Source organism: Pristiophorus japonicus, chromosome 8 (genome assembly GCF_044704955.1).
Source record: "Pristiophorus japonicus isolate sPriJap1 chromosome 8, sPriJap1.hap1, whole genome shotgun sequence".
In the NCBI taxonomy this organism is placed as follows: domain Eukaryota; kingdom Metazoa; phylum Chordata; class Chondrichthyes; family Pristiophoridae; genus Pristiophorus; species Pristiophorus japonicus.
Window position 1 is genome coordinate 98,241,640 of NC_091984.1, and position 1,153,433 is coordinate 99,395,072.

The 1,153,433-nt window shown below is 45.0% G+C and overlaps 3 protein-coding genes, 1 non-coding gene and 2 pseudogenes across 12 annotated transcripts in view; 3 read left to right on the forward strand and 3 right to left on the reverse strand.

Moving 5' to 3' along the window:
- Positions 1-19,783: 19,783 nt before the first annotated feature.
- Positions 19,784-764,112, reverse strand: hmcn1 (hemicentin 1). Its single transcript, XM_070887155.1, has 107 exons — positions 763,833-764,112; positions 636,236-636,306; positions 626,246-626,404; positions 621,287-621,409; positions 558,704-558,875; positions 548,796-548,902; positions 521,954-522,074; positions 521,113-521,376; positions 515,818-515,962; positions 507,159-507,280; positions 499,776-500,051; positions 488,752-488,893; positions 483,154-483,281; positions 478,753-478,866; positions 464,816-464,974; positions 463,986-464,180; positions 462,754-462,849; positions 429,352-429,479; positions 416,561-416,705; positions 404,037-404,149; positions 399,651-399,810; positions 395,799-395,970; positions 394,256-394,383; positions 378,319-378,591; positions 371,347-371,442; positions 365,918-366,109; positions 363,891-364,021; positions 362,666-362,813; positions 361,753-361,879; positions 354,627-354,781; positions 336,870-337,148; positions 322,619-322,900; positions 318,037-318,145; positions 316,377-316,546; positions 315,594-315,748; positions 312,850-312,973; positions 308,211-308,312; positions 305,792-305,968; positions 300,917-301,068; positions 296,528-296,651; positions 291,124-291,299; positions 287,601-287,697; positions 285,969-286,091; positions 272,600-272,761; positions 259,500-259,781; positions 257,701-257,868; positions 249,508-249,621; positions 247,214-247,300; positions 244,720-244,911; positions 242,807-242,980; positions 230,802-230,915; positions 230,494-230,639; positions 228,628-228,778; positions 227,821-228,027; positions 226,458-226,571; positions 223,951-224,138; positions 220,577-220,673; positions 220,162-220,323; positions 215,743-215,856; positions 201,707-201,909; positions 196,630-196,711; positions 188,506-188,637; positions 184,110-184,259; positions 180,562-180,721; positions 179,375-179,499; positions 170,630-170,813; positions 168,282-168,379; positions 167,249-167,527; positions 166,571-166,767; positions 163,878-163,959; positions 162,399-162,535; positions 160,579-160,720; positions 159,791-159,935; positions 154,114-154,241; positions 152,894-153,050; positions 141,771-141,892; positions 139,740-139,904; positions 138,925-139,032; positions 134,207-134,344; positions 133,809-133,943; positions 125,357-125,626; positions 123,926-124,116; positions 121,982-122,195; positions 119,980-120,114; positions 118,813-119,003; positions 113,463-113,544; positions 88,594-88,863; positions 85,417-85,587; positions 83,649-83,819; positions 79,262-79,432; positions 73,764-73,934; positions 71,213-71,383; positions 66,971-67,141; positions 65,449-65,598; positions 64,733-64,870; positions 61,653-61,774; positions 57,701-57,938; positions 56,073-56,135; positions 55,845-55,964; positions 55,091-55,225; positions 52,627-52,740; positions 52,170-52,295; positions 50,081-50,209; positions 33,774-34,133; positions 32,599-32,718; positions 21,839-21,965; positions 19,784-20,577 (listed from the first exon to the last, which is right to left on the reverse strand). Exons 1-107 carry the CDS (start codon positions 764,110-764,112, stop codon positions 20,211-20,213), a joined length of 16,941 nt encoding a protein of 5,646 aa, XP_070743256.1. The 3' UTR covers positions 19,784-20,210.
- Positions 206,540-206,777, forward strand: LOC139269975 (U2 spliceosomal RNA; annotated as a pseudogene).
- Positions 743,865-743,938, reverse strand: trnan-guu (transfer RNA asparagine (anticodon GUU)). The gene has a single exon. It is a non-coding gene; the product is annotated as a tRNA-Asn (tRNA).
- Positions 764,113-970,051: 205,939 nt separating the features above from the next.
- On the reverse strand, positions 970,052-970,826 carry LOC139269142 (putative nuclease HARBI1). The gene is made up of 2 exons (XM_070888242.1): positions 970,430-970,826; positions 970,052-970,320 (listed from the first exon to the last, which is right to left on the reverse strand). The coding sequence occupies exons 1-2, from the start codon at positions 970,824-970,826 to the stop codon at positions 970,052-970,054; spliced, it is 666 nt and encodes a 221-aa protein (XP_070744343.1).
- Positions 970,827-1,028,019: 57,193 nt separating this feature from the next.
- On the forward strand, positions 1,028,020-1,028,222 carry LOC139269903 (U2 spliceosomal RNA; annotated as a pseudogene).
- Positions 1,028,223-1,111,812: 83,590 nt separating this feature from the next.
- Positions 1,111,813-1,153,433, forward strand: part of ivns1abpa (influenza virus NS1A binding protein a) — a 57,254-nt gene continuing 15,633 nt past the window's right edge. Inside the window, exons 1-6 of one of the 9 annotated variants that reach the window (XM_070887158.1) lie at positions 1,134,999-1,135,164; positions 1,137,562-1,137,741; positions 1,145,649-1,145,937; positions 1,146,327-1,146,404; positions 1,147,655-1,147,799; positions 1,148,364-1,148,533. In XM_070887158.1, the coding sequence (XP_070743259.1) occupies positions 1,146,388-1,146,404; positions 1,147,655-1,147,799; positions 1,148,364-1,148,533 (332 nt within the window). In that variant the 5' untranslated portion in view covers positions 1,134,999-1,135,164; positions 1,137,562-1,137,741; positions 1,145,649-1,145,937; positions 1,146,327-1,146,387. Of the gene's footprint in view, positions 1,111,818-1,134,998; positions 1,135,165-1,136,135; positions 1,136,596-1,137,561; positions 1,137,742-1,145,648; positions 1,145,938-1,146,326; positions 1,146,405-1,147,654; positions 1,147,800-1,148,363; positions 1,148,534-1,153,433 lie in introns of those variants that run through there. The other 8 variants (XM_070887156.1, XM_070887160.1, XM_070887157.1 and 5 more) reach the window with 8 other exon arrangements.

Consider the following 1,153,433-nt stretch of genomic DNA (forward strand, 5'->3'; position numbering starts at 1 on the left):
CAAAAAATTCCAGAAGATTTGTCAAACATGGTTTCCCCTTCACAAATCCATGCTGACTTGGACCTATCATGTCACCATTTTCCAAATGCGCTGCTATGACATCCTTAATAATTGATTCCATCACTTTACCCACTACTGAGGTCAGGCTGACCGGTCTATAATTCCCTGTTTTCTCGCTCCCTCCTTTTTTAAAAAGTGGGGTTACATTGGCTACCCTCCACTCGATAGGAACTGATCCAGAGTCAATGGAATGTTGGAAAATGACTGTCAATGCATCCGCTATTTCCAAGGCCACCTCCTTAAGTACTCTGGGATGCAGTCCATCAGGCCCTGCGGATTTATCGGCCTTCAATCCCATCAATTTCCCCAACACAATTTCCCGACTAATAAAGATTTCCCTCAGTTCCTCCTCCCTACTAGACCCTCTGACCCCTTTTATATCCGGAAGGTTGTTTGTGTCCTCCTTAGTGAATACTGAACCAAAGTACTTGTTCAATTGGTCTGCCATTCTTTGTTCCCTGTTATGACTTCCCCTGATTCTGACTGCAGGGGACCTACGTTTGTCTTTACTAACCTTTTTCTCTTTACATACCTATAGAAACTTTTGCAATTCGCCTTAATGTTCCCTGCAAGCTTCTTCTCGTACTCCATTTTCCCTGCCCTAATCAAACCCTTTGTCCTCCTCTGCTGAGTTCTAAATTTCTCCCAGTCCCCAGGTTCGCTGCTATTTCTGGCCAATTTGTATGCCACTTCCTTGGCTTTAATACTATCCCTGATTTCGCTAGATAGCCACGGTTGAGCCACCTTCCCTTTTTTATTTTTATGCCAGACAGGAATGTACAATTGTTGTAATTCATCCATGCGGTCTCTAAATGTCTGCCATTGCCCATCCACAGTCAACCCCTCAAGTATCATTCGCCAATCAATCCTAGCCAATTCACGCCTCATACCTTCAAAGTTACCCTTCTTTAAGTTCTGGACCATGGTCTCTGAATTAACTGTATCATTCTCCATCCTAATGCAGAATTCCACCATATTATGGTCACTCTTCCCCAAGGGGCCTCGCACAATGAGATTGCTAATTAGTCCTCTCTCATTACACAACACCCAGTCTAAGATGGCCTCCCCTCTAGTTGGTTTCTCGACATATTGGTCTAGAAAACCATCCCTTATGCACTCCAGGAAATCCTCCTCCACCGTATTGCTTCCAGTTTGGCTAGCCCAATCTATGTGCATATTAAAGTCACCCATTATAACTGCTGCACCTTTATTGCATGCACCCCTAATTTCCTGTTTGATGCCCTCCCCAACATCACTACTACTGTTTGGAGGTCTGTACACAACTCCCACTAACGGTTTTTGCCCTTTGGTGTTCTGCAGCTCTACCCATATAGATTCCACATCATCCAAGCTAATGTGCTGTTGAGGGGGATGACTCATCAGGAGCGGGCAGCAGCAGCCAAGTTCATGGCACCGTGGCTGGCTCTGTTGCACAGGAGGGCAGGAAAAAGAGTGGGCGAGCAATAGTGATAGGGGATTCAATTGTAAGGGGAATAGATAGGCGTTTCTGCGGCCGCAACCGAGACCCCAGGATGGTATGTTGCCTCCCTGGTGCAAGGGTCAAGGATGTCTCGGAGCGGGTGCAAGACATTCTAAAAAGGGAGGGAGAACAGCCAGTTGTCGTGGTGCACGTTGGTACCAATGACATAGGTAAAAAAAGGGATGAGTTCCTACGAAATGAATTTAAGGAGCTAGGAGCTAAATTAAAAAGTAGGACCTCAAAAGTAGTAATCTCGGGATTGCTACCAGTGCCACGTGCTAGTCAGAGTAGGAATCGCAGGATAGCTCAGATGAATACGTGGCTTGAGCAATGGTGCAGCAGGGAGGGATTCAAATTCCTGGGGCATTGGAAACGGTTCTGGGGGAGGTGGGACCAGTACAATCCGGACGGTCTGCACCTGGGCAGAATCGGAACCAATGTCCTCGGGGGAGTGTTTGCTAGTGCTGTTGGGGAGGAGTTAAACTAATGTGGCAGGGGGATGGGAACCAATGCAGGGAGATAGAGGGAAACAAAAAGGAGGCAAAAACAAAAGACAGAAAGGAGATGAGGAAAAGTGGAGGGCAGAGAAACCCAAGGCAAAGAACAAAAAGGGCCACTGTACAGCAAAATTCTAGAAGGACAAAGGGTGTTAAAAAAGCAAGCCTGAAGGCTTTGTGTCTTAATGCAAGGAGTATCCGCAATAAGGTGGATGAATTAACTGTGCAAATAGATGTTAACAAATATGATGTGATTGGGATTACGGAGACGTGGCTCCAGGATGATCAGGGCTGGGAACTCAACATCCAGGGGTATTCAACATTCAGGAAGGATAGAATAAAAGGAAAAGGAGGTGGGGTAGCTTTGCTGGTTAAGGAGGAGATTAAGGCAATAGTTAGGAAGGACATTAGCTTGGATGATGTGGAATCTATATGGGTAGAGCTGCAGAACACCAAAGGGCAAAAAACGTTAGTGGGAGTTGTGTACAGACCTCCAAACAGTAGTAGTGATGTTGGGGAGGGCATCAAACAGGAAATTAGGGGTGCGTGCAATAAAGGTGCAGCAGTTATAATGGGTGACTTTAATATGCACATAGATTGGGCTAACCAAACTGGAAGCAATACAGTGGAGGAGGATTTTCTGGAGTGCATAAGGGATGGTTTTTTAGACCAATATGTCGAGGAACCAACTAGGGGGGAGGCCATCTTAGACTGGGTGTTATGTAATGAGAGAGGATTAATTAGCAATCTCGTTGTGCGAGGCCCCTTGGGGAAGAGTGACCATAATATGGTGGAATTCTGCATTGGGATGGAGAATGAAACAGTTAATTCAGAGACCATGGTCCAGAACTTAAAGAAGGGTAACTTTGAAGGTATGAGGCGTGAATTGGCTGGGATGGATTGGCGAATGATACTTAAGGGGTTGACTGTGGATGGGCAATGGCAGACATTTAGAGACCGCATGGATGAACTACAACAATTGTACATTCCTGTCTGGCATAAAAATAAAAAAGGGAAGGTGGCTCAATCGTGGCTATCAAGGGAAATCAGGGATAGTATTAAAGCCAAGGAAGTGGCATACAAATTGGCCAGAAATAGCAGCGAACCTGGGGACTGGGAGAAATTTAGAACTCAGCAGAGGAGGACAAAGGGTTTGATTAGGGCAGGGAAAATGGAGTATAAGAAGAAGCTTGCAGGGAACATTAAGACGGATTGCAAAAGTTTCTATAGATATGTAAAGAGAAAGAGGTTAGTAAAGACAAACGTAGGTCCTCTGCAGTCAGAATCAGGGGAAGTCATAACGGGGAACAAAGAAATGGCGGACCAATTGAACAAGTACTTTGGTTCGGTATTCACGAAGGAGGACACGAACAACCTTCCAGTTATAAAAGGGGTCGGGGGGTCTAGTAAGGAGGAGGAACTGAGGGAAATCCTTATTAGCCGGGAAATTGTGTTGGGGAAATTGATGGGATTGAAGGCCGATAAATCCGCAGGGCCTGATGGACTGCATCCCAGAGTACTTAAGGAGGTGGCCTTGGAAATAGCGGATGCGTTGACAGTCATTTTCCAACATTCCATTGACTCTGGATCAGTTCCTATGGAGTGGAGGGTAGCCAATGTAACCCCACTTTTTAAAAAAGGAGGGAGAGAGAAAACAGGGAATTATAGACCGGTCAGCCTGACATCGGTAGTGGGTAAAATGATGGAATCAATTATTAAGGATGTCATAGCAGTGCATTTGGAAAGAGGTGACATGATAGGTCCAAGTCAGCATGGATTTATGAAAGGGAAATCATGCTTGACAAATCTTCTGGAATTTTTTGAGGATGTTTCCAGTAGAGTGGATAAGGGAGAACCAGTTGATGTGGTATATTTGGACTTTCAGAAGGCGTTCGACAAGGTCCCACACAAGAGATTGATGTGCAAAGTTAGAGCACATGGGATTGGGGGTAGTGTACTGACATGGATTGAGAACTGGTTGTCAGACAGGAAGCAAAGAGTAGGAGTAAATGGGTACTTTTCAGAATGGCAGGCAGTGACTAGTGGGGTACCGCAAGGTTCTGTGCTGGGGCCCCAGCTGTTTACACTGTACATTAATGATTTAGATGAGGGGATTAAATGTAGTATCTCCAAATTTGCGGATGACACTAAGTTGGGTGGCAGTGTGAGCTGCGAGGAGGATGCTGTGAGGCTGCAGAGCGACTTGGATAGGTTAGGTGAGTGGGCAAATGCATGGAAGATGAAGTATAATGTGGATAAATGTGAGGTTATCCACTTTGGTGGTAAAAACAGAGAGACAGACTATTATCTGAATGGTGACAGATTAGGAAAAGGGGAGGTGCAAAGAGACCTGGGTGTCATGGTACATCAGTCATTGAAGGTTGGCATGCAGGTGCAGCAGGCGGTTAAGAAAGCAAATGGCATGTTGGCCTTCATAGCGAGGGGATTTGAGTACAGGGGCAGGGAGGTGTTGCTACAGTTGTACAGGGCATTGGTGAGGCCACACCTGGAGTATTGTGTACAGTTTTGGTCTCCTAACCTGAGGAAGGACATTCTTGCTATTGAGGGAGTGCAGCGAAGATTCACCAGACTGATTCCCGGGATGGCGGGACTGACCTATCAAGAAAGACTGGATCAACTGGGCTTGTATTCACTGGAGTTCAGAAGAATGAGAGGGGAACTCATAGAAACATATAAAATTCTGACGGGGTTAGACAGGTTAGATGCAGGAAGAATGTTCCCAATGTTGGGGAAGTCCAGAACCAGAGGTCACAGTCTAAGGATAAGGGGTAAGCCATTTAGGACCGAGATGCGGAGGAACTTCTTCACCCAGAGAGTGGTGAACCTGTGGAATTCTCTGCCACAGAAAGTTGTTGAGGCCAATTCACTAAATATATTCAAAAAGGAGTTAGATGAGGTCCTTACTACTAGGGGGATCAAGGGGTATGGCGAGAAAGCAGGAATGGGGTACTGAAGTTGAATGTTCAGCCATGAACTCATTGAATGGCGGTGCAGGCTAGAAGGGCCGAATGGCCTACTCCTGCACCTATTTTCTATGTTTCTATGTCTTTCCTAACTATTGCATTAATCTCCTCTTTAACCAGCAATGCTACCCCACCTCCTTTTCCTTTTATTCTATCCTTCCTGAATGTTGAATACCCCTGGACGTTGAGTTCCCAGCCCTGATCATCCTGGAGCCACGTCTCCGTAATCCCAATCACATCATATTTGTTAACATCTATTTGCACAGTTAATTCATCCACCTTATTGCAGATACTCCTTGCATTAAGACACAAAGCCTTCAGGCTTGTTTTTTTAACACCCTTTATCCTTTTAGAATTCTGCCGCACAGTGGCCCTTCCTGTTCCCCGCCCCGGGCCTCTCCGCCCCCCACCTCCCCCCCCCCATCTCCCCTCCGTCTCCTGCCTCTGCCTCCCTTTTGTTTCCCTCTGTGTCCCTGCATTGGTTCCCATCCCCCTGCCATATTAGTTTAACTCCTCCCCAACAGCACTAGCAAACACTCCCCCTAGGACATTGGTTCCGGTCCTGCCCAGGTGCAGACCGTCCGGTTTGTACTGGTCCCACCTCCCCCAGAACCGGTTCCAATGCCCCAGGAATTTGAATCCCTCCCTGCTGCACCACTGCTCAAGCCACGTATTCATCTGCGCTATCCTGCGATTCCTACTCTGACTAGCACGTGGCACTGGTAGCAATCCCGAGATTACTACTTTTGAGGTCCTACTTTTTAATTTAGCTCCTAGCTCCTTAAATTCGTTTCGTAGGACCTCATCCCTTTTTTTACCTATGTCGTTGGTACCAATGTGCACCACGACAACTGGCTGTTCTCTCTCCCATTTCAGAATGTCCTGCACCCGCTCCGAGACATCCTTGACCCTTGCACCAGGGAGGCAACATACCATCCTGGAGTCTCGGTTGCGGCCGCAGAAACGCCTATCTATTCCCATCACAATTGAATCCCCTATCACTATCGTGCTCCCACTCTTTTTCCTGCCCTCCTGTGCAGCAGCGCCAGCCACGGTGCCATGAACTTGGCTGCTGCTGCCCTCCCCCGATGAGTCATCCCTCCCAACAGTACTCAAAACGGTGTATCTGTTTTGAAGGGGGATGACCACAAGGGATCCCTGCACTACCTTCCTTGCACTGCTCTTCCTGCTGGTCTTCCATTCCCTATCTGGCTGTGGACCCTTCTCCTGTGGTATGACCAACTCGCTACACGTGATACTCACGTCATTCTCAGCATCGTGGATGCTCCAGAGTGAATCCACCCTCAGCTCCAATTCCACAACGTGGTCCGTCAGGAGATGGAGGTGGACACACTTCTCACACACGTAGTTGTCAGGGACACAGGAAGTGTCCCTGAGTTCCCACATAGCACAGGAGGAGCATATCACGTGACCGATCTCTCCTGCCATGCCTTAACCCTTAGATACCCTTAAATTGGTAATAACAATTTTACTGTTCACTTACTGATATAAAAAATAAAAAGAAAAGATACTCACCAATCACCAGCCAATCACTTACCCCATTGGCTGTGACATCACCTTTTGATTCCTTTCTACTTCTATTTTGCTTTCTCTCCCGCTGTAGCTGCACCGGTACGCCTTTTATAGGCCGTTCCGACACTGCTCCCGCCTCTCGCCAACTGCTGCTGACTCTCGAGCTCCCGCTGGGCCTTTTATAGGCCGCTCCGACACTGCTCCCACCTCTCGCCAACTGCCACTGACTCTCGAGCTCCCGCTGGGCCTTCATAGGCCGCTCCGACGCTGCTCCCACCTCTCGCCAACTGCTGCTGACTCTCGAGCTCCCGCTGGGCCTTTTATAGGCCGCTCCGACACTGCTCCCACCTCTCACCAACTGCCGCTGACTCTCGAGCTCCCGCTGGGCCTTTTATAGGCCGCTCCGCCACTGCCTCTCGAGCTCCCGCTGGGCCTTTTATAGGCCGCTCCGACACTGCTCCCACCTCTCGCCAACTGCTGCTGACTCTCGAGCTCCCGCTGGGCCTTTTATAGGCCGCTCCGACCCTGCTCCCACCTCTCGCCAACTGCTGCTGACTCTCGAACTCCCGCTGGGCCTTCATAGGCCGCTCCGACGCTGCTCCCACCTCTCGCCAACTGCCGCTCCTGTGTTCTGTTGACTGTAGTCCTCCTCCAGTCTTCTTCTGTGCTGGGACTGCCCCCAACGTCCAATAGTTGTTATTTTATACCCTTTTTCTCCCATACAAGTGCTGTGAGAGTCTGCAGCTGTCTCAGGCTTACAATAGATCATTCTAAGTCTGATTCTCTGACCTTCTATGTTATCTCTAGTTCTTCTCTGAGAACTTTTACAAAGACTCTGTCACAGAATTCATTACTGAGCTTGGCTTTACAATACGGTACATGCTGCATACTTTTACCTTATTGATTATTATTTGTGCTTGGTCATTCTAGTTCTAAATAAAGCTGTTTCAGCAAATTACAAAAAAAATGGTTAACAATAATGGCTCAATCTACCATGATGCTTTGCTTAAAAATGGTTAACTTAAGCTTACATACATTTTAGTTAATTTTATCATAAAGCATTATCAAAACACTATTACAACATGCAGCTAAGTTTTATCTTACGCTACCTTGTGGTGTAAAAGTTAAGTCAATTATGCATTGAAACAACTACTTATAGTTATGTATAAATATTGCAGCATAATGTTTCTAGCTACACGTGCTGAATCACAATACACTTTGAAATTCTAGAAAAATGCACCCAAAAAGTGTCAAGTCAAAATTTCGCTGGGCGAAATTCTCTCAGACCCTCAGAACTCACTTCCACCTTTAGAAGTTTCTAAATCCATCACTGCAAAAATTGTACTTTGGCGTACTTTAGTTCCCCCCCCCCCCGATAGTTGAACTGATGGAATATTGGATTTCGCTGCAGCTCAAGTCATGATAAGTTTATGTACCACCACATACCCGTCGACATATGTGAGAATTGGGTTTCAGTTTTCACAGAAACAAGGGAGATTAAGGTAAGGGGAGGGAGGGAGGGGATGGTTGGAGGGAGGGAACAAACAGTCTTCTGATTTTTTTAATGAAATAGTTAAGATGATAAAAAAGGCAAAACAAGGTTGCCAGTCACCTTACCAGCAAGTTTAAAAAAAAACTTTTTAGAAACTGTTCTCTCCCTGAAAATGAGGGAAATAATGTTCTTAAGTAGGGAAGGAACCTACTGTCATCAACACCTCAGTACATGTTTATGGTGCATTTTTCAATGTGATACTCACTGTACTGTTTATTTTCTGATAGGGCCTGTAGCAGCAATCAAGTAAGATCTGCAATAATGGATATTTGTGTATTTTTAAAATGTGTCTTCTGCAAAGATGAAGTGCCCTATAGCTCATTTTGTTGAGTGGGTCAGAGAGTTCAGGGTATGAAGTCTGAAGTTTGCAGTCTTTTCATTCGCTGGAGATGGAAAAAAATGAATACAATGTGTAGGGAGAGCAGGGACCTGCAGGGACCGAGGGCAATGCTGGACAAGAGGAGGGAAGAAAAATTGGAAGCAGATAAATATGTTTCAGACCGATACCAATTGACAATGCTCCAACAGGTAACTTTAATTAAGCTCATCCAACATCACAAATCTGAATTAACATACTGGCTACAGTGGCTGTTCTTGATGTGTAGGCCTGGACAGTGAATGTTTCAGGCTATTCCTTCATGGGGATATCATCTTGGTTCTAGTATCATTTGAAACCCTCCATATATGACTATATGTACAGTGCTGGAAATAGTTTGGAGAAAGTATTACACAGGCGTTATAGCAATAAAAAAGGTTCAGAAATGTCAAACAGTACTTGAGATTCTACTGCAGCAAATTAAGGACTTGCACTTCTGGATGAAAACATAATTGTGCTTTATGTTTCTATTTAGGGCCCAAGTTTCCACATGATTCGCGTCTGATTTTTAGGAGCAACTGGTGGAGAACGGACTATTTTAGAAATCGCAATTCTCCACATTTTTTTTTCTGCAGTTCTAGTCAGGTAGAACAGTTCTAGTTTAGAACAGAATTTTTTCTTCAAAAGGGGGCGTGTCCGGCCACTGACACCTGATTTGAAAGTTTCCACAGTGAAAACGTACTCCAAACTAAAGTAGAATGGAGCCAGTAAAGATTTTTGCAGAACTGAAAAAACCTGTTCTACACATTAAAAAATCAGGCGCAGGTTACAAATTAGGTGTCCAGAACGAGGTGGGGGGGAGGGGGGGGGGAGATAACTCATTAAATTCGACAATAAATCCTTATTTATACTTCTACAAATATTATACAAATAAATCCAACCTGAATAAACATTTATAAGCCAAGAAAAGATTAAATAAACCATCTTCCTACCTGTGTGAAAGTGCTTCAGCCAGGGAGAATTCTGCAGCCGTTCGTGCCGCTGAGGGGAGGGGGGGAGAGAGAGAGAGAGAGAGAGAGAGAGAGAGAGAGAAGGAGGGAGAGAGAGGGAGAGAGGGAGAGAGAGAGAGGGGGGGGAGGGAGAGAGAGAGAGAGAGGGGGGGGGAAGAGAGAGAGAGGGGGGGAAGAGAGAGAGAGGGGGGGGAAGAGAGAGAGAGGGGGGGAGAGAGAGAGAGGGGGGAAGAGAGAGAGAGGGGGGGAAAGAGAGAGAGAGAGGGGGGGAGAGAGAGAGAGAGGGGGGGAAGAGAGAGAGGGGGGGAAGAGAGGGGGGGAGAGAGAGGGGAGGAGAGGGGGGAGAGAGAGGGGGGAGAGAGAGGGGGGGAGAGAGAGAGGGGGTAGAGAGAGAGAGAGGGAGGGGGGAGAGAAAGGGGGGTGGGAAAGAGAGGGGGGGAGAGAGATAGGGGGGGAGAGAGAGGGGGGGAGAGAGAGGGGGGGGAGAGAGAGAGGGGGGAGAGAGAGAGAGAGAGAGAGAGGGGAGAGAGAGAGGGGGTAGAGAGAGGGGGGTGGGAGAGAGAGGGGGGGAGAGAGGGGGGGGAGGGAGTGGGGGGAGAGAGGGAGGGAGAGAGAGGGGGGGAGAGGGGGGAGAGAGGGAGGGGGGGAGAGAGAAGGAGGGAGAGGGGGAAGAGAGAGGGGGGGAGAGAGAGAGGTGGGGGAGGAAGAGAGAGGGGGGGAGGGAGAGGGGGGGGAGGGAGAGAGAGGGGGGAGGGAGAGGGGGGAGGGAGGGAGAGGGGGGGAGGGAGAGAGAGTGGGGGGGAGAGAGAGAGAGAGAGAGAGAGAGCGGGGGGGGGGTCGGGGAACAGGAACGCGGGTCGGGTCGGGTCGGGTCAGGTCAGTCGGGAGGGGGGGGGGAGCGGGTCTCGGGTCGGGTCGGGGGTTGTCGAGTCTCGGGTCGGGGCGGGGGAGAGCGGGTGTCGGGTCGGGTCGGGTCGGAGGGGGGAGAGGGTGTCGGGTCTTTGGTCGGGTCGGGGCGGGGGAGCAGGTCTCGGGTCGGGTCGGGGGGGGGGGGAGCGGGTGTTGGGTCTCAGGTCGGGGGAGAGCGGGTGTCTGGTCGGGGGGGGGGAGCGAGTGTCGGGTCTGGTCGGGCGGGGAGCAGGAGCTGGCCGTGGGAGGAGCCTCATTCACGCAGCCCCAGTGAGGCCATTGGGCCAGGGCTAGGGGCTGCGTGCTTCGGGCCCCTCCCACACAGTTCGGCGCCTGGAGCTACTGCACTTGCGTGCAGACTGTAGCGCGCATGTGCAGAGGTCCCGGCACTGTTTTCAGCGCTGGGACCTGGCTCCGCCCCCCCACAGCTCGTGCTGGCTGCGCCGAGGGCCACAGGACCTGTAAGTAGGTGGAGAATACCGAGGATTTTTTTAGTCGCGAAAAACGGGCGCCCAGCTCGGAGGGGCGCCCATTTTTTTTCTTGTGGAAACTTGGGCCCAATAGCAGGACAATTCCTACTGATGATTGATGCTTTATCCACATGTATTTATTATGTATTATGGGTATGGTTGTTATTCTTAGATATTTGGACCACTCAATTGTATACTAAGGTATTTTGCCAAAATCTTGTACGGTCACACAATTAGAATATATTTACGGATGGGCTCATCGTAATACATTCATTCACAACAATCCTACACTCTCCTCTTTGCTAAATCGAAATGCTTTTTATATGATTCCAGGGGCTTTCATTTCCACCACTCTGTTCGGAAGTCTGGTCCAAGTTTTGTTCACTCTGTGTGAAGAACATCTCCTTTATATCAGTCCTTAAAGTTGCCTTTTACTATTTTCAACCTGTGCCCCCTTGTACTACTCTCACTGCTTAAACTAAAGCAGTATTCTGGATTTCGATACCATTAACTATCTTGTATTACCCTATACGACCACCTCCTAGGTACTTCCTTGCCAGGTTGATAAATCAGATTCTCTTCAGTCTTACTCACCTGACACTAGGCATCCGCCTGTGGCACACCTCTACACTGTTTCCAGCATTGTAAATGTCTTCCTGGTTTCTCGTTGACCAAAACTGGTCACAGTACTCAAGTCTGACTAGAGCATTGTACAGTTTGATCATTGCCTTCTCTAACTTGTATTCTACAGTTTTAGCTGTGTAGTTCAACTTTCTGTTGGCTTTATTGACTGTTGTCATATATTGGCTGGACATGTTGAGCAATGAGTATTTAAACCCCCAAGTCTCTTCCAATTTCATTCTTGGCTATTTCAACACAATTCATGAAATATGCATATTGCCCATTTTTCCTTCCTGTGTGCAATACTTTACGCTTGTGCATTACATTTCATCTGTCATTCTTTGGTACATTTTGTTTAGTTCATTCTGTAATTTCTGGGTCACCTACTTTAATTCTGCTGTCTTTCCTACTTTGGTATTATCTGCAAATTTAACCAATTTGCCTTGTATTTTAAAATGTAAGTAATTGATGTAAATTAAAAACACTAGTGGTCCAATCACTGAGCCCTGGGCTACACTACTTTGCCCTCCAACTCCACCTGACAGTCCCCCTCCAATCAGTGCCCATTATTTTCTACCCGTCAGCTAGTTTTTTTTATCCATGGTGGGGAAGCTTTTAGAAACAATAATCAGGGACAAAATTATCACTTGGACAAGTGTGGATTAATTAAGGAATGCCAGCACGAATTTGTTAACGGCAAATCGTGTTTAACCAACTTGATCGAGTTTTTTGATGAGTTAAGAGAGGGTTGATGAGATTGATGTTGTGTACATGGATTTCCAAAAGGCGTTTGACAAAGTGCCACATAATAGGCTTGCCAGCAAAGTTGAAGCCCATGGAATAAACGGGACGGTGGCAGAGTGGGCTAAGTGACAGGAAACAGAGCAGTGGTGAATGGTTGTTTTTCAGACTGGAGGAAGGTATACAGTGGTGTTCCCCAGGAGTCAGTACAAGGACCACTGCTTTTCTTTGATATATTAATAACTTGGATGTGGATGTACAGGGCACAATTTCAAAATTTTCAGATGACACAAAGCTTGGAAGTATAGTGAACAGTGAGGAGGATAGTGATAGACTTCAAGAGGACACAGAAAGGCTAGTGGAATGGGTGGACACGTGACAGATGAAATTTAACGCAGAAAAGCGTGAAGTGATACATTTTAGTAGAACGAATGAGGAGAGGAAACATAAACTAAAGGGTACAATCCTAAAGCAGGTGCATGAACAGAGAGACCTAGAGGTATATGTGCACAAATCGTTACAGGTGGCAGGACAGGTTGAGAAAGTGGTTAAAAAAGATTACGGGATCCTGGGCTTCATGAATAGAGGCATAGAGTACAAAAGCGTGGAAATGATGATGAACCTTTATAAAACAGTGGTTCAGCCTCAACTGGAGTATTGTGTCCAATTCTGGGCACCGCACTTTAAGAAGGATGTGAAGGCCTTGGAGAGGGTGCAGAAAAGATTTACGAGAATGATTCCAGGGATGAGGAACATCCATTACATGGATAGACTGGAGAAGCTGGGGTTGTTCTCCTTAGAGCAGAGAAGTTTGAGACGAGATTTGATAGAGGGGTTCAAAATCATGAGGGGTCTGGACAGAGTAGATAGAGAGAAATTGTTCCCATTGGCGGATGAGTCAAGAACCAGTGGACACAGATTTAAGGTGATTGGCAAAAGAACCAAATGCGACATAAAAAAAAACTTTTTATATAGTGAAAGGGTGGCGGAGGCAGACTCAATCGCTGCTTTCAAAAGGGAGTTGGATAATACCTGAAGGAAAAAAAATTGCAGGGCTACGGGATAAGGGCAAGGGAGTGGGACTAGCTGAGGTGCTCTTGCAGAGAGCCAGCACGGGCTTGACGGGCCGAATGGCCTTCTTCCGTGCTGTAACCATTCTATGATTCAATGATAGTCTAGTTTTCCACTGAATCATCAAGACTTTAAGCATAATTAGTAATTTAGTAATCTTTCCTGTGGAATGTTATCAAATGCCTTTTGTCTATGGGATTTACTCCACAGTCAACTTGGGTTGTTAGGTTACATAGGATTACATAGGATATATGGCACAGAATCAGGTCATTCGGCCCAACCAGTCCATGCCGGTGTTAAGTCACACCTCAACGAAAAGAGACCCAGCCTGTTAATCCTTTCCTGATATGTATACGCTCACATTTCTGTATCATCCTTGTAAATCTTCTCTGCACCCTCTCCAGTGCCTCTATATCTTTTTTATAATATGATGACCAGAACTGTACGCAGTACTCCAAGTGTGGTCTAACCGAGGTTCGATACAGGTTTCGCATAACTTTCCTACATTTCAATTCTATTCCTCTAGAAATAAACCCTAGTGCTTGGTTTGCTTTTTTATGGCATTGCTAAGCTGTGTGACAACTTTTAGTGATTTGTGTATTTGTACTCCCTTTGTTCCTCTACCCCACCCAGATTCGCAACCTCCAAGTAATATGTGACCTCCCTATTCTTCCTACAAAAATATAATACCTCACATTTATCTGTATTGAACTTCATTTGCCAATTATATGTCCATTCTGCAAGTTTATTAAAGTCCCCCTGTAATTTGTTGCAGTCCTACTCAGCATTGACTATCCTCTCCAATTTGGTGTCATCCGCAAATTTATAAATTGTGTTTTTGATTCCAAAGCCTAAATCATTAATATAAATTGTGAACAACGGTGGTCCCAACACTGATCCTTGTGGAACACCACTACCCACCTTCTGCCACTCTGAATAGCTACCACCCTACTCTTTGCTTTCCACCTTGAAGACAGCTAGCTATCCATTCTGCTACTTGTCCCCTGACTCCGCATTCTCTGACCTTGTTCATCAGTCTATTATGGGGTACCTTATTGAAGGCCTTTTGAAAATCTAGATAAATTACATTACTGCATTACCATTGTCTAATCTCTCTGTTATCTCTTCAAAAAATTGAATGAGTTCGGTCAAGCAAGACTTTCCCTTTTGAAATCCATGCTGACTATTCATTACTATATTTTTGGTTTCTAGATGATCAATTTTCTCCTGAAGCAGGGATTCCATTATTTTTCCTACCGCTGATTTTAAGCTGAATGGTCTATAAGTCCTTGAACATATTCTATCCCCCTTCTTAAATATAGGTATTACATTAGGTATCTGCCAGTGCCCTGGCACTACACCTTTTTCTAACAAATTATTAAATATGTGTAGTAATGCCTCTGCTATCTCTTCCCTAGATTCTTTTAAAATGCGTGGATGCCATCCATCCAGACCAGAGGTTTTATCCTCTTTGAGTTTGATTAGTTTATTTAATATACCCACTCTTTTTCTATTTTAAATGCACTTATCTCATTACTAATCTCATCATTCAATGTCATGTCCATCTGTTCCATCTCCCTGGTAAATACTGAAGCAAAATAATTATTTAATATTTCTGCCATCTCTGTCGTTACCTGTGGTATTAGCATATCTAACTCTTAATGGCTCTATTCCCATCCCTGCTTTTTTAAATTGATGAGCATGTAAAATATTTTACTATTTTGTTTTATGGAACTTGATAATTCCTTCCTAATTATTTTTTTGACTTCTCTCCTTATCTCTTCATATTCTCCCTTATCATGCACTCCCTTGCTGTCTATGTACTTAATTTATGCCTCTTTCCTTACCCTCAATTGTTCTCTTATGGCTTTATTCATCCATGGAGTCCCATTAGTGTTTAGTTTGTTCTTTCCTTTTAATGGAATATATTGTTCCTGCACTCTGTTGAACATCATTTTAAAAGTTTCCCATTACTGTTCTACATTGTTGTTTGCCAATATTGTTATTCATTTTATTTTTCCAAGTTCTATTTTTAGCCCCTCAAAATCAGCTTTTCTACAATCTATTAAACTGTTTTTTGTCATACTTATGTCCTTCTCAATTATCATCTTAGTGTATTATATTATGGTCACTATTGCCTAGATGTTCCCCTACCTTTACTTATCTTATCTGCTCTGGTTCATTCTCTATTACTAGATCCAGTAGCAAATCCTTGTTTGTTGTGCTTTTTACATATTGGGTATACAGTCCACATTATAGGGACTCCATTCCCTTAACCCTTTTATCGACCTCTTCTGTCCAATTAATATCAGGGTAGTTGAAATCTCTCATGATTATTATTCTATGTTTGTTACTCATTTCCCTAATTTGTCTGCATATTTCTTCCTCCACCTCCCTTCCACTATTAGGTACATCTATTAGTATGATTGATCCTTTGTTGGGCTGAAAATTGCCAAGAACCACTTTTGTGGTTGACAGATTCAACACATCTCCGCAGGAAGGATATCCGTGGGTAGAGATTGGGCTATTTGCTCAACTCTTGCCCAGCGAATGTCCTTCAAAGGCGTATAGCCTACTTTTACCAGCGTAAGAGTTTTAAAACATAGAAAAATTAAATGTAATCACTCATATTTAAAAACTCTGTCCATTAAGGTAAGTTTATTTTTAACCCTATTAAAACTCTTTAAAAACATAAAAAAATGTATTTTCTAAAACATTTAATTTCAATTAATTTTAAATACGTGAGCCGTTTTTTTTATTTATTGTGTTGTGTTACTTGTTTTTGAGGGGTATTCTCATTGATAGTAATGGGAGCTCGTACAAACAGAGCTCCCATTATCAATGAGAATTCTAATTACTGATTGGTGGTCCAGGCCCACGTGATTCCAGGATACGCATACGTACCTGGAAGACATGTTCCCGTACGCTGTACTGCGAAACTAGGCCTCCGACTAGAATCCTACATTCCTCCGGGACCACCAGGTATTTTTGTAAAAAAATTTCGGGTCGAGAGAAGCCTCCAACCGCAATTTTCCCTCTATTATCTTTTATCTCTATCCATATGGAGTCTATTTTTGTCTTGCTGACAGCTGTGTCACTTTTTTCTACTGCCATTAGGTTATCCCTGTAAGTACAGCTACTCCACCTCCCCTTTTTCCCTCTTACTTTTCTAAATATGTCTGGTTCCTTGCAACGCATGACTGCTTCCAGCTCCCCTGTTTTATTACACTGTGTACATTGCTGTACAGTTTAACTCATTTTTAATAGAATTTTCTCTCACTTTATGTTTAACCATCTTTTTAGACTCCTGTTCTATAACTCCATTGTTTCAATTGTCATCAATGTCCTCCCTTACTGTATTCTTTCCTATGCTCTCTTTTCCTGTTTTGTTTATATTTAGGCTGGATACGTTTGTTGTAGATCCTTCCCCTTAGTATAAAGCCTTTCTGTTAGGACACAGGTCCCATCCTGGTTCAGGTAGTGCCGTCCCATCAGTATAGCTCCTTCTTGCCCCAGATCTGGTGCCAGTGTCCCATGATAAGTAAACACTCTTTCCCACACCAGGCTTTTAGCCATGTGTCAATTCTCCTGATCTGTCTGCTTCTATTCCAATTGGCACGTGGCTCAGGCATAATCCAGAGATTATTACCCTTGAAGTCCTGCTTTTTAATTTAGAGCCTCACTCCTGATACTCTTTCAGCAGGACCTCCTCCCTGTTCCTACCTTTGTCGTTTGTTCCAATATGGACCACAACAACTGTATATTTCCCCTCCCTTTCCAAGTTTCTCTCCAGCTGCCATGAGATATCCCTTATCCTAGCAACACTTCCTTCGAGATTCTCGTTCTTGGCCACTACCTATCCCCCTAATTATACAGTCCTCCATCTATTCTGTCCTATTTCTATACTGTTCTACCCCCCCCGCCACCCCCATACCCCTCCCTTGGATAACCTTCTGAGCCATGGTGCCTTGGTCTGCATTGTGGCTGTCTTCCCTGCAATCTTGCTCCCTGCCCTCACAGGTAACGAGTATATCGTACCTGTTGGACAGGATCAGTGTCTGTGGGACCTCCTTCTCAACCTCTCCCAAATCCTCACAACCTGGCTCCCTAACAGTCACACCCTCCTCTTCCTGAACCTGGGTCCTCAAAGGAATCAAGGAGATTGGATCTTCCCTGTCTAAAGCCATATTGACTGATGTTTACTAGGTTGTTGTATAGATAATCCTCAAATTTACTCTTGATATTAGATTCCATTATTATACATGGAATTAAGGGTAGACGAACGAGTCTGTAGTTGCCTGTCTATTTTGTCACATTCTTTGAAATGGAAACCACGGCCAGGATTTTGCCGGCGCTCAGATGTGGGTCCGCTATCAAAATCTAAAAGATTGACGCCAGGTCTGGATTCCTCTGTGAGCCCTCCTCTGTGTCAGTCTCCCAAGTGCCAGGCCTACCTGCGCTTTACAGACCTGACACTAAGTGGCGGGTAAGCCAATTGAAATAGTTAAGAGGTTATTAAAAGGTCCTTAAACACCATTTTTCCAGCTTTTTGATGAATTTCACCACACTTAGATCAAGTCAGGTATTTAGGTCAGGTTTTCAATGACTCTTCATTCCTATGGATAGGTGACAGCTGAAAAAGTGGTCTAAAAGCTACCTTTTCACAGCTGTTCACTTTCCAATGTTAGAAGCTGGAGCCTTCAGAATTTGGAATATACTTTTTGGCTTTAGGAAGGTTGGAAGTGTTTGGGGTAAACTCTCTATCCAGTGTCACCTCCTTGGAGCAACTTATTGCACCATTGACAGATCACAACTTCAGCTGCCATCTATTCCAGCAGTACTGCTGCCCTTGAAAAAATCTCACCTTGGTCCTCATAATCGCACCACGATCAGCCCCAACACCATCACTAGGCACACCAGATCATCAACAACACCAATCTTCTCCACAATCTCCTGATGCTGCACAGGACACAGGGTATCAGCACATGACCACAATGCTGCCAGGGATGGCCTCACCATGGCCAGATTTACTTCACTTGATGCTATATATCCTGGCTGCCACATGATGCACCAGGTTGGCACAACCTCACACCAACACCATAAAGCATCCCTGCAATGCCCAAACCATTCCTTTCACCCTCATCACCATTGTGTCGCACCACTCACTACAACTCACTAAGCCACTTCCAAAAGAGCACACAAATCTGTCCAAGAAGGCAAAGTGTTGAAAATAAAGATTTCAATGTTTGACAACACATTAACAGAAACTTTACTTGAAAATTGGCTAAAAGACCCAAGTACCTACCTACCCTTGTGTGTTGTTAGTTGGAATGATCGGACAAGAATGAGGGTGAGTGTGATGGGTGGCTAGTGAGATGGGGATGTGATAATGTAGATGGAGAGGGATGGGGGGAGCTGGTGTGAGTAAGGATGTGCAAGAGTAGGGTAGGGAAGGCAGTGATGGGGATGTGATAAGTGGCACAGCAGGATGAGGTTGAGTGTGGCTTTGCAGTAGTAACATTTTGTGATCTACTGAGATCATTGAAAGGTTTGCACCACTGCAGTCAGGTCCTCCTCACGGAATTCCTTCTTGTGCCCTCCTGTGCAAATGCAACCAGATTGCGTGGTGTCCTGGGGAGGTTTCTTCCGCCCATTGGAAGAGAACCTCCCTTCGTGCTGGGACTCCGTCCATAAGCATATAGAGAGAATCATGGGAGAGCCTGGGTGCACCCGTGCACCTTTGTGCAGTGTGTGTCAGTGTTTGCAGCACCTCAATGCTGCAGAACATTGACAGCACAACTGTCGAAATGAATGTGGACATGGTCCCTTTTAAGGAAACCGGCTGATGACGTGTCATCAAATGATGTCATCAGGCCCACTTCCTTTTAACTGGCCTTGAACCTCGCGGGGTGGGTTTAACAAGCCCCATCAGGGGAAAGTCGTGGGGAAGCCAGCATGGAGACAGCAGTGGGGTCACAGTCCACCATCTACCTCGGCTGCACTGAGCATGGCTTGGTAGGCGAAATCGTGGCCCATGTTTCCAATCTACTGGTACTTTCCCAGTGTCCTTCGACTCACTCATAATGATCGTCAGTTCCTCACTAGTCTCTTGAACACACTGATAAATTCCATTCAATCTGAGGATTTCTTTGTTTTAATCCTAGACCTATTTTGACATTTTCTGAATTGGAAAGAAAAACCAAGTTGAAGGGCCAAGAGCCATGATGCAGAACACCACCCTGGTTGATGAGAGTAGTAGAGATGAGACAAATGATTAGGTGATATCAATATCAGGATTAAAATTCCTAAGTGGTAAGAAAATGAAAAACCAAGGCCGAATTTCACCTTTTGACCAGTTTTTAAGAAAAAATGTGGAGCATGAAGTGAGCAGTTTTTAATCTGAGTCAGGCTTCTGATGCTCAAAATTAACCCAATTAATATTTTAGTAACCTCAGCCTGGTACATTAGGTTTTAGAAATGTTACCTTAAGATGGCAAAGAAATGAAGTGCTCACTGTAAGAAAGTTAAAAGGGTGTGACCTTTATTTTGTTATCTGGTGTTACACTTTAGCTTTTTGGAAAAAAATAAATGAACCATAGGTAATTGCATAGAAAATACACAGAGAATTGTTCATATATACATTTCATAAAAATAGAATACATCTTGATATCTGACTCCCAGAACTTGTCGTCTTCTTATACAGTGTATTGACTTTAAATGGCTGGTGGCTATTTGGTCAGAACTCTTAGTTAATTGCATTGCTGAGAATGATGATTTTTCTCCCTTGTTCAAACAGCATGCCAGATCGGTGCCTGCTATCTACAAGCTTCAGATATGCACACTGCCAAAACATAGCACCATTTTCACAAAACTGTATTAGACAATGGCAGATTTCAAACATTTGCATCCGGTGGTCTTGACTGCTATTTACTTGGGTGATTAAAAAGTATACTTGTTGAAGTGCTTTTAGTATGGGTATGCAGACACTGCTATATACACTATGAAAGTAGTCTGGTATTCAATATTTCCGTCCGCACTGTATGATGATGCTCGCACTTTCATCCTATATGTCTGAGGCTCTTGTAGTGGTCTGATTGTAAATACAACTCCTTTCAAGTTCTCATCTCGAATTGCAAAAGGTATCATTGGGTCCTCATCAACCATGTAGAAAATTGTTCTGGGATGCATCACTCCATCGTGAGTGTAAGCCACGAGACGGATAAGATCCTGGTTTGCAGCAATACCAAATGGAAGGGCAACAAGTTTATACTCCAAGGCGTACGGACTGAGAGCACACTCCAGGTCATTGGGCGGGCAGTTTTTCAGGCAAAATCTACAAAACAAAAATCAATTTAAATTCATAAGCTCACAAAGTAGATACTGGGTGAGGAAAGTCTTTTGGCCCATTCTACTATATCCTTCCAGAAAGGCCCTACAGTTTCTTAAACAACCTAACCTTTTGAAAGGAGGAATTGCCCTCTATGGAACTCTCCTGTAAAATTAATAGCTTTGAAATTTTACTTGTTACTCTGCTGCAATTAATTGACCTGGAAAAGAGCAGCACTATAGTCTCATAGAAACAAAACTATAGGCACTGAAAATCTGCGGGAAATACACAGCAAAACTGTATTGTGACTAACCTGCAATATATTCACAACATTTACTCTTTATATTTCAATGTATTTTTCATTTGGGGATATCATTTTGGTTTTATTGGGAAGGAAGGGGATGTTGGAAGGCGTATTAACCCCAGACTGGCAGTAGATTCAGAAAATAGTCCTCTACTGCCTAGTAATATAAGTTTTTAGCTCACACCATGCAAGCACTAATATTAAAGTATTAAAAATACCCAGCTGTATAAACTAGTTATATACAATGTTCCCCTTAATTTTAAATTTAGGTGCACGATCCCTTTAACGGGCTGCGCAGGCCATTCAAAGTTTCACACATGTGCGAAATTTCATATTGGAAGCGCCAGTCCTGGGCTGCAGGGACCAGCAGACAGCTGTGCAGCTTAGAGGGAATGTTGGTTATATAAATAGTAATTCAAACACAAATAATTTTAAACACTTCATCAATGACGTGCTTACTTGTTTTATGAATCATATAATTGCTATTGATAGACAACCTCACCCATTATTCTATTAATCCACTGAGCGAACACAAACAGGAAAAGTGTTTAATGTTCTACTTAATGCAGCATCCTACTGAAAAATCCAATCTGTTTGGATTTGATTAAGATTTCCATGGTCCATTTATGGAGCAGAATAATGTTTCTATCTTGTCTCATTTAATCAGACTCACAAAAACTGAATGTAAATAGAAAGATGCTTTGAGAAATAATCTTTTATAATGTGCAAGGAATGTGTTGAGCAATGCCTTTATAAACTTTTATACTTAGTCCTAATAAGTATTATGAATCAATCAGGAATGCAATGGGCAGGAACGGGAAATAATTTTGTCAATTGGAATTCTCTGCTTGGATCAGACGAGATGTCTGGAGTCACCTATTTGCGGATAAACATACATTAAACAGGGAAGCTGAAAAATAACAACAGCATTAGAACAAAGCTAGTGGTGTTGGTGAAACCTACCCAGTGACTGGATCTCGCTGGTATTTGGGTGGGCAAGGAGTGTCTATGCATTGGTAGCTGCCTCTCATGTTAAAGCACATGTGGTTGGCTCCACAGTGGATATTTTGCTCCAGACACTCATCAACATCTAGACAGTTCAAAAACAAAAGATACATCATTATTACTGTTGTGGCAATGTATTTGCACCACTCATCGGCCCCAAGTTTCCACATGATTTGCTCCTGATTTTTAGGAGCAACTGGTGGAGAACGGAGTATCTTAGAAATCGGAATTCTCCACATTTAAGTTTTCTGCAGTTCTAGTCAGAATTTATTTTTCAAAAGGGTACGTGTCCGGCCACTGACGCCTGATTTGAAAGTTTCCACAGTGAAAACATACTCCAAACTAACTTAGAATGGAGCAAGTGAAGATTTTTGTAGGCTTGAAAAAACCTTGTCTACACATTAAAAAATCAGGCGCAGGTTACAAATTCGGCGTCGGGAACGAGGTGGGGGGGGAGGGGGGAAGGGAAGTCATTAAATTCTACAATAAATCCTTAGTTATACTTATACAAATATTATACAAATAAATCCAACCTGAATAAAAATTTATAAGCAAAGAAAAAATTAAATAAACCATGTTCCTACCTGTGTGAAAGTGCTTCAGGCAGGCCTTTCAGGCAGCGGTTTGCCGTTGGGACCGACCGACGGTGGGGGGAGGGAGGGAGGAAGCCTCAGTACTTGAGGCAGCCGTTTACCGTCGGGCCCGACCGACGGCAGGGGGAGAAAGCTGGAAGAAGCCTCAGTGCTGATCATGGAAGGGCAATGTGGTTTTATTAAAAAATGTTAAAAATTGAACAGCTACAAAGAATTTGAATAGTCTCAAACAAGTGCATGTGTCCCGTTTATCACAGTCTATCTTTAATTACAGAATGCACTCCCTCACACACAGAAATATTAAGAAAATTAAAATGCAAGCCTTTGCAAGGGTTCAATAAACAAATCTTCACTTTTTCTGCAGCACTTTTTAAAATGGCTGAGTGCCAATGTTTACTTCAGACTGCGCGTGCGCGAACGCTCCAACGCGCACGCGCAGGGTTGCTGGCACCAAAAAAACTAATTTAAATTGTACCCGCCCCCTCCTACTTACAAAATCGGCGCGAGTGGTAGGCTCCACCCCCTGTGCGCCGCACCAAGCAGACATCGAGCTGCAAGGTGCTCAAGAATACCGCATTTTTTTTCAGGCGCCATTTTCGGCGCGAAAAACGGGCGCCCAGCTCGGAGGGCCGCCTGTTCTGCCGCGTGTGGAAACTTGGGGCCATCATATTTAAAACGTGAGTACCTTTTTTTGGAACCTTTCAAAGAAAATAAATGAGCAAATTATTTTTCACTAATAATACCATAATGGCTGTAAGATATTTCATTATTCATTCACAGTACTCTAATCGTAATATTTTTTTCACTGATGTGATGAGGTGGGATAGACCTATAAGAGTTTATTAATGAAAGACATGAGACTCTGGGCAATTTTGTCATTCATATATAAAACCCACAAGATTGTTCTGCTGCCTAGGATTTTAAAAAGCATTCATTTTACTCTGCTTATTTCAAATGATGATTACAAAGGCCAATGAGGAAGAAATGAAAGGATTGCCTGGTGGCACCAATAAGCACAATAACCAATAAGTGGAGCATTAGACCATACAGATCACAAGGTTCTGACCAGGGATAAGTTAGCTGGTCCCACCAGGACAGAAGTTGGGATGCTACAATTGGCCTCTGCACCCCTGGGATAGGGAAGCAAAAAACTGGCTAAAGTCATGCTCCTGATTGTTATCCAGTGATCCCAGCAGAAAAGGACATATTTATAGGCATAAGGTTAAGACAGGGATGAACTCGATTTGTGATAGCTCCCTCATAGTCAAACAGCTAGATTGCCAGTGCTTGCTGTCTAGATTATATGTGATGTCTGTCCACTTGGGTGAGATACAGAGGGGTGGCTATTCCCTCTAGAACTGTATCACCCCTGTAAGAGAAAAGTATCAAAGCAAAAAAACTAGCTTAAAAAATAGGGAAGATGGGAGCCTGTTCTTAAATTCATTGGGCTAGATTTAACACTTTTGTGCTTATCGCCCCAAAATGGGCATTATTTCTGGCGTGGGCGGTAAAAACGGGTTTTCAGATTGCCGGCTTCTCGCCCATTCTCAAAGCACTTAGTCTCCATTTTGGAAAATGGGTGTTACCGCGAGCGATATGAAATGGGCAGTGTCATGTTTGTAACCTTCACATAACTGTAACCTTTATGTAACAACACTGTACACACTTGAGTAATGTACACCTTGACCACAGAACTTGTGGGAGACACTCCTCACCTGGTCATCCAGGTATCTAAAGGGAGGTCCCATGCAGGGTCAGCACTTCTTGGTCCTGGGAATAATGGTTCAGGTCACGTAGTGACCGTGTCTGCAATACATGCCTCGTGTGATTCTATAGCAAGGTGTAAGGACACCACAGTTGGCGATGAGAAACGGGAATCAACGATCTACGAGGATGGCCACCAGTAGCACAGAGGAACGGTACTGTGTTGGTGAGGACTGGGACGATTTCGTTGAGAGGCTCCAGCAGAGCTTTGTCACGAAGGACTGGCTGGGAGAGGAAGCGGCTGGCAAGCGGAGGGCGCATCTACTAACCAGCTGTGGATCCAAGACGTATGCGCTGATGAAAGACCTGCTCGCACCCGAGAAGCCGGCGGACAAGTCCTTTGAAGAGCTCAGCACTCTGATCGGTCAGCACCTCAAACCGGCGAGCAGCATACACATGGCCCGGCACCGGTTCTATACACACTGGCGTCGGGAGGGACAAAGCATATTGGACTTTGCTGCGGACCTTCGGCGTTTGGCCAGCCTCTAAGTTCACAGACGCCTGCAGGGGGGAGATGTTAAGGGATTTCTTCATTGAGGGCATTGGTCATGCCGGGATTTTCAGGAAGCTTATTGACACCAAGGCCTTGACTTTGGAAAGGGCAACGTTGATAGCTCAGACCTTCATGGCAGGGGAAGAGGAGACCAAGATAATTTACGCGCGCAGCCCTAGTTCCAACGTGGCGATGGACCAGGGAGTTAACATTGTAAACGAGACTCAGAACCCCGCAGGCAGGCAAGGGCAATTCGACACCGCTCAGGCAGCAACAGGCTCTAGGGTGGGCCAGCAACAGAGACAATGGCAGGGGGATCAGCAATTCACGCCATCACAAGGGACAATGTGTCCCAGGATGGGACCATTGACATTCAGCAACAGAGTGCTCAGGAGTAATCAAACAGACAATCAGAGAGGAATGCCTGTTAACAGTTCCTTTGTCCACAACAATCTCAGCTCATGCTGGAGGTGCGGTGGCAGACATGCTGCGAAAACCCGTAGGTTTCAACAATTTATCTGTAGAAACTGTAACTTCAGTGGACATCTGGCCAGAATGTGCAGAAAGCCCGTAGCGAGGCTAGTTTATGAGGCAGAGGAACCAGACGAGGGGTCTGCAAGGCAAGGTGATGCTTGGGGCAAAGCTATGGACGCGGAAGTCCAGCAGGTTCATGTGGCAGACATACACAGCTCGTATACCAAAATGGCACCTATGATGATGAAAGTTCTATTAAATGGCATCCCGGTACGCATGGAGCTGGACACAGGAGCCAGCCAGCCACATATGAGTGCCCAACAATTTGAAAAACTATGGCCACTCAAAGCTAACAGGCCCAAACTGGAACGCATTGACACCCAGCTACGGACGTACACCAGAGAGATCATCCCTGTACTAGACAGTGCAAACTTGGTGGTCACACACAATGGATCGGAGAACTGGCTGCCACTCTGGATTGTCCCGGGGAATGGTCCCGCGCTCTTGGGGAGGAGCTGGCTAGCCGAGATGAACTGGAAATGGGGGGATGTGCATGCCATTTCATCTGTGGAGCGAAGTTCATGCTCACAGGTCCTACAGAAATTTGAGCCACTTTTTCAACCTGGTGTCGGGACCTTTAAGGGTACCAAAGTAGTGATACGCATCACCTTGGACGCCAGACCAGTGCACCATAAAGCCAGAACTGTGCCGTATGTGATACGTGAGAGAATTGAGAGTAAGTTGGACAGACTGCTAAGAGAGGGCATAATTCCACCTGTTGAATTCAGTGACTGGGCAAGCCCCACCGTTCCTGTCCTTAAAGCGGATGGCTCGGTCAGGATTTGTGGCGACTACAAGGCCACCATCAACCGAGTGTCACTACAGGACCAATACCCGCTTCCAAGAGCGGAGGATCTTTATGCCACACTGGCAGGTGGCAAGCTGTTCACCAAGTTGGTCCTCACTTCAGCCTACATGACTCAGGAACTGGCTGAAGAATCCAAGCTTCTGACCACTATCACTACGCACAAGGGGCTATTCGTTTACAACAGGTGTCCGTCTGGCATTCGTTCAGCGGCCGCTATCTTCCAGAAGAACATGGAAAGCCTGCTTAAATCCATCCCTGGAACAATCGTATTCCAAGATGACATCCTAATCACAGGTCGAGACACCGAGGAACACCTCTACAACCTGGAGGAGGTGCTACGCTGACTGGACCGGGTAGGCTTGCAACTAAAGAAGTCCAAGTGTGTGTTTTTGGCCCCAGAGATCGAGTTTTTGGGCAGGAGGGTTGCCGCAGACGGGATCCGATCTACCGAATCCAAAACGGAGGCGATCCGTCATGCGCCCAGGCCCGACAACACATCGGTGTTGCGGTCATTTCTGGGACTATTGAACTACTTCGGGAACTTTCTACCGAACTTAAGCACATTGTTGGAGCCACTGCATGTGCTCCTGCGTAAGGGTTGTGAATGGTTTTGGGGGGACTGTCAAGAATGGGCTTTCAATCGGGCGCGGAATCTGCTTTGTTCTAACAAGCTGTTGACCTTGTACAACCCCTGTAAGAAACTGGTTTTAATGTATGATGCATCATCCTATGGGGTTGGGTGCGTGTTGCAGCAGAGTAATGATGAGGGCCAACTCCAACCTGTGGCTTATGCCTCCAGGTCGCTCTCCCAGGCAGAATGGGGATATGGGATGGTTGAAAAGGAAGCACTCGCATGTGTCTACGGGGTGAAAAAGATGCACCAGTACCTTTTCGGCAGAAAGTTCGAGTTAGAAACGGACCACAAACTGTTAACATCCCTGTTGTCCGACAGCAAGGCTGTCAATGCCAATGCGTCAGCTCGCATACAGCGATGGGCCCTCACACTGGTTGCGTATGACTACACCATACGGCAATGGCCAGGCACCGAAAATTGCGTTGATGCGCTCAGCAGACTCCCACTGGCCACCACGGAGGGGGCATCGGAGCAAAGCGCGGAGATGGTCATGGCCATTGAGGCTTCCGACACCGCAGGCTCCCCCATCACAACTCGCCAGATCAAAATCTGGACCAACAGAGATCCCCTCCTATCCCTGATAAAGAAATGTGTCCCGACTTGGGATTGGGCGCCCGCACACGGAGCATGCCCTGAGGAGGTCAGGCAGTTTCACAGACGGATGGACGAACTCTCCATCCAAGCCGACTGCCTGCGAAAGGCCAGAAAGGTAGTCATGCCCCAGAAAGGAAGGGAAGCATTCATCAGGGAACTCCACAGCAAGCACCCAGACTGTCTGCTATGGGGAAGAAGGGTAGTCATGCCCCAGAAAGGAAGGGAAGCATTCATCAGGGAACTCCTCAGCGAGCACCCAGGCATCGTGCTAATGAAGGCCATTGCCCGGTCACATGTATGGTGGCCGGGAATTGACTCAGACCTGGAACACTGGGTTCGCAGGTGCACGACGTGTGCTCAGCTGGGAAATGCCCCAGGGAGGCTCCACTCAGCCTGTGGCCCTGGCCCACCACTGCATGGTCACGCATTCATGTAGACTACGCGGGCCCGTTCATGGGAAAAATGTTCCCGATCATTGTCGATGCATACTCGGAATGGATCGAGTGCATCATATTGAATTCGTGCACGACATCCACCACCGTGGAGAGTCTGCGTACGGTCTTTGCGACCCACGGCTTGCCGGACATCCTGGTTAGCGATAATGGCCCATGTTTCACTAGCTATGAATTCCAGGAGTTTATGTTGGGTAATGGTATCAATCACGTCAGGACAGCACCGTTCAAGCCGGCTTCCAATGGCCAGATGAAACGTGCGGTTCAAATCATAAAACTGGGCATGCTCCAGATTCAAGGACCCTCCCTTCAGTACCGCCTATCCCGCCTCCTGCTGGCCTATAGGTCCCGCCCACATTCGCTCACGGAAGTCCCGCCCGCGGAACTACTCTTGAAACGCATGCTTAAAACGCGGCTGTACCTCATTCAACCAGCTGTCAGACATTGTTGAGGGCAAGCGCCAGTCTCAAATCGAGTGCCATGATCGCAACTCAGTGGGGAGATGCATAGAAACTGATGACCCTGTATTCGTTCTCAATCATGCTTTGGGACCTAAGTGGCTTGAGGTAACTGTAATTGGCAAAGAGGGGAATAGGATCATAGTGGTCAGACTTAACAATGGGCAGATATGCCGCAAACATCTGGACCAAGTAAAGAAAAGGTTCAGCATGGACACTGAGGAAGATCATGAGATGTTACCCACACAACTGCCAGTGAACGAGCAACAAGGACACTCACCAGCATGCACAGTCCCTGCGGCCAGATCGGACAGGCCGGAATCATCTCAGGCGACAGACACGCATGGCAAGGCCCAACCACCAGAGCCCCAACTGCGGCGCTCCACGAGAGAACACCGACCGTCTGAAAGACTCAATCTTTGACTCAAAGACGTTGGGGGGAGGTGATGTCATGTTTGTAACCTTCACATAACTGTAACCTTTATGTAACAACACTGTACACTGTATACACCTGAGTAATGCACACCTTGACCACAGGGGGTGAACTTGTGGGAGACATTCCTCACCTGGTCATCCAGGTATATAAAGGGAGGTCCCACGCAGGGTCAGCACTTCTTGGTCCTGGGAATAAAGGTTCAGGTCACGTAGTGACCTTGTCTGCAATAGATGCCTCGTGTGATTCTATAGTAAGGTGTAAGGACACCACAGGTGGTAGCGTTAAATCTCACTGATCTTCTGCCATAAAGTGTCACCATCCTTAGCAACGGTATGGCAACGCTCGATTCCCGCGATTCAGGAGGTCAAGGGTCATCATGACATGCGCAGAAGAGGAGACAGAGAGAGAGGGAGCTCAGAGGGTCTGAAGGCATGTGTGGCTGTGGTGTGTGCTTGTTTGGCTGTTGTGGGAGGCACGAGGGAGATTCACCAGCAGCAAAAAGCCTACTAAGCACCAAGAACATAGTTGGCACCGAGTTTTTGTCCAACAATAAGATATAACATGGAAGGGATGGTGGAGGCCCTCGAGCTGGTAGCCAGGAACACTGGTGGCAGAAGGCTCCCAGTGGTCCCGGAGCGTGGCACTGCACCCCAAGGTGCCACACCCCCATTGCCAACCACACATCAGAGCCAGCAGCAATGTCTTGCTTCTGGCTCAGAGCACATTCCCATCTCAGGACCGTCCTCTCCCATATCCGTCCAAGCTGCGTTTCGGCCGTCATTGCTCCCCCGCCCCCTGCCTCGCCCAATGAAGCATTGCCTGAGGAGCTCCTCGGCCAGGTGGCAAGGTGATGCCCACCATTGATGTATGACCTGCACACCCAGCAGTGTGTCAGCCTTGTAAATAAAACCAATGTTCTTTCAGGCAAAGTGATCATTGATGAGCTACTGACGTAAGGCTCTTGCAGCTATCATGCCACCACGGGCCCTTTCATGTGGTCTACAGGGGGGCAGGAGCATGGCTTCAGCATCAGCCTGACTGTCTGGGCCGATGTCAGCGTCCGCCTCCTCGTCCTCCTCTTCCTCTCTCTGGTGAGGTGGACTGTCAGATTCTTCAGGCAATTCTCGTCCCCTCCTGATAGCCGAATTGTGCAGCATGGAGCACACCACCACGAATTGAGCTACCAGCTCAGGGTGGTATTGGAGCTCGCCTCCTGAGTGGTCCAGGTATCTAAAGCGCTGTTAAACACGCCAATGGTTTTCTCCACGATATTGTGTGTGGCTGTGTGGCTCTCGTTGTATTGCCTCTCGGCTTCGGTGTGGGTGTCATGCAGGGGGCCATCAGCCAGGTGGCGAGGCCATATCCTTCGTCACCAAGAATCCAGCATTGACCTTGTGGCTGATTGTTAAACAAATCAAATTCGGTGCTCTCACACAGGATGTGAGCATCATGGATGCCGCCCGCAAATTGAGCATTCACTGCCAATATAATTTGCTGGTGGTCGACAACGAGTTGCATATTTAGGGAGTGGAATCCCTTGCGGTCCCTGAAAACCTCTGCATCCTGAAAAGGTGCCCGCATCGTGATCTGTGTAGAGTCTATTGCTCCCTGCACCTTGAGGAAATTTGCAGTTCTGGAGAATCCGAGAGCACTCTCACTCTGTGCCTCCCCGATCATAGGGAAGCTGATCAAGTCCCTCCTGCATGCATACAGGGCTTCAGCAATGTTTGGCATGCTGAGAAAGTCCACAAATGTCTCCAGCTATGGCCTGAAAAGAACCCGAGGCATAGAACGACAGTGCCACGGTGACTTTGACCTCGACAGAAAGTGCAGTACTGATGATGCTGGCAGGCTGCAGATCTCCCCTTATCAGCTGGCATACCTCAGTGATAACCTCTTTTTGGAAGTCTCCGAAGGCAGGTGGTGTCGGGCAAGTCGAGGTAAGACTGCTTCTCCCTGTACTTGCGAGGGGTGTAACGTCTGGTCCTCCTCATCAGTCTGTCACGTCTTACATTGGGCACATAATGCTGTGGAGCGAACCTTCAGCTATCTCGAGTCTGCTGCATGTAATTGGTCATCAAGAGAGGGTGAGAAAGGACAGGCCCCATTGCTGTAGCTCGGTTTTCCACCGATTGGTTACAAAGAATGAATGGCCCGACGAAGACACCTATTAAATTCCAATCGGTCACAGTATGGTCAAGATGTTTGTAGAGATGTTCACGTCAACTCCAACGACCTCCAGAGTACATCCGAACTCCCCCGAGGTTGAAGCACGGCAGCCTTTTAAAGGATGCGACATGTGATGTAGAACATGGCGTCCATAACATTGTGATTAGTTTCGGTTAGTTCCACTTTTTCTGGGCGGTTTTTGGGCGAGGTGCTGAAATTGATGCTGGACGATCTTATGGCCGCTAGTTTTGGTAAATATGCTCTTTACGACAAAAAAAGTGGGTGGGTGGTATTATTGAATCTCGGTGTTAAATCAGTGCGGAAATTAACGCTGGGCGATATTATGGGCATTGATTTCGCCCATTCTGATGATTCCGCCCCAAAAAAAGTGGGCAGGCAGTATTATTTTTTCCCGTCGTTAAGCACATGGGGAAAGTAACGCTCGGCGATAAGTTTCCGAAAAATGCCCGTCAGTTTCCATTTGTGGCTAAATGGGCGATATCTGGGCGTTATACGTCATTTCAGCAGTAAAATGGGTGTTAAGCGGGTGTTAAGCATGCAAAAAAAGTGGAGGTTCTAGCCCATTGTACTAAGTAGGCAAATCCATGCAACAGTAGCTACTGATACAATCCTGAGGTCAACCAGAGTGCAGTTGTAATCGCTTGTAAACTTTAAGCTCTAGGTCAATGACTGTTTTGCAACTGTAACAGAGTGTGATGGATGTGTGTTAGATGCAAGACTATATATAAGCCTATATCTAGTATTCTTTCAATTTCTCTAAGTATTTATTTACAGCACAAAAACAGGTAATTCGGCTAAACAGGTCCATGCTGATGTTTATGCTCCATATGAGCCTCCTCCCACCCTTCTTCAACTAACCCCATCAGCATGTCCTTCTATTCCTTTCTCCTTCATGTATTTATCTAGCTTCCCCTTAAATGCATCTCTGCCATTTGCCTCGACAAATTCCACATTCTAACCATTCTCTCGGTAAAGAAGGTTCTCCTGAATTCCCCGTTGGATTTAATAATGACTATCTTACATTTATGGCCCCTAGTTCTGGTTTCGCCTGCAAGTGGAAACATCTTCTCTACATCTACCCTATATAATCTTTTCATAATCATAAAGATCTCTCGCAGCCCTCCTCTGTATTAACTACATCCCCCAATTTGGTGTCATCCGCAAATTTTGAAGTTGTACTTCCGATTCCCGATATCAAATCGTTTATGTAAATGGTGAACAACAGTCGTCCCAGCGCTGATCCTTGTAGAACACCACTTCCTATTATTTGCCAATCTTTAACCCCGACTCTTTGTTTTCTGTTATGTAGCCATTCTGCTACTTGTCCTGTGACTCCACATATTCTGACCTTACAATGTGGTATCTTATCTAAGGCATTTTGGAAATCCAAATATATGACATCTACTGCATTACCCTTATCTACTCTTTCTGTTACTTTTTCATAGAATTCAATAAGATTGGTCAGGCATGACCTTCCCTTTTGGAATATGTGCTGACTACTCTATCATATTTTCAGTTTCTAGATGTATTTCTATTACATTATAAGGATGCAACTCTAACGGAATAACTATTTTAAGCAGCTGCCAGTCCCTTCCAGAATTGATAGAAGTATACAGGAATCTCGAGCCGAGCACTGGTTAATGGCTCTTGCGCCATTTTAAAATAAACAGGTTAATGACTGCATTAAGTTAGTGTACGTGCACTCCCAGAGGAAATGAAAACCCTAGAGGTATTACTAGGAATTCATAAAACACTATCCTACCATGACATGCTTTCCCGTTGGGCATGAGCCGGTATCCACTGGGGCAGAGGCATTGGTAGCTCCCTGCTGTGTTTTTGCAGTCATGCTGACAAGGTTCCTTGTTTTCACATTCATTAATATCTGCGAACAGAGAATTTCACAATTTGACACAGAAAAAGCAACAACTGGCAGTGATTCATCTGTTCTTTGACAAATGAAGATGGTGTTAAATTACATGATTATTGCAGAAAATCTAAAGAGTGATAGAGTTAAAATTGATAGGTTGCATTTAAGAGAATTAATACACGGTAGGTTAGAAAGACTTCTTTTGACCAATTTCATTGTGCAGTATTGTTAAAAAAACAAGTTTAAAAATGCTGATGAGAATAAACAGAAAAGGGATTATATATGCTTAATAAACACTCAAGTTCCTTTCTGAACTCACAGAATTGACATTTTATTGTATTTTTGGTAATTTCCCCCTTCCTCTCCTGAAAGTGCTAAGCTGGGGGAATGGTTCCATAGCTGCCAGTAGTGCTCTACTACCAAGTCCAAGTGGCTGCTCTTCATGTGTGAGCCTAAAAATGCTCTCTTTTGGTGGGAAAGGGTTAATATATTAAAAAGAAATGCATTGTTTTAGTAGCTCTGGTTTGTAGATACACCTTACATTGTCTCATGTTAAATGGTGCCGAATGCTGAAGCGACTACCTCTACCAGTTGTTACATTAATATGATTAATCTTTGAGACAATTAGTTTGGGACTTTGTTACCAAAACAGGGTATGATCCAGTGGTCAAGCGGCAGAACAAAAGCCTTGCATATCTGTGATTGCATGTTCCTATTATGTTGGCTGGGACTATGCTGCAACCTATCTAACCAGAAATTTGATGGGTTCTGTTAGTTGGTCAATACTGGTGGTAGAGGTGAAATTGAATTGAAATATACATTCAAACTAAGGAAAATATACTGTGGCTTTAAAAATCCAAAGATATAAGTAAATAATGCCAAAGGTCTCCAGGAAATATTGCTAGTAACTGTTGAAAGCGAGAGATGAGTTACGCTAGTGAACATAATCCAGAAACAATTTCCTGTGTAATGGTACATCAGCTTCACAGCTTTCAAGACATTTTTATCAATATTTTTTCAGCTATCTTACATAAAAAGAACAGATTCCATTTATAAAGGCTGACGTTTACCTATGCAATTGCCATTCTTTGCCTCATAGCCTTCAGGGCATGTTTTTCTAATGCTCCTGCCAGTCCTGGAGAAAGCTGCACGGTAAACGCTTCCGTAGCCCACATGGGATCTATACTGAGAGGACTGACTAAAATACTGCGGCTGCTGCTGCTGCGTCTGTTGCTGGTTGAAGTAACCCACATTGGGGAACTGGGCAAAGTTATAAATTCTCTCATAATTTGGCAACCTCTCTAATCCAGCACAAGATTTCCCATCACCTAACAAATGTTGTCCAGGTGGACAGAGACACTTGAAGCTGCCAGGGGTGTTGATGCACTGGTATGCACAAGGTTTAGGCACCCGTTCACATTCGTCAATGTCTGCTCATATGACATGGGCCGCAGCATATTATACCATGAAAGGGAAAGAAAAGAGAACACAGAAAAAGAGGATCAGTTTGGATAATACAGTGAGGACCTCATCGAACAGTAAGCCTGTCACACATGGAGTAATCCAGTTTTGCTGACATTACTCCAGACAGAATTTGAATAAAGATACTTAAAAACAGTAAGAGCTATTTGATAGGAACATGTACAATGTAGACATCTGTTTGACTGAGGCATATGTTCTCCTTCCTATTTAATTCCAAAACAGTTTACTTTGGATGTAACTAATTTTATGAAGGATTTTAAATAGGGGTGAGGGGGGAAACGGGCAGTGGTTATCAAGTGGTTATACCAGAGTTCTATCTTATCTAATTATATGCAACTTGAGCGGGAAATTGCAAATATTACCTTGATAAAGAAATGCTGGGAGAACTTGGCTTAATCATCCAGTAGTTTTTTGTGCAATTTTGGTGGTGAGGAATGGAACAATTTCCATTTCTGACATCCAGCATCAAATTTTCCTTATTGAAACAAGTATAAACTTGTTATAGCTGCTCATTAGATATTAGCCAATATTAAAACCGGGTAGGTTATATGTTTTTTAAACATACTTAAAATAGTCTTGTAGCAAAAACGTACTCAACTCCAAATGATGGCCCTGGAACAAGCTGTGTGGCAAACAAAACATTGAACAGCATTCTTAAAACATGGAGGAATCTGGCCTGCGACTGTTGATAGTGAGTAGGAATAAGCAATGCCATTCCACTTAAATGCAGTGGTCGATCTGTGTGCTTAGGTGTAATGTTATCAGGCAGCATGGGAAACATTCATATAGTCGGTTTAAATGTGATCCAGGCCAAATGCTGTTATTCTGAAAAGATCTGAGAACAACGCCCGACAGCGGTCACAAGGCATAGCACTAATCTTATTGTAAAAACTTAGCAACTAAATATGTAAATAGATAATTAAACTAATGTGGGTAACAGGTTTTAACAGATGCACTATTATTACAAGAATGCTGTTCAGCATTTTAAATAATCTTGTGAATAAACACTATCTAATTTATATACATTTGTATAAGTATGAATAATCATATTGCTGATTAGGTTAGATCTGTTCAGTTAAATATTTTGGTATCAAAATGAATGATTCATCATATGACTCATAAATCTTTGGTTTGGTTTTCATTTATCTGAACTACACTGAAGCACAATGAATGTAGAAGGATTGTTTGATTATTGCTATTATGTTTGAAGTACTTTGAACTTCCAGGGATAACCATTATTACCCCATGGAATTAGGTATAAAGACATGTTTTGGGGAAAATTGCCAGTGTCAGAGTTATTCCTTTTCCCAACAACCCATCTCACACTCTCAACAGGTGTCCAACCATCCATTCTATTCTGGGTAGAATATTATAAAAGAGTGTGTGCGAGGTTGTGCCTTTTAATTCATGAGATGGCCATCTTTATGTAGTGGTTTATCTAGCAGCTGGATCACGCTCACCCCACTGAGGCATAACGTCCCAAACTACCTGTTTGGAACCCTAACATTAAGCCACTTGAACTATTGGGCACCAATGTTCCCCATAATTATTTTAACTGGCCGTGTGGCCCATTCAAATTAAAAGGCGGCTCACAGGCTGCGTGGGATCCCTGGAGCGTTGCGTGGCCGCGCAGTTTAAAGGGAACATTGCTAGGCACCTTTTAATATGTTCCGATTTTTAATTTAAATTTCTTTATAGCTTTGCTTAACCTGAGATGGCCGACAGAAAGAAGAGGTTACCTTTGATGTTTATCTAAGAAACATTGGGCCATATTTTGCTATGTGCGGTGAACAAACAACACCCACTGTTCATTCCCCTTCCAGTTGCTCAAAGACTTTCTATCAGGATTTGCATGGCAAGTTGCTGTCAGCTGGACATTGAAATGGCACGGTGCCCTCTAAGGGCATCTAGGACCTGTGTGAACCGGGCAAGCAACTGTATATCTCCTTAACCAATCAGAGTCAAGAATCGATAATGAGCAACATAGAGCCTGAACCAGGAAGTCTAAGTTAGAATAGTTAATTAAATGTTAAATCAGGTACATAAAGCAAAGTAAAGGGCTCAATTTTCTCCAATGACGTTTTTTGCCGTATTTGAAGAGTTAAGCCTGTTTTTTGGGGGCCCAACTATGCCCCAAAAAAGTTGAAAGTTTCCCTGTTGTAATTTTTGAAATTGGCGCCGCGCAGCGTCCTTTAGCTTTGGGACCCCCACCCCACCCCACTTCTGCGCATGCGGGAAAAAAAAATGAAATTTTCTATGTGACTGGTATGGGCGCACATGCCCAGTATACCTCCTGGTCTGCATTCAGCCATTTTGAAAGAGCCAGTTGTGTGTGAGAACTTTTCTTCTGAGTGGAAAAAAAATCAGCTGCAATATACAACGTGGCTCAAGCACCAAGAATTTCTCAGGACAAAGTGGAGGCCCTGGTTACTGTAATTGAGGCCAGATAGCACGAGCTGGACACCAGCAGAAGTCAAATAAAAGTTACACCAAAATAAATTAAGAAATGTCCTTACACACTACTATAAATTCACACGAGGCACATTCTGCAGACAAGGTCACTCTGTGACCCGAACCTTTATTCACAGGATCAAGAAGTGATGACCCTGCGTGGGACCTCCCTTTATATGCCTGGATGACCAGGTGAGGACTGTCTCCCACAAGTTCACCCCCCTATGGTCAAGGTGTGCATTTCTTAGGTGTATACAGTGTACAGTGTTGTTACATGAAGGTTACAGTTACATGAAGGTTGCATACATGACATCACCTCCAATATCTGCCCCCCCACCCCCCAACGTCTTATGGGGTCAAAGATTAAGTCTTTCAGGCGGTCGGCGCTCTCTCGTGGAGCGCCACAGTTGGGGTTCTGGTTGTTGAGCCTTGGCATGCGTCTCTGTCACCTGTGGTGATTCCGGCTTGTCCGGACTGGCTGCAGGGACTGTGCATGCTGCTGAATATGTTCATGTTGCTCGTTCACTGGCGGTGGTGTGGGCAACATCTCATGATCTTCCTCAGGTTCCTCAGTGTCCGTGCTGAACCTTTTTTTTACTTGGTCCAGATGCTTGCGGCATATCTGTCCATTGTTGAGTCTGACCACTATGACCCTATTCCCCTCTTTGCCAATTACAGTACCCTCAAGCCACTTGGGCCCCAAAGCATGATTAAGAACAAATACAGGGTCATTGATTTCTATACATCTCCCCTTTGAGTTTCGGTCATGGCACTCATTTTGGGACTGGCGCTTGCCCTAAACAATGTCTGACAGGACTGGATGAATGAGGGACAGCTGAGTTTTAAGTGCACGTTTCATGAGTAGTTCCACGGACGGGACTCCCGTGAGCAAATGTGGTCGGGACCTATAGGCCAGCAGGAGGCGCGATAGGCGGCATTGAAGGGAGGGTCCTTCAATCCGGAGCATGCCCTGTTTTATGATTTGGACCGCATGTTCCGCCTGGCCATTGGAAGCCGGCTTGAACGGCGCTGTCCTGACATGTTTGATGCCATTACCCGACATGAACTCCCGGAATTCGTAGCAAGTGAAACACAGGCCGTTGTCGCTAACCAGGATGTCCGGCAAGCTGTGGGTCGCAAACACCGCACGTAGACTCTCCACAGTGGTGCATGTCGTGCACGAATTCAATATGATGCACTCGATCCATTTCGAGTACGCATCAACAACAATGAGGAACATTTTTCCCATGTACGGGCCCACGTAGTCTACGTGAATACGTGACCATGGCCTGGTGGACCAGGGCCACGTGCTGAGTGGGGTCTCCCTGGGGGCATTGCCCAGCTGGGCACACGTCGCGCACCTGCGAACACAGTGTTCCAGGTCTGAGTCGATTCCCAGCCACCATACATGTGACCGGGAAATGGCCTTCATTAGCATGATGCCTGGGTGCTCGTTGTGGAGTTCTCTGATGAATGCTTCCCTTCCCCTCTGGGGCATGACTACCCGGCTGCTCCATAGTAGGCAGTCGGCTTGGATGGAGAGCTCATCCATCCATCTGTGAAATGGTCTGACCTCCTCGGGGCATGCTCCGTGTGCGGGCACCCAATCCCGAGTCAGGACAAATTTCTTCATCAAAGACAGGAGGGGATCTCTGTTGGTCCAGATTTTGATCTGGCGGGCTGTGATGGGGGAGCCTGCGCTGTCAAAGACATCAACGGCCATGACCATCTCAGCGCTTTGCTCTGCTGCCCCCTCAGTGGTGGCCAGTGGAAGCCTGCTGAGCGCGTCAGCGCAATTTTCGGTGCCTGGCCAGTGCCGTATGGTGTAGTCATATGCAGCCAGCGTGAGAGCCCATCGCTGTATGCAAGCTAACGCTTTGGTATTGACAGCTTTGCTGTCTGACAACAGGGATATTAATGACTTATTTCTAACTCGAACCTTCTGCCAAAAAGGTACTGGTGCATCTTTTTCACCCCGTAGACACATGCAAATGCTTCCTTTTCAACCATCCCATATCCCAGTTCTGCTTGGGAGAACGACCTGGAGGCATAAGCCACAGGTTGTGTAGTGTCCCTGCATCTTACTACAAACTCACACGAGGCATAGATATATCAGACACGGTCACTCTGTGACCTTCACCTTTATTGCCAGGACCAAGGAGTGGTGACCCTGGGTGGGACCTCCTCTTTTATACCTGGAAACCCAGCTGAGGAGTGTATCCCTCAAGTTCACCCCCTGTGGTCAGGGTGTGCATTTCTAGGGTACAGGTACAGTGTACATGAGTTACAGTTACATGACTATGTCATTGCAAGATGGTTAAATACATGACAGGTTGGAGTTGGCCCTCATCATTACTCTGCTGCAACACGCACCCAATCCCATAGGATGATGCATCACATGTCAAAACCAGTTTCTTACAGGGGTTGTACAGAGTCAACAGCTTATTAGAACAAAACAGGTTCCGTGCCCGATTGAAAGCCCGTTCCTGACAGTCCCCCCCAAAACCAATCACAACCCTTATGCAGGAGCACGTGTAGCGGCTCCAACAATGTGCTTAAATTTGGCAGAAAGTTTCCGAAATAGTTCAAGAATCCCAGAAATGAACGCAACTCCAATGTGTTGCCGGGCCTGGGTGCACGACGAATTGCCTCAGTTTTGGATTCGGTAGGCCGGATCCCGTCTACAGCAACCCTCCTGCCCAAAAACCTCGACCTCTGGGGCCAAAAACACACATTTGGACTTCTTTAGTCGCAGGCCTACCCGGTCTAGTCGGCGTAGCACCTCCTCCAGGTTGTGGCGGTGTTCCTCGGTGTCTCGACCCGTGATAAGGATGTCGTCCTGAAATACGATTGTTCCCGGGATGGATTTGAGCAGGCTTTCCATGTTCCTTTGAAAGATAGTGGTCGCTGATCAAATGCCAAACAGCCCCTTGTGCGTGGTGATGGTGGTCAGTAGCTTGGATTCTTCGGCCAGTTCCTGGGTCATGTAGGCTGAAGTGAGGTCCAAGTTGATGAACAACTTGCCGTCTGCCAGCGTGGCAAAAAGATCCTCCGCTCTCGGAAGCGGATATTGGTTTTGTAGTGACACTCGGTTGATAGTGGCCTTGTAGTCGCCACAGATCCTGACCGAGCCATCCGTTTTTAGGACAGGGACGATGAGGCGGGCGAAATTATGCCCTCTCTTAGTAACCTGTCCAACTCACTCTCAATTTTCTCCGGCATCACATACGGCATAGCTCTGGCTTTGTGGTGCACTGGTCTGGCGTCCGGGGTGATGCGTATCACTACTTTGGTACCTTTGAAAGTCCCGACACCAGGTTGAAATAGTGACTCAAATTTCTGTAGGGCCTGTGAGCATGAACTTCGCTCCACAGATGAAATGGCGTGCACATCCCCCCATTTCCAGTTCATCTCGGCCAGCCAGCTCCTCCCCAAAAGCGCGGGACCATTTCCCAGGACAATCCAGAGTGGCAGCCGATTCTCTGATCCATTATGAGTGACCACCAACATTGCACTGCCTAGCACTGGGATGATCTCTTTGGTGTACGTCCGTAATTGCGTGCCAATGCGTTCTAGTTTGGGTCTGCTAGCTCTGAGTGGCCATAGTTTCTCGAATTGTTGGACACTCATAAGTAACTGGCTGGCCCATGTCCAGCTCCATGCGTACCAGGATGCCGTTTAATAGGACTTTCTTCATCACAGGTGGCGTTTTGGTATATGAGCTGTGGATGTTTGCCACATGAAACCATTGAACTTCAGCGTCCATTGCTTTGTCCCAAGCATCAACCTGCCTTGCAGACCCCTCTTCTGGTTCATCTGCCTCGTAAATTAACCTCGCTGCGGGCTTCCTGCACATTCTGGCTAAATGTCCACTGAAGTTACAATTTCTACAGATAAATTGTTGAAACCTGCAGGTTTTCGCAGCATGTCTGCCCCCGCACCTCCAGCATGAGCTGAAATTGTTGTGAACAAAAGAGCTGTTACCAGGCATTCCTCTCGGATTGTCTCTTTGATTACACTTGAGCACTCTGTTAGTGGGTGTCAATGGCCCCATCTCGGGACGCATTGTCCACTGTGATGGTGTAAATGTCCGTTCAACCTGCCATTGTCTCTGTTGAGGACCCACTCCAGAGTCTGTTGCTGCCTGGGTGGTGTCGAATTGCCCTTGCCTGCCTGCGGGGTTCTGAGTCACGTTTACAATGTTAACTCCCTGATCCATCGCCAAGTTGGAAGCAGAGTTGCGCGCGTATATTATCTGGGTTTCCTCCTCCCCCACCATGAAAGTCTGAGCCATCAACGCCGCCGCTTCCAAGGTCAAGTCCTTGGTCTCAATTAGCTTTCTGAAAATCCCGGCATGAGCAATGCCCTCAATAAAGAAATCCCTTAACATCTCCCCCCTGCAGGCGTCTGTGAACTTAGAGGCTGGCCAAGCGGCGAAGGTCCGCAATGAAGTCCGGTATGCTCTGTCCTTCCCGACGTCGGTGTGCATAGAATCGGTGCCGGGCCATGTGTATACTGCTCGCCGGTTTGAGGTGCTCACCGATCAGTTTGCTGAGCTCTTCAAAAGGTTTTGTCCGCCCGCTTCTCGGGTTCGAACAGGTCTTTCATCAGCGTGTATGTCTTAGGTCCACAGCTGGTCAGTAGATGCGCCCTTCGCTTGTCAGCCGCTGCATCTCCCAGCCTGTCCTTCATGACAAAACTCTGCTGGAGCCTCTCAACGAAATCGTCCCAGTCCTCACCAACACAGTACCGTTCCTCTGTGCTACAGGTGGCCATTCTCGTGAGTGTTGATTCCCGTTTCTCGTCGCCAAATGTTATGTCCTTACACACTAATATAAATTCACACGAGGCACATTCTGCAGACAAGGTCACTCTGTGACCCGAACCTTTATTCACAAGATCAAGAAGTGATGACCCTGAGTGGGACCTCCCTTTATATACCTGGATGACCAGGTGAGGAGTGTCTCCCACAAGTTCACCCCCTGTGGTCAAGGTGTGCATTTCTTAGGTGTATACAGTGTACAGTGTTGTTACATGAAGGTTACAGTTACATGAAGGTTACATACATGACAAAATGCTGGAACCAACTTTCACAAGATTACTGTGCAATGGTGACCACCCCGAGGTCCGGAGGCCAGTGCAAAAAGAAGTGGCAGGACCTTGGTCAAATGAAAATATTTTCATTTATTCACTGGAATTGCAATTGTAAATGTGACCATCTGTATGTCCCACCCAGCAGAAAGACACACTCTCTAAAAAGTTATATTTTCATCTTTCCAGACGAAGGTGGCACACAACAAAAGAGAGAGAACTCTAACAGGAGGAGGCTCGGCAAATTTGCACCTACTGACCCCCGAGGAAGAGAGAGTTGCTGCTTTGATGGGTCCTGCCTGGAGAAAAGCAACCACCACTGCACAAGCTGGGCCCACACTTGAGGGAAAGGGTAAGTCCTGCAAATTCCACAATCTGGCTTTGCTAAATGTTAACTACTGCACGGGCTAGCCATGCTTCGGTTCATGGGGATGTCTCTATCAGCTCCGCTTCAGTTGATGCAATGTGCTATCATTCATCATGGTCCTTCAAATCAGCATGCTGCCTGCGCTGTGTGAGCTTACTCATGCCACCCACCCTTCCCCCTCCTCTGCTGCTAATAATTTGTCTGTTCTGTTATATTTTGCAGAACATGAGGCCAAACCTAACGAGGCTGAAGCTGATGCAGAAGAAGAGTCAGACGCGGACGAGGAGAACATCTTCCAGACCAAGAGCATGGGGATGAGGGGGAGGGGGAGGATGAAGCCCCCACTGTTGTACTCACTCTGCAGGAGGTGCTGATGCCGCCCATTGAGGTGCCAGCCCCTTTCCTGAGCGGTGCGAGTGGTGGGACATTTCCTGGTTTCACACAGTCCGAGGCTGCGGGTCCCAGTGTGGTGCAGCAAGCCATACCCAGGGTAAGGAGGGTAAGGAGAGCTCGACGGCGCTCTCCTGGGATGCAGAATCTAATAGATGTGGCTCAGATGATGGCAATGAGTGGAGAGAGGATTGACCTTACTCCTGGTGATCACTCCTGGACACCATCAGTGTGATGGGTGATGAGATATCAGGACTGTGGGAGAGAAATGGGAACACTGTCTGGCACATTAGAAAGGGAATGTTGCAGATAGCTGATAAACTGTCGTTGCACATGAGGGAGGGAATGTCGGAGGGAGCTGCTGCAATAAGAGAACACGCCTAGACCCCGTGGCGATTGACGGAATCAACTGCCACTCCCACTCCAATCCCCAGACCAACCTCAAGACGCCCAAGCCGGGCCTTCCACATTACCGCCTGCCCATGCCCCCCCAACAAGAAATGCGCATTACTCAAGATGTTTGAAAGCATAGAAACACTGCGTCACCGGTGGAGTCACCAAGACCAAGCGCAGCGGGCGATCTTTGAATACGGTGGAGGAAAGATGGGTGCAACCTTTGTTTGCTGCTGCTGTTGCTGTTATTATTGTTGTTACTGTTGTTCTTATGTTATTGTTATTTAACTGTTCTCAAATTAAAAGTTTTTTGTAAGTGATGTAAATTTACAAGTTTAAAAGTTTGTAAGTGATCTTAACTGAATAGTTTAAAGTTTGATACAAGAATATTTTTATTCATGTTAAGTGAAGCACAAACAAGTGTTAACATTTTGAATAAAATAGATATTTTAAATCATAACTGAATCATTTCCATTATTTGTACCATTATTAACACAACGTTTTGAAGTAAATAAGGATCATTTCCATTATTTGTTCCATTAACACAACGGAACAGGTCCAAACAGTAAACATGGTCCATTTGGAATAGTTGCCGCTGAGCCTTCATGGATAAGCTGTTGGTGCAAGGCTCAAGCAATCGTTAAAGGGACACGATGGCCCGCCCTCCTCCGCCGTCATGCTCCGGGTTCAGGTAGTTGCATGGCTACCTCATCCTCATCTTCCTGCTCATCATCAACTATTTTCACCTCAGGTGGGTTTTCTATTACCAGCTGCTGTTGCCTCATGATGGCTAGGTTGTGCAGCATGCAGCAGACAACAGTGAACTGACTGACAATCTCAGGGGAGTATTGCCAGTAGCCTCCGGAATGGTCCAAGCATCAGAAACGCTGCTTCAAGATGCCAATCATCCTCTTTATTATGCTGTGCGTCGCAATGTGTGACATGTTGTATTCCCGCTCAGCTTCTGTCTGGGTTACGCATAGGGGCATCGTGAGGCAGATGGTGAGGCGGAACCCTTTGACCCCCAGCAGCCAGTTCTGCCCTTCTGACTGCTGCTGAAACATGGCAGATATAGCACTCTCACATAGGATGAAAGCATCATGGGTGCTCCCAGGATATCGCGCATCAACTGCCATGATGTGATGCATGTCGTCACAGATGAGCTGCACATTCATGGAGTGGAAGCCTTTTCTGTCCCTGTACATCTCAGAATCCTCCAAAGGTGCTCACGAGGTGATGTGGGTACAATCAATGCAGCCCTACACCTTTGGGAAGCCAGCTATCCTGGAGAAGCCCACAGCCCCGTCATGCATTGCCTGGCCGGTCATGGAGAACTTTATGTGGTCATTTCTCTGAGCATATAGTGCAGCAGTCACCTGCCGAATGCAGATATGTGTTGCATGTTGAGAAATGGCGCACACATCCCCAGTTGTGGCCTGGAATGATCCAGATGCATAGAATGAAAGTGCAGCTGTAACCTTCACTTCAACTGACAAAGCAGTCCTCCTGAAGCTTCTAGGTTGCAGGTCTGCTTTTATTAACTCACAGATCTCGGTTACAACTTCTTTGCGGAAACGTAGCCTTCTCTCAGTCTGCCTCACTCAGGTGCAGGTATGAACGAACGCCTTTCTCGATATACCCGCTGTGGGTAAGGCCTCCTGCCCATCATCCTACGTGCTCTGATGTTCCTCAAATGATGCTGTCTAATCAATCTTCTTCTCCGCAGCACTATCATGCAGTAGGCTTGCACGAGGTATGGCATTGTCAATAATTCCCCCATAATTAAATTGTAGCTTTGCAACAACCTGAAAATAGCAGGACAAAGCACTCACACCTCTTCTTTCCTCTCTCTCTCCAAGGTGGATGCCCTAGTATGGACCACACACTGGTCTGCGCATGTGCAATAGGCTTGGTTACAACGGGAAGCTAGGCATTCAATGAAGACATTTGGGGCAACAAAGTGTTATGCAATTCTTGAAATTTCTTTCAAAATTCTACCCCTTCACCGAACTTCTCCTCACCGGGCTCATGGGTCGGCCAGCAAAATCGCTCCCTCGCCCAGACACAGGGGCTTAGCTTCCCTCCTCCCCGGGCTTCTTTTGAAGCTGAGTTCCGAAGTCCTGTGTCCGGGTGAGGGAGCGATTGTGCCGGCCGACGCTCTGACCCTTGAGCCTGGTGAGGAGAGGTTCGGTGGTACTTTGAAAAAAATCTAAAATTCAAGAATTGCATTACACTTCCAATTTCTTTCTTTTGACTTTCAAAAAAAATGAAGATTTATGATGCATATTCTCTGCCTTCTTCACTTCCTCCAAAACTTCGGCTAAAAACAATTGTGTCTTTCTGCGCTGATTTTTGTTAAGCGCCCAGAAGGTTTTTTGGGAGTGGTCACATACGCCACGTAGAAAAAATGTAAGTTGGACAAACGACAAAAACTGGCGTAGACATCAGGTTACGCCCCATGATGCAAATAAATTGTAGCCTAAAAAAATCGTACCTGTGAATTATGCTGGCGCAAAAACTTTGGGGAAACTTGAAGATTTTTATTTACTCCAAAATAACGACGCAGATAATTGGGGAAAATTAAGCCCAATGAGAGGGAAAGAAATACTGGATTGATTAAAAGAGAGAGAAAAAAGACGGAAAAATAAAGTTAATTTTTTTAATTTAGAATCTCCCAACAATAATTAAATCTGAAGGAATGAGACTCCACACTTTCAAAGCATTAATTTTCAGTATCAGAGAGGTTGTTTGGCAGTAATTAAGACTTAGTACACCATTAAAAGGGTACTTAGACTGGAATGGACAGGCCCTAACTATCTGTGGCGAGGTCAGTCTGTATCTACAACGTCAGTACAGGAACTTCACGCCGTTCAATACATTTAATTAAAGAGCCAGATGGCGCAATGCCATTTTCACACAGTTTATAGAGGAGCTGCACATCTTGGAAAGCAATTCCAGATTTTTGCATTTAATTGCACATCTCTGCTCGTCAGAAGTTGATGTCCAATTTGTGCATAAATAACAATGAGCGATGTTATCACAGCAACATCTAGGCCTTGTTTCAATACACTGCATTCATTATTATTGAGATTTTGCACGGCTCTTATTTAGAGTTTAACCATAGCAGTCATTTGTAAAAGAGGCAGAGTAACACATGAACGATAGATATTAAATAGTTTTTAATAGTTTCCAATTGCAGAGCAATGATTTTAAAAAGATTTATAAGTCATTAACATTGTATTTGTTAGGGTAAAATAAAATGGAACTGTTTAAAATATTTATTTTGTCATTGTTAATTTGCTAGTTTCATATTCAAAATAAAAAGACTGACTGCATGTATCATTTGAAGGATATCCTCAACAACTAAAGGTGCATCGGTTATACATTTCAGTTAGATGTATTCAGCTACAATGGTCTAATCATTGACTTTACCTAGCATTTTATGTGGTATTTTTGATTTATTATTTTAGGATGAAATGGTGTTTTAGGAGTTTTATCAAAAAGTGTAATTAGAAATTGTACAGGAAGTGTACACAATACATATAATATATTAGGCAACTTTTTATCCATGCTTCTATCGTATGGAAATTGCCTAATGAGTTTTTTTGTTAATAAGCATATTAGTTCCTTTGTTTTCTCCTCTGTTGATCTTTGTTTTTCAATGGAAATAGAAATGGTCACTTGTGGCCTGCATTACCATTAGCATGGAGCAGCAGTGTGATGATATTGCTTCCTTTAAATCTTGCCTCCTTCCTCTGGTGCCCCCGCCACCCCCCCCCCCCCCCCGCAACACACACACACACAGAGCAGCACAACTGAGATCAGGTGGATAATGGGCATGGGGTGAGTGGGAAATCAGGTGTGTACCTCCATTTCATGATATTGCGTGTTTGCCTGCAATATTTCCAATTGTTACATGCATAGAATTAAACATTAGTTTAATTAAACATTGGGAAGACTGAGGCTGTTTTCTTTGGACCCCACCACAAATTTCTTTCGCCCAGCATTGGCAGCTGTGCCTTCAGCTGGCTAGACCCCAAGCTCTAGAATTCCCTCCTTAAACCTCTATGCCTCTCTCTCCTCGTTTAAGATACTCCTTAAAACCTACCTCTTTGACCAAGCTTGTGGCCATTTGTCCTAATGTCTCCTTCTTTGGCACGTTGTCAATTTTTGTCTGATTATGCTCCTGTGAAACACCTTGGGATGTTTTACGACATTAAAGGCACTTTATAAATGCAAGTTTTTAACTGTAAAGCCCTCTTACATTACATTTTGGGTCCTGGGGGAGTGACACCAGAACAATCTCTCCAAGTTTCTATCCCGTTTTAATTTTAAATTCTGCCAGCAGCTCTCTTGCAGGGCCTGCATGTCACATTTGCACGGGCATGGTGTCCGGTTGACACATGCAGCAGGCCTGAGAATTGAAACCGAGCTAATTCTGCATTCTTGTGGTTTGGTGTGCTTTGCTGGCTGTTTAGGAAGAGGTCCTGTTCCAACAACGGATCACAGAACCCATTACAAAAAAGTGTACCCTCACTGCTTTCAGCTATATAAAGACTGATTGTTTATGTTTGGAATTGTCAGCAATAGCACAAGAACCCATACAGTTAGGAGTAATCTAGCATGGTTTAAATAAAAGCTTTTAATTAAAATCCTTAAATTACGATTTGCAGATAGTGCCAAGAACAATTTGAAGTGAAGTTTGGGGAATTTGTTGTCCCGTCCTTTTTAATGAAAATTTAGGGCTGAAGATTCGTAAAATACCACTATCGCCGTTTTAAAAAAAAAATGCTATGATTTCGAGGCGGAAAATTCAGGAAAAAATGGGACGGGAAAAATGACGGGAAAAATCGGCATTGCGCGAAAATTCGCAGCGTAAACTGCCAATTTTGTGCAACTTTTCTCCAAGGCCGATACCACTGCAAGTTGGGCCTAGGGAGGGGGGGGAAAACACAAAAACTTTTGCAAAAAACAAAAAATAAAAAATCCACAAAATTCACAAGACCCTTTTCTTGAATCGCTGCAAAAGAATTTTAAAATAAACTTTAACTTACCTTTTTTGCAGGTTTTCATACTTACCGCCGTTTCCAAGGGCTGCACCAACAGGATTTCCTCGCCGTTTTTTGGGCCCTATCTATGGGTCACCGCTGTGGCCAAAATTGGCGAAAGCGCTATTTCCAGTCTTGCACGCCGCGAGCCGCTCCCCAGCAGCATTTCAAAACCGCCGGAAGACTTCAAGGAGTTTTCCTCCCAAAACGGGGAAATACCGCTGAAAAACGTGGCTGAAAGTTGAGGAATTTCCAGCCCTTAGTCTATGTAATTAGGTCCATTATGCAAATCTAATATTTTCAATCCACTAAAAGCAAAAGCTTTCTTGAGAAATTAGACTTCTCATTCCATTTCTTTAAACATCTTGCAGCTGGATTGGAGAACTGAGAACACTGTGTACTGTAACAGCCAAGTAAGCTACTGAGAGTTGCAAGTTGCCCAGTTCCATTCAATAAAAGCCATACAGTATGCTGGATGCATCTACAGTAACATTTGTGTTAATTGCGTGGATAAAACTTCATTCACAGCAACAATGGACTTCCATTTTGGATTTGTTGGTGAACTTTATCAAGGGGAGATGTTTTCATTTTGTGCGGGTATCCAGTACTTGCAGGTCAGGTGTATATAGCAAGACGAGATCTAGAATAAAGCTGCTTCTAAATAGGTTAGGAGGACCGGGGTGACAATTTCAAGTTATACAAGGCCAGATTTAGGTTAGATGTCATGAGGTGATTTTTTTCCAGAGAATAGTGGACCTGTGGAACAGGTTGCTGGCTCTTGCGGTGGATACTAGTTTTGATTGCCTTGTGGGGGTGGGGATAAGGAGTGGAATCTCCAAAATCTTTCCCCCCAAATTGGCCTAGGCTTTTATCTGTTTTTTTGCCTTGTCCAAAAGATCACATGGTTTTGGGTGGCGTGGAGAGTGTATATATTATGCTACACAAAACATCACAATTGTGTGGGATAGGCTGGATGGAGCAGAGGATCTTTTCCTGTCTGACTTTATTCGTATGTTCATACTCTGCTCCAACAGTGTATCATAACAGCATTCTTAGAACAGCAACAACCACCACCACGTGGAGTGTTTCCAACACTAGCCTAAATAAGAGTGTTATTTTTTGCCAAGTTGTGGGCAATCTTGTGTTATGGAACTGTACCGAGAGGTCCCAAACTAATCTCACACAAAACCCTTACAATAATAGGCAGAGGGTTTCATTTCATCAGTCTGGGTCACTTTCAAATCCAAGTCCCAGAACTGAAAGAGCGGGCAATATGCTAACTAGCCTCCATCTCTCCACTTTGTGTCCACACTCCATGTTGCTAGTATGTAGTCTGCAACACTGGCATGGATTGCATTAGACAGGAAAATAAGTTACTGTCAATCTTGGATGAAATAAAAAAATCCATATGATCAGTGTTTGCCATTTTTACAACTATGTATGGAACAAGAACTTAAATTATATATGGGTCAAACCTTTTTTTATTAGAAAAGACATTAGGCATTTCTTTAAATACAGCATTAAATATGGTTTCAAGAACATGAATTTTCAAAATTAATAACTAACCAATGGCACTTTTAGAAATTTCTTTTTTTTTAAACTAACGAAGAAAAGTGTACATTGTGCAATTAAAAAAAAAGCAAAAGTATAACTTAAAAAAAGTTTTTTTGCGTTTCACCCAATGCGTAACCAGAAAGTAAACTAAAACTGACCGTTCAAGTAAAGCAATGGCAAATTGACTTCTCTGTTCCCCACCCCAAAACTGCAGCTAAATTCAGGGAAACGGTGTTTAAAAAAATGCCTAATGTCTTTTCTAATAAGGTTTGACCCATACATAATTTAAAAAAAACATTAAATGGTAATATTTTAGCTAAAACTCCAGGATGGCATTGCATCATTAAAAACACGCTTAAACTTTATTAAAATGAATTACATGGAATGTACAACACAGAAACAGGCTATTTAGCCTAACTGGCCCATGGCAGTGTTTATACTCCATACAAGTCTCCTTCCATCCCATTTCATCTAACTCTATTCATAAACTTCTATTTCCTTTCTCCTTCATGTGTTTACTCAGCTTTCCCTTTATCTAAGTTAGATTATAATTAATATGGCAACTTAATGCAGAAAAGGACTCAAACTGACTGCTACTCACCAACACAGGGCCTTCCGACTCCCTGAGATCTGTAACCTCGTGGACAAACACAGCGGTAGCTCCCTTGTGTATTCTCACAGATCTGGTTGTAACGACACTGATGGGTGCCATCTTTGCACTCATTGATATCTGTAGAGAAACATTTATCAAAACTGCACTAATGTACAACATATATCAAGTTGTGTCTCGTCACTGATTTGGTTCCATTGCTCATGGAGAAGGGTACTATGTTTCCCTTCACTTGGGAATGTAAAGTGCAGTTAATATTTAACTTCATCCTGGAGAAATAAGCCAAGTACAATTATAGAATATATACCCAAAAAATTAAAATCACTCTCTTAGATAGATGCCATGCTTAATTTAGAAAAAGAACGAAACATGGCACTACAAGACTATTAGGCACAAGCCCATGTGATGTCATAAACAGGATTATCTAACTTGATCTGATCTGAACACATATTGAAAACAATTAAAAGAACTAAGCATTTGAGCACTTAATATGTCATAACATATTTTCACCATTCCTGCTCTTCAACGCATCTTCTCTACTCTAATATACAGAAATTCATTCTTTACTATGTTCCCAACAGTATGTGAATTTCTGTGGAACGGTATTACTGTAATCATAGGTCACAAAGCTTCGCGAGCTACGCGCTCCAGTCCATTCAGTTATTTAATTCCCCATATGAACTGAAGTGGGATGAATGTATTCAATTACAATGTTTTCAGATGGACTCACACTGCACATGATTTGGGCAACTTTGTCAGAATTAAAAATACTCCCAGATATATCATCAGCCCAATAACGTAATCTTGAGGGACTTTCAACTGCCGGCCATCAATGTTCCCTCTATTTATTTTTTTGTGCACAGTCCCTTTAAATTTGCTGCACAGTGTCTTCTCCAGCGTCAACAGCTGGTGAGTGACCTGCGCGGCTGCACGCCCGTGTTGCTTAGGGGGAACGTTGCCGGCCACCCATTTCTTGCCTGAAAAAATGGGTGACTGGTAGAGGAAAATCTGGTGGGGACCTTGTGCACCCATTTGCCCAACTGAATCAACTTTCAGGCAGGCCTTTAAATGGATGTCCACCATTCATTCCTTCCTTCCCCTCCAAACAAAAACTAGGCAGGGGCTGTTTAAATGTGCAGATTGTGTTCTTACAACTGTTGTAGGACACTGATTGCAATTGTCATGTAGAAATAGTCATGGCATGCATAACCCAGGCCAGTCCCACTTTATTCAGGCATTGAGAGGCCTAGGCCAATGGTCTTTACATGGACTCCAAAAAGTTAAATTTGTTAAGTTTAATGTTAAGATTTCTGGTGGGTCAGGAGGAGCAGCAGCACTCTTCCAGGTCCCATAAAATTCTTCTAGCTGACTGCTGTCCTATTGTTGTCGCCTCCGCACAACATGCTTTAGCTGCCAACCCAGCCAATTTACTGTCATAAGAAACCGACGAGTGGCAGTGTTTGGCACCCCACAGCCTTCTGGAAAAATGTTAATGAGGCCCGGATCTGAAAACCTGACTGCGCAGTGATTGGGCACATGACCCATATTGCACCTGACGCACAAGTAGAAAATCTCCCTCAATATTTGTAATGGGCTTTGATATGAATGGCCTACAGTTAACAGAGGTGAACAATGATTCTTGCTCCTGGATAAAACTGGTTATCACTGCAGGGGATCACGACAGGCCATCACTGCAGGGGACCACTACTTTTCCAGATGGTAACTGAACACTTAAACCAGTGGTACAAGTTGCTCTTCTACAGTTTAGTTTTTGAAGAGGATATTTAAATTGCTTCTGGTTGATCTTTATTTAACTGGCTGGGTTGTTGCAATATATTAGAAAGTTTGGTACCTGATATTTGGTTTTGTACCCCGGCCCTATAATAATTAAATATTATGACTTATTTTTGAGGGATTGACGGTTCTGAAGCTGACACAAAGCTGCATTTATTACTGGTTTTACTATGGTCCTCAACCAATCTGAGCCCTCCATCTTGAGTAACAATAATCTCATGGTAAATAATCAGCGTCCACATCTATTAATGCAGAAATTAGATGATCCGCATTGCTTTAAACCTACCAACACAGCTCCCATTTTCAGCTTTGGTCATTCCACTTGGACACAGATCAATGCACCTGAATCCCCCTCGGGTGTTCTTACATTGTTGATCAGGTCGGCATACGTTCTGTCTGCACTCATTGATATCTAAACAATAAAATGCAGAACACACTCAGCAGTGCTGCAGTTGATTAACTTTGATGTCTTTAATAGAGCTTCTTTGTGCAATCTATATTATTGGATATTTATTAAATGATTCACAGCTTGTTTTTTTAAAAATGTAAATATTTATGGATTATTTACATAAAACTGGTGCCCATTTCTTTCTTAACTTGTTGACAAACAGGAAAAATCATTACTGAAGTATTTGATGTTTACTAAAATATAGAGTGACTATTACACGGCACCTGATCGTGAAGCAATTACTGCTTAAGTTATGTTTAACGTGAGCATTCCTTAGCCTACCCATTGTACCTACCCATACATCTTCTACCTCGTAGCTGATAACCTCGATTGCACACACATCGGTAGCTCCCAATGGTGTTCAGACAGCGATGTTGACATGGATTAGATTCTTGGCATTCGTTGATGTCTAGCAAACAGAACAAAAAAACTAATTTGTATAATCAGGCTTGCATACTTTACCCTTCCTAGGGCTGAACTTCTACTATACAAAATAGCAATAACTACTTGGATTTATATATAAAAACGCCCCAAAGCACATCACAAAAAATAACCAGAAACAAATGATTCATTCTTGTGCTGTCAGATTCCTCAACCTCTGCGTTAATATATTCGATTCAGCTTGGAACTTCTTTTCACGACACCAGTCTGAGTAACTGACATGGTCTAAAAATAACAATGGACATAAAAGAAGTACAGTAATTTTGTATTGAAAAATTGTGAATTGATATAAAATGAGGAACGATAGTAGATTTTTCCTCAAAGCTTCCCATCAGAATAAACATAACAGCTAGGAATGAGGAAAGGTGATTCAGCCCGTCAAACTATTCATGGGCAGAAGCTGCTCCCACCATAAGCACATAAGAAATAGGAGCTGGAATAGGCCATTTGGTCCTTCACGGCTACTATGCTATTCAACAAATCATGGCTAATCTTCTACCTCAACTCCACCTTCCTGCACTATCCCCATATCCCTTGATTCCCTTAATTTCCAAAAATGTATCGACCTGTCTTAAATATACTTAATGACTGAGCAGCCACAACTCTCTGGGGTAGAGAATTCCAAAGATTCACAACTCATTGAGTGAAGAAATTTCTCCTTATCTCAGATCTAAATGGCCGACCCCTTATTCTGAGACTGTGACCCCATGTTCTAGATTCCCCAGTCAGGGGAAATATTTTCTCAGCATTAAACCAGTCAAGTCCCTCAAGAATTTTATATGTTTCAATTAGATCAACTCTCATTCTTCTAAACTCTAGGGAATATAGGCCTAGTCTACTCAATCTCTACTCATGGGGCAATCCCGTCATCCCAGGAACCAGTCTACTGAACCTTTGTTGCACTCCCTTAAAGCAAGTCCTTAGGTAAGGAGATCAGAACTGTACACAGCATTCCAGGTGTGGCCTCACCAATGCTCTGTCATCATCATCATCATAGGCAGACCCTCGAAATCGAGGAAGACTTACTTCCACTCTAAAAGTGAGTTTTCGTGACTATACAGTCCAATATGGGAATTACAGTCTCTGTCACAGGTTGGACCGACAGTCGTTGAAGAAAAGGGTGGGTGGGGAGTCTGGTTTGCCGCACGCTCCTTCCGCTGTCTGTGCTTGGTTTCTGCATACTCTCGGCACGAGACTCGAAGTGCTCAGCACCCTCCTGGATGCTCTTCCTCCACTTAGGCCAGGGATTCCCAGATGCCAGTGGGGATGTTGCACTTTATCAAGGATACTTTGAGGGTGTCCTTGAAACATTTCCTCTGCCCACCTGGGACTCGCTTGCCGTGTAGGAGTTCCGAGTAGAGTGCTTGCTTTGGGAGTCTTGTGTGGGGCATGCGGACAATGTGGCCCGCCCAACACCGCCTCCAGTGTGCCAGCACAGTCTTCGGTCGCCTGAGGAAAAGAGTGTTTGAAGACCAGGACCTCAACTCTGGCACCAAGATTATGGTGTACAGGGCAGTAGTGATACCCGTCCTCCTATATGGCTCAGAGACGTGGACCATTTACAGTAGGCACCTCAAAGCACTGGAGAAATACCATTGGCGCTGCCTTCGCAAGATCCTACAAATCCACTGGGAGGATGGACGCACCGTCAGTGTTCTCGATCAGACCAACATCCCCAGCATCGAAGCACTGACCACACTCTACCAATGCCCTGTATAATTGTTGTAAGATTTCTTTACTTTTATACGTTAATCCATTTGTAACAAAAGCTAACATGCCATTTACTTTCCTAATTGCTTGCTGTACCTGCTGCTAACTTTCTGTGATTCATATACAAGGACACACAGGTCTCTCTGAATGCAAATATTTCCCAGTTTCTCACCATTCAAAAAATATTCAGCTTTTTTGTTTTTCCTACCTAAGTGGATAACTTCACATTTCCCCACATTGTATTCCATTTGCCATGTTCTTGCCCACTCAGTCAACCTGTCTCTATCTCTCTGCAGCCTCTTTGCATTCTCCTCACAACTTACTTTCCCATCTACCTTTGTATCATCAGCAAACTTGGATACGTTACACTCAGTCCTTTCATTTAAGTCATTTGTTGAATTGGAAAGCTGTCTTCTTAAATGATTTATCTAGGCCCACATGAACTAATAGTCCCAGAGATATTTTAATATGGAATGTTTATTGTTAATTCAGCTTCCCCTTTGATCTTCCCTCAGCCATGCATGCACTATAAGCAAATATCAGAAGGTAACTAATATTCCTCTTGATTTGTTTCAAGGAAGATAAAGCATTTGGAATAGCAACAATACCTTGGCAACTTAATCCCTCGAGTGTCCGTCTAAAACCAATGCCACACCTCACCACACATCGATACGATCCAATGGTATTTTCACAGTCTTGTCCAGCATGACAAGTGTGGCCACCTAAAGCGCACTCATCAATATCTGAAAAAACAATGACCAAGTGTTAACACTTTTACATTTTAATAGTGATGTGCAAAGGGTTCAGATTTCCTGTGTAGATCTCTGAAATTTTAAAACACTTAGGATTTCAGTGACCACATACTATTGTTTCCTCCATGTAACCAAATCAGTATTTCTATTTAACTATGGCTCTGAAATGTCCCCACTTTTTGTCCCCAGCAGCCAATGGTGGTCTTTGTGGGTGCACAGTTTAAGGCAGCATGAATTTAGAGTGGGATTGCAGAGGAGAATCCAGCCCGTTTTATCACTAAACCCTCCATACACATTAGGGTCATTTAACTGGTACAGTGCCTCATTAGTGGCTAATGTAGACCAGAGAATTGGGGCTACAATCTTATATGCTTCGCTCATTAAAGGTTTATTTTAAGTTAAACCAAAACCAATTAATCTATTTGCATTACTAAAGTACCTTTGAGGATCAAACAATTATTTTTCATATTTTATCTCTTTGAAGAAATTACTCTCTTAATTTGTTCAAGGAATTTTACCATTGGAATTTCTGGAAGTTTTGCTTCAGAATTAATACTTGTCTTGCTGTTGAGCATCCCTTAGAATTTTGTTCAGTAGAAACCCAGCATACCTTGACAGGTTCTTCCATCAGCAGATATGGTGAGACCTTTTGGACATGAGCAGTAGTACGTCCCCATTGCATTGTGGCATATATGAGAGCAGGGGTTCCGGATAGCGCACTCATCTTCATCTGTATGGAATTATAAAAGATTTTAAACAGGGTTCTACGTCAATCATTTTACTTAGGAGCCTTTGTTTAACAAAAGAGTATAGCTTTGAATGAAAGTGCTCTGCTTACCTGAACAATAGGGCCCAATTGAATCCAAAGCAAAACCATTCGGGCACTGGTTACTACGGTCACCTGTGTAAAACAAATACTTTTACTCTGGGAATTCCCAGGCACCTTGTAGCCAAGACGTAAGTCACAGCTTTCTTCTTGCCAATACCTTACGTTAGCTAAATTGCCAAAACACTTGGTCCAGAGAAAGAAAATAAAACCAGAAAATGTTGGAAGTACACAGCAAGTTTGTCAGCTGTGTAAAGAGAAGACAGGCTGGTGTTTTGGGTGTTGACCCTTCATCGGTATAATTCTAAGGAAAGATTACACATCCAAAAAACTAATCTGCCTTTTCTCTTTACAGATGCGGACATAGCTGTTCTCTATTCAGCATCTTCTGTCTTTATTTCAGATTGCCAGAATTTGCAGATTATTTTTATTTAAAAAAAATTGGCCAATTTTGTTGGAGGGATGCTATAAGATTATGTTTGTCCACTACATAATCTTATAGCAGTGGACAAACACCACAATACCAATCCACCAGATGGAGAGTACCAGCTTTGGGAACGCGTAACAACCTACGTAGATTGTTACAGGTTCCCAGTGCTGGTGCTGTCTTCCTGGTGAATTGGTATTGTGGTGTTTGTCCTCTGCTATTAGACAGTGTCCAAATCAATGCAGACTATATTTGATAGCAGCTCCAGTGCCATTATTTTTAAAGAGTCTAAATTACTACAATCTGGAGATCTTGGTACGCTGGATCTATCATTGAACCAAACTAGTATAGGACATATCTGCCAATTAACTGGCAGGCTTGATGCAGGCTCATATCCTGCCTCAGTCAAACATCACACAAGTGAATTTCATGACCAAGTGCAGTTGTCATCTGGAAACAGTCCAATGAAAATGTATTTTTAATGCTCCTCTAGCTATGCATAGTAAACATTTTAAATTTACTAACAAAGCAAGTGTGAAATACATTCTGTATTCAATGTTTATTTTCTATGAAGCCCCAGGAAAGAATGTCCCAATTTCTACAGCAATAACCTATTGAGTATTAATAATAGCTAATCTGGAGTAGGGGAACATGCAACCACATTGCAATACTGATCTGTTAATCAGTGATACAAAACCATTATTTTTTCCCCAATATGACCACTTGTGAAATCTATCCTTTAGATTTGGTAGTCCAAGCCAATATTATACACAGTCATGACAAAAACAAGTTATGGTCGCAACCTAAGCACTTGTCCTCAAAAAAATGTGATGCTTTACCTCTGGAAGAGAATCAGAAAATCATGTTAAACATGAGGTTGGGGTTGCTAGAGCAATGGGACTTCAAGAGTAGGATTAAAAAATGCAGTATGCTATGAAAAAGATACAAACTAAATGAAAATGCTACTGTTTAAGGGTGCAAGTATTACAGGCTGCTGTATTGTACATATTAAATGTTAAGTAAAACATTCCAGTTTGGGCAGGATTGCATTACAAAAATAAAACACCTTTGTAATTACTTTTGATAGCATTGGAACATCAGGCTACTCCGAACTTTGAAACTTTGACCATTAACAGATTAACACTGTTATGCAATGATAAATAACCTTTTTCTTAGTTTTAAGTGAGAAAGAACTAGATGTTTGTTTCATTACCTTTAGTGATGATAGCATGAATCTTGTACTCTAGAATTTCATCTAGTGGGTTGTACTCTGCTGCAATGGATGTAGCGTGGAGTGTCTCCACTAAGAATGGCATTCGGCCTCGATTATGATCATAAGTAATGGTGTGATTCCAAGAGTATGGTACACTGGCATCATCTACTGTAAACATCCTGGTAGAGTAGGCGTAAATCTGGCCTGGTCCAATCTGAATGTAGTCCTCTGTGTAATCCTGAACACACCACAAAATTGCATGGCTTTACTATGTTTGAATATTTCCTCTGTATATAACAACAGGAATGATATTCATAAGGATTGGTGATGGTAACCATAAGTGCATTGACCTTGCTATCAGTGCTATTATGGCCCAGAAATTATGAAAAAAATAATGCTGTGTGAACGCTGTTATTAATGTACAAATCGGCCAGCAACTTGTGGCAGCGAAGAGATACCCCGTGAATTGCGAATTGCCACAAGTTGCTGGCCAATTTATGCCCCTCCGCCATTAACTTTGTGAAAATGACATCTTGCCCTTAATCTCGCCTGATTTTCATGAAGTTGCTGCATTTGCAAATTAATTGCCCATTAAACATGGCACAAAAAGTTAAATCTAGTAATTAACTGTGCAAGTGCCCTTTTACCGAGGTGATAATTGTCAATCAACCTCCCTGATTCAGAAAGTGAACAGTTAAAAGTATGGACTCTTATTCTTTCAGGTTGTGATTTGCTATTGGGAGATTTTTTTAAATGTCATAAATTTAAAAAAAATATTACTTTTCCTTTCTGTCTTTTTGTTTCGCCCTTTGTTAATCTATCTTTCTTTCCCTCTCTTTATTTCTTTTTCTGTACCTGATTTGAAATTGAATTCACCCACTCTAATTCATCCTCCAGTACTTCCTCTGTTTTTGTCAATCTTTTAATATCATTGGTTAAGGAGATATAGAGCTAGAAATTAATCATTACCACCCACTTACTGGCCATTTAATGCCCAAAAATAGAAAATTACTGAAAATTGTCATTTACTGCCCACATACCGCCCAAATAACGTCTGGCAGTAAATTCATCATTCATTTAGCACCGGCTTTATGAAATACCGCTCACCCATCTTTTTCAACGTTATTTTGAGGTCATTAGTCGTGCAACGTCCAAATAAGGCCTAAAAATAAAGCTAGCGGTAAATTCATCAATAAGATCCATTTTACAGCCGGACTGAAATACCGCCCTGAAAACACACATCTTACCTGATCTTAAGCCGGCCTTATCAATGACATTTTGATTAAAGAATGAATTAACAGAAGGCTGATTAGCATTAGTCTTGCTTTACAGTTATTGTGGAGTAGGATTTTAAGGGTATTTAGAGGATTTTTAAAGGCTTTTAATTGATATTTTGAATTATTTTAAGGAAATTTGAAGGCATTTTACAAAATGGAATGGACATTTGTGTTTATTGAAGGGAATTTGAGGATATTTGAAAACATTTGTGGAGATTTGGCGCCTGTAATATCTCAGCCTGACTAATTATTTAATGCAGAATAAAGGTGGAAGACGGGCAGAGCATTATGAGGGTAATCAAAGAGGTCGTAGACTTATGAGGAGGAGGAGGCCTTACTCCCAATGAATTTTCAGGGAGAAGCGCTCATAACTGGACCTGATTGCGCGTTAAAAGGTTGCGGGACTACCTGAAGAGAGAGTGGAGGAGGAGGAAGAAGAGAATGTGGAGCCTGGCGATGAAACCATGCTACCACCACCCCCACCCAACACCACAGTAGAGACTTCGTGGAGCTTTTGCCACTGCAAACTTGTTATGACAGCAGATCATAAATGGAGACTTTGCTTGAATGGTGAGAGTTGCATTTAAGCTTTGCCTGGCCACTGTATGGAACCGACGAGTACTGTTACCCTTCAGTTTCTAAAAGTTAGACACTGTACAACAATGGTTTAGTTGAATAAAAAGATTTATATAACGTTTGTAAACTTTCAAAACTTTGTACAATTAACGTCATAAAATATTTTTAACAATTAATAATAAAATTTTTCAACGAAGAAACAGTAACAATAAAAATAAATAACACTAACAACAAATAAATAACAAGAATAAGAGCAACAGCAACAAAACAGGCTACACCCCTCCCACCACTCTCCCTGCACCAACTTTACCTGTGGTCACCACTCTCACCACCCCTGGTTCCCCCTCCACTGGTGTTTACACGTTTTTTACACCCATTTCCCCTACCCCTACTCCTAACCGCAGCGGGACCACAGCATTGTGCAGCGCTGCTCTCGTCGGGGGATAGACAGCGCTGCCACCGGAGAAGCAAGGGGTGTTGAAGATCCCGCTTCTGAGTGGGGAGACTGTTGCAGCTCCCCACCCTCAGGAGCTGTCGTCCTGACCGCTATGGCAATTGAGGGTTCATTGCCATATGTCAGGCCCATCAATCGCCGCAGGGCACTGACAGACTAGGTGTTCTGGTCCACTGCCGCAAGCAGCCGCGACATGTCCTCCGATTGCCGGGCGGATTGTGCAACGATGTTCCCGGCAACCGCAGCCATGGCCTGGAGGAGCTCTTGACCACGTCGACGCTCAACCTCGACAGTCTCACCATATACTGGTCTGTGCCTGCCTGTGTCGGAACATTCCCGCTTTGCCCATCAACCTCTGGATTTGGTTTAGGAGTTCGTACACTCGGGGCGCATTGCTGCACACTGCTTGGTCCCGCAATTTCAGTGGTGGAGAACCCACGAAAAGTGGATTCGAAGAGAAAGTGTCGAAGCCCTCCTCCCCCCTCCCCCATACCACCTCAACTGGATGAGTCATCAACACCCGCGCAACAGCGTTCACTAATTCCGCTTGGCCCTCTTCCGTCCTAACTCTGGTATTTGAGACATTCAGAAAAATTTAGTGGATTTATATTATTACTATATTTATATTACTCTTTCTCTAATTTATATATTTATATTTATATTAATCTTTCTCTCTCTCCTCATACGTCCTCTCTACTTCATCTCTACAGCTACTCCACTCAATATAACTGTAACTCAATATGCATGCATGACCTTGAAACTTGGGAAAACACTGGAAAAAAAAACTTAAGAAAAAAAAAATCTACCATATGCAGAAATATCGCCCATTCTTGCACGATCAGAAATAAGATCCAAATACCGCTAGCCCTACCACCGGTCATATTTTGATGAAAATAGCGACTGTCAGTCATACCGGTATTTGAGTGGTTAAAAAAAAAACCACGATCTTTAAATACCACCGAAATACCGCTGGAAAACCGGTCGTAGGGCTAAATGATGAAAATCCAGCCCATACAATTTGTCCTATTTTTCACCAAGGTCCCAGATTCTCTGTTGCCCTCATTGCACTGTCATCAGCTTGCACGTCAGCAAATTTGTGGGCAAAATTTTTAAAAACCTGATCGTGCAGCAACAATTCTAAAAGGGCATCCTGTGAGATGCCCTGCTTCAGCAAAATCTGGGTCATATATGGGAATATTTAAATGTTGGAGTAATGATAACGATATGAGGTATGGGGAGGACCGGCATGTTCCTGGGTAGTATATATATTTGATCACCAGAGATTAGATCTGTGTTTGAAGCAATAGAGGTGCAATATGCATGCATTCAGATCTTTATAGAAAGTATAAAACACAATCCTTTATTAACACACAGCATGACACTTTGGCAACTCAAAATTAGCACTTATTTATTGATTGCCCGAACAGTGTGAAATGGCGTTTTGGTTCCAATAGAGACTTCTGGCTTCAAAATACTGGAACATGATATAAAAGAACAATAGACTTTAACATCTTAAAAAGTCAGTACTGGGAATTTGGATGGAAATTTGCATGCAGTTCAACCTAAACATTTCTTTAAAAATAGATGCATTCTAAGATGCATTCTTCTTATTCTATTGAGAATCACAATGCATTTCCTATAGTACCTTAACATTAAGGTTCACAGATGAGGGAAGTTGCAGCACATATCCATTCACCACAATGTCCAGTAATAGTGCCCCATCGGAGTCTAGGCCTCGAACAATATGCGTCATTCGTAGTATCTCTCCTAGAAACCACAGAGACCAAGCCAAAAATAATTCTCACTAATGCAGCCTGTGCTTTTATAATTGCTGCACTAAGTCGCATTGAATTCAGTGCTATAAAGATTGCAAGTTACAAATACATCATATATGCTGGGTATGAACACTCTGGCATGGAGATCTTATTCAGATTTTTTAAAAATATTGTGTTGATTGGCATTTGTATCATCTATACAATCAATTTACTGCTACTGATATATTTAAGAATTAACACAAAAGCAAGCATCACTGGCCATATCATCATCTTGATAACCGGCTGCTTCTTCACTTTAAAAATAACCAGCCTTTACTAGGACAGGAGTGTCCAACCTTAGGTTCAAAGGCTGCATGCAGCCTCCCAGGCCGGGAGATCCCATGGCACCGAGGCAACTCCTATTTGCACTTATATTTCTTTAGCTGGTTTGTCCTATTTGAATTAAGTGGGCCTAGAAGTTTTGTAATGGCTTTTCAGCACTGTTGCCGCATTGGTGAATAAATCCTACGTCAGAACATCAACATCTGTTAGTATCAGCAATTTGTGATGGATGCAAATTAATGGGAACATGAATTTGACTTTATTGGTGACCCTCTAAGCTCCATGGTATGCACCGACATGGACCATAGGACAAAAATGCTTGGGCACCCATGTATTACGGAATTGCCTGAGGCGCTGCTCATGGCAAGTCAGAGGATATGCTGCTTTGAAAGGACAGGAGCAAAGGACAGTAAAATACAATGGGCCTGAAATTGTGTGAGGTTTCTCCCGGTCTTGCGCTGTTTTCAGTCATTTCTCTTGGGGTTGTGCCAGTATCCTGACTGGGAGAGACGACCAGTGGAATTTCAGGGCCCATGTATGCTACTGTACTGAAATGTAGGAATATATCCCTCTAAGGCTACAAGGAGCATTTGCTTTGCATTCTTGAAATGAATGCTCAGGACAGCTACAGGTCAGGTTGCAAATCAAAACCTGGCTTTGGTTATGGAAAAGCCAATTAAGAAGCTACAGAAATTCTGGATCAATATTAAATTTGTATTAGACAATGTGTGATCTTGTGAGTGTAATGATACATATTAATCTTAAGTTAAAATTGATTTTATTTCATTACCTCATAATGACTCCATTAAATGACTGGGATTTAATTTCTGCTGTGGGTTATTTTTAGTGCACTAGGTAATGCCTCCATATAACTTTTTGGCTGTGTTATTTTAACTCAGCCATTCACTGCTTTACTATTTTAACACAGCAGGTAATCCATTTATTTTAGAGAAAGGAATTTAATGCAAGCATGTTAATGGCTGCACTAAAAGCAGCGCACAGGACCTTAAACCTTTTTGTTGTAGGCATTCACAATTTCTGACAATATCCTCGTACTTATCCATGAAAGCAGCTAGGGAAAATCATAGAAAGATTGATGTGGTTTAAATACTTAATTTAAAATATCACAGAACATGCATGTTTGATAGCCAGCAAAATCCAGTTCTCCATACACTATTGCCGACTGAACACCTTTTTTTCAATCTAGAGTTTTTAATTTAATTACAAACAAATCAAACCACTCAGAGTACAATAGATCTCTTGGTAAAAAAATCTTCTAGGTTGAAATCATAACGTAAGAACATAACATAAGAAATAGGAGCAGGAGAAGGCCATAAGGCCCCTCGAGCCTGCTCCGTCATTTAATACGATCATGGCTGATCCGATCATGGACACAGATCCACTTCCCTGCCCGCTCCCCATAACCCCTTATTCCCTTATCATTTAAGAAACTGTCTATTTCTGTCTTAAATGTATTCATTGTCCCAGTTTCCATAGCTCTCTGATGCAGCAAATTCCACAGATCCACAACCCTCAAGAGAAGAAATTTCTCCTCATCTCAGTTTTAAATGGGCGGCCCCTTATTCTAAGATTATGCCCTCTAGTTCTCGTCTCCCCTATCAGCGGAAACATTCTCTCTGCATCCATCTTGTCAAGCCCCCTCATAATCTTATACGTTTCGATAAGATCACCTCTCATTCTTCTGAATTCCAATGAGTAGAGGCCCAACCTACTCAACCTTTCCTCATAAGTCAACCCCTCATCTCCAGAATCAACCTAGCGAACCTTCTCTGAACTGCCTCTAAAGCAAGTATATCCTTCCGTAAATACGGAAACCAAAACGGCATGCAATATTCCAGGTGTGGCCTCACCAATACCCTGTACAACTGTAGCAAGACTTCCTTGCTTTTATACTCCATCCCATTTGCAATAAAGGCCAAGATTCCATTGGCCTTCCTGATCACTTGCTGTACCTGCATACTATCCTTGTGTTTCTTGCACAAGTACCCCCAGGTCCCGCTGTACTGCGGCACTTTGCAATCTTTCTCTATTTAAATAATAACTTGCTCTTTGATTTTTTCTGCCAAAGTGCATCAACTCACACTTTCCAAGATTATACTCCATCTGCCAAATTTTTGGCCATTCACTTAGCCTGTCGATGTCCTTTGCCGTGCAATATTATGCCATGCCGTCCTTTGCCGTGCAATCAGGCCGTGCAATATTAACAGGTAGATAGATTCATACCAGATTCCTTTGTCCTACATCTAAAGCTCAACAGCAGACAAAGGAATTTCATACAAACCAATATCTAAAGATGTGATTTCAAGACATTTCTGTTTAATTGCAAAATGTGCTCACATAACATGGATATCAATATTTAAAGAGGCAGGCAAATATTCTGTACTGACCATGCAGCATGGTTGTGAAAAAACAGCTGGGAGGAGTGCTCCCTGCAGTGGAAAAATTGTCTGAATTTAAAATGCTTCACAGAATATGTTTTCAACTTCCAATGAAATCCTGTATGATTTTTTTTAAATATTCATGAACTTACCAGATAAAATGATTAATCTCCTCTTTCCAATTTTCATGTATTATGAAAAGATTTAAAATAATATATTTATCAACTAACCAGTGGCAAACTCGACTTGTGTCTCCCGTCTGAAAACCCCTTTTGTAAGAGAGTATCCATTAACTGCTTCCCCGATTTCCTTTGCAGTTGTCCAATAAATGGGATTTAAGATTGAGATGAGCTTCCTCATGGCAGGGCCTGGAAAAACAATGGAATACTTAACACACAACAAGATGGGCTTGGGGAAGTTACTAAGCAGCAACCATACCAATAGTTTTATACTGTGTACAGAGTGACTCTTGATACATAGAAGGTGGGTTCACCAGTAAATCAAGAGCATTCAGACCTACCTTATTTTTTTATGGCGATGTATCAGTGAGTGATACTACAAGCCTTTGGGCTGTAAGCAAATTAAGGTTACTGGTCATGTGACCCACAAGAGAGAATTACAAAGTGATAGGTTGTGTTGCTTGCTGCCTTGTCCAAATATATGATAACATAATGAAGGTATTCTCTGGCATAGTTAGCATATTAATATGATTGCCTGCACCAAGTAAAACAACAAAATTATTGATATCCCCTCCCCATGGCCACTGATGAGAATCAGACATCCTACTCTGCCTCTGGTCTCTTTCTTCCCTTTATTTCCAAAGTGTCTCTTGTCTGTTATTACTGACATTTCGCTTTTATTGAAGTGAATATCAGCTGAGTTGGATTCAAACCCAGGTTCTGAAGATGAAGGCCACTGAGTAGCTCAGAGCCTTCCAGGCACTTACCAATGCTCCTTGGTACATTTGAGATTTGAGCTTGTATAATTCGAGCACCAGTTTCTGGACTGTCAAAGATTGTGGAGTTCAGCAAAGCAACACCAAATTCCATATTGTTAATATTTCCTATAATACTTCCTCTGGCCCGCTGAGGACCACCTGAAGGAAAGAAACACAATTATTGCACATTTCCTGCCACTTGAAAAGAAAACCTAAAGCATAGATTAAAATCTGTTAATTGGAGCCATGATAATTAACCAAAAACACCAGGGTTGACCAAACATCACCTCTCTACTGGAGATGAATACTCTCATAGGCTTAGGCTAGAAAACCCTTCCTTGGCTGAAACAGGTTAATTGTTAGATACATTGCATAATAATGGCACGGATTTTGCAGTGGTAATGATTTTGAAAGTGTCAGTGTTCCCTGTCAATACCCCTCTGAAACTGACCGCAACTTCAGGATTTAGCACATGTGCAGATAAACACGTAAATCCTGAAGTTGTGATCAGTCATTCTCCTGCTCTGCCACGGGTTGCGCTGTGGAATTCCCCATGCCCGGCAAACAATTTAAATCGCTTGAATTGATGAAAACTTCCCCTTTAACATAAGAACATAAGAAATAGGAACAGGAGTAGGCCATTTGGCCCCTCAAGCCTGCTCCGCCATTCAATAAGATCATGGCTGATCTGATCTTGGCCTCAACTCCACTTCACCGCCCGTCCCCCATAACCCTGGACTCCCTTAACTTTAAAAAATCTGACTATCTCCACCTTAAATATATTCAATGACACAGCCTCCACAGCTCTCTGGGGTAGAGAATTCCAAAGATTCATGACCCTCAGAGAAGAAATTCCTCCTCATTTCCGTTTTAAATGGGCGATCCCTTATTCTGAAACTATGCCCCCTAGTTCTAGATTCCCCCATGAGGGGAAACATCCTCTCTGCATCTACCCTGTCAAGACCCCTCAGAATCTTCAATAAGATCACCTCTAAGTCTTCTAAACTCTAATGAGTATAAGCCCAACCTGCTCGACCTTTCTTCATATGTCAACCCCTTCATCTCAGGAATCATCCTCATGAACCTTCTCTGAACTGCCTCCAGTGCAAATATATCCTTCCTTAAATAAGGAGACCAAAACCGTACGCAGTACTCCAGGTGTGGTCTTACCAACAGTTGTAGCAGGACTTCCCTACTTTTATGCTCCATCCCCCTTGCAATAAAGGCCAACATTCCATTTACCTTCCTAATTACTTGCTGTACCTGCATACTGCTGGTTTTACGCCTCCGCTAACTCCTGCATAATTTCGTGGGAGCCAGTAGCGCCCCGCTTCCCCCCCCCCCCCCCCACCCCCGGGCGAGAAATCGTTTGGGGGCGCTAACGGGAAGTGCAAACTATTCCCCCAATGCCTTACAAAACACCTTTCCTGGTGACCGTGACTTCTTCAAAATGGCTCTCTTTGATTTACGAAGATTGCATCAAATTCAAAGCGGAAGTCTTTTCAAACATTCAATAAAACAGCTGACAAACCTGGACAGGGTTGGACTTTACACCTGGACACCTGTGAGCCATCTCCTGGGCATGAGCGGCCTCCACTAGAGGGCACTGGGCTGTTACACAGACGGAGTCGCCTCCGTTCACCACCTCCACAAGATGCTGAACAATCATTCCAGGTTTGCCAAGGACCCCAATTTCCATCCACTGGACATAAATTTAGGAGGAATAAATATGATCAATTGGTAATAGCATTATTTATTTTACTGAGGAAGAATCTGAGGAAACATTACCATGCAAGTCTTTCTATATATTAGAGTAATTCATTAGGTATTACATGAAGTTAAATGTCTTTCCAATGAGTAAACATTATGCTTTTAAGAACGTTCCTCTCTCGATCCTTGTAAACTCCAAACATCCTTTCCTACACGTCTCTTTGCATCCCCCATTGTTGAAATCAAGATTTGTTGCAATATCCTACTCTAACTCATTCTTGCCTAGGATTTCAAATCTATAGAACTTCTTACCTCCTTCAGTCTTCCCTTTCATCTACAATCTGCAGACTTTTAAAGCCCAACGCTTGGGGTCACCTAATCAACATGATTAGATTTCTCTTGACTTCTCTCTTAGGGGTGAAATTTATCTTGCAGTTGCGCAAAATGGGCGATAGCAAAAGGGCAGCCCGTGTTACACTCCGCCCGATTAACCTCAACGGAAGAGAAAATTGGAAGGAGTATAGATTCACTATCGCCTGGCTGGTGCTGTTGTCCAAGACACATTTCACCTCTTTAGTCTTTTAACCTTGCTGCTATCCTGCACATTAATGTCTCAAATTTAAAAAATATTATAAAATAAAACAATTTTAAGATCAGCAAACAATGTTAACAATATATTATCCATATTTAATTCCCTTGAAGGACTCAGATTAAAACATGGTAATTTTTAAACTGATAGTATAAGGAGCACCATATTCATGAAAGAGTGTTTGACATGTCTTCTTTTAAAGCCAAATAGAAACCAGTGCATCCATATATTTTATGAAATCACTGTACAGTTTGCCACATGGTATTTACAGAGGAATACGTTTGTATAACAAGATAGTTGGTATGTTGTGCACATGTTGGGAACAGTGCACTGTTTGGAGATGAGGTGTAGAGTCGGGTCTTGCGGGGAAGGTCGGAGGTTGCACTGCCTTGCATGTAGCAGCGACAGTTGCACGAGTTATTGTGTTGAGAGGGTTTTGCTCCACAGTGGATATGTCCAGCAGGCATAAGCATGTATCTTATTGTGAGGCTTGTCATTCCCCTGAGGATTTTAAATATTGCTGCCATGAAGGGCTGAATGAGAGGTTAGTACCAGAATGAATGCAGCAGGAAACCTCTCTGACCACAGCTCTTCCTGATATTGCCTCTCCTCTCTCAGAGACAGTAGGAATTTGTGGCCCAAAAGATGGAGTATTGTATTTTCAGTTATCTTGAGGTGCCCCTTATGCATCCTGCTGCAGGTGGTAGTGATGATGCATTTCAACACAAACAACATCACTGCATCATGAAAAAATAAAGTAAACTTTTTCCCCAGAGACCACGTAACTCTTTAACCACACACCAAAAAGGTTGCCACTTCTCATAGCTTCTGTGATATTGGGGCCAAGTTTCGGCCTGAGTTGCTCCTGTTTTTTTGGAGCAACTGGTTTAGAATGGAGTATCTTAGAAATTTGAATTCTCGGCATTTAGTTTGCTCCAGTTCTAGTCAGTTAGAACAGTTTCACTTTGGAACAGAATTTTTTTTTTTCAAAAGGGGGCGTGTCCGGCCCATACGCCTGTTTGCAAAGTTTAGGCAGTGAAAGCTTACTCCAAACTAACTTAGAATGGAGTAAGTGAAGATTTTTGTACGTTCGAAAAAACCTTGTCTACACTTTAGAAAATCAGGCGTAGGTTACAAGTTAGGCGTAGGGAATGTGGGGGGGGGGGGGGTTTAAAGGGAAGTTTACAAACATTAAACACTTCAGTTTTACAAATAAAGAGCCATCATCAATAATAAATGATAAATACATCAATAAATCAACCAATAAAGCAATCAAAAAAAATTAATAAAAAATAAAAAAAATTTAAAAAAATCAATAAATAAAACATTTTCTACTTACCGACTGCAGCACCGGGAGTCCTCCAACAGCATGCTGGGACGGCCCCCCCCCCCCCAGTGTGTCTCTGTCAGTGTCTCTATCTCTCTGTCTGTCTGTGTGTGTGTCTCTCACTCTCTGTCTGTCAGTGTCTGTGTTTCTGACGGGGGGGGGAGGGGGAGAAGGGAGAGAGGAGCGAGGGAGGGAAGGAGAGAGGAGAGAGGGAGGGAGGAAGAGAAGGAGAGAGGAGGGAGGGAGAGAGGAGGGAGGGAAGGAGAGAGGGGGAGGGAAGGAAGGAGAGAGGAGGGAGGGAGAGAGGAGGGAGGGAGGGAGGGGGGGAAGGAGAGAGGAGGGAGAGAGGGAAGGAAGGAGAGAGGAGGGAGGGAGGGAAGGAAGGAGAGAGGAGGGAGGAAGGGAAAGATAGAGGAGGGATGGAGGGAAGGAGAGAGGAGGGATAGAGGAAGGGAAGGAGGGAAGGAGAGAGAAGGGAAGGAGGGAAGGAGAGAGGAGGGAGGGAGGGAAGGAGAGAGGAGAGAGGGAGGGAAGGAGAGAGGAGGGAGGGAGGGAAGGAGAGAGGGAGGGAGAGAGGAGGGAGGGAAGGAGGGAGGAGGGAAGGATGGAGGAGGGAGGGAAGGAAGGAGAGAGGAGGGAGGAAGGAGAGAGGAGGGAGGGAGGGAAGGAGAGAGGGAGGGAGAGAGGAGGGAAGGAGGGAGGAGGGAAGGATGGAGGAGGGAGGGAAGGAAGGAGAGAGGAGGGAGGAAGGAGAGAGGAGGGAGGGAGGGAAGGAGAGAGGAGGAAGGGAGAGAAGGAGAGAGGAGGGAGGGAGGGAAGGAGAGAGGAGGGAGGGAGGGAAGGAGAGAGGGAGGGAGAGAGGAGGGAGGGAAGGAGGGAGGAGGGAAGGATGGAGGAGGGAGGGAAGGAAGGAGAGAGGAGGGAGGGAGGAGAGGAGGGAGGGAGGGAGGGAAGGAAAGACGGGGGGGGGAGGGAAGGAGAGGGGGGGGGAAGGAGACTATTGATGTATTGCTCGGGGAGACTAGAACTAGGGGGCACAACCTCAAAATACGGGGGAGCCAATTTAAAACCGAGTTGAGAAGGAATTTCTTCTCCCAGAGGGTTGTGAATCTGTGGAATTCTCTGCCCAAGGAAGCAGCTGAGGCTAGCTCATTGAATGTATTCAAGTCACAGATAGATAGATTTTTAACCAATAAGAGAATTAAGGGTTACGGGGAGCGGGCGGGTAAGTGGAGCTGAGTCCCCGGCCAGATCAGCCATGATCTTGTTGAATGGCGGAGCAGGCTCGAGGGGCTAGATGGCCTACTCCTGTTCCTAATTCTTATGTTCTTATGTTAGGAGGCTGAACGGCCGGGCCCCAAGACCTCGGGGGGGTGTCGTGGAGGTCCGGCGGGGCGGGGGGGGGGAGAGTTGCAGAGGGGGGGGGGGGAAGAGAGTCGAAAGGGGAGAGGGGGGTGGGAGCGGGGGTCGGGTCCGGACGGGTGGGAGGAGCCTTATGCACGCAGCACCAGTGAGGCCATTCGGCCAGGGCTAGGGGCTGCGTGCTTTGGGCCCCTCCCACAGTTTTGTAGCGCGCATGTGCAGAAGCCCTGGCACTGTTTTCAGCGCAGGGACCTGGCTCCGCCCCCTACAGCTCGTGCTGCGCCGCGCCCAGCTCCAGAGAGCCTGCAGGGAGCCGGAGAATAGGTACGTTTTTTTTAGGCACACTTTCTGGCGCGAAAAACGGGCGTCCAGGTCTGGGCTGCGCAGTTTTAGGCGCGGCCCGAAACTTGGGCCCATTGGTTCTGATGCTGCATTTTATCCCATATTTGTATCTCGTGCTAAATCCTAGTCTCATCTCATATCTGCATAATTTTAGGTTGCAGCATTTCTCTCAACAAAAAGATCACATCTGAAAGACTGATTTCCTGGGTGTGCAGATTTTGAGAACTTGGTGCTTTTTGTTATGTTTTTATTTTATTTTATTCTTGTTCACGTTTAAAAAATGCAACTGAGAACATCTATGCATAGAAACTGGCAAACATAAATGTTGATCACTATTTCCAGTTCTTTGATCTGTCTGCTATTTAGATACAATTACACCAGAAATTCCTGATAGCACTATCCAATAATGCTCCAAAATACTAATATAAAATCAAACTGTTCACCTGGGCAAACATCAGTACTACACCGTTGAATCTGAGTGTCAGCTCCAGCGCAAGTCCTTCCACCACTTGCTGGCCGGGGATTGTCACAGGTACGATATCGTCGCATTTGGCCTCCATTGCATGTTCGACTGCAGGTTCCCCAACTGCTCCATGGACCCCAGTTACCATGGACTGAAAAATATGTAAAAAGTGTAAACAATTTTAGCATCATTAACTATGTTGTGACTTGTGAACTGTAACATAAGATATACAAAGAATAGAGCAAGCAGGACCTCCCGCTGAGCACCTGGGATCACTACCTTCCCAACATAACAGGTGTGAGGTGTTCAAGCTAACCAACTGCTTCTTGTTTACAGTCTTCAAGGAAATCCACTTTCATTAGCATGTTAACCACATATTCTATCATGCCTTTTTTTTTAAAACTTGCATGAATATACAATAATTTAAATCACATTTTAAAGTAATTATTTTTCCAAATCCTTTCTGTGAAAATAGTCAAAAATACAGAAATGTGATGAGGACACATGTCATGGTGAATTTCTTTATGCAAAGAGTTATTAACACTTGGAATAGTATGGTAACAAAGCTGAAAACATTAGATTAGTTCAAGAGACAAACAGATGATCTGAAGAAGAGGAACATCACTTTTTCCCTGGATGAATCAGCTAAGAATAATTGAATGCCCTCCCTCATCTGTATTTATCTTGTAATTTTGTAAATGAGGAGTAAAATAACTGACAACAAGGCTTTGCTACTGCAGCCAAGGTCAGGGTATGTAAAGGCCAGGGTCCAGCAAAGTCAGTGCAGTCTAGAGGATACAGCCATTCTTCCAGTTCCCTGCTCAACTCATTGCTGTTGACAGTTGCATGTACATGTCTATGCAATGTGCTATAACCTAGTTCCAATAAATACAAGACCAATGCATCTACTTAACCAACAGAGTGTTTACTTGACAGAGTCATTGATATAGAAGAGTTTCATTGCAATTATTTTGGTGTCAGAGGGTATTTGACACATATGCAAACTATCTCCATGCTCAAGAGTCTTCAAGCCACACAACTCATAAATCCTCAGGGAGATTTTCTATTTGGCCAATATGGTGTAAACACTGTCACCCCAGAGGGACATAACCCACTTACCTAAATTCAGAGAGTTTAAGCGCGGGTTGGCAATAACAAAAGATTCCTATTGCTGTGGAATGTTTCAGCACAGAACAATGCGATTCATTAGGTCAATAGATTAGAGGCCGCTGGTGTTCTCACGCAGGTCGGGGCCTCCACGTTGCTCCCGAGGCCACCCGCTGCCCCTTCCACAGTCCCGACCCGCCGTCGGTGCTCCCACTACCGGTTGATGACTGGCAGCGTGGAGGCCCCGACCTGTGCGAGAACACCAGCGGCAGTTCGGGGCCACAAAAGGAGCGGCGAGCGGCCTCAGGAGCAGCGCGGAAGTACTTTCACCACACAGACTGCAGCGGTTCAAGGCGGCGGCTCACCACCACCTTCTCAAGGGCAATTGGGGATGGGCAATAAATGCTCGCCTTGCCAATGACACCCACATCTTTCTCTGGTCCCGTGACACCGCGCCTCCTTCCCCAAGCCACCATCTTGACGAGCATCCAGAGAACGTCGGGGGCATAAAAAGAGCGGCGAGCGGCCCGGGAGCAGTGTGGAAGCATACTACTTCAGGGAGCAGCGCGAGCTGGTGCAGGAGGGCGACGGCAGCGAAGAGTGACGTCATCAAGTTCCAGGTCGGTGATTGGAGCGTGGGCAGGGACAGCAGGAACGGCGAGGTTGGGGCGAAGGAGCGGCGAGAGAATGTAAAGCAAGGTGATTGGTGCTCAGGGGAGGCGTGAGTTCGGGGCCAGAAGGGCCCAGGGGCAGCACGGGCCAGCCCACACTGCGATGTGTGTGCGCACTAGGCCCGTGCATCAGAGCAGGGCTCCAGTCGTTTTGGGTAACCCTTGCCACTGGACCAAGACCTAGCTCTGTCAAGCCCGTGTGGTGGCTGGTGTGCAACAGCCACCACAGGTTAAAAAAATGCATGCACAGGTATCTTCCATTCTTCAGGATGTAGTTCAGGACCTGGAATATTAGGTCCTTCATTGAAACACCTGTGAACTCATCCCTTTTTAGCATGGAAGCAAATCATCCTTGTTTCGAGGGACTGCCTATGATGACGATGAGATTAGAGGGTTACACCATGTAAAGTCAATCATATCTTATAGACAAAAAGAAAAACTGCAAATGAAAATCAGCATCTGAAAAGACAGAAGGCAGATTCATATTTCAGCTAGAGACCGTGGTCAAAACCTCACACTTAAGGCCTCAAGATGTTAATTTGGTTTTTCAGGTGCTGATGGACTTGCCATGTATTTCTAGAATATTCTGGTTTTATTTCCATTTGATTATATTTTAATCTATTGTAGGATGGCTTTTTGAAATTCTAAATGTCTTTGTTTGAAGATGTGTACACTGCAATGATCAGTTAATGGATGGTCGTAACCATCCAGTTAGCATTTATTGAAGGCCTGTAATCATCATTCTATACTCACCTGGACACGGATCACTGTTGCAGAAGTCAATTTGTACATCATTGCCTTCACAGTAGCGTCCCCCATACTGTGGTGTTGGATCGGAGCATGTTCTGGCCCTTTGACGAGTGCCTCCTCCACAGGACACACTACATGCAGTCCAGCTGATCCAAGATGTCCACTTTCCATCCACTAAAACAGTGAAATACCAGATACTTAGAAGAGATGAAGTTTGTTAGTCTACAATACTCATGATCAATTCTGACAGCCCCCAAGGACTTTTCACTCATCCAATAGGGCAAAGACCAATGTCTTTTATATTGGTCAAACAGGTTGTTGTGTTAATGCCCTGGGCTATAATGAATACCTTTGTGACTGATTTCAAATAGTTTCCTAATGCAGGCTCCATTCACTTATGATTGGGGCTCAGAAAGCATGCACTTGAATTTATATAAAGCCTTCATGATGCCCCAAAGTGCTTCAAAGCCACTTTTGTACAAAAGCAAAATACTGCAGATGCTGAAAATCTGAAATAAAAACAGAAAATGCTGCAAATACTCAGCAGGTCAGGCATCATCTGTGGAGAGAGAAACAGTTAACATTTTAGGTTGATGAAACTGGAAGGTTTGAGATGGAGCAGGTTTTGAGCAAGTACAGAGGCAGGGAAAGGGGGGAGGGGAGGAAAGAACAAAAGCAAAGGTCTGTGATAGTGTGGAAGGAGGAAGAGATTAAATGACGTAAGGGATGATGATGCAAGGTGAAAGGAGATGGTAATGGAGCAAGTAAATAAAGATGGGCCTAGAGGAGGGGTAAATGGGAATGTCAGAATCATCAGTAACAGACCTTCCTTTTTGTTCTTGCCTCCCCTCCCTGCCTCTGTACTTGTTTAAAATCTGTTGACTTGGAGTTTCATTCACTGTTGCAATGTAGGCATGGCAATTTATGCACGGCAAAGTCTTTTAAATAGCAAATGAGATAAATGAACAGTTGATCTGTTTTTGGTAAGGCTCGTTGAGAGAGGAACTTTGGCCAGGATACCAGGAGAATTCCCCTTGTGTTTTCTGAATAGCTGAGTCTTTTCTGCTCAGCTGGCAGGACGACACTTCCATCAATGCAGCACTCCTTCTGTACTGCACTCACATGTTAGTCTAGATCAGGGGTTCTGGCGGATCAGGGGGTCCGCCAGAATATTTCAGGAGGTCTGCCAGTTAGTTTGTCCCATCAATATACAGGGAAGACCATTGATATTCATGGCATAAACATCAGTAGACTCCCCTGTATATTGAGACAAGAGGAATAGTCTCAGTTATAAAGATTTTGCATGTGCAGTCAATTCAAGTTCTCACTGTTGGACACCATTTGAATGATAGATAAGTCCCTTTGCATGTCACTGACTTTTATGGCAGCCTCGTTAAGTTTTTTTTTGACCCAGCTCCATGTTCCACTCGCGCTTTTCATCATCAAACACTTCTCGAAACAGCTTGTACTTCAGCATGTGGGCTGAGAGCAGGATATTTGCAGGAGCCAAGAATGCTTGAAAGATCCCCACTTTGCCTTTTGGAAACAGACCAAAGTACCGCAAATGGTCCATAATGTTTTCTCAGGACCAGCTGTTCAGACAAGTGGCCGGATATTCAGATAAGCCTTTCAGCAGAACATAGATGGATGATTAGTCCTGCTAAGGTAAATATATTGGGAACCTTTCGCAATTGAGTATAACCAGCCAGTGATCTAGTCTGTGACACATAAACTGCTGCTCTGCTCTTGACTGGACTGGGTCATCGTATATATGAGCAACTGCTTTCAAAGTCAGAGTGCACTAGAGGTGCAAATACTGACTGAGCTGAACAGGGAGAACACTAAAATTTTAAAAATTACAGCTAGTGATTAATGCACAATGTGTCACTGCCTCTTATGGTAAGACGGTGTTTTAGCCCCTTGAGTCAGTCACTGATAAGGAACTGAATTGTACAGTGGTGTGTGAATACAGGTGTCAGAAGCTGACTTAAGTGACTTAAAGGAAAGTTGTACAATTGCAGACAGTCTATCCAGTCAGTCAATCCTTTTCTTTCCCCTCGTGCGGAACTGCCATGTGTCGGTTGGAAGCTGCTCACGTGTTTGAAAGTAAACCGTTTTTTTTTCCTGATTAAACTGGTGTTTGGGATGGGGAGTGGGCGCTGTCGATGGAGAGAGCGCGCACCACGTGTCCTTGGAAGGGGAAGGGGAGGGGGAGGGAAGGCAAGAAAGAGACTTTCCAATCTCTGGGCCTATGGCAAGGCCGTAATAATTGGGATCCAGTGTGATTCTCCTTCAATGTCTGAGTTAATAAAATAGCTGAAGGCGTTATCATGATTTTCCTCGTACCTCAGACTCAGAGCTTTATATTCTTGGTCACGTGTTTCTCTAATGGATGGATAGACCTAGTTTGGGCGCTTGTGTCCTCTGAGATACAGCTGGCTATTTGTGAAAGGGTTGGGAGGAGGAAAGAGGTGGGCTGCCTTTGTCAGTATAGGATTTATGGTGATGGGGACAGATGGGCATAGTTGCTCAGGGTCCTGTTTATTTCTCTTATATGCCATTCACCTCCGCCATTATTGGTGCTGTTAATTCAAAGCTGTGTGGGGTTTGATATCGAAATAAGGGGGAAGTTCTGTTTCCGAAATGGAGGACGTGGGCCTGGAATTTTAATCCAGTCCGACCGAGTGTGCACAAAACGAGCCTGTAGTGAGCACTGTGCGTGTTGTTCCTGTTTCACTTCCTGTTAAGCAAATGGTTGATGGAGTGGAGCAGATCATAGGCAGCAAATGGGCAGATAATGTAAATTTACGATAAAAATAGAAATGCTGGAAATACTCAGCAGGTCAGGCAGCATCTGTGGAGAGAGAAATAAAGTTAAAGTTTCAGGTCGATGATCTTTCATCAGATCTGAAACGTTAATTCTGTTTCTCTCTCCAGAGATGCTGCCTTACCGGAGTATTTCCAGCATTTTCTGTTTTATTTCAGATTTCCAGCATCCGCAGTACGTTGCTGATGTAAATTAGGACTTAATTAAATTAATAACTCATTTTTATACAGAAAGAATACTTGTGTTGTGTTACAGGGGGTCCGTGGAATATTTTTAAAAACATATGATGATTGGGGGGGGGAGGGGGTGCTGGGGGGCTCGCAAGCAGAAAGGCCCCTGGTCTGGATTATGTACTCAAGTTCTGGAGTGGAGCTTGATTTCAAAACCTGCAAATTCAAGAAGTGAGAGTACACCCAACTGACATTCAGATTAAGTAGTTGCTACAAACAGGTAGCGTGTATGAGTTTTGGAATATGACCAAAATAAGGCAGTGATTATTTCCACGGTGTTGCGAGCCCCTCTGCGCATGTGTCCCCATTTGGTAGTGCGTAGGTGCACTCGATCCAGTTGCACATGTGCATCCAACGTTGCGGTGGCTGCGGCCTGTGGCTTCAACCAGCACACTTTCCTCGGCTCCCTGTAGAGAAGGTCAGGGGGGAAGGAGCTCGGAGGGAAGAGAGGAGCTTGGAGGCGGGGGAGAGAGGAGGCGGGGGAAAGGAGAGGAGCTCGGATATGGGAGGGGAGGAAAGAGAGGGGAGCAGGGAGGAACTTGTTGGGGGGTGGGGGCAAGGAGAGGAGAGATAAGAACTCGTGGGGGGGGGGGGGGGGGAAAGAGAGAGAGAACTTGGAGAGAGGAACTCGCAGGGGTGGGGTGGGAGAGAATGTCTGGAACTCCGGGGGTGGGGGGGGCGGGAGGGAGAAGTTCAGACAGTTTTGGTTTCCATATTTACGAAAGGATATACTTGCTTTGGAGGCTGTTCAGAGAAGGTTCACTAAGTTGATTCCGGAGATGAGAGGGTTGACTTATGAGGAAAGGTTGAGTAATTTGGGCCTCTACTCATTGGAATTCAGAAGAATAAGAGGTGATCTTATCAAAACGTATAGATTGAGGGGGCTTGACAAGGTGGATGCAGAGAGGATGCTTCCACTGATGGGGGAGGCTAGAACTAGGGGGCATAATTTTAAAATAAGGGGTCGTCCATTTAAAACTGGGATGAGGAGGAATTTCTTCTCTCAGAGGGTTGTAAATCTGTGGGATTCGCTGCCTCACAGAGCTATGGAAGCTGGGACATTGAATAAGTTTAAGAGATAGACAGTTTCTTAACCGATAAGGGAATAAGAGGTTATGGGGAGCAGGCAGGGAAGTGGACCTGAGTCCATGATTGGATCAGCCATGATCATGTTAAATGGCGGAGCAGGCTCGAGGGGCTACTCCTGCTCCTATTTGTTATGTTCTTATGTTCAAGGGGAGAAGGCCAGGAACTCAAGGGGGCGAGATCAGGAGCTTGGGACGGAGGGGGATGGAAGAACATGATCTAAAGAGGGGAAGGGGATGAAAGTAAGAACGTGATTCAGATGGGAAGATAGATCACTTTCTCCTTCTCTCTTTTAGGCCTGGATCATGTTCTTCCACTCCCGTCCCATTAAACCTGCACCACGTTCTCCCACTCCTTCCCCCCTCTCAACCCCAGACTGCAGCGGTTCAAGAAGGCAGCTCACTACCACCCTCTCAAGGACACTAGGGATAGGCAATAAATATATGACATTTTAAAAATGGGAGGGTATTCTGTGTTGGTTCTACAACATGCATAATATTACATTCATGTGTTATTTGCCAGACTTGACTATTCCAATGTTCTCCTGGACAGCCTCCCATCTCAATGAATTTGAGCTCATCCAAAACTCTGCTGCACGTTTCCTAACACACAGCAAGTCCCATTCACCCATCGCCCTTGTGCTCATGGTCTAGCAAAATCCTTGATTTAAAAATTCTCATCCTCATATTGAAATCCCTCTATGGCCTTTCCCCTTCCTATCGGAACTCGGCAGTGTGGGTGCTGTGAGTGCTTCTAACCCGGGAGAGCGAGCCCGGTCTGTTCTCTGAAAGCAATAGTGTTAACACTGTGAGCTCTGGAGGCTGCCTGTGACAATGACTGGATCAAATTACATAAGAACGTAAGAAATAGGGTCATTTGGCCATACAGCCCCTTGAGCCTACTTCGCCATTCAATAAGATCATGTCTGATCTGATCATGGACTCAGCTCCACTTCCCTGCCTGTTCCCCATAACCCTTTACTCCCATATCACTCAAAAATCTGTCTATCTCTGCCTTAATTATATTCAAGGACTCAGCCTCCACAGCTCTCTGGGGCAGAGAATTCCATAGATTTACACATTGCAGAGATCTTGATTACTTTCCAGGCAGGATCAAATTACACATTCTAGACAAACATTTGGGTGTGTCTTGCCCTTCAAGAGGATCAATCAGAAATCTGGTCTTGTCCTCCAAGGGGACCAATCAGATATCTAGTGTTTCAAATAGACGCTACCATTAAATAAACAAAATTTGAACACCACGCTCTATAACATAATGTAGCTACTGAAGCACTTTCAAATATTTTCATCAATTATGAATCACAAAATATGTTTAAGATGTAGATTCAAATAGTTTACCTGGACACAGTCTGTTCTTACAAACCCGCGTCTGTGCATCTTGCCCCTCACAGTGCGCTCCATCAAATGATGGAGGAGGATTGTTGCATAGCCTTAGTCTAGTTTGAGTCCCTTTACCACAAGTCTCACTGCATAGTCCCCACGGCAACCAGGAACTCCAGCCACCAATAACTGAAAAGTGATTGATAAAAAGATGAAGGAATATTTTAGTATATCATAGAAATTTGCAGCACGGAAGGAGGCCATTTTGGCCCATCGTGTCCACGCCAGCTGACCAATAGCTATGTAGCCTAATCCCACTTTCCAGCTCTTAGTCCATAGCTTGTAGGTTACAGCACAAGTTTCCCTAATACAAAATAATAGTGCTCACTTACCTGGACGCCTGTTTTTTTCTGGACCCTCAGCACTGAAAATAAAAATCCTAAGTTTTCTCCCACCATGCGCACCTTCTGGCGCTGGCGCTACCCAAGCTGATCTTGCAGGGCAGAGCTTCCAGTGTGCGCCTGAACCGCACAGCCCATGCGCTCAAAAAAAAAATGTTTTTTAAACGCACTGCGCATGCACATTGCGCATGTGCAAAAAAAAAAATTTGTATGTGTAGACCTTTGGCTGGGGGCTAGCAGCGGCAGCAGACGACGTCGAGGAGAATCGGGAAAAGACTGTAGTGGATGGCAAAAGAAGACGACTCCGATTTGTCTGCTGCGTTTTCAAACTTGGAGATTTTTTAAAAGGTTTCCCTGCACTTTTTGGACGATTTTGGGCAGTGAGAGCATCGCTGGAAAACGATAAAGGTTTTTTCTTTTTTTGCCAGCGTTCATTTATCATCACAGGTGCATCAGTATTGGTAAGTTTATATTTATTTTTATACCTGCATATAGTTCGTATTTGCTTTTAAAATTATCTTAAAGTTTATTTATAAGAGACAGGGAATCCCTTTGGCTGGGCATAGGAGCGGGCTAGCGCAGATTTTTCTAACTGCAGGTAAGGGTTTTTCCTATGGTGCTTCGAGGGTCTGTGCGCCGGTTTGAAAAATGTCATTTTTGTGGAAAGTTTGCTTTATGCACAAAAATGACATGCAACCTTCTTTTACACGTACACCAGCGCCAGAATGTATAGCGCCAAACATTCTGCCGCTGGTAGCAGTTGCCAGCGCTCCAACATTGGGGAATCTTTGAACTGAGCTTTGGTGCCAAAATAATTCACTGTATGGTGGACAAAATTGGGGCCATAAAGTGCATATCCAAGTATTTTTTTTTAATGTGGTGAGGCTTTCTGCCTCTACCACCCTTTCAGGCAGTGAGTTCCAGAACCCCACCACCTTCTGGGTGAAGAAATTTCTCTTCATATCTCCTCTAAACCTCCACCCAATTACTTTAAATCTATGCTCCCTGGTGTTGATCCCCCCTGCCAAGGGAAAAAGTTCCTTCCTATCCATTCTATCCAGGCCCCTCATGATTTTATACACCTCAATCAGATCTCCCCTCAGCTCCCCTCTGTTCCAAAGAAAACAGACACAGCATCTCCAATCTTTCCTCATAGCCAAAATTCTCCAGCCCAGGCAACATTCTTGTAAATCTCCTGTGCACCCTTTCCAGTGCAATCACATCTTTCCTGTAATGTGGTGACCAGAACTAGACGCAGTACTCCAGCTGCAGCTTAATCAGTGTTCTATATAGTTCAAGCATAACCTCCTTGCTCTTGTATTCCATGAGTCGACTAATAAAGGCAAGTATTCCATATGCCTTCTTAACCACCTTATCTACCTGGCCTGCTTCCTTCAGGGATCAGTGGACCTGCACCCAAAGGTCCCTTTGTTCCTCTACACTTCTCAGTGTCATACCATTTAATGTGTATTCCCTTGCCTTGTTCGATCTCCTCAAATGCATTACCTCAGACTTATCCGGATTGAATTCCATTTGTCACTGTTCTGCTCACCTGACCAGTACATTTGATATCTTCCTGCAGTCTGCAGCTTTCTTCTTTATTATCAACCACACAGCCTATTTTAGTGTCATCTGCAAACTTCTTAATCATACCCACAACATTCAAGTCCAGGTCATTGATATGTACCACAAAAAGCAAGGGACCCAGCACTGAGCTCTGCAGAACCCCACTGGATACCGCCTTCCAGTCACAAAAACACCCATCAACCATTACCCTTTGTTTCCTGCCCTTGAGCCAATTTTGGATCCATTTTGCCACTTTGCCCCAGATCCCACGGGCTTTTACTTTCGTGACCAGTCTGCCATGTGGGACCTTATCAAAAGCTTTGCTAAAATCCATATAGACTACATCATATGCCCTGTCCTCATTGACCCTCCTGGTTAGCTCCTTGAAAAATTCAATCAAGTTAGTCAGACACAACCTTCCCTTAACAAATCCATGCTGACTGTCCTTAATTAATCCATGTCTTTCCAAATGAAGATTTATCCTGTCACTCAGGATTTTTTCCAATACTTTTCCCACCACTGAGGTTAGGCTGACTTGCCTGTAATTAATCGGTCTATCCCTTTCTCCCTTTTTAAACAAAGGTGCAACATTAGCAGTCCTCCAGTCCTCTGGCACCACACCTGTAACCAGAGAGGACTGGAAAATGATGGTGAGAGCCTCTGCTATTTCCTCTTTTGCTTCTCTTAACAGCCTGGATACATTTCATCTGGGCCTGGGGATTTATCCATTTTCAAAGCTGCTGAGCCTCTTTATACTTCCTCTCTCACTATATTTATCTCGTTGAATATTTCACACTCCTCCTTCCTCATTGCAAAGTTTGCATCACCCCTCTCTGTTGTGAAGACAGATGCAAAGTATTCATTAAGAATCATACCCACGTCTTCTGCCTCCACACACAGACTTCCTTTATGGTCTCTAATAGACCCCACTCTTTTTCGAGTTATCCTCTTATTTGTAAAACATCTTTGGGTTTTCCCTGATTTTAATTTCATGCTGTCTCTTTGCTTTCCTGATATCTTTTTAATTGCACCCCTGCACTTCTGCAGTATTGAGTTCTCAGAATCGGTCATAAACTTCCCTTTTTTCCTTTATCTTGTCCTGTATGTCCCTTGACATCCAGGGAGCTCTGGATTTGTTAGCCCCTTATTTTTAAGGGAACATACTTGCTCTGTATCCTCAGGATCTCTTCCTTGAATGACTCCCACTATTCTGACATTGATTTACCATCAAGTAGCCGTTTCCAGTCCACTTTGGCCAAATGCCATCTCAGCTCAGAAAAATTTGCTTTACCCCAATTGAGAACCTTTATTCCTGGTCCACCTTTGTCCTTTTCCATAACTACCCTAAATCTTACTGAATTCTGATCACTAGCACCAAAATGCTCTCCCACTAATACCCCTTTCCACCTGCCCCTCTTCATTCCACAAAACCATGTCCAGAACCGCCCCCTCCCTTGTTGGACATGTTACATACTGGCTAAAGAAGTTCTCCTGAATGCATTTTAGGTATTCTGCTCCCTCTGTACCATTTACACTACTTTTCCCCCAATTATTAGTGTAGTTGAAATCCCCCACTATTACAGCTCTGAAGTTTTTGAACTTTACAGCAATTTGCCCACATATTTGTTCTTCTATCTCCTTCTGACTGTTTGGTGATCTATAGTACACTCCCAGTAGTGTGATCGCCCCTTTTTTGTTCTTCAATTGAACCCATATGGCCTCGTTTGGTGACCCCTCTAACATGTCATCCCTTCTCACAGCTGTAATTATTTTTTTAATTAACACTGCAACCCCCCTCCTTTTTTAACCCCTTCTCTATCCCATATGAAAACCAAGGGCACGATGGTCTATCAGCAAATACAGCAGGCACGGTGTCCCTGTTCACAATGGAATTGCTCAAGTGGCTCAAGTGAAGAATCTTGTTTTCAATAGTAATATGGATCAAACACTCCAATTTTGGCTCAAGTTGGCCTCAGGTTTCTGACACTGTGCTAATAAATTGTGCTTGGATAGAATAATGAAGATAAACAACTCTAACATTCCTGAACATTGCAATTAATCTCATGGTGACTTCTATTGTATGATCTGGGATTAACTCATTACAAATTGGTTCTTGTGTTTGAGATTTATGCGCTTAAAGATGCAAGAAAAGAATAAAGCTAGACAATTGGAAAAAAAAAAGAGTAAAAATCACACGAACAAGATAAAAGGTCAGCAATTTCACAGTGCAAAAATTATTTGTTTTTCTTAACCAAAGCTCAATACATCTTCTGAAATGTTTCGGGAGTTACGTAGCAAGCATGTTATAGCATTATTCATGGTTTCTCGTTGAGAAGGAGTCCTAAGCAATGAGCTTTCTATTATAGGTCTTGGTGTAAGAGAGGGAGAGTTATAGTGAATCGGTGTACATGCTGAACTGATGGAGTTGCCTCTGTTACCTGGACAAGGCCGGATGTTGCACATGATAGCCTCCACAGCTTTGCCTTCACACCGTCTCCCCCCATATTGCATCGATGGATTACTGCACGTTCTGGTCCTTGTCCTGTTTCCTTGGCCACAGGTGCGAGAACATTCCTCCCACTGGCCCCACTCTGACCAACTGCCATCCACTGAAGGCATAAAACATTTGTTAACAAGAGTCTTTCAGTATTTAATGTTAATCTGTTCTATTAGCAACCTTTCATCAGAATAATACGCAAACAAACTCTACCTTCTGGTAATATTTTCACGAGGTAGTAACTGATGCAATGAAAACCTACATCAAGGAATTACTCTGAAGCAAGTAGTTATATAAGGCAGGCAAAGCGTAAACAAGTAAAAATTAAAATTAACTTTCTGATTTGTTGCTGTACTCTCCTGAGGGAATTGACTCATACTGAAATATGATTCTACAGATCCTGCTCACCCTCTGGTACTTTCTGTGAGCTTGGGAAATAAGTAACAGGAAGATAATTAATTGATTTTCAAACTTGGGTCTCTGAATGCTGGGAATGCAAGAGCCTCCTGAAAATCTAGGAGGTCAGATTTCTCTCTTTGTCATCATATTTATGTATTTTTCTATATTTAGAGACATACTAGCATATTTTGCTGTTGTTGTATACTAATAAATACTTCAACACTGATAGCAACATTTCCCTTTAGGTAGGTTAGGGCAGGGGGTCCCTCAGTGTGTGTCAATATTTGTAGGGGGTCCCAGAGTGAGTGTCAATACTTGTAGGAGGTACCCCAGTCCAAGCTGTATGAGACGGTTTGCCAGAGGGGGTCTTGCAACACTTGACTTGAGTGCATTCTGGAGTCAGATGCGTCAGTTCTTTAACTGCAAGTAGCAATCATGTAATTTCTGACCCCAGCCTCAAGTTATATTGGCACTTTAGTGTCAATGACCACCAGATGCCACTTTGTATTATTGTGAACATGGGAATACAGTGGCAGCCAATGTTCCCTTTGAGCTGCAGGGACATGCAGTAATAGGAAAGGATCCGCGCAGGCCGCTCACCAGCTCTTCCATTGTGAATATTGCGCATGCGCAGAAATTTAAAGCGACGGCTCAGTAAAAGAAACAGGCCCGTAGAACAAACGCAGCTTACAGGGAACATTGGTGGCAGCCTTACTTGCCCAAATGATGTTAGTCAGGCCAATACTGCAATGCTTACAAATAGTCATTGGCTACAGTGACCATTGAATATTACATAACAAGCAGATAGTTACATGTTTACATCAAATGTTTTCCAAATGGTATCTCAGACACAAGGGGATTTAAGGAGTTGACAAAGTCATCAGATTTTTATCTCTCAGTTATCAGATTGCTGTATTTTTCTGCATTTGTTGACTTACTAGCACATTTGTTTTATAGCTGTGTACTAATGGGAAATATATTCTTCCATGATAGCATTGTTTCCTTTAGGTAGATGATGCTGTCTTTTGGAAGTTAAGGCAGAAATTCTCTGGGACTACGGCAATATTTGTAGGTGTTTAATGATTAAAAAACACTGGTCTGCCTCCTATTCCTGCACTCCAAACATATGAGAGATTTTTCAGATATTTGCTGTGATTGTATGGTGAATTTTTAGTAAATATTAACAGGAAAGTGATTTATTAGTTTATTTTTTATTGTTTTACATGTGCAGACATGTAACCTTAAAAATACCCTACTACTTAAAATTTGGAACCATTAAGTAACATTACACTGCAAAATAGAAAAAATACCTGGGCAAGGTTTGGACTGACATCCACGCCTCTCTGAATCGGTGCCCTGGCAATGCCGTCCTCCATTTGCAGGCACTGGATTGTTACAAAGTCGCAACCGTTTCTGCACTCCCTGTCCACAGGTAACACTACATGGACCCCACTTCAACCATTCCGAAAATCCACCATGCACTATAGGAGAAAAATCCAACAGTAATTCACAAAGTCACTGCTTCTATCTCTAATCTCCGGCATTTTTGTATCACATTGTATGGCAAAGTGAAGAAGCTACCATAAATGTTTATAGTTGTTTCAGCTCACAGGACTAATGCTCTATTACCAATAAATTAGTTCAATTCATGGCTTGTGATCTGTGACCTATGAGCATCCGAGAGAGAACACTGCACTTTATTTTAATACATTTTGTTATTCGCTTCAGTTATCTCCCGCCTTCCCCCAAGGGTGCCGACGCGTGCTGGGGGTATGCTTGCATAGACACCAGCTGCCTCTGGTATCTCGGCCAAGTTACCAACCTGCATGTGTTCGTCTAGACCATGAATTGCAGCAGATGAATAATTGTTTACAAAAATGTTAAAAACACATTAAATGAAGTTTGGGTGTCACATTGGGAATTTTTATCATGCTTTCCTTTCACTTTGGGAATGGTATCCAAACCAAGAGCAAGCAATTGAGGCTATATTTCCCTCCATTTGCTAATCTCAGTCAATTATAAATTAGATGCGAGTAACAGAAAGGAATACTAATTTACACTCATCATCTTCATAAAAATTAGACAGTAAAGGAAAGTGCACCTCACAGAGTGAAAATAGGTGATGAGGCACTGTCTAAGTTCCATGACTTTAATACAAACAAGGAACTGCATGGAGAATCAGATTGTCAATCATATGTAAGAGTTTACTGTAGTTCAGATAGTTAGAAAGGTGTGGTTTTCGGAGAAGAGCTCGATAAGCCAGTTCTGCTGAAAGGTCATCGATCTGAAACTCTAACTCGGTTTCTCTCTTCACAGATGCTGCCTGATGTGCTGAGTATTTCTAGCAGTTTCTGGTTTTATTTCAATAAATTTTTGTTCAGATTAACAGTGTTTCCCTTTTAGGCTAAACAGAGTTGATCTACTGAGGGCTCCATTATAATGGGAGAAATTGTAACAGAAACTACATAGAAACATAGAAAATAGGTGCAGGCGTAGGCCATTCGGCCCTTCGAGCCTGCACCGCCATTCAATGAGTTCATGGCTGAACATGCAACTTTAGTACCCCATTCCTGCTTTCTCGCCATACCCCTTGATCCCCCTTCACATATATGTGGAACAGAAATTTTTATCAAGGTTTCACCTTATCCAGCACTAAAGCATGACTGGTAACTAAGTGTAATTGAACTTTCACCTTAACCAGGGGAACAATCTATTATAACAGTGATACAAAAGCAGTGATATAAATTATAATTAACATGGGGTTTGTGATACTGATAATGGAATTTGGCAGTTTATTTAAATTAGGAGGATTTATCAGTGTAAAACTAGGCTAAAACACTGTCAGTAAGCAGTACACGAGTCCTCAAAACAGCACTTTTATGCTAGCATGCACTAATAATTACATGTTTATTATTTTCTCCCTGTTTTTTTAGGTCTCACTCAAACCACATATTGGGATAGAAATTGGACCTGGTTGCACCCTTTTACATGGACCAAGTTTGAGGATCAATGTCCTGTGCCGAAATTAGGTTCGACCATTTTTTATTTAAAGAAATCAGGATGGTAGCCTAAAAAAGAGGCGTTAGGCTCCTTGCACATGCTAATGAGGGCCTTAACCCGGTTTAGGGCACCTCGGGGAAATTGGGCTTGTTCTGCTTAGGGTTTATCTAAATTAGGGGGATTTATCAGTGTAAAACTAGGCTAAAACACTGTCAGTAAACAGTACACGAGTCCTCAAAACAGCATTTTTTTGCTGGCATGTGCAAGGGGCCTAACGCCTCTTTTTTAGGCTGCCATCCCGATCTCTTTAAAAAAAAATGGTCGAACCTAGGTGAATGTGGCCCAACAAGTGGACACCACCAAAAAAGTAAAAACATTTTTTCAAAATGGCATGCGAGATCGGCCCTTTCTGCCATACGCTTCTTTCCTCGCCCCCATCCACACCTACCTGAGGCTCGCTGCTAGTGAAATTCATTTCTGGAGATGGGTGAGCAGTTTGTCTAAATTATTGAAATAAGGCCAAAGGCGGAGCTGAAGTCTGATTCTAGACCCTTACCATCATTGATCTGCAACCAGCAGCTGGGAGGTGTGTGTGTGTGACCTGCTGAGAACTGTGTGTGAGTGAAAGTCCGTATTACCTGAATACCTTGTTATTCTTTCTGTGCGGTCAGTGAGACCAGCACATGCTGGGTTAGAAGTTAAGACAGCTTTCTGCTGAGCATGGGTTGTAAATTGGCTCAGAGAATTTTAAAGAAAGGATATATTCAGGGGAAAGACAATAGTAGAATGCATAAGTGTCATTCAGCCATAGGCTGAATGTGTCAACTTGATCACACTGTGTTTGAATGGAAAGTTTTATTGCAGCAACCAAACAATTAGAAGAGTTGAGTTCCGGGTTGTTTAGCTTATGTTATCATTCTGTGGCACTTGTGTATACCTTTGATGTACCATGATTTATTGGTAGTATGTATGGAATGTAATGATCAAACGTAAAAGTTAGTATAAGAAATGTAAAGGAATGCTGTTTAGCAGCTCACACGGAATCGGATAGTGTGATGTCTCAAAGCAACTTGTGCACACACTGATTTTATAAAGTGTGTGTCTCAGCAGCACTCACACTGGTTTGTGTAGTACGAAAAGACTGTGCACTTGTTGTGGATAGTATGAGGTTTCAAGAAAGACCTGATCTTGCATTATTAAAACTGAATATATGTTTAATCTGACGTTTAAAGTAACAAAATGAAAAAGAAGTAAACAGTCCAACAAACTGCGCTCTCATCTCTTCTCTCTCTCTTTAGAGAGAAGACATTAGACTGTATTTGGTCCCATCCCTTGGAGGCTTGCCTCACATGGTGGAGAAATTCATCTTTTTTGGTAGCCGTGTGTTTCTTTTTTCTGGCCCAGAATGTTGGTACACTGGGTCATTCTCATCATTCTCCTTACATTTATTTATATTAGTGAAATAATTCATGAGTATCTGCACAAACCTTGTACTGTCAGGGTGATTTTGACAAGCACTGAACCTATGAGATTCCTGGCCACACACTCATATTCTGATGTGTCCTCCTTCTGCACAGCAGCAAGCAGCAGCGAGTTGTTGGATAGGATTATGATCCTGTCGTTTCCTATTAGTGGCCGACCTTGACGGGACCACTCAACAGTTGGAGGTGGCTCTCCCCCTGCTTGACAGTCCAGCATCACTGTGGTGCCAGCATCAGCAACAGTATCCATGGGTTCAACTGTGAACACCGGGGAACCTAGGGGAAAAAAGATCAGCAATAAGATAAACATGGTAGAACAATCTCACCTATTTTTCATTTTTTATTTAAATTGAGAAACCTGCAGGAAGGAGCAAGACCTTTACTGCAGGTTATCTTCAGGGTTGAAAAAATGTATTAGAGTTATGAATTAATAGCAACTTCAATAAGCAGAGGGCACAGATTTAAGGTGATTGGCAAAAGAACCAGAGGCGACATGAGGAAAACCTTTTTACGCAACAAGTGGTTAGGATTTGGAGTGCACTACTTGATGGTGGATACGAGTTCAATAATAGACTTCAAAAGAGAATTGGATAAATATTTTGTCGTGTATGTATAATATAAGTATATACCCTGTACGCTCAATGTACAGTTACATAAGACCACTGAATGTATCTTCACACTGTATACACTATGCCTGTACCACCAGAGGGTGCAACTGGTGGAGACCTAAGGGTCACCTGTACACTGCAGGTAACCAAGTATAAAAGGGAGCTCACCATACTGTACCCTCATTCAGGAGCTGCAATAAATGGACTCAGGTCACAACAGTTCAAGTGCAATACCTTACCTCGTGGAGTCATTACTAGAGTGCTTGCAGACACAATAACTGGCGACGAGATTACGAATTTCCACGTGAAAAATGGCTAACCTTGGCAACTTTCAACAATTTGCCGATGGGGAAGATTGGGATGCCTTTGTGGAAAGGCTCGAACACTTCTTCATTGCGAACGATCTGGTGGGAGACACACCAACCTCGCTGGCTGATAAACACAGAGCTATCCTGCTCAGCAGTTGTGGACCCACCATCTATGGCCTTGTAAGGGACTTGCTAGCCCCAGAAAAGACAACCAAAACGTATGCGGAGCTCATAACAATGATGCAGGAACAGCTCAAACCTAAAGAGAGCATCCTCACAGCCGGACACCGGTTCTACACACACCGGCGGCCCGAAGGCCAAAAAATTGCAAAATATGCTGCAGTCCTGAGACGATTGGCTGCACCGTGTGATTTTGGCGACCACCTCAGTCTTCGTTATTGGAATTGGAGACGAGGGCCTCTTCCACAAGCTACTTTCTGCAGACACCATGGTCACCCTGCAGAAGGCAATTAACGTCAGCCAGGCATTCATGGCCTCGGCCTGTGATTCCAAACGGATGATGACTCACTCCCAGGACTCTAACCCGGCAAGTACTCTAAACCGACTGGCGCCATTTAGAGACAAGCCTGCTATCCCGAGTCCCGCAACCCTGAGTCCGCTACATGAGGCCAACCAGCCAGCCCCGTGCTGGCGCTGTGGAGGGAATCACAGGGCCCACCAGTGTCACTACAAAGACTATACTTGCAAAGGCTGTAACGCGAAAGGCCACCTCCAGCGAATGTGCAAGAGATATTTTACTCACCGAGTCACTGAAGAGTTGGCCGATCATCAGAGCTCCAGCGCTGATGAAGAGGAAGAAAGAGTCCAGGAGGCAGCTCAGCCCCATGAAGAGGTAGACGGAGTGTTTACCTGCTCCACCGAGAGTTCTCCGTTGAAAATGGAAGTTGAAATCAATAGTGTTCCAGTCTCGATGGAGATTGACACAGGGGCGAGCCAATCGCTGATGAATCAGGGGGCCTTCGAGAAACTCTGGGACAATCCGATTGAACGACCTAAAATGACCTCAATCCAGGTGAAGCTGCTCATCTACACAAATGACCATCCCAGTCGTTGGCAGCGTGGATGGTCAGGTGTCCCATAGCGGTGCGATGCACAAGTTACCTTTGTGGATCATTGCTGGTGATCATCCTATGCTGCTAGGAAGAAGATGGATGAAACAAATCCAAATCTGTTGGAGCCGAGAAAACCTTCAGGGCCCAGCGATCTACGTCCTATGCGGCCCCAAATTTGGATCCAACTCGACTGCGTGGCGACGACACACACCGCTCAACCCAACGGTGAGATGATCCAGCCCAAATGACCCGACCTCACCTTCCAGGCTCCAGTGGCAGGTCTTCGGAGGAAGAAGATTGGTGCAGAAGGTAACTTCCCTGTTTCCGTGGCAGAACCTGGTAAGAAAAGGATTACCGCAGCCTACCTCATGGAGAGAAAGAAGATGGCGCCCACACCACGAGGTGAAGCGCCTGAAGTAAAGATGGCGGCGGCCAGACCACAAGCGGCAGCGTTGATGGAGCAACACGTGACGCCGAGCAGTGAACTGGATTGGGGTAAAGATTGCAAGGCCCTTTTAAAGGAGACCGGCAACTCATCACAATTAAAGGGACAATTCCATTCATTGTACAGTGATGTCGGTAATAATTGATAAATGCAAGTATATAAATGTAACTTTGTACAGTGATGCTGGTAGTATACATGGAAAAGATGTAATCGACAAATGCGAATATGTAAAGGCAATTAACAATGTCGAGTCGAGTGATTGCGGTTGGAGCTAATGCATCATGACTGTAAATGGAGAAATGATGTGCGATGCCGGGTTCTACAAGTATGCCGACAAAACCAAGGGCAACCTCCTGTTGGAAGCACCCAGATCCAGCGGGCTACCCGATCATGTAGCCTGCGCCTGCGGGACCAATGTGATGCCCCAAGGAGCATGGCCACACACAGAGGAAGCACGCCAGCTGCAGGGCCAGCGATCAACGAACAGCAAAGGCACTGCTACTGGTACCCTGCCCTACTTCGGCTCTACCTCTCTGGCCACCAGGGCCAGTACCAGGAGCAAGAGTCTAGCATCCTCCAGCCTGCCCGACGGGACCTGGGATGACCAGGCTCCCATTACCGCTGAAGGGCAGCAGGGAGACACTGCAGCCCTGAAAGGAGGACTGGGAGGCCACACATTCCTGTGGCTCTGCCCACCACTAGGCAACAGCAAAGGCCCTGAGACTCAGCCAGGTGCGCGATCCGAGCCCACCCAGCTGGCAGGTTACTCTGGAACTAGCGTCCTCACCCACCTGCACCTACATCCCAGGGGCAAGACTGTGATACCACGTATGTACCTTACCTATAAAATGTACTTGTTCCACTACTGCTGAACCCAAACAGTGATGTAACTAATCCTATTTTTTTTCTCTATACATGTATGCACATGCAGGTGTTGAGCCACACACATGGTCTATGTATGGGGGGGGGGGGGGGGGGGAATGGATGTATGTAGCCATGGACACACATGGATCACACCCAGAACCCACTTAACCTCCACTGCAACCTCCAAAGTCCACTGCTGACCACTTCCCAATGTTGTGGCAATAAGGACTTGGGGGTCTACAGGGAGAGATCCAAGCCAAAGCACAGACAAGGTGCAAGGGCTTTGGGCACTCAAGTTTAGGGCCAGAGCACACAATGCAAAGGCCAGTGGCACAAGACTTAGGGGGGAGTGATTTTGTGTTTATATAATATAAGTATATATCCTGTACACTCAACGTACAGTTACATAAAACCACTGAATGTATCTTCACACTGTATACACTATGCCTGTACCACCAGAGGGTGCAACTGGTGGAGACCTAGGGGTCACCTGTACACTACAGGTAACCAAGTATAAAAGGGAGTTCACCATACTGTACCCTCATTCAGGAGCTGCAATAAATGGACTAAGGTCACAACAGTTCAAGTGCAATACCTTACCTCGTGGAGTCATTACTAGAATGCTTACAGACACAATATATTTGAAGGAGAAAAAAATTGCAGGGACATGGGGAAAGAGCAGGGGAGTGGGACTAACAGAATTGCTTATCAAAAGAGCAGACTTGACGGAGCAAATGGCTTTCTGTACTTTCTATGATTCTGCAATTTCAGAATACAAATGTAAGGCAGTAGTTGGAAGAGGAGGTGATGGGGTGAACCTAAGCAAATTGTCAAGAGGATGAACGATGTGTAGGTGAGACCAAAGAGACAGTACATGGGGAAGTTCAAAGACATAGGAAATTCGGTCTTCTGCTGCCCCTCTTAGCCCCCCATGAGGGGCGACAATGGCGGCGGAAAGCATCTGCGCGGCCAGCTTCCAGCTCCCGGCTGGGACATTTGGTGCTGGTATCGATGCAGCGCGTTGCAGTACCGCCCGGGAGAGGCGAGCCAATGTGCAACACCCAACGCGCGAGCGGGAGGAGCGGCAAGCCTACAAAGGGCATGAGCCAGCCGGAGCAGCTAGCCGAAACAGCATCAACAGACCTGGGAGGGCAAGAAGTAAAAATAATCAAAGTGCGACATCACAGAAAAGCAAGAAAGTAATTGGTTGGTCAGTATTTCTCTTTTTCTTGGGCATTGGTTTAAATTAAGAGCCGGGATTAAAAACTAAACGTTCAAAACTTAATTAATTAAATACATTAGAGATGGCAGAGGAGGTGATGTGTTACTGCTTCTGCATGTGAGAGCTGGTGGACACTATTGAGATCCATGGTGACCATATCTGTAGTAAGTGTCTGCAGCTCATAGAAACATAGGGCTAGACTTTCCACTTGTAAGTTTCTATTCGATCCCCCTCATCCTTCTAAACTCCAGTGTATAAAGGCCCAGTTGATCCAGTCTCTCCTCATATGTCAGTCCAGCCATCCCTGGAATCAGTCTGGTGAACCTTCACTGCATTCCCTCAATAGCAAGAACGTCCTTCCTCAGATTAGGAGACCAAAGCTGAACACAATATTCCAAGTGAGGCCTCACTAAGGCCCTGTACAATTGCAGTAAGACCTCCCTGCTCCTATACTCAAATCTCCTAGCTATGAAGGCCAACATGCCATTTGCCTTCTTCGCCGCCTGCTGTACCTGCATGCCAACTTTCAATGACTGATGAACCATTACACCCAGGTCTCGTTGCACCTCCCCTTTTCCTAATCTGCCGCCATTCAGATAATATTCTGCCTTCGTGTTTTTGCCCTCAAAGTGGATAACCTCACATTTATCCACATTATACTGCATCTGCCATGCATTTGCCCACTCACCTATCCTGTCCAAGTCACCCTGCAGCCTCTTAGCATCCTTCTCACAGCTCACACCGCCACCCAGTTTAGTGCCAGTTCACTTGAACCAGGCTGGGGCCAGTGTGCTCGAGGAACTTCGGCTCCGTGTTGATGAGCTGGAGACCGCGCTGTGGACATTGCGACACATCAGGGAGGGGGAGAGTTACCTAGACGCTATAGTTCAGCAGAGAGTCACATTCTTTAAGTTAAATAATCAAATTTGGTCCGTGGTCAGGGACAGGAGGGTGTGACTGCGAGTGAGGCAGGTATCGGGACCCAGGATGTAGTGATGGAGGTATGAGATTCTTGTTCCGTGTGTGGACGAGAGCAGGGACTGCAGAGAGGATGATCAAACTGACCACAGCAACGTGGTACAAGGAGCCATTCAAGTGGGGAGAGTAAAAGGAAATGTGGTAATGGTAGTGGACAGTATAGTTAGGGGGATAGATACTGTTCTCTGCAGCCGAGAGTGTGAGTCCCAAAAGCTGTGCTGCCTGCCCGGTGCCAGGGTTAAGGACATCTCCTCTGGGCTGGAGAGGAACTTGGAGTGGGAGGGGAAAGATCCAGTTGCCGTGGTCCACATAGGTACCAATGACAATAGGTAGGACAAACAAAGGGGTTCAGCTGATGGATTAGGAGCAGCTAGGGACTAAATTCAAAAGTAAAACCACAGAGGTAATAATCTCTGGATTATTACCTGAGCTACAAGCAAATTTGCATAGGGTAAATAGGATCAGAGAGATGAACGCGTGCCTCAAAGATTGGTGTGGGAGGAATGGGTTTCAATTCATAGGGCACTGGCATCAGTACTGGGATAGGAGGGTGCTGCTCCGTCGGGATAGACTTTACTTGAACCAAGCTGGGGCCAGTGTGCTAGCGAATCGAATAACTAGGGCTATAGATAGGGCTTTAAACTAAATAGTGTGGGGGAGGGATCCGGTGAGCAAAAATTTAAAAATTCAAAGAGAAAGGAGAAGGCAAAAGTGCAGTGTAGCGATAGAGTAACGGTGTGACAGGGAGAGACAGAGTGTATACACATAAACAAAATTAAAAGCTCTATATCTGAACGCACAAAACATTCGTAACAACATAGATGAATTGAAGGCACAAATAGAAATAAAATGGGTATGAAAGCAAAATACTGCGGATGCTGGAATCTGAAATAAAAACAGAAAATGCTGGAAGTATCAGTGGGTCAGGCAGTATCTGTAGAGAGCAAGGGGATAACAAAACGGTCACTAGAGTGGAGACAGACCGATGGTCAAGAATGGAGATACTGAAGGTAGTGAATTGATCTGACACATAAAATGGACCAGATTAAGAGGGCTTATCAGTATTAGGAGATGCTGAGGAATCAGAAGTTCTTCTGTCTTACAGTATGGATTGTAATATTGACTGATTATGTATAACCCGCTTATGTATGTAAAGCATGCTCATACACTCGCTTACATTGGGCTAGTAAGAGGGGAATAGCGAAGCCTGATGGGTAATGAACCATCCGTTGGATTAACCTTAGAACATGGAAGCGTACATATTCAGTACAGAACAAGGACACAAATGTTTGGGAACATAGTATGTAAACAGCATCTGAATCTCATAGCAAACCCTGGGAAGCAAGGTTATTTCACATGTCATGAGAAACTGAGGCAAAGTTGAACACATTCCAGAAGGGTGACATGTGATGAGAGATGGACAGGTGGGGAAGAACCACTCAGAGCTAGTTTGATAAGAGTCAACAAATCAATATAACTTCGCTGATAACAGTAGGCCAATCAGTGGTTTTGTAGGAGAACATAAGAACATAAGAATTAGGAACAGGAGTAGGCCATCTAGCTCCTCGAGCCTGCTCTGCCATTCAACAAGATCATGGCTGATCTGGCCGTGGACTCAGCTCCACTTACCCGCCCGCACCCCATAACCCTTATTCCCTTATTGGTTAAAAATCTATCTATCTGTGATTTGAATACATTCAATGAGCTAGCCTCAACTGCTTCCCTGGGCAGAGAATTCCACAGATTCACAACCCTCTGGGAGAAGAAATTCCTTCTCAACTCGGTTTTAAATTGGCTCCCCCATATTTTGAGGCTGTGCGCCCTAGTTCTAGTCTCCCCGACCAGTGGAAACAACCTCTCCGCCTCTATCTTGTCTATTCCTTTCATTATTTTAAATGTTTCGATAAGATCACCCCTCATCCTTCTGAACTCCAACGAGAAAAGACCAGTCTACTCAATCTATCATCATAAGGTAACCCCCTCATCTCCGGAATCAGCCTAGTGAATCGTCTCTGTACCCCCTCCAAAGCTAGTATATCCTTCCTTAAGTAAGGTGACCAAAACTGTACGCAGTACTCCAGGTGCAGCCTTACCAAAATCCTATACAGTTGCAGCAGGACCTCCCTGCTTTTGTACTCCATCCCTCTCACAATGAAGGCCAACATTCCATTCGCCTTCCTGATTACCTGCTGCATCTGCAAACTAACTTTTTGGGATTCATGCACAAGGACCCCCCAGGTCCCTCTGCACCTCAGCATGTTGTAATTTCTCCCCATTCAAATAATATTCCCTTTTACTGTTTTTTTTCCCCAAGGTGGATGACCTCACACTTTCCGACATTGTACTCCATCTGCCAAACCTTAGCCCATTCGCTTAACCTATCCAAATCTCTTTGCAGCCTCTCTGTGTCCTCTACACAACCCGCTTTCCCACTAATCTTTGTGTCATCTGCAAATTTTGTTACACTACACTCTGTCCCCTCTTCCAGGTCATCTATGTATATTGTAAACAGTTGTGGTCCCAGCACCGATCCCTGTGGCACACCACTAACCACCGATTTCCAACCCGAAAAGGACCCATTTATCCCGACTCTCTGCTTTCTGTTAGCCAGCCAATTCTCTATCCATGCTAATACATTTCCTCTGACTCCGCATACCTCTATCTTCTGCAGTAACCTTTTGTGTGGCACCTTATCGAATGCCTTTTGGAAATCTAAATACACCACATCCATCGGTACACCTCTATCCACCATGTTCGTTATATCCTCAAAGAATTCCAGTAAATTAGTTAAACATGATTTCCCCTTCATGAATCCATGCTGCGTCTGCTTGATTGCACTATTCCTATCTAGATGTCCCGCTATTTCTTCCTTAATGATAGTTTCAAGCATTTTCTCCACTACAGATGTTAAACTAACCGGCCTATAGTTACCTGCCTTTTGTCTGCCCCCTTTTTTAAACAAAGGCGTTACATTAGCAGCTTTCCAATCCGCTGGTACCTCCCCAGAGTCCAGAGAATTTTGGTAGATTAAAACGAATACATCTGCTATAACTTCCGCCATCTCTTTTAATACCCTGGGATGCATTTCATCAGGACCAGGGGACTTGTCTACCTTGAGTCCCATTAGCCTGTCCAGCACTACCCCCCCTAGTGTTCGTGATTGTCTCAAGGTCCTCCCTTCCCACATTCCTGTGACCAGCAATTTTTGGCATGGTTTTTGTGTCTTCCACTGTGAAGACCGAAGCAAAATAATTGTTTAAAGTCTCAGCCATTTCCACATTTCCCATTATTAAATCCCCCTTCTCATCTTCTAAGGGACCAACATTTACTTTAGTCACTCTTTTCTGTTTTATATATCTGTAAAAGCTTTTACTATCTGTTTTTATGTTTTGCGCAAGTTTACTTTCGTAATCTATCTTTCCTTTCTTTATTGCTTTTTTAGTCATTCTTTGCTGTTGTTTAACATTTTTCCAATCTTCTAGTTTTCCACTAACCTTGGCCACCTTATACACATTGGTCTTTGATTTGATACTCTCCTTTATTTCCTTGGTTATCCACGGCTGGTTATCCCTTCTCTTACCACCCTTCTTTTTCACTGGAATATATTTTTGTTGCACACTATGAAAGAGCTCCTTAAAAGTCCTCCACTGTTCCTCAATTGTGCCATCGTTTAGTCTGTGTTTCCAGTCTACTTTAGCCAACTCTGCCCTCATCCCACTGTAGTCCCCTTTGTTTAAGCATAGTACGCTCGTTTCTGACACAACTTCCTCACCCTCAATCTGTATTACAAATTCAACCATACTGTGATCACTCATTCCGAGAGGATCTTTTACTAGGAGATCGTTTATTTTTCCTGTCTCATTACACAGGACCAGATCTAAGATAGCTTGCTCCCTTGTAGGTTCTGTAACATACTGTTCTAAGAAACAATCCCGTATGCATTCTATGAATTCCTCCTCCAGGCTACCCCATGCGATTTGAGTTGAACAATCGATATGTAGGTTAAAATCCCCCATGACTACTGCCGTTCCTTTTTCACATGCCTCCATTATTCCCTTGATTATTGCCTGCCCCACCGTGAAGTTATTATTTGGGGGCCTATAAACTACGCCCACCAGTGACTTTTTCCCCTTACTATCTCTAATCTCCACCCATAATGATTCAACATTTTGTTCATTAGAGTCAATATCGTCTCTCACAACTGCCCTGATATCATCCTTTATTAACAGAGCTACCCCACCTCCTTTCCCTTCTTGTCTATCTTTCTGAATCGTCAGATACCCCTGTATGTTTAATTCCCACGACAACTGGCTGTTCTCCCTCCCTTTTTAGAATGTCCTGCACCTGCTCCGAGACATCCTTGACCCTTGCACCAGGGAGGCAACATACCATCCTGGAGTCTCGGTTGCGGCCGCAGAAACGCCTGTCTATTCCCCTTACAATCGAATCCCCTATCACTACGCTCTCCCACTCTTTTTCCTGCCCTCCTGTGCAGCAAAGCCAGCCACGGTGCCTTGAACTTGGCTGCTGCTGCCCTCCCCTGATGAGTCATCCCCCTCAACAGTACTCAAAACGGTGTATCTGTTTTGCAGGGGGATGACCGCAGGGGACCCCTGCACTACCTTCCTTGCACTGCTTTTCCTGCTGGTCTTCCATTCCCTAGCTGGCTGTGGACCCTTCACCTGTGGTAAGACCAGCTCGCTACACGTGCTACTCACGTCATTCTCAGCATCGTGGATGCTCCAGAGTGAATCCACCCTCAGCTCCAATTCCGCAACGCGGACCGTCAGGAGCTGGAGGCGGACACACTTCCCGCACACGTAGTCGTCAGGGACACCGGAAGTGTCCCTGAGTTCCCACATGGTACAGGAGGAGCATATCACGTGACCGAGCTCTCCTGACATGACTTAACCCTTAGATACACTTAAATTGGCAACAACAATGTTAACAGGTTACTCACTGTTATTGAAGAGAAAAAAGAAAAACTACTCACCAATCCAGCCAATCACTTACCCCCTCGGCTGTGACGTTTCTTTCTACTTCTTTTTGCCTTCTCCCTGTAGCTGCACAAGTCCGCCTTTTATAGGCCTCACCAATGGACCTCCTCGACGCTGCTCCCAACTGCTGCCGACGCTGGGCCCCGGACTCCCTGCTGTGCCTTTTATAGACCTCACCAACGGACCTCCTCGACGCTGGTCCCGACTGCCGCCGACCCTTATTTAAGGGTCACACACCTCGGAAAACTGTATAATTGTAATTGTAAAACCTTTGATCGAAGAAGTGTTCATCGGAACCTTCCCGAGCATGTTCGAATAAACCTGCTAACCGAGGTTTCGTCTGAGTGATTCCGTGGTCGCTATACAATACGGGCAGATGTCGATTCTTTATATCAGGGAGTCCACCGTGAGGGAGAGAAATCTTCTTTTTACCCCAACAAGAGAAAAACAGAGTTAACGTTTCTGGTTGATGACCTTTCGTTAGAATGACCCTCAGAGAAGAAATTCCTCCTCATTTGTTTTAAATGGGCGACCCCTTATTCTGAAACTATGCCCCCTAGTTCTAGATTCCCCCATGAGGGGAAACATCCTCTCTGCATCTACCCTGTCAAGCCCCCTCAGAATCTTATATGTTTCAATAAGATCACCTCGCATTCTTCTAAACTCCAATGAGTATAGGCCCAACCTGCTCAACCTTTCTTCATATGACAACCCCTTCATCTCAGGAAGGTTCACCTCGTGAACCTACTTTGAATTGCCTCCAATGCAAGGATATCCTTCCTTAAATAAGGATACCAAAACTGTACGCAGTACTCCAGGGGCCTGAAATTGGTCATTGCATAAGGTCCGCCCATTGCCGGCAGTGTGTCGTTTCAAACCGCCGGTCTACTGCCGAGACCGAAGAGGACAAAATTGGTCGATTTTTTTTTGGTGTTATGTCGGTGGTATGCCGGTGGTCTGCAGCGGGCGGTGGGTAACATTGTAGTCGATCTAGATCGACTTTCTTTTCGATGGACGGTGCGGCACTGAACTGTGCAATCATGATTTTTTTTTTTAACTCTGTTTTTTTACCACAGAAACATTTTACCTGCAATTTTGGTGGTCAGAAGTCACCCACGCATGGGCAGTGAGTTGAAGAGGAGGGAGAGAGTGTGAGAAGGAGCAGCAAGCTAGTTGGCGGTCAGTTACTTTAAAAACACATTGCAAAGTTAAAAAATATTCATAACTAATAATTCTACAGTTTGAACAATAAGACATATTTTACAAAGCAAAAATCATAACATAAATATAATGGAAATGTTTAAAAAAAAACAGTCCAAGCACAGGAACATCGAGAAGGGCGGGAGGTTGAGGGCACCCGCCTTCGACGAGACGGAGTTATCTGCCCTTCGAGAATATAACAGAGAGGTACCCCAAGCGAACGAAGGAAAGCCTTGCCCAAAGGAGTACAACAGGATATGGGATGAGATCGGGGAGGCTGTGTTCTCCACAAGTACTATGGTACGCAGCGGGGAAAGGTGCCATAAGAGGTGGAACAACCTGGTGAGAGTAGCGAGAGTAAGTAATGATTTTATATATGCACACCACCCCACTCCCCTCCCATGTACCATGTAAATGTAGGTTCAGCGTCACACGGACGATGTTATTTATCTTAAGGCTACGGTGATATATTCAAGCTTTCAGGCAATGACAAGAGGATCAACGCAATGTTTTTTTAATGTATGTGTGTGTGACCCTGTGTGTCTGCACTGTTAAATGGATTGAAGATTTTTACTTTCATTCACTTTACTTTCTGCAAACGAAGATATCTGCAATAGCAGCCGATCAACGGCATATGGCAAGAGGACCCACAACCCAAGCACCATTGTCTGAAATAGAGATCCATGCCCGGCCCCTGGTCGGGGATAGCAACCGGCATTGGAGCTGACCCACTCACACAGGATGGTAAGTTGAATACAATCCAGGCTGTGTTGCGGTCCTGTCATGTCACGTAATGTAACTGTAACTGTAACATTGGCCTGATGTAATGTAAGTTTATTGCACTGTAATGTTGGCCTCATGTGATGTACTGCAATGTTGGGGCCATGTAACGCAATGCATATATGTATTGTCTGTCTGCGATATGTAATGCAGTACTGCAGCAGTGGTGGACATTTAAGTAAGACCGCGATAAGTCACTGTACTATGTACTCATGTAACTCTGACCCCTCCTCTGGTGCCAAGCAGTTTCTTCCAGACTCGGGACGATTCAGACACCAACCAGATGACAGATTCTATGCCTCCACCTCTGGCGTCACCCAGCCCTCTCCCAACTTCACCACTGGCAGAGATGAGGAAGAGGAAGAGCCGCTGATCCTGGAGCTAGTGGAGGTGGAGACAGAGGAGGATACACCAGCTCCATATGGGTCAGATGGAACATCTTCCACCACCGAGTCTGTATTCAGGGGATTCCCCCATGGCTCCTCTGATTTTGCGGGACCAAGCGGTGCGCAGCAAGGCACCCCCAGCATTGCAGCGCCTTTACCGCAGCGACAGAGGTTGGTGCAAAAAAGGTCCGTTACTGCACGACAGATAGGAGTATACCAGGACTTGGTGCGTCTGTCACAGACCAGCATCAACATAGGTCGAGAGCTACTCAAAGCCATGGCTACGATAACAGCAAACACCATGGCTCTATCAGAATGGCAGTCGGAGGATATGTCACGTCTGATCACCTAGATGGAGTGAATCGCCAACTCCGTCGAAGCCATGCGGCAATCGACGGGATCAGGGCATGGCACGGAATCCCCCCGTGCCATAGTAGTCAGGTCGACAGCACCGGAGGGTGGAGAGCTGCCTGCATCCTCCAGCCCTGAAGCTGTGCTTTCCGCATCACGAGCTTCTCCTGAGGCCCCATTAATTGCGCCTGCAATGTCTGACCTCCAACGACAGCAACAGCACTCGGAGTGCAGTGCTGCATGCCGGCTTGGTACCAGCACAGGAGCTCCGAGCTCAGGGGCATTGAGAAAGGGAAGGGCGGGAGTAAGAAAGGGGGGAATAGGGGTGTAGCATGCGGTCGAGGTCGAGGATAGTAAAGGGTCTTTTATTGTACTTGTTCATTGAATAATTGAAGTTTGAGAAAAGTTTATTAAAGTTGTTAAAGTTTTGTTAAAATTGTTACAGTAGTTTTATAGATATCAGTTTTACAAAGTTTTAAAATTGTTGTATATTTGACATTTTTACATAAACATTTGAAGTGAATTTAAGCACTCTTGTACAGTGTCAAACTTTTGGGGTAACAGTCATCAGGGTCCCAAAACACAGCTCTCCACATGCAAGCAAAGCGTTCATTTATGAGCTGCCTCCGTAACAATTTTGCAGTGGCATACGCTCCGCGTGCCCTCCACTGTGGTGTTTGTTATATATGCAGATTATAGATATACTCTCTCTGTGTGGTCACTGTATAGTTGCACAAGGTGGAGACTTGTTACCTGATGTATTATCAATAAGGTTTACACTGTGTATATGCTATGCTGGCACCACTAGAGGGTGCATCTGGTGGAGACCGGAGTTTCCTGCCCCTGTGGCAGAGGCTATCCACCAGAGGGCACTGTGGTGGGAGACCTGAGGGTCACCTGCATAGGTGTGCAGGGCCCAATGTAAATGGCTGCCCACCATGCTTGTGCCTCACTCTAGAGTTACGAATAAAGGACCAAGGTCACTACAGTTTGAGTACAACACATTGCCTCGTGGAGTCATTCATAAGTACATTATAGACATTACAACTGGCAACGAGAATACGGACTTTCATGCGATTATGGCTACCTTTGGCACACTAAAAGACTTCGCAGAGGGTGATGATTGGGATGCCTTCACGGAAAGGCTCGAGCAATATTTCGTGGCAAACGACTTGGCAGGGGAGAAGGACACATTGGCGGAGAAGCGCAAGGCTATACTGCTGACCAATTGTGGGCCCGAGGTCTAGTGCCTCGTCAGGGACTTGCTGACACCCACGAAGACCAAGGATAAGACATACGATGAGATGACTGAACTAATTCGCGACCAACTAAAACCAAACCAGAGCATCCTCATTGCCAGGCACAGATTCTACACTCACCGCAAACCTGAGGACCAGGAGATTGCAAAATATGCTGCCGACCTCAGGAGACTTGCGGCACCGTGTGATTTCGGCACGCATCCCAACGAAGCATTGTGAGACATCTTTGTTATAGGAATTGGTCACGAGGGCCTCCTTCACAAGCTATTATCTGCCGACACCACAGTAAACCTGCAGAAGGCCATCAGCATCAGTCAGGTATTCATGACCTCGACCTGCAGGACCAAGCAAATTATTCATTCTGTGGACTCAAACTCGGCAAGTACTGTACACAGAATGGTGCCTTTCTCAGGCAAGACTGTAGAACGTGGCTCTGCCCAGGGCAGAGAGTACAGACCTCAGGGTTCCAGAACTCAGAGTCCATCGAGGGGTGCTAATCGAGTAGCACCATGTTGGCATTGTGGAAGAAACCATAGGACTCACCAGTGTTGGTTTGCTGAGTACGTATGCAAAGCCTGTAATACGAAGGGTCACCTCCAGCGTATGTGTAAAAGAAATATGACTCACCATCTAGCTGAGGAGTCGGTAGATGACTTTGAATCCAATGGGGAGTATGATGATTTGGCCAGAAAGGCAGCTCAGCCCCAAGAAGTGTATGGAATGCATACCTGTACCACTGATTGTCCTCCAGTGAAGATAGAAATCGAGACAAACGGCGTTCCAATCTTCATGGAAGTGGACATTGGAGCGAGCCAGTCAGTGATAAGCCAGGATGCCTTTGAGAAGCTATGGAACGAAAAACGACCAGAGTTGGTTCCAGTACAGGAAAAGTTGTGCACCTACACCGAGGACATGATCCCAGTCCATGGTAGTGCGGATGTAAGTGTAATCCATAATGGCGTGGTGCACAAGTTACCTCTGTGGATTGTTGCAGGTGATGGTCCAACGCTACTCGGAAGGTGGTGGATGGGGACGATCCAGTGGAAATGGGAAGACCTCTTCACTCCAGCAATCGATGTTCCCTGTGCTCAGAGGCAGAGCAAAACCTCACCTTCGCTTGGGCCAGGCACCAAAGAACAGACCAGCGCAGCACCTGAGGCACAGACCATCCATCACGACTGCATGGCAATGATCCGACCGGAACGACCTAAAAGTACCTTCCTGGCTCCAGTGGCAGGACTCCTGGAGAGGAAGATCGAATTCACAGGCAATCTTCCAACTTTTGTGGCAGAATCGCGGGAGAGAAGGATCAAGGCAGTCGACCTCGAGGACAGAGGCAAGATGGCGTCCCTGCTGCAGCGAGGTGCAGCATGGCTGAAAAAAAAAGATGGCCACAGCCATATCACGAGGTGCAACGCTGAGGGACCAACACGTGATGTCTAACAAAGGACTTGATTAGGGTAAAGCCGGCAGGGTTCTCTTAAAAGGAGACCTGCAACCAACTGAACTTAGAGACATTGTATGCATGGTAATCAATGTAACAATGTAAGATTGTGAACAAAATGTTGTTGCGAGATGTCGGTACTATTACTAATGTAAAGAACAAAATGTTGTTACGAGATGTCAGTACCAGTCCTAATGTAAAGAACAAAATTTTGTTGCGAGATGTCGGGAATAGAGTGTCCCCAAAAGTAGCAAGGAGCAAATTCGGGAGAGTAAAGGTGCTGATCCTGATGCCCTGCCCCAGGTGTCCCCACAAGTTATAGGCCAGCGACCTCAGGAGGGTGAAGGCAATGATCCTGATACCCTGCCCTAGGTCTATCCCACGCTGCAGGCATCCGATGGCACTATTCGCCACGGACCTGGAAATGAAAACGGCGACAATATGCGCAGTCGTCCACCGTTGCCCACCACCCGGGTGGAGACGGTGCAGCCCCCAGACCCAGTCGCTACCTCGGCCATGTCCAGGAGCGAAAGGTCAGAACCAACGAGTTCCCCAAATGGGACCTGGAACAGCCAGGTTCACAACACCGTTGGAGAGCAGGCAGAAGATTCTGCAGCCTTCAAAGGAGGACAGGGAGGCCACACACATCTGTGGCTTTGCCCACCATTAGGCAATGGCAAAGGCCCTGAGTACTGGCTAGGTCAGCGAACCAAGCCCACCCCGCTAGCAGGGGGCACAGCATCGCTATCAGACGACTAGGACCCTGTCCGGTTGCTCTGCAACCTGCGTCCTCGCATACCTGTACTGCTACCTCAGTACTTACCATGACTGAACCATGAATGCAATCTACACAAGCCTGGCGCATGACCGCAAAACGTAACGAATGTAAGTCACTAAACCAAGGTGTCACGACACAAACTGTACTTTCTTTGTACTTGTATTGTGTCCGATCCTGAATGTTAATGTAATGGGCCAGCTGCATGATCTCACTGTGTGTGTGGGGTGGGGTTGGGGGGCTGGGGAAATGGATGTTATGTAGCCATGGACACACACATGGATCACACCCAGAACCCACTGGAACCTCCACTGTATCATCGAACCATCCAAACTGGTAACCACTACCCAACATTGTGGCAAAAGGATTTGGGGGTTAACAGGGAGAGAGCCAAGCCAAAGCACAGCCAAGGTGCAAGGGTTATTGGCAGTTAAGTCTGGGGAGAGCTAAGCCAGAGCACACAGTGGCAAAGGTAATCGTCACAAAGGACTATGCAGACTATAGACAGAGAAACATAGAAAATAGGTGCAGGAGTAGGCCATTCGGCCCTTCGAGCCTGCACCACCATTCAATAAGATCATGGCTGATCATTCACCTCTGTACACTTTTCCTGATTTCTTTCTATACCCCTTGATCCCTTTAGCCGTAAGGGCCATATCCAACTCCCTCTTGACTATATCTAACAAACTGGCATCAACAACTCTCTGCAGAAGCGAATTCCACAGGTTAACAACTCTCTGAGTGAAGAAGTTTCTCCTTATCTCAGTCCTAAATGGCCTACCCCTTATCCTTAGACTGTGACGCCTGGTTCTGGACTTCCCCAACATCGGGAACATTCTTCCTGCATCTAACCTGTCCAGTCCCGTCAGAATTTTATATGTTTCTATGAGATCCCCTCTCATTCTTCTAAACTCCAGTGAATACAGGCCCAGTTGATCGAGTCTCTTCTCATATGTCAGTCCTGCCGTCCCTGGAATCAGTCTGGTGAACCTTCACTGCATTCCCTCAATAGCAAGAACGTCCTTTCTCAGATTAGGAGACCAAAGCTGAACACAATATTCCTGCTGTACCTGCATGCCAACTTTCAATGATTGATGTACCATGACACCCAGGTCTCGTTGCACCTCCCCTTTTCCTAATCTGTCGCCATTCAAATAATATTCTGCCTTCATGTTTTTGCCACCAAAGTGGATAACATTACATTTATCCACAATATACTGCATCTGCCATGCATTTGCCCACTCACCTAACCTGTCCAAGTCACCCTGCAGCCTCTTAGCATCCTCCTCACAGCTCACACCACCACCCAGCTTAGTGTCATCTGCAAACTTGGAGATATTACTCTCAATTCCTTCATCTAAATCATTGATGTATATTGTAAATAGCTGGAGTCCCAGCACTGAGCCCTGACGGCACTCCACTAGTCACTGCCTGCCATTCTGAAAAGGACCCATTTATCCCGACTCTCTGCTTCCTGTCTGCCAACCAGTTCTCTATCCACGTCCATACATTACCCACAATACCATGTGCTTTAATTTTGCACACCAATTTCTTGTGTGGGACCTTGTCAAAAGCCTTTTGAAATTCCAAATACACCACATTCACTGGTTCTCCCTTGTCCACTCTACCAGTTACATCCTCAAAAAATTCTAGAAGATTTGTCAAGCATGATTTCCCTTTCATAAATCCATGCTGACTTGGACCGATCCTGATGCACTTTCCAAATGCGCTGCTATTTCATCTTTAATAATTGATTCCAACATTTTCCCCACTACTGATGTCAGGCTAACCGGTCTATAAGTACCTATTTTCTCTCTCCTTCCTTTTTAAAAAAGTGTTACATTAGCTACCCTCCAGTCCATAGGAACTGATCCAGAGTCGATAAACTATTGGAAAATGATCACCAATGCATTCACTATTTCTAGGGCCACTTCCTTAATTATTCTGGGATGCAGACTATCAGGCTCTGGATATTTATCGGCCTTCAATCCCATCAATTTCCCTAACATAATTTCCTGACTAATAAGGATTTCCTTCAGTTCCTCCTTCTCGCTAGACCCTCGGTCCCCTAATATTTCCGGAACATTATTTGCGTCTTCCTTCGTGAAGGCAGAACCAACGTATTTGTTCAATTGGTCTGCCATTTCTTTGTTCCCCATTATAAATTCGCCTGATTCTGACTGCAAGGGACCTACGTTTGTTTTCACTAATCTTTTTCTCTTCACATATCTATAGAAGCTTTTGCAGTCAGTTTTTATCTTACCAACAAGCTTCCTCTCATACTCTATTTTCCCCTTCCTAATTAAACCCTTTGTCCTCCTCTGCTGAATTCTAAATTTCTCCCAGTCCTCAGGTTTGCTGATTGCAGTAATGTCGGTGATACTGGGCTGCAGATCTGCTCTAATGAACTGCCAAATCTCACTGATCACCTCTTTTCAAAAGCACATCCTTCGAATACACTGTCGATCGGTCAGGTCCAAGTATGAACGCTTCTCCGTGAAAATTCTTTGCGGGTAAGGCCTCCTCATCCTCATCAGTCTGCAATGTCCTCCATTACCCTGATAACTCTGCTCAATAAACCTTCTCCCATCTGGATCCTCCATTAGACAGCTAGTCAGCAATACAGGCTGAGATAGTACAGGCCCCATTGTTTTTAAATCTCCAGAATATTTTTCAATGAAAAAAATATGACTAAAATGCCTTTGATCTTAATTAGTTACTTAGTACCAATAAAAATACCTTTCCCACTGTAAATCGCACTGTAAAGTCACTGTTCACCTCAGAAATACTGAGGTGCTGCTATTGCTGACTGTTCCCGATTTAAAAATGGCGGCTCCGAGCACTCCGCCCATTTAACATCGTGTAAAATCACCTTTTCAAGGACAGAATGCGATGAAAATTGGACTTTTTGGACGGTATGCGGGCAGTCCTGCATGGCAGATGGTGTGCATACCGCTCGACGATATGTCAATGATGAATATTCCACCGAGCCGTATGTCGGCGGTATGCAGGTGTTTTTTTTAAAACCAAAATGGCATTTTTGAGTGGTAAGCGGGTGGTATGTCCATGAATTTCAGGCTCCAGGTGTGGTCTTACAGTTGGAGCAGTTATACTCCATCCCCCTTGCAATAAAGGCCAATATTCCATTTACCTTCCTGATTACATGCTGTACCTTCATGCTAACTTTTTTGCATTTCATGTATAAGAACCATCTGATTACAGCATTTTGTAATCACTCCTCATTTAAATAATAAATTGCATTTTTATTTTTCCTTCCAAAGTGGATAACCTCACATTTTCCCACATTATAGTCCATCTGCCAAATTTTTGCCCATTCACTGAGCCTATCTATATCTCTTTGTAGATTCTTTGCGTCCTCCTCACAACTTGCTTTGCCACCTTTCTTTGTATTATCAGTAAATTTGGGTTATGGGGAGCAGGCGTGTAAGTGGAGTGGAGGCCAGGATGATCTTATTGAATGTTGGAGCAGGCAGGCTTGAGGGGCCAAATGGCCTACTCTTGCTCCTATTTCTTAAGTTCTTATCATTTACCACTTTACACCTAGAATGAGAGAAAAACAGAACAGAGAGAGTAGAACCACGAGCTAAGGAATGAGAAGTAGAAGAGGACAGACAAAAGAGGTAACAGCAGCATGAAGACAAAGACCAGATTCTCCAAGTTACCGCATGCAACGTACTCGGGAGATCAACTAGTATGTATTATCATACGTCTAATGCACCTTCAATTGAAAAATCCTATGTAAATATCTCCTATGGATTTTCCCATGTTAAATATGTCCACACCTACATGGTACACTTGCCTGTAACTACTCCCTGTGATGCCTATAGGTGGTGCTCTACTCGGATCTACAATGTCTAGTTCAACACAGGTGTATTGCATGGACCTGTCACGGACAACTATATTGAACAAACTGCTTTGTATATGCATGCAGTTGATGGCTCTGGCCACCGGGTAGTACCATGGATCAATCTCCCCCCTTCCCCCACCCTTTTGCAGCCAGATTGTCTCTGCCATCTTGGTTGCCTTTCATCTGGAGTGTGAAAAATATTTTTATTGTTACTTATATACTTTATAGGAATGAATTGTTACAGACTGCCTTTGTCTGGACTTCCGTTGAAATTTGGGCCTAGGCCGTCTGGTCTCATAGCACACCATTGCTCCTCGGGTCTCGAACACTAGCTCACCATTGGTCCTCAGGTCTCAGACACTAGCTCACCATTGGTCCTCGGGTCTCAGACACAAGCTCACCATTGCTTCTCCAGTCTCAGACACAAGCTCACTGTTGCTCCTGAGTCCCTAAATAGTCGTTTCTCTGCTAGCCCACCATTGATTGCTTTATCTTTGCTGTTTCCTGTGGCCCCGGTCCTGCCATTGTTATTCAAAAGCAAGAAGCAGGAAAAAAAAGACATGGACAAATGTCAAAACAAGAAATACAAAAAACGGAACAGAACATGCACAAAATTCAAAGAAAAAATGACAAAAAAAAAAACTGACCACCAACATGAACACAAAACAATAAATAACAGGGATGACTGTAGATCCTTTGATTTAAAATGAGTTATGCAATTGTATCTTAATTAAAATCTTATGGGCTCAATTTTCCGCTTTGCTGATTTTTGGCGCTCGGGAGGATGAATGGCCGATTTTTTTGTGCCCAATTGCGCCGAAAAAAAAGATCCAATTTTCGGCAAAGTAAAATTTAATTTTGGCGCTGTGGTACCCGAAGTTAAGTCTGGGGATGGAGCTTCAAGTGTGTGCTGAAAAGTCAGTGAGCATGCGCCAGAAATAAAAAATTCACTTTTTCCACGTGCATCCATAGTAAATTTCCTGGTCTGGATCAAGAGCTTGCGAGAACCCATTCGGATTGGAGCTGGATCTGGACATTTAAATATTAGCTGTATTTAAATATTGATGCTCCATGTCGTTATATGCGACATGTTGTACCGACGTTCTGGCTCAGTGCGGGGATTGCGTAGGAAGGTCATGAGGGCGAACCTGTACCCTTTGTACCCGAGCAACCAGCTGTGCCCTTCTGGCAGCTCCTGAAACATCGCAGATATAACGCTCTCACATAGGATAGAAACATAGAAATTTACAGTGCCAAAGGAGGCCATTTCGGCCCATCGTGTCTGCGCCGGCCGACAAAGAGCCGCACGTCCCTTGGTCAGCAGCCCTAAAGGTTACATATAAACCAATGAACAATGACGGAAAGGCAAAGAGCACCCAGCCCAACCAGTCCATCCCAAACAATTGCGACTCCCCTTATACTGAAAACATTCTACACTGCACCCCAACCGGAGCCATGTGATCTCCTGGGAGAGGCATAAACCAGATAAAAACCCAGGCCAATTTAGGGAGAAAAAATCTGGGAAAATTCCTCACCGACCCATCCAGGCGATCAAAACTAGTCGAGGAGATTACCCTGGCCGTATTCTATTCCCTGCAGTACTTACCATTACATCTGCGCCGTCCAACTAAAGGTCATCCAGTCTAATCCCAATTACCAGCTCTAGGTCCGTAACCCTGCAGGTTACTGCACTTTAAGTGCCCATCCAACCATCTCTTAAAAGTGGTGAAGGTTTCTGCATCCACCACTCTTCCAGGCAGCGAGTTCTAGATCCCCACAATCCTCTGCGTAAAGAAGCACCCCGCTCAAATCCCCTCTAAACCTTCCACCAATAAAACTATGCCCCTTCGTAATAGACCCTTCCACTAACGGAAATCGACCCTTACTATCCACTATATCCAGGCCCCTCAACATTTTGTACACCCTGGTGAGGTCTCCTCTCAACCTCCTCTGTTCCAATAAGAACAAACCCAGCCTATCCAATCTGTCCTCATAACTAAGATTCTCTATTACAGGCAGCATCCTAGTAAATCTCCTCTGCACCCTCTCTAGTGCAAGCCTTCCTATAATATGGCGATGAAAGCATCATGGATGCTACCTGGACATTTGGCATCCACTGCCATGATCCGATGCATATCGTCGCAGACTAGCTGGACATTTAGGAAGTGGAACCCTTTCCTGTTGCAATAAACCTCGGCGTCATCCAGAGGTGCTGTCAAGGCGATGTGGGTATAGTCAATCGCACCCTGTACCTTTGGGAAGCCAGCAATTCGGGAGATCCCCACAGCCCTGTCTTGCATTGCCTGCGTTGTCATAGGAAAATTAATGAACTGGTCCCTTTTGGCATACAGTGCAGTAGTCACCTGTCGAATGCAGCAATGTGTGACATGTTGCGAGATGCAGCACATGTCTCCAGTTGCTGCCTGAAATGAGCCACGAGCATAGAAGGCAAGTGCTGCAGTGACCTTCACTTCCACAGGTAGGGCAGTCCCCCTGCCACTTCTTGGCTGTATATCTGCCCTGATTAGCTGGCAGATCTCTGTGATGACCTCCTTTCTAAATCACAGCCTGTGAATGCAGTCTGCCCCACTCAGGTGAAGGTATGAGCTCCTGTCTCTGTAGATTCGATCAGGGTATGGCCTTCTCCCCATCAATCCCCGAGCGATCTGGTTTCTGCGATGGTGCCGTTGTATTATCCATCACCTCTGCATGGCATGCATGCAAATCAATCTTATTACATGAGACATCGTAATAGTTGCACCCATAATTATTATTCTTAATTTTGTTATTCTTGTGAGACAGTACTTACTGAAGCACTCACACCTTTGCTGGATGATGCCTTAGAACGGACCACACCCTGGTCTGCACATGTGCAACACTAGGCTCTATTTCTATGGAGACATGACGCACAGTGATTTATGGCACTATTTATAGCTTTTGCCGAAATGCGTATGTTTGCTGTTGTGCCGTCTCCGATGCACTGTTTGGAGTGCATGCCAACAGGATCGCTCCCTCAGCCGGACAGTTACACAGGAGATTGGCGCTCAGCTTGGAAAGAAGCCCGAGGGAGGGGTGGAATCCAAGTGCCGAGCTCCTGTGCTTGTGTCCGGCCGAGGGAGCGATCCTGCCACCGGCCGGCACTCCTCCGACCCGTGCCTGGAGCCCCGTGAGCAGAGATTCTGTGGTGGGGTGGAGTCGCAATTTGCCCATTCTCAAAAACATTCTGTGGGAAAAATTAACTTTCCGAGTTATTTTCCGAGTTCCCTCTGCAAAAATCATCATGAATGTATGTTTTAAATTGTCTTCTTCCCTTGGTGCAAAAACTCAACTATACTCAGCGTCGATTTACTTAATTTAACGTAGGGTTTTTCTGATTGGTACTTAAGGCCACTGTGCGCTGTCCTGAAAAAAAAATCAGTGTTGGCGAAAATCGGTTAAATGGCCAAAAAGGGCACGGAAATCAGTTTTCACCTAGACCTGCGCCACAAAATCTTGCTTACAAAAAATCCAGCGCTGACAGTCGCCGCTGGCGTACAAACTTTGAGAAAATTTGCAAAATCAAGATTGCTCTAAAATAATCAGCGGACGCCAAAAAAGCAGCACCAATGGTGGTGAAAATAAAGCCCTATGTCTGTGTGCATATCTGATTTGCAGAACCTTACTGCCTGTTATCATGTTTTTGGTCACACTTTTGTGTCAACTATCCGATTATAAATTCCTACATCCACATTAATAATGGAAAAACCCTTTGTAAATTGACTTGTAAGTATGCAATTATATGCTTTAACCACTGGGTAGCGCTACATTGAATATTCAGAGATACATCCAGAGGCATGGATGAATTCATAGGAGACTTGAGGACTGGCTCAATGCACCGGGACATGAGGGGCTTGATGGCAATCCATGATAAGGGTCTGGGCATTTCTGTAGCATGGTTGAGATAAAAATCTTGAGAGTCATTTGGAAAAAGTCTGAAAAATCTGCAAGAAAACAATTTAATTTGTTGAACATAGAGAAGTTTGTTGCATGAATGTAAGCCAACCTTTAAAGACTTGTAATGAACAATGAAGGGGAAATACATGAAGGTATTAGGAGCAGTCTCAAATCCAATGGGATTGAATGAGATTTGTCCACTAAGATTCAGACCGATTTAAGATTGACCATCCCTAGTTAGTGAAGTGCTTTTAAATGAAATATTACAGATTTCCATTTTAAACAACCTTCATTCACAATGGGCAGATAATTCTGTTTTCTTTATGGTTATGAGTACTTTAATGTACAAATCACTTGTAAGTAAATGCAATAATACAGACTTACTCTGCAGAATCAGGGTCACACTGCGTTCAACCACACCAGCATCATTTGTAGCAATACATTTATAGTCCCCTGCATCTTCATTCTAACAATGGAACAAAAAATTACAAACCCGAGTGAGTTCACATTTATGAATACATTCAGGCCTGCATAGTTTTACTTTCCTTACACAAATCTTACCATGAATCTAATAGCACTGACATTAGATACAACAGATTAACTATCTTTATAAAGAATAATTTAATTACGTAATCCATGCCAATTAACTTGGTTGTTTGTTGGTTAAACATACTCTAGGGAAATATGTTCTGGTCAAATGGTTCCCACTATGTTTATTTTCAAATGCTTGGCATCATTTTATTAAAAATCTCATTTATTGCCTTGATGTAAATCTGTAATTTCCTTCTCTCTCTCTCTCTCTCTCTCGAGAAGTTTCTGTGATGCCACTGATGGGAAAGATGCACCTTCATCTCAAAGCTGTTTTATTCACTTTGGTGAAGGATATTCTGGAACTGGCTAACCTTGTGAAAACATGCTATGCCAGTCATGTGTTTTCCTGGGTGTCCAATGGTCCCAAATTAGCTTGCACAATAGCTCGAAGTTACAGTTCCCATTAAAATGACTAGAGTCAATCAAGGGTGCATTTGCCCCCTCTCCATCCACAAGAGGATAACTAAAGAAAGAGTAGGGTCTATTAGAAACCAAAAAGGAAGCTTGTGTGTCAAAGCGGAAGACGTGGGTATGGTTCTTTACGAATACTTTGCGTCTGTCTTTACAAAAGAGAGGGACGATGCAGACATTGTAGTTAAGGAGGAGAAGTGTAAAATATTAGATAAGATAAACATAGTGAGAGAGGATTATATTAAGGGGGTTAGCATCTTTGAAAGTAGATAAATTGCCAGGACCAGATGAAATGTATCCTAGGTTGTTAAGAGAAGCAAGGGGGAAAATAGCAGAGGCTCTGACCATCATTTTTCAATCCTCTCTGGCTACAGATGTGGTGCCGGAGAACTGGAGGATTGCTAACTTTGTAACGTTGTTTAAAAAGGGAGATAGGGATAGAACGAGTAATTACAGGCCAGTCAGCCTCACCTCGATGATGGACAAATTGTTGGAGAAAATTCTGAGGGACAGTATTGATCATCATTTAGAAAGGTACGGATTAATCAAGGACAGTCAGCATGGACTGGTTAAGGGAAGATCGTGTATGACTAACTTGATTTATTTTTTTGAGGACGTAACATGGAGGATTGACGAGGAGTTCTGTGTTTGATGTCGTGTATATGGATTTTAGCAAGGCTATTGGCAAGGTCCCACATGGCAGACATGGTCAGAAAAGTAAAAGCCCAAAGGAAAGTTGGATCCAAAATTGGCTCAGTGGCAGGAAGCAAAGGGTAATGGTTAATGGAACAGTTTTTGTGACTGGAAAGCTGTTTCTGGTGGAGTTCTGCAGGGCTCAGTACTCGGTCCCTTGCTTTTGTGGTATACATCAATGATTTAGACCAATGTAGGGGGCATGATTGGCAGTGTGGTTGATAGCGAGAAAGAAACCTGTAGACTGCAGGAAGACATCACTGGGCTGGCCAGTTGGGCAGAAAAGTGGCAAACGGAATTCAATCCGAAGAAAGTGTGAGGTAAAAATTTGGGGAGGGCTAACAAGGCAAGGGGATAAGTAGTGGGATACTGAGAAGTGTAGAGGAACAAAGGTACCTTGGAGTGCATGTCCACAGATCCCTGAAGGTAGCTGGACAGGTAGATAAGGTGGTAAAGAAGGCATACAGGATACTTCCCTTTATTAGCTAAGGCATAGAATATAAGAGCAGGGCGGTTATGCTTGAACTAGTTAGGCCACAGCTAGAGTACTGTGTACAGTTCTGGTCACGGCATTATAGGTAAGATGTGATTGCACTAGAGAGGGTACAGAGGAGATTTGCGAGGATGTTGCCAGGGCTGGAGAATTTTTAGCTACGAGGAAAGATTGGAAAGGCTAGGTTGTTTTCTTTGGAACAGAGGAGGCTGAGGGGAGACTTGATTGAGGTGTATAAAATTGAGGGGCCTAGATAGATTGTATAGGAAGGACCTATTTCCCCTAGCAGAGAGGTCAATTACCAGGGAGCATAGATTTAAAGTAATTGGTAGAAGAATTAGAGGGGAGTTGAGGAGAACTTGTTTCACCTAGTGGGAGTGGGGGTCTGGAACTCACTGCCTGAAAAGGCGATAGAAACAGAAACTCTCATCGCATTTAAAAAATACTTGGATATTCTATTAAAGTGCAATAACCTACAGGGCTATGGACCAAAAGCTGGATTATGGGATTATGCTGGATAATTCTTTTCCAGCCAGCATAAACATAATGGGCCAAATGGCCTCCTTCTGTGCTGTGAATTTCTATGATTGTATTTTACTGGAGCAGCTATGGAGAGGCTATCCAAAAAGACTGGTGTCCTTTAAGGCAGACAATTCAATTTTTTTTAATTAATATTTTTTATAACTTTTTAAAAAAACTTTGACATTGGATGAATACTAACAGTGACTAGTTTGCTGAGGGACATAATAAGGTGCTCTATAAATGCAAACTTAATATCTTAGACTGTGACAGATGATCAAAGTCAGTCAATTAAATTGAATAATTTACTCAAAAACAGGGCACAATTACAGCTTTAAAATTCCTGCAAGTCCAAAAAGTGCACCACTCATGCAGACATAAAATGGGTTTGGCACAAAATTAATCTTATTGTTTTTAAGTGTAATAGCAAACCTACATCTAAATAATTATTATATTATATTGACAATGCATCCTAATGGAGTTTGGCAGCAAAATTTGTGTTTACAAATTTAAGCGAGAGAGTTTTATTTTGGTGTGTTCTTTTCCAAAATTACATTAATTCTCACAACATCCTGTTTATAATCAGTATCATAGGGCTCAATTTTTCCTACCGAGGCAGGAGACATCCGATGCGGGCTGAGACCCCGCTCCTGGCTCCATATCAGCTCCCCCCACATCTTTCCCTAGATTGGTTTTGTTAAGCCCGCCCTGCGAGGTTCCCGGCCAATGAAAAAGAAATGGGTCTGATGACGTCTACTGATGATGCGTCATCAGCAGATTTCCTTAAAGGGACAATGTCCACATTCATTTTGACAGTTGTGCTGTCAGCGTTCTGCAGCAGTGTGGTGCTGCAAACACTGCCAAGCACAGCACAAAGGTATATGGCTGCACCCAGGCTCTCCCATGACTCCCTCCATATGCTGATGGAGGGAGTCACAGAATGCAGGGCGGTTTCTCTTCCCTCCCCAGGACACCAACGCAGTTTGGTTGCACATTGTACAGGAGGTCACAAGCAGGGATATCGTGAGGAGCACCAGGCTGCTGTGGTGCAAACCTTTCAATGGTCTTAGTAAATCACGAAAGGTTACTCCAAAGCCACACTCAACCTAATCCTGATGTGCCACTCATCACATCCCCATCATTCTGCCTTCCCTACCCTACTCCTGCATATCCTTACTCACACCAACTTAGCTTGCACCCCACCATTCCCTCTGTCTCTATCTACATTATCACATCCCCATCTTACTAGCCACCCCTTCACACTCACCCTAATTCTTTTCCAATCATACCAACTAAGAACACATAAAGGTAGGCACTTGGGTGTTATCGCCAATGCTGATGTAAAGTTTCTGCTAATGTTTATTTACAACATTTTGGAGCCGAAATTGCCCCTTTTTAAAAAGAGGCGGCCACGGGTCAATAATGACTCTCCACCTAGTCCGTGCGGAGTAAAGACCTTTTTTGAAATTGCCCTACCTGGGTTTTCCAGCGGTAATCGCTACTGCTCCGACCGTGCTCCTGCCCCATCGGATACGCGTGAACCCCCCCCCCACCGGTGCTGGTCAGTGCCACTGACAGCTTTCCCTTGCAGGAAGCTGTGCGTGCTGGGTAGCGTGTCCGCCCTTAAAGGGGAGGGCGCACATCCACGGACGCCATGTTATTTTATTTGTCGGCCGACGGCCAGGTCGGGCCTACAGTGATGCCGACGGGTTCAGTGCCCCCTCTTGGGTGCCAGGCTGCTGGCCTGGCCGAAACCCTCCCTGGGGGCCCAGTGGACGTAACTTAAAAGTAAGCAGAGTTCGCAGCGGCCCTCCCCTTTAACTGAAGGGGAGGGACGTTGTGACGTGTCAGCGCGATGTGGCATGTCCGCGTTGCGCTGACATCATCAGTGACGCACTGGGCAGGGCAGATGACCCGACTGAAGGTCACTTCCGCACCGCACCTGCCTGGAACACCGCCCCATTTGGAAAAATATTTTCAAGTGCTGAATTTCACCGGACTCTCCACCCCAATCCAAAGGTCGGTAAGTGTGCCCCGTTTGGGGCTGGGTTCAATTCCGGCCCCTATGTCTTCTTGTACAGATCTGTGTGCACCTTTGGAAGTGGCTTAGTGAGTTGCAGTGAATGGTGAGACATAAGGGTACCCCCCAATGGTGATTAGTGTGAAAGGAGTGGCTTGGGCATTGCAAGGGTGCATTATGGTCTTGGTGTCGGGTGGTGCTAACCTGCCGCATCAGTGAAGTAATTGTGGCCATGGTGAGGCCATCTCTGGCATCCCGGGCAGCAATATAGTCAGGTGCTGATGTCCCTGTGCAGCATCATGTGATTGCGGAGAAGGTTGGTGTTGTTGTTGGTGTTGGGGTTGCTTGTGGTGGAATTCTGAGGACCAAGATAAGATTTTTTCAAGGGCACCAATACTGATGGAATAGATGATAGGTGAAGTTGAAATGACAGAAGCGATCTGTCAATGGTGAGATAAGTTGCTCCAAGGAGGTGATAGTGGATAGAGAGTTCACTGCAAACACTTCAAACATCCATAAAACTGAAAAGTATATTCCAAATCCTGAAGGCTCCAGCTTCTATGATTAGATACTGAACAGCTGCAGTAGTCAACCAGTCAAACCAATCCAGAGTTGACCCACTTACATGATACCCGAGGGACAGGAACCTCGTAAAAACTTGGACAAATCCTTTGGACCTGGTAAAATTCTGCTTAAATAGCTTTAAACAGTTTCTTAACTATCACAATTGCCTGACACGCCACTTAGGGCCAGGATGCAAACGAGTCAGCACTTTGGAAATTCACAAGGAGGCAGTTTGAGAGCGGATTTCCACTCTGCTGTTAATCAATGCCATTTTGACATCGGACCCGCCTCCAAACTCACACTTGTAGGGCTGGTACGATTCCGGCCATAATGTCTTGTATGGGTAGTAGTTTTGAGATTGTTATGGCATCAAGTATTTGATACTGACCTCTATCCAATAAATCTACTTTTTCAGACTTCCAACTATCTATTGCCTGACTTACCACTGTGCCGTAGATGGCCAGTGAACCGTTGTGAAGCTGGCGGATCCTTTTGGTGATCTGAATATGGATTCCTTTTTTACTCCACTGGATAGTGGGGGGTGGATCACCTCGGACCTCACAGTTTAGGATAGCATTGCCTCCAAGAGGCTCGATGCGGTTTGGATTGAAGTCACCATCAAAGATCGGAGGCTCTGTGGAAATGGCAGTCAGTGCTTAATATTCAAATATAATGATATTAACTCTTGCTTGAATGTCAGACCATGAGATCAAAGCATCACATGCAGAAATGCTAACCTAAATTACCTGTGACATGGTTATTTTCTGTACGCTTTTCCATACAAAAACATTTATAATTTTACCGACTTTGCATTTCTGGCAGTGTGCTACATCCACTGTGAGTGCTTGCTAGAAATTCAGGGGCTGTTGTTTACAATTTCCTAACCAACAATTTAACTTGCTAAAAATCAAGCACAGCAGGTGCTCTAATTTCCAAACGTGGTTGCAAAGGATGAGGGTTCTCATTGGAAGCGGCAATTTGGAACTGTATCCCTAAAATGTATATGCCATTTATATAAAATGATCAAAGAACCAATGCTGAGAATGTCAGTAAAGCTTCATCTTGAAAAAGAAAACATAGCCCTACCAACTCTGCACCAATTAAAATGCTTTCATATTTGTGCAATAATTAAAGACAATTCTACAATGTGGCTCCCTTTTAACTTTTTTGCAATGGTGTAATCTTGCCTCAATTGTACTGAGCTATCAGTGTTAGGGACAGGCTAGATGAACTCGTTGGTCTTTTCCATATGTCCATTGCAGAATGAGTCATTCACAAATGCGGATTCACAAGACTGCTCATGTTTTGATCTTGGCAGGCATCCGGTGACTCAGATGGACCATTTTTCAGAACTTGGTGTATACCTGAAACTTGAATCACCTTTTCCCTTTACAGATGCCAATAGCTCTCTGCTGTGTAACTCCACCATTTTCCATATTCATTTCAACATTTAAGCCAATTGGTTCAGGCTAGCAATTCACCTTCCTATTCTGCAAATGTTGCTAAAACAAATTCCATTGCGATGAACAGTACACAAATTAGTGAGCTGTGCTTATACTAAAAGACTGACTTGTGCAAACAAAATAAAGGAATACAGAGGTCTAATTCACCTTTGACATATACAAATCCAATGGCCTTGATGGATCCCACTCTATTTCCTGCTGTGCAAACATATGTGCCCGAGTCATCCTTCGATACCTTTTCAATTACCAATTTGCTGTGTCCATTGACATCATCATAATGGGCTGTAGGAATAAAAGATTTATTTATTTGTTAGAATGAAGTTGTCTGATCTGTCTCTTGCTTCTGAATTTATGATTTTAACACATCATTACATTACTCAATACACAATTTCAGATTTTAAAAAAAAATTCTGTAGGAAGGACAATTCATGATTTTCTACAAGTTTGATTCGCTGACAGATTTTCTGAACTTTATATTTTTATAGAAACTTACAGCACAGAAGGAGGCCATTCAGCCCATCGTGCCTGTACTGGCTCTTTGAAAGAGCAGTCGTGCTTAGTCCCACATCCCTGCTTTTTTCCCGTAATTCCTCATCCACAAGTACCTATCCAATTCCGTTGTAAAATTATTTATGGAATCAGCTTCCACCACCTTTTCAGGTAGAGCATTCCAGATCCCGACAACTCACTGAGTTAAAAAAAAAAATCTCCTCATCTCCCCTCTAGATCTTTTGGCAATAATTTTAAACCAATGACCTCTGGTTATTGATCCATTTTGGTTTTCTGTATCTACTCTATCAAAACCTCTCATCATCTAGAAAATCATTATTAGGTCACCTCTTAACCTCTCCTCATAACTGAAATCCCTCAACCCTGGCAACATCCTGATAAACCTCATCTGTACTCTTTCTAAGGCCTTTACATCTTTCCTGACATATGATGCCAAGAATTATCCATAGTACTCCACAGTAAGACCTAACCATTTTATAGCTAATGTTGTTTCCCCTCCACCCAATTTTCTCCCCATTTCTGTTGAAGGTAGTGACTTGTGCTTGAGTATTGTTCCACAGGGGCCAGCAAGTCCTCTGGTACCTCACTTAGGTGGCAATTCTTAGTATTTGAGCCTACACAGGAAGAGGTCACTATTTATTTGGCCATGGAGATGTCAGAGCAGAGCCCAGTCCTATCCTTACCTGAAAGTCTCACATAAACTCCGATAGTAATATTTGGTGCAAAGTAAACTTTGCTGGTATACATCCGAAGTTTGGGAAAGGAGGGAAGCTCAAGAAAAAAATTGAGGATGTAAGTGGGTGGTTGGAGAAATTATTTAATAAAAAAAATGTCTATTTCTCCACAGCAAGGGAATGGTAAAAAAAGAGTAATTTTAAATACTGTTTTCAGTAGTAGGACAAGAAAACACATGTTCACACTATTAAAGGTAAATTTAAAGAGTGATCAAAATTTGGAAACAGCTTCCAGAAAAAGCAAAGGAGGCAAAATTCCTGGTATCACAAACAATTAGATGCTGAAATAGGGGGATTGCAGGGCCTTTCTGGATGGACTAGTTAAGATGGGCCAAATGGCCCACCTCAACCATAACTGTGATACTGAGACAGTAATCAGGATTTTCTTCCCTTTTCCAAGTCCAGGAATGCTCCTGCCAATCATAGCACCCTTTTCCCCACCACTCTGGCTGAGATCAGCTAATTTAGCACAAGCCAAATATGTTCCTATCACGTGATGGTCGGGCTATACGGAGGATGGTTTTGATGCAATAGCAGACATCCAAAAGTGGGGACCCAATTTCAAACAATTTCTTCGATTCAGCCTCAGTAAGCACATTTCTGAGCTGGGCTCTTTTTCATGGCATCACAATCCCCAAATTCAACGGGTGGAGTAGGAGGTTGTCTGCCTGCTGCATTTCAGAGGGATGCAGCTATAGCAACACAATCAACATGATCACGTACATCCAATCATGCTTCCTGTATAATATTCTGAGAAAGTACATAGTTTAAGATTATGGGGGTGAAATTGGTCTTGGGTGGTAGCGCAAAATGGACTTCAATGGAATATAAAATCGAACCGGGTGCAAAACGGGCTGCCGATTCGTTATCACTCATTTTGTGCTACTGCCCGAGCATATTCTTACCAGGTATAATGTTGTTGTTGAATGCCCAGGTGATTTTGGGTGTAGGAATACCATTTGCTGCACAATTCAATGCTAGGTGTTCCCCTTTGTTTAAGGATATATCTCCAGGCAGTTCCGTAAAAGCTGGATGGATGTAGACAGTCAGGCTGATAGTCTTGGTGTCACGACCGGCCACATTGGTAGCTATACAAGTGTAACTGCCAGTATCATCAGGCTGACAGGGAGTGAAAGAAAATCACAATTATGTTTTTGACAGATAAAATATAAAGTCTGCACAAGCAGAAAATGCTGGTTTCTCCCCATTCTTGCTCCTCTTTTGCCATCTTATGAACCCTCCTTCAGTCAGGGGAGGGAGGGGATCTGAGCTACAGATATCTTCAGAGGTTCTTTTGATGTGAGTCAGTGACCAGCTTACCTGGAGGTCTGCTACTTATTTCAGATGGAACTCCTGGGGCCAGGCCAATGTTCCCAATTAAAATATAAAGGCCCCCGAGTATGAAGCAATATAATTACGTTTATTTTGTGCCATTGACCAGTTGGAAGGGAAATGTTGAAAGCTGATTAATTTTATATTGTATGTTATTGTGAACACATTTTGTTAGCATAGATTCAGTGTTACAAAGTTGCATTTTTCATCATAGAAATATGAATCCCAAGAACTGTCATTGTTGAAGGAATCAATGTTTTACTGTTGCACAAAGGGGGTCTAGCTGGGAGGAGATACTGAGCTGAAAGTGTGAATTAACTGAATTAACAAACATAGTTGGAGTGCTAAGTTCATTAAAATACCCTGGTTTAATTGTTGTATTTTTTAGTCAGCTTCTGTTGTTAAGCTCAGTGATTTCTTCCAGTTATCTCTCCTGATATTCACTGTAAACAAAAATTATTTTTTAAACCATGAAAATATTTTTTTTAAATCCCTGCAGTAGACCATCTTGGCATTGCTCATGGTATGAGGTTGCCTTCAAAGTCTGTCTGTCTTATTGTCTTGGAATCTGACTGGTTCATGCTAAGCATATGATGGATCAATAGCAGAGACCAATTAGAAAGCCAAGTGGAATTCTATATTCATTGATTCACAGACACAGTTCTGATTTTTTATTGGTTAGATGCAAATGCCAATCATAAGTCCTTTTAATGGGTTTTAGTTTTAAAAAGCAATACTTTTATACAGCTGTGCATCAAAGGTTGACTGAATCTCGAACCATTCCTGTTTAAAATTTTATGTATAGTCTAGTGGAGGAAGAAGGCGAGAGAGCGAGAGAGAGAGATGGAGTGAAGGTGAGAGAGATGGTGAGAGAGAGAAGGCGAGATACCAAGGGAGGTGATGGAGTGAAAAGGTGAGAGAGTGAGGGAGAGAAAAGGTGAGAGAGCAAGAGAGAGGTGGTGAGAGAGCAAGAGAGTGAAGGTGAGAGAGCGAGATGGAGAGAAGTTGAGAGAGCGAGAGAGAGAAGTTGAGAGAGCAAGAGAGAGAAGTTGAGAGAGAAGTTGAGAGAGAAGTTGAGAGAGAGCGAGAGAGAGGGGGGAGAGAGAGAGCGAGAGAGAGGGGGAGAGAGAGAGAGAGAGAGAGAGAGAGAGAGAGAGAGAGAGAGAGCTACTAGAAGTTTTGAGATTGTAATCTTAAAACAGACACTTTCAAATAAATGCAATTATTTTTACGGCCCTGTGCAACAAATCGTTCTTTCATTTAGCCTTATCTGGTAGCATTCCCACATTGTATCTACTAAACAACATCCTAAGAAATTGCAAATTTTGCAAACACTTTGTTGGATCATGTCAGCAATTGACTTAGACATAGCCAGTTCAAAAGAGTGTTTCACACTCAGTTACAGTCCAGCTAGTTTTAATTAAATCAACACTGATTCTTAACAATTCCATCAAAACAATCTCTGAAAAGCACAGGCATGACTTTACATTTTAACTGGCAAAAGGCAAGGATCTTACCGTAGCATTTTCCACAATGAACCCTCCTGACTGCATCAACCGATATTTTCCAGGAGTGTCCTGCAGGATTATGCCATCTTTCTGCCAGGTCAGCACTGGCTCAGGAACACCATCAGCAATGCATGGCAATGTTCCCTGAAATTCCTCAATCACAGTGTACTCGGTGTCTGCAGTGCGGATGGTTGGTGGGACTGTAAAAGGCAGATTGAGTAAGCAAATACAACTTAGTGCTTGCTCACAGCAGCATGGTGTAAATCATGAACTAACCACATGGAGCATCTTTGGTGCAAACTCTTGTACAATCAGAGTAGTACACGTTGTAAGCTCCAGATTTTGTGACGCCTACCCTCATAAATAGTTTATTTTTCTTCCATTTGAGAAAAGTCCTTCCGCCTACACTATGCATCGAACCTCATGAAAGAGTAGTTAGGAGATAGTACTTTCATAAAATCACTATCTATCTGACCACTAGTTGGTGAATAAAAACTAGGCACAGTGCTATTGACTTTTCTTTGCTTTTGCGCAATGTCTGACTTTTCCTTGGCACCTTCCTCCTGGACTTCATGGTTGAGATCTCTGGCTCATCTTGTGGCACAAGCCCATATCCCCAGTACCTGAGCCTCTACATTCTGAAATGGTGGGGTAGGTTTTCAGGTGACTGATTCCACCGGGTGGAATGGAAACTTTAAGACCATCACCCGCCTGATGGAGTCAGTCCGAGGCTCGACCAATTTCACCGTCACGTCTCATTTCCATACTGTCAGCAAGCTGCTCGTGCATTTCGAGAGGCTTGTCAATCAGAGAGGGATGAAAATCCAATGGCTTCAGTGCAGAGCCCAGCTGATGCAGGTATGTTTGGGGGTAGGAAGGGAGGGTGGGGAGAGGAGGGAATCCCCAGAGAGCGCTGTGGAGAGATGGGCATCAGGTGGAGTTGAATTTTGCGCAGTCAGAAGGAGGATTAACCCTCCTGCTGATACATTGAAAATCGTTTTAAAAGTTATTTGTTTTTGAGTGACCTCCCTGCAGTGATTCCTTTATGCCATTCAATGCAAGTAACAATTGGTGGAGCATGCATGGAGCACGATCTGCACATTGGTACATGAAAATTGCCTCAGTGCCTTATTAATGTCATAGGATCCCGATTTGCATGGGCTAATGAGGTGCCCACTTGTTTTTGATGGGCGCCTGGACCATACATTTCAAGGACTCCCCCAAGGTGACAACGGCTCGGGTGAGGGTGGGAACAGGGTGTTTCATTTTGCATTTCAATTTTCCTTGCGCTACTACTTCATTCATGCCTGAAAACCAGCCCGAAAATTAGTCTTGGTGTTTTTTTTTTTAAACTCTATTCCATTAATAAATTGAAGAACACCAACTGATCTAAAAGCAAAAGATGTTAATGTGGGTAGGAGAACATTAAATAAAACTTACTGTGAACAGTCAGAACCATGACAGAGCTGCTGGACCCTGCAGGATTGGCTGCTGTACAGGTGTATCGTCCAGTGTCTCTGGGTTGGACAAAGGCAATCTGCAGGGCTCCAGTACTGAGGATTCTCTGGCGGATGCTCTCTGTAACTTGTTGTCCATCTTTGTTCCAGGTGACTTCAGGAATTGGGTAACCCTTGGCCTCACAGACCATGGTGACTGATTTATCCAAAGCAACAACATAGTTCTTTGGATGGGCCATTATACCAGGAGGCACTTAAAAAAAAAACATTTGCACTTCAATTAAATGAGCCAAAAATACAACAAAATATTGAAAGAAATATTTAGACTATGGGCTAGACTTTCCACTAGGGGGCCATCGCCCCCAAAAATGGGCGATGTTCCAGAGTTGTGGGACGTCTCGGCCTTGCTGATCGCTGGTACATCGCCCATTTTTTTTGGCGATTTTCCACTCGGACTTACCCTGGCGATGTCAAATGGGTGATGAGATTTTTGGGTGATCATGAAACGGAAGTGAAAAAAAAGCTTCCCTAGCAACGGTAGTGTGTGCATGTGTGGGTTTTTTTTGCCGTGTTTTGAGAGGTCAGGGGTCATCACATATGCTCAGAAGCAGAGTGAGACTCAGAGAAAGAGCGAGAGGAAATGTCTTGCGAATATCTGTTAAGGTGTCTGTGTAGATTATCCTATTTTATTTCATTTTTGAATTAATATCCGTTTGCAAATTATTACTTACCACATCAAATTATCGTAACCCTTTAACATAAAAATATAAATACTGTGTAAAATAATAATTTTACTAAGCAACATGGAGGCCGAATTGGACCGTAAAAGGGCTAAGCCCTTCAGTGAGGAGGCGAACGAGGCTCTGGTAAGCATTGTGAGTGGCAGATGGGCGGACCTAACACGGGGTGGGCCGGGGAAACCTCCACCCCGTGCATACCGTCGCATATGGGCAGAGATTGCCGACGTGGTGACGTCAACGTCCAATGAAGTGCGGACTCCGGACCAGTGCCGCAAAAGATGGAACAGCTTGCTGTCCACATCCAGAGTAAGTTGCATTTTATATTTAAAATTATACATATTTTAAATTAAATTGATGTTTGGAAATTTAAATTGCAATATTCAATGTCATTTCATTATGGGTATTAATTAATTAAATTATGAATTAATTTATGCATCATAAGACTAAGTTGAATTTTATAATGTGCAATATTATTCATATTGTTCAGAATCAATGCATGGTTCTAATCGAACATTGAATTATGTCAATCTGAAATGTTTATTACCAAGTCAATTAGCTTAAGCCATGCAATGTTATCTTATCATTTACAGAAGAAGATTTCACTGAATAGGGCCAAGCAAAGGAGGACAGGCGGTGGCTCGGCTCAGCTTCAAACTCTGAGTTAATGTGAGGAGCTTGCGGTGGCCCTAGTGGGGCCTGACAGCCGTTCGGTCACAAACCGTGGTTTGGTCAAACCCACCCTCGAGTCTCGTGAGTAATGGGAACTGTGCAATGTATCAAACATTATCAAATACAGCGTTAAAACATCTTAGTAATGTCTTTCAATGATAATGCTTTATGACTTTTGTGGTATTCATGATTCACGAATGAGGTCATGTCGGCCCTGTTGAACCATTGTGCATATGGGGTATTGAAAATTAGTCATATATATTGGGTTATTGAAAAAGTGTTATGTATTGTTGTGTATGTTTAATAATAATGAGCACCGTTAATTTCCTATTAAGTTGTATTTAAATGTTTTATAAATGTTTAGAAACGTCATTTGTATCTTTAAGGGCAAGTGTCGGTGGAATCTGAACAAGAGATATCGACGAGCATGCAGGAGGAAAACACGTGAACTGTGGAGGAAGAGCAGGAGGTGGACGAGGCTTTGGAGGAGGCGGCAATGGAGGAGGAGGAGGAGGAGGAAGAAGATGACCTTGTTTTTGTGGGGGGGGGGGGGGGAGTGGGTACAACCTGCGGCCATCTCAATTGAGATGGCAGAGGCACCAGGACCATGCGGTGTACAGGTGGTGACGCCAAGGCGTCAAATTTTGCCTACGCCGACCCCACAGAGGTCGGGTCAGCGGGATGGGCAATCGCCTACCATGGAGGGCCAGACGGAGAGCTTGCTATCCCTGTGCAGGGAGACGGTCGCAATCGGTCTCGACCTTATCCAGGGTTTGCGGGTTTCTCCGCAACCTGGAACCATTTCTCCACAACCTGGAACGGGTTCAGCACGATCTTCTCCAACTGGTCTTCCGCGCAGTCACAGACAGCACGGGAGACGTTGGAGGCAGTTCGTGAGCAGCCCGCAGCAATCAATGCCCTTCGGCATGCATTGTTGGCTGCACATGGTGCTGCAACCCAAGGTGTCGTGTCAGCTCGCAGCAAGACCCCGAGCACACAAACGAGTACGGAGGACACTGTTTCTCCGGACTCGGAAGTCGAGCCTCAGGTTTCAACTTCCTCTCCTTCACCTCCACCATGGCAGGAAATCTTGCCGTCCCACATTGCACAACGTCTTGGTGTCGGTCAGCGTAGAACAAAATGGTCGGGTGGAGTAAGAACACGAGGCGGGAAAGGACCTGGAGGGAAACGTGGCCGCAGGTAGGGTGGGGGTTTGTTTACCAATGTTTACTTGTTTAATTTTTGAATAGTTATGGTAAATTGTTATCGTTATAGTTATCTTGATGTTAATTATTATCGGTTATTGTTGTGTTTAATTAGTTGGGATTTGAAGAGAAGGATGGGTTGGGGGGGGGGGGTGGAGGGAGGGTGTTAAGTTTATTAAAATTAGTTTTATATTTTGTTAATAAAAACCTTTTTGAATTCAACAAATTTTTTGGTGACTTCTCTCTTAGTTACATTAGTTAACAAATTTACAGTTGTTCATCCCTATTTGTTTATTCTCTTACTGTAGCAGTGCTATCCTTAAACTTTACTTAAAGTAACCATTAACGCCGATGATAGGCCAGCACAGCCAAGACAACAATGAGAACCCCATGCAAATAAAACTTTTGATAAACCATAACTGTAAATGAACATTTGAAAATCCACAATGATAGTTTATGCAAAGCATTCATTAATTAGCTGCTGATGCAAAAGCTTAGCGGCCGTGTAACTGTCCCTGGCTACTGGTCTTCGGGAAAGGTGCGGTGGTCCTGGTGCAAATCGCCAGGCTGATTGCGCTCCCCTATGTCCTCACCTGCGTCCTCTTCCGTCTCTTCCTCCCCTTCATCCTCGCCGGCTGGTTCTTCTGTCTCCCCTCCTTCTGGAGGTGGTCCTGCAGCCCGATCTGGCATTACTTGTCCTCTTCTTATAGCTAGGTTATTCAGCATGCAACACACCACAATAAACTCTGCAACCTGGTCAGGGTGGTACTGTAGGCTGCCTCCAGAATGATCCAGGCATCTGAAGTGTGCTTTAGGACTCCAATTGTCTTTCCAACGATGTTGCGAGTCGCTATGTGACTTTCATTATACTGTTTCTGTGCTTCAGTGACGGGATTATGCAGAGGGGTAATCAGCCAACTGGCAAGGCCATATCCTTTATCCCCCAGCATCCAACCGTGACCTTCTGGCTGATTGATAAACAGGTCAGGGATAGCACTTTCACGTATGATGTGCGCATCTTGGATGCTGCCAGGAAATGTAGCATTTACTGTCAGAATTGTTTGATTGTTGTTGACAACAAGCTGCACATTTAGTGAGTGGAACCCCTTTCTGTTACGAAACACTTCTGCGTTTCTTAAGGGTGCTTTTAGGGCAATGTGCATGCAGTCTATTGCTCCCTGCACCTTGGGGAAGTTTGCTATTCTCGAGAAACCCAAAGCCCTCTCAGTCTGTGCCTCCCTGGTCATTGGGAAGCTTATGAAGTCCATCCCGCGAGCGTAAAGGGCTTCGGTCACCTGTCGAATGCAGCAGTGTGTAGCGTACTGAGAGATATGGCAGATGTCGCCAGCTGAAACCTGAAAAGATCCCGATGCATAGAAGGCTAGGGCAGTAGTAACCGTCACCTCAACAGACAGTGCAGTTCTGATGGTGCTGGAAGGCTGCAGATCATCCTTGACGAGTTGACATATCTCATCGATGACCTCCTTCCTGAATCGCAGCCTCCTAAGACAAGCATTTTCAGACAAGTTCAGGTAAGATTGCTTTTCCAAGTACCTGCGTTGGCTGTACGGTCTCCTCCTCTGTCTTTGTCTCCATCTACGCATTTCTCTGCCACCTCTTCGATTGATCCTTTCAGTAACCAGTGTGTGAGCAGTTGCAATTAAAGTCAGGGAAAGCATAGGCCCCATAATCACTATCAATAATTACTTTCACTAATTTTAATAATCTCTCTACCCTATACTCTCTAATCACTGTACTCGGCACTCTCTATGCTGTATACCAGTCAGTTTGATAGGTCCCAACAATATCAGTAAATAATTTCACTATGTAAAAGCTATTTACAAAATAATTTCAATATATATTTACCAAAAATAACTTTATATTCCCTGATCCAATATTCTGAGTACAATCATCTTCAAATTAACTCTCTAAATAACTCACAACTAAGCCTCCTGCCTTCCTCCGAACTTCAAAATGGCGTCTGTCATGTATGTAACCACAATATAACATCACTGTAATACTGTATACACTCAACCTAGATGCACACCTTGACCACAAGGGGTGAACTTGTGGGAGACTCTCTTACCTGATCACACAGGTATAAAAAGAGAGGTCCCACACAGGGTCATCGTCTTTGGAGTGCTGTGAATAAAGAGTTAAGGTCACAGAGTGACCTCGTCTTCAGAGTGTGCCTCGTGTGGTTTCATACTGTAGAGTAAGGACTTTACATTGGCGACGAGAAACGGGAATTCACGACCCACGAGAATAGCCATCGGTAACACAGAGGAACGGTACTGTGTTGGGGGAAGACTGGGACGATTTTGTCGAGGGGCTTCAGCAAAGTTTCGTTACGAAAGAATGGCTGGGGGATGTAGCGGCCGACAAGCGAAGGGCTCATCTTTTGACCAGCTGCGGACCAAAGACTTACGCGCTCAGGAAGGACTTACTAGCACCCGAAAAGCAGGCGGACAAAACCTTTGAAGAACTGAGCAAATTGATCGGGGAGCACCTCAAACCGGCGAGTAGCATACATATGGCCCGACACAGATTCTACACCCACCGACGTCATGAAGGACAGAGCATACCGGACTTCGTAGTGGATCTCTGGCGTTTGGCCAGCCTCTGTAAGTTCACAGATGCCTGCAGGGGGGAGATGCTAAGGGACTTCTTTGTCGAGGGCATCGGTCATGCGGGAATTTTCCGCAAATTAATTGAGACCAAGGATTTGACCTTGGAAGCGGCGGCGTTGATAGCTCAAACTTTCCTGGCGGGGGAGGAAGAGACAAATATAATACACACGCGCAATTCTGTCTCTAACGCGGCGATGGATCAGGGAGTCAACACCATCAATTCAACTCAGAGCCCCGCAGGCAGGCAGGGGCAGTCCGACACTCCCCAGGCAGCAATAGACCCCAGAGTAGGACTTCAACAGAGACAATGGCAGGCTGAACGGACAGTCACGCCATCACAGTGGACAATGCGGCCCGGGATGGGGCCAATGATACCCACTAATAGGGTACTTAAGAGCAGTCAAAGGGACAGTCATTGCGGAATGCCTGGCCATAGTCTCTTTGTTCCCAACAATGGAAACTTTAACTCATGCTGGAGGTGTAGGAGAAAACACTCAGCTAGATCGTGCAGATTTCAACAGTTTGTCTGCAGAAACTGCAATCTCAGTGGCCACTTAGCTCGAATGTGCAGGAAGTCTGCAACCAGACTAATATATGAGGCGGATGGACCAGAAGAGGGTTCTTTCAGGCAAGATGATTTTTGGGGCAAATCGATGGACGCCGAGGTTCAGTGGGTCCATGTGGCGAATATTCACAGTTCATACACCAAAACGCCACCATGATGATGAGGGTTTTATTAAATGGTATCCCAGTACGTGTGGAGCTGGCCATTGGGGCCAGTCAGTCACTCATGGGCGTTCAGCAATTTGAGAAGCTATTGCCACTTAAAGCCAGTAGACCCAAATTAGCACGTATTGAGACACAATTACGGACTTACACTAAAGAAATTATTCCGGTGCTAGGCAGTGCAATGTTGGCTGTCACACACAATGGGGTAGTGAATCGGCTGCCGCTCTGGATTGTCCCGGGCAATGGGCCCGCACTGTTGGGGAGGAGCTGGTTAGCCGACATGAACTGGAAATGGGGGGATGTTCACGCAATGTCATCTGTGGAGCGAAGTTCGTGCTCACAAGTCCTACAACAATTCGATTCACTATTCCAACCTGGCGTCGGGACTTTCAAAGGCACTAAAGTAGCGATACACATCACCCCAGACGCCAGGCCAGTGCACCACAAAGCCAGAGCGGTGCCGTATGTGATGCAGGAAAAGATCGAGAGCAAATTGGACCGGCTGTTGAGAGAGGGCATCATCTCGCCTGTTGAATTCAGCGACTGGGCGAGCCCCATCGTTCCCGTCCTAAAAGTGGATGGCTCTGTTAGGATCTGTGGCAACTACAAGGCCACCGTCAATCGGGTGTCCCTACAAGATCAATACCTGCTCCCGAGAGCGGAGGGCCTCTTCGCCACGCTGGCAGGCGGCAAGCTGTTCACCAAGTTGAACCTCACTTCAGCCTATATGACCCATGAACTGGCCGACGAATCTAAACAACTGACCACCATCACCACGCACAAGGAACTGTTCGTTTGTAACAGGTGCCCGTTTGGCATTTGATCAGCGGCCGCAATTTTTCAACGAAACATGGAAAGCCTGCTTAAATCCATTCCTGGAACGATTGTATTCCAGGACGACATCCTTATCACGGGTCAAGACACCGAGGAACACCTCCACAACCTGGAGGAGGTGCTACGCCGACTGGACCAGGTAGGCCTGCGACTCAAGAAGTCTAAATGTGTGTTCTTAGCTCCTGAGGTTGAGTTTCTGGGCAGGAAGGTTGCTGCAGATGGGATTCGGCCCACCGAATCCAAAACAGAGGCGATTTGACGAGCACCCAGGCCTCTGATGATGATGTCATCGGCGTGTGCGGCGACCCCTTTTCGCCCCGAGGCGGCCCGTTTCCACCCCGTGACGGAAATTGTGCAGTGCCCCATGAGGCTGCCACGGGTGATATCAGCACCAGCTTTGTGGATCGTACACCGCGACCCCATTTTTTTCTTTTTCTCTGACTCACGGGTCGGGCCATCGTTCACCGATGTCGCGGGGTCTGGTCTGCGATCATGCAGCCTTGCACTCTGCTTCAGTGCTGGACTGTGGCCACGGCACCTCACATTTCTGGTGGCTGAGTGGAGGCCCATCAAAAGGCCTGCAGATGGAAGGGGAGGGGTTTTGAAATGCATCAGCGCTATGCCGAGAGGCCGCGTAGCACTCCACAATGCACCCGGGTAGCACCTACGATCCCGTCCCGAGAGGAAGTGGTGCAAGCGACATTGTGCTCCACTTCCTGTGAGGGGCGGTAACCGCAATTTCGCTTCCGGGAGGGGACTTCTGCGCCGGGCGCAGAATGTCCCACCGCCAGAAAGGTTACCGCCCTCAACCGGGGCAATAGCCAATTTCAGCCCCTAGGTTTCTTAGAGCTAGAACTGTTGTTATCGACAAATCCCAGGGTTAGAATTGAAAAGAGTACGGTCACAAGGAATAGTCTGTATCTGGACAAGTACGTGCTTTGGGCTTTAGTTATGTAGATGCATTCAACAGGTGAAGTCGACAGTGGTAGGCCGAGACAAGCAACAGGCATCCATAAGTTATAGGCTTTACCCAATTCGGAATGGGTGATATAATTTATTGCTCCGTTTTGTTAATTACTGCTTCAATACTTGAACGTATTGACCTTTGTTTTTACTTCTCAAAATAAACTATTTCTGTAACCACTGGTGTTGACTCTAACCTATTGAACAACAAAAACTTTCAGGAAACTTGGTGCTTAAAACAAACTGATGTACCTGTATCATATGTTAATTGGCGAGGTCTCACAGACTGAGATCATGGACTTTTGAAGGAGATCGCCAGTGCAACCCACTTACCAAGATATGTCACAAGTCTGTGCTGGAGTAAACTACGTAGCACCTGCCAGTGGTCAACTGACAGCCTTCTCGGTTTGGCTTCCCCTCATTTCAATCCCAAGCTTTGCAGGCTCACAGAACACTACACCCCGTCTCCAACAGGTGCATGTAGCCACACATAGAGCACTTCAGAAACAAATGTTAATCGCAATAATCACCGAAGAAAATTAATAAAAATATTACTTATGATCTAAACCATAAAAAAAGTGATTACAGTCCTCTTTTGAGATAACACTGCCCCTGCCAAAAAAAATCCACCAACATCCTTAATAATTAAATTTTTTTCAACTTACCCTGCACCCTCAGCTTTATCTTTCCCAGGGCTGTGCCAGTTGGGTTCTGTGCAACACACATGTATGTACCAGAATCCTTCACTGCAGCTCGAGTAATCTGAAGACCTCCATTGGGTAGAACTGTGTAATCTCCTCCTGTACAAGAAAAGCATTAAGCCTTTTTCCTGGAAAATGCTGAGTCACAACACACTGAGTAAATAATAAACTGACCGTAACTTTGTGGAGAAATGCTACCAAATCACTGACTTGATTGATTCTGGTACTATTATCTAAGATGAGAGGAAAACCCCAGCCAAGTAGAGATGTGGTGTAGTGTTTGTCCGATGGTGCCAATCTCCTGAATATTTCCAGCAAACTCAAATGCATTTTTATAATGACAAAAGTTCTGACCATTTTACCTGCCGTGTTAATGCTGATACCTTCCTTCTGCCAGGTAATAGAGGGATTCGGTGTGCCAGTAGCCTCACATGGAAGAGTAATAGGATTATTCAGAATCACATCCAGACTGCTAGGCTGAGTCTGAATTACAGGAGGTTCTGGGTGGAAAATAGAATCACAATAAAAAGCCATAAAAGTTAATCCAATCAAAAAATGACATTACATAGCATTTATTTTTTAAACTGCAAAGCCTGTTCTAATGCTCATAATTATCCTACACTCCAAACCAGATTTGTTCTGATCGAAGATCATTGTGATACAAAGTACATGGTCTGCAAATACATACTTTTGGAAATTGCTGTAAGCTTACACACAAAATGTAATATACTTGTGCATCAAGGAAGAATTTGAAGCCAGAGGGAACAATGTTACTCCAGTGGTTTCCAAAACAGAGTTATAAAAGTTGGAATGTATGTATATATGGTTATCCTTCAAACACTATGGGGACATAAATCTTTGGCTCTTCTGGTACATTGCTGCTGTGAGTCTAGTGGAAGGGCTACCAATTAGGACAACGAGACAATAGAGTCATGGGGAGGAAATGCTGATGAGCACAGGTTAGTAGACTTTCTGAGGAAGGCCTTGAACCTTACTCCCCAAGAACCAATACTGCATTTTATGGTTTCTCTCTTCTGGTAGGTTTGTGTCCCCAGTGAAGCATGCATCTGCCCAGTTTATTTAAAATAGGTCATTCCCCTTCACCTCAAAATCTTTGGTTGGATCATTGCTGGAAGTCATTGGTGGGCAGTTCCTGGCATTGACATTGAAATCAAAGGCACATGAGTTTTCAGGGCCTACATTGTTATGTGCTTAGTTCCAGTTTAAAAATATGAGTTTAAACAGCTCATATGCAGCCACTAACTAAAACATCCATTCCACCATATCCAGGGCTAGACTCTCCCCTTCATTTTCGGCAGTTTTCATGGCGGTACAGCTCTTTTTCGATGAAAAACTGCCCGGCGAAAGTTTCCTCTTTATTTTTTTTAAAGAGCTCTGCCGACATTTTGAAAATACGTGCATCTGCGTGCACCGCCGAGAAAACCGCCACGATCCAAGTTTTGCCTCAACGGGGACCCATACGCACCGCCGAGGAAACCGCCCACGAAAAGCTGCCTGAAAGCGGGCGGTAGGTGAGTTCCCTGCAAAGAAAGGTTAATTAAAGGCTTTTTATAATCATTTTTAAAATTCTGTAATGACAATTATGTTAAAAAGGGGTCTGGAGAATGTGTCCTAACTTTTTATTTTTTATTTAATTAAAAAAATATTTTTTGAGTTTTTCCCCCTCCCTCGGCCCAACCGCAGCTTCAGTCTAAATTTTAAGTACTTACCGTCCTTTCCGGTAAGAACCGTCCATTTGACCTAGTTTCGCCTTTAACCGCCGAGAATCTTGGTGTAAGATCCATTTTCTCGCTGGGCGGTATTTTTTACCTTTTTTATGGAAATTTTTGCCAGCGTTATTTGCAGAATCTTAGTGGTCTTTCTGGGTGGCAATCTGGCGGTGAGGGGCTTCAGGGAAAATCTAGCCCCATGAGTTTTCAGGGCCTACATTGTTATGTGCTTAGTTCCAGTTTAAAAGTATGAGTTTAAACAGTTCATATGCAGCCACTAACTAAAACATCCATCCCACCTCCATCTGTCCATCATTAATAGAACAATAAAGGGAACAAAGCTATAAAAAGGACTGTAGAATTATACTTGACCACCACTCCAGCTGAGAATTAAGGACAAAAACAAGGATTCAGAAGGAGCAAATGGAACTTGCAGAGAAAATTAAGTACAATTTGCAATGCTTTCAGGTGAATTGTTAATTTTTCTTTTGAGAAACAAAGTAAGGGGCCGAAGCCCACTTTACATACACTGGAGTAAGAGAGAAGATGATTAAGTTAAGAAATAGGAATCATGCGATGCCAAGCTTGAGCTTTGAAGGCAATGAATTTGTAGAAAAACACAAACTGCAATTTTCAGGTTCTGAGAAAGTTTGAGAATAAAATAAGATATTATGCGATAAGCCTTGACTTTAACATGAAATGTAGGGAGATGAATGAGTGCATAAGAGCTTAAAAGGAAACAGACAAAGTTTAGTGTAACACCAACCATAGTGATGTTGATAAATAAAGACAGCAGAGGTGACAGAGGAATATACGTTCAAGGCTGGAGATGAGAGAGGGATCAGTTATCGGATGACAAGCTTTTCATAAGAACATAAGAAATAGGAGCAGGAGTAGGCCATATGGTCCTTCGAGCCTGCTCCGCCAATTAATACGATCTTGGCTGATCCGATCATGGACTCAGCTCTACTTCCCTGCCCGCTCCCCATAACTCCTTCTTCCCTTATCGGTTAAGAAACTGTCTATCTCTGTCTTAAATTTATTCAATGTTCCAGCTTCCACAGCTCTCTGAGGCAGCGAATTCCACAGATCCACAACCCTCAGAAAAGAAATTTCTCCTCATCTCACTTTTAAATGGCAGCCCCTTATTCTAAGATTATGCCCTCTAGTTCTAGTCTTCCCCATCAGTGGAAACATTCTCTCTGCATCCACCCTGTCAAGCCACCTCATAATCTTATACATTTCGATAAGATCACCTCTCAATCTTCTGAATTCCAATGAGTAGAGGCCCAACCTACTCAACATTTCCTCATAAGTCAACCCCCTCATCTCCGGAATCAACCTAGTAAACTTTGTCTGAACTGCCTCCAAAGCAGTATATCCTTTCGTAAATATGAAAACCAAAACTGCATGCAGTACTCCAGGTGTGGCTTCACCAATACCCTGTATAACTGTAGCAAGATTTCCCTGCTTTTATACTCCATCCCTTTGCAATAAAGGCCAAGATTCCATTGGCCTTCCTGATCACTTGGTGTACCTGCATACTAACCTTTTGTGTTTCATGCACAAGTGCCCTCAGGTCCCGCTATACTGCAGCACTTTGCAATCTTTCTCCATTTAAATAATAACTTGCTCTTTGATTTTTTGACCTCACACTTTCCAACATTATGCTCCATCTGCCAAATTTTTGCCCACTCACTTAGCCTGTCTATGTCCTTTTGCAGATTTTGTGTGTCCTCCTCATACATTGCTTTTCCTCCCATCTTTGTATCATCAGCAAACTTGGCTACGTTACACTCAGTCCCTTCTTCCAAGTTGTTAATATAGATTGTAAATAGTTGGGGTCCCAGCATTGATCCCTGCAGCAGCCCACTTGTTACTGATTGCCAACCAGAGAATGAAACATTTATCCCGACTCTCTATTTTCTGTTCATTAGCTAATCCTCTATCCATGCTAATATATTACCCCCAACCCCGTGAACTTTTATCTTGTGCAGTAACCTTTTATGTGGCACCTTGTCAAATGCCTTCTGAAAGTCCAAATACACCACATCCCCTTTATCTACCCTGTTCATTACATCCTCAAAGAATTCCAGCAAATTTGTCAAACATGACTTGCCCTTCATAAATTCATGCTGACTCTGCCTGACCAAATTATGCTTTTCCAAGCGTCCTGCTACTGCTTCTTTAATAATGGACGCCAACATTTTCCCAACCACAGATGTTAGGCTAACTGGTCTATAGTTTCCTACTTTTTGTCTGCCTCCTTTTTTAAATAGTGGCATTACATTTGCAGTTTTCCAATTTTCCTTCTCCAGGTGCATGAAACAAGTGTTAGAAGAGCCTCCCTGAATTTGGAAGAAATATTCTAGTTTTGGTTTTCGTAGAGAATTAAAAATTGGTGATCATGAAAAAAGAAGTGCTTGGCACAAAAGAGAAAACTGAGCTTGTCAGAGGCAGCAGTAATGATGAACGAGTTTTGGGAGTTCCATTTGAAGTGAAAGGCAAGGCCAAGAATCCATCAAAGATAAGAGGAGATAGTTGTTGTTCATTAAAATTCTGAGACATGAAGAAAACTTTTTTGAAAAAAGAAAACCTTAATTGTCCCAGTACAGGGCATGGAGGAGATGCAAATGTAGTGATTCAACCATTTCATTGCGAAAAGATTGGAAGCTCTGTGCATTGAGGATGTGCAATCTGAAGGAAGTTGATGAATGTAAAATGAAATTATTAGGAATTGAGTGGATATGGTTGGATGATGACTGGTTTAAGTGAACAATTTGAAGAGAGTGAAAGAGGGGAAAGCGCCACAGGGAAATCCTTCAGGAGAAAAAGAATCAGTGAATAAGCCATCAGCTAAAGGGTAGACCGATTTGAATGGAAATCACTTTGCAATGAACATAGCTTTGATGAGAAACCATATTATGGTTTAGAAGTGTACAGTGACAGACCCAATCAATGATGTTCAGGGTCAGCTGATTCTACAGCAGAGTTCCAGAGGTGTGCATGGAGGTCATCAGTGGAGCGGTCAAGCTCAACACCAGACTGGCAATTATGCATTTGGGTAGAACATTCAAGAGGAATATATGGGTATTTCTCTCCAATAATGATTCTGATGATCTCAAAAATATTCATATCAGTAGAGAAAAGCTTTTTGTTCTTAATGTAGTTCTGAACTGACTTCCAGTTCTCTGAACCACTCACTTTCTGTCCCTCTTCCTTAAATAATTGAATAGTTTGGTATTTTTGTAGTACTGGGAAAGAAAGAACGATGAACAAACTTGATTTATATCTCATCCTGAATTGCAACTTATTCCCAATAATTGAAAAGCTAAATACCGAGTGCCTACCTTGTACACGGAGGTTGATTTGCCTGTGTGCAGTGCCAGCAGCATTCTTTGCAACACATGTGTATCTTCCTGTATGACTGAGTTGGGCAGCACTGATCTCAATAGTTCCTGAATTAACAAGAAGGTGGGGAAAAAGCTGAATAGGCAACAACTATAACTGATTTCTGTACTTATTCATTTACTGCACAACTAGTAAACCATAATGGCGTCCCTATCACAGCACACAGGGCGCCAATAGATATGAAAGACCATTAGAAAAGCAACAGAGAAATTAAAAGCGATATAAATTTCCTGTTAATATTTGAAATATGAATAGTATCTTCATCAGCAGGCTGATTTGATTTCTTGTGACTGTGACTGTTCATGAGCTATTTGGCCTGCTCACCAGTGAAAATATCCTCCACACTCCTGTCATACAGTGTCCTTAACCTATTGATTAGCATGGCAAAACAATACTAATAATGGTATTGGTACAGTCACTTATTAGATAGAATTGTGCAGAAAGGTGCACAACTCTAGTTCTGTATAGTGACTTAGCATTCAGGTATATCACTTAAAATCAGAGACCTCACATTGTAAATATATAGGAATGCGTTGAAGTAAGTAAAAAGAAAAAACTGGAAATCTGAAAAAAATATAAGAAATGCAAGCTCATCAGCATCTAAGAGAAAAAAATACTTTAATATTCTTGGTCTGGCCCTTCATCAGTTCTGATAAATGTTAATCTATTTTTCTCTTTCAGATACTGCCTGACTGGCTGTGTATCGGCAGAATTTCCGGCTCTTCTAGAAATATGTTAATTCATCTGCTGTTACCTGTAGACAGAACAAGGTAGCCTTTTCCTCGAGGTGACAGTTTGACTCCATCCTTGGTCCAGTGAATGCTTGGTTTTGGGACACCAGAGGCAGTGCATGTAATAACAGCCGGTGACAACTTTGTTACTAACAAGTCTGTAGCTTCATCAGCAACTGAAGGGGGAACTGAATAGGAAGAAAATTAAAATGGACCAATAGTTTCAGCGAAATAATGTAGAATAAATAGAGCAGAACCAGGACTGCTGGTACTGTGGTGCAGTCAATTTATTGCATTGATCTGATTAATAAGCGTGTGCAATATTAGTGAACCTAACCGTCACAGCATTTCCACTTTCCTTCAGGTGTTTATGTTGTGACGACTCCTGTGCCTCACCGAATGCCCATACTTCATATTTGCACACAGGCCATGAGTATCAGCAAGCTTTTCAGCTATTCAGGGCATTGCATCAAAATGGAGCAGAGGCTAATTTTGAGAAACTGGTGGCAGATAGACACACGCGGGCACACACACATACACACAGACTTTCTAGCAGGAGTCATTTTATTTCAGTCTAAGTCTTTATTCAATTAACCATTATTCGAAATGTAGAATAAATATTTAATCCCAGCAAATTGTTTATGATGGTGATAGAAACAAATACCACGAGATACTAGTTCAAAATTAGGAAGTTAGGAGTGAAAAGGAATGTCAGCCAGAACAAGGGGCTCAATTTTCCCCAATGATTTGCGCCGTTTTTTTTGGAGCAGGCTGCTCTTTTTGGCCTAAGTTGAAAAAGCAGTTTCCCCAATCAATTTGCACCAGTGTAACTCAGTTATGATTTTTTTTAGGTCAGTTTTTTTTTCAGCCGAAGGAGGCGTAGCCATCCACGCCAATTCTGGTCATTTATGGAAGTTTACTCAGCTGAGAGTTACTCCAGTTCTGCTTAGGCCAACGTCTGTGGCCTCTCCAGAAAACCCTTGCGGAGAGTTAAATAAATTGGCACAAGTAAGGAAATTGGCACAGCAGGTGCCCGGACACACACTAAAAGAATTGAAAAACACATAGCAGCAACTTACCTGCAACCCCGCCCGAAGGCTATCCGGTCCCATTGTAGGTCTGCACTCTCCGAGAGAGAGAGAGAGTTGCTGGTATGTGTTTTTCAATTCTCTTAATGTGTTGGAAGTTGGCTGTATGCTTCACTTTGCAGCCTCAGCCCACATTGTGTCCTTGGTTACCATGGCAGCCCGATCTTTTTGCACAGATCAAGACTCCACCCCCAAAACTAAAGGACAGGTTATGCCACGCCAAAATGAAGACATCCAACGGGAAAACTTAGAACATTTTTTTTGGTGTACTTGGGCCCCCCAAAAATCGGGCGTAACTCTTCAAGTAAGCCAAAAAAAAGCTTTGGGGAAAATTGAGCCCTATGTTTTTGCACAACAGGTAAGTTTTACACTGCTACAATACAAGTGCAATGGGTCTGAACAGAAGTTTAAAAACTTGAAATCATTGGAAAACATAAAATTGGATGACACTGAGCACATGTAGAACACACATGTGCAGACCTCCATCTCCCTTGGCCAGGGAGCAAAATAGAGCCAGTGGTATAACTCAAGTCTGTCAGTCCCACATTGCTCTGCAGAGGAGTACATCTCAATCTATAGAATAATGACATTCCACGCAAGAGTGTCATGGGCTGATACAGGGACACACAGTCACTTCAGTCTGCATTTCACAGAATGGAATCCACTGATTTCCTTTAATAAACTGTCCACAGATTCGTTTTACACTTACCAAAGCAATGATCAGTGATTGTACCAAAACACATAGGGGTTTAATTTCCTCTGGTAGTGCACTGGATATTGCATTTCCACTATATTGTTGTGTGTGCTATTGTAACACAGCCATTAGCCCCTTCCAAAATAAATGGGTTAACATCTGTGTTAAAATAGTGCACAAAGGAATATATTAGGGCTCTGCCAGAGGAAATAAAACTATGACGGATTATAAATTATCAAGGATCAGGTCCATCTTGATTTGACAGTGCATACCTTGTACAGTAAGTCGGATAGATCTTTGATCTTCCCCAGCATAATTCGAGACTTTACACTCGTAGTGTGCGGTGTCTTCTACAGTGGGTGAGATGATTACAAGAGAGCCAGAGGAAAGCAGTCTGCAGAAAACAGATCATTAATTAGCTAATTGTTTTCATTGTGTACATTTTGTTTTGTTTCATTGCTTTTGCTCTCCATACTGGATTTCTGTTGCAATTCATTAATGATCAAAATGAAGCAGTAAGTTTTTAAAGATTTATTATTTTCCTCATGCAGGTCACTGACTAAACTGCATCCTTTGTCAAGCAGAAAGATGGGTAGTATAGGCCAGAGTTGCTGAGCCTTTTGCTGAAGACCACAATCTTGCTCAAGATCCACTCAGTACTGGCCCAACATACTGCACCACAAGATGATGTGACATGCTTCTGCACTTCTGCATCTGATGACCTGGTGAGCTCTTTTACTTGCTATATGGCAAGGCTATCCAAACTACAGCCCATTGGCCAAATGTGGCTCACAATCCTGGGTAATCACACAAAAAAAGCGGGGAGCACCATATCCCGGCTCTGCATACATTCCACTAGCAGCCAAACAGGCTGCGAATGGAGGCTGAGAGCCACATGGAGCATCAGTCTTGCTGAGGGCAACAAATGAAAGGGAAGTGAGTTACATTATGAGTGCAATCATTCTAGGCTTCTCCATAAGCACCATCAATGGTGTCCTGCAATTAGTAGCCAGAAAATATGGCTAGCTGTGAATCATCAGATAATGTCAGTTTTCCCACAAATTCATGATCTAACCCAACCTGCAGCCCTACTGAGCAATCTGACAAAGCACTGAAGGAAAAAATCCAAGAGCAGCAGGCGAGTTAGTGTGATAGCTAAATCTAGTGAATATTTTATGAGAAATCACTGTTTTCTCCCATTTGGGATATTTACAAAAACGTTGGGAAAAGTAATGTCTTTACATTTTAAATTTACCCAACTGAAAATCCCAATAAACTGGGCAAAAACAGTCAAAACTGCACAGAGCAGGAAGGTGCAAGATTCCATCAAATGTTCTTCTTGAATTCACTTTAGTATATAAGAGATATACCAAGGAGGGTGTCTCTGTGGTAGTTAGGGCCATGACTGTGTTATTTTCCTTATAACCTCACAACACACACAGACTCCAAGATGGCTCTATTCCTTTTATTCTTGTTGTAAACAGCAGATGCTGCATTACCACAGTAATCCACTAGGTGGAGCAATAGTCCACTAGGTGGAACTATATTATACTTCTCCCTCCTTAATGAAGAAGTAATTATAACAAAATAATCATCAGACATAACTTGCATGGTTATACATAACAAAAATTATCGACTTATTTTGCCATATTCACAAATCAAACTTAACCACTTGTTTTCTGTTTTGAAGAGGATATCTTCGCTCTTGAACAGAACTTTTCAAACATGGTGTCGAACTTAGACTCATTCTAGGCTGATCTTGAGGAACGTTTTCCTCCAAGGGATGCCCTTGATCTACATACAAACTCCCTATAACTTTAGATTGTTTGTTTGCCTGATTCGGACTTAAATTCTGACTTTCTCTTGGACTTGATTCTATCTAGTACATTTGATGTAGGATATGCTACTGGTACTGTACTTGTAACAAGACTATCTGATGAGTCAGAAATAATCGAATCATTCCAACTTTCAACTCCTTCCACATCTGTAAGTAAAATATCAATGTGAACAAACTAACCTGTCTATGATCAAACATCTTGACCAAATATGTGCGAGGACCACATATCTTCACCACTCTTCCTGGTAACCACTTTAACCATTTATGGTGATGGTTCTTCAGTCTCACCTTCTGATTTAATTTCACACTTCTCTCTCTTACTCTACCTCTATCATGATTCTCTTTCTGTCTTAATTGTTTCTCTTCTGCTGACTGTGCCAAGTTTGGTTTTAACAACCAGAACCTAGTTCGTGCCTGTCGTTTGAGAAAGAACTCTGCTGGTGTTCCACCAGTAGTTGTACGCTACGTAATTAGAAAATTAGCCAATTTGTGCTTCAACGACAACTGTCATTTCTTTGGATTTATCCAACATTTGCTTCATGAGAGCACGTTTTATAATTTGTACTGTGCGCTCTGCTGCACCATTTGAAGCAGGGTGGTACGGTAGAACTTTGGTATGTTTCACACCATTTTTGCTCGTAAACTGTGCAAATTCTTCTGAACAAAATTGTGGTCCATTATCAGACACAATTTCTTCTGGGAGACCATATGAAGAAAATAATCTTTGCAAATGGTCTAGTGTTGTTATTTTGTTATTTTCCGCATTGGAAACACCTCTATGCATTTCGAATGGCTATCAATCACAATGAACAATTGTTGTCCTTCTAGCTCAGCAAAATTTATATGTAACCTTTGCCACACCCTGGGAAGCCATTTCCATGGCTGTAATGGTATTGATGGTGGTTTCTTGCTTACCGATTCACATGTTGTACACTGACTAACGATGTACTCTATATCTTTATCTAGATCTGGCACCATAAGTAAAACTCTTGGTCAAGCACATTCCCAGATGCTGGTCATGAAGATCTCCTAATAGTTTGAACTTGAATTTATTTGGTATAATCACTCTTGCACCCCACATGATACAATCTTTATCCACTGATCATTCATTTCTCTGATACCTGGTTTGGCCAGCCATTTGCTATGTAAGCATATACCTTTGATATAACTGGGTCACGTTTGGTTGCTCTTCAGCTCTGATTGGCAGCTCATCAATGTATGAAAAATAGAACACTTCTTCCCTAATCGGTGTAACTTGTGATGGGGATGGCAATCTAGACATAGCATCAGCATTACTGTGATCAGCTGATCGATCGTCTATACTCAATATCATACGTATATGCTGATAAAATCAAAGCCCATCTCTGCAATCGGGCTGCAGCTAAGGTTGGAACTGGGGACTTTGGATGGAAGATTGCTGTCAGGGGCTTATAAGAACATAAGAAATAGGAACAGGAGTAGGCCATACGGCCCCTCGAGCCTGCTCCGCCATTCAATAAGATCATGGCTGCTCTGATAATGGACTCAGCTCCACTTCCCCGCGTGCTCCCCATAACCCCTTATCCCCTTATCGTTTAAGAAACTGTTTATTTCTGTCTTAAATTTATTCAATGACCCAGCTTCCACAGCTCTCTGAGGCAGCGAATTTCACAGATTTACAACCCTCCGAGAGAAGAAATTTCTCCTCATCTCTGTTTTAAATGGGCGGCCCCTTATTCTAAGATCATGCCCTCTAGTTCTAGTCTCCCCCATCAGTGAAAACATCCTCTCTGCATCCACCCTGTCAAGCCCCCTCAGTTCGATAGATCACCTCTCAATCTTCTGAATTCCAATGAGTAAAGGCCCAACCTTCTCAATCTTTCCTCATAAGTCAACCCTCTCATCCCCAGAATCAACCTAGTGAACCTTTTCTGAACTGCCTCCAAAGCAAGTATATCCTTTTGTAAATATGGAAACCAAAACTACACGCAGTATTCCAGGTGTGGCTTCACCAATACCCTGTATAACTGTAGCAAGACTTCCCTGCTTTTATATTCCATCCCTTTGCAATAAAGGCCAAGATTCCATTGACTTTCCTGATCACTTGCTGTACCTGCATACTATCCTTTTGTGTTTCATGCACAAGTAACCTCAGGACCCGCTGTACTGCGGCACTTTGCAATCTTTCTCCATTTAAATAAAAACTTACTTTGATTTTTTTCTGCCAAATTGCATGACCTCACACTTTCCAACATTATACTCCATCTGCCAAATGTTTGCCTACTCACTTAGCCTGTCTATGTCCTTTTGCAGATTTTTTGTGTTCTTCTCACACATTGCTTTTCCTCCCATCTTTGTATCATCAGAAAACTTGGCTATGTTACACTCAGTCCCTTCTTCCCAGTCGTTAATATAGATTGTAAATAGTTGGGGTCCCAGCACTGATCCCTGCGGCACCCCACTAGTTACTGGTTGCCAACCAGAGAATGAACCATTTATCTCTACTCTCTGTTTTCTGTTCGTTATGGTCCGTAACGATGGCAAACTTACGACCATACAAGTATTTGTGGAACTTCTTGACCCCAAAAATTAATGCCAAAGCTTCCCTTTCTATTTGCACATAATTATGCTCACTGGCACTGAGAGTGCGTAAAGCAAATGCAATTCGTCTCTTGAGGTCACTGCCCCAACTCCATACGGAGAGGAGTCACATGCTAGCTTGATGATTTTAGATACGTCATAGTGAACTAACATGTTGCTCTCTACCAACTAGCTTTTACACTTCTTGAATGCTGCATTGCATTATTCTGACCACTTCCAATGGACCTGTTTTTTTCAACAGTTCATTCAGCGGATGTAGCACTGTAGCCACATAATAGTTCAAAAGACCCAAAAATGATCGAAGTTCAGTGACATTCTTGGGAGTGGATGCATTTCTAATTGCATCCAGCTTTCCCTTGATTGGATGTAAACCATCTTTGTCTACTCTGTGCCCTAAATACTTCACTGAGCTTTGAAATAACTCACACTTGCGAGCAGTCACTTGTATTCTATTCTAGCTGTTTGAGCACTTCATTCAATATGTTACGGATTTGCCTGTTTGGTGCTGAAATGAGGAGGTCATCTAAATAACATACTACCCCTTCAGTACCTTGCAAAATCTGGTTCATCACCACTTGGAATATGGTGGGGGCAGAAGACATTCCAAATGGTAGCCTATTAAATTGATATAAGTCTAGATGAGTATTTATAGTCAAGCATGACTTGGACTCCTCATCTAGCTCCAGTTGTAAGTAGACATTTGTAAGAACTAACTTTGCGAAGATCTGAATGTATGTGGTAGATTAACCTCTAGAACTTGGTTTAGGGTTACTTTATAATCACCACACAACCTTACCTTACCATCTAACTTAGGTACAACAACAATGGGTGTAGCCCAATTACATAGATCTATCTTAGAGATATGGGTTAGACTTTCCACTTTGCTCGCTAGGGTCCAAAAAATGGCCGATGTTCCAGCCTTAGCGATGTTTCAGCCTTCATGATCGCTGGGCCATCGCCCATTTTTTGGATCGCGACCTTTGGCTCGGTGATAGCCCAGCGATGTGAAATGAGCGAAGCGAGAGCCCAGCGATGTGACGTTGCCCAGCGATCACGCAGCGATGGTGAAGACAAAAGCTTCCCTTGCAACGGGCTTCTGCGCATGCGTGGTTTTTTTGGTGGATATGATTTCCTGTGTTTCGGTAGGTCAGGGGTCATCCACACATGCGCAGAAGGGGGAGAAAGATCCAGAGAGGATAGAGAGAGAAAGAGGAGAAAGGCAGAGACAGAGAGGAGAGAGAAAAGAGAGAGAGAGAGAGATAGAGAGAGGAGAAAGGCAGAGACAGAGAGGAGAGAGAAAAGAGAGAGAGATAAAGAATATGTCTGACAGCGATGAACGTGTTAGAGATGTGGAGACGGGGAGGAAAAGGTCCAAACTCTTTTCGGAGGAGGCCAATGAGGCTTTCATCATGGAGGTCCACTCCCGGTGGGCCCAATTGACTGGGGGGGGGGGGGGGGGGGCGGAAGTGGAGAGCGTGGTGGGAAACCAGCACCATGGGCGTACCGTCAAATATGGAGCGAGATCGCCACTGTCGTTTCGTCTGCGTCCCACGAAGCCAGGGGATCCGACCAGTGCTACAAGCGCTGTAACAGCCTTGTGGCTTCAGCAAAAGTAAGTACGATTTTAGACTGTAATGATGCAAATTCTAAGTATAATTTTAAGTATAATAGTCAATCTCCTGGATTGAATGTAAGCTTGTTCTTCTAACATATATAAGATATATCATCCCCGCTAAGAACTGGACATGGCTATGAACCAGTGCCCTTTTAAGTCTCTCTGGCTGCTGTCGCTTACACAGGAACCCAGAATGGACTGGGGGAGAGCTGCCTTTGCTCACTGGGACAATTTTGGACATTAGCTACTGTCAATGCCGAGTTCAATGTAGATTGTATTCGAGAGAGATGTTTGTGTCAAGCATTAGCTCCTAAACACACCAATCTTTGTTATAACTGTGCATCAATTGTGGACACAAACCCTATTAGCATATAACATTGGAAACTGTTGTCTATAAATTATATAACCTAGTCAAGTAGCTTATGCCATGCTCTTTTCACGTTCATAATCAGGCGCACAGAGGTGCACTGGAGTAGGCCCTGCTGTAATACAGCCACTGACTTGCCTTGAGGAACGTGCTGCAGCACTAGTGGAGGCCCACAGTCACGTGGTCATCACCTGTGGTGTTGCCGGACCCTCCCATGTGTCACGTGAGTAATGTGTCAAGCAGTGTTAAAGTAATGTAACATCATTTCATTATAACAGAATAGACGAATGATGTCATGTTATGCATGCAGCCTCTGTGCTACTCTGTGCTACTCTCAGGTTGACAACATCAGAACGTAAGAACATAAGAGCAGGCCATCTGTCCCCTTCTCTATCCGCACCCCATAAACCCTCGCTCCCTTATCATTGTGTCTATCTGCGACTGATCCAGCCTCCACAGCTTGCTGGCGCAATGAATTTCACATAGATGTACCACCATATGTACTACCATATGATGCATTAATATGTAATGTCTCTCGCTTACATTTATTGGAGTAGTGCTGGTCCTCCTACCAGTACGGCGCAACAATCCCTTCTGTTCTAATAAGCTCAATTGTGTTTTGCAGGACTCCCAGCTCCAGAGGCACCAATGGAGGACACACCCTCACAGACACCTGCCCCGCTGCATGTGTCATTCACCACGGGTAGTGAAGAGGAGACCACGGAGCCAGAGGAGGAGGAATACTTGGAGACAGAGGAGGATGCCCCTTGCATCCCTCTGTCTGTTTAACCTGCGGCCACGACGTTGAGTTCCACCGAAGAGGTAGCGGCAACAAGTGGCATGCAGTTGGCGACGCCAAGGCACACATTGGTGCTGCCGCAGACTCCACGGAGGTCGGGTCAGCGGCTTGAGCAAAGGCCTACCCTGGATGATCGCATAGAGAGCCTGGCACAACTGTGCGAGGAGTCTGTCGCGATCAATCGTGAGCAGCTCCAGGTGTTTGTGGGGTTCACGGAGGAATTCTCCCGGGTGTCTACTCGCCAAGCGAAGGCGACACAGCAGATGATCCCCGAGTTGCGTGAAAACACCGCCTCCTCCCATGCATTGCGGCATGCGTACTTGGCGGCACACGGCGCTGCACCCCAAGGTCCACAAGCACCAGCACAAAGGCGGGTCCGGAGGAAGCACCAACTCCTGACTCGGAAGGCGATCCCCTTGTTTTGTCTTCCTCTCCAACAGCCCCCCAACAGTCGATCGTGCCACCATATCCTCCACCACGACAGGAAGTCTTGCTGTTGCCCACTGCACGCTAGCCTCGTAGCAGTGCCCAGGGACCAAAACAGGTGGGTGAGGTAAGGAGACGGGGTGGGGGGGGTCCAGGATCTGGAGGGATACGTAGCCGCAGGTAGGTAGGGGGATGCAACCTTTTTTTATATTGTACATATTGTTCACATTGTTTACTGTTGGTGTTTTTATTGTTGTTTCACTGTTGGGGTGTGGGTGGGGGGGTGGGAAGGTGTTTAAAAATAACGTTCAAGAGCTGTTATTTTATTAAAACAATTTTCTTTCACTTTACAATTATTGTGCAGTGTCTTCTAATAATGTAAGTTTTAGTAAAACATAAATACAACTGTTGTAAAACAATGGCCAGGCCAGATCAAATAAGGATGAAATGTCACTTATTAATATAAATATAATAAAACATCTAATTGTGAGTGGATCTATCTTTAAAAGGCCCTTAACTAATTCACAAATTATCTAAGCCTCTGTTTAAGCTGCCTCCTCTCTTACTGCGATGTTGAAAATGGCGTCCGTAGCGTTGAGCTGTGAGGAAGGCTAGGGAAAAGCAACTATTCTCCAGCAATGTTCTCGGTGAGCGATCAGCCCGGCGATGTGCCAAAAGTTGGGCTAGGCGATGTGTGCGCTCCTCAGCGATCACCTTGGCGATGTGAGCCGAAAGTTGGGCCGTCAATTTTCCAGCGATGTGCCGGCCCAACTTTCCACTTTTGAGTCAAAATGAGCAATAGCAGGCCTTTTTGGCCGATATATGGGCACTAGCCCAGCGATGTGAAGTGGAAAGTCTAGCGTTCTCAGTCTCTAGTCTTTTGAGTTCTTGCTCAACTTTCTCTTCGAGTGCATATGGTATGGGACGTGGCTTGAAGTAAACTGGTCTAGCGTCCTTCTGTACCCTGACACTCACCTTGAAGCCTTGGATCAGACTGCCTGTTTTACAGAACACCTTCGGATACATCTTGATAACATCATCCTTCGATGCAAATCTCATTTCAACACGAAAAATCTTATTCCAATCCAGATTCAGTGATCTCAACCAATTTCTACCTAGTAAGGCAGGCTTGTCTCCTGCCACCACTAAGAGAGGCACGCTCTGAAATTGATCCTTATACTTCACCGGTACAGTGATCCGACCTACCACAGGAATTTGCTCTCCTGAGTAGTCCTCACAGCTCTACCTTGGATTTCTACAATGGGAAATCACGCAATTTGTCGAGTTATAGCGATTTTGGTTCCCCGCTCACGGATGCATCAGTGTCGATTTCCATACGTACCTTAGTTCCTGCAAAATCTACTCGGAGGATGATACTTTTCGAATTGCTATTAGACACCTTCGTGCTCCTGATGATGTGTAGCCCTTCTTCCATGTAATGTAGTCTCTGGGCATTTCTACTTATAGCCTTGAAAGTTGGTATACTCTTCAGTCGGCATACCTTCGCAAGATGCCCAGTTTTCCTGCAGAAGAAACACTCTGCCTTCACATATGGACAACTTTGAGCAATGTGTTGTCCCAGAGACCGATAGCACAACTTCAATGCTGTGTTATCATTGCCAGTTGCTGAAGCCTTGGGGTCCAATTGCCTTTTACTTTTAACCTGCAGGCGATTCACCTCGGTTGTCTGGCGACTGGAAATGGTACGAAATTCACGGGAATATTGGTCGGATATATCCAATGACATAGCTGTCTGACAAGCTAAATCACAAGTCAAGTTAAGAGTTGTCAACAACTTCCTCCTGATTGCTTCATTTTTCATCCCACAAAGAAAGCGGTCACGCAATGCTCGGTCCTGAAAGTCTCAGAAATGACACTGAATGGATAGCTTCTTTAAAGCTACAATGTACTCACTAATACTTTCGTCAATGAATTCATCTTGTGTTTCAAAATGATAACTTTCAGCAATTTCTAGGGGCTCAGGACTGGAGTGCTGTTCCAGCTTGCTTAGAATCTCCGTAAGTGATGTGTCCTTTGGCTTGAGGGGAATAAGCAAATGTTTCAGGATTTCATACATCTCGGGGAAATAGTCAGAAAAATAGTCAGTTTTCTTTCCGGTTACGGTTCTCATCATCGGGGACTGCGATGATACTATTCGTGGTGAAAAACATTTCTAGCCACTCCACATATGCTCCAAAAGCCTCTTGGGTGCGTTGAAACTCACCCAAGCACTCTATTATTCCTATAGGTGCAGCCATCTGGACTCCTCAGTTCAGCCAAGTGTGCTTGTAATTTTCCTTGGATTTTTAGCTGTTATTCAAAACAAAGGACCTCTCTAGTCTCTCTGTTGTTTGGCTGGAATCATCCACCAACAATCATTTCAGTGATGGTATCCAGGAATCCTACCCTCATCGCCAATGTGGTATTTTCCTTACGACCTCACAACACACACAGACTCCAAGGTGGCTCTATTAATTTTATTCTTGTTGTAAACAGCAGAGGCTGCATTACCACAGTAGTCCACTAGGAGGAGCAGTAGACCACTAGGTGGAATGATATTACATTTTTATTTTGCTATTGTCTCTTCTCCTGAAGGCAATGACTCATACTGGGATAAGGATTCACAGGTACCAGGCACCCTGGCCACATTTCATGTGTGAGCTTGGACAGTGAGTATTTGCAGGCTATTTCACCTGGAAAGAGGGCGGGGAAAGTGGCATAACAGCCAAGTTTCATCTTATTCTCATCCCATGTCCACACAAATGCACTTTCAAACTTGAATCCCTGTGTAATGATCAGTACCAGAACCCAGGCTAATATTTTTCACCTCCCTATCATAGTGGCAATTAAATTAATTGTAGGGCCTTATCACTACCTTTCCTGAGTTCAATTAATTAAACACAGGCCATGGATTCTAGAATCTTTCTGATTTGTGTGGCGCAGTACCATAAGATGTTATGCAATAATTCACTGAGCTATAGTGGAATCCCAGTGTAACATTTTTGTTATTACTAGTATACCAAAATGATTGAATTCTTTTTAAAGAGTTTTACTAATTAACATTTATAGTGATATAGAACTCCTGTGTTTTCTGGGAAATAGGGAGTCCATATTAAAAACAACATTGAATGAAAGAATCTTAATGTGGTTAGTAGGATAGTCCTGGCTGGAAAAGAATCAATAAATTTACCAGTGCTGTAAGCTACTAAACTGTATGATTTTAGCTAGTTAAAGTGCACTTGTGGGTACCTAAGCTTGGACTTCTGTCAATTTGTGTGTAAGCTCTCTAGACATTGTAACCAGAGCGTGTTGTTTCAGGGAAAGATTATGCACTCCATATTAAGCAAAAAGAAATTCTAGTTGTGTAGATCACTCACTAGCTTGGTCTGGATATCCTTAAGTATAGTGATGGATTTAACCATGAAGTTGACCCAAATATTGTAGCCCTGCATTACTGGTGTAATGGCTGATGTGACCTGTAGAGGGGGCTCTTGCAGAAAATAGAGCTCAGTCAGGCCAGTTCAGTTCACTTTACCGCAATTTTGCTTCTGGTGGATCAGTCAAGAAGTTGGTGGCTGGCTAGGATGTGTCCTATAATTTTGTGTTAAATACTTTGGCACAGAGCAGGTAAAACTTGACACCATGTTATAGCTAAACTCTTTGATAATGAAAGAGCCCAAGCCATTGAGTGTTGTAGGGACAAACGCACTCAAATGTTTAGTTGGATGATTCTTGGAATTATTATTTTTCCAGATAATAAGATTTAATCACCTGTACATATTCTGATTCTGATCAGTGTTGAGTAGGCGTCCATTCTTCTTCCAGCTGACTGTAGGCTTTGGGATGCCAGTAGCTTCACATGCCAGAGTGGTCTGCACATTGACGAGAACGGTGATATTGTTGAGGCCAGGAGCAACGGATGGAGGAACTAGGAGAGAACAGGGAAAACATTTTGTGCATTGGACCAAAAGGTTTGCGAAGTCTAAAAGTAGAAACAAATAATAACATCTGCTTATAGGTAGCTCAGTTGCAGTTTGAGTTTCTGAATAAATAGGTGTGTGTGGCAATAGCATTTGGTCCTCTCTCCTGATCATGATCATTGTACACTACTTCATATATAATGGTTTAATAGTTTGACATACATTGTGCATCCTTGTTTATCCACATTATTGACCATGAATTGGACATTAAAATCAAATGCTCTATTTTTCTGCCATATATGAGCATCTTGTTTATTTAACTTATTAATATTACAGAGTAGCTTTCTGTGTGTCTGTAATACAAAAAGGTAATTGACAAGAGACGCGTTATATGATGTATACCAGGAAAAAGGAGTATGGTTCAAAAACATATGGAGCATGTAACACACAAAGGTCAAACTTAACAAATACAATGAAAAAGACAAGGATTGTATCATTAGAAGCAGGATTTGTAAAACCCACATCTTTTAAGCCAGCGAAGTATATTTCCTCCTAAGAACTGATTTTTTACATGCTTTTAGTAATTACAGTAAGCTGGAAAGTGATAAGTATCTTAAGATTTCCCATGCTGGTCTAGTACAAAATGTATAAGTAGGTTTGCCACATTTCGCTAAGTCCAAAACCAGACAAAGTCAATAAGTGCATTGGAGGGATTCTGGCTTGAGTTCCAAAGTTTGCTTTGCTGACATTGAAAACTAATTGAAAACCTTAAATGATATCGCCACATCAGAAGTAAAAGAAAAATTATCTTCTATTTTGAAAATCAGAACTTCCTGCATTCAGGTTTTGAAATGTCCAAACTTCTCACTGAAAAAGCAAATAGGTGCTAACCAATATTGCAGCCGCGCAGGCGGATCACTGGCTTTTAACTGGGAAAAACTGCGCATGCGCGTTATTTTGAAAGGGCCGCACAGCCAAAAAAAACTTGAAGGGAACATTGGTGGTAACCCCTGAGGCAAAGATTCCTGGATGTTATCAGTAATTTATAGCTATGATCTGAAGGGTATTTACCATAGACTTGTACATCAATTCGCTTACGAGCTGTTCCAGCCGTGTTGGTTGCCATGCACAGATATCGGCCTGTATCTGTTACTTGAGCTGAGCCAATTTGCAATGAACCATCCTCTGAAAATGAATACCTGGTGAGGAAAAAGAATTGCATTTATATTTTCCTACCTTTTCGGAAATGCCCCAAAGTGCTTCATGTACAATTAATTACTGTGGATTGCAGTATGAATTCTATCAATGTTACTCGCCGTTGTTGAGGGCCATGAACCACATGGATGTCTTGCCCAATGGCTGTTCCAAAGAGTGATAGGATGCAGACTTGCACTTGTGGTTTTCCACACAATGAATTCTTGATTGGGCAGTTGCTAAGTGAGGGTCATGCACTTCCCAAAAGAAACCGACTATACTTGCATCAAATTCTGCTCTCTGGTTTTAACAGACGCATTGTGATGGATGTGTAGTGATAAGGGGCTCAATTTTCCCTAGTTATCTGCGCCGTTTTTTTGGCCTAAATTAAAATATTCAAGTTTCCCCAAAGATTGTGCGCCAGTGTAATTCAGTTAGTTACGATTTTTTTAGGGTTGTTTTTTTTGCATCATGCTGCGCCAGTTTTTCATATTTATGCAAGTTTTGCCATTTTTCCTAGGACGTCGTATGTGACCACTCCCAAAAGTTTTTTAGGTTTGTTTTTTTTGCATCATGCTGCAGACTTAAGAAAAACTGCACATTAAAAAATCGGTGCAGAATGACGCCATAGCTTTTATGCAAAATTTTGGAGGAAGTCAAGAACACATTCGCCCAGAAATATCGGTCGGCTGCTTCCTGCGGGCGATTGTGTAAAAAACTTTAAAAAAATGCGCACTTACCTTATCCTGCTGCATCCATGCAAGTTCCCGGTCCTGAGGCCTCTTCTGACCGTGTGTCGCAGCGCGTGCACGTCGGGACGTGCGCAGGCCTGGAGCTGAAGTCACATGGCTTTGGGCAGCCAATCAGGTAAAGTTGTTGGAGTTCCCATTATTATGAATGAGAAACAGCCCCCAAAACACACAAAACCAATAATAAAAAATAGAAAAAATACACAATATTTTTATTAATTTAAATTAAAGTTATTTAAGTATTTAAAAAATAAATATTTTTCCCATTTTTTAAAAAAGTTTTTTAAAATTATGGTTTAAAATAAACTTACTGTAGTGGGGAGGGTTTTTAACAATAAAATGTGTTTTTATAATTTTATTTTAAAATGTTTTGTGTATTTTAAAACTCTTACGCCTATAAAAGTAGGCAATGCTCCTGCTTTTTCAGGCGCAAGATTTTTGAGTATATTTGCTGAGCAAGATATGGATAAATCCCACAATCTTGCCCTTGCAAATGTCCTCACTCCCGAGATACGGAAGATTTGTCAAGCCCAAACTTGACAGAAGGAAGAGCCGTTTTTCAGCGCATGCGCATTGTGCACTGAAAACCGGCTTTTGCGATGCCTTCCCAGGTCCGTAGACACGGCTCTTCCTTCTGTCAAGCTGGGGCTTGACAAATCTTCCGTATCTCGGGAGTGAGGACATTTGCCAGAATTTCTGCCCCATTAAATATGCATTATGAAGCTTAATTTTTTCAAACTTAAAACGCAGAAAATGGAAGTCTAATACAATTCTTCAATTTTGGATCTTTTCCCCCCAAAGTGCCATGCCACCACCGAACGTCTCCAAACCGGGCTCGAGGGTCGGTGCGTCAGCCAGCAGAATCGGTCCCTCGCCCAGACACAGGGGCTCGGCTTCAAAAGAAGCCGGGGGGAGTGGGGGGAACCAAACTGAAGCGATGGAAACCCTTACACTATGCAGCAGCATCAAAAGAAGACTGGAGGAGGGGGTGGGGGAAAAGAGAGGGGTGTTGGGTGTTTGCCAAGCCCGTGTGTCCGGGCAAGGGAGCGATTCTGCCGGCCAACCCTTGAGTCCGGTGAGGAGATGTTCGGTCGGTGGTGGGGTGGTACTTTGAAAAAAATCTAAAATTAAAGAATTGCATTAGACTTCGTTGCCCCAAATGTCCACATTTGAATGCTTAGCTTCCTGTTCTAAGCAAGCCTATTGCGCTTGCTCAGACCTGGGTGGGGTCCATACTAGGGCGTCGATCTTGGGGAGTGAGAGAACAAGGAAGCTTTAACTCCTTGCTCTGTTGTTTTGAACTTCTTGCAAAGGTACAATTTAATTATGGGGGTAATACTGACAATGCCATACCTCGTGCAAGCCTTCTGCACGATGGTGCTGTGGAGGAGACGATTGATTCAACATCATCACATGAAGAATCTCAGAGCATGTAGGAAGATGGGCCGGAGGACTTACCCACGTCGGGTATATCGAGACAGCCATTCATGCCTGCACCTGATTGATACAGACTGTGTGAGAAGGCTGTGTTTCGGCAAAAAAGTTGTAACTGAGATCTGTGAGTTAGTAAAAGCAGACCTGCAGCCTAGAAGCGTCAGGAGGACTGCTTTGTCAGTTGAAGTGAAGGTTATAAGCTGTACTTTCATTCTATGCATCTGGATCATTCCAGGCCACAACTGGGGATGTGTGCATCATTTCTCAACATGCAACACATATCTGCATTCAGCAGGTGACTGCTGCACTTTATGCCTGGAAGAATGACTACATAAAGTTCACATGACCGCCCAGGCAATGCGTGACAGGGCTGTGGGCTTCTCCAGGATTGCTGGCTTCCCAAAGATACAGACCTGCACTGATTGTACCCACATTGCACATTGTGACGCGCAGCATAATAGAGAGGACCATGGCATATTGAAACAGCGTGTCTCATGCCTGGACCATTCCAGAGGCTACTTGCAATACTCCCGTGAGATTGTCGGTCAGTTCACTGTTGTGTGCTGCATGCTGCATAACTTGGTCATCATGAGGCAGCAGCAGCTGATAGTAGAAGACCCACCTGAGGTGAAAGTGGCTGATGATGAGGAGGAAGATGCAGAGGAGGAGGAGGAGGAGGAGGAGGAGGACGAGGACGATGAGGAAGCGATGAGGAAGCGATGCAACTACCTGAACCCGGAGCACGACGGCGGAGGCGGGCGGGCCATCATGCCCCTTTAACGATTGCTCGAGCCTTGCACCAGCAGCTCATCCGAGAACGCTTTGCTGCCTGAAGGTTCAACGGCAACTATTCCAAATGGACCATGTTTACTGTTTGGACCTGTTCCGTAATGTTGTGTTGTGTTAATGGAACAAATAATGGAAATTATTCTTCTTTACTTCAAAAAGTTGTGTTAATAATAGAACAGATTCAGTTATAATTTAAAATATATTTTATTCAAAAGTTTAACACTTGTTTGTACTTAACTTTTGTACTTAAAAATATTCTGTGTCAAACTTTAAAGTTTTCAGTTAAGATCACTTACAATCTTTAAGATCACTTACAAACTCTAAGATCACTTACAAACTCTAAGATCACTTACAAACTTTTAAACTTGTAAATGTACATAACTTACAAAATACATTTAATTTGAGAACAGTTACAACAGTAACAACAGCAAAGAAAGGCTGCAACCATCTCTCCTCCACCTTATTCGAAGAGCGGCCGATGCGCTTGGTGCCCGCAGGCGGTGGCGCAACGTTTCTCGGGTTGGTACCAAGCTTATTCTTTCGAACATCTCGGGTAATGCGGGGGGCAGGTGGTAATGTGGAAGGCCCGGCTTGGGCCTATTCAAAGGCTGGTCTGGGGATTGGAGTGGGAGTGGCAGTTGAATCTGTCAATGGGCGCAGGAGGGGATCTGGGCGAATTCCCTTATTGCAGCGACATTCCCTCCCTCATGTGCCGTGACTGTGTCTCAACTACCTTCAACATTCCCTCCCTCATATTTGCTGACAGTGTATCAGTTACCTGCGACATTCCCTCCCTCATGTTCACCAACAGTGTATGAACTACATGCAACATTCCCTCCCTCATGTTCACTGACAGCACATCAGCTGCCTGCGACATTCCCTCCCTCATGTGCCCGGACAGTGTTCCCATTTCTCGTGAGAGTGTTGTTACTTCTCCCGACAGTCCCGATATCTAATTACCCACCCCACTGATTGTGTCCAGGAGTGATCGTGTAAGATCAATGCTCTCTGCAATCATTGCCATCATCTGAACTACATCTATTAGTTCCTGCAACTCAAGAGAGCGCTGTCAAGCTCTCCTTCCCCTCCTCACCCTGGGTATGGCTCACTGCATCCCACTGGGACCCGCAGCCTCGGACGGTGGGGCCCTGGTTGTGCCTTGCTACATCCCACTGGGATCCACAGCCTCAGACTGTGAGAAACCATGGAATGTCCCAACACTCGTAACACTCAGGAAAGGGCCTGGCACCTCAATGGGCGGCACCTGCACTTTCTCCAGAGTGAATTCAACAGTGTGGGCTTCATCCATCACCTCCCCCTCCCCTCACTCCCATGCTCTTGGTCTGGAAGGTGGGATTGGAAGATGTTCTCTTCAGGCTCGTTCGCATCTGAATCTTCTTCTGCATTGGCTTCAGCCTTGTCAGGGTTGGCCTCAAGTTCTACAAAATATAACAGAACAGACAAATGGTTAGCTTCTCTGCAAAGATGAAAATATAACTTTTTAGTGAGGGTGTCTTACTGCTGGGTGGGATATATACAGATGGTCACATTTACAATTGTAATTCCAGTGAATAAATGAAAATATCACTTACACTAACTACTTGACCAAGGTCCTGCCACTTCTTTTTGCACTGGCCTCCAGACCTCGGGGTGGTCACCATTGCACAGTAATCTTCTGCAAGTTGGTACCAGTGTTTCTGCATTTCTTTTGGTGAAATTTTTATGTGACCGCTGCTGGTGTCCAGCTCATGCCATCTGGCCTCAATTACAGTAAAAAATTCTTGGTCCTTGAGCCGCGTTGCATATTGTATTGCAGCTCCAATTTTTCCAATGAGAATTAAAGTTCTTATGCACAACTGGCTCTTTAAAAATGGCCGAATGCAAACCGGGAGGTGTGCTGGGCATGCGCGCTCATAGCAGTCACGTCAAAAACATCCTTTTTTTTTTGCACATGTGCAGAAGGGTGGGGGGGCGCATCATTTTTTCAGCGCAGACATTAGGCTCCACCCCCCGAAGCTAAAGGACAGGCTGCATGGTGCCAATTTCAAAAAAATAGAATGGGGAAACTTGCTAGTTAATTTTTTTGGAGTAGTCAGGGCCAAAAAAATGGGCGTAACTCGCAATATGCCAAAAATCGTCATTGGGGAAAATTGAGCCCTTTGTTACTGGACTAGTAATGCAGAGGTCTTGACTAATAATCCAGAGAAGGTGAGTTCAAAAAGCACATGATTGTTTGAGAATTTAAATTCAGTTTTTTTTTTAAACCTGGAAATAAAAGCAGCTGGTTATCACTGAAAGTGACCATGAAGCTGTTGGATTGTCGCAAAAGCCGAACTAGTTCAGCAATGACATTTAGGGAAGAATACCTGCCAACCTTACCTGCTCTGGCCTTTGTGTGATTACTAGTGGCCTAGCAAGCCACTCAGTTATATCAAACCGCTATAAAGAATAACCATTGTGGGAGCACCACATGAGCATCAGTGATTCAAAGAAGGCACACCATCACCTTCTCAGGACAACTGGGAATGGGCAATAAATGCCCGAAAAATAAATTAAATAGTGTGTGAAAAGTGATATCTGACCGCAGGTTGCTTGCTGATAGAATGGCACCGTCCTTCCTCCAGGTGACTTGGGGAGCTGGTACCCCAATCACCACACACTTGAGCACTGCTGGCTGGTTGATGTGGACAGTCACCATCTGTGGACTTGCTTTTATTGTTGGAGCAACTACATGTTCAAAACAACAGAGGATTAGTACCAATTTAGTATGGTTAAAGCTGTAATGTTTGTCATTGAGGAAAAATAAATGGTCTTGTTGGAAAAAAAACAAGTGCCTATCATTGCTAACAAAAACAAAATCTTTCAAAGTGATATTGTATGAATAGTAGTATAAGTGATTGACAGAGTCCCTGCACTTTTTAAATTCAGTTTAACCCTTCTTCCACAAAAGTTATTTAATTTTACAGTTCAGAAAATAATGGCAACTTAATCATAGCTTTGTAATTATATTCTGGTGGGAGTCTCATCTGCATGATACACTTGTTGGGAAATCACAAATGAAAAATTGTGTACAGGTCACCTGCAATTTCCCAATATGCTATTCTGGTGAGTGAGGCTCCCCATCGGCAATACAAACGTGAAAATGCTGAGTATGTGCTATTTATTGGTTAGCTAACTTTTGAGTCTAGTACTCTTTATCTTTCTTTGGCTCCACCGAATCTTGCATGATTATGGCATCAATTTCAAAATCCAAATAGTCATTTGCATTCCACAATTCCATCCATTTTCCCCGTGATAACAGAAAATCAGTGACTGTGTTAATATCCATTTCCATTAGACCAAGATAGGAAGGTTTTGAATGTATACTCACCGCTTACTGCTACAGTAAATTCTCTTGTCATTTTCCCAGCAATGTTGCTTGCTACACAGGTGTATCGAGCTGTATCCCCAAGCTCAGCATTATTAATCTGAAGGTATCGTCCACTGGACAGGATGCGTATACGAGGGGTAGCCTGCCGATTCAATTGAAGAAACATGAAGTCACAGCTGTTACTTCAAAAACTACTTTAGTTGGGGTACGAATAGCAGCGCGAGTGCTTAAGGTGAGCAGGTGGCAGGCCAGTGTGTTGTTACTGCACAAGATAAAAGTTCACGGGGTTGGGTGTAATATATTAGCATGGATAGAGGATTGGCTAACTAACAGAGAACAGAGAGTTGGGATAAATGGTTCATTCTCGGGTTGGCAACCAGTAATTAGTGGGGTGCTGCAGGGATCAGTGCTGGGACGCCAACAATTTATAATCTATGTTAATGACTTGGAAGAAGGGACTGAGTGTAACGTAGCCAAGTTTGCTAATGATACAAAGATGGAAGGAAAAGCAATGTGTGAGGAGGACACACAAAATCTGCAAAAGGACTAAGTGAGTGGGCAAAAATTTGGCAAATGGAGTATAATGTTGGAAAGTGTGAGGTCATGCATTTTGGCAGAAAAAAATCAAAGAACAAGTTATTATTTAAATGGAGAAAGATTGCAAAGTGCCGCAGTACAATGGGACCTGGCGGTACTTGTGCATGAAACACAAAAGGATAGTATGCAGGTACAGCAAGTGATCAGGAAGGCCAATGGTATCTTGGCTTTTATTGCAAAGGGGATGGAGTATAAAAGCAGGGAAGTCTTGCTACAGCTATATAAGGTATTGATGAGGCCACACCTGGAATACTGCATGCAGTTTTAGTTTCCATATTTACGAAAGGATATACTTGCTTTGCAGGCAGTTCAGAGAAGGTTCACTAGGTTGATTCCGGGGATGAGGGGGTTGGAATTCAGAAGAATGAGAGGTGATCTTATCAAAACGTATAAGATTGAGGGGGCTTGACAAAGTGGATGCAGAGAGGATGTTTCCACTAATAGGGGAGACTGGAACTAGAGGGCATGATCTTAGAATAAGGGGCCGCCCATTTAAAACAGAGATGAGGAGAAATTTCTTCTCTCAGAGGGTTGTAAATCTGTGGAATTCATTGTCTCAGAGAGCTGTGGAAGTTGGGAACATTGAATACAATTAAGTCTGAAATAGACAGTTTCTTAAACAATATGCGGATAAGGGGTTATGGGGAGCGGGCAGGGAAGTGGAGCTGAGTTCATGATCAGATCAGCCATGATCTTATTGAATGGCAGAGCAGACTCGAGGGGGCGTATGGTCTACTCCTGTTCCTATTTCTTATGTTCTTATGTTCTTATGAATTCTAACTGTTGTTGCAATGTGAAGTAGAGTTGAAATTGCTGCTCCTGCTGCAGGCCTTTGGGAATGCACTGTCAAGGTTGGTTCAGTGTGGTTTTGAGGAATCCTTTCGTCAATATTGGTAAACAGATTAATCAATCATTCATCTCATTGTTTGTGGGACTTTGCAGATTTGCTATGGCATTTGGCTACTTTGCAGCAATCACTGCACTCCAAAAGTAATTTATTGCATGTAAAGCGCTTTGAGATACATCAACAATGTGATAAGGTGACTAAGATTTTTTCTCTTTTACTAAGGCTTTTGCTTGTAATGTCAGCAGCGAATTTGTGCATTAACTTTAGTGTTAGGATGGACCTCAATCAATTTGATCCACCACAATATAATACTGGATGTTAAAAACGTCTTCTAACACTCCGTCAATCCTTATATTAACAGAAGGTGACTGTTTACCTGTAGTGGCTTGCTGTCCTTTAGCCAGGTTAGTGTTGGAGGTGGGACAGCATCAGACTTGCATTCCAGGATTACCTGTCCATTCTGTAGCACAGCCAAGTCCTGAGGCCCACTTTGACCAGCAATGTTTGGTGGGACTGCATCAAAAGCACAACAGCAACTGAAGTAAAACTAGGCAACAACATTTCTATCAATCCCCCTTACCTCATAAGAACAGAATCTGCTTGTTTTTTTGGAAGACATTAGGGAGTGAGGTGTTGAGGGTCATTGCAGAAACTGGGATGTCATCGACATTCAGTGATATTTGTGAATAGCTTCTCCAGCTTCATGGACATCTGAGCTTGCAACCCGCGCACTCAGTCCCACAGTAAGGTAAGAATAGCTCAACTTCGAACTTGGTCACACATAGGGCAGTGTCCCAAAGCTGTGAGATCTCCTGCACAGGCAGGACCCTAGGAATCACCCCCCTCCCCAAGAGACGTCACCAAATAGGCCTGACTCTCACAGCATTTTGTCCCCAGTGTGTACTTCACTGTACCAATTGACTCAATGTGTCAATGTATTTTACTTTAAGTATACTGGAACAAAACTATACAGCAAAATGTACAAATGTAAAAAGGAAAAAAAACTGAATCTGCAATAATACATATATGTATTTTTATGAAGCACCTTTTCTCTTGCCTCAACTAAGTACATTGGAACAAGCCACCAAATCAAGAATCTAAATCTGTGGAAGGTATACACATTAAAATATACAACTGTTTTGGTTTCCATTGCAATAATCAGCTCCAGAAATCAGAAGAATCACAAATTGAAAGTGAATATTTTCAATAGTAGCCATATACATATTAATGTGGCCTGGAATGGCTAAGTGTTTGATACCCCTTTACATTACAGCACTGACACCAATGGCAGCTTTACCTCTGGAGGAATGGAAACTAGTTCCTAGGTTTCTCCAGAGGCAGTGTTGCTCGCAATGGGTAGGCTGTGATTAGTTCACCAGTACAGGTAAACAATGCAGTTTTCTCATCGGCAGTCTGATTAGACCTACTCCAACCATTGGGGAAGCTCTGGAAGCCAAAAATGAAAATCCTGACTTACAATGTTCAAGCAACTGTATATGAATACAATTTTATTTGAACCTTCATTTTTTTGCTTTACTGCCAGTACTGTGAAATCAGTCCCACAACACAAGTTTAACACATTCCACAACACCAGGCTCTCCAGCATATGACAGAATTGCAGCTGCTTGAAGTGGTTCTGTAATATAAAGGGGGCTGTGAGATCTCCTGTATTTATTAAACTTGCAGCTAGTGTCAATGCCAAGATGATACCGGAACTAGATCTAGTCAGATGCAGACTGAAATTCAGTCAAAAGTCTGTGCTACCGGGACAAACAATATGCTGCTTCAGTTATTTAGACTGAAATGCCAATTATACCCCAACTCTATGGCCAGACTATGTATTTTGTTGACTTACCATGTACCCTCACCAAATACTCTTTGTCATCATCTCCTGCTGTACTAGAAGCCAGACAAGTGTATCTGCCTGTATCTTGTAACTGCCAAGGAAAGAACACAAATGCCTTAAATTAAACTGCATCTATTTTTTTTATATTGCCCTTTTTGCATTCATGCTTTATAATTTTTTGTATTGCATCAAAAGCAACACTACCTGGGGAGAGGGGTTGCTGCAATCTCAGTGCATTGAATTTTGTCAAGTAATGTGAGAGCACCTAGAGGAGGGAGTCTCACATCTCTTCACACAACTGTCACTGAGGCAAACTCTTAAAACCTTTAGAACTTTTTAGTTTTACTGAAGAACCAACTATAGCCCGTTTAGATGCAATGAGGAAACCTCTGTGTGCCTGACCAGAGAATAATGCCGAGCTCGCAGTACTGAGTTATACCACCAGTTATGCTGCAATGCAGTAGTGGTCTCAAACTAGTACCTGCTGTACAATAGGCGTGATATGTCTGAATGGACCTTTACATTGCTGTCTACCCAAATGTAAACCCTTTAATCAGATTTGGTATGGTCATATTATAATCTTTATAGAGTAAATTCTATGAATCGGCATTCCCAGAGCCGAGCTTTGCATATTGGGAATTTGGGTGCTAGAGGTCACTGTACATAAAGGATTACATACATAGGATATACAGCACTGAAACAGGCCATTCAGCCCAACTAGTCCATGCCGGCATTTATGCTCCACTCGAGCCTTCTCCCATCTTTTCTCATCTAACTTATCAGCATAACCTTCTATTCCCTTCTCTCTCATATGCTGATCTAACCACCCCGTAAGTGCATCTCTACTATTCACTTCAACCAATCCCTGTGGTAGCGAGTTCCACATTCTCACCACTGTCTGGGTAAAGAAGTTTCTTCTGAATTCCCTATTTGATTTCTTGGTGATTATCTTTTATTGATAGCCTCTAGTTACGCTCTTCCTTACAAGTGAAAACATTCTCTCTGTTTCTACTCTATCAAAACCTTTCATAATTTTAAAGACCTCTATTAGGTCACCCCTCAACCTTCTCTTTTCAAGAGAAAAGAGACTCAACTCAGCCTGTTCATCCTTTCCGGTTAGGTATATCTCCGAATTTCTAGTATCATCCTTGTAAAACTTCGCTGCACCCTTTCCAGTGCCTCTATATCCTTTTTATAATGTGGTGACCAGAATTGTACCCAGTACTTCAAGTGTGGTCTAATCAAAGTTCTTTACAAGTTTAGCATACCTTCACTACTTTTCAAGTCTATCCCTCTACATATAAACCCCAGTGCTTGGTTTGCTTTTTTAAAAAAAAATGAGCTTGTTAACCTGTGCCACTACTTTTAGTGATTTGTGTACTTGTACTGAGACCCTTTGCTCCTCTACCCCACCTAGACTCACATTCTCCAAGTAATATGTGACCTCCCTATTCTTTGTACCAAAATGTAATACCTCACATTTATTTGTGTTGAACTTCATTTAACAACCATTCTGCATTATTAATGTCGTCCTGTAATTTGTTGCAGTTCTCTTCAGTAGTGACTATCCCCCAAATTTGGTGTCATCTGCAAATTTAGAAATTGTGTTTTTGATTCCAAAGTCTAAATCGTTAATATAAATTGTGAACAACAGTGGTCCCACCATTGATCCTTGTGGAACATCACTTCCCATCTTCTGCCACTCTGAATAACTACCTTTTACCTCTACTCTCTGCTTTCTGTCTTGAAGCCAGCTAGCTATCCATTCTTCTATTTGTCCCCTGACTCTGCATTCTCTGACCTTATTCATTAGTCTATTATGTGGTACCTTATCGAAGGCCTTCTGAAAATTTAGATAAATCACATCAACTGCATTACCCTTGTCTAGTCTCTCTATTACCTCTTCAAAAATTCAAAGAGTTTGGTCAAATAAGTCTTTCCCTTTTGAAATCCATGCTGACTATTCATTATTATATTTTTGGTTTCTAGATGTGCTTCTATTTTCTCCCTTAGTAGGGATTCCATTAAGCGCAAGATTTTCCATCTATTAATGCCAATGGATGGACAATCATGTGGGCCATGAATTGGGCACATTGCAGCTGAATTCCTAATAATGCACTGCTGTTGCATAAAACCCTGTGCCAGGATCATATTTAATCCATATATTGGGCATTACAGTAATTGTGAGAGTGTATAGTAATGTTGACTGATGAGTTGTCTTGTGAAGCATTTTAATCACACTGCATTAATACATAAAGTGCAGTTCAAGTGTAGTTTGAATCAGTGAGGACAGATTGAATTGTGATAAGCAGTGTCAGATCAGTTTGAGGAAGTAGCTTCACACTGGCTGTAGAGTAAATGCAAACTAAGCTCAACAATCCCAGGAGGTCCCTTAGACCGCCTTTATGTTTTTAATGTCACTAAAGAGTAGATAGGGTAGTTAGTTCTTTGTTAGTATAAAAACATTTGATGACACCTTGCTTAATTAGAATAGCTGACAGTTTAACTCGAAGCTGCTGACTCACTCCACTCATAAGCAGGTTCTTGTGTAAAACCAATATCTATAATATAAAAGCATCATGAGTACTTATGCTGAGCATTTGCACGATATTGATTTATAATTCTGGTAGAAATATTATAAAAGTAGAATAGAGTTTGAGTCAATATAGTTTCTCTCTACATAAGTGGGGATTTTAGTGCACCTGAGCGTTCACTATTCTCAACACTTCACCGTTGTGAAGGACATGAATGGCATCAGTCTGTGCCAGTGGTCGTCCATCCTTAATCCAGGTCAGTTTGGGAGTTGGGATGCCAGTGGCAACACAGAGAAGTTCAAGGGGATTGTTCACAACTACAGAGGCTTCCTCTGTGAAATCGGAGCCATTGATACGAGGTGGATCTGCAATGAGAAGACAAAAAGATAAATCTCATTAGTTTTCTCTTTATTCAGGAGTGACCTGAACTAAGTGACCCAAAGGAAGGAAAACATGTGGGAAATAAATGACCAAATCTAATTAGGTTCACATTGAAAATAGATAAAGAAAAGGAGTTAAAGGTTTTGGACTAGAAAATAAACTAATTTCACAGTGTAGGGCAATCGCTGGTCACAAGCTTACTTGTTGTTGTCACTATTTTTGATCATGCTTTAGTGTCAAAATTTACCATTCTACGTCATTATTTTCCACTCAATGTTGCTATGTCAGCTGTAATGATGTACTTGCAAGCTCTGGCCATTGGGATTGCTCTGTGGAATAAGTTTATGGGTCTCTTTCCCAAGCGCCATCTTGTGTATATTTAAAAGAACGTATATCCCTCAACTGACCATGGACAATTCACTAGTTTTTTTCTCCATTCCTGATGGTGGGACATTTTCAACTTACCCAGCACTTTCAAATTGAAGTGTTTGTTGACCTCCCCAGCTTCATTGGCTGCTACGCAGGTGTATTTTCCAGAATCTTTCACCTTAGCTGCGGAAATCTGCAGCAGCATTCCCTGGTTTCTAACCGTCATGTGAGGGCCTAGTGTGAGAGGCTGTGATTCTTTAAGCCAGGCTAGTGTTGGAGTTGGAGTTCCATCAGTGATGCACGTTAGGGAAGCTGAATTTCCCTTTACTACAGTAAGGTCTTCCGTGCCACCAGCTTCATCCAGCCTTGGAGGGACTATGGGGGAAAAAGAAAGCTCAGTTAAGGCACTGTAAAGTAATGCATCATTTGATCAAACTCAGTTCATACTGAATGTGTACTCTACTTGAAAGATTTCCTCTGCTTGTTGTTTGTAACAAAATCGTAAACATACATTCACAGATACACTACAAATCAGGGCAAATTTTCCCTCTTGTGTCATATTCAACCTTTACATATCCGTTCCCCCCACCCCCCCCAACTAAACAAAGTCCTAAGACGCATGACAACCAACCTGTGAAACTCAAAGAAAAATCATTGCTCAGTATCAAAATCTTAGTTCAAAAATGCTATGAGTCAAGATGGTGGCTCAAGGATCATGAGGGTTCGGCAGAGACAGGAGTTGGAGATGGGGCTCAGGAGTCAGGCGAATGGGCGACAAGGGGATGGAGATCGTGGATTCTCATCGGAAGACCCAAGGGGGAAGGGGGAAGGAAAGTTCTTGCTTTAGATCATGGAATACTTCAACACCAGTGACTATTGAGGTAGGGACTAGAAAAGCAATAGCGAAAGACTGCTTCCACCAGGGGGCCTCATGCTGCTCATCTTTAGAGCAGTGTTATATTGCAACCTCTCTGTCACTGAAGCAGAAGATGGTGTGCAGTGATGCTGAAGTTGCAGTATAAACACACCCAAAGTTAACACTTTTTAAACTCCATATGATTTTAAGTACATAGATACCACAGACAGTGTGGAAATGTTGTAATGCACATTTCCCTGCTCGTAAACTCACCATAGACGATTAAGTTGTAATGCTTGTTGTCCACACCGGCTCGATTAGAAGCTACGCAAGTGTATGTGCCAGCATCCGACACCTGTGCCCGCACAATTCTGTAACAGAGTAACAAATAAGGGCCACAAACTTATAGGGTGGTAGGGTTATTGTTTAATCTGATTCAATGGGCCCAAGTTTCCACACGATAAAAAACGGGCGCCCATCCGAGCTGGGCGCCCGTTTTTCGCGACTAAAACGGCGCCTAAAAAAAAAAATCGCGATTCTGGAGCGCCCTGCAGCTCCTTGTCTGCCTGGCGCGGCGCCCAGGGGGGGCGGAGCCTACACTCGCGCCGATTTTGTAAGTGGGAGGGGGTGGGTACTATTTAAATTAGTTTTTTTCCTGCCGGCAACGCTGCGCGTGCGCGTTGGAGCGTTCGCGCACGCGCAGTGTGAAAAAAACATTGGCACTCGGCCATTTTTGTAGTTCTTTGTAGCTGTTTAATTTTTTAACATTTTTTTAATAAAAGCACATTGCCATCAGCACATCAGCACTTGCAGCCTTCTCACTGTCTCCTTCCTTCCCCCGCGGGAAGAACGAGCGCCTCCCCCCCCCCCCGCGGGAAAGAACGGGCGCCTCCTCTCCCCCCCCCCTCCCCGCGGGAAGAACGGGCGCCTCCCCCCCCCGCGGGAAGAACGGGCGCCTCCTCTCTCCCCCCCCCCCACAGCGGGAAGAACGGGCACCTCCTACCCCCCCCCGTGGGAAAGAACGGGCGCCTCCTCTTCCCCCCCCCCCCCCGTGGGAAGAACGGGCGCCTTCCCCCCCGCGGGAAAGAACTGGCGCCTCCTCCCCCCCCCCGCGGGAAGAACGGGTGCCTCCCCCCCCCCCCCCCCGCGGGAAAGAACGGGCGCCTCCTCTCCCCTCTCTCCCCGGCGGGAAGAACGGGCGCCTCAGGCTGACTGCAGAATTCTCCGTGCCTGAAGCACTTTCACACAGGTAGGAAGATGGTTTATTTAATCTTTTCTTTGCTTATAAATGTTTATTCAGGTTGGATTTATTTGTATAATATTTGTAGAAGTATAAATAAGGATTTATTGTAGAATTTAATGACTTCCCTTCCCCCCCCCTCGTTCTGGACGCCTAATTTGTAACCTGCGCCTGATTTTTTAATGTGTAGAACAGGTTTTTTCAGTTCTACAAAAATCTTCACTTGTTCCATTCTAAGTTAGTTTGGAATACGTTTTCACTGTGGAAACTTTGAAATCAGGCGTCAGTGGCCGGACACGCCCCCTTTTGAAGAAAAAATTCTGTTCCAAAGTAGAACTGTTCTACCTGACTAGAACTGCAGAAAAAAAAATGTAGAGAATTGCGATTTCTAAGATAGTCCGTTCTCCACCAGTTGCTCCTAAAAATCAGGCGCAAATCATGTGGAAATTTGGGCCCATTGTGTTTAGAATTTTGGCTACTCTTCAAGTACAACATTAATACTGGCAACTCAACTTGCGTGGACAGAAGTGATGTGGCTCTTCCAATGACTGAGTAGGTAAATACATCTCTCGTTGTGTGGTACTGCATGGAGGCAGCTCACTGGGAATGCTTAGCCTTTTTGCAAGTTCATTTATTTAGCAATCTCCTAGACGGAATCAGTATAGCGATTGTTCTGAAATCTCCAGTTAGACATCTTTACTTTATGGACAAACAATAATGAAGTTGCCCTCATCTGCCCCAATTTGGAATATCTGTCATTTAAATTCATTATTTAAAAAGAAATAACTGCTGAAAATGTAAAATAAAATCAAAACTAGAAACACAGATCTGTCAACATCTGAAGAGAGAAACGATCAGTTAATATTCAGACCTGGACTTTTTGTCAGAGTAGATCTCTCTCAAATGTTACCGGTATTTTCTCTTTCAGGTGCTGCCAACGTTACATATCTTTTCAGCATTTTCCATTTTTATTTTAAATTCTATATTTATTCTTTTTAGTTATGATGGAGAACAAAAAAACATTTGTAAATGCTAAATGACATTTCAATTGAGTAAAATGGGCTTACCATTACTATTGTCTCATGAGTTAACTCCCAACTGCATCATATTCATTTACTAATTCTTTACATGTCTCTATAACCCTTCCTCCTCCCTGTATCCTCATTGTGTTAATCAAGTCTCATTACATATCTCCAACTCAACCTTTCTCAATCTTTCCAGCCTCCTACATGGTTTTAAAAATCAACTCAAGCTTGCATAACCTAACCACTACCTCTTAATTTACCTCGTCTTCTCTCTGACTGCCTTGAACCTTGATGGGCCTTGGCCCTTCAGTTAGTTTTCTGAATTAAAAAAAAACACAATGTGCTGGAAAACTAACCTCAGAACCTGTCCAGCAGAGAGCAGCCTGATCTGAGAGGAAATGGGTAGGGGAAGTCCATTCTTTAACCAGTTCAGCTGTGGAGGAGGGGAGCCTGTAGCCATACACTCAATGTTAACAGAATTGTCCAATATAGTTGTGAGTTCGTGATTGCCCTTCGGATTACTGTGAATGGCTGGTGGAACTAAAACACAAATAATAGATGTTGACATTATTAGTAAATGTTTGTGACTTACCATTTTACGTATAGTAGATGAATTAGAAACCATAAAGGCACGATAAGATTAGTGCAATCTGAAAGTCTCTTTTCCAGAACTTTGGAAACCTTAATATTTAATCCAATAAATGCTACAAAACCATATAAAATGTTACAAAACAATTTAAAATAGTAACTGTCATGTATGTAACCTTCATGTAACAACACTGCATACTGTATACCCTAAGAAATTGCACACCTTGACCACAGGGAGTGAACTTGTGGGAGACACTCCTCACCTGGTCATCCAGGTATATAAAGGGAGGTCCCACGCAGGGTCATCACTTCTTGATCCTGTGAATAAAGGTTAGGGTCAAGAGTGACCTTGTCTGCAGAATGTGCCTCGTGTGAATTTATAGTAGTGTGTAAGGACATAACATTTGGCGACGAGAAATGGGAATCAACGAGAATGGCCACCGGTAGCACAGAGAAACGGTACTGTGTTGGTGAGGACTGGGACGATTTTGTTGAGAGGCTCCAGCAGAGTTTTGTCACGAAGGACTGGCTGGGATAGGCAGCGGCTGACAAGCGAAAGGCGCATCTACTGACCAGCTGTGGACCTAAGACATACGCGCTGATGAAAGACCTGCTCGCACCCGAGAAGCCGGCGGACAAAACCTTCGAGGAGCTCAGCAAATTGATCGGTGAGCACCTCAAACCAGCGAGCAGTATACACATGGCCCGACACCGATTCTATACACACCGACGTCGGGAAGGACAGAGCATACCGGACTTCGTTGCGGACCTTAGGCGCTTGGCCAGCCTCTGTAAGTTCACAGACGCCTGCAGGGGGGAGATGTTACGTGATTTCTTCATTGAGGGCATTGGGCATGCCGGGATTTTCAGAAAGCTAATTGAGACCAAGGACTTGACCTTGGAAGCGGCGGCGTTGATGGCTCAGACCTTCATGGCGAGGGAGGAGGAAACCAAGATAATATACGCGCGCAACTCTGCTCCCAACGTGGCGATGGAGCAGGGAGTTAACATTGTAAACGCGACTCAGAACCCCGCAGGTAGGCAAGGGCAATTCGACACCACCCAGACAGTAACAGACTCTATAGTGGGTCCTCAACAGAGACAATGGCAGGTTGAACGGACATTTACACCATCACAAGGGACAATACATCCTGGAATGGGGCCAAAGACACCCACTAACAGAGTGCTCAAAAGTAATCAAAGAGACAATCAGAGCGGAATGCCTGGTAACAGCTCTTTTGTTTCACAACAATCTCAGCTCATGCTGGAGGTGCGGGGGCAGACATGCTGCAAAAACCTGCAGGTTCCAACAATTCATCTGTAGAAATTGTAACTTCAGTGGACATTTAGCCAGAATGTGCAGGAAGCCCGCAGCGAGGTTAATTTACGAGGCAGATGAACCAGAAGAGGGGTCTGCAAGGCAGGGTGATGCTTGGGACACAGCAATGGACGCTGAAGTTCAGCGGGTTCAGGTGGCAAACATCCACAGCTCATACACAAAAACGCCACCCATGATGATCAAAGTCCTATTAAACGGCATCCCGATACGCATGGAGCTGGACACAGGAGCCAGCCAGTCACTTATGAGTGTCCAACAATTCGAGAAATTATGGCCACTCAGAGCTAGCAGACCCAAACTAGAACGCATTGACATGCAATTACGGACGTACACCAAAGAGATCATCCCAGTGCTAGGCAGTGCAATGTTGGTGGTCACACATAATGGATCAGAGAACCGGCTGCCACTCTGAATTGTCCCGGGAAATGGTTCCGTGCTTTTGGGGAGGAGCTGGCTAGCAGAGATGAACTGGAAATGGGGGGATGTGCACGCCATTTCATCTGTGGAGCGAAGTTCATGCTCACAGGCCCTACAGAAATTTGAGTCACTATTTTAACCTGGTGTTGGGACTTTCACAGGTACCAAAGTTGTGATACGCATCATCCCGGACGCCAGACCAGTGCACCATAAAGCCAGAGCTGTGCCGTATGTGATGCCGGAGAAAATTGAGAGTGAGTTGGACAGGTTGCTAAGAGAGGGCATAATTCCGCCCGTTGAATTCAGCGACTGGGCAAGCCCCATCGTCCCTGTCCTAAAAACGGATGGCTCAGTCAGGATCTGTGGCGACTACAAGGTCACTATCAATCGAGTTTCACTACAAGACCAATACCCACTTCCGAGAGCGGAGGATCTTTTTGCCACGCTGGCAGAAGGCAAGTTGTTCACCAAGTTGGACCTCACTTCAGCCTACATGACCCAGGAACTGGCCGAAGAATCCAAGCTACTGACCACCATCACCACGCACAAGGGGCTGTTTGTCTACAACAGGTGTCCGTTTGGCATTCGTTCAGCAGCCGCTATCTTTCAAAGGAACATGGAAAGCCTGCTCAAATCCATCCCTGGAACAATTGTATTTCAGGACGACATTCTTATCACGGGTCGAGACACCGAGGAACACCTCCACGTCCTGGAGGAGGTGCTACGCCAACTGGACCGGGTAGGCCTGCGACTAAAGAAGTCCAAGTGTGTGTTTTTGGCCCCAGAGGTCGAGTTTTTGGGCAGGAGGGTTGCCGCAGACGGGATCCGGCCTACCGAATCCAAAACGGAGGCGATTCGTCGTGCACCCAGGCCCGGCAACATATCGGAGTTGTGTTCATTTTTGGGACTCTTGAACTATTTCGGGGACTTTCTGTCGAACTTAAGCACATTGTTGGAGCCGCTACACGTGCTCCTGCGTAAGGGTTGCAATTGGTTTTGGGGGGACTGTCAGGAACGGGCGTTCAATCGGGCGTGGAAACTGCTTTGTTCTAATAAGCTGTTGACCCTGTACAACCCCTGTAAGAAATTTGTTTTGACATGTGATGCATTATCCTATGGGATTGGGTGCGTGTTGCAGCAGAGTAATGATGAGGGCCAACTCCAACCTGTGGCTTATGCCTCCAGGTCACTCTCCCAAGCAGAAAGGGATGGTTGAAAAGGAAGCACTTGCATGTGTCTACGGGGTTAAAAAGATGCACGTACCTTTTTGGCAGAAGGTTCGAGTTAGAAATGGACCACAAGCCATTAACATCCCTGTTGTCAGACAGCAAACTGTCAATGCCAATGCGTCAGCTCGCATACAGCGATGGGCTCTCACGTTGGCTGGCTGCGTATGACTACACCATACGGCACCGGCCAGGCACCGTAAATTGCGCTGATGCGCTCAGCAGGCTTCCACTGGCCACCACTGAGGGGGCAGCGGAGCAAAGCGCTGAGATGGTCATGGATGTCGATGCTTTTGACAGCGCAGGCTCCCCCATCACAGCCCGCCAGATCAAAATCTGGACCAACAGAGATCCCCTCCTATCCTTGATTAAGAAATGTGTCCTGACTGGGGATTGGGCGCCCGCACACAGAGCATGCCCTGAGGAGGTCAGACCGTTTCACAGACGGATGGATGAACTCTCCATCCAAGCCAACTGCCTACTATGGGGCAGCCGGGTAGTCATGCCCCAGAAGGGAAGGGAAGCATTCATCAGGGATACTCCACAGCGAGCACCCAGGCATCGTGCTGATGAAGGCTATTGCCCGGTCACATGTATGGTGGCCGGAAATTGACTCAGACCTGGAACACTGTGTTCGCAGGTGCACGACATGTGCCCAGCTGGGCAATGCCCCAAGGGAGGCCCCACTCAGCCCGTGGCCCTGGCCCACCAGGCCATGGTCATGCATTCACGTAGAGTATGCGGGCCCGTTCATGGGAAAAATGTTCCTCATTGTTGTTGATGCGTACTCGAAATGGATCGAGTGCATCATATTGAATTCGTGCACGACATCCACCACTGTGGAGAGTCTGTGTGCGATCTTTGCGACCCACGGCTTGCCGGACATCCTAGTTAGCAACAACGGCCCGTGTTTCACTAGCTATGAATTCCGGGAGTTCATGTCGGGTAATGGCATCAAACATGTCAGGACAGCACCATTCAAGCCGGCTTCCAATGGCCAGGCGGAATGTGCGGTCCAAATCATAAAACAAGGCATGCTCCGGATTCAAGGACCCTCCCTTTCGCTCATGGGTGTCCCGCCCGCGGAACTACTCATGAAATGTACACTAAAAACTCAGCTGTCCCTCATTCATTCAGTCCTGTCAGACATTGTTGAGGGCAAGCGCCAGTCCCAAAATGAGTGCCATGACCATAACTCAAAGGGGAGATGTATAGAAATCGATGACCCTGTATTTGTTCTTAATCACGCTTTGGGGCAAAGGTGGCTTGAGGGTACTGTAATTGGCAGAGAGGGGAATAGGGTCATAGTGGTCAGACTTAACAATGGACAGATAGGCCGCAAGCATCTGGACCAAGTAAAAAAAAGGTTCAGCACGGACACTGAGGGACCTGAGGAAGATCATGAGATGCTGCCCACACCACTGCCAGTGAATGAGCAACAAGAACTTTCAGCAACATGCACAGTCCCTGCGGCCAGCCCGGAAGAACCGGAATCACCACAGAGGACAGAGACGCATGCCAAGGCTCAACAACCAGAGCCCCAACTGCGGCGCTCCACGAGAGAGCGTCGACCACCCGAAAGACTTAATCTTTGACCCCACAAGACATTGGGGGGGAGGCGATGTCATGCAAGTAACTTTCAAGAAACTGTAACCTTCATGTAACAACACTGCATACTGTATACACCTAAGAAATGCACACTTTGACCACAGGGGGTGAACTTGTGGGAGACACTCCTCACCTGGTCATCCAGGTATACGCAAGGTCATCACTTCTTGGTCCTGTGAATAAAGGTTAGGGTCACAGAGTGACCTTGTCTGCAGAATGTGCTTCGTGTGAATTTATAGTAGTGTGTAAGGACACAACAGTAACCAAATACAATAGTTGATGATGTATTCTAAGGACACATTAACATTGTTATATACCATCAATTATAAAGTAAAATATAATAAAATAAGCCAGAAAATTTATTTTAAATCTTACATTTATTCGTTCTAATTGTCTTCCTTCCTCTCCTAAAGGTATTGATGCATGCTTAGGTTTGGTCCTGTGGGTGTTGGTGGCACGCTGGTGCATCACCCAAATGACCATTATTCGTGTGAGCTTAGTCAATTACTTTTGGCAGGCTGTTTGATTATGCCGGGCAGAAGAGGGGTTCACAACCGAACTTAATCCTGTTTACATGTACACTTTCCAGCAAAGGTCACTGAATGGCAATCAGAAATTTTTTTGAATCTTGGCTGAAATGTCAACTTGGCTCAGTTATTTGCCTCTGAGTGAGATTCAACCCCCAATTCAGTACTTGAGCACATAAACTTAGCTTGTAGTCAAGTGCAGTACTGGAATAGTACTGCATTGTTCAAGATGTTATTTTTCGAATGATTCTTTAAACAAATTTTGTCCGCTTATTCTTGTGGCTACGATTGACAGTATCCCTTTGCATTAGTCTTTTCAATGTCCTGGCAAAGGTGCCACCCTCAATCAAAACCGCCAACTGTTTGAGAGATCTTATGGTGTACAAAATGGCTGTCATTTTAGCCTACAATAACAGTCATTGCATTGTGTAAATATTTGGAGATGTTTATGAATGGTGCAATAAGGTGCTGTATAAATGGAAATGTTTCTTTTTATGATTTTTCACCTCTGTAGCCTGGGGACATTGAGGCTAATCATAGCATCTCAACTGCTGCCCTGGCTGAGATCAGCTAACTCAACTCAGACCAGGCATTGAACTTGGGGTCTTCCGAATGGCTCAGTCGGCACAACACATAATGCATTTCTCCACTTAGCTATCCGGGAATCGTCTACCCTCTGTTACTGCCATTTTTGTTCTATAATTAAAGCCAAGAGCAGTAGAGCTCCAGAGAAGTTTTGAGTTAGAAACATAGAAAAATAGAAATTTACAGCACAGAAGGAGGCCAGAGCTGCACGGTCCTTGGTCAACCACTCTAAAGGTTACATATAAACCTATGAAAAATGACGGAAAGGCAAAGAACACCCAGCCCAACCAGTCCGCCTCACACAACTGCGACACCCCTTATACTGAAACATTCTACACTCCACCCCAACCGGAGCCATGTGATCTCCTGGGAGAGGCAAAAACCAGATAAATACCCAGGCCAATTTAGGGAGAAAAAATCTGGGAAAATTCCTCTCCGACCCATCTAGGAGATCACCCTGGCCATATTCTATTCCCTGCATTACTTACCATTATATCTGCACCGTCCATCAAAAGGTCATCCAATCTAATCCCAATTACCAGCTCTAGGTCCATAACCCTGCGTCCTTCCAACCATCTCTTAAAAGTTGTGAGGGTTTCTGCATCCACCAATCTTCCAGGCAGCGAGTTCCAGATCCCCAGAACCCTTTCCATAAAGACGCCCCCACTCAAATCCTCTCTAAACCTTCCACCAACCACCTTAAAACTATGCTCCCTCATAATAGACCCCTCCACCAATGGAAATAGACCCTTAATATCCACTATGTCCAGGCCCCTCAATATTTTGTACACCTCAATAAGGTCTCCTCTCAACCTCCTCTGTTCCAATGAGAACACACCCAGCCTATCCAATCTATCCTCATAACTAAGATTCTCCATTCCAAGCAGCATCCTCGTAAATCTCCTCTGCACTCTCTCTAGTGCAATCACATCCTTCCTATAATACGGTGACCAGAACTACACGCAGTACTCCAGCTGTGGCCTAACTAAAGTATTATACAATTTAAGCATAACCTCCCTGCTCTTATATTCTATGCCTCGGCCAATAAAGGCAAGCATTCCGTATGCCTTCTTAACCACCTTATCCACCTGGCCTGCTACTTTCAGGGATCTGTGGACAAGCACTCTAAGGTCTCTTTGTTCATCTACACTATTAAGTGGCCTACCGCTTAATGTGTATACCCTATCCTTATTAGCCCTCCCAAAGTGCATCACCTCACACTTCTCTGAATTAAATTCCATTTGCACCTGACCAGTAGATATTCTCCTGCAGCCCATGACTTTCCTCTTCATTATCAACCACACAGCCAATTTTCGTGTCGTCTGCAAACTTCTTAATCATACTCCTTGTATTCAAATCTAAATCATTGATATATACCACAAAAAGCAAGGGACCCAGTACTGAGCCCTGCGGAAACCCACTGGAAACATCCTTCCAGTCACAAAAACATCCATTAATCATTACCCTTTGCTTCCTACCTCCAAGCCAATTTTGAATCCAACTTGCCACTTTGTCCTGTATCCCATGGGCTTTAACCTTCATGGCCGGCCTACTATGTGGGACCTTATCAAAAGCCTTGCTAAAGCCCATATATACTACATCGTACGCACTACCCTCATCGACCCTCTTGGTTACCTCCTCAAAAAATTCAATTAGGTTAGTCAAACACGATCTTCCCTTAACACATCTGTGCTAACTGTCCCTAATTAATCCTTGCCTTTCCAAATGCAGATTTATCCTGTCTTTCAGGATTTTTTCCAATAATTTTCCCACCACTGAGGTTAGGCTGACAGGCTTGTAATTACTCGGCCTATCCCTTTGTCCCTTCTTAAACAAGGGTACAATATTAGCAGTCCACCAATCCTCCGGCACCATGCCCAGATCCAAAGAGGACTGGAAAATGATGGTCAAGGCCTCTGCTATTTCCTCTTTTACTTTGCTCAGCAGCCTGTCTCACTATATTTATTTCATCCAGAATATCACACTCCTCCTTGATAGCAGTATCTGCATTACCCCTTTCCTTTGTGAAAACGGATGCAAAATATTCATTCAGAACCCTACCAACATCTTCCGCCTCCACACAAAGATTACCCTCATGGTCTCCAATAGGCTTTCTTTAGTTACCCTCTTACTCTTAATATATTTATAGAGGATCTTAGGGTTTTCCTTAATTTTACTGGCCAAGAATTTTTCGTGCTCTCTCTTAGCATTCCTAAAATCCTTTTTAATTTTGCCCCTTAACTTCCTATATTCCTCTAAAGATTCTAATGTATTTAGCTGTATGACATAAGCGTTCCTTTTTTTCTTAATCCTCCCCTGTAAGTCCCTAGACATCCAGGGAGCTCTAGAATTATTTTTCCCAGCCTTTTTCTTTAAGGACACATGTTTAGCCTGAGCCTTCTGGATCTCCTCCTTGAATGCCTCCCAGTGTTTCGACACCGATTTACCCACAAGTAGCCGTTTCCAGTCCACCATGGCCAAATCACTCCTTAACTTAGCAAAATTAGCTTTTCCCCAATTGGAAACTTTTATTCCAGGCCTAATCTTGTCCTTATACATAACCAACTTGAATCTGACTGAATTATGGTCACTGGCACCCAAGTGCTCTCCCACTAATACCCCTTCAACCTGCCCAGCTTCATTCCTCAAAACTAAATCCAAGACCGCCCCCTCTCATGTTGGGTTTGCTACGTACTGACTAAAAAAGTTCTCTTGAATGCATTTCAAGAACTCCGCCCCCTCAATACCCTTCACACTAAATTTGTCCCAATCAATATTTGGAGAATTGGCAGGCTAGTGGATTTTACTCACCATAAACGTTGAGGTTGAAAATCCGATCTTCCTCACCAGCAGAATTGGTGGCCACACAAGTGTATTTACCGATGTCCGCAGTCACTGTGCCGTTAATGTGGAAGGTGCTACCATCTGGACTCACTCTGACAGAATACAGCCACAAAAAATATATAAAGCCCAACAACATGTCTTTCTTCATTGAAGCAACCAGAGATATATTGTAGTAGACTACTGCAGAGGTTCTCCTGATCTCTCCCAGCAATACTGTGGTGGAAACCCCTGAGAAGCAGCATCAGCAGCTGTTCACATAATTTCTCTGGGGTTTCTGCCAGACTTGCAGCAGGAGATCAGGAGAATAGCCACAGGAATTATAGCCCACAATATTTTACAGAAAACTACCCTGGTCAAAATCTGTTGAAAAGCAACATTAAATGTACCTCGGGTACAAGTACCTCAGGTCCTTAAGGATTATATGAATATATCTGCAGCAACATTTTGGGTCTTTATCAGGAATAACAACTGCATTTATTTTACATTATACAATATGGATCAATAGAAATGTACAAACCATTTTTCCATCTAAACTGTGAGAGAAATTACCATCAGCTCTGGGCCCTGAATGTAAACCCGCCACGACCGATGGGATGAAAGTCATCCCATGTAAAATGAGTTTGACTAATATTACTTATTTACCAGTTGCCATCAATTCACAACACCAATTAAGCAATAGTTGACACCTTATTGACAGGCTTACTGAGACTGACAGCTGGTATGTGCAACAGAAATTTACACCACTACTGTGTGGTCTCTTGTGAGGTTGGTGTTGAGGTCAACCATTGGAGTAGATTAAAAGCAAGCTTTAGCTAATTCTGTGCCTCATAGTGGTATGTTTAATTGGGAATGCTCGGCGCTGCTCTGAGACTCAAAATGGAGACATGTCCACTCCATTTCAGAGCGCTGACATTTCTGACCAGGAGCGGGGGGAACATTTCTGATCAGAAGGGGTGACAGGAAATAAATAAATAGAAAGGAAAGAAAACAAGAGAGCTGCAAAATAAAGTCTGTACCTGGTGTGGGGGAAGTGGTCTGTTTATGGGAATTAAGAGATTATATTACAAGTTCAGACAAAAATTGCATGTGAAAGATTTTGACAACTTCCTCCATGACTTCAAAAGTTGCAAAAAAAGTTACCAATCCAAAGTTACCTTAATCGTTTATCATCAACGGCGGTAAGGGGTTTCCCATCTTTGAGCCACTGCACAGAAGGTCTGGGAATACCATCAGCAGCACAAATCAACTTCACATTTTCACCCAGTAGAACACTGACTTCGCTGGGCATCTCCGAACCAAATATATTAGGAGGGACTGTAACACATCAACATCCAGAATAACCATCATACAGAATAAGCCACCCATACAAAGAACTGTATGACCAGAAATAATGGCTTAGATTTTCCAGGGCTTATGATCATGTACGCGGCCGTAAGCGTTGGGCTTGTGTGAAAACCCAGAACTTGCGATCTGTAAAGTTTCAGCTTGACAGATCCATCACATCCCCGAGAAATCGATATTCACTGGCAGAGTTGGGTTATTTGCCCAACTACTGCACAGCGAATGCCCGTGAAACTCTAATGCCTGGTAAAACCAGGCGTAGGGCCTTCTTTTACTAGCATAAGTTTAACTAAGTATTAAAATTATTTAAAAAAATTATTTAAACATAAAAAAACCTTTATAATTAGTAATGGGTTATTTTTGGTCCCTTTAAAACATTTAAATTTATTTTTCAAAAAATTAAATTTTTGTGTTTAATTTAATTGTATTTTAATTAATTTTGAACATGTAATGATTTATTTTTATTTAACTGGTGTGTAATTGTGTTTTTTTTTTAGGGGATTCCTATTCATGCTTATGGGGACTTTGTACATAAATTGAATCCACATTAGCATAATGGGGATCACCCTTTTTGATTAGCTGGCCTGGCCCCTGTGATCCCAGGGGCGCTTGCGAACCCCGTGCGCCCCTGGGATATGAGGGCCTTTACGTAGGCGTACGCCTGCAGGTCCAGGAGTGCAAGTGTTCGAACTTCTGGGACCATCAGGTAGGCTTGTATTTTTCTTGCAGTTCGGAGGCATTAGCCCAGAGAAGCCTCCGACCTCAAAATCAAGCCCTTGAAAACCAAAATGTATAAAAATAGGATGGTTTTTAGAAACAGGAAAAGGCCATTATGCCGTACAAGTCTGTTGCATTTTGTTAGATCTCAATCTGTCCTACCTTGCTTCTTACCATATCGCTAAAGTACTTCTCTTTACAGGAATGCATCTAGTTGCCCCTTGGCCCCATTTATTCCGACTCTTCAGTAACCTTCTTTGATAATTTTTTACAGGTCTATTGCTTGTTGCTGGTCTGCTGGACTCTTCTTAACTTCTGGCTTTTGTCATCTAGTATTTGAGCCTTTCACGATAGTAGACCATTGGTCTACCTCAGCTGTCAATTCTCTTCATAATCTTGAAAACATACATTGTGGATATTTGACGTTTAGCCATTGACTGCAAACCTCATTCCACTCATGTTACATGCAATATCTGCATCGGTATGAGTCTTTTATCATACTTTGTTTACAACTGTGACTCCAAATGAATATGCGCTGACCTCAATAGTCTGCATTCTCCCTATTCATCATCACCATAGGCAGTCCCTCGAAATCGAGGACGACTTACTTCCACTCTGAAAGTGAGTTCTTAGGTGACGAAGCAGTCCAATACGGAATTACAGTCTCTGTCATAGGTGGGACAGACAGTCGTTGAAGGAAAAGATGGGTGGGAAGATTGGTTTGCTGCACGCTCCTTCCGCTGCCTGTGCTTGCTTTCTGCATGCTCTCGGCGATGAGACTCGAGATGCTCAGCGCCCTCCTGGATGCACTTCCTCCACTTAGGGCGGTCTTTGGCCAGAGACGCCCAAGTGTCGGTGGGAATGTTGCATTTTATCAAGGAGGCTTTGAGGGTGTCCTTAAAATGTTTCCTCTGCCCACCTGGGGCTCGCTTGCCGTAAGGAGTTCTGAGTAGAGCGCTTGCTTTGGGAGTCTTGTGTCAGGCATGCGAACAATGTGGCCCACCCAACGGAGCTGGTCAAGTGTGCTCTGTGCTTCGATGCTGGGGATGTTGGCCTGATCAAGGACGCTAACGTTGGTGCGTCTGTCTTCCCAGGCGATTTACAGGATCTTGCGGAGACATCGTTGGTGGTATGTCTCCAGCGATTTGAGGTGTCTATTGTATATGATCCCTATTATAATGCAAGAAGTCCCCTGTTTATAGACCGGGGATCCACCATATTTATTTCTGCTTTTCATAAAATTGTGAATGCGTTTGGGATATTAAATTTTAAATACACAGTTAAATGTGCAGCAGAATATTTTCTTACTGCCATTCCATGTTATCATGTTTACCAGTTTCTATTTAACCACTGATACTACTTATGTTAGAATAATTAGAGCATTTTAATTCAAGTTCTGAACTGCAATTTCTTTTTTGATTCCAGGGGGTGAAATTGTTCTTCGGGTGATAGCAAATCAGCACTTCATTTTATAGCTCATCTGATTTTCCTTCTGATTGATGGCTGCCGATACGTTATCACCCGGAGAACAATTTCACCTCCTCCTCCCAGCATGTAGTTATTACCTGTGAGGATCTTACTAATGATTTTTGAGGAGACAGTTTATTGCCTTTGCACTACAGCTACATTGCATGATTCCCCTTTTATACAGCTACAGAATTAACAATGCTTTCATTGATGGGATCTTTACTGTGTGAAAATACTACAACAGATGAAGAGCAGTAGCAAGAGAAGACTTGGGGGAGATGATTGAAAGCATGGTCAAAGAAGTAGGTTTTGAGTAGGATTTTGAAATGGAAGACAAGGTTACAAAGCAGACAATTAAAGATTAAGGTGAAGTGGAGAAGGCGGGAAGTTAAAGATCGGGCAGTGCATTTTGGCATTTAGGACGCAAGGTTGCAGAGGCAGGAAGCGGCAAGGCCAGGGAGGAATTTGAAAATAAGGACATGTATTTTGAACACAATGCATTGTTTGGGGAATGAATGGCAGTCAGTGAAGATGGAGGTGATAGAGGAGTGGCATAGTGCTGGCAGAATCATTTTGGATTATTTAAGTGTTTATGAAGATGGAGCTTGGGAGGCAAGTAAGAGCAGCATTGGCGAAGTTCAGCCTGGAGGTAATAAAGCATAGGTGAGGGTTTCAGCGGTGGTTGTGACGTAAGGGTGAAGGCAGTTGATGTTACAGAGATAGAGATAGCAGATTGTGGTGGTGAATGGGATATGGGGTTGAACAGGCAGGAGGTGAGTAAATGAAATTGGGGCAAGCGGGTGTGCGGAGCCAAACAGGATGACTTCAGTCTTGTGAATGTTAAATTAGAGAAAGCCATAATTATTATTTATTGTAACGTCTCTGTGTTTGTGTGTCATAGAATCATAGAAATTTATGACACAGAAGGAGGCCATTTGGCCCATCGTGTCAGTCATTCATAGATATCAACATAATTTAAAAATCTAGAGGCTTCAAGTTGTGAAGGTTGGATCTCTTATACACTGCTTTTTTGGACTTGTACAACTGGCTTTAACTTGCTCTTTTTGGTTATGCATGCAAACAAAACAAGTCGATTACCAATATAGCAACCAGATTGGTGCAACGATCTCTCAATATTCTTAAAGCAACAGTAATATTATTCTTAGCTCATACACACCTTGGATAGTCAGGATGTAGTTTTTCCGTGCCATTCCCTCCACATTTGATGCCACACAGGCGTAAGTACCGCTGTCTACCAGCTGCGAGCGAGCAATTTGCAGTTTGCTTCCTCCAGACAGAATGTGCATCTCCAAGGACTCGGCATTGGCTGAAATACAAGGAAACACAATAGAAAATTCTTTAACAAGTTCTTTTGTTAAAGTCTCTGTTATTCATTTTCTATGTCTTAGGAAAAAGGATTATTTGAAAAATGAATATTTAATAACTCGTATTTGTTGTATATTTATAATGAATTGCTGATCCTAGTAAGACCGATTATAGTTAAAGGAGAAGGAAACAACATCTGTATCCCCTCATTTGTTAGTCTTTAATAAAAACATATGCAATTAGTGATCTTATTAATGATTTAAATCCAACATATTTACATTATTTACTGGCGATACAGTGTGCAGAAAATCCAAACATACACCAGAAATATTTATAGTACATGCACACATACACAACCTGTACAAAGGCAACCAAGAAGCAAATAAAAGCTATTTTAAGGTTACAATTAGTTTGAAATGTGGTGTAACTAAGCATGTCATTCTGAAAGTTCAATTTACATAGAAACATAGAAAATAGGTGCAGGAGTAGGCCATTCGGCCCTTCGAGCCTGCACCACCATTCAATATCATGGCTGATCATTCAACCTCAGTACCCCTTTCCTGCTTTCTCTCCATACCCCTTGATCCCTTTGGCTCTAAAGGCCATATCTAACTCCCTTTTGAATATATCTAACAAACTGGCCTCAACAACTTTCTGCGGTAGAGAATTCCACAGGTTAACCACTCTGAGTGAAAAAGTTTCTCCTCATCTCGGTCCTAAATGGCCTACCCCTTATTCTTAGACTGTGACCCCTGGTTCTGGAACTCCCCAGCAATGGGAACATTCTTCCTGCCTCTAACCTGTCCAATCCCGTCAGAATTTTATCTATTATTATGAAATCCCCTCTCATTCTTCTAAACGCCAGTGGATACAAGCCCAGTTGATCCAGTCTCTCCTCATATGTCAGTCCTGCCATCCCAGGAATCAATCTGGCGAACCTTCATTGTACTCCCTCAATAGCAAGAATGTCCTTCCTCAGATTAGGGGACCAAAACTGAACACAATATTCCAGGTGTGGCCTCACCAAGGCTCTGTACAACTACAGTAAGACTTCCCTGCTCCTATGCTCAAATCCTCTAGCTATGAAGGCCAACATGCCATTTGCCTTCTTCACCGCCTGCTATACCTGCATGCCAAACTTCAATGACTGATGTACCATGACACCCAGGTCTCGTTGCACCTCCCCTTTTCCTAATCTGTCACCATTCAGATAATATTCTGTCTTCCTGTTTTTGCCACCAAAGTGGATAACCTCACATTTATCCACATTATACTGTATCTGCCATGCTTTTGCCCACTCACCTAACCTGTCCAAGTCACCCTGCAGTCTCTTAGCATCCTCCTCACAGCTCACACCGCCACCCAGCTTAGTTTCATCTGCAAACTTGGAGATATTACATTCAATTCCTTCATCTAAATCATTGATGTATATTGTAAATAGCTGGGGTCTCAGCACTGAGCCCTGCGGCACCCCACTGGTCACTGCCTGTCATTCTGAAAAGGACCTGTTTATTCCGAATCTCAGCTTCCTGTCTGCCAACCAGTTCTCTATCCACGTCAATACATTACCCCCAATACCATGTGCTTTAATTTTGCACGCTAATCTCTTGTGTGGGACCTTGTCAAAATACACCACATCCACTGGTTCTCCCTTGTCCACTCTACTAGTAACATCCTCAAAAAATTCTAGAAGATTTGTCAAGCATGATTTCCCTTTCATAAATCCATGCTGACTTGGAACAATCCTGTCACTTCTTTCCAAATGCGCTGCTATTTCATCCTTAATAATTGATTCCAATATTTTCCTCACCACCGATGTCAGGCTAACCGGTCTATAATTTCCCATTTTCTCTCTCCCTCCTTTTTTAAAAAGTGGTGTTACATTAGCTACCCTCCAGTCCATAGGAACTGATCTAGAGTCAATAGACTGTTGGTAAATGATCACCAATTCATCCACTATTTCTAGGGCTACTTCCTTAAGTACTCTGGGATGCAGCCTATCAGGCCCTGGGGATTTACTGGCCTTCAATCCCATCAATTTCGCGAACACAATTTCCTGACTAATAAGGATTTCCTTCAGTTCCTCCTTTTCGCTACACCCTCGAACCCCTAATATTTCCGGAAGGTTATTTGTGTCTTCCTTAGTGAAGACAGATCCAAAGTATTTATTCAATTGGTCTGCCATTTTCTTGTTCTCCATTATAAATTCACCTGATTCTGTCTGCAAAGGACCTAAGTTGGTCTTCATTAATTTTTTTCTCTTCACATATCTATAGAAACTTTTGCAGTCAGTTTTTATGTTCCCTGCAAGATTCCTCTCATATCTTATTTTCCCCCTCCTAATTAGGCCCTTTGTCCTCCTCTGCTGAATTCTAAATTTCTCCCAGTCCTCAGGTTTGCTGCTTTTTTTGGCCAATTTATATGCCTCTTCCTTGTAATATACAGGGTATACATTAAATATGTATATAAATATATGTATAAGTATTGTGCTGTCCAAACTAATTGTAGATTGTCAGCAGATTTATCCTGAAATGTTTGTTTATAAATAATTAAAACAATGCATTGACACTTTACCTGATTGTAACTTAAAATATGTATAGAGAGCAGTTTAGCTGTAACCCTCGATTAGGGATTATTTCCTTGCTAGCAACAATTATAGGGCCGAATTTTGCAGTCGGCAGCGAACAAACGGCACCAGCCGTTCATTACACTTGCACTTGCCACAGACTTTCTATGAGATTTTGCACTGAAATTTACTGTAATTTGAGAGCCATTTCAGCAAGGCGCCCTCCACATGGGAGCTGGAACCTGTATGAACAGGGCAAGTAACAATGTATCTCCTTAACCAATCAGATTGAAGAATCATTAATGAAGAGCGCAGAGTCTGAACCAGGAAGTGCCAGTTAGAATATTTAATTCAATGTCAAAACAGGTACAGGAAGCAAAACATAGAGAAAGAGAAAAGAGACAGAAATGAAAAGTAAAAAAAAGTTATATTGAAATTTTTTATTTTTTTTAAATCTCCAACAATAATTAAAATCTGAAGGAATGAGACTCCACACTTGTAAAAATTAATTTTGAGTGTGAGAGGTTGTTTGGCAGTAATTATCACGTCATTAAAAATGTACCTACATTGGAATGGACAAGCTCTAACTTTTTCTGGTGAGTTTAGTGGGCATATATCAAGTACAGCAACTGTTCCATATATTTGAATGCTGAGTTTCCCGGCGATATACAGGTAACTCGGGCAGCAACTTTCTGATTTTCTTGTTTAACTGCGCATGTACGGCCGCTGGAAGTTGCTGACGACTTACTCTTTAATAACGGTGAGCACCGTTAGCCTCAGCTTATTTCTACAGCAAAATCTGGCCTATTTCCTTTTGAGGACAGCTAGTGCAGCATCTGGGTTGGTAACCCTCCTGGATTGTCTGGGAGTCTCCAGGAATGGAAGATAAATCTCCCAGGCACTGTTGCTAGCAACCTGAGAAAAAGCAGAGCTTTGCACCTGTGGTTTGTGCCGGAGTATTCCCTTCACCTGCACATGGATGGACTCCCAATTCTCGGAACTTCTCATACAAAACCAGGAGTAAAGACACTCAATTACAGGGAACTCAATCTTTATAAGGTAAATTGGAATAAGATCTGAAAACTGTCACACGATCAAAGGTCACGTATCAAAGGTCATACGATTAACCCTTCAGTAATATGTCTAAACAGTCTGCACAAAGAACACCCAGAGCCAGGGTAAGAAAACAGAATGAACCTCTTTCTTCACAGGTGCAATGCAACTCACATAAGGTGACATGTCGGGCACCAAATGAATATCTGCCACTGAATCTGTGGCCTCAGTTGTGTCACTCGAGTATCAAGCAACCAACTATACAGCTAAGTGCAACCTCAATACTTAGTACAGCATTACAGCTGTAACTTCCAATATGAAATTAAACAACCATAGCAAACATTTTACTATTTACTTTACAGCTAAGATTTTTTTTTAATGCTAAAGAGTTCATTTGAATAAAATCTGCAGGTGCTAGGACATTTACTTGATTAACTGGAATTAAATAAGACCCCCTCCCGAAAGAAAGATGATGGATGGGAAAACCAAAAACCATTCTTCCTTGCTAGACATTGACATTTGTGCTGGTATTTCCAGTTGCACCACTAGAGGACATTACCTACCCAGCTTGATGGAGCAAAAATATCCTTTTTAGGTTTAGTCCAATGCCACAGAAGCAGTAGCTTACCAATGGTCCTCCCGTTCTTCAGCCAAGTTAACGTAGGTGGAGGAATGCCAGTAGCATCACATGCAAAAGTGACAGGGTTGCTAATGATCTCACTGATTTTTTCTTCTGCCAGGCCTTCAATAGTGGGCGGGACTGCAGGAGAAACAGAACAATTGAGTGATGCATAATCATAACTTCATGTTTTTCCTGGCAGGATAGTGAGGGCAACTTGAAGCTTTCAGTTTATCTGGCTGCAAAGGAAAATGGCCAAGATTTGCAATGCCATTTCCTCACATTGTGCACATTTAAGAAGAGGCACTTAACAAACATGTGACTGGCAATTCTTTTAGAAACATAGAAACATAGAAAAGAGGTGCAGGAGTGGGCCATTCGGCCCTTCGAGCCTGCATCACCATTCAATGAGTTCATGGCTGAACATGCAACTTCAGTACCCCATTCCTGCTTTCTCGCCATACCCCTTGATCCCCCTAGTAGTAAGGACCACATCTAACTCCTTTTTGAATATATTTAGTGAATTGTCCTCAACAACTTTCTGTGGTGGAGAATTCCACAGGTTCACCACGCTCTGGGTGAAGAAGTTTCTCCTCATCTCGGTCCTAAATGGCTTACCCCTTATCCTTAGACTGTGACCCTTGGTTCTGGACTTCCCCAACATTAATAAGAATATAAGAACATAAGAATTAGGAACAGGAGTAGGCCATCTAGCCCCTCGAGCCTACTCCGCCATTCAATAAGATCATGGCTGATCTGGCCGTGGACTCAGCTCCACTTACCCGCCCGCTCCCCATAACCCTTAATTCCCTTATTGGTTAAAAATCTATCTATCTGTGATTTGAATATATTCAATGAGCTAGCCTCAACTGCTTCTTTGGGCAGAGAATTCCACAGATTCACAACCCTCTGGGAGAAGAAATTCCTTCTCAACTCGGTTTTAAATTGGCTCCCCCGTATTTTGAGGCTGTGTCCCCTAGTTCTAGTCTCCCCGACCAGTGGAAACAACCTCTCTGCCTCTATCCTGTCTATCCCTTTCATTATTTTAAATGTTTCTATAAGATCACCCCTCATCCTTCTGAACTCCAACGAGTAAAAACCTAGTCTACTCAATCTGTCATCAAAAGGTAACCCCCTCATCTCCGGAATCAGCCGAGTGAATCGTCTGTATACCCCCTCCAAAGCTAGTATATCCTTCCTTAAGTAAGGTGACCAAAACTGCGATACAATTTGTAATTAGAGACATCACTTCATTACAGAAACATTATCCATCCATTCGTGAGCGACATCATCACAGTGAAAATGTGCATAGTGACAAAGACAATGCTCCTGATTCATCACTCTGCCACACAACTTTTTCCTCGCCTCACCTCAGTCTGCAAGTTTATCCACAATTCCCTGAAATACCTCACCCAAGTGGCCATACTTTGTTTGTGAATCTATATGGTGAGTGTCAGCAGGATATTCATCTATCATCACAATTAAGCTAAATTCTATCCTGGCACAATGCACACACACAACACACACTCCAGTAGGGGCATGAGCTGGTTTATTTTTACGCTGGTTAGCCTGGAGGCATTGAGGTCAATTACAGCCTTTTTCCTGCACGGGAACAGCTAAGGGAAGGAAGCAACCCAGAAGAGTGCGTCATTTTCTGCTCTGATGATGTGTTCTGGCAGGACTGACAATGCATTGTGCATTGTCAAAATGCAGAAGGAAAACTGCCAATGACTTTCTACTGACAATGATGTCCCTTTAAACACCACATTGTTACTCTTTATTAATTCCAAATGAAAGTGGATTAAGCTCAACATGCAGATTAATGAATCATCTTATTAAAGACTATGAATTGCTATGCATCTGGAATCAGCAGAGATACAAGAAGTATGCCCCAGGTCCTGGCACTGAGCCGTTTCCTTTTGTTTCTGTTTGAGATGCCAGAAATAACCCCAACGAATTCCAAAAGTTACCTCCAGATTTTTCGTATTTTGTTTTGCAGCTTGTTTCATAATTCTATTAAAATTCCGGTCTTGCCGGGTCCATACAAAGTGCGCACAGACCCAGTGAGGCCTCTCAATAGCCGGTTTTCAGGGCGCAATGTGCATGTGCCAAAAACGGGCTTTTCCGATCTGCCAAGATTTCTCTTGATAGATTCGCTGCATTCCTGGCAGAAGGACATTCGCGGGGGAAAGATTTGGCTATCGGCCCAACTCATGCCCAGCGAATGTCCTTCAAAGTTTTACGCCTGGTAAAAGCAGGCGCATAGCTTACTTTTAAAACATATAAAAATTAAATTTAAACACTCATTTTTATATTAAAAATCCTGTCCACTGAGGTAAGTTTATTTTTAACACTATTTAAACAAAAAAAATTCCAAAAATGTATTTTTTTCTAAAACAATTAGTTACATTTAATTTCAATTAATTTTAAATATGCGAGGTGTTTTATTTATTATGCTGTGTTTTTCTCATTGATAGTAATGGGAGCTCATACAAACAGAGCTCTCATTTTTACCAATGAGAATACTGTATTGGTTGTCCAGGCCCAGGTGACTCTAGCTTGTATGTACGTACCTCAAAGTCATCTCCGACCGGGATCCTACGTTCCTCTGGGACCACCAGGTACTTTCGTAGATTTATTTCAGATCGAAGACGTTCGTACGAAGGAAGCCTCCGACCGCAATTTCCCCCCCCCCCCCCCCATTATTTATAGCAGACATTTATATATATCTAAGTTTTACTGACATAATTTTAAAAATGTTACCATTTTAACAACAACTTACGTTTCTATAATGCTCCTCACTTTTAGAGCGACATCCGAGAGTGCATTATAGACTGTGACTAGAGTGAACACTGAGCAAGAGGGAAGAGAACGATTATCTATCAGCCTTAACTCATTGGTTGCACTCTCTCTTGAGTCAGAAGGTTGTAGGTTCATGCCACGCGGTGTCCACCGGTACGCTCGCGGCCTTCCGCGAGAGGTGGGCGCCGGAGGGACTGGAGTGCATCGTCACCCCTGGCAACCAAATTTTAATTTGATTTTATATGTTTTAAAGTTTAATTTGTTTCAATTGCCGGTTTTAGTGTCCCCCCTCCCCTTTTATAGGGGGCACTTGTAAAATATATGGTTTTAATGCCCCCCCCCAAAAAAATCACAAAAAAAACAAAAAACATTAAAAAAAATAAAGGGGCAGTTAAAAGTGTCTGGAGTGTCCCCCAGATCGGGGGGCACTTGATCTAATGTTTATTTTGTTCCCCCCCCCCCAAAAGAGTTGTAGGTTCATGCCCTACTCCAGAGATTTGAACACATAATCTACTGAGGGAGTGCTGCACTATTGGAGATGCTGTCCTTTGCATGAGATATGTCTGCCCTTTCAGGTGGATGTACTATGATATATTCGAAGAAGAGTAGTAGGATTCTCCTGGTGCCCTAGCCAATTTGCAAGCAAGGTGTCTATAACAGATTGTTGGGTCATGTCTCTCACTGCTGTTTGCGGGACCTTGCTGTGTGCAAATTGGTTTCCGCATTACCCTACAGTACAACTTCAAAAATACTTCATCGGCTTTGGGACGTCCTGAGGCCATGAAAGACTCTGTATAAAATACAAATTCTTTACTTTCCTTTACTCAGGGCAATACTGGAAATGACTTGTATTTTATATAGAGCCTTTCAGTATTGAGGGAGTACTGCATTGTTGGAAGTACTGAGCATCCACCTGCCCTCTAGGTGGACAGTAGGAGAGCTCTTGGCATCACTAAAACATAGTGGGGGGAAAATTGCAGTCGGAAGTTTCCTGCGAGAGAACGCTTCGGACCAACATTTTTTTAATGAAAATACTTGATGGTCTGAGAGGAACGTAGGATTGCGCTCCAAGGCCTGATTTCGCAATCCAGAGTACGGGAACATGTCTTCCAGGATCATATGCATATCCTGGGATCACGTGGGCCTGGACCACCAATCACAATGTAGTATTCTCATTCATAGTAATGGGAGCTCCGAGCTCACATTACTATCAATGAGAATACCCCTAAAATCAAATAAAACACAAACATAAATTTTAAAAAGTTCACTTTTTTTAAGATTAATAGAAATTGCATTAAATTAAATGTTTTAGACAAAAATTTATTTTTATGAAATTAAAAAAAAATGTTTTAATAGTGTTAAAATAAACTTACCTTCATAGACAGAGTTTTAAAATATAAAAATAAGTACTAACATTTAATTTTTCTATGTTTTAAAACTCTTACGCTGGTAAAAGTAGGCTATACGCCTGCATTTACCAAGCGCAAAAGTTTGAAAGACATTCACTGGCAAGAGTTGGGCAAATAGTCGCGAATTTCCTTCTCCTGGCGATGCGTGCGCTCAGTCAAAAGACATTGTGACAGATTGCAAAAGCCGGTTCTTGCCGCATGCGTATCGCGAGCCAAGAACCAGCATTTGCTAGGCCTCTTTAGGTGCGTGCGCACATCGTACGCATCAGGAGAAGCCGCATTTTTCGGGCCACAATCTAGTCATTTATCTCATGGCTGTTTGTGGGACCTTGCTGTATGCAGGTTGTCTTCTATGTTTACCTGCATTTTAACAGTGACAACACTTTAAAAGTACTTAATTGGCTGTGAAGCACTTTGGAATGTCTAGTAAGTTCTATCTTTCTAGGAGCAGGCCAAAGCACGGTGGAAGAGATGAGACTTTAATAGGCTTTTGAAGGCAGGGAGCAAGTTGGTGCGGTGGATATATTTAGAGAGGGAGTTCCAGAAGATAGCATTGTTGGTGAAGGAGTGGGAATCTAGCAAGGACAGGGGTATGAGACTTGGAGCAAGTCAGGACATGATCTGTAACTGTCTGGATGGCTTGTAGTTTATGGAAGGTGGAGGTGGGAAGATCAGTGAGGAAGTCCCGCCCCGTGACCTAAATTCGGGTTACCGCCCCCGAGAGGAAGTGGAACACAATGTCAGGCACTCCACTTCCGTTCAGTCTCGGGGGCGGGACTGGGGCGGTAAGCACGCAAATGTTGCAGCGCTATGTGCGAGCATAAGGCCCTCCCCTTCCGTTAAAGGGAGAGTACACTGCGAGCTCTGCAGTGGGGCAAGGTGCCTTCACTAGGCCATCGGGGATGCGGGGTGCCGTGGCCGAAGCCGGCACAGAAGCGGAGTGCCGGGCTGCACCATCGCGGCAGGCCCCGCGGAAAAAATAACGGCAGGCCGGACCGGTTAGTCGGCCGACAGGAGAAAATGTCGCCATGCACCTCCCCTTTAAATGTCGCCTCGTGAGCGGAGTGTGGACCGGTTCATGACCCGCGAGGCTGGCACTGACATTGCCCGCGGTGGCCTCACTGGGCGCTGCACAATTTCTGCCACGAGGTGAAATGGGCCGCGCAGGTCGAAAACAGGGCGCTGCGCACGCCGATGACGTCATCGCCGGGAGTGCAGCGGCCCGTGGTGGTACCAGCGGGGCGCTACCGGTTTCGTGCCTCCACTAACTCCCACACAATTTCGTGGGAGCCGGTAGTGCCTCCCAGGGCCGCTAACGAGAGTCGCAAACCATACAAATTTCTCCCCCTGAAATTTTGAACTACTGACATCAACAGAGAAAGAACTTTAATGTTTGTATCTGAGGAGAGGAAAATGCACAGTGTCACAAGCTTGTTGTCATCTTTTCATCTGAAAACAAGTTAGTCAATTGGTTAGTTGAACTTGGCTTTGGCACTTAAAGACCCAGCTATAAGAGCCCTATACAGCAGCGCCTCACAATTAATCTGGCATGCCTTGATGACCCTGAGATGCTGAATGCCCACAGCACTTGGTCTGCCCTCCAGGTCTCCATAACCAGTGCCTGTGAAGAGACACTTGGTTACTCAACCAGAAAATGATCAGGAGATCCAAGAACTAATAGATTGTAAGCGCAGAGCATTTCTGAGCCTCAATCAACAACCCAACTCGGGAGCAGCAAAGCAACGTTACAGACGACTCAAGGTTGAGGTCCAACAAAAATCCGGGACCTAAAGAACAGGTGGTGGATGGAGAAAACACAGGAGATACAACAACTGGCTGACAGCCACGAAATGCGAGGATTTTTCATTGCAGTCAAGGCCACCTACGGTCCAAACTCCCAAGGCCCCAGCCCACTCCTGGCTAAGAACAGGGAAACACTCATCAAAGACACCAAGGCTGTCAGGGCCCGCTGGAAGGAGCACTTTGAAGATCTCCTCAATTGAGACTCTGCCTTTGACTCGCGTGTTCTCAACTCCATTCCGCAGCATGCGACCCGCCACCAACTCAGTGAAACTCCAACGCTGCACGAGATTGGCAAAGCCATAAAACAGCTTAAGAATAACTAGGCTACGGGTGCGGATGGAATCCCTGCTGAAGCGCTAAAGTATGGTGGAGAGGTGCTGTTGGTGCAGATACATGGCCTCATCTCTCTCATCTGGAGGGAGGAGAGCATGCCGGGAGATCTGAGAGATGCAGTGATCATGACCATCTTTAAAAAGCGGCTGATAGCAGGGAATCTCCCTGCTATCAGCCACTGGGAAGGTTGTCGCTAGAGTTCTCCTAAACTGTCTTCTCCCTGTGGCCGAGGAACTCCTCCTGGAATCACAGTGCGGTTTTCGTCCCCTACGGGGCATAACGGACATGATCTTTGCAGCGCGACAGCTGCAGGAAAAATGCAGGGAGCAGCGCCAGCCCTTATACATGGCCTTTTTCGATCTTACGAACGCCTTTGACACTGTCAACTGTGAGGGCGTATGGAGCGTCGTCCTCCGTTTTGGATGCCCCAAAAGTTTGTCAACATCCTTCGCCTGCTCCACGACGACATGCAGGCCATGATCCTTACCAGCGGATCCATTACAGACCCAACCCATGTCCAAACCGGGATCGAACAGGGCTGCGTCATTGCTCCAATCTTCTCAATCTTCCTCGCTGCCATGCTCCACCTCACAGTCAAGAAGCTCCCCGCTGAAGTGGAACTAAACTACAGAACCAGTGGGAAGTTGTTTAGCCTACGCCGCCTCCAGGCCAGGTCCAAGATCACCCCAACCTCTGTCATTGAGCTACAGTACGCGGACGACGCCGGCGTCTGCGCACATTCTGAGGCTGAACTCCAGGATATAGTTGATGTATTCACCGAGGCATATGAAAGCATGGGCCTTATGCTTAACATCCGTAAGACAAAGATCCTCCATCAGCCTATCCTCGCCACACAGCACTGCCCCCCAGTCATCAAGATTCACGGCGCAGCCATCGACAACGTGGACCACTTCCCATAACTCAGGAGCCTCTTATCAACAAATTGATGTGGAGATTCAACATCGCCTCCAGTGCGCCAGTACAGCCATTGGCCGCCTGAGGAAAAGAGTGTTCGAAGACCAGGCCCTCAAATCTACCACCAAGCTCATGGTCTACAGGGCTGTAGTAATACCCGCCCTCCTGTATGGATCAGAGGCATGGACGATGTACAGAAGACACCGCAAGATATAGTTGGAGATATATCACCAACGATGTCTCCGCAAGATCCTGCAAATCCCCTGAGAGGACAGGCGCACCAACATCAGTGTCCTTGCCCAGGCTAACATTCCCAGCATTGAAACACTGACCACACTCGATCAGCTTCGCTGGGCAGGCCACATAGTTCGCATGCCAGACACGAAACTCCCTAAGCAATTGCTCTATGCGAAGCTCCTTCATGGCAAACGAGCCAAAGGTGGGCAGCGGAAACGTTACAAAGACACCTTCAAAGCCTCCCTGGTAAAGTGCAACATCACCACTGACACCTGGGAGTCCCTGGCCGAAGACCGCCCAAGGTGGAGAAAGTGCATCTGGGAGGGCATTGAGCCCTTCGAATCTCAACACCGAGAGCGTGAAGAGGTCAGGCGCAGGCAGCGGAAGGAGCGTGCAGCAAACCAGCCCCACCCCTCCCTTCCCCCGACGAATATCTGTCCCACCTGTGACAGGTTCTGTGGCTCTCGTATCGGACTGTACAGCCATCAGAGAACTCACTTTGGGAGTGGAAGCAAGTCTTCCTCGATTCAGAGGGACTGCCTATGATGATGATGATGAACTTGGCTTTCGTTTTCCTTTGGATACCCCACTATCTCCCCACAATTAATATTTCTACACAAAAAAATCAGCTTACCATGTACATTGAAGTGGAAATTCTTATCCACTTGCCCAGCGACATTTGTAGCTTTACAGACATACTGGCCTGTGTCTGAAACCTGCAGTGAAAAAATACACAGAAACATTGTGGAAATCTTCAAAAGTACAGTTGAATTCAATGTAGTTTTATGGGATTTAATAATCTTCATAAATTATTATTGAAGAGGGTTGCATTAGTAACTAATTTAATTCTTCACAATAGATCGTTATAAATTAACAAGCAGTAGATCACTCCTGACTGTTCTGCTTTTCAATTATACTGACATTCCAAAAATATTATTTTAATATTTTTGAGGTTCATCCATATTATTTAACTTTAGGTAACTTGAAAGAACAATTTGAACTATTCATTTTTGAAAGGGAACAACTGAGAAGAGAATTTTTAGAGGCATGTTAAGATACCTGTATTAAACATTACAGAGCAATAAATGAAGGTTAACTTTGCAAATTCGGAACTCAGGTGCAGGTTCAAACTGGTGAAAAACAAATTTAGAACTGACGTCAGGAAGTTCTTCACACAGAGAGTCATCAACACATGAAATTAATTTCCAGGAAAGGGTTGGGGCGGAAGTCTCCAGAACCATTTGCGAGTCAGTTGGATTCTGTGATGAGGAATGTAGATTTTATAGATGGACAAGCGCAAAGGAGGCTGCGTGGCCTTCTTTCATCTGTCCCTGTCTTGTGAAATTCACAGATCAAATTCACCTCTTTTCAAAGTCTCTACAACTGTTTTAAGATGTATTCTAAATTCTCTCCCAGCTTATGGATTTTCCACCCTGGCTTCCCCGATTCACAAAAATACATTGCAGTTTTACGTGACTGCCAATATTAAGAAAAAATATATTCGTCCTCTGATAGGTTGCCTGAAATTCTTCTCAATGAAACCCAGGAGAATCGCTGATTTCTTCCACTACTAATGGTTCACTAATGAAATTGTGATAATGCATGTCTTTAAAGGTACAACTTTTGCAAATCTAGTTTCAGCAGTGGTTGTTAATTATGGAGAGAAATGGGCAAACTCACATTTTGTTTTGATAAAAGAGGAATTTAAATGATGGTGTCATATTTTAGAAGCTAGTCCTCAAGTTCTACATTATTACAAAGCATGGTGAAACCACCATAACACTTTGAAATGGCTATATCTATGCGACCTTGCTGAAGCAGTGAAGTGGGCAGTTTAATAATTGCGAGTGGGAATGGGTTAAAAGGGCCAGGTACTTCTGAAGAGTGGCATGATAGTCAATTAAGTATTCAAATGTTGAAGATGTGAAGAGGAGTAATTAACAATGGGACAAAGAACAACCAGACCGTATCTCCCATTTTCTAATGGATTTCCTTTTGATGGATTGACTATAAATTTAGACTGGAAGAGACTACTGCACTCTGGTGAGAGACAAGGTGCGACAAATTCAGTCTTTTGATTTTCTGATCGGAACTGTTTGTACAGTATAGAATTGAATATAAAGTTCTCCTTCTGATTAAATAGAAAATAACTGCTTTCCAGTGGCTTCATTAGTGAAGACAGTAACCAGCAACCAGGACTCAGGTATGTTACCTAGGCGGGCACATCAGTGCAATAATGAGAGGTTGCAGCGTTATCAGAGGCGTGGTTTTATGAATGAAACCTTAAACTGAGGCCATTTGTTTGTCTGTTCAAGAAGACATAAAAGATCCTAGGGTACTACTGGAAGAGGAGCAGGGGAGTTCTCCCAGTGTCCTGGTCAACATTTATCTCTCAACCAACACCAGCAAAACAGATTAGCTGCTCACTTGTCTCACTGCTGCTGGTGGGACCTTTTTGGGCATCAATTGGTTGTTGCATTGCCTACGAAACAGCTGTGACTGCAGCTCCGAAATAATCCACTGGCTGTGAAATAGTGGGTATTGAGTTTCCTGAGGACATTAAAGGAATTACATAAAGGAAATTTGTTCTTCTTTCAGTGTGAATCTCAGACATGCAGACCAGGAACGTCTAAGGTTTGATCCCACTGATGCTGATCTCGGTGGCAGCAGAGGTGCTACAATTTTCTCTGGCATCTCTTATCCAGGTTTTCCCTCTCCTAATTGGTACCCAGTGGCCCATGGAAAGTACATGCGTGTGGACATCCGGTGAGGCTCAGTTGTGATGCTCTCTGTAGTTGAATAACCATGGACACACACTCTCTAGCCTCATAAATGTAGAAATGACAATTATCAGGAGCATGGAAACATAGAAAATAGGTGCAGGAATAGGCCATTTGGCCCTTCGAGCCTGCACCACTAAGATCATGGCTGATCATTCACCTCAGTACCCCTTTTCCCGCTTTCTCTCCATACCCCTTCATTCCTTTAGCCGTAGGGGCCATATCTAACTCCCTCTTGAATATATCCAATGAACTGGCATCAACAACTCTCTGCGGTAGGGAATTCCACAGGTTAACATCTCTCTGAGTGAAGAAGTTTCTCCTCATCTCAGTCCTAAATGGCTCAACCCCTTATCCTTAGACTGTGTCTCCTGGTTCTGGACTTCCCCAACATCGGGAAATTTTTCCTGCATCTAACCTGTCCAGTCCTGTTAGAATTTTATATGTTTCTATGAGATCCCCTCTCATCCTTCTAAACTCCAGTGAATACAGACCCTGTCGATTCAGTCTCTTCTCATATGTCAGTCCTGCCATCCGGGGAATCAGTCTGGTGAACCTTCGCGGCACTCCCTCAATAGCAAGAACGTCCTTCCTCAGATTAGGAGACCAAAACTGAACACAATATTCCAGGTGAGATCTCACCAAGACCCTGTACAACTGCAGTAAGACCTCCCTGCTCCTATACTCAAATCCCTTAGCTATGAAGGCCAACATATCATTTGCCTTCTTCACCACCTGCTGTATCTGCATGCCAACTTTCAATGACTGATGTACCATCGGTAGGTTATTCAATCATAGAGAGAATCATAATCATGTACGATCCAGGCCAAGGGTGAAGAAAATCTTTGCAACTCAAAGGTTTCTAAAATGTTTTCCCATGAGTGGAAAATACTGCGTGCCATTTCATTTAAACCACAGTAACTTAATCACTGGATTAAACTCTAGCGCAGACTGATGGGATAGTAGTCTCCTCTGTCTGCTGGCTGTAAGGATCCCATTTGAAATGTGTTTGAACAGTATCAATCCAGTTTCTGTTGGGTAGCGCCTCGCTGCCCCTAATTCAGTACTAATTAACAGGATCACTCAGACAGGCAGAATGGTAGGTGTGCGAAATGGAAAAAAACACCGCAGTGATCCAGTCGGGGATGTTCTTCTGAGGTAGAGGTTGAGGCACACTGCAGAGGCGGAATAGAGGGAGCTTTGCATGTAACTGTCCTAAACCTGACCTGGGAGGGCCTGATGCTGACACTGGGTGCGTGAAATGTAAAGTGTTCCATTGCCCAGTGTCAATTTGAACTCTGTATCGTGAAACACAAGTAACATATCCTAGAAAATCTTGTTCTGTGCCTTTTGCTGCTTCTTCTCCCCCTCCCCCACAGTGCTGGCCAGACAGTCTCAATTTGTGTCTAGTCTAGAAGGCATTCACAGTGATAAAAATGCCTGGTTTTTTAATAGCATCAATATAGTAGAATAAAACTCAGCAGGCTGGCACTGGGCAGGAGTGAGAGAGTGGGAGTGAGTAAAAAAGAAATGGCAACACAATGCTGTAAAACTGGCATGCGTGGCTGAGTGCAATGGACAATGACCAGAGTTGCAGGAGACCCAGGAGCCAAAATTGACCCTTTTTTACAGAGCGGTTACTGCCTCAAAGAAGCGGTGACGGTGCGGAAAGCACTCACTGCTCAGTCGGTGCGGAGTCGCCGACAATTGCGACATTGCCCTAATTTTTGGGGGGGGGCGGTGGACGTTCCCGCCCCGCCTGTGTTCCTGCCCCGTCGACCCCTTACCGACCCCCGTTCTACCCTGCGTGGGAAATTGCCCCGTGGGAAATTGCCCCATGGGAGCAGATCAGCCACCACTCGGTGCCCCGACAGCTTTCCCAAGTGGGAAACTGCTTGTGGCTGGGCAGTGCGTCTACCCTTAAAGGGGAGGGCACACTGCCGCGGCCGCCATTATATTTTAATTATCAGCCGACTCCGAGAACAGCCAGTCAATAGTGGCCACTGGTTCGGCCGGGCTGCCTGCACCCTCTCTTGGGTGCCAGACCGCTGCATTGGCCGAAACCCTCCCTGGTGACCCAGTGGATGCCACTAAAGTGGCTGCAGAGTTCACATTCGCCCTTCCCTTTAACTGAAGGGGAGGGACATTGCTACGCGCTGATGACGCATACCGATGTCCGCCTACCTCGGCACGCACTTTCGTCCCGCCGCAACCCGACTTCACTGTCCCAAACAAAAAAAAGTTCAAAGAGCTGAATTTCGCTCTACTCTCCGTCCCATAGATCGGGGGAGAAAAATCTTCAAGATCGTTGAAAGTGCCCCCTTTCCATCGAAGGGCAATTTCATCCCCCCAATGTTTAGTTCAGACAAAGGGGTTGTGTAGAAATTCAACTTGCAATTTTCTAGTCTTCATTTTTAAAAATTAAATGAGATAGTATCTATCCAAAAATATTGCGTCCGTAACATGATATGATTGTAATATTCTGAGGCTTCTTCTCCCCCTTCCCCGCAGTGCTGGCCAGAGCTCTGATGAAAGTTCAGCAACCTGAAATGTAGGCCCAAATTTTGCAGTCTATGTGACGGCGTAGTTTGAGAGCACGCTGTCATACATCCTTAGAAATGGACAGCAAGTTTGGGATTTCTGCATGTGCTTGCTCATGTGCTAAATCCTGAACTTTCAATGTCAAGTGGATGCCTGCGGCATAAACCTTAATTATGCCATCGACTGCAAAATCCAAGCCATTAACCCTTTCTCTCTCAACAGATGCTGCCTGACCTGCTGAGTATTTCCAGCATTTTCTGTTTTTTTTTTCAGATTTCCAGCATTCATAGTATTTTGCTTTTGTATGATTGTAATATTGTTGTGACACAGGTTTAGACTGCAAGTTGTGTTCTGCTATCATTTTGCATCTTCTGCTTTGAAAAGTCTTACCTCTGCACCCGTGATCTCCAACATTTGCCCATTGGCTAGAGTTCGAATGCTGCTAGACTCAGTGATTGGCCGCCCGTTCTTAAACCAGGTGATGACAGGTGGTGGTACTGCATTTGATTCACACTCCAGTATGGCTGTATTCCCAGTGCGGACACTGATTGTGCGAGGGGAATCCCCTGCACGGTCCTTAATGGTTGGTGGAACTGTATGAAAAGCAAAGCATTGAAGACTGTAAATGTGACATGAACCACATTGCACCCCAATTCAAAATGGAAAAGAAACTACAATGTAAAGACTTCCAGATTGGCTTTCAATCATAGCACTGTTAAAGCAGATTTACAAAGTGACCTTTCACACATGTTGGAAGTAAGCCATTTTAGCAGACTTCCAAGAGTGATGTGGAAATAGCAACATACGGTATTTTTCTATTAAGAACCATAGTGGAGGACATCACATATTTGAAAACAGTAGGAGAGAAAAAAAGATAAACCAAATAGTAGTGGTTAGATGATGCCAAGCTTTGGTTTTAAGAGCCTGTAGGCTGGAAGGGAATACAACAACTTCCATTTATATTGGAACTATTAACATAAAAAAATGTCCTAAGGCACCTCACAGAGGAATAAGGAAAGACAGACACTGAGCAAAAGAAGGAAAGATTAGGAGAGTGAGGTTTAAGGGGGGTCTTCAAGGAGGAGAGGAAAATAGAAAGGCAGAAAGGTTTAAGGAGGGAATTCCAAAAATGAGGTGGGTCTTGGTGGCTGAAAACATAGACATCAATGGTGGGGCAATGCACAAGGGGCTAGATTCAAAGGAATATAGAGTTTGGATGGTGATGGTTGTAGCATTGGTTGGGATTGCAAAAGTAATGAGGAATGAGGCCACAGCATAATTTAAGAATGAGAATTTTAAATTTGAGGCACTGGGGGACTGGAAGCCAATATAGGCTAACCAGGATGAGCGATGAGTGAGCAGGACCTGTTTTTGGATAGGATACAGATGAGCTGAAGGTTACGGAGGGAGGAGGATGGCCAGGAGAGCACTGAATATATCAAGTCTGAAGATTATAAAGGCTGCATATTCTCTCTGATCCTGAATTGTTTCCATCATGAAGACCACCTACTTCCACTTTCATAACATCGCCTGTCTCTGTCCTAATTCTCGGGCAGACGGCCAAAGACGACGAGATGGAAGAAGTAGACAGCAACAGAAATTCAGGGCAAGGAATGGAGGGGAATTGGGGGAGCTTTGGCTTGGTGAACAAAGGAAGGGGAATAGCAGCAGAGGCAGCTGAATTGGATGGTTTCTATCTTGGTGGTGAAGATATCCATGAGTTCCTTACACTTGTTGTTCGAGGTGAAGATGGATAGTGAAGAGAAGAGTGGTTTAAGAGGTGGTTAGTAGTACAAAAAATGAGTTATCATTGCTCTCAAGGATGATCCTAGAGTAGTGGGCTGTTTTGGTAGAGGGGAGCGAGGCCTGGTAGAACTTAATATGGTAAAGTCAGATTTGGTGACAGATGGCTCAGCTAGATTGTGTAGCAATTACATTGATGTTTGTGCTTTTTGGACTTGGAGGGAGGATGATGCAAGTGGAATAACTGGTATGGGAGATTGGGAAGGTTTGCTGGGGACAAGGACATCGAAGATGATGGTGAGGGACTGGTTGAGCAATTCGACAGCTGAAGAGGGATTATGGCAAATTGAGGACCAAAAGCTGGTAGTTGGAGTTTGGAGTGTGCAGTTGTAAGTAACTTGCAGAAGGAAGTGGGATTTAAAGAGTGTCTTCTGGGCAAGTGAATAGGTGAGGAATACAAGAAAATGTTTGGAATTTGTCTTGTCAGAGATCAAGACTATGGGAGTAGATAAAGGAAGGCAAGGGATTGACGTAATGGAAAAGAATGAGTTAGTAGAGGATTTAGATTTATTGATTGTGGCTAAAATAATGAAGCAAGAGTTTCAAAGAAGTGCATCTGCATCAAAATGACTGCCCTCCATATGCCCACTTGCTGCTACAGTTGGGGGTTGGGGGGGTGGGGAACGAGAGAAAGGGGAATACTGGCTGGTCAGTCAGACATGGAAATGATTGACAATAATACTAAGAACTTTAAAAGAAATGTTTCCTTCCCAAAGCAGAATGGTTTTAACTGCTCTCAGAAGTCATTTACATTTTGACTAACTGCCTGGCTTTGCAGAGGGCCAAATATTGGGGTTGTTGCTGCTTTCTCATTAAACGTGGCAATTTTACATCTTGAAAATAACTCACAGATACAATTATATCTGACTGCAAAAGCTTCTATAAATATGTGAAGAGAAAAAGATTAGTGAAGACAGACGTAGGTCCCTTGCAGTCAGATTCAGGTGAATTTATAATGGGGAACAAAGAAATGGCAGACCAGTTGCACAAATACTTTGGTTCTGTCTTCACTAAGGAAGACACAAATAACCTTCCAGAAGTACTAGGGGACCGAGGGTCTAGTGAGAAGGAGGAACTGAAGGATATCCTTATTAGGCGAGAAATTGTGTTAAGGAAATTGATAGGATTCAAGGCCAATAAATCCCCTGGGCCTGATAGTCTGCATCCCAGAGTACTTAAGGAAGTAGCCCTAGAAATAGTGGATGCATTGGTGATCATTTTCCAACAGTCTATCGACCCTGGATCAGTTCCTATGGACTGGAAGGTAGCTAATGTAACACCACTTTTTAAAAAAGGAGGGAGAGAGAAAACGGGTAATTATAGACCGGTTAGCCTGACATCGGTAGTGGGGAAAATGTTGAAATTAATTATTAAAGATGTAATAGCAGCGCATTTGGAAAGCAGTGACAGGATCAGTCCAAGTCAGCATGGATTTATGAAAGGGATTTATGCTTGACAAAAGTTCTGGAATTTTTTGAGGATGTAACTAGTAGAGTTGTCAAGGGAGAACCAGTGGATGTGGTGTATTTGGACTTTCGAAAGGCTTTTGACAAGGTCCCACACAAGAGATTGGTGTAAAAATCAAAGCACATGGTATTGGGGGTAATGTACTGATGTGGATAGAGAACTGGTTGGCAGACAGGAAGCAGAGAGTCGGGATAAATGGGTCCTTTTCAGAATGGCAGGCAGTGACCAGTGGAGTGCTACAGGGCTCAGTGCTGGGACCCCAGCTCTTTACAATATACATTAATGATTTAGATGAAGGAATTGAGTGTAATATCTCCAAGTTTGCAGATGACACTAAGCTGGGTGGCGATGTGAGTTGTGAGGAGGACGCTAAGAGGCTGCAGGGTGACTTGGACAGGTTAGGTGAGTGGGCAAATGCATGGCAGATGCAGTATAATGTGGATAAATGTGAGGTTATCCACTTTGGGGGCAAAAACACGAAGGCAGAATATTATCTGAATGGCAGCAGATTAGGAAAAGGGGAGAGGTGCAATGAGACCTGGGTGTCATAGTTCATCAGTCATTGAAAGTTGGCATGCAGATACAGCACGTGGTGAAGGCGGCAAATGTTATGTTGGCCTTCATAGTTGGGGATTTGAGTATAGGAGCAGGGAGATTTTACTGCAGTTGTACAGGGCCTTGGTGAGGCCTCACCTGGAATAGTGTGTTCAGTTTTGGTCTCCTAATCTGAGGAAGGACGTTCTTGCTATTGAGGGAGTGCAGCGAAGATTCACCAGACTGATTCCTGGGATGGCAGGACTGATATATGAGGAGAGACTGGATCAACTGGGCCTTTATACACTGGAGTTTAGAAGGATGAGAGGGGATCTCATAGAAACATATAAGATTCCGACGGGACTGGACTGTTTCGATGCGGGAGGAATGTTCCCGATGTTGGGGAAGTCCAGAATCAGTCTTAGGATAAGGGGTAGGCTATTTAGGACTGAGATAAGGAGAAACTTCTTCACTCAGAGAGTTAGCAACCTGTGGAATTCCCTGCCGCAGAGAGTTGTTGATGCCAGCTCATTAGATATATTCAAGAGGGAGTTAGATATGGCCTTTACGGCTAAAGGGATCAAGGGTTATGGAGAGAAAGCAGGAAAGGGTCCTGAGGGAATGATCAGCCATGATCTTATTGAATGGTGGTGCAGACTCGAAGGGCCAAATGGCCTACTCCTGCACCTATTTTCTATGTTTCTATATAAATGCTGATAGGTTGGATGTGATATGCTAATATTATAGGTGAATTGTCCACTCGGGTGGTTTACAACAGGTCGCATGGGTGGGAAAAAGTGCTATTTAAAGCACAAAGCAGCTGCAGGAATATTAATATGGTTCTTTTCTTTACTCAACTGGGAGAATTATGTTTGTTATTAACAGATGGATTGCTCATGGTACTACTTTCGAAAGCAAACCATATTTCATGTTCATACTGGAGGCACAAACATGAAAATTAAAAATCATAGGCTATACATGCACAGTGATTTATGTGAGCACTATTTCCAACTGGGGTGCAGATTGTAGAATCACCCCCAATATATTTAGCTTTTCTCAGCTTTTCTTTAGAATATGCATTTGCAGCTAACTCCTGAATCAACAACCTTTATGTGTTTATTTAAATTAGGACTGACCTCCTGACGAGAGCTGGACTTGAGCCAGTCGCATGCAGATTGTCAACAGTATGTAAAAAGAGCAGCTCAAACTTCACTTCATTACCCTGGCTCCCATAGCCAGATGGTCTATATTGTATTAGAGGGTGATATTAAAACCATAAGGTGCTTTTTCTGCTATCCAAACCTGGCTTGTTGGATATTTGTCATTATAATGTTTGTGTGGGCCCTAAAGTGTGGAAATCACAATGAATCAACTAATTCAGTATAAAAGCACACATTTATTCATTCAAATTAGGTAACATCAGCTTCTCGGCCTTTTGGCTAAGATCATGCGTAACTGACCTGACAGGGGAGTAACCATGACCCCAAAGTGGTTCTCCCTGGATCAGGAAGGTGGTTCTCCTATGCTTTTTGGAAATAGGAGGTGGGTGGGGTGGATTGACCCATCCACCTCCACGGAGGTGTGTGGGGGGCCTGACCCATCCACCTCCATGGCACGAACCTGGTATTGCAGTACTTCCAGGAACGGTGCAGTGGCTCTCGGCCTTTTGGCTAAGAGCATTGGCGCAGAGTGATCCTTGATGTGTGCAAGGTGACCTCTGGCGTTTGTGATTTGACAAAGAATTGGAAAGATTGGCAACGAAAAATTAAAAAAAAAAACATCAGTATTTATCAAATTTCTCAAAACTAGAATTTGCTTGTGATGGGGACATTCACCATTTAGACTTCTGCCTTCAATTTGGTTACTAAATCTGAGATTTGTTGGTAATTGATTCAAAATCCATGAACCAAACTTCCCTACCTATAAACAGCTGGTTCAAGAAATGTTTTATTGAGGATTTTAGGCTATTGGTACGGGATACCAAAGTTGAACGGAGTAGTAGAGGACATTAGATAAATCAAGATTGATGATTAGTTGACAAGGTTGAGTTTTAAAGCCTGTAAGTGGGAGGACAGAAAGATTTAGGATGCAAGATTTTAAAAAGTTTAATCTAATAGACAGATTCGAAGATAAACTCACAACTGAGTTTTGCAGTTGTGACTTTAATTGACAAATTCAAATTTGTTGTCAATGTGTTAGATTATTGTTCAGGCTAAAATTAGCAACTTAATTTACTTACAAGAATTCTAATTACAGCAGAATAATGTATCAGAAGACTAGAAGTACAAATATTTCAAAAATGGGAATGACTGAATCAATCCACAAGAGGTTAAATATCTTTCTCCAAGTATATTTCTTACACAGCTTGTTAATGTGCAAGACAGAGTTCCTGTTGCTATGTTAGAATTATCAGAATTTTACAGCATAGGAGGAGTCCATTCAGTCTATCACGCCGGTGTCTGCTCTCAGAGAGTGCTACTCCTCTTATTTCACCACTGTTTCTAGTACAGATTTCTATATCCTAACAACTCTGTATAAATAAAACTCTCCTATCCTTTTTCTTTTGTTGATGACCTTAAATATATGCCCTCTTGTTACCACCTTACTGACCAGTGGAAAAAGATTGTTCCAATTTACCTCATCAAAGCATCTCAAAACATCTCTATCAGACTTGTTCTTAGTCTTTGTTCTAATGAAAAGAACCCCTTTATCTTGTGTCTTTACTCATCTAAAGCCCCTAATTTCTGCTGTTAGTATATTTAATCTGCAATATGTCCATCGTCTTGTTACCTTTCTTAAAGTATGATCCCCAAAACTGGACACGTTATCCTGGTTGCAGCCTTACTAATGATGTGTATAGGTATAGCATTACCTTATTTATTAGTGTGTGAGGTAATAATCCTGTCTGTTCCATGAAGTCCATGTGTCAATTACAGAAACTGAAATTGATTGAAAGCATCTGAAATTGAACACTGAACCGAGGCTGACTAGAAAGGCAGTCCCCTTCTGACAATAAAGCCTTTTATGTTAACAGTTATTAAACTCAAGACATTAACGGCTGACTTTCCTCTTCACAGTGGTGCTCTGTTGGAATATATAGTATTAGGCAGTTCCTCGTGTCGAGGATGACCCGCTTCCACACCAAAGAAGATGAGCTCAGAGGTGTTTCAATGAGCTTGAAGGGTGGAAGATGCCTGTGCGTGAATTCTTTTAACATGGAGTGGCTGTTGCACACCAGCCACCACAGTCTTGACAGAGCAAGGTCTTGGTCCAGTGGCAAGGGTTGTCTACCGGTACCTCCCCAGTGGTCATTGACTCCCCACAATGATCAGTGTCTCACAAATCTCACTAGTCTGTCTCAAAGTTTCGAGATAAAAACCATCTATTCCTGGTGATTTATTTGTTTGAGTCCTTTCCAGGATATATTTATATCAACATCACTGATTTTACGTCGGTTTTCCCTGTTTGGGGAGTTTGCATGTTGCCTTGTGATTAATCAGAAGTAGTAATCATTTAGACTACTTACTATTTTGTGTTCAATGTCAGGTTTAAGCCTGTTTGTATCTTTTATGATTTTCACCATTTCTCTAGCTGCACTCTTACTGTTGTTTTTACTGTTATGTTTAACCTCAACTGCTATGTTTTTTTTCCTGAGATCTCTCTTTGCTCCTCAAGACCATTGCTGCCTGCGCAATGGCTCAGCAGGGCGCTTTTCCCCAGGTCTGTGTTTGAATGGTGTGGGTACCGGGGAGGGATGGAGGAGCGTGGGGGGGCGGGGGGGGGGCATTGGGGAGGTGATCGGTGGGGGAGGAGCATAGCAAGGGAAGGAGGGAGAGCGTGGCAAGGGATGGAGGGGGAGCGTGGCAAGGGATGGAGGGGGAGCGTGGCAAGGGATGGAGGGGGAGCGTGGCAAGGGATGGAGGGGGAGCGTGGCAAGGGAAGGAGGGGGAGCGTGGCAAGGGAAGGAGGGGGAGCGTGGCAAGGGAAGGAGAGGGAGCGTGGCAAGGGATGGAAGAGCATGGGTTGGGGTCACTCAAAATGATCGAAGAGCCTCCCCCCCCACCCCTACACACACACACACCCTTCCCCACACACACCCCCCTCTTCCCCACACACACACCATCCCCCTCCCCACACACACACCACCCCCCCTCCCCACACACACACACACACACACACACACACCACCCCCCCTCCCCACTCACACACACCACCCCCCCTCTCCACTCACACACACCACCCCCCCTCTCCACTCACACACACCACCCCCCCTCCCCACTCACACACACCACCCCCCTCCCCACACACATGCCACCCCACTCCCCACACACACGCCACCCCCCTCTCCCCACACACACACCACCCCCCTCTCCCCACACACACACACAAACACACACCACACACACCCCAACCCCACCCCTCACTGCCAGATACAGAGAGAGAGAGACACTGACAGAAACACCTTCCCTTCACATAAAGGTAGGACTTCTATTTTTTATTGATTGATTGCTTATTACTTTGGTCTTGGTGCCTTAGGTGCAGGGTCCCTTCTATTTTTTATTAATTCATTGCTTATTACTTTTTGTGCTTCGTTTAGTGCTTGATGCTTTAAATGTACTGCTTTGTTTAGTGCTTAGTGCTTTAAATGTACTTTGCTTCTTTAATGTTGTTGTGAAGGTGTTTATGGAAAATCCTTTAACTTCCCTTCCACCCCCCATTGTGATGTTGATGTGTCCTTTGTGTTTAATGCTTCCCACCCGCCGTCTCTGGCTGTGCCTGCACTAAACTTAACTCGAGGTAAGGTTTTTCAGAACTTACAAAAGTGGACACTTATTCCATTCTAAGTTAGTTTGAAGTAAGTTTTTGCTGCCGAAACTTGCAAAACAGGCCTAAGTAGCTGGACACACCCCCTTTTGAAAAAAAATACCTGAACTAAAATGAGCCTAAACTAACTCACTAGAACTGGAGCAAACTAAGTGCCGAGAATTGCGATTTCTAAGATACTCCAAACTAAACTAGTTGCTCCAAGAAAATTGGAGCAACTCCACCCGAAACTTGGGCCCCGTATGTGCAGTGCCTGCCCTTTGTTTCTCACCTCCATATTTGGGTTACTTAAGAACAGGAGTCTGTTATATTAGAATGAGACTTCCATCTGCCCCCCCCTCCGCCCCCCCACTACTGCTGCAACCCCAACCATTTTCCTAGATTGTTGTTCATTACTATTACATGGTGGGAACATTGCAACAGGAGTAGGCCAATCAGCCCCCTGAGCTTGTCAATTATATCATTGCTGATCAAATCGCACGGGGTAGCCTTGAGGAGGAATTCATAGAATGCATACGGGATTGTTTCTTAGAACAGTATGTTACAGAACCTACAAGGGAGCAAGCTATCTTAGATCTGGTCCTGTGTAATGAGACAGGAATAATAAACGATCTCCTTGTAAAAGATCCTCTCGGAATGAGTGATCACAGTATGGTTGAATTTATAATACAGATTGAGGGTGAGGAAGTAGCGTCTCAAATGAGCGTATTATGCTTAAACAAAGGGGATGAGGGCAGAGTTGGCTAAAGTAGACTGGAAACACAGACTAAACAACTGAGGAACAGTGGAGGACTTTTAAGGAGCTCTTTCATAGTGCTCAACAAAAATATATTCCAGTGAAAAAGAAGGGCGGTAAGAGAAGGGATAACCAGCCGTAGATAGCCAAGGAAATAAAGGAGAGTATCAAATTAAAAACCAATGCGTATAAGGTGGCCAAGGTTAGTGAGAAACTAGAAGATTGGGAAAATTTTAAGCAACAGCAAAGAATGACTAAGAAAGCAATAAAGAAAGAAAAGATAGATTACGAAAGTAAACTTGCGCAAAACATAAAAACAGATAGTAAAAGCTTTTACCAATATATAAAATGGAAAAGAGTGACTAAAGTAAATGTTGGTCCCTTAGAAGATGAGAAGGGGGATTTAATAATGGGAAATGTGGAAATGGCTGAGACCTTAAACAAGTAATTTGCTTCGGTCTTCACAGTGGAAGACACAAAAACCATGCCAAAGATTGCTGGTCACGGGAATGTGGGAAGGGAGGACCTTGAGATAATCACTATCACTAGGGGGGTAGTGCTGGACAAGCTAATGGGACTCAAGGTAGACAAGTCCCCTGGTCCTGATGAAATGCATCCCAGGGTATTAAAAGAGATGGCGGAAGTTATAGCAGATGCATTCGTTATAATCTACCAAAATTCTCTGGACTCTGGGGAGGTACCAGTGGATTGGAAAGCAGCTAATGTAATGCCTCTGTTTAAAAAAGGGGGCAGACAAAAGGCAGGTAACTATAGGCCGGTTAGTTTAACATCTGTAGTGGGGAAAATGCTTGAAGCTATCATTAAGGAAGAAATAGCGGGACATCTAGATAGGAATCAAGCAGACACAACATGGATTCATGAAGGGGAAATCATGTTTAACTAATTTATTGGAATTCTTTGAGGATATAACGAGCATGGTGAATAGAGGTGTACCGATGGATGTGGTGTATTTAGATTTCCAAAAGGCATTCGATAAGGTGCCACACAAAAAGTTACTGCAGAAGATAAAGTTACGTGGAGTCAGAGGAAATGTATTAGCATGGATCGAGAATTGGCTGGCTAACAGAAAGCAGAGAGTCGGGATAAATGGGTCCTTTTCGGGTTGGAAATCGGTGGTTAGTGGTGTGCCACAGGGATTGGTGCTGGGACCACAACTGTTTACAATATACATAGATGACCTGGAAGAGGGGACTGAGTGTAGTGTAACAAAATTTGCAGATGACACAAAGATTAGTGGGAAAGCGGGTTGTGTAGAGGACACAGAGAGGCTGCAAAGAGATTTAAATAAGTTAAGCGAATGGCAAAGAGATTTAGATAAGTTAAGCGAATGGGCTAAGGTTTGGCAGATGGAATACAATGTCGGAAAATGTGAGGTCATCCACCTTGGAAAAAAAAACAGTAAAAGGGAATATTATTTGAATGGGGAGAAATTACAACATGCTGCGGTGCAGAGAGACCTGGGGGTCCTTGTGCATGAATCCCAAAAAGTTAGTTTGCAGGTGCAGCAGGTAATCAGGAAGGCGAATGGAATGTTGGCCTTCATTGCGAGAGGGATGGAGTACAAAAGCAGGGAGGTCCTGCTGCAACTGTACAGGGTATTGGTGAGGCCGCACCTGGAGTACTGCGTGCAGTTTTGGTCACCTTACTTAAGGAAGGATATACTAACTTTGGAGGGGGTATACAAACGATTCACTCGGCTGATTCCGGAGATGAGGGGGTTACCTTATGATGATAGATTGAGTAGACTGGGTCTTTACTCGTTGGAGTTCAGAAGGATGAGGGGTGATCTTATAGAAACATTTAAAATAATGAAAGGGATAGACAAGATAGAGGCAGAGAGGTTGTTTCCACTGGTCGGGGAAACTAGAACTAGGGGCACAGCCTCAAAATACGGGGGAGCCGATTTGGAACCGAGTTGAGAAGGAATTTCTTCTCCCAGAGGGTTGTGAATCTGTGCCAAGGAAGCAGTTGAAGCTTATTGAATGTATTCAAATCACAGATAGATAGATTTTTAACCAATAAGGGAATTAAGGGTTATGGGGAGCGGGCGGGTAAGTGGAGCTGAGTCCACGGCCAGATCAGCCATGATCTTATTGAATGGCGGAGTAGGCTCGAGGGGCTAGATGGCCTACTCCTGTTCCTAATTCTTATGTTCTTATGTTCTGTACCTCAACTCCATTTACCTGCCTTGATAACTTACCCAACAAAAATCTATTGATCTCAGTTTTGAAAATTTCAATTCACCCAGCATCCACAGCCGTCAAGAGAGTTCCAGATTTCCAGTGCTTTCTGATTTCACTCCCAAATGGCCTAGCTGTAATATTATTATGCCCCCTTGTTCTGGATTCCTTCAAAAAAGGAAATAGTTTCAGAACAGTTCCTATTTAAAAAATTAGAATGCAATTTTGCATTTGGTGCTTATCCTTTCACATTATATTTCAGAGCTCCAGAAGTAGTTTGTAGCCAGTGTACACCACTTTAGGAACAATCACACAATACATAAAGATTTTGTTCTCAAGTTCCCTTGTGTAACTTGGGTGGGCAGGCCAAGGATCGGTGGGGGCCTGTCATACCAGGTCTGTACATATTTCTGCTCTTATAATAATTGTATGGCACCATGTCTGCTGGATGTCAGAAGCACCTGCCTAAAAAGACAGGCAGGAAAAGATAATCAAAGCCTTATACCATCCATTAGACATACAACCACAAGTACAACATTCCCCAGGCAAGAGTAGTGTCTTGGGGTGGTGAAAAGATACCCATGGCCAATTTCAGGAAAAATCTCTGGGAAATTTCTCCTCGACTCTCTAAGATAATCAAGCAAACTCCAGAAGGCCATTATCCTTAACAAAACAAATCAAACTAACTTTCCATTCCCCCAAAGGCCATGTGTCCCAGTTTCCTTAAGAACATACAGAACCAGGAACAACTATCCCCATCCAAGAGGCTGGTCCTAAGGGTCACAGACTTCGTATCCCAATTTACCTCCTATATCCCGCTCCGTACAGCAAAAATATATCTATCACCCTCTTAAAATTTATAACATATTCCACTTCCTTCCTGGGTAGGCTGTTCCAAATAATTACTACCTTCTTTGCCTTTTCCTGACTAAATTTAAATCCACGTAGCCTTGTCCTACAGATTGATCAATATTTATACATTCTTGGATCCGGTTTACCTATTCCCTCGAAGATCTTAAATGTCTCAATAAGGTCATTTCTAAGTGGAAACACCACCTTTTCCTAATGTAAATATTCATACCACAGTAATTCTCCTTTCCTCATCGCTCAAGTGCCCAATCCTACACATGAATTTAATTTCCCATTTTTGTGCTCCCTCGAAGGCATCTCCACTGCACACAATACTCAAGGTATACTGGTAACAATGTGCTAGGTAAGCCAAGAGGCAGCACTGCCATAGGCATCTGTGCTATTTGAAATTCCTTTTGTTATTACAAAAACTTTCAGAAATAATTTTCTGCAACTTTCTGATTGAATTGATCAGAAAATTACAATATCAATTAAATTTTGGTAAAAAAAATTAAACTATTCTTAAATCTGCCCTGAAAGAGTTTCACTGAAACATTGGGCCCAAGTTTCGGGCCGAGCCGCCGACCTGGACGCCCGTTTTTCGCGCCAGAAAGTGCACCTAAAAAATACTTACCGATTCTCCGGCTCCCTGCAGGTCCTCTGGAGCTGGGTGAGGCGCAGCACGAGCTGTGGGGGGCGGAGCCAGGTCACTGCGCTGAAAGCAGTGCCGGGACCTCTGCACATGCGCGCTACAGTGGGCGCGCATGTGCAGTAGCTCCAGGCGCCCAAAACTGTGTGGGAGGGGCCCGAAGCACGCAGCCCCTAGCCCTGGCCGAATGGCCTCACTGGGGCTGCGTGGATCAGGCTGCACCTCCCACGCCCAGCTCCTGCTTCCTCCCAACCCGACTCGACTCCCGCCCCCCCCACCCCTCCGCCCCGACCCCCACCCCTGACCCCCGCTCCCCCCCCCCACCCCCACCCCCGGACCCGACTCGCGCTCCCACTCCGCCCCCGGACCGGACCGGACCCGACTCCCACTCTGCCCCCCCCCGCCCCTGACCCCCCTCCCCCACCCCGGAACGGACCCCGGACCCGACCCGACCCCCGGCCATCTACCTTTAAATCCGGTGCTGGAGGTGGGCCCTGCCCGAAGTCTTGGGCCGGGCCTGGCCAGCCTCCCTCTCCTCTCCCCCTCCCTCCCTTCTCCCCCTCCCTCTTCCCCCCCCCCCACTCCTCCTCTCCCTTCCCCCCACTCCTCCTCTCCCTTCCCCCCCCCCCTCCTCTCCCTTCCCCTACCTCCCCTCCCCCCCCCCTCGCTGTCAGAAACACAGACACTGACAGACAGAGAGTGAGAGACACTGACAAAGACACACTGGGGGGGGGCTTTCCAGCACACTGTTGGAGGGCTCCCGGTGCTGCAGTTGGTAAGTAGAAAATGTTTTAGTTATTGATTTTTTTTATTTTTTATTAATTTTTTTTGATTGATTTAGTGGTTGATTTATTGATGTATTTATCATTTATTATTGATGATGGCTCTTTATTTGTAAAACTGAAGTGTTTAATGTTTGCAAACTTAGTTTGAAGTAAAGTTAGTTTGAAGTAAGTTTTCACTGCCTAAAGTTTCAAAACGGACGTAAGTGGCTGGACATGCCCCCTTTTGAAAAAAAAATCTGTTCCAAACTGAAACTGTTCTAACTGACTAGAACTGGAGCAAACTAAATGCCGAGAATTTGCAATTTCTAAGATACTCCATTCTAAACCAGTTGCTCCAAAAAAACAGGAGCATCTCAGGCCGAAATTTCACCCCAATGATTCCAAACACAAAGCTTAACACTACCTTACCATGATGATATATATCTTGCTTATTTAATTTTACCCTTAACTGTTATTTCATTATGGTTGTATGCAGTTATCACATGTTTCTCATGAAAACTCTTTAAATTACTGCTGTGTTGTCTTTCATCTCTTTGGTCCCTGCACACCTAATTCTGACTGTAATGATATATACGAACCATAAACTGTGAGGTAAATCTGCTTTTCAGCTTCTCCTGCTTGATTCATGGCTAAGCACGCGTATTTTCCTCCATCTGACAGTTTAGCCCGAGGCAGCTGGACAGTCCGGCCTCCTGTGAGACAAAAGGGTTTCAGAATCAGAAACAGATTCCACTATTCATCAAAGTGAAGAACATTGCTGGACAAATTATGTAGCTACTATACATAATAGTAGAGAAACACACTCTACACAAAGCCAGCATCTATAAATTCTGAAAAGTAAAAGTGAAGAATAGTGTTACCTGTGCACGAAAGTATGTTTGTTTGGACACTGATACAAACCTCTGTTTAGTATCTTTACATTTTTAAAAGCTATTGTTGTCACCTAATACCTCTGGTCCACATTTGCTTAATTGCTGCACTCAAAATCTCTTTACTCTTTTTGAGTAATTAGTTTTGCATCTTGCCTAGTTAGTTTACCATATGCGAGATTCTTGAGTTCCGAGGATCATGGAAATGTTTTGCCAAGAAGCAAACTGGGCCAGGATGTATAATTTAGGAAATCAAATTAGACAATTTTTCCATATTTATCTTTGAGGAGCAATGAGTAACTTATGGAACATTTCCCGTGGAAATTTAACAGGATGAATAAAGTCTGCAATAAAGTGAAATGTACAAGGTATATTGGGGGGGGGGGGGGGAGGAGCAGGGAGGAGGGCTGGATGAGCAGAATTACCTTTTTTTGTTCCTTGTTTTCCTAAGTTCTGATTATCAATAAAAATGATTTGATCCCACTTGTTGATCTTAAATTCTATTTTTGTTTAGCAACATGTGCAAATGTGAGCTGGGTTGTCTTTTATTTTTTGTAATATTCCCTCTTTCTAAGGCTTATCCCCTGCCATTGCATCTGTACAATTCTCAAAATGTAAAAAAAATGCTGACCCATTTTTGCATTAATTTTTAAATTAAAATAATGGGCTGTAATTTGTGGCCCCTACGGGTACGTACGAGGTGGGCACGCGCTGCAGGGGCCCCGCACGTTCTGGGTGTAAGCATGCACTGGGCATGTGCCGAAGCCTAGAACCTACGATCTTTCAAAAATTCTCTTGGCAGATTGTATGAATCCGAAAGAAATGGGCCTCCGCAGCTGGAGAGTTGGGCTAGTTGCCCAGTGAATGCCATTTAAATTCTTATGCCTGGTAACCAGTGTAAGAGTTTAAAAAAATAGAAAAATAAAATGTTATCACTCACTTATACATTAAAAACCCTGTTCAATAAGGCAAGTTTATTATTAGCCACATAAAAACATATAATAATTTTTTTTCAAAATATTAAATTTTTGTTTAAAATATTTAATTAAATGGAATTTTAAATATGAAATGTTTTTTTTAATTTCATTTGTTCATGTATTTTTTTTTAAAGTGATCCCCATTCATACTTGTATGAGTTCTGTACAAACTGAAACCTCAAAAAGTATGAATGGAGATTCCCTTCTTTTATTGGTTGGGCAAGCCCACCTGATCCCAGGGGCGCTTGTGAACCACAATCCTCTACGCGCGGGTACCCAGAGAGGACCAGGAGCGCAAATCTATGAACCTTCATAGATTTTTTGCACGCCGGTGGCATCCGTCTGCAGAAAGCCTCCGATCGCAAATTTTCCCTCAATATTTAAGATCAAAGAGTTATTAAAATAAAATCCAAATGAAAATGCAGTAACTCACAACCTATAATATGAACCCTTTTAAAGCACAGGAAGAGAGATCTGTCTCTAAAAATCTGACATTACTTCACAAATGTTCAGCTGTGTCTGAGTATTGCTGTGAAGTGAAGGATGGAAAAACTTGCAGGTAAAATCAATTTTTACATAGTGTGCTGCCTTTGAAGGCTCATTTTTGTCCTCTGCATTTCCACTCCTTCCTCTCTGTTTTCCACCCCAATGAAATACATGAGTGAGATGGTCTGTAACTAATTACTGTCATTCTTGCACTGCCTAACAAGGAATCTAATACATCAGCAGGTTACTCTATCCATAAACGGAACCATGTCTTGGGCGAAGAAATCCCAATTTCAGATATATGTAATTTCCAGCAGATAACACAAGCTGCAATGTACAACACCACCAGGATTGTGTGGCCAGCCAATGGTGGTTGCAATCCCGCCAGGAACCGGCCATGCATGGGATGGAAAGTGGATGTCAGAGCTCTGACGATGTCAGAGGGGAGTGTGAAAGTTCTGCCCCGTGCCCTGGAACCGTGCTACTGGGAGGACAATCCTGACCATGAGTTCATCAGGCACATACCAAACACAACAGCAGCATTAGATTTGTAGCTACCATTGGTTACCAGAAATGATTGGTCACATCTGAAGAACAGGAATGGTGCATTTGGCTATGAATCTCTCTGTGGACTCCAAACTTGCTGCTATTGCTTTCAGTGCAGTCATTAATTACATGGTATTCTGTTTTGATTCCGAGGAACTGCCTATGATGATGATGATTCTGTTTACAGCTGGTTACTGAATACAGAAAAACAGCTGTAAAAATGTATAGGAATGAGACAAAGCTGCCAAGATCTCTGAGCTGCCACAGTAACAAGGACATTTTAAGATCAAGGACATATGATGGTATGCCTTCATCCACGATAGCTGAGTTTTTAGCAAAAAGCTACCAAAAAGCTCCCTACCAAAAAGTCAGCCAATGTAATGCAGTTTTCTGTAAGGCAACACAATTTGCTGATAGCCTCCAGAGCAATTTCCCCTTTTGTTCGTAGTTTTGCTTTGTTTCTTTTCTTAGTCATTTTTTTTTGCCATCTCCCTCTGGTTATTTATCATTGTCCATTCTTCATTGTGGAGCACAATATAGCATTGGCTGTGGTTTCCTGCAAGTTCCCAGAATTTTGCTCAACAGAAAGGAGCAAACAGCAGCTCACCTTCTCCCAGTAAGGCTGCTTACATTGCATCTATGGCCAATGTGACTGGGAGGCCTATCCACGATGAAGTTTGCAATCAATTAGATGGGGCAGCAAATTTATTTAATGCCAACTTTCCTCCCAATGTGGTTCAATGTAGAAGATCGATGTCTCCCCAACATAGTACAGAACACCATAGGCAATCGACAGTGTTTATGAGTAAACCAGGGCAGAGTTAGGAACAGAGAAAAAAACCCAGCAGGGATTGGGGTGGAAATAACCCCACAAGTATTATAACTCCCATCCAAAATATGAGATATGTGCAATAATGTACAGTAAAATATCAACTGAGCCAGCCCCTGCTCCTTCAATTATATGTAGATTCAATGTTAGGTTTATAAGCCGTCCAAATAAGTGAACACCAACTTCTGTTCAGAAACCAGTGGCTCGATTCCTGAAAGTTAGTGTTTGCATTTTGTCATTTTCAAGTATGGCTGAGTTTCCCTTGAATAATATTAGATTATATACAAGCATCAAAGATTGTGTGTACTTCTTCTTCTTCTTAGACGGTCCCTCGGGAGTTCAGGATGACTTGCCTCCACGCTAATTTAAGTTCTAAGGTGACTAATGAGTCCTATGCGGATCTACAGACTCTGTCACAGGTTGGGCAGGTGATGGTTGAAGGCACAGGTGGGTGGGGTGCTTGGTTTGTCGTAGACTCCTTTTGCTGTTTGTACTTGGCTTCCGCGAGCTCCTGACGAAGAAACTCAAAGTGTTTGGCGCTTTCTTGAATGCTTCTCCTTCGTTTTGAGCGGTCTTGGGCCAGGGATTCCCAAGAGTCGGTGGGGATGTTACATTTTTTCCAAGGAGGACGTCCTTGAAGCATTTTCTCTGCCCTCCTGGGACTCACTGGCTGTGACGGAGCTCGGAATAGAGCACTTGTTTCAGGAGTCTTGTATCAGGCATGCAGATCACATTGGTGGTACTTCTCCAGTGCTTTGAGGTGCCTACTGTACGTTGTCCATGTCTCTGAAGCATATAGGAAGGTGGGTATCACTGCTGCTCTGAAGACCATGAGTTTGGTGCCGGGTTTGAGATCTTGGTGTTCAAACACGCTTTTCCTCAGGCGACCGAAGGCTGCAATGGCATACTGAAGGCGGTATTGGATTTCTGTCTGCCCTCGCTGACAGAAGGCTCCCAAGGTATGGAAAGTGGTTCACGCGGTCCAAGTTCTCGTTGGGGGACAGTACTGTGCGGCAGGGGCAGGTTGGTAGAGAACCTTTGTCTTATGGATGTTTAATGTAAGGCCCAATCTCTCGTACGTGTCAAAGATAGTTTGGAGTTTGGCCTCAGAGTGTTTGTACTATACAGTTGTGAAGTGAGCCTAATTTGTACAATGTGTTGAGTTGAGCGGTAGACATTGCAAATAGCGGTGAGGGCACTGTGCTGATACACAGTTACCATCAAGACCAATCAAGCTGTCTGTCAAGTTGGATTCGAAAGTAAACTGCATAAAATGAACCAGTTTCTTACCAGGCAAAATAAGAATGTTGGTGTTGGATTGTAGAGGTTTTCCATCCTTAAGCCAGCTGAGGCTGGGTGGTGGAAAAGCTGTGGCCTCACACATCAAAGAGATGAAATTGTTTATCACGACAGTCATGTTCTCTGGGTTGATGCCCATGATACTGGGAGGCACTGTGAAACACAAAATGAATTTTAATTTTAAAAAAATTCTTAAAAAGGAGGTTCTCTAGGACAACAATAAACAATATACCTCAGATCAGAATGCAACAGTTAGGGGCTAATTTATATTTTCTTATTTTGTTGGTTATATGATCTTCATGCATTAGTGGTAATGTAGAATATCTTAAGAGTAGATTTCTTGGGGTTGCTGATTTTCCCAACATGACACATGAAATTGTTGTCTAGTAATAACAATGTAACTCACCATGGACATTTAAGTTGAAATATTTTTCTGTGTTTCCAGCTACATTTTCTGCAACACAAACATATCTGCCTGTATCTGACACTTGAGCATTGAGGACCTGTTAGTGATAGTAAGAATGGAATCTTAATAACTTTTACAATGACACAGAAATGCCCAGTCACAAAATGTAAACATTGTTTTGCTTTACAAGTTCCTTTATACTGTAGTCAGTAACATTAAGCTGCAGTGTGTATTTAAAATTATAATTGAACATTTGATATTCTGTCCATTTGTTTCTTCTTCAGTTTTCTCCCTCCTGTTGGGAAGGTGCTAACTCATGCTGGGGTATATCTCTGAGGCACTGTGGACCTTGACGGTAAATGCCAGCAGGCTAATTGATTACAATGGTCACTTTGGCCAAGTATGATCCTGCCATGACCTGGTGTCAACTTATTGGCTGTAATCCTGGCTTTGTTTTTTCCTCCCTAGCCTGGAAGTGCGCAGGCCAATTATGGAGCCCTTCTGTGGCTCCAGCTGCAAAGAACTAAGTCAGCAGACTTGGCCCATCCCGGCCTTTAGAATGCAGTTCCACACTAGAGAGTGCACTCACCCATTGAGCCTTTGAGGGAGGGTTTTGTCCAGTTTTATCTGAAATGTCAATTGTTCTCTATTTGTAGAAAGCACTTATGCACAGTTGCCGTACTCCTTTACAAATAGACCTTGTAATCAATTTCACTGACTCATTATCAACAGTCTCCATGTTTACTGCTCTGTTCTAGTTGACTTTCAGTAAGAGAATAGGGAAACCATGAAATAAAATTAAATATCCTTTCATGAAAACAAAGTAAATATCTTTCAAACTGAGAAAAGTAATTTCAGGATCATCCGTAAATTTAAATGTTTAATGTTTTTAAATGTTGCACTGTTTTCAGTTAGTGAGTCAAGCCAACTGCCAATTGCTAGCAACAGGCCATGCTATTGTTCTCGACTGTTCTTTGAAAGTACGCTGTGTTCTTTCTGCAACATCTTTAGCAGCCTGTTTTTATTAAAACACAGTAAAATTAATTAGATAGCTGAAGTGTAGGATGTGTTCTTGATTATGAATCCTTATGAACTCCCAACTGTCCAGCCTTTGGCCCTCCACTCACAATGACATTTCTGCAGCTACCGATCTGCTCAATCACACCACCACCTTTGATGCCCTAGTCCCTGTTAAAACAATTACTCTCCCTCACCCTGGCCATTCCCCCTGGTACAGCCCTGAACTTCACTCCCTTAAGTCCAAGGGAAGCAGACTTGAACGGATATGGCAGACAATTGGTTTAGTCATTCATCGCCAGATCTGGCAGGACCACATAAAGCACTATCGGGCCCTGCTCTCATCTGCCAAAATTGCTCACCATTCCAGATTCATTCTGGAATGTAAAGATAAACCCTGGCTTCTATTCTCCACTGCTAACCGTCTTCCGAAACCCCTCTTCCCAGTCTCCACCCTCACCTCCAACAATAAATGTGAGGAGCTCATGAACTTCTTTGTCTCGAAGATTCAGTTGCCTCTGCTTCTTCCCATCTTTTCCCTAGCCCACTGGGCCAAACTTCCTCTAAGGATCCCCCCTGCCCTAGCCCTGACCTCACATTTTTATCTAGTTTCTCTCTGATCTCCCCTCATGGCCTCTCCAAGCTCACCTTGTCCATGAGGCCCACTTCCTGCTCTCTTGACCCTCTTCCCACCAAACTGCTGACCATCCAGCTTCCTTTTCTGGCTCCCATGTAAGCTGACATTGTTAACGGTTCTCTCTCCTCAGGTACTGTCCCCCTCTCTCTTAAATCTGCCGTCATCACCCCTCCCCTCAAAAAAATAATCCTTGACGCCTCGATCCTTGAAAACAACCGCCCCATCTCCAACTTTCCTTTCTTCTCCAAAATCCTTGAACGTGTTGTTGCCTCCCAAATCCCTGCCCATCTTTCCCACAACTCCATGTTTGAATTCCTCCAATCCAGTTTCCGCGCCTGCCACAGTATCAAAACAGCTCTCATCAAAGTCACAAATGACATACTTTGTAACTGTGACAAGGGCAAACTATCCCTCCTCATCCTTCTTGACTTGTCGCAGCCTTGGACACGATTGACCTCTCCATCCTTCTCCAATGTCTTTCTACCGTCGTCCAACTGGGTGGGACTTCACTTGCCTGGTTGTATTTTTGTCTATCCAATTGTAGCCAGAGAATCACCTGCTATGGCTTCTCTTCCCATTGCTGCATCGTTACCTCTGGTGTCCCCCAAAGATATATCCTTGGTCCCCTCCTATTTCTCATCTACATGTTGCCCCTTGGCGACATCATCCAAAAACACAGCGTCAATTTCCACATGTATGCTGATGACACCCAGCTCTACCTCACTACCATTTCTCTTGACCCCTCCACGATCTCTAAATTGTCAGATTGCTTTTCCGACATCCAGTTCTGGATAAGCAGAAATTTTCTCCAATTGAATATTGGGAAGACCGAAACCATCACCTTCGGTCCCCGTCAAACTCTGTTCCCTAGCCACTGACTCCATCTCTCTCCCCAACTTCTGTCTGAGGCTGAACTACACTGTTTGCAACCTTGGTGTCATATTTGACCCTGAACTGAGCTTTCGACCACATATCTGCAAAATAACTAAGACCGCCTATTTCCACCTCCGTAACATTGCCCTTCCCCGACCTTGCCTCAGCTCATCCACTGCTGAAACCCTCATTCATGCCTTTGTTACCTCTAGACTTGACTATTCCAACACACTCCTGGCTGGCCTCCCACATTCTACCCTATGTAAACTAGAAGTGATCCAAAACTCGGCTGCCCGAGTCCTAACTCGCACCAAGTCCCGCTCACCCATCATCCCTGCGCTTGCTGACCTACATTGGCTCCCGGTTAAGCAACATCTTGATTTCAAAATTCTCATCCTTGTTTTCAAATCCCTCCATGGCCTTTGCCCCTCTCTATCTCTGTAATCTCCTTCAGCCCCAACAGCGCCCCGCACCCACCCACCCAGAGATATCTGCGCTCCTCTATTTCTGCACTCTTGAGCATCCCTGATTATAATCGCTCAACTATTGGTGGGCATGCCTTTTGTTGCCTAGGCCCTAAGCTGTGGAATTCCCTGCTTAAACCCCTCTGTCCTCCTTTATGACGCTCCTTAAAACCTATCTCTTTGATCAAGCTTTTGGTCATCTGCCTTAATTTCTCCTTAATGTGGCTCGGGGTCATTTCTTGTCTCATAGTACTCCTGTGAAGCGCCTTGGGACATTTCACTATGTGAAAGGCGCTATATAAATACAAGTTGTTGCTGTTGTTGAAGGAACCACTTTAACAATGCCCATTAAACACAAACATGGATAAACTTGGGGTCCACACCTGAAGAGTTCGTCCATTGGACAGGAGTTTGTGGGTGTTGTCTGCTCTCAACCTATGCCCGTCCTTCAGCCAGGAAATTTTGGGAGTGGGAGTTCCACTGACCATACAGTCCAACATGGCAGTCTTGTTTATCAGCACAATGACTTCTTCTGGTAAATCAGTGTCAGCCCCTTTAATGGTAGGAGGAGCTAGATGGAAAAGTACAATGCAGTTAAGAATTGTTCAGCCATATCCTTTTTAACTTTTGCCTGTAATACCAAGCTACTGCAATGAAAAATCATCAGTTTGCCTTGCTTTACATAATAAATGAGTTGCACTCAGTTCCAATACAGCAGTTCAGGTGACATCATCATCATGAAGGGGAAATCATGTTTAACTAATTTACTGGAATTCTTTGAGGATATAACGAGCATGGTGGATAAAGGCATACCGATGGATGTGGTGTATTTAGATTTCCAAAAGGCATTCGATAAGGTGCCACACAAAAGGTTACTGCAGAAGATAAAGGTACGCGGAGTCAGAGGAAATGTATTAGCATGGATCGAGAATTGGCTGGCTAACAGAAAGCAGAGAGTCAGGATAAATGGGTCCTTTTCGGGTTCAAAATCGGTGGTTAGTGGTGTGCCATAGGGATCGGTGCTGGGACCACAACTGTTTACAATATACATAGATGACCTGGAAGAGTGGAAGAGGGGACAGAGTGTAGTGTAACAAAATTTGCAGATGACACAAAGATTAGTGGGAAAGCGGGTTGTGTAGAGGACACAGAGAGGCTGCAAAGGGATTTAGATAGGTTAAGCAAATGGGCTAAGGTTTGGCAGATGGAATATAATGTTGGAAAATGTGAGGTCATCCACTTTGGAAAAAAAAACAGTAAATGGGAATATTATTTGAATGGGGAGAAATTACAACATGCTGCGGTGCAGAGGGACCTGGGGGTCCTTGTGCATGAATCCCAAAAAGTTAGTTTGCAGGTGCAGCAGGTAATCAGGAAGGCGCATGGAACGTTGGCCTTCATTGCGAGAGGGATGGAGTACAAAAGCAGGGAGGTCCTGCTGCAACTGTACAGATTATTGGTGAGGCTGCACCTGGAGTACTGCGTGCAGTTTTGGTCACCTTACTTACTTGGAGGGGGTACAGAGACGATTCACTCGGCTGATTCCGGAGATGAGGGGGTTACCTTATGATGATAGATTGAGTAGACTGGGTCTTTACTCGTTGGAGTTCAGAAGGATGAGGGGTGATCTTATAGAAACATTCAAAATAATGAAAGTGATAGACAAGATAGAGGCAGAGAGGTTGTTTCCACTGGTCGGGGAGACTAGAACTAGGGGGCACAGCCTCAAAATACAGGGGAGCCAATTTAAAACCGAGCTGAGAAGGAATTTCTTCTCCCAGAGGGTTGTGGATCTGTGGAATTCTCTGCCAAGGAAGCAGTTGAGGCTAGCTCATTGAATGTATTCAAATCACAGATAGACAGATTTTTAACCGATAAGGGAATTAAGGGTTGTGGGGAGTGGGCGGGTAAGTGGAGCTGAATCCACGGCCAGATCAGCCATGAACTTTTTGAATGGCGGAGCAGGCTCGAGGGGCTAGATGGCCTACTCCTGTTCCTAATTCTTATGTTCTTATGTTTATGTTCTTATCATCATCATAGGCAGTCCCTCGGAATCAAGGAGGACTTGCTTCCACTCCCAAAGTGAGTCCTTTGATGGCTGAACAGTCCGATAAGAGAGCCACAGACCCTGTTACAAGTGGGACAGACATTCGTCGGGGGAAGGGGTCGGTAGGGCTGGTTTGCCGCGCGCTCCTTCCGCTGCCTGCGCTTGGCCTCTTCATGCTCCTTGCGTCGAGACTCAAAGAGCTCAACGCCCTCCCGGATGGACTTTCTCAACCTCGGGCGGTCTGCGGCCAGGGTCTCCCATGTGTCAGTGGTGATGTCGCACTTTACCAGGGAGGCTTTGATGGTGTCCTTATAACATTTCCGCTGTCCTCCTTTGGCTCGTTTACCATGAAGGAGCTCCGCCTAAAGCATTTGCTTAGGGAGTCTCGTATCTGGCATGCGTACTATGTGGCTTGCCCAGCGAAGCTGATCGAGTGTGGTCAGTACTTCAATACTGCGGATGTTAGCCTGGTCGAGGACACTAAGGTTGGTGCGCCTGTCCTCCCAAGAGATTTGCAGGATCCTGTGGAGACATCGCCGGTGATGTATCTTCAGCGACTTGAGGTGCCTTCTGTACATCCATCCATGCCTCAGACCCATACAGGAGGACATCATAATCCGCGATTGAGCAGGGCTAACCAAATTCTAGTTACGCAATTGAAATTTCTAATAACCAATAAAATAGCAGGATTTTGGTTACCGGCACCGAGTTTTGTTTAATTCATTACAAAGTACGGTTTATTCAGCTACATAACTGTTGTTGATAATTGTGACCAAGGGTGGAGGGAGGGGGGGGGGAAAAGAGATTCAGCTAATGTTTTAATAGTTGCGCCATGATACTCACTCATGACTCTCAGTTCATACTGAATAGAATCCTCGCCTGCTTCATTCATAGCCACGCATGTATACCTCCCAGCATCCTCTGTCTGTGCTCTGGGAATTTGCAGCACGCGACCTCCTGATGGATAAAGAGCACAAATTGATATATTTGAATGCTTAGGCTTTAACGGCATATTTCTTTTAACTCCAAGACTAGAATACAAAAGGGAATTGAAATTATATCGTAAGTCGCAACATCAACTCATATCTTATAAATACTAGTGGATCGCTTGTAGCACTGCTCACAGGTATTCCTGGCTCTGGAGCACGTTTGTGACATTTAGCTGCAAACCCACTCATCCCTCCCCCCCACTCACTTTAAGGATTTGTTTTGTTGTTGTATTTGGGGAAGAGGTCTAAATAGGTCTTGAGGTAAACCATAGGCTAATTATCATTGAAAGTTTCTCAAGATTGGCAGGTGCTTGGCTCTTCTCCTTTGGGAGAGACAAGGTTATCTCAAAGCCTGGAAAAAGACAACTGAACATGACTTGCTTTCTTCTTTTTCTAAGATTGTGCAGCTGTGATGTATTGGAGTTTTACACAAAATATGACATCTGGCGTGTAAAGCATACACTCAAAACAATCATCTCAATAAAATGAAGGAAATGTTAATGACAGTTAGAAGTAGAACTGAAATTACATTAAATTAAGACTGCAAGTTATTAGTACTGAATAACATTGTCATATATTTCACATTGAAGTTCTACCTCCATGAGGATGCACCCCAGGCCAATTTAACAAGGACAGGAATGTTCTCGCATTTTTAGGCTGATTTCCTGGCCTACACTGAGGAGTCCACCTGGGGCGGGGGGGGGGGGGGGGGAGGGAGAAAAAGAGGGGGGACATATTGCACTGTCGCTTCTGGTGGGTGAACTCAGGTATGGCAAAGGAGAGATCCCCAGAATTTCCTGCTCAAGTTATGTCTCGGGGCTGCCAGAACTTGCACAGATAATCTAGGCCAGGATGTCCAACGATAGCCACGTGCATGGAGTGCAACTTGCAGCATCTACACTAAGGAGTGTACGACACAAACATGATCCCATCACCAAGCACATCTTCCCCTCTCCTCTTTCAGCAGGGACATCTCCGTATCTTTTTACTCTACCACGCCTAGTTCCAGCTAACTTTCCTGCATCTTCCCTTGCAGCCATTGGGTAAAACAATAGTTATATCCCCAGATATCAGAAAAGCAATTTCCAGTGTGCATGGTTTGTAACTAAATACCTCATGGTACAAGAGTTAACCTGTAGAGTTTGAGTGACTCTACCTGTCAGTGACTTCATATTACAAGCAATTTTCTTGTCTATGGCAGCAAAATGTGTTCATACCTGGCAGTATCAGAACTTTGTCACTAGAAGTCAACAGTTTCCCATCTTTGTACCAAGTGAGAGATGGCGGTGGAACAGCATTGGTCTCGCAGTACAGGGAGATGGGGTTATTAATGACTACGTCCTTAGAATCAACACTCCTGCTTCCCTCCAGTGCACCACCCTTTGTATCGTGAATATTTACTGGCTTCACAAAAGTTGGCGGAACTAAATAAAGGATTAAAAGAATAGTCATAAAATACAAAATATTTTTATTTTTACAAATCTCTTCCACATTATAAGATTGCAATTTCTGCACAATAAAAGGCACAGCATAAGAGCAATTATAGAACAAGTTAAGTTCAGTATCCGATAGCTGTAAAAGGAAACTAACAGTATACAATACAGAAGAGAATTACACAGAGACACACTTACTTAAAATATTCTGAAATTATAGGGAAATTATCATCCAAATTAATCTTTTTATATGTTTTGGGCAATAGGTAGTATAAGGTGAAGTCAGAGGGAACTGGATCCACCCAATCTACACCACTGACAGACCTTTTATTTGAATATATAGATGCCAGTCTAAACCACAGCACATTGGTTTGGTGATTAAACACTGACTTCCTACCTACTGATTGTAGATTTGACTCATACTGGTCAAGACTTGGTTGAATTCTCTGTTAGCTGTGTGATTGGCATGGCCAAGAGTCATCAATCATCCCAGCTTGTTTATCTGGGAGAGGTTTTTTTTAATCAAGTGCCCTTCAAAAGCTGGTTATATCACAAACTACTTATAGGAATAAGCAGATAGTACAATCTAACCTTGAACATTTACATCATAGTCTTTTTCATCCTCTCCAGCAATATTGGTGGCAACACAAGTATATCGTCCTGTATCTGAAATCTGGGTATTCTTGATTTGAATGATACGGCCATTTGCTGTGATAGTGATGTGATCATCTTTCTTGAGAGGCTGTGAATATAAAGGGTTGGTTTTTTTCCCATGAAAATTCAAAGCTTTCAATCTTCCTTTACAGTAATCATAGAAACATGTACACTTTGGGAAGACTGATTTGAACCTCTTGCTGAGATCTGAACAGATAAGTGGATTGGTTGGAAGAAAACTGATGCTGATGACTGCAGTTTAATAAAAGTATTACTGTTTTTTTTCTCCCTTCTTCTCTTGCTAATATGGTTCTATGGACTGCAAATGTCCTCCATTACCTCACCAAAGTGGCCATTCTTGACATCTGAACCCAGACTATGTGACTGTGATGGGCATTACAGCCATGCTAGAACCTGTCCTCATCTGACATCAACGTGCTCATTTTCCTGCAGTAGAATGGGAACTCTGGTTGATGTGTTCATGTATCACTTTAATAATCCACTCAACTATTGCCTGATTCATTGAGAACACTAGAGCGCCTTGTGCTGGTAACCTCATGTACAATTTGTAATCTCTCATTTATTAAATGTAGAGAATAATAGATACCGAGGGATAACTAAGATAGTAATCTAATCAAGAGAACCATAGAAGTTTACAGCACAGAAGGAGGCTATTCGCCCCACATGTCTGTACCAGCTCTTTGCTAGATGAATCCAAAACTAATTCCACTGCTTTGTTCTCAACCCCTAGCCTTGGATCTTCCTCTGCTTCCAACATTTATCCAATTACCCCTCATCCACATATTTATTAAGTCCCTGGCTGGGACTCCCCTCTGCAATCCTACCCAAAATCGGATGGGATTGTGGCAGAGAATGATGAAAAATTTGGGCAATAGGCCAACCACCACTTCACTGCCCCAACTGAGATTTTCGACCTACGTTGAGATCTCTAATGGCTTCACCTCTCCCATCTGCCAATGCACGGTGCAGGACGCAGATCCCCAGTGGATTTTTCTTCTGTCTGCCTAACTTACCACCGGTTCCTGTGGCACCATGGAGAAGGTAAGCCCAGAAACTGGTGGTAACGGCCCTGGGTTCCACCAGTGGTGGGAAAGAACGTGGTGGCTGCCTCCTTTACCTCCAACCCAACCTTTGCGGCCTACCAGGATGGCAATCTTCTTATCATTGGGGCGCTTCTGCTCTTTTAAATGTCTAGATTCCTGTTCTGCAGCACTGCCAGGATTTCATAGCTGGGCAAGGGTGGTGGGAATCTTGGTGGTGGGAATCCTGTCAGGAACTCACCATGCAGTGATGACTCCTGACTGAAGACACTGGGTCGGGGTTCCAGCAGTGTTGGAAAGATGGGCAAAAGCCCAGTTTGATATTATCAGTGAACATGATTGTTCATTGGTTCTGTGTCATCCTTCAGTTGCTATTAAGAGAAATATTCCATACTGCCTCAAATATCCCAGCCAGCTAGTCAGATTCCTCAGATTTTATAAGCTATTCAGAAAGAGGAATACATTCTTTGGACATTCAGGTTATATGAAATCAGAACTATTCATTTTTTAAAATAGTTTATCCACGTTTGCTCTTTAAAAATGGCAATTCAATCTCTTCTCCAGTTGAAATTCTCTAATTTGGTATTGCTTTCATTATCTACTAGTGTTCACTGTGACATGTGAATGATTAACCTGATTGCATTATGGATGATACAAGCTGTATCAGAAACATCTTTTCCCACAACACAAATGTGTTACTTCAAATGCTCATTCAATATTGTATATGAAGGATTAAACGCACCTGTCCATCTTTGTACCAGCGAAGGGTGGCTGCTGGGATTGCGTGAGACTCGCACTCGAGAGTCAGGCTGTTGTTTACTTTGATCTTAATTTCTTTAGGTGACAAACCAAAACCTGGGACATCATCTTTGTTGATAGTAGGAGGGACTATGCGAATAAAAAACAGCAAACCATTACGCTCCAAGCTTCCTGATTAAAGTGGACTTAGCAGCAATATTCTCCATTAACAGACTTACTAAATGGAGTGATTGCTAATTTTAGGCATTTTACAGAATTTCAGAATAACTGAACTGCACTGAAAATACTTACTGTATACTTTTACTTCATAATTCTTTAGTGTTTCTCCAGCTTCATTAGTAGCAATACAGGTGTATCTTCCTGCATCCTTCTCCTGAGCATTCAGAATCTGAAGAGTTCGACCCCCTGAAGTTGGGAAGGAAAAGTGGAGGCAGAATTAGCTGAATTTACACCATCAATGAAACGCGTGAAGTGAGATCTGCAAAGTCTCAATATTAGCCAAAGTGGGGACTTGAATTCATGTCTTCCATATTTGAGGTCCAAATCCAATACTTTTCATTAGAAGTCCTGTATGTTGATCACATTATTATGTAATTTCATTCAAACTTAATCAGGTGAAATAATTAGGGTTTGATATGATATCAACTGGTTGGCAGCTCTGTCCAGTTAATCATGACCAAGGAGGTCACTGATGCCATAAAATATCTGATGCTCTTCCCTCTGCCAACTCTCCCAGCTGTCTGCCCATTGTCACTCTTCCATTTACACTTCCCCATGCATTGTCCCAGCATCTCAGCTTTAACTCACACATAGTCTGTTCCCAGCTGCCACCTATCCCATTATCTTGTGAGGATAGTGACACACATGCTCTGCCCATGACAATCTTCTAGCTTTCTTAGTAATTACAATTCTGATTTATACCAATACCTTTGGGAATTATATTACAATTGAGCATATTACTTGACTACAATGTTTGACTTAGCTCATGTCAAAGTTAGGTATGAGCTTTCGTCTGCTCAGTGTTCTTATATCAGTTCCAATGAATTATATCACAGTTAGAAAATCACAAAAAGCAGTAAAGGCGTTCAAATTGGACAGTCTTTCAATTTACTTTAAAACGTTTTATAATATTGCTAATCTGCTACTGAACGTCCACTGTGCATTTCATTATTAAGGTATCATACTCTCAAAGCATAATAAAGACTTCCAGGGCAGAAGACCATCAACAGTTTCTTCATTTTAACACTTTGTGGGAAGATTATAAGCACATTTATAAAGCACAGGGTTAGAATTTTACTATGTCTAAATCTTCCTCTGCCTTGAATTTAATATTATACTTCTGAAAATTGTTCATGAAAGATTGAGTGGGGTCTTGAGCTTCAGAATCTTGGACTAATAGTCGCACCCTGGGCTGAGATATAGGTAGAACGTGGAAGCACGTGTTTTTTAATATGCATTTAACATAAAAGATTTATTTCCACAGCATTTTTTAAAAATGATTTCAAAGTGAAGGTTAATATAGTCAAAGAATATAATGGTTAGCAAGAACTGACTAGAAGAAATCAGAATTTGCAGCATATGAATGTTATGCTGTGGAAATGGACAGGCTATCAATATACTGTGACATCTTGACTGATATGGTGTATTATGCAACTCATAGAATGGAAGAAATTGTGGATGAAAACAGGATATTTAACACATCAAACTCATCTGCTCCACAGACTATGGCCCCGATTTTAAGTACGGACACGGTTTTGCGTAGGTGGGTGGCGGTGTGAGTTAGTATCTCACCCGCTGCTCCAGAAATGAGGCCTGGGCTATTTTAATTCCCGAGCCACATTTAAATCCCACCAGCCAATTTCCCACCCATTCTGGGTGAGAAGTCAGTGGGAAGCAGTAGAAAGTCACATTGCCCAGAGGCCGCCCGCCAACACCAGCTAGGTGGTGGGAGCCGCTGCCGAGGCTGCCTCGCTGGAATCTTGTGATCGGGAAGGGGGAACAAGTCTGCGGCAGGGGAGGCCTAAACTTTCCTTGCGAGGTTCGGAGGAACACATCTGCTTCTTTTGACCCCACAGCTTACATGTTTGGGTCTCTTCTGGTCCAGATCCTCTTCCCCGCTGCCTTCAACAACAACAACTACTTGTATTTACACAGCGCCTTTAATGTAGTAAAACATCCCAAGGCGCTTCACAGCAGTGTTATAAAGACCAAAAAAAATTAACACTGAGCCACATAAGACGAAATTACGGCATCTGACCAAAAGCTTGGTCAAATAGGTAGGTTTTAAGGAGCGTCTTAAAGGAGGAAAGAGAGATAGAGAGCAGAGAGGTTAATGGAGGGAGTTCCAGAGCTCCAGGCAGCTGAAGGCATTGGTTGAGCGATTATAATCAGGGATGCTCAAGAGGGCAGAATTTGAGGAGCGCAGATATTTTGGGGGGGGTTGTGAGGCGAAGGAGATACCAGAGATAGGGAGGGGCGAGGCCATGGAGGGATTTGTAAACAGGGATGAGAATTTTGAAATCAAGGTGTTGCTTAACCGAGAGCCAATTTAGATCTGCAAGCACAGGGGTGATGGGTGAACGGGACTTGGTGTGAGTTAGGATACAGGCTGCCAAGTTTTGGATGACCTCAAGTTTACATAGGGTAGAATGTGGGAGGCCTGCCAGGAGCAGGCAAATCTAGAGGTAACAAAGGCATGGACGAGGGTTCCGGCAGCAGATGAGCTGAGACAGGGGCGGAGACGGGCAATGTTACGGAGTTGGAAATAGTTTTAGTTATGCCTTGGATAAGTGGCCAGAAGCTCACTTCAGGGTCAAATATGACATCTAGGTTGCGAACAGTCTGTTTCAGCCTCAGACAGATGCTAGAGAGAGGGATGGAGTCAGTGGCTAGGGAACGCAGTTTGTGGCGGGGACCAAAAACAATGGCCTCGGTCTTACCAATATTTAATCAGAGAAAATTTCTGCGCATTCAGTACTGGATGTCGGACAAGCAGTCTGCCAACTTAGAGACCGTAAAGGGGTCGAGAGATATGGTGGTGAGGTCGAGCTGGGCGTCATTATGTAAACTGCGCCATGTTTTCGGATGATGTCGCCAAGGGGTAGCATGTAGATGAGAAATAGGAGGGGGCCGAGGATAGATCTTTGGGGGACACCAGAGGTAATGATGCAGGAGGAGGGGCTCAAGGATAGATCCTTGGGGGTCACCAAAAGTAACGAAGAAGGGAAGCCATTGCAGTGATTTTCTGGCTACGATTAGATAGATAGGAATGGAACCAGGCGAATGCAGTCCCACCCAGCTGGACGATGGTGGAGAGGCGTTGTAGGAAGATGGAGTGGTCAACTGTGAGGGAAAGCCACTATGGCTTCCTGCTCAGGCTATCCAGTTAAAGCTGCAGTCAGGCCACGATGACATCATCGGGATATGTAAATGTAAAAATGGAAGCTGCCGGCTTTGGGTGGATTTCCTTGCGGGCTACCCAGTACAGATGGTTAAAATTGGGAATGGTCATCTCCTTTTGGCTCTAGGACAGGTAAGTAAACTGGGTGATTTTAACTGGCTACCCACCTATTTTCCACCGGGCAGGTAGGGGTGAAATCAACCCCTATGTATAATTTGCCTCATCATAAGCTGTATCCATATGTTGCAAGCATAAGAGGTTGTCAAAAGCATTCTTGAAATAGGGTTTAAATGGGAGTCTCAAGGTAGCAGTAAAGTGAAATTGAAAGTTTAATTCCTGACTCCCATTGGGCACTATGTCACCCCCTTTGACAACTGCAGTGGCTGGGAAACCTGTACTCAACAACCATAGACAAAACCTCTTGACACTTTTCTGTGAAACATCTGCATGGCCCGTAAAGTAATCAAGCAAATTCATCCCACATTACTACCCACAATATTGGGCTCTGACCTATTGTGTGTCACTGAAGAATCATCCATAGTCTCAGCAGCACAAGAACGATTCTCTTCCATTGAAAAAATGATCATCTGTGTTTATTCTTCAATTCCATTGTTAATGAGATAGTTGTCCAGTTCTTTTTAAACAACTGGTTTTCGCTACAAGTTTATTCTATGTATGTGCTACTCTCAAGAACATTTTCCCCAAATTTCTAGCATTGCTTGAGGATTGTTCATTTTGTATTTATGGCTACTTTGCAATCATAATCTGCTTGTTTCTACATTATGTCTGCTTCTCATTATTTTAAATCACAGGGCCTATTCCCTCTTAATTGTCTTTTCTCTACTAAGACAAGTTGTAAATATACTAAAGTATTAAATGATACAGGTTGAGCGTCCGAAATCCGGAGTTCCAAAATTCGGAATGATCCGAAGTCCGGACATCACGCTGATCCGTGGAGGGATCATCCGGAATCCAGAAAATTTTCTGAAATCCGGACTTTTTCAAAACCGATTACCACTGTGAGTTGGGCCTAGGGAGGGAGGAAAACACAAAAAATTTCCAAAAAACAAAAAGTAAACAAACATTCACAAAACCCTTACCTACTAAATTGCTGAAAAAGAATTTTAAAATAAAATCTTTAACTTAACTTTTTTTGCACGTCTTCAACGCAGATTTTTCCCGGCCTCCAGTGCTGCCGAACACAGAACCTTAGCACTGCTGCCGCCCCTGGACCCGACGACCCTCCACCAACCCTCCACCGCCCCGGACCCTCCGTCGACGCTGCACGCTCCATCAACCCCACCGCAGCAGCCTTACCTTGGCCTAGGCGTTTCCTGATTCGTGACGTCGGAAAGGTGTTCTAAAATCCGGAAATACCCGAAATAGGGAACAGCCTCGGTCCCGAGGTTTCCGGATTTTGGACGCTCTACCTGTACTAGAGTTTTGCATATTGAGTGTTGTATATTATACTATGTGCAATTACTATGTTACATGTAAATTAAGCATAATATAATGTGTATTACAGCATCTTCAAGAAGGTTGTAATTATATTTGTTAAAATGGATATTATGAGCTCTGCCAATGACCTAATGGATAAGGACACTGTCCAGTGCAGCATTTAATTCATACAGACCAGAAAATCCCAGCTTTGATTCCCACTCTCTGCTGAGTTAGCTAACCTAACTCAGAACAATTTACATTACTACAACTTTCCTCAGCATCCCTGGACTAGGGACAGGAAAACTCAACTCGGTGTCCCACTTCTGATTGCTATTCAGTAATTTTTTAATAGAATAAGTCTTAATTACTGCCAAACAATCTCTGTGGCACTGAAAATTAACTTTTACAAGTGTGGCGTCTCATTCCTTCAAATTTAATTATTGTTGCGAGTTTTAAAAACATTTAAAAATTAAATTAATTTTTTTAACTTTTTCTTTCTGTCTCTTTTATCTCTCTCTTAATTCCATCTTTCATTTCCTCTCTTTATTTCGCTTTCTGTATATATTTGGCATTGAATTAAATATTCTACCTTTCAGACTCTGTGTCTCAGTAAGGATTCTTCAATCTAATTGGCTAAGGAGGTACACAGATCATGGTTGATTTGATAATGGACTCAGCTCCACTTCCTTGCCCGTTCCCATAATCCCTTATCCCCTTATCGTTTAAGAAACTGTCTATTACTATCTTAAATTTATTCAATGTCCCAGCTTCCACAACTCTCTGAGGCAGCGAATTCCACAGATTTACAACCCTCTGAGAAGGGCCCCTTATTCCAAGATTATGCCCTCTAGTTCTAGTCTCCCCCATCAGTGGAAACATCCTCTCTGCATCCACTTTGTCAAGCCCCCTCATAATCTTATACGTTTTGATAAGATCACCTCTCATTCTTCTGAATTCCAATGAGTAGAGGCCCAACCTACTCAACCTTTCCTCATAAGTCAACCCCCTCATCTCCGGAATCAACCTAGTGAACCTTCTCTGAACTGCCTCCAAAGCAAGTATATCCTTTCGTAAATATGGAAACCAAAACTGCATGCAGTATTCCAGGTGTGGCCTCACCAGTACCCTGTATAGCTGTAGCAAGATTTCCCTGCTTTTATACTCCATCCCCTTTGCAATAAAGGTCAAGATTCCATTGATCTTCCTGATCACTTGCTGCACCTGCATACTTTCCCTTTGTGTTTCATGCACAAGTACCCCCAGGTTCCGCTGTACTGCAGCACTTTGCAATCTTTCTCCATTTAAATAATAACTCGTCTTTGATTTTTCCTGCTAAAGTGCATGACCTCACACTTGCCAACATTATACTCCATCTGCCAAATTTTTGCCCACTCACTTAGCCTATCTATGTCCTTTGCAGATTTTGTGTGTTCGCGTCACACATTGCTTTTCCTCCCATCTTTGTATCGTCAGCAAACTTGGCTACGTTACACTCAGTCCCTTCTTCCAAGTCATTAATATAGACTATGGGATATTTCTTCAACATCGTTGCTCTCGTTTCACAGATATAGAAAGAGCGCAACGATGGCGATTCTAGCAGGTTGGCTCGCCATCTGAGCTGGTCAAAATTTGAAGTGTAGTGAAAATCTGGAACTCACTCCCCCTAAATTACTATTGAGGCTAGGAGGTCAACTGAAAATTTCATAACTGAGATTGATAGATTTTTATTAGGCAAGGGTATTAAGGGTTACGGAACCAAGGCAGATGGAGTTAAGATACAGATCAGCCATGATCTAACTGAATGGCATTAAGGCACGTGGGGCTAAATGGCCTCCTCCTGTTCCTATGTCATGCAGCCTTGGGGGGCGGGTCAGATAAAAAGGTGGAAACTAAAATGTGAATAAAGTCAATAATAATACATAGATTTCTCTTAGGCTTTGATAGATTTACTTTTTTTTTAAATCCTTTCGTGTTTGTCTCATAGCTCAGTTGATATTCAGCTATACAGCCAGTTTTCCTCGATTTCGAGGGACTGCCTATGATGATACAGCCAGAGTCAGCTGACCTCTGTGGGAGCAACAATTCAGGGACTACAACTGGCTTCAGTATCCCAATCCTTGGGGGAGGTGCAAATTCAGGCAGTTTCTGCTTCTTTTTGCTATCCATTGCCCCCTGCTGGAAAGTATATGTGTAAGGGTTTGGTGAGAATGGGATTGTACTGGTTTGTAATGCGCCACGCAGTTAAACAGCTTACTCATGCTCATACATAAAGAATGACCATTTAGGTGATGATCAGAGCGTGGCCAGCCCGTTGCTCTGCCTTCAGGAGCCTGGGGTTGGTGGGGGGGGGGGAAATCATTTTCGAATTCAACTTTTGACCTGGTTACCTCTCTAGGTTTCAGAACGATAAGTGTGAGTGTGGATGTTAATGTGAACAGTACTTCCACTTTCAGCAACCCCCCTCTCAGCATAATCATTACAATTGATTAGATCAAGAAACAATGGCACTTTGTTCCAATATTAATAACCAATTTAATTACAGCACAGAAATCAAAAGTCGAAGGACAAAGTGAAAAGCTGAAAGGATGATAGTGAAAAGTCTTTTTGTCTGAAAATCTAAAATATTTGACACACGAGTCCATCTAAAACAGTATTGATGTAGAATTAGATACATTATAATGGGTTAAATATTTGTTTTCTTAAAGTACATCAAACTTTCTAATAGTTTACGAGTTTCATTCCACCCATATTTTTTACCAAATTAAAATGCCTTGGCTAAGAATAATATGGTAGTTCTGATATTTGTTACATATTATGCAAATTGACTGTCGTGTTTCCCACATTACAACAGTGACTACACTTCAAAAAGTACATCATTAGCTGTAAAGCACTTTGAGACGTCCGGTGGTCATGAAAGGCGCTATATAAATGCGTCTTTCTTCCTTTCTTTTTATTAATTGCTACAGTAGTAAGATATTTGATCACAATAAAATGGAATGTTATTACAAAGACAAAATCATTTAATCACCTAGACCTAGGTATAAGAACATAAGAATTAGGAGCAGGAGTAGGCCATTGGCCCCCAAAGCCTGCTCCGCCATTTAATAAGATCATGGCTGATCTACCTCAACTCCACTTTCCTGCATTGTCCCCATAATCCCATGATCCCTTTAATATTCAAAAATCTATCGATTTCTGTCTTGAATATACTCAAAGGCTGAGCCTCCACAGCCCTCTGGAGTAGAGAATTCCACAGATTCATCACCCTCTAAGTGAAGATGTTTCTCCCCATCTCAGTCCTAAATAGCCGACCCCTTATTCTGAGACTGTGACCTCTGGTTCTAGACTCCGGCGGTCATGAAAAGCGCAATATAAATCCAAGTCTTTCTTTTTTTTCCTTAGGTAAGGAAACCAAAACTGTACACAATATTTCAGGTGCGGTCTCACCAGGGCCCTATATTATTGCAATAAGATGTCTTAACTCCTGTACTCAAATCCTCTTGTAATAAAGGTCAACATACCATTTGCTTAATTGCTTGCTGTACCTGCATGTTAACTTCCAGTGATTCGTGTACAAGGACACATAGGTTCCTCTGAACACAACCATTTCCCAATCTCTCACCATTTAAAAAGTGCTGTGCTTTTCTATTTTTCCTATCAAAGTGGCAATAACTTCACATTTCTCTACATTATATTCTTGCCCACTCACTTAATTGCTGAAATGCTGCATCAAGCATTAATTAAAATGCAAATAAATAAATCACCATGGCTGCTTTGCTCTCCTTCAGAATTGTTAATGGTCTCATCCAGGTGCACCAGTTTACAGCTCGCAGTTAGCAACTCCCCATATCACCTGATTTCAATCCAAGGGCGCTTTCATTGGTATCCTGGAAGGGATGTCAAGTGCATGGTTTGGCTGTATGACAAGGCTAACTGGAATTGCCTTTAAGCAGGAAGTTTCTATCTAAGCTATTTACAAGTTCAAATATTCAAACATCTTCTGGACTTGGACCAAGAAGATCATGTTTGGTGTAGCAAAGCACCACATTCCACCCAAGCAACCAAATGGTGACATTATCTATTAAAGATTTAAATGAGTGACAGAGAAGACCATGGCATCAGCTTGCCTGAATCACAATTTAAAAAAGCTTTAGTACATGATTCTCAGGGCTAGACTTTCCCTAGAGCCCCTCAACGCCATATTGCCGCCCGGAAAAACTGCTAACGTTCTGCAACTAATGCCAGCAAAAATTTCCATAATTAAGGTAAAAAATATCGCCCGGCGAGAAAATGGATCTTGCACCAATATTCTTGGTGGTTTCTCGACGGTTAAAGGCAAAACTAGGTGAAATGGGAGATGCTTACCGGAATGGACGGTAAGTACTAAAATTTAGTCCGAGGCTGCGGTTGGGGAGGGGGGGGGGGAGGGGGGGGACTCAAAAAATATTTTGCACTGAAACAAAAAATAAAAAGTTATAAAACATTCTCAAGGCACTTTTTAACGTAATCACCATTTTAGAATTTTAAAAATAATAAAAAAAAAACAAACTTACCTTTCTTTGCGGGGTACTCACCTACCGCCCTGTTCCGGCAGCTTTTCATGGACAGTTTCCTCGGCGGTTTGTATGGGTCCTCTGCTGAGGCAAAACTTAGATCCTGGCGGTTTTCTTGGCGGTTGCTACCCGGTGGTCTTTTCAAAATGTGGGCAGAACTCTTCAAAAAATAAAGAGGAAACTTTCGCCGGGCGGTTTTTCCATAAAAAAACAGCTGTACCACCAAGAAAACCGCCGAAAATGAAGGCAAAAGTCTAGCCCGCAGACTCCAAGGTCTGGCAGAAGACAGACAAATGTGTTTCCAACATTAGGCCCATCCCTCCACTTGAGAAGATACACATGCTTACACAAGACAGATTTGTTGAATACTAAATTTTCTGAAAAGTAATCTGAAATCCAAGGGCAGGTATCAAAGGTTTTATTATAGTTTGTTTAATCAGCCAAATCAAGATCAGACACAAGAAAGTTCAACATCTTCTAAACCAATTTTCTAGTTCAAAAAATATTACCCCCATTTGTGTAGAAATAGGCTGTACATGAAAGATCATCAAATCAATGCCTAAAAGGACAGTCCTGACAATGTTATTTGGTTATCAGTCTTATTTTTCTCGAGACAAACTCAACTTTCTATCTCTGGAGGCTTTGGATATTTAACAGGAGTGATTAATTAACATAAAAACAGAAAATGCTGCAAATCTCAGCTGGTCAGGCAGCATCTGTGGAGAGAAAGCAGAGTTAACTTTTCAGGTTCATCAGGTTCTAATATCTTGTTCTTTGAGTCAGCATCCATTTGTGTATTGTTCTATGTTAAAGGTGCTATATAAATGCAACTAGTTTCAGTTGAATCCTATTCTGCAGAATACCAAACTATTATTCTGGTGTTTTGCTACTTTCTAACAACAGTTTTACTCTGAAGTGCGTCAAATTTTCTTTTTCACCCAGATATATCCTCTTTTCGCCTATATTGGAAATATAAGGCCTAATATATGATAGTTTCACTTGTTTTGAAACAGATTTTGTATTTTGGTTCCACATGCCCTTAATTCTTAAGAATGTACAGGACTAGAATAAAATATTATGGTCCACTTGGCTGATCCCAAATAGAAATATTCAAGCATCTAATATCTACCTAAACTACTAGAGCAGACAAATGGAGCCTTGTCTCATTTGAAAGAGGGCACTGTTAACAATGCAGCACGAGAGTGGCAGCCGACATTAAATGTTCAAGTCATAAAAGGAAGCTTGAACCATTACTTTGTGACCATAAGATGAGTGTTACCAACTGAGCCAAACTGACACTGGTTAAAAGCTTGTTCCTGGGTATTTTGTATTATTCAGAGTCAGAAAGTTATAAATATATACTTACTTGCCTGCTAAGATAGCTGCAAATTATATTTAGCACTTGAAAGGATTGTTATTTTAACCCATCTAATTTTCATGTTTTCATGATGTCCGTGATATCATAATGAACAAACTGAAGAGTATTTTTTTCCTCCATTGATAAGTGCGCCGAAAAAAATCACTCCCCACTTTGCCCGCTGTCCGGCCTCTCCTGGGTCTTCGCCCAGCGTGACCAGTCGGGTCGGGGGCAGAGCCAGCGTCGTGCGCTGAAAACAGTGCCGGGACATCTGTGCATGTGCAGTAGCTCCTCGCCCCCAGCCTCTCTGTGTACGTGTTGCAGCCGCTGTGTGTGTGGGACCTGATGCCCACCCCTATCCCTGGCCAAGTGGCCTCCTGGTGCGATCGACCTCAGGTTTTAAATTTTATGCACTGTAGCTATTTTTGAACTTTCTTAATGACTTGTCATTTTCCTGGACTTTTGGATATTTTGAAAGAATTATGTAAATATGTTTTGTCTCTTGTGAATAGTGGTGACCATTTGTCAAGCCTATTCACCTGGTGCTATTAACATAGAAAATAGGTGCAGGAGTAGGCCATTCGGCCCTTCGAGCCTGCACCGCCATTCAATGAGTTCATGGCTGAACATTCAACTTCAGTACCCCATTCCTGCTTTCTCGCCATACCCCTTGATCCCCCTAGTAGTAAGGACCTCATCTAACTCCTTTTTGAATATATTTAGTGAATTGGCCTCAACAACTTTCTGTGGTAGAGAATTCCACAGGTTCACCACTCTCTGGGTGAAGAAGTTCCTCCGCATCTCGGTCCTAAATGGCTTACCCCTTATCCTTAGACTGTGACCTCTGGTTCTGGACTTCCCCAACATTGGGAACATTCTTCCTGCATCTAACCTGTCTAACCCCGTCAGAATTTTAAATGTTTCTATGAGGTCCCCTGTGACAGAAGAACATAAGTGATGGAGGAACACTGAGAGAATATCTTATTTATTGAAGTAGACTTTATTGAGATAATATGGGCTCAATTTTGGCCCAGTATAATTATTGCAAACAAATAGTTGTTTAAATTAGTTGTGAGATAGGGCAATTTAATTCAACTATCTTTTACTTCTTTTATTTTTGTAGTTTAAGCTTCCATGAATGCTTCTGTTGTATAGTAAATTAACTTTGTGAAGTTTGTCATATGATGTGCTATATAGCTGGTTGATCCTATTCACATTCTTTAGTCAAGTCATTAAGTTCTGCTGGCCTCCGATTTATCTACCTGCGCTGATTTCTTAACTTTCCGCAAGGGTTTTCTGAAGTGGCCACATACGCTGACCTAAGTAGATTTGGAGTAACTATTAGCTGGCCAAAGTGGCCTAAATGGTCAAAACTGGCATAATTTGAGAAAAACTAAACTAAATAAATCGTAACTAACTCACTTACACTGGCGCAAATTGAATGTGCAAAATGAGGATTTTTAAGATACTCCAAAAAAATCAAGTTGCTCCAAAAAAAAAGGGAGCAACTCCTGGCCAATTTTGATCCCAATGTTGTTATATTTACCTGGAAGAATCTGAACATTTTTGTTCGAGTCGAAAGGTACTCCATCTTTGAGCCAAGTGATGGTTGCAGGAGGGTACGATTGTGCCTCACATACAAGGGAGGTGGGGCTATTCAAAATAACAGTGACATCCTCTGGAGCGCCTTGACTGTCAACACCAGAAATTTTTGGAGACACTGGATGGCAGAAGAGAAAACCACAAATAAGTTATAAAGCTGATTCAAGCTCCAGTTACACTAGAGCTATAAATGTACAACAAATATGGACTATGTTTTGCACAAATCATAATATTGCAGGGGGCTAACAATATGGTCCCAGAACAGTGATTCCTGAACTGCTACTCATCACGTGTTGTGTGCATCTGTAATTAAACAAACTGACCTGGCACAATAATGTGAGGTCAACTCATTTGAAAATTAGTCCCAGTGTATTGCTTATGATGTGCTGGAAGAGCGCCAAGGTCACAAGTATGGGATTTCCACTGCCAGCAGCTTGTAAATGTCTGCGGAAGCATGCAAGGCAGCAGGACTTTTTGGGAATTATCTTTTGAGGCCCAAATGCGTAGCTGTAGGTAAGTTGGATAGCCTTAATGAAAGGTCAGCACAACCCAGGGAAAAATGTCTCCATAGCCTTCCCTTCTAATGGGCAGTGATTGATGTGCTTCTCCAGTCACCAGCTCATTATGTGGAGTAGACCGTATCTGCATTGCAAATGAATACTTGACGAGCCTTGTGTAGTTAATATGCAGGCTCTTTGTGCCCCAGGCTCTTCCCACCTGCCTCAGCACATAGGACATGGAGTAGGTTTAGGGTTGCCAACTCTGGTTGGACAAATTCCTAAAGGTTTGATCACATGGCACCTGTCGAGTATCCTTGCTCATGACTACGTGTCAGCAACTACTGTGCGAGAACTTCTGAGAACCAGGAGACCACCCATGAGCAGGCGAAGGAGGAAAACTGAGGGCAGACGAAGTCTCAGTCTCCCTCTGTCCACCTGACTTCCAGTCCCAATCTCCATCTCTCCTCTCACCAGACCCCCAACCTCCATTGTGCAGTCACTCTCTCTCCGAGGCACATTCCCATCTCCCTCGCTCTCCCGAGGCCCAGCCGCCAAACCCAGTTCAATAATCTCCCTCTCTTCCCAAACCCCAAAACCCGGTCTCTCTCTCTCCTCAGATTCCCAGTCAACCTCCGTCTCTCCCACCACCAGGTGATCCTGTTGCTGTTCACCCCTCAGCGGGGGCTGAGGCACTAGAGTCGATGTCACTGAGCCAGAGTCTTGTCCAAGCAGCAGCCAGTGACATCACAGAACATGGTGTGGGGTGAGGGTGGGGGTGGGGGGCAGCACTACTGCGACAAGAAATTTTAAAAGCAAAGACCTGCCGGGCACCCAGCAGCAGTGCCTCGAAAATCCATTCTCTATTCCAGGAGAGTTGGCAACCCTACTATGCACGCAATAATACAGGGCCTCGACACCAGAGGGTTTCCAGTGTTGTAGGCAATATTATTGACTTTGCAGGCCAATGTTCAGTTCAAAGTAACATTTCCTGATCCTTTGACCACAGTACTCCCTTGATCTGAGAACCAAAGTATTCACATTGGAATGGTGCACATGCCTGATGCCTGTCCCCTGCCTTTTTCTTTAGAAATGAAAAGCTCTGAGCTCAGGTCATGGTGGTTTAATATCACCTGACTATCAGCATTGTATGGTACATATCTAAAGCCAATTAGCCTCAGTTGCATCAGGATTGCCCAAGTCCTTGTATTGAATAGCTGGTGAAAACAAGGCACTCTCTCCAGGAAAACCTTCTATGCTTGGAGGTTAAAATTTACAGTTGTCTAGTGTTCAAATACTAGAATTGTATTTTTCAGCCTAATCGGCTTAAAATGTTAGAAGCACTACATAGGACACCTACCTAGTACATTTAGGTTGAAGTTCTTGTTCTTGTCTCCAGCTGTGTTAGAGGCAATGCAGGTGTATCGACCGGTATCAGACATATGTGCACTCACAATCTGGAGAAAGCGCCCACTGGATAGAATCCGATGCTGCTGGTCTTCAGACAGAGGTTGACCATCTTTAATCCATCTTATTTGTGGAGCAGGATTGCCTTGTCACAAAAAAAAAATTCCATGAATTCCTCCTCAGTATGAAATGCAATTATCACCTTTAATTATTTGCCTTAACTGTAGCAGATGGACTAATGATCTACTCTTACCTGAAAATGATTACTGTTGATTTAGAAATTAAGGTAATCTTATGGGAAGTTGGATGGGTTGGCTAAATTAAATGGGTTGGCTACTTCTGCCGTTAAATCATTACTTTGTTACCAGAGAATACATTTGCCATTTGTGTGTTCCTGACATAGAGCCACGCCCATGAGTAATATATATTGGGATATTACATGTAGCCCATGATTTTCCATCCGTTGTAGATGAAGTATTGTGGGGTGCACATGGGAGCACAATTTCTCAATATGTCCTCTTGGCTGACTATGCTCAGCACCAGGAGTACGCAAGTGAAAAAATGCCCCAATGGTCCCCACCTGGCTTGTATTTGCTGCAGTGGATACTAAAGTTACTCTTGCAGCTGCAGGAGCAAGGCAAGTATACTGTGTTTTTAAGTGAATCACTTGTATATAGAAATTCAGTGCCATAGGATTGAATCAAAACAAAACCGGTACGTGGAGAATTATAACTGACTTGTTCACAAGTAGAATTTCATTCGACCCAGCTTGCTATTTACTGGCACTGCCTGTATTGTGTGCAAGAAGGCTATTGTGCTACCTTGTTAGAAATAGCTATTTAAAATATTGCCCAGTGATATAAGTGATTATATTGAAGCCACCAGAATAGAATCACATATTTATCCACATTTGAGGCTCGGTGTATAAGTGACAAATCACAATTAGACCAGCACTTATTTCTGTCAAATCACACTGTTGGCTACACATATTAATGGGAAAACAATGAGTATAGTTTTTTAATCATCTAAGAAATTTGATCTATACTAATTTGTGGATTCATTCCACCCTTTAAATACATTATTTTTGTCTCCTTATCCCTACTGTAATGCACTAATGCTGGGTATGGTTCCACAGGCACTGCTGCTCTGGTATCGCATCCAAGTGGCATTTTTGCCCTCCTTCGTCCAGGAGGGCTTAGACTAGTTATGGCACTTTCACAGCCATCCTGGCTGGGAATGGCTAACTCAGCTCAGTCTCTGGACCATACCAGTGATCTCCCTGTTTTATCTGAGATAGTGCCACACTAACTGGTAAATTTATGTATTGAGCTATTGGGAAAATCCAAGTAGGATTTTGACTGGTATATCTTTGTGCTCTGGTTATAGAAGTTTACATAGAATTATAGAGGTTTACTGCACAGAAGGAGGCTATTTGGCCCATTGTGTTTGTGCTGGCTAAAAAAGAGCTATCCAGCTGAATCCCACTTTCCAGCTCTTTTGCTGTGGCCTGCAAGGCTACAGACCATCAACTGGAACATCCAGGCACTTTTTAAATGCGATGAGGCTTTCTGCCTCTACCACCCTTTCAGGCAGTGAGATCCAGACCTCCAGGTGGAAAATTTTCTCCTCAACTCCCCTCTAATCCTTCTACCAATTATATTCTTTTTGTCTCCTTATCCCGCCTGTCATGCACTCATGCTGGATATGGTTTCACAGGCATTGGTGCTCTGGTATCGTATCCAAGTGGCCATTTAAATCTATGCCCCCTGGTTATTGACCTCTCACTAAAGGAAATAGGCCCTTCCTATCCATTCTATCTAGGCCCCTCATAATTTTATATACCTCTATTAAATTTCCCCTCAGCCTTCTCTGTTCAAAAGAACGCAACCCCCGACTATCCATCGACCCTCCTTGTTAATTCCTCAAGAAATTCAGTCAAGTTAGTCAGACACAGCCTTCCTTTAACAAATCCATGCTGACTGTCCTTGATTAACCCATGCCTTTCTAAATGACAATTAATACTGTCCCCCAGAATTTTTCCAATAATTTGCCCACCACCAAGATTAGGCTGCCTCGCCTGCAATTACTCTGGCTATCCCTTTCCCTCTTTTTAAACAACTGTGCAACGTTAGCAGTCTTTACTCTGGGAGACTATTACCACACAAAGTACAAAGATAAAAATGAAACCTTTTGAGGTCTCCAGAGGACAGACATTAGCCAATATTGATGCCAAATTTGCAACAGTAGCCTGTGATATATTAAAACTTTAAAGGTTATGACAACAGTGCTACAGGGGTGATGTCTGGCATTATAATGCGCTGTCAATCACTTTTTGTAGCATGTTGGGCAACATACTACATCACTCAACCGCTGATAACATCACTACATTGCAAGAGAACAGTGTGGGCTACTTCACAATTATATGATAGTCATTACTGTGGTCTTACCTGAAACCTTACAAGTGAGGGTAATACTATGATTCTCCTTTATTTTTACATCTTCCATTTTATCTTCATTAACAATGCTTGGTGGTACTATTTATATAAAAAAAATAATGGAGTTAATAGCCGCACCAAAATACTTTTCTCTTTATTAGACCAGGTCTAAAAATAGATATTCAAATCAAATGAGGAGAATTCCAATTGGACCACTGGAAGGACTGAATGAATTGCAGTTTCCATTAATATTTCACTAGTCCTGATACACAAAATTCAGAGTGTTGCACAAATGTTGCACCTGCATTAGGATTTGCTTGACAATATCCAGGGATAATTGGATCTTATTTCCAGCTATCTCTATAAGAGAAGAACTTACATTTATATAGCATCTTATCACATTGTCAGAGCATTCCAAAGCACTTTACAACCATGGGATTATTTTGAAATAAACTGTTGTCATATCAGCAAATATGGCAGCCAATTTGCACCCAGCAAGGTCTCACAAACAGTAATTGAATAATTGACCAGATAATTTCTTTTTGGTAGTGTTGATCGAGGGAGGAATGTTAGTCAGGACACCGTGGGAACTTGTTACTCTTCCTCAAATGTTGTAATGGGATTTTTTCTATCCAGCTTAATTTAATGTCTCATCCAAAAGATGATTCAAAGTGAGGGTACAGGTGTTACCAAATAAGCCACCCTGCCACTAAGCTAGCAGGGAAGTAAGGGAGTACTGTGTGTCTGTTCTTGTTTCAAGTAGCAATTCAGAATCCAGTATGTTCGCAAAAACCTCAAGACATCAGTGGCCAATTAGGACTGAGCACTCTGGGTCTTTCTGCTTGAATAACTATAACTGAAGATTTTGGAGTCTCTAATGCTCTGAACTTTGGCTTTAAAGGGCTTATTCAATGGAGAAAATCTGAAGCTAGGCTTCTGTTGAAACCTAGTTTAAGACACTTTTCTTTGGTGTAGGAGCTTGAATTAAGCCAGATTGAGTGAATTAAAAAATATATTAAACATGATGAAAGCCAATGATGTTTGGATGATTCAAAACCTACCAATGATATATATTTTCTGTTATAAAGCAGAATGAGACTAACAGATAGAATGGGCCATAGATCATTTGTTCAATTTCTCTCTCAAAGGGATTATCGTCACTCAACAATTAAGGGTATTTGTGGGGGACGGTGGAGAACAGAATAATACGATAGTTAATGATTCTTTGGCCTGGATTTTGTATAGAGAATAATGGTGAGGCTAACAGCACTCACTGTTATTTTGGATAAAACAGACAGTAACTATAGGAGTACACATATCAGTTATCAGGAAATCCGGTTGTGGTCCGAGTTACCCTGCTTCTCCACTGGCTGTGCTATAACAGTACCTCGCTGAAAGACTGCATTGAAATACATGCAAGGGCATGAAGTTGCAGTATTTACCCACTAAACACAGCAGAAAAAGTTAGGGCTGGTGCATTTAGAAGCAAATTTTTAATGGCGTGATCAGTCATAATTACTGCCAAACAACCTCTCTGGCCCTGAAAATTGAATTTCAATGTGTGGGGTCTCATTCTTTCAGAATTGAATTAGTGTTGGAGATTTAAAATCTCGCGCCCCACAGAGCAAGTGGAGTGAATTATTTTGCACTCCACTTGCTCTCGGGGGCGGTAACCCCAATATCACAAGTGGGACGGAACTTCTGCGCCTGGGGCTGGAACTTATGGCTGTTATTGGTCCCAAATGGGGTGCTATGCAAGTTCCTCCTCTGGTGTCTCAGTGAGGATTCTTCAATCTGATTGGTGGAAGAGAAGTGTTGTTATTTGTCCTGCTCACACCGCCACAGATCCCCTGAAGAGGGTGCTGCGCTGCATCAGATACCCCGATGACACAAGTCTCCGTTCAAAAGCCCAGCAAAGCTTTGTTGACTGCTGCCAGCATAGTGAGTGCCACTCTTTCGCCGCTGACCGAAAAATCTGGGCCTGGGTGAGTTTTTTTTATGTTTAGAAAGGGTTCCTGAAGGTACTGCTCTTAGATTGATTATATTACTTTGATACTAATTGTTCAGCTTATTTGAAACAATCAAAAAGGTACTATTGAAAAATATCCTTTTAAAAAATATATTTCTACGCGTTTTTCTAAAATGAAACCTTGATAGGAAAGCTTTTGTGTGAAGACAACTGCAAGACAATAACAAAGCCTGTTTAGTTGTAGAAGGGTTTGGCAACGTGATCATGACTTTGTTCCATCACTGTGCTGTGGAAATGGAAAGTGATTTGTTGAAATATTTCTGCTTTCACTACATACCTAAGATATCAAGGTCAAAGCTTTTGCTCTCTTCTCCTGCAGCATTTGTGACTACACAGGAGTATCTCCCGGAATCCTCCACTGCAGCATGCATCAAGCGTAGCATGCGACCTCCTGTGGGAAAATAAGAGTTCAAATGTTACATAAGGTAGGCAATTAAAAAAGGAAAACACAAAAGTAACTGAAATACAGCGCAATGTTTGTACAGCTTCTCACAAAGTCCAATTGGGGTCAAAGTAACAACCGACTACACTGTTATTCCATAATCAGCACCTGCGAAGAGACGTTCGGTCACTCGACCAGGAAACACCAAGATTGGTTCGACGAGAACGACCAGGAGATCCAGAAGCTAATATGCCACAAGCGCAAGGCATTCTTGGACTGGAAGCAGCAACACAACTCGAGGGCAAAAAGCAGCTCTAAAGACGCCTGAAGACCAAGGTCCAACAGAAAACCTACGACCTAAAAAACAGAAGGTGGATGGAGAAAGCTCAAGAAATTCAGCAGCTAGCCGACAACCATGACGTGCGAAGATTCTTCAGCGCAATCAAGACGACCTACAGCCCAAGCACCCAAGGTCCTACCCCACTACTGGCCAGGAACAGAGAGGTGCTCATCAAGGACAGAGAGGCAGTCAGTGCCCGCTGCAAGGAGCACTTCGAGGATCTCCTCAACTGAGACTCTGTCTTCGACGTGAGTGTCCTCGACTCCATACCGCAGCGTGCCACCTGCCACCATCTCAGCACAACCCCAGCCTGGCATGAGGTTGAAAAGGCCATCCAACAATTGAAGAACAACAAGTCATCAGGAGCAGATGGAATCCCCGTCGAAGAACTAAAACATGGCGGAGAAGCACTACTGGCGTGGATCCATGACCTCACCTCTCTTATCTGGAAGGAGGAGATCATGCCAGGAGATCTCAGAGACGCTGTAATGATGACCATCTTCAAGAAAGGTGATAAGTCCGACTGCAGTAACTACAGAGGAATCTCAATGCTGTCGACCACTGGGAAAGTCATCACAAGAATCCCGCTGAATCGCCTTCTTCCTGTGGCTGAAGAACTCCTCCCAGAGTCACTAAGGGGCACAATGGACATGATCTTCACCGCACGGCAAATACAAAAGAAATGCGGGGAACAGCACCAACCCCTGTACATGGCCTCCTTTAACCTCACAAAAGCCTTTGAAACTGTCAACCATGAGGGATTATGGAGCGTCCTCCTCAGATTCGGCTGCCTTCAAAAGTTTGTCACCATTCTCCGCCTGCTCCACGATGACATGCAAGCTGTGATCCTGACCAATGGATCCACCACAGACCAATTCCATGTTCGGACCGGGGTCAAACAGGGCTGTGTCATCGCACCAACGCTCTTCTTGATCTTCCTTGCTGCAATGCTCCATCTCACCTCGGTAAGCTCCCCACTGGAGTGGAGCTAAATTACAGGACGAATGGGAATCTGTTCAACCTCCAGGTCAGATCCAAAATCATCCCTTCCTCCATCATCGAACTACAGTATGCAGACGATGCCTGCGTCTGCGCATACATGGAGGCCGAACTCCAAGCCATCGTCAACACCTTCACCGAGGCATACAAGAGCATGGGCCTTACACTAAATATTCGTAAGACAAAGGTCCTCTATCAACCTGCTCCCGCCACACAGCACTGCCCCCCAGTTATCAAAATCCACGATGAGGCCTTGAACAACGTGGACCATTTTCCATACGTCGGGAGCCTGCTGTCAACAAGGGCAGACGTCGATGACAAGGTCCATCATTGCCTTCAGTGTGTCAGTGCAGCCTTCGATTGCCTGAGGAAGAGAGTGCTTGAAGACCAGGACCTCAAACCCGGCACCAAGCTCATGGTCTACAGAGCAGTGGTGATACCCGCCCTCATATATGGCTCAGAGACATGAACTATGTACAGCAGGCACCTCGAAACACTGGAGAAGTACCACCAACGCTGCCTCCGCAAGATCCTGCAAATCGGTTGGCAGAATAGGCGCACCAACATCAGTGTCTTCGCTCAGGCCAATATCCCCAGCATCGAAGCACTAACCACACTCGATCAGCTCCGTTGGACAGGCCACATTGCCTGCATGCCTGACACAAGACTCCCACAACAAGCGCTCTACTTGGAGCTCCGACACGGCAAGTGAGCCTCAGGTGGGCAGAGGAAATGCTTCAAGGACACCCTCAAAGCCTCCTTGAAAAAATGTAACAACCCCACCGACACCTGGGAATCCCTAGTCCAAGACCACCCAAAGTGGAGGAAAAGCATCCGGGAAGACGCTGAACACCTCGAGTCTCATCGCCGAGAGCAAGCTGAAACCAAGCATCGACAGCGGAAGGAGTGCACGGCAACCTAGGCACCCCGCCCACCCATTCCTTCAACCACCGTTTACCCCACCTGTGACAGAGACTGTAGGTCCCACATTGGACTCCTCAGTCACCTGAGAACTCATTTCTAATGTGGAAGCAAGTCAACCTCGATTCCGACGGACTGCCTATGATGATGATTTAGGAATATAATTATTTTAGTTAATCTCAGTATGCAGTTAAATTCTATGACATGTAATCAGAAAGGAACACAATATGAACATTATTTGCTTTACACAAATAATGAATCAATTATACTATATACAGGACAGACACAAAGGGTCCAAGTTTCAACCGATCCTTAGAACGGCGCACCTCTCGAATAAAAAGCGAACCTAATCCTTACCGCGGTATTCTCAACGTTCATCAGCGCTCCATCGGACTCGGCGCAGTGCAGCAGGAGCAGCGGGGGTGGGCGCAGCTATGGAAGTGGAGTGTCAACACAACCGGCGGGGGGACGGGGCTAGGGCCCAGCGTGTCGCCGAGTGCCGGCAACGTTGCGCATGCGCGTTGCAGCGTGCGCGCATGCGCAATGGCTCACAAACATTGGCAATCGACCATCTTTAAAGGTGGCCCCTAGCCGAATGGCCCAAAAAGACGCTGCTGCTGCGTGTGCTGCTCACTCCCGGTGCTCTAATCCCGCCCCTAGCCCCTGGCCGAACGGCCCGAACAGATAGGTGTTGCATGCTGCAATAGATGTGGTAGGAATTTTTAATTTTTAATTTATTGATTTATTTATCATTTATTATTGATGATGGTTCTTTATTGTTAAATGTGAAGTGTTTAATGCTTTGGAAAAGCCTCTAACTTCCCTCTAACTTCCCTTCCCCCCCTATCTCTGGCTACCTGCGCTCATTTCTTAAGCCGACACAAGGTTTTTCTGAGCATACAAAAGTGGACACATACGCTGGCCGAAGTTAGTTTGGAGTAACTTTTAACTGTCTAAACTTGCTTAAATGGCCAAAACAGGCGAAAGTGGCTGGTAACGCCCCCTTTTGGAAAAAAAATCGGAACTAAAAAGCTGAACTAACACTCAAACTGGAGCAAACTAAATGGGGAGCATTGCAATTTTTAAGATACTCCAAAAAAAATTAGTTGCTCCAAAAAAAATAGGGCAACTCCTGTCGAAATCTGGGCCCTAATCACCATCACTAAAAATAGTCCCATCTGTCTGCTATTGTTTAAATAGCTGTCTGTATCAACAAGTGGGGTTTGGCCATGTTGTTAATTCATTATCTGTAACATCTTAAGTGCTTCATATTTTCTCCATGGACATTTCACAAAACTCGATGGGTTCATTTTACACTAAATTTGTGTTAATTCAGCAGAGGCCAAATTTATAGGCAAGTCTGGAAACACTGTGGTCTAGTGGAGCCGCCCTCCAGAGGTGGGCTGTGTGTAGATATTACTCTACTATACATAAAATAAATGGTTTGCTCATGCCACAGCAATAAAATAATCTAGTAACACAGGCAGAGGAAAAGTGATGCTGTTTTGTTGCTGTCTGTCTTCCAGTGCATGCCAACTGTGGGGATTAATGGAAACAGAGTTGCTCAATTAACTTTTATCTTAGTATTTGAAATCAGCTCTAGGATTTAAAGCTACGTACATAATTGAATGTGGTTTTGCAGTACTGACAGCTTTGGCATGTATTGTCGATCATTGGTGCAATCTTAAGACTGATCAAGATCTGTAGCATTTACATTAAAGCTGAACGAGGACCATAGAACTGCTCCCGAAAATGTACATGGTTGGTGCATTGCATGGTCATGAGTGACTCTTGAAGCATACAGGACAGAAGCAAAAAAGATATTGTCCCAAATTTTGCTGGAGCGACGTGTTCCATTAGATTTGTTGCTGCACACTTAGGTTTTTAAAATGTTTTTCCCATAAAGTTGTTGGAAGTATGAGCTGATAACGGAGCAATGAGGGCAACAGGGCATCTGGGACCTTGGTAAACAATGGGACAAACACTGTATCTCCTTAACCAACGAGTAATGAGGTTGGGGACAGCATCAAACAAGAAATTAGGGATGCGTGCAATAAAGGTACAGCAGTTATCATGGGCGACTTTAATCTATATATAGATTGGGCTAACCAAACTGGTAGCAATGCGGTGGAGGAGGATTTCCTGGAGTGTATTAGGGATGGTTTTCTAGATCAATATGTCGAGGAACCAACCAGAGGGCTGGCCATCCTAGACTGGGTGATGTGTAATGAGAAAGGACTAATTAGCAATCTTGTTGTGCGAGGCCCCTTGGGAAAGAATGACCATAATATGGTAGAATTCTTTATTAAGATGGAGAGTGACACAGTTAATTCAGAGACTAGGGTCCTGTAAAGGAAAGGTAACTTCGATGGTATGAGACGTGAATTGGCTAGAATAGACTGGCGAATGATACTTAAAGGGTTGACGGTGGATAGGCAATGGCAAACATTTAAAGATCACATGGATGAACTTCAACAATTGTGCATCCCTGTCTGTAATAAAAATAAAACGGGAAAGGTGGCTCAACCGTGGCTAACAAGGGAAATTAGGGATAGTGTTAAATCCAAGGAAGAGGCATATAAATTGGCCAGAAAAAGCAGCAAACCTGAGGACTGGGAGAAATTTAGAATTCAGAAGAGGAGGACAAAGAGTTTAATTAGCAGGGGAAAATAAGAGTATGAGAGGAAGCTTACTGGGATCATAAAAACTGACTGCAAAAGCTTCTACAGATATGTGAAGAGAAAAAGATTAGTGAAGACAAACGTAAGGTCCCTTGCAGTCAGAATCAGGTGTAGTCATAATGGGGAACAAACAAATAGCAGACCAATTGAACAAATACTTTGGTTCTGTCTTCACGAAAGACACAAATAACCTTCTGGAAATACTAGGGGACCGAGGGTCTAGCGAGAAGAAGGAACTGAAGGAAATCCTTATTTGTCAGGAAATTGTGTTACGGAAATTGATGGGATTGAAGGCTGATAAATCCCCAGGGCCTGATAGTCTGCATCCCAGAGTACTTAAGGAAGTGGCCATAGAAATAGTGGATGCATTGGTGATCATTTTCCAACAGTCGATTGACTCTGGATCAGTTCCCATGGAGGGTAGCTAATGTAACACCACTTTTTAAAAAAGGAGGGAGAGAAAACGGTTAGCCTGACATCGTAGTGGGGAAAATGTTGGAATCAATTATTAAAGATGAAATAGCAGCGCATTTGGAAAGCAGTGACAGGATCGGTCCAAGTCAGCATGGATTTATGAAAGGGAAATCATGCTTGACAAATCTTCTAGAATTTTTTGAGGATGTAATTAATAGAGTGGACAAGGGAGAACCAGTGGATGTGGTGTATTTGGACTTTCAAAAGGCTTTTGACAAGGTCCCACACAAGAGATTGGTGTGCAAAATTAAAGCACATGGTATTGGGGGCAATGTATTGACGTGGATAGAGAACTGGTTGGCAGACAGGAAGCAGAGAGTCGGGATAAACGGGTCCTTTTCAGAATGGCAGGCAGTGACTAGTGGGGTGCCGCAGGGCTCACTGCTGGGACCCCAGCTATTTACAATATACATCAATGATTCAGATGAAGGAATTGAGTGTAATATCTCCAATTTTGGAGATGACACTAAGTTGGGTGGCAGTGTGAGCTGTGAGGAGGATGCTAAGAGGCTGCAGGGTGACTTGGACAGGTTAGGTGAGTGAGCAAATGCATGGCAGATGCAGTATAATGTGGATAAATGTGAGGTTATCCACTTTGGTGGTAAAAACATGAAGGCAGAATATTATCTGAATGGTGGCAGATTAGGAAAAGGGGAGGTGCAATGAGACCTGGGTGTCATTGTACAACAGTCATTGAAAGTTGGCATGCAGGTAAAGCAGGCGGTGAATAAGGCAAATGGCATGTTGGCCTTTATAGCCAGGGGATTTGAGTATAGGAGCAGGGAGGTCTTACTGCAGTTGGCACAGGACCTTGGTGAGTACTCACCTGGAATATTGTGTTCAGTTTTGGTCTCCTAATCTGAGGAAGAACATTCTTGCTATTGAGGGAGTGCAGTGAAGGTTCACCAGACTGGTTCCCGGGATAGCAGGACTGACATATGAGGAAAGACTGGATCGACTGGGCCTGTATTCACTGGAGTTTGGAAGAATGAGAGGGGATCTCATAGAAACATATAAAATTCTGACGGGACTGGACAGGTTAGATGCAGGAAGAATGTTCCCGATGTTGGGGAAGTCCAGAACCAGGGATCACAGTCTAAGGATAAGAGATAAGTCCTTTAGGACTGTGATGAGGAGAAATTTCTTCACTCAGAGTTGTTAACTGGAATTCTCTACCGCAGAGAGTTGTTGATGCCAGTTCATTAGATATATTCAAGAGAGGGTTAAATATGTCCCTTACAGCTAAGGGATCAAGGGGTATGGAGAGAAAGCAGGTAAGGGGTACTGAGGTGAATGATCAGCCATGATCTTATGAATGGTGGTGCAGGCTCGAAGGGCCGAATGGCCTAGTCCTGCACCTATTTTCTATGTTTCTATTAAAGGATTGAGAAATAAACAGAGGAAGGACTGAGAAGGAGGGTGAATTAGAGTGGGTGAATTCTATGTCAAATCAGGTATAAAAAGAGAAATAAAGAGAAAGATTGGATGGACATAAAGAAAAGGTAAAGAATTTTTTTTTTTAATTTAAAATGTTACATTTTTAAAATCTTCAACAACAATTCACAACCTGAAGGAATGAGACGTTACACTTTTAATTGTTCACTTTTTGGGCAAGGGAAGTTGATTGACAATCATTAAGAATTATTACGTTGCTAAAAGGGTATTTGCGCTGTTAATGACTAAACTTAAATTTCTGTAGAGAGTTTAATGGGCAATTAATATGCAAATGCAGCAACCACATGAAAATCACGAGGAGATTAAGGGCAGGATGGCGTTTTCGTGAGGCTAACAGCAGAGTGACACAAATCAGCCAGCAGTTTGTGGTAATTAGCCATTTATGGGATCTCTCTTCCTCACCACAAGTTGGTGGAAGAATTGCGCATTAATATCAGCGTGTGTCGTTCAGACACTGATTTTTTTCAGCAAATTCTGAGACATTGATGCATTGGAAAAGGTTCAGAATAGAACAACCAACAATTCTTCTGGATTTGGGGCTCTAAGTTACGGAGAGATTACATTTTCTTTCCAGTGGAGAAATGAAGATTGATTTAAAATGCTGAAAGGCATTGATGATCGCGATGTAACCAGAGGAAAAGGGATTAACATGACCAAACCTGTACTGAGACCAGAGATTAAAAGATTTTTTCCCCCTAAAAACAGTGGATTTGTGCAACAGACTCTCAGTTTAGCCGTTTAGATTGAGTTAATTAACTTCTTCAATGAGAAGTTGGATAAATATCTGGTTGTAATGGGTGGTTGTAAAAGGATAAGTATAGACTTGAGATGATCAAAGTCTCCATAATAGGCCGAGGGATGAGGAAGGAAGCTGCAGGGCAGAGTTGAATACTGGAGATGTGAGGATGGTTGAATACATTTCCATGATTATCTTTGGGGACCAGGGAGTATTTATACAGCCCTTGCGTTCAGATCATTAAATAGGGATGGAATAAAAAGTCAACTACAGGTTATATTGAACATAGTCTGTGCAAGGAGCAAGCTTGATAGGTTGAATGGCCTTTTCTCAATCTATCCGTCATATTCTTATATAAAATAATAGATTGTTGAAGTTTCCAGTCATTGTGCACGGCTGTAGTAATCACTTGCATCAGTTTTGTATATATTCTTTTGTAAAAGCATACAAATGTAAATAATTGTCACTGGTATTTTGCTTACCTGAGAGTATTCTCAAAGCATTACTCAGGCTGATTGGCTGTCCATCCTTCAACCATGTGATCGATGGAAGAGGGATGCCTGAGGCTTCGCAGGTCAAAACAACAGGATTCTTAACCACCACACTAACATTCTCTGGCATTCCCAGGACTCCACTAATACTTGGTGGCACTAAGAGAAAAGATGTGAAAATCAAGTGATGGAAATAAATTGATAGTTAATTATATTTTTGCAATTAAGAGACTATTAATCATAATGGAACCAAAATCCCATCCATATAAACATGCTTTAAAGTAAATAATGGGGCTGAATTTGCAGTTGGAGGTTTCCGACCTGCAAAAAATCTACAAACTTACCTGATGGTCCTAGAGGTTTAGATACTTGCCCTGGGCCTGCGTAAAGCCCCACATAACCCAGGGGCACATGCAGTTCACAAGCGCCCCTGGGGTCACGTGGGCTTGCCCAACCAAAGAAGGAATCCCCATTCATACTTATGTATGGAACTTCCATGAGTATGAATGGGGATCACATAAAAAATCAAATGAATAAAAACATTACAAATTACATTAATTAAAGTGGCATTTTATTAAATATTTAAAACAAAAATTAAATTATTTGAAAAAAAAATTACGTGGTTTAATGGGGTTTTTAATATATTAATTGATAACATTTTATTTTTCTGTTTTTAAAACTTTTATGCTGGTAAGCTAAAGGGCCTCCGTGAGCAGAGAGTTGGGCTATTTGCCCAACTTCTGCCCAGCGAATGCCCTTGAAATTCTTACGACTGATAAAAGCAGGTGTAAGGCTTGCTTTTATCAGTATAAGACTTGTAAAGGACAGAAAAATACATATTTTTCAATAATTTCAACATTTAAAATCCTAATAAAGCAAGTTTATTTTTAGACCCTTTAAAGTATGTAAATTTATTTTTCAAAAAATTACATTTTTGTTTTAAATAATTAATTACATTCCATTTTGATTCATTTTAAATATGTGATGTTTAAAAAAATTATTTTAAGTGCTGTGTGTTTTTGGGGATTCCCCTTTCATATTTACGGTGATCACCACAAGTATGAATGGGAATCCTGCTACTTTGATTGGTTGGGCCGGTCCACGTTATCCCAGGGATGCGTACAAAGTGCTTAAGTCCCTGGGATATGTGGGCCTCTACGCAGGCCTTTGCAGAGAGATCGAGGACCAGAAATCTCTGTACCTGCAGGACCGCCAGGTAGATGCATAGAAGTTTTTAGATCGGAAGCATCCGCCTGCGGAAAGCCTCCGACGGCAATTTCTGGGCCATTAAGTTTCTTTCACCTTTCCCGTCACCTAAATTGGTCCTTTTTCTGAACAAATAAGAGCTGACTTCGCACCTTGCCATACAAGCTGTACTGAATTTTGTTTGCAAATCTTGGCAAAATAGGGGAGAATTGAGAGTTGCTAGGTATCTCAATTCCAGAGACAATTATATACTAATAAAACGTCAAGACCATTGCTGTCATTGATCCTTTCAGGCTGCTAAGAACTAACTGGTTAAACAGAAGTACTGATTTCTGATCTTGTAAGGTAAAGCCACTGGGAATTTTGTTTGAAAAAAAGAGGAATATTGATTTCAGGATTTGTGCTGCTAAATTTCATCACCAGTGATCTGACCATGCAGGAAAACAACTAAAATGGAATAAGAAGGGATCAGGCTGTTGCTTTCCCTTACGGTGAAAATCTATAAGCAACTATTGGTATATCTTATGCGTACAGATCACAGGACCATTTAAGTTTAGTAGTAGATGAATTATATTACTACTTACCATGTATGTTGAGGTCATATTTCTTATCAACCTGTCCTGCTACATTCACAGCCACACACATGTACCGCCCAGTGTCAAAAACCTGTACATTCTTAACCTGTAGCAGCTGCCCGTCATTCAGGATGATCACTCCTCTGCCATTCACAAGAGGACGGCCATCTTTCAGCCATGTCAGTGTCGGACGAGGAATCCCTTGAGCTTTGCATTCTAAGGTAATGTCATTTCCTCGAATAACAGTGACTTCAGTGAGGCGACTCCCACTATTGCTAATAGTTGGTCGCACTGTTACATAAAAAAAAGTTAAATATTGGAAAATAATTACACTGTCATAAAAAAAACTTTATAATTATTGCAACATAGTGCAAGTCAACTTTTTCTTTTGGAGTATTTCAATTAGCTATAACAAAATACTGCTCTTCAAGGGGGACGAGAGTGAAAAGCATACCAAACATATGTATAATTGTGTTTTTGTTAGACTAACTACAAAATAATAGATCAAGGCAGATGAGAGTCCATCTAGTTTAACTCATTAAGTTCACACTGACAAATTTGATTTCACCACGCTCTAATCCCTTTATACCCTGTTGTTTCAGGGATCTGTCAGTTTCTTCTGTCTTTTATAGCTTAGTGCAGACCACTATTATAACATGTTACTATCAACACCATAATTTTCAATATCCTGCTTCACTCTATAATGCAAAATTGATTTTGGATAAACTGTTACATATTTTTGAAGTACTAGCCAGTCAAAGCTAAATGTTTCCAAAGCTTTGTGATCAGCTATGTAACTGCATTTTATTTGAGCCTGTAATAGGCAATTCTGTCCCTTCCCCACCCCTTACACTAAGTGCCTGTTTAAAGTATCATTCCTCTACTCACCGAGGAGAGAATAGAACTGTGTCATCCAAATTGTGATGGAAAATGTACATGCAAGGGCAAAACTAGTTACAATAATTCACAAATATTGGGCTCAATTTTGCCCAAGCCCGTTTTCTGGCGTATTGCCAGAGTTACGCCGGGGTTTTAGGTCCAGAAATGTGCCAGAAAAACATGTCCAAACTTTCCCCGATCTTTATACTGCAATCCGGAGCTGCACAGCCTGGCCAGTCGCCTCGGGGAGTGGAGTCTGCTGTCTGCGCCGAAAAACACAGTTGGGCCTTCTGCGCATGCGCGGGAAAAAAAACTTACTGGCGTCGCTGAAATGGATGCGCATGCTCAGTACAGCTCCAAGTTGGCTGTGGCCCCGAGTGAGTACCGGAGAGGGTCGGCGGGGGAGGGAGTGCCTTCTTGGTCCGCTGTGGCCCCGATTGAGTGCCGGTCCCGGTCCGCTGTGGCCCCAAGTGAGTGAGTGCCGGTTTCGGTCCACTGTGGCCCCAAGTAAGTGCTTTCCTGGTCCGCTATGGCCCCGAGTGAGTGCCGATCCCGGTCCGCTGTGGCCCCGAGTGAGTGATTGTCCTGGTCCGCTGTGGCCCCGAGTGAGTGCCGGTCAGTGCACTTCCTCCCCCACCGACCCTCTCCGGTCCCCGAGTGAGTGCCTTCCTAGTCTGCCACGCTTCCTGCCCCTAGCCCAGGCTGAATAGCCTCCAGTTTACTTACCTGCGCCGATTTCTTTAACTCTCCGCAAGGGTTTTCTTGAGAGGCCACATACGCTGGCCTAAATAGAAATGCAGTAACTATCAGCTGGCCAAAGTTCACTAAATGGCCAGAATTGGCATAGGTGGCTGGTTACGCCCCCTTTGGATGAAAAAGAAATTAGCTAAAAAAACGTAACTAAATAAGTTGCGCTGGTGCAAATTGATTGGGGAAAATGTGGATTTTTAAGTTAGGCCAGAAAAAGCAGCCTGTTCAAAAAAAACGGCGCAAATCACTGGAGAAAATTGAGCACATTAATTGTGAATGTGAAATTTTAATTTAAGTTTCCTTTTATCGCCAAACATCTCTAATATAAATAGTTTTAAATAGTTACATACTATTTAGTTGTGAATACAGCTATGACTAAGGTAACAAAAAAGTATAAATGTGTATGAAATGTGTGCAAAGTAACAATAAGCAGGACTGAATTCTTTCTGAATATAATGAGACTGCTGCTAGAGTTGATAACAATTACTATTCACCAGTGAATCCCCTGATTTGTGTTTATTTTACTGACTGACCAGAAAATTTAAATTTCCCGTGTGAATCACAAACATTAGAATTTCTTTTGCAAATTCTGAGTAGAAAAAAAAAGGCAAAGAAAGACGGGACATATTTACTCTGCTGCAATTAGAAGAGATTGTTTCCCTTTTTCAGAATAGACACTTACCCTTACTTTTATTGGGAAGATGCCAAACCTCATTTGTTATATTTTCCAGATGCTTGAACACTCCTTAAAATCAAGTTGATAATACAAGGAAACTGAATTTTTCTCCTCTGAAACCCCAGAGACATCTATTTCTTTCTACTTTCCCTCTGCCTCACCCAGTAATACTCATTCTACAGATATGAGCCAGACTATTTAACAATGGAGGGGTTCTAATTGCAGTAGAGTAGAGTAAATATGTCCTATCCTTTCTTTCCCTCTTTTTCTACTTACAATAGGGGCTATTGTACAATGATCACTAATGGGAAATGCGTCTGACTTTTTCCCCTAGTTAGCCCAGGTACACGGAGGTAAATTCTAATATGTGGACTGCTGTCCATGTGAAGTCAGGTAACTCAGCACACACCAGGACACCAGGGATTGAACCTGCAACTTTCAGATCCATATGTCTTAGTGTAACATTGGGAGGTGCCCTAACCCACTTGGCCATTAGGGAATGCTCCACAAGTTATAGATATTTTTATTTCCATCTGATACTAACTGGATTGTGACTACCCTAACTCATTTCACTTAGGTCTCTATATACCACTACTACAAGATGATGATTGCACTTTTAATGTAAAAACATTCTATGGTTCTTCACAAATGGAATATGGATAGAGCTCCATACATTTGTCAGAGAAAATAAACATTAATTTGTCTCGTTTGGATTTACACTTGGATCATAATAATGAGATGTTGTACCATTTCTATCCCCACATGACTCCAAGACTTTAAAAACCATTCGAGTGTTGAGCTGACGAGAGGTATGTTTACCAAGAAACACAAAGAGTCAGTTGTTTCCAAGGTAGGAAGTTGAGCTAATAAAATGCCTAAACTACTTGTTCACTGCCAAATGACTCTCAATGAATAACACAGATGTCTCCACTTAATATTTGTGGCTGAGACAGAGTTCTAGTTTCATTCATATGTAAATATTTCCCATCCTTTTTTTCAGGCACAATACTTCTGTTAGATATTTGTCAACAGATGATTTAGGAAATGTCAAAAGGAAACATTAAGAATCATATTTTAGTAGCCCATAGTCTTATAACAAGACCCTCATAATCAGTGCCAGCTGTGGCTCAGCGGGTAGTACACTCGCCTCTGGGTCAGAAGGTTGTGGGTTAAAGTCCCAATACAGGAACTTGAGCACATAAATCTAGGTTGACACTCCAGTGCAGTACTGAGGGAGCACTGAATTGTTGGAGTTGCCGTCTTTCGGATGAGATGTTGAACCCGTTTGCTCTCAGGTGTAAAAGATCCCATGACACTATTTTGAAGAGCTGGGGAGTTATCCCTAGTGTCCAATATTTATCCCTCAATCAACATAACAAAAAAACAAATTATCTGGCCATTATCACATTGCTATTTGTGGGAGCTTGCTTGTGTGCAAATTGGCTGCCGGATTTCCTACATTACAACAGTGACTACACTCCAAAAGTACTTCATTGGCTGTAAAGCGCTTTGAGACGTCTGGTGGTCATGAAAGGTGCTATATGGCAGAGAGGGAGCAGCATTGCGAGAGCAGGTCGGCGGCAGAGAGGGAGCAGCGGCAGAGAGGAGGTCGGCGGCAGAGAGCGAGCAGCGGCAGAGAGGGAGTAGCGGCAGAGAGGAGGTCGGCGGCAGAGAGCGAGCAGCGGCAGAGAGGGAGTAGCGGCAGAGAGGGAGCAGCGGCAGAGAGGGAGTAGCGGCAGAGAGGCGGTCGGCGGCAGAGAGGGAGCAGCGGCAGAGAGGGAGTAGCGGCAGAGAGGAGGTCGGCGGCAGAGAGGGAGTAGCGGCAGAGAGGCGGTCGGCGGCAGAGAGGGAGTAGCGGCAGAGAGGAGGTCGGCGGCAGAGAGGGAGCAGCGGCAGAGAGGGAGTAGCGGCAGAGAGGGAGCAGCGGCAGAGAGGGAGTAGCGGCAGAGAGGCGGTCGGCGGCAGAGAGGGAGCAGCGGCAGAGAGGGAGTAGCGGCAGAGAGGAGGTCGGCGGCAGAGAGGGAGTAGCGGCAGAGAGGCGGTCGGCGGCAGAGAGGGAGTAGCGGCAGAGAGGAGGTCGGCGGCAGAGAGGGAGCATCGGCAGAGAGGGAGTAGCGGCAGAGAGGAGGTCGGCGGCAGAGAGGGAGTAGCGGCAGAGAGGCGGTCGGCGGCAGAGAGGGAGTAGCGGCAGAGAGGAGGTCGGCGGCAGAGAGCGAGCAGCGGCAGAGAGGGAGTAGCGGCAGAGAGGGAGCAGCGGCAGAGAGGGAGCAGCGGCAGCGAGCAGCGGCAGAGAGGGAGCAGCGGCAGAGAGGAGGTCGGCGGCAGAGAGGAGGTCGGCGGCAGAGAGGGAGCAGCGGCAGAGAGGGAGCAGCGGCAGAGAGCGAGCAGCGGCAGCGAGCAGCGGCAGAGAGGGAGCAGCGGCAGAGAGGAGGTCGGCGGCAGAGAGGAGGTCGGCGGCAGAAAGCGAGCAGCGGCAGAGAGGGAGTAGCGGCAGAGAGGGAGCAGCGGCAGAGAGGGAGCAGCGGCAGAGAGCGAGCAGCGGCAGCGAGCAGCGGCAGAGAGGGAGCAGCGGCAGAGAGGGAGCAGCGGCAGAGAGCGAGCAGCGGCAGAGAGGGGGCAGCGGCAGAGAGGGAGTAGCGGCAGAGAGCGAGTAGCGGCAGAGAGCGAGTAGCGGCAGAGAGGGAGCAGCGGCAGAGAGCGAGCAGCGGCAGCGAGCAGCGGCAGAGAGGGAGCAGTGACAGAGAGGGCGTAGCGGCAGAGAGGGCGTAGCGGCAGAGAGCGAGCAGCGGCAGAGAGGGAGCAGCGGCAGAGAGGGAGCAGCGGCAGAGAGGGAGTAGCGGCAGAGAGCGAGCAGCGGCAGAGAGCGAGCAGCGGCAGAGAGGGAGCAGCGGCAGAGAGGGAGCAGCGGCAGAGAGCGAGCAGCGGCAGAGAGCGAGCAGTGGCAGAGAGCGAGCAGCGGCAGAACGGGGCTATAAAGGACAGCGGCTGAGAGTGAACAGCGGCAGAGAGGGAGCAGCATCGCGAGAGGAGGTCTGCTGCAGAGCGGGACTACAAAGGGCGGCAATTGAGAGCAAGCAGCTGCAGCAGATGCAGGAAGTAAACAAACAAGTAAAAAGTAATCGGAGTGTGACGTCACAGCCAAGAGGGTAAGTGATTGGTGAGTAGTTTTTCTTTTTCTTATCAGTAGGAAACCTTTGTCATTGTTGCCAAATTAAGTAAATTAAGTAATTTAAGGGTTAAATCATGCAAGTTGAGCACAGCGCTGTGCCATGCTCCTCCTGTGCTATGTGGGAAATCAGGGACACTTCCAATGTGTGCGGGAAGTGTGTCCAGCTGCAGCTCCTGAGAAACCGCATTGCAGAACTGGAGCTGCGCATGGATTCACTCTGGAGCATCTGTGATGCTGAGGATGTTGTGGATAGCATGAGGGATAGAGTTCGTCACACCGCAGGCCAAAGGTACAAAGGCCGATAGGGAATGGGTGACCATCAGGCAGAGCAGTAGTAAGAAGGTAGTGCAGGAGTCCCTTGCGGTCATCTCACTCCAAAACAGATATACCACTTTGGATACTGTTGGGGGAGATGGCCCATCAGGGGAAGGCAGCAGCAGCCAAGTTTATGGCACCATGGGTGGCTCTGCTGTGCAGGAGGGCAGGAAAAAAAAAAGAGTGGGAGAGCTATAGTGGTAGGGGGCTCTATTGTAAGGGGAATGGATAGGCGTTTCTGCGGCTACAAACAAGATTCCAGGATGGTATGTTGCCTCCCTGGTGCAAGGGTCAAGGATGTCTCAGAGCGGCTGCAGGGCATTCTGGAGGGGGTGGGCGAACAGCCCGTTGTCATGGTGCATATAGGTACCAACGATATAGGTAATAAGTGGGATGAGGTCCTACAAGCTGAATTTAGGGAGCTAGGAGTTAAATTAAAAAGTAGGCCCTCAAAGGTAGTAATCTCAGGATTGCTACCAGTGCCACGTGCTAGTCAGAGTAGAAAGAGCAGGATAGCTAAGATGAATACGTGGCTTGAGGAATGGTGCAAGAGGGAGGGATTCAAATTCCTGGGACATTGGAACCGGTTCTGGGGAAGATGGGACCAAAACAAACCGGACGGTCTGCACCTGGGCAGGACTGAAACCAATGTCCTAGGGGGAGTGTTTGCTAGTGCTGTTGGGGAGGGGTTAAACTAATATGGCAGGGGGATGGGAACCTATGCAGGGAGACAGAGGGAAGTAAAATAAAGTCAGAAGCAAAAAGTAGAAAGGAGAAAAGTAAAAGTGGAGGGCAGAAAAAGCAAAGACAAAGATCAAAAAGTGCCACATTACAACATAATTCTAAAAGGACAAAGTGATAAAAAAACAAGCCTGAACGCTCTCTGTCTCAATGCGAGGAGCATTCGTAATAAGGTGGATGAATCAACTGCGCAGATAGCGGTAAACGGATATGACGTAATTGGGATTGCGGTGATATGGCTACAGAGTGACCAAGGCTGGGAACTCAACATCCAGGAGTATTCAATATTCAGGAAGGATAGACAGAAAGGAAAAGGAGGTGGGGTAGCATTGCTGATTAAAGAGGAGATTAACGCAATATTAAGGAAGGACGAGGTGGAATCTGAGGTAGAGCTGCAGAACACCAAAGGCCAGAAAACGCTAGTGGGAGGTGTGTACAGACCACCAAACAGTAGTAGTGAGGTTGGGGATGGCATCAAACAGGAAATTAGGGATGCGTGCAATAAAGCTACAGCAGTTATCATGGGCGACTTTAATCTACAAAGAGATTGGGCTAACCAAACTGGTAGCAATACGGTGGAGGAGGATTTCCTGCAGTGTATAAGGGATGGTTTTCTACACCAATATGTTGAGGAACCAACGAGGGAGCTGGCCATCCTAGACTGAGTGTTGTGTAATGAGAAAGGATTAATTAGCAAACTTGTTGTACGAGGCCCCTTGTGGAAGAGTGACCATAATATGGTAGAATTCTTCATTAAGATGGAGAGTGACACAGTTAATACTGAACTTAAAGAAAGGTAACTTCGATGGCACAAGACGTGAATTGGCTAGGATAGACTGGCGAATGATACTTAAAGGGTAGGCAATGGCAGACATTTAAAGATCACATGGATGAACTTCAACAATTGTACATCCCTGTCTGGCGTAAAAATAAAACGGAGAAGGTGGCTCAACGGTGGCTTACAAGGGAAATTAGGGATAGTGTAAAATCCAAGGAAGAGGCATATAAATTGGCCAGAAAAAGCAGCAAACCTGAGGACTGCGAGAAATTTAGAATTCAGCAGAGGAGGACAAAGGGTTTAATTAGGAGGGGGAAAATAGAATATGAGAGTAAGCTTGCAGGGAACAGAAAAACTGACTGCAAAAGCTTCGACAGATATGTGAAGAGAAAAAGATTAGTGAAGACAAATGTAGGTCCCTTACAGTCAGAATCAGGTGAAGTCATAATGGGGAACAAACAAATGGCAGACCAATTGAACAAATACTTTGGTTCTGTCTTCACCAAGAAAGACACAATTAACCTTCCAGGAATACTAGGGAAATGAGGGTCCAGCGAGAAGGAGCAACAAAAGGAAATCCTTATTAGTCAGCAAATTGTGTTAGGGAAATTGATGGGATTAAACGCCGATAAATCCCCAGGGCCTGATAGACTGCATCCCAGAGTACTTAAGGAAGTGGTGCTAGAAATAGTGGATGTATTGGTAGTCATTTTTCAACATTCTATAGACTCTGCATCAGTTCCTATGAACTGGAGGGTAGCTAATGTAACCCCAATTTTTAAAAAAGGCGGAAAAGAGAAACCAGGGAATTATAGGCCAGTCAGCCTGACATCAGTGGTGGGGAAAATGTTGGAATCAATTATTAAAGATGTAATAGCAGCGCATTTGCGAAATCATGCTTGACAAATATTCTAGAATTTTTTGAGGATGTAACTAGTAGAGTGGACAAGGCGGAGCCAGTGGATGTGGTGTACTTAGACTTTCAAACAGCTTTTGAAAAGATCTCACATAAGAGATTAGTGTGCAAAATTAAAGCACATGGTATTGGGGGTAATGTACTGACGTGGATAGAGAACTGGTTGGCAGACAGGAAGCAAAGAGTAGGAATAAACGGGTCCTTTTCAGAATGGCGGGCAGTGACTAGTGGGGTACCACAAGGTTCAGTGCTGGGACCCCAGCTATTTACAATATACAGTAATAATTTAAACAAAGGAATTGAATGTAATATCTCCACGTTTGCAGATGACACTAAGCTGGGTGGCAGTGTGAGCTGTGAGGAGGATGCGAAGAGGCTGCAGGGTGACTTGGACAGGTTAGGTGAGTGGGCAAATACATGGCAGATGCAGTATAATGTGGATAAATGTGAGGTTATCCACTTTGGTGGTAAAAACATGAGGGCTGATTATTATCTGAATGGTGACAGATTGGTAAAGGGGGAGGTGCAATGAGACCTGGGTGTCAAGGTACATCAGTCATTGAAGGTTGGCATACAGGTACAGCAGGCGGTAAAGAAGGCAAATGGCATGTTGGCCTTCATAGCGAGAGGATTCGAGTATAGGAGCAGGGAGGTCTTATTAAAGTTGTACAGGGCTTTGGTAAGGCCACACTTTGAATATTGTGTACAGTTTTCGTCTCCTAATCTGAGGAAGGACATTCTTGCTATTGAGAGCGTGCAGCGAAGGTTCACCAGACTGATTCCCAGGATGACAGGACCAACATATGAGGAGAGACTGGATCGACTGGGCCTTTATTCACTGGAGTTTAGAAGGAGGAGAGGGAATCTCATAGAAATATATAAAATTCTGACGGGATTGGACAGGTTAGATACAGGAAGAATGTTCCCGATGTTGGGGAAGTCCAGAACCAGGGGTCACAGTCTAAGGATAAGGGGTAAGCCATTTAGGACCGAGATGAGGAGAAACTTCTTCACTCAGAGTTGTGGGCATGTGGAATTCACTACCACAGAAAGTTGTTGGGGTCAGTTCGTTAGATATATTCAAAAGGGAGTTAGATGTGACCCTCACGGCTAAAGGGATCAAGGGGTATGGAGAGAAAGGAGGTACTGAAGTGCATGATCAGCCATGATCATAATGAATGGTGGTGCAGGCTCGAAGGGCCGAATGGTCTACTCCTGCACCTATTTTCTATGTTGTCTTACATCAATATCACAGACTGTCTTGCTCATCACTTTTCCAATATTATTCCAATACATCAGTTTGATTTGCTGTTTTAATAAGAACATAAGAAAATAAGAATTAGGAACAGGAGTAGGCCATCTAGCCCCTCGAGCCTGCTCCGCCATTCAACAAGATCATGGCTGACCTGGCCGTGGACTCAGCCCCACTTAGCCGCCCGCTCCCCATAACCCTTATTGGTTAAAAATCTATCTATCTGTGATTTGAATACATTCAATGAGCTAGCCTCAACTGCTTCCCTGGGCAGAGAATTCCACAGATTCACAACCCTCTGGGCGAAGAAATTCCTTCTCAACTCGGTTTCAAATTGGCTCCCCCGTATTTTGAGGCTGTGCCCTCTAGTTCTAGTCTCCCCGACCAGTGGAAACAACCTCTCTGCCTCTAGCTTGTCTATCCCTTTCATCATTTTAAATGTTTCTATAAGATCACCCCTCATCCTTCTGAACTCCAATGAGTAAAGACCCAGTCTACTCAATCTATCATCATAAGGTAACCCCCTCATCTCCGGAATCAGCCGAGTGAATCGTCTCTGTACCCCCTCCAAGGCTAGTATATCCTTCCTTAAGTAAGGTGACCAAAACTGCACGCAATACTCCAGGTGCGGCCTCACCAATACCCTGTACAGTTGCAGCAGGACCTCCTTGCTTTTGTACTCCATCCCTCTCGCAATGAAGGCCAACATCCATTCGGCTTCCTGATTACCTGCTGCATCTGCAAACTAACTTTTTGGGGTTTCATGGCCAAGGACGCCCAGGTCCCTCTGCACCGCAGCATGTTGTAATTTCTCCCCATTCAAATAATATTCCCTTTTACTGTTTTTTTTCCCAAGGTGGATGACCTCACATTTTCCGACATTGTATTCCATCTGCCAAACCTTAGCCCATTCGCTTAACCTATCTAAATCTCTTTGCAGCCTCTGTGTCCTCTACACAACCCACTTTCCCACTAATCTTTGTGTCACCTGCAAATTTTGTTACACTACACTCTGTCCCCTATTCCAGGTCATCTATGTATATTGTAAACAGTTGTGGTCCCAGCACCGATCCCTGTGGCACACCACTAACCACCGATTTCCAACCCGAAAAGGACCCATTTATCCCTACTCTCTGCTTTCTGTTAGCCAGCCAATTCTCGATCCATGCTAATACATTTCCTCTGACTCTGCGTACCTTTATCTTCTGCAGTAACCTTTTGTGTGGCACCTTATCGAATGCCTTTTGGAAATCTCAATACACCACATCCATCAGTACACCTCTATCCACCATGCTCGTTATATTCTCAAAGAATTCCAGTAAATTAGTCAAACATGATTTCCCCTTCATGAATCCATGTTGTGTCTGCTTGATTGCACTATTCCTATCTAGGGGCCCAAGTTTCGGCCTCAGTTGCTCTTGATTTTTTGGAGCAACTGGTGTAGAACGGAGTATCTTAGAAATTCAAATTCTCGGCATTTAGTTTGCTCCAGTTCTAGTTAGTTAGAACAGTTTCACTTTGGAACAGAATTTTTTTTTTCAAAAGGGGGCGTGTCCGGCCACTTACGCCTGTTTTCAAAGTTTCGGCAGTGAAAACTTACTCCAAACTAACTTAGAATGGAGTAAGTGAAGATTTGAAAAAACCGTGTCTACATTTTAGAAAATCAGGCATAGGTTACAAATTAGGCGTAGGGAATCGGGAGGGGGGGGGGGGTTTAAAGGGAAGTTTACAAACATTAAACACTTCAGTTTTACAAATAAAGAGCCATCATCAATAATAAATGATAAATACATCAATAAATCAACCAATAAATCAATCAAAAAAAATGTAATGAAAAATATTTTTTTTTAAAAAATCAATAAATAAAACATTTTCTACTTACCGACTGCAGCACCGGGAGTCCTCCAACAGCGTGCTGGGATGGTCCCCCCAGTGTGTCTCTGTTAGTGTCTCTATCTGTCTGTCTGTGTGTGTGTGTGTGTCTCTCACTCTCTGCCTGTCAGTGTCTGTGTTTCTGACAGCGAGGGGAGGAGGAGAAGGGGGGGTGGGAGGGGGATGGGAGGGGAAGGGGGATGGAGAGAAGGGAGGTTGAGGGGGGGAGAAGGGAGGTTGGGGGGGGGGGAGAAGGGAGGTTGGGGGGTGGGAGAAGGGAGGTTGGGGGGTGGGAGAAGGGAGGTTGGGGGAGGGAGAGGGAGGTTGGGGGAGGAGAAGGGGGGGAAGGGGGGGAAGGGGGGGAGAAGAAGAGAGGATGTAGGGAGGGAGGGAGGGAAGGAGAGAGGAGGGAAGGGAGAGAGCAGGGAGGGAGGGAAGGAGAGAGGAGAGAGGAGGGAGGGAGAGAGGAGAGAGGGAGATGGGAGGGAGAGAAGGAAGGAGGGAAGGAGAGAGGGGGGGGGAGGGAGAGAAGGAGGCTAAATGGCTGGGCCCAAGACCTTGGGCTCGATTTACAGGTAGGTGGCGTCAGGTATCGGGGGGCGGGGGGGGAGAAAGAGAGAGTCGCGGAGATACGGGCGGGGTGGGGGGGGGAGAGAGAATCGCGGAGGTCGGGGAGAGAGAGAGTCGCGGAGGTCCTTGGGGGGGGGGGGGGGGGCTGGTGGGGGAGGGTGGGGGAGAGTCGCAGAGGTCCGGGGGGGGTGGGGGGTGGGGGGGAGGGGAGCGGGAGTCGAGTCGGGTCGGGAAGAAGCAGGAGCTGGGCGTGGGAGGAGCCTTATTCACGCAGCCCCAGTGAGGCCATTCGGCCAGGGCTAGGGGCTGCGTGCTTCGGGCCCTTCCCACACAGTTTTGGGCGCCTGGAGCTACTGCACATCCACTGTAGCGCGCATGTGTAGAGGTCCCGGCACTGTTTTCAGTGCAGTGACCTGGCTCCACCCCCAACAGCTTGTGCTGCGCAGCGCCCAGCTGCAGAAGACCTGCAGGGAGCCGGAGAATAGCGAAGTTTTTTTTAGGCGCACTTTCTGGCGCGAAAAACTGGCGTCCAGGTCTGGGCTGTGCCGTTTTAGGCGCGTCCCGAAACTTGGGCCCCATATGTCCCACTATTTCTTCATTAATGATAACTTCAAGCATTTTCCCCACTACAGATGTTAAACTAACCGGCCTATAGTTACCTGACTTTTGTCTGCCCCCTTTTTTAAACAGAGGTGTTACATTAGCTGCTTTCCAATCCACTGGTACCTCCCCAGAGTCCAGAGAATTTTGGTAGATTATAACGAATGCATCTGCTATAACTTCCGCCATCTCTTTTAATACCCTGGGATGCATTTCATCAGGACCAGGGGACTTGTCTACCTTGAGTCCCATTAGCCTGTCCAGCACTACCCCGCTAGTGATAGTGATTGTCTCAAGGTCCTCCCTTCCCACATTCCCGTGACCAGCAATTTTTGGCATGGTTTTTGTGTCTTCCACTGTGAAGACCGAAGCAAAATAATTGTTTAAGGTCTCAGCCATTTCCACATTTCCCATTATTAAATCCCCCTTCTCATCTTCTAAGGGATCAACATTTACTTTACAACTTACTTTAGTAAAGATAATGAATAATGACAATATATCCTCATATACTAACCGTGCATCGTTAGTAACAGGAAAAAAGATGAATTATATTCAGAAATAATTCAGTTAAGGAAAAGTTCTGTTACATACCATAGACTTCTAATGTGTATTCCTTCATGCTATTTCCAGCAACGTTAGATGCTACACAAGTGTAGGATGCACTGTCAGATGTTTTAGCATTTGAGATCTGTAACTGTCGCCCACCAGAGACAACACGGACTTGTCCAGTATGGTCATTCAGCAATGGGGAACCTGCAAAAAAAAGTATAATAACAAGACAGATTCTATGAAAAACACGACAGCAAGATTTTGTAGAAACTGTTGTGTATCTGAAAAGCATGCACGCCCATGTTCAGCCACCAGGGAGCGCATCCCCTGAAGTCCCAAGGGATCCCAGCATCCCTTGGAACACTGTATATAAGCCAGCCCTAAGGCGTGTTCCACACTCTGGAGTATCTTAATAAAGACTGAGGTCACTGTTACTTTAACCTCCGTGTGTGAGTCTCACCTGTGTTAGGAACACAATAACTGGCAACGAGTATACGAATCCAACACAAAGGTGCAGCAAACTGTGGGCAGCCTGGAGAAGTTCTCGGAGGGTGAGGACTGGGAATCCTATGTCGAACAGCTAGACCAGTACTTTGTAGCCAACGAGCTGGACGGAGAAGGAAGTGCTGCAAAAAGGAGAGCGGTCCTCTTCACGGTCTGCAGGACACCGAGCTACAGCCTCATGAAGAATCTTCTGGCTCCGGTGAAACCCACAGATAAGTCGGATGAGGAGCTGAGTACACTGGTTCGGGAGCATCTTAACCCGAGGGAGAGCGTGCTGATGGCGAGGTATTGGTTCTATACGTGCCAGCGATCTGAAGGTCAGGAAGTGGCGAGCTACGTCGCCGAGCTAATGCAACTTGCAGGACAATGGAGTTTGATGGCTACCTGGAGCAGATGCTCAGAGACTTTTTTGTACTGGGCATTGGCCACGAGACCATCCTACGAAAACTTTTGACTGTAGAGTCACCAACCTTCAGTAACGCCATTGCGATAGCACAGGCGTTTGTGTCCACCAGTGATAACACCAAACAAATCTCTCAGCACACAAGTGCTAGCAATGTTCATAAATTAACTGGAACTGTGTATGCGAGCAGAAATGTACAGGACAGAAACTACGAGTCTGCAACTGCCAGCAGGCCTCAGGTGACCCAGATGACTCAGAGTCCGCAACAAAGGATGAATGCAAGGCAATTCACACCTTGTTGGCGTTATGGAGGCTTCCAATCAGCCTATTCATGCTGCTTCAAAAGGTTTGTTTGCAAGAGCTGTGGAACAATGGGGCACTTCCAATGAGCGTGCAGACGAGCTGCAAGCTCTGCAAAACCTGCTAACTATCACGTGGCAGAGGAAGATCGGTCCATGGTGGATCAAAGCAATTTCAAGTCTCAGAGAGAAGTACACGGGGTGCACAGATTTTTGACGAAATGTCCACCTATAATGCTAAATGTAAAATTGAATGGCTTACCTGTAACCATGGAACTGGACACTGGCGCTAGCCAACCCATCATGAGTAAAAAGATGTTTGAGACTGTGGTGCAACAAGGCACTCAGACCAGCCCTGAGCCCCATCCACACAAAACTGAGAACGTATATCAAAGAGCTCATCACTGTCCTGGGCAGCGCCATGGTCAAGGTCACCTACGAGGGCATGGTGCACGAACTGACACTCTGGATTGTCCCGGGCGATGGCCCCACATGCTTGGAAGGAGCTGGCTGGGCAAAATACTCTGGAACTGAGATGACATCCGAGCGCTATCACATGTCAATGAGGCCTCATGTACCCAGGTTCTTAACAAATTTCCTTCCCTTTTTGAGCCAGGCATTGGAAACATTTCCGGGGCGAAGGTGCGGATCCACTTGGTCCCAGAGGCACGACCCATCCACCACAAGGCGCGAGCGGTACTTCACATGATGAGGGAGAGAGTGGAAATCAAGCTGGACAGGCTGCAACGCGAGGACATCATCTCCCCAGTGGAATTCAGCGAGTGGGCCAGCCCGATTGTTCCAGTACTCAAAAGTGATGGCACGGTCAGGATTTGCGGCGATTATAAAGTAACTATTCATCATTTCTCGCTACTGGACCGATACCTGCTACCTAAGGCAGACGACCTATTTGCGACTCTGGCAGGAGGCAAGACGTTCACCAAGCTCGACCTGACTTCGGCCTACATGACGCAGGAGCTGGAGGAGTCTTCGAAGGGCCTCATCTGCATCAACATGCACAAGGGACTGTTCATTTACAACAGATGTCCGTTTGGAATTCGGTCGGCTGCAGCGATCTTCCAGAGAAACATGGAGAGCCGACTCAAGTCGGTACCACGCACGGTGCTTTTTCAGGACGACATATTGGTCACGGGTCGGGACACTGTCGAGCACCTACAAAACTGGAGGAGGTCCTCCAGCGACTGGATCGCGTAGGGCTGCGGCTGAAGAGGTCGAAATGCGTCTTCATGGCAACAGAAATGGAGTTTTTGGGGAGAAAGATCGCGGCAGACGGCATTCGGCCCACAGACGCCAAGACAGAGGCTATCAGGAACGCGCCCAGACCACAGAACGTCACAGAGCTGCGGTCGTTCCTGGGACTCCTCAACTATTTTGGTAACTTCCTACCAGGGTTAAGCACCCTCTTAGAGCCTCGATATGTGTTATTGCGTAAAGGTGAGAACTGGGTATAGGGAAAAAATCAAGCAATTGCTTTTGAGAAAACCAGAAACATTTTATGCTCCAACAAGCTGCTTATATTGTATAACCCATGAAAAAGACTTGTGCTAGTATGTGATGCGTTGTCGTACGGAGTCGGGTGTGTATTACAACAAGCTAACGTTGCGGGGAAGTTGCAACCTGTCGCCTATGCCTCCAGAAGCTTGTCTAAGGCCGAGAGGGCCTACAGCATGATTGAGAAAGAGGCATTAGCGTGTGTGTTCTGGGTAAAGAAAATGCATCAGTAACTGTTTGGCCTCAAATTTGAGCTGGAAACCGATCACAAGCCCCTCAAATCCCTTATCGCTGAAAACAAGGGGATAAATACCAATGCCTCAGCCCGCATACAAAGGTGGGCACTCGCGCTATCAGCATATAACTATACCATCCGCCACAGGCCAGCACCGAGAACTGTGCGGATGCTCTCAGTCGGCCACCATTGCCCACCATGGGGGTGGAAATGGCACAGCCTGCAAACGTGTTGATGGTGGTGCAGCCCGCAGACTTGTTGATGGTCACTGAAGCGTTTGAAAATGATAAATTACCTAACACAGCCCGCCAGATTAGGACTTGGACCAGCCAAGATCCTCTGCTGTCCCTAGTAAAAAACTGTGTACTGCATGGGTGCTGGGCCAGCATCCCCGTTGAAATGCAAGAGCTAATCAAGCCTTTCCAGTGGCGAAACGACGAGCTGTCCATTCAGGCAGATTGCCTGTTGTGGGGTAACCGCGTAGTGCTACCAAAAAAGCGCAGGGAGACGTCCATCTCGGATCTCCACAGCACACACCCGGGAATAGCAATGATGAAAGCGATAGCCAGATCCCATGTGTGGTGGCCCAGTATCGACTCTGACTTAGAGTCCTATGTACGGCAATGCGGTGTGTGTGCTCAGTTGAGGCACACACTAAGTTTGTGGTCCTGGCCCTCCAGAGCATGGTCGAGGATCTTGGTAAAATTTTCCTGGTGGTGGTGGATGCTTTTTCAAAATGGATTGAATGTGAAATAATGCCGGGAAGCACCGCCACCATTGAAAGCCTGAGGGCCATGTTTGCCACCCACAGCCTGCCTGACATACTGGTCAGTGACAACGGGCCATGTTTCACCAGTGCCGAATTAAAAAAATTCATGACCCGCAATGGGATCAAACATGTCACCTCGGCCCCGTTTAAACCAGCCTCCAATGGGCTGGCAGAGCGGGCAGTACAAACAATCAAACAGAGCCTCAAACGAGTCACAGAAGGCACACTCCAAAGCCGCCTGTCCCGAGTACTGCTCAGCTACCGCACGAGATCGGTACCCACGGCTGAGCTACTCATGAAAAGGACACTTAAAACTAGACTCTCGCTGGTTCACCCCAACCTGCATGATCAGGTAGAGAGCAGGCGGCAGCAACAAAATGTAAACCATGGTCGCGCCACTGTGTCACGGGAAATTGATCTGAATGACCCTGTGTATGTGCTAAACTATGGACATGGTCCCAAGTGGATCACGGGCATGGTGATAGCTAAAGAAGGGAGTAGGGTGTTTGTAGTCAAACTCGAAAATGAACAAATTTGCAGAAAGCACCTGGACCAAACGAGGCTGCGGTTCACAGACTACCCTGAACAACCCACAGCAGACACCACCTTTTTTGAGCCCACAACACACACCCAAAGGATCAACGACACCACCCCAGACTAGGAAATCAAACCCATCACGCCCAACAGCCCAGCAAGGCCAGGCTCACCCAGCAGCCCTGCAGGGCCAAGAACACACCAGCCCAGCAAGGGCACAGCCAACACACCAGAATATACATTTGTACCGAGGCGGTCCACCAGGGAAAGAAAGGCTCCCGACCGCCTCACCTTGTAAATAGTTTTCACTTTGACTTTGCGGGGGGGAGTGATGTTGTGTATCTGTAATGATTTAGATGAAGGGATTAAATTTAGTATCTCGAAATTTGCGGATGACACTAAGTTGGGTGGCAGTGTGAACTGCGAGGAGGATGCTATGAGGCTGCAGAGTGACTTGGATAGTTTAGGAGAGTGGGCAAATGCATGGCAGATGAAGTATAAAGTGGATAAATGTGAGGTTATCCACTTTGGTGGTAAAAACAGAGAGACAGACTATTATCTGAATGGTGACAGATTCGGAAAAGGGGAGGTGCGTCGAGACTTGGGTGTCATGGTACATCAGTCATTGAAGGTTGGCATGCAGGTACAGCAGGCGGTTAAGAAAGCAAATAGCGAGGGGATTTGAGTACAGGGGCAGGGAGGTGTTGCTATAGTTGTGCAGGGCCTTAGTGAGGCCACACCTGGAGTATTGTGTACAGTTTTGGTCTCCTAACTTGAGGAAGGACATTCTTGCTATTGAGGAAGTGCAGCGAAGGTTCACCAGACTGATTCCCGGGATGGCGGGACTGACATATCAAGAAAGACTGGATCAACTGGGCTTGTATTCACTGGAGTTCAGAAGAATGAGAGGGGATCTCATTGAAACGTTTAAAAATCTGACGGGTTTAGACAGGTTAGATGCAGGAAGAATGTTCCCAATGTTGGGGAAGTCCAGAACCAGGGGTCACAGTCTAAGGATAAGGGGTAAACCATTTAGGACCGAGATGAGGAGAAACTTCTTCACCCAGAGAGTGGTGAACCTGTGGAATTCTCTACCACAGAAAGTTGTTGAGGCCAATTCACTAAATATATTCAAAAAGGAGTTAGATGTAGTCCTTACTACTAGGGGGATCAAGGGGTATGGTAAGAAAACAGGAATGGGGTACTGAAGTTGCATGTTCAGCCATGAACTCATTGAATGGCTGTGCAGGCTCGAAGGGCCGAATGGCCTACTCCTGCACCTATTTTCTATATTTCTATGCAATCCCATGTTCCGCCACCAGGGAGCGCATCCCCTGAAGTCCCAAGCGATCCCAGCATCCCTTGGGAGCACTGTATATAAGCCGGCCCCTAAGGCCTGTTCCTCACTCTGGAATGTCTTAATAAAGACTGAGGTCACTGTTACTTTAACCTTCCTGTGTGTAGTCTCATCTGTGTTTGGAACACAATAGAAACATAACCATAATATATAATGGCTTCATTACTCCATAACAGCTTTCGAGCACTTCCCTGAAAGCCACATGGTTGCAGGTTTAACAAGCCATAAATTAGAAGAATTTTAGAAGATTTGCAGAGTTTCATACACCTTGACCTTTGAATTGTGTCTTCCTGATGCAATACATAATCTCTTGAATTTTCTATTGTCAGTCATTAATACATATTCTATTGTCAGTCATTAATACATAAAGGGTAGAGCAACTGGGATCATGTAAATAAAGAAAGTGGGAAAAAAAAATTCTCAATAATGATGAAAGTCCAGTAATACATCTATTTTACACCTGACATTCTAATTGGGCAAAATGGAAAGGATCAAAGATGCCGAATTGATTATACTGTCAATATTATAAACTGTAAAGTTCAGTGCAGCAATAACATTTCACTACTAGATATCAACAAAAAAATTAATAAATATTTAATCAATATCATACGAATTAAGTTCTATTTTCAGAATGCCAGGTGTAGCAGTGGTAGAAAATCCTCTTTGGAGACGCAGCTGAGACCTGAAGAAAATAATTCCACAAACTGATAAGCAGATTTGAGTGCTGGCCTACTCTCGGATTCAAACCTATGATCAAAGAGGGTCCAAATATTCAGTCCCAGCCAATATGGGCACTTAAATAATGATTACAATGTATCAATCATTGTCAAGTCATGCATGCAAAAATAAGTTTAAGTACACACCAAAGCTAAGCGTTCAATTTGTTTCCTTGGACCCCATTCCCACTAAACTGCTGACTACCCAACTTCACTTCCTGGACCCCATGCTAGCTGATCTTGTAAATGGTTCCTTCCCTCTTCTCAGGTATTGTTTCCCTCACTTTCAATATTGCAATCATCACCCTCCTCCCCAACATAGCCCTCTCTCGAATACTCTGCCCTTAAAAACTACCACCCCATTTTCAAACTCTCTTTCTTCTCCAAAGTCTTTGAATATTCCACATCCAACTTTCCCTCAATTCCATATTTGAATCCCTCCAATTGGTTTCTGTCCCTGCCACAAATTGCATTCTCTGTTACTGTAGTCTTTGAAAGGCTGACCACACCATCCTCCTCCAATGTCTCTTCTCTGTTGTCCAGCTCAGTGGAACTGCCCTCGCTTGGTTCTACTCTTACTTCTCCAATTGTAGCTGTAACATCTCCAGCAATGGCTTCTTCCCCCCTTCCCCCCCCCCCTCACCATCCACCCCTACATCCCCCAAGAATCCATCCTTGGCCCCTTCCTCTACATGTTGCCCATTGGCAACATCCTCTGATGACAGGTTCTACTTGTACACTGCCTATCTCTCTGCCATGCCCCTTGACCTCGCCATTGCCTCGGTGTTGTCAGACTGCTTGTCTTATATTCAGTCTGAGCTGAGCTGCAGTTTCCTACAGTTAAACATTGGCAACACTGATGCCATCATTTCCAGCCCCCACCACAAATTCCATACCCTTGCCAGCAACTTCATCCACCTTCCAGGTTGAAGCCATACTGTTTACAAACTTGGCATCTTATTTTAAAGAGACAGATGGCAGTGGCGACTGACGGTGAGGCCTGATAGTGTTTGATGTGTTCCAGCCAGATCTGGAGATGTCTGGTTAAACCAGTTGTGCACCAAATATTCTCAAATTTGCAACCCTTGGACTTGAAGGAGTGAAGATGAGGCCAATGTCCCCTCTAATTTTCTTTGGGCCGCATGGCCCCTTCAATGGGCTGCACGGTTCATGCAGTGTTTTCTATTTAAAAGCAGGTGAGCCGGTTGCGTGGGACCTCCAGAGCACGGTGCGGCCATGCAGCTTAAAGGGAACATTGGATGGGGCCCTACTGAAAATAAGGGTATTAAAGGTGGAGATGAGGGAGTGGTTCAGCAGATTGCCAACTGTAGACATATCATGGTGAATGAAAGGCCAAAAACTAGGCAGTTTGATTTAACATTAAACTACTAAAACACATTTTTGAATACCTAATAAGACCCTAATGAGTGTCGCCAAACATTCTTAAAATGAATGAGAACAGTATAGTATGGTAATAAGGAAATCATACATAACTTACATTCATAGGGCCCAAATTTCCCCAACCCCTTTTTCCGGCGCACTCTCCCAAGATGCGCTGACTTTGTGCGCTCAAAACGGCGCCAAAAAATGTACTAACAATTCTGGCCGCTCCGCTGTGTGTCCTGGGTCCTGGCGCGGCGTTTCTCGTGGAGTGGGGGGCGGAGCTACAGCCCTGCGCCGAAAACAGTGCCAGCAGCTGTCCATGTGCGCAGTGGAGCGTTTCCAAGATTTTCCAGTACTTTACTATCTAGCTATCTTTACTAAAAATTCCCGATCTGCAATATCCACGACTGCATAGAATTCTAAAATATTGCTAATTATCAGAGTCACACTACGCAATGCTGAACACCAAAATTTAAGTTTACATTTTGACATGCTTTTCTTGTTAAGTCTAACGTTTTAAATTTCTAAACCTAGTCAGGGCAATTCTTTAATGGTGCAGAAGTCAAAATCCAATGTGGTGTGATGTCGCACACGAATCCATTAGGCGAGAGTATTGGTGCTCTTAATCTATTATTTACAAAGAAAACCCTCCCCTTGCTTAAGTGGCCCCTATACTTCAGCCTTCATTACAAGATCATTTTTAGTCTTGTAAAAACCCTATACTCAGCTTAATCAGGCTGATAGCACCTACACCCAGTCCAGTCTCGCCGCTTGGGATTTAAAAAAAAAAACTAGCACGTCTATCATAACACTGTCATTTGGAGGCTACCTGCACTGATTTCTTAACTCTCCACAAGGGTTTTCTGTGCGGCCACAAGTGGACACATACACTGGCCTAAGTTAGTTTGGAGCAACTATTAGCTGTCCAAACTGGCTTAAATGGCCAAAACAGGCGTAAGTGGCTGGTAACGCCCCCTTTTGAAAATAAACTAAACTAAAAACTCACTTACACTAGCGCAAATTAAATGTGCAAAATGGGGATTTTTAAGATACTTCAGAAAAATCAAGTTGCTCCAAACAAAACAGAGCAACACCTGGCCAAATTTGGGCACATAAATTCTACAGTGCAAAAACAGGCCATTCGACCCAACTGTCACTCTTTATACACCCGAGTCTCCTCCCACTCTAATTACTTCTTCCCACCCTGCCCTGTATCCTTCTGTTCTCTTCTCCCCCATGTACGCCTTAAGCCTCTCCTTAAATGCATCAATTCTACCTGCTTCATTTACAGCATGCGGCAGCGAGTTCCACATTCTTACCACTCTCTGTGTAAACAAATTCCTTATTTGAGCTGTTAGTGGCTTATTATATATTTATGTCTCTTTGTTCTGGACTCACCCACAATTGGAAATCGTTTTTTTAGGTTCACTCTATCGAACCTTTTCAGAATTTTAAAGACCCCTATTAGGTCACCTCTTAGCCTTTTCTTTTCCCTAGAAAAGAGCCCCAGTCTGCACAACCTGTGATCTTTATACTTTCTTTTTCTCCTCCTATTTTCTTTTTATCCTATCCTAACTCAGCTGAAGGTGCAGAAACATCGCAGATTTGAAAGTGGCATTCCTGCCATCACATATGGTATAGTAAACATTTGTTCCATTTTCTTGCAAAGTAAAACTTCAGTAACCCCCAAAATCTTTAATAAGTAAGATTATCACCAAGATTGGTCCATCACCAAGAGTGGCTCGGTAGCACCAACACTGACCAAGCTGGTCAAATCCTGAAGGACATAGCTGCCAGACTGGACCTGCGGCAAGTGGTAAGCGAACCAACACAAGGGAAAAACCTACTTGACCTCGTCCTCACCAATCTACCTGTTGCAGATGCATCTGTCTCATCATCATCACCATAGGCAGTCCCTCGAAATCGAGGAAGACTTGCTTCCACTCTAAAAGTGAGTTCTTGGGTGACTAAACAGTCCAATATGGGAATTACAGTCTCTGTCACAGGTGGGACAGACAGTCATTGAAGGAAAGGGTGAGTGGGGAGTCAGGTTTGCCGCACACTCCTTCCGCTGCCTGCGCTTGGTTTCTGCATGCTCTCGGCTACGAGACTCGAGGTGCTCAGCGCCCTCCCGGATGCTCTTCCTCCACTTAGGGCGGTCTTTGGCCAGGAACTCCCAGGTGTTGGTGGGGATGTTGCATTTTATCAAGGAGGCTTTGAGGGTGTCTTGAAGTGTTTCCTCTGCCCACCTGGGGCTCGCTTGCCGTGTAAGAGTTCAGAGTAGAGCGCTTGCTTTTGGAGTCTTGTGTCAGGCATGCGAACAATGTGGCCCGCCCAGTGGAGTTGGTCGAGTGTGGTCAGTGCTTCGATGCTGGGGATGTTGACCTGATCTAGGACGCCAACGTTGGTGCGTCTGTCCTCCCAGCGGATTTGTAGGATCTTGCGGAGACATCGTTTGTGGTATTTCTCCAGTGATTTGAGGTGTCTACTGTATATGGTCCATGTCTCTGAGCATCTGTCTATGACAGTATTGGTAGCAGTGACCACCGCACAGTCCTTGTGGAGACAAAGTCCCATCTTCACACTGAGGGCACCCTCCACCCATGTTAAATGGGATAGATTCAGAACAGCTCAAAATTGGGCATCCATGAGGCGGTGTGGACTATCAGCAGCAGCAGAATTGTATTCTACTAAAATCTGTAACCTCATGGCCCAGCATATCCCTCAATCTACCATTACCATTAAGCCAGTGGACCAACCCTGGTTCAATGAGTGTAGAAGAGCATGCCAGGAGCAGCACCAGGCATACGTAAAAATGAGGAGCCAACCTTGGGAAGCTGCATCACAGGACAACATGCATGTTAAACAGCAGAATCAGCATGTTATAGACAGAGCTAAGAAATTCCACATCCAACAGATCGATCAAAGCTCTGCAGTCCTGACACATCCAGTTATGAATGGTGGTGGATAATTAAACAACTAACGGGAGGAGGAGACTCCATGAACATCCCCATCCTGAATGATGGCAGAACCCAGCACGCGAATCCAAAAGACAAGGCTGAAGCGTTTGCATCCATCTTCAGCCAGAAGCGTTGACTGGATGATCCATCTCCGCCTCCTCATGAGGGCCCCAGCATCATAGAAGCCAGTCTACAGCCAATTTGATCCACGCCATATGATATCAGGAAACAGCTCAGCGCACTGGATACAACAAGGGCTATGGGGCCCCAACAACATCCCAGCTATTGTGCTGAAGACTTGTGCTCCAGAACTAGCCGCATCACTAGCCAAGCTGTTCCAGTATAGCTACAACACTGGCATCTCCCTGACAAGGTGAAAAACTGTCCAGGTATGTCCTGTCCACAAAAGCAGGACAAATCTCATTCGGCCAATTACTGCTCCATCAATCTACTCTCAATCATCAGCAAAATAATCCAAGGTGTCGTCGACAGTGCTATCAAGCAGCACTTATTCACCAATAACCTGCTCATCAATTCTCAGTTTGGGTTCCACCAGGACCATTCGGCTCCAGATCTCATTACCGCTTTGGTCTAAACATGGACAAAAGTGTTGATCTCCAGAGGTGAGATGAGAGTGACTGCCCTTGACATCAAGGCAGCATTTGACTGAGTGTGGTACCAAGGAGCCCTTGTAAAACTGAAGTCATACCTAGCACAAAGGAAGATGGTTGTGGTTGTTAGAAGCCAATCATCTCAGCCCCAGGACATTGCTGCACGAGTTCCTCAGGGCAGTGTCCTAGGTCCAAACATCTTCAGCCACTTCATCAATGACCTTCCTTCCATCATAAGGTCAGGTGTGGGGATGTTCACTTACAACTCCTCAGATAATGAAGCAGTTCATGCCCACATGCAACAAGACCTGGACGACATTCAGGCTTGTTCTGATAAGTGGCAAGTAACATTCGTGCTACACAAGTGCCAGGCAATGACCATCTCCAACACAAGAGAATCTAACCACCGCCCCTTAACATTCAATGGCATTATCATCACCGAATCCCCCAACCATTAACATCCTGGGGGTCAACATTGACCAGAAACTTACCTGGACCAGCAACATAAATATTGCGGCTACAAGACTCCCCAAAACCTTTCCACCATCTGTAAGGCACAAATGTGATGGAATACTCTCCACTTGCCTGGATGATTGTAGCTCCACATTCAAAAACCTCAACACCATCCAAGACAAAGCAACCTGCTTGATTGGCACCCTATCTTAAACATTCACTTCCTCCACCATCGGCGCACCGCGGTCGCAGTGTGTACCACCTATAAGATGCACCTGGAGCAACTTACCAAGGCTTCTTCAACAGCACCTCCCAAATCCGACCTCTACCACCTAGAAGGACAAGGGTAGCAGGTGCATGGGAACACTAACATCTCCACATTCCCCTCCAAGTCACACACTATCTAACTTGGATGTATATCGCCGTTCCTTCATCGTCGCGGGGCCAAAATCCTGGAACTTCCTCCCTAACTGCAATGTGGGACTACCTTCACCACACAATCTGCAGCGGTTCAAGAAGGTGGCTCATCACCACCTGCTCAAGGCATTGCCAGCAATGCCCAGATCCCAGAAACTAATAAAATAAAATTGGGGGTAGAAAAAGCAGATACTGCCATGAAACAGAGATTAGAGCTAGAATGCTCAAATCTTGGGATAATGTTCCATCAACTGATTTCTCTAGAATTCCAAACTTAAGAGATGCCCTGAACGAGCTCTAGTCCTATCGGCTCTGCCTTGCTCTGTCTGACCAGGATTGTCTGGCTAATCCCAGGTCTAAGGATCACAGGCACAACAACGTCAAAACAAAATTGTTGATAAAATTTCCACAATCCAGCCTCTGGAAACAACCCAATCCTGCCGTGACGCAACCAGCCTGCATTAAGTAGAGGTTTAGTACCCATGGATCATACTGCATTGCAGGATCGGAGTTAAGATGCAGCAGGATGCATTCCAAGAGCAGAGCAACTCACCTGTTAACATTCCCGACACATCTGCTCTGTGCTAGGGATGATTAAAAAATTATCTGCAGCTCTCAGATCCTTCTCTAACTCAGGAGAAAGTGAGGCAATCTTTTTAACAACTAGTAGCAATGAGCCCTGCTTGGAAGCAGAGTCGATACTTCATGGGGCAGCATTTTTTTTGGAGTGGGGCCTGCCTGGAGAATATCAACATGGCTGAAGAGGCCATTGGGTACTATGCCAACAAGGGAGCAGGGGAATGTTTAAACACAAGCATCCAAGAGGAAGGTGCTCCACTGCCAACACTAGTGATAGACCTGGGTGACGGAGATGGAGATGCTCCAATGCCAGCACTAGTGATCGACCTGGGTGACAGGAGATGGAGATGCTCCAATGCCAGCACTAGTGATCGACCTGGGTGACAGGAGATGGAGATGCTACAGTGCCACCACTAGCAGCAGAGTGTAATTGCAACATGACAAATGTACAAAAGCAAATCCTATAATTAATGTGACATAGAAATTTATAATGGGAAAAAGTTGACAACAGGGAGTTCAAGTGCAGATGTAAGTTTTTAATATATTACAGGCATAGAAGATTTTATTTTTGCGTATCAAGGATCAGGTGTGATCTGATGTTTTGAAGCATCTGATGTCTCTCTATATTTAATAGTGCACATCTTTCAACTACTTTTTACAGTAGATGTTAGTCACTCACCATTCTTCTTCCACATCAGACTTGGTGGTGGAATGCCACTGGATTCACAAACCAAGCTGATTAGGTTTCCTTCTATGATTGTCAGCTTGGATAGTTCATTTGATCCTTGAATACTGGGTGAAACTAAACAATAAAATACAAGTTTGTTAACATTTCATGACAGCTACACAAACAGATGTTTCAGGTTGTAATGTTAAAACTACACGTTCTGTGGGGATACAATACATACAAGTAGAAAAACTAATTAATTGTGAACAATTCCAGTCCTGTTTGTGAAAGAAGCACATTCATATGGATATAAAATAATGAAAAGTGAAACTCTGGAAAATTCAGGCAGGCCCAGTCGAAACTCAAGACAGGTTTGAATTGATTCTGCTTCAGAATTGATTCAAATTTCATTATGAAGTTCAATCCATTTTATAACCAGTAGCTTCAACTGGTCCCAGTCAAAAGTAGCTGGAATGAGTTCAACGTTTGTATTAGTCTAAACTGACATGAACTGCAATTTTCAGGAGGCATGTGGCCAACTATTTCATGATCCTCAGTGTCTCAATTTCTTTCATATGGTTATGAACAATCCCTTTGGATATTACTGTCCAAAAATCTGACTGACTGACATTGACATTTGTAACTACCAATCTCATATACAATAAAAAGAAACATTTCTATATACAATTCATTGCATGGCAGAGGTGAGAGTGATTGCCCTTGACATCAAGGCAGCATTTGATCGAGTGTAGCATCAAGGAGCCCTAGTAAAATTGAAGTCAATGGGGATCAGTGGGAAAACTCTCCACTGGCTCAAGTCACACCTGACACAAAGGAAGATGGTTATAGCTGTTGGCAGCCAATCTTCTCAGCCCCAGTACATCGCTGCAGGAGTTCCTCAGGGCAGCGCCCTAAGCCTGATCTTCAGCTGCATCATCAATAACTTTCCATCCATCACAAGGTCAGAAGTGGGGCTGTTTGCTGATGATTACAGTGTTCAGCTCCATTTGCAATTTTTCGTAAATGAAGCAGTCCATGCCCGCATGCAGCAAGACCTGGACAAAATCCAGGTTTGGGTTAATAAGTGGCAAGTAACATTCATGTCACATGCCTACCAGGCAATGGCCATCTCTAACAAGAAAGAGCATAACTTCTCATTTACTATCGCATTAATATGAAGTTAAGTACAATCTGTAGTAGAATTATTGGTCTGTAGTTATCAGAGTCTGACATTGATCCTTTCTTGTGAATAAGTGCAATGGCAGAGAAATTGGTTTTGTGCCAGGAATCTTTTGTAGGTGAGGGCCTCTTCTTGCAAACGGTTTCTTAAATAGATCCCAGTCTTTTTCAATTCAAGTCATTCCCATGTATTGGCAGGGGTTATTGGGAGCCTCTAATTCAAAATAGGCCAAACCATGATCATTATTTTAAGTCAATGGTTACAGGCCTGAGAATGAGACAAAAACTACCATGCAGACACTGGAAGGAGATTTCTGATATTACAAAAATATTATGCAGAAGTTAGGCAAAATACAGACAAAATAGTGACTTGCATACTTCTTTGCAAGTTATACAAAAGTGATATTTAGAAGATTTAAAAAAAATGTTCTTAGCCATTCTTATGCAACAGCAATGCCAACATACCCCAAATGTTTAAGTTGTAGTTCTTTTCTGTTTTACCAGCCACATTTGTGGCTTCACATGTGTAACGACCAGTGTCCAGGACCTGTGCAGCCTCAATCTATGAGTTGGGAAAAACAAAGTTAGGCTGCGAGCAGTTTACGTGCAATGTACAGAATCTGTTAGTTTCGTTTTTAATTTTGACATTTCTATTTAAGCATATTAATGTTACATAAAGCATTGCAAGTTTCTTGATTCCTCTTTTATCATGACTGACTCTCTCTCCTGCTACAGAAGTTGGTGCAGAAATACATTTTGAAGGAATCATTTTGAGTGCTCAAATTCACTGGAGACTGTTCTCACATGTCTGATTGTGCAGTTGGTGTTGTTCTGCATGATTTTTTTTTTTAAATGGCTGTACTCAGTGTTCAGTTTTTACACTAGATATCTAACTCTGGTTCAGCATTACAGACTACTCCTGTAAGTGAATGAGAGAAAGAGACAGAAACGTAAAGTACAAAAAAAGTGTTAAAATTTTAAATTTGACATTTTAAAATCTCCAAGTAAAATCTTAAGGAATGAGACTCCACGCTTGAAATAGAACATTTTCAGTGCCAGAGAGGTTGTTTGGCAGTAATTGACATTTATCACGTTATTAAAAGGGTATTTTGTCTGGACAAGACTTAACTTTCTGTGGCGAGTTAAGTTTGTATCTACAGCTGAAATACAACTTCAAGGCATCTAATGCATTTCAACGGTGAGGCAGACAGTGAGATGCAGATTTTGCGAAGCTAACAGCAGAACGGGGCAAGTCGGACAGCAACTTCTGGATATTTGAGTTTAACCGTGCATCTGCCTCTCGCTTGAAATTGCTGTACCAATTGCATATAAATAACTGTAAGCGCCATTAGCTTTACCATTCTTTTGACAGGAAAATCTGGGCCAATTACTTGCTCCGTAAGTGTTAATAACTGCCAGTCAACCTCTTTGGTACTGAAAAAGCTATTACAAGTGTGGAGTCTCATTCCTTCAAGTTTTAACTGTTAGAAATTTTAAAAATGTAAAGTTTTAATTTTTTTACTTAACTTTTCTGACTCTTTTTTCTCTCTAATGTTTCTTTACTTCTCTTTATTTCTCTTTCTGCACTTGATTTGACATTGAATTAACTCACTCTTTTACACTTCCTTCTCAGACATTGCACTGTTAATTTCACAATCTTTTAATCTGATTGGTTAAGGACTTACAACAAAGTTGCTTGACCTGTTAACTCAGGTTCCTGATGCCTGGTTTCCCTTGCTGTGAAGTTATCAGCTCACACTTTCAACAAACCTTCAAAACCTAAATGTGCAAGGGCAAGTCCAACTAACAGCAGATGCCATTAGTTGCCCTGCCACAGCAAATTATGGCCCAATATCTTTGAAATAACTCTGAACAGAAGACCGTTAAGGGTTATTCGCTGAAGCTTGCAACTAGCAGCAGTTAACATTTAAAGTTATTGCCAGGTTTCTATGCAAAGATATTAAATACATGGGGCTAGAAATTGCCCCTTGCCCTGATTGGGGGTGATAACCTTCCGGGGCCAGGAAGTCCCGTCCCTGACGCGGAATTGAGCCGTATGTCCCTCAAAGGAAGCGGGGGGGCTGTCTCCGATGCTTCGCTTCCTTGGAGGGGCACTTCTGGGATGGTAGCGCAGTGCTGAGTCCAGCATCGCGTGGAGCAGGCACCGGGTGGATGCTCCACGAAGCGTTAACGCACTACAACGCCCTTCCCCTTCCATTAAAGGGGAGTGCCGCTGTGCACTCTACAGGCCCTTTGGTGACCGCCGCTGGGCCACCAGGGACACGATCATCCAGGCCAGCAGCCCGACGGCAAAAATAGAGTACCTGACTGCACGATGACAACCCGGTTGACAGAAAGGGGTCAGCGCAGGGCGGTGAGGGGTCGGCATGCACGGCGATGACATTAACGGCAGTTGCGTGCCGACCCGCAGCGCTGCCGGGACAGCGTCCCCCAAACCACCGGGGCAATTTCCCGGGAGACGGTAGCACCCCCTTCCCCCGGGGGAAAATACTATTGTGCCCTTTAGTGCCCCCTGGAGGCGCAAACAGGGCTATAAAAAGGGAACAGGGAAACAGTTTACAATCAACGTAAAGAAAGCCGCTACTGTGAAAATGCAACTACAGCTTAATATAAACAATTCAATGGGCCGGATTTTGCGGTTGTAATGATGGTGAAACTGTCAGGATTCACCGTCAATAATGTGTAAAACTGACGGCAACTTCTGGTGTCTGCACATGCGCAGTTAAATGTAGAAATCCGAAAGTTGCTGTCAGTGATAACCTGCTCCTCCACAGGTTGTATTGTTACAGTCTTTGCAGATGCAATCAACACACAATCATTGATTTGACGTGAACATCAACTATTCTTACTTTTAAAAACCATTGAAAAAGTTAAGACTTGTTGAATGAGATGTAACTGAGTTTTTAATGGCGTACTAAGTCATAATTATTGCTGAACAACTTCTCTGACCCTGAAAAACTAATTTTGTAAGTGTGTAGTGTCATTTTCTCTATTCCATTATAAAAATTCCATAGATTTTTAAAATAATAAAAATTAATTATTTTATTTTGTTAAAATTTGTTTATTTCAGCTACCTTAATCCCATGTGTATTTCGCAATCTTTATTTCGCTCTCTATAAAATGATTAAAAAGTGAATGATAATCAGTGCTTTTTACTTCATGGTTTGCTGTCTTTGAGAATTCTTTAATCTGATTGGCTGCTCACCCTGCTTGATGATTTCACTGTTCCTGGATGTCACAGATCCCCTATAGATGGTGCCAGAATGAAATTGAGGTCATAATAGGGGAAATTGATGCCACAGAGCTAGATTAATCTTTGTGGGCAGCTTTCTTTAAAGTCAGTGGTGAGTGCAGTCCCTTCACCGCTCACCACAAAATCATGGCTAATAAATTTACTTTAGGTACTCTTGTGATGTTATCTTTATGATTTCATCCCTATACATGGTCAAACAGATATAAAAGTGCAGGTGTCATTAGTGGTACCACACAGACACAGTGGTACTTCATTCACCACTGCCACATTTACTCCAACATTCTTACTTTTGTTTGATTCGATGTCTTCAGTGGGCTTACAGCAATCACATGGACATAGTGAATGCTGTCGAACTAGTGTGGGCAGGAGCAAGAGAATAGTGGGAAGGCCAAGGTAAAATAACAACTTTATATGAAGTTCTGATGTAGGGTCATCGACCTGAAATGTTAACTCTGCTTCTCTCTCCACAGATGCTGCCTCACTTGCTGAGTATTCCCAGCATTTTCTGTTTTTATTTCAGATTCTAGCATCCACAGTATTTTGCCTTTGTAACTTTATATGAAGAATCTTTTTCATTGGTATTTTGACTTACTTAGGATTCTACAATCAGTGCGAGGCTGTTCATCAAACACCTATTGCAAGAGCACGCCCAGAAAAGAAAAACTACGGATGCAGAAAGAATCTCTGCAGATGGGTGACACAGCTGCGACTTACCTTTAGAGTACTTCCATCATCAGAAACAGTGAGCCCTGGCTTCTTGAGCAGAGGTTTTCCATCTTTCAACCAGCTGAGAGTTGGAGGAGGGATTGCATTACTTTCACACTTCAGCACAACAGCTTGGTTGATGGTGACCGAGACATTTTGTTCTTCTCCCATGATATTTGGTGGAACTGCAAAACATATTTATGTTACTCTCTGGGATGTATTTATATTCTTGCTATATGCTCCAGTTATTAGTCTGCAGCATTGATCTACAGGAAAGACATGCAACTCATTTATTTTGTACTCAAAAAACAAAGTAAAAGGCACCAAAATCAGGTCTAGGATCCAACTCGCGTTTCAATTTATTATATGCTGATGTACATTTCTGGATAGAGGCCTGAGCAGCACATGTAAAATAATCAGTGTGTTGTATGCTTACATGTAGGACATGAGTAAAATGTTCTTCATTCACTGAAGCACTACACTGCACAGTGTGAAACTTCATTATATTGCAGAGATTGACTGCCCTTTCATAGACAATGGGCAGAAAATCTAGCCCTATAATGAAATGTGCTTGGATTGGTTTCTAGTTTTAACCAACTCTCTTGGTTGGGTTGGTGGGGTGGGAAGAGGAAAATGTGACAGATGCTATTTGTTCCAGTAGCCAGCCTACTTTCTATTAGCCAAGCATGGAAAATCATTGATCAGCAGAGAAGTTTAGGGCTTGTTCCTCCTTTCTTGCATTGGAACGAAGGTGTCTAGAGATGCATCATTTTGAAGGATAAAACACAACCAAAATAGAATAGAAAAAATTGCACAAAGTCAGTTTTAGGGTAATTGAACCTTAATAGCAGACTTGGAGGAAGCTAGCACTGTTACAGATCTTATTTTCCATAAACATTACTGGCTGATTTGCTTCATTGACACAGAAGTGCAAAATTGAAATTGTGTGATTTTCACTGCTCATAATAGAGAGGTGGATTGGAATAGGAAAATCTGAACCCAAACTCTAAAATTAGGAAAAACTGATACAATCTACTCCTTTTTATTTAAAGTTATTTAGTTTGAATCATTGGATAAAAACACAAAAAATGACTTCAAATTATAAGGGGTCGACTGTATTTAAAGAACTAATTATTTACTCGTTAAGGCTCAGGTGATTTTGCTTGCTGTTGAGCTGTAGGTTGCAATAACAACTCACCTGACTTAATTTCTCCTGTGACTCAGTGACAAATATTGTCTGATAACACTCCTGTGAAGTGCCTTGGGACATTTTAATATGTTAAAGGGGCTGTTTTTGAGAACAGACATGAGACAAGGTGATTCAGCCCATCTATCTTGTTGTTCACATCCATATTGAAATCTCACTCAACCTACTCATTGCTACATTTCTGAATGTTTCACTCTCTCTTTCACAATAAAGCTATGATAAACTTCAAGACCTACATATTTTCCCTTAATCAGTAATATTGGACTACATTGCTAACAAATGTTTTGTATTTCTTGTTTTCCTAATTTTTTTCTTCTATGTTTTAATTTCTTGGATTTTAATCATCACCATGCTGCTTCTTCCAACCACAATGGATGGGTCGCAGATTTCTTCACAACTGGTATCAGTGTTGGTCTGTGCTTAACCAGCTGGACGTACCAATCGAGTAGAATCTGCCAATGTTAGTATTTCCTTCTCCCTTGAAACAGAACCTTTCAGTGCTGCATGTTTCACTATCTAATGATTTGGCCAAACCAACTCAACAAAGGAAAGTGAATTCCAGTGAAGGCCAATCCTGTGGCTTTATCTCACAATCTCAAAAGCTCAGCCACTGTAATACGAGCTTAATTTGTCAATTGTTACAGCTTAATATTTCAGTAGACAACAATATTTACGTCCATTAAATATTTATTACAGATAATATTTATCTTTTTGTGGTGAAGTTCAGAAACGTTCTCAAAGCCTGCAATAAATGCATTCAAGTAAACCATGCAACAGAACTGCAAATAAACTTGCAAAAAATGTTCAAGTTTTTGGAAAGAAAATATTTCCTAAAGTAAATTTATGCTTCTTGGTACACTGCCAGCAACCAAAGTGGAATATAACAAAGCATCAGAATCCTCAAGGGATCATAGCATCCTGGATTTGTTCGCAGAAAATACAGCTATTGGCTTGGAGTTCTAACAGCTGGCAAGTTATATGGCCACATGAATCAATACTGAGTTGGCACATGCTCTTCTAAATATTATTCAGAAGAACAGTATAAGCAATATCTGGTTACACTGAATGTGTTTGCCAGACTTTTAAACTACAGCTGTGCTAAACTATTAGAAGAATAACACAATTGTTTTTTTTCAAAAACCAACATAATTACAATATCAAACCCCTATTAGTCTGTGATGTATTAGTAATCCTGAGCATCGTAACTCTTTGAGGACCAGAAATGCTGGATCTGAATAACAACAACAACAACTTGTATTTTTATAGTGCCTTTAACATAGTAAAACGTCCCAAGGCACTTCACAAGAGTATTAAGACAAATAATTTGACACCGAGCCACATGAGGAGAAATTGTCAGATGACCCAAAGCTTGGTCAAAGAAGTAGGTTTTAAGGAACATCTTAAAGGAGGAAAGAGAGGAAAGGTTTAGTTAGGGAATTCCAGAGCTTATGGCCTAGGCAACAGAAGGCACAGCCATCAATGATTGAATGATTATAATCAGGGATGCTCAAGAGGGCAGAATTAGAGGAGCACAGATATCTCGGGAGGGTTGTGGGGTTGGAGGAAATTACAGAGATAGGGAGGGGCGAGGCCACGGAAGGATTTGAAAACAAGGATGAGAATTTTGAAATCGAGGCATTGCTTAACCAGGAGCCAATATAGGTCAGTGAGCACAGGGGTGATGGGTAAACGGGATTTGGTGCGAGTTAGAACACAGGCAGCCGAGTTTTGGATGATCTCAGGTTTACGTAGGGTAGAATATGGGAGGCCAACTAGGAGTGCATTAGAAAAGTCAAGTCTAGATGTAACAAAGGATAGAAAAAAAAATCACCAAAATTTTACCTTTCTACCACAAGTGTCGGTGGAAGCTGTAAAATACTTTTCACAAAACATGTGCTGTACTATAAAAAGATTTAAAAAAATGCAATGACTTCATCTTTATAGTTTTCTTTTTATAGTTCATGGAACTTATACTGTGATTTAGAACAGAGTGAACTATGTGGTGCAAAAAACATTTTACAATGAACTAGTCTGTTATTAATGAATCAGTTTAGTGCCCATTTCAAATGAAAATTAAGATTTGTTATTTTAGTTGTTCAATTAACATACGACAGGTAATTTTACCAGTGGTTAGCACATAATCAGAGCGTAACCATAATATACAAGGTGGATGATCAATCTGATAACTCAGGAGCAACAGGGAACTATGCATCTCGAACGTATCTTGCACTTCATCCTTTCCCTATTTAGTCACTAACTGTGACGACTCTCTTATAGAATGAACTGGTTTTAATCAACTGAGGTCAACAATCCAGTCGCAGGTATGAATCTGCATCCTACCACTCTGTAGTTCATTAGATTGGCAAACTGGTCAGCTTTAACTGTACCACACTTATGTACTATAAGCTCAGGTATCAGCTTTCCCAATGGTGTATGATCTTGTTTATTCAGATGAAGTGCGATAAACCACCCCATCAGTTCTACTGTGCCATTTCAGGTGTTAAACGTTTGTGGAATACAAGTAGATTATTGCAATATGGCACTATTTGGGTTAAGCTGAAGCTTTGCATAAGGCCGATATATGAAAAGATGAATGTTATGTACTTTCTGTTCTTTTAAATATAGTATGAAACTGTATTTTTTTTTAATAAAAGGCTGTCTGAAACATATTCTCGGTTTATAAGACTTCACCTCCCATTGCTTCCAATGGAATCTGGAGCAGGTTCAAACATGTTCTGTGCAATGCTGGCTCATGCTGGGAGCAGCTGACATAAACTTTGTTCACACTCAAGCCCCATTCAACTTAGATCAGGAAGATCGCAAATGAATATGGCTACTCACTTCATATTTACACCCACTTTGATTCAGTGTATGTAGTCTGAGATGTTAATTTACCAATTCAAATTGATGTTTTGCTTTTTTCTTTGTAACTGATGTCCAGTTTCCCCTTGACAATTACAACAGGCCAATGCACAATAAACTCTCAATTCAGTATCTAGGGGTACAAGTGTTTATCATCCTCAATATGGTCAAAAGCCATATCTCTGCACTATTTGCACAAAATGTTTTAGTGCAAGCAGTAGCAAACTGACGTGAATTTGCAGCTGTAGTGTAAACTGGGTGATGGGTAAAGTGGGTGATGGATGGGATCAGTACTCTGAATATGTCAAAATCTTTTCCTCATAACATGCAGATCTCCTTAAACTGAAGCCTAAAATGTTGTGGAATGTGAATAAGAATGTTTCCCTCAACTGCCAGAATGAGATAAAGACATATTCCCCATTACTATATTGAAATGAGATGTATGGACGCTGTAACTATTGGACAATATACCTTTCAATAGACACTAAAACTAATGGACAACACCCCTTCCATAAACAGTAGACTAGCATGGGACTATATCAAAGGAAGCAAAGGAAACCATTATAATAATGGGACTTGAGCACATAAATTTAGGCTGACACTCCAGTGCAGTACTGAGGGAGTGCTGCATTTCGGAGATGCAGTCTTTCGGATGAGACGTTAAACTGAGGCCCCATCTGTTCTTTCAGGTGGACGCAAAAGATCCCATGGCACTATTGTGAAGAAGCGCAGGGGAGTTATCCCCTGTGTCCTGGCCAATACTTATCCGTCAATCAACATAACAAAAACAGTTTATCTGGTCATTATCACATTGCTGTTTGTGGGAGTTGCTGTGTGCAAATTGGCTGCCGCGCTTCCCACATTACAACAGTGACTACACTTGAAAAGTACTTCATTGGCTGTAAAGCGCTTTGAGACGTTCGGTGGTCGTGAAAGGCGCTATATAAATGTAAGTCTTTCTTTGTATTTACATTTTTACAGAGTAGCATTATAGCATGTTTCCACGGAGACAAACTTTGCACAACTTGTATTCTTTGTGCAGAATTGGACATATTCTACTGCATAAGTTTGATGCCATTTTCTTGAAGGTCATTTCATCTGTACAAGATTCTGTCAATACTAGTATGAGCGTTTGACTGTTAACAACATCGTATTATAATATAATATTTTAAAGTCAAAATCATGCCTTACTGTTAAAAAACAATATATGTATTATACTTCCAACTTGTCAGACTGGTCATCTTTGAGGTGTTACTGAAGATTTAGCTACTTTCTGATGAATGGCTATGCCTGAAACAGGGAAATCATGCAAAAGGGATTGTGTAAGGTTTGTAATAATGTTACCATAAACTCGGAGGTCAATGTCTCTTTGCTGTTCTCCTGCAGCATTCACTGCTACACATGTGTATTTGCCAGTGTCACTGATCTGAGCACTGGTGATAGCAAGCATTCGACCCCCAGACAGAACCTGCAAGGAGGGATATCCACAGCACATTATAGGACATGCATCATGAGAGGATTCAATTCACAAGAAAATGTAACGGTAAAAGGAAAAGTTGTAAATAATTGTCACATAATGCTAAATGTAAACTCGTTGGTATATTTAAGTTGCTCCTTGTTTCTATGTTTTAAAACTAAAGGATACAGGCAAACATTTTGTGCAGGACATCTAGTTTGACATCATGCAATTCTACTGGATGACATTATGAAGAGAGCGTGGTTTTTTTCCCTGCAATTTTGAATCCCCCCATCTACATTTATTAACATCACAGGAGCAAAACTGCACAGTGTCACATTAGCAGGAGTTCTGTACAGAATATTGGCTCCAGTTTGTCAACGGTCAGCAGTTCTAAAACAGGAAACACAGGTGATTGAGAAAACTGTCATTAAGTACATAGAAAGTACCCACACAATTTACAATTACCTGACAGTTCAGAAGAATGCACTTCCCCCTTTAAGTGAAACAAAAGCGATAAGGAAAAAAACGACATTACATTGGCATCTCAGCAGCCATGGAGCATAGCCAGCTCACTAGTAATGTGTCAGGACTGCCAGCCATGGACCATAGCCAGCTCATTGGCAACGTGTCAAGCCTGCCAGCCATGGACCTCAACACACCAAAGGGTAGACAGTCTGCCTCCTGCCAGTGAACATAGTCAATTATGTTCGTGGAGTGGAGTGTGCATCATCAGTCTGCCATTCAGGGGCCACAAAAGGCCAGCAGAGCTGCTGATCTGTCAGCCATCTGAAAAAAGGACCACAATGAGCCAAGAGGGTTGCCTGCTGGTTAGGGAGAAGCCACAGTCAGCTGTCATTAAAGACAGCAGGAAGCCAAGAGGGTAAACTATTAGTCTGCCAAAAAACTGATAATTTCATTTTAATGTTTTAAGGTTACAAGTCATATTATCTACTGTGCCCTACCACTAAGAAATCTTAAATGACTCATTCATGTCAATATTCTGTTTAACACTGAAATTTATTTTAGTTTAATACTATTATCCCCAATACTGCATTTAAAACAGTCGTTATGACTTTGTTTTATATTTCACCATTTCCTCCCTTGGTCTCCTGGCTGTGTTCAGTAACACTGGAGAACAGTCCACAGATGCCAGTCAGCCTCCAGTAACATGTCCAAGTGGCCTTTTGTCAACTGTGAGCCTACAGAGTGGGGGTGGTTTTTAACTGCCAGCCACCATTTGGCAGTTAAATGGTCAGTTATGAGGCAAAATGGGCAGCCAGTAATTAAAAATCATGGCGGCACCTTGACCGGTCCACTGATACCCAAGGCCCATCTGATGCCAATAGCAGGGGTGCCTGTAAATGGCGAGCAGCTTGCCCACCTGAAACAGGCGGGAGGTTGCTTAACTATGCAAATTAGGGTCCTAGTCTGGTGGTGAGAATTTGATGATAATTTTCAGGTATAAATGGGTGGTCTATGAACCACACATGTGCTACCCATTTGTACCAGGCGTTGAGTTGTGTGGGGTTCATATTCCACAGGTGTGCTCCTCCTGGGCCTCCCAAAAACACTCCAGCCCACTGCTGGCCTGTTCAAGGCTCGCCCCCAGACTTGACCTAATCTGACCTGCTGGCATCGAAGCCAATTGATTTCTCGCTTCTCACAACTGGTGAGTGGGATGCCTACCTGGTATGTTGATGAGATTGGGAAAAAAATAGCTCAAGCCGTTACCAACAGGCCACTTCATCGACTTTGCGTCCCTTCTGGGCGAGAGTCGAAGATCAGACTCTGTAACTCTTTGACTGTAGAGGGCATCACAAGTGTATCATAGCTGAACTTTTCCTATCCTCACCAGAACTCCACCACAGGCAATATTTTCTGCAATCAGGAATGGAAACCCTGACTGATCTTAGTGCTTTCTAGCCCGGGGATGGTAAGGTCAAGTGTAGTGTCCTAAATGATGCTCAGGCTGAGCATCAGCTAATTCAGCACAAACTAGATGTGAACCTGGGAGCTTCTATCAAATCAGCCTGCAATTAAATTCTCCATTATAAAAATGTGCAGCAATTGTAAAATTAATTATATTCAACAAAATACATAATCACTGCTGCAAAATATTGTATTCTTTGATATCAATATAGTCTCCAATTAAAGCACTGTGTGGTTGGGAATGCAGGAATGTAGGGATTAGTATACCATAACTACGTATCACACATTGACACTCATTTACACTATAATAAGGTAATGATAAAAGCACTAGCAGCAGTAACAGTGGGAAGAAGACAATTCTTCCAAAAAAATAATACCACATCTGGGTTGTAATGCACTTTGGTTCAGTAGTAGTCTTCTTGTCTATGAGGTAGAAAGTTGAAAGTTGAAATCTCACTCCAGGTCATAAACACATCAATCGAGACTGACACTATGGTGCACTACTAAGAGAATGTTACATTGTTGGAGATGGCCCTAGAAATAGTGGATGCATTGGTGATCATTTTCCAACAGTCTATCGACTCTGGATTGGTTAGCCTGACATCAGTAGTGGGGAAAATGTTGGAATCAATTATTAAAGATGAAATAGCAGCGCATTTGGAAAGCAGTGACAGGATCGGTCCAAGTCAGCATGGATCTATGAAAGGGAAATCATGCTTGACAAATCTTCTAGAATTTTTTGAGGATGTAAATGGTAGCGTGGACACGAGAGAACCAATGGATGTGGTGTATTTGGACTTTCAAAAGGCTTTTGACAAGGTCCCACACAAGAGATTGGTGTGCAAAATTAAAGCACATGGTATTGGGGATAATGTATTGACGTGGATAGAGAACTGGTTGGCAGACAGGAAGCAGAGAGTCGGGATAAACGGGTCCTTTTCAGAATGGCAGGCAGTGGCTAGTGGGGTGCCGCAGGGTTCAGTGCTGGGACCCCAGCTCTTTACAATATACTTAATGATTTAGATGAAGGAATGGAGTGTAATATCTCCAAATTTGCAGATGACACTAAGCTGGGTGGCGGTGTGAGCTGTGAGGAGGATGCTAAGAGGCTGCAGGGTGACTTGGACAGGTTAGGTGAGTGGGCAAACGCATGGCAGATGCAGTATAATGTGGATAAATGGGAGGTTATCCACTTTGGTGGCAAAAACACGAAGGCAGAATATTATCTGAATGGCGGCAGATTAGCAAAAGGGGAGGTGCAACGAGATCTGGGTATCATGGTACATCAGTCATTGAAAGTTGGCATGCAGGTACAGCAGGCGGTGAAGAAGGAAAATGCTATGTTAGCCTTCATAGCAAGGGGATTTGAGTTTAGGGGCAGGGAGGTCTTACTGCAGTTGTGCAGGGACTTAATGAGGCCTCACCTAGAACATTGTGTTCTTGCTATTGAGGGAGTGCAACGAAGGTACACCAGACTGATTCCCAGCATGCCAGGAGTGACATATGAGGAGAAACTGGATTGACTGGGCCTGTATGCATTGGTGTTTAGAAGGATGAGAGGGGATCTCATAGAAACATATAACATTCTGACTGGACTGGAGAGGTTAAATGCAGGAAGAATGTTCCCAATGTTGGGGAAGTCCAGAATCAGGGGACATAGTCTAAGGATACGGGGTAAGCCATTTAGGACTGAGATGAGGAGAAACATCTTCACTCAGAGAGTTGTTAACCTGTGGAATTCCCTACCGCAGAGAGTTGTTGATGCCAGTTCATTGGATATATTCAAGAGGGAGTTAGATATGGCCCTTACGGCTGAAGGGATCAAGGGGTATGGAGAGTAAGCAGGAAAGGGGTACTGAGGTGAATGAGCAGCCATGATCTTATTGAATGGTGGTGCAAGTTCAAAAGGCTGAATGGCCTTCTCCTGCACCTATTTTCTATGTTTCTCTGTTTCAATGGAGATGCCATTTTTGATGAGACATTAAATCGGGGCCCCATTTGCCTATTTATAAAATATCCCATTAATCATTTTATAAGAAAAGCAGGGAGTTTTCCCAGTGTTCTGACAAGCATTCATCCATCAATCATTTTCATCAAAAAACACAGATTAATTGATCATTCATCTCATTTGCTGTTTAAGGGATCTTGCATTTTGTAAATTGGTTACCGCATTTGCCTGCAAGAGTGACTACATTCTAAAAATAATTTATTGGCTGAGAAGCACTTTGAGACAGCTTAAAAATAAATGCAAGTTCTTTCCGTCTTTATAGGCTTGGCTGTCGTGCTTGATACAATCCTGTATGCTTCAATGTAATTAGCAGTATTAAGATATGAATTAGCAGTACCTGGACACCATCGGAAAAGCTGGAGACAGGGCTGCCACCTTTCAGCCATGTCAAGCTTGGCTCTGGGATGCCCCTGGCCTCACATTCCAGTCGAACAGGGTTATTTACCACAACCGTCACCATGTCACTGCTGCCAATGATTGTCGGAGGAACTATAGAGCGAAATGATCAACATGGAAACAAAATGTGTATAAAATGTTTTAAATAATGCCATTTGTTTCATGTTAATTAAAACATTGTGCATCAGTTGTCTTTACTGCACATCGGTTGATGCATGCTATCTTCATTGTCTACTTTTATTATGGAATGATTCGACATTCATTTAAATCAGTCATCAACTGACTAAATCTGCCACTGACACACTGCAGCCTATTTTAGAGCACTTTGCATCGTTTGATTTATCGCTGTTGTCATGCATTGATCTTTCAGTAGTAATCCCCAAGTACATCTTCTCGTTGGGGTTTGTGGGATCTTGCTGGCGCAGAATGGATGGCTCCTGCATTTGCCTACATAAACTTCAAAAATTCATTGGGAGTAATTTTGACTTTCGAATTGGCAGCCTGTTTTACATCTCTCCCGATTTTCATTTCCACCGAAGTCACACAAAGTTAAAACTATCCCCATTGTGTATAAAATGCATCAAAAAGTATTGAAATAAGAGGCTCTGTATTTCACAGACAGTTCATATACATCTTTTAAGACAGAAAAATTGCATTCTTGATGTACACTAAAAACTAACTAAAATGGTAGTCAGTCATTGTACTTCAGGCAGATACAGCCCTGCATGTTAATGACCATCATCATCATCATCATCATAGACAGTCCCTCGAAATCGAGGAAGACTTGCTTCCACTCTAAAAGTGAGCTCTTAGGTGACTGAACAGTCCAATACGGGAATTACAGTCACTTTCACAGGTGGGACAGACAGTTGTTGAAGGAAAGGGTGGTTTGCTGCACGCTTCTTCCGCTGCCTGCGCTTGGTTTCTGCATGCTCTCGGCGATGAGACTCGAGGTGCTCAGCACCCTCCCGGATGCACTTTCTCCACTTAGGGCAGTCTTTGGCCAGGACTCCCCGGTTGTCAGACAGGAAGCAAAGAGTAGAAGTAAATGGGTACTTTTCAGAATGGCAGGCAGTGACTAGTGGGGTACCGCAAGGTTCTGTGCTGGGGCCCCAGCTGTTTGCATTGTACATTAATGATTTAGACGAGGGGATTAAATGTATTATCTCCAAATTTGCGGATGACACTAAGTTGGGTGGCAGTGTGAGCTGCGAGGAGGATGCTATGAGGCTGCAGAGTGACTTGGATAGGTTCGGTGAGTGGGCAAATGCACGGCAGATGAAGTATAATGTGGATAAATGTGAGGTTATCCACTTTGGTGGTAAAAACAGAGAGACAGACTATTATCTGAATGGTGACAGATAAGAAAAAGGGGAGGTGCAACGAGACCTGGGTGTCATGGTACATCAGTCACTGAAGGTTGGCATGCAGGTACAGCAGGCGGTTAAGAAAGCAAATGGCATGTTGGCCTTCATAGCAAGGGGATTTGAGTACAGGGGCAGGGAGGTGTTACTATAGTTGTACAGGGCCTTGGTGAGGCCACACCTGGAGTATTGTGTACAGTTTTGGTCTCCTAACTTGAGGAAGGACGTTCTTGCTATTGAGAGAGTGCAGCGAAGGTTCACCATCTGATTCCCAGGATGGCGGGACTGACATATCATGAAAGACTGGATCAACTGGGCTTGTATTCACTGGAGTTCAGAAGAATGAGAGGGGATCTCATAGAAACGTTTAAAATTCTGACGGGTTTAGACAGGTTAGATGCAGGAAGAATGTTCCCAATGTTGGGCAAGTCCAGAACCAGGGGTCACAGTCTAAGAATAAGGTGTAAGCCATTTAGGACCGAGATGAGGAGAAACTTCTTCACCCAGAGAGTGGTGAACCTGTGGAATTCTCTACCACAGAAAGTTGTTGAGGCCAATTCACTAAATATATTCAAAAAGGAGTTAGATGTAGTCCTTACTACTAGGGGGATCAAGGGGTATGGCGAGAAAGCAGGAATGGGGTACTGAAGTTGAATGTTCAGCCATGAACTCATTGAATGGCGGTGCAGGCTCGAAGGGCCGAATGGCCTACTCCTGCACCTATTTTCTATGTTTCTATATCTATGTTTCAGTGGGGATGTTGCATTTTATCAAGGAGGTTTTGAGGGTGTCCTTGAAACGTTTCCTCTGCCCACCTTGGGCTCGTTTGCCGTGTAGGAGTTCCAAGTAGAGCGCTTGCTTTGGGAGTCTTGTGTCAGGCATGCGAACAATGTGGCCCGCCCAGCAGAGCTGGTCGAGTGTGGTCAGTGCTTCAATGCTGGGGATATTAGCCTGGAAGAGGACGCTAACGTTGGTGCGTCTGTCCTCCCAGGGGATTTGCAGGATCTTGCGGAGACATCGTTGGTGATATTTCTCCAGCGATTTGAAGTGTCTACTGTATATGGTCCACACAAGAGGGCGGGTATCACTACAGCCCTGTAGAGACCATGAGTTTGGTGGCAGATTTGAGGGCCTGATCTTCGAACACTCTTTTCCTCAGGCGGCCGAAGGCTGCGCTGGCGCACTGGAGGCAGTGCTGAATCTCGTCATCGATGTCTGCCCTTGTTGATAATAGGCTCCCGACGTACGCAAAGTGGTCCACATTGACGAGGGCCGCGCCATGGATCTTGATGACTTGGGCGGGGGGGGTGGGGGGAGGGGGGGGTGTAGTGTTGTGTGGCGGGGTCAGGTTGGTGGAGGACCTTTGTCTTTCAGATGTTTAGTGTAAGGCCCATGCTTTCATATGCCTCAGTAAAGATAATGACTATGACTTGGAGTTCAGTCTCTGAATGTGCGCAGACGCAGGCGTCATCCACGTACTGTAGTTGGACGACAGAGGTTGGGATGGTCTTGGATCTGGCCTGGAGACGACGGCGGTTGAACAGATTCCCACTGGTTCTGTAGTTTTGTTTCACTCCAGCGGGGAGCTTGTTGACTGTGAGGTGGAGCATTGCGGCGAGGAAGATTGAGATGAGGGTTGGCGCGATGACGCACCCCTGCTTGACCCCTGTCCGGACGTGGATTTGGTCTGTAATGGATCCGTTGGTCAGGATCACGGCCTGCATGTCATCGTGTAGCAGGCGGAGGATGGTGATGACCTTTTGGGGGCAGTCGAAACGGAGGAGGACGCTCCATAGTTTCTCGCGGTTGACAGCGTCAAAGGCCTTTGTAAGGTCAAAGAAGGCCATGTACAAGGGTTGGTGCTGTTCCCTGAATTTTTCTTGCAGCTGTCACGCTGTAAAAATCATGTCCGTTGTACCCCAAAGAGGATTTGTCTCCTTTTTTAAAGATGGCCCCACCCCACTGCTGGCCAAGAACGGGGAGACACTCATCAAGGACAACGAGGCAGTCAGAACCTGCTGGAAGGAGCACTTCGAAGATCTCCTTAACCAAGACTCTGCCTTTGACTTGAGTGTTCTCGACTCCATCCCGCAGCATGCTACCTGCCACCATCTCAGCAAAACCCCAGCCCTGCACGAGGTAGAAAAGGCCATCCGCCAGCTGAAGAACAACAAGGCAACGGGAGCGCATGGAATCCCCGCTGAGGCACTAAAGGCAGAGAGGCACTATTGGCATGAATGCATGATCTCATCTCTCTCATCTGGAAGGAGGAGAGCATGCCTGGAGAACTCAGAGATGCAGTAATCGTGACCATGTTAATGACATCACCATGATAGTTAATAGTCTTCTCCTTAATTATCATGCAGTGTGTAATCTTCGTGTATGTTTAAATTCGAAGTAAAATGTCTAAGTCACAGCCACGCTAAAACTATGCCTATGTGCAAAGGATGTATTCAGTGAGCAGTTTTACAACCTAATAACAAAGTTGGAATTTAAACTTTTACTATTAAAATACAATCTGCTTCTTGCTTTATTTAATAGCCGCTAAAATACGTTCATCTCATTACTGGTAATATATACGTAATTTATGAGTTTTAATTCTTCTAATCATTTTAATGAATCTTATACAACATAATGGACCAAAAATTGCAGTCAGAGGCTTTTCGCAGGCGGATGCCTCCGACCAAAATTTTTTTAAAGAAAGTACCTGGTGGTCCTGGAGGAATGAACACTTGCACTCCAAGACCTAAATACACATTCCAGCGCAAAGGCCCACGTATTCCAGGAACGCAAGCGCATCCTGGGCTCGCATGGGCCTGGACCACCAATCACAATGTAGTATTCTCATTCATTGTAATGGGAGCTCCGAGCTCACATCACTATCAATGAGAGTACCCCTAAGATCAAATAAAACACAAACATAAATTTAAAAAAACACTTTTTAAAAATGAATAGAAATTGCATTAAATTAAATGCTTACAAAAAATGTATTTACTTTTTAAAAATGTTTTAATAGTGTTAAAAATAAACTTACCTTCATAGACAGGGGTTTTTAATATAAAAATAAGTAATAATATTTATTTTTTCTATCTATTAAAACTCTTACGCTGGTAGATGCAGGCCTTATGCCTGCTTTTGCCAGGTGTAAGAGTTTGAAGGACATTCGCTGGGCAAGAGTTGGGCAAATAGCCTAAATCTCTGCCCGCGAATTCGTCCAATCTGTCAAAAGACATTTTGGCAAATCGCAAGTGCCGGGTTCAGGCGCATGCGTTCCGCCGCCTAAACCCGGAACTTGCGGAGCCTCTTTGGGCACGTGCTCACACGGTTTGCACCCGGAGAGGCCGCAATTTCAGGGCCAATATATGAGGGTGCATTTCCATTAAGATTGAATTATCTCATCAGGGTAGTGCACTTATACTAACTTTATGAATGCACAATGTAGCTTTACTTACCATAAACCTCCACACTATAGAATATCTCAGCAGAGCCTGCCACATTGACTGCTGCACACCTGTACATGCCTGTGTCTGCTACCTGGGCACTGGCAATCTGGAGAAGCTGACCCCGATTCAGTATGGAAGCTCCAAAGCTTGTGCTGATTGGTCGGTTGTCTTTGTACCATATTATAGCTGGTGTTCAGAAAAATAAAGAAATGCTTTTAATGAACAGTTATTTTACAGCCCAAATCACTGCACTTTTGTTGTTGACTCGAAGTATAGAACAGATTTTCAATTCAAGGTATACTTCTTGTACCAGTTATACTTATCTCTGATAACTGCTCACACATTGTATATTCCTATTAACTATACATCTTACAAACTTTGGCCTAGAAATTCGGGTCGTTTGTGCCTCGCGTTTTCACCCGGGCACGGAACAGCTAATGTCTCCTCTAAATTCTGCGGGAGTTTAGTGGTGGCAGTAACCCGTAGCACTCTGCTCTGCTGTGCCAGCGATGACGACATCATCACCGTGCACAGCACCCCAAATTGGGTATTGCCCCCTGAACTTGCACTAGGCGAGGACAGCGACATATATAGGGTGGCCAGCCGCTTGCGGGGCACAAGTTAAAGGGGAGGTGTGGGCCTTTTTAAAAAAAAAAATGTATCCGATTTTGTCGAGCATCCCTTTGGCGCTTTGAATGCAGGGTCCATGCCACAATCGGTCAGTGCCGGGCTGTTCCCATGGCACCCCGCCACCCCCCCCACCCTTGGTGGTCCAGGTTGGACCCTTTCATTAATGCAGGGTTTGCAGCTTGAGCTCCTGCTACGCTGCAGCGCTATGCGGCATAGTGAGTCATGCTGCGCCCCTCTCCCAATGCGTCTGGCTCACTACCATCCCAGAAAGGAAGTAGAACACGTTATTTTGCGCTCCACTTCCTTTCGGCGGTGGTAACCCAAATTTAGAGGCAAGATTTCTACGTCTGGCGCAAAGTCTTTGCGCCTCGCAAGTGTTACTGCCTCCAAATAGGGTCCAAACAAATTTTTCCCCCTTTACATTTAAGATGTGTAATGTCTGAGCTTATTGGTGGTTTGGACAATCTATTTGTGGTGTTCAAGTTCACCAATGGTCTACAATATCAGCTAACTTGGCTCTCCTTGCTGATCTTGGATAATCTCTGTTTCCCTCCAATCTTCAATTAACCCCTCCTCTTCTGAAGGTGGTGGCTCATGATGGGGTACATTTCCATGGCCGACAGTGCCCTCAGTGAGCACTCATATGTGAGTCATAGCGACTGGGAAGCAAAGAGTAGGAATAAACGGGTCCTTTTCAGAATGGCAGGCAGTGACTAGTGAGGTACCGCAAGGTTCAGTGCTGGGACCCCAGCTATTTACAATATACATTAATGATTTAGATGAAGGAATTGAATGTAATATCTCCAAGTTTGCAGATGACACTAAGCTGGGTGGCAGTGTGAGCTGCGAGGAGGATGCTAAGAGGCTGCAGAGTGACTTGGATAGGTTAGGTAAGTGGACAAATGCATGGCAGATGCAGTATAATGTAGATAAATGTGAGGTTATCCACTTTGGTGGAAAAAAGAGGAAGGCAGAATATTATCTGAATGGTGACAGATTAGGAAAAGGGGAGGTGCAACGAGACCTGGGTGTCATGGTACATCAGTCATTGAAGTTTGGCATGCAGGTGAAGAAGGCAAATGGCATGTTGGCCTTCATAGCGAGAGGATTTGAGTATAGAAGCAGGGAGGTCTTACTGCAGTTGTACCGGGCCTTGGTGAGGCCACACCTTGAACATTGTGTACAGTTTTGGTCTCCTAATCTGAGGAAAGACATTCTTGCTATTGAGGGAGTGCAGTGAAGGTTCATTAGACTGATTCGCGGGATGGCAGGACTGACATATGAAGAAAGACTGGATCATCTAGGCTTATATTCACTGGAATTTAGAAGAATGAGAGGGGATCTCATAGAAATATATAAAATTCTGATGGGATTGGATAGGTTAGATGCAGGTAGAATGTTCCCGATGTTGGGGTAGTCTAGAACCAGGGGAATCTAAGGATAAGGGGTAAGCCATTTAGGACCGAGATGAGGAGAAACTTCTTCACTCATACCAAACTTGGGATCAACCGTGTTATACAAAGATCAATGCCACACCACATGGTGCTGCTGTAAAATTCACATTTCGTGGGCGAAGAATTTTTAGGTAGATATAGAAGATCCAAAACTAAATTACATAATATCCTGAATGTCCATCCTTGAAAGTACTACACATTTACCCCCCCAAAAATACATGTAGTAAAATTTAAACACAACAATCAAACTGTATGCCATTCATACCATTGACCAAGGAGGTCACCAGCTAACGGCGGCAGTGTTAGATATCTCTGGAGCATGTGTAGGAGCTTTTCAGACCTACCTGGTATTGGATTTCCTGATGCTTTGCATTTCAGTTCTATCGGATTTCTAACAATCACTGTCTCATTTAGAGTTAGGCCTCCATCTTCAATGCTTGGAGGTTCTACGAAGTTAAGAAAAATAGATGATGGTTCAGAAGAAATTGCTGCCACATGAAGTGGTTGAAGCAGGGTAGCATTGTTGCATTTAAGGGGAGGCTTGATACACAATTGAGGGAGAAGGGAATAGAGGGATATGGGTTGTGGGTAGGGGAAGTAATAATTCGAGTGAGCGGAGGCTGTTGTGGAGTATAAACACCGACCTGGACCAATTGGGCTGAATGGCCTGATTCTATGCTTTCGATGCTATGTAAATCTATGTAAAGATAAAAACATTTCTAATAATTCTTCCTTGAAAAGAATACACAAAGTTAATGTGTTTTACAGCCAGTTTTCTTTTTAATAGGGTGATTACAAATTTCAGGTATGCTTAGATATTCTCTGGGGTTCAGTGGGGATCACTCCCAAAAGTGCTCCCTGCATCTTATGTTCAGAAGTATGCCCATACTGTCAAATATATCTTATCCTAGGATACCCTAACCTGGAAGCATTACAACAGCACACCTTGTGATCTGAACTAGATATTGGCCCAGAATTTGCTGGGAAATTAACGTTGAGTTTAATGCGCACACGCGATTAGTGTCTAAAAAACACAACCATTTGTGGCGAGGAAGAGATACATTGTTTGTATCTTGCAATTCCAGCAATTTGTGGCGCAACACATTTTCGAGCTGAAGGGTGAGGAAAAAAATCCAATGCACAGGGCACACTGCGAGATGCTCCTTGTATAGTATTTGCTTCATGGATTCTTTGCTTAAGAATTCATAGCAACACATTGCTATTAAGAAATAGTTGGTTTATTAACAAAGGTTTAACAATCACACTACACATGACCAGTTCATCCACTAGGCTCACAACTGCATTCCTCATGGTTGATGACCTAGACTCAATTGACTGGGGTTTTATTGAGTCTTGTTAACATCACATGACTGGTTACGCCATTCACAATGCAACAGCTCGACAAACCTGTGAGTATGTTCATACATTACACCCTGCTCCAGCAAATTCTGGGCCATTGCTTCTCCAACCTCTCAGTAGATGAACTAAAAACATTTCAGTGAAACAAGGTCAGTTATGAATTGTTAAGCTGCTTTCCCCACCCCTCATAAATAAATAATAATCCACAAAATCATGTCCTGGATCGTGAGCTAACATATTTTATTTTAATCAATTTTAGCATTGAAGCAGAGCAAAACTTACAGAGGCTTGGTAAGCACTAGTCATGATAAACTGCCTAGCTCTTTCTTACCTTCCTTTCAGAAAGACATTCCAAATACTCCCACATTCAAGTCTTTGTTCTCTCCCATCTTCCTGGACAGGAAATTAGCAGCTGATCTCTGACCCTCTCCCTGGACACGGCTGCTACTTAAACCAGCTTGACATATTATGCCAGAGATGAGTCAGCGGTCTCATTAAAGGTGATTTTAACTCTACCTGCCTGGCCAAAACTGGGTGAATGGCCAGTTAAAATTGTCCAGGAGACAGCCCTCTCTGTTCCCGCTGTCTTCCATTTTAACCTGCTCTTCAAAGCGGTTGGCAAGGCTGCCTCCCTGATGCCAGCAGGGTCCTTCTTCAAATATACAGATCATGGTCCATAACGACATCGGCTACAAGAGTTATTTTAACATGACCTGTATGGGGAGACCATTGTGGCTTTCCCACCAGATGAAGACAGCGAGAAGAAGAGCTGGTCACAGAAGACACCCAAACCGGTACATTTAAAAAAAACCTTTTGCTTACTTTCCTTGTGTTGCCAAAAGAAGCAGGAGTGCTTCTCTGGGTCCCACACGGAAAGTTAAGGCTTCCCCTGTCCTGGGCTTCCCCCCCATCCGAAATCCCCTTCTCACAACTTGCCTGAGTGCCGGTGACCGTTCCTTTGGTCCAGGCCCATGACTTCCTGCAATCCAAAATTATACTCCTGCCCACCAGCCAGCTGCTGCTTCCCACCCGTTTTGATCAGGCAACTGACTGGGAGTTAAAATTGCTCGGGCCTCACGCTGCTGAGGTTAGAGGGTTTAGCACTTGCCACAACCCCCACGTGCCTGATTTCCACTCTGGAGTAAAATCTAGCCTATTGTCTGTATTCGAAGAGGTACATGAGCAGCAACTTTCCACAAACATGGTCTGTCAAGCTTTAGGACATACACCCCATCTGCTGGCTGCTGTGATAATTTTAATACTTTGAAAGCTGGATTTAACTTTAGGTAACATTCTTAATATAAACCATACCAAGATCCTTCCTTTGGGAAGATTGTCAAAAATCTCAAAATGTGATCAGGATTATATGGAAATCGTGTAATAAGTTTCTCGAGGTCATATGTCAGGAAATAAAATGTCACACTAGACAAATACAATTTAATTTTCATTAGCCACACTCCTACTAACCACGATCTCAATCACCTGCCAAAGTTTTCATGAGACGAAACCTTGCAACTGATGTCAACTCGTTACTTAACTTTTTCCGCGATGTGTATTTTATTTCCTTCTTGGCAAATAGCATAACATAATGTTAATGCTGTTATTTCCATTACACTATTCTTTACTCCTCTACCTAGGGTATTTCTGTACCATACTTGTAAACTAAATTTAGCTGACCCTCAATTATCTGTCAATTTCTTTGAAACAATAACAGCTTGCATTTATATGGTGCCTTTAATGTAGTAAAATGTCCTAAGACATTTCACAGGAACGTTATTAAACACTAAGCCACATAATAGGACAGGTGACCAAAGCTTGGTCAAAGAGACAGGTTTTAAGAAGCGTCTTAAGAAGAAGAGAGAGGTAGAGGGACAGAGGGATTTAGGGAGGGAATTCCAGGCAGCTGAAGGCACGGCCGCCAATGGTGGAGTCATTAAAATCAGAGATGCGCAAGAGGCCAGAATTGGAGGTCCACGTGGATCTCGGTGGGTTGTAGGGCTGGAGGAGACTATAGAGATAGGGAGGGGTGAGGCCATGGAGGGATCTGAAAACAACTATGAGAATTGTAAAATCAAGACATTGCCGGACCTGGATTCAATGTAGGTCAGTGAGTGTTGGGTGAATGGGACTTGGTGCGAGTTAGGACATGGAAAGCAGAGTTTTGGATGAGTTCAAGTTTATGGAGGGTGGATGATGGAAGGCTAGCCAGGAGAGCATTGGAATAGTCAAGTCTAGAGGTAACAAAGACATGGATGAGAGTTTCAGCAGTAGATGTGCTGAGGCAGGGGCAAAGACAGGCGATGTTACAGAGATGGAAATAGGCGGTCTTCGTGATGAAGTGGATATGTGGTCGACAGCTCATCTCGGTTAAAATAGGATGCCAATGTTGCAAACGGACGGATTCAGCGTCAGAGTGACCAGGGAGTCGGATAGAATCGGTGAGTAGGGAACAGAGTTGTGGCAGAGACCGATATTTAGTTAGGAGGAAATTTCTGCCCATCCAGGACTGGATGTCGGGCAAGCAGTGTGACAAATTAGAGACAGTGGCGGGGTCGAGAGAGGTGGTGGTGAGGTAAAGCGGGGTGCCATCAGTGTACATGTGGAACCTGATGTTATGTTTTTGGATGTTGCCGCTGAGGGGCAGCATGTAGATGAGAAATAGGAATGGGCCAAGGATAGATCCATGGGAGATGTCAGAGGTAACGGTGTGGGAGCAGAAAGAAAAATCATTGCAGGTGATTCTTTGGCTATGACTGGATATATAAGAATGGAACCAGGTGAGGGCAATCCCATCCAGCCGGACGACAGAGGAGAGGTGTTGGAGGAGGATGGTGTAGTTACCTGCATCAAAGGCTGCAGACAGGTTGAGGAGGATGAAGATATGGAGGTTGGAGGTAGGGTGGTAGCTTGCAGGGACAGAGGGGTAAAGGATGTTTTTTTTTGTGGAGGGGAGTGATGATGGCAAATTTGAAAGGGAGGGGGACATACCCGAGGAGAGGGAACTGCTAATAAACCACTATTTTGGAAGATAATAGAGGTTCCACTTTATAACATGTCATTATAGGAACCTACCAGAACACATATGCAAAGATACTACATTGATAAATCAAAAGTTTAGCAATCTTTATTTTTAAACTGTTTCATGGTAATAAGTCTTTATATTACGATGGGGATGGTAGCATTGTAACGACATGCTGCCCCAATGAGTTATGCCACAGAGGTGTCGAGTGCAGGCTCACTCATGTAATTTGCCCATATCGTACTCCTAATTTCAACTATACCATTAGGGGAGATGGTGGATAGAGGCTAAGTTTCCCTTTCACAGAGAGGAGAGGGAAGAAAAATGAATTGAGTCATCCCAGGTATCTCTCTCACCTGATGGCAACCAGGTCAACAACAAGGAAAGGCAGAGGCCTGGGTGCAAGTCACTTGATTGCTCTCTTAGTTGGAGAATAGATTCAATATGGAGTGGTGGGGGTTTGAGAATTTAAAGTGGGGGGGGGGGAGGGGCAATATGAAGCAAGTTAAAAATGTTATGCATACAATAAATAAAATTGTATTTTTTTTTAAATAGTAGAAACAAAACAAATTAGTGTTGGTGTTTATTGTTAGAGTAGTTCTTACCATGTACATTGAGTCTGATGTGTTGCTGTGCTTCTCCAGCTGCATTAGTTGCTACACAGGAATACCTGCCTGCATCCTCCAGCAGGGCATTCACAATCTGCAGCATGCGACCTGCATAATCCAGCTACAAACACACAGAGTCATATTTTGAAGCTTTATGAATGAGCTAGATACTGCATATGTTAGGCATACAGTGTAATATATTTAACATATCCCGATTTCATCCTCATCCCCAGTTTTAAAATGCTTTCACTTTCCACCCCTTCCCCCCGCCCCCACCACCCCACCCCCACCCCACACTCACTCATGTCACCCCATATTAATCCATCACTCCTCAGCCATGGAAACTAAAAAGATTACTCACTTCCAGATGGAAATGCAAAGCTTTGGAACATGTGATTCCTGAGATTTAGTTCGCGAGTCATCAATAATTGAGAGAGAGATTTTCCCATTTTGCATTAAAAGAAACCTTTCATCTAGTCAGTTACAGAACAAAAGATATGGGGGTAATTTTAACCTAACTCGCACGGTGGGAGGTGGACGGGATTGGGTTTTACACCCTGTCCAATTTTATTCTCCATTACTCTCAACAGAGATGAAATCATTGACTTCAGCAGAGAGTAAAATTGAGTGTAAAATGGCTGGCAGACCTGACCCTGTCAGCTTCCCTCCAGATAGGTTAGATTAACACTATCCCCATAGATTCTACTAAAGTACTTGGAGGAAGTGGAAAGGCCATTATTATTTGAATGCGAGGGCTCAATTTTACAGAAAAGCTGTCGAAACATGGTGGAGGGTGGGTGTAATTTTAAAGTGAACTGGCCGGGCGGGAATCCCACAGGATTGTTTGGAATGCCGGTTTTGTACCCCGTCCAATATTAATCTAAAATCAGGTGCGGGGGGGGGGGGGGGGGGGCGAGGAGATGCAGGGGGAAACTAGCATTGCACCCGATCCCATCAGTTTCCCCATGGGTGGATTAAGTTAAAATTGGCCAATTGGTCTCGTCACCTTGAAAGAAGATGGGTAGCCTGAGAGGGGTATATGAAATGACTAATAATGTAGAAAGGTAAATTCAGAAGATTCATCTGTAACATTAGGTCAAGTTGGTACAGGTGCAAACTGGTGAACTGCAAAGTTAGGACTGAAGGTTATTCATGCAAAGGGTGGTTAACAAATAGAATGAGTTCTGGGTAGAATGATTCAAGATAAATTGGATGGATGATCTAGAAAATGCTAAAAGCCTTCTTTATTTTATATATGATCTTTGAATGGAGGGTCATTTTAAGACATTAAAAAAAATTCAGACAACAGCGATTAATTGTTTTTCAGCATAACTAAGGCTCTCCTTTAACATAATGACCTAGGCAAGCAGTAGCATCAAGAACACAAAAAACCACTAAAAACGGATCTGCTGCTCATTAGCTGCTTTGTGTTTGTGCTGTTGAATGTTTTACACGCTGAAAACAATTATCATAATAATGCTGAACTGTTAAATGTGTCACATTATTAATGTTGGATAGAGTCAGAGTGTACGATAAACATTTTACTAAGTTTATTACACTATCAACTGCGGGGGTCCGACTGCGGTGGAGGTAAGTGGATAGGGTCCGATCGCACGGAGTGGGAAACAGGTTAGCTTGGAGGGCAGAGTGCTCCTCCTGGTGCACAAGCAGTGCCAGAAGGGCACTTACCTACTGGATCCGGCCGTTCTCGATTCCCTTTATATGTAAAACACAGCTAAAATTTGAGCCACGCAGCCTTTTCATATTTAAATTAGGCATCTGTCTCCAGAGATCTGGTTAGTCGTTCACCCCCTCAAACTGCCCCCATTTATATCGAAAGTGGGTGTAGGAGGTAGTTTGGGGTCGAGTTTCCCATTTTTAATTTTAAAAATAAAATTCATTTACGGGATGTGGGCATTGCTGGCAATTGCTCATCCCTAATTTCCCTCGAGAAGCTGGTGGTGAGCTGCCATTTCAGAGGGCAGTTAAGAGTCAACTACATTGCTGTGAGTCTGGAGTCTCATATAGGCTAGACCGGGTAAGAATGGCAGATTTCCTTCTCTGAAGGACATTAGTGAACCAGATGGATTTTTACAACAATCTGGTAGTTTTATGCTCATCGTTACTGATACTAGCTTTTTTTTTAAAATTCCAGATTTATTTAATTAACTGAATTTAAATTTCCTAGCTGCCGTGGTGAGATTTGAACTCGTGTTTCCGGATCATTAGTCCAGGTTTCTGGATAATCCAGTACTGGATAGTCCAGTAACATAACCACTATGCTACCGTGCCCATGATTTTTAACCCCCCCCTCACTCCTCTCCTGCCCATCCTGGGGTATGGGTACGGGGGGTTAGAATTCCCCCCAATGTATCAGCCCTACCTCAGTGGTAGCACTTCCACCTCCGAGTCAGAAGGTAGTGAATTCATGCCCATTCCAGGGGCTTGAGCACATTATTTAGGCTACCACTTCAGTGCAGTATTGAGAGACCTGCATGGTTGGAGGTGCCGTGTTTTGGATGAGATGTTTACAAAAGAATAAAATATTTAGATTCTGCATTTACTGTACCTATTATCCTAAAATATGGAACTATGGCTTTTTCCCTCCCCTGGGATACAGTTCCATTAGAACTGGGAATCTCTAATTCCTTGTCCAAGTGGCACTCTTCACACGTGATTCTAGACAACAGTTAAAATATTTTAATGCACTTAATGTGACTACTATATTTCAGTGAACATACCTTGATGTTTCCTCTTGCTGTATTTACTGGCCGTCCATCTTTGAGCCAGGTAATGGTAGGGTTTGGAGTGCCATTGGCTACACACTGCAGGGTTACAGTTTTATGAACCACTACTGATCTTTCAGAAGGTCCTGTTGATCTAATTGTTGGTGAGACTGCATTGATGTGAAAAAAAATGTTTATTCAATTTACAAAGAAATATAAATTAATTTTTAGTTGCTAACTCCTGGCAGAAAACTTAACTCACTGGGTCCTAATTGTTTGCTGGCCGAAGACGTGGTCATGCCAGATGAACAGTCACAGGAAATAAAGGGGAAAAACGGGAACAATGTAATGAAATAAATTATCTTGTACATTATTTCTTTAATGAGAGAATGCCAACTAATAAACATTAGGACGTTATAAAAACACATGGCTTCTGATCTAAGTTTATTAAGGCAGGTACAGTTCATAAAATGTAGACTGAGATTCATCCAGACAGCAGATTGTGGCTGTCATCATTGCAGCACCCAATATAGGTTGGGTAGTTGGCCCTTGAAAAGGAGGAAACAATCAGTAAGGTTTCTACCTCAAATTAACCTGAGCTTCATTCCTTCATATTATCAACTGAGCAGAGAGCAACATCGCCAGAGGGCATGGAGATATCTCCACTCACCCGTCATCTTGGATTAAGTCCATGATGCATTTCCGCGAAGGAGATGTGTATTAAGTACATTAAAATAAAGGTCAAAAATAAATGAATAAAAGCATTGCACCAATCTGTTCTTGAAATGCAAGAGTTACCCTGAACTACGACGTTGAATTCCCGCTGTTGACTGCCTGCTTCATTTGTAGCTACACATTGGTATCTGCCTGTGTCAGAGACTTGGGCTTGAGAGATGATCAATTTCTGGCCATTGGCTGAAATCTGGACACCGACCATGGTTTTAATCGGTTGGCCATCCTTCAGCCATCTAAAATAAAATATGTATTAAAAAAATTTAAATTACTGTAATTTCAAATTGTTTATTGTCAATGAAAATAATAACAATGATTCACCTTAAAAATCATAGCTAGGAAAATGTGTAACTCATTTTAAAATGTAATTGTTACTTGCATTTGAATTTTAAGTACTGATTTTCAACAGCAATTCATTTCTGCAAACATTAAGAAATAGGAGCAGGAGTAGGCCATATGGCCCTTTGAGCCTGCTCTGCAATTCAATAAGATCATGGCTGAACTTTTATATCAATGCCACTTTCCTGCCCTATCCCTCAATTCCCCTGGTGCCCAAAAACCTATCGATCTTAGTCTTGATTATATATAGTCAACGACTGAGCATCCACAGTGTTCTGGGATAGAGAATTCCAAAGTATAAACAGCACAGCTCATTTTCGACACACTGCCTGTGATAAAGTAGAACTGGAAACTTTTTGGCAGACAAAGCAAAATGGCGTCCCTTTTAAAAAAAGATTTGTACCTGCCAGTGGTCTGCAGAGGGATTTAGACCCAGGTTTCCTGGGTCTGATCATTTGCATTCCCATTGGTGAAGTGCATTGGTGTAAAACAGTCATAAGCTTAACATGTTGTAAGCAATTGAACAACTTTGAAACTTCTGTGCAGCCTTTAAAAAGACAGTTCAGTCTCCACTCTTCAGCAGCAGACTGGAGACACAGGTAAGAGACGAGGCTGCTCAGGAACGTGCTCTGGAGATGTAGCTTGCCAAGAAGAGACTCACCTCAATTCCATGAGCCTACTGTAGACCGTGAGCAGCCAAGCACCCACCGTGATCCTAGGCCTCAGGTGGCAGCTACCAGCAGTTACATGGCCTCCACCCCTGCAATGCAGCCTTGCTGCACTGAAGGACCAAAACATTTTTTTACCTGAGGTTAGTAGAAGTGTCTGATCTGATCTGGTTCTGTTCGGCTCTAATCTGAAGTGACACCCCTGCAAACCCCAACACCCAGTTTCCCTGGGTAGCCTTTGGGGTAAGCATTTACTTGGTGGAATCCCTAGAAAATGAGCGGAATGTCACTTCTGTAAATTTATGTAGCACCTGTCTCCTGCAGGCCGAATCCTTCTGCGCATGTTTGGTAGACCCCAGGAAATAGTGTAATATGCAATTGAGGACTGAGTCTTACAGGTCTTCACAACTTTTCCCCTCCCTACCATCCTAGAAACTGATGCACATGGGGTGCTACCCAGGTGGATCATCAGTTCCAGTAAGCCCTCCAAGCCACTACCTCCACTGAAGTCAACTGTACTCACTATGAAAGCAAAAATATTCAGAAAATCAACAGAAATTAAGGCAACAAAACAAAAGGATGGAAATGTCAAAAGTCTTTGTTACAATTTGATTTTTGAGTGATAAGATTCTGTCTAAATGGTTGTCATCATCTCCACTGCTATGTGTTTATTTTGTAATGCAAGCATTTGCAATAATGAAAGCTAAAGTCAGTCTCACATGACGTTTGGAGGAGGAGTTCCTTCTGCATCACACTCGAGTTCCAGTGGATTATGGACAACTACGGTGGTGTCTGTGGCTTCATCACCCCCTTCTATGATTGGTGGCACTGCACAAATACAGAAAAAGTAGAGAGAGTATTGGTGCATCCAAGCCACATGAACAATAGTCAACTATCTCCCATGTATTTCTGGAGTACTGTCTACATCCTACTGAGTGCAGCAGAATACTGTCAAATCTGCAATTACATCTGTATGCTCTAAGAAACAAACAAGCATCATCATCTATTCTAACCTCTGCTAAAATAATGCACTCGTTAGCCTTTTCAAAATGTAGATATTTTCTAATCAGATAATAATTACAGGGACCATCCTTTGGAATTATCTAATGCAGATTATGGGCTCAATTTTCCATGGTCATTTGCGTCGCTTTTTTGGCACGCGCCATTTTTTCTGGCGTATTTATTTTTTTTCCAAGTCTCCCCCGAGATCTGCGCCGGTGTAACTGACTTAGTTACGATTTTTCTAGGCCAGTTTTTTTTGACATTCCCTCATGTCTGCGCTGGTTTTTTCAATTGTTTGCAGTTTGGCCAACATTTTTTTCTCTTAGGTCAGGGTATCTGGCCACTCCCGAAAAACCTTCTGGTGAGTTAAGAAAACCAGCGCACTTTCACAAATCGGCACTGAAAGACGCCATGGTTTTTAAATCGAAGGTTTTGAAGGGAGTCAAGAACACTGTCAAAATCAATAATAAAGTTCAACTGTTTTTTAACCTGTTAGCGTAGAAATGTAAATTTGTTGGATTTCAGAAGTTTTCTCGTTTTTTACTCACTCACACGCCACCAGCAAACGTCTTGAAGCAGGGCTGGAGGGTCGTAGGTTTGGCCGGCAGAATCGGCCTTGTGCCCGGACACAGCGGCTTGGGGTTCGGCTACAAAACAAGCCGTGGGGTGGGGGGGGTGGCGGGGAGGAGAGAGTGAGCACGAGGTGCCGATCGAAAGGCTTGGAGCCCGGGACGGGGAGAGAGAGAAGTCACAAGACTCAAGGGGCGGGAGGAAGGGAGAAGAAGTCACAAGACCTTTGGGTGTGGTCCATCCATACAGACCTGGAGAGATACAACTGCGAACCTGTGCTGCTTGCTTTCCTGCTGTTTTGAGCTTCTTTCAAAGGTTAAATTTAAGTATGGGGGAAATACTGACAATGCCATACCTTGAGCGAGCCTTCTGCATCATGGTGCTACATAGGAGACAATTGATTTGACTTCATCGCATCAGGAACATCAGAGCCCGTAGGGTGCTGGGCAGGAGACCTTACCCACCTCGGATATATCGAGACAGGCATTCGTACCATTCCAGAGGCTACTTGCTGCACTCCCCTGAGATTGTCAGTCAGTTCACTGTTGTGTGCTGCATGCTGCATAACTTAGCCATTATGAGGTAGCAGCACCTGGTAGTGGAAGACCCACCTGTGGTGAGAGTGGCTGATGATAATGATGTGGAAGATGCAGGTGACGAGTAGGAGGAGGAGGAGGAGGACGATGAGGATGCGTAAGCCATGCAAGTGCCTGAGGCCGGAGCACGACGGTGGAGGAGGTCGGGCCATCGAGCTCATTTAACGATTGCTCGAGCCTTGCGCCAGCAGCTCATCCATGAAGGCTTTACTGAAGCCTGAGGGCTCAGTGACAACTATTCCACATGGACATGTTTACTGTCTGGAGTTGTTCCGTAATGTTGTGTTGTGTTAATGGAACCTGATTCAGTTTTAATGTCAATTATATTTAATTACAAGTTTACAAGTAACTTAACTTTAATAAAATTATTCTTGTATCCAACTTTACTTTAAGATCACTTAAAAACTTGTAAATTTACATAACTTACAAAAAACTTAATTTAAGAACAATAACAACAACAGCAGCAAAGAAAGGCTGCACCCATCTCTCTTCCCCCTTATTCTAAGACCGCCCGCTGCGCTTGGTCTTGGACACCCCACCACCCCTGCCCACAGGTGGTGGCACAGTGTTTCTGGGCTTGGTACCAAGCTTATTCCTTCTAACATCTCAGGAACTGCGCACCTCTTGACAGTGGGGGACATCAGTGTCAGGTGGCAAGTTGGAGGGCCCGACTTTGGGCTCTTCAGAGACTGGTGTGGGGATTTCAGTGGGAGTGACAGTTGATTCTGTCAATGGACGCGGGGTCTGGGCGTGTTCCCTTATTGCAGTAGCTAACTCCAACATGCCGTCCCTCATGCGCCCTGACAGTGTCTCAACTACCTGCAACACTCCCTCCCTCATGGTCAGTGACGTGGTTTGCACTACCTTTGACATTCCCTCCCTCATGGCCACTATTCCCTCACTGATGTTCCCGGATAGCGTTCCCATTTCTCGTGAGAGTGTTGTTACTTCTCCAGACAGTCCCGTTACCTCATCACTCACCCCATTGATGGCATCCAGGAGTAATCAGGTAAGGTGAATGCTCTCCGCACTCAATGACATCATCTGAACCATATCTGTTTGATCCTGCACCTCAGGAGAGCGCGGTCGAGCTCCCCTTTCCCTCCTCCCCATGGGTGTGACTCGTACCCCAACACTGGGACCCGTAGCCTAGGACGGTGGGGACCTGGGTGTGCCTCACTGCACCATACCACTGGGACCCGCAACCTCGGAAAACCATGGAATGCCCCACCAACACTCAAACCACTAGTCACGGAAGGGGCTGTCATCTCCATGAGCAGCATCTCCTCCAAAGTCAGTAAAACAGTGGGAGCTTCATCTAGCTCCATCCCCTCCCTTTCATCCCCATGGTTGGATTGGAAGATGTTCTCCTCTTCAGGCTCGTCCGCGTCTCAATCTTCTTCTCCATCGTCAGGGTCGGCCTCAAGTTCTGCAAAATATAACAGAACAGTCAAGTGGTTAGCAGCAGTGGAGGGGGCAGGATGGGTGGCATGAGTAGGCTCACACATCGCAGGCCAGGCAGCAGGTTGATTTGAAGGGCCACGATGAATTTGCAGGACTTACCCTCTCCCTCGAGTGTGGGCCCCGCGTGTGCAATATTGATTGCTTTTATCCAGGCAGGACCCATCAAAGCAGCGACCCTCTCTTCCAAGGGTGTCAGTGGGTGCAGATTTGCCGGGCCTCCTCCTGTTCGAGTTCTTTCCCTTTTATTATGTGCCACCTTCCTCTGCAAAGATGAAAATGTAACTTTTTAGAGAGGGTGTCTTTCTGCTGGGTAGGACATAGATAGCTGGTCACATTTACAATTCCATTGAATAAATGAAAATATTACTTACACTAACTACTTGACCAAGGGCCTGCCATTTCTTTTTACACTGGCCTCCAGATCTCATGGTGGTCACCACTGCGCAGTAGTCTTCTGCAACTTGGTTCCAGCTTTTCTTCACTTCTTTTGGTGGAACTTTTTTCTGACCTCTGCTGGTGTCCAGCTCCTGCCATCTGTTCTCAATCACAGTAACTAGTGCCTCCACTTCTTCCTGTAAGAAATGCTTGGTCCTTGCACTGCGTTGCATCTTGTACTGCTGCAACTGTGATTTTTCCAATGTTCTCACGCAGCACTTATAACACTCACAACTGGCTCTTTAAAAATGGCCGATTGCCAAATCCGAGCTGTACTGAGCATGCGCGTCCATTAAAACGATATAAAAAACCTAACTTTTTTTCCCCGCGCATGCGCAGAAGATGCGCCGTCGTTTTTTGGTGCAGACAGCAGGCTTCACCCCACCCGCCGCCCCCACCCCGAGGCGATTGGACACGCTGCGCGGCACCAAATCCGAATTATACATCGGGGAAACTTTGGCAAAATATTTCTGATGCATTTCTGGCCTAGAAAAATGGGCGTAACTCTGACAATACGCCAGAAAACGGGCTTGGGGAAAATTGAGCCCTATAAAAGGAGAATTGGAGGAAGTGTAAAAACAGAGAACATTTCTCTTTTCAAAATATTCCCTGAATAATAAGTAAAAATATGATTTGACCAAATATTTGTATTTGGGTACCAATTTGCTACTATAGTCCTCAAAAAGGGAAAGACAGACTTTCCACTTAACAGATGGAATTAGGTCCGCAGCGTAAATGACACTGACGAAGGCCTTAGTGTTGTTTCATGAATGGAAAGGTGTCTTATTGTGAATTTTGTCCTGCTTAGGGAGTTTACATGGAATTCAACTCAACATTCATTTAAATTATGGAATGTAAATATTTGTAACAGTAAGAGGAACAAGGAGTGTGGGAAAGACAGAGTATGAGAACATTTTTTTTGATTCATGTCCTGGTATTAACACCCCTTGGGAACATTCTAACTAGGTGAAGTGGCAGAACACATCAAAACATTTCTATGTACCAGGCTGGCTGAGTATAACTGTAACCTTCCAATAAAGTCATTCATTTTCAAGAGCTTAAGGTTCCCAGCAATGATGACACAGAGATTTACAGTGAATTGCAAGGTTACTTTCACGCTCACAGGGAAAATTCAGGGCTAGTGTTCTGTCCCTATCTCTGACCCCTTTGTGTGGCTTTCCTGCTGGGAAAGTGTGATTGCAGAATTAATCTATACATTGTTGTATTCCCTTACCCAAAACAGCAACGGTGTACTTTATTTTGTTTTCTCCGGCGATACTGCTAGCCACACACGTGTATCCACCTGCATTAGCTACGGCTGCATTGAGAATCTCTAACTTTCTTCCACCCTGAAGGACAAGGATGTTGTCACTAGCTTTCACAGGTACCCCATCCTTCAGCCAAGTGAGAACAGGAGGGGGATGGCCGGAAGCTTCACATTCCAGAACCACTGAGTTACTGGCAATGACCGTCTTCTGCTGAGGAGCATCAGGGCCTCCTTCAATGTGAGGAGGAACTGTAAAAAAAAAACAAAATCAATTTGTTAATTTAAATATAAAAATCACACTTTTGTTAGCAATAAGGTGTTAAGTTCCCTAATGGCTTAGTTTATAGTTCCGAACTCTAAGCAGTTGTGCTGAAGAAGCTGATGTAAGCTGAAATGTTGCAATTTGCCTAGGTGCTTCTAGGTTATGGAGAGGGGTGAAATAAATCAGCCAAGGCTCCTTTTTCTGATAGGATTAGAAGAATAAATGAGAGTTCTCCCACTGTCTTTGCAAATATTCGTTCCTCAAATAAAACCAAAAAAGATTAATTGGTCACTCATTCATTCGCTGTGTGCAAATTGGCTACTGTATTTGCCTATATAACAACTGTACTTCAAAGTATTTCATTGACTGTAATGGACTCTGGAACATCCTGAAAGAAAAAACTTGGCGTAGCACCTTTCTTGTTCTCAGGTTGATCCAAATGTTTTATAGCCAATGAATTACTTTTGAATTGTAATCATTGCTGTTTTATAGGCAAGTACATCAGCCAATTTGCACACAAGATCCCCAAAATAGCAATGAGATGAATGACATTTAATCATTTTTTTGATGGTGTTGAGGATGGGAAAGATGCTACATAGATGCAGATTCTTTCTGTCTTATGTGAATGTCATGAATCCAACATGGTTACTGCTTGTACTATTACAAGGTGTGCCACCAGGGGGCATCTCAGTGGGAGACTTGTAGGTTACTTGTATAGGTGTGCCAGGCCTAGTATGGTGGCTAGTGTGCAACGGCCACTACATGTTAAAAAAAAATCTACGCACAGGCATCTTCCACCCTTCAACATGTAGTTCGGGACCTGGAATATTAGGTCCTTCATTGAAACTGTGAACTCATCCCTTTTTGGCATGGAAGCAAATCATTCTCGATACGAGGGACCGCCTAAGAAGAAGAAGAAAAGGCAGGCCATCAGGTGTGATCCTCACTCTGGAGTTATCAATAAAGGACTAAGGTCACTACAGTTCAACACATTGCCTCGTGGAGTCATTATCAGAGCATCTAAACACATAACAATTGGCGACGAGATTATGGACCTTCACACAAAAATGGCTATCCTTGGTACGTTGCAGCAGTTCGCCAATGGTGATGATTGAGACGCCTTTGTGGAGAAGTTCGACCATTTCTTCACAGCAAATGACCTGGCAGGCAACAATCCGGCCACGCTGGCTGATAAGCGCAGCTATCCTGCTAACCAGTTGTGGGCCCACCGTCTATGGCCTCGTCAGGGACTTGCTGGCACCAGCGAAGACAACGACCAAGACATACGAGGAGCTTGTAATGCTGATCCAAGAACAACTCAAGCCCAAAGAGAGCATCCTCACAGCCAGACACTGGTTTTACATCCACCGATGGCCTGAAGGCCAGGAAATCGCAAAATATGCTGCAGACCTCAGGAGGCCGGCGGCACCGTGCGATTTCGCCAACCACCTCACCGAAGCGCTGCAGGATAGCTTGGTCATTGGAATCGGCCATGAGGGTCTTCTTCATAAGCTACTATCTGCGGATACCACTGTCACAATGCAGAAGGCCATCTCCGTGAGCCAGGCATTCATGACCTCGACCTACGGTTCCAGGCAGATGACTCATCCTCAGAACTCAAACCCGGCAAGTGCTGTGCACAGAGTGACGCCTTTTAGAGGCTGGACTGTAGAATGTGAATCTCCTCAGGGGAGAGGGAACAGGCCCCCGAGTCCCTTAACTCAGAGTCTGCCGAGGCAGGCTAACCGAGTAGCTGCATGCTGGCGTTGCGGAGGGAATCACAGGGCTCATCAGTGCCGCTTTAAAAACTATGTGTTTAAAGGCTGCAGCACCAAGGGCCACCTCCAGCGAATGTGTAAAAGAAATATGACTCACTGTGTTGATGAAGAGTCTGCAGATGGCCATGAATCCAGTGCGGATTATGAAACGATAGTCAGAGAGGCAGCTCAGTGCCACGTTGAGGTATATGGCATATTTACCTGCACCACCGAGCGTTCCCCGTTGAGGATGAAAATCGAGATAAATGGCGTTCATAGAAGTCTTCATAGAAGTGGACACGGGGCCAGCCAGTCAGTAATGAATCAACACGCCTTTGAGAGGCTATGGGACAATCAAGCTGAATGACCCAAGTTGGTCCCAGTTCAGGCAAAGCTGCGCATCTACACCAATCCCAGTCGTTGGTCATGCAGATGTAAAGGTACTCCATGATGGTGCAGTACACAGGTTACCTTTGTGGATTGTTGCAGATGATGGACCAACGCTACTCGAAGAAGGTGGATGGAGAAGATCCATTGGAGTTGGGAAGATTTCATCCCTCCAGTGATCGACATCTTTCGCGCTCAGAGGCAAAGCAAGCCCTTACCTGAGATTGGATCCGGCACCAGAGAGCAGACCAGCACAGCACCCGAGGCACAGACCGCTCAGCATGACTGCGTGGAGATGATCCAGCTGAGACAACCTGAACACACCTTCCAGGCTTCAGTGGCAGGATTTCGGAGGAAGAAAATCGGATCCAAAGGCGATTTCCCAGCTTCGGTGGCAGAACCCGGGGAGAAGAGGATCACTGAAGTCGTCATCATGGATGGAGGAAAGGTGGCGCCCAAACCACGAGGTGATGGTTATATATGTGGACTTGTATTTACTCCACACAGCCACCAGAGGGCTCATCCCCTGGAGTCCCAATGGATCCCATAATCCCTTGGGAGCACAGGTATTTAAGGAGGCTTCACAGGTTGGAGAGGCACTCTGGAGACCTGCAATAAAAGACTAAGGTCACACTTTACTTTGAGCTCACAGTGTTCAGTCTGACTCTTTCTCCATACACAACAACTGGCGATGAGATACAGATAGCAAACCAAAAGATGCAGAGAACAGTGAGCATCCTGGAGAAGTGTTCGGAGGGAGATGATTGGAAAACTTTTGTGGAGCGACTCGACCAATACTTAGTGGCCAACGAGCTAAATGGGGAACAGAGCGCTGCCAAATGAAGGGCGATCCTCCTCACTGTCTGTGGGGCACCAACGTATGGCCTCATGAAGAATCTGCTCACTCCAGCGAAATCCACGGAGAAATCGTACGACAATTTGCGCACACTGGTCCGAGAGCATTTGAACCCGAAGGAAAGCGTTCTGATAGCGAGGTACCGGTTCTACACCTACAAAAGGTCTGAGGGCCAGGAAGTGGCGAGTTATGTCGCTGAGCTAAGACGCCTTGCAGGACATTGCGAAATTGAAGGACATTTGGAGCACATGCTGAGAGAGTTTTTCGTACTTGGCATTGGCCACGAAACCATACTTCGCAAACTTTTGACTGTAGATACCCCTACTTTGAGTAAGGCCATAGCGATAGCCCAGGCATTCATTGCCACCAATGACAATACGAAGCAAATCACTCAGCACACAAGTGCTGCTTCAAGTACTGTGAACAAAGTGATGTTGTTTTCGAATCGTAACGTACAGGGCAGGTCACACATACCTGCAGCTGCACGTCCGCAGATGACTGAGAGTCCACCATCAAGGGTGATGAATGCAAGGCCATTAACACCTTGTTGGGGGCTGATCATCGTTTCCATTCATGCCGATTCAAAGAGAACGTTTGCAAGGGTTGTAGAACAATGGGACACTTCCAACGAGTGTGCAGGCGAGCTGCAAAGTCTGTTAAACCTGCAAACCACCATGTTGCAGAGGAGGACAGATCCACGGAGGATCACGATGAACCAGAGCCTCGGATCGAGGAGGCAGAGGTACATGGTACTGTGTTCCTAACACAGATGAGACTACACACAGGGAGGTTAAAGTAACAGTGACCTCAGTCTTTATTAAGACACTCCAGAGGAACAGGCCTTAGGGGCCGGCTTATATACAGTGCTCCCAAGGGATGCTGGGATCCCTTGGGACTTCAGGGGATGCACTCCCTGGTGATGGAACATGGGAGTGCATGCTTTACAGATACACAACATCACTCCCCCCCAAAATCAAAGTGAAAACTATTTACATGGTGAGGCGGTCGGGAGCCTTTCTTCCCCTGGTGTACTGCCTCGGTACAAATGTCTGTTCTGATGTGTTGGCTGTGCCCTTGCTGGGCTGGAATGTTGTTGGCCCTGCAGGGCTGCTGGGTGAGCCTGGCCTTGCTGGGCTGTTGGGCATAATGGGTTCGATTTCCTGGTCCGGCGTGGTGTCGTTGATCCTTTGGGTGTGTGTTGTGGGCTCGAAAAAGGTGGTCTGCTGTGGGTTGTTCAGGGTAGTCTGTGAATCTCAGCCTCGTTTGGTCCAGGTGCTTTCTGAAAATTTGTCCATTGTCTAGTTTGACTACAAACACCCTACTCCCTTCTTTAGCCATCACCGTGCACGCAATCCACTTGGGACCATGTCCATAGTTCAGCACATACACAGGGTCATTCAGATCAATTTCCCGTGACACAGTGGCGCAACCATCGTTTACATTTTGTTGCTGCCACCTGCTCTCTACCTGATCATGCAGGTTGGGGTGAACCAGCGAGAGTCTGGTTTTAAGTGTCCTTTTCAGCCGGGGGCACCCCTATGAGCGAGTGGGGTCTCGTGCGGTAGCTGAGCAGTACTCGGGACAGGTGGGTTTGGAGTGAGTCTTCTGAGACTCGCTTAAGGCTCTGTTTGATTGTTTGTACTGCCCGTTCTGCCTGCCCATTGGATGCTGGTTTAAACGTGGCCGAGGTGACAAGTTTGATCCCATTGCGGGTCAGGAATTCTTTAAATTCGGCACTGGTGAAACATGGCCCGTTGTCATTGACCAGTATGTCAGGCAGGCCGTGGGTGGCAAACATGGCCCTCAGGTTTTCAATGGTGGCGGTGGCGGTGCTTCCCGACATTATTTCACATTCAATCCATTTTGAAAAAGCATCCACCACCACCAGGAACATATTACTGGGAAACGGACCCGCATAGTTGACATGGATCCTTGACCATGGTCTGGAGGGCCAGGACAACAAACTTAGTGATGCCTCTCTGGCCGCATTGCTCAACTTAGCACACATGCTGCATTACGTTACACAGGACTCTAAGTCAGAATCGATACCGGGCCACCACACGTGGGATCTGGCTATCGCTTTCATCATTACTATACCCGGGTGTGTGCTGTGGAGGTCCGAAATGAACGTCTCCCTGCCCTTTTTGGGTAGCAGTACGCGGTTACCCCACAACAGGCAGTCTGCCTGAATGGACAGCTCGTCCTTTCGCCGCTGGAATGGCTTGATTAGCTCTTGCATTTCAACGGGGATGCTGGCCCAGCTCCCATGCAGTACACAGTTTTTTTTACTAGGGACAGCAGAGGATCTTGGTCCAAGTCCTAATCTGGCGGGCCATGACAGGTGACTTATCATTTTCAAACGCTTCCATGACCATCAACAAGTCTGCGGGCCGCGCCACCATCAACAAGTTTGCAGGTTGCGCCATTTCCACCCCCATGGTGGGCAATGGTAGCCGACTGAAAGCATCCGCACCGTTCTCGGTGCCTGGCCTGTGGCGGATGGTATAGTTGTAAGCTGATAGCGTGAGTGCCCACCTTTGTATGCGGGTTGAAACATTAGTATTTATCCCCTTGTTTTCAGCGAACAGGGATATGAGGGGCTTGTGATCGGTTTCCAGCTCAAATTTGAGGCCAAACAGGTACTGGTGCATTTTCTTTACACACGCTAATGCCTTTTTCTCAATCATGCTGCAGGCCCTCTCGGCCTTCGACAAGCTCCTGGAGGCATAGACGGCAGGTTGCAACATCCCCGCAACGTTAGCTTGTTGTAATACACACCCGACTCCGTACGACGACGCATCACATGCAAGCACAAGACTTTTACATGGGTTATACGATACAAGCAGCTTGTTGGAGCATAAAATTTTTCTGGCTTTCTCAAAAGCAATTACTTAGTTTTTTTTCCCCATACCCAGTCCTCACCTTTACGCAATAACACATGTAGGGGCTCAAAGAGGGTGCTTAACCTCAGTAGGAAGTTACCAAAATAGTTGAGGAGTCCCACCAACGACTGCAGCTCCGTGACGTTCTGTGGCCTGGGCGCGTTCCTGATAGCCTCTGTCTTGGCGAATGTGGGCCAAATGCCGTCCGCCGCAATCGTCCTCCCCAAAAACTCCACTTCTGTTGCCATGAAGACGCATTTCAACCTCTTCAGCCGCAGCCCTACGCGATCCAGTCGCTGGAGGACCTCCTCCAGGTTTTAGAGGTGCTCAATAGTGTCCCGACCCATGACCAATATGTCGTCCTGAAAAGCCACCGTGCGTGGTACCGACTTGAGTCGGCTCTCCATGCTTTTCTGGAAGATCGCTGCAGCCGACCGAATTCCAAACGGACATCTATTGTAGATGAACAGTCGCTTGTACGTGTTGATGCAGGTGAGGCCCTTCGAAGACTCCTCCAGCTCCTGCGTCATGTAGGCTGAAGTCAGGTCGAGCTTGGTGAACATCTTGCCTCCTGCCAGCGTCGCAAATAGGTTGTCTGCCTTAGGTATCGGGTCTTGGTCCTGTAGCTAGAAACGATTAATAGTTACTTTATAATCGCCGCAAATCCTGACTGTTCCAGTACTCAAAAGTGATGGCACGATCGGTGAATTCCACTGGGTAGATGATGCCCTCACGTTGCAGCCTGTCCAGCTCGATTTCCACTCTCTCCCTCATCATGTGGTGAATGGGTCGAGCCTCTGGGACCAAGTGGATCCGCACCTTTGCCCCGGAAAAGTTTCCATTGTCTGGCTCAAAAAGGGAAGGAAATTTGTTAAGAACCTGGGTACAAGGCCTCATCGACATGTGATAGCGCTCGGATGTCATCCCAGTTCCAGCGGATTTTGCCCAGCCAGCTGCTTCCAAGCAATGTGGGGCCATCGCCTGGGACAATCCAGAGTGGCAGTTCATGCACCGTACCCTCGTAGGTGATCTTGACCATGGCGCTGCCCAGGACAGTGACAAACTCTTGGTGTACATTCTCAGTTTTGTGTGGATGGGGCTCAGGGCTGGTCTGAGTGCCTTGTTGCACCACAGTCTCTCAAACATCTTTTTACTCATGATGGATTGGCTAGCGCCAGTGTCCAGTTCCATGGCTACGGGTAAGCCATTCACTTTTACATTTAGCATTATAGGTGGACATTTCATTGAAAATGTGTGCACCCCGTGCACTTCAGCATCTGCCTCCCCTCTCTGAGGTTCGAAATTGCTTTGATCCACCATGGACCGATCTTCCTCTGCCACGTGGTGGTTAGCAGGTTTTGCAGAGCTGCAAGCTCGTTGGAGGTGCCCCATTGATCCACAGCTCTTGCAAACATACCCTTTGAAACGGCATGAATAGGCTGAATGGGAGCCTCCACAACACCAACAAGGTGTGAATTGCCTTGCATTCATCCTTTGTTGCAGACTCGGAGTCATCTGGGTCACCTGATGCCTGCTGGCAGTTGCAGACTCGTGGTTTCTGCCCTGCACATTTCTGCTCGCAAACACAGTTCCAGTTAATTTATGAACATTGCTAGAATTTGTGTGCTGAGAGATTTGTTTGGTGTTCTCACTGGTGGACATAAATGGCTGTGCTATCGCAATGGCCTTACTGAGGGTTGGTGTCTCTACAGTCAAAAGTTTTCGTAGGATGGTCTTGTGGCCAATGCCCAATACAAAAAAGTCTCTGAGCATTTGCTCCAGGTAGCCATCAAACTCACATTATCCGACAAGTCGCCTTAACTCGGCGACATAGCTAGCCACTTCCTGACCTTCAGATCGCTGGCACGTGTAGAACCGATACCTCGCCATCAGCACGCTCTCCCTCGGGTTAAGATGCTCCCGAAACAGTGTACACAGCTCCGCCTACGACTTATCTGTGGGTTTCACCGGAGCCAGAAGATTCTTCATGTAGGTCAGTGCCCCACAGACCGTGAGGAGGACCGCTCTCCTTTTTGCAGCGCTTCCTTCTCCATCCAGCTCGTTGGCTACAAAGTACTGGTCTAGCCATTCACCATAGGCTTCCCAGTCCTCACCCTCCGAGAACTTCTCCAGGATGCCCACAGTTTGCTGCATCTTTGCGTTGGATTCGTATACTCGTCGTCAGTTATTGTGTTGCTAACACAGATGAGACTGCACACAGGGAGGTTAAAGTAACAGTGACCTCAGTCTTTATTAAGACACTCCAGAGTGAGGAACAGGCCTTCGGGGCCGGTTTATATACAGTGCTCCCAAGAGATGCTGGGATCCCTTGGGACTTCAGGGGATGCATTCCCTGGTGATGGAACATGGGAGTGCATGCTTTACAGATACACAACACATGGGTTGCACACATTCACCATGAATTATTCCCCGATAATGCTGAATGTTAAACTAAATGGACTCCCAGTGTCAATGGAGCTGGACACAGGCGCGAGCCAGTCCATCATGGGCAAAAAGACTTTCAAAAGGTTGTGGTGCAAAAGGCCTCAAGGCCAGTCTTAACTTCAGTTCGCACGAAGCTAAGAACTCACACCAAAGAACTGATTCCTGTAATCGACAATGCTACCGTAAAAGTCTCCTACGATGGAGCGGTGCACAAGCTACCACTCTGGGTGGTAGCGGGCGATGGTCCCACTCTGCTCAGCAGGAGCTGGCTGGGAAAGATTCACTGGAACTGGGACGACGTCCGAGCGCTATCGCCCGCTGACGACACTTCTTGTGCCCAGGTCTTAAACAAATTTCCTTCGCTGTTCGAACCAGGCATCGGGAAATTCCAAGGATCAAGAGTGCAGATCCACCTAATTCCGGGGGCGCGACCTATCCATCACAAGGTGAGAGCAGTACCGTACATGATGAGAGAAAGGGTAGAGATCGAGCTCGACCGGCTGCAAAGAGAGGGCATCATTTCACCGATCGAGTTCAGCGAGTGGGCCAGTCCTATTGTCCCAGTCCTCTTTGCAACGCTGGTGGGAGGAAAGACGTTCACGAAGCTGGATCTGAATTCAGCCTACATAACACAGGAACTGGAGGAATCATCGAAGGCCCTCACCTGCATCAACACACACAAAGGTCATTTTGTTTATAACAGATGCCAGTTTGGAATCTGATCAGCGGCGGCGATATTCCAGAGAAACATGGAAAGCTTACTGAAATCGGTCCTGCACACTGTGGTCTTCCAGGACGACATCTTAGTCACAGGTCGGAACACAGTCGAGCACCTGCAGAACCTGGAGGAGGTTCTTAGTCAACTCAACCGCTTGGGGCTCAGGTTAAAACACTCGAAGTGCATTTTCCTGGCGCCTGAAGTGGAGTCCCTGGGAAGTAGGATTGCGGCGGACGGTATCAGGCCCACCAACACGAAGACGGAGGCAATCGAGAAAGCACCAAGGCCACAGAACGTGATGGAGCTGCGGTCGTTTCTGGGATTCTTGAACTACTTTGGTAACTTCTTACCGGGTCTCAGCACACTGCTAGAACCACTACATGTCTTGCTACGAAAAGGAGGCGAATGGGTTTGGGGCAAAAGCCAAGAAAATGCCTTTGTAAAAGCGAGAAAATTGTTATGCTCAAACAAATTGCTTGTGTTGTATGATCCATGTAAGCATTTGGTACTAGCATGTGATGCATCGTCATATGGCGTCAGGTGTGTGTTGCAACAAGCTAATGATTTCAGGAAACTGCAACCGGTTGCTTATGCATCCAAGAGTCTGTCTAAGGCTGAGAGAGCCTATAGCATGATTGAAAAAGAAGCGTTAGCGTGTGTCTATGGGGTAAAGAAAATGCATCAATACCTGTTTGGACTAAAATTCAAATTAGAAACTGACCATAAGCCACTTATATTCCTGTTTTCCGAGAGTAAAGGGATAAATACCAACACATCGGCCCGCATCCAGAGATGGGCGCTCACGTTGTCTGCATACAACTACGCCATCCGCCACAGGTCAAGCACAAAAAACTGCGCCGATGCTCTCAGTAGGCTGCCATTGCCCACCATGGGGGTGGAATGGCGCAGCCCATAGATCTAGCCATGGTTATGGAAGCATTTGAGAGTGAGCAATCACCCATCACTGCCCGGCAGATCAAAACCTGGACAAGCCAGGGCCCCTTATTATCTCTAGTCAAAAGCTGTGTGCTTCACGGGAGCTGGTCCAGTGTCCCAGTGGAAATGCAGGAAGAGATCAAAGCTGTTCCAGTGGCACAAAGATGAAATTTCTATACAGGCAGACTGCCTTCTGCAGGCCAATCGAGTAGTGGTCCCCAAGAAGGGTAGAGACACCTTCATCAACGACCTCCACAGTACCCACCCAGGCATCGTAATGATGAATGCGATAGCCAGATCCTACGTGTGGTGGCCCGGTATCGATGCGGACTTAGGGAGTACTGCCTTCACAGATGTAATACATGCTCGCAGTTAAGCAATGTACCCAGGGAGGCGCCGCTACGTTTATGGTCTCGGCCCTCCAAACCATGGTCTAGGGTACACGTCGACTACGCAAGCCCGCTCTTGGGTAAAATGTTCCTTGTGGTTGTCGACTGGTACTCCAAGTGGATTGAATGTGAGCCATGTTTGCCACTCACGGTTACCCGATGTCCTGGTGAGCGACAACGGGCCATGTTTTACCAGTGCTAAGTTCAAAGAATTCATGACCCGTAACGGGATCAAACATGTCACATCTTCCCCGTTTAAACCAGCGTCCAATGGTCAGGCAGAGAGAGCAGTGCAAACCATCAAGCAAGGCTTGAAGAGGGTAACTGAAGGCTTACTGCAGACTCGCCTATCCCGAGTCCTGCTTAGCTACCGCACAAGACCCCACTCACTCACTGGGATCCCACCTGCTGAACTGCTCATGAAAAAGCACTTAAGACAAGGCTCTCGTTAGTTCACCCTGATCTACATGAACAGATAGAGAAAAGGCGGCTTCAACAAAGTGCATTCCATGATAGTGCAAATGTGTCACGTGAGATTGAAATCAATGATCCTGTATTTGTATTAAATTATGGACAATCCCAAGTGGCTTCCCAGCACTGTTGTGGCCAAAGAAGGGAGCAGGGTGTTTCGGGTCAAACTTTCAAATGGACTCATTCACCGGAAACACTTAGACCAAATCAAACTCAGATCCACGGACTATCCTGAGCAACCCACCTTGGACCCTACCTTTTTTGATCCCCCAACATACACACATGTGGCAACCGGCACCACGGTTGACCACAAAGCAGAACCCATCGTCCACAGCAGCCCTGCAGGGCCCAACACACCAGGCAGACCAGCAAGGCCTACTGCACAGCAGCCCAGCGAAGGCCCAACAAATGATTCAACAACACCAGCTTTCACACCGAGACGATCAACCAGGGCAAGAAGGGCCCCAGATCGACTCACATTGTAAATAATTATACTATTGACTTTGGGGGGTGGGGGAGTGTTGTTATATATGTGAACTTGTATTTACTCTGTACAGCCACCAGAGGGCTCATCTCCTGGAGTCCCAAGTGATCCCATAATCCCTTGGGAGCACAGGTATTTAAGGAGGCTTCACAGGTTGGAGACTACAGTCACACTTTATTTTGAGCTCACAATGTTCAGTCTGACTCTTTCTCCATACACAACATGATGCGCTGAAGAAAAACATGGCGGCGGCCAGACCACGAGGTGCTGCACTGATGGAGCAATACGTAGCACCAAACGGAGAAGAGGATTGGGGTAAAGATAGCAAGGCTCTCTTAAAGGAGGCCTGCAACCCACCACACTTAAAGAGACAGTTCCACACTCTCAATCAATGTAAGAGCAACTGTGAGTTAGATGTAAAATGAGTAATTGATGATCAGAGCTGTGTACATGAAATAAGCAAAGAAAATCGCGCGATCGTGATCAGAGCTACGGGTTATTTACTATGAGTAATGAAACGTGCGATGTAGGATTTCAACTGCATACAATCGGGCAGACACCCATCGGGAGCACACAGGTCCAGCAAGCTACCCAATGTGGTAGCCTGCATCCCTGGGACCACAGTTATGCACCATGGAATGTGGCCACAAGCAGCCAATACATGCAATCCGCAGAGCAAGCGATCTCAGGAGGGCAACGGCACCGGTATCGATACCCTGCCCTTGATCGGCTCCACCTCTCAGGCACCTGATTGCACCAACGCCACCAGTCTGAAAGAGCAAACCGCGCTAAGGCGCAGCCCCCAGACCCTATTGCCAAGGCTACACCTGGGAATGAAGGGTCACCCGCTACGGTTCCCCAAATGGGATGGAGACCAGCCAGGATCCCAAACCAAATAACGCTCAGGCAAGTGAGTCAGCAGTTCCCTGTGCACTGCCAGACGACTGCTCCTCAGGGGCGCAAGGAAAGGACAGGGAGGTCATAAGCATCTGAGAACCTGCCCAAAGCTAGGAGCAACGGCAAAGGCCCCGAGAGCAGGCAACTTGAGCCAACCGGGTTCCCACTGCCAGCACTGGGCACTGCACTGCCACCAGACTATCTGGACACCATTCAGCAGTTCCGGTACTAGTTTGTCCTCACACACCAGCACTGATTCCAAGTATATTTTAAGTATGTACCTCACCAGTCAAATGTACTAGCTTCACAACTGCACCACAAATGTAAGGATGAAAATGCAAAATTTTTTTCTGGACTTGAATGTGTATGAATATAATGAGCCACTGGCATAATCTATATGTGGCGGGGGCGAGGAGAGAGAATGGAGTGGTCATGGATGCACAAAAAGAAACTACTGCCATCGAAACACCACCTACTCACCCAAGGTGGAAACGACCCTCCAAGGGTCAACCAGATAGAGCTAAGCCCAGAGCACAGTCAATGCATGAAAGCGATTTGCACTAAAGGCTTGGGGGAGAGTGATGTCATGTATCCTACATGGTTACTGCTTGTACTATTACAAGGTGTGCCACCAGGGGGCACCTCAGTGGGAGACTTGTAGGTTACCTGTACAGGTGTGCCAGGCCTAGTATAAAAGGCAGGCCACCAGGTGTGATCCTCACTCTGTAGTTATCAATAAAGGCCTAAGGTCACTACAGTTCAAGTTCATTGCCTTCTTGAGTCATCAGAGAATCCAAAGACATAGAAACATAGAAAATAGGTGCAGGAGTAGGCCATTTGGCCCTTTGGGCCTGGACTACCATTCAATATGATCATGGCAGGTAAGAACAGGGGCAACCCAAAACTCTGATGGATTCTAGTAGTGAATAGCCTGCTGCTACTCATAGGTTCAAACACAAAAATGGCCACTTGGGTGAGTTTTATACAGCAGCCAGCACCTGTGGAACCACATCCCCCTATGAGTCATCACCTTCAGGAAAGAAAGGGAGAAAAATGGGATAATAGAAAAATGCATCGAGCAATAATATTAAAACATTTGAATCTCACTTAAATGTGATAAATGTTCCTTAAATTTATTTAAACTAATTTATTGCAATTGAGCTTTTCAATGATCTTAAACTATAAATTAAAAAATAAACAGACAGATGTACAATTACAGTCTAAACCTCGTATTTTTGTTACCCCGAAAAGTTTATACATTGTAATTTTTCCCCTTGTCATTAGTTAGGCTGCTGAAGAAATTAGAATGAGGCTGGTAGCACACAGGATATTAAGGAATAAAGCAAAGAAACATGTACACAGTAAAGCAGATTATTCCAACTCTCCACTCAGTGGTTCAACTATTGGTGAAGTCCAACTCTTTCCCCCCTCCCCTTACAGAGACTAATATGCCTCCACAGAGCTGGAATTTTTGAAAAGGAGGTGCAGATACCCAATTGAGAGGCTGGCTAAACAACATCAATTCATATAGTTGAACTTCATGATTCAGCTGAGTGTGTGTGGAAGGGGAGGAGCCATTAAATCTACTCCCAAATCCACAGACTAAAGTTGCCTTAAGTGATGTGGGAGATTTGAACTAATATTTATTGGGTCTCCTAGCTGGAAATTAAGAGCTTGCAAAATGGAGAAGAGAGATAAAAGAAATGTCAATGTAAATAAAAGTCGAATAATTACCATACACATCCAGCTCATAGAGCTTTTCGGCAGTTCCAGCGATGCTGGTGACACGACAAGTATATTGGCCTGCATCCGATACATGGGCCCGAGGGATCTGAAGGAAGTGCCCTCTGTTAATGTATGTAGCTTGTGGACTGGACATGATTGGTCGATCAGCTTTGTACCATGTTATAGCAGGCAGGGGAATGCCACGAGCCTCGCATTCCAGGGTCATAGGGTTATTCAGCAGAACGGTCAGGTCAGTTGTGATGTTACCTCCTTTAATACTTGGTGGGACTTTAGGAATAATGATAAGAAAACAGTGTAAGCTTAATAAATGTAAAGTTAAAATAAATATCTTCCACAGTTTCTGAATACCTAGCAACTCCAGCAACAGAAAACTGGTCTTCTTGTCTTAAGGAAGGCAGTGTCATACTTCAGCTTTTACTCATATTTAGAATCATCAGATTTTACTGGGTGAGTTTTAGCAGATCTTGATCAGTTGTGCGACATTGGTGCAGCACATTCAGCCTAAAGTGGGAATTCCTGGCACAAATGATGATGTGGCCTGATAACTCAGCTGGTAATTGTACCACATGGTATGGTACTGATTCATACAGACCAGGAAGGCCTCAGGTTGAGTGCATTATTTGTGTTGAGTTAGCTGATCTCAGGTGAGGCAGAGGTATTTGGCCTCAGTGCCCCTGGGTTAGGTAGGAGAAATCCGAAACTGACTGTTTGAATGGGCCGAATCCCATGCATTGTTCACCGAGCTCCAGCAGCAATCCCTTTCGCTGCTCTCAAAATGTGTTGACAGATCAGTCAGCTGTTAATACCAGTGGTCCCTGCGGATCAGTTTGTTATGAACTGTACCACAACGAATGACTGGATGATTACAGTTCTGACAGATCAAGTTACATCACTGCCAGCGACTCTGTTGGTTCATTGTCTACAAATGTTCAGCACTGGCTTGCATTGATGGTGGTATTATTTTTTTTTTAAAAAGAAAAAAGGTTGTTTCATTCCATTGTCATTAAGTGAGATGCATGAGCACTGGAGAAATAGAAAGCTTTTCACATTTATGCATCCTGTATCTGCATCAAGTACTCTCAAGATTAGGTATAGGGTGGGTTAGACATTGAACTAAGGCCAAATCTACCTATTTCAGTGGATCAGATTCATGTTCAACATTGTATGGCACCATTTGAAGGACAGCAGGCAGTTCCTCTTGATGTCTTGGCCAACGTTCCTCCCTCAATCAACACCACCAAGAGCAGACTAACTAGTAATTTATCTCATTGTTGTTTGTGGTATGCTACTGTGTGCAAAATGGCTGGCATTTGCACCTACCCAACAATCACTGTACTTTAAAGCAAGTTATTCTATATGAAGCCCTTATGAATGTTTATGGGAGATGAAATAAGATATTGGCTCAGATGATGCGGTGGGTATGATGGCGTACTCTTACACATGCACTAAATCCCAAACTTGCGGTCTGTCTATGTACGCATTTTCCAGGCCGACATCATACACCAGATACGCCACCGGCCGCAATTTTTGGCCCAATATATAAATGCAAGTCTTTTTTCTTAAATGCTGGGTAAAGATTTTTCTACACTACTCCAACAATATACTTAAGCTTAACCTCAGAATAGTACCCTCCATTGCCTCAGTGTGAAATTTCAATTTCCTACATCAACAAGCCTTGTGGCTTTAGAATACCAATATGATGCTAGTTTCAGCCCAGTTATATTTAATTTGGTACTGAATATTAAGCTATACCTTGGGATTAACTAGGAACTGGGGAAGAGAATGTTCAAACTTATTGCTATTAAACCCTTAGCAGCTGTCAGAGGAAGTGTTCAATCCACTTCTTCAGGGTCAGCTGGAACCCAGGTTTGTATGAAAGGGTAAGTTAGTATCCAGCGAATAATACAGTTCGCTCCTATTGTGATCTCAAATACTACAGCAAACATCCATTCACTGGGATGACTGTAGTGCAGAGAACATGTGTGTCCAAGGGCCAACAGATATTCGAGTAATCCATGAACATTTGGCCTACCTACATATCCCTAACCTTCCAACAGGACTTCAACAATCCTCACCATCATGAATTCTACTCAATTTATACAATTTCCCGAGGAAGTTGAATTATTTACAATTGTTCAAAGCAGCGATTTTTCCTCAATTTTCAAATGTAACTAAGCATGTATTCATGTATATTAATCGAATAATTAATCTAAATCAATCAAACATGATAACTTATGTTATTGAATTTAATAAAATAATCAACATTATTCAATCTGCCACAAAAAACCTACATTGTTCAACTCAGACCAGATGCATTCCACAAATGTTATTCCCATAATCCTAACAGGTCTAAACCCATCAGGGCTAATCTCGCAAGTGTACATTACCAGTTAGAAGCATCACCCACTGACACTGTATATTGGGATATTACAGGTGCACTGCGCACAATTTTCTAACAATTAAAACTAATGGTTGGGAAATTATAGATAGCACAACAATGACCTTCCAATATGGTTGAGACTCCCTGCAAGTAGCATGTGTTTGTTAACTCAGCCCAATAGTGTACACCTTAGAGTATTTGATCATTCATTTCTATGCATATCCTTCATACATTCAATTCATTCTTAACAGATTTGTTTTTTATGGGAATAAAAACAGAAAATATTCAAAATGCACAGAATTGAGTTCTGATGAAGGACCCCATTTGAAATGTTAACTAATCTTTCTCTTTCAGATGCCAATTACCTACTAATCATTTCCAATCGTTTTTTTCAGATTGCCATTTTTCTATCTAATATTTAACCGCTCTTAGTTCAACAAAGCATTATCTGTAAACAATATTTACCAATGAATGTTTGAACTGTATTAGTCCAGATATATCACTTCTCCGAAATCGAGAAATAGGCCGGAATTTTCCATACCTGTGCGGGTTGGGTGTGGGCAGTCGCCGTGACGAGTCGTGACCCTGTTCCTGATTTCATGTCACTCCTCAGAGCAACTTTGCATTAACGGGGCCTAATAAAGTCACCCTGCATATTACCTAGCCCATTTAAATGGTCCGGGTGTGATGACAGCAGCGATGACACGTTTTCAGCTCGGATATTTAAAGGAGCCATGGTCACATTGCTTTTGAAGGTTTATCTATGAGTGTGCAGGCAGCACACTGCACAATTTCTCTGCTGGAAAGAGAGCCAAACATGACTGCACTGAGACAGAGGGCTGTACCCAGGTTCTTCGATGACTCCCTCCATATGCTTGTGGAGGGAATCAGAGAACACAGGGACGTCATCTTCCCTTCTAATGGGCGGAAGCGACCTCCCCTGGAGACCAAAAGAGCCTGGCTCTGTGGCCCCAAGTTTCCACACGCGGCGAAAAAGGCGCCCCTCAGAGCTGGGCGCCTGTTTTTTGCGCCGAAAACGGCGCCTGAAAAAAAACGCGGTATTCTCGAGCTCCTTGGAGCTCGATGTCTGCTTGGCGCGGCGTACAGGGGGCAGAGCCTACCACTCGCGCCGATTTTGTAAGTAGGAGGGGGCGGGTACAATTTAAATGAGTTTTTTTGGTGCGTGCGCGTTGGAGCGTTCGCGCACGCGCAGTCTGAAGTAAACATTGGCACTCGGCCATTTTAAAAAGTGCTGCAGAAAAAGTGAAAATTTGTTTATTGAACCCTTGCAAAGGCTTGCATTTTAATTTTCTTAATATTTCTGTGTGTGAGGGAGTGCTTTTAGCAGCACTGCTGAATAAATCACCTGCTGAATTAATGTTGGCTCTTTAACCAGTGTTACTGCAGCAACTGTGCATTTTAATTCAGCCTTTACAACTCGTTACCGTTTCAATCTCCACCACTCATTCTGTAATTAAAGATAGACTGTGATAAACTAGACACATGCACTTGTTTGAGACTATTCAAATTCTTTGTAGCTGTTCAATTTTTAAAATTTTTTAATAAAACCACATTGCCCTTCAATGATCAGCACTGAGGCTTCTTCCAGCTTTCTCCCCCTGACGTCGGTCAGTCCCAGCGGCAAACCGCTGCCTGAAAGGCCTGCCTGAAGCACTTTCACACAGGTAGGAACATGGTTTATTTAATCTTTTCTTTGCTTATAAATTTTTATTCAGGTTGGATTTATTTGTATAATATTTGTATAAGTATAACTAAGGATTTATTGTAGAATTTAATGACTTCCCTTCCCCCCTCCCCCCCCCCCACCTCGTTCCCGACGCCGAATTTGTAACCTGCGCCTGATTTTTTAATGTGTAGACAAGGTTTTTTTCAAGCGTACAAAAATCTTCACTTGCTCCATTCTAAGTTAGTTTGGAGTACGTTTTCACTGTGGAAACTTTCAAATCAGGCATCAGTGGCCGGACACGCCCCCTTTTGAAAAAAAAATTCTGTTCAAAAGTGAAACTGTTCTACCTGACTAGAACTGCAGAAAACTTAAATGTGGAGAATTCAGATTTCTAAGATACTCCGTTCTCCACCAGTTGCTCCTAAAAATCAGGAGCAAATCATGTGGAAACTTGGGGCCCAAATAGCAAAGGAGGTAAACAGCAGGGATGTTGTCAGGAGGACCTGGGTGCAGTGCCAGAAAGGTTTCAATGAGCTCATTAGATCTGGAAAGGTGATTACAAAGCCACACTCAACTTCATCCTGCTGTGCCACTCATCACAACCCCATCACTCTGCCTTCCCTACCCTACACCTGCACATCCTTACTCACACCAACTTACCTTGCACATCCACCCATCCCTCCCTCTATCTACATTATCACATCCTCATCTGACTAGCCACCCCTCACACACACCCTCATTCTAATGCAATCATACCAACTAACACACAAGGAGGCCACTTGGCTTTGGCACCCCACTCCATCGTGGTCACCCTCTAAAGATGTAACCCATCCATTCCTTACACTCATTCTATCACACTCACGTATCCGTCTCTTCTTTCCCTCCTTGCAGGAAAAGAAAGCCCACAATAAGAGGGAGAGGTTGAGAACCAGAAGTGGAAAGCCATCATTGGTGATCCTAACATCAGCAGAGGAGGCTGCCTTGGAAGTTTCTGGAGTTGCAGAGCATCTGGAGGTGGGAGATGGAGAGATGGGGACATCTCAGCAACCTGGTGACAGAATTACATATCATACAGCTAAATGGCATACAGCAGTCACTCATATGGGGACTGATGCCAGCAGTCACTGAATGTTCATCATGTGCGTAATGGTATTTGTATCCATTCTTCATATCTGACTCATGTCTTTACTCGCCCACAGGTCCATCAAGAACCCCCCCCTCACTGTCCAGGACGAAGAGGAAGATGACTCCTAAGAGAAGCCTCCAGCCTCTGAGGGCGCACCGTCAGCAGACATAGACGCAGATATGCACACCTTGGTGGGTCCCACGCAAGATAGAGTATTGTTGTCACCTGGTGTCTCACAACTCACAAGTGAGCAAGAGCAGATGCTGAAGACAGCGACAGCAGTGGAGACTCCCCATCAGAGGGTGCAGGGTGCTCCCAGCTCTGCTCAGCTGCCTGCAGACACTGAACCTCAGGGGCCATCCAGAAAGAGGGCGCTCCTGGAGGTGCAGCAAGGAGGAGCAGACTCTGGCGGGGCCATCACAGGCTTCAAAACTCAAAAGGACATCCGCCAAAAGAATCTAAGCAGTCACAGCAGGGAAGTGAGCAGGCTGCCTCTACCTCTGCTGAAGCCGCAGGGGTAGCACCTCGTAAGAGAAAGATGAAACACAAGTAGATTCACAAGGGTAGCCACGTGGGTGTTTTGTTAAATGGTTGAGAGAGGTTTCCGTTACTGTAATGTCACACGTAAAAATCTTTATTTTCAGCACTTTCATGGACAAATTTGTGCGCACCTTTAGAAGTGGTTTAGTGAGTTAGAGTGGATGGCGAGACATAACGTTACCTCCAGCAATGGTAGTCAGTGTGAAAGGAATGGCTTGGTCATTGTAGGGATATGCTTTATGGTGTTGCTGTGAGGTGGTGCCAACCTGGTGCAGCCTGTGGCAGCCATATGGGTGTAATGTGTAAAGCTAAGTAAATCTGGCCATGATAAGCCCATCCCTGGCTTCCCGGGCAGCAATGTGCTCGGCTATTGGTGGGATCTAGACCACAGCTTTCTCCTGTTCCTTGAGGGGCCGAAATTGGTGAAACACAGGTTCCGCCCGTTTTTTGGCGGTCCCCGGGCGGTGCATCATTTTTTTACCGGCCAGTACCGCTGGGGCCGAGTGTGCAGGAATTTCATTCCACTTTTCTCGGCAGTAAGCGGAGAAGTGTGCAGCAGGCAGTGTGGGGCGGAGGAGGCCTTTTGTTTCGGGAATCGTCGGCTCCCAAGTTGTGCGCACGCGGCTGTCAAGTTCCGCCCCCCGAGAGGCACCAACGAGAGGTCAGAGACTGCTGGCCTGAGATCACTGTGGGTGGGGGGGGTGCGGAAAGAGATCGCTGTGGCGGGGGGGGGTGGAGAAGAGATCGCTATGTAGGGTCGAGGGAAAGAAATCGTTGTGGGAGGGGGGTTGGGGGAAGAGATCGTTGTGGGTGGGCGGGGTGAAAGAGATCGCTGTGTGGGGGGGGTAAAAGAGATCGCTGTGTGGGGGGGAGGGAGAGATCGCAGTGTGGGGGGGGGGGAAAGAGATCGCTGTGTGGGGGGGGTGGGAAGAGATCGCTGTGTGGGGGGGGGGGAAGAGATCGCTATGTGGAGGGGGGGGGAAGAGATCGCTGTGGGGGGGGGAAAAGAGATCGCTGTGGGGGTGGGGGGGAAAGAGAGTGCTGTTGTGGGGGTGAAAAGAAGAGATCGCTTTGGAGGGGGGCTGTGAAAAGGAGAGATTGCTGTGGGGGCTGAAAGAGATCGCTGTTGGGTGGGGGGGGGGAAGAGATCGCTGTGGGGGGGCGTGGAAGAGATCGCTGTGGAGGGGGGGGCGAGAAGAGATCACTTGGAGGGGGGGCAGGAATTATTATTGCCTAACACTAGAAAATACTACAATCCATTTCAAAATATATCAAACTGTGGAGAACTATAAAGATCTGTGTAATATCAAACAAACCTGTCAGCTGTGTGTACATACCGCTCACTTAAGATCCACTTAAAAGCACCTTCTCTAAGACGGTATGTAGTTCCGGCGGTATGTCAGTGCTATGTCATGAATTTTGCACTTTCGGGTGGGATGTCAGCGGTCTGCATACCACCCGGTGGTATGTCACTGATGAATTTTCCGCCGGGCGATATGTCAGCGATATGTCGGTGTTTTTTTTACCAAAATTGCATTTTTGGACGGTAAGTGGGCGGTCGATGAATTTCGGTCCCTGTGCGTTCAGTGCTTTGCTCCTGATGCAGCGCTAATGTTGTGCTGGGCACAGCAGACCATGACAATTCTTTAAACCCTAGCTGGTGCGTACTGAAGGGCTCCTCCGGATCTGTCAAGGAAGCTGAAACGCATTTTCAGCATGCCTATTGTCTGCTCTATGACACATCTGGTAGAAAAATGGCTTTCATTATACCTCTCTTGACTGACAGTTCTTGACCTCCTCAAGGGTGTCATGAGCTATCTTCAGTGGATAGCCCTAGTCTCCAAGCAGCCAATTGGAAAGTCTGTTTGGAAGAACGAAGAGCTGAGGGAAGGTGGACTGGCGCAGGACGAAAGAGTCATGGCAACTGCCAGGGAATTTGGCACACACATGCATAATGATCTTCCTATGTTTGCAGATGAGCTGCACATTGAGGTAGTAGTAACCCTTGCAGTTGACAAAGATTCCTGGGTGATGATGGGGTGTCCTGATGGGCACATGTGTACATTCAATGACAGCCTGCGCCAGTGAGAAGCCAGTCAGATCGGCAAAGCCGAGTGCCCGCTCAGTAACACTGGCTTCATGAGTGGCCAAGTTGATATAATTGGCTGACTTATCAAACAGGGCATCGATGACCTGTGTGATGCATCTGTGGGTGGCCGACTGCGAGATGCCGCAAATGTCTGCTGCAGATCCCTGAAAGGAGCCTGAGGCGAAGAAGTTGAAGGCGCTGGAGAGTTTGACAGCCACTGGTAAAGGATGTCCACCCACTCCTCTGTGCTGCAGGCCTTGTTCCAGCAATGTACAAATGTCTGGGATCACCTGGCGTGATAGCCTGAGCCTCCTTTGGCACTGCTGCACAGTCATGTTGAGGAAGCTTATTCTCTGCCTGTATATTTTGTTTTTGGGGGTATCACCTCCGGCACGGTGCAGCCTTCTGTCCTATGCAGCATCAGGTGGTTGAGAAGATGTGTGTTGTTGTTGTTGGTGGTGCTCTGCTGGTGTTTGGGCTCATCGTATCCGATTCTGAGGACCAAGGTGAGACAATATAAAGGGCACCCATGCTGATGGAATAGATGGCAGATCAAGTAGAGATGACAAAAGCAATCGGTCAATGAGGTGATGAGTTCTAACAATATGACACTGGATCGGGATTTGCTGGAAACACTTGCAGCCTGAAGCTAAATCTGTGCTGGCAATGCAGTCAGCAACAGCTGCTGCCTGAGGAAAGTGATCACCTGTGAGGTTGGAGTTTTTATTGTACTTGCCGTGCTGTGCACTAATCAGCTGGAACAATTGCCACTCAGCTTCCATCTCAGGCTCATGTGGTTCCCAAGCTGCATAATTCTCGTGGTCATCCAGTGAAATTTGAAAGGTAGGGTTAAAAAGACACTTAAGGGTCTGACAAGTACCGAACAATGATTTAAATTAGATTGTCCGCAAATGCACCCGAGGGATAGGCGTGTGGGGGTGGGATGACGGCAGGTTTCCGACTCGTGCAGGATATTTCAAATTTTCCACCAGACCCACCTCCAACTGCGTCTGCACGAACCCCAGAAAATTCTGGCTATACTTTTTATGTGTAGTGGGATCTCCAGCCTCAGAGCCATATATATATAGCCTTCACTACGGAGTCCAGCAGTACTAGGGGTTGAAATTTGTGGCAGATTTCAGAGGCTCACTGCAGTATAACGTCGCTCGCAGCCTCTGGGCTGCTGATAAAACTACATTATAGAATCATAGGGCCCAAGTTTCCACGTGATTTGCGCTTGATTTTTAGGAGCAACTGGTGGAGAACAGACTATCTTAGAAATCGCAATTCTCCACATTTTTTTTTCTGCAGTTCTAGTCAGGTAGAACAGTTCTACTTTGGAACAGAATTTTTTCTTCAAAAGGGGGCGTGTCCGGCCACTGACGCCTGATTTGAAAGTTTCCACAGTGAAAACGTACTCCAAACTAAAGTAGAATGGAGCAAGTGAAGATTTTGTAGAACTGAAAAAACCTGTTCTACACATTAAAAAATCAGGCGCAGGTTACAAATTAGGCGTCCAGAACGAGGTGGGGGGGTGGGGGGGGGAGGAAGGGAAGTCATTAAATTCTACAATAAATCCTTATTTATACTTCTACAAATATTATACAAATAAATCCAACCTGAATAAACATTTATAAGCAAAGAAAAGATTAAATAAACCATCTTCCTACCTGTGTGAAAGTGCTTCAGGCAGGCCTTTCGGGACCGAAGGCTGAACGGGCAGGCCCGAGACTTCGGGCAGGGCCCGTCCCCAGCACCAGATTTACAGGTAGGTGGCGTTGGGTTGGGTCGGGTCGGTTTGGGGAGACAGAGGCGGGGGGGGGAGGGAGGGAGAGAGAGGGGGGGGGGGAAGGAGGGAGAGAGAGAGAGAGGGGGAGGGGAGGGAGAGAGAGGGGGGGGAGAGAGAGGGGAGGGAGAGAGAGGGGAGGGAGAGAGAGAGAGAGGGGAGGGAGAGGGGAGGGAGAGAGAGGGAGAGGGAGAGGGGAGGGAGGGAGGTCAGGTCGGATCCGATCCAGTCCGGGAGCGGGAGTCAGGTCGGGTCCAGTGGGGGGGGGGTCGGGTCGGGGGTTGGGTCGGGGGGCGGGAGCGCGGGTCGGGTCGGGTCGGGTCGAGTCGGGGGAGTGGGGAGCAGGAACAGGAGCGCGGGTCGGGTCGGGTCCAGTCGGGGAGGCGGGGAGCGGGAACAGGAGCGCGGGTCGGGTCGGGTCCAGTCGGGGGGTGGGGAGCGGGAACAGGAGCGCGGGGCGGGTCGGGTCCAGTCGGGGAGGCGGGGAGCGGGAACAGGAGCGCGGGTCGGGTCGGGTCCAGTCGGGGGGGGCGGGGAGCGGGAACAGGAGCGCGGGTCAGGTCGGGTCCAGTCGGGGGGGGGGGAGGGGGGGGAGCGAGTGTCGGGTCTGGTCCGGAGGCAGGGGGGGGGGGCGGGGGGGGGGGGGAGCGGGTGTCGGGTCTGGTCCGGAGGCAGGGGGGGGGAGCGGGTGTCGGGTCTGGTCCGGAGGCGGGGGGGGGGGGGGGGGAAAGCGGGTGTCGGGTCTGGTCCGGAGGCGGGGGGGGGGGGGAAAGCGGGTGTCGGGTCTGGTCGGGGGGGGTGAAGCAGGAGCTGGCCGTGGGAGGAGCCTTATTCACGCAGCCCCAGTGAGGCCATTCGGCCAGGGCTAGGGGCTTCGGGCCCCTCCCACACAGTTCAGCGCCTGGAGCTACTGCACTTGCGTGCCCACTGTAGCGCACATGTGCAGAGGTCCCGGCACTGTTTTCAGCGCAGGGACCTGGCTCCGCCCCCCTATAGCTCGTGCTGCGCTGCGCCGAGGGCCAGAGGACCTGCAGGGAGGTGGAGAATACGGAGGATTTTTTTAGGCGCACTTTGTGGCGTGAAAAACGGGCGTCCAGGTCGGGACTGCGCCGTTCTAGGCGCGTGTGGAAACTCGGGCCCATGGAATCTTATCGCACAACAGGAAACCATTCGGCTCATTATGCCTTGCCAGCTCTTTGAAAGAGCTATCCAATTAGTCCCAATACCCTGCTCTTTTCCACAGCCCTGCAAAATTTTCCTTTTTAAGTTTATATCCAATTCTCTTTTGAAAGTTATAATTGAATCTGCTTCCACCGCCCTTTACAGGCAGTGCATTCCAGATCACAACAACCTGACATAAAAAATTCTCCTCATCTCCCGCTTGGCATTGAATTTGTTCTTAAATTTAAGAATGTTCCTGTTGCAGCCTGGGGAATCCAGCGCTTATTTCCTTACATTTAAACTTTAAATTCTCCTCTCCCTGTCTTTGAAGAGCTAAATGCCAGGGACCATCAGGAGTCCCTGGCATCTCATCCCATCAGGTATCCAGTAGTGCTTTAGAGGAATGATGGAAGATACATTGGATGACATATTTCTATTGTTTGCATATTATTTCAATACACTTTCCCATATTTGGGCAGATGTACTGAACAACAGTCATCTGTTCTGGTGGGAAATCAAATACATAGAAACATGTTTGGGGATGCAATGGAATGCATCCCATGGTCATTTCCCACCCTGGCAGAGGGAAGACAGAAATCACGTCCTTTGTATGTATAGTTGTTCAATTCACATACAACAGCAAATTCTTAGGGTTTTTTTATATTGCTTGTCCAACTGTATGAGCCGAGGCTGCAGTGATCAGCATTCTTACCAATACTCATGTGCATTAAGAGCACACTTAGATTGAGGAAAATCAGTCAAATGTCAGGCCCAAGGGACAATTTATATCTAAGTTCTCAAAGGATCATTTTTCTCAACTAAGTCTAAGTGAAATTGTTAATTTAAAGTATCCAATCCATTCAGTAAAAAAGGAACACACAATTAAAACAGTAGTTGAGCACAGTATTCTAGTTAAAACATGAATTCTCAAGCTCTGATAAAACCGACTCATGGATATCTGGAGAACACAATGATCTAAAGCATTTTATTTTTGTCAGTCAGCATGTTTTATACTGTAAATCTATCCAGCTGCTTCTCATCTGATGTTTGGCCGGTCTGTTGTGACTATTATTCTTCACAACCAGCATCTGCTTTCCTTCGTAGTGCAGTGCAAGGACCCAGCTCTCTACAGGCATAACAGATGTCATTCTTTCGACTTCTACACACAGTTTGTAAATAGGATGATAAATTTGTTTGTTCTGTGTATTAATATTAGCATTTGGTTTTAACTGAGTTGACATTGAACTTAGCGTAAAGGGTAGGGTTCTGCATCCTTTTATGGAGTTTCTTCATTTTCATTTTGACCCTTTCTTTCTGTCTGGGAGGCATTTTGTGGTTTGCAAAATTTCCCTCATATCCATGCATAATAATTAAACAACAAGCTCTTACAAACTTTTGAATAAAATTAAGTACTTGCATGAACTTGCATTTTAACTCTCTAAATCCTGAAAAGTCTTTGTAACTTCCAACCTATATATACACATCAACAAAAAGACTTCCTGTACATGCCCAATTTAATTCATTATAATGGAACGAGAGCATCATGTGGAGTTGACGCGTTTGTTACAATATCCGTGGAGTGAGTGATTCTGAATGAAATCCATTCGATTTTCTGAAATCTCAAGTTCACAAGAGTATTCCCAGTTTCCTTTATTTCCTTTCTTTCATCTGTTTTCTCTATTTATCTGGTTTCTCCCGCCTTCTTTCTCCATCTAGTTCATACAAGTTATGAATACTTTGATACATTATAACTTATACAAGGGGCTCTCTTCCTTTTCTAGTAACTAAAATATTTTTGAGTAATAAGAATCCATTTATGTAGTGCTTCATCACATTGTAAACATGGCTGAAATCACTGCCCTTAATGTAGGAGACCTGCTATATAGTATTCTATTCAAACAATTTTCATTTTGACTGTATACTTACACCACCTTTGCTTTTGCTGTTAAACATGAACAGCTAAATTAAGGCAGTATGATTTTATTAATTTTAAGTAACAGTCGTGCATCTCCAGTGGAATTTCTCATGGTAAGGCAGAAGATACTAGATCATAATATAATTACAGATGAGGAAAGCCATTTGGCCCATCTTAATTCATTCATCCATAAAAATCCTAGGCACTAAAATTGCCCACCGCCGGAAACGAGGCGCACCTCCGTTTTCGATGTGTTCTGGCCGCCCCATGCTTTGGAGCGGCCGTTCAGTCAAAATTCAGCACTTTGGTGGATTTTTTTTTTGAGCAGGGCGGAAGTGGCCTCATCATGGGAGCGGAAGTGGGGGTGGGGCAGAATGACTGTCAATAGCGGGACGGAAGTGGGGGCGCAGCGGAGTAGCCGAGGCGGTCAGTCATTAGCGCTGCGTCACAACGTCTCTCCCTTTCAGTTAAAGGGGAGGGCCGCTGCAAACTCTGCAGCCACTTTAAAGGCATACACTGGGCTATCAGGGACCAGGCTGACTGTTGGTGGGCCAGCCGAACCCACGGCCATAATTGTCGGACCGACCTGGCAGTCAGCCGACAAAAAAAATAAAAATGGCAGCCGCTGTAGTGCCCCTTTAAGGGCGGCCGGGCCGCCACAAGATAGAATGTACTGATAGAAAAAGCTGTTAGGGGCACCGATCGGCGGCAGTACCGCTCCCGCGGGGCAATACTGGGAATGGGGTAATTTTTCAAAGGGGTCCCCGCCAGTCGGGAAAAGGTCAGCGCGTGCACACCTCAACGGGATAACGGTTGGAGCGGTCCAAAACTCACAAAGGGCAATTTCCAAAATGGCGGCCCCTCCACAGAGAGTCAACGGCCATTCCGTGTCGACCTATGATTGTTGCTTTCTGGCGGCCAGAGGCCTCATCGGAAAGGGCAATTTCGACACCCCTAATGTTTTCCCATTTTTAGAACCAATTAGATCTTAAATGATTCCAGGGCTTTTTCCTCCACTACTCTCCCTGGAAGTCTAATCCATATGTTGATCAGTCTCTGTGTGAAGAACAACTTTGTGATCTCAGTCCTATAATTATGTTTTATTAGTTTGAACCTCTTATTCTCAGACCTTTCCTCCCACTCTGACCTAACTTCTCTAATGAGTTCCATCTTTCAGCCAATTTTACACTGAATTTCCACAGCTTTGAATTTAATTAATAGTCTTTTGTATTGACATTTGCCTTTTGAAAGTAAAAGCAAACCACTCCATAGGTTTCTATAGTTCCCTTGTGTTGACACTTTGCGGGGTATTTTACAGGGGGTCAGCGGGCATGCTTGGTGGTGAGTCGGATGAGAATTTTTTTTTGACAGCGGGTCAGGACAACACTGTAACTTAGGTCATTATGACCTTGTTAAGAGCCTATTAAAAATAATTTTGAGCTGAACTTACAATTTCACTAGGTTGTCCATGGGGTTTACGCTGCTCAGGGATCACGTCAGATAAGGACATCAGGAGTTGTGTAACCATGAATTAATATCTTTACTTGATAGCTGCAACTGTGCTTTAAAACCTTCCATTTCACAGCTGTTCACTTTCCAAGATCAATCATCATCATCATAGGTAGTCCCTCGGAATCGAGGAAGACTTGCTTCCACTCTTAGAATGAGTCCTTAGGTGGCTGAACAGTCCAATATGAGAGCCACAGTCCCTGTCACAGGTGGGACAGATTTGCCACACGCTCTTTCCGCTGCCTGCGCTTGATTTCTGCATGCGCTCAGCGATGAGACTCGAGGCGTTCAGCGCCCTCCCGGATGCACTTCCTCCACTTAGGGCGGTCTTTGACCAGGGACTCCCAGGTGTTGTTGGAGATGTTGCACTTTATCAGGGAGGCTTTGAGGGTGTCCTTGTAACGTTTCCTCTGCCCATCTTTGGTTCGTTTGCCGTGAAGGAGTTCCGAGTAGAGTGCTTGCTTTGGGAGTCTCGTGTCTGGCATGCAGACAATGTGGCCTGCCCAGCGGAGCTGATCAAGTGTGGTCAGTGCTTCAATGCTGGAGATGTTGGCCTGGTCGAGGACGCTAATGTTGGTGCGTCTGTCCTCCCAGGGGATTTGTAGGATCTTGCGGAGACATCGTTGGTGGTATTTCTCCAGCAACTTGAGTTTTCTTCTGTACATGGTCCATGTCACTGAGCCATACAGGAGGGCGGGTACTACTACAGCCCTGTAGACCATGAGCTTGGTGGCAGGTTTGAGGGTCAAAAGCTGTTGCTTACTGCATTTGGAAGGCAGATGAGCTTTATGCAGATTGCAAGTGTTTGGAGCAATCGTTCTATCCAGTGTCACCTCACTGTAACCTCACTCACCATTGACAGATCTGTCATCTCAAGTTTACCTGCCATCTATTACATTAGCATCGGTGTCCTTGAACCTATCTAACCTTGGTCCTCAGAATCCCACCAAAATCGTCCCCAACACCAGCAGCACCAGGCATACCAACAGCACCAACAACAATAACAGCCTTCTTCGTACAGGGCATCGGCAGCCAACCACATTGCTGCCCAGAAGGCGAGAGGTGACCTCAGCATGGCCAGATTTACTTCACTTGATGCTGTACACCCTGGCTGCCACATGATGCACCAGGTTGGTACCAGCCCACACCAATGCCATAAAGCATCCTTACAATGCCTAAGCCATTCCTTTCACACTCATCACCATTGCGGGGGAGACCGTTATGTCTCACCATTCACTACAACTCACTAAGCCACTTCCAAAGGTGCACACAAATCTGTCCAAGAACAAAAAGTGTTGAAAATAAAGATTTCAATGTTTGACAGCACATTAACAGAAACTTTACATGAACATTGGCTAAAAGTGCCTACCCTTGTGTGTTGTTAGTTGGTAGGAGAGTGAGTGTGAGGGATGGCTAGTGTGATGGGGATGTGATAATGTAGATGGAGAGAGGGATGGGTGGAGGTGCAAGATAAGTTGGCGTGAGTAAGGATGTGCAGGAGTAGGATAGGGAAGGTAGAGTGAAGGGGATGTGATGAGTGGCACAGCAGGATGAGTGTGGCTGTGCAGCAACATTTCGTGATCTACTGAGATCATTGAAAGGTTTGTGCCACTGCAGCCAGGTCCTCCTGACGACATCCCTGCTTGTGCCCTCTGTGCAATGTGCAACTGGCTGCGTTGATCTCCTGGGGGAGGTCTCTCCCACCCATGGAAAGGGAAGAGAACCTTCCTGAGTGCTGTGAATCCCTCCATAAGCATATGGAAGGAGTCATGGTTTTGCCTGGGTGCAGCCGTACACCTTTGTGCTGTGCTTGTCAGTATTTGAAGCACCTCAATGCTGTAGAACACTGACATCACAACTGTCAAAGTCAATTTGGACATGGTCCCTTTAAGGAAACCGGCTGATGACACGTCATCAAATGCCATTATCAAACCCACTTCCTTCGACCGGGAAATGCGCCGGGTGAGCTGAACAAACCCAGTGTAAAATCATTTCTACACAGCGGGCTGGAGCCAGCAACGAGGTCAGGACCCGCCGCCAAGCCCGGCTGCACCAGATCCGCCGAGGTAGGTGAAATCATGGCTTTCCTCATAGCAATCAGGGAGCTTGTCAGATAGGATCTTCTCCCGAGTACCTGTTGATTGCTTTTTACTAGGTTACCATTGGACAGATAACTCTCAAATTTACTCCCAATAATCAATTCCATTATTTTACATGGAATGGATACAAGACTAATGCATTTGTAGTTGCCTATGTCTGTTCTTTCACCATTTATGAATATTTATACCACTTCTGTCACTGTCTAATGGTATAGCATAGTATTAGGCAGTCCCTCATGTCGAGGATGACCCGCTTCCACACCAAAAAAGATGAGCTCAGAGGTATTTCAATGAGCTACACCTTGAAGGGCAGACAATGCCTGTGCGTGAATTCTTTTAACGTGGAGTGGCTGCTGCATACCAGCCACCACACAGTCTTGACAGAGCAAGGTCTTGGTCCAGTGGCAAGGGTTGTCTCGCGGTACCTCCCCAGTGTTCATTGACTCCCCACAATGATCAGTGTCTCACAAATCTCACTAGTCTGTCTCAAAGTTTGGAGATAAAAGCCATCTATTCCTGGTGATTTATTTGTTTGAGTTCTTTCTAGGATTATATTTATATCAACATCACTGATTTTACATCGGTTTTCCCTGTTTGGGGAGTTTGCACTTACTACTTTGTGTTCAATGTCAGGTTTAAGCCTGTTTGTATCTTTTATGATTTTCACCATTTCTCTAGCTGCACTCCTACTGTTGTTTTTACTGTTATGTTTAACCTCAACTGCTATGTTTTTTTTCCTGAGATCTCTCTTTGCTCCTCTGACCACTCTTTTAATGTGTTTCTGAATGTTCTTATATTCATGCCAGTAAACCCCTTCCCCTTTCTCTCAGCAGGATTTGTATTTTTCCTTCTTGTGCAACCAATTTTCATCTGTCCACCCCCTTTCCCTCCTTCTCCCCTCCCAATTGGGCAAGAGTGAGGTAGTAGTCCGATGAAAATGGCGATGCAGGATTTACCTCCCCATTCTGGCCTGAGACTTTCTGGCCCTGGAGGAAAAGGCTAATTAAACGTAGATGCACCTTAACAGCAAAATAATACACTGTGTGTTATGTGTCATAGTGCTTCTTTCATAATGAAACAGTACATTATCTGACTTATTGTGAGCAACATCATAGAAAGTCAGCTAGTACAAATGGGTAGACTAGATTTCCTTCAAAGATTATGGAGCAGAGCAGGTGATGGAGTGATAGCATAAATATTAAAAATCCTGCTACTTAATTGGGTATTTTAGATTTGAAACATCCAGTTAGGTAGCTGGATTTCAGTTCCTACACTCTTCTGAGAGCATAACTGTTGCACAGAAACTTGATAATGTCAGCTTTGTAATTCAGTCAACAAAAAGAATATAAAAGTAAATTATTGACAGAAAATTCACAGTATAACACAAGATGTTATAACTTGAACCAGAAGCAACACAGGTACCTGTTTTCCATCTGGGAAAAGCTGTACTTACCATAGACGTTGAGTTTGAACTCTTTGAATTGTTTGCCTGCAGCATTCACTGCACTGCACTGGTAGTGGCCCTGATCAGCTAGACGTGCACTCTTTATGTGCAGTGCCTGCCCTTTGTTTCTTACCTCCATGTTAGGGGCACTTAGGAACAGGAGTCTGTTATGCAAATGATGAAAAATGTCCATTATTATTGCATTTAGTACAAAATGAAGGCAAATCTTAAATTGATAATATATGGTCTCTACAAGATGAAGGACAGAGGAGCAAATGATGGATCGTGTGTGGCATATCTGCTAAGATTATACCCCATTTAAATTGTAGTACTGCTGATTACAGCACTGTTTTTTATGGCAGCATTGCAGTGTAAAAGAGGCAGTATTGGTGCTGCTAGAGGAGTACGCAAACACCTCAAGGATTACATAGGATATAAGAATATAAGAAGATTAAGAATTAGGAGCAGGAGTAGGCATTTGGCACCTCGAGCCTGCTCCACCATTCAATAAGATCATGGCTGATCTTCTGCCTCAATTCCACTTGCCTGCACTATCCCCATATCCCTTAATATTCAACAATCTATTGATCTCTGTCTTTAATATACTCAACGACTGAGCATCCACAGCCCTCTGGGGTAGAGAATTCCAAAGATTCGCCACCCTCTGGGTGAAGAAATATTTCCTCATCTCAGTCCTAAATGGCCGACCCCTTATTCTGAGAGTGACCCCCCCCCCCCAGTTCTAGACTCACCAGCAGGGGAAATATCCCGTCAAGCCCTTTAACAATTTTGTATGTTTCAATGAGATCACCTCTCAGGCTTCTAAACTTTAGAGAATATAGACCTAGTCTACTCAATCTCACCTCATAGGACCATCCCCCCATCCCAGGAATCAGTCCGGTGAACCTTCATTGCACTTCCTCCATGGCAAGTATATCCTTCCTTAGGTAAGGAGACCAAAACTGTACACAATACTCCAGATGCGGTCTCACCAAGGCCCCATATAATTGCAGCAAGACATCTTTATTCATACTCAAATCCTCTTGTAATAAAGGCCAACATACCATTTGCTTTTTTAATTGCTTGCTGTACCTGCATGTTAACTTTCAGTAATTAGTGTACAAGGAGATTAGTATACAAGGACACCCAGGTCCCTCTAAACACCAACATGTCCCAAATTTCTCACCGTTTAAAAATAATCTCCTATTTTTCTATTTTTCCTTCCAAAGTGAATAACTTCACATTTGTCAGGTTCTTGCCCACTCACTTAGCCTTTCTATATCCCCTTGAAGTCTCTTTGCATCCTCCTCACAACTTACATTCCCACCTAGCTTTGCATCATCACCAAACTTGGATATATTACATTTGGTCCCCTCATTAAATCATAGATATAGATTGTGAATAGCTAGGCCCAGGCACTGATCCTTGCAGTATCCCACCAGTTAGTCTGCCAACCTGAAAATTACCCATTTATTCCTACTCTGTTTTCTATCCGTTAACCAATCCTCATCCTTAATCCATGCTAATATATTACCCCCAATCCCATGAGCTCTAATTTTATTTAATAACCTTTTGTGTGCCACCTTATCAAATGCCTCCTAAAAATCCAAATATACGGCACAGAAACAGGCCATTCAGCCCAACAAGTCCATGCCAGTTGTTATGCTCCACTCAAGCCTCCTCCTGTCTTTCCTCATTTAAGCTATCAGCATTACCCTCTATTCCCTTCTCCCTCATATGCTTATCTAGATCCCTTTGCTACCCCACCCAGATTCCCACCCTCCAAGTAATAAATGAACTCCATTTTCTACGTACCAAAATATAATACCTAATATTTATGTGTTGAACTTCATTTGCCACTTACATGCCCGTTCTGCAAGTTTATTACTGTCCTCCTGTAATTTGTTGGAGCCCTCCTCAGTATTGACTATACCCCCCAATTTGTGTCATCCTCCAAATTTAGAAATTGTGCTTTTGATTCCAAAGTCTAAATCGTTAATATAAATTATGAACAACAGTGGTCCCAGCACTGATCCTTATGGAACACCACTACCCACCTTTTTCCATTGTGAATAGCTACCTTTTAGCTCTACTCTGCTTTCTGCCTTGAAGCCAGCTTGCTATCCATTCTGTCCCTTGTCCCCGACTTTGCATTCTCTGACCTTGTTCATCAGTCTATTATGGGATACCTTATCGAAGGCCTTTTGAAAATCTAGATAAATTATATCTACTGCATTACCATTGTCTACTCTCTCTATTACATCTTCAAAACATTCAATGAGGTTGGTCAAGCAAGGCTTTCCCTTCTGAAATCCATGATAATGATTCATTACTATATTTTTGGATTTGAGATGTTCTTCTATTTTCTCCTTTAGTAGGGATTTCATTATTTTTCCTACCATCGATGTTAAGCTGACTTGTCTATAATTCCATGGATATGTTTTACCCTCCTTCTTAACTATAGCTATTACATTAGCTATCCGTCAATCCTCTGGCACGGTATCTTTTTCTAAAGAATCGCTCCCCTAGATTCTTATAAAATGTGTGGATGCAATCCATCTGGATTAGGGGTTTTATCCTCTTTGAGTTTGAATATTTTACTTAATATATCCCCTATTTTTATTTTAAATGCACTTATCTCATTACTAATCTCATCATTCAATATCATATTCATCTGTTCCACCTCCCTGGTAAATACTGAAGCAAAATAATTATTTAAGATTTCTGCCATGTCTCCGTCGTTACCTATGATACTATCCTATCTCTACCTTAATGGCCCTTTTCCCATTCCAACCTTCCCATTTTATTCATGTATCTGTAAAATATGTTATTATTTTGTTTTATGTTCCTTGATAATTGCATTTCATAGTTCCTCTATGACTTCCTAATTGTTTTTTTAGACTTTTCGCATCTCTTTGTATTCTCCCTTATCATGCAATCTCCTGCTGTCTATGTACTTAATATATGCCTCTTTTCTTATCCTCAATTGTTCCCTTATGGCTTTATTCATCCATTAGTGTTTAGTTTGTTCTTTTTAGCAGAATATATTGTGTCCCTGCACCTGTTGAACACCATTTTAAATGTTTCCCATTACTGTTCTGCATTGTTGTTTGCCAATATTGTTGCCCATTTTACTTTCCCAAGTTCTATTCTCAATCCCTCAAAATCAGCTTATCTCCAATCTATTACCCTGGTTTTCATCATACTTATGTCCTTCTGAATTATCGTCTTAAAGTTTATTTTATTATGGTCATTATTGTCTGGATGCTCCCCTATGTTTACTTCTCTTACCTGCTCTGGTTCAATCCCCATTACTAGATCCAAAGTCGAATCCTCCCTTGTTGGGTTTTTTACATATCGAGTTAGAAAGAAGTTATGTACACATTGTAGGAACTCCATTCCCTTATCCCTATACATGCTATTGTGTTTCTAACACAGATGAGACTGTATACAGGGAGATTAAGGTAACAGTGACCTCAGTCTTTATTAAGATACTCCAGAGTGAGGAACAGGCCTTAGGGGCCGGCTTATATACAGTGCTCCCAAGGGATGCTGGGATCCCTTGGGACTTCAGGCGATGCGCTCCCTGGTGTCGGAACATGGGAGTACATGCTTTACAGATACACAACACCTACCTCTTCTGTCAATTAATATCAGGGTAGTTGAAATCCCCCATGATTAATATTCTATGTTTTTTTTTTACTCCTTTCCCTAACTTGTCTGCATATTTCTTCCTCCACCTGCCTTCCACCTGGGCTGTCGACTACACCTATTAGTGGATAAGGGGGGGCCAGTGGAAGTGGTGTATTTGGATTTCCAGAATGCACTCGATAAGGTGCCACATAAAAGGTTACTGCACAAGATAAAAGTTCACCGGGTTGGGAATAATATATTAGCATGGATAGAGGATTGGCTAACTAACAGAAAACAGAGAGTCGGGATAAATGGGTAATTTTCCAGTTGGCAAACTGTGACTAGTGGGGTGCCGCAGGGATCGATGCTGGGTCCGCAACTATTTATAATCTATATTATTGACTTGGATGAAGGGACCGAATGTAATATAGCCAAGTTTGCTGATGATACAAGGATGGGTGGGAAAGCAAATTGTGAGGAGGACACACAAAATCTGCAAAGGGATATAGGCAGGCTAAGTGAGTGGGCAAAAATTTATCAGATGGAGTATAATGTGGGAAAATGTGAGGTTATCCACTTTGGCAGAAATAATAGAAAAGGAAATTATAATTTAAATGGAGAAAAAATGCAAAGTGCTGCAGCACAGAGGGACCTGGGAGTCCTTGTGCATGGAGCACAAAATGTTAGTGTGCAGCTACAGCAAGTAATCAGGAAGGCAAATGAAATTTTGGCCTTTATTGCAAGGGGGATACAATATAAAAGCGGAGAAGTCAAGCTACAACTGTACAGGGTATTGGTGAGGCCACACCTAGAGTACTGCGTACAGTTTTGATCTCTATATTTAAGGAAGGATATACTTGCTTTGGAGGCTGTTCAGAGAAGCTTCACTCTGTTGATTCCTATGATGAGGGGGTTGACTTATGAAGATAGGTTGGGCCTATACACATCGGAAGAATGAGAGGTGATCTTATCGAAACATATAAGATAATGAGGGGGCTCGACAAGGTGGATGCAGAGAGGATATTTCCACTCATAGAGGAAAGTAAAAATAGGGGACATAGTCTCAGAATAAGGGGCCGTCCATTTAAAACTGAGATGAGGAGGAATTTCTTCTCTCAGAAGATTGTAAATCTATGGAATTCTCTGCCTCAGAGCTGTGGAAGCTGGGTCATTGAATATAATTAAGGTGGAGATAGACAGATTTTTGAGCGATAAGAGAATAAAGGGTTATGGGGAGCGGGCAGGGAAGTGGAGCTGAGTCCATGATCAGATCAGTCATGATCTTATTAAATAACGGAGCAGGCTCGAGGGGCCAGATGGCCTACTCTTGCTCCTATTTCTTATGTTCTTATGATCCTTTATATTTTATCTCTATCTATATGGATTCTATTTTTGTCTTGCCAATAGCTGCGTCACTTTATTTAGTACCATTGTTATCCCTAATAAGTACGGCTACTCCACCTCCCCCTTTTCCCTCTCTATCTTTTCTAAATCTGTTATAATCTGCAATGTTTAAATTCAGACCTTATTTTCTGTAGCCATGCCTCAGTAATCCCTACTATGTCTGGTTCCTCGCAACGCATGATTGCCCCCAGCTCGCCTATTTTATTACGGACACTGTGTGCATTGCTGTACAAACAGTTTAACTAATTTTTAATTGATCTCCTCTCACTTTATGTTTAACCATGTTTTTAGACTCCTGTTCTATAACTCTGTATTTTCCCTTATCATCAATGTCCTTCCTTACTTTATTCTTTCCTGTGCTCTTTTTTCCTGTTTTGTTTATATTTAGGTTGGTTACATTTCTTGTAGATCCCTCCCCCATCTTACTGCTTTAACGCTGTCGTTATTTTTGGTAGTCATATAGTTTTGACTCATTGCCCCATATAGACATTCCCTAACCAACAGTCAAAGTCATAATTGAGACTAACAACTGCATTATTTTTGAAGCAGTTCTGTATTATAACTATATTTGCTCTCTTGTTTCATATGCTATTAAATTCACAAACTTCATACAACTTACGTATATAATTAAGGAAAACTGCATTTTGTTCTGACAGTTGTTTGATTAATTATAAAGATATGAAATTTTAAGTAATTGTTTTCCTGATAGATAGGAAAAGATTTGGGTTCATCAGATATTCTTACTATCAACACAAATGGATATGTAATATCTCTAGAATTCAGCTACTCAAATCCTCATGCAGTCTTCGTTAACCCTTTCCTTCAAAAGGTAGTGCAACAAGTAGTGGTACAATTTTTAGTGTCCAGTTATACATATTGCAACTCTCTTCTTTCAAGCTCTGCTGTGAACAGATATGTCACACATAATAGAAAAACTTTAAAATAAAACAAAATGAGCTCCAAAATGACTTTATTGCTCATTCTGAAGCCAAAGCCAATACCTGGTGAATGATATTCACATTTTTATTTTCTTATTTTTGCCCTCGTGGACATAATTATTTGTATCTGCAAATTTTCAAACCACAAGATGTTTGAAAAAAGGAATTTAAATTTTTACCAGCCAAGGTTCATGAAATAAGTCTTGGGATTCGATAAGTATGTGGTTTTGGATTAGAAGCAGAACAGGCATAGCCATCTTTTGCCATGTCTAAAATTCGATAGTAGCAGGACAGGAGCAGGCCAGGGAGTGGAATCATGACCAGAATTTTAGGGACCAATTTTGTGCCCACGGAACACTTGTGCCTTAGCACCATTAAAAAAGGGGTGGAGACTATTAAGCTAGATCTCAGCCCCTTTTGTGTTGCCTGCATGTTTCCATGGTTTCATCGAATCATAGAATGATACAGCACAAAAGGAGGCCATTTGGCCCATCGTGTCCGTGCCGGTCCTTTGGTACAGCTATTCAACAAATCCCACTCCTTTGCTCTTTCCCCATAGCCCTGTAATTTTGTTCCCTTCATGTATTTATTCAATTCCCTTTTAAATGTTACTATTGAATCTATTTCCACCACCCTGTCCGGTAGTGCATTCCAGATCACAACAACTCACTGTGTAAAAAAAATGTTTCCTCATGTCATCTCTGGTTCCTTTGCCAATCACCTTAAATCTGTGTCCTGTGGTTACCGACCCTTTTGCTACTGGAAACAGTTTCTTCTTATTTACTCTATCAAAACCATTCATGATTTTGAACACCTATCTAATCTCCTCTTATCCTTCTCTGCTCCAAGATTTTCTCGAGGACAGGCTGAATGTTTGCGCCCGGAGCACACATAACATCCAAAGACCATGCAAATAATGTCTACACGTTTATCACCTCATCCTGAGTTTCTGCTTCGTGAAGATCTGAGCAGACTGGCATTCATAATTAGAAGGCCTTCGTATATAGCCCCCTCAGATTGAAGGAGCTGAGAGGGGCAGGCAGCAAAGCCTTGAGATTGAAAAGTATGTCCCCCCTTTTTTCCCCAGGACCAGCAGTAAGACTACTGGGATTAAAGGCCCACTGGCTGCTGTTTGTAGACATGGACGAAAAGGTGCTTACCTGTTGTCTTTGTACCACTGTATGTTGGGAAAGGGAATGCCTTTGACTTTACACTCCAACGTTGTATCCTGATTCAAAATCACCGAGACTTCACTTGGATTGCCAGCCCCCGTTATACTTGGAGGGACTTGGGAAGGGGGAGGGAATGAACAAAGAACAATGTAGAATGCATTTAAATGATATGAACACGGAGACTGAGATGGTTAGTTTTTAAAAATATATATATTTAGAGCAACCGAGGTGAAGGGTCAAAATAAGTGAAATAGCTGAAGTTGAAATGAGTAGAATAGAAGATTAAATAAATCAAGCACGTGATTCAGTAAAGTGTTAAGGGTCTTAAAATTTGTAGGAGGATGGGACATCTGAGGGAGGTTAGGGCTTCCATAGTTTTCAGGTTCTCGGAAGGAAAGAATGGCTTTATAGGGAATAAGAAGGGTAGATGTTGTGGACAGCCAAGAAAGAATCATGGGTTACAGTATCTTAAAAATGAGGGAATCTTGAGTTTAAAAAAGAGATTGTGTAAAATGTTTCTTTTATTAACTAATAGAACATTTACGATCCACAGCCTCCCTCAGTTGCTTCAACCTAGTGCTCAAGTGAGATCCTTCTTTTACCCCCAGCATAATTTAAGCCCCTTATTAAAAAAAGAGCCTAGACTGTAAATGTGCAACTCCACCCATAATGTGTAGAACTGTGCAACTGTACGAGGCCCTCAATGTATGTATCTACAAATGTCATGTAATCCATAACATAGCTCGTATAATTGTTTGTATTGTTCCATGTGTGTAAAGTTTGATACAACTCAATTTGAAAAATAAAATCATCCATCCATCAGTTCAGGTGGATTACGTGTATTGAAAAAGCATCTAATAATTTAATCATTCCCTGCTATTTTAAATCTAAGTCAGCTCACCTAGCACTTCCATGTTGAAGTTCTTCTCTGCAGTTCCGGCAATGTTGATCGTTCGACAAGTGTATCTCCCTGTGTCACCAGTCGCAGCCTTGTGCACACTCAGTGTTTTTCCCGCATTCAATATCTGTATGCCGCTGCTGCCCCCAATCTGGAGATGATTTTGGAAGGGTATTTTACCATGAAGTGTTTGATATTCAGATAACTATCTTAAAATACCACACGCACTCACATAGAATGTGTATGTATATATAATATATACATTCTGTACAATAGATAAGTAGTAACAAAAGCCAAATTTCCCCAAATTTGATTCTGGCACCTTGTATGCCTTCCAACTTTGCGCTAATCTATTCACTGGGACAAAAGGTAACTATTCACTCACATATGGCTCTACATATTGTTTGGGGCTATAAGATTTGTTGATTTCTCAGTACCAGCCTTTCCTTTATATATTCATACTATTGAATTGATAAAAGATAACAATTCACTCATATCTGGTTCTATATGACCTTAGTTTCAGATCCTGTATATCTATGCTTTAAACTAGATATATTCAGTAACTTGTTGCCGAGGGTCATGGTCCTGAGTAACAATTTGACTCACAAACATACCATAAAACAATCCATGTTTATTCATATTTTCTTTTACTCTCACTCCTTCTCCCCAACACCCCTTCAACAACGAAAACTTGTATTTGTATAGCGCCTTTATTGTGGTGATACGTCCCACAGGACGTATCACTACAATACGCTTCACAGGAGTGTTACAAGATAAAAAATCCTCCCCTATGAAACTTCAACTCCAGAAAAATGCCGGAGTGACAGATTGTGAACTGAGGCCCAGCAACAGACGAAGCAACAAATTTGGTAGAGACCACTGGCAAAGAGAATCTGGATGGCAAGTGACCCTTAAGCCATATTTTAAGTATCAGGGCATTTATCACTATCCATAACCATAGATCACAGACAAAGCCATTTTTGTCCTCCATCTCAATTGTTGAAATTCATTCTCAGGATATGGGGAATCACTGGAAAAGCAAGCAATAATTGTCTATCCCTAGTTCCCCTTGAGAAGGTGGCAGTGGGCAATATTGCCTATTATGCTACAATTCTAATTTTAGTACAAGAATCTTAATTTCCTTACAATGCTCAACAAATGACTTTATATTTGAATATTTTGACAGTCTTCTAATCTTTCTAAGACAACAAGGAGTGACACCACATACAGGTATTCCATCTTTGTACCAGGAGATGATGGGAGCAGGGTGACCGGATACATCACAGAAGAGGCTGATGGGCTGGTTCACGACCACTGATATGTTGGCTGGTTTTTCATTATCCCTGATTTCAGGAGGGACTGGAAAAAGACAGAAATTGCACAAATTAAAAATATTCCTCCAGGTAAAATGTGGTCAAATTTAGAACCACCTTATATGTAGTTATGTAACTGAAAATTGCTAATCAGCAAGTTGTGCAAAATTTCTCAGTAGCAGTGCTGGTTAAAGCGGAGGTTAATTCGTGACTTGTCTAATATTCCACTGAACTAATAATTATTATTTAGAATATATTATAACGGTACTGTACCAAGTTACATTACAGTAGTTAAAATGTGATAAGCAAATAAAACCTTACAACACTTGCAAAGGCCCCTCCGGCTCTGACTTGTTCATAAGTGTTGTATTTTGGCACTGCCAGTTGTAATTTTTTAAAGCACTTGTTTGGCTTGCAAACTAGCCTTTTTCAGCCAATGAAAACAAAATTTTTTGGAAGTTGTTTCCACTTCCAAAATGGACAGTGGGAACCAGGAAGAAGAAGAATTGAATTAAACAAGTAAAGAAAGAAATAACTTTCCCATCACATCCTCAGGATATCTCAAAGTGCTTCACAGTCAATTAAATATTTTTGAAATGTAGTCACATTGGAAGGTAAGCAAATGTGGCAGCAAATTTGCATAGAGTAAGGTCCCCAAAACAGCAGTGAGATAAATGAATTGATTATCTGTTTTAGTGGTCTTGGATGAATGATACATGTGGCCAGGACACTGGGAGAACTCCCTTGCTCCTCCTCAAATAGTGGCCTGGAAATCCCGGCCTCCCCAGGTCTGTACTGAGTGTGTACGGACCCGGGAAGGCATCGCAAAAGCCGGTTTTCAGCGCACAATGCGCATGCGCTGAAAACTGGCTTTTCCCGATCTGTCAAGCAGCTTGACAGATCCTCCACATCTCTGGAGCCAGGACATTCGCATCGGCAAGAATGTGGTATTTACCCATATCTTGCCCAGCGAATGTCCTGGAAACTCCTGCGCCTGATAAAAGTAGACGCATAGCCTACTTTTATAGGTGTAAGAGTTTTAAAACACACAAAACATAATAAAATTAAATTTTTAAAACCACATTTTATTGTTTAAAAACCCTGCCCACTAAGGTAAGTTTATTTTAAACCATAATTTAAAAAACTTATAAAAAAAATATTTTTCTGATTTTTTAAAAATACATAAATAACTTTAATTTAAATTAATGTTAAATATGTGGTGTATTTTTTCTACTTTTTTTTTAGTGCTTTGAGTGTTTGGGGACTGTTTCTCAATCATAATAATGGGAACTCCAACTTATGGAGTTCCCATTGTTATGAATGAGAACATACTGTACCTGGATTGGCTGCCCAGAACCATGTGACTCCAGTTCAAACTTACAGACGTCCTGACGCGCATGCGCTCCGACACGCAGTGAAGGCCTCAGGACCGGGATCTCTAGTGGAAGCAGCAGGAACAGGTAAGTGCGCATCTTTTTTAACTTTTTTACTCGCGGGAAGCAGCCAACCAGGATTTCTAGGCCATTGTCATGGGATCTTTTACATCCATCTGAGCAGGCAGACTGGTTTAACGCCTCATCTGAAAGATGGCACCTCTGACAGTGCAGTACTCCCTCAGCACTTCACTGAAGTATCTACCTAGGTTATGTAAGTGCCTGGAGGGGTATCTGAACCACAACCCTCTGACTCAGAAGCAAGAGTGCTAGCACTGAACCAAGGCGGGCACTTAGATTTTAAAGTTGCTTTTAAAATTAGACAAGGATTATAAATAATGGATTAGATAGAACATGAAGATCAATTAAATGGGTTCACGTTAAGTACTCATAGCCATTATGATGGATGCTTTTTAATCTATGTTCTGTACAAGTATGATTTCAGACTCTTTGGGTTGGACAGAATTAACATTCTGCTTATATTGGTTTGTAATCTTACAGGTACCTACCATGGACCTTGAGCTGATATTTTCTTTCTGTTGTTCCAGCCTCATTGACTGCCACACAGACATACTCTCCATTGTCATGTGGTGAAACAGTATCAATAAACAAGGTCCCATCATCCAAAATGGAAACACCTGGCTCGCTCCCAGTCAACTCTCTTCCATTACGCAACCACTTAATTATAGGTTTCGGGATACCTATCAACAGAGGATTACAATTTACTGGATAAAAAAAACTCTCTTTAAATATTACTATGCAGCAAATGGCCAAGTGGACAATTTAAAAAGAACTTATTGGTTTTCGTGGAATAATCTTTATGGGCACATTAATTCTGCCTACACTGTGCAATAGTCATCTGACATTACATCAAGTTAGTACAGGAGAGAAAAAAAACACGAATGACATTGTGATGCAGCCACTACATAACCCAAAAAGGCTTCCCGTGGAGGGTATTTTATAATGTTTTCCACAGAATATTGGAAAGGTAGTCAAATGTGCTTTCATGATAATTATAGCAAGGTTTTAAAGCACATCTTCATGGTTAAAAGAAAACAGGATTTCACCTTAAAATATTTCAGTTGTTATATTTTGATTATCTTAACATTTTAAAAATTGTTATCTAACCTCTGAATTTTTAATAGGACTGTACAAGATTGCTATTTCTTGGCTCACGGTACATTACAGATCACATGACATTATTAAATATATGTATTCAGGGTCTGACACGGTTCAGTACACTTGTGTGATATTAATCACTGGCAGGGCTGTGGTGATTTCTTGGCAGAGCGATACAATGAGCAATCCGGTTGGAACTAGAGGCTTTTTGAAAGCGGGCCTTGGGTGATGGGTACCCCCAGTGTGAGTTTAACAGGGAGATCACGTAACAAATAGCTTAAGCATTGTCCCCATTTCCTGAATTTTCAAGTTTACTTTTGGACTATGGTATGAGCACTGTATTGCATCCCACAGCGTACTATAACTGCCCAATAAGGTCAAATCCTTGCTAAGATTATTTTTTTTGAATGTCAATATATTTAAAATTACATTTTAGTCTTACTTAAATCAAACATCCATTGACTGATTTTTAAAACAATTTTCAAAGCGTTATATCCTTCCAAGACCACTCACACTGCCTTTTCAAAAGCTTCAAAATCAGGGTATATCCACTGGGTGCCTTACCACCCCAGCAAATTCCTGGCTGCAAACTCCAGAGTTCCTCCAGGTGATGAGATAACATGATATAAAAACATAAGAAATAGGAGCAGGAGTAGGCCATTTGGCCTCTTGAGTCTGCTTCACCATTCAATAAGATCATGGTTGATTTGATCATGGACTCAGCCCCACTTCCCTGCCCGCTCCCCATAACCCTTTACTCCCTTATCGCTCAAAAATCTGTCTATCTCAGGCCTTAAATATATCCAATGACCCAGCCTCTACAGCTCTCTGATGCAGAGAATTCCATAGATTTACAACTCTCAGAAGAAATTTCTCCTCATCTCAGTTTTAAATGGGTGGCCCCTTATTCTAAGTTCTGACGAAGGGTCATCGATCCGAAACGTTAACTCTGCTTCTTCTCCACAGATGCTGCCTGACCTGCTGAGTATTTCCAGCATTTTCTGTTTTTATTCTAAAACTATGTCCTTTAGTTTTAGTTTCCCCTATGAGTGGAAACATCCTCTCTGCATCCACCTTGTCCAGCCCCCTCATTATCTTATAACTTTCAATAAGATCACCTCTCATTCTTCTGAACTCCAATGAGTATAGGCCCAACCTAATCAACCTATCTTCATAAGTCAACCCCCTCATCTCAGGAATCAACCTAGTGAACCTTCTTTGAACAGCCTCCATTGCATTTATAATCCTTCCTTAAATACGGAGACCAAAACTGTACACAGTACTTCAGGTGTGGCCTCACCAATACCCTGTGCAGTTGTCGTAGAACGTCTTTGCTTTTTATACTTTATCCCCCTTGCAATAAAGGCCAACATTCCATTTGTCTTCCTGATTATTGCTGTTCCTGCATACTAACTTTTTGTGTTTCATGCACAAGAACCCCCAGGTCCCTCTGTACTGCAGCACTTTGCAATTTTTCTCCATTTAAATTATAATTTGCTTTTCTATTATTTCTGCCAAAGTGGATAACCTCACATTTTCCCACATTATATTCCAAATTTTTGCCCACTCACTTAGCCTCTCTATATCCCTTTGCAGATTTCTTTGTATCCTCCTCACAATTTGCTTTCCTACCCATCTTTGGATCATCAGCAAACTTGGCTACATTACACTCAGTCCTTTCATCCAAGTCATTAATATAGATTGTAAATAGTTGAGGACCCAGCTCCGATCCTTGCGGCACACCACTGGTCACTGTTTGCCAACCGGAAAATGACCCATTTATCCCGACTCTCTGCTTCTGTTAGTTAGCTAATTCTCTATCCATGCTGATATATTACCCCAACCCCGTGAGCTTTTATCTTGTGCAGTAACCTTTTATGTGGCACCTTATCGAGTGTCTTCTGGAAATCCTAATACACCACATCCACTGGTCCCCCCTTATCCACCCTGCTCATTACATCCTCAAAGACCTCCAGCAAATTTGTTAAATATTGAATCATGCTTTTCCAAATGTCCCGCTACTGGACTCCAGCATTTTCCTAACGACAAATGTTAGGCTAACCGGTCTATAGTTTCCTGCTTTTTGTCTGCCTCTTTTTTAAATAGGGGTGTTACATTTGCATTTTCCATCTGCTGGGACCACCCCCAGAATCCAGGGAATTTTGGTAGATTGCAACAATGCATCCACTATCTTTGCAGCCACTTCTCTTAAGACCATAGGATGTGAGGCATCAGGACCAGGGGACTTGTCCACCTTCATCCCATTATTTTACCTAGTACTACTTCATTAGGGATTGTGATTGTATTAAGTTCCTCCCTACCTATAGCCCCTTGATTATCCACTATTGGGATGTTTTTAGTGTCTTTTACCGTGAAGACTGATACAAAATATTTGATCAACGTCTCTGCCATTTCTCTGTTCTCCATCATTAATTGCCCAGCCTCATCCTCCAGGGGATCAACATTTACTTTAGCCACTCTTTTCCTTTTTATGTACCTGAAGAAACTCTGATTATCTATTTTTATATTTTGTGCTAGTTTACTTTCATAATCTATCTTCCCTCTCAATCATTTTTTTTAGTTCTTCTCTTTTAAAAATTTCCCAATCCTCTGGTCTCCCACTAGTCTTGGCAAGATTGTATGCCTTTGTTTTCAATTTGATGCCATCCCTTATTTCCTTAGTTAGCCACAGATGGTTATCCCTTCTCTAACAGACTTTCCTTCTCATTGGAATATATTTTTGTTGAAAGTTATGAAATATCTCCTTAAATGTCTGCCACTGCTCATCAACTGTCCCATTCTTGAGTCTATTTTCCCAGTCCACTTTAGCCAACTCTGCCCTCATACCTTTGCAGTCTCCTTTATTTAAGCTTAGGACCCTGGTTTGAGAACCAACTTTCTCCCTCCAACTGAATTTGAAATTCAACCATATTATGGTCACTCATTCCTAGAGGATCTTTTACCATGAGATCATTTATTAATGCTGCCTCATTACATAGTACTAGATCTAAGATAGCCTGCTCCTTGGTTGGTTCCGCAATGTACTGTTCAAGGCAACTATCTCGGATACACCCTATGAACTCTTCCTCAAGGCTACCCTGGTCAATTTGCTTTGTCCAATCAATATGAAGTTAAAATCACCCTGGGGATTGGCCAGAGTCAAAGTGAGTGACTGGATTTACACACAAGCTGCTTAGCACTGTCACTGACTCTGGTTAGCAGCCATTGCAGGCTTGGAACTGACCAGGACAATTGTCATCACATCCAGCACAGCAAGAAAATACAGGACTCAGGAAATAAACAGGCAAGGAATTTCGAGTCACGGTAACCTTGTATGTGTCCTCCATCAATTAGGAGGGCATTATGGACCAAGGATTCTTCAGAGCAGTATTTTGATCAGTTGAATACCTCTTTATCTCCTTTGAAACAGGCAGCACATTATCAATGCAAAGTACCACAATCTTGTAACTCTTTCAATGCCTTAGGAAAGATAGCTAAGATTTGGGTCTAAAGTTGTGCCTGTCAGAGTTTTTCTCTGTACTGTTTGTTTGTTTGTTCTGGATGTTTGTTTGGCTGGATGTTAGTAATCAATTATTTATTTGGTAACATTGATACCACTGCTTAGAATAATTGAACCACGAGTCTAATTTTTAAAAAATGTTTCCTTTATATATAAAACTCTCTCAAGTTGATTTATGTAGTGTTCCCCACTGGTATCTTTCACAGCAGGTGTGAAAAAACATCTGTTAAAAATAAGCTGTAGTTATTGCTCCCATTTCTTTGAAATGTTTTTGAGCTGATAGTCAAACGGTCAGGGTATGTTTAAGGGACCACAGTTTGCAACCCATTAAAAAGCTATAGGTTTACCACTTTTGTTAATGATCCCTACTAGCCCTGTATAGGTGAAGTATGACTGTTAGGTCATTATGAACCATGGTTACTTTAGAAAAACAAATATTTGAAACTGAGCCAACAACCTTTACCTCCAGGAGAAATTCACAATATTCTTCCAGTGGGATTAACCAAAATGTTAAAATAATAAAACGTTAATCAATCTTTATCTTTAAAACAATACTAGCCTCCCAGGTATCTCCATTTCTAGAATTATGTTACATACCATTCCCCGTGATACCAAATAGTGAATTTACCATGTCCCAAGGCATTATATGAAATAGTGTGCATGCCCAATATCATGGTAGAACATGAAATGTTGCATATACTGTATCCAAGATTACAATATGAAATATTGTTCATGCCATTTTCCAGAGCAAAATATGAACACAGTATATGCCATCTCCCAGGGCATAATATGAAACACAATATATGTCAGCTCTTAAGGTTATAATATGAACAGTATACAGTGGAACAGATATACAATGGAACTTAAATTGTACACAATATAATTATCTGCATTTCCAAATCATCACCCAAATTTTCTTGGACAAAATCTTGTGCAAGATATCACCTCATTGCATAACCCATTAATGTTTCTTTCATATACTTTTGTAACATTTATATTTCATCACGTATTCTTGTTGAATAAAACAATGCAGTATTTCTTTGGTTATTTGTATTGTACTGTCTTCATATCTATGGCTGGTGATTACTGAACCATATGTGCAAGGCCAAAGTTTGGGGACTCTCAATTATTATCCAATTTCCATTATCCATGAGGTATGCTCTCTACCACACTGGTTATTGGGAGGTTCCACTGTAATGCGAAATGCAACACAAACTATTACCAGTACATAATCTGGAATACAATATATATGTCTCAAAGGATAATGAAATGCAGTATATATGCAATTCCCAGACTTACCTTTGGCCGGACAAGGGAATGCAATACGCTGGTTTGCCACTCTCTCTTGGAAAGGATTATTGTATGGAGGTCCTGGGTCTTCAACAATAGGAGGCTCTACAAATATGATAGAAATAATATCAACAATCCACTAAACCCATCATGTCCAAAAGTCACAGACTTGAGTATGGCTGACCTATAATGGATTTAACCATCCATCACCACATCAAGCGCTATTAGATCTCACTCTCCTCTTGCAAAACCACCCATTACTTTTAGAGTACCTGGAATGGAAAGCTAATCCATCCCAGCCACTATCGTGTTGAACCAAACTATTTACAACCTCGGCACTCTATTTGATCCCAAGCTGAGCTTCCAAACCTAGAGACTTCTCCATCACAAAGACTGCTCACTTCCACCTTCGTAACAATTACTGCCTCTATTCCTGCCTCAGCCCATCTGCTGCTGAAACCCTCATTCATGCCTTTGTCACCTCCAGACCTGACTATTCCAATGTTCTCCTGGCCTTCCATCTTCAATCCTTTGTAAACTTCAGCTCATCCAAAACTCTGCTGTCTGTATCCTATACTGCACCAAGTACCACTCACTCATCACTTCTGTCCTTGCTGACCTAAATTGGTTCCCAATCCTTCCAATCCCTCCAATTTAAAATTCTGTCTCGTGTTTAAATCCCTTCATTGACTTTCCCTTTTTCTGCAGTGTTCTCCAACCTTACAACCACCCCGAACTCTCTATTCCTCCAACTGTGGCCTTTTTTGCATCTATTGGCACCATCTAGGCCCCTTGCTCTGGAATTCCTTTCTTAAATTCCCTCCACCCCGGCAGCTCCTTTTCTTCTTTAAATTTTGTCCCTCTTTAACCAAGCTTTTGATAATCCCTCCTAATACCACCTTCTAACTCTCTGCATTTATTCTTATCTGATTATGCCTGTGTGAAGCACCTTGGGGTGTTTTTCTATATTAAAAGATGCTATTTAAATACAAGTTGTTGAACTGAAGGCAAGAATCCTGGTTGCATTCATTCGGATTTGATTTGAGGCCCCATTAAATACAATCCCAGAATAATGTAATAGGGTAAATAGGGAAAAACTATTTCCTGTGGTTGGTGAGTTGCTAGAGGACGGATATAAATTGAAGATCACCACCAAAATGTGAAGTGAGCTGTAAGCAGAATGTATCTTTTGTTTAACACAGGCAGCTGTTAGCACATTCAGTGCGTAAATAAATGACCTCCTTCTAAATTGTAAAATTTCATGTTTTCTATAACAAAATGTCATAATTAGTCAAAAATTATATTTGTTGTCTATCTGTGGTATAGTTGTGTTGGCATTGCCTAGTTTTAAACAAGGAGACTCCTGACTACCATCCTTTGGCCCCAAGTTTCCACATGATTTGCTCCTGATTTTTCGGAGCAACTGGTGTAGTACGGAGTATCTTAGAAATCGGAATTCTCGTCATTTAGTTTGCTCCAGTTCTAGTCAGTTAGAACAGTTTCACTTTGGAACAGAATTTTTTTTTCAAAAGGGGGCATGTCCGGCCACTTACGCCTGATTTCAAAGTTTCGTGAGTGAAAACTTACTCCAAACTAACTTAGAATGGAGTAAGTGAAGATTTTTGTACGCTTGAAAAAACCTTGTCTACACTTTAGAAAATCAGGCGTAGGTTACAAATCAGGCGTAGGGAATGGTGGGGGGGGGAGTTTAAAGGGAAGTTTACAAACATTAAACACTTCAGTTTTACAAATAAAGAGCCATCATCAATAATAAATGATAAATACATCAATAAATCAACCAATAAATCAATCAAAAAAAATTAATAAGAAATAATTTTTTTTTTTTAAATCAATAAATAAAACATTTTCTACTTACCGACTGCAGCACCGGGAGCCCTCCAACAGCATGCTGGGATGCCCCCCCCCCCCCCAGTGTGTCTCTGTCAGTATCTCTATCTCTCTGTCTGTCTGTGTGTGTGTCTCTCATTCTCTGTCTGTCAGTGTCTGTGTTTCTGACAGCGAGAGGAGGGGGGTAGAGGGAGAGAGGGGGGGAGCAGAGGGAGGGAAGGAGGAGGGATGGGGGAGAAGGGGGAGGGATGGGGGGAGAAGGGGATAAAGGAGATGGGGGGGAAGGAGATTGGGGGGGGGGAAGGAGATTGTGGGGGGGAAGGAGATTGTGGGGGGGGGGGGAGGAAGGAGATTGGGGGGAGGGGGGAAGGAGAAGGGGGAGGGAGGCTGAACGGGCCGGGCCCGAGACTTCGGGCAGGGCCCGTCCTCAGCATCAGATTTACAGGTAGGTGGCGTTGGGTCGGGTCGGGGGGGGTGGTGGGAGGGAGGTCGGTTCGATTCGAGTCGGGGGGAGGGAGGGAGAGGGAGGTCAGGTCCGGGGGAGGGAGATCAGGTCGGATCCAGTCCGGGGGCGGGGGAGGGAGCGGGAGTCGGGTCCGGAGGCGGGGGGGGGGGGGGCGGGTGGGAGTCAGGTCGGTGTCGGGTCCGGTCCGGGGTGGGGGGGGGGGGGGGAGCGGGAGTCGGGTTGGGTCGGGTCCGGGGGCGGGGGGGAAGCGGGAGTCAGGTCGGTGTCGGTGTCGGGTCTGGTCCGGGGGAGGGGGGGGTGGGGGAGCGGGAGTCAGGTCGGTGTCGGGTCCGGTCCGGAGGCGGGAAGCGGGAGTCGAGTCGGGTTGGAAGGAAGCAGGAGCTGGCCGTGGGAGGAGCCTTATTCACACAGCCCCAGTGAGGCCATTGGGCCAGGGCTAGGTGCTGCGTGCTTCGGCCCCTTCCACACAGTTTTGGGCGCCTGGAGCTACTGAACATGCTTGCCCATTGTAGCGCGCATGTGCAGAGGTCCCGGCACTGTTTTCAGCGCAGGAAAAAGAGTGGAAGAGCGATAGTGATAGGGGATTCAATTGTAAGGGGAATAGATAGGCGTTTCTGCGGCCGCAACCGAGACTCCAGGATGGTATGTTGCCTCCCTGGTGCAAGGGTCAAGGATGTCTCGGAGCGGGTGGAGGACATTCTAAAAAGGGAGGGAGAACAGCCAGTTGTCGTGGTGCACGTTGGTACCAATGACATAGGTAAAAAAAGGGATGAGTTCCTACGAAATGAATTTAAGGAGCTAGGAGCTAAATTAAAAAGTAGGACCTCAAAAGTAGTAATCTCGGGATTGCTACCAGTGCCACGTGCTAGTCAGAGTAGGAATCGCAGGATAGCTCAGATGAATACGTGGCTTGAGCAATGGTGCAGCAGGGAGGGATTCAAATTCCTGGGGCATTGGAACCGGTTCTGGGGGAGGTGGGACCAGTACAATCCGGACGGTCTGCACCTGGGCAGAATCGGAACCAATGTCCTCGGGGGAGTGTTTGCTAGTGCTGTTGGGGAGGAGTTAAACTAATATGGCAGGGGGATGGGAACCAATGCAGGGAGATAGAGGGAAACAAAAAGGAGGCAAAAACAAAAGACAGAAAGGAGATGAGGAAAAGTGGAGGGCAGAGAAACCCAAGGCAAAGAACAAAAAGGGCCATTGTACAGCAAAATTCTAAAAGGACAGAGGGTGTTAAAAAAACAAGCCTAAAGGCTTTGTGTCTTAATGCAAGGAGTATCCGCAATAAGGTGGATGAATTAACTGTGCAAATAGATGTTAACAAATATGATGTGATTGGGATTACGGAGACGTGGCTCCAGGATGAGCAGGGCTGGGAACTCAACATCCAGGGGTATTCAACATTCAGGAAGGATAGAATAAAAGGAAAAGGAGGTGGGGTAGCATTGCTGGTTAAGGAGGAGATTAAGGCAATAGTTAGGAAGGACATTAGCTTGGATGATGTGGAATCTATATGGGTAGAGCTGCAGAACACCAAAGGGCAAAAAACGTTAGTGGGAGTTGTGTACAGACCTCCAAACAGTAGTAGTGATGTTGGGGAGGGCATCAAACAGGAAATTAGGGGTGCGTGCAATAAAGGTGCAGCAGTTATAATGGGTGACTTTAATATGCACATAGATTGGGCTAACCAAACTGGAAGCAATACGGTGGAGGAGGATTTTCTGGAGTGCATAAGGGATGGTTTTTTAGACCAATATGTCGAGGAACCAACTAGGGGGGAGGCCATCTTAGACTGGGTGTTATGTAATGAGAAAGGATTAATTAGCAATCTCGTTGTGCGAGGCCCCTTGGGGAAGAGTGACCATAATATGGTGGAATTCTGCATTAGGATGGAGAATGAAACAGTTAATTCAGAGACCATGGTCCAGAACTTAAAGAAGGCTAACTTTGAAGGTATGAGGCGTGAATTGGCTGAGATGGATTGGCGAATGATACTTAAGGGGTTGACTGTGGATGGGCAATGGCAGACATTTAGAGACCGCATGGATGAACTACAACAATTGTACATTCCTGTCTGGCATAGAAATAAAAAAGGGAAGGTGGCTCAACCGTGGCTATCAAGGGAAATCAGGGATAGTATTAAAGCCAAGGAAGTGGCATACAAATTGGCCAGAAATAGCAGCGACCCCGGGGACTGGGAGAAATTTAGAACTCAGCAGAGGAGGACAAAGGGTTTGATTAGGGCAGGGAAAATGGAGTATGAGAAGAAGCTTGCAGGGAACATTAAGACGGATTGCAAAAGTTTCTATAGATATGTAAAGAGAAAAAGGTTAGTAAAGACAAACGTAGGTCCCCTGCAGTCAGAATCAGGGGAAGTCATAACGGGGAACAAAGAAATGGCGGACCAATTGAACAAGTACTTTGGTTCGGTATTCACGAAGGAGGACACGAACAACCTTCCGGTTATAAAAGGGGTCGGGGGGTCTAGTAAGGAGGAGGAACTGAGGGAAATCCTTATTAGCCGGGAAATTGTGTTGGGGAAATTGATGGGATTGAAGGCCGATAAATCCCCAGGGCCTGATGGACTGCATCCCAGAGTACTTAAGGAGGTGGCCTTGGAAATAGTGGATGCGTTGACAGTCATTTTCCAACATTCCATTGACTCTGGATCAGTTCCTATGGAGTGGAGGGTAGCCAATGTAACCCCACTTTTTAAAAAAGGAGGGAGAGAGAAAACAGGGAATTATAGACCGGTCAGCCTGACATCGGTAGTGGGTAAAATGATGGAATCAATTATTAAGGATGTCATAGCAGTGCATTTGGAAAGAGGTGACATGATAGGTCCAAGTCAGCATGGATTTGTGAAAGGGAAATCATGCTTGACAAATCTTCTGGAATTTTTTGAGGATGTTTCCAGTAGAGTGGATAAGGGAGAACCAGTTGATGTGGTATATTTGGACTTTCAGAAGGCGTTCGACAAGGTCCCACACAAGAGATTGATGTGCAAAGTTAGAGCACATGGGATTGGGGGTAGTGTACTGACATGGATTGAGAACTGGTTGTCAGACAGGAAGCAAAGAGTAGGAGTAAATGGGTACTTTTCAGAATGGCAGGCAGTGACTAGTGGGGTACTGCAGGGTTCTGTGCTGGGGCCCCAGCTGTTTACACTGTACATTAATGATTTAGATGAGGGGATTGAGTGTAGTATCTCCAAGTTTGCGGATGACACTAAGTTGGGTGGCAGTGTGAGCTGCGAGGAGGATGCTGTGAGGCTGCAGAGCGACTTGGATAGGTTAGGTGAATGGGCAAATGCATGGCAGATGAAGTATAATGTGGATAAATGTGAGGTTATCCACTTTGGTGGTAAAAACAGAGAGACAGACTATTATCTGAATGGTGACAGATTAGGAAAAGGGGAGGTGCAAAGAGACCTGGGTGTCATGGTACATCAGTCATTGAAGGTTGGCATGCAGGTGCAGCAGGCGGTTAAGAAAGCAAATGGCATGTTGGCCTTCATAGCAAGGGGATTTGAGTACAGGGGCAGGGAGGTGTTGCTACAGTTGTACAGGGCATTGGTGAGGCCACACCTGGAGTATTGTGTACAGTTTTGGTCTCCTAACCTGAGGAAGGACATTCTTGCTATTGAGGGAGTGCAGCGAAGGTTCACCAGACTGATTCCCGGGATGGCGGGACTGACCTATCAAGAAAGACTGGATCAACTGGGCTTGTATTCACTGGAGTTCAGAAGAATGAGAGGGGACCTCATAGAAACATATAAAATTCTGACGGGGTTAGACAGGTTAGATGCAGGAAGAATGTTCCCAATGTTGGGGAAGTCCAGAACCAGGGGTCACAGTCTAAGGATAAGGGGTAAGCCATTTAGGACCGAGATGCGGAGGAACTTCTTCACCCAGAGAGTGGTGAACCTGTGGAATTCTCTACCACAGAAAGTTGTTGAGGCCAATTCACTAAATATATTCAAAAAGGAGTTAGATGAGGTCCTTACTGCTAGGGGGATCAAGGGGTATGGCGAGAAAGCAGGAATGGGGTACTGAAGTTGAATGTTCAGCCATGAACTCATTGAATGGCGGTGCAGGCTAGAAGGGCCGAATGGCCTACTCCTGCACCTATTTTCTATGTTTCTATGACCTGGCTCCGCCCCCTACAGCTCCTGCTGCGCTGCGCCGAGGGCCAGAGGACCTGCAGGGAGGTGGAGAATCTGGATTTTTATTTTAGGCGCACTTTGTGGCGCGAAAAACGGACGTCCAGGTCGTGACTGTTCCGTTCTAGGCGCGGCTCGAAACTTGGGCCCAATATTTCTACTTTCTAATCTCATCACGTATGAGAATATTGGTTAAGCATGCGGAGACCTTTAAAATTTAGCAACTTCAGTGCCCCATTTGTGCTTTCTCGCCATACCCCTTGATCCCCCTAGTAGTAAGGATTACATCTAACTCCTTTTTGAATATATTTAGTGAATTGGCCTCAATAACTTTTTGTGGTACTTCAGCATGCCAGTGAAGATCAATGTTTCTCAAACATACTCTACACATTAGAGACCAGTATTCTAACCATTCATAGTCAATGGGTGGAGAATTTAGCCTTACATGCTCTCTCAATATAGTCAAAAATATATTCTTATCTGTGTCTCCATCGATACCTACCGTGAACCTGTACAGTTGTATTTACTTCATGCTGGCCTGCCACATTGTGGGCAACACACTTATAAACTCCGTCATCGCTGAGTTGGACCTTCTTAATAGTTAACGTTCCTTCAGCGCCCACACTGTAGTGCTCGTTATCAAGCAGAATTTCACTCCATCCTTTATACCAGGTTATAGTGGGAGTCGGCACACCCCGTACATTGCACGGGATGTCAATCCTGTGACCTGCTTGGACTTTCATAATACGAGGTCCAGGCTGAATTCTTGGAGGAACTAAAGAGTAGCAAACAACACAAGATTTATGGTAGAATTTTGTTCAATGTTACACATTAATTTCAACTCCAAATACGAAGTATATTAGACATAAAATAGAGATTATTTTCTCCTTTTTGATTTGTCTGCAGTTAGATACCCACACTAGTAATATTTAATATTATCCAGTTTTTCAAAAGAAAAGGTTCATAGCCATTAATAATTGAATTCACAAATCACATATCCTACACAGTTTCAAAGTTTTACCTACTTTTACCCTTACTCAAAGCAAAAGCAAGCAGCAGAGAGTTCAATTCAAAGTAATGCTCCCCCCATCAGACAGGCAGCAAAGTATTGATTACAAATATGCCAGGACCGTACTCTTTTCAATTAAATTGTATTAACAGTATTGACAATCTTACTGTGAATGATTGTATTGATATCCTGGCTTTGACTAAAATTCGGTTCATAGGTGCACAAGATAAGAGCTCACAGGGTTGGAGGTAATATATTAGCGTGGATAGAGGATTGGCTAACTAACAGAAAACAGAGAGTTGGGATAAATGGGTCATTTTCAGGTTGGCAAACTGTAACTAGTGGGGTGCCACAGGAATCAGTGCTGGGGCCTCAACTATTTACAATTTATATTAATGACTTGGATGAAGGGACCGAGTGCAATGTAGCCAAATTTTCTGATGATACGAAGATAGGTGGGAAAGCAAATTGTGTGGAGGATGCATAGAGTCTGCAAAGAGATAAATATAGGCTAAGTGAGTGGCCAAAAATTTGGCAGATGGAATATAATGTGGGAAAATGTGAGGTTACCACTTCGATAGGAAAAAAAAATTATTATTTAAATGGGGAGAGATTACAAAATGCTGAGAGAGAGGGGGTTCTGGGGGTCCTTGTGCATGAAACACAAAACGTTAGCATGCAGGTACAGCAAATAATAAGGAGTGCAAGTGGTATGTTGGCCTTTATTGCAAGGGGGATGGAGTATAAAAGTAGGGAAGTCCTGCTACAGCTGTACAGAGCGTGGCGAGACCACACCTGGAGTACTGCGTACAGTTTTGGTCTCCTTATTTAGGGAGGGATATTGGAGGCAGTTCGTAGAAGGTTCACGAGGTTGATTCCTGAGATGAAGGGGTTGTCTTATGAAGAAAGGTTGAGCAGGTTGGGCCTGTACTCATTGGAGTTTAGGAGAATCAGAGGTGATCTTATTGAAACATACAAGATTCTAAAGGGGCTTGACAGGGTAGATGCAGAGAGGATGGTTTCCCCTCGTGAGGGAATCTAGAACTAGGGGGCATAATTTCAGAATAAGGGATCGCCCATTTAAAATGGAAACGAGAAGAAATTTCCTCTGAGGGTCGTGGAGGCTGGGTCATTGAATATATTTAAGTTGGAGATAGACAGATTTTTGAATGTTAAGGGAGTCAAGGGTTATGGGGAGCGGGCAGGAAAGTAGAGTTAAGGCTAAGATCAGATCAGACATGATCTTATTGAATGATGGAGCAGGCTCAAAGGGCAAAATGGCCGCCTACTGCTCTTATTTCTTATGTTTATCTTGCCTCTTACCAGAAGGCCCCTTTACCACCCCTCCCCTGCCCTGTCTGGCTATACTTTCCCAAAGCAGCAGCAACACTGTGGTCTTGATCACCAAATCACACTTTGGTATCTTTCTCTATTTCTCTGACAGCTTCTCATTCGAGCACCTCTCGCCTCCTCTTTAAGATTTGTGTTATCTACCGACTGTATAAACAATATAGTATGACTGATAGAACAGACTATCACAGTGTTTTTTATAGAAACATAGAAAATAGGTGCAGGAGTAGGCCATTCAGCCCTTCTAGCCTGCACCGCCATTCAATGAGTTCATGGCTGAACATGCAACTTCAGTACCCCATTCCTGCTTTCTCGCCATACCCCTTGATCCCCCTAGTAGTAAGGACTTCATCTAACTCCTTCTTGAATATATTTAGTGAATTGGCCTCAACAACTTTCTGTGGTAGAGAATTCCACAGGTTCACCACTCTCTGGGTGAAGAAGTTTCTCCTCATCTCGGTCCTAAATGGCTTACCCCTTATCCTTAGGCTGTGACCCCTGGTTCTGGACATCCCCAACATTGGGAACATTCTTCCTGCATCTAACCTGTCTGAACCCATCAGAATTTTAAACGTTTCTATGAGGTCCCCTCTCATTCTTCTGAACTCCAGTGAATACAAGCTCAGTTGATCCAGTCTTTCTTGATAGGTCAGTCCCGCCATCAGTCTGGTGAACCTTCGCTGCACTCCCTCAATAGCAAGAATGTCCTTCCTCAAGTTAGGAGACCAAAACTGTACACAATACTCCAGGTATGGCCTCACCAAGGCCCTGTACAACTGTAGTAACACCTCCCTGCCCCTGTACTCAAATCCCCTCGCTATGAAGGCCAACATGCCGATTGCTTTCTTAACCGCCTGCTGTACCTGCATGCCAACCTTCAATGACTGATGTACCATGACACCCAGGTCTCGTTGCACCTCCCCTTTTCCTAATCTGTCACCATTCAGATAATAGTCTGTCTCCCTGTTTTTACCACCAAAGTGGATAACCTCACATTTATCCACATTATACTTCATCTGCCATGCATTTGCCCACTCACCTAACCTATCCAAGTCACTCTGCAGCCTCATAGCATCCTCCTCGCAGCTCACACTGCCACCCAACTTAGTGTCATCCGCAAATTTGGAGATACTACATTTAATCCCCTCGTCTAAATCATTAATGTACAGTGTAAACAGCTGGGGCCCCAGCACAGAACCTTGCGGTACCCCACTAGTCACTGCCTGCCATTCTGAAAATTACCCATTTACTCCTACTCTTTGCTTCCTGTCTGACAACCAGTTCTCAATCCATGTCAGCACACTACCCCCAATCCCATGTGCTTTAACTTTGCACATTAATCTCTTGTGTGGGACCTTGTCGAAAGCCTTCTGAAAGTCCAAATATATCACATCAACTGGTTCTCCCTTGTCCACACTACTGGAAACATCCTCAAAGAATTCCAGAAGATTTGTCAAGCATGATTTCCCTTTCACAAATCCATGCTGACTTGGACCTATCATGTCACCTCTTTCCAAATGCGCTGCTATGACATCCTTAATAATTGATTCCATCATTTTACCCACTACTGAGGTCAGGCTGACCAGTCTATAATTCCGTTTTCTCTCTCCCTCCTTTTTTAAAAAGTGGGGTTACATTGGCTACCCTCCACTCCATAGGAACTGATCCAGAGTCAATGGAATGTTGGAAAATGACTGTCAATGCATCCGCTATTTCCAAGGCCACCTCCTTAAGTACTCTGGGATGCAGTCCATCAGGCCCTGGGGATTTATCGGCCTTCAATCCCATCAATTTCCCCAACACAATTTCCCGACTAATAAGGATTTCCCTCAGTTCCTCCTCCTTACTTGACCCTCTGACCCCTTTTATATCCGGAAGGTTGTTTGTGTCCTCCTTAGTGAATATCGAACCAAAGTACTTGTTCAATTGGTCTGCCATTTCTTTGTTCCCCGTTATGACTTCCCCTGATTCTGACTGCAGGGGACCTACGTTTGTCTTTACTAACCTTTTTCTCTTTACATATCTATAGAAACTTTTGCAATCCGTCTTAATGTTCCCTGCAAGCTTCTTCTCGTACTCCATTTTCCCTGCCCTAATCAAACCCTTTGTCCTCCTCTGCTGAGTTCTAAATTTCTCCCAGTCCCCGGGTTCGCTGCTATTTCTGGACAATTTGTATGCCACTTCCTTGGCTTTAATACTATCCCTGATTTCCCTTGATAGCCACGGTTGAACCACCTTCCCTTTTTTATTTTTACGCCAGACAGGAATGTACAATTGTTATAGTTCATCCATGCGGTCTCTAAATGTCTGCCATTGCCCATCCACAGTCAACCCCTTAAGTATCATTCGCCAATCTATCCTAGCCAATTCACGCCTCATACCTTCAAAGTTACCCTTCTTTAAGTTCTGGACCATGGTCTCTGAATTAACTGTTTCATTCTCCATCCTAATGAGTTTCTGGTTTACATGGAACAACTATTACTGAATGAATGAAATATATGGGCCTGGATTTTGCGATAGAAAACACAGTGAGGCTGTCAGCGCTCACTGTTATTACAGAGTACATTGGATAACATCTTCCGGCATCCGCAGAGCTAATTGTGGAAATCTAGAAGTTGCTGTCCGAAAAACCCCATTCCTCCACAGGGTGCACTGTAACAGTCCTCACCGATAGACTCGGCACTGAAATCAATGCAATGGCGAGAACTTGATGTACTTTCCCACTAGTTCCCCACTAAGGATGCCAGAAAAAGTTAGGGTTGGGGCATTCAGGAGTAAGTGAAATTTGAATGGCGTGATAAATGATTATTACTGCCCTGAAAATTAAATTTTACAAGTATGGAGTCTCATTCCTTCAAAAGTTAATTAATGTTGGAGATTTTTTTTAAAATGATAACTTTTTAAAAACTTTTCCTGTCTCTCTCTTATCTCTCTTTCTTAATTACATCTGTATTTCTCATTTTTAATTTTGCTTTCTGTGCATCTCCGTGAGGATTCTTCACTCTGATTGGCTGAAGAGACATGCTGTTTCTTAACCTGCTCACAGGCACTACAGATGCCCAGGAGAGGGCACCGTGTTGGATCAGACGCCAGATTAGAGCAAGTCTCTGATCAAAGGCCCGCAAAAAATTTGTGGGCAGCTGTCAGCAAGGTGAATGGTGAGCAATGTTCTTTCATGCGGACAGCAAAAATCTAGGCCATGATCTTTAAAATCTTGACTAGAGTACTAAACTACGACATACAGGCAACATTAAAAAATAGCATCCACATGGAACAAATAGTAATGGTCTACAAAATGAGCAGTGCAATTCCTGTATATTGTCTTCCCAAACTGCCTTCAATAATTTCTGTGGAGTTTCTGCACCAGAAAATGTTCTATTTATACAATTTGATAGGGAGAACTCGCTCCACCAAATCCACTTTAAATCAATTTAAGATTGTTCCCAAAAATACATTTCAGGCGGCTGCCATTGTTATTACTGTGAACAATTCTAGCCACAATCTTACCACGAAGGGCCGATGAATATTTATAAGCAAGCATCATGAATTTATCTGTAACAGAATTTTACTAATTTGTTTTCCAGGAAAATAAGATGGGGTGATGATATCATGATTTTGGTATGTAATGGCAAATGGAATTTATTTTTCTTTTTTATGATCTCTGCAGTAAAACTCATGTGAATCACATCTGTGGCATGCTACAGATTTAGATGGCATCCATGGAGTTCCTGTCGGGCATTTACTTTCAAAAGTCTGACCCTCCTTAACCCTTTCTGTTGCCAGGATTGTTTTCTCTGTGGGGATAACATCTGTAATCTCTCTGAGACTAATTCAGGGCACGACAGGTCAGAAGGTAAAAATCTAAGAAACATCTTATTCAAGAACTATTGGTTAGGGAGCAGGGTTGTACTAATTTGGATTTATTTTTATACTTTACAATTTTACCTCAATCGCATTTTAGCAGATGGATTTTATTATGAAAAGATAAAAATAACAAGGATAAAAATTAAGATGCAAAAAAGAAAATCAGACAGAATTTTTTCACCTAAAGACCTGTGGAATAAGTAACCAGGGAAGGTTCTGATGTAGTCAGTATGAATGAGCTCAGTCTATTTGCATGTATTTCTGTAGAGAGAAGGGATTAAGGGATATGCTGAGAAAGTGTGCGTTGATTTCTGAAAAAGTCACAGGCTTGTTGGGGCTAATGGGATTTTCCTGTTACTAAAAATTATTGTGTTCATAAAGCATATTAACCAATCTTCGTGAAAATGACATAAAAACATAAGAAATAGGAGCAGTACGGCTTTTGGCCCCTCGATCCTGCCCCGCCATTCAATAATATCATAGCTGATCTGATCCTGGCCTCAACTCCACTTCCCTGCCCACTCCCCATAACCCTTGACTCCCTTATCATTCAAAAATCTGTCTATCTCCACCTTAAATATATTCAATGACCCAGCCTCCACAGCTCTCTGGGGTAGAGAATTGCAAAGATTCACGACCCTCAGAGAAGAAATTCCTCATTTCTGTTTTAAATGGGCGACCCCTTATTCTGAAACTATAACTCCTAGTTCAAGATTCCCCAATGAGGGGAAACATCCTCTCTGCATCTACCCTGTCAAGCCCCCTCAGAACCTTATGTTTCAATAAGACCACCTCTCATTCTTCTAAACTCCAATGAGTATAGGCCCAACCATTCTTCATATGACAACCCCTTCATCTCAGGAATCAAACTAGTGAACCTTTCCTGAACTGCCTCCAATGCAAGTATATCCTTCCTTAAATAATGAGACCAAAACTGTGCGCAGTACTCCAGGTGTGGTCTTACCAGCGCCCTGTACAGTTGGAGCAGGACTTCCCTACTTTTATACTCCATCCCCTTTGCAATAAAGGCCAGCATTCCATTTGCCTTCCTGATTACTTGCTGTACCTGCATGCTAACTTTTTGCGTTTTATGCACAAGAACCCCCAGATCCCTCTGTACTGCAGCATTTTGCAATCATTCCCCATTTAAATAATATATTTTTTTAAATTTTTCCTACCAAAGCGGATAACCCGACATTTTCCCACATTATAGTCAATCTGCCAAATTTTTGCCCACTCACTGAGCCTATCTTTATCCCTTTATTGATTCTTTGCGTCCTCCTCACAATTTGCTTTCCCACCTATCTTTGTATCATCAGCAAATTAGGCTACGTTACACTCGGTCCCTTCATCCACGTCATTAATATAAATTGCAAATAGTTGAGGCCACAGCACTGATCCCTGTGGCACTCCACTAGTTACAGTTTGCCAGCCTGAAAATGATCCATTTGTCCCGACTTTCTGTTTCCCGTTAGTTAGCCAATCCTCTATCCACGCTAATATATTACCCCCAACCCCATGAGCTCTTATCTTGTGCAGTAACCTTTTATGTGGCACCTTATCAAATGCTGTCTGGAAATCCAAATACACGACATCTACTGGTTCCCCTTTATCCATTCTTCTCGTTACATCCTCAAAGAACTCCAGCAAATTTGTCAAACATGAATTCCCTTTCATAAAACCATGCTGACTCTGCTTGACTGCATTATGGTTTTCTAAATGTCCTGCTACTGCTTCCTGAATGATGGACTCCAGCATTTTCCCAATGACCAATGTTAGGCTAACTGGTCTATACGTTCAAGCTTCCTGTCTCCCTCCTTTCTTAAATACGGGTGTTAAATTTGCGGTTTTGCAGTCCGCTGGGACCTCTCCAGAATTCAGGGAATTTTGGTAAATTACAACCAATGCATCCACAATCTATGCAGCCACTTCTTTTAAGACCCTAGGATGCAGGCCATCAGGTCCAGATCACTTGTCCACCTTTAGTCCCATTAGTTTGCCTCATACTTTATCTCTAGTGATAATGATTGTTTTAAGTTCCCCCCTCCCAATCGCTCCTTGATTATCAATTATTGGGATGTTTTTAGTGTCTTCTATTGTGATAACTGATACAAAATATTTGTTCAAAGTCTCTGCCATTTCCCTGTTTCACATTATTAATTCTCCAGTCTCATCCTCTAAGGGACCAACGTTTACTTTAGCTACTTGCTTCCTTTTTATATACATGTAGAAGCTCTTGCTGTCCGTTTTTATGTTTCTTGCTAGTTTACTCTCATATGCTATCTTCTCTGTCTATCATTTTTTGAGTCGTCCTTTGCTGGTTTCTAAAAATTTCCCAATCCTCTGGCCTTCCACTGTTCTTCGCAACATTTTTTTGCCTTTGTTTTCAATTTGATACCATCCTTTACTTCTTTAAGCCAGGGATGGTTCATCCTTTTTTTAGCATCTTTTTTTCTCACTGGAATAAATCTTTGCTGAGAATTATGAAATATCTCCTTAAATGTTTACAACTGCTTTTCTACGGTCTTACCCTTTAATATATTTTCCCAATCCACTTTAACCAACTCTGCCTTCATACCTTTGTAATTACCTTTATTTAAGTTCAGGACAATAGTTTGAGACCCAACTTTCTCACCCTCAAACTGAATTTGAAATTCTACCATACTATGATCACTCTTCCCAAGAGGATTCTTCACTACATGTTAACTTTATAGCAAAACCGTGGGGCCAAAATTGCCGATCGCCTTGTTAACTTTATAGTAACTTTCCTGGCCCCGGCTCGGAATCGGGCCCGTGCGCCCCTCAAAGGATGCGGAGCACTGTCTCTGGCCCTACGTGTCCTTGAATGCTCCACATAGTGCTGACGTGCTATAACACCCCTCTCCTTCAATTAAAGGGGAGGGCCGCTGTGCATTCTGCAGACTGCCACTGGGCCACCAGGGAGGCGATGGACTGGGCCAGCAGCCCGGCACCCATAACAGAGTGCAGGGCTGCATGATGGCGGGCCGGTCATCGCGAGGACTGCCATTGTCGGGCCGACACAAGAGTCGGACCACGGCGCAAAAGGCCTACCCTTTAACTGGCGCCCTGCCGACGGATTTCCGCCAGCTTCGCGACCCTCAGAGCTGGCGATGACATCCACCGGTGCCAGCCTCACAGCCTGCAGGACAATTTCCCCTCCGGGGCGCAAAGGGGTCGGCGCGGGACGTTGAAGGGTAGGCACGCAGGGCGATGAGGGGTTGGCTCACACACCGATGACATCAGCACCGGGCATGCACCGACCCGGGGCAGTAATCGTGGGGCACAGCACTACCGGAACATTGTCCCTCAAACCTCCGGGGCAATTTCCCGGGAGGTGCAATCACCCCCCTCGCCCGGGCGAAAATGCCATTGCACTCCATTAGCAACCCCCGGAGGTGCTAAATAGGGGCAATTTCACCCCCACCCCCCAGGGTCTCTGAGGACTGAAACATCTCCGTTTATGTTTCTTTAAGTAAACTTACAGGAATAATCCTGCAAGTATTCACTGTAGATTGTTCTGTGTAACTTAGTTCGCACCATCGTGCACTGCAATACCTGGAGCCACTGTTTTTCCTATTATAAGCATTGCATGAGACCGATGCTCGTGCCACTGGTTCCTCGACTTCCAGCCATCTGCAAATCAAATGTGTTACTTCCAGGAATTGCTGAGAACATCGCATCTGGCTGGGAACGGAATGTAAAACATGCAAGATGTGCTAAATATGGGTTTTTTGACTGTCGCTCTTAAATGAGTCCTTGCAACTGTGCATTCAGCTTGCACCCGGTTGTGCAACAGCAGCACTTCCAGCAGCAGCGGCACTAGCTGGGTCTCGTGCACTGTAAAAGCAGCTTTATTCAGTGCTTCTTTACCCCATTTCATAAATATTAATTGGTTCATTTTCATCCATTAGTGTTGGGTGGTTTTTCATATCAGCCTGGCAACATTATAAATGGGAATAATGGAGGAAATGAGCGGTTTAAAGAGATTTTATCAAAACATGTAGGGATGCTGAGCCAAATAATGTTTTTAAATTGATAAATATGCTGTGAATACTGTACCACTCTGTGGTGCACTAAAATTTAATTCCCATGCTTAAGGGTACAGTAGTATAGTAGTTAAGGTACCGGGTTCGTAAATCCAGGGGCCTGGACTAATAACCCAGAGAACGTGAGTTCAAATCCCACTACGGCAGTTTGAGAATACAAATTTTGTTCTTAAAAATCTAGAAATAAAAAGCTGACTGTGAATCTTTGGGGAAGGAAACCAGCTGTCCTTACCCTGTCCGGCCTATATATGACTCCAATCCCACACTAACGTGGGTCACTGTGAACTGCCCTCTGAAGTGACCGAGGCTTAGGTCGGCTGAGGGACCGATGGTCGGGAGGCTGGAGGAGCTCAGTGGCCTGTGTGACGACGTCGGGTAGATTCAGGCTGGGTCCCGGGGGGCAGAGACAGTGCGGGCTTGGCTGGGGTGTCAGGGTCCAACCCCGGGGCGGCTGACTGGCTTCATTGGGCTGGGCGCTGGTTACCGGACGCTAGGCCCCAGCTTAGTGATCTCCTGAAACCATTAGCGGGATGTTCCGCTGGGCGGTGCAGCTGCTCCTTGGCCTGTCCGGAGGTGCCGGGCTCGCAGCCCTTTCAGAACCTTCCGTTGTCATTATAAAGCCCAGAAACTAAATGTGTGACTGGAACTTGGAACCGACCCCGCCACAGATAAACTGTTCCCCCTTACACCCCCCCCCCCCCCACTGACAGAGACAAACTGCCTCTTCCCCACCGACAGAGACAAACTGTCCCCCCCCAGACAGAGACAAACTGCACCCCCCCGCGCATCCACAGACTGAGACAAACTGTCCCCCCACCCCACAGTCTGAAACAAACTATTCCCCCACCTGCAGACTGAGAGACAAACTGTCCGTCCCCCCCCCCCCCCAGACTGAGACAAACTATCCCCCCCTCACAGACAGAGACAAACTGTGTTCCCCGCCCCCCACACACAATTTTTATACAGCAGAAAAAACTGATGTTTTACAGGGGGCCCATAGAATTTTTTATTCTCAGAAGCAAAAAAAATGAGAACGCCTGAAATAGATGCCTGTGATCAAATTCTGAGGTGCGTTTGAAGACATCAAACAGGATTAACTAATGACAAATGAGAATGGAGTACAAACCTCAACACAACCTGTGACAAGGCACAAACAAATCAACTTTGTAGCAACTTGATTCCAAAATTCAACCAGAGAAACCTGGCCATGCCTGGGTTTGCTGCCTGTGATACGTGTAAGCCATTTATCAAGGACTGATTGAACCATGGATTCTTTCTGGAGAGAGTATAAGCCTATGTATGGCACTCCCCTGTGAGCAATTACAAAACATTAAAGCTTATTGAGCTTGTGATATTTTCACAGAGCACAGCACACACAGCTTTCTAACATGGCAGGCAGCTCTGTCGGAAGCCTCCGGAACAGCCTGGTCTGTTTAATTATTCACTGTAGTTGCAGTACACAATATGCCCACATCCACAGTGTGGAGCTACAAACATTACAAGCTCACAGACATTACACTTCTCCCTCCTTAATGAAGAAGTTATTATAACAATCATCATACATAACTTGCATGTTTATACATAACACAGGATATAGACTTTTTTTTCATATTTACAAATTTAACTTTACCACTTGTTTTCTGTTTCGAAGAGGATACCTTCGCTCTCGAACAGAACCTTCCAAACATGGTGTCGAATCTAAACTCATTCGAGACTCATCCTGAGGAACGTTTTCCTCCATGGAATTTCCTTGATTTTCATTTTAACTCACTAACCTCAGGCTGTTTGTTTTCCTGACTCAGACTTAGACTTACATTCTGATTTTCTCTTGGATTTGTTTCCAGTACACTAGATATAGGATATGCTACTGTTATATCAAAACTATCTGATGAGTCAGAAATAATTGAATCATTCCCACCTTCAACTCCTTCCATGTCTGTAGGTAAAATATGATCAATATGAACAACCCTAACCTGTCCATTATCAAACATCTTTACTAACTATGTGCGAGGACCACATATCTTCACTACTCTTCCTAGTAACCACTTTAACCATTTATGGTGATGGTTCTTCACTCTCACCTTCTGGTTTAATTTCACACTTCTCTCTTTTACTCTACCTCTATCATGATTCTCTTTCTGTCTTAATTGTGTCTCTTCTATGGACTGTGCCAAATTTGGTTTTAACAACGAGAATCTGGTTCGTGGCTGTCATTTGAGAAACAACTCTGCTGGTGTTCTACCAGTAGTTGTGTGAGGAGTATTACGATATGTAATCAAAAAATTAGCCAATTTGTGATCCAATGACAACTGTCGTTTCTTTTGCATTTGGATCTAACATTTGTTTTATGAGGGCATGTTTTACAATTTGTACAGTGTGCTCTGCTGCACCGTTTGAAGCAGGGTGGTACGGTGGAACCTTGGTATTTTTGCTCATGAACTGTGAAAATTCTTCTGAACGAAATTGTGGTCCATTATCCGAAACAATTTCTTCAGGGAGGCCAAATGAAGAAAATAAACTTCGTAAAATGTCCAATGTTTTACTTGTTGTTATTTTCCACATTGGAAATACTTCAACCCACTTCGAATGGCTATCAATCACAATGAACAATTGTTGTCCATCTAGCTCAGCAAAATCAATATGTAGCCTTTGCCACACCCTGGGAGGCCATTTCCATAGCTGTAATGGTACTGATGGTGGTTGCTTGCTTACCGATTGACATGTCGTACACTGACTGATGATGTACTCTATATCTTTATCAAGACCTGGCCACCATAAGTAACTACGTGCAAAACTCTTGGTCAAGCACATTCCCAGGTGCTGGTCATGGAGGTCTCCTAATAATTTGGACCTGAACTTATTTAGTATAACCACTCTTGCACCCCACATGATACAATCTTTATCGACTGATAATTCATTCCTTCGAATGAAGAATGGATGAATATCTTTGTTACCTGGTTTAGCCATCTATTTACAATATAATCATACACCTTTGACATCACTGGGTCACGTTTGGTTGCTCTGCCAATCTCTTCAGCTGTGACTGGCAGTTCATCATTGTATGAAAAATAAAACACTTCTTCCCTATTGAGTGCAACTTGTGATGGGGAAGGCAATCTAGACATTGCATCTGCATTACTGTGATCAGCTGATCATCTGTATTCAATATATGTATATGCTAACAAAATCAAAGCCCATCTCTGCATTCGAGCTGCAGCTAATGTTGGAACTGGGGACTTTGGATGGAGGATTGCTGTTAGGGGCTTATGGTCTGTAACAATGGTAAACTTATGACCGTACAAGTATTTGTGAAACTTCTTGACCCCAAAAATTAATGCCAAAGCTTCCCTTTCAATTTGTGCATAATTACTCTCACTGGCACTGACAGTGTGTGAAGCAAAAGCAATTGGTCTTTCCTTCCCACTATGTGATACATGAGAGATTACTGCCCCAACTCCATGCTAGCTTAATCTCCTTAGATATGTCATAGTGAACTAACATGGTGCTCTCTACCAATTTGCTTTTACACTCCTTGAATGCTGTATCGCATTCTTTTGACCACTTCCAATGGACCTGTTTTTTCAATAGGTCATTCAGTGGATGTAATACTGTAACCAAATTTGGTAGGAACTTCCCATAATAGTTCAAAAGGCCCAAGAATGAACGAAGTTCAGTGACATTCTTGGGAGTGGGTGCATTTCTAATTGCATCCAATTTTTCCCTGGTTGGATGTAAACCACCTTTGTCTACTAAGTACTCCACTGAGTTTTGAAATAACTCACACCTATGAGCAGACACTCGTACTCTGCGTTTCTCTAGCCATTTGAGGACTTTATTCAATATGTTATTATGAATTTGCGTCTTTGGGGCTGAAATTAATATGTCATCCAAATAACATACTACTCCTTCAATACCTTGCAAAATCTGGTTCATCACCCCTTGGAATATGGCAGTGGTGGAAGACACTCCAAACGATAGCCAATTAAATTGATACTGGCCTGGATGAGTATTTATAGTCAAACATGACTTGGACACCTCATCTAATTCAAGCTGTAAGTCGCATTCGTAAGATCCAGTTTTGAGAAGATCTGACCACCTGTCAGTGTTGTGAACAAATCTTCTATATTCGGCAATGTATTGAGGACATTACCCTCTAGAACCTGGTATACAGTTACTTTATAATCACCACACAATCTTATCTTACCATCGGACTTAGGTACAACAACAATGGGTATAGCCCAATTACATCGATTTATCTTACAAATAATGTTCTCAGTCTCTAGTCTTTTGAGTTCTTGCTCAACTTTCTCCTTGAGTGCATATGGTACGGAATGTGGCTTGTAGTAAACCAATCTAGCGTCCTTCTGTTCCCTGACACTTGCCTTGAAGCCTTGGATCAGACTGCCTGTTTCGCAGAACACCTTCGGATACTTCTTCATAACCTCATCCGTTGATGAAAATCTCGCTTCCACACGGAAAATCTCACTCCAATCCAGCTTCAGTGATCTCAACCAATTTCTTCCTAGTAAGGCAGGCTTGTCTCCTTTCACTACTATTAGAGGCAAGTTCTGAAATTGATCCTTATATTTCACCGGTACGGTGATACGACCTACCACAGGAATTTTCTCTCCCGAGTAGCCTCGCAGCTCCATTTTGGCTTTCTCCAATGGGAACTCACGCAATTTGTCAAGGTATAGCGACTCCGGTAACTACACTCACAGATGTACCAGTGTCAATTTCCATTAGAATCCTGAATCCCGCAACATCTATGTGGATTTTGATACTTTCTGAATCACTGTCCGTTAACCCCGTGCTCCTGATGACGTGTAACTCTAACATCTCCCCGTCCTGTTGTGGTTCTTCCATGCTATGTAGTCTCTGGGAATTTCTACTCATAGCTTTTAATGCTGGGCTCATAGCTTTGAAAGCTTGTTTACCCTTCACTCGGCATTCCTTCACAAGATGCCCAGTCTTTCTGCAGAAGAAACACTCTGCCTTTACATATGGACAACTTTGAGCACTGTGTTGTCCCAGGCACCTTTGGCATGACTTCAATGCTCTGTTAGAATTTTCAGTTTCTGAGACTTTGGGCCCCACCGCCTTTTACTTTGAACCTGCAGACGATTCACCTTGGTTAACTGACGACCGTAATTATTATGCAATTCTCGGGAATATTGATTGGCCATGCCCATCAACCTCGCTGTCTGACAAGCAAGCTCAAAAGTCAAGTCATCCGTCGTCAATAACTTTCTTCTGATCACATCATTTTTCACCCCACAAACAAAACAATCCCGCAATGCTCTGTTTTGAAATTTTCAGAAATTACAGTGAATCGATAGCTTTTTTAATGCTACAATGTAATCACTGATACTTCATCAGACTTTTGATTCCGTATCCTGAAACGATAGCTTTCAGCAATTTCTAATGGTTTGGGGTTGTAGTGCTGCTCCAGCTTCATTAAAATCTCTTTAAACACTGTGTCCTTTGGCTCGTCAGGCACAAGCAGATTTACATGCGTTTCAAACAATTCCAGTCCAGCTTCCGATAAGAAGATCGCTCTCTTATGTTCCAATATCACCTGATTCTCTACTGCATTGTCTGGAACTTCGATTATGTTATTTGCAGTGAAATATATTTCTAGCCGATCTACATACGCTTTAAAACTTTCCCGGTCGCATCTATATTCACCCAAATGTCCCATTACACCTGTGGGTGCTGCCATTTTAATTTCTAGCTGTTCACACAGTGTGCTGTATTTTACCTCGGATTTTGTAGCTTTTTCCAAAGACAGAGAAGTTCCTAATGTCTCTCTGTCTCCTTCACCAACAAAATGTCAGCTTTAAATCATCCGAAAAATCCCATCTCGCCGCCAAATGTGATATTTTCACAGAGCACAGCACACAGCTTTCTAACATGGCAGGCAGCTCTGTCAGAAGCCTCCGGAACAGCCTGGTCTGTTTAATTATTAACTCTGTAGTTGCAGTACACAATACGTCCACATCCACAGTGTGGAGCTACAAACATTACAAGCTCACAGACATTACAGAGCTGGTGGTCCTCCGAAAGAATTGACCCAGAGAATCTCTGACTTTTGACACCTAAAGGAAGAACGGACATTGTCATTGATTTGCACCTGAATAAAAACATACCATGCACACTCAGTTTAATGTACTGAGTAACATTCCCAGCAATGTTTGTGGCAACACATTGGTACAGTCCACGATCAGACAGTCTGGTTTCAATAATCTTCATTGAGCCAGAGGAAAGTTGAGTGTGTCTGGAATACAAGCAAAAAACAAGGACATTTTAAAGTGCACAGTAAAAATTATATGATGCTTTCAGATTTAAGATAACAATGTAAACAATAACTGATTCAACATCAAATTCAACAATTTCCGATCATAACCACCGCTCCCATTTTTTCGGACAGCAGATGCTGGTAATGATTCTGCTGTTGCTATTTACAGCTCCTCTTGACCCATCTTTTGTTTCTTTCCTTGTCCCATTACCACCCCGTTTTGTCTTGCACCATCATCCATTTTGGTATTTAATCTCTTCTGCCTTCCACTCTATCACAGTCCTTCCCTTTTGTTCTTTCCTCCCCCCTACCCCATCCCTGCACTTGCTACATCTGAAACATTTTCCAATTTTGACAGAAAGTCATCAACCTGAAACATTAATTCTATTTCTCTCTCCACAGATGCTGCCTGACCTGTTGAGTATTTCCAGCATTTTCTGTTTATATTTCGGACTTACAGCATCCGCAGTGTTTTGCCTTTGTAAACAATAACTGAAATGAGTTTAATATGAAACAGTCGAGTTCTACAGCATATAATTCTCTAATCAAGAGAGCAACATTTGCAATGTAGACTCACACAAGACAATGGCCCATAATTTGTGGTCAGCGGCGAAGTGACGGCGACCTCAAAGAAAGCTGCCCACTAAGATCTCGCGAGAAAAATTAAAATGAGAAATAAAAATTTGAAAGTGTGAGAATGGAGAAGGGAGATTTGAGAGATGTCATGAATGATCTGTTTGAGTATGTAATTTAAAGAAGTTTCCTTAACACCAATAGGTGCTGCATCAATTTTGCAATAAGGTAACCTGTTACATCCAGACTAGACAGGCAATCAGTCTGCAAGGTGGAGTTTACAAGCTAGCAGAAGCTAATGATTGTTGCTGTATTTTAAATAGTTTTAAACCTTGATAACTTGAGTTGTGTTTCAGTTCTCCTTCAATGTTGGGAGTATAATTAACCCCAAAACAAATTCAATTTGCGAACTATATGGGAGCATATTGAAGGAAGATAAGCAGATAGGTAAATTGGTTACAATTATTTTAAATTATTTTTAATTGTGTGTTAAAGTTTATTTTTGTAGTTTAGGGTTAATATTTCAGTTTTAAAAAGTAACTCTTGTTATTTGAATAGTATTGTTTCAATGTTGTGGAGTGTGAGGCAAAACTTGAAAATAATGGCTGGTCTTTTCTGAATCTGAATCTAAAGGTTAAAAATCAGCTACATCAATAATAAACCTTTTTGTGCTCAAGAAATAGTGTGTCAGCTGTCTTTACTAGTGGCATAGATCTGCTCACTGTTTACGTGTCCTGTATTATCCTACAGCTGCATGCAGCGTGCACAATAGTAAAATGTGAGAAATCATCGTAGAAGAACAATGTTCAAACTTGAGTTACCTTGGTGAGAAAGGAGAAATAAGTTGCATATTTTTGGCCCAGTTGATAATGGGAGGTGGAAAGCTTTGCACGTCACAAGGCAACGTGACGTCATCTCCTTCTATCACTGATATTGCCTTCGGACGTCCTCCCTCAGATCCTCCTCTTGAATCAGTAATGACTCTTGGCTTAACTAGAATTTAAAATCAGTTTGAATAGCTTCTACAAGCCATTTGAATTTAGATGCAGACAGAGCCTAATCCACATCAATACATTTCTATTTCAAGCATTATACTGATTGAAAAACACATCCCCCTTTACCACTGCCATTAATTAGAAGTTCCAATTCATAGCTAAGCTTGATCCAAATATGAGATGCTGAGAAGTTTGGTATGGGTTTATCTAGAATAAGTTATCATTCACAAAACTTCAACAGTAACATATAACACAAAGAAGAAAGCCTTTTCACCACAGCCTTTTCAATTAACCTATTCTTTCTTGATATTACTAAAAATGTTTTGTATAGTCCACTTGGTATAGTCACTCAATAAACATGTGAATTAAAGTTGTACGATTTTGAAAGAACACATTGTAAATAAAATCTGGTAACTCTTGTAGTTTTAATTGCATTTTAGAGAGTTGAGAGTTGAGACTTTAAAAAAAAACTTAAACACGCCTTTATATATTAATTAGCTTCCATTATCTTCAACGCTGGTGCATATTGTTGATAACTTGCATGTGCTGGCAAAGACTATGTGCTTGGATGCATTGTGCACAATAACATTGGAGCAGGATGTTGGCTGTGGTTCTGCACGGCATTTGGAGTAAGGTGCTATACTGGCTACTTTAGTAGTTCCCTCTTTTATGGAAGGTGATGCTCTTTTTTTTAGGAAAGGGAATCAGTTTTCTTGGTATTTCCCAAAATATTGGGCACATTAGCCTCAAAGTGCCCTCCAGCTTCAGCCCCATTCAAGCTGAGCTTAGATTACACACCTTCCATAGAGTGTTGGTTTGTGAAGCTCTTATTTTCTGGCAGCCAGAAAGTGCAACTCCTCTCTCAATAAACATGTCCATAAAAGGACTTGCAGGACATAAGTCAGTCAAAACATATGATTCCCTGCCTCTGCCAGGCAGAGAGACTTCTAATTCTATTCTTAATTCCTGGTAATTTTGCAGTGTGCGCTCAATGGAACACTGCACAGGGAGTTGAACATTCTAAATCAGCAAGGGGCAGGGGATGCACGGGAGATCCACCACCTATCATTAAGTAGTAATGGAAAAGTCTAAGGTAAGACCATCCCAGCCTCCTAGTTGAAGAGAAAAGCGTGGTAATGAGAAATGTAAAGGTACCATACAAGGAAGGAAAAGTATTACTTTGAAGCGGCACCATGCCGTAGTTCATTGCATCATCATCATCATCATCATAGGCAGTCCCTCGGAATTGAGGAAGACTTGCTTCCACTCTTAAAATGAGTCCTTAGGTGGCTGAACAGTCCAATACGAGAACCACAGTCCCTGTCACAGGTGGGACAGATAGTTGTTGAGGGAAAGGATGGATGGGACTGGTTTGCCGCACGCTGCCTGCGCTTGCTCGACGATGAGACTCGAGGTGCTCAGCACCTTCCCGGATGCACTTCCTCCACTTAGGGCGGTCTTTGGCCAGGGACTCCCAGGTGTCTGTGGGGATGTTGCACTTTATCAGGGAGGCTTTGAGGGTGTCCTTGTAACAGTTCCTCTGCCCACCTTTGACTCACTTGCCGTGAAGGAGTTCCGAGTAGAGTGCTCACTTTGGTAGTCTCGTGTCTGGCATGCGAACTATGTGGCCTGCCCAGTGGAGCTGATCAAATGTGGTCAGTGCTTCAATGCTGGGGTTTTTGGCCTGGTTGAGGACGCTAATGTTGGTGCGTCTGTCCTCCCGGGGGATTTGTAGGATCTTGCGGAGACATCATTGGTGGCATTTCTCCAGCGACTTGAGGTGTCGATTGTACTTGGTCCATGTCTCTGAGCCATACAGGAGGGTGGGTACTACTACAGCCCTGTAGACCATGAGCTTGGTGGCAGTTTTGATGGCCTGGCCTTAAAACACTTTTTTCCTCAGGCAGCCGAAGGCTGCACTGGCGCATTGGAGGCAGTGTTGGATCTCGTCATCAATGTCTGTGTCACAGAATGACACGACATTATTTTGTTTCATGATCTCTCTGAGCACTGAGTTCCAAATCCCAGTCACATTGCTGTGGAAAGATACCATGCGGAAATCAGGCACTTTATCACTGGGAAAAGAAAAACTGAAGGGAGTGGCACCATTGTGTGACCTACATATATCTCTTAGAGGCTAGTTCAGAGCAACATTAGTAGAGAATTATCAGTAGATGAGACGCAACGAGTACATTTAGCATAGAAACTTGAGCAAACCGGAGGGAAAAAAAATTGCAAAAAGGGTTTGCTCACTCACAAATGAAGCTTCTGGAAACTTGCATATGCCAACAATATGAAATCATCTGAAAACATGGAATAAACCGATTTCTGGACAGTTTCATGGCTGCTCTTTTCAAAGGAAGGTAAAGGTTCCAGAAACAATTTTTTTAAAGAAAAAAATACCGAAGCAACCAGCTTCAGAAAACGACATCCCAGAATTAAGCATTGACTTCCAAGCAAAATGTGAAATCTTGATCAGAGCACAGAAGGTGCCCTTATTATTTATATCTATTTTCTGCTCAATGTGTAATATGGAGGCATTCAACAGCCAAATACACCAACAGACAGCAGTACATTTTCAAAATCTAATCACTTAGTTTTATTTGTACCTATTTCCCTCTTTCTGTTTAGATTAAATGGGGTGAATGAATAATTTAAAAGGCTGCACTATTGAGAATAGTGTTTTTTAGTAACACCGTTAAATTATCTGATAATTTAAAATAGTAGCACTAAATTTAAAATTTCTTTGTTACTTATTTTTCTTAGTTCAAATTATTGGTATAATTCAAACATTTTTCAGCACCAGAAATTATTTTAAATCATCATGAATAGTACTGCCTGATCCAAATGTAGTATTTTTGCACAAAGTCGTTAATGTGTTTGAGGATTCAACTCTGGTTGCTTTGTCATTTGCTGTCTCGAATAATTTAGAGTGCAAGCTATTGAGTAGGAATTCCTGATGATTACTACCCTGAAATGTATAGGAACCATGGTGGAGTTCAAAGCACGTCACAAGACAAGTGGGCCTCATGGTTAACTTTTGAGCAATAAGTGATTTGTTTGTAGGAGAAAAATCTTATATTCTTCAAAGGAGCTGCACAGTTTTCGTGATTTTGTTGGCAGAAGAATCTCTAATATTACCATTTTACCACCAGAATGCCAATTTAAAATGTATGTTTAATAAAACAAGAGTTTTTTAATATTAATTTTGAATAAAGTAGCAATCCTGTTAGCATCGTCATCATCAACATGAACAGGGTGGGCAAAGTACAGTTGTGCATTGTGGCTTGTCTCACTTCATAGTCTGCAGGTGGGAAAGTGACAGAAAGTAATGATCTCACTAGCAAGTCGATCATTGCCCTGCACTGGATGAACGCGGGCCAGCTGATTCCGAGATGTGCCAGAACAACAAAAATATATGTAAAAGGAAAATGCATGATGGAACAATATAGTCTCATCCATTAAATATAAGCAAACAAAAGCTTCCATATTCTTTAAGGTTAGGAGGAAAAATTAAGTTGTTTGTCATAACAAAGGTATGGACCCAGATAATTAATTGCTGGACTCTCACAACACATTATCGAAAGACTTGAACACACATTCTTCAAGCCAAAGTGTGATCTATAACCAATACATAATATTTTCTCCTTGTACTAAATTAAGATTATGTACTCCTACCATAAACTGTCAGCTGAACTTTGCGTGAGGCGTAGCCTGCAGCATTTGTTGCCGTGCACACAAATTCCCCAGTCTCTTGACCAGTTGGTGAAGTTATTAATAAACTACCATCTGACTCAGTGCTGATTTTCCCCATATGTTGGCTAATGAGTTCACCATTCTGTAAAAGAAAATAGAAATCATTTGCAAAGTGGATCATCATGTTTTACTTGTTTTCAACAACTTTCGAAAATATGGACAATGCGTGACTGTTATTTGGCAGCATTGTGCGTTACTGATAACTCCACAGTGTGGTCATCAATGGGAGTGAAATTAAACGTGATGGCCAACTTCATTTTTACTTCAAAAATGTGTAGAAAATTCTACAATTTATAGAATAAGTTTTAGCAGATTCATAAAATCTGTGTGACAAGAGGCTTGAGTTGAGCTGATGTCAGGCATGGCACAAATCCAGATATTCTAAGATGTAGTTTCTGGAACTTAAGGACTTTATTAAGACTTATACCATTTCAGTTTGTATTTTGATCACTCTTACTGAGGTCTATGGCCCAGAAATTGGCCCCTTTGTGCCTCCCATTATTGCCTCCGGCAGGCGATAACGGAGCGCTAATCACTTACCAGCCGGGCGTGGCAGGATGAACGACTCCCGCTAACTTTGGCAGGGGCTTGCGGCAGCAGTAGGATGTTATGGTCCGATCTCCTTCGCCCGGAGATCGTTATTGCGATGCGCATCGCCCCAGGAGTGTCCCGGACCCAAACTTTGGTTCTGCCCCCTGCAGCATCGCCGGGAGAAAACATCGTCAGCTGCAGAAGGTGTTGATCGGGAGGCCGGGTGCTTCGGGGGCGAAAGTTAAAAGGGAGGTGGCCGAGGTAAGTACAAATTTTAAAACATGGTGCTGTTTAATTTTTTTGTTTCCTCTTCGGCCGCGACCGATCAGCCCGGCACTCTGTTGAAGCGCATGGGGCTGATTGGGCCGGATCGCCGCTGCTTGCTGGTCCCAATGCAGAGCCTGCAGCATTGGCCCTTCCCTTTAAAGGACGCGGCAGCACTGCACAGCCCATTGTGCAGTGCTGCACAAGTACTGCCCCACCTGCATCCTGTTGCGCTCCAGGAAGGAAGTGGAGCATTTGATTTAGTGCTCCAATTCCTTCCTGGAGTGCAAACATCTGGGGACCGAAATTCAGGGTCTGAAAGAGACCCGTTAGTGCCCGTTTGCGGTAGCAATTCCGAAAAATAGAATGGCCGCCGCTTTGGAGTCAGGTCGGGGATTTTTTGGCCTAGATCCCATACCGCCCAAGTGGTATCGCTGCCAGTAAAATGAATAAAACAACAATAAAAATACCCAGCGATTTTCACCTCACTTAGTGGATCCCCCGCCACGTGGTGCCGCCGACAGGTTTCTCTGTCGGTGCACTTCTGCAGAGTGACTGCGGGCCCGGCAGCACGGTGGCCCTTAAAGGGGACGCCCACTGCCTTGGCCGTAGTTCAAGAATTTTTGTCGGCCGACTTGCTGATCGGCCGGAAAAATACCGGCCCCAGGTTCAGCCGGGTCGACAGCGGGCAGCCTGGCACCCCCCTCTTGGTTGCCAGGCCGCTGGCCCGGTTGAAACCCTCCCTGGTGGCCCAGTGGCCAAAGTTAAAAAAATAACCAGAATTTTTCCCATTTAACGAAGGGGAGAGAGCATGGTGACGCACATGTGCTGTGATGTCACCACACTGATTGACAGTGACGGGCGGTCCTTCCGACACATTTTCAGTCAGTCAGCCTGGCTTTGAGTCTAAGACCCGCCCCCATTATGATCCATTTCTTGCAGGACTTTGAAAAAAATTAAAAGTCCTAAAAATGGATCGACTCACCGGACCAAGAGTTCCAGCAGTAAGTACCAACTAAAAACTCATAGGTGTGCCAGCTTTTTAGTGCACCTGAATTTCTGCCCCCAAATCTTTTCAAAGTTGAAAATCAATAGTGCATGGCACTAAATGTTTCAACTTTTAAAAGTTAGTGCCCCAGATGGGACGCTCCCAAATTTCTCCCCCCATATCTTAAACATGTAAATTATTGTATTTAAATTGATTCTGTTGAAATACTCTTCTGTATAAATAGTGTTCATATTATTCTGATATAAAGACCTCATTCTTTTTTACACAGTTAGATATAACTATCATGCAAGAGGGTGAGGGAGACTGGATCGCAGGATTTCCTCACAGCTTCTGTGCAACATGGTACAATTCCCATGAGGATATACATTTTAATTTGTCTTCACTCTACCTTATTGAAAACAAAATTCAACTGACAAATAAGTTCAGTCCCTAAACCCATGATTTTCTCCATCAAGAATTAACTGCTCTGCTGCTAAAGCAACACAAACCCTGGTCTTTGAACTTGTAGCGCTCGGAGTCCCAAATCAGCCTGAATGCAGAGAGATGACTTATTAGTTGATCTTGCATTCTTCATGTTGATATGGAGATAATTGAAAATGGTGCACCTTTAATTATGTAAATCTCAACAAATTATTATGTGTAATTTATAATTAAAGCACAAGACATTATGATGGGTTGTCATTAACATGCTATTTGCAGAGCAGTTGATCCAATAACTTCCGAGTAATGCCATTCCTTTGTACCTTGTTGACAATGCAAACTATTAACACCACATGATAGTGTTATTAAATATTAGACATTAAACTGAACATACATGAGTCAGTGAAACGGACAACTTTTCTTCATTCTTCAAATCCCAATGGCCAATAGTTTTGGCACATTCAGGTGTTTGTTATAATGAAGCTAGACTGTATTTATTGTTAACTTGTCACTTGCTCTGAAAATCCCAAGTAGTCTAATATTGTGAACAACAGAAGTGGCACTGCAGCTACAATACTGAAGACCAGCAATCATTTTCCATTGCGTATATTTACTCTGGTTGCCAATGAGTGGAAAGGTTGGGGTAAAATATGATAATACATTACCATCAACTTAAAAAATGACAACAAATGCAATTAGAAATTATATTACGGCCCTGGGAATCTTCATTTCAATTTTTTAAAAACCAATTATCTTCATTTTTGAAAATAATGACTTCTGCTGGGGTTTGGTTCCACAGGTCCTGGCAACTTCCAATATCTTGCCCAGTACATATTTGTGCTCTTTAAATACAAAGGAATGGCTTACAGAGTATTTATAGTACGGTATTTTAATTTACACTGTTTTTCACTGATTATCAGCTAGCATTTATTGTATCTTGCTGCTCTTTGCCTAAGTTCTTCTTAATGGATCCAGAGTCATCTTTTAGATAGAAATACGATGAGTTTTTTTCTTATTTGCTATCAATTATTGTTCTTCTACCTATATTTTTGTGCCCATATTCACGGCACCGTTTTGTAATCACACCAGTCAAATACAAAGGAGCTTCCAATTCACTACAGCTGAGCTATCAAATCAAAATCGCCAAGGTGAAGAATTTGTAGAAATTTATTGATACGTGATTCATGTTCTGTGAAGAACATAGTCACTCCATTAACGTTACCTTTTAGGTAGGAGTGTCAATCAATAATTTCACTGAGTATCTATAGATACAACATTTAAGGCACTATTTGATGATTACATTTCAGAGAAAAGCTACATTGATATACACACACACTATGTTAGATGGTTCAGCTTACATGTTGCTGATGTTTGTCAAAATGTGATTTAGATTCATCAATGTTGAGAGTGAATTCTGCTGTATACTTTCAGAGCCTTTTACAGCACCACGGGGAAATTTGCCACACTAATATATTTCCCAGACCTCTTGCTGAAGCTTTCTGTCCAATAGTTTGTGTTTCATTTAAACACCTTGGGAATATTTCAATAAGAACATTGTCACATGTAGAGGAGAAATGGGAATGAATAATCCTGAAAATATGAATTTACCAAATACACTAATAGGAATCTACTGTACTTCTACATGATGAAACGATGACACATTTTGTGGCAATGATGATATTTTAGCTTAAATATAGTACAGATAGTAGGGAATGAATAATTATATCACTTGCACAGCAACAGAGAATGACTAATTATGGTATCATTGGCATACCAATCAGTTATGTAGCTGAACATACAACCAGAGTAATAGAATGCCATTATCCTTCTCCAAATCCCAGCTGATAGCACTTCGAGACAGTTTATTTAGGTCAAATGCGTTAAAATGGTTAACATAAGAAATAGGAGCAGGAGTAGGCCATTCGGCCCCTCAAGCCTGCTCCGTCATTCAATAAGATCATGGCTGATCTTCTACCTCAACTCCACTTTCCTGCACTATTCCCATATCCCTTGATTCCCTTAATCTCCTGGAATTTCTGGAAGCAGGGTTATCTGCCAGCTTGCTTACATAATAGGATGTGTACCTTAGACCAGACTATGGAAGGCTTGGGAACACCATGTGCTTTGCAAGGTAGCTTTACTGGGACTCCCTCAATGGTACTGAATACTTGAGGACCATGCTGGATGGTGGGGAGAACTGAAAGAGAGAAAATGTATCGTTAATGATTGGATATGCAATTTTTTACAGAATTGAGTTAGTTATATTTGCTATTCATAGGTAAGAATAAGCTGCTTTTTAAAAATGTTACGTTAATAATAAAGTAACCATTAAACAATAATTATGCTGGCATTTTGAACATCAGAACACACAATACAAATAATGAAGCTAGGTTATTAAACTTTCTCACACACATTATTCCATGTAGAATTACTCAAGTACTGAAGACTTACCAACAACAACAACTGGCATTTATACAGCACCTTTAACATTGTAAAATTACCCAAGGCGCTTCACAGGGGTGTTATCAAAATTTGAAACCGAGCCACATAAGGAGATATTAGGACGGGTTGATCAAAGAAGTAGGTTTTAAGGAACTTCATAAAGATGGAGAACAAGGTAAAGGGGCTTAGGGAGGGAATTCCAGAGCTTAAGGCCTCAGCAGCTGAAGGCACGGCCACCAATGGTGGAACGATTAAATTTGGGGATACGCAAGAGGCCAAAAGTGGAGGAACACAGAGATCTTAGAGGGTTGCAAGGCTGGAGAAGATTAGAGAGATAGGGAGGGGTAAGGCCATGGAGGGATTTGAAAACAACGATGAGAAGTTTAAAATTGAGGTGTTGCCTGATTGGGAGCCAATGCAGGTCAGCGAACATAGGGATAATCGGCGAATGGACTTGGCAGCAGAGTTTTGGATGTGTTCAATTTATAGAGTGTGAAAGATGGGAAGCCGGCTAGGAGAGCATTGAAATAGTACAGTCTAGAGCTAACAAATGCATGGATGAGTGTTTCAACAGCAGATGAGCTGAAGGAAGAAGGATGTTTGTCAATTGTACACAGTGCAATTTTCTCTTGAATTGTTAATAGGGAACCGAGTATGTCACCAAGGAGCCCTACCAACATTGAAGTCAATGGGAATCAGAGGTAAACTCTCCAGTGGCTGGAGTCATACCTAGCACAAAGGAAGATGGCTGTGGTTGTTGGAGGCTCCAGGATATCACTGCAGAGGTTTCTTGGGGCAGCATCCTAGGCCTTAATATTTTAACTTCATCAATTTCCATCCTTCCATCATAAGGTCAGAATTAGAGCTGTTTGCTGATGATTGCACAGTGTTCAGCTCCATTCGCAATTCCTCAGATAATGAAGCAGTCCATGGCCACATGCAGCAAGACCTGGACAACATCCAGGCTTGGGCTGATGAGTGGCAAATAACACAAGTGCCAGATAATGACCATCTCCAACGAGAGCAAAAACACCTCCTCTTGACATTCAATAGCATTACCACAGCTGAGTCCTCACCATCAACATCCTGGGGTTCACCATTGACCTGAAACTTACCGGGACCAGCCACATAAATGTCGTGGTTACTAGAGCAGGTCAGAGTCTGAGTATTCTGCAGTGAGTGGTTCAACACCTGACTCCCCAAAGCCTCTCCACCACCTACAAGGCATATCATGAGTGTGATGGAATACTCTTCACTTGCCCGGATAGGTGCAGCTCCAACAACATTCAAGAAGCTCGACTCTATCCAGGACAAATTGATCAACATCCCATCCATTGGCTTAAACACTCTCTCCACCATCAGTGTACCATGGCAGCAGATATTGTAGTATCTACAAGATGCTTTGCAACAAATCACCTAGGCTTCTTCAACAGCACCCCCCAAATCCACAACCTCCATCAACTAGAAGAGCAAGGGCAGCAGGTACATGAGAACACCTTCACTCCCAAGTTCCCATCCCATGACTTTGGCATGTATTGCCATTCCTTCATTTTCACTGGGTCAAAATCTTGGAACTACCCAGCCAGCGGCATTGTGGAAGCACTTTCACCACAAGGACTGCAGCGGTTCAAGAAGGCCCATCACCACCTTCTCAAGGGGATGGGAAATAAATGCCAGCCTTGCCAGTGATGAGCACATCCTGAGAATAAGTTTTAAAAAAATGTCCCAAAGCTCTTTATAGCCAATAAAATATCTTTTGAAGTCAAATCACTGGAGGGAATTTCTGCAGCCAATTTGTCCAATGCAAGTTCCCACAAACAGCAATGAGATAAATGACTAGATAATTTGATTTGCTAGTGTTGGTTCGGGGATAAATGTTGGCCAGGAAGTGGTTATCAGTTTCCATACAACATCTCCAGTGAACTTCAGGTACCACAGGGTTACAGCAGTGGATATGTCGATAAATAAGCTGCAAACCTTGGCTCAGCAGTAGCATCCTCACCTCTGAATCACCATATCAGTAATTTAAGCCCACTCAAGACACTTGAGCTTATAATCTAGAGAGAGTGCTACACTATTGCAGATGCCATCGTTCAGATGTAACGTTAAGCCAAGGGCCCATTTGCCCTTTCAGATGGACACAAAAGATCCCACAGCACTGTTCGAAAAACAGCAAGGGAGTTCTCGTGAAGTCAGGCCAACACCACCAAAACAAATCTGGTAATTTATTGTCTTTTTGTTTTTGTGCAAATTGGCTGCCACGTTTCCCTACATTACAACAATGAGTACTCTTCACTGGCTGTGAAGTGCTTTGGGACATCTTAAGGTTGTAAAAAATACCAACGACATTGAGAGGACAAATATGGAGATCCTACAGTCAGACTTTCAGGAGCTAAGGAGGAAGTTAAAAGGTAGGACCTCAAAGGTAGTAATCTCTGGATTGCTCCCAGTACCATGCACCAGTGAGAGAAGAAATAAGAAGGTAGGGAGGATTAATGCGTGGCTTGAGGCATGGTGCATGAGAGAGGGCTTCAGATTCCTGGGGCATTGGGACCAGTTCATGGGGCAGGAGGCACCTATTCAAAGGGATGGGTTGCATCTCAACGGGACTGGGACCAATGTTCTCATGGGGAGGTTCACTAGTGTGGTTGGGAAAGGTTTAAACTAAATTGGCAGGTGTGTGGGGGGGCACCAGCATATAGAAGTAGAAAAGAGGAATAGGGTGCATAAAGGAGTGAGAGTGTTGGATAGTATTAGAGAAAGAAGTAGTACCATGTTAGGTAGGAGCAGACTAAGAAGGACTATGAGGAATACAAAGACAGGGTTAGAATGCATGTTTGTAAACGCACAAAGTGTGGTGAATGAGGTTAGTGAGCTACAAGCACAATTAGCTATGTGGGAATATGATGTAGTGGAAATAATGGAAACATGGCTTAAAAATGGTGAGGAATGGGTGCTTAATATTCATGGATACAAGTTGTTCAGAAAAGATAGGGAAGGAAAAAAGGGAGGTGGGATGGCAGTATTGATTAGGGAAAACATTTTAATTTTGGAAAGAGAGGATGTCCTCGAGGGAGCAAGGACAGAATCCATTTGGTTAGAGTTGAGAAGAAAAAAGGCCATGATCATGTTATTGGGGGTATTCTATAGGCCTCAAAATAGTGAGAGAGAGAGATAGAGGAATAAATCTGCAGGGAAATCACAGAGAAGTACAAGAACTCTAGAGTGGTGATATTAGAGGACTTTAACATTATCCCAATCAATATTTGGGTAATTAGAGTAAAGGGAAAGGACGGGGGAAGAATTTCTGAAATGTGTTCAGGAGAACTTCCTTGACCCAGTATGTTCTTGGCCCAACTAGGAAGAAGGCATTGCTAGATCTGGTGCTGGGGAATGAGGTGGGCCATTTGGACCAAATGGGAGAACACTTGGGTAAGAGTGATTCGTATCATAAGGTTTAGATCAGTAATGGAGCAGAACAAGGAACAATCTAAAGTGGAACTTCTAAATTGGAGGAGGGCTAACTTCAATGGGATGAGAGGGGTAAAATGGAACCAAAGATTGACAGGAAAAACTGTAATGGAACAATGGGTGATCTTTAAGGAGGAGATGTTTCAGGTACAGGCTAGGTACATTCCAACAAGAGAAAGGTAGGGGAGCCAAAGCTAGGGCTCCTTGAATGACAAGGGAGATAGGGAATATGATGAAACAAGAGGGTGTATGATGCATGTCGGGTGAATTCTTCAAGTGAGAACCAGGCCAAATAGAGAGGGGAAGTGAAGAGGAAATTAAGACTGGCAAAGAGAGAATATGAGAATAAAATGGCGGTTAACATAAAATGGAACCCAAAAATCTTCTACCAGCATGTAAATAGTAAGTAGGTAGTAAGAGGCGGGGTGGGGACTATTAGGGACAAAGAAGGTGATATACGCTTGGAGGCGCAGGGCAAGGCTAGAATACTTAATGAATACTTTATATTGGTGTTAACTAAGGAAGAGGAAGCTGACAAAATATTAGAAGAAGCAGAAATGGTAGAAGTAAGGGATGGGGTGAAAATTGAGAGGCAGGATGTATTGAAAAGGCTGACTATGCTTAGAGTGGATAAGTCACCGGGTCCGGATGGCTTGCATCCCAGGTTGCTCAGGAAAGTGGAGGTGGAGATAGTGGAAGGGTTTGCCATAATCTTCCAATCTTCCCGAGGTGTGGGGAAGATGCCAGAGAATTGGAAAGTGGCAAATCTGACACCCTTGTTCAAGAAAGGATGTAAAGACATTCCTAGTAAACACAGGCCTATCAGTTTAACATCAGTGGTGGGCAAGCTTTTAGAAACAATAATCAGGGAAAAAATAAACAGGTACTTGGAGGGATTTAAGTTAACTAAGGAGAGCCAGCACAGATTTGTAAAAGGCAGAACGTGTTTGACTAATCTAATTGAATTTTTTGATGAAGTAACAGAGAGAGTTGATGAGGGGAATGCAGTGGATGTTGTCTGTATGGATTTTAGGAAGGCATTTGACAAAGTGCCACATAAAAGGCTCATGGAATAGGAGGGTCAGTGTCAACTTGGATAAGAAATTGGCTTAAGGACAAAAAACAGCGAGTCATGGTGAATGGTTGTTTTTCATACTTGAGCATGGTGGACAGTGGTGTTCTCCATGGGTCACTTTTTTTTTGATTGATATATATATATATATTTAAAATGACTTGGATATTGGAATACAGAGTAAAATTCCAAAATTTGCTGATGATACCAAACCTGGAGGTGTGGCAAGCAGTGAAGATGATACCAATTGACTGTAACAATACATAGATAGGCTGGCAGAATGGGCAGACAAGTAGCAGATGGAATTTAATAGAGAGAAGTGTGAGATGATGCATTTGGCAGAAGGGATAGGGAGAGGCAATGTAGACTTAAAGGTACAGTTGTAAAGAGTGTGCAGGGACAGAGGGATCTGGGGGTTCATGTTCATGGATCTTTGAAGGTGGCAGGACATATTGGGGCTGAAATTGACCCTTTCTATAAGGCCTCTGGCCGCCTGAAAGCAGCCCCCACGGGTCTGTGCGTACTGGCTGCCGAGTCGCCGCTGAGTGGCCACCATTTTGGATATTGCCCTCCTTTAGTTTTGGAGCAGTGTAGGGAATCATCCCGCCCGTTTTCCCGCCATGTTGTGCACGCGCCAACCCCTTTCCGAAATTGCCCCTTTTGGAAATTGCCCCGCAGGAGCAGTGCCGCCGCCGGTCAGTGCGCCCGACAGCTTTTTCGGTCGGTACACTTTCTGTGGCTTGGTGGCACGGCCGTTCTTAAAGGGGAGGTGACACTGCTGGCGATTCCATTTTATTTTTTACTGTCGGCTGACTGCCAGGTCGGGCCGACAATCATGCCCACAGGTTTGGCCGGGCCGCCAACAGCCCGTTATGAGGCGCTAGCATGATGACTTGGCACGTCGGCCACTCCGATCTGCCCCGCTAGTGGCGGCTACTCCGACCCAACCACACTTCCGCCCCCTGTCCCCACACCAACACCGCTCCAACGGGAAACTAAAGCCAAAGAGCTTAATTTCTCCGGATTGTCCACCCCATGCACTGGGGCTGATGTAACACTTGAAAAGCAGTAGCTGTGACCGGTTTCGGGCAGAGGGCAATTTCGGCCCCATTGAGAGAGTAGCTAGCAAAGCATATGGGATCCTGCGCTTCATAAATAGAAGTATTGAGGACAAAAGCAGGGAAGTTATGCTGAATCTTTATAAAGCTCTGGATAGGCCACAACTGGAGTATTGTGTCCAGTTCTGGTCATCACATTTAGGAAGGTCCTTGAGAGGGTGCAGAGGATGAGGGATTTTAGCTACAAGATTCGGTTGGAGAAGCTGGGGTTCTCCTTGGAGCAAAGGAGGTTGAGGGGTGATTTGATAGAGGTGTCCACGATTATGACAGGTTTAGATAAGGTAGACAAAAAAAAGCTGCTCCCATTAGCTCAAGGTACAAGGACTATGGGATACAGATTTAAGGTTTTGGGCAAGAGATGTGAGGAAGAACTTTTTTATGCAGCGAGTGGCAATGACCTGGAACTTGCTGCCTACGAGGATGGTGGAAGCAAAGATGATCAATGACTTCAAAAGGAAATTGGATAGGCATTTGAGGGAAATTAGCTTGCAGGGCTACTGAGATAGAACGGAGGAATGGTACTGACCGGATTGCTCTACAGAGAGATGGCATGGACTCGATGGGCCGAATGGCCTCCTTCTGTGCCGTAATACTCATTGGAGTTCAGAAGAATGAGAGGTGATCTTATTGAAACTTATAAGATAATGAGGGAGCTCGACAAGGTGAATGCAGAGAGGATATTTCCACTCATAGCGGAAACTAAAACTAGGGGACATAGTCTTAGAATAAGGGGCCGCCCATTTAAAACTGAGATGAGGAGAAATTTCTTCTCTCAGAGGGTTGTAAATCTATGGAATTCTCTGACCCAGAGAGCTGTGGAGGCTGGATCATTGAATATATTTAAGGCGGAAATAGACAGATTTTTGTGCGATAAGGAAATAAAGAGTTATGGGGAGCGGGCAGGGAAGTGGAGCTGAGCCCATGATCAGATCAGCCATGATCTTATTAAATTACGGAGCAGGCTCAAGGGGCCAAATGGCCTACTCCTGCTCCTATTTCTTATGTTCTTATGTAATGACTCTATGACTCTATAAGTGTAAATTAATTCTTTCTTAAATATCAGATACCACCTGGTTAGAAATTATGGTTTGGTAGATAGAGTGTGGGAGTTTGAGCTAGCCGCCACACAAATTGTCAGGAATGGAAATCTATAGGCATAATGATAATGTAAAAGAGAAAGATCAACTTTCTCTTTGATGCTAATTAAATTTTCAATGACAAGAGGCCTTATGAAGGATCCTGGATTTGGGAGTAATATCAACAAAATTTATTATCCTTGAGGAAAATTACACTTGTAAAGAATTACAAAGTTCCATCTGTGTTATGTCAATGCAATAAAGGCACAAATATGTTTTTATACAAGGACAAAGTCAGCATACTAAATGGTTATACCCAGACAAAAGGAGTATAATGCTATAAATGGCCACACAATATCATTGCATCAGAAATTAAGTTTGTCTTTGCTTTAATAATGTAGATTATTCCTGGCTGTTCTGGGACAGAATCAGTCTGAAACTACCTAGCAAAATGGGATAAACCACTGCCCTACACTATATAATGAACTGTAATTAACTGGTTTAACTAGCCTAATTATGTATTACTATCTTTCTACATATGTATTTGATGAAGGAGACATTTTCTAATCTACTACAGTTATTCACTGTGGAACATTCAAAAATTCCTTGTGGATTTTAAAGGAACTGCTGGATCTCCTCTGGTTGTTCGTAAGGAGGATACATGAGCTTAGAAATTGGATTGGGCCTTAATCAATCCTGATGCTGTTTATGCTGCACACATTTAATGAGGCCGGCCGCTGAACCACGGTGAATTGGTCCGCTGGCCGCATTAGTATAATACCGACGGATGTCATTCGTGCTCCCAGAGGCAGCTCGCTTGTTACGATCACTCGGCTCAGATGCTGGCTAAAGGCCTCCAGAGAGTCCAGGGAAAGGGACGCAATCGGTAGAGTGGGCGAGCGGTGGCTGGCAGTGGCCGGGCCTTCGGTTCTAATGTGGAGCCGGGAGAAGACCACAGTAAGGTAAGTAAAAACCTTAAAACTTACCTTTTGGGTGGAAGCCTCCAGTGGTTTGGCTGTTAAGTGCCTGAAAAAACTGACTACAGTCCAATTTTGCAAAAGGGCCTCAAACAGGCTTTAGGCCCCCTATTTGCATATGCAATGGGGCTAAATGCTTGTTTCAGGCACTCGCCCTTGATGCCTACAGAGCACCCCTAACCAGTATGGTGGACGGTGCACTTGCAGCGTGAACTGAGCAGGTGCATGGTGGCTGCCATATTGGATCCTTAGGTACTTGCTTTATGGGCAAAATGCAATCCAATTTCTCGGCCACTATTTTATAACAACAGGAGCATTTTACCATGTATTATTCAGTTGTTGAAGTGTTTATGCTGGTCTCAACCTATATATAAACATAACTTGAGCTCAACAGAATGTAATGATTGGAAAGTCCTTATAAGTTTCCAAATACATGTTAGACACACATATAGCATGAAGTCACTGCCTTTCTTCATAGTTTCGACATTTTGAAGTGTGACGGTCGAAGTATGACAGAGCCAATATAAATTGGAACATAACAAATGCTGCCCTCAATTAAAGTTTTGGCCCACTGTATTACATTTTGGGTTGGTTAAAAGTTTCCCAATTTAAAAAATGTATTTGTCATTTTGCCGATAAAATGTTCTACTTCTGGTATTATCTATGCTTCTTTAAAATCTGACTTTGATCCAAAAAATGGAACTTTGGAATGAAGGATGAAATAATCAGTGAAACGTTTGGATGCGGACTGGAAATATCCGTCATTGGTAATGGTGTCAGTAGCATTTTGGAACCAGTGCAAGTGTGGGGCTGAGAGAAATTTCCCAGGCAAAGTCTCCAGTTGCACATGTAACTGAGGGAAGAGGGAAGTCCCTTAGTGTTAGTAACATGATAATGCACAATGGGAAGAGCTTGGCCTCTACTCTCTATCAGCAGATTTCACATTCTGATCCTTCAAAGCTTGATTTGAGTCACCAAAGTTTCAATATGTCTGGCCAATTCTTTGTAAGAGGATCTTGTATGTGCTAGGGAACTAAACAGTTTGTTTTAGCAGGGCAGATCTCATGTGGAAAGAAACCACATTGAGAAGTACATTGAGTATTGATGAAGTTATCTAAAAAAAAATGTTTTTTCTGAAATAACATTTTTAAAATGTGAAGGACCTTTTTTTTTTAATGTGAAGCAGTAAATTTTAATTCTTGATATATCTACATAAAGCGAGTTTAGTAGGTTTTTATGGAGAAGCTGACACAAAGGCTTAGCTTTCCCTCAGAAAGGAGCTGACACTTAACACTCTGTTCTACAAGTGCATGTTTTCAATCTGGGAAAGTCATTAAGTCAAAAGAACTCAATATGCACTTACACTAAAACTGTTAATATATAAAAAGGAAAGTTATTATTTTTGTCTGTCAAAAATGCACCACAGCTTTCATTGGACAAGTGCTTATCCATGTATTCACTGTAATTATCATTAACAAACTCAATTAACAGAACCCTTAATCTGAATCTAGAAACAGATTTTAAAGTTTCTGTTTTGATTAAAAAGCTTGATGCAGAGATCCATCACTGTGGTAAGTCTCTGATGAATTTGTCCTCAATAACCTTCATTAAATATATTCCTGTAGTTTGCTGTGAGTAATTACCTTGAACTGTAGAGAGGATAAAGTCGAAACAGAGTAATTAAAGCTCATTTTGTGCAGAGTTTAATTGCTTATGGCTTTGAAAAGCATTAAGCATAATTCATCAATTCAAGAATTAAAAAAAATAAGGTGACCAAATATACAACTACAAAAAAACAAGAAGGAAATCCTGTTTTTTTTGTATTTTTATATTGCATATTCCCTTATTTTGTACATTAGGAATTTATGTTCCTGAAGAAAGAATAGCAGATGAAAAGAAAATTTCCAAAAGTAATTTCAGTGATTTGTGGAACTTCCAGCTCGATTGTGCAATCGCAGAGATGGGTTAACATTAGGAAAACTCATTTTAAATGTGAACACAAGAACTTACAATGGGAAAAGTTGACATTAAAAAGTGTTGGTGAAAAGTTAGGAGCTGTCCAGGTTCACGACATTAAAAGCTAGTGCACAGGTACTGAAATTAATCAAAAAGACTAATGGAATGTTGGCCTTTATCTCAAGAGGGTTAGAATACAACAGTGAGGAAGTGATGTTTCAGTTGTACAGAGCCTTAGTTGGACCCCATCTGGAGTATTGCATTCAGTTTTGAGCACCAAACCTCAGGAAGGATATATTGTCCTTGGAGGGGACACAGCGCAGATTCACCAGAATGATATCAGAGCTTAAAGGGTTAAATTATGAGGGCAGGTTGCATAAACTTGGTTTATATTCCCTTAAGTTTAGAAGGTTGAGGGGTGATCGAATCAAGGTATTTAAAATGATAAAGGGATTTGATATGGAGAAACTATTTCCTCTGGTGGGGGAATGCAGAACAAGGGGGCGTAATCTCATCATTGGAGCTAAGCAATTTAGGAATGAATTCAACAAGCACTTTTTCAATACAAAGGGTAGTGTAAGTCTAGAACTTGCTTCCTGAAAAGGCTGTGGATGCTGGGTCAATTGAAAACTGAGATAATAGATTTTTGTTAGGTAAAGGCATCAAGGGATATGGAGCTAAGGCAGGTAATTGGATCATCCTTGATCTAACGGAATGGCAGAACAGGACTGTGGGACTGAGCGGCTGACTCCTTTTCCTATGTTTCTGTGTACAAATGAGACACAGCAAGAAGTAAAGGAAGTGCTTTCAACATTAAAATTTTAATACATTATTGATATATAATTAGCGAAAGGAAAGTTATAAAGGATAAAGCAGGCATTGAAACAGCACGAGGGAATGTAGCCAAGAAACAAGAAACTGTAACAAGAAATAATTTTCTTTTGTTACCCGTGGCGACACATCTGGTAAAGTTAATACATTGCACAGCAAGTATTTACAAAGAATGTAAATAATGTAGCGTCACTTTCTTTAACAGTTAAATAACAACTGTGTGATGTAGCACAATGTCAATCAGTAGTTTCGAAGCATACGAATAGACAGGAAATGATTGGCCAGTCTATCAAGCCTGTCCCAAACAGCCATGGCACAACAAAGCATTGTGACTCCCAACGTTCCCTCCCACAGTAGTCACGTAATCTCCTGAGACTTTATTCCGTATCTAACCCCATGCTGTACCTGCCCTGGGAGTGTTTGATCGGACAGTGTGGAGGGAGCTTTACTCTGTATCTAACCCCATGCTGTACCTGCCCTGAGAGTGTTTGGTGGGACAGTGTGGAGGGAGCTTTACTCTGTATCTAACCCCGTGCTGTACCTGCTCTGGGAGTGTTTGGTGGGACAGTGTGGAGGGAGCTTTACTCTGTATCTAACCCCGTGCTGTACCTGCTCTGGGAGTGTTTGGTGGGACAGTGTAGAGGGAGCTTTACTCCGTATCTAACCCAGTGCTACACCTGCCCTGGGAGTGTTTGGTGGGACAGTGTAGAGGGAGCTTTACTATGTATCTAACCCCTGCTGTACCTGCCCTGGGGTGGTGGGACAGTGTGGAGAGAGCTTTACTCTGTATCTAACCCCGTACTGTACCTGCTCTGGGAGTGTTTGATCGGACAGTGCAGAGGGAGCTTTAATCTGTATCTAACTACATGCTGTAACTGCATTGGGAATGTTTGATTGGACAGTGTAGAGGGAGCTTTACTCTGTATCTAACCCGTGCTGTACCTGCCCTGCTCCTTGTAGATTGGGGCCGCCCTGTTGAATGCCGGCTCCACACTGCTCCTCCTTTAAGGCCCCGGCTTGCTGCTGATGGTCCTCACAGGTCGAGGCCATCATGCTGAACCTGCGGGGACCATCAACGGCGGGTCAGGGCCTTGAAGGAGCAGCAGCGTGGAGCATACCACTTCAAGGTACAGCGCATGCTGGTGCAGGAGAGCGATGGCTGTAATGAAGGTGACTGGATTGGACATCACCAAAATCTAGGTCGCTGATTGGAGCGCGGACAGGTACATCAGGAGCAGCGAGGTCGGGGCAAGGGAGCGAAGAGAGATCGTGGAACGATGTGATCGGAGCGCAGGAGAGGCGTAAGTTCGGGGCCCAGAAGAGACGAGGGCCCAGGGGCAGCATGGGCCAGCCCACACTGCGATATGTGTTCGTACTAGGTCCATGCAGCAGAGCTAGTCTCCAGTTGTCTTAGTTAATCCTTGCCACTGGACCAAGACCTAGTTCTGTCAAGCCTGTGTGGTGGCTGGTGTGCAACGGCCACCACACATAAAAAAAATTCACGCAGACATCTTCCACCCTTCAACATATAGTTCAGGACCTGGAATATTAGGTCCTTCATTGAAACACCTGTGAATTCATCTCTTTTTGGCGTGGAAGCAAATCATCCATGATACGAGGGACCGCCTATGATGATGATGAGACAGGCAGTTGTCAAGCACTCACCATATATATGCACAGTAGTCGTTCTGTTCTTTTTTCCAGCCACATTACTGGCCACACATGTGTATTTCCCACCGTCGCGTAGGCGAATCCTTTCAATATGAAGACTTCCATCTTTGCGTATTGTCACATACCCATCTGAAGTCACCTAAAGAAGGGGGGGAAAACCTTTCAGTAATGATTCTTAACCAGCTCATTCACTCAAAGGTTGATAAGTTTAATGGTAAGACATCAGACTTCCAAGTCAGTGGAAGGAAGTAGGTACACGAGTATAAGTACTACCAGAAAATGATGTTAATTCACAGAAAGTAGATAAGCGTCTGAATGAGAGAGAGGTTACAATTTCGGAATAACTTTTCAGCGGAAGAGTTTTCGTTTTTTTTTCCCTTTTTGTTTTCAACTATGAATTTGCCAAACTTCATTTCCATACACATATTCTCTTTCAGATTTCCAATCTTTTCCATTTATTTTTCTTTTCTTTTGAAAGTTTAAATCCTGCCTTCAATCATATTTACCCTCCCCTTCCAAGCAACTTTTAAGGGAGAGGGGGTGAACATTGCATCGTCTGTCATGTATTTTACTATATTTATACACAAAGGAATGATGTAATTACTGATTACACCAGGAGCCACGAAATAAGCAATTTTATTTTTCCATTAAATCTATATTTTTTAATAGAATGCCAATTCTATAAAATTGAACTTTTTTCCCCACTTCATTCACTTTGTGTCAGCAACAAGCACTCTCTAGTGAAGCTTTGCACAAACTGATGCAGCATAAAATCCTCTAACCCAGAAATGTACTTCCATCTCCATTTTCGGAACAGCATCTAATGCTCCATCAGTATGAGCTAGACAGTTCCCCATATCATAAACTTTTATGACCTGTGTGTGCTGATGTGTGCCAAATAGTGGCCATTTTTGAGTTGTGTTCAATCCCACTAAGAACTGGTTTGATACTATCCAAACCAGCTTTCCACAGTACCCTAGAGGAAGAGGGGAAGCTTTCATCTTGTCGGTGTGCTTAGACTTAAATCCACGTCTCTAAGGTGAAAGGACAAGATAGTAACCCATCGTGCTGCTTAATGCCTCTACCAATTGATTTAGAAATAGAGGCCAATTTTCCATTGCCTAATGCTCCATGTGTGTCTGGTTCTGGGGCATTGACAGAAGAAATTGGAGTGGAGACCCACTTAGCCAGGTCTCCACCCCCTCTGCGCTTAATGTGTATTTCTAGAGTCATCCCTAGAGTGGGCAGGGAATTCCTGCCTTAAACAGGTGGAACCATATAAATTTTCCTGGGTTACTAGTGGGCAGACATCTAAGAAGAGGATCGCCAATAAAAGGTTGTTGCCAGCATGTCACATGTCCAGAAACGCAAGAGTCCTGTTTTTGTGGACCAGCAAGAAGTGTAAGCCATGTGCCTGCTGCTAGAAAGGCCAGAGACTGGCGGGTATTTGCACTGGTATAGGGCTGCAACTGTGCACAACTTCAATTCCCCAATCCAGTGTTCTTGCCCAGGTAAAGACTTGCCCAATCTGAACCCAGAATTTCAGCCAGGTTTAGGTATGTTCAAGTCCAGTGTGTTTCAAAAGTGCACTGTCTAATTTAGCTGTGGTGAGGCAGGACGGGGGGGAAGGGTCGGAAAGGGAGCGAAATCGGTCTATAGTGTTTCCTGCAATGATTAACTATTGTGCTGGGCATGTTGCTGCTCTGCAGTGGCATTTTTGGAGGGATGTTCCAGGAACTGAGCCTGCCTCATAGCTCCTTCGTACAGGGACACATACCCTTTAATTATTCTCATTAGTTCCATGGCAGAGTGCTCTGTCTGGGAGGTAGAACATCTGGCAAGAACAGCCCCCCTGTTGAGGTGCATACTTCCTGTCCACTGAACCCTGACCAGCATAGACAGCAGCGATGGAGCCATCATAAGCCAGACCCTCACAGTTTTGCGGTTGAAGGAAGAAGTGTAGTGGAATAAAACAGCAGCAGGAAAGAGATATTATTTTAAATATTTTTGGGCTATTACATTTTATACTGTGCGTTGCTTCAGATCAGCATGTTTCAGTGATACTAGAAATGTAGCTAAATTAGTACACAAAATGTTAGTGGTTTCTATTGACTACAGATTATCTGTAGTTTGACAAAATCACTGTAACAGAATGTGTACAAATGAAGCTGCCTTTAACCGCAACCAAAATATGACGATGATCTCAAAAAGCAGTGTTATTTTAACACAAATAATGGCACTTACAATTTCAATAAAATACTAAAAAATCTGGTCAGACAACATATATTTCACCGTGCATGATCTCATGCCAACACTGGATATCTAGATTGTTTCCACATTTATTAGCAATCAGCCTTATTTTTCCTGCTGACCATCCCAGTTCTTTATTTCCCTTCCTTTTGCCAGTGTTTAAATGCCTGCTCATTAGGGCGTGGATAGCAGTGTTGAGGGAAGGAATATGTTTCCTTCTCTCGCCCCTGCTCAGACTTGATGACTTTAGTGAGTCAAAGTACCACCAGGGACAGGATTCCTCATTAAACACATTAGAGAACAGACATTGTGCAAAGATGTCTGAAATTAAAGTACACACTGGCTTAACAATGTATTAAATGTATAATGCGTTGTCAAAAGGTAACTAACTAAAAGGTAACAGCTTTTGATGTGGCCCAGAAAAGATTACCAGACTCTTGTTTCAGCAAGATCTGACATAGAATTTACAGCAAAGATCATAAAACCCCCTGCACCTGGGCGGGCTCTATCAAAGAGCTATCCACTTAGACCCATTTCCCTGTACTTTAAAAAAAATATTTTCTTTTTCAAATAATTATCCACTTCCCTTTTAAAAGACATTATGAAATCTGCTTCCACAAATGTTTGTTAGCGCACTGCATATCCTAACAACCCAGTGCGCAAAGAAAAAATTCTCCAAACCGTTTCCTTCATAATTACATTCATGGTGTTAAATTTATACTCACTATATAACGAATCTTCGACCAGTGGAAATAATTTTACCCCCATTACCTGATAAATACTCATCACCTCTATCAGATTTCTTCTTGACCTTCTTTGCTGTAATGGAAATAATCCCAGTTTCTCTAGTCTCTCCTCATAACCAAGTCTCATTCTACTGAACTTATTCTGTACTTTCTCCATGTCCATGACTTCCTTTCTAAAGTAGGCTTCTTAAAACTGGACACAATTTTAACTGCAGGCTAACCAAAGATTTGTACAAGTCTGACAATACTTCGTTGCTTTTGTACACTCTGCTCTCATTTATAAAATCAGTTTATATAACTTATTCAACTTGTCCTCCCACTTTAAAGATTTGAATATCTGAACCCCGAATTCTCTGCTCTGACATTAAAATAATTATAAAAGTCAAAATAATTTCTGAAGCCATAGAAACATAGAAAATAGGTGCAGGAGTAGGCCATTTGGCGTTCGAGCCTGCACCACCATTCAATATGATCATGCAACTTCAGTACCACATTCCTGCTTTCTCACCATACCCCTTGATCCCTTTAGCCGTAAGGGCCACATCTAACTCGTTTGAATATATCTAACGAACTGGCCCCAACAACTTTCTGTGGTAGAGAATTCAACAAGTTCACAATTCTCTGAGTGAAGAGGTTTCTCCTCATCTCGGTCCTAAATGGCTTACCCCTTATCCTTAGACTGTGACCCCTGGTTCTGGACTTCCCCAACATCGGGAACATTCTTCCTGCATCTAAGCTGTCCAATCCCGTCAGAATTTTATATATTTATATGAGATCCCCTCTCATTCTTCTAAATTCCAATGAATATAAGTCTAGTCGATCCAGTCTTTTTTCATATATGTCAGTCCTGCCATCCCGGGGATCAGTCTGGTGAACCTTTGCTGCACTCCCTCAATAGCAAGAGCATCCTTCCTCAGATTCGGAGACCAAAACTGTACACAATATTCAAGGTGTCACCAAGGCCCTGTACAACTGCAGCAAGACCTCCTTGCTCCTATACACAAATACTCTCGCTATGAAAGCCAACATGCCATTTGCCTTCTTCACCGCCTGCTGTACCTGCATGCCAACTTTCAATGACTGATGTACCATGATACCCAGGTCTCGTTGCATCTCCCCTTTTCCTAATCTGTCACCATTCAGATATTATTCTGCCTTCCTGTTTTTGCCACCAAAGTGGATAACCTCACATTTATCTACATTATACTGCATCTACCATGCATTTGCCCACTCACCTAACCTGTCCAAGTCACCCTGCAGCCTCTTAGCATCCTCCTCACAGCTCACACTGCCACCCAGCTTAGTGTCATCTGCAAACTTGGAGACATTACATTCAATTCCTTCGTCTAAATCATTAATGTATATTGTAATAAGCTGGGGTCCCAGCACTGAATCTTGCAGTACCCCACTAGGACTGCCATTCTGAAAAGGACCCATTTATTCCTACTCTTTGCTTCCTGTCTGCCAACCAGTTCTCTATCCACGTCAAACTTTACCCCCAATACATATGCTTTAATTTTGCACACTAATCTCTTGTGTGGGACCTTGTCAAAAGCCTTTTGAAAGTCCAAATACACTACATCCACTGGTTCTCTCTTGTCCACTCTACTAGTTACATCCTCAAAAAATTCTAGAAGATTTGTCATGCAAGATTTCCCTTTCATAAATCCATGCTGACTTGGACCGATCTCGTCACTGCTTTCCAAATGCGCTACTATTACATCTTTAATAATTGATTCCAACATTTTCCCCACTATCAATGTCAGGCTAACCAGTCTATAATTCACTGTTTTCACTCTCCCTCCTTTTTTAAAAAGTGGTGTTACATTAGCTACCCTCCAATCCATAGGAACTGATCCAGACTCTATAGAATGTTGGAAAATGATCACCAATGCATCCACTATTTCTAGAGCCACTTTCTTAAATACTCTGGGATGCAGACTATCAGGTCCTCGGGATTTATCGGCCTTCAATCCCATCAATTTCCCTAACACAATTTCCTGACTAATAAGGATTTCCTTCAGTTCCTCCTTCTTGCTAGACCCTTGGTCCCCTATTATTTTCGGGAGGTTATTTGTGTCTTCCTTAGTGAAGACAGAACCAAAGTATTTGTTCAACTAGTCTGCCATTTCCTTGTTCCCCATTATAAATTCACCTGATTCTGACTGCAAGGAACCTACATTAGTCTTCACTAATCTTTTTCTGTTCACATATCTATAGAAGCTTTTGCAATCAGTTTTTATGTTCCCTGCAAGCTTACTCTCATACTCTATTTTCCACCTCCTAAGTCCTCCTCTGCTGGATTCTAAATTTCTCCCAGTCCTCAGGTTTGCTGCTTTTTCTGGCCAATTTATATGCCTCTTCCTTGGATTTAATACTATCCCTAATTTCCCTTGTTAGCCACGGTTGAGCCACCTTCCCCGTTTTATTTTTACGCCAGACAGGGATGTACAATTGTTGTAGTTCACCCATGTAATCTTTAAATGTCTGCCATTGTCTATCCACCGTCAACCCTTTAAATATCATTTGCCCGTCTGTCCTAGCCAATTCACGTCTCATACCATCAAAGTTACCTTTCTTTAAGTGCAGGAACCTGGTCTCTGAATTAACTGTGTCACTCTCCATCTTAATGAAGAATTCTACCATATTATGGTCACTCTTCCCCAAGGGTCCTCGCATGTCCAGATTGCTAATTAATCCTCTCTCATTACACAAGACCCAGTCTAGGATAGCCTGCTCTCTAGTTTGTTCTTCAAAATATTGGTCTAGAAAACCATCCCTTATACACTCCAGGAAATCCTCCTCCACAGTATTGCTACCAGTTTGGTTAGCCAAATCAATATGTAGATTAAAGTCACCCATGATAACTGCAGTACCCTTATTGCACGCATCCCTAATTTCCTGTTTGATGCCATCCCCAACCTCCCTACTACTGTTTGGTGGTCTGTACACAACTCTCACTAACATTTTCTGCCCCTTGGTGTTTTGCAGCTCTACCCATATAGATTCCACATCATCCAAGCTAATGTTCTTCCTTACTATTGCGTTAATCTCCTCGTTTACCAGTAACGTTACTCCACCTCCTTTTACTTTCTGTCTATCCTTCCTGAATATTGAATACCCCTGGATGTTGAGTTCCCAGGGTAGGTTACCATGGAGCCATGTCGCCGTAATCCCAATTACATCATATCCATTAACAGCAATCTGCACAGTTAATTTATCCACCTTATCACGAATGCTCCTTGCAATGAGACTCAGAGCCTTCAGGCTTGTTTTTTTAATACTCTTCATTCTTTTAGAATTATGTTGTAATGTGGCCCTTTTTGATTTTTGCCCTTGATTTCACTGCCCTCCACTCTTGTTTTTCTCCTTCCTACCTTTTGCTTCTGCCCCTTTTTTTTTTTACATAGATAGGATGATGATAGTGTTGGATCCCAGTCTTATATATGTATAGTTCCTGAGTTTTGTGCTAGAGAGGGAAAGCTTTACACAAGACCAATGCGCATAGGGTCAAGTGTTACCCAAGGACCCTGTGCCTCCACACATCCCTCTTTGGGTTTTGAGTGCAGGATATTCCAGCTTCATATTCAAGTATGCCATTATGCCAGTTCTCAGCTGAGCCAACAGAAATCCCTCCATTTCCTCTGTTAGATGCCCTGCCTAATGCAAGCAAACTCCCAAACAACAACTTGTATTTATATAGCGCCTTTAATGTAGTGAAGCATTCCAAGGCGCTTCACAGGAGTATTATGAGATAAAAATTTGACACCGAGCCGCATAAGTAGAAATTAGTGCAGGTGAAAAGACGTATATTTTAAGGAGTGTCTTGGAGGAAAGAGAGGTAGGGAGGCAGAGAGGTTTAGGCAGGGAGGTCCAGAGCTTGGGGTCTAGACAACAGAAGGCACGGCCACCAATAGTTGAGTGATTATAATCAGGGTTGCTCAAGAGGGCAGAATTAGAGGAGCGCAGACATCTCGGGGGGTTGTGGGGCTGAAAGAGATTACAGAGATAGGGAAGGGCGAGGCAATGGGGGGGGGGGGGGTTATGAAAATAAGGATGAGAATTTTGAAATCGAGGCGTTGCTTAACCGGAAGCCAATGTAGGTCAGTGAGCACAGGGGTGATGAGTGATCGGGACTTGCTGTGCGTTAGAACATGGGCAGCCGAATTTTGGATCACCTCTTGTTTACATAGGATAAAATGTGGGAGGCCAGCCAGGAGTGAGTTGGAATAGTTTAGTCTAGAGGTAACAAAGACATGGATGAGGGCTTCAGCAGCGGATGAGCTGAGGCAAGGGTGGAGATGGGCGATGTTACAGAGTTGGAAATATGTGGTCTTAATTATGCTGTGGATATTTGATTTAAAGCTCATTTCAGGGTCAAATATGACACCAAGGTTGTGAACAATCTGATTCAGCCTCAAACAGGAGTTGGGGAGAGGGATGGAGTCAGTGGCTATGAAATGGAGTTTGTGGCGGGGACCGAAAACAATGGCTACGGACTTCCCAATATTCAGTTGGAGAAAATGTCTGCTCATCCACAACTGGATGTCGGATAAGCAGTCTGACAATTTAGAGACCGCGGAGGGGTTGAGAGACGTGGTAGTGAGGTAGAGCTGGTTGTCATCACCGTACAGGTGGAAATTGATGCTATATTTCTGGATGATGTGGCCAAGGGGCAACATGTAGGTGAGAAATAGAAGGTAGCCAAAGATAGATCCTAGGGGGGCACCACAGGCAACGATGCAGGAGTGGGAAGAGAAGCCGTAACAGGTGATTGTCTGCCTATGATCAGATAGATAAGAATGGACCCAGGCAAGTGCAGTCCCACCCAGCTGGACGATGATGGAGAGGCATTAGAGAAGGATAGAGTGGTCAACCGTGTCAAAGACTGCAGATAAGTCAAGAAGGACGAGGAAGGATAGTTTGCCTTTGTCACAATCAGAAAGGATATCATTTGTGACTTTGATGAGAGCTGTTTTGGTACTGTGGCAGGCACGGAAACCGGATTGGAGGGATTCAAACATGGAATTGCGGGAAAGATGGGCACGGATTTATGAAGCGACAACACATTCAAGGACTTTGGAGAGGAAAGGCAGGTTGGAGATGGAGCAGTAGTTTGCAAGAACGGAGGTGTAATACATAGTTCCATCTTGTGGACTACTGCTCCACCTAGTGGACTACTGTGGTAATGCAGCCATTGCTGCAAATACAATAAAGGCATCAGGTGACAAGTCACCTGACAATTTCCTGTGTTAAGAGCCATCTTGGAGCCTGAGTTTGTTGTGAGGTAGTAAGGAATATACCACATTGGCGATGAGGTTAGAATTTCTGGATACCCTAGCTGAAATTTGTATTGGTGGATGATTCCAGCCGAACAATAGAGAGACTTGAGAGGTCCTTTGTGTTGCAGAACAGCTAAAAATCCAAGGTAAATTTCAAGCACAATTGGTTGAATTGAGGAGACCAGATGATCGCGTCTATGGGAATAATAGGACTCTTGGGTGAGTTCGAACGCGACCGAGAAACGTTCAGAGTGTATGTGGAGTGGCTAGGAATGTTTTTCACTGCAAATAGTATCATAGAAGTCCCGATGATGAAAACAATAATCGGGTGGTTTTGGATAGAAAACGGGCAATTTTCCTAACTGAAGCAGGCCCGAGGTGTGCGAAACCCTGAAAAATGTGCTTGTTCCCGTCAACCCAAAGGAGACATCACTTACGGAGATTCTAAGCAAGTTAGAACAGCGCTACAGTCCTCAGCCCCTGGAAATTGCTGAAAGTTATCATTTCGGAATACGGGATCAGTTAACTGACGAGAGTATCAGTGAGTACATTGTAGCATTAAAAAAGCTATCTATTCACTGTCATTTCGAAAACGTTGAGGACCGAGCATTGCATGACCGCTTTGTTTGTGGGATGAAAAATGAAGCAATCAGGAGGAAGTTGTTGTCAACTCCTAACTTGACTTTTGATTTAGCTTGTCAGACAGCTACTATGTCAATGAATATGGCCAACCAATATTCCTGAGAATTTCGCACCATTTCCAGTCGTCAGACAACTGAGGTGAATCGTCTGCAGGTTAAAGGTAAAAGGCAGTTGGGCCCCAAAGCCTCAGCAACTGACCAAGGTATCGGTGCCTGGGACAACACATTGCATTCACATATGGACAACTTTGAGTAGAGTGTTTCTTCTGCAGGAAAACTGGGCATCTTGTGAAGGCATGCCAACTGAAGAGAGTTAACCAACTTTCAAAGCTATAAGTAGAAAACCCCAGAGACTACATAGCATGGAAGAAAAACAACAGGACAAAGAGGTACACGTCATCAGAAGCACGAGGGTATCTATCCAACAGTGATTCAAAAACTTTCATTCAAGTAGATGTTGCAGGAACCAGGATACCCATGGAAATCGACACTGGTGCATCCGTGAGCATTGTACCGGAAGCACTGTATCTCGACCAGATGGGTGATTTCCACTGGAAAAGTTGAAGCTGCGAGGCTACTCAGGAGAGAACTTTCCTGTGGTAGGACATATCACCGTACCGATGAAATACAAGGATCAATTTCAGAGCTTTCCACTCTTTTAGTAGTGGCAGGAGACAAGCCTGCCTTGGTAGAAATTGGTTGGGATTACTGAAGCTGGATTGGAATGAGATTTTTCATGTTGAAATGAGATTTGTATCAAAGGATAATGATGTCATCAAGAAGTATCCAAAGGTGTTCTGCGAAACAGGCAGTCCGATCCAAGGCTTCAAGGCGAGTGTCAGAGTACAGCAGGACGCTAGACTAGTTTACTACAAGCCACATTCCATATCACATGCACGCAAGGAAAAAGTTGAGCAAGAACTCAAAAGACTAGAGACTGAGAACATTATCTCTAAGATAGATCTATGTAATTGGGCTACACCCATTGTTGTTGTAAGGTAAGGTTGTGTGGTGATTATAAAGTAACCTTAAACCAGGTTCGAGAGGGTAAGCTACCCCATACATTGCCAAATGTAGAAGATTCATTCACAACGCTGACAGATGGTCAGATCTTCTCAAGTTAGTTCTTACAAATGTTTACTTACAACTGGAGCTGGATGAGGAGTCCAAGTCATGCTTGACTATAAATACTCATCAAGGGCCTATAACAATTTAATAAGCTACCATTTGTAGTGTCTTCCGCCCCCGCCATATTCCATGGGGTAATGAACCAATTTTGCTAAACATTGAGGTGTAATATGTTATTTAAATGACATACTAATTTCAGCAACAAACAGGTACATCCATAATAACGTAGCCAATGAAGTGCTCAAATGGCTAGAGAAGCACAAAGTATGAGTGACTGCTCACAAGTGAGTTATTTCAAAACTCAGTGAAGTACTTAGGGCACAGAGTAGACAAAGATGATTTACATCCAACCAAGGGAAAGCTGGATGCAATTAGAAATTCACCCACTCCTAAGAATCTCACTGAACTACGATCAGTTTTGGGTCTTTTGAACTATTATGGGAAGTTCGTACCAAATTTGGTTACAGTGTTATATCCACTGAATGAGCTGTTGAAAAGAGAGATCCAGTGTAAGTGGTCAGAAGAATGCGACGCAGCATTCAAGGAGTATAAAAGCCAGTTGGTAGAGAGCACCATGTTAGTTCACTATGGCGTATCTAAGGAGATCAAGCTAGCATATGACACCTCTCTGTATGGAGTTAGTTCAGTGATCTCTCATGTACTACGTAGTAGGGAGAAGAGACCAATCGTTTTTGCTTTACGCACTCTCAGTGCCAGTGAGCGTAATTATGTGCAAATCGAAAGGGAAGCTTTGGCATTAATTTAGGGGGTCAAGCAGTTCCACAAATACTTGTATGATCGTAAGTTTACCATTGTTATGGACCATAAGCCCCTGATATCAATCCCCCATGCAGTTACTTATGGTGGCCAGGTCTAGATAAAGATATAGAGTACATCATTAGTCAGTGTATAACATGTCAATCGGTAAGCAAGAAACCACCATCAGTACCATTACAGCCATAGAAATGGCCTCCTAGGGGTGTAGCAAAGGACAGCAATTGTTCATTGTGTTTGATAGCTATTCAAAGTGGGTAGAGGTGTTTCCAATGCGGAAAATAACAACAAGTAAAACACTGGACCATTTGCGAAGATTATTTTCTTCATATGGCCTCCCAGAAGAAATTGTCTCTGATAATGGACCACAATTTTGTTCAGAAGAATTTGCACAGTTCACGAGCAAAAATGGTGTGAAACACACCAAAGTTCCACCGTACCACCCTGCTTCAAATGGTGCAGCAGAGCTCACATTACAAATTATAAAACGTGCCCATATCAAACAAATGTTGGATCCAAATTCAAAGAAACAACAGTTGTGGTTGGACCACAAATTGGCTAATTTTCTTATTACTTATCGTAATACTCCTCATATAACTACTGGTAGGACACCAGCAAAGTTATTTCTCAAATGACAGGCACGAAAGAGGTTCTCGTTGCTAAACCCAAACTTGGCAGTCAGTAGAAAAGAAACAATTAAGACAGAAAGAGAATCATGATAAAGGTAGAGTAAGACAGAGAAATGTGAAATTAAATCAGGTGGTGAGAGTGAAGAACCATCACCAGAAATGATTAAAGTGGTTACCAGAAAGAGTGGTGAAGATATGTGGTCCTTGCATATGTTTGGTCAAGGTGTTTGATCATGGACAGGTTAGGTTTGTTCACATTGATCATATTTTACCTTCAGATGTGGAAGGAGTTGAAAGTTAGAATGATTCAATTATTTATGACTCATCAGATAGTTTTATTACAAGTAAAGTACCAGTAGCAAATCCTACATCAGATGTACTAGAAACAAGTCCAAGAGAAAGTCAGAATTTAAGTCCAAGTCAGGCAGACAAATAGTCTGAAGTTGAAGAGAGTTCAAATGTAGATTAAGGGCATCCCTTGGAGGAAAATCTTCCTCAGGATCAGCCTAGAATGAGTCTAAGTTTGATACCATGTTTGGAAAGTTCTGTTCGAGAGCAAAGGTACCCTCTTCGAAACAGAAAACCAGTGGTTCAGTTTAATTTGTAAATATGGCAAAATAAGTCCATATCTTTTGTTATGTATAACCATGCAAGTTATGTATGATGATTGTTTGTTATAATTACTTCTTCATTAAGAAGGGAGAAGTATAATATATAGCTCCATCTAGTGGACTACTGCTCCACCTAGTAGACTACTGTGGAAATGCAGCCATTGCTGTAAATACAATAAAGACATCGGGTGACATGTCACCTGACAAATTCCTGTGTTAAGAGCCATCTTGGAGTCTGAGTGTGTTGTGATGTCGTCAGGAATATACCACAGGAGGGATCGAGGGTTGATTTTTTGAGGAGAGGGATGATGATAGCAGATTTGAGGGAGAGGGGGACAGTACCTGAGGAGAGCGCAGCGTTAACAATATCAGCTAACATGGGAGCCAGAAAAGGAAGTTGGGTGGTCAACAGTTTGGGGGTGAATTGGTTCACGGGAGCAGGAAGTGGGTCTCATGGACAGGATGAGCTCGGAAAGGTAATGAGGGGAGATCGGAGAGAAACTGCCCTAAGGAAAACTGTGTGCGAATGCGAAACAAGAATGTTTCCTAGTCTCGGGTCCCCCAATTGGGAATTCAATAGTCCAGTGTGGCAGCAAGTGGCCAATCCTTCACTGTATTTGTCAGTACATTTCCACTAACAAATGACATTCAAACCCCATGCTCAGCTTGTAAAACACAATGACAATTTCTCCATTTAATGACTGTTTTTTTCCAATTAACTGACCTTGAAATTATTTTTTATCCAACGTCGCTCTGGGAGTGGATTTCCAGCCAATAATATACATGGCAAAGTCAATGGTTGTCCCTCAATGATGTTGACAACTGCTGGTCTGATTCCAATCAGCGGCATAACTGTGGGAGGAAAAAATCTAACTGACTGAACTACATAATGATAACCAGCATATTCACATCAGTAGAGAAAAAGGCTTTCTAAAGGTCAAACAATTGTTCAAGTAGCAGGCTATAATAAAGAGCCCTACTATAATAAAGATAATGGTTGCCGAATATAAGAACATAAAAACATAAGGAATAGGAGCATGAGTAGACCATTTGACCCCTCGAGCCTGCTCTGCCATTTAATATCACGGCTGATCTAATCATGGACTCAGCTCCACTTCCCTGCCCACTCTCCATTTACCTTTATTCCCTTATCGCTCAAAAATCTGTCTATCTCTGCCTTAAATATATTCAATGACCCAGCCTCCACAGCTCTCTGGGGCAGAGAATTCCACAGATTTACAACGCTCAGAGATGAAATTCCTCCTCATCTCAGTTTTAAACGGGCGGCCCCTTATTCTGAGACTGTGGGCTTAATTTTCCCCAAAGCTGTTTTTTGGCGTACTTGAAGAGTTACACCCGTTTTTTTGGGGCCCAAGTACAGCAAAAAAAAAATCATCCAAGTTTCCCCGTTTGAATTCTTCATTTTGGCACCGCCAAGCATGTCCTTTAGTTTTGGGGATGGAGCCTAAGATCTCCGCTAAAAAGATCGGGTTGCCACGGTAGCCAGGGACACACTGCGGGCTGAGGCTGGAAAGTGAAAAATACAGCCAGCTTACAGCAACCTGCACAAGCACATTAGATATTGCAGCAACTTACCACCATTAAATTATTAAAGTGTAATGACAAATGTCTACCTCCCCCCCCCCCCCTCCCCTGATGCCGGTACCCGCTCCTATCCCTGGCTGAATGGCCTCCCCCCTCCCGGTCCTCACTCCTACCCAGGCCGAATGGCCTCCCCCCTCCTGGTCCCCGCTCCTATCCCAGGCCGAATGGCCTCCCCCATCCTGGTCCCCGCCCCTATCCCAGGCCGAATGGCCTCCAAGTCACGGTCCCTGCTCCTATCCCAGGCCGAATGGCCTTCCCTGCTCCTATCCCAGGCCGAACGGCCTCATCCCTCTCGGTACCCGCTCCTAACTATGCCCGAAAGGCTTCCTCCCCTCTCTCCCACCTCTCTGCTGCTGCTGTTCGGGCCCTGGACCTGCATCTGCTGCACTGATTTACTTACCTGTGCCGATTTTCTTAACTCGCCAGAAGGTTTTTCCACAGAGGCCACATATGCCGTCCTAAGAAAAATTGGAGTAAATCGGAGCTGTCCAAACTTGTTAAATGCCCAGAATTAGCGTGGGTGGCAGGTTACGCCCCCATGACGCAAACAAAACTAAAAAAATCATAACTAACTGAGTTACGCTGGCGCACATTGATTGGGGAAACTTGTATTTTTTAAAACTTAGGTGAAAAAAAGCGGCACACACCAAAAAAAGGCACAAATCACTGAGGAAAATTGAGCCCATTCCAGTCTTTGCTCTTTTTTTTTTGGAGTAGGCTGCTTTTTCTGGCCTAACTTAAAAATCCCCAGTTTCCCCAATCAATTTGCACCAGCATAAATGACTTAGTTACGTTTTTTTTAGGTAAGTTTTTTTTTCTCAAAAGTGGGCGTTACCAGCCACCTCTGCCCATTTAGACAACTTTGGCCAGCTAATAGTTACTCCATTTCTACTTAGGCCAGCATATGTGGCCACTCGAGAAAACCCTTGTGGAGAGTTAAAGAAATCGGCGCAGGTAAGGAAATTGTTTAATGGTCTGCACTGCTCGCTCCGCCTGGCCATTGGAGGCCGGCTTGAAAGGTGCCGTCTTAACGTGATTTATACCATGGTCAACTATAAAATCGTGAAATTCTGCGCTGGTGAAGCACGGACCATTATCACTGACCAATATGTCAGGAATGCCGTGCGTTGCAAACATGGTTCTAAGGCTCTCCACATTGGTGGAGGTGGTGCTCGAGTTTAAAATGGTGTATTCGATCCATTTTGAAAATGCATCAACGACTACGAGGAACATTTTGCCCATGAATGGGCCCGCATAGTCTACATGCACCCGTAAGGAAATTGGCACAGGTAAATGCAGCAGATGCCCGGTCAGCAGCAGCAGGAAAGGTAAGAGAGAGGCGGGGGAGGAAGAGAGAGTGGGGGGAGAAGGGATGGGGGGGAAGCCTTTCGGGTGTAGTTAGGTGCGGGGACCAGGAGAGAGGAGACCACTTGGCCTGGGATAGGGGCAGGAGAACGCACCAGCAAGCCCTTCGGCCAGGGCTAGGGGCAGGGGAGCAGACCGGGAGGCTGAAGACAGGGTAGGTAGGTGGGGGTGGGTCATTTTGGCCCAGGATAGGTGCGGGCCGGCCCGCTGTCATCCCGGACTGAAAGGACCCTTCCCGTGCCGACCCTGCACCGGTGCGGGGTCCTTTCGGCCTGGGATGGCAGTGGCTTCAGTTTCCAGCCCAGCCTCAGCCCTTTTCCAGTTTCTAACCTCAGCCCTTCTGAGTGTCCCTCTTTACCCTAGCAACATCAATTTTTGGCGCAGCCCTTAAGCTCCACCCACAAAGCTTAAGGCCAGTCTGCGCCGCTCCAAATTCAAAGTTAATTCCGGTGAAATTTGGATTTTCTTTTGCCACATTTGAGCCACTAAAAAATTGTATGTACCTCTTCAACTGCGTCAAAAATCACCCATGTGGAAAATTGAGCCCATTCTTCTGAACTCCAATGAGTATAGGCTCAAGCTACTCAACATATCTTCATAAGTCAACTCCCTCATCTCTGGAATCAACCTAGTGAACCTACTCTGAACAGCCTCCAATGCAAGTATATCCTTTCGTAAATATGGAGACCAAAACTGTACACAGTATTCCAGGTGTGGCCTCACCAATACCCTGTACAGTTGTAGCAGGATTTCTCTGCTTTTATACTCCATCCCCCTTGCAATAAAGGCCAACATTCCATTTGCCTTCCTGATTACTTGCTGTACCTGCATACTAACTTTTTGTGTTTCATGCACAAGGACCCCCAGGTCCCTCTGTACTGCAGCACTTTGCAATTTTTCTCCATTTAAATTGCTTTAAATTGGTTCACTTCCAAAATTATTAGACAGCTTTGCATTGTGAAAGTTAAAATACCTATGCAAGTTCCCTATGTCTCCACGTCACCTTATAGATCAACGTTTACCTTTTTACAACAATGTACAGTACACGACATAATTCGAGGTTCTGTGCCTCTGTTGGTTTTCCCAACCTCCCCTTTTGTGTTTGATGCTGTAGAATCATGGATCATTACAGCACAGAAACAAGCCATTCGGCCCATCAAGTCTACACCAGTGCTTTTCTCCATATGAGCCACCTAGCTTAATCCCACTCTCCTGTACACAAACCATTTTCTTTAATATTCCTCTTTTTCAAGCAATTATCTTATTCCCTTTTAAATGGGTAATAGTTGATGGATGTTTTTGTGACTGGAAGGATGTTTCCAGTGGGGTTCCGCAGGGCTTAGTACTGGGTCCCTTGCTTTTTGTGGTATATATCAATGATTTAGATTTGAATATAAGAAGTTTGCAGATGACACTAAAATTGGCTGTATGGTTGGTAATGAAAAGGGAAGTCATGGGCTGCAGGAGGATATCAATCTACTGGTCAGGTGGGCAGAGCAGTAGCAAATGGAATTTAATTCGGAGAAGTGTGAGGTGATGCACTTTGGGAGGGCTAATAAGGAAAGGGTATACACATTAAGCAGTAGGCCACTTAATCGTGTAGATGAACAAAGGGACCTTGGAGTGCTTGTCCACAGATCTCTGAAAGTAGCAGGCCAGGGGGATAAGGTGGTTAAGAAGGCATATGGAATGCTTGCCTTTATTGGCCAAGGCATAGAATACAAGAGCAGGGAAGTGATGCTTAAATTGTATAATACTCTGGTTAGGCCACAGCTGGAGTACTGCGTGCAGTTCTGGTGACCGCAATATAGGAAGGGCGTGATTACACTAGAGAGGCCACAGAGGAGATTTACGAGGATGTTGCCTGGAATGGAGAATCTTAGTTATGAGGACAGCTTGGATAGGCTGCGTTTGTGCTCATTGGAACAGAGGAGGTTAAGAGGAGACCTCATTGAGGTGTACAAAATTTTGAGGGGCCTCTATATAGTGGATAGCAAGGGCCTATTTCCATTGGTGGAGGGGTCTATTACGAGAGGGCATAGTTTTAAGGTGGTTGGTGGAATGTTCAGAGGGGATTTGAGGGGGGGCTTCTTCACGCAGAGGGTTGTGGGGGTCTGAAACTCACTGCCTGGAAGGGTGGTGGATGCAGAAACCCTCACCACATTTAAAAGGTAGTTGGATAAGCATTTAAAGCGTTACGGACCTAGAGCTGGTAATTGGGATTAGACTGGATAACCTCTTGTTGGCTGGCGCAGATATGATGGTAAGTACTGCAGGGAATCGAATACAGCCAGGGTGATCTCCTAGACTAGTTTTGATCGTCTGGATGGGTCGGAGAGGAATTTTCCCAGGTTTTTTTTTCCCCCAATTGGCCTGGGTTTTTTAATCTGATTTTTGCCTCTCCCAGGAGATCACATGGCTCCGGTTGGGGTTGAGTGTAGAATGTTTCAGTGTAAGGGGTGTCACAATTGTGTGTGGCAGACTGGTTGGGCTGGGTGCTTTTTACCTTTCTGTCATTGTTCATTGTTCATAGGTTTATATTTAACTTTCAAGGCTGCTGACAGAGGCCCGTGCGGCTCTTTGTTGATCGGCATGGACACGATGGGCCAAAATGGCCTCCTTCTGCGCTGTAGATTTCTATGTTTCTAAAATAATTCATGGATTCTATTTCTGATTCTGTGTTGGGGCCTCAACTATTTACTGTATTTATTAACAACTTAGATGATAGGATAGAAAGTCACATATCCAAGTTTGCTGATGACACAATGATAGGTGGTATTGTCAGCAGTGTAGATGGAAGCACAAAATTACAGATATTTAATAGATTAAATGAATGGGCAAAACTGTGGCAAATAGATTTCAATGTAGGCAAATGTGAAGTCATCCACATTGAACCCAAAAAGGATAGAACAAGGTACTTTCTAAATAGTGAAAAGCTAGAAACAGTGGAGGTCCAAAGAGACTTGGGGGTCCAGGTACATCGATCATTAAAATGTCATGAACATGTACAGATAATAAAAAAAGACTAATGGACTAGAATAAAAGGGGACAGAGGTAACACTACAGCTAGACCACACCTGGAGTAATGTGAGCAATTCTGGGCTCCACACCTTAGGAAGGATATATTGGCCTTGGACGGAGTGCAGCGTAGATTTACCAAAATGATACTTGGACCCCAAGGGTTAAATTACGAGGAGAGATTACACGAATTAGGGTTGTATTCCCTGAAATTTAGATGGTTAAGGGTGACTTGATCGAAGTTTTCAAGATATTAAGGGGAACAGATAGGACAGAGAGAGAAAAACGATTTCCATGGTTGGGGAGTCTAGGACTAGGGGCTTTAGTCTTAAAATTAGAGTCAGAGCTTACAGGAGTGAAATTAAGAAACACTTCTACACAAAGGGTGGTAGAAGTATGGAACTCTTCCGCAAATGGCAATTGATCTTAATTTTAAATCTGTGATAGATTTCTTTTAACCAAAGATATTAAGGGATATGGGGCAAAGATGGGTATATGGAGTTAGGTCACAGATCAGCCATGAACTCACTGAATGGTGATACAGGCTCGAGTGGCCAAATGACCTACTCCTGTTCCTATGTTCCTATGATTCCTATGAACAACAATTTGTGACACAGAATCCCACATTCCAATGACATTCTGTCTAAAAACATTTTTTCTAACCTTTCCTTAAATTCTTTCTATGATTACCATAATCATAGGCCCTCTCAGGAAATAAAGAGCGAGAGAGAGAGAGAGAGAGATCATGGAAGAAGGAAAGACCAACAATGCAGAGTATCTATTAGAATCAATCAGTTTTAAAGTGGCAAGTTAAAGTGACGAATTTCCTCTGTGACATATGCACATTCTGCATGCTCAGGAAGCTTTGTCCATAGTACAGGAAGCCATTTTTAATTCTGTTTAGTAAATACAGATATCATTGTCTCTTTTATATTTCCTCATGCCAATGATGCACAAAGCCAGGTGATCAAACTACTGATGACCTTGCATACAACATTTAAATATTACAATAATTTGTATTATGTTTGACTCTGGTTTCCACTGGAGTTATGCTGGAGAGCTGACATAACTCCAGGAAAATGTGAAAGAGCATGTATTGGGAACTGATCTCCCTGCTTTCCACTTGCTGCCCCTACTTCCTGGATTTTCCAAAAGAAATGAGAACATAAGGAATTGGAAATAGGAGCAAGAGTAGGCCATTTGACCCTTCGAGCCTGCTCTGCCACTGGCATATAAGGACAGGTATATGGATATGTATGCAAATGACAGAAATACATCATCCCATCTATTTTTCATTATTTACACTCTCTATTCATGTCTCACATGCAGTGTTCTCGGTGACAAAGTGGGTGGACCATTCTTCTGGTCAAGATGCAGATCTCTGCTTCCTACAGAACACTTCACCAAGAACTCCTCAGATAATGGAGCAGTCCGTGCCCGCATGCAGCAAGACCTGGACGATATTCAGGCTTGGGCTGATAAGTGGCAAGTAACATTCACGCCACACAAGTGCCAGGCAATGATTATCTCCAACAAGCGAGAGTTCAACCACCGCCCTTGACATTCAACGGCATTACTATCGCCGAATCCCCCACCATCAACATCCTAGGGGTCACCATTGACCAGAAACTTAACTGGACCAGCCACATAAATAATGTGGAAACAAGAGCAGGTCAGAGGCTGGGTATTCTGTGGCAAGTGTCTAACCTCCTGACTACCCAAAGCCTTTCCACCATCGACAAGGCACAAGTCAGGAGTGTGATGGAATACTCTCCACTTGCCTGGATGAGTGCAGCTCCAACAACACTCAAGAAGCTAGACACCATCCAGGACAAAGCAGCCCACTTGATTGGCACCCCATCCACGACCTTAAACATTCACTCCCTCCATTACCGACGTACCATGGCTGCAGCGTGTACCATCTACAAGATGCACTGCAGCAACTCGCCAAGGCTTCTTCAGCAGCACCTCCCAAACCCGTGACCTCTACCACCTAGAAGGACAAGGGCAGCAGGTGCATGGGAACACCACCACTTCCACGTTACCCTCCAAGTCACACACCATGCTGACTTGGAAGTATATCGCCATTCCTTAATCACCGCTGGCTCAAAATCCTGGAACTCCCTCCCTAACAGCAGTGTGGGAGTACCTTCACCACAAGGACTGCAGCGGTGTAAGATGGTGGCTCACCAGCATCCTCTCAAGGGCAATAACGGGTGGCAATAAATTTTGGCCTTGCCAACGACGCCCACATCCCAGGAACACATTTTTTTTTTTAAGTATCCTGTGCCATGAAGTTAGATGTAGTCCTTACTACTAGGGGGATCAAGGGGTATGGCGATAAAGCAGGAATGGGTTACTAAAGTTGCATGTTCAGCCATGAACTCACTGAATGGCGGTGCAGGCTCGAAGGGCCGAATGGCCTACTCCTGCACCTATTTTCTATGTTTCTATGTTTCTATGAACTGGTAACCAAGAAGATAATCAATAAGCAATATCAGTTGAGGCTAGTATTTGACCTCTGCCCTTGAAAGGGAATGCAGTGATATATCTTGGAGCTACTGGGTCTGTTAATTCCAGCATTATTACCAAGGAACATATCATGCTAATAATAGCTGGAAAAAAATGAAAAGATGATGATTATGGTTTACTATTGTCGGGTAACAAAAGCCTACAACCTTGCAGGTAAGCTTGCAGGGAACATAAAAACCTGACTGCAAAAGCTTCGATAAATATGTGAAGAGAAAAAGATTAGTGAAGACAAACGTAGGTCCCTTGTAGTCAGAATTTATAATGGGGAACAAAGAAATGGCAGACCAATTGAACAAGTACTTTGGTTCTGTCTTCACTAAGGAAGACACCAATAACCTTCCGGAAATACTACGGGACCGAGGGTCTAGCGAGAAGAAGGAACTGAAGGAAATCCTTATTAGTCAGGAAATTGTGTTAGGGAAATTGATGGGATTAAAGGCCAATAAATCCCCAGGGCATGATAGTCTGCATCCCAGAGTACTTAAGGAAGTGGCTCTAGAAATAGCGGATGCATTGGTGGTCATTTTCCAACATTTTATAGACTCTGGATCAATTCCTATGGATTAGAGGGTAGCTAATGTAACCCTACTTTTTAAAAAAAGGAGGGAGAGAGAAAACAGGGACTTATAGACTGGTTAGCCTGACATCGTAAGTGGGGAAAATGTTGGAATCAATTATTAAAGATGTAATAGTAGCGCATTTGGAAAGCAGTGACAGGATCAGTCCAAATCAGCATGGATTTATGAAAGGGAAATCATGCTTGACAAATCTTCTAGAATTTTTTGAGGATGTAACTCGTAGAGTGGACAAGAGAGAATCACTGGATGTGGTGTATTTGGACTTTCAAAAGGCTTTTGACAAGGTCCCACACAAGAGATTAGTGTGCAAAATTAAAGCACATGTTATTCAGGATAATGTATTGACATGGATAGAGAACTGGTTGGCAGACAGGAAGCAAAGAATTGGAATAAACGGGTCCTTTTCAGAATAGCAGGCAGTCACTAGTGGGGAACCGCAAGGTTAAGTGCTGGGACCTCAGCTATTTACAATATACATTAATGATTTAGACAAAGGAATTGAATGTAATGTCTCCAAGTTTGCAGATGACACTAAGTTGGGTGGCAGTGTGAGCTGTGAGGAGGATGCCAAGAGGCTGCAGAGTGACCTTTCTGGTTAGGTGAGTGGGCAAATGCGTGGCAGATGCAGTATAATGTGGATAAATGTGAGGTTATCCACTATGGTGGCAAAAACAGGAAGACAGAATATTATCTGAATGGTGACAGATTAGGAAAATGGAAGGTGTAACGAGACCTGGGTGTCATGGTACATCAGTCATTGAAAGTTGGCATGCAGGTACAGCAGGCGGTGAAGAAGGCAAATGGCATGTTGGCCTTCATAGCAAAAGGATTTGAATATAGGAGCAGGGAAGTCTTATTGTAGTTGTACAGGGCCTTGGTGAGGCGACACCTTGAATATTGTGTATAGTTTTGGTCTCCTAATCTGAGGAAGGACATTCTTGCTATTGAGGGAGTGCAGCGAAGGTTCACCAGATTGATTCCCAGGATGGCAGGACTGACATGTGAAGAAAGACTGGATCGACTAGGCTTATATTCACTAGAATTTAGAAGAATGAGAGGGAATCTCATAGAAACATATAAAATTCTGACAGGTTTAGACAGGTTAGATGCAGGAAGAATGTTCCCGATGTTGGGGAAGTCCAGAACCAGGGGCACAGTCTAAGGATTAGGGGTAAGCCATTTAGGACCGAGATGAGGAGAAACTTCTTCACACAGAGAATTGTGAACCTGTGGAATTCTCTACCACAGAAAGTTGTTGAGGCCAGTTCGTTAGATATATTCAAAAGGGAGTTAGATGTGGCCCTTACGGTTAAAGAGATCAAGGGGTATGGAGAGAAAGCAGGAATGGGGTACTAAAGTTGCAAAAATGATCAACCATGATGGTGATGCAGGCTCGAAGGGCCGAATGGCCTACTCCTGTGCCTATTTTCTATGTTTCTATATTATCCGTTAATGCCTATTCTAAGATCTATGCATATTTTGTTAAGTGCTTTAAAAGGTGATGGCTACCGAAATGTTAACCTTCCACTCATTTCAAACTGGCCAAATGCCATAAAAATTCCTTCTTTTTGCTGGTTCAAACCTGTATTTGAACTATAGCCGGAAGCTCTACTCCTGCACACTCCATCCTTCAGAATTCCCCCTCCTAAGGATGCATTAACTGAGAACAGTTACCGGAGATTTTCTGCTCGTCCCACTTCCATATGTGCGGCACTCAAGGGGAACATTCCAATGAGCATGTCCATTCATTGAGACCCATTACTGACCTTTCAATATTATGATTACCATGCTGCTATCTAAACTTCAGCTAAGGGGCAAGTCACATTGTCAGTGAACAGAGTTTTTATTATAAAGGTGCTTTTCCAACAGTTCCAAAAGTTTTAAACATTAATGTGTGTAATGTTTTAAATATTACACACAAAAAACTTTGAAACTGCCCAAAAACAAACAGTCTTTACAATAAATATTCTGGTGGATTATTAAACTCACCATTGCTTGTACACAGCTTAGAAGCTGAAAAGTCCTTTTTAATTTTCTGCACTAATCAAATTAAACTAAATTTGTGTCGAAAATAATCAAATCGAAAGTGCAAAGGTTTAAATTTAAAGTGCGAGCTTTTTGTGCTCAATGTCTCTAGTCTATAACCTACACAGATTATTTTTACTCGTGGAGCATGGCACATTCACAGTTATGTGACTGAGTGAGTCATATCTTTTTTTTAAAAAAGGTGCTCTATTTTTGCCTCATAGAGGTTTACCAAAATAACATAAACACTGTTTTGAGAAGTCAGTTTTCAAAATGTTAAAAAATTAAATGATTTCAAAATCAGTTCCTCTGACCACATTACTGCAATACACTCCAAAACTACATTTTCTTTTGTAAAAAAAACATTCTTTCCTCTTTTCCTAATTTCCTGATCTCCTGCTGGGTTACGGTTCCACAGGAACTAAATAAATTGTCATTTTTTTTGTAGGTGAATCTAGACAGTGAGGGTGAGGACACTTGTTGACTGGAGGGCGTGACAGTGGAACACAATCCTCACCTGATGTTCACAAATGGGCAATTCGAGCAAAGGTCATTGCAATGCGATAAAGAACAGGAACCACAGCTGATTTCTCCCTCCCCGACTGGCCCACAGGTTCCCACAAATCCTGTCCTTCCCCCTTGCCTGTTGAGAGCAGCTAATTCACCACAGACTAGACACTGGAACATGGGATCTTCTGCTCTATGTTACTTTCTACCAGATCAAGTTGAGTTTCGATTTAAATCAATGAAATGCAATACTATGTGCTCAAAGTTAGATAGTTTTACATTATAACCGACCTTCTTCTCTTGGCATAAACTGCTACAAACTGTTTCTGGATGTTAAGAACTCTTATCTTGCATGATTGTCTTTACAGTTTTATGCAGCTTATTTGCTGTGTGGCATTCTGTGATGGAAGTTTAAATGAAATGCAGTTCAGTAAGCGCCTGCCACAGTTGCAGTACTGCATCACTTCTGGCATCACATTATAGAAAGAATACTGGAGCCATCAACTAGGTGCAACAAAAGATAATAACATCGATCAGAGGATATTGTTATGGGGAGAGACTTAGAAACATTATAGCTGGAGCATTGGAACAGAGAAGATTAATGGGTTCATAGAAATAATCAACATTTTGAAAGTATTTGAGAAGGTAAACAACTTGTATTTATATAGCGCCTTTAATGTAATGAAATGTCCCAAGGCGCTTCACATGAGACAAAAAATTTGACGCCAAGCCAAATTAGTAGAAATTAAGGCAGGAGCTTGGTCAAAGAGGTAGGTTTTAAGGAGCGTCTTACAGGAGGAAAGAGAGGTAGAGAGGTGGAGAGGTTTAGGCAGGGAATTCCAGAGCTTAGGGCCTAGGCAGGGTCACCAATGGTTAAGCAATTATAATCAGGGATGCTCAAGAGGCCAGAATTAGAGGAGCACAGATATCTCGGGGGTTGTGGGGCTGAAGGAGATTACAGAGATAGGGAGGGGAGAGGCCATAGAGGGATTTGAATTGAGGCATTGTTTATCGAGCACAGAGGTGATGGGTGAGCGGGACTTGATGAGAGTTAGGACACCGGCAAGCTTTGATAGGGTAGAATGTGGGAGGCCAGCCAGGAGTGCGTTGGAATAGTCAGATCTAAAGTTAGACAACAAAAGATTGTTACCACTGTTTGGTGAATTAATAACAAGGGGGAAGAAACCTAAAAAGCATAAAGTTAGTAGGTTTTTTTCCTACACAAGGGTTATTGTCTTTACAGTTTTATGCAGCTTATTTGCTGTGTGGCATTCTGTGATGGAAGTTTAAATGAAATGAAGTTTAAATAGAATGCTTTAACATTAATGGCTATTGAACAGAAGTCATGATTTAAGAAGGAATTGAGTAAATACTTGAAAAAGAAAAATATAAAAAGGTATGGAGAATGATCAGGGATATGGAATAAAGTAGAAAGCTACAACATGGAGCTGGCACAAAATCACACACACACTCAGATACAATGGCCAAATGAATCCTTCCTATGCTGAAATTTCCATGAATATGTAAGATTTGTAGCAGGAAGCAGTCAAATTGAAACACAGATCCATATTAATCTGAAGTCTGTTGTTGTCACAGTCTTGTTGCCTATTGACTGGGCTCTACGGGTTCCATTGTGAAAATTGGAGAAAGTTACTGACGCGATTTTCTTAAGAGCAAAGTTATTTTCAATTGTTGACTTGTGTCTCTCTATGGTGCCTTTTCTCCCTCACCTTATTTGATTATTGTTGACAAGTATACTGTATGTAACAGAAGCTAGGGTCAAGTCTTTGGTCTCAATCAGTTTCCTGAAAACCCCAGCGTGCCCGATGCCCTCAATAAAAAAGTCTCGCAGCATCTCCGCTCTGCATGCATCTGGGAACTTACATAGGCTCACCAGTCGCCGGAGGTCTGCCACAAAGTCTGGAATGCTTTGCCCTTCTCACCGCTGGTGCGTGTAAAACCGGTGTCTCGCCATGTGCATGCTGCTCGCCGGTTTAAAGTGTTCCCCGATCAACTTACTGAGCTCTTCAAAAGTCTTGTCCGCCGGCTTCTCTGGCACTAGAAGGTCCTTCATCAGGGAGTACGTCCTGGATCCACAAACCGTCAGGAGATGAGTCCTGCATTTGTCGGCCGAATCCTTTCCCAGCCATTCCTTAGTGAAGAAGCTTTGCTGTAGTCTCTCAATAAAATTGTCCCAATCATCACCAACACAGTACCTCTCATCTGTGCTGCTAGTGGCCAAGCTCGTATGGTTTAAATCCCAGTTTCTCGTCGCCAATAATATGTCCTTACTATACAGTACAAATGCACACGAGGCCCATACTTGAGAGAAGGTCACTCTGTGAGCAGTAACCTTTATTAGCCAGCACTGAAGTGCAGAAGGTGTGTGGAGCTTCCCCTTTTATACCTGAAAGTCCAGGTTAGGAGTGTCTCCCACAAGTTCACCATCTAGTGGTCAGTGTTCTCATGGTGTACAACTTAGGTCAGTTTATATATGGGTTACAATGACAGTTGAATACATGACAATCCTCACCAACACCTGGGAGTCCCTGGCCAAAGACCGCCTTAGGTGGAGGAGGTGCATCCAGGGAGGGCGCTGAGCACCTCGAGTCTCATCGCCGACAGCATGCAGCAAACAGGCATAGGCAGCAGAAGGAGCGTGCAGCAAACCAGACTCCCCACCCACCCTTTCCTTCAACGACTCTCTGTCCCACCTGTGACAGAGACTGTAGTTCCCGTATTGGACTGTACAGTCACCTAAGAACTCACTTTTAGAGTGGAAGCAAGTCTTCCTTGATTCCAAGGGATTGCCTATGATGATGACTTGACATAGAGGCTAGGATTTTCTCTCCAGTAGTGGTATTCCTGCTAGGTGACATTTCCACCTTAACCCTTCAACTTGCCAGATGCCCAATTCAGTTTCCTGAGTCAAGGTTCATGGCTTAAGCATGGTAGGTTCCCAGTGGGATTCCTGCTGCCTGGCTGCAAAACCCTGGCAGTGCTGCAGTGGGACCAGTTTCATAACATCAGAAGTGGCAACAGGGCAGTTAATGGGGCAGAAATGCCCCAAAGATTAGAAAAATGACCACGGTCTGCAGAGGAAGGGAGAACCAGTATCATTGCCCCAATTTCCTTGGGCCTACAATCATAGCAGCTTCAGGAAAAGGCAGTAAATGGTTGAAGGACAGAGCTACCTGACACCAAGAGGAAACCTGTAAATGGGAACGAGAGGGCCAAGGATAGAATCTTGGGGGATTTGCAGGGCAAAAAGAGAAGTCAGTTATAGATGCTTTGGTAACACATTCAGATGGTAAGAGTGAAGGCAGTCCAACTAAGTAGGATAGTGAAGGAGAGGTGTTGGAGGATAGTGTAATCATCCATGTCAAAAGCCTCAAAGGGGTTGAGATAGATGAAGAGGGATGAAGTACTGCAGTCACAGCCACAGAGAAGTTATTTAATACTTGGGTTAGGATGGCTTTGCTGCTTTGGGAAGGGCAGAAACCTGATTGGACAAATTCAAATAGGCTGCTGCAGAAGAAATGGGCATGGATCTGTAAGGAGATATTCTGTAAATGTTACAGACATTGAGTATTGAAAAGCATTATTAATACTAAATAGATAGTAATGCCATCTTGGATAGATTGGGAAAGCGCAAAATTGATAGGACTCCAGGTGCAGATAATATCCATCCAAGGGTGATTAGTATCAGCTGTGGCTCAGTGGGTAGCACACTCGCTTCTGAGTCAGAAGGTTGTGGGTTCAAGTCCCATCCCAGGAACCTGAGCACATAAATCGAGGTTGACACTGCAGTGCAGCGCTGAGGAAGTGCTGCACTGTCGGAGATGCCGTCTTTCGGATGAGATGTTAAACTGAAGCCATGTCTGCTCTCTCAGGCAGAGTTGGCTTAAGTGAACTGGGAAAATAGATTAAAGTATGGGACGGTTGATGAGCAGTGGCAGACATTTAAGGAGATATTTCATAACTCGCAACAAAAATATATCCTAATGAAAAGGAAAGACTGTAAGAGAAGGGATAACCATCCGTGGCTAACTAAGGAAATAAGGAATGGTATCAAATTGAAAACAAGGGCATACAATGTGGCCAAGATGAGTGGGAGGCCAGAGGATTGGGAAACTTTTAAAAGCCAGCAAAGAACGACTAAAAAATTGATAAAGAGAGGGAAGATAGATTATGAAAGTAAACTAGCACGAAATATAAAAACAGATAATAAGAGTTTCTACAGGTACATAAAAAGGAAAAGAGTGGCTAAAGTAAATGTTGGTCCCCAAGAGGATGAGACTGGGGAATTAATAATGGAGAACAGGGAAATGGCAGAGACATTGAACAAATATTTCATATCGGTCTTCACGGTAGGACACTAAAAACACCCCAACAGTGGATAAACAAAGGGCTTTATGGAGGGAGGAACTTAATACAATCACTATCACTAAAGAAGTAGTACTTGGTAAAATAATAGGACGAAAGGTGGACAAGTCCCCTTGACCTGATGGCATACATGCTCGGGTCTTAAAAGAAGTAGCTGTGGAGATAGTGAATGCATTGGTTGTGATCTACCAAAATTCCTTAGATTCTGGGGCGATCCCAGCGGATTGGAAAACCGCAAATGTAACGGCCCTAATTAAAAAAGGAGGCAGACAACAAACAGGAAACTGTTACCAGTTAGTCTAACATCTGTCATTGGGAAAATGCTGGAATCCATTATTAAGGAAGCAGTAGCGGGACATTTGGAAAAGCATCTTTCAATTAAGCAGTCAGAATGCGAAATCATGTTTGACAAATTTGCTGGAGTTCTTTGAGGATGCAACGAGCAGGGTGGATAAGGGGGAAACCAGTGGATGAGGTGTATTTGGATTTCCAAAAGGCATTCGATAAGGTGCCACATAAGAGGTTACTGCACAAGATAAAAGTTCACGAGGTTGGGGGTAATATATTAGCATGGATAGAGGATTGGCTAACGAACAGAAAACAGAGGATCGGGATAAATGGGTCATTTTCCAGTTGGCAAACAGTGACTAGTGGGGTGCCGCAGGAATTGGTGCTGGTGTCTCAACTATTTACAATCTATATTAATAACTTGGATGAAGGGACTGAGTGTAATGTTGCCAAGTTTGCTGATGATACAAAAATGGGTGGGAAAGCAAATTGTGAGAAAGACACAAAAAATCTGCAAAGGGATATAAGTGAGTGGGCAAAACTTTGGCAGATGGAGTATAATGTGGGAAAATGTGAGGTTATCCACTTTGGCAGAAAAAAATAGAAAAGCAAATTATAATTTAAATGGAGAAAAATTGCAAAGTGCTCCAGAGGGACCTGGGGGTCCTTGTGCATGAAACACAAAAAGTGAGTATGCAGGTACAGCAAGTAATCAGTATGTTACAGAACCTACAAGGGAGCAAGCTATCTTAGATCTGGTCCTGTGTAATGAGACAGGAATAATAAACGATCTCCTAGTAAAAGATCCTCTCGGAATGAATGATCACAGTATGGTTGAATTTGTAATACAGATTGAGGGTGAGGAAGTAGTGTCTCAAACGAGCGTACTATGCTTAAACAAAGGGGACTACAGTGGGATGAGGGCAGAGTTGGCTAAAGTAGACTGGGAACACAGACTAAACGGTGGCACAATTGAGGAACAGTGGAGGACTTTTAAGGAGCCCTTTCATAGTGCTCAACAAAAATATATTCCAGTGAAAAAGAAGGGCGGTAAGAGAAGGGATAACCAGCCGTGGATAACCAAGGAAATAAAGGAGAGTATCAAATTAAAAACCAATGCCTATAAGGTGGCCAAAGTTAGTCGGAAACTAAAAGATTTGGAAAATTTTAAACGACAGCAAAGAATGACTAAGAAAGCAATAAAGAAAGGAAAGATAGATTATGAAAGTAAACTTGCGCAAAACATAAAAACAGATAGTAAAAGCTTTTACCGATATATAAAACGAAAAAGAGTGACTAAAGTAAATGTTGGTCCCTTAGAAGATGAGAAGGGGGATTTAATAATGGGAAATGTGGAAATGGCTGAGACCTGAAACAATTATTTTGCTTCGGTCTTCACAGTGGAAGACACAAAAACCATGCCAAAGATTGCTGGTCACGGGAATGTGGGAAGGGAGGACCTTGAGATAATCACTATCACTAGGAGGGTAGTGCTGGACAGGCTAATGGGACTCAAGGTAGACAAGTCCCCTGGTCCTGATGAAATGCATCCCAGGGTATTAAAAGAGATGGCGGAAGTTATAGCAGATGCATTCGTTATAATCTACCAAAATTCTCTGGACTCTGGGGAGGTACCAGTGGATTGGAAAGCAGCTAATGTAACGCCTCTGTTTAAAAAAGGGGGCAGACAAAAGGCAGGTAACTATAGGCCGGTTAGTTTAACATCTGTAGTGGGGAAAATGCTTGAAGCTGTCATTAAGGAAGAAATAGCGGGACATCTAGATAGGAATAGTGCAATCAAGCAGACGCAACATGGATTCATGAAGGGGAAATCATGTTTAACTAATTTACTGGAATTCTTTGAGGATATAACGAGCATGGTGGATAGAGGTGTACCGATGGATGTGGTGTATTTAGATTTCCAAAAGGCATTCGATAGGGTGCCACACAAAAGGTTACTGCAGAAGATAAAGGTACGCGGAGTCAGAGGAATTGTATTAGCATGGAGAGAGAATTGGCTGGCTAACAGAAAGCAGAATGTCAGGATAAATGGGTCCTTTTCGGGTTGGAAATCGGTGGTTAGTGGTGTGCCACAGGGATCGGTGCTGGGACCACAACTGTTTACAATATACATAGATGACCTGGAAGAGGGGACAGAGTGTACTGTAACAAAATTTGCAGATGACACAGAGATTAGTGGGAAAGCGGGTAATGTAGAGGACACAAAGAGGCTGCAAAGAGATTTAGATAGGTTAAGTGAATGGGCTAAGGTTTGGCAGATGGAATACAATGTCGGAAAATGTGAGGTCATCCACCTTGGGGAAAAAAAAGTAAAAGGGGATATACTAGCTTTGGAGGGAGTAAAGAGACGATTCACTTGGCTGATTCTGGAGATCAGGGGGTTACCTTATGGTGATAGATTGAGTAGACTGGGTCTTTACTCGTTGGAGTTCAGAAGGATGAGGGGTGATCTTATAGAAACATTTAAAATAATGAAAGGGATAGACAAGATAGAGGCAGAGAGGTTGTTTCCACTGGTTGGGGAGACTAGAACTAGGGGGCACAGCCTCAAAATACGGGGGAGCCAATTTAAAACCGAGTTGAGAAGGAATTTCTTCTCCCAGAGGGTTGTGAATCTGTGGAATTCTCTGCCCAAGGAAGCAGTTGAGGCTAGCTCATTGAATGTATTCAAGTCACAGATAGATAGATTTTTAACCAATAAGGAAATTAAGGGTTATGGGGAGCGGGCGGGTAAGTGGAGCTGAGTCCACGGCCAGATCAGCCTTGATCTTGTTGAATGACGGAGCAGGCTCGAAGGGCTGGATGGCCTACTCCTGTTCCTAATTCTTATGTTCTTATGTTCTCATGGAAGGCAAATGGAATGTTGGCCTTTATTGCAAGGGGGAGAAAGTATAAAAGCAGAGAAGTCCTGCTACAACTGTACAAGGTATTGGTGAGGCCACACCTAGAGTACTGCGTACAGTTTTGATCTCCGTATTTAAGGAAGGATATACTTGCATTGAAGACTGTTCAGAAAAGGTTCACTAGGTTGATTCCAGAGATGAGGGGGTTGACTTATGAAGATAGGTTGAGTAGGTTGGGCCGAAACTCATTGGAGTTCAGAAGAATGAGAGGTTATCTTATCGAAACATATAAGATAATGAGGGGGCGAGACAAGGTGGATGCAGAGAGGATATTTCCACTCATAGGGGAAACTAAAACTAGGGGACATAGTCTCAGGCTGAGGGGCCGCCCATTTAAAACTGAGATGAGGAGAAATTTCTTCTTTCAGGGTTTGTACATCTATGGAATTCTCTGCCCCAGAGAGCTGTGGAGGCTGGGTCATTGAATATATTTAAGGCAGAGATAGGCAGATGGGTTATGGGTAGTGGGCAGTGAAGTGGAACTGAGTCCCTGATCAGATTAGCCATGATCTTATTAAATGGTGGAGCAGGTTCAAGGGGCCAGGTGGACTACTCCTGGTCCTATTTCTTATGTGCTTGTGTAAAAGATCCCATGGCACGATTTTGATGAAGAGCAGGGGAGTTATCTCCAGTGTCCTGGTTTAATATTTATCCCTCAATCAACATAACAAAAAACAGTTTATCTGGTCATTATCTCATTGCTGTTTGTGGGAGCTTGATTGTGTGCAAATTGGCTGCCATGTTTCCCACATTACAACAGCAACTACACTTCAAAAGTACTTCATTGGCTGTAAAGCGCTTCAAGATGTCTGGTGGTCGTGAGCCCCTGGCTCATGTCTTCAATAATTGAACAGAGTCAGGGATAGTTCCCTTAGATGGAAGCTAGCTTATGTAGTTCCTATGTTTAAAAGGGGAGAAAATCAGCCACCAGCCTGACATCCATTACTGGGAGGATCCTAGATGGGATCATAAAGATGCCCTTTATGATCACTGGGAAAGGGATGGGGCTATTTGAAATCCACAACATGGCTTCCGAAAAATAGGTCATGTATAACAAATTTGATAAAGTTCTTTGAGGAAGTCACTAGGATAATGGATGAGGGAAATCCAGTAGACATTGTCTACCTGGACCTTCAGAAAGCCTTTGATAAGATACCTCACATTGTGTTACTTCACAAGATGGAAAGTAGAAATTTGAAATGCTGGATTAGGAATTGGCTTCTATCTCGCAGCCGTGGTTCAGTTTGGAGGCATGTTACAAATGGAGTCCCCCAGGGATCAGTCCTTGCCCTGCTACTCCTCGCGGGTCATTATTAATGACCTGGACAGCAGTGTTGGGAGTATGGCAAGTAAGTTTGCAGATGACACTAAAATTTGTGCAAGGGTTAAGATGGTAAAACATAGAAACATAGAAAATAGGTGCAGGAGTAGGCCATTCGGCCCTTCGAGCCTGCACCACCATTCAATAAGATCATGGCTGATCATTCACCTCAGTACCTCTTTCATGCTTTCTCTCCATACCACTTGATCCCTTTAGCCATAAGGGCCATATCTAACTCCCTCTTGATTGTATCCAATGAACTGGCATCAGCAACTCTCTGCGGTAGGGAATTCCACAGGTTAACAACTCTCTGAGTGAAGAAGTTTCTCCTCATCTCAGTCCTAAATGGCTTACCCCTTATCCTTAGACTGTGTCCCCTGGTTCTGGACTTCCCCAACATCGGGAACATTCTTCCTGCATTGGTCACCTTACTTAAGGAAGGATGTGCTAGCTTTGGAGGGGGTACAGAGACGATTCACTCGGCTGATTCTGGAGATGAGGGGCTTACCTTATGATGATAGATTGAATAGACTGGGTCTTTACTCGTTGGAGTTCAGAAGGATGAGGGGTGATCTTATAGAAACATTTAAAATAATGAAAGGGATAGACAAGATAGAGGCAGAGAGGTTGTTTCCACTGGTCGGGGAGACTAGAACTAGGGGGCACAGCCTCAAAATACGGGGGAGCCAATTCAAAACCAAGTTGAGAAGTAATTTCTTCTCCCAGAGGGTTGTGAATCTGTGGAATTCTCTGCCCAAGGAAGCAGTTGAGGCTAGCTCATTGAATGTATTCAAGTCACAGATAGATAGATTTTTAACCAATAAGAGAATTAAGGGTTATGGGGAGTGGGCGGGTAAGTGGAGCTGAGTCCACGGCCAGATCAGCCATGATCTTGTTGAATGGCGGAGCAGGCTCGAGGGGCTAGATGGCCTACTCCTGTTCCTAATTCTTATGTTTTTATGTATAACCTGTCCAGTCCCGTCAGAAGTTTATATGTTTCTATGAGATCCCCTCTCATCCTTCTAAACTTTAGTGAATACAGGCCCAGTCGATCCAGTCTCTCCTCATATGTCAATCCTGCCGTCCCAGGAATCAGTCTGGTGAACCTTCGCTGCACTCCCTCAATAGCAAGAACGTCCTTCCTTAGATTAGGAGACCAATACTGAACACAATATTCCAGGTGAGGCCTCACCAAGGCCCTGTACAACTGCAGTAAGACCTCCCTGCTCCAATACTCAAATCCCCAAGCTATGAAGGCCAACACATACCATTTGCCTTCTTCACTGCCTGCTGTACCTGTATTCCAACTTTCATTGACTGATGTACAATGACACCCAGGTCTCGTTGCATCTCCCCTTTTCCTAATCTGCTGCCATTCAGATAATATTCTGCCTTCATGTTTTTGCTACCAAAGTGGATAACCTCACATTTATCCACATTATACTGCATCTGCCATGTACTTGGAGATATTACACTTAATTCCTTCATCTAAATCATTAATGTAGATTGTAAATAACTGGGGTCCCAGCACTGAGCCCTACGGCACCCAACTAGTCACTGCCTGTAAAGTTTTCAGATGACACTAAACTGGATGGCGGGCTGAGCTGTGAGGAGGACGCTAAGAGGCTGCAGGGTGACTTGGACAAGTTAGGTGAGTGGGCAAATGCAAGGCAGATGCAGTATAATGTGGATAAATATGAGGTTATCCACTTTGGGGGCAAAAACACGAAGGCAGACTATTATCTGAATAGCGGCAGATTAGGAAAAGGGGAAGTGCAACGAGACCCGAGTGCCATGGTACATCAGTCATTGAAAGTTGGCATGCAGGTACAGCAGGTGATGAAGGCGGCAAATGCTATGTTGGCCTTCATATCTAGGGGTTTTGAGTATAGGAGTAGGGAGGTCATACTGCAGTTGTACAGGGCCTTGGTGAGGCCTCACCTGGAATATTGTGTTCAGTTTTGGTCTCCTAATCTGACGAAGGACGTCCTTGCTATTAAACATAGAAACATAGAAAATAGGTGCAGGAGTAGGCCATTCGGCCCTTCGAGTCTACACCGCCATTCAATGATTTCATGGCTGAACATGCAACTTCAGTACCCCATTCCTGCCTTCTCGCCATACCCCTTGATCCCCCTAGTAGTAAGGACTACATCTAACTCCTTTTTGAATATATTTAGTGAATTGGCCTCAATGACTTTCTGTGGCAGAGAATTCCACAGGTTCACCACTCTCTGGGTGAAGAAGTCTCTCCTCATCTCGGTCCTAAATGGCTTACCCCTTATCCTTAGACTGTGACCCCTGGTTCTGGACTTCCCCAACATTAATAAGAACATAAGAACATAAGAATTAGGAACAGGAGCAGGCCATCCAGCCCCTCGAGCCTGCTCCGCCATTCAACAAGATCATGGACTCAGCTCCACTTACCCACCCGCTCCCCATAACCCTTAATTCCCTTATTGGTTAAAAATCTATCTATCTGTGATTTGAATACATTCAATGAGCTAGCCTCAACTGCTTCCTTGGGCAGAGAATTCCACAGATTCACAACCCTCTGGGAGAAGAAATTGGCTCCCCCGTATTTTGAGGCTGTGCCCCCTAGTTCTAGTCTCCCCGACCAGTGGAAACAACCTCTCTGCCTCTATCTTGTCTATCCCTTTCATTATTTTAAATGTTTCTATAAGATCACCCCTCATCCTTCTGAACTCCATTGAGTAAATACCCAGTCTACTCAATCTATCATCATAAGGTAACCCCCTTATCTCCAGAATCAGCCTAATGAATCGTCTCTGTACCCCCTCCAAAGCTAGTATATCCTTCCTTAAATAAGGTGACCAAAACTGCACGCAGTACTCCAGGTGCGGCCTAACCAATACCCTGTACAGTTGCAGCAGGACCTCCCTGCTTTTGTACTCCGTCTCTCTCGCAATGAAGGCCAACATTGCATTCGCCTTCTTGATTACCTGCTGCACCTGCAAACTAACCTTTGGGATTGGACCGGCTGATGGTCCTTGTGCATGAAACTCCAAAAAGAGTTTCATGCACAAGGACCATCAGCCGGTCCAGGCAGCGGGCGGTCGAGGGGGTCGTTCAATCTGACTGCCTGCCTCTCTTCCGCTCTTACATCCGGTCCAGGGTGTCCTTGGAGATGGAGCACGCGGTGTCCACCGGTACGCTCGCGGCCTTCCGTGAGAGGTGGGCACCGGAGGGACTGGAGTGCATCATCACGCCCGGCAACCAAATTTTAATTTGATTTTACGTTTTTTAAGTTTAATTTGTTTTAATTGCCGGTGCTTTTAGTGTCCCCCTTCCCTTTTATAGGGGGCACTGGGGAAAATTGTGATTTTAGTGCCCAAAAAAAAAAAACAAAAAAAGAAAAGCACAAAAAAAAACAAAAAAAAGGGGAAAAAAAAAAGGGCCTTGTAAATGTCTGGAGTGTCACCCAGGTCGGGTGGCACCGTTTAATGTTTTTTTTGTTTTGCAGATGAACTCCAAAAAGAGTTTCATGCACAAGGACCCCCAGGTCCCTCTGCACTGCAGCATGTTGTAATTTCTCCCCATTCAAATAATATTCCCTTTTACTGTTTTTTTTTCCCCAAGGTGGATGACCTCACATTTTCCGACATTGTATTCCATCTGCCAAACCTTAGCCCATTCGCTTAACCTATCTTAATCTCTTTGCAGCCTATCTCTGTGTCCTCTACACAACCCGCTTTCCCACTAATCTTTGTGTCATCTGCAAATTTTGTTACAGTACTCTCTGCCCCCTCTTCCAGGTCATCTATGTATATTGTGAACAGTTGTGGTCCCAGCACCGATCCCTGTGGCACACCACTAACCACCGATTTCCAACCCGAAAAGGACCCATTTATCCCGGCTCTCTGCTTTCTGTTAGCCAGCCAATTCTCTCTCCATGCTAATACAATTCCTCTGACTCTGCGTACCTTTATCTTCTGCAGTAACCTTTTGTGTGGCACCTTATCGAATGCCTTTTGGAAATCTAAATACACCACATCCATCGGTACACCTCTATCCACCATGCTTGTTATATCCTCAAAGAATTCCAGTAAATTAGTTACACATGATTTCCCCTTCATGAATCCTTGTTGCGCCTGCTTGATTGCACTATTCCTATCTAGATGTCCCGCTATTTCTTCCTTAATGATAGCTTCAAGCATTTTCCCCACTACAGATGTTAAACTAACCGGCCTATAGTTACCTGCCTTTTGTCTGTCCCCTTTTTTTAAACAAAGGTGTTACATTAGGGAGTGAAGCGAAGGTTTACCAAACTGATTCCCGGTTTGGCTGGACTGACATATGAGGAGAGACTGGATCGACTGGGCCTTTATTCACTGGAGTTTAGAAGGATGAGAGGGGATCTCATAGAAACATATAAAATTCTGACGGGACTGGACAGGTTCGATGCAGGAAGAATGTTCCCGATGTTGGGGAAGTCCAGAACCAGGGGACACAGTCTAAGGATAAGGGGTAAGCTATTTAGGACTGAGATGAGGAGAAACTTCTTCACTCAGAGAGTTGTTAACCTGTGGAATTCTCTACCGCAGAGAGTTGTTGATGCCAGTTCGTTGGATATATTTAAGATGGAGTTAGATGTGGCCCTTACGGCTAAAGGGATCAAGGGGTATGGAGAGAAAGCAGGAAAGGGGTACTGAGGTGAATGATCAGCCATGATCTTATTGAATGGTGGTGCAGGCTCGAAGGGCCGAATGGCCTACTCTTGCACCTATTTTCTATGTCTATGTTTCTATGTTTCTGAAAATTACCCGTTTATCTCGTCGCTCTGCTTCCTATCTACCAACCAGTTCTCTATTCACATCAGTACATTACCCCATCAGTACATTACCCCTAATACCATGTGCTTTAATTTTGCACACCAATCTCTTGCGTGGGACCTTGTCAAAAGCCTTTTGAAAGTCCAAATACACCACATCCACTGGTTCCCCCTTGTTCACTCTCCTCGTTACATCCTCAAAAAATTCCAGAAGATTTGTCAAGCATGATTTCCCTTTCATAAATCCATGCTAACATGGACCAATCCTGTCACTGCTTTCCAAATGCGCTGCTATTTCATCTTTAATAATTGATTCCAACATTTTCCCCACTACTGAGGTCAGGCTAACCGGTCTATAATTACCCGTTTTCTTTCTCCCTCCATTTTTAAAAAGTGGTGTTACATTAGCTACCCTCCAGTCAATTGGAACTGATCCAGAGTCGATAGACTGTTGGAAAATGATCACCAATGCATCCACTATTTCTATAGCCACTTCCTTAAGTACTCTGGGATGCAGACAATCAGGCCCCAGGGATTTATCAGCCTTCAATCCCATCAATTTCCCTAACACAATTTCCTGACTCATAAGGATTTCCTTCAGTTCCTCCTTCTCACTAGACCCTTGGTCCCCTAGTATTTCCGGAAGGTTATTTGTGTCTTCCTTCGTGAAGACAGAACCAAAGTATTTGTTCAATTGGTTTGCCATTTCTTTGTTCTCCATTATAAATTCACCTGAATCTGATTGTCTTCACTAATCTTTTTCTCTTCACATATCTATAGAAGCTTTTGCAGTCAGTTTTAATGTTCCCAGCAAGCTTCCTCTCATACTCTATTTTGCCCCTCCTAATTAAACCCTGGTGGAGGGGTGCAATCAGATCCATAAAGATTAATGTGCTAGGGGAATGGGCCACACATTAGTGTTATTTTACACAGATCATTGAAGGTTCATGACCAATGTAGAGAAACTGTAGCTAAAGCTAACAAGGTATTGGGTTGTATTAATAGAACCATTTAATATAAATCAAAGGGCACTAGTTTAACACTATACAGGTCACTGGTTAGACCGCAGCTGGAGTACTGTGCCCAGTTTTGGTCCCCCCACTTGGTATGTGGCCTTAGAAAAGTTTGAGAGCTACAAGAATGATTCCTACCTTAAAGAACCTCAGCTAGGATCAAGAATTCAGTCTATTTACTTTAGAGCAGTGTAGACTTAGAAATGATTTGAAAGAGATATATAAAGTAATTAAAGGGCTGGATAATGTCCCTAGTGATGGATTATTCCAGTTTAACAGATTGGGAAGGACCAGGGGATATGGGTTTAAATGATGAAGGAGTAGGAACAGACTGGATATTAAGCAGTTCTTCTTTTCCAGAGAATTGTCAGCCTATGGAATACATTGCCGGCTGCTATGGTGTGTGCTGACTCCCTACCTGCCTTTAAGAGGGAGCTGGACTGGTTCCTGACGGAGACAGAGATCGCACCATCTAGAAGGCAAGTGTCTTTATATGCAATACTTGGTCCAAGTGAACTCCTGGACTGGTTTCGATCGCCTAAGGTGGTCAGAGAGGAATTTGAGAGAGTGTTTTTACCCTTATTGACACTGGGGGATTTTTTGCCTCTCCTAGGAGATTACATGGTGAAGGGGGTGGGGTTGAGGTTGGGTGGAGGGAGGTCAGGAGATGAAGAATTGTTTAGCCATGATGGTCCTGCCATCATGGTGCGAGATGGGTTTGATGGACGAGCTGGTCTTTTCCTGTCCATTAATTTGGTAAGTTCCTTAAAGATACAAGGAAGGTTGGAAATGTATGGTAGTTTGTACGGATGGAAAACTTTGGGTGTGATTTTTGAGGAATGTCATGGTGATGGTGATTTTAAAAGGAAAGGGGACAGTGCTTGTTGAGAAGGAACCATTTACAATATCAGCCAAGGTAAGGAAGGTGGGTGGTCAGCTGTTTAGTGGGAATGGGATTGAGGACGCATGAGATGAGGTCAGAGAGAACAAGATGGGAGAAACACTACAGGGAGACAGCGTTTAGGACTTGGAAAATGGGGCCAGGAAGAAGGTGTGGCTCGGTGGGCAAGATGAATCAGGGAAGCAGCAGAATAGATGCTCTCTATCTTGGTGACAGAGTTGTCCATGAGCTACTTGCACTTCTTGTTGGGGTGAGAGTGGAGGGCTATATGGAGTATGAAGCCGGGGGTTACCTTTTATCTCCAGGATTATCCTGGAGTAGTGGGCAGCTTTGGCAGAGAAGTACAAAACCTGTTGGAACTTGATATGGTCCAGCCAGATTATCGCAAAAAAATCATTAGTCTACTGTAGAATTTTAGCCACTGCAGCAGACGACATGTAGATTATACTATACTTCACTACATTCATTCTAGGAAAGTTAGTAAGTCAATTATTTACTCTCTTTTTGATTATAACTTTTGATTAAAATTATTAATTTGAATGAAACTATTACACCGACAGTGCAACTTTCAAATATTAAAGTGACTGTGTTTCTGATAGATGGAGTGGCAATTATTTTTGGAATTTTTAATTTGAAACATCATATGCTCTGTAAATCTTTGTCTCTGTGTTTGAGGAACAATTGAGGGAGCAATAAAAATTGAACTTTTGCCATTTTAAATCCCTCCAGTTCTATTCCATACACAGATGTCCTATTAAAAAGCCCATGCAGTGAATTTTTTTCATTCCAGCTCTGTAATCTAGTTCTCCCTTCAGGCCCTGGTCTTTGTCTCACTAACATTTGCCAGATCTAATTAAAAGAATAAGAACCCATTCAAATCAGCAGTAATCGCATGTGAATTTGTTGTTTTACTTTTGTCGCGACTTAATTTTTTCTGCCACCGGGGATCCCAGCAATGGATCAGTCTCTAAGAGTCCAAGTCACTGACGTACAGTGTGGATTAGCCCATTCACCCACATAGTTCCTGACATATTTATCACTGCCATATATTAAAAGTAGCCCAGAGAGATTGCACAACAGACATTGTTTTAAAAAGGAGGCAGACAAAAAGCAGGAAACTATAGACCAGTTAGCCTAACATCTATCATTGGGAAAATGCTGGAGTCCATTATTAAGGAAGCAGTAGCAGGACATTTCGAAAAGCATGATTCAATCAAGCAGAGTCAGCATGGTTTTATGAAAGGGAAATCATGTTTGACAAATTTACTGGAGTTCTTTGAGGATGTAATAAGCAGGGTGGGTAAGGGATGTGGTGTATTTTGATTTCCAGAAAGTATTCGATAAGGTGCCACATAAGAAGTTACTGCAAAAGATAAAAGCTCACGTTGAGGATAATATATTAGCATGGAGAGAGGATTGTCTAACTAACAGAAAACAGAGAGTCGGGATAAATGGGTCATTTTTCGGTTGGCAAACAGTGACTAGTGGGGTGCCGCAGGGATCGGTGCTGGGTCCTCAACTATTTACAATCTATATTAATGACTAGGATAAAGGGACTGTGTAATGTAGCCAAGTTTGCTGATGATACAAAGATGGGTGGGAAAGCAAATTGTGAGGAGGAGACAAAAAATCTGACCAGTCCATTGATATCTTCCTGCAGTTTACTTCTTCAGTATCAACCACACAGCCAATTCTTGTGTCATTTGCAAACTTCTTAATCTTACCCCCTACAGTCAAGTCCAAATCATTAATATATACCAAAAAAAGCAAGGGACCTAGTCCTGAGCCCTGCAGAACCCCACTGGAAACAACCTTGCAGTTACAAAAACACCTATCAACCATTATCCTTTGCTTCCTGCCTCTGAACCAATTTTGGATCCAACTTGCCACTTTGCCTTGGATCCCATGGGCTTTTACTTTCATAACCAGTCTGTCATGTGGGACCTTATCAAAAGCCTTGCAAAAATCCATATAGACTACATCAAATGCATTACTCTCATCGACCCTCCTTGTTACCTCCTCAAAAATTTAATCAATTTAGTCAGACATGACCTTCCCTTAACAAATCCATGCTGACTGTCCTTGATTAATCCATGACATTCTAAATGAAGATTTATCCTTTCCCTCAGAATTTTTTCCAATACTTCTTCCACCAGTGAGGTTAGGCTGACTGGCTTGTAAATATACGGTTTATCCCTTTCTCCCTTTTTAAATAACGGTACAATATTAGTTGTCCTCCGGCACCACACCTGTAGCCAGAAAGGACTGGAAAATGATGGTCAGAGCTTCTGCTATTTCCTCACTTGCTTCTCTTAACAGGCTGGGATACATTTCATCCGGGCCTGGGGATTTATCCACTTTCAAAGATGCTAAACCCCTTAATACTTCCTCTCACTATGTTTATTTCATCAATATTTCACACTCCTCCTTCCTGATTGCAATGTCTGCATTCACCCTCTCTTTTGTGAAAACAGATGCAAAGTATTCATTAAGAGCCTTACCCACTTCTTCCGCCCTCACACACAGGTTACCTTTATGGTGCCTAATGGGCCCTATTCTTTCTTTAGTTATCCTCTTGCTCTTAATGTATTTATAGAACATCTTTGGGTTTTCCTTGCCAATATTTTTTCATGCTCTCTTTTTGCTTTCCTAATTTCCTTTTTAATTTCACCCCTGCACTTTCTATACTCCTCTTGGGTTTCTGCAGTATTGAGCCCTCGGTATCTGTCATAAGCTTCCCTTTTTTTCTTTGTCCTATCCTATATGCCCCTTGACATCCAGGGGGCTCTAGATTTGTTAGACCCACCCTTTTTCTTTCAAGGAACAGACTTGTTCTGAACCCTCACTATTTCCCCCTTGAATGGCCCCCACTGCTCGGACACTGATTTGCCCTCATGTAGCTGTTTCCAGTCCACTTTGGCTAAATCACATCTCAAGCTTAGTAAAATTAGCTTTCCCCCCAATGGAAAACTTTTATTCCTGGCCTATCTTTGTCCTTTTCCATAACTATCCTAAATCTTACTGAATTATGATCACTACCACCAAAATGCTCTCCCACTGATATCTCTTCCACTTGCCCAGCTTCATTTCCTAAAGCTAAGTCCAGAACTTTGTTGGGCTTGCTATGTACTGGCTAAAAAAAGTTCACCTGAATGCATTTTAAGAATTCTGCTCCCTCTATACCTTTCATACTAATTCTATCCCAGTTAATATTCGGGTAGTTGAAATCCCCTACTATTGCTGCCCTATTGTTTTTGCACATCTCAAAAATTTGCCTCCATATTTGGTCTTCTACCTCCCTCTGACTGTTTGGGGTTCTATAGTACACTCCCAGCAGTGTGATTGCCCCTTTCGTATTCTTCAGTTCAACCCATATGACCTCATTTAATGATCCATCTAACATATCATCCCTCCTCACAGTTGTAATTGTTTCTTTAATCAAGATTGCAACCCCCTTCTTTTTTTATCCCCTATTCTATTTCGTCTAAAAACCCTGTAACCAGGAATGTTGAGTTGCCATTCCTGCCCTTCTTTCAGCCATGTCTCAATAATAGCTAAAATTTCATACTCCCATGTATCTCTGTCTCTGCCTTATTCCCTAGACTCCTTGCGTTGAAGTATATACCATTTAGCACTGCAAAACTCTCTTGTTGTCTATTTTCTAGTCTTTGTTTCCTATGCCTTTCAAACCTGCTTAATAATTTTCTGTCTTCCATTTCCAGCTTTTCTTCTCTCCCTTATGAATCTACTCTTTGGTTCCCATCCCCCCTGCCAAGCTACTTTAACCCCTCCTTAACAGCACTAGCAAATCTTTGCAAAGTTAAGAAAACCAGCAAACACACATGCACTCAACCGGTATAATTTGTGTATGTAAATTAACTTTCAGTCCTGTATTTGAGGATTAAAAACAGGAAGGTGAGAAAACTTCTTAACCTGAACTCTGAAATGACATGTATTTGCTTAACAATAGTAGGATACGTGTGGGGCTAAAGATGAGTTTGGATTGATTAAGAGCCATTGTGATGCCAATAGGAAATGCATGGCTTCGCTCAGAGCCGCTCACTGTTCTCCGTTTGATCTTCTGTCAATTGAACAGCATCACAGATGGCAGTCGAAGTATGTTTAAAAGGTTGGGAATAATGAACAAGTTATTTGTATATATCTAGATATTAGTACAGTCAGGCCTGCTGTGTATTAAAGTGGGCCAAAGCAAGCTTAAATCTGCAGTGGTAGCAATGTGAATATTGACACTGGTACACGTGGGATACAAATCTATTAGACGGGAGTTATTTGTTTAAAATCAGTTATATATATATATATATAGTATATAGTTTTATCATTGTTTTCAGTTTTTGTACATTTTTGCACTATTAAACTCATTTTGTAATTGAGAAGTCTAACTCAAAGGGCCCATTCAAAGGGCATCACCAATGCTGCAACATAGAATTAAACAGCACTTTTAACATAGAAAGATGTCGCAAGACATTTCAATGAGGCATGAGTAAAAATGGATGCCGAGTCAAAGAAGATATTTTCCCCAGTATTTGCGGCGTTTTTTTTGGAGTAGGCTGCTTTTTCTAGCCTAAGAATCCCCAGTTTTCCCAATCAATTTGCACCAGTGTAACTCAGTTAGTTATGTTTTTTTTTAGGTAAGTTTTTTTTTCTCAAAAGGGGGCGTTACCAGCCACCTACGCCAATTCTGGCCATTTAGGCAACTTTGACCAGCTAATAGTTACTCCATTTCTATTTAGGCCAGCGTATGTGGCGACTCGAGAAAACCCTTGTGGAGAATTAAAGAAACTGCCGCAGGTAAGGAAATCGGCGCAGGTAAGTGCAGCAGTTGCCCAGATAGCAGCAGCAGGTAAGGCAAGAGACATTGGGAGAGGGAGGTGGTGGAGGAAGAGAAAGGTGGCGGGAGGGCGAGAAGCCTTTTAGGTGTAGTAAGGGGACTGGGAGGGAGGAGACCACTTGGCCTGGGCTAGGGGCAGGGGAGTGGACCTGGAGGCCACTCGGCCTGGGCTAGGGGTGAGAGTGCGCACCGGCAAGCCCTTCGGCCAGGGCTAGGGGCAGGGGAGCAGAGTGGGAGACCACTCGTTCAGGGCTAGGGGCAGGGCAGCAGACTGGGAGACCACTCGGTCAGGGGTGGGAGAGAGAGAGAGAGAGAGAGAGAGAGAGAGAGAATCGAAATGGTGGGGACCGAGAATGGGACTGGACTGGCAAGCCCTTCCGGCAGGGTTGAAGGTAAGTTGCTGCAATGTGTTTTTCAATTCTTTTAATGTGTTGGGAGCTGACTGTATGCTTCACTTTCAGCATCAGCTCGCATTGTATCCCTGATTACCATGGCAGCCCGATCTTTTTGCCGCAGATCAAGGCTCCACCCCCAAAACTAAAGGTCGGGTTACGCCAGGCCAAAATGAAGAAATCCAACGGGGAGACTTTAGAATTTTTTTTTTTTGGCGTACTTGGACCCCCAAAAAATCGGGTGTAACTCCAAGTATTCCAAAAAAATGCTTTGGGGAAAATTGAGCCCTAAGTGACCAAAATTTTGATTAGAGGTGGGTTTTAACTTAGGAGGGTCTTAAAAAAGGAGTGGGTAGAGAGACAAAGGAGTCTATGGAGGGAATTCCAAAGTGTGAGGAATAGGCGACTGAAGGCAAAGTCACCAATCATAGAGTAAAGGAGAGGAGATGCACAAAAGGCAAGAGTCAGAGGAACGAAGAATGTGTGTGGGGGGTGGAGGGGGGTTTACACTGCAGGATGTTGTAAAGGTGGAGAGGTTGTGAGACCATGGAAGGATGTAAACACAAGGATGAGAGTTTTAAATTTGACGCTTTGGGGAATCAGGAGCCAATATAGGTCAGGGAAGAAAGGGGTGATGGGCAAATGGGACATGGTACGGGGTAGCTTGTAGATGAGGAAGGGGGGAGCTTACGATGGATCCTCAAGGGATTCTGGAGGCAACAGTGCAAGGGCAAGAAAATAAGCCATTATTGGAGATTGTCTGGCTGCAATTAGATAGACAAGAGTGGAATCAAGTGAAGGCTATTCCACTGGGCTGGTAAATGGAGAAGAGGTGTTGGAAGAGGATGATGTACTTGACTGTGTCAAAGGTCGCATTGAGGTTAAAAAGGTAATACACCAGTCAAACATAGAGAATATTAGTTGTGACATTGGTCAATGCTTTAGGAGGGTGAGAAACCTGATTGGAGGGATTAAAAAAAAAAGAGAGAAATATTTGCATTTCTATTGTGACCTCAGGACGTCCCAAGGCATTTACAGCCAATGAAGTACATTCAAACAAGGAATTAAGGCAGGTGGGCATGGATCTGGGAGATGACAACATGTTTATGGACTTGAGAGGAAAGAGAGGTTGGAGATGGCGCAATAGTTTGCAAGGACAGAGGGGTTGAGGATGTTTAACCTTTGCTTTAAAAAAGAGATACTTACATAAGCACCACTATCAGGCAACCTTGACTATCCTGATCTGCTTGCACAGCAAAACTCTGTGCCTCACCAGAAATTAGTACTCTTGTTTACTAAAGTCCGATTGCAGAGAGCCACCATTGAATATTGAATTTGTCAGCTGATTTCCATTTACGAAACATCATGAATAGACATCCCCAACCCACCAAGTCATGTAATCTCCTGAGAAAGGCAAAAATACCAATAAAAACTCAAGGCTAATTATGTAAAAATATCCGGATAGTTCCTCTCCAACCTCCTTAGGCGATTGAAAACCACTCTGAGACCACATAGGCCATTCATATATTGCCTAATATTTCACCTACCTTTTAGAAGGCGTAACCTCTGCCCCGGCCAGGAACAGGTCCGTTTGAAAGTTTTCAGTGCTTACCACTGCTTGAACACTTACCCAGTCCGGTGACTGTCACTGTGGCTTGAGCCTGGACCTTTCCAAACTGGTTTTCAGCCTCACAGATGTATGTGGCTTCATCATTCACCCAAAGATCTGAAGTGAAAGGATTTACATTTTGTTAATTAACTCAATTCCGCTGATTTAAATCAATGGAGGCAAGAACACCATTTACTCCTGGCATTTACAATATTGAATAGTGTCAATTGTATGGAAAGGATTGAAATGCTGCCCTCTTTTATTATGAAATGTTCGAATACAATTATATGGCAGGATTTTTTAAGGATATAAAAAACAATGGGCTACCTTAAGAGCACAGAACTCGATTGTGCTACATTGCATGATCTTGGGGAATCATTGGGTCAGAGCCAATACTAAACTCAATGGCGCAATGACTTCCTGAAACTACATTGATAGTTAATACTCCAATGGCTATAGGGCACCAGAATAGATTACAGCTATTAAAATTAACAGCCACAAAATAAAGGATAGAATGCAAGTACGATCCAGTTGCTTTCCAAATTGACAAACTATTCAGTTTAAATGCAAAGTTTAATCATCTACCTTCACAAATACATTTTCACATATTAAAAACTCACTACTTTAGAAATAATAAAATAAAAGAAGAAAAATATCCAGTTTGAAATACAATTAAGCATCATTATTACTAACTCCTGGGGCCTGAATACAATTTGAGGATATAAAAAGAGAGTGGCACTGAATGACCCGAGGCCCTCCTTCGCTCGTTGCATTTAGTTCTGACCTAGTCAGTCTCGAGGGTTTTATCATATTTAGGCTTGGACCTCTATTGGCTCTTATGGAGCTTCAGCCAAGACTCGAGAGTAAGTTTGGATTAACTGGGCCCTTGCATCAGTAAGCGGATCAGGGGGTGTAGAGGTGGGGAGGTGGGGTTAGGGGGGCAGGGGGAGGAAAGAGGGTCTTCTTTCTGCTGATACTTCTCTTCTCTCTTCTTAGGCAGACCCTCGGAGTCGAGAATGACTTTAATTCTGCTGATAATTCCAGCAAAAACAGCAGTGCGAGTAGAAAATGGGTAATCCTATCCTGTACTTGTGCTGTCTTTTCCCTAAAATTATAGAGAAGAATTTCATCCTCAAAGTTTTTCTTTTGAGAGTGAGGTACTTATACGTACCGAATTTCACACACGCATAGTCCTTCAGTTTATAAGCACAGATCTAATAGTGTAGGGAATACAACAGTTACAAGTGACTTACTATTAAAGAAGAGACTTCCTGTTCTCAACTGAGTCACCAAGCTGACTGCTGAGTGTCTGGAGAAGATGGACTCCCCATCCAACCGCCGCCACCTGATTCGTGGGTTGGGGTAACCCTGCGCTTGGCAAGGTAGAGTCAGGTTTGAACCAATGTCCATTGAAATATCCAACGGGGATTGAGAGAAAACAGGAGATGCTGTTGAAAGAGATGAAACTAGTAAATTGTTTGAGTTTATTAGTGGGGGTCAGTTTTCACACAGAAGCATCAACAGTAAAATTAAAGGGGCACTATTGCCCTGCTGAAGTATTTCACATGCTTTCTTTCTCTGAGCAGGATACTAGCCAGAAGAGATATCAATTTTGATATGATGATATCACATGCATGTGATGCAATGATGTAAAAATTTCATTAAAATTGGTGGTTTCATCTTGTGCTTGTGAGGAAATACTGGTGAATCTCCCTTGGCATTGCTCATGATGAGACAGAAGATATGACAAAAGTTTACTGTTTGTGATAAGTGAGGCAAAAACACTCAGGATGTTCTAATGAAGATGAGTGATGTAATAGAAACGATAATGATGTACCATAGGGCCTTTTCTCATTTTTCCGTACACGAGATTGAATACCATAGGGGGCCCTGTGCAAACAAGCTGTGGAAAACTTATTTTAGGATAATGGATGGAAAGAAATGGCTCTCTGGACACAATTTTTTGAAAATCTCAATTAGTTAAAGGGAAAGGTTAAATGAGGAAGCAAATAACATACAAAGCAGCATGGCAGCAACGAAAACCTCAATAAAAGTAAATAATGAATTTGTTATAGAAACCTACAACCAACATCCAATGTGACTTGACCGGATCCTCTTCCAGCATCATTCATGGCCACACAGGTATAATCTCCTGCATCCAGGTCCTGGGTTCCCTGAATCTTCAGAATACCTCGACGGGTATCAATGCTCAGAAAATTGGAAGGTCTCAGCTCAAGGTCACCTGAAGTCACAGAAAATGAATGTTTAAAAGAAAATAGGAACAAGTAAATATGTAACAGGCAGAAAAATATCAGCCACTATTTTCAATCTTTTTTGGACTAAATGACGCAATCGTATCATTAGCATTTTGCATGATCTTACCTGGACAACAGGGAGGAGGAGCCTCTTATCTCAAGGAACAAGTAAACTCCATCTGTAGTACTATATAGTTAATCTGCCTCCTACTGGTGAAGCCAGTGCTGGGAGTTATTGGAGAGTTGGCAGCTGCTTGTCCATCTCTGCAGCGAGAGCAGACTGTAAGGAGTAGAATGGCAGGCAGGGGCTACAGGAGTCTAACACTGGCTTTTGTCAAATCTCCTTCGACAAATGAATGTCACATTTGGGCAATAAAAGTTTGGCCAACATTTGTCCACTTGCCTCCAGCTGGCAAGCAAATCTGTCAAAATTACCAGTATTTAAAGCAAATACATAACTGCCATTTTTTTTTTAAGAAGAACATCCAAAATCAATTTTCAAAAATGTATCACGAACAATTTTGAAAATCCTCAAATTTATGAGAAAATGGTAGGAGATAATAATGAAAGGCATGAATTGTGAGGAATTTCTGCCTTGCAAACCAAAAAATCTTAAATCACAGAGATAGTGATGTTATGATAATGAAATGGTTGCCTATTTTTGGTGAGCTACTGACAGGAGCCAGTCATGTATTGTTGCGGAGAGGGGCACTTGTGAGGCTGCTGAGTGCTTTTTTTTAAATTCAAGCTGATCTTTGATAATTTTACTGGATATAAAGATGTTTGTTCAGAGGCAGCCACATGGTACAGCACAATAGTGTACTAAAGCACTAACCCAATGCACCATGATGAGTTGGAGGCAAGTTCAGACCCACAGTTTCCAACACAATGGGAATCAATGTCTGCTATGCCATTTGGAGAAGTACTGAACTGAGGGATAATCAGTTGATCAATCATTAACCCTGGCCATTCCGGATGGCTGGTTACTAAAAGCAGAGCAGCACTTCACCTATCTGCCCACTCATCGGCAGATAATGCTTGATGTGCAGGTGGGCAAGACCTAAAAGGGGCAGTGCTTAAAAATGAGAGGGCGGGAGATACAAGTTAAAAGGCGTCATGTATGTATGCTTGGGGTTACTAGCCACCAGGTGGCGTGACTGTCGGAGGTCATTGGGCTGTATGCACGTGTGTGCAGCCCAGGTATAAAAGGCAAGCCATCATGTAATGTATTCACTTTGGGCCCGAATAAAGCAAAGCCAGGTTCGTACCTGTGTTAGTTTACAATATTCAGTCTATCGAGTTATTACATACACAACAAAAGGTTTAAATAAAGATATCATTTTTAAACTGCTCCCACCCAACAATATCTTAATTGTAACAAAAAGAGATGTTCTTGCATGTTCCATTCCTAATTTTTGTTCTTACTGAGTGGTGACCAATTTGGTAATAATTTCGACACTGGAATAGCTTAACTGCATTTGTAGTTTTTCTGAATTTCTCACTTCTTCAGTGTCTCTGCTCATTCAGCTGAAAGCATTGACAAGTGTTGTGATATAGTACCACGTAGGAGGTTGGACCAAAAGGTAGAAAAACATGGAATAGGTGGGCAGTTATCGAAGTGTTATTGGCAACTGGCTACATTACAGGAGCTGTGTCAATGTGGCAGGAAATGACTAGTAGAGTGCCCCAAGGATCATTGCTGGATATCAATTATTTGTTGCATATTTGTTGTATAAATGATTTGGATATGAGAATACAGAAAAGGTTGTCAAAGTTTGCTGATAATATCAGGGTAGAGGAGTGTTTATAAACAATAAAGAGTAGGCTCATCTGCTTGAAATTGGGAAGCTGTACTGAAAACTGGCAAATGAAATTTAATATTGACAAGTACAAGTGATGAGACAAGGGAAGGAGAATAAATATTGGATCTGTAAATGGTTTATAGAATACAGCACAGGGAAAGGATTTGGGGGTATTCATAAATAGATTGTTGAAGTTATCCACGCAGTGTGCAGCAGTAGTAAATAAGGCAAAAATATACTGGGTCGCATAGTGCATGGAAAAGAATGCAAGTCAGAAGATATCATTCTGAGTCACAGAATCATAGAATGGTTTTGTTGTGTATCTGTAAAGCATGCACTCCCATGTTCCGCCACCAGGGAGCGCATCCCCTGAAGTCCCAAGGGATCCCAGCATCCCTTGGGAGCACTGTATATAAGCTGGCCCCCAAGGCCTGTTCCTCACTCTGGAGTGTCTTAATAAAGACTGAGGTCACTGTTACTCTCCGTGTGCAGCCTCATCTGTGTTCGGAACACAATAAATTTCAGCATGGAAGGCGGCCAATCGGCACGTCGAGCCCGTGCCGGCTCTCTGCAAGAGCACCTCACAGCTAGTCCCACTCCCCTGCCCTTTCCCCATAGCCCTGCAATTTGTTTTCTTTCTGGTACTTATCCAAATCCCTTTTGAAAGCCACAATTGAATCTGCCTTCACCACCCTTTCAAGCCGTGCATTCCAGATCCTAACCACTTGCTGTGTAAGAGTTTTTTCTTATGTCGCCTTTGGTTCTTTCACCAATCACCTGTGTCCTCTGGTTCTTGACCCTTCTGTCAATGGGAACAGTTTCTCTCTATCTACTCTGTCCAGACCCCTCATGATTTTAAACACCTCTATCAAATCTCCTCTCAACCTTCTCTGCTCTAAGGAGAACAACCCCAGCTTCTCCAGCCCATCCATGTAACTGAAGTCCCTCACCCCTGGAATCATTCTCATAAATCTTTTCTGCACTCTCTCCAAGGGTTTCACATTCTTCCTAAAGTGCAATGCCCAGAATTGGACACAAAACTCCAGTTGAGGCTAAACCAGTTTTATACAGGTTCATCACAATTTCCATGCTTTTGTACTCTGTATCTCTATTCATGAAGCCCATGATCCCATAAGCTTATTAAACTGCTCTCTCAACCTGCTCTGCCACCTTCAACGATTTGTACACATATACCCTGAGGTCACTCTGTTCATGCACCCCCTTTAGGATTGTACCTATTAGTTTATATTTCCTCTCCTCATTCTTTCTAGCAAGATGTATAATTTCACACTTTTCTGTGTTAAATTTCATCTGCCACGTGTCCGCCCATTCCACCAGCCTGTCTACGTCCCCTTGAAGTCTATCACTATCCTCCTCACTGCTTCCGATACTTCCAAGTTTTGTGTCATCTGCAAATTTTTAAATTGTGCCCTGTACACCCATACCAAGTCATTAATATATACCATGAAAAGCGGTGGTCCGAGAACCGACCCCTGGGGAACACCTTCCTCCAATCCACTACTCTGTTTCCTGTCACTTAGCCAATTTCTTATCCATTCTGCCACTGTCCCTTTTATTCCACGGGCTTCAACTTTGCTGGCAAGCCTATTATGTGGCACTTTGTCGAACCCCTTTTGGAAATCCATATACACTACGTCAATTGCATTGCTCTCATCAACCATCTCTGTTACCTCATTAAAAAATTCAATCAAGTTAGTTAAACACGATTTGCCTTTAACAAATCTGTGCTGGCTTTCCTTAATTAATCCACACTTGTCCAAGTGACTGCTAATTTTGATTATTGTTTCTAAAAGCTTCTCCACTAACAATGTTAACCTGATTGGCCTATAGTTGCTGGGCTCATCTTTACACCCTTTTTTGAAGAAGGGTATAACATTTACAATTCTACAGTCCTCTGGAACCACCTTTGTTTCTAAGGAGAATTGGAAATTATGGCCAGTACCTCCGCAATTTCTTCCTTCACTTCCCTCAGCATCCTAGGATGCATCTCAACTGGTCCTGGTGACTTATCTACTTTAAGTACAGTCAGCTTTTCTAGTACCTCATCTTTATCAATTCTTATCCCATCCAGTATCTCCTCTACCTCGTTCTTTACTATGTCTATGGCAGCATCTTCTTCCTTGGTGAAGACAGATGCAAATAACTCATTTAGTACCTCAGCCATACTGTCTGCCTCCATGCGTCTCTCTCCTTATTGGTCCCTAATCGGCCCCACCCCTCCTCTTACTACCCATTTACAATTACATGCCTTTAGAAGACATTTGGATTACCTTTTATGTTAGCTGCCATTCTATTCTCATATCCTCTCTTTGCCCCTCTTATTTTCTTTTTCATTTCTCCTCTGAACTTTCTACATTCAGCCTGATTCTCAGATGTATTCTCGACCCGACATCTGTCATACGCGCTCTTTTTCTGCTTCATCTTACTCTCTCTATCTCTTTCGTCATCCAGGGAGCTCTGACTTTAGTTGCACTACCGTTCTCCTCCGTCATGTATGTAGACCATGTATACTAAATGTATAATCACATAAGGTGTGCCACCAGAGGGCACTGCGGTGGGAGACTTGAGGGTCACCTGCATAGGTGTGCAGGGCCCAGTATAAAAGGCTGCCCACCATGCTTGTACCTCACTCTGGAGTTACAATAAATGGGACTAAGGTCACAACAGCTCAAGTACAATACTAGACCTCGTGGAGCCATTCATAAGAGTATTAAAGACATATTAACTGGCGACGAGATTACGAACTTTCACGCAAAAATGACTAACGTTGTTGCATTAGAAAAGTTCTCAGAGGGTGAAGATTGGGAAGCTGTTATGGAGCGGCTTGACCAATATTTCGTAGCAAACGACCTGGTAGGTGATGATCTGGCCACGCTGGCAGATAAGCGCAGAGCTATCCTGTTGACCAGTTGTGGACTTGCGGTCTACGGCCTTGTCTAGGACTTGCTTGCACCAGAGAAAACAACGACCAAGTCATACGAGGAACTGAAAGTGCTAATTCTGGATCAACTCAAACCGAAGGAGAGCATCCTCGCAGCCAGGCATCGATTTTATACACACCGCCGCCCCGAGGGCTAGAAAATTGCGAAGTACGCTGCCGACCTCAGGAGGCTGGCAGGACCGTGTGAATTCGGCGCATCCCTCGCCGATGCGTTGCAGGACGTCTTTGTAATTGGCATCGGTCATGAGGCCCTTCTTCACAGGCGACTGTTTGCCAAAACCACCGTCACTCTGCAGAAGGCCATCAGCATCAGCCAGGTGTTCATGACCTCAAACTGCAGCTCCAAGCAGATGATGACTCACTCTTAGGACTCAAACCGGCAAGTACAGTAAATAGAATGGCGCCTTTCACAGGCAGAACTGTTGAACGTGAATCTGCCCAGAGCAGAGCGTACAGGGCCCGAGTCCTTTAACTCAGAGTCCGCCGAGGGGTTCAAACGGAAGTCGAGTAGCACCATGCTGGCACTGCGGAGGTAATCACAGGGCTCATCAGTGTCAGTTCAGAGACTGTGTGTGCAAAGGCTGCAGCACAAATAAGTCCAGTGAATGTGCAAAAGAGCTGTGACTCACCAAGTGGAAGAGAAGTCAGCAGATGGCTGTGAATCCTGCACGGATTACGAGGAGATGGCTAGAGAGGCAGCTCAGTCCCAGGACGAAGTGTATGGAGTATATACCTGCACCACAGATTGTCCTCCAGTGATAATGGAAATCGAGATAAATGGCGTTCCAGTCTTCATGGAAGTGGACACGGGGACGAGTCAGTCAATAATGAGCCAGGAAGCCTTTGAGCAGCTATGGAACGATCAAGCTGAACGACCCAAGCTGGTCCGGTTCAGGCAAAGCTGCGCACCTACACCAAGGAACTGATATCAGTTGTTGGTAGTACGGATGTAAGCGTATTCCATGATGGCGCGATGCACAATTTACCATTGTGGATTGTTTCAGGTGATGGACCAACACTACTTGGAAGAAGATGGATGGAGAAGATTCATTGGAACTGGGAAGACTTCATCCCTCCAGCGATCGACGTCCCCATTGCTCAGAGGCAGAGCAAGCCCCACCTTCGATTGGACCAGGCACTGGAGAGCAGATCCGCGCAGCCTCTGAGGCACAGACCACTCATCACGGCTGCGTGGCGATGATGCAGCCGAGATGACCCGAACGCACCTTCCCGGTTTCAATGGCAGGACTCCTGGGGAGGAAGATTGGATCCGAGGGCACCTTCCCAGCTTCAGTGGCAGAATCCCTGGGAAAGAAGATCGTGGCAGTCGACATCATGGACAGGGAAAAGATGGCGTCCAAACCACGAGATGCAGCACTAATGGAGCAACGGCACATGGTTCCACGCAAGACGACGATTGGGGTAAAAGTAGTAAGGCCATTTTAAAGGAGGCCAGCAACCCGCCATTTTTGAATGAACTGCTTGAAATTGGTAACCAATGTAAAAGTCCAGCTGTAACAAGCAAAATGTTGTTGAGCGATGTCGGGTGAAAATTGCAAACAGCCAATGTAACGGGCGAGCACCTAACGGTCGTATACAGATCCAGCGTGCTACCCAATGCTGTAGCCTATGTCCCCGGAACCAGAACGATGTATCATAAAAAGTGTTGCCTTAGAAGTAGACAAGCTGCAGAGTAAACGATCCCCGGAGAGCAGAGGCACCGGTAGCGATATCCTGCCTCAGGTCGGTTTAACATTGCAAGCTCCCGATGGCATGAACCGCCACGGGCCAGAAACAGTAAACCATGCCTATGCTCGCAGCTGGCTACCATCGCCCACCACCCGGGTGGAAAAGGCACAACGGCAATGCCCAAGAGTGAAGGGTCACCCACAACGGCTCCTCCGAATGGGACCTGGACCAGCCAGGATCCCAAACTAGACTGTGCTCACAATGGTGCCCACAAGGAAAGCGAGTCAGCAGTCCCCTGCGAACTGCTAGACAAGACGAGGCACCCCACTGTCGCTTAGATGAAACGCTCACTCGCTGAGACCGCTTCCCAGGGAGCAGCAGCGACACTGTGCAAACGAAAAGCACAGAGAGGTCACAGGCAAATCAGCTGTCTTTGGGCCTGCCCAACACTAGGAGTAACAGCAAGAGCCCAGAGCTCCGCAAATCGAGCAAAATGAGCTCACCTCGCCCACAGACCCACTAGCATGGGGCGCTGCGCCACCACCAGACGACCCGGTTCACATCCGGCCATGCTGGAACTAGACTGTCCTTGTGTACCTGTACTGATATACCTGTACTGATCATGTAAATATACCACACAAAAAGAAACACAACTGTAATCCATCCAACAAATGTACTAAGATGTAAATATAAAACCCATGTGATGAACTTGAATACAACTTGCATGTAACGGGCCATTAGCATGATCTCTGTGTGGGGGGGAGAATGGAGTAGTCATGGACTCACAACCAGAAACCACTGGGACCTCCACTGGCAACAAATTTCACCACCAACCCACCCAAGCTAGAAGCGACCCTCCAATGGTCAACCAGGAAGAGCAAAGCCCAGGTCACCGTCAATGTTCGAGTCAATTTGCATTAAAGACTTGGGGGGGATGTGATGTCATGAATGTAGACCATGTATACTAACTGCATAGTCACATAAGGTGTGCCACCAGAGGGCACTGTGGTGGGAGACTTGAGGGTCACCTGCATAGGTGTGCAGGGCCCAGTATAAAAGGCTGCCCATCATGCTTGTGCCTCACTCTGGAGTTACAATAAATGGGACTAAGGTCACAACAGCTCAAGTACAATACTAGACCTCGTGGAGTCATTCATAAGAGTATTAAAGACATAACACCCTCGACTGTACCCAAACTATTTCCTCTTGGCAACCCATTTTTACACCACAGTTTTGCCTGCCAATCTTTGATTCCAATTTACCCGAGCTAGATTCGTTCTCATCCCACTGAAATTTGCCTTCCTCTAATTATGTATTTTTACTCTAGATTGCTCCCTGTCCTTTTCCATAGCTAATCTAAACCTTATGATCCGATGATCACAGTTTCCTAAATGTTCACCTACTGACACTTGACCTATCTCATTCCCCAGAACCAAATCCAGCAATGCCTCCTTCCTCGTTGGGCCGGAAATATACTGATCAAGAAAGCCCTCCTGAACACACTTCAGAAATTCTTCCCCCTCTCTGTCCTTTTCATTATTATCCAAATATATATTAGGGCAGTTGAAGTCCCCCATTTTTATTACTTTATAGTTCTTTGACCTGTGTAATTTCTCTGCAAACGTGCTCCTTCATAATTTTCCTTAGTTGGTGGCCTATAGAATATATCAAGTAGTATAATGGCACCTCTATTTCTTAACTCTAACCAAATGGATTCTGTCCTTAACCCCTCCAGGGCATCCTCTCTCTCCAGCACTAACATTCTCCTTAACCAATACTGCCACACCACCTCCCTTCTTTCCTGAACATCCTATATCCAAGAATATTTAATACCCATTGCTGCCCTTTTTAGAGCCAGGTCTCTGTTATTGCTACAACATTATATTTCCATGTGGCTACTTACGCCTGCAGCTCACCAACCTTGTTTACTATGCTTTGTGCGTTCACATACATACACTGTAAGCCTATCCTAGACCATCCTGTGTTCTCTCTTAGTCTGACCCCAGCTAATACCTTACTATTTCTTGCTTTAGTTATATCCGTTTCTCCCAATCCTTTGTGCCCTTTGTATTGAGATATTCAAGATCCTTAAGGGGATTTACTGAGGAGATCTTTTGCCATGGTCTAGAGAAAACCAAGAGGACAGAAGGGGATAGGTAGAAGCTCAGAAGAGGGAAGGTGAATGGACAGACCAGATATAATGTTAATATGGAGTTTGACAGAAATTTGATGAGAAAATCAATAAAGGAATATAGTTAGTGGACTACGTATTCTGCTTTTGAACTCCAGCACCAGCCAGATGGACCAGAATGGTCTTTTCCAGTCCTGTACATTCCTAAGTTCCTAGGTAATAACCCCCAAAGCAGCACTATAAAATCCAAACTCCTGATTCAATGATGGAACAAAATGTAGTTTGGGCCTTTCATCACCATTGTATCTTAATAACTCAGGACATTCAAACCGGTTAACACAGACATGCTGTTTTCGCTTGTACTCTGTTCCAAGGCTTTAAAGTTGATGTGCAACCAGGTCATTTAAAAAAAAGAGTTTCCACAATTAGTTTTTAAGTGTACCCTAAGCAGCTGTTTTCTGTAGATTTTCTTACCAGCCCTCCCATCTTGGCACAGCACAGACTCACTACCCTCTTTGTACTCAGAAATCCAGCTGAGATTCAGACGAGTGGAAATGTCAGATGGAAGTGCCAGTGGGGCTGTAAACATGTTGATTACACAGTCCACTTTTTGATTGGTCCAGAGCTGTGTGTAAATAACACAAACTCCCTAAGTATGCGTATCTTGTTCCAGCTTTGTTGATTGGTCCCTCATTGAAAATCTAACCATCAGCATTACCCCTTTTGAAAATGGTTCAGTCTCATACAAGTGTAACAGTTCTTCAAATTTTTCTTTACAAATAATAATTTGCAGGAACTTAAGTATTTAAGTAAGATGTACCATTAATAATTTTATAGTTTTTTTTTATATATACAGTTGGCTCAGTTACTTGAACAATTAATATTTTCATATAATGCTAAATAGTAGATCTGTGGTAGTGAAAAATGGTCTCCGACAGTGGCAGTACGTTTCCTTCCAGTTTTGTTTTACAAAGCTGTTTATGAATTAGTGGATGGTTCAAGTAGTTGACTGCCACCTTGAAGTCAGAATATGTCGTCTTGGAATTCCCTTTCACTTCAGCATGGCGAGTCCAACTTATTCCATTCTCACCAAAGTGCTGACCGTAGCTGTGGGAGTACAGATGGTGGTGGAATGGAACAAACACAATTCATACTGCCCAGGTTATATCATCTGTCATCCGGTGGCATTGACAACAACTGTGGCATTCATGACCCACAGAGTGCGACCCTTCCAGCTAAGGGGATGTGCAGTGACAGGCAGCACCCATACAGTGGAAGATCGGAAACCACAAGCTTATAATACAAGTCTGATTTATGAAATAAAAACAAAATGCTGGAAATACTCAGCAGGTCAGGCAGCATTTGTGGAGAGAACATAAAGTTTAAGTTCGTTGACTTTTCATCAGAGCTGGAAAATGTTAGAGGTGTAACAGTTTTTAAGAATGTACAGAGACAGGGAAATGCAGGTGGTGGGGCGTTGGGGGGGGGGGGGGCAGGGGAGAACAAAAGGGAAGGGAAGGACTGTGATAGAGGGGAAGGCAGGAGAGATTAAATGACGGAATGACAGTGCAAGGCAAAGGGGTGGTAATGGGACAAGTAAAGAAAAACAGATGGGTCCTAGAGGAGCCATAAATGGCAACAGCAGAATCATTACCTGCACCCGCGGGCTGAAAAAATGGGAGCAGTGGTTATGATCGGAAATTGTTGAACTTGATGTTGAGTCCATAAGGTTGTCATCTCTTGGTGGTGGAATGGAACATTGAGCTTCATTGGAACAGTGTAGGAGTCCGAGGACAGAGAGGTGGGCAGTGACTTAAAATGTCAAGCAACCAGAAGTTCAAGTGTTCAGCAAAGCGATCACCTAATCTGTGTTTGGTCTCCCCAATGTGGAGGAGACCGCATCTTGAGCAGTGAATACAGTGTACTAAATTGAAAGTACAAGTAAATTGCTGTTTCACCTGAAAGGAGTGTTTGGGGCCCTGGCCGATAGGAAGGGAGGTGGTGAAAGGACAAGTGTTGCATCTCCTATGTTTGCATGGGAAGGTGCTGTGGGAAGGGGAGCAGGTAATGGGGGTGATTGTAAAGTATGCCAGGGTGTCCCAGAAGGAACAGTTCCTTCGGGATGCAGAAAGGGTAGAGGAAAATGTGCTTGGTGGTGGCATCATGCTGGAGGTGGCGGAAATGGCATCCGTTGAATGGTGAGGTGGAAGGTGAGGACAAGGGGAACCCTATCATGGTTCTGGGAGTGGAAGGGTAAAGGGCAGAAGGCAGAAGGGAAATAGAATGGACACAGTGAAGAGCCATGTCAACCATGGTGGAGGGGAATCCTCGGTGGTGAAAAAAGGAAGACCTATTGGAAGCACTAGTGTGGAAGGTGACATCGTCAGACCAGATGCATCGGAGATGAAGAAACTGGGAGAATGGAATAGACTCCTTACAGGAAGTGGGGTGAGAGGAAGTGTAGTCAAGGTAGCTGTGGGAGTCAGTGGGCTGATAGTAGATATTGCTGGGCAGCTTATCCCCTGAAATGGAGATAGAGAAGTCGAGGAAGTGAAGGGAAGAGTCAGAGATGGACCATGTGAAGGCGAGGGAGGAGTGAAAACTAGAAGTAAAGTTGCTGAATTTTTTCAGTTCTGGGCGAGAGCAGGAAGCGACACCGATACAATCATCAATGCAATGGAAAAACAGATAAGGGAGAGGACCCGACTAGATCTGGAACAAAGAATGTCCCACGTATCCCACAAAAAGGCAGGCATAGCTGGGACTTATGCGGGATCCCATAGCAATACCTTTTATTTGGAGGAAGTGAGTGGAGTCAAAGGAAAAGTTGTTCAACGTGGGATTAAGTTCAGCCAGATAGAGGAGGGTGATGGTGGATGGGGACTGGTTGGGCCGCTGTCCAAGGGAGAAGTGGAGCTCCCACGTGCCGTCCTGGTGGGGGATGGAGGTGTAGCAGGATTGGAAAGGAGACAGTCCATCATGAAAAGGAGACAGTTAGGACCAGGAAACTGGAAATTGCTGAATTGGCGGAGCTTATGTTGTGCACAGGACTTCATTCCTGTCCTTGGAACTCACTGATAATCAGAGTGGTCTGTATTAGATGCGAGAAGCAATATTTAAAAATGCAAAGGAGCTGAAGCAGTGAACAGAAGGGTATTAGATGAAGTCAAGGGGGAGCCGACCTCAGTCAAACACTTTTACTTGAGTGAGTGGACACCTTTTGAGAGATCGCAGCTGGAGCAGCAGATTGATCACCATGTGGAAATGTAGCGAGGGAGAAAAGAACATTGTTCAATTTGTACCACTTTTGGCACACTTTAAGGTGGGAAACCTGCTGGCAGCTCGCTAAAATAGATGACAGACTGGTGGCAGTAAAAAGGCAGATGAGTTTATGGAACCACACCAAGGCCAGATTAATCCATAGGCTAATAAGGCTATTTTTTAGGCCCCGACTTTAGGCCCTAATTTTTATATCATTAACCCTAAATCTTTGTCACAAAGTTTGTTGGTTAAGCAATAACATATATAACTGCATAATTATATCTTCAAAGATGCAAAATATTGCATCCTTATGCTTCAAAGTGTGTACAAAATTCTGTGACAATCTTGAAACATGTATAAATATCACCAAAAAATTCACCGGAGAGTTATGTAGGCTGTTTATAGGATAAATGCATAAATAATATCAGGTTTGATCATTGTGAATGCTTAAGAAAGAATGAAGAATTTTCATTTATCTTTTGAAAGTGGAAATGTAGATGTTAAAGTCAAATGTTAAAAGTATTTAGTAGAGTATGTATGTCCTCATAGATACCCCTAGATATTCCTCATAGATATCATACTAGAAACTACTAGGGCTAAAACAGGAATATTCCAAATTAAGTCTGAAAGACTATATTGGAATTATTTTTTTGGGTGGAGGGCAACTTCGATAAGCCCTTGTGACCCTTAGCTGCTCTCTTTTTCCTATATTCTTATGTTATTCTGACCTGTGTTCTCAAGTCAAGTAGTTTTTGAGTCAAGATAGTCATCTCAATACTGTTTTCTTTGGGAAAAACTAAGTCACTAAAATACTTTCTAGTCTGGCTTTCTAAATTTAACATTTTGCTGTTCATGTGACTATGTAAGGATTAGGCTTTGCCATCCCCTCGTTTTATCAACTTGTCAGTATTTGTCCTCATAACGCCATTAGAATGGCAACACATTATTTACTGTTAGGTTATTCATATATGTGTGCCAAACAAACCATTTTTAATAGTTTTTTTATATGTCTTTATATTTTATTGTTTATTATTGTCGATATGTTTGAAGCGACGTATTCAGAGAATCTGTGTTTGATATTGCAGTTTAAGCAAGGAAGAAACCAATCTCTGCTTGAACTGTATGCTGTTTTTTTAATGTATATAACTTTGATTTTTGTAATTTGTTTGCCACAGTCAAGGCAGGAACTTACCAGTCTTTGTTTGAAAATATGTGTTCAGAGAATCTTTTGTTTGATATCACAGTTTAAAGCCAGGAAGAAACAATTCTCTGTTTGAATAGTATGTTTTTTTAAATGTACATAGCTTTGATTTTTGTCAGTTGTTAAATATACAATTATATTTGTTTGAAGATTTTATGAATTGTATACAATATATAGTACATAAATAGGCCCTTCCCTCTTATTAGCCTTAGGCCCCTCACAGCCTTAATCCAGCTCTGAACCACACCCTGCCAGGGCTGCAGGAAGATGCACGAGGATGAGAGGGCAGGAATGGGGAAAATTTGACTTTTTCAGGAAGAGGAAGATTATTTTAATAAGCAAAAACAATTCGATAGCAAGCTTGAAAATATACTCTGCGAACTGTGTGCATGCAAGAGCTCTTCTTTATCACACCGACTGATGCAACCGACTGATATACCATAGGGCCTTCGATTTAGTGCCACCAGTGTCCAGTAAATTAAAACAAAAGTACTAAGAACAAGTCTGGAGCAAAGTATGCACAACTGAAAGGACTTGAAGCTCTTCAAAATTTCCAAAGCTCTCAGCTACAAATGGATAAACAATTATCACATGCTGTTTCCTGACTTATAATGGCATTTGTACCAGCAGTGCAAGCAGCTGATAAAACTCTCAAGTCCACACTTCCAACTAGTTTTTCTGAATCCCATTGGACATTTTAGTTCAGCTGTTCCTCTCACCTTTGAACCATTTGACCTCTGGCTCTGGAACACCAGTGGTTCTGCATTCCAGAACTGAAGTGTCACCAAGGCCAATTAGGATTTCCTTTTGGACAACAGTGACCTTTGGAGCCTCTGAAGAGAAGAAAAATAGCAAATTACAACTCCTACATGAACATCTTTCAGAATGTTAAATGAAAACCATCCTTGTTTCCCCTCGATCAAATTGTTTTTACTGGCATAAGTCTGTGTTTGCTCTTGTCCTCATGTTATTTTGTTCAAGGCAAGATCACTGTATAATTTAATCCCTATTGCTGTCTTCTGATATTGCATAATTTATTTTATTTGAATCTCACCATGAAACCTTGTTCACTTTGATTTAAAATACATACATAAATAAAATAAATAAATTTAAACAAAATTTAAATTTAAAATGAGAATCGCATTGAATTTCCCCACTGACACTGGCCAGGGACCACCCTGGGTGGAGGAGGTGCATCTGGGAGGGCGCTGAGCATCTCAAGTCTCATCGCCGAGAGCATGCTGAAATCAGGTGCGGGCAGCGGAAAGAGCATGTGGCAAACCAGTCCCACCCACCCCTTCTCTCAACGACTGTCTGTCCCACCTCTGACAGGGACTGTGGTTCTTGTATTGGACTGTTCAGCCACCTAAGGACTCATTTTTTTTTAAGAGTGGAATCAAGTCTTCCTCGATTCTGAGGGACTGTCTATGATGATGATGATATACAGTTGAATACTTTTAGGGACATTTTTCTTTGACATCTTGAGAATAAAACTAAAAACACGATACGAAACAAGGAATCAGTGTGATTTTTTTTTACAAAAAGGCTCTGAATATTGGAAGCCTGAAGTAAAAACCGAAAATGCTGGAAATGCACAACAGGCCTGAAACAGAAAGATAGATTAAAGTTTAAGGTGAGACTCTTTATTCGAATACATAATGTTCACCGACCTTCACCGATCCTGACTGACCTACTGTGCATTCCCACCATTTTATGCATTTTTTTAACCTCTTTATCCCATACAAATCAGGGTCCTATGAAATCAATGGGATACCCATTACAATTTTGTGGTACCGATGGTCGGACCACGCACAGCACACACTCCATCTATCAGTATTTGGTGTTGACTGGTCTAACCAGCATTCCTTAAAAAGGACTGCAGCAGGCCGTTCAATAACAAATCAAAAAATAAGATGTGAAAATGACTTTTGTGGGGTTGGGAGGAGCATTAATGCTCCTTTCAGCCCCCCATCCAATCAGCAAGCTATTCAAACTGCATGAGCATCTTGCTGATGCAATGGAAATGAAAATTGGTCGGGCCTCTCGTTGGCGTCAGCGGGTCAGCGTTCTGAATGTTGTGCCGACCGCCCGCTCGATGTCCGCTGTCACCAAAAATTGTCCGCTAGGTTCATTTAACTGTATATTGCACTGACTATCCTACTTACTTATAACATGCAGAGAAATAAAAGCTTGTATCCTCACAGTACAAGTCACATGATTCAATGGTGCTTTGCTATCATTTACATGATACGGCCACCATTTGATTCTCACAACACATTTATTGACAATTGACATCAATAAACTGCTCAATTCTACTACCAACTTGTGTGAAATAGTGCGTGCTTTTACATTATATAGAAAAAAAACTTGACGATTCCATCAGGCAGTAACACATCTCACAGCTCCAAATACATAGATAAATTGTTCAAGTGTCATTCTCATGGTGTGTGACACATTCATGATTTATAGGACACACCTGAATCCCTTACAAATCTACTTATCTTCTCAACCTGTATGTAAAGCTAACCAGTTTTCAGCATACATGCATCAGAGTTTGCACAGGAGCACCTGATACTAGATGAGAAAGAATTGCCTCTTTTCACCTAAGTATATTCTTTGGGCACATTGAATGACTTCTCAGAAGAGAAAGTGCTTCAGCTTTCAGTATAAACAAGCATATAGAGCTTGTGGAAGTTGATGGCCTTGTCTCTTTGCTGCACTGGGGACATGTTGTATTTAATGAAGTCAGAAGCCCTGCTCAAGATTGTTGATGTTAGAGGTCACCACAACATCTTCTGGAAGGAACCAGATCCATAGAAATTGAGGGCCATCATCACCATATTGCATGTCCGGTTCAGTCTCCGGACCTGGTGCCTCAAGCGCCGTGCCTTCTCCCGCTGTGCTTCCTGTAGGTCGTTCATGATCATCAAAAATAGGGGAGTGCCTAGTGGATAGGGCATTGCAATGCTTTCACCTTCTTGATGCGTAGAAGGAGGTGGGGGGTCTGAAATTAACTGCAGTCAGACTCAAGGACTCTGGGTGGCTAAACTGGCAAGAAAAGACAGCCGAAGTTGAAAAAATTAAATTTAAAAAAAACTCAGAACAATTTCCAGCCTGCTGCGGCGAGGCACCTTAGCTTTAATGGTCACTTTGTTGGACTTCCAAATTGAGAGGTCAGTCATAAATCACATCAATACCAGGTCACGCACGCCATTATTTTTCAGTCTAAATGGCTGTGGCGTAAATGCAGCAAATCGGCAATCGCCTTTGACTACAATGAAGGGGCAGTGCCGAAAATAAGCTTCTCTCAGGCAAGGGTATTGGCGGGACGGTGCTAATGTCCCAAATTATGGGGCAACACAACTAATTTACTCCGTTATTTTTATGTTTAAATACTGGTGCACAAGGTTAATGCATCATTACTATGATGCAAGATTCCAGCAAATTCAGGCCAATAGTTTCTGTGTTACCGGCTGTTCCTGGCATGCAAAGTTTTTAGCCATAACCCCCCACCGTATTTCTTATATAAAGAGTTAGGCCCCAAGTTTCCACACGATAAAAAACGGGCGCCCCTCCGAGCTGGGCGCCCGTTTTTCGCGCCGAAAACGGCGCCGGAAAAAAAACGCGCGATTCTGGAGTGCCCTGCAGCTCCATGGCAGCTTGGCGTGGCGCCCAGGGGGGGCGGAGCCTACCACTCGCGCCGATTTTGTAAGTGGGAAGGGACGGGTAGCATTTAAATTCGTTTTTTTCCTGCCGGCAACCCTGCGCGTGCGCGTTGGAGCGTTCACGCACGCGCAGTGTGAAGGAAACATTGGCACTCGTCCATTTTTGTAGTTCTTTGTAGCTGTTTAATTTTTGAACATTTTTTAATAAAAGCACATTGCCATCAGCACATCAGCACTGAGTCTTCCTGCAGCATTTACGCCACAGCCATTTAGACTGAAAAATAATGGCGTGCGTGACCTGGTATTGATGTGATTTATGACTGACCTCTCAATTTGGAAGGTCAACAAAGTGACCATTAAAGCTAAGGTGCCTCGCCGCAGCAGGCTGGAAATTGTTCTGAGTTTTTTTTAATTTAATTTTTTCAACTTCGGCCTCCTCCCCTGCCGTCGGGAAATGGCTGCTGAACTTGTGAGGCTTCCTGCAGCCTTCTCACTGTCTCCTTCCCCCCCCCGGCCGACTGTCTGGAACGGCTTCCTTCCCCCCCCCCCCCCCCCCCCCGCGGTAACGAACGGTTTCCTCCTCCCCCCCCCGCGGGAAAGGCTGCCTCAACTTGTGAGGCTTGCTGCAGCATTCTCCCTGGCTGAAGCACTTTCACACAGGTAGGAAGATGGTTTATTTAATCTTTTCTTTGCTTATAAATGTTTATTCAGGTTGGATTTATTTGTACAATATTTGTAGAAATATAAATAAGGATTTATTATAGAATTTAATGACTTCCCTTCCCGACACCTCGTTCTGGACGCCTAATTTGTAACCTGCGCCTGATTTTTTAATGTTAGACAAGGTTTTTTCAGTTCAACAAAAATCTTCACTTGCTCCATTCTAAGTTAGTTTGGAGTACGTTTTCACTGTGGAAACTTTCAAATCAGGCGTCAGTGGCCGGACACGCCCCCTTTTGAAGAAAAAATTCTGTTCCAAAGTGAAACTGTTCTAACTGACTAGAACTGCAGAAAAAAAAATGTGGAGAATTGCGATTTCTAAGATAGTCCGTTCTCCACCAGTTGCTCCTAAAAATCAGGCGCAAATCATGTGGAAACTTGGGCCCTTAGTATGGGTTTTAATGCAGCTTGGTGATTATGATAATGATGATCTAATCCCCTCGTATTGTGCTGGCACAATTTATGACATAATTAGAACCTTTCATTTGCACAGCAGCCTGCAACACATTCTAATCCATCTGTAATTCTACAGATAATGGTAAATTCTGCGTTCCCAGTGGGGAACAACCCTCAGAGGGAACTCGGGTCAGAGTGAGATCTACAGCTCTGCAGTCCCCATTTTCTGATCCATGCTCGCTTCAAGCATGGCTCCCCGCTGGGAGCGTAGGATCTGAGAGTTTACTCTTTAGCTCTTTGCACTGTTACACACAGAAATACAAGGACTTTGATACTAACCTATATAGGTGAGAATGGATGCTTGTCTGTCTGTCCCTGCAGGGTTACTGGCCAAGCAGGTGTATACTCCAGAATCCTTCAGAGAAGCATGTCTAATAATTAGACTTCCATCTTTACTTAGCATATGCCTTTAAAATATAAAGTACAGTGAGACACCTTAGACATGTATTTGTTACAATATTACATATTTTACTATTGAAGGTTGTAAACTTAAAATATAGACTAACTAAAAATAACCAAATAATTCTTCCACAAACCAGTGAACAGACCATTATATCCTTTTTTAATTCTCCCTGTTTCTGCCTGAAGATACTGATACATGCTGGAGCATGGTTCCATTGGCACAGTTCCATACCATCTGGTTCCAAGTGGCTATTATTCATGCATTATCCCGGATATTGAAAGTCAGGCGGCTATTTTAATTTGGGGGGTGGGGGTAGCATTACAGCTGATTTTGATTCTGTTGCCACCCGACATCCTCACACACATATATGCTTTCCAGCATGGAGATCAATCATGAGTAGCATGTTGGCTCATTTCTCCCTCTGTAGCAACAAGGAAGATGTGGCTTAGTGTAGCACCTGTGTTTCTGCCCCAGCTAAGCACAGCTATCTCAGCACAGATGAGGGGCCTGAAATTGAAGAACTTACCGCCCACTGCCACCAACATTCCTCTGGTCGAACCACCCTGTGCCACTTTCGATGTGGCCTGGAGTGGGCGGGAGAAGAGAGCCACTGGAAAGCACCCGCCAACGTCGGCAGACGGCCGAGTCACACAACTGACCTCCCGCCCGCTGAACTGCGAAATTCATGCGGGCAGGAGTCAGTGGCAGAATGGGGGTGGACTGCTGGCTGGACTGTCCCGATGGTAAGTAGGAAGATGGTGAAAAAAAGGTTAGTACACTTTTTGTAATTTTTTTTCTTTACAGGGACTTATCTGGATGGGGTCCCCTGAAGGTCTTCAGATGATTTTTTTATTAATGCCTTTGCTTTTCAGCTCTTCGAACCTACGTGGGCCTGACTCCATCCTCGGCGACACTTGGGCAGCAAGTGCCTTTGCCGCCGAAAATGGGAGCTCCCGCTGGCTGCCGCCCAGATTGGCAGCATAGCTCGCTCATTTGCTGCCCGCCGACCTTCGAGGGACCTCTCCGATGAAAATCCTGCCGAAAGTACCGTCAGGTACCTCGGCGGCCATCGGCAGTCCTTTGGGTGGCACTTGGGCGGGCGGGGGCCTTCATCAATTTCGGGCCCTAGGAGTTAAACTTGGGACTTTTATGAAGTCACACTGGGCGGGGCTTGGGATGTCGAAGAGTTTTGTCTTCATGGGTTGCATATGTGGCTGTGGGGCCACACAAAAGTTTAACTCCGTGTTCCCATTAACTTTCAAGTTGCTGTTACTAACAGATACAGATTTTCAGATTCAGGATTTATCAATTAATCAAGCCAAATACAGCCTTGGGGTCCTCAAAATTCAAACAGGGAAAACCAGCAAATAAGACATAGAAGCACAAGTAGAACGGAGTTGCGAGTGCCTTGAGAGTCAGAGTGCAGGCTCGTAAGCTGCATTTTTGACACCCAAGTCATCAGGTGATCTCACATTATTCTCTCTTGATAGCAACACAGTATTTCTATTCTGCTTTGTGGGTTTCACTATCAGTCACTGGATATCCTCACAGCACAAATTCAGTTTTCACAGTTGTGGGTTACAGTTTGTTTTAAGCATGCACAAAATTAATAGAAATAAAGGTTAAGCAATCAGATTCTCTTGATTTACAAGCTTTACAATTTTCTTTACTGCAGCAATAATTCTACATGTCCAATGTCCTTGTCATCGAAACCTTACCCCTCCTTAGTCGGTATCTCAGACCGAACCACTTTGTTTGACCCCGAGCTGAGTTTGTGCCCTATATGTGGCCCAGCACAAAGTGCCCCTTATTTTTAAACTGCATTTTCTTCCTCCTCTTTCCTTGTCTTCCTGAACCATAAACCAAGCATCTGTGGCTGACTTGCTCCCAGTCTGCCCACATTGCTTTAGCCAGCCACAAGGAAGTATAGAAGAGTAGTGATGGTACTTTTATTGATTTGCTCACCTCTCTTCATATTGCCGTGGATAAAATTGACTAATCCAGCATTAGAGTGTACCAAAAAGTGCAACTGGCTGATAAGTGTAGAGTATATTACAATTATCTAGAAATTATTGTATTAATTAACAATCATAAAAATGCTTCCAGCATAAACACAGCACATATAATAGCAGAATTTCATTACATCAAGAAAATAAGCCCAAATACTTAAGTATTTGCACAATTTAGGAACATTATGATTTCTACAAGATAGATAATACACACAGAGTCTCAAACTGGATTATGTTCACAGGTCTGATTTCCAAGAGACTGTGCAAACAGAGCTTGGCATTTGACAAGAAACCAACATAAAGGAATCCTCATTTTTTTGGTGGGGGGGGGGGGGGGTGGGTGGGGTGTGGGGAAGAATAAAAATTTTATAGAACATACACTAGCATGTAACACTTAGAAAACAAACTGTCACCTGGGGAACTAAAGCAGAAACAAAACTCTGTGCTGGCATTTGCTTCAAACAGGCTGATAGGATGTGCAAAAGAAAATGTCATCTCATAAAAAAGATCAGAAGTTATTCAGCAAATCACACATTATGAAATGTTTCACATGCAGTGTGTTCTATTTTCAGACTATAGCAGCAGAGGTGCATGTATTGACTGGGCCATGAGCCTTGGGGTATTTCATTCTTGGACTTGCTTCTTTCAAATATTCCCAATGGCAATAAAGTTCAAAGTGTTGTTCAATGTAATTCTGCGCACTTGTGTTCGTCTCCTGAACAGCCAGGAACAGAAAGCAAAATACTTTTAAGGTTGAGAACTTGATTATGTATCCATCCTGCAAAGTATGAGGTATTGCAGTCCCTGACGCTACCACTAGAGGCTGCTAGAGCACTGAACTAGCACAACAGCAGCCTCAAGTAGCAGACATTCGGGCTCCAACTACAGTCTCATCTTATTTGGCCAGAATACATTCACTTACAACTGTTTCTATTTCTATTTTTTTCTCCTCCTTGTATCAAGCTACAGTACAGTTCTACGGATGCCAACTTACTAAGCTCTCCCAAGAGTCCATTCTTCTCAGTTATTCCCAGATACTGAGTGTTGGCTGGCGATTAATCATTGGAGCGGAGACTGATGCTGCTTTCCCTCCCCAATGTCCACACAGATTTTCCAGCAGTGGTTGCTGGATTGCAATCAGGAGCATGAATTGATGAACTTTTATTTCCTTCCTCTCAAATCCAGTAATCGTCAATTGTAGTACCCCCAAGTGCTCAACTTCGAAGGGATTGAACCTGCGGTCTGTATTGCTCATTTCCACCCAGAGCATCTAATTTAGCAACAGGGCCATGGGGAGAGGTAACAGCTGTTTCTTAACATGTGACCTTATTTCAGGATATTAACAGAGAAGTATTTACCTTCTAATGTGTAACAAATTAAATTTTCAATTAAAATAATTTGTCTACAAATACACCCATCATCTGTTGAGCCTGTATTCATTCATCCGAGCTACTAAATAGTGAAGCGGATGCACTGATGCAACAGCAGCTGTGGGGATTTCCTCGGAGCAGGTCTGCTTCTTGTCAGTCGTGTCAGTGATAAGGAGTCTGGGTAGCGATGTCACCACAGACTGCCCGTTCCGGTTTAGCAGCTGAGATGAATGAATGCAAGACTACACTCAAGAGGCATGCATATGTGAATATACATAAAGCTAATTAGTTAAAATCTGGGATTCATTTTAAAATAAGTACTTGCCATTTTGTTAACATTATAAGTGACATGTGTGAAGCTGGAGACAACTATAACAAGATCAGCATGTTATGCAATTGATCCTGGTAGACTGCCAGGGAAATTCTATTGGGGTATCAAACACCAAAGCACAGATTTACCTTGGCTGAATGCATGCTCCAACAATCCTAGTTAGGCTCGCTTATAGTAAAGTTCCCTTTCAAATGAACACTTGTCAGAAATTAATAAAACCTATACCCACATAAATGCACTTTTCAACTTTGCTCATTGCTCCTCCAACGTTTTCCCCACCTTGCCTGAAGGCACTGGTTCAGCCCCCAGCCAACCTTTAGAAACTTATCATATGGCCATCTCTCTTGTGTCAGCAGGCTAGTTGGCTAGGAGATGTAAGAGAATGCGGAGACAGGGGACTAGCAGAATGGATAGCTAGCTGGCTTCAAGACAGAAAGCAGAGAGTAAGGATAAAAAGTAGCTATTCACAATGGCAAAGGTGGGTAGTGGTGTTCCACAAGGATCAATGTTTGGACTACTATTGTTTACAATGTATATTAACGATTTAGACTTTGACATCAAAAACACAATTTCTAAATTTGCGGATGACACCAAATTGGGGCCGATAGTCAATACTTAGGAGGACTGCAACAAATTACAGGAGGACGTTAATAAACTTGCAGAATGGGCATATAATTGACAAATGAAGTTCAACACAGAGGTATTACATTTTGGTAGGAAGAATAGGGAGGTCACTTATTACTTGAGGAGTTGGAGCCTAGGTGGGGTAGAGGAACAAAGGGATCTCGAGTACAAATACACAAATTGCTAAAAGTTGAGACACAGCTTAGCAAGGCCATAAAAAAGCAAACCAAGAACTAGGGTTTATTTCTAGAGGAATAGAATTGAAATGTAGGAAAGTTATGCTAAACCTGTATTGAACCTTGGTTAGGCCAACTTGGAATACTGTGTACAGTTCTGGTTGGCATATTATAAAAAGAATATAGAGGCACTGGAGAGGGTGCAGAGAAGATTTACAAGGATGATACCAGAAATGTGAGGGTATACATAATTGGGAAAGTAGTAACAGGCTGGATCTCTTTTCTCTTGAAAAAAGGCTGAGGGATGACCTTTTAGAAGTCTTTAAAATTATGAAAGGTTTTGATAGAATGGATAGAGAGAGAATGTTTCCACTTGTGGGGAAGAGTATAACTAGAGGCCATCAATATAAGATAGTTACCATGAAATTCAGAAGAAACTTCTTCACCCAAAGAGTGGTGAAAATGTGGAACTCTTTACCACAGGGAGTGGTTGAAGCGAATAGTACAGATGCATTTAAGGGGAGGCTATGAGGAAGAAGGAATAGAGAATTATGCGGATAGATTTAGAGGAGGAAAGATGGTGGGGGTGGGGGGAGTGGAGGGAGGAGACTGGAGTGGAACATAAACGCTGGCATGGACTGATTGGGCCGAATGACCTGTTTCTGTGCCGTATATCCTATGTAATATGTAATCCTATGCACCCAGTCCTGAACCTATCCTGAACAGACATCCGCAGCATCACTTTCCAGCAGGGATGGCGAGAAGTAAGAACCCTGGCTAAATGTTCTCTCTCTAGCACCTCAATAGGCAACTCAACTGAGATCAGGAACCTTCCCTTGTGTCTGGTTGAGCTCATTTACCAGTTGAATCACTCAAGGGGACTTTATGGATTATTTAAAGAACTGATGCAAAGCATAACAAAATCTTGAATCATCATAAAATAAAATATTACAACAGTCTGTACCTGCTCGTTCCCATTATGAACATATCATTGTGAGTCCAGACTACCTGTGGTTGAGGGTAGCCTGTGGCAGAGCAGCTGATTCGCACCTCTTTCCTTTCAGTGAAGGTCTGGTTCTTGGGGTACACAGTGACTCGTGGAGGCTCTGATTTAAAGCACAACATTACCAGTTACTTAGAATAAAATTATTTCAGTATAAAGCATGATTTAGCAAATCACACAGAAATAGAAGGGTCAGATTAGGTAGATCAATTCGCAGGAAACAATTCAAACATTATAAACATGAGCACCAGTTTGCCTCAAAAACTAAATTCACATTCTCTGGGTTAAGAGTCCAGCAACATAACCACTACACTACCTATCCTATTCTACAAGTATCAAGCTACAAGTCCCACTAGTTAAAAGCATTGCAACCTGGTTCAGCAGTTCTGGGACCTTCATAAGCATATTTCTTTGATTAGGCCAAGAATACACCTGAGATGGCTCCAACTCCCCTAATACGAATCTCGCTCCTGGGAAACCCAACTCCAGGGCATTATTGCCTGGAACAAGGTCTCTGGTTCAGCATGGAAGCATATTCCATACTATCATATTCCATTGCACACACTCACCTCAAAATTCCCCATAAAAAAACAATTGATCCACAGGAGCACCCAATTGTATCTCTGCTAATTAATAAATAAAATAAAATATCAACTATCCTCATACAACACATAACTTGGATAAGCGTATCGGTGCAGCCGACAATCTGTGAATTTCTGATCGCAGCAGGATTCAGCATCAGAGTATCATCATTTTCCATAAAACGTCCCCAAGGCCATGAAAATGCCAGTTTCTGAGTGTCCCTTCATGCTAACAAATAATTTGACTTCCACATAAATTGTGAGGTAAGTACCTATTCAACGTGGTCATACCCGGGGCAGAGGAGCGGAGAGAGATCGGGGCCCACGAGCGAAGTAATCGGGGTCCAGGAGAGGTGAGAGTTCAGGGCCCAGAAGATGCATGGGCCCAGGGGCAGCCCGGACCAGCCCACACTGCGATATGTCCGTGCAACAGAGCTGGTCTCCAGTTGTCTTGATTAATCCTTGCCACTGGACCATGACCTAGCTCTGTCAAGCCCATGTGGTGGCTGGTGTACAATGGCAACCACACCTTAAAAAGATCCACGCACAGGCATCATCCGCCCTTCAAAATATAGTTCGCGACCTGGAATATCAGGTCCTCATCGAAACACCTGTAAACCCATGCCTCGTTGGTGTGTAAGCAAGTCATCCTCGATACGAGGGACCACCTAAGAAGAAGGGACTTCACTACACCAGGCTCTTTAAGCAAGGGATACTTTTTGGTCCCATGTTGATGATATTAGAAGTATTTGAAGATTAAAAGTTCAATTGTTTTGGAAAATTCACTTTTAATAAAAGTCGATATGAGCTATTGGATACTAGTTATTCTATGTAGATCAATCTTCATGGGTAAACTTGTGGTTTCTTTGTTCTACAGCACATTAAAGAGAGAATCTCCTTTTGTGTAGGCATATGGGGTTATCCATGAGGGTCCTGACGTTCTAGGTCCCGAACTTCATGTCAACGGAGTGGAAGATGCCTTTGCGTGAATTCTTTTAACGTGGGGTGGTCGTTGCACACCAGTTACCACACGGGCTTCGCTGAGCAAGGTCTTGGTCCAGTGGCAAGGGGGTCCAAGATGACTGGAGACCAGGTACTGCTGTATGGGCCGAGTTGCCTACAGCGAGATGTTGGCCGCAGACTTGGCGCTGGGTAGCACCCTTGATGGTAGGTGTTCTAAGGCTTGGTTGGGGGCAGGCATTGGGAGGGTCCAGTGGCCCACTGGGGTTCAGAGTGGGAGGGCAGGGGGGGTCACATCCATGCTACTCACCACGTGCTGGAGGAGGAGAGGAGGCTAGATCATCAGTGGAGAAGGAGAGGTCCAGGCATCGCTGAAAGTTGGGGGCGGGGTTGGGGGGGGGAGACCAGCCGACCCGGTCGCTGTTGAGGAAGAGGTCGCTTGTCGCATGCCAGACACGAGATTCCCAAAGCAAGCGCTCCACTCGGTACTCCTTCACGGCAAATGAACCAAAGGGGGGCAGCGGAAATGTTACAAGGATACCTTCAAAGCCTCCCTGATAAAATGCAACATCCCCACTGACACCTGGTAGTCCCTGGCCAAAGACCACCCTAAGTGGAGGAAGTGCATCCGGGAGGGCGCTGAGTTCCTCGAGTCTCGTCGCCGAGAGCATGCAGAAATCAAGCGCAGGCAGCAGAGAGAGCGTGCGGCAAACCAGTCCCATCCACCTCTTCCCTCAACAACTATTTGTCCCACCTGTGACAGAGACTGTGGTTCTCGTATTGGACTGTACAGACACCTAAGAACTCATGTTAAGAGTGGAAGCAAGTCTTCCTCGATTCCGAGGGACTGCCTACGATGAGATTTATGAGGCAATTAACAGGTCAGCTAAATGCCAAGGCTGTTGAGCATAACATTTAAATCAAGCACAAGAGCCATTTTTTAAAGTACAGATGTTATCAATATTATAATTTTGCTCAAGAACATATAAAAACATTTGAAATGTTATTCCATTTTATTGCCAAAAGATACTGCAAATCCATTGCAGCATTCTTGGGAGAGCAACAGCAGAGGCAAATTATTTTTATACACGGCTTTGTTTTGGATTACCTCTCATCCAGATATAAATACATATATTACCCAGAAACCATGGGCAACAACCACCTTCAGGGCATCACAGGTGACATTCTCACAACTACCACGTGGGATTTTTCAGTGTATGGTAAAGTTAGTAACTTACTTTGAAAAGAGTTTGTCTGGTTCCTGCTTTGTAAAAGTGAAAGTCTTTGTTGGATATTCGGAGTTGGATAGTAATAGCAAGTAATTAGATTGATCTCAACTATCGTATGCCAAGTTATGATTTTCAGTCACATGATCTGGTCTCTCTACTTCTTTTTGCAGCTTTCACGGGTGTTTTCAATAATATTGATGATAAGCTATATTTCCAGTCAGAACATTATGACAGTCCGAATAATTACAGAAACATGATGCGCAATTAAATCATGGCCAATATTTCTAGTTGTGAATTATCTTGTATACATATTAAATTAACAAATCCTTAGAATATGTAAATTTACATTTTCAGCTTGCCTTCAATTACAAAAATGTGTTTCAAATGCAGAGGTTATTTCTGGGTGACTCATCAAACATTTGGAGGTACACCAGAAACAGAAAGCCTTATTTTGGAGAGGTCAGCAGATGAACCAGGTGTCCAATATTTCACTTCAATGTCAGAGGGTTGGATAGAAGGATGGAGTCTTCATTTATATGACATCAGCCCACATAGCATTTTATATACAATAATCTTTATAGGTTTATATGGTCCTATTATTAGCCATAAGGTTAGCAGCATCCCAACCCCTGGGACTCAATTTACGAGCTTGTCAAGCCAGAAGTATCAGTTTTAAAGGCCAGTTTAAAAAATTGTCTATGAACAATGTCATGGGAGTGTGTGAGAAGAGGAAATATAACAACTGAAAGCCTGTGCACAAACCACTTCAATCCAGATAAGTACCACCCCAATATTGCTTTTGTGGCTTACCTTCAAACTGCTGTAAAACACATAGTATTATTATAATAACCAAAGTAAACATCTGAAAAGCTCTTAGAAGAATCATTATAAGATGACTACAGATAGAAGTAAGTGAATACATGATAGTCATCGACCTGAAACGTTAACTCTGTTTCTCGCTCCACAGATGCTGCCTGACCTGCTGAGTATTTCCTGAATTTCCTGTTTTTATTTCATGATGGTCCCTACGCTGCTGGGTCCATGGAACTGTCATGCCAAAAGCAGTAACCGATCAGGATATGTAATGTCGGATGTCGTAGATTGTCCTTAGTCTGTGGACACTCGATGGTGCAAACATGGTGGTATCTTGGTGGGTATAGCCAATCACAATATGATAGCAGGTGATCACCATTCCCTGCCTTCTTCATACATCATCATCATAAGCAGTCCCTCGAAATCGAGGAAGATTTGCTTCCACTCTAAAAGTGAGTTCTTAGTGACTTAACAGTCCAATATGGGAATTACAGTCTCTGTCACAGGTGAGACAGAGAGTCGTTGAAGGAAAGGGTGGGTGGGGAGTCTGGTTTGCCGCACTTTCCTTCCGCTGCATGCGCTTGTTTTCTGCATGCTCTCGGCGACGAGACTCGAGGTGCTCAGCACCCTCCCGGATGCTCTTCCTCTACTTAGGGTGGTCTTTGGCTAGGAACTCCATAAGACAAATGTCCTCCACCAACCTGACCCCGCCATACAGCACTGCCCCCCAGTCATCAAGATCCAAGGCGCGGCCCTGGACAACGTGGACCACTTTCCATACCTCAGGAGCCTATTATCAGCAAGAGCAGACATCAATGACGAGATTCAACACTGCCTCCAGTGCGCCAGCGCAGCCTTTGGCCGCCTGAGGAAGAGAGCGTTTGAAAATCAAAATCTGGCACCAAGCTTCTTCATACAGGGAATGTATGACATACTGTGATGGGATTGCTTCCGAGAAAGTTTTCAACATGAGTTAGTTAAATCTGGCACATTTTAATGGTGTCATCAGCTTGCTTTGGGAATAGGAGTCTCCTCATCCACTAATCGTCGGACACAACAAGGTATTTAACATCTTGAGCTGCAGATGTTGGTGCAGGGTAGTGGCGGGTGAACATGGAGCACTTCCTGTACAGTCTGAGCTGCCTGAAATTTCTCTGTTAGTTCACCTCTCCTTCCAAACAACTCACATAGGAGGATTCCAAACAAGAAACCCATTGATGCCACTAATGGTGTTGGGGGAAAATGTTAAAAAGAAACAATGTCACTAAGATTCATGTGAACCTTAAAAGTGGGTGGAGAGTGAGTGTAATGGAACGCCTTACAATTTTAAGATCAGGTCCATCTGATTTACAACTGTGTGCTAGCACCAACTGTGAATTAACTGTGTGCTATGTGCTACGGTTCTTATCAACGTTACAAATGACATCCTATGTGACTGTAACAAAGATAATCTATCCCTCCTTGTCCTTCTTGACTTGTCTGCAGTCTATGGTATGGTTAATAGCACCATCTTCCTCCAATGCCTCTCGACTGTCATCCAGCTGGGAGGAGTTGCACTCGCCTGGTTCCATTCTTATCTATCTAATCATAGCCCGAGAAATACCTGCAATGGCTTCTCTTCCCGCTCCCGCTCCATTTTCTCTAGTGTCCCCCAAGACTCTATCCTTGACCCCGCCCCTCCTATTTCTTATCTACATGCTGCCCCTCGGCGACATCATCTGAAAACACAGCGTCTGTTTCCACATCCATGCTGACATTACCACCAGCTCTCTCAACCCCTTCACTGCCTCCAACATCCAGTACTGGGGTGAGCAGAAATTTCCTCCAATTAAATATCGAGAAGACCGAAGCCATTGACTTAGGTCCCCGCCACAAACTCCGCCCCCTAGCCACTGACTCCATCCTTCTCCTTGGCAACTGAGACTGAGACTGTTCGCAACCTTGGTGCTATATTTGACCCTGAAATGAGCTTTCGACCACATATTCGCAGCATAACTGCCTATTTTCACCTCCGTAATATTGCAAGTTTCTGCCCTTGCCTCAGCTCATCTGCTGTTGAAACCCTCACCCACGCCTTTTTTACCTCTAAGCTTGACTATTCCAATGCACTCCTGGCCGGCCTCCCACTTTCTAATCTCCGTAAACTTGAGGTCATCCAAAACTCTGCTGCCCGTGTCCTAACTTGCACCAAGTCCCGTTCACCCATCACCCCTGTGCTCGCTGACCTTCATTGGTCCCAGTTAAGCAAAGCCTCAATTTTAAAATTCTCATCCTTGTTTTCAAATCCCTCCATGACCCTGTTCATCCCTAACTCTATAAACTAATCCAGCCCCACCACCCTCCAAAATATCTGCATTCCTCTAATTCTGGTCTCTTGAGCATCCACCATTTTAACCGCTCCACCATTGGTGGCTGTGTCTTCTGTTGCCTAGGCCTAAGCTCTGGAATTCCCTTCCTAAATCTCTTAGCCTCTCTACCTCTCTTTCCTCCTTTATGACATTCCTTAAAACCTACCTCTTTGAACAAGCTTGGGCTCGGTATCAAATTTTGTTTTATAATCCTGTGAAGCGCCTTGGGATGTTTTACTACGTTAAAGGCACTATATACAAGTTGTTGTTGTAGTAGATATTCATTAAAAACTTTCATTTATTTTGTTACGAATAACAACAGTGATAGAGTACTACTACTCTAGAATAGCTCTTGTTAAAAGCTCCAAAAAAATCCATTGTACTTTACTACTTCTTCCTTTTGCCTTCACTTGTGGCACAGTTTGTCCTTGGCCTGGTTACATTCAGGCTTTGTACAATCTTTTGCCTATTGTCTCACTGCTCCCCAAGACTTGCCTCCTCAGCATTCTTTGTTCTCCCAGTTCATCAGCTGCTATTTCAAAATTATCTATTCCCTACTACGACTGGCAATGAAAAACCTATTGGGACCAAACTGTGGAATAATTGATTTGAGGATATGAATATCCAATTCAAACAACTATAATACAGCCAGAAATAAAAATATACTTTTTGGGGGTAAAAAATCTAAAATTATTTGATTTAAATTTACGAGACTGGAATTTTGTTTGATTTACTTGCACATTGAGCAGTTTGTTAATTTAAGAACAATTCTGTTACATAAATGCATGTGAAGGCACAAATGAAAAAGTTTTTGTGATATGACCATACTCTAGATTGGTTGAAAAGGAATAAAAGCATTAACCGAGAAAGTTTCATGTGGGCATCCATTAACCAATGAATTTAACACATAATGGGGGGTAATTTTGACTTTGGGTGATAGTGTAAATGTGTGCTTTCGATTCAGCTATCAGTTAGACATCTCTTTTTTAAAAAATTGTTTCTGTGATGTGGGCATCGCTGGCAAGGCCAGCATTTATTGCCCATCCCTAATTGTCCTTGAGAAGGTGGTGGTGAGCCACCTTCTTGAACCGCTGCAGTCCTTGTGGTGAAGGTACTCCCACAATGCTGTAAAGGAGGGAGTTCCAGGATTTTGGCATAGCAATGATGAAGGAATGGCCATATATTTCCAAGGATGGTGTGTAACTTGGAGGGGAACTTGCAGGTGACGGTGTTCCCATGCGTCTGCTGCCTTTGTACTTCTAGGTGGTAGAGGTCGCAGGTTTGGGAGGTGCTGCCGAAGAAGCCTTGGTGAGTTGTAGATGGTACACACTGCAACCATGGGGTACCATTGGTGGAGCGGGTGAAAGTTTAAGATGCTGGATAAGGTGCCAATCAAGCAGGCTGCTTTGTCCTACATGGTGTCGAGCTTCTTGAGTGTTGGAACTGCACTTATCCAGTCAAGTGGAGAATATTCCATCACACTCCTGACTTGTGCCTTGTAGATGGTGCAAAGGCTTTTAGCAGCCAGGAGGTGAGACACTTGCTGCAGAATACCCATCCTCTGACCAGCTCTTGCTGCCACAGTATTTATGTGGCTGGTCCAGTCAATGGTGACCCTCAGGATGTTGATGGTGGGGGATTTGGCGATGGTAATGCCATTGAAGGGGCAGTAGTTATACTCTCTCTTGTTGGAGATAGTCATTGCCTGGCACTTGTGTGGCGTGAATGGTACTTGCCACTTATCAGCCCAAGCCTGAATGTTATCCAGGTCTTGCTGCCTGCGGGCATGGACTGCTTCATTATCTGGGGAGTTGCGAATGGAACTGAACACTGCCATCATCAGTGAGCATCTCCGTTTCTGACGTTATGATGGAGGGAAGGTCATTGAAGCAGCTGAAGATGGTTGGGCCAAGGACACTGCCCTGAGGAACTCCTTCATCTCTCCCAATTATCATTTTCATTGAACAACAGGATTGGGGATGAAACTGAAAGAGTCTGGGAATAAGTGGGAGATGGAGTTAAAGGGGATGTTGAATAACACAAAGGTTGGACAAAAAATGAAAGAGCTATACAACAACAACTTGCTTCCATGTAGAGCGCCTCATGCAATGAAGCATCTCAAAACACTTAGTGGAAAAGGTAAGCATCCAGAAAGGAAGACAGAAAAATTTGGTAGCTTGATGGCACAGTCATAAAAAAAAGGAGGCTTTTGAAAGTGGGGAAAGAGTTTGCAAGTTAAAGTGGGTTTGGTGAAAAAGAGAGAAGTGCAATGACTAAACAAATAGTCATGGAGCAAATGGAACAGGGAACATGCAATAGCCCAGGGTCACAAGAGTGAAGGGTGGATGTAAGGACTCATGGCTAGCGAAGATTGCTTGGATAGGGCGGTGAAAGTTTGTAGCGAAGACAAGGACAAAGATTTTTAAATCCATTTTCTGATGTACAGGCAGCCAATGGTGTTTGGAACCTTGTGCAAGGAAGGATGTGGTCCACTGAATTTTAATTATACTGGTAGCTGTAAAGAGCAGAGGCAGCAAGAAGAGCAAGCCCATAATGTTAGGGATTGAATAAAAATGCCCACCTTTCTTTTACTCAGGCTATTTTATTTTCTCTGTTTGGAATTTTGCAGGGGATGAGGGAAATGTGTCGTCTGCAAAACTGACATCCTTTCCACATTACCTCTCCTCTCCAGTCTCCCTGCTTCTCCTCAAAAGAATGAGTGAGCTTTCTATCAGCTGAGATCAGAAAGCACGCCACATCATGTCACAAAGGAATCTCCAGACACGTCACTCCAGCCCCATTTGTAAATGGACGTATTTACTACAGATCTAAGAGATACTCAAACTCAAAGATAAAGATATGGAAAAACAGATTAATGGTTCGAAAATTGAATCCACATTTAAATAGTTATGGGAAGGAGGAATGAAAACTTGGGACTAGCCAGCTGGACTGTAGAATCCATTATTAATCCTTTATATTCCCATGTTCCCAATAGGTGAAATGGGAGGAATTTAAAAGTACTCTTTTATGTAATTTATATATTGATGTCATAACTCATGTCATGTTATGTTAAAAATAAACTTGCAGGAAAATATTAAAGATACATTTGATCTTATTTTAAAATGTATAGGTATCGCCTCATTTTTCATATGAATGGACATTCTCTCTTCCCTTTGCAGCCTTGTTAAAATATTAAATTATATTTGGTTAACCTTACCTCGAAGATGACCTCCCAACTTTAAACACCTTTCTGTTTCCTGTTTAGTGATCACACATCAAAGGGGGTTTAATGACTATTATTGAACCTGCAGTGGGTGGCAATTAACTGTCTTTAGGCCATCCTGACAGCTGTTTGCAAAAACAGGGAATTCTGGTATCCAAGAGATAAATAACACACAACAAAGGGCGTAGTGTAGAACGATATCGCAACATCACATTTGCCAAAAGTAGTGTTCCCAAGTCTTTGTGATGTCAATCCAAGCTAAAAAGAGCAAGGTAGTGTTCAGTTCTCCACTCTGAAACCACCTGTCTGTCTTGTAATACTATTTACATTTTTAAGTTGGCCAAAAGAATGTGTAAAGAAACATAGCCAAGAGTTATGTGTCATTTCCCTCTCTCATACATATATATGGTAATGCATTTATTGATGATTTGATAATCACTCATCTCATTTACTTTAACAAAAATAAAATGCAGCACATTTGTTTTCAAAGCTGTTATTATTATGTAACCAAAGATATCAGAAGTCCAGACACAAATCCTCTTCATAATTCAGAGTGCAATACATATTTATTTACATCAGGAAAATAAGGGGGAAAATTCCTATCTTGCTCAATCCCTTACTGGCCTGTATAGAGCTAGAAGATCAACTGTATAACATCGTACAATGATTGAAAATAAAGAAGTAATGCAGAAATACCTCCTCGTTCAATGTTCAGCTGCCTGTATCCAGTTCTGCACTATGTCCAACTCACCCATTCCCCTTGTCCTTGCTGAGATATCCTGGCCTCTTGTTCCCAACGCATTGAATTTAAATTCTTCACCCTCATCTTTAAAACCTCCTGCAGCTTCACCCCACACTACCTTTGCACCCTCCTCCGTCCTTACTTCTTTCACATCCTTTAGTAGTTTGATTCTGACCTGGGCGCCCCCATCTCTTCACCCCACCCTTGGTGACAGAGCCTTCAACCATCTAGGGCCTATTTTCTAGGACTCCTTGTCTAAACATTTTTGCTTCCTGCTTTTAGTCTTTTAAAATCTTTCAAGCAAGCTTTCAGTCACCTCCCTTAACTCTCCCACCATGGTTCAGTGCCCCTTCATTCAGTCTTAGGATGTTTCTCTTCATTAAGGAGCTATATAAATATAAAAGGGAATAACTGTCCTTTCAAGGATTATTCTGCAGATAAGGATAAGGTAGAATACCATCTTTTAAATACCTGCAGTTAAAAGGCTCTTCTGAACCATATGATCTCATAATGAAAAGTGAACTTAGAACTTATTCAAAGAGTAGTGTATGCTTGGAATAATCCACCAGAGGGGAAAACATTTGGGTTTATTTAAAATACAATCAAGGGATTATGGGACTAGGGCGGGAAAATGGAGTTGAGGTAAAAGTTCAGCCATGATCTTATTAAATGGTGGAGCAGGCTCAAAGGACCAAATGGCCTATTCCTGCTCCTATTTCTCATGTTCTAATATGTTGCCAGAAAGTTAATGTATCAAAGAGACAAGCTTTGATGGGCAACAATGTGAGCTGAGTGAATGGCTTTTTCCCCAATCCATACATTATGTTCAGATTGATATAATGGTATATCGCCCCTCGCCTCTTTCATACTACGAGGTTTGCACAGTTTTACATACCTAAATATATCTTCTGACATGACCCAAGATTTACCGATTCATTTTTTCTTTTTTTAAGTTTACTAAACGCTTTTATATTAAGATAGTGGAGATGAAATTCAACTACAGATTATTTTTAAAGATGGTACAATATTCCCACAATGTGAACTTTGGTCAAAGACTGTATTTTGCAGCCTTGCAACTGTGCAGCTTACCTTGCACTACCAGGAACACTGAAGCAAGCGTGGTACCCCCTTCATTTGCAGCAATGCAGTTATATTGCCCAGCGTCAGTTGGCCGTACATTCCTGATCTCCAGAGACAGGTTGCTCATTACTTGAATCCTGTGTCTTTCTGCTAGTCTTGGGTCTGCACCATTTCTCTGCCAAGTGAGGTTGTAGCGCACGGTGCTCAGAGTCAAGCAGGTCAGTATGGCTCTCTCGCCGGGAATAACGGTGATATTGTTGGGCACCTGAATCATTGGGGGAGGCTCTGTATGTTTAAAGAAGGGAAAATGGCAAAATACATAAGACATGAAAGAGTGATTAATGTTTTGTCTCTTTCCTTCCTATTCATATGGTTGTCAAGACTACCATTCTGAAGCATCTGCACAAATGTTTTCGCCTAAATAACTTAACTTGCTCCAAATTTACAAGGAATACTTTATCCTTATTAGACCATAAGGCAATACCTTCTTACATGTTCCACGATTTAGTGATTGTCAGATTTTGGTGAACTAAAACCTGTGCTGACGTTGTTTAAAGTTTACTAAACATTTTATATTAAGATACTGGGGGTGAAATTCAACATCAGCAAGGGTGCAAAACAGGTGACAGCGAATCGGTCTTTGAACAGAAAGGAAGATCGGTGGAATATACAACGGACATTCTATCCACTACCGTACATTTTGACTCCCGCCAAAGTCGAATTTCACACCGTTCTTCCATTTTTCTCCCCATGGAGGCAGGTTGTTTCCATGGGTGCTGGCAGGCCTCCAATATAATAGTCCAATTGTCCGTCTTAATGTTTGAGACTAGGCAGGGAGTGTTGGTGAGTAGTTCACTATGGAGGACATCACAATCGAGCCTATCCCTATTCTCACCTGACCTCCATGCACATGAGCTTTCTAGCAGAAGGTACTGAACTGCAACTAGTGGGCGATTTTAACCCTACCTGTCTGACAGAAACCTGGCAAGGTGGGCAATGAAAAAAATCACCCACAAAGCCTGGATCCTGCTGACTGGGATTTTATCTCTGCTCTCCAGAGCATGTGGCAAGGACACCTGCCCCAAGCCAGTGCGGGTCCTTTTTTATAAAAAACATGTATGTGTTGTTTGTCGATGATGTTTTAGATGTTGCATTTTAACAGCTTGTTTGTTATATATAATTCCTTTGAAGAAAAAAAAATCTAAACGGTACACCTGTAAGTAGATCTGTCAGAAACCAACAGCTCATTTTTAAGTTTTCTGCCTCAACTGTGTGTTCTTAAACAATTGCAGAAAGTAATGTCTATTGGTTCCAGTCCTGCACGACTATCTGTTTCGAACAATCTCAAGTCCCAACTTCCACGTTATCTGATTGGTTGATACGAACAACTGCCAATGCCAGTGGAAAAAGCCGATTTATTTTCTTGTAAAATGCTGACAAATGGACTGAAAAGCTGACAGTTCAAATGTGTGCACAATGGGTGGTACTTTTACTCTATCATTTAAAGAAATTGAAAATAGAAACATTTACGGTAGTACTTTCATTCCACTAGTGGTCCATGTTCATTTCATATAAAAGTATTCCGGGGCAGAGAAAAATGTACTAAAACAGACAACCTTGACTGGTCCAAACTTTTTTTTTTAACCACATGTATCATTTGGTGATTTGCACTAAAGCCTGCCTGGCATATCAGTAAAATTTAAACACCAGAGAATAAATATCGGCATTCTGGAGCATAGCACACAAGTGGATTGTTGAACAATTCAGCTGACTGCTGTTAAGCATCGTGTTACAGGCAACAATATCCATAGGTTTGTGCCAATCAACAACATGTTTACATCTATTAAAATTTAATCGTGGGCCACCCCGACCTGTGTGTGAACACCACTGCAGGTCGGGGCTATAAATAGAGCTGGAGCACCAAGCCCTGGAACATAGTGGGCCACCCCGACCTGTGTGTGAACACCACTGCAGGTCGGGGCTATAAATAGAGCTGGAGCACCAAGCCCTGGAACATAGTGGGCCACCCCGACCTGTGTGAGAACACCACCGCAGGTTGGGGCTATAAATAGAGCTGGAGCGCCGGGCCCTGGAACATCGTGGCGGTGGAGGTGCGTCGAATGAGGGTACGGGGCCCAGAAGAACCGAGGGCCATGGGGCAGCACGACCTGCCCACACTGCGATATGTGTGCGCACTAGGTCCGTGCAGCAGAGCAGGTCTCCAGTCATCCTGGTTAATCCTTGCCACTGGATAAAGGCTTAGCTCTGTCAACCCCGCGTGGTGGTTGATGTGCAATGGTCACCACACGTTAAAAAAATCCACGTACAGGCATCTTCCACCCTCTCAACTGGAGTTCAGGACTGGAACATCAGGTCCTTCATTGAAACATCTGTGAACTCTCATGGAAGCAAGTCATCCTCATTCGAGGGACCGCCTATGATGACGATGATAAATGTATTATTACACCAGTACCCCGGAGGACATTATATCAATAAAGCATATGATTTTTTGTTTACTTAATGTTCTAGTATATTTTTTGTACTGTGCATGAAGTCTTTTGACCACTAAGGTGTAGATTTCCAATTCTCCTAACGATCGAAGGATATTTCTGTGGTAGAACTATGGTTTAGTCCTATGAATCAGTTCTTTTTCAGTGGTCTGTTCCAACTTCTCGTGTGTAACCAGAAAGCCAATAGCTTAAGTCTTAAATATTTTAGCTTTTGTCTCAAATTTATTGGACCAGCAGGAATGTTCCTGGCACCGTAATGAAAGACCAGTTTTCATTTTTAATCAAGTGCTAAATCCCACCAGTGGGTGCACTTCTCTTAAACGTTCAGGCGTCTATGGATAATTTTACATAATTTGACAGAATCAGCAAGTCGGAAAGTGTGTTTATTTTATTGCCAACAGGAACCTATACAGTCAAAGAAGTTTTATTTTTCTTAACCTAAAAAAATGATTGAAGAGTTGAAGTATCATTCAATTATGAAGCAAAGCAGAATGACAAAACAAATCAAAGATGATAGTGAGCATGACCACTTTTAACTACTGTTTGAGTCTGAAAATATATTTACAAACAGTTGTGATGATTCAGCCATAGTTCATACCGAATGAAGTTTAAAATTGTTCTATGCACACTTATATAGAGCTACATTTCTGTCTGTCCAATTGGTGTTTATCCAAGAATTGGTTTGTCCAAGTGCCTAAGACCAAGCCAATTGTCTCTTGTCTAAACGGAGGCAATAACTTTAAAACTATGAAAAATCTGCCCTCAAAAGGTTCAGATTTTATTTATTACTGAATCCAGATACATTAACTTATCAGTAAACAATATCATTGAAGGGAATCAAATATCCTCAGAGGTTAAAAATGAATTAATAAGGCCCGAGTTTCACGTGAGAGCACTGACATTTCAATCAGAAATGCCATACAAATTTACCTACTCTTTTGAGTAAGTTTTAATGGTTAGTATATTGTTATTCATGTTACTGGGCTAGCAATAATATTAACTGGTTCGCGGTCACTAGCTTCAATTAGTTCCCAACTCACTCACCACAATACAAAGCCACGTCGATTTTAACCGCCCGGCCTCATTAGCATGCCATCAGGACATTTCCTTCCCGGAACAGGCAGGAAGCGAATGTCAGCCTCCGGAAAATCAGCCACCTGCCAGCACACACGTAAATGTAGGATGGGCACTTCATGGCATCTCAAGGTAGGGAATTGGTGGTGGTGGTGGTGGGGGGGAGGGGGGGCAGACTCAAGGGATGGGAAGACCTCAATCGCCCTTGTTGGGCCAACAGGAGTACTCCTGCTCCTCCTGCCCCCACAAAGGAAATTTAAAACAATCTTTTGTGGCCTTATTTACTTCTCCGCAAATCCTGACTTGGTTTTGCCTGGCGGGAAAAATGCCATTGAGAGTCTGATTGATGACTTCAGATCCCGATTAACATATCTAAAGTAAAATCCCGTCAGCTTTGAGTAGGTGCCTTAGCCGAACGTCCAGAAACCAAGTAAAAATTGTGGACAGTGGGATTCGAGGCTGGGTAAATAACCTGGACGATTGTAATTGCTCACCTGGCAGGTTAAAGTTGCCCCCACCCCCATGTGTCTGAATCTGATTATAAGAATCTACAGCAACGCGCTGTGATGTACCATTAAATGAGGCTGTGAAGGGCTCCTTCAGAGAGAAGCAAAACTGGTGGAACCAATTCCAACATGGCAAAATGTGGGCTTTCTGACCACCAAACTTAAAACAGGTTTGCTATGATATATACTCCCCAGTCCATCCCAATATTCCAGCTGAAGATAGAAGTATGACAGTGAGAATCAGCAAATGGAAAACTGGGAAAGAATCCAAACCTATGTATAATGAACATTTAAAACATAGAATTTATACTGAAGAAAATCCATTTGAGTGACTACTTTGGGGGAGGGGAAACAAAAGTATTTCTAAATACTCATGAAAATTTGGAATGGTTCCCTTACCAAAGATGATTTAATTTTAACTAAATCAACTGCAACATTTTAATTGCACCATTTATGTTAATTACCATGACCTTCTCCTCCTCAAGGAATCTCCAGCAGTGTTTGGAAATGCCTGCAGATTGAGATGAACTCAACACAGAACATAATCCACATGTGGCTTACTTGAGGTTTACTGAGGTAATTTAGTGCATTTAATTTTAGGCATTTTTGATTTATAAGCAGGAGTTTAGACCAGCATGGGACTGGACCACCAGGCAGTGGGATGGCCTTTATCCAGAAGCCTGCACAGATGCACAACAGGCTCATTTTTAATCGAAAGCTAAAATTCTAACAAGTTCTTCTTAACCTTTAAGTTAGATCACAATGCAGTCAATGCAAAGTTAGTTGTCAAACAACATTTTTATGAATGCCTACATTGAGTGGAGCTGTGTATCAGGGAAGGCAGTCAAGTGTTAGCAATTTTAGCCACTGTTATACTTCCAGTAAAGTTTTAAGCTTTCACTTTCATTCAGCATTATTCTCACTAGATTTACTACTTCGGGACAAGTTCCCAATTTCACCAAAGCCCAGTGGATGACAGACATCCTGAATGCCACATTCCCCAGATCTAGAAACTTTTGGCTCAGCCTGACATTTTGTGGGGTGAGGTTCATGTGGGTATGTTAAATGCATGGGTTGATCATGGCTCCAAAGTTTGGATCAATTAATTAAAGATGATTATGGGTCAGTTGGCCTAAGCTCCACCCAGACTCAATTCCAAACAACTTTTTCTTTAATACCTTACAGAATTTTAAGTTTTCCTCAGATTCTTGAGCCTCACCACTAACCCTGCAAAAATGAAGATGAAAGGTTTTCCAGTGTGACATCCACACATATGCATTTTGATGATCAAAAGTGATGGCTCTTCCTAATCAATAAACATGATTTCCTATTGCACAGTGGAGTATTTGATCTGATCACTGAGAACCAGTCCAGTTCCTGCATCCAACGGTCACATCAACTGCCATCGTGTCAATCTAGATCTTAAAAGCAGGTGTTTCTGTTCCAACTGGGAAACAAATAGCACTTTTCTCGAGCTTATTATTTTATTCTTCAATGAAACTATTTATGTAACATTACTGGGTTTTGACATACAGATAAGAAAGCATGGCAAAAAACATCCACGAAGGCACCTCCTACTATGAGGCCTGTCGCATTGCCGAGATTCCCAACCTGGTGTACCCGGGATCCACTGTTCAATCTGCAGATGCTCATTCCGAGCAAAAATAGGTCACCAAAGGACTTACTGCAAAAAACTGAGATGATATTCTGTCTTTCTTCTTCGATATCGAAGGACTAACGACAAGAATGTTACTGATCAGAATCAATGGGGACCAAAGATAGTTCAGGCTAGCAAGTTGCCATATCAACAGTATTGGTTAAGTGGAGTGGAGCAGAGCCACACATGGAAGCTACAGCTGATGGAAATTTAGTCTGTTCCTCCAATCATTTCTACATTTATAAATGTATATTTACAGTTAATTCTCCATCCAGATTCCTACTTTCAGTCAGCTACTGCTGCTGATTTTAAGATGTAAGCATAATTTTAAACTTGGGAGAGATTTTGTGGCCAACGGAAGTGCCATTTTGCCTACACAGTCCCGGGACTTGAGCACATAAATTCAGGTTGACACTCCAGTGCAGTGCTGAGGGAGTGCTACACTGTCAGAGGTACCGTCTTTCAGATGAGATGTTAAACCAAGGCCCTGTCTGCCCTCACAGGTGGACCTAAAAGATTCCATGGCACTATTTCGAAGAAGAGCAGGGGAGTTATCCCTAGTGTCCTGGCCAATATTTATCCCTCCAGCAACATAACAAAAACTGATTATCTGATCATTATCACATTGCTGTTTGAGAGAGTTGCTGTGTGCAAATTGGCTGCCGCGTTTCCCACATTACAACATTGACTACACTACAAAAGTACTTAATTGGCTATAAAGTGCTTTGAGATGTCCGGTGGTCATGAAGGTGCTATATAAATGTATGCATATCTTTCTTCTTCCATTTAACTGAAGTCCAGGAAGAAGGCAAGTTTTAAAAGTTCCCAGGTGGTAATTTGATATTCTGTGAACTTTTTAAACATAATTCTCAATCTCATTAACAATGGCTGAAAAGCACCAAAAGGAATGTCAAGCAGGTATGTTATAGGGAGCGTTTTTGGGGGAGGATCTCACATGAAGGAGGGGGCACGAGAGGGGGAGAGGTGGGGAGTCTGGAGCAGGGGAGGCCATGACTCTCCTTGTGGGGCCTGAAGGAGCACTCCTGCTCCACGTGGCCCTGACAAAAGAAAGATTTTGACTTACCTTGGGGGTCTGTTTGACCTCCTGACAGCTGCTGACCTGCCTTCACCTGGCAGGAAAACCATGGTGGCTTCCCCGCTTAGGCCTGGTTAAAATCCAATCAGGGTTCCATTCGTGGACAGGACCCCAATTTGCATTTGATCGACTCAGCCATCAAACTGCAATGAGTAGTTAAAATGGATTGCCAGTGGGAACAGGGCAGTAAGACACACATTCCATTTTAAATGCTTCATTTCCTGTTCCCGCTGGGTGGGGTGGGTTAAAATTGCCTCCCGTTATCTCTGTACTACCATTGAAAATGAACTATCATTTGAAATCTGTGTGATTGCTTGGTATCACTTGGTGAAAGTGATGGAGTGTAACTCAGGGAATGCTGAGGCTTTGTGTTGTACCCGACAAGGACCATTCTGAGACAGTTCCCAAAAATATCCAAATGGACATTAAACTATTTTGCATTCACTTCTCGGTACTAAAATCAAGTACAAGAGCGCATTTGTTTTTGTTCAAAAAAGCAGAATCCTTAACAAAATGAACAACTGAGATACACATGAATGGGTTCCTGACCTGACACATCCAGGAAGGTTTGAGCACGCCCGGTGCCAGCACTGCTGATTGCTATGCATTCATAAAACCCTTCGTGCACTGCAGAAACACGAGGGATTTCCAAGCTTGCAGTGGCAGATTCCCTTCAAGAGAAAACAGGTAAAAGTAAGTGAACTATAACAAAATACACAATCATTCCAACAATAATTTGTTTGAAAGAGAAAAATATGGCTAACCTAATTAAACTACAATAATTACAGGCATTAAGTACTATTAATCATGAGAACTTAACAAAAGTTACCTAAATGTGCTTATATATTTATTGAAGTATTGCCTTTTAAAATATTTTGTGAAATGGGTTGGCTCAGTGAGTTAACACACAGTTCTTTCATCTCTCACTTTGAATGAAACCTACATTAATGAGGTTGAGTTTGTCTCCACTGGATGTGAAGGTACCAGTGTAATGGATTTGTGTGGCCACGACCTGTTTTCTATGACTTCAAAGTACAAAACTGCTCACAATTTGGGGTTGACCTAGAGGGAAATAGAAATTTCACACTGGCGTGTGCACTTCTAAGGACACCAAGGTGTCCCGGCCAATAGTTATCCCTCAACCAACATCACTAAAACAGATTATCTGGTCATTATCATATTGCTCTTTAAGGAAGCTTGCTGTGCACAAATTGGCTGCCACGTTTCCTACATTGCAACAGCGACTACACTTGAAAAGTACTTCGTTGGCTGTAAAGCACTTTGGGACATCATGAAAGGTATAAGGTTTGGAGATATGGCATACTGTTGGGGTAATGTACTAAAAGAAACAAAAGAGAAAAAATTCTGTTTCCCAGCAATGACACCTCTCTTTTGAGAAATAGAAAACCAAAATATAAATTAACAGAGTTCTTCTGTAGAGGCAAGTGTGTTTCACACATTTTGTCCAACAAACACTGTAGCAACGCCCTGGGTGAAACCAGCCAAAAGACTGTTTGGAACACATCTGATTGACTGGCAACTCTCTGTTCAGAGATCAATCATCAACCTCCTATTCTTTTCAATATCTTCCAAGCACTTGCTAAAAAAGACAGTTACCTTCTCTAATATCACGTCATCCCATAGCAAAGAAAGCTGCTTTCATCGCCAACCACCATATGCATAAACTCACTGAGATCACATATGGCATTAGATCCAATTTTATCGTCCTGGCAATTATCCTATCATGTTTGATTCACTCTACTTGTACATCTTTATGCATATGGAAAACAATTTCATTTTTTTTGTGCACTGTAGTCTAGCCAATGTCTGTAATTATTTAGTGGTTGTGTATCAATCCAATCACCTAGTGCTTTAATGAAATGCAGACTTCGAATTCTCTACAGCAGAGAGTATGTGTCGAATTCCCTGTCAGTATAATGGAGAGTATGGACTGGATTTTCCACCACCATCCCGAAATAAGATGAGATTATGGAGGAAATGCGGGTAAAGTCAGATGCATAGCTTCCCCCTGAACTCCATTTCCCTCTCTTGCTCCTGTTGGGACCACTGTTGTCTTCTGCTTCTCCACACACTGCATGTATATGGCAGTGGGGGATGGGATGGAGGCCTGGCTTCCGGACTGACTTTGCTCCTGTCCACCCCTCTTACCACTGCTCCCCGTGTCTGCTTGGGAACAAGTGGTGGTAGGAGGGAGTGGGCTCCATCCACTTACTTTTGTAGGCCATGATCTCTGTCTAGGCCTACGAAGCTGGGCCTTGACAGAGATCTGCACCTGGCAGAACCCTCACTGTCTCTTGTGCTGCAGCAGTGATCCTGTTACAGTACCACCTCGTTTGGTTCTTTAACATTGGCGGTCACCCTTTTGGCAACAGGAATTTTGCCGGAAGCCTGCCCAGCATACTAAATGACCCGAGCCTGATAAATGGGTTGGGATCAAAGCAGAGTCAGATGGGTGAGTGGAAGCCCCACATCGCCAGATAATCCACCCCAAAGAGGAGAATTCTGCCCGATATGTCTAACTCCATGTCAGTATATTGCTGGGTAAACATCACATAGACTGTCAGTTTAGAGGTCACCATAGTGGAATGCGAGTATGTGTATAATTCCCTATCATTGTAACAGTGAGTAGATGCCAAGTTCTGTGTTACTGTTATGATGATTATGTATTTAATTGCCTATTACTACAATGGTGCGTATGGGGGTCGCTGGTCTCCCACCATAAATCAAGTAGGAAATCAGTGAAACTCCTTGATATGTCCTTACTATACAGTATAAATGCACACGAGGCCCATGCTTGAGAGGTCAGTCTGTGACCTGCCCTTTATTCCTTAGCACTCAAGTGATGAAGGTGGGTGGAGCTTCCCCTTTTATACCTGAAGGTCCAGGTTAGGAGTGTCTCCCACAAGTTCACCACCAAGTTCTCACAGTGTACAACTTAGGTCAGATTATACATGGGTTACAATGCTGGTTGAATACATGACATCACCTCCCCCCCCAAAGTCTTATTGGGATCACAGGTTGGGTCTCTCTGGTGATTTAGGCTCTCTTGTAGAGCACCTGAGTTGGGGCTCCGGTTGTTGGACGCTGGCCTGAGTGTCTGCTGTTTGCGGTGCCTCAGGCCTATCCGGACTGCCCACAGTGACTGGGCTCTCCTCCCTTTGGTTGCGGTGTTCGGTCACCTGTGGTGGAGTGAACTCTATATCGTGTTCTTCCTCTGCTTCTTCTATGGGGTTGCTGAACCTCCTTTTTGTTTGATCCACGTATTTGCGGCAGATTTGTTCATTGGTAAGTTTAACTACCAGAATCCTATTTCCCTCTTTGGCAATCAAAGTGCCTGCTAGCCATTTGGGCCCTGCAGCGTAGTTGAGGACAAAAACAGGGTCATTTACATCAATACATCGCGCCCTCGCATTCCTGTCATGGTAGTCATATTGTGACTGGCGCCTGCTCTCGACAATTTCTTTCATGGTGGGGTGTATAAGGGATAATCGGGTTTTGAGCTTCCTTTTCATTAGCAGCTCTGTGGGTGGAACCCCTGTGAGCGAGTGTAGTCGGGATCTGTAGGCCAACAGGAAGCGTGATAAGTGGCTTTGTAGGGAACCCCCTTGGATTCTGAGCATCCCCTGTTTGATTATCTGCACTGCTCGTTCTGCCTGGCCGTTTGAGGCCGGCTTGAACGGTGCTGTTCTGACATGGTTAATTCCATTGCCTGCCATGAAGTCCTGGAATACAATGCTTGTGAAGCACGGGCCATTGTCGCTGACCAAGACGTCCGATAGACCGTGGGCGGCGAACATTGCCTGTAGACTTTCTACCGTGGCAGTGGATGTGCTTGAATTTAAAATGTCACACTCGATCCATTTGGAGTAGGCGTCTACTACAACCAAAAACATTTTTCCCATGAAAGGACTTGCGTAGTCCACATGGATGCGTGACCAAGGCTTGGCGGGCCATGGCCAGAGGCTAAGTGGGGCTTCCCTGGGTGCATTGCCCAGCTGGGCACACGTGTTGCACCTGCGAACACAAAGTTCCAGGTCTGCATCTATCCCTGGCTACCAAACGTGTGACCTGGCAAATGCCTTCATCATGACAATGCCAGGGTGCTCATTTTGGAGTTCTCTGATGAACACCTTTCTGCCCATCTGGAGCACGATAATGCAGTTTCCCCACAGTAGGCAATCGGCCTGAATCGAGAGTTCATCCCTGCGCCTGTGAAATGGTTTAAATTTCTCAGGGCATGCCCTGTACATGGCTGCCCAGTCCCCATTCAGGACACATTTCTTGACTAGAGACAATAGCGTGTCTCTATTTGTCCAGACTTTAATTTGACGGGCTGTTATGGGTGAGCCTTCGCTTCCGAAAGCTTCAACAGCCATGACCATCTCAGCAGCATGCTCGGTAGCCCCTTCAGTGGTGGCTAGTGGGAGCCTGCTGAGTGCATCGGCGCAGTTTTCAGTGCCCGGTCTGTGCCGAATTGTATTATCACAGGCGGCTAACGTGAGTGCCCACCTCTGTATGCGGGCCGATGCGTTTGCATTTATGGCCTTGTTGTCGGCCAAAAGGGATGTTAGATGTTTGTGATCTGTCTCCAGCTCAAATTTCCTGCCAAACATGTAATGGTGCATTTTCTTTACCGCATATACACATGCGTGCGCCTCATTTTCTACCATCCTGTAGCCCCTTTCTGCCTGGGACAGACTTCTGGAGGCATAAGCTGCCGGCTGTAACTGATCCTTGGCATTGACATGCTGCAACACACACCCGACACCATAGGACGACGCATCGCACGTTAACACAAGTTTTTTACATGGGTCATATAGCGTTAACAGATTGTTGGAACATAACAAATTGCGTGCTCCATTAAAAGCCCTTTCCTGGCTGTCCCCCCAAACCCATTCGCGACCTTTGCATAGGAGCATGTGTAGCGGCTCTAGCAGCGTGCTCAAGTTGGGAAGAAAGTTACCAAAATAATTCAGGAGCCCCAGGAACGAACGCAGCTCCGTCGTGTTACAGGGTCTGGGTGCTCTCTGGATCGCTTCCGTCTTGGATGCAGGAGTGCTGATCCCGTCTGCTGCTACCCTCATCCCCAGGAATTCTACCTCTGGAGCTAAAAAGACACACTTCGTCTTTTTCAGTCGCAGCCCTACCCGGTCCAGTCTGCGTAGCACCTCCTCCAAGTTGTGGAGGTGTTCTTCAGTATCGTAACCCGTGATGTGGATGTTGTCATGAAAAACCACCGTCCCTGGAATCGACTTCAGGAGGCTTTCCATATTTCGTTGGAAGATCACGGCGGCCGAGCGAATCCCGAACGGACATCTGTTGAACTCAAACAACACCTTGTGTGTCGTGATGGTGGTCAGCTTCTTTGACTCACTCGCCAGCTCCTGGGTCATGTAAGCTGAGGTCAGGTCCAATTTTGAAAAAAGTTTGCCACCAGATAGCGTCGCGAAGAGGTCCTCCATTCTTGGTAGTGGGTACTGGTCTTAGAGTGACACCCGATGGATGGTGGCCTTGTAATCACCACATATCCTGACCCACCCATCCGCCTTGAGCACCGGCACAATTGGGCTCGCCCAGTCACTGAATTCGACTGGCGAGATGATGCCTTCCCTCAGCAGGCGGTCCAATTCGCCTTCTATCTTTTCCCACATCACATACGGCACCGCACTGGCCTTGTGGTGTACTGGCCTGGCGTTCGGGTTTATGTGAATCACTACCTTGGTCCCCATGAAAGTGCCAATGCCGGGTTGAAATAATGAGTCAAATTTTCCAGGATCTGTGAGCATGATACTCGCTCCACAGAGGAAATTGCATTGACATCGCCCCATTTCCCGTTCATGACAGCAAGCCAACTCCTCCCCAACAGTGCAGGACCGTCCCCCGGGACAACCCAGAGTGGTAACCTGTTCTCTGAATCTTTGTGGGTCACGACTATCGTGGCGCTGCCTAACACCGGAATGATCTCCTTTGTGTATGTCCGTAGCCGTGCGTCAATCGCCGATAATTTTGGCCTCCTGGCCTTGGACGCCCACAACTTTTCGAACTGTTTGATACCTATCAGGGACTGGCTGGCCCCCGTGTCTAGCTCTATTGATACTGGGATGCCATTGAGGAGCACTTTCATCATTATTGGTGGCATCCTGGTGTATGAACTGTATACGTGCTCCACATGAACTCGCAGAACTTCAGCTTCCAGCGATTTCCCCCAGTGTTCATTTTTGCAATTTCTGCAGGTATTTAGCTCATCTCTGCAAACTCCGGCTGAGTGTGTGCCTCCATGCTTCCAACATAAGCTGTTGTTGGAAACGAACGGTCCCTTGCCAGTCGATCGTCCCTGACTGCCCCTGTGACTGTCCTTGAGTGCACCATTAACAGGTGTTGATGGCGCCATTACTGGCCGCATTGTCCCTTGCAATGGCGTGAATCGCTGTTCAGCTTGCCATTGTCTCTGTCGAACTCCCCCTCTGGGTTCGACTACATGTTGGGGCATGCCCGATTGCCCTTGTCTGCCTGGAGAATGTGTGCTGCTTTAACAATGTTTAATCTCTGTCCCAACCATTCCTTAACACAGTACCTCTCGTCTGTTCTGCTAGTGGCCATGCTCGCGTGGTTTAAATCCCAGTTTCTTGTCGCCATTGATATGTCCTTACTATACAGTATAAATGCACACGAGGCCCATGCTTGAGAGGTCAGTCTGTGACCTGTCCTTTATTCCTTAGCACTCAAGTAATGAAGGTGGGTGGAGCTTCCCCTTTTATACCTGAAGGTCCAGGTTAGGAGTGTCTCCCACAAGTTCACCACCTAGTGGTCATTGTTCTCACAGTGTACAACTTAGGTCAGATTATACATGGGTTACAATGCTGGTTGAATACATGACACTCCTAAGGAATTTCAGCCTTTAGGCATCGAACATTCTGTCGGTGAGTAGCAGTGGAACTTTCAACTTCGCAGAGGGTGTAAAACAGCCAATCTCAGATCGGCCGCCCTTGATATTCCCTGTCTAAATTTCCTTTGCTTTGATTTGAATGGAAAGAAAAATTGGGTGGGGTATAACAGGCGGCCAATCGGATATCCTGTCACTGGCTACCTGGGCCACGCGGTCAGGAATTCCCACCCTAAATTCTACTGCCGCTCCACCTTTAAGAACCTCTGTAAAACCAATCACCTCAAAGCTTTATCTCCTTCTTTGGTTCGGCATCTCCTACGTCAACGACAATACATAAATGCAAGTTAATGTTTTTGAGTGTGTCTAAAAGCCTATTACTGTAAAGTGAAAATGTATTTAACTACCAATACTGTAACAGCAACTATGGCCTCGATATTAACCCCCAACGATGTGCAGGAGTGGTTCGTAGAAGTGGGGGGGGGCGGATGGAGTTCAAGAGTTAAATACGAGGAATGCGACCCCAAACCGCTGCGTCTTTTTGTTGCCTTTTTTATGGCGGCTGATTTCAGGTTGTCCGAGTGTCCTGCCATGGATAGCTGGGACACTTAAATAACATATCTAAATTGGGCACCCACCATGCAATTGGGAGCCCAATTTAAAATTCACTACTGCTGCCCGAGTTTCCCAAGGGTCAGGAAACCCGGCAGTAAAGAGGCAGGAACTGCCGGGAGCACCTGCTCCTCCTGGCCCACAGAGCGCTGGGAAAGGTAAGTGCCATTCCCAGCACTCCTGGTGGGCCAGGTGGAACAGGTGTGCTCCCCGCAGGTTCTTTAAGAATGCCATTGGCCTCCCGCACCCCTCCAGCCCTTCCCATCACAGCCTCCCTCCCCTGCCCCCGTCCACCCCCACCCCCCGATAATCGCTGCCTCTCCCATCCCCTCAACCCAACCTTCGATCGGGATCGGGATCTCTTTCTCCCCCTTCGATAATCGTGCCCTCTCTTTCCCCACTACCCCCTCCCTTCTATAAGCTTGGTGTCACTCCCCCCCTTGCGATTGTGGCCTCTCTTTCCCCCCCACCTCCCCTGCCCCATCCCGCTCCCGATTCTGTCCTCTCTCCCCTGCTCTCCCAATCATGGTCTCTCTCCCACCCACCACCCTGATCACGGCCTCTCTCTCACTCCTCGATATCGTACCCTCTCTCAGCCCCTTCCTGATCGCCCCCCCACCCCCCCGCCGCCATGATAATCATGTCCTTTCTCACCCCTCCCAATTGCATCCTCTCTCCCAACCCCCTCCCGCAACGATCGGGGCCACTACCCTCCCTTCCCTGCCAATTGTGCACTCTCTCCCACCCCCTCCTGATCACGGCCTCTCTTCCGTCTCCCTTCCCAATCATGCCCTCTCTCACCCCTCCAATTCACGCACTCTTTTCCCCCCCCCCCCCACCCCCACCCCTCCACCTCTGATCGCGGCCTCTCTCTCCCCCTTCAATAATCGTGGCCTCTCTCCCCCTCCTGATTGCAGCTTCTTTACTCCCTCCCAATCATGGCCTCTCGCTCATCCTCCCCCTCCCCCCCGATAATCATGGCCTCTCTTCCCCCCCCCCCGTCCCCCACGATTGGGGCAACACTTCCCTCCCTCATCCCCTGATAATGTATCCTCCCACCCAACTGCCAGGGTGTCCTTGTGGCTGGCTGCCTGGTGGGAAACGGAGCTAAAAATTGTTAATGAGTGGAAGAGTAAGAGAGGTTGACAATCAGGGATGGGTAGAGGCTGGCCCATAAAAGTGCAGATATCCACTGCCGTAACCAAGGCGGCAATCCCTCGCACGGCGCGTTGCCCACATTTAACTCGTCAACCCCCTCTCCAACTCTCTCCAGGCAGTCATGCAGGGGGTTACAACTGAGGCCCATAAATCAGATTTCCTTTTAATGTGTTATTCTCTGATCCCATGCTCTGTCCAGTTCAACCTAAAAATGCCATTGGGTCCTATTGGCCTCATAGGACCATGATTTCAATATTTTAATCAGCTGGACACCCTCTTGGGTCACCTATTCCGAGAACCTAGCAAAATGACTGGATTTGTGGCAAGCAATAGTGGGAGGGGGTGATCTTGACGTTAGCATTCCCCATTTAGGCTCCGGTTAGTAAAAAGCTTTTCACTCTCAATGAATTCCAAAGAATGTATCTTTGTAATCTAAAAAGTGTTGTATGTTGCAGGCTTTGCTGGTTAAAAGTCAAAATCCTGACTATAGCAGATAATGTGAGAAATACTGAGTAAAAATGTATTTATACATACTTGAAAAACTGGTCTGTTCCAAGTTTTGAACCAGCTCTGCTGAAACGCAATGTGAAGGGGATGAGACTGTCCACGGTACACCTGATGTAGCCCATCTGCAGGTAGTATCCTGGAGTCTGTGCCGGCATGGTGACCTTCGGAGCACCTAATGAAAAAGATCAAGCTTTGTGTCTTTCTCTAATTAAATCTATAGAGGGGTCAATGGATAGTCTTAGTCATCTTTTACTAATGGTGTTAAATTTACCAAAGTAAATTACAGCTCTCAAGACACTGCTTCTGAGTTGCAGACTCCTGGAGAATCTTGCACAGTGACAATGTGTACGTCACAACATCAGTCAAATGTTTATACCCCCATTTATGCTGCAGAGGTACCTCCAATACCAGTTTGCCAGAGGCAATAGAAAAGGAGACAGTGTCCTTGCCTCTGGAGGCAGACAAATCCAAGCTCGCATCATTCATTCCCTGCTACTCGGGGAAAATTGGCACCACTGGCAAACATAAATGACTGCTATTTTTCAGGGCCAGTAATGAATTGTTTACATGACTGGCCAGCACAGACCTTACTCCAGTTTCGGGGCAGGTCCACCGCTAGCAAATGAAAGTGACAAATGTGACTTGGAAGCATTTGTGTTTGCACAATGATGCACACAAACATAAAATAAAAACAGAAAATGTTGAAAATACTCACACCTCTGGCAGCATCTGTGGAGAGAGAAACAGAGTTGTCGGCCCGGATTTTATGGGGCCAATGACAGCGTAGCCTACACCGTCGTAAGTGCTCAGAATGGCCCGCAAGTTCCACGTTTCCGCCAGCGCTGCGCATGAGTGAAAACCTGGAACTTACGATCTGTCAAGTTTCACATTGACAGATCCTTCACATTCACTACAAATACACCTTCACTGGTGCAGAGTTGGGCAATTTGTCAAACTACTGCCCAGCGAATGCTCACAAAACCCTGAAGCCTGGTAAAAGCAGGCGTAAAGCCTTCTTTTATAAGCCTAAGGGTTAAAATAAATATTAAAATAACATTTTTAAAATGATTAAAAAGTACACATACATTTAAAATTATTTTAGGTAAATTTTGGCCTGTTTTAAAATGTTTACATTTATTTTTCAATTTAAAACATTTTTAAATGCTTAATTAAAGGGTCGTTTAATTAATTTTGAACATATGATCATTTACTTTTATTTAAGTGGTGTGAATTCTTATTTATTTGGGGATTACTATGATGCTTATGGAGATGCTTATGGAGAAGCAAAGAGTAGGAGTAAATGAGTATTTTTCAGAATGGCAGGCAGTAACTAGTGGGGTACCGCAAGGTTCTGTGCTGGGTCCGCAGCTATTTACACTGTACATTAATGATTTAGACGAGGGGATTAAATGTAGTATCTCCAAATTTAATGGCCTACTCCTGCACCTATTTTCTATGTTTCTATGTTTCTATTCTGTACGTAAATGGAATCCCCTTAAGCGTTACAGGAATTCCCTTTTTTGATTGGTTGACCGGTCAACCAGTGATTCCAGGGATGCTTGCAAACCGTATGCGCCCCTAGGATGCGTGGGCCTTTATGCCTGCAGGCTCAGGAATGCAAGAGTCCGAAGCTCCAGAGACACCAGGTATATTCGGATTTTTCTTTCGGTTCGGAGGCATATTATTCTGATATGTCTTCAACTGCAAATTCAGGGCCATTGTTTCACAGTTGCATACATAGTTGTTTTCAGTTGCTGACAGTGCTCTGGATTCTGACCCACACGGGACAGGTTCAGAACACCGGGAGCCAACATATGATAAGTAATTACACAACATGAAGACGTAAAGTATTAAAAATGGAAGGCTACATATTGGAGAATTCGACTGAATATTCATTGGAATGAGAGTGCTAAATAGATGCTATTTGTAGCAAACAGAAGGAATCTTCTGCTAATGATGGCATTTAATTTGTTTGATGTATGAGAAAGCTATTTTCCAGGTATGGGCAATAATATTTCATTGCAAATTTGATGCTGTAGTTCTGCTCTGACTGTTATTTTGTGGACAACCTGATCCTAAAGCTGTATCTCTGTTTTACACTAATGAAAATATACATGTGACCACACATATGCACAGTTGCAATTATTGGTAATAATACTGCCCTGTTCTTAGTTTCCTCTTTTTGTCAGGGAAGGGGGCTATGCTGAAAGCTGAATGATTATTAATTGTTTACAAATAAGAAACATAAAAAAAAAACTGCATCCGAAATTAAAAACAGAAAATGATGGAAATACATAAATGACAGGTTAACTTTTCGAATAGAGACCCTTTATCAGATAGCTCTGATCCAGGTCAGAAAGTCCATTTGGCCATCCTTAAGCTCATCCAGAAAAAAATGTCTAGTCCCTGATGGAAAGTCCTCAACTGAAACATTAACTTTTCTTTTCTTTTGTAGAGGTTGACGGGCCTGTTGCATATTTTTTTTAATTCGTTCATAAGAACATAAGACCATAAGAAATAGGAGCAGAAGTAGGCCATATGGCCCCTTGAGCCTGCTCTGCCATTTAATACGATCATGGCTGATCTGATCATGGACTCAGCTCCACTTCCCCGCGTGCTCCCCATAACCCCTTATCCCCTTATCGTTTAAGAAACTGTTTATTTCTGTCTTAAATTTATTCAATGTCCCAGCTTCCACAACTCTCTGAGGCAGCGACTTCCACAGATTTACAATTCCTCCTCATTTCAGTTTTAAATGGGTGGCCCCTTATTCTAAGATTATGCCCCCTAGTTCGAGTCTCCCCACATCACTGGAAACATCCGCTCTGCATCCACCTGGTGAAGCCCCCTCATAATCTTATACGTTTGAGATGTGGGCATTGCTGGCAAGGCCAGCATTTATTGTCATCCCTAATTGCCCTTGAGAAGGTGAAGGTGAGCGATTGCCTTGAACCGCTGAAGTCCGTGTGGTGAAGGTACTCCCACAGTGCTGTTAGGGAGGGAGTGCCAGGATTTTGATCCAGCGACGATGAAGGAACGGCGATATACTTCCAAGTCAGGATGGTGTGTAACTTGGAGAGGAACTTGCAGGTGATGGTGTTCCCATGCACCTGCTGCCCTTATCCTTCTAGGTGGTAGAGGTCACGGGTTTGGGAGGTGCTGCCAAAGAAATCTTGGTGAGCTGCAGTACATCTTGTAGATGGTACACACTGCAGCCACGGTCTGCCGGTGGTGGAGGGAGTGAAAGTTTAATGTGGTGGATGGGGTGCCAATCAAGTGGGCTGCTTTGTCCTGGATGGTATTGAGCTTCTTGAGTGTTGTTGGAGCTGCATTCCTCCAGGCAAGTGGAGAGTATTCCATCACACTCCTGAATTGTATCTTGTAGATGGGGAGTCAGGAGATGAGACACTCGCCGCAGAATACCCAGTCTCTGACCTGCTCTTGTGGCCACATTATTTATCTCAGTAGCGTGAGTCACGGGTGATTTAGGCTCCAAGCTAGCGGAAGGTCTGATCTAAATGACGATGTAGTGATAATCAACCAGTTTGATTTTAACTACTTTACCACTCCAATCCCTCAGGCAGAGGGAGTTAAAATTGCCCCAAGTGACTTACAAATAATCCGAGAACACAAAAACGATTTCATCCAGTAGACCTACCTAAACTTTTTTGATTAAAAAGTACAAGTTGCAGATGTGACTGTTTCCCATTGGTGCAGCTGGAGCTGTTAAGTATCACTCTACTCACAGTTGCGTGGCAGCCTCGACCTGCGTGAGAACCGCGGGGAGCGGCGTGGAGGCCTCGGGGAGCGGGGTGGAGGCCTCGGAGAGCGGGGTGGAGGCCTCGGGGAACGGGGTGGAGGCCTCGGGGAGCGGGGTGGAGGCATGTCACTTCGGGGAGCAGCAGGAGGGTGACAGCAGCGAAGAGTGACATCATCAAGGTCCAGGTCCATGATTGGAGCGTGGGCAGGTACAGCAGGAACGGCGAAGTCAGGGCGAAGGAGCAGCGAGAGACTGTAGAGCAATGTGATTGGGGCCCAGGGGAGGGGCGAGTTCGGGGCCAGGGGCCCAGGGGCAGCACGGGTCAACCCACACTGCGATGTGTGTGCACACTAGGTCCGTGCAGCAGATCTGGTCTCCAGTCGTCTTGGTTAATCCTTGCCACTGGACCAAGACTTGGCTCTGTCAAGCCCATGTGGTGGCTGGTGTGCAACGATCACCACACGCACAGGCATCTCCCACCCTTGAGGATGTAGTTCGGATCCTTCATTGAAATACCTGTGAACTCATCCTTTTTTGGCGTGGAAGCAAGTTATCCTTGTTTCGCGGGATGGCCTATGAGTCACAGTTGGGTACTAGTTTCTGGAATGTCAGTCGTGCTATTAGGTTATTAGCATTGGTCCATCACAGGCTGTAATGATGTTACCATACTACATTAGTCACATGGAATTTCCTTTGCCACTGAAGTGCTCTTCAATTGGATTTTTTCTTTTTACTAAATAACTACATAGGGGAGTGCAAATTGTTCTTTGAAAGTAAATTGGAAATATCTCTTAGTACTTGAAGCATTTAGTTAATCTGACATATAATGCTTTCAGCAAAGATTACTTCAAAGGACCAGAATGGAGCAACGATTTAACTGATGCAAAACATATATATTTTTTTAAGTATGTGATATTTAGCTGCCCTGATGGCTCAGATGATAAACTCATTGGTGATTTGAGGCAAAAAGGATAAGAGAGACCAAGTTCCAAACCTGGTCTGTTCGGAGAGCTTATTTCACCAATAGGGAGACACTATAATTGGCCTCAGTGCCACCGGACTAGGGAAGGGAAAAGTCAGCCTCTGTTCTTGCTCCTGATGACTATCCAGTGACCCCTGCTGTTGAGGTGTTTTTGTGCATGGACATCAAGTGATAGATTGGGCCATGGTGAAATACACTGCTGATGCTTATTGTATGGAAGATTGTGTGAACAATGCCCATTAGGGTGCAGTATCTGGAGGCAATACCTTCAGGAGAGTGGAGGCATTTGAGTGACTTCCCTCCCAACCATAAAAGTATAATGAATGTGGATTGAAGTTGCTTTCTGTGATCCTAATAACAAACACATCCACTCATTTGAATGAAATCCTTCATCCACTATTCTAAGTTATCAACCCATTCATTAAAATAACAGAGAGAGGAATTTCATATGGATGGGAAATAGGTTGATTACTAATATAGTACAGTTTAAATTCACCCCAGCGGAGCAGATAAATGATAAAAATGCCTTGGCAGAAACATATTTTATGCTGCCTTACAGCAGGTTTTCTTCCTATCTTACCTGGAACAATGTTGGAGTATGACACACTAGATACTCGCTGGAAGAGGTAATCTTCTGTGTCATAGCCAGTTACCTTCAAGAAGAAAGCTTCATCGGGTGGAATAAATTCAGTTACATTCAAGATGCTGTAAGGCTTGCGGTCAGGGTAATACTTCATGGGAATAGTCTTCAACGCAATGCCCGAGATGCTAAGGAGTTCCACCCGATCCACTCTAGCAGGAGGGGCTAGTCCAGTTGTATTCAGTAATAAATATGTTGGTATACCTGTAAGTACGAGCAATATGGGGCACAAGGTTAAAAAAAGTTCAAAACAAAACTTTGTTCAGAGTTAAAATACAGTAGGAAAATGCTATCATTTGAAATAATATGAAACGATAGTGCAAATAATTTAACCTTTAGTCTGGTACAGGTCCAGGGAAATTCTAGTTTCCCTGTGCCAGTCATTTTTCTAAGTCTTCAGTTCACGCACTATGATGCCAAAACAAACACTAATATTACAGTAATAAAGTACCTCAGCAACCAGGTGTAGACTTGTTATATTAAACCTATAATACTAAAATATAGTAAATAAATCATTAAATAAAACAAAGAAAATGTAATCATAAAAGCCTCTCACTTCATCTATTTGGGAGGTGGGACCCATATTTTAAAAAAATTGAAATTTGACTGAAAACAGTATCAACAAACTGAGGCTTATAAGTCTGAATATTTACATGGTCGCGTCATGGATCCAACGTCAAAGTAATAGTTGTCATCTGCAGTGCCTGCAGCCTTATTGTGTCCAGTCATGAAAATGCACCCACCGTGCAGTAAGGTTAAAGCAGGTTAGTTACAAACTGACCTTGTACAGGCCTGTTGCTAATCTTTTTAAAGTTCATTGTTGGTTTTAGCGAAAATCCAGCTCGAAAGTCAATGGTACTGAGTCCTGTGATTCGAATTGAATGCCTTCCAGCACTTGCTGTCTGGAGAAAAAAAACACACAAAGATCTGGGTCATGTATTAAAACCAGAGCAGCATATTCCAACACTATTCCATGTATGGCAAGCTACAAGTTTGCACCCAAATGTCCCCCTAAACCAAAGTACTGATAGTTGCAGGGGTCGATTTGGTTATTGTTTAAGGATGCATTGACACTGCACCTAACAGTTTCAGATTTCCAGTAACTGCAATTCAGGTTCCAGAAAGGCAGAACCCCATTTACAATGTAAAAAGGGCAATCAATCTGATCCAGTCAGTTTTCCACTGGGTGGGATAGGTTAAAATTACCCCAAAAGGCTGACACAGTAACCCTGTGAAAGGAGAGACTGCCCTTTAGTTTTATTTGAATCCAGTTCCATACACACAACACAGGTGAAGATGCCAAGTGAAGAGAGGGTGGGCAAATAACCATTGCTGCTACTTATGCAGCTCCTCGTATCTGGCTCAAGAGTGACACTGTTAGAGGCTTTGGAGCAGACTTTCACCCCTCCCCCTCCCGCTGATCTTTACTGTGCATCAGGTATCACATTGCATTTGTGATAATAGCAAATGCAATAATAGTTCATAATAGTTCATCTGCATGAACGTAATTTACTAGAATTATATCACAACACAAATTAATTTCATATTAGACTCGGCGCCACTACCATGCCAAAACATCTTCAGAAATGCTATAAAACAGCAACATTGAAGGATTGTGGTTCCTGCAATTTAAAGGGTATAAAACTGCAGGGTTTTCCATTTTCTAAATTGCTGCAGTGGCACAAACATCCAATACGTTGTGTTTTTCTCTCCATGTCTGCAGCACTTAGCAAATCATTTGTTGCCAGTTCACTAAATTCTTGCACCAATTTCCTCCCTTCCTTTCTACATCTGCGTCTCTTCGATAGTAATTGGCATTTTCATCAGCTATCTTTAAACATCTTTGGACTTATCCTTGTCTGTGAAGCACCATTTAATTGCACCAGGTTGAATCTGACATAACAATTTGTGTCAAGTAAAAGAGATTGGAAAAGAAGATTTTACATGGTGACAGTTGAAAAGCTGTGTTATTCAAAGCACGTACAATGCAATAAAAGCTCCCTGTTGGTAAAGTGGGACGTGCTGTCATACTCCATTCGTACCACTAAACTCTTACTGGTTTATTAAAGTGATGTCTACTCAAATACCCTCACAATTTGGCACAATCAAAACATGCCAAACAGCTACTTAAAAAAGTGATCCCACAGATAATGCCAGTCTGCGTTCTTAAAGGAATCATCATATTTAACTATTTTACATAATTAATAGTGAAATCAGATAATTAGTGCTGTCGACACCTATGTTGGACCAAAGATTTCTAACTGTTACACATCCACTGGCAATGTGAAAGTTCCTAAATTATGGAACATTTTGTTCAGTACATTATTATCTCAGCAGCTACATTCACCACTGCTGCTGTACATCCCAGAGCATTAACAGCATCAAAACTACCATGTTATACAATGCCCCTGGTTACACTACACCAAGTGCAGCATTTAAGAACATAAGAACATAAGAAATAGGAGCAGGGGTACGCCATACGACCCCTCGAGCCTGCTCCGCCATTTAACACAATCATGGCTGATCCGATCATGGACTCAGGACCACTTCCCTGCCTGCTCCCCATAACCCCTTTATTTCCTTATTAGTTAAGAAACTGTCTATCTCTGCCTTAAATTTATTCAATGTCACAGGTTCCACAACTCTGAGACGACGAATTCCACAGATTTACAACCCACTGAGAGAAGAAATTCTTCCTCATCTCAGAATAAGAGACCGCCCATTAAAAACTAAGACTATGCCCCCTAGTTCTAGTCTCCCCCATCAATGGAAACATCCTTCTGCATCCACCTTGTCAAGCCCCCTCATATTCTTATATGTTTCGATATGATCACCTCTCATTCTTCTGAATTCCAATGAGTAGAGGCCCAACCTACTCAACCTTTCCTCATAAGTCAACCCCCTCATCTCCGGAATCAACCTAGTGAACCTTCTCTGAACTGCTTCCAAAGCAAGTATATCCTTTCTTAAATATGGAAAACAAAACTGTTTGCAGTATTCCAAGTGTGGCCTCACCAATACCCTGTACAACTGTAGCAAGACTTCCCTGCTTCTATACTCCATCCCCTTTGTAATTCTGAGAGTCATGCCAACTGCAGTTATACTGCCTCTTCATACTGGTGACCAGTTGAACAGCTTGGAACTGAACCAGAGAGACCAGGAAGGTCCTAGTTCCAAGCCTTGGTCTATACAGAGTTAGCTGATCTCAATCAGGGTAGCGGTGAGGACCACTTCCCATACATTGGGAGCCTACTGTCTGCAAGGGCAGACATTGATGATGAAGTCCAACATCGCCTTCAATGTGCTAGTGCAGCCTTCGGCCGCCTAAGGAAAGGAGTGTTCGAAGACCAGGATCTCAAACCCAGCGCCAAGCTCATGATCTACAGAGCAGTATATATGCTTCAGATACATGGACTATGTTCAGTAGGCACCTCAAAGCACTGGAGAAGTACCACCCATGTTGCCTCTGCAAAATCCTGCAAATTCATTGGCAGGATAGGCACACCAACATCAGTGTTCTCTCTCAGGCCAACATCCCCAGCATTGAGGCATTGACCACGCTTGACCAGCGGACCACATTGTCTGCATGCCCGATGCTGGACTCCCGAAACAAGCACTCTACGCCGAGCTACGTCATGACAGGCGAGCCCCAGGAGAGCAGAGAAAACGCTTCAAGGACAGTCTCAACGCTTCCTTGAAAAAATGCAACATCCCCACCAACTCTTGGGAATCCCTTGCCCAAGACCGCTCAAAGTGGAGGAGGAGCATTCGAGAAGGCACCAAACACTTGAGTCTCTTCACCGGGAACACGCAGAAGCCAAGTACAAACAGCGGGACAAATCAAGCACCCCACCCACCCGTCCATCCAACCACTTTCTGCCCCATCTGGGACAAAGACCGTAGATCCCGCATTGGACCTGAGAACTCATTTTAGTGTGGAAACAAGTCATCCTCAACTCAGGGGGACTGCCTAAGAAGAAAAAGAGCAGTTGATGTCAGCATCACGAGTTAGATAGGAAGAAACTAAATCAGCCAGTTTTCTCTTGCTAGGAAACGCATGTTTGTAGGCATCAAATAAGACTTGACTGTGACTTGGCTTGTCGCTGTCCCCCTCTCCCTCTGTGGAAATAGCCTACTGGATCACAACTGTATGAGCTGTAAAGGCCATTAGGTTAAAGATGCTTTTCAGCTTTTATATTGAACTTAATTATGTTTGCTAGATGTTCCACATCTCCTACCTAACCTACTTTCCCCATTCCATTTCCTAGAACTAGTTCCAGCACAGCTTGCTTCTCTGTTGGACTAAAAGGAAATCAGTTCAGGATGCATTATAGAAATTCCTCTCCTTCTTTGCCACTTCGATTACTTTTACCGCTGTCTATCTAGATAATTAACACCACCATTATTATGGATTTATGTTTCAGCATTTTTCTCTCATTTGTCTACATGCATCTTCTACTTTGTTTCAATTGTTCAACAGTCTATAATAAGCACCCATAGAGTAAACGTTCCTTTCTTATTTCTTAACTCTAACCAAATTGATTCAGAAGTTTTATCATCCTCCTATCATGCTTACATTTGAATATGTAATTGATTCTTTATCTTATTTTCTATGGTTTAACCCTCCTAAATATTTTGTAACTAAGCCTATACCATATTTCTGTTTATGCTGTTATATCATATGTAAATGGTGTATATTATAAAATATCACTTACCCATGCCCCACACTCCCTTCGCCCACCATTGGTGGCCGTGCCTTCTGCCACCTAGGCCCTAAGCTCTGGAATTTCCTCCCTAAACCTCAACATAAGAACATAAGAAATAGGAGGAGTAGGCCGTTTGGCCCCTCGAGCCTGCGCCGCCATTCAATAAGATCATGGCTCATCTGATCATGGACTCAGCTCCACTTCCCTGCCCGCTCCCCATAACCCTTCACTCTCTTATCTTTCAAAAATCTGTCTACCCCCACCTTAAATATATTCAATGACCCAGCCTCCACAGCTCTCTGGGGCAGAGCATTCCACAGATTTACAAGCCTCAGAGAAGAAATTCCTCCTCATCTCAGTTTTACCTCTCTCTCCTCCTTTAAGGCCCTCCTTAAACCTACCTGTTTGATCGAGTTTTTCATCACCCCATCTAATATCTCCTCCTTTGGCTGAGTTCTAATCAGCATTACCAGCATGCGTTTGCCCTGGAGCAGCGGCACGTTGCAGACATATAATCACTTTTGTGTAGAATGTGTGTATGTTAATGCTTTCTGTGTTTAATTCGATTGAGTTGTTGAAAGAATGGTTGAATGGGCTGTGGTACAAAGCTTTAAAAAATATTTTTATTTACAGAAATTGTGATCCAAGCACAACATTTCATGGCAAACTAGTTTTGCATTTATCAGGATTGAATTGTACTTGATTGGCTCTAGCTCGGACTCAGTCTGCCCACCACAGACCCACAAAGGTCCCTGGGTTTCCCTTGATTTCATTTTGGAAGCTGTTTCTGCTTAGATGTCCCTGCCCACAAGAACGTGATCTGTAAATTAACTAGGGGCACAACAAATGATTTTATTATTGATGGACTCCTGGGACATGTCTTTCAGGGTTTGCTAAAATCGAAAACAAAATGAAAAACAGCTGCTGAGTGAATGCCACTGTGATAAACTCTGCAAAAATACATTAATTGCATGACATTTCATTTGAATCTATTACAACATTTATATTCATACTAAATTGTACTGATGTCCCCAGGATGTCAAGAATAATTTTTTTAATGGTTTAGAACATTTGTCATGGATGGACAACTCAATGCAACATGGATGTCAGCAGGATGGGCCAGAGTTAGGTACTGGTACAAATGCTGGCTGATGTTTTGTTCAAATGGATTTCATATCATAAACTGGCATGACACACACATGACACCAATCTTTATCTTGTATCATCAGGAATTTTAGTGCCATTGTACTGCAATGCATCATGAGTACTGGCACCACACTGTACTAGTAAAAGTATCAGGGTATAATTGCCAGACTGTACTGGCATCAGTATCAGTCTATATTCATATTTGTTAACTGCATTAGTACCAGTCTGCACTGGTAGAATTATCAGGCTATTGGTGCGTCTGAACTGGTGTTCATATCAAGGGTGTTGGTACTAGACTGTACCGATATCAGTATCATGGTACAGACTGTGCTGATATTCATACCAAAGGTGCTGTTATTGAGCAAGTGTCAGCTTGACTTAGATAGTCTCTCACCTTTGAGGCATAAGGTTGCAGGTTGAAGCCCCAATACAGATTTAAGCACATAGGTCGGGAAATTGGTCTTGCACTGGAAACCAATGCAATATGGCCAGCATGCCTGCAACATACACCTGAAATTGAAGGATTGAAGCTTGCTGGATATTGGGCGTCAGGCCTCATCTACTTAGCGGAAAGCCATGGATGGCAATCGGGCGGCCCAGTGCAGCTTGCTGGACGGAATCGTCTCAAATTGGCTGGCTTGAACATTAAGCCTTTCCACAGGTAGCTCCTGTGGTGGGGGTGGGGGGGAGGGGCGCGCAAACACAGGCCGGTAGTTACCAACAATATTGCTGTGGAGTCGGGGGGAGTATAATCAAGGGGCCTAACTTTTTTTTTTAAGGTGGGTGTCCCAGGCACTCGAAAGTCACTGGCTGCCCATTAGGCAGTTGCCACACACATGGCGTGGATGAGACAGAAGCAGCATGGAAGACCATGGCCATATATTGGTACACACTCCTCCTAGTTTTTGCCCAGAAATCAGGTGCAACAGGCACCAATTTCTCCCCCCCCCCCCCCGCCATCTTCTAGGCTGACACTTCAGTGCAGTATTGAGGGAATGCTGCACTGTTGGAGGTGCTGTTTCATGAGCAAAGCGTTAATCTGTGACCCTGTGTAGGTGGCCTTAAAGGATCCAATGGCACTTCGTGAATGGGATCAGGGGAGTTCTTCTGGCATCCTGACCAACGTGAATCTCCCAACCAATACCAACAGAAAGATATTAACTGATCATTTAATTCATTTGCTGTTGTGGGACTTGTGGTGGGTGAATTGGCTGCTGCTTTGACACACAAAACAACAATGGCTACACTTCAACAAAGTCAATCATTTTGGCTGTGAAGTGGTTGGGGACGTTCTGAGGATGGGAAAGGCACTAAATCAAGTACTATAAGTACCAAAGCTGTGTCTTTACCAATATTAACATGGATATCAATATTAGCCTGGATTGTACCGAGGTGCTGGACCTGAACCAGCATGAGCGCCAGTATCGCTATAATAGTCATTTTTGGCATAATTCATAATTCAAATACATAATTCTTTTGAGTGCAGATAAATGAAGCCATAAAAAACAACAAACGCATTTTGGGTTTCATAAATAGAAGCAAATTGGTACACATCAATGGTTAGACCACAGTTATAGTACTGTGTGCAGTTATGGTCACCCAATTATAGAAAGGTTATTAAAGCCAGATAGATTTTCCATGATGATATTACGGATGAGAAACTACAGTTACCGAGCAAAACAGTCAAAATCCCTCTCCATCAGCGAATAATTCAAACAAAAGCACATGTGTTAGAGGAACAAGGATATTTTTGAACTACTCCTTGCCCACTATTGAGAAACATTAAAACAAATTAATATTTCATTTGTTGCATCAAACGCCTGACGCATAGAAAGAGCAGGTAGAATTTTCCCCACAGGAAAGGCATGGAATTGGAATTGTTCCAATAGGAAATCATTTTCCCATGGCAATTTAATAGTTCCAAGTTATAGTATGAAGATATAAATTAATTTTAAGATGGAGGTAGAGGTCAAATTCTTCCTTGCAGAAAACGTGAGAATGCCTAGTCTTCTCCACAATTAAAGAGCTGCTATCAAAATTGCACAGTTTGAAACATGTTATTCCTGAGAAGGCTAGTTAATTAGTGAGTCATTAAATCCCAAGAAAATTGGGCTATTTGATGCAAGTGTGTTAACCTGTTCTCTAAAATTACTAATGGTGGAATTTCATCCCCACTGAGAGAAAATCAATGAATTTGTACAGGATTAGGCCTGATAGTTTTATAACAACCTTTTTAAAACTTTTAATGTAAAATGCTAGGGGTGATTTTAATCTGCTTGCCGCCCCAGTCACCCTGTAAAATGGGCCAGTCAGCAGACACAAATTTGTAAAAGAAAATTAAAAATCTCCCATCCATTGGCTCTGAGGCCTACCTGACTCGATTTTTGAGCAGGTCTTGAGATAGGAAGCCAATGCCGTGCCCCAAACAGGCAAGAGCCTAAATTCAATATTTAAATCAGGGTCCTATGTTGGTTGAAGGACCCCAATGCAATTTTCACATACCAATGAGCAAAGAGTGCCTTAAAAGTTTCACCAAAAGAAAAGAAGAAACGCTGGAACCAACTTTCACAAGTTTACTGTGCAATGGTGACCACCCCGACGTCCGGAGTCCAATGCAAAAATAAGTGGCAGGACCTTGGTCAAGTAGTTAGTGTCTGTAATATTTTCATTCATTCACTGGAATTGCAATTGTAAATGTGACCATCTGTATGTCCCACCCAGCAGAAATACACCCTCTCGAAAAATATATATTTTCATCTTTGCAGAGGAAGGTGGCACACAACAAAAGAGAGAGAACTCGAACAGGAGGAGGCCCGGCAAATCTGCAGCCACTGACACACTTAGAAGAGAGAGTTGCTGCTTTGATGGGACCTGCCTGGAGAAAAGCAGCCACCACTGCACAAGCTGGGCCCACAGTCGAGGGAGAGGGCAAGTCTTGCTAATTCCATAGTCTGGCTTTGCTAAATGTTAAGTACTGCGCGGGCTAGCCAAGCTTCAGTTCCTGGGGAGGTCTCCATCAGGTACGCTTCAGTTGATGCAATGTGCTATCATTCATCGTGGTCCTTCAAATGAGCCTGCTGCCTGCGCTGTGTGAGCTTGCTCATGCCACCCTGCCCCTTCTGCTGCTAACCATTTGTCTGTTCTGTTATATTTTGCAGAACTTGAGGCCAACCCTAACGAGGCTGAAGCTGATGCAGAAGATGATTCAGACGAGGACGAACCTGAAGAGGAGAACATCTTCCAATCCCACCTTCCAGACCAAGAGCATGGGGGTGAGGGGGAGGAGCAGGGGAAGGATGAAGCCCCCACTGTTGTACTCACTCTGGAGAAGGTGCTGGTGCCGCCCATTGAGGTGCCAGGCTCTTTCCTGAGTGGTACAAGTGTTTCATGGTTTCACACCGTCTGAGGCTGCGGATTCCAGTGAAATGCTGCGAGCCACACTCAGGGTGAGGAGGGGAAGGAGAGCTCGACAGCGCTCTTCTGAGGTGCAGGATGTAACAGATGTGGTTCAGATGATGGCAATGAGTGGGGAGAGCATTGACCCAACGCGATCACTCCTGGACACCATCAGTGGGATGGGTGATGAGGTATCAGGACTATCAGGAGAAGTAACACTCTCGCGAGAAATGGGAGCACTGTCCAGGCACATGAGGGAGGGAATATTGCAGGCAGCTGTTACACTGTCGGTGAACATTAGGGAGGGAATGTTGCACGTAGTTGAGATGCTGTCGGGGTACATGAGGTAAAGAACATCGGAGGTAGCTGCTGCAATAAGGGAACACGCCCAGACCTCGCAGTCATTGATGGAATCCACTGCCACTCCCACTCCAATCCTCTGAAGAGGCCCAAGCCGGACCTTCCACATTACCACCTGCTCACACTCCCCATCAAGAAGTGCGCATTGCCAGAGATGTTCGAAAGAATAAGCTTGGTACCAACGCAGTCGGAGTCAACAAGACCAAGCGCAGCGGATGGTCTTATAATAAGGTGGAGGAGAACAGGTCCAAACAGTAAACATGGTCCATTTGGAATAGTTGCCGCTGAGCCTTCAGGCAGCAAAGCATTCACGGATGAGCTGCTGGTGCAAAGCTCGAGCAATCCTCTGCCATCGTGCTCCGGGTTCAGGTAGTTGCATGGCTTCCTTGTCCTCCTCCTCGTCATCTGCATCTTCCTCCGCATAATCAGCCACTCTCACCTCAGGTGGGTCTTCTACTACCAGTTTATGCTGCCTCATGATGGCTAAGTTGTGCAGCACACAGCAGACAACAGTGAACTGACCGACAATCTCAGGTGAATATTGCAAGTAACCTCCGGAATGGTCCAGGCATTGGAAACGCCAATGGTCCTCTCTATTATGCTGTGCGTCACGATGTGTGACATGTTGTATCCCTGGTCAACTTCTGTCCGGGTTATGCGTGGGGGCATCATAAGCCAGGTGGTGAGGCCGTACCCTTTGTCCCCCAGCAGCCAGCTCTGCCCTTCTGGCTGCTGCTGAAACATGACAGATACAAAGCTCTCGCATAGGATGAATGCATCATGGATGCTCCCAGGGTATCTCGCATCAACTGCCATGATGCGATGCATGTCGTCACATATGAGCTGCACATTCATGAAGTGGAAGCCTTTTCTGTTCCTGTACATCTCGGAATCTTCCAAGGATGCTCGCAAGGCGATGTGGGTACAATCAATGCAGCCCTGTACCTTTGGGAATCCGACAATCCTGGAGAAGCCCACAGCTCTGTCACGCATTGCCTGGCCGGTCATGGGGAACTTTATGTAGTCATTCCTCCGGGCATATAGTGCAACAGTCACCTGCCGAATACAGATATGTGTTGCATGTTGAGAAATGGCGCACGCATCGTCAATTGTGGCCTGGAATGATTCAGATGCATAGAATGAAAGTGCAGCTGTAACCTTCACTTCAACTGACAAAGCAGTCCTCCTGACACTTCTAGGGTGCAGGTCTACTTTTATAAACTCACAGATCTCAGTTACAATTTCTTTGCGAAAACGCAATCTTCTCATACAGTCTGCATCACTCAGGTGCAGGTATGAATGCCTATCTCGATATACCCGATGTGGGTAAGGCCTCCTGCCTATCATCCTATGTGCTCTGACGTTCCTCCGGTGATGCTGTCTAATCAATCTTCTCCTTCGCATCACCATCATGCAGAAGGCTTGCACGAGGTATGGCATTGTCAATATTGCCCCCATAATTTAATTGCAGCTTTGCAAGGTGGTCAAAACAGCAGGACAAAGCACTCGCACCTTCTTTCCTCTCGCTCTCCAAGGTGCACGCCCACGTATGGACCACACCCTGGACTGCGCATGTGCAATAGGCTTGCTTAGAACGGAAAGCTAGGCATTCAATAAAGACATTTGGGAATGAAGTCTAATGCAATTCTTTAATTTTTGATGTTTTTCAAAGTACCACCCCACCGCCGAACATCTCCTCACTGGACGCGAGGGTCGGAGCATCGATTGGCAGAATCGCACCCTCGCCCGGACACAGGGGCTCGGCTTCCACTTCCACCTCCCCCGGGGCTTCTTTTGAAGCTGCTGTATAGCCTAAGGGTTCTCGTCCCTTATATAAGGGGCTGGCAGTTCAGTTCGGCTTCCAACTCCCCCCCCCGGGTTTCTTTTGAAGCTGAGCCCCGAGCCCGTGTCCGGGCGAGGGAACAATTCTGCCGGTTGACGCTCCGACCCTCGAGCCCAGTGAGGAGATGTTCGGTGGTGGCGTGGCACTTTGAAAAAAAAATCAAAAATCAAAGAATAGCATTAGACTTCCATTTTTTCCCTTTTGACTTTGAAACAATTAAGATTTATATGCATATTCTTTGCCTTCTTAACTCCCTCCAAAACTTCGCCTAGAAACAATGGTGTCTTTCTGCACTGATTTTTTTTAATGTGCGCTGTTTTTTCTTAAGTTCCCAGATGATATTTTGGGAGTGGTCACATATGCTGGCCTAGGAAAAATGTAAGTTGGCCAAACTTGATTAAATGTGAAAAACTGGTGCAGACATCAGGTTACGCAAAAAAATCGCAACCTAAACAAAACGTATCTAACTAGCGCAAAAACTTTGGGGAAACTTGGATTTTAATTTACTCCAAAAAAAAACAGTGCATGCCAAAAAAAAACGCAGATAATTGAGCCCTATATTCCAGAGAATAAAACCCTAGTTTGTGTAATCTCTTCTCGTAATTTAACCCCAGGAGTCTGGGTATCATTCTAGTAAATCTACATTGCACTCCCTCCAAGGCCAATATATCCTTCCTAAGATGTGGTGCCCAGAACAGCTCACAGTACTCCAGGTGTGGTCTAACCAGGGCTTTGTACAGCTGCCGCATAACTTCTACTCCCTTGTATTTTAGTCCTATAGATACAAAGACCAGCATTCCATTATCCTTTTTGATTATTTTCTGTACCTGATCATGATATTTTAATGATCTATGCACATGGTCCCCCAAGTCTCTTTGGACCTCCACTGTTTTAGCTTTTCGCCATTTAGAAAGTACCCTGTTCTATCCTTTTTAGGTCCAAAGTGCTGCAGTACTGTAACTTCGGCTTAAGTACAGCTGAGGCCCACCTGCGCAGCAGTAAGTTACGATGACAAAGCAGGAGGAGGAAATTCATGGCCATAATAATTTTACAACTGAAATGTGTTCAATATACTTTTTTTTTACAAAAACAAAAGCTTCATTTGATACAAAAGCAAAATACTGCGGATGCTGGAAAACTGAAATAAAAACAAAATGCTGGAAAAACTCAGTCGCATCAGTGGAGAGGGAAACAAATGGCTGGATTTTGCAAAGGGTCAGCGGGCACGATCGGTGATAAGAACATAAGAAATAGGAACAGGAGGAGGCCATACAGCCCCTTGAGCCTGCTCCGCCATTCAATAAGATCATGGCTGATCTGATCATGAACTCAGCTCTACTTCCCTGCCCGCTCTCCATAACCCTTTATTCCCTTATCGCCCAAAAATCTGTCTATCTCCACCTTAAATATATTCAATGACCCAGCCTCCACAGTTTTCTGGGGCAGAGAATTCCATAGATTTACAACCCTCAGAAGAAATTCCTCCTCATATCAGTTTTAAATGGGCTGCTCCTTATTCTGAGACCATGGGCTAGAACCTCCACTTTTTTTGCATACTTAACGCCTGCATAACGCCCATTTTACCGCTGAAATGACGTATAACACCCATATATCGCCCATTTCGGGACCCCGCTGTGAACTCGCCGCCACGCGCCTTTACCAAATGTCGGATCGGTCAGCGCTGAGCAGTCCCAACACGCAGCGGCGGGTTCACAGTGGGGGACCCAATTCAGGTAATTAGTGCAAAAGCAAAATACCACGGATGCTGGAATCTGAAATAAAAGCAGAAAATGCTGGAAATTTCAGGTGGTCAGGCAGCATCTCTAATCTCTCCTACCTTCCACCCAATCACAGACCGTCCCTTTTGTTCTTTCTTCCCCTCCCCCTTTCAGTGCTTAAAAATGTGCTCTTTTTGAACATTTGGCAGTTCTGATGAAGGGTCAACCGGAAACGTTAACTCTGTTTTTTTGTCCACAGATGCTGCTTGACCTGCTGAGATTTCCAGCATTCTTTGTTTTTATTTCAGGTAATTAGTATCTTGTTTAGAGCCACTTAAGAGTGAATTTCAGTTTATCTTCTGTATTTGACAGCTCACCCATGGGGTCCACGTCTGTCAAGTTGAGGTGGGCGTTCATTGAATCAGCTGTTGAGTTGACAGCTTCAAATGTACAGCAGAAGCTTCCACCTTATAGAGATATCTTCACTCAGCCACAAACTCTGCCACACTGCATTTCCACAACAGGTTCACCATGCTGCAATTCTTTACACAAGTCTACATCCAGTCTGACCTCATTACCTCTCTCACCATTAACAGATCGCTTCAGTCATCTCAACTTCACCTGCCATCTATTACATCAGCGTTAGTGTCTTTTATACTCTCTTACCTTGGTCCTCAGAATCCCACCACAACGAGCCCCAACACCAGCAGCACCAACAACACCACCATCCTATTCCGCAATCACCTGATGCTGCACAGGACAGAGGGCACCCGACCATATTGCTGCCCGGGAGGCCAGGAATGGCATCACCATGGTCACATTTACTTCACTTAATGTTGTACACCCAGGATGCCACATGATACACCAGGTTGGCACCACCTCACATGAGCCCCATAAAGCATCCTTACAATGTCCATGCCATTCCTTTCACACTCATCACAATTGCGAGGGCTAGCGTTATGTCTGCACTGCAACTCACTAAGCCATTTTCAAAGGTGCACAGAAAGCTGTCCAAGACCGGAAAGTATTGAAAATAAAGGTTTCAATGTTTGACACCAAATTACCAGAAACTTTACATGAACATTGGATAAAACACCTACGTGCCTCTCGTTGTGTTTTGTTAGTTGATATGATTGCACTAGGATAAGTGAGTGTGAGGGGTGGCTAGTGAGATGGGGATGTGATAAGGTAGATAGAGGGGGATGAGTGGAGGTGAAAGGTAAGTTGGTATGAGAAGGATGTGCAGGAGTAGGGTAGGGAAGGCAGAGTGATGGGGGCGTGATGAGTAGCACAACAGGATGAGGTTGAGTGTGACTTTATACCAACATTTTGTGATCTACTGAGATCATTGGAACATTTGCGGCACTGCACCTAGGTTCTCCTGATGACATCCCTGCTTGTGCCCTCCTTTGCAATGTGCAACCAGGCTGTGTTGATCTCCTGGGGAGGTCTCTTCTGCCCATGGGAAGGGAAGAGAACTTCCCTGCATGCATCCCCAGGACCCCATGGGACAGCCTGGGTGTAGTCCTCTGCCGCTATGCAGTGCTCGTCAGTGTAAGCAGCATCTCAATGCTGTGGAACAGTGACAACACAAATGTCAAAAGAAAGTTGGCCATGATCCCTTTAACGAAACCGGCTGATGATGCGTCATCAAATGACATCACCAGACCCGCTTCCTCCTATTGGCCGGAAAACAAGCTGGACTGGCCTAACAAGCCCAATCAGGGGAAATTCATTTCAGAGGCCTGGATGGAGATAGCAGCGGGGTCGGGACCGCCACTGATGCCGCCCGCCATGGTCCCACCGAGTTTTGTAAAATTGTGGCCAATGTTAACGTTTCAGGTTGATGACCTTTTATAAGACATTGATCAATAACTGATCAATGCTTACTTGGGAAACTATATGCAAAACCATTTGTTCTGCAGAGGTCAAACACCACTCCATCTTATCTTCTACGAGCCTGTTCTTTGAGGTTCAAGTCACTCAGGTTTAACTAATAATGCAGGTTTCTAATAAGAGGCTGTATGGTCACCTTAGATAACTTATTCTGCAGGCATGGAATTTAGCATTCATTACAGGATTTCTTCCCTTGTTTTCCTTCGCCAGTTTTTCTCATTTTATTGGAACCCGGTGGACTGATACCTGAAGTTCTGAATCCCAATGGTGACACTAATCCGTTAACTCTCACTTAAGTACAGTTTGTTAATCCCCATGCATTTCCCACTTTGTATACATCAACTGCACAAACTGTAGTGAAGTGTATGGTGATTATGTAATCCCCAATAATCCTAGGTTATCAAACAGCTGGATTTGTAAAAATTCTGAGTCCATTGCAAATTCTTCAAATTAAACCAAGGTCTTGTCTGCCTGTAGCAATGGTTCAGAACATCGGATGGCACTAGTTCAAAGTTCTACCGGTATCCTGGTCAACATTCTTCCATAATTATCACCAAAACAAATTAACTGGTCACTTATGTCATTGCTGTTTGTGGGAATTTGCTGTGTGCAGTATAGCTAGTGCATTTGCCTGTGTAACAACAGTGACTACACTTCAAAGTAATTCATTGTATGTGAAGTGCTTTGGGACATTTCTGAGAGATTTGATCAAGTGCTATATAAATATTCTATTCCATCCTATATATATTCACTAAACCAAATACTGGTATTAAAAGTTCTCTCCCTACAGTTCTCAAGTTTCACTCTGAAGCCCCGATTTTAACTCTGGGCCATTTAGGGTATGTGGGCCACGGGTTTGGATTAGAAACTCACCCACTGCTCCAGAATTCTTAGGCCTCAGTTAAATACTAGCGATTTCCTATCCTTCCACACTGAATACTTACTGTTTGATACTGAAGAACTGATGAACATACGCAGGTTAACAAGGCCATAAAAATGCAAACAAAGCACTGGGGTTCATGTCTAGAGGGATAGAATTGAAAAGTAGAAATATTGGGCTCAATTTTCCCCAAAGCATTTTTTTGGCGTACTTGAAGAGTTACGGCCGATTTTTTGGGGCCTAAGTACACCAAAAAAAATATTCTTACATAAGAACATAAGAACATAAGAATTAGGAACAGGTGTAGGCCATCTAGCCCTCGAGCCTGCTCCGCCACTCAACAAGATCATGGCTGATCTGGCCGTGGACCCAGCTCCACTTACCCACCCGCTCCCCATAACCCTTAATTTCCTTATTGGTTAAAAATCTATCTATTTGTGATTTGAATACATTCAATGAGCTAGCTTCAACTGCTTCCCTGGGCAGAGAATTCCACAGATTCACAACCCTCTGGGAGAAGAAATTCCTTCTGAACTCTGTTTTAAATTGGCTCCCCCGTATTTTGAGGCTGTGCCCCCTAGTTCTAGTCTCCCCGACCAGTGGAAACAACCTCTCTGCCTCTATCTTGTCTATCCCTTTCATTATTTTAAATGTTTCTATAAGATCACCCCTCATCCTTCTGAACTCCAATGAGTAAAGACCCATTCTACTCAATCTATCATCATAAGGTAACCCCCTTATCTCCAGAATCAGCCTAATGAATCGTCTCTGTACCCCCTCCAAAGCTGGTATATCCTTCCTTAAATAAGGTGACCAAAACTGCACGCAGTACTCCAGGTGCGGCCTAACCAATACCCTGTATAGTTGCAGCAGGACCTCCCTGCTTTTGTACTCCGTCTCTCTCGCAATGAAGGCCAACATTCCATTCGCCTTCCTGATTACCTGCTGCACCTACAAACTAACTTTTTGGGATTCATGCTCAAGGACCCCCAGGTCCCTCTGCACCGCAGCATGTTGTAATTTCTCCCCATTCAAATAATATTCCCTTTTACTGTTTTTTTTCCCCAAGGAGAATGACCTCACATTTTCCGACATTGTATTCCATCTGCCAAACCTTAGCCCATTTGCTTAACCTATCTAAATCTCTTTTCAGCCTCTCTGTGTCCTCAACACAACCCGCTTTCCCACTAATCTTTGTGTCATCTGCAAAGTTTGTTACACTGCACTCTGTCCCCTCTTCCAGGACATTTATGTATATTGTAAACAGTTGTGGTCCCAGCACCGATCCCTGTGGCACATCACTAACCACCGATTTCCAACCCGAAAAGGACCCATTTATCCCGACTCTCTGCTTTCTGTTAGCTAGCCAATTTTCGATCCATGCTAATACATTTCCTCTGACTCCGCGTACCTTTATCTTCTGCAGTAACCTTTTGTGTGGCACCCTATCGAATGCCTTTTGGAAATCTAAATACACCACATTCATCGGTACACCTCTATCCACCATGCTCATTATATCCTCAAAGAATTCCAGTAAATTAGTTAAACATGATTTCCCCTTCATGAATCCATGTTGTGTCTGCTTGATTGCACTATTCCTATCTAGATGTCTTGCTATTTCTTCCTTAATGATAGCTTCAAGCATTTTCCCCACTACAGATGTTAAACTAACCGGCCTATAGTTACCTTCCTTTTGTCTGCCCCCTTTTTAAAAAGAGGCGTTACATTAGCTGCTTTCCAATCCGCTGGTACCTCCCCAGAGTCCAGAGAATTTTGGTAGATTATAACGAATGCATCTGCTATAACTTCCGTCATCTCTTTTAATACCCTGGGATGCATTTCATCAGGACCAGGGGACTTGTCTACCTTGAGATCCATTAGTCTGTCCAGCACTACCCCCTAGTGATAGTGATTGTCTCAAGGTTCTCCCTTCCCACATTCCCGTGACTAGCAATTTTTGGCATGGTTTTTGTGTCTTCCACTATGAAGACCGAAGCAAAATAATTGTTTAAGGTCTCAGCCATTTCCACATTTCCCATTATTAAATCCCCCTTCTCATCTTCTAAGGGACCAACATTTACTTTAGTCACTCTTTTCCGTTTTATATATCTTTTACTATCTGTTTTTATGTTTTGCGCAAGTTTACTTTCGTAATTTATCTTTCCTTTCTTTATTGCTTTCTTAGTCATTCTTTGCTGTCGTTTAAAATTTTCCCAATCTTCTAGTTTCCCACTAACCTTGGCCACCTTATACGCATCGGTTTTTAATTTGATACTCTCCTTTATTTCCTTGGTTATCCATGGCTGGTTATCCCTTCTCTTGCCGCCCTTCTTTTTCACTGGAATATATTTTTGTTGAGCATTATGAACGAGCTCCTTAAAAGTCCTCCACTGTTCCTCAATTGTGCCACCGTTTAGTCTGTTTTCCCAGTCTACTTTTGCCAACTCTGCCCTCATCCCACTGTAGTCCCCTTTGTTTAAGCATAGTACGCTCGTTTGAGGCACTACTTCCTCACCTCAATCTGTATTAAAAATTCAACCATACTGTGATCACTCATTCCGAGAGGATCTTTTACTAGGAGATCGTTTATTTTTCCTGTCTCATTACACAGGACCAGATCTAAGATAGCTTGCTCTCTTGTAGGTTCTGTAACATACTGTTCTAAGAAACAATCCCGTATGCATTCTATGAATTCCTCCTCAAGGCTACCCCGTGTGATATGATTTGACCAATCGATATAAGGTTAAAATCCCCCTTGATTACTGCCGTTCCTTTTTCACATGCCTCCATTATTCCCTTGATTATTGTCCGCCCCATCGTGAAGTTATTATTTGGGGGCATATAAACTACGCCCACCAGTGACTTTTTCCCCTTACTATCTCTAATCTCCACCTACAATGATTCAACATTTTGTTCATTAGAGCCAATATCGTCTCTCACAACTGCCCTGATATCATCCTTTATTAACAGAGCTACCTCACCTCCTTTCCCTTCTTGTCTATCTTTCCGAATTGTCAGATACCCCTGTATGTTTAATTCCCAGTCTTGGTCCCCCTGCAACCACGTTTCTGTAATGGCCACCAAATCATACCCATTTGTAATGATTTGTGCCGTCAACTCATTTACTTTGTTTCGAATGCTGCGTGCGTTTAGGTAAAGTGTTTTAATACTAGTTTTTAAACCATGATTTTTAGTTTTGACCCCTCCTGCAGCCCCTTTATATTCATACATATTGTCCCTTCCTATCACCTTGTGGTTTACACTTAGCCCAGTGCTACTCTGCTCTGTTGCCTCCTGCCTTTTGCATCCTTTCTTAGGGTTCTGTTCATCTGAGCTCTCACCCACTCTAACTAGCTCAGAGCCCTCTCCTGGGTTCCCATCCTCCTGCCAAGCTAGTTTAAAGCCCTCCCAACCGCACTATCAAAACCACCCGTGAGAACATTGGTCCCGTCTCTGTTGAGGTGTAACCTGTCTGACTTGTACAGGTCCCATCTCTTCCAGAAGTGGTCCCAATTGTTCAGGAAACTAAAGCCCTCCCTCCTACACCAATGCCCCAGCCATGTATTTATCTGACTAGCCTTCCTATTTCTACCCTCACTAGTATGTGGTACTGGCAGTAATCCCAAGATTACCACCTTTGAGGTCCTGGCTTTCAATTTTACTCCTAGCTCCCTAAACTCAGCTTTCAGGACCTCACCCCTCTTTCTACCTATGTCGTTGGTACCAATGTGGACCACAACCACTGGCTGTTCCCCTTCCCTCCCCAGAATGCCCTGCAGTCGCTCATTGACATCATTGACCCTTGCACCAGGGAGGCAACACACCATCCTGATGTCACTTTTGCTGCCGCAGAAGCGCCTATCTGCTCCCCAAACAATTGAATCTCCTATCACTATAGCCCTTCCCGTCTTCTTCCTCCCCCCCTGTGCAGCTGAGCCACCCACGGTGCTGTGGACTTGGCCCTTGCTGCACTTCCCAGAGGCATCACCGCCATCGCCAGTAGTCAGAATAGAGTACCGGTTGGAGAGCGGGATAGCCTCAGGGGACTCCTGCACTACCTGCCTCGCCATACTCTTATGTGTGACGGTCACCCATTCCCTATCCTCCTGTACCCTTTTAATCTGTGGGGTGACCAACACCTGAAACGAGCTATCCACATACCTCTTGTTCTCTCGGATACTCCTCAGTGCCTCCAGTCCTCGCTCAAGCTCCGAGACTCAGCGCTCGAGTTGGAGGAGCTGGAGACACTTCCTGCACATGTGGTCATCCCGTTGCGGGAAGCATCCAGGAATTCCCACATGGCACAGGTGTTGCATTCCGTTTGAACGAGCTGCCCTGCCATCCCACTAGTTACCCTTAAATTACCCAGCAAAAACACTGACTCCCACTACACACACTAAACAGCTTCTAAGTTTCCCCATTGGATTTCTTCATTTTGACCTGGCGTAACCTGGACATTTAGTTTTGGGGGTGGAGCCTTGATATCCGCCAAAAAGATCGGGCTGCCGTGGTAACCAGGGACACAATGTGAGCTGAGACTGCAAAGTGAAGCATACAGCCAGCTCCCAACACATTAAAAGAATTAAAAAACACATAGCAGCAACTTACCTCCAACCCCGCCCAAATTGCTTGTCAGTCCGGTCGCTGTCTCTGCCCTCTCTCTCCTCTGCTCCCTCTCCCTATCTCTCTCTCTCTGGTGTGTGAGTGAACCGGGGACCGAGAATAGGACCGGACAGCCTTCGGGCGGGATTGGAGGTAAGTTGCTGCTGTATTTTTCAATTCTTTTAGTGTGTCTGGGCATCTGCTGCACCAATTTCCTTACCTGCGCCGATTTCCTTAACTTTCCGCAAGATTTTTCTGGAGAGGTCACATACGCTGGCCTAAGCCGAACTGGAGTAACTCTCAGTTGGCCAAACTAAATGGCCAGAATTGGCGTAGGTGGCTGGTTATGCACCCTTTGGCTGAAAAAAAAAACTGACCTAAAAAAATCATAACTAACTGAGTTATGCTGGTGCAAATTGATTGGGGAAACTGTGGTTTTTCAACTTGGCCAAAAAGAGCAGCCTGCTCCAAAAAAAAGGCGCAAATCATTGGGGAATATTGATCCCATTATGTTAAGCTTGTATAGAACCTTGGTTGGACAACACTTGGAGTACTGTGAACAATTCTGGTTTCCATGTTACAAAAGGGATGTAGAGACATTGGAGATGGTGCAAAAAAGATTTATAAGGATGATACCAGAACTGAGAGGTTATAACAGAAGAAAGACTGAACAGCCTGGGACTCTTTTCTCCAGTCAAGAGTAGACTGAGGCGGGTCGATGTAGAGAAAATGCTTCTGCTTGTGGGGAATCCAAAACTTGGGGTCATAATTATAAGATAGTCACTAATAAATCCATTAAGGAATTCAGAAGAAACTTCTTTACCCAGAGAATGGTTAGAATGTGGAATTTGTTACCACATGGAATAGCATAGATGCACTTAAGGGGAAGCTAGATACACGAGAGAGAAAGGAATAGAAGGACATGTTTATAGGTGAGATGACAAAATGGGAGAAGGTGTGGAGCATAAACACCGGCACAGACTAGTTGGGCCGAATGTCCAGTTTGATATGCTGTAATTTCTATGTTATACTTTGTATTTAGTGTTTAATGGGTAGATATTATTTTATGCTCATTTTTCCCTGTTCTGTTGGTAAGTGTAAAAATGTGTGTTGGCTCTGAAACTTAATGGCAGCCCCAGAAACTTGATGGCAGCCTCACATTATTAAAAATAAGCAAAATCTTTCTGGGGATCATTAATCATGGAGAAAATAAAAAAGAAAAGGGCAAAATTTTAATAATTTCTTCCCAATTCTATTTATTTAAAACCAGAAAAAACTGAATGTAATCATCTGTGGTTGTGTTCATAAAACATGTGCAAGCACTTTCAATACATGACCTATAATCTGGAAGATCCAAGACACACTCCTCTGAAAGATTTGGGGCAAAGTATGCATCCGGTACATTTTAGGGGCCAATTTGCTATAGCTATCTATCTGTGGTTTCAAAATATTTAATTATATACTTGGAGTTCCCTGATTTTTCTAACCAAATTTTAATTAGTAATCATTGGAGCTGATTTTCAATCAATGCTGATGTGTTCTCGCTAGAATCCATGGCTTGCAGAGGACCATCAAGCCATCGTACATCTGTTAACCATATTTAATGTTTCAGCTATGTTGTAAAAGACAGTTTGGCAACATTGCAACTCTCACTGTTGATTTATCTTACTGTATCTAATTGTCTGGACTGATGATGGTTATTACACAGAGATAATCTCACACAGCATGTGAGGTACTGTTTGAAACTAAAAAAGTTTTTCAGTAATGAGGACTTTTTGTGCAGCCATGGGGAGTGAGTCCATGCTGGCTTGTTCCTTTGTTGTGGCCTGGCACGTGCTATAGTATGTGCTACATCGATTGATCTTTAGATTTACAACACATTCCACCATTTTTCCTGCCATTGTTTGCTAATCTATTTTATATTTCCTTTCAGCTATAAATAAGGTATGATGTCACTCACTTCCATGCTTATAAATTAGCTCATTTGATATTAAAAAACTCCACCTGATTTCATTTAAGAACATAAGAACATAAGAAATAAGAGCAGGAGTAGGCCATTTGACCCTTCGAGCCTGCTCTGCCATTTAATAAGATCATGGCTGATCTGATCATGGACTCAGCTCCACTTCCCTGCCCACTCCCCATAATCCTTTACTCCCATATTGCTCAAAAATCTGTCGATCTCCACCTTAAATATATTCAATGACCCAGCCTCCACAGCTCTCTGGGGCAAAGAATTCCATAGATTTACAATCCTCAGAAAATAAATTCCTCCTCATCTCAGTTTTAAATGGGTGGCCCCTTATTCTAAGACTATGTCCCCTAGTTTTAGTTTCCCCTAGGAGTGGAAATATCCTCTCTGCATCCACCTTGTTGAGCCCCCTCATTATCTTATAAGTTTCAATAAGATCACCTCTCAATCTTCTGAACTCCAATGTATATAGGCCCAACCTACTCAACCTATCTTCATAAGTCAACCCCCTCATCTCCGGAATCAGCCTAGTGAACCTTCTCTGAACAGTCTCCAATGCAAGTATATCCTTCCTTAAATACGGAGACCAAAACTATATGCAATACTCCAGGTATGGCCTTACCAATACCCTGTACAGTTGTAGCAGGACTTCTCTGCTATTAAACTCTATCCCCTTTACAATAAAGGCCAACATTCCAGTTGCTTTCCTGATTACTTGCTGTACCTGCATACTAACTTTTTTGTGTTTCATGCACAAGGACTCCCAGGTCCCTCTGTACTGCAGCACTTTTCAATTTTTCTCCATTTAAATTATAATTTGCTTTTCTATTTTTTCAGCCAAAGTGGATAACCTCACATTATACTCCATCTGCCAAATTTTTGCCCACTCACTTATCCCTTTGCAGATTTTTTGCATCATCCTTACAATTTGCTTTCCCACCCATCTTTGTATCATCAGCAAACTGGCTACATTACACTCAATCCAAGTCATTAGTATAAATTTAAATAGTTGAGGACCCAGCATCAATCTCTGTGGCACCCCACTAGTCACTGTTTGCCAACCAGAAAATTACCCATTTATCCTGACTCTCTCTTTTCTGTTAGTTAGCCAATCCTCTATCCATGCTAATATATTACCCCCAACCCCGTGTACTTTTATCTTGTGCAGTAACCTCTTATGTGGTACCTTATCGAATGCCTTCTGGAAATCCAAATACACCACATCCACTGGTTTCCCCTTATCCACCCTGCTCGTTACATCCTCAAAGAACTCCAGCAAATTTGTCAAATATGATTTCCCTTTCATAAAACCATGCTGACTCTGCTTGATTGAATCATGCTTTTCCAAATGTCCCGCTAATGCTTCCTTAATAATGGACTCCAGCATTTTCCCAACGACAGATGTTAAGCTATCTGGTCTATAGTTTCCTGCTTTTTGTCTGCCTCCTTTTTTAAAAAAAAAATAGGGGTGTTACATTTGCGGTTTTCCAATCTGCTGGGACCGCCCCAGAATCCAGGGAAATTTGGTAGATTACAACCAATGCATCCACTATTTCTGCAGCCACTTCTTTTAAGATCCTAGGATGTAAGCCATCAGGTCCAGGGGACTTGTCTGCTTTTAGTCCCATTATTTTACTGAGTACTACTTCATTAGTGATAGTGATTGTATTAAGTTCCTCCCTTCCTATAGATTATCCATTTTTGTGATTTTTTAGTGTCTTCTAATGTAAAGACCGATACAAAATATTTGTTCAATGTCTCTGCCATTTACCTGTTCCTCATTATTAATTCCCCAGTCTCATCCTCTAGGGGTCCAACATTTACTTTAGCCACTCTTTTCCTTTTTATGTACCTCTAGCAACCAGTTTCCAATATAATTCCTGTTCCTGGCAAGACATCAGTTGGCATCATTATTGTTGCTGCCTAAAGTGGATATGGGCTTTAGCAATTTGAATTATAAACATATTGTGAAGGAATAGGTGGAGATGAATGGTACATCCAAAGTGTACTTTTTTGGTATAATCTTTGGGGAATCAATTGTTGGGATTTTGTTTCTATAACACCGTTGAAAGAAGCGTTGTGTAGCTACATTGGAAGTATAAATAAAATAGCTAATAACAGGGTAAGAATACAATATAGTGAGCCAAAAATTGCGGACGGAGGCTTCCCGCGGGCACATATTTAAAATTAATTGAAACTGAATTAAATTGTTTTAGAAAAACTTTTACTTTTTGAATTTAAAAAAAATGTTAGAAATAGGGTAAAAAAATAAACAAGGTTTTTAATATAAAAATTAGTGATAACATTTAATTTTCTTATCTTTTAAAACTATTATGCTGGTAAAAGCAGGCCTTACATCTACTTTTACCTTTTCCTTCCACTTCCCCCATCACAGTAGTTACCCCCCCTTGAAATTCGTGACTAATTGCTCTTTGAGGCAAGGTGCAAGAGTTTTAAGGACATTCGCTGGGCAGGAGTTGGGCAAGTAGCCCAACTCTCCGCCTGCGAAGGACCTTCTCCCAGGGATGTGTGCGATCAGTCAAAAGAAATATTGACCGATTGCAAGTGCCAGGTTTAGTCGCATGCTCTTCGTGTGCCCAAACCCGGAACTTAAGGGACCTCTTTGGGCGCACATGGTACACACCCGGAAGGCCACAATGTACAGCCCATTGTTTTCAAAATGCAAGTGTCATGTTTTTCAGTGTCCTGTTCACTAAGAAGCCATTCTATTCAGAATCTTCACTTTAGCTTTTTTAACCTGTATCTGTCATAAAGCTATTTACACATTTGGCTGCCCTGACCATTCTTCAGTGCCATTTTTGTGCGCTTGAAGCTTACAATGATTTCTAAGGAGCCCTTACAATACAGTGGGTTTCCTCAAAAAAAATGACACGCTGGCCCACATTTAACCTTTCCAGGCAGGGAGGCACCAACTATATCCTCTCCTGAAAAAGTGCAGTCACAACCCTTTCATCGCCAATCTGGTAAATGCCTTGCAGCATAGTTGAGCAAAACTGCAATAACCACATACTTCTCAGCAGAAGAATACTAGGATATCTTATCATTATGACTGTCTTCCTCTGCTCTTACAGGAGGGCCTTTTTATCTCTCCACACTCAATGTGCCTAATTGCCTGTGTCTTGTTATTTGACTGGCCTCAAAGAGCAATTAGTTACAAACTTCAAGGGGTAACTACGGTTATGGGGGAGGGGGGAGGCAAAAGGTAACATAAAAGCGAGAAAAAGGCAAATAGATATAAGGGTATAGCAAAACCTACTCTTGTGCACTTCCTAGATAACATCTTTTAGAAACTGTATTCGGTCATTAAAATGCAGTTCAATAGCAGAAAGGATTTTTTAAAAATCTCACCTATATGCAAGAAGTGCAGAACATATTTCTCAAGAAAATGAGGGGAGCCAGTACAAAATGAAAATGAAAATGAAGCTGCAATATCACATATACCATAGATTGTATTCTATTGAAATTCAAAACTGAATTAAACTAATTATGTTTGATTTATATTGTCCCAATTACACTAACTGAAAATATCAAAAGCTGTAGATTTGCACCAGACAGTGGAAAATTTAAATCTGAATTATACGTTCAATATAGTGATCCCTGATGAAATAGAGGTTGACATTTTCAACCATAGCACTCAGAAGTTTGAGCCATTTTTAAATTTGTTGAGGATAGAAAATGGGAATGAGAACATCAAGTTTTGATTGTTAACTTCCACTCTGTCATTCAGTTATGAAAAGCCAAACGTTTCAGTAAAAAATGTGCAACAATAGCATCTGCAGACCTCTCAGAATGAAGCCTACATTTTTACAAAGCAAAAGCTCAAAATATGCATATGAACGCAAATTTAAAGCTATTTCACATGCACCACCTTGTTTATGCAGATTTGCTCACAGGTTGGGACAGATGTGACTTTATGGGGTAGATTGTAAACCCCGTTCCTTCCTGCCTGCTATACGAATACTATATGCCAAGAACATGTGACATTCCTAGGGTCCAGCGATGCTATGGCACATGGCACTCTGGGGATCCAACGTTGCTATGGCACACAGCACTTCCAAGGTCCAGCATTGTTTATGGTACATGACATTCTTGGGGTCTACCACTGCTTCAGCACATGGAATTCCTACGGTCCAGGAGTTTTATGGCAAATGGTATTCCTAGGGTGCAGGGCTGCTATTGCATATTAGACACCCTACGGCACTTCTGGTAGGAAATTCCATTTGTGGCCACAGATAATGGGGGAGCCAGTACAAAGGCTCCCCACACAAGTTTCCATTCCACCCACAGGAGTTAAGCTGGTGAACCAGCGTAACTCCAATGGAAAATCAAGCCCACATGCAGCACCTTGTTCCTGCAGAGTTGCTCACAGGTTGATCACCAGGAACAAACTACACGAGACTATAGAGAAGAAAACACATAAAATAAAATGCTTATAAGAGAAAAGACTTTGGCCATGCATGCACAAGGGGACATGTATTCAAACTTTGTGGGAAAGATTGATACGGCCCGCTTCAGGTTATATATACTTGGATCACCATTAATAAATATTTGAACTCTGCCATAAAACCAGACTAAACAACATTATTTTCTGTTTGCCATCTTTATGATGCTGCACCTTTAAATGCAACTCTCATATTTTCCATACTGGTGACACAGTTTCATCACAGAGAGCACAGCTGTCGCACAAGGATTGCCCTCCAACACTGACCCCTGGGCAAGGGGGCCAATCCAGGAAATAGCTGGGCCTTAACCCCACTTGTCCTTGTAAGAAATAGAAGAGGCATACTGGCCATTACTGATACATCAGGTGCCCCATCCAAGGTCAGGCCTGTGAATTCCTGACTTAGAGAGTACCCACACGAGGTCCGTCATTTGCTTTGTAAGGGGCTGGTACAAGTTCCACCCATTACAAGGCCAGATGGAAACTCTCAAACAGCAGAGACCCGATGTAACTTTGTGTTCCCTTAGTTCCTTGGGATTCTGCTGGTCTCCTGTTGAAGTTATGGTGGGAGACTGGTAGAACCCTATAGAATTTTGGGTGTCTTCAGAGGACTTTGTACATATTGTTTCCGCAAGGATTTACCTTAATGGTCCACAGTCCTGGTTCTGGATCCTTGACATTAACTACCCTGGCTGAGTTTGCAATGTGTAAGAGCTCATTAAGACCAGCTCCTTTCTTTATCATCTTTCCTACAAGCCAAAAGAAAATAAAAATGTTTAATCAACCAATGAAAACCTGCCACTGTTATTAAATTATTGCATTAAAACAAAGAACAAAATTCTCCTAAAGATTTCAAAGATAATGCCAAGCATTTAATAAAAGAAATGTTAAAAGATTTCTATTTTTAACCTTCACCTTGTTCACTCCCAATTTAGAAAAGTCCTGCTTGGGTAGTACATTCATTGAGTCTATCTCTGGGTAGTTGCCACTCAACTAAACAGGGCCAACATTATTCTGGCTCTCAAAACTCAAATGAAAGCCAAGGACCACATAGGTCACCATGGTCTCATGAGTTGAAGGTTAGCCAAGGCTGGGATTTGATCCTGCCACTTCTTCGGTTAGAAGTCCATCATTAAAACTATCAGAACCATCAGCCTGTTTCTATAGATACGATTTTAAAGATGTAAAATCTACTGCATCTGGCAGAAGTATATCTTTTACCAGCCAAATGTGGAACAACATCAGTGAGACTTATGAAGAATCCCGCAACCCAAACGGCTATGGGAAGCAGGTTTCATCTTAAATCTGAAATTAAATGGCTGAGTAATTAATTTTCTTAATTTAAAATAGGCCTATCTTTCAAGTGTTAGTTTGATTTAAATCCATTTCAATAAAATTAGAACAGATATTTGGATACTATGGCCTAGCAAGTGGGGCGTGGTCCCAACGTAGCACACACTGCGCGTGCCTAATGAGGCCGGTCTCATTTGCTTATTTCCGGTGAGCTGTAGGTGCTAGTCCCAGGAGCTCAGACACTGGCTGAGGTCATAACGAAAGTCCGGCGAAAAGCAAGAGGCAATCAGGAGGGAAAGCTACAGTGGCCCACGGAATTAATAAGGGGTAAGCCATTTAGGACCGAGATGAGGAGAAACTTCTGAGATAATTATGAACCTGTGGAATTCTCTACCACAGAAAGTTGTTGAGGCCAGTTCATTAGATATATTCAAAAGGGAGTTAGATGTGGCCCTTATGGCTAAAGGGATCTAGGGGTATGGAGAGAAAGCAGGAATGGGGTACTGAAGTTGCATGATCAGCCATGATCATATTGAATGGTGGTGCAGGCTCGAAGGGCTGAATAGCCTACTCCTGCACCTGCATTCTATGTTTCTATGTTTCTATGTTTACCAATATGGCAGGTGGCATGGAATTTTGGATTTTTAGATGCCCATTTTACACATGTAAAATAGGTGCAGAGAAATCCAATTTTTAGCCCAACATGTTTACATTTGAAGACTTGCAAAAAGAGATAGTAGTTAATAACATACATTTAATTTTCATAACCATTGTAAATGAAGGTCATTGCAGTGCACAGCACAGGTCATATAACATAACCACGGTCCAAGTACTGGCCAAAACATGTTCCTTTACAAAATCCACACTGCACACATAAGCACATATCGTAACTCCTGGTGGGAGTCGGGTAGTGGGGAGCAAGGCAAACAGGAAATGTCCATCCATCTGCAGCTCAAGGCCTGCAAGATTTTAAACTCCCAGGCATCATCTGCATAAGTGCGGTCAGTCTCCCCTCCTGAAACCCAGCAGGAAGCGCGAGTTGACTGGTGGCCGGGGGCTGATTTTGAGCGGCAGAAGGCCACCGTCAGGGGAACCAAAACAAAATTAATAATTACTTAAAGGGAATGCTAGAAGCTGTTCAGAAACCGACCCAGGATATGTTTATAATGTTCCTCCTGGGCCCATGAAATACTAAAGGCTGCTGCCAGCCTGCCCCAGGCCCCTGCCCTGGGAATATCTTCCTCCCCCCATGCACCATCTGCTGACTAGCTCAGCATGGGACCTCACCAATGGCATGCAAGTGAAGCCTGGGCCCCAAAATGTCTTGGGCCTCATGCCAGCAAAAAGCTAAAATCGCCCCGAAGGTAACTTGTCTTCTCTGATTATTACTGAACTACAGTAGACTCAGTGTTATCACCCTGTTGCATAAGCCCTTAAATTAGCCTGTGGAATTTCTGTCTTGTAAGTTGCTGCAGCCCTTCTGCGAACCTGCCCAAAATTCACTTAGTTACACCAAGGTCTCAGCATTCAGTATTCACCTACTGTAATGGGTTAGTTATTGGACCCATTAACTCCTTGATTTTCAACTGTGACCTTGAAAATTAACAGATTTGAAACACTTCATAATGTATACATCTCACATAGTATTAACAATTTAGGAATACCAAGGCAAACTTAGGGCAAATCGATCTATTAGCAAAAAAAGGAAGTTTAAAAAAAATTATATTGAAATGACCTAGATGAGGAATTACTGATGCTCCAATACTCAACAGTGACTTTGACCCTATCCATGTAAATCTGTCAGTCACCGAATCAGTCTCTCCAAATGGGATTTAATCTAGTTGCATTATCTCACTAAAATTCCTGGTTATGTTTATCTTCAGATCAAGCACTTATTGAATGGAGTTGACTTAGATGGACATGGAGTGGACGTGTGAGATCATAATTGTGAAAAATCTCAAGATAAGATTTGTGTATGGAGCCTTGGAGCTTTGCTGAATTATTCACCACAAAAAATAGGACCTGCAGGAGTAATTAATTGTCTGCCTTCAAATCTCTACACTGTTCATAGGTGTAATTTAAAAACAAGATTGTTTGATGCCTGATTTCTAAATAAAGTCATCTTTTGTTGTGTCATTTTGTGAAAGGGCAGTGGGTGGGAAATTGCATTGTACATGTCATCATATCCAAAAGATCTATTTTTTTAAAGTGACAGCAATCAATGTACTGAATAACAAGTTTATGACTCTATATAAAGTGTATCCAAACTTGTAGTCTTTGTGGGCATGTAAATACAAGTCATAAAGCCTCAGGGATCACTTATAAAATTCAAAATCATGTTTCCACTCATTTTCATATATCACAAATTGCTGATACTAACAAATCTTGGTGTTCTGGATTAGTACTTACCCACCCAAGGCAACGGCATTAAGAGCAGTCCTGGCCAAACCTCTAGGGCCACATAATTTAAACAGGACATACCAGCAAAGAAGAAATACAAGCACACAAAGGATTGTTTTGCCTGAGATTTATGGGCTCAGGGACCTCAATTGGCCTGCAGGCTTTAGTTTGGACACCACGACTGTATACGAATAGGGCCTCCATCGTTCACATTGTATTTGACGCCTTTTTAATGAATTCGGGACCTCGTCAGGACATAGTTTCTTTGGCAATGCTGCTGAGAAAACTACAAATTATAGAAATGACTGAACAAAATAAATATTGTTTTATTTTCCTCAACAGGCCATATATGTATATTTTGTGAAATTATTGTCAAGTTTGCTAACATAACACTTGCAGAAGAATACATTGCTACACTGAGGTTGCTGGCTTTCAGATTTGGGGATTTTTGACCATTTTTCCACAAAAACGATTTTGTAAATACAAGTGTTACATTTAATTGTTGGGTTTTAAAAACAAAGTTTATTCAGTTAAGTTAAAATGGGTAGAGATAAAAGATGGCTAAAGTATTAATGAACTAGCTTTGCTAATGTTTTCCCATAGACTGTAAATAATAAGCAATTTGTTAGGCTACTTCAGCAATTGATAAACATCTCACATACATTGGCATCTATTCCTTTTAGCCATGGACATCAAAAAAGATGGTAAACAAGCAGAAAACTGGAAAACAGTCAGGCCCAACAAAGGTGGTGAGAAAGTTAGAATATAGGGAGTAGTTGGAAACTGTTTTGTTTAAGTCAAGCAATGACAACAGCTGACAAGTAATGGTGAATTAAAAATAGAAAAGGCTGGAAATACTCAGCAGGCCAGGCAGCGTCTGTGGAGCAAGAAACAGAGTTAACATTTCAGGTCGTTGACCTTTCGTCAGAACTGGCAAATATGTTAGAGATGTAACAGGTTTTAAGCAATTACAGAGACAGGGAAATGTGGGAGGGGAGGAGAGAACAAAAGGGAAGATCTGTGATAGTGTGAAAGGTAGGAGAGCTTAAATGACAAAATGGATGATAGTGCAAGGCAAAAGGGGGTGGTAATGGGATAAATAAACAAATAAAAGCCGAGTCTTGAGGAACTGTAAGCAGCAATAGTAAAATCATTACCAGTACCTGCTGTCTGAAAAAATGGGAACAGTGGTTATGACTGTAAAGTGCCTAATTGAAAGATGAGGTGTTATTCCTTGAGTTTCCATTCAGCTTCATTGAAACAGTGCAAGAGGCCGAGGACAGAGAGATCAGAGTGGGAGTGGAAAATTAAAATGACAAGCTACCAGAAACTCGGGTTCACACGTATGGGTTGAACGGAGGTGTTCAGCAAAGCGATCACCCATTCTACGCTTAGTCTCCTCAATGTAGAGGAGACCACACCATGAGCGGCGAACACAGTATACTAAATTGCAAAAGTACAGTACAAGTAACTCACTGTTTCACCTGCAAGGAGTGTTTGGGGCCTGGACGGTGGGCAGGGAGGAGGTGAAAGGGCAAGTGCTGGATCTCCTGTGTTTGCACAGGAAGGTGCCGTGGAAAGGGAAGGGGGTGTTGGGGTGATTGAAGAGTGGACCAGGCTGTTGCAGAGGGAATGTTCCCTTCAGAATGATGATAGGGGAGGGAAGATGTGTTTGATGGTGGCTTCACGTTGGAGTTAGCAGAAATGGCTGAGGATGATCCATTGAATGTGGAGGCTGGTGGGGTGGAAGGCCAGGACAAGGGAACCCTATTGTGTTCTGGGAGGGAAGAGAAGGATGAGACCAGAAGTGCGGAAAATGGAACAGACATGGTTGAGTGCCCTGTCAACCATGGTGAAGGAAAAAGGAAGACATATCGGAAGCACTGGTGTGGAAGGTGGCATTGTCAGAACAGACGCAATGGAGATGGAGAAACTGGGAAAATAGAATAGAATTTTTAAAAGAAGGAGGGTGAGAAGAAATGTAATCAAGGTAGCGGAGAGATTCAGTGGGCTTATAGTAGATATTGGTTGACAGCCTATCCCCATAAATGGAGATAGAAAAGCCAAGGAAGGGAAGGGAAGAGTCAGAGATGGACCATGTGAAGGCGAGGGAGGAATGTTGATAAAATTTTTCAGTTCGGGGCGCGAGCAGGAAGCAGCACCGATACAGTCATCAATGTTTTGGAAAAAGAGGCAAGGGAGGGGTCCTGTGTTGGACTGGAACAAAGAATGTTCCATATATCCCACAAAAAGGCAGGCATAACTAAGACCCATATAGATTCCCTCAGTAACATATTTTATTTGGAAGAAGTAAGTGGGATCAATGGAGAAGATTTTCAAAAGAACAAGCTCAGCTAGATGGAGGAAGTTTTTTTTAATATTCGTTCCTGAAATGTGGGCGTTGCTGGCAAGGCCAGCATTTATTTCCCACCCGTTAGTACCCCAGAGAAGGTGGTGGTGAGCCATCTTCTTGAACCGCTGCAGCCCGTGAGGTAAAGGTACTCCCACAATGCTGTTAGGGAGGGAGTTCTATGATTTTGACCCAGTGATAATGAAGGAACAGTGATATATTTCCAAGTCAGGAGGGTGTATAACTTGGAAGGTAACATGGAGGTGATGGTGTTCCCATGTGACTGCTGCCCTTGTCCTTCTAGGTGGTAGAGATCACAGGTTTGGGAGGAGCTGTCGAAGAAGCCTTGGCGAGTTGCTCCAGTGCATCTTGTAGATGGTACACACTGTAGCTACGGTGCACCAGTGGTGGAGGGAGTGAATGTTTAAGGTGGTGAATGGGCTGCTAATCAAGCAGACTGTTTTGTCCTGGATGGTGTCAAGCTTCTTGAGTGTTGTTGGAGCTGCACTCGTCCAGGCAAGTGGAGAGTATTTCATCACACTCCAGACTTGTGTCTTGTCGATGGTGGAAAGGCTTTGGGGAGTCAGGAGGTGAGACACTCCCCACACAATACCAAGCCACTGACCCTGCTCTTGTTGCCACAGTATTTATGTGACTGGTCCAGTTAAGTTTCTGGTCAATGGTGACCCCAGGACGTTGATGGTGAGTGATTTGACGATGGTAACGTCGTTGAATGTCAAGGGGCGGTGGTTAAACTGTCTCTTATTGCCTGGCACTTGTGTCGCATGAATGTTACTTGCCACTTATCAGCCCAAGCCTGAATGTTGTCCAGGTCTTGCTGCATTGGGCATGGACTGCTTCGTTATCTGAGGAGTTGCGAATGGAACTGTGCAATCGTTAGCCAACATCCCCACTTCTCAATTTGAGAGAGGGAAGGTCATTGATGAAGCAGCTGAAGATGGTTTGGCCTAGGACACTGGCCTCAGGAACTCTTGCAGTGATGAGGGGGGGCTGAGATGATTGGCCTCCAAAAACCACAGCTATCTTCCCTTGTGCTAGGTATGACTCCAGCCAGTGGAGAGTTCCCCCCCCCGCCCCCTAATTCCCATTGACTTTAGTTTTACTAGGGCTCCTTGATGCCACACTCTGTCAAATGCTGCCTTGATGTCAAGGGCAGTCACTCTCACCTCACCCCTGGAATTCAGTTCTTTTGTCCATGTTTGGACCAAGGTTGTAATGACGGCTGCAGCTGAGTGGTCCTGGCTGAACCCAAACTGAGCATCGGTGAGAAGGTCATGGGTGGATAAATGCCACTTGATAACACTGTCGACGACACCTTCCATCACTTTGCTGATGATTGACAGAAGACTGATGGAGCGGTAATTGGCTGTATTGGATTTGTCCTGCTTTTTGTGGACAGGACGTACCTGGGCAGTTTTCCTGCGTAGATGCCAGTGTTGTAGCTGTACTGGAATAGCTTGGCTAGCGACACGGTTACTTCTGGAGCACAAGTCATCGGCATGACAGCCGGGATGTTGTCGGGGCTCATAGCCTTTGCTGTATCCAGTGCGTCAGCTGTTTCTTGATATTATGTGGAGTGAATTGAATTGGCTGAAGACTGGTTTCTGTGATGGTGGGGACCTCAGGAGGAAGTCAAGATGGATCATACTTGGCACTTCTGGCTGAAGATAGTTGCAAATGCTTCAGCCTTGTCTTTTGCACTCACGTGCAGGGCTCCGCTCTCATTGAGGATGGGGATGTTCATGGAGCCTCCTCCTCCCGTTAGTTGCTTTATGGTCCACCACCATTCATGACCGGATGTGGCATAACTGCAAAGCTTTGATCTGATCCATTGGTTGTGGGATTGCTTCACTCCGTCTATAGCATGCTGCTTCCACTGTTTAGCATGCATGTAGTTCTGTGTCGAAGCTTCCCTAGGTTGGTGGTGGATGGGGATTGGTTGGGCCTTCATTCATGGAAGTAGCGGAGGGCCCGCAGGGATGGAGGTATAGAGGGATTAGATGTCAATGTTGACAAGGAGATGGTCGTAGCCAGGAAACAGGAAACTGTTTAAATGACGGAGAGTGTCAGAAGAGACTGGTAATGGTGAATGCTGATGTGGGGAAGGATAGCATTTTCATTATTTTACACAAAGATGAGTTGTATTGATAAAGTAAATCTAATAATATTCACTCATTGTGAAATAAAGCAGTTTAATTATTTATTCAATAGAGCCCCTTGCCTGTATCTTCAATAGCTCAATTGAGTCTGCGATAGTTTCCGCTAGACTGGAAGCTAACTCTTGTAGTTCTTAGTTTCAAACTAGGGAACAAATCAGAGCCAGGGAACAATAGACCCCATCAGCATGACATCCATTTTTGGAAGATGCTAGGAGAGATCATAAGAGATTCCCTTTATGATCACTGGGAAAGGGGAAGGGCCATTAGAAATTTACAACGTGGCTTTTGAAAAAAATAGGTCATACCAAATAATTTGATGAGTTCTTTGAGGAAGTCACTAAGGTAGTGGATGAGGGAATCCAGTAGGCATTGTCTGCATGGACCTTCAGAAAACCTTTGAAAACCTTTGGTTTACTTCACAAGATAGAATCTTGTGGTATCAGTGGAAATTTGAAACACTGGATTAGGAATTGGCTCCAATCCCAGTGTCTAAAGTTATACTTACCGGATATGGTTCAGCTTGGAGACACGTTACCAGTCGTGTCCCCCAGAGATCAGTCCTAGGCCCGCTATGCTTTACGATCATTATTAGTGACCTGGATAGCAGTGTTGGGCATATAGTAAGTAAGTTTGCAGGTGACACCAAAATCTGTGCAAGGGGTAAAACGGTAGAGGGGTGCAAACAAATCCAAAAAGATTTAGATGTGCTAGGGGAATGTGCCACACATTGGAAAATGACATTTAATTTAGATAAATGCAGTGTCATGCATGTTGGAAGGGTTAACACAGAATGCACGCATCAGTTGTAGGGAACAATACTGAAAGAGGTCAAGAGAGAAAAAGATCTTGGTGTTATGGTGCACAGATCACTGAAGGTTCATGACCAATATAGAGAAGCTGTAATGGAACCGTTATGTATCAATCAAAGGACACCATTTTAGCTTTACAGGTCACTGATCAGACAGCATTTAGAGTACTGTACCCAGTTTTGGTCCCCTTACATGGTGGGAAATATAGCAGCCTTGGAGAAGCTCTTGAGGAAAGCTACAAGAATGATTCTTAGCTTATATACAGTGCTCCCAAGGGATGCTGGGATCCCTTGGGATTCCAACAGGTATGCCCTCTAGTGGCAGTATGATACAGGTTACCTAGAGTTGCACACATAACATGAAGATCCAGCCATGATGATATGGGGCAGACTTGATGGATCAGCTGGTCTTTTCATGACTCAGCTACTCCGATAGGCTCAAGGACCTTGGTCTATTTACTTTCGAGCAGTGTAGACTTTGAGGTGACCTGATAAAGGTCTATAAAATAATTAAAGGACTGTATAGCATCCCTACTGATAGATTATTCCAGTTTAACAGTTTGAGGAGGTTCTGCAGACATGAGTTTAAACTATGAAAAAGGCTGCATATTAGATTTTTTGCAGATTACATGACAAGGCTGCGGGTGTGGGTATGAGATGGGGGAGGTCGTAGTGGTGGGGGGGTGGGATGGGGGGCGGGGGAGAGGGCAGGTGTGTGGAGGAGGCAAGAAGAAATGTTTAGTTATGAAGTGTTAAGCTCATAATAAAGTAATGTAACTGAGTACTGTAGACATGAATAATTGTGACCTTAGCTCCTTTATTCAAACTCCAGAGTGTTGGTACAGCATGGGAGGTCTGCTTATATACAGTGCTCCCAAGGGATGCTGGGATCCCTTGGGATTCCAACAGGTATGCCCTCTAGTGGCAGTGTGATACAGGTTACCTAGGGTTGCATACATAACATGAAGGTCCAGTCATCATGGTATGGGGGAACTTGATGGATCAGCTGGTCTTTACATGACAATCAATTTTGCATGTTTGTAAATATTAGGCATCGTCTAGATAAAGGTTTTCTTGATCTGCCTTCAGAAAGATTGAAGAAACATAGGTGTAAACAACATGTATATCCATGAATGGCTTAATTAGGGGATTTTTAAAATCTGTTGTCATCATGTGGACAATACTGGAAAGGATGCATTTATTGCTCAGCACCAGTTGCCCTGAAGCACTGCAGTCCTTGTGGTGATGTCCAGCAATTCATTTTATAACTGAGTGGATTGCCAAGTCATTTCAGAAAGAAAGAGAAAAAAAAGAGAAAGAAGATGACAGACACACACTTTGTTGTGTGTTTTTTATTCCATTTTTCTGCTGCAGTGTGCTCTCTCGTTGATGGGCGATGATGCTCACAAAGGAATATCAATACCTTGTGACATTGACAAAAGGGATATTGCCAGGATTTACCAGTCACCACATATTAACTTTGGTATTCAACAATCTCTATAATGCTAGAAAAGCATACCTGTAGGATCACGGATCTCAATAAAAGGGGCAGGACCACTGAGAGACACTGTGACCTCTTTCAGACTGGGATCAAAGGGGATTTTCCAGATGTTTACAGCTTGGGTGACATGGTCTGTGGAAAGCAGGTGGACTTTGGATGCCTGGACTGCTTCTTTTACCCATTTCAGAACCTGCAATGAAAAGATAAGAGAAATTGAGAACATTCCTCAAGAAAGTGACGATGTGGGATTTACTGGGAAAGGAAAAAACAATGAATTCCAACACTAACATCTTTAGTAACCTCTTTCTTTAAAGGAAGGTCAATTAGAAGCTACAAATAAGAAAAAAAAGTTAAGAAATGTTTTTTAAAAATGGAACAACATCAGTCACGTTCCTTTTTAATAACAAGTCAGAATGTGACTAAAATTTGATCATTTGTTCCAGCATCTATGAAGGACTTTTTTCAAAATGTTAAGGATTGTGTTACCACGTCATCAAAGGGATTCACAACAGTCAGACTCAGCCCACAGTATTGTAGATTGCAACACTCACCCACGGTGTTAACCGTGGTTCTCACCTCTGACTCAGCAGGTCATGGGTTCAAGCCCCATTCCAGAGACTTAAGCACAAAATCTAGGCTGACACCTCAGTGCAGTTCTGAGGGAACACTGCACTGTCGGAGGTGCCATCTTTGGGATGAGACGTTAAACCACACTCTCAGGTAGACGTAAAAGATCTCACGCCACTATTTGAAGAAGAGCAGGGGGTTTCTTCCCGGTGTCCTGCCTATTATTTATACCTCAACCACCATCACTAAAACAGGTTATCTGGTCATTATCACATTGCTGTTTGTGAGACCTTGCAGCACGAATGTGTAAAAGGCTTAACTTTTTCAGATATTTTCAAGAGTGATATTCCAGTATGAAGTTCTCGCCAGTTCAGTGATTTCAATTGATTGCCAGCTCTGGGATGTTCAACAGCGTGCCCTGTGGTGGAGCAGGGAATGACTGACAGCAACTTCTAGATTTCCGCGATTAATTCCGCACATACATACTCCAGAAATTGCTGTCAGATTCACAGTTGTAATGACAGCGAATGCTGACAGCTCTGCCGTCATTACAGTTGCAAATTCTGGGCCATAGATAACTGGGAGATAGCTGTGAAATTCCAGGGTGGTTTGGCATTTAATGTTTTCATTAACTACATAGAAATGTTATTCTTTCTTAGCTTTATGATATCAGAAAACAGGCAGCATTAGAATAAATACAGAACCAGGTAGGGTTGTGGTTAATTCTATAGGCTTTATCTCATGGGAGGAAGTAAAACCTAGAGTGTTGCATGTTTATGAAAGTTGACAGTATGTATGTAATATCTTGCTTATTAATCAATGACACATTTGTAATATTAATGATTTTCAATATAATTATCTCTCATTTAAATTTTGACTGTTATGGGAAAAGACTTCACCCATCTTACATTATATGGTCCACACCCATTCTACAGCACAGATTTGATAAAGGCAAGTTATGCTTTCTGATATTCCATATATTCTACTTCTACTGCATTCCCTTTATCCAATTAGTTGCTTCTTTTAAAGTTTAATAGAATTTTTTTTTTTTTTAAAAGAAGCAACCAATTGGGTAAAGGGAATGCAGTAGGTGCAGAGTATATGGAATATCAGAATGCGTTTGAAGATTTCTCACAGAATTGTTAGCACAATTCGGGTATATGGCATGAGAGATTAGAAAGTTGATAAACAGACAGAAAACAGAGTTATGGTAAATGGGTGTTGCATGAACTAGAAAGGGGTCAGTGCTCATGTTCTTGTTATGTATATAATTTGTACTTGGGTCCAGGGAAACAAATGGCATTGATGGGTTATTAGATTGGGAAGGCAAATGGCAGATGTAACTTAATGTGAATAAGTGTGAGGTACATAAGAACATAAGAAATAGGAGCAGGAGTAGGTCACCTGGTCCCTCAAACCTGCTCCACCATTTAATAAGATCATGGCTGATCTGATCATGGATTCAGCTCCACTTCCCTGCCCTCTCCCCATAACCCTTTATTCCCTTATCGCTCAAAAATCTGTCTATCTCCGCCTTAAATATATACAATGACCCAGCCTCCACAGCTATCTGGGGCAGAGAATTCCATAGATTTACAACCCTCAGAGAAGAAATTCCTCCTCATCTCAGTTTTAAATGGGTGACCCCTTATTCTGAGACTATGTCCCCTAGTTTTAATTTCCCGAGTGGAAATATCCTCTCTGCATCTGTCTTGTCTAGCCCCCTCATTATGTTATATGTTTCAATAAGATCATCTCTCATTCTTCTGAACTCCAATGAGTACAGGCCCAACCTACTCAACCTATCTTCATAAGTCAACCCTCTCATCTCCGGAATCAACCTAGTGAACCTTCTCTGAACAGCCTCCAATGCAAGTATATCCTTCCTTAAATACGGAGACCAAAACTGTATGCAGCCTCACCAATAACCTGTACAGTTGTAGCAGGACTTCTCTGCTTTTATACTCTATCCCCCTTGCAATAAAGGCCAACATTCCATTTGCCTTCCTGATTACTTGCTGTACCTGTATACTCACTTTTTGTGTTTCACGCACAAGGACTCCCAGGTCCCTCTGCACTGCAGCACTTTGCAATTTTTTTCCATTTAAATTATAATTTGCTTTTCTATTTTTTCTGTCAAAGTGGATAAGCTCACATTTTCCCACATTATACTCCATCTGCCAACTGTTTGCCCACTCACTTTGCCTGTCTATATCCCTTTGCAGATTTTTTGTTCCTCCTCACAACTTGCTTCTTGGGAGAAATAAGAAGCAATGGGAGATCCACTTAATGGAAAGACACTGAAGGGTGTGGATGAACTGAGAAACGCAAACATTCGGCAGGTATTTCCTTGGGACTTTTCTCGCTCCACTGCTGTAACTTCAGGGAAAATCCCATTGACACACGTAAACGGGGCTTCTACTGATCTTCTCCAGAAGTTAGAGCAATGGAGCAGAAAAAGCCTGAGGAAATTCCCAGCATTAATTCCCTAAAAGTGTAAGTACAGGTAGATAATGGCATAAGAATATGGAATTTTTATAAATAGGGGCATAAAATATAAGAGTAAATTGCAAAGGAAAGAGAATGGAATAGCTGTAGAGCAACAAGAATAGGAGTAAGTAGAAGGAAGTAGTTCGGTATAAATTAGTGACATGGCAAATGCCAGGGCAATATAAATTGGGCAGTGTAGCAGCAGGAAATGGTGGACAATTTCACAACGATGCCTACCTCCACATCCGTGCCCCGATCTTGAGTTTCCCATCCTTCTACAACTGGGGCGAGCCACCCCTTCACTGTCCCACTGTAGATAAATGATAGTGTGGAGGCAGGAACCAGCAAACTAGATGATCTCCCTGCCTTCTGCTGCTACTACCACTAATCCCAGGGACTATCAACACTCCTGGAGAAGGTTGGAGATAGTTCCTGGAGTAGCAGCAGAAAGATGCACTTTTGGAAGGAAAGGTCGCAATATTAGGCATCTTTCATTTCCTTTAGGCCATAAAGCATCACATGTTGGATCAATCCCAGGCCTGAAACATCATTTGGAAGCAGATCTTTGGGGCTTTCGTGCCCCTTAAAACAGCTCCCATCCCTTCAAAAGCAACAGCGCGACACCCACTACAGCAACACTGCTGGTCCTTCCCCCAAAAGCGTTGGGTTCTCTCCATGCTGGCAGAGATCCCACTGTAGCCCACCTGTAAATTAAGTCCAACCTAGGAAATTGGGATGGGGCCACAAATGGGTCAGGCAGCAGATTGAGGGAAATCCAACCGGAGAAATATGCCATGGAGTCCGTTTTAGTAAAAAAAAAATGAACTTATATTTAGAAGCACATTTCATAACCTCAGGATTTCACAAAGCATTTTACAACCAACTGATAACTTTTGAAATGGAGTCACTCTTTTGTGGGCAAAGGTAGCAGCCAATTTGTGCAGAGGGCAGATCAGGCCTCGGTTTAATGTCTCATCCAAAAGATAGCCCCTCCCTTAGTCAGTGGGTCAGAGTCAGAAATATCTGTGACACAAGCATCAGATGGGAAAGAGTGGGCTGTGGAGTGATTATTGGGGATGTCCATCGACATTTCACTAGCGGAGCATCAGGTTAAGGATTGTTTTGCTGGATGTCTGGCGGCATCTGACAACCTGTATGGTGGAGGAAGGAAATGTTTTGGTGATGTTAGTATTGAAATTATAAATATTAGTGCATTAAGAAAGAAAAAACTTGCATTTATCTAGCCCCTTTCACAACCTCAGGATGTCCCAAAGCACTTTACAGTCAAATAAGTTATTTTGAAGTGTAGTCACTAATTCAGGGCCCTGACTCTCATCAGCCTGGTTTTTTAAGAATTAAAGACCCCCCACCCCCTCAAACAAATGTCTAGATTGGCCCCTTGATTGGGGGCCCAGGAGAACATGATCAGGATTTGTGGGGGCCTAAGCACTCCTACCCCATGGCAGGTAGACATCAGAGATGTGCCCTTAGTGACACTTGTGCCTGCCTACCCCATACTAATTGTCTGACTCCACAAACTCAAACACGGTCAGTACTGAAAGATACAGATGGGTGCGATCCTCATTTAACTGCCAGGATCATGTCCCGAGGAATTTCAGCTTCTATGGCAATAAGCAGAACTAATTTTCTAAAACTCCATGGCATACTTTTCAGGTTTGATAAACTATACTTCTAAAACCAGTCTGCTATGATCCACAAATATACTTCAAACCCCAACTTGAACTATATCTGCTAAGAATTACATTCAACAACATTGACACAAGCCTACACTAAAAGTGCAGTTCACTCCAGTAAGGATGATTTGGTTATGAATGGCATGCCACCCCCAACTGAGCATTTTGTGAAAAGCCCATTAATCAATCTTATGTGACATTTCAACTCAATGCCATCATTCCATGAAATTTAATATCTGCTCATCCTTTCAGTTATGAATTGAAAATCACTATCAGTAACCCTGTATCACTGCCATAAATGGGCATATGCTTTCCATCATCATGTAAACTTCTTTAACCCCAAAACTCAACATCATTGACTCTGGTTCTTAAATGGCTGAATGGATTTTGCTGCATTTTCTTCATTCTCTTGTCATTTATTTCGTTGTCTCTCAAACAACGAGAAGCAATAAGCTCTGTAGCCACTAGAAATTGCTCTCAGACCACTCAACTTCTCTGGCGTGATGCATTAGTGCAAGACTGACTTTGTGCTGGTAAACTTTAGATCAACCAGAACTCGCATTAAAGTTAAGGGCTGGCAGTGATCTCTAGCTCTTTTTAGTTTAAAATAACATAACCCAGTGGGACAATTAACTCAATTTATACAAGAGAACCGGGGCAACTTAAATTGATCCAAATTACCACCTCTTCGCCTTCTTCTATTAATTTATTCCCAGCTCGGTCATGTGTCAAAAGTTGATTCACTCCAGGGAAGGTGAGAAAGTCACAATGCATATGGCACTCAGTCATAAAAACATTTACATCAAGTATCACTCAGTCATAAGGGATATTGATAACATACACAATGAACAGTAATGGATCAGCAGCAGTTAACTCCGGAAATTGATCCATTTACTAGGGTTTCATCTGAACTGAGAGTGGATGAAACTCGACAGTTGTATAACCATGCACCCCTCTGAATGGGCACAGATGCAGCTGGGTACTATAATGGGAGATTTATCATACTAGAGGAGCAAGCTTTGATGAGCTGAATGGTCTTTCCTTATCCTTGGCTTTTCTTATATTCTAGGGTTGATAATTTAGATTGAATTTGATTAGTACGAACATGGATATTCACATCAGCCACATGTCTAGATGAATAAGAGATCCCTGAACAAGATTAGTGATTGTAGGAGTAATGGTTTTTAACCGGATGATCACTCATTCAGTTTCGTTTTGCATTTTATATCACTGTTTTTTATTAAATTTGTGCGCATAAACATTTTACAATTGAAGAACCACCTATCTGCCATGCAGGAGCTCATATATAAATATCGAGGCCAATTTTCATTATTGCTGGACGGTGGGCAGAGCAATTACACTGCCCACCCGACGTCCTCGCCAACAAGCCACAGCCATTTTGATGGTCAGGCCTCATTTGCATCTGATTGGCGAGCTTCAACGCTGAACCAGCTCTCACAATGCTTACTGATGCGGGGGAGGGGGAAACTCCAGCAGTTCCTCCACGGAATCGAGTACGGGACAATCTGGGGTGGCATGAAAGGATCAGTAAAGGACCAGGAAGAGCATTGATGGTTTGGCCACTTGACGCCTAGTATCAATGGATGGAGCATACACCGCACACACTTCACCCAATGGCACCTCAAAATTGCAGCGGTGTCTATGTGTGCCATAGGACCCTGATATACATGCCTTAATGAGGCACCTTTCTGAAACAGGTGGGTTCTTTGGCTGCTCCATTTACAGGACCATTTGGAAATGTCGACAGGCAGATCGGGAGCGTAAACAGGGCAACAAGTACAGCACCACGATTTATAGCATGTTACCACTCCTTTCCTGCCCTGCAGAGATAATGGAAATCGGCCTCATTATGTTTTAACTCGCTCTGAAGAACCAATTGATTATACCACACAGTTGGATTTATCACTGGTGGTTCCTTTCCGATGGTATATTGTGATATGAGCCATCCATTTGCACCCACCCCACAGGAACTGACAATTGCGTACACCTCTCTCCTACTCACTGGGCTGATCCCTCATTAAATAATGAATCAAATTCTCTGCTACAAGAGTAAAGCTTATTAAATTTTGTACGGGGTGACTTTCTGAATTTTATTTTAAAAGTTATTTTTTGGCCCATTAGCTTTAGAGCACCAATTGGTAGCAGGCTGGGAAGAGATCCTGCACATCCGCTAATGAACAGATGGCATGTGTGTGGGAAGCTGATTGGATTTCCTCACACAAATACCATCTGTCTGCAAGCCCTCTCTCAACAACAACAATAACCTGTATTTAATAGCACCTTTAACGTAGTGAAATGTCCTGAGATGCTTCACAGGAGTATTATGCGATAAAACTTTGACACCAAGCTGCAGAAGTAGAAATTAGTGCAGGTAAAAGAGATTTATTTTAAGGAGCGTCTGGAAGGAGGAAAAAGAGGTAGAGAGGCGGAGAGGTTTAGGTAGGGAATGTCAGAGCTTGGGGCCGAGGCTACGAATGGTTGAGTGATTATAATCAGGGATGCTCAGGAGGGCCGAATTAGAGATTATCAACCTGTCATGTATGTATATGCTGTTTGTATCCACCAGATGGTGTTATTGTTGGAAGCCATTTTGTGAGTCAGGTACTTTGGGCCGTAATAAAGCAAAGCCAAGGTTGTACCTTGTTCAGTTAAACAGTACTCAGTTTGTACCTTTATTGCATACATAACATTTGGCGACGAGAATACAAGAACATTTGTTTGCAAAATGAGCACGATTGGATTTTTAGAGCGATTCGTGGAGGGAGAAGATTGGGAAGACTTTGTGAGCCGTTTGAACCAGTACTTCGTGGCCAACAAAATGAAGGTCGGCAGTGATGCAGATTGTCGCCGGGCCATGTTCCTCACTGCGGTTCAAAGATCTACAGTCTGATAAAGAATGTACTCATGCCTTGTGATCCAATGGAGAAAACGTACGAGGAGTTGTGTACATTTGTACGGGAGCACCTCAAGCCAGATGCCAGCATCTCGAGATACAGGTTTTATATACACGTTCGATCGGAGGGCCAGAGCGCGGCGGAATTTGTTGCCAACCTGGGACATCTAACGGGACCGTGCGAGTTCAGGACGGTGTTGGCAGACATGCTATGGGGCTTTTTCGTTATGAGTTATGTATTTAAAAAGGGCCATCCGGATCGCTCAATCATGTATAATGACGGACAAGAGTTTGAAGCAAATATTGGTGAAGAACCGAACCTTGGTAGGTACTGTAAATGCGATTGATTCGGCATTCGGCAGAGCGGCACATTGCAGGGCCTATCCGGCTGCGTTTGTGAAACTTGTGGCTGCCCAAAGTCCGTCAGAGGGAATGTATCCAACTTCTCCGTGTTGGCGTTGTGGATAAAATCATTGGCACCAGCAGTGCCGATTTAAGCAATATAGTTGCAAGGCCGTCTGAGAGTGGGGCATCTCCAGTGCAAGTGTCCGCAGATGAGCAAGCGAGCTGTGACACACCACGTGGAGGATGAAAGTCTGACTAGCGCGGATCCGGATTCGCAATCCGAGATGCCAGAGGAGGAAGTGTATGGACTTACTCTTTCATAACCAAGAGTAAACCAATTTTGATTAACGTGAAGTTTAACGGGATACTGGTATCGATGGAACTGGACACAGGGACGAGACAATCGATCATGAATGAGAGGGTATTTAATAAGCTGTGGGATACTAAAACTGTGAGGCCCAGGCTGAGCCCTATTAACGCCAAGCTGCGCACATACACCAAAGAACTGATAAAGGTGATTGGCAGTGCACAAATTAATGTGTCGTATAAGGGTGCGGTTCACGAGTTACCGCTGTGGATTGTTCAAGACAATGGCCCATGCTGCTCGGCAGGAGCTGGTTGGAGAAAATCAGATGCGACTGGAACAACATAAAGGTGTTGTCGTCGGAGGAAGATACATGTGCCCAAGTATTAAGCACGTTCCCCTCGCTGTTCGAACCGGGTATCGGCAACTTCACAGGAGCCAAGGTGCAGATCCACATGGACGCAGATGCAAGACCTGTCCATCATAAAGCTCGGGCAGAGCCGCATATGATGAAAAGATCGAAATTGAACTGGACAGACTCCAGCGTGAATGGATCGTGTCACCGATCGTATTTAATGAATGGGCCAGCTCCATTGTTCCTGTGCTGAAAAGTGATGGCACAGTCAGGATCTGTGGAAACTACAAGGCTACGATCAACAGGGTTTCGAAACAAGATCAGTAACTGTTACCGAAGGCTGATGACTTGTTTGCCACGCTAGCCGGAGGGAAGTCGTTCACAAAACTGGACTTGACATCGGCCTATATGACACAGGAGTTGGTCGAGACGTCGAAGAGACTTGCGTGCATTAACACACACAAAGGACTGTTTATTTACCACAGGTGCCCATTTGGAATTCGCTCGGTTGCAGCAATATTCCAGAGGAATATGGAAAGTCTACTAAAGTCCTTTCCCAGAACCGTCCTGTTCCAAGATGACATCTTGATCACCGGTCATGACTCCAAGGAACATCTGAACAACCTGGAAGAGGTTCTACTGCGTTTGGACAGAGTGGAACTCAGACTTAAACGCTCGAAGTGCGTCTTCATGGCACCGGAGGTCGAATTCCTCGGGAGGAATATCGCCGCTGATGGCATCAGACCTACTGACGTGAAAACCAAAGCCATCAAGAATGCACCCAAGCCGCAGAACGTGACGGAGCTACATTCGTTCCTGGGTCTGCTCAACTACTTTGGTAACTTCCTAACTTAATTGAGCACCTTACTTGAACCACTGCATATGCTATTGAGAAAAGGCAACAAATGGGTGTGTGGCGCATTGCAAGACAGAGCTTTCGAGAAAGCCACCAATCTGCTTTGCTCGAACAAGCTGCTGGTACATTATGACCCATGTAAATGTTTAGTTTTGGCCTGTGATGCATCGTCATATGGAATTGGTTGCGTGTTACAACAAGCCAATGAGTCGGGGAAACTTCAATCTGTCACATATGCATCCAAAAGTTTGTCTAAAGCAGAAAGAGCCTAAAGTATGGTAGAAAAAGCAGCTTTAGTGTGTGTGTACAGTGTTAAAAAGATGCATCAATACCTGTTCAGTCTGAGTTTCGAATTAGAGACCGATCACAAGCCGCTCATTTCATTGTTTTCCGAGAGCAAAGGTATCGATATCAACGCTTCATCCCGCATCCAAAGGTAGGCGCTGACATATCTGCCTATGATTATGTCATTCACCACAGACCTGGCACAGAGAATTGTGCCGATGCTTTGAGCCGGTTGCCATTGCCCACACCGGAGCTGGAAATGCCACAACCAGCAGATTTAATGTTAATCATGGATGTTTTTGAGAATGAAGGTACCCCTGTCATGGCTCAACAAGTTAAGACCTGGACCAGCCAGGACCCGATATTATCGGTGGTAAAGGGTTGCATCCTCAAAGGGGATTGGTCTGCCATACCTAAGCAAATGTGTGAGGAGGCCAAACCGTACATTCGTCGCAAGGACGAACTGTCTATTCAAGCAGATTGCATATTGTGGGTCAATCAAGTTATAATGCCTAAGAAAGGGAGAGAGAAGTTTGCGCGTGAGTTACACAGCACACATCCTGGTATAGTGATGATGAAGGCCATCGCCAGGAACCACGTAAGATGGCCAGGAATTGATTCTGAGCTGGAAGCATGTGTGCATCAGTGCAACACTGGCATGCAGCTCAGCAAAGCACCAGCGGAATCGCTGCTGAGTCTATGGTCATGGCCATCCAAACCTTGGTTCAGGATCCATGTAGATTTTGCAGGTCCTTTCCTGGGCAAGATGTTTTTAGTGGTGGTGGATGCTTATTCGAAGTGGATAGAATGCATAATCTTGTCATCCAGTACGTCCACGGCAACCATAGAGAATCTCAATGTCATGTTCGCGACACATGGTCTGCCTGACATAGTGGTGAGCGACAATGGGCTGTGCTTCACCAGTCAGGAGTTTCAGGAGTTTGTAAAACTTAATGGCATAAAACATGTAAGGTCAGCACCGTTCAAGCCTGCATCCAATGGGCAAGCAGAACATGCAGTGCAAATTATCAAGCAAAGCATGAGGAGAGTTATCCAAGGGCCACTGCAGACCCGCTTGTCTTGCATACTGCTGAGTTACAGGACAAGACTCCACACACTCACAGGGGTCTCGCATGCTGAACTCATGTTGAAAAGAGGTCTTAAGACCAAGTTATCTCTTGTACACCCGGATTTAAGTAATCATTTTGAACAGAGAAGACAGCGTCAACAAGGATACCACGATCGCGCAAATGTGTCACCCGAGATTTCTGTTAATGATCCTGTATATGTGTTGAATTATGGTCAGGGATCCAAATGGATCGCTGGTACGGTCATGGCCAAGGAGGGCAACAGAGTATTTGTTATTAAGCTCAAGAATGGGCAAACTTGCAGGAAACACATGGATCGAACAAAGCTGAGGTACACAGACGAGCCAGCACAATCGGACGAAGAAACCGGCGCCGGCCAACCAACCTACCAGCAGCCTTCAGTGGACTCAAGGGTCATCAGTGAACCTGGAATTTCCATCACGGACTTGTGCAATAAAAATGGACTTGCAATTCCTGACATGGCCCAACAAGTCAGCCATCCAGCCACCAGCCACGACAGGCTCCACACATTCACCCATGGCCGGAATCGAACTGAGACGGTCAACCCAGGAATGTAAAGCACCGGACCTTCTCAACTTGTAAAAGACTGATAAGATCTCAGAAGAGGGTATTGTCGTGTACGTACATGCTGTTTGTAGCCACCAGATGGTGTCTTTGTTGGAGGCCACTGAGCAGCACAACATAAAAGGCCAGCCATTTTGTGAGTCAGGCACTTTGGGCCGTAATAAAGCAGAGCCAAGGGTGTACCTTGTTTGTACTCAGTTTGTATCTTTATTGCATACATAACACAACCACTCTCTGAAATTCGTAGTAGTGCAAGAGCAATCTAGGGTTGATGCGAGATTTCTCTCCCCATTTTATAATTATAACACTGCAAAGGAAACGTTTCAATCAAATTCTATTCTTCATGACTAGTGAATCACTCTTGGATAGGTGAATACAATAGAGACAAGTATTCTCCCCCAATCTCTATTTCGCATGTTGCCTGTCAAAGTTCCAGCCCAATTATCCCGTGACTTAGACAGTTACCTCTTCAATATTCTTTGGGTGGGAAACGTCATGAATATGCCTCAACACCTCCAACTCGCAAACAAATAGGGGTGGAATTAGTGGCCTAAATTGCAGACACGATTTCTGGGCAGCTCAGACTCAAATGTTTGTAAAAGTCATATCCTCCAGTTATATGCTATGGTTGGCTAACTTCTAACAAAGTAAGGCTCTTATTCTGTGTTTTCACTCAGTTTTCAAATGAGCCTTAAATTCCTTCTGCCTTCTCTATAACTGATCTCTACATAATTTGTTCAAGGCTGTTGGCAACCATCTGTTTAGTTTGTTTTTCTTTGGTTGATTGTACATTAAATAGCAAAGAGTATCCAGGCTTGTACAATTACTTGATCATCAATGGCCTTCCTTCCTTTGAAGTCAAGTTCTTTTTAGCACTTCTTAAGAGCGGATCAGTTTGAAGTTCATAATATAGATTCAGCACATAAAGTAGTTATCCAGAAACTGTAAGCTGTCTAACCCAGTTTAGATTTTTGTTTTTACTTTAACTTACATTTAGATGAAGTCAGTGAAAAGTCACCAGAAGAATTAGTAGGCCGAGAAAAATCGACCGCACAACGTCTGTTTGTCAGGCGCTGCACAGTCTCCAACGAGGAAGTGCACGCTCATTACGAGCGGAAGTGTGCCAATCACCATATTGGTAAAGGGCAAAAACTCGTCATGCAGTGCCCATGTCTGAAACATAGAAAGCATTAGGCCTTTTCTCTGCAAATAAGGGATCTAACGCTTGTTTGAGGCCTGACTGCAAGATTGGTTTGCCCCGAGGCCAGCTGTGCTCATGTAAAGCAGGCCTACAGGCTTCTTCCACAACCAAGATAAGGTGTTAAAATATACTTACCTGAATGTAGAGCCGCGAGGAGCAGAGTTGTACATCCCAATCCCACATTCAGAGAATGCGGGTCACTGCTGGCCACTGCCAACCCCCCCCCAAAATCATTGCTGCTATCAGGCAGCACTAATAGAGATCCAGACCATCCTGGTAGTTCACATCGAGCAGGATTTATGGACACAGATGGTCTTTCTGAGATCTTTCACATGAGCTGTACATTTGGAGGCTGCAATTCAATGAAGTTTTGGAGCAGCTTTGTTGCTGTATCTAGATTTGCAATCAAAACGATTTCCTCTTGTGGCGGAATCAAGAACAAGGGGACATAATCTTAAAATTAGAGCTCGGCCATTCAGATGAAATCAGAAAGCACTTTTCCATACAAAGGGAGGTAGAAATCTAGATCACCCTCCCTTAGAAGGTTCTGGATTGATTCTGAGTCAATTGGAGCTTTCAAGACAGATTGATAGATTTTTGTTGAGTAAAGGGATGTAGGGATATGGAGCTTTGCTGGGTATTTGGAGTTATAGTACAGATCATCTATGATCTAAGTGAATGGAGGATCTGGCTTCAGCGGCTGAAAGGCACATTAGAAACCGGAGTAGGCCAATGTTCCCAAGTCCACATCCTTTATATATCGGACTAGGAAAGGACTCCAAGACATTTCAACCTGCCAAATTTCAAAAGGGACCAAGTATCACCTGGACAATTATTAAGTCTGATTAAAAACTGGATTAAAAATGTTTTAAAATTGTTGAGATCACAAATTCACCAGAAGATGGCTTAATAACTCCACAATATTAATTTTCTTCTCTGCCCAACACATAACTGAGGGGGAAGAATTGCTCTGTTCACTGCGCAGTGAAGTAGTAAACATTTTATTTTGAATACATTTATGAAATGGTTAAACAATGTGACAAGGGTAATTTTTCATCTGGTGAATAGGAGGATTAAAATCTATGCACAATCCCCTTTTCTACCCAACTTTTTCCATTAAAATCATTAATGGGAGGATTTAACCCTCAAGAAATTTGATTGCCAATGCAAAGTAACATTCATAATTTGCTGTGACCTAGGATTTATTAATTGGCACTGCTTTTAAAGTCTGAAAGATGACTGTTACCATCAGATTCATTTTAGTGTCTGTGGAATTTGCCACCGAGTAGTCATAAAACTCAAAAGATTGTACAGTAAATGTGATGTTTAATGACACTGCTTGTGAACTCCAATATACAATATACACCACTGTTATACATGTGGACTTGTATTTACTCCACACAGCTACTAGAGGGCTCATCCCCTGGAGTCCCAAGGGATCGCATAATCCCTTGGGAGAACAGGTATTTAAGGAGGCTTCACAGGCTGGAGAGGCACTCTGGAGACCTGCAATAAAAGACTAAGGTCACACTTTACTTTGAGCTCACAGTGTTCAGTCTGACTCTTTCTCCATGCACTATAACTGGCGATAAGATACAGATAGCAAACCCAAAGATGCAGAGAACAGTGGGCATCCTGGAGAAATTCTCGGAGGGAGATGATTGGAAAACTTTTGTGGAGCAACTCGACCAATACTTTGTGGCCAACGAGCTAGATGGGGAAGAGAGCGCTGCCAAACGAAGGGCGATCCTCCTCACCGTCTGTGGGGCACCAACATGTGACCTCATGAAGAATCTGCTCTCTCCAGCAAAACCCATGGAGAAATCATATGACGATTTGTGCACATTGGTCCGAGAGCATTTGAACCCGAAGGAAAACGTTCTGATGCCGAGGTACCGGTTCTACACCTACAAAAAGTCTGAAGGCCAGAAAGTGGTGAGTTATGTCGCTGAGCTAAGACACCTTGCAGGACATTGTGAATTTGAAGGACATTAGGAGCACATGCTCAGAAACTTTTTCGTACTTGGCATTGGCCACGAAACCATACTTCGCAAACTTTTGACTGTAGAGACCTCAACCTTGAATAAGGCCATAGCGATAGCCCAGGCGTTCATTGCCACCAGTGACAATACGAAGCAAATCTCTCAGCACACAAGTGCTGCTACAAGTACTGTGAACAAAGTGATGTTGTTTTCGAATCGTAACATACAGGTCAGGTCACACATTCCTGCAGCTGCATGTCCACAGATGACTCAGAGTCCACCATCAAGGGTGATGAATGCAAGGCCATTAACACCTTGTTGGCGCTGCGGGGATGATCATCATTTCCATTCAGGCCGATTCAAAGAGTACGCTTGCAAGGGCTGTGGAACAATGGGACACCTCCAACAAGTGTGCAGGCAAGCTGCAAAGCCTGTTAAACCTGCAAACCACTGTGTTGCAGAGGAGGACAGATCCATGGAGGATCATGACGAACCAGAGCCTCAGACCGAGGAGGCAGAGGTACATGGGGTGCACACATTCACCACGAATTGTCCCCCGATAATGCTGAATGTTGAACTAAATGGACTCCCGGTGTCAATGGAGCTGGACACAGGTGCGAGCCAGTCCATCATGGGCAAAAAGACTTTCGAAAGGTTGTGGTGCAACAAGGCATCAAGGCCAGTCTTAACTCCAGTTCGCACGAAACTAAGAACTTACACGAAAGAACTGATTTCTGTAATTGGCAGTGCTACCGTAAAGGTCTCCTATGATGGAGCAGTGCACAAGCTACCACTCTGGGTGGTACCGGGTGATGGTCCCACGCTGCTCGGCAGGAGCTGGCTGGGAAAGATACGCTGGAATTGAGACGACGTCCGAGCGCTATCGCCCACTGACGACACTTCATGTGCCCAGGTCTTAAATAAATTTCCTTCGCTGTTCGAACCAGGCATCGGGAAATTCCAAGGAGCAAAAGTGCAGATCCACCTAATTCCGGGGGCGCGACCCATCCATCACAAGGTGAGAGCAGTACTGTACGTGAGAGAAAGGGTAGAGATCGAGCTAGACTGGCTGCAATGAGAGAGCATCATTTCACCTATCGAGTTCAGCGAGTGGGCCATTCCTATTGTCCCAGTCCTCAAGGGAGACAGCACCATCAGAATCTGTGGCGATTACAAAGTAACTATCAATCGTTTCTCCCTGCAGGACCAATACCAACTACCAAAGGCTGACGATCTCTTTGCAACGCTGGCGGGAGAAAAGACGTTCACGAAGCTGGATCTGACTTCAGCCTACATGACGCAAGAACTGGAGGAATCATCGAAGGCCCTCACCTGCATCAACACGCACAAAGGTCTTTTTGTTTATAACAGATGCCCGTTTGGAATCCGATCAGCGGCGCCGATATTCCAGAGAAACATGGAAAGTTTACTGAAGTCGGTCCCGCACACCACGGTCTTCCAGGATGACATCTTGGTCACAGGTCGGAACACCGTCAAGCACCTGCAGAACCTGGAGGAGGTTCTTAGTCAAATCAACCGCGTGGGGCTCAGGTTAAAATGTTCAAAGTGCATTTTCCTGGTGCCTGAAGTGGAGTTCTTGGGAAGGAGGATAGCGGCGGACTGCATCAGGCCCACCAACGCGAAGATGGAGGCAATTGAGAACGGACCGAGGCCACAGAATGTGACGGAGTTGCGGTCGTTTCTCTTGAACTACTTTGGTAACTTCTTACCGGGTCTCAGCACACTGCTAGAACCACTACATGTCTTACTACGAAAAGGGGGCAAATGGGTTTGGAGCAAAAGCCAAGAAATGCCTTTGTAAAAGCGAGAAAATTGTTATGCTCAAACAAATTGCTTGTGTTGTATGATCTATGTAAGAGATTGGTACTAGCATGTGATGCGTCGTCATATGGCATCGGGTGTGTATTGCAACAAGCTAATGATTTTGGGAAATTGCAACCGGTTGCTTATGCATCCAGGAGTCTAAGACTGAGAGAGCCTACAGCATGACTGAAAAAGAAGCGTTAGCGTGTGTCTATGGGGCAAAGAGAATGCATCAATACCTGTTTGGGCTAAAATTCGAATTGAAAACTGACCATAAGCCACTTATATCCCTGTTTTCCGAGAGTAAAGGGATAAATACCAACGCATCAGCTCGCATCCAGAGATGGGCGCTCACGTTGTCCGCATACAACTACGCCATCCGCCACAGAAAACAGCGCCGATGCTCTCAGTAGGCTGCCATTGCCCACCACGGGGGTGGAAATGGCACAGCCCGCAGATTTAGCCATGGTTATGGAAGCATGAGAGAGTGAGCAATCACCCATCACTGCCCGGCAGATCAAAACCTGGACAAGCCAGGACCCCTTATCTTTAGTCAAAAGCTGTGTGCTTCAAGGGAGCTGGTCCAGTGTCCCAGTGGAAATGCAGAAAGAGATAAAGCCGTTCCAGCGGTGCAAAGATGAAATGTCTATACAGGTACACTGCCTTCTGTGGGGCAATCGAGTAGTGGTCCCCAAGAAGGGCAGAGACACCTTCATCAATGACCTCCACAGTACCCACCCAGGCATCGTAATGACGAAAGCGATAGCCAGATCCCACGTGTGGTGGCCCGGTACAGACTTAGAGTCCTGCGTTCACAGATGTAATACATGCTCGCAGCTAAGCAATGTACCCAGGGAGGCGCCGCTAAGTTTATGGTCTTGGTCCTCCAAACCGTGGTCTAGGGTACACGGCGATTATGCAGGTCCGTTCATGGGTAAAATGTTCCTTGTGGTTGTAGACACGTACTCCAAGTGGATTGAATGTGAGATAATGTCGGTTAGCATGTCCACTGCCACTACTGAAAGCCTGTGGGCAAGGTTTGCCACACACGGCTTACCCGATATCCTGGTGAGCGACAACGGGCCATGTTTTACCAGTGCTGAGTTCAAAGAATTCATGACCCGTAACGGGATCAAACATGTCACATCTATCCCGTTTAAACAGCATCCAAGAGTGAGCAATGCAAACAATCAAGCAAGGCTTGAAGAAGGTAACTGAAGGCTCATTGCAGACTCGCCTATCCCGAGTCCTGCTTAGTGACCGCACGAGATCCCACTCACTCACTGGGATCCCACCTGCTGAACTGCTAATGAAAAGGGCATTTAAGACAAGGCTCTTGTTAGTTCACCCTGATCTACATGAACAGGTAGAGAGCAAGCGGCTTCAACAAAGTGCTTACCATGATAGCACAAATGTGTCACGCGAGATTGAAATCAATGATCCTGTATTTGTATTAAATTATGGACAAGGTCCCAAGTGGCTTCCCGGCACTGTCGTGGCCAAAGAGGGGAGCAGGGTGTTTCGGGTCAAACTTTCAAATGGACTCATTCTCCAGAAACACTTGGACCAAATCAAACTCAGATTCATGGATTATCCTGAGCAACTCACCTTGGACCCTACCTTTTTTGATCCCCCAACATACACATCAGTGGCAACCGGGACCACGGTTGACCACGAAGCAGAACCCATCATCCACAGCAGCCCTGCAGGGCCTAACACACCAAGCAGCCCAGCAAGGCCAGCTACAACGCAGCCCAGCGAGGGCCCAACAAATGATTCAACAACACCAGCTTTCACACCGAGACGATCAACCAGGGGAAGAAGGGCCCCAGATCGACTCACATTGTAAATAGTTACACTATTGACTTTTCGGGGGGGTGGGGGGGGTGGAGTGTTGTTATATATGTGGACTTGTATTTACTCTGTACAGCCACCAGAGGGCTCATCCCCTGGAGTCCCAAGGGACCCCATAATCCCTTGGGAGCACAGGTACTTAAGGAGGCTTCACAGGTTGGAGAGGCACTCTGGAGACCTGCAATGAAAGACTAAGGTCACACTTTACTTTGAGCTCACAGTGTTCAGTCTGACTCTTTCTCCATACACAACAACCATCTCTCGAGCAAAAGAAGTCAGATCAAATCTATCGTTCTTCTTTCAATTTTACCTCGGGCAATATAGCTCAGTAAATTGGCCATAGCGACTTTAACACGTTCATCTGACCTCAGTGAGCTGAACTCCTCTCAGGGCTCCATGAAGAATGGAGTATTATAACAACCTCTGAAATTCACCCACTTCCCTATAGCCACAGGATAAGCTTTATATGCATCTTTATCAGATTTTGGGAGACAGTCTTCAATGGGCTAGTCATGTACTTTGATTTCATATGGATTTTATTACAAGCTATAGTAACACTTGTCTTTGCTTAGTACAGGCTACATTCGAACATTTTTAGATGTAATCTTCATGAATCTCCCTTTGAATACTTGCCAGCTTTTTCATAGCCTTCCAAACATAATTCATACAGTATTTCTGCATTCTAGTGACAGATACCGTGGTATTGAGAAGAACTATGATTTTTGACTACCATCTCTAATTCATTGACTACGGAAGTCATGTGTTAAAAAGGATGCTAGTGTAATCAGTGTGTAATAAAAAGATCAGCAAGACTAACAATCTCTGGATTTTATAGATTAAGATATAATTATGGGAAACAAACTGAGAAATATTATTTCAAGTATTAAATTTACAGACACTACACTGTTAGTCTTGCCCATGGCAAAGGTTTTCACTTTACACTTCTCCTCAAGATGATAATGCTGGAAAATTGAAACCTTTTTCATTTATTGCATCTGTCTGTATCAAGCTCTCCCACGTCAGATATAACATAGCTCCATGCAAAGTAATGTTTTTTCTGTTCCTCCCAACCTCAGAAAAAGCATCTCTCATTGCACCATTGAAAACCAATGCCAGCTGTCCTGGCCTCTCAGTAATTCCCAATTTATGGGCAGTATTATGCTGTGGAAACTGTATGCATTGGGAACTAAATTCAGGCCTCCTAAACTCACTTCGCTTATGCTCCTCACATAGGAGAATTTTTTATTTTATCATTCTGGGCTACTTCTGTTCTAGTAGTAAACGGAAAATAGGCTAATGGTCTTCTACCCAGACATTCAAATAGATTTATTTGGAAGTTAATCCAAAATTGGTGTCAATTTAATAATGTAGATCTCTCTGCTAGATTGCCTGGGCTAAGCTTTTTTTATCCCTCAAAATTAAAATTTTCATCTGATTGCATATATTAAGATCTGATCAGCTTCCTGAAAAGACTGAGCTTTGAAGTAAATAGTGTCAATTTTATTTTCGATATGCCTTTTAGAGTTAGCAAAGTATTTTAATTAATATTTTATTTAAATGACTGGATTCTCTTCGCATCGCGATCCCCATTCCCATTTTCGGCCCTTGTCCAATTTCTAGCTCTGAGGGCATAACCAGGAATCCACAGGAGTTAAAGAAAAGCCGCTGCATCTATAGCAATGAATTCCGATTGGTCAAATCAAATCGCATGGGGTAGCCTGGAGGAGGAATTCATAGAATGCTTACGGGATTGTTTCTTGGAACAGTATGTTACAGAACCTACAAGGGAGCAAGCTATCTTAGATCTGGTCCTGTGTAATGAGACAGGAATAATAAACGATCTCCGAGTAAAAGATCCTCTCGGAATGAGTGATCACAGTATGATTGAATTTGTAATACAGATTGAGGGTGAGGAAGTAGTGTCTCAAACGAGCACACTATGCTTAAACAAAGAGGACTACAGTGGGATGAGGGCAGAGTTAGCTTAAGTAGACTGGGAATATAGACTAAACGGTGGCACAATTGAGGAACAGTGGAGGACTTTTAAGGAGCTCTTTCATAGTGCGCAACAAAAATATATTCCAGTGAAAAAGAAGGGCGGTAAGAGAAGGGATAACCAGCCGTGGATAACCAAGGAAATAAAGGAGAGTAGTAAATTCAAAACCAATGCTTATAAGGTGGCCAAGGTTAGTGGGAAACTAGAAGATTGGGAAGATTTTAAACGACAGCAAAGTATGACTAAGAAAGCAATAAAGAAAGGAAATATAGATTACGAAAGTAAACTTGCTCAAAACATAAAAACAGATAGTAAAAGCTTTTACTGATATATAAAAAGGAAAAGAGTGACTAAAGTAAATGTTGGTCCCTTAGAAGATGAGAAGGGGGATTTAATAATGGGAAATGTGGAAATGGCTGAGACCTTAAACAATTATTTTGCTTCGGTCTTCACAGTGGAAGACACAAAAACCATGCCAAAAATTGCTGGTCACGGGAATGTGGGAAGGGAGGACCTTGAGACAATCACTATCACTAGGGAGGTAGTGCTGGACAGGCTAATGGGACTCAAGGTAGACAAGTCCCCTGGTCCTGATGAAATGCATCCCAGGGTATTAAAAGAGATGGCAGAAGTTATAGCAGATGCATTCGTTATAATCTACCAAAATTCTCTGGACTCTGGGGAGGTACCAGTGGATTGGAAAGCAGCTAATGTAACGCCTGTTTAAAAAAGGGGGCAGACAAAAGGCAGGTAACTATAGGCCGGTTAGTTTAACATCTGTCGTGGGGAAAATGCTTGAAGCTATCATTAAGGAAGAAATAGCGGGACATCTAGATAGGAATAGTGCAATCATGCAGATGCAACATGGATTCATGAAGGGGAAATTATGTTTAACTAATTTACTGGAATTCTTTGAAGATATAACGAGCATGGTGGATAGAGGTGTACCGATGGATGTGGAGTATTTAGATTTCCAAAAGGCATTCGATAAGGTTCCACACAAAAGGTTACTGCTGAACGGTGCTGGGACCACAACTGTTTACAATATACATAGATGACCTGGAGGAGGGGACAGAGTGTTGTGCAACAAAATTTGCAGATGACACAAAGATTAGTGGGGAAGCGGGTTGTGTAGAGGACACAGAGAGGCTGCAAAGAGATTTAGATAGGTTAAGCGAATGGGCTAAGGTTTGGCAGATGGAATACATGGTCGGAAAATGTGATGTCATCCACCTTGGAAAAAAAACAGTAAAAGGGAATATTATTTGAATGGGGAGAAATTACAACATGCTGCGGTGCAGAGGGACCTGGGGGTCCTTGTGCATGAATCCCCAAAAGTTAGTTTGCAGGTACAGCAGGTAATCAGGAAGGTGAATGGAATGTTGGCCTTCATTGCGAGAGGGATGGAGTGCAGGGAGGTCCTGCTGCAACTGTACAGGGTATTGGTGAGGCCGCACCTGGAGTACTGCATGCAGTTTTGGTCACCTTACTTAAGGAAGGATATACTAGCTTTGGAGAGGGTACAGAGACGATTCACTAGGCTGATTCTGGAGATGAGGGGGTTACCTTATGATGATAGATTGAGTAGACTGGGTCTTTACTCGTTGGAGTTCAGAAGGATGAGGGGTGATCTTATAGAAACATTTAAAATAATGAAAGGGATAGACAAGATAGAGGCAGAGAGATTGTTTCCACTAATCGGGGAGACTAGAACTAGGGGCACAGCCTCAAAATACGGGGGAGCCAATTTAAAACCGAGTTGAGAAGGAATTTCTTCTCCCAGAGGGTTGTGAATCTGTGGAATTCTCTGCCCAGGGAAGCAGTTGAGGCTAGCTCATTGAATGTATTCAAATCACAGATAGATACATTTTTAACCAATAAGGGAATTAAGGGGTATGGGGAGCGGGCGGGTAAGTGGAGCTAAGTCCATGGCCAGATCAGCCATGATCTTGTTGAATGGCGGAGCAGGCTCGAGGGGCTAGATGGCCTACTCCTGTTCCTAATTCTTATGTTCTTATGTTCTTATGTTCCCACTCATTCTTGGTTGCCCATATATCATTAGCCAACAAAATGTTCTTATGATCGCACTTGAACGAAAGTGCATGAAAGTATAGCAATAAAGTAGCAAACGTGCCACAATAATTAACTCAAGGCTAGTTTTGTTTTCTTTAAGTCTGGTAATCATGAAATGTGATAGAATTTAAACAATCGCCTTGCGAATATCACCCATATTCTGGGATTATATTCTCCAGCCTTCCCAAGTAATAGATCTACAAGGTGCCAGGGCCTGCTGTGTAGTTCCAGCACTTTGTTTTTGTTTCAGATTTCCGGCACTTGCAGGTTTTTCTTTGCCTTTTAGCTCTCAGGAAAGCTGGATCGATATCTCTAGTGTTGATATTGTTGTGTCCTTACACACTACTATAAATTCACACGAGGCACATTCTGCAGACAAAGTCACTCTCTGTGACCTGACCGTTATTCACAGGACCAAGAAGTGATGAAGGTGGGTGGAGCTTCCCCTTTTATACCTGAAAGACCAGGCTAGGAGTGTCTCCCACAAGTTCACCCCCTGTGGTCAAGGTGTGCATTTCTTAGGTGTATATAGTATGCAGTGTTGTTACATGAAGGTTACATACATGACAGATATGGAATCTTTTGGATGTTTTATTCTAGAGAAAAGCAAGGAGACTTTAAAGCAGTACATTTTTCCTACCTCCACAAAAGTAGAAAAGAAATAATCTTAAATGAGCAAAAAGAACAGCGTGCATTCTGGTCTAAAACAACAATTAACCTTCAATGCTTTGTTAAGATATTCCGGTCTTACTAAATATGTTGAATACAATAGGGGCTATTGTGTTTCAGGTGGGGCCACTCTAAGCCACCCCCGCCCATCCCCTAAACACATCAAATCAGTGTTCATTTTTAGCAAAGGGGTGATCAACAAATGAAACAAATTGCTGGTGCACCTGGTAATACGGGAAATTTTAAGGGGCTCCAGAAAGAAGAGACACAAATTCTAGGCATCTGAAATGATTTATAGTTACCATTGCACCATAGCCCAGAATTTCCTTAAACATTTCGACACAGGCGTGACATTGCACCATTTATTTTCCTCGAGGAAATTTGCACATCATTGATTTATGCTGGTTTAATGCTGAAACATCGCTACGTACGAATTTCCTCCATCCTTTATGCCGCTTTCAAGATGCATCTGCCAAAATCCTCTGCTGCTCATTTGCAGACCTCCCCCATTCCCAATGCAAAAGACCAGCTCACGTAAACTTCCTGCATAGGTGTAGATTAACATCTGAAGATTTAGCCGCACACTGCCCAAAGCCACCCAATAATATCGGAGTAACTGATATTTATGGAGTTTGATTGCGATTTTTTTCCCCCAACTATAGTTTTGAATTTTTCTTACTTAATTAAAGTGTTGTCAGTCTCAAGTGAAGCCCAAATTTTCCGGACCACCATCTCTCCCTATGTGGCCATAAAGAATAAGCAGCCGGTGTGCCTTCCCAATGGGTATACATCTGATCTGCATAATAATGGAAGTGGAGCAGCAGAAAGGAGGTTTTGAGAGTGAGGCACCATGAAAGAAGACAACAACCCACTTGAACATAAGAAATAGGAGCAGCAGTCGACCATTTTGCCCCTCGAGCCTGCTCCGCCATTTAATAAGATCATGGCTGATGTGATCTTGGGCTCAGCTCCCAGCAAGGTCCCACAAACATCAAATTAATGAATGAGCAGATAATCAATTTTTGCTGGTGTGTTGGTTGAGAGAGGAATATTGGCCAAGACATCAGGAAAAATCCCTGTTCTTTTCCAAATAGTGCCATGATATGTTTTACATTTATCTGAACAGTGGCAGAGCGTCTTGGTCTAACATCCCATCCAAAAGATGGCACCTCCAACAATCCCTCAATACTCCACAAAAGAGTCAGCCTAGATTGTGTGCTCAGCTGCAGTGGGGTTTGAACCCACAACCTTCTGACTCAGACAAAAATGCTACCAACCTCACACCTAAAACAATAAACATTGGGCCAGAATTTGCTGTCAATTAAGGGTGAGGTAAATGGTGCTCTGTGTTATAAGAACATAAGAAATAGGAGCAGGAGTAGGCCATTTGGCCTCTCAAGCCTGTTCCGCCATTTATTAAGATCATGGCTAATCTGATCTTGGGCTCAGCCCCACTTCCCTGCCTGCTCCTCATAACCCTAGACTCCCTTATCATTCAAAAATCTGTCTATCTCTGCCTTAAATATATTCAATGACCCAGCTCTGGGGCAGAGAATTCCACAGATTTACAACCCTCAGAGAGAAGAAATTCCTCCTCATCTCAGTTTTAAATGGGCGACCCCTTATTTTGAAACTATGCTCCCTAGTTCTAGATTCTCCCATGAGTGGAAACTTCCTCTCTGCATCTAACTTGTTGAGCCCCCTCATTATCTTATATGTTTCAATAAGATCAGCGCTCATTCTTCTGAACTCCAAAGAATACAGGCCCAACCTGCTCAACCTTTCTTCATAAGTCAACGCCTTCAGCTCAGGAATCAACATAGTGAACCTCCTCTGAACAGCCTCCAATGCAAGTATATCCTTCCTTAAATTAGAAGATCAAAGCTGTATCAAGGGCCTCATTAATACGCTGTACAGTTGTAGCAAGACTTCATCCCCCTTCCAATAAAGGCCAACATTCCATTTGCCTTCCTGATTACATGCATACTAACTTTTTGTGTTTCATTCACAAGGACCCCCAGGTCCCTCTGTACTGCAGCATTTTGTAATTTTTCTCCATTTAAATAATAATTAGCTTTTTTATTTTTTCTGCCAAAGTGGATAACCTCATAGTTTCCCACATTATACTCCATCTGCCAAATATTTGTCCACACACTTAGCCTGTCTACAGCCCTTTGCAGATTTTGTGTGTCCTCCTCACAACTTGCTTTCCCACCCATCAATGTATCATCAGCAAACTTGGCTCCAATACATTCAGTCCCTTCATCCAAATCATTAATACAGATTGTAAATAGTTGAGGCTCCAGCACCGATCCCTGTGGCACCCCACTAGTTACTGTTTGCCAACCGGAAAATGACCCATTTATCCCGACACTCTGTTTTCTGTTAGTTAGCCAATCCTCCATCCTTGCTATCACCCCCATTGATGCTGCTACATTTGCACTTCTATATTCCGCCGTAGACAAATAAATTCTGCAGGATATTTTGTCAGAAATTACCATCGGCAAGATCAGTGCAGAAACCAGTACATTTTGACGTAATTTCTGTGTAAGTGCAATCGAGGACATTCTGTGCCTATATTACTGTGTTCTGCTGCAAAATCTGCTGGTCTTATTTTGAAATGCCCGACAGAAAATCTATAGCTGTATTACAGATTCTTAATGTACTATTATCACCATACAAGGCTGGATGTCCAGTTCTCATTATACATAATGTTGTGGTTGTAAAGAAGTGAATGTAATGGTAGATACAACAAAAAAGAGCAAAATATTAATTATTTGCCAGAAGCGATGATGTTTACAGTGACACTTAGAACTTGCAACTGTACCTAGCAACCTTTGAAACACCAAGGCTGCTCATTATTATAATAGCCTAATGGCCAAATCAGAATCCAGTCATCTTACTTCATATATGGGCATGAAAGTATCTGTAGCTATGTGACTATACTTGCATTTGGGTCATTGAAAAGGTAGCGTATAATGAAATGATAAATTGTGTTACATTTAGGAATATATAAATGTGAACTTTAAACGAATGGCACAAATGATAGGAACTGCTCCTGAATCCTCAAAATATTAAAAACTCTGCTGAAGGCTTAGTGTGTATATGGGCTACCCAGCACTGGGCCATACAGAGTAAAAAAGTTCAATTCAATCCTGAGCCTGCGCCAAGTTAGCTCATTTCAATTGGGGTTGCAGCATAGCAATAGGCTTCAACACCCCCTAATTAGGGAGGCAAAAATAATCAGCTGGGGTTCCTGTTATCTCGGAATCTCTGCTGGTAAGTACACATGTATATTTTTGTGGAAGACACATAGGGGGCGACTGAGTTCAGGCAGGCAATGGCCAAAGGGATCTTGTCGCCTACCAGAGACCCAAGCCATTTTGAGGGTCGGGCCACATTTGTTTAATGCTGGCAAGCTCCGTGCGCTAAATCGGCAGGGGATGGGAAACAGGGAGTTTCTCCACGGAGCCAAGCCAGAAATCCGATGCTAATTGGGGAGGAAGCAATTGTGGGGTTGCACAGATTGTCTGGCAGCAGTCCAGAATATTTTTGAGAGGCCAGGAGTGTCATGCTCCTCCTGGCCCCCAAAAGAGTCTTCAAAAAAACCCTTATCCTTTCTTTACCTGTAGCAGCATTTTAAGGGCTGCTGGTTAACTGCTCAATGCTGACTACCAATGGGCGGACCGTGCACAGCGCGCGCTCTGTCATTGGTACTGCAAGATTACAATGGGGTCCTACAACCGGCATGGAACCTCGATTTGCAATTATATATAGGCTCCTGGGCTACTCTGGTGAAGACCCTCAGGATATGTGGCAGCAAGTTCTGTGCTGCGATATTTGGTCCACTATCACCAGGCAGAACCCCTCAAAATCAGGACCATACTATTTTGGATCTGATCTGACCTAATCCACTCCTCATCTATCAAATAAATAAACTCCGTGGAACTAGCTCATTAACAAATAACTTCTTGTTAATGACAAAGCTTGATTTTTCAACTCAAGAGGAAGATCACAGTCACAAAGCAGTTGATTTACAACCCTGGTACACGTTTGTTTGCAGTAATGTTCGCAGAGTATCCTAAAGTGAATCATATGATGCAAACATTTCTCTTGCCTGCTTTTTCTCAGCATTGTACGCTTGAATCAGAGGCAGGTGAATGGTTCTTTTCAGGGCCCTGGCAATAAGTTATCTTAGCTTGTATAACTGCAGCACATTACATCCTAGAATAGAACAGGGACATAAATAACTTCAGATACCTATCTTTATACTAGCTTTTGATACTTTCTGCTGTCATGGTCTTGTTATGTATGCATACAAAAACCTGGAAAATCCATGGAGCAGTTTCATTCCCATTAGTTTATCCAGGTCAAAAGCAGGTTCTTGGAGCAACTCTCCTACACTTTGCTTGCATGCTTTGGCTATTTAAACCCATAATTGTTTCTTTCAGCTCCCATCATTAAGACGTCTAATAGGGAGGTTGCCCTAATAACGGCCTAGACAGTATGGAACTATCAATGGTTTGGCATTTCAGTATTTTTCTTCAAGAAGCAGTACCCTATCATTTATAAATAACTATTGGATCGGTGAGGTTGCTGAGAAGTGGTGAGGGCACTGGTTTGGTGTAAGTGGAAAGGTTATAGAGTCAAATCAGGAATGAATGGGACACCCAAGACTTATTCCTACCCCAAGGAGATGTAAACACATGGTCTTGGGATCAGTTCAGGAAGGCCTAGGAAGGGAACCGTGCCTAACAAGAGAAAGCTTGTCCAAGAAAGGCATGACCAGAAAAAGTGAATGTTTCACCTCCCCACCGGGACAGTGGGACAGGTTTTGTTATTTTCTACACTACTGAGATTTACCGAAATTAAGTTAAAATAAAGGGAGATTTACTATAACTGTTACTTTGTTCACTTACTGACGGCAAAATAAAATAATTCACATTTGGCCTCATCTCGCTAAAGTGTTAATCAGTCCGCCTCTCAGAAAATCAGTGTTTGCTGTCCATAGAAACATAGGAAATAGGTGCAGGATTAGGCCATTTGGCCCTTCGAGCCTGCACCACCATTCAATAAGATCATGGCTGATCATTCACCTTAGTACCACAGCGAAAGGTCAGAGTGCAAAGGTAAGAGTTTGGTAAGTGGGAGAACTTTAAGGGTTAATCCCTTTTAAACCATTTCAAGGTTGGTATAAATAACTAGTGACAATTTCTAGTAGCTTCTACAAGTTTAAGTAAAACTGTAATATTAAACAGATAGGATTCTTGTAGGTTTAAGCAGAGACAAACAAGCAAGCTAGCTTAGTTAATTGGACAGCTAGTAAAAACTGGTTCCCTAAACAGGCCAGTGCTGAGTCAGCTAGGAACAGTATAAAAAGAGGGGGCTTGGTGCAGTCTTGCTCTGAGTGCAGTGGCAGCTCAGAGTGCAAAGTTAAGAGTTTGGTAAGTGGGAGAGTTCGGGCACATGGGAGCAGGGGGTGTTGCTTTGTCTTGTTTTCCCCACCAGTGCTGACTCTCCGACCTGGGAGGAAAAGAAAACGAAGTGTGATGTCACAGCAAGAGGGTAAGTGATTGGCTGGTTGATTGGTAAGTAGTTTTTCTTTTTTCCTTATCTTGTCAGTAAGAGCCGTTTGGCATTGTTGCCAAATTAGGTTATTGTAAGGGTTAAGTCATGGCAGGAGAGCCCAGACCCATGTCATGCTCCTCCTGTGCCATATGGGAAATCAGTAACGCTTCCAGTGTCCCTGACGACTATGTATGCAGGAAGTGTATCCAGCTGCAGCTCCTGTTAGACCGCATGATGGCACTGGAGCTATGGATGGATTCACTCTGGAGCATGCGCGATGCTGAGGATGTCGTGGATAGCATGTTCAGTGAATTGTTCCCACCGCAAGTAGAGGTTACAAAAGCAGATAGGGGATGGGTGACCATCAGGCAGAGCAGGAGTAGGAAGGTAGTGCAGGAGTCCCGTGAGGTCATCTCCCTCCAAAACAGATATACCGCTTTGGATATTGTTGGGGAAGATGGCTCACCAGGGGAAGGCAGCAGCAGCCAAGTTCATGGCACCGTGGGTGGCTCTGCTGTACAGGAGGGCAGGATAAAGAGTGGAAGAGGTATAGTGATAGGGGATTCTATTGTAAGGGGAATAGATAGGCGTTTCTGTGGTCGTACCATGACTCCAGGATGGTATGTTGCCTCCCTGGTGCAAGGGTCAAGGATGTCTCGGAGCGGCTGCAGGGCATTCTGAAGGGGGAGGGTGAACAGCCAGTTGTCGTGGTGCATATAGCTACCAAAAATGTAGGTAAAAAGCAGGATGAGGTCCTACAAGCTAAATTTAGGAAGCTAGGAGATAAATTAAAAAGTAGGAATTCAAAGGTAGTAATCTCAGGATTGCTACCAGTGCCACGGGCTAGTCAGAGTAGGAATCACAGGATAGCTCAGATGAATACATGCCTTGAGGAGTGGTGCAAGAGGGAGGGATTCAAATTCCTGGGACATTGGAACCAGTTCTGGGGGAGGTGGGAACAGTACAAACCGGACGGTCTGCACCTGGGCAAGACCAGAACCAATGTCCTAGGGGGAGTGTTTGCTAGTGCTGTTGGGGAGGGGTTAAACTAATATGGCAGGGGGATGGGAACCTATGCAGGGAGACAGAGGGAAATAAAATGGGAGCAGAAGCAAAAGATCGAAAGGAGAATGGTAAAAGTGGAGGACAGAGAAACCCAAGGCTAAAATCAAAAAGGGCCACATTATAGCAAAATTCTAAAGGGACAAAGAGTGTTAAAAAGACAAGCCTGAAGGCTCTGTCCCTCAATGCGAGGAGTATTCATAATAAGGTGGATGAATTAATTGCACAGGCAGCTATTAACGATTATGATATAATTGGGATTACGGAGACATGGCTCCAGGGTGACCAAGGCTGGGAACTCAACATTCAGGGGTATTCAACATTCAGGAAGGATAGACAGAAAGGAAAAGGAGGTAGGGTAGTGTTGCTGGTTAAAGAGGAAATTAATGCAATAGTACAAAAGGACATTAGCTTGAATGATGTGGAATCTGTATGGGTAGAGCTGCGGAATACCAAAGGGCAGAAAACGTTAGTGGGAGTTGTGACCACCAAACAGTAGTAGTGAGGTTGGGGATGGCATCAAACAAGAAATTAGGGATGCATGCAATAAAGGTACAGCAGTTATCGTGGGCAACTTTAATCTACATATATATTGGGTTAACCAAGTTGGTAGCAATGCAGTGGAGGAGGGTTTCCTGGAGTGTATTAGGAATGGCTTTCTAGACCAATATGTTGAGGAACCAATTAGAGAGCTGGCCATCCTAGACTGGGTGTTGTGAAATGAGAGGACTAATTAGCAATCATGTTGTGCGAGGCCCCCTTGGGAACAGTGATCACAATATAGTAGAATTCTTTATTAAGATGGAGAGTGACAGTGTTAATTCAGAGACTAGGGTCCTGAACTTAAGGAAAGGTAACTTCGATGGTATGAGACGTGAATTGGCTAGGATAGACTGGCAAATGATACTTATAGGGTTGACAGTGGATAGGCAATGGCAGACATTTATAGATTACATGGATGAACTTCAACAATTATACATCCCTGTCTGGAGTAAAAATAAAAAGGGGAAGGTGGCTCAACTGTGGCTAACAAGGGAAATTAGGGATAGTGTTAAATCCAAGGAAGAGGCATATAAATTGGCGAGAAACAGCAAACCTGAGGACTGGGAAAAATTTAGAATTCAGCAGAGGACGACAAAGGGTCTAATTAGGAGGGGGAAAATAAAGTATGAGAGGAAGCTTGCAGGGAACATAAAAACTGACTGCAAAAGCTTCTATAGATATGTGAAGAGAAAAAAATTAGTAAAGACCAACGTAGATCCTTTGCAGACAGAATCAGGTGAATTATAATGGGGAACAAAGAAATGGCAGACCACAAATACTTTGGATCTGTCTTCACTAAAGAAGACACAAATAACCTCCCGGAAATACTAGAGGTTCAAGGGTCTAGCGAAAAGGAGGAACTGAAGGAAATCCTTATTAGTCAAGAAATTATGTTAGGGAAATTGATGGGATTGAAGGCCGATAAATCCCCAGGGCCTGATAGGCTGCATCCCAGAGTACTTAAGGAAGTGGCCCTAGAAATAGCGGATGCATTGGTGATCATTTTCCAACATTATATTGACTCTGGATCAGTTCCTATGGACTGGCGGGTAGCTAATGTAACACCACTTTTAAAAAAAGGAGGGAGAGAGAAAACAGGGAATTATAGACCGGTTAGCCTGACATCGGTGGTGGGGAAAATGTTGGAATCAATTATTAAAGATGAAATAGCAGTGCATTTGGAAAGTGGTGACAAGATCGGTCCAATCAGCATGGATTTATGAAAGGGAAATCCTGCTCGACAAGCCTTCTAGAATTTTTTGAGGATTTAACTAGTAGAGTGGACAGGGGAGGACCAGTGGATGTGGTGTATTTGGACTTTCAAAAGGCTTTTGACAAGGTCCCACACAAGAGATTAGCGTGCAAAATTAAAGCACATGGTATTGAGAGTAATGTATTGATGTGGATAGAGAACTGGCTGGCCGACAGGAAGCAGAGATTCAGGATAAACGGGTCCTTTTCAGAATGGCAGGCAGTGACCAGTAGGGTGCCGCAGGGTTCAGTGCTGGGACCCCAGCTATTTACAATATACATCAATGATTTAGATGAAGGTATTGAGTGTAATATCTCCAAGTTTGCAGATGACACTAAGCTGGGTGGTGGTGTGATCTGTGAGGAGGATGCTAAGAGACTGCAGGGTGACTTGGACAGGTTTGGTGAGTGGGCAAATGCATGGCAGATGCAGTTTAATGTGGATAAATGTGAGGTTATCCACTTTGGTGGCAAAATCAGGAAGACAGAATATTATCTGAATGGTGACAGATTAGGAAAAGGGGAGGTGCAACGAGACCTGGGTGTCATAGTACATCAGTCATTGAAGTTTGGCATGCAGGTAGAGCAGGCGGTGAAAAAGGTAAATGGCATGTTGGCCTTCGTAGCTAGAGGATTTGAGTATAGGAGCAGGGAGGTCTTACTGCAGTTGTACAGAGCCTTGGTGAGGCCACACCTGGAACATTGTGTTCAGTTTTGGTTTCCTAATCTGAGGAAGGACATTCCTTGCTAATGAGGGAGTACAGCGAAGTTTCACCACATTGTTTCCTGGGATGGCAGGACTGACATGAGGAGAAACTGGATCAACTGGGCTTGTATCCACTGGAATTTAGAAGAATGAGAGGGGATCTCATAGAAACATATAAAATTCTGACGGGATTGGACAGGTTAGAGGCAGGAAGAATATTCCCATTGCTGGAAAGTTCCAGAACTAGGGGTCACAGTCTAAGAATTAGGGGTAAGCCATTTAGGACCGAGATGAGGAGAAACTTCTTCACTCAGAGTGGATAACCTGTGGAATTCTCGACCGCAGAAAGTGGTTGAGGCTAGTTCGTTAGATATATTCAAAAGGGAGTTAGATATGGCCCTTGCGGCCAAAGGGATCAAGTGGTATGGAGAGAAAGTAGGAAAGGGGTACGGAGGTTGAATGATCAGCCATGATCTTATTGAATGGCGGTGCAGGCTCGAAGGGCCAAATGGCCTGTTCCTGCACCTAATTTCTGTTTCTACCCCTTTCCTGCTTTCTCTCCATATCCCTTGATCCCTTTAGCCGCAAGGGCCACATCTAACTCCCTCTTGAATATATCCAACGAACTGGCATCAACAACTCTCTGTGGTAGGGAATTCCATAGGTTAACAACTCTCTGAGTGAAGAAGTTTCTCCTCATCTCTGTTATGTATCTGGACTTGTATATACTCTGTACAGCCAGCAGAGGGCTCATTCCCCGGAGTCCCAATGGATCTCATAATCCCTTGGGGGCACAAGTATTTAAGAGTGCTTCATAGGTTGGAGAGGCACTCTGGAGACCTGCAATAAAAGACTATGGTCACACTTTACTTTGAGCTCACAGTGTTCAGTCTGACTCTTTCTCCATCTCAGTCCTAAATGGCTTACCCCTTATCCTTAGACTGTGTCCCCTGGTTCTGGACTTCCCCAACATCGGGAACATTCTTCCTGCATCTAACCTGTCCAGTCCCGTCAGAATGTTATATGTTTCTTTGAGATCCCCTCTCATCCATTTAAACTCCAGTGAATAAAGGCCCAGTCGATCCAGTCTCTCCTCATATGTCAGTCCAGCCATCCCGGGAATCAGTCTGGTGAACCTTCGCTGCACTCCCTCAATAGCAAGAATGTCCTTCCTCAGATTAGGAGACCAATACTGAACACAATATTCAAGGTGTGGCCTCACCAAGGCCCTGTACAACTGCAATAAGATCTCCCTGCTCCTATACTCAAATCCCCTAGCTATGAAGGCCAACATACCATTTGCCGCCTTCACCGCCTGCTATACCTCCATGCCAACTTTCAATGACTGATGTACTATGACACCCAGGTCTCGTTGCACCTCCCCTTTTTTAAATCTGCCGCCATTCAGATAATATTCTGCCTTCGTGTTTTTGCCTCCAAAGTGGAAAACCTCACATTTATCCACATTATACTGCATCTGCCATACATTTGCACACTCACCTAACCTGCCCAAGTCACCCTGCAGCCTCTTAGCATCCTCCTCACAGCTCACACCGCCACCCAGTTTAGTATCATCTGCAAACTTGCAGATATTACACTCAATTCCTTCATCTAAATCATTAATGTATATTGTAAAGAGCTGGGGTCCCAGCACTGAGCCCTGCAGCACCCCACTTGTCACTGCCTGCCATTCTGAAAAGGACCCGTTTATCCCGACACTCTGCTTCCTGTCTGCCAACCAGTTCTCTATCCACGTCAGTACATTACCCCCAATACCATGGTCTTGGTCACATGTGTAAGGTTACAGGATTCAGCTCATGTTCTATGGAATTTCAATTGTTACAAGGCCTGGATCAGGCTATTGTAGGACTAGATATTGGGCAGTAATGGTAAACTCCTGAGCGTAACGAATGTGGGATCAACTGATGGGAGCGAGAAAAGCGATGCTGAGCTAAGAGAATATCTAGAGCAAAAACAAAATTTAAACAACAGGTCTACCCCCTCCACCACATCTCATAACCCCTCAAATGCTTCTGTGCTGTCAGACTGCTTTTGTCCGACAATAAATCTTGGCTGAATCACAACATTGGCCAGTCTCTTAGGTTGAACCTGACGCAATCTTGGTATCCTGTTCGAACTTGAGCGGAGCTTCAAATTTTGCATCAAATTCTCTATCTTCTCAGCAAGTTTACTTATCTCTGCCCCTATCACAACCCTTCTGCTGCTGAAACCTTGTGCATGTCTGTGTCACCTCCAGACTTGATTAATGCTCACCTTGCTGGCCTCCCATCCGCCATAAGCTCCAAACTAGTCAAAATGCTGCAGCATATTGCCATTACTCAAGCACTGATTCCAATGCCAGCACAAGTGCGTTGGGGTTCCCCTTCCAAAAGCAAGTCCCAATTTTGGACTAGATGGGGTAAAGCCTCCTCGGATCACAGAATTTCCATTGAGGTGCTGGGGGAAGAGACCAATTGGAGAAATTGGCTGAGGTATAGGATGCAAGCTGTCTTAATCTTTGTGGCTTTGGGGCTGGCCACAAACTCAGCGGAAGGTGAGTTTGGCCATGAAAATCATGTTAAACGGGTAATGAGGGAGGGTGCGAGAAAGACAGCAGAAAACCCCAACAGCCAGGCCAGAAGATTTACCAGCAGGAGGATGCACGCATAGAATTGAAGCGAGGAGAGACCCCCCCCCCGTTCACTTGGGCCTTTCATTTTAGACTCCTCACGCAACTGACAGAGTTTAGTCAAGAAACTCCATTAGGAATACCTAGAGAGAATAGATGCTCTGGACAACAAACAGCGCAGTCATTGCAAACTTGTGGTGAAAAGCAGAGGGATCCTGTAAGACGTTTAATCGTTCTTTGCAATTGGCACCTTATTTTGAATCTATTAAATTGTTTTATCTTTAAAACAGCTTTTAATTCAGCATCTACGACTTTCATTGCAGCTTCGGGAGAACATATTTTTGGAAGGATACTTAATGAGTACACTGGGATACTGTATACTGACTCACATCTAATGTTGTGACAGCTAAACATTAAAATCCCCTTTCACAGCACTACCTCCAGACACTGGTACTGCAGGTACACGATGATACACTTTAAAATTAATTCTGACATAGACAGCCTGACAGAGGAGTTTATGATGCACTTTCAAGTGGAACGTTGCAAGATTCCAATAGTTGCATCTCGTCTAAATCAAATATTTTTAGTACAGCCACTAAAACACACATAAGAACATAAGAACTAGGAGCAGGAGTAGGCCATATGACCCTTTGAGTCTGCTCTGCCATTTAATAAGATCATGGCTGATCTGATCATGGACTCAATTCCACTTCCCTGCCCGCTCCCCATAACCCTTTATCCCCTTATCGTTTAAGAAAGTGTCTATTTCTGTCTTAAATTTATTTAATGTCCCACTTCCACAGCTCTGAGGCAGCAAATTCCACAGATTTACAACCCTCAGAAGAAATTTCTCCTCATCTCAGTTTTAAATAGGCGGCCCCTTATTCTAAGATCATGCCCTCCAATTCTAGTCTCCCCCATCAGTGGAAACATCCTCTCTGCATCCACCTTGTCAAGCCCCCTCATAATCTTAAATTTCGATAAGATCACCTTTCATTCTTCAGAATTCCAATGAGTAGAGGCCCAGCCTACTCAACCTTTCCTCATAAGTCAACCCCCTCAACCCTGGAATCAACCTTGTGAACCTTCTCTGAACTGCCTCCAAAGCAAGTATATCCTTTCGTAAATATGGAAACCAAAACTGCACGCAGTATTCCAGATGTGGTCTCACCAATACCCTGTATAGCTGTAGCAAGACTTCCGTGCTTTTATACTCCATCCCTTTTGCAATAAAGGCCAAGATTCCATTGGCCTTCCTGATCACTTGCTGTACCTGCATACTATCCTTTTGTGTTTCATGCACAAGTACCCCCAGGTCCCACTATACTGCAGCACTTTGCAATCTTTCTCAATTTAAATAACTTGCCCTTTGATTTTTTTCTGTCAAAGTGCATGACCTCACACTTTCCAACATTATACTCCATCTGCCAAACTTTTGCCCACTCACTTAGCCTGTTTATGTCCTTTTGCAGATTTTTGGTGTCCTCCTCACACATTGCTTTTCCTCTCAACTTTGCATCGTCAGCAAACTTGGCTACATTACACACAGTGCCTTCTTCCAAGTTGTTAATATAGATTGTGAATAGTTGGGGTCCCAGCACTGATCCCTGCAGCACCCCACGTTACTGATTGCCAACCAGAGAATGAACCATTTATCCCGACTCTCTGTTTTCTGTTCGTTAGCCAATCCTTTATCCATGCTAATATATTACCCCCAACCCCGTGAACTTTTATCTTGTGCAGTAATCTTTTGTGGCACCTTGTCAAATGCCTTTTGGAAGTCCAAATGCACCACATCCACTGGTTCCCCTTTATCCACCCTGTTCATTACATCCTCAAAGAATTCCAGCAAATTTGTCAAACATGACTTCCCCTTCATAAATCCATGCTGACTCTGCCTGGCTGAATTTTGCTTTTCCAAATGTCCTGCTACTGCTTCTTTAATAATGGTGTTATGTCTTTGGATGCTCGGATAATAACTCCATGAGGCAATGTATTGCACTTGAACTGTAGTGACCTTAGTCCATTTAATATAACTCCAGAGTGAGGATCACACATGGTGGCCTGCCTTTTATACTAGGCCTGGCTCACCTGTACAGGTAACTACAAGTCTCCCACTGCAGTGCCCTCTGGTGGCACATCACATGTAACAGTACAGGCAGTAACATGTCTAGATACATGACATCACTCTCCCCCAAGTCCTTAGTGCAAATCGTCTTCATGCATTGCCTGTGCTCTGGGCTTAGCTCTATCTGGTTGACCCTTGGAGGGTCGTTTCCATCTTGGGTGAGTAGGTGGTGTTTCGTTTGCAGTAGAGGTGCTGGTGGTTTCTGTTTGTGAGTCCATGACCACTCCATTCTCTCCCTTCAACATATAGATTATGCCGGTGGCTAGTTACATTCATGTACATTCAAGTCCAGAAAAAAAATTTTCATTTACATCGTTACATTTTTGGTACAGTTGTGAGGCAAGTACATTTGACTGGTGAGGTACATTCTTGATACATACTTGGACTCAGTGCTGGAGTCAGCACCGGTGCATGAGGACAAACTAGTTCCAGAACTGCTGGGTGGTGTCCAGGTAGTCTGGTGGCAGCGTGGTGCCCAGTGCTGGCAGTGGGAACCCAGTTGGCTCAAGTGCCTGTTCTCAGGACCTTGGCCATTGCTCCAAGAGTCGGGCAGGTTCACAGGTGCCTGTGACCTCCCTGTCCTTTCTCTGCACCCTGGGTCGCTGCTGCTTCCTGAGGGGCAGTCATCTGGCAGTGCACAGGAAACTGCTGAATCGCTTGCCTGGGCGTTATTTCGGTTGGGATCCTGGCTGGTCCTGGTCCCAGTTGGGAGGACCGCTGCGGGTGACCCTTCATTCCCAGGTGTAGCCTTAGTGGCGATAGGGTCTGGGGGCTGCGCCTTAGCGCGGTTTGCTCTTTCAGGCTCATGGCAGTTGGTGCCATCTGGTGCCTGAGAGGTGGAGCCAATCAGGGGCAGGGTATCGATATCGGTGCCATTGCCCTCCTGAGATGGCTTGCTCTGCAGCTTGTCTATATTGGTTGCTTGTGACCACACTCCGTGGTGCATCAGTCTGGTCCCAGGGACGCAGGCTACACCATTGGGTATCCCGCTGGACCTGTGTGCTCCCGATGGGTGTTTGCCCGCTACATAAACAGAATACAGTTGAAATCCTACATCGCACAACGTTTCATTACTCGTTGTAGATAAACTGTAGCTCCAATCACAATCGCACGACTTTTCTTTGCTTATTACGTGTATAAAACTCTGATCATCAATTACAAGCTTTACATTTAACTCACAGTTGCTATTACATTGATTGAGAATGTGGGACTGTCCCACATTCTCAATCAATGAGTCTTGCTATCTTTACCCCAATCCTCCTCTTCACTTGGTGCCACATGTTGCTCCATCAGCGCTTCACCTCGTGGTTTGGGCGCCATCTTTCCTCCATCCATGATGTCGACTGCTATGATCCTCTTCTTCCCGGATTCTGCCACCGAAGCTGGGAAGTCACCTCTGGATCCGATTTTCTTCCTTCGGAGTCCTGCCACTGGAGCCTGGAAGATGCGTTTGGATCGTCTCAGCTGGATCATCTCCGCGCAGTCGTGCTGAGCGGTCTGTGCCTCGGGTGCTGTGCTGGTATGCTCTCTGGTGCCGGATCCAACCTCAGGTGGGGGCTTGCTTTGTCACTGAGCGCAGGGGATGCCGATCGCTGGAGGGGTGAAATCTTCCCAGCTCCAATGGATCATCTTCATCCACCCTCTTCCGAGTAGCGTTGGTCCATCACCTGCAACAATCCACAGTGGTAGCTTGTGCACCGCACCATCATGGAGTACTTTTACATCCGTACTACCAACAACTGGGATAAGTTCACTGGTGTAGGTGAGCAGCTTTGCCTGAACCGGGACCAACTTGGGTCGTTCAGCTTGATTGTCCCATAGCCTCTCAAAGGCTTCTTGATTCATTACTGACTGGCTCGCCCCCATGTCCACTTCCATGAAGACTGGAACGCCATTTATCTCGACTTCCATCCTCAACGGGGAACATTCTGTGGTGCAGGTAAACATTCCGTACATCTCATCGTGGGGCTGAGCGTCCTCTCTGACTATTGCTTCATAATCCGCGCTGGATTCATGGCCATCTGCAGACTCTTTATCAACACAATGAGTCATATTTTACACGTTCGCTGGAGGTGGCCCTTTGTGCTGCAGCCTTTACACACGTAGTCCTTAAAACGACACTGGTGATCCCTGTGATTCCCTCCGTAACGCCAGCATTGTGTTACTCAAAGGGTCCGCCAAGGGGGGCTAAGAGTTAAGGGACTCGGGGACTTGTTCTCTCTCCCCTGAGATCACGTTCTACAGTCCAGCCTCTAAAAGGAACCACTATGTGTACAGTACTTGCTGGGTTTGAGTCCTGAGGATGAGTCATCCGCCTGGAGCTGCAGGTCGAGGCCATGAATGCCTGACTCATGGTGATGGCCTTCTGCAGTGTGACTGTGGTATCCGCAGATAGTAGTCTGTGAAGAAGGCCCTCATGGCCAATTCCAATGACAAAAATGTCCCGCAGCGCTTCGGTGAGGTGGTCGCCGAAATCACACGGTGCCACCAGCCTCCTGCGGTCTGCAGCATATTTTGCAATTTCCTGGCTTTCGGGCTGTCGGCGGGTATAAAACCAGTATCTGGCTGTGAGGATGCTCTCTTTGGGCTCGAGTTCTTCTTGGATCAGCGTTGCAAGCTCCTCGTACGTCTTGGTCGTTGTCTTCGCTAGTGCCAGCAAGTCCCTGACGAGGCCATAGACGGTGGGCTCACAACTGGTTAGCAGGATAGCTCTGCGCTTATCAGCCAGTGTGGCTGGATTGTCGCCGGTCAGGTCGTTTGCTGTGAAGAAATGGTCGAGCCTCTCCACAAAGGCGTCCCAATCATCACCATCGACGAACTGCTGCAACATACCAAGGGTAGCCATTTTCGCGTGAAAGTCCATAGTCTTGTTGTCAATTGTTATGTCTTTGGACGCTCTGATAATGACTCCATGAGGCAATGTATTGCACTTGAACTGCAGTGACCTTAGTCCATTTAATATAACTCGAGTGAGGATCACACATGGTGGCCTGCCTTTTATACAGGTAACCTATAAGTCTCCCACTGCAGTGCCCATGGTGGTACACCTTAGTGACCATACAGCTGGTGTACAAGTTTTCCATAGTAGTGCCCTCTGGTGGCGCATCACATGTAATAGTACAGGCAAAACATGTCTAGATACATGACAAATGGACTCCAACATTTTCCCAAATGTTAGGCTAACTGGTCCATAGTTACCTGCTTTTTATCTGCCTCCTTTTTTAAATAGGGGCATTACATTTGCAGTTTTACAATCTGCTGGGACCTCCCCAGAATCCAGGGAATTTTGGTAAATTACAAACAATGCATCCACAATCCCTGCTGCTACTTCTCTTAAGACCCTAAGATGCAAGCCATCAGACCCAGGGGATTTATCTGCCTTTAGTCCCATTATCTTACTGAGTACCACCTCCTTTGTAATTGTGATTGTGTTAAGTTCCTCCTCGCCTACAGCCCCTGTTGGAATATTGTTAGTGTCTTCTACTGTAAAGACTGATACAAAATGTTTGTTCAGTTTCTGCCAACTCCATGTTCCTCATTATTAATTCCCTGGTCTTGTCCTCTAAGGGAGCAACATTTACTTTAGCCACTCTTTTCCTTTTTATAGAAACTCTTGCTATCTGTTTTTATATTTTGTGCTAGTTTACTTTCATAGTCTACCTTCCCTTTCTTAATCATTTTTTTAGACATTCTTTGCTGGCTTTTAAAAGCTTCCCAATCTTCTGTCCTCTCTCTAGTTTTGGACACTTTGTATGCCCTTGTTTTTAATTGGATACCGTCCTTTATTTCTTTAGTTAGCCACGGATGGCTATCTTTTCTCTTACACCCTTTCCTCCTCACTGGAATATACTTTTCTTCAGAGTTGTGAAATATCTCCTTAAATGTACATCACTGTTCATCAACCGTCCTACACTTTAATCTATTTTCCCAGTCCACTTTAGCCAACTCTGCCCTCATACCTTCATAGTCTCCTTTATTTAAGCTTAGTACGCTGGTTAGAGATCCAACTTTCTCACCCTCCATCTGAATTTGAAATTCAATCATGCTATGATCACTCATTCCAAGGGGATCCTTTACTAGGAGATTGTTTATTAATTCTGTCTCATTACACAGGACCAGATCTAGGATAGCCTGCCTTCTGGTTGGTTCCATTACATACTGCTCAAGAAACCCATCCCTTATGCACTCTATGAACTCCTCCTCAAGGCCACCCTGACTAATTTGATTTGTCCAATCAATATGGAGGTTAAAATCACCCATGATAATTGCTGTTCCCTTTTTACATGCCCTGGTTTATGCTTCGACCAACAGAGTTGCTACTGTTAGGGGGCCTATGGACCACGCCCACCAGTGACTTTTTTCCCTAATTATTCCTTATCTCCACTCAAACTGTTTCAATATCCTGATCATTTGAGCCATGTCTAGATGGGTTATCTTCACATAGGATGGTGATACCATAAAGCAGAGAGGTAAATGCATACTTTTGTAAATAGTACTTAAGTGGTTAATAGAATGACCAGTGTACTGAACAAATTAATTGTTTATTTTAAGAATAAAATGTCCATCTTGATAATGGCAATCATTTATTAAGCCACATTTTGTTTTGGTTAAAGAAAGCAGTCAGTCACCTTTTTGATTAATTTTGATATAATATGATGTTTCACAAGCTCTGTTGACATGTTTTCCTTATGAGAAAGTAATGATATGAGTCATGTAACACCCCTTAAAATAATGAAGAAAATTAAACCATTAATTTCTAATTTTAAAACAAATTTTTGCTGGGAAACGCATGGGTGAGATAAATTTATCCATTATGTTTTCCACACATGTTGTATTCCTATTTTGGTAATACATTGCTGGGGTGGTACATGGTCTTGCTGCAATTAACATGGAATCTGGACAAAAATGGTCTTCAAAGTGATAAATTACTGTAATTGCTAAAACTGTGAAAATTACTGATTCATTCATCAAATATGTCAATGAGATGCCCGTATCCTGCAGAAAATTGCCTTGAATGACCTTATAAAACATTAAATTGGGCCATAATTTTCAGCAAACTAAATCATTCATCAAATCTAAAAGGAATGTAGCTTTAGTGGCAAAGTGCAGGCTGGAACTAATACTCAGGCCAAGTTAGCACAGTATGTGGTGTTCCACTGGCAGTGCAGCTCAGCACACAAGCTTTATCTTATAATTCGGGATTTAAGTTTTGAAAGACTTGGACCTCAACTTATATTGACCCGCCATCATTTAAAGTGCTCTGTTAATTTTGGGGAAAGGGGGTAAACAGTAATTCTAATGCATTCCATTTTAACAAAGTGCATATCTAAAATTTCACAAGCTTTGGCAATTATTGCTGGCAATTCTGAAATTTCCATATTCTTTTAAAGGAAAAGAATTTGCATTTATAGACAAAAGTAAAATGCTGCAGATGCTACAAATCTGAAATAAAAATTAATAGAAAATGCTGGAAATACTCAGCAGGTCAGGCAGTATCCATGGAGAGAGAAACAGAGTTAATGTTTCAAGTCGATGATCTTTCATCAGAACTGGCAAATGTCACAGATGTAACAGGTTCTAAGCAAGTAGAGAGGCAGGGAAAGGGGGGGGCCGGGGGGAGGGGAGGTGTGAATAAAAGGGAAGGTCTGATAGGATGGAAGGCAGGAGAGATTGAATGACAAAAGTGATGATGGTGTAAGGCAAAAGGGGGTGGTAATGGGACAAGTAAAGAAACAAAATATGAGTCTAAAGGAGGTGTAAATGGGAAAAGCAGAATCATCAACAGCTGCCTTCTGAAAATTGGGGGCAGAGGTTATGATCTGATATTGTTGAACTCAATGTTGAATCCAGAAGGCTGTAAAATCTAGAGGATTGGGACATTTTTAGAAACCAGTAAAGGACGACTAAAAAATGAGAGCGAGAGAGAGAGAAAATAGTTTGAGAGTAAACTAACAAAAAATATAAAAACAAACAGTAAGAGCTTCTACAGGTATATAAAAAGGAAGCGAGTAGCTAAAATAAACATTAGTCCCTTAGGAGGATGAGACTGGGGAATTAATAATGGGAAGTAGGGAACTAGCAGAGATTTTGAACAAATATTTTATATTGATCTTCACGGTAGAAGACACTAAAAACATCCCAATAATTGGGAGGGGGGAACTTAAAACAATCACTATCACTAGAGAAAAAGTATGAGGCAAACTAATGGACTTGATGGCCTGTATCCTAGGGTCTTATAAGAAGTGGCTGTAGAGATAGTGGATACATTGGTTCTAATCTTCCAAAATTCCCTGGATTCTGGAGAGGTCCCAGCGGATTGGAAAACCGCAAATGTAATGCCCCTATTTAAAAAAAGGAGGGAGACAGAATGTGGGAAACTATAGACCAGTTAGCTTAACATGTGTCATTGGGAAAATGTTAGAGTCCATTATTAAGGAAGCAGTCGTAGGACATTTAGAAAATCATAATACAGTCAAGCAGAGTCGGCATGGTTTATGAAAGCGAAATCATGTTTAACAAATTTGCTGGAGTTCTTTGAGGATGTAACAAGCAGGGTGGATAAAGGGAAACCAACAAATATTGTGCATTTGGATTTCCAGAAGGCATTCGATAAGGTGCCACAAAAATCCCTGTTCTTTTCCAAATAGTGCCATGATATGTTTTACATCTATCTGAACAGTGAGTGTCTTGGTCTAACATCCCATCCAAAAGATGGCACCTCCGACAATCCCTCAATACTCCACAGAAGAGTCAGCCTAGATTGTGTACTCAGCTGTACTGGGGCTTGAACCCATAACCTTCTGACTCAGACAAAAGTGCTACCAACCTCACACCTAAAACTATAAACATTGGGCCAGAATTTGCTGTCAACATAACGGCGAGGCAAATGGTGCTCTGTGTTATAAGAACATAAGAAATAGGAGCAGAAATAGGCCATTTAGCCCCTCAAGCCTGCTCCGCCATTTATTAAGATCATGGCTGATCTGATCTTGAACTCAGCTTCACTTCCCTGCCCGCTCCCTTATCGCTCAAAAATCTGTCCATCTCCACCTTAAATATATTCAATGACCCAGCTTCCACAACTCTCTAGGACAGAGACTTCCACAGATTTACGACCCTCAGAAAAGAAATTCTTCCTCATCTCAGTTCTTATTTGTGCAAATACTACATCAACTTCAGGCAAGGGACAGATACGCGTTTAAATGCAGAAATCCAAAAGTTGCTATCTGAGATGTGCTGCTCCGCTGTTAGTATCGCAATTAAAAGGCATGAAGTTGCTGTACTTGCACGGCAGATATGAACTAAATTCATCGCATATGAAAGCATAGGCCTTACGCTAAACATCCGCAAGACAAAGGTCCTCCACCAGCCTGTCCTCACCGCACAGCACTGCTCCCCAGTCATCAAGATCTACGGCACGGCCCTAGACCACTTCCCATATCTCGGTAGCGTCCCATGAACAAGAGCAGGCATCGACGACGAGATCCAACATCGCCTCCAGTACACCCTTCGGTCTACTGAGGCAAAGAGTGTTTGAAGCCCAGGCTCTCAAAACTGCCACCAAGCTCATGGCCTACAGGGCTGTAGTAATACCTGCCCTCCTGTATGGCAGAGATATGGACCATGTACAGCAGACACCTCGTTGCTGGAGAAATATCACCAACGATGTCTCCGCAAGATCTTACAAATCCCCTGGGAGGACAGGCGCACCAACATCAGCGTCTTCATCCAGGCTAACATCCCCAGCATTGAAGCACTGACCACACTAGATCAGCTCCACTGGGCAGGCCACATAGTTCGCATGCCAGACATGAGGCTCCCAAAGCAAGTGCTCTACTCAGAACTCCTTCACGGCAAACAAGCCAAAGTGGGCAGCGGAAACGCTACAAAGCCTCCCTGATAAAGTGAGACATCCCCACTGACACCTGGGAGTCCCTGGCCCAAGACCACCCTAAGTGGAGAAAGTGCATCCGAGAGGGCACTGAGCACCTCGAGTCTCAACGCCGAGAGCATGCAGAAATCAAGCGCAGACAGCGGAAAGAGCGTGCGGCAAACCAGTCCCACCTACCCCTTTCTTCAATGACTATCTGTGCTACCTGTGACAGAGTTCTTGGCTCTCGAATTGGACTGTTCAGCCACCAAAGAATTCACTTCAGGAGTGGAAGCAAGTCTTCCTCGATTCCGAGGGACTGCCTATGGTGATGATGATGATACACGTCAAGTCTAAATACCCTTTTAACATCATGATAAGTGTTAATTACTGTCAGTTAACCTCTCTGGCACTGAAAATTAACTAATATAAGTATGGAGTGTCATTCCTTCAGGTTTTAATTGCTGTTGGAAATTTTTAAAATGTAAAATTATAAATTTAAACTTTTGTTTAACTTTTCCTTTCTGTCCCTTTTTTCTCTCTCTCTTAATCCATTCTTTGAATCCATCAACTCTAATTTACAATTCCTTTTCAGTCCCTGCGCTGTTAATTTCACAATCTTTCCATTTGATTGGTTAATGAGATACACAGTTGCCTGTCCTTTTCATTCAGGTTCCAGATGCCTGATTTCTCTCGCCGCGAGGTTATCAGTTCACACTTTCACCAACCTGCCACGCAAAAACTAAATGGACCAAGGCAAGTCTATCTAACGGCAGATGCTGTCACATGTCCCATTACTACAAATTATGGCCCATTATATCAATCTGTTTTGAAGCAACATGAAGATATTGTTTTGAAAACCGTTTACCGACAAATAGCTTCTTTAAAATCAAATTCGAGTTAAGCCTTTGTAATATGCTGACGATAAAACGATGATGCCACCAGCACTCATGACATATGGCAAATATGTTCCAGCAGTGTGAATAATGGCGAGGGCCTCAAACAAAAATATTCAAATAAGTATAATGAGCAGATGTGGCCATCCAAAAATAATGATTGCACTACTAACCCAACTTTCATCAGCTGAAACTTAGGCCGAAATTTGCTGACCTCAGTGCTGCTGGCTCTATCCCACTGTTGAAAATGAACTTACTTTAATGGGGTCTATTAAGCCCACCCAACGTGTTACCCAGCCCAATTAGATGGAACGGGTCTAGTGAAGTCATTAATGATGTGTTTTCAGCTGGAATCTTTAAAGGGACCATGGCCACATTAGATTTGAAGTTTCATCGAACATAGCACTGGAATGATGCAAACACTGACAATGACTGCACAGATGCAGAGGGTTGCACCCAGGTTCTCCGATGACTCCCTCCAAATGCTCATGGAGGGAGTCAGAGCACGCAGGGAGGTCCTCTTCCCTTCCCATGGGCGGAAGAGACCTCTCCGGGAGACCAAGACAGCCTGGTTGCACAATGTACAGGAGGGCACAAGCAGGGATGTGGTCACAAGGATCTGGGTGCAGTGCCGCAAATGTTTCAATGATCTCATTAGATCAGGAAACGTTAGTACAAAGCCACAGTTCAACTGCATCCTGCTGTGCCTCTCATCACATCCTGATCACTCTGCCTTCCCTAACCTACTCCTTCATATCCTTACTCATACCAACTTGCATTGCAGCTCCACCCATCCCTCTCTACGGCCGCGATCTCGCCAACCATGGCGAGAATGGGACGGCCGGGGTTGGGAGTGGGTGGTGAAATCACTCCTGGCTTCAGCCCGCACTGCGTGAAGAATCTTCCATTGACGGGGCTTATTAAGCCCGCCCTGCAAGGTTCCCAGCCAATTGAAGGAAGCGGATCTGATGAGGTCATTTAATGACATTATATCAGCCAGTTTCCTTAAAGGGACCATGGCCACATCGATTTTGACAGTTGTTCTGCAATATTGAGGTGTTGCAAACACTGACAAGCATGGCACAAAGATGCATGGCTGCACTCACGCTCTCCCATGACTCCCTCCATATGCTTATAGAGGGAGTCACAGCACGCAGGGAGGTTCTCTTCCTTTCCAATGGATGGAAGAGACCTCCCAGGACACCAACGCAGCCTGTTGCACATTGTACAGGAGGGCGTTAGCTGGGATGTTGTCAGAAGCTGGCTGCAGTGGTGCAAAGCTTTCAATGATCTCTGTGGATCACGAAACATTGCTGCAAAGCCACACTTGTTGTGCGAGGCCCCTTGGGGAAGAGTGACCATAACATGGTAGAATTCTTTATTAAGATGGAGAGTGACACAGTTAAATCAGAAACTAGGGTCCTGAACTTAAGGAAAGATAACTTCGATGGTTTGAGGCGTGAATTGGCTAGAATAGACTGGCAAATGACACTTAAAGGGTTGACGGTGGATAGGCAATGGCAAATAGTTAAAGATCACATGGATGAACTTCAGCAATTGTACATTCCTGTCTGGAGTAAAAATAAAATGGAGAAGGTGGATCAACCGTGGTTAAAAAGGGAAATTAAGGATAGTGTTAAATCCAAGAAAGAGGCATATAAATTGGCCAGAAAAAGCAGCAAACCTGAGGACTGGGAGAAATTTAGAATTCAGCAGAGGAGGTCAAAGGGTTTAATTAAGAGAGGGAAAATAGAGTACGAGAGGAAGCTTGCCGGGAACATAAAAACTGACTGCAAAAGCTTCTATAGATATGTGAAAAGAAAAAGATTAGTGACGACAAACGTAGGTCCCTTGCAATCGGATTCAGGTGAATTTATAATGGGGAACAAAGAAATGGCAGACCAATTGAACAAATACTTTGGTTCTGTCTTCACGAAGGAAGACACAAATAATCTTCCGGAAGTACTAGGGAACCGAGGCTCTAGTGAGAAGGAGAAACTGAAGGATATTCTTAGGCGGGAAATTGTGTTAGGGAAATTGATGGGATTGAAGGCCGATAAATCCTCGGGGCCTGATAGTCTGTATCCCAGAGTACTTAAGGAAGTGACCCTAGAAATAGTGGATGCATTGGTGATCATTTTCCAACAGTCTATCGACTCTGGATCAGTTCCTATGGACTGGAGGGTAGCTAATGTAACACCACTTTTTAAAAAGGGAGGGAGAGAGAAAGCAGGTAATAATAGACTGGTTAGCCTAACATCAGTAGTGGGGAAAATGTTGGAATCAATTATTAAGGATGCAATAGCAGCGCATTTGGAAAGCAGTGACAGGATGGATTTATGAAGGGGAAATCATACTTGACAAATCTTCTGGAATTTTTTGAGGATGTAACTAGTAGAGTGGACAAGGAAGAACCAGTGGATTTGGTGTATTTGGACTTTCAAAAGGCTTTTGACAAGGTCCCACACAAGAGATTGGTGTGTAAAATCAAAGCACATGGTATTGGGGGTAATGTACTGATATGGATAGAGAACTGGTTGGCAGACAGGAAGCAGAGAGTCGGGATAAACGGGTCCTTTTCAGAATGGCAAGCAGTGACTAGTGGAGTGCCGCGGGGCTCAGTGCTGGGACCCCAGCTCTTTACAATATACATCAATGATTTGGATGAAGGAATTGAGTGTAATATCTGCAAGATGACACTAAACTGGGTGGCGGTGAGAGCTGTGAGGGGGACGCTAGGAGGCTGCAGGGTGATTTGGACAGGTTAGGTGAGTGGGCAAATGCATGGCAGATGCAGTATAATGTGGATAAATATGAGGTTATCCACTTTGGGGGCAAAAACGCGAAGACAGATTATTATCTGAATGGCAGCAGATTAGGAAAAGGGGAGGTGCAACCAGACTTGGGTATTATGGTTCATCAGTCATTGAAAGTTGACATACAGGTACAGCAGGCGGTGAAGGCGGCAAATGGTATGTTGGCCTTCATAGCTAGGGGATTTGAGTATAGGAGCAGGAAGGTCTTACTGCAGTTGTACAGGGCATGGGTGAGGCCTCACCTGAAATATTATGTTCAGTTTTGGTCTCCTAATCTGAGGAATGACATTCTTGCTATTGAGGGAGTGCAGCGAAGGTTCACCAGACTGATTCCCGGGATGGCAGGACTGACATATGAGGAGAGACTGGATCAACTGGGCCTTTATACATTGGAGTTTAGAAGGATGAGAGGGGATCTCATAGAAACATATAAGATTCTGACAGGACGGGACAGGTTGGATTTGGGTAGAATGTTCCCGATGTTGAAGAACTCCAGAACCAGGGGACACAGTCTTAGGATAAGGGGTAGGCCATTTAGGACTGATGAGGAGAAACCTCTTCACTCAGTTGTTAACCTGTGGAATTCCCTGTCGCAGAGAGTTATTGATGCCAGTTCATTGGATATATTCAGGAGGGAGTTAGATATGGCCCTTACGGCTAAGGGGATCAAGTGGTATGGAGAGAAAGCAGGAAAGGGGTACTGAGGGAATGATAAGTCATGATCTTATTGAATCGTGGTGCAGGCTCGAAGGGCCCAATGGCCTACTCGTGCACCTATTTTCTATGTTTCTATGTTTCACTCAAACTCATCCTGCCGTGCCACGCATCACATCCTCATCATTCTGCCTTTCCTACCCTACTCCTGCACATCCTTACTCACACCAACTTACCTTGCACCTCCACACATCCCTCTCTCTTTATCTATATTAACACATCTTCATCTCACACTCGCCCTCATCCAATCATACCAACTAACAACACACAAGGGTAGGCACTTGGGTCTTTTAGCCAATGTTCACGTAGAGTTTCTGCTATGTGTTATCAAACATTGAAATCTTTATTGTGAAGACTGTGTTCTTGGACAGATTTATGTGAAGCTTTAGAAGTGGCTTAGTGAGTTGTAGTGAATGGTGAAACATAAGGGTACCCCCACCCCCCCCCCCACCCACAATGGTGATGTGTGTGAAAGGAATGGCTTGGGCATTGCAGGGATGTTGGTGCTGGTGTGGGTTGGTGCTAATCTGACGCTTCATGTGGCAGCCAGCGTGTACAGCATCAAGTGAAGTAAATGTGGCCATGGTGAGGCCATCCCTGGCCTCCTGCGCAGCAATGTGGTCAGGTGCTGATGCTCTGTGCAACATCAGTTGATTGCAGAAAAGTGATGCTGGTGTTGGGGCTGATCATGATGGGATTCTGAGGACCAAGGTAAGATTTACTCAAGGGCACAGATGCTGCTGGAATAGATGGCAGCTGAAGTTGAGATGACAGAAGCAATCTGTCAGTAGTGAGAGAGGTTGCTCCAAGGAGGTGACAGTGGATAGAGTTCACTGCAGTCACTTCCAAATTGCAGACAGCACAAAAGTATCTTCCAAATCCTGAAGGAAAGTGAACAACTGTGAAATGGTAGCTTTTATACCACTTCTGCAGCTGTCAACTTGTCAAAGCAAAGGAGAGTCATTGGGAACCCGATATACTTACCGGACGTGAAGCCTGAGCAACGGGAAACTGCTGAAAAAACAGGAAAAACGGTATGTACCTGGTAAAATTATTTTTAAGTACCTCTAAACTACCTCTTAGTAATGTTAATTGGCTGGCACACTGCTTGGTGTCGGGTCCGTGAATCACAGCCAGACCCAGCACTTAAACTGACAAGGAATCAGGTTCAGAGCGGGATCCTGCCCGCTGTCAATCACGGCCATTTTGACAGCGGGCCCGCCTCCAAATCTGCACTCGCAGGGCTGGTAAGATTCCGGCCTATCTATCTACATCACCACATGCCCAGCTCACTAGCCTCTCCTCACACTCATCCTAGTTCAATCATACCAACTAACAATACACAAGGGTAGCCACTCGGGTATTTTATCCAATGTTTATGTAAAGTTTCTGTTACTGTGATGTCAAACATAAAAATCTTTATTTTCATCACTTTCCGGTCTTGGACAGATTTGTGTGCACCTTTGGAAGTGCCTTTGTGAGTTGCAGTGAATGATAAGACATAACACGTTAACCTCGCAATGGTGAGGAGTGTGAAAGAAATATTTTGATCATTATAGGAATGCTTTATAGTGTTGGTGTGGGTTGGTGTCAACCTGGCGCATCATATGGCAGCCATATGGGTGTACAGCATAAAGTTAACTAAATCTGGCCATGATGAGGCCATCCCTGGCCGCCCTGGCAGCAATGTGGTCAGGTGCTGTGCAACATCAGGTGGTTGGAGAGAAGGTTGATGTTGAAGGTGCTGTTGGTTTGCCTGGTGTTGCTGGTGCTGGGGCTGATTGTGGTCCGATTCTGAGGACCAAGGTGAGTCAGTATAAATGGCACCCATGTTGATGGAATAGATGGCGGGTGAAGTGCAGATGACAGAAACATTCTTACAGTAAATTAGGGTTACCAACTCTGGTTGGAGGCATTCCTGGAGGTTGGATCACGTGACATTCTGACCATGTGGTGCATGATCAAATGACATATGATCATGTGATATTCGATCATGTGACAGCCCAGATTCCGAGAAACTCCCAGTCATTCCAGGAGTACAGTAAATGGACCCGAGTTAACCACAATAAATAAAAATTCCTGATCACACTTTGAAGTACACAGCTTCCCTCTACAGCTCAGTGATGTTTTTATTAATATCCTCTGTGTAAAGGATTGATTCCCTCATTCTGAAATAAGACTTAATTCATTACACAGCGTGTCCTGACACAGAGCTGCAGCACCGCACTTCACTGGGAATACAAACAGGATTATTGTGATCAAGGAGGGAATGAGATTGTGGTTGGGGAGGGGGAACAAGAGATTTGTCTTGAACTGAAGCTATTAATTTAGTCCTTGCTCCAGATCCAATTATTGGACTATTCCACCCTGACCCCAGGAGCATAGTTGTAATCTACATTTTGATTGTCTTTTTTATTCTAAAATTATGCTTTAAATGACAAACATTACAAAAAGAAACACAAGCAAGACAAGCCAGATAAAAGATTTCCCGTATTGGTCACCGTCACATTTTAGGATTACTGTCTATTTGTCCATGGCAGAATTTCAGCATAATTTATATAAAAATTCACTTCACATCAGGCTAAATGGCCAACAAACTGCTTCTGGGAAATGTGGTTTATATTCAAACAAAGCGTCTCATCAAGATTGCTAGAGACAGTGAGGTTTATTAAAAACAACACAGTAAACAGTCACATGAGTTTGTTGGAATTACTCATTTGTACTCAGCAGGGGATAGTTGCCAGGGAAACTTCACCTAGGAAGGCAGTCGCTAGTTTAATTGGCAGCTCAGCTGGCCAATCCCCAGACAGTTTGAGAAATTCAGGGCTCAAGCCTTGGTTTTCTGTCCAGCTTGGAACAAAAAGGAAAAACATGATCTGCAAAGACAGACAATCTTTATGTAATGTTTATGTAAAGTTTCTGTTAATGTGGTGTCAAACATAAAAATCTTTATTTTCATCACTTTCCGGTCTTGGACAGATTTGTGTGCCTTTGTGAGTTGCAGTGAATGGTAAGGCATAACGTTAACCTCGCAATGGTGAGAAGTGTGAAAGGAATAGTTTGGTCATTGTAGGAATGCTTTATAGTGTTGGTGTGGGGTAGTGTCAACCTGGCGCAGCATATGGCAGCCATATGGGTGTACAGCATTAAGTTAACTCAATCTGGCCATGATGAGGCCATCCCTGGCAGCAATGTGGTCAGGTGCTGTGCAGCATCAGATGACTGCGGAGAAGGTTGGTGTTGTTGGTGCTGCTGGTTTGCCTGGTGTTGGGGATGATTGTGGTCCGATTCTGAGGACCAAGGTGAGTCAGTATAAACGGCACCCATGTTGATGGAATAGATGGCGGATGAAGTGCAGACACAGGGAATGAGAGTATTCTCCCTGAGCTTTATTAGGTTCAGAGACGTACTGGTCAGAAACACTGGGCCAGAATTTACAGTACCTGCACGCATATGCTGTCGTAATCCTTCTGAAACGCCCCATAACTACTGGGTTTCCGCATGAGGATAGTAAATCAGTTTCGCTGGTAGAGTTGGGCTATTTGCTCAACAACTGCCCACGAAACTCTTACTGCTGGTAATCGCAGGTGTAGGGCCTGCTTTCATCAGTGTAAGGGGCATTATAAATCATACATTAAACATTTAAAAATAAAGAATGATGCACAAACATTTAAAATTAGCTTATGCGAATATTGGTCTGGATCAAAATGTTTAAAATTATTTTTTTTTATTACATTTTTATTATATTTGGTATAATAAAGGAACTTTTAATAAAGTTGAAAATCAGAACATTTATATTTATTAGAATTGTGTAAATTGTTTAATTATTTGGGGATTCCATTGCCTGTCATTGGGGGATTCCATTCGGAAATGACTGCAATGGAATCCTCCTTTGTGATTGGAGGACCTGCTCCTCCAAACTGCCTGTGTCCCTGGAATCCATGGGCCTTTATGCAGGCGTACGTTTGGAGGCCCGAAGCCCAAACTCTCCGTAACTTGGGAGCCTGGAGGTAAGTTCAGAAATATTTCACGAGTCGGAGGTGTACTCCGGAGGTACGGCTCTGACCACAAATTCAGGGCCATTATATTTAACAAGGACAGAGTAGTGTGTTTCATTTTTTTGTGTTATGAGTTATGTTATGAAATAAGTTATAATTTGTTGTAATCATTACTTTGATCATTCATTTGTTATGAGAAATAAATCAGCTTTTCGATTTATGTCTGGTCTCACCTCGAACATATTTATCATCAGTCTATTTTTCAGTAGGTTGGAGTTTGTGTCTGTTGGAGAATAATATACAGTTCATATAACAGATTTCATTGTACAGCAGCTATACTAACTTACTCTTTCCTAGAACTTCAAAAACATTGGGAACTCTTTACCCCCTCAATTATCCCTGCCTCTAATAAATATGATTTTAAAGTCTGAGATTGGCATCGTTAAAAAAATAATTGAAGGCAAGTACACCAACCATGAGCCAAAATATGGGTGCGTCATGGCATGAAAAGCAGGTGCTCACCTCCATGAGCTCTAGTTCCTATGGCGTGGTCACTAATTGTTCAGAGCTAAAAACCAATCCTTCTAAAAATATATTCTTGCTGCTTTGTTTGTATTCTGTTTATGTAAGAATTAAGAACTAAATCCAAATTAAAAACAATTGACAAAGCCTCAAATTCACATCATTCACAGCAATGATGGTATGTTCCATAATACAGCCACAAGTATTTGTAAATAGAGCACTTACATTCCTAAAGTTCAGCTAATATTCAAAATTAATTATACAAATGGAATCACGCACATTGGATTTGGCAAACCGGCCGAGCAACTGACCTTTATTAGAAGTCTAGAATGCAGCACTGTATTCCACATTGCTTGGAGAAGCAGACCACAACTTGGCCACTATGAGAATATTTATCTTGAAGCTAAACCAGTAATCAGGGGGCAGGCTATCTTAGATCTGGTCCTGTGTAATGAGACAGGATTAATAAACAATTTTTTAGTAAAGGATCCCCTTGGAATGAGTGACCATAGCATGATTGAATTTCAAATTCAGATGGAGGGTGAGAAAGTTGGATCTCTAACCAGCATGCTAAGCTTAAATAAAGGAGACTACAAAGGTATGAAGGCAGAGTTGGCTAAAGTGGACTGGGAAAATAGATTAAAGTGTAGGACGGTTGATGAACAGTGGCGCACATTTAAGGAGATATTTCATAACTCTCAAGAAAAATATATTCCAGTGAGGAGGAAAGGGTGTAAAAGAAAAGATAGCCATTCGTGGCTAACTAAAGAAATAAAGGATGGTATCCAATTAAAAACAAGGGCATACAAAGTGTCCAAAACTAGTGGGAGGATAGAAGACTGGGAAGCTTTTAAAAGCCAGCAAAGAATGACTAAAAAAATGATTAAGAAAGGGAAGATTGACTATGAAAGTAAACTAACACAAAATATAAAACAGATAGCAAGAGTTTCTACAGGTATATAAAAAGGAAAAGAGTGGCTAAAGTAATGTTGGCCCCTTAGAGGAAGAGACCAGGGAATTAATGATGTGGAACGTGGAGATGGCAGAAACTCTGAATAAATATTTTGTATCAGTTTTTATGGTAGGGGACACTAAAAACATTCCAACAGTGGATAGTCAAGGGGCTATGGGGGGGTGGGGGAGGGAGGCAGCGAGGAATTTAACACAATCACAACACTGAGGAGGTGGTACTCAGTAAGATAATGGGACTAAAGGCAGATAAATCCCCTGGGTCTGATGGCTTGCATCTTAGGGTCTTAAGAGATGAAGCGACAGGGATAGTGGATGCATTGGTTGTAATTTACCAAAGTTCCCTGGATTCTGGGGAGGTCCCAGCAGATTGGAAAAGTGCAAATGTAATGCCCCTATTCAAAAAAGGAGGCAGACAAAAAGCAGGAAGCTATAGACCAGTTAGCCTAACATCTATGGTTGGGAAAATGTTGGAGTCCATTATTAAAGAAGCAGTAGCAGAACATTGGGAAAATCATAATTCAGTCAGGCAGAGTCAGCATGGATTTATGAAGGGGAAGTCATGTTTGATAAATTTGCTGGAATTCTTTGAGGATGTAACGAACAGGGTAGATAACGGAAAACCAGTGGATGTGGTGTATTTGGACTTCCAGAAGCATTTGACAAGGTGTCACATAAAAGGTTATTGCACAAGATAAAAGTTCACAGGGTTGGGGGTAATATAGTAACATGGATAGAAGATTGGCTAACTAATAGAACAGAGTCGGGATAAATGGTTCATTCTCGGGTTGGCAACCAGTAATTAGTGGGGTGCCGCAGGGATCAGTGCTGAGACCCCAACTATTTACAATCTATATTTACGACTTGGAAGAAGGGACTGAATGTAACGTAGCCAAGTTTGATGGGAGGAAAAGCAATGTGTGAAGACGTCAAAAAATCTGCAAGGACATAGACAGGCTACGTGAGTGGGCAAAAATTTGGCAGATGGAGTATAATGTTGGAAAGTGTGAGATTATGCACTTTGGCAGAAAAAAAAATCAAAGAGCAAGTTATTATTTAAATGGTGAAAGATTGCAAAGTGCTGCAGTACAACAGGACCTGGGGGTCCTGGTGCATGAAACACAAAAGGTTAGTATGCAGGTACAGCAAGTGATCAGGAAGGCCAATGGAATCTTGGCCTTTATTAGAAAGGGGATAGAGTATAAAAGCAGGGAAGTCTTGCTACAGTTGTATAAGGTATTGGTGAGAGCACACCTGGAATACTGCATGCAGTTTTGGTTTCCATATTTAAGAAAGGATATACTTGCTTTGGAGGTAGTTCAGAGAAGGTTCACTAGGTTGATTCTGGAGATGAGGAGGTTGACTTATGAGGAAAGGTTGAGTAGGTTGGGCCTCTACTCATTGGAATTCAGAAGAATGAGAGGTGATCTTATCGAAACGTATAAGATTATGAGGGGGCTTGACAAGGTGGATGCAAAGAGGTTGTTTCCACTGATAGGGGAGACTAGAATTAGGGGGTATAATCTTAATAAGGGGCCGCCCATTTAAAACTGAGATGAGGAAGAATTTCTTCTCTGAGGGTTGTAAATCTGTGGAATTCGCTGCCTCAGAGAGCTGTGGAAGCTGGGTCATTGAATAAATTTAAGACAGAAATAGACAGTTTTTTTAACTGATAAGGGAATAAGGGGTTCTGGGGAGCAGGCAGGAATGTAGACCTGAGTCCATGATCGGATCAGCCATGATCGTATTAAATGGCGGAGCAGGCTCGAGGGGCCATATGACCTATTCCTGCTCCCATTTCTTATGTTCTTATGTATCTTATTGCTTGCAGCATATCAGTAAATTATTTATAGTAGTTTGCATTTAAAGTTCTAAACAAATGAATCAAATCCCATTATCAATTGCTACAGTTTTTCGACTAGGGTAATGAAGAGCTCATTAAGTTGTAGAAGAACATTTTCAAAAGCTTTCTATACTCATCTCAGTGTAAATACTGTAAATAATCTGCAAAATGCTCTTGAATTGAATTTCACCGTGTAAGGTAGTTGAATGTGACTTAATGGAAAAGTCACTGGGGTTTTCCCAGAAGCTTTGTCCAGAACTTCTATAGGTTTATCTGATGCAAGGTGTACTAAACAATTTAAAATCTTTTATTAGCATAACTGCATGGTAATTGACAGATGCTAGAATACAATTAATGCAAAGAGCACATTCCATATTGGTCTGATACCATACTGATGATGTAATATCATGGTAGATTTTGTGTTAGTAAGATGAGCATATTTGAATGAGCCAAAATATGGGATCACCATGGCAAAAAATCAGGTGCTCATCTCCATGAGCCCTAGTTGCTATGGCGTGGTCACTATAATTTTTCAGAGCTAAAAACTAATCCTTCTAAAAATATATTCTTGCTGCTTTGTTTGTGTTCTGTTTATCTAAGAATTAAGAACCAAATCCAAATTAAAGCTAGCATGCAGATGATAAGTCAGTGCTCCCAAAGAATGCCAAATCTTCCTTCACATTCCCTCAACAAAACACCATGTTCACTAATGAGAAGTGACCCTACCTTCTACACTAATCAGTTCCCACTCTTTGAATACCCCTCACATTTTTCCAAAGCTGATCAAACAAACATTCAAAATGTTCACTAAACTGGCAATGTATAAACAGTAGTGGTTAAATACATGCAAATCTAGCCTGATACTATACAGTAATCAAAACAGCAATGTCACTGTCAGGAACTACAAAAGTCAACTTTGTATTCAATTTGAATGCACCATCTACAAACATTAATATGCTCATCTTGTACCAAATAATGGGCCCAAGTTTCGGCCACGCCTAAAATGGCGCAGCCCGGACCTGCACGCCCGTTTTTCACGCCAGAAAGTGCGCCAAAAAAAACTTGCCTATTCTCCGGCTCCCTGCAGGCCCTCTGCAGCTGGGTGCGGCGCAGCACGAGCTGTGGGGGGCGGAGCCAGGTCCCTGCGCTGAAAACAGTGCCGGGACCTCTACACATGCGCACTACAGTAGCTCCAGGCGCCCAAAACTGTGGGAGGGGCCCAAAGCACGCAGCCGCTATTCCTGGCTGAATGGCCTCACTGGGGCTGCGTGAATAAGGCTCCTCCCACCTGACCGGACCCAACCCGACCCCCGCTCTCTCCCGACCCCTGCTCCCCCACCCCGGCGATCCGACTTTCGCTTCCCCCCCCACCCCCCCCCCCGGACCTCCGCGACTCTCTATTCCCTCCCCCCCCCCCCAGACCTCCGCGACTCTTCCCCCCCCCCCCAGCCCCCCCAGGACCTCCGCGACCCCCCCCCCCATCCCCCCGAGACCCAACGCCACCTACCTGTAAATCCAGCCCAACGTCTTGGGCCTGGCCGTTCAGCCTCCTTCTCTCCCTTCTCCCCCCTTCTCTCCTTCGTTCCCTCCCTCCTCTCTCCTTCCCTCCCTCCTCTCTCCTTCCTTCCCTCCCTCCCTCCTCTCACCTTCCCTCCCTCCCTTCTCCTTCCCTCCCTCCCTCCCTCCCTCCATCCTCTCTCCCTTCTCCCCCTCCTCCTCCCCCACCACCCTCTACCCCCACCCCCCCTCTACCTCCCTCCTCCTTCCTCCCCCTCTCACCCCCATCCCCCTTCTCCCCCTCCCCCCCCCCCCACCCCACTTCTCCCCCTCCCCTCGCTGTCAGAAACATAGACACTGACAGACAGAGAGTGAGAGACACACACACAGACAGAGAGATAGAGACACTGACAGAGACACACTGGGGGGGGGGGGGGGGGGGGGCATCCCAGCACGCTGTTGGAGGACTTCCAGTGCTGCAGTCGGTAAGTAGAAAATGTTTTATTTATTGATTTTTAAAAAAATTTTTAAATGTTTTTATTAATTTTTTTTTGCTTGATTTATTGGTTGATTTATTGATGTATATATCATTTATTATTGATGATGGCTCTTTATTTGTAAAACTGAAGTGTTTAATGTTTGTAAACTTCCCTTTAAACCCCCCCCCCCATTCCCTACGCCTAATTTTCTAAAGTGTAGACAAGGTTTTTTCGAACATACAAAATCTTCACTTACTCCATTCTACGTTAGTTTGGAGTAAGTTTTCACTGCCTAAACTTTGAAAACAGGTGCAAGTGGCCGGACACGCCCCCTTTTGAAAAAAAAATTCTGTTACAAAGTGAAACTGTTCTAACTGACTAGAACTGGAGCAAACTAAATGCCGAGAATTCAAATTTCTAAGATACTCCATTCTAAACCAGTTGCTCCAAAAAAACAGGAGCAACTCAGGCCGAAACTTGGCCCCAATATTACTATTTATTCCATTGCATGCTCAATCGACACAACACTCACAGTTTGCCAATATGCTATCCAGTCTTGTTAATGGATATGATAAACCAGCAAAAGGATTGTGTCGTTCTGACATCCTGCTTAACATTGTAAGCAATTGACCCTCTTTGACTTAACTATTTTTTTATGTTAGTGCTTAAGGCTGCTTGCTGACTTTCTGTGTCAAATTACACACTATTGTATGAAAGCATACACACAACCACTGTGGAGGACAAATGAGAGCAACATGTTCTCTGCCCTACAATATTTTTTTGGCATGGGTTATGACCCCCTCCCCTGCCTGCAGCTCCAAATTCTAGAATTTCATCCTGGTTTTCTCTACAATTTATATATGGCTGCATCTCTGTATGAACGTGATGTGTACAGACTGTGGTGGAGCCAGAAGGTCTTATTGACCTGTAGTCACAGACACTGCACGGGAGGATATCTGAACCAGAATACAAATCTTACTTTTAAAATATGCATTTCTTAATGATGTAATCAGATTTGTAAGGAAGTTAAGTTGTTAATTTTGACAACATCCATCATATATTTATCTTGAGTGGCCAGAGGTGGTGTTTAGAGTCGAGACTGATCTGAACTGTGGAAACTTGGGAAATGTCCAACTAAGTCCAAATTGCCCCAATTTGGCCTAGTTGGGATTTGGAAACTACTTTGAAGCTCATAGTTAAAGGGAACTATGTTGGAATTAATGAGTATAATATGGTAGCTCCAAACTTTTCCTGCAATCAACTGTAAATTATTTCTTGGTAAATCTGTAATAGAGATGAAACAAAGAACGATATCATACTGTGGTCACTGTACTTTCAGCAATCCACGCACCTCACAGAAATGGAACAAATAGGATAAAAGCAGAATGTCCCCAAAAATTTATGAACTCAATTACACTGAACAAAAACATTATTTTTTTTCAAAAAAAGGATACAACTTCAGGGATGAGACCTAATCTTGGGTTCAGACAACATTCTTAAACCATTATATCTTTGCTGTTATGGTTTATGACAACATCTGAATTGCTCAATGACCCCACCCGACTCTGCTACATTTTTGTCACTTGCTAATGCTTATTATTTTGTAAATAATACCTGAATATTTCCATATGATCTCCTATATTAATTAGTTCCAAGTTTTTGATTATATTTATTTTACCATTTCCATTCACTTTGCCAAAAGAAAGAATATGGCTTTAATCGAAAAGAGTATAAAGTATCTTAACGTGATAAACAGTATATTTGTGCTTCAGGAAACTTTGATGAAGTATGCACCGTATCTCAGCCTCAATATTTCTGCCAAACTAACCAAAGCGACATTCTTTGTCACAAAAAATAAACCACAAATATTGAAAGAATAATGTTTTCTCTGGATTTTTTCAACACATTTCTTCAATTAAAGATTATATCAAACATACCAACATTTGTTCCCAAAGGTTTGGTTCAGTGACCTTTCCATTCTTTCACAGACCTTAAGAACAAGTCGTCATGTGTCAATAAGTGTTGAATTTACATGCACTACAGCATATTATACACATCTGTGAAATCATTCAAGACACCCCCTCGTGTAAAGTTTTAATGTTTACTGACAGAAAACTACAGTGAATGAAATGATAAAGAAAAGAACAGACTCCAACTTCTGCATCAACAGGAAAAATGTTTACTATAAGTGCAAGTATCTGTTCACTATATAATGGAGAGCTACAGGAAAAACGTACTATCAGTTCAATCTATAGCACTGTGGCTTGAATGGATGGGAAAAAGGGATTGGGCCAGAATTTGTTTCCAACGAACCAATGGCACCCACCATTCGTTCGACTCATCCTTGATCATTTAATTTCTATGACCTTTGGCACTGGAAGATGCTGGAAGTTAGAGATCCAAACATCGCAATGTCCCTTTGGCATTTGGGACCTGTATGAACAGGGCAAGCAAACTATGTGCCTCCTTAACCAATCAGATTAAAGTATTGTTAGTGAACAGTGCAGTCTAAATCAGGAAGTGCAAGTTAGAATAATGAATTCAATGTCAAATCAGGTGCAGAAAGCAAATTTAAGACTTATTAATTAAAACTCATCAATGTTCCCACTAAGCTGCTAAATGGGAGAAACTGCACATGTGCCAAAATTTGAATGAGCCACACAGCCATTTGTAGGGACTGCGCACTACAAAAAAAAAGAGAACATTGCTCATCACGCCATTAAAATGGTGCTTAGATTATCTTGGACAAACCCTATCTGTGTCGAGTTTAATCCGCATCTATGCTGCCAACATTGCAAGAAAATCAGTACCTACACTTACTTCATGCGATCCTCCCTGCGAGACCTTCCTTTCAAACGCTGCAGAGCTCCGCGCAGCCTACTCCCCCCATGGAGCCCAGGAGCGCAGTATTGTGTGTATGTGAACCTGGGATTACATGGGGCACTGCTCCTTTTATTTCCTGACTTTGACCAATCCAATACTCCTGAAGTGAAATTCTGGGTAAAGTCAACGTGAATACCGGGGACCTTTGCTTGTGTCTCTTTTAAAAAGATATACATGACTCTGAAAAACATTCTATTGTTCTCTCATACCAACATGTGTTTACTACAAACCTCCTTTTAAAGCAAAGAATTGCAAAACTTTCATTGTGCCAATTTCTGCTATTACAAACTTTTCATTACAACAATCAGTACAGACCACTCATAATAAACTCTTATTATAAACTATTATGTAAAAATTCATTATCACAAACTATGCATTGTAAAAATCTAACACTAAAATGCTGTCATTATAATAAATTTTGTATCTGCAATCTTCTCATGGTAACAATCTGTTGTAAATCTCATTAAAACAAAGTATGTTTATTCAAAATTCACAAACATCAGTTGTTACAACCTCTTATAACACATACTGGCAATACAAGTCTCTCATTACTTTACACTCTGATTATTAACTTGTTACTAAAAAAAAAGGTTACAAACCATTTATTTAATGCTTTATTCAGTGTGCTTACAAACACTTCATTATGATAACCTCTTAAAACAAATCTCCCAATATAGCATTGTCTTGTTACAGATCTATTTGTTATTACAATTTTCTCATCTGGTCCCCTTACGCTGTGCAACAGGCTTCCTGCACCTGTTTGTACAAGACTTAAAAATTTTCAGCATAATTACATCGCAGTAGGTGGACAATTAGCCCAACTTTTTGCCAGCATGTCCATTTGTATGAGAAGGTGAAAGATGCAGCGAAACCTGTGTGTAGTCAGAACTTAACCTGGCAAGTTCGGGATTTTGCCCAGAGCTTGCGATCAGTTGCAAAGGCTATATGACGGTGTACTCTTGCATACTCCAAGAGTACACCATCATAATGACTGCAAATTCAGGGCCAATATAAATGTAATAGACATAAATTTTAACTATAGTTAATCAATTGATGTTGAAAAGTATCATCTCAAAAGGTATCTTCCTTGACTGAAGTGATACTCCGCCCTGACAGACTACAAGTATGTCTATTTCCTACTTTACCTCATTCACTTGTTTCTTGTCAAGGTGGAAGACCTGGCCAGAACTTGTGGAAGCAATTTCCTCATACACTTTATAACCAACATGGCTTCGATCATCACAGTCCCCAGTGAGCACAAACACAACCTGAAGAAAAAGGAAAAAATGCAAATCTGAATACAAGTGCAAGTTCTTTTGTATTAATTCCAGACCTTTCCACCACTGCTACTGAATATGTAACAGCCGTGTCAGCTGATGTATTACTATGACAAGCAAAAGGGCTAATTGAAAAGTCGGTATAAATATCCTTCTGGTTTCGGGTTTATTTCTACGTAACCAACGTTACCTACTAAAATATAATAATAACACTTTGTAAATTTCTTATAATACTTTTGACACCTAAAAATATTCCACAGTTACATGAAAGAATCAAAAATCTCAAAGGTACAAGTTATTTCCATCTGCCAAATGTTCTTAATATCCTTCCTTTAGTCTGCTTTTCTAGAAAGCAATGACTCATGCTGGGATTATGATTTGACAGGCACGAGTAACCATGACCAATTGATCAGTCCTTTATAGGTGAGCCTAGACGATGAGTGCCAACAAGTAATGTTATCATGAGGTGCCTTCACAGTTAACAAACGTGGATATTTCCCACCAGAAGTCCCTGGATAGCAATCAATAGTGGGAACCTTGCTTGAACTTCCCCTTCCACAAGGGACACTGAGGTAAATATAACACATCACCACGGTCCTTGCTGAGATTATGCAATAGTGCATGACATAGTATGGAGACAACGTGATTTAAAAAAAAAACTATGTCTACATGTTCTAATCGGTTCCTATGTCTAATACTTGAATTGCATTTTAACTGGAAGTAAAAGCTACTACTTACAATCACTAGCTAATATGAATATATCATAGTCACGAATAATAGTTGATTCCTAACAGTTGAAACTGAGCTCCAAACTGACATGCACCTTTGTTATTGCCTCCATGTATATCCAGGAACAGTGAACCTATTCAGCAATGCTGCTGAGTAGTGGGTGGGCCCTTAGATATGATTCTGTGTTTTCTGGATTAGTTTGCCAATGCATGAGACTCAGAGAAAACAGGCAGGGTTGTTATTTATTCCATGATGGGATGGCCAACCAAATCATCTGGCTGACAACTTCCGAAAACATGTTTTTTCTTAAATTACTGAGGGAATTAGATTTTTTCAAAGAGTGCCAGATAATGATATACATTATCTCAGCAGAATTCTGCTGTGCAGATCACTTCCAAATCAATCCCAAAGCAATACTGTCTCTCCAGCTCTAATTTTAAAATAAATGTATTTTATCTTCCTCCTGGGTCTGAACTTCAGCTGAGGTGGCAACAAAAGACATTTCCCCACGCTCTGCTAATGGCCCCTTCCACCAGCATAGTGGTTTAGCCAAGGAGAGATAACGTTATTACTTTTATATATAATAATCTACAGAAATCTTGATCTAGGTCCAAGTGTAACATTTCTTGGCAGACAGATTTTGAGTTTACAGCACAATTCTGTATTTCAACACTGTCTGAATGTTTTAACTGATGTATCTCAGTGGTGCAGAGTTCCGGTCTTTGCATCAACCACTTCTGCTTCCTCAGAACAACTGGAGACTCTGAGTAAACAAACTCAGCTCTGCATTGGCTCACTCAGGCAAAGGGAGAGTGAAGAATACCAAATTATTGTGTTTCTTAGCTATTAAGCCAAACAGTAATTCTGTAAGTCCTACCATAGATAAGCCTATAAAATAAATAATTGTAAGGTAATCAAAAACAAATATCAGGAGTTGAATGGTGGAGCAGTCAAGATTCAAATACAGCTGATGTTGGTGGGATGAGAATGTCCTATCCCTGTTGACTGCAACAGTCCTAATTGAAATGAGTTTTGGCTGTTTGATCAGTTTCTGGGAATCTGGGGGCATTCCACAGCACAAATCTGCTCCTAACTGGCACTAAATTCACAATTTCTTTCAGAGAGGCCACTACAATGCTTTTATAGTTATTGAGGAAATTCACGTTGATGCTGTCAGGGTCTTCAAGTTAAGGCCTATTACACGTATATTTTTTCACTAAAATTAGTGAAGATAGGAATTTCACCATTTTGGTCAGGGAACCGGGAGCTTTGATCTGCATCTTGCTTGTAATATAACTGAATTTACACCAATATTGGGTGATAAAAGTAATTCAATTCTCTAGTACTTGAGCATATTGATTAACCAATGCCTTTACCCATGCCAAAAATGTGGAACAAAAGCGCATTGCTTCACTTCTCCATCCGTATCTGGTCTCTTTGCACATCAATGTCAATGGATTTCAGGAAAGCATTGCCACTGTCCCATATAACATATTGATTCATAAGGTGCACATCCATTAGTTCGGACCAAATTAATGCATGACTGAAAAGTAGAAAACAAAGGTTGTTGGTGTGTGCGAGTGTGGAAACCAGTTGTTGGTGGAGTACACAAACAAGTTGGACGACTGTACTTTACAATTTTTATAAATAACTTAGAGGACAGAATCTTCATGTCTAAGTTTGCAGAGGACACCAAATTGGGTGTAGTGGCCAATGATGCTCATCAATGTGCAATAATCCAAAGGGATCTAGACATACTAGGTCAATGGACAGGCTAACTCGAGGTAGCAGATGGAGTTCAAGTGTAAAGTTATGAGATTAAATACGAGGATTATTTTTTTTCTTCAAATTTAATTGAGATGTTGTCGACACTGGCAAAGCTCCATTTATTGCCCATCCCTCACTGTCCTGAGAAGGTGGTTCTGTGCCTTATAATGATAATGCTCCCATAATTATGTTAGGTGGAGAATTCCAGGAAATTGACCCTGTGACAAAGAAGAAATGAAAATATATGTCCAAGTCAGGATGGTGTGTGCCTTAGAAGGCAACCAGGAGGTGATGGTGTTCCCATGACATTTCTGTTCTTGTTCTACTTGGCGATAGCACTTGCAGGGGGAAGAGGAATTGTTGAAGTAAACAGGGATTACAGTAGTGTATCCTGCAGAGTCGCTGGTTCCAGATGGGCTGAAGGGACACCGGTAGGTGATGATGTTCGAGACCTTTGTCTAAACATCCATAAGACAAAGATCCTCCACCAACCTGACCCTGTCCCGCTACACAGCACTGCCCCCCGGGCTCGGCCTTGGACAACGTGGACCATTTTCCATACCTCGGGAGCTTATTATCAGCAAGAGCAGAGCTCGATGACGATATCCAACACTGCCTTCAGTTTGCCAGTGCAGTCTTCAGTCGCCTGAGGAAGAGAGTGTTTGAAAACCAGGACCTCAAATCTGGCACCAAGCTTATGGTCTCCAGGGCAGTAGTGATACCTGCCCTCCTATATGGCTCAGACGTGGACTATATACAGCAGATGCCTCAAAGCGCTGGAAAAATATCACCAGCACTGCCTCCACAAGATCCTGCAAATCCACTGGGAGGACAGATGCAACATTAGTGTTCTCGCTCAGGCCAACAGTCCCAGCATCGAAGTACTGACCACACTCGACCAGCTCCGTTGGACGGGCCACATCGTCTGCATGCCCTAAGCAAGTGCTGTACTCGGCACAGCAAGCGAGCCCCAATTGGGCAGAGGAAACGCTTCAAGGACACCCTCAAAGCCTCCTTGATAAAGTGCAACATCCTCATCGGTACCTGGGAATCCCTGGCCCAACATCGCCCAAAGTGGAGGAAGAGCACCTCGAGTTTCGTCACTGAGAGCATGCAGAAAACAAGCACAGGCAGCAGAAGGAGCATGCAGCAAACCAGGCTCCCCACCCACCCTTTCCTTCAACGACTGTCTGTCCCACCTGAGATAGAGACTGTAATTCCCGCATCGGACTGTACAGTCACCTGAGAACTCACTTTTAGAGTGGAACCAACTCTTCCTCGATTTCGAGGGACTGCCTATGGTGATGATCCTGTAGATTATACATACTGCAACAACAGAGGACTAGTGGTGGAAGGGTGAATATTGAGTCCAGTGGTGGGAATATAATAAGTTAAACACAGCAGGAAAGACATCTGCAGCATTTTCATTGTTGTAGTTCGATTGTTAAAACCATCTAATCAGTGTTTACAGGCAGTTCAGGAACAAAATAAAATTTGGGGATATATAACTACTAGTGTGACTTATAAATCTAAGGAGGTAATATTGAAGTTTTATCTGGCCTTAGTGAGGCAGCATCTGGGGTGGTGTGTGCAGTTTTGATCTCCATATTACAAAATAAATATAGAATTATTGAAGGAAGTTCAGAGGAGGGTTATAAAGGCAGATCTTAGAGGACTGTTATGAAGAAAGATTGTTTCTCCAGGGACTTTACTCTCTAGAGTTGATGAGCATGAGTACACTTTCAGCTTTTTCTGAGTATGATCTAATTTTATCCAGGAATGTTCTTCTGTCAGACGCAAGATTGGGAAGTAAAGGACAATGTTTTAAGTTAAGGGTGCCTAATGAGGATGATCGAATTGTGGAACAATTCCCTATTAGCAAAGATAATATGGGAATATTAGTTTCAGAGTCATGGTAAGGAAACTGATCAAGCTAGATGGACCAGTGATCTTCTCCTGGTCAAAACATTACGATGTTACTATTCTACACTATTTATAAACATGATAGAAGACCTATGCACTGAAAAGGGGCAACAAAGCAAATTCAGAACTTCTAGATGTGTATGGTTGCTAAATAGAATTGCCTTGCCCAGTCAATAGAATGTCAAAATGCACTAAACTAAGAGCTGTATATAGTGATACTATGTTGAGGATTTAAGTACAGGTAGTTGGTTTATTTTGTTCTGAATTTAATGTTCAATGTTTAAAGAGACGTACGTGAAAGCATACAAAATAAATGAACTGAATCATTAATATATTTTCATCATCCCCCAATTTTTTTTTAAATTACTGTGACACCAAAATCCTGCGTGTATTCAATGCATGACTCACCTGAGATTGCTTCTGCTGAATAAGCTGCAAAACATCATGAGTGAGCCTGTAGTCCTTTGACCTTGCATCTGTGAAGACGTAGATGAAAGATCCAGGAAGCGAAATTTCCAAAGCGATTTTGATTGCACCGATGCTCATTTCTGGGCAGTCACCACCACCCTGTTTTTGAATAAGAAAATATCTTAGGGCAACAGTATTCAACTCTAGCTTTCTACAAGGATCGGTGGAACTGACTTATTGTAATTTAGGAAAAAAAATCCCATGCCAAATTTCTTCCCTCTTCCCATGAATGTGCCAACTCATGTTGGGGTCTAGCTACAGCTCATTGGACATTCTTTCCCAAGTGGTCATTCTACATGTGTGAGACATGACAGAGTGTCAGCTGTCTACTCAACTGGGTAGAGAGACATCACAGCTGAGCTTGGTCCAGTTCTCACCCAGTCAATACATATGCACTTCTAACAAGGATCACTGGATAATGACCACAAGCAGAAATCCAGGCTGATTTTTCCCTATCTAAACCAACTGGCACTAAAACAGCCACCCAAGCCACAATCAGCCAGCTCATCACAAACCAGCGATTGAACCTGGAAACAGCAAGGCTCAGTTTCACACTGTGGTTATTAACTGTGCCATTCAGAGTGGATGACAATGATGAACGATCATGTAGTAATGTCACATTATCATAACTGAATTGAAATATATACTTGTAATGTTTTTGACTCTCTTCTGCTTCCTTTAATTTTCAATTTGGAGTGCCATTAAAACAAAGTCAAAGGGCAGAAAGGATGGACTTTGTTAAAGCTCTTGTGCCATCAAGAATGCCTTACAAAAACACATGGCCTTCACTGCATATTTCATAGCAATGGTGCTTGTTTTGTTGGATTCTTCAGGCTGGTCCCATAGACATCCTATTCTAAACGTCTTTGATCATAATAATATAAAAGGCAATTAAAGAATCGCAGAATCTTTGAGCTTTGTCAGTTGGGTGATGCAAAACAAAAGACCATTACAACAATCTTTACTTCCTCTTTGAACAGAATGTGTGCTATTTCTAACCAAATCCCTCTCAGTCACTGTTGGAATCCTCTTCCATTAGATGGAGATCCAGATTCCCTTAATCTATAATGAAATTTATGAGAATCACGTTGATATCTCAGCACTCCTACCAAATGTATTATTTGTGAAGCATGACAATAAATTAGTATCCTCAAAGATTATAGGATTCATGAAATTCCTCAATACTACACTTTATATAACAGAATGTGATGCTCTTATCTTATGTAATAATCATCTCAGGACTTTTCTCCCAGCTGAAAACTCAACTTCCACAAGACATCACCTTTCATAACTGAGATAGTTACTAATAATATTTATCCTCCTTTTTTGCTTCTTATTCTTGGAGATCCCAGATTCAAGCAGCCCATAACTAAAACAGTGGCAATTAAATAGAAAGTTTATTCTTCTGAATTGGCACAAAATATTAAGTGTTATAAAGTTAGTAAGGGTACAATTACTGGACTGTCTCGGGCAGTACTTGCTTCTATTAATCTTGTTTTAAAACTACTGGTCGAAGCATTCATTTTGTGTAGAATTCAATTCAATAATGGAAGAAAAGGGCTGTGGCCAGCAACCTTAATTGACAATATCACTGGGGCGACAGATTACGAAGATGTTCACACAAGTTTGCAGCTATGAGGGCAGATTCACAAAGTTATGCCAGGGGTCTGCCAGAACAGCCATGAATTTTCAGCCCGGAGTCATGGGTATCCTGATCCTATCTCGATCATAAACACCTGCAAATCTGGTTTCTTTCAACCACTTCCTTCATGTAATTTTTGAGGATCTGTTCTTTGAGAGTCATTGCTTCGTTTGCTATTTGAAACTTTAATATTGCCTGTCGGAGGCCCAGACATTTCGACCAGGACTGGTAGGATAAGCCTATGTGAACATCTTCATTTTCTTAAAATAAATGTTTGAAGTTTCTTCACTGACTATATCTTTGAAGTGGTTTATACACAGTGGAATTGGTCTTTAATAATATTGACTAATGTTATTAAAGATTGAAAATCCTATATGAAAGAAAAGCCAAATAAGAGATACCCTATTTAAAAATATCTCCAAAGCTCTTGCTTCCTCTACCCTACTCAGAGGTATTAATTTGGGTGAAGAAGTGCTTTTGCTATTTATGATATACATCATAACTCTTATTTGAGTTTTTAATATTTTAATACACTGATTTAAATAAAATATTTATAGAACATTTTAAAGAAAATCTAATTAGTTGTTTTATAATGGGCATTTCCTCTTTGACATGCATGGCAGTAGGTAATTAATGCTTTAGAGTCAGCAGAGGACTGTATATAATAGATTTTATAGTAATAATGTATAAATTGATGTACAACATAGCTTTCAGGCTCAACAGAAGGGCACATCTGGAATCAAGATATCTGTATCAAAATGAATGGAATGCTGGCTGCAAATTGTCCTCTTCCCCATTAGCAACAGCATTTGGCAAGAACAAAATAAAAAACAAGCCCTCAAGCACTAGCTGAAAATCATTCCAACATCTACTCCCCCCTTTAAAAAAGTAACGTTTCCTGCAGTTCCGAAATCATTAGGAATGTGAGAGTTAGAGGGCTGCTGGATTGCCCTCCTTAATCACACAGACCTACACAAAAATGCAGCCTTTGACTTTCACAGGAAGAGCTCAGAGAAGACTGGAGACAGACAGAAAATTACGAAGGTAACTTCAATTACATAGAAAGTATTCACTTATGTCCTGAATTCATCCTTAGCAGAGAAATGTACCCTATGGGGGAGGGGAGAACTGACTAGTATTTGTGCGTCTGCAAATCAGTCCTACAGTTGCTAGTTAATTTCTTCCCGCTGTTCTAGCACAAAGTTATAAAAAAAAATGAAAACTGCAATTTTTGTTTTAAATAATGGGGCCTTTTATTTTCCTTCACACTTTGAGCTCCTTACTGCCATCAATCTTCCTCTAGTCAGGAAAGTAGTCTGAGGTCTTCTTTGCTGCTTCCAGCACCAGTGCTGTTTCAAGAATGAATAGGCTTCTGTGATCGCCACAGGAAGTGTCAATCCCTACCTATGCTCCTGCCTTGGTAGTGGCCTAGCCCATATAGCAGATCACCTGCAGTGTTAGAAGGCTTGATGTCAATCTTTGCAAACTCAAAATCACAATTATGGTATGTGTAACGATTGTCTTAACCACAACAGCTCCATGCCAAAATGGCCCATCTCTGGCATCAATACATGCCAACCTCAAAACTTAGTACAAAGTTTACCCAACAGTTTAAAAAAAACAACTAATAATGCAAAGAACAACCCAGGCATGTGAAAACATATAGTTACACAGGATTTGTAAATTAACCGATCGGTTGGCACAACATTTCCTTCACTTGTAAAAAAAAAACCCCCAGAATTATGCATTTGCTCTGATGATTCTGCCTTCCACACCAGAATTTTTGAAATATCCTCCTTTTTTCCTCATTATTCCCCCCTCTGCAGTGGTCAACAGGACCCTTGACCAAGTCCATTCCATTTCCAGTGCTTCTGCCCTTACCCCTCTCTCACCTGCCACCCCACTACCAGCCTTCGCATTTGCCATATCATCTTCAGCTATTTCCACTACCTGCAACATGTTCACCCCACCAAGCACATCTTGCTCTCAGATGGGTCGGACTCCATCTGGAGTATTGTGTTTAGTTCTGTGCACTGCACATCAGGAAGGCTATATTGGCCTTAGATTTATCAAACTGATATCAGGGAATAAAAGAGTGAAATTATGAGGGCAGGTTGCATAAACTTGGGTTGTATTCCCTTGAGTTTAGAAACATAGAAACATAGAAAATAGGTGCAAGAGCAGGCCATTCAGCGCTTCGAGCCTGCACCGCCATTCAATAAGATCATGGCTGATCATTCAACCTCAGTACCCCACCCCAGCCTTCTCTCCATACCCTCTGATCCCTTTAGCTGTAAGGGCCACATCTAACTCCCTTTGAATATGTCCAACGAACTGGACTCAACAACTTTCTGTGGCAGAGAATTCCACAGGTTCACAACTCTCTGGATGAAAAAGTTTCTCCTCATCTCGGTCCTATATACTTACCCCTCATCCTTAGCCTGCAGTACAGACTCACACGAGGCACATGTTGAAGTCAAGGTCACTCAGGACCTGCACCTTTATTACACAGCACTCGAATCCCGCACTTGCCTGAGACCTGTCTTTATATACCTGTGTGGGACAGGTATCCAGTGTCTCCTGCAAGTGCACCCCTGGTGGTAAGGTATGCTGGTGGTAACAGGTCATCTCTGGTTACAGTCATGTATAGCATGGTAAGATACAATTGTGTACAGTAGTATGAGATACATGATATCACCCTCCTCCAAGGTCTTATTGTCTTTATAGGTTCAGTTGTTTGCCTTGGTGCCTGTTTTTCTTTGGGTATGGTTGCTGGTATCTCGCCTGGGCTGTCTGTTTCGTTTAGTGTGATTGTTGGTGTCTCGCCTGGGCTGTCTATTGGGATTGCCCTTTCCTCAGGTTGTTCCCTCTGTCAGTCCACCAGGTGTGGTGTGAATTCCACATTGTAGTCTGCCTCTGGTTCAGCAGTGTTGTTGGTGAATCTGCTTTTGACTTGGTCTACATGCCTCCAGCAGGTTTGGCCATTGTCCATTTGTACTACCAGTAGCCTGTTTCCTTCCTTGCCCGTTACTTTCCCTGCAAGCCATTTGGGACCCCTGCTATAGTTTAGTACAAACACTTTGTCCCTTATCTCATTCCACCTCCCCCTCGAATTTCGGTCATGGTACTCGGTTAGCTTATGGCGCTTTGCCTCAACGATTTCGTACATGTCTGGGAGGATTAATGAGAGCCTTGTCTTTAAGGTCCTTTTCATCAACAGTTGCGCGGGGGGAACCCCAGTCAATGAATGCGGACGAGATCTGTATTCCAGCAGCAGTCGCGACAGGTAGCCCTGCAGCGTGGGACCTTGGATTTTAAGCATGCCTCGTTTAATGATTTGCATTGCTCGCTCTGCCTGGCCATTGGAGGCCAGCTTGAACGGTGCCGTCTTAACGTGATTTATGCCGTGGTCAATTATAAAATTCCTGGAATTCTGCGCTGGTGAAGCACGGACCATTATCACTGACCAACATGTCAGGAATTCCGTGCGTTGCAAACATGGTTGCAAGACTCTCCACGGTGGTGGAGGTGGTGCTCGAGTTTAAAATGGTGCATTTGATCCACTTTGAAAATGCATCTACAACTACGAGGAACATTTTACCCATGAATGGCTCGCTTAGTCTACGTGCACCCGCGACCACGGTTTGGTGGGCCAGGGCCAGGGGCTCAGGGGAGCCTCCCTGGGGGCATTACTTAGTTGGGCACAAATGGTGCACCGCTGCACGCAGAGCTCCAAGTCCGCGTAAATGCCAGGCCACTAGACGTGAGATCTAACTATGGCCTTCATGAGAACGATCCCCGGGTGCTCGCAGTGGAGCTCCCGGACAAATGCCTCTCTGACTCGTAGAGGCATAATTACTCGGCTGCCCCACATCAGGCAGTCTGCTTGTAGTGATAGCTCATGCATGCGCCTATGAAAGAGTTTGATCTCCTCGGGGCAGGCATCGCGAGCCTCTGCCCAGTCACCGGTTAAGACACATCTTTTTACTAAGGATAATGTGAGGTCGCTGGTCGTCCAGGCTCTGATTTGGCGAGCCGTCATGGGCGAACCTGTGGACTCAAAGGCATTGATTGCCATGACTATCTCACAGTCCTGTTTGTCAGATCCTTCCGTGGTCGCCGGGGTAGCCTGCTAAGCGCGTCGGCACAGTTGTCTGTGTCTTATGGTGTAGTCGTAAGACGCCAGCATGAGTGCCCACTGTTGAATGTGCGCCGAGGCGTTGGTGTTTATTGCCTTGCTCTCGGATAGCAGGGATGTGAGGGACTTGTGGTCGGTTTCTAACGTGAACATGGCCCCGAAAAGGTATTGGTGCACTTTTTTTGACAGCGTACATGCACGCGAGCGCCTCCTTCTCCACTATACCGTACCCGCGCTCCGCCCGCGAAAGTGACCTGGGGGCATAAGCTATGGGTTGTAAATTACCCGCACTATTGACATGTTATAAAAAGCATCCGACCCCGTACGCTGATGCATCACATGTAAGAACTAACTTTTTACCTGGATCAAAGAAAGCCAAAACACTGTTGGAACATAGAAGGTTGCGTGCCTTATTGAAGGCGCGTTCCTGGGCATCCCCCCCAAAACCAATTGCACCCCTTTGAGTAGCACATGGAGGCGCTCCAGCAGCGTGCTTAGGTTCTGCATAAAGTTCCCAAAGTAATTGAACAGCCCGAGAAAGGCACGCAGTTCCGAGACATTTCGGGGCCTGGGTTGCTTCGGTTTTGGTCTCTGTTGGGCGGATTCCATCAGCAGCAATCCTTCTGCCCAAAAATTCAAACTCGGGCGCGAGAAACAGACACTTGGATTTCTTAACTCTTAGGCCTACCCGATCCAACCGCTTTAGTACTTCCTCAAAATTGCAGAGATGGGAGTCGGTGTCCCTGCCCGTGATAAGCATGTCGTCTTGAAATACAACCGTCCCCGGGATGGACTTGAGCAGACTCTCCATGTTGCGCTGGAATATAGCAGCTGCCGACCTGATGCCGAATGGGCATCGATTGTACATGAAAAGACCTCGGTGTGCGTTGATGGTGGTGAGTAGCTTAGGCTCTTCGGTCAGTTCTTGCGTCATATACGCAGATGTGAGGTCTAGTTTCAAGAAAAGTTTTCCTCCAGCCAATGTGGTAAATAAGTCCTCCGCTCTGGGCAGCGGGTATTGGTCCTGTAGGGAGACTCTGTTTATGGTAGATTTGTAATCCCCACAGATTCGTACAGATCCATCAGGCTTCATGACTGGGATGATGGGACTTGCCCAGTCGCTAAATTCCACGGGTGATATAATGCCTTCCCGCAAAAGCCTGTCTAGTTCATGTTCAATGTTTCCTCTCATCACATAGGGTACAGCTCTAGCCTTGTGATGGACCGGTCTAGCAACCTGTGTGATGTAGATTTTGTCTTTAGTCCCTTTGAAGGTGCCCACACCTGGCTGAAAGAGATGTTCAAATCGACTTAGAATTGTTGAGCAGGAGGTCCGTTCCTCTGATGACATGGTGTCATCATCATCATCCCATTTCTAATTTAGTTTAGCCAGCCAGCTTCTCCCCAGCAGTGCTGGGAGATCTCCGGGAACAATCCACAGGGGAAGTCAGTCACATACAAAGGGACAGTGAACCGAGAACATGACGCTGCCGAGGACTGGGACGATTTCTTTGCTATAGGTCCTTAGTTTGGTGTCGACCCATGTGAGTTTTGGTCTGTTGCTTTTGTGCAGCCACAACTGTTCAAATTGTTGAGCGCTCATGAGAGACTGACTCGCTCCCGTATCCAGCTCCATGTTGACGGGTATCCCGTCGAGTAGGATCTTCATCATTATTGGAGGCGTCTTGTTGTAAGAACAATGGCCATTGATCATGTTGACCCGCTGTACCTCGGTGTCCCGGTTACTGTCCCCACCGTCTTCTGGTCCACTTCCCGACCCTTTCGATTCGTATACCAGCCGAGCTGCCGTTTTCCTGCACATGCTGGCCAGATGCCCTGTATAGCTGCAATTTCTGCAAACAGCATGCTGAAATCGACACCCCCTTGATGAGTGCCTTCCCCCACATCTCCAGCACAGACCGCTTCCATTGTTTCCGAAGAATGAGATGCGTCTGGTTGATCTCTCTTGAGCTTCTCTCAGTTTGTAGTTGATTGCTCGCATTGTGGGTTGATGAGGTGTGAACGGCCGTTCATGTGGCCCTTGATGGTTTCTGGCACCACTGCCTGCTGTTGAGGGCCTGCTCTCCTGCCTTTGTCTGTGTGTGGGGGTAGCAGCTTGTTTCACGCTGTGAACCCCTTGTTCCGATATTTTGTTAGTTGTCGTACCCGCAGTGTAGATCAACCTCGTTTCTTCTTCTCCTGCCAAGAATGTCTGTGCAACCAGTGCTGCTGCCTCTAGAGTCAAGTTCTTGGTCTCTATGATCTTTCGGAATATGCCTGCGTGGCCTATTCCTTCAATAAAAATGTCTCTCAATACTTCTCTCCTTAGCTCATCGGAGAACTCACATAAGCTAGCCAACCTCCGAAGTTCCGCCACGGTCGGGTATGCTTTGGCCCACACAGCGTCTGTAGTTGTAGAACCTGTGTCTGGCCATGTGTAGGCTACTCGCTGGCTTCAGGTGGTCTCTTACCAGTGTGCTCAGCTCTTCAAACGACTTGCTTGCTGGTTTCTCAGGTGCCAGCAGGTCCTTCATTAAGGCGTATGTTTTCGAGCCACAGCTGGTCAAAAGATGGGCTCTTCTCTTGTCTGCCTTGTCATCGCCTAACCAGTCTTTGGTTACGAAGCTTTGCTGGAGCCTTTCTATAAAGTCCTCCCAATTATCTCCAGCATTGTATTTTTTATCTGAGCCGTTGGTCGCCATTCTGTGGATTCTGTAATCCCGTAACTCGTCGCCACTGTAAAGTCCTGTCCCCTTAGTACAGACTCACACGAGGCACATGTTGAAGTCAAGGTCACTCAGGACCTGCACCTTTATTACACAGCACTCGAATTCTGCACTTGCTTGAGACCTGTCTTTATATACCTGTGTGGGACAGGTATCCAGTGTCTCCTGCAAGTGCACCCCTGGTGGTAAGGTATGCTGGTGGTCACAGGTCATCTCTAGTTACAGTCATGTATAGCATGATAAGATATAGTTGAGAGGCTGGCTGGCTGTGGGCAGATCGGCCTTCGGCTGCACAGAAAAGGGAGGAATCAGGGTGGGGAAAGGAGAGGATCGGGGCGGCGGGGGGGGGGGGGGGGGGGAGTGGGGGGGAAGGGTGGTAGAGGTTCGGGAGTCGGGCAGATGATTTGGGGGTGGGAAGGTAAAGGATCGGGGGTTGGGCTGGGGCATTAAATGGATCGGGGATCAGGCAGATCCATCTAGTGGCCCAGGCAGGGGAGGGGGCGAGGGGTGGGGTGGGAAAGAGAGGATCGGGGCTGGATAATTGGTGAGGGGGGGGGGGGGGGCGAAGGGAAGATTGCGGCTAGCCTCGCCCTTGCCAATGCTGGGCTACAGTTCCACAGAAGGAAACCCTACAGTACTTTGCTCAAGAAGCCATTCTTCGCCTGTGAACCTGGATAGTCAATATTAATACTCCACGCGGATCATCACAGTTGAATCTCGCCTAGTCCTCACCTGCTCCCAGCACATATTTATTTCAGAGGCTACAAGACCATGATTAGGAGCTAGATTATTTTTTATGCCCTTCCCTAGTTCCAATTAATCCAGTTACAGAATCCCTACCAGATTACTCAACGTAGACCAAAGATCTTACCTTATGGCTTTCCTGGTCTGTATAAACATAATGCTACACCTGTAATGTATTTATCCAAGGTATAATGTTGAGGGGAGGCAACATATACCCATTTTAATGATCTGTATGTTAATAAATATGAGTCAAATCAACTCTAAATTATCTTACTTGATGGTTTATGACAGCATATTGTTTTAATTTTGAATTAAAATGGCGACCTAATTCCTTCCTTTACTTGCCAAAGTGCCAGTAAGGCAGAAGAGGGAAGTAATCCAATTAAATGTCGCTATGGAGAGCACTCCTCAAAACTAAAATGAAGATGTTAAGTGCTGAATATTCCAGGGATTCAGCCTATTCCATACTGTACCAAGCAGAGCACACATCTATCAAACAGAGCCTGCATCTCTTTAATATGACTATACTACTGACTTCTATAAAAAATTGTGACTTAAAAGGCCTTAAAGCTCAATGTTTGAATCCTTGCTGCACACAGGGTCTCGGTTCAAATCAAATGCAAAGGAACCTTTTTTTTTATTATCCGGCTGTTGTCAAGCTTTTAGTAATTTTAGCTTACCTGCACATATAGTTCACGGAGTTCATACTGAAATTTCTTTGGATCTGTGGTAATGGTGACTGGACCAATCTCTGTAATAAAAAAATATATACAACAGTTTAAAATTTAAATAAAGTCAGAGCTAATTATTCTGATCCATGTGAACAAGGATTGCTCATTCACATCCTTGAATGAAACCCAGTTTATCTACATCTCAGCAGGAATTTAATTTCAGGTACATCACTGTAGGCTGTGATGATTTCTTCCTTCTAGAAAGCCCCTAAGGGTTATAAATGAATGGATTAATAACAATTACAAATAAACCAATTCATGTCCTGCTCTCAGATACAGAAATTCCTATATTTTATGCAAGTAATTAGCTGTATAATGCTGTGGGAATTTAAAAAAGAATAAGGAGAGTGACCTCATGATCAGACAGCTGGAAATGACAAGTTTCACAAAATTATAAATATATTATATATATGTATGAGACAATAATTGCACACGGCCGACATTATAATAGCAGTGCTGAGCACGGAGGATTAGTATCTCCTGCACAAAGCATAAGCTCACATACAGTACGAAATGTTGAATAGCCCCAGAAAATGAATTTTCTGATGTTCTCAAACTCTCCGAGGCCTCTGTTACTTGACTCTAAAACAACACATGTTGGCTGTTTCACAACACAGCGTATGGATCGGGGAGTAACAAATGTTATCGTTTTTCCACAGCCACATCCATCTACATCAACAAGCTGTCTGACCCTTTGGCCCAGTCCTGGCCAGCAGAGACTGAGTGCATCATGTTTCGCACGAAGCAGGCAACAGACTTCACAGGAAATTGAAGTGTTCATGTTTTCAATTTTATTAGGTAGTTTTATTGAACAAAGACACCCTGAGTCCTGGAAGAGATAATTTGTCAGCAGAGTGATCGAATTACAGTATTTAGCAGCGAATACACAGCCTGCGTTCTTCAGAGTTGTGTAAAATTCCATACACATGGATCAATCTGTAAAAGAAATGGCAACTTTATACCTTGCATATCCGATGTGATCTCCACTCCAGTCCGGATTTTGACAAAGGATAGAAGTGTAAATCACTGTTAAGCTTTTTACTTTTGACTGCAGAATTCTTCCCAAAGTAGTAATTTTAGTGATTGAATGGACTCACTAATAAAACTTTACTGTTTATCTGGCAGCTGGCTGGCTGACTTTGATACACTGGGGGAAATTTTAAATTTACCCTTCCTGGTGTGAATAATAGTCGCATTTAAAATAGTCATGCAAAGACTTACTGCCACATTCCCACTCAATTCCTGCCCATCGCCACCTCAATTGGGCCACTTTAACAGTCTACTGAGCAGGGCACCCACCCCTGCAGGTGCTATGTGCAGTAAAACCTGGCAGGGTAGAAAAGGAGGCCGAAGGGAAGTAAAAAAACTTTTCTTAACAGGGCCAGGGGAGGAGTAGGAGTGCTACTGGTCCCTCAAGGGAAGTCTGCTGCCCTGGGCTCCCCTATTCCCAACTGTAGTGCCCCCAATTCCCCCTGTAATGTATGTACATAAGGTCTGCCCACCAACAAGGGGCACTACTGTCCGAGGTCCTAGGGTCATAGATACACTTGTGCTGGGCCCTGTATATAACGTGAACTTCACCTTTGTATCTTCACTTCTGGAAGGCATTAAAGACTGACCAGGTTACACCAAGTCACTGGCTCCCACCCCCACCACCCCCCACCCACCCAAAACTCACTCCCAGATAAGGTCTCTCCCACTCTTCTTGTAGATGCTGCTTAATATTTGCAATATTTCATCTTCAAAAGCAAATCCGGAATAATACTTTAAATTATTTAACGAGAGTAGGGCAAGGGGAGTTGTAAAAGGTAAATTTAGGAGCAATGCCAGGAAATTCTTCTTCACACAAAGAGTGATCAGTGCATCGCATAGACCTCGAGACAGAGCAATGGAGGTGAAAACCTTGAAATCCCTCCAAGAAACAATTAAATGCTCAAATGGAAGTATTATAGGATCTTTCTGGATGGATGAATGAAGACATGCTGAATGGCCTTTCTCATGCATAACTATCCTGTGATCATGTGACCTATCAAACTACAGTAAATTGTTTTCAAAAATATCTCATTAAGTTTTATTTTCTTTGTGTAATTAAGCCAAAGCTTGGCATCAACCAACATCTCATCTCTTCTCCTACTCTTCTCACTCTCAATGGCACACTGTACTAAGAGACCTGGCCCTTCACCCAAGATGGAATATAGTTTTGAATCAATCACATATTTTAATTGTCAATGTGATATCTCCAGTTCTCAGGGTAACTCTATGGAGGTACACAAGATAATTAATGGTGGTATGGCACTAAACCTTACAGATGAGGAAAGTTCTAGGTTTGAATCCTGGTCTGTATTGATCTGAGCTGAGACAATAGTTGTGGTAGGAGAAAAATTAGAAACAATTATAATTTTCATCTTTCCAGTTTACAATTATCTCAAATCATTCCATAATATAAAAAATCCAACCAATCTTCTTGGAGGTATGACCATTCATAACCTAGCGTGTTAATGCATCATTTCAGCTAGCCTAGATTTAAATTGTGGCATAAAAGGATAAACCTTTTGGTACACTCATAATAAAGGATGAAACTGAGAAGTGTACAATGAGCAAGTGTAACCTTAGCTCCTTTAATAAGACTCCAGAGTGCAGGTACTTCGTGGGTGGCCTGCTTATAAACTGTGCTCCCAAGTGATGCTGGGATCCCTTGGGACTCCAACAGATAGGCCCTATGGTGGTCAGGTGTCATGCAGGTTACACAGAGTTAAATACATTACATCACTCCCCCGTGAAGTCAACAGTATACTTATTTACAAGGTGAGACGATCTGGGGCTTTATACTCCCTTGTCGATCGTCTCGGTACAAATGTGGGTGTGGGTGGATTGGTCAGTTCTTCACTGGACTGTTGGGCAGCCGGCCTTGCCAGGCTGCTGGGGATGATGAGTTCGGCATCGTGGTCAACGATGGTGTCAGTTGCCACTTGTGCGTGTGTGTGTGTTGGAGGGTCAAAGTTGGTGTTGTCATCTTCGGGTTGTTCGTAGCTGTTGATGAACTGCAATTTGATTTGGTCCAAATGTTTTCTGTGCATTTGTCCATTGGCCAATTTGACCTGAAACACCCTACTCCCCTCTTTGGCTGTGACCGTGCCATCGAGCCATTTGGGACCATGTCCATAATTGAGCACAAACACAGGATCATTGATCTCAATATCGCGTGACAAATTTGCGCGGTCATGGTACACACTTTGTTGATGCCGCTTGCCCGCCACGTGATCATGAAGATCAGGGTGGACAAGAGAGAGCCTTGTTTTGAGCACACTTTTCATGAGCAGCTCGGCCGGAGGAACCCCGGTGAGTGAGTGGGGTCTGGTGCGGTAGCTGAGCAGCACTCGGGACAGCCGGGTCTGCAGGGAGCCTTCTGACACACGTTTCAAGCTTTGCTTGATGGTCTGAACTGCCCGTTCTGCCTGGCCGTTGGATGCGGGCTTGAACGGAGCAGATGTGACATGTTTGATCCCATTGCGGGTCATGAATTCCTTGAATTCAGCACTGGTGAAGCACGGCCCATTGTTGCTGACTAGGACATCGGGCAAGCCGTGCGTGGCAAACATGGTTCGTAGGCTTTCAATAGTGGCCGTGGACGTGCATACTGACATTATTGCACATTCAATCCATTTTGAGTAAGCATTCACGACAACCAAAAACATTTTGCCTAGAAATGGGCCCGCATAGTCCACATGGATCCTCGCCCACGGTTTGGAGGGCCACGACCACAAACTTAGCGGTGCCTCTCTGGGTGCATTGCTCAGCTGAGAGCAAGTGTTACACTGGCGCATGCATGACTCTAAATCGGAGTCGATGCCGGGCCACCACACATGGGATCTGGCTATGGCTTTCATCATTACGATGCTTGGGTGGGTGCTGTGCAGTTCACATATGAATGTGTCTCTGCCTTTCTTGGGCAAGACCACGCGATTGTCCCACAATAGACAGTCCGCCTGCAGGGACATTTCGTCTTTGCATCTGTGGATATGGTTTAATCGCCTCCTGCATCTCCACTGGGACATCGGACCAGCTCCCATGGAGGACAGAGTTTGTTTTACCAAAGACAGTAAAGGATCCTGGCTGGTCCAGGTCCTGATCTGGCGTGCCATAACAGGGGACTTCTCGTACTCGAATGCCTCCTTGACCATGAGCAAGTCTGCTGGCTGTGCTATTTCCACCCTGGTGGTGGGCAATGGCAGCCGACAGAGAGCATCTACACAGTTCTCTGTGCCCGGTCTGTGGTGGATTACATAGTTGTATGCCGACAGCGTGAGCGTCCATCTTTGGTTGCGGGCAGAGGCATTGGTATTTATCCATTTGCTGTCAGAGAACAGTGATATGAGCGGCTTGTGGTCAGTTTCAAGCTCAAACTTGAAGCCAAATAAGTACTGGTGCATTTTTTTCATCCCGTAGACGCACGCCAGAGCCTCTTTTTCAATCATGCTGTAGGCCCTTTCAGCCTTGGACAAACTCCTAGACACATAAGCGACCGGTTGCAAAATCCCCGATTTATTAACCTGCTGTAACACACACCCGACCCCGTATGACGACGCATCGCAAGCTAGCACTAATCGTTTACAAGGGTTATACAGGACAAGCAGTTTGTTTGAACACAACAGATTGCTGGCTTTCTTAAAGGCAGCCTCTTGTGAATTCCCCCATACTCAGTCGTCTCCCTGGTACAGTAGCGCATATAGGGGTTCGAGCAGGGTGCTTAACCCAGGTCAGAAATTACCAAAATAGTTAAGAAGTCCCAGGAACGACCGCAGTTCCGTCACGTTCTGTGGTCGCGGCGCGTTCTTGATGGCTTCCGTCTTGGCGTCGGTGGGTCTGATACCGTCCGCTGCGATTCTTCTTCTCAAGAACTTGATGTCCTGTGCCAGGAAAACACACTTCGAGCGTTTCAACCCGAGTCCCACGCGATCCAACCGACTAAGAACCTCTTCCAGAAGTGCTCTATGGTGTCCCGACCTGTAACCAATATGACGTCCTGGAAAACCACTGTACAAGAAACCGACTTTAGCAGGCTCTCCATGTTCCGCTGGAAGATTGCCATGGCTGACCAAGTCCCGAACGGGCACCGGTTGTAGATAAGCAGACCTTTGTGTGTGTTGATGCAGGTGAGGCCTTTCGAAAACTCCCCCAGCTCCTGTGTCATGTAGGCTGAGGTCAGGTCCAGCTTGGTGAACATCTTCCCTCCAGCCAGGTTCGCAAATAGGTTGTCTGCCTTGGATAGCGTGTACTGGTCCTGCAGCGAAAAACGGTTAATCGTTACATTATAGTCCCCGCAAATGGACTGGCCTAGAATTCCACCGGTGCGATGATGCCTTCACGTTGCAGCCTGTCCAGCTCAATTTCCAATTTTTCACGCATCATGTACGGTACCGCCCGTGCCTTGTGATGGATGGGTCGTGTACCGGGAACCAAATGGATCTGCATTTTCGCCCTCTGGAAGCTTCCAATGCCTGGCTCAAACAACGATGGGAACTTGCTCAGAACCTGGGTACATGAGGCATTGTCGATGGATGAAAGCACTCGGATGTCATCCCAGTTCCAGCAGATTTTTCCCAGCCAGCTTCTGCCAAACAACGTGGGGCCATCCCCTGGCGCAATCCACAGCGGGAGTTCGTGTACTGCTCCGTCATAAGAGACTTTGACTTCAGCACTGCCAATTACAGGAATTAGTTCCTTGGTGTAAGTCCTTAGTTTGGTGTGAATGGGGCTGAGCTTGGCCCTGTGTGCCTTTTTGCCTCACAGCCTGTCAAAGGCCTTTTTACTCATTATGGACTGACTTGCCCCCATGTCCAGTTCCATAGATACTGGAATACCGTTCAGTTCAACTTTCAACATTATTGATGGACATTTCATAGTGAATATCTGTACCCCGTACACTTCTGCCTCCTCCGTACGAGTCTCCAATTCTGCCTGATCCATAGTGGATCGACCTTCCTCTGCAATGTGGTGGTTTGCAGGGTTTGCAGCTCGTCTGCACATTCGTTGGAGGTGTCCCATTGTTCTGCAACCATTGCACGCATAAAGCGGCATTGATGGGGCCGATGATCACCTCTGCAGTGCCCCAAGGTGTTAACTGCCTCGCATTAATGATTGATGGTGGACTCTGGGTCAATTGAGGTCAGGCTACAGCAGCCGGTGTGTACGTTCTGCCATGTACATTTCTGCTCGAGAGCGACAGACTTTATGCACAGTACTGGTTGAAACTTCTTTACTCTGCGAAATCTGTTTGGTATTGTCGCTGGTGGACATAAATGCCTGGGCTATCGTTATGGCTTTACTTAGATTCGGAGTTTCTAGAGTCAACAGTTTGCGAAGGATTGTCTCATGTCCAATGCCCAGTACAAAAACGTCTGAGCATTTGTTCTAGGAAACCCTCAAACTCACAATGTCCTGCGAGGCGCCTTAGTTCGGCGACATAGCTTGCCACTTCCTGGCCCTCCGATCGTTGACACGTGTAGAAGCGATACCTCGCCATCAAAACGCTTTCCTTAGGATTTAGGTGCTCCCGGACCAGCGTACACAACCCTTCATGGGATTTCTTTGTCAGTTTAGCCGGGGCCAGGAGATTCATGAGGCCATAGGTTGTTGCCCCACAGACAGTTAGGAGGATCGCCCTTTGTTTGGTAGCGTTCTTGTCCCCTTCCAGCTCGTTGGCCACGAAGTATTGGTCAAGTCTCTCCACGAAGGCCTCCCAATCATCCCCTTCTGAGAACTTCTCCAGGATACCAACTGTTCTTTGCATTTTTGTGCGGTTGTTCGTTACCTCATCGCCAATTGGTACACTCATAATAAAGGATGGAACAGAGTACTGTGTACAATGAGCAAGTGTGACCTTAGCTCCTTTAATAAGACTCCAGAGTGCAGGTACCTCATGGGTGGCCTGCTTATATACTGTGCTCCCAAGGGATGCTGGGGTCCCTTGGGACTCCAACAGGTGGGCCCTCTGGTGGTCAGGTGGCATGCAGGTTACACAGGGTTAAATACATTACACCTTTCTTCTTCGCAGACACATAGTGTACTACTGGAATTTTTCTAAGTCATCATCCAAAATTAAGTCCAACACATTGACATAGAAGTTTGATGCACTTTGCTCCAAGTTTAATAGCTTCAGGCAGAATTCCAAACTAATATATTAGTACAAGGCCACATTAAGACTGAATAACATGCTGATCCGCCTAGTACTAAATTATTGAGGAGTTCACATCACCTTACACTTTACACAAAAGGCAGACATTTCAACCTTCTGCCACATATAACCAGCCGCTGTCATTTTTTAAGTGAGGTCTTAAATGACTCAATAGTCATTCTTACAATGGCCTGTTTGTGTGTGCATATGTCTGTAATGCAGACCCATGATTGTGTCGACACAGTGGTATGGCTGAGGTCAGAAATGTTGCTCAGTGGGAGAATCAAATTGTCTTATCATTTTGTCATTACGTATTGGTGATCTAAATCACAGCATTGCATGGCTGGGAATATGCTGCTTACCCATTATTAAATTCCTGATCATCGGTGCCTGGCAAAATCAATGAATTGGTGTTATGTGCATAAACCCATTTGTGCCCAATTTTATAGGAACATAGGAACAGGAGTAGGCCATTTAACCCCTTGAGCCTGTTCCACCATGCAATTAGATCATGGCTGATCTGTGACCTAACTCCATGGGCTCAATTTTCCCAGTGATTAGCGCGTTTTTTTGGAGCAGGCTGCTTTTTTTGGCCTAAGTTTAAAAAAAACAGTTTCCTCGATCAATTTGTACCAGCATAACTCAGTTAGTTACGATTTTTTTGGGCAAGTTTTTTTTTCAACCAAAGGGGGTGTAACCTGCCACCCGCGCCAATTCTGGTCATTTAGGCAATTTTGGCCAGCTGAAAGTTACTTCAGTTCTTCTTAGGCCAGCGTATGTGGCCTCTGCAGAAAAACCTTCTGGAGGGTTAAGGAAATCGGCGCAGGTAAGTGCAGCAGATGCCCGGACAGCAGCAGCAGGAGAGGTGAGAGAGAGGGGGAGCGAGGGGGTGGAGTGGGGGGCGGGGGGGGAGGCTGTCAGTATAGTTAGGTGTAGGGACCGGGAGGGAGGAGGCCATTTGGCCTGGGATAGGGGCAAGAGCAGACTGGGAGGCCACTCAGGGCCAGGGTTGGGCGGGGAGCGGACCAGCAAGCCCTTCAGCTAGGGCTAGGGGCTTGGGAGCGGGACCGGCAAGGCACTCGGGGCGGGCTAGGGAAGCAGACCGGCAAGCTCTTTGGCCAGGGCTAGGGGTGGGGATCGGCACTGGCAAAGGGGAGGGAGGGGGGAGGGAACTTTAATAATTGGAGGTAAGTTGCTGCAATATATTTGAATGTGTTGTAAGCTGGCTGTATGGTTCACTTTGCAGCCTCAGCTCGCAGTGTGTCCCTGTTGCCAAGGCAACCTGATCTTTTTGGTGCAGATCAAGGCTCCACCCCCAAAACTAAAGGACAGGTTAGGCTGCGCCAAAATGAAGAAATAAACAGGGTAACTTAGAACATTTTTTTGCCATACTTGGGCCCCCAAAAAACGGGTGTAACGCTTCAAGTATGCCCAAAAAAAGCTTTGGCGAAAATTGAGTCCCATATAACTGCCTTTGTCCCATATCCCTTAATACCTTTGGTGTATGAATGAGGAGATTTGGGCTCAATATTCTACACAGATTGCAATCAGGTTCAGAGAAGAATTAGTCACTTATTACCGAGTGCACATTTGGCAAACTTCGTACGGGGTATAAATTGGTGTTGATAGCGCCCATTTTCCAGGCAGAACGGACACAACGTCCCACAGCTGATCTACACCTGCACTACAGGCATCACCACATTGATAAAGACAGCTTCACAGCCACCTAAAACAAGTCTGCACATATTTTAGCCCCCCTTGCTGAAAATGTTTGCCGATCAGCAGGTGCTGATCTACTCTACTTCAGATGCTTCAGTGGCCCCTGTGCCAAAGAAATGGAAGATATTTTTTAAAATCTCAGTATTCATTGCTGTGGAACCCAGAAGAGCAGGGGTGTTTCCCCGACTCCCCATTACTCAGCATCAGCCTCCCCAATCATTGCCACTCCAACACCCCCCCCCGCCAACCCGTACCCTCCCAGGACTTGCCTTCAGGCCACTGTCAGCGAGGCAAATGGCCCAATATTAATTTCTTCAAATGGGCGGGTTGGCTGTGGAGGACCAACAAGCACCGGTAGCTTGCCTAAATTATTGGGCTAGTCTCAAGCCTCCTGGTTGAATTGGTGAAGGCCCAGACTAATTTCTAGCTCGACGCAACTGCACAGTTAGTCACACTTACTGAAATGGGAAGGTTCTTGCATACTTGACCTTCATACAATGTGTTTTATACTGTCCCCAAATTCACTTTCTGTTAAAAGTAAGTTTCTTTTTGGAATTTGCAATTCATGTGAAAGCTTTCAAGTCGGTTTGTTTATATTGAATAAGTAACATGGTTATTTTACTGCAGGTTATTGTGTTACTTCACAGTTGGAATCCACTGGTTGCAGTATTAGACATTGCGTGCACCTCTCTCCCTCATTGATTTCGCCAAGGTCTCCTGTTGGGAAGAATTAGTTATGTCCAGCCTTGGTTGCTATAATGATGGCAGCTGCACAGGATTAAAATATTTTATATTTAGTTTATTGCAACAACGGTTCACACTACTATTACATTAAAAATCTGCAAACTACAATTTTCATCTCAGTTCGGTGTTCTACACATGTCAAGCACATGTTTATAACACTATATACTATTTAAAACTGGCTCCATCCCACAGGTTATAATTTTGAAAATCAATCCATGTCCAAAAATTCTGCAAAAATATACAATTCAAATCAGTTCAATAAATTAAAGTTCTCAAGTTGTTAAAAATAGCCAGTGTATATTGATATTGGGATAGTTATAAGGATAGATTGAGAATGAGATACTTAAAGAAGTTATTAGTAAAGAAATACTACTAGACAAATTATTGGGACTAAAAGTCGACAAATCCCCTGGACCTGATGGCTTACACCCTAGGGTTTTAAAAAAGGTGGCTACAGAGATAATGGATGCATGGTTTTGATCTTCCAGAATTCCCTAGATTCTAGAACTGTCTCAGCTGGTTGGAAGGCAGCAAACGCAACCCCAGAAGAAAGGAGGGAGAGAAAAAATAGGGAACTATAGACCAGTTAGCCTGACAGAGAAAATGCTAGAAGCTATTATTAGGGATTATGGTAACAGGGCACTTAGAAAATCATAACACGATTGGGCAGAGTCAACACGGATTTATGAAAGGGAGTTTTTTTGAGGTTGTAGCTAACAGGGTAGATAAGGGGAACAAGTGGATGTGGTGTATTTGAATTTTTAGAAAGCATTCTAAAAGGTGCCACACACAAGAGGTTATTACAAAAAATTAGGGCTCATGGGATTGGGAGTAATATACTAGCATGGATTGAGAATTGGTTAACGGACAGAAAACAATAGGAATAATTGGGTCATTTTCAGCATAACAGACGTAACTAGTGGGGTACTGCCAGGATCAGTGCTTGGGCTTCAGCTATTCACAATCTATATTAATGACTTAGATGAGGGACCAAGTGTAATGTAACCAAGTTTGCTGATAACAAAGCTAGGTGAGAAAGTAAGTTGGAGGAGGATGCAAAGAGGCTGCAAAGGAATATCGACAGGCTAAGTGAGTGGGCAAGAACGTGGCAAATGGAATATAATGTGGAGAAATGTGAAGTTATCCACTTTAGTAGGAAAAATTGAAAATCACAATATTTTTTTTTAAATATTGGGTGATTGGGAACTGTTGGTATTCAGAGGGACCTGGGTGTCCTTGTACACGAATCACTGAAAGTTAACATGCAGCTCCAGTAAGCAATTAGGAAAGCAAATGGTATGTTAGCCTTTATTACAAAAGGATTGGAGTATAAGAGTAAAGATGTCTTACTACAATTATGTAAGGCCTTGGTGAGACCACACCTGGAGTATTGTGTACAATTTTGGTTTCTTTAACCAAGGAAGGATATACTTGCCTTAGAGATAGTACAACGAAGGTTCACCAGACTGATTCCTGGGCTGGAGGGATTGTCCTATGAGGAGCGATTAAGGAAACTAAGCCTAGAATTTAGAACAATGAGAGGTGATCTCATTGAAACATACAAAATTCTTAGAGTTTGACAGGGTAGATGTTAGGAGGATGTTTCCCCTGGCTGGGGAGTCTAGAACTAAGGTTCACAGTCTCAAAATAATGGTTCGGCCATTTAGGACTAAGATGAGGAGGAATTTCTACACTCAGAGGGTTGTGAATTTTTGGAATTCTCTACCTCAAAGAGTTGTGAATGTTGAATCGTTGAGTATATTCAAGGCCAAGATAGATAGAGTTTTGGACTCTTGGGGTATCAAGGTATATGGAGATCAGAGTGGAGCTAGGGTCGATCAGCCATGATCTTATTGATTGGCGGAGCAAGCTCGAAGGGTCGTATGATCTACTCCTGCTCCTAATATGTTCTTTATGAGCCCCCCACACACACATTCCCCATCTCTATTAGACCATCAAAGGAGAATTTGAATGTAAAGGCACAACTCAGAAAGAGGATGATCCACCATTAATGCATCAAAAATGTCAATTATTTCACCATCTTGCAATGACTATAAGTTTGTAACTGTAACTCATGCATACTGTACGTGTACCCTTGTAATGCACACCCTGACCACAAGGAGTGAGCTCCTCACCTGGGCTTCCAGGTATAAAAGGAGAGGTCCCACCCAGGATCAACACTCTTCAGTCCTGGAAATAAAGTGAAGGTCACAGAGTGACCGTGTCTGATATATCCATGCATCATGTGAGTTTGTAACAAGGTGCAGAGACATTACATCTGGCGACAAGAATCGAGAATCAACGAACCACGAGGATGGCCACCGGTGGCACAGAGGAATGCTACTGTGTGGGTGAGGACTGGGACGACTTTGTGGAAAGACTCCAGCAGAGCTTCGTCACAAAGGACTGGCTGGAAGAGGCAGTGGCTGACAAGCGGAGGGCGCATCTACTGACCAGCTGTGGTCCACAGACGTATGCGCTGATAAAAGACCTGCTCGCACCCCAAAAGCCAGCGGACAAGTCCTTTGAAGGGCTCAGCCAGCTGATCAGTGAGCATCTCAAGCCGGCAAGTAGCGTACACATGGCCCGGCACCGGTTCTACACATTTCGGCGTCGGGAGGGTCAAAACATCTCGGATTTCATGGCGGAACTGCAGCATTTGGCCAGTCTCTGTAAGTTCTCCGATGCCTGCAAGGGGGAGATGTTAAGGGACTTTTTCATCGAGGGCATTAATCATGCCGGCATTTTCAGGAAGCTCATAAAGTCTAAGGATTTGACTTTAGAAGGGGCGGCGTGGATAGCTCAGACCTTTATGGCGGGGGAAGAGAAGACCAAGCTAATCTACGCTCACAGCCCTAGTTTTAAAGTTGCGTTGAACCAGGGAATCAATGTTATAAAAATGACACAGAACTCCACAGGCAGGCAAGGGCAATTCGACACTGTCCAGGCAGGCAGGCAAGGGCAATTCGACACCAGCCAGGCAGCAACAAGCTCCTGGCAACAGGGACAATGGAAAGGGGATCGGCAATTCACGCCCCCCATCAGAAGGCTTAGAAACAGCCAAAAGGGCTATCAGAGAGGAATGCCTGGGAATAGTCCTTTAGTTAACAGAAATCTCAGCTCATGTTGGAGATGTGGGAGCAGACACACTGCAAAAATCTGCAGGTTCCAACTTTACACCTGTAGGATTTGTAATGTCAAGGGACACCTGGCCAGGATGTGCAAAAAGGCAGCAGCGAGGCTAGTCTGCGAGACAGACGAACCAAACGAGGGGTCTGAAATGCAGGATGAGGCCTGGGGAACAACCATGGATGCTGAAGTTCAGAGAGTTCATGTGGCCGACGTCCACAGCTCATACACCAAAACGCCACCCATGATGATGAAAGTCTTACTGAGTGGCATCCCGGTGCAAAGAGAGCTGGATACCGGAGCTAGCCAGTCCCTCATGAGAGCCCAACAATTTGAGAGACTATGGCCACACAGGGCTAGCAGGCCCAAATTGGAACGCATTGAGACGCAGCTACGTACGTACACCAAAGAGATCATCCCAGTGCTGGGCAGTGCAAACTTGGTGGTAACGCATAATGGATCACAGAACCGGCTGCCACTCTGGATTGTTCCAGGAAATGGCCCCGCGCTCTTGGGGAGGAGTTGGCTAGCTGAAATGAATTGGAAATGGGGGGGATGTGCACGCCATTTCATCCGTGGAGCGAAGTTCATGCTCGCAGGTATTGCAAAAATTCGAGTGACTCTTTCAACCCGGTGTCGGAATGTTCAAGGGCACCAAAGTAGTGATACACATCACTCCAGACGCCAGACCAGTGCACCACAAAGCCAGAGCAGTGCCGTACGTGATTGAAAGTGAACTGGACAGGCTGCTCAGAGAGGGCATAATTTTGCCCGTTGAATTCAGTTACTGGGCAAGTCCCATTGTTCCCGTCCTCAAAGCAAATGGCTCGGTCAGGATTTGTGGCGACTACAAAGCCACCATCAACCGAATGTCGCTGCAAGACCAATACCCGCTCCAGAGAGCGGAGGACCTTTTTGCCACGCTGGCAGGTGGTAAGCTGTTCATGAAGCTGGACCTCACTTCGGCCTACATGACTCAAGAACTGGCTGAAGAATCCAAGTTTATGACCACCATCACGACACACAAAGGATTATTTGTTTACAACAGGTGCCCGTTTGGCATTCGTTCGGCAGTGGCTATCTTTCAGCGAAACATGGAAAGCTTGCTCAAGTCCATCCCTGGAACGATCATGTTCCAAGGCGACATCCTTATAATGGGTCGGGACACTGAGGAACACCTCCGCAACCTGGAGGAGCTGCTACGCCGATTGGAACGGGTAGGCCTGTGGCTGAAAAAGGCTAAGTGCGTGTTTTTGGCCCCAGAGGTCAAGTTCCTGGGTAGGAGGGTTGCCGCAGACAGGATCTGGCCCACTGAATCAAAAACTGAGGCGATTCGCCGGGCGCCCAGGCCCGGCAACACGTCGGAGTTGCGATCATTCCTGGGACTCAAACTATTTTGGGAACTTCCTGCCGAACTTAAGCACATTGTTGGAGCCATTACACATGCTCCTCCGTAAAGGTTGCGAATGGTCTTGGGAGCATTGTCAAGAATGGGCTTTCAATAAGGCGAGGAACCTGCTATGCTCCAACAAACTGTTGACTTTGTATGACCCCTGTAAAAAACTGGTTTTAACATGCGATGCGTCATCCTACGGGGTTGGGTGTGTTTTGCAGCAGGGTAACGCTGACGGCTGACTCCAACCGGTGGCTTACGCCTCCAGGTCACTCTCCCAGGCAGAGCGTGGACACGGCATGGTCGAGAAGGAGGCACTCGCGTGTGTGTACGGTGTGAAAAAGATGCACCAGTATCTTTTCGGTAGACAGTTCGAGCTAGAGATGGACCACAAGTCGTTAACATCCCTGTTTTCTGACAGCAAGGCGGTCAATGCTAATGCGTCAGCTCGCATACAGTGATGGGCCCTCACGCTGGCTGCATATGACTACACCATACGGCACCGGCCAGGCACCGAAAATTGCGCTGACGCACTCAGCAGGCTCCCACTGGCCACCACCGAGGGGGCGTCCGAGCAGAGCGCCAAGATGGTCATGGCCGTTGAGGCTTTTGACATTGCGGGCTTCCCATCAGAGCCCGCCAGATCAAACTCTGGACCAACAGGGACCCCCTCCTATCCATGATAAAGAAATGTGTCCTGACTGGGTACTGAGTGCCCGCACACAGGGCGTGCCCCGAGGAAGTCAGGCCGTTTCAGAGACGGATGGATGAACTCTCCGTCCAAGCTGACTGCCTGTTATGGGGCAGCCGGGTAGTCATGCCCCAGAAAGGAAGGGCAGCGTTCATCAGGGAACTCCACAGCGAGCACCCTGGCATCATGTTAATGAAGGCCATTGCCCAGTCACACATGTGGTGGCCGGGGATTGACTCAGACCTGGAACACTGGATTCGCAGGTGCACAACGTGTGCCCAGCTGGGCAATGCCCCAAGAGAGGCCCCACTCAGCCCGTGGCCCTGGCCCACCAGGCCATGGTCACGTATTCACGTGGACTATGCGGGCCCGTTCATGGGAAAAATGTTCCTGATCGTTGTCGATGCATACTCGAAGTGAATCGAGTGCATCATATTGAACTCATGCATGACATCCATCACTGTGGAGAGTCTGCGTACGGTTTTCACGACCCACGGCTTGCCGGACATCCTGGTCAGCGATAATGGCCCGTGTTTTACCAGCCATGAATTCCAGGAGTTTATGTCGGGCAATGGGATCAAGCACGTCCAGACAGCGCCGTTCAAGCCGGCCTCCAATGGCCAGGCAGAACAGGCGGTCCAAGTCATAAAGCAGGGCATGCTATGCATCCAAGGACCCTCCCTTCAGTACCGCCTATCGCGCCTCCTGCTGGCCTACAGGTCCCGGCCGCACTCGCTCACGGGAGTCCCGCCAGCGGAACTCCTCATGAAACGCACACTCAAGACGGGGTTGTCCCTCATTCACCCAGCACTGGCAGACAATGTTGAGGGCAAGCGCCAGTCCCAAACCGAGCTCCATGGTCGAGGCTCAAGGGGAAGGTGTATAGAAATAGATGACCTGGTATTTGTTCTTAACCATGCTTTGGGACCCAAATGGCTTGAGGGCACCGTAATTGGCAAAGAAGGAAACAAGATCATGGCGGTCAGACTAAACAACGGGCAGATATGCCACAAACACTTGGACCAAGTAAAGACAAGGTTCAGTGCAGACACGGAGGAATCGGAAGAAGAGCATGATAAGATAGCACCCACACCAGTGCCAGCGTAAGAGCAACAGACAGCCCTCAGCATGCACCGTCCCTGCGGCCAGCCCGGACAGGCCGGAATCACCTCAAGTAACAGAGACGCGTGCTGAGGCTCAGCCACCAGAGCCACAACTGCGGCGCTCCACGAGAGAGCGCCGACCACCCGATAGACTTAACCTCTGAAACTAAAAGACCTAAGGGGGGAGGTGATGTCATGTATTTAACCATCTTGCAATGACTACAAGTATGTAACTGTAACTCATGCATACTGAACCTGTACCCTTGTAATGCACACTCTAACCACAGGGAGTGAGCTCCTCACCTGGGCTTCCAGGTATAAAAGGGGAGGTCCCACCCAGGATCAACACTCTTCACTCCTGGAAATAAAGTGAAGGTCACAGAGTGACCGTGTCTGATATATCCATGCCTCATGTGAATTTGTAACAAGGTGCAGAGACACTACAAAAAAGATCAAGGAAATTCACATCTCAGTGCATTACGCCTCTTACGCACTATTATTTTGCTAAATGCTTTTTGACAGTGCAAATCTGATGTCACTCAAAGTCTTTCAGGGGTAATTTGTAGAGCAATATTGTTTAAATACAGTCATTTTCCTGGGTTTATGCCTCTCCTTTAATCGGTGTAACATTGCACCCAAAAACAAAACGGCCCAACAGTATTCCTAGCACTTCAGACAAGTGCAAGTGAGGAGCTAGTGACATGAAGAAGGCTTCAACTTCACTTACAGTTACGGGCTTCTGAGAAATAATTAGAACCGCCTTCCTTCACATTTTTCAAATCACACACACCTGAACTTTATTTTTCTGTGGCACTTTCCTCTCTTCCCAGAAACAAATTTTGGGACACCGCACCACATCCCCAAACCCACGTTCCGATCAACTTCAGACAGGGGATGGTTTTCCCGATGGGAACATAACAGAGGAGGAGTCACAGAAGCAGTGTGCCCCAGTCAGGAGACTTGGGCAGCTTGGCCGAGGCCAACAGGTATGACCCTCCCCAACGTGGGTACAGGCCAAACCCATCCTACAAAGGTCTCGTCAAGTAACCGTGCATCCAATGGCTTCACCTCTTCGAGGATGCCATTGGGCATCAATGCCAACTTCATCACAAAGATTCGCAGACTCACTCCACTCACTCCACTGTCCATGGCAATTAAAGTGATCGCAGCCATGAATTTTTATGGCTCCGAATCCTTCCAGGCCGATAATGTTTAACATTAACCAGGGAGCTGTTCGGGCATCCATCGAGCAGGTGACAAATGCCCTTTTTCATGAGAGCAGCCAAATACATCCCGGCATCATCCCAAGCAGCAGAGGCACAAAGCCAGGCATTCTACAGGATAACTTGATTCCCCAGGGTGAAGGTGCCATGATGGCACACATGGCACTGAAGGTACCAACAGGGCAGTTGCTGATGTATGTAAATAGCTAGGGGATTAATTCCCAGGATGTCCAGCAAAGGTGTGGTGTGTGTGTGAGAGAGGATAAGGCCATCACTTAAAGAGTGCATGATAATTGTGATGGGAGTGGTGAAGAGAGAGAGAGGATGTTCGGGTGGAGGAAAATGTTTTGGGTTGTGCAAGTAGTTGGTGTGTGTGTGAGAGGAGTGTAGATGCCTTTACACATAGTAGTGTGAAGTCTTAGAAGTGTGAGTGTAGCTTTAAGAGAGTGAAAAGGGTGGTGATGCCAGACTGCCAGCTGTGTCCAAAAATGCTGCTCAGTTGTATATCTTCCAGTTATGAGGAAGGGAACAACAACCGAAACATCAAGTGGTCTTCTTTCGACAGATGCTGAGTGTTTCTGGTGTTTTTTGTTTGGGGATTCCTCTAACTATCCAGTTAGAGAGTGTAAGAAAATATTTTTAGGAGACAGGGCTCTCACTCGTCTATAAATTAAAAGGCTCAATTAAAACTGAAGATGCTAGAGATTTAGTTAAACTATCAGTCTCAGTTTTTCAACCACCTCCATCCCCTTCCTGTGGGGCTGTGCCTGGCTTCTACTCAGCAACTGTCTGGGGTGGCACACATGAAATCTGGAGCTCAGTGTGAGAAATCATGGGCACAGACTTGAATTCCAACACATTGTGCTGTAATACATTGAAGCATTCCTGAGAGTGGCCCTCAACCAAGATATGAATGGGAGAATGTAACCCTCAGTAAAAAGTTAGCGAATAGCACATGAAAACGATTTGTTCACGGACAGCGCGGCATCGAATGACAACACTGTTACTCACCACTTCAACTTGGCATAAAACTTTTCATCTCAATTATTTGCTAATATTAGAATAGCATGGATCACAAATTGTGCAGTTGCAAATTTCTTATCTCTTGAGAGATTATTTCCTGCACAATGTTTAGTGCCAGGATTCTTTCACTATATTTGGGGAGTGTGGCCTTGATGGCTTTCATATACTGTACAAAGATACACGATAGTTGCCCAGTTTTCATTTCATGTAAATTTAAGCCAACTTTAGGGACTATGGGCTAGATTTTACACTTTTGTGCAGATCGCCCAAAAATGGGCGTTATTTCCTGAGTGGGCGGTAAAAATGTGTTTTCAGATCGCCGACTTGTCGCCCATTTTCAAAGCCCCTAGTCTCCATTTTAAAAATTGGGCGTGACCGTGAGCGATCTGAAATGGGAGGTAGCGTTAAATCTCTCTGACCTTCTGCCGTAAAGTGTCGCCGTTCTTAGCAACGGCATGGCAACGCTTATTTCCCGCGATTCAGCAGGTCAAGGGTCATCATGACATGTGCAGAAGAGGAGACAGAGAGGGGGAGCTGAGAGGGAGTGAAGTTGTGTGTGGGTGTGGTGTGGCTGCTTGTTTGGCTGCTTTGGGAGGAAGGAGAGAGAGTTTCGAGTTTTATAGAAAATTGTGCGAAAAAACTTAGCTGTTACCAGCCAGATATTTTCCCGAATTTGGTGCCTATAATTGAGCGAGTGGAGGAGATGACACAGCACGCTGTGGAGACTGACGCTGGAGAGAGCAGTGAGCTGGGAGAGGAGTACACTGGAGGGCGCAAAAGAGCCAGGAGGTTCTCGGACGAGGCTAATGCCTCCCTCATGCAGGAGGTCCCGTCACATTGGGGTGATTTCACACAGAGGGCGTGGGAAGCCCACCCCAAAGTCCTACCAGAAGATATCGGCCGAGATAGCAGAGGTAGTCTTGTTGGCGACCAAAAGGTGCGTAAGGGCAACCAATGCCGCCAGCGATGGAACGACCTTGTCAGATCCGCAAGAGTAAGTATTACATTTATTTAAATGTACTTATGTATTAATATAATTTAATTTGTAAGAGTCACGAGTGACTATGATCAGAGGTGAGGTCTTTCACTTTTACAGAGAATGTTGTACTCAAAGCCTGCGGTCACGGTGCACGTCTTTAGGTAAAGAATGATAATTATCATAATAATCATGATTACATCTGTCGGTTATGTGTTGCATCAGTCTCTGTGACAGTATCTAGCAATGATATCACGCAATGATCTCATGCCATGTCATCTTGTTACCTTTTACAGAAGAAGCTCTCGACGAATAGGTCCAAGTAGAAGCGAACGGGTGGTGGGCCACCAGTCACCAGGAGCGGGTGATCGCACTCGTGGGGAACAACCCCCGGACAACCACACAGGCAACTGCAGACCCTGAAGTGATGCTACGTGAGTAAAGTATACACCATTGCGTGATGCAAAGTCAATAGATGCCACACCAACTCATATCCGAACAATCATATATGATAGATGTTTTCTAAAATTGTCCTATAAATAATGCTGGCCTCATGAGAATCATTGCAATGCAGAACGTGTTGATGGTAATGAAATATGATGTCTGTGATGATTTTGATAGCAGTGGTGCTTTTGTCGTGCATATGCTGTGTGTAGCGCTGGACTCACCTTGTGACCCCAGCACCTCCTTCTCCTCTAATAACCTCATTTGTGTTTTGCAGCTCAGCCAGCAGCGCGGCCCCAGGCAAGACCACAGCAGGTGGGGGCCGAACTACATCTGATGCTGAGGAGGTCCGATTCTCACCTGTCAATCAGCTGGGTCTGTTTTCTACGAGTGAGCGCGCAGACTTTGAGGAGTCTGCATCACCAGGCTCCAGGAGGCATTCCACCCCAAGGCCATCTAGTGCTCCTCCGGCCATTCCCACCTCCACTCTGGAGGTACCAGGCCCAAGCACCTCACCACAGGGCACCCCAGGTCGGCACCGATCCTGCGGAGATTTCGTGGACGCAGCAGGTCTGGTCCATGAGCGCCAAATGAGAGCGGAGAGACTGTAGACATGGGTGACCAGACTCTAAAAGCATTGGCGGGGCATATCCAGACAGCTGGCCAGCATCTCTGGCACCATGACGGAGTACATTCTGCGGATGGCAATGGCCCTGGAGGCGATGGCCAGGAACACTCGTGGCACAGGCCTCCCAGTGGTCCCAGAGCGCGGCACTCCACCCCTAGGTTCCGCACCCACCGTGCCAATGACACGAGATACAGGAGCAAGATCCTGCTTCTGGATCCGAGAATGTTCCCACCTCGGTACCCCCTGCTCCCGTATCCGTGCAACCACCGGCTCTGCCTTCATCCCCCCCAATGAGGCATCACCTGAGGAGCTCCTCGGCCAGGAGGCGTGGAGCGAGGAGGGGAAGGGGTAGAGGTGGGGAGAAGAAGGGGAGTTGGGGGGGGGGGGGGGGGAAGGAAAGTGAGGTGCATGTCCGCAGGTGATGGATTTGTTATATCTCCATCCTGGTGTATGAAATCTCTTGTAATGTATGGGGGGAGGGGACCACCCTGTTGGTTTGCCTTTGTGTTCTGTGTTGCTGGACATATTGACCATTTGATTGATGTCAATGTTCAAAAAAGTGGGGTGGGGGATGGGGTGTTTTTGCCCGTGATACTTATGATTTCAGACCAAAGGTTGTATTAAATGATTTTTATTCAACATAACCTTGTTGCGCATTGTCTCAGATAGCTGGATCGTTGCACACTGGTGATTACTTAACATGCAAAGGGTATAATTACACTTAATTGAATCAACTTAAACTTTAACTGGCACCAAGGTGATGCCCACCATTGATGTCTGAGCTGCGCGCACACAGCAGTGTGTCAGCTTTGTCAATCACAGCAACGTTCTTACAGGCAAATCACTCATTTATGAGCTCCTGACGCAAGAGTGTTGCAGCTACGTAGCCACCACGGGCCCTTTCCTGCGGTCTGGAAGGGATTGTGGGCATGGTTGCATAGCCAGCCTGATTGTCTGGCCCGAGGTCAGCGTCCAGCCCCTCGTCCTCCTCTTCCTCTCTCTCCTGAGGTGAAGCATCAGTCCCTTCTGGCAATTCTTGTCCCCTCCTAATAGCCAGGTTGTGCAGCATGGAGCACACGACCACGAATTGAGCTACCTGATCAGGGTTGTATTGTAGCTCCCCTCCTGAGTGCTCCAGGCATCTGAAGTGCTGCTTAAGCACACTAATTGTTTTCTGAACCGCATTGCGTGTGGATCTGTGGCTCTCGTTGTATCGCTTCTCGGCCTCGGTGTGGGTGTCATGCAAGGTGGTCATCAGCCAGGTGGCTAGGCCATATCGTTTGTCACCAAGTATCCAGCATTGTCCTTGTGGCTGACTGGTAAACATGTCAGAGACAACGCTCTCACGCAGGATGTGAGCCTCATCGAAGCTGCCCGGACATTTGGTATTCACTGCCATAATTATCTGGTTGTGGTTGACAACTAGTTGAACCTTCAGGGAGTGAAATCTTTTTCTGCTGAGAAAAACCTCTGGGTCCTGAGAAGGTGCCTGCATGGCGATGTGTGTACACTGTATTGCTCCTTGCACTTTGGGGAACTTAGTAATGTGGTAGAATGCTCCAGCCTGTCAGTCTGAGCCTCCATGGTCATAGGGAAGCTGATAAAGTCCATCCTATGCGCGTACAGGGCCTCCGTGACCTGTCTAATGCAACAATGTGTGGCATGGTGAGACAGAGGGGAAATGTCGACCGCGGAGGCCTGAAAGGAACCGGACGCATAGAACGACAGTACTGCGGTGACCTTGACCTCAACGGACAGCGATGTCCTGAAGGTGCTGGCAGGCTGCAGATCAGCCCTGATGAGCTGGCATATTTCACTGATAACCACTTTGTGGAAGCGCAGTCTCCTAAGGCAGGTGTTCTCGGATAAGTCGAGGTAAGACCGCTTCTCCCTGCAAGTGTGGGGTGTGTATGGTCTAGACCTCCTCCTCAGTCTGGCATGTCTTAGATCGGGCACATAATACTGTGGATTAGACGTTGTGCCATTTGCACTCTGCAGCATCTGCGTATTAATTGATGCAGGCTGAGAAATGGCTGACCCCATTCCAATAAAAGTATAATGCTGATTGTTCACAAGCAATAAATTTCAACATCACAAACAATAAATTTCAACACTAAAAGACACCTACAGTAAAACCCAATCGTCCACAGTATGAAAATATGTCCGTTGAGATGGTCACTTCACCCGAGAAGAATTCCAGAGTCAATCCAAAGTGCCCCGAAGTTGAAGCAGCCTTTTCAATGAAGCGATCTGCGATTTGAAAAATGGCATCCACACCACTGTGATTAGTTCAGAACAGTTCAACTTTTTCAGAGCGGTGTTTTCGGCGAGCGATATTGAGGGCGAGATGTGTGCGAGGTGCTGAAAGTGACGCTGGGCAATATACTGGGCGCCAGTTTCGGCATATGTGATCTTTACGACAAAAAAAAGTGGTCGGTCGGTATTATTGAACCTCGATGTTAATTACTTGCCGAAAGTTACGCTGGCCGATATTATAGGTGTTGGTATTGCCCATTCTGATGATTCCGCCCAAAAAAAGTGGGTGGGCAGTATTATTTTTTCCTGGCTTTACATACATGGCGAAAGTAACACTCAGCGTTAATTGTCCGAAAAATGGGTGTCAGTTTCCATTTTGTGGCTAAATGGGCAATACATCTCATTTCAGCATTAAAATGGACGTTAAGTGGGCGTTATGCATGCAAAAATAATGGAAAATCTAGCCTTTAATTTTGATATAAGCAGGTGCACTTTGCTGGTTAGTCTAGTTCTCAATAATGGTAGCTTGCCCTTGCCCTGATGTACAGCATTCCAATTCTATAGCGTACTTCCCTCAAATCACAGTTGCAATATAGAGAAACTTCCCTAGTCAGATCAAGTGTGTTTGAAACGTCATTTGAAGCTGGAATTGAAGCTCTATCATTCCAGAGATCCCACATACAACTCCTATAAATAATGAACAAAGATTTGAGGTCCTATACTACAGTCTAGGACCATGTTACCCCAAGAAAACAGAAAACATTCACAAAACACTTCGTATTCATTACTATTATATCTTGAGATGGGTAAATAACTCTCTGTGAAAATATAAATTAGTGCACAAAACTAAGCAATGACACCACTAATAAATGCAATAGGGAATTCAGGAGAAACTTCTTCATCCCAAGGGCAAGAACCTCCACTTTTTTTGCCTGCTTAATGCCCACTTTACCACTGAAATGACGTGTAACGCCCATATAGGCATAAAATGGAAACTGGCGCGCATTTTTCGGAAACTTATTGCCGAGTGTTACTTTCCCCATGTGGTTAACGGTAAAAAAATATATTACTGCCCGCCCACTTTTTTGGGGCGGAATCAGCAAAACGGGCTAATTCAACACCCATAATATCACCCAGTGTTACTTTCCGCATGGAATTAATGCCGAGATTCAATATTAACGTCCGGTAACTGTTTTTTGTCGTAACGAGCATATTTACCCAAACTAACGGCCATGGAGATCGCCCATCGTCAATTTCACCACCTCGCACATATTTCGCCCACAATATCACTCGCTCAAAAAAACATCCACAAAAAGTGGAACTAACCGGAACGAATCACAGCGTTATGGACGCCATGTTGTAGATCATATGTCACATCCTTTAAAAGGCTGCTGTGCTTCAACTTCGGCGGAGTTTGGATGTACTCTGCAGGTCGTTGGAGTTGATGTGAACATCTTCAAAAACATCTTGACCACACTGTGACCGATTGGAATTGAAGAGGTGTGTTCGTCGGGACATTCCTTGTTTGTGTGCAATCGGTGGAAAACAGACAGCTACTGCAATGGGGCCTGTCCTTTCTCGCCCTCTCTTGGTGACCAAATACATGCAGCAGATTCGACATCGCCGAAGGAACGCTGCACTGCATTATGTGCCCAATGTACAAAGTGATAAACAGATGAGGAGGACCAGACATTACATTCTTATCTCAACTTGCCCGGCACCACCTGCCTTCGGAGACTGCACTTCCACAAAGAGGTTATCATTGAGGTATGCCAGTTTGATAAGGGCACATCTGCAGCCTGCCAGCGCCATCAGAACTGCACTGTCCGTCGAGGTCAAAGTCACTGCGGCACTTTCGTTCTAAGCCTCGAGTTCTTTTCAAGCCACAGCTGGTGGCATTTGCGGACTTTCTCAGCATGCCACACATCGTTGCATTAGACAGGTCACTGAAGCCTGTACGCATGCAGGAGGGACTTGATCAGCTTCCCTATGACCAGGGAAGGCAGAGTGAGAGGGCTCTAGGTTTCTCCAGAATTGCAAACTTCCCCAAGGTGCAGGGAGCAATAGATTGTACGCACATCGCGATGCAGGCACCTTTTCAGGATGCTGAGGCTTTCACGAACCGCAAGGGATTCCACTCTCAATGTCCAGCTGGTTGTCGACCACCAGCAAATTATACTAGCATTGAATGCTCAATTTCCGGTCAGCATCCATGATGTGCACATCCTGCGTGAGAGCACTGTATCTGACTTGTTTAACAATGAGCCACAAGGTCAATGCTGGATGCTTGGGGACAAAGGATATGGCCTCGCCACCTGGCTGATGACCCCCCCTGCGTGACACCCACTCCGAGGCCAAGAGGCAATACAATGAGAGCCACAGAGCAACTTACAATATCGTGGAGAAAACCATTGGAGTGCTGAAGCAGCGCTTCAGACACCTGGACCACTCAAGAGGCGAGCTCCAATATCACCCTGAGCAGGTAGCTCAATTCGTGGTGGTCTGCTACACAACTTGGCTATCAGGAGGGGACAAGAAAGGAAGAGGAGGACGAGGAGGCAGTCGCTGACATCGGGCCAATCAGGCTGACGCTGAAGCCATGCCCCCGCCCTCCTGTAGACCACATGAAAGGGCCCATGGTGACATGATAGCTGCAAGAGCCTTATGTCAGGAGCTCATCAATGATCGCTTTGCCTGAAAGAACATTGGTGCTATTTACAAGGCTGACACACTGCTGAGTGTGCAGGTCATACGTCAATGGTGGGCATCACCTTGCTGACAGTTAAAGTTTAAGTTGATTGAAGTTAAATGCGATTATACCCTTTGATGTTAAGGAATCACCAGCGTGTAATGGTGCAGCTATCTGAGCCAATGTGCTGCAAGCCTTTGTTAAATAAAAAACATTTAAACTGAACATTAGTCTGAAATCATCAGTATTGCTGTACAAACCAACCCTTAACCCCCGCGCCCCCCCCCACCCCCCCACCCCGTTTCTCCTCCTCATCTCTACCCCTTTCCCTTCTGACTCCGAGCCGCTTGGCCGAGGAGGTCCTCAAGCGATGCTTCATTGGGGGTGGGGGGAAAGGGGGGGGTTGGGGGTGACAGCCAAAGCGCTGCTTGGACGGATAAGGGAGAAGACAGTCCCAAGGTAGGAGCGTGCTCCAAGCCGTAAGCAAGATGTTGCTGCTGGCTCTCATGTGTGGTTGGCATTGGTGGTGCCACTGGGAGCCCTCTGCAACCAGTGTTCCTAGCTACCAGCTCCAAGGCCTCCTCCATCCCTTCCATTTTATATATTATTTGTTGAACAAAAACTCGATGTCAACTATGTTCTTGGTGCTTAGTGGGCTTTTTGCTGCTGGTGAATCTCTGTCGTTCCTCCCACGACAGCCAAACGAGCACACACTACAACCACACACGCTTTCAGTGCCTCTGAGCTCCCTCTCTCTCTGTCTCCTCTTCTGCGCATGTCATGATGACCCTTGACCTCCTGAATCGCGGGAATCGAGCGTTGCCATTCCGTTGCTTAGGACGGCCACACTTTACGGCAGATCAGAAAAATTTAACGCTACCGCCCATTTGATACCGCTCACGGTAACGCCCATTTTCAAAAATGTAAACTAGGTGTTTTGCGAATGGGCGAGAAGTCGGCGAGCTGAAAACTTTTTTTTAGCGCCCATGCTGGAAATAACGCCCATTTTTGGGCGATAAGCTCATATGGGTTAGATGAAGTAGGCTGGGATGAGGCTCCTGTGGAGCCTCAATACCGGCACAGACCAGTTGGGACGAATGGCCTGTTTCTGTGCTGTACATTCTATATGATTCATTATTCTCCGGTGACTTTAGCAGTAAGCTATTGAAAATTGTTTCCAAGTTTCATCACTTAAATTTCAGCATTTTTGGAGTCCCCAGAGGCTACCTTACATCTTCAGCAGAAACTTTATGGAACCTCAATCGTTCATGCTGTAAATAATTTTGTTTGCAGGATGAGGTTCAAGAATTGACTCTAAACAGTCGTAAAACACAATTTGTTTTTTAAAAAATCTGCTGCTGATAGAGCCAGCATACAGGAAATTCATGGTTATAGCTGAAGGCACAGTACCAGAAACCTCAATAATAGACCTGAATTACTTAATGATGTCTCCAGTAGGTTATTACTTATCGCACAGGAAGCAGTCACACTAATTTGGGTGATAAATCCAGATTGCTTTAGGTTGTTATTTTTTGTAATGAGGTCACACAACTAGTGCTGTCAAAAAATATAAAGAACCTAGAAGATGTAGAAGAGATTTTTTTAAAACTGAATCGTGGAAACCAGGACTAAAAGCAGAACATGGGAATGGGAATAGGCCATTTAGCCCCTCAAGCATGTTCTGCCATTCAATGAGATCATGGCTGATCTGTGACCTAACTCCAGTTATCAATACTCCAAATACTGGAAATTCAACACAGGTTAATAGCATCAGAGGGGGACAGGTAAATTAATGTTTCAGTTGTTGCCCATAATCAGATCAGTTCTAATTAAGGGCCCCATTCAAAATATTAACTTATATTTCCTCTTTGAACCAACTGTCCATTTCCACCATCTTAGTTTAATATTCCTGGAAAATTTTACAATATTTACTTCCTTTCTAATTATAAAGAGAAATACAAACAAAAGTGCTGGTATTACACACCAGGTCCATCAGCATCTGAACAGAGATAGGCCGAGAAATTCATTTGCCCCTGAAAACAGGGGCAGGGATCATGATGCGCGATTAACCTACGCCCGTTTGGAGGAGTGCAGACAGTACATGAAATTTGGGCTGCCAACTTATTGTGGCATGCAGCCCAGTGCTGAATGCACGGCTGAGTTTCTGAGTGCTCAGCAGGGGGCACAAGTTCCAGCGAGGCTAGCACCAATTAAATCTAGCTTGCATTACTTAAAGGGAGGTACATTCTGCCTGCAACAGTTCATTCAACTGGCTGAGGAAGACAGTGCAAAAGATCAATTAATGATGGCATAGCAGGGGAGAAAGCAGCATCAGGTTCTCCGATGCAACCCTGTGGAGAATGCCAGTAATGTACCCCATGGGACGTGGATCCGGTGCAGACAGAAGTTTAATAACCTCACACGAGTGGTCAAAGTCAGTGAATTCATCTTCAAATGTTATATTCCACAAACTGCACCACTAGCCTCACACACTGCTCAATTCACCTCACCTCCATCACACACCTACCAACAATCTCTATCAATCACAACTCATACCTCACATGTTCCATCTCACCCTCACACACTTACCACTGCTGCAAGCCTCACACCCACATCTCTCAGCTTGCACACACTATCAGCTATTCAACCACAACAGGTGCATCGCCCAAACACATTGCACCACATTGACACTTCCCTTTCTCTTGCAGAAAAAGATGGCACATAACTGATGCCAGCAGGACCTAAATGGTGGGGAACAGGCTTGCCTGCATCACCTCACCCCCTTGGAGGAAACAGTGTTGGTCATTTTTGGGAGAGGCATGGCTGAGCCCGTGGCCCCTCATCGGACAATCTCTTCTGATTTACAAGGTGCACATGGTGTAAGCATGCATCTCTTGCTGCAGCCCCCACCCACCACAATCCTACCCTCTGCCTTTCTTATTTCAGAGACCGAAGAAATCCAAACATCCCAATCAGTGGTTGCAAAAGAGGAGGGAGAGGCGAGTGAAGAAGAAGAAACATCACGACTCAGACAGTGGCAGCCACCAGCTCAGATACTGGCATCGTGCAGAGTTTAGAGGGTAGTTTAGAGGCAGGATCTGTACTTGGTGAGTCACCGGGCTTCAGCCAGAGCAGGGTTAAAGGGTAGTGCAGCTGTCAGCAACCCGGAGGACGAGGTCGCACGTGTTCTGCTATAAAGGGACTCAGATGAGGATTCAATGGGCGGCCTACCGAACAACACTGATGGCTATGCACAACAAAATATTTGATGCTTTGGCAGTGTTGTCAGAAAGCCTGAATGCAATGTCAAGGAGCATGGAGGAATCCGGCACCAACCTTCACAAGGCTTTGTGCAGAGCTTGGCGCCCATCCTTTCCAGCATGAAAGCGGTGGGCAGATACATTAGCACACTTGTTGACCCAACTGTTATGTATGTAACCCTTGGCAACCTATCACACCACCACCAGAGGGCCTACCTGTTGGAGTTCCAAGGGATCCCAGCATCCCTTGGGAGCACTGTATATAAGCAGGCTCACATGGTGTACCAGCACTCTGGAGTTTAATTAAAGGCACTAAGGTCACACTTACTCATTGCATACAGTATTCAGTTTCATCCTTTATTATGAGCATAACAATTGGGGACAAGGTACCTAACAACCACACGAAAATGCAAAGAACTGTTGGTATCCTGGAGAAATTCTCAGAAGGGGACAGTTGGGAGGCCTTCATGGAGCGACTTGACCAATACTTCGTGGCCAACAAGCTGGAAGGGGATGAGAACACTGCCAAATGGAGGGCAATCCTCTTTACCGTCTGTGAGGCAACAACCTATGGCCTCATGAAGAATCTTGTAGCTCCGGTGAAACCAACGACCAAATTCTATGAAGAATTGTGTACGCTGGTCTGGGAACACCTAAATCCGAAGGATAGCATTTTGATGGCGCGGTATCGGTTCTACACGTCAACGATTGGAGGGCCAGGAAGTGACGAGCTACGTCGCCGAACTAAGGCGCCTTGCAGGACATTGCGAATTCAATGGATTCCTTGAACAAATGCAAAGAGACTTTTTTGTGCTTGGCATTGGCCATGAGGTTATCTATCCTACACAAGCTATTGACTGTTGAAACACCGAATGTGAGCAAATACATAACGATAGCCGAGGCATTTATGTCCATCAACGATAACACCAAACAAATTTCGCAGCATAAAGAGGTTTCAACTAGTACTGTGCACAAAGTAACATCGTTTTCAAGCAGGAATATACATGGCAGAACGTACACGCCGGCTGCTGCACGACCTCAGATGACCCAGAGTCCGCCATCAATCGTTAATGCGAGGCAGTTAACACCTTGTTGGCGCTGTGGAGGTGATCATCAGGCCTATCAATGCCACTTCAAACACTATATGTGCAATGGCTGCAGAACAATGGGACACCTCCAGCTATTGTACAGGTGAGCTGCAAACCCTGCAAACCACCATGTTGCAGAGGAAGATCGATCCATGGTGGATCAGGCTGAACTAGAGACTCGAATTGCCCACCACAAGGGTGAAAATGGCACAGCCTGCAGACTTGCTCTTGGTGATAGAGGCATTCGAAAACAAAAAGTCACCCGTTACGGCCCGCCAGATCAGGACCTGGACCAGCCAGGATCCTTTACTGTCCCTGGTAAAAAAAAACTGTGTCCTCCATGGGAGCTGGTCCAGCATCCAGCGGAGATGCAGCAAGAGATTAAGCCGCTCCAGAGGCGCAAAGATGAAATGTCCTTGCAGGCTGTTGTGGGGTAATCGCGTGGCCTTGCCCAAGAAAGGCAGAGAAATGTTCATACGAGAACTATCCAGTACCCACCCAGGCATAGTAATGATAGCCAGATCCCATGTGTGGTGTCCGGCATCGACTCAGATTTAGAGTCGTGCATGCGCCAGTGCAACACTTGCTCTCAACTGAGCAATGCATCCAGAGAGGCACCGCTAAGTTTGTGGTCATGGCCCTCCAAACCGTGGTCTAGGATCCACGTTGACTTTGCGGGCCCATTTCTAGGCAAAATGTTCTTGGTTGTTGTGGATGCCAATTAAAAATGGATTGAATGTGTAATAATGTCTGTAAGCACATCCATCACCATTATCGAAAACCTACGAGCTATGTTTGCCTGATGTCCTTGTCAACGACAATGGGCCGTGTTTCACCAGTGCTGAATTCAAGGAATTCATGATCTGCAATGAGATCAAGCATATCACATCTGTCCCGTTCAAGCCAGCATCTAATGGCCAGGCAGAACGGGCAGTTCAAACCATCAAGCAAAGCTTGAAACATGTGTTGGAAGGCTCCCTGCAGACCTAACTGTCCCGAGTCCTGCTCAGCTACCGCACCAGACCCCAGTCGCTCACCGGGCTTCCCCCAGCCGAGCTGCTCATGAAAAGGGCACTCAAAACAAGGCTCTCTCTTGTCCACCCTGATCTCCATGAACACGTCGAGGGTAGGCGGCATCAACAAAGCATGTATCATAATCACGCAAACTTGTCATGCGATATTGAGGTCAATGACCCTGTATTTGTACTCAATTATGGACATGGTCCCAAATGGCTTGCTGGCACGGTCATAGCCAAAGAAGGGAGTAGGGTGTTTCAGGTCAAATTGGCCAATGGACTAACTTGCAGAAAGCATTTGGACCAAACCAAATTGTAGTTCACTAACAGCTACGAGCAACCCGAAGAGGACACCACCAACTTCGACCCTCCAACACACACACAAGTGGCAACCGATATCACGGTTGACCACGAAGCTAAACTCACCATCCCCAGCAGCCCGGCAAGTCCAGCTGCCCAGTGAAGAACCAACCAACTCACCCACATCTGCATTTGTACCGAGACGATTGACAAGGGAGTGAAAAGCCCCAGATCGTCTCACCCTGTAAATAAGTGTACGATTGACTTTGGGAAGGAGTGATGTTATGTATGTAACCCTTGGCAACCAGTATCACACCACCACCAGAGGGCCTATCTGTTGGAGTCCCAAGTGATCCCAGCATCCCTTGGGAGCACTGTATATAAGCAGGTCTCCCACGCTGTACCAACACTCTGGAGTTTAATTAAAGGAGCTAAGGTCACACTTACTCATTGCATACAGTACTCAGTTTCATCCTTTATTATGAGTGTAACACCAACCATGATGCAGCGTCCGATGTCTGAAATCTCAATTTGCTGGAGTTATTTGAGGATGTAACGAGCAGGGTGGATAAGGTGGAACCAGTGGATGTGGTGTATTTGGATTTCCAGAAGGCATTTGACAAGGTGCCACATAAAAGGTTACTGCACAAGATAAGAGTTCACGTGGTTGGGGCCAATATATTAGCATGGATAGAGGATTGGCTAACTAACAAAACAGAGAGTCGGGATAAATGGGTCATTTTTCAGTTGGCAAGCAGTGACTAGTGGGGTGCCACAGGGATCAGTGCTGGGTCCTCAACTATTTACAATCTATATTACTGACTTGGATGAAGGGACCGAGCGTAATGTAGCCAAGTTTGCTGATGATACAAAGATGGGTGGGAAAGCAAATTGTGAGGAAGACACAAAAAATCTGCAAAGGGATATAGACAGACTAAGTGAGTGGGCAAAAATTTGGCAGATGGAGTATAATGTGGGAAAATGTGAGGTTATCCACTTTGGCAGAAATAATAGAAAATCAAATTATAATTTAAATGGAGAAAAATTGCAAAGTGCTGCAGTACAGAGGGACCTGGGGGTTCTTGTGCATGAAACACAAAAAGTTAGTGTGCAGGTACAGCAAGTAATCAGGAAGGTAAATGGAATGTTGGCCTTTATTACAAGGGAGATAGAGTATAAAAGCAGAGAAGTCTTGCCACACCTGGAGTACTGCATACAGTTTTGGTCTCTGTATTTAAGGAAGGATATACTTGCATTGGAGGCTGTTCAGAGATCGTTCACTCGGCTGATTCCGGAGATGAGGGGTTGACTTATGAAGATAGGTTGAGTAGGTTGGGCCTATACACACTGGAGTTCAGAAGAATGAGAGGTGTTCTTATCGAAACATATAAGATAATGAGGGGGCTCCACTCATAGGGGAAACTAAAACTAGGGGACATAGTCTCAGAATAACGGGCCGTCCATTTAAAACTGAGATGAGGAGAAATTTCTTCTCTCACAGGTTTGTAAATTTATGGAATTGTCTGCCCCAGAGAGCTGTGGAGGCTGGGAAATTGTATATATTTAAGGCAGAGATGGACAGATTTTTGTGCGATAAGGGAATAAAGGGTTATGGGGACCGGGCAGGGGAGTGGAGCTGAGTCCATGATCAGATCAGCCATGATCTTATTAAATGGTGGAGCAGGCTCGAGGGGCCAGGTGGCTCACTCCTGCTCCTATTTCTTATGTTCTTACTGCATTTGGGCGATTCAATCTAGACAGCCCGGGCAGAAAGAGGCTGTCTGAGCTGTCGCCTCCTCTCCCACTTCATCCTCAGCTATCACCGTATGCCTGGTGGTAAGGGCTGTGCCCTCATGATGGGGAGATTGTGGAGCAGGCAGCAGAGGGGCTTGAGATAGTTCTGGTGAGTGCTGCAGGGCTCCTCTAGAGCAGTTCAGGCAGTGGAAGCATGGTTTTAGGATGCCAATGGTCTGCTCTATTAGATTCCGTATGGCAGCATGGCTCTCATTGTGTGCATGCTGGCCACATGTGGTTGGGTTGTGGAGTGGAGTCATGAGCCAGCTGGTCAGCAGATAGCCCTTGTCGACCAGTAGCCAGCCTCTGGTTTGTCTTATTGGCTCAAAGACTGAGGGAACAGCAGACTGGTGCAGAACAAAAAGCATCATGACTGCTGCCAGGATACCGGGCATTCACCACGATGGATGTGCTGAGCATGGTCGCACATCAACTATATATTCAATGAGTGGTCACCTTTGCGGTTGCAGTACATTTTAGCATTTAGATGCGGCACCCGCCATGCCACGTGCGTGCAGTCAATGGTGCCGAGGCTTCTGTGGTGACTGGACCTGGCTATCGGGCCTCCACTTCCTCCCCCCCCCACCCCCAATCTGGACCTCTCCTTCCCCACTGATGGCCTGGTCTCCTCTCCTCCTCCAGCATGTGGTGAGTACAATGGCTGTGACACCCCCTGCACCCCCCCCCATTCTGAACCCCAGTGCACCGTTGGCACCCCCAATGCCTGCCCCCAACCAAGCCTTGGACCACCTACCATCAAGGGCGCTACCCAGCGCCGAGCCTGCAGCCAACATCTCGCTGTAGGCAATTAGGCCCATACAGCAGTGCCTGGTCTCCAGTCGTCCTGGACCCCCTTGTCACTGGACCAAGACCTCGCTCAGCTAAGCCCATGTGGTAGCCGGCGTGGAACAATCACCCCACATCTTCCACTCCTCTAACATGATGTTTGGGACCTGGAACGTCAGGACCCTCATGGACAACCCCAACAGCGACAGACCAGAACGCCGCACCGCCATAGTTCTCTGGGAACTTAGGCGCTTTGATATCGATGTCGTAGCCCTAAGCGAGATCCGGCGGGCAGGGGAAGGCCAGCTCAAGGAACAAGGTGGAGGTTACACCTTCTTCTGGACAGGGAAACCAGAGGCAGAACGCCGCCTCCATGGAATCGGCTTCGCCATCAAAAACGAGCTGGTCGACCGCCTCAAAGACTCCCCCTGCGGGACTCATAATGCTTCGACTCACCCTATCCCGGAACCGTTGCGCCACAGTTATCAGTGCTTATGCCCCAACACTCGATGCAACAGATGAGGCCAGAGGGTTTTTACTCCAACCTCGAAAAATCCCTGACCTGCGTCCCTACGGACGACAAACTGATCCTCCTCGGCGACTTCAACACCAGGGTCAGCAAGGACACAGACCTCTGGGGAGGCGTGATTGGCAGAGAGGGGTAGGAAAAGCCAACTCCAGCGGTACCCTACTCCTGACAAAATGTCTAGAGCATGAACTTGTCATCACCAACACCTTGTTCCGCCAGAGGGACAAATACAAGGCATCATGGCAACACCCTCGCTCCAAACACTGACACCTGCTCGACTATGTCATCGTCAGAGCCAGGGATCGCAAGGATGCGCGCATCACCCGTGCCATGACAGGAGCTGACGACTGCTGGACAGACCACCGCCTAATCCGATCCATCATCGACATCAACATAGCACCAAAGCGAAGGGAGCAGCAGAAGCAGTGTTGCAAAAAAATCAATACAGGGGCACTTAAGGACCCAGCTAAGAGAGCCCTTTACAATCAGCGCCTCACAGCTAAACTGGCGTGCCTTGATGACCCCGAGATGCAGAATGTCGACAGCGCTTGGTCTGCCCTCCAGGCCTCCATAACCAGTGTCTGCAAAGAGACACTCGGTCACTCAACCAGGAAACACCAGGACTGGTTTGATGAGAATGATCAGGAGATTCAAGAACTAATAGAATGCAAGCGCAAGGCATTTCTGAGCCTTAAACAGCAACCCAACTCAGGAGCAGCAAAGCAGCATTACAGACGGCTAAAGGCTAAGGTTCAACAAAAATCCCGGGACCTAAAGAACAGGTGGTGGATGGAGAAAGCACAGGAGATACAGCAGCTGGCTAACAGCCATGATGTGCAAGGATTCTTCACCGCAATCAAGGCCACATACGGACCAAACTCCCAAGGCCCCACCCCACTCCTGGCCAAGAATGGGGAAATGCTCATCAAGGACACCGAGGCAGTCGGAGCCCACTGGAAGGAACACTTCGAAGATCTCCTCAATCGGGACTCGGCCTTTGACTTGAGTGTTCACGACTCCATTCCGCAGCATGCTACCCACCACCATCTCAGTGAGACCCCAACACTGCACGAGGTAGAAAAGGCCATAAGTCAGCTAAAAAACAACAAGGCTACGGGAGCGGATGGAATCCCTGCTGAAGCACTGAAGTATGGCGGAGAGGCACTACTGGCGTGAATACACGACTTCAACTCTCTCATCTGGAGGGAGGAGAGCATGCCGGTAGATCTTAGGGATGCAGTGACTGTGACCATCTTTAAAAAAGGGGACAAGTCCGACTGCGGCAACTACAGAGGAATCTCCCTATCAACTACTGGGAACGTTGTCGCTAGAGTCCTCCTCAATCGTCTTCTCCCCGTGGCCGAGGAGCTCCTACCGGAGTCACAGTGCGGATTTCGTCCCCTACGGGGCACAACGGACATGATTTTTGCAGCGCGACAGCTGTAGGAAAAATACAGGGAACAGCGCCATCCCTTATACATGGCCTTCTTCGACCTTACAAAGGCCTTTGACACTGTCAACCGTGAGGGTGTACAGAGTGTCCTCCTCCATTTTGGATGCCCCCAAAAGTACGTCACCATCCTCCGCCTGCTCCACGACAACATGCAAGCCGTGATCCTTACCAACGGATACATCACAGACCTAATTCCCGTCTGGACCGGGGTCAAGCAGGGCTGCATCATCGCCCCAACCCTCTTCTCAGTCTTCCTCACTGCCATGCTCCATCTCACAGTTGATAAGCTCCCCGCTGGAGTGGAATTAAACTACAGAACCAGTGGGAAGCTGTTCAACTTCGCCATCTCCAGGCCAGGTCCAAGACCACTCCAACCTCTGTCGTCGAGCTACAGTACGCGGACGACACCTGCGTCTGTGCACACACAGAGGCTGAACTCCAGGACATAGTCGACGTATTTACCGAGGCGTATGAAAGCATGGGCCTTATGCTAAACATTAGTAAGACAAAGGTCCTCCACCAGCCTGTCCTCACCGCACAGCACTGCCCCCCAGACATCAAGATCCACGGCGTGGCCTTGGACAACGTGGACCACTTCCCCTATCTCTGGAGCCTCCTATCAACAAGAGCAGGCATTGACGACGATATCCAACACCGCCTTCGGCCGCCTGAGGAAAAGTGTGTTTGAAGACCAATCCCTCAAGACTGTCACCAAGCTCATAGTCTACTGGCCGCAGTAATACCCGCCCTCCTGTATGGCTCATGTACAGTAGACACCTCAAGTCGCTGGAGAAATACCACCAGCGATGTCTCCGCAAGATCCTGCAAATCCCCTAGGAGGACAGACGCACAAACATTAACGTCCTCATCCAGGCCAACATCCCTAGCATTGAAGCACTGACCACACTTGATCCACTGGGCAAGCCAAATAGTTCGCATGCCAGACATGAGACTCCCAAAGCAGGCGCTCTACTCGGAACTAGTCCACGGCAAACGAGCCAAAGGCGGGTAGAGGAAACGTTACAAGGACATCCTCAATGCCTCCCTGATAAAGTGTGACACCCCCACTGACACAAGGTGGTCTATGGCCAGAGACCACCCTAAGTGGAGGAAGTGCATTTGGGAGGGCACTGAACTCGCCGAGAGCATGCAGAAATCAAGCGCAGGCAGCGGAAGGGGCGTGCGGCAAACCAGGCTCCCTGCCCACCCTTTCCCTCAACGACTATCTGTCCCACCTGTGACAGAGACTGTGGATCTCGTATTGGGCTGTACAGCCACCTAAGAACTCAGGCTAAGAGTGGAAACAAGTCTTCTTCGATTCCGAGGGACTGCCTATGATGATGATGATGGGTTCATGGGGAAGCCTGCTATCCTGGCAAAGCCATGTACCTGCTCCCCCTGCTTCTCTCTGGTAAGAGAGAAGACAATGAAGTCCCCTCTCCTGGCATAAAGTGCATATGCCACCTCTCTTATGCAGCAGTTTATGGCGAACTGATATGTTGCATAAGAACATAAGAATTAGGAGCAGAAGTAGGCCATTCGGCCCCTCGAGCCTCCTCCGGCATTCAATGAGATCGTGGCTGATCTTCTACCTTAACTCCGCTTTCCTGCACTATCCCCATATCCCTTGATTCATAAGAACATAAGAATTAGGAACAGGAGTAGGCCATCTAGCCCCTCGAGCCTGCTCCGCCATTCAAAAAGATCATGGCTGATCTGGCCGTGGACTCAGCTCCACTTACCCGCCCGCTCCCCATAACCCTTAATTCCCTTATTGGTTAAAAATCTATCTATCTGTGATTTGAATACATTCAATGAGTTAGTCTCAACTGCTTCCTTGGGCAGAGAATTCCACAGATTCACAACCCTCTGGGAGAAAATATTCCTTCTCAACTCGGTTTTAAATTGACTCCCCCGTATTTTGAGGTTGTGCCCCTTAGTTCTAGTCTCCCCGACCAGTGGAAACAACCTCTCTGCCTCCATCTTGTCTATCCCTTTCATTATTTTAAATGTTTCTATAAGATCACCCCTCATCCTTCTGAACTCCAACGAGTAAAGACCCAGTCTATTCAATCTATCATCATAAGGTAGCCCCCTCATCCCCGGAATCAGATTAGTGAATCGTCTCTGTACCCACTCCAAGGCTAGTATATCCTTCCTTAAGTAAGGTGACCAAAACTGCATGCAGTACTCCAAGTGCGGCCTCAGCAATACCCTGTACAGTTGCAGCAGGACCTCCCTGCTTTTGTACTCCATCCCTCTCGCAATGAAGGCCAACATTCCATTCGCCTTCCTGACTACCTGCTGCACCTGCAAACTAACTTTTTGGGATTCATGCACAAGAACCCCCAGGTCCCTTTGCACCACAGCGTGTTGTAATTTCTCCCCATTCAAATAATATTCCCTTTTACTGTTTTGTTTTCCCCAAGGTGGATGACCTCACATTTTCCAACATTATATTCCATCTGCCAAACCTTAGCCCATTCGCTTAACCTATCTAAATCTCTTTGCAGCCTCTCTGTGTCCTCCACACAACCCGCTTTCCCACTAATCTTTGTGTCATCTGCAAATTTTGTTACACTACACTCTGTCCCCTCTTCCAGGTCATCTATGTATATTGTAAACAGTTGTGGTCCCAGCACCGATCCCTGTGGCACACCACTAACCACCGATTTCCAACCCGAAAAGGACCCATTTATCCTGACTCTCTGCTTTCTGTTAGCCAGCCACTTCTCGATCCATGCTAATACATTTCCTCTGACTCCGCGTACCTTTATCTTCTGCAGTAACCTTTTGTGTGGCACCTTATCGAATGCCTTTTGGAAATCTAAACACACCACCTCTATCGGTACACCTCTATCCACCATGCTCGTTATATCCTCAAAGAATTCCAGTAAATTAGTTAAACATGATTTCCCCTTCATGAATCCATGTTGCGTCTGCTTGATTGCACTGTTCCTATCTAGATGTCCCGCTATTTCTTCCTTAATGATAGCTTCAAGCATTTTCCCCACTACAGATGTTAAACTAACCAGCTTATAGTTACCTGCCTTTTGTCTGCCCCCTTTTTTAAACAGAGGCGTTACATTAGCTGCTTTCCAATCCGCTGGTACCTCCCCAGAGTCCAGAGAATTTTGGTAGATTATAACGAATGCCAGCCACGGTGCCATGAACTTGGCTGCTGTTGCCCTCCCCTGATGAGTCATCCCCCTCAACAGTAGTCAAAGCAGTGTATCTGTTTTGCAGGGAGATGACCGCAGGGGACCCCTGCACTACCTTCCTTGCACTGCTCTTCCTGCTGGTCTTCCATTCCCTAGCTGGCTGTGGACCCTTCACCTGCGGTACGACCAACTCGCTACACGTGCTACTCACGTCATTCTCAGCATCGTGGATGCTTCAGAGTTAATCCACCCTCAGCTCCAAATCCGCAACGCGGTCCGTCAGGAGCTGGAGGCGGATACACTTCCCGCAGATGTAGTCGTCAGGGACATCGGAAGTGTCCCTGAGTTCCCTTAATATTCCCTTAATATTCAAAAATCTATCAATCTCCGTCTTGAATAGACTGGGGTAGAGAATTGCAGAGATACACCACCCTCTGAGTGAAGAAGTTTCTCCTCATCTCAGTTCTAAATGGCCAACCCCTTATTCTGAAACAGTGACCCCCTGGTTCTAGACTCCTCAGCCAGAGGAAACACCCTCCCTGTATTTACACTGTCTAGCCCTGTAAGAATTTTATATGTTTCAATGAGATCACCTCTCATTTTTCTAAATTCTAGAAGATATCGACCTAGTCTACTCAGTCTATCCTCTTGGGACAAACCCCCTATCCCAGGAATCAGTCTGATGAACCTTCGTTGCACTCCCTCAATGGCAAGTATATCCTTCCTTAGATAAGGAGACCAAAACTGTACACAATACTCCAGGTGCGGTCTCACCAGGGCCCTATCTAATTGCAGTAAGACTTCTTTCCTCTTATACTCAAATCCTCTTGGAATAAAGGCCAACATACCATTTGTTTTCTTAATTGCTTGCTGTATCTGTACGTTAACTTTCAGGGATTAGTGTACAAGGACACCCATGTCCCTCTGAACACCAACATTTCCCAATTCCCCAAAATACTCTGCTTTTCTATTTTTCCTACGAAAGTGGATAACTTGATATTTCTCCACCTTATATTCCATTTGCCATGTTCTTGCCCACTCATTTAGCCTGTCTATATCCCCTTGAAGTGTCTTTGCATTCTCCTCACAACTTACATTCCCACCTGGTTTTGTATCATCAGCAAACTTGGATATATTACATTTGGTCCCCTCATCCAAATCACAGATGTAGATTGTGAATAGCTGGGGCCCAAGCACTGATCCTTGCAGAACCCCATTAGTTACCACCTGCCAACCTGAAAATGATTTGTTTATTCCTACTCTCTGTTTTCTTTCCGTTAACCAATCCTCAATCCATTCTAGTATATTACCCTAATCCCATGAGCCCTAATTTTGTTCAATAACCTCTTGTGTGGCACCTTATTGAATGCCTTCTGAAAATCCATCCACTGGTCCCCTCGTCTATTCTGCTAGTTACAACCTCAAAAAACTCTAACAGATTTGTCAAACATGATTTCCCTTTCATAAATCCGTGTTGATTCTGCCCAATCCTATTATTCTTTTCTAACTGCCCTGTTACCACATCCTTAATAATAGATTCTAGCATTTACCCTACTACTGACGTCAGGCTAACTGGCTAAGTTCCCCATTTTCTCTCTCCCTCCTTTCTTAAATAGCGAGGTTATATTAGCTACCTTCCAATCTGCGGGAACCGTTTTAGAATCTATGGAATTTTGGAAGATGACAACCAATGCATCCATTATCTCTATAACCACCCCTTTCAAAACCCTAGGATGTAGGCCATCAGGTCCAGGGGATTTATCAGCTTTCAGTCCCATTAATTTCTCCAGTACTATTTTTTTACCAATACTAATTTATTTTGTAAGAAATGGGACATAAGAAATAGGAGAAGGAGTAGGCCATTTGGCTCCTTGAGCCTGCTCCGCCATTCAATATCATGGCTGATCTGATCTTGGCCTCAACTCCACTTCCCTGCCTGCTCCCCATAACCCACAATTCCCTTATCATTCAAAAATCTGTCTATTTCCACCTTCAGTTTCTCATTCTCACTAGACCCCTGATACCCCACTATTTCCGAGAGGTTTTTCGTGTCTTCCTCTGTGAAGACAGACACAAAATATTTTTAAATTTCTCTGCCATTTCCTTATTCCCCATTATAATTTCTCCTGTCTCAGCCTGTAGGGGACCCACATTTACTTCCGCTAACCTTTTCCTTCTTACATACGCATAGAAGTTTTACAGTCTGTTTTTATGTCCCTCGCTAATTTACTCATGTTCTATTTTCACTTTCTTGGTCCTCCTTTGCTGAATTCTAAAATCCTCCCACTCCTCAGGCTTACTGCTATTTTTGGCAACATTATTAGCCTCTTCCTTTGATCTAATACTATCTTTAACTTCTCTTGTTAGCCACGATTTGATCACTTTTCTTGTGGGGTTTTTGTGCCTTAAAGGAATGTATTTTTGTTGCAAATTATTTATTATTTCTTTAAATGCTAACCATTGCTTGTCTACCATCATACCTTTTAATGTAGTTTCCCAATCTACCTTAGCCAACTCTCCCCTCATAGGGCTCAATTTTCCCCAGTGATTTGCGCCATTTTTTGGGAGCAGGTTGCTTTTTTTGGCCTAAGTTGAAAAACCAGTTTCCTTAATCAATTTGCACCAGTGTAACTCAGTTAGTTACGATTTTTTTTAGATCAGTTTTTTTTTCAGCCAAAGGGGGCGGAACCAGCCACCTACGCCAATTAGGGAAGTTTGGCCAGCTGGAAGTTCTCCAGTTGTGCTTGTGGCCTCTGCTGAAAAACCTTCTGGAGAGTTAAGGAAATCGACGCAGTAGATGTCCGGACACACTAAAAGAATCGAAAAACACATAGCAGCCCGGTTCCCACACACATGGGTGGGGGGGGGCGGGTGTTGGGGGGTTGGAGGGAAGAGAAAGAGAAAGAGAGAGAAGAGAGAAAGAGAGACTGTGCAGGGACCGAGAATGGAGAATGGGGACCGAAAATACATAGCAGCAACTTACCTCCAACAAGGCTGTCCGGTCCTATTCTTGGTCCTCAGTTCACTCACACACACGAGAGGCTGTCCAGTCTCAGGTTCACTCACACACCAGAGGGAGAGGGGGAGAGAGAGGGCAGAGACAGGGACCGAACCAGCAAGCCCTTCGGGTGGGGTTGGAGGTAAGTTGCTGCTATGTGTTTTTCAATTCTTTGGCTGTATGCTTCACTTTGCAGCCTCAGCTCGCATTGTGTCCCTTGTTACTATGGTAGCCCGATCTTTTTGGTACAGATCAAGGCTCCACCCCCAAACCTAAAGGTTGGATTACGTCACACCAAAATGAAGAAATCCAATGGGGAAATTTAGAATTTTTTTTGGCCCCCAAAAAATCGGCCGTAACTCTTCAAGTACACCAAAAAAATGCTTTGAGGAAAATTTGAGACCATACTTACGTAGTTTCCTTTGTTTAGATTTAAGACCCTAGTTTTGGATTTAACGAAATCACTTTCAAACTTAATGTAAAATTCTCATATTATGGTCACTCTTCCTGAAAGGCCCCTTTACCACAAGGTTATTAATGAACCCTTTCTCATTGCACAATACTAGATCTAAAATAGCCCATTCTCTAGTTGGTTCCTCAACATACTGATCTAGAAAACCATCTTGTATACATCCCATGAATCTGTCTTCCACACTATTACAGGGTATTGCAAATTTGATTTGCCCAGTCTATATGTAGATTAAAGTCCCCCATGATTACTGTATTACCTTTGTTACATGCACCTCTAATTTCCTAATTTATATTGTACCCCACATTACCACTGCTGTTTGGGGCCTATAAACAACTCCCACCAACGTTTTCTGCCCCTTGTTATTTCTTAGCTCCACCCAAACTGATTCTACTTCTTGATTTTCCGAGGTAACATCCTTTCTCTCTTCTGTCTTTATCCCATCTTTTATAATGGCTACCCCTCCTCCTTTTCCATTTTTCCTATTTCTTCTAAAAGTTAAGTATCCTGGAATATTTAGTTCCCAGCCTTAGTCACTTTGCAACCACATCTCCATTATGGCTATTAGATCAAACCTATTAATTTCTATCTCCGCTATTAATTCATCTATTTTGTTGTGAATGCTTCACACATTCAGATATAGTGCCTTTAGCTTTTTTTTTATTTTTCCTTGATGGCACCTTAGTCAGTAATGCCCTATTACCTTTGTTACTCGCTCTGCCATTCTGCTTATTTTTACTCAAAACTCTGCTCTGCTCTAGTCTTAACATTTCTCTTGCTGGTTTTAAATTTACTCTTTCCTAAATCCTCCTCCCCCCCACCCTCCTTCATTAGTTTAAAACCCTGTCTACTGCCCTAGTTATTCGATTCGCCAGGAATGTTACAGATGTCGCCTTATTCATCTTGGAAGAATCCCGATGTGCAGAAATTCAGGGCCACAGGCACCTTCACAGCCACTGGCAGCGCTGTGCTTGCCCTGGTGTAAATCTGTTTTAGTGATGTTGATTGAGGGATAAATATTGGCCAGGACACCGGGGAACTCCCCTGCTGTTCTTCAAAATAGTGCCATAGGATATTTTGTGTCCACCTGAGAGAGCAGACGGGGCCTCGGTTTCTCCAGGGCCACCATCAACAAAGCACCCAAATTCTCATGTACAACTACACCAACAGACTTAATGTTGAGTCAAAGTCTGACTCTCAACTGTCTTTCATCCCAGCAGGATTGTCCTTGAATCTTCAGGCATCAAAGATCAATCTCTTGAATACTGCTTCAAGCAACCCAGGAGATGAATCATATAGGGTCCTTTAAAAATTGTATCTCTCTTAATTTTCTTTGAGCACTTCAATTTATTTGTCATAAAAATATTGGAGATGGGAAAAAAGGCTGTTTGACTGCGTAGGCGGTTGAAGGCAGGTCATGTGATGAAACCTTCAGGAATATTCAACCAGACTTGGCAATCTTGCTAGCTAGTTCAACACCATACATTAACCATGCCCCCTCCAGCCAGCTTTTCTTCCAAAATGCATCACCAGAGGGGAAGGGTAAAGGAAGGTTTTTGCACTAAGGGCTATTAGAGCATGGTATGTTTCATAAGAAGCTACTGGGGCACTTATTTAAAACGGAATTGGGTAAGTATTTGAAAAAGAGGAATATAAAATGATTGTGGGGAAAATGGAAACAAAAACAGAAAATGCTGGAAATCTCAGCAGGTCTAGCAGCATCTGTGGAGAGAAACAGAGTTAATGTTTCAGGTCGTGACCCTTCGTCCAGTTCCAGTTGTGATGAAGGGTCACAGACCTGAAACGTTAACACTGTTTATGCTGCATTGCCCTGCTGAGGTTTCCAGCATTTTCTGTTTTTATTTCAAATTCCAGCATCCACAGTTTTTAACTTTTGCGGGGGAAATGGGGTTACAAGAGAGCACTAACACCGGCATAAGCACTGGGGTTGAATGGTCTGCTCCTGTACTGTAATTTCTATAATTTTATGAAAACTCTCCTTTATTGAATCTGAACACAGTAGTTTAGAAACATTGGTGCCACCTCTAGTTTCCCCCGGCAAATCCCTCTCCTACCTTTGGTTTCACCTCTTCCATGACCTTGGTTTCCCTTCTTCACCCGTTTGCGGCTGGCCTCCTGGGTCTCTGAACTTCTGGCACAATAGTTGCTGGCACGAAACCACGAGAAAAGATACTCCACTAGAGGGGACCCCACTTTTATAAGGGAAATGTGATCAAACCTACAAGAATACCTCCAACCAGAGTTGGTAACCCTATATCCCATGCAACTTGATGGTATTATTATTAGTGCACCATGAAAACATTAAGTCACTTGCATGTGATGTCATTGTGGAAAATCAGCATGCAATTCCACTGAGCCTTTTTCTCTCCCCAAAATTGGCAGTGATTTCCCCTTCAATGAAATCAGAACTCAACTTGACTGCAGTCATTTTATGTGGAAATGGGGATAGCATATGGAGAAGCATTATCTTGTTGACCTCTGTCCCAATGCAGGACAAAGATTATTGTGCGAGAGAAATCTGAATGCAGTTTTACACAAGAAAATCCGGAACAAGGAAAAGCATGTGGCCAGTCAAGCTCAGCCCTTCTGCAGATTATGCACAAGTAATAAACTTGTATCTTTGAAGTAAAGAACAAAGTTAGAAACTGTGATAGTAAATGGCAGAGAACATTTGAAATATTAACCTGTGACGATTTTAAGGGTATAATGCAATACTCAATCTAATAGCTACTTACACTTTTAGATTCATACAAGAGTAAATATGAATGTGGCCATCATCCCTCAAGGCCCACACAGTAAAAGGCAATGGATATTGGTTCAGTTTAAAAATAGTACTTTTTAAAATTCATTTTTTCTATTAACAGTGATGGAATCATAGACCCATAAGGTTTATAGTTGATGTGCTAGAGCAGATGATTGACAGTAATAAGGGGTACTTCGACTTAAAATGGCATGAATTTAACTTTGTGACGAGTTTAGTTCGTATTGACCACTCAAATCCTGCAACTTCACACCATTCAAAATATTTCAAATGGTGAGGCATAAGTGAGATGTCTTTTTCACGAAGCAGACGGCAGAACAACACAACTCCGACAGTAACTTTTGGATATTTGCATTTAACAACGCATCTCCCCTCGCCTGAAGTTGATGTATCATTTGCGCATAAATAAGTTTTGTTGAGATGGTATTTTAACACTTGTGCTAGTTGGTTGGAGGCAGATATGTTGGCCAGTGATACCACAGCTGAAAATGTCTACATTCCATTGAAAATAATGGAAAATTCCAAGAGTGCGTGGGTTGAACAACTATCTTAATACTCATTATAGTGAACTTTGTGGCCAGCAAAATAGCAATCAGTACACAAAATAGCTAACTCTGCTGCCTTCACATCAAAAACACATTCAAGAACATGTTCTAATCTACCGCAGTTTGGATCCAACACAAGGCCTGGGAAACAATCATTTTGATTTTGTATGTGTTCCAGTGATAAGAAAAGATAAACCAATCGTTCTTTCCACTCCTGTCTGATTCGGTCAGCCAAACAGTGATTTCAGAAGCCTCCCCACTGCCTCTGATCTGCTGATACTAGACTTGCACTATTGGGTATGTGCTGAAAGTAATAGATTATCACAGTTCTAGAGGTAATCAGCAAGTTTATCTACTGCAGTATAATTCCTTTCTCTCACACAAAATATTAATTAACTGCAGATGAATAGCATATTTGGTTTTGTTTTCTCAGAACAGAATCAGATTAAGACAATTTATCTACAGTACTCTCACTTCTTTAATGAGAAGCAGATTGTGACATGTGTGGGATCCTTGAGTCAATGTAGCTTTGATCCCAGTGAAAAAAGTTTTTTTGGAAACTTCAAGGCAAGGAATGTTTGCTACAAAATTAGTGCACCCTACAAAGGGTGGGTTAAGCAAGAGCTCAAATGATAAAGCCACAAGCAGCAGATACTATCTAAGGTCTCTCTGTGGGTCCCATTGATCTTCAGCAGAATGCATTAAGATTTTTGATTCAGCTGCGTAATGAAGTAATGGGATAAAATAGTGGCTGAAGGTGGGATCAGCAGCTCACTCATCTGCCTCTGGCCAACTACTGAAAACACATTCTAGACAAACCTTGTTTTGCATTTTTGTCCTGCCTTGTCTAAACTATATTTAAGTACAAACTTTTAAAGGCAATTGCAGAATTCTTCCATCAAAATTTAAAAGTGTAATGAAGTTTCTGTTTTAAATCTTCATATTCCAGGTAAAAAATATCTAGTTTCAACCATTTTAAAAATTATACTTTACCCTACTGACATAGCAAGGTTGTAAATAAATTGAAGGTGACAAAAATATAAGGGTACTGAGTGATAAGTTTATCAAAAATATTTTATTCATAATCTGAAAATGATGCGATCTTCTTTCATACGGTCGTAGCAAAGCAAATCAAATGTCAATATCAAACTGTAAATTATACTGTGTGATATTATACAAATCCTTAACACGTTTCTGTCACACTTCTCTGTTCACTATTTTAAACTTTTTAAATATTCGTTCATGGGATGTAGACATGACTGGCAAGGCCAGCATTTATTGCCCATCCCTAATTGCCCGAGAAGCTGGTAGTGAGCCGCTGCAGTCCGAGTGGTGAAGGTACTTCCACAGTGCTGTTGGGGAGGGAGTTCCAGGATTATGACCCAACGAAGATGATATATTTCCAAGTCAGGATGGCGTGTGAATTAGAGGGGAATTTGAAGTGATGGTGTTCCCATGCGCCTGCTGTCCTTCTTCTTCTAGGTGGTAGAAGTCATAGGTTTGGGAAGTACTGTCGAAGAAGCCTTGGCGAGTTGCTGCAGAGCATCTTGTAGGTAGTACACACTACAGCCACAGTGCGCCGGTGGTAAAGGGAGTGAATGTTTAAGGTGGTGGATGGGGTGCCAATCAAGTGGGCTGCTTTGTCCTAGATACTGTTGAGTTTCTGGAGTGTGGTTGGAGCTGCACTCATCCAGGCAAGTGAAGAGTATTCCATCACATTCTTGACTTGTGCCTTGTAGATGGTGGAAAGGCTTTGGGGAGTCAGGAGGTGAGACACTTGCCACAGAATACCCAGCCTCAGAAATCTGGACAAGCCTCTGACCTGCTCTTGTAGCCACAGTATCTATGTGGCTGGTCCAGTTAAGTTTCTAGTCAATGATGACCCCCAGGATGTTGATGGTGGGGATTTGGCGATGGTAATGCCATTGAATGTCAAGGAGTGGTGGTTGGCCTCTCGCGTGTTGGAGATAATCATTGCCTGGCACTTGTATGGCACAAATGTTACTTGCCACTTATCAACCAGAGCCTGAATGTCGTCCAAGTCTTGCTGCATATGGGCATGGACTGCTTCATTATCTGAGAAGTTGCGAATGAAACTGAACACTGCTATCATCAGTAAACATCCTCAGTTCTGATCTTATGATAGAGGGGAGGTGATTGATGAAGCAGCTGATGATGGTTAGCCCGAGGACACTGATGAGGAACTGCTGCATCGATGTCCTGGGGCCGAGATGATGGCCTCCAATAATCACAACCATCTTCCTTTGTGCTAGGTATGACCCCAGCCAGGAGAGTTTTCCCATTGACTTCAATTTTACTAGGGTTCCTTGATGCCACACTCGATCAAACGCTCCCTTGATGTCAAGGGCAGTCACTCTTATCTCACCTCTGGAATTCAGCACTTTTGTCCATGTTTGGACCAAGGCTGTAATGAGGTCTGGAGCCGAGTGGTGCTGGCGGAACCCACAATAAGAACTGGTGAGCAGATTATTAGTGAGTAAGTGCTGCTTAATAGCACGGTTAGTGACACGTTCCAACTCTTGGCTGATGATTGAGAGTAGAGGATGGGGTGGTAATTGGCCACATTGGATTTGTCCTGCATTTTGTGAACAGGGCAATTTTTCACATCGTCAGGTAGATGCCAGTTTGTTTGTTTTTAAAACTGTACTAGAGCACAAGTTTTCAGTAAAATAGCCGAGGTGTTCTTGGGGCCCATAGCCTTTGCTGTATCCAATGCATTCAGCCATTTCTTAATATCACATGGGGCTGGATTTCCCCGATTCCCACCCGCACGGTGAGGGGGGATCTGGAAGACGGCGGGACACCTGGAATTTCGTGTTTCCCAGCACGCTGTACAGGTTGGCTTCCAGTCGGACGGGGAATTTCCTACCAATACTATTGATATTAAAATAGTAGACAGAGTCATTTTACGTGAAACAATCTATTACAATTAAACAGTTTTATAATAATACGACTCAATGTCATTTCCAGGCTTATTTCATCAGACTGGTTCGTTCTTATAGCACAATGGTTATGAGTTACATTTGTAAGACACAGTGTGTGAAGATGTTGTGCAGAATTTTGAGCAGTAATTGCCCAAACATTAAAATTGACTTAAGATCTTGGTATCATAATGAGATATTTCAGATCCATAAAATATATAGAATGCATGACAGAAGTTACAGACTTAACTTTGTTGCTTTTTCCTACATTACAACAATGATTCCAAAATGTACTTTATTGGCTGTAAAGCGCTTTGAGACATCTGGTGGTCGTGAAAGGCGCTTTATAAATCCAAGTCTTTCTTTTCTTCTAAAATGGTTAGTAGGTACTTTGCTTTCAATATCCACCAACCATTTTACAGAAAGATCAATAAGACTGATGTCAAATGTAAAGGAGATGAGCTGTGATGAAAGAGTAGAGAAGTGCCAGCTTATAGTATAGAGCAAAGGTGTCCAAGCTTTTTGGTTTTGTGAACCACACTGATGCACACCATAGGGACTGATGGAGCCACATGAAACATTGAATATAACTTTGCAAGTTGCTGACACTAAACACATCTTGGTGTTCTTGTTATGTATGTACTAACTCGATAGACTGAATACTATAAACTAACACAGGTACAAACCTGGCTCTGCTTTATAGGGGCCAAAGTGATTACATTACATGATGGCTTGCCTTTTATACCTGGGCTGCACAAACGTGTGTACAGCCCAATAACCTCAGACAGTGGTGCCAACTGGTGGATAGTAACCCCAAGCATACATACATGACAATATCCCCCTTTAAGATATTAGTAACAGTCTTTTTACAAATTAAGACGGTCTGGGGCTTTCCGCTCCCGAATTGATCATCTCAGTTCAACTCCAGCCTTGGGCGAGCGTTCTGAGTCTGTTATGACTGGGGGCTGGGTAGACGATCTGATGGGAGTGGCAAAGACCATGTCAGGGATTGAAAGTCCAGATTCATTGATGACAGCGGAGTCCTCTAATGACTGAGGGTGGGTTGGTTGGTCACTATTGTGTCTTCCTCAGTCTGTTCCAGTTCATCAGTATGCCGTAGCTTTATCTGATCAACATGTTTCCTGCATGTTTGCCCATTCTTGAGCTTGACAATAAACACTCTTTTACCCTCCTTGGCCGTAATAATACCGGCGATCCATTTGGGACCTTGACCATAATTTAGTACATACACAGGATCGATAACAGAAATGTCACGTGACACAGCAGCGCGATCATGATATCACTGCTGACTTTTACGTCTGTATTCAACATGATCGTTCAAGTCAGGGTGGACAAGAGAGAGCCTGGTCTTGAGACCTCTCTTCATCAATAGCTCATCAGGGGGGACCCCGGTAAGCGTGTGGGGTCTTGTCCTGTAACTAAGCATTATGCATGATAAGCGAGTCTGCAGTGAACCTTAAACTACACGTTTCATACTCTGCTTGATGGTTTGGACAGCACTTTCTGCTTAACCATTAGATGCGGGTTTGAATGGTGCTGACCTCACATGTTTGATACCATTGAGTTTTATGAACTCTTGAAACTCCAGACTAGTGAAGCAAGATCCGTTGTCACTTACGATGCCGGGTAGACCATGAGTAGCAAATATGACACAAAGGCTCTCAATGGTAGCTGTGGATGTACTGGATGACAAGATTATACACTCTATCCACTTGGAATATGCATCCACCACAACTAAAAACATCTTTCCTAGGAAGGGACCTGCAAAGTCGATGTGGATCCTGGACCATGGTTTAGATGGCCACGACCACAGACTCAGCGGCGATTCCGCTGGTGCTTTACTTAGCTGCATGCAAGCGTTGCACTGATGCACACATGATTCCAGATCAGGGTTAATTCCAGGCCACCATACATGAGACCTGGCAATGCCTTTCATCATGACAATACGGGGATGAGTGCTATGTAGATCATGTACAAATTTCTCTCTGCCTTTCTTAGGCATAACAACATGATTACCCCACAGTAAACAATCTGACTGAATAGATAGTTCGTCTTTGCGATGGATGCAAGGTTTAGTCTCATCACCCATTTGCTTGGGTATGGCAGACCAATTGCCACTAAGGACACAACGTTTCACAAGCAATAATATCAGGTCCTGGCTGGTCCAGGTCTTAACTTGTTGAGCCATGACAGGGGTTCCTTCACTTTCTAAAGCATCCATAACTAACAGTAGGTCTGCAGGTTGTGGCATCTCCATCTCCGGTGTGGGCAATGGCAGATGGCTCAGTGCATCAGCACAACTTTCGGTGCCAAGTCTATGGCAAATGACAATCATAGGCAGATAATGTCAGCGCCCACCTCTGGAAGCAAAACAATGCATTGGTATTGATACCTTTGTTTTCCGAAAACAATGAAATGAGTGGCTTGTGATGTGTTTCCAGTTCAAACCGAAGACCAAGCAGGTACTGACGCATCTTTTTAAACCTCATACACACAGGCTAATGCTTCTTTTTCTAACATACTGTAGGCTCTTTCCACCTTTGACAAACTTTTAGAAGTATACGCAACGGGTTGTAGTTTACCCGACGCATGCAACCAACTCCATATGACGAAGCATCACAGGCCAATACTAGACGCTTACACGGATCATAATGTACCAGCAGCTTGTTAGCAGATTAGTAGCTCTCTCAAAAGCTCTATCTTGAGATGCATCCTAAACCCAGTTGTCGCCTTGTCTTAGCAGCATGTGCAATGGCTCTAATGAAGTACTCAATCTAGGTAAGAAATTACCGAAGTAGTTGAGTAGACCAAGGAACAAACGCAGCTCCATCACATTCCGAGGCTTGGGTGCATTTTTGATGGCCTTGGTTTGAGAGTCCGTAAGCCTGATGCCATCAGCAGCAATTTTCCTCCCCAGGAATTCGACATCCGGTGCCATGAAGACGCACTTCGGACATTTCAGTCTGACTCCCACTTTGTGCAGACGATGTAGAACCTCTTCCAGGTTGTTCAGATGTTCAGCGGTGTCACGGCCTGTGACCAGGATGTCATCTTAGAACATGACAGTTCTAGGGACGGACTTCAGTAGGCTCTCCATGTTCCTCTGAAATATGGCTGCAGCCGAGCGAATTCCGAAAGGACACCTGTTGTAGATAAACAGTCCTTTAGGAATGTTGATGCACGCAAGTTTCTTTGACATATCGACCAGCTCCTGTGTCATGTAGGCTGTGTCAGATAAAAGTTTAGTGAACGACTTCCCCCCGGCTAGCATTGCAAACAGGTCATCAGCATTCGGTAACGGGTATTGATCCTGTTTCGAAACTCGGTTGATCATAACCTTGTAGTCTCCACAAATCCTGACAGTGCCATCACTCTTCAACACAGGAACAATGGGGCTGGGCCATTCGTTAAATTTGACCCCGTCACACTGGAATTTATCTAGTTCAATTTCGACCTTCTCCCTCATCATGGAAGGAACTGCCCGAGCTTTATGATGGACAGGTCTTGCATTTGAGTCCACGTGGATCTGCAACTTGGCTCCCGTGAAATTGCCGATGCCTAGTTCAAACAGTGAGGGGAACTTGCTCAGCACTTGAGCATATGGAATATCATCCTCAGACGACAACGCTTTGATATCGTTCCAATTCCATTTGATTTTTTCTAGCCAATTCCTGCCGAACAGCATTGGACCATTGCCTGGAGCAATCCATAACGGTAAATTATGAACTGCACCATCATACGACACCTTGACTACTGCACTGCCAATCACCATTATGAGCTCTTTAGTGTACGTACGCAACTTGGCATTGATTGGACTCAGCTTAGGCCTCACAGCCTTAGCATCCCATAGCTTGTCGAATGTCCTCTGGCTCATTATTGATTGACTCACAGCTGTGTCCAATTTCATCGGTACTGGCACACCATTAAGTTTCACATTAATCATTATCAGTTGGTTCTTTGATAAGAACGAATACAGTCCATACACTTCCTCCTCTGGTATCTCGGATTGCATATCCGGATCCGCACTATACTGCTCATCATCCTCCACGCAGTGTGTGGCAGCACACTTGCTCAGTTGCGGCCACATGCGCTGGAGATGCCCCAGTCTCAAACAGCCTTTACAAATGTACTGTTTAAACTGACACTGATGAGGCCCGATGATTGCCCCCACAACGCCAACATGGTGAAATCGGATTCATTCCCATTGGCGGACTTTGGGCAGCCACAGGTTTCGCATACACAGTCGGGTAGGCCCTGCCATATGCAGCTCTGCCAAACGACGATACAATCTTGTTTACAGTACTTGCTGAATTCCGATTTTTCGATGATACCTGCTTTAAGTTTTTGTCCGTCGTCATGCATGCCTGGGCAATCGTGATGGCCTTGCTCAAATCCAGCATCTCCGCCGCCAGTAGCTTACGCAGGATCACCTCTTGGTTGATGACGATTACAAAGAAGTCCCATAACTTGCGATGTCAAGAATTTTCTTTATCGATCCAATGCATCCCTGGGAAAAAGGCATTCGCGGGCAGAGAGTTGGACTATTTGCCCAACTTCTGCCCAGCGAATGCCTATGAAATTCTTACACCTGGTAAAAGCAGGCGCGCAAGGCCTGCTTTTACCGGTGTAAGATTTTAAATGAACATAAAAATAAATGTTTATTTGATGTGTACATGTATTTTTTCAGGTATTCCCATTCATGCTTATAGGGATTTCGTACATATGGAATCCCCATAAGCAGGAATGGGGTTCCCTTCATTCATTCGTTGGGCTGGTCCATGTGACATCAGGGGTGCTTGCAAATCACCTGCGCCCCTGGGATACTTGGGCCTCTACCCGCGGGTATTCGGGTAAAGGCCCAGGACCGCAAATCTCTATACCTCCTGGACCACCAGGTATGCGGGCATTTTATTTGCTGACCACAAATTCAGGGCCATTGTAAAGTGAGCCGTAGCGAGTCAACAACTCGTTTTACATCTCTGCCGATTTTATTTCCATTGACTTCAACATCTACCCACTTGCTTAGAAAGAAGTTAGTGTATAAAGTAATAAATAGTATAAATTAGGTGAAACTGGAATATTTCCTCTTTGTATTGTGTAGTCCCCCTACGTGACAGTGATGCCTTCAAGCAATTAATCCAAATTGAAGGTGCAGCCATACTGTTAAAAAGACTTGCATTTATATAGCGCCTTTCACGACCACCAGATGTCCCAAAAAACTTTACAGACAATTAAGTACTTTTGAAGTGTAGTTATCCACGCAAAAATTGCTTCCAAAAGCAACTGTAAATTTGCAATACAGTAAACACTAAAATTAAAGCATGAAGTACTAACACACAAATAATTAATAATTTTGTCTGAAATTCTTCTCTCTGCTATTTTAGCAGAGGTGTTAACCAATATAAAATCAATTGGTTAACATCTTCCTTAAAGTAAAGTAGTGGAGAGTGGAATTTCAGACAAAGAGGCTGAACATTTGTACGTTAACATCAAACGGTGTATTTTCAGAGTCTAAATCTTCAAAAAGGTGCCTGTGTGTAAACTCTGGCCCCAGCAGTACTGCACACCTGGGCATACCAAAATCTGGGTGCATTTAAAAGAGAGTGCATCATCTTGCATGACAAAAAATGTAAAAATGACTGTATATATCAGTTAATGTACCGCGCTTAGCAGAGCTTTTAAAACACCAGCCCAAAGCCTCTCAGATGACTTAAGCCCCAATTTTATACCCCGCACCCAACGAGAATATGAGTTGTGCGAAATAGTGACTGTAAAATGTATTCAAGGCCAGAAAAGAGCCAACAAGGCAGGATTTGTGTTTCCTTGTGAGCCGGGAGGAGCAGGAGTGCTCTTCCAGGGCCCTACAAGGACACCTTGGGCCTCACTGCCTCTCTGGCCTCATGTAACCGCGATCTCCACCGGACCCCAACCCCCTCCTCACCATCCCTGACACCCTTACCTGGAGCCAGGAACCATACTCCATAGTACCAGCCTCCTGCCATCCGGAATCCCTCTCCCATCCGCTGACAGGGAGTGCTTGCAGTTGGGTTCAGGCAGGAGACTTGGCTTAAAATGGCTCGGGTCTCACGCCAGCACACTCTGCAAGCTTGTCACCCCCCCCCCCCACCCCACCTCCCAGGCTCAATTCCTAGTCTGTGCTCAGTTCAGGTGTTATTTATAGATTACATTCTGCAACCAAGACCATCAGCAGGCCGGGGCCATTCGAGGGAGCAATGTGTGGCAGCATGCCACTGCACGAGGGTAGTGGCTGTGAAGAGGGCAACGGGATTTGACGTCACCCAAATCCAGATCGCTGATTGGAGTGCAATTAGATATAGCTGGAGCGGCAATGTCAGGGCAAAGGAGCGGCGATGTTGGGGCAAAGGAATGGCGAGAGTTTGTAGAGGGACGTGATCGGGGCCCAGGAAAGGCGTGAGTTCGGGGCCCAGAAGAGGCAAGGGCCCAGGAGCAGCACGGGCCAGCCCATACTGCAATATGTGTGCATGCTCGATCCATGCAGCAGAGCTAGTCTCCAGTTCTCTTGGTTAATCCTTGCCACTGGACGAAGAGTTAGCTCTGTTGAGCCCGTGTGATGGCTGGTGTGCAACGGCCACCACACATTAAAAAAATCCACACACAGGCATCCCCCACCCTTCAAGATGTAGTTCGGGACCTGAGATATTAGGTCCTTCATTGAAACACCTGTGAACTCATCCCTTTTTGGCACGTGAGCAAGTCATCCTCATTTTGAGGGACCGTCTATGATCATGATGACACTCCGAACGACTGGCCTCAGTGAACTGGCACTCACTATTTACACTGCTAAACGTCTTACACTTATCCAGGTGGCAGATTCATAGATCCATGAAAACCAGCACTACTAGTCCACCGCTGGGATAATGAAGCATTGAGCCATTTCACAGACACCCATCTCCTGGAATCTGATTTAAATGATAGTCAGTATAAAAGCAGCTTTAGCTGATTTCAGCAGTGGTGATGATAGCTGAGCTGCAATTGACCTCAGCATTCCTGTACCACGGAGCAGAAAAAGCAAAACAAATTCCCACTACTAATCACTGTCCAGTAAGTCTGATGCAAGGTGTGTGCGTATGAACATGAAGTGAGGGCAGGACTGGGTAGGCCACAGGATCAAATAGCCTGCTTAGGCTCACCCATGAAAACTAGCCACTTGGTCACGGTATGGGAGTGCTGCCAGCATCCGTGGAACTACATCTCAGCATGAGTCAGTACTTTCAGGATAGATTGGGGGCAAATATAGCCTCGTATTAAGTAGCATTTTGATAATAAACTGCTGCAAAACATTGAAACTGCAGAGATAGACTGATCCCTCAGCCATCAATATGGCAGAGTTTTGGTGTAGACAGGTGCTGGCAAACAACTTGCTAAAACTCTACTCCTTTAAATGGGCTTACATATCAAAAGGCCACTATATAATAAGCAGGACGTTCTGGCTTGTATGGTAGAAATTCCTGTTGACAAATATTCAAGGCAGGAGGTCCTTATTGCAAAGAGAGGCAGACAGATAGACAGAGTCTGCTGCACTATTACAATAAACATGTTTTGCACAGCCTCAATAACGAGATTGTCAGCAAAACATTCTCATTTATGGAAAAAAAAACACAATCGAGACATTACTAATATGTTTGTACAAGATATCCAGAGGAAATTGCTGCATTTCTGAGTGTAAATTTCGCTCACAGGAATTTGTATAGAAAGCAGCTGTTTGGCAGAATAATGCGATCACAAAATGCTAGCTTCAAACCCCTCCATAATCTGGTGTTTAGTGTTAATCTGAAATGTACTTTATCTAAAAAAAAAACCTGTATTTCTCCCCCCGCAGTTTTTGTCCCCTTTCTTCTGAAGAGATTAACCTACTCACTGGAGCACAGTTCCACAAGTTGCATCAACCTCTCCCGGCACCTTGTGGTCCTCAAATAGTGAGTGGCAGTAGACTATTGGACTGTGGAAGCCATCATAGTGGAGCCTAATCCTGTCCCTACCCAGTGCCCTCATATATGTGCACTGCCAGTAGCAGTCAAAAGCAGCTATTGTTTTTCCTTCTCTAGCCCAAGGTGTTAACGGTAAATTCTAGTATGCCCGTCACTGTCCTAGCCGAAATCCGCTATCTCAGCGCACAATATTTATCTTATCAGAATAGGTCAAAGTAATTCAATGTAATCATTGAGTAAGCACTAGCCAAAGAACATGTTAGAATGGAAGTAGACAAGGAAAGCTTGCATAAAGGCACGCCATTCTGCTTTTTTTTCCAAAAAATAGTGAAGGGAGGTTATTATATGTAACAAAGAGGAAACTGTCCTTTTTGCCTCCTTCACTGTGTCCATTGGAAAAATTTCCTTCCAAAGTTTCTTCACCGGTTTCAATATTTTCAAGTGGGAAATTACATTCAACTTTTTATTTTCTCTCTTCCTCTCTTTTACGGTCTGGAGAATGAACACCTTGCTGGGGACCAGTTACTCAGGGATGGGCACCCTCTCACACCTTGCCCAATTGGCCATGCATGAGCCTCGACAGTAAATGCCGAACAGGCAATTCAATAACAGGGGGAATCACAGCCTAGATGATATTGTCCTCAACCAACATCTACCCGAGTTCAAAATTATACAGTGGAACCTTGATTATTTGCACTCAACACTATCTACAAGAATTTTCAGTAAGAGCTGGACTCACCAAAATTAATTTCAATTAAAAAAAAAAAGAAAAATATTCAATTTAGAATAAAATCAAGCAGTTTTTGAAGTTCATTAAAAACACCTGAAAAGGAGATTTGGACTGATTTAATTTTCCACCGAAGTTCCATTATACACTGGCAGATAGGGGAGCGGCCTCCATATGGGGGATAACTGAGGTTCCATTGTACTTCAATGTTCTTCAAGACAAATGATTCAGATAAAGGTACTGGCGGTGTAATTAGTGATTTTATTCCAAGAGTAAGAAACGACAACAAAAACATAGGGCTTCGTGGGAGTGCCCTGTCTCCATCAATGTTAATTTAGATGCAGGAGGAATGGGATCGATTTTGAAGATTATAGCCTCTTCTTCAAGTGGGGGAAATAAAAAGAAATGTTGTAGAAGTCGGGGACAGTATCATAAGGGAGATAGATATTATTCTCTGCAGCCGAGAGTGTGAGTCCTGAAGACTGTGTTGCCTATCCGGTACCGGGATTAAGGACATCTCCTCTGGGCTGGAGAGGAACTTGGAGTGGGAGGGGAAAGATCCAATTGTCATGGTCCATGTAGGTAACAATGACATAGGTAGGACAAAGAAAGAGGTTCTACTGAGTGAGTAGCTAGGGGCCAAATTAAAAAGCTGAACCACAAAGATAATAATCTCTGGATTACTACCTGAGCAACGAGCAAATTTGCATAGGGTAAATATGATCAGAGAGTTAAACCCGTGGCTCAAAGACTGGTGTGGGAGAAATGGGTTTTGGTTCGTGGGGCACTGGCACCAGTACTGGGCTAAGAGGGAGCTGTTCCATTGTGATGGACTCCACTTAGACTGTGCTGAGACTCGGGTCCTAGAGAATCAAATAACTAGGGTTGCAGAGAGAGCTAAATAGTGGAAGGAGGGGGAGAGGGGGAGGGTTCAGCTGAACGAAAATTTAAGAAGTCAAAGAATAAGGAGAAGGCAATAGAGCAGAGTAGCACTGGGGGAAATGAAAACCAGAGCGTGACAGAAAGGGGCAGAATGGGACAGAATGTATAAACATAAAAGTGAATCAAAAAATGGGGTCAAAGCAGGAAAAAAGGGTAAATAAGCAAATTTAAAAATCCAAATGCATGCAGCATTCGTAACAAAATAGATGAGTTGACAGAACAAAGAGATACAAATGGGAATGATCTGATAGCCATTACAGAGACGTGGGTGCAAGGTGACTAACGCAGGGAACGAAATATTCAGGGGTACTTGACAACTTGGAAGGACAGACAGAAAGGAAAAGGAGGTGGGGTCGATCTGTTAACAAAGGATGAGATCCTTAGGGAGAAACGATATTGGCTTAGAAGATCAAGATGGTGAATCAGCTTGGGTGGAAATAAGGAATAATAAAGGGAAAACAGTCACTGGTGGGTATAGTCTACAGGCCCCCTAACAATAACTACATTGTTGGACGGAGTATAAATCAAGAAATAATGGAGGCTTGTAAAAAAGGAATGGCAATAATCATGGGAGATTTTAACCTTCACATTGATTGGACAAAGCAAATTGGCCAGGGTAGCCTTGAGGATCTGCTCATAGAGTGTATCTGGGATAGTTTCCTTGAAAAGTACGTTGCAGAACCAATCAGGGAGTAGGCTCTCTTAGATTTGGTACTGTGTAATGAGACAGGATTAATAAATGATCTCCTAGTAAAGTTCCTCCAGGAATGAGTGACCATAACATGGTTCAATTTCAAATTCAGTTAGAGGGTGAGAAAGTTGGATCGCTAATCAGTGTCCTAAGCTTAAATAAAGGAGACTACAAAGGTATGAAGGCAGAGTTGGCTAAGGTGGACTGGGATAATAAATTACAGAGTGAGACGATTGGTGAGCAGTGGCAGACATTTAAGGAGCTATGTCATAACTCTCAACAAAAATATATCCCAATGAGAAGGAAAGGCTGTAAGAGAAGGGATAACCATCCGTGGCTAACTAAGGAAATAAGGGATGGTATCAAATAGAAAACAAGGGCATACAATGTGGCCAAGACTAGTGGGAGGATTAGTGAGACTAGATTGGAAAAATTTTAAAAGCCAGCAAAGAACGACTGAAAAAATAATAAAGCGATGGAAGATCGATTATGAAAGTTAACTAGCACAAAATATAAAAACAGATAGTAAGAGTTTCTACAGGTATATAAAAAGGGAAAAAATGGCTAAAGTAAATGTTGGTCCCCTAGAGGATGAGGCTGGGGAATAAATAATGGAGAACAGGGAAATGGCAGAGATTTTGAACAATTATTTTGTATCGGTCTTCACGGTAGAAGACACTAAAAACATCCCAATAGGAGATAATCAAGGGGCTATAAGGATGGAGGAACTTAATACAATCACTATCACTAAAGAAGTAGTACTCGGTAAAATAATGGGATTAAAAGTGAACAGGTCCCCTGGGCCTGATGGCTTGCATCCTAGGGTCCTTAAAGAAGTGGCTGCATTGGTTGTAATCTACCAAAGTTCCATGGATTCTGGAGAGGTCCCAGCGGATTGGAAAATCGCAAATGTAGCACCCTGTTTAAAAAAGGAGGCAGACAGAAAGCAGGAAACTATACACCGGTTAGCTTAACATCTGTTGTTGAGAAAATGCTGGAGTCCATTATTAAGGAAGCAGCAGCAGGACATTTGGAAAAGCATAATTCAATCAAGCAGAGTCAGCATGGTTTTATGAAAGGGAAATCATGTTTGACAAATTTGCTGGAGTTCTTCAAGGATATAATGAGCAGGGTGATTAAGGGGGAACCAGTGGATATGGTGTATTTGGATTTCCAGAAGGCATTCGATAAGGTGCCACATAAAAGGTTACTGCACAAGATAAAAGTTCACGGGGTTGGATAAAGGATTGGCTAACTAATAGAAAACAGAGAGTTGGGATAAACGGGCCTTTTTCCGGTTGGCAAGCAGCAACTAGTGGGGTGCCGCAGGGATCGGTGCTGGGGCTTCAACCATTTACAATCTATATTAATGACTTGGATTAAGGGATTGAGTGAAATGTAACCAAATTTGCTGATGATACAAAGATGGGTGGGAAAGTAAATTGTGAGGAAGACACAAAAAATCTGCAAAGGGATATAGACAGGCTAAGTGAGTGGGCAAAAATTTGGCAGATTGAGTATAATGTAGGAAAACGTGAGGTTATCCATAGTGACAGAAAAAAATAGAAAAGCAGATTATAATTTAAATGGAGGAAAATTGCAAAGTGCTTCAGTACAGAGGGACCTGGGGGTCCTTGTGCATGAAACACAAAAAGTTAGTATGCAGTTACAGCAAGTAATCAGGAAGGCAAATGGAATGTTGGATGGACTCTATTACAAGGGGGGGATAGAGTATAAAAGCAGAGATGTCCTGCTACAACTGTACAGGGTATTGGTGAGGCTGCACCTGGAGTACTGCGTGCAGTTTTGGTCTCCGTATTTAAGGATATACTTGCATTGGAGGCTGTTCAGAGAAGGTTCACTAGGTTGATTCCAGAGATGAGGAGGTTGACTTATGAAGATAGGCGAGTAGGTTGGGTCTATACTCATTGGAGTACAGAAGAATGAGGGGTGAGCGTATCGAAACATAGAAGATAATGAGAGGGCTGGACAAAATGGATGCAGAGAATATATTTCCACTCATGGGGGAAACTAGGAGACATAGTCTCAGAATAAGGGGCCGCCCATTTAAATCTGAGATGAGGAGGAATTTCTTCTCTGAGGGTCACAATTCTGTGAAATTCTCTGCCCTAGAGAGCTATGGAGGTTGGATCTTTGAATATATTTAAGGTGGAGACAGACAGATTTTTGAGCGATAAGGGAATAAAGGGTTATGGGAGCGGGCAGGGAAGTGGAATGGAGTCCATGATCAGATCACCCATGATATTAAATGGCGGAGCAGGCTCGAAGGGTCAAATGACCTACTCCTGCTCCTATTTCTTGTGTTCTCTCTGAATTTTTGCTAGCTGACGAATTAAATTCCAGCTCTCAATTGTGTAATTTGCTTCTTGCTGTTTATTAATACTTATAGAAGTTATAAAATCACATTAATGGCAAGATAAAAATATTTACCACAAGATTTTTGTGGTCAGTCTCTGTTTATAGCACTCTGCTACATCAGACCCCTTGGGGACTTGTAAATGCGTGCTTGCTTTAACAGTGAATCATTTCATAATAAATTCAGATTTTTTTAGTTGTCATGACTTGTTGAAAGCATGTGTATAGTAAAGGCATGGGAGAACAATTGATAGAGGTACACATTTGAGGTCAGGGGTGAAGCAAAGGCGCTCGCCACTGGCCCCAAAGTAAGCTTCGCACAGCGTGATCTTTGTGTCGAGAAGTTTGAGTTTTCTGACATTCAATTCAAGACAATGGAATATAGTGGGGATCCCCTTGTGCGAACTACTGTAATGTCAACAATCTCTCTAAGCAGTCAATCAAAATACAGGAAAAGAGCAAAACAAAGATTGGGGCTCTCACATGGGGAAAAGGCAAGCCTGAAATAAAGATGAACAAACTTTTAAAACAATTTACATTTTTTTTAAGTTTCTGAAAAATTTGAATTTTGATTAAAATGGATCAATTGCACACTGCACAAAATTAAAATGAGTTTTTCAGGCTCATAACCTTTGTTTAGCAGTAAATATGCTGTTAAAACCCCAGTTACACCCAATCCCTTTGGGTCTAACTTTTAGTGGGGAATTTAACATGTAATTACTGCGGAAAAGCCGAAGCATCTGTTTCCCTGATTTGAGCGATTTCACGGATTGGCAGCTGTGTGTGGGGTTTGGGGTGGGGGGGTGGAGGCGCACAGCGCAGCCTGTGTAGGAGCAGTGAATGACAGACAACAACTTCAGCATTTCCACATGCGCCTGTGCATGTGCCAATACCCAAAGTTGCGGTCAGTTTCAGAGGCAGAATGACGGCGAACGCTGTCGGTTCACCGTCACCCAGACCATTATACATCAAGGAAAACATATCATTGACATGGCAGAAATTCAGCTATGCACTTCTGGCTACATTAGAAATATCAGAAAAACACCACAATTTAAACTAGTTTAACCTGCAAGCTTTGCATTATTCTTTGTAACAAATGTGACATGCCTTGTCTACCTCCATTCTAATGTTTTTTTGGGCCGGTACTCAATGACTTTATTGCTGGCATTGAAGCATTGCTACCGTTATATGGTAATCACATTAAGTGGGGTCATCATTGTCTGTGCGCAATGTTAAATGAGTTTGGCCAGTGCCAACCCCATCGAGCACAATTGCTCCAAGTAATTTGGTACAATGAAGCAATTTTTTTTGTTCAGCAAGTCCATGATCACAGCTGGTGTGGGAACTGGTAAAAACACTGCTACACTATTATCTGTAACAATTGAGTTTTACCTACATGGCCAATACAAGCTTTTTTAAACTTGTGTTATGATATTGCGTAATGACCAAATTTGCATCGGCTGTCCTATCTCCAGTCAAATGGGGAACATTTTGATTGACAGATTGTAGGCCATTTCTGTGAACACACTGAGCAAAGGAGGGTTCAGATCATAAGAACATAATAGGAGCAGGAGTGGGCCATTTGGCACCTCGAGCCTGCTCCGCCATTCAATAAGATCATGGCTGATCTGATCATGGACTCAGCTCCACTTCCCTGCCTGCTCCCCATAACCCTTTATTCCCTTATCGCTCAAAAGTCTGTCTATCTCCACCTTAAATATATTCAATGACCTAGCCTCCACAGCTCTCTGGGGCAGAGAATTCCATAGATTTACAACCCTCAGAGAAGAAATTCATCCTCTTCTGAGTTTTAAAAGGGCGGCCCCTTATTCTGAGACCATGGGCTAGAACCTCCACTTCTTTTGCATGCTTAATGTCCATTTAATGCCCATTTTACCGCTGAAATTACATATAACGCCCATATATCGCCCACTTTGGCACAACATGGAAACATGGGCACTTTTAGGAAACTTATCGCCGAGCGTTACTTTCCCCACGAGCTTAATGCTGGGAAAAAATATTACCGCCCGCCAACTTTTTTTGTCGTAAAGAGCAAATTTGTCGAAACTAACGCCCAGGGGATCGCCTAGCGTCACTTTCACCACCTCGCACACATATCGCCCACAATATCGCTCACCCAAAAAAACGCCCAGAAAGAGTGGAACTGTTCTGAACGAATGCCAGGGGTGTGGCTGCCATTTTTAAAATCGCAGGTCACTTCATTCAAAGGGCTGCTTCAGATGTCTAGACCACTCAGGAGGGGAGCTACAACACAACCCTGAGCAAGTAGGTAAATTTATGGTCGTGTGCTCGATGCTGCACAACCTGGCTATCAGGAGGGGGCCAAGAATTGCCAGAAGGCACTGATGCTCCACCTCAGGAGAGAGAGGAAGAGGACGACAAGGGGCTGGATGCTGACCGAGGGCTAGACAATCAGGCTGGCTCTGACCGTGCCCATGACCCCCTCCAGACCGCAGGAAAGGCCCGTGGTGGCTACATAGCTGCAAGACTCTTACTTGAGGAGCTGATATCTGACCGATTTGCCTGAAAGAACGTTGATGAGAGTGACAATGCTGACACACTGCTGTGTGTGTGCAGCTCAGACATCAATGTTGCCCATCACCTTGGTGCCAGTTAAAGTGTACGTTGATTGAAGTTAAGTTGTATTTAACCCTTTCATGTTAAGTAATCACCAGTCTGTAACGGTCCAGCTATCTGAGACAATGCACAACAAGGTTATGTTCAATAAAAAAATTTCGACCAACATTGGAAATCATAAGTATCACAGGCAATAACATCCAAACCCCACCCACATCCCACTTTTTCCACCATTGACATCAATCAAATGTTCAACATGTCCAGCAACACAGAATACAAAGGCAAAGCAGGAGTGTGGTCTCCAGCCCCCATACATTGCAACAAATTGCATACACCCAGATGGAGATATACCACAGCCATCACCTGCTGATATCCACCTCACTTTCCCTCCCCCCTCTGCTTCTTGTCCCCACCTCTACCCCGTCCCCTCCTTGCTCCACGACGCCTGGCCGAGAAGCTCCTCAGGCGGTGCCTCATTTCGGGGGGGCGGGGGGAATGAAGGCAGACGCAGTGGTTGCATGGGTACGGGAGCGGGGCGTGCGAGGGGGAAACATTCTGTGATGCAGAAGCAGGACCTTGGTCCTTGTTTTCATCGGTCGTTCGCAGTGGTGGTGAGGAACCTAGGGGTGGAGTGCCACGCTCTGGGACCATTGGGAGGCCTGTGCCAGCAGTGTACCTGGCTATCGCATCCAGGGCCTCCGCCATCTGTGGAATGTACTCCATTATGGTGGCCAGCTATCGGGATATGCCCCCCAATGCTTCGATGAGCTGGTCACCAATGTCTACAGTCCTCCTGGACAACTGTACCATCTCTCCGTTGTCATGTGGTGCTCGTGAAACAGACCTGCCGCGTCCACGGGGTTGGCGCCATCCTGGGGACAAATGGGGTGCCCTGTGGCGAAGTGCTTGGGGCCGGTACCTCCAGAGTGGAGACGGGAATGACCGGAGGACCACTAGATGGCCTTGGGATAGAATGGCTTCTGGAGCGTGGCGATGCAGGTTCCTCGAAGTCCACGCTCTCATCCGTGGAGAACAGACCCAGCGGATTGATGGGCGAGAAATGGAGCTCCTCAGCACCAGATGTTGGATCGTCTGGAGAATCGGACCCCACGCCCCCACCTTCTGGCCACTATGGTCTTGCCTGGGGCCGCGCTGCTGGCTGAGCTGCAAAACACAAATGAAGTTATTAGAGGAGAAGGGGGTGCTTGGGTCACAAAGCGAGTCCGGCACTACACACAGCATATGCACGACAAAAGCACCACCGCTCTCAAAATCATCACAGGCATCACATTTCATGACCATCAACATATTAGCATTGCAATGATTTTCATTAGGCCAGCAATATTTCTATGACAATTTTAGGAATCATCTATCATATATGACTGGTCGGATATGAGCGGGTGTGGCATCTATTGACTTTATATTACACAATGGTGTAAGCTTTACTCATATGGCATCACTTCAGGGTCTGCAGATGCTTCCGTGGCTGTCCGGGTGTGCTTCCCCACGAGTGTGAGCACCCGCTCCTCCATCTCAGTGATGTCGCTGGGGACTGGTGGCCCCCCACCCGTTCACCTCTGCACGGACCTCATCGTCAATAGCTTCTTCTGTAAAAGGTGGCAGGACGACGTGACATGAGATCATTGCGTGATATCATTGCTAGGTACTGTCACAGAGACTGGTAGAAACATAGAATCATAGAAAATAGGTGCAGGAGTAGGCAATTCGGCCCTTCGAGCCTGCGCTACCATTCAATATGATCATGGCTGATCTTGCACTTCAGTATCCTATTCCTGCTTTCTCTCCATACCCCTTGATCCCTTTAGCTGTAAGGGCCACATCTAACTCCCTCTTGAATATATCCAATGAATTGGCCTCAACAACTTTCTGTGGTAGAGAATTTCACAGGTTCACCACTCTCTGAGTGAAAAAGTTTCTCCTCATCTCGGTCCTAAATGACTTACCCCTTATCCTTAGACTGTGACCCCTGGTTCTGGACTTCCCCAACATTTTGAACATTCTTCCTGAATCTAACCGGTCCAATCCCGTCAGAATTTTATATATTTCTATGAGATCCCCTCTCATTCTTCTAAATTCCATTGAATATAAACCTAGTCGATCCAGTCTTTCTTCATATGTCAGTCGTGTCATCCCGGGAATCAGTCTGGTAAACCTTCGCTGCACTCTCTCAATAGCAAGAATGTCCTTCCTCAGATTAGGAGACCAAAGCTGTACACAATATTCAAGATGTGGCCTCACCAAGGCCCTGTACAACTGTAGTAAGACCTCCCTGCTCCTATACTCAAATCCTCTTGCTATGAAGGCCAACATGCCATTTGCCTTCTTCACCGCCTGCTATACCTGCATGTCAAGTTTCAATGACTGATGTACCATGACACCCAGGTCTCATTGCACCGCCCCTTTTTCTAATCTGTCACCATTCAGATAATATTCTGCCTTCCTGTTTTTGCCCAATGTGGATAACCTCATATTTATCTACATTATGCCCACTCACCTAATCTGTCCAAGTCACCCTAAAGCCTCTTAGCATCCTCCTCACAGCTCACACTGCCACCCAGCTAAGTGTCATCTGCAAACTTGGAGATATTACATTCAATTCCTTTGTCTAAATCATTAATGTATATTGTAAATAGCTGGGGTCCCAGCACTGAACCTTGCGGTACCCCACTAGTCACTGCCCGCCATTCTGAAAAGGACCCGTTTATTCCTACTCTTTGGGCCCAAGTTTCCACACACACCTAGAACGGCGCAGTCCCGACCTGGACGCCCATTTTTCGCGCCACAAAGTGCGCCTAAAAAAATTCTCCATATTCTCCACCTCCCTGCAGGTCCTCTGGCCCTCGGTGCAGCACAGCACGAGCTATAGGGGGGCGGAGCCAGGTCCCTGCGCTGAAAACAGTGCCGGGACCTCTGCACATGCGCGCTACAGTGGGCACGCAAGTGCAGTAGCTCCAGGCGCCGAACTGTGTGGGAGGGGCCCGAAGCACGCAGCCCCTAGCCCTGGCCGAATGGCCTCACTGAGGCTTCGTGAATAAGGCTCCTCCCACGGCCAGCCCCTGCTTCCCCACCCCCCCGACCAGACCCGACATCTGCTCCCCACCCCCCCCCCCCCCCCGCCTCCGGACCAGAGCCGACACCCGCTCTCCCCCCCCCGACTGGACCCGACCCGCGCACCTGTTCCCGCTCCGCCCCCCCCCGACCCGCGCTCCTGTTGCTGCTCCCCGCCCCCCCGGCTCGACCCGACCCGACCCGCGCTCCTGTTCCCGCTCCGCGCCTCCCCGACTGGACCCGACCCGCGCTCCCGCCCCCGGACCAGACCCCCCCCCCGCCACTGGACCCGACCAGACTCCTGCTCCCGGACTGGATCCGACCTGACCTCTTCCCCCCTCTCTCCCCTCCTCTCTCCCCGCCCCCTCTCTCCCCTCCACCCCCCCCTCTCCCTCTCCCTCTCCCTCCGCCTCCCTCCCCCTCCCTCTCTCTCCCTCCCCCTCTCCCTCTCCCTCTCCCTCCCCCTCTCCCTCCCCTCTCTCTCCCCCTCCCCTCCCCTCTCTCTCCCTCCCCTCTCTCTCCCTCCCCTCTCTCTCCCTCCCCCCTCCCCCCCTCTCTCTCCCTCCCCCCTCCCCCCCTCTCTCTCTCTCTCCCTCCCCCCCTCTCTCTCTCTCTCCCTCCCCCCTCCCCCCTCCCCCCTCTCTCTCCCTCCCCCCCTCTCTCTCCCTCCCCCCCTCTCTCTCCCTCCCCCCCTCTCTCTCTCCCTCCCCCCCTCTCTCTCTCCCTCCCCCCTCCCCCCTCTCTCTCCCTCCCCCTCCCCCCCTCTCTCTCTCTCCCCCTCCCCCCCTCTCTCTCTCTCCCCCTCCCCCCCTCTCTCTCTCTCCCTCCCCCCTCCCCCTCTCCCTCCCCCCTCCCCCCTCTCTCTCCCTCCCCCCCTCTCTCTCCCTCCCCCCCTCTCTCTCCCTCCCCCCCTCTCTCTCCCTCCCCCCTCTCTCTCCCTCCCCCCTCCCCCCCTCTCTCCCTCCCCCCCTCTCTCTCCCTCTCTCCCTCCCTCCCCCTCTCTCCCTCCCTCCCTCTCTCTCCCTCCCTCCCTCTCTCTCCCTCCCTCCCTCTCCCTCCCCCCCTCCACCCCCCTCCCTCCCCCCCTCCACCCCCCTCCCTCCCCCCCCCTCCCTCCCCTTCCCTTCCCCCCCCTCCCTCCCTCCCCTTCCCTTCCCCCCCCTCCCTCCCCTTCCCTTCCCCCCCTCCCCTTCCCTTCCCCCCCCTCCTCCCCCTCCCTCCTCCCCCCCCTCCCTCCTCCCCCCCCTCCCTCCCTCTCCCCTCCCCCTCCTCCCCTCCCCCCCTCCCTCCCTCCCCCCCTCCCTCCCTCCCCCTCCTCCCCTCCCTCCCTCCCTCCCCCTCCTCCCCTCCCTCCCTCCCCCTCCTCCCCTCCCTCCCTTCCCTCCCCCCCCTCCCCCCCTCCCTCCCTCCCTCCCTCCCCCTCCTCCCCTCCCTTCTCCCCCCCCTCCCTCCCTCCTCCTCCTCCCTCCTCCTCCCCCCTCCCTCCTCCCCCCCCTCCCTCCTCCCCCCTCCCTCCCTCTCCCCCTCCCTCCCCCTCCTCCCCTCCCTCCCTCCCCCTCCTCCCCTCCCTCCCTTCCCTCCCTCCCTCCCCCCTCCCTCCCTCCCCCTCCTCCCCTCCCTCCCCCTCCTCCCCTCCCTCCCTCCCCCTCCTCCCCTCCCTCCCCCTCCTCCCCTCCCTCCCTCCCCTCCTCCCCTCCCTCCCCTCCCTCCCTCCCCCTCCTCCCCTCCCTCCCTCCCCCTCCTCCCCTCCCTCCCTCCCCCTCCCTCCCCTCCCTCCCTCCCCCTCCTCCCCTCCCTCCCTCCCTTCCCCCAAACCGAACCGACCCAACCCAACGCCACCTACCTGTAAATCTGGTGCTGGGGACGGGCCCTGCCCGAAGTCTCGGGCCGGCCCGTTCAGCTTTCGGTCCCGAAAGGCCTGCCTGAAGCACTTTCACACAGGTAGGAAGATGGTTTATTTAATTTTTTCTTTGCTTATAAATGTTTATTCAGGTTGGATTTATTTGTATAATATTTGTAGAAGTATAAATAAGGAATTATTATAGAATGTAATGACTTCCTTTCCCCTCCCCACCTCGTTCTGGACGCCTAATTTGTAACCTGCGCCTGATTTTTTAATGTGTAGAACAGGTTTTTTCAGTTCAACAAAAATCTTCACTTGCTCCATTCTACTTTAGTTTGGAGTACATTTTCACTGTGGAAACTTTCAAATCAGGCGTCAGTGGCCGGACACGCCCCCTTTTGAAGAAAAAATTCTGTTCCAAAGTAGAACTGTTCTACCTGACTTGAACTGCAGAAAAAAAAATGTGGAGAATTGTGATTTCTAAGATAGTCCGTTCTCCACCAGTTGCTCCTAAAAATCAGGCACAATTCATGTGGAAACTTGGGCCCCTAGCTTCCTGTCTGCCAACCAGTTCTCTATCCACATCAGTACATTACCCCAATAGCAGGTGCGTTAATTTTGCACACTAATGTCTTGTGTGGGACCTTGTCAAAAGCCTTTTGAAAGTCCAAATACACCACATCCACTGGCTCCCTCTTGTCCACTCTACTCGTTACATCCTCAAAAAATTCTAGAAGATTTGTCAAGCTTGATTTCCCTTTCATAAATCCATGCTGACTTGGACCGATCCTGTCACTGCCTTCCAAATGCGCTGCTATTACATCTTTAATAATTGATTCCAACATTTTCCCCACCACTGATATCAGGCTGACCAGTCTATAATTCCCTGTTTTCTCTCCTTTTTTAAAAAAGTGGTGTTACATTAGCTACCCTCCAGTCCATAGGAACTGATCCAGAGTCTACAGAATGTTGGAAAATGATCACCAATGCATCCACTATTTCTAGGGCCACTTCCTTAAGTACTCTGGGATGCAGACTGTCAGGCCCTGGGGATTTATCGGCCTTCAATCCCATCAATTTTCCTAACACAATTTGCTGACTAATAAGGATTTACTTTAGTTCCTCCTTCTCACTAGACTCTCTGTCCTCTAGTATTTCCAGAAGGTTATTTGTGTCTTCCTTAGTGAAGACAGAACTCAAGTATTTGTTCAACTGGTCTGCCATTTCTTTGTTCCCCGTTATAAATTTGCCTGATTCTGACTGTAAGGGACCCACATTTGTCTGCACTAATCTTTTACTCTTCACGTATCTGTAGAAGCTTTTGCAGTCAGTTTTTATGTTCCCTGCAAGCTTACTCTCTCATTCTATTTTCCCCCATCTAATTAAACCCTTTGTCCTCCACTGCTGAATTCTAAATTTCTCAGTCCTCAGGTTTGCTGCTTTTGTTGGCCACTTTATATGCCTCTTCCTTGGATTTAACACTATCCCTAATTTTCCTTGTAAGCCACAGTTGAGCTACCTTCCCAGTTTTATTTTTACTCCAGATAGGGATGTACAATTGTTGAAGTTCATCCATGTGATCTTTAAATGTCTGCCATTGCCTATCCACTGTCAACCCTCTAAGTATCATTCGCCAGTCTATCCTAGCCAATTCACGTCTCAAATTGTCGAAGTTACCTTTCTTTAAGTTCAGGATTCTAGTCTCTGAATTAATTGTGTCACTCTCCATCTTAATGAAGAATTCTACCATATTATGGTCATTCTTCCCCAAGGGGTCTCGCACAACAAGATTGCTAATGAATCCTCTCTCATTACATAACACCCAGTCTAGGATGGCAAGCTCCCTAGTTGGTTTCTCGACATATTGGTCTAGAAAACCATTCCTTCTACACTCCAGGAAATCCTCCTCCACCGTATTGCTACCAGTTTGTTTAGCCCAATCTATATGTAGATTAAAGTCACCCATGATAACTGCTGTACCTTTATTGCACGCATCCCTAATTTCCTGTTTGATGCGATCCCCAGCCTCACTATGACTGTTTGGTGGTCTGTACATAACTCCCACTAGCGTTTTCTGCCCTTTGGTGTTCCGCAGCTCTACCCATACAGATTCTACCTCATCTACACTAATGTCCTTCCTTACTATTGCATTAATCTCCTCTTTAACCAGCAACGCTACCCCACCTCCTTTTGTTTTCATTCTATCTTTCCTGAATATTGAATACCCTTGGATGTTGATACAATACATAATAATCATGATTACATTTGTCAGTTATGAAAATTATCATTCTTTACCTAAAGACGTGCACCGTGACCGCAGGTAAAAGTGCAAGACCTCACATCTGCTGAAAGTCACTCATGACTTTTACAATCAAATTATATAAATACATAAGTACATGAAAATCAATGTAATACTTACTCTTGCGGATCCCACAAGGTTGTTCCATCATTTGCGGCATTGGTTGCCCTCACGAACCTCGTTGGTCCCAACGAGACCACCTCTGCTCTCTCGGTCCATATCTTCTGGTTGGTCTTTGGGGTGGCTTCTCACGCCCTCCATGTCAAATCACCCCAGCATGACTGGACCTCCTGCATGAGGGAGGCATTAGCCTCATCCGAGAACCTCTTAGCTCTTTTATGCCCTCCAATGTGCTCCTCTCCCACCTAACTGCTCTCTCCAGCGTCAGTCTCCACAGTGTGCTGTGATGCCTCCTCCTCTCCCTCCATTATAGGCCAAATATATGGCTGGTAAGAGCTAATTTTTCTTTCCCTACTTGCTGTGAAGCTCTAAAGTCTCCTTCCTTCCTCCCAAAGCAGCCACACCACACCCAGACACGCCTTCAGTCCCTCTGAGCTCCTCTCTCTCTCTCTCTGTCTCCTCTTCTGCGCATGTCATGATGACCTTTGACTTCCTGAATCGCGGGAATCGAGCATTGCCATGCTGCTGCTAAGGACAGCAACACTTTACAGCAGAAGGTCAGCGAGATTTAACGCTACCACCCATTTCATATCGCTCACGATAACGCCCATTTTAAAAAATGGAGACTAGGCGCTTTGAGAATGGGCGAGAAGCCAGCGATCTGAAAACCCATTTTTACCGCCCACGCCGGAAATATCGCCCATTTTTGGGTGATAAGCACAAAAGTGGAAAATCTAGCCCCATGTTCCCTAGTTTTAGTTTCCCCTCTGAGTGGAAATATCCTCTCTGCATCCACTTTGTCGAGCCCCCTCATTATCTTATAAGTTTCAATAAGATCACCTCTCATTCTTCAGAACTCCAATGTGTATAGGCCCAACCTACTCAACCCATCTTCATAAATCAACCCCTTATCTCCGGAATCAACCTCGTGAACCTTCTCTGAACGGCCTCCAATGCAAGTATATTCTTCCTTAAATAAGGAGACCAAAACTGTATGCAGTACTCCAGGTGTGGCCTTACCAATACCCTGTACAGCTGTAGCAGGACTTCCCTGTTTTTATACTCTATCCCCCTTGCAATAAAGAAGATCCTCTTGTGTTTCTCTCTCATTCTCTCGGAGGCACCAGACTAAGAGTGAATATGCGCAGCTGACAGCAATAAAAATAAAACCAGTTAACATGGGATTAGCTAGTTTGAAAGGGGAGTTCTGTTCAGATTGTCAATAGAGTTTGCATTTTTATTGGGGCAGAATGGATAAATTCGCAGACTTGACAGATCATCCACTCCGACCGTATTACCTTCATTGCTGGCGCAGAGTTCAGCTAATTGCTCACTAACTGCTCAATTATTACACATGAAAATTTCACGGCTGGTGCAAACAGACACAGGAGCCTGTTTGCACAGCATGATAAAAGAAATCTTCATCTGATGTGTTTTTATTTAAAATTACGATAAATGTGCTTTCCCTTTACATTGAGTCTGTCTGAGGAATTAGCAAACCCCGAAAAGTTCAGTTGAATATTATTTGAATGTACATCTCTACTTGAACAAAGTAGTTAAGCAGCCTGCAGTGTGATTGCTTCTGGTCTATTGATAATTTCCCCCCAAAATCATTTCTAATTCTGGTCTATTGATAATTTTCCCCCAAATTCATTTCTAATTCTGGTCCAGTGATAATTTTCCCCCAAATTCATTTCTAATTCTGGTCTAGTGATAATTTTCCCCCAAATTCATTTCTAATTCTAAGAATGTAAATCCAGACTGAGGTGAGTGAAACACTGGGGATGAATGAGAGATGTTGTGTTTCCTGATTGGCGCACCACCCCACGTGATCCCAGGTACGCTTACGCACACTGTGCGCCTCTGGGATCCATGGGCCACTGCACTACACGCTCAACTCCGCAGCGTTTGACAGCAACTTCTCAAAGGAGGGTTCCCAGCAGGTAAGTGAGTGTTCTGTTCGGATATCGGTGGCGCACTTGGTATCTGCGCCACCAATCACAATTTCAGGGCCATTTTTTTTGGTGCAATGAGTGAAAAGAAATTCAATGATATCACAGTGAAAATGTTTTTACATAAAACAGACCAATTTGCTGGTTTACAATTGTAGCTAGAGTGCTTTTCAATCTTTCTTCTTTAAAGACTGCAGAATGAGATGGCGCATGTCATGTATGTATGCTTGGGGTCACTAAGTGGTGCCACTGTCGGAGGTCATTGGGCTGTACACACGTGTGCGGGGCCCAGGTATAAAAGGCAAGCCATCATGTAATGTAATCACTTTGGCCCTAATAAAGCAGAGCCAGATTTGTACCTGTGTTAGTTTACAGTATTCAGTCTATCGAGTTATTACATACATAACATTTTGCAACGAGGTAACTTAAGAACCTTTGCATGCAAAAATGAGCACAATTGGAATTCTGGAGAGATTCGTAGAGGGAGAGGATTGGGCAGATTTTGTAGCTCGCCTGGACCAGTACTTCATGGCTAACAAAATGGAGGAACCCATTGATGCAGTTAGGCGCAGGGCGGTTTTCCTCACTGTTTGCGGTCCGAAAATCAATAGACTCAAAGAATCTTCTCTCGCCTGCAAGTCCAACGGACAAGGACTGTGAGGAATTGTGTGCTCTGATACGTGACCATCTCAAACCAGAAGAATGCATCATCATCTCACGATATCGATTCTACAAGCACGTTCATTCTGAGGGCCAGGATGTGTCGGAATTTGTTGCCGACCTAAGACGTCTAGCTGGACCATGTAAGTTCAAAACTGCGTTGACAGATAAGCTGCGGGACTTCTTTGTAACCGATATCAACCACGAGGTGATCTTACATAAGCTACTGGGGGCGGAGATGCTGGATTTGAGCAAATCCATTACGATTGCCCAACGACGGACAAAAGCTTAAAGCAGATTGCATTGAAAAATCAGAACTTGGCAAGTACTGTAAACAACATTGTATTGTCGTTTGGCAGAGCTGCATATGGCAGGGCCTACTCGACTGCGTATGCAAAACTTATGGCTGCCCAAAGTCCGCCAATGGGAATGAATCCGATTTCACCATGTTGGCGTTGTGGGGGCAATCATCGGCCTCATCAGTGTTGGTTTAAACAGTACATTTGTAAAGGCTGTTTGAGACTGGGGCATCTCCAGCGCATGTGTCCGCAACTGAGCAAGCATGCTGTGACACACCACGTGGAGGATGATGACCAGTATAGCGCGGATCCAGATATGCAATCCGAGATACCAGAGGAGGAAGTGTATGGACTGTATTCATTCCTCTCAAAGAGCCAACTGATAATGATTAAACTAAAACTTAGTGGTGTGCCGGTACCGATGGAATTGGACACGGGTGCAAGTCAATCAATAATGAGCCAGAGGACATTCGACAAGCTGTGGGCTACTAAAGCTGTGAGGCCTACGCGGAGTCCAGTCAATGCCAAGTTGTGTACGTACACTAAAGAACTTATAACGGTGAATGGCAGTGCAGTAGTCAAGGTGTCGTATGACGGCACGGTTCATGATTTACCATTACGGATTGTTCCAGGCAATGGTCCAACGCAGTTCGGCAGGAATTGGCTAGAAAAAAAATCAAGGTGGAATTGGAACGATATCAAAACATTCAGAGGATGATACTCCATGCGCTCAAGTGCTGAGCAAGTTCCCCTCGCTGTTTGAACCAGGCATCAGCAATTTCACGGGAGCCAAGGTGCAGATCCACGTGGACTCGGATGCAAGACCTGTCCATCATAAAGCTCGGGCAGTTCCGTACATGATGAGGGAGAAGGTCGAAATGAAACTGGACAGACTCTAGCTTGAATGGGTCATAGCACCATCAGATTTAACAAATGGGCCAGCCCCATTGTTCCTGTGTTGGAGTGATGGCACTGTCAGGATTTGTGGAGACTGCAGGGTTACGATCAACCGAGTTTCGAAACAGGGTCAATACCAGTTACCAAAGACTGATGACCTGTTTGCATCGCTAGCCGGGAGGAAGTCGTTCACTAAACTAGATCTGACAGCAGCATCAATGATACAGGAGCTGGTTGAAATGTCGAAGAAACTTGCGTGTATCAACACTCATAAAAGGACTGTTTATCTACAACGGGTGTCCTTTCGCAATTCGCTCGGCTGCAGCCATGTTTCAGAAGAACATGAAGTCCGTCCCTAGAACTGTTTTGTTCCAAGGACATCCTGGTCACAGGCCGTGACACCGCTGAACATCTGAACAACCTGGAAGAGGTTCTACATCGTCTGGACAAAGTGGGTATCAGACTGAAATGTTCGAAGTGCGTCTTCATGGCACCGGAAGTCAAATTGCTGCTAACGGCATCAGGCCTACAGACTCGAAAACCAAGGCCATTAAAAATACACCCAAGCCTCGGAATGTGACGGAGTTGCATTTGTTCCTTGGTCTACTCAACTTCCTACCTAGATTGAGTACTTCATTAGAGCCACTGCACATGTTGCTAAGAAAAGGCAACAACTGGGTTTGGGGTACGTCTCAAGATAGAGCTTTTGAGAAAGCTACTAATCTGCTTTGTTCTAACAAGCTGCTGGTACATCATGATCCATGTAAGCGTCTAGTATTGGCCTGTGATACTTCGTCATATGGAGTTGGTTGCGTGCTCCAACAAGCTAATGAGTCGGGTAAACTAAACCTGTTGCGTATGCTTTTAAAAGGTTGTCAAAGGTGGAAAGAGCCTGCAGCATGTTAGAAAAAGCAGCACTAGCCGGTGTGTATGGGGTTAAAAAAAATACATCAGTACTTGTTTGGTTTTCGGTTTGAACTGGAAACAGATCACAAGCCACTCATTTCATTGTTTTCGGAAAACAAAAGGTATCAATACCAATGCATCGTCCCACATCCAGAGGTGGGCACTGACATTATCTGCCTATAATTATGTCATTTACCGTTGCACTGAGCTGTCTGTCATTGCCCACACGAGAGGTGGAGATGCTACAACCTGCAGATCTACTGTTAGTTATGGATGCTTTAGAAAATGAAGGAACCCCTGTCACGGCTCAACAAGTTAATACCTGGATCAGCCAGGACCCGATATTTTCGGTTGTGAAACATTGTGTCCTTAGTGGTGATTGGTCTGCCATACCCAAGCATATGGGTGATGAGACTCAACCTTACAACCGTCAAAGACGAACTATCCATTCAGTCAGGTTGTTTACTGTGGGGTAATCGTGTCGTTATACCTAAGAAAGGCAGAGAGAAATTTGTACATGATCTACATAGTACTCATCCCGGTATTGTCATGATGAAAGGCATTGCCAGGTCTCATGTATGGTGGCCTGGAATTGACTCTGATCTGGAATCATGTGTGCATCAATGCAACACTTGCATGCAGCTAAGTAAAGCACCAGTGGAATTGCCGCTGAGTCTGTGGCCATCTAAACCATGGTCCAGGATCCACATCGACTTTGCAAGTCCCTTCCTGGGAAAGATGTTTTTAAACTTGTGGTGGATGCATATTCCAAGTACATCCACAGCTACCATTGAGAGCCTTCGGGTCATGTTTGCCACTCATGGTCTGCCCGACATCGTTGTAAGCAACAACAGACCTTGCTTCACTAGTCTGGAGTTTCAAGAGTTCATGAAACTCAATGGTATCAAACATGTGAGGTCAGCACCATTCAAACTCGCATCTAATAGTCAAGCAGAAAATGCTGTCCAAACCATCAAGCAGAGTATGAAGTGTGTGAAAAGGTTCACTGCAGACTCACTTATCATACATATTGCTTAGTATAGGACAAAACCCCACATGCTTACCGGGGTCCCCCCTGCTGAACTATTGATGAGAGGTCTCAAGACCAGGCTCTCTCTTGTCCACCCTGACTTGAACGATCATGTTAAATACAGATTTCAAAGTCAGCAGTGGTATCATGATCGCGCTGCTGTGTCACGCGACATTTCTGTTAACGATCCTGTGTATGTACTAAATTATGGTCAAGGTCCAAAGTGGATCGCCGGTACTGTTACGATCAAGGAGGGTAACAGAGTGTTTATCGTCAAACTCGAGAATGGGCAAACATGCAGGAAACATGTTGTTCAGATAAAGCTGTGTCACACGGATAGAAAAATAGAAACATAGAAAATAGGTGCAGGAGTAGGCCATTCAGCCCTTCGAGCCTGCACCACCATTCAATAAGATCATGGCTGATGAACCGGAACAGTCTGAGGAAGACACAATCAGTGACCAACCAACCTACCCTCAGTCATCAGAGGACTCCGCTTGTCATCAATGAATCTGGACTTTCAATCCCTGACATGGTCATTGCCACCCCCATCAGATCGGCTACCCAGCCCCCAGTCATAATAGCCTCAGAATGCTCACCCAAGGCTGGATTTGAACTGAGACGATCAACTCAGGAGTGGAAAGCCCTGGACCATCTCAATTTATAAAAAGACTGTTACTAATATCTTAAAGGGGGATATTGTCATGTATGTATGCTTGGGGTCACTAGCCACCAGGTGGCGCCACTGTCGGAGGTCATTGGGCTGTACACACGTGTGTGGCGCCCAGGTATAAAAGGCAAGCCATCACGTAATGTAATCACTTTGGGCCTTAATAAAGCAGAGCCAGGTTTGTACCTGTGTTAGTTTACAGTATTCAGTCTATCGAGTTATTACATACATAACAGCACAAGCAATATATTTTTGATGTTAGGATCCCCAAGTTAATTAGATATTGGGCAGGAAAAGTGCGCTTGAACCATCGCAGATGCAAGGTACACTTATGGGAGTGACTGGTGATGCTGAAACTGAGAGACTATCTCGTGTGAAACGCGAACATTTAGGGTTAAGTTGGTTGTTGAGGAAAGAGAAGATAGAATTTTACTCTATATCTGACCTGTACTGTATCTAACCTGGGAGTGCTTGATGTGGACCCCAAATACAGGAAGTGGAAACATGTTCTATTCCCCAACAATGATATCTCTCATCTTGAACTATTCAACAAAAAAAAACCCTCCCAAATATACATTCCTGAACTGGTACCCCATTCATGCATCACAAGTCCAAAGCAAATGACAACTGCCCAAACCTTATAAAATATAATTTAAACATTTTAAGTTGCATTGTTTCTTAAAAGATATCCTGCATTGTGTTGCAGGGATTAGATTACACAGCTAAACTCATGGCTTGTAATTTAAAAAAAAATAATGAATGGATGAATGATCACAAAGAATGAAAATTATAGTTCTACTAGCTCCACAAAAGCCAAAATTACTGATTATTTTGATAGTGTATGAAGTTTGCATAAGCAGCAGTTCCACAGAAACCCAAAATCAATGAGAAATTCCCATGCACATTAGTAATTTAACTTTTATTCATTATTTCAGTATTTTTTTTATTTTGAAGGAGAGGGCTGATAGCACCAGGGAATGGAACAATTCCCATTTTGGACACTTACAAATTCAATAAGGTGTCGCTTCCAGGAAGCCTTGCTAAACACAAGTGTATCTCTGACTCGCACTCCCCTCTTCAGAGACCTTACTTCACAAGTCAGTCTCTTTAATTTTGGATCAGAACAGTTAATTCGGAAATGTTGTAATCCGTGTGGATTATACACAGGATCGTGGATATCTTTCAGCAAATTACATCAAGAAAACTAGAGCGAATGATTAGAAGAAAATAATCTCTCCAAGCATTTTAGATTAAGCCACAAACTTTCAATGTGTAATTCAAGGTTTCTCATAATCTGAAGAACCCAGAGATAAGATTTATGTTACAGTCATTCCATTTATTATTTAGAATATTAAGAAGTCAAGATAATTGTAATACTTGCTGATTTTAGCAAAAACACTCTCAGAAAGACACACTAACTGTCAACTTTATTTCAAGGTGGCTTTAATTCTCCATTGGCCACTGCTGATGTAACTCTGAGACATCATCAATTGTACTCTAATTCATGACAGAACTTTCAACCACCTCGGGCCTTCTTTCTAGAACTCCCTCCATAGTTCTTAGCATCTTCCTACAATTCAAATTCTCCTCAAAAACTACCTATTCACATGTGCCTTTAATCATCTCTCTCAACTCTTTTATAATTGCTTACAGTTTGCACTATTCCCTGTGAAATGCCGTGGAATATTTTAGTGGATTAAAAACAGTATAAAAATGTAAACTGTTGTCATCGGAAAGCAGGCATTCAAGAATTTATTTGCTAATGTAAAACTATGTATAGAGCACATAACATTACAATGATATCATAAACCACAGGAGTGAAGTTCCAGTTGTTTACCAGCATAATTTAAACCCCTTCACCCAGGACGTCAAATTAGGGATCTTTCAGGGTGGCCGTCACAAAGTGTTTCATATCCAAGTGTAGTTTGAACTTATACAATATAAACTTTAGATGCTAAGTCTAGCAACGGCTAATGCCTTGCTTCCACTGATGGTTGAATGTTTTATATTGCTTTTCATATGCAGGAAGAAATCTCAGAGCACTTTGCACTATGGAGAAAAAGGATACAGTGCACATCACATATCGAGACAGGGGAAGGGATTGAAAAGGCGAGATGGGGAAACAGGGGCATAGTCAAAGAGGAGAGCTTTAAGGAGATTCTCGAAAGCAGAGAGAGAAGTGAAAAAACAAAGAATTCGAGAGAGATTACAGCTGACAGAAACATAGGGGGCAGTTTTAAACCCCCACCCAAAGACAGGCAGGAGAGGGGTTTAAAAAAAATCTGAAACTCGACCCCCCACACACCGCTAACTTCTGCTTTCAACAGAGGCGAGTTGGAGGGACAGGCCACTAACCTGCTCTCCAGAGGCAGGTCCCACATTTAAAAATTTTAATGAGGCTGCGTGCCTCACATTTCACCTCCATTTAAAATTTAACGCTGGCCAGATGGATTTCCCGGATTGAAGGGTGGCAAAAATAGCTGGATGGAACCGCAATGCTTGTGGGCCAAAAGCAGCAGTGCTTCCCCTGGCCCCAAGTTTAGGTAAACCACCCCTCAATCGGACCCTCCTGATGTCCGACCCTCCTCCCAACGCCCGAGCCCTCCTCCTAATAGAAACATAGGAACAGAAGTAGGCCAGTTAGCCCCTCGAGCATGATCGGCCATTCAATTAGATCATGGCTGATCTGTGACCTAACTCCATATATCTGCCTTAACCAAAGGTATTAAGAGATATGGGGTAAACAAAAATCTATCAATCTCAGATTAGAAATTAATAATTCATCAAGCATCAATTACCATTTGTGGAAGAGAGTTCCAAACCTCGACCATCCTTTGTGTGTAGAAGTGTTTCCTGATTTCACTCCTGAAAGGTCTGGCTCTAATGTTTAGACTATGCCCCTCAGTCATAGACTCCCCAACCTGAGGAAAGTGTTTCTATATTCCCCATCTGTTCCCCTTAATATCTTGAAAACTTTGATAAAATTATCCCTTAATCGTCTAAATTCCAGGGAATACAACTCTAATTTGTATTGTCTCTCCTCGTAATTTAACCTCTGGAGTCCGGGTATCATTCTGGTAAACCTATGTTGCACTCCGCCAAGGCCAATATATCCTACCTAAGGTGTGGTGCCCAGAACTGAACATAGTACTCCAGGTGTGGTCTAACCTGGATTTGGGAAAGCATAACTTCTATCCAATTATATTAAACAATATTTAAATGATCCATTACCTGGATCCCCAAGTTTCTTTGGACCACTTCTGTTTTTAGCTTTTCATCATTTAGAATGTACCCTGTTCTATACTTTTTAGTGTCAGCAGTGGGTACCACACTCACCTCAGTGTCTGAAGGTTGTGGGTTCAAGTCCCATTCCAGGGACTTGAGCACATAACCTTAGCCTTTTTTAAAAATGTTAAATATTCATTCATGGGATGTGGGCTTCGCTGGCAAGGTCAGCATTTATTGCCCATCCCTAATTGCCCTGGGGAAGGTGGTGGTGAGCCGCCTTCTTGAACCACTGCAGTCCGTGTGGTGAAGGTACTCCCACAGTGCTGTTCTAAGTGATAGAGGTCGCGGGTTTGGGAGGTGCTGCCAAAGAAACCTTGGTGAGTTACTACAGTGCATCTTGTGGATGGTACACACTGCAGCCACAGTATGCCAGTGGTGGAGAGAGTGGAGGGAAGAAATTGCCTCCCACCCCGTTTTGATGGTTTTTAGCCACAGCTGCGGTTCAGGTCGTCTCTTGAGCGACATTCAGCTCTTTGTTATTTTTTTTCTCCTTGGCTCCGGAAGTCACTCTTAATGGGGGCAGTGACAACACCTGAGAGGAAGAAGTTGGGGCAATGCAGAGTGACCACCACGATGATGTCATCACAGTGCCGCTTCACCACGGCTCTCTTTCACTTAAAGGGAAGAGCACCCACAATTTTAAAACTTTGGCCTACTGCTCCACCAGGTTGGGTTTCGGCCTGGCACCCAAAAGGGGGTGCCAGGCTGCCTGTTGGTGGGCCGGTCGAACCCGGGGGCATAATTGTCGGGTCAACATGGCAGTTGGCCGACAAAAATAACATGGCAGCAGTGGCAGTGCATCTTCCCCTTTAAGGGAAGCCGCACCGCCATTGTAGAAGGCCTCAGCCTCACTGGACCACTGGGAAAAAAACAAGTTTCAGCACCGCCGGGCATCGGGGGGGGGGGGGGGGGGGTGGGGGTAGATCGGTGGTACACACGGTGATGATTGCTTACCACGGATTGGCAGCAGTGGAGCGGTGGGCAAAATCGGGCACCACCGGGAAAACCTGAGGGCAATTAGGCTAGCACCGGCCATTCCACAAAAAGTCGGCGGCCGCTCCACTCCACAGTGAGGCCGGCGATTTGAGGTGGTAGCAGGCCTTAAGGAGAGAGGCAATTTGGGACCCTGAATGTTTAAGGTGGTGGATGGGGTGCCAATCAAGCGGGCTGCTTTGTGCTGGATGGTGTCGAGTGAGTGTTGTTGGAGCTGCACTTATCCAGTCAAGTGGAGAGCATTCCATCACACTCCTGACTTGTGCCTTAGACGGTGGAAAGGCTTTGGAGAGTCAGAAGGCGAGTCATTCACCACAGAATGCCTAGCCTCTGACCTGCTCTTGTAGTTACAGTATTTATGTGGCTGGTCCAGTTAAGTTTCTAGTCAATGGTGACCTGCAGGATGTTGATGGTGGGGGATTTGGCAATGGTAATCCCATTGAATATCATAGGGCGGTGGTTAGACTCTCGCTTGTTGGAGATATTGTTTCCTGGTACTTGTGTCGCGCGAATGTTACTTGCCACTTATTAGCCCAAGTCTGAATGTCGTCCAGGTCTTGCTGCATGCGGGCATGGATTGATCCATTGTCTGAGGAGTTGCGAATGGCACTGAACACCATGCCGTCATCATGGAACATCCCCACTTCTGATCTTATGATGGAGGGAAGGTCATTGATGAAGCAGCTGAAGATGATTAGGCCTAGGATACTATCCATACGAACTCCTGCAGTGATGTCCTGGGGCTGTGATGATTGGCCCCCAAACACCACAACCATCTTCCTTTGTGCCAAGTATGACTCCAGCTAGTGGAAGGTTTTCCCTGGATTTCCATTGACTTCAGTTTAACTAGGGTTCCTTGATGCCACACTCGGTCAAATGTTGCCTTGATGTCAAGGGTTTTCACTCTCATCTCACCTCTGGAATCCAACTCTTTTGTCCATGTTTGGCCCAAGGCTGTAATGAGGTCTGGAGCAGGGTGGTCCTGGCCGAGCCAAAATTGTGCATTGGTGAGCAGGTTATTGGTAAGTGCCGCTTGATAGCAGTATTGATGACCCCTTCCATCACTTTGCTGATGATTGAGATTAGACTGATGGGGCAGTAATTGGCTCGATTGGATTTGTCCGGTTTTTTTAAGGACAGGACATATCTAGGCAGTTTTCCACATTGTCGGATAGATGCCAGTGTTGTAGCTGTATTGGAATAGCTTGGCTAAAGGCTCGACTAGTTCTTGAGCATTAGCTGTAAAGCGCTTTGCGACGTCTGGTGGTTGTGAAAACCGCTATACAAATGTAAATCTTTATTTCTTTTTTTAGGTCCAAAGTGGATGACCTCATTTTTGCCTACATTGAAATTCATTGGTCACAGTTTTGCCCGTTTACTTAATCTATCAATATTACTTTGTAATTTGATGCTTTCAGCTACATTGCCTGCAATGCCGCCCATCTTTGCGTTAACGGCAAATTTGGATGTATGGCTTTTAGATCCCCGGCTATAGCCTGGAGCCACAGACGTACCTGCCCAACCTTCAACCAGATCTGGAGCGATAAACTGAGGAGTATATATTTTTAAAGGTTACCGCCTCAAATCCATCACTAAAATTCTCTTCACAAAAAATTGCCCATTCGCTTTAAAGCCCACTACAAGCCTGTTCCATATATTTTAATTGAGTCGAGGGGTGTGGTTAACCCCTCTGCCCCATTCCGTTCCATTTCTACACCAACACACCTCAATTAATGAATTAATTATCGCCACTATATCTGTGGTGGGAAGAGGTGCAACAAGGCATCCCCAGAGTGAATACTGCAATGAGGAGGCCATTGTGTGTCGCTACTGAAGGATGGTGTTTCTTTGTCCATAAAGCCATCTTTTTTTGGTGCTTTGGGGGGGGGTGAGTCAGGCTATTTGCTGCTACTTTTACTCAGCTCTGCTCAGAATACAACTTGGCACTCGCAAACTTTGGTTTCCTCAATGGGAATACCTTTATTTTGAATTCATGAAGAGGAAGAAAATGAACAGATGGAAGAAACTGGATTGGAAGCTCTTAAGGTCAGGCATCACCAAATGTATTTCTTCCCTACACACTCAAAAGACAAAGATGTCTTCATTATACATCCCCAAAGTACAAGGAGGGTGCATTATAAGGCACAATGAATTGGGAAGAAGCAGCCAGAACAAGGAAAGCACAAGCTCGGAACTTTCAATAAATAAATGATGATTCATTTATTTGGGGATGGCTCCGCTGCACAGGAGGGCAGGAAAAAGAGTGGGAGAGCGATAGTGATAGGGGATTCGATTGTAAGGGGAATAGATAGGCGTTTCTGCAGCCGCAACCGAGACTCCAGGATGGTATGTTGCCTCCCTGGTGCAAGGGTCAAGGATGTCTCGGAGCGGGTGCAGGACATTCTGAAAAGGGAGGGAGAACAGCCAGTTGTCGTGGTGCACATTGGTACCAACGATATAGGTAAAAAAAGGGATGAGGTCCTACGAGACGAATTTAAAGAGGTAGGAGCTAAATTAAAACGTAGGACCTCAAAAGTAGTAATCTCAGGATTGCTACCAGTGCCACGTGCTAGTCAGAGTAGGAATCGCAGGATAGCTCAGATGAATACGTGGCTTGAGCAGTGGTGCAGCAGGGAGGGATTCAAATTCCTGGGGCATTGGAACCGGTTCTGGGGGAGGTGGAACCAGTACAAACCGGACGGTCTGCACCTAGGCAGGACCGGAACCAATGTCCTAGGGGGAGTGTTTGCTAGTGCTGTTGGGGAGGAGTTAAACTAATATGGCAGGGGGATGGGAACCAATGCAGGGAGACAGAGGGAAAGAAAAAGGAGACAAAAGCAAAAGACAGAAAGGAGATGAGTAAAAGTGGAGGGCAGAGAAACCCAAGGCAAAAAACAAAAAGGGCCACTGAATGTAAAGGGGCTGCAGGAGGGGTCAAAACTAAAAATCATGGTTTAAAAACTAGTATTAAAACACTCTACCTAAATGCACGCAGCATTCAAAATAAAGTAAATGAGTTAACGGCACAAATCATTACAAATGGGTATGATTTGGTGGCCATTACAGAAACGTGGTTGCAGGGGGGCCAAGACTGGGAATTAAACATACAGGGGTATCTGACAATTCGGAAAGATAGACAAGAAGGGAAAGGAGGTGGGGTAGCTCTGTTAATAAAGGATGATATCAGGGCAGTTGTGAGAGATGATATTGGCTCCAATGAACAAAATGTTGAATCATTGTGGGTGGAGATTAGAGATAGTAAGGGGGAAAAGTCACTGGTGGGCGTAGTTCATAGGTCCCCAAATAATAACTTCACGGTGGGGCAGACAATAATCAAGGGAATAAGGGAGGCATGTGAAAAAGGAATGGCAGTAATCATGGGGGATTTTAATCTACATATCGATTGGTCAAATCAAAATCGCACGGGGTAGCCTGGAGGAGGAATTCATAGAATGCATACGGGATTGTTTCTTAGAACAGTATGTTACAGAACCTACAAGGGAGCAAGCTATCTTAGATCTGGTCCTGTGTAATGAGACAGGAATAATAAATAATCTCCTAGTAAAAGATCCTCTTGTAATGAGTGATCACAGTATGGTTGAATTTGTAATACAGATTGAGGGTGAGGAAGTAGTGTCTCAAACGAGTGTAGTATGCTTAAACAAAGGGGACTACAGTGGGATGAGGGCAGAGTTGGCTAAAGTAGACTGGAAACACAGACTAAACGGTGGCACAATTGAGGAACAGTGGAGGACTTTTAAGGAGCTCTTTTATAGTGCTCAACAAAAATAAGGGCGGTAAAAGAAGGGATGTGGATAACCAAGGAAATAAAGGAGAATATCAAATTAAAAACCAATGCGTATAAGGTGGCCAAGGTTAGTGGGAAAATAGAAGATTGGGAAAATTTTAAACGACAGCAAAGAATGACTAAGAAAGCAATAAAGAAAGGAAAGATAGATTACGAAGGTAAACTTGCGCAAAACATAAAAACGGATAGTAAAAGCTTTTACAGATATATAAAACGGAAAAGAGTGACTAAAGTAAATGTTGGTCCTTTAGAAGATGAGAAGGGGGATTTAATAATGGGAAATGTGGAAATGGCTGAGACCTTAAACAATTATTTTGCTTCGGTCTTCACAGTGGAAGACACAGAAACCATGCCAGAAATTGCTGGTCACAGGAATGTGGGAAGGGAGGACCTTGAGACAATCACTATCACTAGGGGGGTAGTGCTTGACAGGCTAATGGGACTTGAGGTGGACAAGTCCCCTGGTCCTGATGAAATGCATCCCAGGGTATTAAAAGAGATGGCGGAAGTTATAGCAGATGCATTCGTTATAATCTACCAAAATTCTCTGGACTCTGGGGAGGTACCAGCGGATTGGAAAGCAGCTAATGTAACGCCTCTGTTTAAAAAAGGGGGCAGACAAAAGGCAGGTAACTATAGGCCGGTTAGTTTAACATCTGTAGTGGGGAAAATGCTTGAAACTATAATTAAGGAAGAAATAGCGGGACATCTAGATAGGAATAGTGCAATCAAGCAGACGCAGCATGGATTCATGAAGAGGAAATCATGTTTAACTCATTTACTGGAATTCTTTGAGGATATAACGAGCATGGTGGATAGAGGTGTACCGATGGATGTGGTGTATTTAGATTTCCAAAAGGCATTCGATAAGGTGCCACACAAAAGGTTACTGCAGAAGATAAAGGTACGCGGAGTCAGTGGAAATGTATTAGCATGGATAGAGAATTGGCTGGCTAACAGAAAGCAGAGAGTCGGGATAAATGGGTCCTTTTCGGGTTGGAAATCGGTGGTTATTGGTGTGCCACAGGGATTGGTGCTGGGACCACAACTGTTTACATGATACATAGATGACCTGGAAGAGGGGACAAAGTGTAGTGTAACAAGATTTTCAGATGACACAAAGATTAGTGGGAAAGCGGGTTGTATAGAGGACACAGAGAGGCTGCAAAGAGATTTAGATAGGTTAAGCGAATGGGCTAAGGTTTGGCAGATGGAATACAATGTCGGAAAGTGTGAGGTCATCCACCTTTGGGGGAAAAAAAAAACAGTAAAAGGGAATATTATTTGAATGGGGAAAAATTACAACATGCTGTGGTGCAGAGGGACCTGGGGGTCCTTGTGCATGAATCCCAAAAAGTTAGTTTGCAGGTGCAACAGGTAATCAGGAAGGCGAATGGAATATTGGCCTTCATTGCGAGAGGGATGGAGTACAAAAGCAGGGAGGTCCTTCTGCAACTGTATAGGGTATTGGTGAGACCGCACCTGGAGTACTGCGTGCAGTTTTGGTCACCTTACTGGAGGAAGGATATACTAGCTTTGGAAGGGGTACAGAGACGATTCACTAGGCTGATTCCGGAGATGAGGGGGGTTACCTTATGATGATAGATTGAGTAGACTGGGTCTTTACTCGGTGGAGTTCAGATGGATGAGGGGTGATCTTATAGAAACATTTAAAATAATGAAAGGGATAAACAAGATAGAGGCAGAGAGGTTGTTTCCACTGGTCGGGGAGACTAGAGCTAGGGGGCACAGCCTCAAAATACTGGGGAGCCAATTTAAAACCGAGTTGAGAAGGAATTTCTTCTCTCAGAGGGTTGTGAATCTGTGGAATTCTCTGCCCAAGGAAGCAGTTGAGGCTAGCTCATTGAATGTATTCAAGTCACAGATAGATAGATTTTTAACCAATAAGGGAATTAAGGGTTATGGGGAGCGGGCGGGTAAGTGGAGCGGAGTCCACGGCCAGATCAGCCATGATCTTGTTGAATGGCGGAGCAGGCTCGAGGGGCTAGATGGCCTACTCCTGTTCCTAATTCTTATGTTCTTATGTTCTTATTAATGCCAGTTCTCCCTCAGTTCCCTTCACCACCCCCCCCCCACCCTACCAACATACTCTCTCACAAGGACCCTCATTTTCCAAAACTTCTGCCAAGTCTTCAGTAGACAGAACTCTACACTTCCACTGTCATCATCCAACTCCCAAAACTTGAAAGCAGGCACAGAAATGAACTCACAACTATGTGATTGAGCCACTTTCACTTTAACTAACATCTTTCACCAGTAAGTGCCACAGAATCCATTCCCCCAATCTTCAACTACTTCTTTGCACTATGACTACTGATTGTGCCGGCTAACTTACTTACGCTCGTTCCTAAGCTATTACTCCCATAAGGAAACCTCCTGCTGATTACCACCTACTGCCCTCCCTCAGCTGATGAATCAGTAGGAAGAAGCACTGAGGGTAGCAAGGGCACAGAATATACTCTGGGTGGGGTACATCTATGTCCATCACCAAGTGTGGCTCGGTAGCACCGCTACTGACTGAGCCCTGAAGGACATAGCTGCCAGGCTAGGCCTGCAGCAGGTGGTGAGAACGCCAACACGAGGGAAAAACCTACTTGAGCTCCTCCTCACCAATCTACCTGTTGCAGCATTGGTAGCCGTGATCACCATCATTGTGGAGATGAAGTCCCGTCTTCACACGGAGGACACCCTCCATCGTGTTGTGAGGCACTACCACTGTGCTAAATGGGATAGATTCAGAACAGATCTTGCAGCTCAAAACTGGGCATCCATGAGACGCTGTGGGCCATCAGCAGCAGCAGCATTGTATTCCACCACAATCTGTAACTTCATGGCACGACATATCCCTCACTCTACCATTACCATCAACAAAGGTGACCAACCCTGGTTCAATGAGGAGTGCGGAAGAGCACGTCAGGAGCAGCACCAGGCGTATCTAAAAATGAGTTAACAACCTGGGGAAGCTGCAACACAGAACCACATGCATGCTATAAACAGAGCTAAGTGATCCCACAATCAACGGATCAGATCAAAGCTCTGCAGTACTGCAACATCCAGTCGTGAATGGTGGTGGACAATTAAACAACTGAAGGGAGGAGGAGTCTCTATGAATATCCCCATCCTCAATGATGGTGGTGCCCAGCAGCAAGTGCAAAAGACAAGGGTGAACCATTTGCAACCATCTTCAGCCAGAAATGACGAGTATGATCCATCTTGGCCTCTTCCCGAGGCCCCCACCATGACAGAAGCCAATCTTCAGCCAATTTGATTCATGTCATGTGATATCAAGAAGTGGCTGAACGCACTGGAAACAGCAAAGGCTATGAACCCCGACAACATCCCGGCTATTGTGCTGAAGACTTGTGCTCCAGAACTTGCCAAACCTCTAGCCAAGCTGGTCCAGTACAGTTACAACACCGGCATCTACCCAACAATGTGGAAAACTGCCCAGGTATGTCCGGTCCACAAAAAACAGGACAAATCCAATCCAGACAATTACCGCCCCATCAGTCTACACTCAATCATCAGCAAAGTGATGGAAGGGGTCATCAATAGTGCTATCAAGCGGTACTTACTCACCAATAACCTGCTCACCAATGCGCAATTTTGGCTCGGCCAGGACCACTCTGCTCCAGACCTCATTACAGCCTTGGTCCAAACATGGACAAAAGAGCTGAATTCCATGGGGAAGTTAGAGTGACTGCCCTTGACATCAAGGCAGCATTTGACAGAGTGTGGCATCAATGAGCCCTAGTAAAGTTGAAGTCAATGGGAATCAGGGGGAAAACTCGCCACTGGCTGGAGTCATACCTAGCACAAAGGAAGATGGTTGTGATTGTTGGAGGTCAATCATCCCAGCCCAGGATATCGCTGCAGGAGTTCCTCGGGGCAGTGTCCGAGGCCCAATTATCCTCAGCTACTTCATCAATGACCTTCCCTCCATCGTAAGGTTAGACGTGGGGATGTTCGCTGATGATTACAGAGTGTTCAGTTCAATTCACAAAACCTCAGAAATGAAGCAGTCCATGCCTGTACGCAGCAAGACCTAGACAACATTCAGGCTTGGGCTGATAAGTGGCAAGTAACATTTGAGCCACACAAATGCCAGGCAAAGACCATCTCCAAAAAGCAAGACTCTAACCACCTCCCCTTGATATTCAGTGGCATTAACATCGCCAAATCCCCCACCATCAACATCCTGAGGGTCCTCATTGACCAGAAACTTAACTGGACTAGCCACATAAATACTATGGCAACAAGAGCAGATCAGAGCCTGGGTATTCTGTGGCGAGTGTCTCACCTCCTAACTCTCCAAAGCCTTTCCACCATCTACAAGGCACAAGTCAGGAGTGATGGAATACTCTCCACTTGCCTGGATAAGTGCAGCTCCAACAAGACTCAAGAAGCTTGACACCATCCAGGACAAAGCATACCACTTTATTGGCACCCATCCACCACCTTCAACATTCACACTCCCACCACCACCGGCGCACCGTGGCTGCAGTGTGTACCACTTCCATCATCATAGGTAGTCCCTCGAATTCGAGGAAGACTTCTACTCTTAGAATGAGTCCTTAGGTGGCTGAGCAGTCCAATACGAGAGCCACAGTCGCTGCCACAGATGGGACAGGCTTGCTGATCGTAGGCTCCCGAGGTATGGAAAATGGTCCGCTTTGTCCAAGGCCATGCCGTGGATTTTGATGACCGGGGACCAGTGCTGTGTGGCGGGGTCAGGCTGGTGGAGGACCTTTGTCTTACGAATGTTTAGTGTAAGGCTTATGCTTTCGTACGCCTCGGTGAAGATGTTGACGATGGCTTGGAATTGAGCCTCTGAATGTGCGCAGACGCAAGCGTCGTCCGCGTACTGTAGTTCGATGACAGAGGATGGGACGACCTTGGATCTAGCCTAGAGGTGACGAACGTTGAACTAGTTCCCATTGGTTCAATAGTTTAGTTCCACTCCAGGCGGGGAGCTTGTTGAGCGTGAGATGGAGCATTGCAGCAAGGAAAATCGAGAAGAGCGTTGGCGCGATATCGCAGCCCTGCTTGACCCCGGTCCGGACATGTGCACCATCTACAAGATGCACTGCAGCAGCTCACCATGGCTTCTTCGGCAGCACCTCCCAAACCCGCGACCTCTACCACCCAGAAGGGAAAGGGCCCGATTTGGAAATATATCGCCTTTCCTTCATCGTCGCTGGGACAAAATCCTGGAACTCTGTCCCTAACATCACTGTCGGAGTAACTTTACCACATGGACTGCAGCAGTTTTAGAAGGTGGCTCACCTTCTCAAATACAATTAGGGATTGGTAATAAATGCTGGCCTTGCTAGCGGCGCCCACATTAAAAAAATATTCTCCGTGAGGCATGAGGTTAAGCATTGGGTGACTGGGCTGGTTTCCCGGAAGCCTTAGCGACCAATATGATTCTTATCTCAGTGTAGCAGCTTCTGGAAATCTGGTATTTTTAGTAGCAAGGGATGCAAGGCCAACCATAGAAATGAAGCAAGATTTTGCATTTACATAGTGCTTTTCACAACTTCAAGACATCCCAAAGCACTTTACAGCCAAATAAGTACTTTTGAAGTGTAATCATTGCTGTAATTGTTGTGTCCTTACACACTACTGTAAATCAACACGAGGCACATACTGGAGACAAGGTCACTCTGTGACCTGTACCTTTATTCACAGGACCAAGGAGTGATGACCCTGCGTGGGACCTCCCTTTATATACCTGGATGACCAGGTGAGGAGTGTCTCTCACAAGTTCACCCCCTGTAGTCAAGGTGTGCATTTCTCAGGTGTATACAGTATGCAGTGTTGTTACATGAAGGTTATATACATGACATCACCTTCCCCCCCCCCACCCCCCCACCTCCCCAACATCTTTGGGTCAAAGATTGAGTCCTTCAGGCGGTCGACGCTCTCTCGTGAAGCGCCGCAGTTAGGGCTCTGGTTGTTGAGCCTTGGCATGCATCTTTTTCATCTGTGGTGATTCCAGCTCGTCCGGGCTGGCCGCAGGGACTGTGCATGCTGCTGAAGGTTTTTGTTGCTCGTTCACTGACGGTGGTGTGAGCAGCATCTCATGATTTTCCTCAGGTTCCTTAGTGTCCATGCTGAACCTTTTTTTTTTTAAAACTTGGTCCAGATGTTTGCGGCATATCTGTCCATTGTTAAGTCTGACCACTATGACCCTATTCCCCTCTTTACCAATTACAGTACCCTCAAGCCACTTGGGCCCCAAAGCGTGATTAAGAACAAATACAGGGTCATCGATTTCTATACATCTCCCCTTTGAGTTACGGTCATGGCACTCATTGTGGGATTGGCGCTTGCCCTCAACAATGTCTGACAGGATTGGGTGAATGGGGGACAGCCGAGTTTTAAGTGTGCGTTTCATGAGTAGTTCCGCTGGCAGGACTCCCGTGAGCGAATGCGGTCTGGACCAGTAGGCCAGCAGGAGGTGCGATAGGCGGCATTGAAGGAAGGGTCCTTGAATCTGGAGCATGCCTTGTTTTATGATTTGGACCGCACGTTCCTTCCGCCTGGCCATTGGAAGCCGGCTTGAACGGTGCTGTCCTGACATGTTTGATGCCATTAGCCGGACTTCATAGCGAGTGAAGCATGGGCCGTTGTCGCTAACCAGGATGTCCGGCAAGCCGTGGGTCGCAAAGACCACACGCAGACTTTCCACTGTGGTGGATGTCGTGCACAAATTCAATATGACGCACTCGATCCATTTCGAGTACGCATCAACAACAATGAGGAACATTTTCCCCATGAACGGGCCCGCGTAGTCAACATGAATACGTGACAATGGCTTGGTGGGCCAGGGCCACGGGCTGAGTGGGGCCTCCCTGGGGGCATTGCTCAGCTGGGCACATGTCATGCACCTGCGAACAGTGTGTTCCAGGTCTGCATCAATTCGCGGCCACCATATATGTGACCAGACTATGGCCTTCATTAGCACAATGCCTGGGTGCTCGCTGTGGAGTTCCCTGATGAATGCTTCCCTTCCTTTCTGGGGCATGACTACCCGGCTGCCCCATAGTAGGCAGTCGGCTTGGATGGAGAGTTCTGTGAGACGGTCTGACCTCTTCAGGGCATGCTCCGTGTGCGGGCGCCCAATCCCCAGTCAGGACATATTTCTTAATCAAGGATAGGAGGGGATCTCTGTTTGTTTGTCTAGGTTTTGATCTGGTGGGCTGTGATGGGGGAGTCTGCGCTGTTGAAAGCATCGACAGCCATGACCATCTCAGCGCTTTGCTCCGCTGTCCCCTCAGTGGTGGCCAGTGGGAGCCTGCTGAGTGCGTCAGCGCAATTTTCGGTCCCTGGCCGGTGCCGTATGGTGTAGTCATACGTAGCCAGCGTGAGAGCCCATTGCTGTATGCGAGCTGACGCATTGGCATTGACAGCTTGTGGTCCGTTTCTAACTCGAACCTTCTGCCAAATAGGTACTGGTGCATCTTTTTCACCCTGTGGACATATGAGAGTGCTTCCTTCCCATATCCCCTTTCTGCTTGGGAGAGAACCTGGAAGCATAAGCCACAGGTTGGAGTTGGCTCTCATCATTACCCTGCTGCAACACGCACCCAACCCCATAGGATGATGCATCGCATGTCAAAACCAATTTCTTACAGGGGTTGTACAAGGTCAACAGCTTATTAGAACAAAGCAGGTTCCGCGCCCGATTGAAAGCCCGTTCCTGACAGTCCCCCCAAAACCAATCGCAATCCTTACGCAGGAGCACGTATAGCGGCCCCAACAATGTGCTTAAGTTCGGTAGAAAGTTCCCGAAATAGTTCAATAGTCCCAGAAATGAACGCAACTCCGATGTGTTGCCGGGCCTGGGCGCGCGACGGATCGCCTCAGTTTTGGATTCGGTAGGCCGGATCCTGTCTGTGGCAACCCTCCTGCCCAAAAACTCGACCTCTTGGGTCAAAAACACACACTTGGACTTCTTTAGTTGCAGGCCTACCCGGTCCAGTTGGTGTAGCACCTCCTCCAGGTTGTGGAGGTGCTCCTCGGTGTCGCGACTCGTGATAAGGATGTCGTCCTGAAATACGATTGTTCCGGGGATGGATTTGAGCAGGCTTTCCATGTTCCTTTGAAAGATAGCGGCTGCTGAATGAATGCCAAATGGACACCTGTTGTAAACAAACAGCCCCTGTGCGTGGTGATAGTGGTCAGTAGCTTGGATTCTTCAGCCAGTTCTTGGGTCACGTAGGCTGAAGTGAGGTCCAACTTGGTGAACAACTTGCCGCCTGCCAGCGTGGCAAAAAAATCCTCCGCTCTCTGAAGCGGGTATTGGTCTTGTAGTGACACTCGGTTGATGGTGGCCTTGTAGTCGCCACAGATCCTGACCGAGCCATCCATTTTTAGGACAGGGACAATGGGGCTTGCCCAGTCGCTGAATTCAACGGGCAAAATTATGCCCTCTCTTCGCAAGCTGTCCAATTCACTCTCAATTTTCTCCCGCATCACATACGGCATACCTCTGGCTTTGTGGTGCACTGGTGTGGCGTCCGGGGTAATGCGTATCACTACTTTGGTACCTTTGAAAGTCCTGACACCAGGTTAAAATAGTGACTCAAACTTTTGTAGGACCTATGAGCATGAACTTCGCTCCATAGATGAAATGGCGTGCACACCCCCCCCCCACCCCCCCCATTTCCAGTTCATCTCGGCTAGCCAGCTCCTCCCCAAAAGCGCGGGACCATTTCCCACGACAATCCAGAGTGGCAGCCGGTTCTCTGATCCATTATGTGTGACCACCAACATTGCACTGCCTAGCACTGGGATGATCTATTTGGTGTACGTCTGTAATTGCGTGTCAATGCGTTCTAGTTTGGGTCTGCTAGCTCAGAGTGGCCACTCATAAGTGACTGGCTGGCTCCTGTGTCCAGCTCCATGCGTACCGGGATGCCGTTTCACAGGACTCTCATCATCATAGGTGGTGTCTTTGTGTATGAGCTGTGGATGTTTTCCACCTGAACCCGCTGAACTTCAGCGTCCATTGCTGTGTCCCAAGCATAACCCTGCCTTGCAGACCCTCTCGTGGTTCATCCGCTTCGTAAACCAGCCTCGCTGTGGGCTTCCTGCACATTCTGGCTAAATGTCCACTGAAGTTACAATTTCTGCAGATAAATGATTGAAACCTGCAGGTTTTTGCAGCATGTCTGCCCCCGCACCTCCAGCATGAGCTGAGATTGTTGTGAACAAAAGAGCTGTTACCAGGCATTCCTCTCTGATTGATCAAGAGTAATCAAAGAGACACTCAGTTAGTGGGTGTCAATGGCCCCATCCCGGGACGTATTGTCCCTTGTGATGATGTAAATATCCGTTCAACCTGCCATTGTCTGTGTTGAGGACCCACCCTAGATCTGTTACTGCCTGGGCAGAATTGCCCTCGCCTGCCTGCGGGGTTCTGAGTCACGTTTACCATGTTAACTCCCTGCTCCATCACCACTTTGTGAGCAGAGTTGCGTGCTTATATGATCTTGGTTTCCTCCTCCCCGCCATGAAGGTTTGAGCCATCAACACCGCTGCTTCCAAGGTCAAGTCCTTGGTCTCAATTAGCTTCCTAAAAATCCCAGCATGATCAATGCCCTCAATGAAGAAATCTCGTAACATCTCCCCCCTGCAGGTGTTTATGAACTTAGAGGCTGGCCAAGCGCCGAAGGTTCGCAACAAAGTCCGGTATGCTCTGCCCTTCCCGACGTCGGTGCGTATAGAATCGGTGTCGGTCCATGTGTATACTGCTCGCCGGTTTGAGGTGCTCACCGATCAGTTTGCTGAGCTTCTCAAAAGGTATTGTCCACCAACTTCTCGGGTGCAAGTAGGTCTTTCATCAGCGCATACATCTTAGGTACACAGCTGGTCAGTAGATGAGCCCTTCGCTTGTCAGCCACTGCCGCTCCCAGCCAGTCCTTCGTGACAAAGCTCTGCTGGAGCCCCTCAACGAAATCGTCCCAGTCCTCACCAACACAGTACCGTTCCTCTGTGCTACCAGTGGCCATTCTCGTGAGTCGTTGATTCCCGTTTCTCGTCGCCAAATGTTGTGTCCTTACACTCTACTGTAAATCAACACGAGGCACATACTAGAGACAAGGTCACTCTGTGACCTGTACCTTTATTCACAGGACTAAGGAGTGATGACCCTGCGTGGGACCTCCCTTTAGATACCTGGATGACCAGGTGAGGTGTCTCCCACAAGTTCACCCCCTGTGGTCAAGGTGTGCATTTCTTAGGTGTATACAGTGTACAGTGTTGTTACATGAAGGTTACAGTTACATGAAGGTTACATACATGACAGTAATGTAGGGCAACACAGCAGTCAATTTGCACACAGCAAGTTCGCACAAACAGCAGGGAGGTAATCACCAGATAATCTGTTTTTAATCATATTGGTTAAAGAATAAATATTGGCCAGTACACCAAGAGAACTCCCTTGCCCTTCTTCAGATAGTGCCATGGGATCTTTTGCATCCACCTGAAGGATCAGCTAGGACATTAGTTTAACATCTAATCCAAAACACAGCTTCTCTTACAGTGCAGCACTCACCCAATGTTATATTGAAGTGTCAGCCTAGATTTTGTGCTCCAGTCTCTGGAGTGGGACTTGAACTCACAACTTCCTAACTCAAAAGGCAACAGTGCTATTACTGAGCCAAGTTTGACAACTTAGTTCCCTCATGTGAAAGCATTGGAGAGGGTGTTAAGGAATTGGGCTCAATAATATTATGCAGAGACGGTGGGATCTGCACTCATTGCTTGAGTTTCAGTTGTGCTGGGCATAGCCTCGGGTGCTATTGGTCAGTGTCAGGGTAGGGTCAGAGGTGGATGAAGCTGTAGGAGTCATAGAGAATGTATGTTGCACCAGAGCCTTGACTTACCTTGAACACACTTGGTCATTGAACCTCTTCCTGCATTGCGTGGCAGTTCTTTGGGTGATGGAGATTGCACTGACTGCCTTTGCCACCTCCCACCAGATGGCCTGCACCATTCTCCTCTGGGTCATCATGCCTTTAAGACAGTCCCCCCTGGGTCTCACAACTGCCCACTCCACTTACTCATCAGAAAATCTAGGGCACTTCCAGGTGCTCACAACTCCCGAGGCTGCTGCTACATCTGCATCTTGCCGAGAAGGAATCATCGCTGTTCCTCCCTCCCAGTGGCGGTCATCCAATGAAGGGCGGTTTACTGGCCTCCAAACAATTCTAATGACAGTTAGGAGCGAACATTGTGATGGTTTAGCAGTGGTTTCACGTGGCATGTGCCAAGCCCACCCTGTAGCAAATCCACCAATAGGAGAATTCAGGCCGATGTGTGCAACTGTTAATTTCACATTAGAAATAAAAATTATTCTTTCCCAATCTGACTTCAATGAGATGACAAACTTTGCAGTCAGATGCACATTGAGCAAAGGAGATAAATGGAGACATGTTGTCTCCACATAAACATTGACTTAAGGATCACTTTCAAGTCCCACAAGGGCTTTGCTCCTCCATGACAGTACATCTCCACACACACACCCTCCTTGTTCCCCTTCCTGTGCTCCACCATTGATGGCTGCCCTTTCGGCCACTGTGCACTACCCTTTGGAACACCCTCCCCAAACCCATTTGCTTTTCCCCCTCAGTCTATACTTGTAAAATCCTCTTGAACTGGGCTTTCCTTTCCGGCCCCAACTTTCTTCCATTTCCCTTTATCATTCTTCTCTTGGCACATGGATGTCTTTCCATATTTGAGGAGTAGATTAACACAGAAGCTGTATTTGACGCGGAGGTGTTTCCTGATATTATTTTTTTTTTTTAAGTATGACGTGTGCAAAGAAAAGGAGGTTCGAAATCTATAAACCTTTCTTATTTTTTGTTATGTACTTTAATGTTTAGAACTCTCCACATCAAAGTTTTACAATTTGCTGCATCAAAATAAGCCCGAGAATTACTTTCTGAAGTTTTAGAGTACGTGCATCTTCCATAAAGCTATTGGTAAAATGTGGGTGAAGCTTAGTCCAGTAATGTCCAGTCGGCATTCCAGGACTTCATTCATTTTCTTCAGATACCTTTAAGAAAAGTTCTCTGTTGCCTGACTATAATTAGTCCAACAGCTGCTAAATGACATCTTATAATGACCAGAATGTATGATAGACATCCAAGGAGTTTTGGTATCACTACCATAAAATGGTGTAGAAAATCAAAATCAAATTGACCAATGTATTAGTTCATGGAATTGAAAAGGTGGGCGTGATGACTGCATTTTTCCAGCCATTGGTATTCATAGAGTTTTGGGCTCCAAGAGGTGGAGAAGAATTTCTACTACAATCAAATCCCATCAAGCGTCTTCTCTGAGTTCAAATGACTAGACAGGTTTGAGGAAAGCTGACCCTGACAATTATCATTATCATGAGTTATTGAACAATTTTGGAACCCCCTGGGTTTCTTTGTTACAAATAAGTAACCAGCTGGTTATTGTTGGGGACTGATGTAATTTTTTCCCAAGACACTTCTTTAGGTTATGCTAAACTTGTATCGAGTTATGCTAAACTTGTATTGAACCTTGGTTAGACCACACTTGGGAGTACTGCGAGGCACTGGAGACGGTGCAAAAACGATTTACAAGGATGATACCAGAAATGCGAGGATATACCCATCAGGAAAGAATGAACAGGCTAAGTCTCTGTTCTGTTGAAAAGCGAAGGCTGAGGGGTGACCTAAAATTTTGAAATTATGAAAAGGTTTTGTTGTGGTGTTTCCATTTTTGGGGAAGAGCAAAACTAGAGGCCATCACTACAAGATAGTCACCAAGAAATCAAACAGGGACATCAGAAGCAATTTCTTTACCCAGAGTGGTGAGAATGTGGAACTCGCTACTTCGGAGTGGTTGAAGGGGAGGCTAGATAAGCACGAGGGAGAAGGGAATAGAGGGTTATGCTAGATGAGGAAAGACTGGAGGAGGCTCGAGTGGACCATAAACGTCGGCATTGACTGACTGCGCTGAATGGCCTGTTTCTGTGCTGCATATCCTATGTATTCTGATGTGGCTTTATTTCCAGATCACCCTTTTATGGACTTAACAATTATTCTTTCCAATATAATCATACCAGTGACACTCCTCCATCCATTGTTAAAACGAAGACATTAACCTGCATAAAATAGTGGACAGAGGAATACCATACAAATAAATTGGCCACAAAATTTCATGTCATTTCCGATGTACAGTAGTTTCAGTACATAATTAGGGCAAGTCATTTTTTGGTAACCATTTCTGCCAGTTTTCCACCGCAAAAATCGAACCCCCAGACTCCCTTGTGATTCATGGCCCTCGTTGCGATCTGCCCACAATGTCCTGAGTGAGCTCATTTACATATATATTAGAATGAAGGCCAGTGGCACTTTTACACTCACAAAGCAGCAACAAAAAATTTAGAATAAAAATAGTAGATTGAACACAGGACACACCACTAATATATTATCCTAAACACAATGCTAATGCAGTCCAGTCCTGAACACAGGACACCCATAATCCTACTCTGAACAAGGTTAAATGAAGCCCTATTCTGGACAAACAGCTATTGCAGCCCTATTCTAAACACAGGATGAACACAAGGGCCCCACTGGCCGACTCAGCTGCTCCAACCGACCCCCGGCGATCGCAATGGCGATGAGCCTCCAACCAGCTCCAACCACAGGTTTGGACCCAACCTTCTCTCCTTCACTCCTCGTCCTCACGCATGAGTCTTCCCTCTGGCGACATCCTGGCCTTCAACCTTCTGGCAACATCCTGGCCTTCACTCCACCGGTGATGTTTGGACCCTCATTCCACCGGTGACATCTTGGCCTTCCTTCCTCCAGCGACGTTTTGGCCTTCCCCCTTGTCGCTGGCCCCACTCAACGGTGGAGTTTCTGCCGAGCACATGGTGCGTAAAATGGCTGTGGTTACTCTGACATATTTAATCTCTCCTTCTTCCACAAAGTGGACCTCTGACCATCCCAATGCCTGCCCTCAGCTAGGCCTCTGTTTTCTCACCACCTCACCGAAAGGCGCTGCTCAGCGCAGAGCTTATGGCTTGCATCCTGCCGTAGGCAACTAGGCTCATACAGCAGTGCATGGTCTCCAGTCGCTTTGGACCCCCTTGCCACTGGACCAAGACCTTGCTCTGCTAAACCAGTGTGTTAGCTGGTGTGCAACGGCCACCCCACGTTAAAAGAACTCATGCACAGGCATCTTCCACCCCTCAAAATTAAGTTTGGGACCTGAACGTCAGAACCCTCATGGAATCCTATTATAGAGGACCAAACAAATACAGTGCCAACAAAGCCCTATTCTGAACACCGGACCCATGCAGCCCTGTTCTGAACAGGGGGCAAACACAGTTGGTTTCTGAATACAGGAAGATCACAGCTCTATTCTGAACACAATACTAATGTAGCTCTAATCTGAACACCATGCCAACTCATACCTATTTTGAAACCAAGACCAATATGGCCTGATTCTGAACACAGGACTAATGCAAAATTCAACAGCACACCAGTGCTATTCTGAACACAGGGCCAATGAAGTCTTTTTCTGAACACATCAGGTGCTCTCTTTTCAGGTAGAGCAAGGCAAGAGTAAAAACAATGATCCTGCCTAAAAAATATTTTCATAATGCCATGCACAATTTTTCACACAGGTGAAAATGAGTTATTAAGTATGCCTGAAATATCAACTATCTTTGCACACATGCCACCTCCTGGCGCTGAAGAGTAAGAGAAATTATTACAGTAAATTTAGGGCTTGCTTACATCAGCAGGCAGTGGGGCAAGGGGAAATCTTTCAGTTGTGTGAGGGACCTACATCACTCGGACATCTCTGAATTTCAGATTGTGCAGTGACAGGACAATGCTCAATATTGCTCTGTAACTTTATACATCAAGGCGCTTTTATACTTCACAGCATTCTTCATCCTGTTTTGGGAAAGTGAACTCTAGACATTAGTCTCCGCTTTTTGCTGTTAGGAATCTCGGTTCCCATTATAGTGCTGGGCTCTGCTGTTACCACAGCCAGATTGCAAACCTGCCATATCAGCTTCCCACATTTATTTCAGCTATACCTAACAGTGAACTCAAAAGATCCACATTTTCTTCTGTTAATGATGCCGTCATTTTAGTGCAGCTCAGCTACTTTACTCTATGAAGTTCAGCTGACAGTAATATCCCAATCTCTCTGGTTGGCTGCACTCTGGTAATATAACCTTTACACAAAACAGGTAAATGCAGCAATTTACTACAAGGAACAGGGGCGCTTATTAATGCAGCAGTTATATTGCTCAATTGTTCCTAAACGTAGTCCTGCAATATTGTCTGAGGGTCACAACACTATAGAATCGTGTTTTTATTACTGAATAGATTCCACTGCATAGAGCCAGTGGTTTATGTAAAGGTGAATGCACTGTACATCAAATGCAGGATTTATTTTTCAAGGGGTCTGGAAACATGGGCACCCCCAAAAATGTTGATTTTGACACTTTATTTGGTGTATTTTCCAGCATTTTGGAATAGACTTTTTATATATACCATTTGATCTCTTATGGCACTGTACACAGTAAGTCAGAGAATATGGTCTCTATCTTATCTATCTCTGCTGTCTGTTTGTGTCTCTTCCACTCTGGTTCTGTATCTCTCTTCTCTATTTGTCCCCTCAACTCTTTTTGCTTCTCTGACTTTTTCTTTTTTTAACAACTGAAAAATGGTAGGTCATGTACCGGGAAAAGGAGTCACCAATGACTGCAAGCTACATTTGGGGTGGGGGTTGCATGGAAAATATATGTCTTTCTCCCCTCTAGCAATTAGGTCATGCTTCCACACACCCCCATGCACCATGTCCCCTACCCTTTCATCTTCATAAGAACATAAGAAATAGAAACAGGAACAGGAGTAGGCCATACGGCCCCTCAAGCCTGCTCCGCCATTCAATAATATCATGGTTGATCTGATCATGGACTCAGCCCTGTCCGCTCCCCATAACCCCTTATCTCTTTATCGTTTAAAAAACTGTCTATTTCTGTCTTAAATGTATTCAATGTCCCAGCTTCCACAGCTCTGAGGTAGCGAATTCCACAGATTTACAACCCTCAGAGAAGAAATTTCTCCTCATCTCTGTTTTAAATGGATGGCCCCTTATTCTAAGATCATGCCTTCTAGTTCTAGTCTCCCCCATCAGTAGAAACATCCTCTCTGCATCCACTTTGTCAAGCCCCCTCATAATCTTAAGTTTCGATAAGATCACCTCTCATTCTTCTGAATTCCAATGAGTAGAGACCCAACCTACTCAACCTTTCCTCATAAGTCAACCCCCTCATCCCCAGAATCAACCTAGTGAACCTTCTCTGAACTGCCTCCAAAGCAAGTATATCCTTTCGTAAATATGGACACCAAAACTGCACACAGTATTCCAGGTGTGGCCTCACCAATATCTTATATAGCTGTAGCAAGATTTCCCTGCTTTTATACTCCATCCCCTTTGCAATAAAGACCAAGATTCCATTGGCCTTCCTGATCACTTGCTGTACCTGCATACTATCCTTTTGTGTTTCATGCACAAGTACCCCCAGGAGCTGCTGTACTGTGGCAATTTGCAATTTTTCTCCATTTAAATAATAACTTGCTCTTTAATTTTTTGCTGCCAAAGTGCATGACCTCACACATTCCAACATTATACACCATCTGCCAAATTTTTGCCCACTCGCATAACCTGTCTATGTCCTTTTGCAGATTTTTTGTGTCCTCCTCACACATTGCTTTTCCTACCATCTTTGTATCATCAGTAAACTTGGCTACGTTACACTCAGTCCCTTCTTCCAAGTCATTAATATAGATTGTAAATAGTTGGGGTCCCAGTACTGATCCCTGTGGCACCCCACTAGTTACTGGTTGCTAACCAGAGAATGAACCATTTATCCCAACTCTCTGTTCTGTTAGTTAGCTAATCCTCTATCCATGCTAATATATTACCGTCAACTACTACTAACCCTACTTCTTCCTACCACACCCTCACTCCCATTACTATTCCTACCTCTTCCCCTTTGAACTTACCACTCAACCCTTTATCCTTACCTCCACTCTGCTCCGCATACACTCACCTCACCCTTAACCCTCCATATGACCCCATTTGCTCACGAAAGGGCAAGTGGAGAGATGTCATAGGAGCCTTCACCCTCAACCTGCTTTTCTCCTCCCCACCTTTTTCCCTCAAAGAGGCTTCATTTGCTTTCAAAATGCAACTTTGTTTCTCTGCCCTTTCTCCCTACAGGTGTGAGAAATGAGAGCCTGTGTCTCACAGATGCCAGCTGTTATCGGTGACCTTTTCTAATTGCCAACAAAACACAGGTGAGGTCATTAGTGGGCTTCAAAATTCAACTGAGATTTTTTCTTTAAATTGAAATAACATTACACAAAAGAAGTCAAACTCTTTCTCCCTTCACACCTCTCTCCCTGTCACCAGTCTCGTATTTTTACTTCCTGAGGTTTATGGAATATAAAACAAAAGCTGCATCAAATGTATAATCAGAACATTTATCGTTTCTCTCTATTGCCTACCCATATGCAAACACTTTTTTATTATATATAAACATTCAATATGAATTTTACCTCAGAAAAGCTTTAGAAATTTGTCCCCTAACTTTTCTTCAAATAATTTTGAAAAACTTGAGCAGAATGCTAGATGTGAAAGAGAAATATTCCTCAATATCACTGACTGAATGGCACTGATGAATCCTGGGAAATTAGGTACGCAGCACAGCACATGCTCAGCCTGAACAATACAAACTCAGTTCCCAATATCACACCTCAAGATAAAAATGTTAACTCCCTGCCCTGGTTTTTGGGAAAGGCTGAAACATGAATAAAAGCATTGAAACACACTAAAGACAATTTAATGGAAAAATTTAATTACATTATTGTGAAATGCCTGTATGCAATTTTTTTGGTTAAAGCCTTGTTCTGGACATTAGAAATGTTGGCTATGGAGGAGAAAATAATGGTTGAAAAATATTTCAAAATATTTTGAGAGTTTTGTGCAAACCCGATTGTAATCATAGAGTGATGTTCTCTCTATAAAATAGCAGTTTTTGTAGGTCTTTATTCATTGGAACTGCCTAACACTGCGCCATCTACAGGAGCAAAAAGAACTGTAGATACTTTTAATGTAATGCATGCCACACTTACTAAAATTAATATATGCACATGGGGAATCGAGATTAAGTCCAGAATTCAGGTCAAGCAGATTACAAAGCAGTGGGATAAATGAACCTAGGTGGAGGAGCGAGGGGTCAGGGGAGGGAGGTGGCAGCGGGTAGGTAGGAAGAGAAGGAGAGGGGCAGGGAGGGGGAAGAAGTAGGAAGACTGGCAGGAGGTGCAGACCAGAGCAGGAGAGAACAATGAAGGGGTAAGTGGTGCTGAGGCAGAACCCATTACTTCACAGTGTGGGGAGATGAGAGGAGAGCAGATGGCGAGAGAGAGAGAGAGAGAGAGAGATAGAGGAGAGAAGAGGAAAGGAAAGGAAGAGGAGGGACAAAGGTGGAGGAGAGGGGACAAGAGTGGATAGGGAAGGTTGCCTGACACTGGGACAGGCCGATTTTCTTCAGTGAGAGGGGGTAGCTGCACTGGACCAGGACCCAATTCCAACTTCCTGCGGGCGAAGAGTTTTTTGTTTCATGTGCGAGCATTACCGAGAGCAGGTTTGTGGCTCATTGCTTCCTTTGGATTGCAGTGAGGTACTGCACATGTGGGGCAAGAATAGGGCCATTTTTTATGTATAGAGGGGTCAGGTCAAATTTCAGCTCTGTTAGCAGGGGGATTTGATCTTAGTGGGAGGCAAGGGGAGGGCTGAGTTTCTGTTCAATGGCAGGGGTGGGGGGAGGCAGACCTAGTATCACCTTTATGGGGAGAAGGTGGAGAGGATGAGCTTCTCTTTGCTGGTGGGGTAAAAGTTAGTTTTCTTCTCGGAGCGGAGGACAGGTTAAGTCCGTCTTCACTGCAACCGAGGTGGGATTGTTAGAATTTCTGCTGGTGAGGGAGATGAGAAGTTAGTCGGCAGATGTCTGTTCAATGGGGGAGAGATTGTTCTGCAAGAGAGCTGGTTGGTATACTAATTGCATCTCAGTATGGGGAGGAGAAGTCTTGAAGCACAGTCCCTTTCCCTCCCCCCACCACTCCCCCACTGACCATAAATTCTCGCATTCCCCATTAAGCCAGTTACCTGCCCCCTCCAAATCGAGCTAATCCTCTATCCATGCTAATATATTACCCCCAACCTCGTGAGCTCTTATCTTGTGCAGTAACCTTTTATGTGGCACCTTATTGAATGTCTTCTGGAAATCCAAAAACACATCCACTGGTTCTCCCTTATCCACCTTGCTCAGTGAATCTTCAAAGAACTCCAGCAAGTTTCTCAATGATTTCACTTTCATAAAACCATGCTGACTCTGCTTGACTGCATTATGATTTTCTGAATGTCCTGCTACTGCTTCCTTAATAATGGTCTCCAGCATTTTCCCAACGACAGATGTTAGGCCAACTGGTTTATAGTTTCCTGCTTTCTGTCTCCCTCCTTTTTTAAATAGGGATGTTACATTTGCAGTTTTCCAATCTGCTGGGACCTCTCCATACTCCAGAGAATGTTGGTAGATTACAACCAATGCATCCATTATCTCTGCAGCCACTTCTTTTAAGACCCTAGGATGCAGGCCATCAGGTCCAGGGGACTTGTCCACCTTTAGTCCCATTAATTTACTTTTTCTTTATAGTGATAGTTTTAAGTTCCCCCCTCCCTATAGCCCCTTGATTATTTATTATTGGGATGTTTTTGGTGTCTTCTACCGTGAAGACCAATACAAAATATTTGTTCAAAGTCTCTACCATTTCCCTGTTTCCCATTATTAATTCCCCAGTTTCATCCTCTAAGGGACCAACTTTAGCTACCCTCTTCCTTTTTATATACCTGTAGAAGCTCTTACTATCTGTTTTTATATTTTTTGTTAGTTTACTCTCATAATCCATCTTTTCTCTTTATTATTTTTTTTTAAAGACGTCCTTTGCTGGTTGTTAAAAATTTCCCAATCCTCTGACCTCCCACTAATCTTGGCAACATTGTATGCCATTATTTTCAATTTGATACCATCCTTTACTTCCTTAGTTAGCCATGGATGGTTCTCCCTTCTCTTAAAGCCTTTCCTTCTTACTGGAATATATTTTTGTTGAGAGTTATGAAATATCTCCTTAAGTGTCTGCCACTGCTCATCAACCGTCTTACACTTTAATCTATTTTCCCAGTCCACTTTAGCCAACTTTGCCTTCATACCTTTGTAATCGCCTTTATTTAAGATCAGGACACTGGTTTGAGACCCAATTTTCTCACCCTCCAAATGAATTTGAAATTCAACCATGCGAGAATCACCTTTTCCTCGAAGATCCTCTACTATGAGATCATTTATTAATCCTGTCTCATTACACAGATCCAAGATAGCCTGCTCCCTGGTTGGTTCCACAACATACTGCTCAAGGAAACCATCCCGCATACACAATGAACTCTTCCTCAAGGCTACCTTAACCAATTTGTTTTGTCCATTCAATCTGAAGATTAAAATCGCCCATTATTATTGCCGTACCTTTCTTACAGGCCTCCATTCTTTCTTGGTTTATACTCTGTCCAACAGTATGGCCATTGTTAGGAGGCCTATAGACTACGTCCACCAGTGACTTCTTCCCCTTATTATTTCTTATCTTCACCCACATTTATTCTGCATTTTGATCTTCTGAGCCAATATCATTTCTCACTACTGCATTCTTCTCCTCCTTTATTAACAGAGCTACCCCACCTCCTTTTCCTTTCTGTCTACTCTTCTGAATTGTCAAATACCCCTGAATATTCAGTTCCCAGCCTTGTTCACCTTGCAACCATGTCTCTATAATGGCTATCAGGTCACACGCATTTATATCTATTTATGCTGTCAACTCATCTATTTTGTTACGAATGCTGCCTGCATTCAGATAGAGCTTTTAATTTTGGCTTTTTATCATTTTTCCTTGCTTTGACCCCACTTTCTGATACACTCTTATTTTTATACATTTTGTCCCATCCTGTCACACTCGGATTATCATTTCCCCCATTGCTACCCTGCTCTATTGCTTTCTCCTTTCTCTTTGACTTTTTAAATTTCCGCTCACTTGAACCCTCCTCCCCACTATTTAGTTTAAAGCCCTCTCTACAGCACCTGCCACCACTCACTATGTTTAATACGTAAAATGGACATATGCATCAAGACAGAAACAAACATTCATATTTTTGAGGAAGATCCAACACCAGGAAGATAAAAATTGAAGAGTGAGCAAAGCTCAGAAAAACTTCCAGCTCTTTGATATGCACATACAGCAAATGCAAAACTGTAATGCACCATTGTTACTTTTCAAATTTTTAGAAGAATGGCCGTATTCAACCACCTTAGGAATTTACAATCCAGAAAGTTCATTTACAATGAGTACAGTAATTCAGGTGATGTGAAGAGAAAATATAGTACAAGATAAATATTTTTAAATGTCAATACATTCTCTCCTGTAGTAATTACTATTTTTCAAAGATTTGAGTGCATAATTTCCCTTTAACGCATGCCAATCTTTATAACTCACAGCATGCACCGTAATAATGTATTATGTTAGTTAGATTTCAAGTCTACACTTCAGTGCTTTGAACAAACTCCACATGTCTAGCCAGGTTCTCTGGATAGCTATCTGGACAGGAATCTCAACCAATCATTGTACCCTTACCACCTCTCTGGCTGAGATCAGCTGAAGAAGCAATGACTGGGAATGGAACAGGGATCGTCTTCATTTTTATGATTATAACCAACCATTTCTTTAACCAGCTGAGGCATCAGAGGAACATGCCTGTTATGATGTCTTTATTTGCACATAGTGTGGTTTTACTATGATTGGGAATTCATGTATCCCATTAATACAATTATAATTTACTGTTAGTTGCCAACAAATGCTTTGCCAGGGTATTAAGCACTCATTTTGAGCTACAACTCATTGTTAAATGCTTCGTCCCCGAATGGGATCGAACCACCAACCTTTCGGTTAACAGCCGAACGCGCTAACCCACTGCGCCACAGAGACTGACATATTGCATCGTTATCATACAGCTGTCGCTTAAAAAGACAAATTGCATCGCCACTTTGTGATTCAATGAAATAAACCATGTTTCCTTCAATTACTCATTAAGTCATTACTATGCACAATAGAAAACAGCTTTCAGATTTGACATATATCTTTACTCTTTACTTACTGTAAACAAAGTCGACATGATGTGCCAGCTCACCACATTGACAGGCTCAGGAAATGATTCAGCAACTCTTGGGGTCTCTAGGGCACTTAGTCTGAGTTCGGTGAAAGCACTCAGGTATGCAGATATCTAGGTATGAACATTTGAATGCCTTCCTGCTCAAACATAGCCATACTGCGAATTTAATCAAAATGGTCGTGTTCCAGAATGCGAGAACTTAGGCCAACAAAGTCCCCTGTCTGCTTATGTCACTGCAAGTGAATGGGCTATCTGTCTAGGACTGGAGAGCCTTAGTTATTTTTAATCACACACACACAACTAAATGTACTAACACTTTTATTTCAGCCTTTAAGAGATTGTTTCTTCTAGTTTGCCAGACATTCCTAACCTGCTATATGTAGCCTTTCCAATCTCTCAGTCCCTATGATCTTGAAATATCAAGGTCAGACATCAGCTATGTATTGTACAATTACAGTCAGACCCACTTAGCTGTACACTACATGTTGTTTAAGGAATCATTGGGTGTGTACCCTTCGTTAGCAGTCTGCTTTGGCTCCATCACAAGTGTGTGTGAAATACATCCCACATAAACTTTTTTAATAGCAGGACTGGTAAGGGTTCTTTTCTGTACAGCTGTCTCTATATCTGTACAACTTATATCTGGACAATATGCAAAAAAAAGACAAAGATTCAAATGCAAACGTGCATTTATTAAAGTTCTTTTATTTTTTTCTCAGGTCTCCCCACCCATGAAGCCACATGTGCCAACCTAGAGAACTAGCAAAAATTGACCAACAACTACGAAAAAAAGTAGGCAACTCAAAAACACAAATGAATATATGATATATAGTTACACAAGGAAGTGCAGTGTGGCACAAGCTTGTCAGAAGCTGCAGTCATATCCTACACAACTTGTATAGCGGAGGTTTATGGCAAAGAATGTATGGACAGTCTCGAATTTCTTGCAGAGAAATTGCGTGCTGTTGTGGATATATTATTGCGGATGTATTTTTGCTAAATCTGATAAGTAGCTTCAAAATTATTTGCACCATTTCCACAATGACAGAGGCAAACTTCATGGAGATATTGGGGAGAAGTTTGACTTGCATCCAAAACAGACAGAAAGTTGGTGGAGCGATCACTTTGTATGCCGGTCCGTGCCAGCCTGAGGCCTGAGCCAAATTCAGTTTTGGGCCTCAGCTGCCACCGGCGATCTGTAGGCACCAAAAGGCCACCCTGCTGCAAGGTGCTGGTCAGGTGGGGCTGGAAATCAACTAGCTCTCATGCAGAGCCAACCGGAAGGTCAGGTCTGGGAGGACGAAGGTGATCCCAGGAGCGGGGCTCGAATGAGTACTCCTGCTTCTCCCAAGCCTTTTTTAGTAGCACTCATCTTTTCCTTTCCTTCATCCGATCAAATGGACACTCTCCTTCTCCTATCCACCACCGTGCTGGCATTCGTCCTTTCGACCAGCTTTCTCCCCTTCCCCTCACTGCTGCTCCCAACTCCTACTAGATGCAGCTGCTGGTCTGGGGGAGGGAACTCTATTGTGGGTGGGAATTCCTGATCTTGCAAAACTATCACAAATATTCTTATCCACAGCAGAATTACATCTCCTAAAGCATCAAAGGGTGGGAGCTGGAAGGGACACTGCTGATTCTTGTCCATGCATGCAGACAAGCAGATATGGATTCCAAAACACTATCTGGGTGAAATCTGGAAGGCTGCTGTGTATATGCACCATCCCCAGCCAATTGGGATGTGACAATTTGGTGTTCCCCAGGTATTGGATGGATTATTGGATGGATGGATTATTGGATGGATGGATTATTGGATGGATGGATTATTGGATGGATGGATTATTGGATGGATGGATTATTGGATGGATGGATTATTGGATGGATTATTGGATGGATGGATTATTGGATGGATGGATTATTGGATGGATGGATGGATGGATTATTGGATGGATGGATTATTGGATGGATGGATGGACGGACTCACTAAGTTAGGAGGCACAGTAAGTTGGGTGGATGGGAGCGGGAAGTTGCAAAGGGACATGGACAGACTAAATGTGCGCAAAACTATGGTAAATGGAGTTCAATTTGGGCAAGTGGGAGGTCATCCAATTTGGATCTGAGAAAAATAAATCTGAATCTTTTATTAAATGGTGCAAGACTAGGAGCTGTGTAGGAGCCAAGGGATTTAGGTGTCCATGTATATATTTCACTTAAAGCAAATGCACAGGTACAAAAGTCATCAAAAAGACAAATGGAATGTTGGCCATTATCTCAAGAGGCTTAAAATTCAAAAGTGAAGAAGTTATGCTTCAGTTGTACAGAGCCTTGGTCAGACCCCATCTGGAGTACTGCATTTGGTACTGGGCACCGAACCTCAGGAAAGATATATTGGCCTTGGAAGGGATACAGCACAGATTCACCGGGGCTTAAGGGGTTAAATTATGAGGACAGGTTACATAAGCTTGACTTATATTCCCTGGAGTTTAGAAGGTTGTGGTGATCTAATCAAGGAATTTAAAATGATAAAAGGTTTTCGATAGAGTAGATACAGAAACTATTTCCTCTAGTGGAGGAAATCCAGAACAAGGGGACATAATCTCAGTGAAATCAGGAAACACTTTATCACACAAGGGGTAGTGGAAATCTGGAATCTGCACCCCCAAAAGGATGTGGATTCTGGATCAGTTTAAATTTTTAAGATTGAGATTGATAGATTTTTGTTAGTTAAGGTTATCAAGGGAAGGAGTTGAGGTACAGATCAGCCATGATCTAATTGAATGACGGAACAGGTTCAAGGGGTTGAATGGCCTCCTCCTGTTCCTATAAATTAGTGCAGCATCAAGAGCTGCTCTTGAGTGGTTGAGTGCGACTCTCCAATTAGCCTTCCCTAGATTCAAATTAAAGTCTGCAAAGTGAATGAACAAATTTCAAACCTACTTTTCCACCCAACCCCTTAACCATGTTTAGTTTTACAATGTAAGCTGACCCAATATTAAAAAAATGCGATCGAGGGACATGTAAAATAGGCCAATGTTACATAGCAGCTTTAACTAAATTAACCAACATCATTGGGTATCACTGTACATCCAAACAAGTACATGTACAGATCATTGTCAAAGGTTCTAGCGACTAAAAATGCTGACATTTGTGTGAACAGAATATGCATTTTAATGTGGGGTAGGTACAGTGTTAAATGTAATCAACACATAGCCCAACTCTCAGAAGCTGCACATGGTTTACTTTGTGTAGGATATAGTTAAATTGTCATTGAATATTAGCCATGCGTGACATTCTCCTGTACCAAAATGTATATCCTCGGTCTTGTTATTTAAAATACTTCCACCAGTTATACAATGCATCCACATAGACTGATCAGCACTCTGTCCACTGGAACAATATTTACTCCCCACAGTATATCCATTTCTGGAGAACTTCACAATTCCCAGAAATGCACAGCAGCCTTTAATCCTAGTTTTCCCCAAAATCACAGGTTTAAATGTTACACATTGCAGACACTGTTATTTGCCAAGATCTACGTTCCAAAATTGATAGTAAAACTCCAGACAGATGTTGCTTCTTTTGAGTTTTTTGCCACTGTGTGCTATATTTCGAAGATAGGTTTATTATTGTTACATAGACTAAATTAAAAGGAATGAGAAGTACAGATGTTGCTTTTGATCCAAGAGATTCTGCAGGGCATAATATTTTTTTATTTTATACAGGGTTTACTAATATTTATCCTTCTTTCTACTTTCAATATTTCTAATGTGAACCCCAGTTATGGGGGAGGGGGAAGGGTTGAACAACAAGCTGTTCCACAGCTCTGATTCTACATCAATTCTATTCATTCTCGCAGACAGAGCAAAGGGAGAGTTACCCTCTATCTAACGTGCTGGATTTGAATCTAGGAGTATTTATTGGAACAGCGTAAATAAAATTTGAATCTGAATCTAACATTTGCAGGTTCCCCATTCAGGAGACTTTGGAAAATGCATTTGGAAAAATGCTCCATTTTTAAGACTATTATCTGATTGAACAAAATTTATCCCTCACTCCCTCCAAAAAAACACATTCAATTGCAGGTTTGATACAGCACATCAAATTCAAAAAATAATTAACCTCAACAGATAATAAGAGTTTCTACAGATACATATAAAGGAAAATAAAAGAGTGGCTAAAATAAATGTTGGTCCCTTAAGAGGATGAGACAGGGGAATTAATAATGGAGAATAGGGAAATGGCAGAGATGTTGAACAAAAATTTTGTATCGGTCTTCACAGTAGAATACACTAAAAACATCCCAATAGTGGAGTAAAAATAAAAACGGGGAAGGTGGCTCAACTGTGGCTAACAAGGGAAATTAGGGATAGTGTTAAATCCAAGGAAGAGGCATATAAATTGGCCAGAAAAAGCAGCAAACCCGAGGACTGGGAGAAATTTAGAATTCAGCAGAGGAGGAAAAAGGGTTTAATTAGAACGGGGAAAATAAGAGCATAAGAGGAAGCTTGCTGGGAACATAAAAGCCGACTGCAAAAGCTTCTATAGATATGTGAAAAGAAAAAGATTAGTGAAGACAAACGTAGGTCCCTTGCAGTCAGAATCAGATGAATTTATAATGGGGAACAAAGAAATGGCAGACCAATTGAACAAATACTTTGGTTCTGTCTTCACAAAGGAAGAAACATACAAACTTCCAGAAATACTAGAGGACCGAGGGTCTAGCAAGAATGAGGAACTGAAGGAAATCCTTATTAGTCAGGAAATTGTGTTGGGAAATTGATGGGATTGAAGGCCAATAAATCCCCAGGGCTGATAGGCTGCATCCCAGAGTACTTAAGGAAGTGGCCCTAGAAATAGTGGATGCATTGGTGATCATTTTCCAAAAGTTTATCGACTCTGGATCAGTTCCTATGGACTGGAGGATAGCTAATGTAACACCACTTTTTTAAAAAGGAGGGAGGGACAAAACGGGGAATTATAGATCGGTTAGCCTGATATCAGTAGTGGGAAAAATGTTGGAATCAATTATTAAAGATGAAATAGCAGCACATTTGGAAAGCAGTGACAGGATCGGTCCAAGTCAGCATGGATTTATGAAAGAGAAATCGTGCTTGACAAATCTTCTAGAATTTTTTGAGGACGTAACTAGTAGAATGGACAAGGGAGAACCAGTGGATGTGGTGTATTTGGACTTTCAAAAGGCTTTTGACAAGGTCTCACACAAGAGATTGGTGTGCAAAATTAAAGCACATGGTATTGGGGGTAATGTATTGATGTGGATAGAGAACTGGTTGGCAGACAGGAAGCAGAGAATCGGGATAAACGAGTCTTTCTCAGAATGGCAGGTAGTGACTAGTGGGGTGCCGCAGGGCTCAGTGCTGGGACCACAGCTATTTACAATATACATTAATGATTTAGATGAAGGAATTGAGTGTAATATCTCCAAGTTTGCAGATGACACTAAGCTGGGTGGCAGTGTGAGCTGCGAGGAGGATGCTAAGAGGCTGCAAGATGACTTGGACAGGTTAGGTGATTATCCTGGATCTGCCATGCATTTGCCCAATGTGGATAAATGTGAAGTTATCCACTTAGGTGGCAAAATCATGAAGGCAGAATATTATCTGAATGGTGGCAGATTAGGAAAAGGAGGTGCAATGAGACCTGGGTATCATGGTACATCAGTCATTGAAAGTTGGCATGCAGGTACAGCAGGCGGTGTAGAAGGCAAATGGCATGTTGGCCTTCATAGCTAGGGGATTTGAGTATAGGAGCAGGGAGGTCTCACTGCAGTTGTACAGGGCCTTGGTGAGGCCTCACCTGGAATATTGTGTTCAGTTTTGGTCTTCTAATTTGAGGAAGGATGTTCTTGCTATTGAAGGAGTGCAGCGAAGGTTCACCAGACTGATTCCCAGGATGTCAGGACTGACATATATGAGGAGAGACTGGATCGACTGGGCCTGTATTCACTGGAGTTTAGAAGGATGAGAGGGGATCGCATAGAAACAAATAAAATTCTGACGGGATTGGACAGGTTAGATACAGGAAGAATGTTCCTGATGTTGGGGGAAGTCCAGAACCAGGGGTCACAGTTTAAGAATAAAGGGTAAGCCATTTAGGACTGAGATGAGGAGAAACTTCTTCACTTAGAGAGTTGTTAACCTGTGGAATTCTCTACCGCAGAGAATTGTTGATGCCAGTTCGTTAGATATATTCAAGAGGGAGTTAGATAGGGCCCTGACAGCTAAAGGGATCAAGGGGTATGGAGAGAAAACAGGAAAGGGGTACTGAGGTGAATGATCAGCCATGATCTTATTGAATGGTGGTGCAGGCTCGAAGGGCTGAATGGCCTACTCTTGCACCTATTTTTTATGTTTCTATAGGGAGGGAGGAACTTAATACAATCACCATCAATAATGAAGTAGAACTCTAAAATAATAGGACTAAAGGCGGACAAGTCCCCTGGACCTGATGGCTTGCATGCCGGGGTCTTAATCGAGGTGGCTGCAGAGATAGTGGATGCATTGGTTGTAATCTACCAAAATTCGCTCGATTCTGGGGTGGTCCCAGCGGATTGGAAAACCATCCTGGATTGCCCTGGAGTCTCCCGCAATAGAAGATTAACCTCTCCTGTGAGCAGCCCTGGAGAAAAAAATTTGCACCACTCTTTGATTATAGGTGACTCTGCCATTAGTAGCAACAGAAAAGCAAAATTAAATTTTGCACGAACTTCATGGTAGTTTCAGGTTTCCAGCCAGACTCTCAACAAAATTGAACAAGCAGCAGATTGTAATGTGGCCCTGGCACATTACTACTCTAACTAGTAAAAGGATAGAGCGGTTTCTGGAGCACAGAGAATTCTGGGTAGTCTAACTGCCATTAATGACCGAGTTCCACAAGAATGGATGCATCAGTCACCCAGAGGCAGGAGCATGGAGGTGGGCAGATGGAGACAGGAGGTCATGTGATGAAACCGCCCAGAATAAGTCCAACCTGTGTAGGCAACCCTACTCTCTGCGAAAATTGAGTTTTTCTCTGGGAGAAATGATAAATCTTTTTTTAGAAAAACAATGATTATGTTGAGAGATACTTCAGATTGAAAGCACTTCTCCCTCCCCATCGCCATGTCATACTATTGTTCTTGAAGCTAGACCTTTCACGACTTGAGGACATTTTAAATGCAGTCATTGTTGGAATGTAGGAAACTTGGCAGCCAATTTGCATACAGCAAACTCCCACAAATAGCAGTGAGATAATTACCAAATAATCTATTTTAATTATGTTGGTTGAAGGATAGATATTAGCCAGGACACATTAAAACTCCCCTGCTCTTCTTCAAATGGTGCCATGGGATCTTTTACGTTCACCCGAGAGGGCAGATGGGGCCTCATTTTAACAACTCATCTGAAAAACGTTTTATCCAAAAGACGGCACCTTTGACAGTGCAGTACTCCATAGGTACTGCATGAAAATATCATCCTGGATTATGGACTCAGGTCATGGGACTTGAAATCACAACCTTTTAATTCAGAGGTGAGAGTGCTACCACTGAGCCAAGGCTGACACCTACCATCTACAGGCTTTTAAACTCAAGATTCATGTCTATTAACACCTGGTCACTGCCCAGTGATCCCTGCTAGAAAGTATGCACACATGGACTTTGGGCAAGGGCAGGATCAAGCTTGCTTGTGGTAAACCCGGACTGAATAGCCTGTCACAATTCACTGCATAGCCTCACAGTTGAATGGGGTCCTGAAGCAAGGGATAAGCAACCAACATCAGCACGTAGGAAGAGAATACTAGAATAAAAAAGATGCATGCCAAGTTAAACGTGCATTATTAAATTATATATTAAATACATTTCTTTATTTTTCCACTCATGATTAATAAAATATTTTGATCCAAATGAATGTCATGGCTACTAATTAAAGCAATTATTTTGTGATTTACTGCTCTCTGATATTTGACAGCTGTCCTGTGAAGTGTTATTGAGCTAGAGAAGTTTTGAGGTCAGGAAACAACTCCGGTGAACTCAAAGCAAAATCTGCAAACTTGGCAAAGGCCAGTGATTCATCTTTCCTGATCTGTGCGACACAGTTCCACAATAGGCTCTGCATTTATTGAGCTTTTTGGGAGACTAATAGAGAACACACTCACGTAATAAACTCCCATATATGTTACACATAAAGTTACCAGGTAGCTGGCAGGCAGGCAGTGAGCAGCAAGACAATAAACTGGATGATGGTCATTCATAATCTCTGACAGTGAAATGTGGGTGGTTTATCATCAACAGAATCCTGGAGATTGATTTCCTGCTTTAAACTCATATGCTGGAGATGGGGTTGCTTAACTCTTACTCTGGTAATATTTGGAAAAAATGTCAGATATTCTAATCGGTTCAGTAGTGATTAAAACTATGCTTCCTTTTCAACTTTTCCCCCTTCCTCTCCTGAAGCCACTGGCATGTTGGGTTTCAGGTGCACGTGTGGTATCCCTGCTGTATCTCACACAAAAGTGTTCTTTCTTTGTGTGAGAGTCTAGATAGAGAGTGCAGTCAAGCTATTCAATTATGGAACATATGAGCACCTCACTTGACGTCCACATTTGCCCGCTTTCAAACAGGAGTTATAGGACAACAATCGGGATAAGGAACCCTGGCTTATTTTCCCCCTTCATAGCCTAGATGGGCTGAGGCCAACTGTACTGGCTACCTGCTGCTCTGACGGAGAGCAGCTATCTTCACACAGAACAGGAATTGAGCCTGGGATTTCCTGTATGGCCTAGTCTTGTTCTAGGTGGTCCTGCTTTCTAGTAAATCTTAGAGTTTAACTTCAAAAAACTGAAACATTTCTGATAATTAATCCATGCTTGATAAGAATCATGTCATTACTTCAAAGTAAAGCTGAAGTCACTAGAACTTTGCCAGAGCCCCTAGCATTATGATTCCACCCACCCCCATCAAATAAAAGTGCAATAGTCCCAATATCAGTAAGTGTGTTACCTCTATCAGGCTGTAAAGCACCCCATTATTGTAAAATAACATTCTTAATTCAATGCTCCTGGATCAGAACAATAATTAGTAAATCACCACAGGTATCGGATAGTGGCGCCAAAAAAGTAAAGGTCAGAATCCTTCTGAACCAGAAACTGCTGAGCACAACTTCATCAAGGCAATTGTTGACAGGATTTAGGCATGTGACAGAGTCGTCTCAAAAAGTCTATGGAGAATCTGGTCTACCAGAAGTGGAAATAGCTGCAGATGTCCCTTACCCACCACTGGGCGACATTTTAAATCTACCATTTAGGCATGAAAGACAGTAATGAGCCAGTTTGCCAATATTGATGATACCCTAACAGATTAAAGCTCTTATGTTCGGATTAACCCTGCACTACTGCTCCCCCACCCCCATTAAGCCAGCTGCCAATCAATAGCACTAGCAGCAAGCCTATTTTATGATCATTTTGATTCCTAGTTGAGCCCATGTGATTGGGCTTGTGCTGGCTGTACAGCACCAATTCTGAGCCCAGACAAATTTCTATCCTTTCAGATTTTCCTCTCATTTATATCTTGTTATTGATTTTACTCTGTTTGCCGAGGGCATATTCCCTTGTGAATACTTGGAGGAAGTAATCATTTGGTAGTAAAAGTTTTCCTTATCAAAGCTATTTAATATGCAACAGGCAGTACTCCAACACGATTCTGGTGGAGGAGCCACAAATTTGGATAAAAACCAGCTCCACTGAGTTTTGGCTTTACGCAAGTGCCCCCGCCAATTGCAGTCCAAAGTGAGAACATTCCTGGACTACCCAGGGAATTCTAAGCTCGTTCTGGATAGGACCAGCAGAATGTGCACCTGCTCTCAGCAGGTACTGGTTTTATTGGACCATGAAGGCACCAACATTAAAGAATTCAAAGGCATTCGATCGCAAGGAGATTGATTGCCTCAAGACTGCTGTCCATTGGTTCCCTGCAGAGAATTATGTTCCTTTTGTGGTCTTTAATCTTCAACTCAATAAAGGTCTCAGACTCTCGGAACACAAGTTCCACTACCTTACCAGGTTAAGCACTTCTGTTGCGCCTTTATAAGCACGTGACTGCTGCCCCCAATATTTGAATATCCCCGTCCCCAGGATTTTAGACGGGGTCCCTGGCTGACCAAAGTGGCAGGCACAATGCTCACCCTGCCACGCTTTTATCCCTTTGAAAGGGACTACAAAAAATGTAAGCTAATGTACCTTCTCTCTAGACTGTTGAGAGCTTAAGCAAGGCTTTCCTCACAGCTCAACTAATTTACACCTGGAACCATTCTTTTGCTGTTCTTCATGTCCAGTAATACGAACACCAATGGAATTATACTGTTGCATGTTGATCATACATTTCGGCTTCATTCACATTATAACTGTAGTGACATTGAAGCAAAGCCTTGCTCCACTTTGGGACTCAATACCTGATTTATACACATAGTGTCGGTTTGAAGCTGAAATCACTAAATACATAATATCCTCACTACTTCTATTGTGGGAGTTAGGAGACTTGTGGTTTTTTCCAATTGTTGATTGTAATTGTATGAACACTGGAATAGATACCTCGACAAGATTATTCATTAGGAGCACCAGACACATACTTAACCCCTTCACTTTGACTCATTGTCAAGGAATTGTCTGGAGCTTAGCACCCATTGACGCCCAGGAATTAATGATGCCTAAATTTGGCTCACTGAACTGTCTTGCATCAACCAGCTTGCATTGTATTAGCATTTACATTACCAACAGGATCCAGACAAGCTACTGAATGAATGATTTAACTCTTTCTTGCCAATTATCAACGATGAAATCAGACAAAGTCATGAACTAACAATTGTTTATTAATCTCAAAACCAATTAGCAGCACAAACTTAAACATTGAATATGCAGATGATTGATTAGATAGGGTTAATTGACAAAACTAATAAGAGATTACAAAGACAATTTAGTCATGCCACAGTAATTCAGTATTAATTACTTGATCATAAATTTATAGTTAAAATCAATGCCGGAGATGGATATAAATTGGTAAAATTAATTTAGGATTAGATTCCTTAGATAGTTAACAACATTAGATAGCCAATCTATTGAATAGATTGAAGTTTATATGCCTGTAGTTAGCAAAGTTTCATGAACTTATACAGCCTCATCCTTATGAGCGAATATGGATGAACTGGTTGCTTCACCTTCCTCTGGGAGGATGGTGTTCTTTGTCTGATATCAGAGTGATGAACCTCCATCTGTAAAGGTGCTATCCCTTTCTTCTTGATCCTGGGTAAATTTACCTTCCATAATGGTAGCTATAGCTGGACTAGTGGGCCTATATCTCATCTCCCTTGATCTCAGGGAAACTTGGACATCCAAGTGACACTTATATCTGCGAGTAGCTGGCTGGCATAATTGTATAAACTTAACCTCTGGAACCGCTCTCTGTAAAATCAAAGTGCATCACCAACAGAGACTCTCTACATGTACTAGATGAAGAACTTCTACATTTTCTACTTCAAAGAACTACTAAAAAGAACTGGAACTGAACTCTCAGGACTTTAATGTCAAAAACACCATCTTATAGCATTTAATTTCCAAAGAAATGTCACAGTTCTATTCACCAATATGAGTGACGCATATTGAAGAGTTCAGCTTTTGATGTCAATTCATTCACACAGCCCTGTTAGTCTCCCCGCTGACCTCCAAATGAATGAAGTACCAGCACCTAGACATGTCAGATTGCTCATTTACTTTCTAGCTTCTCAGGTCATTACTAACAAAGGGCCTCTCATTAGTTCAGATAAGGCAGGACATCTTTATGTCCCTATTAACAAGCCATCTCTGGACCTGTGGTCTTGATGGCTTCTCTTCTATCACCATTGAATAAAGTTTTGTTTATATAAGCTTTCATAGTTTAATCAGCATTAGCCTTTTCCTTTCCAAGAATTCAGTCAGACTACTTGAGATCACGTTGAAGACAATTCTTCAGGCATTTCTCCTACATTGTAATCCATTTACTTACCAAATATTGTGATAATGCAATTGACAAATGGAGGGAGAAGGGCCATTTTTGCATCTCATGTTCAGAGGGAGAACTCAAGTCATTCAGTTAATTTAAAGGCCAGAATGCCATATTGGACCATTCTGACCAACCTTAAATCACTGTTTGGAGATGTGTTGAACCCTCATTTGGGGAGCAGTTCCCCCAAAGTTAGAGCTTTTGTTGACAGTTCTGTTCTCTGATGTCCACCCAGCATGCGAGAAATTATGAAAGTCTCACCAAAATAACCACATTTGCAATATTTCTGTAATATCCAAGGCATTCAGTTCATGAAAAAGACTTTGGCATTGTGATGGCTTGTGGATTGGTGTGGATTTGCAACTTTAAATGGGGAAGATTTGGTTGCATCTCAGAATCGGACAGGAAAATCTGGTGGTTCAGTAGCAAATCTGCTGCAACTCCCAAATATTCATTAATTGGAAATGTATTGAGTCAGAGTAACACTCAACATTACCCACCAAGCAGGTCACATACAGGATTTTCAGTCATTGAACTATGAAGAAGAAAAGAAGCTGAGTCTGAGCGAGCGGAGTGCCGCAAGTTCAAAGGGAGGTAAGTTGGAGTGAATGAGGGGAACAGAGAAATTGAGACGGCCGATGTCCCGTCAACAGTTTGCAATGAAAAGATCTAGAGAGGGTAAGAGACCAGAGGGAGGGGTCCAGGTAGAGCAAAAATTTTGAAAGCGTGAGAAAGGGTCAACTGTGCGCAGGGGGGCGTGGGGGAGATTCCTGGCCGAAGAAGCGGGCACGGAGGTGAAGGCGGCGATGGGAACCCGCATGAGTCCTAGCTATACCTGTCTTTTCGTGGGATATGTGGAACATTCTTTGTTCCAGTCCTACTCTGGCCCGCTCCCTCACCTCTTTTTCCAGTACATTGATAACTATATCAGTGCTGTTTCCTGCTCTCACCCTGAACTTGAAAATTTAATTCACTTTGCATCCAATTTCCACCTTCTCCTCAGCTTTACATGGTCCTTCTCCAACTCTCCCTTCCTCGACTTCTCTGCCTCCATCTCGGAGGATAGGCTTTCGATCAGTATCCATTATAAGCCTACTGACTCCCACAGCTACCTGAACTACACTTCCTCCCACCCCACATCCTGTAAGGACTCCATTCCATTCTCCCAGTTTCTCCATCTCTGTTGCATCTGCTCGGACGATGCCACCTTTCACACTAGTGCCTCTGACAGGTCTTCCTTTTTCCTCAATCGAGGATTCCCCTCCGCGTGGTTAACATGGCCCTCGACCATGTCCGTTCTATTTCCCGCACCTCTACTCTCACCTCTTCCCTTCCCTTCCCCTCCCTCTCAGAACCATGACAGGGTTCCGCTTGTCCTCACCTTTCACCCCACCAGCCTCCATGTTCAACAGATCATCCTCCCAGCGTGATTCCACCACCAATCACATCTTCCCCTCCCCTCCCAGCGTTCCGAAGGGACCGCTCCCTCCGCAACATCCTGGTCCATACCGCAGTCACCCACAGCACCCCATCCCCTTCCCATGGCACCTTCCTGTGCAAGCACAGGAGATGCAACACCTGCCCTTTTACCTCCTCCCTTCCCACTATCCAGGGCCCCAAATACTCATTCCACGTGAAACAGTGATTTATTTGTACTGCTTTCAATTTAGTTACTGTATTCGCTGCTCATGATGTGGTCTCCTTGAAGTCAAGGGAGGGAGAGTCGAAGATGGACCATGTGAAGGTGAGGAAAGGGTGGAAATTGGATGCAAAGTGAATTAAATTTTCAAGTTCAGGGCGAGAGCAGGAAACAGTACCAATATCGTCATCAACGTACCGGAAAAAGAGATGAGGGAGGGGGCCAGAGTAGGACTGAAACATAGAATGTTCCACATATCCCATGAAAAGACAGTGTAGATTGGGTGACCGCTTTGTCCGTTCAGTCCGTAAGTGCGACCCTGAGCTTCCGGTCGCCTGTCACTTTAATTCTCTACTCCACTCCCACTCTGATATCTCCGTCCTCGGACTTCTCCACTTTTCCATTGAAGCTCAATGCAAGCTCGAGGAACAGCACCTCATCTTTCGTTTAGGCACTTTACAGCCTTATGGACTCAACATCGAGTTCAACAATTTCAGAGCATAACCTTTGGCCATCTTTCCCCCCCCCCCCCCCCCCCCATTTTATGTTTTATTTTCTTCTTTCTTCTCTTTTTTTTTCCTCTTTGTCTATAGTGTTAGCTGGTCATTATGACGCCATTCACACCCTATCCAGAATAATCTTTTTCTAACCTCCATCATTACCATTTCAATTTGGCCCATCATCCCTTTTATCTCTCTAATCTCTCCTGCCTTCCACCCTATCACAGACCATCCCTTTTGATCTTTCTTTCCCTCCCCCTTTCAGTGCTTAAGAATGTGCTCTTTTCGAACATTCGGCAGTTCTGACCAAGGGTCATGGACCCAAAATGTTAACTCTGTTTTTCTCTCCACAGATGCTGCCTGACCCGCTGAGAATTCCAGCATTCTCTGTTTTTATTAACCATTAGACTGTTGGTAGGTCCTGTAGAATCCCAGCCTCTCTAATCCATCTCACATGCTGACAAAGAATAAACACTTATATTGCAACATTTAAGCTCCCTCTAGCAATAAAATGAACATTTAATGTTCCAATCATCAAGACCAAAAGATTTGACTCTGCTCACATTGCCTTTCTTCCTCAACCAATTTAATTGACTTGACTTTATTATCCAAAATATGTATTAAAATCCTTTTTTCCGTTAAAATTAATATCTCCCTACTCCCACCATTTGATTTGGAGGTGGAAACATTAACCAAGGAATTGGCCCCAGACTTGTATTGGAAACATGTTTACAGCCAATCCAATGCCACAAATAGAAAATTGACATGACCGTGTCATATACAAGACCAGATCAATCTTTAATGCATCAAACCAAAAAAGGCCACCACTAGATTAATTATCTTGGCAGCCCCAAGAGAGCCTGATTCTGATATTTAGTTAGTAGGATAGGGTACAGCCGGAGCAACGGTAACAAGCACAGATGCCTCTTGAAACTGACTCAGTTGTAAACTGGGAGCATAGACTTGGGAGCATCAAGGTGCCACCAGGTTTGTCTGAGTAATCTCCTACAGTGCACACTATAAGTGCGCACTGTAGGAGATTACTCAGACTAACCTGGTGGCACCTTGATTAATAGTGACAATATAGAATAGGAGTAATAGTTGCAGTGCCTGCAATCTACATTCACTGATGGAACAAAACTGTTCCAAGGCTGTAACCCAGCTGAGCACAATGCCCCAGGACATTATGCGTAACAGTCAGAGTAGAATCCAGAATTTGTACCAGTCTCTCTGCGCACAACAATTGTTTCAACATCAAAAACTAGTACTTTCTACTGAGGTAAAATGCAGGGAACAGCGCAGCCATTATACAGGCCTTCTTTGACCTTACAAAGGCCTTTCACACTGTCAACCGTGAGGGTCTATGGAGCGTCCTCCTCTGTTTCGGATGCCCCCAAACATTCAGCAACATCCTCTGCCTGCTCCACAACATGCAGGCCGAGATCCTGACCAACGGATCCATTACCAACCCAATCCACATCCGGACTGGGGTCAAACAGGGCTGCATCATCGCCCCAACCCTCTTCTCAATCTTCCTCGCTGCCATGCTCCACCTCACAGTCAACAAGCTCCCCGCTAGAGTGGAACTAAACTACAGAACCAGTGGGAACCTGTTCAAACTTCGCCGTCTCCAGGCCAGGTCCAAGACCACCCCAACCTCTGTCGTTGAGCTACAGTATGTGGACGCCGCCTGCATCTGCGCACATACAGAGGCTGAACTCCAGGGCATAGTCGGCATATTTACTGAGGCGTATGAAAGCATAGGCCTTACGCTAAACATCTGTAAGACAAAGATCCTCCACCAGCCTGTCCTCGCCGCACAGCACTGCCCACCAGTCATCAAGATCCACGGCGCGGCCCTGGACAATGTGGACCATTTCCCTTATCTTGGGAGCCTCTTATCAACATAAACAGACATTGATGAGATTCAACAACGCCTCCAGCGCGCCAGTGCAGCCTTCGGCCGCCTGACGAAAAGAGCATTCGAAGACCAGGCCCTCAAATCTGCCATGGTCTACAAGGCTGTGGTAATACCCGCCCTCCTGTACGGCTCAGAGACATGGGCCATGTACAGTAGACACCTCATGTCACGAGAGAAATACCACCAACAATGTCTCCGCAAGATCCTACAAATCCCTGGGAGGACAGACACTTTAACATTAGTGTTCTCAACCAGGCCAACATCCCCAGCATTGAAGCACTAACCAGCTCCGCTGGGCAGGCTACATTGTCTGCATGCCAGACACGAGACTCCCAAAACAAGCAGGCTACTCGGAACTCCTTCACGGCAAGCGAGCCCAAGGTGGGCAGAGGAAACATTACAAGGACACCCTCAAAGCCTCCCTGATAAAGTGCAACATCCCCACCGACACCTGGGAGTCCCTGGCCAAAGACGACCCTAAGTGGAGAAAGTACATCCGGGAGGGCGCTGAGCACCTCGAGTCTCATCGCCGAGAGCATGCAGAAATCATGCGCAGGCAGAGGGAAAAGCGTGCGGCAAATCTGTCCCACCCTCCCTTACCCTCAACAATTATTTGTCCCACCTGTGACAGGGACTGTGGCTCTTGTTTGGACTGTTCAACCACCTAAGGACTCATTTTAAGAGTGGAAGCAAGTCTTCCTTGATTCCGAGGGACTGCCTATGATGATGATGAAAATATACCAGTATCAGAGGATTCCGACGCTTTACTGCGGCACAATTTTTTTTAAACTGAGACCTATCCAGTCCTGGTAAATTGAGTTGGCATTTTATCCACTTCAGGAGAAGGACTGCTCTGGTAGCTGAGTCTAGTGACAACATCAATGCATTCAAAAGGAATGCAAAAGTCATAATGTGGCTTCTAGCAACCATAACAATGTTTCCACTTCATTAAAAGTTGCATCCAAATCTGTACACTGATTTCCTGGTACCCTTGAGTAAAGTCAATGATTTCTGCCCAATGTATTGATTAAACAATTAGACAGTAACAAACACAAGCTTAAGATACAGATAAATGGATTGAGATTTGCTCTTGTAACTTATTCCCTGGATTCTGGGGAGGTCCCAGCAGATTGGAAAACTGCAAATGTAGCACCCCTATTAAAAAAAGGAGGCAGACAAAAAGCAGGAAACTATAGAACAGTTAGCCTAACATCTGTGGTTGGGAAAATGTTGGAGTCCATTATTAAAGAAGCAGTAGCAGGACATTTGGAAAAGCAAAATTCGGCCAGGCAGAGTCAGCATGGATTTATGAAGGGGAAGTCATGTTTGACAAATTTGCTGGAAGTCTTTGAGGATATAATGAACAGGGTGGATAAAGGGGAATTAGGTGATGTGGTGTATTTGGACTTTTAGAAAGCATTTGACAAGGTGCCACATAAAAGGTTACTGCACAAGATAAACGCTCACGGGGTTGGGGTAATATATTAGCATAGATAGAGGATTAGCTAACTTACAGAAAACAGAGAGTCAGGATAAATGGTTCATTCTCTGGTTGGCAACCAGTAACTAGTGGGGTGCTACAGGGATCAGTGCTGGGACCCCACTATTTACAATCTATATTGGATGAAGGGGCTGAGTGTAACGTAGCCAAGTTTGCTGACGATACAAAGATGGGAGGAAAAGCAATGTGTGAGGAAGACATAAAAAACCTGCAAAAGGACATAGACAGTGAATGAGTGGGCAAAATTTTGACAGATGGAATATAATGTTGGAAAGTGTGAGGTTATGCACTTTGGCAAAAAAACATCAAAGAGCAAGTTATTATTTAAATGGAGAAAAATTGCAAAGTGCTGCAGTACAGTGGGACCTGGGGGTCCTGGTGCATGAAACACAAAGAGATAGTATGCAGGTACAGCAAGTGATCAGGAAGGCCAATGGAATCTTGGCCTTTAGTGCAAAGGGGATGGAGTATAAAAGCAGGGAATTCTTGCTACAGTTATACAGGGTATTGGTGAGGCCACACCTAGAATACTGCATACGGTTTTGGTTTCCATATTCAAGAAAGGATATACTTGCTTGGAGACAGTTCAGAGAAGGTTTACTAGGTTGAGTAGGTTGGGCCTCTCCTCATTGGAATTCAGAAGAATTAGAGGTGATCTTATCGAAACGTATAAGATTATGAGGGGGCTTGACAAGTTGGATGCAGAGAGGATGTTTCCACTGATAGGGGAGACTAGAACTAGGGGGCATAATCTTAGAATAAGGGGCTGTCCATTTAAAACTGAGATGAGGAGGAATTTTTATCTCTCAGAGGGTTGTAAATCTGTGGTATTCGCTGCCTCAGAGAGCTGTGGAAGCGGGGTCATTGAATGAATTTAAGACAGAGATAGACAGTTTCTTAACCGATAAGGGAATAAGGAGTTATGGGCAGTGGACAGGGAAGTGGACCGGAGTCCACAACCGGATCAGCCATGATCATATTAAATGGCGAGCAGGCTCGAGCGGCCATATGGCCTACTCCTGCTCCTATTTCTTATGTTCTTGATTAGCTAGCCAGGTTGACTATATAATTGTAAATTATTGTTGTTGCCTGTAACATGTACTTCCTGTCACACTTACTTCCTTGGCACTTTTCCTGTCATGTTTTGTTGATTGACATCCCTAGTGTTATAAAACAAGGTCCTCCAACTCATGGTGATCTGCCAGTATATATTGCTATACATACATAGTGTTCCTCTATTGAATAGAATAACATTCCTCTTTTCAGCAAAAGATGGGAGAAATTTCAGAGAATGCCCTTTCTTCTCTCCTATTCAAGACCCACTAGCCAGATCATCTGGGCTTCGAAATGTGTGATTCCTGAGAATGTGACTTCCTCAGCAGACCATTAATTCTGGAGAGAAACGGACATTCCCCTGCTTTTTGTTCAAAGTGGAATCCTAGTCTTGTCGAGAGTGACTTTCAGTCGGCCAGGAGCCAGACCGCCTCGGTTTTATTCTCTGCCAAGTATAACATACCCTTCAATATTTCCCAATGTACAGGGAATTGCATGGATCCGATTTCCTCTGCAGTTGGCTGGTTCTGTTTAGTGCTCACCACATTCTGCTGATTTCACTCTGTAGAGAAGTGGCATTTAATGTGTCCCAGTGTCTGTGTTCTGCTGCTGTGCCCTGAACTGTCTGATGTTAAGAGTCCTCACACACGCTAATGCTATGTAGTCAGTCCCCTGAGCATTTTTCAGACAAGCCACCGTTAGACCAATAGGAATAGTCTGAAAACAGCAGGATAGTTAGTCCCCGGAAGAATGGAATCATAAATATTAAGTGGAGCTATATGTGTACTCACTAGAACGGACGTGCCGTGTTCATTTACATTTTGCAAAGGAAATGACAGAGGTTTCATCTACAGTTGGCGAAACATGGGGAAAACAGTTCCCAATTCATGCAGCATTGAAAACAGCTGACAATGCAAAGGAAGTTAATGATAACAATGTGGACATGTTTCAGCCAAGGGCCGCGTGAATAACCGAAACAAATAGGATTCAACTCTCAAAAAAAGAAAGTGTGCCCAAAACCTTACGACAATGAAATCGGTTCGGGTCATAAATAATCGTATGGCTTACCTGGGTCGTGAAAGGGCACAAGAGCAAAGTTATATAGAGGCTTCTTGGGTCGACTTAGGGACGTTTCTAAAATCTTTGAGGCTCCTTCAATAACTTGAACTAAATCATCATACATGGACCCGGTCACATCAAACACAAAGGCCAGGGTCGAGGCTCCCTCCGGGATGTCCTCCGCCTTCTCCTCGCCCTCAGGAGCATCTTGAGCGGTCGAATGGGAAAGGAGGACAAGGCACACTGTACAGATTTTAAATAACCATTTAAAGTTCGTTGGCACAGTCATTTTAAGTTGGAACAGAAAAAACTTAAAAAGACACCTCCCTCAAAAAGTCAAAAGACGTCTAAATCTAAACGATGCATTTAAAAAAAAGAAAAAATGTTTTAAATAACTTTGATCTAAGTATCAACAGAAATAAACTTGTATCTCGTCTGGTTCTGGTCTTCAAAGACAGACAAAGGTTAGTCAAGGCTGCAGATAGCCAGATCTCCTCCTCCTCTCGGTTTCGTTTCTCTGTATTATACAGTCGGGCTGGTTAATATCCCCAGATTTCTGAAACAGCCTGGCTGTTGGAGAATTTGGCTCAGACTGCAGCTCCACCGCCCCGGTCAGCTTCTTCCCTCTCCTCAAGAAGGCAAGATGATACCCTGGAGAGTGCTGTGTGCCGATTGGAGCACATTAGACTGGAGTCATTCGGATTTTAGGGGCCCCCTTTGGGGTGAGTGTTAAGTTTAAAGGTCAGCCCTTAGTACTTTTGACTCTAGGGATCAATGGAAAATGCACCGCGCGCTCAGCACTTTTTTAAAGTTTATTTTTTCTAAAGCGAGCTTGGTAATTACAAGTATGTTTGTGATTAAAGTTGATGGAGTTGTGCTGGGAGCCGGCATTTAATTACATCACTAGTTACAGAACCAAAGTAATTACAAGAAAACAGATTAGCACTCGGTAATTGATGAAGGCAGAAAAGCGGAGCGTCTACTTAGAGAAACACTGGAGAAAATAGTTGGAACTGGCTGAAAGGCACGATCTTTGCTCCAACACCACTGTACAACTGCTCAACTGTGGGCAACGCGAACAGTACCTGGCTGCAGTGCCTTTCTAGACCTGGTGAATTGTATGAAATTAGTCTGTTATTCAATGAATTCGGTTGCCTTTCTTATAGAATAACATTTTAAATTAGATTTTTTAGGATTGGTGATGCTTTCTAGAAAATGAATGCAATCACTTAAAGGCATAGCGATTTACAGCGGGATTGTTATTAAACACACAACGACCTTAAAAAAAATACAAACAGAGAATTCCAATTCCAGATCCAAGGTGGAAGCCGCACTCTTTTTCTCCCCCAGCACTCTCTTCCATTCTGAGTGAAGCCCTTCCTGTTGTCTTAGAGTTGCCGAACACGCATGAGCTGTATGACAATAAGAAACAAAGTCACATTTCACGCCATTAGTAGTTATTTATAGAAACATAGAAAATAGGTGCAGGAGTAGGCCATTCGGCCCTTCGAGCCTGCACCACCATTCAATAAGATCATGGCTGATCATCACCTCAGTACCCCTTTCCTGCTTTCTCTCCATACCCCTTGATCCCTTTAACCGTAAGGGCCATGTCTAACTCCCTCTTGAATATATCCAATGAACTGGCATCAACAACTCTGGTAGAGAATTCCACAGGTTAACAACTCTCTGAAGTTTCTCCTCATCTCGGTCCTAAATGGCTTACCACTTATCCTTTGACTGTGTCCCCTGGTTCTGGACTTCCCCAACATCGGGAACATTCATTTTGCATCTAACCTGTCCAGTCCCGTCAGTATTTTATATGTTTCTATGAGATCCCCTCTCATTCTTCTAAACTCCAGTGACTACAGGCCCAGTTGATCCAGTCTCTCCTCATATGTCTGTCCTGCCATCCCTGGAATCAGTCTGGTGAACCTTCGCTGCACTCCCTCAATAGCAAGAACGTCCTTCTTCAGATTAGGAGACCAAAACTGAACACAATATTCCAGGTAAGGCCTCACCAAGGCCCTATACAACGGCAGTAAGACCTCCCTGCTCCTATACTCAAATCCCCTAGCTATGAAGGCCAACATGCCATTTGCTGCCTTCACCGCCTGCTGTACCTGCATGTCAACTTTCAATGACTGATGTATCATGACACCCAGGTCTCATTGCACCTCCCCTTTTCCTAATCTGCCACCATTCAGATAATATTCTGCCCTCGTGTTTTTGCCACCAAAGTGGATAACCTCACATTTATCCACATTATACTGTATCTGCCATGCATTTGCCCACTCATCTAACCTGTCTAAGTCACCCTGCAGCCTCTTAGCATCCTCCTCGCAGCTCACACCGCCACCCAGCCTAGTGTCATCTGCAAACTTGGAGATATTACACTCAATTCCTTCATCTAAATCATTGATGTATATTGTATATTTATGCATAAACTAGTTAAGTTAGTTAGTTGATATATTATAAAAATATTCCCAGTTAACTTTCAAGGAAGCCTATTGTATTAATGATCAAAAGGAGAGCATTAATTTAATGCTATATGTTCATTCTAACCTCTACCACACCACCAATTTACTTCAAAAGCATGTAGTATTCAGATAAAGCTCTTCCTGGAATTAATCCCACTCAAATGCCCCCAATGCAGTGTTTGTGAATCACAAATGCAGGTACTATACATAGGAACATAGGAACAGGAGTAGGCCATTAAGCCCCTTGAGTCAGCTCCGCCATTCAATGAGATCATGGCTGACCTGCGACCTAACTCCATATACCTGCCTTTGGCCCATGTCCCACGTGCACCCTCCCGCCATAGAACTTCACTTTATTGCCTGTTTTACACTATTTCAAAATGGTAATTGTTCAATTCTCCATCAGTCTCCATACCTTATTAGGCGGTCCCTCGTATCGAGGATGACTTGCTTCCACACCAACAAGGGATGAGTTGACAAGTGTTTCAATGAGGACCTGATATTCCAGGTTGCGAACTACATTTTGAAGGGTGGAAGATGTCTGTGCGTGGATTTTTTTAAGGTGCACACCAGCCACCACACGGGCTTGACAGAGCTAGGTCTTGGTCCAGTGGCAAGGATTAACCAAGACAACTGGAGATCAGCTCTGCTGCACGGACCTAGTGCGCACACATATCGCAGTGTGGGCTGGCCTGTGCTGCTCCTGGGCCCACGCATCTTCTGGGCCCCAAACTCTCACCTCTCCTGGACCCCGATTACTTCACTCGTGGGCCCCGATCTCTCTCCGCTTCTCTGCCCCGGTCATTCACCGCACCTCCGCCACGATCTCTCTCCGCACCTCTGCCCCGATCTTATAGAAACATTTAAAATAATGAAAGAGAAATGTATTAGCATGGATCGAGAAGTGGCTGGCTAAAAGAAAGCAGAGAGTCAGGATAAATGGGTCCTTTTCGGGTTGGAAATCAGTGGTTAGTGGTGTGCCACAGGGATCGGTGCTGGGACCACAACTGTTTACAATATACATAGATGACCTGGAAGAGGGGACAGAGTGTAGTATAACAAAATTTGCAGATGACACAAAGATTAGTGGGAAAGCAGATTGTGTAGAAGACACAGAGAGGCTGCAAAGAGATTTAGATAGGTTAAGCGAATAGGCTAAGGTTTGGTAGATGGAATACAATGTCGGAAAATGTGAGGTAATTCTCCTTGGGAAAAAACAGTAAAAGGGAATATTATTTGAATGGGGAGAAATTACAACATGCTGTGGTGCAGAGGGACCTGGGGGTCCTTGTGTATGAAACTCTTTGAGGATCCTTGTGCATGAAACTCTTTAAGTTAGTTTGCAGGTGCAGCAGGTAATCAGGAAGGCGAATGGAATGTTGACCTTCATTGCGAGAGGGATGGAGTACAAAAGCAGGGAGGTCCTGCTGCAACTGTACAGGGTATTGGTGAGGCCGCACCTGGAGTACTGCGTGCAGTTTTGGTCACCTTACTTAAGGAAAGATATACTAGCTTTGGAGGGGGTACAGAGACGATTCACTAGGCTGAATCCGGAGATGAGTGGGTTACCTTATGATGATAGATTGTGTAGACTGGGTCTTTACTCGTTGGAGTTCAGAAGGATGAGGGGTGATCTTATAGAAACATTTAAAATAATGAAAGGGATAGACAAGATAGAGGCAGAGAGGTTGTTTCTACTGGTCGGGGAGACTAGAACTAGGGGGCACAGCCTCAAAATACGGGGGAGCCAATTTAAAACCGAGTTGAGAAGGAATTTCTTCTCCCAGAGGGTTGTGAATCTGTGGAATTCTCTGTCCAAGGAAGCAGTTGAGGCTAGCTCATTGAATGTATTCAAATCGCAGATAGATAGATTTTTAACCAATAAGGGAATTAAGGGTTACGGGGAGCGGGCGGGTAAGTGGAGCTGAGTCCACGGTCAGATCAGCCATGATCTTGTTGAATGGCGGAGCAGGCTCGAGGGACTAGATGGCCTACTCCTGTTCTTAATTCTTATGTTCTTATGTTCTTAATCATTCGTCGCCCAGAGGCTACCAACTGAGCTGCAGCTAACTCTGAAAAAAATGGATTCATTTACTCCTCCCTCCATACCACAAGGTGTCCCAGGATACATCTGGTCATGCAATATGCTGAAAAGATGGGATTCGGTTTGGCACCAGAGTCAAGAGTGCAGTTTTCTGTAGAACCAATGAATCAGTGAATTTTGCCAGCCTCGGATCCTTTGGATGTATTTACGCTACAGCCTTGATTGTAGTGTAAATGGTCATTCATCTCACTGCTGTTTGCAGTACCTTGCTGTGCAAACCTGCTCATTTTGCCTTCAATATTGCACTTCAAACTAACTCACTGGCTGTGAAGCTCTTTGGGTGTGAAAGGTGCTATATATTTGCAAGGTTTCTTTTTGTCTCACTGCGATTTTTTTCACCAGTGCTGTTTAATGTTAACATCCTGATGAAAATGGGTCAGTTGAAAAGAATGGGTTGCAGCAATTGTGTTATTATTGTAAATAAACTGTAACATAACAAAGGAAAACTGCTGTAAAATGTATTTATTTTATCTTATAACTGCTGTGAAACACCTTGGGATGTTTTAGTACGTTAAAGACGCTATATAAATAAAAGTTGTTGTTGTATGTTTCACAGTGTCTTGCAAAAAACATCGAGTTTGTAAATGGAGATGTGCACAATGATAATATAGCCAGTAACCCAAAGACTGGCATCACCATGTCTCCACAAATGTTTAAGCATCTTCTGCCAAGAGAAGTATTTGAAGATGTATGACTCCCCCTAGTGGTAACATAGGCCAAGTTGAGTGCTGTTAAATTTATCCTATTATTTGTATATTAAAGATAAAGGGTCAGATTTTGCTGGAGGAGGGCATCTCGCAGCATGCTCCATTAATTCAACTTGTTCATACATCTTTAAGTTTTTACATTTTTTGCCCACAAAGTTTCTGGAAGTTTGAGCTGATAATGGCGTGGCGAAAGCAACAGGGCATCTGGGACCTGAATGAACAATGGGACAAACAGTGTATCACCTTGACCAATGAGATGAAAGCATTGGGAAATAAACAGAGGCAGGACTGAGAAGTAGAGTGAATTAGAGTGCATAAATTCAATGTCAAATCTGGTACAAAAAGAATAATAAAGAGAGGGAAACAAAGATTGGATTGAGAGAGAGAGAAAAGAGACAGAAAGGAAAAGTAAGAAAAAAAGCAAATTTTAAATTTGACATTTTTTAAATCTCCTAAAGCAATTCACAAACTAAAGGAATGGCACTCCACACTTAGAATTGTTTACTTTCTGGGCAAAAGAGGTTGGATAGCAGTCATTAACAATTAGCACATCATTAAAAGAGTACTTACACTGTTAGTACAAACTTAACTTTCTGTGTGTAAATGCAGAAACTTCATGAAAATCAAAGGAAGGTTTTTCACAAAGCTAATGGTGGAGCGGCGCAAATCGGCCAGCAACTTGTGGTGATTCGCAATTCACGGGATATCTTTTCCTCGCCACCAGTTGCAGGCTGATTCATACATTAATAAAATTGTGCATTGTAATGTCTGTAAGCTTGTAATGTTTGTAGCGCCACACTGTGGATGTGGACATATTGTGTACTGCAAGTGCAGGGTTAATAATAAACAGCCCAGGTACCTTTCCGGAGACTTTCGAGAGAGCTGCCTGCCATGTTAGGAAGCTGTGTGTGCTGTGCTCTGTGAATATATCACAGTTGGTACAGAAGATGGGATTTTTCGGATGATTTAAAGCTTAATTTTTGTTGGTGAAGAATTCAGCCAGCCGACAGAGAGACTTTGGAAAAAAGCTACAAAATCTGAGGTAAAATACAGCACACGGTGTGAACAGCTACAGATCAAAACGGCAGGTGTATTGGGATATTTGGGTGAATATAGACATGACCGGGAATGTTTTAAAGTGTATGTGGATCGGCTAGAAATGTATTTCACTGCAAATAACATAATCGAAGTTCCAGACAATGCAGTCCAGAACCGGGCTGTGTTGGAACGTAAGAAAGTGATCTTCTTATTGGAAGCAGGTCCGACATTATATGATACTCTTGTAAATCTGCTTGTGCCTGACGAGCCAAAAGACACAACACTTAAAGATATTTTAATGAAGCTGGAGCAGCACAATAACCCCAAACCATTAGAAATTGCTGAAAGCTATCGTTTCGGGATTCGGAAACAAAAGGCTGATAAAAGTATCAGTGATTACGTCATAGCATTAAAAAAGCTATCGATGCACTGTAATTTTGGAAACTTTCAAAACTGAGCATTACGGGATCGCTTTGTTTGTGGGGTGAAAAATGATGCGATCAGAAGTAAGTTATTGACGACGGATGACTTGACTTTTGAGATTGCTTGTCAGACAGCGAGGTCGATGGACATGGCCGAACAATATTCCCGAGAATTAAATAATAATTACGGTCATCAGTCAACCGAGGTAAATCACCTGCAGGTTCAAAGTAAAAGACGGGCATGACCGAAAGTCTCAGAAACTTGAAATTCTAACAGAGCATCGAAGTCGTGCTACAGGTGCCTGGGACAACACATTGCTCAAAGTTGTCCATACATGAAGGCAGAGTGTTTCTTCTGCAGGAAGACTGGGCATCTTGTGAAGGCATGCCGACTGAAGGGTAAACCAGTTTTTAAAGCTATGAGTCCAGCTATGAGTAGAAATCCAAAGAGACTACATAGCATGGAAGAACAACAACAGGACGAGGAGATGTTAGAGTTACACGTCATCAGGAGCACGAGGTTAACAGACAGCGATTTGGAAAGCATCAAAATCCACATAGATGTTGCGGGATTCAAGATACTAATGGAAATTGACACAGGTGAATCCGTGAGTGTGGTACCGGAGTCACTATATCGCGACAAATTGCGTGATTTCCAACTGGAGAAATCCAAGATAGAGCTGCGAGGCTACTCGGGAGAGAAAATTCCTGTGGTAGGTCGTATCACCGTACCGGTGAAATATAAAGATCAATTTCAGAACTTGCCTCTAATAGTAGTGAAAGGAGACAAGTCTGCCTTACTAGGAAGAAATTGGTTGAGCTCACTGAAGCTGGATTAGAGTAAGATTTTCTGTGTGGAAGCGAGATTTTCATTAACGGATGAGGTTATCAAGCAGTATTCGAAGGTGTTCTGCGAAATGGGCAGTCCGATCCAAGGCTTCAAGGCGAGTGTCAGGGTACAGAAGGACACTAGATCGGTTTACTACAAGCCACGTTCCGTACCATATGCACTCAAGGAGAAAACTGAGCAAGAACTCAAAAGACTAGAGACTGAGAACATTATTTGTAAGATAGATCAATGTAATTGGGCTACATCCATTGTTGTTGTACCTAAATCTGATGGTAAGGTAAGATTGTGTGGTGATTATAAAGTAACCGTAAAGCAGGTTCTAGAGAGTAATGTCCCCAACACATTGCCGAATATAGAAGATTTGTTCACAACACTGACAGGTGGTCAGATCTTCTCAAAACTGGATCTTACGAATGCCTACTTACAGCTTGAACTAGATGAGGAGTCCAAGTCCTGTTTGACTATAAATACTCATCTAGGCCTATATCAATTTAATAGGCTACCGTTTGGAGTGTCTTCCACCCCTGCATATTCCAAGGGGTGATGAACCAGATTTTGCAAGGTATTGAAGGGGTAGTATGTTATTTGGATGACATACTAATTTCAGCACCAAATAGGCAAATTCATAATAACATATTGAATTAAGTCCTCAAACAGCTGGAGAAGCACAGAGTACGAGTGTCTGCTCGTAAGTGTGAGTTACTAAAAAATTCAGTGGAGTACTTAGGGTACAGAGTAGACAAAGATGGTTTACATCCAACCATGGAAAAATTGGATGCAATTAGAAATGCACCCACTCCCAGGAATGTCACTGAACTTTGCTCATTCTTGGGTCTTTTGAACTATTATGGGAAGTTCCTACCAAATTTGGCTGCAGTATTACATCCACTGAATGAACTTTTGAAAAAACAGGTCCATTGGAAGTGGTCAAAAGAATGTGATACAGCATTCAAGGAGTGTAAAAGCAAATTGGTAGAGAGCACCATGTTAGTTCACTATGACATATCTAAGGAGATTAAGCTAGCATGTGATGCCTCTCCGTATGGAGTTGAGGCAGTAATCTCTCATGTATTAAGTAGTGGGGAGGAGAGACCAATTGCTTTTGCTTCACGCACTCTCAGTGCCAGTGAGAGTAATTATGCGCAAATTGAAAGGGAAGCTTTGGCATTAATTTTTGGGGTCAAGAAGTTTCACAAATACTTGTATGGTCGTAAGTTTACCATCGCTACGGACCATAAGCCCCTAACAGCAATCCTCCATCCAAAGTCTCCAGTTCCAACATTAGCTGCAGCTCGAATGCAGAGATGGGCTTTGATTTTGTCAGCATATACATATGATATTGAATACAGAGGATCAGCTGATCACAGTAATGCTGATGCAATGTCTAGATTGCCTTCCTCATCACAAGTTACACCCGATAGGGAAGAAGTGTTTTATTTTTCATATATTGATGAACTGCCAGTCACAGCTGAAGAGATTGGTAGAATAACCAAACGTGACCCAGTGATGTCAAAGGTGTATGAGTATATTGCAAATGGATGGCCAAACCAGGTAACAGACAAAGATACACATCCATTCTTCATTCGTAGGAATGAATTATCAGTCGATAAAGATTGTATCATGTGGGGTGCAAGAGTGGTTATACCAAATAAATTCAGGTCCAAATAATTAGGAAACCTCCATGACCAGCACCTGGGAATGTGCTTGACCAAGAGTTTCGCACGCAGTTATTTATGGTGGCCAGGTCTTGATAAAGATATAGAGTACATCGTGAGTCAGTGTACAACATGTCAATCGGTAAGCAAGCAATCACCACCAGTACCATTACAACCATGGAAATGGCCTCCCAGGGTGTGGCAAAGGTTACATATTGATTTTACTGAGTTAGAAGGACAACAATTGTTCATTGTGATTGATAGCCATTCGAAGTGGGTTGAGGTGTTTCCAATGTGGAAAATAACAACAAGTAAAACATTGGACATTCAGGCCTCCCTGAAGAAATTGTTTCGGATAATGGACCACAATTTCGTTCAGAACAATTTGCACAATTCATGAGCAAAAATGGTGTGAAACATACCAAGGTTCCACCATACCATCCTGTTTTGAATGGTGCAGCAGAGCGCACTGTACAAATTATAAAACGTGCCCTCATAAAACAAATGTTAGATCCAAATCGAAGGAAACGACAGTTGTCATTGGATCACAAATTGGCTAATTTTTTGATTACATATCGAAATACTCCTCATACAACTACTGGTAGAACACCAGCAGAGCTGTTTCTCAAACGACAGCCACGAACCAGATTCTCGTTGTTAAAGCCAAATTTGGCACAGTCTGTAGAAGAGACACAATTAAGACAGAAAGAGAATCATGATAAAGGTAGAGTAAAAGAGAGAAGTGTGAAATTAAACCAGAAGGTGAGAGTGAAAAACCATCACCATAAATGGGTAAAGTGGTTACCAGGAAGAGTGGTGAAGGTATGTGGTCCTCGCACATATTTGGTAAAGATGTTTGATAATGGACTGGTTAGGTTTGTTCATATTGATCATATTTTACCTGCAGACATGGAAGGAGTTGAAGGTGGGAATGATTCAATTATTTCTGACTCATCAGATAGTTTTGATATACCAGTAGCAAATCCTAAATCCAATGTACTGGAAACAAATCCAGGAGAGAATCAGAGTGAAAGTCTGAGTCTGAGCCAGGAAAACAAAGAGCCTGAAGTTAGAGTGACTTTAAATGAAAATCAAGGAAATTCCGTGGAGGAAAACGTTCCTCAGGATGAGCCTCGAATGAGTTTAGATTCGTCAACATGTTTGGAAGGTTCTGTTCGAGAGCAAAGGTATCTTCTTCGAAACAGAAAACAAGTGATAAAGTTAAATTTGTAAATATGGAAAAAAATAAGTTTATATCCTGTGTTATGTATAAACATGAAAGTTATGTATGATGTTTGTTATGATGGCTTCTTCATTAAGGAGGGAGAAATGTAATGTCTGTAAGCTTGTAATGTTTGTAGTTCCACACTGTGGATGTGGATATATTGTGTACTACACTGCAAAGTTAATAATAAACAGTTCAGGCACCTTTCCGGAGACTTCCGAGAGAGCTGCCTGCTATGTTAGGAAGCTGTGTGTGCTGTGCTCTGTGAATATATCACATGCATCATTCACACCCCATTATTCTTTCAGCAAAATTTGGCCCAAAGGAAAATTTGTCCACATGCCAGACACGAGACTCCCAAAGCAAGCGCTCCACTTGGAACTCCTTCATGGCAAACGAGCCAAAGGTAGGCAGAGGAAAGATTACAAGGACACCCTCAAAGCCTCCCTAATAAAGTGCAACATCCCCACTGACACCTGGGACTCCCTGGCCAAAGACCGCCCTAAGTGGAGGAAGTGCATCCAGGAGAGCGCTGAGCACCTCGAGTCTCATTGCCAAGAGCATGCAGAAATCAAGCGCAGGCAGCGGAAAGAGCATGCGCCAAACTTGTCCCACCCTTCCCTACTCTCAACGACTATCTGTCCCATCTGTGACAGGGACTGTGGTTCTCGTATTGGACTGTTCAGCCACCTAAGGACTCATTTTAAGAGTGGAAGCAAGTATTCCTCGATTCCGAGGAATTGCCTATGATGATGCATCATTTATACCCCATTATTCTTTCAGCAAAATTTGGCCCAAAGGAACTACTGCAGCTATTTTTTTTTTCAGGTCAAGAATCATTTGTCAGCATAACTTCAAACCTTTCGAGAAACATAAAATAATTAGTAACCAAATAATAATATATTATAATTTTTTAAGTGTACCATTCATTGTCTTTAAACCAACGCCACATCTGTCCTCTCAGGTGGACATAAAAGTTCATTAGGCACTATTTCGAAAAAGAGCGAGGAAATTTTCCCCGGTGTCCTGGCCAATATTTATCCCTCAGCCAACATCACTTGAAACAGACTATCTGATGATTATCATATTGAACTTTGTGGGACCTTGATGTGCACAAAATTGGCTGCTGTGTTTCCTACTTTGCAACAGTGACTACATTTCAAAAGTACTTCATTGGCTGTAAAGGTGCTACATAAATACAAATCTTTCTTTATTTTCCATTAACCAGCAAAATAATTTAAGTAATTGATTTAAGTAATTTAATTTTTTTTAAACGGTGAAATATAATTACAAGGGAAATACTTGCTATCTATGCATTGATAAGATGGAACCCAAAACACGTATAAACACATTTCTATTATTTGAATGCAAATTAGAGATTGTCTTCTTTAAAAAAAATTGTGGACCCTTATAAAATTAAATAATTACGATTGCAATCCATTTGCACGTAGTCCTGTCGATTTTTTATAGGTTTTGCTTAAAATTATTTGAACAAATAATAAGTGCAAATTACATCATCAGAGGAATTGCCTTGGCAAATCAAAATCACAATGCTTTAGAGGTGAATATAAGCCATTAGATTTAGAGGAAAGTTATATTGCCACTTTTCTTGTCAATGTGAAGAGATTTTGCCTGAGCACTGACACAAAAACAGATTTGATGCCCAAAGTACTAAAGTTAAACGATGTGAGATCCCACTCCAAAAGGCCATCTCCAGTTCAATGTGAAGCCAGATGTTAAAAGTGCCTACTCAGTCCATTGGACCACTCCTAAAATTTCCTATAGTGTCTTTCTTACTGCTCTCTAAAAACAATAAAAATGAGTTGCCATAAAAGGAAAGGTTTGTACATGCATTAAAACATTGGTATACCTACAAATTGGTGCCAGTCAGAATGGGTTTGGTCTGCAGCTTGGAAAGGTTCTGCCAACTGTGCGTTGTATATGGCAGCACCTGTCTCACATGAATAGTTTATAGAATTATAGAATGTTACAGCACAGCAACAGGCCAAACAGCCCATCAAATCTGTGCTAGTTTTTCTCCACAAAAACCACCTAGACTAATTCCACTCTTCTGTTTGTGCCTCATACCCTTTAATGTGGGTATTCCTCTTTTTCAAGCCACAATTTCTCTTTTAAAAGTATTTATGGACTCTGCATTAGCAACAGCTTGTTTAGTCTTTTTTCTAATGAAGAAATTTATTTAGCCACCCTTTTAATTCTTTTTGTGGTTATCTTCAATTTGTACCCTCTCACTACTTTCTCACTGACCAGCGAAAAGAATTTATTACTACTTAATACTCTTGTATTAACTCTTTATTGTTGAACAACAACAGGCATCCTCAATAAAACATTACAATAACAACTTGTATTTATATAGCGCATTTAACGTAGTAAAATGTCCCAACGCACTTCATAGGAGTGATTTAAGACAAAAAAAATTGACACCGAGCCACATAAGAAGAAATTACGGCAGATGACCAAAAGCTTGGTCAAAGAGGTAGGTTTTGAGGAGCGTCTTAAAGGAGGAAAGAGAGGTAGAGAGGCATAGAGGTTTAGGGAGGGAGTTCCAGAGCTTAGGGCCTAGGCAGCTGAAGGCACGGCCACCGATGGTTGAGCAGTTATAATCAGGGATGCTCATGAGGGCAGAATTTGAGGAGTGCAGATATCTCAGTGGGGTTGTGAGACTGAAGGAAATTTTAAAGATAGGGAGGGGCGAGGCCATAGAGGGATTTGTAAATAAGAATGAGAATTTTGAAATCGAGGCGTTGCTCAACCGGGAGCCAATGTAGGTCAGCGAGCACAGGGGTGATGGGGGAACGGGACTTGGTGCGAGTTATGACACAGGCTTCAGAGTTTTGGATGACCTCAAGTTTACGTGGGGTAGAATGTGGGAGGCCATCCAGGAGTGCGTTGGAGTAGTCAAGTCTAGAGGTAACAAAGGCATGGATGAGGGATTACAAAGGACTGAATGCCTTTGAGGTCTCTTGCAAACATACATATATAAGCATTAAATGACAGCAAGATTTCAAAATGCAAAGTCGCACCTGCATACATGCTTCCACATCCAATCCTGTGACACATCAACAACTAAAATGATGCTCAGCTCCTTTAATGAAGAAAGATAGAAGTTGTGTTAATATAGCATCTTTCATGACCTCAGGATGTCCCAACCTGCTTTTCAACCAATGAGGTACTTTTTGAACTGGAGTCATTACATTGTGTAATGTAGGAAACAAGGCAGCCAATTTGCACACAGCAAGGTTCCACAAACAGCAACGAGAAAATGACCAGATCATTTGTTTAAGTGATATTTGTTCAGGGATAAATATTTATCAGTATACCAAGGAGAACTCCATGCTCTTCTTCGAATAGTGCCATAGGATCTTTTATTGGTTTAATGTCTCATCTGAAGGATGGCACTAGCAACAGTGCAGCACCACCTCAGTACTGCACTGAAGTGTCAGCCTAGATTGCGTGCTCAAGTCTCTGGAGAGGGACTTGAACCCACAACCTTCTGACTCAGTGGTGAGAGTGCAATAACTGAGCCAGCATTAACGTGCTTCGCAAAAGTTTGTTACCATCCTCCACCTGTTCCATGATGACATGCAAGCCGTGATCCTGACCAACTGGTCCATCACAGACCCATTCCACGTCCGGACCGGGGTCAAGCAGGGCTGCGTCATTGGGCCAACCCTCTTCTCGATCTTCCTTGCCGCAATGCTCCACCTCACACTCAACAAGCTCCCCACTGGAGTGGAACTAAACTACAGAACCAGTGGGAACCTGTTCGATCTTCGTCATCTCCAGGCCAGATCCAAGACCACCCCAACCTCTGTTGTCGAACTACAGTACGCGGACGATGCTTGCATCTGCGCACATTCAGAGACTGAACTCCAAGTCATAGTCAACATCTTCACCGAGGCATACGAAAGCATGGGCCTTACACTAAACATCTGTAAGACAAAGGTTCTCCACTAATCTGACCCCACCATATAGCACTGCCCCCCAGTCATTAAGATCCACAGAGTGGCCCTGGACAACATGGACCGCTTTCCATACCTCGAGAGCCTATTATCAGCAAGGGCAGACATCAACAACGAGGTTCAACGCCGCCTCCAGTGGGCCAGCACAGCCTTCGGCCGCCTGAGAAAGAAAATGTTCGAAGATCAGGCCCTCAAATCTGCCACCAAGCTCATGGTCTACAGGGCTGTAGTGATAGCTGTCCTCCTGTATGGCTCAGAGACGTGGACCATGTACAGTAGACACCTCAAATTGCTGGAGAAATACCACCAACGATGTCTCTGCGAGATCCTGCAAATCTCCTGGGAGGACAGACACACCAATGTTAGCGTCCTCGATCAGGCCAACATCCCCAGCATCGAACTACTGACCATACTCGACCAGCTCCGTTGGGCGGGCCACATTGTTCACATGCCTGACACAAGACTCCCAAAGCAAGCACTCTACTCAGAACTCCTACACGGCAAGCGAGCCCCAGGTGGGTAGAGGAAACGTTTCAAGGACACCCTCAAAGCATCCTTGATAAAGTGCAACACCCCCACCGACACCTGGGAGTCCCTGGCCAAAGACCGCCCTAAGTGGAGGAAGAGCATCCGGGAGGGTGCTGAGCACCTTGAGTCTCGTCACCGACAGCATGCAGAAAACAAGCGCAGGCAGCGGAAGGAGCGTGCGGCAAACCAGTTCCACCCTTCCTTCCTTCCTTCAACGACTGTCTGTCCCACCTGTGACAGAGACTGTAATTCCAGTATTGGACTGTTCAGTCACCTAAGAACTCACTTTTAGAGTGGAAGCAAGTCTTCCTCGATTTCGAGGGACTGCCTATGATGATGATGAGGACTAACACCTTAGGCTCTCCCTCGTCCCAAAACTAGAAAAAAAAATCATCCTTTGTATGTAATACTAATGAAACATATTTATTGTCTATGACTGAAAAACATTTAAAAGTTACAAGTTTGTAGGTAGAATGTCATTTCTGTACTCCAGGTAGACAAGAAATGCAACAAATTGCACAAATTCTATTTTTGTGCTTTCAAAAGTCAAGTTGCTAAATAGCTAAGACTAGCTATGGAATAGACTCCCAGATAATTCAATTAGCACCCTTACAAAGGAGCTGCATCTGTTGAGAAGAGGGATTGGAGATTACAAAGATATTAATAGCATTGCTTAATTTATTTTCAAAGGGGAGGTCGGTGAAGGAGTTGAGTGTTCCTTAAAGTAGAGGATCGGCTGGTGGTGTGGAAGGGAAGCTCATGATAGAACATACATACTCTAGAGGAAGCAGGTATGATTGGACAAATAGTCTTTCCTCCCTCCAGACTTTATGTTCTAACATCCTTTTCAATTTTTTTCACAGTTCAATTTTTATGGATGGAGGGCATTCCTTTTGTTCAATGGTTGAGTACTGGTGCCATTATCAAGAGAACTGGCTGGGAAGAATTTTGAAGCTCCATCCTGTCAGGAAAGTAAATTAAGATTAGTCATTAATCCAGGGCATTTTAATGAAATGGCCATTACCTTCTGATTACCTTCTGAGACTTTGTAAAGTGCTGGGGGGGTTTGAACACAAATTATTCACAAAATCCTGGAGTTTGTAATTCTACAAGTATTACTTATTGTTTTGTTTACATGTGCACGCAGATGTCCAAGAGACGTTGTGATATGTAGCTGTAATATTAATAAAACAACAAGCTACTCCCCATCTGGGCCCAATTTCCATCCAATCCCTTCACAACAGCAGCCAGAGAAGTGGAAATGCAACAACAACAAAAAAGCACATAAAGCAAAGACTTTACTGTACACTACAGTTTATATTCAGTTGAAGTGATGTGGTACAACAACAACCTGCATTTATATAGCGCTTTTATTCCTACTCCAGAGCTTAAGCACAAAATCTAGGCTGACACTCCAGTGCGGCACTGTTGGAGGTGCCATCTTTCAGATGAGATATTAAACCGAGGCCCAGTCTGCCCTCTCTCAAGGCGCTATGTAAATGTATCTTTCTTTCTCATTCGTTCGTTCGTTCGTTCATTCTCTCTTTCTCTGTTTCTTTGTTAGCTGAGAGTATTATGTCATAAAACATCATAGGATTTGTTCCCATGTTTCATGAGGTTCTGGTATCAATGGCTAGAAGGGATTGGCATGCTATAGATGAGGAAAAATATGGTGTCAAGGATAGGTTATGAGGGATGGTGTGAGGGTGGGAAAAGAAGCCATTGTTAGAGTGGCTGTGGCTATGATTGGATAGGTAACCGTGGAATCAAATGAGAGTAGCATCACATGACTGGACAACAGAGCAGAGGCAACAGAGTGATCAACTGTGTCAAAGCCTACTGAGAGGTCGAGGAGGTTAATGCACCAGTCAGTCATATAGAAGGACATTCATGACTTTGGTTAGGGTTGATTTGGTGATGTGGGATGGATTTCCATATAAGATGGATAAAAACTGTAATGTATGTTTACCTGCCACCAGGGGAGCGACCGTCGGAGATCATTGGGCCACAAACCACACGTGCAGCCCTTGTATATAAAGAAACCCTTCATGTTTAATCCTCACTTTGAGAGCTAATAAAGTAGAGTCAGGTCGCACTTGATTGAGTTCACGGTTTTAAGCCTATTGAGTTGTTGCATACGCAATATTTGGCGACGAGGCATAATACGAACTTCCACATACAAAAAAAATGAGCACCGTTGGAATCCTGGAGCGATTCGTGGAGGGAGAAGACTGGGAGGATTTTACAGGTCGCCTCGACCAGTACTTAATGGCCGACAAGATGGATAAAGACGCTGACGCAGTTAGGTTTTCCTCACAGTTTGTGGTCCAAAAATCTATGGCCTCAAAGAATCTGCTCTCACCTGCACATCCAATGGAAAAGACCTATGAGGAATTGTGTGCTCTGTTTCGGGACCATCTCAAACCTAAAAAAGGCATAATTATCTCAAGATATCGCTTTTACAAGCATGCTTGTTCTGAGGGCCAGGATGTGGCGGAATTTGTTGCCGACCTGAGATGTCTAGCTGGGCTGTGTAAGTTTGGAACCGCGTTGGAAGACATGCTGTGCAACGTCTTTGTAATAGGCATAAACCACGAGGTGATCCTGCGGAAGCTGCTGGCTGCGGAGACGCTGGATCTGCGCAGGGCCATCACGATCGCCCAGGCTTGCCTGACCATGGTCGATAGTACAAAGCAGATATCCTCGCAGAGTCGGAACTCCACGGCAAGTACTGTGCACCAGATTGTGTCGTCGGTTGGCAGAGCTGCACCTGGCAGGGCCTACCTGACTGGGTTTGCAAAACTTATAGCTGCTCGAAGTCTGCCATTGGGCACAAATCCGATTTCACCCTGTTGGCGTTGTGGGGGCAATCACCAGCCTCATCAATTTCAGGTAGTATATTTGTAGAGACTGTGTGAAAATGGGGCACCTTCAGCGGATGTGTCTGTAGCTCAGCAAGCGTGCTGCGACACACCACGTGGATGATGATGACCGATCCGGAGCAGATCCAGCAATGCAACCTGAGTAACCCGAGGAAGTGTATAGTGTACATTTGTTCCTGACAAAGAGCCAACCGATAATGATTGAAGTAAAATTGAATGGCGTGCCAGTATCTATGGAATTAGACACTGGTGCGAGTCAGTCAATTATGAGCCAGAGGACTTTCGAAAAGCTGTGGGACACTCAGGCCATGAAACCCAAGCTGAGTCCAGTAAATGCAAAATTGTGTACCTACACCAAAGAGCTCATACCAGTGATTGGCAGTGCAGCAGTCAAGGTGTCGTATGATGGGACGGTTCATGATCTATCGATGTGGATCGTTCCAGGCAATGGTCCAACGATGTTCGGCAGGAGTTGGCCCGAAAAAATAAAGTGGAACTGGACTGATATTAAGGCTTTGTCATCGGTGGATGACGCTTCATGTGCTCAAGTGCTGAGCAAATTTCCCTCGCTGTTTGAACTGGGTATCGGCAACTTCACGGGAGCCAAGGTACAGATTCAGCTGGACTCGGATGCAAGACCCATCCATCACAAAGCCCGGGCGGTCCCGTACATGATGAGGGAGAAGGTCGAAATCGAACTGGACAGACTCCAACGTGAAGGGGTCATTTCACTGGTCGAATTTAACAAATGGGCTAGTCCCATTGTTCCTGTGCTGAAGAGTGATGGCACTGTCAGGATTTGTAGAGACTAAAAGGTTACGATCAACTGAGTTTCGAAACAGAATCAGTACCCGTTACCAAAGGCTGACGACCTGTTTGCAACGCTAGCTGGAGGAAAGCCGTTCACCAAATTGGATCTGACGTCAGCCTATATGACACAGGAGCTTGCCGAATCATCGAAGAAACTTATGTGTGTCAATATGCATAAAGGGCTGTTCATTTACAACAGGTGTCCTTTCGGAATTTGCCCGGCTGCAGCCATATTTCAGAGAAACATGGAGAGTTTACTGAAGTCCGTCCCTAGAACCGTGGTGTTGCAAGACGACAACATCAGCAGTGGTATCATGATCGCACTGCCGGGTCATGCAACATCTCTATTAATGATCCTGTGTATGTGCTAACTTATGGTCACTGACACTGTTATGGCCAAGGAAGGTAACAGGGTGCTTATTGTCAGGCTCACTAAAGGGCAAACATGCAGGAGGCACATTGATCAGACGAAATTGCGGCACACAGACGAAATGGAACAGCTTGAAGAAGACACCATCAATGACCAACCGATTCATATTCAGCCATCAGAAGACCTCACTGTTGTCAATGAATCTAGACCTTCAATCCTCGACATGGACACTGCCACTCCCATTTGCTCGGCTACCCAGCCTCAAGTCATGAATTACTCGGAGAGCTCACCCAAATCTGGAATTGAACTGAAATGATCAACTAGGGAGTGGAAAGCCCCGGACCATCTCAATTTGTAAATAGGACTGAAAGCAAGATCTTGGGGGGGAATGATGTAATGTATGTATACCTGGGTTTACCTGCCACCAAGGGGAGTGACTGTTGGAGGTCACTGGGCCACAGACGTACACATGCCATGTGCAGCCCTTGTATATAAAGAAAGCCTCCATGTTTAATCCTCACTTTGAGAGCTAATAAAGTAGTCAGGTCGCACCTGATTGAATTCACAGTACTAAACCTATTGAGTTATTGCATACGCAACACAAACATAAGATGGGATGGTAGTCAGTGACGACAGAGGGATTTATTTTTTGAGCAGAGGCGTGATGATAGCAGGTTGGAAAAATAAGGGGAATAATGTGAGAAGAGAGAACTATTTACAATGTTGGCTTAAGTAGAAGTCAGGAAGGGAGGATAGGTGATCAGGAGTTCAGTGGGAAGGGATCATGGGAGCAAGAGGTAGGTATCATGGATGAAATTAACTTGGAGATGGCAGGAGAGATGGGGAGAAACAAGAAAATTGAGGCTCAGGGCTAGGATATGAGGGGGATTGTGGGAGGTTGCCTCAGCGGGCAAGGAGGAAGCAGCAGAGGCAGCTGAATGGGTAGTCTCTATCTTGAAGATTAAGAATACATTAGTTAGGTGGTTGAAGGAATGGGGGATAAATGATATGGGAACAAGGCAGGTATATGGGAATAGGACTACTGCTCATGTAGAGTACAAAACATCAACATGGATTGATTGGACCAAACAGTCTGTTTCCATGTTGTAATTTCTACATAAAGTGGCCAAGACTAGTGGGAGGCCAAAGGATTAGGAAATTTTTAAAAGCCAGCAAAGAACGACTAAAAAAATAATAAAGAGAGGGGAGACAGATTATGAAAGCAAACTAGCATGAAATATAAAAACAGATAGTATGAGTTTCTACAGGTGCATAAAAAGGAAAAGAGTGGCTAAAGTAAATGTTGGTCCCTTAGAGGGTGAGACTGGGGAATTAATAATGGGGAACAGAGAAATGGCAGGGACTTTGAACAAATATTTTGTATCTTCATGGTAGAAGACACTAAAAACATCCCAATAGTGGGTAATCAAGGGGCTATAGGGAGAGAGGAACTTAATACAATCACTATCACTAAAGAAGTAGTACTCGGTAAAATAATGGGAGTAAAGGCGGACAAGTCCCCTGGACCTGATGGCTTGTATCCTAGGGTCTTAAAAGAAGTGGCTGCAGAGATAGTGGATGCATTGGTTGTAATCTACCAAAATTCCCTGGATTCTGGGGAAGTCCTAGCAGATTGGAAAACCACAAATGTAACGCCCCTATTTAAAAAAGGAGGCAGACAAAAAGCAGCAAACTATAGACCAGTTAGCCTAACATCTGTCATTGGAAAAATGCTGGAATCCATTATTAGGAAGCAGTAGTTGTCAAAGTGGATAACCTCACATTTTCCCACATTATACACCATCTGCCAAATTTTTGCCCACTCACTTAGCCTGTCTATGTCCCTTTGCAGATTTCTTGTGTCCTCCTCACAATTTGCTCTCCCACCCACCTTTGTATCATCAGCAAATTTGGCTACATTACACTCAGTCCCTTCATCCAACTCACTAAAATAGATTGTAAATAATTGAGGCCCAGCACCGATCCCTGCTGCACCCCCTAGTTACTGGTTGCCAACTGGACAATGACCCAATTATCCTGATTCTCTGTTTTCTGTTAATTAGCCAATCCTCTATCCATGCTAATATATTAGCCCAACCCCGTGAACTTTTATCTTGTGCAGTAACCTTTTATGTGGCACCTTATCGAATGCCTTCTGGAAATCCAAATACACCGCATCCATTGGTTCCCCCTTATCCACCCTGCTCATTACATCCTCAAAGAACTCCAGCAAATTTGTCAAACATGATTTCCCTTTCATAAAACCATGTTGATTCTGCTTGATTGAATTATGTTTTTCCAAATGGCCTGAGAAAAAATAGAAAAGTAAATTATAATTTAAATGGAGAAAAATTGCAAAATGCTGCAGTACAGAGGGACCTGGGGTTCCTTGTGCATGAAACGCAAAATGTTAGTATGCAGGTACAGCAAGTAATCAGGAAGGCAAATGGAATGTTGGCCTTTATTGCAAGGTGGATGGAGTATAAAAGCAGAGAAGTTCTGCTACAACTGTACAGGGTATTGGTGAGGCCACACCTGGAGTACTGCATACAGTTTTGGTCTCTGTATTTAAGGAAGAATATACTTGCTTTGGAGGCTGTTCAGAGAAGGTTCACTCGGTTGGTTCTGGAGATGAGGGGGTTGACTTATGAAGATAGGTTGAGTAGATTGGGCCTATACTCATTAGAGTTCAGAAGAATGAGAGGTGATCTTATCGAAACATATAAGATAATGAGGGGGCTTGACAAAGTGGATGCAGAGAGGATATTTCCACTCATGGGGGAAACTAAAACTAGGGAGCATAGTCTCAGAATAAGTGGTCGCCCATTTAAAACTGAGATGAGGAGGAATTTCTTTTTTCAGAGGGTTGTAAATCTGTGGAATTCTCTGCCCCAGAGAGCTGTGGAGGCTGGGTCATTGAATATATTTAAGGCGGAGGTAGACAGATTTTTGAGCAATAAGGGAATAAAGGGTAATGGGGAGCGGGCAGGGAAATGGAGCTGAGTCCATGATCAGATCAGCCACGATCTTATTGAATGGTGGATCAAGCTCGAGGGGGCAAATGGCCTACTCCTGCTCCGATTTCTTATGTTCTTATGTTCTAATTAAATTCATGAGCTCCTCGTACTCATTGTTAGTGGTGAGTGGAGGGGAGAAAGGTTTAGGGAGGCGGTTTGATATCGGGAAAGGGAGCCTGGGGTTATCTTTGCCTTCAGATGATCCAAGAGTACTGGGCCATTTTGAAAGAGGATAACGTGACCCGGCAGAGCTTGATGTGCTCAAACCAGATCTGGTGATGGACGTCTAAGCCAGTTGTACGGTAGGTATGCACAAGTTTACAACCCTTGGACTTGAGAGAGGGAAATTGGGACCCTACCAGGGGAACAACTGAGATGGGGATTGGTGATGGTTTAGCTGGGGAAAAGGGCATAAAAGGTGGAGGTGAGGGAGTGGTTGAGCAAAGCAACAGCTGTGGAAGTATTGTGGCAAACGGAAGGCCAAAGGCCATGGAGTTTGGGGGAACAATTGTAAGACTTGGGGGGAGAGCTTTTTCCAGGGATGGATGCAGATGACGTGGAGATGAAGAAGAGTGACAGATTCTGGGTGGCTAAAATTGGTGCCGCATTTCCCTATATTACAACAGTGACAACAATTGGCTGTGAAGCAATTTGGGACATCCTGAGGCAGTGTAAGGTGCTAAATAAAATGCAAGTTCTCCCTTTCTTCTTTCACAGAAATTTTTTTTAAAACTAATGCAATTGGTTAATGGAATATAAGACAGAATAGGGCACTTGGTAAATGCTATCGAAGATAAATTAACTTTAAAAATATCCATTTTAGAGTCTTTCTCATTGTAAAAGAATTTTTGATATTTACTATGACAAAGAGTTGTGCCCCTTCTCTCACTACTGCACATTCAATTCCTTGCAAAACTAACAGAGATAAATGTCATTTCTGAACAAATCACTTGATTTGGGATCTTCATGTCACTTACCAAAATGTTAAAAAATAATTGAATTTGGACTTTTGACAAATACAGAGAAAAATCATATTTCTGGGGCATTGCAGCTTTCATAGAAACAAATATGAGGGCCCAGCACTCCACCCAAAACTCTAATTAGGATGATTGCACCAGTGATTGCAACTAGAAATGGAAATTGAAGGGGGAGAGATATGAGGGAGCAATTAATGTCTACCATGCTAACATAAATCCCTCCCCCAAAAGTTCTACTTTTATTAGACCATAAAGCTGTTCTAGTCTATCCTCTCTATTCCCAAATGCTTGGCTCTGCTCCCAGTTTGAATTTGACACTGCAAAATTGAGACACAATAATTTAAGACAGCAAAATTGAGAAGAAGTTTATGACTTGACTTTCTACCTGATCCAAACATCTTTAATCTGCCATTTCAATTATTATTAGTGTTAGCATTAGAAATTATTTCATGTGTATATGTGAGGAGGGGAAGGGGGAACAGAATGGAGGAAGGGGCTTTACAGAAAATTCTATTGCTGTTTAAGCTATTTGGAAAATTGAGAAGTTCTTTCTAAAGATGCTCCACGGTGGGATCTGTGGTATCCTCCTGAGGGCATGGAACATCTGCTAAAATCTACATCGAAAAATCCCCTGAACAAGTCAACAGAAGAAATTTATGAGCAAGAAAAAGAGAAGCGATAGCTTTGGTTCCCACATAGTGCTTTTAACTTGTGTTTTGTTGGAAACATACCACAGAATAATTTCAAATTGCTGGTTCTTAAATAAGAATAAAGGAGGGCAGTAAAAGCAAATTCAGCAGATTCTGTAAAGTCTGCTGTAGGGTCTTTAATTTGAAGAAGTCAAAGGACTTTGATGTTTATAGCCATTAGAGCAATGGGAATTTGTGGTCGCGTCCAGACTGAACTGAGGCTGAATAAAGAACAAACTCAAGCAAAGTTTTACAGGCTTAGAATGCCCAGCTTTTAGAATCTGACCTAAAAAGAGCCACCATTTCACTCCCTGTTAGCTAGAATATTTCATGCAAGTATGTATTGGAGGTATGCTTGTGCCCATGCGCAAAGTATTTTCTGGCAAGAGTGCCCTGAACCTAGGATATTAACTACATAGGAAAATACCAGCACAATCCTAGAAATGTAGTGATGGTTGGAATCTCAATGGGCTACTGTATTCAAAAAGGAATTGCCCCATAATCCCACTTGTTATGAAGAGAGAGACCTGCACATTAACCAGTATCAGTCAGTTTGTTCTCATTAGATCACTGAGGCCATATGTTTTCACTAGAGTCCTTGGAATGCCTTCAAATGGGATAGGAAGATATAATGCATTTATAGAAGTGTTCCACAGACTATGTAGCACCACCCCTGCCCCCCGCCCACCCCCAACTTCATGGAGCTTCAAGGACTCAGCAAGAAAATGCTTTCTGTACAGAATGTATGACCATAAGGTCCACGTTTTATGAACATACAAAAAGGTAAAGAAAAGACCATCAGGATCTGGAAATTCACCCCATCTAGCTGACAATACAACTTTGCACACTGTCCAACCACTCATAAGCAATGTTGATTTCTGGTAGCGGTTACATGGAGGAAAAAGATAGGAAATTCCTATCTGACATCCTAAGACAATCAAGCAAGCTCCAGGAGACAGAGGTCATCCATGACTCATCACAATCTCAATTTACTGGCAATTTATCCCATGCAACTGAAAACATCCTCTGCTCTCAGGAACCTGTCCAGTTCTTTTTTAAATCTCTCCTTAATGTTATATCTTGTATTCTAAAAAGGATATCAGACTTGTGCTAATTTGATGTCTGGTTGCATCACTAAATAACCAAAACTCAAGTCATTGGCCTCAATTTTGCCCAAGCCCATTTTCTGGCATATTGTCAGAGTTATGCCTGTTTTTCTAAGCCAGAAATGCACCAGAAATATTTTGCCAAAGTTTCCCCAATGTATAATTCGAATTTGGCGCCGGGCAGGGTGTCCAGTTGCCTTGGGGGGTGGAGCCTGCTGTCTGCACCGAAAAAACGATACCACACCTTCTGCGTATGCGCGACAAAAAAAGTGACATTTTTTCCGTTATTTCAATGGACGCGCATGCGCAGTACAGCTCTAGGTTGGCAATCGGCCATTTTTAAAGAGCCAGCTGTGTGTGTGAGAAGGAGTGCTGTGCGAGAGCATTGGAAAAAATGGATCTGCAGCAATACAAGATGCATCGCGGTGCAAGGACCAATAATTTCTTACCGAGTTAAGTGTAGGCACTAGTTACTGTGATTGAGACCAGATGGCAGGAGCTGGACACCAGTGGAGGTCACATAAAAGTTCCACCCAAAGAAATGAACAAACGCTGGAACCAAGTTGCAGAAGATTACTGTGCAATGATGACCACCACGAGATCTGGAGGCCAGTGTAAAAAGAAATGGCTGCACCTTGGTCAAGTAGTTAGTGTACGGAATATTTTCATTTATTCAATGGAATTGCAATTGTAAATGTGACCAGCTGTATATGTCCCACCCAGCAGAAAGGCATCCTCTCTAAAAATGTTCATCTTTGCAGAGGAAGGTGGCACATAATAAAAGGGAAAGAACTCAAACAGGAGGAGGCCCGGCAAATCTGCAGCCACTGACACCCTTGAAAGAGGGGGTCGCTGCTTTCATGGGTCCTGCCTGAAGAAATGCAACCACCACTGCACAAGCTGGGCCCACACTTGAGGGAGAGGGAAAGTCCTGCAAATTCCATAGTCTGGCTTTGCTAAATGTTAAGTACTGCGCGTGCTAGCCATGCTTTGGTTCATGGGGATGTCTCCATCAGCTATGCTTCGGTTGATGCAGTGAGCTATCATTCATCGTGATCCTTCAAATCAGCCTGCTGTCTGCGCTGTCTGGGTCTACTCATGCCACCCATCCTGCCCCCTCTTCTGCTGCTAACCATTTGTCTGCGTTCTTATATTTTGCAGCACTTGAGGCCAACCCTGATGATGCAGAAGAATATTCAGATGAGGACAAGCCTGAAGAGGAGAACATTTTCCAATCCCACCTTCCAGACCAAGAACATGGGGGTGAGGAGGAGGCGGAGGGGATGGATGAAGCCCCATCTCTTGTACTCTCTTTGGAGGAGGTGCAGGTATGCCCGTTGAGTTGCTATCCCCTTCCCTGACTAGTGATTTGAGCATTGGTGGGACATTCCACTGAACATGGGGGAGGGAATGTCACAGGTAGTTGAGACAGTTTTTCTCAACAAGAGGGAGGGAATGTTGTAGGTTGTTGAGACACTGTCAGGGCACATGAGGGACGGCATGCTGCAGTTAGCTGCTGCAATAAGGGAACACGCCCAGACCCCGTGCCCATTGACAGAATCAACTGCCACTCCTAACTCCAATTCCCACACCAGGTGGAGGAGAGATGGGTGCAGCCTTTCTTTGCTGCTGCTGTTATTGTTGTTGTTGCATTTATTATTATTGTTACTGTTGTAACTGTTGTTCTCAAATTAAAAGATTTTTGTAAGTTGTGTAAATTTACCAGTTTAAAAGTTAGTAAATGATCTGAAAGTTTTTAAGTGATCTTAGAGTTTGTAAGTGATCTTAAAGTTTGTAAGTGAATGTAACTGAAAACGTTAAAGTTTGATACAAGAATAATTTTATTAAAGTTAAGTTAAGTACAAAGAATGTTTGTTACATTTTTGAATAAAATATATTTTACATTAAATCTAAATCATTTTCATAATTTGTTCCATTATTAACACAGCAGGCAGGACAGGTTCTTTGTTCTCTCTCCCCAAAGTCTGTATGGATGGACTTCTTTCCCCTCCCCCCCAACTTGTTGCAGTCTTGTGACTTCTCCCCTTTGCCCCGCTCCCCCCCAACTCATTGCAGTCTTGTGACTTCTCCCATTCTCCCCCCCCCCCCCCAACTCATTGCAGTCTTGTGCCTAGTGCAGCTGCCTTTCGATTGGCACCTCCCTCCCCGGGCTCAGTGCAGCAGCTTTCCGATCGCCACCTCTCCCCACCCCCCGCTCCCCCCCGGGCTTGTTTTCCAGCCAAGCCCGAGCCCCTGTGTCCGGGCGTTGGGCCGATTCTGACGGCCGGCGCTACGACCCCGCCCCCCCCCCCCCCCCCAGCCCTGCTTAAAGACGTTCGATGGTGGCGTGAGTAAAAAAAAATGAAAACTTCAGAAATCCAAGAAACTTCCATATACTCTGTTGAAAGGTAAAAGAAGTTGGACTTTATTATGGATTTTTCAAGTGTTCGAGCCTCCCTCCAAAGACTTCGATGAAAAACAATGGCATCTTTCAGTATTGGGAGTGGCCAGATATGCTGACCGAGGATAAAAGATTTTTGAGCAAACTGCGAAAAATGACGTCAAAAAACCTTATCTAGAGAAATCGTAACTAAAGCAGTTACGCCGGCGCAGATTCCAGGGGAAAAATTTAAATTAAATAATTACACCAGAAAAAAGGGCACGCACCAAAAAAATGGCACAAATGACCCAGGAAAATTGAGCCCTTTGTATCTCAACCCTGAGTTGGTTGAAACTAGCTTCATTCATCAGTCTGATTTCCAAAGTGATTAATAATTCAGGGTTTCTCTACCACAGAAAGTTGTTGAGACCAGTTCGTTCAATATATTCAAAAGGGAGTTAGATGTGGCCCTTATGGCTAAAGGGATCAAGGGGTATGGAGAGAAAGCAGGAATGGGGTACTGAAGTTGCATGATCAGCCATGATCATGTTGAATGACGGTGGAGGCTCGAAGCATCAAATGGTCTACTCCTGCACCTACTTTCTATGTTTCTACGTTTCAGTGGAAATTATGATTTCTACACATCAAAAACATGGAGGTCACCTCCCTCAATTACACCCCATGTACATTATATGTGCAAAGTGCTTGCTCCAGACTGCCTCTAACTAGCAACTTTAAATGACAAACACAGGAACAACAAGGAATAGTGATTACAGTAAATGAACAGTTATCTCACTTTATAACATTCAGGCTATGTAACAATTTAGCAAAATGCTCGAGACGTTCTGATTGTTATGTTTCTCAAGTTTTTTGGAGGGTGGGGTTCAGCATCTCGATTGTCTCCCATAGGTAAGCCCTTGCTCCCTATGTCCTTACATAGGGTGCTTTCACTTGCCCAGCTAGGTAAGTAGATTTGTAACATGTCCAGGAATCAAACAGAGAACTGTCTTGACTTTATTTCTGTTTATTGATTTTAATCACATGCCCTCGTGGGATCTTTCTTGTCTTCAAAAGAGGGTATAATAAAATTATCTTAGACTTTGACTTGGGCTTTAACTACCAAACTAATTTATTGAGCAGTAAAAGAATAAATGAATGGTAATAATGACACAACATAGATTTTACATTAGTTATTAAGCTGAACTATATCCTCAATAGAAAAGAACAGTAAATCCCAAATATCATCTTACAATATGGCAGGATATACATCAACAAGGTCCGCTGCCCCCAACTCTTACCCTCAACAATGAGGAGATAGACTATTTTTAACCTTTCCTCGTCCCCCTGGCTTTTGAAAAGGCACAGAGTGAACTTGCACTTTTCCCTTTTATCCTCTAAGTCTGCAGCACTGTTTGGCCACCATTCCAGTGCACCAATTCCACAGCACATCCTACAATGGGAAGGTAGGCTGACAGTTGAAAAGGAAAAGCACAACTATTTTAAATAAACTATAAATCAAGTGCCCCTTAAAAGGGGCACTAGAACCGACAAATTAACAAATTAAACTTTAGACATTTTACACTCAAATTAAAATTTGGTTAAAGGAAGAGCACATGGCCACCTGATCTGCTCCAGGTGCTCCAAGAATGCTGGACCCAAGCAGCTGCCAATCTAGAGAACTTTCCAATGGCAACAATCATTGGCCTTAGATTGACCTCAGTGAGCACCTACTTTGACCATTTTCCCCACAGAGAGGCCGGAATCTTGCCAATGCTCAGAGTGCAGGTTTGGAGGCAGTTCCACTGTAAAAATCTAAATGATTGACGGCTGGTCTTTATTTCACTGAACCTGTCTCCGTGTCAGTTTCCCAAGTGTCGTGTCTGCCTGCGCTTTACAGATCTGACACTAAGAGGTAGGTGAGCCAATTGAAACAGTTAATAGGCAGTTCAAAGGTACTTAAATAGCATTTTACCATCTACTTACCATTTTTCCAGCTTTTTGACACGTTTCATGGCGCTCGGGGGATCAGGTCAGATAAGTACGTCGGGTTTTCAGTGAAAGATGACAGCTACAAAATTAGTATAAAAGCTATCATTTCAGAGCTGTTCACTTTCCAATGTTAGAAGCTGGAGCCTTCAGGATTTAGAATACACTTTTGAGCTTTAGGAAGGTTCGAATTGTTTGGAGTAAACTCTATCCAGTGTCACCCTGGAGCAACCTCTCTCACCATTGACAGATTGCTTCTGTCATCTCAACTTCAGCTGCCATCTATTCCAGCAGCATCGGTGCCCTTGAAAAAATCTCACCTTGGTCCTCATAATCCCACCATGAACAGCCCCAACACCAACATCATCAAGCACACCAGCATCACCAACAAAACACCAACCTTCTCCACAATCATCTGATGCTGCACAGGACATGAGCCATCAGCACATGACCACATTGCTGCCTGGGAGGCCAAGGATGGTTTCACCATAGCCAGATTTACTTCACTTGACGATGTACACTCTGGATGCCACATGATGTGCCAGGTTGGCCCCACCACACACCAGCACCATAAACCATCCCTAGAATGTCTAAGCCATTCCTTTCACATTCATTACCATTGCAGGGGTACTGTTATGTCTCACCATTCACTGCAACTCATTAAGCCACTTCCAAAGGAGCAGACTAATCTGTCCAAGAAGACAAAGTGTTTGCCAACACGTTAACAGAAATTTTGCATGAACATTGGCTAAAAGACCCAAGTGCCTACCCTTTTGTGTTGTTAGTTGGAATGATTGTACTAGGATGAGGGTGAGTGTGAGGGGTGGCTAGCGAGATGAGGATGTGATAATGTAGATAGAGAGAGAGGGATGGGTGGAGGTGCAAGGTAAGTTGGTGTGAGTAAGGATGCGCAGGAGTAGGGTAGGGAAGGCAGAGTGATGGGGATGTGATGAATGGCACAGCAGGATGAGGTTGAGTGTGGCTTTGCAGGAACATTTTGAGATCTATTGAGATAATTGAAAGTTTTGCACCACTGCAGCCAGGTCCTCCTGATGACATCCCTGCTTGTGCCCTGCTGTGCAATGTGCAACCAGGCTGCATTGGTGTCCTGGGGAGGTCTCTTCAGCCCATAGGAAGGGAAGAAAACCTCCTTGCATGCTGTGACTCCCTCCATAAGCATATGAAGGGAGTCACGGGAGAGCCTGGGTGCAGTTGCACACCTTTGCGCAGTGTGTGTCAGTGTTTGCAGCACCTCAATGCTGTAGAACACCGACAGCATAACTGTCAAAATGAATGTGGCCATGGTCCCGTTAATGAAACTGGCTGATGATGCGTCATCAAATGACATCATCAGACCCGCTTCATTTTAGTTGGCCGGGAACCTCACAGAGTGTGCTTAACAAGCCCCATCAGGGGAAAGTTGTGGGGGAAGCTGGCATGGAGACAGCAGTGGTGTCACAGCCCGCCACCTACCTCGGCCGCACGGAGCCCACCTCGGTAGGTGAAATCGCGACCAGAGTAACGGAACAATTGACATTAAAGGGATGTGGCAGATTAGAAGCTAAAGGTCACAATCCAGCCTCAAACTACCCATGAGTGACACCATGGGGAAATCAGCCAGCATTACAACATAGAAGTGGAGAAATAAATAGAACAAGCTAGCATTACTGAGATTAGAGTATTTGAAAAATAAATATTGCTGTCTCGTTATATTTTTAGTTTGTGCTCCTCAGAGTGCATTTAACCTACTCTTGCAATGAAAGATTTGGCGTGAACCTAAAATAATGTACTTGGGATAGATGAGGATTTTCAGTGAAGGGTCTAATTTTATCAAATTTAATTGAGTGTGGTTTAGTTTAGCTTTTAAAATATACCATGTTGTTTACTTGTTTTTCTGCTGAGGAAATATTGATTTGGGAACAACCACTAAGTATCAAATCTGAAATCAATTTAAAAGTAAATTCCTAACTCCAAGCAGCTTCAGTTCCAAAAGCAAATTATTTTCTTGCAGAAATGTATTTCTTGTCACAAGAAATTGGCTGAGTATTAAAATAAGAAAAGTGCGCTGACCTTTAATGTAAGGTTAAGTACAAAGAAAAATACAAAAAATGCTGGAAATACACAACAATCTGTCAGCATCTGTAAAAAAGATAGGCTAACGTTTCAGACAGAGGCCTTTCAGCTGACCAAATTCAGACAAAGGATCTGTACACACCATGTTAACCTGGCTTTTCTCCTTTTAGATGCTGTGCAGTTCCAGTATTTTCTGTTTTTATATCCGAATTTCAGCCTTTGCAGTTCTTTTTTTCTTTTTTCTTTGAAGTACAAGGAACCACCTATCAATTTCAGAAACACTGCAGTGACATTAGAGTGGCTGGCTTCTTTACACATGTCTTTTACACAGGCCCGATGATGATTGAATAGATAACAGTCACTGAAGGAGGGAATTTTAACAGCCAAGAACGGGTAGGTTGTAAGTGTTGGGTAAATTTAGCAAAAAGAAATTACGGCCGCAACCCAGCTCCAATACGCCGATTTCTGGGTTACACTGAAGCGTGTTGGACTGTAAGCAACCTGCTTATCAGAGTCAGCGCGATCATTACAGCAGGAGGATGGGCAATGAAGACATCATTTAAAGTGATAATTGGATGCAAATGAGGGCCTTTTCACAGGATTTAACACCTCCAGTACGGGTTCTGACCAGTAAAAAGGAGGCGAGTTGCAGATGCACTTCATGGGGGTCTATCAACTTCAGATCACCCAAACTTAATAAATGCTCAGCTAGCAGAGCGTTCTTGTCACCATACAGGTATTGGAGAACTTTAAAGATTTTCAAACAGACCCCAGCAAGATGGGAGGCACATTGGATGTTTTTGACAGTACATAGAATTACATTGAATATACAGCACTGAAACAGGGCATTCAGCCCAACCAGTCCATGCCAATTAATGTTCCACTGAAGCCTCCTCCTACCCTTCCCTTCCTCATCTAACACTATCAGCATAACCCTCTATTCCCTTCTCCCTCATATGCTTTTCTAGCCTTCCCTTAAATGCATCAATACTATTTGATTCAACCACTCCCTGTGGTAATGAGCTTCACAATCTCACCACTCGCTGGGTAAAGTAGTTTGTTCTGAATTCCCTATTTGATTTCTTGGCAACCATCTAGTTTTGCTCTTCCCCACAAGTGGAAACACTCCAGCCAGAATTTTCAGAGTAGAGAATGGTTGGGTTGGTGGCGTGGGGGAAGTGAAAGTTGTGCCAATGTGAACCCCGACCCCAACCCGCCCACTTTCACCCTTCACTCAGGAGGGGGGGGGGAGATCGTGGCGGGCTGCCAATCCGCTGCCAAGTGGCCGGTTGGCACTTTACATATTAAGAGGCCTGAAGCCTCTACTTTAACCTGCTTTACAGGTTTTACTGCAGGCGGCTGAGGACCAGGGACTCGGGATTTCTGGTGAGTGCAATGATCGGCCACAGCCTCGGGGAGCAATGCTTGTGGGCCAGGAGGAGCAGGAGTGCTTCATCCCGGCCCCCACAAGCTCCCCTACCATTAGCCTGCCCCTTCCCTTTTTGTTTTTTTGATGTTTTTCTATTTTCTCCTTTAGTACATCAGAAGAGGAAGACCATCACCATCCTCAGCAGCGACAACATACTGTGGTGGGATCAGCAGGTACACAGGAGGGAGGTGCACAGGGGAGAGGTGCAATTGAGGAAGGTGTACAGGAGGGCGTGTCAAAGGCCTTTGTAAGATCGAAAAAGGAAATGTATAAGGGCTGGCGCTGCTCCCTGCATTTTTCCTGCAGTTGTCGTGCTGCAAAGATCATGTCAGCTGTTCCCCATAGGGGACGAAATCTGCACTTTGACTCCGGGAGGAGCTCCTCGGACACAGATTGGAGAGAACTCTAACGACAACCTTCCCAGTGGTTGATAGGGAGATTCCCCTGTAGTTGCCGCAGTCGGATTTGTTCCCCTTTTTAAAAAGATCTCACTGCATCTCTGAGATCTCCCGGCAGGCTCTCCTCCCTCTAAATGAGAGAGATGAGGTCATGTATCCATGCCAACAGCGCCTCGCCGCCATATTTTAGCGCCTCAGCAGTGTCATGTATCTTACATTATTATATATAACTGTATCCTAACATGCTATACATGACTGTAATAAGATATGACCTGTAACCACCAGCATAGCTTACCACCAGGGGTGCACTTTCAAGAGACAGGTATATAAGCACAGGTCTCAGGCAAGTGCAGCATTCCAGAGCTGTGAAATAAAGGTGCAGGTCCAGAGTGACCTTGACTTCACTACATGCCTCGTGTGAATCTGTACTGAGGGGACAGGACTTTACAAGCAGGAATTCCAACCGCACCTGTAGCCTTGTTATCCTTGAGCTGTTTAATGGCTTTGCCTACCTCATGCAGCGTTGGAGTTTCACTGAGATGGTGGCGGGTCGCATGCTGCGGGATGGAGTTGAGAACACTCGAGTCAAAGGCAGAGTCTCGATTGAGGAGATCTTCAAAGTGCTCCTTCCAGCGGGCCCTGGCAGCCTCGGTGTCCTTGATGAGTGTTTTCCCGTTCTTTGCCAGGAGTCGGGTGAGGCTTTGGGAGTTTGGACCGTATGTGGCCTTGACTGAAGTGAAGAATCCTCGTATGTCGTGGCTGTCGGCTAGTTGTTGTATCACCTGCGCTTTCTCCATTCACCACCTGTTCTTTAGGTCCCGGGTTTTTTGTTGGACCTCAGCCTTGAGCCATCTGTAATGTTGCTTTGTAGCTCCCGAGTTTGGTTGTTGCTTGAGGCTCAAAAATGCTCTACGCTTACAATCTATTAGTTCTTGGATCTCCTGAGCATTTTCATCAAACCAGTCCTGGTGTTTTCTGGTTGAGTAAACAAGTGTCTTTTCACAGGCACTGGTGGAGGCCTGGAGGGCAGACCAAGCGCTGTGGACATTGAGCATCTCAGGGTCATCAAGGCACGCCAGATTGGCTGTGAGGCATTGGCTGTATAAGGATCTCTTAACTGGGTCTTTAAGTGCCCCGGCATTAATTTTTTTGCGGCACTGCTTCAGCTGTCCCCTCTGCTTTGGGGCAATGTTAATATTATTGAGCGTCCTCCTCCGTTTTGGGTGCCCCCAAAAGTTTGTCAACATCCTGCGCCTGCTCCACGATGACATGCAGGCCGTGATCCTTACCAGCAGATCCGTTACAGATCCATTCCACGTCCAAACCGGGGTCAAACAGGGCTGCATCATCGCTCCAATCCTCTTCTCAATCTTCCTCACTGCCATGCTCCACCTCACTGTCAACAAGTTCCCTGCTGGAGTGGAACTAAACTACAGAACCAGTGGGAAACTGTTTAACCTAAGCCACCTCCAGGCCAGGTCCAAGATCACCCAAACCTCTGTCGTTGAGCTGCAGTACGCGGACAACGCATGTGTCTGCGCACATTCTGAGGCTGAACTCCAGGATATAGTCAATATATTCACCGAGGCATATGAAAGCATGGGTCTTACGCTTAACATCCATAAGATAAAGGTCCTCCACCAACCTGTCCTCGCCACACAGCACTGCCCCCCAGTCACCAAGATTCACGGAGCGGCCCTCGACAACGTGGACCACTTCCCATACCTCTGAAGCCTCTTGTCAACAAAGGCAGACATTGATGCAGAGATTCAACATCACCTCCAGTGCGCCAGTGCAGCCTTCGGCCGTCTGAGGAAAAGAGTGTTTGAAGACCAGGCCCTCAAACCCACCACCAAGCTCATGGTCTACAGAGCTGTAGTAATACCTGCCCTCCTGTATGGATCAGAGGCATGAACAACTTACAGAAGACACATCAAGTCACTGGAGACATATCACCAACGATGTCTCCGCAGGATCCTGCAAATCCCCTAGAAGGACAGACGCACCAACATCAGTGTCCTCGACCAGGCTAACATCCCCAGCATTGAAGCACTGACCACACTCGATCAGCTTCGTTGGGCAGGCCACTTAGTTCGCATGCCATACACAAATCTCCCTAAGTAATTGCTCTATGTGGAGCTCCTTCATGGCAAACGAGCCAAAGGAGGGCAGCGGAAATGTTACAAGGACTCCCTCAAAGCCTCCCTGGTGAAGTGCGACATTACCACTGACGCCTGGGAGACCCTGGCTGAAGACCGCCCTAGGTGGAGAAAGTGCATCCGAGTTCTTCGAATCTCAACGCTGCAAGCGTGAAGAGGTCAGGCGCAAGCAGCGGAAGGAGTGTGTGGTAAATCAGTGCCACCCCCCGCCCCCCTTGCCCCGACAAATATCTGTCCCACCTGTGACCAGGTCTGTGGCTCTCGTGTTGGACTGTTCAGCCACCAAAGAACTCACTTTAGGAGTGGAAACATGATGATGATGATGACAGGAGTGAGGTGCACTGGAGAGAGGTGCATAGGAGAGGGGCTGAGGTCGCAGGAGGCACTACCCACATAACAGGGTATACAGACAGAGAATCAGCTTCCTTTAGCTCTCGGAGAGCAGTGGTTCAGGTTGCATTGTCAGGTCGTCGCAGACATCTGCAGCCTTGTAGAAGAAGACCTGCTTCAAGCTGGACATGACAGCTATGTATTTCCAGTGACTGTGAAAGGCACCGCCGCCCTCAGTTTCTTTGCATCTGGTTCCTTCCAGTGCACTCCCGGAGACATATCGAGACTGACTTAAATGGATGGATTGTTTGCTAGGGCTGGGGGGTATGTAAATTTCCCCTGTGATGACAATAACCAGAATGAGTAGGCACTCGCCTTTGCCTCTCTGACTTGCTTCTGACAGGTACAGGGTGCCATCAATTGGACACTCGTGGAAATCCAAGCACTACCACAGCAACCAGAAATTTTCAGCAACCACAAGGGATATTGGCCCCTATTCTCACCACGATTGTGCGCCATTTTTTTGGTGTGCACCGTTTTTTGGCGTGAAATCCTCCATTTCCAACTCTCGCCAACGTTTGTACGCCAGCACCGACCATGTGCGCCAGTTTAAAAAATATTGACACAGACACGAGTGAAAACGGGATCGGGTGCCGTTTTTGTGCAGTTAAGCGATTTTGTCCATCCACAATTTTTTTCAGCGGCACACACTGCCCAAAAGCCCCAAAAAAAAAAACGTTCTGTGAACTTAAGGAAATTAGCGCAGTGCACAAAAGAACATTGGGGCCAGGCAAAAGAAGACAAAATAAAATACAAATGTTTTTTTTTTTTTTGACGGGGTACTCTGAAAATAACTCTGAAAGTAATTTCCGAGTTTTTGGAGCGAGACAAAGTAAAAAACAAATGTATAATTTTTTCGGAGGGAACTGAAGTAACTCTGTCCGGCTGGGTTCTTTTTCACCCAAATCGCGACTATCCACCCCAACACAATCATTGCTGACCGGGCTCCAGTCTTGGGTCGAAGGAGTGCCGGCCAGACACAAGCACCAGAGCCCGGGCTGCTTTTGAACGCTGGCCGAGCGTTGAGTTGTTGTGCTTGTGTCTGGCCGAGCTTGCGATCCTGCTCAGCCGGCACTCCTTCGACCCGTGCCTCGAGCTCGGTCAGCATCCGAAACGGGACGTTTTGTGCACAGGCGCAGCAGCAAGCAAGAAATCACCATCTGTCACATGTGACCCAAGAAAATCACTGTACAAACAAACGCATACGCAAATCAGGGTGTGGTCCGATCTAGGGCGTCACCCAGCCTTGTGGAGCAAAACGGAGAGAAAAGGCATCAGTGATTTAAGTATTTATCTGCATAATAACAATAATAATGGGTGCAATTTTTAGCATGCCTGATGTGATGAGGGCATTGATCATACATGGCATGCAGAGGCTACGAATAATTCAACGCCGATATCAGGGAGACAGGTTGATGGGGAGGAGGCCTTATCCTCAGCAAGTCTATAAGGAGAGGCACTCATACCTGCAACTGAGTGAGGCAGACTGCATTCACAGGCTGCGATTCAGAAAGATGGTCATCACTGAGATATGCCAACTAATCAGGGCAGGCATACGGCCAAGAAGTGGAAGGAGGACTGCCCTACCTGTCGAAGTAAAGGTAGCAGCGGCACTTGCCTTCTATGCTACGGGATCATTTAAGCTTCAACTGGAGATGTATGCTCGATCTCGCAGTACGCCACCCGTTGCTGCATTCGCCAGGTGACTGCTGCACTGTATGCCAAAAGGGACCAGTTCATCTCTTTCCCTATGACCACGCAGGCAATGAGAGACAGGGCTGTGAGGTTCTCCAGAATTGCTGGCTTCCCCAAGGTACAGGGTGCCATTGACTGTACCTACATCGCCTTGAGAGCACCCTTGGAAGATTCGGAAGATTACCGCAACAGGAAAGGGTTCCAATTCCTAAATGTGCAGCTGATGTGCGACGATCTGCAGTGGATCGTAGCAATGGACACCAAATATCCTGGTAACATCCATGATGCTTTCATCCTACGTGAGAGCATTATATCTGCGATGTTTCAGGAGCTGCCAGAAGGGCAGAGCTGGTTGCTCGGGGACAATAATTACAGGTTCGCCACCTGGCTTACGACTCCCCGACGTAAACCCTGCATTGAGGCAGAGTGTCAGTACAATATGTCCCACATAACGACATGGAACATCATAGAGAGGATAATTGGTGTTTTAAAGCAGCGTTTCCTCTGCCTGGACCACTCTGGAGGCTACCTGCAATACTCCCCTCACCATGTCGCTCAGTTCACTGTCGCGTGCTGCATGCTGCACAACTTGGTCATCATAACGGAACTTGTCTGGACATTGAAGATCCTCCTAAGGGGAGAAGGAGGGATAAAGATTCGGAGGAAGCTGCCGAGGAGGAGGAGGACCAGCAGCAGGAGGAGGAACCACCTTGAGCTGCAGGACAATGACGGAGAAGGGTGGGGCGATCAAGGGCACCTATAGCCATTGCTAGAGACTTGCGTCAGCGGCTAATCCGCGAACGCTTTTCTGCCTGAAGGCTAAACGGCGGCACGCTTGATTATAGTGTCGCATCATGTTGACTGTTTACACCTGTTTGCACTTTTAATAATGTGTTGGTTTATGATGGTCTAATATATACTGTTGGTTAAATTCACAAAATGATGCACTGATTCTGGTGAAATTAAAAGAATAGGTTTATTAAATATTTGTACATTTGTACTTAACTTTAATAAAACATTTTGTATCAAACTTTTAACTTTTCAATGAAGAAATATCAAACGTTAAAATTTTCAATTAACGCATATCAAACTTTAAACTCAAGTTTCAATTAACAAAACTTTATTGTATCAAACTTTTCTATCAACAAAACAGATAACAGCAAGATACAAATATCTCTCCTCCCCCTTATTTAACGACCACCAGCGTATAGTGCCCCTCTTGCCCGCCCTGGTGCCTCTACCCTTAGCCCTGTCGGCGCAGCAGGCTTCCTCAGCCCCCCGGTGAGCCCAAGGTTATTTTTTTTGTTTTTCGTTGGTGAGGTTGGACAGGGACAGACAAAATAGACACCTTTCTGGAAGGCCCGGGTTCGTCTTGGTCTTCTTTTTCAAGCTGTGGATCACCCTGCGACACAGTTCCTGAGGTTGGTCTGGGGATGATTTGAGAGGCAGCAGTTGCTGCCGCCAATTAGTGTTGTTGAATGACAACCTGGATGTGTTCCCTTATTGCAGCAGCTACCTGCAAATTTCTGTTACATATGTCAGGCAATTTCCCCATCAGCTGTCCTGACAGTGCATCAACTGCATCCACCATTCCCTTCTTAATCTACCACACCAGCGGTGGTCCTATTCCTCCAGACAGTGTTGCTACTTCTCCTGACAGTCCCAAAATTTCTACCCTCATCTCACCCATGGTATCCAGGAGCGACCTGGTTAGCTGCATACTCTCCCCACTTATCCCGATGAGCTGTACCATGTCTACCTGTGCTTGTGGTTCAGCTCTCCTTTCCACCCTCCTTCGCCGTCTCCCACCTGTGCCTTGCTCCTTGACCCTATTGGGCATCCCCCTCTCACAGGTGTGCGTTGCTGGACCACACTGGGACAGGCATCCAGATCCATGGGCTCCCTGGCTGCAGGTCCAATATGGCCATCTGATCAGTGAGGGGATCTTCATGCTGGCCTTCATCCATGTCATTCTGCTACTTCTGCTGGTACTTCTGCTTATCCTTCTGCTTGTCCTTCTGGATCACCTTCTGCCTCTTCCTGACACATAGCTGCTGTAAAACATAACAGAGCAGAGATGTTTGTTTAGCAGCAGGGGAGGGGGCAGCGGGGATAGGGAGACATAGGTATGCGGTTCATACAGCGCAGGAGCAGGGTCTTTTCAAAGACCACGATGAAAGCACATTGCATAAACTGAAATTTAGCTGATCGAAAACATCCATTAAAGCCTAGCAAGCACATGCAGTACTTAGCCAACCAAAGTGCAAATTGCAGGACTTACCCTGTCTCTTTGACCAGGGCCCAGCGTTCACATTGGTGGTGGATCTTCTCTGGTGAGTTTAATCAGACCAGAGATCCTCTGTTCCAGCTGGCTCAATTGCAGCTTACTTGGTGGACCTCCACCAGTACGATTCCTGTGGTTCCTGATCTTTTTAATAGAATTTTTTAAGAGAGGGTCCTTTTGTGTGGTGGCCACACAAACACACACACACACACACACACATTTACAAATGTAATTGCTGTGCATACTTACTTTGACAAATTGTCCTAGGTTCTGCCACTTCTTTTTCAGCTGCCTGCCAATTCTCTGGGTGGTAACTACTGCATTGTTGTCATGTATGTACATGCTGTTTGTAGCCACAAGATGGTGTAATTGTTGGAGGCCACTGAGCAGCACGCACATGGTGCTGCTCTGGTATAAAAGGCCAGCCATTTTGTGAGTCAGACACTTTGGGCCATAATAAAGCAGAGCCAAGGCTGTACCTTCAGTTAAACAGTACTTAGTCTGTGTCTTTATTGCATACATAACATTTGGCAACGAGAATACAAGAACCTTTATTTGCAAATTGAGCACGATTGGATTTTTAGAGCGATTCGTGGAGGGAGAAGATTGGGAAGACTTTGTGAGCCGTTTGAACCAGTACTTCATGGCCAACAAAATGAAGGAGGTCGGCGATGCAGATCGGCGCCGGGTTGTGTTCCTCACTGTGTGCGGTTCAAAGACCTACGGTCTGATAAAGAATCTACTCATGCTTAGTGATCCAACAGAGAAAATGTACGAGGAGTTGTGTACATTGGTACGGGAGCACCTCAAGCCAGACGACGGCATCATCATCTCAAGATACAGGTTTTATACACGCATTCGATCGGAGGGCCAGAGCGCGGCAGAATTCGTTGCCGACCTGAGACATCTAGTGGGACCGTACAAGTTCAGGACGGTGTTGGCAGCGGGACTTCTTTGTTATCGGTATCAACCATGAGGTGATCCTGCGCAAACTTCTGGTACTGGAGGAATTGGATTTAAAAAGGGCCATCCAGATCGCTCAATCATGTATGAAGATGGACAGGAGTTTAAAGCAAATAGCGGTGAAGAACTGAACCTCGGCAAGTACTGTAAATGCGATTGATTCGGCAGAGTGCCACATGGCAGGGTCTATCCAGCTGCATTCGCGAAACCTGTGGCTGCCCAAAGTTCGCCAGAGGGAATGTATCCGACTTCTCCGTGTTGGCGCTGTGGGGGAAATCACCAGCACCAGCAGTGCCGATTTAAGCAATATAGTTGTAGAGGCTGTCTGAGAGTGGGGCATCTCCAGCACAAGTGTCCGCAGATGAGCAAGCGAACTGCGACATACCACGTGGAGGATGAGAGTCAGACTAGCACGAATCCGGATACGCAATCCGAAATGCCAGAGGAGGAAGTGTATGGACTGTACTCTTTCATAGTCAAGAGTAAACCAATTTTGATTAATGTGAAGTTTAACGAGATACCGGTATCAATGGAACTGGACACTGAGACGAGTCAATCGATCATGAACAAAAGGCTATTTAATAAGCTGTGGGATACTAAGACTCTGAGGCCCAGATTGAGCCCTGTTAACGCCGAGGTGCGCACGCACACCAAAGAACTAATAAAGGTGATTGGCAGTGCACAAATTAATGTGTCGTATAACAGTGCGGTTCACGAGTTACCGCTGTGGATTGTTCCAGGCAATGGCCCAACGCTGCTCGGCAGGAGCTGTTTGGAGAAAATCAGATGCGACTAGAATGACATAAAGACGTTGTCATTGGAGGAAGATACATGTGCCCAAGTATTGAGCAAGTTCCCTTCGCTGTTCGAACTACGTATCGGCAACTTCACAGGAGCCAAGGTGCACATCTATGTGAACTCAGATCCAAGACCCGTCCATCATAAAGCTCAGGCAATGCCGTATATGATGAGGGAGAAGGTCGAAATTGAACTGGACAGACTCCAGCGTGAAAGGAACATATCACCGGTCGAATTTAATGAATAGGCCAGCCCCATTGTTCCTGTGCTGAAAAGTGATGGCACAGTCAGAATCTGTGGAGACTACAAGGCTACGATCAACAGGGTTTCGAAACAAGATCAGTACCCGTTACCGAAGGCTGATGACTTGTTTGTGATGCTAGCCGGAGGAAACTTGTTCACAAAACTGGACTTGACGTCGGCCTATATGACGCAGGAGTTGGTCGAGACGTCGAAGAGACTTAAGTGCATTAACACGCACAAAGGACTTTATTTACCACAGGTGCCCATTTGGAATTCGCTCGGCTGCAGCAATATTCCAGAGGAATATGGAAAGTCTACTAAAGTCCATTCCCAGAACCGTCGTGTTCCAAAATGACATGCTGATCACTGGTCGTGACGCCAAGGAACATCTGAACAACCTGGAAGAGGTTCTACTGTGTTTGGACAGAGTGGGACACAGACTTAAATGCTCGAAGTGCGTCTTCATGGCACCGGAGGTCGAATTCCTCGGGAGGAAAATCGCCGCTGATGGCATCAGACCTACTGATGTGAAAACCAAAGCCATCAAGAATGCACCCAAGCCACAGAACGTAACGGAGCTACGTTCGTTCCTGGGTCTACTTAACTACTTTGGTAACTTCCTACCTAAATTGAGCACCTTACTTGAACCACTGCATATGCTATTGAGAAAAGGCAACATCTGGGTGTGGGGCGCATTGTAAGACAGAGCCTTCGAGAAAGCCACCAATCTGCTTTGCTCGAACAAGCTGCTGGTACATTATGACCCATGTTTTGGCCTGTGATGCATCGTCATATGGAATTGGTTGCGTGTTACAACAAGCCAATGAGTCGGGGAAACTTCAATCTGTCGCGTATGCATCCAAAAGTTTGTCTCAAGCAGAAAGAGCCTACAGTATGGTAGAAAAAGAAGCTTTAGCGTGTGTGTACGGTGTTAAAAAGATACATCAATATCTGTTCTGTGTGATGTTCGAATTTCAAACCGATCACAAGCCGCTCATTTCGTTGTTTTCCAAGAGCAAAGGTATCAATACAAACACTTCATCCCGCATCCAATGGTGGGCGCTGAAATTACCTGACTATGATTATGTCATTCACCACAGACCTGGCACAGAGAATTGTGCCGATGCTTTGAGCCGGTTGCCGTTGCCCACACTGGAGGTGGAAACGCCACAACCGGCAGATTTAATGTTAATCATGAATGCTTTTGAGAGTGAAGATACCCCTGTTACGGCTCAACAAGTTAAGACCTGGACCAGCTAGGACCCGATATTATCGGTGGCAAAGGGTTGCAGGGGATTGGTCTGCCATACCTAAGCAAATGTGCGAGGAGGCCAAACCGTACATTCACTGCAAGGACGAAATGTCTATTCAAGCAGATTGCATAATGTTGGGCAATTGTGTTGTAATGCCTAAGAAAGGGAGAGAGAAGCTTGTGAGTGCGTTACACAGCACACACCCTGGTATAGTGATGATGAAGGCCATCGCCAGATCCCACGTATGGTGGCCAGGAATTGATTCTGAGCTGGAAGCATGCGTGCATCAATGCAACACCTGCATGCAGCTCAGCAAAGTACCAGCGGAATCGTCGCTGAGTCTGTGGTCATGGTCACCCAAACCTTGGTCCAGGATCCATGTAGATTTTGCAAGTCCCTTCCTGGGCAAGATGTTTTTAGTGGTGGTGGATGCTTATTCGAAGTGGATAGAATGCATAATCATGTCATCCAGTACATCCACGGCAACCATAAAGAATCTCAATGTCATGTTTGCGACACATAGTCTGCCTGACATAGTGGTGAGCGACAATGGGCTGTGTTTCATCAGTCAGGAGTTTCAGGAGTTTGTAAAACTTAATGGCATAAAATATGTAAGGTCAGCACCGTTCAAGCCTGCATCCAACGGGCAAGCAGAACGTGCAGTTCAAATTATCAAGCAAAGCATGAGGAGAGTAACCCAAGGGTCACTGCAGACCCACTTGTCTTGCATACTGCTGAGTTACAGGACAAGGCCTCACATGCTCACAGGCGTCTCGCCTGCTAAACACATGATGAAAAGAGGTCTTAAGACCAAGTTATCGCTTGTACACCCGGATTTAAGTAATCATGTTGAATACAGAAGACAGAGTCAACAAGGGCCCCACGATCGCGCAACTGTGTCACGTGAGATTTCTGTTAATGATCCTGTATATGTGTTGAATTATGGTCTGGTTCCCAAATGGATCGCTGGTTTGGTCATGGCCAAGGAGGGCAACATAGTATTTGTTATTAAACTCAAGAATGGGCAAATTTGCAGGAAACACATGGATCGAACAAAGCTGAGGTACACAGACGAGCCAGCACAATCGGACGAAGAAACTGTCGCCGGCCAACCAACCTACCAGCAGCCTTCAGTGGACTCAAGGGTCATCAGTGAACCCGGAATTTCCATCACAGACTTGTTCAATAAATTTGGACTTGCAATTCCTGACATGGCCACTGCCACCCCCAACAAGTCAGCCATCCAGCCACCAGCCACAACAAACTCTGCACATGCACCCAAGGCCGGAATCGAACTGAGACGGTCAACCCAGGAGCATGAAGCACCGGACCGTCGCAACCTGTGAAAGACTGTGATAAGATCTCAGAGGAGGGTATTGTCATGTATGTACATGCTGTTTGTAGCCACCAGATGGTGTCATTATTGGAGGCCACTGAGCAGCATGCACATCGTGCTGCTCTGGTATAAAAGGCCAGCCATTTTGTGAGTCAGGCACTTTGGCCGTAATACAGCAGAGCCAAGGTTGTACCTTGTTCAGTTAAATAGTACTCAGTTTGTAACTTTATTGCATACATATCACTTGTAATCTACAGCAACATCATCCCAACATTGAGCCATTGTAGCAGGTTTTACTTTTTTTCGCTTTTCCCCCTGAGTTGCCAGCAGATCCTTTTTCCTCTCAATGATATCTACCACTTTGTGTAGGAGAAATTGAACTGTCCTTCCTTCTCCCTGTCCTTCGAATTCCTCTTCCACTTCTCTCTCAGCCATCTTTTGCAGGAGGTTTTACAGCTCAAAATTTCAGAAAATCCAGCCAGCACGATCCAATCAGAAAAGGAAAAACAATCCCATCACAAAGGGGTGATCCATTACCAGGAAGTTTCTTTTTCCGCGCATGCCTAGAAAGTTTTAGCACAGACTTGAAGCTCTGCCCCCCACCCACCAAGACAACTTCGGAGAGCATGGCGCCAAATTCAAATATTTGTTTGCCAAAAGTCCCGATTTTTTTTCCTGGCGCGAACGTACACAAGAAAATCGTACGTTAACATGCCTGGGCGCCAAAAATAGGGGCCAGTATTCCATCAATGCGTAGCTGATATGCAACCAGAAGAAGAGGTTCATGCAAATGTGCGCCAGATTCCCTGGGAGCTGCCATTGTGCTTTCATACTGAGGCAGTCCATCATTCCAGACCTTTTTGTTCCAGGAAATAGACTTCAGGGCTGGAAGACAAGGGATCCCCCCTTATAACTTGGCTCATGACACCTATGAGGAACCCCACCAATGAGATGCAGGAGCGCAACAATAATAACCACATGATCACCAGGTGTGTCATAGTGCAATCCATCAGAATGTTGAAGATGCACTATGAAGATGCTAGATAGGTCTGAAGACACCATTCAGTCCTCCGCCAGCGAGGGTGTCCATAATGGTGTGCTGCATCCTGCACAACATTGCGCAGCATAGACGTTTGTAGGAGGAGGAGGCCAAAGGCACTCATCACTCATCTTCAGATGAGGAGAACATCGAAGAGGAAGAGGAATATGAAAATGGGACTCCCATCGCCAGACCAGCTACGTGCATTGCCCTAACAGCTGGAAGGTTCAGCTACTCACACAGGAAAACATCATAAATTAAATCCTCCAGTCTGCTCCTACCACCAGTACCAACCCCCACCCCGGCCCTTGCATTAAACAGTTCTTCATCCACGCATCCATTCATTGAACATCCACTCAGTGGGTCCCGTCATATATTGACGTTCATCATGAAACAAATGAAAGAGCATGTTGACATTTGGGATGCAATAATGGGCAAGACATGGAGCTGGTGGTTAGCAATGCAGTTTATGTGACATTATAAGAAAAGGAAACTTAACAACAGAATATTTTGTCAAATACCTTTGTGCTTACCTTGGTGAATTACAATAGTTTCTCTTACGCTTCCTACCACTTCTACGTGGTGCAACCCGTGTGGTTTCAGTAGAGATAGAGGCAGGCTGCTCAGATCCCTGCCCTGACTACTGAGATACTCTTGACCAACGACCTCTGAGTGTTCGAGCCCATGAGGACCCTGCCAAAGACTGTTCCATCTGCCTCTGTACAGGGGCAGACTCAGCCATCAGGAGATAAGGCAGCATGTCGGGTACGGACTGAGGTTGGGGGGCAACAGGTGATAAGTGGGAATGCTTTGAATGAAGTTCCCACTTCCATTTCCCCTTTCGTCATCAACCCTCTCCTGGGCCAGTGCCACATCAGTCCCACCACTCTGCTGCAGACCACATTGGTGAAGATCAGTGACATGGTGACTTTCGGCATCATCGCCCATTTATCGCCCATATAAGCGCTGAGATGCAGGCTATTGCCCATATTTGATGAAAAATGGAAACTGGCGGCCGATTAAAGCCCGTTTATCGCAGGCCCAACTTTCGGCACACATGAATGTGCTGAATCGCCCGGCCTCATTTTTTTTAAAAATACGACGTCATCCTCGTATAAGGCTAAGAATAGTGCTTATCATGGAAACTTGCATCCAATTATCGTCCAGATTATCGTCGATCGCTACCTTCAGCATTTCGCCCACAATTCACCGAAATGATCGCTGGCCGAAAAAGATGATGAAGAAAAGCTGTACTCACCTGACCATAACTCAGCGCGACGGACGCCATTTTCTAACTCGGAGGATTTGTAGTAAAAGGCTGCTTCAAGTGCTTGTGAGGAGAATCAATTTGTGAGTGATTTTAACGTTCTTTTTGACTCTTGCCAATCATCTAATCACATTTGTATTTGTTGAGGTCAAATTAAGGGCATTTATAGCGATTTATAGTGATGGAGCCTGTAATTTCTCAACCAGTATTGATGACTAATCAAATGCTGCAGAATAGAGATGGGAAAAGGTATATTGAAACATAGAAACATAGAAAATGGGTGCAGGAATAGGCCATTCGGCCCTTCGAGCCTGCACCGCCATTCAATAAGATCATGGCTGATCATTCCCTCAGTACCCCCCTCCTGCTTTCTCTCCATACCCCTTGATCCCTTTAGCCGTAAGGGCCATATCTAACTCCCTCTTGAATATATCCAATGAACTGGCATCAACAACTCTCTGCGACAGGGAATTCCACAGGTTAACAACGCTCTAAGTGAAGAAGTTTCTCCTCATCTCAGTCCTAAATGGCCTACCCCTTATCCTAAGACTGTGTCCCCTGGTTCTGGACTTCTCCAACATCGGGAACATTCTTCCCGCATCTTATCTGTCCAGTCCCGTCAGAATCTTATACATTTCTCTGAGATCCCCTCTCATCCTTCGAAACTCCAGTGAATAACGGCCCAGTTGATCCAGTCTCTCCTCATGTGTCAGTCCAGCCATCCCTGGAATCAGTCTGGTGAACCTTCGCTGCACTCCCTCAATAGCAAGAACATCTTTTCTCAGATTGGGAGATCAAAACTGAACACAATATTCCAGGTGAGGCCTCACCAAGGCTCTGTACAACTGTAGTAAGACCTCCCTGCTCCCATACTCAAATCCCCTAGCTATGAACGCCAACATACCATTTGCCTTCTTCACCGCCTGCTGTACCTGCATGCCAACTTTCAATGACTGATGAACCATGACACCCAGGTCCCGTTGCACCTCCCCTTTTCCTAATCTGCCACCATTCAGATAATATTCTGCCTTCGTGTTTTTGCCCCCAAAATGGATAATCTCACATTTATCCACATTGTGCTGCATCTGCCATGCATTTGCCCACTCACCTAACCTGTCCAAGTCACCCTGCAGCCTCTTAGCGTTCTCCTCACAGCTCATACCGCCACCCAATTTAGTGTCATCTGCAAACTTGGAGATATTACACTCAATTCCTTCATCTAAATCGTTAATGTATATTGTAAAGAGCTGGGGTCCCAGCACTGAGCCCTGCGGCACTCCACTAGTCACTGCCTGCCATTCTGAAAAGGGCCCGTTTATCCCGACTCTCTGCTTCCTGTCTGCCAACCAGTTCTCTATTCACGTCAGTACATTACCCTCAATACCATGTGCTTTGATTTTGCACACCAATCTCTTGTGCAAGACCTTGTCAAAAGCCTTTTGAAAGTCCAAATACACCACATCCACTGGTTCTCCCTTGTTCACTCTGCTAGTTACATCCTCAAAAAATTCCAGAAGATTCGTCAAGCATGATTTCCCTTTCATAAATCCATGCTGACTTGGACCGATCTTGTCACTGCTTTCCAAATGCGCTGCTATTTCATCCTTAATGATTGATTCCAACATTTCCCCCACTACTGATGTCAGGCTGTTTTCCTGTTTTCTCTCTCCCTCCTTTTTTAAAAAGTGGTGTTACATTAACTACCCTCCAGTCCATAGGAACTGATCCAGAGTCGATAGACTGTTGGAAAATGATCACCAATGCATCCACTATTTCTAGGGCCACTTCCTTAAGTACTCTGGGATGCAGACTATCAGGCCCCGGGGATTTATTGGCCTTCAATCCCATCAATTTCCCGAACACAATTTCCCACCTAATAAGGATATCCTTCAGTTTCTCCTTCTCACTAGACCCACTGTCCCCTAGTACATCCGAAAGGTTATTTGTGTCTTCCTTCGTGAAGACTGAACGGAAGTATTTGTTCAATTGGTCTGCCATTTCTTTGTTTCCCATTATAAATTCACCTGAATCCGACTGCAAGGGACCTACATTTGTCTTCACTAATCTTTTCCTCTTCACATATTTATAGAAGTTTTTGCAGTCAGTTTTTATGTTCCCTGCAAGCTTCCTCTCGTACTCTATTTTCCCCCTCTTAATTAAACCCTTAGTCCTCCTTTGTTGAATTCTAAATTTCTCCCAGTCCTCAAGTTTGTTGCATTTTCTAGCCAATTTATATGTCTCTTCCTTGGTTTTAACACTATCCTTAATTTCCCTTGTTAGCCACGGTTGAGCCACCTTTCCCGTTTTATTTTTACTCCAGACAGGGATGTACAATTGCTGAAGTTCATCCATGTGATCTTTAAATGTTTGCCATTGCTTATCCACCATCAACCCTTTAAGTATCCTTTGCCAGTCTAGTCAAGCCAATTCACGCCTCATACCGTTGAAGTTACCTTTCCTTAAGTTCAGGACCCTAGTTTCCGAATTAACTGTGTCACTCTCCATCTTAATAAAGAATTCTACCATATTATGGTCACTCTTCCCCAAGGGGCCTTGCACAACAAGATTGCTAGTTAGTCCCTTCTCATTACACACCACCCAGTCTAGGATGGCCAGCTCTCTAGTTAGTTCCTCGACTTATTGGTCTCGAAAACCATCCCTAATACACATTACGGGAAATCCTCCTCCATTGCATTGCTACCAGTTTGGTTAGCCCAATCAATATGTAGATTAAAGTCACCCATGATAACTGCTGTACCTTTATTGCACACATCCCTTATTTCTTGTTTGATGCTGTCCCCAACCTCACTACTACTGTTTGGTGGTCTGTACACAAATCCCACTTTCTGCCCTTTGGTATTCCACAGCTCCACCCATACCGATTCCACATCATCCAGGTTATTGTCCCTCCTTACTATGTGGCCAATGTCCCTCCTTACTATGTGGCATTATGTGCTCAATCAAAGAGGTGGCAGCCTGCTGCGGAGGAGGAGACGTTACACCCAACGCATTTACAGGGATCAGTGATCATACCTGAACTTGTCCATTAACACGTGCGTTAGGAGGCTGTGCTTCCGAAAGGAGGTCATCAGTGAGATAGGCCAGCTAACTAAGGGAGATCTACAGCCTACCAGCACCATCAGGACCGCACTGCCTGTTGAGGTCAAGGTTACTGCAGCACTTTCCTTCTACGTATCGGGCTCCTTTCAGACCTCAGCTGCTCCGTCCAATTCTTAGATATCTTCCTCTGCAAATGTGACAAGAACATGGCATAAGCTCATTGACTAGGTACTATTACGGAAATACAACAGATATTGTAATCCACAATTAGTCACCCACATTCAATTCTTAACGTTATATGCTAATACGGTTTGTATCCACAATGGATGCATGGTTATCACATCTACGTTCAGATAAAATATTTAAGAAAATCATGTTTGGGAACTAATGCTTGACACCAAACTTCTCACGTACAATCTCCAGGAAAGGCCCCATCCACGGGCTGTGCCATTCGGCGCCTGAGAGGAGATAGATAGCTTATTTGAATCGATGTCGGTCCCCCAGGGGGGGAATCAGGACCACTGATGAGCTCGGCAATGACAAGACTGTAATGGGAGGGGGCACCGTGTCCATGGGCTGTGATCGGAGACCTCCATGTGGCCGGAGCTAATGTCCCAAAGTGTCCCAGGGCAGACAATTCTGATTTTCCCTTTCTTCCATCTTCTTAGCTCTGTCGATCTTGGATTTATCAGTGAAACGCATGTAGCAATGCCAATGATATCCAATCGAATGTAGGATTGTAGCACGTCTTTCTGGTGCAATAACCAGCTCGCGATTTAAACTTTCGATGACATTCTCTGCAATTTTAACTTCTCTAGTTCCAGTAAATTTCCACTGATGAACACCCGTGAAAAATTTTATCCAGCTAGAGTCCGAAAAAGAAATTATGTTGCCTTTGGCTCCCGCAACTATTTGCATGCAGCACACCATTGTTTCAGTGCACGCAGTCACTAGGGGCAAAATTCAGATCCGTCCGAAACAGGTCGCACCTACTGCTGTTGAAGTGGTTTTTTCTGCCGTTGTAGATGAGGTGGTCTCTTTTGCGAAATTCAGCTCCTCGGCAATTTTTTTGCAGCAGACGGGAAGTTGGTCATAATGGGGACGGAAGTGCGACGGTGAGCACTCTAGAGGGGTCTCCGCCGCTGTCAGTCAGGCTGATAACGTGATGACGCATATGCATCACCACGTCTCGCCCCTTCACTTTGCCATTTTTAAACTTCTGTCCACTGGGCCACCAGGGAGGGTTTCAGCCGGGCCAGTGGCCAGAGGGGGTGTCAGGCTGCCTGTTGGCGGCCCGGCTGAACCCGGGGGCATAATTATCGGCCCGACCCGGCAGTCGGCTGAAAAAAAAACATGGCGGCTGCGACAGTGCGCCCTCCCCTTGAATGAGCGCCGTGCCGCACACACAGAAAATACAGTGCACCGACAGAAAAACTGTTGGGGGCACTGCGCAGCGGGACAAAGATTTTTGCAGGTGAATTTCGCTGGATGTGCGGGAGATCGGCGGTGCGCTCTTTGATGTCGCACTTAGGAGGGGTCGGCTGCAACGGGGCAGAAGTGGGGACCGCCGGAAAAATCAACTAGGTGAATTTCGCTGGTGGCGACCATTTCATCCCCAAATCGGCAGCCACTAGACTCACTTTTTGAATATCGGAACATTGATTTTTGTGATAAGTGGTCCCTAAACTAATAATGGTGCGAATATGAAGTACTTCCACAGAGGGGACTACAGAAAAGCACTTTTTTGAGACAGTCCACAGTCAATTAGCATCCAAAGTCTGCACGGCCATGTTAATGAGCCTTTTGAGATCCAAGCTTGAAGCTCCATGGAGGCGGCCACTCTCTCCATGGCAGATATTCTCGGAATTCCCTGCACCACCAATCCATTAGTGATTGAGTTGGACTCCTCTGGCCTCTCCACTATTGTGCAGAGTGTGCATGGCATGTCTGCCAGCACCCTGGCTAAGTTGCTGATGCACCTTTGGCATTCTCCTACTCAAAGATAGCCCATGGGGTTCAGCATCTGTGTCCAGCTGAGCAGAGCTCGGAGAGGATTGCACCCCCTGATTCAGAACCGACCGAAGTGTAGCTGTACCTCTTGTGAAGGTGTTCAGTCATTGATGAAATAAAGTCAGCATGTGTGTGTCAGAGATAGTTATAATACTGTCACCAGAAAAATGCGAGTTCACTGTCTCCCCATCTCCGATTGAGAGGGACGTAGATGTGCCACTTACGTCGAACGTGACCTCCTCTGCATCTGTGAGTTGTACTCTTTGTGGATGCTGATCTCACAATCTCTCACTTCCTTGCATTTTGTGCTCTCTTCTTCCACATAAAAGGGAATCCAAAATTCTTCTATAGGCATATAAATAATACATGGGAAGTGAGAGGAGGGATGGGGCTGATTAGGGGCCAAAAAGGAGATATATGCATGGAGTCAGAGGGCATGGCTGCGGTACTAAATTATTATCTTGCATGAAGAGGCTGACAAAATCATAGTGGAGGAGGAGGTAGCTGAAATACTGGATGGGTTAAAAATTGATCAAGAAGAGGTACTGAAAGGCTGGCTGTTCTTAAAGTAGGTAAGTCACCAGGACCAGATGGGATGCATCCTAGGATGCTGAGGGAAGTAAAGGTGGAAATTGTGGAGGTACTGACCATAATCTTCCAATCCTCCTTAAAAAGGTCGGTTGCCACGTGTGTGTGTGTTGGGGGAGTCGAAAAAGGTATTGTGGGTTGTTCTGGATAATCCGTGAATCTGAGTTTGGTTTGGTCCAAGTGTTTCCTGCAGATGTGTCCATTTGAAAGTTTGACCAGAAACACCCTACTCCCCTCTTTGGCCACGACAGTGCCGGGAAGCCATAGTTCAACACAAATACAGAATCATTAATCTCAATTTCGCGTGACACATTTGCACGATCATGATATGTATTCTGTTGAAGCCGCCTGCTCTCTACCTGTTCATGTAGATCAGGGTGGACTAACGAGAGCCTTGTCTTAAGTGCCCTTTTCATGAGCAGTTCAGCGGGGGGAACCCCAGTGAGTGAGTGGGGTCTTGTGTGGTAACAAAGCAGGACTTGGGATAGACGAGTCTGCAGTGAGCCTTCAGTTACCCTCTTAAAGCTCTGCTTGATTGTTTGCACTGCTCGCTTTGCCTGACCATTGGACGCTGATTTAAACAGGGCAGATGTGACATGTTTGATCCCATTGCGGGTCATGAACTCTTTGAACTCAGCACTGGTGAAGCACGGCCCATTGTCACTCACAAGGACATCAGGCAGACCATGTGTGGCAAACATGGCCCGCAGGCTTTCAATGGTGGCAGCGGACGTGCTTGCCGACATTATCTCACATTCAATCCATTTGGAGTGCACATCTACAACCATAAGGAATATTTTTCCCAAGAATGGGTCTGCATAGTCCACATGGACCCTGAACCATGGTTTGGAGGGCCAGGACCATAAACTTAGTGGCGCCTCCCTGGGTGCATTGCTTAACTGTGAACATGTATTACATTTGTGCACGCAGGACTCTAAGTTTGCATCGATACCGGGCCACCACACGTGGGATCTGGCTATCGCTTTCATCATTACTATTCCTGGATGGGTACTGTGGCGGTCACTAATAAAAGTGTCCCTGCCCTTTTTTGGCACCACTACCTGATTACCTCAAAGGAGGCAGTCTGCCTGTATGGACATTTCATCTCTGCGTCGCTGGTATGACTTTATTTCTTCCTGCATCTCTAACGGGACACTAGACCAACTCCCGTGGAGCACACAGTTTTTTTTACTAGGGACAGTAAGGGGTCCTGGCTCGTCCAGGTTCTAATCTGTCGGGCAGTAACAGGTGATTGCTCACTCTCGAATGTTTCCATTACCATAACTAAATCTGCGGGCTGTGCCATCTCCACCCCTGTGGTGGGCAATGGCAGCCTACTGAGAACATCGGCACAGTTTTCTGTGCCTGGCCTGTGGCGGATGGCGTAGTTGTATGCGGACAACATGAGCGTCCATCTCTGGATGCAGGCCGTGCATTCGTATTTATCCCCGTACTTTCAGAAAAGAGGGATATAAGTGGTTAATGGTCGGTTTCCAATGCAATTTTGAGCCCAAACAGATATTGATGCATTTCCGTTACCCCATAGACACACGCTAACGCTTCTTTTTTGATCATGCTGTAGGCTCTCTCAGCCTTAGACAGACTTCTAGATGCATAAGCAACTGGTTGCAATTACCCAGATTCATTAGCTTGTTGCAATACACACCCGACACCGTATGATGACGCATCACATGCTAGTACCAAACGCTTACATGGATCATACAACACAAGCAATTTGTTTGAGCATAACAGTTTCCTAACTTTCTCAAAGGCATTTTCTTGACTTTTACCCCATACCCATTCATCTCCTTTATGCAGTAAAGAGTGCAGTGGTTCTAACAATGTGCTAAGGCCTGGTAATAAGTTACCAAAGTAGTTCAGGAGTCCTAGAAATGACCGCAGCTCCGTCACATTCTGTGGTCACAGTGTGTTCTTGATTGCCTCCGTCTTCGAATCGGTGGGCCTGATGCCGTGTGCCGCGATTCTTCTCCCCAAGAAGTCCACTTCAGGCGTCAGGAAAACGCACTTCGAGCGTTTTAACTTGAGCCTCATGTGATTAAGCTGACTAAGAATCTTCTCCAGGTTCTGCAGGTGCTCGATAGTGTCCCGGCCTGTAACCAAGATGTCGTCCTGGAAGACCACGGTGCACGGGACCGACTTCAGTAAGCTTTCCATGTTCCTCTGGAACATCGCCGCGGCTGATCAAATATCAAACGGGCATCTGTTGTGAATGAAGAGACCTTTGTGTGTGTTGATGCAGGTGAGGCCCTTCGATGATTCCTCCAGCTCCTGCGTCATGTAGGCCGAGGTCAAGTCCAGCTTCGTGAACGTTTTTCCTCCCGCCAGTGTCGCAAATAGGTCGTCTACCTTTGGTAGTGGGTATTGATCCTGCAGGGAGAAACGATTGATAGTTACTTTATAATCACCACAGATTCTGACGGTGCCGTCTTCCTTGAGGACTGGAACAATCGGACTGGCCCACTCATTGAATTCGATCGGCGAAATGATGCCCTCTCGTTGCAGCCGGTCCAGCTCGATCTCCACCCTCTCTCTCATCATGTACGGTACCGCTCTCACCTTGTGATGGATGGGTTGCGCACCCAGAATCATGTGAATCTGCACTTTTACTCCTTCAAACTTCCTGATGCCCAGTTCGAACAGCAAGGGGAACTTGGTTAGGACCTGGGCACATGAAGTGTCGTCGATGGACGAGAGCGCTTGGACATCGTCCCAGTTCCAGCGTATCTTTCCCAGCCAGCTCCTGCCGAACAGCATGGGGCCATCACCCGGTACCACCCAGAGTGGTAAATTGTGTACCGTTCCATCGTTGGAGACCTTTACGGTAGCACTGCTGATTACGGGAATCAGTTCCTTTGTGTACGTTCTCAGTTTAGTACGAATGGGAGTCAGGACTGGCCTTGAGGCCTTGCTGCACCACAATTTATCGAAAGTCTTTTTGCTCATTATGGACTCGCTAGCGCCCGTGTCCAGCTCCATTGACACCGGGTGTCCATTTAATTCAACCTTCAGCATTATCGGGGGACACTTTGTGGTAAATATGTGCACCCCATATACCTCTGCCTGCTCACTCTGAAGCTCTGGTTCGTCATGATCCACTGTGGATCTGTCCTCCTCTGCAACATGGTGGTTTGCAGGATTAGCAGGCTTTGCAGCTCGCCTGCACATATGTCCTATTGTTCCACAGCCCTTGCAAACGTATCCTTTGAAGCGGCATGAATGGAAACAATGATCACCTCCGCAGCGCCAACAAGGTGTTAACGGCCTTGCATTCACCACCCTTGATGGTGGACACGGAGACATCTGCGGACGTGCAGCTGCAGGCATGTGTGTCCTGCCCTGTATGTTACGATTCGAAAACAACATTCTTTGTTCACAGTACTTGCAGCAGCACTCATGTGCTGAGAGATTTGTTTGGTATTGTCACTGTGGCAATGAACATCTGGGCTATTGCTATGGCTTTCCTCAAGGTTTGGGTCTCTACAGTCAAAAGTTTGCAAAGTATTACTTCATGGCCAATGCCAAGTACAAAGAAGTCCCTGAGCATAGAAACATAGAAACATAGAAAATAGGTGCAGGAGTAGGCCATTCGGCCCTTCGAGCCTGCACCGCCATTCAATGAGTTCATGGCTGAACATGCAACTTCAGGACCCCATTCCTGCTTTCTCGCCATGTGCTCCAAGTGTCCTTCAAATTCGCAATGTCCTGCTCGGCCACGTAGCTCGCTACTTCTTGGCCTTCAGACCTCTTGTACATGTAGAACCGGTACCACGCCATCAGAACGCTTTCCTTCGGGTTTAGATGCTCCCGGACCAGTGTGCACAAATCATCATACGACTTCTCTGTGGGTTTCGCTGGAGCGAGCAGATTTTTCATGAGGCCATATGTTGGTGCCCCGCAAAAGGTGAGGAGGATCACCTTTTGTTTGGCAGCGTTCGCTTCTCCTTCCAGCTCGTTGGTCACGAAGTATTGGTCGAGTCGCTCCCAATCGAAGGTTTCCCAATCATCTCCCTCGAAAATTTCTCCAGGATGCCCACGGTTCTCTGCATTGTTGCGATGGGGTTCGTCATCTGTATTTCGTCGGCAGTTGTTATGTCTTGAATAAAGAATTGACCAGATACTGTAAGCTTAAAGTAATGTGTGACCGTAGTCCTTTATTACAGGTCTCCAGAGTGCCTCTCCAGCCTGTGAGGCCTCCTTATGTACAGGTGCTCCTAAGGGATTGTGGAATCCCTTGGGACTCCAGGGGATGAGCCCTCTGGTGGTTAAACAAGATATTTACAGGTTTACATAGCAGTTTTGAAACCCATGGAATAAAAGGGACAATGCAGCATGGGTCCGAAATTGGCTAAGTGACAGGAAACAGAGAGTAGCGATGAACAGTTGTTTTTCGGACAGGAGGAAGTTAGTGTTCCCCAGGGGTCGGTGCCAGGGCCACTGCTTTTCTTGATGAATATTAAATACTTGGACTTAGGTGTACAGGGCACAATTTCAAAATTTACAGATGGCACAAAACTTGGAAGTATAGTGAACACTGAGGAGGATAGTGATAGACTTCAAGAGGACATAGTGGGCTGGTGAAATGGGCGAATATGTGGCAGATAAAATTTAATGCAGAAAATGCAAAGTAAGAAGAATGAGGCAATATAAACTAAAGGATGCAATTCTAAAGGGGTGCATGAACAGAGAGACCTGGGGATTTATGTGCACAAATCGTTGGAAGGTGGCAGGGCAGGTTGATAAAGCGCTTAAAAAACATATGGAGTCCTGGGCTTCATAAATAGATGCATAGAGTACAAAAGCAAGGAAGTTATGATGAACCTTTATAAAACACTGGTCCGACCTCAACTGGAGTATTGTGTCTAATTCTGGGCACCGCACTTTAGGAAGGATGTGAAGGCCTTAGAGAGGGTGCAGAAAAGATTTACAAGAATGGTTCCAGGGATGAAGGACTTCAGTTACGTGGATAGACTGGAGAAGCTGGGGTTGTTCTCCTTAGAGCAGAGAAGGTTGAGAGGAGATTTGATAAGAATTGTTCAAAATTATGAGATGTCTAGACTGAGTTGATAGAGAGAAACTGTTCCCATTGGCAGAAGGATTGAGAACCAGAGGACATGGATTTAAGGCGATTATCAGAAGACCAAAGGCGACATGAGGAAAAACGTTTTTACGTAGCGGGTGATTAGGATCTAGATTGCACTATCTGAAAGGGTCGTGGAGGGAGATTCAATTATGGCTTTTAACTGGGAATTTAATAAGTACCTGAAGGGAAAACAATTGCATTGTTGCGGGGAAAGGGCGGGGGAGTGGGACTAGTTGAAGTGCTCTTGCAGAGAGCCTGCACAGGCTGGATGGGCTGAATGGTCTTTTTCTATGCTGTAACCGCTCACTAAGGCCTTTGATACTGTCAACAGAGCAGCACTGTGGTCAATCTTGACGAAACTTGGGTGGCCAAGGAAGTTTGTCCACATCATCGAGCTGTTTCATGACAACATGAAGTGCTCTCAGACAGCACAACCACGGCCCCATTTGCCATCTCAAATGGAGTAAAACAAGGTTGTGTACTCGCTCCAGTTCTGTTCAACCTATTCTTTACCTGCGTCTTGAACTATGCCATAAAAGACTTGGAGTTTGGGGTCTACCTGAAATATCGATTAGATGGTTCACTGTTCAACCTCCGCCGCCTTGCTGCAAAGACCAAAGTACGGAAACGACTCATCCTAGAGGCACTCTTTGCTGATGACTGCGCCCTTATGGCACACAAGGAGAGTGACCTACAATTCATACTCAGCAAATTTGCTGAGGCAACAGAATTGTTTGGCCTAACCATCAGCCTTAGTAAAACCGAGGTTCCCTATCAGCCTGCCCCTGGCACCACAGCACCTGCTCCCACAGTCTTCATCGGCAGTATACAACTAAAGTCAGTGGACAGCTTCAAGTACCTTGGCAGCACCATATCAAGTGATGGGTCCTTGGACAAGGAGATTGATGCAAGGATCTGCAAAGCCAGCCAGGCACTTGGTCGCTTGTGCACCAAGGTATTGAGTCACCACCACATCCGACTGTCAATTAAATTGTTGGTGTATAGAGCAGTCGTTCTCTCATCTCTCCTTTATGGATGTGAGACCTGGACACCCTACAGGCGACACACCAAAAAGTTGGAAGCTTTCCACATGCGCAGTCTCAGATCTATACTCCACATACGCTGGCAAGACCGGGTATCAAACTTTGAGGTTCTGGAGAGAGCACAATCAACTAGCATTGAGATGATGATCATGCGAGCCCAGTTCCGGTGGGCTAGATATGTCATCCGCATGGATGAGTCAAGAATCCCTCGTCAGCTTCTTCACGGCGAGCTCTGTAAAGGTCGAAAACACCAGGGGTGCCCCCGCAAGCGCTATAAAGATTGCATCAAGGCTAACCTCCAGTACTGTGGCATCCGACCAAAGGACCTCGAGAATACAGCAGCTAATAAAATCCAGTGGCGAACCCTCACTAGGACTGCTTGCCAGACCTTCGAAGAAAGCCGATGTCAATGCCTGCGGGACACTAGAGATAGACGACATCAGGTGGCAGTACTGTCAGCATCAGGCACATCGAACTTCCCTTGTCCGGTGTGCAAGAGACTATGTGCATCCAGAATTGGCCTATACAGCCACTTGAAGACACATGCCATTGATGATTAGCACAACAACATCTTTGTTGGATATGACAGACTACCAAGGAACCGCTCTGTGATCCTATGATTCTATAGGGGGGTAAAACAGACCTGAGTGAGATCTTCACCCAATGGATGCAATGTATTTGGTGAGGGTGACTATGAGTCATATGCATCACATTACATAAGGATTAGGGTGAGTGGATAAATGGGGAGAGATGAAATGCCTAGAAAGGAAAACTGGGTCCTCTTAAAGTTGAGTGGGTGTGAGGAGTGATGTAAGGGGTGGTCGCGGGGGTCAGGTTCACCTCTGACCTTCTGAGCAGTACGAATCGCTCCCACTCCCTTGGGTTCTAGACTCTGGATTTATTTGGGGGATGTGATAAAGTGCAAGAGACAACTGGTTTGATGCAAAATAATTTTGATTTTATTAAAGACAAGAAAATGCAATGTCAAACTTATAATTACTCTAATAAAGAACAGTACATCACACATTCAAAGGGGTTACAGTGAATAATACACCTCCCACCTCCCAATGTCTAACACTGACTAGATTAGACTCCAGGGCAAACAGTGACTATGCTTACCAATCCTTTATGGTCAGTTAGCAGTAGTTCGCGATTTCGGGGTTCGCTGGGTTCTGTAGGTTCGGCTTGCCGTACCCTGAACGTCGGAGAAGACTTCCTACTGCGCAATCTTCAGTTGGGAGTTGTCCGCTGATGCGATAGGGCACGTTTTGGACTTATGGGGTAAGTACCTGTTTTCTTTCATTAGAAATAGGTTTAAGGTCTCTTTAGGTAATGTTTTCACCTGTTGGTAGTCAGGATTTAGATTGTAGAGTGGAAACTTCGGTTTCTTCCTTGTGGAGTTTTGTTTCGAATTTGGTCGATCGTGGTGATTTTGGTGGTACCACGTTGGCTGTGGTCGGCTTCTGCCACGATGGTGATGTTCTTCCTTCCTTTTTATGATTTCAGGACGTCGAGGCTGGAGAAGTTAGTTACAACTGCTGTGGTGGTCTCTCTCCCTTCTTGATGTTAAGCGTCCCTAGCAGTGTCTTCTGAGGCAATAGCATCTGCATAGCATACCCTTTGTTAACACAGGGCCCAGTTATACTGTTGGAGCTGTCCTAATCTTCACACCAAATCAGTCCAGAATTCTTTGTTTAATTTTGGCGGGCCCAATAATTCTTTGTTATATTTTAGCGAGCTCATTAAAATGTTAACTTGTCTCGGGTGTGTCGATCTTCTAAATCTGTTTCTTGATGGAAATATTAGCTTGGTATTTGCAATGTCTGTGCTTGGGTTTTTTCATGCGGCTGGATGGGCCTTTGTTTGTTATGCATATGCTGAAATGGCTTTCCAGATTCAGGCTGATGGTTAGCTATCTCTGGGTTAATTGTTGCTGTGTTAATGTCTCCTGAGGAGAAGGATTTTCGAGTATCCATAATTCTTCAGATAATTTACTTTAGTTTCAATACCCAGACAACTTCGATACTCAAACTGGTTTCTTTGTAGGATAGCCATCCTTTAGTTCTCTAGCCCGGTCCACACAGATGAAATTTGTCTCATAAAATCCCAAATTCGATTAAAGTTTGTAGTTTCTTCCATGTGTATTTTAGGATTTCAAACTTTCTGGTAGGTAGTTCCAAATGAAATTTCCTTTCCAATGAGTTCAAACACTGGGCGGGTGGGGGGGGGGGGGGGGTTCCCACAAATTTTTCCCCCTTCAGTGATGGGATATGCTTGGCAGGAGCGGGTGAAAGTGGGGGGCTTCAACTGTAAGTTACTTAGCAAATGTACTCACTTTTCCTGACCTAGTTAAGTAATTAAACCGCTTCCTACATTACATCCAAGACCTTGGCACAACACTTCTGTTGCTCACCTCCTCAGCCACCTCTAATCATGCCTTCTTGATGAGAGTCGTAGGTTTCTTCCTCCCATTGCTGAGGAAAAGTATGTCCCTCCGCTCCTGAATTCAGTATAAAATTATTCCGCTTTTACAAATACATGCCTTAATCAAGGTCAGCCAGCACAGATTAGTCAAAGGGAAGTTCAGTTTGACAAATTTAATGGAGTTTTTTTTGGTAGAAGTGACCAATTGGATACATTTCAGAAGCCTTTCTGCAAGCTGTCTCACCAGGGGTTTGTTAGAAAAATTCAGGATTATGGTATAAGAGGATATGTAGCAGCATGGATAGAAAGTTAGTTGACGGACAGAAAAGAGTTAGGGCTAGGTCTTACAGGGGCTCAACAAGCACATTTAGTGGCGGGTCATGTGGGAAAATGTTTTTTTCTGGCAGCGGGTTGGGGTTCCCACTGTCAAGCTGCCGCCACATTGCTTTCCCAGATGTCGGGCCCGTCAGGGCAGAATAGACCAGACATGCAGTCTTGTTAAGAGGCTATTAAAGACAATTTTGAGCTGTACTTAGCATTTTACGATGACACCCACAGAGTCCATGCCTCTCAGAAATCATGTCAGGTAAGTAGGTCAGGAGCTACCTCCTGTTGTGTGAATTCATTTTTTTACCTGACAGCTGCGAATGTGTTATAAAAGCTCCCATTTTACAGCTGTTCACTTTCCAAGATCAAAAGCTCTTGCTTACTACATTTGGAAGCCAGATTAAGCTTTATGCAGGTGGCAAGACATTGGAGCAATCTTTCTATCCAGTGTCACCTCATTAAAACAACCTCTCTCACCATTGACAGATCGCTTCTGCTATCTCAGGTTTGCATACTATCTATTACATTAGCATCGGTGCCCTTGAAACTATCTCACCTTGGTCCTCAGAATCCCACCACGATCATCCCCAACACCAGCAGCACTGGGCACACCAGCAGCACCAACAATACTAACCTCCACAATCAACTGATGATACACAGGACACAGGGCATTAGCACCTGACCACATTACTGCTCAGAAGGCCAGGGATGTCCTCACCATGGCCACATTTATTTAACTTGGCGCTGTACACCCTGGCTGCCACATGATGAGCCAGGTTGGCAGCACCTCACACCAACACCATAAAGCATCCCGACAATGTCCAAGGCATTCCTTTCACAATAAGCACCATTGCGGGGGGTACTGTTATGTCTCACCATTCACTGCAACTCACTAAGCCACTTCCAAAGGTGCACACAAATCTGTCCAAGAACGCAAAGTGTTGAAAATAATGGTTTCAATGTTTGACAGCACATTAACAGAAACTGTACATGAACATTGCATAAAACACTGAAGTGCCTACCCTTGTGTGTTGTTAATTGGTATGATTGCACTAGAATGAGGCTGAGTGTGAGGGGTAGCTAGTGAGATGGAGAAGTGATAATATAAATAGAGAGGGATGGGTGGAGGTGCAAGTTAAGTTGGTGTGAGAAGGATGTGCAGGAGTAGGGTAGAGAAGGCAGAGTGATGGGGATGTGATGAGTGGGACAGCAGGATGAGGTTGAGTGTGGCTTTGCAATAATGTTTCGTGATCTACTGAGATCATTGAAACATTTGCGGCAATGCATCCAGGTCCTCTTGACCACATCCCTGCTTGTGCCCTTCTGTGCAATGTGTAACCAGGCTGTGTTGATCTCCTGGGGAGATCGCTTCTGCTTATGGGAAGGGAAGAGAACCTCCTTGCGTGCTGTGACGCCCTCCATAAGCATATGAAGGGAATCATAGGAGAGCCTGGGTGCAGCCCTGCACCTTTGTGCAGTGTGTGTCAGTGTTTGCAGCACCTCAATGCTTTAGAACATTGACAGCATAACTGTCAAAATCAATTTGGACATGGTCCCTTTAAAGAAACCGGCTGATGACATGTCCTTCAATTGGCTCAGAAACGCGCTGGACGGGCTTAACAAGCCCAATCATCATGAAATCCTTTCCACACAGTGGGCTGGAGCCAGCAACAGGTTCAGCACCCGCCATTGACCCCGGCCGCACCAGAGCCACCGAGGTAGGCGAAATCGCAGCCTTAGTATTAATGGGTGTTGCATGGGTTGGAAAAGGATAGAGTGGTGTATCCCAGGGATAAGTGCTGGGTCCATTTTGCTCTCTGTAAATATAGATGATTTGAATTTGGGTATAGGGAGCACAATCTTGAAATTTGCTGATGACACAAAAGTAGGAGACATGCAAACAGCTAGGAGGCCTGTAAAAGACTGTGAAAGACATAAATAGGTTAGCAGAGTGGGCAGCCAGGAGGCAGATGCAATTTATCGTGGATGTGCGAGGAGATCAATTTTAAGGAGGAAAAACAAGGAATGGGAGCATACACTTAATGGAAAGACACTAAAGGCATGATTAGACAGAGCGACCAAATGGTTCAAATATTGAATTCTCTGCAAGTTAGTGCATGTAACTAAAGTCATAAAATAGGGGCCAATAGAATTTTAGGCTTAATAAATAGGAGCATAAGTACAAGAGTAAAGAAGTATTGATAAATTTATACAACACATTTGTTCGGCCACAGCCCATTATAGCAAGAACATTAATGCCACAGAGAGTATCCAGCATAGATTGACCAGGATGATGCCAGAGATGGGAAGCAATAGTCATGAGGTGAGATTTGAGATACTAGGACTATTTCCACTGTTGCAGAGAAGGCTGAGGAGATTTAATAAAGGTTTTTAAAAGGGGTTGATAGGTTGAATAGGGAAAGACTAATTCCTCTAGTTGGGGAGTCAGCGACAAGGGGGTCATCAGTTTAAAATGGTCACTAAGATAGTGAGGAAAGAGGTTTGTAGAATTTCTTTACACAGAGGCTTGTTGGAGCTTGGAATGTTTTGCCACAGATAATAGTTGAAGCAGAGACCTTTGCATCTTTTAAGGAAAAATTGGATAAATATTAGAAGCAGATATAGATACTGGGGATAGAGCAGGCAGTGGGATTCCATTTTGCATTCCTTAGTAACGAGCTAGCATAGGCTTGATAGGCAAAGTGTGGTTCTTCTTTGGTTCTGTGGTTCTATTTTTAACTTGTCTCTGTCACCTCGAGTCTTACTGCCACAGTCAGGGCTGACAGTAGTGACAGTGCAATAAGGTGTAAGACTGGTCTGTGCAGACTCTGAAATGTCATAGGTATGACTACAACAGATCTGTGGCCTAATTTTAAGGAGCAGTAATACATCTTTAAAAGCAAATTTTCAAACTTGCACAAATCTTAACATTACATTATAACTCTTAACATACTGCTCGGTCAAACAAGAGCATTCGGTTTAATGCGCAGTATGAACATGTTTGATCTGATAGCTCTAACATTTCTAGCCAGAAGTGGTACAGATGTGTGGAAGTATTAGACCCGGTTGACATTTCTCTTAACAGTGCATTCTCATTCAAGTCATCAAACTGATGTCCCAGAGAGTGATGTAATACAAGTAGAAGCCAGCAGGGGACAGAAAAACAGAAGTTAACAGCAGCAAGGATAAAACCTGAAGGGGGGGAAATTTGGCTGCTTTGCGCCTCATGTTAGTGCCTGTAGGGGGCGGTAATGGGTCGCTAAGGGGTTACCAACCGGGCACAGCGAATTCAGCAACACCCGCGAACTTCCCTGGCAGTTTTGCGCTGGTGCTAAAACTTACCGTCTTGGTCTCTAGCACCCCATAGATCACGGCGTCATCAAATGCGCAGTGCCCCGTTACTACCCCAGATGTGAAATTCGCTCCTGCCCCCTGCTGCAGTGCTGGGTGTCAACAATGACAGCAACAGGAGGCATTGTCACCTTGCTGGTCACTTGGGGAGCAATAATTAAAGGCATTGGCGGTCAGGGAGGCCAAACTTTATTCTTCGCACCAGTCTGGTGCCTGCTGAAACTTTTTGAAGCCTCATTGCTACACGATGCCTCAGCCCTCCACTCTCTGAGAATGATTGGGGCTGTAATGAAAGTCGCGCAGGTCCCCTGGCCCCACAGAACTAAGAAAATCTTCATTGGCCCTTCCCTTTAAGTGAGGGAAGGAGCCTTTGATGCCAGTAGAGCTGCACTGCACATTCTTCAGCGCTCTGCTGCTACTGGCCCTCTCACACACTTTAGCGCCTGAAGAGAAGTGGTTAGCACTTGATTTAACGCTCCACTTCCCTTTTGGAGCACTAAAGCTGAAGATTTTAAAAAGTTATCGCCCAAAACGGGACACAATGGAATTTGTAAAATATTCCAGAAATTCAACCAAGGTCCTTGTTTCAAAAAATGAAATTAAGTTTGCAAACTGTTCAGTTTCATTCAAAAAGCTAGAAACATTATGGATTAAGTTTGCATAATTCCTTTAACATGAGTGTATGAAATTAATTTAACAATGCACCAAAGTTACACTGTTCTTTAGTATCTGATTCAAAGGATAATTTGGGGACTAACGTAACATCATCGCTGTTGCAAATTGATACGGAGTAAAATCACACTAAAATGTCTTCGAAAAAAGGATAATGTATAAATAGGTACATGTTGGAATCCGCTTTTGAGACAGATGTATCAATGTGGAAGCAGAATCTCTTGATTCAGTGCTAACTTAAAACTATAACATTTACTGATCATATCGTGCACTGCATAATATACTTTAATCATTGTAACTGAGTGTAAGAACCTGCCACTACCATTAGACTACACTTAACCGGCAAAGCGAATGTCAAGCAGGCTATTCAACTATTCCGAGAGCTTCACAGTCAAACCTGATCCCGTCCTCATTGCCATCCATGCTCATGCACCTTCCAGCAGGAGTCGCTGGGTACTAATCAGTAGCGGGGACTCTTGCTTGATCTTCCCTCTCCCTTGTCCAGTGATGCTGATGCTGAAGGTCCTGATTATGGGCAGCTAACTCAGCACTGTACATTTACCAACTGAGCAATTGGGGATCCCCAGAAAACTAATTATTTTAATGTAGAATATTTCAATTAGTCAATGTTTTATGCAAATTAGACCATTTAGTAACACGTGAAGACAGAGAGAACTGTAACAAGGACAGATGGGGATACTCTGATAAATAATTGGCTAGGATGTTGGGTGAATTCCCCTGTTCTTCCTTGAATAGTGCCATGGGATATTTTACATCCACCTGAGATGGCAGATGTGACCTCAGTTTAATGTCTCATTCAAAAGACGGCACCTCTGATAGTGCAGCATTCTCTCAGTACTGGCACTGAAGTGTCAGCTTAAATTACGTGTTCATGTCTCGGGAGTGGGACTTGAACTCACAACCTTCTGACTCAGCGGCAAACATTGAATGACAAATGAATCACATTAGTTTACTAAGGTTTAAAATAACGAACGTCAGCATTCAGCAGGCCTCCATCTTGTCCGCTTGTCCAGTCAGGATCTAACTGGATGCTGAATTAATACAATCTCAGATTCTGATTGATAAGGAAATGTATCTAAATTTCATGGAAACATTCAAGCTAACGAACGCACAGACTTTTATTATTACATTAATTGACAGCAAGTTTCCAATAGCCTAATACATGCTCCATCAGCCCTGTTTCAGCAAGTGATGGCTAACTCTGAGCTTGAACTGTGTGCAAGGCACGTAGTTCTGTGAGACTGGGTGTGTGATCTTTGTCTCGCTGCCATACACTTTACACCTAAAATCCCAAGTGAAACAGAACCGATGACTTCTTGCCGCTTGTCTGCCCGTTCTGATTTTTGGGCAGATCTCAATTTAGGCTGCCAGATCTCCCACCAGAAACAAGTTGGGGCCGAATGAATGTACATAAATCGGAGTCAGATGCTATTGCCAAGACCTTCAATGCCATTTTTGTTTCGCTCATGTTTCTACCACCAGCTCCTAATGCCGCTCACAAACCATGGGCGGTACAAGTCAAGAGGCGGCTATTTCCAGCAATATTTAAAAGGATCCTCAGCTGCTCGCGGGTAAAATGCTGGATCGTTCTGGGAGACATTATGCTGGATTGCATAGTGTTTTGGGGCTATGTAGGCCATTTCAAAGTGCTCCTAGTGGCTGTTGAATACTCTGAACTCTTCAGGGGCTTCTGGTAATGCATTTTTATCTCCATTGTGCTACTTCTGGCAGTTCAACAGGAGGAGGCGGAGACACAGGGGAAAGGAGCAAACAGAGTTGCAGCTGCAGGGAGAGCAAATAGAAGAATGTATTCTCGCAGGAATCCTTATCTTTCCAATGGAGTTTGTAGCCCAGGATTTCATACCTGCAGCTCTCTGAGAAATAGTGTACCAGAGCCTTACTCAGTCCCATCTGGGGTTCTGGGCACCACACCTCAGCGACTGTATATATTGGAAGGGATACAGTTCAGATTCATCAGAATGATACACAGGCATAAAGGGTTAAATTATGAGGAGAGTTTGCATAAACGTGGCTTGTATTCCCTTGAGTTTAGAAGGTTTGAGGGGTGACCTAACGACGATATTTAAAATGATAAAGGGATTCAATAGAGTAGATAGAGAGAAACTATTTCCTCTGCCGGGGGAATTCAGAACAAAGGGACATAAAATTCGAGCGAGGCTGTTCAGGAGTGAAATCAGGAAGCACTTGTTCACACTATGGGTAGGGGAAATCTAGAATTCTCTCCCCCAAAAGGGTGTGGATGCGAGGTTAATTGAAATGTTCAAGATTGAGAATGACAGGTTTTTATTCGGTAAAGGTATAAAGGCACAGGTCAGCCATGATCACATTGAATGGGGGAACAGGTTCGAGGGGCTGAATGGCCTACTCCTGTTCCTATTTTTTGGGGGAACTGCACTCTCTAGGGAGGCTGTAGGGAGGGTGTCAAGGTCCTGCAGCCGGAACTTCTTTGGCTCCAGCAAATTCCCAGCTACAATAGGGGATACCAGCAGCATCAGTCAGTCTGCAGCTCATGCTTGTGCGAAGCTAAAGCAAACACTTTTATCACATTCCCCTTGAACATCCAGAAGAGGCTGAATAGGACTCTAGGGTTTGCACAGATTTCACAATTGCCCCAAGTCCAAGGCATGAATGACTGTACCCACATCACCCTGCAGGCTCCTTCCGATGAGGCTTGTGCCTTCGTGAAGCACAAGGGCTCCCACTCTATTAATGTGTAACTGGTGTGAGATGAGCTGCAGCACATTATGGAAGGCTGTGCCCACTTTCCTGGCAGCTGCCATGATGTATTTAGATTGCACCAATCCTCCATCCTCCCCTCCCCCCTCTCCTTCTGCACAGCAAGTGCGAGGCTATCTGCTTGGGGAATGGGCTATCTGCTGCACACTTGGCTCATGACTCCTCTCAGCAACCCGCATTCAGCAGCTGAACTGCACCACAATCAGATCCATGGGTCAACTAGAGTCTTCATCAAATAGACTACTGGAGCCCTCAAGCAACAATTCCACTGCCTGGACAGGTCGGGTCACTACCCCTGCTGGTCATGCTGAGTGTATGAGTATGAGTGTATGAGGACCATCAGCAGGTCGGGGCCTTCAAAGGTGCAGCGTGCGGCCCGACCCGGCATTCGGTGCAGCGGCCCCGACCTGCAAGGACCATCAGCAGGTCGGAGCCTCAAAGGAGCATACCACTTCAAAGGTACAGCGCGCGCTGGAGAGCGACGGCTGTGAAGAGGGCAACTGGATTGAACGTCACCAAGGTCCAGGTCGCTGATTGGAGCGTGGGTAGGTATAGCAGGGGCTGCGAGGTTGGGGCACAGGAGTGGCGAGTGATGGTGGAGCGACATGATCGGGGCCCAGGAGAGACGTGAGTTCGGGGCCCAGAAGAGGCGAGGGCCCAGGGGCAGCACGGGCCAGCCCACACTGCGATATGTGTGCGCACCATGCCAGCAGAGCTGGTTTCCAGTCGTCTTGCTTAATCCTTGCCACTGGGCCAAGACCCAGCTCTGTCAAGCCCGTGTGGTGGCTGGTGTGCAACGGCCACCACACGTTAAAAAAATCCACACACAGGCATCTTCCACACTTCAACATATAGTTCGGGACCTGGAATATTAGGTCCTTTATTGAAACACCTGTGAACTCATCCCTTTTTGGCGTGGAAGCAAGTCATCCTCAATACGAGGGACTGCCTATGATGATGAATGAGAGTGTTAAGTAGAAAGAGAAAAGAAAGAGACAAGAAAGAGACAATGTCCAAACACCCTCCAGCTCGGCCAACTCCAATGCTTCGTGCATTCTGCCAACTAGGTAGATGGCTGCCTTTTCCATTAGTGTCAGAATTGAGCCAGATGCTTGTTCTTGTACTCTCCCTTCTGTTGTGTGCCAGCTTCTTCTGCAAGGAAGTAAGGTAGTGTGAGCCCTGTTGATGTTTTTCCAAAATGTATGTGGCAGCTTAGCGCACTGTGCATGAGGAAAGGAAGAAGCAACATGCGTGGCCAAGAAGGAGATGTGGTTGTGAGAGCAGCAGCAAGTCTTGAGGATGTGAGTACAAGCAGAATGAGGTGCAACAAAGCATCCCGCTGTGATTGGAGGACAGGCATGATAAATGGAGGAGGGATGGAGCGATAGTGTTGGGACTATAGTAGGGTGGTGTAGGTCTGTGTTGCGAGTAAGAGAGCTGTAAACAGGAGGCTTACTGTGGCACTGCTTGTGAGCTCATTGCATTTTTTCCTGCACTGCAACCAGGTCCTGGGAACAATACCTGTGGCATTTATCTTCTCTCTCCACTACTGCTGAGAAATTTGTCAGGGTACCTTGCGCCTATTGGAAGGAATGAGGACCTGCTTCATGCTGTTGACATGCTCTATGGGCACCTCCACAGTGCATCAGAGAATCTGGGGCCCTGGTTGAAGTCATTCTGCCCGTTGCTCCACGATCCACCATTGAAAAGTGCATTTCCCCTTTAAGGTGCTGCAGGATGCTTTTAAGTAGCATCCTCCCTGCCAGAATTCCTGGCCACAGATGAGCTGCCAGCACTAATCGTGCTCTGTATAGGCAGCTCACCCATTGTATTTAATTAGTTGCACATAAATGTGCACATAATTGCACATAAAAAAATAATGGGTTCAACTCCCGGTGTCTGTAGCCGGCTCTCCAGCCACCTAATCTACAGCACGCACTGAAATCGACCCCGGGTCTGGGAGAAAGCTCAGCCGGCAGGCGAAGGGCAGGTGATGTATGAAACCTCGCTGCTAGCACTCCGTGGAGACATTTGTGGACCGATGCAGAGTATTGAGGTGCAACTGCAGCAGCATTTGTTTTCCTGACAAGAACATGCAGATTTGGCTGTGCTGCTTCACAACCTTGTACTGACAGTTGGATTCACAAGCTAAGAAATTATTGATTTGAAATAGTAACACACCCAGTAAAGCACTTCAACATAGGTTTGGGGCCTATCCTATCGAGCACTTTTCATCAGGGCTCTAAACTGTCCAACTAGTTCCACTGTGCTCTCATCAGCATCGACCACGAAGAGGAAAAACACAATTCAAAATGCCTGGTGAATATCAGTAGCAAGATTATAGAAGTTGCAAGTGATAGCACCACAAATAATAGATGTCCAGTAGAGGTCAGTGTCGCATTATCACTCTCAGTTAAAGAAGCACAAGAGGTAAAAATGTTAACATTTTTCACAAATTAAGAATACAGAATATTAATTCTGATCTAGTTGAGAACTTTTGACTAAATGAAATAACAATGGCCAGCCCTTCTTAGATGCACTGTAACTATGATGAATGGAACAACCATATCGTCCAGGCAGACCAAGGGCCATTCTTCATGTGTAAGGCTGCAGAGTCTGGAGCAATTTTCACATAACCCACCCGGCGGGGATCTGACGGGATCGTGTTGGCAGCTGGTTTTACACCCGCCTGATGTTACTCTCTATTGACTTCAACAGAAAGGAACATTGGGCAGGGTGTTAAATGGGTTGACCCGATACCATCAGTTTCCTCCCAGGTGTCTTATGTTGAAATTATTCCCTCTCAGTATTAGGAGCCGATTTGACTTCAAATGCTACAACAGACAAGGCACAATATCCACAAATACTCATTTCTAACAAAAGTCATTAAGCATATGACGAATGGAACTTGTGTCAACTACCAAAGATGTCAACCGTAAACCCAGAACAACGTCCCAGCACATATTAGTGTCTGCAGGAAATCAGGGCAAAGCAAGTGGTAGGGCCAGGGACAAGATTAGAGGAGGACAAAAATGTGTGTCCATGTGAATGCATAGCATAGAGATTACATAGGATTACATAGGATATACGGCACAGAAACAGGCCATTCGGCCCAACCAGTCTATGCCAGTGTTTATGCTCCACTCGTGCCTCCTCCCATCTTTCCTCACCTAAATCTATCAGCATAACCTGCTATTCCCTTCTCCCTCATATATGCCTGTCTAGCCTCCCATTAAATGCATCTATACCATTCGTTTCAATCACTCCCAGTGGTAGCATCTTCCACATTCTCACCACTCTTTGGGTAAAGGAGTTTCTTCTGAATTCCTTATTGGCTATCTTGGTGACTTTCTTACAGTGATGGTCTCTAATCATGCTCTTCCCCACAAGTGGAAACAGTCTCTCTGAATCCGTTCTATGAAAATGTATTAATTTGAAAGACCTCTATTAGGTCACCCCTTAACCTTCTTTTTTCAAGAGAAAAGAGGCCCAGCCTGTTCATCCTTTCCTGATATGTATACCCTTGCATTTCTGGTATCATCCTTGTAAATCTTCTCTGCACCCTCTCCAGTGCCTCTACATCCTTTTTATAATATTGCGACCAGAACTGTATGCAGTATTCTAAGTGTGGTCTAACCAAGCTTTGATACAGGTTTAGCATAACTTCCCTACTTTTCAATGTTATCGCTCGAGAAATAAACCCTAGTGCTTGGTTTATGAGAACATAAGAACATAAGAAATAAGAGCTCGAGTAGGCCACCTGGCCCCTCAAACCTGCTCTGCCATTTAATAAGATCATGGCTGATCTGATCATGGACTCAGCTCCACTTCCCTGCCTGCTCCCCATAACCCTTTACTTCCTTATCGCTCAAAAATCTGTCTATCTCCGTCTTAAATATATTCAATGACCCAGCCTCTACAGCACTCTGAGGCAGTGAATTCCACAGATTTTACAACCCTCTGAGAGAACAAATTCCTCCTCATCTCAGTTTTAAATGGGCGGTCCCTTATTCTGAGACTATGTCCCCTAGTTTTAGTTTCCCCTATGAGTGGAAATATCCTTTCTACATCCACCTTGTCAAGCCCCCTCACTGGGCTCAAGTTTCGGCCTGAGATGCTCCTATTTTTTTTGAGCAACTAGTTTAGAATGGAGCATCTTAGAAATTGCAATTCTCGGCATTTAGTTTGCTCCAGTTCTAGTGAGTTAGAATAGTTCCATTTTAGAACAGATTTTTTTTTCAAAAGTGGGCATGTCCAGCCACTTATGCCTGTTTTGCAAGTTTAGGCAGCGAAAACTTACTCCAAACTAACTTAGAATGGAATAAGTGTAGATTTTTGTACGCTCAGAAAAACCTTGCCTACACTTAGAAATCAGGCGTAGGGAACGAGAGATGGGTGGTGGGGGGGGGGGGGGGGGAGAGAAGTTTACAAACATTAATGACTTCACTTTTACAAATAAAGAGCCATCATCAATAATAAATGATAAATAAATCAATAAATCAACCAATAAATCAATCAAAAAAAATTAAAAAATTAAAAATTAAAAAAAATCAATAAATAAAAAATTAAGTTTCTACTCACCAACTGCAGCACCGGGAGCCCTCCAACAGCGTGCTGGGATGGGGGCCCCCCAGTGTCTCTCTCTCTGTCAATGTGTCTCTCTCTGTCTCTGTCAGTGTCTCTCTGTGTTTCTGACAGTGAGGGGAGGGAGAGGAGGGGGGAGGAGGGGGGGGAAAGAGGAGGCAAGGGGGAAAGAGGAGGCAGGGGAAGGAGGAGGGGGGAAGGAGGAGGGGGGAAGGAGGAGGGGGGGAAGGAGGAGTGGGGAAAAGGAGAGAAGGAAAGAGGAGGAGGGAAGAGGAGGGGGAAGGGAGAGGAGAGGAGGGAGGGAGTGGGGAGAGGAGGGAGGGGAGGAGAGGAGCGGGAGGAGAGTCAGAGGGGGGAAGAGGAGAGGGGGGAAGAGAGGAGAGGGGTAGGGGAGGGGAGGGAGGAATGGGGAGGGGAGGGGGAGGGGGGAGAGAGGTGGGAAGATGAGAGAGGGGAAAAAGAGGAGGGGGAAAGAGAGGAAAGGGGGAGGGGAGGGGGAAGAGGGGGAAAGAGAGGTAGGGGGGAGAGAGAAGGGGTGGGGGAGCCGGTTCCAGAGCGGGACTTGAACGGGAGGGAGGGAGTGGGGGGAGTGGGAGCTGAAGCTGAAGAGGAGGGAGGCCGGAGTCCGATCTTCACCGTCCCGGGGAGCCCATTCAGCCAGGGCTAGCGGCGCTGTGCTTCGGGCCCTTCCCACACAGCCTCGGGGGTGAGGAGCTACTGCACATGCGTGCACACTCTAGCGCGCATGTGCAGAGGTCCCGGCACTGTTTTCGGTGCCGGGACCTGGCTCCGTCCCCGACACCTTGTGCTGCGCCACGCCGAGCACCAAGACGTCCTGAAGAGCTCGCAGAATCACAAGGTAAGTTTTCGGCGCCCTTTTTCTTCCAGAAAGTCGGTGTACCTTATGGAGATGCACCATTTTTCCAGACGGCGGAAACTTGGGCCCGCTATCTTATATGTTTCAATAAGATCACCTCTCATTCTTTTGAACTCCAATGTGTATAGGCCCAACCTACTCAACCTATTTTGATAAGTCAACCCCCTCATCTCGGAATCAACCTAGTGAACCTTCTCTGAACAGCCTCCAATGTAAGTATATCCTTCCTTAAATACGGAGACCAAAATTGTGCGCAGTATTCTCGGTGTGGCCTCACCAATACCTTGTGCAGTTGTAGCAGGACTTCTCTGCTTTTATACTCTATCTCCCTTGCAATAAAGGCCAACATTCCATTTGCCTTCCTGATTATTTGCTGTACCTGCATACTAACTTTTTGTGTTTCATACACAAAGACCTCCAGGTCCCTCTGTACTGCAGCACTTAGCAATTTTTCTCCATTTAAATTATAATTTGCTTTTCTATTTTTTCTGCCAAAGTGAATAATCTCACATTTACCACATTATACTCCATCTACCAAATTTTTGCCCACTCACTTAGCCTGTCTATGTCCCTTTGCAGATTTTTTGTGTCCTCCTCACAAATTGCTTGCCCACCCATCTTTGTATCATCAGCAAACTTGGCTATATTGCACTCAGTTCCTTCATCCAAGTCATTAATATAGATTGTAAATAGTTGAGGGCCCAGCACCGATCCCTGCGGCACCCACTAGTCACAGTTTGCCAACCAGAAAATGACCCATTTATCCCGACTCTCTATTTTCTGTTAGTTAGCCAATCCTCTATCCATGCTAATATATTACCCCCAACCCCATGAACTTTTATCTCGTGCAGTAACCTTTTATGTGGCACTTTATCGAATGCCTTCTGGAAATCCAAATACACCACATCCACTGGTTCCCCCTTATTCACCCTTTTCATTACATCCTCAAAGAACTCCAGCAAATTTGTCAAACATGATTTCCCTTTCGTAAAACCATGCTGACTCTGCTTGGTTGAATTATGCTTTTCCAAATGTCCCACTACTGTTTTCTTAATAATAGACTCCAGCATTTTCCCAATGACAGATGTTAGGCTAACTGGTCTATAATTTCCTGTTTTTTGTCTGCCTCCTTTTTTAAATAGGGGCGTTTTCAATCCGCTGGGACCACCCCAGAATCCAGGGAATTTTGGTAGATTACGACCAATGTATCCACTATCTCTGCAGCCACTTCTTTTAACACCCTAGGATGCAAGCCATCAGGTCCAGGGGGCTTGTCCGCCTTTAGTCCCATTATTTTACTGAGTACCACTTCATTAGTGATAGTGATTGTATTAAGTTCCTCCCTACCTATAGCCCCTTGACTATTGGGATGTTTTTAATGTCTTCTACCATGAAGACCGATAAAAAATATTTGTTCAACATCTCTGCCATTTCCCTGTTTTTCATTATTAATTCCCCAGTCTCATCCTCGAGGGGACCAACATTTACTTTAGCCACTCTTTTCCTTTTTATGTACCTGTAGAAACTCTTATTATCTGTTTTTATATTTCATGCTAGTTTACTTTCATAATCTATCCTCCCTCTGTTTGCTTTTTTATGGCCTTGCTAACCTGTGTCGCAACTGTTAGTGACTTGTGTTTTTGTAGTGATTTGTGTATCCCTTTGTTCCTCTACTCCACCCAGACTCGCATCCGCCAAGTAATGTGACCTCCCTATTCTTCCTACCAAAATGTAATACTTCACATTTATTTGTGTTGAACTTCATTTGCCAATTATATGTCCATTCTGCAAGTTTATTAATGTCCTCCTGTAATTTGTTGCAGACCTCCTCAGTATTGACTATCCCCCCCAATTTGGTGTCATCCACAAATTTAGAAATTGTGTTCTTGATTCCAAAGTCTAAATCGTTAATGTAAATTGTGAACAACAGTGGTCCCAACACTGATCCTTGTGGAACATCACTACACACCTTCTGCCACTGTGACGAGCTACCCTTTACCCCCACTGTCTGCTTTCTGGCTTGAAGTCAACTAGCTACCAATTTTGTTATTTGTTCCCTGACTCCACGTTCATCAGTTTATTATGGGGTACCTTATCGAAGGCCTTTTGAAAATCTAGATAAATTATACCTACTGCATTACCATTGTCTACTCTCTCTGTTACCTCTTCAAAAAATTCAATGTGGTTGGTCAAGCAAGACTTTCCCTTTTGAAATTCATGTTGACTATTCATTATTATATTTTTGGTTTCTAGATATTCTTCTAATTTCTCCATTAGTAGGGATTCCATTATTTTTCCTACCACCGATGTTAAGCTGACTGGTCTATAATTTCCTGGACATGTTCTATCCCCTTCTTGAATAAAGGTATTATGTTAGCAATCCGCCAGTCCTCTGGCACTACACCTTTTTCTAACGAATTACCAAATATGTGTAGTAATGCCTCTGCTATCCCTTCCCTAGATTCTTTTAAAATGCATGGATGCCGTACATCTGGACCAGGAGTTTTATCCTCTTTGAGTTTGATTAGTTTATTTAATATATCCTCTCTTTTTATTTTAAATGCATTTATCTCATTACTAATCCCATGATCCAATGCCATGTCTACCTATTCTATCTCCCTAGTAAATATTGAAGCAAAATCATTATTTTTATATTTCTGCCATCTCTCTATCGTTACTATAGGTATTATCCTATTCCTATCACAATTTTCTTTTTTTTAATTGATGTGCCTGTAAAATATTTTACTATTTTGTTTTATGTTCCTTGATAATTTAATTTCATAGTTCCTCTTTGCCTTCCTAATTGTTTTTTTGACATCTCTCCTAATCTCTTCAAATTCTCCCTTATTATGCACTCCCCTGCTGTCCATGTACTTAATGTATGCGTCTTTCCTTACCCTCAATTGTTCCCTTATGACTTTATTCATCCATGGAATCTCATTAGTATTTAGTTTGTTCTTTCCTTTTAGCGGAATATATTATTCCTGCACTCGGTTGAATACGGTTTTAAATGTTTCCCATTGCTGTTCTACGTCGTTGTTTGCCAATATTGTCACTCATTTTATTTTCCCAAGTTGTATTCTCAGCCCCTCAAAATCAGCTTTTCTCCAATCTATTAACCTGGTTTTCATCATATTTATATCCTTCTCAATTACCATAAAGTGTATTATATTATGGTCACTATTGCCTAGATGTTCCCTTACTTTTACTTCTCTTATCTGCTCTGGTTCATTCCCCATTACTACATCCAATAGCGAATCCTCCCTTGTTGGGATTTTTACATATTGGGTTAGAAAGGAGTTCTGTACACATTATAGGAACTCCATTCCCGTATCCCCTTTACCCACCTCTTCTGTCCAATTAAAATCAGGGTAGTTGAAATCCCCATGATTGTTATTCTAATTTTTTTACTCATTTCCCGAATTTGTCTGCATATTTCTTCCTCCACCTCCCTTTCACTATTAGGTGATCTGTAGACTATGCCTATTAGTGTGATTGACCCTTTATTATCTTTTATCTCTATCTCTATGGATCCTAGTTTTGTCTTGCTGATAGCTTGTCCCTTTTTGCCGCTGCCTTTATGTTATCCCTAATAAGTACCGCTACTGCACTTCCTCTTTTTCCCTCTCTATCATTTCTAAATATGTTATACCCTGCAATATTTAATTCCCCATCCTGATTTTTCTGTAGCCATGTCTCAGTAATCCCTGCTATGTCTGGTTCCTTGCAATGCATGATTGCCTTCAGTTCCCCTGTTTTATTATGGACATTGTGTGCATTGCTGTATAGTTCAGTTTAACTCATTTTTGATAGAATTTCCTCTCACTTTATGTCTAATTATTTTCTTACACTCATATTTATTCCCTTGCCATCAATGTCCTGTCTTACTTTATTCTTTCCTATGCTCTCTTTTCTTGTTTTGTTTATATTTGGCTTACATTTCAACAGTGGTTTTAAGACTTTTTGGCCCGCACCCCATGCAGGAGGAAAGGTAAGTGGGTAAAAAAATAAGTGCCAGCAGGATATGGATGAGAGTGAGAGGGAAGAAGTAAAATGGGCAACTGCCGTGTTTTTACATATGTGGGATTTCAGTCCATTACTTGGTACTGAATTCCAAAATTCGTAAGTTGCCTTCAGGGTGAGACAATTGTAATTACTAAAGGAAAAACACAGGGGGCAAAATTGCCCCTTTTAGCAACGGCTGTTAGCACCTCCAGGAGGCGCAAAATACATTTCGCCCAGGCGCGATGAGAAAACTGCCCGGCACAGAATTGGCCATTGGGTTTGCGGAGGTGCTACAAGATAGCGCCCCGCTCCTGGTGTGAGCGCCATACTCGGCAGTGTGTGGTGGTGATGACATCATCGCCGTGCCCATTGCTCCCTTACCGCCCCGGAAGTTATATTGTCCCGCACAAGCGATCTCAGCGCTTGAGCTGTCGAGTTCCAGTCAGGAACCAGATGCGCCAGCGCTAATTAAAGGCGCTATCTTGCAATTTATTTTTTTGTCAGCCATTACCTATTTCTCGTTTGCAACTTTTAGTGAGTGTGGCTGCTAGACCGATCTCAGCGATTTCTTTCTAGACCATTGTTGCGACTCCTACCTTTTCCCCTGTATTACTTACTCACAGCACTTTCGACATTGTACCATTTCTGTCCCTTCTTGGGGTCTGTGCTGGCAGTTGACCAGCTGCTCCGACTTCACCATCAGAGGATCCTTTGCCTTGTCCTCTGCAATTGCCGGCAATTGCAGAGGACAAGGCATCGAGAAAGGGAGAGAGAAAGACTATGACTGAGAGGGAACAGCACAGGGGGAGGCCCATGGAGAAGCACAGGGAGACACCCATGGAGAGGCCCATGGGGCATGCCACAGGGAGAGATGCAGGGAGAGTCACAGGGAGAGGGAAAGGGAGAGGGAAAGGAACAGGCACAGAGAAGCACATGCAGCACCACAGGGAGAAGCACATTAAGATGTTGCCAGAGGAAGAAGGTGCCACAAGGGTGGCAACAGAAGGCCTTACTCTCCCAGGGTATTCTGTCAGCAGTTCTTCTACATCAATTTCACTGAGGAGCAGTGTGTGCCAAGGCTGCATTTCAGGAAGGACGTGGTCACAGAGCTCTGCCATCTGCTGCAACAGGGCCTCAAGCCTCACACCAGGGTGAGGACGGCTCTCTCAGTGGCAGTCAAGGTCACAATTGCTCTCAATTTCTACCCAAATGGATCTTTCCAGGGAGCAACATGAGACATCTCCAACATTTTCCAGTTTGGCGTCCATTGCTCCATCCGCGAGGTCACAGATGCTCTGTACAGAAGGAGGAGGGACTACAACTCCTTCCCCATGACCAGAGAGCAGCAGCTCAATCGTGCATGTAGCTTTGCCAGGGTTCCCCGTGGTTCAGGATGCCATTAACCCACATCGCTTTAAGGCAACTGCAGTACAATCCAGAGATTTTCCGTAATCGCAAAGGCTACCACACTCTGAATGTACAGTTGGTGTGCGACCACACACACAGAACAATGATGCTCAATGCCCGCTTTCCTGGCAGCAGCCATGATGCTTTCATCATGCACCAGACCAGTGTGCCAGCTCTGTTCCAGACCCCAAATGAAGCTCGGAAACAAGGACTATCCACTGTGCACCTAGCTCATGACTCCCATCAGCAACCCCAACACTCCTGGTCAGCACTCGCACAATGTGAGCCATGCTGCCACCAGGAACATCATTGAGCAGACCATCGGAGTGCTCAAGCAACGGCTTTGTTGCCATGTCCAGTTGGGAGGAGTCCTGCAGTACTTGCCTGAGCAGCTGTCCCTATTTGTCATCGTCTGCTGTATGCTGCAGACGATGGCCATCATGAGGACACCGCCATTGCCAGCAGGCATAGCCGTACCACCTCAGGAGGAGGACCAGGAGGAGGAGCAGGAGCAGGAGGACAAGGAGGAGCAGGAGCTGCAACAGCCGCGACGGAGGAGACACGACTCCATTGCGGTCCTGCAACGGAGGTCCGCGACAATCTCATCAGAGCTCGTTTCCAATGATTTCCATCCCACTTCCTGGTTCCTGTGGATGTCCCCATCACTGCATTAATTTACCCTTCCATGCCAAATCCCCAACACTGAAATGAGAAACAACAGCAACCATTAAACATTCGATTCAATATTTATCAAAAAGCATTAAAATGTATAACAGTATCTTTACTTATCACCCTTCTGCCTTTCTTTATGGCCCCTTTTCCGTCCAACTAATCTACTACTTCTACGCAGTGTCTCCCCTGTGGATGTAGCATGGCTGGTGGAAGGCTACTGTGTGTCAGGGCCAGAGACTACAGATGGCCTTGTCGGATGCCCTTGACCATCTCTGGGCATGGAAGGCCCGGCTGCAGACAGCACCACCTCAGGCTGGGCGGCGGCAGTCTGGGCTGGCTAGGTAACACACATGGACAAGTGCATTGGCGGAGTGGCAATGGTAGGATCAGGAATGCTGTCATCCTGAAAGAGGACAGCAGGTTCCTGCTCCACTGACCCAATGCCACTCCCCCAGAGCAGCACCTCAGCATCCCCATCAATCTGCTGGAGCACAGATTGCTGGACTGCTGCAATACCGTGTGATCCACGGTCGACTGTTGTGGACCCAGCGGCGATGGCAGCAGTCAGGACTTGCGTGGCTTTCAGCTGAGACTGCATGACATCACCAGGACGTTGCGTGGCATCACGTTGAGACTGCATGAGAGCAGTCTGAGCATCCATGCGAGCAACCATTGACTCTATTGCAGCAGCAAGAAGTTGTATTGCTTCCGCCTGTGGATGTAGCATGGCTGGTGGAAGGCTACTGTGTGTCGCAATGGAAGCTGCCATGTCGCCCATGACACGTGTCAGGAGGTCTGGATCCACATGGTCTCTCTGGGAGTCCACCATCGTTTGCAAACTGGCAATGATGGGCTCCATGGTATGTGCAGAGCTCTCTACATTGCGGGAGTCGGACTCCTCCATGCTCCTTGCCACTTGTGACAGGCTCTCGAGCACCCTTGCCATTGCACCTATCATGTTGGAGTGCACGGCCAGCACCCTTTGTATGAACGTGTAGTGTATGTAGACACTTTCAGTAATGACTCCATGAGGCAGGGTATGATACTTAAACTGTGTAGACCTGTAGTCCTTTATTTGCAGCTCCTGAGTGACAACAACAAGCTATGAGTTCCCTTTTATACTGAGTTGCCTACCGCGTGCAGGCAACCCCTAGGTCTCCAGCAGCAGCACCCTCTGGTGTACCGGCAAGGTGTGTACAGTATAAGGGTACATTCAATGTGGCATAACAGTATTACAGACATCACACAGTAAACAGGCATGCATACACAATACTCCCCCCTGAGTATTTTTCACATCCTTATTGTCATGAGCAGGGGAGGTGATCAGTGGTGGGCTATGGGAGGTTGTGGTGAGGGTTGTGTGGTTGCCAGGGTGTGACCCCTGTGCTTGATGCTGGCCTCGTACATTTCCCCTCCCTCACACACAGACCAAGTGGGTGTCACTGTTGTGGGATCCCTTGGGGAGGTAGCCATGGCAGCAGTGGGTGGTGTGTATACACTGTGATGTGGGTAGTTGTGGGGTGGTGGGCAGGGCCACAAGACTGCGTGGGCTCCTTGTCCACCAATAGGGATGAGGGTCAGGTCATCCCAGGGTTTGCCAGGGAAGCTGGAGGGTATTGGACTCATGCTCCTGGTGTTGGCCCTGGTGGCCAGGGGCTGTAGGACTGGTCTGGTGCAGGTTGCCATTGGTGGTGGCTGGGCTGCCTATTGACCACTGTCCCTGTAGTGGGTCTGCTCCCACTGCCTGTGTGTGTGTTCTGCAAGGGGCATCACATTCGTTCCAAAGGTCCAGGCAACATGGTCAGGTAGCCTGCTGGACCTGGGGGTCTTCCACAGGGGGATTCCATTGGCATTAGCATGGTCCCTGTAGGACCCAATGTCCTTTGGCAGTGTCCTACAGGTATACATGACACCTTGGCTCTGATCACCCATAGTCGAGCCTGCATTATACACTCTAGCATTTGCATCACTTTTGGGTGTCCTGGTTTCAACAGATGTGGTTACATTAGGCATTTTACAATCTCTATCATTACTGTTAAGCATTATGAACTTGTTCTTAACCTTACTGACATCTGCATTCATATCATTAGTCACATTAGTTAAACCAGCATCACAATTCATTGTTACATTGCATACATTTTCATACTTGCACCCTTTAATCGCATCTTTAGCTTTAAAGTCCGTGTACTCAAATAGTTGAAACTTCCCCTTTAAATTTCTTTGGTTACCGGTCTCCTTTAAGGGACCCTTCAAATCCGATTGGCCGCTCGGTGTCATGTGATGCTCCTCCATGCTCACCGGTGGCATGGCGACGGCCATTTTGATTACAAGTGTTTCTCCTTGTGCTGCTGGTGCTGCAGCCATTTCCTGGCTTTCCTGCAGGAGGGCTGTGGTGGTCTTTTCTTCCACAGGGCCACTTCGCCTGATGTGGACCCGGTTCATCCAATTCCTGCCCAGCAGCGTGGGGCCGTCGCCGGCTACAATCCACAAGGGGAGTTTGTTCAACACGCCGCCCTGGGAGACCTGGACGTCTACGCTGCCAACGATTTGGATTTTACCTTTGGTATAGGTGAGCAGCTTTGCCTGGACAGGAGACAGTTTTGGTCGAGTGGCAGGATTCATCCAAATTTTTTCAAAGATCATTTGGCTCATCACAGACTGGCTCGCCCCTGTGTCGATCTCCATGGAGACTGGGACCCCATCGATGTCTACTTCCATCATCCACGGAGAACTTCCGGTGGAGTAGGTAAAGATTCCATACTCTTCTTCCAGGGTTTGAGCAGCTTCATCTTCATCTGTGTCGGAGCCCCGATGATCAGCCAACTGATCACAGATGCGGTGAGTACAGCCTTTTCTGCACATTCTCTGAAGGTGCCCTTTCTCTTTGCAGCCTTTGCATGTATAGTCTTTGTAGCGGCACTGGTGGGCCTTGTGGTTTCCTCCACAGCGCCAGCACGGGGCCATCCGGTTTGCCCCATGTAGCGGACTCAGGGTTGCGGGACTCGGGGCAGCATTTCTGCCTTTAGAAGTATCCATGCGGTGCACTGCTCTCGCCGGTTTAGAGTCCTGGGTCAGTATTCGCCTGGAGTCGCTGGCCGAAACCATGTAGGCCTGGCTCACTTGAATTGCTTTCTGCAGGGTGACCGTGATGTCAGCTGAGAGCAATTTGTGTAGGAGGCCTTCCTGGCCGATTCCGATGACAAATATGTCCCTTAGTACTTCATTAAGGTGGTCGCCAAACTCACACAGTGCAGCTAATCTTCTTAAGTGTGCAGCATACTTGGCAATTTCTTGGCCCTCAGGTCGCTGGTAAGTGTAGAACCGGTGCCTGGCTGTGAGGAGGCTTTCTTTCGGTTTTAATTGTTCTTGTATGATTGTTACAAGTTGCTCATAGCTCAGGGCTAGTAAGTCCCTGACAAGACCATAGATGGTGGGCCCACAACTGCTAAGCAGGATGGCCCTGCGTTTGTTCGGTACTGTAGCCGGTGTGTCCCCACCCAGGTCGTTGGCTATAAAGAAGTGTTCCAACCTTTCCACAAAAGCATCCCAATCTTCCCCCTCTGTAAATTGCTGAAAGTTGCTGAGGTTAGACATTTTGAGCGTGTAATTCGTGATCCCGTATTCCCGTCGCCAGTTGTAGAGTATGTAGGCACCTTTAGTAATGACTCCACAAGGCAGGGTATGATACTTAAACTGTATAGACCTGTAGTCCTTTATTTGCAGCTCCTGAGTGACGACAACAAGCTATGAGTTCCCTTTTATACTGGATTATCTGCCGTGTGCAGGCAACCCCTGGGTCTCCAGCAGCAGCACCCTCTGGTGTACTGGTAAGGTGCGTACAGTATAAGGGTACATTCAATGTGGCATAACAGTGTTACAGACATCACACGGTAAACAGGCATGCATACACAACAGAACGCCTCTCCATCGAGGTCCTCATCTGAGTCCTGTGCAGCAGAACTCGCGTGCGAACTCGTCCTCCGGGGAGCTGGCTCCCAAGTTTCCCTTTCCCCTTGACCCTGCTGCAGCCCACTAAGTCCCAGTGCATCACCCAGTGCATACCTGTGTCCTAAACTAACATCTAATGACCACGTAGTGCCAGTATCTGAGCTGGTGCCTGTGGGTGGAAGAAGCAATGACACAGTGCGTGGCTCCTCCTCCTCCTCGCCGTTCTTTTCCCTCGTCACTGGGTTGGGGTGGGGGGGGAGGTGGGGGTGGGCGCGGCAGGGGCTCAGGCACAGACTGCTCAGCTGCTGGCTCATTATCTGAAAGCATAAATGGCACTCAAGTCGCGTTAAGGTGAGCGCAAGGAGGCAGGAATGGAGCAAGGAAGGCAGACAGAATGAAAAGGTGGAAAGTGATAAGGCTTTCTGGTTTAAGGGAGAAGTGGGATGAGGAGAGGGGATTAACATACCATTGGTGCCCCCAATGGGCTCGACGCATCCGGTGGCCATGGGGTCCACCACTTGCGGGCCAATGAGCCGCAGTACTCGCTCCTCCAGATTGGAAGGTTCGCGCAGTTCAGCTTCCCCCCCCACCCCTTCCCCCTCCAGTCTGCTGTTGCTGCATCCTATTGTGTGCCATTTTGGCTTGCAAAAGATAAGAAGCTGTGTGTGTAACAGTCTGGTTATGTACGTGGAAGATATGCTTGCCATGGTTAAATAGTTGTGAATGTAGGCAAGGCTTGAAATGAGGCTGTGAATATGAGTAAGCACAGATGGTTAGTGGTTGACTGCTGGGTTAAGTGCTGGTTTGCAGAGTGTGCACAGACAGAGACTCAGAGGCTGGTATGTAAGAGTTGTGGAAACATGTGTTCACTTTGACTACCCGAGTGAGGTCGTTGAATTTCATCCGACACTGGGTGGGGGTTCTATCCACCACCATGCTGCCCACACCTCCACAGCCACCTCAGCCCGCATGGTCAGAAAAACCTGTGGAGTAGGCCTGCTCCCAGATGGAGGGAACAGTACCTAGCTCCTTCCCTCGACTGCCCCCACCAATGTGTGCAATGCCAGGTCGCTGAACCGAGTGTTCGTAGCCTTGCAGCAGCCATCACACACCTTCCCTGCTGCTCAGTCAAGTGAGCAAATGATGAGATTGACCAGCTGCTGCCTTAAACAACATCCCCTTTAAGAACTAGAATGAACAGCAGCCTCATTATCAGTGAATGAAAGTCAGGGGAAATTGGGTGCAGCCCCGGTAACTGCAGCCCTGCAGTGCCCCATTGAGGCCATTAGCACCTCCGATACCGCCGCGCTTCATTTCTCAGAGAAAAGACCCCAACTTCCCACAATTTTGCAGGCCATCTCTCCGGGTGCTAAATCGTCAATCTTCTTACATTTAGCGCCCCAAACACGGCGCTACCCAATTTCGGTCCCAAAATGTATTCTCACGACAAACAATTGAGCATTCTAAAATGGTTGACATCTGCTGTGTTCAGATCCACTAACATCTTTCCGAAATACACAGCCATTGTGTTTAACCACTAGAGCACAACAGGTCCAGGGTAATGGGCAGCAAATATGTCTTAGATGTTAGGTTTCTTCACAGAAATTGCTAGTGCCTCCTATCCTCAGCCAGCAGGAAGTATGATTCTAATCATCAGGACGCCATCTTGACTGTTTTCCTTTCGCTAAGGTAGAGTGGGGATCGTATAGGTGCTCCATCTAACAGAGTTCCTTTGGGTGGTGTAAATTCAAATAGCAGTCGAGCCTGAGGTTCAGACTCTGTGCTAGTGGCCCGGAACTCTGCCTCGGGAGCTTTTGGTTTTTCTAGCTTGTCTGGATTTCAAAGGAAGGAGTTTATTTGCCTGATAGCCAGTAAGTGCAAACTCTGTGGAAACACAGTTGGCAGAAAGATATGGAATTTTGCTGAGGAATGTGAGGAGATGTTTGGGTTGGGAGTGGGCTGAACAAAGCTAGATTAAAAAAGAACCATTGCACAGATTCCTGTACCAGGCTCCACAACCACTGAGCAGTAATTGCCACAGCATTATTCACTCAGGGAAACTATTTTGGTGTTATTATAGTAACTGTTATTTTTATCGTGTGGTTGGATGCACAACCCTCACAAATTCTAGAAACATTATTCATTCAGACTATTTTGAAATCTTGTTACAGCCTGATGAATCTTAGCCCCGCTAGTGTTTTGTTTTGCATCCCAATTATCAGTCTAACTTTAGAGATGGGCAATAAATGCTGGCCATGCCAGCAACGTCTACATCCCAGGAACGAATAAAAAATAGTATGTATTTTCCCTCCAGTTTTCTTTTCACTTACCATGGCTTTGCCTACTAATTTAATAGAGCTGTTAACCTGAAATGGGTAAATAAACATAACGGATAATTACCCCCATTAAAATAATGGATAGAACAATGCCATATGAATGTGTTAAGTGCTCATCCAATGATGTCTCACACTGTTATCTCTAGGCTGTGGTGTTAAGTCCAATCCACAGATTTAAAATAAATAGAATATATTGAGCACTGGACCATGGGAGTTAGTTGAGAGTGTGGGGGGAGAAGAATATTCCAGTCGGAGCACATTTGTCTCCAAGCTTATCTGCAGTTTGGAGTCTGCTGGTATTTGGAAATTTCCTTCTAAAAATAATCAGGAGATCAGAACCTTGCAGGCATTGTACTGGAAGCAGACATCCATATGCAAAAAAAACTTTTAAGTCCTTAATTCTGAGCTTCATACTTGAATAGACGATGCCTCGAGCACTATAGTGATATGTGCATGCTTGTCTTAGAACTCTAACACGGACACTCTAAATACAACTGTAATCAAATATCTGTTTACAATGTACAGGTATTATAAATTCAGAACTTGCAGTTCCTCTGGTAGCACGCTACTTATACATTCCCATAGAATTCCTCTGTGTGTTAGGCCAGCACAGTTGATATCACAAACAATGTTTTAAAATGTTAATGAATGGGTTAACAACTGCATTATAATACCACACAAAGGAGTTTTACGCAAATGTGCTGAACAGTGCATTACCAGAGTAAGTTAAACCCCTTCAGGGTAATAGGAGCTGAGGTGATTTTTCAACCAATTCTGTCTTATTTTTTATTGTTGGAAGTATAATCATCAATTAAGGTAAAATAATCTTTAGTGTATGCTATAGAATAGTGAAACATTCTATGAATGGTCCACAATGGATGAAAGTCAGGGTGGCAAGGGTTACTAACAACAAAATTAAAATGAATTGGACCTTGTTTATTATTGGGAGAACATTTTGGAGAATGTTTGTAAGGTAATACTTTTATAACTTATACTACCACTTTTATGCCGCTGTGAAATGGTTTTGGGTGCACATCACTGTACAAAGCAGCTGTATAACTCTGAAGTCTGTTCCTGATCCCTAACGCCTGACCCCACTAACACCAAGCAATATGAGGCCATCTTACAGCACGTTGAGTTCACACTGACTGCTGTAAAACCCCAGTGTAGTGCAAAGCCGACTTTGAAAATTCCCAGGCCGCCTGCTGAACCTCCAAGGAACTTTTAAACTTGGATTGAATTGTTTGTAAATTTAGGAGAAAGTACAGGTTCCAGTCTGCACTCTCCTGCCATTAAAAATCAGCTGCTGGGGAGCTCTCTTTTTGCTGCACCTCAGTGCCAATCCAAGATTCATTAGTACAGTCTGCAATATACCTCTGGTCTGTCGAGTGTGCAGCATAGCTGACAGTTAGCAGTCCCGGGCCTTCAGCTACGTTGCAACTGCAGTGTAAAACACTTACTGGTGCTGAAGAGGAACAATACCCAGATCATCCTGGAAAAGGAATGACTCATTTTAAACAAAGGCCCATGTGGCCCATAGGTTGTTTATCAATAACCTATCTTTGAATTTGCAAAGTACTTTGATTATGATCTAGCAAAATATCTGTTCGTGCAATGGGTTTGACTAATCCCTCTGCCACCCCAACCCTGTATACGTACGTCAAATGTCTTTTATGCTGGAATTCTATATCAATAGAAACTAGCAAATAGGTCCAGAATTTGTTGTCGATTTTCTGTGGTTGTCAGTCTGCCAACTGTAATTTGCCATAATCCCAAGTGCCTTGTTTCCATTTAATTCAGCAGAACCGATCCATACAAGCGTTCATTACAGGATGTGGCAGCTCCATTCACTGAATACAATGAGTGCAACACATGATTGTGTTAGACTCACACAGGATCGTAGAGTTTAACAAAACCTACATCAATAGGAATAACAGCGTGCCAGGGTTTGAGTGCGTATTGTTGTATGTTGAATAATAAACACTTTTCCACCAGAACTAGTGCAGCAGTGGCTTCGAGCCACTGATGACTGCACGCTTTTATTCTTCTAACGGTCTTGAAAGCATTTAATTTGTCAAACTGCATGAAAATGTACCAGGGATCAACTGGATGCTCAGCACTGAGGCGTGAATGAGCCGCAGAAAAGGAGCCATAAAATTAGTGTGATGTAACGTTTGCAGAACACACAATTTGTAAACACTGAACCAGACAGCAACACTTCATTGTTTCAGCTGAGTCAGTCTGCTGACTGCACTCGGCTTCAGAATCTGGAGGGAAAACAAATGTCTTTTTCCCTTCCCATTTCCAGTTATATCCACTCATCTCATGAAGACACTGGCTCATACCAATATCTTCCACTGGCACTAACTATTCTTCATGTATGAATCTGAATAGTGAGTATAGACAGGCTATCTGATCATAGATGGCCAACCCTAAGTAATGTTCCCCTCAACACCCGCACACACACACGTTCTGTCATGTATCTTACATTATTATATGTAACTGTATCCTAACATGCTATACATGACTGTAATAAGATAGGACCTGTAACCACCAGCATACCTTACTACCAGGGGTGCACTTGCAAGAGACAGGTATATAAGGACAGGTCTCAGGCAAGTGCAGCATTCCAGAGCTGTGAAATAAAGGTGCAGGTCCAGAGTGACCTTGACTTCACTACATGCCTCGTGTAAATCTGTACTGAGGGGACAGGACTTTACAGTGGCGACGAGTTATCGGATTACAGAATCCACAGAATGGCGAACAACGAATCAGATGAAAAGTACAATGCGGGAGACAATTGGGAGGACTTTATAGAAAGGCTCCAGGAAAGCTTTGTAACCAAAGACTGGTTAGGCGACGATAAGGCAGACAAGAGAGGAGCCCATCTCTTGACCAGCTGTGGCTCGAAAACATACGCTTTAATGAAGGATCTGTTGGCACCCGAGAAACCAGCAAGCAAGTCGTTTGAAGAATTGAGCACACTGGTAAGAGACCACCTGAAGCCAGCGAGCAGCCTACACATGGCCAGACACAGGGTCTACAACTACAGACGCTGTGTGGGCCAGAGCATACCCGACTTCGTGGCAGAACTTCGGAGGTTGGCTAGTTTATGTGAGTTCTCCGATGAACTGAGGAGAGAAATGCTGAGAGACTTTTTCATTGAAGGAATAGGCCACGCAGGCATATTCCGAAAGCTCATAGAGACCAAGAACCTGACCTTAGAGGCAGCAGCACTGGTTGCACAGACATTCTTGGTAGGGGAAGAAGAAACGAGGTTGATTTACAATGCAGGCACGACAACTAACAAAATATCGGAACAAGAAATTCACAGCACTAAACAAACTGCTACCCCCACACACAGACAAAACCGGGAGAACAGGCTCTCGACAGCAGGCAGAAGCCGTCAAGGGCCACAGGAACGTCCGTTCACACCTCATCAACCCACAATGCGAGCAATCAACTACAAACTGAGAGAAGCTCAAGAGAGATCAGCCAGACGCAGCTCATTCTTTGGGAACACTTTGAACAAGGGAACAGGTCTGTGCTGGAGGTGAGGGGGTGGGCACTCGTCAAGGGGATGTTGATTTCAGCAGGCTGTTTGCAGAAATTGTGAATATACAGGGCATTTGGCCCACATGTGCAAAAAAACGGCAGCTCGGCTGGTATACGAATCGGATGGGTCGGAAAGCGGACCAGAAGATGGTGGGGACAGTACCCGGGACACCGATGTACAGCGGGTCAACACGATCAATGGCCGCTGCTCCTACAACAGGACGCCTCCTATAATGATGAGGGTCCTACTCAATGGGATATCTGTCAACATGGAGCTGGATACGGGAGCGAGTCAATCTCTCATAGTCGCTCAACAATTTGAACAACTGTGGCCGCATAAAAGAGACAGACCAAAACTCACAAGGGTCGACACCAAACTAAGGACCTATACCAAAGAAATCGAACCAGTCCTCGGCAGCGCCATGCTCTCTGTCACACACAAAAGGACAGTGAACCGACTTCTCCTGTGGATTGTCCCCGGAGACCCTCCAGCACTGCTGGGGAGAAGCTGGCTGGCAAAACTAAACTGGAAATGGGATGATGTCCATGCCATGTCATTAGAGGAACGGACCTCCTGCTCAACAGTTATAAAGCGATTTGAACATCTCTTTCAGCCAGGTGTGGGCACTTTCAAAGGGGCCAAAGTCAAAATCTACGTCACACAGGATGCTAGACCGGTCCATCACAAGGCCAGAGCTGTACCCTATGTGATGAGGGAAAAGATTGAACATGAACTCGACAGGCTTCTGCGGGAAGGCATTATATCACATATGGAATTTAGCGACTGGGCAAGCCCCATCATCCCAGTCATGAAGCCTGATGGATCCATACGAATCTGTGGGGACTACAAATCTACCATAAACAGAGTCTTCCTACAGGACCAATACCCACTGCCCAGAGCGGAGGACTTATTTGCCACATTGGCTGGAGGTAAACTTTTCTCAAAATTAGACCTCACATCTGCGTATATGACGCAAGAATTGACCGAGGATTCCAAGCTACTCACCACCATCAACACACATCGAGGCCTTTTCATGTACAATCGATGCCCATTCGGCATCAGGTCGGCAGCTGCCATATTCCAGTGCAACATGGAGAGTCTGCTCAAGTCCATCCCGGGACGGTTGTATTTCAAGACGACATACTTATCATGGGCAGGGACACTGACTCCCATCTCCGTAATTTGGAAGAAGTACTAAAGCGGTTGGATCAGGTAGGCCTACGAGTCAAGAAATCCAAGTGCCTGTTTCTCGCACCCGAGGTTGAATTTTTGGGCAGAAGGATTGCCGCTGATGGAATCCACCCGACAGAGTCCAAAACAAAAGCAATTCGCCTGGCACCCAGGCCCAGGAATGTCTCAGAACTGCGCGCCTTTCTCGGGCTACTCAATTACTTTGGGAACTTTATGCAGAACGTAAGCACGCTGCTGAAGCCTCTCCACGTGCTACTCAGGAAGGGGTGCGATTGATTTTGGGGGGACGCCCAGGAACGCGCCTTCAATAAGGCACGCAACCTTTTTGTTCCAACAGTGTTTTGACTTTCTTTGACCCAGGTAAAAAGCTAGTTCTCACATGTGATGCGTCAGCATATGGGGTCAGGTGCGTTTTGCAACATGTCAATAGTGCGAGCAAATTACAACCCATAGCTTATGCCTCCAGGCCACTTTCGCGGGCGGGGCGCGGGTACGGAATGGTAGAGAAGGAGGCGCTCGCGTGCGTGTACGGTGTCAAAAAGATGCACCAATACCTTTTCGGGGACAAGTTCGCATTAGAAACCGACCACAAGCCCCTCACGTTCCTCCTATCCGAGAGCAAGGCAATAAACGCCAACGCCTCGGTGCGAATTCAATGGTGGGCACTCATGCTGGCGTCCTACGACTATACCATAAGGCACAGACCAGGCACAGACAACTGAGCCAACGCGCTCAGCAGGCTACCCCTGGCGACCACGGAAGGGTCTGACGAACAGGACTTTGAGATAGTCATGGCAATCAATGCCTTTGAGTCCACAGGTTCGCCCATGACGGCTCGCCAAATCAGAACCTGGATGACCAGTGACCCCACGTTATCCTTAGTAAAAAGATGTGTCCTAACCAGTGACTGGGCAGAGGCTCACGATGCCTGCCCCAAGGAATTAAAACCCTTTCACAGGCGCATGCATGAGCTATCACTACAAGCAGACTGCCTGATGTGGGGCAGCTGAGTAGTCATTCCTCTGCGAGGCAGAGAGGCATTTGTCCGGGAGCTCCACCACGTGCACTCGGGGATCATTCTCATGAAGGCATAGCCAGATCCCACGTCTGGTGGCCTGGTATTGACGCGGACTTGGAGCTCTGTGTCCAAGGGTGCACCATTTGTGCCCAACTCAGCAATGCCCCCAGGGAGGCTCCACTGAGCCCCTGACCCTGGCCTACCAAACCGTGATCGCGGGTGCACGTAGACTATGTGGGCCCATTCATGGGCAAAATGTTCCTCGTAATGTAGATGCATTTTCAAAGTGGATCGAATGCACCATTTTAAACTTGAGCACAACCTCCACCACTGTGGAGAGTCTCGCAACCATGTTTGCAACGCACGGAATCGCTGACATATTGGTCAGTGACAATGGTCCGTGCTTCACCAGTGCAGAATACCAAGATTTTATAATTGACCACGGCATAAATCACGTCAAGACAGCACCGTTCAAGCCAGCTTCCAACGTCCAGGCGGAGAGAGCAGTGCAAATCATTAAACAAGGCATGCTTAAAATCCAAGGTCCCACGTTGCAGGGTCGTCTGTCGCGACTGCTGCTGGCATACAGATCTCGTCCGCACTCACTGACTGGGATCCCCCCCACGCAACTGTTGATGAAAAGGACTTTAAAAATAAGGCTCTCATTAATCCTCCCAGACATGCACGAAATCGTTGAGGTAAAGTGCCGTAAGCTGACTGAGTACCATGACAGAAATTCGAGGGGGAGATGGAATAAGATAGGGGACAAAGTGTTTGTACTAAACTATGGCAGGGGTCCCAAATGGCTTGCAGGGACAGTAACGGGCAAGGAAGGAAACAGGCTACTGGTAGTACAAATGGACAATGGCAAAACCTGCCGGAGGCATGTAGACCAAGTCAAAAGCAGATTTACCAACAACACTGCGGAACCAGAAGCAGACTACAATGTGGAACTCGCACCACACCTGGTGGACAGACAGAGGGAACAACCTGAGGAAAGGGCAATCCCAACAGACAGCCCAGGAGAGTCAACAACAATCACACCAATCAAAACAGACAGCCCAGGCGAGATACCAGCAACCACACTCAAAGAAAAACAGACACCAAGGCAAACAACTGAACCACAACTCAGACGCTCCATGCGAGAGCGTAGACCACCTGAGAGACTGAACCTATAAAGACAATAAGACCTTGGGGGAGGGTGATGTCATGTATCTTACATTATTATATATAACTGTATCCCAACATGCTATACATGACTGTAGTAAGATATGACCTGTAACCACCAGCATACCTTACCACCAGGGGTGCACTTGCAAGAGACAGGTATATAAGGACAGGTCTCAGGCAAGTGCAGCATTCCAGAGCTGTGAAATAAAGGTGCAGGTCCAGAGTGACCTTGACTTCACTACATGCCTCGTGTGAATCTGTACTGAGGGGACAGGACTTTACACGTTCCATGAGGAGTAACTGGTTATGGTCCAGAATATGAACCTGGGCTGAATGTTTTTCCCCTCACACTATCCCAGGAAGTGCATCCAATAGTAATTCTCCTACTGCTACCCCAGTGAGACCAGCTAACTCAGTGAGGAAACCTTGGTGCTGCCTGCTCCTTGTACCAAATTTCTGTCTCCTAGGGTTGACTGGTTCTGCAATTTTCAGCTCATGCACCAACGGTAAGTTTTCTGATCCTGGTGATGAGGTTACAGGCTGCTGGATCTTCCATGGTTGGCCCTCATTTTATAGTGCATCGCAGAGTGTGTGTAATACACTGCTCCATCTCTGCGATGCAGCAGTGTATTACACACACTCGCTGTGAAGGAGCAGTGTATTACCCACACTCGCTGTGATGGAGCAGTGTATTACCCACACTCGCTGTGAAGGAGCAGTGTATTACCCACACTCGCTGTGAAGGAGCAGTGTATTACCCACACTCGCTGTGAAGGAGCAGTGTATTACCCACACTCACTGTGATGGAGCAGTGTATTACCCACACTCGCTGTGATGGAACAGTGTATTACCCACACTCGCTGTGATGGAGCAGTGTATTACCCACACTCGCTGTGATGGAGCAGTGTATTACCCACACTCGCTGTGAAGGAGCAGTGTATTACCCACACTCACTGTGATGGAGCAGTGTATTACCCACACTCACTGTGATGGAGCAGGGTATTACCCACACTCGCTGTGAAGGAGCAGTGTATTACCCACACTCGCTGTGAAGGAGCAGTGTATTACCCACACTCGCTGTGAAGGAGCAGTGTATTACCCACACTCGCTGTGAAGGAGCAGTGTATTACCCACACTCTCTGTGAAGGAGCAGTGTATTACCCACACTCGCTGTGAAGGAGCAGTGTATTACCCACACTCCCTGTGATGGAGCAGGGTATTACCCACACTCGCTGTGAAGGAGCAGTGTATTACCCACACTCGCTGTGATGGAGCAGTGTATTACCCACACTCGCTGTGAAGGAGCAGTGTATTACCCACACTCGCTGTGAAGGAGCAGTGTATTACCCACACTCGCTGTGAAGGAGCAGTGTATTACACACACTCGCTGTGAAGGAGCAGTGTATTACCCACACTCGCTGTGATGGAGCAGTGTATTACCCACACTCGCTGTGAAGGAGCAGTGTATTACCCACACTCGCTGTGAAGGAGCAGTGTATTACCCACACTCGCTGTGAAGGAGCAGTGTATTACCCACACTCGCTGTGATGGAGCAGTGTATTACCCACACTCGCTGTGATGGAGCAGTGTATTACCCACACTCGCTGTGATGGAGCAGTGTATTACCCACACTCGCTGTGATGGAGCAGTGTATTACCCACACTCGCTGTGAAGGAGCAGTGTATTACCCACACTCGCTGTGATGGAGCAGTGTATTACCCACACTCACTGTGATGGAGCAGGGTATTACCCACACTCGCTGTGAAGGAGCAGTGTATTACCCACACTCGCTGTGAAGGAGCAGTGTATTACCCACACTCGCTGTGAAGGAGCAGTGTATTACCCACACTCGCTGTGAAGGAGCAGTGTATTACCCACACTCTCTGTGAAGGAGCAGTGTATTACCCACACTCGCTGTGAAGGAGCAGTGTATTACCCACACTCGCTGTGAAGGAGCAGGGTATTATCCACACTCGCTGTGAAGGAGCAGTGTATTACCCACACTCGCTGTGAAGGAGCAGTGTATTACCCACACTCCCTGTGATGGAGCAGGGTATTACCCACACTCGCTGTGAAGGAGCAGTGTATTACCCACACTTGCTGTGATGGAGCAGTGTATTACCCACACTCGCTGTGAAGGAGCAGGGTATTACCCACACTCGCTGTGAAGGAGCAGTGTATTACCCACACTCGCTGTGAAGGAGCAGTGTATTACCCACACTCGCTGTGAAGGAGCAGGGTATTACCCACACTCGCTGTGAAGGAGCAGGGTATTACCCACACTCGCTGTGAAGGAGCAGTGTATTACCCACACTCGCTGTGAAGGAGCAGTGTATTACACACACTCATTGTGAAGGAGCAGTGTATTACCCACACTCGCTGTGAAGGAGCAGGGTATTACCCACACTCGCTGTGAAGGAGCAGTGTATTACCCACACTCGCTGTGAAGGAGCAGTGTATTACCCACACTCGCTGTGAAGGAGCAGTGTATTACCCACACTCGCTGTGAAGGAGCAGGGTATTATCCACACTCGCTGTGAAGGAGCAGTGTATTACCCACACTCGCTGTGAAGGAGCAGTGTATTACCCACACTCGCTGTGAAGGAGCAGTGTATTACCCACACTCGCTGTGATGGAGCAGTGTATTACCCACACTCGCTGTGAAGGAGCAGGGTATTACCCACACTCGCTGTGAAGGAGCAGGGTATTACCCACACTCGCTGTGAAGGAGCAGTGTATTACCCACACTCGCTGTGAAGGAGCAGTGTATTACCCACACTCGCTGTGAAGGAGCAGTGTATTACCCACACTCGCTGTGAAGGAGCAGTGTATTACCCACACTCGCTGTGAAGGAGCAGTGTATTACCCACACTCGCTGTGAAGGAGCAGTGTATTACCCACACTCGCTGTGAAGGAGCAGTGTATTACCCACACTCGCTGTGAAGGAGCAGTGTATTACCCACACTCGCTGTGAAGGAGCAGTGTATTACCCACACTCCCTGTGAAGGAGCAGTGTATTACACACACTCATTGTGAAGGAGCAGTGTATTACCCACACTCGCTGTGAAGGAGCAGGGTATTACCCACACTCGCTGTGATGGAGCAGTGTATTACCCACACTCGCTGTGATGGAGCAGTGTATTACCCACACTCACTGTGAAGCAGCAGTGTATTATCCACACTCGCTGTGATGGAGCAGTGTATTACACACACTCGCTGTGAAGGAGCAGTGTATTACCCACACTCGCTGTGATGGAGCAGTGTATTACCCACACTCACTCTGAAGCAGCAGTGTATTACCCACACTCACTGTGAAGGAGCAGTGTATTACCCACACTCGCTGTGAAGGAGCAGTTTATTCAAAGCAAATCCTCGAGCTACTGGCCTGGATTGAACCACAAGGCTTCCCAAAATGGGCAGGGAGTAGGAAAACTGGCAAACCATCAGGCCTTAAAAAGCTGCCTGCCAGAATTAAAGTGATATGGTCAATTAAAGGTAATTGGGGAGCATTTGGGGAGCAATTTGTTTTTAGGCTTTCCAAAGGCTGTAAAAGTTTTTAAGTTATTGTTCAGCCTTTCTATTGGGTAAAGAAGTGGCTGGCAATAAAAACAGTGGATAGCAAAACAAACGTAGAGGCAGGAACCAGTGAGTTTGGGCAAGCGATGGAGCAGTGTATTACAAACACTGTGATGGAGCAGTGTATTACACACACTGTAATGGAGCAGTGTATTTACACACACTGTGATGGAGCAGTGTATTACAAACACTGTGATGGAGCAGTGTATTTACACACTGTGATGGAGCAGTGTATTACAAACACTGTGATGGAGCAGTGTATTTACACACACTGTGATGGAGCAGTGTATTTACACACACTGTGATGGAGCAGTGTATTACAAACACTGTGATGGAGCAGTGTATTTACACACACTGTGATGGAGCAGTGTATTTACACACACTGTGATGGAGCAGTGTATTTACACACACTGTGATGGAGCAGTGTATTACAAACACTGTCATGTATTCAACCAGCATTGTAACCCATGTATAAACTGACACGTTATACACTAAGAACAATGACCACTAGGTGGTGAACTTTTGGGAGACACTCCTAACCTGGACCTTCAGATAGACAAGGGGAAGTTCCACCCACCTTCATCACTTGAGTGCTATGGAATAAAGGAGAGGTCACAGATTGACCTTCTCTCAAGCATGGGCCTCATGTGCATTTATACTGTATCGTAAGGATGTATCAATGGCAACGAAAAACTAGGATTTAAACCACGCGAGCATGGCCACTAGCAGAACAGACGAGAGGTACTGTGTTAAGGAATGATTGGGACAGAGAATCAACATTGTTAAAGCAGCATGCAGTTCTCCAGGCAGACAAGGGCAATTGGGCATGCCCCAACATGTAGTCGAGCCCAGAGGGGGAGTTCGACAGAGACAATGGCTAGCCGAATGACGATTCAGGCCATTGCAAGGGACAATGCGGCCAGTAATGGGGCCATCAACACCTGTTAATGGCGCACTTAAGGACAGTCACTGAGGCAGTCAGAGACGATCAACTGGCAAGGGGCCTTTTGTTTCCAACAACAGCTCATGTTGGAATGTGGAGGCACACACTCAGCCAGAGTTTGCAGAGATGAGCAAAATACCTGCAGAAATTGCAGAAATGAACGCTGGGGGAAATCGCTGGAAGCTGAAGTTCAGCGACTTCATGTGGAGCACATATACAGTTCATACACCAGGACGCCACCGATAATGATGAAAGTACTCCTCAATGGCATCCCAGTATCAATGGAGCTAGACACGGGGGCCAGCCAGTCCCTGATGAGTATCAAACAGTTTGAAAAGTTGCGGGCGTCCAAGGCCAGGAGGCCAAAATTATCGCCGATTGATGCACAGCTATGGACTTACACAAAGCAGATCATTCCGGTGCTAGGCAGCGCCACAGTAGTCGTGACCCATAAAAGTTCGGAGAACAGGTTGCCACTCTGGATTGTCCTGCACTGCTGGGGAGGAGTTGGCTTGCTGTCATGAACTGGAAATGGGGCGATGTCAATGCAATTTCCTCTGTGGAGCGAGTATCATGCTCACAGATCCTGGACAAATTTGACTCACTGTTTCAACCCGGCATTGGCACTTTCATGGGGACCAAGGTAGAGATTCACATAAACCCGGACGCCAGGCCAGTACACCACAAGGCCAGAGCGGTGCCGTACGTGATGCGGGAAAAGATAGAAGACAAATTGGACCGCCTGCTGAGGGAAGGCATCATCTCGCCAGTCGAATTCAGTGACTGGGCGAGCCTGATTGTGCCGGTGCTCAAGGCGGATGGGTCGGTCAGGATATGTGGTGATTACAAGGCCACCATCAATCGGGTGTCACTCCAAGACCAGTACCCGCTACCGAGAGCGGAGGATCTCTTTGCGACGCTATCCGGTGGCAAACTTTTTTCAAAATTGGACCTGACCTCAGCTTACATGACCCAGGAGCTGGCGAGTGAGTCGAAGAAGCTGACCACCATCACGACACACAAGGGGTTGTTTGAGTACAACAGAGGTCCATTCGGGATTCGCTCCGCCGCCGCGATCTTCCAACGAAATATGGAAAGCCTCTTCAAGTCGATTCCAGGGACGGTGGTTTTTCAAGACAACATCCTCATCACGGGTTGCGATACTGAAGAACACCTCCACAACCTGGAGGAGGTGCTACACAGACTGGACCGGGTAGGGCTGCGACTGAAAAAGGCGAAGTTTGTCTTCCTAGCTCCAGAGTTAGAATTCCTGGGGATGAGGATAGCAGCAGATGGGATCAGCCCTACTGCGTCCAAAATGGAAGCGATCCAGAGAGCACCCAGACCCCGTAACACGACGGAGCTGTGTTCATTCCTGGGGCTCCTGAACTATTTTGGTAACTTTCTTCCCAAATTGAGCACGTTGCTAGAGCCACTACACGTGCTCCTATGCAAAGGTCGCAAATGGGTCTGGGGGGACAGCCAGGAAAGGGCTTTTAATAGAGCACGCAATTTGTTATGTTCCAACAATCTGTTAACGCTATATGACACATGTAAGAAACTTGTGATAACGTGCGATGCATCGACCTATGGGGTCGGGTGTGTGTTGCAGCATGTCAATGCCAAGGGTCAGTTACAGCCGGTAGCTTATGCCTCTAGAAGTCTGTCCCAGGCAGAAAGTGGCTATGGGATGGTAGAAAAGTAGGCGCTTGCATGTGAATATGCGGTAAAGAAAATGCACCAGTACCTGTTTGGCAGGAAATTTGAGCTGGAGACAGATCACAAACACCTAACGTCCCTTTTGGCCGACAACAAGGCCATAAATGCAAACGCGTCGGCCCACGTACAGGGGTGGGCACTCACGTTAGCCGCCTATGACTATACTATTCGGCACAGACCGGGCACCGAAAACTGCGCCGATGCACTCAGCAGGCTCTCACTAGCCACCACTGAGGGGCTACCGAGCATGCTGCTGAGATGGTCATGGCTGTTGAAGCTTTCGGAAGCGAAGGCTCACCCGTGACAGCCCGTCAAATTGAAGTCTGGACAAATAGAGATCCGCTGTTGTCTTTAGTCAAGAAATGTGTCCTGAATGGGGACTGGGCAGCCACGTATGGGGCATGCCCTGAGGAATTTAAACCATTTCACAGGCAGGGATGAACTCTCGATTCAGGCCTATTGCCTACTGTGGGGAAACCGCGTAATCATGCCCCAGATGGGCAGAGAGGTGTTCATCAGAGAACTCCAAAATGAGCACCCGGGCATTGTTATGATGAAGACAATTGCCAGGTCACACGTTTGGTGGCCAGGGATAGACGCAGATCTGGAACTTTGTGTTCGCAGTGCAACACGTGTGCCCAGCTGGGCAATGCGCCCAGGGAAGCCCCCCTTAGCCCCTGGTTCTGGCCCGCCAAGCCTTGGTCACGCATCCATGTGGACTACGCAGGTCCTTTCATGGGAAAAATGTTTTTGGTTGTAGTCGACGCCTACTCCAAACGGATCGAGTGCGACATTTTAAATTCAAGCACATCCTCTGCCACGGTCGAAAGTCTACGGGCAATGTTCGCCGCCCATGGTCTACCAGATATCTTGGTCAGCGACAATAGCCCGTGCTTCACAAGCACTGAATTCCAGGACTTCATGGCAGGCAATGGAATTAACCATGTCAGAACGGCACCGTTCAAGCCGGCCTCAAACGGCCAGGTAGAACGAGTAGTGCAGATAATCAAACGGGATGCTCAGAATCCAAGGGGGTTCCCTACAAAGCCACTTATCACACCTCCTGTTGGCCTACAGATCCCGACCACACTCGCTCACAGGGGTTCCACCCGCAGAGCTGCTAATGAAAAGGACGCTCAAAACCAGGTTATCCCTTATACACCCCACCATGAAAGAAATTGTCGAGAGCAGGCGCCAGTCACAATGTGACTATCATGACAGGAATGCGAGGGCGCGATGTATTGATGTAAATGACCCTGTCTTTGTCCTCAACTACGCTGCAGGCCCAAATGGCTCGCAGGCACCGTGATTGCAAAAAAGGGGAATAGGATTCTGGTAGTTAAACTTACCAATGGACAAATCTGCCGCAAACATGTGGATCAAACAAAAAGGAGGCTCAGCAACCCCATAGAAGAAGCAGAGGAAGAACACGATATAGAGTTCACTCCACCACATGTGACCGCACACCGGAACCAAAGGGAGGAGAGCCCAGTCACTGTGGGCAGTCCGGACAGGCCTGAGGCACCGCAAACAGCAGACACTCATGCCAGCGTCCAACAACCGGAGCCCCAACTCAGGCGCTCTACAAAACAGCGTAAACCACAAGAGAGACTCAACCTGTGATCCCAGTAAGACTTTGTGGGGGGGAGGTGATGTCATGTATTCAACCAGCATTGTAACCCATGTATAAACTGACAAGTTGTACACTGTGAGAACACTGACCACTAGATGGTGAACATTTGGGAGACACTCCTAACCTGGACCTTCAGGTATAAAAGGGGAAGCTCCACCCACCTTCATCACTTGAGTGCTATGGAATAAAGGACAGGTCACAGACTGACCTTCTCTCAAGCATGGGCCTCGTGTGCATTTATACTGTATAGTAAGGACATATCACAAAATGTGATGGAGCAGTGTATTTCACACACTGTGATGGAGCAGTGTATTACACACACACTGTGATGGAGCAGTGTACTACACACACTGTGATGGAGTAGTGTATTAAGCACATTCTGTGATGGAGCAGTGTATTACACACACTCTGTTTACTAGCTTGCAAAGTAGTGGTTCTGTGGCATGAGGTCGGTGCAAGAGGGCATGACTGCATCCTTGCTGGTTGTAGGTGCAGGGTATACTTACCTGTGTAACGTGGCAATAGAAGTAGAAGACGATGGCACATCTTAAGGAAACCAGCCAAGGTAATACTACCTCATTTGCTTTTTTTTAAATTCATTCATGGGATGTGGGCATCAATGGGGGATTCTGCGATGGTAATACCATTGTATGTCAAGGGACGGTGGTTAGACTCTCGCTTGCTGGAGATAGTCATTGCCTGGCACTTGTGTGGCGCGAGTAAATGTCATCCAGGTCTTGCTGCATGCGGGCATGGACTACTCCATCATCTGAGGAGTTGTGAATGGCACTGAACACTGTGCAGTCATCAGCGAACATCCCCACTTCTGATCTTATGATGGAGGTAAGGTCATCGATGAAGCAGCTGAAGATGGTTGAGCCTAGGACACCTACAGCGATGTCCTGGGGCTGTGATGATTGACCTCCAACCACCACAACCATCTTCCTTTGTGTTAGCTATGACTCCAGCTCATGGAGAGTTTTGTCCTGATTCCCAATGACTTCAATTTTACTAGGGCTCCTTGATGCTACACTCGGTCAAATGCTGCCTTGATGTCAAGGGTAGTCACTCTCACCTCACCTCTGGAATTCAGCTCTTTTGTCCGTGTTTGGACCAAGGCTGTAATGAGGTCTGGAGCCGAGTGGTCCTGGCAAAACCCAAACTGGGCATCGGTGAGCAGGTGAGTAAGTGCCGTTTCATAGCACTGTTGACGACAACTTCCATCACTTTGCTGATGATTGAGAATAGACTGATGATGTTATGTCTTTAGATGCTCTGATAATGACTCCACGAGGCAATGTGTTGTACTTGAACTGTAGTGACCTTAGTCCTTTATTGATAATTCCAGAGCAAGGATCACACCTGGTGGCCTGCCTTTTATACCGGGCCTGGCACACCTGTACAGGTAACCTACAAATCTCCCACTGCGGTGCCCTTTGGTGGCACACCTTGTGATAGTACAAGCAGTAACCATGTAGGATACATGACATCACTCTCCACCAAGCTTTTAGTGCAAATCACCTTCATGCATTGACTGTGCTCTGGACTTAGCCCTATCTGGTCGTTTCCATCTTGGGTGAGTAGGTGGTTTCTGTTTGTGCGTCCATGACCACTCCATTCTCCCCCTCCCCCCCACAGATAGATTATGCCAGTGGCTCATTACATTCATATACATTCAAGTCCAGAAAAAAAATTGCATTTACATCCTTACATTTGTGGTACAGTTGTGAGGCAAGTACATTTGACTGGTGAGGTACATACTTGGAGTCAGTGCTGGTGTCAGCACCGGCACATGAGGACAATCTGGTACCAGAACTGCTGGATGGTGTCCAGGTGGTGGCACAGTGCCCAGTGCTGGCAGTGGGACCCGGTTGGCTCAAGTTGCCTGCTCTCGGGGCCTTTGCCGTTGCTCCTAGCGTCGGACAGGTTCACAGATGCCTGTGACCTCTCTGTCCTTTCCTTGCACCTTGGATCGCTGCTGCTCCCTGAGGAGTGGTCGTCTGGCAGTGCACAGGGAACTGCTGACTCACTTGCCTGGGCGTTATTTGGTTTGGGATCCTGGCTGGTCCCGGTCCCATTTGGGAGAACCGTAGCAGGTGACCCTTCGTTCCTGGGTGTAGCCTTGGTGGCAATAGGGTCTGGGGGCTGCGCCTTAGCGCGGTTTGCTCTTTCAGGCTCGTGGCGGTTGGTGCCATTGGGTGCCTGAGAGGTGGAGCCGATCAGGGGCAGGGTATCGATTCCGGTGCCGTTGCCCTCCTGAGATTTCTTGCTCTACAGCTTGTATGTATTGGCTGCTTGTGGCCACACTCCATGGTGCATAACTCTGGTCCCAGGGATGCAGGCTACTACATTGGGTAGCTCGCTGGACCTGTGTGCTCCCAATGGGTGTTTGCCTGCTGCACTGACTGTATACAGTTGAAATCCTACATCGTGCAACGTTTCATTACTCATGGTAAATAACCTGTAGCTCCGATCACCATCGCGCGACTTTTCTTTGCTTATTGCATGTACACAACTCTGATCATCAATTGCACATTTTACATCTAACTCACAGTTGCTCTTACATTGATTGAGAATGTGGAACTGTTCCTTTAAGTGTGGTGGGTTGCAGGTCTCCTTTAAGAGAGCCTTGCTATCTTTACCCCAATCCTCTTCTCCATTTTGTGCCACGTGTTACTCCATCAACGCTGCACCTCGTGGTCTGGCCGCTGCCATCTTTTTCTTCAGCGCATCACCTCGTGATTTGGGCGCCATCTGTCCTGCATCCATGATGGCTACTGCGGTGATCCTCTTCTCCCCGGGTTCTGCCATCGAAGCTGGGAAGTTGCCTTTGGATCCGATTTTCTCCCTCCAGAGTCCTGCTACTGGAGCCTGGAAGGTGGGTTCGGGTCGTCTCAGCTGGATCATCTCCACGCAGTCGTGCTGGGTGGTTTGTGCCTCGGGTGCTGTGCTGGTCTGCTCTCTGGTGCCGGCTCCACCCTCAGGTGAGGGCTTGCTTTGCCTCTGAGCACAGAGGACGTCGATCGCTGGAAGGATGAAATCTTCCCAATTCCAATGGATCTTCTCCATCCACCTTCTTCCAAGTAGCGTCGGTCCATCACCTGCAACAATCCACAGTGGTAGCTTGTGCACTGCGCTACCATGGAGTACCTTTCCATCCACACTACCAACGACTGGGATAAGTTCATTGGTGTAGGTGCGCAGCTTTGCCTGAACCGTGACCAACTTGGGTCGTTCAGCTTGACTGTCCCATAGCCTCTCAAAGGCTTCTTGATTCATTACTGACTGGCTCGCCCCCGTGTCCACTTCCATGAAGACTGGAAAACCATTTATCTCGACTTCCATCCTCAACGGGGAACACTCGATGGTGCAGGAAAACATGCCATACACCTCATCGTGGGGCTGAGCTGCTTCTCTGACTATCGTTTCATAATCTGCGCTGGATTTATGGCCATCTGCAGACTTTTCATCAACACAGTGTGTTATGTAATGATGTGTGTATCGTCCCAGTACTGTAAATGTAATGTAAGTACTATGCCACACCACAGAGGGCGCTGCGGTGGGAAACCCTGGTAGTACCTGTAACAAGGACTATATAAGGGTGACCACCACACCTGGGAGGCACTGTGGAGCTGAACAATAAAGGACGAAGGTCACAGCAGTTAGACTTACACCAGACCGTGTGGAGTCAGTGATTTGTGTGCTACATACACCACATTGGCAACGAGGAAGCGGACGAACTCCACGCAACCATGGCTACTCTGGGCTCGCTAAAGGATTTTACCGTGGGCAATGATTGGGAGGCCTTTACGGAAAGGCTCGAGTACTACTTCACAGCAAATGACCTGACGGAGGACACATACGCAATGAGAGAGAAGCGTAAGGCGATATTGCTCTCCAGTTGTGGAGATGAGGTTTACTGTCTCGTCAGGGATTTGCTGGCACCTGGGAGCGCCAGGGACAAGTCATACGAGGCGCTGACTGAACTCATTCGTGACCAGTTGAAACTGAAGGAGAGCATCCTCACGGCCAGATACAAATTTTACCATCACTGCAGACCCGAGGGCCAGGACATCACCAAATATGCTGCGGACCTCAGGAGACTCGCGGCGCCGTGTGATTTTGGCGCACACCTTGACGAGGCTTTGCGGGACGTTTTCGTTATGGGGATTGGCCACGAGGGCCTCCTTCACAAGCTGCTGGCCACAGAACCCACAGTCACTCTGACAAAGGCCATCACCATCAGCCGGGCATATATGACCTCGACTTGCAGCACCAAGCAAATGATCCACACAGTCTCGAACCCGGCATGCACTGTCCACAGGATAGAGCCCACCACGGACAAAACTGCAGAACATGGCTCTGCCCGGGGCAGAGAGCACGGACCTCGGGATCCTGGAACTCAGAGTCCGCTGAGGGGGACCAATCAAGTAGCACCATGCTGGCGTTGTAGAGGAAGCCATGGGGCTCACCAGTGCAGGTTTGCGGAGTACACGTGCAATACCTGCCACACGAAAGGCCACCTTCAGCGTATGTGTAAAAGAAATCGGACTCACCATGTGGCTGAGGAGATGGGGGATGATCCACTGTTCAGCGAGGAGCAGGTAGAAGAAGATGAGGTGTTTGGATTGCACTCGTGTACCGACGATTCGCCCCCAGTAATAAGGGAAGTAAAAATCAACGGAGTCCCTGTGAGTATGGAAGTGGACACGGGCTCGGGTCCGTCGTTGATGAGTCGGAGGACTTTTGATAAACTGTGGATTAACCCAACTGCACGACCCAAGCTGGTCCCGGTCACGGCGAAGCTGCGTACCTACACCAAGGAACTAATACCTGTTCTCGGCAGAGCGATGGTGCAGGTATCCCACGGGGACGAGACGCACGGTTTACCTTTGTGGGTCGTTGCAGGCGATGGGCCGACACTCCTCGGCCGGAGGTGGATGGGGACGGTCCGTGGGAGCTGGGAAGACTTCACCATTCCACAGGCTGCTGCTCCCCGGGGTGCTGCCGTGCCCCGGGTACCCAGAGAGCAGTGCCGACCGAGCTGGAGCTGCAGCCTCAATCCACCCACAGGCAAGCCCCAGGCCCGGACCTCAGGCCCCAGAGATCCCGCAGCCTCAGCCCCCACAGGCAAGCCCCAGCCCCGGACCTCAAACAAAGATCCTGCAGTCTCAGCCCCCACAGGCAAGCAGCCCTGCACAGAGGGGCCTAGTGGGGGGGGAGTGAGCCGGCGGGGCGCGAGGGATCCAGGATGGCCGGCGGTTCGGAAGAGCCCCGCCGAGGAGCTGTTAGCGTCGGGCGGCGGCAGCAGCTGGAGGTCGGCGGCCACGGCGGCCGCAGGGGAGGCCGCTACGGAGGCCGCGGGGGAGGCGGCAAGTCAGGTGGCAGCGGAGGGGAGCGGAGGCTGCGACGGTGGAGGGCATCCGGAGCGGCGGAGAAGAAGATGGCGGCAGCATCGTGTCGGAGCAGCAGAGCATCAAAGATGGCGGCGCCCAAGGAGAAGCCTCATGGAATCCTCCTGCATCAAAGATGGTGCCTTAAAAAGGAAATGCACCCGGGAGTCTTAAAAGGGCCTTACCAAGAGGTGGTCCCCACAAAGGCAGAGCGAGTCCAAAATGAGCTATGTTAATGTGAGATGGCGAATTTATAATAAGAATTAATTTTTTAATGCTGAATGGCCATTGTATTTGTGTAAAATAATGGATGAAGTACAATTAATGATAACGGCTAACAAGGAAATCAAGGATCCATTACCAGTCAATAACTAGTTAATGTACCAGATAATATGTACCACACTAACGCACTGTCTATGCCTACCTGCCTTTCGTTGGACAAGTGTGATGTTTTGTAATGATGTGTGTATCGTTGTCCTGTGTCCTGGTGGGGGTGGGGGGGTGAAGGTGATGTTATGTAATGATGTGTGTATCGTCCCAGTACCGTAAATGTAATGTAAGCACTATGCCACACAACAGAGGGCGCTGTGATGGGAAACCTGGTAGTACCTACAACAAGGCCTATATAAGGGTGACCACCACACCTGAGAGGCACTCTGGAGCTGAACAATAAAAGACGAAGGTCACAGCAGTTAGATTTACACCAGACCGTGTGGAGTCAGTGATTTGTGTGCTACATACACAACACAGTGAGTCATATTTCTTTTACACATTCGCTGGAAGTAGCCCTTTGTACTGCAGCCTTTACACACATAGTGATTCCCTTCGCAATGCCAGCACGGAACTACTCGGTTAGCCCCCGTCGGCGGATTCTGAGTTAAGGGACTCGGGGGCCTGTTCTCTCTTCGCTGAGAAGGTTCACGTTCTACAATCCAGCCTCTAAACTCTAAAAGGCGCCAATCTGTGCACAGTACTTGCCAGGTTTAAGTCCTGAGGATGAATCATCTGCCTAGAGCCGCAGGTCAAGGTCATGAATGCCTGGCTCATGGTGATGGCCTTCTGCAGTGTGACTGTGGTAGCTGCAGATAGTAGCCTGTGAAGAAGGCCCGCGTGGCCGATTCCGATGACAAAGATGTCCCGCAGCACTTCGTTGAGGTGGTTGCTGAAATCACACGGTGCCGCCAGCCTCCTGAGGTCTGCAGCATATTTCGTGATTTCCTGACCTTCGGGCCATCGGTGGGTGTAAAACCGGTGTCTGGCTGTGAGGATGCTCTCTTTGGGCTTGAGTTGTTCTTGGATCAGCGTTACAAGCTCCTCGTACGTCTTGGTCATTGTCTTCGCTGCTGCCAGCAAGTCCCTGACGAGGCCATAGACGGTGGGCCCACAACTGGTTAGCAGGATAGCTCTGCGCTTATCAGCCAGTGTGGCTGGATTGTCGCCGGCCAGGTCGTTTGCTGTGAAGAAATGGTCGAGCCTCTCCACAAAGGCGTCCCAATCATCACCATCGACGAACTGCTGCAACGTACCAAGGGTAGCCATTTTCGCGTGAAGGTCCGTAACCTCGACGCCAATTGTTATGTCTTTAAATGCTCTGATACTGACTCCACGTGGCAATGTGTTGTACTTGAACTATAGTGACCTTAGTCCTTTATTGATAACTCCAGAGCGAGGATCACACCTGGTGGCCTGCCTTTTATACCGGCCCTGGCACACCTGTACAGGTAACCTACAACTCTCCCACTGTGGTGCCCTCTGGTGACACGCCTTGTAATAGTACAAGCAATGTCGGAAAGTGTGAGGTCATCCACCTTGGAAAAAAAAACAGTAAAAGGGAATATTATTTGAATGGGGAGAAATTACAACATGCTGCGGTGCAGAGGGACCTGGGGGTCCTTGTGCATGAATCCCAAAAAGTTAGTTTGCAGGTGCAGCAGGTAATCAGGAAGGCGAATGGAATGTTGGCCTCCATTGCGAGAGGGATGGAGTACAAAAGCAGGGAGGTCCTGCTGCAACTGTACAGGGTACTGGTGAGGCCGCACCTGGAGTACTGCGTGTAGTTTTGATCACCTTACTGAAGGAAGGATATACTAGCTTTGGAGGGGGTACAGAGACGATTCACTAGGCTGCTTCCGGAGATGAGGGGGTTACCTTATGATGATAGATTGAGTAGACTGGGTCTTTACTCGTTGGAGTTCAGAAGGATGAGGGGTGATCTTATAGAAGCATTTAAGATAATGAAAGGGATAGACAAGATAGAGGCAGAGAGGTTGTTTCCACTGGTCAGGGAGACTAGAACTAGGGGGCACAGCCTCAAAATACGGGGGAGCCAATTTAAAACCGAGTTGAGAGGGAATTTCTTCTCCCAGAGTGTGGTGTATGTAGCACACAAATCACTGACTCCACACGGTCTGGTGTAAATCTAACTGCTGTGACCTTCGTCCTTTATTGTTCAGCTCCAGAGTGCCTCTCAGGTGTGGTGGTCAGCCTTATATAGCCCTTGTTGCAGGTACTACCAGGTTTCCCACCACAGCGCCCTCTGTGGTGTGGCATAGTGCTTACATTACATTTACGGTACTGGGACGATACACACATCATTACATAACACAGAGGGTTGTGAATCTGTGGAATTCTCTGCCCAAGGAAGCAGTTGAGGCTAGCTCATTGAATGTATTCAAATCACAGATAGATAGATTTTTAACCAATAAGGGAATTAAGGGTTACGGGGAGCGGGCGGGTAAGTGGAGCTGAGTCCACGGCCAGATCAGCCATGATCTTGTTGAGTGGCGGAGCAGGCTCGAGGGGCTAGATGGCCTACTCCTGTTCCTAATTTTTATGTTCTTATGTTATTATGTTATGTTCTTATGTAACCATGTAGGATACATGACAAATGGGGCGGTAATTGTCTCGATTGGATTTGTCCTGCTTTTTGTGGACAGAACAGACCTGGGCAATTTTCCACATTGTTGGATAGATGCCAGTGTTGTGGCTGTACTGGAACAGCTTGGCTAGAGGCACGGCTAGTTCTGGTGCACAAGTCTTCAGCACAAAAGCCGGAATGTTGTCGGGGCCCAAAGCCTTTGCTGTATCCAATGCGCTCAGCTGTTTCTTGATATCATGTGGAATGAATCGAATTGGCTGAAGACTGGTTTCTGTGATGGTGGGGACCTCAGGAGGAGGCCAATATGGATCATCCACTCGGCACTTCTGGCAGAAGATGGTTGTCTTTTGCACTCACGTGCTGGGGATATTTATGGAGCTTCCTTCTCTTGTTAGTTTCGTAATGGTCCATTCATGACTGGATGTGGCCAATGTACCTAATGAAACTATTTCCAAGTAAGTAGCCCAGACATGCATCCCGCAAAGCAAACACAAAGGCGTCGTGCCTGTCAATCTGTTCCAAAATGATTGCCAGTCCATGCCCAGCCCTCATAAAACCCTGCAGCTCTTTCATTGCTTACTATTCATACCCATTTCCAGCAGCGGGCACATTCAAGCTACAACTTGCAATTAAACATGGGACCTGTACAGGCCGGACGAGTTGCACCTCAATAAGCTGGGACCAATGCCCGTTGGGGAGGGTTTAAACTAATTTGACAGGGGGCTGGGCACCAGGATGTAGCATTAGAAAGGAGAAACAAAGTGCACAAAGTATTGGGAGAGACAGATAGCACTAGAGTAAGAAATAGTATAGTATTAGGTGGGGTCAGACTAAGAGAGAATACAACAAGGTCTACGATAAGTTTACAGTACATGTGTGTCAATGCAAGAAGTGTGGTAAATAAAACTGCCGAGCTGCGGGTGCAAATAGCCACATGGGAATATGATGTAGTGGCGATAACGTAGACCTAGCTCAAAAAAGGGCAGGATTGGGTACTAAATATTCCTGGGTATATGGTGTTCAGGAAAGATAGGGAAGGAAAGAAGGAGGTCGGGTGGCAGTATTGATTAAGGAGAATATTACAGTGCTGGAGAACGAGGATGTCCTGGAGGGGTCAAGGACAGAATCTATTTGGTTAGAGTTGAGAAACAACGGGGCCAAGTTTCGGCCTGAGTTGCTCCTGTTTTTTTGGAGCAACTGGTTTAGAATGGAGTATCTTAGAAATTGCAATTCTCGGCATTTAGTTTGCTCCAGTTTTAGTCAGTTAGAACAGTTTCAGTTTGGAACAGATTTTTTTTTTCAAAAGGGGGCGTGTCCAGCCACTTATGCCTGTTTTGAAAGTTTAGGCAGTGAAAACATACTCCAAACTAACTTAGAACGGAGTAAGTGTAGATTTTTGTACGCTCAGAAAAACTTTGTCTACATTTAGAAAATCAGGCGTAGGTTACAAATCAGGCGTAGGGAATGGGGGTGGGGGGCGGTGTTTAAAGGGAAGTTTACAAACATTAAACACTTCAGTTTTACAAATAAAGAGCTACCATCAATAATAAATGATAAATACATCAATAAATCAACCAATAAATCAATCAAACAAAATTAATAAAAAATAAAAAAAATTAGAAAAATCAATAAATAAAACATTTTCTACTTACCGACTGCAGCACCGGGAGTCCTCCAACAGCATGCTGGGACAGCCCCCCCAGTGTGTCTCTGTCAGTGTCTCTATCTCTCTGTCTGTCTGTGTCTCTCTCACTCTCTGTCTGTCAGTGTCTGTGTTTCTGACAGCGAGGGGAGGGGGAGAAGGTGGGTGGAGGAGGAAGGAGGAGGGAGGTAGAGGGTGGGGGGGGAGAGGGAGGGGAGGGGGATGGGAGAAGGTAGAGGGGGAGGAGGTAGAGGGGGGGAGCAGGTAGAGGGGGGAGGGGGGAGGGGGGGAGGAGGTAGAGAGGAGGTAGAGGGGAGGGGGGAGGTAGAGGGGGGTGGGAGAGGGGAGGGGAGGGGAGAGGGGAGGGGAAGAGAGGGAGAGAGGGGGGAGAGAGGGGAGGGGAGGGGGGGAGAGAGAGGGGAGGGGAGGGGAGGGGGGAGAGAGGAGAGGGGAGGGGGGAGGGAGAGGGAGGGAGGGGGGAGAGAGAGAGAGAGGGGAGGGGGAGAGAGAGAGAGGGGAGGGGGAGAGAGAGAGAGGGGAGGGGGAGAGAGAGAGAGGGGAGGGAGGGAGAGAGAGAGAGAGAGAGAGAGGAGAGGGGGGAGAGAGAGAGAGAGAGAGGGGAGGGGGAAGGGGGGGAGAGAGAGGGGAGGGGGGAGAGAGAGAGGGGAGGGGGGAGAGAGAGAGAGAGGGGAGGGGGAGAGAGAGAGAGGGGAGGGGGAGAGAGAGAGAGGGGAGGGGGAGAGAGAGAGAGGGGAGGGAGGGAGAGAGAGAGAGAGAGAGAGAGGAGAGGGGGGAGAGAGAGAGAGAGAGAGGGGAGGGGGAAGGGGGGGAGAGAGAGGGGAGGGGGGAGAGAGAGAGGGGAGGGGGGCAGGGAGAGGGGAGGTGGAGGAGTGAGAGGGGAATGGGGTGAGGAGAGAGGGGGGAGAGAGAGAGGGGGAAGGGGGAGAGAGAGAGGGGGGGAGAGAGAGAGAGAGAGAGAGGGGAGTGGGGGGGGAGAGGGGAGGGGGAGAGAGAGAGGGGAGGGGGAGAGAGAGAGGGGAGGGGGAGAGAGGAGGAGAGGGGGAGGGGAGGGGAGGAGAGGAGAGGGGAGGGGAGGGGAGGAGAGAGAGGAGAGGAGGCTGAACGGCCGGGCCCAAGACTTCGGCTGGACTTACAGGTAGGTGGCGTCGGGTCTCAGGTCCGGGCGGGGGGGGCCGCGGAGATCGGGGGGGAGAGTCACGGAGGTCGGGGGAGGGGGGGGAGAGACTCGCGGAGGTCGGGGGAGGGGGGAAGCGTCACGGGGAGGGGGGGAGTGGGGGAGTGGGGGGAGAGTCGCGGAGGGGGAGAGTTGCAGGGGTGGAGAGTCGTCGCCGGAGGGGGGGAAGAGTCGCGGTGGGGGGGCGGGAGTCGCGGAGGTCGGGGGGAGCGGGGGTCGGGTCGGGGGGGGAGAGGAGGAGAGTCTCGGGGGGGTGGGGAGGAGTGTCTCGGCGGGGGAGGAGAGTCTCGGGGGGGGGTGGCAGGAGAGTCTCGGGGGGGGAAAGAATCTTGGGGGGTGGAAAGAGTCGCGGAGGTCGGGGGGAGCGGAGGTCGGGTCGGGTCGGGTCGGGGGGGGGAGCGGAAGTCGGGTCGCCGGGGGTCGGGGGGAGCGGGGGTCGGGTCGCCGGGGCGGGGGGGCGGGGAGAAAGAGTGGGGGTCGGGTCGGGTCGGGTCCGGGGAGCGGGAGTCAAGTCGGGTCGGGTCCGGTCGGGTGGGAGGTGAGCCTTAAGCACGCAGCCCCAGTGAGGCCATTCGGCCAGGGCTAGGGGCTGCGTGCTTCGGGCCCCTCCCACACAATTCTGGGCGCCTGGAGCTACTGCACATGCGCGCCCACTGTAGCGCGCATGTGCAGAGGTCCCGGCACTGTTTTCAGCGCAGGGACCTGGCTCCGCCCCCCACAGCTTGTGCTGCACTGCGCCCAGCTCCAGAGGGCCTGCAGGGAGCCGGAGAACAGGTGAGTTTTTTTTAGGCGCACTTTGTGGCACGAAAAACGGGCGTGGCTCGGCCCGAAACTTGGGCCCAATAGAGGTGACATTACACTTCTAGGTGTATTCTATAGGTTGACAACAAGTGGGAAGGATATAGAATAGCAAATTTGTACTGAAATTATAGAGATGCAATAACTATAGAGTATTAATAATGTGCGACTTCAACTATCCTAATATATACTGAGATAATAATAGTGTAAAGGGCAGAGAAGGGGAAGGATTTCTGAAGTGTGTTCAAGCAAACTTTCTTGATCATTACGTTTCCGGTCCAACGAGGAAGGAGGCATTGCTGGATCTGGTTCTGGGGAATGAGGTGAGTCAAGTAGAGCAAATGTCAGTAGAAGAACATTTTGGGAACAGTGATCACATAATCATAAGGTTTAGATTAGCTATAGAAAAAGACAGGAAACAATCTAGAGTAAAAATACTTAATTGGAGGAAGGCCAATTTCATTGATTTGGGGATGGATCTGGCCCGGATAAATTGGGATCAAAGATTGGCAGGCAAAACTGTAATAAAGAGGAGATGGTTCGGGTACAGTCGAGATACATTCCCACAAGGGAGAAAGATAGGGCAACCAAAGCCAGAGCTCCCTGGATGACGAACGAGATAGTGAGTAAGATGAAGCAGAAAAAGGGACATATGACCGATGTCAAGGTGAGAATACAAGTTAGAACCAGGCTGAATTAGAAAGTTCAGAGGGGAAGTGAAAAAGGAAATAAGAGGGGCAAAGAGAGAATATGAGAATAGATTGGCAGCTAACACAAAAGGGAATCCAAAAGTCTTCTATTGGCATATAAGGAGGAGGTACTAGAAAGGCTGGCTGTACTTAAAGTAGATAAGTCACCAGGGCCGGATGGGATGCATCCTACAACAACAACAACAACTTGCATTTATATAGCGCCTTTAACATTGTGAAATGTGCCAAGGTGCTTCACAGGAGAATTATGAGATTAAAAATTTGACACCGAGCTGCATAAGTAGAAATTAGAGCAGGTGACCAAAAGCTTGGTCAAAGAGGTATGGTTTAAGGAGCGAATGTTTGAAGGAGGAAAGAAAAGTAGAGAGGCGGAGAGGTTTAGGGAGGGAGTTCCAGAGCTTGGGGCCCAGGCAGCAGAAGGCATGGCCACCTATGGTTGAGCAATTACAATCAAGAATGCTCAAGAGGGCAGAATTAAAGGAGCACAGGCAGCTCGGGGGGTTGTGGGGCTGGAGGAGATTACAGAGATTGGGAGGAGCGAGGCCATGTAGGGATTTGAAAATAAGAATGAGAATTTTGAAATCGAGGCGTTGCTTAACTAGGTTGCTGAGGGAAGTAAAAGGTGGAAATTGTAGAGGCACTGGCCATAATCTTCCAATCCTCCTTGGATATGGGGTTGGTGCCAGAGGACTGGAGAATTGCAAATGTTACACCCTGGTTCAAAAAAGGGTGTAAGGATAAAACCAGCAACTATAGGCCAGTCAGTTTAACCTCGGTAGTGGGGAAGCTTTTAGAAACGATAATCAGGGACAAAATTAACAGTCACTTGGACAAATATGGATTAATTAAGGAAAGTCAACACGGATTTGTTAAAGGCAAATCGCGTTGAACTGACTGATTGAGTTTTTTGATGCGGTATCAGAGGGCAATGCAGTTGACGTAGTGTACATGGACTTCCAAAAGACATTTGGTAAAATGCCACATAATAGGCTTACCAGCAAAGTTGAAGCCCATGGAATAAAAGGGGCAGTGGCAGCATGGATATGAAATTGGATGAGTGACAGAAAACAGAGAATAGTGTTGAACGGTTGTTTTTCAGATGGAAGAAGATATACAGTGGTGTTACACCCCCAGAGTCGGTGCTAGGACCACTACTTTTCTTGATATATATTAATGACAATGGGCCCGAATTTGGTGAAGGCCCCCGCCCACCCACGTGCCGCCCAAAGGACTGCCGACGGCTGCCGAGGTACCTGACTGTACTTTGGGTGGGGTTTTCAACAAAAAGGTCCTTCAAAGGGCGGCGGGCGGCAAATGAGGGACTTAGCCGACGGGAGCTCCCAGTCTCGGCGGCAAAGGCGCTTGCCGCCGAGGATGGAGTCGGGCCCACGGAGGGTCGAAGATCTGCAAAGCAAAAGCATAAAAAAAAATATTGGAACACCTTCCGGGTACCCCATACAGGTAAGTCCCTGTAAAGAAAAAAATTACAAAATATTTACTCACTTTTTTTTTTCAGCTCTCCATACCTACCGTTGGGGACAGACCAGCCTCCTCACAGCGGTCCACCCCCATTCTGGCGCCAACTCCCACCCGCACCAATCTGGCATCTCGGCGGGCGGGAGTCTACTTACGCCACTCGGCCGTCCGCTGACATCAGCGGGAGGTTCCCGCCAGCTCTCCCCTCCCACCCGCTCCAGACCAGATTGAAACTGGCACTGGGCGGGATCCGAGGAGGAATGCCGGCGGCAGTGGGCAGCAGTGGGCGATGAGTGCATCAATTTCAGCCCCTTATTCTTTGGTGTACATGGGCGCAATTTCAAATTTTGCAAATGACACAAAACTTGGAAGTATAGTGAACAGTGAGGAGGATAGTGATCGACTTCAAGAAGACATAGACAGGCTGGTGGAATGGGCGGACACATGGCAGATGAAATTTAATACAGAAAAGTGCAAAGTGATACATTTTTGTAGGAACAACAGGGAGAGGCAATATAAACTAAAGAGTACAATTATAAAGGGGGTGCAGGATAGAGAGACCTGGGAATATATGTGCACAAATCATTGAAGGTGGCAGGGCAGGTTGAGAAAGCGGTTAAATAAGCAAGCGGGATCCTGGGCTTCATAAATAGAGGCATAGAGTACAAAAGCAAGGAAATTATGATGATCCTTTAAAAAACATTGCATATAGTTTAGGTCTCCTTATTTAAGGAGGGATATACTTGCATTGGAGGCAGTTCAGAGAAGGTTCACAAGATTGATTTCTGAGATGAAGGGGTTGTCTTATGAAGAAGGGTTGGGTCTATACTCATTGGAGTTTAGAAGAATGGGAGGTGATCTTATTGAAACATATAAGATTCTGAGGGGGCTTGACGGGGTAGATGCAGAGAGGATGTTTCCCTTTGTGGTGGAATGTAGAACTAGGTGGCATAGTTTCAGAATAAGGGGTCGCCCATTTAAAATGGAGATGAGGAGGAATTTCTTCTCTCAGAGAGTCGTGAATCTTTGGAACTCTACCCCAGAGAGCTGTGGAGGCTGGGTCATTGAATATATTTATGGTGGAGATAGACAGATTTTTGAATGATAAGGGAGTTAAGGGCAGGGAAGTAGAGTTGAGGCCAAGATCAGATCAGCCATGATCTTATTGAATGGTGGAGCAGGCTCAAGGGGCCAAATGGCCTACTCCTGCTCCTATTTCTTATGTTCTTATGTAACATTGGTTCAGCCTCAACTGGAGTATTGTGTCCAATTCTGGGCACTGCATTTTAGGAAAGATGTGAAGGCCTTAGAGAAGGTGCCAAAAAGATGTACAAGAATGGTTCCAGGGATGAAGGACTTCAGTTACATGGATAGACTGGAGAAGCTGGGGTGTTCTCCTTAAGAGCAGAGAAGGTAAGGAGAAATTTGATAGAGGTGTTCAAAATCATGAGGGGTCTAGACAGAGTAGATAAACTGGTCCCATTGGCAGAAGGGTCGAGAACCATAGGACACAGATTTAAGGTGATTGGCAGAAGAACCAAAGGTGACATGAGGAAAAACTTTTTTTACACAGTTGAGTGGTTGGGATCTGGAATTCACTGCCTGAAAGGGTGGTGGAGACAGATTCAAATGTGGTTTTCAAAAAGGAATTGGATAAGTATCTGAAAGAAAAATATTTTCAGGGCTATGGGGAAAGGGCGGGGGAGTAGGACTAACTGAAGTGCTCTTGCAGAGAGCTGCCACAGGCTTGACGGGCTGAATAGCCTCCTTCTGTCCTGTAACCATTCTACGATTCTAAGCATCTTTGAACACTGACATCTTCAAAGAGCTTCACACATAAATTATTTGTAATACAACCTAACTGCATGTTGCTGGTTATTTATTGATACACAGGATGGGATGTAGGTTAAACACATGGCTGTCACTGTATATGTGCTTCTTTAACATGACAAGACCACTCCTCTTAATAGAAGGAAACAGATTCAAACTGAGCGAGGACTCATTAAAGATCCTGTATTCCCATGAAGGAGGCCACCCTGGACATGTTTCTGCACATTTCCCCTAAAGGCTGATACCATTCTGCTCTTATGTCTTGTTCCCCTGTTTAGTCACTTCCACACAGTGCATAGGTGAGAAGGAGCAAATAGCAATGAGAAGGAGCAGGGAATGGATGCCTGGATGACTACATTAAGAAATGAAGCAGTACAGTGACATTGGGTAACCATGTTGTTTTGTCTATAATGTACTTATGAATGACTCCACAAGGCAATGTGTTGTACTTGAACTGTAGTGACCTTGGTCCTTTATTCCAAACTCCAGAGTGCTGTGCAAGCATGGTGTGCAGCCTTTTATACAGGGCCCTGCCACCAGGGCAGGAAACCCCCGGTCTCCACCAGTTGCACCCTCTAGTGGTGCCAGCATGTATGCACACGGTGTGAACCTTATTGACAGTACATCAAGTAAACAAGTCTCCATCTTATACAAGCTCACAGAGACTACACATAGAGTACACCCATAGTAAGCATATACAATATTACTCTCCCCCAAGTCCTTTGTGCCAATTACCTTTGCACTGTGTGCTCTGGTTTAGCTCTCCCCAGACTTAAGTGCCAATAGCCCTTGCACCTTGGCTTGGCCCGCTCCCTGTTAACCCCCAAGTCCTTTTGCCACAACATTGGGTAGTGGTTATCAGATTGGATGGTTTGATTATGTGGTGGAGGTTCCAGTGGGTTCTGGGTGTGATCCATATGTGAGTCCATGGCTACATACATCCATTTTCCCCCTCACAGTGAGATCATGCAGCCAGCCCATTACATTAACAAACAGGATCAGTCACAGTGCAAGTACAAAGAAAGGAAGGAAAAAAAATGTTTTCAGTTTGTAGCATGGCACCTAGGTTCCGTGACTTACATTCATTATGTTTTACGGTCGTGCGCCAGGATTGGGTAGATTGCATTCATGGTTTAGTCATGCTCAGTACTGAGGTAACAGTATAGGTATGCGAGGATGCTAGTTCCAGAGCAACCGGATGGCGTCCTAGTCGTCTGATGACGGCACTGCGCCCCCTGCTAGCAGGGTGGGCTTGGTTCGCTCACCTTGCCAGGACTCAGGGCCTTTGCCGTTGCCTAGTGGTGGACAGAGCCACAGTCTACAGTCTTACCTGTGAAAGGCACCATTCTGTGTGCAGTACTTGCCGGGTTTGAGTCCACAGGCTGAATGATTTGCTTGGTGCTGCAGGTCGAGGTCATAAATGCCTGACTGATGCCGATGGCTTTTGGCTTTCTGCAGGTTGACTGTGGTATCGGCAGATAGTAGCTTATGAAGGAGACCCTCATGGCCAATTCCTATAATGAAGATATCTCGCAATGCTTTGTTGAGGTGCATGTCAAAATCACACGGTGCCGCAAGTCTCCTGAGGTCGTCAGCATATTTTGCAATCTCCTGGCCCTCAGGTCTGCAGTGCATGTAGAATCTGTGCCTAGCCGTGAGGATGGTCTCCTTTGGTTTAAGTTGGTCCCGAACTAGTTCAGTCCGCTCATCGTATGTCTTATCCTTGGCCTTCATGGGTGCCAGCAAGTCCCTGATGAGGCGGTCGACCTCAGGCCCACAACTGGTCAGCAGCATAGCCTTGCGCTTCTCTGCCAATGTGTCTGTCTCCCCTGCCAGGTCATTTGCCACAAAATATTGCTCGAGCCTTTCCGTGAAGGCATCCAATCATCACCCTCTGCAAAGTCTTTTAATGTGCCAAAGGTAGCCATGATCGCGTGAAAGTTCTTATTCTCGTCGCCAGTTGTTATGTCTATAATGTACTTATGAATGACTCCACAAGGCAATGTGTTGCACTTGAACTGTAGTGACCGTGGTCCCTTATTCCAAACTCCAGAGTGCTATGCAAGCATGGTGTGCAGCCTTTTATACAGGGCCCTGCCACTAGGGCAGGAAACCCCTGGTCTCCATCAGTTGCACCCTCTAGTGGTGCCAGCATGTATGCACACGGTGTGAACCTTATTGATAGTACATCAGGTAAACACGTCTCCATCTTATACAATCTCACAGTGACTACACATGTGGCGTGTTGAGGAAGTAAAGATGGCAGCACTGATTAACCTGGAAATCACATTGGGGTCTTAACTGTATCTTGCGACCGTTAGATTTATATATTGATTAGACCCTTACCTGTTTCCAGCGAAATTGTTGGCCATTTAAATCAAAGTCCTTCCAAAATTTGGAACAGGCCAACCCCCCCAGCGGTAAGATGGTGATTTGTTTTTTCTGGGATTTTCATACCGCTAATGTTTCATTTATAGATGTCAATAGGGCAGTTGTGGGACAAGAATCACACCCCTCTTTTTCAGTTCTTCTTGGCCTATTGACCTAAATGCTTCATCATTAATATTGTTCACTTGTTCTGGAAAAAAAATGACTCCAAAAGAAATCCAAGAGAAAAAAAAGAAATAAAAACTAAAAAACAAAAAAAGTACTGGAGAAAAGAACATTTTAAATATTAGGAAAAACTGTCCCTTTAAGAGCTGCACTCTGATGGAGCTTCTCTTTTTTGCCCATTGCACATCCTAAACAGATGGGAAATCATGCTGAAACTTATTATATATTTAAGTTAAGCTCCCATACAGCTGAAGATTCAGGCAGGAATCCTGAAAAAGCAATTCCCCTTCTGACTCTCTAACCCCAACCCTAACCCCATGTTCATGTTGCTAAGAATGAATCAGCAGTCGCAAAATACACATCATGATACCACAAAAATCCCGACTGATGTTGCAATGAGAAAGCCACTGAAACATCAGAAACAGTTTTATCATTGTAAAATAACACAATTTTGCATAAAAGTAAATTTTTTTATCCCTGCTTACCTTTCAGCCATTTCATTCCACAGCTATTTTGACCTCCTCTTCAGACTCTAATTTTTAACCTTAATTATACACATTTTAGAACTAATACATACTATATTATATTGATTTGAACCAATGTTACCATTTTGTTTCATTTAAGATATGTTACTCATTTTCTTCTGTCTCCAGGCTCCTAGCATATCTTTTGGAGGCGGGAGCCACTTTTTAAATAAGTGCCATTTAATCAGCTACTAACTAACGGGCATCTTTATCATTCACACAACACAGCACAAAGGGCCCAAGTTTCCCTAAAGAAAAAAATGGCGCTCACTTACCTGGATGCCCGTTTTTTTTCGGCCCCTCAGCGCTGAAAATAAAAATGCAGAGATTTCTCACCACATGCGCACCCTCTGGCACCAGCCCTACCCTATGTGAACTCGCAGGGCAGAGCCTCCGATGTGCGCTGAAACCGCACAGCGCATGCGCTGGAAAAAAAACGGGCACCAAATCGTGCACAAAAAAAATTAAAGAAAAATGTTTTGAACCCACTCACATGTGCACAAGAAAAAAAATTACCATTTGCACATGCGCAATAGAAAGTATTAAAAAAACAGCACGTGTGGGGACTGTGTGGATCACCATTGAGAATCCATTAGTGGCAGAGGTGGATTTGCAGGTAGGAAATAGAGCTTCAATCATGAGATGGCTGCAATGGAAGGGCGCAGAGAAGGCGAAAACGAGTTGCTGTGCACATCATCATCACTAGCGCAGCAGCCCAGGGCGCTACTGGGGGAGTGGGGTGCTGCTGGTTTGCGCCTCCACTAACTCCTGTGCAATTTTGTATTTTTATCATGCCTTTCATGATGTCAGGGATGTCCAAAAGTGCTTTTCAGCCAATGAAATACTTTTGAAGTGTAGTCATTGTTGTAATGTAGGAAACACGGCAGCCAAGTTGTATACAGCTAGTTCCCAGAAACGACAATGCAATAATGACAAGATAAGCATTTTTTTCGTGATGGTTGAGGGATAAATATTGGTCAAGACACCAGGGAGAAATTCCCTGCTCTTCTTCAAAATAGTGTCATTGGATCTTTTACGTCCACTTGAAAGGGTAGACCAAGCCTCGATTTAACGTCTCATCTGAAAGACGGCACCTCTGATAGTGTAGCGCTTCCACTGGCACTCAGATCTCTTGACCGGGACTTGAACCCACAACCTGGAAGAGTACTACCACTGACACCTTATCATGTTATCATATAGATTTACTGTGTAGCGCTATTTCTTGGCTGTACAAAAGTGTTGTCTCAAGAACTGGCTCCAATCATCATCATCATAGGCAGTTCCTCGGAATCCAGGAAGACTTGCTTCCACTCCTGAAGTGAGTTCTTTGGTGGCTGAACAGTCCAATACGAGAGCCACAGGCTCTGTCACAGATGGGACAGATAGTCATTGAGGGAAGGGGAGGGTGGGACAGGTTTGCCGCACACGCTTTCCGCTGCCTGCACTTGATTTCTGCCCGCTCTCGGTGTTGAGAATGGAAGGACAGTGAACTGTTCAAAGATATTATTTACATTACATTTGGAATCAGGGACAACACTCCCGTACTTCATAGCAATGTCGCGATGTAATAGCACAGGAATATCTCCACGTGACAACAGAGCAACATCTCAGAGTGCTTAATTGTAAGCTCTCAAAACTGAAGAATTGCAGAGAAGATGAAGCTGTTTTGTGCTCATAATAAACTTATTTATTGAATGCTGACATTTCTAATCACTAAAATATCTATTAATTGTGATTTTATTATTGCATTATGTGAGTTGCTGCTTGGTGACTAATTTAATTTTTCAGGGATAAATAGAATTCTTGATTTTTTTTTGTCGCAATTTTATTCAGTTTTCTGACTCAGCGCTGACTCATGCTGGAGTAGGTTTCCAGAAGCAGTGGCAGACTTCCAGTAGCTCGCCCCTGTAGCTATTCTTCCTGTATAATCAATCAACATAACAAAAACAGATTATCTGATCATTAATAGAGTGTTGTTTGTGGGAGCTGCTTGTGCGCAAATTGGCTGCCGCATTTCCCACATTACAACTGTGACTACACTCCAAAAGTACTTCATTGGCTGTAAAGCGCTTTGAGATGTCTGGTGGTCGTGAAAGGCACTATATAAATCCAAAAGCAAAATATTGCGGATGCTGGAATCTGAAATAAAAACAGAGAATACTGGAAATCTCAGCGGCTCAGGCAGCATCTGTGGAGGGAAAAACAGAGTTAACGTTTCGGGTCGATGACCCTCCGTCAGAACTGCCGAATGTTCAAAAAGAGCTAATTCTTAAGCACTGAAAGGGGGAGGGGAGGAAAGAACAAAAGGGAAGGTCTGTGATAGGGTGGAAGGCAGGAGAGATTAGAGAGACAAAAGGGATGATGGGCCGAATTGAAATGGTAATGACAGAAGTTAGAAAAAGTTTCATCTGGATAGGGTGTGAATGGCAGAGTAATGAGCAGCTGCCAGGAGAGACAAAGTGAAGAAAAAAAAGAGAAGAAATAAAACATAGATGGGGGGTGGGGGGGAGGGGGGAAGGGAGCCAAAGGTGGCCAGAGGTTATGCTCTGAAATTGTTGAACTTGATGTTGAGTTCAGAAGGCTGTAAAGTGCCTATCCGAAAGGTGAGGTGCTGTTCCTCGAGCTTGCGATGAGCTTCATTGGAACAGTGCTGAAGTCCAAGGACGGAGATATCAGAGTGGGAGTGGAGTGGAGAATTAAAGTGACAGGCGACCGGAAGCTCAGGGTCACACTTACGGACTGAACTGGAAGGGCCCCAAATACTCCTTCCAGGTGAAACAGTGATTTACTTGTACTTCTTTCAATTTAGCATACTGTATTCACTGCTCACGATGTGATCTCCTCTACATTGGGGAGACCAAGCGTAGATTGGGTGACCACTTTGCTGAACACCTCCATAAGGGGACTTCTTGTCAGTGTGAGAGCTTCTTGGACAGTAGTTGGAGATCAGGGGTAAATTTGCAACTTGCCCCCTGGGCGAAAACTGGCGTTGGGGATTGACCGCCCATTATAAAAATCAATGGAAATGAAAGTTATGGTTATGATTTCCATAACAGGCAGCCATTCCGCAGCACCAGTTTTATGCCCGGGCAACATGTTGGAAATACCCCAAGGCCTCCAGTCTGTCCACCTAAGGTGTGCGGCATAAGCTGGTTGGACCAGAGGATCTTTTCATGTCCGCATGATCTTATGATTGTTGTATGATCATATCTATCCTTGATCCCAATCTGTCCACCAAAGATGTGTGACACAGGAAATTTCAGGGGCGAAAAGAAATAAAATATGATTAAAATTTTCTGCAATCAAATTCCTAAAAAGATTCAAGTCCTATCCCTATTGGTTTATAACAGCATTTTGATAGCAGGCCTTGGCAATGATTAATGCTTGCATTTTATGTACAAATATTATTATGTCTTAAGCTTGTGTTAATAATTTAAACAGGAAATTGTTTTGCTGTGGGAACGTTCACAGCCCACAGCACTCAGAACTCCAGAAATAAAATTCTGATTTACTTCTGCACCAAAAGAATGTGAGCACAAACATGTTATTGACACACTGTTACCTTGTGTGTCTGGCAAGTGAATTCTTGGAATGAACAGCTTTGGTTTATAGAATGCCATCTTAGACTCAGTAAGAAAATGTCTAAGAGCTCAGTTATTTGCAGTGTAGTACAAGAAATGATTTGTTTTATAATGTATTGATGGTTTCCATCAACTTTTAAAATGTAAATTTACATTATTTATAGTTTTGAATTTAGATTAATCTTTATATACATGCTTCCTAGTTATTTCCTCTTCTCTGATGAATGATCTGGGGAGAGTTAAGAGAAAGCAACTACAATTTAGAGTACTAAATTATAAAAAAATTCTCAGAGCCAAATATACTATAATTGAGATGCAGGAAAAGATTTGAGGGGAGACATGATCCAGGTTTTTTAAAATGTGATGCGGTGTAGATAATTTGGACACAAGCAGGCTTTTCAACTTTGACTGTGATACGATTAATGTAATATTGGTAGGATAACTCACAATTAACGAAGTCACAAGTGAGTTATCTCCAAGTAGAGATAGAAACATAGAAATTAATTGCAGGAGCAGGCCATTCGGTCCTTCGAGCCTGCACCGCCATTCAATAAGATCATGGCTGATCATTCAACCGCAGTATCCCTTTCCTGCTTTCTCTCCATACCGCTTGATCCCTTTGGCCGTAAGGGCCATATCTAACTCCCTTTTGAATATATCTAACGAACTGGCCTCAACAACTTTCTGCTGTATTGAATTCCACAGGTTAACCACTTTCTGAGTGAAGAAGTTTCTCCTCATCTCGGTCCTAAATGGCTTACCCCTTATCCTTAGACTGTGACCCCTGGTTCTGGAACTCCCCAACGGGAACATTCTTCCTGCCTCTAACCTGTCCAATCCCGTCAGAATTTTATATGTTTCTATGAGATCCCCTCTCATTCTTCTAAACGGCAGTGGATACAAGCCCAGTTGATCCAGTCTATCCTCATATGTCAGTCCTGCCATCCTGGGAATCAATCTGGTGAACCTTCGCTGTACTCCCTCAATAGCAAGAACATCCTTCCTCAGATTAGGAGATCAAAACTGAACACAATATTCCAGGTGTGGGCTCACCAAGGCTCTGTACAACTGCAGTAAGACCTCCCTGCTCCTATACTCAAATCCCCTAGCTATGAAGGCCAACATACCATTTGCCTTCTTCGCCGCCTGCTGTACCTGCATGCCAAACTTCAATGACTGATGTACCATGACACCCAGGCCTCGTTGCACCTCCCCTTTTCCTAATCTGTCACCATTCAGATAATATTTTGTCTTCCTGTTTTTGCCACCAAAGTGGATAACCTCACATTTATCCATATTATACTGCATCTGCCATGCATTTGCCCACTCACCTAACCTGTCCAAGTCACCCTGCAGCCTCTTAGTATTCTCCTCACAGCTCACACCGCCACCCAGCTTAATGTCATCTGCAAACTTGGAGATATTACATTCAATTCCTTCATCTAAATCATTGATGTATATTGTAAATAACTGGGGTCCCGGCACTGAACCCTGTGGTCACTGCCTGCCATTCTGAAAAGGACCCATTTATTCTGACTCTCTGCTTCCTGTCTGCCAACTAGTTCTCTATCTACGTCAATACATTACCCCCAATACCATGTGCTTTAATTTTGCACACTAATCTCTTGTGTGGGACCCTGTCAAAAGCCTTTTGAAAGTCCAAATACACTACATCCACTGGTTCTCCCTCGTCCACTCTACTAGTTACATCCTCAAAAAATTCTAGAAGATTTGTCAAGCATGATTTCCCTTTCATAAATCCATGCTGACTTGGACCGATCCTGTCACTGCTTTCCAAATGCACTGCTATTTCATCTTTAATAATTGATTCCAGCATTTTCCCCACCACCGATGTCAGGTTAACCGGTCTATAATTCCTTGTTTTCTCTTTCCCTCCTTTTTTAAAAAGTGGTGTTACATTAGCTACCCTCCAGTCCATAGGAACTGATCCAGAGTCGATAATTTGTTGGAAAATGATCACCAATGCATTCACTATTTCTAGGGCCACTTCCTTAAATACTCTGGAATGCAGCCTATCAGGTCCTGGGGCTTTATTGGCCTTCAATCCCATCAATTTCCCTAACACAATTTCCTGAGTAATAAGGATTTTCTTCAGTTTCTCCTTCTCGCTAGACCCTCAAACCCCTAGTATTTCCGGAAGGTTATTTGTGTCTTCCTTAGTGAAGACAGATCCAAAGTATTTGTTCAATTGGTCTGCCATTTCTTTGTTCTCCATTATAAATTCACCTGATTCTGACTGCAAAGGACTTATGTTGGTTTTCACTAATCTTTTTCTCTTCACATATCTATAGAAGATTTTGCAGTCAGTTTTTATGTTTCCTGCAAGCTTCCACTCATACTCTATTTTCCCCCTCCTAATTAGACCCTTTGTCTGCCTCTGCTGAATTCTAAATTTCTCTCAGTCCTCAGGCTTGCTGCTTTTTCTGGCCAATTTATATGGTTCTTCCTTGGATTTAACACTATCCCTAATTTCCCTTGTTAGCCACGGTTGAGCTACCTTCCCCTTTTTATTCTTACTCCAGACAGCGATGTACAATTGATATTTGGGCTCCCCCAATGGCAATGTTGCACAGAGCCATTCAGACCAGGATGATTGCAGATTTGATTCATGATCCATGCTAAGCTAGCTGATCTCGGCTGGAATGGAGTTGGGGACACTACAATTGGCCCCTACTTCCCTACGAGAGGAAAATCAGCACCTCAGTTATGGTCCTTGTGTAGTGCATCTGTTGGAAAATGCTCATGCATACACATCGAGTGAAGACAGGATCAAGCTCATCCGTCATGTGTCCCATAATAATCTAGCCTGCTAATGCAATCTTCATGTGCTCGCACATGAAGATTAACCACCATCAGATGATTGGTGCCTGTCTAACTGCATTCCAGCACAAGTCAGCACCTTCAGGAGAGGATGGAAGAAAAAGAGTATTGGCAGTACACATACAGACCCACATCCACATACAGACCAACAATTAACAACTGCAGAGGAGGAAGCTCTGGAGATCAGTTGCATTTCAGCATCCGTAAGCATTGGAGATGGTGAGATTGGGACCTCCCAGCTACCTGGTGACACAATGAAATATCAGCGACCCACATGTCATGTAACACTCAGTTATGTTGATTTTATTTCAGCACCGAGTGAAGTATTATCATGTTCATAATGCTAAATTGAAAAATTCTTACCATGGGGTACTAATTTATATATTTTCTCTCCAGCAGGGCCGTCAAATGGGTATCAGCAGTCGGTGGAACTCACGGTAGCGAATCCGCGGAGGGTGAACCGTCACAGGAGTTTTGCTTACCATGCATCAGTGCAGATACTAGCACTTTGGTGGGTCCAGTTAGGCAGATAGTTGGGTTTTCACATGGTGACTCACAGTTTGAAAGTGAGCAAGAGCAGATGTTGGTGGCCGGGACAGCTGTGGAATGTCCACGTCAGAAAGCACAGTCCTCTCCAAGCTCTGCTCAGCTGGACACAGATGTTGTACCCCAGGGGTAATCATAACGATAACCTTTGAGCGGCAGCATAAAATTTGCAACATACTGACAGGCCTTTCATGCACACTTTCCACAATTGCAGAGAGAATAGAGGAGTCACCTCAAGCATCAGTGGGTTGATGTGGCAGGGCATTGTGAGGATGTCTTCACCCATGCATAGAATGACCATGGCTGTGTAGACCCTGGGTGCCAACATGTCTGGCGCCTTAAACAGGATGACATACACCTTCGCCCTGGCCTTACAAAGTGTTACTGATCTGCACCAAGCTGCTCTCCAGCACAGTGGAGCATTGAAGTGCGACTGGGCCATGAGAGCGATGATGGTGAAAGAGGACATGGAAGTGAGAACTCCACTCAAAGCACTCCTACTTCTCACCCGTTACCGCCCTCCCTCCCACCCCTCCAAGTCAGTCAGTACCCCGCATGCTGCCTCCTCTTCCGATGGCCAAGTCTGCCCCTGCACTGGTGCAGTCTTTGTTGAGGCCCTCAGGTACTCCAAAACCCAGAGGACATCGGCCAAGAGCCCCTCAGCAGTCAGAGCAGGGATCTGAGCAGCTTGCCTCTACTCTGCTCAAGCCACAGGGGTTGCACCATATAGGACGTTGGAAAAGGAAGAGGAAAGATTTGTAGTTGCACAAAGGTGTGCACATGGGTGTATGAGAAAATGTTATGTTGTTAAGCTTCCATTGTTTAATGGAATCATATAAAATCTATTACTTTGTACAAATTTCTCGTGTCGCTCATTTTTGGTTGCTGGGTGGCAAGTCGCCTTTTCAGTTGAATGGAAAGACATGCACTGATGGGGACCAATGAGGGGATGTGCAAGGTGTGGATGATTGGTTTAAGGACTGCTTTGTGTTAGTGGAATTGGGGACGGGTGGAGGGGCTGTAACCATTGGATGTAATTGTTACATGGGTCCAGTGGTAGTAACTAACTGAGCCTTACAGCTATTAGGGAATCCGTAGCATCTCAGAATGCAATGTGAGCGGCTGGTGCTGTGCTGGGGTCACCACCTTCCTCTTCCTCCTTCTTTTTCTCTCCTTCCTTTTCCTCTTTCTCCATCTCCTCGGATTCCTCCGCAGACGACGTGTGTTCAACGCCTTGTTCCTTCTGAAGCTCCAATCCTTGCTGTTGCGCAATGCTGTGCTGAAAGCAGCACACCACGGTCATTCTGGAGACCCTGGCTGGTGAGTAAAGGAGGACACATCCAGACCTGTCCGGGCACCTGAAGTGCATCCCGAGCATGCCGATCGCTTGCTCAGTGACACATCTGGTTGTCAAATTGCTTTTGTTGTACCGCTTCTTTGGTCGAGTTTCTCATGGCTATCATCAGCCAAATTTGAAGGGGGTATCCTTTGTCTCCCAGTAGCCACCCCTTAAGTCTGCATGCGAGTACAAAAGAGGTCAGGGAACTTGGACTGCCGCAGGATAAAAGCATCCTGGCAGCTCCCCGGGAATCTGGCGCGTTCCTATATAAACCTTTTCTTGTGGTTGCTCCATAATCCCTTGGAGTATATGAATACACCTGGTTGTTCTGGGGGTGCACGGATTGCTATGTGTGCAGTTCATCACGCCCTGCACATGTGGGAAGCCAGCCAGAGATGCAAACTCAAGCCATAGCTCATTCGGTTTAGTGACATCACAGGCGAAGCTGACATAATTGCTGGATCTGGCAAACAACCCTTCATTGACTTGACTTATGCATTTATGTGCAGCCAACTGGGAGATCCTGGGTATGTCTCCGGGAGTGCCCTGAAAGGATCCAAAGGCAAAAACATTGAGGACAGTATTCACTTACACGGCCACCAAGTCCAGCAGGGAGCAGATCTTCTTCTAGGAGGCTGCAGATGTCTGCCACCACCTGACACGACATCCTCAGCCTTCAGAAGCACTGCTCTTCCGAGGGTTCAAGGAGGCTGACCCTCTGCCTGTACACCCTGTTATGCGGGTAATGCTTCTTGCAAGTTCACCCCTCTGCTGCACCCGTCTCTGCTGCTCCTCTCACTGCTGAGCACCTGTAGGTCTCACCACAGCAGGCTGTTGCTGCTGCTAATGGTCATCTTGTTCCTCGTCTGAGTCCAATCTAAGGCAGCCAAGGTGCCACTTATACTGATCTTGAGTCTCAACGGGCTAAAATTTTGTGGCCGCCACAAGAGTTGCCGGTGTCACCGCGGCCTCAAGATAACGGCCACTGAAAATGGATGTAGCGCTACAAGAGAAAAATTCACGCTGGGGACTAAAGATTTTTACCCAGCACTAACTTACTGTGTAATGTCCTCCTGGTGGCATTAATACAGGCATTGGAGTTGAAGTTTCGGCCTAGGAGTGGCGTTTCATCTTGCAGCAGCCTCTAGAGTTCGCTAAGCTTTGTGGGAAATTAAAAGGGTAATGCACTAAAAATTGAAATGAAGTGAAAAAATGCAGTTTTCAGCCTTTATTGCCTTTAAAAAAAGTTAACATTAAAAAGAAGTCCCTCATGGGTGTCTTCAGCTCTTAAAGCTGAATTATTTTCAGAACTTCAAGAAATGGGAAAAGTGCTTCAGCGCTAACACAAATGGCTCAGCAAGCTAAAGAACCATCCAGGGTTTCACACACAGCACTCCAGCTTTGTGCAGGGGGTTAACACTGCAAGAGAAGTCCTCCACCCACAGGGGCCAAGAGGCCCTCCAGAAAGAATGATGTGGGACCACGTCACTGAGGCTGTAACTGCCAGCAGTGTCGATCCCACCCCTTGGCTTCAGTGCCCAAAGAAGCTTCATGACCTCAGACCACTGGTCAAGGTCAATGAATACATCTTCAAAAGCCGTCTCCTACCAACTGCACCACTAGCCTCACACACTGTTCAATGCACGACTCACCTCGCCTCAACCCCAGCCCCCAAATCACTCACCCATCAACAATCTGTACCGATCATGAGGCACAGCTCCCATTTCTAGTCTCACCTCACCCCCTTGGAGGAGACCGTGCAGGCCATTACTGGCAGGGGCACAGTTAAGATCTTGGTCAGTGGCGGGGCAGAAAGGATACAAGATGCTGGTATCCTCATATGGCATGTACGTGTTGCTTTCCCATCCTCCCCTCACCACAACTCCACCTTTGTGCCTTCCTCGTTTCACATGAAATGCAGCCTGCCCTGCCAGAAGAGGGAGAAGAGAGAGGAGAAGGAGAAGCAGAAGAAGAAACACCATCACTCGATTTGACACTCCCAGCTCCTCAAGGTCAACTAGCAAGACCATTTACATTCTCCTCCACTGAAAGTCAGCAGCCTTCTACCAGCAATGCTGCAGCCACTGAGGTAGCACTGTGTGACATCACTTGGATAGGCAAAGGCACACTAAGAGAATGCATAAGGGTGAGGAGTTGATTTCTTGATGTCATGTAGGATGGATAGATGTATAAAATTGAATGGGAAAGTTTGCTCTGTGGTGACTTTTATTTCAGCATTGTGGCCAAGAGGATGCTGTGGTGGAAGGTAATGCAGGGGACAAATGTTGAAAGGAGAATTGGGGTTGTGGTTACTAATTCCATCCCGGATATCCCAGCCAGAAAGGGACTGTCTGCATTGCATCCTCCTCTTTTTCCTCCTCCTCTGGATGCACACTGGATTTACATGGCGAGCTTAGGACCCATCACTGAAATTAGCGCCATGGTGACATTAAGTCGGCGTGCACATCACCTCTCCCTCATTTTAGTTTGCAGGGCGATGGATCTTACCGGCAGCGCTGCCAGGCCTGGGAAAAGGGAGGACACCTTGGCACCCACCACCAGCTGAGGAAAGAGTGCTGGCTGTCCTCTTTTCGCTATTTTATGCCGGCAACGGGTGGCGTAAAGCCCTTGAATGTTTAGCCCAATAACTCCAAAGTGCAGAAATTAACCTCTCACCTCAAGTACTCTCAACACTCTTTCCCAGTGGTAGGTAAGAAAGCAGTTGTGAGCACTGAGTATTTATTGCTGCATTTGTCTGACTTTCAATGAGCCCCATGAATTGTTGTTTTGTTCTCGCCTTGGTTTCAATGGTGAGTTTCAGGAAGCCCAGGGAACCTGTACATGCGCCATTAAATTTAAATGCCGGTTAAAATATTGTTGAAATACACATATTTAAATATTCAATTGTTAACCCTCCTCTCCAGAGGAGGTTATGCGCATGCAGTCGAACACGCCAGAATGAAACCTGGAAGTCGGCGCATTGGAGTCGACTTCTGGACGCGAACACGTTTTCGCTGAATTTAAACCCCCCACACTTGTACCTAAACCAACACTCACCTCAGTGTTAAAATTCCCCTCGTTATTTTTGTCATGCATATCTAAATTTGAAAGTCAACTCATCAAACTAATAAAGCAGGGAATATATACAAGATTCAGTCGGGACCATAATTTCAGGGCAGAGATCAAGTGTTCCCTTCCACATCCTGTAATGTAGAAGCAAATGGGAATAAATGGATTTTATTTTAAAAACCAGACGTCTGTTACATTGTTTACATTTTAGAGACTGCTGGACAGCCCACTCAAAAAGCCAGAATGACTGGATGGATGGCAGTCCTGCAATCAAACCAGGGTACTGTGACTGGTTTCCTGGAAGCTGAATCAAGAGCAGTGTAAGTAGAGCCCTGGGAACAGGGCAATTACCTGGCCATTCACCAGAAACGTATAAATAATGGAGGAGGGAGCATGTAACCGATAGTGATTGCATGCTTCTGATGGTAGCATTTCAGGTTGGCCAACAGAGAAATCAAAATCTGGGGGGCGGGGGAGAGAAGATACAAGCATAAACCTGTGACAGAAAGTCAAAACCGAAACCAATTCCTTCCGTCGACCAGGCTTGTTTCTTCTTCTTCAAATGAAATTAAAGCTTGTGCTGTTGATTGGGATGGTTCCATTGGTAAGCTGCTTGTTCCATTGCATTCTTTTAGACCTATGGTTGTTATTACCATCATTATAATAGGCAGTCCCTCGGAGTCGAGGATAACTTGCTTACACTCCAAAAGTGGGTTCCCGGGTGACTGAAGAGTCCAATGCGGGACCTACAGGTGGGACAGACAGTGGTTGAAGGAAAGGGTGTTCGGGGAGCCTGGGTTGATGCATGCTCATTCTGCTGGCTCTGCTAGGTTTCTGCTTGTTCTCGGTGATGGGACTTGATGCCCTCTCGGATGCTCTTCCTCTACTTTGTGCAGTCTTGGGCCAGGGATTCCCAGGAGTCGGTGGGGATATTGCACTTTGTCAAGGAACCTTTGAGGATGTCCTTGAAGCGTTTCCTCTGCCCACCTGGGGTTCGCTTGCCATGTCGAAGCTCCGTGTAGAGCTTTTGCTTTGGGAGTCTCGTGTTGGGCATGTGGACGATGTGACCCACCCAACGAACTGATACATACAAACATAGAAACATAAAAATTAGGTGCAGGAGCAGGCCATTCTGCACTTTGAGTCTGAACTGCCATTCAATAACATCATTCAACCTCAGTACCCCATTCCTGCTTTCTCTCCATACTGCTTGATCCCTTTGGCCGTAAGGGCCATATCTAACTCCCTTTGGATTATATCTAATGAACTGGCCTCAACAACTTTCTGTGGTAGAGAATTCCTCAGGTTAACCACTCTCTTAGTGAAGAAGTTTCTCCTCATCTCGGAGCTAAATGGCTTACCCCTTATTCTTAGACTGTGACCCCTGGTTCTGGAACTCTCCAGCAACGGGAACATTCTTCCTGCCTCTAACCTGTCCAATCCCGTCAGAATTTTATATGTTTCTATGAGATCCCCTCTCATTTTTCTAAACTCCAGTGGATACAAGCCCAGTTGATCAAGTCTCTCCTCATATGTCAGTCCTGCCATGCCGAGAATCAATCTGGTGAACATTCGCTGTACTCCCTCAATAGCAAGAACGTCCTTCCTCAGATTAGGGGTCCAAAACTGAACGCAATATTCCAGGTGTGGCCTCAACAAGGCTCTGTACAACTGCAGTAAGACCTCCCTGCTCCTATGCTTAAATCCTCTAGTTATGAAGGCCAACATGCCATTTGCCTGCTTCACCGCCTGCTGTACCTGCATGCCAAACTTCAATGACTGATGTACCATGACACCCGGGTCTCATTGAACATCCCCTTTTCCTAATCTGTCACCATTCAGATAATATTCTGTCTTCCTGTTTTTGCCACCAAAGTGGATAACCTCACATTTATCCACATTATACTGCATCTGCCATGCATTTGCCCACTCACCTAACCTGTCTAATTCACAATGCAGTCTCTTAGCATCCTCCTCACAGCTCACACTGCCACCCAGCTTAGTGTCATCAGCAAACTTGGAGATATTACATTCAATTCCCTCATCTAAATCATTGATGTATATTGTAAATAGCTGGGGTCCCAGCACTGAGCCCTGCGGCACCCCACTAGTCACTGCCTGCCATTCTGAAAAGGACCTGTTTATTCCGACTCTCTGCTTCCTGTCTGCCAACCAGTTCTCTATCCACGTCAGTACATTACCCCCAATACCATGTGCTTTAATTTTGCACATTAATCTCTTGTGTGGGACCTTGTCAAAAGCCTTTTGAAATTCCAAATACACCACATCCACTGGTTCTCCCTTGTCCACTCTACTAGTTACATCCTCAAAAAATTCTAGAAGATTTGTCAAGCATGATTTCCCTTTCATAAATCCATGCTGACTTGGACCGATCCTGTCACTGCTTTCCAAATGCACTGCTATTTCATCTTTAATAATTTATTTCAGCAATTTCCCCACCACTGATGTCCAGCTAACCAGTCTATAATTCCCCGTTTTCTCTCTGCTTCCTTTTTTAAAAAGTGGTGTTACATTAGCTACCCTCCAGTCCATAGGAACTGATCCAGAGTCAATAGAATGTTGGAAAATGATCACCAATGCATCCACTATTTCTAGGGCCACTTCCTTAAGTACTCTGGGATGCAGCCTATCAGGCCCGGGGGCTTTATCGGCCTTCAATCCCATCAATTTCCCTAACATAATTTCCTGACTAATAAGGATTTCCTTCAGTTCCTCCTTCTCGCTACACCTTCGAACCCCTAGTATTTCCGGAAGGTTATTTGTGTCTTCCTTAGTGAAAACAGATCCAAAGTATTTGTTCAGTTGGTCTGCCATTTCTTTGTTCCGCATTATAAATTCACCTGATTCTGTCTGCAAAGGACCTATGTTGGTCTTCACTAATCTTTTTCTCTTCACATATCTATTGAAGATTTTGCAGTCAGTTTTTATGTTCCCTGCAAGCTTCCTCTCATACTTTATTTTCCCCCTCCTAATTAGACCCTTTGTCCTCCTCTGCTGAATTCTAAATTTCTCTCAGTCCTCAGGCTTGCTGCTTTTTCTGGCCAATTTATATGCTTCTTCCTTGGATTTAACACTATCCCTAATTTCCCTTGTTAGCCACGGTTGAGCTACCTTCCCCTTTTTATTCTTACTCCAGACAGGGATGTACAATTGTTGAAGTTCATCCATGTAATCTATAAATGGCTGCCATTACCGATCCACTGTCAACCCTTTAAGTATCATTTGCCAGTCTATCCTAGCCAATTCACGTCTCATACTATCAAAGTTACCTTTCCTTAAGTTCAGGACCCTAGTCTCTGAATTAACACTGTCACTCTCCACCTTAATAAAGAATTCTACCATATTCTGGTCACTCTTCCACTGGGGGCTACGCACAACAAGATTGCTAATTAGTCCTCTCTCATTACACAACACCCAGTCTAGGATGGCCAGCTCTCTAGTTGGTTCCTCGACATATTGGTCTCGAAAGCCACTCCAGGAAATCCTCCTCCACTGCATTGCTACCAACTTGGTTAACCCAATCTATATGCAGATTAAAGTCGCCCATGATAACTGCTGTACCTTTATTGCACGCATCTCTAATTTCTTGTTTGATGCCATCCCCAAACTCACTACTACTGTTTGGTGGTCTGTACACAACTCCCACTGGAGTTTTCTGCCCTTTGGTATTCCGCAGCTCTACCCATACAGATTCCACATCATCCAAGCTAATGTCCTTTCTTACTATTGCATTAATTTCCTCTTTAACCAGCAACGCTATCCACCTCCTTTTCCTTTCTGTATATCCTTCCTGAATGTTGAATACCCCTAGATGTTGAGTTCCCAGCCTTGGTCACCCTGGAGCCATGTCTCCGTAATCCCAATTATATCATAATCGTTAATAGCTGCTTGCGCAGTTAATTCATCCATCTTATTACGAATACTCTTCGCATTGAGGCACAGAGCCTTCAGGCTTGTCTTTTTAACACTCTTTGTCCCTTTAGAATTTTGCTGTAATGTGGCCCTTTTTGATTTTTGCCTTGGGTTTCTCTGCCCTCCACTTTTACTATTCTCCTTTCTATCTTTTGCTTCTGCCCCCATTTTATTTCCCTCCGTCTCTCTGCATAGGTTCCCATCCCCCTGCCATATTAGTTTAATCCCTACCCAACAGCACCAGCAAACACTCCCCTTTATCGAGCGTGGTCAATGCTTCAATGCTGGGGATGTTGGCCTGAGCGAGAACACTGACATTGATGCATCTATCCTACCAATGGATTGGCAGGATGTTGTGGAGGAAGCGCTGGTGGTACTTCTCCAGCGTTTTGAGGTGTCTGCTGCATATAGTCCACGTCTCTGAGCCATATAGGAGGGCAGGTATCACTACTGCCCTGTAGACCATAAGCTTGGTGCCAGATTTGAGGTCATGGTCTTCCTCAGGGGACCGAAGGCTGTGCTGGCGTACTGAAGGCGGTGTTGGACCTCGTTGTCAATGTCTGCTCTTGCTGACAGTAGGCTCCCGAGGTATGGAAAATGATCCACGTTGTCCAAGGCCTCATCATGGATTTTGGTAATTGGGCAGTGCTGTGTAGTGGGGTCAGGTTGGTAGAGGACCTTTGTCTTTCAGATGTTTAGCGTATGGCCCATGCTCTCACCTCAGTGAAGATGTTGACGAAGGCTTGGAGTTCGGCCTCCAAGTGTGCGCAGACACAAAGGAGTTTGAACAGATTCCCATATGTTCTATAATTTAGCTCCACTCCATCGGGGAGCTTGCTAAGAATGAGATGTAGCATTGCAGCAAGGAACATCGAAAGGAGCATTGGCGTGATGATGCAGCCTTGCTTGACCCCGGTCCAGACACGGATTGCATGTCATCGTGGAGCAGATGGAGGATAGTGACAAACTTTTGTGGGCAGCTGAAATGGAGGAGGATGCTCTATAATCCCTCACAGTTGACAGTGTCAAAGGCCTTTGTGAGGTCAAAGAAGGCCATGTACAAGGGTTGGTGCTGTTCCCTGCATTTCTCTTGTAGTTGTCACACGGTGAAGATCATGTCCGTTGTATCCCTTAGTGGACGGAATCCGCATTGTGATTCTAGGAGGAGCTTTTCAGCCACAGGGAGAAGACGATTGAGGAGGATTCTTGCAATGACGTTCCCTGTGGCCGACAGCAGGGAGATTCCTCTGTAGTTACCACAGCCGGACTTGTTCCTTTTTTGAAGATGGTCATGATTACGGTGTCCCTGAGATCTCCTGGCAGGCTCTCCTCCTTCCAGATAAGAGAAATGAGGTCATGTATTCGTGTCAATCGTGCTTCTCCACCATGCTTTCGTGCTTCAGCAGGAATTCCATCTGCTCCTGTTGTCTTGTTATTCTTCAGCTGATGGATGGCCTTTTCTACCTCATGCCAGGCTGAGGTTGTGCTGAGATGGTGGCGGGTAGCATGCTGCGTGATGGAGTCGAGGACTCTCGCGTCGAAGACAGATTCTCGGTTAAGGAGATCTTCGAAATGCTCCTTCCAACGGGCACTGACTGCCTCTCTGCCCTTGATGAGTACCTCACCATTCTTGGCCAGCAGTGGGGTAGCACCTTGGGTGCTTGGGCCATAGGTAGTCTTGACTGCGCTGAAGAATTCACATACGTCATGGTTGTCGGCTAGTTGATGGATCTCCTGTGCTTTCTCCACCCACCATCTGTTTTTTAGGTCGCGGGTTTTTTGTTGGATCTCGGCCTTCAGCCATCTGTAGAGCTGCTTTCTTGCTGTCGGATTGGGTTGCTGTTTTAAGTTCAAAAATGCCCTGCGCTTGTGACTAATCAGCCCCTGGATCTCCTGGTCATTCTTGTCAAACCAGTCTTGGTGTTTCCTGGTCGAGTGACCGAGCGTCTCTTCGCAGGTGCTGATTATGGAGGCCTTGAGGGCAGAGCAGGCACTGTGACACTCTGCATCTCTGGGTTATCGAGGGTTGCCAGGTTGGCCATGAGGCACTGGCTGAATAGAGCTTTCTTAACAGGGTCTTTGAGTGCCTCTGTGCTGATTTTCCTGCGGCATTGTTTCTGTTGCTGTCACTATTTTGGGGCTGCATTGATGTTAATGACGGAGCGGATTAGGCGGTTGTCCGTCCAGCAGTCGTTGTCTCCTGTCATGGCGCGAGTTATGCGCACGTCCTTGCGGTCCCTTGCTTGGACAATGATGTAGTCGAGCAGATGCTAGTGCTTGGAGCGAGGGTGCTGCCCCGATGTCTTGTACTTGTCTCTCTGATGGAACGAGGTGTTGGTAATGACAAAGCCATGTTCTCGGCATTTCATCAGGAGCAGGGTACCGCTGGAGTTGGTTTTCAATAACCCCTCTCTGCCGATCACACCTCCCCAGAGATGTGTCCTTTCCGACTCTGGCATTGAAATTGCCAAGAAAGATCAGTTTGCCAACCGTTGGGACTCGGGACAGGGATTGTTCAAGGCTGGAGTAGAATTCCTCTTTGGTGTCGTCTATAGCGTCCAGTGTTGGGGTGTATGTGCTGATGACCGTAGCATTGGTTTCGGGCTAGAGTGAGCCGAAGAGTCATGAGACATTCGCTTATCCCGCAAAACTAGTTTCTGAGACGGCCCACCAGCTCATTCTTGATGGCAAAATCCACTCCATGGAGGCGGCATTCTTCTTCTGGTTTGCCTTTCCAGATGAAAATGTAACCGCCACCTTGTTCTTTGAGCTGGCCTTCCTCTGCCAGATGTGTCTTCCTTACGGCGGCAATATCAATGTCGAAGTGTCTGAGTTCCCAGGCAATGATACCTGTGCGGCGTTCCGGTCTGTCGCTGTTGGGGTTGTACATGAAGATTCTGACGTTCCAGGTCCAGAACTTTATTTTGAAGGGTGGAAGATGCCCGCGTGAGTTCTTTTAATGTGGGGTGGCTGTTACACACCAGCTATCACACGGGCTTAGCAAAGTGAGATCTTGACCCAGTGGCAAGGGGATCCAAGACGACTGGAGACCAAGCTCTACTGTATGGGCCTAATTGCCTACGATGGAATGTGAGCCATAAGCTCGGCGCTGAACAGTGCCTTTCGGATTACCATAGGCCACCTTATGCTCCATATTTCCAAACAACGCATGTTTGCATCCTTGGAGTTGCCTGTCACTCAAACTTGCTTGCCTTGATTTATTTTGTCAATTCTTGGCCAAGCCTCTAGGTGGTACACTGCACTGTTAGCAAGGAATGACCTTTCAAGGGCAAGGAGAAGAAGAAAACCTTGCAGATCCTGATTTAGTCATGAACTTGTTACTGACCAGAGACAGGAGCACTAATGGCATTCTTGGAGAAATTAATGCAGGTTTGCAATCCATCTAGGATTTTAAGTCACTGTCTGGAAATTTCAAATATATAATCTTGTCATTCAAATTCAAAAGTACTAGCCCTCTACCCCACCGCTCCTGCTAAGGTCGCCAACCCTCCGGGACTGTCCTGGAGTCTCCAGGAATTAAAGATTAATCTCCTGGGCACTGCTTTCAGCAACCTTGGAGAAAAATTTTAAAAGAGTGAAAAAAATGTGGGTTTTTTTCATTTATTTTGACCACTTTAATTTATTAGTGATAAAAATATTGGAGATTGGAGTCAAACATCATCCAACAGTATAACCAAGAGCTTTCTAATTCGTGTGGGAAGGCGATTCACCTTGAGGATGGGCATCTCGGGCGACCAATTACAGGAGTGTCGGGGCAGGGTGGTTGGAGGCGGGAAGGTCATGTGATGATACCTCCAGGAATATGTCCAACCAGAGTTGGCAATGCTACCATCCCATCCCCATTTTGCCATTGTGTCTTATAATGTTCATTATAAATGTTACTGATTTTAATGAATTTTCACCAGCAACAAAAATATAGGGCAAGAACCTTCACTTGTGTGCTTATCGCCCAAAAATGGGCATTATTTCCAGCGTGGGCGTTAAGAAAGGGTTTTCAGATCGCCGGCTTCTCACCCATTTTCAAAACACCTAGTTTATATTTTTGAAAATGGCCGTTACCGTGAGCGATATCAAATGGGCGGTAGTGTTAAATTTTTTTGACCTTCTGCCATAAAGTGTGGCCGTCCTTAGCAACGGCATGGCAACGCTCGATTCCCGCGACTCTGGAGGTCAAGGGTCACCATGACATGTGCAGAAGAGGAGACAGAGAGAGAGGGAGCTCAGAGGCACTGAAGGCGTGGCTGGGTGTGGTGTGGCTGCTTTGGGAGGAAGGAGGGAGACTTTAGAGCTTCACAGCAAGTAGGCAAACAAAAAGTAGCTGTTCCCAGCCACATATTTGACTGAATTTGCCCTATAATGGAAGGAGAGGAGGAGGCATCACAGCACGGTGTGGAAACTGACGCTGGAGAGAGCAGTGAGGTGGGAGAGGGGCAAATTGGAGGCCGCAAAAGAGCCAGGAGGTTTTGGAGGTCGTGTCACGCTGGGTGATTTGACACAGGGAGGGCATGGGAAGCCGACCCCAAAGGCCTACCAGAGATAGCAGAGATGGTCTCGTCGGCGACCAATGAGCTGCGTGAGGGCAACCAAAACCGCAAACGATGGAACAACCTTGTGGGATCCGCAAGAGTAAGTATTACATTGATTTACATGTACTTACGTGTTTATATAATTTAATTTGTGACTTTCAGCAGATGTGAGGTCTTGCACTTTTACCGGGAATGTTTTACTCAAAGTTTGCGGTGAAGAATGATAATAATCATAATAATGATGATTACATCTGTTGGTTATGTGTTGTATCGGTCTCCGTAACAGTACCTCGCAATGATATGACGTAATGATCTCATGCCATGTCGTCCTGTCACCTTTTACAGAAGAAGCTATCGATGATGAGGTTCGTACAGAGGCGAAGGGGTGGGGGTGGGGGGCGGCCACCTGTCCCCAGCGACATCACAGAGATGGAGGAGTGTGTGCTCGCACTCATGGGGAAGCACCCCTGGACAGCCAAGGATGCATCTGCAGACCCTGAAGTGATGCCACGTGAGAAAAGCTTACATCATTGCATGATGTAAAGTCAATAGATGCCACACCAACTCATATCCGAACAATCATATATGATAGATGATTTCTAAAATTGTCATAGAAATAATGCTGGCCTAATGAAAATCATTGCACTGCACAATGTGTTGATGGTCATGAAATGTGATGTCTGCGATGATTTTGAGAGTGGTGGTGCTTTTGTCATGCATATGCTGTGTGTAATGCTGGACTCACTTTGTCACCCTCGCACCCCCTTCTCCTCTAATATTCACATTTGTCTTTTGCAGCTCAGCCAGCAGCGCGGCCCCAGGCAAGGCCACAGAGGCCAGAGGGTGGGGGCACGGGGCAGGAGTCGGCGGATGATCCTACTACATCTGGTGCTGAGGAGCTCCGATTCTCGCCCATCAATCCGCTGGGTCTGTTCTCCATGGATGAGAGCGCAGACTTCGAAGAACCTGCATCACCACTCTCCAGAAGCCATTCCACCCCAAGGCTATCTAGTGGTCCTCTGGTCATTCCCGCTTCCACTCTGGAGGTGCCGGCCCCAAGCACCTCGCCACAGGACACCCCATTTGTCCCCAGGACGACGCCGAACCCGTGGAGGCCTCGTGGATGCGGCAGGTCTGTTCCACGAGTGCGACATGACAGCGGAGAGATGGTACAGTTGCCCAGGAGGACTGTAGACATTGGTGACCAGCTCATCGAAGCATTGGGGGGCATATTTCCACACCTGGCCACCATGACCGAGTACATTCCGGAGTCCCTGGATTCGATAGCCAGGAACACTGCTGCCACAGGCCTCCCAGTGGTCCCCGAGTACGGCCTTCCACCCCTAGGTTCCGCGCCACAACTGCGAATGACAGATGAGAGAAAGGACCAAGATCCTGCTTCTGCATCAGAGAATGTTGCCCCCTCAGCACCCCTCGCTCCCGTACCTGTGCAACCACCGCATCTGTCTTCATCCCCCCCAATGAAGCACCACCTGAGGAGCTCCTTGGCCAGGCACCGTGGAGCGAGGAGGGAAAGGGGTAGAGGTGGGGAGAAGAAAGAGAGGGTGGAAGGAAAGTGAGGTGCACGTGCGCAGGTGATGGCTGTGTTATATTTCCATCTGGGTCTGTGCAATTTGTTGCAATGTATGGGGACTGGGGACCACGCTCCTGCTTTGCCTTTGTATTCTGTGTTGCTGGACATGTTGAACATGTGATTTATGTCAATGGTGGAAAAAGTGGGGTGTGGGCAGGGGTTGGGTGTTATTGGCTGTGATACTTATGATTTCAGACCAATGTTGGTATTAAACTTTTGTTATTGAACATAATCTTGTTGCGCATTGTCTCAGATACCTGGATCATTACACACTGGTGATTCCTTACCACGAAAGGGTTAAATGCAATTTAACATCAATCAACGTAAACTTTAACTGGCACCAAGGTGATGGGCACCATTGATGTCTGAGCTGCGCACACACACAGCAGTGTATCAGCGTTGTCACTCACATCAGCGCTCTTTCAGGCAAATCTTCCCAATATGAGCTCCTCATGTAAGAGTGGGATTTAACAAATGCCAGCCACACCGCTGGCGTTCGTTCCGGTTAGTTCCACTTTTTGTGGGTGGTTTTTTGAGCGAACGATATTGTGACCGATATGTCTGCGAGGTGGTGAATTTGAAGATGGGCGATCTCCATAACCGCTTGTTTGGGTAAATATGCTCTTTACCACAAAAAATAATGGACGGGCATTAATATTGAATGTCGGCATTAATTCCATGTGGAAAGTAACGCTGGGCAATATTATGGGCGTTGAATTCGCCCATTTTGCTGATTCCACCCAAAAAAAGTGGGCGGGCGGTGATATTTTTTCTCGGCGTTAAGCCCATTGGGAAAATAAAGCTCTGCGATAAGTCTCCTAAAAAAGCCCGTCAGTTTCCATTTTGTGCCAGAATGGGCAATATATGGGCGTTATATGTCATTTTAGCTGTAAAATGGGCGTTAAGTGGGCGTTAAGCATGCAAAAAAAAGTGGAGGTTCTAGCCCATAAGAACGCAAGCTGTAGATATGGACCTTTCAATTCAGAGTTCAAATCCTGCCCAGAAAATTCAATAAAGCAGTACAAATTGGGCATTGTTTCGCACGTTTCCTGGGCAGAAGATGGGGGCAAAAATATAAATTTTGCACGGCTACACCTAGCACCTCGAGGACGCCTGACAACGTCTGAGATCATATTGTCCTCGGGCAATCTACAGGCATACGGGGCGGCTGCTTAAAATAAGCGTAAGGCTCCTTGTTAGCAAAATCCAGGGTCTAGCTCCTGTTATTGCAGAAATTGGGCTTCTTGGAGGCGAACACATGTCGAACCTGCTCTGCTCAGGTTTTCCCTACATGGATGTGGCCTAGCAACTGGTAGTTGCAGGGATGCTCTTCTTAAGAATACAAGGAGCTTTACTCTGTGTGACTGTGCAGTAACTCACTTGCAAATGCTTAATGCTGACACCAGGTGTCAAAAATAGAATGTGTTCCATTTGCCAACACTGAGATCCTTCACCTTGATGAGCACAAAAGTCATCAAAAAAATTCATAAGAACTTAAGCTTTGATCCCACCAGTTGGTCCACCCCTGTTCTTCCCACCTGCAACTCTTGACCACAAATAATGCATCAAATGATCAGATCTGGAAATGATTGGCTCGGGAAATACCTTCAAAGGAAAGTCTTGCGCTGAAGAGGAATGAAAATTTTAGTCAACTGAAAAAGATAAAATGTGAAAAAAGAGTTATAACCCATGAGGAATTGCAACAGAATTGAAATTAAGCTGCAAAAGTCGCGGAGCAGGCTCGAAGGGCCATATGGCCTACTCCTGCTCCTAATTCTTATGTTCTTTGAAGAAAAAGTGAAACGAAGGGCGGTAAATCAAGGTAGCGCAACAGGGGATAGAAGAAGAAATGCCACAGGTCATTAAATAGGAACGAGCCAGCCATTAAAAGCCAATTGTTACTTTTCTGTGAACTAATTTGGACCCACAATAATTTGCAGTAACCCTTGTACTTAGCAACTCAGCTCTATTCAAAGAATTTGAGCAATTCTGCACTGTTAAACCACAATAAACAAACTCAGGGTGTTTCTGATATAGTGATAAAAAAGTAACTTTTTTAAAATTAGGAGTCTACATTCCCAGACAAACAGTGTGCTGATGGTTGAAACTCCTTTTCAGGGCCAGTGTGGGTAACGTGCAGACTGCCACATCCAGAACCATTTAACAGTACAGCTCCAAACCGGCACTATCAGGATTGTGCAATAACCATTTACTTATTAACTCCAAGGACAGGCGTGAGGGCCAAGCACAAAGCATTCACTGCCTATAAATGATTTGCACACTACAAAAACAGTGGATAACAAATTTGAACTCAATCACCTCACTCGCCTGTGAAAGATTTTCCTTAAGGCCCCTGAATGCCGGATGGAATTAAAATATTTTACAGCGAAAACTCAGAAAGGAAAATAATTGCAGCAATTTTTAAACTATAATTTTTTTCCCATTTCATCAAATTGCACATACGGCAAATATTCATACTTATCTGTCTGTCAAAAGGATCATATTCCATCCTGGCCCAAGAGAGACATAATCAATGTTTTGAAATCCAATAATGGTTAATGTAAAAAAAAAACGTATGACACATTTCCTGACAGTAGCTATATCATGTGGGACAAAACGATCCAAAGATTCGGTTTTACTATTGTAAAAATAAATACAGTTATGTTTAGAAAAGTTCCAATCTGCTGAAGATGTATATTGGGTCACATTTGTGTAGCATATTTAGAGACGTGATTTAGACAAGCCTGTTTGACATTTAAATTCTGGTCAAACCATCATGCTTATAGGTAGCTGCCCAATTTCAAATTGTATCTACCTGGTTACATAGAAACATAGAAACATAGAAAATAGGTGCAGGAGCAGGCCATTCAGCCCTTCTAGCCTGCACCGCCATTCAACGAGTTCATGGCTGAACATGAAACTTCAGTACCCACTTCCTGCTTTCACGCCATACCCCTTGATCCCCCGAGTAGTAAGGACTTCATCTAACTCCCTTTTGAATATATTTAGTGAATTGGCCTCAACTACTTCCTGTGGTAGAGAATTCCACAGGTTCACCACTCTCTGGGTGAAGAAGTTTCTCCTTATCTCGGTCCTAAATGGCTTACCCCTTATCCTTAGACTGTGACCCCTGGTTCTGGACTTCCCCAACATTGGGAACATTCTTCCTGCATCCAACCTGTCCAAACCCGTCAGAATTTTAAACGTTTCTATGAGGTCCCCTCTCACTCTTCTGAACTCCAGTGAATACAAGCCCAGTTGATTCAGTCTTTCTTGATAGGTCAGTCCCACCATCCCGGGAATCAGTCTGGTGAATCTTCGCTGCACTCCCTCAACAGCAAGTATGTCCTTCCTCAAGTTAGGAGACCAAAACTGTACACAATACTCCAGGTGTGGCCTCACCAAGGCCCTGTACAACTGTAGCAACACCTCCCTGCCCCTGTACTCAAATCCCCTCGCTATGAAGGCCAACATGCCATTTGCTTTCTTAACCGCCTGCTGTACCTGCATGCCAACCTTCAATGACTGATGTACCATGACACCCAGGTCTCGTTGCACCTTCCCTTTTCCTAATCTGTCACCATTCAGATAATAGTCTGTCTCTCTGTTTTTACCACCAAAGTGGATAACCTCACATTTATCCACATTATACTTCATCTGCCACGCATTTGCCCACTCACCTAACCTATCCAAGTCACTCTGTAGCCTCATAGCATCCTCCTCGCAGCTCACACTGCCACCCAACTTAGTGTCATCCGCAAATTTGGAGATACTACATTTAATCCCCTCGTCTAAATCATTAATGTACAATGTAAACAGCTGGGGCCCCAGCACAGAACCCTGCGGTACCCCACTAGTCACTGCCTGCCATTCCGAAAAGTACCCGTTTACTCCTACTCTTTGCTTCCTGTCTGACAACCAGTTCTCAATCCACGTCAGCACACTACCCCCAATCCCATGTGCTTTAACTTTGCACATTAATCTCCTGTGTGGGACCTTGTCGAAAGCCTTCTGAAAGTCCAAATATACCACATCAACTGGTACTCCTTTGTCCACTTTATTGGAAACATCCTCAAAAAATTCCAGAAGATTTGTCAAGCATGATCTCCCTTTTACAAATCCATGCTGACTTGGACCTATCATGTCACCATTTTCCAAATGCGCTGCTATGACATCCTTAATAATTGATTCCATCATTTTACCCACTACTGAGGTCAGGCTGACCGGTCTATAATTCCCTGCTTTCTCTCTCCCTCCTTTTTTAAAAAGTGGGGTTACATTGGCTACCCTCCACTCGATAGGAACTGATCCAGAGTCAATGGAATGTTGGAAAATGACTGTCAATGCATCCGCTATTTCCAAGGCCACCTCCTTAAGTACTCTGGGATGCAGTCCATCAGGCCCTGGGGATTTATCGGCCTTCAATCCCATCAATTTCCCCAACACAATTTCCCGACTAATAAAGATTTCCCTCAGTTCCTCCTCCTTAATAGACCCTCTGACCACTTTTATATCCGGAAGGTTGTTTGTGTCCTCCTTAGTGAATACTGAACCAAAGTACTTGTTCAATTGGTCTGCCATTTCTTTGTTCCCCGTTATGACTTCCCCTGATTCTGACTGCAGGGGACCTACGTTTGTCTTTACTAACCTCTTTCTCTTTACATACTTATAGAAACTTTTGCAATCCGCCTTAATGTTCCCTGCAAGCTTCTTCTCGTACTCCATTTTCCCTACCCTAATCAAACCCTTTGTCCTCCTCTGCTGAGTTCTAAATTTCTCCCAGTCCCCAGGTTCGCTGCTATTTCTGGCCAATTTGTATGCCACTTCCTTGGCTTTAATACTATCCCTGATTTCCCTAGATAGCCACGGTTGAGCCACCTTCCCTTTTTTATTTTTACGCCAGACAGGAATGTACAATTGTTGTAATTCATCCATGCGTTCTCTAAATGTCTGCCATTGCCCATCCACAGTCAACCCCTTAAGTATCATTAGCCAATCTATCTTAGCCAATTCATGCCTCATACCTTCAAAGTTACCCTTCTTTAAGTTCTGGACCATGGTCTCTGAATTAACTGTTTCATTCTCCATCCTAATGCAGAATTCCACCATATTATGGTCACTCTTCCCCAAGGGGCCTCGCACAATGAGATTGCTAATTAATCCTCTCTCATTACACAACACCCAGTCTAAGATGGCCTCCCCCCTAGTTGGTTCCTCGACATATTGGTCTAGAAAACCATCCCTTATGCATTCCAGGAAATCCTCCTCCACCGTATTGCTTCCAGTTTGGCTAGCCCAATCTATGTGCATATTAAAGTCACCCATTATAACTGCTGCACCTTTATTGCATGCACTCCTAATTTCCTGTTTGATGCCCTCCCCAACATCACTACTACTGTTTGGAGGTCTGTACACAACTCCCACTAACGATTTTTGCCCTTTAGTGTTCTGCAGCTCTACCCATATAGATTCCACATCATCCAAGCTAATGTCTTTCCTAACTATTGCATTAATCTCCTCTTTAACCAGCAATGCTACCCCACCTCCTTTTCCTTTTATTCTATCCTTCCTGAATGTTGAATACCCCTGGATGTTGAGTTCCCAGCCCTGATCATCCTGGAGCCACGTCTCCGTAATCCCAATCACATCATATTTGTTAACATCTATTTGCACAATTAATTCATCCACCTTATTGCGGATACTCCTTGCATTAAGACACAAAGCCTTCAGGCTTGCTTTTTTAACACCCTTTGTCCTTTTAGAATTTTGCTGTACAGTGGCCCTTTTTGTTCTTTGCCTTGGGTTTCTCTGCCCTCCACTTTTCCTCATCTCCTTTCTGTCTTTTGCTTTTGCCTCCTTTTTGTCTCCCTCTGTCTCCCTGTATAGGTTCCCATCCCCCTGCAATATTAGTTTAACTCCTCCCCAACAGCACTAGCAAACACTCCCCCTAGGACATTGGTTCCGGACCTGCCCAGGTGCAGACCGTCCGGTTTGTACTGGTCCCACCTCCCCCAGAACCGGTTCCAATGCCCCAAGAATTTGAATCCCTCCCTGCTGCACCACTGCTCAAGCCATGTATTCATCTGCGCTATCCTGCGATTCCTACTCTGACTAGCACGTGGCACTGGTAGCAATCCCGAGATTACTACTTTTGAGGTCCTACTTTTTAATTTAGCTCCTAGCTCCTTAAATTCTTTTCGTAGGACCTCATCCCTTTTTTTACCTATGTCGTTGGTACCAATGTGCACCACGACAACTGACTGTTCTCCCTCCCATTTCAGAATGTCCTGCACCCGCTCCGAGACATCCTTGACCCTTGCACCAGGGAGGCAACATACCATCCTGGAGTCTCGGTTGCGTCCGCAGAAACGCCTATCTATTCCCCTCACCATCGAATCCCCTATCACTATCGCGCTCCCACTCTTTTTCCTGCCCTCCTTTGCAGCAGAGCCACCTACGGTGCCATGAACTTGGCTGCTGCTGCCCTCCCCTGATGAGTCATCCTCCCCAACAGTACTCAAAGCAGTGTATCTGTTTTGCAGGGGGATGACCACAGGGGACTCCTGCACTATCTTTCTTGCACTGCTCTTCCTGTTGGTCTTCCATTCCCTATCTGGCTGTGGACCCTTCTCCTGCGGTAAGACCAACTCACTACACGTTATATATATCTTTATAATCAAATATCATGGAAGTAATTTTGACTTTAGACGATAGAGTAAAACGGGCAATATCGATTTGGCCACTCATTAAACACCTCTCCTGATTTTCATTTCCAGTTAGTGCAAATCACATTGCTTATCACATCACATGCAACTTAGAGGCTAGGTCAGAACATAGATCCTCAGTGGCACGCACCGGGCACAAGTGGGCAGCAGCCATGTCGGGTGGAAGGGACAGGTGGCACCTTGCTGGGGGGCAAGGTCACATACTAGTTCTGCTGCAGGATTCAGATGAGGACCTCGCAGGGCCAAGCTTCAGAAGAAGGCTGATGGGTTTGACAAACCAAATGTTTGGTGCAATTGACAGCTTGCCTGTAACTTACGGGTCGTGGCTAGGGGGATGGAGGAGTCTGCCTCCAGCTTGATCCATGGCTTGATGCGGAGCCTGGAACCCATCCTTTCCAGCGTGGAGCAGCTGGCCAATTCCATCCAGTGGTCTGTGGAACCCAACATCATGCAGCATCTGATGACTGAAGTCACAACTTCCACTGCAGCCATAGCAGCTTCCATGGAATGCCAAACAACTTGCATGGAATGGCAAAGTCCTTCAATTGGAGCCCAAACAGCTTCCATTGCACTGCTAGCATCTTCCATGGAATGGCAAAGTGCTGCAATAGAAATTCAGGCTGCTACCCTTGTGACTCTGGGCTTCTCGGTTGACAGGGGCTTGCAGAGTTTCTCAGCTGCCCAGGGATCTGTCCTTAAGCAGAGGCCCTGAGGTGGTGCCATGGGATGGTGCAGTCTGCAGCGGGGTCATCACGGCCCACAGCCTCTCGAGGATGTCGTAGGAAGACATCTTAATTGCCCTCTTCAGATTCTCAGCAGCTATCCACCTTGCTGCTTGGGTTGCACTTTGTAGAAGCACCAGAGTAGACAAGAGCATTTATAGGATAGCCACTAAGGGTATTTATTGTTTCTTTTTGCTCTAGATAAAGACTGATTATGGTAATTCGGCAGTGGTGAAATTGGTGATCTTTTTTTATTGTGTCCTTCATGGAGAAGGGGTTGAAAGGATCCTCATTCGTGGAAGGGAAGGCATGTGGCAACAGTGCTCTGGAGTCTGATGGTGGAGGACGTCTCTTCAATTAGATGGCGGCGAGCTTTCCTCCCGGGTATGGGTCGTCTATCTAGAACTCTCTGGTCTTACCCCTGCTCCCCCTCATCTTCCTCCTCCTCCTCAATCTCCTCTTCTCCTCCTCATTCTCTTATGCCTCCTGAGCTTAACCCTCTGGCACAATTGCTGGTTGTAACGGGCAGTCTCTCCTGATTGCCAGATTGTGGAGCATGCAGCAAGTCACCACGAATCTGGAGCCCTCCTCGCCCTCTTGTTCCTCCCCTCCCTTTCTCCTCCAGCAGCTGGTGCTGCTCTGCCTGGCCAAGGGGCACCCCTCCTGGTGACACCTATAAGGTCTCCAATAAGGTACTGTTATGTCGTTGTTATGTCTGTAATGTTCCTATGAATGACTCCACGAGGCAATGTGTTGTACTCAAACTGTAGTGACCTTGGTCTTTTATTTGTAAATCCAGAGTGAGGCAGCTGCATGGTGGCTACCCTTTTATACAGCCCCTGCCACCAGGGCAGGAAACCCGGGTCTCCACCAATTGCACCCTCTAGTGGGGCCAGCATAGTATATACACAGTGTAAACCTTATTGATAGTACATCAGGTAAACAAGTCTCCATCTTATGCAACTATACAGTGACTACACAGAGAGTATATCTATAGTCTGCATATATAACATCACTCTCCCCCAAGTCCTTTGTGCTAATTATCTTTGCATTGTGTGCTCTGGCTTAGCTCGCCCCAGACTTAAGTGCCAATAGCCCTAGCACCTTGGCTGTGCTTTAGCTTGGCTCTCTCTCTGTTAACTCCCAAGTCCTTTTGCCACAACGTTGGGTAGTGGTTACCAGTTTGGATGGTTCGATGATGCAGTGGAGGGTCCAGTGGGTTCTGGGTGTGATCCATGTTTGTGTCCAAGGCTACATACATCCAATTACGCCCCCCCACCCCCCGACAGCGAGATAATGCAGCTGGCCCATTACATTAACATACAGGATCAGACACAGTGCAAGTACAAAGAAAGGAAGAGAAAAAAACAGTGTGTATAGTGACACCTTGGTTCAGTGACTTACATTTGTTACGTTTTACAGTCGTGCACCAGGATTGGGTAGATTGCATTCATGGTTCAGTCATGGTCAGTACTGAGGTAACAGTACAGGTATGCGAGGACGCTGGTTCCAGAGCAACCGGACAGGATCCTAGTCATCTGATGGCGGCGCTGTGCCCCCTGCTAGTGGGGTGGGCTTGGTTTGCTCACCTTGCCAGGACTCAGGGCCTTTGCCGTTGTCTAGTGGTGGGCAGAGCCACAGATGTGTGTGGCCTCCCTGTCTTCCTTTGAGGGCTGCAGAATCTTCTGCCTACTCTCTAACCGTGTTGGGAAACTGGCTGTTCCAGGTCCTGTTTGGGGAACTCGTTGGTTCTGACCTTTCGCTCCCAGACATGGCCGAGGTAGCGACTGGGTCTGGGGGCTGCGCCGTCTCCATCCAGGTGGTGGGCAACGGCGGCCGACTGAGCGTATTAGTGCTGTTTTCGTTTCCAGGTCCATGGCGAATAGTGCCATTGGGTGCCTGCAGCGTGGGATAGACCTGGGGCAGAATCAGTGCCTTCACCCTCCTGAGGTTGCTGGCCTATAATTTGTGGGGACACCTGAGGCAGGGCATCAGGATCAGCGCCTTTACCCTCCCGAATTCGCTCGCTTACTACTTTCGAGGAAACTCTATTCCCGACATCTCATAACAACATTTTGTTCTTTACATTAGGAATGGTACCGACATCTCGCAACAACATTTTGTTCACAATCTTAATCGGTTCGTTACATTGATTGCCATGCATACAATGTCTTTTTAAGTTCAGTTGGTTGCAGGTCTCCTTTAAGAGAACCCTGCTGGCTTTACCCCAATCAAATCCTTTGTTTGACACTTCGTGTTGGTCCCTCAGCGTTGCACCTCGTGATATTGTATTGGCCATCTTTTTTTTCAGCCACGCTGCATCTCGCTGCAGCAGGGATGCCATCTTGCCTCTGTCCTCGAGGCTGGCTTCATTGATCCATCCCTCCCGCAATTCTGCCACAAAAGCTGGAAGAGTGCCTGTGAATTCAATCTTCCTCCCCAGGAGTCCTCCCACTGGAGACGGGAAGGTACTTTTAGGTCGTTCCGGTCGGATCATTGCCACACGGTCATGATGGATGGTCTGTGCCTCGGGTGCTGCGCTGGTCTGTTCCCTGGTGCCTGGCCCAAGCGAAGGTGAGGTTTTGCTCTGCCTCTGAGCATGGGGGACATCGATTGCTGGAGTGAAGAGGTCTTCCCATTTCCACTGGATCTTCCCCATCCACCTTCTTCCGAGTAGCGTTGGACCATCACCTGCGACAATCCACAGAGGTAACTTGTGCATCACGCCATTATGGATTACACTTACATCCGCACTACCAAGGACTGGGATCAGCTCCTTGGTGTAGGTGCGCAACTTTTCCTGTACTGGAACCAGCTTAGGTCGTTTTTCGTTCCATAGCCTCTCAAAGGCATCCTGGCTCATCACTGACTGGCTCGCTCCCGTTTCCACTTCCATGAAGACTGGAACGCTGTTTATTTCGACTTACATCTTCACTGGAGGACAATCGGTGGTGCAGATATACACTCCATACACTTTTTCTTGGGGCTGAGCTGCCTCTCTGGCCAAATCATCGTACTCCCCGCTGGATTCAAAGTCATCTACCAACTCCTCTGCTGGACAGTGAGTCGTATTTCTTTTACACATACGCTGGAGGTGGCTCTTTGTGTTACAGGCTTTGCATACGTACTCAGCAAACCGACACTGGTGAGCCCTATAGTTTCCTCCGCAATGCCAGCATGGTGCTACTCAATTAGCACCCCTCGGCGGACTCTGAGTTCTGGAACCCTGAGGTCTGTGCTCTCTGCCCTGGGCAGAGCCACATTCTACAGTCTTGCTTGTGAAAGGCACCATTCTGTGTACAGTAGTTGCCGGGTTTGAGTCCACAGAATGAATAATTTGCTTGGTGCTGCAGGTCGAGTTCATGAACGCCTGACTGATGCTGATGGCCTTCTGCAGGTTGACTGTGGTGTCAGCAGATAATAGCTTGTGAAGGAGGCCCTCGTGGCCATTCCTATAATGAAGATGTCTCGCAATGCTTCACTGAGGTGCATGCCAAAATCACATGGTGCCGCAAGTCTCCTGAGGTCGGCAGCATATTTTGCAATCTCCTGGCCCTCAGGTCTGCGGTTTGTGCCTGGCCGTGAGGATGCTCTATTTTGGTTTTAGTTGGTCGTCGAATTAGTTCAGTCAGCTCATCGTATGTCTTATCCTTGGCCTTCGTGGGTGCCAGCAAGTCCCTGATGAGGCGGTCGACCTCGGGCCCAAAACTGGTCAGCAGTATAGCCTTGCGCTTCTCCGCCGATGCGTCCGTCTCCCCTGCCAGGTCGTTTACCACGAAATATAGCTCGAGCCTTTCCGTGAAGGCATCCCAATCATCACCCTCTGCAAAGTCTCTTAGTGTGCCATAGGTAGCCATAATCGTGTGAAAGCCCATATTCTCGTCGCCAGTTGTTATGTCTGTAATGTACTTATGAATGACTCCATGAGGCAATGTGTTGTATTCAAACTGTAGTGACCTTGGTCCTTTATTCGTAACTCCAGAGTGAGGCAACCGCATGGTGGCTACCCTTTTATAAAGCCCTTGCCAGCAGGGCAAGAAACCCCAGTCTCCACCAGTTGCACCCTCTAGTGATGCCAGCATGTATGCACACGATGTGAACCTTATTGATAGTACATCAGGTAAACAAGTCTCCATCTTATGCAATTATATAATGACTACACAGAAAGTATATCAATAGTCTACATTTATAACAGGTACTGTAGCACAGCATTCACTCTCTTTAGGTGAAGTCCTCAGAGAATTTCTGGAATAAATGTTGATAGAGTGTTGGTGAAGTATTGACAAAGTGTCCCAGAAAGTATCCTGACATGTAGCAAAAGTCCCCTTCAAACACAATGTAGTCAGTCGATCTCCAGCAACAAGTGAACAGTGAAAGCTGAGCATGGCTGTAAGTAGCGCTCGCAATCCTCACCAATGACTTATGATAGGTCGTTAAGTGCAGCGCTAGCTGGAAAAATGGCGTGCAGCCTCTTTAATGAGCGTTAGGAGCCAACTTAATTTGTCATCAGAGCCTTTATCATCCTTGGGGCAGCCATTGCTAGAATGCATTTCAACTCCTTTACCAAGATGGCATCTTGTGCTAAAGGCAGGCTAACCAGGCGATGCGGTTCAAGACCACACCTTGGCCACCTCGGAGACTTTTTAGTGCCTAAATATCTGGGGAAAATAGACCCCGATAGTTTTATATAAAATTATAAAAACTGTAATGTCACTTGGGGATAAACACTGCGAATTGGAAATTTGAGATAAAATTAGTGAGCATTCAGAAATGTTTGGGTTAATTGAGGCTAACCAAAACATATTGTTAATGGCAAGTCATGTTGAATTGAACAGAGGTTTTTGAAAAAACGACGGTTTGAGTTGAGATAGGAAATGCAGTAGACATGGCATGTGGATTTCAGAAGATATTCAGTAAGATGTTTCACAGGAGGCTTGTTACAAAAATTCAGGTGTGTGGTACAAAAGGAAATGTAGCAGCGTGGATAGATAATTGGTTGATGGACAGGAACAAATGATGAAGGTTAAAGGGTATTGTTTGAATTGTAGAAGTGTTGGAAGTGTTGTACCCCAAGGGGCAGTGCTGGGTTCACTTTTATTCCTGTTATATATAGATATTTTGGACTTGGGCAGAGGGAGGGTTTGACAACCAACATGGAGGACTGTATTAAACTTCAGGAACATGTAGACTGATTAGCAGAATGGGCAGATTGGTGACAAATGCAATTTAACATAGATGAGTATAAGGTAATACATTTTGGAAGGAAAAATAAGGAGTGGGAGTGTACACAATGGAAAGAGACTGAAAGTTGTTGATGAACAAACAGTCTCATTATAGAAAGAATATAAAAGCCTTAAAGAGCGTACAGCGTAGATTCACCAGGATGTTAGGGATGGGAAACTATAGTTATAAGGAGAGACTTGAGATAGTGAGATTAACTGGAGCAGAATTGGCTAAAAGCAAATTTAATTGAGGTTTTTACAATTATGAAAGGTTTTGATAAGGTGAACAGGGAAAAATTACTTCCTCTATTTAGAGAGCCAGTGAACAGGGGTCATTAATTTAAAATGAGTGAGGAGAAAGGTTATGAGAAATTTCTTTATGCAACTAGTTATAGAGCATGGAATGCTTTATCACATGGAATGGTTGAGGTGGAGACCACTGCGTTATTTAAGGGTAAAGTGGATAAATATTTGAAACAGAAAAAAATACAAGCATATTGCAAGAGAGCAGGACATTGGAATTCGTTTTGGATTGTTCTAACAAAAAGCTGGCATAGACACAATGGTCTAAATGGTCTTCTTCTGTGCTGTAAACTTCTGTGGTTTTATTTTCTATGTTATTGTGTTTTTCCTTTTCATAATTTGTTATTTTAAATATTTTCTACTTTTGTTATTTGTCAACCATATTCCATAAAACCATCATTCTTGTTTTAATTTTCTTCCCAATTAAATCCACCAAAAAAAAACAGCAGCAAAAATGAAATATGATCACCATGACACTTTCCATGGCTCACACTGGGGTTTTGTTTATATTTTGAATTCTGTTATGGATTATCATTTGCTTTTAGGAATAGAATGGCAGAGTAATGACCTGCACAAACCGGCAATTCCATTTACATCACATGATGTAGAGATGTCTGAGCCTTTACATGTCTTGGACTTATTTTAAGGAGCCAGCAATCCACTGTACTCACCACCACTTGTGCTCTACTGACAGACTTAACTTTCCTTTTTCTTAATTTTTGTTCTTTTGTAAATCAACCGGCCTTTCCACACCCAGAACAACAGAACCTATCGCAAACCTTAGGCTAGCATCCAACCCGACTCTCAACTAGGTTGCACCCTCCGTGTAGACTTGCCTCCCCCAATCTGACCCCCGCCCCGTCAGACACACACCTCGTCATTCGTCTCAGTTCACTAGCAGGACTGCAGGAGATACATGATAGAATGCATGTGTACTGTGCTCATTAAAGTCCAATATGATCAAGTTAGGGCTGGTTTATCTTTCCTGTTTTACTTAGTGATAGTGCTGAGCATTCATGTGACAGGTGCATTGCAAAACAAATCCAAACCCCAACCTCAAAGAAGCATTCCTGTTACATCAGTGTAGATTGCAATTTGTGTACTCTGTCCCCACAACCTCTCTGTATGAGTTTAGCAATTTGGTGCAAAGTACAAGTCGATCTAAGCAAACAGATCAAATCAATTGTAGACACAGAACAAGTCAATTTAAACAGCAAAATAAATCTAAATGTGCAGTACGAATTAATCAGAACATAGAGTACGTACCAATCTACATACAGAGCAATAGTCAAATAATATAATTTGAACACATGGTACAAGTCAATATTAGTACAAGAACATAATAGAAGTCCTGCTACAGATCATTCATATTAAAGAACATCACTTTGTCCATGACCCAGTGGGCAAGAGACTGCCTCATCCAGCTCCAAGCCACTAGGACCAGAAGGTTCAAGGCTTGATTACCAATCTGTGCTGAGTTCGTTGACCTCTATCAAGAAAACAGTTGGGCACTAGTGATATGAAAATTAAACCTAGGTTTCCATTCCTGAAATCCCTGGAAAATCATAGAATCATAGGCCAAGATTTTGCGGGGACCAGCAGGTGCGATCAGTTGCGGGTTGGGTGGGAAAGTGTTTTTTTCCAGCAGCGGGTTGGGACCTGTAAACCCGCCGCCACACACCTTTCCCAATGTCGGGACTGTCAGCGCTGAGCAAACCCGACACGCAGCGGCGGGAGACCCAATTCAGATCATTATGACCTTGTTTAGAGATCAGACAGAATAAATTTGTGGTCACTTTTTGATTGTACATGCTCGTCCATGGGGTGAACACTGGTCATGGACCACATCTGTCAAGCTGAGGCAGTGGTTCAGTGGCCATTGAATCAGCTGTTGAGTTGACAGCTTCAAATGTGCAGTAAAAGCTCCCATCTTACACCGATATCTTCCCTCAGCCACAAGCTCTTCTTCATTGCATTTCCACAACAGATTTACCATGTTGCAAGTCTTTCCACAAGTCTCCATCCAATCTGACATCATTACTTCTTTAACCATTGACAGATCGCTTCTGTCATCTCTGCTTCACCTGCCATCTATTCCATCAGCATGGGTGCTGTTATGTTGATAATAAAGTAATGTAGCTGAGTATTGTAGACATGAGTATGTGTGACCTTATTCAAACTCCAGAGTGTTGGTACAACATGGGAGGCCTGCTTATATACAGTGCTCCCAAGGGATGCTGGGATCCCTTAGGACTCCAACAGATATGCCCTCTGGTGGAGGTATGATGCAGGTTACCTAGGATTGCATACATAACAGGTACCCTTTATAATCTCTCACCTTGTTCCTCAGAATCCCACCACGATTAGCCCCAACACCAGCAGCACTCGGCACACCAGCAGCATCAACAACAACACCACAACCTTCTCTGCAATCACCTGATGCTGCATAGGACACAGGGCATCAGCACCCAACCACCTTGCTGCCTGGGAGGCCAGGGATGTCCTCACCATGGCCTGATTTATTTTGCTTGGCGCTGTACACCCTGGCTGCCACATGATACACCTGGTTGGCAGCACCCCATACAAACACCATAAAGTATCTTTACAATTCCCAAGCCTGTAAACATCGGCTCCCCAAGGATTGTTGGGCATTATCTGGACATTGCGTTTTAATATTTCTCACTGCAGAAAAGAGCTGGCTACCCCTGTTGTGGGAAGGGCCCAGGTATTTTTCCATGTTGTACACGAAAAATCCACATCTGATGGGTGGGGGTGGTCTGGGACAAGTTACAATGGCCAGGAGAAGGCAACTCATCACAGGTAACGGGCAAAAATGGAGGGTCCATTGTTAAGCAATGTGAATTCGTCAGAGATGTAAACTGGTCAGTTATCATGCCATTACCTGGATGAGAAAACCCCGAGAGGCGGGAAACCAGAACAGAAGAAAGCCATTAAGCCCCGGACCGGTTGAAAGCAAAAACCCATCACCAGCCATCACTGGAATACACATGGGCTACTCAGACAGAAGCTTTGAAAGAAAAAAATGTTTTTTGGCCAGAAGAAGCAAACAGATTTTGGATATAAAAAGTGGCCATGTGACCATCTCTCTCTCTCTTTTGCTCTCGCCTGCTTCACCTCCACAAGGACCGAGCACTTCATCTGGGACGGAGAGAAGAAACCATCAACGAGCAACCAGAGCCTTACTATTCAACTGTGAAGTGAATCTTGAGACTGGGACTTGGATACTATAGACAGTGCGGAACCAGAAGAGACACATTTTCACCAGGAGAAGCAGCAAGTAAGCCAACGAATTGGTGAGCATCATCCCTGCCCATGCATCCTTAAGATCACAGCCACTGTGTGAGGAGGTGTCGTGTGTTCTCCCAACCAAGCCTTAGTAAGGGTTTTAGTGGAGAGGTTTTGCTGCAAGGCCCAGCTGGTTGGTACAGATTCAGTGGTACACTGTGGATCTGAGCAGAGGGTTTAGATGTTGGGTACTTCGCAATAGGGACGGTTTAGACATGCCAGGGTATTGGACCATACTGCATTGTCACTGTATTTACTTGTAATTTTGCTGTATTGAGGTAGCTTTAATAAAGCATTGACGGTTGAGACCGAGGTATTTGTCCATGACTCGTTCATCTGCTCAGTACAGTAATCACTCCCAGGTCTAGAACTAGTGTAATGTGGGGGGGTGTCGAAAACACCAAAGGAAAACCACGTACAGCCATTCTTTTCATACTCATCACAATTACGGGGGGGGAGGGGTAGCGTTATATCTCACCATTCACTGCAACTCACTAAGCCACTTCCAAAGGTGCACACAAATCTGTCCAAGAACGCAAAGTGTTGAAAATAAAGATTTCAATGTTTGACAGCATATTAACAGAATCTTTACATGAACATTCCATAAAACACTCAAGCGCCTACCCTTGTGTGCTGTTAGTTGGTATGATTTCACTGGGATGAGGGTGAGTAAGAGAGGTGGCTAGTGAGATGGGGATGTGATAATATAGATAGAAAGGGATGGGTGGAGGTGCAAAGTAAGTTGGTGTGAGTAGGATGTGTAGTAATAGGAAGGGAAGAGGACCTCCCTGCGTGCTGTGATTCCCTCCATAAGCATATGGAAGGAGTCATGGGAGAGCATGGGTGCAGCCCTGTGCCTTTGTGCAGTTATTGTTAGTGCTGTAGAACACTGACAGCAAAAATGTCAAATTAAAGTTGGCCCTGGTCCCATTAAGGAAACCGACAAATGATACACCATCAAATGACATCACCAGACCTGCTTCCTGTAATTGGCTGGAAACCCGTTGGGTGGGCTTACCAAGGCTTATCAAGGAAAATTCATTTCACAGAGCGGGATGAAGCCAGCAGCGGGGTCGGGACCCGCCACCGGCCTCGCCTGCCCCAGACCCACCGAGGTTGGTAAAATCCCGGTCATAGAATCGTTACAGCATAGAAGGAGACCATGCGGCCAGCTCTCTGCAAGAGCAATTCAGCTGGTCCCACTCCCCCGCCCTTTCCTCGTAGTCCTATAATTTTTTATCCTTCAGGTACTTATCCAATTCCCTTTGAAAGCCACAAGTGAATCTACCTCCTCCACCCTTTCAGACAGTGCATTCCAGATCCTAACAACTCGCTGCATAAGAAGGTTTTTCCTCATGTTGCCTTGTACAGAAATTGGGTAAAAACAGAATTGTCTCAGCTTTGATGCCATTCAGTCAAATAGGTCACTGACACTCACAATGTAAAGGAAAGTCTTGCATTTATATAGCACCTTTCACAAACTCAGGACATCCCAAGATGTTTCACATTCAAATATCGGTAAGTACTTTTGAATAGCACTCACTATTTCAATATAGAGAAACACAAATGACACTCAGCAAGGTCCACATACAGCAATAAAGTAAATGACAAGATAATCTGTGTTTTTAGTGATGATGGTTGAAGGATAACATTGGCCTGTACACCTAGAGACCTCCCCTGCTCTTCTTCAAATAGTGCTATGGGATCTTTTACGTTTACCTGAGAGAGCAGGCAGGGCCTTGATTTAACATCTCAGCCAAAAGATGGCAACTCTGACAGTGTAGCACTCCCTCAGTTCTGAAGTGTCAGCTTAGATTATGAGCTCAAGTATCTAGCCTTATACACAATGGACATGCTAAAGTAAAGGGCTGTTGGCACCCATTGAATCATAACCCAGTAGGAACCCATTATACTGTCACACACCTTGCTCATTCAAAATTATTAAATGAAAGAAGATGTGTTCTGATCCAGCTGAAGAAACTTGAAAGGATGATGGTAGAATCGACACCTCATGAAGTTATGCTCTAAGCCATGTTTTAAATATAAGAAAATGGCCTCACAATTATTCATCTCTATGTCCGTACCAGGAAAACACATCACTGATTATCATTTGCAGTGGGTTGAATGAAATTGGTGACGGGTGCAATGGACCCACTGGCCTAGCCATTAAAATTCTTCTTAATCCAACCAGCTTGACTAGAAAAGGGATTATTATAACAGTGATCGGGGAGGGAGAGTCATAAAAGAGGTGTTTTTTTTTAAATACTAAAAGTAAACTATTGGGTCAATTTTAATACAGAGTAGATTTTGGATGGGGCTAAATTTCTGGCCCAGGCTTTTTAAGAAACTTTTGGGCCTCATTTAAATGTAACTGACAGGCTTCCTACCTGATCACATTTTCAGCTTGTAATTTCTGATGGGCCTCCAGAAGCGTATTTAAGCAGGAGTCTTTTGACAAGGAATCGCCATACAGTGGTGCAGTGCAGAGTGCCTAAATGTCAAATCATAGGCAAGTTCCAGACTGCAAAGCTATTTTGTTCGGAATTTACTGGGTTATGAGGCTAACTCACGGATCTCTAGTTGTATCTAGAGCCAGCTTGAACACAGCTTGATCAGCCTGGTTATGGGGTTTCTGTATGAACCTCTGTGGGTTCAGTGGGCGAAGGCACTGATCCCTGATCTGTCCCAATTTTCTAATGGTTTGGTGGGCAACGACATCAATCCCTGTTCTGTACCAAGTTACCGATGATTTAGATGTAAAGTTATTGACCCTTGGTTTGTGCTGAGGTTGAGGCGAAGGAGCAACAAGAGATCGTGGAGTAACATGATCGGGGCCCAGGAGAGGCGTGAATTTGGGGCCCAGAAGAGGCGAGGCCCCAGGGGCAGCATTGAGTCAGCCCACACTGCGATATGTGTGCGCACTAGGTCCGTGCAGCAGAGCTGGTCTCCAGTCGTCTTAGATAACCCTTGCCACTGGACCAAGACCTAGCTCTGTCAAGCCTGTGTGGTGGCTGGTGTGCAATGGCCACCACACATTAAAACATCCATGCACAGGCATCTTCCACCCTTCAATATCTAGATCGGGACCTGAAATATTAGGTCCTTCATTGAAACACCTGTGAACACATATTTTTTTGGTGTGGAAGCAAGTCATCCTTGATAGGAGGGACTGCCTATGATGATGATTTAAAGCTGCAATGCACCTCTTAAAGGCAGGTTGCACTTCTTTTCTGGTAGATTGCTGCAAGAAGAGTTCCTGCACAAATGAGTCATAAGAAAGTACCCCAGTTTTCTGAAACCTCCATGGAGGTCCTGGTATAGGTGATATCCCCTGTAATAGACTGGATGGCGCCTGAGGCAACAAAAAATGCTAAGGGCGACAGTGACTTTAACAGCCACATGCACAGCATGGTCACCTGGGCCAGCAGGCAGTAGGTCCACTTGCAGGAAGCTGCAGAGATCAGCAATAGCCTGCCTAGTGAAGTGCAGCCTCCTGATGCAATGCTCCTGAGTCACATCCAGTAATGTGCCGTTTTGCCTATATACCCTGGGGGCTGGGTAAGTCCTTGTACGGGCAACCCACCATCCCCCTCCTTATCTGCTGTACAGGCCTACCTGCTGCATTTCCTGGTTTTGGAGGATGCTGCTCCTCCTCTTCCTCCATCCAAAGCAATGAAGTAAAAATGATACCCATGATAAGCTGTGGACTGAATCTGGGTGCGTAAGGCAGAAAAAGGAGACAGAAGTGAGCAATTTCCAAGCTCAGAAATTAATTAGAAATCCACTAAACACAATAGCGCACAGATTCATACCATCTGAGTGTCTGCAGCTGAGTGCCCCTTTAAATAATGCTTCCAGTCAGTCAGTCAGTGCCTGAATCTCGTGAAGTTTTACTTGGCTGGGCTTCTGTCCTGCCCAGTTAAAATCGCATTGAAGTCCTAATTAAATCATAGGTCCCCGATTTGGATGCATTCACGAGGCACCAGCCTGCTTCTGCCAGGATCCTCAGCCACCTAAATGAGGCCAGCAGTAAAAACTGCAGCCTATGTATTCGTGAAGGAAACTGTGGAATTATAATTGCATTATGTATGGTGATCCTAGACTTTCCTTTTGCATCTGTGAAGTACACCCTAAAATGGTAGCTGTTCTTCCACATGCACCTGAGCATGAGTGAAACTGCTACATATAATTATATAATGTTAGCTTTGCCATATAAATATAAAATAAGTTTAGTTGGACTCTGTAGAGTGAATTTTTATATTTTGTGATCCCAGCACAAAGCTCCCCGCCCTGCAGTTTTCCATTCATTAATATTAATTGCGTGATGCTCATACCCAAATGAGGGGAAGTGCAGGGTGCACGCACTCAAGTTGCTATTATGCACTTCCACCACGTGAACTCTGTGCTGAGAGCACTAAGATTGAAATGTACCTGCATTATTCGCATAAGTTGCCAAAGCTTTCTGTCCTGCAATGAAGCAATTTGAAAATTTTATCTGATTGTAAATGTGCTGCCTTGTATACAACACAACCTTACAGGTCAGGAAGGTCCCAGGTTTGATCCATGATCTGTCCTGAGTTGACCCTTGCTCCTCTCCGCAGAAGTGGCAGTCGGCACGGTACTGCAGTGATTATATTACTGGACTAGTAATCCAGACGACACAAGTTCAAATCCCACCAGGGCAGTTTGAAAAAATCTGGAAATTAAAAACTGTTATAAGTAAAAATCTTGAAGCAGTCAGATTGTTGTTAAAACCCAACTGGCTCATTAATGTCCTTGAAAGAAAGAACTGGCATTTATAAAGCACCTTTCATTACCCAAAGCACTTTGCAGCCAATGAAGCACTGTTGTCATGTAGGAAATGCTGCAGCCAATTTGTGCACAGCTAGCTCCCACAAACAGCAATTTCATATTGACCAGATAATCTTTTAATGATGTTGGTTCAGGGATAAATATTGACCAGGACACCAGGGAGACGTCCCCTGCTCTTCTTCAAAATAGTGTCATAGTATCTTTTACACCCATCTGAGAGAGCAGACAGGGGGGCCGAAATGCAGGGTCTGGATAAGGCCCATTACCGCCATCTTGCGGCGGCCATGCAGCTGAATCGAGTGGCTGCCACGTTGCAGTCCATTGGCCGCCATGACACAAATTCAGCTCGGAAATTTTTCGGCCTGTTCCCACTTCCGCCCCACTGCTGCCGACCGCCGCAAGTGTGTCATCAAAGCCGCTCTCCCGCACCTACATCGCAATCCATCCCAAATTTACCTTAAAAGATCGATGAACTTTTTCTGTCAGTGTGTGACTTGTTCTGTGTGTGTGCAGCACAGCAGCATGGTGGACCTTCAGGGAGAGGGCGCACTGCCGCGACCGCAATGTTTTTATTTTTGCCAGCTGACTTCCCGATTGGCCGGCCAATTATTGCTCCGAGTTCGGCCGGGCTACCAACAGGCAGCCTGGCACCTCCTCTTGGGTGCCAGGCCGCTAGCCTGGCCGAAACCCTCCCTGGTGGCCCAGTGGCCAAACCTACAGAATCGCTAATTCTCTTCCCTTTAAATGAGGGGAGAGACGTGGTGACTCACACCGCAGTGACGTCACCACCGCTCGTCGCTGACTCGGTCCCATCCCAACTTCCGCCCCTCACCAGGACTCCGCCCCCATTATGACCGACTTCCGGTCCGACGCGAAAAAAAGTACAAAATGCAGAAAATCGATCGGAAGGCCGCCTCATTGCTCCCGGCGGTAAAACCAGACAAAAAATTGTAGGTGCGCCAGCATTCTGGCGTGCCCGAATTTCAACCCCAGAACCTCATTTTAACTTCTCATCCAAAAGTGTAGCATTGCCTCAGTGCTGCACTGAAGTCTCAGCCTAGATTTTGTGCTCAAGTCTCTGGAGAGGGACTGGAACCCACAACCTTCTGACACAGAGGCAACAGTGCTACCACTGAGCCACAGCTGACACCAAAAGGAAAGAAAGTTGCTGTCCTTACCCAGTCTGGCTAATATGTGACTTCAGTCCCACACCAATGTGGTTGAGTTTACTGCCCAATTGTATCAAGTTATGGGAATGCCTTCACCACACGGACTGCAACAGTTCAAGAAGGCAGCTCACCACCACCTTCTCAGAGCAACTAGAGATGGGCAATAAATGCTGGCTACAATGTTGCCCAAATCCCAAGAATTAAATTTTTAAGCCAGAGAGCGGGACTCGCAGCCAGAGTGGGAGGCCCGGAAGTTGGGGAGGAGCAGGAGGCCCGGAGGTCAGCGAGCAGTTGATTGTTTAGTAACTCTCTTTATCTTTTATAACAGATAAGGCTAATTAGAGGGATGGCAGGGCAACTCAGTCCTGTGGAGTACATGTCCTGTGGCATGTATGAAGTCCTGGATGCTTCGCGCGGCCTAAAGAACCATGTGTGCAGGAGGTGTCTCCAGCTTCAACTACTCAAGCTCCGCGTCGCAGAGCTTGAGCAGCAACTGGAGTCAATACGGTGCATCCGCGAGGCTGAGAGCTATGTGGATAGCACATTTCAGGAGGTGGTTACCCCGCAGCTTGAAAGTGTGCAGGCAGAGGAGCAGTGGGTGAACACCAGATGAAGGAAGAACGCTAGGCAGGTAGTGCAGGAGTCGCACCCGGAGTCCATCTCGCTTTCCAACCGATATTCTCTTTTGAGCACCAGTGAGGGTGATGGTGCCTCTGAGGAATGCAGCCAGAGCCAAGTCCAAGGCACCATGGGTGGCTCAGGGAGGAGGGACAAAGAATAAAAGAGCTTTAATGATCAGGGATTCAATATGGGAACAGAGAGGCATTTCTGCGGCCGTAGACGTGACTCCAGGATGGTATGATGCCTCCCTGGTGTGAGGGTCAAGGATGTCACAGGCGGATGAACTGAGAGCCCAGGTAGACTCTTGGGAGTATGACATTGTAACCATTACAGAGACATGGCTGAAAGAGGGGAAGATTTGGCAGCTCAATATTCCTGGTTACATGATTTTTAGAGAGGACAGAGAGGGGGGTAAAAAGTGGGGGGGATGGGTAGCGGTATTGATTAAAGAAACTATTACAGCTGTGAAGAGGGATGATATGTTAGAGGGATCATCAAATGAGGCCATATGGGTCGAATTGAAAAATAAAAAAGGGGCGATCACACTACTGGGCATATATTATAGACCCCCAAACAGTGGGAGGGAAATGGAAGAGCAAATATGTAAGCAAATTTCTGTGAAGTCCAAAGACCATAGGGCAGTAATAGTAGGGGATTTCAACTATCTTAATATTGATTGGGACAAATATAATGTGAAGAGTATAGAGGGTGCGGAATTCCTAAAATGCATTCAAGAGACTTTTTTAGTCAGTATGTAACAAGCCCTACACGAGAAGGGGCGGTTTTGGATTTAGTTTTGGGGAATGAAGCTGGGCAAGTGGAAGGATATTAGTGGGAGAGCACTTGGATGTTAGTGACCATAATTCAGTCAGATTCATGGTGGTTATGGATAAGGACAGGGATAGACCAGGAATAAAAGTCCCAAATTGGAGAAAAGCTAACTTTGCTAAGTTGAGAAGTGATTTGGCCACAGTGGACTGGAAATAGCTACTTGAAGGTAAATCAGAGTCGGAATAGTGGGAGGCATTCAAGGAGGAGATCCGGATGGCTCAGGCCAAACATGTGCCCTTAAAGAAAAAGGGTGAGAATAAAAATTCTGGAGCCCCCTGGAGGATAAAGAAAAAAAGGGAAGCATATGTCATATACTAACGGCTAAATACTGTAGAATCTCTGGAGAAATATAGGAAGTACAGAGGTGAAATTAAAAACGATATTAGGAAGCTAAGAGAGAGCATGAAAAATTCTTGGCAAGTAAAATCAAGAAAAACCCAAAGATGTTCTATAAATATATTAAGAGCAAGAGGATAACTAAAGAAAGGGTAGGGCCTATTAGAGACCATGAGGGTAATCTGTGTGTGGAGGCGGAAGATGTGGGTATGGTTCTTAATGAATATTTTGCGCCTGTTTTCATAAAGGAAAAGCGCAATGTAGATACGGCTATCGAGAAGGAGTGTGAAATTCTGGATGAAATAAACATAGTGAGAGAGGAGGTATTAGGGGGTTTAGCAGCTTTGAACGTGGCTAAGTCCCCAGGCCCAGATGACATGCATCCCAGGCTGTTGAGCGAAGCAAAAAAGAGGAAATAGCAGAGGCTTTGACCATCATTTTCCAGTCCTCTTTGGATTCAGGCATGGTGCTGGAGGACGGGAGGACTGCTAATATAGTACCCTTGTTTAAGAAGGGAGAAAGGGATAGACCGAGTAATTACAGGCCTATCAGTCTAACCTCAGTGGTGGGAAAATTATTGGAAAAATTCCTGAAGGACAGGATAAATCTACATTTAGGAAGTTAAGGATTAATCGGGGACAGTCAGCACAATTTGTTAAGAGAAGATCTTGCTTGACTAACCTGATTGAATTTTTCGAGGAGGTAACCAGGAGGGTCGATGAGGGTAGTGCGTACGATATGGTGTATATGGATTTTAGCAAAGCTTTTGATAAGGTCCCACATGGCAGACTGGTCACGAAGGTAAAAGCCCATGGGATCCAGGGCAAAGTGGCAAGTTGGCTCCAAAATTGGCTTAGAGATAGGAAGCAAAGGGTAATGGTTGATGGATGTTTTTGTGACTGGAAGGATGTTTCCAGTGGGGTTCTGCAGGGCTCAGTACTGGGTCCCTTGCTTTTTGTGGTATACATCAATGATCTAGATTTGAATATAGGGGGCATGATTAAAAAGTTTGCAGATGACACTAAAATTGGCTGTGTGGTTAACAATGAAGAGGAAAGTCATGGACTGCAGGAGGATATCACTCTACTGGTCAGGTGGGCAGAACAGTGGTAAATGGAATTTAAGTCGGAGAAATGTGAAGCAATGCACTTGGGGAGGACTAATAAGGAAAGGATGTGCACATTAAATGGTAGGCCACTTAAAAGTGTAGATGAACAAAGGGACCTTGTTCACAGATCACTGAAAGTAGCAGGCCAGGTGGATAAGGTGGTTAAGAAGGCATACGGAATTGGCCGAGGCATAGAATACAAGAGCAGGGAGGTTATGCTTAAATTGTATAATACACTGGTTAGGCCTCAGCTAGAATACTGTGTGCAGTTCTGGTCACCGTATTAAGGAAGGACGTGATTGCACTAGAGAGGGTGCAGAGGAGATTTACGAGGATGCTGCCTGGAATGGAGATCGTAGGTATGAGGACAGATTGGATAGACTGGGTTTGTTCCCCTCAGAACAGAGGAGGCTGTGGGAAGACCTCATTGAGGTGTATAAGGGGCCTTGGTATAGTGGATAGTAAAGGCCTATTTCTCTTGGTGGAGGAGTCAATTACGAGAGGGCATAGGTTTAGGGTGGTGGTGGAAGGTTTAGAGGGGATTTGAAGAGAAGATTCTTCACGCAGAGGGTTTTGAGGGTCTGGAACTCGCTGCCTGGAAGGGTGGTGGAGGCAGAAACCCTCACCACATTTAAAAGGTGCTTGGATGTGCACTTGAAGTGCTGTTACCTGCTGGGTAATGGACCTAGAGCTGGTAAGTGGGATTAGACTGGATAACCTCTTGTTGGTTGGCACAGACACAATGGTAAGAACTTCAGGGAATCTATTACGGCCAAAGTGATCTCCTGGACTAGTTTTGATCGCCTGGATGGGTCGGAGAGGAATTTTCCCAGATTTTTTAAATCAAATTGGTCTGGGTTTTTATCTGTTTTTTTTGCCTCTCCCAGGAGATCGCATGGCTCCGGGTGGGGTGGAGTGTAAAATGTTGCAATACATGGGGTACCGCGGTTATGTGGGGCGGACTGGTTGGACCAGATGTTCTTTACCTGTCCGCCATTGTTCATAGGTTTATATGTAACCTTCAGGGCTGCTGACCGAGGGCCATGTGGCTCTTTGTCAGCCGGCGTGGACAAGATGAGCCGAAATGGCCTTCTTCGGCGCTGTAAATTTCTATGTTTCTAAACGGCTCCATATGGTCTAGTGAAGGAAAAAACAGACTGAATTACCACTTCTGATCCTCATCCAGTGACTGTTGCTGGGAAGTGTGTAGATCTCGGGTGAGGACAGCAGCAGGTGAATCTGGGAGTAGGCTTGACTGTACGTCAATAGCTCATGCACACTAATTCACTAAGCTTACACAGGAACAATGGGCTAGGTGCCAGAAAATAGGTGGTACCTGTGGAGCTTTACTCGAGCAGGAATTGGTACCTTCAGGAGATAATGCAAAGGCCCAACATGAGAGGGCCTTCGAGAGCAGAGGAATCAAACTGAAGTGACAAAAAAACTTATTTCTATAATAGGATTAAAAAAAAGGAGAATGCTGGGCTTAATCATAGAATTAGATTTTAATAAGAAATCCATTCAAAAGGATCCACTTAAAAAGACACAAAACCACAAATCAATTTATTGCGATAGCATTTTTGAAAATATTGGACAGTATAAATAATGGCTCGTCGATAAAAATCTGAGAATGTTATCATCAGTTTTTATTAATAAAATTTACTCTTCCAATTTAAAAGTTAGAAAATAATCTTTAAAAATTAATATTTCTCCAAGAGTGGTTTGGATCCTCTGAGCTGGTATTAATCTTGTTCATGCTGTTATTCTGAATCAATTGTTGTAATTTGGTGAACCCATGTACCAAATCAATGATTAAACCTGAAAGCAAGGCAGTCATATTTTTTAAAGTTTTCTACACAAAGCACAAAATTATCTTATGTTGTATACTTTATTAGTTTTGAAAGTTTCCATACATATAGATCAAAATTCCTCAAATTAAAACCTAATTTGTTTCCTAATTCTTGAAAGCTGATTTAAATCTTCAATTTATCCTGTGTGGAAAATTAATAACAAAAACTTTGCCTTCGAAATATTTAAGGAACTGAAGATTTAGTAGTATTCTATTTATAAATAATATATATCCTTTCTGAGTGATGGGAATAGTTATGGGGGGGGGAGAAATTTGGTCGCGCCAGGCGGAGCGGTACTTTTAGTGCCTTGAAAAAATTTGCGCCTCCCACCCAGAAATTTGTCAGAATCGGTCGAAGAGCTGGCAATGACTCTAAATCAGCCATTGCACACCAGACCTGGGGGGGCGCTAATGAAAGTTTGGTCGCTAAATTTTGCGGACCCATTGCGCATGTGCGAAACTCCGATTCAGATCCCGGGAAAAGCCAACTCTTAAAGGTGCAGCAAATCAAGTATGCGCATGCACAGTTCAAGATTCTCACTGACCTCAAAGCGGGAAGATGAATGCGCAGGCAGCCAGATAAAGAGCACACCACTTCTTAGCTGTGGCACTTAAGGCGTTGCTGGAGGCCGTGGAACAGTGCCAAAATGCCCTGCTGCCTGGAGGGGGGATGAAGGCTATCTCCCAGAGTGTTCAGGAGACTGTGGAGGGAGGTCGCACAGCACGTTTCTGCCCGCGACATGGTGGTGAGAACTGCGACTCAATGTTGCAAGAAATTCAATGACCAGATTAGGGTCGTCAGGGTGAGTACCCGTTACATGATCCTTGCAATGGCTTCATGTGAGCCTCACTGCTTCACACTGCCCACACCTTCTCAATGTGTGCCAGGCCAGGCTCCTTGTTGCTGGTGAGGGAGAGGGGTAATGCAGAGGGGTGGGAAGTGGCAACGTAAAACCCACTAATGAAAGGTGTCCCCATGGATTCTATGTGCATATGGTGTACATTTTCTTCATCTGTTGCATAATTTGAAGGGGCGAGTGCTCCTTTTTATATTATTTGAGGGTGTAGTGTTTTAATGAAAATGTCCAAAGTCTGATGTTTCCTTTTTTTCTTTGACGAGGCGGGTGCTCCGTGTTGATTTATTTGAAGGTGTGGGGTTTGGGGGGTTGTTACAGCTGTGTGTTAAATAAACTGTTACTTTAACCGTCTCTTTCAGCCTCTGGTGTATGATTTTGGACATTACGGAGATGTGGCATTAACGTGGCACAATGCGCGGTTATTATTAGCTGCATCCCTCAGCACACTCCATTTATGCAAAGCGCTCCCTTATTAGCAACCGTCGAATAGCTCTGCCACCGCCAACATTGACACGCTGCCTTCTCCGTGGCTGCTCCTGGTCCTCGTCGTCTTGCTTGATATTTGGGGCATCAGTAGGCTCTTGTTCCTATTCCTCCTCCGCCTCCTCCTCATCCTCCTGAGGTGGGCCTGCGAACCCCACTGGCAAGGCCTGGGCCCTCATGATGGCCAATTGTGCAGCATGCAGCACACCACAATAAATAGTGAAACCTGTTGAGGGGAGTATTGAAGGCTACCTCCAGAGCGGTCGAGGCATAAGAATCATTGCATCATCAGCCCTATTGTCTGCTCTATGATGTTGTGGGTGAAACATAGAAACATAGAAAATAGGTGCAAGAGTAGGCCATTCAGCCCTTCGAGACTGCACCACCATTCAATAAAATTATGGCTGATCATTCCCTCAGTACCCCTTTCCTGCTTTCTCGCCATACCACTTGATCCCCTTCGCCGTAAGGGCCATATCTAACTCCCTTTTGAAATATCCAATGAACTGGCATCAACAACTCTCTGCGGCAGGGAATTCCACAGGTTAACAAGTCTCTGAAGTGAAGAAGTTTCTCCTCATCTCAGTCCTAAATGGCAGGCCTAGATGGCCTGCTCCTGTTCCTAATTCTTATGTTCTTATGTACACGGCCCAATGCGTGGCGCTGGGACCCGCTCCTGATGTGTCCGCCCCATTTCCTTTCAGGGGCGGTAGCCCGAATTGCGAGACTTAGGCGCCTGGCGCAAAATGTCTCGCCTCCTGGATGTTATCGCCCCCAAACGGGGTGCAATGGAATTTTCCCCCCTACTCTTTGGAACAATGTTCCCAAATCTTTCCACCTCTCTACTTCTTTCCCCAAATTTAAAAGTCTTCTCAAAATACATCTCTTCAACCCAGCTTTCAGTCACTTCTCTTAATTGACCCTGGCAAAGGCTCGATAATGGCTCCTTTTCTCTACCGTAATATTCTCTATATAACTGTAAGCTGTTATTGTCATGGTTACTGTTAGACGTTTTCTTCCCCTTTAACAGGAACAGGCAAGACAGGTTTGATTCATAAAGCACCTTTAATGCAAAAACTGTCCCAAGGTGCTTCCCAAATAGAATAGCGAGAGAACCAAACTATGGAGGGAGAGATTAGAAGGGTGACCAAATGCTTAGTCAAAAAAGATAGGTTTAATCTGGTTTCTGAGGACAGAAGTGGGGAGTCGGAGGGGTTTAGGGAGTGAGATCCAGAGAGTAAGGCTGGGGCAGCAGAGGTTTTGCCTCCAATGATCGGACAAAGGGAGTGGAATTCACTAAAGCCCGGACTAAGTTGGCTGAAGGGGTGTGATGGAATATAAAGCTGGAGGAGATTGCAGAAATAGGGTGGAGTAGGACCATGGAAGGATTTAAAATGTAATGTGCTGGAGGACAGTAAGCCAGTGCAACTTAGTGAGGATGGAAATGATGGGTGGGATTTATTGGAGGAATAGATACAGGCAACTGGGGTTTTGACAAATTAGAGGTTATGGAGTATTTGAGTAGTGTAGGGGCTGAGATCAGGGCAGAGGCCAGCGATGTTGCAGAGGTGAAAATAAGGGATCTTGGTGATGGGTAGGATGTGGGGTTTGAAACTCATCGCTTCAAAGCTTTAGGTTCTAGGTTCAGAATGAATGAATTGTAAGTGAGGTGGATGGAGTTATTGTTAAGGTTTTTGGTGGGGGCTGAAAATAATGGCTTTGGTTACCTCATGGGGTACTGAGGTGAAAGATCAGCCATGATCTTATTGAATGGTGGTGCAGGCTCGAAGGGCCAAATGGCCTACTCCTGCACCTATTTTCTATGTTTCTATGTTACCCCTTATTCTAAGACTGTGTCCCCTGGTTCTGGACTTCCCCAACATCGGGAACATTCTACCCGCATCTAACCTGTCCCGTCCCATCAGAATCTTATATGTTTCTATGAGATTCCCACTCATCCTTCGAAACTCCAATGTATAAAGGCCCAGTTGATCCAGTCTCTCCTCACCTGTCAGTCCTGCCATCCCAGGAATCAGTCTGGTGAACCTTCGCTGCACTCCCTCAATAGCAAGAACGTCCTTCCTCAGATTAGGAGACCAAAACTGAACACAATATTCCAGGTGAGGCCTCACCAAGGCCCTGTACAACTGCAGTAAGATCTCCCTGCTCCTATACTCAAATCCCCTAGCTATGAACGCCAACATACCATTTGCCTTCTTCACCGCCTGCTGTACCTGTATGCCAACCTTCAAAGACTGATGAACCATGACACCCAGGTCTCATTGCACCTCCCCTTTTCCTAATCTGCCGCCATTCAGATAATATTCTGTCCTCGCGTTTTTGCCCCCAAAGTGGATAACCTCACATTTATCCACACTATACTGCATCTGCCATGCATTTGCCCACTCCCCTAACTTGTCCAAGTCACCCTGCAGCCTTTTAGTGTCCCCCTCACAACTCACATCGCCACCCAGTTTAGTGTCATCAGCAAACTTGGAGATATTACTCTCAATTCCTTCATCCAAATCATTGATGTATATTGTAAAGAGCTGGGGTCCCAGCACTGAGCCCTGCGGCACTCCACTAGTCGCTGCCTGCCATTCTGAAAAGGACCCGTTTATCCCGACTCTCTGCTTCCTGTCTGCCAACCAGTTCTCTATCCACATCAGTATATTACCCCCAATACCATGAGCTGTGATTTTGCACACCAATGTCTTGTGTGGGAACTTGTCAAAAGCCTTTTGAAAGTCCAAATACACCACATCCACTGGTTCTCCCTTGTCCACTCTACTAGTTTCATCCTCAAAAAATTCCAGAAGATTTGTCAAGCATGATTTCCCCTTTATAAATCCATGCTGACTTGGACCGATCCTGTCAATGCTTTCCAAATACGCTGCTATTTCATCCTTAATAATTGCTGCAAACATTTTCCCCACTACTGATGTCAGGCTAACCGATCTATAATTATCCGCTTTCTCTCTCCCTCCCTCTTTTTTTAAAAAGTGGTGTTACATTAGCTACCCTCCAGTCCATAGGAACTGATCCAGAGTCGCTAGACTGTTGGAAAATGATCACCAATGCATCCACTATTTCTTGGGCCACTTCCTTAGTACTCTGGGATGGAGACTATCAGGCCCAGGGGATTTATCGGCCTTCAATCCCATCAATTTCCCAAACACAATTTCCCACCTAATAAGGATATCCTTCAGTTCCTCCTTCTCACTGGACCCACGGTCCCCTAGTACTTCCGGAAGGTTATTTGTGTCTTCCTTCGTGAAGACAGAACCAAAGTATTTGTTCAATTGGTCTGCCATTTCTTTGTTCCCCATTATAAATTCACCTGAATCCGACTGCAAGGGACCTACGTTTGTCTTCACTAATCTTTTTCTCTTCACATATCTATAGAAGCTTTTGCAGTCAGTTTCTATTTTCCCCCTCTTAATTAAACCCTTTGTCCTCCTCTGCTGAATTCTAAATTTCTCCCAATCCTCAGGTTTGTTGCTTTTCCAGGCCAATTTATTTGCCTCTTCCTTGGATTTAACACTATCCTTAATTTCCCTTGTTAGCCATGGTTGAGCCACCTTCCCCGTTTTATTTTTACTCCAGACAGGAATGTACATTTGCTGAAGTTCATCCATGTGATCTTTAAATGCTTGCCATTGCCTATCCACCATCAACCCTTTAAGTATCACTCGCCAGTCTATTCGAACCAATTCACGTCTCATACCATCGAAGTTACCTTTCCTTAAGTTCAGGACCCTAGTTTCTGAATTAACTATGTCACTCTCCATCTTAATAAGGAATTCTACCATGTTATGGTCACTCTTCCCCAAGGGGCCTCGCACAAGATTGCTAATTAGTCCTTTCTCATTACACATCACCCAGTCTAGGATGGCCAGCTCCCTAGATGGTTCCTCGACATATTGGTACAGAAAGCCATCCCGAATACACTCCAGGAAATCTTCCTCCACCGCATTGCTACCAGTTTGGTTAGCCCAATCAATATGTAGATTAAAGTCACCCATGATAACTGCTGTGCCTTTATTGCATACATCCCTAATTTCTTGTTTAATGCTGTCCCCAACCTTATTACTACTGTTTGGTGGTCTGTACACAACTCCCACTAGCGTTTTCTGCCCCTTGGTATTCCGTAGCTCCACCCATACCGATTCCACATCATCCAAGCTAATGTCCTTTCTTACTATTGCATTAATTTCCTCTTTAACCAGCAATGCCACCCCGCCTCCTTTTCCTTTCTGTCTATCCTTCCAAAATTGTTGAATACCCCTGGATATTGAGTTCCCAGCCTTGGTCATCCTGGAGCCATGTCTCCATGATGGCAATTACATCATACCCGTTAACTGCTATCTGCGCAGTTAATTCGTCCACCTTATTCCGAATACTCCTCGCATTGAGGCACAGAGCCTTCAGGCTTGTCTTTCTAACACACTTTGCCCCTTTAGAATTTTGGTGTAATGTGGCCCTTTTTGCTTTTTGCCTTAGGTTTCTCTGCCCTCCACTTTTACTTTTCTTCTTTCTATCTTTTGCTTCTGGCCCCATTTTACTTCCCTCTGTCTCCCTGCATAGGTTCCCATCCTCCTGCCATATTAGTTTAACTCCTCCCCAACAGCACTAGCAAACTCTCCCCCTAGGACATTGGTTCCGGTCCTGCCCAGGTGCAGACCGTCCAGTTTGTACTGGTCCCACCTCCCCCAGAACTGGTTCCAATGTCCCAGGAATTTGAATCCCTCCCTTCTGCACCACTCCTCAAGTCTCAAGTCACGTATTCATCTGAACTATCCTGCGATTCCTACTCTGACTAGCACGTTCTCATTGGTGGTCGCATGGTTCTCATTGTAGTGTTCCTCCGGCTCTGTGATGGGGTTGTGGAGGGGCCAGGTGGCCAGGCCATGTCCCTTGTCCCCAAGCAGCCAGCCTTGGCCTTCCTGTGGTGGCTGAAACAGTCGTGGCACATTGCTCTCCTGGAGGATGTACGCATCATGAGCGCTTCCAGGATACCGAGCATTAACTGTGAGGATGCGCTGTGTGTGGTCGCAGACCAGCTGCGTATTTAGGGAGTGATATCCTTTCTGTTTCTGAATACCTCTGCATTCTGGAATGGTGCTCGCAAGGTCACGTGCGTGCAGTCAATTGCTCCTTGCACCCTCAGCAAGCCCGCTTTCCTGGCAAACCCACATCGACGCTCCAGGTGCATAGAGAGAGTCAGGAGGTGTGGCGCTGAGGCCTATAAAAAGGCCCAATGTGTCGGAGGAGGCTCGGTAGTTCCAGGTGCATGGAGGGAGTCGGGAGGTGCGTCGCTGAGGCCTATAAAAGGGCCCAACGTGTCGGAGGAGGCTCGGGAGTTCCAGGTGCATGGAGGGAGTTGGGAGGTGCGTCGCTGAGGCCTATAAAAAGGCCCAACGTGTCGGAGGAGGCTCGGGAGTTCCAGGTGCATGGAGGGAGTTGGGAGGTGCGTCGCTGAGGCCTATAAAAAGGCCCAACGTGTCGGAGGAGGCTCGGGAGTTCCAGGTGCATGGAGGGAGTCGGGAGGTGCGTCGCTGAGGCCTATAAAAAGGCCCAACGTGTCGGAGGAGGCTCGGGAGTTCCAGGTGCATGGAGAGAGTTGGGAGGTGCGTCGCTGAGGCCTATAAAAAGGCCCAACGTATCGGAGGAGGCTCGGGAGTTCCAGGTGCGTGGAGAGAGTTGGGAGGTGCGTCGCTGAGGCCTATAAAAAGGTCCAACATGTCGGAGGAGGCTCGGGAGTTCCAGGTGCGTGGAGTCGGGAGCAGCGTCAAGGAGGTGCGTAGCTGAGGCCTATAAAAAGGCCGAACGCGTCGGAGGAGGCTCGGGAGTTCCAGGTGCATGGAGGGAGTCGGGAGCAGCGTCGAGGAGGTGCGTCGCTGAGGCGTGGCTTGTGCAGCTACAGGGAGAAGGCAAAAAAGAAGTAGAAAGAAATCGAAAGGTGACATCACAGCCAAGGGGGTAAGTGATTGGCTGGTGATTGGTAAGTAGCTTTTCTTTTTCTTTCTTTATCAGTAAGTAACATTTAGCATTGTTGTTGCCAATTTATGTGTATCTAAGGGTTAAGTCATGGCAGGAGAGCTCGGACACGTGTTATGCTCCTCCTGTACTATGTGGGAAGTCAGGGATGCTTCCGGTATCCCTGATGACTACATGTGCGGGAAGTGCATCTGCCTGCAGCTCCCGACGGACTGCATTGTCGCACTGGAGCTGCAGGTGGATTCACTCTGGAGCATCCACGATGCTGAGAATGACGTGAATAGCACGTTTAGAGCGTTGGTCACACCACAGATAACAGGTACTCAACCAGATAGTAAATGGGTGACCAGCAGGAAGAGCAGTGTAAGGAAGGTAGTGCAGGGGTCATCTGCGGTCATCCCCCTGCAAAACAGATACACCGCTTTGGGTACTGTTGAGGGGATTGACTCATCAGGGGAGGGCAGCAACAGCCAAATTCATGGCACTGTGGCTGGCTCTGCTGCACAGGAGGGCAGGAAAATGAGTGGGAGAGCTATAGTGATAGGGGATTCGATTGTAAGGGGAATAGATAGGTGTTTCTGCGGCCGCAAGCAAGACTTCAGGATGGTATGTTGCCTCCCTGCCTCCCTGGTGCAAGGATCAAGGATGTCTCGGAGCGTGTGCAGGACATTCTGAAAAGGGAGGGTGAACAGCCAGTTGTCGTTGTACACATAGGTACCAACAATATCGGTAAAAAACGGGATGAGGTCGAACAAGATGAATTTAGGGAGCTAGGAGCTAAATTAAAAAGTAGGACCTCAAAAGTAGTAATCTCAGGATTGCCACCAGTGCCACGTGCTAGTCAGAGTAGGAATCGCAGGATAGCTCAGATGAATATGTGGCTTGAGGAGTGGTGCAGAAGGGAGGGATTCAAATTCCTGGGGCATTGGAACCAGTTCTGGGGGAGGTGGGACCAGTACAAACCGGATGGTCTACACCTGGGCAGGACCGGAACCAATGTCCTAGGGGGAGTGTTTGGTAGTGCTGTTGGGGAGGAGTTAAACTAATATGGCAGGAGGATGGGAACCTATGCTAGGAGGCAGAGGGAAATAAAAGGGAGACAGAGGCAAAAGATAGAAAGGAGAATAGTAAAAGTGGAGGGCAGAGAATCCCAAGGCAAAAAACAAAAAGGGCCACATTACAGCAAAATTCTAAAGGGACAAGGTGTGTTAAAAAGACAAGCCTGAAAAATCTGTGTCTTAATCAAGGAATGTCCATAATAAGGTGGACGAATTAATTGTGCAAATAGATGTCAACAGATATGATGTGATTGGGATTACAGAGACGTGGCTCCAGGATGATCAGGGCTGGGAACTCAACATCCAAGGGTATTCAACATTCAGGAAGGATAGAATAAAAGGAAAAGGAAGTGGGGTATCATTGCTGGTTAAAGAGGAGATTAATGCAATAGTTAGGAAGGACATTAGCTTGGATGATGTGGAATCTATATGGGTAGAGCTGCAGAACACCAAAGGGCAAAAGACGTTAATGGGAGTTGTGTACAGACCTCCAAACAGTAATAGTGATGTTGGGGAGGGCATCAAACAGGAAATTAGTGGTGCATGCAATAAAGGTGCAGCAGTTATCATGGGTGACTTTAATATGCATATAGATTGGGACAACAGTAGTAGTGATGTTGGGGAGGGCATCAAACAGGAAATTAGGGGTGCATGCAATAAAGGTGCAACAGTTATCATGGGTGACTTTAATATGCATAGAGATTGGGCTAACCAAACTGGAAGCAATACGGTGGAGGAGAATTTCCTGGAGCGCATAAGGGATGGTTTTCTTGAGCAATATGTCGAGGAACCAACTAGGGGGTAGGCCATCTTAGACTGGGTATTATGTAATTAGAGAGGATTAATTAGCAATCTCATTGTACCGAGGCCCTTTGGGGAAGAGTGACCATAATATGGTGGAATTCTACATTAGGATGGAGAATGAAACAGTTAATTCAGAGACCATGGTCCAGAACTTAAAGAAGGGTAACTTTGAAGGTATGAGGCGTGACTTGGCTAGGATAAATTGGCAAATGATACTTAAGGGGTTGACAGTGGATGGGCAATGGCACACATTTAGAGACCGCATGGATGAATTACAACAATTGTACATCTCTGTCTGGCGTAAAAATAAAAAAGGGAAGGTGGCTCAACCGTGGCTATCAAGGGAAATCAGGGATACTATTGAAGCCAAGGAAGTGGCATACAAATTGGCCAGAAATAGCAGTGAACCCGGGGACTGGGAGAAATTTAGTACTCAGCAGAGGAGGACAAAGGGTTTGATTAGGGCAGGGAAAATAGAGTACGAGAGGAAGCTTGCAGGGAACATTAAGACGGACTGCAAAAGCTTCTATAGATATGTAAAGAGAAAAAGGTTAGTAAAGACAAACGTAGGACCCCTGCAGTCAGAATCAGGGGAAGTCATAACGGGGAACAAAGAAATGGCAGACCAATTGAACAAGTACTTTGGTTCGGTATTCACTAAGGAGGACACAAACAACATTCCAGATATAAAAGGGGTCCGAGGGTCTAGTAAGAAGGAGGAACTGAGGGAAATCCTTATTAGTCAGGAAATTGTGTTGGGGAAATTGATGGGATTGAAGGCCGATAAATCCCCAGGGCCTGATGGCCTGCATCCCAGAGTACTTAAGGAGGTGGTCTTGGAAATAGTGGATGCATTGACAGTCATTTTCCAGCATTCCATAGACTCTGGATCAGTTCCTATGGAGTGGAGGGTAGCCAACGTAACCCCACTTTTTCAAAAAAGAGGGAGAGAAAACAAGGAATTATAGACCGGTCAGCCTGACATCGGTAGTGCGTAAAATGATGGAATCAATTATTAAGGATGTCATAGCAGCGCATTTGGAAAGAGGTGACATGATAGGTCCAAGTCAGCATGGATTTGTGAAAGGGAAATCATGCTTGACAAATCTTCTGGAATTTTTTGAGGATGTTTCCAGTGGACAAGGGAGAACCAGTTGATGTGGTGTATTTGGACTTTCAGAAGGCTTTCAATAAAGTCCCACACAAGAGATTAATGTGCAAAGTTAAAGCACATGGGATTGGGGTAGTGTGCTGACGTGGATTGAGAACTGGTTGGCAGACAGGAAGCAAAGAGTAGGAGTAAATGGGTACTTTTCAGAATAGCAGGCAGTGACTAGTGGGGTACTGCAAGGTTCTGTGCTGGGGCCCCAGCTGTTGACATTGTACATTAATGATTTAGACGAGGGGATTAAATGTAGTATCTCCAAATTTGCAGATGACACTAAGTTGGGTGGCAGTGTGAGCTGCAAGGAGGATGCTATGGGGCTGCAGAGTGACTTGGATAGGTTAGGTGAGTGGGCAAATGCATGGCAGATGAAGTATAATGTGGATAAATGTGAGGTTATCCACTTTGGTGGTAAAAACAGAGAGACAGACTATTATCTGAATGGTGACAGATTAGGAAAAGGGGAGGTGCAACGAGACCTGGGTGTCATGGTACATCAGTCATTGAAGGTTGGCATGCAGGTACAGCAGGCGGTTAAGAAAGCAAATGACATGTTGGCCTTCATAGCGAGGGGATTTGAGTACAGGGGAAGGGAGGTGCTACTACAGTTGTACAGGGCCTTGGTGAGTATTGTGTACAGTCTTGGTCTCCTAACTTGAGGAAGGACATTCTTGCTATTGAGGGAGTGCAGCGAAGGTTCACCAGACTGATTCCCGGGATGGCGGGACTGACATATCAAGAAACACTGGATCAAATGGGCTTGTATTCACTGGAGTTCAGAAGAATGAGAGGGGATCTCATAGAAACGTTTAAAATTCTGATGGGTTTAGACAGGTTAGATGCAGGAAGAATGTTCCCAATGTTGGGGAAGTCCAGAACCAGGGGTCACAATCTAAGGATAAGGGGTAAGCCATTTAGGAACGAGATGAGGAGAAACTTCTTCACCCAGAGAGTGGTGAACCTGTGGAATTCTCTACCACAGAAAGTTGTTGAGGCCAATTCACCAAATATATTCAAAAAGGAGTTAGATGTAGTCCTTACTACTAGGGGGATCAAGGGGTATGGCGAGAAAGCAGGAATGGGGTACTGAAGTTGCATGTTCAGCCATGAACTCATTGAATGGCGGTGCAGGCTCGAAGAGCCGAATGGCCTACTCCTGCACCTATTTTCTATGTTTCTATGTTTCTCCTGTTTCTCCCTGGTCATCGGGAAGGTAATGAAGTCCATTCGATGGGTGTAGAGAACGTGTGATGTTGCGGTTGCAGCGATGTGCTGCGAATTGCGAGAACTGCATATGTCCCCAGGTGCAGTGTGGAAGGAGCCGGAGGCAGAGAAGGTGTGTGCCACCTTGACCGTCACTGTGACGGACAGCACAATTCTGGTGCCGATGTGATACTGCAGGTCTGCCAGCAGGAGATGGAATATCTCTGTAACAACCTCCTTTTGGAAGTGCAGTCTTCTGACACCCTGCTCCTTGGACACGTTCAGGTATGAGCGTTGCAGCCGGTAAAACCCTAGTGGGTAAGGCCTTCTGCCCCAACGTCTAGGAGCTCTCCTCCTTCGGCCGCCGACAGGGTCAACAGTCCTTGGGCCGAATTTTCCCCCAACCGAAAGGGGACGCATTCACTGATCTTGAAGATTGTAGTGTGAAATTCAGCTCTTCAAATGTGTTTTTTCTTCCGTGTGGTGTTTGGAGTGGAAGTTGACGTGGAGCAGGGCAGACATCGGTTGGTGTCATCAGCGCCACGCTGACGCATCACAAAGTTCCTCCCCTTCAGTTAAAGGGGAGGGCCGCTGCGAACTCTGCAGTTAGTTTATTTTGGCCCATTGGGCTACCAGGGAGGGTTTCGGCTGGGCCAGCGGCCCGGTACCCAAGAGGGGGTGCCGGGCTGCCTGTTGCAGGCCCAGCCAAACCCATGAGCGTCATTGTCGGGTCGACCTCGGAGTCAGCCAATAATTCAAATAAAATGGCAGCCACGGCAGAGCGCCTTCCAATTTAAGGGCTGACGCGCCACCCAGCCACCCACAGCTTCCCGCAGGGGAAAGCTGTCGGAGGCACCGAACGGCGGCCGAACCGCTCCCGCGGAGCAATTTCCCACGCGGGGCAGAAAGGGATCGCCGCCAGTCGATAGGGCTTGGTGCATACCCAACGGGCTGGCAACACAGGCAGTACGGTGACGAGCACCGCTGGAAAAAAAATGAGGGCAATTTATGAAATGTCAGCGACTCTGCGCCAATTAGGCAGTGAGTCCTTATGGATCTGTGGCCACATCTTTGAGGTGATCACGGCTCTTATAGAAAGGGACAATTTTGTTCCCCTTCTCTCTTCGTGCTGCCTTGCTAGAGCATGTACAATGTGACGCTGGTGAACTAGTAATGCCCCCATTAAAGTTTTCAAAATGACTTGTTCTTAAGCTGAACTGTTATGTGTGTCTGCCGCGGCAAACTGGGAGGCTCACCACCGTGCTCTGTGTAAACGTTGCACTGACTGTGACCTCCAAGAGAAGCGCTTCCTCATCCCTTTAAGTAGCCACCAGTTAACGACTCTGCAAGCCTGTCCCAACTGTTTTTCCACATGTTGTTATTGGCGGGTGCTAAATGAGGCGCACATACCGAATTTAGTGACCAGGGCACAAGCGTGGGCGATGTACCAGGGTGACGTCATGATTGGAATGATCAGCAGTAGCCAGACGCTAGTGGTTTGCGTCCCCGGTAAACCTCTACGGAATTTTCCGTCGGAGCGCTAAAAGCTGCGAGCCCTGTCGGTAAGCTCTAACGCTCCCATTAACGCCCCCTCTGAGCACTAATGGAGGCTGTAGACAACCGAAAATCCAGTCCTTAATGTTTTAATCAAGTGTCTGTCTGAGGAAACAGTCATCAGAGGAAGTGGAACCTTTCAATGGATATGTGATGCATTCTGAAGAAGCGTAAATGTTTACCAGGCAAAGCAGTTCTCAGGGGTTAATAAACAGTGTCGTTAGGAACTGGATCTTCAATCTGTATGCAGGTAAGGGAGGCCGGTAGTTCTGGAAAGATTTAGCATGAGGTCCTGCGATGTCGATTGGATTCCTGAATTGCTGTAATTTGTTTATAACGCAAGGCGGTTTGTCAAATGGTAGAGGTGAAGAGGGATTTGTTAAAGCTTAGTACTCGATTAAGAGCTTGAATCCAGTCAAATTGCATTAAACCAGTGAATTCACCCTCATTGGATCACTGCTCATTGCAAATATGTTGTGCTTCCAAGTTGACCTACTTGGTAATGTATGTAAAACAGTTTATGTGTGAAATTCCTAAACCTGCTTCGAGCTAATGCCGCACTACTGGAAAAGCACAAAGGTCACCACAGAACACGCATGTGATAAGTAGTCCTTGAAATGGCCTCTCTGTAACAGCTTGCGCATCAAATCAAGAGGGATTAATTGCTGTGTAAAAATATTGTGACTGCTATTAAAATCCATTACTTTCACAGTTAAAACTGATTCTCTTTTAACATAATCATACATTTTTCTGTTACTATACTTCATACTAGTCTTGACCTTAACAACCACTAATACATACATATATATAAATAGTGCTTTAGTCCATCATGGCAATAGCAGAAAGAGATGTATTGTCTTTTAAAAATTTTTTTTGATGCATATTAAATAACTGAATTACAAAAATAAATACATCTTTTCAAATGACCTGTTAGGGAGATTTAAATTAATTTGTATTTACAGCCTAATCATTTTTAACAGATTCTTCAAAACAGTTTCTGCTGGAAAGAGATTTAAAGGGGAAGTACAAAAATCTACTGAACTGCCCCATAAATCGTAAATATTACATGGCACAATAGGCTTTGAAGCACATTGATTACAAGGTGAAGGTAACTAGGTGCTCGGGCTTAGGAGAGACAGCAAACAAGTAGGTGCTGGGCGACAGGATACTCCTAAAAGGTGGCACCTTGAATTAGCATCAGAAGATAGGAAGGCCTCAGCAGTGGTTGAATTGAGTTAGATTGCCAGTGCACACCACAGATCAAAGGAGACTACAAACAAGTGTAGAGGGAGGAGTTTACTGTTCAGTTCCAGCACAAAGGACGACATAAATACTTCTTAAAATACTAAGGGCTCAATTTTCCTCTTTGCCGATTTTTGGCGCCCATGGGGATTAATGACCAATTTTTTTGTGCCTGATTGCGGCGTAAAATAAATTTGCAACTTTCGCCAAAGTTAAATTTCATTTTGCCGCTGCGGTACCCGAAGTTAAATCTGGGGGGTAGAGCTTCAAGTTTACACCAAAAGCTGAGGTTGCCAGCATAACGAGAGACACACTGAGGGAGGTTGCCAGGGTAATGAGAGACACACTGAGGGCGGAAGCTCCCTCTGCGAGTTGAAGTTCTACGGCCAGGGCTTGCAGCAGCAGGGGAGAGGGGGGCATTCGGCCTGGGGTTCCTGCAGGCCTGGGGCTGCAGCAGGACCAGGAGCGGGGTCCTTTCGGCCCGGTCTTGCAGCAGGACCAGGAGCGGGGAGGGCCATTCAGGCCGGGGTTGCCTCAGGACCGGGAGCGGGGAGGGCCATTCAGGCCGGGGTTGCCTCAGGACCGGGAGTGGGGGCGGGGGGGGTGGGAGCATTAGGCCCAGGGTTGCAGCGGGACCAGGAGTGGGGTCCTTTCGGCCCGGTGTTGCAGCGGGACCAGGAGCGGGGAGGGCCATTCAGGCCGGGGTTGCCTCAGGACCGGGAGCGGGGAGGGCCATTCAGGCCGGGGTTGCCTCAGGACCGGGAGTGGGGGCGGGGGGGGTGGGAGCATTAGGCCCAGGGTTGCAGCGGGACCAGGAGTGGGGTCCTTTCGGCCCGGTGTTGCAGCGGGACCAGGAGCGGGGAGGGCCATTCAGGCCGGGGTTGCCTCAGGACCTGGAGTGGGGGCGGGGGGGTGGGAGCATTAAGCCCAGGGTTGCAGCGGGACCAGGAGTGGAGGGCCAGTACCAAAATAAGTAACCTTTAATGTAAAGAGATGAAAAAGAAACATACTTTAACATGATCATCATAAACTATCTTTATGAGCAAGACTAAACTGCAAAGAAACCGCTCCGATACAGACCTGAGCACCAATTTTCTTAAGTTAACGTAGGGTTTTTCTGAACGGTACTTAAAACCACTCTGCGCCGTCCTTAAAAAAATTGATGTTGGGGAAAATCACTTAAATGGCCAAAAAGGGCAAAAAACGGTGCGGAATCCAGTTTTCAACCAGACCCGTGCGAAAAAATCTTGTGTACAAAAAATCTGGCACTGACAGTCGCCGCCAGCGTACAAACTTTGAGGAAAGTTGCAAATTCATGATTACTCCAAAAAAAATCAGCAGACGCCAAAAAAACGGCGCCCAATGGTGGCAAAAATAGAGCCCTAATTCTGCAGTTATAGTACACTTTGATGTTAATGCAGTAACATCCTTTCCACCACACTGATGCCAAACATACAGCAAAATGCTATCTCTCGAAGCCCTTCACTTAGCTACCTTGACATTGTAACCAATGTGCTGCCAAGCTTATTGTGCCACATTCCTCATTCTATAAATCCTTTCCAATCTTCTCTTCTTTAACGTCAGCAGGTTGAGCAAATTGTGCATTCGAATTCCACACAAACTGCTTGCCATCACCAGGAATGTCACTGCACTGTCTGTAAGACTGCCGATGTAACTATCTTTTTGTTCTTTGTGATTAGTTGTGCCAGACCACGAAGAAGCTAAGCTTATTAAATCGCTTCTCTAATACTCATGTCTAGTAAGAGATTTTTGTTACGAATTATTGTTAGTGAAACCACCTAGAGCAGGTCGTCTGAGACCATTGGTTTTAGTCATAATATTACATTTATACAAGACATTACAGTTAGAGCACTGTGTGCAATTTGGGTGGCCCATTATAGAAAGGACATTAAAACCATAGATAGCATACAGTGTGGATTCACAACGATGATGCGAGTGATGAGAAACTATGGTTATGAGGAAAGACTGGAGCTACGAGTGAGGCAGGTATGGGGACCCAGGATGTAGTAATAGAGGAGCCTCAGCCCTTGCTCTTGTCCAACAGGTTCGAAATTCTTACTCCCTGTGTGGACGAGAGCAGAAACTGCAGGATGAGCAAACTGACCACAGCACCGTGATACAGGGGGCCATTTAAGTTGGGGTAGTAAAAAGAAATGTAGTGGACGGTATAGTTAGGGGGATAGATACTGTTCTCTGCAGCCGAGAGCAGAGATTCACTAAAGGATTTTTAAATTATGAAGGGCTTTAGAACATAAGAACATAAGAAATAGGAGCAGGAGTAGGTCATACGGCCCCTCGAGCCTGCTCCGCTGTTTAATACAATCTTGGCTGATCCGATCATGGACTCAGGTCCACTTTCCTGCACGCTCCCCATAACCCCTTATTCCCCAATTGGTTAAGAAACTGTCTATCTCTGTCTTAAATTTATTCAATGTCCCAGCGTCCACAGCTTTTTGAGGCAGTGAATTCCACAGATCCACAACCTTCTGAGAAAATAAATTTCTCCTCACTTCAGTTTTAAATGGGCGGCCCCTTATTCTAAGATTATGCCCTCGAGTTCTAGTCTCCTCCATCAGTGGAAATATTTTCTCTGCATCCACCTTGTCAAGCCCCCTCATAATCTTATACATTTCGATAAGCTCACCTCTCAATCTTCTGAATTCCAATGAGTAGAGGCCCAACCTACTCAACCTTTCCTCATAAGTCAACCCCTTCATCTCCAGAATCAACCTAGTGAACCTTCTCTGAGCTGCCTTCAAAGCAAGTATATTCTTTTGTAAATATGGAAACCAAACTGCACGCAGTATTCCAGATGTGGCCTCACCAATACCCTGTATAACTGTAGCAAGACTTCCCTGCTTTTATACTCCATCCCCTTTCCAACAAAGGCCAAGATTCCATTGGCCTTCCTGATCACTTGCTGTACTTGCTGTTTCATGCACAAGCACCCCCAGGTCCCGCTGTACTGCAGCACTTTGCAATCTTCTCCACTTAAATAATAACTTGCTCTATGATTTTTTTCCTGCCAAAGTGCATGACCTCACACTTTCCAACAATATACTCCATCTGTCAAATTTTTGCTACTCACTTAGCCTGTCTAGGTCCTTGTGCAGATTTTTTGTGTCCTCCTCACACATTGCTTTTCTTCCCATCTTTGTATCGTCAGCAAACTTGGCTACATTACGCTCAGTTCCTTTTTCCAAGTCGTTAATATAGATTATTTTGATAGGGTGAATAGGGACGGACTATTTCCTCTGCTTGGAGAATCCATGAATTTAAAACTGTCATTAAGAGAGTGAGGAGAAATTTCTTTATGTAAAGCGAGCATGGAATGCTTTTCCCCAGGGGGCTTGAGGCAGAGACCATTGCATTTTTTAAAGAAACAAATAGAAAAAACATTTGAAGGAGAAGAAGATACAGGGCCATGGGAAGAGAGATGGGAAGTGAGATTAGTTTTGGATTGATGTAGCAAAAAGCTGGCACAGACAAAGTGGGAAGAATAGCTTCCTTTTGGTGCTGTGTACCTCTATGACTACCTATCTTAATGTTTAACCAGCATTTGAACAGAGTTAAGCAGAGTTTGCACATTCATGCAAGCAAGCAAGCTAACCAGCCCAGAGCTCCACTGTTCGAAGCAAAGAACAATATGGGAACAGACAGTATCTGTGGCCCGTCATCACTTCTAACAGCATTTGCAGCTTCTGTAATAGGATACATTTCCTGGAGGAGTACAATGTTTAGGATAGTATGCATACTTACTCAGTCCTATAGACAACAAATGTGGAAAGTAGTTATTTGAAGGCAATCGGGCAGAATCAAATGTACCCCACCTTAAATCACAGGATTAAGCAATTTAAATAAGAAGATGCTGCAAGCTGTGCAAATCCAGTTACAATGCCACAGTTACGCCGGGGTGAAGAGGCCAAAGAAATGTTCCCAATGCCCCCTGAACAAATGGAACACAGGGTGGGGGTAGGCGGGGGGCGGGGAGAGTGAAGTCAGTGTCTGAGAGCAGGATCTAAATCCTGCTGCTGCTGCAAGGGGCAATGGCAATAAATGAGGAAGCATCTTAGTCAAATCTCTTCTAAGACATCATCAATGGAGTGGCTTGACCTGTAGAATCTGGTGGAAAGGTACCTTCTAGTTGGTCTTCCCCTTTAGTGTAGCCTAATCTACAATGCCTGTCACATTTCCTCTTCCTCCTAATCCTGCTGTGCCTCCTTCATAACAACATATGCGGGGATGCCTACGGTGAACCCCACGGTAAGAGCTCCTCCACAGAAGGGTGCTAGGAAAATTATTTTTCTGCCTGAAACTGCTGAAAGGCAGCGTGCAAAATCTTTTCTCAGCAGCATAGCTGGTGAAATATTTTTCTAATCGCTTTAATCAAAGCTGCTATTACATAGAAAATTTATGGAAAGTCAAAGCCTATGAACCCAATCACTGCCTGGTTGGGTAACTTATATTTCTTTTCTACAGGCTTTAGTTAAGTCAGATGCAATTCGGGCTTAAATAGCAGTTTTTGGACAATCCTATTTTGCCCTCATTATCCTGTTATTTGCTTGCATCCGCTACTTTACACCCACTCTATTTCCCCCAGAATGTATTGTGTATTTAAGAAGATGTGTAACTAACGTATCTGATTTGCACCTCAATTTCTGACCCCTACAATGGAAATTCACCTCTTTTATCCGAAAAGTTCAAGGAACCTCTGGCCCAGCCTGTTTATTTTAAATAGTTACCCTCCCCATTGAAATGGCAGGTGGAAGAATGTACATGAATTGTTCAGTATTCATCCACCAACATTACCATACATACCTTGGAAAGAAATTTCAAATTTGAAATCTGCTTTACTGCAGATTATCCTTTTTAATTTTTCATAAAATGGATAAATATAATTTCTGCAAAAGTATTCAAAAAATATTTTGCATCATTATGAAGGGTACTTTGCATTAATTTGCTTTTTTATGCTTCACTTGCACAAATAAGTGATTTAGGCATCAGAGTCATTTCCTGCTTCAAGCATTTAATAATAATACATCGGCTAGTCAGACTCATTCGCAGCTCCATCACGTGCACATGGTTAGGCAAAGATCACATCAGCAAGCAATAAAAATGTTCTGGGACACAGCGTTCTGAGCAAACCTAAAAAGCTATGATTAAAATATGGTATTCATTAAAATTTGCTGGAATCTCAATAATGCAGATATTGTCTGAGCTTACTCAAGTAGTCGACAATTCAAGGAAAGATAAACGGGGTGAAATTAGAATTTGGCAGATAACCATAGCAATTGTCTTCAAACAAAATAACTAATTGAATTCCATACCTCTTCCTCCCCCTTACAACATAAAAATAAAATTGATTCAGAAAAAAATGGAATTAAAGTCTAGATGGTTCCTATCAAGAGCAAATCCAGTTTTAAGGCCCATGTTTATATGACAAACTGATCTCATTCATAATTCACCTTTCATTGTTACAGATTAATTCCAGACAACATTGAGATAAGTTGCTTCTAAATCACATGCTTTTCAATGGAAAAACCTAGAAAGCGCAGTAATTGTCTATTTATTGGCAGACCATTCCAACCAGGCCTTTGCCAAAGCACTTTGAAGAAAAAATGTGCTTATATTTATTTATAGCAGGGATTTAGACCAATTTAAATAAATACTGGAAAATCAATAAATGGAGCAGATTTGCTGCTAGGATTGTTCTTAAATGTCGGCCTAACTAATATTTTTTGCCAAAGTTACGTTCATCCGTTGGCAGCAGCATGATCCAATTTTCATTTAGCAACTTTATAACTGAAAAAATATTGGGCCCGAAATTGATGGCCTTACCGCCCACTGCCGCCGACATTCCTCTTAAAGTTGCGGCCATTTGGTGTGGAGCGGGCGGGAGGGGAGAACCACTGGAAACTGCCGCTGACGTCGGCGGACGGCCAAGTGGCGCAACTGACCTCCAGCCTGCCGAGAGGCCACGTTGATGCGGGCGGGAGTCGGCGTCAGAACGGGGAAGGACCGCTGGCTGGAGGCTGTTCTATCCCCGATGATGAGTATGAAGAGCTAAAAAAAAGGTTAGTAAGCATTTTTTTAATTTTTTCTTTACAGCGACTTACCTGCATGGGGTTCCCTGAAGATGGTCCAATGTTTTTTTTTGATGATTTTCCTTTTCATGTCTTCGACCCTCCATTCCCGGTGGCACTTGGGCGGCAAGCCCCTTTGCCGCTGAGATTGGGAGTTCCCGCAGGCTGCCGCTCAGATTGGTGGCATGTCCCTCTTTTGCCGTCCGCCGCCCTTAAGTAGGGCCTTTTTGATGAAAACCCTGCCCAAAGTACCGTTAGGTACCTCGGCGGCCATCGGCAATCCTTTGGGCGGCACTTGGGCGGGCGGGGGCCTTCACCAATTTCGGCCTCACAAGTTATTGTAATGCTGCAAGAAATACATGATGGGATAGAGTTTCTATCTTTTTGTTAGCAGCCTATCGCGGTCCCTTTAGCACTGCAGCAAATAGAACTGACCGCAGCACACTCTGCTCAGGCTCCAACCAATTTTGGGAAAGAGCATGAAATAGGGGTTAGGTCCCTGATAGGCATTAGGCTTAATGCCTGTTTCAGACAGGCATCTGGACAACAGCTTCTGGCCTTACTTCCACATCCAGCCATTCTGAATGGCAATCCAGGGGACCTACAAGGACCATATCCACCCTCATAATTCTTGGAGGACCCAGCTCATTGTTTGCTAGCCCTACTCACTGAAGATCACGGTCCCCCCAGAGCATTTGGCTGACATAACTCTCTCTGTGCAGTCCTCCGCACAGCAGGTGTCAGTGGAGCTTTTATGAGACAGCTTTTTATGTTCAGCCTCTGCCTGGGGCTGGTGAAATCTCAAACAGTCGAAGGCCTATTTTTGGAGACTTTATCCACATAAACAGCTCCTCCCCCTCCACCCCTCCCCCACCCCACCCCCATCCCTCCCCGCCACACACACCCCACAACTAAACCACTTCTCAAAAGGAGAAATCAGCCAATGCATAGAGACCCACCAGCAGGCAGGCAAGGATAACAACCCTAAATATGAAGACTGCAAGCAAACAGGATCCCTGTATTCCCCAAAACCGGAATATCAGGTACGTAAAACAAATTGCTTCAGGCCTTAAATTTGTATGGCTCCTGTTGTGTATCTGGACTTGTATATACTCTGTACAGCCACCAGAGGGCTCATTCCCCGGAGTCCCAAGGGATCTCATAATCCCTTGGGAGCACAGGTATTTAAGAAGGCTTCACAGGCTGGAGAAGCACTCTGGAGACCTGCAATAAAAGACTACGGTCACACTTTACTTTGAGCTCACAGTGTTCAGTCTGACTCTTTCTCCACACACTACAACTGGCGACGAGATACTGATAGCGAACCCAAAGATGTAGAGAACAGTGGGCATCCTGGAAAAATTCTCAGAGGGAGATGATTGGGAATCTTTTGTGGAGCGACTCGACCAATACTTCATGGCCAATGAGCTAGATGGGGAAGAGAGCGCTGCCAAACGTAGAGTGATCCTCCTCGCCGTTTGTGGGGCACCAACATATGGCCTCATGAAGAATCTGCTCACTCCAGCGAAACCCACGAAGAAATCGTATGATGATTTGTGCACATTGGTCTGAGAGCATTTGAACCCGAAGGAAAGTGTTCTGGTGGCGAGGTACTGGTTCTACACCTACAAAAGGTCTGAAGGCCAGGAAGTGGCGAGTTATGTCGCCGAGCTAAGACATCTTGCAGGACATTGTGAATTTGAAGGACATTTGAAGCACATGCTCAGAGACTTTTTCGTACTTGGCATTGGCCACGAAACCATACTTCGCAAACGTTTGACTGTAGAGACCCCAACCTTGAGTAAGGCCATAGCGATAGCCCAGGCGTTCATTGCCACCAGTGACAATACGAAGCAAATGTCTCAGCACACAAGTGCTGCTACAAGTACTGTGAACAAAGTGATGTTATTTTCAAATCGTAACGGACAGGGCAGGTCACACATACCTGCAGCTACACATCCGCAGATGTCCGAGTCCACCATCAAGGGTGATGAATGCAAAGCCATTCACACCTTGTTGGCTCTGCGGGGGTGATCATCGTTTCCATTCATGCCGATTCAAAGAGTACGGTTGCAAGGGCTGTGGAACAATGGGACACTTCCAACGAATGTGCAGGCGAACTGCTAGGCCTGCTAAACCTGCAAACCACCACGTTGCAGAGGAGGACAGATCCACGGAGGATCACGACGAAACAGAACCTCTGATATAGGAGGCAGAGGTACATGGGGTGCACACATTCACCACGAATTGTCCCCCATTAATGCTGAAGGTTCAACTAAATGGACTCCCAGTGTCAATAGAACTGGACACGGGCGCGAGCCAGTCCATCATGGGCCAAAAGACTTTCGATAAATTGTGGTGCAACAAAGCCTCAAGGCCAGTCTTAACTCCAATTTGCACGAAACTAAGAACTTACACGAAAGAACTGATTCCTGTAATCGGTAGTGCTACCGTAACGGTCTCCTACGATGGATTGGTGCACAAGCTACCACTCTGGGTGGCACCGGGCGATGGTCCCACGCTGCTCGGCAGCAGCTGGCAGGGAAAGATATGCTGGAACTGGGACGACATCCGAGCAAAAGTGCAGATCCATCTAATTCCGGGGGCGCGACCCATCCATCACAAGGCGAGAGCAGTACCGTACATGATGAGAGAAAGGGTAGAAATCGAGCTCGACCGGCTACAAAGAGAGGGCATCATCTCACCGATCGAGTTCAGTGAGTGGGCCAGTCCTATTGTCCCAGTCCTCAAGGGAGATGGCACCGTCAGAATCTGTGGCGATTACAAAGTAACTATCAATCGTTTCTCCCTGCAGGACCAATACCCACTTCCAAAAGCCGACGACCTCTTTGCAACACTGGCGGGAGGAAAGACGTTCACGAAGCTGGATCTGACCTCAGCCTACATGACGCAGGCACTGGAGGCATCATCGAAGGCCTTCACCTGCATCAACATGCACAAAGGTGTTTTTGTTTATAACAGATGCCCGTTTGGAATCCGATCAGCGGCGGTGATATTCCAGAGAAACATGGAAAGTTTATTGAAGTCGGTCCCGCACACTGTGGTCTTCCAGGACGACGTCTTGGTCACAGGTCGGAACACAGACGAGCATCTGCAGAACCTGGAGGAGGTTCTTAGTCGGCTCAACCACGTAGGGCTCAGGTTAAAACGCTCGAAGTGCGTTTTCCTGGCGCCTGGAGTGGAGTTCTTGGGAAGGAGGATTGCGGTGGACAGCATCAGGCCCACCAACGCGAAGACAGAGGCAATCGAGAACGCACCGAGGCCACAGAACGTGACGGAGCTGCGGTCGTTCCTGGGACTCTTGAACTACTTTGGTAACTTCTTACCGGATCTCAGCACACTGCTAGAACCATTACATGTCTTACTACGAAAAGGGGGTGAATGGGTTTGGGGAAAAGCCAAGAAAATGCCTTTGTAAAAGCGAGAAAATTGTTATGCTCAAACAAATTGCCTGTGTTGTACGATCCATGTAAGCATTTGGTACTAGAATGTGATGATTCGTCATATGGTGTCGGGTGTGTGTTGCAACAAACTAATGATTTTGGGAAATTGCAACCGGTTGCCTATACATCCAGGAGTCTGTCTAAGGCCGAGAGAGCTTACAGCATGATTGAAAAAGAAGCGTTAGCGTGTGCCTATGGGGTAAAGAAAAGGCATCAATACCTATTTGGGCTAAAATTCGAATTGGAAACTGACCATAAATCATTATATCCCTAATTTCCGAGAGTAAAGGGATAAATATCAACGCATCGGCCCACATCCAGAGATGGGCGCTCACGTTGTCCGCATACAACTACGCCATCTGCCACAGGCCAGGCACAGAAAACTGTTACGATGCTCTCAGTAGGCTGCCATTGCCCACCACGGGGGTGGAAATGGCGCAGCCCGCAGATCTAGCCATGGTTATGGAAGCATTTGAGAGTGAGCCATCACCCGTCACTGCCCAGCAGATCAAAACCTGGACAAGCCAGGACCCCTTATTATCTCTAGTCAAAAGCTGTGTGCTTCACAGGAACTGGTCCAGTGTCCCAGTGGAAATGCAGGAAGAGATAAAGCCGTTCCAGGGGCGCAAAGATGAAATGTCTATATAGGCAGACTGCCTTCTGTGGGGCAATTAAGTAGTGGTTCCCAAGAAGGGCAGAGACACCTTCATCAATGACCTCCACAGTACCCACCCAGGCATCGTAATGATGAAAGCGATAGCCAGATCCCATGTGTGGTGGCCCGGCATCGATGCGGACTTAGAGTCCTGCATTCACAGATATAATACATGCTCGCAGTTAAGCAATGTACCCAGGGAGGCGCCGCTAAGTTTATGGTCTTGGCCCTCCAAACCATGGTCTAGGGTACACGTCGATTATGCAGGCCCGCTCTTGGGTAAGATGTTCCTTGTGGTTGTAGATGCATACTCCGAGTGGATTGAATGTGAGATAATGTCGGCTAGCACGTCCGCTGCCACCACTGAAAGCCTGCCGGCCATGTTTGCCACACATGGCTTATCCGATGTCCTGGTGAGCGACAACGGGCCATGTTTTACCAGTGCTGAGTTCAAAGAATTCATGACCCGTAACGGGATCAAACATGTCACATCTGCCCCCTTTAAACCAGCGTCCAATGGTCAGGCAGAGAGAGCAGTGCAAACCATCAAGCAAGGCTTGAAGAGGGTAACTGAAGGCTCACTGCAGACTCGCCTATCCCGAGTCCTGCTTAGCTACTGCACGAGACCCCACTCACTCACTGGGATCCCACCCTGCTGAATTGCTCATGAAAAGAGCACTTAAGACAAGGCTCTCGTTAGTTCACCCTAATCTACATGAACAGGTAGGGAGCAGACGGCTTCAACAAAGTGCATACCATGATAGCGCGAATGTGTCATGCAAGATTGAAGTCAATGATCCTGTTGTGGCTTCCCGGCACTGTCGTGGCCAAAGAGGGGAGCAGGGTGTTTCGGATCAAACTTTGAAATGGACTCATTCACCGGAAACACTTGGACCAAATCAAACTCAGATTCACGGACTACCATGAGCAACCCACCTTGGACCTTACCTTTTTTGATCCCCCAACATACACACCAGTGGCAACCAACACCGCGGTTGACCACGAAGCAGAATCCATCATCCACAGCAGCCCTGCAGGGCCCAACACACCAGGCAGCCCAGCGAGGGCCCAATAAATGACTCAACAACACCAGGCTTCACACCGAGATGATCAACCAGGGCAAGAAGGGCCCCAGATCGACTCACATTATAAATAGTTACACTATTGACTTTGGGGGGGGGGGAATGTTGTTATGTATCTGGACTTGTATATACTCTGTACAGCCATCAGAGGGCTCATTCCCCGGAGTCCCAAGGGATCTCATAATCCCTTGGGAGCACAGGTATTTAAGAGTGCTTCACAGGTTGGAGAGGCACTCTGGAGACCTGCAATAAAAGACTAAGGTCACACTTTACTTTGAGCTCACAGTGTTCAGTCTGACTCTTTCTCCATACACTACAGCTCCTATGCGTACCAATTAAAGATTGGGAAGACAGAAACCATTGCTCTCACTCCCCACCACAAACTCCGTCCCCTAGCCACTGGCTCCATCCCTCTCCCCAGGGTAACTTCTGTCTGAGGATGAACCACACTGTTCTCCACCTTGGTGTCATATTTGACCCTGAAATGAGCTTTCGACCACATATCCACAGCATAACTAAGACCGCCTATTTCCACCTCAGTAACTCACCCATCTCTGCCTTTGCCTCAGTTCATCCGCTGCTGAAACCCTCATCCATGCCTTTGTTACCTCTAGACTTCACTATTCCAATGCACTCCTGGCTGACCTCCCACATTCTACCCTACGTAAACTAGAGGTGATCCAAAACTCGGCTGCCCGTGTCCTAATGCGCACCAATTCCTGCTCACCCATCACACCTGTGCTTGCTGACCTACATTGGCTTCTGGTTAACCAAGCCTCAATTTCAAAATTCTCATCCTTGTTTTCAAATTCCTCCATGGCCTCTCCCCTCCCTATCTCTGTAATCTCCTCCAGCCCCACAACCGCCCCCCCCACCCCCAGCCGAGATATCTGCGCTCCTCTAATCCTGCCCTCTTGAGCATTCCTGATTATAATCGCTCAATGCCTTCTGTTGCCTAGGCCCTAAGCTCTGGAATTTCCTGCCTAAACTTCTCTACCTCTCTTTCCTCCTTCAAGACGCTCCTTAAAATCTACATCTTTGACCAAGCTTTTGGTCACCTGCCCTAATTTCTGCTCATGTGGCTCGATGTCAAGTTTCTTGTCTCATAATACTCCTGTGAACCGTCTTGGGACGTTTTACTACGTTAAAGGCGCTATATACAAGTTGTTGTTGTCGTTGTATCAATTCTTTTACCGCACTGTGTAATCAAAACATTCTTGATGCATGTAATATACATGTGAATGTAATCTCTTGATAATGCACCAAAAATACTTTTTAGTGAAAGAGGTCATCTTGAACATGTATCTGACATTTATAGCACCATGATGAATCTGCACGCTCAGATTCCCTTTACATCTAAAAACAAACCAAAGTGCCCATTTGTTAGTAAGGCCCACCTCAAGGCAAGGCTTGCTCCCAATCCCACTCATGCTCAGACTCACCCATTCTAGTATAATCCTGATGCTCATCACTATTTTTCACAGCTGCAAGTGGAAACGGTGGCGCAACATCATATTTATGGCAGTAGGATAGCTTAATGTGCATTGCCAGGCTAAGGCTAGGGTGATGCCAAAAGATATTTACACTATTTATTGCTATGCATTCATTTTACTTTGATTGTTCTTGCTCTGTTCTTGCTCTATTCTGCAGAGTCATAATGAAATTCTGTGCTGTCCACAACAGGGTACAATAGACTTGGCATGTATTTTGGAATGGTGGCAATATTCTTCAAACATCACTCAAACCACATTATTGCAAAATTGATAGAATTCTGCCCCGCAAGACTGTCTGCTCAGCACTAACGTAAGAGCATTCAACAAGGCACAAGACTGGAAACGTGCTTGAAGGCACATCTTTATCACAGGTTCCTGAACTGAAATAATTCCACATTGCTCCTGACCTTACTGAAGTCACGTACTGCAGCATCCAATCACAAGGCAAAGCAAGGAATAAATCACAGTGAACAAGCTTCTGCTCTAGCCCATTATGCAAGACACTAAATGCAAGTCACCACTGTAAAGCATTTTATTACCACATAGAAGAAAGAAAGAACTTGCATTTATAGCACATTTCACAACCTTAAGATGTCCCAAAGCACTTCACAGTCAATAAAGTACTTCTGAAATGTAGGCCGGAATTTTCCCGGTGCCATGCATGCGGGTTTGGAGGTGGGTCGGCAGTAAGATTTGCAGAAAATGGGAGCACTTCAGGAACACGCCGTCATTCCGCCTCCGCGTGCCTTTAACTCGGGCGCATTTGCCAGCGCGCCACAGACCCGAACGGCAGAGGCGGGCAATCGAATTTATCTAATTAAATGCTTGTTGTGAGTCCTTTAACAGGGATTTTAACCAGACCTTTTGAATTGACCATAGGAATCACACAGCTCGGAAACCACAACTATCAAGCTGAGGCGGAAGTTCAGTGGCCATTGAGTGAGGGCATTAATGCAGAGCATGGAAATCCAAATAAATACTCCCACATGACACCTGCTTACTTGCCTATGGGAAAGGCTGATATAAACTGGGATAGTTCTAGTGTAATGGGCAGAGAGGGGGGAAGAATTTCTGATGTGTGTTCAGGAGAACTTTCTTGATCAGTACAATTTTGGCCCAACGAGGAAGGAGGCGTTGCTGGATCTGGTTCTGGGGAATGAGTAGAGCAAATGTGAGTAGGAGAACATTTAGCAAACAGTTATTACAGTATCATAAGGTTTAAACTAGCTATGGAAAAGGACAGGGAACAATCTAGAGTAAAAATACTTAATTGGAGGAAGGCCAATTTCAGTGGGTTGAGAATGGATCTGGCCCCGGATAAACTGGAATCAAAGATTGGCAGGTAAAACTATAATTGAACGATGGGCTGCCTTTTAAAGAAGAGATGATTTGGGTACAGTCGAGGTACATTCCCACGAGGGGGAAAGGTAGGGCAAATCCAGAGCTCTCTGGATGACAAAAGAGATAGAGTAAGATGAAGCTGAAAAGGGGGATATATGACAGATGTCAGGTTGAGAATATAAGTGAGAACCAGGCAGAATATAGAAAGTTGAGAGGGGAAGTGAAAAAGGAAATAAGAGAATATGAGAATAGATTGGCAGCTAACATAAAAGGGAATTCAAATGTTTCTATATGCATATAATTAGTAAACGTGTAGTAAGAAGGGGGGTGGGGCCTATTAGGGACCAAAATGGAGATCTACGCATGGAGACAGAGGGCATGGCTGAGGTACTAAATAAGTACTTTGCATCAGTCTTTACCAAGGAAGAAGATAGTGAAAGAGGAGGTAGTTGAGATACTGGATGGGATAAAAATTGATAAGGCGGAGGTACTAGAAAGGCTGGCTGGACTAAAATCAGATAAGTTACCAGGACCGGATGGGATGCATCCTAGGATACTGAGGGAAGTAAAGGTGGAAATTGCAGAGGTACTGGCCATAATCTTCCAATCCTCCTTGGATACAGGGCTGGTGCCAGAGGAAATCTTTTTATGCAGTGAGTGGTTTGGATCTGGAATGCATTGCCTGAAAGGGTGGAATTGTTGCTATCAAAAGGAAATTGGATAAGTACATGAAGGAAAAAAATTTGCAGGGCTACAGGGAAAGGGTGGGGGAGTAGGACTAGCTGAAGTGGTCTTGCAGAGAGCCAGCACAGGCTCAACGGGCCAAATGGCCTCCTTCCGTGCTGTAACCATTCTATGATTCTATGATTCTAGGGGACCAAAATTTCCCCTTTTTACCACCCCGGGCGAACATTCGCCGCCCGGCTCCTTTTAAGGGGAGGCCTTTACCGCCCCGGGCCACCATTTTAATTTGTCAGCCGATTCTTGCATCGACCCGACAATGGCGACTCTCGCGTCAACCGGGCCGCCATCATGGAGTCTGGCAGCCGTTTTGGGTGCCGGCTGCTGGCCCAGTCAATTGCGTCCCTGGTGGCCCAATGGCTGGCCAGTAAAGGGCTTGCAGAGTGCGCAGCGCCCCTCCCCTTTAAATGAAGGGGAGGAGCATTGTAGCATGTAGCATGTTAGCTGGAATTAGCATTGCGCTCCCGCCCCGGGAGCACCCCTCCAAGTATACAGAGCACCAGAGATAGCGCTCCGCTTCCTTTGAGGGGCGCACATGCCCAGTTCCATGTCGGGGGCAGGACATCTGGGCCGGGCGATAACAGTCCCGGCCCCGGAAGTTTACCGCCCCCAATCGGTGCAATGGGCAATTTCACCTCCTAAGACTCTTGCTGACTCCATTTTGAACCCAGATTTAGGTGCCTAGAGTTTGCAAGTCTTTTCTGCAACCTTGGAAGCCACTCTCACAACACTGACAGATTACTCCTCTGATCGCTACTTGACCTGCCATCTATTACATTAGCATGGGTGCCGCTTATACTATCTCACCTTGGTCCTCTGATTCGGACCAGGATGAGCCCCAATAGCAGCAAAAGCAGGCACCCCAGCAGCAGCAGCAACACCAACAACATTCTCCTCAACGACCTGATGCTTCATAGGACAGAGGGCATCAGAGCAGGGCTGCACCATGCTAGAGGCTATACAGCCAACACAGCTTATACAGGCAGAGGATGAGCTTCCTCAACATGACTGTAGCAGCAGTGCAAAAGGAGGCTAAGGGTATAGCACCAGGTCATCGCAGACATTAGCAGTTTGCTGGAGCAAGAGCTGCAGCCCAGAGGACCTGGTGGACACGCCTTACCAGTGGCTATCAAAGTCATCAGCATCCTCAACTTCTTCGCCTCAGGCTACTTCCAGGGATCTGCAGCAGACATTTGCAGCATCTTGCAGTTTTCAGCCCACAGATGCATCACACAGGTCACCAATGCAGTGTTTGACAAGTCAGACAATTATGTGAACTTTGCCATTGATGAGGCCAGTGCTACTGAGTGGGTGCTTGGCTTTGCCGCTCTAGCTGGTTCGCACGAGTGGAGGGCATCATCAATTGCACACATGTGGCCACATCACCCAGTAGTATTTGTGATCCTCAAGGGCCACCACTCCCTCAATGTGCAGCTGGTCTGCAACAATAGGAAGATCATCATGCATATATGTGCCAAATTCCCTGGCAGCTGTCATGACTCTTTTGTCCTGTGTTACCCACCATCAACTCTTCGCACCACCAAACACACTTAACGACTGGCTGCTTGGAGACAAGGAATATCCACTGAAGACATGGCTCATTGACACCCTTGAGGAGGCCAAGTAATGAGGCCGAGGAGCGCTATAATGAAAGCCACATGTCCACTAGAAGTGTTATAGAGCAAACAATAGGCATGCTGAAGATGCGCTTCAGATGCCTTGACAGATCTGGAGGAGCTCTTCAGTGCACATCAGCCAGGGTCTCCAGAATCATCGTTGTTTGCTGCGCAATGCACAATATAGCGCAGCAGTGAGGATTAGAGCTGCATGAGGAGCAAGGTGCAGAGAGCATACCCTCTTCAGAGGAGGAGGAGCATCAGATGGAAGACAAGGAGGAGGAGGAGGAGGAACCTAAGGTCCACATGCCAGCAGCACCAGAGCATATTGCTGCCCGGGAGGCCAGGGATGGCCTCAACATGACCAGATTCACTTAACTTCCTGCATTGCATCCATATGGCTGCCAAATGCTATGCCAAGCTCCCCCCTGCCCCCACCCCAACAACACCATAAAGCATCCCTACATGCCATTCCTTTCACACTGACTACCATTGCTGGAGGTAATGTTACATCTCATCATTCTCTCCAACTCATTAAGCCACTTCCAAAATAACAGACAATAATGGGTAGGACCAGAAAGTGGTGAAAATAAATACTTTTACATGTGTGATAACAGTAATGGAACCTTAACAGTAACACGTCTTTAAACACCCATGTGCTTACCCTTGTGCATCTACTTCTGTGTCATTTTTCTTTTCTGCGTGCTTCTACGAGGTGCAACCCCTATGGCTTCAGCAGAGGTAGAGGCAGGCATCTCACTTCCCTGCCGAGACTGCCTAGAGGCTTTTGGCGGACGCCTCTGGGTTTTGGAGCCTCTGATGGCCCTGCCAAAGTCTGCTCCTCCTGCAGTCTCGTCCATCGCAATCCGAGGAGGCATCTGGGGCTCTGACTGAGGCGGGAGGCAACGGGAGAGAAGTGTGAGCGCTTTGAGAGCAGTCCCCACTTCCATGACTCCTCTCACCATCATCCCTCTCAAGGGCCACCCACATTTCCTTGCTAACAAGCAGCTGTAGAGCACCTTGCTACACAGCAGTTGGGCCATGAGGACCCAAGTCTATGTTTAGATCCCCCCTAGAGAGGAGATCTATGAGCCTCTGCCATCTGTTGTCCATAGATAGCATGTGCTCATGTGAGTGGCACTTTAGCTGCTCCATGCAGGTAGCCATCCTTTCCATAGAAGAGCCTACAATCACCATCGCCTGCGACATTGTGGTGCTCATGTTAGAGGTGGATTTCTCTATTCTCTGAACTTTTGTAGACATTGCGGCTGCAAAACCTGCCAGAGCCTCCTGCATTTCTTACTGTCCCTCCAGTGTCAGCATGCAGGTGAGCAGAGCTTGGCGTGTCCTGCGCCCTACAGTGAGGGGTCTCCACTGCTGTTCATGTCTCCACCATCTGCTCTAGCTCACTTGTGACTTGTGAGACACCACTCTATCTCGCATAGGACACACCGGGATGTGCATATCTGCGCTGGTGATGGGTGCACTTGGGTCTGCTGACTGTGCACCCTCAGAGCTGGAGGCTCCTCTGAAGAGTTGTCTTCCTCCTCTGGCTGGCCAGTGGTGGGGGCTCTTGATGGACCTGCGAGAGACTAAAGAGATGATTTAGAAATGTTATATTAAGAATGGGTAGCAATACCATTATGCACATGATGAACATTCACTGGCTGCTAACATCAGTCACCATACGAATGACTACGGTATGCCATGTGACTGCCTGAGATATAATTCTATCAACAGGTTGCTGAGAAGTCACTCTCTCTCTGTCTCCCACAGCCAGCAGCTCTGCAGCTATTGTGACCTCCAGGGCCACCTCCTCTGCTGCAGTTAAAGTGCTGAAGGATGGGTCTCTGGTTCTCTCCCTACACTCACTTCTCCTGCAAGCATTGAAAGAAGAGAAGTTTGAGTGAGAGTGATGGCATGAGTGTAAGGATTGTGTGGGTTACATCTGTAGAGGGTAACTATGAGCGAGTGTATTGCCAATGCCAAATGGCCTTCTATGGTGTTACTTGGTATGATTACATTAAAATGAGGGTGGATCCACAAGATCCGTCTGGGAGTCCACCATCATCTGCACATTGGCAATGATGGGCTCCAGTGTGCGCAGAGTTGTCTACAATGCAGAAGACGGACTCCTTCACACTCCTTACAATTTGCGACAGGCTCTCGGGCACCCTTGCCATTGCCCCTATCATTTCTGAGTGCAAGACCATTAGCCATTGTTGAAACACCTCCCCAACGAGGCCCTCATCAGAATCCTGTGGAGCAGAACTCATGTGCGAACTCGCCCTCTGGGGAGCTGTCTCCCGAACTTGCCCTACCCCTGACTCTGCTGCAGCCCGCTAGGTTCCGGTGCATCACTCAGTATAGACCCCTCTCCTAAGCTGAACTGCAACGACTGCGTACTCCCAATATCTGAGCTGGTGCGTGAGAGTGTGAGAAGCAGTGACACAGTGCTTGCATTATCCTCCTCCTCCTCCTCCCCCCCCCCACCCCCATTTCTTCTCCCTGCAGACTGGGTGTGGGGGGGGGCGGCTCAGGAATAGGCTGAGACGCGTCCGGGGCATTGTCTGAAAGCACAGATGGCACAAGAGTGGCGTTAAGGTGAGGGAAGGGGTGCAGGTATGCAGGAAGAAAGGTAGTCAGAATGTGGAACAGCTAAATGATAAGGCCTTCAGCTTAAAATGTAAGGTGGGATGAGAGGAAGGCTTACAAATGTTGGCCCCAGCAGGCTCGGCGATCCCCACTGCCACGGGAATGGCCATCTGCGGGCCCATAAGGAGAAGTACTCGCTCCTCCAGGTCTGTTAGCTGGCGCAGTTCAGGTTTCCACTCCTCCTGTTTCCTGCTGCAGCATCCTGTTATGTGCCACCTTGGCCTGCAAAAGAAAGGAAGCTTGGTGAGTCACAGTGTATTTATGTATGTGGAAGAAATGCATGGGCAGCTTAAGCAACTGTGATTTTAAGCAAAGCATCAAATGAAGCAATAACTGTGAGTAGGCACACGTCCAGAGTTAAATGCTGGTTCGCTGAGTCTGCACAAAGGCTGCCTTGTAAGAGTTGTGGGAACAGGCAGAGACTCATAGGTTCATGGGTAAGTGTTGGGAGAACATGTACTCACTTTCACCACATGAGTGAAGTCGCGGAACTCTTTGCGACACTGTGTGGGTGTGCGGTCAAGGACTGAGGTGCCCGACACCTCGGTAACCAGCTCTGCCCAGATAGCTCTGAGAAGCTATGCAGCGGACCTCCCAGCTGGAGGGAAAAAGATGTGCCACCTGCCCTCTACTGCCCCCACCAGCGTCTCCAATTTGCCATAGGAGAACCGTGTCACCCTTGTGCGGCCCTCAGCAAGCAGCTACTGATCTGTGAGGAACAAGACAATCAGCAGAACAAACCTTCAAGGCATCCCTTTAAGAAGTCCAGTGACCAGGTGACTCGTTATGAGTGAATCAAACTCACCTGAAATTGGCTGCTCATTTCCACCACCGCCCCTGTTTTGCCCCTCCAGCGTTATGCGGAGGCCATTTGGTGCTCCAACAGCGCAGCTCTCAGATTTCATGAACAAAGTGCTGAAATTACAAACCTCATCCCGCCCATCTCGGCCGGCACTAACTGTTCAGCTAATGCGAATTTTGTGCTCCAAACCCAGTGCAGAGCAATTTCGGCCCCTCTGTCTCTTGTTGAGCCCCACTGATCCACTTACCTTGTGTTGGGGACTTTTTCCCTGCATGCCCGGCGGCGGCCTCTTGCCATCGATTCTAATGTGCAGGCAGCCGAATCCTGCTGACTTCTATGTTAATGAGGCCTGTCCGTAAACATCGACCGGCCTGCCTGCTGCCACTCGCTTTGCCGCATTCCTACCCGGGAGTTAAAATCGAGCCTTTTGTCATTAACCAGTTACATTTGTTTCAGTCATTCCAGGCAGATGCTCCAGGAAGAATTGACTCATTGATAAAGTTGAGCAAGTGTTGTTGTCAGATCACACAGATACCCTTACACACTGCAGTGATGGTGGTCTTATACCAAGCTGAAACCCATAGCCAGAGAACTGAATTTCTATACTAATTTAATAATAGGATTAGGGGTTTGATTCCCTAAGATCACTGCAGGTTGGACAGGTCCATATCAGATTCATTCCACTATGAATCTAACAGTGTAACCAGATTATTAAGGTTTCCTGCAGTATTTTAGCTATATTTTCATTTTGTCTCTCTCCTCCACAGATAACACAATGTGATACTCTGTCAAGTAGCCCAGCTAGGAATTGATGAAAGCAATTGCTAATCATGGCAGGTAGACTCAAGAGACAGGTAACCCTGGGACGACAGTTTGTTATGGGGAAGGCAAGTGCCATGAAGCGACCCTTATTATCATATTATTAATCAGTGTTGGGAATATAGAATTTGAGATGACCAATGCTCTCCAATAGCTACCTGTGGAGTCTTTCAATAGGAAAAAGCCTGCATCTTCTTTCACTCAGTTGGATTCTATCTCCGATTTCCAGGATGAAGGACAGGAATTGCTACCTTTGTATCACACAATATATGTCCTTTTCCATTAGATACTAATATTTAGGATTTCATGAATAAATTAGTGGAACACTGAAGGGCACTAAAGGGGAACGATTTTCTTGTGCATTATATCAATAATGTAAAGAGAACCAGAAAAGCCACAAATGCTAGAAACCTGAAATAAAAGCAGAAAATGATATCAGCATTTGCAAGAGAAAGATAGGTTAACATTTTGGATATGACCCTTCATCAGCGTTCTAATAGTTTCTTAAGAATGTGCACCTTGACTACACTTTCTGCACCTATTAACTGCCCTATGCAATCCAGTGCATCTCTCTGCTGTTTGTATATATGTAATGCTGAACTTTCCTCCGGGGTAGGGTTGCTAACAGAGGCAGGGCAACCGGAACTTCAGTGACCCTGACCCATTTTGCTGGGTCGGGGGGGGCTCCATTAACTATGTAAGGTGGGCTCCCGATGGGATCCACACCACAGCCGTGATCTCAGCACACGCAGCGGGAACGATGCAGCCGGGGTCGGTGACGTGTGCTAAGCCCGCTCCCGACTCGAGTCCACTCTCTGCCTCAAATCTTCCGATGATGGGGCTTGTTAAGCCTGCAGAGCGAGCTTCCCGGCCAATTAAAAAGAAGCGGGTCTGATGACGTCACTTGATGTTGCGTCATCAGCCGGTTTCCTTAAAGGGACCGTGCCCACATTGCTTTCAACAGTTCTTCTGTCAGTGTTCTACAGCATTGAGGTCCTGCAAACACTGACAAGCACTGCTTATGGAGGGAGTCAAAGCACACTGGGAGGTTCTCTTCCCTTCCAATGAGCGGAAGCGGCCTCCCCAGGACACCAACGCAGTCGGGATAAATGGCTAATTTTCCATTTGGCAAACCGTAACTAATGGGGTGCCGCAGGGATTGATGCTGGGGCCTCAACGATTTACAATCCATATTAATGACTTGGATGAAGAGACTGAATGTAATGTAGCCACGTTTGCTGATGATATAAAGATGGGTCGGAAGGAAGTTGTGAGGAGGACACAAAAATCTGCAAAGGGATATAGACAGGCTAAATGAGTGGGCAAAAATTTTGCTGATGGAATATAATGTGGGAAAGTGTGAGGTTATCCACTTTGGCAGAAAAAATAAAAAAGCAAATTATTATTTAAATGGAGAAAAATTACAAAATGCTGCAGTGCAGAGGGACCTGGGCGTCCTTGTGCATGAAACACAAAGTTAGTATGCAGGTACAGCAAGTAATCAGGAAGGCAAATGGAATGTTGGCCTTTATTGCAAAAGGGATAGAGTATAAAAGCAGAGAAGTCCTGCTACAACTGTACAGGGTATTGGTGAGGCCACACCTAGAGTACTGCGTACAGTTTTGGTCTCCTTATTTACGGAAGGATATACCTGCATTGGAGGCAGTTCAGATAAGATTCACTAGATTGATTCCAGAGATTAAGGGGTTGACTTATGAAGGTAGGTTGAGTAGGTTGGGCCTATACTCATTGGAATTCAGAAGAATGAGAGGTGATCTTATTGAAACATGTAAGATAATGAGGGGGCTCCACAAGGTAGATGCAGAGAGGACATTTCCACTCATAGGGGAATCTAGAACTAGGAGGCATAGTTTCAGAATAAGGAGTCGTCCATTTAAAACTGAGTTAAGGAGGAATTTCTTCTCTCAGGGGTTGTAAATCTGTGGGAAGTGGAGCTGAGTCCATGATCAGGTCAGCTATGATCTTATTAAATTGTGGAGCAGGCATGAGAGGCCAAATGGCCTACTCCTGCTCCTATTTCTTCTGTTCTTATGAAGTGGACCTGGTGGAAATGTCCAGGGAAACCACAGTGATGCACTGTGACCTTATTGATGCATTGTGACGGATACCAGCGAGCAATGACAAGTTCACTGCGACTGTTGCGGAGTCAGCGTCGCAGATTGTTGTTGCAAGTCGGGAGTCCAGTGAGACCATCATTGTCCACAGTGACTGGTGGCCTCGAGCAGCGACAGTGGAGTTCCAGAGAGTGTGGCGCGTGCCGTTGATCACGCCGCAGACTCGGGTGCATCACAGGCACAAGTTTTGCTTCAGCTTGGGCAGGTAATGCAGTCCATGTCTGCTTCCATACTCTCTGCGTTCCTCATGGTCCCAAGGGAACGTGACAGTGCCGAAGCAGGCCAGCATCTTGTTCATAGACATTGTGTTCCGGTTGTGAATGCCCAGCCCTATCGGAGAGTGAGCGGCTCCAGGGAAACGGGAGCTGGTCTCATTCCTCAGGATGACAGCATTCCGGCTCCCACCACTCACTCGCCAACCATGTACCATACACGGTTGACACCCCAGCAGACCTCTAGCAGCCTTGCTGTACGCCCTGAAGCCTCATTGAGGAGGATCAGCAGGCATGGGAATGGTTGAAGGGAAGGGGTGGCGGGAAGTCTGTCCAAGACCCACTAAGGGATGGCAACAATTCATTGTCCCTTTAGATGTTACTCACTGCAGGATGCAGTTTTTTGTTACTTTACATGTTTCTGATTGCAGGGAACAGTTCTGTGTCCATAAGTGTTTAACCATTGTATAATTTAAGGTTTTGTGTTGGTCGGGGGGGGAGATGGGGTGTGGGGCAGGGGGTTGGGGGGGGTGGGGCGGCGGCGGTGGCGGGATTGAGACTGTTCAATGTTGGCAAAAATTGTTTTTTGACCTTTGACATTGTGTCTCATTTGCAGAATCAGTTGTAGAATAGCCAGCATAGAGTAGCGAAGCAACGCTCAAACCTCCCCTACCCCGTTCAAGCAAACTGGTCAACGATGAGTTGCCGACATAAGGCTCTTGCAGCGGCCACATCTCCACGCTGCCACCCCTGTGGTTGTGGTGGTCACGGTATGGGTTCCTCGGCAGGCTCCTCTTCCTCATCTTCCTCGTCCTCCTCCTCCTCCTGAGGTGGTCCTGCAATCCCCATTGGCAATGCCTGTCCCCTCATTATGGCTAAGTTGTGTAGCATGTAGCACACAATCTGTTGAGGGGAGTATTGAAGGATGCCTCCAGAGCAATCCAAACATCGGAAGCGCTTCTTCAGCATGCCAATTTTCTGTTCAATGATGTTGCGGGTGGCTGCATGGCTGTCATTATAGCGCTGCTCAGCTTCTGATGAGTGGGGTCATGAGCCAGGTGGCCAGGCCGTATCCTTTGTCCCCAATCAGCCTACTCTGACCTTGCCTTTGTCGCTGAAATATTCATGAGACACTGCTCTCACGCAAGATGAAAGCATCATGAATGCTCCCTGGATAGTGGGCATTAACTATGAGGATGCGCTGAGTGTGGTCGCAGACCAGCTGAACGTTTAGGGGGTGGTATCTCTTTCTGTTTCGTATGACCTCTGCATTCTGTGTTGGAGCTCGCAGGACGATTTGTGTACAGTCAATGGCATCTTGAACCTTGGGGAAGCCTGCAAATTGTCCAAACCCAATAACCCTCTCATTCTGGCTGTCCCTGCTTATTGGGAACATTATGAAGTCCATTCTGCATGCGTACAGTGTCCTTGTCACCTGGCGAATGCAGCAAGGTATAGTGTGCTGCGAGATGCTGCATATGTCCCCTGCTGCTGCCTGGAAGAAGGTGGAGGTATAGAAGGCCATCATCTCTATAACCATCACCTCGACGGGCAGCGCAGTCCTGTTGGTGCTGGTAGGCTGTAGGTTTGTCTGTAAGAGCTGGTATATCTCTGTTAGCACTTATTTTCTAAAGCACAGCCATCGAATGCACTCTGCATCAGAAATGTGGTGGTATGAGCGATGTTCCCTGTAAACCCATCGGGGGCAAGGTCACCTCCCCAAACGTCTGTGGCCTCCTCAATTCCGTTGCCCACCATGGACAAGAACCCTTCTTCCAACTTGAAGCCGCTTGACAACAGCAACCACGATGATTTGCTGGCGAACTAGCATTGCCTCCATTGAACTCTCTTACTGACCTTGAAAACCAAAGACTATGTCACATAAAAGTGCCGCTTTAAACTGTAGACTCACACAGCGTTCTGCATGCAACCGTGGCAGTTACTGACAACTGCGATATAAAATCCTCCAGCCTCCCTTTAAATATGCCACAAATTGCACCTGCCACACCCTGAGACCACTTGTTTTTTTTTGTTCCGGTCCTGGAGCGCCGCTAAATCGAACGTTAGGGCCGAAAGTTCCACACGGGGCGCTAGAGTAGCCTTGCACAACGATTGACGTCATCATGGCGTTCAAAAAGGAGGGCGGGGTGGTAAGTTTTTGTGCCGCCATAAAACCATTGCTGAAACTTCCAGGCAGGCGCTAAGTCCTGGACGCCCCATTTGACCCCCAGAAACACCATTTACCTCCCCGCCATGGTGCGAAACGAGGCACAAATTAGCGGAAAATCCAACCCAATGCCTTTAAGAGAGGACAGGAGAAAATTGGCAAGGAAAAATAAAAAGAAACTGCAGGAATCCTTTCTTGCTTTTCTTGCTTAATTATTCAATCAACTGTTTACTAAATAGCTGTAGTGTGTGATTTACTAAGGGTTAGAATTCTGTGCCATTGGTGGGACAAAAATACAACTTAATTAATTAATTAAATACATTAATATGGCAGGATGGGTAATGTGTCAGTGCTGCAACATGTGGGAGCTGGTGGTCCATGGTGGCCACGTTTGCGGCAAGTGTCTGCAGCTCGAGGAACTTTGGTTATGCATTGATGAGCTGGAGTCTGAGCTGCAGACACTGTGACACATCAGGGAGGGGGAGACTTATCTGGACACTGTGTTCCAAGGGGTAGTCACACCCCTTAGATTAACTAACTCAGATTTGGCTATTGGTCAAGGACAGGAGGGTGTGACTATGAGTCAGGAAGGTATGGGGATCCAGGACGTAGTGATGGAGGAGCCTCGGCCCTTGCTCTTGTCCAACAGGTTCGAGGCTCTTACTCCCTGTGTGGACAAGAGCAGGGACTGCAGAGAGGATGAGCAAACTGACCACAGCACTGTGGTACTGGGGGCCATTCAAGTGGGGGGCGTAAAAAGAAATGTCGTAGTGGTAGGGGACAGTATCATTAGGAAGATAGATACTGTTCTCTGCAGCTGAGAGCGTGAGTCCTGAAGGCTGTGTTGTCTACCCGGTGCCAGCGTTAAGGACATCTCCTCTGGGCTGGAGAGGAACTTGGAGTGGGAGGGGGAAGATCCAGTTGTCATGCTCCACATGGGTACCAATGAAATAGATAGGACAAAGAAAGTGGTTCTGCTGAGGGATTATGAGCAGCTAGGGGCCAAATTAAAAAGCAGAACCACCAAGGTAATAATCTCTGGATTGCTACCCGAACCACAAGCAAAGTTACATAGGTTAAATAAGATCAGAGAGCTTAACTCGTGGCTCAAAGACTGGTGTGGGAGAAATGGGTTTTGGTTCCTGGGGCACTGGCACCAGTACTGGGCTAAGAGGGGGCTGTTCCATCAGGACAGACTCCACTTGGAACGTGCTGGGGCTAGGGTCCTGGTGAACCGAATAACTAGGGCTGCAGAGAGAGCTTTAAACTAATTAGTGGGGAGGGAGGGTTCAGGCGAGCAGAAACCTAAAAGCTCAAAGAACAAGGTGAAGGCAATAGAGCAGGGTAGCATTGGGGGGAAGGAAAACCAGAGCATGGCAGGAAGATACAGAATCTATAAACATGAGTGTATCAGAAACTGGGGCAATAACAGGAGAAAATGGTAAGAAAACACATTTAAAAGCTTTTTATCTGAATGCACCCAGCATTTGTACAAATTAGATGAGCTGTCGGCATAAATAGTTACAAATGGGTATGACCTGGTAGCCATAACAGAGACGTGGTTGCAAGGTGACCAGGACTGGGAACTAAACATTCAGGGGTACTTGACAATTCAGAAGGACAGACAGAAAGGAAAAGGAGGTGGGGTAGCTCCGTTGATAAAGAATGGAATCACTGCAATAGTGAGAAATAATATTGGCTCAAATGATCAGGATGTTGAAACAGTTTGGGTGGAGATAAGGAATAATAAGGGGAAAAGTCACTGGTGGGCGTAGTCTATAGGCCCCCTAACAGTAGCCACTCTGTTGGTCGGAGTATAGGCCAGGAAATAGTGGGGGCTTGTAAAAAGGGAACAGCAATAATCATGGGTGATTTTAACCTCCATATTGATTGGACAAATCAAATTGGTCAGAGTAGCCTTGAGGAAGAGTTCATAGAGTGCATAAGGGACAGGTTCCTTGAGCATTCCTTGTGTAATGGAGCCAACCAGGGGGCAGTCTATCTTAGATCTGGTCCTGTGTAATGAGACAGGATTAATAAACAATCTCCTAGTAAAGGATCCCCTTGGAATGAGTGACCATAGCATGATTGAATTTCAAATTCAGATGGAGGGGGAGAAAGTTGGATCTCTAACCAGCATGCTAAGCTTAAATAAAGGAGACTACAAAGGTATGAAGGCAGAGTTGGCTAAAATGGACTGAGAAAATAGATTAAAGTATAGGACGGTTGTTGAACAATGGCGTACATTTAAGGTTATAGTTCGTAACTTTCAAGAAAAATATATTCCAGTGAGGAGGAAAGGGTGTAAAAGAAAAGATAGCCATCAGTGACTAACTAAAGAAATAAAGGATGGTATCCAATTAAAAACAAGGGCATACAAAGTGGCCAAAACTAGTGGGAGGACAAAAGATAGGTAAGTTTTTAAAAGCCAGCAAAAAATGACTAAGAAAATGATCAAGAAAGGCAAGATAGACTATGAAAGTAAACTAGCACGAAATATAAAAACAGATATCAAGAGTTTCTACAGGTATATAAAAAGTAAAAGAGTGGCTAAAGTAATGTTGGGCCCTTAGAGGACAGGACCGGGGAATTAGTAATGGAGAACATGGAGATGGCAGAAAATCTGAACAATATTTTGTATCAGTCTTTACGGTAGAGGACACTAAAAATATCCCAACAGTGGATAGCCAAGGGGCTATAGCGGGGAGGAACTTAACACAATCATTAAGGAGGTGGTACTCAGTAAGATAATGGGACTAAAGGCAGATAAATCCCCTGGATTTGATGGCCTGCATCCTAGGGTCTTAAGAGAAATAGCGGCAGGGATAGTAGATGCATTGGTTGTAATTTACCAAAATTCCCTGGATTCTCGGGAGTTCCCAGCAGATTGGAAAACTGCAAATGTAACACCCCTGTTTAAAAAAGGAGGCAAACAAAAAACAGGAAACTATAGACCAGTTAGCCTAACATTTGTGGTTGGGAAAATGTTGGAGTCCATTATGAAAGAAACTGCAGCAGGACATTTGGAAAAGCATAATGCAGTCAGGCAGAATCAGCATGGATTTATGAAGGGGAAGTCATGTTTGACAAATTTGCTGGAATTCTTTGAGGAAATAACGAACAGGGTGGATAAAGAGGAACCAGTGGATGTGGTGCATTTGGACTTCCAGAAGGCATTTGATAAGGTGCCACATAAAAGGTTACTGCAGAAGGTAAAAGTTTACGGGGTTGGGGGTAATATATTAGCATGGATAGAGAATTGGCTAACTAACAGAAAACAGAGAGTCGGGATAAATGGTTCATTCTCGGGTTGGCAATCAGTAACTAGTGAGGTGCCGCAGGGATCACTGCCTCAATTATTTACAATCTAGAAGGGACTGAGTGTAACGTAGCCACGTTTGCTGACGATACAAAGATGGGAGGAAAATCAATGTGTGAGGAGGACACAAAAAACCTGCAAAAAGACATAGATAGGCTAAGTGAGTGGGCAAAAATTTGGCAGATGGAGTATAATATCGGAAAGTGTGAAGTTATGCACTTTGGCAGAAATAAAATCGAAGAACATGTTATTTATTTAAATGGAGAAAAATTGCAAAGTGCTGCAGTACAGCAGGACCTGGGGGTCCTGATGCATGAAACACAAAAGGTTAGTATGCAGGTACAGCAAGTGATCAGGAAGGCCAATGGAATCTTGGCCTTTATTGCAAAGGGGATAGAGTATAAAAGCAGGGAAGTCTTGCTACAGTTGTACAGGGTATTGGTGAGGCCACATCTAGAATACTGCAAACAGTTTTGGTTTCCATATTTAAGAAAGGATATACATGCTTTGGAGGCAGTTCAGAGAAGGTTTACTAGGTTGATTCTGGAGATGAAGGAGTTGACTTAGGAGAAAAGGTTGAGTAGGTTGGGCCTCTACTCATTGGAATTCAGAAGAATGAGAGGTGATCTTATCGAAACGTATAAGATTATGAGGGGGCTCGACAAGGTGGATGCAGAGAGGATGTTTCCATTGATAGGGGAGATTAGAACTCGGGGGCATAATTTTAGAATAAGGGGACGCCCATTTAAAACTGAGATGAGGAAGAACTTCTCTCAGAGGGTTGTAAATCTGTGGAAGTTGCTATTTCAGAGCTGTGGAAGCTGGGTCATTGAATAAATTTAAGACAGAGATAGACAGTTTCTTAACCAATAAAGGAATAAGGAGTTATGGGAAGTGGGCAGGGAAGTGGATCCGAGTCCATGATCGGATCAGCCATGATCGTATTAAATGGCGGAGCAGGCTCGAGGGGCCGAAAGGCCTACTCCTGCTCCTATTTCTTATGTTCTTATGTTCTTATCCCCCTTATCTCGCAAACGCTAAGTTTATTTCATCGCTCTGTTCTTTTGAAATGGTGTGAAATTATATGGGCCATGTCTCAAATAAGCTCTGTTCAGAATAACAGCACTGCTAGCTCACTTGCAGTTCACACTATCCTCCCAACCTCTATACATATGTACAGGTAGTTGATCAACTTGTGCACAAGTTTACTCTGCACTTCAAGTCATTATCTAAGCTATCTGTTTGAGCCTGGCAATTCTGATTGGTATATTATTAACCTTCCTTCTTCAGGATGAAGATGCAGTTATGTTGAACAGACCACCTGTAATTTTTGATGAATTGTGTTCCTTATTTGGACACGGACATATCTTTTATCTTATCCATCCGTCAGTCTGCATTAATATACTGTGACATGAACAGTATATATATGTTCCTATCCATAATGTCACATTTCTCAAGCCACACTTCTCTGTCAAAGTTATTTATAGACACTTTTATTCTCAGCAAACATCTTGCAGCTGATTGATTCATATGATCATTTCTTCCATCGATTTTTAAAAAATATTTGGAATGTACCGACAAATTCCTCCACTAACAGAAAATATCTATTTTAAAACAGGAGTCTGCAGCTTATGATTTAAAAAATAACTTTAACAATAGCACTTAAAAAAAACAAAAAAACAAAAAAAACAAGAAATAATGCCAGTCTTTTCACCCTAGGTTCTGACTTGTGGCCTGAAGAGCAATTATTTTCTGATTGAACTGATTTTGTTCCCTCAACAATCTTTGATTACTGAACAATAATTGGGCTTTGTGGCTTTAAAGGTTTGTAACATAATAAAGACATACAAAAATTACAGCATTTAAAAAAAAATAATTAAACCTATCTATACAGGAGAATTGTCTGTGTTTGAAATGCCTGTAGCAATGTTTGCCATCAGAAGCATGTGTCTGAGATGCCTGAGGCTTGTTTTCGCTGCGTTTTCCTGACCTATTACTGATAACTGCAGAGACTCTGGGCTCAATTTTCCCCAAAGCTGTTTATTGGCATACTTGAAGAGATACGCCCGTTTTTTTGGGGCCCAACTACGGCAAAAATAAATCATCCAAGTTTCCCCGTTTGAATTGTTGATCTTGAAGCCGCCTAGCCTGTCCTTTAGCTTTGGGGGTGGAGCCTAACATCTACGCCAAAAATATTGAGTTGCCAGGATAACCAGGGATACACTGTGGGCTAAGGCTTGAAAGTGAAACATACAACACAGTCTAGCCAGCTCACAGCAATCTGCACAAGCACCTTACACATTGCAGCAACTTGCAGCAATTAAATTATTAAAGTGTTTATGCCAAAAGTCTATCTCCCCCCATCCCCCCCGATGCCGGTGCCGGTACCCACTACTATCCCTGGCCGAAGGGCCTCCTCACTCCCAGTACCCACTCCTAACTCTGGTCAAAAGGCTTCCCTCCCCTGCTGGAGCCGCCTCCCGCGCGCCCCCCCCCCCCCCAACTCTCTCTTCCCTCGCCACTGCTGCTGTCCGGGCTCTGGAACTGCATCTATGCGCTGATTTCCTTACCTACGCTGATTTCCTTACCTGCGCTGATTTCCTTACCTGCGCTGATTTCCTTACCTGCGCTGATTTCCTTATCTGCGCTGATTTCCTTAACTGCACAGAAGGTTTTTCCACAGAGGTCACATATGCCATCCTAAGAAAAATTAGAGTAAATTGGAGCTGACCAAACTTGCTTAAAATGGCTAGAATTGGCGCGGGTGGCAGGTTATGCCCCCAATGAGGTAAATAAAAAACGAACCTAAAAAAATCATAACTAACTGAGTTACACTGGCGCACAATCTTTGGGGAAACTTGGATATATTAATTTAGGCCAAAAAAAGCAGCGCAAATAACTGGGGAAAATTGAGCCCTCAGACTCACAGGTTGCAGCTTATAGCCCGCCCTGGTGCATTCTTCTAGAAACTTTTACGATCACAAAATAGGCTTGGCTGTTCACCGAGCATGTCAGGACTTTTTGTAAAGGCCTTGTATTCGTCATAAGAACGTGTCTGCCTCTATCTCCAACCGTAATTTCTAGACAATTGTGGAGCGGGGGGAGAGAGGGCCGGTTGGGAGGAGCTTATTACATCAAATGCACTGTTGAAATGGGCAGCAATAACCATGATGATAATAATAATAACTTTCATTTATATAGCGCTTTTAACATAGTAAAACATCCCAAGGCGCTTCACAACAATGTTACAGACAAACAGATAAATTTGACACCGAGCCACAGAAGAAATTAAGGCAGATGATCAAAAACTTGTTTAAAGAGGTAGGTTTTAATGAGCGTCTTAAAGGAGGAAAGAGAGGTAGAGAGTCGTAGAGGTTTAGGGAGGGAGTTCCAGAGCTTAGGGCTCAGGCAACTGAAGGCATGTCCACCAATGGTTGAGCAGTTTTAATGAGGGATGTTCAAGAGGCCAGAATTGGAGGAGCGCAGACATCTTGTGGGATTGTGAGGCTGAAAAAGATTACAGAGATAGGGAGGGGCAAGTCCATGGAATGATTTGTAAATAAGAATGACAATTTTGAAATCGAAGCATTGTTTAACAGGGGCTAGATAGCCTACTCCTGTTCCTAATTCTTAATGTAGGTCAGAAAGCATAGGGTTGATGGGTGACTTGGTGCGAATTAGTACATGGGATGCTGAGTTTTGGATGACCTCAAGTTTATGTAGTGTAGAATGTGGGAGGCCGGCCAGGAGTCAGTTGGAATAGTCAAGTCTACAGATAACAAAGGCACGAATGAGGTTTTCAGCAGCAGAAGAGCTGAGGCAGGAGCGGAGGCAGGCAATATTACGGAGATGGAAAAAGGCGGTTTTAGTTATGCCGCAGATATGTGGCTGGAAACTCATTTTGGGGTCAAAAATGAACCTAAGTTGTGAACAGTCTTGTTCACCCTCAGATTGATGCTAGGGAGAGGGAAGGAGTCAGTGTTAGGGAACACAGTTTGTGGCGGGGACCAAAATAATGGTTTCGGTCTTCCCAATATTTAACTGGAGAAAATTTCTGCTCATCCAGTACTGAATGTCAGATAAGAAATCTGACAATTTAGATACCAAGCAGGAGTCCACAGAAGTGGTGGAGAGGTAGAGCTGGATGTCGTCTGCGTACATGTGGAAACCGATTCCGTGTTTTCGGATGATATCGCTAAGGGGCAGCATATAGATGAGAAATAAGAGGGGATCAAGGACAGATCCTTGGGGGACACCAGAGATAATGATGCGGGAGTGGGAAGAGAAGCCATTGCTGGAGATTTCCTGGCTACGATTAGAACCAGGCGAGTGCAGTCCCACCTAGCTGGACATAGGTGGAGAGGCGTTGGAGGAGGAAGGAGTAGTCAACTGTACCAAAGGCTGCAGACACATCCAGAAGGATGAGGATGGATAGTTTAGAAACATAGAAACATAGAAAATAGGTGCAGGAGTAGGCCATTCGGCCCTTCTAGCCTGCACCGCCATTCAATGAGTTCATGGCTGAACATTCAACTTCAGTACCCCATTCCTGTTTTCTCGCCATACCCCTTGATCCCCCTAGTAGTAAGGACCTCATCTAACTCCTTTTTGAATATATTTAGTGAATTGGCCTCAACAACTTTCTTTGATAGAGAATTCCACAGGTTCACCACTCTCTGGGTGAAGAAGTTCCTCCGCATCTCGGTCCTAAATGACTTACCCCTTATCCTTAGACTGTGACCTCTGGTTCTGGACTTCCCCAACATTGGGAACATTCTTCCTGCATCTAACCTGTCTAACCCCGTCAGAATTTTAAATGTTTCTATGAGGTCCCCTCTCATTCTTCTGAACTCCAGTGAATACAAGCCCAGTTGATCCAGTCTTTCTTGATAGGTCAGTCCCGCCATCCCGGGAATCAGTCTGGTGAACCTTCGCTGCACTCCCTCAATAGCAAGACTGTCCTTCCTCAAGTTAGGAGACCAAAACTGTACACAATACTCCAGGTGTGGCCTCACCAATGCCCTGTACAACTGTAGCAACACCTCCCTGCACCTGTACTCAAATCCCCTTGCTATGAAGGCCAACATGCCATTTGCTTTCTTAACCGCCTGCTGCACCTGCATGCCAACCTTCAATGACTGATGTACCACGACACCCAGGTCTCTTTGCACCTCCCCTTTTCCTAATCTGTCACCATTCAGATAATAGTCTGTCTCTCTGTTTTTACCACCAAAGTGGATAACCTCACATTTATCCACATTATACTTCATCTGCCATGCATTTGCCCACTCACCTAACCTATCCAAGTCGCTCTGCAGCCTCACAGCATCCTCCTCGCAGCTCACACTGCCACCCAACTTAGTGTCATCCGCAAATTTGGAGATACTACATTTAATCCCCTCATCTAAATCATTAATGTACAGTGTAAACAGCTGGGGCCCCAGCACAGAACCTTGCGGTACCCCACTAGTCACTGCCTGCCATTCTGAAAAGTACCCATTTACTCCTACTCTTTGCTTCCTGTCTGACAACCAGTTCTCAATCCATGTCAGCACACTACCCCCAATCCCATGTGCTCTAACTTTGCACATCAATCTCTGTGTGGGACCTTGTCGAACGCCTTCTGAAAGTCCAAATATACCACATCAACTGGTTCTCCCTTGTCCACTCTACTGGAAACATCCTCAAAAAATTCCAGAAGATTTGTCAAGCATGATTTCCCTTTCACAAATTCATGCTGACTTGGACCTATCATGTCACCTCTTTCCAAATGCACTGCTATGACATCCTTAATAATTGATTCCATCATTTTACCCACTACCGATGTCAGGCTGACCGGTCTATAATTCCCTGTTTTCTCTCTCCCTCCTTTTTTAAAAAGTGGGGTTACATTGGCTACCCTCCACTCTATAGGAACTGATCCAGAGTCAATGGAATGTTGGAAAATGACTGTCAATGCATCCACTATTTCCAAGGCCACCTCCTTAAGTACTCTGGGATGCAGTCCATCAGGCCCTTGGGATTTATCGGCCTTCAATCCCATCAATTTCCCCAACATAATTTCCCGGCTAATAAGGATTTCCCTCAGTTCCTCCTCCTTACTGGACCCCCCGACCCCTTTTATAACCGGAAGGTTGTTTGTGTCCTCCTTCGTGAATACCGAACCAAAGTACTTGTTCAATTGGTCCGCCATTTCTTTGTTCCCCGTTATGACTTCCCCTGATTCTGACTGCAGGGGACCTACGTTTATCTTTACTAACCTTTTTCTCTTTACATATCTATAGAAAGTTTTGCAATCCGTCTTAATGTTCCCTGCAAGCTTCTTCTCATACTCCATTTTCCCTGCCCTAATCAAACCCTTTGTCCTCCTCTGCTGAGTTCTAAATTTCTCCCAGTCCCTGGGTTCGCTGCTATTTCTGGACAATTTGTATGCCACTTCCTTGGCTTTAATACTATCCCTGATTTCCCTTGATAGCCACGGTTGAGCCACCTTCCCTTTTTTATTTTTATGCCAGACAGGAATGTACAATTGTTGTAGTTCATCCATGCGGTCTCTAAATGTCTGCCATTGCCCATCCACAGTCAACCCCTTAAGTATCATTCGCCAATCCATCCCAGCCAATTCACGCCTCATACCTTCAAAGTTAGCCTTCTTTAAGTTCTGGACCATGGTCTCTGAATTAACTGTTTCATTCTCCATCCTAATGCAGAATTCCACCATATTATGGTCACTCTTCCCCAAGGGGCCTCGCACAATGAGATTGCTAATTAATCCTCTCTCATTACACAACACCCAGTCTAAGATGGCCTCCCCCCTAGTTGGTTCCTCGACATATTTGTCTAAAGAACCATCCCTTATGCACTCCAGGAAATCCTCCTCCACCGTATTGCTTCCAGTTTGGTTAGCCCAATCTATGTGCATATTAAAGTCACCCATTATAACTGCTGCACCTTTATTGCATGCACCCCTAATTTCCTGTTTGATGCCCTCCCGAACATCACTACTACTGTTTGGAGGTCTGTACACAACTCCCACTAATGTTTTTTGCCCTTTGGTGTTCTGTAGCTCTACCCATATAGATTCCACATCATCCAAGCTAATGTCCTTCCTAACTATTGCCTTAATCTCCTCCTTAACCAGCAATGCTACCCCACCTCCTTTTCCTTTTATTCTATCCTTCCTGAATGTTGAATACCCCTGGATGTTGAGTTCCCAGCCCTGATCATCCTGGAGCCACGTCTCCGTAATCCCAATCACATCATATTTGTTAACATCTATTTGCACAGTTAATTCATCCACCTTATTGCGGATACTCCTTGCATTAAGACACAAAGCCTTTAGGCTTGTTTTTTTAACACCCTCTGTCCTTTTAGAATTTTGCTGTACAATGGTCCTTTTTGTTCTTTGCCTTGGGTTTCTCTGCCCTCCACTTTTCCTCATCTCCTTTCTGTCTTTTGCTTTTGCCTCCTTTTTGTTTCCCTCTATCTCCCTGCATTGGTTCCCATCCTCCTGCCATATTAGTTTAACTCCTCCCCAACAGCACTAGCAAACACTCCCCCGAGGACATTGGTTCCGATTCTGCCCAGGTGCAGACCGTCCGGATTGTACTGGTCCCACCTCCCCCAGAACCGGTTCCAATGCCCCAGGAATTTGAATCCCTCCCTGCTGCACCATTGCTCAAGCCACGTATTCATCTGAGCTATCCTGCGATTCCTACTCTGACTAGCACGTGGCACTGGTAGCAATCCCGAGATTACTACTTTTGAGGTCCTACTTTTTAAATTTAGCTCCTAGCTCCTTAAATTCATTTCGTAGAACCTCATCCCTTTTTTTACCTATGTCGTTGGTACCAACGTGCACCACGACAACTGGCTGTTCTCCCTCCCTTTTTAGAATGTCCTGCACCCGCCTCCGAGACATCCTTGACCCTTGCACCAGGGAGGCAACATACAATCCTGGAGTCTCGGTTGCGGCCGCAGAAACGCCTATCTATTCCCCTTACAATTGAATCCCCTATCACTATCGCTCCCCCACTCTTTTTCCTGCCCTCCTGTGCAACAGAGCCACCCACGGTGCCATGAACTTGGCTGCTGCTGCCCTCTCCTGATGAGTCATCCCCCTCAACAGTACTCAAAGCAGTGTATCTGTTTTGCAGTTGGATGACCACAGGGGACCCCTGCACTACCTTCCTTGCACTACTCTTCCTGCTGGTCTTCCATTCCCTCGCTGGCTGTGGACCCTTCTCCTGCGGTAAGACCAACTCGCTCCACGTGCTACTCACGTCATTCTCAGCATCGTGTATGCTCCAGAGTGAATCCACCCTCAGCTCCAACTCCGCAACGCGGACCGTCAGGAGCCGGAGGTGGATACACTTCCCGCACATGTAGTCGTCAGGGACACTGGTGTTGTCCCAGAGTTCCCACATGGTACAGGAGGAGCATATCATGTGACCGAGCTGTCCTGCCATGACTTAACCCTTAGATACAATTAAATTGGCGACAACAATGTTAAAAGTTACTGACTAATAAAGAAAAAGAAAAACTACTCACCAATCAGCAGCCAATCACTTACCACGTTGGCTGTGATGTCACCTTTTGATTTCTTTCTACTTCTTTTTTGCCTTCTCTCCCAGCTGGAGCTGCACCGGTACGTCTCTCTCAACTCCCGCCTCTCTCCCCGGACTGCTGAGCCTTTTATAGGCCGCTGCCTCTCTCGACTCCCGCCTCTCTCGACGCTCCCCGGACTGCTGAGCCTTTTATAGGCCGCTGCCTCTCTCGACTCCCGCCTCTCTCGACGCTCCCCGGACTGCTGAGCCTTTTATAGGCCGCTGCCTCTCTCGACTCCCGCCTCTCTCGACGCTCCCCGGACTGCTGAGCCTTTTATAGGCCGCTGCCTCTCTCGACTCCCGCCTCTCTCGATGCTCCCCGGACTGCTGAGCCTTTTATAGGCCGCTGCCTCTCTCGACGCTCCCCGGACTCAGTCACAGAGGATGTAATTTGTGAATTTGATGAGAGCAATTTCAGTACCGTGGCAGGGGCGAAAGCCAGATTGAAGGGATTCAAACATTGAATTCATGGAAAGATGATCACGGATTTGGGAGGCAACAATATATTCAAGTACTTTGGACAGGAAAGGGAGGTTGGAGATGGGATGATAGCTAGCAAGCAAAGTGGAGTCAACGGTTGTTTTTTGAGGAGAGGTGTGATGACAGCAGATTTGAAGGAGAGGGGAACAGTAACTGAGGACAGAGAACCGTTAACAATGTCAGCTAACATGGGAGCCAGAAAAGGAAGTTGGTCAGCAGTTTAGTGAGAACAGGGTCAAGGGAGTAGGAAGTGGGTCTCATGGATAAGATGAGTTTGGAGAGATTAAGAGGGGAGATCAAAGAGAAACTAGAAAAAGATGTGATTTTAGGGCTAGGGCAGGTGGGAGCATTAGTGGAAGTTTGGCCCTGTGGGCTAGGTGAAGGAAGGGAACTTGCAGAGGCAGCTGATCGAATGGTCTCAATCTTTGATACAAAGAAGTCCATGAGCTCCTCACACTTGTTGTTGGAGGTGAGTGTGGTGGAGACAGGTGTTTTAAGGAGACAGTTAGCAGTAGAGAATAGTAGCCTGGGGTTATTTTTGCATTCCAAAATGTTCCTGGAATAGTTTTGTAAACAAGAGTAAGAACAATAGTGTTTTATGTATTCGAGCCAGATCTGGTGGTGAATGGCTAAACCAGTTGTCCGCCATACCCGTTCAAGTCTACGCCCTTTTGACTTGAGGGAGCGAAGATGAGGCCTGTACCAGGGGGAATGGTAAGGGTGAGAGAGAGTAATCATTTTAATAGCGGCTAGGGCATCAAAGGTGGTAGTGAGGGTGTGGTTGAGCAGATCGGTGGCTGAAGAAATGTCATTGTTAAAAGAGGGCCAAAGGTTGAACAGTTTCGAGTTGATATGTGCAGTTGTAATAGAATTTGGAGAGAGTTTTTTCCAGGGTTGGATGCAGAAGGAAGTAGGTTTGGATTCGGGAAGGGGAATGTTGGTCAAGAGCGATACAAGGAAATGGCCAGAGATGGCTTTATCTTTAATTGATACGTTTTTTTAATTGATGAATCAACAATGATTGTATCCATGTTCACATACTTAGTCAACACATTCCCCCAGTGGTTTTACTGAAATAATCTAAGGCAAACATTTTTTTTATTAAGAATTGGCCTAAACTACATTGAGGGTAATTTTAAGCTAACCCGACGGGATTGGATCAGCCTTCTGTAGAAAGTAAATCTCAGGTGAGGTGTAAAACGGGCGGGCGATCTGATCCAGTCAGTTAGCTTAAAATTACCCCCACCTGTCCATTAATATATGCTGTATGGTACCTTGTAACAGTTACATTTAAACAAAGTCAGAAATACTCCTTTTTATATAATTTACTTTTTCACTGCTCTTCTCCCCTGATCAGTTTATACTATCGCAATAAAGATACACAGTGAAACACCTGTTTTTCCATATTTATATAGTTCCATTTATTTAACTTATTTCAATGTAACCCTTTTTCTCTTCCCCATGTCAATTTTCTTGTGTTACTATAATCTGTTTTTTAATTTTCAGCTGCTCTTGCTGTCCATAAAATGCTAACCTTTTGTATCCAATAGGATTCATTCTTTGTAGCACACCTTCCATCCTTTGCTTTTTACTGTCTGGCACTTGCTAACAAATTTGTCCCATAATTTTAGTCACTCGTTCATGGCCATGTCCCTCCCTATCTCTGTAACCTCCTCAACACCTACAAGCCTCCGAGAACTCTGCATTCCTCCAAGTCTTGCCTTTTATGCATCACCAATTCCCTTTGCCCCACCATTGTCGGCCGTGCCTTCAGCCATCTAGGCCCTGAGCTCGGGAATTGCCTCTCTTAAAAAGATTGATCTGGTCAAGGTGTTTAAAATGTTAAAAAGGATTTTATAGAGTAGAAACGGAAAAATTATTTCCTCTAGTGGGGGAATCAAGAACGAGGACATAGGTTGCGAAATTCAATAACCCCCGAAAATGGGCACAGGGATCGCGATGTGCAATTGACCCGTGCACGTTGAGTTCGATGCAGGCAGCACACCAACTTCATGCTGCCTGCTTATTTAAATAGTTATAGCATGCAGCCACCACTAACAACATTGTTCATTGGCTGCACACATCAGCAGGGGGCCCAAAACCGTGACAGGTTAGCAACACTTAAAGCCAGCCTACACCTCTTAAAAGGCCGACAATGAGCTATCCAGCCTAATCCCACTTTCCAGCTCTTGGTCCGTAGCCTTGTAGGTTACAGCACTTCAAGTGCACATCCAAGTATTTTTAAAATGTGGTGAAGGTTTCTGCCTCCACCACACTTTCAAGCACTGAGTTCCAGATCCCCTACCACCCTCTGGGTGAAAAGAATATCCCTTCAAATCCCCTCTGAACTTCCTGGAAATTATTTTAAATCTATGCCCCCTGGTTGTTGACCCCTCTACTAAGGGAAATAGGTCCTTCCTATGCATTCTATCTAGGCCCCTCATAATTTTATACACCTCAATAAGGTCTTCCTTAGTGGTGTGCCACAGGGATCAGTGCTGGGACCACAACTGTTTACAATATACATAGATGACCTGGAAGAGGGGACAGAGTGTAGTGTAACAAAATTTGCAGGTGACACAAAGATTAGTGGGAAAGCGGGTTGTGTAGAGGACACAGAGAGGCTGCAAAGAGATTTAGATAGGTTAAGCGAATGGGCTAAGGTTTGGCAGATGGAATACAATGTCGGAAAATGTGAGGTCATCCACCTTGGAAAAAAAAACAGTAAAAGGGAATATTATTTGAATGGGGAGAAATTACAACATGCTGTGGTGCAGAGGGACCTGGGGGTCCTTGTGCATGAATCCCAAAAAGTTAGTTTGCAGGTGCAGCAGGTAATCAGGAAGGCGAATGGAATGTTGGCCTTCATTGCGAGAGGGATGGAGTACAAAAGCAGGGAGGTCCTGCTGCAACTGTATAGGGCATTGGTAAGGCCGCACATGAAGTACTGCATGCAGTTTTGGTCACCTTACTTAAGGAAGGATATACTGGCTTTGGAGTGGGTGCAGAGACGATTCACGAGGCTGATTCTGGAGATGAGGGGGTTACTTTATGATGATAGATTGAGTAGACTGGGTCTTTACTCGTTGGAGTTCAGATGGATGAGGGGTGATCTTATAGAAACATTTAAAATAATGAAAGGGATAGACAAGATAGAGGCAGAGAGATTGTTTCCACTGGTCGGGGAGACTAGAACTAGGGGGCACAGCCTCAAAATACGGGGGAGCCAATTTAAAACCGAGTTGAGAAGGAATTTCTTCTCCCAGAGGGTTGTGAATCTGTGGAATTCTCTGCCCAAGGAAGCAGTTGAGGCTAGCTCATTGAATGTATTCAAGTCACAGATAGATAGATTTTTAACCAATAAGGGAATTAAGGGTTACAGGGAGCGGGCGGGTAAGTGGAGCTGAGTCCACGGCCAGATCAGCCATGATCTTATTGAATGGTGGAGCAGGCTCGAGGGGCTAGATGGCCTACTCCTGTTCCTAATTCTTATGTTCTTATGTTCTTATGTTCCCTCTGCCTCCTCTGTTCCAACGAAAACAAGCCCAGCCTCTCTAATCTTTCCTCATAGCTAAAATTCTCCACTCCAGGCAACATCCTTGTAAATCTCCTCTGTACCCTCTCTAGTACAATCACATCTTTCCAGTAATGTGGTGACCAGAACTGCACACAGTACTCTAGCTGTGGCCTAACTAGTGTTTTATACAGTTCAAGCATAATCTCCCTGCTCTTGTATTCTATGCCTTGGCTAATAAAGGCAAGTATTCCGTATGTCTTCTTAACCACCTTATCTACCTGGCCTGCTAACTTCAGGGATCTGTGGACATGCTCTCGAAGATCCCTTTGTTCCCCTACACTGCTCAGTTTGTATTCCCTTGTCTCCCAAATGCATTACCTCATACATCTCTGGATTTAATTACACTTGCCACTGTTCTGCCCATTTGACAAGTTCATTGATATCTTCCAGCAGTCTATAGCTTTCTTCTTCATTATCAACCACACAGCCATTTTTTGTATCATTTGAAAACTTCTTAATCAAACTCCCTACATTCAAGTCTACATCATTGATATATACCACGAAAAGCAAGTGACCTCGTACTGAGCCCTGTGGAACTGGAAACAACCTTCCAGTCACAAAAACACCCATCAACCATTACCCTTTACATTACCTGAGCAATTTTGAATCCATTTTGCCACTTTGCCTTGGATCCCATGGGCTTTTACTTTCATGACGAGTCTGCCATGTGGGACCTTACCAATAGCCTTGCTAAAATCCATCCAGACTACATCAACCGCACTACCCTCATCGACCCTCCTTATTACCGCCTCAAAAACTTCAATCAAGTTAGTCAGACACGGCCGTCCCTTAACAAATCCATGCTGACTGTCTTTGATTAATCCATGTCTGCCCTTGATTAATCCGTGTTATGGACAGATGCATCTGCGACAGGTAGATTGGTGCGGATAATATCAAGTAGGTTATTGGCAGGGACTAAAGGTTCAGGTCAGGAGGTTATTAATAGGGAGTCAAGGTTCAGGTCAGCAAGTTATTAACAGGGTGTAAAAGTTCAGGCCAGGAGGTCAACAGGAAATGAGAATCTGGAAATGTCAGAGTCAAGAGGAAGATTAAGTAATTGCTGAGCAGAGTACAAGTGAATCGCAGGCCTGCAAGAATTATTCATTTGAATGTAACATATTGATGTATGTTACTGTTAAAAATAAAAACACAGCAGTTCTCCCACTGGTTCCATTGATTGACAGTATAGAATGGACCTCGACAATAGACCCCGACAACTAGAAGGTCCCACTTTTGATTCCACATCTTGTGCTGCATTTTGTGCTGAGATCTGCCATGATCTCATTAAATGGCAGAACATCTTCGAGGAGCTGAATGGCTACTCGTGTTCTTATGAATTAACTGTGCTAGGCTGGCAGTAAGGCTAATAGAACTGTCCTCAGCACCTCGAAGGAGGGAGGAGTAAATCAGCCCATTTCTAATTGCTGTTTAAAGGATCTACAAGAAACGTAACCAGCCTAAATATAAAGAAAAAAGGAAAAGAGAGCATAGGAAAGAATAAAGTAAGGAAGGACATTGATGGCAAGGGAATAAATAGAGTTATAGAATAGGAGTCTAAAAAGATGGGTAAACATAAAGTGAGAGGAAATCCTATTAAAAATGAGTTAAACTATCTGTACTGCAATGCACACAGCGTCCGTAATAAAACAGAGGAGCTGGAGGCAATCATGTGTTGCGAGGTACCAGACATAGTAGGGATTACTGTAACATGGCTACAGAAAAATCAGGACTGGGAATTCAACATTCCAGGGTATAACATATTTAGAAAAGATAGAGGGGAAAAGGGCAAGGTGGAGTAGCTGTACTTATTAGGGTAATATAATGGCAGTTGAAAAAAGGGACGCAGCTATCAGTAAGACAAAAATAGAATCCATATTGATGGAGATAAAAGATAATAAAGGATCAATCACACGAATAGGCATAGTCTACAGACCACCTAATAGTGGAAGGGAGGTGGAGGATTAGTATGTAGACAAATTAGGGAAATGAGTAAAAAACATAGAATAATAATCATGGGGGCTTCAACTACCCCGATATTAATTGGACAGAAGAGGTAGGTAAAAGGGATGCGATCTTAGAAGAAGAAGAGGTAGGTAAAAAAGCGATCTTATAATGTGTACAGAACTCCTTTCTAACCCAATATGTAAAACGCCCAACAAGGGAGGATTCACTTTTGGATCCAGTAATGGGGAATGAACCAGAGGAGATAAGAGAAGTAAAAAGAGAAGTAAAAGCAGGGGAACAGCTAGGCAATAGTGACCATAATATAATTTGCTTAAGATGATAATTGAGAAGCACGTAAGTATGACGAAAACCAGTTTAATAGTTTGGAGAAAAGTTGATTTTGAGGGGCTGAGAATAGATCTTGGGAAAATAAAATGGGCAATAATATTGGCAAACCACGATGTAGAACAACAATGGGAAACGTTTAAAACGGTGTTCAACAGGGTGCAGGAAAAATATATTCTGCTAAAAGGAAAGAACAAACTAAACACAAATGAGGCTCCATGGATGAATAAAGCCATGAGGGAACAATTGAGGGTAAGGAAAGAGGCATAAATTAAGTACATAGATGCAGGGGGTGCATGATAAGGGAGAATATGAAGAGATTAGGAGAAAAGTAAAAAAAACAATTAACAAGGCAAAGAGGAACATAAAACAAAAATAGTGAAATGTTTTACAGGCACATCAATTAAAAAAAGGAAGGTTGGGATGGAAATAGGGCCATTAAGGGACAGACAGGAGTAATACCACAGGTAATGATAGAGAGATGGCAGAAATATTAAATCATTATTTTGCTTAAGTATTTACCAGGGAGATAGAACAGGTGCACATGACATTGGATGATGAGATTAGTAAAGAGATAAATGCATTTAAAATAAAAGAAGGATATATTAAATAAACTAATCAAACTCAAAGTGGATAAAACCCCTGGTCCGGATGAATTGCATTCACGCATTTTAAAAGAATCTAGGGAAGAGACTGCAGCAGCATTACTACACATATTTAATAATTCGTTAGAAAAAGGTGTAATACCATCATCATCATCATCATAGGCAGTCCCTCGGAATCAAGGAAGACTTGCTTCCACTCCTGAAGTGAGTTCTTTGGTGGCTGAACAGTCCAATATGAGAGCCACTGACTGTGTCACAGGCGGGACAGATAGTTGTTGAGGGAAGGGGTGGATGGGACTGGTTTGCCGCACAGTCTTTCCGCTGCCTGCGCTTGATTTCTGCATGCTCTAGGTGTTGAGACCCGAGGTGCTCAGCGCCCTCTCGGATACACTTCCTCCACTTAGGGCAGTCTTGGGCCAGGGACTCCCAGGTGTCAGTGGGGATGTCGCACTTTATCAGGGAGGCTTTGAGGGTGTCCGTGTAGCGTTTCCATTGCCCACCTTTGGCTCATTTGCCGTGAAGGAGCTCTGAGTAGAGCACTTGCTTAGGGAGTCTCGTGTCTGGCATGTGAACTATGTGGCCTGCCCAGCGGAGCTGATTGAGTGTGGTCAGTGCTTCAATGCTGGGGATGTTAGTCTGGATGAGGATGCTGATGTTGGTGTTCCTGTCCTCCCAGGGGATTTGTAGGATCTTGCGGAGACATTGTTGGTGATATTTCTCCAGCAACTTGAGGTGTCTGCTGAACATGGTCTCTGAACCATACAGGAGGGCAGGTATTACTACAGCCCTGTAGACCACGAGCTTGGTGGCAGTTTTGAGGGCCTGGTCTTCAAACACTCTTTGCCTCAGGTGGCCGAAGGCTGCACTGGCACACTGGAGGCGGTGTTGGATCTCGTCGTCAATGCCTGTTCTTGTTGATAGGAGGCTCCCGAGATATGGGAAATGGTCCATGGTGCCCAGGGCCGCGCCATGGATCCTGATGTCTGGGGGGCAGTGCTGTGCGGCAAGGACAGGCTGGTGGAGGACCTTTGTCTTACGGATGTTTAGCATAAGGCTCATGCTTTCGTATGCCTCAGTAGATACGTCGACTATGTCCTGGAGTTCAGCCTCTGTATGTGCGCAGATGCAGGCGTCGTCCACGTACTGTAGCTCGACGACAGAGGTTGGGGTGGTCTTGGGCCCGGCCTGGAGATGGTGCGGGTTGAACAGGTTCCCACTGATTCTGTAGTTTAGCTCCATTCCAGCGGGGAGCTTGTTGACTGTGAGGTGGAGCATGGCGGCGAAAAAGATTGAGAAGAGGGTTGGAACGCTGACAGCCCTGTTTGACCCTGGTCTGGACGTGGATTGGGTCTGTGATGGATCCGTTGATAAGGACCACGGTCTGCACGTCTTTGTAGAGCAGGCAGAGAATGGTGACGAACTTTTGGGGGCATCCAAAACTGAGGAGGACGCTCCATAGACCCTCGCGGTTGAAAGTGTCAAAGGCTTTTGTAAGGTCGAAGAAGGCTATGTATAAGGCCATGCTGTTCCTTGCATTTTTCCTGTAGCTGTCGCGCTGCAAAAATCATGTCCGTTGTGTCGCGGAGGGGACGAAATCCGCTCTGTGACTCCGGGAGGAGCTTCTCGGCCACGGGAAGAAGACGGTTGAGGAGGACTCTAGCGACGACTTTCCCAGTGGCTGATAGCAGGGAGATTCCTCTGTAGTTGCCGCAGTCGGACTTGTCCTCTTTTTTAGAGATGGTCACGATTACTGTACCTCTGCGATCCCCCAGCATGCTGTCCTTCTTCCAGGTGGGAGAGATGAGGTCGTGTATTTGCGGCAGCAGTGCCTCTCTGCCATACTTCAATGCCACATCACGTCCGCACCCGTAGCCTTGTTGTTTTTAAGCTATCATGGCTTTTTCTACCTTGTGCATCGTTGGGGGTCTCACTGAGGCCGTGGCGGGTAGCATGCTGCGGGATGAAGTCAAGAACACTCGAGTCAAAGGCAGAGTCTCGATTGAGGAGATGTTTGAAGTGCTTCTTCCAGCGGGCCCTGACTGCCTCGGTGTCTTTGATGAGTGTTTCCCCATTCTTGGCCAGCAGTTGGGTGGGGCCTTGGGTGTTTGGTCCGTAGGTGGCCTTGACTGCGATGAAGAATCCTCACACATTATGGCTGTCGGCCAGCTGCTGTATCTCCTGTGCTTTCTCCATCCACCACCTGTTCTTTAAGTTGTGGATTTTTTGTTGGACCTCAGCCTTGAGCCCTGTAATACTGCTTTGCTGCTCCCGCGTTGGGTTGTTGTTTAAGGCTCAGAAATGCCCTACGCTTGCGATCTATTAGCTCTTGGATCTCCTGATCATTCTCATCAAACCAGTACTGGTGTTTCCTGGTTGAGTAACCAAGCGTCTCTTTGCAGGCACTGTTTATGGAGGCCCGGAGGGCAGACCAAGCGCTGTGGGCATTCTGCGTCTCGGGGTCGTCAAGGCACGCCAGATTAGCTGTGAGATGCTGGCTGTATCGGGTTCTCTTAGCTGGGTCCTTAGGTGCTCCGGCATTGACTTTTTTGCTGCAATGCTTCTACTGCCCCCTCCGCTTTGGGGCTATGTTGATGTCAATGATGGATCAGATTAGGCGGTGGTCCGTCCAGCAGTCATTGGCTCCTGTCATGGAGTGGCTGATGCACACATCCTTGCGATCCCTGGCTCGGATGATGACATAGTCGAGCAGGTGCCAGTGTTTGGAGCGAGGGTGTTGCCACGATGCCTTGTATTTATCCCTCTGGCAGAACAAGGTGTTGGTGATGACAAGTTTGTGCTCTCGACATTTTGTCAGGAGTAGGGTACCACTGGAGTTGGCTTTCCCTACCCCCTCTCTGGCAATCACGTCTGCCTCTCCAGAGGTCTGTGTCCTTGCCAACCCTGGCGTTGAAGTCACCGAGGAGGATCAGTTTGTCGCCCGTGGGTACGCAGGACAGGGATTTTGCGAGGTTGGAATAAAAACCCTCTTTGGCCTCATCAGTTGCATCAAGTGTTGGGGCGTACGCACTGATGACTACGGCGCACTGGTTCTGGGATAGGGTGAGTCGAAGAGTCATGAGGCATTCGTTAGCCCCGCAGGAGGAGTCTTTGAGGCGGTCGACCAGCTCACTTTGATGGTGAAGCCGACTCCGTGGAGGCGCCGTTCTGCCTCTGGTTTCCCTTTCCAGAAGAAGGTGTAACCTCCACCTTGTTCCTTGAGCTGGCCTTCCCCTGCCTGTCGGGTCTCGCTTAGGCGATGTCGATATCAAAGTGTCTAAGTTCCCGGGCAACTATGGCGGTGCGGCGTTCCGGCCTGTCGCTGTTGGGGTTGTCCATGAGGGTCCTCATGTTCCAGGTCCCGAACTTCATGTTAACGGAGTGGAAGATGCCTGTGTGTGAGTTCTTTTAAAGTGGGGTGGTCGTTGCACACTGGCTACCACACGGGCTTAGCTGAGCAAGGTCTTGATCCAGTGGCAAGGGGGTCCAAGACGTAGTACACTAAGGTGTAGTACCAGAGAACTGGCGGATAGCTAACGCAATGTATATTTAAGAAGGGGGATAGAACATGTCCAGGAAATTATAGACCAGACAGGTGGTAGAAAAAATAATGGAATCCCAACTAAAGGAGAAAATAGCAGAATAGCAGAAAATATAATAATGAATAGTCAGCATGGATTTCAAAAGGAAAAGTGTTGCTTGACCAACCTTATTAAATTTTTTGAAGAGGTAACAGAGAGAGTAGACAATGGATGTAATTGTAATTTATCTAGATTTTCAAAAGGCTTTCGATAAGGTACCCCATAATAGACTGATGAACAAGGTAAGAGAATGTGGAGTCAGGGGACAAGTAGCAGAATGGATAGCTAGCTGGCTTCAAGACAGAAAGCAGAGAGTAGGAGTAACAGATAGCTATTCACAGTGGCAGAAAGTGGGCAGTGGTGTCCCACAAGTATCAGTGATAGGACCACTGCTGTTGACAATTTACATTAACGATTAGCCTTTGGAATCAAAAACACAATTTCTAAATTTGCAGATGACACCAAATTGGGGGGATCATCAATACTGTGGAGGACTGCAACAAATTACAGGAGGGCATTAATAAACTTGCAGAATGAGCATATAATTGGCAGATGAAGCTCAACACAGATAAGTGTGAGGTATTACATTTTGTTCGGAAGAATAGGGAGGTCATTTATTAATTGGAGGGTGCAAGTCTAGATGGGGTAGATGAACAAAGGGCTCTATTTTCGCCACCATTGGCGCCGTTTTTTTGGCGTTCAATGATTTTTTTGGAGTAATCATGAATTTGCAACTTTCCTCAAAGTTTGTACGCCGGCGGCAAGTGTCAGCGCTTGATTTTTTGTACGCAAGATTTTTTTTGCGCAGGCCTAGGTAAAAACTGATTTCCGTGCCGTTTTGGTCCTTTTTGGCTATTTAACTGATTTTCGCCAACACTGATTTTTTTCAGGACAGCGCAGAGTGGCCTTAAGTTCCGATTAGAAAAACCCTATGTTAACTTAAGGAAATCGGTGCTGTGTATATTTCTGAGTTTTTGGAGCGAGGGACGAAAACAATTTAAAACACAAATTCATGATAATTTTTGCAGCGGGAACTCAGAAAATAACTCAGAAAGTTAATTTTTTCCCACAGAATGTTAGAAATTTAAGTTTTTCCATATTATGTGAGAATTGTGACTCCACCCTGTTGTATATGCAAGCACTCTAATAACGACTCCACGAGGTAAGGGTATAGTACTTAAACTGTAGTGACCTTAGTCCTTTATTGCAGTTCCTAGAGTGAGGACACCAAGAGATGAGCTCCCTCTTATATTTGGTTACCTGCAGTGTACAGGTGACCCTTAGGTCTCCAGCAGCAGCATCCTCTGGTGTACAGGTATAGTGTATACAGGGTGAAGGACATTCAGTGGTCTAGTGTTACAATACATACATTAACATGCATACATAACAACACTCCCCCCAAGCCTTTCCCAAGTCCTTATTGCCATGACATGGGGAGGTGATCAGTAGTGGACGGTGGGTGATTTTGGTGAGGGTTGTGTGGGTGCCAGGTGTGATCCACGTGTTCGTGGCTGCACACATCCATTTCCCCCCCACCCCCCCCCCCCCCCTCTATACAAAGACCATGTGAGTGTCACTGTTGGAGGATTACGCAGTGGTGGAGCAAGTACATGTTGTTATGGGTAAGGTACATACATTGTTGAATGAGTAGGTGGTGGCGCTTAGTGGTGGGCAGGGCCACAGGATGGTGTGGGCTCCTTGTCCTCCACTGGTGGTGGAAGTCTGGTCATCCCAGGTTCCGCCGAGAAAGCTGGAGGATACTGGCCTCTTGCTCCCGGTGCTGGCCCTGGTGGCCAGGGGGGATAGGGCCGATCTGGGGCAGGTTGCCAATGGTGGTGGCTGTGCTGCCCATTGACCGCTGTCCCTGCAGTGGGTATGCTCCCACTGGGTGTCTGTGAGCCCTTCCTGGGGCATCACATTGGTTCCTGACGCGCAGGCTACATGATTAGGTAGCCTGCTGGACCTGGGTGTTTCCCACGGGAGGGTTACCTTTGGCATTGTCAGTATACATGTAGAACCCGGTATCATTTCTACCATTAGCATACAGAATACATTGGCTCTGACCGCAACTAGCCGATTCGACATTGTTATATCTCTTTACACTTTCACATTTGTCACTTACAATGCTTTCTTGTGTGCTATCAGTATCTCTGTACAAGGTTACATTTGGATACCTGCCTTTGTTGGTTACATTTGTCACGTTAGCATTACTGGCATCACTGTTCAACCGTACAAGCTTGTTACTTACATCACTTTTGAAGCATTCGTTACATTTTTCCCATTAGCATTGCCGGCATCACCATTCAACAGTACATTTATATACCTGCATTCATTAATTACACTTTTATCTTTAATATCACCGGCATCTCTGTGCCAAGAGTGGAACTGTACTTTAATTGTTTTGGGTTGCCGGTCTCCTTTAAGTGGGCCTTGCAATCTTTACCCCAATCCGGTTCGCCGCTCGGTAACAAGTGTTGCTCCCTCAATGCTGCCCATCGTGGCCTGGTCGAGGCCACCTTGATTTCAGGTGCTTCATCTCGTGGTGCGGGCGCCATCTTCTTTCTCTCTATGAGGTAGGCTGCAGTGATCCTTTTCTCCCTAGGTTCTGCCACGGATGCCGGGAATCTACCTTCTGCGCCGATCTTCTTCCCTCAGAGTCCTGCCACTGGAGCCTGGTCGTTCAGGTTGGACATTTTGCCGTTGAGTTGTGCAGTCTGTGTCGTCGTCACGCAGTTGAGTCGGACGGTCGAATTTTCAGGTGTTGCAATGGATCCAAGTTTGGGGCCGCGTAGGATGTCAATCGCCAGGGCTCGGAGGCCTTCATCGCTCTGACAGATTTGGACTTGCTTCATCCATCTTTTTCCCAGCAGCGTTGGACCATCACCGGCAATGATCCACAAGGGGAGTTCGTGCATCGCGCCGCCATGGGACACCTGGACCTCCATGCTGCTAACGACTGGGATGGTGCCTTTTGTGTAGGTGAGCAGCTTTGCCTGGATTGGGGACATTTTGGGTCATTTGACGGGGTTGTCCTAGAGTTTCTCAAAGGCCATCTGATTCATCAACAACTGGCTCGCCCCTGTGTCGATCTCCATCGAGACTGGAACTCCGTTGATTTCTACTTCCATTTTCCATGAGGAACTCTCGGTGGAGCAGGTATATATTCCATATTCCTCTTCCAGGGGCTGAGCCGCTTCATCTTCATCAGCGCTGGAGCCCGGGTGATCAGCCAATTCTTCAGCGACTCGGTGAGTAAAACTACTTCTACACATTCGCTGAAGGTGACCTTTAGTCTTACAGCCTTTGCAGGTATAGTCTTTGTATTGGCACTGGTGGGCCCTGTGGTTTCCTCCACAGCACCAGCACGGGGCTAGCCTGTTGGGCCCATATGGCGGACTCAGGGTTGCAGGACTCGGGGCAGCATTCTTGCCTCTGAAAGTCACCATTCTGTTCACTGTACTCGTCGGGTTAGAGTCTTGGGTGTGGGTCATCATCCTTTTGGAGTCACAGACTGAAATCATGAAGGCCTGGCTCACTTTGATTGCCTTCTGCAGGGTGACCGTAGTGTCCGCAGAGAGCAGTTTATGGAGGAGGCCCTCGTGGCCGATTCCAATAACGAAGATGTCCCTTAGTGCTTCAGTGAGGTGGTCGCCAAAATCGCATGGTTCAGCCAATCTTCCCAGATCTGCAGCATACTTAGCAATTTCTTGGCCTTCGGGCCGCCGGTGGGTGTAGAACCGGTGTCTGGCTGTGAGGATGCTCTCTTTAGGTTTGAGTTGTTCTTGTACTAAAGTTACGAGCTCCACATAGGTCTTGGTTGTCATCTTCACTGGGGCTAGCTGGTCCCTGATGAGGCCATGGACACTGGGCCCACAACTGCTGAGCAAGATGGCTCTGCGCTTGTCCGTCAGCGAGATCGGTGAGTCCCCAGCCAGGTCGTTCGCAATGAAAAAGTATTCTAGCCTTTCCACAAAGGCATCCCAATCTTCCCCATCAGTGAATTGTTGGAAGTTGCTTAGGTTAGACATATTGTGCATGGAAATTCATAACCTCGTCGCCAGTTGTTGTATATGCAAGAACTCTAATAGCGACGCCACGAGGTAAGGGTATAGTACTTGAACTGTAGTGACCTTAGTCCTTTATTGCAGCTCCTAGAGTGAGGATACCAAGAGGTGAGCTCCATTTTATATTTGGTTACCTGCAGTGTACAGGTGACCCTTAGGTCTCCAGCAGCAGCACCCTCTGGTGGTACAGGTATAGTGTATACAGGGTGAAGGTACATTCAGTGGTCTAGTGTTACAGTACATACATTAACATGCATACATAACATGGGAATGCATGCTTTACAGATACACAACATCACTCCCCCCCCCCAAAGTCAAAGTGAAAACTATTTACAAGGTGAGGCGGTCAGGAGCCTTTCTTTCCCTGGTGGACAGCCTCGGTACAAATGTCTGTTCTGGTGTGATGGCTGTGCCCTCGCTGGGCTGGCATGTTTTTGGCCCTGCAGGGCTGTTGGGTGAGCCTGGCCTTGCTGGGCTGCTGGGCGTGATGGGTTCGATTTCCTGGTCCAGGGTGATGTCGTTGATCCTTTGGGTATGTGTTGTGGGCTCGAAAAAGGTGGTGTCTGCTGTGGGTTGTTCAGGGCAGTCTGTGAACCACAGCCTTGTTTGGTCCAGATGCTTTCTGCAAATTTGGCCATTGTCTAGTTTGACTACAAACACCCTACTCCCTTCTTTAGCTATCATCGTACCCGCGACCCACTTGGGACCATGTCCATAGTTTAGCACATACACAGGATCATTCAGATCAATTTCCTGTGACACAGTGGCGCGACCACCGTTTACATTTTGTTGCTGCCGCCTGCTCTCGATCTGTTCATGCAGGTTGGGGTGAACCAGCGAGAGTCTGGTTTTAAATGTCCTTTACATGAGTAGCTCAGCCGGGGGCATCCCTGTGAGCGAGTGGGGTCTCATGCAGTAGCTGAGCAGTACTTGGGACAGGCAGGTTTGGAGTGAGCCTTCTCTGACTCATTTAAGGCTCTGTTTGATTGCTTGTACTGCCCGCTCTGCCTGCCCATTGGAGGCTGGTTTAAACGGGGCCGAGGTGACATATTTGATCCCATTGCGGGTCATGAATTCTTTAAATTCGGCACTGGTGAAACATGGCCCGTTGTCACTGACCAGTATGTCAGGCAGGCTGTGGGTGGAAAACATGGCCCTCAGGCTTTCAATGGTGGCGGTGCTTCCCCACATTATTTCACATTCAATCCATTTTGAAAAAGCATCCACCACCACCAGGAATATTTTACCGAGAAACGGGCTCGCATAGTCGACATGGATCCTTGACCATGGTCTGGAGGGCCAGGACCACAAACTTGGTGGTGCCTCTCTGGGGGCGTTGTTCAACTGAGCACATACGCTGCATTGCTGTACACAGGACTCAAAGTCAGAGTCGATTCCGGGCCACCACACATGGGATCTGGCTATCGCTTTCATCACTACTATACCCAGGTGTGTGCTGTGGAGATCCAAGATGAACGTTTCCCTGCCCTTTTTCGGTTATCCCACAACAGGCAGTCTGCCTGAATGGACAGCTCGTCCTTTCGCCGCTGGAATGGCTTGATTAGCTCTTGCATTTCAACGGGGATGCTGGCCCAGCTCCCATGCAGTACACAGTTTTTTACTAGGGACAGCAGAGGATCTTGGTGGTCCAAGTCCTAATCTGGCGGGCCGTGACAGGTGATTTATCATTTTCAAACACTTCCATGACCATCAACAAGTCTGCGGGCTACGCCACCATCAACAAATTTTCAGGCTGCGCCATTTCCACCCCCATGGTGGGCAATGGGTAGCCGACTGAGAGTATTCGCACAGTTCTCGGTGTCTGGCCTGTGGCGGATGGTATAGTTATACGCTGATAGCGCGAGTGTCCACCTTTGTATGCGGGCTGAGGCATTAGTATTTATCCCCTTGTTTTCAGCGAACAGGGATATGAGGGGCTTGTGATCGGTTTCCAGCTCAAATTGGAGGCCAAACAGTTACTGATGCATTTTCTTTACCCCAAACACACACGCTAATGCCTCTTTCTCAATCATGCTGTAGGCCCTCTCGGCCTTAGACAAGCTCCTGGAGGCATAGGCGACAGGTTGCAACTTCCCTGCAACGTTAGCTTGTTGTAATACATGCCCGACTCTATACGACGACGCATCACATGCTAGCACAAGTCTTTTACACGGGTTATACAATACAAGTAGCTTGTTGGAGCATAAAATGTTTCTGGCTTTCTCAAAAGCAATTACTTGGTTTTTTCCCCATACCCAGTTCTCACCTTTACGCAATAACGCATGTAGGGGCTCTAAGAGGGTGCTTAACCCCGGTAGAAAGTTACCAAAATAGTTGAGGAGTTCCAGGAATGACTGCAGCTCCATGACGTTCTGTGGCCTGGGCGCATTCCTGATAGCCTCTGTCTTGGCGTCTGTGGGCCGAATGCTGTCCGCCGCGATCTTTCTCTCCAAAAACTCCACTTCTGTTGCCATGAAGACGCATTTCGACCTCTTCAGCCGCAGCCCTACGCGATCCAGTCGCTGGAGGACCTCCTCCAGGTTTTGTAAGTGCTCGACGGTGTCCCGACCCGTGACCAATATGTCGTCCTGAAAAATCACCATGCGTGGTACCGACTTGAGTAGGCTCTCCATGTTTCTCTGGAAGATCGCTGCAGCTGACCGAATTCCAAACGGGCATCTGTTGTAGATGAACAGTCCCTTGTGCGTGTTGATGCAGGTGAGGCCTTTCGAAGACTCCTCCAGCTCCTGCGTCATGTAGGCCGAAGTCAGGTCAAGCTTGGTGAACGGCTTGCCTCCTGCCAGCGTCGCAAATCGGTTGTCTGCCTTAGGTAGCGGGTATTGGTCCTGTAGCGAGAAACGATTAATAGTTACTTTATAATCGCCGCAAATCCTCACCGTGCCATCACTTTTGAGTACTGGAACAATCGGGCTGGCCCACTCGCTGAATTCCACTGAGGAGATGATGCCCTCGTGTTGCAGCCTGTCCAGCTCGATTTCCACTCTCTCCCTCATCATGTGAGGTATCGCTTGCGCCTCGTGGTGAATGGGTCATGCCTCTGGGACCAAGTGGATCCGCACCTTCGCCCCGGAAAAGTTTCCAATGCCTGGCTCAAAAAGGGAAGGAAATTTGTTCAGAACCTGGGTACATGAGGCCTCATCGATATGTGATAGCGCTCGGATGTCATCCCAGTTCCAGCAGATTTTGCCCAGCCAGCTCCTTCCAAGCAGTGTGGGGCCATCACCTGGGACAATCCAGAGTTGCAGTTCGTGTACCGTACCCTCGTAGGTGACTTTGACCATGGCGCTGCCCAGGACAGTGATACGCTCTTTGTGGTACGTTCTCAGTTACGTGGATGGGGCTCAGGGCTGGTCTGAGTGCCTTGTTGCACCACAGTCTCTCAAACATCTTTTTACTCATGATGGATTGGCGAGCGCCAATGTCCAGTTCCATGGCTACAGGTAAGCCATTCAATTTTACATTTAGCATTATAGGTGGACATTTCATCAAAAATGTGTGCACCCCGTGTACTTTAGCATCTGCATCCTCTCTCTGAGGCTCGAAATTGCTTTGATCTGCCATGGTCCAATCTTCCTCTGCAACGTGGTGGTTAGCAGGTTTTGCAGAGCTTGCAGCTCGTCTGTAAGCTCGTTGGAGGTGCCCCATTGTTCCACAGCTCTTGCAAACATACCCTTTGAAGCGACATGAATAGGCTGAATGGAAGCCTCCACAATGCCAACAAGGTGTGAATTGCCTTGCATTCATCCTTTGTTGCGGACTCTGAGTCATCTGGATCACCTGAGGCCTGCTGGCAGTTGCAGACTCATGGTTTCTGCCCTGTACATTTCTGCTCGCAAACACAGTTCCAGTTAATTTATGAACATTGCTAGCACTTGTGTGCTGAGAGATTTGTTTGGTGTTATCACTAGTGGACATAAACGCCTGTGCTATCGTAATAGCATTACTGAGGGTCGGTGTCTCTACAGTCAAAAGTTTTCACAGGATGGTCTCATGGCCAATGCCCAGTACATTTGCACCAGGTAGCCATCAAACTCACATTGTCCTGCAAGTTGCCTTAGCTCGGTGACGTAGCTCGCCACTTCCTGACCTTCAGATCGCTGGCACGTGTAGAACCGATACCTCGCCATCAGCACGCTCTCTCTCAGGTTAAGATTCTTCTGAACCAGTGTACACAGCTCCTCATACGACTTATCTGTGGGTTTCGCCGGAGCCAGAAGATTCCTCATGAGGCTGTAGGTCGGTGCCTTGCAGACTGTGAGGAGGACCGCTCTTCTTTTTGCAGCGCTTCCTTCTCCGTCCAGCTCGTTGGCTACAAAGTACTGGTCTAGCCATTCGACATAGGCTTCCCAGTCCTCACCCTCCGAGAACTTCTCCAGGATCCCACAGTTTGTTGCATCTTTGCGTTGGATTTGTATACTCATCGCCAGTTATTGTGTTCCGAACACAGATGAGACTGCACTCCAGAATGAGGAACAGGCCTTAGAGGCCGGCTTATATACAGTGCTCCCAAGGGATGCTGGATGCTGGGATCCCTTGGGACTTCAGGGGATGCACTCCCTGGTGGCGGAACATGGGAGTGCATGCTTTACAGATACACAACAATGCTAAACCTGTATTGAACCTTGGTTAGACCACTCTTAGAGTAATTCTACAGTTCTGATCGCCATATTATAAAAACGATATAGAGGCATTGGAGAGGGTGCAGAGAAGATTTACAAGGATGATACCAGAAATGCCAGGGTATACATATTAGGAAAGGATGAAGAGGCTGGGTTTCTTTTCTCTTGAAAAAGGCTGAGGGGTGACCTAATAGAGATCTTTAAAATTTATGAAAGGTTTTGATAGAGTGGATACAGAGAGAATGTTTCCACTTGTGGGGAAGAGCATAAGTAGGGACCATCAATATAAGATTGTCACCAAGAAATCCAATCGGGAATTCAGAAGAAACTTCTTTACCCAAAGAGTGGTGAGAATGTGGAACTCACTATCACAAAGTGTGGTTAAAGCGAATAGTATAGATACATTTAAGGGGAGGCTAGACAAGCATATAAGGGAGAAGGGAATAGAGGGTTATGCTGATAGATTTAGATGAGGAAAGATGGGAGGAGGCTCGAGTGGAGCATAAATGCTGCCATGAACTGGTTGGGCCAAATGGCCTGTTTCTGTGCTGTATATCTTATGTGAGGATCTTCATGTTAGAATGGCCTGGCACCACTTCCAGGAAAGGTTCACACTTGGCCACTTGGGCAGGGTGCCAGAAAAAAACAAGCAACCATGGATTAGTACATCGGCATGAAGCAATATATTCAGGGGTAGAGCAGTTAGCTTCCAATGGGTTTGCAATCCACCTTGATGTTGGCAGTTCTGGAGTTGTAGAGAAATGCTTGCTAAAGTACTCTTTCCTTTGCAGCTGTGAAATGTTAGAAGAAATATGTCAGCCCCTCACTACTAAATGTTTCAGTTGCAAAGAACTGTGGAAATGACTTGCTTTTTCCATCCCTTTCTGGTTGAAGTAAAAATCCCAGTAGTGGTGACATCACCACAAATGACTGGAGCTGACAATGACAGAGTTATTAAATTAATAATAATCAAGACTGCTGGGATTAGGAGAGTAAATATGATACATAAACATTGGAATTAGGCCAAGTTAGTTTTCTTTCCTGAGACCAAGGCTGCATTGTTAAGGCAAAATTATTCAAGCAACTTCTCAAACCTGAAAATCTTTCTTGAGCTGGCATTGTAACAGCATTTTTAGCAGCATAGATTCGCCTAAAATTGCTTTTGGACTGGAATTTTCCACTAAAAGTTCACCCTAGATTGGCAGGGAAAAAAATTAACAAGTAAATGTTAATCTACCTGCTATGAATAAGACTTCCTTGTCCCAATTTCCCCTGATAACACTTTCCACTTGCTTCAGAATTCCCCCAGTGTACTTGGCTTGCTGCTATTATCACACACTGTGGGCAATTTTAACCCCCAAGAATGGGTGGGTTTGGGTCAGATGGGAAGTAAAAAATGTTTAAATTTCAAACCTGACCCCACCCTGCTTCCAACCCGCCCACTTCTGGTTTTAATGGAGGCGGGTCGGGGGTGGGCGGCCAAACCACTGCCAGCAGGCGGGTCAGGGGTGGGCGACCAAACCACTGCCAGCAGGCGGGTCGGGGGTGGGCGGCCAAACCACTGCCAGCAGGCGGGTCGGGGGTGGGCGGCCAAACCACTGCCAGCAGGCGGGTCGGGGGTGGGCGACCAAACCACTGCCAGCAGGCGGGTCGGGGGTGGGCGGCCAAACCACTGCCAGCAGGCGGGTCGGGGGTGGGCGACCAAACCACTGCCAGCAGGCGGGTCAGGGGTGGGCGGCCAAACCACTGCCAGCAGGCGGGTCGGGGGTGGGCGACCAAACCACTGCCAGCAGGCGGGTCGGGGGTGGGCGGCCAAACCACTGCCAGCAGGCGGGTCGGGGGTGGGCGGCCAAACCACTGCCAGCAGGCGGGTCGGGGGTGGGCGGCCAAACCACTGCCAGCAGGCGGGTCGGGGGTGGGCGGCCAAACCACTGCCAGCAGGCGGGTCGGGGGTGGGCGGCCAAACCACTGCCAGCAGGCGGGTCGGGGGTGGGCGGCCAAACCACTGCCAGCAGGCGGGTCGGGGGTGGGAGACCAAACCACTGCCAGCAGGCGGGTCGGGGGTGGGCGACCAAACCACTGCCAGCAGGCGGGTCGGAGGTGGGCGACCAAACCACTGCCAGCAGGCGGGTCAGGGGTGGGCGACCAAACCACTGCCAGCAGGCGGGTCGGGGGTGGGCGACCAAACCACTGCCAGCAGGCGGGTCGGGGGTGGGCGACCAAACCACTGCCAGCAGGCGGGTCGGTGGTGGGCGACCAAACCACTGCCAGTAGGCAGGTCGGTGGTGGGCAACCAATCCACTGCCAGCAGGCGGGTTGACCACTGTAATCTTTTGTGAAGGCGACGTGCCTCCATTTTAAAAGGTTTTTTATTTTTAACTAATGTCGGCTGGGTTTCCCAGGGCTCTGAAATTATGGAAGGTAAAAGGAAACGAGAATGGACGGATCCATAAATCTAAATACCTTTATAGCATTGCTTGTGGGCCAGGAGGAACAGAGTCTTTGAAGGAGAAGCTTACCTCTGTATCCCCTCCCCGTAATGTCTTTAACAGTAATGCCGACCCTACCGTCTCATAAATCAAGAGACACACCCAAAAAATCACTAGTTTAGCGCTGGCCGTTAAGGCCCGTTTTGTAGACCAAATAGCAGGCACCTCGCTTCTGTCCACTTCCGGCACGGGACGTGGCATTGACAGCGCTGGCCTCTCAAATTTAAATACAGAGATTGTGACGTCAGTCGGTGTGCAACGCCTGACTTGATACCACATCTGCATATTTGGACGTTCTTGTACTCCTTTACATTGTGTCCTAACCGCGCACAGAAAAGCGTGTGTGAAGCAGCTCTGCCGAGACCCTGTCAGCATTTTTTAATGGGACACACACATCTTTCAGGTAGGTTTGGATTGAAGCTTTTGGTTTGAATTTTTTATATTTCATTGAAGTAGTGGCAGGGTGCAATAGGTTTAAAATGTTTTAAAGTGTGCAGGGAGTGCAGGGAGTGCTGCTGGATGCTTGCAAGGCTTCAGATGGTAAAGGAGGATCTCTGAGAAGAAAGAAAATGCTGGAAATACTCAACAGGTCAGGCAGCATCCGTAGAGAGAGATTTCCAGCATCTGCTCGCAGAGGGAAGAGGAAAAAGCAAAAGAGAAAGACACAGAAGAGGAGGAAGTAGAAGAGGAAGATGCAAAAGAGGAAGAAGCAGAAAAGGAGAAAGCAGAAGGAAAGAGGCAACCGAGACAGCTGCTTTCTGGGCGGGATATACGGCCTGGAATCATCCGCTTGCGGTACCAGTGATCACAACCCCAATTTGTACCCCAATGCATACAGTTTTGGTCTCCGTATTTAAGGAAGGATATAGTTGCATTGGAGGCTGTTCAGAGAAGGTTCACTAGGTTGATTCCAGAGATGAGGGAGTTGACTTATGAAGATAGGTTGAGTAGGTTGGGCCTATACACATGAGAGGCGATCTTATAGAAACATATAAGATAATGTGAGGGCTGGATGCAGAGAGGATATTTCCACTCATAGGGGAAACTAAAACTAGGGGACATAGGGCTAGAACCTCCACATTGTTTGCATGTTTAACGGCCATTTAACACCCATTTTACCTCTAAAATAACGTATAACGCCCATATATTGCCCATTTAGCCACAAAATGGAAACTGACGGGCATTTTTAGGAAACTTATCACCGAGCGTTACTTTCCCCATGTACTTAACGCTGGGAAAAAATAATATCGGCCAGCGTTAATTTCCATGCTGATTTAACGCCGAGGTTCAATAATAACGCCCGGTCACTTTTTTTTGTCGGAAAAAGCATATTTACCAAAACTAGCAGCACACATATCGCTCACAATATTCCTTGCCCAAAAATACGCCCTGAAAAAGTGGAACTAATCGGAACTAATCACAGTGTTATAAACGCCATGTTCTACATCATATATCGCATCCTTTAAAAGGCTGCTGTGCTTCAACCTCGGTGGAGTTCGGATGTACTCTGCAGGTCGTTGGAGTTGATGTGAACATATCTAAAAACATCTTGACCACACTATGGCCGATTGGAATTGAAAGGTGTGTTCGTCGGAACATTCCTTGTTTGTGCAATTGGTGGAAAACAGAGAACTACTGCAATGGGGCCTGTCCTTTCTCACCCTCTCTTGGTTGGTGACCAAATACATGCATTGGACTCGACATCGCCGAAGGAACGCTGCACTGCATTATGTGCCCAATGAACGAAGTGACAGACAGATGAGGAAGGCCAGATGTTACACCCTCCGCAAGTACAAGGAGAAGCATTCTTACCTCGACTTGCTTGACACCACCTGCCTTCGGAGACTGCGCTTCCACAAAGAGGTTATCACTGAGGTATGCAAGCTGATAAGGGCAGATCTGCAGCCTGCCAGCACCATCAGAACTGCACTGTCCGTCAAGGTCAAAGTAACCGCAGCATTGTCGTTCTATGCCTCGGGTTCTTTTCAGGCAACAGCTGGCAACATTTGCGGACTTTCTCAGCATGCCACACATTGTTGCATTAGACAGGTCACTGAAGCCCTGTACACACGCAGGAGGGATTTGATCAGCTTCCCTATGACCAGGGAGGCACAGAGTGAGAGAGCTCTAGGTTTCTCCAGAATTGCAAATTTCCCAAGGTGCAGGGAGCAATAGACTGTACACACATCGTGATGCGGGCACCTTTTCAGGAACCGCAGGGGATTCCACTCCCTGAATGTCCAGCAGATTGTTGACCACCAGCAAATTTCCGGGCAGCATCCATGATGCGCACATCCTGCGTGAGAGCACTGTATCTGACTTGTTGAACAATGAGCCACAAGGTCAATGTTGGATGCTTGGGGACAAAGGATTTGGCCTCGCCACCTGGCTGATGACCCCCCTGCATGACACCCACACCGAGGCCGAGAGGCGATACAACGAGAGCCACAGAGTCACTCGCAATATCATTGAGAAACCATTGGAATGCTGAAGCAGTGCTTCAGATGCCTGGACCACTCAGGAGGCAAGCTCCAATACCACCCTGAACAGGTAGCTCAATTCGTGGTGGTCTGCTCCATGCTAAACAATTTGGCTATCAGGAGGGGACAAGAATTGCCTGATGAGCCTGACAGTCCACCTCACCAGAGAGAGGACGAGGAGGACAAGGAGGCGGACGCTGACATCGGGCCAGACATTCAGGCTGATGCTGAAGCCATGCCCCCGCCCCCCTGTAGGCTGCATGAAAGGGTCCATGGTGACATGATAGCTGCAAGAACCTTGCGTCAGGAGCTCATCAATGATCGCTTTGCCTGAACGAACATTGGTGCTATTTACAAGGCTGACACATTGCTGGGTGTGCAGGTCATACATCAATGGTGGGCATCACCTTGCTGACAGTTAAAGTTTAAGTTGATTGGTTAAGTGTGATTATACCCTTTGATGTTAAGGAATCACTGGCGTGTAATGGTGCAGCTATCTGAGCCAATGTGCTGCAAGATTTTGTTAAATAAAAAATATTTAAACCCAACATTAGTCTGAAATCATCAGTATTTCTGAACAAACCAACCCTCCCCACCGCCCCGCCCCCGCTTCTCCTCCCCACCTCTAACCCTTCCCCTTCCCTTCCTAACTCCAAGCCGCTTGGCCGACGAGGTCCTCAGGCGATGCTTCTTTGGGGGGCGGGGGGGGGGGCGGTGACGGCCGAAGCGCTGCTTGGACGGATACGGGAGAGGACAGTCTCGAGGTGGGAGCGTGCTCCAAGTCATGAGTAAGATGTTGCTGCTGGCTGTCATGTGTGGTTGGCAATGGGGTTGCGGCACCTTAGGGTGCAGTGCGGCGCTTTGGGACCACTGGGAGCCCTCTGCCACCAGTGTTCCTGGCTACCGGCTCCAGGGCCTCCTCCATCCCTTCCATGTTATATCTTATTTTGTTTGACAAAAACTATGTTCTTGGTGCTTAGTGGGTTTTTTGCTGCTGGTGAATCTCCGTCGTTCCGCCCATAACAGCCAAACAAGCACACACCAAAGCCACACACTCTTTCAGTGCCTCTGAGCTCCCTCTCTCTCTGTCTCCTCTTCTACGCATGTCATGGTGACCCTTGACCTCCAGAATCGCAGGAATGGAGCATTGCCATGCCGTTGCAAAGGACGGCCACACTTTACGGCAGAAGGTCAGAAAAATTTAACGCTACTGCCCATTTGAAATCACTCGCGGTAACGCCCATTTTCAAAAATGTAAACTAAGTGTTTTGAGAATGGGCGAGAAGCCGGCAATCCGAAAACTCTTTTTTCATGCCCACACCGGAAATAACGCCCATTTGTGGGCGCTAAGCACAAAAGTGGAAAATCTAGCCCATAGCCTCAGAATAAGGGCCGCTCATTTAAAACTGAGATGAAGAGGAATTTCTTTCTTCAGAGGGTTGTAGATCTATGGAATTTTCTGCCCCAGAGAGCTGTGGAGGCTGGGTCATTGAATATATTTAAGGCGGAGATAGACAGATGTTTGAGCGATAAGGGAATAAAGGGTTTTGGGGGGCGGGCAGGAAAGTGGAGCTGAGTCCATGATCAGATCAGCCGTGATCTTAATAAATGGCGGAGCAGGCTCAAGGGGCCAGGTGGCCTACTCCTGCTCCTATTTTTAATATTCTTATGTTCTTATGTAATTCCCCTTTCAACATTATTCCCCCACCTTACCTTCCCTCTGTTATTGACCAGCGCAGCTTCCTCTTGGCCACAATGCTGAAATAAAAGCCACCACAAAGCAAACTTTCCAATCCAACTATATCCATTTATGCAACCAATTTGACATGAAGAAATCAACAAATCACCCTTGTGCATTCCCTTAGTGACTGTCATGTGTGTACCTTTGCCTATCCTAGTGATGTCATGCAGTGCTACCCCAGTTGCTGCAGCATGGCTGGTGGAAGGCTGCTGACTTTCAGTGGGAGACACTGCAGATGGACAAGTGATGGTGTTGGTGCTGCTGCTGCTGCCCCTCCTCCTCCTTCTTCTTCTTCACTCTCTCTTCTTGGTCACCCACTGGCTGGACAGGCTGCATTTCTTGGATTTCTGAAATGAGGAAGGCACAAGGGTAGAGTTGTGGTGAGGGGAGGGCAGGAAAGCAAGAGCTGCCTGCTTACACCATGTGCTCCTTATAAATCAGAAGATATTGTGGGATGAGGAGGAAGTGGGCTGTGAGAAGGAGGATAACGTATGAGGATACAAGCACCTTGTATCCTTTCAGTCCCGCCGCTGGCCAAGGGCTCAGCCATGCCCCTACCAAGAGTGTCCTCCATGGGGGTGAGGTAAAGCTAGGAGTGTGAGGTATATCTTGTGTTTGGTAGAGATTGTTAGTAGGTGAGGGATGAGGCGGAGGGATTGTGCAATGAGCAGTGTGTGAGGCTAGTGGTGCAGTTGGTAGGAGACGGCTTTTGAAGATGCATTCACTGACCTTGGCCACTGGTCTGAGGTCATGAAACTTCTTTGGGCACTGGAGCCAGGAGGTGGGATCGACACTGCTGGCAGTGATAGCCTCAATGATCTGGTCCCACATCATTCTTTTTGGTGGTCTTCTGGCCCCTGTGGGTAGAAGACCACTCTTGCAGTGTTGACCCCCTGCACAAAACTGGAGAGCTATGTGCAAGACCCTGGGTGCCCCTTCCCGGGCTTGTTGAGCCATTTGTGTTAGTGCTGAAGCACTTTTACCATTTTTTATGTATAGAAGGCAGTTCAGCTTTAAGGGCTAAAAACTGCCTATTTTTGCATGATATTTATTTTTTCCATTTTAGAAGGCAGTTCCCCTTTAAAGGACCGAACTGCTTTCTAAAATGATAGGCTAGCTTTAAGAGAGCGCTGTCTTGATTCAGAGGCACTTGAGGCCATGCTACATTGGGACTCCTAAACATAGAAACATAGAAACATAGAAAATAGGTGCAGGAGTCAGCCATTCGGCCCTTCGAGCCTGCACCGCCATTCAATAAGATCATGGCTGATTCCTGCTGAGACTGCCGCCCAAAACAGCGCGTTACACAGTCGGGGGCCAAAATTGGCTTGTGGTGCGCCTCCCGTTAGCGCCTCCAGTGCCGCTAACATGGCGCAAAAGTGTTTTCGCCCAGCGGGGGGAGGTGGGTGTGCTACCAGCTCCCGTGAAATTGTGCAGAAGTTAGTGAAGACATGAAACCAGTCGCACTGCACCCATGCTGGCAGAGCCCCAGGCCGCCGCACCTCCGCCGATGACATCATCACCATGCAAGATGTCCCCTTTTTGCCCCACTGCAGCCCGTTTTCGCAACACGGCAGGAATTGGCAGCACCCTGTGAAGCTGCCACCGGCGATGTCAGCGCCAGCCTCGCAGGTCGCGAACCGGGTTGCACTCCGCTCATGGGGCAAAAATTAAAAGGGAGGTGCGTGCCTTTTTTTTTGCAGACATACCTGTCGGGTTTTCCCCTGCTGATTTTGCGGGGTCCGTGCCACAATCGTGCAGCCCGGCACCCGCATCCCTGGTGGCCTACTGGAGGTCCATCAAGAGCCAAGCAGAGCTTGCAACGTCCTTCCCCTTTAATGGAAGGGGAGGACCCATGGAACGCATCAGCACTATGCGGAGAGGCCATGTAGTGCTCTGTGTTGTGGCCGCTTAGCGCCCCTGAGCCCGCCCCGAGAGGAAGTGGAACATCTGATATTGCGCTCCACTTCCTCTCAGGGGTGGTGACCCCAATTTAGGTTGCGGGGTGGGACGTCTGCGCTGGTTACCGCCCCCTAGCAGGCGCTCCAAAATGTTTTTGCGTTTTTGCGTTGCGCTAATTTAAATCAGCGGGCAGCATCAAAATACCGGTGCTGCCTGTGCTCTTTTTGTGGGCGGCCGTTTCCTGGCCTAATCGATTTTCTAGGCTACGAACTATTAAAAATTATGAGATTTGGTACAGAAATCATGAGTTGCTTTACTTTTAATTATAAACCAATTTAGATTGACAGTTTGTTTATAAACCTCATTAGTGGCATATATGGGGCCCTATTTTCGGCACCATTCTGCACGGTTTATTTAGAGCAGACCTAAATCAGCAAGTTTCGCCAAGGTTTCTGCGCCATCCTAAACTACTTACGGACGATTTTTTTAGCTCCCGACTTTTTGACATCACTGGGGGTGCCGGCTGCTGACAGCGCGATTTCTGGAGTTTTTTCAAAAACGGCTCACTGCACCATTCTGAAAAACCATACCTGCACTTAAGAAAATCGGGGCAGAGAAGATGTCATTGATTTAGTGGAGCTGAGTTAGGTTTTGGAGGGAGGGATGTCTTTTGCAAAGCGATAGGAACAGCACTGGCCATTCAGCCCGGGATAGCAGCGGCACCAGGGCTCTACAAAAAAATGGTAACCTAATGTGCGATTGTGGGTGGAATGACTTTCATTTTAATCAGCCTGTTTCATCTAAAATTAAAGAAATAAATATTGCAGGGTACGATAGTTTGTCACTACAATCTTCTAATAAATAGAAGTGAAGAGATCTTGGCAATGGTATGTATAATATGTACCTGCATCTGTCTTACACCAGAACATAAGAAATAGGAGCAGGAGTAGGCCACACAGCCCCTTGAGCCTGCTCCGCCATTTAATACGATCATGGCTGATCCGATCATGGACTCAGGTCCACTTCCCTACCTGCTCCCCATAACCCCGTATTCCCTTTTGCTGCATCTTGTATGTTTCACTTTGCAGCCTCAGCCCTTTGGTGCATCCCTCATTGCCCTGGCAACATCAGTTTTTCACCACAGACCTTAAGCTCCACCCACAGAGATTAAGGACAATCTGTGCCGCTCCATAATGAAAGTTTATTCCGGCAAAACCTGCAAAATTTTTTTGGGCGCAGTCGGCCACTAAAAAATCGGACATACCTCTACAACTGCACCAAAAATCAGCCATGTGGAAAATTAGTCCCTTAATCTCTGACAGGTCACAGCTCTTTACAAAAACTATATTACTGCATCTGAAAATGTGTTCGGTCCCTGGTCTATGCTGAGTTGCCAGATCTGTACTAGGGTGGCAACAGCAGTGCTGCAATTGGTCTCGTAGAACCTGTTTCATCTTATCTCAACACCCAACCGCAACATGGGTTACAGTCTTGCTGCAGGCACAGAGGCTGGCAAGTCTTTTTCTTTCCACTCCTCTCCTCCCCACCTTCCCCCCCCCCCACCCCCCCCTGCCCCCCGAAGACGCGCGCACTCTCCAATAAATACAACCCCCTCCCCATCTCAATCACCAGTTTAATGAGGAACAAAATCTTTGATTGTAAATGATTTGTCAAGTTAATTACATCTGTGACAAATTGTTTCATTGAGGTGTTTAACAGGGGAGCAGATGTTAAGTTTTATAAACTGTAACCTTTCTGCATGCATCCCAGTGGATGGCTTATTTTACATAATTGTATCTTACAACAGTCTATCTGCATGTTTTTGCACATTGTTTCCTGTTGGTATGCCACTAGTTTTCCTGTTCCATTCACTAAACATAGCGATGATACGTTGGGTTTGGATTTCATTACCAGTTAGTTGCATTTTGTCCTTCTTGAACACAATCAAAACATTTCCATTCATTGGTTAAGAGAAGTAGTGGCAGGGATAGTGGATGCAGTGGTTGTAATTTACCAAAATTCCCTGGATTATGGGGAGGTGCCAACAGATTGGAAAACTGCAAATGTAACGCCCCTATTTAAAAAAGGAGGCAGACAAAAAGCAGGAAACTATAGACCAGTTAGTCTAACATAGAAACATAGAAACATAGAAAATAGGTGCTGGAATAGGCCATTCGGCCCTTCGAGCCTGCACCATCATTCAATGAGATCATGACTGATCATTCACCTCAGTACCCCTTTCCTGCTTTTTCTCCATACCCCTTGATCCCTTTAGCCATAAGGGCCATTTCTAACTCCCTCTTGAATATATCCAGTGAACTGGCATCAACAACTCTCTGCGGTAGAAAATTCCACAGGTTAACAACTCTCTGAGTGAAGAAGTTTCTCCTCATCTCAGTCCTAAATGGCTTACCCCTTATCCTAAGACTGTGTCCCCTGGTTCTGGACTTCCCCAACATCGGGAATATTCTTCCTGCATCTAACCTGTCCAGTCCCGTCAGAATTTTATATGTTTCTATGAGATCCCCTCTCATCCTTCTAAACTCCAGTGAATACAGGCCCAGTCGATCCAGTCTTTCCTCATATGTCAGTCCTGCCATCCCGGGAATCAGTCTGGTGAACCTTCGCTGCACTCCCTCAATAGCAAGAATGTCCTTCCTCAGATTAGGAGACCAAAACTGAACACAATATTCCAGGTGAGGCCTCACCAAGTACAACTGCAGTAAGACCTCCCTGCTCCTATACTCAAATCCCCCAGCTATGAAGGCCAACATACCATTTGCCTTCTTCAACGTCTGCTGTACCTGCATGCCAACTTTCAATGATTGATGTATCATGACACCCAGGTCTCATTGCACCTCCCCTTTTCCTAATCTGCCACCATTTAGATAATATTCTGCCTTCTGTTTTTGCCACCGAAGTGGATAACCTCACATTTATCCACATTATACTGCATCTGTCAAGCATTTGCCCACTCACCTAATCTGTCCAAGTCACCCTGCAGCCTTTTAGCATCCTCCTCACAGCTCACACCTCCACCCAGTTTAGAGTCATCTGCAAATTTGAAGATATTACACTCAATTCCTTCATCCAAATCATTAATGTATATTGTAAAGAGCTGGGGTCCCAGCACTGAGCCCTGCGGCACCCCAAACCCCCTGCCATTCTGAAAAGGACCCGTTTATCCAGACTCTCTGCTTCCTGTCTGCCAACCAGTTCTCTATCCACGTCAGTATATTACCCCCAATACCATGTGCTTTGATTTTTCACACCAGTCTCTTGTGTGGGACCTTGTCAAAAGCCTTTTGAAAGTCCAAATACACCACATCCTCTGCTTCTCCCTTGTCCACTCTACTAGTTACATCCTCAAAAAATTCCAGAAGATTTCTCAAGCATGATTTCCCTTTCATAAATCCATGCTGACTTGGACCGATTCTGTCACTGCTTTCCAAATGCGCTGCTATTTCATCTTTAATAATTGATTCCAACATTTTCCCCACTACTGATGTCAGGCTAACCAGTCTATAATTACCCACTTTCTCTCTCCCTCCTTTTTAAAAAAGTGGTGTTACATTAGCTACCCTCCAGTCCATAGGAACTGATCCAGAGTCGATAGTTTGTTGGAAAATGATCACCAATGCATCCACTATTTCTAGGGCCACTTCCTTAAGTACTCTGAAATGCAGACTATCAGGCCCCGGGGATTTATCGGCCTTCAATCCCATCAATTTCCTCAACACAATTTCCCACCTAATAAGGATTTCCTTCAGTTCCTCCTTCTCACTAGACCCTCGGTCTCCTAGTATTTCTAGAAGGTTATTAGTGTCTTCCTTCGTGAAGACAGAACCAAAGTATTTGTTCAACTGGTCTGCCATTTCTTTGTTCCCCATTATAAATTCACCTGATTCTGACTGCAAGGAACCTACGTTTGTCTTCACTAATCTCTTTCTCTTCACATATCTATAGAAGCTTTTGCAGTCAGTTTTTATGTTCCCAGCAAGCTTCCTCTCATACTCTATTTTCCCTCCTAATTAAACCCTTTGTCCTCCTCTGCTGAATTCTAAATTTCTCCCAGTCCTCAGGTTTGCTGCTTTTTCTGGCCAATTTATATGCCTCTTCCTTGGATTTAACACTATCCTTACTTTCCCTTGTTGGCCACGGTTGAGCCACCTTCCCCGTTTTATTTTTACTCCAGACAGGGATGTACAATTGTTGAAGTTCATCCATGTGATCTTTAAATGTTTGCCATTGCCTATCCACCATCATTCGCCAGTCTATTCTAGCTAATTTTCATCTCATACCATCGAAGTTACCTTTCCTAACATCTGTGGTTGGGAAAATGTTGGAGTACATTATTAAAGTAGTAGCAGGACATTTGGAAAAGCATAATTCAATCAGGCAGAGTCAGCATGGATTTATGAAGGGGAAGTCATGTTTGACAAATATGCTGGAATTCTTTGAGGATGTAACAAACAGGGTGGATAAAGGGGAAACATTGGATGTGGTGTATTTGGTTACTGCACAAGATAAAAGTTCATGGGATTGGGGGTATTATTTTAGCATGGCTAGAGGATTGGCTAACGAACAGAAAACAGAGAGTCGGGATAAATGGTTCATTCTCGGGTTGGCAATCAGTAACTAGTGGGGTGCCGCAGGGATCGTTGCCTCAACTATTTACAATCTATATTAATGACTTGGATGAAGGGACTGAGTGTAACGTAGCCAAGTTTGCTGACAATACAAAGATGAGAGGAAAAGCAATGTGTGAGGAGGACACAAAAAATCTGCAAAAGGACATAGGCAGGCTAAGTGAGTGGACAAAAATTTGGCAGATCTCCCCCTCGAATTACGGTCATGGTACTCGTTTTGTGACTTGCGCTTGCCCTCAACTATGTTGGTCGGGACTGGGTGAATGAGGGACAATCGAGTTTTGAGTACCCGTTTCATTAGTAGCTCTGCGGGCGGGACCCCCGTGAGCGAGTGTGGTCGGGATCTTTAGGCCAGCAGGAGACGCGATAGGCGGCATTGTAGGGAGGGTCCTTGAATCCTGAGCATCCCTTGCTTAATGATTTGGACTGCACGTTCCACCTGGCCATTGGAGGCCGGCTTGAACGGTGCAGTCCTGTCATGGTTGGTGCCATTGCCCGACATAAACTCTCAGAATTCGTAGCTTGTGAAACATGGGCCATTATTACTAACCAGGATGTCCGGCAAGCCATGGGTTGCAAAGATCGCACGTAGGCTTTCCACGGTGGTGGATGACGTGCATGAATTCAGAATGATGCACTCGAGCCATTTCGAGTACGCATCTACCACAATAAGGAACATCTTTCCCATGAACGGGCCTGCGTAGTCAACATGAATGCGCGACCATGGTGCGCCAGGGCCACGGGCTGAGCGGGGCCTCCTTGGGGGCATTGCCCAGCTGGGCACACGTCGTGCACCTGTGAACACAGTGTTCCAGGTCTGAATCAATTCCAGGCCACCAAACGTGTGACCGGGCAATGGCCTTCATCAGCACAATGCCTGGGTGCTCGCTGTGGAGTTCTCTGATGAATGCCTCCTTGCCCTTCTGGGGCATAACTACTTGGCTGCCCCATAGTAGGCAGTTGGCTTGGATGGAGAGCTCATCCATCCGTCTGTGGAACGGTCTGACCTCCTCAGGGCATGCTCCGTGTGCGGGCGCCCAAACCCCAGTCAGGACACATTTCTTAATCAGGGATAGGAGGGGATCTCTGTTTATCCGGATTTTGATCTGGCGGGCTGTGATGGGGGAGCCTGCGCTGTCAAAGGCATCGACAGCCATGACCATCTCGGCGCTTTGCTCCGCTGCCCCCTCAGTGGTGGCCAGTGGAAGCCTGCTGAGCAAGTCAGCGCAATTTTCACTGCTGGGCCGGTGCCGGAGGGAGTAATCATAAGCAGCCAGAGTGAGAGCCCATCGCTATATGCGAGCTGATGCATTGGCATTGATAGCCTTGCTGTCTAACAACAGGGATGTTAATGGCTTGTGGTCCGTCTCTAATTCAAACTTCCTACCAAAGAGGTACTGATGCATTTTTTTTACACCATAGACACATGCAAGCGCTTCCTTCTCGACCATCCCATATCCCCGTTCTGCTTGAGAGCGACCTGGAGACATAAGCAACAGGTTGTAGTTGACCCTCAGCATTGCCCTGCTGCAACATGCACCCAACCCCATAGGACGATGCATCACATGTCAGAACCAATTTTTTTACAGGGGTCGTACAGGGTCAACAACTTGTTTGAACAAAGTAGGTTTCGTGCCCGATCAAAAGCCCGTTCCTGACAGTCCCCCCAAAACCAATCGCAACCCTTACACAGGAGCATGTGTAGCGGCTCCAACAACGTTCTCAAGTTCAGCAGAAAGTTCCCGAAATAGTTCAACAGTCCCAGGAATGAACGCAACTCCGATGTGTTGTAGGGCCTGGGTGCTCGTCGAATCGCCTCTGTTTTGGATTCGGTGGGCCGAATCCCATCTGCAGCAACCCTCCTGCCCAGAAACTCAACCTCAGGAGCTAAGAACACACATTTAAACTTCTTGAGTCGCAGGCCTACCCGGTCCAGTCAGTGTAGCACCTCCTCCAGGTTGTGGAGGTGTTCTTCGGTGTCTCGACCCGTGATGAGGATGTCGTCCTGGAATACGATCGTTCCAGGAATGGATTTAAGCAGGCTTTCCATGTTTCATTGAAAAATCGCGGCTGCTGATCGAATGTCAAACGGGCACCTATTATAAACTAACAGTCCCTTGTGCGTGGTGATGGTGGTCAGTAGTTTAGATTCTTCGGCCAGTTCCTGGGTCATATAGGCTGAAGTGAGGTCCAACTTGGTGAACAGCTTGCCACCTGCCAGCGTGGCGAAGAGATCCTCCGCTCTCGGGAGCAGATATTGATCTTGTAGGGCCACCCAATTGATGGTGGCCTTGTAGTCGCCACAGATCCTGACAGAGCCATCTGCTTTTAGGACAGGAACGATGGGGCTTGCCCAGTCGCTGAATTCAACAGGCGAGAAGATGCCCTCTCTCAACAACCGGTCCAACTCGCTTTCGATCTTTTCCCGCATCACATACGGTACCGCTCTGGCTTTGTGGTGCACTGGCCTGGCGTCCGGGGTGATGTGTATCACTACTTTAGTGCCTTTGAAAGTCCCGACGCATGGTTGGAATAGTGAATCGAATTGTTGTAGGACTTGTGAGCTCGAACTTCGCTCCACAGATGACATTGCGTGAACATCCCCCCCATTTCCAGTTCATCTCGGCTAACCAGCTCCTCCCCAACAGTGCGGGACCATTGCACGGGATAATCCAGAGCGGCAGCCGATTCACTAACCCATTGTGTGTGACAGCCAACATTGCACTGCCTAGCACTGGAATGATTTCTTTAGTGTAAGTCCGTAATTGTGTCTCAATTCGTGATAATTTGGGTCTACTGGCTTTAAGTGGCCATAGCTTCTCAAATTGCTGAACGCCATGAGTGACTGGCTGGCCCCAGTGTCCAGCTCCATGCGTATTGGGATACCATTTAATAAAACTCTCATCATTATTGGTGGCGTTTTGGTGTATGAACTGTGAATATTCGCCAGATGGACCCGCTGAACCTCAGCGTCCATCAATTTGCCCCAAAAGTCATCGTGCCTCAAAGAACCCTCTTCTGGTCCATCCGCCTCATATATTAGTCTGGTTGCAGACTTCTTGCACATTCGAGCTAAGTGGCCACTGAGATTGCAGTTCCTGCAGACAAATTGTTCAAATCTGCAAGATCTAGCTGAGTGTTTTCCACCACACCTCCAACATGAGTTAAAGTTTCCATTGTTGGGAACAAAGGGACTATGGCCAGGCATTCTGCGCTGACTGTCCCTTTGACTGCTCTTAAGTACCCTATTAATGGGTGTCAATGGCCCCATCCCGGGCCGCATTGTCCACTGTGATGGCGTGAATGTCCGTTCAGCCTGCCATTGTCTCTGTTGAAGTCCTACTCTGGGGTCTATTGCTGCCTGGGGTGTGTCGGACTGCAGCTGCCTGCCTGCGGGGCTCTGAGTCGCATTGATGATGTTGACTCCCTGATCCATCGCCGTGTTAGAGGCAGAATTGCGCGCGTATATTATTTTCGTCTCTTCCTCCCCCGCTATGAAAGTTTGAGCTATCAACGCCGCCGCTTCCAAGGTCAAATCCTTGATCTCAATTAATTTGTGGAAAATTCCTGCATGACCGATGCCCTCGATAAAGAAGTCCCTTAGCATCTCCCCCCTGCAGGTGTCTGTGAACTTACAGAGGCTGGCCAAACGGCGGAGATCCACTACGAAGTCCGGTATGCTCTGTCCTTCACGTCGGTGGGTGTAGAATCTGTGTCGGGCCATATGTATGCTACTCGCCATTTTGAGGTGCTCCCCGATCAATTTCCTCAGTTCTTCAAAGGTTTTGTCCGCCGGCTTTTCGGATGCTAATAAGTCCTTCATGAGCGCGTAAGTCTTTGATCCGCAGCTGGTCAAAAGATGAGCCCTTCGCTTGTCGGCCGCTGCATCCCCCAGCCATTCTTTTGTAACGAAGCTTTGCTGAAGCCTCTCGACAAAATCGTCCCAGTCTTCCCCAACACAGTACCGTTCTTCTGAGCTACCGGTGGCCATTCTCGTGGGTCGTGAATTCCCATTTCTCGTCGCCAATATAAAGTCCTTACTCTACAGTATGAAACCACACAAGGCACATTCTGGGGACTCTGTGACCTTAACTCTTTATTCACAGGACTCCAAAGACGATGACCCTGCGTGGGACCTCCCTTTTTATACCTGTGTGATCAGGTAAAGAGTGTCTTCCACAAGTTCACCCCTTGTGGTCAAGGTGTGCATCTAGGTTGAGTGTCTACAGTAATACAGTGGTGTTACATTGTGGTTACATACATGACATAAAGTGTCACTGTCCTTCGCAACGGCATGGCAATGCTCAATTCCCGCGATTCAGGAGGTCAAGGGTCATCATTATATGCGCAGAAGAGGAGACAGAGAGAGAGGGAGCTCAGAGGGACTGAAAGCGTGTGTGGCTGTAGTGTGGCTGCTTTGGGAGGAAGGAGGGAGATTCACCAGCAGCAAAAAGCCCACTAAGCACCAAGAACATAGTTGGCACCAAGTTTTTGTCCAACAAATAAGATATAACATGGAAGGAATGGTAAATTTCCCTGGAGCTGGTAGCCAGGAACACTGGTGGCAGAGGGGGTCGGAGTGGTTCCGGAGCGCGGCACTGCACCCCAAGGTGCTGCACCCTCATTGCCATCGACACATGAGAGCCAGGAGCAACATCTTGCTTCTGGCTCAGAGCACATTCCCACCTGAAGACCGTCCTCTCCAGTATAAGTCCAAGTAGCGGTTCAGCCGTCATCCAGCCTTCCCCGCCCAATGAAGCATCGCATGAGGAGCTCCTCGGCCAGGCGGCTTGGAGTCAAGAGGGGAAGGGGAAGGGGTAGAGGTGGGGAGGAGAAGCGGGAGGGCGGGGGAGGGAGAGTTGGTTTTTACAGAAACACTGATGATTTCAGACAAATGTTCGGTTTAAATGTTTTTTATTTAACAAAACCTTGTTGCATATTGGCTCAGATAGCTGCACCGTTACACGCTGGTGATTCCTTAACATCAAAGGGTATACTTACACTTAACTTCAATCAACTTAAACTTTAACTGTCACCAAGGTGCTGCTCACCATTGATGAATAACCAGCACACCCAACAGTGTGTCAGCTTTGTAAATACCAACGTTCTTTCAGGCAAAGCGCTTATTGATGAGCTCCTGACGTAAGGCTCTTGCAGCTATCATGCCACCCTTTCATGCGGTCTACAGGGGGGCGGGGGCATGGCTTCAGCATCAACCTGATTGTGTGGGCTGATGTCAGCGTCTGCCTCCTCATTCTCCTCTTCCTCTCTCTGGTGAGGTGGACTGTCAGACTCTTCAGGCAATTCTTGTCCGCTCCTAATAGCTAAGTTGTGCAGCATGGAGCACACCACCTGCTCAGGGTGGTATTGGAGCTCGTCTCCTGAGTGGTCCAGGCATCTAAAGTGCTGCTTAAGCACTCCAATGGTTTTCTCCACAATATTGGGAGTGGCTCTCATTGTATCGCCTCTCGGCTTTGGTGTGGGTGTCACACAGGGGGTTCATCAGCCAGATGGCGAGACCATATCCTTCGTCACCAACAATCCAGCATTGACCTTGTGGCTAATTGTTAAACAAGTCAGATACAGTGCTCTCACACAGGATGTGAGCATCATGGATGCTGCCTGGAAATTAAGCATTCACTGCCATTATAATTTGCTGGTGGTCGACAACGAGTTGGACATTCAGGGAGTGGAATCCCTTGTGGCTCCTGAAAACCTCTGCATCCTGAAAAGGTGCCCACATCGCGATGTGCGTACAGTCTATTCCTCCCTGCACCTTGGGGAAGTTTGCAATTCTGGAGAAACCTAGAGCCCTCTCACTCTATGCCTCCCTGGTCATAGGGAAGCTGAGCAAGTCCCTCCTGCGTGCGTACAGGGCTTCAGTGACCTGGCTAATGCAGCAATGTGTGGCATGCTGAGACAGGCCTCAAATGTCACCAGCTGAGGCCTGAAAAGAATCCGACACATAGAACGACAGTGCCGCGGTGACTTGGACCTCGACGGACAGTGCAGTACTGATGGTGCTGGCAGGCTGCAGATCTCCCCTTATCTGCTGGCATATCTCAGTGATAACCTCTTTGTGGAAGCGCAGTCTCCAAAGGCAGGTGGTGTCGGGCAAGTCGAGGTAAGACCGCTTGTCCCTGTACTTGCGGGCGGTTTAACGTCTGGTCCTCCTCATCAGTCTGGCACATCATATATTGGGCACAGAATGCTGTGGAGCATACCTTCGGCCATCTTGAGTCTGCAGCATGTAATTGGTCATCAAGAGAGGGTGAGAAAGGACAGGGCCCATTGCAATAGCTCTCTGTTTTCCACCAATTGGTCACAAAGAATGAATGTCCCGACAAAGACATCTATTGATTTCCAATCGGTCACAGTATGGTAAAGATGTTTATGCAGATGTTCACATCACCTCCAAAGACCTCCAGAAACATCCGAATTCCCCTGAGGTTGAAGGAGAGCAGCCTTTTAAATGATGCAACATGTAGAACATGGCGTCCATAATGCTGTGATGAGTTCCGGTTAGTTCCACTTTTTCTGGGTGGTTTTTTGAGCGAGCGATATTGTGGGCAATATGTGTGCAAGGTGATGAAAGTGACGCTGGGCGACTTCCTGGATGCTAGTTTCGGCAAATGTGATATTACGACAAAAAAAAGTAGGCGGTCGGTATTATTGAATCTCGGCGTTAATTCCGTGCAGAAACTAACGCTGGGCGATATTATGGGCGTTGATTTCGCCCATTCTGATGATTCCACCCAAAAAAAGTGGTTGGGCGGTATTATTTTTTCACGGCCTTACTCACATGGGGAAAGTAACGCTCTGCGATAAGTTTCCGAAAAATGCCCGTCAGTTTCAATTTTGGGGCTAAATGGGCAATATATGGGCATTATATGTCATTTCAGCGGTAAAATGGCCGTTAAGTAGGCGTTAAACATGCAAAAATAGTGGGAAAATCTAGTCCTCGGTCTTAGCGCTGCTTGAACTTGTACGTTTCTGACTGAAAGGAAGAGGTGCTACGAATGAGCCAAGATGACACATGGGTTTAAATTTTTCTGTTCGGTATTATTCAGGGCACTGAGTAACACACCGGCATCAAATTTTGGTTTGCATTAATTTATTAACAACTTTGTTAAAATAGGGCACTTGGGAATTTGATGCAATTTTTAAAAATGGATTAATGACTTAGTTAAAATAGCTCATACAGGAATTTGACCTGGATAAGTTAACCAATGTGCTAAAAATAGTGCACAGAGGAATGTCAGCCCAAGCTGAACACGTAGCACAAATCAGGTTTCAGTCAGCCAATTCCCAACAGTCAGCGTTTTACTAGCTATCTGTGAATTTACAGAATCATAAAGTTATAGATGAAAGGGAAAGTTATTTATACAATGCCATAATTTATGAAAATAGCTCTCACCTAAGGTAATGGGCTCAATTTTGCCCAAAGCCGTTTTTTGGCGAATTGCTAGAATTACACCCGTTTTTCTAGGCCACATCTGCTCCAAAAATAAATGTGCCAAGTTTCCCCGCTCTATTTTTTTTAATTGGCGCCGTGCAGCCTGTCCTCTGGCCTCGGAAGGTGGAGCCTAATGTCTGCACCGAAAAAACAATGCTCCTCCTTCTGCACATGTGTGGGGAAAAAAGGACGTTTTTGAGATGATTCCTATGGGTGCTCATGCGCAGTACAGCTCCCAGTCTGCAATCGGCCATTTTTAAAAAGCCAGTTGTGTGTCTGAGAACGGTGAGTGCTGTGTGAGAACGTTAATTATCATTGGAAAAATCGGAGCTGCAATACAAGATGCAGCACGTCGCAAGGACCAAGAATTTCTTCCAGGATGAAGTGGAGGCACTCGTTACTGTGATTAAGGGCAGATGGCAGGAGCTGGACACCAGCAGAGGTCACATAAAAGCTTCACCCAAAGAAATGAAGAAACGCTGGAACCAACTTGCAGAAGATTACTGTGCAATGGTGACCACCCCGAGGTCTGGAGGCCAGTGCAAAAAGAAGTGGCAGGACCTTGGTCAAATAGTTAGTGTAAGTAATATTTTCATTTTTCAATAGAATTGCAATTGTAAATGTGACCATCTGTATATGTCCCACCCAGCAGAAAGACACACTCTCTAAAAAGTTATGTTTTCATCTTTGCAAAGGAAAGTGGCACAGGACAAATGAGAAAGAACTTGAAGAGGAGGAGGCCTGGCAAATCTCCAGCCACTGACACCCTGGAAGAAAGGGTCGCTGCTTTGATGGGTCCTGCCTGGAGAAAAGCAACCACCACTGCACAAGCTGGGCCCACACTTGAGGGAGAGAGTAAGTCCTGCAAATTCCACAGTCTGGCTTTCCTAAATTTTAAGTACAGCATGGGCTAGACATGCTTCGGTTCCTGGGGATGGCTCCGTCAGCTACGCTTCGGTTGATGCAATGTGCTATCATTCATCGTGGTCCTTCAAATCAGCCTGCTGCCTGTGCTGTGTGTGCCTACTCATGCCACCCTGCCCCCTCCTCTGCAGCTAACCATTTGTCTGTTCTGTTATATTTTGCAGAAGTTGAGGCCAAGCCTGATGATGTCGAAGATTCAGACGAGGACGAGCCTGAAGAGGAGAACATCTTCCAATCCCACCTTCCAGACCAAGAGCAAGGAGGTGAAACATAGAAACATAGAAAATAGGTGCAGGAGTAGGCCATTCGGCCCTTCTAGCCTGCACCGCCATTCAATGAGTTCATGGCTGAACATGCAATTTCAGTACCCCATTCCTGCTTTCTCGCCATACCCCTTGATCCCCGAGTAGTAAGGACTTCATCTAACTCCTTTTTGAATACATTTAGTGAATTGGCCTCAACAACTTTCTGTGGTAAAGAATTCCACAGGTTCACCACTCTCTGGGTGAAGAAGTTTCTCATCATCTCGGTCCTAAATGGCTTACCCCTTATCCTTAGACTGTGACCCCTGGTTCTGGACTTCCCCAACATTGGGAACATTCTTCCTGCATCTAACCTGTCTAAACCCATCAGAATTTTAAACGTTTCTATGAGGTCCCCTCTCATTCTTCTGAACTCCAGTGAATACAAGCCCAGTTGATCCAGTTTTTCTTGATAGGTCAGTCCCGCCATCCCGGGAATCAGTCTGGTGAACCTTCGCTGCACTCCCTCAATAGCAAGAATGTCCTTCCTCAGGTTAGGAGACCAAAACTGTACACAATACTCCAGGTATGGCCTCACCAAGGCCCTGTACAACTGTAGCAACACCTCCCTGCCCCTGTATTCAAATCCCCTCTCTATGAAGGCCAACATGCCATTTGCTTTCTTAACCGCCTGCTGTACCTGCATGCCAACCTTCAATGACTGATGTACCATGACACCCAGGTCTCGTTGCACCTCCCCTTTTCCTAATCTGTCACCATTCAGATAATAGTCTGTCTCTCTGTTTTTACCACCAAAGTGGATAACCTCACATTTATCCACATTATACTTCATCTGCCATGCATTTGCCCATTCACCTAACCTATCCAAGTCGCTCTGCAGCCTCATAGCATCCTCCTCGCAGCTCACACTGCCACCTAACTTAGTGTCATCCGCAAATTTGGAGATACTACATTTAATCCCTCGTCTAAATCATTAATGTACAGTGTAAACAGCTGGGGCCCCAGCACAGAACCTTACGGTTCCCCACTAGTCACTGCCTGCCATTTTGAAAAGTACCCATTTACTGCTACTCTTTGCTTCCTGTCTGACAACCAGTTCTCAATCCATGTCAGCACACTACCCCCAATCCCATGTGCTTTAACTTTGCACATTAATCTCTTGTGTGGGACCTTGTCGAAAGCCTTCTGAAAGTCCAAATATCTCACATCAACTGAAGGGAAGGGGGAGGTGATGGATGAAGTCCCCACTGTTGTACTCACTTTGGAGGAGGTGCAGGTGCCACCCATTGAGGTGCTAGCCCCTTCCCTGAGTAATGGTTTGAGTGTTGTTGGGACATTCTCAGGGTAGTATTGCAAGTAGCCTCCGGAATGGTTCAGGCATTGGAAATGCTGTTTCAAGATGCCAATGGTCCTCTATTATGCTGTGCTTCGCAATGTGAGACATGTTGTATTCCCAGTCAGCTTCCGTCCGGGTTCACGCATAGGGGTGTCATGAGCCAGAGGCCATACCCTTTGTCTCCCAGTAGCCAGCTCGGCCCTTCTGACTACTGTTGAAACATGGCAGATATAACGCTCTCGCGTAGGATGAACGCATCATGGGTGCTCCCAGGGTATCTTGCATCAACTGATATGATGCGATGCATGTCATCACACACGAACTGCACATTAATGGAGTGGAAGCCTTTTCTGTTCCTGTACATCTCGGAATCCTCCAAAGGTGCTCACATGGCGATGTGGGTACAATCAATGCAGCCCTGTACCTTTAGGAAGCCAGCAATCCTGGAGAAGCCCACAGTCTGTCATGCATTGCCTGGACGGTCATAGGGAACTTTATGTAGTCATTCCTCTGGGCATATAGTGCAGCAGTCACCTGCCGAATGCAGACATGTGTTGCGTGTTTGAGAAATGGTGCACACATCCCCAGTTGTAGCTTGGAACGATTCAGATGCATAGAATGAAAGTGCAGCTGTAACCTTCACTTCAACTGACAAAGCAGTCCCCCTGATGCTTCTAGGTTGCAGATTTGCTTTTACTAACTCACAGATCTCAGTTACAACTTATTTGCAGAAACGCAGCCTTCTGACACAGTCTGCATCACTCAGGTGCAGGTACGAATGCCTGTCTCGATATACCCTATGGGCTCTGAGGTTCCTCATGCGATGATGTTGAATCAATTGTCTCCTCCGCAGCACCATCATGCAAAAGGCTTGCACAAGGTATGGCATTGTCAGTATTGCCCCCATGCTTAAATTTTATCTTTGCAAGAAGCTCAAAACGGCAGGCAGGCAGAACAAAGTTCTTTGCTCTCTCTGCCCACAAGGTCTGTATGGATCACACCCAGGTCTGAGCAGGCGCAGTGATCGGAAACCCCACCCCCACCCCACCCCCAACCCCCTGGGCTACATTTGATGCGTAGTGCAGGCTTCTGATGCCTTCCGTATGCGGTCCACAGCTCCCTCCACTGGGCTTCTTTTGAAGTCGAGCCCCGAGCCCCTGTGTCCTGGCGCAGGATCGATTTTGCCGGCCAACGCTCCGGTCCTCGAGCCCTGTTTGCAGACATCTGGTGGTGGCGTGTCAGTTGAAAAAAAATGAAAACTTACAGAATTCCATCAAACTTCCATTTACTGCTTTATAAAGTAAAAACATTTAATCTTTATTGTGCATATTTAAGTGTTCTTGACTCCCTCCAAAACTTTGTTGAAAAACAATGGTGTCTTTCTGTGCTGATTTTTCAATGCACGCTGGTTTTTCTTAACTCACCAGAAGGTTTTTCGGGAGTGGTCACATACACCGACCTAGGAGAAATTTTTGGGGGGCAAACTTACATAATTGACAAAAACTGCCGCAGACATCAGGTTACTCACCCTATGACGCAAAAAAAAACTAACCATAAAAATCGTAACTATCTGATTACGCTGGCGCACATTCTTGGGGAAACTTTAATTTTTAAACTTTCACCAAAAAAAGCAGCGCGCACCAAAAAAACGGTTCAAATCACTGGGGAAAATTGAGCCCATTGTACCACCACTCTTTATTGATATATTAATATCAGTTCTTAGTAGGAGCAACTATTTCTTTTAACAAAGCCGTTTCTCAAAATTGTCTCTACTGAAGGAATTATTCCTTTTTGAGATTCTTGCATTTTCACTGTTACTGACTATTGCATAGAATGATCAGCTTTTAAGAATGTATTTCCCTTCAAGCAAATGGAATCTGCACCAGCAAAGGGTTAGATATGTTAATATGTTTAGTCACTAAACCATTGGAGATTCAGCACAGACCAGATATGAGTGCCTTTACACAGTAAATCATCAGGGAAAAAAGACAGAGCAGGGATTGGCACTTTTACCCGCAGAGGGAGAATCACCAAAAAGGACAATTTCTGTTGAATTTCTGGGCCTCACTTTGTGGAGTGGGTTAGTGTTTAGTGAGGTTATTGATCCAGTGAAGTTTTGCACCTGTGGGCTGACAATTGGTCAGATTTTGTAACATTTTATTGTACTGTTCGCTTCTCGGCCTTTTGGCTAAGATCATGCGTAATTGACCTGACAGGGGAGTAACCACCATAACCCCAAGGTGGTTCTCCCTGGATCAGGAAGGTATATGCTTGCTTTTTTGGAAATAGGAGGTGGGTGGGGTGGCTTGACCCATCCACCTCCATGGCACGAACCTGGTATTGCAGTACTTCCAGGAACGGTGCAGTGGCTCTAGGCCTTTTGGCTAAGAGCATTGGCGCAGAGTGATCCTTGAATGGGCCCAAGGTGACCTCTGGCGTTTGTGATTTGACAAAGAATTGGAACGATTGGCTACGAATTTCAAAAAAAAAAAAATTATTGTACTGTTTGGGTACAAGTGTACTAAGTTCCAATTCTTGATCTGTCCAATACAAGGCACCTGGAGTAAGGAGAAAGGTCCTCTATTTACAACCAGGACATGTCTTTTCCAATCTCTGCCAGGCCAACATAACCCAAATTCCCTATGTGTCTAATCGCATGCACATTTGGCTGCTGCTCTGGACCTGAGCCAATTACATCGATCTCCTTTTTTTCCTTCTTGCTCCTCTTGGGCCCTTCTCTCCTGTCTCCTCCCCTCCCTGTCACCCAGCCAAGTCACCTTTAATTTCTCCCCTGTTGGGTACTTTGGCCCACCCAAATACATGCCCCAACCCATCACTACCCCTCGGCCTTCCTATTCTCCTGCCTTGAATCCTCCTTGAATAATCCATCAGCGACCCTTTGTGCTTCTCTTGACATTCTCCAGAGGACCCATTGGAGACATCTTCCTTTCTTGTCAATCTTCCTGACCAGCTTGCCCTCTGGGGCTAACCTTGCCAACTGCCTTTCTATCCTGCTCAACCCACCCAACACCCTTGGACTCTGACAGCGGATCAATCACCGTCCCTCTAGAATGTCCGTTTATGCATGAACAAAGTCCTTGCCATTCATAGATGATTGCATTAACATTCTGGATTTGACTGAACCCTGACATCTTGGCCATTACCAAAGCCCGCCACCTTTCCCACCCACACCTCCACGGTGGGCCCCTGTAAAAATGGTGGAGGCCAGAGTGTCAGAACTAATGGGCGGTAAGTCTAGAGACACCATTTTGAGGCTGTTACCAGCCATTAACACCGATTTCAGTGAGTTAAAATGCACACTTTTGTTTCCCAAATCAGTCAAAGCAGAAAATGTAGGAGATACACAACAGATTAAGCAGTATCTGAAAAAAGAAAGTTCAGTTAAAGTTTCTGGTGAGAACCTTTATCAATCTCGATGATGACTCAAACCCACAATGTAAAAGATCCCACGGCATTATTTTGAAGAAGAGCAGTGGAGAACTCCCTGGTGTCCTGGCCAATATTTATCCCTCAACTGATTATCTGGTCATTATCGCATTACTATTTGTGAAGTCTTGCAGTGTGCATATTGGCAGTAGCATTTCCTACATTACAACTGTGTCAACACATCAAAAGTACTTCATTGGCTGTAAAGTACTTTGGGACACCCTGAGGTCATGAAAGGCACCAATGAAATACAATCTTTCTTTATCTTTCTTTTTAACCTTTCCTTCCCTTTCAGTATTTTCGGGGTAATTTTCTGATTTCTTGCTGCTGGCAGGGAGCCTTGCCCACTGGGTGCCTGCTGTGTCAGAATTCCTGCCATGGGGGCAAAGTCCTTTTTCTGTTCTGATGACAGATTTCCAGCTTTTGGAATTTTTCTTTTTCTGCGCAAAGTGAAATTACCTCTGCGATATAATCAGTCAGTTCTAACTGCAGTCAAACTATGCAGAAAGGATCCAAGGTGCTGGTATCCTCACACATTATTCTCCTTCTGGCATGCACCTCTTGCTCTCCTGCCCTCCCCTCACCACAACTCCACCCTCTTGCCTTCCTCATTTCACACACCCAAGAAATGCAGCCTGCCCAGCCAGTGGCTGACCAAGAAGAGGAAGAGGAGGGCGAAGAGGAAGAAGCAGCAGAAATTGTTATATATGAAAAACCTGTAAATACCATGTTTAACCACCAGAGGGCTCATCCCCTGGAGTCCCAAGAGATCCCACAATCCCTTGGGAGCACCTGTACATAAGGAAGCCTCACAGGCTGGAGAGGTACTCTGGAGACCTGTAATAAAGGACTATGGTCACATGTTACTTTGAGCTTACAGTATCTGGTCAGATCATTTATTCGAGACATAACAACTGGCGACGAGATACAGATAATGAACCCCACCGCAACAATGCAGAGAACCATGGGCATCTTGGAGAAATTTTCGGAGGGAGATGATTGGGAAACCTTCGTGGAGCGACTCGACCAATACTTCGTGGCCAACGAGCTGGAAGGAGAAGCGAACGCTGCCAAACGAAGGGCAATCCTCCTCACCGTTTGCAGGGCACCAACGTATGGCCTCATGAAAAATCTGCTTGCTCCAGCGAAACCCACAGAGAAGTCGTACAATGATTTGTGCACACTGGTCCGAGAGCATCTAAACCCGAAGGAAAGCGTTCTGATGGTGAGGTACCAGTTCTACATGTACAAGAGGTCTGAAGGCCAGGATGTGGCGAGCTACGTCACCGAGCTAAGGCGCCTTGCAGGACATTGCGATTTGAAGGACACTTGGAGCATCATTGGCAGTCCCTCGGAATCGAGGAGGACTTGCTTCCACTCCCAAAGTGAGTCCTTTGATGGCTGAACAGTCCGATACGAGAGCCATAGACCCTGTTACAGGTGGGACAGACATTCATCGAGGGAAGGGGTCGGTGGGACTGGTTTGCTGCATGCTCCTTCCGCTGCCTGCGCTTGGCCTCTTCATGCTCTTTGCGTTGAGACTCGAAGAGCTCAACACCCTCCCGGATGGACTTTCTCCACCTCGGGCGGTCTTCGGCCAGGGTCTCCCAGGTGTCAGTGGTGATGTCGCACTTTACCAGGGAGGCTTTGAAGGTGTCCTTATAACATTTCCGCTGTCCTCCTTTGGCTCGTTTACCATGAAGGAGCTCCGCATAAAGCATTTGCTTAGGGAGTCTCGTACCTGGCATGCAAATTAAGTGGCCTGCCCAGCGAAGTTGATCGAGTGTGGTCAGTGCTTCAAAACTGGGGATGTTAGCCTGGTCGAGGACACTGATGTTGGTGCGCCTGTCCTCCCAGGGGATTTGTAGGATCTTGCGGAGACATCGCTGGTGATATATCTCCAGTGACTTGAGATGTCTTCTATACATCGTCCATGCCTCAGATCCATACAGGAGGGCTGGTATTACTACAGCCCTGTAGACCATGAGTTCGGTGGTAGATTTGAGGGCCTGGTCTTCAAACACTCTTTTCCTCAGACGGCCGAAGGCTGCACTGGCGCAATGGAGGTGATGCTGAATCTCTGCATCAATGTCTGCCTTTGTTGATAAGAGGCTCCCGAGATATGGGAAATGGTCTACGTTGTCCAGGGCCGCGCCGTGGATCTTGATGACTGGGGGGCAGTGCTGTGCGGCGGTGACAGGCTGGTGGAGGACCTTTGTCTTACGGATGTTAAGCATAAGGCCCATGCTTTCATATGCCTCAGTGAATACATTGACTATATCCTGGAGTTCAGCCTCTGAATGTGCACAGGCGCAGGCATCGTCCGCATACTGCAGCTCAACGACAGAGGTTAGGGTGATCTTGGACCTGGCCAGGTCACGGCGTAGGTTAAACAGCTTCCCACTGGTTCTGTAGTTTAGTTCCACTCCAGTGGGGAGTTTGTTGATTGTGAGGTGGAGCATGGCAGTGAGGAAGATTGAGAAGAGGGTTGGAGCGATGACGCAGCCTTGTTTGTCCCCGGTCTGGACGTGGATTGGGTCTGTAATGGATCCGTTGGTAAGGATTACGGTCTGCATGTCATCGTGAAGCAGGCAAAGGATGTTGACAAACTTTTGGGGGCATCCGAAACGGAGGAGGACGCTCCATAGACACTCACGATTGACAGTGTCAAAGGCATTTGTAAGATCGAAAAAGGCCATGTATAAGGCCTGGCGCTGCTCCTTGCATTTTTTCTGCAACTGGCGCGGTGCAAAGATCATGTCTGTTGTGCCCCGTAGGGGACGGAATCCACATTGTGATTCCGGGAGGAGCTCAGGGAGAAGACGATTAAGGAGAACTCGAGCGACAACTTTCCCAGTGGATGATAGCAGGGAGATTCCCCTGTAGTTGCCGCAGTCGGACTTGTCCCCTTTTTAAAAAATGGTCACAATCACTACATCTCTCAGATCTACCGGCATGCTTTCCTCCCTCCAGATGAGAGAGATGAGGTCATGAATCTGCACCACTCAGCCATACTTTAGCACCTCAGCAGGGATTCCATCCGCACCCATAGCCTTGTTATTCTTGAGCTGTTTTATGGCTTTTCTTACCTCGTGCACCATTGGAGTTTCACTGAGTTGGTGGCAGGTCACATGCTGAGGGATGGAGTCGAGAACACTCGAGTCAAAGGCAGAGTCTCGATTGAGGAGATCTTCAAAGTGCTCCTTCCATTGGGTCCTGACAGCCTCGGTGTCCTTGATGAGTGTTTCCCCATTCTTGGCCAGGAGTGGGGTGGGATCTTGGGAGTTTGGACCCTAGTGGCCTTGACTGCAGCGAAGAATCCTCGCATATCGTGGCTGTCGGCCAGTTGTTGTATGTCCTGTGCTTTCTCCATCCACCACCTGTTCTTTAGGTCCTGGATTTTTTGTTGGACCTGAACCTTGAACTGTCTGTAATGTTGATTTGCAGCTCTCGAGTTGGGTTGTTGCTTTAGGCTCAGAAATGCTTTGTGCTTGCGATCTATTAGTTCTTCGATCTCCTGATCATTTTCATCAAACCAGTCCTGATATTTTCTGGTTGAGTGACCAAGTGTCTCTCCACAGGCACTGGTTATAGAGGCCTGGAGGGCAGACCAAGCGCTGTGGGCATTCAGCATTTCAGGGTCATCAAGGCACACCAGATTGGCTGTGAGGCGCTGGCTGTATAGGGCTCTCTAAGCTGGGTCTCTAAGTGCCCCGGCATTAACTTTTTTGTGGAACTGCTTCTGCTGTCCCCTCTGCTTTGGGGCAATGTTAATGTTAATGATGGATCGGATTAGGCGGTGGTCCGTCCAGCAGTCATCAGCTCCTGTCATGGCACAGGTGATGCGCACATCCTTGCGATCCCTGGCTCGGATGATGACATAGTCAAGCAGGTGCCTGTGTTTGGAGCGACGGTGTGGCCACGATGCCTTGTATTTGTCCCTCTGGCGGAACAGGGTGTTGGTGATGAGGAGTTCATGTTCTAGACATTTTGTCAGGAGTAGGGTACCACTGGAGTTGACTTTCCCTACCACTCTCTGCCAATCACGCCTCCCCAGAGGGATGTGCCTTTGCCGACCCTGGCATTAAAATCACCCAGAAGGATCAATTTGTCGCCCGTGGGGACGCGGGACAAGGATGTCTCGAGGTTAGAATAAAAACCTTCTTTAGCCTCATCCGTTGCATCGAGTGTAGGGGCGTACGCACTGATGACTGTGGCACATTGGTTCCGGGATTGGGTAATACGAAGAGTCATGAGGCATTCGTTAACCCCACAGGGGGAGTCTTTGAGGCGGTCGAACAGCTCATCCTTGACAGCAAAGCCGACTCCATGAAGGCGGCGTTCTGCCTCTGGTTTCCCTTTCCAGAAGAAGGTGTAACCTCCACCATGTTCCTTCAACTGGCCTTCCCCTGCCCGCCGGGTCTCGGAGAGAGCGGCGATGTCAATGTTAAAACGTCTGAGTTCCCGGGCAACTATGCGCTGGCCTGTTGCTGTTGGGATTGCCCATGAGGGTCCTGACGTTTCAGGTCCCGAATTTCACACTGACGAAGTGAAAGATGCCTGTGCGTGAGTTCCTTTAACGTGGGGTGGCCGCTGCACACTGGCAACCATTCGGACTAAGCTGAACAAGGTCTTGGTCCAGTGGTAAGGGGGTCCAAGACAACTGGAGACCAGACACAGCTCTATAAGCCTAATTGCCTACAGCGAAGTGTTGTCCGCAAGTTCAACGCCGAGTAGCACCATTGATTGTAGATGGCCCGAGGCTTGGCTGGGGGGCAGGCATTAGGAAGATGACTTCCAAAGTTATTTTAAAAGTTAAAAGTTGATAAAGATTCCCAATTTATTTCAAAAGTTTCTAAGAGTTATTAAAAAGTCTAAGATGTAAATCAATAATAGATTATAAAAGTTTCCCCAATTTAAAAAGTTTCTAAAGATTGTTAAAAACTCAAAGTGAAAAAAGCTCCAGTGTGAGAGAAACGCACGCTCTGTGACCTCAGGCTGTGAGGGTCAGTGTCGTGCACCGTACCGGCTGCTTCTGTCCCGGGCCGAAGGGACCCCGCACCGGCCGCTTCTGTCCTGGGCCAAAAGGACTTCACACCGGTCCCGGGCCCCAGCGGGACAACACACAGCGGGCCCTCAGCAGCCCCAGCGGGACAACATACAGCGGGCCCTCAGCAGCCCCAGCCGAAGGGACACCGCGCCGGCCGCTTCTGTCCCGGGCCAAAGGGACCCCGCGCCGGCCGAAAGGACTCCACACCGATCCCAGGCCATCCCGGCCAAAAGGAATCCACACCTGCCCACGCCTGTCCCTGTGGTCGCACACCAGGTGTTCATTGTGCTGACAGATTGGGGGAACGTGGAACCAGCCGAAGGGACTTCAGGCCGGCGCTGAACTGGCCGAAGGGACCTCGGCAGCGGTGTTCAACCCAACGTCTTAAACTCCTAACCAACTTTTAATTAATTTTTAAATTTTTAATCAACAGTTAAACTTTTTAAACAATTTGGGAGAACTTTTAAAACTTACATTTTAGACTTTTAATCGAAATACTTTTAAACATCTATTATTGGTCTACACTTGGAGCATATGCTCAGGGACTTCTTTGATCTTGGCATTGGCCACGAAGTAATACTTCGCAAACTTTTGACTGTAGAGACCCCAACCTTGAGTAAAGCCATGGCGATAGCCCAGGCGTTCATCGCCAGCAGTGACAATACCAAACAAATCTCTCAGCTGGTGCAAGTACTGTGAACAAAGTAACATTGTTTTCAAATCGTAACATACAGGGCAGGACTTACATACCTGCAGCTGCACGTCCGCAGATGTCTCAGAGTCCACCATTAAGGATGGTGAATGCAAGGCCATTAACACCTTGTTGGTGCTGTGGAGGTGATCATCGCTTCCATTCATGCCGCTTCAAAGGATACGTTTGCAAGGGCTGTGAAACAATGAGACACTTCCAACATATGTGCAGGCGAGCTGCAAACCCTTCTAATCCAGCAAACCACCATGTTGCAGAGGAGGACAGATCCACGGTGGATCATGACGAACCAGAGCCTCAGACTGAGGAGGCAGAGGTATATGGGGTGCACATTTACCACAAAGTGTCCCGTGATAATGTTGAAGGTTGAATTAAATGGACTCCCGGTGTCATTGGAGCTAGACACGGGCACGAGCCAGTCTATAATGAGCAAAAAGACTTTCGATAAATTGTGGTGCAGCAAGACCTCAAGGCCAGTCCTGACTCCCATTCGTACTAAACTGAGAACATACACAAAGGAACTGATTCCCGTAATAAGCAGTGCTACCGTAAAGGTCTCCAACGATGGAGGCTCTGGTTCGTCATGATCCACCGTGGATCTGTCCTCCTCTGCAACATGGTGGTTTGCTGGATTAGAAGGGTTTGCAGCTCGCCTGCACATATGTTGGAGGTGTCTCATTGTTTCACAGCCCTTGCAAACGTATCCTTTGAAGCGGCATGAATGGAAGCGATGATCACCTCCACAGCACAAATTACCACTCTGGGTGGTACCAGGCGATGGCCCCACGCTGTTCGGCAGGAGCTGGCTGGGAAAGATACGCTGGAACTGGGACGACGTCCGAGTACTCTCGTCCACAATGACACTTCGTGTGCCCAGGTCTTAAACAAGTTCCTCTCAACAAGGTGAGAGCGGTACTGTACATGATGAGAGAGAGGGTGGAGATCGAGCTGGACCGGCTGCAACGAGAGGGCATCATTTCACCGATCGAATTCAATGAGTGGGCCAGTCCTATTGTTCCAGTCCTCAAGGAAGATGGCACAGTCAGAATCTGTGGTGATTACAAAGTAACTATCAACCGTCTCTCCCTGCAGGATCAATACTCGCTATCAAAGGCATACGACCTATTTGTGACGCTGGTGGGAGGAAAAACATTCATGAAGCTGGACTTGACCTCGGCCGACATGACGGAGGAGCTGGAGGAATCATCGAAGGGCCTCACCTGCATCAACATGCATGAAGGTCTCTTCATTGACAACAGATGCCCATTTGGGATTCGATCAGCCGCAGCGATATTCCAGAGGAACATGCAAAGCTTGCTGAAGTCGGTCCCGCGCACCATGGTCTTCCAGGACGACATCTTGGTTACAGATCGGGATACCGTCGAGCACCTGCAGAACCTGGAGAAGGTTCTTAGTCGGCTTAATCGTGTGGGGCTCAGGTTAAAATGCTCGAAGTGCGTTTTCCTGGTGCCTGAAGTGGAGTTCCTGGGGAGAAGAATCGCGGTGGATGGCATCAGGCCCACCAACTCGAAGACGGAGGCAATCGAGAACGGACCGAGACCACAGAACGTGACGGAGCTGCGGTCGTTTCTAGGACTCCTGAACTACTTTGCTAACTTCTTACCGAGTCTTAGCACACTGTTAGAACCACTGCACTCTTTACTGCATAAAGGAGATGAATGGGTATGGGGTAAAAGCCAAAAAATGCCTTTGAGAAACAAGAAAACTGTTATGCTCAAACAGATTGCTTGTGTTGTATGATCCATGTAAGCGTTTGTTACTAGCATGTGATGCGTCGTCATATGGCGTCGAGTGTATATTGCAACAAGCGAATGAATCTGGGAAATTGCAACCGGTTGTTATGCATCCAGAAGTCTGTCTAAGGCCGAGAGGGCCTACAGCATGATCGAAAAAGAAGCGTTAGCGTGTGTTTATGGGGTAAAGAAAATGCATCAATATCTGTTTGGGCTCAAGTTTGAATTGGAAACCGACCATAAGCCATTTATATCCCTCTTTTTGAAAAGTAAGGGGATAAATACGAATGCATCGGCCTGCATCCAGAATTGGGCCTTCATGTTGTCCACATACAACTATGCCATCAGCCACAGGCCAGGCACAGAAAACTGTGCCGATGCTCTCAGTAGCCATCCATCGCCAACCACAGGGGTGGAGATGGCACAGCCCGCAGATTTAGTTATGGTAATGGAAGCATTCGAGAGTGAGCAATCACCTGTTACCGCCCGACAAAGTAGAACCTGTACAAGCCAGGACCCCTTACTGTCCCTTGTAAAAAAACTGTGTGCTCCACGGGAGTTGGTCTGGTGTCCCGTTAGAGACGCAGGAAGAAATAAAGCCAGCGGTGAAAATATGAAATGTCCATACAGGCAGACTGCCTCCTATGGGGTAATCAGGTAGTGAAACATAGAAACATAGAAAATAGGTGCAGGAGTAGGCCATTCGGCCCTTCGAGCCTGCACCGCCATTCAATTAGTTCATGGCTGAACATGCAACTTCAGTACCCCATTCCTGCTTTCCCGCCATACCCCTTGATCCCCCTAGCAGTAAGGACTACATCGAACTCCTTTTTGAATATATTTAGTGAATTGGCCTCAACAACTTTCTGTGGTAGAGAATTCCACAGGTTCACCACTCTCTGGGTGAAGAAGTTTCTCCTCATCTCGGTCCTAAATGGCTTACCCCTTATCCTTCGACTGTGACCCCTGGTTCTGGACTTCTCCAACATTGGGAACATTCTTCCTGCATCTAACCTGTCTAAATCCATCAGAATTTTAAACGTTTCCATGAGATCCCCTCTCATTCTGCTGAACTCCAGTGAATACAAGCCCAGTTGATCCAGTCTTTCTTGATATGTCAGTCCAGCCATCCCGGGAATCAGTCTGGTGAACCTTCGCTGCACTCCCTCAATAGCAAGAATATCCTTCCTCAAGTTAGGAGACCAAAACTTTACACAATACCTCCAGGTGTGGCCTCACCAAGGCCCTGTACAACTGTAGTAACACCTCCCTGCCCCTGTACTCAAATCCCCTCGCTATGAAGGCCAACATGCCATTTGCTTTCTTAACCGCCTGCTGTACCTGCATGCCAACCTTCAATGACTGATGTGCCATGACACCCAGGTCTCGTTGCACCTCCCCTTTTCCTAATCTGTCACCATTTAGATAATAGTCTGTCTCTCTGTTTTTACCACCAAAGTGGATAACCTCACATTTATCCACATTATACTTCATCTGCCATGCATTTGCCCACTCACCTAACCTATCCAAGTCACTCTGCAGCCTCATCGCATTCTCCTCGCAGCTCACACTGCCACCCAACTTAGTGTCATCCGCAAATTTGGAGATACTACATTTAATCCCCTCGTCTAAATCATTAATGTACAATGTCAACAGCTGGGGCCCCAGCACAGAACCTTGGGGTACCCCACTAGTCACTGCCTGCTATTCTGAAAAGTACCCATTTACTCCTACTCTTGCTTCCTGTCTGACAACCAGTTCTCAATCCACGTCAGCACACTAGCCCCAATCCCATGTGCTTTAACTTTGCACATTAATCTCTTGTGTGGGACCTGTCGAAAGCCTTCTGAAAGTCCAAATACACCACATCAACTGGTTCTCCCTTGTCCACTCTACTGGAAACATCCTCAAAAATTTCCAGAAGATTTGTCAAGCATGATTTCCCTTTCACAAATCCATGCTGACTTGGACCTATCATGTCACCTCTTTCCAAATGCGCTGCTATGACATCCTTAATAATTGATTCCATCATTTTACCCACTATCGATGTCAGGCTGATCGGTTTATAATTCCCTGTTTTCTCTCTCCCTCCTTTTTTAAAAAGTGGGGTTACATTGGCTACCCTCCACTCCATAGGAACTGATCCAGAGTCTATGGAATGTTGGAAAATGACTGTCAATGCATCCGCTATTTCCAAGGCCACCTCCTTAAGTACTCTGGGATGCAGACCATCAGACCCTGGGGATTTATTGGCCTTCAATCCCATCAATTTCCCCAACACAATTTCCCGACTAATAAGGATTTCCCTCAGTTCCTCCTTCTTACTAGACTCTCTGAACCTTTTTATATCCGGAAGGTTGTTTGTGTCCTCCTTAGTGAATACCGAACCAAAGTACTTGTTCAATTGATCAGCCATTTCTTTGTTCCCAGTTATGAATTCCCCTGATTCTGATTACAGGGGACCTACGTTTGTCTTTACTAACCTTTTTCTCTTTACATATCTATAGAAGCTTTTGCAGTCCATTTTAATGTTCCCTGCAAACTTCCTCTCATACTCTATTTTCCCTGCCCTAATCAAACCCTTTGTCCTCCTCTGCTGAGTTCTACATTTCTCCCAGTCCCCGGGTTCGCTGCTATTTCTGGCCAATTTGTATGCCACTTCCTTGGCTTTAATACTATCCCTGATTTCCCTTGATAGCCATAGTTGAACCACTTTCCCTTTTTTATTTTTACGCCAGACAGGGATGTACATTCTTGTAGTTCATCCATGCGGTCTCTAAATGTCTGCCATTGCCCATCCACTGTCAACCCCTTAAGTATCATACGCCAATCTATCCTAGCCAATTCACGCCTCATACCTTCAAAGTTACCCTTCTTTAAGTTCTGGACCATGGTCTCTGAATTAACTGTTTCATTCTCCATCCTTATGTAGAATTCCACCATATTATGGTCACTCTTCCCCAAGGGGCCTCGCACAACGAGATTGCTAATTAATTCTCTCTCATTACACAACACCCAGTCTAAGATGGCCTCCACCCTAGTTGGTTCCTCGACATATTGGCCTAGAAAACCATCCCTTGTGCACTCCAGGAAATCCTCCTCCACCGTATTGTTTCCAGTTTGGTTAGCCCAATCTATATGCATATTAAAGTCACCCATGATAACTGCTGCACCTTTGCATGCACACCGAATTTCCTGTTTGATGCCCTCCCCAACATCACTACAACTGTTTGGAGGTCTGTACACAATTCCCACTCGCGTTTTTGCCCTTTGGTATTCCGTAACTCCACCCATACCGATTCCACATCATCCAAGCTAATGTCTTTCCTTACAATTGCATTAATTTCCTCTTTAACCAGCAACGCCACCCCTCCTCCTTTTCCTTTCTGTCTATCCTTCCTAAATGTTGAATACCCTTGGATGTTGAGTTCCCAGCCTTGGTCACCCTGGAGCCATGTCTCTGTGATGCCAACGACATCATATCCGTTAACTGCTATCTGCACAGTTAATTCGTCCACCTTATTCCGAATACACCTCGCATTGAGGCATAGAGCCTTCAGGCTTGCCTTTGTAACACACTTTGACCCTTTGGAATTTTGCTGCAAAGTGACCCTTTTTGTTTTTTGCCTTGGGTTTCTCTGCCCTCCACTTTTACTCATCTCCTTTCTGTCTTTTGCTTCTGTCTCCATTTTGTTTCCCTCTGTCTCCCTGCATTGGTTCCTGTTGAGTCCTTAACTCTTGAACTTAATCACACGAGACACGTACTACAGACACAGTCACTCTGTGACCTTCACCTTTATTACCTGGACCAAGGAGTGCTGGCCCTGCGAGGGACCTCCCCTTATATACCTGAATCTCCAGGTAAGAAGTGTCTCCCACAAGTACACCCCCTATGGTCAAGGTGTGCATTTCTAGTAAGTATGTACAGTATGTAGTGGTTACATGAGGGTTACAATTGTATAAGGGTTACAATAGTATGCTGGTTACATATATGACATCACCTCCCCCCTCACGTCTTTTTAAGTCTATCAGGTGGTCGATGCTCTCTCATGGAGCGCCGCAGTTGAGGCTCTGGTGGCTGAGCCTTGGCATGCGTTTCTGTCACCTGAGGTGATTCCGGCCTGTCCGGGCTGGCCGCAGGGAATGTGCATGCTGGTGATTGTCTTTGTTGCTCTTCAACTGGCAGTGGTGTGGTTGACATCTCATGCTCTTCTTCATGTTCATCGGTGTCTATGCTGAACCTTTTCTTTACTTGGTCCAAGTGTTTGCGGCATATCTACCCATTATTGAGTCTGACCACTATGACCCTGTTTCCCTCTTTACCAATTACGGTGCCTTCCAGCCACTTGGGTCCCAATGCATGGTTAAGTACAAATATCGGATCATCCATTTCTATACATCTCTCCCTTCAGTTACGATCGTGGCACTCGGTTTGGGACTGGCGCTTGCCCTCAGCAATGTCTGCCAGGGTTGGGTGGATGAGGGACAGCCGCGTTTTGAGCGTGAGTTTCATGAGGAGTTCCGCTGAACTCCCGTGAGCGAGTGTGGCCGGGACCTATAGGCCAGCAGGAGGCGCGATAGGCGGTACTGCAGAGAGGGTCCTTGGATGCGGAGCATGCCTTGCTTTATGCGCACGTTCCGCCTGGCCATTGGAAGCCGGCTTGAACGGTGCCGTCCGGACATGTTTGATGCCATTACCCGACATAAACTCCTGGAATTCATGGCTGGTGAAACACAGGCCATTGTCGCTGACCAGAATGTCCAGTAAGCCGTGGGTCGCGAAAACCATGCACAGGCTCTCCACGGTGATGGATGTCGTGCACGAGTTTAATATGATGCACTCGATCCATTTCGAGTTTGCATCGACAATTATCAAGAATATTTTTCCCATGAACGGGGCCGCATCGTCCACATGAATGTGTGACCAAGGCTTGGTGGGCCAGGGCCACGGGCTAAGCGGGGCCTCCCTGGGGGCATTGCCCAGCTGGACACACGTCGTGCACCTGCGATCCCAGTGTTCCAGGTCTGAGTCAATCCCCGGCCACCATACATGTGACCGGGCAATTGCCTTCATTAGCACAATTCCAGGGTGCTCGCTGTGGAGTTCCCTGATGAATGCTTCCCTCCCCTTCTGGGGCATGACTACTCGGCTGCCCCATAGTAGGCAGTCGGCTTGGATGGAGAGCTCATCCATCCGTTTCTGAAATGGTCTGACCTCCTTGGGGCACGGCCCGTGCGTGGGCACCCAATCCCCCGTCAGGACACATTTCTTTATCATGGATAGGAGGGGGTCCCTGTTGGTCCAGAGTTTGATCTGGCGGGCTGTGATGGGGGAGCCTGCGGTGTCAAAAGCCTCAACGGCCATGACCATCTCAGCGCTTTGTTCCGCCGACCCTCGGTGGTGGCCAGGGGAAGCCTGCTGAGTGCATCAACGCAGTTTTCGGTGCCTGGCCAGTGCCGTATGGTGTGGTCATATGCAGCCAGCGTGAGAGCCCATCGTTGTATGCGAGCTGACGCATTTGCATTGACCGCCTTGCTGTCAGACAACAGAGAAATTAACGGCTTGTTAACGTTTCTAACTCGAACGGTCTGCCGAAAAGGTATTGGTGCATTTTTTTCACACCATAAACGCAAGCGAGAGCTTCCTTTTCGACCATGCCGTACCCACGCTCTGCCTGGGAGAGCGACCTGGAGGCATAAGCCACCGGTTGGAGTTGTCCGTCTCCAGTACCCTGCTGCAACACACACCCAACCCCGTATGATGATGCATCGCATGTTAAAATTAGTTTTTTACAGGGTTAACAGTTTGTTAGAACAAAGCAGATTCCGCGCCCTGTTGAAAGCCCATTCTTGACAGTCCCCGCAAAACCATTCGCAACTCTTACGCAGGAGCACGTGTAACGGCTCCAACAATGTGCTTAAGTTCGGCAGGAAGTTCCCGAAATAGTTCAAAAGTCCCAGGAACGATCGCAACTCCGATGTGTTGCCGGGCCGGAGCGCACGACGGATCGCCTCCGTTTTGGATTCGGTAGGCTGGATCCCGTCTGCGGCAACCCTCCTGCCCAAAAACTCGGCCTCTGGGGCCAAAAGCACGCACTTGGCCACCTTCAGCCGCAGGCCTACCCGGTCCAGTCAGCGTAGCACCTCCTCCAGGTTGTGAAGGTGTTCCTCGGTGTCTCGACCCATTATTAGGATGTCGTCCTGGAATACAATTGTGCCGGGAATGGATTTCAGCAAGCTTTCCATGTTTCTCTGAAAGATGGCGGCCGCCGAACAGATGCCAAAAGGACACCTGTTGTAGATGAATAAACCCTTGTGCACCATGATGGTGGTCAGAAGCTTGGATTCTTCAGCCAGTTCCTGAGTCATGTAGGCCGAAGTGAGGTCCAATTTAGTGAACAGCTTGCCACCTGCCAACGTGGCAAAAGGTCCTCCGCCCTCGGGAGCGGGTATTGGTCCTGCAGGGACACCCGGTTGATGGTGGCTTTGTAGTCACCGCAGATCCTAACTGAGCCATCCGCTTTAAGGACAGGAACAATGGGACTTGCCCAGTCACTGAATTCAATGGGCGAAATTATGTCCTCTTTGAGCAGCCTGTCCAGTTCACTCTCAATTTTCTCACGCATCACGTACGGCACCACTCTGGCTTTGTGGTGCACTGGTCTGGCGTCCGGGGTGATGCGTATAACTACTTTTGTGCCCTTGAACATTCCGACACTGGGTTGAAACAGTGACCCGGATTTTTGTAGTACCTGTGAGCATGAGCTTTGCTCCACAAATGAAATGGCATGCACATCCCCCCATTTCCAGTTCATCTCAGTTAGCCAGCTACTTCCCGAAAGCGCAGGGCCATTTCCTGGAACAATCCAGAGTGGCAGCCGGTTCTGTGACCCATTGTGTGTTACCACCACGTTTGCACTGCCTAGCACTGGAATGATCTCTTGGGTGTACATCCGTAGCTGCGTATTAATTCGTTCCAGTTTGGGCCTGCTCGCTCTGTGTGGCCATAGTTTCTCAAATTGTTGTGCACTCATGAGGGACTGGCTAGCTCCCGTGTCCAGCTCCATGCACACTGGGATGCCATTCAATAAAATTTCATCATCATGGGTGGCGATTTGGTGTATGAGCTGTGGACGTCAGCCACATGAACTTGCTGAACTTCAGCATCCATGGCTTTACCCCAGGCATTGTCCTGCACTGCAAGCCCCTCGCCTGATTCCTCTGTTTCATAGATTAGCCTCGTTACCGGCTGTTTGCAAACTCTAGCCAAATGTCCTCTGGCATTACAATTCCTACAGACGAACTGCTGGAATTTGCAACTTTTCGCATAATGTCTGCCACCGCATCTCCTGCATTGGCTGAGATCGTTGTTCACAAAAGGACTGTTAGCAGGCATTCCTCTCTGATTGTTCCCTTGGTTGTTTCTAAACACTCTGATGGTGGGTGTTTATGGTCCCTTTGATGGCGTGAATTGCCGCTCCCCTCTCCATTGTCCCTGTCAGGGGCCCACCTTAGAGTCGGTTTCAGCTTGGGCAGTTACAAAATGCCTTTGTCTGACTGCTCCAGTTTCAAAATGCCTTTGCCTGACTGCGAGATCTTGAGCCGCATTTATCACGTTAATTCCTTGGTCCGTCGCCACGTTGGACCCAGGACTACTCGCATAAATTAGCTTGGTCTCTTCTTCCCCCGCTATGAAAGTTTGAGCTATCAATGCTGCCCCTTCTAGAGTTAAGTCCTTGGTTTCTATGAGCTTCCTGAAGATCTCAGCATGGCTAATGCCCTCAATGAAAAAAATCCCTTAACATCTCCCTCCTGCAGGCGTCTGAGAACTTACAGAGGCTGGCCAAGCGCTGCAAGTCTGCCACGAAGTCCGAGATGTTTTGCCCTTCCCGACGTCGGTGTGTGTAGAACCAGTGCCGGGCCATGTGTATGCTGCTTGCCAGTTTTAAGTTTTCGCTGATCAGCTGGCTGAGCTCTTCAAAAGACTTGTCGGCCGGTTTGTGGGGTGCGAGCAGGTCCTTCATCAGCGCATATGTTTTTGTCCCGCAGCTTGTTAGTTGATGCGCCCTCCGCTTGTCAGCCGCATCCTCTCCCAGCCAGTCCTTCGTGACAAAGGTCTGCTGGAGTCTCTCCACAAAATTGTCCCAGTCTTCACCCACACAGTAACGTTCCTCTGAGCTACCGGTGGCCATCCTCTGGGTTCAGTGATTTCCATTTCCCGTCGCCAGGTGTTGAGTTCTTAACTCTTAAACATAATCACACGAGACACATACTGCAGACACAGTCACTCTGTGACCTTCACCTTTATTACCTGGACCAAGGAGTGCTGGCCCTGCGAGGGACCTCCCCTTATATACCTGAATCTCCAGGTAAGGAGTGTCTCCCACAAGTACATCCCCTGTGGTCAAGGTGTGCATTTCTAGTAAGTCTGTACAGTATGTAGTGGTTACATGAGGGTTACAATTGTATAAGGGTTACAGTAGTATGCTGGTTACATACATGACAGTTCCCATCCCCCTGCCATATTAGTTTAACTCCTCCCCAACAGCACTAGCAAACACTCCTCCTAGGACATTGGTTCTGGTCCTGCCTAGGTGCAGACCGTCCGGTTTGTACTGATCCCACCTCCCCCAGAACCGGTTCCAATGCCCCAGGAATTTGAATCCCTCCCTGCTGCACCACTGCTCAAGCCACGTATTCATCTGAGCTATCTTGCGATTCCTACTCTGACTAGCATGTGGCACTGGTAGCAATCCCGAGATGACTACTTTTGAGGTCCTACTTTTTAATTTAGCTCCTAGCTCCTTAAATTCGTTTCGTAGGACCTCATCCCGTTTTTTTCCGATATCGTTGGTACCAATGTGCACCACGACAACTGGCTGTTCACCCTCCCTTTTCAGAATGTCCTGCACCCGCTTCGAGACATCCTTGACCCTTGCACCAGGGAGGCCATACCATCCTGGAGTCTCGGTTGCGGCCGCAGAAACACCTATCTATTCCCCTTACAATTGAATCCCCTATCACTATCGCTCTCCCACTCTTTTTCCTGCCCTCCTGTGCGGCAGAGCCAGCCACGGTGCCATGAACTTGGCTGCTGCTGTTCCCCCCTGATGAGTCATCCCCCTCAACAGTACTCAAAGCGGTGTATCTGTTTTGCAGGGGGATGACCACAGGGTATCCCTGCACTACCTTCCTTGCACTGCTCTTCCTGTTGGTCTTCCATTCCCTATCTGGCTGTGGACCCTTTACCTGCAGTAAGGCCAACTCACTAAACGTGCTATTTACGTCATTCTCAGCATCGTGGATGCTCCAGAGTGAATCCACCCTCAGCTCCAATTCCGCAACGCGGTCCATAAGGAGCTGGAGGCGGATACACTTCCCGCACACGTAGTCGTCAGGGACACCGGTGGCGTCCCTGATTTCCCACATAGTACAGGAGGAGTATAACACGTGTCCGAGCTCTCCTGCCACGACTTAACCCTTAGATTATCTTAAATTGGCAACAACAATGCTAAAAGTTACTCACTGATACAGAAGAGAAAAAAAGAAAAACTACTTACCAATCACCAGCCAATCACTTACCCCCTTGGCTGTGACATCACCTTTCTATTTCTTTCTACTTCTTTTTGTCTTCTCCCTGTAGCTGCAGAAGCTGGGCCTTTATAGGCCTCACCGATCCCGGACTCACGCCTCAGCGACACACCTCCCGACTACTGAACACGGCCTTTATAGGCCTCTCGCCGACCCCAGACTCACGCCTCAGCAACGCACCTCTTGACTGCTGAACTCGCGGCCTTTATAGGCCTCTCGCCAACCCCGGACTCACGCCTCAGCGACACACCTCCCGACTGCTGAACTCGCGGCCTTTATAGGCCTCTCGCTGACCCCAGACACGCCTCAGCGACGCACCTCCCGACTGCTGAACTCACGGCCTTTATAGGCCTCTCGCCGACCCCGGACTCACGCCTCAGTGACGCACCTCCCGACTACTGAACACGCGGCCTTTATAGGCCTCTCACCGACCCCGGACTCACGCCTCAGCAACGCACCTCTTGACTGCTGAACTCGCGGCCTTTATAGGCCTCTCGCCGACCCCGGACTCACGCCTCAGCGACACACCTCCAAACTGCTAAACCCGCGGCCTTTATAGGCCTCTCGCCGACCCCAGACACGCCTCAGCGACGCACCTCCCGACTGCTGAACTCGTGGCTTTTATAGGCCTCTCGCCGACCCCGGACTCACGCCTCAGCGACGACTCAGTGTTGCCAAAAAAGGGCAGGGACACTTTCATTAGTGACCTCCACAGTATCCACCCAGGCATTGTAATGATGAAAGCCAGATCCCACGTGTGGTGGCCCGATATCGATGCAGACTTAGAGTCATGCGTGCACAAATGTAACACATGTTCTCAGTTAAGCAATGCACCCAGGGAGGCGCCACTAACTTTATGGTCCTGGCCCTCCAAACCATGGTTCAGGGTCCATGTGGACTATGCAGACCCATTCTTGGGAAAAATATTCCTTATGGTTGTAGATGTGCACTCCAAATGGATTGAATGTGAGATAATGTCGGCAAGCACATCCACTGCCACCATTGAAAGCCTGCGGGCCATGTTTGCCACGCACGGCCTGCTTGATGTCCTTGTGAGTGACAATGGGCCGTGCTTCACCAGTGCCGAGTTCAAAGAGTTCATGACCCGCAATGGGATCAAACATGTCACTTCTGCCCCGTTCAAACCAGCGTCCAATGGTCAGGCAGAGAGAGCAGTGCAAACAATCAAGCAGAGCTTGAAGAGGGTAACTGAAGGCTCACTGCAGATTCGCCTATTCTGAGTCCTGCTTAGTTACCGCACAAGGCCCCACTCCTCACTGGGGTTCCCCCTGCTGAACTGCTCATGAAAAGTCACTTAAGACAAGGCTCTCGTTAGTCCACCCTGATCTACAAAAACAGGTAGAGAGCAGGCGGCTTCAACAGAATACATATCATGATCGCGCAAATGTGTCATGCGAAATCAAGATTAATGATCCTGTATTTGTGTTAAACTATGGACAAGGACCCAAGTGGCTTCCCGGCACTGTCGTGGCCAAAGAGGGGAATAGGGTGTTTCAGGTCAAACTTTCAAATGGACTCACCTGCAGGAAACACTTGGACCAAATAAAACTCAGATTCACAGCCTATCCAGAACAACCCACAATAGACTCTACCTTTTTCGACCCTCCCACACATGACCATGAAGCAGAACCCATCACCTGCAGCAGGACTCACCAGCCCCAGCAGCACAGCAAGGCCAGCTGCGCAACAGCCCAGCGAGGGCCCAACAAACGACTCACCAAAGCCAGCATTTGCACCGAGACGATCAACCAGGGAAAGGAAGGCCCCAGATCGATTCACCTTGTAATTAGTTCACTATTGACTTTGGAGGGGGGGGCATGTTGTTTTATATGCAAACCTGTAAATACCATGTTTAACCACCAGAGGACTCATCCCCTGGCATCCCAAGGGATCCCACAATCCCTTGTGAGCACCTGTACATAAGGAGGCCTCACAGGCTGGAGAGGCACTCTGGAGACCTATAATAAAGGACTACGGCCACACATTACTTTGAGCTTACAGTATCTGGTCAGATTATTTATTCGAGACATAACAGAAACACCGTCACTTGATTCAACACTCCCAGTTTCCAGCTCCTCAAGGTCGACCAGAAAGGCCATTTGCAGTGTCCCAGCAGCCTTCCACCAGCCATGCTGCAGCTACTGGGGTAGCATTGCATGACTTGAGTAAATAGGCAAAGATACACACAAGACAGTCACTAAGGGAATGCATAAGGGTGATGAGTTGATTTCTTGATGTTATATTGGATGGACAGATGTATAAAGTTGGATTGGAAAGTTTGCTATGTTGTGGCTTTTATTTCAGCATCATGGCCAAGAGGACGCTGTGATGGTCAGTATCAGAGAGAAGGTAACGTATATGACAAATGTTGAAAGAGGAATTGAGGTTATGGTCACTGGTACCGCAGGCAGATGATTTCATCCCGGCTATTCTGGCCAGAAAGGGGCTGGCTAGGTTGCATCCTTCTTTCTGCTTCCTCCTTTTCTACTTCTTTCTCTTCTGCTTCTTCCTCTTCCCTCTGCAAGCAAATGTTGTAAATCTGAAATAAAAATATGAAATGCTAGAAATACTCAGCAGGTCAGGCAGCATCTCAACTTGAGTAGTGAACCCTGTTTCTCTCTCCACAGATGCTGCCTGACCTGCTGAGTATTTCCAGTATTTTCTGTCTTCTCAGAGGTGTTCCTTTACCATCCGAGGCCTTGCAAGTGTCCAGCAGCACTCCCTGCACACTTAAAAAAAACTTTTAACATGTATTGCACCAAGCCACTACTTCCATAACATTTTTAAAATCCAGTCTAAAATCTTAAATGAAAACTTACCTGAAAGATGAGTGCGTTCCTTTAAGAGGTGCTGACAGCGCCTCTGTCAGTTTGCTGAACGCTAGGTTTTCATGGCGAGCCTTATGACTCAGTGCAGCATGCAGCGCTGTGGTCCAAGGTCGCTGAGGTGACGTTAAGTCAGTGTTGCACCTCGACTGATATCATCCTCTTTTAATTTACATTTCCAGGGCCAGCACTGCTAACGGCAGTGCTAAGGCCCTCATCAAAATGGAGGCCACCAGGTCCCACGCCACAGAAGGGTGGTAGAGTGGTGGCTGCCATTTCTAGATTGGATCGCGGCAAAAACTCGTGGCGGTAAGTGGGCCAATTTCTAGGTCTAAAAAAGTGCCATCAGTAAATGGCTCGATTATGGTCTCTTCTCACGACAAGTACAGATGGTTAATAAATGTGACCTTGCCAGCATCGCTAGCAGCCAAGGAACAAACATAAAAATAAGCAAAGTATATTCAAAATGAGCTCTCAGCCTTTAAAAAACAAAATTTGATGCAATACAAAATCTTCCACTGCTGTTCAGTTTTGATCATTTTTTTAATTACTCCATAATTTTTCCAAATGTCAACTAGCAGAAATCATTTTAAACTGTACCCGCGTCATCTCATTAATGCCTTATTATTTAGCACGGGGTGAGTCATGGCTCTGGCTGTGGTATTGATTGTCCCACATACAGCTAAATGCAATGCAGTTCAAGGATAAGTTATGCACAAAAGCAGGCCTAGTGTAGATGAGAGCCGTACATTTAGTCTGAGTTACTCTTAATGGTGCATTTTCTGTGCAATTAATGCTAATACATTGACAAAATCACCCGTGCACTAGCAACATTCATTAGTAAATTGAATGTAATATCTCCAAGTTTGCAGATGACACTAAGCTGGGTGGCAGTGTGAGCTGTGAGGAGGATGCTAAGAGGCTGCAGGGTAACTTGGACAGGTTAGGTGAGTGGGCAAATGCATGGCAGATGCAGTATAATGTGGATAAGTGTGAGGTTATCCACTTTGGTGGCAAAAACAGGAAGGCAGATTATTATCTGAATGGTGACAGATTAGTAAAAGGGGAGGTGCAGCGAGACTTGGGTGTCATGGTACATCAGTCATTGAAAATAGGCATGCAGGTACAGCAGGCAGTAAAGAAAGCAAATGGCATGTTGGCCTTCATAGCGAGAGGATTTGAGTATAGGAGCAGAGAAGTCTTGCTGCAGTTGTACAGGGCCTTGGTGAGACCACACCTTGAGTATTGTGTGCAGTTTTGGTCTCCTAATCTGAGGAAGGACATTCTTGCTATTGAGGGAGTGCAGCGAAGGTTCATCAAACTGATTCCCAGGATGGCAGGACTGACATATGAGAAAAGACTGCATCGACTAGGCTTATATTCACTGGAATTTAGAACAATGAGAGGGGATCTCATCGAAACATATAAAATTCTGACGGGATTGGACAGGTTAGATGCAGGAAGAATGTTCCCGATGTTGGGGGAGTCCAGAACCAGGGTCACAGTCTATGGATAAGAGGTAAGCCATTTAGGACCGAGATGAGGAGAAACTTTTTCACCCAGAGAATTGTGAACCTATGGAATTCTCTACCACAGAAAGTTGTTGAGGCCAGTTCATTGGATATATACAAAAGGGAGTTAGATGCTAAAGGGATCAGGGGGTTTGAAGAGAAGGCAGGAGTGGGCTACTGAAGTTGCATGATCAGCTAAGATCATATTGAATGGTGGTGCAGGCTCGAAGGGCCAAATGGCCTACTCCTGCACCTACTTTCTATGTTTCTATGTTTCTATGTAAAGCAGCAGGAGCTTTATTTTTTATTGTCTGAGGATGCTTTTGACTTGTGTGTACATCATCAGGTTTCTTATTTGTTATGTTGTATCATTTTATAAAACTATTCGAAAAGAAAATTATCATCATCATAGGCAGTCCTTCGAAATCGAGGAAGACTTGCTTCCACTCTAAATGCGAGTTCTCAGGTGACTGTACAGTCCAACACGGGAATTACAATCTCTGTCACAGGTGGGCCAGACAGTCGTTCAAGGAAAGGGTGGGTGGGGAGTCTGGTTTGCCGCATGCTTCTTCCGCTGCCTGCGCTTGTTTTCTGCATGTTCTTGGTGAAGAGACTCGAGGTGCTCTTCCTTCACTTTGGGCAGTCTTTGGCCAGGGATTCCCAGGTGTTGGTGGGCATGTTGTACTTTATCAAGGAGGCTTTGAGGGTGTTCTTGAAACGTTTCCTCTGCCCACCTGTGATCGCTTGTCATGTAGGAACTCCGAGTAGAGCGCTTTCATTGGGAGTCTTGTGTCAGTCATGCAGACGATGTGGCCCACTCAACGGAGCTGATTAAATGTGGTCAGTGCTTCGATGCTGGGGGTGTTGGTCTGATTGAGAACACTGACGTTGGTGCGTTTATCCTCCCAGGGGATTTTCAGGATCTTGTGGAGACAGCATTGGTGGTATTTCTCCAGCGATTTGAGGTGCCTACTTTATATGGTCCACGTCGCTGAGCCAGATAGGAGAGCGGGTATCACTACAACCCTGTAGACCATAAGCTTGGTGCCAAATTTGAGGTCCTGGTCTTCGAACACTCTCTTCCTCAGGCGACCGAAGGCTGCGCTGGCACACTGGAGGCAGTGTTGGACCTCGTCGTCTGTGTCCGCCCTTGCTGATAGTAGGCTCCCGAGGTATGGAAAGTGGTCCACATTGTCCAAGGCCGCACCGTGGATTTTGATGACCGGAGGGGCAGTGCTGTGTGGTGGGTCAGGTTGGTGGAGGACCTTTGTCTTATAGATGTTTAGTGTAAAGCCTATGCTTTCGTATGCCTCGATGAAGATGTTGACGATGGCTTGGAGTTCAGCCTCTGAATGTGCACAGAAGCAAGTGTCGTCCACGTACTGTAGTTCGATGACGGAGGATGGGACGGTCTTGGATCTAGCCTGGAGGCGACGAAGGTTGAACAGGTTCCCACTGGTTCTAAAGTTTAGTTCTACTCCAGCAGGGAGCTTGTTGAGCATGAGATGGAGCATTATAGCAAGGAAAATCGACTAACCAGTGGTTGACTGTGGTCAAAATAAAAATTTAATTTTGACCTATTTTCATGCAGAAGTTCTTTACTTTATACAATGGTAAGAGTAAGTAATGTGTAATTTATATACAATGTCGAATATCCGAGACCAAATCTTCTAAATGCATAATTTGCCCGTGTTATAAATATTTTATGATGGTATTTTAATTATGTTCAGGTTTAATCTAGAGGAGACTGTCTCCCATGGCTCCTGTTCATTGCATTATTGCAGAGATTAACGGCATACTTCATATTTTTGAAATAAGACTAAACTGCAATTGAGGCCTATATATCACACTAAGTGCGCAAAAGCAGTCTTGTGACTGCAATACCTTTACCATGAAAAGCACAAAATGTGATTTCTTTCTATTTTATTCAGACTCTGCTCGAACTTTACAGAATCAATATTGAATAAATGGGTACTTATAGCCAAGAATGAATGTGGTTTTGCATTTCTTCAGCAGTGTCATAAGAATTATTGCAAGAATAGACCAACAAAATGCCCCCAACCTCGCACTGCAAGGAAGGCTAAAGTTGAGTATGAGAGTTAGGGACCTCATTCTGTAATTGCTGCAAGTGGTACTATTGTGGGTTGTCAAGAGAACATAACATCGCATGGAGTTACAATCAGCCATTCAGCTCCTTTCAGAGACCCCATGCAATCTGTTCTATCACAGATTTTACCCTGGATGTTTAACCGCCTGAGGGGAAGTACTGCAAAGTTTCTCGCTGCTTCCCAAAGATAGACAAGTAAAACTCCACAAGGGCCCTGAATTTCCTTGGATTTTTTGTTTACTTCATTTGCACCTTCCAGCCCCGTGACCTCCACCACCATAAAGGACAAGAGCAGCAAGATCGTGCTGCAAGCTCCCCTCCAGTTCATTCATCATCCTGATTTGGATATATACAACTGTTCCTTCATCGGCGCTGAATCAAAATCCTGAAATTACCTACCTATTTGTTTGAAGATCCCACTCAAAATCCGTCATCAGCTGTGCGGAGCATGCACTACCGATGTTGCACTCAGTTTTTCCGGTTCTACAGCAGCCCTTCCTGGCCACACAAAAATACAGCAGGCCACTCTCAGCCTGGTCTTGCTCCCCTCCGTTTCATCTCTTCGCCCTCCCCCGGACCTACCTGCGGGCCGACTGAGCATTGGGATCCGGCTCAATCTCCTGAGGCCTTGAGGCCCTGACAAGTGAATTGCACTGGGACATCCGATTGCCATTCACAGCTCGGCAGTTTCATGGAAATGGGGCCTGCGCCCCAATTTCCAGTGAGCCTTTGGCCACGCATTCTAGTCACAACACCCATATTGCGGCACCTTCTGGCACTACTCAGATTTCTCCATCCTGGTATCCAAATTCATTTAGCTCCAGTATAAAAATAGCTGATGACATAGTGCTCTTCTGCTTTTTCTTTCCTTCCAAAGTGTTAGCTGGTTCAGCAATGTGTCAGTTTGATTTAGTGGCAGCAGTCTGCCTCTGAGTCGAAAGGATCCTTACTCTAGAATTTCAACATATAATTTGCGCTGACAGTTCTTACAGCCTGAGGGAATGTAGCATTGTCAGAAATGCTGTCATCTAGTGAGGCAATAAACCATATGCCTGTGCAGGTGAATGCAAGTGATCGTATTGCATTAGTCAAAGAGCAAGGAGTTCACCTGGTGTCCTGACCAACATTCATTCTTGAACAAGCAACACCAAAGCAGATTAGCTGCTGATTCCGCTTAAAAATTATGAGATTATCATTTCAATTGATGTTTGTGACATCTTGCTGTGCCCAACTTAACAGCCATGTTTGCCTAACTAATATCAGTGACTACACTTCAAAACTTGATTAACTGGGGTAGAAATTTATCAATACCCACTTTCCGCACTGCACACCTAAACCGGGAGGCCCAAAATTGGGCCTTGGGCCTCATTAATATTAATTGGGCGATCTGCCAGGCCCTGTCGCACTTCTACAGGCAACTCACTCGCTGGCAACAGGTCGAAGATAAGTCCCAGGAGGATGGGGTGTAAGCAGCAATAAGGTGGGGAAGGGAGGGATCGGGAAACTTTGGAGTCAGGGGGAGCAATCCTGCCTCTTTTGGCTCTACAACATCGATTTTTTCTGAAATATTTTTTGTGACTGCTGAAGAACAGGAAACCAATTTCCCAGCAATTCCTTAAACAGGTAGTATGGTCCTCATTAACATATGCAAGGAGCCTAATGCCTGTTTTAGGTTATCGATGAAGATGCCTAACAAATAAGAACTAAGAACATAAGAAATAGGAGCAGGAGTAGTCCCTACGGCCCCTTGAGCTTGCTCCACCATTCAACAAGATCATGGCTGATTATCGACATCAACTTCACTTTCCCGACCGATCTCCATATTCCTTGATTCCCCTAGATTCCTAAAATCTATCTATCTCAGCCTTAAATATATTTAGAGACTCAGCATCCACAGCCCTCTGGGGCAGAGAATTCAAAAGATTCACAACCCTCTGAGTGAAGAAATTCATCTTCATCTCTATCCTGAGACTGCCCACTAGTTCTAGACACTCCAGCCAAGGGAAAGAACCTCTCAGCATCTACCCTGTCAATCCCTTTCAGAATCTTGTATGTTTCAATGAGATCACCTCTCATTCTTCTAAACTTCAGAGAGTACAGGCCCATTCTACACAATCTCTCATCATAAGACAGCCCTCCCATCCCAGGAATCAATCTAGTGAACCTCCGTTGTACCGCCTCCAAGGTAAGTATATCCTTCCTTAGATGAGGAGAGCAAAACTGTGCACAGTACTCCAGGTGTGGTCTTACCAAAGCCCTGTACAATTGTAGCAAGACTTCCTTACTCTTATACTCCAACCCCCTCGCAATAAAGGACAACATGCCATTTGCCTTCCTTGTTGCTTGCTGTACCTGCACACTAGCTTTCTTGCACAAGGACACCCAAATCTCTCTGAACATCAACATTTAAAAGTTTCTCACCATTTAAAAAATATTCTGTTTTTTTATTCTTCCTACCATCGTGAATAACTTCACATTTCCCTACATTATCCTCCATCTGCCATCTTACTGCACACTCACTTTGTCCATCTATAATCCCGTTGCAGACGCTTTGTGTTCTTACTGTCCCACCTAGCTTGGTATCATCAGCAAACTTGGATACATTACACTTGGGCCAGATGAATTTATCAATGGCCCAAACGTCCGTGCTAATTTTGTCATTGTGTGCTCAGAATACAGCCTAAAAATGATTGGAATGCATACCAACATTTACCTCATTAGCTTTGGGACATCTTAAGTGCTATGCTCATAATAAAGGATAAAACTGAGTACTGTGTACAATGAGCAAGTGTGACCTTAGCTCCTTTAATAAGACTCCAGAGTGCAGGTACCGCGTGGGTGGCCTGCTTATATATCGTGCTCCCAAGGGATGCTGGGATCCCTTGGGACTCCAACAGGTAGGCCCTTTGGTGGTAGTGTAATAAAGGTTACAAGGGGTTAAATACACAACATTAAGATCATGATAGGCAGTATATAAACACAAGTTCTTCTTTAAACCAAATCAAAGTTTGCCAGTTCTTCATAAAAACAATGCCCATTTTGAATGACCAATTCAATGACAAGGACTAAAAATAATTTAACTAAGCTTCTCTCTGTCATTTATTTTGACCGATCACTTCCATATTAATTTGATTAATGGCTTCAACACTTGGCAAATGCTTTTCAAGGTTATTTGCTTAAACTTCTCATTTTGAATGGTTTCCAAGCTCCTGCAATAGAGCCAGTGATGGTAACAGGATTTGTAACCTTGGCGCTGTAGTGCTTGATTTAGTTTAATTGGACAGAACCTTTAAGAGGGATTCCATCATCACTCCTCAGTTTTGATTTTCAAATCTTTCTTGTTTGTAAACACCCAATGCAGTTGGAAATTGTCACTACATCACAAAATCATCACGTACATCCTCATCACAAACATCATGGAGGATTTCCTATGATTACTGCAATGAAATTGTAAAGACTTTCTAAAACATGTTTACAATTTCACTAGAAATGGGAGACAGTAGAATTCTTACCCTTATGTGACTACATATTTGGGCCTGAAATTGAGGTCGGAGGCTTCCTTCGTACGAATGCCTCCGACCCGAAAAAAATCTACAAAAGTACCTGGTGATCTCTGAGGAACATAAGATCCCGATCAGAGGACTAGATTTGCTGCGCAATGCATGGGGAGATGCCTTTCAGGTAGATAAGTCCAAGTTGGAGTCTAGTGGGCCTGGGCAACCAATCACGATGCAGTATTCTCATTGATAAAAATGGGAATTCCATTTGTATGAATTCCCATTACTACCAATGAGAAAAACCTCATAAACACCCAAACACAGCATAATAAATAAATAAATAAAACACCTCACATATTTAAAATTAAATGTTTTCGAAAAAGAAAATATTTTTTGGAATGTTTTTAATTGTGTTTTAATAATGTTAAAAATAAACTTACCTTAATGGACAGGGTTTTTACTATAAAAATGTGTATTTAAATTTAATTTTTATATGTGTTAAAACTCTTACGCTGGTAAAAGTAGGCTATGCACCTGCTTTCACCAGGCGTAAAAGTTTAAAGGACATTCGCTGGTCATGAGTTGTGCAAATAGCCCAATCTCTCCCACGTGGATGTCCTTCTCCCGGTGATGTCAAGAGAAATCTTTGGCAGATCGGAAAAGCCGGTTTTCGGCACATGTGCTTCGCGCTCCGAAAATTGATTTTTGCAAGGCCTCGCCGGGTGCGTGCGCACTTCGTACGGATCCACGAGGCAGGAATTTTAGGCCCATAGGATTTTTCCCCCTTCTCTAAAAGTTGTGGCTTGTTTGCTCTGGGGCGGGAACAGTAAATAGCACATAGACATTTTGGGTTAAGGCCTAACCTTTCGATCCTTTCAGATATTTACAGTGTTTTGACAACTACATTATATGATAATAATGTGGAAATGCTATTCAGTATACATGTTAGAACTTGAAAACTAACATTACTAACAATTCTGATTTTAATATTGGTCATAACAAAATGAATACATGCTTGTCGAAAGTTGGCCCTTACAAGTCTCTTTTGTAAATTGACTGACATTCACAGAATTCACAAAGCCTAGAAAAGCCCCCAGTTTGAACCCTGGTCTGAGCTGAGTAAGCTCTCAGCTGAGGTGCATTTATAGTACCTGGGATTATGGAGGCGGAAATCAGCCAGTGACTCTGAGCTTGATTGGGTTGAGTGAATGTTAGTTGAGGGCAAGATTGGGCTCAGCTTTGACATCCAGCACAGTTAAAAAACATACTGACACTCCCTGTCAAGGTTCACATGTTGGGCAAGGTGCCAGACAATGCCCTGCATCCATGGGAAAAAGATTCAATGCCATCATGATAGGAGGATAGAGAAGACACCAGAAAGTACCCGCCTTCATGAGCGCAGAGAGGACAAACTTACTATGGAAAAATATCATCTGTCCCAAAGTCAATCATGTAACTATTTACAATGTGAGTCGATCTCGGGCCCTTCTTGCCCTGGTTGATCGTCTCGGTGTGAAAGCTGGTGTTGTTGAATCATTTATTGGGTCCTCGCTGGGTTGTTGTGCAGCTGGCCTTGCTGGGCTACCTGGTGTGTTGGGCCCTGCAGGGCTGCTGTGAATGATGGGTTCTGCTTCGTGGTCAACCATGGTGCCGGTTGCCACTGGTGTGTATGTTGGGGGATCAAAAAAAGGTAGGGCCCAAGGTGGGTTGCTCAGGATAGTCCATGAATCTGAGTTTGATTTGGTGCAACTGTTTCCGGTAAATGAATCCATTTGAAAGTTTGACCCGAAACACCCTGCTCCCTCCCCTCTTTGGCCACAACAGTGCCGGGAAGCCACTTGGGACCTTGTCCATAATTTAATACAAATACAGGATCATTGATTTCAATCTCGCGTGACACAGTTGCGCTATCATGGTGTGCACTTTGTTGAAGCCGCCTGCTCTCTACCTGTTCATGTAGATCAGGGTGAACTAACGAGAGCCTTGTCTTAAGTGCTCTTTTCATGAGTAGTTCAGCAGGTGCGATACTAGTGAGTGAATGGGGTCTCATGCGGTAGCTAAGCAGGACTCGGGATAGGCGAGTCTGCAGTGAGACTTCAGTTACCCTCTTCAAGCCTAGCTTGATGGTTTGCACTGCTCTCTCTGCCTGACCATTGGACGCTGGTTTAAACGGGGCAGATGTGACATGTTTGATCCCGAGTCAGCAAAGAATGACTAAGAAAGCAATAAAGAAAGGAAAGATACATTACGAAAGTAAACTTGTGCAATACATAAAAGCAGATAGTAAAAGCTTTTACCGATATATAAAACGGAAAAGAGTGACTAAAGTAAATGTTGGTCCCTTAGAAGATGAGAAGGGGGATTTAATAATGAGAAATGTGGAAATGGCTGAGACCTTAAACAATTATTTTGCTTCGGTCTTCACAGTGGAAGACACAAAAACCATGCCAAAAATTGCTGATCACAGGAATGTGGGAAGGGAGAACCTTAAGATAATCACTATCACTAGGGGGGGTAGTGCTGGACAGACTAATGGGACTCAAGGTGGACAAGTCTCCTGGTCCGGATGAAATGCATCCCAGGGTATTAAAAGAGATGGCGGAAGTTATAGCAGATGTATTTGTTATAATCTACCAAAATTCTCTGGACTCTGGGGAGGTACCAGCGGATTGGAAAGCAACGCCCCTGTTTAAAAAAAGGGGCAGACAAAAGGCAGGTAACTATAGGCCAGTTAGTTTATCATCTGTAGTGGGGAAAATGCTTGAAGCCATCATTAAGGAAGAAATAGCGGCACATCTAGATAGGAATAGTGCAATCAAGCAGACGCAACATGGATTCATGAAGGGGAAATCATGTTTAACTAATTTACTGAAATTCTTTGAGAATATAAAGAGCATGGTGGATAGAGGTGTATCGATGGATGTGGTGTATTTAGATTTCCAAAAGGCATTCGATAAGGTGACACACAAAAGGTGCAGCCACCAGAGGACTGATCCCCTGGAGTCCCAAGGGATCCCATAATCCCTTGGGAGCACAGGTATTTAAGGAGGCTTCACAGGTTGGTGAGACATTCAGGAGACCTGTAATAAAAGACTAAGGTCACACTTTACTTTGAGCTCACAGTGTTCAGTCTGATTCTTTCTCCATACACAACATCACCCATATCATATTCTGGATGTAGAGTTTGATTTGGTGCAAGTGTTTCCGGTAAATGAATCCATTTGAAAGTTTGACCCAAAACACCCTGCTCCCTCCCCTCTTTGGCCACGACAGTACCGGGAAGCCACTTGAGACCTTGTCCATAATTTAATACAAATACAGGATCATTGATTTCAATCTCGCGTGACACAGTTATAGAATTGTAGTGGATGTAGAATTTCCCTGAAATTCACTGCACATTATTTCAGTGTAAATCCTATTAGTGCTGCCAAAAACATCCTCAGACAGATGATAACAGACAAAAGGTTACTGCAGAAGATAAAGGTATGCGGAGTCAGAGGAAATGTATTAGCATGGATAGAGAATTGGCTGGCTAACAGAAAGCAGAGAGTTGGGATAAATGAGTCCTTTTCGGGTTGGAAATTGGTGGTTAGTGGTGTGCCACAGGGATCGGTACTGGGACCACAACTGTTTACAATATACATAGATGACCTGGAAGAGGGGACAGAGTGTAGTATAACAAAATTTGCAGATGACACAAAGATTAGTGGGAAAGCGGGTTGTGTAGAGGACACAGAGAGGCTGAAAAGAGATTTAGATAGGTTAAGCGAATGGGCTAAGGTTTGGCAGATGGAATACAATGTCGGAAAATGTGAGGTCATCCACCTTGGAAAAAAAACACTAAAAGGGAATATTATTTGAATGGGGAAAAATTACAACATGCTGCGGTACAGAGGGACCTGGGGGTCCTTGTGCATGAATCCCAAAAAGTTAGTTTGCAGGTGCAGCAGGTAATCAGGAAAGCAAATGGAATGTTGGCCTTCATTGCGAGAGGGATGGAGTACAAAAGCAGGGAGGTCCTGCTGCAACTGTATAGGGTATTGGTGAGGCCGCACCTGGAGTACTGCGTGCAGTTTTGGTCACCTTACTTAAGGAAGGATATACTAGCTTTGGAGGGGGTGCAGAGACGATTCACTAGGCTTATTCCGGAGATGAGGGGGTTACCTTATGATGATAGATTGAGTAAACTGGGTCTTTACTCGTTGGAGTTCAGAAGGATGAGGGGTGATCTTATAGAAACATTTAAAATAATGAAAGGGATAGACAAGATCGAGGCAGAGAGGTTGTTTCCACTGGTCGGGGAGACTAGAACTAGGGGGCACAGCCTCAAAATACGGGGGAGCCAATTTAAAACCAAGTTGAGAAGGAATTTCTTCTCCCAGAGGGTCGTGAATCTGTGGAATTCTCTGCCCGAGGAAGCAGTTGAGGCTAGCTCATTGAATGTATTCAAATCACAGATAGATTTTTAACCAATAAGGGGATTAAAGATTACGGGGAACGGGTGGGTAAGTGGAGCTGAGTCCACGGTCAGATCAACCATGATCTTGTTGAATGGCGGAGCAGGCTCGAGGGGTTAGATGGCCTACTCCTGTTCCTAATTCTTATGTTCTTATATTCTTATGTTATGGGTCATGAATTCTTTGAACTCAGCACTGGTAAAACATGGCCCGTTGTCACTCAGCAGGACATCGGGTAAGCCATATGTGGCAAACATGGCCCGCAGGCTTTCAGTAAGTGGCAGCAGACGTGCTAACCGACATTATCTCACATTCAATCCACTTGGAGTACGCGTCTACAACCACAAGGAACATTTTATCCAAGAACTGGCCTGCATAGTCGGCGTGTATTCTAGACCACGGTTTGGAGGGCCAAGACCATAAACTTAACGGCGCCTCCCTGGGTACATTGCTTAACTGCGAGCATGTATTACACCTGTGAACGCAGGACTCTAAGTCCGCATCAATACCGGGCCACCACACGTGGGACCTGGCTATCGCTTTCATCATTACGATGCCTGGGTGGGTACTGTGGAGGCCATTGATGAAGGTGTCTCTGCCCTTCTTGGGGACCACTACTCGATTGCCCCACAGAAGGCAATCTGCCTGTATAGACATTTCATCTTTGCGCCGCTGGAACGGCTTTATCTCTTCCTGCATTTCTACTGGGACACACTGGATCATCTCTTTTGACTAGAGACAATAAGGGCCCCTGGCTTGTCCAGGTTTTGATCTGCCGGGCAGTGACGGGTGATTGCTCACTCTCAAATGCTTGCATAACCATGGCTAGATCTGCGGCTGCGCCATTTCCAACTCTGTGGTGGGCAATGGCAGCCTACTGAGAGCATCAGCACAGTTTTCTGTGCCTGGCCTGTGGTGTATGGCATAGTTGTATGCGGACAATGTGAGCGCCCATCTTTGGATGCGGGCCGATGCGTTGGTATTTATCACTTTACTCTCGGAAAACAGGGATATAAGTGGCTTATGGTCAGTTTCCAATTCGAATTTTAGCCAAAGCAGGTATTGATGCATTTTCTTTACCCCATAGACACACGCTAACGCTTCTTTTTCAATCATGCTGTAGGCTCTCTCAGCCTTAGACAGGCTCCTAGATGCATAAGCAACCGGTTGCAGTTTCCCGAAATCATTAGCTTGTTGCAATACACACCCGACGCCATATGACGATGCATCACATGCTAGTACCAAACGCTACATGGATCATACAACATAAGCAATTTGTTTGAGCATAACAATTTTCTCGCTTTTATAAAGGCATTTTCTTGGCTTTTGCCCCAAATCCATTCACCCCCTTTTCGTAGTAAGACATGTAGTGTTTCTAGCACTGTGCTGAGACCCAGTAAGAAGTCACCATGGTAGTTCAAGAGTCCCAGAAACGACCACAGCTCCGTCACGTTCTGTGGCCTCGGTGCGTTCTTGATTGCCTCTGTTTTCGCGTTGGTGGGCCTGATGCCATCCATTACAATCCTCCTTCCCAGGAACTCCACTTCAGGCGCCAGGAAAACACACTTTGAGTGTTTTAACCTGAGCCCCACGTGGTTGAGTCAACTAAGAAACTCCTCCAGGTTCTGCAGGTGCTCGACTGTTTTCCGACCTGTGATCGAGATGTCATCCTGGAAGACCACGGTGTGCGGGACTGACTTCAGTAAACTTTCCATGTTTCTCTGGAATAGCACCACCGCTGATCGGATTCCAAATGGGCATCTGTTATAAACAAAAAGGCCCCTGTGCGTGTTGATGCAGGTGAGAGCCTTCAATGATTCCTCCAGTTCCTGCGTCATGTAGGCTGAAATCAGATCCAGCTTCATTAATGTCTTTCCTCTTGCCAGCATTGCAAAGAGGTCGTCGGCCTTTGGTAGCGGGTATTGGTCCTGCAGGGAGAAACAATTGATAGTTATTTTGTAATCGCCACAGATTCTGACGGTGCCGTCTCCCTTGAGGACCGGGACAATAGGACTGGCCCACTCGCTGAATTAGATTGGTGAAATGATGCCATCTCGTTGCAGCCGGTCTAGCTCGATCTCTACCCTTTCTCTCATCATGTACGGTACTGCTCTCGCCTTGTGATGGATGGGTCGCGCCCCCGGAATTAGGTGGATCTGCACTTTTGCTCCTTGGAATTTCCCGATGCCTGGTTTGAACAGCAAAGGAAATTTGTTTAAGACCTGGGCACACGAACTGTCGTCAACTGGCGATAGCGCTCGGATGTCATCCCAGTTCCAGCGTATGTTTCCTAACCAGCTCCTGCCGAGCAGTGTGGGACCATCACCTGATACCACCCAGAGTGGTAGCTTGTACACCGCTCCATCGTCGGAGACCTTTATGGTAGCACTGCTGATTACAGGAATCAGTTCTTTCATGTAAGTTCTTAGTTTCATGCAAATTGGTGTTAAGACTAGCCTTGAGGCCTTGCTGCACCATAACCTTTTGAATGTCATTTTGCCCATGATGGACTGGCTCGCGCCCGTGTCCAGCTCCATTGACACCGGGAGTCCATTTAGTTCAACATACAGCATTATCAGGGGACAATTCGTGGTAAATGTGTGCACCCCATGTACCTCTGCCTCCTCTATCTGAGGCTCTGGTTTGTAATGATCTTCCGTGGATCTGTCCTCCTCTGCAACATGGCGGTTTGCAGGTTTAACAGGCTTAGCAGCTCGCCTGCGCACTCGTTGGAGGTGTCCCATTGTTCCACAGCCCTTGCAAACGTACTCTTTGAATCGGCATGAATGGAAATGATGATCACCCCCGCAACACCAACAAGGTGTTAATGGCCTTGCATTCATCACCCTTGACGATGGACTCTGAGACATCTGCAGACGTGTAGCTGCAGGTATGTGTGACCAGCCCTGTACGTTACGATTCGAAAACAACATCAGTTTGTTCACAGTACTTGTAGCAGCACTTGTGTGCTGAGAGATTTGCTTCGTATTGTCACTGGTGGCAATGAATGCCTGGGCTATCGCTATGGCCTTACTCAAGGTTGGGGTCTCTACAACCAAAAGTTTGCGAAATATGGTTTCGTGGCCAATGCCAAGTACGAAAAAGTCTCTGAGCATATGCTCCAAATGTCCTTCAAATTCGCAATGTCCTGCAAGGCGTCTTAGCTTGGCGACATAACTGGCCACTTCCTGGTTTTCAGACCTTTTGTAGCTATAGAACCGGTACCTCGCTATCAGAACGCTTTCCTTCGGGTTCAAATGCTCTCGGACCAGTGTACATAAATCATCGTACGATTTCTCCGTGGGTTTCGCTGGAGTGAGCAGATTCTTCATGAGGCCATGCGCTGGTGCCCCACAGAGAGTGAGGAGGATCGCCCTTCAGTTGGCAGCGCTCTCTTCCCCATCTAGCTCATTGGCCACGAAGTATTGGTTGAGTCGCTCCACAAAAGTTTCCCAATCATCTCCCTACAAAAATTTCTCCAGGTTGCCCACTGTTCTCTGGATCTTTGGGTTCGCTATCTGTATCTCGTCGTCAGTTGTTGTGTATGGAGAAAGAGTCAGACTGAACACTGTGAGCTCAAAGTAAAGTGTGACCTTAGTCTTTTATTGCAGGTCTCCAGATTGCCTCTCCAACCTGTGAAGCCTCCTTAAATACTTGTGCTCCCAAGGGATTATGGGATCCCTTGAGACTCCAGGGGATGAGCCCTCTGGTGGCTGTACAGAGTAAATACAAGTCCACATGTATAATAGGTGATGTTTTATTGATGGTACATGCTTCAAGGCTAACCCATGTCCTGCCAGTGAATTGTAATATTCAGAACACATAAACAGCTACTTTAAGTACTGTTTAGTAACACTATATTTACATTATTCTCTGCTAATTTCTACCGTTTTTTGATTGTATTTAAAAATACTTGGATATCAGGGAACTATGTACGATTGGTACAGTTTTAGCTGCTTGGATGAATGAGTGGATGGCTCGCTTTTAATGTTAGTGGGAGCTGGTAGGAGCTTCTGCTTTCTTCTAACATTAAAAACATTGAAAAATAAGTTTATAAAGTTCACAGGAAGTCCAAAGAGCCATATGAATATCTTTTAAATGTGGCCTCACATTGTGTGGTAGTTATATATCCCGCAACTGGTGAAAATTTCAAGCAGTGTGAGACTGGGGGTAGTTATTAACTTTGGCCCAAAATGGACGCAAGTTTGGCGGGGTGTCCATGTCGCCCACCCAGTGCCATGTTTGACACGGCGGACACCAAACAGACACTCCGTTGTATATTACGAGTTTTGGAAGGTCATAAATTGGCTAGTTTCTTCACGTAACCGGCCGGTATGTTGGGCCTGTTGGGGAAAGGGAAGTTGATCCCGGGGTGGGAGAGCATTATTATCCAATGGTCCAGACTCCTTCATCACCATTCCTGGGTATGTCCTGTTCCACCAGCATTTGGGGAGTGCTAACAAGGAAAGGGAATACACATTAAATGGTAGGACACTGAGAAATGTAGAGGAACAAAGAGACCTTGGAGTGCAGGTCCACAGATCCTTGAAGGTAGCAGGCCAGATAGATAAGGTGGTTAAGAAGGCATACGGAATGCTTGCCTTTATGAGCCAAAGCATTAAATACAAGAGCAGGGGGGGGTTATGCTTGAACTATATAAAACACTAGTTCGGCCACAGCTAGAGTACTCCATGCAGTTTTGGTCACCGCATTACATGAAGAATGTGATTGCACTTGAGAGGGTACAGAGGAGATTTACGAGGATGTTGCCGGGACTGGAGAATCATAGCTATGAGGACAGATTGGATAAGCTGGGTTTGTTTTCCTTGAACAGAGGAGGCTGAGGGGAGACCTCATTGAGATGTATAAAATTATGAGGGGCCTAGATATAGTGGATGGAAAGGGTCTATTTCCCTTAGCAGAGGGGTCAACAACCAGGGGGCATAAATTTAAAGTAATTGGTAGAAGGTTTAGAGGGGATTTGAGGGGAAATGTTTTCACCCAGAAGGTTGTGGGGGTCTGGAATTCACTGCCTGAAAGGGTGGCAGAAACCCTCACCACATTTAAAAAGTACTTGGATGTGCACTTGAAGTGCTCTAACCTGCAGGGCTATGGATTTAGAGCTGGAAAGTGGGATTAGGCTAGATAGCCTCTTGTTGGTCGGCACGGGCATGATGGGCCGAAATGGCCTCCTTCTGTGCTGTAATTTTCTATGATTCTATGACAGACCCATCAAAGGTGGTGGCACAGTCAGGAGGGAGTGGCTCTGGGAGTCCTCAACATTGGCTCCAGGCACCATAAAGTCTCATGGCATCAGGTCAAACATGGGCAAGGAAACTTCCTGCTGATTACCACCTACTGCCCTCCCTCAGCTATAGACCACTTGAAAGAATGGGGTAGATTCAGAACAGATCCAGCAGGTCAAAACTGGCATCCATGAGGCGCTGTGACCATTAGCAGCAGCAGAATTGTATTCCATAACAATCTGTAACCTCATGGCCCGGCATATCCATAACACTAGCATTACCATCAAGACTGGGGACCAACCCTGGTTGAATGAGGATTGTAAAAGAGCATGCCTGGAGCAGCACCATGTATACCTGAAAATGAGGTGCCAACCTGGTGCAGCTACAACACAGGACTGTATGCATGCTAAATAGCATGCTATGTACAGAGCTAAGTGATCACACAACCAACGGATCTGATCAAAGCTCTGCAGTCCTGCAAGGCTTAGGTCAGGAGTGAGATGGAATACTCTCCACTTGTCTGGATGAGTGCAGCTCCAAGAAGCTCAACACCATCCAGGACAAAGCAGTCTGCTTGATCGCATACCATCCACTACCTTAATTATTTATTCCCTCCACCACCGGCACAGCATGGCTGCAGTTTGTATCATCTACAAGATGCATTGCAGCAACTCGCCAAGACTTCTTCGACAGCACCTCCCAAACCACCTAGAAGGACAAGGGCAACAGGTGCATGGGAACACCACCACCTCCAATTCCCCTCCAAGTCAACACCATTCTGACTTGATCAAAATCCTGGAACTCCCTACCTAACAGCACTATGGGAGTACCTTCACTACACGGACTGCAGCAGATCAAGAATGTGGCTCACCACCACCTTCTCAAGGGCAATTAGGGCAATTCGGGATAGGCAATAAATACTGGCCTTGCCAGCAATACCTAGATCCCGTGAACGAATAAATATATATATATTTTAAATTTAGCTAAGTACTTTTTAAAAACCTACCTTTTTGTTGGTGGCCTGCAGCGGCAACAGTCTCTTTATGAACAGCTGGTTAGTGTAGGCCTGGTTTTCCTGAACTCACTCGGCCCGGTGCCTCCTGCATTCAGGGCAACCAATTTGTTAAAGTGGGCATCAAACAGGCCCCTTATTTCCTATTGCAAAGTGCCTTACGCCTGTGTCAGTCCCTGGACACCTCCTTTGATGGCTATACCAATGTGGTGGGCGGCGCACTTGTGGCTCAGAATGTGCACGCCGCACACCGTCTGCCATTTTGGATGCTTAGCACCCATTTTACTCCTGATTTCTAGGCCGGTATCTCTTTAAGGGTTAGCACAGTAAAGTGTTGACCTAGTTGGCAGTAACATTTTTAATACAAAACCTGATCTTCAACTGGCAATTATTTTGAAAGGGGAAGCCTTTAGTTCGTAAGATGATTGAGGCAATCAATCTTCAGTCTCAAGGAAGCTCAGTGAAGCATGATGGAGAATATTATATTTTTCATGGTATGTGGCATAAATATGCAGTCGACACATATTTGCTTTAAGTGACAGGAATTTTATGCACTGTCCTAAAAATAATGTAGATTATTTGCTTTACTGTAAAGACATTATTAAAAAAATTACCAAAAAATGGGAAATGCTGTTTTCAATTTTTATGGAAAATTTTGAATGTGTTGTAACATCTGCAGATACAGCTTGCTGTGAATTATTTAAAGAGCTCAGTTTTGTGGTTCATACGTTGAATCCTTGAATGACGTTGATGCTATGACAGGAGGGACGTGCCACTACTGCCCGGAATAGACTGGATTAGACTAGATCTTTAGCTTGTTAGAGTGCCCCAGTTATATATGATTCCTTCTGATGTTAATACCACCAACAACATAGACTGATGCTCGATGACAGATCCTTTTATGAGGAAAAACAATCTTCTGATCCAATATATTTCATTATTTGGTCAAAAAAAACAATTTACGGAAGTATTTGCCTCATGCCCTTCCTTTATATGTTTGTGTCAATAATAGAAACAGCAGATAGATAATTAAAAATGCTGAGGCTTTATTGACCTTAGTGGGTATTTAAAAAATCTTTCAATTACAGTTTTTTGTTCTCTCCTTTGCCCTTTCAAAAAAGACCCAAGCACCGATATTCCAATGGACAGTCCTTTCCATCAGGCGGATAACCAGAGTGTCCCTCTGTTTACTGATGTGGGCAGTAAAGCCTTTATTTAAATATTAATATTTGCCAGGGCCATTATTTAGGCAGCACCTGAGAAAACAAATGAGCCCTGAAATCGTATATCTGACAATGTCGGTGCTGGTCTGCCCACCGTGGCAGCATAGAAGGCTGACCTTGTCGGAAATTGCAAACCTAGCCCATCCCCATGATTGTAATAGGCCCCCCAGGGCTGGAGAACAGGCATGGCAATGAGGACTGGTATTGCCAGGAGGGATTATCAGTGCAGCAGTAATTCTTAAAGGGTTGCTTAGAGAGGAATGGCTCTTTCTGAATTTGGAAATATATTTAAGTGGAAGCTCCAATGGAGCCAAGGGGCAATAAGGGGATAACTGCCCCTTTTCAGGAAGAAGTATTGTAACTTTTAATTTGGTTGCTGCAGCAAATGAGGGTGGCACTCTGGAGCAGAAGGCCATCCTACACTGAAAGCAGTTATCCAAGTTGCAAGGATGAAGGCAGCAGAGAGAGTCAATAGAGTCTCCACTGATGATAGTACTTGGATCCAAATAAGGAAAAAAGAAATCTTGTGAAATCGGGAAGAATGTTAAGGTAAGTTTTACATACTTTAGTGATTGCTAAATCAGAGTGGTTGGCTTGCTCTGTGCGATCAGCAATTGTGCAATTGTTCAGCCACATTGGGTCTTTCCCGCAACTCCATGTTTGAATCCTTCCAATCAGATTTTCGCCCTGCCAAAGTATTGAAACAGCCCTTATCAAACCTACAAATGACATACTATAGGGCTAGAAATTCCACATTTAAGAATAGCGCCGTTTTTTGGCGTTATTTGCGATTAACGGCCATTTCTTTATGCCAAAATAATGGCAAAAAAAAGGGCTTAAGTTTCGCCAAAAGTTAAAAAAATTTTTGGCGTAGCATTAAAATACCATTGTTTTTAAGGGTAGAGATAAAACATTTTGCGTTAAAAATAACACTCGTTCTGCGCATGTGCAAAAAAAGAAAACAAAATTGCCCATTCTGCACATGCCCAACACTCAAAGCATATACTTGAGGCTCTAAACTTAAAATGCAGGTGGAGAGATTATTCTGACTGGGGGCGGGGGGATGACGGGGTTGGGGGTAGTATAATTTTCCTTAAAAATTGTTTTAGAAGCAAGCACAGATACCATTCAGAATACCTCAGAGAAAGCCCGGTCACATGTTTGTAAATCCTGGGACTGTCAGAAATTGTTTGAGCTAATTCTTCCTTAGACATTGTTCTTCACGTCACCTATTATGTAGTAACCCACTTTTACTATGTTGTAGGGGGTGGTGGGTCTGTCAGCTTGCCTTTCTAACCAGAGCAGTTGCAAGTCGCTCCCACTCCCAGGTTCTCAAGCTTGGATTTATTAATCGGGTTTTGATAAAGTGCACCAGACAACTGTTTTGTACAAAGAAGGTTTGGGTTTTATTCAAATACACTCCAATGAAACTGTAAAATCTTACAAAAGGGTTCTAAACAATGGGGAATACTTTATTACAGGTAATAAACACAACAGAAATACCTCCCACCTCCCACTTATTCTCTAACTAGGTCAAACTCTAGGGCGCCAGGGATTCATGCTCACCAAATCCTTCCTTTGATAGCTAGGGCTGTTTCGCGGTTTTGGGGTTCCTTGGTTATAGCCGGTTTGCCTTGCCATACCCCGGACGTGGTAGAAGACCTCTGCTGCATATTGAAGCAGTTGGGTTGAGTCCACTGATGCGGTTAGACGTGTTTTGGATTTATATGCATATAGATTGGGCTAACCAAACTGGAAGCAATACGGTGGAGGAGGATTTCCTGGAGTGCATAAGGGATGGTTTTCTAGGCCAATATGTCGAGGAACCAACTAGGGGAGAGGCCATCTTAGACTGGGTGTTGTGTAATGAGAGAGGATTAATTAGCAATCTTGTTGTGCGAGGCCATTTGGGGAAGAGTGACCATAATATGGTGGAATTCTACATAAGGATGGAGAATGAAACAGTTAATTCAGAGACCATGGTCCAGAACTTAAAGAAGGCTAACTTTGAAGGTATGAGGCGTGAATTGGCTAGGATAGATTGGCGAATAATACTTAAGGGGTTGACAGTGGATGGACAATAGCAGACATTTAGAGACCGCATGGATGAACTACAACAATTGTGCATCCCTGTCTGGCGTAAAAATAAAAAAGGGAAGGTAGCTCAACTGTGGCTATCAAGGGAAATCAGGGATAGTATTAAAGCCAAGGAAGTGACAGACAAATTGGCCAGAAATAGCAGCGAACCCAGGGACTGGGAGAAATTTAGAACTCAGCAGAGGAGGACAAAGGGTTTGATTAGGGCAGGGAAAATAGAATACGAGAGGAAGCTTGCAGGGAACATTAAGACGGACTGCAAAAGCTTCGATAGATATGTAAAGAGAAAAAGGTTAGTAAAGACAAACGTAGGTCCCCTGCAGTCAGAATCAGGGGAAGTCATAACAGGGAACAAAGAAATGGCAGACCAATTGAACAAGTACTTTGGTTCGGTATTCACTAAGGAGGACACAAACAACCTTCCGGATAAAAAAAGGTTCAGAGGGTCTAGTAAGAAGGAGGAACTGAGGGAAATCCTTATTAGTCGAGAAATTGTGTTGGGGAAATTGATGTGATTGAAGGCCGATAAATCCCCAGGGCCTGATGGTCTGCATCCCAGAGTACTTAAGGAGGTGGCCTTGGAAATAGCGGATGCATTGACAGTCATTTTCCAACATTCCATTGACTCTGGATCAGTTCCTATGGAGTGGAGGTTAGCCAATGTAACCCCACTTTTTAAAAAAGGAGGGAGAGAGAAAACAAGGAATTATAGACCGGTCAGCCTGACATCGGTAGTGGGTAAAATGATGGAATCAATTATTAAGGATGTCATAGCAGCGCATTTGGAAAGAGGTGACATAATAGGTCCAAGTCAGCATGGATTTGTGAAAGGGAAATCATGCTTGACAAATCTTCTGGAATTTTGAGAGGATGTTTCCAGTAGAGTGGATAAGGGAGAACCAGTTGATGTGGTGTATTTGGACTTTCAGAAGGTATTCGACAAGGTCCCACACAAGAGATTGATGTGCAAAGTTAAAGCACATGGGATTGGGGGTAGTGTGCTGACATGGATTGAGAACTGGTTGGCAGACAGGAAGCAAAGAGTAGGAGTAAATGGGTACTTTTCAGAATGGCAGGCAGTGACTAGTGGGGTACCCCAAGGTTCTGTGCTGGGGGCCCAGCTGTTTACATTGTACATTAATGATTTAGACGAAGGGATTAAATGTAGTATCTCCAAATTTGCGGATGACACTAAGTTGGGTGGCAGTGTGAGCTGCGAGGAGAATGCGATGAGGCTGCAGAGTGACTTGGATAGGTTAGGTGAGTGGGCAAATGCATGGCAGATGAAGTATAATGTGGATAAATGTGAGGTTATCCACTTTGGTGGTAAAAACAGGGAGACAGACTAGTATCTGAATGTGACAGATTAGGAAAAGGGGAGGTGCAACGAGACCTGGGTGTCATGGTACATCAGTCATTGAAGGTTGGCATGCAGGTGCAGCAGGCGGTTAAGAAATCAAATGGCGTGTTGGCCTTCATAGCGAGGGGATTTGAGTACAGGGGCAGGGAGGTGTTACTACAGTTGTTCAGGGCCTTGGTGAGGCCACACCTGGAGTATTGTGTACAGTTTTGGTCTCCTAACTTGAGGAAGGACATTCTTGCTATTGAGGGAGTGCAGCGAAGGTTCACCAGACTGGTTCCCGGGATGTCTGGACTGACATATCAAGAAAGACTGGATCAACTGCGCTTGTAGTCACTGGAGTTCAGAAGAATGAGAGGGGATCTCATAGAAACGTTTAAAATTCTGACGGGTTTAGACAGGTTAGATGCAGGAAGAATGTTCCCAATGTTGGGGAAGTCCAGAACCAGGGGTCACAGTCTAAGGATAAGGGGTAAGCCATTTGGGACCGAGATGAGGAGAAACTTCTTCACCCAGAGAGTGGTGAACCTGTGGAATTCTCTACCACAGAAAGTTGTTGAGGCCAATTCACTAAATATATTCAAAAAGGAGTTAGATGTAGTCCTTTCTACTAGGGGGATCAAGGGGTATGGCGAGAAAGCAGGAATGGGGTACTGAAGTTGCATGTTCAGCCATGAACTCATTGAATGGCGGTGCAAGCTCAAAGGGCCGAATGGCCTACTCCTGCACCTATTTTCTATGTTTCTATGTTTCTATCTCTGGTGAGTACCCAATTTCCTTTGTTAGCAATAGGGTTTTAAGTTCTTTAGGTAATTTTTACCCGCTGGATTGTCTCGGCCTACCAAGTCAGTTGGTATTGATGTTCCACTGATTGGTTTTTGACGTTCTTTTCTCCGATGTCGCGATGTTTCTTCCTGTGGTTTCTCACCGTGTGCTCTCGTTCTTGTTGTTCCGAAGTGCTTGGTCAGAAAAGTTTTCTTGTGATGGTCAGAACAGTTCTTCCTGTGATGGTCAGAATAGAGTAGTTCTCTTGGCATGATAGGTCCTCAATTATACTCTGAGAGACTGCTTAATCTTCGCGCCAAATCTAACGTTTCTTTTGTTTGAGTTTTGCTGCCCATTGATTTTAAGTGGTCTTCTTTGTATAAGTTTTGGCGGGCTAGCTAACTGAAACTTGATTAAATGTTTTAATCTGGCGTTGATAGACTTTGGGATTGTGATACCCCTTATTTATGAGCTGATGAACTCTTGTCCATTGTGATAGCACTGCTTTGGCTTCGGGAAGTCTGGGCTGAGCCAGATATTTCTATGCATGTTGAAAAAGGTGTTGGAATATGTATGAGATATTTGGGTCCTGTGGGTGGGGTGGATAATGTTTCTTCCGTGGTCGATTGTTTAAATGCTAATGTTTTCTGGGAGTCTGACAATGATTAAACAGCTCCCCCAGACAAACTGACTAACTACAATATCCAAATTCTAAATCCCACCCCTCGGTCACTGCAACTTTTCCCCACAGGCCCAAACATGCCTTTTAAAATCCCAAACGAGGAGGTTAAAACTCGTTGATTTCTTCCATATGCATTTTAGGATCCCAGACTTTCTGTTTAATAGGCCCAAATCGAATTTCCTTTTCAGTGAGTCCAAACACTGGGGGGTTTCCTCAAATTTTGGAATCTTACAATGTATTATCGATAGGGGCAGTATTTGCTATCACAGTTGGCTTTATTCACTGATTCTCACTATTCTCAGGATATACTCTTCACTCTACTTGAACAAAAAACAAATTCTTAGTAATATTTATCGGAGTAAATTTAACCTTCTTCCCTCAACATTTTCTGGGCTTAGCTGGAATACCACGACAATATTCCGATTACGGAGACACATATGCCCTTTGAAATACAGACTCCTCAATCAGTTCACTAATTTCCTTAATCGCAGTGATTATATTCTTATTTATCATTTGAGAAGCATTTGCCTCAAAATGAGAAGTTCTATCTGTGGAATTACCTCAGAAAACCCCGAATTGGAAGGGTTCCCACTGACCCGATTATGGATGGCAGAAATTTCGGCCACCACCAAACTGTTCACGTCCCGTCTCCGCTGCTCACCGGGCTCGGTGCACGGGCACTCGGTTAAATCTTGCCTTCCCCGTCCAATAATTTCGAGTAGATTTTATTTAAAAAAAGGCGAATATGTGTTACATGTGGGGCCCACCTTAGAGTTGTTAGAAATGTGTGTTTAAAAAAAAATAATGATTTTTCAAAACCACGAGAGTTTGTTCAGTACATTTCTGCAGAAGTTCCGTTTTCCAAGATGGCGCTGTTAACGCCGATTTCGATGAGACTCAACCAGGTAAGGCAAGCTTTTTCAAATCAGTATTTATCACTGTCCTTAAAAATGTCCTTATTGGGGAAACTTTCAAAAACGACGTTATCATTGGTTTTGATGCCGAGTGACGTCACAAAGCCGTTTTTTTTTAAATCGGCCCTTATTTTTTTAACGACAGCGTTACACCACTGGCGAAACTAGCAAAATGGCCTTAAATTTATTTAGCAACAAAAAAAACTTTTAACGCCAAAAAATGGAGCTAAATCGATCGTTATGGTGCCGAATTTATGTGCTGTGATTGTGGTAAACTATCCCTCCTCTTCCTTCTAGACCTGCCTGCAGCCTTTGACATGGTTCACCACACCATCCTCCTGCAACACCTCTCCTCCATCGTCCAACTGGGTGGGACTACCCTCACCTGGTTCCATTCCTATCTATCCAGTCGTAGCTCGTTGACCTACATTGGCTCCCGGTCCACTAATGCCTTGATTTTAAAATTCTCATCCTTGTTTCCAAATTCCTCCATGGCCTCGCCCCTCACTATTTCCGTAACCTCCAACAAGCTTCCGAGACTTCTGTGCTCCACAAATTCGGGCCTCTGGCGCTTCCCCAATTTTAATCGCTCTGCCATTGGCGGCCGTGCCTTCAGCTGTCTAGGCCCTAAGCTCTGAAATTCCCTCCCCAAACTTCTCTACCACTCTACCTTTCTCTCCTCCTTTAAGACACTCCTTAAAACCCATGGGAAAAGTGATCCATCCGTGCTAACTAAAGAAGTTATACTGGGGAACAAGGAAATGGCAGAGACTTTAAACAAATATTTTGTATCTGCCTTCACAGTAGAAGACACAAAAAGCATACCAAAAATAGTGGGGAACCAAGAGGCTAATGAGAGTGAGGAATTTAAAATAATTAATATCAATAGAGAAAAAATACTTGAGAAACTAATGGGACTTAAAGCTAACAAATCCCCTGGACCTGATGGCCTACATCCAAGGGTTCTAAAAGAGGTGGCTGCAGAGATCGTGGATGCATTGGTTGTGATGTTTCAAAATTCCCTAGATTCTGGAACGATCCCAGCAGATCAGAAGGTATCAAATGTAACCCCGCTATTCAAGAAAGGAGGAAGAGAGAAAACAGGGAACTACAGACCACTTAGCCTGACATGAGTCATTGGGAAATGCTGGAATCCATTATTAAGGAAGTGGCATTTAGAAAATCATAATATGATTAGGCAGAGTCAACATGGTTTTATGAAAGAGAAATCATGTTTGACAAATTTGTTAAGAGTTTTTTTGAGGATGTAACTAGCAGGCTAGAGAAAAGGAAACTAGTGGATGTAGTATATTTGGATTGCCAAAAGGCATTCGATGAGGTACCATATAAAAGGTTGTTACACAAGATAAGGGCTCATGGAATTGGGGGTAGTGTATTAGCATGGATAAAGAATTGGCTAATGGACAGAAAATGAAGAGTAGGGATAAACGGGTCATTTTCAGGTTGGCAGACTGTAACTAGTGGGGTGCCGCAAAGACCAGTGCTTGAGCCTCAACTATTTACTATTGTGTTCCTAACACAGATCAGACTGCACACAGGGAGGTTAACGTAACAGTGACCTCAGTCTTTAATAAGACACTCCAGAGTGAGGAACTGCCTTAGGGGCAGGCTTATATACAGTGCTCCCAAGGGATGTTGGGATCCCTTGGGACTTCAGGGGATGAGCTCTCTGGTGGCGGAACATGGGAGTGCATGCTTTACAGATACACAACACCACTCCCCCCCCAAAGTCAAAGTGAAAACTATTTACAAGGTGAGGCGGTCGGGAGCCTTTCTTTCCCTGGTGGACCGCCTCGGTACAAATGTCTGTTCTGGTGTGTTGGCTGTGCCCTCGCTGAGCTGGCGTGTTGTTGGCCCTGCAGGGCTGCTGGGTGAGCCTGGCCTTGCTGGGCTGTTGTGCGTGATGGGTTCGATTTCCTGGTCCGGCGTGGTGTCGTTGATCCTTTGGGTGTGTGTTGTGGGCTCGAAAAAGGTGGTGTCTGCTGTGGGTTGTTCAGGGCAGTCTGTGAACTGCAGCCTCGTTTGGTCCAGGTGCTTTCTGCAAATTTGTCCATTGTCTAGTTTGACTACAAACACCCTATTCCCTTCTTTAGCTATCATCATCCCCACGGTCCACTTGGGACCATGTCCATAGTTTAGCACATACACAGGGTCATTCAGATCAATTTCCCGTGACACAGTGGCGCGACCATCATTTACATTTTGTTGCTGCCTCCTACTCTCTACCTGATCATGCAGGTTGGGGTGAACCAGCGAGAATCTCGTTTTAAGTGTCCTTTTCATGAGTAGCTCAGCCGGGGGCATCCCTGTGAGCGAGTGGGGTCTCGTGCGGTAGCTGAGCAGTACTCGGGACAGGCAGGTTTGGAGTGAGCCTTCTCTGACTCATTTAAGGCTCTGTTTGATGGTTTGTACTGCCCGCTCTGCCTGCCCATTGGAGGCTGGTTTAAAAGGGGCTGAGGTGACATGTTTGATCCCATTGCGGGTCATGAATTCTTTAAATTCGGCACTGGTGAAACATGGCCCGTTGTCACTGACCAGTATGTCAGACAGGCCGTGGGTGGCAAACACGGCCCTCAGGCTTTCAATGGTGGCGGTGGCGGTGCTTCCCGACATTATTTCACATTCAATCCATTTTGAAAAAGCATCCACCACCACCAGGAACATTTTACCGAGAAACGGGCTCACATAGTCGACATGGATCCTCGACCATGATCTGCAGGGCCAGGACCACAAACTTAGTGGTGCCTCTCTGGGCACGTTGCTCAACTGAGCACATACGCTGCATTGCCGTACACAGGACTGTAAGTCAGAGTCGATACTGGGCCAGCACACGTGGGATCTGGCTATCGCTTACATCATTACTATAACCGGGTGTGTGCAGTGGAGATCCGAGATGAAAGTCTCCCTGCCCTTTTTTGGTAGCACTACGCGGTTACCCCACAACAGGCAGTCTGCCTGAATGGACAGCTCGTCCTTTCGCCGCTGGAACGGCTTGATTGGCTCTTGCATTTCAAAGGGGATGCTGGCCCAGCTCCCATGCAGTACACAGTTTTTTTACTAGGGACAGCAGAGGATCTTGGCTGGTCCAAGTCCTAATCTGGCTGGCCGTGACAGGTGATTTATCATTTTCAAACGCTTCCATGACCATCAACAAGTCTGCGGGCTGCGCCACCATCAACAAGTTTGCAGGCTGCGCCGTTTCCATCCCCGTCGTGGGCAATGGTAGCCGACTGAGAGCATCCGCATAGTTCTCGGTGCCTGGCCTGTGGCGGATGGTATAGTTATACGCTGATCGCGCGAGTGCCCACCTTTGTATGCGGGCTGAGGCATTAGTATTTATCCCCTTGTTTTCAGCGAACAGGGATGCGAGGGGCTTGTGATCGGTTTCCAGCTCAAATTTGAGGCCAAACAGGTACTGATGCATTTTCTTTACCCCGAACACACACGCTAATGCCTCTTTCTCAATCTGCTGTAGGTCTTCTCGGCCTTAGACAAGCTCCTGGAAGCATAGGCGACAGGTTGCAACTTCCCCGCAACATTAGCTTGTTGTAATACACACCAGACTCCGTACGACGACGCGTCACATGCTAGCACAATCTTTCACACGGGTTATACAATACAAGCAGCTTGTTGGAGCATAAAATGTTTCTGGCTTTCTCAAAAGCAATTACTTGTTTTTTTCCCCCATACCCAGTTCTCACCTTTGCGCAATAACACATGTAGGGGCTCTAAAAGGGTGCTTAACCCCAGTAGGAAGTTACCAAAATAGTTGAGGAGTCCCAGGAACGACTGCAGCTCCGTGACGTTCTGTGGCCTGGGCGCGTTCTTGATAGTCTCTGTCTTGGCATCTGTAGGCCGAATGCCATCTGCCGCGACCTTTCTTCCCAAAAACTCCACTTCTGTTGCCATGAAGACGCATTTCGACCTCTTCAGCTGACGCCCTACGCGATCCAGTCGCTGGAGGACCTCCTCCAGGTTTTGTATGTGCTCGGCGGTGTCCCGACCCATGATCAATATGTCGTCCTGAACGACCACTGTGTGTGGTACCAACTTGAGTAGGCTCTCCATGTTTCTCTGGAAGATCACTGCAGCCGACCGAATTCCAAACGGGCATCTGTTGTCGATGAACAGTCCCCTGTGCGTGTTGATGCAGGTGAGGCCCTTTGAAGACTCTTCCAGCTCTTGCGTCACATAGGCCGAAGTCAGGTCGAGCTTGGTGAACGTCTTGCCTCCTGCCAGCGTCGCAAATAGGTCGTCTGCCTTAGGTAGCGGGTATTGGTCCTGTAGCGAGAAACGATTAATAGTTACTTTATAATCACCGCAAATCCTCACCGTGCCATCACTTTTGAGTACTGGAACAATCGGGCTGGCCCACTCGCTGAATTCCACTGGGGAGGTGATGCCCTCGCATTGCAGCCTGTCCAGCTCGATTTCCACTCTCTCCCTCATCATGTGAGGTACGGCTCACGCCTTGTGATGAATGGGTCGTTCCTCTGGGACCAAGTGGATCGCACCTTCACCCCAGAAAAGTTACCAATACCTGGCTCAAAAAGGGAAGGAAATTTGTTAAGAACCTGGGTACATGAGGCCTCATCGACATGTGATAGCGCTCGAATGTCATCCCAGTTCCAGCGAATTTTGCCCAGCCAGCTCCTTCCAAGCAGTGTGGGGCCATCGCCCGGGACAATCCAGAGTGGCAGTTCGTGCATCGTGCCCTCGTAGGTGACCTTGACCATGGCGCTGCCCAGGACAGTGATAAGCTCTTTGGTGTACATTCTCAGTTTCGTGTGGATGAGGCTCAGGGCTGTCCAGCAAGTCGCCTTTGCTCGGCGACGTATCTCGCCACTTCCTGACCTTCAGATCGCTGGCACGTGTAGAACTGATACCTCGCCATCAGCACGCTCTCCCTCAGGTTAAGATGCTCCCGAACAAGTGTACACAGCTCCTCATACGACTTATCTGTGGGTTTCACTGGAGCCAGAAGATTCTTCATGAGGTTGTAGGTCAGTGCCCCGCAGACTGTGAGGAGGACCGCTCTCCTTTTTGCAGCGCTTCCTTCTCTGTCCAGCTCGTTGGCTACAAAGTACTGGTCTAGCCATTCAACATGGCTTCCCAGTCCTCACCCTTCGAGAACTTCTCCAGGATGCCCACAGTTTGCTGCATCTTTGCGTTGGATTCGTATTCTCATCGCCAGTTATTGTGTTCCTAACGCAGATGAGGTTGCACACAGGGAGGTTAAAGTAACAGTGACCTCAGTCTTTAATAAGACACTCCAGAGTGAGGAACAGGCCTTAGAGGCCGGCTTATATACAGTGCTCCCAAGGGATGCTGGGATCCCTTGGGACTTCAGGGGATGAGCTCCCTGGTGGCGGAACATGGGAGTGCATGCTTTATAGATACACATTTACAATCTATATTAATGACTTAGATGAAGGGACCGAGTGCAATGTATCCAAGTTTGCTAACCGCACAAAGCTAGATGGGAAAGTAAGCTGTGAGGAGGACACAAAGAGCGTGCAAAGGGATATAGACAGGTTAAGTGAGTGGGCAATAAGGTGGCAGATGGATTATAATGTGGGGAAATGTGAGGTGATTCACTTTGGTACGAAGAATAGGAAAACAGAATATTTTTTAAATGCGCCGCCTCAAAGGTTCACTAGATTGATTCATGGAATGAGACGGTTGTCCTATGAAGAGAGATTGAGCAGATTGGGCCTATACTGTCTGGAATTTAGAAGAATGAAAGGTGATCTCATTTAAACATATAAGATTCTGAGAGGGATTGACAGGATAGATGCTGACAGATTGTTTCCCTGGCTGGAGAGTCTAGAACTCGGGGGCATTGTTTCAGGATAAGGGATCAGCCTTTTAAGGCTGAGATGAGGAGGATTTTTTTCAGTAAGAGGGTTGTTAAACTTTGGAATTCTCTATCCCAAAGGGCTGTGGATGCTGAGTTGTTGAGTACATTTAAGGCTGAGATAGATAGATTTTTAGATTCTAAGGAAATCAAGGAATGTGGGGATCGGGTGGGAAAGTGGAGTTGAGGTCGAAGATCAGCCATGATCTTATTGAATGCCGGAGCAGGCTCGAGGAACCGTATGGCCTACTCCTGTTCCTAATTCTTATGATCTTAAAACCTGCCTCTTTGACCAAGCTTTTGGTCATCTGTCCTAATATCTCCTTATGTGGTTCGGTGTCAAATTTTGTTTGATAATCCTCCTGTGAAGTACCTCAGGACATTTTACTATATTAAAGACACTATATAAATGCAATTTGTTTTTGTTGTGGTCTGTATGACTGCTGTAGGGAAAAACCAACAACATATGATATGGCCAATGTTTCCGTTCATGACTTCAGCTGAAGTCATGAACAAACTGAAACTAGAACCTGCTAACCACTCAGCTACTAAGCAGGGTCCTGTTAAAGGAACTGCAAAGGGAAGAAGAGCTTTAGGCGACAACAAAGGGCCTTTAAAATGGTAGTTAAAACCTCTTTGCGCAGCCAAGAGCTGATGCAAAGGTGGATGCAACATGTTGTGACACCAGGAGGGTCATCAAAGAAATGAAGAAGTGTTCGTGAGTTGTGTTTATCCACAAGATTGCACAATTGCTAAAAAATAATCTTAAATCATTTTTCGGTGGTTAAATTCTGATGCCCATCATGGTCAAAAGGGTTCTTGTCTATTGCCAATGATTGATGAGTATATGTTCAGGGTGTACGGAGAACATTATACTGAGCATTTGTCTGACCCCACAGGTCGTAGTAAGATTCCCATCTGCGTTGAGGTTGGAAAGCTGGTGGAGTCTAGATCAAAGGCTTTAAATAACTAGTTCAATTTGGGAAGGGAGGAACGAGTCACCTAGATAAATGGTGATTTGTCCAGTGTGGATGGTACTCACACCAGATACCTAAAACCTATTTCAAGAGGGAGGAGAATGGAAATGGCTTTGGAGAACCACTGACATACTTTAGAGCTGCTCTTCTGAGGCTAGTGAATAGAATTGTTTGAGGTACACACACGCTCAATGATCTAGAGTGCAGTCATGATTTCTGTCATCAGAAGTGGGATTTTAATGAGCCATCGAGAGTACCGAAGAATCTTGCTAATTTCATTTGCGCTTAAAGTCATTCTTCGGGTTGCCACCTCCCTCTGTGCATGCCTCCTGTTGGCTGCAACATGGGGAAGCTCAGGAACTGGACCCACCTCCCCACCTCCCATTGAGAAGGGCAAGCAGAACACTCCACAAAACTGAAGGTCCTCTTCTTTGCATCCTTCAGCCCGCTTTTATCATTCATTCGCGCAAAGGGGAAAAATTGAGATAATGGAGACACTCTGAATCGAGGAATTAATAAATTGAAGGAAAGTTTAAAGAGAGAGATCTGACTGCCATTTACCTTGCACTCCCCAGCCTCCCTTTGAAGACTAATTGCTCCATTCCTTTGATAGGGCTCTGCCTACGTTTCGTTGGGGCCCAGTTGGTTACTTTTAAATCATGCTGGTTTTTTACACTGATTCTTATGTTCCGGCATAGTCAACTTAGGAGCACAGATAATTTTGACGTAACTTGCCGATTACGCCCCCACAGGAAATTCCAAGTTTGACCAATGGTGGCAGTGGGGCTAGTGCAAATTACATTCACTTAGACAATTCATGCCATGCAGTAGGTACTGTGGAATTGCATCAGAGAATAGAAAGAAAGACTTGCATTTATATAGCACCTTTCATGACTCTGGCGTCCCAAAGCGCTTTACAGCCAATTAAGTACTTTTTGAAGTGTAGTCACTAGTGTAATGTAGGCAACACGGCAGCCAATTTGAGCACGGCAAACTCCCACAAATAGCAATGTGATAATGACCAGATTTTTTATAGTGATGTTGATTGAGGGATAATTATTGGCCAGGACACCAGGGATAACTCTCCTGTTCTTCTTTGAAATAGTGCCATGGGATCTTTTAGGTCCACCTGAGAGGGCAGACAGAGTCTTGACTCCAAAAGACAACACCTCCGACAGTGCAGCACTTCCTCAGCACAGCCTAGAATTTTGTGCACAAGTCCTTGGAGTGGAATTTGAACCCGCAATCTTCTGACTCAGAGGCGAGGCTGAGCCACAGCTGACAAATACTTCAAATGGTGAAATTAACAATCAGAATGTTGTTAACTTTGGCCAATTGTGTAAAACTAGCGATAGGGAATGAGCCACTCATTATGTACCTGGCTTGGCTTTCCTTTTCATTGAAGTCAATGATAGGGATAATGGGTGGCTAATTCAATATCATCCATTTTACACCAGCATCCAAAGTTAAAATCACCCCCAATCACTCTCCACATTGCTTTTTAAAAGTGCAATTTTTAAATGTTACTTGATTCCTTACTTTCAATTAGCCTTATCAGCCTGTATAATAATCAGATTAACCTTTGTAACCTAATCGCTCAGGATGTTGAATACAGAAAAATAATTGAGAGTGCTTTAATATGACAACCACAAAATAAATTGAATAATCAAGGGGTTTAAATAAAATCTGGTTACTTTAGTGTGGCTGCGTAATACCAGACTGAATAGTAATTTAAACTGCTGTGCGATCCATTAGTTATCTGTGAAATGGAGCACTCAGTTGTCTTATTTGACAACCGTATAACGTGCTCGCACCATTTCAACAGATGTAATTATTTATTATGTGTTTTGTTCAGGATATAATTTAATGCACAATTCTTAAGGGGATAGATTTTAACTATTGGGCAGCCGACTGGCAGAGCATGCTGGCCGGCCACCTAACCCTGCCGACGGGAGGCCTGGTCTAGTTTGAGGGCCGAGCCTCATTACTGTGCTGCCGGTGATCTGGCCACCAAATGGGCACCCCACTGTAACTCGCCGACTCCAGGCTAGCACAATAATGGGCAGCTTGTAGATTGACGCGACTGGCAGGAAGGTTGGTCTGAGTGGGGTGGGGACGATGATCATGGGGTGGTGGGAGCCCGGGGCGGGAGCGGTCCACAGTATTCTTGTGGAGCCACTTCTGCGGTAAACCTGAGTGGAGCTGCACACCACATACACACCCAGTATATATACAGCTATACTGGCTGTTGGTCACCCTAGAATACATTCTATCACCACTGAAAGTACAAATCTCAGTGGTGTCATCAGGTCTGTTGTCCCAACTTCCTTTGGGGACAGGAGCCTCCGTATGTATCAGGCACCTGCCAAAGGTAAGGTATGTTCACCGCTCCTAAGAGGAGACTAATTGATGTCCTGTTACTGACTGTTCCATTTTTGATCGGAGTGGAAGAGCGATGAGAGATCGGAACACAGGAGTGTCATGATCGGGGCCCGGGAGAGGCGAGGGTTCGGGGCCCAGAAGAGGCGAGAGCCCAGGGGCGGCACTGGCCAGCCCACACTGCAATCTATGGACAGTAGGAGCATGTGTGCGCACTAGGTCTGTGCAGCAGAGCTTGATCTCCAGTCGTCTTGGTTAACCTTTGCCACTGGATCAAGACCTAGCTCTGTCAAGCCCACGGGGTGGCTGGTGTGCAACGGCCACCCCACATTAAAAGAATCCACACACAGGCATCTTCCACCCTTCAATATGTAGTTCGGGACCTAAAATGTCAGGTCCCTCATTGAAACACCTGTGAACGCATCCCTTTTTGGTGTGGAGTCAGGTCATCCTAGATATGAAGGATTGCCTAATACTAATACACCCAGTTGTCCATCAACGCTGGAATCGAGGTCCTACATACAGCATAGGTCCCCAATTTGTATATTGAAAGGGCATACTGCCTGAAACAAGCGGGAACTCTGAGCGCCCAGTGTAAGGCCGCTTTCAGGATGCTGGAGCGCCTGCATAAATGGACCGGTTAAGCCATTTCTGGGCCATTACTGCCCCACTTACGCCAGGCAGTCTAAGTTCAAATCTACCATAGCGTCTGTAAACAATTTTAACCACATAACGTGAATCTAAAACCTTATCTACTTAATGTGCTACAATGTTACGATATTTTTAGGAATTATGATATGCTTAAAGATATATTGGGGAGATTCTCAAGTCAAGTCCAAAACGGACGTGATTTCAGCAGTGTACCCGCAGCAACTGCTCAAGGCCACAGTCGGGAGATTTAACCATTTTCAGCTTTGGGTCTAGTTTAAATTATACTAGCGAGCTGCAGGCGTCAAACGGGCACTCTGCTGAAGCTCATCTGTTTGGTGCAATGGAAAATCAGCCAGATTCTGCGTAACACGGATGGCTGGTAGGGCTTGTTAGGGGGGCAGAGAGGATCCGAATCTGGGGCTGAGGGCGGGGTGGGGGGCGGTGCGAGAATAGACCGGCAGCAGGCTGCAAGATTTTTGTGGGGTGAGGCGAAAACATAAATAGGTCTCCCGGCCCCATAATTTCTTAAAAATAAAAGCAAAAATGTACCTTTTCACATTGGCCTCCAGAGGACCCCTTAAGGACCGTGGGTTAGGCTGCTCGACCTCTGGAAAAACTGGAATAAGCCTGCAGTTCATGTGCTCTGCCCATTTTTCTGTGGAAATTTCAATCAGGGTGCTTTAACCAGTGTACGACCCCAATTTCCATATTTAAACAGCCTCCCACCTGTTTGGGTGGAATTTCTGGGCATCCATTTAAAGGTCTGTCTGAAAATTGAATCAAGTAAATGGATGTTCAAATCCCCCTCTGCTGGTCACCCATTTTTCAGGTGAGAAATAGGCGGGCAGGAGTTGAAATTCCCCCCTTCCCCCATTATTTCTTATTTTCTTCTCCTGTGCAAGAGAGCAGCAAGATTGAGAACAGGCCGCTCAGCTCATCAAATCATTCCATCATTTGAGGTCAACGTTCTAGTTCTGAGCAGACTGCTAATTATCTCTCTTTTGCTTCAGTGCAAAGTTTCAGCATTCATTAGTTGAATTAGTAATCTGCCTTTGAATGCTCTGAGTCCAGATTCACTGCATTCAGTCGTAGTTTATTGCAGAAGTTCACATCTCGAGAACTGAGTCATAAGATATCCCTTAAAGTTGCACCATCTTCGTACGGAAGCATTTGGTGAAACTTGTTTTGTTTGCTAGCACATGATCATCTATGATTCTGTGGTGCAGTCAAAACAGATCATGATGTCATTGATATGAAAATGGTCTTGTGTCTGAAAAGACAGATGACACAGAAGACAAAAAGAAAGATCTGCTCAGTATAAAGGAAAATTAAAGCCTCTATGGATCAACCTAATTCTAATTTCTTCTCCTCTATCCCGTACCCTCCCCATCCCCACCAATCATCAATAAAAAATAAGGTTGTCAAATATTTTTTCATGAAGATGCATTTGGCAAGTTTAAAGCCAAACAGGGTGCAGGACAGGAAGTGGGATCATGGTTTGCATATTGATGTTCACTTTGGTATTGCTGAAAATTAATTAATTAAAAAATAAATTAATTGAAAACCTTGATAACTGAGTCTGGGTTTAATCAGCTAGGCTGGACCCAGAAAATCAGGTTATAATGCCCCCACCTCATAAAGGCACATTATAAATGAACAGAACACAGAGCTCAATTTTCCCCGGTGATTTGCACCATTTTTTCGGCGTGCACCGCTTCTTTTGGCCTAAATTTTAAAATCCAAGTTTCCCCAAAGATTGTGCACTCGCATAACTCAGTTAGTTACAATTTTTTTAGGTTAGTTTTTTTTTGCGTCACCTGATGTCTGCGGCAGTTTTTCACAATTATGCAAGTTTGGCCAACTTACATTTCTCCTAGGACGGCGTATGTGACCACTCCCAAAAAACCTTCTGGACACTTAAGAAAACCAGCGCACATCAAAAACTCGGTGCAGAAAGACACCATTGTTTTTAGGCAAAGTTTTAGAGGGAGTCAAGAACACAGAAAATGGAAGTTTCATGCAATTCTTTAAGTTTGAATTTTATTCAACAGCCACACCACCACCGAATGTCTCCAAACTGGGCTCGAGGGTCGGAGCGTCAGCCGGCAAAATTGGTCCTTCGCCCGGACACAGGGGCTCGGGGCTCGGCTTGAAAAGAAGCCGGGGTGAGTGGGGGAAGGCGTGTGGAAGCCGAACTGAAGGGATGAGAACCCTTACACTATGCCACTATGCATCAAAAGAAACCCGGGAGGGTGGAAGCCGAACCGAAGGCATGAGAAGCCTTACACTATACAATATGCAGCATCAAATGAAGCCCGGGGGTGGGGGGGTGGTGTGGATGCCGAACTGAAGGGATGAGAACCCTTACACTGTGCCACTCTGCAGCAAGCAGCATCAAATGAAGCCCGCGGGGTGGGGGGGGGATGGCGGTGTTCCTGATCTAAGCAAGCCCATTGCGCACACTCAGACCTGGGTGTGGTCCATACTAGATCATCGACCTTGGGGAGAGAGACAACAAAGAAGCTTGTCCTGCCTGCCATTTTGCAAAGGTATAATTTAATCATGGGGGCAATACTGACAATGCCATACCTCGTGCAAGCCTTCTGCATGATGATGCTGCGGAGGAGACTGTAATGTATGTATGCCTGGGTTTACCTGCCACCAGGGGGAGTGACCGTCAGAGGTCATTGGGCCACAGACACACACGTGCAGCCCTTGTATATAAAGAAAGCCTCCATGTTTAATCCTCACTTTGAGAGCTAATAAAGTAGTCAGGTCGCACCTGATTGAGTTCACGGTACTAAGCCTATTGAGTTATTGCATACGCAACACAAACGTAAGGTGGGATGGTAGTCAGTGACGACAGAGGGATTTGTTTTTTGAGCAGAGGCGTGATAATAGCAGGTTGGAAAAATAAGGGGAATAACCTGAGAAGAGGGAACCAATTACAATGCTGGCCAAAGTGGAAGTCAGGAAGGGAGGATAGATGAATCAGGAGTTCAGTGGGAAGGATCATGGGAGCAAGAGGTAGGTATCATGGATGAAATGAACTTGGAGATGGCAGGAGAAATGGGGAGAAACAAGTAAATGGAGGCTCAGGGCTAGGATATGAGGGGGATTGTGGGAGGTTGCCTCAGCGGGCAAGGAGGAAGCAGCAGAGGCAACTGAATGGGTAGTCTCTAACTTGGAGATTAAGAATACATTAGTTAGGTGGTTGAAGGAATGAGGGATAAATGCTATGGGAACAAGGCAGGTATATGGGAATAGGACTACTGCTCATGTAGAGTACAAACATCAACATGGATTGATTGGACCAAACAGTCTGTTTCCATGTTGTAATTTCTACATAAAGTGGCCAAGACTAGTGGGAGGCCAAAGGATTGGGAAACTTTTAAAAGCCAGCAAAGAACGACTAAAAAAATAATAAAGAGAGGGGAGACAGATTATGAAAGCAAACTAGCATGAAATATAAAAACAGATAGTAAGAGTTTCTACAGGTGCATAAAAAGGAAAAGAGTGACTAAAGTAAATGTTGATCCCTTAGAGGATGAGACTGGGGAATTAATAATGGGGAACAGAGAAATGGCAGAGACTTTGAACAAATATTTTGTATCTTCATGGTAGAAGACACTAAAAACATCCCAATAGTGGATAATCAAAGGTCTATAGGGAGGGAGGTACTTAATACTATCACTATCACTAAAGAAGTAGTACTCGGTAAAATAATGGGACTAAAGACGGATAAGTCTCCTCGACCTGATGGCTTGCATCCTGGGGGCCTTAAAAGAAGTGGCTGCAGAGATAGTGTATATGCATTGGTTGTAATCTACCAAAATTCCCTGGATTCTGGTGAGGTCCCAGCGGATTGGAAAACCGCAAATGTAACGCCCCTATTTAAAAAAGGAGGCAGACAAAAAGCAGGAAACTATAGACCAGTTAGCCTAACATCTGTCATTGGAAAAATGCTGGAGTCCATTATTAACGAAGCAGTAGTTGCCAAAGTGGATAACCTCACATTTTCCCACATTATACTCAATCTGCCAAATTTTTGCCCACTCACTTAGCCTGTCTATATCCCTTTGCAGATTTCTTGTGTCCTCACAATTTAATCTCCCACCCATCTTTGTATCATCAGCAAATTTGGCTACATTACACTCAGTCCCTTCATCCAAGTCACTAATATAGATTGTAAATAGTTGAGGCCCCAGCACCACACTAGTTACTGTTTGCCAACCGGAAAATGACAATGGACTTTTAAAACAGTTTTTTTACACAATTTGTTTTGCAGAATTGTGCATCGGCAAAGATTCTAAACTTGAAAAGGAAAGAATGAGAAATAAATTCAAGCTTATCAATAAACTAAGTTTTTGAAAAAAAATTGGGCCCAATTTTCATCTCCATTAACCCCCGCAATGGTGACGGGGGTGGGGACGGGGCGGGGAGAGAAGACAGGGCATAACAGTGATAAATTGTGCGGAAATCAGTCCTTCTTCATTTCCACCCATTGTGCGTCAGGTTTGATTTTACAATGGGCCTTGGGGAAGGCCCAATTCTGGTCTGAAACAGTTGGAAGCTTCATTAATGTATTAAGATGAAGGGCAAATGACATCATTTTGAGATCGATGCGGTTTTGTGTTATTTCTGCTAGCATTTTGCGGTTGTCAGTAGGTAATTGTGCACATTGCTTTTTTCTTGCTGCAGCTTACTTTCAGAAGGTTTAATCAGTCTGTATGTGAAGGGCGTTTGCAGGAAGGATTTTGGTTAGATCATTTTTGCTACCTTCCTCGCCCTGTGTACAGTTCTGGTCTCCTTACCTAAGGAAGGATAAATTTGCCATAGAGGGAGTGCAATGAAGGTTCACCAGACTAATTCTTGGAATGGGGTAATTGTCCTATGAGGAGAGACAGAGGAGACTAGGCCTATGTTCCCTAGAATTTAGGAGAATGAGAAGTGATCTCATTGAAACATATAAAATTCTTACAGGGCTTGACAGAGTAGATGCTGGGAGGATGTTTCCCCTGGCAGGGGAGTCCAGGGGTCCGAAATTGCCCCTTCCAATAAGGCCTCTGGCCGCCTGAAAGTGGTGGCCACGGGTTGTCACGGAATGGTCGCCAATGCTCCATGGATGGGCCGCCATTTTGAAAATTGCCCTTCCTCAGGTTTGGAGCGGTGTCCGGGACCGCCCCTTCTGTTTTCCCGCCACAGCATGCACACGCCAACCCCTTACCAACTGGCAGGGACCCATTCCCGAAACTGCCCCTTGGGAAATTGCCCTTTCCCGGAATTGCCCTGCAGGAGCTGCCCCGCTGCACGTCGGTGCCCCCGACAGCTTTTACTGTTGGTACACTCTCTGTGGCATGGCGGCCCGGCCACCCTTAAAGGGGAGGTGGCACTGATGTCGACGCTATGTTTTTTTTTGACAGCCGAGTGCCTCTTGGCTGCCAGGCTGCTGGCCCAGCCGAAACCCTCCCTGGTGGCCCAGTGTTTGCCACTAAAGTAGCTGAAGTGTTCGCAGCGTCCTTCTCCTTTAACTGTGGGGTGAGACGATGTGACGCGCCAGCGCAATTACATCATCAGCACGGTGCTGATGACTGACAGCCTCGGCTACTCCGCCCCGCCCCCACTCTGCCCCGCCCCTACTTCCATCCCGCTCCCAAAAAATCCCTGAAGTGCTGAATTTCGACAGTTAGGTGCGCCTCGTTTCGGGCGGTGGGCAATTTCAGCCCCTAGAATTAGGGGTTACAGTCTCAGAATAAGGGGTTGGCTAGTTAGGATTGAGATGAGGAGAGATTTCTTCACTCAAAGGGTTGTGAATCTTCGGAATTCTTTATCGCAGAGGGCTGTGGATGCTCAGCTGTTGAGTATATTCAAGACAGAGATCAATACATTTTTGGATACTAAAGAAATCAAGAGATATGGGGATAGGAAGAGCCGAACGGCCTACTCCTGCTCCTATTTCTTATTTTCTTATGCTTAGACTGCTGCAAGACATATGCACAAAGTTCTTGATTGTTGCCGTTTCTCTTTGGCCTAAAAAAAAATTAAATGCCCTGAATTCCTGGAATTCCCTCCCTAAATCTCTCCACCTCTCTCTCCTTTAAGATGCTCCTTAAAACCTACTATGACCTCACCTATCCTAATGTCTTCTTCTTTGGCTCGGTGTCAGTTCTTTGTCTGATTATGTTCATCTGATACACCGTAGGATGTTTTACTATGTTAAAGACACTATAGAAATGCAAGTTGTTGTTCTAAGCTGCTGCAGGGCCTTTAAGAGCTGCAGCAACACACAGTTTATTGCTCTCAATGGGTGAGCTGCTATTCTCAGATGTTACTCATGCCTGAAACCCATCCACATTATGTTAACAATGCTGAGAATGGTAGCTCAGTTGGGTTCAGTTTCGTTGTGTCGGGTGGGTACTATTCCCGCTGCACCCACCTCCTGAGGGTCCGGGACTGGGCAATAAATCACCTCCATTACATTTACTGTATAAGTGTTTAACATGCATTTTTTTTAGGAAAAGCTGTGTGTTATTTTTGTTGGAATATAATTTACATCACCATATTGTGCTTCAAAACAAATAAAAATAAATCTGTCAAAACACTTTTTCGTGAGAATAGTGGCTATTTAAAAAACAACGTTGCCCTCTCACTGGAAAGGGTGAAGGTGTCAATCATTTATGATCGTCACTGAGAACACTATGTCCTGTACCACTGAGGCTGTTGTGCTGGATGCTTGCCCAAGATTATATTGGGAGTTCCCAATCTCTGCTTGACACCTGCTATTGACAGCACACAGTAGTTTATCACACTAGAAATCTCAAGCACAACCACTCATCGTGAAACCCTTCCAAAAAATTGTCGAAGATTCAGTTATTTTGAGATTTGATATAATTTTGTTAAAATTATGGAAAAAGCAGGACTTAAAAGTAAAGCCCTTGTGGATAAGTACCTTTTCAAATGATAGCTGGTTCCTTGGTCAATGACTTTAGCAGCAAAGCAAATGAGGTGACAATAGTGCCTTCAGCAGCATGGATGACCATTTCAATTAGTCTTCTTTCCCCCTGAACTTCTGGCAGTGTAAAGCCACTATCTGCAAATGTAAATGGCTGTCGCCAGCGCTGCTGCCCACTATTTTGCTGACATGGTCTAGTTAACCGCTCAGCTTGCTTATACAGCTATGGACTTTTGCTTTGCTAGACTGAACTAATCTTGCGGAAGGAGTCCAGAACCAGAAAACAAAAGTTGCCATCATAATTCTGTTTACTTGTCAGTTTTTCCCTCCATTCCTCCTGGACCGTTGATTCCAATCAGGTGTCATACTGTGGGTGTCTCCATAAATTTGCAGAGTCAGCTGTGGCTCAGTGGGTAGCATGCTCACCTCTGAGTCAGAAGGCTGTGGGTTCAAGTCCCACTCCAGCGACATGAGCATGAAAATCTGGAATAAAAATTCCAGTGGAGTGTTGGATGAGACCCCGCAAAATAGTGGGCAGCAGCGCTGGCGACAGCCATTTACATTTGCAGATAGTGGCTTTACACTGCCAGAAGTTCAGGGGGAAAGAAGACTAATTGAAATGGTCATCCATGCTGCTGAAGGCACTATTGTCACCTCATTTGCTTTGCTGCTAAAGTCATTGACCAAGGAACCAGCTATCATTTGAAAAGGTACTTATCCACAAGGGCTTTACTTTTAAGTCCTGCTTTTTCCATAATTTTAACAAAATTATATCAAATCTCAAAATAACTGAATCTTCGACAATGTCTTTTGGATGAGACATTAAACTGAGGTCCTGTCTGTCATCTCAGGCGGATGAAAAAAATTTTGAAGAAGAGCAGGTGAGTTATCCCTGGTGTACTGGCTAATATTTATCCCTCAATCAGCATCACTAAAAACAGATTATCTGGTCATTATCATATTGCTGTTTGTGGGAGCTTGCTTGTGTGCAAATTGACTGCTGTGTTTCCTACATTACAACAGTGACTACACTCCAAAAATATTTCATTGGCTGTAAAGAGCTTTAAGATGTCCGGTGGTCGTGAAAGGCACTATATAAATCCAAGTCTTTCTTTCTAAGTAGACATTCTCGATGCTCAGCATTGACGGTGACTATTAGCAAGCTGCAAGGGGCAGCATTGAAGCGCTCTAGCCTGTGTTCACACACATTGGTCTCCTTATTTAAGAAGGGATATACTTATTATGTCCTTAGATGCTCTAACAATGACTCCACGAGGCAGTGTGTTGAACTTGAACCGTAGTGACCTTAGTCCTTTATTAGTTAACGCCAGAGTGAGGATCACACCTGGTGGCCTGCCTTTTATACTAGGCCAGGCACACCTGTACAGGTAACCTACAAGTCTCCCACTGCTGTGTCCTCTGGTGGCACACCTTGATATGGTGCCAACGGGGGCCATGTAAGATACATGACATCACTTTCCCCCTGAACCCTCAGTGCAAATCGCCTCTGCATTACTTATGCTCTGAGCTTAGCTTTATGTGGGTTCTGGCTGGTAGACCTCTAATGGACTGGTTCAAACTTGGGTGGGTTGTTGGTGCAGTATTATGCTAGTGGTTGCCGTTTGTGTGTGTGTGTGTTCCTGACCACTCCATTCTCCCGCCCCCTCCTACATTGATGTGGCGGGGGCTCCTGGCATCCATGTACACACAAGTTCAGGTAAGTGGGTTTTGCATGTTTTTTTTTGTTGAGGGTTTTCGTGGTGCGACAAGAACGTTAGGTGCCTTGTCGATGCGGTGACCGTTGCGTAAGGGCAAGCTAGTTCCGGAGCTGCTGGTTGGTGTCCCTACAGTCCTGTGGCGGTTCAGTGTCCGGTGCTGGCAGTGGGAAGCCCGTTGGCTTGCGTAGCCTGCTCTCGTTGCTGTCGCCATGGTTCCTAATGTCAGGCAGGTTCACGGATATCTGTGACCCCGCCCCCCCCATCCTTTCCTGACGCCCTGGATCCCAGCTGCTCTCTGAGGAGGTGTCATCTAGCAGTGCACAGGGAACTGCTGACTTGTTGGCCTGAGCGTCGCTTGGTTTGAGATCCTGACTGGTGCTTGTTTCCTCTGGGGAGACAGTGGCGGGTGACCCTACATCTCGGGGTATGGCCTTGGTGGCGGTGGGGTCTGGGGACTGCCCCTTAGTGCAGTCTGCTCCTTCAGACTCGTGGCAGTTGGTGCCATCGGTTGCCTGAGAGATGGAGCTGACCCGGGGCATGGTATCACCACCGGTGCCTTTGCCCTGCTGAGGTCGCTTGCTTAGCAGCTCGTATGTGGCTGCTTGTGGCCACACTTCATGGTGCATGACTCTGGTCCCCAGAACACAGGCTACTGCACTGGGTAGCTTGCTGGACCTGTGTGCACCCGATGGATGTCTGCCCGCTGCATTGGCTGCGTGTGGTGGGAATCCTGCATCGCACAGCTTTTCCTTATTTATGATGGACACTCTAGGGGTCCAATCGCGATTGCACGACTTTTCCTTGCTGGTTGCATGTATACATTTCCGATTATCGGTTATACATTTTACATGGTCAGTTACACACTTTACATAATCCGTTACACCTTTAGTCTCTAACTTACAATTCTTGTTACATTGCTTAATTGTGTGGAACTGTCCCTTTAATTATAGTGGGTTGCCGGCCTTCTTTAAGAGAGCCTTGCTTGCTTTACCCCAATCCGCTTTTCCGTTTGGTGCCACGTGTTGCTCCATCAGCGCTGCACCTCGTGGTCTGGCTGCGGCCATCTTTGTCTTCAGCGCATTGCCTCATGGTGCGGGCACCATCTTTGCTTTGTCCACGATGTCGACTGCGGCAATCCTCTTCTCCCTGGGTTCTGCCTCCGCGGTTGACAAGTCGCTGCTGAATCCGATTTTCTCCCTCCTGAGTCCTGCCACAGGAGCCTGGAAGGTGCGTTCGGGTCGTCCCAGTTGGATCATCTCCACGCAGTTGTGCTGAGCGGTCTGTGTCTCGGGTGCTGTGCTGTTCTGCTCTCCGGTGCTGGATCCACTCTCAGGTGAGGGCTTGCTTTGCCTCTGAGCGCAGAGAGCTTCGATCATTGGAGGGGTGAAATCTTCCCACTTCCATTGGATTTTCTTCATCCACCTTCTGCCGAGCAGTGTTGGTCCATCACTTGCAACAATCCAGAGGTAACTTGTGCACCGCGCCATCATGGAGTACCTTTACATTCACACTACCAACGACTGGGATGATTTCTTTGGTGTAGGTGCGCAGCTTTGCCTGAACTAGGGCCAACTCGGGTCGTTCAGCCGGATTGTCTCATAGCCTCTCAAAGGCTCCTTGATTCATCACTGACTGGCTCATCCCCGTGTCCACCTCCATGAAGACTGGACTTCCCTCTATCTCGACTTCCATCTTCAGCTGGTGTAGGTAAACATGCTATGTACCTCCCCGTGGGACTGGGCTGCCTCTTTGTCTAACAATTCATAATCCACACTGGATTAATGGCCATCTGCAGACTCCTCATCAACACAGTAAGTCCTATTTCTCTTATACATTCGCTGGAGGTGGCCCTTTGTGCCACAGCCTTTGCAAACATAGTCTTTAAATCGGCACTGGTGAGCCCTGTGATTCCCTCCGCAAGGCAACTCAGTTAGTCCTCCTCTGCGACTCTGAGTTAAGGGACTCGGGGGCCTGTTCTCTCTTCCCTGAGAGGATTCGCGTTCTACCATCCAGCTCCAGAACGGTGCCATTCTGTGCACAGTATCTGCCGGGTTTGTGTCCTGAGGGTGAGACATCTGCCTAGAACCGCAGGTCAAGGTCATGAATGACTGGCTCACAGAGATGGCCTTCTGCAGTGTGACTGTGGTATCCGCCGACAGTAGCTTGTGAAAAAGGCCCTCGTGGCCAATCCCAATGATAAAAATGTCCCGCAGCGCTTCGTTAAGGTGGGTGCTGAACTCGCACAGTGCCGCCAGCCTCCTGAGGTCTGCGGCGTACTTCGCGACTTCCTGGCCTTCGGGCGTCGGTGGGTATAGAACCGGTGTCTGGCTTTGAAGATGCTCTCCTTGGGCTTGAGTTGCTCCTGGATCAGGGTTATGAGCTCCTTGTACGACTTGGTCGTTATCTTCGCTGGTGCCAGCAAGTCCCTGACGAGATCATAGACGCTGGGCCCACAACTGGTTAGCAGGATAGCGCGGCGCTTATCAGCCAGTGTGGCCGGATCGTCTCCTGCCAGGTCATTTGCTGTGAAAAAGTGTTCTAGTCTTTCCACAAAGGCATCCCAATCATCACCATCGGCGAACTGCTGCAACGTACCAAGGATAGCCATTTCCGTGTGAAAGTTTGTATTCTCGTCGCCAGTTATTGTGTCCTGAGATGCTCTAACAATGACTCCACGAGGCAGTGTGTTGTACTTGAACCTTATTGACCTTAGTCCTTTATTAGTTAACTCCAGAGTGAGGATCACACCTGGTGGCCTGCCTTTTATACTAGGCCAGGCACACCTGTACAGGTAACCTACAAGTCTCCCACTGCTGTGCCCTCTGGTGGCACATCTTGATTTGGTGCCAATGGGGGCCATGTAAGATACATGACAATACTTGCATTGGAGGCAGTTCAGAGAAGGTTCACTAGGTTGATTCCTGAGATGAAGGGTTTGATTTATGAAGAAAGGTTGGGCCTATACTCATTGGAGTTTAGAGGAATGAGAGGTAATCTTATTAAAACATATAAAATAATGAGATAGATGCAGAAAGGATGTTTCCAGTCATGGGGAAATCTAGAACTAGAGGGCATAGTTTCAGAATAAGGGGTTGCCCATTTAAAACTAAGATGAGGAGGACAAAAGTAAAATGATGCTGGAATCTAGAATGAAAACAGAAAATGCTGGAAATCTCAGCGGGTCAGGCAGCATCTGTGGAAAAAGCAAGCAGAGTTAACATTTTGGGTCGATGACCCTTCGTCAGAACTGGAGAGTGTTTGAAAAAAACAGATTCTTAACAAGCACTGAAAGGGGGAGGGGAAGAAAGAGCAAAAGGGAAGGTCTGTGATAAGTTGGAAGACAGGCAAGATTAGAGAGACAAAGGGGATGATGGCCCAAATTCAAATGGTAATGCCAGGAGTTAGAAAAACATTAGTCAAGACAGGGTATGAATGGTGGGATAATGACCAACTGCCATTAGAGACAAGGAGAAAAAAAGAAAGAAACAGGCTCTGAGGGGAGCAGGGCGGGGAAAGGGAACCAAAGATTGACAGCGGTTATGCTCTGAAATTTTTGAACTCGATGTTGAGTCCAGAAGGCTGTAAAGTGCCTAAACAAAAGATGAGGTACTGTTCCTCGAGCTTGCGTTGAGCTTCGTTAGAACAGTGTAGGAGACCGAGGACAGAGACGTCAGTATGGGAGTGGGAGAATTAAAGTGACGACTGGCAACTGGAAGCTGAGGGTCACAGTTGCGGACTGAACAGAGGTGCTCCGCAAAGCGGTCACCCAATCTCCGCTTGGTCTCACCAATATAGACGAGACTGCATCGTGAGCAGCGAATACAGTATACTAAATTGAAAGAAGTACAAGTGAATCACTGTTTCACCTGGGGCCCTGGATAGTGGGAAGGGAGGAGGTAAAAGGGAAGGTGTTGCATCTCCTGTGCTTACACAGAAAGGTGTCGTGGGAAGGGGAGGGGGTGCTGGGTGTGTCTGCGGAATGGACCAGGGTGTCAAGGAGAGAGCAGTCCCTTCAGAATACTGAGATGGAAGGGGAGGGGAAGATGTGATTGGTGGTGGGATCACGCTGGCGGTGGCGGAAATGGCGGAGGATGATCCATTGAATGTGGAGGCTGGTGGAGTGAAAGGTGAGGACAAGGCGAACTCTGTCATGGTTCTGAAAGAGAGGGGAAGGGGTGAGAGCAGAGTGGTGGGAAATAGAACAGACACGGTTGAGGGCCATGTTAACCACGGCGGAGGGGAATCCTCTGTTGAGGAAAAAGGAAGACATGTCAGAGGCACTACTGTGAAAGGTGGCGTCGTCAGAGCTGATGCGATGGAGACGGAGAAACTGGGACAATGGAATGGAGTCCTTACAAGATGCGGGGTGAGAGGAAGTGTAGTCCAGGTAGCTGTGGGAGTCAGTGGGCTTATAGTGGATACTGGTCGAAAGTCTATCCCCAGAGATGGAGACAGAGAAGTCGAGGAAGGGAAGGGAAGAGTCGGAGATGGACCACATGAAGGTGAGGGAAAGGTGGAAATTGGATGCAAAGTGAATGAAATTTTCAAGTTCTAGACGAGAGCAGGAAACATAGAAACATAGAAAATAGGTGCAGGAGTAGGCCATTCGACCCTTAGAGCCTGCACCACCATTCAATATGATCATGGCTGATCATTTTTGCAACTTCAGTACCCCATTCCTGCTTTCCCGCCATACCCCTTGATCGCTATAGCCGTAAGGGCCACATCTAACTCCCTTTTGATATATCTAACGAACTGGCCTCAACAACTTTCTGAGGTAGAGAATTCCATAGGTTCACAATTCTCTGAGTGAAGAAGTTTCTCCTCATCTCGGTCCTAAATGGCTTACCCCTTATCCTTAGACTGTGACCCCTGGTTCTGGACTTCCCCAAAATCGGGAATATTCTTCCTGCATCTAACCTGTCCAATCCCGTCAGAATTTTATATGTTTCTATGAGATCCCCTCTCATTCTTCAAAATTCCAGTGAGTATAAGCCTAGTTGATCCAGTCTTTCTTCATATGTCAGTCCTGCCATCCAGGGAATCAGTCTGGTGAACCTTTGTTGCATTCCCTCAATAGCAAGAATGTCCTTCCTCAGATTAGGAGACCAAAATTGTACACAATGTTCAAGGTGTGGCCTTACCAAGGCCCTGTACAACTGCAGTAAGACCTCCCTGCTCCTATACTCAAATCCTCTCGCTATGAAGGCCAACCTGCCATTTGCCTTCTTCACCGCCTGCTGTACCTGCATGCCAACTTTCAATGACTGATGTACCAATATACCCAGGTCTCGTTGCACCTCCCCTTTTCCTAATCTGTCACCATTCAGATAATATTCTGCCTTCCTGTTTTTGCCACCAAAGTAGATAGCCTCACATCTATCTACATTATACTGCATCTGCCATGCATTTGCCCACTCACCTAACCTGTCCAAGTCACTCTGCAGCCTCTTAGCATCCTCCTCACAGCTCACACTGCCACCCAGCTTAGTGTCATCTGCAAACTTGGAGATATTACATTCAATTCCTTCGTCTAAATCATTAATGTATATTGTAAATAGCTGGGGTCCCAGCACTGCGGTACCCCACTAGTCACTGCCTGCCATTCTGAAAAGGACCCGTTTATTCCTACTCTTTGCTTCCTGTCTGCCAAGCAGTTCTCTATCCACATCAATACATTACCCCCAATTCCACGAGCTTTCATTTTTCACACTAATCTCTTGTGTGGGATGTTGTCAATAGCCTTTTGAAAGTCCAAATACACCATATCCACTGGTTTTCCCTTGTCCACTCTACTAGTTACATCCTCAAAAAATTCTAGATTTATCAAGCATGATTTCCCTTTCATAAATCCATGCTGACTTGGACCGATCCTGTCACTACTTTCCAAATGCACTGCTATTACATCTTTAATAATTGACTCCAACATTTTCCCCACTACCGATGTCAGGCTAACATGTCTATAATTCCGTGTTTTCTCTCTCCCTCCTTTTTTAAAAAGTGGGGTTACATTAGCTACCCTCCAATCCATAGGAACTGATCCAGAGTCTATAGAATGTTGGAAAACGAGCACCAATGCATCCACTATTTCTAGGGCCACTTCCTTAAGTACTCTGGGATGCAGCCTATCAGGCCCCGGGGATTTATCGGCCTTCAATCCCATCAATTTCCCTAACACAATTTCCTGACTAATAAGGATTTCCTTCAGTTCCTCCTTCTCGTTAGACCCTCGGTCCCCTAGTATTTGCGGAAGGTTATTTGTGTCTTCCTTAGTGAAGACAGTACCGATACAGTCATCGATGTACCGGAAAAAGAGGTGAGGGAGGGGACCCGAGTAGGACTGGAACAAAGAATTTTCCACATATCCCACAAAAAGGCAGGCATAGCAAGGACCCATGAGGTTCCCATAGCAACATTTTTAATTTGGAGGAAGTGAGTGGAGTTAAAGGAGAAGTTGTTCAATGTGAGAACAAGTTCAGCCAGGTGGAGGAGGGCGGTGGTGGATGGGGACTGGTTGGGCCCGTGTTCGAGGAAGAAGCGGAGCACCCTCAGGCCGTCCTGGTGGGGCATTTGAAGTGTAGAGGGATTGGACGTCCATGGTGAAAAGGAATCGGTTGGGGCCGGGAAACTAGAAACTGTTAAAGTGACGGAGGATTCGGAGGAGTCGCGGATGTAGGTGGGAAGAGTGGACATGGGGAGAAAAAATCCTGTTGAGGTAGGAAGAAATAAGTTCTGTGGGGCAAGAACAGGCTGAAACGATGGGTTTACCAGGGCAGTCCTGTTTGTGGATCTTGGGAAGGAGGTAGAAGCGAGCTGTGCGTGGTTGGGGAACTATGAGATTGGTGGCTGTGGAGGGAAGATCTCCAGAGGAGATGAGGTCAGTGACAGTCAGGGAAATTATGGCTTGATGTTCAGTAGTGGGGTCATGGTCCAGGAGGAGGTAGGAGGAAAGTCAGAGAGTTGACGATCAGCCTCTGCAAGGTAGAGGTCGGTTCGCCAAACAACAACAGCGCCACTCTTGTCATCAGGTTTGATGACAAGGTTAGGATTGGATCTGATCGAGCGGAGTACTGCAAGTTCAGAGGGAGGTAGGTTGGAGTGAGTGAGGGGAGCAGAGAAATTGAGACGGCCGATGTCCTATCAGCAGTTTGCAATGAAGAGGTCTAGTGAGGGTATGAGGCCAGAGGGAGGGGTCCAGGTAGAGCGAGAATACTGAAAACGGGAGAAAGGGTCAGCTGTGCGGCGGGAAGACTCCTGGCCAAAGAAGTGGGCACGGAGGTGAAGATGGTGGAAAAAGAGCTCAGCATCGTGCCGAGCTCAAAATTCATTGAGGTGGTGGTGTAAGGGGATGAAGCTCAGGTCTTTGCTGAGGACTGATCATTCGGGGTCAGAGAGGGGAAGGTCAGAGGGAATAGTGAAAACATGGCAGGGGGTGAGATTGGAAGAAGGGATGGGAATCAGAGGGAAGTGAAAGGGAAGAAGGTTGATGTCCAAGAGTTGTTGAAGTTTACGATCCTTGACAGCTGAAAGGAAGGAAAAAAGTTTTTGGTTAAAGCGCCGGATGAGGCGAAGGATGAAATGGAACTGCGGACCAGGGCAGCTCTGAGATAGAGTGAGTCGGTGCCGCTGAAGAGAGAGGTTGAGAGCGTGCATAGCATTGTGTGTGGATTCCAGGATGTGGTGAGAGCAGTAGTTGGAGGAATGCTGAATATCTGTAATCCTGGCTGGATCCAAAACATGAAGGGTGGAATTTCAGTTGGAATCCACGCGGATTAAGTCCGAGGCAGAGACAGTTAGTGAGGAAAGAGATGTGGCTGTGAAAACGAGTCTTGCAGATACTTGTTCAAACACGAGAAGGGAAACAGAAAGCAAATAAGATGAACAACGTAAAAGAGACAAACGGAAATCCTGTATGAGAAATTTCCCTTTTGTTCTTTCTTCCCCTCCCCCTTTCAGTGCTTGTTAAGAATCTGTTCTTTTCAAACACTCTCCAGTTCTGATGAAGGGTCATCGACCCGAAACATTAACTCTGCTTCCTCTCCACAGATGCTGTCTGCCCTGCTGAGATTTCCAGTATTTTCTGAGATGAGGAGGAATTTTTTTCTCTCAGAGGGTTGTAAATCTGTGGAATTCTCTGCCCCAGAGAGCTTTGGAGGCTGGGTCATTGAATATATTTAAGGTGGAGATAGACAGATTTTTGAGCAATAAGGGAGCGGGTAGGGAAGTGGAGCTGAGTCCATGATCAGATCAGCCACGATCTTATTGAATGGCGGAGCAGGCTCGAGGGGCCAAATGGCCTACTCCTGCTCCTATTTCTTATGTTCTTATGCATTTTCAAGCAAAGATCAATGGATAGCAATTAGGAACAGGAACCCTGGCTGCCATTTCCCTCCCGAACACATAGGTGAGTTTTTAACAGAGCACTTTAAAAAAAATGTGTTCATGAGATGTGGATGGCGCTGGCAATGCTGCATTTATTGGCCAACCCTAGTTACCTTTCCTGATGCTGGTCTCACACTCATGTTAAATAGGGAATTCTTGAATTATGAATCAGAAGCAATGAAGAAACGATCATATATGTCCAAGTCAGGCTGGCATGTGACTTGGAGAAGAACTTGGAGATGATGGTGTTCCCATGATATTGCTGCGCTTGTCCTACTCGTGGTAAAGGTCATGGGGCTGAGGATGTTGTGAAAGTAAGCTTGGTGAATTGTTGCAGTAAATCCTCTAGATAGTACATACTGCAACCACAGGGCATTGGTGATGGAGGAGGTGGATATTGAATCTAATGGCAGGAGTTTAATGATGGAGGGAAGGTCATTGATAAAGCAGCTGGAGATAGTTAGGCCTCAAATGCTGCTGGGAGGAACTGCTGCAGTGGTGTCCTGGGGCTGCAGTGGTGTCCTGGGCCGGAATGAGTACCTGTTTCATGTGTGTGCATATGTGTGACACGCCACATTCCAAGCAACTTTTGCTTTAATTTTTACTGCATCCCTAAATAGGACTGAATCAAACATTACGTTTTCCACCCAAACCAAGGGGCACTAATGAGACGCAATGGCGTTTTCACCCGGGGGAGGGATGCGCTAGTGCCTCCAGGGAAATTGCCCCCGAGGTTTGGGGAACGCTGTGACGGTAGCGCCGCAACCCATGATTACCGCCCTGGGCCAGTGCATACCCGGCGATGATGTCATCGCCGTGCACGCCAACCCCTTTGCATCCCGCGGGGGAAATTGCACCCCGGGCCACAAGGCTGGTGCAGGATGCGAAACTGGCGGACATCCGCTGCCGGGGCACCCCTTAAAGGGGAGGCCTTTAGTGCCCCGGGCCACCATTTTATTTTGTTGGCCGATTCTTGCATCGGCCCGACAATGGCGGTCCTCGCGTCAACTGGGTCGCCATCATGCAGCCCCACTCTCCGTTTTGGGTGCTGGGCCACTGGCTCAGTCGATCGCGTCTCTGGTGGCCCAGTGTTTGGCCACTAAAGGGCCTGCAAAGGGTGCAGCAGCCGTCCCCTTTAAATGAGACAATGCTCTGTTTCCTTTGAGGGGTGCACGGCCCAATTCCACGTTGGGGGCGGGACTTCCAGGCCGGACGCTAAAAGTCCCGTCCCCAGAAAGTTACTGCCCCCAGTCGGGGCAAGGGGCAATTTTGTCCCCTTTGTTTTGGCTATAATGTAATGTAGGATATGCTTAATCAAGCTTGATAGCTTGGTATAGAAAATAATGATGCCAATAGGCTAGTAATTGTGCTGTTCTGTTTTGCCCTCTGAAGTAAGGTCAGTTTCTGCTGAAATCAATGCACTGAGTCACTAGTGGCAGCGTGGGTGGAGTGTTAGAGATGCTGTCATACATGTATCATTTGTCTGTACAGTTGGAATACAGGTAGCACTTGCAGCAGGATAATGAGAACACACTAAAGAGGATTAAAGGAATTTAAAACCTCTGCTGGGACAAGTCTGCAGAGTCATTAAATGCATACAAAAAATCCTCTGGAGATTTGATAAATCGAGAACAACAGTAGCCAGGGTTACAGTGGTTGAGAAAATACTGGAATCAACATAACAACAATGATCAACAAATGATTAATGACACCGTGGCGCCCTTTCAGATCTTGAAGCAACAACAAGGAAGTAAATAAAGCAACGTCAAACCACTAGCATATTCTAGAGGCCAACAGGAGAGAAACAAGTGAAAATGAATACTTCAACATGTTTTGCTTATTTTACTTTCCTTTATTTAACCTTTTTAGATTCCATATGCCCAGTCACAACATTGGCTACACCAGCAATTTTGTACATCATTTATTTATTTCACATTATTGTATTAATATGTGTGATTCATGGAGACAGAAGCGAGAGATTTAAAAAGTGTCTCTTTCACCTCTTCTACCCCGATGAATCCTGCACATTAGAACAAAAATCAGAAAATCAGTAAATAAATCATCCCAAATTGGCAACACTAAGGCAATTGTGACTAATGGAGTGTGGCTATCTTGCCATCCTGTTTTCCCCCCTTCATTTCCTGTGCAGCTCCATATATTTCCCTGGCAGCACAGCTGAGATCCAAAACTAGTTGTGGGCACAAACCAACATCCCACCACGTCTTGGTGCAGCTTGTGCCACCAATATCTATTTTGCTTTAATCAATATAGTTGGTTGTATTAATCAATACAGTTTATGTCAGTCGCATTATTGGTCCATAGAAAGTAGGAATTTACTATTTCTGTTGTACTTTTTCTGTCCTTCTCCGCATGCGTCCTGTTGAGACTCCGGTGCCCCAAGCTCTCTCACTCCCCTCCTGTCCCCCCAAGCTCTCTCTCTCACCCCCCGTCCCCCCAAGCTCTCTCTCCCCCCATCCCCCCAAGCTCTCGCTTTCCCCCCATCCCCCAAGCTCTCACACTCCCCCCCCCCCGTCCCCCCAAGCTCTCTCTCCCCCCCCCCACAAGCTCTCTCTCCCCCCATCCCCCCAAGCTCTCGCTCTCCCCCCTGTTCCCCCAAGCTCTCTCTCTGCCCCCGCCCGTCCCCCCAAGCTCTCTTGCTCCCTCCCCCAAGCTCTCTCTCGCCCTCCTCCCCCCATTCCTCAAGCTCTCTCTCTCCACCCCCCCAAGCTCTCTTTCTCCACTTCCGCCCTCCCGCCCAAACCGTAAGTGCCGGAACCGGACGTGCGGCCCCGAACTGGAAGAAGGACCCTGCAAACAGTCCGTTCACGTTCCGCGTGTGGAGAGAGCATCCGCCGACCAGGTCTTCTGATCCTCTGCGAGGATCCGAGCGACCAGAGAAGAGAGAGAGCCTGGGGAGAGGGGGGAGAAAAGTGGCCGGGCAGGCGGGTTGAGAGGCAGCCAGGAAGAGAGGCGGCCGGGGAGAGAGGCGGCTGGGGAGCGAGGAGGCCGGGGAGAGAGGCAGCTGGGTGGGGAGAGAGCTGAGTCGCAAGCTGCTAAGCCACAGTGGTTGGCAGGGGGGGCGACAGAGAGAGCCTGGAGGAGAGAGAGATTGGGGGAGCGAGAGAGCTTGGGGGGATGGGGGGGCGGTGGGCAATGAAGCTTGGGGGGAACGGGGGGAGAGAGAGCTTGGGGGGGATGGAGAGAGAGAGCTTGGGGGGTGGAGAGAGAGAGCTTGGGGGGTGGAGAGAGCTTGGGGGGGAGGGAGCGAGAGAACTTGGGGGGACGGGGGAAGAAAGAGAGAGCTTGGGGGGACGGGGGAGAGAGAGAGCTTGGGGGACGGGGGTGTGTGAGAGAGCTTGAGGGGACGGGGGTGTGTGAGAGAGCTTGGGGGAATGGGGGGAGAGAGAGAGCTGGGGGGACAGGGGGGGAGAGAGAGATCTTGGGGGGACGGGGGTGGAGAGAGAGAGCTTGGGGGGACAGGGGGGGAGTGAGAGAGCTTGGAGGAATGGGGAGAGAGAGAGAGAGAGCTTGGGGGGGACAGGGGGGGAGAGAGAGAGCTTGGGGGGATGGGGGGGAGAGAGAGAGAGCTTGGGGGATAGGGGGGAGAGAGAGAGCTTGGGGGGGAGACGGGGCGAGAGAGAGCTTGGGGGTGTGGTGGTGTGTGAGAGAGCTTGGGGGATGGGGGAGAGCGAGAGCTTGGGGGGGACGGGGAGAGAGAGCTTGGGGGGGGGCGGTGGTGTGTGAGAGAGCTTGGGGATGGGGGAGAGCGAGAGCTTGGGGGGATAGGGGGGAGAGAGAGAGCTTGGGAGGGGACGGGGAAAGAGAGAGCTTGGGGGGGGCGGTGGTGTGTGAGAGAGCTTGGGGGATGGGGGAGAGCGAGAGCTTGGGGGGATAGGGGGGAGAGAGAGAGCTTGGGGGGTGGGGGGAGAGAGAGAGCTTGGGGGGACGATGGAGAGAGAGCTTGGGGGGGGAGCGAGAGACCTTGGTGGAGGTTGAGCGAGAGAGCTTGGGGGGACGGGGGGAGAGAGAGAGAGAGAGAGATGGGGTGGAGGGGAAGAGAGAGACATGGGGGGAAATCAGAGGAGAAAGAGGTTCTTCCAATCCAGAAGTCACGACACTGTCACTATTCACTTCATACCCAATAAACCTGTTAACAATCCGCACACAATGCTCCATCCATGGCGGGGGGAGGGGGGTCGTGCACTTGCGCTGGGGGGCAAGGGACTTCGGCTAGCACTTGGTGGCTTCTGGGGAGATCTATCCTCTGTGGCTTCTAGAAGTCAAAGTGGATCGAGTTACAATTTGAGAAGTCAGTGAGAACTTGGGCAGGGCGGTTCCAGTTACACAGTCCAGAGAAACTTCAGGGTGTAGCTTATCCTTCAACGGGACTAATCAGAGACAATGGTGGCCATTTTTACAGTACAAATAAACGCGTCCTAGAAAGTATGTGCTCTATTTTTTCTTACTTTTTGTGTGAATGTTTTTGCTCATCAATAAGGGAATGGATCATCCACTTTCAGCGTCAAAGACTCCAGGGTCAGGTATGGTGAATATAGATGCAGAGCAAAGCATCCTATCCCCTTTCGCCAACCACAAGCTGTTTTTGTGTTGGGTTTAGTGGAATGGGCTTGGGGAAGTTTAGACAGTGGGAGGGGGGAAGTTGAAGGTGGAAAGTTGCCGAATGGTAGAAGATGGGAGTTGTTTAACTGGAGTGTAAGATGGCTGCCGGGGTGGCAGCTCCCTAGCATGGGCCTTACGCTAAACATCCATAAGATAAAGGTCCTCCACCAGTCTGTCCTCACTGCACAGCACTGCCCCCCCAGTCATCAAGATCCACGGCGCGACCCTGGACAACGTGGACCATTTCCCATACCTCGGGAGCCTCTTATCAACAAGAGCAGACATTGACAACAAAATTCAACACCGCCTCCAGTGCGGCAGTGCAGCCTTCGGCTGCCTGAGGAAAAGAGTGTTTGAAAATCAGGCCCTCAAAACTGCCACCAAGCTCATGGTCTACAGGGCTGTAGTAATACCCGCCCTCCTGTATGGCTCAGAGACATGAACCATGTACAGTAGACACCTCAAGTCGCTGGAGAAATACCACCAACGATGTCTCCGCAAGATCCCCTGGGAGGACAGACGCACCAACATTAGCGTCCTCGACCAGGCCAACATCCCCAGCATCGAAGCACTGACCACACTTGATCAGCTCCGCTGGGCAGGTCACATTGTTCGCATGCCAGACACGAGACTCGCAAAGCAAGCGCTCTACTCGGAACTCCTTCACGGCAAACGAGCCAAAGGTGGGCAGAGGAAACGTTATAAGGATACCCTCAAAGCCTCCCTGATAAAGTACAACATCCCCACTGACACCTGGGAGTCCCTGGTCAAAGACCGCCCTAAGTGGAGGAAGTGCGTCCGGGAGGGCGCTGAGCACATCGACTCTCATCGCCGAGAGGATACAGAAATCAAGAGCAGGCAGCGGAAAGAGCGTGCGGCAAATCTGTCCCACTCACCCTTTCCCTCAACAACTATCTGTCCCACCTGTGACATGGACTGTGGTTCTCGTATTGGACTGTTCAGCCACCTAAGGACTCATTTTAAGAGTGTAGGCAAGTCTTCCTCAATTCTGAGGGACTGCCTATGATGATGAGTGGGATGCTAGTCTTCCCGGCTCCTCACGGATGGGTGGATGGGTCTTGTGTCACTGACCTTAGTGAATCCAGCAGAGTGCCTGTGTTGTTACTGCTAGCTGCGTGAGACCAGCACTTCAAGAGCTAGTGACACTAACACCCCGCTTAGCCATATATATAGAATCTCCTGCTGCACCCGTGAGACATTTTTCTATTTATTTTTTGAACCAATAGGTGAGATTGCCAATAATTAGCATTACATTTTGGGCAATTTTATGCTGTGGGCCTATGCACACTAGGAACTTGATTGTGGCTGTCCCAATTCATTTCATATTGGACCCTTCTAATTAGCAAAGCAGACTTTCATTTAATCAGCTAGGCCTGATTTGAACCTGCATTTTTTTTGTCTTATAATACTCCTGTGAAGAGCCTTGGGATATTTTACTATGTTAAAGGCGCTATATAAATACAAATTGTTGTTGCATGCCAGAGATGGAAAGTCAATGGCCAACCCATTGTATCACCCAGTCTGATAACTATGTACATCCTTAACCAGGATTTTGAATCTATTTTTTATTTCCTAATTTTCTCCTCTCCTGTTCTGGTGAAGTTGTTGACCACTTGCTGGGGTGTGGTCCATTGGGTGCGAGTTGTCATCTGGTGCCTTACTCGTTCTTCAGTTCTGAACCTAGACATTGCTGACGTATTATTTGTCACAGTCTAGACCGATCCTGTCATCAGGCAGCATTCACGCACAGGTACTTCCAACAAGGGTTGCTGGGCGGACACCCTGGAGAAAGAGTGTCAAAAGCCGTGTATGCTATTTCTCTGGGGATTCTGTCAACCTTCCACCCAAGTTAGAGTGAAAGATCGTGACAAAGTCTGCGAGAATTCTACACTCAGCTTTAGGGATATCAGGTGAGGACAAGACTGGGTGCAGCTGTGATCCCGCCAGCAATAAAAGTTACAGCTGTGAGGCCCCTACATTCTCTGTCGCCGCTTGCACATGGAAAATGGACGTGTGGCTGAAATTTCAAAAACAGGAGAGTTGTTAAACAAACTGTCAATTTGCTACACTATCGCACAATGTCAAAAGTACCCCCAGTGACTTCAGAGGAGGAAAAAACTGAGGGGGGAAAAATTACATAACCACTGTGTTTAGCTGATTGTTTAGACGCCACTGTGACTAATCTGTCTGCTGTTAAAGACTATCCACAAGCAAATCCCTCATGCATAGACATAAATTGGCTTATTAACAGATGAATTATGATCAGATTAAATCCTTTCTTTAGCTATCCTTCCTAATGGATCTTTGGGTTATTCACTGCACCGAGCTTTCTCAAAGTTGTTGGCAAAGTACCATTTTTCAGGGGGTGTCCACTGTTTCCACTGATGTCACTAACAATCCCACAGATTCTGAAATCTTGCCCATCGTGTGTCCAAACAATCTTTCAGATTTGTGCCAGTTGGGATCTCAAGGAGAATATAGTCACAGGAGGAAAGGTATGTCTGTCTCTATTGCTCTATTTAGGATTTAAAATATTTTGAAAATCAGACATTGCCAACTATTTCAAAATGCCACTCATGCTTGCTTTATTCTGCAAGGGAAAGTGTTTATCAGGTGTGTGGGAGAGAGATTTTCCTGTTGCACAGCCATTCAGTGTCAAACACTCCCTGGAATTGTTGTGCATGTACTAAAAGCTGTTCTTATGCTGCCCTGTCTGAAAGTGCTGGCACTTTTGAAATTTCTTCTCAAATAAAGCACATAGGGTTGCATATTTAGTAGATACATATTTCCCTCCATTCTTAAAAATATCAATGTTGATCTGCCTTTTTACTAGGGTTTATTACTTGAGTGGGTCGTTCGAGACATGTCTAAAATGTAAACTGGACACAAAGGCCTAGAAATTTAATTGCGGCCTGGAGGAGTCCATGTTTCATGTATACATGGAGTGTGAGAGGTTGTAGCCCCTCTTCCACTATTGGAAGAGGCTGCTCCTCAATTTTTGGCTACAATTCAGTTCCACGCTCCTGATCTTTGGTCACCCATTGCAGAAGGGAGCGGGAAAGTCCATGGACCTCTTTCTCAGACTGCTCCTGGGCCTGGCCAAGGTGGCCATTAATAGATCCAGGCAGCAGGCAATCGAGGGGGTCATTCGGCCCAACTACCTACCTCTCTTCCGTGGCTACGTTCATGCCCGGGTGTCCCTGGAGATGGAGCACACGGTATCCACCTGCGCATTGGGGGCCTTCTGCGACTGGTGGGCACCAGAGGGACTGGAGTGCTACATCACTCCCCCAAAACAGAATTTTGATTTAATTTTTTAAGTTTCCTTTAAATTTTGTTTAGTTTACAGTTTTATTGGTTGTGCCCCTTTAAAAAGGGGGCACATGCTATATTGTAATTGGTAATGACATCAGTCATCAATAAGAAGTAGAAATTTGGTTGCTCAGCAACCATTTTTCAGGTACTATCAGGCCTACTAAGCTCCCAATATGGCGAGCCGGAAGTGAGCGCGCATTTCTGGACTGATCCGTATTGAATCAGGTGGATGCGCTGGTGGCAGGGGTGCACGTCGGGAACATTTAAAGGGCAGAATTATTTATTTAAAAGAGGGTCCTGCGTATCTTCGATTTTCAAACCCCCCTAGCACTTCATTTGCTAAGTCCTGCCCTGGCACAACACAATGTGGCGCTAACCATCAGGAAGGCCTCCATATTTACGTGAATGTGGAGCTGGGAAGACTGCTCCTCCTGACCCTACATTAAATGAACGCAGGCCACTCACCCCATGGCTACCTACCCCACCCTCTGGTCCAATCGCCAAATCCCAGCCCAAGACTCGTTCTCCCACCCTTCCTCACTTACCTGAGAGCCGTTGCAATGCCAGCCGTGGCCTGAACGTCAATGATGGCAGCTATGCAAAGCTTGCCAGCTCCACGGAAATGAGGCTTTAAGCCTAATATCGGGGGCGCATTGAGCCTTACCATTGAGGGACAGGGATTACACCCTGTACCCCCCACAAGCCCAGAAATGTGTGCACTTCACTCCAGTTTATGTGAAACTGTTTGATATGTTTCAGAGACACTATAGAAATGCAAATCAGTCTTTTTGTCAGTGTTTAAAATATTGTACTCTCAAATCAATATATATGCAATCCTATATATGCAATCCTGCCTAACCTGCAGAGTATTTCCAGCACTTACTATTTCATAGAATCATAGAAATTCATAGCACAGAAGGAGGCCATTTTGACCCATCATGTCCGCTCCGGCCAACAAAGAGCTATCCAGCCTAATCCTACTTTCCAGCTTTTGGTCCCTAGTCCTGTAGGCTACGGCACTTCACGTACATATCCAAGTACTTTTTAAAGGTGGTAAGGGTTTCTGCTTCTACCACCCTTTCAGGCAGTGAGTTCCAGACCTCCACCACCATCTGCGTAAAGAAATTTCCCCTCAAATCCCCTCTAAACCTCCTACCAATTACTTTACATCTATGCCCCCTGGTTGTTAAACCCTCTGATAAGGGAAATAGGTCCTTCCTATCCACTCTATGTAGACCCCTCATAATTTTATACACCTCAATAAGGTCTCCTCTCAGCCTCCTTTGTTCCAAAGAAAACAAACTCAGCCTATCCAATCTTTCCTCATAGCTAAGATTCTCCAGTCCAGGCAACATCCTCGTAAATCTCCTCTGTACCCTCTCTAGTGCAATCATATCTTTCCTGTAATGTAGTGACCAGACCTGCACGTAGTACTCTAGCTGTGGCCTTACTAGTGTTTTATATAGTTCAAGCATAACCTCCCTGCTCTTGTATTCTATGCCTCGGCTAATAAAGGCAAGTATTCCGTATGCCTTCTTAGCCACCTTATTTACCTGGCTTGCTACCTTCAGGGATCTGTGGACATGCATTCCAAGGTTACTTTGTTCATCTACACTTTTCAGTGTCCTACCATTTAATGTGTATGTCCTTGCCTTGTTAGCCCTCCCTAAATGCATTACCTTACACTTCTCCAGATTGAATTCCATTTGCCATTGTTCTGCCCACCTGACCAGTTCATTGATATCTTCCTGCAGTCTACAGCTTTCTTCTTCATTATCACAGACAATTTTAGTATCATCAGCAAACTTCTTAATCATAACCCCTACTTTCAAGTCTAAATCATTGATATATACCACAAAAAGCAAGGGACCTAGTACTGAGCCCTGTGGAATCCCACTGGAAACAGCCTTCCAGTCACAAAAATACCCATCAACCATTACCCTTTACTTCCTGCCTCCGAGCCAATTTTGGATCCAACTTGCCACTTTGCCCTGGATCCCATGGGCTTTTACTTTCGTGACCAGTCTGCCATGTGGGACCTTATCAAGAGCCATGCTAAAATCCATATACATTACATCAAATGCACTACCCTCATCAACCTTCCTTCTTACCTCCTCAAAAAATGCAATCAAGTTAGTTAGTCATATGCGACCTTTACTTAACAAATCCATGCTGACTGTCCTTGATTAATCCGTGACTGTCCCTCAGAATTTTTTCCAATAATTTTCCCACCACCGAGGTTAGGCTGACTGGACTGTAATTACTCGGTCTATCCCTTTCTCCCTTTTTAAACAAAGGTATAATGTTAGCAGTCCTCCAGCACCACACCTGTAGCCAGATTGGATTGGAAAATGATGGTCAGAGCCTCTGCTATTTCCTCTTTTGCTTCTCATAACAGCCTGGGATACATTTCATCTGGGCCTGGGGATATATCCACTTTCAAAGCTGCTAAGCCCCTTAACACTTCCTCTCTCACTATATTTATTTAATCTAATATTTCACACTCCTCCTCTCTGATTGCAATGTCTGCATCACCCCTCTCTTTTGCGAAAACAGATACAAAGTATTCATTAAGAACCATACCCACGTCTTCCGCCTCCACACACAGATTACCTTTACGGTCTCTAATAGGCCCTACTCTAACTTAAGTTATCCTCTTGCTCTTAATGTATTTATAAAACATCTTTGGGTTTTCTTTGATTTTGCTTGCCAAAATATTTTCATGCTCTCTTTTTGCTTTCCAGAATTCCTTTTTAATTGCACTCCTGCATTTTCTATACTCCTCTAAGGTTTCTGCAGTATTAAGCCCTCGGTATTTGTCATAAGCCTCCCTTTTTTTCTTTATCCTACCCTGTATGTCCCGTGACATCCAGGGGGTTCTAGATTTATTAGTCCCGCTATTTTTCTTTAAGGCAACATACTTGCTCTGAAACTCCTTGAATGCCTCCCACTGCTCTGACACTGATTTACCTTCAGTAGCTGTTTCCAGTCCACTTTGGCTAAATCCCATCTCAGCTTAGTAAAATTGGCATTTCCCCAATTGAGAACTTTTATTCCTGGTCTATCTTTGTCCTTTTCCATAACTACTCTATCTAACTGAATTATGATCACTACCACCAAAATACTCTCCCACTGCTACCCCTTCCACCTGTCCAGCTTCACTCCCTAAAACTAAGTCCAGAACCACCCTTACTTGTTGGGCTTGTTACATACTGGCTAAAAAAAGTTCTCCTGAATGCATTTTAGGAATTCCACACCCTCTGCACCTTTTACATTAATTTTATCCCAGTTAATATTAGTGTAGTTGAAATCCCCTACTATTACTGCCCTATAGTTTTTGCATTGCTCAGAAATTTGCAATCTTATTCATCTGAGAATATCCTTGGTATATTCAAATTGTTAAAAATGCCTGAGTTTTGATCTTCAAATAACTGAAGTGAGCCTTTATATCCTAAAGCCGATATAGATCCATGATTTTCATACATGTTGTGTTCTGGCATTTGAACTGCCTCTTCCTCTGGCTTATTAAACTTGCTGAGCGAATTCAGTGCATCAACCAACATGCCTGTATTGCAGACTGATGCAGAAGACCACCACGGTTCCAAATTCCCAATGGTTATTTTACCACATAAGTCTCATGAATAGACCGCACGATTATTAGGAGTAAGACTAAAAAGTAGAAACTGCTCAAAGGGATCTTGTAAAGAAAGCATGAAAAGCAGCCAGAAAAATAAATTTAGCACCATCACAACAATACATCCCAACGTTGGTGTATTGTGACACTGTGATGTTAGGACATGCGGCCTATGCATGGAACAGTGCATCCACCAACTTCAAAATCAGCCTACACAGAGATTGGGATCAAATGTCCTTGTAACACAGAAAATGTCAAACATATGTCAGCTTGGCACAGCTCTCCCCACATGTAAACTAATACAAATGTAGGAATGTAATGTTCTCCATGATTACATTGCCTGCTGACACTTCGGCCTTGAAATTTGATCGTGTGCAGAAACACTGCACGCACCTGTTAGTGTTGATTCAGGAACACTTCATTTCTGTGCTGCCTGCCTTTTACCATGAGTCAGGCGAGCAGTCAGAATTACCTGCGCCACAATTCATTGGCTGCACGCCTGCTTGGGCGGCCGGATATCGGGCCTTTCTGATGCCACTTAAGGGCAGCTAGCATCTCTTAAAGGGGAGGTGCATTCTGGCTGCAGACAACAGGGAAAGCTTTTAAAGAGAAACATAGCTGCAGTTACACCGATACTGCCTTGGAAGCCCTGGTGGAAGCAGTGGACAGGAGAAGGGACATCCTCTTTCTGCAAGGAGGCAGGACGGCCTCCAGGCATCGACACTGTTGACAGCAGGAAGAGGTGGCAGAGCAAGTCAATGCCAGGAGCTTAGCTCCAAGGATATGGCTGCTGCAATGCCACCAAAAGTTCAATGGCCTCACAAGGATGGCAAAGTAAAATATACCGCTCTCTTACTCTGCTCACATCTTCACGACCTACAGTCTCACTACTTCCAATACTCACAATACTACCGTCCCCGTCTCCCTTCACTATCCTGCAATCACACTTCACTACACTTCCTTTTCCTCACTTTCACACTCACCACTATTTCAAATCTCACTTCCCCATACCTCACATCTTACACACAGCACACCAGCTATTCTAGCATGATAGGCACATTCTCCAAACAGCTTATAAGACTCTCACTAACACACCCCATTCTTTCTTGCAGGAGAAGGTTGTGTGGAACTTAAAACAGGAGGCTGCTACCTGAATATGCCCCGCCTGTCTACACACCCTCTCCCACCTTGAAAAAAATGTGATGGCTATCACGGCCAGGGGCAGAGTCACGACAGTGGTGAAAGGCAACCCTGGGCAGGGTTTTGTCACACTTTATCCTCTTTTTCCCTTATTACTTCTATCTCACCCTACACTCACCACATGATAAACTGCAGCTGCTTTCAGCAGCCACTTCTGTTTCACCACTCTCTTTTCACACATAAAATTAACCCTTGGCCCACTCTTTCACTTCAGGTACTGGAAATGTGAAGCTATCTCTGTCAGTGGGGGAAGAGGAGACCTGCCTTCCTGATGATGCAGCGTTACACGATCTCACTCTCGCAAGGACCAACTCAGAGATTGGCACCATGCGTACTTTAGAGGCTAGACTAGACGAGGAGTCTTCATATGGTGAAGCATCAGACACAGATGTGCCAGAGTTAAGACACCGGGATAGGATGTCACAGGTACCAGTTCACTGGAAGATAAGATCACATACTAGCTCTGCTGCAGAGGATTCAGATGCAGACTTCAAAAGGCCCAGCCGACCGAAGAAGGCTGATGGGCATCTACCACAAAATACTAAGTGCACTGGGCAACCTGCCAGCGATCGCTCAGAATATGGAAGAATCCAGCTCCAACTTGTGTCGGGGCTTTGTGCAGAGCATGGAGACCATTTTGTCCAACATGGATTGACCGGTCAGCTCCATCAACACGACAGTAGCGCCCACCATGATGGAGCCTCTGCTGACAGCTCTCACAGATTCCATGGCAGCAGTTCAGGCGGGTACTATTTTCCAGAGCTGCTCGAGGTCATCCTCCACTGCCATCTGAAGTGTACTCAATGGAAGATCAGCAGCCTTCCATCTTCCAATCTGTTGGGGAAACATTTTGTAAGAGCACTAGGATAGAGAAAGAACCAAGACAGGCATTGAGGGCTAGCAAATTAGTAATTTTTAATTATTTGTGTTAACTGTTAGCTAGAGATCTAATCAAGTTGTTTTATATATTTTATTTTGATTCTGGATTTGAAGTTGGTGCTTATATTTGTAGTGAAGTGAGGTCAAGACCCATAAGGTTGGACTGAAGGAAGGCAATCAGATGGTGGTTGTTGTATATGCAGACTATTGATGTACACTCTGTGTAGTCACTGTGTGGTCGCATAAGATGGAGACTGGTTTACCTGATGTACTATCAATAAGGTTTACACTGTGTATATACATGCTGGCAGCACTGGAGGGTGCAACTGGTGGAGACCGGGAGTTTCCTGCCCTGGTGGCAGGGCCCGGTATAAAAGGCTGCCCACCATGCTTGTGCCTCACTCTGGAGTTTGGAATAAAGGACCAAGGTCACTACAGTTTGAGTACAACACATTGCCTCGTGGAGTCATTCATAAGTATCTTACGGACATAATAACTGGTGACGAGAATACGGACTTTCATGCGATTATGGCTACCTTTGGCACACTAAAAAACCGCAGAGGGTGATGATTGGGATGCCATCACGGAAAGGCTCGAGCTGTATTTCGTGGCAAATGATTTGGCAGGGGAGACGGACGCATCGGCGGAGAAACGCAAGGCTATACTGCTGACCAGTTGTGGGCCCGAAGTCTACCGCCTCATCAGGGACTTGTTGGCATCTACAACGGCCAAGGATAAGACATACGATGAGCTGACTGAACTAATTTGCGACCAAATAAAACCAAAGGAGAGCATCCTCACGGCCAAGCACAGATTTTACACTCACCGCAGACCTGAGGGCCAGGAGATTGCAAAATATGCTGCTGACCTCAGGAGACTTGCGGCACCGTGTGATTTTGGCACGCATCCCAACGAAGCATTGCGAGACATCTTTGTTATAGGAATTGGCCACGAGGGCCTCCTTCACAAGCTATTATCTGCCAACACCACAGTCAACCTGCAGAAGGCCATCAGCATCAGTCAGGCGTTCATGACCTCGACCTGCAGCACCAAGCAAATTATTCATCCTGTGGACGCAAACCCGGCAAGTACTGTACACAGAATGGTGCCTTTCACATACAAGTTTGTAGAACGTGGCTCTGCCCAGGGCAGAGAGCACAGACCTCAGGATTCCAGAACTCAGAGTCCGCCGAAGGGTGCTAATCGAATAGTACCATGCTGGTGTTGGGGAAGAAACCATAGGGCTCATCAGTGTCAGTTTGCTGAGTACGTATGCAAAGCCTGTAACACAAAGGGCCACCTCCAGCGTATGTGTAAAAGAAATACGACTCACAATCTAGCAGAGGAGTCGGTAGATGACTGAATCCAGCGGGGAGTACGATGATTTGGCTAGAGAGGCAGCTCAGCCCCAAGAAGAAGTGTAAGGAGTGTATACCTGCACGACCGATTGTCCTCCAGTGAAGATGGAAGTTGAGATAAACGGTGTTCCAGTCTTCATGGAAGTGGACATGGGAGCGAGCCAGTCAGTGATGAGCCAGAATGCCTTTGAGAGGCTATGGAATGAAAAACGACCCGAGCTGGTTCCAGTACAGGAAAAGTTGCGCACCTACACAAAGGAGCTGATCCCAGTCCTTGGGAGTGCGGAAAGGGGATGTAAGTGTATTCCATAATGGCGTGGTGCACAAGTTACCTCTGTGGATTGTTGCAGGTGATGGTCCAACGCTACTCGGAAGAAGGTGGATGGGGAAGATCCAGTGGAAATGGGAAGACCTCTTCACTCCAGCAATCGATGTCCCTCGTGCCCAGAGGCAGAGCAAAACCTCACCTTCGCTTGGGCCAGGCACCAGGGAACAGACCAACACAGCACCTGAGGCACAGACCGTCCATCATAACTGCGTGGCAATGATGCGACCGGAACGACCTAAAAGTACCTTCCCGACTCCAGTGGCAGGACTCCTGGGGAGGAAGATCGAATTCACAGGCACTCTTCCAGCTTTTGTGGCAGAATCACGGAAGAGAAGGATCAAGGTAGTCGACCTCGAGGACAGAGGCAAGATGGCGTCCCTGATGCAGCGAGGGGCAGCGTGGCTGAAAAGAAAGATGGCCGCAGCAATATCACGAGGTGCAACGCTGAGGGTCCAACACGTGGTGTCTCACAAAGGATTTGACTGGGTTAAAGGAGACCTGCAACCAACTGAACTTAAAAGGACATTGTATGCATGGCAATCAATGTAACGACCCGATTGAGATTGTGAACAAAATGTTGTTGCGAATTGTCGGTACTATTTCTAATGTAAAGAACAAAATGTTGTTGCGAGATGTCGGGAATAGAGTGTCCCCAAAAGTAGCAAGCGAGCGGCCTCAGGAGGGTGAAGGCACTGATCCTGATACCCTGCCCCAGGTCTATCCCACGCTGCAGGCACCCGATGGTGTAAAGTCCTGTCCCCTCAGTACAGATTCACACAAGGCATGTAGTGAAGTCAAGGTCACTCTGGACCTGCACCTTTATTTCACAGCTCTGGAATGCTGCACTTGCCTGAGACCTGTGCTTATATACCTGTCTCTTGCAAGTGCACCCCTGGTGGGAAGGTATGCTGGTGGTTACAGGTCATATCTTATTACAGTCATGTATAGCATGTTAGGGTACAGTTATATATAATAATGTAAGATACATGACAAATGGCACTATTCGCCACGGACCCAGAAACGAAAACGGTGCCAATACGCGCAGTTGGCCGCCATTGCCCACCACGGTGGGGGGTTGCTTGCCGAGGAACTGTTTGGGTTGCCGGCCCCATCGATAAGGTCGTCAGCCGAGGAACAGCTGGTTGGGCGGAACCCCGCCGATGAGGAAGTGTTTGGGCGGACCCGCCAAGGAATAGCTGGTCGGGCGGGGCCCCGCCAAGGAGGAAGTGCTCGGGCGGGCCGGCAAGGAGGCCCTGAGGTAAGGGCAGCTGCGGCGAGGTGAGGCCCGAGGTCGGGCAGTGGTGAGGCGAGGGGCAGTGAGGTGAGGACCGAGGTCGGGCAACAGCGAGGTGAGGGGCGGTGAGGCGAGGCCTGAGGTCAGACAGCGGCGAGGTGAGGGGCGGTGAGGCCAGGCCCGAGGTTGGGCAGCGGCGGGACCTCGAGGTCGGCAGGGTCAGCGGGTCCGGATTCCAGAATATTTTACGGATTCTGGAACTCCGGATTTTGGACGCTGCACCTGTACTGCAAAGCTCCTCCAGAATGGTCGAGGCAGATGATATTTTTGATGGCAACATGGCTCTTGTAGGCCTGCTCTGCAGCTGTGCCGTGATTCCTGACAGGAGTGATGAGCCATGTCTGGAGGGAATATCCCTATTGACAAGTAGGCAGCCTGCAACTTGACGGCCTGGTTGGAATAAAGGCGGCAAAGAGAACAGAAAGAATCATGACTGCTGCCAGAATAGCGGGCTTAGAACTGCATGATGCACTGCCTGTGATCACAAACCAGTTGTACAATGAGGAAATGAAATTCCTTATGATTTATAAAATTGCCAAGTTGGTTAAGAGGAGCATGCAACGTAACCTCCCTAATACAGCAGTGAACTGCGAACTGGGATATGTTGCTGATGTCACCTGCTGCAGCCTGAAAGGAACCCATGGCATAAAAGTTAAGGGCCACAGTGACCTTGGCAACCATTGGCAATGCTGTCCGTGTCCTGGTGCAAGGCTCAAGTTGTGGCTGCAGCAGGTGACCGAGCTCGGTGACAGCCTCGTTGGTGAAATGAAGGCACCTCAGAGACATTAGCTCTCAGTTGAGTTAATGTAGAAGCACTCACTGAACACGTGCTGTGGCTATGGTCCCCTGTACTGTGACCTTCTCCTCCATCTTGTGGCAACAGCATCTTCTCTCTGCTGTCTTACTTGCTGCTCCGCCTTGTCCTCCAGCCCCAAAGGCAGCACTATGAGACTCCCCATGACTGCAGTCAAACTATTTATGAGGTAGCAATAAACAGTGCAACACCAGAAACATTCTGTGCAGACAAAGTGAACTTTCAATTGTGATAAAATACACCAAGAAACACCCAGAAGTTAACCAGGCATAGCAGTAACTAACCTGTAAGTATTCCATAATCACTTTATGTAATGCTGGTGAAGGGTCCTTCCTGCTGATTAGCGCCACGTATTGCTGCGTGAGTTCAGCAAGTGGTAAATCAGGTACTGGGGAGTACTAAAATTGGAAAAGGATTCACTTCTTTAAATTCTTTTGGTGGGTGCTCTTGACATCACCGGAGAAGTCTGATCTGATATGGCAACTGCCGCTATTCCTGCTGGAAATCCGTGCGTGCTTCCTGTCGGCCATATTGGACATGTTCAGTGCCCGGAAAAGGAGATCTGTATGATCAAATTTCTAGGCCTTGTTACCTAGATGCACAGGTGAATTATGGCTCCTTGGGCATGATGCTGGTACCCATTAAACAAATGAAACAGTACCACAGCAAGTGTCCATTTCTTCAGCAAAAGAAGATTGGGGGAAAATTTTACAAATGTATAATTTGTATTTTATATCATTTTAATTCTTTCATAAATTGTGTTCTATGATTTTATAAGTAGTTTATATAGATTGCAAACATTCCTCTAATTTTGATAAAATATAACTATCTTTCTAAATATTGTATTGATTTAATTTTAATTAAATTACCATAGTATACATTTCATACAGTTTTAAATAAAAAGGTATGATTTTAGTACTGTTCCTTCTCCTATTATTTCTCCTTTCAATATATTAATTTTATTTTCATCTTAAATACATTTCATGATATATTAACAATATTGCTATTGTGTTTACATATTTACGGTCTAACATGTTTGAGACATCTATTTACAGCTGATAATGTTTATTTAATATGCACACATCAAATTACGTATGTAAAATATGTTATCGATAATGTTATTAATCCTGATCTTTCTCATGTTCTCTCACAGCATCACTCCTCAACCTCTCTCTCCCTCGATCACAACCTTTTTTAACCTTTCCCTATTTTACATGTACAACAACAACTTGTATTTATATAGCACCTTTAATGTAGTAAAACGTCCTAAGGCGTTTCACGGGAGAATTATAAGACGAAACAAATTAATTCGACACCGAGCCACATAAGAAGAAATTACGGCAGATGATCAAAAGCTTGGTCAAAGAGGTAAGTTTTAAGGAGCATCTTAAAGAAGCAAAGAGAGGTAGAGAGGTGGAAAGGTTTAGGGAGGGAGTTCCAGAGCTTAGGGCCCAGGCAGCTGAAGGCATAGCCACCAATGGCTGAGCAGTTATAATCAGGGATGCTCAAGAGGGCAGAATTAGAGGAGCGCAGACATCTTGGGGGCGGGGGGTGGGGGGCGGGAGCGGGGAGATTACAGAGATAGGGAGGGGCGAGGCCATGGAGGGATTTGTAAACAAGGATGAGAATTTTGAAATCGAGGCGTTGCTTAACCGGGAGCCAATGTAGGTCAGTGAGCACAGGTTTGATGGGCGAGCGGGACTTGGTGCGAGTTAGGACACAGGCAGCTGAGTTTTGGATGACCTCAAATTTATGTAGGGTAGAATGTGGGAGGTCAGCCAAGAGTGCGTTGCAGTAGTCAAATCTAGAGGAAACAAAGGAATGGATGAGGGCTTCAGCAGCAGATGAGCTGAGGCAGGGGCGGAGACGGGCAATGTTACGGAGGTGGAAATAGGCGGTTTTAGTTATGCCACGGTATGTGGCCAGAAGCACATTTCAGGGTCAAATATGACACCTAGGTTGCGAACAGTCTGGTTCAGCCTCAGAGAGGTGCCAGGCGGAGGGATGGAGTCATTGGCCGGGGAACGCAGTTTGTGGCGGGGACCAAAGACAATGGCTTTGGTCTTCCCAATATTTAATTGGAAAAATTTCTGCTCATCCAGTACTAGATGTCAGACAAGCAGCCTGACAATTTAGAGATCATGGAGGGGTCGAGAGAAGTGGTGGTGGGCTAGAGTTGGGTGTCGTCAGCGTACGTGTGGAAACTGACGCCGTGTTTTCAGATGATGCAGCATGTAGATGAGAAATAGGAGGGGGCCAAGGATAGATCCTTGGGGGGGACACCAGAGGTAATGATGTGGGGACGGGAAGAGAAGCCATGCAGGTGATTTTCTGGCTACGATTAGATAGATAAGAATGGAACCAGGCGAGTGCAGTCCCACCCAGCTGGACGATAATGGAGAGACATTGGAGGAGGATAGGATTAGAAGAAACATAGAAACATAGAAAATAGGTGCAGGAGTAGGCCATTCAGCCCTTCAAGCCTGCACCACCATTCAATATGATCATGGCTGATCATGCAACTTCAGTACCCCACTCCTGCCTTCTCTCCATACCCCCTGATCCCTTTAGCCCTAAGGGCCACATCTCTCTTTTAAATATATGGAGTGGTCAACCGTGTCAAAGGCTGCAGACACATCGAGAAGGACAAGGAGGGATAGTTTATCTTTGTCACAGTCACAAAGGATGTAATTTGTGTACTGTGTACAGTACTATTATGTATTGGTCAGTACTCTTATGCATTTCCTATTTTGTTCCTTCCAAGCTGCAAAGTTACCATCCCAAACACTCTTCCTGCTCCCTATATCCCCACTATGCTGAAATAAAAATTCATCGCAGTTTTGGACTCCAGCCCATTCTTTCCCAGGACTTCAGAACTGCGAGATTCATTATCGCCCTCTTTATTTCCTTATACAATCTTCAGTCTTTTAAAATCCAAACTAGATGTGCTCCAACCACTGCTGCCATATTTATCTCATCTTCTCTGGTTTGCCTTTGTTACTAGGTGGTCTCCTGCATTATAGACTTAAATCCTTCAGCTTGGTTTCTCAATAATAAAAAAATGTGTATATTGACTTCATTACAATATTCATCCTTTTCCAGTATTAAGTAAATTAAGTCTCAGTATTAGTAAAATATTGACTCACTGCCTTCCATCTTCCATGGTGCTGCTCATCTCTGCACTCATTTTCTGTCTGTCTGCCCCTCATTGGGCTAGAGTTTCCCTAACCTGTTTTTCTGGCACCCTCACCCGAGGTGCACCGCTTTTGTCCGCCTCCAAGATCACCGAAAAAAGACGGCAGTATTCTGGCCGCTCCCCAGCCTCTCCTCGGTCGTGGCACGGCGTGGCCCAATGGATTGGGGGCGGAGCCAGGTCATGGCGCTGAAAACAGTGCCAGGACCTCTGCACATGCGCGCTAGAGTATGCGTGCATGTGCAGTAGCTCCTGGCAGGCCGTTTCTGCAAAAATGCAGTTCAGGCTGTGTGGGAGGGAACCGAAGCACACCGTCCCTTGTCCTGGCCGAATGGGCTCCCTCATCGGTGGCCCGCTGCATTCCCTAAGGTAGGACTTCTATTTTTTATTTGTTATTTACTGATTGATTTTGGTGCTTTAGGTGCAGGGTTCCTTCTATTTTTTTATTTGTTATTTATTGATTGATTGATTGCTTATTACTTTGGTCTTGGTGCATTAGGCGCAGGGTTCCTTCTATGTTTTTATTTTTTATTTATTGATTGCTTATTACTTTGGTCTTGGTGCTTTAAGTGCAGGGTTCCTTCTATTTTATTTGTTAATTAATTGCTTATTATTTTTCCTGCTTTGTTTGGTGCTTGGTGGTGCTTTAAATGTAATTACTTGCGCAGATTCCTTAACTCTGGGTAAGGTTTTTCTGTGCGGACAGAAGTGGCAACATACGCTGGCCTAAGTTAGTTTGGAGCAACTATTTGCTGGCCAAACACCTAAAACAGGGGTAAGTGGCTAGGAACGCCCCCTTTTGAAAAAAAAAACTGAACTGAAAAAAAACCTAACTACCTCACTGACACTGGCGCAAATTAAATAGCCAGAATTGCAACTAAAAAGATAGTCCAGAAAAATCAAGTTGCTCCAAAAAAAAAGGAGCAACTCCTGGGGAAACTTGGGCCCAAAATTGTTTCGCCTCCTGCTTCTTTGTTGATCTGCTATTCATCTGTCCAGCTATGAGCATCCCACTTCCAACTTTTATGCAATGCTGAGCAACTATAGAGAAAGTGAAAAAGAAAGGAAGACTGTAAGAAGTAGTCTATTTAAACTAACCAATGACTGATGGGCTTGGGCAAAGCCAGCATAGTCAACACGTGCTTCTCCTTCCAGAAAATGTTACAGATAACAAGGGAGGATTGGTTAATTGAAACTGCTACAGAGATGAATAAAAAATATTAACATAATATTCTGAAACCAGATGTGGCAGCCAAAAATGTTGTATGATGTTCACTAGTCACAGAAGCTTCGAGTGATCAGTAGACACTACATATTGGTACTCCAAGGTCATCTGGGAGCACCTGTCTTGAAGATAATATTGGTAAATATTGCTTCCCTTTACAGAAGAATGGTACCACAAACAGTTTAAAAAAGGGATAATCTGTTTAAACTGAAAGCTTGAGGTGCTAACAAAAATAAAAACGGCAACTTGAATTCCAAAAATGAAGTCTGGCTAAATCGAAAGGTCTAAATTACTGGGGTGGGCATCCTATTGCAAACTTACATTTTATTTGCAAATTTGAAATGTTTCAATTTGCTCTGTCCCACAATGTTGCTTGGTTTTGCCCTACTGATGTTACATGTTTGAATTCCACAATCATTCAAGTTTGGGAATCGTTCTCTGCACTGCTATTGGTTGATAAACTGTAAATACATCAAATAGCAGCAGAGAACAATCCCAAAGCCTCAAGGAGCACAGAATTCAACAGGTAAAACTGATGGACAAGAAGAAACCAGCGTCATGGGATCTAGGTTTAGCAGCAGGGAGTTTCAGTTAATATTCATTAACTGGGAGGGAAGCAAAAAAATTAACCAGAGGGACAGTGGTCACAGCTGGTGAGATCAGCGAGAGAGTGGGCACAGTGGGTAAATCTAGAGGAAGATCAACTGCAGTGGGTAAGGCCAATGGGAGAGTGGCCACAGCTGGTCTGGCCAGTGGCAGAGCAACCGAGAGGGGATAAAACCAATGGGGCAGTGGCCTTGGTGGGTAATGCCAGCAGAAGAACCTAACTATAAATTGTACTGAGATGATCTGAAGCAGTTCAAATAGTTAGTTACCTATCTATTACTGCGTTAAGATTTCATAGAAAATGCATCAGTAGTGTGACTGTTTTAGTAATGAGTTAACCTACGGGTTCTCTTACCAACAAAATCAATTGCTGTGGCTTTCAATCTCTGTGAATTAAAAAAAATACTTGGGATGTAAATATTGTAGCACAGATGACAGTCACATTTCATAATTCTAATAGAAAAGCTTCCCCACATATTTTAATGGTACCCTGAAAATATCCATCTTTTTCCAAATAGATATAAAAGATTTCAATTCTCATAAATTGACTTTTCCTTTGTTGTTTACGAATTATGAAAGGTTCCTTGCAAGCAAGATAATAAGGTGTGTGTGTGTGGCATGGAAATTGCTGTGTGACTATAACAGCAAGCTTCACTAAACCCAGTGCAGGAAGCCTGCTTTACTCATTATACAATAAATAGGCTAATTATACTCTGAAACGTGTGTGAATTCATTCAAACATCAAATATACTTAATATTATTTTCTAACTGAGTTACCCACCCTTTTTGTAGGTTTTTATGAAGTAGGACTGATGGAGTATGTTTCAGTAGGAGAACATCTGGGTAATAATGATCATAATATAATTAAAGTAGTTATGGAAAGGGACAAAGAAAAATCAAAGGTGAAAATATATAACTGGAAGAGAGACAATTTCTGTGATTTGAGAAGGGATCCAGCACAGGTGGACTGGAAATAAAGATTGGTCAAGAAAACAGTAAATGAGCAATGGCAGGTCCTCAAGGCACAGATAGTTCGGGTACAAACCAAGCATATTCCTATAAGGAAGGTCAGCCACTGGGAAAGTCGTTGTTAGCGTCCTCCTCAACCATCTTCTCCATGTGGCTGAGGAGCTCCTCCCGGAGTCACAGTACGGATTTCGTCCCCTAAGGGGTACAATGGACATGATTTTTGCAGCGCGATAGCTGCAGGAAAAATGCAGGGAACAGCAAACAAAAAAAAACAAAAAAGGGCATTGGAAAATGTTTGGAGTGGCCCCCCCAGATAGGGGGGTACTTGATTTAAATGCTTTATTTTGTCTCCTCTAAAAGAGTTGCGGGGAACAGCACCAACCCTTATACATGGCCTTCTTCAACCTTACAAAGGCCTTTGACACGGTCAACTGCGAGGGTCTATGGAGCGTCCTCCTCCGTTTCGGATGCCCCCAAAAGTTCATCACCATCCTTCGCCTGCTCCACGACAACATGCAGGCCGTGATAAGTATATAAAAAGTAAAAGGATAGTTAAAGGAATGGCGGGGCCAATTAGGGACAAAAAAGGAAATCATTGTGTGGAGGCAGAGGGCATGACAGACACACTGAAAGAGTACTTTGCACCTGCCTTCACAAAAGAAGAGGACGAAGTTAATGTTGCAGTAGAGGAGGGGGAGTAGAAATATTGGATAGGATAAAAATAGACAGAAAGGAGGTGCTAAATAGGTTGGCATCACTCAAAGTTAACAAGTCACCCGGTCCAGAAGGGATGCATCCTAGGTTGCTGAGGGAAGCTAGAGTGGAGATAGCCAAAGCTCTGACCACAATCTTTCAATCCTCTTTGGATATGGGACCAGTGCCAGAGGACTGGAGGATTGCAAATGTTACAGCCCTATTCAAAGAAGGGGAGAGGGATAAACCTGGTAATTACAGGTCAATCAGTCTAACATCAGTGAAGGGAAAATTACTAAGGATCATTGTCAAGGACAAAATTAATTCTCACTTAGAAAAGCATGGGTTAATAAGGGACAACCAACACAGATTTGTTAAAGGCATTTGTGTCTGATTTACCTGATTTGAGTTCCTTGATGGAGTAACAGAGAGGGTTGATGAAGGTAGTGAAATAGATATTGTATACATGACTTTCAAAAGGCATTTGATGAAGTACCACATAACAAACTTATTCGGAAAATAGAACCACATGGTATTAAAGGGATGGTGGTAACTTGGGTATGTAATGGCTAAGGGATAGAAGGCAGAGAGTAGTGGTGAACAGATGTTTTTTCTGATTGGAGAGAAGTATGCAGTGGGGTCCCCCAGGGCTCAGTATTAGGACCATTGCTTTTCCTGTTGTATATAAATGATCTGGATTTGGATATAGTGAGTAAAATTTCAAAGTTTATGGATGATATAAAACTTAGCAACGTAGTAGTGAGCAGGATAGTAGGAGATTTCAGGAAGACAGAGACAGACTGGTGAATTGGGCAGACACATGGCAGATGCAATGTAATGTGAATAAGTGTGAAGTGATGCACTTTGGAAGAAACAACATGGAGCGGCAGTATAATCTAAATGGTACTATTTTGAGTGGGTGCAAGAGCAGAATAACCTGAGGGTGCATATTCACAAAACATTTGAATGTGGCAGACAAAGTTGATAAGGTGGTTACGAAAGTGTATTGGATACTTGGCTTTGTAAATAGGGGCAATGAACACAAAAACAAGGAAGTCATGCTAAATCTTTACAAATCACTTGTTCGGTCTCAGTTGAATTATTGTGTACAATTCTGGGCACCACACTTTAGGAAGGCTGTCAAGGCCTTGCAAACAGTACAGAGGAGGTTACTAGGATCACACCAGGGATGAGAGTCTTCAGTTATGTGGAGGGATTGGAGAAGCTGGGATTAATCTCCTTAGGACAGAACAGGTTAAGGAGAGACCTAATAGAGCTACTCAAAATTGTGAGGGATTTTGATAGAGCAAGTAGGGAGAAACTGTTTTCTCTGGCATGTGTTGGTAACCAGAGGTCATAGGTTTAAAATAATTGCCAAAAGAACTAGAGAGGAAATGAGGAGAATTTTGTTCACACAGAGGGTTGTTAAGATCTGGAAAGCACTACCTGAAAGAGTGGTGGAATCAGATTCCATAGCAACTTGCAAAAGACAATTAGATATATACACAAAGAGGACTAACTTGCAGGGTTTTGGGGAAGAAGCTGGGGTGTGGAACTCAATTGGACAGCTCTTTCAAAGAATGGCACAGGCACAATGGTCTGAATGACCTCCTTCTGTGCTGTAGATTCTATTCCCTCCTCCCAATACTGTGCATCATTCCTCAACTTAAGAGGGCCGAGAAGTGACCTCTCCTGATGTTGTTCATTGTGATAATTTATGATTTTGTATTTGTTAGTTGGCGCGGCACTAAAGATGTGTATTAAAGCCAGACAAGCCAGTCTACTTAAAACTGAGGCAATGATAATCAATTGACTCATACCAAACTCACTAAGCCAGAGGCTTTGAGTATAAGAGGTTAACAAGAGAATTTGAGTATGAGTAAAGACATCTTATTGTAATTATATAGGGCCCTGGTGAGACCACACCTGGAGAATTGTGTACAGTTTTGGTCTCCTTACCGAAGGAAGGATATACTTGCCTTAGAGGGAGTGCAATCAGGGACTGATTCCTGGGATGGGGGGATTGTCCTATGAGGAGAGATTGAGCAGACTAGGCCTATATTCTCTAGAGTTTAGAAGAATGAGAGATAATCTCACTGAAACATACAAAATATTTACAGGGTAGATGCAGGGAGGATGTTCCTCTGGCTGGATAGTCTAGAACCAGGGGTCACAGTCTCAGAATAAGATGTTATGTATGGAGAAAGAGTCACTGAACACTGTGAGCTCAAAGTAATGTATGACCTTAGTCTTTTATTGCAGGTCTCCAGAGTGCCTCTCCAACCTGTGAGGCCTCCTTAAATACCTGTGCTCCCAAGGGATTATGGGATCCCTTGGGACTCCAGGGGATGAGCCCTCTGGTGGCTGTACAGAGTAAATACAAGTTCACATATATAACATAAGGGGTCGGCCATTTAGGGCTGAGATGAGGTAAAACTTCTTCATCATCATCTAGGCAGACCCTCGGAATCGAGGAAAACTTGCTTCCACTCTAAAAATTAGTTCTTAGGTGACTGAACAGTCCAATACCACAGTCCCTGTCACAGGTGGGACAGACAGTCCTTGAGGGAAAGGGTAGTTGGGACTGGTTTGCCGCACACTCTTTCCACTGTCTGCGCTTGGGCTCTGCATGCTCTCGGCGATGGGACTCGAGGTGCTCAGCGCCCTCCAGGATGCACTTCCTCCACTTAGGGTGGTCTTTGGCCAGGGACTTCCCCCTCTCGATGGGGATGTTGCACTTTATCAAGGCGGCTTCGAGGGTGTCTTTGAAACGTTTCCTCTGCCCACCTTTGGCTCGTTTGCCGTGAAGGAGTTCCGAGTAGAGCGCTTGCTTTGGGAGTCTTATGTCAGCCGTGGATCTTGATGACTGGGGGGCAGTGCTGTGCGGCGGGGACAGGTTGGTGGAGAACCTTTGTCTTACGAATGTTTAGTGTAAGGCCCATGCTTTCGTACACCTCAGTGAAAATGTTGGCTATGACTTGGAGTTCAGCTGCTTAATGTGCACAGACGCAGGCGTCGTCTACATACTGTAGCTCGATAATAGAGGTTGGGACAGTCTTGGATCTGGCTTGGAGACGATGAATGTTAAACAGGTTCCCACTGGTTCTGTAGTTTAGTTCCACTCCAGCGGGGTGCTTGTTGAGTGTGAGGTGGAGCATGGCAGCAAGGAAGATTGAGAAGAGAGTTGGCACGATGACGCAGCCCTGTTTGACCCCGGTCCGGACGTGGATTGGGTCTGTAATGGATCCGTTGGTAAGGATCACGGCCTGCATGTCATCGTGGAGCAGGTGGAGGATGGTAATGAACTTTGGGAGGCAGCCGAAACGGAGGAGAACGTGGCATAGACCTTCGCGGTTGACAGTGTCAAAGGCCTTTGTAAGGTCAAAGAAGGCCATATACAAGGGTTGGTGCTGTGCCCTGCATTTTTCTTGCAGCTGTCGTGCTGTAAAAATCATGTCCGTTGTATCCCGGAGGGGACAAAATCCGCACTGTGACTCCGGGAGGAGCTCCTCAGCCACAGGGAGAGGAGGATTCTGGCGACGACTTTCCCAGTGGCTGATAATAGGGAGATTCCTCTGTAGTTGCCGCAGGCAGTCTTGTCCCCTTTTTTAAAGATGGTCACGATCATTGCATCTCTGAGATCTCCTGGCATGCTCTCCTCCCTCCAGATGAGAGAGATGAGGTCATGCATTCATGCCAACAATGCCTCTCCGCCATACTTCAGTGCCTTAGTGGGGATTCCATCCGCTCCTGTAGCCTTGTTGTTCTTAAGCTGTCTTATGGCTTTTTCTACCTCATGCAGGGCTGGGTTTTACTGAGGTGGTGGCGGGTAGTATGCTGCGGAATGGAGTCGAGGATACTCGAGTCAAAGGCAGAGTCTCGGTTGAGGAGATCTTCGAAGTGTTCCTTCCAGCGGGTGGCGAATCTTTGGAATTCTCTACCCCAGAGGGCTGTGGAAACTCAGTTTTTGAGTATATTCCAGAGAGCGATCGATAGATTTTTGAATATTAAGGGAATCAAGGGATATGGGGACAGTGCAGAAAAATGGAGTTGAGGTAGATGATTGGCCATGATCTTATTGAATGATGGAGTAGGCAAGTGGGGCCGAGTGGCCTATTCCTGCTCCTAATTCTTATGTTGTTAAGGTCTCTATTAATTTTGAGAATAACAGAAGACAATTTTTTTAGACAAACATCCCAAGCGATTGGGGGTGGGGATTAGAGGCAGTTGATTTTACTGACAAGATTAGTGGTGAATTAGTGAGCTGAAAAGAAGTTAGGGGGCAGATTTCCCACATGGTGAGAACATAGGGATAAAAAGGACAAAGGGACAGATGGAAAGGCAGATTTTAAAAATAGATTGTGAGGTGCAGGCTTGGGTCTGCAGCTGGGAGCTAAGATGTAGGAGCCATGTTTTCCAGTTAGAAGTTATCTAGAAAGGTAGATAATGCCAAAAATAAATTAGCAGGCTCACACACTGGATAATTGTCTTTTTCTCATTCCTCAAGGAGATGAGTTAAAATTGAGTGAAGTAAGCAAGACTTGTTTACAATTGTTACTCAGTATGTTCATTTGCTGTCTGACAAATAAAGCAGTTCAATCATATCTGGCTTGTTTCACTGCAGTATTTCTCAATCCACCGACTGAAAGATTGAAGCACACATGCAAAGGACACAATCCAGGTCAGATCACAAAGAAAGAGAGGGAGCAGGGGTCCTATAGTTAAACCCAGCGTTATGCTAACATGTAATCAAATATTCAGCAGTACGAGCAGACTTCTGAACATAACACCATTAAAACACTTACGGGAATGAGCAGCACTACTATACCTGGGGGAATATCTAAGGCACACCCAAAACTTGTAACATAATAACAGTATAGAACAAGAAAGGCCATGTGGTGCATTAACTCTAGTAACTCCACTGATTATGTACAGTTTACTATACTCCAGATTCTACCAATCCCAGTCAATCTCCTGAGGGAGGCATCCAACAGCAGGTAAATCACCGAACAAGTAAAGCTGTGTGAAACTTGTCCCTAATTGTTAAAGCTAATCAATTGGAAGTGCAGGATATTTATCGAATCTCATAACACACACTGTTCAATTCCTATCAATTACATTCTACAGATGATTCAGCAGCACAGAAATCAGCATGCTCAGTACAACACGTGAGAATACTTAGCACAGTTCTGGTCTCCATCTTATAAAAAGGATATAGAGGCACAAAAGAAAGTGCAAAAAAGATTTGCAATGATGTTACCAGAGCTAAGAGATTTACCTATTAAGAAAAACTGAACAGACTGGGGCTCTTTGCTCTGGAAAATAAAAGAATGAGGGTTACCTGCTAGAGGTCTTCAACATTATGAAAGAGTTTGATAAACTTAGAGAAAATGTTTCCACTTGATGGGAGACCAAAACTAGGGGCCATAAATATAAGATAGTCACCAATAAATCCAATAGGGAATTCAGGAGAAACTTCCTTACTCAGAGAATGGTTAGAATGTGGAGCTTGCTACCACATGGAGTAACTGAGCAAAATTGTTGTGTATGCAGACTATAGATATACTCTCTGTGTAGTCACTGTAGTTGCATCGGATGGAGACTTGTTTACCTGATGTACTACCAATAAGGCTTACTCTGTGTATATACATGCTGGCACCATTAGAGGGTGTAATTGTTGGAGACCCCGGTTTCCTGCCCTGGTGGCAGGGCCCAGTATAAAAGGCTGCACACCATGATTGTGCCTCTATCTGGAGTTTGGAATAAAGGACCAAGGTCACTACAGTTTGAGTACAACACATTGCCTCGTGGAGTCATTCATAAGTACATTACAGACATAATAACTGGTGACGAGAATAAGGACTTTCTTGCGACATTATGCCTACCTTTGGCACAATAAAAGACTTCTCAGAGGGTGATGATTGGGATGCTTTCACGGAAAGGCTCGAGCAATATTTCGTGGCAAACGACCAGGCAGGGGAGACGGACACATTGGTGGAAAAGCGCAAGCTATATTGCTGACCAGTTGTGGACCCGAGGTGTACCGCCTTGTCAGGGACTTGCTGGCACCCACGAAGGACAAGGATAAGACATACGATGAGCTGACTGAACTAATTCGCGACCAATTAAAACCAAAAGAGAGCATCCTTACAGCCAGGCACAGATTCTACATGCGCCGCAGACCTGAGGGCCAGGAGATTGCAAAATATGATGCCAACCTTAGGAGACTTGCGGCACAGTGTGATTTTGGCACGCGCCTCAATGAAGCATTGCGAGACATCTTCGTTATAGGAATTGGCCACGAGGGCCTCCTTCACAAGCTATTATCTGCCAACACCACAGTCAACCTGCAGAAAGCCATCAGTCAGGCATTCATGACCTCAACCTGCAGCACCAAGCAAATTATTCATCCTGTGGACTCAAACCCGGCAAGTACTGTACACAGAATGGTGCCTTTCACAGGCAATACTGTAGAACGTGGTTCTGTCCAGGGCAGAGAGCACAGACCTCAGGGTTCCAGAACTCAGAGTCCGCCAAGGGGTGCTAATCATGTAGCACCATGCTGGCATTGCGGAGGAAACCATAGGGCTCACCAGTGTTGGTTTGCTGAGTACATATGCAAAGCCTAACATGAAGGGCCACCCCAAGAAGAAGTGTATGGAGTGTATACCTGCACTACCGATTGTCTTCCAGTGAAGATGGAAGTCGAGGTAAACGGAGTTCCAGTCTTCATGGAAGTGGAAACGGGAGCTCGCCTGTCAGTGATGAGCAAGGATGCCTTTGAGAAGCTATGGAACGAAAAACAACGCGAGCTGGTTCCAGTACAGGAAAAGTTGCACACCTACACCGAGGACATGATCCCAGTCCTTGGTAGTGCGGATGTAAGTGTAATCTATAATGGCGTGGTGCAAAAGTTACCTCTGTGGATTGTTGCAGGTGATGGTCCAACACTACTCGGAAGAAGGTGGATGGGGAAGATCCAGTGGAAGTGGAAGGATCAAGGCAGTCGACCTTGAGGACAGAGGCAAGATGGTGTTCCTGCTGCAGCGAGGGGCAGCGTGGCTGAAAATAAAGATGGCCACAGCAATATCCCGAGGTGCAACGCTGAGGGACCAACACGTGGTGTCTAACAAAGGATCTGACTGGGGTAAAGCCAGCAGGGTTCTCTTAAAGGAGACCTGCAACCAACTGAACTTAAAAGGACATTTTATGCATGGCAATTAATGTAACGAACCGATTAAGATTGTGAAGAAAATGTTGTTGCGAATTGTCGGTACTATTCCTAATGTAAAGAACAAAATGTTGTTGCGAGATGTCAGGAATAGAGCGTCCTCAAAAGTAGCAAGCGAGCGACCTCAGCAGGGTGAAGGCACTGATCCTGATACCCTGCCCCACGTCTATCCCACGCTGCAGGCACCCGATGGCACTATTCGCCACAGACCTGGAAACGAAAACGGCGCCAATACGCGCAGTCGGCCACTGTTGCCCACCACACGGGTGGAGACGGCGCAGCCCCCAGACCCAGTCGCTACCTCGGCCATGTCCGGGAGCGAAAGGTCAGAACCAACGAGTTCCCCAAACTTGACCTGAAACAGCCAGGTTCCCAACACCGTTGGAGAGCAGGCAGAAGACTCTGCAGCCTTCAAAGGAGGACAGGGAGGCCACACACATCTGTGGCTCTGCCCACCACTAGGCAACGGCAAAGGCCCTGAGTCCTGGCTAGGTGAGCGAACCAAGCTCACCCCGTTAGCAGGGGGCGTAGCGCCGCCATCAGATGATTAGGACCCCGTCCGGTTGCTTTGGAACTAGCGTCCTCGCATACCTGTACTGCTACCTCAGTACTGACCATGACTGAACCATAAATGCAATTTCTACCTAATCCTGGCGCACGACTGTAAAACGTAACAAATGTAAGTCACTGAACCAAGGTGTCACGATACAAACTGTAAAAAGATTTTTTTTCCTTTCTTTTTACTTGCACTGTGTCCGATCCTGTATATTAATGTAATGGGCCAGCTGCAGGATCTCACTGTGGGGCGGGGGCAGTGGGGGGAAATGGATGTATGTAGCCATGGGACACACACATGGATCACATCCAGAACCCACTGGAACCTCCATTGCATCATCAAACCATCCAATCTAGTAACCACTACCCAACGTTGTGGCAAAAGGACTTGGGGGTTAACAGGGAGAGAGCCAAACCAAAGCACAGCCAAGGTGCAAGGGCTATTGGCACTTAACTCTGGGGAGAGCTAAGCCAGAGCACATAGTGCAAAGGTAATTGGCACAAAGGACTTGGATAAGGTGATGTTGTGTATGCAGACTATAGATATACTCTCTGTGTAGTTGCATAGGATGGAGACTTGTTTACCTGATGTACTACCAATAAGGCTTACTCTGTATTTATACATGCTGGCACCACTAGAGGGTGCAACTGGTGGAGACCGGGGTTTCCTGCCCTGGTGGCAGGGCCCAGTCTAAAAGGCTGCACACCATGCTCATGCTTCACTTGGGAGTTTGGAATAAAAGACCAAGGTCACTACAGCTTGAGTACAACACATTGCCTTGTGGAGTCATTCATAAGTACATTACAGGTATAATAGAAATAGTATAGATGTCTTTAAGGAAAAGCTAGATAACTATACTATGGAGAAAAGATTAGAAGGGATTAGATGAAGAGGGGTGGAAGGGGGGGTCGTGTGGAACTAAAACATTGGCAAGGACCAGTTTGGTCTGTTTCTGTGCTGTAAAATTTGGAACATTTAATCATTAATGCAACTCCAGCGGGGGGGCAGCCATGGCACGGAAGATCAGGGACAGCACATGTGACAGAAAGGTGTGGAAGACAGCATGGAAATAGAGTTGAAAAAAACTGAGTGATGGTGCAAAGCAAGGTAGAAATAAGTGAAGAGAAACAACATTTTCCTGTGTGTGGGGGACCTGACCCATCCACCTCCATGGCACGAACCTGGTATTGCAGTACTTCCAGGAACGGTGCAGTGGCTCTAGGCCTTTTGGCTAAGAGCATTGGCGCAGAGTGATCCTTGAATGGGCCCAAGGTGACCTCTGGCGTTTGTGATTTGACAAAGAATTGGAACGATTGGCTACGAATTTAAAAAAAAACATTTTCCTGTCTTACCAGTATCAGTATCCTAAGAAGCCAGGAGAGCTTTTCTTGGAGCCGGTTGTTAAAAAATGACATTTTTGGATCTACTGAATCAGATTGTTTTAGATAATTGTCAAGGTTGACATTGTGTGTGTACAATGAGCAACGTGGGTTTCAAATGTGTGTATAAAAATAATTTCGCTCCAAAGCTTCCAAGATTTTACTGCAGCAAAACTCTTCTCCAGTTCTGAAGGTCATCGACCTGAAATGTTAACTCTGTTTCCCTCTCCGCAGATGCTGCCTGGCCTGCTGACTGTTTCCAGCATTTTCTGTTGGTGTAGTGTCCAGTGGCGAGTAAAGCATCCACTGAATTCTGATACGCCAAGGTCACCGTCAGGGAACAGTGCAGGTGTGCGCACTTGTGAAGACAATACGGGCAGGGATGTGTGCAGGAAGATAGCTGATTATTATTGTGTACATAACCAGTGTGAGGCGTATGGAGGGTGGACACAGCGTTCCAATCACTGCACTGTTGCTGCAGCGCTGGAACCCGTTGGCCCGCACTTCCCCCCCCCCCCGCCCGCACCGGTCAAGGTCGCCCCCTGGTGCGCAAGCGCGGTTCTGAGGGCGGGCTCAGTTCAAGCACATGCGCAGTGTACGCAACAACGCGGTGGCACGTCACTATTTATCTGGGCGCGACGAGTCAGCGCTGACAGAGGCGCGTTGGAAGCTGAAGTCAGGTGGATGCTTACAGCAATCTCGGGTATTTGCCGTGGCGAGGACACTCAGCAGAGGAAATAGAACATTTATTTCATCAAATATGATTTATATCGTCCGTTTTGTCCCTAGAAAGGTAGGTTTTAATTGGATAGTTTTGCTTTACTGCCTGTGTGGGGTGGGGTTGGGGTTTGTGTGTGGGAGAGGGAGGTGGCGTATTGCCCTTTGTTGAGGCGGGAAGACCCTCGTTCTAACGGCAACCTAACTTGGCGGCTGTACTGGCGTGTGCCGTTGATGATTGACGGGGTGAACGGCCAATGGGGTTGATTGTGAGCGAAGCGTGCAGCCAATCGGCGAGTTGGCGGAGGCGGGCGCTCCGACCCAGTCAAGTTTGGTCGAGCCGAGCGCCGAATAACGCAACGAATAAATTTTATATATTTAAAATGTTAACGGTCGCGGCGCGGGTTCGGAGCGGCCCCGGGCGGCCGAGTTAGCCGAGCCCGCCCGTAGGAGTGCGGGTGGCCGAAGGAAATGAGCCCCAAACCCGGCCAAGTTGCGATAGGGCCAATATAAACCCTCCCTTTTAAAAAAAATCCCCCGGAAATCATTCCTTCGGCGGGGGTACACCAGGGATTCTGACCGCTTCTCTTATCCCCCGGGTCCGGTTCGCCTCCAGCTGAAGCCGCTTCACTTGGTTTGGGCAGCACTGGCTGGATGGGAGCTGATGTCGCACATGGCACCGTGTGTGTCTAATGGGACAGTCGGTGGGATCGGCTGTCTGTCCCCCAACCTGTGTTCGTGAAGAGGAGGAGCGGACCGCAGAGTCTGCAGTGTATTTTTTTGGGGGGGGCGGGGTGTTGAATATGTTTTTGTGTGTGGGTGGGGGGTGTTGGCAGGGTGAAGGAGAAGTGAAGACTGCTCAACCTGCAGCTAGTCTGAGGGTGGGCGGAGCGAAGCCGTGATTGGAAACCTTGTGGTTACAGTTGGAATTGGTGGAGGTGGGAAGAGGCGAGACGGCCTTGTGGTTGGTGGGAAAGAAAGAAAGAGAATCGGAGGCTGCAACTCCCGCTCCGTTACTGGAGGGGCCGAGGAGTCGCGGTGCGGAGGGAGGAGGCGGAGACTGCCAACACGCAAGAACTGTAGCTTAGTGGTTATATATTATTGGACAAAATCCAGAGGCCTGAGTTCAAATTTCACCACGCAACTGGGCTATTTATATTCAGTTCATTAAATAAATCGGGACTAAATCAGTAATCACCTTGAAACACTCGGATTGTCGGGGAAAAACTCAACGGGTTCACTAATGTTTAGGCAAAGGAAATCTGATGTCCTTGCCTGTTCTATGTGACTCCAGACCCACACCAATGTGGTTGACTCTTAACTGCCCTCTGAAATTGCCAAGCAAGCCCCTCAGTTGTATCAAACCATGACAAACTCAGCACTGTGGGAGTACCTTCACCACAAGGACTTCAGCGGTTCAAGAAGGCAGCTCACAACCACCTGATGGGCAATAAATGCTGGCCTTGTCAGCAATGCCCACATCCCATAATGGATAAATAAAAATAAGGTCAGTATTAGGAAGAGGAGGCAGTAAATGATGTGGTTAGTTTGGGATGGGGGAGGATGCGTGCTCTAAATCCTGTGGTCAGAATTGAGGTGGGGCACTGTGGAAGGAATTAGGACCTATCTGATTTTAGATGGGAACTTGCACTCTCACTGTTTAGATTGTTTTTTTGGGGGGGGGTGGAGGAGAGCGGGGGTAGAAAGTACCCAAACTAATACAGAACAGAGTTTGTTCTTTCCTGTTATTTTGAGGAGGAGTCAGAAAAGGGTAGCTTGTTTTTGCTTTGCCACACATCCTGTTTGCTTGAAATATTGCATAATTCAACGTATTTAAACAATTTTAATCTGTTTTAACCGTGTTCTTGAAAGAATTGCTGGAATTGTTATTACTTTGATTAAAATTATTAATGAGCAGCAGATTCAGGTGCTCAGTGCAATCTTTTCAATTTCTGTTTTCAGTAATGTGGCTAAAAAAATCTAACAGAAAATATTTAATTACAAAATTAATTTGTTCAGAAAAGTATCTTTGCAGAATTGCACTTGTAAATTTACTGTAGCATTGGTCAGTGTTTTTCTAGTGAATTCTAGAATCTGCTCGAGACCTAATTTCTTAAGTAGTGAGTATCACTTACTGTTGAGTGAACATGTATGACAAATTATAACCCATTACTGAATGGTTGTTTTGGTGATGCTGTCAGCATTTGTTTCTCGTTGAAAATTGTTAATTTTGTTTGAGGCTGGTGTTTAGTTTTACAGTTTCTACCCCCAGGTCAGTTTTTAATTCTGCATGCCGAAGCTCCTCTTCATATCTAAATGGTTGCTTTTATACAAGAGTATCCAAGTGGCACAAGAAGTATAGCAACACAATATATTGTTTGGTACAAAGATTATTATTTAGTATTGTGCTAGCAGTGCCATGAACCTTTTTTGTCTTTCTAGTTTTCTCCCTTTTTTTTTAAACCTTACCTAGCCTGCAATCATCATCCACATGAAAGAGTGGGCAAGCACGCTCTAGATATGGAACCCGCATAGGATGATAGAATTGTCAAAATTTTAGCACCAACAACAGACAACATTTAGTCCATCGTGCTTATTTTGGAACATAAACAGAAAATGCTGGAAACACTCAGCAGGCCAGGCTGCATCCATGGTGAGAGAAAGTTAACTTTTCAGGTCTGAGACCCTTAGTCAGAACTGAAAGTTAGAGATGTAACAGATTTTAAGCAGATGCAAAGGCAGGGAAAGTGGGGGGAGGAGGAAAGAACAAAAGGGACAGTCTGATAGGGTGGAAGGCAGGAGTGATTAAATGTTGCAAATGGGGGTTGTCAGAATCATAAACAGCTGCCACCTGAAAATATAGGGGCAGAAGTTATTGTCTGAAATTGTTGAACTTTATGTTGAGTCCAGAAGGCTGTAAAGTGCCTAATCAAAGATGAGGTGTTAAGAACCAAGAAATAGGAGCAGGAGTAGGCCATTTGGCCCCTCGAGCCTGCTCTGCCATTCAATAAGATCATGGCTGATCTGATCTTGGCCTCGACTCCACTTCCCTGCATACTCACCATAACCCTTTACTCCCTTATCGCTCAAAAATCTGTCTATCTGCCTTAAATATATTCAATGACCCAGCCTCCACAGCTCTCTGGGGCAGAGAAATCCTAGATTTACAACCCTCTGAGTAGAGATTTCTCCTCATCTCAGTTTTAAATGGGTGGTTTATTTATTCTATGTCTCCTAGTTTTAGTTTCCCCTGTGAGTGGAAATAGCCTCTCTGCATCCATCTTGTTTAGCCCTCCTCATTATCTTATGTTTCAATAAGATCATCTCATTCTTAACTTCAATGTATATAGGCCATACCTACTCAACCTATCTTCATAAGTCAACCCCCTTCATCTCTGGAATCAACCTAGTGAACCTTCTGTGAACAGTGTAATGCAAGTATATCCATCCTTCCATAAATACCCTGTACAGGCTTGGGAGTTGGGGGGGAGAGGGGGCTTGGGAGTTGGGGGGGAGAGGGGGCTTGGGAGTTGGGGGGGAGAGGGGGCTTGGGAGTTGGGGGGGGGGGAGAGGGGGCTTGGGAGTTGGGGGGGGGGGGGAGAGGGGGCTTGGGAGTTGGGGGGGGGGGGAGAGGGGGCTTGGGAGTTGGGGAGAGGGGGCTTGGGAGTTGGGGGGGAGAGGGGGCTTGGGAGTTGGGGGGGGAGAGGGGGCTTGGGAGTTGGGGGGGGAGAGGGGGCTTGGGAGTTGGGGGGGGAGATGGGGCTTGGGAGTTGGGGGGGGAGATGGGGCTTGGGAGTTGGGGGGGGAGATGGGGCTTGGGAGTTGGGGGGGGAGATGGGGCTTGGGAGTTGGGGGGGGGGAGAGGGGGCTTGGGAGTTGGGGGGGAGAGGGGGCTTGGGAGTGGAGGGGGGGCTTGGGAGTTGGGGGGGGGGGAGAGGGGGCTTGGGAGTTGGGGGGGGGGGAGAGGGGGCTTGGGAGTGGGGGGGGAGAGGGGGCTTGGGAGTTGGGGGGGGGGGGAAGAGGGGGCTTGGGAGTTGGGGGGGGGGAAAGAGGGGGCTTGGGAGTGGGGGGGGGAGAGGGGGCTTGGGAGTGGGGGGGGGAGAGGGGGCTTGGGAGTGGGGGGGGGAAAGAGGGGGCTTGGGAGTGTGGGGGGGGAAAGAGGGGGCTTGGGAGTGGGGGTGGGGAAGAGGGGGCTTGGGAGTGGGGGGGGGGAAAGAGGGGGCTTTGGGGTGGGATGCGATGGGGGGGGGAGAGGGGGCTTGGGGGTGGGATGGGGGGGGGAGAGGGGGCTTGGGGGTGGGATGGGGGGGGAGAGGGGGCTTGGGGGTGGGATGGGGGGGGAGAGGGGGCTTGGGGGTGGGATGGGGGGGGGGGGAGAGGGGGCTTGGGGGTGGGATGGGGGGGGAGGGGGGGCTTGGGAGTTGGGGGGGGGGGAGGGGGGCTTGGGAGTTGGGGGGGGGGGGGAGAGGGGGCTTGGGAGTTGGGGAGAGGGGGCTTGGGAGTTGGGGGGGGAGAGAGGGGGCTTGGGAGTGGGGGGGGGAGAGAGGGGGCTTGGGAGTGGGGGGGGGGAAAGAGGGGGCTTGGGAGTGGGGGGGGGGAAAGAGGGGGCTTGGGAGTGGGGGGGGGAAAGAGGGGGCTTGGGAGTGGGGGGGGGGAAGAGGGGGCTTGGGAGTGGGGGGGGGAAAGAGGGGGCTTGGGAGTGGGGGGGGGAAAGAGGGGGCTTGGGAGTGGGGGGGGGAAAGAGTGGGCTTTGGGGTGGGGGGGAGAGGGGGCTTTGGCGTGGGATGGGGGGGAGAGGGGGCTTGGGGGGGGAGGAGAGGGGGCTTGGGGGAGAGGGGGTGGGATGGGGGGGCTTGGGGGAGAGGGGGGTGGGATGGGGGGGAGAGGGGGGAGAGGGGGCTTGGGGGTGGGATGCGATGGGGGGGGAGAGGGGGCTTGGGGGTGGGATGGGGGGGGAGAGGGGGCTTGGGGGTGGGATGGGGGGGGAGAGGGGGCTTGGGGGTGGGATGGGGGGGGAGAGGGGGCTTGGGGGTGGGATGGGGGGGGGGAGAGGGGGCTTGGGGGTGGGATGGGGGGGGAGAGGGGCTTGGGGGTGGGGTGGGGGGAGAGGGGGCTTGGGGGAGAGAGTAGAGGGGGGGCGGTGAGAGTGGGGTGGGGGAGAGGGGGGGAGTGGGGTGGGGAGGGAGGCCTTTTGGGGGGGGGGGGGAGAAGGAAGTGAGTGGCTTGGTGATGTGGGGGGGGAGGGGCTTGGGGGAGGAGGGGGTGGTGGAGAGGGGTTTGGGGGGGGGGGGAGTGGGTGGCTTGGAGGGGGGCTTGGGGAGGGTGGGGAGGGAGAGGGGGCTTGGGGAGGGGGGCTTGGGGGGGAGGGGTGGGGCTTGGGGAGGGGGGGCGTGGAGGGAAGGGGGAGAGGAGAGGGGGGCTTGGGGAGGGGTGGGGAGAGGGGGGCTTGGGGAGGGGAGGGGTGGGGGAGAGGGGAGGGGCGGGGGAGAGGATAGGGGGGCTTGGGGAGGGGTGGGGGAGAGGAGAGGGGGGCTTGGGGAGGGGGGCTTGGGGTGGGGGAGAGGGGGGCTTGGGGTGGGGGAGAGGTGGGCTTGGGGTGGGGGAGAGGGGGGCTTGGGGTGGGGGAGAGGAGAGGGGGGCTTGGGGAGGGGTGGGGGAGGGGTGGGGGAGAGGAGAGGGAGGGGTGGGGGAGAGGAGAGGGGGGCTTGGGGAGGGGTGGGGGAGAGGAGAGGGGGGCTTGGGGAGGGGTGGGGGAGAGGAGAGGGGGACGGAGAGGGGAGGGGGGCTTGGGGAGGGGTGGGGGAGAGGGGAGGGGGGCTTGGGGAGGGGTGGGGGAGAGGGAAGGGGGGCTTGGGGAGGGGTGGGGGAGAGGAGAGGGGGGCTTGGGGAGGGGTGGGGGAGAGGAGAGGGGGGCTTGGGGAGAGGAGAGGGGGGCTTGGGGAGGGGTGGGGGAGAGGAGAGGGGGGCTTGGGGAGGGGTGGGGGAGAGGAGAGGGAGGCTTGGGGAGGGGTGGGGGAGAGGAGAGGGGGCTTGGGGAGGGGTGGGGGGCTTGGGGAGGGGTGGGGGAGAGGAGAGGGGGGCTTGGGGAGGGGTGGGGGAGAGGAGAGGGGGGCTTGGGGAGGGGTGGGGGAGAGGAGAGGGGGGCTTGGGGAATGGTGGGGGAGAGGAGAGCGGGGCTTGGGGAGGGGTGGGGGAGAGGAGAGGGGGGCTTGGGGAGGGGTGGGGGAGAGGAGAGGGGGGCTTGGGGAGGGGTGGGGGAGAGGAGAGGGGGGCTTGGGGAGGGGTGGGGGAGAGGAGGGGGGGCTTGGGGAGGGGTGGGGAAGAGGAGAGGGGGGCTTGGGGAGGGGTGGGGGAGGGGGGCTTGGGGAGGGGGCTTGGGGAGGGGTGGGGGAGAGGGGGGGCTTGGGGAAGGGTGGGGGGAGGGAGGGGGGCTTGGGGACGTGTGGGGTGGGTGGGAGAGAGAGTGGGGGGGAGGGAGGCCCTTTGGGAGGGAGGGGGGCGGTGAAAGGAAGTGAGTGGCTTGGTGGTGTGGGGGGGAGAGGGGCTTGGGGGAGGGAGGGGAAGGGGAGAGGGAAGAGGGTGGCTTGGGGAGGGGTGGGGGAGAGGAGAGGGGGGCTTGGGGGAGAGGAGAGGGGGGCTTGGGGGAGAGGAGAGGGGGGGCTTGGGGAAGGGTTGGGGAGGGGAGGGGGGCTTGGGGGAAGGGTGGGGTGGGTGGAGAGGGGGCATTGGGGGTGGGGGAGAGGGGGCCCTTTGGGGGGGGGGAAAGGAAGTGAGTGGCTTGGGTGGGGAGGAGAGAGGGGGGGAAGAGGGGCTTGGGGAGGGGGGGTGGGGTAGGGGGCTTGGAGGGGTGGGGGAGAGAGGGGGCTTGGGGAGGGGTGGAGGAGAGGGGGGCTTGGGGATAGGGGGGTTGGGAAGAGAGGGGGGCTTGGAGAGGGGGGCTTGGGGAGTGGGGGGTGAATGGTGGGGGAGAGGGGGGCTTGGGGGCGAGGAGAGGGGGGCTTGGGGAAAGGTGGGGGGGAGGAGAGGGGGGCTTGGGGAAAGGTGGGGGGGGAGAGGGGGGCTTGGGGAGGGGTGGGGGAGAGGAGAGGGGGGCTTGGGGAGGGGTGGGGGAGAGGAGAGGGGGGCTTGGGGAGGGGTGGGGGAGAGGAGAGGGGGCTTGGGGAGGGGTGGGGGAGAGGAGAGGGGGCTTGGGGAGGGGTGGGGGAGAGGAGAGGGGGCTTGGGGAGGGGTGGGGGAGAGGAGAGGGGGGCTTGGGGAGGGGTGGGGGAGAGGAGAGGGGGGCTTGGGGAGGGGTGGGGGAGAGGAGAGGGGGGCTTGGGGAGGGGTGGGGGAGAGGAGAGGGGGGCTTGGGGAGGGGTGGGGGAGAGGAGAGGGGGGCTTGGGGAGGGGTGGGGGAGAGGGAGGCTTGGGGAAGGGTGGGGGGGGGGGAGAGAGATGGGGGGGTGGGGCTTGGGTGGGGGGGGGGAGAGGGGTGCTTGGGGAAGGGTGGGGGGGGAGAGGGGGGCTTGGGCTTGGGGAAGGGTGGGGGGTGCTTGGGGAAGGGTGGGAGAAGAGAGGGGGGCTTGGGGAAGGGTGGGGGGGGAAGAGGGGGGCTTGGGGAAGAGGGTGGCTTGGGGAAGGGCGGGGGGCTTGGGGAGGGAGGGGCTTGGGGAAGAGTGGGGGGAGAGAGGGGGGCTTGGGGAAGAGTGGGGGGGGAGAGGGGGGCTTGGTGGGGAGGGGGCTTGGGGGAGGGGGCTTGGGAGGGGTGGGGAGAGGAGAGGGGATTGGGGAAGGGTGGGGAGGGAGAGGGGGGATTGGGAAGGGTGGGGAGGGAGAGGGTGCTTGGGGAAGGGTGCGCGGGAGAAGGGGCTTGGGGAGGGGGGCTTGTGGGGGAGGAGAGGGAGGGTGGGGGGGGAGAGGGGGGCTTGGGGAGGGTGGGGGGAGAGGGGGGCTTGGGGGGGGAGGGAGGCTTGGGGGTGGGGTGGGGGGGGAGAGAGGGAGGCTTGGGGGGGGGGGAGGGAGGCTTTGGGGTGGGGGGGGGGAAGAGAGGGAGGCTTGGGGGGGGGGGGGGGGGAAGAGAGGGAGGCTTGGGGGGGGGGGGGGGAAGAGAGGGAGGCTGGGGGGGGGGGAGGGGAAGGGAGGCTTTGGGGGGGGGGGAAGAGAGGAGGCTTGGGGGGGGGGCTTGAGGGGGGCATGGGGGGGGGAGAGGAGGGCTTGGTGGGGGGGGAGAGGGGGCTTGGTGGGGGGGAGAGGGGGCTTGGGGGGAGGGTAAGGGAGAGGGGGGCTTGTGGAGGGAGAGGGGGCTTGGGGGGGGGGTAGGGGCTTGGGTGGGGGGGGGAGGGGCTTGGGGGGGGGGGAGGGAGGGGTGTGGGTGGGGGGAGGGTTGGGGGTAGAGGGGGGCTTGGGGAGGGGTGGGGGTGGAGAGGGGATTGAGGGAGGGGCGGGGAGAGGGGTTTGAGAGAGGGGCTGGGGGGAGAAGAGAGTGGCTTGGGGGAGGGGAGGGGCAAAAGAGAGAGGCTTGGGGGAGTGGATGGGGTGGTGAGAGGGGCTTGGGGGAGGGGAGCGTCATCAAGGCTGAGGGGAGATTGCTGAAGGACAATGGTCCAAAATGGCTGCCTAGATTTGAGCTGGCTTAGTAGGTTTTTCAAGACGTCCTGCTGGTGTAGCGCTTGTATTCTTTGGAGATTGCATATTTGTGGCGTAGATGTGGTGGTGCGATGTTTGCAAGCACTGGCAGCCAAGGCGCTGATGTCGATAAAAGCGTACTGGTGGTAATTCTCATAGTAGAATTCAACGGATTTGACATGCCGTCTTGCAAGCCATGCCAGAGAGAGGTACTCTGCTGTGGAGTTACACCAGGGCGAGTGCTACCGTACCGAGGGTTTGAGTATCTGCTTCCCATGTGGATTCGGCGAGTTCCTCGATCAAGTTGACCCTACTCTTTTTTTTAGTTTCTTCCCAAGGTTCTGAAGATGTTGTCTATATGACTGAATGTCATCAAGCATGACTCCTAAATAGGAGGGTTTTTTGGCATGGTTTATCTCTGCAATGCAAAAGCGGACTTTCAAAGCTTGGTTTGCTTGATGGATGTTGAGGTGATGGCCTATTGCAGGTTTGATCGAAGTCGCCATCGGCAGAAGTGGGGCTCCATCCATCCTCTGTAAATCACTGGTCAGGGTCAGGAAACACTCAGCAGGCCAGGCAGCATCTGTGGAGATTGAAAGAGTTAATGTTTCAAGTCTGATGATATTTCATCAGAACATAAAAATAAATGTTGCACTTGACTTGCTGGTATAAATTTGATTTACTATTTTGTTGAGTCTCCAGAATCTCAATAGTTTTACGTTGGATTCCAAGAACCCATCATCAGACTTTTGCTCATATGAGAAACCAGATTTAACAGCTGGAGATGGCTCATGGAAATAAAAGCAGCTGCAGGTTTTAATTTTGGCATACTGTGCTTCACCCACTAGGTTCATTTGGGAGTTGTCCAAACTCTGATATTGCATGTTAATTATAGAACTGGATTCACTGACCTTTTGTAAATGAAAATGTTTTGTCTTGTAGCGATTATTGGATTGACATCAAACTTGTGTTATTTGCTGCTGTCAAGATGCAGCAAGGCTGCTGTGGGAACTGAACAGTCAATTTTTTGGTGGTGAGATCTACCTCTGTTTGAAGTTACCAAGTTAAATGTAGCATAAGATGTTATTGCTGCTCTGACTTGAGTTGCTAAATATGGATTTTCTTCCGCTGCCCTCTTGAAGTGTTATCTTGGGCCTCGAAGTATGACATTAAAATGGCCACCAATTTGGATGTACTTCATTCATTCAGATAGGCCCTTCCACTTTGGGAGCTTGGATGCAATTTTAGCTGCAGTGGTGATAGTCACTTAATCCTAGGCTTGCATGATGTCAGCATGTTGCTGGAGGAGGGGCTGCTGGATCGCAGTTGGGTGGAGGAACCCTGGCTCTTTGTTTTCTTGCTGGGATTTTGTAGGCATTTGTAGTGCCTCTACTATTGCCATGGCTGACATGAGTTAACTACAGACCAGAACTAACTGGAATCTCAAGATCTGCATCGTTTGGAGCATAATGCACTTGCCCACTTCCAGAACCTCCCTCAACTAGCTTTCTCTGATTCACTGTACCATTTATTTAGTCACTTTCTGTAATTTGTGGTATAATTAAAGATCTTGCTGGGAAAATTCTGAAAGCCAACTATATTGGAGTGCTTGGTTCCCTATTGCGCAGATGGATCTAATTTAATTTTTAACTTGTGTAAGTAAGGTTCAGTTATTCGGGCAAAACCTTAAAGCAGAACAGAGTTGTAGAAGTATATTTTTCAACAGTCTCTAACTCCTTAACCTTAATGTACTTTCCATCACTTATACAGTGTGCATTATTTGTGGGGAGTTGGCTAGCTACAAAGCATCAAATTTAGTGCAGAAGTAGAGTGAAAAATCGGAGGTGGGGGATGGGAGAAAGAGCAGCAGGGAAAATCTTTCTTTGTGCAGTGGCTGCGAATAGTCTTTATATACAATATGCTTTGTATAACCATGATTCTATGTTTTTCCTCTAGGATAATATGCAAGATCATCACAATAGAAGTTCATGTCTATAGCCTTGGTGTATTTTGGGACTCCTTTTCATCGGCTGCAAGCCTGATTTTTGTCAGCACCATTGAGGCTTACCCTTACTGGACTCGTCTCGTCATTACCTGCCTACATATTGATGCATCGCCAGTTATCTTTTTCAGAATTTGCTTTTTAAAAAAAAAAACTGGATCTTGAGTGCCCAAACACTCCCAAGTGCCTTCACTTTTTGAAATTTGTTCCTTCAATATTTTTCCGGAAGTACAGCAGTATTAAGTAAGTTTTTAAAATAATATACACGTCATGTTCCTGTATGCACAGAATGTTCTAGTGAAAGCAAAGTTGATAGTGAAGTGATGTAATTGAAATGCTTTTCATGCCTTCACATTTGTAATCAGTGTAACCATTAATGCCAATTAACTGAGTTTTTTTTAAACGGCAGAACTATAGCCTTTCTGTTTGCTAGAACCTTTTCCAGAGTGAACAGTGCAGATTTTGTAGACTTGCAGTACAAAGTAGCTACTTTCTCCTGATCCATTTTCATATATAGGTGTGTATATATAAAGTTTCATTTTATATAAAATGAAATTTGTCGTCTCGGGTTTCTGGGTTTGGTACAATAGCCATCTATTCTGTTGCACTCAATCCTTTTTTTTCCATTCGAGGTAGAATTGGATGCCCCTCTTTAAAAGCATTGTCGTTGATCTCTAGTTAGGCATGTAATGGATGTTTGATTTCATATCGTAAGTACATTCTGCAAAATAAAAATGTTAATCATAAATTTTGCATGCAAAACCTTGGTACATTAGACAAACCTGTTTCTTGCAAGTACTCGATCAAAATGTAGACTTTAAAGTTTTCCATTTGAAAAATGGGGCCTTCTAAAATTGGAAACCAAATTTATAGTAAATAGCTAAATTTAGATAAAACACTTTAATGTATTATGGTTTTCTTTATGCATTAAACTGCCATTAATTGAAAATGGGTTATAGAGTACACCTGCTTATGTAAAACTAGTTGTGGTCACTTTCACTTACTGTCAAATTGAAGTTCTGGATCTGTTCTGGTGTTTGAGACTATCAAATGCTTTTCCTACATAGATTTAAACGGTTAGAGAATTAAAATTTGTGCTACCACGGACTTCAAATGTATATCTTGCCAGTATGAATGAGCCTTAGTATTTGAGTCCAAGCTATACAACATTCCATTACACAGTAGTGATTCATAAACTAGAAAATGTTTTCATGTTTCGCTGGGCCAGACAGTAATTAATCACTATGCTGTTGATGCATGCTTTAGATCAGATAAATCTGTAGAAGTTAGAATATTTAGCTTGCAGCTTTTTGTTCATTTATTGGACAATAGCAACTGCAGTATGTCTCCAGTAGCAGTTACAGCATGACAGAAATAATGCAACAAATGTACAGAGAATAACAAACTTTGATAAATATCATTGGTGCTAACAATTGAGTTTAATTATAGGTATTTTAAAGAGTGCCTGTAGTTTTTCACGAGTGGAAATGGTGAGCGGAGGGGCCATATTATTGCAGATGAATAAACTTTAATTGAAGTACCGGTAGATAATTCACTTCTCGCGGTAGTGTTCTCCCCTTGTGTCCCCAGTATGGGGTAAGAGATAATCATTTTAGAAATGAACAGTTGGTCTGTGAAGCCGATTGACAAATTTTCTTGCAATGAAGCAGCTGTTAATGGGTAACATAGTACTCCATGGTATTCTCTGATCGCTAGAGGATATGTTTTTTTAAATTGCATCTATCACTCATAATTGACACTCAATACATAAGGTTTTCAGAACACCTCTTTATTGTGAATGTCTTAAGTTCTGTTTTGTGCTCTGTTCTCTCCGTGCCCCCGGTTCTGATTTTTGGAATATTGCTGATGGTATAGTACTGCAGCACAAATTGTGGATGTGTACTGAACAATCTTTCAATAAATTGTAAAAAAAAAAGCAATTGATTTAACTTTATTTTAGCAGGTTTCTCTGTCCACAAGGGAAAGAAAAAAAAATGATTCCTAACGGGTATTTAGTTTTTGAAGATGAGAATTTCATTGAGTCATCTGTGGCCAAACTCAATGCCCTGCGAAAAAGTGGGCAGTTCTGTGATGTCAGACTCCAGGTATTCATAAATTACTGAATTTTAAACTTTGAATAATATATTTAGTAAATAGACCAACTATAGTTTGTGAAGTAATGGTGCATATATAATGTAACAAAATTGGAATTCCCTTCTGGTTGTTTTAAGTCTATATTTAGATACTGACACTTCCCTCCCATTATCTTTTTCCTTTACTTCTCCGATCAAGACATTGACTCCTTGTTTAGATGTGGTTCCACAGGTGCTATCTCTGGTACCTCATACAAGCCTGAGGCGGGGGAAGAGGTCGACGGTGGTCAGCGGGCAGGGCGGGGCGGGAGAGCGAGAGAGAGATATGTCGGCGGGGATCTGGATTCTGGAACATTTTCCAGATTCTGGATTTTCAACGCTGTACCTGTACTTGTGGTTGCTCAACAATTTGTAGTTACTGTAAATATCAAATCATAAACTTTGCAAGAATGATTGTAGTCATTTATATTAAAGAGTTGTCGTGTCTTTGAAAGATCTGTGCATTATTGAATAGAATGTGTTTTTGAAATCACTATATCCCAAGTGATTCAGTATTTTTTCCTTGTCTAATTTAAGGTCTGTGGACATGAGATGCTGGCTCATAGAGCTGTCCTTGCTTGCTGCAGTCCTTATCTATTTGAAATTTTCAACAATGATAGTGATCCCCATGGATTTTCTCATGTGAAATTTGATGATCTGAATCCAGCTGCAGTTGAAATCTTGATGAACTATGCCTACACTGCACAGTAAGTCTTGTCCATATGAAATTACAGTTCATATGTTCTTCAAAATAGGACTGATCGGATCATGGACTCAGTTCCACTTCCCTGCCTGCTCCCCATAACCCCTTGTAAAAAGGTTTTAAAAAAAAAAAATGGCCCTCTGAATCCACCCCAATAATTCCAGTTTGTAATGCACACCTCACTCAAGAATAAAATGAACAGGTACGTAAGTAGGTTCTGCAACACGTGAGAAGGAGGTTTGAATTAACTTTTGCAATCTTTAGAAACCCTGGCTTATAACTGGTCTTCCAGGGTAGATTCTTGTGACTGCTGTGTCCAGCAAAGTGCTGCAGTACAGTGGGACCTGGGGGTCCTGGCACATGAAACACAAAAAGATAGTATGCAGGTACAGCAAGTGATCAGGAAGGCCAATGGAATCTTCCCTGTATTTATACTCCATCCCCTTTGCAATAAAGGGGAAGTCTTGCTACAATTATACAGGGTATTGGTGAGGCCACATCTGGAATACTGTGTACAGTTTTGATTTCCATATTTAAGAAAGGATAGACTTGTTTTGGAGGAGTTCAGAGAAGGTTCACCAGGTTGATTCCGGAGATGAGGAAAGGTTGAGTAGGTTGGGCCTCTACTCATTGGAGTTCGGAAGAATGAGAGGCGATCTTATCGAAACATATAAGATTATGAGGGGGCTTGACGAGGTGGATGCAGAGAGGATGTTTCCATTGATAGGGGAGACTAGAACTAGAGAGCATAATCTTAGAATAAGGGGCTGCCTGTTTAAAACTGAGATGACAAGGAATTTCTTATGTGCATAAGAACATAAGAAATAGGGACAGGAGTAGGCTATATGGCCCCTCGCACCTGCTCTGATCATGGACTCAGCTCCACTTTCCTGCCTGCTCCCCATAACCCCTTATCGTTTAAGAAACTGTCTTTCTGTCTTAAATTTATTCAATGTCCCAGCTTCCACAGCTCTCTGAGGCAATGAATTCCACAGATTTACAACCCTCAGAGGAAATTTCTCCTCATCTCTGTTTTAAATGGGCAGCCCCTTATTCTAAGATCATGCCTTCTAGTTCTAGTCTCCATCAGTGGAAACATCCTCTGTGCATCCACCTTGTTAAGCCCTCTCAATCTTATACGTTTCGATAAGATCACCCCTCATTCTTCTGAACTCCAATGAGTAGAGGCCCAACCTACTCAACCTTTCATCATAAGTCAACCCACTCATCTCCAGAATCAACCTAGTGAAACTTCTATGGACTGCCTCCAAAGCAAGTATATCCTTTCGTAAAGATGGAAACCAAAACTGCACACAGTATTCCAGGTGTGGCTTCGCCAATACCCTGTGTAGCTGAAGCAAGACTTCCCTGCTTTTATACTCCATCCCCTTTGCAATAAAGGCCAAGATTCTATTGGCCTTCCTGATCACTTGCTGTAACTGCATACTATCCTTTTTGTGTTCCACGCAGAAGTAACCCCAGGTCCTGCTGTACTGCAGCACTTTGCAATCTTTCTCCATTTAAATAATAACTTTCTCTTTTTTTTTTCTGCCAAAGTGCATGACCTCACACTTTCTAACATTATACTCCATCTACCAAATTTTTACCCACTCCTGTAGCCTGTCTATGTCCTTGCAGATTTTTTGTCATCCTCACACATTGCTTTTCCTCCCATCTTTGTATCATCAGCATACTTGGCTACGTTACACTCAGTCCCTTCTTCCAAGTCGTGAATATAGATTGTAAATAGTTGGGGTCCCAGCACTGATCCCTGCGGCACCTCACTAATTACTGGCTGCCAACCAGAGAATGAACCATTTATCCTGACTGTTCTATTAGTTAGCCAATCCTCTATCCATGCTAATTACCCTCAACCCCATGAACTTTTATCTTGTGCAGTAACATTTTATGTGTCACCTTGTTAAATGCCTTCTGGAAGTCCAAATACACCACACTGGTTTCCCTTTATCCACCCTGTTCATTACATCCTCAAAGAATTCTAGCAAATTTGTCAAACATGACTTCCCTTTCATAAATCCATGCTGACTGCCTGACCGAATTTTGCTTTTCCAAATGTCCTGCTACTGCTTCTTTAATAATGGGCTCCAACATTTTCCCAACCAAGGGTGTTAGGCTAACTGTTCTATAGTTTCCTGCTTTTGTCTGCCTCCTTTTTTAAATAGGGGTGTTACATTTGTAGTTTTCTGCTGGGACCTCTCCAGAATCCAGGAAATTTTGGTAAATTACAACCAATGCATCCACTAGCCCTGCTGCTTCTTCAAGACCCTAGGATGCAAATCATCAGGTCCAGGGAATTTATCTGCTTTTAGTCCCATTATCTTAAACTGAGTACCACCTCCTTAGTGATTATGTTAAGTTCCCCCTTCTCCCCCCTCTTCCCCCCCCCCCCCCCCAAATAGCCCCTTGACTCCACTGTTGGAATATTGTTAGTGTCCTCTACTGTAAAGACTGATACAAAATATTTGTTCAGAATTTCTGCCATCTCCATGTTCCTCGTTACTAATTCTCTGGTCTCATCCTCGAGGGGACCAACATTTACTTAGGCCACTCTTTTCCTTTGTATATACCATTAGAAACTCTTGCTATCTGTTTTTATATCTTGTGCTAGTTTGCTTTCATAGTCTTATCTTCCCTTTCTTAATCATTTTTTTAGTCCTTCTTTGCTGGCATTTAAAAGCTTCCCAGTCTTCTGTCCTCCCATTCGTTTTGGCCAGCATGTTGGATAGAGGTGTACCAATGGATGTGGTGTATTTCGATTTCCAAAAGGCATTCGATAAGGTGCCACACAAAAGGTTACTGCAGAAGATAAAGGTACGCGGAGTCAGAGGAAATGTATTAGCATGGATCGAGAATTGGCTGGTTAACAGAAAGCAGAGAGTCGGGATAAATGGGTCCTTTTCGGGTTGGAAATCGATGGTTAGTGGTGTGCCACAGGGATCGGTGCTGGGACCACAACTGTTTACAATATACATAGATGACCTGGAAGAGTGGACAGAGTGTAGTGTAACAAAATTTGCAGATGACACAAAGAGGCTGCAAAGAGATTTAGATAGGTTAAGCGAATGGGCTAAGGTTTGGCAGATGGAATACAATGTTGGAAAATGTGAGGTCATCCACCTTGGGGAAAAAAAACAGTAAAAGGGAATATTATTTGAATGGGGAGAAATTACAACATGCTGCAGTGCAGAGGGACCTGGGGGTCCTTGTGAAACTCTTTTTGGAGTTTATCTGAAAAACATAAAACATTAAACCGTGCCACCCGACCTGGAATCCCAAAAAGTTAGTTTGCAGGTGCAGCAGGTAATCAGGAAGGCGAATGGAATGTTGGCCTTCATTGCGAGAGGGATGGAGTACAAAAGCAGGGAGGTCCTGCTGCAACTGTACAGGGTATTGGTGATGTCTCACCTGAAGTACTGTGTGCAGTTTTGGTCACCTTACTTAAGGAAGGATATACTAGCTTTGGAAGGGGTACAGACACGATTCATTAGGCTGATTCTGGATATGAGGGGGTTACCTTATGATAGATTGAGTAGACTGGGTCTTTACTCGTTGGAGTTCAGAAAGATGAGGGGTGATCTTATAGAAACATTTAAAATAATGAAGGGGATAGACAGGATAGAGGCAGAGGTGTTGTTTCCACTGGTCGGGGAGACTAGAACGAGGGGGCACAGCCTCAAAATACGGGGAAGCCAATTTAAAACCGAGTTGAGAAGGAATTTCTTCTCCCAGAGGGTTGTGAATCTGTGGAATTCTTTGCCCAAGGAAGCAGTTCAGGCTAGCTCATTGAATATATTCAAATCACAGATAGATAGATTTTTAACCAATAAGGGAATTAAGGGTTATGGGGAGTGGGCAGGTAAGTGGAGCTGAGTCCACGGCCAGATCAGCCGTGATCTTGTTGGGTGGTGGAGCAGGCTCGAGGGGCTAGATGGCCTACTCCTGTTCCTAAATCTTATGTTCTTATGTTCCTATTTAATGTTGAGGAAGTCCAGAACCAGGGGTCACAGTCTAAGGATAAGGGGTAAGCCATTTAGGACCGAGATGAGGAGAAACCTCTTCACCCAGAGAGCGGTGAACCTGTGGAATTCTCTACCACGGAAAGTTGTTGAGGCCAATTCACTAAATATATTCAAAAAGGAGTTAGATGTAGTCCTTGCTACTAGGGGGATCAAGGGGTATGGCGAGAAAGCAGGAATGGAGTACTGAAGTTGCATGTTCAGCCATGAACTCATTGAATGGCGGTGCAGGCTCGAAGGGCCGAATGGCCTGCTCCTGCACCTCATTTCTATGTTTCTTTTTAATTGGATACCGTCCTTTGTTTCTTTAGTTAGCCATGGACGGCTATCTTCTCTTACACCCTTTCTTTCCTTTCCTGGAATATATTTTCCTTGTGAAATATATCAAATGTATGCCACTGTTCATCAACTGCCCTACACTTTAATCTATTTTCCCAGTCCACTTTAGCCAACTCTGCCCTCACCTTTGTAGTCTCCTTTTATTTAAGCTTAGTATGCTGGTTAGAGATCCAATTTTCTCACCCTCCATCTGAATTTGTAATTCAATCATGCTATGATGACTCATTCCAAGGAGATCCTTTACTAGAAGATTGTTTATTAATCCTGTCTCATTACACAGGACCAGATCTAAGATAGCCTGCCCCCAGGTTGGTTCTGTTACATACTGCCCAAGGAACCCATCCCTTATGCACTCTGGGAACTCCTCCTTGAGGCTACCCAGACCAATTTGATTGGACAAATCCATATGGAGGTTAAAATCACCCATTATTATTGCTGTTCCCTTTTTACAAGCCCCCCACTATTTCCTGGTTTATGCTCCAACCAACAGATTGGCTACTGTTAGGGGGCCTATAGACTACGCCCATC

What these genes read in the sequence shown, in the direction of transcription:
- LOC139269142 (XM_070888242.1), bottom strand. Translation starts at nt 970,826, where the DNA reads ATGGTTATAGAGATGATGGCCTTCTATACCTCCACCTTCTTCCAGGCA. An exon ending in TCATGATGCTTTCATCTTGC is followed by an intron (nt 970,321 to 970,429) that starts GTGAGAGCAGTG and finishes CCCACTCATCAG; the next exon opens with AAGCTGAGCAGCGCTATAAT.
- hmcn1 (XM_070887155.1), bottom strand. Translation starts at nt 764,112, where the DNA reads ATGACTGTGCCAACGAACTTTAAATGGTTATTTAAAATCTGTACAGTG. An exon ending in TACAACTGTACAGGTTCACG is followed by an intron (nt 371,443 to 378,318) that starts GTAGGTATCGAT and finishes TCATATTTGTAG; the next exon opens with AGCCTCCTATTGTTGAAGAC. An exon ending in TCTGCTGGACAGGTTCTGAG is followed by an intron (nt 168,380 to 170,629) that starts GTTAGTTTTCCA and finishes ACTCTGTTACAG; the next exon opens with AATTGTGCGGGCACAGGTGT.